We start from the raw sequence: 1,153,433 nt of genomic DNA on the forward strand, positions 1-1,153,433 counted from the left end.
GCTAAAATTGTCAGACTTTGAAATACCATGCCATTCCATCTCACTATGTAAAACCATCTTTAACTCTGTATCCATTTACACTGTTTGAGTTAACTTCAGTCCTAACCCAGGGGCCAATTTCTTTCTTGACCATCTCTACAAGGCTGATACTTTTGTCACCACTGTGCCTGGTAAATGCTTTCAATGTATTTGTTCATACACCCATTTTACCAACTAGATATCCTCTACCCTCAGAAGAGTAGGGAGGAACACAGCAGTATGTGGAGAGAGTATGTAGTTTGGGACTTCATATATTACCAGTCACCATAATGACTACTCCAGTGTTTGCTGAACATGGGTGAGTCAGTGATGAAAGAGTTTAAAGGAGGAATTTCAGGGAAAGAGAACATCAGGAGCAAAGGCTCAGAAGCAGCAGTGAAATTGCAGGAGGCTGAGACCAGACCAGGGTGTTTTTACCCTGACACTTCTAAATTGGAGATATTTATGAAGGGGTTATAGGTAAACGAAGAAGCCAGTTTGAACAAGCAGTGACTCAATAAGTAAAACATGAAATGAAACAAAAATAACTCAAAGATTTCTGCCTGGGAGGCTGGAAGATTGGCTGCACCTTCGCAGAACATGATAAACCTGGATTACACATTCAGACAAGTTCTCACCACCTGAATTTGAAAAAATGTCTAAGAGGAAAAACTGAATGGTTACCTACAAATTACTTACAAATATCCTTGACAGTCTGAGGGTTTACGCCACCTGGTGGCAGTATACCCAATTTTAGATTCTATTTAAAGTGGTATAAACTCTCCAAATTTGTAGGTACCTGCAAATCCTAGCACAGTGTCAGGTATGAAGCAGTTACTCAGGCATTTTTTGTTGAACAAATGAATGAGCTAAATGTATAAATCAATTATTAAATGAGGCAAAGCTCTGTGGTGAAAAGAGCTCTGACCTGAAGGTCGAAGGTCAAGTGAGTAGGCATCCAGTTCCGTATTATTAACTGCGGGGTGACCTAAGAAAGTCACCAGACCTCTGGGTCTCAGTGTTGGTGTATGTAGAATCTCTAAGTAGGGCCAGAAGAGAAGCTACATATCAGTACTAAAAGTACAGAAAGATTCATTGGGGATGACTGAATTTTGTTTTGTATTGTTTTTAATTGAAATATTTAGTTGATTTACAATATTTTAGTTTCAAGGGTACACCGTAGTGATTCAAAATTTTTACAGATGATACTCCATTTAAAGTTATTATAAAATATTGACTATATTCCCTGTTGTACAATATATCCTGTAGCTTATTTATTTTACACATAGTAGTTTGTACCTCTTAATCCCCTACCCCTATCTTGCCCCTCCCCCCTTCCCTCTCCCCACCAGTAACCACTAGTTTGTTCTCTTTATCTGTGAGTCTGTCTCTTTTGTTACATTCATTCGTTCACTTTATTTTTTAGATTCCACATATGACTGATATCATATGATATTTGTCTTTGTCTTACTTCACTTAGTATGATAATCTAAATCCACCTATATTGCTGCTAATGACATTATTTCATTCTTTTTATGGCTGAGTAGTATTCCATCGTATATATGCACCACATCTCCTTTATCCATTCATGGATAAAGTATTCCATTGTATATATGCACCACATCTCCTTTATCCATTCATGGATAAAGTATTCCATTGTATATATGTACCACATCTCCTTTATCCATTCATGGATGGACATTTGGGTTGCTTCCATATCTTGGCTATTGTGAATAGTGCTGCTATGGACACTGGGGTGCATGTATGTTTTCAAATTAGTGTTTTTGTTTCCTTTGGATATAAATAAATTATTGAATAAATAATAAAGGGAGGAGAGTAGATAAATCTGTGCAGAAAATTTTCCAGTTATTTATGTAGATACTCTCCCTTCACAGAGGTGGAACATAATTCCCTACTAAGTATAGCTGTGTACACACCACCAAAGAGTATAAAGCATGGAAAGGAGGAATGAAAGAGTGACTTTATCATGGAGAAACCTGACAAACACTACCTCAGCAAGGTGATCAATGGTGCTAAGTCATGCTGATTAGTACTTACCCTTGACATGACTTCACCTCCGCAGTCTTCTTCCCCAATATCCATAATTCAAGTCTATTCAATAGAAACACATCAGAGAAATCCCAGTTGAGGGGCATTCTACAAAATACCTAACGAGTATTCCTCAAAGCTGCTGAGGTCATGAAAAAATAAGGAAAGCTTGAGAAACTGTCACAGCCAAGAGGAGCTTAAGGAGATATGATGGCTAAATGTAATGTGGTGTCCTGGATAGGATCCTGGAACAGAACAAAGGACTCGAAAACAAAGGAAATCTGAATAAGGTATGAACTTTAGTTAACAATATTGTATCAATATTGGTTCATTAATTGCAACAAATGTACCAAACTAACGTAAGATGTTAGTAATAGGGAAAAGTGGGGTTTTTACAATTTTACAATGCTAAAACTATGCTAAAATAAAGATTGTCTTTAAAAAAAGAAAGCACGAGCCAAACCTCCCATCACACTCAGCACCATGTGGAGATTCAAGGAAACGTCAAAATATTATTAAGTACCTTTTGGAAAATTAGACAGCCAAGGATATGTGAAAGAAAAAGGTGGTTTTCAATCCAGGAAAGAGAAAGATAAAATATGGTTTAGGCACAGTTAGATATAATTTTTTCTTTTGAAAAAAGTATAGTTCATTAAAATACATAGAAAAAATAGAAAATATAGAAAAATACAGAAAAGCAGAAAGGGGAAACAAAAGTTTTCATAATCTCACCATCTAATGCAACTACTATTACTACTATTTTATTTTCAATTTTTAAAAAATATATAAAGTTTTGTGGGTTTTCTCATGTTGTAATCACACTTAATATACAATTTAATTTGGAAGTTTTTCCCCCTCTTAACTTGAAGATAAATCTTACACAGAGCTAGTTAATTAGTATTATTCTGCATTTTGGACAATTAAGTCAAGTGAAAGGGAACTACAGGACTTCCCAAGACTCAATGAATCTCCTGAATCTGCTCTCCTTATCTAGGATGTAGTACAGAACCAGAGAGCATGTATACTATGTTATATAGGAGCTTAATGATGTGTCTCTTGATTTCACTGTGAAGGAGATGTGGTATTTAAGAAACAAAATGGAAAAGGGGAAAAATTCACTGTCAGGCAAGAGCCACAGAAATGAGAGGTGGGGAACTAAGAGTGTTGGGGTCAGAAAATAGTTTAGGGGAAAATAGAAGGGGCATGTGTGTGTTTAAGGAATAATTATAAAATGGCATGGATTGAGAAGAGCACAAGAGATCATCTGTTTTGCAAATGTGTGGCCTGTGAACATATTGGGAGAAGAATGTGGTTAAGAGTAAATGGTAGGAAGTATTAACATTATTAAATTCTCTGTAGGTAGGAGCTTGAATTCAGGCAATATTGTTTCTTAAGATTTGATACAATGACAATTTTCCAAATAAAAGTTTGATGTCTTAATTTCAGTTAGACTGAGGAACTAGAAACAGTAAACATTCTCGAGTACACATTGCCACCCAGTGGATGAATGTACATGATGCACAAATCATATGCAAAGGAAAAGACAAAGGAAGACTGTGAGAGGTTATCACCATGATGCTAGTGTTAAAACTTTACGTTCAGTGATATCATATGTGATCCAAACCTGAATCACACCACTCATTCAGAAAGCCAGACTAGATTTTAATACACATTTTCCAAAGTATTCTGGTAAATATTATGAAAGGCTTTCAGCAATGAAAGAAAAATATTGAGTGTGCTTACACCACATTAGATACTAAAGTTTCATTAACGCTAATAAAACTTATGTTCATGAATTTCCAATAGGACAAGTCAGAGATACTTAACTCGTCATATGGCAGAAAGAGGGCTGTCAAGGCAGAGATTCGAGATTCCAGTCTTAACTCCCCAGGGTGCTAAAAGCTTTGACGTGAAATCGGAGATGAATTACATCTTTGGCATAATAATTTTGAGTCTCCCTTCATCTGAAGGCAAATAAAAAATATGAGATTAGGGATACACAGAGACAATGGGTGAAGTTGGGTCATTTAAATACATATTGAGGCCATGTTTATATAGGGATTTCCTAGTGGTTCAACTTGGAGGGTCATAGCAATATTCTCTTGGAGTAACTCAGTAAGAATCTTCTGGTATTCTACAGACAAGTCTAAATTTATATACTGTCTTTCCTAAAAAGAAAAATAAAATTTATGCAACTGGCATGACATTGAATGTCTAAGGAAAACTAGTCTGGGGCTTTGGTTTTTGCTATGTTTATGCAGTATCCTAAATAGAGGTTTATCCATTCACTTTTGAACACCTCTCAGTAGGGAACCCACGAACTAATGTGCTTCTCCTTTGTTGGATCTGGGATTTATCAATCTAATCCTACTTATGGGCTAATAAATTAGTCTATCACCAGTATTGGCAGAAGATGTGAGATGACTGAGTTAGAGACAAAAGATTTCATTATTCATAGTTAACAAGTAGGATAAACATCTTATCTAAGTTAGTTCCCTTCCCTCCAAGTCCCATGGGGGCACCAAAGAGGGGCTCAGGTGTATTGTATGCACACAGTAGGTTTTTGTCCTAGGTTAAGAACACTGAGCTTGGGGAATTCACTTTTATAATAAGTGGTAAGCAAGTCTGCCTTTTCTCCAAAATGGTATCTTAACCTATCCCTCAAGATTGCTTGCTGTAAACACAACCCTGATAAATGTCCTGGAAAAAAAAGAGCAAACAGGGCCTTGCTGGAGTACTTAAGGCCCATGGCAGATAGTCTTTCTCAACATTCATACTAATCCAAAATCAGTCTTCCTATAATTTCCACTAATTTGTTCTATTTTTTTCTATTCCGTCAGCATTCTGTACTTCAAATATCTATGGTGTGTTGTTTAAATTCCACTGAGACTTCTTTTCTCCAAGCTAATCATTTCTAGTCCCTTTGACCCATCCCTCCCATAATCTGGCTTTGGGCCCCCTCACCATTAGTATTGCTTTTCTCTGACCTTGTTTAAGGGGTACTTCCCAAAATGTACTACAATACCCCAAGTATGGTCTAATCAATTTAGAACAGAATAGAAACATTGCTTTGCTCATCCTAGAAGTATATTTCTATATGGCAACCTGGGATCCCATGAGGTTTTTTTGGCAGTCCCATTAATTCTCATTGAAAAACACTAACTTTTACCATAAACTGCTATTAAGCCATACACTTTTATTCTATTCTATTCTTATGCCAGAGGGTGGAAGTTCCATGTAGTTTTTCATTAAAGGAATCATCATACCAACCAGATTCCACTTAATATAATAGAAAATGTAAAAGTAAGCTTATTATTTTAGGATAGTTATTTAGCAGAAAAGTGTGGCTCCTTATTGTTTCCTATTTTGTGAATTATAGACCTCCTGTGTTAATATAAATGGCATATAATCCTCATATTCTTCATTCAAACAAGAATCCAACAGTCAGATATGTTTGCTTTCTCCTCTCCACTCCCCACACCATGCATATAAAAGAATGAGTTGACAATGTTCATCTTCTGCTTTAATAAAGAAAATTGAAATGTGTACATACTTTTTCTAAACAAAAATTGTTACTTTAAATATTACTAGCAGTGCAAGAAGTTTAAATTTTTAAAAATTATGGCTAAATTTCAAACATTCACGAAAGTAGAGAAAACAGTACAATGAACCCCCAGATAACCATCGCTCGGGTTTAACAGTTCAAGATTTTGCCATGTTTGCATCATATCCTTATTACTATCATTATTATTGAAACATTTGGTAGCAACTGGCATGTAACACATCAGTTTACTCCTACACAGTTCAATACAGATCAACATAGATATTTTTTACAGAACTTCAATATCATTAACCTCTAGAAAAACTAATGATAATTCCTGGCATCATTTAATACCTAGATCATATTCAAATTTTTCCCAATTGTCTCAAAAATATGTTCTATAGTTTATTTCTTCTCATTGGAATCCAAACTAGGCCCACTCATTTCATGGGACTGTTAGGTCTAATAAATTTATTTTAATCCAGAATAGTCCCCCTCCTATCTTTTCTTTGGTAAAATGATATAGCCACTTTTATTTAAAAAAAATTTTATTGAAGTATAATTGACATATTGGTTTCAGCTGTATCTCCCACCCTTTTTAAAATTCTTGACCAGTTTCAAAAAGTGGATCACTTTTTTACCACCCCAAATTTGTGGTACCCTTTAACTTAATCCTCCTTCCCCCATATTTCTTACACATTGATAATTAGCTCTAGAGCTTGATTAGATTCAGGCTAAAACAAGTACTTAAGGAAAGTGAAATAATAGGGAAGCACTGGTAAGATATAAACTGTAGGAATGTATGATGCAAAAATAAATAAGAAGAAAATAAAGGAAAATAAAAATTCAAAACTCAATTGTCACCACGAACAGGTCTATTTTCTACAGATGTTTCTCATGGAATGAGAGTACCCTTTTTGTTGTTGTTAGAAAGGAATGTGGTATTTTGAGCTACTGAATCCGCTAGAAATTTTAATTGTTTAATAAGATACAGTAACTGGACACCCCAGTCTTTTGAGAACTACATAAAAGAAAAAGCCTGCTCCAGATACAGAAAGGACATAGCTCACCTCAGGCAATTGGCACAGACATAGGGAGAGTGATGTAACCATTTCTTTCTCTACGAAGAAAATGTGTCTACGGAGAGTATGAGAAGTTTGTCTCCACACAACTGACATGTGATCATTGTGAGTCCAAACCAAATGCATTAATCCGGAAAAAGCAGTACTGGCAGATTTCTTTTTCCTTCATTAAGCAATGACCTCACATGGAACAATGCATTACTTACAGCAGTTGCCTCATCTTTGAAATCACAAGTAAAGTTTAAAAACACTGCCTACAATGGAAATGGACGTGCTCTAGACCAGAGCTCCCATAAACACATACAGTGAGCATAAGGACCATGCTTCCATTCTTTACTGCCCGATATACAAAATTTTTATAGAGGGAAATCTATGATTCCACTGCATCCAATGTATTTTGTGTGACTTTACAGTAGCTGGGGCAAAGAGGCTATGCACCATACATGGCACATACTTCTTATTTACCATTTAGCACACACACAGATCCATGTCTAAGATTGGTGGCACGAAGAGTTCACATAAAAGGATGGATACATCGGAAGTATAACTTTAGGACAACTGAGTGAAAACAAAGATCAAATCCTACTTTGAGATATAAAATGAGTTCATATGTCACTGTCCTCTTATTTCCAGCTTCTGAATCCATGGGTATCATGTATGTTTTTGTCATGTGACACAGAATAAGCTTCTTTGAATCCCTCCCACCCCCCAATCTATTTACAGAAGAGCAGTTACTGGAGATTCTGTAGAAGTGAGACCCAGGTAGGTGAGGATTCCTAAATGTTTTTACCTACTTGAACTATAGTAAGTTGCATCTAAAGTAAGAGCTATATATGTGTTTTGTACAAATATATAGAGATTAAGATTGGTTCAACTTTATACCAAGAAACAGAGCAGAGCTACTTGTAGAAATACTACCTCCTAGTGGAAAGACCATTTTTTCCTTTGCTTTATAAAGCAATGGAGTATAGCATATTTAATCACTATGCTACTCTTAAGAATTTAAAATTACAATTAGATAAATTTTAGTTCGCTAATTAGCACCTCTAAAAAATCATGTCATGAACTCTGATTTACAAACTTAATTTATCATCTTACTAAAATGATAACTTATATTTTCTATGTGCAGTTAGTAGTAGTGCTTAGATTGAAAACAGAACAAAACTTATTAAAAGTCATCATTGTAGTTACACCCTGAAAGTCCCAGAAACCTATATACAAATGCTTAAAAATGAGAGAGATCTTGTAGAGGCAATAAGATATGACTATTTAACAACCAACATTCTGTTTTTGAGTTACTGAATAAATACTTTTCACTCAGTAAAACAGCAAGAGACAACTTTTCATTCTATGCTTTGACACAGATAATGCAAAATCATAGATAATCAAACATAATTTTTATTTGGTTTTGGAGTATTTTGATACATAAAGTAAAACATGGCTGCCCAATACTCTGCATTCAACAAAATAATATACAGTGAAGAACTGGAAAATTATCCATCTTTCTCAATGGAATTATTTCTTAATCTTATTGTTATCATGAAACAAGAGTATTTTACATGAGTTTGATTGCATGAGTTTGTCCTGTGATTTGTATTTAATGCCTTCCCTAAATTGGAAGAAATGAGGTATTATATATAAGTTTCACACTGAGCTATGAGTTACATAAAAGAATTAAACAACCTTACAACACATATCACAGTATTAAAATTGTTGCTTTATTGAATGTCACTTTCACTGGATATTAAATACCTTGAGGGCCATAACTATAATTTTTAACCTACCCTAGCACCTCAACAAAATTTTGACTGAGTGGATGAATACATGATATTAACAAAAAGTTGCAAAAATTTAATTTAGATAGCTCTGATTAACTGTAAAATCTGAAATGATATTTGGAGTCACAAGATGTGGGTTCAAATCTTACTTTATCACAAATTATGTGATTTTAGCCTCTACCTGAACGAGGCTCAGTTTTCTCATCTGAATAAAAGGAATAGCACCTGACATGTACTTCAGGGTACCTGTAAAGGTAAAATGAGGTAATGGACTTGAAAGTCCTTTATAAGTACCAAACAAATGTAATTTTCTGCATATTCAGGTAAGAAATATATGTATGAAATAAGAAATCTTTTTAAGGTACAATGTGACAATTCACATTAAAAGTATATACCATACATACCATTTTTCCCAAGTGAAAACAGCCTAACTCCTCTCTTCAGCCTACAAATACACTTAAGACTACTCATCCCCCCTACACACACACACACACACACACACACACACACACAAAACATGCTTCAAAATACAGCCCTCGGTACTTTATTTTCTCCAATAAATACTAGCGAAGAAGGGTTGACACTGGTGCATCCTCGTCCTCAAAGAACTGAAATCTGACTCCTCCACCATGACCTATAGAACAGCTTCAACATGGTTAATCCATTGGTTTCTTCTCATTTTCTCTCTGAAGATTTTTTTTTTTTTTAACTTACACCAAGGATCAAATCTGGGCCTCCATAGTGAAAGCACCAAATCCTAACCACTAGGCCACCAGGGAACTCCCTGAAGATTTCTTTTCCTCTCATATCGATGCTGGCTTCTTTCTCCAAAATGACTATACATTTTTTTCTTCTAGGATCAATCTTTTTGACTGGTTCAGCTTCTGGCTCTCCAAATGCAAGTGTTGCATGAGGTTTCATCCTTGGACCTCCCTTCTTCTCACTCTATGTTTCTACGGAGATGATCCAGCCTATTCCAGCAGACTCGGGCATTGCCTCTGCATAGCCAACTCCCAAATTGCTGTCTTTTTCGCAACTCCCTCCCAGGTTCCTGGTCTCTATTTCTAATTGTTGACCACATAATTTCCATCTGGATGTACTTCAGTCTGTGTGTCAATCTCATTATCCCTCCCCCTTGCCCCAAACCTCCTCCCCATCTTTGCTGCCACTCTAGGTAGTCAGCCAAGCAGAGACTGTGGAGGCATCAGGGACTTCTCCACTCTTCCTCATCTCTTACCTCCATGATCTAGGAACAGGATCTGCAGATTCCATCTCTGAAATGTCTCGCTAATTCATCTACTCTTGCCTCTGTTTTAATTTCCACTGCATTCAGGTTTCATTATTTCTTTTTAAAAGTATCGTGACTGCCTCTTAACTAATCTCTCTGCTTTAGTCTCTCACAAGTTAAATCCATCCTGTTAAATATAATGCCAAGGACATAAAAACACTCTCCTACTTTCTATGCCTACTCTTTGCCTGGAAAATAAACTCCAAACTCTCTGACACAGTATTCAAGACCTGAACTAATCTGTTTCTAACCTGTTTTTCCAGTAACTCCTGCCCACACCTTTCTCTTTGCAGAACATGTTATACATGTACAGCTTCATGCCCTAGTTTATGGTATTCCCTCTACCTGTTATGGCTGTTCTTTATTTGTCAAAAGCCTATACATCATCTTTCGGGTGCATGTGGTAAGTCATGTTCTCTGTAATACCTTCTCTATTCTGCCTTTCACATAGAATTAATCCTCCCTTCTCCTGTACTCTTTGGCTATCAAAATTAAAGTGTTAGAAGTGTTTATCTCTTCCACTGCATTAGACTCAAAGGGAAAAAGTATTACTCATCTTGATTTCACCTATGATTCACACAACACTTGACAAAGAGACGCTACCCAATAAATACTAAACTGAATAGACCTATTCCTGATTTACATAACAAATACAGACTACAAACTTTAAGAATAATCCTTATCTGTGTAACATATAAACTATTGGGTTGGCCAAAAAGTTCATTTGGGTTTAAGTAAAAATAAAAGACACATTTTTCATTTTCACCAAGAACATTATTGAACAACGTATTCATTAACTGAGCAAACCTTTTGGCCAACCCAATACATCATATTAATTTTGTGTCAGTTATTGTTAGAATCAATGAAATCATTTGGCTTTGGATAATAATGAAAATATATCTGAAAGATGAATTATTCATTATAATCCTTTTGGTTTTAAGTATATCAAACAGCTAAATTTCTCTTACAGTTGGTTTGGAAGGAAATAGTTATGCAAAAATCCAGTCAAGTATCTGTAAAAATACATAGAAATCAAATATGAGGAGGCCATTAGTAGTGCTATTAAAATATCAATGTAAGAATCACTAAATCTATCAAAGCCTTTTGTATATTAAAGAGTTAAAGACATTGTAAAGCCTAAAAACAATATTAATTCAATTAAAAGTAATCTTAAAGAAAATCAGGTATATGCTAAAGGGTCAGTGCCAAATCACTGTCACAAAACATTTTTTGTATAACTAAAAAAAAAGTCCATCTCTAAGAAATACTAATTTAATGAAATTACGCTAAATCTTGCTCTATGATTGTAGTTCAAGTGTCAGCAAACTATACCCTGTGGACCAAATCTTTATTTTGTAAACAAAGTTTTACTGAAGCTGGACATACTCATTCATTCCTGCTCCTGTCTGCTTTTGCTCTACAAAAGCAGAGTTGAATAGCTGAGCAGAGACTACATGTTGCACAAAGCCTAAACTATGTACTATCTAGCCCTTTAAAGAAAACTGACCAACTCCTACTATAGATAATCAGCTGGAAATTTGGTTGTAAAACCAGGCTGGTCTGTGTATGTATTATCATTATAGAATTTCGAATTTTTATGTAAAGATTTCTTCTCAAAAATTAAAAGAATTTAAAAAAGAAAGATATAAAGATGTTATGGTAGAAAATATACGGACGTCAAAAAAATATATACAGATGTCAAAAAAAGAAAATATACAGATGTCAAGTACATAGGAGAGTTAAATGGCATATATAACATGATTTTTTAATGAAAAAATTATTTTATTTTTATACTTTTATATATACTTATAATATATTCTTCATTAACTAGGAAAAGAAGTAGCTGCTCTTTATATTAGAGTATGTCACAGAAAATTAACTGTTCTACTACTATTGCTTCACTAAAAAGTAGAGAATTAATTCTTCCTATAGGAATAAATAAGTAAAGTTAAATATAATTAATTATTTTTTAAAATGAGGGGAGGGAAAGGTGGAAAGAGGGAGGAGAAGGGAGAGGGAGCAGGGAGAGAAAAGCTACTATACCTCATTCTCTAATTGATATGAAGCCAATCTGTGTACCAAAGTTAAGGCCATCTCGGACATGGGAGAAAAACTTGTCAGGATGACAGGAGGTACAAAGGTTGAGATCTTGGTTCTGGTCCTGAATATTCTGTGGTAGAATTCCTCCCTGTTCTAGAAGAATCCTTAGGATAAAGATTTTTCAAAAGACAGAAAGTTTACTTTACCAACAGCCAAAGCAATATGGAAAAAGTATGGATATTGGTGTAAAAGAATTCTGGGAAAGATCTGCTTGGAACAATGCAAATTGTTATTCAGTTACAGAACAAGGACAAGTCAGGAAATGGTAGATTTCACCACCATTAATCATCTAAGTTCATATGTGAACTGTATAATCTCCATATTGTCCTGCAGACATGATCTGGGTATAGGATTCTATAAGCAAAATCAAGTAATTATTTAAGAAGAAACTTTTATAAGCAAAATCAAGTACTAATTTAAGAAGAATCTTGAAGACAAGATTCAATTGATTCAGACAGAGCGTGCTTTGTAGTCATCTGGCTCTCCCGCCTCCTTTCCTTCTATTAACCAGATTTTTCACAGAAAATTTGCTTCTCCTTAAACACTTCATGGTATGAAATATGACTATAAATTAGTGACACTTATTTCACAGGTCACATTTAAGAATCAATTTCAATCCTTTCTACTTATGTACTAAATGAGGCAGAATCTGGGTAAGGTTTTGCTGACTGGAAAAGAAACACGATTCAAATCAGACATCAATTTTCCTTTGTAGAAATGACAATTTTCCTTTGTAGAAATTTTTATTATCTATTAATAGCAAAATTTCATAAATTCAAAAATGCAAGGGACCATAAAAAACTTGAAAGTATCTATGTGTTTATATTATCTAGTATTTTTGTTGAAAAACATATTCCTCCAGTTAATTAGAGAATAAGAATAATTTTAAAATATCAGTTTCCTGATAGTTTATTATATTTAGGAGAATTTAGCTGAGGAATGTCTGTGACGTGCCATTCTTTTCTATAAAAAGTGCCAACTTTTCTATATGAAGTTTAAGTAGATCTCTTAAAATTAAATGCCAGCTGTTTCTTCCTTCACTTTTAAATCAATAAGAGATACCAGATCAAAAGACTGCTGTTATTCAAACTTCAATGAGAAAAGATTTCATATTTAAAATTAGTTTTTGTGTAAGTGTATATGTCAGCTACTTAAATATCTGCCACCTGAATTTTTCTTGGAGTTACTAATTATTTTCTAAAATTATCTTCATTTTAGAAGCAATAAGCAATAATCAAACTTGCAGTTCTGGACTGAAATCAAGCATACCTCGTGGCTTTACGGATGTCAACATAGGGATTTGGTGAGCCAAAGAGCCGTACACATCCGGGATCAAGATTATGAAATGCCTTTGCTGATTCCCTTGGAAGAGTAAAACAGCAAGGTCCTACTGAAGGCCCCAGTACGACAATAATGTCTTCCAAACTACAGCCGTATTCTGCTATCATAGCATTCACTGTAGCCATAGCAACACCTAACAAAGTACCTCTCCAACCTAGTAAATAAGAAGAAAAAGAGATAAGCAAAGTTAAAACATAAGAAAATTTCATCATAATTTATATCTAAGTTAAAAATGAACAGAGTCAGTTTATGTATTTTCGAAGTCCAGAAATAGTAAATGAATCACAAAATTAATTAATTAAGCCAAATAATCAACTAATTAATTAAAATACTGGGTTTAAATGAGGTATATTATACAAAGCACCTGACACAGAAGAGACATTTAATGGGAGGTCCCTTCCACTTCCTTTTTAAAATGTTCTATACTTTCAGTTTCCACTGGAATTATATCTTCTTAGTCTTCTCTCCTTCACTTTTTATGCACATTTTAAAAAATCGTGGGAAAAACACATAACATAAAATTTACCATTTTAACTGTTTACAAGTGTACTCTTCAGTAACGTAAAGTCTATTCACATTGTTGTGCAACCAATCTCCAGAACTTTCTCATTTTGCAAACTAAAACTCTATGTCCATTAAACAAGAACTTGGCCTTTCCACCTTCCCCAGTCTCTGGCAACCACCCGTCTTCTTTCTGTTCCTATGAATTTGACTACGCTAGGTACCTCCTATAAGTGGAATCATATAGTATTTGTCTTTTTGTGACTGGCTTATTTCACTTAGCATAATATCCTCAAGATTCATTCAATGTTGTAGCATGGGTCAGGATTTCCTTCCTTTTTAAGGCTGGATAATATTCCATTGTATGAATTTTGCTTATCCATTCAATCATGGATAGACACTTGGGTTACTTTCACCTCTTAGCTACTATGAATAATTCTGCTATGAGGATGGGTGTGCAAATATCCTGCCAACATCCTGCTTTCAATTCTTTTGGATATATATTCAGAAGTGGAATTGCTGGGTAATATGATAATTCTATTTAAAAATTTTTGAGGAACCATCATACTGTTTTCTATAGGAGCTGCACCATTTTATACTCCCACCAATAGTGCATTATGGTTTCCATTTCTCTTCACCAACACTTTTTTTTATAATATTAGCCATCCTAATGGGTGTGAGGTGATATCCTGTGGTTCTGATTTGCTTTTCCCAAATTATTAGTGATGTTGGGCATCTTTTCACATGCTTGTTGGACATTTGCATATCATCTTTGGAGAATGTTCTATTGAAGTCCTTTACCCATTTTTCAATCAAGTTGGTTTTTGTTGTTGTTGTTGAACTGTAGGTGTTCTTTATATATTCTGAATATTAACTCCTTAGTAGATATATGAATTGCAAATATTTACTCTCAATCGGTTGGGTTGACTTTTCACTTTGTTTACTGTGTCCTTTGATGCACAGAAGTTTTTACTTTTGACAAAATTCAATTTATCTATTTTTACTTCTGTTGCTTGTGCTTTTGGCATCATATCTAAGAAACCATTGCTTAATCCAAGATCACAAGGATTTACGATTACACTTTCTTCTATGAGTTTTAGCTCTTACATTTAGATCTTTGATCCATTTTGAGTTAATTTTTATATATGACATAAGATAAGGGTCTAACATTATTTTTTTGCATATGACTATCCAGTTTTCCCAGTACCATTTGTTAAAGAAACTGTCCTTTCCCCATTGTATAGTCTAGGTACCTTGTGAAAAATCATTTGACCGTATATGCAAGGGTTTATTGCTGGGATGTCTATTCTATTCCATTGCTCTATACGTCTGTCTTTATACCAGCACCATACATACTGTTCTTTTTTTCTTTGCAGTACGCGGGCCTCTCACTGCTGCGGCCTCTCCCGTTGTGGAGCACAGGCTCCGGACGCGCAGGCTCAGCAGCCATGGCTCACGGGTCCAGCCGCTCCGCGGCATGTGGGATCCTCCCGGACCAGGGCACGAACCCGTGTCCCCTGCATCGGCAGGTGGACTCTCAACCACTGCGCCACCAGGGAAGCCCATACATACTGTTTTGATTACTGTAGCTTTATAACAAGTTTTGAAATCGAGATGTGTGAGACATCTAACTTTGTTCCTTTTCAAGACTGTTTCTTTTATCTTTGATACTTTTGAATTTAATGTTTCAAAACCCAGGAAGTAGCAAATAATATTCCCGTTTTATATCCAGGAACTAAAACTCAAATTTTAAGTAACTTTTGACAATGTCACTGACTTCTAGTCATTCATTACTTTAGCTAGATCAAAAGAAAAATGCACCACTTTCTTATTTATCTATAGTCTAAAATGCAAAGTAATCGTTGATTTACAAGCAGAAGAAAATCTAAAAGATCATTCTTCATTTTACATAGACTCATAACCACTGGATAGTCTAAACAGTATTTTTTAAAAAAAATCACCAGAAAACAAAATTCCATTAACACAACACAGAACCTAAAAATTCTTTGTTCTTATCTTCAAAGAATAGCTAAAGCCACTAGACTACAGCGTATTAAACTAAATGCGGTTTTCCAAACATATCTTGCTTTTTCTTACCTCCACACCTTTACACATGCTGCTGCATTTTCATAAACACCTTCTGCAACCCAACATGTCTCAACTTCCTATTCCCTATTACCTGGACTTCAAGGGTTCTCAACTAGAGGCAGTACAACTCCCTGGGAGTGTTTTGAAAAGTATGGAGGCTTTTTTTTTCTTTTGGTTCTTACAACTCTGAGTGCTACTGGCATGAAGAATTTCAAAAAGCCAAGTAAACTTGGTCTGCTGTCAGTGTAAGACTATCTTGCCCCAAATGTTAATAGCACCCCTGCTGAGAAACACTGGCACCTAGCCAAATCCTATAAATCCCCCAGGAATCAGCCTAAGTACTGCTTTCTTTGGGAATTATACTCTGATTCATATAATTTAACTTAGGGACTCCTTTTATCTGCTCCTGTCCTAAGAGTCTGCTAGCTCTTCCCTATCTTTACACTTATCACCATGGGTAGTAATTAACTATTTGTAATATCCATCAGAAAGAAATTATAACTTTTCCCGTACCAAAAAAATTGGTAAAATCCTAGATGTTTAATTAAGTACACTTACCAGAGTGAGCAACCCCACATGCTTTTCTGACAGGATCGGCAAAAACTATCGGTATACAGTCAGCACCAAGAGCCGCTATTGTGACTCCTCTTTGATTTGTGGTGATTCCATCGTAAGATTCAGGCTCCTTCCTTCCCATAATCCAGACATCATTGGCATGATCAGTCTAATACCAAAGATGTGAGAAAAAAATGTTTTGAAGATAGAGTTTCTCATACCATAAGCTTTTCTTAAAGTACGCATCTTGTACAAAATTATATAACCAGTTTAAGGTTACAAGCATTCATTAAATATATCAGGTCCATATATGATAAAATAACAAACTTACGTATTTAACTTTATGATATGATAATCTCTGCATATTTTCCTCAAAGGAAAGCAGACTTTTACATTTAACATTTTAAAAAATTCAAAATAGTCCATCCATCATGAATACCTCCCACTAGAGATGGGTAAATCTCTGTACTCTGTACTGAAAGTACTTTGCAGTACTTTCCACAAAGTACTAATTTACTGAAATTTAAGAATTTAAGAAATTAAATTTCCAAATCAATGATCTTTTTACTTTTCCTGGAGTCAAGTAATGCTAGAATTCTGTAAGAAACAATTATCTCATCAGTTGTACCCTAGTGTTGATTAATAATGGCTTTTCTCTCCCACCAAGCAGGAACCTTCCTTCTAAATCAAAAAGGGCAGTGGTACTATACTCTGAGAATTCACTGTACTTTTAGATGTGAGGAGCTCCAGATGAAATATATATATATCATCATAGAATTGATCTTTAGGTTATGGTATACAGCTCTAAGAAAAATAATCACAAATACTATCCTAAATCTTAGATAGAACACTAGATGCAAAAGTTAAATAACTTATTTAAAGTCCACGTAGTCATTAGCAGAGTCAAGAATATACTTTAGGGACTTCCCCGGTGGTGCCGCGGTTAGGAATCCACCTGCCAATGCAGAAGACACCAGGGTTCGATCCCTGGTCCGGGAAGATCCCACACGCCACGGAGCAACTAAGTCCATGCGCCACAACTACTGAGCCTGTGTTCTAGAGCCTGCAAGCCACAACTACAGAGCCTGCGCACCACAACTACTGAGCCTGCGCACCACAACTATAGAAGCCTGCATGCCTACAGCCTGCGCTCCACAACAAGAGAAGCCACCACAATGAGAAGCCCACGCACCGCAAGGAAGAGTAGCCCTTGCTCGTCGCAACTAGAGAAAGCCCGCATGCAGCAACGAAGACCCAACACAGCAATAAACAAACAAATAAATAAATAAATAAATAAGAATATATTTTACATCTTCCAAAATAGGAAATAAAATTGTACCTTTATTCGGTAAAATTTCTTCACGTTAAATCCTGCTGCATTCCCCAGCCTACGCAGATTTTCTTGAACAACAGCCTTGGGATCTCTCCGTTTGGAACTACTGAAGAGGTTGAATGAGCTAAGAGTTGGTATGTAAGATATCCCACCTGTTCTTGTAGTAAATCCATGTATGAAAATATCTGTTGAAGATAAACAATGAAGATTAAAAACATGATATACAAAAGACTATAAGCATTACAAACCCAGTCTCTCATTAAGACTTTCCCTAATCACCTCATCCTGCATTAGTTTATCTGCCTTCTAATTTCTACAGTTCTTTATACCTCCACCTATTCTTACGACATAATGCTTTGAGTTTGTTTTACCTTTTCTGTGGGATTATTGCTCTTCAAAGGGTATCTTTTGTCCCATTTGTCTTTGTTATCCCAATAGCATATAGCTCACAGTAAACTTCATTCTTCTGTGAAAGCACCAATGAGTTAAGGTTTCAGAATTTCTGAGTAGGAAATGCTTACGGTCATAAATCTCATTTAAAAGGAAGGCTAGGGGATTTGTCTTAAAGCTGAATTCGCATAAAGAGAAATTATTTACTTAGGGTGGCTATCCCTTGACACCCCTGACACTACAAGGCAATGCATGACACTCCCATGTTGTAACTGATGCTAATGAACACATAAATTCACAACAGTCTACAAAAGAAAGAAGCAAAAAGAGATGAACAACCTGTAAAGAAAGACTGGCTTTTCACATCCAGTAAAATCAACAGATAGTGCTTAACGAACCTGGGATCAAAGGAGATGTGATAATGGTTAATTCTCCTTTCAGTGTTGGCAAACTTCTCAAATATGTTTCTATTTCATTCTGGATTGCCTCTAGTTCTTGAGCTGTGATTATGTTTATTTCAGTAGGCTGTTTCAAAAGACCTCCCCTCAAAGTCATCTGTAAATCTTCAAACTCAAAATTGTAAACATCAGTGAAGAGTTGACCAATAAAAGCCTTCATTAATGTCTTCCGGTGCACAGGCACAATTACCTTAATGCTGCTCAAATTTTTTTCATCAATTTTTTGTTTAATGGTATACAATGAGGCAGCCATGCTGGAATTGCTAACAGTCTCAAATTCTCTCAGGAAAGCAGATAATCCAATGCTTGTTTCTAATTCACAATCATCATGGTCACAGCTGATGTTACTGCAACACATTATGCAAAGGAACTTGGCCTTGGCACCATGGTGGTTTCGGACAGCACTCAATGTCATTAGTAATGTCTGATGACAGTTTTTCTGAGAGTTTAATTTCAAACCAAAGAGATCTATCAACACTGCTTCTGCCATCCTTCAACACTGTACAAAGTTCTTCAAAGAAGGTTTTTGTGCCCCCCAAAATCACCTGTAAAGAAAAATTAGCCTAAGTAAGAATACAAAGTTGTATCAATCTCCTTATAGTTACAACAGAAACTTGTGGATGGGTAAAAAGAATTGCACTGACTTAAAAATGTAACCAAAATAGTGAATCTAGACTCCTCCCAGAAAAGCTAGTGCACTATTTGTCAGAACCAGGACAATGAAAAGCAAAGCCATCTCTTAATTCATTTTGTGAAAGTACTTTACATCTTTCCAGCAGAACAACAGTTTTTGTTTTGTTTTGTTTTCAGGTAGCAATTTTTAAAAAATATCTTTATTGGAGTATAATTGCTTTACAATGGTGCAGGTAGCAAATTTTAAGCAGGGAATTACTTGTTGACTTAGACAAAGTCCTGTATTTTAATTACAGGGTGTCAACTTATTGATATATCATTAATCCGGATATCACTGGTTTGCTAATTTACATCCCTTCATATGAAATACCTGGGTCTCGAGTTCAATAGGTTAAAAGGAGCTGCACCTAAAAATTAAAAATTTTTAAATTCTTAATTGCTTTTTTTTTCCTTCAGAAAAATTGCATTTTGTTATTGTTGTTTTTCAGAAGCAGACTCACAGAGGACAAACTAGTGGTTACCAGCCGGGAGAGAGAAGGAGGGAGGGGCAAGATAGGGGTCAGAGATTAAGAGGTACAAACTACTATGTATAAAATAAATAAGCTACAAGGATATATTGTACAGCACAGAGAATATAGCCAATATTTGATAATAACTTTAAACGGCATAAAATCTATAAAAATATTGACTCACTATGTTGTACACCTGAAACTAATATTGTAAATCAACTGTACTTCAATTTTTTTTAAATGCGTTTTTAAGGAAATAAAAGCAGACTCCAGGATTCACGCAGGACTCAGGTATGGCAATTATCTCATAAGCAACGGCAATTTGGATCAGGTGTGCGGCCCACCTGCTCTCCTCTTCACTCTCCGCGCACAGATCTTCTCCCCCCCAGCCCCTGCCCTCCCCCACCCCAGGCTGCCGGTCTCTCTTTGGTGACCCCTTCGGTGACCCCCTGTGCCCCGGATGGTTTTCTCCTGCCGCCACTCCTAACCCCCTCGCTCTGGACCGTGAAAAGCCCCACGACGCCTCTGCCACCCGCCCGGTCCGCGCTCGGCCCTGTGGGGCGCCGATCCTCACCTGCCGGACTCCTCCCGCTCCTTCGAGATTTTCCGACGGCCGGACGCACACCCGAGGCCGTTCTCCTTCCTCGCCCGTCGCGCGTCGCCTTCCGCTGCACACTCGGTGGGCGGCGAGCTCTGAGGCGTCTGCCGCCCCCAGTCCTCCGCCTGAACGAGACCAGGAGGCCGCGAGCGTGTGCCCGGGCGCTGGGCGGGCGGCGCCCGTCCCGCCTCACCCGCCTGACCGCGGACTGACGGAGCCCCCGCCCGGCAGCCCCTTGACAGCCGCGGAGGCCGGGCCGGGGGGCTGGGTGCGGGGAAAAGGGAGCGACCCGGGGAGCGATCCTCGGGTCGAACGCGCCAGACCGCGGGGAACCGTCAGCAGTTCCGGGTCAGAAGGGCGCCAGCCCGCACCAGCCGCCCGGCGCCAGGAAGAGGAACGGGAACCGGAGCAGCCGACCGACCGAGTGACCGGAGCCAGGCGGGTCCGCGGGCCGGTGGCTGGGCGGGGTGGGCGGGGCGCGAGGGAGCGGGGCGGGCCTCCGGACTGGGCGCGCGGCCAAGCGGCTTCGGGTCGATGACCTCCTCCCCCTGCCCGGAAGCGATGAACCCCTTTCCCGGCGTCCGCGCTCCCAGTCGGGCCACAGCGAGTCGCCGGCCCGGCAGCGCGGTCGGGACACTCGGTTTCCTCCCCAGAACCCAGGTCTGAGAACCTCCTCGCGTTAGCGCTTGGCACTCTGTCCCATCCAAGTTCAAGTAACGTGCCTCCTGAGGTAGACTTTTTAAATTTTTTTAGCGGTTTTGCTTTAGTTGTTTCCAGAAACGAGTTGGCTGAACCCCTCCTTTGCCTTTTTGCTGATCCTGCCTAACTTGCTGACTAAACTTTACAGCTCCAGCACGTGTGTGGATAAACGGAGGTCCTAGGTGCCCTTTGAAAACTACGCGCCAGGAGTAGAAAATTAGAAGGCACTGACCCTTAGAGTTGTGATAAAGATGTAAATTAGCATCCTTTCTCTGCCGTGAAAGAGCATAACATTCATTTATTTAAAAATATTGAACAGCTCCTATGTATATGGAAGGCAGACACTCTGGCCAAGGGGAAATATCTCCAACCTTCAAAGAGTAGGAGAAAGGATGCTTCCTGTGGAACTGGTTATGACAGAAGGAGGGGGTCCCTTCTGACAGTCGCTCAGACGATAAGTGCTGAAGAACCTGTCCCTGAGAGAAAGAATCTCAGCCATCTGGGAGTTTAGAAGAGCACCTGAAGTGGGCAGGTGCTGCTATTCTATGGCATCACCAACCCAGAATAGGAACCCACTGTTCAGTGTCTGGCAGATGTTTCTGTCAAAAATTGTACTTTCATCATTTTTGCTGGACATTTATTAAGAGCACTGAGTGCTATGTGGTTCACCTGATGCACTCTGCTCTGAGCTTGCTTTATGTTAAATATTACTGTAAGCAAAATAGAGGTCTTTAGTTACAAAGCTGGGTGAAAACATTTATCTGTTTTTATAGACAATGGTGGGAATTCATTTTCTGTCATGCAACAGTAACAGTAAAAAAGGTAAAAAAGAAATATTTCAGAATAGGGAAGCTGTCAGGGAAGAGAAAGTTTGCTGTTATATTGTATTTATATACCATTTCCTTTCATCATCTGGTACTGGGCTGTGGCCTCATCTCCTAGCACTCTCTTACCTCATCCCCATTCCCCCCACTCCAGTGGCTCTCAATCCTGGCTACACCTCAGAACTACAAGTAGAACTTTAAAAAAATATAAATCCAGGGAGCTTCCCCCTCCCCCACCTCCAGATATACATTTGAATCAGAAACTCGGGGAGTCAAGTCTCACTCGGGGAGTCAAGTCTCGGCCTGTTTTGCTTTGCTTTTTGTTTTGTTTTAATCTCTACAGATGATTCAGATGCATAATTAGATTTGAAAAAACAACTTCCCTATTCCCAAGCCACTCAAACTAAAGGCTGTTCCTTGGAACACCGTATGATTTCATCCTTTGCATAAGCTATCCTTTCTGCTTAGAACACTCTTCTCTTTATATGCTTTTTTTAGCTGTTACTTGTTCAAGACCCTTCAAGCTCAAACATCACCTTGAATCCCCATCCCCTTGCTAAGCAGAATTAACTGCTTCTTTTAGCATTTTGTTTGTATGGGAGAAGCTCTCTCATAGATGCAACCTGTATCCATAACCAAGCAGTACATTGAAAAAGTCAATTAAACATTAAATTGTATACCTCATAAAGATGAACATGGTAGTATATAAATTATATCTAAATAAAACTGTTTCAAAGGAAAGTCAGTTAAACCAGAGAGTTATGAAAATATACCATAATACCTTAAACATTTTTTAACCTAAAACAACTATATGCTTGTTTGCCAATCTGTTGAGAAGGTCCAAGACCTTTTCTTTGCACATGGCCTCCTGATTAGAGTTCTGCATCATATCTCTTCCATAAACTACACTTCTCAACCATCAGCTAAGCATTCCCAAGATTCGGTTCCTTTAAGAGGAAAATAACCTAGAGGCACTTGTGAAGCTGAGTGCAGATTTCTTCTTTATAATCATTTATAGTTATCTCACACATTCAAACAACTCACCTTAATTGGGTCTTTCCAAAATATTAAACATAGCTTTTAAAGAAACAACAAACTTTATTTCCACACTATTTCATTGGTTTACATAATATTTAATTAAATTATGAAAGCACAGTGACAAGTACAACTGGCATAAACAGGTTCAGGAACAAACACAAGTGACATTGTCAGCTGTACAGTTCCACTGGTAGGAGCAGAAGTGGGCAGACTCACTGGAGACTAGCTTTGTAACCCTTTAGCATTCAGCATGCGCATTCAGCATGATGTGGGAATTAGCAGCTTATGATTTAAAAGGAAACAAAATGAGTCAATTGGTTAGAGGTTAAGTGTAGGTAGACTAAGAGAACACCTACTGTTCCTCTACATTTTCATTATTTGACTTTGCATCTATTTCCCCCATAGAGACTTAGAGCATTTTGGGGGCAGAGAGAGTGCCTGGCTGTTGAGGGGAACCTTTGGGAAAATCCCCAGGCATTCTTAATCACCATGTAAATCCTTATCATGAGAACAATTAGAATAAAACTGGGAACACTTGTCTTTAAACCATTCACACTAGGGTTTATGAGTCCTTCCAGAAAAGGACATGTAACATGCAAATTTCCTTGTTAAAAGATTATGTTAGTTTCCTAAGTTTTCCATAACAAATGACCACAAACTGGATGGCTTAAAACAACAAAAATGTGTTGTGTTATAGTTATGGAGGCAGAAGTCTTAAATCAAGGTGTGTCAGGACCGTGCTCCCTTCAAAGCTTTCCTTGCCTCTTCCAGCTTCTGTTGGCTCCACGTGTTCCTTGCGTTGGGATTTATGTATTCCAAAATTTATTCTTTTTGGATGACTCTGATGATGTAACTTCTCTTGAAAACATGTGGTTGAAAAGACTTGTCCTCTTTTTTACCTGAAGTATGTACTATTGATTCTTACTGATTTGTGCAGTTTGTTACATTTTCCCCATGATTCCTCTTTAATTTATTGTTGGAATTGAACCATCCAGAACTGATTCCATCATGCTTATGACAAATATAGACATAATTTTAAACTCTCAATTCCAGGAAAACTTTTCTCTCTTCCCCAGGTCAGTTTTCTTAGCTTCCCAAGTTAAACATCAGCTTCAGTTATTAAACTCCCCTTCCACTTGGAAAACAAAAACAAAAGCAATTTCGCACTTATGTGAAAATTAACTAAGTAATTTTTCTTTCCTTGTTTTCTAATCAAATGTATGTTCTAAAGGGGGTAGGAGGTAATTATAAACTTAACTACTTAAACTGCTTGGCAGGTCCACATAGCAGCTTTTTCCATTCAGGATGAAAAATGGTGCTTATGTGACATGGGCGCACATGGACAGTTGCCTCGTCTTGATTCTTTTAAGCCTGAAGCTCTCAAAACCCGAGGGGAGTTTGACAGCCTTGCTTTATTTTGCTCATTAACTTGAAGGGAGGTACCAGACGATGAGTTTCCAAAAACTCAAGCCATGGCCTTTTTAAAATCTCCTCCCAAGGGCCAATTACAGGCACTCACCTTGAATTCAGATGAGATGGTGCACAAAAATCATGCTCATCACAATGCTTTAGAACATACTAAATACCTAATAAATGTTAATTTGGATCCTAGTTGCTTCAAATTTCATCCTTCCTGCTTGGATGTATGACCTTTGGCGAATTTCCTTATTTCTCGAAGTCTTAGTCTCCTCATTTACAAAATACAGGTAAAAATCATGTCTAGCTTATAGGATTGCTCTGAAGGCTAAAACAGATAATCTATGTGAAAGTACTTATGGTAATTAGTAAATGTTGGCTATAGTTAATATAGAACATGGTGGTTTATAGTATTTCCATTGCATTGTTTTCTGTAAAGCTACTTTTTTAGTTGAGAGTGTTTTGCCTAAATGATTTTTTTTTTTTTGCGGTACGCGGGCCTCTCACTGCTGTGGCCTCTCCCGTTGCGGAGCACAGGCTTCGGACGCGCAGGCTCAGCGGCCATGGCTCACGGGCCCAGCCGCTCCGCGGCATGTGGGATCTTCCCGGGCCGGGGCACGAACCCGTGTCCCCTGCATCGGCAGGCGGACTCTCAACCACTGCACCACCAGGGAAACCCCTAAATGATTTTTTATAAGTAATATTTGGATATTTACTGTCAAATACTATAGGTATTATAAGGTGTGTTTTTTTTAAATCAGTCACTAAATTCATAATTATATTTCCCACAATGCTTTGTATATAATATGTACCAACATACGTGGTTTGAATGAAAGAATAATTAATACTGTCTAGTCTCTAAACTCTTGTTTTTATTGATTTATGCAATTGTAATGAATTATCAGTAGATGGCAGTAGTTTGTTTTTATTTTTTGTCCATTCTACAGTAGAGATCCAGAAAAAATGAAAATTTCCTCAATTTTAAACCAGATATCCTTTCATGAATAGCTGGTTTAAATAAATATCACCCAAGAGTTCTTCAATTTATGCTGCTTCAGAAATAGATATCAAGAAGTACCAGTTACTTTATTTTTTATTGTATAAATCTAATTTTCTTAATTTTTTTTTTGGTTTCTTCATCAAATACTTTAAAGAATACAAAAATGAGTAAGACTTCCTGGAGCTTATAGTCTAATAGGGAAATATAGTATAAAGTAATGTAAACAGTAGGAATAGAAATTGTTGAGTGGCAGGAATTTGCTAAATGCTTTATATTCATTATTTCACTTCATCCTCACAAAAATCTAATGAGGAAAGTACTATTATTGAAAGGAATCTGAGGTTCAGGTTGGAAAGAATTTACCTAATAAACTAGTAAGTGGCACAACCTAGCTTCAAGATTAGCCCTATCTTACCCTGAGACCTAGACTGTTATCTATCGTGGTATAATAGAGATATAGAAACAATTGTACTAAAAAGAGAGAGAGAGAGAGATCATATATACCCAGAAAGATCAAGAAAAACTTCTTAAAGAAGATGCATCTAAGGTGGAGTTGAAAGATTGGTTGCTATTTGATGTGATCAGAACAGTGTTTCAGAAGCATTATTCTATCAGTAGAACAGGGTCAACTGAAGTGGAGATAGACTATAGTTAGACACCTGTTATGTTCCAGGCACTGTTCTAGGTCTCTTCCCTCATGGAGCTTACATTAGTAAAAGGAAATAAAAAAGAAATATGATAAAAGTGATAAATGCTGTTAAGAAAAATGAGGCAGGGTAAGGAAATGGGGGATGAAGGTCAGGTTTTAGAGGGATTATCAGGGAAGCCTTCTTAGCTAAGATAGTATTTGGAAGAGGTAAGGAGTGGTTGGATTCCAATATAATTTAAAGGTGGAACCAGTGAGTTTTGCCAAAAGAATTGCATGCAGCATGTAAGAGAAAGAAAAGAGTCAAGATTCTGATTTGTCTATTGAGTAAAACAATTGGGGCAGCAGTCTTGGGCCACATACTTGGGGAATATCTAAAATGATTTCTCAAAGGGTCTATGGAACATCAACAATGAGCTCTCATTTATGATTATCTTGGGCAAGGCTGATTAAATTGCCTTGGGCTCTATATCCTTCTAGATACCTCCCTGACAGTATTCTAGAGTTTTGAGTGTGAATAAGAAAAATGAACTTATAATTTACTGGGATGGAGAAGACCATGAAGGAGCAGGTTTAGGGGTAGTGATGGAGTGGACAGAGACATAAAGAGTTCGGTTTGGAACATAGTAAGTTGAAATGCCTATAAAAAATTCAAGTGGAAATATCAGGTAGGAAATTGTGTATGAGTCTGGAGCTCAAGAGGGATGTCAGGTTAGGGATATGAATTTGGGAGTTGTGAGCCTATAAGGGGAGTTTAAAGCCATAGAACTGGATGACATTACCTGCAGAGTAAGTTTAGAGAAAAGAAGAGGCCTGAGGACTGAGTGCTAGGGCGCTCTAACGTAAATGACAAAGGTGAGGAGGAGCCGGCAAAGGAAACCGAGAAGTATGTTGTTTCAAGGAGGAGGGCATGATCAAATGTGTCAATGACATGGATACGTTAAGGAAGATGAGGACCAAACTTGCCATTGAAGTGGCAATGTGGATGCCATAGATACCTTGATAAGAACTTTAGAGTTGTAAACGATTAATTCTGGGGGGTTCAAGAAGAATAGGTGGAGAGGAAGTAGACAGCAAGGATCTTGGCTATAAAGGAGAGCAAAGAAAGGGGTCAATAGCTGAAAGAGATTAAAGTGTCAAGCAAAAGTGGTTATTGTTGTTGATGATTATACGATAGGCTGTCCAGGGTAATATGTTTGACCAAATAAAGGAGGAAATTCTATTGATGGGACGTTTGAAGGAGCAATGTCCTTGAGTAGGAGAGGAAGGGGTACAGAAGGAGAGGATTGGCCCTAGGTCAGAGCAAGTACACTTTATTCACTGCAAGAAAAGAATAGACTAGTATATAGGTATAGGTCCAGGAAGACTGGTAGATGGGGTGATCTACCACCCTCTCTGATATTTTCCTACTATCTCAGTTAGATAAGAAGATGGGTTATCAACTGAAAGAGGAGGGGGAAAGAGATGTGGGAGGTTTGAAGACAGAGAAGAAGGAGTGAAATAATCATCCATGAAACCTGATGAATCCTCGGGGCCTAGCATCAAGGGCCCACTTGACATAAAGTGTCTTGAATTTTAAGTGAGACCACAGCACAGGTGTGTGCTTTTCTTGAGGCATATTCAGCTACTAGTATGTAAGCAAAGCAACTAGTTGGAATTTTTCCAGGGAAGTAGGACAGGGAGAGAGCGGTACAAAAAAAGTGAGGTTGAATGCAAAGGAATCTAAACTGGGTAAGTGACGTGAGTACATGAAAGGCTAAGGGACCATGAAAAGGTAGAAGAGTCAATGTGGTTGAACAGCTCTTACAGTCAAAATACTAGGAGGGATGAGCTGAAAAATAAGTGTTTGAATCTGAGATTACGGATGAGGTGTAGTGATACTCTGTGGGAGGATGGATAAGGAAAAACATCAAAGAACTGAGAAGTCAGAGTATTAAAAGTACCACCTGTGTGGAGGTTGAAGTTCCAAAGAAATATTTTAAAAAGTAGTAATAGAGACACAGTAAGTCAGATACTGTAATCTAGGAGTGAAGGGTAGAGATTTAGAAGTCAACTGATAATAAGGAAGAGTAAAGCTTACTTTACTTTTTACTTTTTCTTACTTTACTCATCTGAAGCTCATGATGGCATGAACTTCAGAGAAACTAGGTGGTTTTAGGGAGAAGATATTTTTAAAAGGATGTCATCTAAAAAGAAAAATCCGTATGTTCAAATGTTAAGCAGGAACACTACATTCCTTTTATTAATCATGCAAAATTGTATGATTTCTTTTGTATAGGAATGGACAGGCACAATCAGATACTCTTTTTCCAAAGACTGGTAGTGCCTTTAACTCTGCCAACTCAGCATTCATTTGTTGCGCTGGTACAGGAAAGAACTCTTTCTCTCCATCTTTCAGGGGAGAAAAAAATCTACCCCTTCATCTCATCCGTTTCTCCTACGTATAGAAGAGATTGAATGGTGATTTTAAACTTGCGTAAGGCTTACCCTGGCCTTACACAGGAGTGCCATATTCCCTGCATCCTATACCCATGACAGAAGTTGCTAATTCAGCTTGGCACTGTTTTTCACAGATTCTGGTTATAGTTTTAGAATCCATTTCATAATAGTTCTAGAGGTACTAGCTACTAATCCAGAATAATTAGTTACTCACTCTATGTCATTTACTGTGCTAAGCATGTTACGTACATTAATTATTACAACAGCCCTATGAGGTTTTACAGATGAGGACACTGATGAGCAAAGAAATTAAGAAACTTCCCAGTGTCATAACAGCTGAAAAGCAGGACAACCAAGATGGAAGGATAGTTCTACTTTTTCCCCAAATCTCTCACTCAGTCATTGTATTTTAATTCTTGGAGCTGATGACGAATGTCATTGTCATCCTTGTGAGATATTTGACAGTTAATTTACTTTCAGGATCACTCATACATGACTGGAAAAAAAAAAGAAAAGTGAAAGATTATCTACACTGATTATTTTGTAGGAGTAAAGAAGGTGACCTAGAAAGGGGAAAAGAGACACAAGAATGTCAGGCAACGAAGAAAGGAAGAGTCAAGGAATTCCTGAAGAAGGTAATGAAGCTATCTTCAGAAATATATAACTAAAAGATGAGTGGTAACAAAAAAGTAGTATGCTAGGATAATTGTGTTAAAATTAGTAGCAAATTAGAATAGAGGGAAGCTGTTGAAGTTTACCGGGAGGAAACTTATAGAATGTTTAGAAAAAGTATAACAACTTGAAAATGCAGGCCTATAATGAAAATTCATCAACTGCAATTGAGAAATGGTTATGATACCACTATAATTGTAGTATATGTGCAAATGGTCTAGATAAAAATTTTTAGGACAATCAAAATACTTATACTGTTCCATAAAGTAACAGGTATAATATTGTAGTAGGTGACTTTGAATTGTCTGTTTTTATGGCCTTTGATTTTGGTTTTGTTTATAGTCAAAAAGGAAGAGTACCAAACCTAAATTTAGTTTATTTTTGAGAAAACATAACAATTTTCATGACTTTGAGTGAAGAAACATGTTTCTTAGAATGTTTGCATTTAGATTTTTATTATGTACTTTATTTTGTCTAGCTCTGGCTAAACAAGACATATCTTCATTAACTGATGCTGTCGAGCAAGTTGCACAGCAACAACAATCACAAGCATCAGAAATAGAAAAAAACAAAAAAGTTCTGTTCAATTTGCAGGTAACCTATTTCACACAGTCTTTTAAATGAGTCTTTATGTTCTTCAAAGCTATATTAAATTTGTAACAGGAAAGTTATTAAGCATAACTTAATAACTCTGAGGAGGCAACTTAAAATGTCTGTTTTTCATATTTACACCTTCTAAATTATTCTGGTATCCCTAAGTAAAGTCTACATGAGTATTCCAGTTTCATGGAACATTTTACACATCCAGTGTGCAAACATTCAACAATGTCACTGTGACTATAAATAAGCATAAAAAATATGTCACATAGAATTATTTTAAATTCACTCTATTTGATAGTTTTTCCTAAAATTCTGATTTGAAAGAAGGTTAAGTTTTTAAGCCTGTGTTCTTAAAGCTATGGCTCATGAATTACAAGTTGCCAGTGAACATTTCAGGTAGGTAAGGAACATTTCTGTGTTCCTTAAATTTCAAAGTATGTTCATAATTCCACCACAGGCATCTGGAAGCCATACTTGTTTTTGTATTCAGCATAATTAGACATAACTGTTCTCTGTTAATATAGCTAAAGGAGCAAAAATTAAAACAGTGTATTTAATTTTTAAAGGTTTTTTTATTAAATATAACATAGAAATGAAAAGAATATGCTCTAGAGCAGGGGTCCCCAGCCCCTGGGCCACGGACAGGTACCGATCTGTGGCCTGTTAGGAACTGGGCCACACAGCAGGAGGTGAGCAGCAGACGAACGAGCAAAGCTTCATCTGTATTTACAGCCGCTCCCCATTGCTCACATTACCTCTCTGCCTCCTGTCAGATGAGTGGTGGCATTAGATTCCCATAGGAGCGCGAACCCTACTGTGAACTGCACATGCAAGGGATCTAGGTTGTGCGCTCCTCATGAGAATCTAATGCCTGATGATCTGAGGTGGAGCTGAGGCACTGGGGAGCATCTGTAAATACAGATTATCGTTAGCAGAGAGGTTTGACTGCACAGAGACCATAATAAATCAATTGCTTGCAGATTCATATCAAAACCCTATCAGTGGGGCTTCCCTGGTGGCGCAGTGGTTGAGAGTCCGCCTGCTGATGCAGGGGACACGGGTTCGTGCCCCGGTCCGGGAAGATCCCACATGCCGCGGAGCGGCTGGGTCCGTGAGCCATGGCCGCTGAGCCTGCCCGTCCGGAGCCTGTGCTCCGCAATGGGAGAGGCCACAGCAGTGAGAGGCCCGCGTACCGCAAAAAAAAAAAAAAAAAAAAAAAACCCTATCAGTGAGTGACAAGTGAAAACAAGCTCAGGGCTCCCACTGATTCTGCATTATGGTGAGCTGTATAATTATTTCATTATATATCACAATGTAATAATAATAGAAATAAAGTGCACAATAAATGTGATGCGCTTGAATCATCCCGAAACCATCTCCCCCCCAGTCCCCCACCCTAGGCCGAGGAAAAACTGTCTTCCATGAAACCTGTCCCTGGTGCCAAAAAGGTTGGGGACTGCTGCTCTAGAGCTGAACTGCCTAGTTTAAAAGAAGAGATTTGCTACTTCTGGTTCCATGGTTTAATCTCTCCATGCTTCTGTTTTCTCATTTGTAAAATGGAGATAATAATAAGACCTGCCTGTAAGGTTTTCATGACAATTAAATGAAATAATACTTGTAAACATTATGTAAGATATCCTTGCTGGGACCCTGGTAGGCAGTATGGGACCAGATTTTGATAATGGCTTTAGGTATTAGTGCATCAACAGAGATATGATGATAATAATTATACCTTTTTGGTAATATAGATTTCTTATAAGTATTTGCATTGCATTAGTCACTTTCAGAAAAGAATACATGTTGACAATAGGATATAATACAAAGATAATAATGTCTTAGATTTCTATAAAGAAATTTTCTATAAAAATTGTCAATCTTCAAAGAATTTTACAGATGTTTCACTTATGTTGAGGGCCTAATTTCTATTAAGCATTTTGCTAAATATAGTCCTCACTTTTACACTACTCACCTTCTATTAAAGAGGGAGACAAATAAGTAAACAAATAATTACATGCAGGGAACTGGTGTCAACAGTAGAAGCACAAACACAGGTTTAACACTGAAAGAGGAGTGATTGGTTGAGTTTTAAAAAATATCTGGAGTTCACTTGAATGATTAGGTGTCTGGGATAGGTTTGAGGGTTAGGGGGTGAGGAGGATGATATTCCAGACAAAAAGAACCTGAAAAAATTCACAGAGTCCTGAAATAAAATTGGTACATTCATAGAACTATAAGTAGTTTGATAGTGGAATAACATAAACTGTATCTTGAGAAGCAACAAGAGATGTATAGCATGATGAAAAACTTGAACTTTATTCTAGAGATGATGGGAGGGTTTTGAAGGACTTCAAGCAAAAGAGTGAATGATTAAATTTACGTTTTAGAAAGAGAATTCTAGAAGCATGAAAGACACTTGTTACAATCCAACATCAATTTAAGATAAAAACTTCCAGCAAATTAGGCATAGAAGAGAGCTCCAGCCAACTAAAATAGGGCATCTACATAAATCCTACAGCCAACAGCATACCTAACAGGGAGAGACTGAATATTTCTCGCCTAAGATCAGGGATAAGGCAAGCATGTGTCTTCTCATCACTTTTATTCATTCTACGGTACTGATAATTCAAGCCACTCCTTGCAAGAAAAAGAAATAAAAGGCATCCAGATTGGAAAGGAGGGAGTAAAACTGTTTTTATTCACAGATAGCATGATTATTTCTGGAAAATCCTAAGGACTCTATTATTTTAAAAAGCTATTAGGACTAATAAGGGAGTTTAGAAAGGTTGCAAGATAAGATTAATTATAAATATCAGTTGTATTTACATATATTGAAAGAAGCTATCAGAACTTAAAATTTTTAAAGCATTATCATTTACAGTAACATCAAAACTATGAAATACTTAGGGGTAAATTTAATGAAAGTTTTTGTGTTATAGACTGAATGTTTGTATCTCCCCAAAATTCATATGTTGAAGCCTTAATCACCAATGTGATTGTATTTGGAGGTGAGGTCTTTGGGAGGTAATTAGGCTTAGATGAGGTCATGAGAATGGGGTCCTGGTGGTAGGATTAGTGCCCTTATAAAAAGAGACTCCAGAGAGCTTTCTTTCTGCCATGTGAGGACACAGTGAGAAGGTGGCCCTCTACAAGCCAGGAAGAGTTCTTACCAGAACCTGACTATGCTGACACCCTTTCCAGCCTACAGAACTATGAGAAATAAATTTCTGTTGTCTTAGCCACTAAGTCTATGGTATTTTGTTATGGCAGCGCCAGCAAACTAAGACAATATGTAAGACCTGTATACTGAAAACTGTGAAACACTGCTGAGAGAAATTAAGGACCAAAATAGAGAGATATACCATTTTCATGAATCATAATATTCAGTATTGTTAACATGTGAGTTCTTTCTCTTTTACCTATTGTTTAAAAGCAGCTCCAATCAAAATCCCAGCAGGCACTTTTTAGAGAAATTGACAGGCTGATTCTAAAAGTCCTATGGAAACGCAAAGAACCTATAGTAGCCAAAACAACTGTGAAGAACAATGTTGGAAGTACTACTATTACTTTGTTTTTTTTTTTTTTTTTGGCCGCGCCACACAGCTTGCAGGATCTCAGTTCCCCAACCAGGGATTGAACCCGGGCCCTCGGTAGTGAGAGCCCAGAATCCTAACCACTAGGCCACCAGGGAACTCCCATAATATTACCTGACTTTGAGATTTATTACAGAGTACAGTAATCAGGACAGTGTAACATGGCATAGAGACAGACATATAGATCCATGGAACAGAACAGAGTAGTATCCAGAAATAGCCCCACACATAACAATTGATTTCAGAGGTGCTCTCATGGACAGAATGTTTGTGTTCCTTCCAATGTGATGGTATTTGGAGGTGAGGCTTTTAGGAGGTACATAGGTTTAGATGAGGTTGTGAGGGTGGGGGCCCTATGATGGGATTATAGGAAGAAAAAGAGATCCCAGAGCTTTTCTCTCTCCTTCTCCTTCTCCCTCTCCCCCTCCCCTCCCCTTCCCTCTCCCCTCCCCTCCCCCTCCCCCTCCCCCTCCCTCTCCCTCCCTCTCTCTCTGCCATATGAGGACACAGCAAAAAGGTGTTGTCTGCAAGCCAGGAATAGGCCTCTCACCAGTAACCAAATCTGCTGCACCTCGATCTTGGACTTTCTAGCCTCCAGAGTTGTAAGAAATCAAGTCGGTTGTTTATTCCACCCAGTCTATGGTGTTTTTCCGTTTTTTTTTTTTTTTTTTTTTTATAGAAGGCCGAGCTGATTAAGACGGGTGCCAAGGCACTTCATTAGAGAAATGATAATCTTTCAACAAGTGGTGGAGGACAGCTACATGCTAAAAGTGAACTTCAATTTCCACCTCATACTGTATATGAAAATTAACTAAAAATGGATCATAGGCCTAAGTACAAGAATTGAAAGTACAAAGTATCTAGAAGAAAATATAGGAGAAAAACTTAGTGATGCTGGGTTTGGCAAAGGTTTCTTAAATAGTACACAAAAATTTTAAAAATTAGACTTCATTAAAAAACGTTTTTATTTCTGTCAAAAGGCACTGTTATGAAAATAAATGTGAGGTATACCTGCTGGGGCCCTATGGGCATTTGGGTTGTCATAGACTGGGAGAAAATACTTGAAAACATACCTGACAGTGTACTTGAATTTATTTATACTATATAAAGAACTCTTACAATTCAGGAAGGCAAACAACCCAGTTTAAAAATGGGCAAAAGATTTCAATGGTCATTTCGTGCAAAAAGATATTGCAAAAGACAAGCACATGAAAAGATAGTATCATCAATTATTAAAGAAATGCAAATTGAAATCATAATGAGATTTCATTCTGTACCCACTAGAATGGGTAAATTTAAAACGACTGACCATACCAAGTGCTGGTGCAGATATAAAAGAACTGGAATTCTCAGACCCAATTATTTTGGAATGTAAGTGATGTACCATTTGAAAAAATAGTTTACAGTTTGTTAAAAGTTTAAAATATGTCTACCATATAACCCATACATTCAATTTCTAGCTATTCATTTACCCAAGAGAAATAAAGTGTATGCCCACTGGAAAACCAGGAACAACACAGATGTCTACCAGATGAATGAGTAAACAAAGTGTGGTATATTCGTACAAGAAATATTGCTCAGCAATAAAAAGAAAGAGCTACTGATATATCTAACAACATGGATGAGTCTCTAATTAGGCTGAGTGAAAGGAGTGAGACTAAAATTGTATATATTGTATGATTCTTTTCATATAAAATTCTTGAAAACGCAAACTAATTTTTGGTGACAGAGCAGATGAATGTTTGCCTGGAAACAGAGAGCTGAGGAGGGAAGGATAGATCACAAGGGATCAGGAGGAAACTTTTTTGGACATGTCTGATATTTGGACATGTGGGTAATGGATAAGTTCACTGTCTTAATTGTGACAGTCTCATGATCATAAAATTAAGTCAAAATTTATTAAATTGTAAAGTTTAAATATGTGCAGTTTATTTATATCAATTATATTTCAATAAATCTATTAACAAAGAAGGGAAGGAGAAGGGGGGAGGGAGATGAGAAAGAGGAAGGAAAGAAGGAAGGAGAGGGAGGAGGAGGAAGAGGAAGAGAAGCAGGAGGAGGGGGAGACGCAACAACAACAAGAAGACATAAAATTCTAGTGAAAGAGTAGAAGTGGATCGGAGGAGGAATTGAATAAAACCAGGGAGAAAAGTCAACAGTCTATTAGTTATGTTAGTCTAAGAAAGAGAAGAGATGATGACCAAATTAGTGTAAATGCCATCTCCCCATATTGATCAATAGGGTCAACAGCCTGATCTAGTTGACAGGTCATGTGTCCCTTTCCTGACCATTCCATGTACATCACTCATTCACTCATTTATTAAATATTTATAGAGCACCTACTTTGTGCCAGGTACTATTTTAACTACAGGGAAGATGGTGGTAAAGACGTTAGACAAGTTTACTGCACCCATGGAGTTTACTTTCTAGTTAGGGCAGGCAAGCAATAAAGATATAAAGTAATTCCATTGATTGAGGTGTTACAAAGGAAATACAATAGGATGATGTGTAGAGAATAATGGGGGAGGAAGGTGGATAGTTAATTTATCTTTTGATGCAGGGAAGACTGTTCTGAGGAGTAGTAATAAAGCTGAATTGTGAAAGACAAAGACCCCAGCAGGTAATAGCTAGGGATAGAGAATTCTAAGGTGCAGGGAACAATTAATTACAAATGCCCTTAGGAGAGAAGGAACTAGGTGTATTTCATAAACAAAAGGAAGCTGGAAGTGGGGAGAGTAGTACACCAGAGGGATGGCAAAGTGGATAGGGATTAGAGCATGTATGGCCTTAAAAGCCATATTACAGAATTTGAATTTTATTATTAGTGCAATGGAAAACCACTGGAGGATCTTGAGCAGAGAAGTAGCATGATATGATTTATGTTTTTAAAGGATTCTTCTGCCTGAAAAATGGAGTCTAGTTGGGGGAGAGGAGGAAGCATGGAAACAGGAGACCAGTTGGAAGCTGGACTATGCTACAAAGACTGGTCAGAAGTGCGCTGGGATTTTATATATTTTGGAGGCCCAACCATCAAGATTTGTTGGTAAATAGGTTGTGGGGGTTAAGGTAAAGGGAAGAATCAAGAATGACTACTAGGTTTTTAAGTGTCCAGATGGAAAGTGGTACAGTTTATTGAAATCAGGAAAGCTGGAAGAGGAACATGTTGGGTGTGCAAATTAAAAATTCTTTCCTGAACCTGTGTAGTTGAGACATCTATTACATATCCAAATAGAACTGTCAAGTGGGCATTTTAAATATTAGAGCTGGAGATAAAGGTTGAAGTTCATCAGCACGCTGTATTTTTCAGTGTACTTCCCTCTCTTGTCTCTGCCAAGAAAAGGATAGGCTGGGTCTGCCTTTCTAGTGAAGTGCTTCCCTCCCCAAATTATAGATTCATTTAAAGAGGATGACCATACTGGATAGAAGAAAAAGGATAAAGGCCTACAGTTTTATTGGTGGGAGGATCTACAGAACTTGATGAATAGTTAAATATAAAGAGAAGAGAGGGGCTTCCCTGGTGGCGCAGTGGTGAGAGTCTGCCTGCTGATGCAGGGGACACGAGTTCGTGCCCCAGTCCGGGAGGATCCCACATGCCGTGGAGCGGCTGGGCCCGTGAGCCATGGCCACTGAGCCTGTGCGTCCGGAGCCTGTGCTCCGCAACGGGAGAGAACACAACAGTGAGAGGCTTGCGTACTGCAAAAAAAAAAAGAGAAGGGAGGAATTAAATATGGCTCCCAAAGGAATACCATTAACTAAGTTTGGGAACATAGGGGTGTGGTAATTTGCATTTTTAGTCCCAAATCTTCATCCTTGTGTATACACCCTTTGCCATTTATCATTATAATGCCCTCCCATAATGGGTGGATATACTTTCTACCCCTCCACTGAGATTTGATCATGTGACCAGCTGGGATGTTATTCAAACAGAAGTTTGAAAAAGTTGTTCCATAATTGGGCTTCCATTCTTCTGCATCTGCTATCATCATGAGAAGGACATGCCTGTCCTGGCCCACTGGAGGATAAGATACATGTGAAGCAAAGCCAGGACACCCCGGTTGGCCCAGTTGAAGCCAACCTAAATCATCTTACAGCCAGCCAACCTCCAGACATTTGAGGAAATCCAACCAAAGTCAACAGAACCACCTAGCCAAGCCCAGTTGCTTCTTATCACATGAGCAATAAACACTAGTTATATGTCACGGAGGTTTTGTGATTCTGACAATAAGTGACTGATACAAGGGAGAGCAGGTTGGGATCGGGGAGGGGAGGATTAGTCTGATTTTTGGACACGATGAATTTGAGATGGCCAGTGGCAGCTGGGTGTAGGACTTAACAGCCACTTACATTCTGTGAATCATTAGCATATATGTATCTCAAGATCTAAGTATGGATAAGATTACCCAAGGAGTATATACAGAATGAGAGGAGGAGATTATGATGGCTGCATCCTGAGGAAAACCTGTATTTGAAGGAACCATCGAGATTGAAAAGCAATGCTCAGAGATATCTGAGGAGAAGAAGAGAAGAGTGCTGGTGGGTTTTAAAAAGGAGGTGCCGGTTAGAAATGCCAAATGCCTCAGAGAGGCAAAGCTAAATATACCTTTAAACTCATCTTACAAGTGAAGACAGTGAGGTTTGAATAGGGTAATTAAGTTTGCTATGTATGATCACGCCAACTAGTAAATAGTAGTAAGGACACTAGAACCTAGATCTTTTGTGTTTTCAATTCAGGGTTTTATCATTTTTATCATATAGATTTTCTTTAGTTTGTACTTCTGATTGCCCACAAATATATTAGTAAAATGATTGTAAAGTATCTTTTACATATAAAATGTTAAGACAAAGGATAAAATTTGAATATTTAGAATTAGATGAACATTAAAAAATAAGAAATATATAACCCTGGGCTCCCTCTGATTATAAAATAATTTTGTTACTTTATTACATGTCTCCGGTTATGCATCAATTTTTCTGTATCTGATAAATATATATTTTTTATGTTAAGTGATTTTTCTACACACACTATGGATCAAAACAATGACTTTTCTTTCATGTTGAATATCATGAACTAATAATAATAATGTTGAAATATCTTACAGAATGAACTTCATGAGCTTAAAACACAAATAGCATCTGTCTCTGCAGAAACTAAAGAAACGGAAAGGCAAATTTATCAGCAAGATGCTGCCATACAGACTACCCAACTTCAGTGTGGAAACCTGGAAAATCAAATCAAATCCTTACATACAGAAAATGTGAAGCTTAAATTTGACATAGAGGCAGCACAAGAAGATTTTGAGGAACAAATGATAAGATATAATGAATACTATGCAAAAATAAAAGCACATAAAGATAGTTTGAGAGAGGTAGAGAGCAAATGGTCATTCATGACTGAACTCAATGAGAAACGAGACCTTGTTAAAAAACTAAAGACAATGAAAGAGGAACTTATGCAGCATCTCCAAAATCCAGAAGGAAACCTGATGAAACAAGTACAGGTTTGAAATATCACTTATTAAAATGTTTTCTATTATTCCTTTTATTGCAAGTACACTTACTAAGTGATAAACTTATCATTAACTTAATAAAATACCCATGGGTGCTCTAACTCGATTCACAAATTTGAAAACTTGTATAAGTGCATGAGTTATGTAACAACTATGCCATATGTGCAAATGCATGAAGGAAACATCCCCAAATCCCTTATGGATTAATAAAAATATATAGTCAAACAAAATCACAGTGAACAATTAATCCATTTGTTACAGAAGGTGTGACTCACAAAGATGTTGAAACTCTAGCTTCCAGGCTAATGGATACAGACCAATTAAAATCAATTTAGTGTGCTTAATGCTATTATACAAACAATATGAATTAATAATTGTACCCTAAGCATCTTTTTCTTAATAGTCTTTGAAGATGTTGGGAGATAAAAACTTAAAATAGCTATTATTTTTTGCTAAAGAATTTAAAAATATCCTTTATATTGTAGCTGGGCAATTGCCCCTGTGGCTACCACTTTCCTTTATGTCTTATTTTCATTTGGTTTTTACTTCTATATTTTCAAATCTAAGGTTTGCTTGTTTGAACAACCATTCTTTGTTCCTCGTACCTATAGAAGTAATATTCTAATCCTATTTATCAAAATTAAATGTGATGGCTAGTTTTCTTAAATTATAGAAACACTGAAAATCTTGGATTTATATTGACCATTCATTGTTTGATGTGTATATTTTAAATTCTATAAACATACAGGAAGACATTATAAACCTAAAGGATAAAATTATAACTGTAAAAGAATCCATCATTGAAAAAACTTGTTTTCTTGAGGAAGAAAAAAAGACACATGAAAAATTAAGAAAAGAAATAGAGGTAAGTCTTAATTATCTGGATTTCAATGTTTTATAGGATCATTTTTTAAACTTTTACTATAGTCATAATTTCCATAGTTTACTCTCAATTCCCAAAATAGCTAGAGAACAAAAAAGAACTACAAAAAGCAGTTGATAAGTCTAAACCATTAATAGATAAGTATAGAGACTCCCTCATTCAAAAATATTCAAATATATTAGTACATTCAAAGAAAGCAAGTACTCACTGTTATTTAAATCTGGCCTAGAATTCTTCCAGGTCGTATTCCACCAATTTTGTACCCAGTTAATGGCTAGAAAGCAGAGGCTAATACTGTATGTGGCCTTTTCAGATTGGCTTCTTTCACCTAACAATATGCATTTAAAATCCTTCCATGTGGGGGCTTCCCTGGTGGTGCAGTGGTTGAGAGTCCGCCTGCCGATTCAGGGGACACGGGTTCGTGCCCCGGTCCGGGAAGATCCCACATGCTGCGGAGCGGCTGGGCCTGTGAGCCATGGCCGCTGAGCCTGCGCGTCCAGAGCCTGTGCTCCGCAACGGGAGAGGCCACAGCAGTGAGAGGCCCGCGTACCGCAAAAAAAAAAAAAAAAAAAAAAAAAAAAAATCCTTCCATGTGTTTTCATGTCTTGATAGTGAGCTGAGTGATAATTCCATTCTCTAGATGTACCACTGTTTATCCATTCACCTGCTAGAGGACATCTTTCTTGCTTCCAGGTTTAGGCCATTATGAATAAAGTTGCTATAAACATAAAAAAAAAGAAAGTAGAAGCTATCCAGTCAAAAATATGACCACTCCTAGACAGAAATTAAAGACTCTTCAAAGTAAAGTAAAGACAATGGAAGTATTGGTATTCTAAACTCCTCTGACTTCCTATTTGTAATTTTCAACTGTCCAATTAAAAACAACAAACTGATATGTAAAATTAAAAGTGAAACTAAATTTGAGGTGCCACTGGCAGACCTCTATAGTCATTATTGTTTAGATGAGGGCAGAACAAAAATGGAAAAGTGTACGTTGTTAAGGGCAAAAAAATAATTTTCACCCTTAAAAATTACTTTGGAAAATAAAAAGATGTATATTTTCAACTTGTTTGTGTCTAATTTGACACAATAAAAAAAACCTGAGGAATTTGAAGACAAAAACCCTCACCTTTACAAAACATTCTCTTCAAGAAACACCATGATTTTATCTTATATTTTACTAGCAATCTAAATAAATGGGTATTTTTTTTACCCTTCTAGATATCAAGATTTATTATAAAACTATAATAGTAAGACAGTATATAAGTGGCATAGAAATAGAAAAAATGATTAATGAAACAGAAAAAAAGAATCCAGAAATAATCCATCATAAATGGTACAAACAAAAATAAGCCATATGAAAAAATAAAGACAATTTTGAAATAAAATTAGATTCCTACCTCTTAACACACGCATGCACATGCTTCCACGAGGATTGAAGACAATATAGGAGACAAACTTAACCATTTGTGTTACAGAAGTATTTATTTTAAAAGACACACAGACATATATGCAAACTACATGATTAAATGTTACTTTTGACTATATCATAAATTTCTAGATTATTGAGGTGCAGCATAACAATAAAGAAGACGAGTCATTTTGAGAGAGGGTATTTGTAACATACATAAGTGACTAAGAGATAAGAAAATTTCAAACAAGTTTCAAATACAACATTGGTAAAATGGTATGAAAATTCTTACCTTTCAAAACATGAATATCAAAAAGAAAAACCCAATGGAAATGATGAACAACCTCGCTAACAATAAGGGGTTGATAATTCAAACCACAATAAGGCCCCATATTTAGCCTGTCAGTTATCAATATTACAATTTGTAAGATGTGGACCACCTGAATTCTAAAATACTATTGGTATGAGTATAAATTGGTTAAAGCATTTTGGAGAGAAATTTGAGATTCTTAGTAATTTTTATTAAGGTATAATTGTCATAAGAGTAGGTATACTATTTATAAGGGTTTAGCTTGATTAATTTTGGCAATTTATACATACACCTGGGTTACCATGACCTAGATCAAGATATAAAACTTTTGCATCATGCCCAGAAAGTTCTCTTGTCCCTTTTCCTCAGGCTACCACTATGCTGATTTTGAAAACAGCTTTATTGAGATATAATTCACATACCATACAATTCACCCATTTAAACTGCATAATTCAATGGGTTTTAGTATGAATACAGATAATTTGTAACCATTACCATAGTAAATTTTAGAAATTTTCATCACCTCAAAAGAAACCCCATACCCTTTAGCTGTGCCCTCTCCATGTGTCTATTGTATTTACCCATATTTTTACTCCACCATATTCTTTCTTCCTTCCTGATGTTCTAAGATTTCCTCTTTTATCATTTCCTTTCTCTTTAGAAAATTTCTAAATCATTCTTTTAGGAGAAGTCGGCTGGTGGCAGTCTCTGGGTTTTTTCTTTTTTTTCATCTGAGAATGTCTTCATTTCCCTTTCATCTCTGAAAGATATTTTGGTGGATATAGCATTCTGGGTTGACAGTTCTTTTCAGTTGAAAAATGCTGTGCCACTTCTTTCTCGTCTCTATGATTTCTAACAGATAATCCACTGTCATTTGAATTGTTTTTCTCTCTACAGATAAGGTATTTGTTTCTTGCTGCTTTCAAACTTTCCTGTCTTTAGTTTTCAGAAGTTTTACTATTATATATTTTAGAACTAATTTCTTTGGATTTATACTATCTGGAAAATTCTCAGCTTCTTGATTCTGTAGGCTTATGTCTTTTGCCAAATTTGAGAAGTTTTCAGCTCTGATTTATTTGAATACTTTTGCAGTTCTGCCCTCTTTTCTCCTAAGCTTCCAGGACTCTGATGACACAAATCATAGGTCTTTTTGTGATATAGCCCTACAGGTCCCTGAGGCTCTCTTCATTTCTTTTTTTCAGTCTTTTGTCTTTCAGTTTTTCAGATTGAGTAATCCTTAGAGTTCTATCTTCCATTCACTGATTCTTTCCTTTATCCCCTCCATTCTGCTATTGAACCATCCCATGAAATTTTTTATTTCAGTTACTGTGTTTTTTCCATTTGGCTCTTTGTATCCTTTTTTCCTTTGCTGAGACTTTTTATAATATTCATTTGTTTCAGGCAATTCATAATTACTCATTGAAGCATTTTTATGATGATCGGCTTTAAAATGCTTGTCAGATGATGCTAACTTCTGCATTTTCTTGGTGTTGGCACATGTTGATTGTTATTTCTTACTCACTTTGAGGTCTTCCTGGTTCTTGCTTTGAGGAGAGATTTTCTATTGAGATCTGGACATGTTGGGTACTATGTTTTAAGACTCTGGGTCATTGTTGCTTCCAGGTAGTACTGGAAGTTCAGAGTCTCCATGGACACTCATGGAGGGAAGAAGGGCTTCTTGTTACTGCTAGTCAAAAGTGGGAGTTCTGGCTGCCCACTAGGCTTCTGTTGATAAGCCCGTGGCTGGGAAAGGGCAGGAGCACCTCTTTACTGCTCCCGTGTAGATGTGGCCTTGCTACTACTGAGCGGTGGTAAAAGCCCTGACTCTCCACTAGGCCTCCTCTGACATTCTCCCAGTGAGGAGAGGGAAGAATGCCTTGTTACCACTAGATGGGAGTAGAAGTCCAGCCTTCCCAGATGGGCTCCACTCACACCAGAGGATGTGGTTTGTTACTTTCCAGAGGGAATGAAAAGTCCTGGCTCCCCAGTCAGCCTTCTCTGACACCACCCCAGCAGGAGGACCAGGGCACCTTTTAATAGCCCAGCAAAGGTGAAAGTGTAGGCTTTGCTAGTGTGGGTGGTGTGGGGCCATAGTTTTTTCTGTGGTGTTTGACTTGAGTAGTTACTACCTAAAAGTTTTCAGTCTTGCATAGTCTGCCTTTTTCCTGGTCCTTTGGCTAGAAAACAGGCTTTTCTTGGAGTTTTTTGTTTTGTTTTGTTTTGGTTTTGTCTGCACCTATTGGCATTTCCAGCTTGCTGTCTTCCCCATATCCAGTCTGGGATATATGAGGCAAAATGAAAACCCAGGGAACTCATTACCAAGTCGTTCCTAGGATCCTAAGGTCTCCAGCCAGTCTGGCTTCTCTCCACCTTTCAGAAGCTTCTTATGCTAATATTACATACAGTGTCCAGGGATTTTAGTTGTACTTAGCATGAGGAATAGGTATATGAAATGCATCTACTTTATTTTGACAGAAGCAAAAGTGTACATAGGTATTTTTAGTGGTAAAGGGTGATGTAAATGTCTACTAATGATAGATTTAGATGGAATGTCATTGAGCTTGAGACCAGTTTTTAATGTTTTCATCAGTATATTTCTTATCGTGAAATTTAATAAAGTCTTTTAAGCTTTCATAATAGGGTTACTAAAGATACTTTTAGGCTTTTTAATTTTAGTTTTATTAACTCTAATGCATTAAAAAGTAGTCCTCAATTCTATCACAACGTTATGATTGAAAAAATGAAAATCTAAGAAATTAGAGATTATCTGTAATAAACTATAACACTGAAGGACAAATACCACAGCCACAGCATTGTCTTGAGAGCACTGCATTTTTTTCCCAACAACTTCATTTATTGCTTGATGAGAATTTATCATTGACACAAGTAACTTCTTTCTCAAAACAACTAGTTTTTTAAGAGTATAAATTTAAGTACCAGAAGATTTTTATTACTTATTTCTTTTTTGAGTCTTTTTTTTTTTTTCTATTCCTTCTGGATGTTTTTAGCCATGGTCTTGGTATAGTTCATGGTCATCTTTTGCCTGGATTATAGCATTCTTTTGTTCTAATGTTTAATTCTTTCAATATTTTGTGCTTTGCATGTTTAATCTTGATATTAATGTTGCTTTTTACATTTTTTGATTAAGAAAAACTGAAAATGGTTTTTGAATTTTACATGGTTTTTTTTTAGTCAAATGAATGTTTTTGGTAATTTTAGGCCATGTCTGAATGAAAGAAGTATTTCCAAATAATTATCCCAAAATGCCTTTTTTCCCTGTCTATTGTCTGTCCTTATATATATTTTAGAAGAAAGGAACTAAAGACAGGAAAATAAAGATAAGTTATGAGTCACTGATGAAGAAAAGTGGGGAAGCAAAATACAAAGCAAACAAACACAAAGCATTAAGCAGGAATCATTTTTAAAAACATGTTATTTGCCAAATCCAAGAGTTTTCAGGGAAGGGAAACTAGAGCAGTTAAGAAGTTTTTAGCAAATGATGAGTGCTGCAAGTAACATTTTGTGATAAACAGGTATTGTGTAAAGCATTTTGAGATTTATTAACGGTTACCCTTGCCTACATTTTGTTCAATTTGAGCTCCAAATTTAAGGGACAGGGAAAAATTCAGAGTGCTTTTGGAGCTACTAGGGATCAGGAACAAAATACGTTTCACTTGTTACAATGCAACATGCAGGTTACACAATTAACTAATCTATTCATTTACTGAGGTCAGCCACAGAAATGATTACACAACTAGAAAGCCGGTCCTACATGAAAAACCCAAAGAAGCAAAGGTAAAAAGGTAAACTAAAGGCAGGGTAAGAATGATTCAGATAGCTAGATGACATGGTAACAAATTATTCTGTCTTACAAAAGGTACAAGAAGAAATGTTCAGTATTATTAAATCTATTGCTGTTTATTGAGTGCCTGGTATTTTTCAAGCACTTTGTGTAGGCTATCCCATTTAAATTCTCACAGTAGCATATTTTACAGAATTTCAGAAAATTTAAATAACTTGTACAAGGTTATATAGCTAGTGATAAGGAACAGAATAGAATATGAGTCCATGTCTTTTGGATTCTACTCCCAGTCTTTTTAAAAAATGGTTTTCACTTCTGTGGAAATATATTCTCCTTGGAAAAGATTAAAATTTTAGAGGGAAGGCTAAAGTTCCTTTGACCGCTGCCTCCCATTACATTGCTCTCTTATCACACTCACCTATTCCTAATGGCAACCGCTGTTTGGTGTGTGCACTTGGGTAAGCATGAGTATGTATGTATATATGTATATATACACATGTGCATGTACACACACACATGAACACACATCTATGCATAGGGGAAGATTACATAAAGTACCATACATATAATTTTGCAACTACTTTACTTACTCAATAACCTATATCATAGTTTTTTTTCATATTAGTACCTATGGGCCTACATTATTCTTTTGAACTGCTGCAAAATATCTCACAGTATGACTATACCTTAAATTATATAAACATGCCACAACTGATAGACATTAAGTTATTTCCAGCGTTTCACTATTAAAAGTAGTGTTGTAGTGAACATAGTACACACACCCTTTGTATCAAGAAGTAGAATTACTGGGTCGTAAGATAAGTTCCATGATCTTACTAATATTTAATATGTTCTCTTAATAATTATCACCACAAATAATAATAATAACTTACGTTTGAAATCATTTTATACTGTTTTAGGTATTCCTACCCCTCATCATGAGGTTGATTGAGTAAATATTAAATTTGGCCTTATTTGGAGCCCCAAACTTCTGTATTATCTCCCTTCAAATCCTTGGCTTTAACTTGAACTGCAGTTGCATTGGGGGTGGGGGTAAAATTTCAAGGATCACAGTGGGGAAAAACAGCTACAATGCTGAAGAACTGACCTGAGATTTTAGCATCTGCCCACTGCTACTACTGCCACACTTTAGGAGTAAAGACCATACTCAGAACTAAGAACTAACATAAAACTAGACTAAAGACAAGGCCTAGATCTAAGAACAAAACTGAAATGGACACTCTCTAGCAAAAGTATAAAATAAAGTCTCACAAGTTCAAGATGATCCACCAGTAACTTAACTGTTAGAACAAAATTCAAAACTTTTCAGAATAAAATAACATAATCCAGAGTTTATAATATATGTACACTGTTCAGTTAATTAAAAGCATTCTTACACATGTAAACAAATAGAAAAGTATTACCAATAATTAAGAGAATAATCAAGAAAAACAGTTGAATAATTAATCAAGTCACAGTTGACTCAGCAGTTGTTCGGCAGGGATGGAAAATTATGATTAAATACGTTAAATATTCTACAGCAGCAGTCCCCAACCTTTTTGGCACCAGGGACCAGTTTCGTGGCAGACAATTTTTCCACGGACAGTGATGGGGGGAGTAGAGCAATGGTTCAGGCAGTAACGCGAGTGATGAGGAGAGATGGGGAGCTGCAGATGAAGCTTTGCTCACTCGCCTACTGCTCACCTCCTGCTGTGCGGCCTGGTTCCTAACAGGCCGCAGACCAGTACTGGTCCACGGCCCCGGGGTTGGGGACTCCTGTTCTACATGAAAGATGGATACACAGTAATGGGTAAAGAGAAAGAATATTAATCATATAAAAGAACCAAATGGAAATCTTAGAACTGAAGAAAAAGTTGAAAAAAATTATTGGATGTAATTGATAGCAGGTTAGACACAACAGGAGCAAGATCTTTCTTAAACTTGAAGACAGATCAGTAGAAGTCATCAAAGCAAGCATACAGAGAAAAAGAAAAAAAACTGAAGAAAATGCATAGAGCCTCAGTGACTTGTGAGACCATGTTAAGCAATGTGACATATGGGTAATTAGAGTTTCAGGAGGTGAGGAGAGAGAGAGAAAAGGGAACAGAAATATTAAGAAATACTGGCCAACAATTCTCCAAACTTGACTAAAAGAATAACTCATAGATTCAAGAAATTTACCAAACCCAAAGCAGGAGAAATACAGAGAAAACTGTATCTAAGGAAATTATAGTCACGCTACTGAAAACCAAATACAAAGAAAAAAATCTTAAAAGCAGCCAGAAAACAAGACACATTAAATATACAAGAACAGTGATGGTTATTGATTTTTTTAATAGACTTTATTGTTTTAGAGCAGTTTTAGGTTCACAGCAAAATTGAGCAGAAGGTACAGAGTGTTCCCTCATACTCCCTGCCCCCTGGCAGCCTCCCAAGCTATCAACAGCTCCCACCAGGGTGGTACATTTGTTACAACTGATAAACCTAGGTAGACACATCATTATCACCCAGAGTTCATAGTTTACATTAGGGTTTACTCTTGGTGGTGTACCTTCTATGAATTTTGACAGATGTATAATGACATGTATCCACCATTATAATATCATACAGAGGAGTTTCAGGGGAGTGGTGGTGGTGGGATGAATTGGGAGATTGGGATTGACATATATACACTAATATGTATAAAATAGATAACTAATTAAAAAAAAAGAAGAGTTTCACTGTCCAAAAAATCCTCTGTGCTCTATGTATTCATCCCAACCTCTGTCAGCCACAGATCTTTTTACTGTCTCCATGGTTTTACCTTTTCCAGAATATCATATAGTTAGAATCATACAGTTTGTGGCCTTTTCAGATTGGCTTCTTCCACTTAGTAATATGCATTTAAGGTTCCTTGTAACATTTCATGGCTTGATAGCTCATTTTTTGTTTTATTTATTTATCTTTTTAGTGCTAAATAATATTCTGTTGTCTGGATATACAACAGTTTATTCTTTCACCTACTGAGGGACATCTTGATTGCTTCCAAGTTTTGGCAATTACAAATAAAGCTGCTATAAACATCTGTATTTTTGTGTGGATATCAGTTTTCAACTCCTTTGGGTAAATGCCAAAGGGTGTGATTGCTGGATCATGTGGTAGAGTATGTTTAGTTTTGTAAGAAACCACCAAGCTGTCTTCTAAAGTGGCTGGACCATTTTGCATTCCCACCAGCGATGAATGGAGAGTTCCTCTTGCTCCACATCCTCACCAGCATTTGGTGTCATCAGTGTTGCAGATTTTGGTCATTCTAATAGGTGTGTAGTGGTATCTCATTGTTTTAATTCTCATTTCCCTGATGACATTTCATGTGGAGCATGTTTTCATATGCTTATTTGCCATTTGTATATCTTCTCTGGTGTGGTGTCTGTTCAGGTTTCTGGCCTATTTTTTAATCTGGTTATTTTCTTATTGTTACATTTTAAGAGTTTGTTGTATATTTTGAATAACAGTTCTTTATCAGATGTGTCTTTTGCAAATATTTTCTCCCAGTCTGTGGCTTGTCTTATTTTCTTGACAGTGTCTCTTACAGAGCAGAAAGTTTAATTTTTATGAGGTCCAGCTTATCAATCATTTCTTTCATGGATTGTGCCTTCAGTGTTGTATGTAAAAAGACATCACCAAACCCAAGGTCATCTAGGCTTTCTCCTGTGTTATCTTCTAGGAGTTCTATAGTTTTGCATTCTATATTTAGGTCTGTGATCCACTCTGAGTGTAGACAGAAAAGAAATAAATAAAAAAGGCAAAATAGACTAATGGAACACAAATATTGAAATGGTAGACTCAAACCCAAACATATCAGTGGTTACATCAAATGTAAATGGACTAAACATTCCAATTAAAAGGTAAAAATTATCAGATTGGATTGAAAAAACAATTTGCGAACATAACTTTTTCACAAGAGATGCACTTTGAATATAAAGACACAGACAGGTTGAAAGATAGAAAAAGATAAGCTATGAAGACATCAGTCTTAAGAAAGCTGGTCATGGCTGTATTAATATCAAGTAGATTTTAAGATATGGACTACCATCAAAGTTGAAGAGGGCCAGTCAATTCACCAGAAACAAATAATAATACTAAATGTGTATTTACCTAATCATAAAGCTTCAAAATACATAAGCAAAAACTGACAAAATTAAAAAGAAAAAGATACAAATCTACAATCATATTGGAGAACTTAACAACTTTTTTGAGTAGTTGATAGAACAATACACAAAATCAGTAAGCAAGCATATAGAAAATTTGAACAACTTATCTACCAACTAAACCTAATTACCATATATAAAATACTCCACCTAATAACTGTTGATTATATTTTATTTTCAAAGGCACATGGAACATTCACCAAGATAGACAGTACACTGGATGATAAATTTCAAAGAATTTGATATTCTTTGATAACAGCAGAATTTAATTAAAAATCAGTAACAATAAGAAAGCTAGAAAATACATAAACATTTTGAAATTGAGTATCACAATTATAAATAATCCATGAGTCAAAGAAGAAATCACAAAAAAAGAAGAAATCATGAGAATTATTACAAAATATTTGAAATTGAATGATAATGAAAACACAGCATATAAAAAACCATAGAGTATAGCTAGGGCAGTATTTAGAGGAAAATTTACAGCTTTAAGTGTGCATATTAGAAGAGAAAAAAGGTTTAAAAGCAATTATCTAAGCTTCCATCTTAAGAGACTAGAAAATAAGAATAAATTCAGCCCATAGCAAATAAGAAGAAATGACATAATAAATAGAAATCAGTGAAATAGAAAATGGAAAATCAGAGAAAATCAGCAAAGCCAAAAGTTGAAAAGACTAATAAAATTGATAAACCATAACAATACTGATCAAAAAATGAGGATCGTGGGGACACTACTTTAGGTCCTATAGACTTAAAAGGATGATAAAGGCCTATTATAAAGAACAATAAATTTAACAACTTAGATGAAATGGACAAATTCCTTGAAAAGCGCACATACCATCAGTAACACAGGAAGAAATTACTTTTATGTTTAGACCTATGATCCATTTAAAATTAGGCTATATAAATGGTGTAAAGTAGGAATCAATGAAATTGAACTCATAATTAAAACCCTCCCCACAAGGAAAGCTTCGGACTGACATGGCTTCACTGGTAAATTCTATCACACATTTAAGGAAGAAATAATACCCAGCCTATACAAATTTTTTCAGAAAATGGAGGGTGGAACTCTTCCCAGCTTATTTTAGGAGGCCAGCATAACCCTGACACAAAGAATGAACAGGAACATTACCAGAAAAGTAATTACAGACCAATGTTCCTCATGAACGTAGATGCAAAATATTTTCAAATTGACATCCGCTGGTATGTATAAAAAGGTTAGTAACTCATGACCAGGCAAAGTTTATCTCAGGAATGCAGAGTTGGTTTAACTTTCAAAACACAAACAATGTAAAGAAGTGAAGGAGCCAGTCATGTAGATCTGAGGAATAGCTTTCCAGGCAAAGGAAAAAATAAGTGCAAAAGTCTTAAGATGAGAACGTACTTGGACTCAGATTCTAGAAGTGAAGTATGCCTAGAGTGAAGGGAATGAAGAGGCCACTCTTTTTGCCACTGTGTTTTCTGAGCACCACCCCTGCTTCATTATTATTCTTATTTCTGCCTTGAGTGTAACAATAACTAAATAAGAATAGTAACCCCTCCATTTCTTAGAGGCAAAAAAAGCTGTATTCTCTCCAGAACCACTACATCCTTAGCTGTGTAATGGTATTCAAGTTTGAATATTGACACATACCAAAGGCAGAATTATACCAATAGAGGCTGAACAATTGGCTGGCCTTCAAGAAGGCTCACAATGTGACCTTCATCTTTACGAAGTCACTTCTTGGCCAAAACCTCCTTTTAGCCTTGTGGGCTTAGAAAATTAACCTTTTAAATATGCCAGGGTTGCGTAGACATGGAGAAGTGCTAGTAGAGTTCACAAGAACCTGATGTATAAAACTCAAATGCCAGTTTATTAGTTTACAATAATAAACAAAACTCTCAAGGAAATCAGAAAACCTATCAGTCATCAGTGCTTCTTCTCCCTGTAAGGAAACTACACTGGAAGCCAAATTATCATAAAGCTGGTTACTGAGCATGGAAATCAAGTCAGTCATTTGAGTTGGAGTGTTCTTAACCTCTGGCTCTGGACACTCAAGGAGCCAATCTCCGTAACAGCGTTATTCTTATCAGACAGTCACTGGATGGGAACTACCAACACATGCCTCCTTCACTTGCCTATTTTTGTGCTACGTTCTTCACATAAACCCTTCTGATGATATATTCTTTCTTTAGTTTATATTAATACCTCCTGTGATATCTAGCTGAGGCTGGTGATCTAGAGTCCCACTAAGGGGACTTTGCATGTCTCTACTCTGATCCATGGTGTATTAGTTTCACAGCTTCACTGCTGAAGAATAATTTTAGATGCAGGCTAATATGATTTATGGAATAACCAAAATTTTGTTCTAGTTTTTTGATTTCTATTAGTATATTCTATGAACACGTATATAAGCATATTCAGTGACTATATTCTCCTTATGAATGTATGCTATTGGATATATCAATGGATGTATTTATTACATATTAATATATGCAGTGATATGTATTACATATATACGTATAAGTTGATATATATCCCTTTGGATATACTTGATATATTAAAAATCTTCTGAATATAGTTTCATTATCTAATATGATGTTTCTGTTTACCAATTTAATTTATAATTCTTTTAAAGTCATTTTCTGTTTTGCCAATATATCAGGAGGCCTAGTTCACCAATTTGAATGAACTATCTGACTTTGAAGAATTAACAAAACTGAAAACTTAAAAGGATGTTTAAAGTTTATAGCAATTTATGTGAAGTGTTACTTGACAAGTTTTCACTTTGTTTTTATACCAGTATTTTGGAATGCTTACAGTGTTTCTGTCCTAGTTCCCCTGATGCTCTGCAGAACTGTGTTTCCATATAATTGGTTTCTTTTGTATTCCTGTATGTTTTATTTTATGCATTTAAAAAACATTCTAAGAAGAAGTCCATAGTCCTCACATACTATCAAAATGAGCCATGGCATAATAAAGGTGAAGAAGCTCCAAGTTAAGGGAGAAGCTGGGAAAGAGAGAGGGGAAGCTGTACTGAGGGTCCCAGTAAAAAGGAAAGCTGAGTTACAGAGAGAAGGGGAGACAGGTCGGGGACAGAGTCTTAAGGCCCCAGAAACCCAGAGTCTTGTCTCCCTACAGCCATCCTAAGCTATAAACTTATTTTGGCAAATTGGTTATTTTGACAAATTTGGTGAATTGGTGTTTTGACAAATTGATTCTTCTTTGTATTGACCTAGAATCACCTTCCTGACTGACTAGAGCTCTCTCTTAAATAGACATGAGAATGAAGAAGTAACTTTCCCAGCCCCACTAATCAGTTCATTTTAAAGTGGGTGTTTTACTACAATACCACTGTCACACTCACTGGAAGTACCACTTCACACCCACTAAGATGGCTATGATTATGATCAAAAAGACAGGTAATATCAAATACTTTCAGTGTGTGAAGAATTGGAACCCTCCCACATGCTGGTGAGAATGTAAACTCGTGCAGCCAGAGTAGAAAACGGCATGGCAGTTAAGCAAAAAATTAAAAATAGAATTACTATATGATCCAGCAATTCTACTTCTGGGTATATACCTAAAAGAATTGAAAGCAGAGTCTCAAAGATATATTTATATCCATATTCATAGCAGTGTTGGTCACAATAGCCAAAACTAGGAACAACCCAAGTGTCCATCAATGGATGAATGGATAAACAAACTGTGGTGTATACACACAATGAAATATTATTCAGCCTTAACCCATGCACTTTCCACTGGGCCTCACTGCCCTCCGCTGTAGCCTTGTCTGTCTCAGCATAAATACTGATCTACTTAATGGCAGGGAAATGGCCTACATGATCTCCTGGATCTTTTAGATCAATGGGTCTATGTTTCAGTGAACCACTAGATACAGGAAATGAAACCATTACTCTTAACCAGAACCTGCTTTGATAAGTAGAAGGCCCTCCATCACAGATGCTTCCCTTGTGTTCAAATCCCAAACACCATCACTTGCTAGCTGTGAAACCTTGAGTGCATTACTTAAACTCTTTGATCTTCAGTTTATACAAAAGTGGGGATAATAATATTTACATCATAAGGTGTTATGAGAATTTAATTACATGTAAAAAGCTCTCATCACAGTATCTAGCATGTAATGTGTTGAATACTTATAATTACTGTTTATTTTTATTATCATTATTATTTACAGTGAGTAATTTTTAATCAAGTGCTTTCCTCTTTAGAGTAGTCAAAATATCCTTTATGGCTGTTTACTATTTTTCCTTCTCAAGGCCCATTGACATGTGCTCTTCTTTTAATAGGTACAACATAAGAGATATGGTGCAATTCTTAAGCGTTTGCACTGTCAGGTGAACAAGCTTCAGTCAGATAGAAGACAATGGCAATGGAACATTCAACAGCTGCAAAAAACTGCAGCTGAACTGAGAAAATGCATTGGAACGGAAGATTAACATGGCCAAGGGTAATGTAGTATAGGGTAATGCTGAGCACAGACTATGCCACAAAAATTATGGGATAGAAAGGTGAGAATATCCTTTGGGTCTTAACAAATGACATCCACTATCAGAGGGCTCTCTTAATGACAGATATGTTTTCTTTTCTTTGAATCAGTCATCTGTTTGCTGAAATGCCTTCCAACCCGATAATTGATAGCAATAGAGAGACAATAGGAAGACTCACAGAAGAATAGTGAAAGACTCTGTATGAATATTTTGAGTGTATAAGATATATTGTACTCATGAATGCCTGTTTATAAACATGTTGCCTTCACTAGCACATGAAGCAAAAATTTAGAAGAAAAGAAGCATTTGAATTTACAGTGGTTTAAATTGTTAAGATATTTTAAATGGTTGTCTGTTTCAAACTACCTGCTTTTTACCCCTGGCTTCAAAGCAGTCCATAAATGTTGACATTTATAATAAGGTTGTTATGTGTTCAAGGCTTCAGATATTTACTTAGATTTTCTCTTTTATCCAGAAGGTAACAATCATTTTTCTTTGCTGTTGGATAACATATTTTTAGAGTGTTACAATGTATACAATTTTTTGTTCACTTTTCTGTCTGTATGTTCTTTCTTACTATTCTATAGCTAAATTGAATTTATAACATCATGTAAGGCAAACATACCAGCTCTTAATGTTAACCAATGTAGACTAACATTATTTTTCTCATTGAAAGTCATATACTATGTCCACAGCAACAAACTTGTGCCTTTTAGAATAAAAGCGCTCCTTCTTGTGGCTCCATTGCGTTAAATTTTTAGAAGCAGAAACAAAACATTAATTATTGAAGATACGGTTTTTAAATATTCACTTTTAGGATTTAATGAGTTCAAAGCAATAACATCAAAAAGGTATCTTAGGTCCATTTTCTCCTCACCTTTCTATGTGCATAAGATTCAGTAAGAGTATAGCTGACATAAAACCTGATAATCTTGTTTGCTTAATATTAGTAGTCCTATTAGGAATTTGCATGGCTTATTATGGCCAACACTTCAAGTGGCTTATGCTGTAACACAATCAGCGTTGGCCCATGACTCAGAACTAGGTTATTTTCTTCCTTTCTTCTATTTTTTAGGATTAGGATTAAGGTTAGAGTTAGTAGATCACAGACATAAATGCAAAATGCAAAATTATAAAACTGCTAGAAGATAACATAGGAGAAAGCCTAGCTAACCATCAGTATGGTGATGTCTTTTTTAGATACAACACTGAAGGCACAACCCATGAAAGAAATAATTGATAAGCTAGACTTCATTAAAATTAAAAATGCTTGCTCTGTAATAGACAGTGTGAAGAGAATGATAAGACAAGCTATAGACTGAAAGAAAATATTTGCAAAAGGCAAACCTGATAAAGAACTGTTATTCAAAATATAAAGTAAACTCTTAAAACTCAACAATAAGAAAACAAATAACCAGATTAAAAAATGGGCCAAAGGCCTAATAGACACCTCACCAAAGAAGATACACAGATGGCAAATAAGCATATGAAAATATGCTCCACATGATATGTCATCAAGGAAATAAGAATTAAAACAATGAGATACCACTACACACCTGTTAGAATGGCCAAAATCTGTAACACTGACAACACCAAATGCTGATGAGAATGTGGAGCAACAGAAACCCCAAACAGAAATGCAAAATGGTACAACCATTGGGGAAGAAGTTCGTCTCAGTCTAAGTTTAGAGGGAAATTTGACAAAACCTTCATTTGTGGGACCTGATGATGGTGGTCTCACTGGTGATACCAAGAACCTGAGTTCCTTGTATTAAGTGCACTTCATGTATTTCTAATAAGAAGACTTTCCAGAAAGTGACATTTGTTATGTTCTGGCTTTTAAAAGGTGAAATATAAATAAATTTCATAATTTATCGAAGAAAACAGAAATGCAAAATGGTACAACCATTTTAGAAGATAGTTTGGTAGTTTCTTACAAAACTAAACATACCCTTAACATATGGTCCTGCAGTCACACTCCTTGGTATTTATCCAAAGGAGTAGAAAACTGATGTCCACACAAAAACACAGATGATTATAGCAGCTTTTTTCATAATTGTCAAAACTTGGAAGCAACCAAGATGACCTTTGGTAGGTGAATGGATAAATAAACTGTGGTATATCCAGACAATGGAATATTATTTAGTGCTTAAAAAAGAAATGTTTTTAAGCTATGAAAAGATACGAGGAAACTTCAATGTATATTACTAAGTGAGAGAAGCCAATCTGAAAAAGTTACATAAGTCTAACTATATGACATTCTGGAAAAAGAAAAACTATGGAAGCAGTAAAAATATCAGTGGTTGCCAGGGCTGCTGAGGGTGGGGGGTTGGAGGAGAGATGAATAGGTGGAGCACAGGGGATTTTTTTAGGGCAGTGAAAATATTTTGTATGATGCTGTAATGATGGATATGTGTCATTATACATTTGTCCAAATGCATAGAATGTACAGTACCAAGGGTGAATCCTAAGGTAAACTGTGGACTTTGGGTGATTATGATGTGTCAGTGTAGGTTCATCCTTGGTTTAAAAAGATGTACCATTATGGTGAGTAACGTTAATGAATGGGAAGGCTGTGCATGTGTGGGACCAGGGAGTATATGGGAAACCTCTGTGACTTTCTCTCAATTTTGTTATAAACCTACAAGTGCTTTAAAAATTTGTTATTTTTTAAACATCTTTATTGGAGTATAATTGCTTTACAACGTCGTGTTAGTTTCTGCCGTATAACAAAATGAACCAGCTATACGTATACATATATCCCCATATCCCCTCCCTCTTGTGTCTCCCTCCCACCCTCCCTATCCCACCCCTCTACGTGGTCACAAAGCACCTGATCTCCCTGTGCTATGTGGCTGCTTCCCTCCGGCTATCTATTTTACATTTGGTAGTGTATATATGTCAATGCTACTCTCTCACTTCGTCCCAGCTTACCCTTCCCCCTCCCCATGTCCTCAAGTCCATTCTCTACAACTGCGTCTTTATTCCTGTCCTGCCCCTAGGTTCATCAGAACCTTTTTTTTTTTTTTAGACTCCGTATATATGTGTTAGCATATGGTATTTGTTTTTCTCTTTGACTTACTTCACTCTTTATGACATCAGTACATGAAAGTCAGTATTAGTAAAACATTTGAGCTAAGGAAAGTGAAATTCTGCTTATAAAAATTGCTTTGGAACCTTGTAAAGTTCACATAGGTGATTACAATTAATACTCGAAGTTCCTGTATCATCTTGCATTGAACATGGAATCCCTTGTTCATCCATACAAATCATTAAGGCCTATATCAACACTGTGGAAATTTAGGACTATTTTTTGGTGGGGAGAGTCAGTAGACTAAAGAACTTACGGTTTTTCAACTAAAAACTATTTGATTTACTAGTTGCTCATATTTTCAATATTTTATTTTTCATTAGCTAAGCTAATGATTAGTAAAGCTAATGATCAGTAGCTAAAAGTTGTGCGCCTGTCATAAATAACCTATGCTATATTTGTTTACTTGAATTTATAATGTATTTCTAAGGGAAGGGTTTGGTTTTTGTTCTTTTACTTTCCTGATAAATTTGGCAGTATAAGTAATGGGTCTTCTATATCACATTAGCTACCATATAGCACTTTCTCCTGAATGTTACTGAACTATGAGCAAAACCAGGAAAAATAAATTGAAACAGATACCAATAACAGAATAGATTTATCCAATACATATCTAAGAATGGGATGCTCCAAATTGCTTTTTCTCTTCTGTAATGTTCTATCTCAATGATGGCTATGAGGTCTACATTTTTAGAAAAATTAAAATAGCATATGATTTAGTAATGACAGAGTTGCTGTTTACGTAACCCAGTGAAGACAGACATGAAATAATGAAACTTCAATCTTTTAATTAATGAGATGATGTATTCCAAAAGCAAAACCAGAGTTCACATGATAAATAGTTTTAAAAGGCTTCTTACTCAAAAAGCTCTCTGGCATAACAATCATGTCAGAATTAGAATAAAACCCTTAAATTACAGATATTTGCCAGTGTTGCTCAGCCACATAGCACAAGGTAATTTAGAGGCAATGATAACACACTGCCAGTCTAGGATAGACCTTCAAATTTCTTTTTTGTCCAAAACGTTTAAGTCAAGACATATCGTCCACCTTATCTATTATGTATTACTTATTACTCCCCATGACATTATTTTACATAGAATAGAAATTTGTTATCCCCGTGCTTGTATTGGAGAAGCTTCCTCAAGGTGCTTTCAAGACTATTTCTCCTTGATTCCACAGTGCTTCTTTATGTATGTGATATGGGAAAAATATAACAATCATGCAAAAATGAGTTGTTTTGTCTTCAATGACTAGTGTTAACTAATTCATGCCCAGTTAGCCAGCCAGATGTCAGCACATATACTTGGCTGAAAATATTACACAGTTTTCTCCTCATCCACCTTTCCCACAGAGACTGTGTACAGCCATTGTCAAGTGTCTGTCATTCCTTAGACGGAGACCGTTTTGAGGACACCTCCGTCCCTCGGATGTAATATTGACTTGGCTGGGAAGTTAGATAATGTTGATATTATTTTAATTTGTGGTTCATACAAATTTGTATAAAGCACTCAATTCTCAGAAGAGTCCATTCTTTTTCTAATCTTTCACTAATTTAGATTATTCATCTTCTAAGCCTTTCAATCTCAATTAATCTGTCAATGTAATTTACTCAGGCACAGTTTCCTAATAATTAGTCTAATTCTCTCATTTTTCTTCCATTTCTTTCCAGCAAAAAATACCACTTCCTCTTCAGAGCTTTCCTTTTCTCAGTCTCTGCAGAGCCCCAGTTGTATCATCTTCAGACTCCAATTCGCATTTTTGGTGTAACTCCAAAGTTTAATTCACTTGCCTAAATTTAGATCCCGAACATTGAAAACAATCTCTTCATTTATAACTGCCTTATGCAAGAGACTCCATCTTTATTTTGAACTGCATCCCAGAGATAAACTTTCTCAGAAACACTGACACAGTCAGTGCTCTGCCCAGACCCTCTCAGATCTCTTGTTTATCCTTTTTGAGCACCCCTCTCCCAGGTGAGCTATGCTTTTACCTCCACTAGCTCTCACCAACACTGTCTGTGGGAATCCTGCTACCCTCAAAAGGACTGTACCTGCTATTACAGTCTTGCTTGGCTTTTTTTTTCTTTCCAGTCTTGCTTCCCTCACCAATTTCTCCTGGGAGGACTTCACTAATAAATCACTTGCTCGGAGTCTGCTTCTGGGAATCCCAAACCAACTCACCTTGCAAAAATAATTACACATTGAAATCTCTATTTTCAAGATATGACTTACTCTACTCCGGTTCCTCATTCCAGATCAATTCTGCTTCCAGCAGCAGCAGCAACAGGAAAAAAAAAAAAAAAAAGCAAGAAACTTAGCACCTTTGAAATCTAATTACTATCCCATTTAGTGTAATTATATTTTTATTTGCTTTAAGTTAAAAACGCAAGCCAAAAGACACAAACTTAATTCCATTTATTTAGTACAGCAGTACAAGTACACTATGAGCCTTCAAGTATAATAAATCAGTCACTATTTTGTATTAAACTTTTTTCATATTACTATTCTTAGGAACTACCATGTTGCTACATACTATAAATTTATTAAATAAATCTTGATTTTGAATTTAACAATTTTTTAATTTAAAATTTTTTCAACTGTGCTGAGGTCCTGTGATTTTTAGACAGGCTTATTAAAAGACTCACGCAACCAGACAAAAAGGGTGATATTTAAGGAAAACATTTTGGTTGCTCTCATTCCAACTAAATGACAAAGACAGGGACAGGAAAAAATCATGTGTGCACATCCCCAGATCCTATGGCCTCGTATAACCATCCTGGTTCTTTCAAACCATCCTTTCCCATCTTTTCCATTTTTTTAAATTAGCAATTCTCCCTTTTAATCATTCACTATTCCACCTACAACTCAAAACCCTAGAATAACAGTCTGTTGCAGATCAAGAGTAATTAACTCAGAATATTACAAAGAAATGTGGATCTAGAAGACAGAACATTGTAAAAAATCAAAATCATAGCATCTGTCATCATGGTTTCAGAAAATTTACAGTCACTTTAAAAGTATTGCTAAGGGTATTTCATAATATCTTTGTGATTTTTTACATTAACAGCATCAAAAATATATAATTGGTAACAGTTATAAAAAAATTATTAGTGTTGTGAAAATGGTTTTAACCTAGGCTAAAGTTATTAAGACTTCTTGCTCTTGGCCTCCAAACACTTGTAAACATTAGTGTTGCTAGTCCTCAAAACTTCAAACTGATATATAAATAAGTTAAAATTCTGCAAAATGTCCTACACTTATGGAAGTAGGGCCCAGCAATAGGAACAAAATTTGAATATCCACTTTCATTTTGTAACAGTCTAAAAAAGAAGCTGACTGGTATGCGTTAAAGCCCAACACAGTGAGCTGATGATGGCAAAGAAATAAATTTCACGCTCTACCTTCTTTGTTAGGTAATTGCAAAAATAAATATGTCATGGTTCTTTCCATTCAGGAGATTAATTTAGTTGGCAAGAGAGACATGTATATAATAGGTTCAAATACAACATAAAACATCCTGTAATAGAAGCATAAACCAAACCCTGTGGAAACACAAAATAAGGTGCAGTTAATTCCAGACGAGGGTGGAAGAGTTTAAAAGAAGAGGTGACATTTGAGGTGGGCTGCAAAGCAATTATTTTCTCGTGATTGTTTTCACTCATCAGACTCTGAAAGCTTCTATTTTATTCCCTTTTGCATTGCCATCAGCAAGCAGATACCTGGCATACATAATAGGTGCTCTGGTGTATGTTGAATGAATTAGTGAATAAGATAACCATTGCTCTTCTTGTCAATATTTCCCAACATCCCTGTCGTCAGTCTCTCCTACCTCTAATCTTATTATTAATACTATTTCTTGAGTTATCTTCTTTGAGTAAAAACTGAGCATGAAATGCCTCTTCTGGGAAAAAAAGAAAAAAGAAAAACTTTCCAAAGACACAAAATCCATTTCAGGACTAAACAGTAAACACTGCCTTTTTTTCCATTTTTTTTTTTCTGTTCGATTTAACAATAAACCCTTTCCACCAGCCAAAACAAAATTCTAGGTCTTCTGTAGGCATGTATTTTCACAAATTTGCTTCAAGTTCTCTCTCCTACATTCAGGAATCAACAATAACACAGCCTCAGAACCAAGTTCAACAGTTACAGCTACTATAAAGCTGAACTACATTTAAAATGCCTCAGTTTCAAAAAAAAAAAAAAAAGGCTCAGTTTCTCTGCAATGCTGTAGCTTAGAAGTACTAAGAAACATATACCATGATTTCTGAATCAAAATAAATATTGGCTTACAATTTAGAGAACTTATGTAGAGTTCCTTGTTTAAAATAGGTTAAAATAACTTTAAGCTTTTATATATTGGGCTTAATTATGGATAGTCTGGCATGGGATCATTTGATTGACATAGGATGATACCAAATAACAGACAATTCATTTATTATTTAAAAAAGAACATGAAAATTACTTCCAAAATTTACCTTTATGATTTTAAACCAAAATATGTGAATATTTATAAAGACCAAAACTTTTCTTTAAATACTTTTTTAGAAAATGAAATGAAACTTTTATGTAACTCTAATGAAAGTAAACATGTTTAACAAGCCACAAGCAATATGCTCTTGTGTCCTTCAATTATAAACAGTTTGAACCATGCTTTTAAAAGAGTTTTATATATTGGAAAATTATGTAAAATGTTCCATCTTTTAAAGAAGAAAGCTGTGAAAGCTTCATGAAAATACAACTAAACAGGGAGGACTGTATGGAAATAGAAAGAAAATCTTTATTAAAAATGGAAACTATAACATTTCTCTGAATAGAATATTGTAATATTCTACTGAATATTGTATATTCATAAATGTAATGCCTATTCAGGATAATTTGGGGCAATTTCACTTTGTTTTTATTGTTTCTATGTGGCTTTTGCATAATTGTGGAGTTTAACTATAATTCTAATATAATTTTTCCCAAAGACACACTTTATATCTTTCCTTATTACATCTGTAGCAAAATCATTTTCAGGAAACGAACTTCCTCTGTCTATTATTATATTATTCTTTACACCACTAAAAATGCCCTCCCTTTTAATCATTTTCAAATATTCTTTACTTTCTTCCCCTAGAATGGCAATATTCCATTAGCTGATGGCACAGGGGTTTTAAGTGCTTTTCAGAGTTTTGGCATCAGAAGTATCCTTAACCATGTTTATTAGGCCTTGGAGAGTGTTAATTTTCAGGTAGAAAGGGAGTTTTGAGCTTTCGTTAGGATGTTTCCCAAATGCTTTAATTTCAGATATAGTTTAGTATAATTATGGCTGCTTTAACCAGGGCCATTTGAGAAAAAGCACTGAGTAGCTGATAAATAAATGACCATTGTAACATAGTTTAACATCCCATATACCAAAGGGAAAACATGTATTCTGTGATATTAACTATTGTAATTGCTAATGCATCAAAATTTAGGCAAATAAGTTCAAAGAATACCAAGTTCTTGAAATTGTAAGCATTCTTTGAATCTGAATAAAAATTGCAACAATATTTAATATGGTGGGCCCTGGAGTGGAGTGAATAAAAAAATGAAAAGCCATCTATTTTACGGTTGGTAGTGTATATATGTCCATGCCTCTCTCTCGCTTTGTCACAGCTTACCCTTCCCCCTCCCCATATCCTCAAGTCCATTCTCTAGTAGGTCTAGTGGGAAGCAGCCGAATAGCACAGGGAGATCAGCTCTGTGCTGTGTGACCACCTAGAGGGGTGGGATAGGGAGGGTGGGAGGGAGGGAGACGCAAGAGGGAAGAGATATGGGAACATACGTATATGTATAACTGATTCACTTTGTTATAAAGCAGAAACTAACACACCATTGTAAAGCAATTATACTCCAATAAAGATGTTAAAAAAAAAGAAAAGCCAAATATACCTTATTAAAAATAATTAGAAAAAAGAGTTTATTAATATGCATATTACTGAGAGTATAAATTTGTTGAATGAATTAAGAGGAAGAGTAGATTGTGAAACATTTTAATTATATATATTTTTAAAGTGACTATGAACTCTGTTTCAAAGCGCCGGAAATACATAGCCCATGTCCAGCCCAAGAACTGTTTTCTCTGAGCTAAATATTCCCAGTTTATAACAACTCACGTGACTTTAGTTCATATCCCTCCACCATCCTAGTCACATCCCTCTGGATGTGTTCTGCCTTGGTATTGTCCTATGAAAGATGCAGAACAGAAAACAACACTTAAGGTATTAGTCTGATCAACCACCTGTAGAAGAGTCTTATTTCATTCCATACTTGGGACTCAGTTTTCTGTTAATGCAACCTAAGTTTACAAAGGCTTTTATGGTAGCCATATCATGTTGATCACTCATGTTGAACTCACTCCCCAAACCTGAGAGATTATGTTAGCATACTAGCAATGTACAAGCATTCCAATTTCTCAACATCTTCACCAACACTTATTTTATTTTTATAATAACCATCCTTATGGATATAAAGTGATACCTCACTTTGATTTTAAGCCCATGTTTCCTTAGTGATGTAGAGAATCATTTCATGTGCTTATTGGCCATTTGTATATCTTCTTTGGAGAAATGTCTACTCAAGTCCTTTGTCCATTTTTAAATTCGGTTGTTTTTATTTTTGTTGTTGTTGAGCTGTAGAAGTTCTTGATATATTATAGTTATTAATCCTTTATCAAATATTTTATTTACAAATATTTTCCCCACTCCATGGATTTCCTCTTCACTCTGTTGATTGCATCCTTTGATGTGCAGAAAATTTTAATTTTGATGAAATCCAGTTTATTTATTTTTTCTTTTTGACTGGGCTTTTGGTATCATATCCAAAAACTTCCTGCCAAGTCCAATGTCATGAAAATTTTCCTCTATGTTTTTTTCTAAGAGTTTTATTGTTTGGGTTCTTACATTTAGGTCTTTAATCCATTTTGTGTTAATTTTGTGTATGACAAAAGGTAAGAGTCCAACTTCATTCCTTTCCATGTGGACATCCAGTTTTCTAGCACTATTTGTTGAAAAGACTGTCCTCTCCCCATTGGATGGTCTTGGCACCCATGTCAAAAATTATTTGACCATATATGGGGTGGTTTATTTTGGGGCTCTGTATTCTATTTCATTGGTCAATACACCTATCTTGATGCCAGAATAATCTTTTGTTTGTGATACAAGTAGTATATATTTATTCTAGTTTGTCATTTGTCTTTTTACTTTGTTTATAGTACTTCTTTTGCCATGCAAAGTTGTTTTATTTTTATGTAGTTAAATTTATCAATGTTTTTCTTTATTGCGTCTGTATTTTGTGTCACAGGAAAGTTTTCCCTGTACCTAACTCGTAAAGGAACATGCCCACGTTTTCTTCTAGTACATGAATAACACTATAAGGTTTTCAGAGAAAAAGAGAGAGTAGACCCCTTTTTAGCAAATACATGATACTAAACTAAATTGAGAAACGACTACACAAAGACCACTAGCCAAGTTAGAATGTAATCCTTTGTGTAATAGTAATGATGACAATCATGATGATGATGATGACAATGCTGACTATCTAATGACTTCATTTTCTGTACAATACACCATAGGAGGTCTTTGCATACAGTAAGTGTAGGGAAAGAAGAAAAACACAGTTAAGAGCTTTAACTTTAGAGTTATATAAACTTGAGTTCTAATACCTGTTTCACTAGATTCATTCCAAACTATCACTCATTGGTGGTGTGATTTGGGGCAAGTTTCTTACATTCATTAAGTCTCCATTTTAAAATCTGTAGAATGGGAATAATCATATGATTTACTTCATGGAGTTGTAGATTAAATAAGATAATGCAGATAAAGTCCTTAGTGATTAGAATTAAATATTCCATACATATTAACTACTATTAATACAATTAGTATTAATTAGTTCACAGAATTCTCAATTTATCATTGAAATTACTGAAGCAGTTGAAACTTAAAGTCATATAACTAGTATGTGTCAGAATTTGGACTCAAACCTAACCTCTGATCTCCTATTCCTCTAGTACATCAGTAGGAAGTCATTTTAACATGAATGTTGATTTTACAAAAGCCTAGAGTAGAGGGACCTGGTTGTTAAGAGAATTCTCTTCTGATTGGAAACAATGGTAATCGTATAAGAAACAATGTACAAAACTGTAGTGTATGACCCCATGATCTTTGCCTCTTTTTTCACAGTCAAATGGGAAGTGATCGGACTTTTAGAGCTGAGAAGTGAGAGAAGATTAAGACCGGGAAGGTGTCACTGGATTGAGTAGTTAAGATCTTATGGTTGATTTTTGAGCCAGAAACCAGTGTGTAAGGTTAAGGAGTGAGTGTATTCCGGCAGCAGCAGGGTTGGCACGGTGGCTAAGACTAGATAGGCTTTCTGGTGCAGGAGTTAGGAGAAGCCCTAGCCAGGAGGCAGAGGATGGATAGTGTAGAACATTTATTCCCCATGGCTCATATTTCCATAAAGGGAAGAGAATGTCCAATCTACTCTCCAGGAATGGAAAATTATGGTAGGAATGTTTTCAGCTAATCTCCGAACTTCCACTTGTCCCAATAGATGAGTGACTTAACCTTTTGTTGATTTGGAAGAAGGCTTAGCCCCCGACTCTTCTTCTTGTAAGCCAGACTGCAAATCAAGTGCAGAGAGGGCACATTCTGGGCTGCTGTTATAGGAGAAAGTTCAATTTAATAAAACTATTCAGCCAAACATGTAAAGAAACATTTACCAATCAGCTTCATCAACAGTAAAGTTAATGTTGCAACATCTATCTGTCCAAACGCGAAGGGAGAAAAAAGGAGTGCGATGGGGGTTAGCGGTAGGCAGAAAATGTAGCTGGTAGGTGATTAGCTTCAGTAAGTTCTAGTAGCAGTGACATAGGCAGAATCTAGTTCCAGGTGGGAGCACTTGCTACAGAGATTCAAAACTGAATCTAAGGGGTGATAGTTGCTTCCTTGTGAGCAGTTTTGTCCTAGAATCTAAGCACAAGCTTACCCCTTAGGCCTGGAATTTGTGGCCTTCAGTATGAGGACTGGTGGGATGCAGTACATCCAAACAAAAAAGTGGATAAATTGAGATAACATATATTGACTGCACTTTTGAGAAATGAGATAGTAAATGAAAGGCTAGAAATGCAAGATAACTTGTAGGGTAGCTAGAAGGGTTAAGAGAAGGATTTCCTAGGGCCTGGGAAATCTGACCATGCTTGCAGGGCTTATGAAAAAGGCAGCATTGAAGATACAAGAAAGTGGGAGCTATTCGTGGAGTGCATCCTGGAAGCCCAGGAGGAGACAGGCTTCAGGGCAGAGAGGAAGGGAGTAACCTTCAGAAGAAAGAGCACTCCTGAGTCAGGATGAAAAAATTAGAGACTGAATAAAGGGAAAGGACAACTTAAAGAAAAGGGAAATCAAAGGAGTTCTTGATTAGATAGAGTGTAAGAAAAACAGCTGAAGGTGATAGTGTAGCGTTAGTAGTGTAGAGTTAGTCATTTGAGGAAAATGAAAATGGTGTGAACTGCCATAAAGCCATAAAAAAAGGGATTAGCTTTAATGATCTAAATGACACCAATTAGAGTAAATCCACGGTTAGTGTAAATCCATGGTGAACCTACTAAGTTCAGCTTTGCAGTGTTTATTCAGCAGTGTTCTGTTTCCAGGATCGGGAGACACAGCAAAAGGTGGGATGGAAATTGGATTAAATAAACTCAGTAGGTCAAAGACTTTTTACCTTTTCTTTCTTAAAAAAAATTATGGAATTTTACCGTAGGGTCATCATTTTAAGTGTCCTCTCTATTCGGTGGTATAGTGGTAAATATAGAAGTTGTAAAAAAGAATGTTGAACTCAAAACATACCTGGGAAGTAGTTTGTGTGGCTTGTTGGTCTATTTTAAAACTAAATTCAACATCTCAGATTACAAGTGAAGTGCTAATATTTATGGAAGCCTAAATGCCCATGCTAGACATTTGCTAGGGCACCACACAAATATGTAACTTGATTTAATTAAGTATTCCAGGGTTCTGGATCGTTTATTAGTTGTACATCTACTAACTGCATCTCTCGGCAACATAATATAAAGTGCAATATATAGTCTTTTTTCTCCTTTATCTTATACCCAGTTGTTCCTCCAGTTAAGACGTGAAACAGATGAATCAGTTCAGCGACACTGAAAGAGCAATTATAATGAAGTACCAACATATTTTACAGATTTTCAGAGGAATGAACAATATGAGTTATTTTGGGGATGATGGACAGGATTTGGATGAAAAGGAAAGGAAAAAATTGGATATTTCAAACTACAGCCATCATGTGCTGGAATGCCCACAGCACGCAGGTCTAATTACTCTTGGGAGAGAGTAAAGGAGAATGTTTGAATCAGATGTACTGAGACTGAGGCCGGGTGGGGTTGGGAGGGCTGCTTCATGGAGGGAGAGAAGGGAACCCCATCTCTGAGTGTCTACATTATTGGTTTATCTGCTGGATCTAACTCTTCTAGGTTGCTTTGGCTATGAAGTCATAACTGCGGTGTGCTTTTCCACATGGTGTTCTATGAATATTATTATTTATAATAATTCCTTCATAGTGATTTTCAAAACATGAAGTCTACACATATCAGTGTTCTCTGTAATCATTAAGTCCCTCTCCCGCAAGCAATCCTTGGCCAACCAACCCATTAGTCTAAGTTAAAATGGAAACTAACAATTTTGGAGCATGCCACAAGGCTTTTAAGGAACCTATACTTTTTTCTTTTTAAAGTCTTAAAATATGTGGAATAAATATGAAGAGGTAGCAATTTAAATTTTTTAATTTCTCTCTTAAAGCCAAAAACTAAGTCCAGATGTTTTTATTGGTTATAGCTCTAAAAGCAGCTAATGGGTTGATGCCATTTTATCCTTCCCCTGGAAAGTAAAATTTTTGTATATCACTTATATGTGGAATCTAAAAAATAATACAAATGAACATGTTTACAAAACAGGAAAAGACTCACAGACATAGAAAACAAACTTATGGTTACCAAAGGGGAAAGAGGCAGGGGAGGGATACATTAGGAGTATGAGATTAACAGTTACACACCACTATATATAAAATAGATAAACAGCAAGGATTTACTGTATAGCACAGGGAGCTATATTCAATATCTTATAATAACCTATAATGGAAAAGAATCAGAAAAAATACATATTTATGTATAACTGAATCTAACACGATATTGTAAATCAACTATACTTTGATTAAAAAAATGAAAGTAAAAAATTTTTTTAAAAAATGCTTGAATGAAACCTGCTAGAATACATCCTATAACCCCCAAACTTACAGCAGATCTGATATAATACCAGGCTGACTCTGAATCAGAAAGCCCCAGACAGTTGCATGAATTATAAGGGATCTCAGGAGTCAACTTAGTTACAGAGCTCATAACTGAGCAGGGAAGACAGATGTTAAATTATTATGAGGTTATTTATTGAATTGTAGAGATAGTAAGTGCTCTGAAGATGTAATACAGGGAACTCTTGAGAGAATGACCCCGTCTGGGGGTGGTCTCAAGAAAGACTATCTGGCTAAGGAATGCTATGCATGTAGCAAATTTATCACCCCATGGAGATTCTAGAATGTAAGAGAACAAGCAAATTATCATCAGCAAGCACCTCTTTTGCATTGCTATGTCTCTTATTTTCTCATAAGCACTTTATAAACATTAATTCTATCCTCATAATTTCCCCATGAGGTAGATGCTATTATGACCATCATTCCCATTTTGCATATGGAGAAATTGAGACACAGAGTGGTGAAGTAAGTTGTACCTGGTCCCATAGTGACATCATGGCTTAGCTGGGATTTGAACCCTGGTGATCTCAATCACCACACTGTGCTGCTTCTCAGCCCACATATAGCAGAGGGGAAGAAGCAAGTGCACCAAGGTATAAAATAACATATACTGAGAGTAGCTTAAGTACATATGTCTTCTGCATCCAGTAGAAAATTCAGTCAGATCAAGGATTACTAAATTCCACCAGAAATCAAAGCGGAGCTGAGTAATATTTTGACATATAATTTGTATTTTCTCTCACCTAATTTTTCCTCTTATTCTTTTCCATATTCAAGCCAATAGCTCTCTGTGCTCTACTACTTCAGGTGTAGAAAGTAAAAATAGCCCCTATCCTTTCTGGCTTTTCTTTCTAAAACTAAAACTAAGCCCATAGAAGAACTTACACTCCTTATGGAGGATGCATAAAGGAGAACATGTTTGCAGGAGCAAACCAAGTTTGAAAAAAGTAGAGGAAGAAAAAGGCTTTCGGCAGGGAGGGAAGTCCTGGGGCAGGAGTCAGATGCAGCTTTCAGGAAATATCTGGGGAGGCAGAAGAACCCAGTGCAGAACGGCTTCCAACACTGGCTGTGACTGTGGAGGAAGGACAACGTGGAAGTATCAGAGTGCCGCCAGCCTGGAGGGACAAAGGACGTGGAAAGAGACAATGAGTGTGAATTCAGTGGGACATCATCAGGAAACCACTGTCTTCATCCATGTCCTGGTCGGTGTATCCTTTCTACAACTTGGCAACCTCTCCAAGAAATCCCATAGCATTTCTGGTCATTTTCAAACCATGTCTACAGTCTCATCTTTAGGTAAGCATAAGTGTAACTCTAATTTCCTGCTTACAATAAGACTTCTCTTCTCTCAGCTGAAGTCTGACTCCTGCCTTTGTTTGGGTACCAGGATTAGGAAGTGCAGGCTGCTTCTACTGCTGTCTTCTTCTAAACTCCAACTCCCAATACCATGACCTCCTCTCCCCACCCTCAAGGTGAAGGAGGAGGGCCGAGAGCAAAGAGCAAAGGCCTATTTACTTAGCTTTGCTGTTCCTAGTCTGTCAAATGTAGACTCTCTTTCTCTCCCAAGTTGTATGTGCAGATGATTTAAATATCTCCTAGTCAGGGCACTCTAGTCTGCACTGTTCTCTAGTAGGATACCTTCCAAATGACCTCTTACTGTCCCCTGCAGTGCCTGCCCTCTAGGGTGCACCCACAGTCTCCTTCTGTTGGGGTCCTTTCACTTCAACCGGCAGCCTCCTGAGCTGGCTCAAACCTGGCTCCTCTCGGTGTCCACTGGTTGTGATGTGCAAAATCCCGGAAAAATGGCACATTTTGAGCATGGAGGAAGTTTCCAAAAGAAGCAGAAGTTAAAATTTCCTCCAAGCAGGCGTAATGGGAAGTCCGGAGTCAGAAATTAAGGTGAGTTTTAGAAAGTAAATGGGTATATTTTTTTTGCACAGTTATGTTTGTGGTTTGAGAGTCATACCTGCTGAAACAGTAAGTCTCCTCTAGAATGTTGTCCCTGGAATTGTGTAACACATGGCCCTAATCATCTATTAACGTAGGCCAAGTTTTTGCGCATTGCAGTAAATTTTCTTGGACTTTCTAGGAATGGTTGAAGAGAAGGAGTTGTCAATTGCCGTTATCTTATAGGAGGCGGAGGAATGAGTTACTCTCTAATCAGTTTGTAACCATGTAAATCATGGTATCCAATGAGGAGTGCCTTCTGGTTTCTCATTCAAGATTTAACAACAGTCTTCTTTAATAGAACAATGTGAAGAAAGAGCTTCCTTCCCCTCGTCTCCTCCCCTTCACCCTCCCTCTTTCTTCTTTTGTCAGTTGATCAATAGTAGCTCAACTTGCACAAGTCACTGCTAATTGCTAATTGTCACGAAGTTGGCTCCTGTTCACCATCTACTTTCTAGATTGTAGCTTGTCCTTGCTGTGGCAGCAGGGGACCATCATGTTTTGATAATTTGCTATTCTATTGATCTTCTCTGTTAATTTACAAAATAGTTAGCAGAAATATCCATTACCTGGGCATTTATCCAATATTAATAACCATTCTAAAAGGACAAAATTCCATACTTAAAAATATGTGATGTTACTGTGTCACTGGATTCCACTTTATCTCTGAAGACCCAGATGCCTCTGGGCCAACTCTGACATGCTTAGTTAATGCGAAAAAGAGAACAAAGAAAATAAACGTACATGATGGGTCTGCAGTTAAAAAAAGGAGGCAGCATGGTTGGGGGGCCTCCCAAGAATCACACCTATGTACGCTGCTTCTCACTCTGGCTTTCTGACTTGTCAAATCATTACACATCTCTGAATCCTTAGAAAGGTAACAATACCTAAGCTTAGAAAATCTGTTAAAATTCTTTAAAAAGAAACAAAAAGCAAGGAAGATGGAACAGAAACAGAAATGGCTGTTTTCAGCTCACAAAACAGAATATGTTTTTGGAAGGATGACGTGGTTTCATAACAATTTCAGGTCAATAGTTCATATTACTCTTCTAAGGCTCATCCTTTAATTGGTTATGAGTTCTTTCATAATTGTCCTCAGAGTTCCCTATATACCCATAAATGCCTATTCAGCAAAATTGGCAGATTAAAAACTCTCATTCTTTAAATGTGTTCAAAAACACATTTTATAAACTAATTATGTATTTCAGACCAGCTAATTTTTGCTGATAAAATACATGTTAGACGTGCAGATTTTATCCCATCATCATCTCCATTGATTACTGACAGCATTAGTAGGGATCCAATAGTGTGGAATACAATTAAATGAAACAATTTCAAATGGATGGAGGAGGGCATTTTGTCCTAATGTGAATCATTTTATTTTAGTGAAACCTATTACACGCGTATATTTATTAGCCATTCACACATCTCCAAGGCACTGATGAGCCATGCAAAACATAGTGATGGGCTGAGAAGTATCCCATGCTATTGTATCCAAAGGTAATTAACATCTAAATCCTGGAAACGGTGCACTGAGTAGGCAGTAAACCGGTTTAGATATGACAGCTGGCAACATCAACTACTGGGCAGCACATTGCTTCTAAATTCCATTCAAGGCCATCCTCTCCTGAAAGCAAATTACATCTCTCAACTCCTTAATTTCTCCAGCATTAAAGGTTGGGAGAAATGCTTGGGAAGAGAGAACATTGGTGAAGATTCCCAAGGTCTTGTTTTATGAGAGCTTTCCGTTTCACACCAAATTATAATTCATATATTAATTAGGTGGTTCTTAAACACATTCGGGGAATCCCTAGCCTTAAAACCTTTAAAATATCTGAGGATTTTCGTTACCTCCATAAGGTGATGGAAGTAAGGTAGAGAGTATAACACTCCAAATACAAATACATTGTATTTATATAATTATAATTGGATTCATAAGTCTATATCACTATCTGCCTACTTTTTGTAAATGTCAATATTTGCATATATTAATTTTTAATAGTTACATCTTAAGTCAGGAATTTTGACTTAAATTTGAGGAGAAAGGCAAAATAGGAACTTCTTAGCTTGAGCACAAGAAAAGCGAAGTGTTCTCAATTCTCATATTAAAATCACCTGAGAGATTTTTAAAAATACTGAATCCTTGGATCCACTCCAAAGCAATTAAATCAGACTTGCTTAAGAGACCTGGGCATCAGGATCTTACAAAGTTATTCACATGTTTCTGATATGTAGCTGAAGTTGAGACCCACTGGAAAAGGTCAACTGACAACCAGTAAGAAGAGGAGGTGTCTTCTAGCTGTGGTGGAGTCTGGGAAGTAGGGCAAAAACTGCTTAGAGCATAATGGAATTGCCCTGGGAGCAGTATCTGCATGAAGAAAGAAGCTGGAGAGCCAATTAGGGCTTGATGGAATAAAGCAGGTAGGCTTTTAAGATCACCACGTGAAGAAGGACTTGGTCTGGGAAGAGGCTGAATCAAAATTTCACGACAGTGATGTTCAGAGGGTCTCAATCTCAGATATAATCCTATTCTGTTGACTGTAATCACGAATCTGCAGAATAGTCAACAAATCCTGCATTAATCCAAAGATTAATCCAAAGCAATCCAAAGATTGCTATTCACGTCTTAGCCCTGAAGACAGTTAGGAAAGAAAAATTTGCATTAAATGAACCACTGTTTATTGGGCATTAGCTCTGCATGAGACACTATGGAAGATATAAATAAATACATGGTCTCTGCCTCTTATGAGCCTATTTCCAACGAGTTGGAAAGAATTGTAGCACTGATCTCATGTTCCATATTATAGCAAATGTTCACTTTCAAATCATCTTTCTTCACGCCCTACTTCTTCAACACGACTTAAGAACTATTTAAAAACAGTCAGTGACTAGTTGTCAAGGAGTGGGTCAGATTGTACGTGCTATGGTTTTAAACAAGAAGAGATCACTATGGACAGGGCTGACCTAGGAGAAGGCTTCACAGGGGGCTTATACCCGAGCTGGGTTTGAGGCTGAACTGGCTGTAGTTAAGTGACAGGAGGGTGTTGTTGGTCTTGGGGACGCGTTTCCCTGCTGTCACTGTTGTCCTTTGGGGGAGTCAGAGAAAGGTTTGGTTTGCTGACAGTCAGGCGGCCTCACTGCACCAGCATCTCCAGGAGAGGTGACACCACACACGAGCCAGCTTCCACAAAAGGCTGTGTAACTGAACCTCTGTCCACACCGCCACACCATTCGCACACTCTGTGAACCACACACACGCATCACCATCACACCCGGGAGCCTTTACCAGGCCAAAGCAATTGGCATTTTATCTAAAGAAGGAGCACCAAATCTGAGAACATAGTTGGAAAAAGAATAAATAAATGATTTATTGATATTATATTACCATATATGACAAAATCATATTTTATGTTTCTAGACTTTATAGGCCACCTGGTGGTCACTTAAGTTCATTAAAAGCTAAAGTTCTGGGAGAGGTTAGTTGCCATTAACAAGACTGATCAAGAATGGGATAAACGAAAGGTATCCGAGTATGGGGAGTAGAGAGAGAGGAACAGCCCACAGGGAGAGGCAGGGTGCCAATAGGAAGGAGGGGACACTCAAAAGGCAGTGGGAGACAGCCAACAAACGCTGTCCACTCCATAGTTTTCCTGAAGACAGTCTTTGTCGGGGTAGTCCTGGAGTTTCCCCAGAGCTGCAGCTTCCCAAGACTGGCTGTACATTGGTGTGGCCTGGGGACCTACCCAGTGAATCAGAATCACTGAGATGGGACCCAGGAATGGACAGTTTTTATTTTTTATTTTTATTTTAAGTAAATCAATGTTGTGGAAAGCTTTATTCTTTCTTACTTTTTTTTTTTGGTATGCCATCAGCAATTTTTTAAATTGAAATATAGTTGATTTACAATATATCAGGTGTACAGCAAAGTGATTCACTTGTACATATATATACATATACTTTTTCAGATTCTTTTCCATTATAAGTTGTTACAAGATATTGAATATAGTTCCCTGTGCTATACAGTAGGTCTTTTCTGTTTATCTATTTTATATATAGTAGTACCTGTTAATCCCAAATTCCCAATTTCTCTCTCCCAGCTTCCCACTTTGGTAACCATAAGTTTGTTTTCTATGTCTGTGAGTCTATTTCTGTTTTGTAAGTAAGTTCATTTGTATCATTTTTTTATAGTCCACATATAAGTGCTATCATATGATATTTGTCTCTGTCTGACTTACTTCACTTTGTATGATAAACTCTAGGTCCATCCATGTTGCTGCAAATGGCCTTATTTCATTCTTTTTCATGGCTGAGTAATGTACAACTTTTAAAATGCCACAGATGGTGCTGATGAGCAGGCGCACAGTGCTCTAGAACAGACCTGGCAGGAAAGGCCTGGGATGGATCACTGGAGGCTCACCCACCTGCAGTGTGATCTTAGGCACCAGAGAGGCTACAGAGTAAACAATCCCAAGGTGCTGGACCACGGATATCAAACCCCAATGTGCATAAGAATAGCCTGTTAAATGAAGATGTCTGGGTGCCAGACCAGAGGTTTATGATTCAGCACATCTTACGACTCAGGCCAGGAACATAAGTCTTTTACAAACTCCCCAGATGATACTGATGCAGGTGGTTCGAGGACCTCAATTTGAGAAACACTGTGCTGGGTGTTGCCAGGCCGTGGATCACGAACCACCTTGCACACTGACCAGTGGAGAAGCCAGGTGACCTAGTGCCCTGAGTCCTCCTGGGAAGAGTTGGGGACAACACATCCAGCCCAGCTCTTTTCCACCATGTGGGCTTCACAGAATGAGCATTGTTCACACTACGTTGGCCCTGGCCTCCTTCCTGGGTTATGTGTTTCTTTTCTCCTCCTCTTCTTTGTGAAGAAGGAAATGTGTTAGTCTCTGAGGTGGATCAGACTGAGGTTGGAGAGTTGTCAGCTGAGCAGATGAGATGGGTTATTTCGCAAACCTGGGGAGATTTTGCTCAGTTTCTACTTGACGATGCTTCCATGTAGGGTAATTTAACTTTCTTTCGAGAAAGATTTTTTTTAATATTTAATAATTGTGAAGGCAATTATTTTGTTTTTATTGACTATTTCTTTTAATACCAAGAGTAAAGTGACTTTAAATGAATTCATAAAGAAACAAACAGCCACTTTAAAATATTTTGGAATCTTCATGACGGGTAACAAACGTTTTTCTTGTTTAATGTGTTTTGTGATTTATGTTGTGTATATGTATTGAATATACACAACTGTTCAGTCTGCAAAACTTCTAACAAAGAGAAAATTAAAGCCCAGTAGATGGCACTGTTTGCTACTCTTTTTACAAATTAATTCAGCAAGGAAACATTCCCCTCACCCCCAAATCTATTTGTTCTTACAATAGTATAAGTCCAACCTCCATTTTTAAAAAGCATTTCGTACAAGAAGCCCAATCATTCTGTCCTCTTCTGGACCTACACTGAGTAACTCTGTCACAATTTATTAAATAGAAAAGTACTTGAGGATTATAAATCTTGAGTGTAGAATGCATTTAACTTGCTCCTTTTCCTTCAGTGCTGCTGAGACAGCTGTATTTCCCCTCCTCCACCCACCCCCATACACTCTACAGATGCTCCCTCTTCAAAAAAGATGTAGGTTAAAAATCAATTTCAGGCCAGAACTGCACTTGTGTTTAAATGAAATTGTTTGTATTGGGATTATACTTATAGCTGTTCTCTAACATCATTTTTTTTCAAACGCTATAATACATATATGAAAAAACCCTTCATTGTGTCTTTTGACATGAGAAGGAACTAATGTGTGACCCATGTGTGTAGGTCACTGAGATCAGAAGGGGCACTGGTGTGAGCTCTGGGGGTTCCAGTCCCAGGTCTAATCATAGGACCCCGGGTCCAGCATTTAACTTGTCTGAATATCATTGTTACCATGTGTATAATTGTGGTAACAATGCCTATGCCGTAGGAATATTATGAAAATGAAACTCCATAGTAGAAGCATCCAGTACCGTGCATGATCCATAAGAGGTACTCAAGTAGTGGTATCTGTTGTTCATGGTGTTATATCAAACAGTCTCCTAGAGTCAGTCATGCCTGACACAAAGCTTTCTAAAAACTTCAGAAAAATAAATTCCATAATCTCCATTAGCAATATATTTAGTCGTGACCCTCCCCCAACCTATGGGATGCTAATTTACTGTGTTTTCTCATCATTAGCATCAAACCTATATTTTTAAGCTTCTTGGGCTTTAGAGGCACACAGAGGCAATTCAGCAAGCATCATTTACTATTGAAGGTTAACGCAGTCATACCCTGTAATCTCCTACTCAGCTGCCAATACTAATTTAATACAGAGAAGTGAACACATGGCTGAAACATTTAGTGCAGTGTCTATTTTGCCCATCTCAGTTTAAGATTATGAAAATTATATACTGTCTACAAAAGCTAGTATTTCTAGTTAGTGATAGTTTCCCAACATCAGAGCACTAAATACATCAAAGTGCCAAGGTATTCTACTACAAATTAAAATTTGATGTCTGTCGGCATTCGATTTGATAAAAATTCTGAAGCCAAGCAGAAAAAGATTAACAAAATGAACTGGAATATTCAGGAGGAAGAAAAGTACCAACTAGTAAAGAGAAAAGGGGGGGAATCACCCTAAAAACAACTTGAATTTTCTGTGTGTATTTGCTGTGTGTATTTGCTCCCCTTGTTGTCAGTTTTAATTGGTCTGCAGCATGCTGGGGTTCTAATGTATTCAGAATTTCAATTGTTATTTCCACCATCTATTATAGTATCCCCAAAATGCAGTCTATTCTTGGTGAATAATAAGAGTTTCTCTCTTTATTGAAATAAATAGCTTATTAAATCTACTGTTAGTTTTTATACCTGGTGACACAACTGTTTAGAAGTGCAGAAAATGAGAAACTGTCTCCTTCACAAATCATATTTACTAGGAGCAAGGTTGATTCCTCAAGGTTGGTCCAATGCTATTTAAGATTTTGTAAAGGTTAAAGCCAAGGCAGGTATATACCAAACTGTCAGAAGTTCACTACTGACACTCATGTCTTTCCAACGCAATTGTTTTCTGGATGCCAAGACTATTTTTAAAAAGGAAAGAGTCCTACTGTGCTGTGTGTATGTTTGCGTGCTATATCTATATAAACTTTGATGGTTCTAAAATTTGAGAGGCCACGTGATATACTGAAAAGAGCATAGGCCTTGGAGAAAGACAGATCTGGAATCTTAGATAGATACTAGCATTTATTTGTTTTCTTACCTTGGGAACTTATTTAAATTTTCTGAAGCAGAACTTTGTCATCTATAAAAAATGAGGATAATAATACATGCCCTACAGAAAGTGACTGGTGTATTTTATCACAGTGCCTGAAAAATAGGAATAGCTCAATACTCGCTTAAAAATTAACTCAGAACATAGGTGGGCCCTTAAACAACTTTATATATGAAAATCTGGATTCACAACTACAAAAAATTCGTTGTTGATAATTTTTTAAACATAATTGTAAGAGAAATAAAAATAGAATCATTTTTAAAAGTCTCTATTAGTGCATTTAAAGTTTAACAAGAATAACACTGTACAAAACATTAAGTACAGTGAAATAAACTGTCGAATTAACAGAACACCAAAAGGAAGACGTTATGTTGTTTCTGAGCCATTCATTTGTTGATTCCTATTAATGAAAATTAACTTCCCTACTTGAGTAACACCTAACAAGTATTTGTCTATGTTTTACTTTAAATAGGACTGGTTGATATTTAGATGTTTAGGTTTGTTAATTTAGCTAGTGTCAATATGTATGTGTGTATATATTATTTTGTGCTGTTCAGAAATATTAGTTAATATATGCCTGATCAGGATATGGAAATTAAAGGTTAAGCAAAATAAACATAAAGAAGATATAAGGGTCATGGGGTAGGGAGCTGGGACCCACTACCTTCTGTCCTTTTCTCTGCATGTCTCTCAGATCTCTCATTTGATATGAAAAGTTGGAAAAGTACTGAAAATCTCAGATGGTTTTATTGAAGGGATAATAAAATTGAACTACCACACGTTGATATTGGACGCACTCATGAATCCAGGGTTGTATATTCTACAATTTCTCAAAATGTTATTACAACATTCTATTATACAGTCTTCATTTTACATAAGATTTTCTTCCAAGAGAGATAGTTTGATGGATGTTTTGTTTGTCAGTTTACTAGAAATTGAAAAACTGAACTGAGGACACAAAGTTAGCTGAATTTACCAATATGTGCGTCTAACAGAGGCTGCGTGGCTGAGAAAGGGTTGGTAGTCTCTTGGTTCATAATCAGAATTAATTATGATTTGGAGAAATAAGACAGTAAGTTCAACCACTAACTTCCTTGATGAACCATTCTGAAAAGCTAATTAGGCAAAATGCTACTAAAAGACTAAGATGCATCTGCAAAATGAAAGCATATATATATATATATATATATATATATATATACACACACATATATATATATAAAGGCTGTGGAGGATGTCGATTTTGTCCCTAAACTAGTGCACATTCAAACATGCTCATTGTCATTTGATTCTGGCACTATCAAGGGTTGAAAATCACTCTAGCAACTAATATGTGAGCAAGCCGTTCCTTCGGCTCAGTCTAGTCTAGGTGAGAGGATTACTCACTATTTCTGGCCACATCTAAGGAAAGCAGCCGCTGAGAAATGCACAGCCATTCTCATACCCTCCCCTTCCCTACTCTGTACAATTCCCAACTCCCCTATTGCACAATCCAGCTTGTGTGACCAACACTTTTCAAAGCTCAATGTAAGCACACCAATGTCTCAGAACTCTCATATGCCATTAACACAAACAGGGGACCTTAGTAGCAGTCTCTCAGTCACAAGTCACGTGTGTCCTGGTATCAGGGCCTGACTTCCGGACAACACGGAAGATTCTGGCAATAAACACATCACACATTTTCTTAATGAAATGAAACGTTAAACTTTTAAGGGCTCTTCTACTGTATTTTGCAAGTTATAGTTGAGTCTATTAGAGAAATGGCTATGCGCCTGAGCTACTGCTCAGGGATAGCAACTTGTTGGGAGAATGATATGATTGGAAAGTAGGACTGAAAGCTGGCATCACAAGTTTTGCTAAATGAAACAGAAAATTCGCAATATATAATGGTTTTCCATGGGTTGAGCAGCAGGCTAGATGGCAGGGGTGTCAGGCCTGGCCATGAATTCAATCATTATTTCTTGAATCCTGCCGATAGGATATCCATAATATTAATTAATTAATTAAACGACTATTTACTAAACACTTGCTGTGGACCCCAGTCAGAGTTTGGTGCACATATCCAAAGGAAAGAAAATAGATATGCTTCCTGACATGTTCACAGACCAGTCCTGGTTATGGCTATGAAGTTCCTGTGGTATCAGTTAAGAAGAGCATGGGCAGAGATTCTGCAGGCTTGGATTCCTCCCTAGCTGTGCTGCTGACTTGCCGAGGGATACTGGCGAGGGCATTTGACCTTGCAGTCTCACTCTCTGCTTTCATACAAGGAGGCTAACAACAGTTAGCCTAGATAGGGCCTAGATAGGGCCTAGTTAGTGAAACTGCCCTATCTAGCTTCCCCGCAGTGTTGGTGTGATGGACAAACCAGATAATCGATATGAGAATGCTTTGAAAATTGTAAAGTACCCATTTTAATTTCACCTTGCGATAGACAGAAATAATAATTTCCACCTATTCACCTCACATGCAAGCTGCTGCTTCTTGGCACGTATTGAACAATGCTCACTCCCTGACTTACAAACAGAATTAGACAGAGTTCCTGCCCTGTGGTTTTAAACTAGGCAGACATGCATGATAAAACAATGAGAAAACATTCAAGGTAGACAGTATTGTGGTAGACATTAATGTGTTTATAAAAGGCCTACGAATTTCTTAGACGGAAAGTGCTATGGGCATTTTTCATAGTCCTTAGGATGTTTGCTTCTTGTGAAATAATGTAAAATACATATATTTTTTTAACCTAATGTAAAATAAAAAGAAAGCTACAGGAGGATTGAAAAGAAGTTGAGTAAAAAGAAGGGAATAAGTCAGAAAGACAAATATCATATGATATCACTTATATGTGGAATCTAAAAATATGATACAGGACTTCCCTGGTGGCACAGTGGTTAAGAATCAGCCTGCCAATGCAGGGGTCATGGGTTCGAGCCCTGGTCCGGGAAGATCCCACATGCTGTGGAGCAACTTAGCCCATGCGCCACAACTACTGAGTCTGCACTCTAGAGCCCACGAGCCACAACTACTGAGCCAGCACACCACAACTACTGAAGCCTGAGTGCCTAGAGCCTGTGCTCTGCAGCAAGAGAAGCCACCACAATGAGAAGCCTGTGCACCACAACAAAGAGTAGCCCCGCTCACCACAACTAGAGAAAGCCTGCGTGCAGCAACGAAGACCCAATGCAGCAAAAAATAAATAAATAAATAATAAAATAAAAATAAATTTATTAAAAAAATAAAAATATGATACAAATGAACTTATTTACAAAACAGAAATAGACTCACAGAGATAAAAAAAAACTTATGGTTACCAAAGGGGAAAGGATAGGAAGAGGGATAAATTAAGAGCTTGGGATTAACAGATACATACTACAATATACAAAATAGATAAACAACAAGGATCTACTGTATAACACAGGGAACTATTTTCAGTATCTTGTAATAAACTAAAATGGAAAAGAATCTGAAAAAAAATATACATATGTATATATATGTACGTATAACTGAATCACTTTGCTGTACACCTGAAACTTTGTAAACCAACTATACTTCAATTAAAAAAAGACAGAAGGGAATAAATAATGTGGGGCAATTAAGTCCCACAAAATGTACTGAACACCTTACTATATGCTTTATACTATGCTGTGTCCTTGATGGGGGAAACATTGATATTGGCATGAAGTGAACAACAAGCATGTTCTTTATTTTGCTCTAGAAACTATGCCAAGTAGTTCACCTCATGATTGACTGCGATCCTATAGTTTTGAAATTATTAATATTTTTAAATAGTAACAATTGTAGTAATACCCCCCAGATATTTTAGCATCTATATAATGCCTTAGATTTTACAAAATTTTTATGTGAACAATCTAATTTAATCTTCATAATAATTTTGTGAGATGGGCGTCACCATTATCTCTAATTTACAGATGAAAAAGTTGGGCAGGCGTTGGTAAAATAATTTACTGAAAGTAAGACAGTAATTGGGAGACCCATGGCTTGAACCCAGGTCTTCTGACTCTAAGATGTGTTTTCCATCTTCATGTCACATAAGTCAACAGTCTAAAATAAAGCACTATGAAGCCTGAATTTGGATGCATTGTGCCCTTACTCTCATCTTATTCCATTTGTAGAATTTACAAGTCAATTCCATTGGTTTCCAGAGTAATGCAGTTATTAGAAGAATTTTGTGAAATTGTTGCTCGGGCAAACACTGCCTTCTTAAGGAATGTCACTGTGAAGTTTCTTTTTTTTTTAATATTTATTTATTTTATTTTTGGCTGCGTTGGGTCTTCGTTGCTGCGCGTGGGCTTTCTCTAGTTGCAGTGAGTGGGGGCTACCCTTCTTTGCAGTGCGTGGGCTTCTTCTTGCATTGGCTTCTCTTGTTGCGGAGCATGGGCTCTAGGCACGCGGGCTACAGTAGTTGTGGCACACGGGCTTAGTAGTTGTGGCGCACAGGCTTAGTTGCTCCACAGCATGTGGGATCTTCCCAGACCAGGGCTCAAACCTGTTTCCCCTGTGTTGGCAGGCAGATTGTTAACAACTGTGCCAGCAGAGAAGTCACTGTCACTGTGAAGATTTAATTGTGGATTGTGTTTCTGCATAGGTATAGGATATATTTCTTTCATGAGATTGTTAGAATGCTCAAAAAAAAAAAAAAAAAAAAAAAGGAGACCTGATGTGAGTTTCACTAAAAAGTTTAAAACATTTATTTTATTTTCATTAGTTACAGGTAATCATGTGTAACATGAAATCTAAAAAGAGAGTGAAAATAGCTTTAAAGAAATATAAGCCAGGGCTTTCCTGGTGGCGCAGTGGTTGGGAGTCCGCCTGCCAATGCAGGGGGCGCGGGTTCATGCCCCGGTCCGGGAGGATCCCGCGTGCTGCAGAGCGGCTGGGCCCGTGGGCCGTGGCTGCTGGGCCTGTGCGTTCGGGGCCTGTGCTCCACAGTGGAAGAGGCCACAGCAGTGAGAGGCCCGCGTACCGCAAAAAAAAACAAACAAACAAAATAAATATAAGCCAAATACAAAGTCATAATTGACATTTATTTTTTAAGAATGAAATAAGATTCTAGTTAACTGTCTAATTAATGAGAAGCCTATATGAGTAAAACACATACACAATCACACAATTATGCATGGTTGTTAGCAAAACTTTACTGATTTCCTGGAAATTCTAATAGTCTTCTAGTCCAAGAACAGATTACTATATGGCCCCTTTGCCAAAGTTAGGGTAAAAGACAACAACTACTACAATAACTTGGGGTAGTGCCTTAGTTGAGGCTCATATAACAGAATACCACAGACTGGGTAGCTTAAACACCAGACTGGTATCTCTCACAGTTCTGAAGGCTGGGAAGTCCAAGATCAAGGTGTTGGCAGATCCAGGGTCTGGTGAAGACTCTCTTCCTGGCTTGCAGATGGCCATCTTCTTGTCTTATCCTCACATGGTAGAGAGCAAGCTCTCATGTCGCTTCTTGTAAGGCTTGTAAGGCCACTAATCCCATTCATGAGGGCTCCACCCTCATGACCTAATTACCTCCAAAGGCCCCACTGCCTAATACCAATACCATCACTGGGGATCAGTCTTCCACATAACGAATTTTGGGGGGACACATTCAGTCCATAGCAGGTAGCTTAGATCTCTCTCCCTCTCTCTCTCTCTCTCTCTCTCTCTCTCTCTCTCTCGCAGACACGCACATGCACACAATAAGAACAAGATCTTTAACAAAATATCTTTTACCACAATAAGAACAAAATCTTGTTTTTCTCTCCCAGACTATTGTTTCCCTTCCAGAAATCTGAAATGAAGATTGTCTCATTAAAACAGCTGCTAAAGGCCAACTTCCATTTCTTTTCATTTTTCCTTCTATAATTGTAATGGAATAAAACTATCAAAATATATTATCCTACTCTGAATTTTCTATTCAGAGAATAGAAATTTACAGTATCAGAGAATCATCTGATTAGAAGAGTACTTGATTGATTATCAATGTCTGTCTTTAGGAAATACTATGTATAAATACTTTTATTTAGACCTATTTATAAAGATCTTCAGAGAGGACAATCCCATCATCTTTCTTATCTCAATTTGGATGCAATCACTTTCTTTGTCTGGAAACTCTTCTCTATACTTTGATTAAATCCCTTATACATCACAGATTAAGAAATACAAATATACAGACCGGATCTTTACATTTGAAAACTTGACCCTTGGACTGTCTTAAATATGGAAAAGAACTTGAGTTCATGTATTTCCAAAAACTTGTGATTGTTATGATATGAAAATCACTGAATGTTCAGGCTGGGTCACACAGGATGTAACCCTTAATGAAATCTTCATGGTGTGAGGCTTGGTCCCCAGTTTTGCAGTTGCAAAAAATTGGTGAGTGGTCTGGTCCTGAGCAAATGATTCATGCTAGCTGAAATCACAAGAAACTGGTTTACAAGGGTGAACATGTGGTATGATATGAGGGGTGGGGAGTTGAACATGAAGGAGGGTAGGCAGATGCATGCCTTTTCTGCTGGGCATGTTTTTTTTTAAGATATCAATACTTTATGTATTCAGAACATAGCCTAGACATGGGAAATAAGTAAAAAGAGACCGTTTGTAGTGAAAAATAGGTGTCCCCAAGTCTATGCAATGGAGTTCTGTTTTGAGCAGAGAAGAATCTACAGTCAGTCACACTGAAGAAACAAGAAGAGATGGCTGACACCTTGAAGGAATACAGAGAAAGCAGACATGTGCACTCAAAGGTCCATTTGTTGGTGGAGGATGGTGTATTAGTCCAGGTTCTCCAGAGAGGTAGAATATATATATATATATATATATATATAGATAGATAGATATAGACATATATATATGTGTGTGTGTGTGTGTGTGTGTATATGTATATATATCTGAATCACTTTGCTGTACACTTGAAAGTAACACAACATTGTAAATCAACTATACTTCAAGTTTTTTAAAAGTTAATTTTATTGATCTCTAAAACAAAAAAGAGAAACTTACCCATGTTCACCCAGAGAGTGACAGACCCATGATTTAAATTTAGCTCAATCTGATCTAAAATCCCATATTTTTACTTTTCTATGCTCTCTATTTACTATTAAATATTATATTCATTCCAGTGATTTTAATTTGTGACGATTAAAGGATATACAACATACTATATTTTAGCAGAACTGCCACAAAGTAATTAAAATTTTAAAATATTTTGGTACTTATTTTTTCTTAATTATTCTGGTCAAATATGGCCTTATTATATTAACTGAAATAAAGGGTGACTTTTGATAATGGGGTCAAAAGAAATAAAAGTGGAACACATCCATCTCTTTGAGCTTCAGCCAAGCCGAGTACCACATATGAGGGGCATTCCATGGCTACTCTACTCTCATGGACTTGGTTCTGGAGCAGTGGCCTCGTCCTGTCTCCGTTTCAGACTTTCTTCTTTCACCTCACCTTTCAGATTCCATGCTATAAACTTGGTACCTCTTCCTGCCCAAGGCCACTTCTTAGCCCAAGGTGGACCTATAGACATAAACTTGCAGCATCTAGGACAGGAAAGAATCAAGATAAATGATCCTGTGCAACAAAAGTATCCCTTTCTAGTTGCTGAAATTCTCTGATTTGCTAAACATGATGGCTCTCTTTGATGAATGCTAGAGACATGCTATCAATTCTCTAAAACTTTTTAATGCATATTGCTATGCCATGTATACAATTTCCAAGATTATAGCGTGTCTCATATGTTGCATTTTATTATCTCATTCTTTTCTTAGATGAGTTGCACATACAAGGTGGTAACTTATTTCCTTAAAACTTTCATAATTCACAAGGTAGGGTGTATATTCTTCAGAGAACTCCTATAGATAATTAATCTCACCTTGTTTTCTTTGTTTCCTTCCTTCCTACTGTCAATTCTTTAGCTTTCATTTTAAGAGTGATGCCAGAGGTCCTGGTCTCCTGGATTTACAGAATGGGATAGCCTGGATTGGGGTTGTTTTACTCTGGGAACTTGTGCTCTGTACAACTAACAAATCAACAAAATTATAAACATTGTTATTATGTTCCATTAATAATTATAGCTTCCTGGGTGAAATACTGAGCATGCTCAATTGCAAAAGCAGGGGATTCTTTTGGAATTATAGTCAGCATTTTCGTCTTGAAGGACTGTTTATAGCCTCTTAAAACAAAATAAAACATACTTCCCAAATTTTGCCTGCAGCAATTGACACAAAACATGAACACAAACAATTCACCTCCAGGCCAACCTTCTGTATAACCGGTAGATGGTCACTCCAGTGAACATTCTGGTTACTTATTGAAATCAAGAATCTTTCCTGCTCCATCAGGGAATTCAGTACCAGATCCAAGGTCAGAGCCGGACCTCATCTTGGGGGTGGAGGTTAAGTAATGCAAAGCATCCACAGAATGGCTAGAGGCCAAGGAGCAGGGCTTGTGACTCCAGAACGAGGCAGCTCAAGGTGAGATTAAGTTTTTAAAGGGTCATTAAGAAGTACTCACTGTTAGAAGTGGGGAAGTAAAAGGGAAGGTTTCAAGGATGACTTGGTAAAATCCTGTTTAAAGGACTTGCTGAGCAAAGAATCCTGAAGAGTATGAAAGGAAAAAAAACCCAAAACCACTTTTGAATCTTTTTGTGAAAGAGTTTAACTGTTTTTGCTAAAATGCTAGTATATATTTAAATGGCTGATACGTTGACTTGGATGACATTTTAAAACAATAAACTGATGCAAAGAAGGTGTCTGGAAAGATATACACCAAAGTAGGAATGTCGGTTGGTCCCTGAGAGGTGATGTTACAGCATTTTTTTTCTTCTTTATACATTTCTGTATTGCTTGTTTTCCCCCAATAAGTACACACACTGCTTTCACAATTAAGGAGGAATAAACAGTGAATTATTTTTATTTAAAAAAACTAAAGTTTACAGTTGGTCTTAATCTGTAAAATAAATGTTTCTATAGCTAAGTTAGCAGCTCAAAACACCATTGGGGAAGCAGGATCTGTGTGACAGGAAAAACAGAGACTAATTAAAAACAAATGAACACAAAAGCTTGGGTTTTGCGACAGCAGCAGAATTTACAGAATTACAACACCTCTAGAATTATGGAACCCACAAGTTCCTGCATGTGTCTGTTTCTGCCAACTTCTGGTTGTCTGTGGCTTTCTTAAAATATCCTTGGAAGGGACTCCAAGAAATCATCAAATCAGTTCAATGTTCTTTAAGTTATAGTCTAACAAAGGCTCCAGCATTTCTACAGGAGCTTCCCATTCGTGTACGTGTTCCAATTTTCTGCCACACACTTGATTTAAATCCAAGATTGCGTAGACTTACTTAGCTCCCACAACATTTGAAGCCCTTTCTCACGTTGTAATTTTCTTAATCAATGAGGTAGTTATTATTGTCCACATTACACAGGAGAGTCAGCTGAAGCTCAGAAAGTGACTTGCCCAAGGTCTCATAGCAACTTGTTTGCCAGGCTGGGATTGAACTCAGATCTTACAACTTGATGTCCAGTGCCATTTTTATATGACACTAAGACTGCCTCTGGAGAAGGAAAAAGATGTGACTGGTAGTCCTGGTGTCCCCACATGAAGCCTCTGGGGCCCTTGGAGAGGCAGGCTGTGTAAGTGGTCAATACATGGATGGTTGAGCTTTCCACAGCTCTAATTATGTGACTGGCTTTACGTTCATGCCACCCTATAAGTGGGAGAGGAGTTCATGGTAACACTTCCTTTAACTGAAAACCTCTTGTTTCCTTGGATGATTGCTTTTCCTCTTTATAAGTTTGTCATGAATTGAGTGAAGGAGTTGTAGTTTCAAAAGTTCTATTAACCAAAAATAAATAACGTTAATAAGTGAAAAGAACAGAGGGCAAAAATTAAGAAATTTTAAGGAGAGTCATAATAAAATATTACACTAAAATTATCCAAGAATAGACGGAAGGGTCTTTGTAGATACAGAAATTTCAAAACACATGGGTGGTCCTACTAATTTGTGGATCAGTTGAAATATAAACTATATAAAATTGATTAGCATATTCTAATCAACTCCACTCTGACCAGGGATCTCCAGGGATACTTAATCCACAGCTGTCATTGCCAATATGGCTGATTTTTTTCTTGTCAGTAATTTTCTTCTTATCCCCAATCTAAAATTCAGAATTCAGCAACAGACTAGCTTTTTACCTTATACATCGTGTGGTAATTTAAGTTATTACTACTAGGGAATATGAATATGAAAATATGCATATATACCTTGGCCACTAATCAATTTTCAATGGAATGGTTTATTTACTTAACAAATGGCTCGTTAAGTCACATTGGTAATTCAAGTTGAAGTTTTTTGTACCTGGTCAAGTGATAAATTATGCTTATGTTCACTTTTTTGTTCCCAAGAATAATGATAGCTAGATTGTAGGCTCCTTAAAGGCAGAGATAGATTGCATTTTATACTTTATTTGTTAACAATCATGGCATTAGGAATGGTACTGATTATGAAGTAGGTACTCAATAAATACTTGTGGGGTTTACTGATTTGCTTATGCATCTTCTTGGTATTGACAACCAAATAACTTATTGGATTAAAAACAGAAGTAAGGATAGTAGTATATCTACCAATTCATTTCCCTTTAGCCATAAATATCAATGTGCAAAGGATCTATGTTAGACAGGGGTTCTTAACCTGAGCTTCAGAGGGTGTTCCTTTAACTTCCTGAAATTTTATTCAAATTTTTTTTGTGTTCAGATGCTCACTTTGCAGAGGAGAGGATCTAGAGCTTTCTTCACCTTCCAGGAAATCCATCATTCCATAAACTATTAAGAACCTGTGGTCTTTAATATTTTCGCCTGTCTCCGGAATGTCAGCACTGATAACTCTGGAAGCCCACCTACATTTGCTTGGAATACACTATAACCTTTTTCCTCTGATTTTTGACTTCCCCAAACATGCCTGATCTCCAATTAGAATTAAATTGCCCTAAGTAATATCTGGAATAAAACAATGTATAAGAGCATGAAGAGAAACAGGATAACTTGAAACTTCTTCTTGTTCCCATGCTACACTCTGTACTGAGCTGGCATTTGGGTCCAGATGCAAGTCAAGGTGTTTTTTTATCATTTAAAACTCTAATGCACTAAGTGATCTGTGACCTAATTATGGGGGAAATTACCTGTATCCTTATGCGTGCTCACAACCACTAAACTCAACAGCAGCATTTCAGCTAACGGTCCCTGCCTTCTCACTTGAGAGAATTTGGAGCAATCTGCTCCCAGCGTGAGCAGTTGACTTTGGAATTCATGGTACATCTCACAGCCTAAATTTACCAGTCTTCAGAGGCAGAAAGCTTTTGTTATAACTTTAGAGGGGCAGATTAGTTAATTGTGGACAAATCAGTTTGAAGTGTTTCTCTACACACCCCACCCTTTCCCAATCCAGTATTTTTAAGGAAGTTAATGTTTGACTAGTTCATTGCACTGCTGCAAATTGAAAAAAGCAGTTATGTTAAGGAGCATTCCCTTTTTAGGAAGAAAAATCGAACCTTTATAATTATGCTATTAATTCTCAGTTCAACTGATAATAACATATGAAAATGAATTTCTCGGTAGAACATTTTATTATTATTTAGTGTTTAGCTAGCATGAAGAGCTATGGTTTATAGCATTTTAATCGTAGCTAGTCCTCTAAACTTTTAAGTGGGTCAGAAACACTTTCTCTCTTATGTTGTTAGTCTTTCTTTCTATGGTTTATCTTTTAAATTAACATACATTAAGACTGCTCCAAGCCTACCTTCTTATTTTTAAATGTTGGCTTCTTGTAAATGTATTTGTTTTTACAAACACAAGTCTAATCCCTTTGGTGCTCATCAGAGAAGTTATGGCTTTGTTCCATTCTTCCATCCTACCAAGTAAGCAAGCACTTGGGAAGCTGTTGAATGAAACCATAAAGGCAACTTTTTAAGCAAAACAAAATTATTTAAAATTATATTGGAAGACTCTAATAGCCATTTTAAAGGTTGGCTGTCAAGAGCCCATTTTGGGTGTCAGAGTTTTTCTGCTCCTTCTGCAAGTTCTAGAGCTTCCTTTCAAGTAAAAATTTAAGATATCTAAGCTTTCAACCTAACAAAAAAGCACGTGAATTCCATATCACAACAAGTGGCTTCTAAGAAGATTGTAAATTGAGTGACAGAAGAGGAATCATTTAAAGGGACTCCCACTAGAGAACAGACGGCAGCACCCAAATAAATCCATTTTAATTTTCACTTTATTTCAGTTCTATTTCAAAGCTGTGATATCATGAGTGGAGAGAGAAGCAGCTCATAGAAGAGCCTGAGTTCAAAGGGACTGAAATTTAGCATGGAATGTAAAATCGAGGACTTTTGCTTCTAAGAGGATGACTGTAGAAATACCAAGGTTGAAGGATGTGGGCTTGGTGCTACAGCAGAATTAGTAGTCTGGGGTGACCCTGCATGTATTGGCAAGTAGCCATTAAGTAATGCTCTTTACAAGAGAAAATCTTGTACCCGACAAGCTATTAGAAACGTGCATTTCTCTTAAACCTCTTTTCCTGCCCTTCTACTCTAGACAAGACATTATAAACTGCTAATGAAATGTGACTTTCATGTTGAGAGACTGGATTCCCCCAGGATTGAAATGAAGCACGCTTTAGCCTTCTCACACCCAGGTGCCCCATCGGGTTCTCTGCAGAGTGATCTCTGCCAGCACCTTGGTGAGACTGCACAATGGGTCAGTACTCTCTGCTGTCATTCTTTGCACTGGGGCTCTGGCCGACAAAGGGGAAAATAGTCACACACAGGGAAATGGTATAAGTTAAAATCAAGCAAGCCTGGTGGGGTGGTAATGACTTTCCCAGCATCCAAGTCTTCGCCTTCAGGACATGTGAAGCTAGAAAACAATGTCATTCATTCAGCATTTATAGAGAACACACAAAGTACACGGTGCTGGGCTCAGTACTGGAGGGCATGCAAAAGTGTACGAAACACAAACCCTGCCCCCACCCCTGCCCGAGGATTCTTGCCAGGAAGGGTATTTCAAGTATCAACCAGACCTTATGACCCTTTAAGAAATTCTTGAGGGAATAAAAGTGCATTCAGAATTTAAAACAAGCATGGACAAGAATACCGCTAGGACAATAAGTCTTTTAGGAGAAAGGGCACGTAAATGTGCCTGAAAATTTTATTTCTATCGTATACACTGTAGCTTGGCTGAATGAGAGAGTAGAGGTTTAAAGGGCCAAGAGCGGCGCCAGGCTGGCCGGTTCTTGGAGAAGCCGGACTTCAAAGAAGTCGGATGCCTGCACAGTTAGCTGAATCCGAACAAAGAGGAAGCCGGCACTTTTACCTGGGAAGTGGATAACTTCGAGGAAAAGTGGCCTCCGAGGAGGAAAAAAGGCAACATTCCGCCCGGAGTGGAAGCCCTCACAACCCTCGACTGTGCCTGCTGACCGCACCCTTGACCGGCCTCACCCTCGCTCCCCCGCCCGGCTTCCTCTACCCAGTCTAGGCGGCAGGCCGCGCTCCAACGGGTTCCACCGCCCACTCCACGCCCGCAGCTCTTGCACGCGCCGGCTCCAGCCGGTAATCGGCCACGTGCGCCGGGTTCCCCGCTCGGCCCCTCAGCAGGCCGAGCGCCTCCAAGGCTGCGGTGGCCACGGTGGGGGCTCGATCCCCGTCCCCACGCGCCCAGCCGAGAAGTCCGGACAGCGGCGGTGGCGGGAGCGAGCGGCCCGGCCCCTCCCTAGAGGGAGCAGCGCGACAGTGGGCTGCGGGCGCCGCCTCTGCTGCATCGGTGGCTGCGCGTTCCGCTCGGCCCAGCCCAGCTCGGATTTGGAGCCCGCGCGCGCCGCGCTGCCTTCCCCTCCTCCTCTGCCACCGCCCCGCGGGCAGCTCCCCCGGGCCACACGCACGTTCGATCCTCTTTTCCCTGGTTTACGGATTTCCGAGGGCGAAGAATTTCGCCTCGGTCCCTGCGAGTGTCTCTCGGCCTCTCTCCCTCTCCCCTCGCGACTCCCCCTTCCCGTGGGCGCGCGCGCGCACGCTCGCTCACACACACACACTCACACTCGCCGGCGCGCGTGCGCACGGCCGCGCGCCCTGAGCCGCGGAGTCTCCAGCGCCTCTCAGCAGATCCCACTCTCTCCGGCGCCGGTACTCACACAGGCTTCCAGCCGCCACTGGGCGTCCTCTGTCTGCGGTAGCGCGGCCGAGGCGGCGGTGGGAAAGGTAGCTGCAGCCCGGCGCGGTCTCAGAGCTCCGTGCCCTGGACCGAGTCCGGGGAGAAGCGGAGAAGGAGGACGCCGAGGCGAGGAGGAGCCGCGCCGCGCCCGAGTCCGCGCGGCTGGCTGCCTTCGCTACCGGTACCGCAGCCCCAGGTAAGCTGCTCCGGGGCCCGCAGCATCCCCGGGGCGTCCAGGCTCGGAGCGAGGGTTCCGCGGTCCCGCCGCCGCCGCTGCTGCCGCCGCCGCGGCACCAGGACAGAGGCTCGGAGGGGAGTGGGCTCGGGGGGAGGGGAATGGAGCTAGAGGTGAGGCCGGTAGGGAGGGGGGCAGGGGACCGTGGGGGCTTCACCGCAGCCCCCCGCGCCCTTCCCCTCCCTACCTCAGCTCCAGCCGGGTGACTTTTACGAGCCTGGGGGCGCCTGGCGCCCCAGACAGCTATTCTCAGCTCTCCCCCGCGCCGCCAGCTAGTGTTGGCTGCGGGCTCCGCGCCCGCCGCGCGCCTACCACCTCCCGTGCACCTTGGACAGCGCACCCCGCTGCCCGCCGCCCCCTGAACCGCACCCGGGTTCGCGTCCTGCTCGCGCAGCCCTCCCACTGCTCTCTTCTTTCCCGGTTGTCACCTTCCCGCCCTGCATCCCTTCTCCCAGCCGTGGCGGACTCCTCTGGGTGCGGGCCGGAAACTTTCCTCCCCGCCTTGTCTGAACTAGGTACTATTGTTGTTATTTGTGACTGTCCCCTTATTCGGGGAACTCAGACACAGTGGACTGGTTTTCCTCGGCGGGAGGCCCGGTCCAGCCCGAGGCAAGAGAGGCATTGGGCAGCAGGACTCGGCGGCTGCCAGGGTGCAGAGCCTACGCCTCGGTAGCCGGACGCCTGCCGCCTCCCCACTTCTCCGGACTCCACACGTGCGCGCCTCCCACGGACGCCGCCCCTCCCCGACCACCCCACGTCCTCCCCCTGCACTGCCACGGCCACCCCATAGGTTGGACACCTGGGGCTTGCGGGTCCTGATTGGCTGAAGGCGTAACCCCGCCTCCTTTCCGGGGGGGTGGTTTGGAGTGTTGTGGTTGTCATCCCGCGGCGCGCACATGGGGGAAGTTGGGGTCGACAGGTGGGGAAGCGGGGCTCGGTTGGATCCTCTCGTCCTATTGTGTATAACTACGCTCTCACCCGCCTTCCTCCAAATGCGCTCCTGCTTTTCTCCTTTTCTGTTTTTTTCTCAACATTTTGCTGCTGTGACATTAAAAGAAAAAACTGGCTTGTAACCTTATTTTTGTTAATATTGTATTTGCTCGGTGGCGGCGATTTTTAAAGCAGATCTAGAAGGATGAGGGAAACAAGTGCTTATGGGGAGGTTCGTGGCAAACTGGGCTGCAGATTTGAGTCCGGTAGTTTGGAGAAAGCAATGGGTGCCTAATGGTTATGAAGAGGGTGGAGAAAGTGAGAAGGAAATTGTTTTTTGGTGAGGGCCAGACACAGGTGAGCAACCTTGAGAAGCTGAGGGAGAAGGAAGTGGGTCATGTGTGGGGTGAGACGTGAAGGAGAAACCCGGATGGGCGCTCCCGGGAGCGTTTTGCTGAAGATGGCTCTGTCCGGAAAAGTAATTTTGACTAGTATTCAGTTCATTATTTAACACACTTTGTTTCTGTCTTGCTAACGTTGCCCTTTTGATATATTTTATAGTAATAATGTCAATCCACGTAATGGGTTTTGCTTATTCCAGTTTCTTGCGATATATCGATTTGCAAGTGGTAATGAATTTCAAAAAGTGAATTTCAAAGGCTCCTTTAGAGGGATGCACTAAATAGTTAAAGTGCTTTGGGGTATTGTGAAGGGAGACGGACGAGCATTGCATAAAATCCAAAGACTGTTCTGGCATTATTTAGGGTCTTTGCAGAAATATATGTGTGTGCGTAAGTGACACTGATTTCTCTTCATTTCAAAGCATGATTGCCTCTAGCACTTTCCAGCTTTAATTCCTTCAGGCTGTTTTGATGTTGTGTCTGTACATCTAAGAATATTGTAATTCTTATCTTTAGAAGCCTTGTCAGTGGAAAACAAACAGCAACTGATGCAAGCTAATGTTGACAACTTTATAGTGAGTACACTGTGCATTATTTTATTTGTAACCTAGTGAAATATGCAAGAGCAACATAGCATGACTGTTATTCCCTAGGGACCAATATCAAAACAAAGTGGGGAATCACATGAGGCTATTCCAGGGAGCACAGTTCAATTATTTAAAAAGTGAATATATGTTAAGATTCTTGGGTGTAAAGAAAAGCAGACTATTCCCACTTGAATTATTATCTTTGTACGCAGTGGTAGCAGATGATTTGAAGTAAAACGACATATTAAATATGTTTGATGATTCCAAAGTAGATAGTAAAGGCTTTCCATTTATTATTTTTATATAAGTAGAATTACTTTTCTGACTGAAGAACTTTGTATTCAAAGGACAGAATTTGATACATCTGGCAAATTGGTAATTATTGCTATTGTTGAGAAAATAATTCTTACTGTGTTTTCATATCTCCAGGTCATGCTTTGATTTGCCCTCAGGGATTTAGATGCTAGTTTTTGGCCTATCAAATTGAGATGGGTTGGAAGTAGGTAGAACAAAAATATATATAGTCACACACACACACACGCAAAATGTATGTATGTATATCAGCACACAGCTATATATTTATACACATAATTCGGGGGTACATTCAGTGTGTTTAGTTATATATATGTTATTGTCATCCTTAGAATTTTTTCTCATTTCTCGTTGTCCAAATGGTGGCCCTGTTTTAAACTGTGGAAAGCATTATCACCCGTAAAATTGGCCCATAGATCATGGAAACAGACAATAGTATTTTGTTGCTTGGCAACCACCTACTGTGAATGAAAAACAAAGCAGTGACAGCTGCTTCCACGTCCTGACACTCATAACTGTAGCTCAAGCATCGCAACCCTCCAAATGATGATCTACTAACTTTCATTTGAGGAAGGTGAAGTGGTTTCCTTTTGGGGATGTTTTTAAAATGTACATTTAAAATTTTTATTATAATAATTATATTGGTATTGTGGGATGAAATGAAGCATCTAATTTCAGTTGCCCCCCTAAGCCTATAGTATAAACTGAAAAATGCAAGCCTGGGAGGATTGTTTAGACCCTTCTCATTCTTCCCTTCATAGTCATTAAGCACCGTAAGCACATTTTCTGCTGCCGTTAGATGCTCTTAGGATTTTACAAAAACTTGAGTTCTCTGTGATACCTAAATAGGTGACTGGATTTTACTGCCGGGAGGGAGTTAGAGACTGATGCTTTGGCCTAACCCTTTAGTTTTAAGGGACACTGAGGCACAGTTAGGTGTTGTGATTTGAGCCTGGTTACAGAGTCATCTCCAGGATGTCTTGCCTTGGGTCACACTTGAAAAATTTTCTCCTGTTTCCTCCCTCAAATTATTCTTTCTTTGTTCTTTACACAGAATTTGTAACCAAGATTTTTATCCTAATAAAGATACTTAGAAAATACAGTAATATTTGGGAGTCAAAATTCAGTGTTGACACCAGGCTACATTATGGTTTTAGATGTATTGTGTATTCAGCCCTCAGTCGCGGAAAGTCCTGTGACTTTCCACCTCTTTCCTCAAACTGGGGAAGCCCAGTCCCTTGCTTTGGTAATTGTTTACATCTTTGGACAACCTTTAATGATCTATTATTCTCTAAATGAATTTTAAATGGGGATGAGATTGAGGATTGTGTTGGTCAGCTTGTATACCTGCAAGAGTTTAACCGTTACAGCTAATTAATCACGTCTTGTGGTCTGTCTGTAACGTGATAGACGTACTGTTTAGATGTACTGTTGATCTAGTGATCCGGGCTCAAAAAAAAAAAAAAAAGATACAAACGAACTTATTTACAAAACAGAAACAGACTCACAGAGAACGAATTTATGGTTACCAGGGGTGAAGGGTGGCAGGGTGGATAGATTGGGAGTTTGGGATTGACATGTACACACTGCTACATTTAAAGCAGATAACCAACAAGGACCTACTGTATAGCACAGGGAACGCTGCTCAATATTTTGTAATAACCTAAATAAGAAAAGAATTTGAAAAAGAATAGATACATGTATAGGTATAACTGAATCACTTTGCTGTGATTCACCTGAAAGTAACACAACATCGTTAATCACCTATGCACCAATATAAAATAAAAATTAAAAAAAAATAGAGTACATGGGACAGACTGTGCAGCTGCATAATCTTCGTTTCAGTCTTTTATCAAAGCTGTCTTGCCAAAGGTGTTACCTGAAGCCTGCTTGTGGAGGACAACTCATCTATCTGTGAGAGATGGCCATAGTGCAGATTGCCTCTGAACTCTGAAATGATAATGAATGGAGTACTGGATGGCGAACTTGGATCACATGTGCATTATTAAGGCTTTTTTCTAAACTTAGGCAATGTATTGCATGTGTGATACATTTTGAGGTTCCTTATGCTATTTTAAAGAATCTGTATTCTGTTATTTATTATTTATGACAAAGGTAGTCATTGAACTTTAATACACCTTAACTGGAAGAGGAACTTGGATTGGACTGGTTGGAGAAACAGTGTAGTGACAGTATTAAGTACCATTGCAGAGCCATTTTCACCAGAAAAGCATGCACTGTAGCAGATTTGTAGGGGAAATAAATTGATTTACAGCATGTTTAACCTAGTTTTAGAAGTCTGCTGTTAACTTGTTCTAGCTCGAAGGATTTCCAAGCAGAATAATAATTTCGCAGATTTCAAGTGAACGTCACTGATTTTTAAAATCATTTTTCACAGTCTGGTTGTAGTTTGTTCAGGACAAGTGCTTGCTTTGGATCCCCTAGGATTAATCTGAATTTTAAGGTTATTATTATTTTTAAAAATTCAGAACCATTTCTCTTTGCGTGGCATGATGTTAAATATCCTGTACTTCATACATTTAATTTATTCCACTGGAATCTTGAAATTTAATGAACTTCCCTCTCCTCTCTTCATGTTCAAGAGAATATGTATGCGTACGTGTTTGCATTCTTTTCCTTTTCATGGTTTTCATCCTAACGATAGAGCACCAAAGGGCCTGATTTGTATTTTTTTCATACAGTAAAGAGGTTTAAACAAGAGATATTTGCGTTTTCCATTCCCTTATGTCAGCTTCTGCTATTATAACCTGTAAACTCTCACCCACACAAATAGGATGATTGCTAAACAAGCAAACAAATAAATATTTATCCAAGCAGCATCCCATTTGCTGCCCTTCAGGCTGGCCAAGAAAGCATATTTTCTCACTCTTAGACACACATATACTTCCACACCCACCCACATACACATTGAGTTTAAGGTCCTGTAGATTCTTTTTTTTTTTAAAGAGTAGATGGAAATAGTATTTGATTGGGAGACTTGTATATGATAGATTTTAAGTAAAGCTGGTATATTCAGATTCTCAGAAACGTAGCAGCAGAGGAAGAATTAAATTGAATTATTCCCTTTGGAAAAATTTCAAGTTTATGCTGAGAACATAACCCATGACCCTTACAACAGTACCCGCAACAGAGCCTGCCACGTGGTAGACACTTAGTGTGTATTTTGTGCAGTATGCACCTGCCGCCTCCTTTATGTGATGCTGCAAATATTTCAGTCTGTATCTGCATGAATAGCAAAAGTTGGGGAAATGGAGGAGAAATGATTGTACTTTTCTAATTGTTTCTGGCCGTGTATAAAAACATGTCAAAACAACTAACTTAGCCGGTGATATTTTGGAATATACTTCTTGTTGGTGTAGAAAATTATATCAAGGGTATTGATTTTGCACAAATACAGCCATCCTAAGTACAGAAGAGCACTTTAATAGCCCACAGCAGCATAACAAAGGTAACGGCAGCTGGGCCGAAGGAATACTTTATTTAGCTGGAGCTGGAGGGTGAAATCTGTTCCCCCCCGTGTAATTATCCAGACTGGAGTGTGGCCAGGGCACTGTGGTTAACAACCCAGACGGGGAGAAAAGCCGCCGATGAGGTCTTTAGTGACTCCGACTGTCCAGACCTCTGCTTTGGTTTGTAAGAGAGCACCTTGAGTAGCTTGAAAACCACAGAAGCTGTTGTGCATTTAAGGGATAGAGCCCAGAGTTACCATAGAGGTCCCAGGTACCAAATTTCTGGTGATTGGAAGAAGTCTTAAGCCTGAGAGATCAGTGGCATTGAAATAAGACTTTCTTCTTCATCCTGCTCCATCTTTGTGAAGTATGTGAAGGGCGACCGTGTCTCTGGGGACAGCCCTGGCAGAATCACCAGGTAGGGTAAAGCCTGACAGGCTTCCAGTTCCCCGTAAAGCATCCTTCACCTTTCCACCACCACCTCCGTTGTTTGTCTCGCTTGTAGGGTTTAATTCACAGTTCTGTAGCAGCAAGTGTCTGTTAAGGTGTATGCTGATCAAAGGTTATAGAGCTTTTCTGGAGGGATTCCTGAGTGTCTTCCATATATTAGGTGCTCAATAGATATTTGTTTCATTTTACTACTATTTTGAGAGATAGGGAAGATAGTTATGTCCACAGAACCTATGTAAGTAATACCATACTAGTTCCTTTTAGGATGATTTCTTTAACAAACATTTATGGAGCATTTACTGTATGACTGGCATAGTATCTGGCTTTGGAGACCATAGTGATTATTAAGGCACAGTTCCTGCTTGTAGCAGAGAATATGCTGCCTGCAGGGAAGACTTGCAGGAAGTACACAAATTCAGTGTGGTTTACAAGTGACTGTGCTGCGGGGAGGGAAGGGGGAGGAGGTTTGGAGAACAGGGCAGGGGGCGGACCATGGAAGAACTAGTAAGACCCATCAAAGATTTGGAATTTTATGATATGGGCCAGTGTTTCACAATCTTCCCGTTCTTGCCACAGTACTGATTCCTGGGTCCCAGCCCCGGCCCCCCGAATCAGACTCTTCAGGGACACGCCAAGTCGAGTAGACACATTCGTATGCCCGGATGCTCACTGCTCCCACGCACATCTGCAGAATTCTTCTGCAAGCACCTACTGTTCTCCACCTGAGGGCTTTCTCTGTCACATGTGGGGCAGCTGTAGGGCAGCAAAGTTAGATGGCCCCAGGAGTGGACCTCATCCAATGATTGAAGAGAGCTGGGTGGCAGTACCCTAGCATCTTGGCCCATCGGGTGCAGAGACTGATGTGTGTCCTACGCTGTGTCCCAGGATCCCCTAGTGAGACTGATGATGTTGCCCATGGTGGCCGTCTGCTAGATAATCTGGGCTTTCTTGGCTGCCTTCCTTTCCCATAGTAGTCCTTCCTAGGATCCCCTCCCAGATGAATAGCTTGCATTGAAATTCTTTCATGGACTTCCCTGGTGGTCCAGTAGTTAAGACTCCACGCTTCCACTGCAGGGGACCCACCAGCCTTAGGTCTTAGGCCACCAGCTCCCAAAGATCAAAGGGTGTGGAGGGTGGGAGAAGGGAAGCATGCATCCAGGAAGAGAGCGGTTTTGAAATGAATTCTTAATCATGAAATGAGGAGGTTAAGGCTTGTTAGCTGATCTGAAATAAGATCAGGCAGTCTCCTAATTGTCCCGTGCATGAAGACTAAGGTCCTGGCTCCGTCTGCAGTCAGAAAGGCAAAGCCTGAATAATCAAACAGGAGCAACCTAGCACCGTCATATTTCTGCAGAAGTAGCACTGAGCCAATGACAAAGAGAAGACGGAATTCTGAGAAGTTGTAGAGTGGGCCAACACAGAGTTTACTGGGCCTTGCTTCACTGGGAGATCAGAGTCCTGACGGTAGAAACACTGCGCTTGTGAGTGTACAGACCGGAGACAGTATGGGTGAAACACGGTGGCAAGGAAGAGGCCTTATTAATTTAGAAGAGTAGGCACATGTTTATGATAGTTTTTAATTAAACTTTTTATTTGGAGATCATTACAGATTCATGTGCAGTTGTCAGAAATAACATGGTCAGAGCCTGTGTACCCTCTACCCATTTCCCCGCTGTGGTAATGTCTTGCGAACCTATAGGGCAGCATCGCAACCAGGACATGGATCGCTGCGGTCCACCAGTCTTGGTCAGGTTTCCCCAGTTTCACCTGTACTCGTTTGTGGGTGTGTGGGCCCAGGCGTGCATGCGTATATTTTCTCCTATTAAATACTCGTATTTTAAAATTTTTTCAAAGAACCTTTTTCCCCTAGGATTTTGGGGGAAAAAATGCACTTTTTAAGACTAGTCTTGGATTAATTGTAACTGAAGAAAGGGTATGAACTATAGAATAAACCCCCCCAACCCTTGCAGCTCGGGGACTGTGCAGAGTAGATCAGGGTCACCTGCACGCAGCAGGAAGGTCAATAGGCCAGTCCGGCAGGTATGGCTTCCACTTAATTTATTCCTGTGTGACCATTATATGGCAGTAAACAAACCTTTTAAAAGTGTATCTGTTGGGAAAGAGGCTTGCTTATTACAGCTCGCTGTGACTCCTGGTCCTTGCCCCAGGCTTCCTGGCCTTCCCCCCCACTTCCCCTCCGTGCGCCGGAGGCTCACCCCTGCAGGCTGTTCACCCAGGTTTCCGAGTCAGCTGGCTTGCTGTGTTCAGCCCGTGGAAGGCACGTGGGAGACAGCAGGGAGAAGGGCAAAGCCAGTATTTTTTTCTTTCCTCCAGCTTCGCGCGGCGTTCCCGGGCGGAGGGAATCCCTCCCCGGTAGCACCACTCATGCTTGACAGACCTCCTCTGGTTCTAGCTGCTCACAAGTGACCTTGGCCCGTGGACTCCAGCAGCAGCCCCTCCTTCCGTTGTCTGTTGTCAGCCTAGGCAAGGCGGCAGCTACCTGCCCTTGCTGATCTCTGGATTATCTCACTGTCACGTGTAGGCTCCCTGCTCCCCCATCACCTGAGTAACCAATTCTCTCTCGTAAATTTCCTCCGTGAAAAATACTTGAAGAGATTCCTATTTTCCTAGTTAGACAGTCCCCAGGTCCGGAAAGCGTGGGCATGGTGTCACTCTGATGACGTTTTCCTCTTTCTGACATTTTGGCTTCTTCCGCTGCGAAAGTCTGGCCAGCTCCAATCGTGCAGAAAGTACCTGCATTTAGAACGTCACTCCTCCCACCAGGAGCCTCCTTTACTGACTATTCATCCCCTCCTAGTCTCTGGTTTTCCAAGCACTGATTTCCCTTTGTCACATTTATTCGGCATTTTGGCAACCTCTCCTAGTGTCCTTGTTAGTCTGTCCTTGAGCTCCTCTTTTTACTCACCATCTCTACCTGAGTTTCTGCCAGTGGTTCTTACTGACCTTACCTCCGTGGGTAATATCCTTATGCCCGTATTAACATGTTGGTCTCATGACTCACGCCCGAGCGTCCTCTGGGTTACAGGTTACACCTCTGCCCCCTAAGGATTTGGTTGTGCCAGCGCTTCCCTTCCCTGCACAAGCGTGCTTTCTAAATGTGTTACCAGGCTCCTCCCCCTCATCTCCTATAGAAGCGCGCGTGGTTCTCTAACAGAATCATCGGTGAGAACGTTAATAAGGATGCTTTGGGAAGAAGGGGCTAGGACTCCAGGAGCACCTTCGACGCTAAAGCCGATTGAGAAGCCACGTCAGAGGAAGCCGAGCCGGTGGCCAGCTGGCGTGGTGGCCTCGCGCGCTACCTTAAGGACGCTGTTCAGGCTCCTCCCCCTGTCGGAGAGCAGTCTTGTTGGTTGCCCCCATATTGGTCCCATAGTTGGCCGCATCGGGCAGCTTTGTCCCTTCTCCGGGGGGTCCCCAGCCAAGCACAGAGAGCTGGGAGTTGGAGCAAGGAGAAGGCTTTCGAGCTCTCTCCGACTAAGATGCCAAGAGGTCGCACAGACAACCCAGTTGTAGGTGCCCCATCCTCAGATGTCAGGAGCAGTACCTTCAGGCGTTGCAGCACACATGGGGTTACTCTAAATTCACCACCAGGTCTAGGGACTGGGGCTTGGGAAAGCCCAGAGCTTCGGCGAGAGAAGAGTTTAAGTGTAAAGTTATACTTATATACTTATATACTATACACTATATAAAAGAGTTTAAGTAGAAGAATAGCCTATGGCATGGGTGGTAAATGTGCTCAGGTCTTGACGTTCTCCTGCCCTTGCAGGGGGAACAGGGCTGGAGAATGTTCTATGGGCTGGTGCACCGGATTTTGCACAGATGGATGTCCTTGGAGCTGGGCCACTCGCTGGCCTCTCCTCTGCCCGGTGATCCCACGTGTTGAGACCTGGGTGGGAAGACTGTGGATTAGGTGGCTCTGGGTGAGCTGACAATGGAAAAGAAATAAGCTTATTTTAAATGGGCATAAGCTTTGAAGGCAAGTAATTAAGACACACTTCAGCCTCTTGGACAAATTAGGGTTCTAGTTAATACAAATGCAAGATTGGAAAGAATAAATCACTCGCACACCTATAATCACTGAAGAACAGTTTGTTTAGTAACAAAATACCAATTATGCCTGCTCTTATGTGAGTTTCTTCTCTATTTCCCTTTAAAAAAAAATCCCTCAGAACAGACTGAGTTGAAGGTCCTTTCTTCCTGGGTTGGACTCTATGCACTTTCCTTCAAGAAAGTGGTGCCCATGTGAGGGCAGCCCGCGGTTTCTCCTGACCTCCATCTGAAGCCTGGTCTTTTACCTAGTTCAGTTGCATCTTTCTGCAAAGGTACAGCCTCCGTTTCTTTCCTTATTACTCAGCGATGTGCAGTGGCACAAGGAGAGAGTTTTTAAAAGGCATTTCCTTGAGCATCAGGGACTTGATTCTGTCCAGAAACACAAAGCAGGTGCTGTAGCAGGCAGAGAGGTTGCTTTCTGTGCCTGGTGGGTGTTCTCCATCCTGTGTTGAGTTGGCCCTAAGTAGTTTCTGATTTTTCTCATCTAGTTATTGATGTCGACATATATATTTTAAATCTCCCGTCATATTGTGACCTAGCTCGATACTCATTTTGTAGTAGAGATTTAATGTTTTTGGAGCAAAGCATGCTACATAATCTTTGTGCCAAATGAGTAGGTATTTATGGTTTCCAGGTTCCCACTAGGTTCTGGGAATGCAGTAGCGAACAAAAATCCCTGGTCCTGTCCTCCTGGGAGTCCATAGTTTACTGGAAAAAATATCAAGTAAAACAAAAATCATTATGTAATTGGAGCTCATGATAAGTTCTTGGAAGAGACCAGATTTCTCTGAAAGGATACCATGAGGTGGTCGGGGAAGGCCTATATGGGAGAGTAATTTATAAATTAAGACCTGAAGGTTGACTGGGGTTATCCCACGGCAAGGTGGTGGGGAGGGTCCCATGTATGAGGCCCAGATGTGAGAAAGAGTCACTGGAAGATAGCCAGTGCGGCTGGAGTGCAGAGAGTGAGGGTGACAGTGGCTGGAATAAGGCTCTGAGATGTAGGTTAGGGCCTGATGATGCCGGACCTACCAGGCCAGGCTGAGGACTTTGAATTTTAGCCTAAGTGCAGTGGGGCGCCATTGAAAAGTTTTTGTTTTGTTTTTCTTTTTTCTTTTTCTTTAAATTGGGGTGAAACTTATACAACATAAGGTGAACCATTTTAAAGTGAACCATTCAGTGGCATTTAGTATATTCACAGTGTTGTGCAGTTGCCACCTGTGTCTATTCTAAAACATTTTCATCACCAGGAATGGAAATCCCTACCCACGAAGCAGTTATTGAAGGGTTTCGGGGGGAGTCACGTGGTGCGATCTGTAGTGTGGAAGATCTTTCTGGCAAGTTTCTGGAGAAGGAATCGGAGAGGGCAAGAGCGGAAGCAAGACAACCAACTTGGAAACTGGGGTCAACTCCAGGGAGAGGTGGTGGTAATGACCTCCTGGACAAGCGGCAAGAGTAGTGACCATAGATGTGGAGAAGGATGGAATGATCCAAGGAGAGTCATCTAATCGGGTTTGATGATCTGTTAAGGGATTTGGTCACCTTGTAATAACCTACGTCACTCTTCCCCAAAGGGTGATCCGTACCCTGTTTAGATCTATGTAGGATGCTTGTTAAAAGTACAGCTTCTTAAGCCCACCTCAAGATACTGATGCAGAAGGACTGAAGAGGGTCCCTAAGGGGCTTCTTACTGGAACTGAGGTGTGAGAACCACTCAGTGTCTTCTTTCTCATTCTGATGCCCTTTCAGGTTGAAGGCGGCCAACAGTCCATCCAAGTGGGATGAGTTAGAACGAGACACAGAATAGACAAATGGATAACCTAGGGCATGCTTGTGATTTTGAGTGGGAGGGATGCTTTCCAGAGATGTATCTTTAACTTGATCCCAAAGGCAGATGTGTAATATAGACAATTTTATGGGTGGTGTTTATCTTTGATTCTTTCCTTTCGTGGAGTGTTGGGACTCTCCCAGAATTAAACGGTGACTGACTGTGAGCCATGGCATTATCATGAAATACAGTGTAGGTACAATATAGTAATTTATTGTAAAAGAAACACGTGCAGGAAATTAACTTCTAAAACAAACCATCCTAGTATTTTTGGAGTCACCTTATATCTACAAGATTCCTGCTACTTCGAAGAGATGTTTACTTAACTGATTTTAGAGCCAGAGTTTCTGAGACTTTATTGTCAGAAAATCCTACAAGCTGTAGTAAAAATCACCGATAAACAGATCAAGGTTTTTGTCTTTGACTTCTGTTTCCCATTTGCCTTTGGTACGTTTTTCTAACCCAGTTCTTCCTCTCAGAGATGTCACTTCGAGCCAAGTCTAAGCCGCTCAGATGTTTCTATCCTAGTGGTGTTTGGACCTTTCAGATAATACTCGTCCTCCCAACAATTTATGTAATATGTTTGGTTAAATTATACCTTTAGAACTGAAAAAGCTCACAGAGAGCATCCGGTTTTCTAGTTGGCTTGAAGTGATTTAAAGTGACTGTAATCGTCCTCCACTGCTGAGGAGTGGGGTTAGGCTTTGGGGTGGGAGGTCTTCCCCATGAGCAAAGGGTATGGATGTCCAGCATCAGCGAAGGGCTGAACCCTCTGCATGTCAGCATGGTAGCACCCCACACCAGCCGCCCCTGGGTACTTTCTGTGCTCACTGTCACGTGTGTTACCCTCTCTCCACCTCCCGCCCTCCCGCCACTGCCGCTTTCCCTTTTCGGAAAATGAAGTGCTCAGCTTCTTTAAGAAGATGTTTCCTTTTGATTAATATCATTTCCACTCTTCTAGAAAGACACTTAGGCACCTCTGGCTGTGTTTCTTTTTCAGCATGTACAAATTCAGATCTTAAAGCAGTTTCATTGCTTTGTCATGGAATTTTATAATGAAATAATATTTTGAGTGCCTGGGTAGCATCTTCAATTTTTTTTCCCCCCCTCGGAACACTTCAGTTTGGAGAGGGATATGAGGCAAAGCCGTCCCCTTCTTTCACACTAGAGGGAAACAGAATCAGTAAATAGCCAGCTTTGTTTAAAGCTTGATTTTTCTGCGGCCCCTCCCCCCAAAATGCATGTTGTTGTACGAGAGCAAACACTATACAAGAATACAAAAAGGAAAGGAAAATTCTTCGGAAATAATACAGTTAACCATTGCTGACATTTTAGTAAAATTCTTCCAGGAATATCTCTCTGTCTCTGTCTGTCTTTCTCTGTCTCTGTGTGTGTGTGTGTGTATACATATAAATATATATATATATGTATACACACACACACATATATATTACATATACACACGTACATACACACACAAGATACAGATAAAATTCTAAATAAATGGAATTTTGCTGTACATGCTATTCTGTAATCTGCTGTGTTGTTCTAATGACATGTTCTGGGCATCTTGCCATGTCAACAAATATATCTCATCTTTTTTTTTTTTTTTTTGCGGTACGCGGGTCTCTCAGTGTTGTGGCCTCTCCCGTTGTGGAGCACTCCGGACGCGCAGGCTCTGCGGCCATGGCTCACGGGCCCAGCCCCTCCGCGGCATGTGGGATCTTCCCGGACTGGGGCACGAGCCCATGTCCCCTGCATCGGCAGGCGGACTCTCAACCACTGCGCCACCAGGGAAGCCCTATATCTCATCTTTTTAATGACCGATTAGTTGTATTAGATGCTTTTCATTGTAAGTAATGCAAATCCCAGGGCAAACTAGCTTAGATAATAGGAACATACTGAAAAATCCAGTAGGTAGGGTCTTCAGGCATGATTTAGTTGGGATTTAGGATTTCTTTCTTTATAATTTTCTCTTTCCTGCTCTTTTTCATGCTCCTCATGGTGGCAAAATAGCTGTGGTTCTAGGGGCCCATTCACTGTCCAGAGAAAGAGAGCTTCCCTTAATCATCAAACAAATCATTAAAAAAAAAAAGTCCTGGCTTCCTTCTACTTGGACCATTTTAGGTTAAATGACCAGGGCAGGGACTTCCCTGGTGGTCCAGTGGTTAAGACTTCGCACTCCCAGTGCAAGGGGCCCGGGTTCGATCCCTGGTCAGGGAACTAGATTCCACATGCATGCGGCAGCTAAAGATCTCCCATGTCGCAGCCAAATAAATTAATTAATTAGTTAAAAAAACGTGAGCAGGGCAATGTTCTGATTGCTTCAGATTTGGGTGGAAGTTCATGCTAACCCTTCTGGACTTCATGTATAGGAAACTCAGAGTACTGGTAGAAAAGAAGGGAAACAGCTTGTTGAGGAGGCTGTCAGATTTTATTCTAGGCTTACTGATAGACATTTGTCTCCAGTTTTTCAATCTAGAAATCATTACAGCTCAAAGCATGCTTGTAGGTACATCATTTTACACTTGTGCGATAATCTCATTTGGGTAGATTCTTATTAGAAGAATTGCCGGTTCAAAGGGTATGCCCATTTTACAGTTAATAGCCATAAGCCATCTAAGCTATAAGACCACCCTTTTGCCAATTATACATTGAAATCCTTCCACTGCCTGTTGGGAGTTTTTAATTTTTTACTTTTTAGCTTTTGAATCTTTAAGTGGAGACTTCAGACTTACAGCAGAATTTCAGATGTCACAATTTCTCTGAGCAAGACACATTTGACGTGACAGAGTTTAAGGTTAATCAGAGCTTCTGTGGTGTAAAATGTTTCACCAGGAAGGCAAAGAGAAAAGGATGGAGAGGAATGCATTCTACCAGCTGCAAGTCTAGTGCTTGATGGGCGATGGCTCAGGGATGGGCTCTTTGGCTGCCATTGGCACGTGCTCTGCATTCACCCCGTCACTGTCTATCTCACGTCTCAGTGTGATATGAAGACAGGCCAGACATGATTGGAAATGCTGGCAGAGGATGGTCATTCAGACATTTACCCTGCACTTTCAACTGTAGTACATCTGAGCTTCTTGTAGTTGAATTTAGTAGGAAAAAGCTAACTTGGAAATCAGTGGTCTCTCGGATGGTAGGACCTTGTGTGCCTTGGTCATCCTTTGGAGGATGTGAGTGGGGAAGCTCATGGGAAGACACACTTTCAGGGACCCAATGGCAGTGGGATGCTGTTTGCTGGGATAGCATTTGTTAGTGTGCGTGAGAATGGTGTGTGAGTGGAAACCTAGCAGGAGAATTACAGTTAGCATCTTTTGAGTATTTTCAGGCACAGTTTCAGATGCCATCCTGTTTGATCCTCATGGCAACCTTTTCTTATGGCAATAATAAGGGGAAACCAAGGCTCAATAGATTGAGTAACTGGTCCACTGTCATAGCTGGTAAGTGGAAGAGGCAGGAATTTTGAACCCTGTCCTCCACCACGTTGTGTTCTGTGATGCTCCTTGTCTCCCCAGTAGAAATGATTAGTAGCGACATGCTTTGTTTTTTCTGATGATGCAAAAGAAGGAATATAATCTCTAGTATTAAGATATGGCATCGAAGAGATTCACCTGAGAATTGTAAATGATAAAAGGGACCGAAAGTGCGAATAGCCCAAATGAGGTGTGTGACCCAGAAAGCAAAGAAGTTGCGTCAACAGTGACAAAGAGGACAGGCTTCCCTGTAGGAAGTGACTGCAGGGTGGGAGTTTCATGAGCATGAGACATGTAGAAAGGGGCCAGATGGAAAAAAGTAGGTAAGATAAAACGTATGAAATACGTGAGCATGTTCCAAAGCTATGCATAGGCTGAAGAAATAGAAATTATTATTGTTAAATTAGATATGTTTGTCACAGAAACATATTTCCATGACAGCATTTTATCACCGAGTAGAGAAGTGGCGGAGTTTTGGAGATGTGTGAACTTGGCTGCTGTGTTGTTGATTTGGGTTCAGAACACTAGAAGGATATGGCTCGATGCAGTCAAATAATATCCTCATCAAGAAGAAGAAGAAAAAGGGAAACTTACAAATGAAGCACAACGGTATCAGGTGCAAATACATTTATATGGGAAAAGAGAACGTTAGGGTATATAGCATGCTTCGTGGAGAAAAGTAATGGCTTGAACTCACAGGAATGGAATTACCTAAGACAGGGTCAGTTCTTCTGACATTTAGAATAAGGAAGAGTTGTTTGGATCGTGGGTCAAAAGGAGGGCTCCAGCTCTCTGAGTCTCTGTCGGATGCCCCCCAACTCACTGCCGAATACCGCGTGGAGTCGGGGAGCACCACCAGGTTGCGTGGCCCCAGCGAGTCTCCTCTTGCGCATGGGAACCAGCGAGTTGCTGTCCTCAGGCTCCCGTCTGCTGCCGAGCACAGCCCGTGCCTGTGATGTCTGCCAGTGGACAAGGTGATTCAGAGCCACGGGGGAGCGTGTAAGGCTTTGGCGAGTGCCCAGATATACGTGGTAGGCCCCACTCATCGTTAGTGCTTTGGTGGGAGCTGAGCGCGTCCTCTCCCACTGATGCTCTAATGAAGCCATTATAGAATATCTGCTAGAGTAGCTCCTTTGTCATCTTTCCTGGGAATCAACTCCATTGCCCAGTTGCACTGATCATTAAAAGCTTCCTGAAGCGTGTAGCCCAAACTCTTCTCTCCTTGGCTGCAGGCAGTTGTGGCTGCCCTATTTGGCAGTCGCCGTGAGTAGCTGTGAGCCCTAGTGATGTTATTGGCCGAGTTGTTAAACAGAAGCTGAAGAAAGTTTGGCTCCCTGCATCCTTCAGGGCAGAGCTCCTGGTCCCCGGGTGAAAAACAACAGAAACAGCCACTGAAAGTGTCATTGAGTGGCACACCGTGAATGGCCTTCAGTGCCCAACGGGGGGATCCATGCCCGTAGAAGATGCTGTTGCAGACTTTCAGTTGCTCCAAATCTGTGCTCCTGTCTCTTTAGTCTCCAAATCTTAGCGTGAAATATTTAGTACCCTAGGAAAGCTAAATTAATGGTGAGTCAAAGTAATTAAGGCAAAGTAAATAATCTCCAAGGTTCTCATTCCCCGTGAAACTAATTTCATATCTTATCCTTCATGTGTTAAAAATAGTTCTCTGCTAATTCAAGATGCCTGTGCTCTGTGTTGGTGAAGTGCACTTCAGATCTATTGAAAGGATGCAGATTAGAGAGTTATTTTCAATTGGGCAATTTTTTTTTTAAGAGAGACATTTATTTTGGCACCAGGAGAGCATGAATCTCTTTGGGTGAGCAGAGCGGGGGATACAGCTGTGGCTGGGCAGTTGATGGGCCAATTCGCTTATGATCGCTTTCAGCTGGGATAGGCTTTTTCCTCCTTAGAGTGAGGACTTTCCGTTCCCAGCCGTCTAGCCAACGATCAGGTTCGTTTGACTCTTTTGCAGGATTTTGACTAGTCATAGCTTGACCTTGAATATGTCTACACGTTCAGAAACTACATGTGTTTAGTTCTTCTGAGCGAGGGGAACGTTGGGACATGAATGTCATTTTAGAGTCTTTTCTCACCTTGAAATAATCATGACCTATAACTGAGGGAACAGTTGTGAGCGTATGGGTTTTGAGGCATCAGTGTACCCAAGCGGATCCTTCTACAGCTGAGCTATAGCAGTGACAATGCCCCATTGTCCCAGGCCCGCAGGGGACATGGTGCTTTGGCTTGAGTGAGGAGAGGACACTGTGCTTCCTCAAGCCAGTGGAACAGCTTTCGGATTTCTTACTGTTACAGCAGCCGGTCTTAATCAAGTGAGAGAATTCCTTCTCTTTTTGTGACAAGAGAGTATTTTGGTTAGGAAGAACAGAGGTATTTGAAGAGAAACGTTGAGCTATAGTCCTCAGTTACCTACAGCTGAAGTGTGAGATCGTCATTCTGCTGTTGGCCCCTCCCAAGATCCTTCAGTTCCGTTTGCGGTTTTGCATTTGAGGTGACAGCATGCGGGTGCAATCTGCAGTATTCAGTGGCCGTCACAGAGTGGAGTCTAGTCGCACATCCGTGCAGAAAACTGTGGTTAATTAATGGAAGGAGAAGCACATGTAAAGAGACTTTAATGATTCTCTGACTTTTAGATATTTAGTTTTAGTGTCAGGAGAACATTTTTTTGGGGGGGCAGTGAAGTGTCCTCTTTTGCTAAAGTTTAAATTTCTCTCCCTGAGAAAAGAATATTGAAGTTGAGTTGAGTGTAGGCATGTGGTAGGTATGGGGAATAATAACTTTTTTTTTTTTTTACTGTATGTAAAGATATACTGTATTTGTACACTGTGGTGTTTGTTTGAATATTACCATCTTTATCATCATTATTACGTACATTTGTACAGCACCTAACAATGTGCAAAGCACCATCTCATCTTTTGACCATCATGACTTCTGAATGGACTGGGTAACGACTATTATCCCTTCTTTAAAGGTGATGAAACTGAAATTTGGTAACGTCAGTTCATTATTCATTCCTTCATTGAGCCAGTCTTTATTTCACAAACTTTTACTGCACGTTCTCTAGTGTTCTGACAGTTCTGAATGTACAGAGGTGAGATGATCCCTGCCCCGAGGAGCACGGAGGCTACAGGAGGAAGCGGGCAGGCATAGATAACTAATCCTGTGTCGTAGGCATAATGATGCAGATAGTGTTAGAGGTGCCTACAGTGAGGTACCATCCCTTGCGACCAGGGAGTGGGGGTACCATTCACACAGGTGAGAATTAAGCTGGGCTCCAGAGCGGTTCTCCAGGTAGAGGAGGTCATTCAAAAGGGAGACGCAGAGGCACAGCAGAACACAGTTATGTCCAGGGAGAGTAGTGTGAAGTGGCTGGAGCACTGGGGACACATGGCAAGTGCAAGAACGGGGAGATGAGGCTTGGAGTGTCACATAGCTTGTCTGTGACAGAGTCCAGAAGGTACAGGGCTTTCTGCTTCCTGGTTTGACATTTCTCCTTTACACTAGGTTCTTTGTTGCCTATTTACGTTTTCTTTTTTCTTTTTTTTCTAAGTAAATCGTTAGCACCCTCTACACAAGCCATGTTAAAGAAAATGACAAGTGGGGATTTCACCTGACAGGGTTATCTCAGGTAGCTAGAGATGGTGGCTTCTTGCATTTTGGTCGGCGTGTGAATCTGTGCGTGTTCCTCTGTATGAGCTGAGGTGAAGTGACAGTGGGGGGGGGGGTGCGAGGCCCAGGTATGCTCAGTTAAATGTTCTGACAGGTGAAGCAAATGCTACTTCGTCAACCCAACAGGCATGCTTTTTCTGCCTGACCCTGGCCCTAGTTTAGAGGTCTTCCAGGTTATGTATAGTTGGCACTCGGAAATCTAAAAGCTTTTAGTAATTATCCTGAAGCGGATTTTTTAAAGCTGTTTCTCTGGTTGAAATGACGTTTTGTTCACAGAGCTGAGTGAGTGCTGGAAATAATTGAAAATGACTTGAAGAAGGGGAGGGTAAAGTGGAGGTAGGCATATTAGCTGCTGGCTGAGATTATTGCTTGAAAGCAGGCGGTTTTGTTAGATTCCATACACTGTATGTGGTGTAAAGAACAAACCTTTCCATTTTTTTTTCTGAGAACCATGATGCTATCTCAGTAATTGAAAATAATCTTCTAAAGTTGCTCTTTAACTAGATTTACACAATCCCCTTTCAAATCAGCTGTTATCTGCCCTTACGTTTCACAGTTAATGTTGCTGTCTGCACAGCCCCTGCTAACAAGAAGATCAAGTGTAACTCTTTTCATGATTTGAACTAAAGTGTTTCTATTGTAATTATCCCGGCTCCTGGTTGTGCTGTTTTAAAAGTGGGCTCATTTCTCAGCTGGGTTTATGAGGATGTTTCCTTGTGGAATATAAGGCCTTCTGTTCCAGCAGTGTTTTCTTTCACAAACATCTCAAGGATTTCTCTAACTCTCTCATTTTCATTTTTCTTTTCTTAACATTTAAAAACATTTTCATAGATATTTCAGGGCAGGGGCTGGGATTAGGGAGAGGTAGGGCCTGGGCCGTTTTTTCTTCTGCGATGCTGAGTGACACTGGTGAGGCATCACATCCCCTGTTTATGTTTTTGCCAACCTCATTTTGGCAAAATGAGAAAAAAACCCACTAGGCCTATTAAACTGCAGTAGGCAGGTTTTAAATTGGTGTTTTTCGTGGTGGTGAGAGGGTAAACATTGACGTGTCCTGCCAGGGAAGGTTGTGCAAAGCTGTGGAGCCTCCTTTGGAATTCTCCTGGAACAGGATACATTCTCATATGTTTAAGATAACAGATTCTCTACAGGTCTTCCGCGTCTGTGCCGATGCGCGTAACTCTCTATTTCCAGGCTGCGCTCACATTTTATTTTTAAGTTGCTATGTTATCCCTCTTGCATAATTGATCTACAAAAGCCTTTTGCTTATTCCAGGCTAGCAAAAATTTCAGTGACGCATTTTTTAAAATCAAAATTGCTAATTGCTTACTTCCTCAAGGAAGACATCAATCAACGGCCCTGGAAAGACGAAAGGACATTAAGTCCTATGTACGTTGGAGTACTGAATTCATTGGAGACTTGTACTGAGGAGCGTCTCAGTGGTTAGTATTTGTTACTGGTATTTGGGGAAGTGAACTAAGAATAGGGCCGGGGATGGAAGACACTAACCGAAGCAACTAGTTGCTTTTCAGACTTCTTCTAAATATAGTCCACAGGGCTCCACTTCACCATGTCCGTTGCAGTGGTCACACTGATACCTGACTCTTCCAGTTAACAACAGTGGTCCCTTAAACATTTTAAGCCAAATTTCCCTTGGGTGCAAAGGAAGAGGATTGGACAGGATGACCCTCTAAGATTCTCAACTGCTTTGAATTGATGAATTCTATTAAATCTGAAGACTATTCTGTGCACCTGTATACCAGTAATAAAGGGTGTAGACTTAGGAGCCATCGTGAAGCTACTGGGCTGCCATTTTAGGTTCTCCACTGTGTTGATCAGCTCCATTAGTAGCAATAATTGAGGATTGACTGAATCATTTAGAGTCCCTCCTAATTACATTAACTAAAATATAAATAGTCCATAAATACTTCAGGCTTCATACAACGTGACACTTTTTTTTTTCTTAAAATATCTTCTGACTTTAGGTACAGTAAATATGTGTTGCCTCGTGAATAGTAAGAGAGTAAATACCTTGCCTAATTCCCACAGTTGGCTACCCACAGTGCCTTTTCTTTGGATGGTAGGATTCCAAGTGAGTGTGCTTGTCCCAGATTATTAACTTCCTTCTGGTGAGAATGGATACCACTGGCTTACTCTGGTTGGAGGCAAGAGATCCAGCTTCTACTCTTCTTTCTATATTGTGTTTTGTCCGGTTCAATACTTAACTAGTAGCGCTACCACTTAAAAGGACATACAGGAACAGTTGTAGGGAGTTAAATTCAAATTTTATCCCCTGGTTAACTAAACAACTGAGGAAGTTGATAAGGAAGAAACTCAAACCTGAGAGTTAAAAGGAAGCTAACTTCTCACCTCCAGTTATCTCAGAGAACTGAGACTTGGCTTCCCTGTAGAATAAATAATCTCTCCTGACCTGCACACCTTTTCCTCTTTCTTCTCAAGGGTAGACTGTCGACAGCCCAGGGAGTCAAGGGAAAATTGGAGGGAGGTATGCATGGAAGAAACGGAAGCGGCTGCATCTGCAGCTCACATTTATCTGAGAGCTCCAAACAGAAAGCACGCAGTGGAAGGAGAGACCGAATTGGTAACAAAGTTTAAATTGCCCCAGAGCTGCTTTCATTTATGAGCTTCTCAGAGCAATGGAGATGTTGCCAGAAGAATTCTGCATACTTTTGCCAACAGTGGGCTATCCCTCCAGACGGATCTCAGCAGTCCTGGCCATGTCACGTGCAGCCAGGCACTTTAAACATCATTCTCCTACCTGTACTAGTACGTCCACCTTTATTTGACATCTGGTGTAGAAAAAGAAGGAGGATGTGCAGTAATTCGATTTGCAGGAGGCGGCAGCATGACCTAAAGAAGGACACAGACGCCTGCTTTTATTTTTATTGTTTTCATCTCGCTTCCTGTTCTCCTGCTGACTACTTGGAATGCTGTTTCCAGCTCCTCTTCTGTAAAAGTTTGTAGTATTTTACTCACTGAGGCTGGGAAGTGACACAGATTTGGCTTAAAGCAGTGAGAACATTGTGAACACTTAAAATATCATATAACAGGAATCCTGGGAGATTCAGCAGGCACAAAGGAGGAGAAAGAATGACGCCACGGGCTCTTCGGTTGATTAGCGAGTTGAGGCGGGTCGCAACAGTGAAATTCATCAGAAAACAATCCGGTCTAGTCCAAAAATAGTGGGCGGGGAGTGGATATTTGTAACTTGCTAACGCAAAGTCCTTTCTGCGAAAATGTGTGGATAGTTTTATATACTGTCAGAGAATGATGTGACTTTTTTCACTGTATGAAAAGTACTTTGAGAGTTATTGCACTTATCTCAGCAATTTCAAGGTGACAGGTCCATCTGATGGTGTAGAAAGATGAGAGTATTTTCCTGTAAGTTTGAAGTACTTTCCGTAAGTTTTCGTATGAAATAGGGTGGTTTCTTAAGACTGAAAACATCTATTAAAAGATTTTTACTGATCTTAGTTTTGAGGAACTTGCTTTTTCTTACCTCTGTTTCTCTATATCTGAGAGGACGATCAGGTACCTTGTGGGCAGTTTTGCTCTGGAATGCTTGGGAAGCATTGTTTCCTGAAAACAAAATGAGGAGGGTGGGGCGGGCCGGAAGACCCTCAGGCCTCTTTCTTTACTTTTTTTTTTTTTACATCTTTATTGGAGTATAATTGCTTTACAATGGTGTGTCAGTTTCTGCTTTATTACAAAGTGAATCAGTTATACATATACATATGTTCCCATATCTCTTCCCTCTTGCTCTCCCTCCCTCCCACCCTCCCTATCCCACCCCTCCAGGCGGTCACAAAGCACCAAGCTGATCTCCCTGTGCTATGCGGCTGCTTCCCACTAGCTACCTGCCTTACGTTTGGTAGTGTATATATGTCCATGCCTCTCTCTCGCTTTGTCACAGCTTACCCTTCCCCCTCCCCATATCCTCAAGTCCATTCTCTAGTAGGTCTGTGTCTTTATTCCTGTCTTAACCCTAGGTTCTTCATGACATTTTTTTCCTTAAATTCCATATATATGTGTTAACATACGGTATTTGTCTTTCTCTTTCTGACTTACTTCACTCTGTATGACAGACTCTAGGTCTATCCACCTCATTACAAATAGCTCAATTTCGTTTCTTTTTACGGCTGAGTAATATTCCATTGTGTATATGTGCCACATCTTCTTTATCCATTCATCCGATGATGGACACTTAGGTTGTTTCCATCTCCGGGCTATTGTGAATAGAGCTGCAATGAACATTTTGGTACATGACTCTTTTTGAATTATGGTTTTCTCAGGGTATATGCCCAGTAGTGGGATTGCTGGGTCATATGGTAGTTCTATTTGTACTTTTATAAGGAACCTCCATACTGTTCTCCACAGTGGCTGTATCAATTTACATTCCCACCAACAGTGCAAGAGGGTTCCCTTTTCTCCACACCCTCTCCAGCATTTATTGTTTCTAGATTTTTTGTTGATGGCCATTCTGACTGGTGTGAGATGATATCTCATTGTAGTTTTGATTTGCATTTCTCTAATGATTAGTGATGCTGAGCATACTTTCATGTGTTTGTTGGCAATCTGTATATCTTCTTTGGAGAAATGTCTATTTAGGTCTTCTGCCCATCTTTGGATTGGGTTGTTTGTTTTTTTGTTATTGAGCTGCATGAGCTGCTTATAAATTTTGGAGATTAATCCTTTGTTGGTTGCTTCATTTGCAAATATTTTCTCCCATTTTGAGGGTTGTCTTTTGGTCTTGTTTATGGTTTCCTTTGCTGTGCAAAAGCTTTGAAGTTTCATTAGGTGCTATTTATTTATTTTTGTTTTTATTTCCATTTCCCTAGGAGGTGGGTACAAAAGGATCTTGCTGTGATTTATGTCATAGTGTTCTGCTTATGTTTTCCTCTAAGAGTTTGATAGTTTCTGGCCTTACATTTAGGTCTTTAATAATCCATTTTCACCTTTTTTTGTGTGTATGGTGTTAGGGAGTGATCTAATCTCATAATTTTACATGTACCAGTCCAGTTTTCCCAGCACCACTTAATGAAGAGGCTGTCTTTTCTCCACTGTATATTCCTGCCTCCTTTATCAAAGGTAAGGTGACCATATGTGCGTGGGTTTATCTCTGGGCTTTCTATCCTGTTCCATTGATCTATCTGTTTTTGTGCCAGTACCATACTGTCTTGATTACTGTAGGTTTGTAGTATAGTCTGAAGTCAGGGAGCCTGATTCCTCCAGCTCCGTTTTTCGTTCTCAAGATTGCTTTGGCTATTCGGGGTCTTTGGTGTTTCCATACAAATTGTGAAAGTTTTTGTTCTAGTTCTGTGAAAAAGGCCAGTGGTAGTTTGATAGGGATTGCATTGAATCTGTAGACTGCTTTGGGTAGTAGAGTCATTTTCACAATGTTGATTCTTCCAGTCCAAGAACATGGTATATCTCTCCATCTATTTGTACCATCTTTAATTTCTTTCATCAGTGTCTTATAATTTTCTGCATACAGGTCTTTTGTCTCCTTAGGTAGGTTTATTCCTAGATATTTTATTCTTCTTGTTGCAATGGTAAATGGGAGTGTTTTCTTGATTTCACTTTCAGATTTTTCATTATTAGTGTATGGGAATGCCAGAGATTTCTGTGCATTAATTTTGTATCCTGCTACTTTACCAAATTCATTGATGAGCTCTAGTAGTTTTCTGGTAGCATCTTTAGGATTCTCTATGTATAGTATCATGTCATCTGCAAACAGTGAAAGCTTTACTTCTTCTTTTCCAATTTGGATTCCTTTTATTTCCTTTTCTTCTTTGATTGCTGTGGCTAAAACTTCCAAAACTATGTTGAATAAGAGTGGTGAGAGTGGGCAACCTTGTCTTGTTACTGATCTTAGTGGAAATGGTTTCAGTTTTTCACTGTTGAGGACGATGTTGGCTGTGGGTTTGTCATATATGGCTGTTATTATGTTGAGGAAAGTTCCCTCTATGCCTACTTTCTGCAGGGTTTTTATCATAAATGGGTGTTGAATTTTGTCGAAAGCTTTCTGTGCATCTATTGAGATGATCATATGGTTTTTCTCCTTCAATTTGTTAATATGGTGTATCACGTTGGTTGATTTGCATATACTGAAGAATCCTTGCATTTCTGGAATAAACCGTAGTTGACCATGATGTATGATCCGTTTAATGTGCTGTTGGATTCTGTTTGCTAGTATTTTGTTGAGGATATTTGCATCTATGTTCATTAGTGATATTGGCCTGTAGTTTTCTTTCTTTGTGACATCCTTGTCTGGTTTTGGTATCATAGAAAGAGTTTGGGAGTGTTCCTCCCTCTGCTATATTTTGGAAGAGTTTGAGAAGGATAGGTGTTAGCTCTTCTCTAAATGTTTGATGGAATTTGCCTGTGAAGCCATCTGGTCCTGGGCTTTTGTTTGTTGGAAGTTTTTTTTTTTTTTTTTTTTTGGCGGTACGCGGGCCACTCACTGTTGTGGCCTCTCCCATTGTGGAGCACAGGCTCCAGACGCGCAGGCTCAGCGACCATGGCTCACGGGCCCAGCCGCTCCACGGCACGTTGGATCTTCCCAGACTGGGGCATGAACGCGTGTCCCCTGCATCGGCACGCAGACTCTCAACCACTGCGCCACCAGGGAAGCCCTGTTGGAAGATTTTTAATCATAGTTTCAATTTCAGTGCTTGTGATTGGTCTGTTTATATTTTCTATTTCTTCCTGATTCAGTCTTGGCAGGTTGTGCATTTCTAAGAATTTGTCCATTTCTTCCAGGTTGTCCATTTTATTGACATAGAGTTGCTTGTGGTAATCTATCATGATATTTTGTATTTCTGCAGTGTCAGTTGTTACTTCTCCTCTTTCACTTCTAATTCTATTGATTTGAGTCTTCTCCGTTTTTTTCTTGGTGAGTCTGGCTAATGGTTTATCAATTTTGTTTATCTTCTCAAAGAACCAGCTTTTAGTTTTATTGATCTTTGTTATTGTTTCCTTCATTTCATTTTCATTTATTTCTGATCTGATTTTTATGATTTCTTTCCTTCTGCTAACTTGGGGTTTTTTTTTGTTCTTCTTTCTCTAATTGCTTTAGGTGCAAGGTTAGGTTGTTTATTCGAGATGTTTTCTGTTTAAGATAGGATTGTATTGCTGTAAACTTCCCTCTTAGAACTGCTTTTGCTGCATCCCATAGATTTTGGGTCGTCGTGTGTCCATTGTCATTTGTTTCTAGGTATTTTTTTTTATTTCCTCTTTGATTTCTTCAGTGATCACTTCATCATTAAGTAGTGTATTGTTTAACGTCCATGTGTTTGTATTTTTTACAGATCGTTTTCTGTAATTGATATCTAGTCTCATAGTGTTGTGGTCAGAAGAGATACTTGATACAATTTCAATTTTCTTAAATTTACCAAGGCTTGATTTGTGACCCAAGGTATGATCTATCCTGGAGAATGTTCCATGAGCACTTGAGAAAAATGTATATTCTGTTGTTTTTGGATGGAGTGTCCTATAAATATCAATTAAGTCCATCTTGTTTAATGTATCATTTAAAGCTTGTGTTTCCTTATTTATTTTCATTTTGGATGATCTGTCCATGGGTGAAAGTGGGGTGTTTAAGTCCCCTACTATGAATGTGTTACTGTCGATTTCCCCTTTTATGGCTGTTAGTATTTGCCTTATGTATTGGGGTGCTCCTATGTTGGGTGCATAAATGTTTACAATTGTTATATCTTCTTCTTGGATTGATCCCTTGATCATTATGTAGTATCCTTCTTTGTTTCTTCTAATAGTCTTTATTTTAAAGTCTATTTTGTCTGATATGAGAATTGCTACTCCAGCTTTCTTTTGGTTTCCATTTGCATGAAATATCTTTTTCCATCCCCTTACTTTCAGTCTGTATGTGTCTCTAGGTCTGAAATGGGTCTCTTGTAGACAGCAAATATATGGGTCTTGTTTTTGTATCCATTCAGCCAGTCTGTGTCTTTTGGTGGGAGCATTTAATGCATTTACATTTAAGGTTATTATCGATATGTACGTTCCTATTCCCATTTTCTTAATTGTTTTGGGTTCGTTATTGTAGGTCTTTTCCTTCTCTTGTGTTTCTTGCCTAGAGAAGTTCCTTTAGCAGTTGTTGTAAAGCTGGTTTGGTGGTGCTGAACTCTCTCAGCTTTTGCTTGTCTGTAAAGGTTTTAATTTCTCCATCAAATCTGAATGAGATCCTTGCTGGGTACAGTAATCTTGGTTGCAGGTTTTTCTCCTTCATCACTTTAAATATGTCCTGCCAGTCCCTTCTGGCTTGCAGAGTTTCTGCTGAAAGATCAGCTGTTAACCTTATGGGGCTTTCTTTGTGTGTTATTTGTTGTTTTTCCCTTGCTGCTTTTAATATGTTTTCTTTGTATTTAATTTTTGATAGATTAATATGTGTATTGGCGTGTTTCTCCTTGGATTTATCCTGTATGGGACTCTCTGTGCTTCCTGGACTTGATTAACTACTTCCTTTCCCATATTAGGGAAGTTTTCAACTATAATCGCTTCAAATGTTTTCTGAGTCCCTTTCTTTTTCTCTTCTTCTTCTGGAACCCCTATAATTCGAATGTTGGTGCGTTTAATGTTGTCCCAGAGGTCTCTGAGACTGTCCTCAGTTCTTTTCATTCTTTTTTCTTTATTCTGCTCTGCAGTAGTTATTTCCACTATTTTATCTTCCAGGTCACTTATCCGTTCTTCTGCCTCAGTTATTTTCTATTGATCCCTTCTAGAGTATTTTTAATTTCATTTATTGTGTTGTTCATCGTTGTTTGTTTCATCTTTAGTTCTTCTAGGTCCTTGTTAAATGTTTCTTGCATTTTGTCTATTCTATTTCCAAGATTTTGGATCATCTTTACTATCATTATTCTGAATTCTTTTGCAGGTAGGCTGCCTATTTCCTCTTCATTTGTTAGGTCTGGTGGTTTTTTATCTTGCTCCTTCATCTGCTGTGTGTTTTTCTGTCTTCTCATTTTGCTTATCTTACTGTGTTTGGGGTCTCCTTTTTGCAGGCTGCAGGTTCGTAGTTCCCGTTGTTTTTGGTGTCTATCTCCAGTGGCTAAGGTTTGTTCAGTGGGTTGTGTAGGCTTCCTGGTGGAGGGGTCTAGTGCCTGTCCCCCCCAATGGATGAGGCTGGATCTTATCTTTCTGGTGGGCAGGTCCACGTCTGGTGGTGTGTTTTGGGGCGTCTGTGGACTTCTTATGATTTTAGGCAGCCTCTCTGCTAATGGTGGGGTTGTGTTCCTGTCTTGCTAGTTGTTTGGCATAGGGTGTCCAGCAGTGTAACTTGCTGGTTGTTGAGTGAAGCTGGGTGTTGGTGTTGAGATGGAGATCTCTGGGAGATTTTCGCCGTTTGCTATTATGTGGAGCTGGGAGGTCTCTTGTGGACCAGTGTCCTGAAGTTGGCTCTCCCACCTCAGAGGCACAGCACTGACTCCTGGCTGCAGCACCAAGAGCCTTTCATCTACACAGCTCAGAATAAAAGGGAGAAAAACTAGAAAGAAAGAATTAGTAGAAGAAAGAAAGAAAGTAGGGAGGCAGGGAGGGAGGAAGGAAGGAAGGAGGGAATGAAGGAAAAACAGAAAGGAAGATGATAAAGTAAAATAAAATGAAGTAAGATAAAATATAAAGTTATTAAAATAAAATAATTATTAAGAGAAAAAAAAAGAAGAAAAAAATTTTTAAAAAAAGGACGGATAGAACCCTAGGGTAAATGGTGGAAGCAAAGCTATACAGACAAATTCTCACACAGAAGCATACACATACACACTCACAAAAAGAGGAAAAGGGGAAAAAATCATAAATCTTGCTCTCAAAGTCCACCTCCTCAATTTGGGATGATTTGTTGTCTAAAGGAGGGAAGGAGGGAAAGAAAGAAAGAAAGAAAGAAAAAAGATGAAATAAAATAAATTTATTAAAATAAAAAATAATTATTAAGAAAAAATAATTAAAAAAAACACAAAAAACGGATGGGTAGAACCCTAGGACAAGTGGTGGAAGCAAAGCTATACAGACAAAATCTCACACAGAAGCATACACATACACACAAAAAGAGGAAAAGGGGAAAAAATCATAAATCTTCCTTTCAAAGTCCACTTCCTCAATTTGGGATGATTGGTTGTGTATTCATGTATTCCACAGATGCAGGGTACATCAAGTTGATTGTGGAGCTTTAATCCTCTGCTTCTGAGGCTGCTGGGAGAGATTTCACTTTCTCTTCTTTGTCCTCACAGCTCCCAGGGGCTCAGCTTTGGCTTTGGCCCCGCCTCTGCGTGTAGGTCGCCAGAGGGCGTCTGTTCTTCGCTCAGACAGGACGAGGTTAAAGGAGTCGCTGATTCGGGGGCTCTGGCTCACTGAGGCCGGGGAGGGGGGGGAGGGAGGGACACGGAGTGCGGGGCGAGCCCGCGGCGGCAGAGGCCGGTGTGACGTTGCACCAGCCTGAGTCGCGCCGTGCGTTCTCCCGGGGAAGTTGTCCCTGGATCCCGGGACCCTGGCAGTGGCGGGTGCACAGGCTCCCCGGAATGGGGGTGTGGATAGTGACCTGTGCTCGCACACAGGCCCCTTGGTGGCGGCAGCAGCGGCCTTAGCGTCTCATACCCGTCTCTGGGGTCCGCGCTGTTAGCCGCGGCTCGCGCCCGTCTCTGGAGCCCCTTTAAGCAGCGCTCTTAATCCCCTCTCCTCGCGCACCCTTAAACAATGGTCTCTTGCCTCTTCGGCAGCTCCAGACTTTTCCCGGACTCCCTCCCGGCTAGCCGTGGCGCACTAACCCCCTTCGGGCTGTGTTCACGCCGCCAACCCCAGTCCTCTCCTGGCGCTCCGACTGTAGCCCGAGCCTCAACTCTCAGCCCTGCCCGTCCTGGCAGGTGAGCAGACAAGCCTCTTGGGCTGGTGAGTGCCGGTCGGCACCTATCCTCTGTGCGGGAATCTCTCCCCTTTGCCCTCCGCACACCTGTTGCTGTGCTCTCCTCTGCGGCTCCGAAGCTTTCCACCTCCGCCACCCGCAGTCTCTGCCCGCGAAGTGGCTTCCTAGTGTGTGGAAACCTTTCTTCCTTCACAGCTCCCTCCCACTGGTGCAGGTCCTGTCCCTATTCTTTTGTCTCTGTTTATTCTTTTTTCTTTTGCCCTACCCAGGTACGTGGGGGGTTTCTTGCCTTTTGGGAGGTCTGAGGTCTTCTGCCAGCGTTCAGTAGGTGTTCTGTAGGAGTTGCTCCACGTGTAGATGTATTTCTGGTGTATCTGTGGGGAGGAAGGTGATCTCCGCGTCTTACTCTTCCGCCATCTTCCCAGAAGCCTCTCAGGCCTCTTTCTGTGACTTTGGGCAACTCACTTAGAATCTTGGTCGTCACAGCTTCCCTCTCAAAGTATTAATAATTATACTTGCTTTTTGTTTTGTTTTCTTCTGTATCTCAGGAATTTGGGGAAAATGAACAATGGTACAAATGTTTGAGCTCTTCATAGGGAAAAATGCAATATAATATTAATTACATAATGCGCCAGGTTGGTGGTATTTATTTCTTTGTTTTTTCTACTTTAATGCTCTGGAAGTAAAGTCAGGAAAGCACAGTACCCCTCGGCCCCCTGAAAAGATTTTTTACAAATGCCATGCATCGGAATTTTGTTTTAAGCAAAAGGTCTTTTTACTTTATTTGTTTGTTTACTTATTTATTTAAATTTTTTGGCTGTACCACAGGCACGAGGGATCTTAGTTCCCCGACCAGGGATCAAACCCGCAGTGAAAGTGCAGAGTGTTGGGTTCCCTTGGAAATTTTCATTTTTGATCTTGCTTAGAAACTACAGGAAGAGAAGACATAGCTGAAGAAAGCAGGTTAGAACGGAGGAGTGGTGGTGCAGGCAGGCAGTAGGGACTCGTGCCCCAGGAGTCAGGGGGCACTAAAGGAGACAGACTGTGTCCCTGCGCTGGGGTGTGTGATGTGGCTCAAACAAGTGGATGTCCCCCGGTTTACCGGGAGAGGTGGGGGAGGGCACGGATGGACAGCAAGCTACAGCAGGCTGCCAGAGTTCTGGTCCTCTACCTACCGGGGCAGCGTTCAAAGTGAATAGGTGGTACTGACATTCTCAGAGATCACCAGGGACCGTTGAAGAGAGACTAAATCCCAATCATCCGTCCGTTTTAGTGATGCAGAGGAGTGTACAGCTTGTTGCATTTTAGGAGGATTTAGTGTTTTGAAATTTTAAATAAAAATTTTAGCACCGGGTGATGCTTTCCAGCTTTCTAGAAAATACACTTAGCCGGGCCAGAATACTCTTTGATGATGGCAGGTAAATGAAGTGTTTGTTTCATGATCTAAATGGGGGAAAAAAAAATTGAGCTGTTTTCACATTGTATGGAAGAGATTAACTTACTGTTGATGATAACCGTTCAGATGAGTAGATGCTTCTGCATCCAGTGAGGTCTTCCCAAAGCCCTTCTGTAATTCCCATGACCGAACATTCTGTGGTCAATAAGCAATTATGTTACTCTCCTGAAAGAATATGCCTCATGAAGGCAGAGATCGTGTCACTCTTGCTCACAGTTGTAGCTGCAACATCTGATATGGTACCAAACACAAAGGAGATGCTCAGTAATTATCTGTTGAATGAACGAATGGATGGATGGATGGACACACTTCAGTATAGTGCAGCTTGATGTGCTTGTACGCTGGCTGCATTCAGATGCCATCAAAGAAGTAAGTATCTTAAAATGTTGCTTATATCTACACACTGAAGCGACATCACTCTTTATCATTCCAAGGTGATATAAAATGGAAACCATTAAGCCTTATTTTCAAAATGCTTATCCCGCTGACTCTGATGTGCAGCCTGTAATGTCTGCACCGAGCTCTGATTTAGCGTTTTACAATTACGTTTAAGTCTGAAAGATAGTGGCCTCTCTATCAGCTCCCTCTCCATCCCTTTTTTTTTTTTTAAAGGGAGACATTTCCTTATTAGGCATTGTGGAGCATAGCCTGAGGGGTTGCAAAGTTAAATGGGGATAAGTTTAATTTAACTCTTGGGTTATATGTTTAATTAGATATCTTTAGGTGTATCGTAGAGACTAATCAATTTCCAGCCCAGGTTTTCATTTACTTATCTTTCTGACACATGTTTTCTTTGTTCCATTCTACAGCTTTTTCTAAAATAGAGCTGTCTTTCTCAGTTTCCTTGTCCTTGAGCAAATAACATCTCCTTTCCCTTGCTTTAGGTCTCTTTTCTAGTAAGCAACTTGACCACATGAATTGCTACTGTCTACCTTGCTGTCATGCCCTGCCCTGTGCCCCAAAATCTGGCTGGACTTTAAACAAACAAAAATACTTGTTTATATGTGACTGTGTTTATTTATTACTATTTGTTACTATATGCATTGTTACTACTGCGATTACTATTATCAATAATAACATTTATTGAATACTAACTGTCCTCTAAGAGCATTATAAATATCATTTCACTTAACCATTTAATTTAGGCCCTGTTAGCTAAGTACTGTTCTGTCCCTGTTTCACAGATAAGGAACCCAGGGCTTATAAGTCAACTCGGTAACTTGCCCAAAGCCATTCAGGTAGTTTTAAACTAAAATTTTTATTTTGAGATGATTGTAGGTATGTGTTCAGTTATAAGAAATAGATACTTTGTATCTTTTATTTAGTTTCTTCAAATGATAATATCCTGCAAAACTATGACACAGTATCATAACCAGTGTACTGACAATGAGGCCGTCAAGGTATAGAATATTTCCACCACCACGAGGATCCTCCACGTTGCCCTTTTTGTTATTCCCATACCCGTATCCTCTCCTCTTGCCCCCACCCCATAGCTGTGACCCCAGCCACCACTCATCTGTTTTCCAGATTCTATAATTTTGTCATTTCCCTAGTAAATATATAAATATAAATATAGTGTGTGGCCCTTGGGGAGTGGCTTCTTCTCACTCAGTGTAACTCTCTGAAGACTCATCTAAGCTGTGGTGTGTCCCAGTAATTTGTTCCCTTTTATTGCTGAGGAGTAGTCCACTTTTTAAACCATTTTCTGTTGAAGCACTTCTGGGTTGTTTCCAGTCTTTGACTACTGTGAATAAAGTGTCTATGGACGTTCATGTATAGGTTTTTTGTTTGAACGTATCCCAGGTCTTTCCTGGGATAAATGCAGTTGCAAGAGTGCAGTTGGTGGTAGTTTCACGTTTGGTTTTATAACAAACCGTTTTCCACGGCGGCTGTCCCCTTTCACATTCCCAGCAGCAGTGTCTGGTTTCTCTGCGTCCTCCCCAGCATTCGGTGTTACTATTATTTTTTGCTTAGCCACCTTGATGGGTATTTAGTGGTATCTCGATGGTGGTTTTAATTTACTTTCCCCTAATTCTTTGGTGAAACGGTCTGCATCTGGGTGCACATGGCAGCATGGCTCAGGGCTGGCTGCCCCCAAGTCTGGTGGTTGACTGACTGTCAGCTGGAGTGATGAGGACGGTGGAACCACATGGCCTCCTCTTGTTTCCCTTCATCCAACAGCCCACCCTGGTGACCGGGCAGGGTTCTGAGAGAGTAGAAGTTCACAAGGCCTTTTGAGGCCTAGTTTTGGAACTGGCACACTTTTACTTCCCCTGTATTCTGTTACTCAGAGCAAGTCACAAGGCCAATCCTGATTCAAGGAGTGGGGACATAGAATATCTACCTCTTGAAGGGAGAAATTGCAAAGTCAGATATCCGAGAGTATAGATACTGGGAGGAGCAGAGAATTGGGCGCTGTTTTGCAATTAATATACCACATCAGGTATCTTGTATAATTATCTTCCACCCATTTTTCCCTTCATAACACACATTAACCTTGTACACTAGTGTACCTAAGTACACTATTTAGTGTACTTAGTGAAAATATATTTGACTAGGAGTTGGAAAGTCAGTTGTGTGTGTGTGTGTGTTAAGATATTGGATTAAGGGTTCTTAGTGTTATCCAGCTTATTTACAAACATTTACCTTTAACACATGCACAGTTGACTTCTGCCTAAATCTCAATGGGACAGTTAGAATTAGAGAAGATTATATTTTCATCTTTTTTGTAGTGTGTTACATAAGCTAATTTCCGCCCAACCACTTTCAACTCAGCTGCCTCTGGGACAGCCCCTAAATCCATCCAGCAAATCCTCACTAAGTGCCAGGTGCTGGGGGTAAAAAAGAGGAATAAGATACCTGCTGAGGACTTCCAGCCCAGTGAGAGACGTGAGTGCACAGAACAATGCCGAGTGGTGGGTTGTATCTCCCATCTCATATACTTCTTTTTCCCTGGACCTCTTGCACTTATTAACTTTTTTTTTCCTTCCCAGCAGAAACGACATGGCCTTATCTTTTTCCCACTTTCCCACCCGCGGTGTGTGGTCATATATACCTCTAGGATGCTTAGAGCTCTGTCTGTGGATGGGGTGTCTCATGCCACCTGGCTGAGTGACAGTGTTCCGGCTATGGTTTTCTAATTAGTAAGGGATTTCTCCATTTGCTAGTTAATTCTCCTCATTTTAGTAATAAACCACGGGCAGCTGGAGGGAGTGCAGGTCTCACACCATAATTATCATGGCTTTTGTTGAAGGTCTAACGCTCTCTGTAACGTTCTTACTTCTTTTGCTAAAATCGCACCAGAAAATAATCGACATGTGTTCCTGCCATTTTTACCTACTTGACAGTTTAGAAAACAACTGTGGATAACTTTCTAATTTCATTTTGGTTGAAAATGTCGTACAGGGGAGGAGAGTCTGGGTGAATGTATACCAGATGTTAGGAGCGGTGATCTCTGGCTGGCAAGTTTAATGATGATTTGTTATCTTATTTTGGCTTTGTTGTGTTTTCTAATGTTATACTGTAAAATGTATTATGGCTGTAAAAATTACCTTTAGTATGGAAGAAATTTACGGCCCACACGTAACGTTTTATGACCAGAGAGAGTGTGTGAGAGTGAGAGGGATGAGAGCTTCCCAGGTATGCAAGGCCCTGACTAAGGCAGTGACAGAGGCCTCCTGAATGACTGGATGTCAACGTAGAGAAATAGGAAGCAGGTTTAGGGAGCTCTGACCAGATTTCATTCTTTGATGTTAATTCCCTATGTTTCTCGCGTGGTGTCTCCTTTTCGCTGTGCCCTTCACACGGTGCGTCATCCATGCTAAAGGACGATGCTCCTGACACTGATGGTCAGCTGGAGACGTGGGTATAGCTGAAAATGCTCACGTTCTACCCCAGATCCTTTCAATTAGAAACACGCTTTGAGGTTTTCTGGGCAGTGTGGAAGAGAGAACTGGTTTTGTGTTCTGGGGTTCGTAACAATGGTACCCTTTCTTTTATGTCCTGAGCAGATAGAGTTCTGGGGTTGTGAAGGATGGAGGAACATGTGACCTCGGAGTTTTCTATTGCAGAGAATCAGTGGAGCAAACAGGGTGTGCTGCACTGTGGAGCAAGCATCGTATTTATGGTTGTGGGGTGAACAAGAACGTAAGCAGATTCAGTTATACAGGCAGTCCACATGATGTCATATGTAGAATTCAGAGTCAGGAACCCGAGACTCATCATTCAAAATACAAGTAGATACAGAGAGGACACACTCCAGTTGAAGTCCCTGTTCTGAATTGTAAGGGCTAGATTCCTATTAAGGAAACCTGGTTATAAAAGGATGAGGAAGCAGAAACCATCCTAAAGGAATCAAGGCCAAAAGGAAGGTGAAGCATTACTGTTATGGGCTCCCGGAGTTGCTCTTCTGTGCTGAGGGATTATACTGTTTCCCATTGCAGAAACTGTTTTAGGAAGGACCGTATTCATTAAATCTTAGAATTTTTCCCAAACCACTTGGCTGATGAGCTCAAGGACTCACTCGAACCATCTAGGCCAAAGATATAGAAACAGGAATGCAGAGGAGAGATCTATATTTCCTCTTTTTCCCCTAGAAAATGTACCCCCACAGCATACATTTTCCTGTATGTCATTGTGATCAGCTTCCTTTGGCCCCCGAGGAATTGAGATGGTAACTTAATTCTTTTTTTTTTTCCCACGGTACACGGGCCTTTCACTGTTCTGTCCTCTCCCGCTGCGGAGCACAGGCTCTGGACACGCAGACTCAGCGGCCATGGCTCACTGGCCCAGCCACTCCGTGGCATGTGGGATCTTTCCGGACCGGGGCACGAACCCGTGTCCCCTGCATCGGCAGGCGGACTCCCAACCACTGCGCCACCAGGGAAGCCCAAGATGGTTACTTAATTCTTAATTCCAGTGACCTCTGGCAAGATTCCAGGATACAATATCAATATATAAAAATCAGTTGTTTAGAGATTGGTTCAAGATGGTGGAGTAGAAGGACGTGCTCTCACTCTCTCTTGCAAGAGCATCAGAATCACAACTAACTGCTGAACAATCGACAGGAAGACACTGGAACTCACCAAAAAAGATAGCCCACATACAAAGACAAAGGAGAAGCCACAATGAGACAGTAGGAGGGGCGCAATCACAATAAAATCAAATCCCGTAACTGCTGGGTGGGTGACTCACAAAATGGAGAACACTTATGCCACAGAAGTCCACCCACTGGAGTGAAGGTTCTGAGCCCCACGTCAGGCTTCCCAACTTGGCAACGGAAGGAGGAATTCCTAGAGAATCAGACTTTGAAGCCTAGCGGGATGTGACTGCAGGACTTCGACAGGACTGGGGGAAACAGAGTTTCCACTCTTGGAAAAGTAGTGTGTGCATCGGGACCCAGGGGAAGGAGCAGTGACCCCATAGGAGACTGAACCAGACCTACCTGCTAGTGTTGGAGGGTCTCCTGCAGAGGCAGGGGTTGGCTGTGTCTCACCGTGAGGACAAGGACACTGGCAGCAGAAGTTCTGGGAAGTACTCCTTGGCGTAAGCCCTCTCAGAGTCCACCGTGAGCCCCACCAAAGAGCCCAGGTAGGCTCCAGTGTTGGGTCGCCTCAGGCTAAACAACCAACAGGGAGAGAACCCAGCCCCACCCATCAGCAGACAGCAGATTAGTTTTACTGAGCTCTGCCCACCAGAGAAACAGCCAGTTCTGCCCACCACCAGTCCCTCCCATCAGGAAACTTGCACAAGCCACTTAGATAGCCTAATCCACCAGAGGGCAGACAGCAGAAGCAAGAAGAACTACAATCCTGCAGCCTGTGGAACAAAAACCACATTCACAGAAAGATAGACAAGATGAATAGGCAGAGGGCTCTGTACCAGATGAAGGAACAAGATAAAACCCCAGAAAAACAACTAAATGAAGAGGAGATAGGCAACCTTCCAGAAAAAGAATTCAGAATAATGATAGTGAAGATGATCCAGGACCTCAGAAAAAGAATGGAGGCAAAGATTGAGAAGCTGCAAGAAGTGTTTAACAAAGACCTAGAAGAATTAAAGAACAAACAAACAGAGATGAACAATACAATAACTGAAGTGAAAAATACACTAGAAGGAATCAATAGCAGAATAACTGAGGCACAAGAACGGATAAGTGACCTGGATGACAGCATGGTGGAATTCACTGCTGTGGAACAGAATAAAGAAAAAAGAATGAAAAGAAATGAAGACAGCCTAAGAGACCTCTAGGACAACACTAAACACAAAAACATTCGCATTATAGGGGTCCCAGAAGGAGAAGAGAGAGAGAAAGGACCCGAGAAAATATTTGAAGAGATTATAGTCGAAACTTCCCTAACATGGGAAAGAAAATAGCCACCTAAGTCCAGGAAGCGCAGAGAGTCCCATACAGGATAAACCCAAGGAGAAACACGCCGAGACACATAGTAATCAAATTGCCAAATATTAAAGACAAAGAAAAATTATTGAAAGCAGCAAGGGGAAAATGACAAATAACATACAGGGGAACTCCTGTAAGGTTAACAGCTGATTTCTCAGCAGAAACTCTACAAGCCAGAAGGGAATGGCATGACATATTTAAAGTGATGAAAGGGAAGAACGTACAACCAAGATTATTCTACCCAGGAAGGATCTCATTCAGATTTGAGGGAGAAATCAAAAGCTTTACAGACAAGCAAAAGCTAAGAGAACTCAGAACCACCAAAACAGCTCTACAACAAATGCTAAAGAAACTTCTCTAAGTGGGAAACACAAGAGAAGAAAAGGACCTGCAAAAACAAACCCATAACAATTAAGAAAATGGTCATAGGAACATACATATCAATAATTACCTTAAACGTGAATGGATTAAATGCTCCAACCAAAAGACACACGGTCACTGAATGGATACAAAAACAAGACCCATCTATATGCTGTCTACAAGAGACCCACTTCAGACCTAGGGACATGTACATACTGAAAGTGAGGGGATGGAAAAAGATATTCCATGCAAATGGAAATCAAAAGAAAGCTGGAGTGGCAATACTCATATCAGATAAAATAGACTTTAAAATGAAGAATGTTACAAGAGACAAGGAAGGACACTGCATAATGATCAAGGGATCAATCCAAGAAGAAGATATAACAATACAAATATATAGGCACCCAACATAAGAGCACCTCAATACATAAGGCAACTGCTAACAGCTATAAAAGAGGAAATCAAAAGTAACACAAAAATAGTGGGGGACTTTTAACACCTCAGTTACACCAATGGACAGATCATCCAAACAGAAAATTAATAAGGAAACACAAGCTTTAAATGACACAATAGACCAGATAGATTTAATTGATATTTATAGGACATTCCATCAAAAAATAGCAGATTACACTTTCTTGTGAAGTGCGCACAGAACATTCTCCAGGGTAGATCACATCTTGGGTTATAAATCAAGTCTCAGTAAATTTAAGAAAATGGAAATCATATCAAGCATCTTTTCTGACCACAACGCTATGAGATTAGAAATCAATTACAGGGGAAAAAACGTAAAAAACACAAGCACATGGAGGCTAAACAATACATTACTAAATGACCAAGAGATCACTGAAGAAATAAAAGAGAAGTCAAAAAATACCTAGAGACAAATGACATGAAAACACGAAGATCCAAAACCTATTAGATGCAGCAAAAGCAGTTCTAAGAGGGAAGTTTATAGCAGTACAATCCTACCTCAAGAAACAAGAAAAATCCCAAATAAACAATCTAACCTTTCACCTAAAGGAACTAGAGAAAGAAGAACAAACAAAACCCAAAGTTAGGAGAAGGAAAGAAATCATAAAGATCAGAGCAGAAATAAATGAAATAGAAACAAAGAAAACAATAGCAAAGATCAATAAAACTAAAAGCTGTTTCTTTGAGAAGATAAACAAAATTGATAAACCATTAGCCAGACTCATCAAGAAAAAGAGGGAGAGGACTCAACTCATTAAAGTTAGAAGTGAAAAAGGAGAAGTTACAACAGACACTGCAGAAACACAAAGCATCCAAGAGACTACTACAAGCAACTCTATGCCAATAAAATGGCAGCCTGGAAGCAGTGGACAAATTCCTAGAAAGGTATAACCTTCCAAGACTGAACCAGGAAGAAACAGAAAATATTAACAGAACAATCACAAGTAAAGAAATTGAACCTGTGATTAAAAATCTTCCAACAAACAAAAGTCCAGGACCAGATGGCTTCACAGGTGAATTCTGTCAAACATTTAGAGAAGAGCTAACACGCATCCTTTTCAAACTCTTCCAAAAAATTACAGAGGAAGGAACACTCCCAAATCATTCTGTGAGGCCACCATCACTCTGACACCAGAAGCAGACTAAGATACTACAAAAAAAGAAAATTACAGACCAATATCACTGATGAACAGAGATGCAAAAATCCTCAAGAAAATACTAGCAAACAGAATCCAACAACATATTAAAAGGATCACCAAGTGGGATTTATCCCAGGGATGCAGTGATTCTTTAATATACTCAAATCAATCAATGTGATACACCGTATTAACAAATTGAAGAATAAAAACAATATGATCATCTTAATAGATGCAGAAAAGGCTTTTGACAAAATTCAACATCCATTTATGATAAAAACTCTCCAGAAAATGGGCATAGAGAGAACCTACCTCAACATAATGAAGGCCATATATGACAAACCCACAGCAAACATCATTCTCAATGGTGAAAAATTGAAACCATTTCCTCTAAGATCAGGAAAAAGACAAGGATGTCCACTCTCACCACTGTTATTCAACATATTTTGGAAGTCTTAGCCATGGCAATCAGAGAAGAAAAAGGAATACAAATTGGAAAAGAAGAAGTAAAACTGTCACTGTTTGCAGATGACATGATACTATACATAGAGAATCCTAAAAATGCCACCAGAAAACTACTAGAGCTAATCAATGAATGTGGTAAAGTTGCAGGATACAAAATGAATGCACAGAAATCTCTGGCATTCCTATATACTAATGATAAAAAATCTGAAAGAGAAATTAAGGAAACACTCCCATTTACCATTGCAACAGAACGAATAAAATACCTAGGAATAAACTTACCTAGGGAGACAAAAGACCTGTATGCAGAAAATTATAAGACACTGATGAAAGAAATTAAAGATGATTCAAACACATGGAGACATATACCATGTTCTTGGTTTGGAAGAATCAATATTGTGAAAATGACTATACTACCCAAAGCAATCTACAGATTCAATGCAATCCCTATCAAATTACCAATGGCATTTTTCACAGAACTAGAAGAAAAAATCATAAAATTTGTATGGGGACACAAAAGACCCCGAATAGCCAAAGGAGTCTTGAGGGAAAAAAACGGAACTGGAGGAATCAGACTCCCTGACTTCTGACTATACTACAAAGCTACAGTAATCAAGACAGTGTGGTACTGGCACAAAAATAGAAATACAGATCAATGGAACAGGATAGAAAGTCCAGAGATAAACCCATGCACCTATGGTCAACTAATATATGATAAAGGAGGCAAGGATATACAGTGGAGAAAAGACAGTCTCTTCAATAAGTGGTGCTGGGAAAACTGGACAGCTACATGTAAAACAATGAGATTAGAACACTCCCTAACACCATACACAAAAATAAACTGAACATGGATTAGTGACCTAAATGTAAGACTGGACACTATAAAACTCTTAGAGGAAAACATAGGAAGGAAACTCTTTGACATAAATCACAGCAAGATCTTTTCTGATCTACCTCCTAGCGTAATGGAAATAAAAACAAAAATAAACAAATGGGACCTAATGAAAGTTAAAAGCTTTTGCACGGCAAAGGAAACCATAAACAACACAAAAAGACTACTCTCAGAATGGGAGAAAATATTTGCTAATGAATCAATGGACAAAGGATTAATCTCCAAAATATATAAACAGCTCATGCAGCTCAATATTAAAAAAACAACCACCCAATCCAAAAATGGGCAGAAGACCTAAATAGACATTTCTCCAAAGAATACATACAGATGGCCAAGAAGCACATGAAAAGCTGCTCACCATCACTAATTATTAGAGAAATGCAAATGAAAACTGCAATGAGGTATCACCTCACACCTGTTATAATGGGCATCATCAGAAAATCTACGAACAACAAATGCTGGAGAGGGTGTGGAGAAAAGGGAACCCTCTTGCTCTTTTGATGGGAATGTAAATTGATACAGCCACTATGGAGAACAGTATGGAGGTTCCTTAAAAAACTAAAAATAGAATTACCATATGACCCAGAAATCCCACTACTGGGCATATACTTAGAGAAAACCATAATTCAAAAAGACACATGCACCCCAGTGTTCATTCCAGCACTGTTTACAATAACCAGGTTATGGAAGCAACCTAAATGCCCATCAATAGACGAATGGATAAAGAAGATGTGGTACATATATACAGTGGTGTATTTTCAGCCATAAAAAGGAACGCAGTTGTGTCATTTGTAGAGATGTAGATGAATCTCTAGACTGTCATACAGAGTGAAGTAAGGCAGAAAGAGAAAAACAAATATTGTATATTAACGCATATATATGGAACCTAGAAAAATGGTACAGATGAATCGGTTTGCAGGGCAGAAATTGAGACACAGATGTAGAGAACAAACGTATGGACGCCAAGGGCGGAAAGTGGCAGGGAGGGGGGTGTTGGTGTGATGAATTGGGAGATTAGGATTGACATATATACACTAATATGTATAAAATGGATAACTAATAAGAACCTGGTATATAAAAAATAAATAAAATTCAAAAATTCAAAAATAAATCAGTTTTATGGTATACTAACAGTGAACAATCAGAAATTGATATAAAAAATGCCGTTTACGGTGGCATCAAAGATAGAAATACTTAGGGATAAATCTGACAAAAGATGTGCAAAACCTATACACTGAAAACCCATAAAATATTACTGAGAAAAACTAAAGAAGACCTAAATAAATTGAGAGATGTATTTTGTACATTGTCAGAAGTCTCAGTATTGTTATGATGTCTGTTTTCCCCAAACTGATCTATAGATTCAATGCAATCACAATCAAAATGCTAGCACTCTTTGAAATTGCAGTGGTGAATCTAAGAAGTCCCATAGATACGCAAAGTTCCCAGACTAGGTAGCCAAAACAACTTTGGAAGAGAAGAACTAAGTTGCAAGACTAAAACTACCTGATTTCATGACTTCTAAAGCTCAGTAACCAAGAGTGTGGTGTTGGTGTCACAGTAGACAAATAGATTACTGTGGAAGAGCAGAGAGTCAGAAATAGATCCACACACATATATATACAACCGGTTTTAGACAAAGGTGCAAAGGCAATTCAGTGGCGTAAGACTGTTCCGTCAAGAAATGACTCTGGAACAATTGGATATCCATAAGCAAAAAGAACATTGAACCATGCCTTATAGTGTATATTAAAATGAACACAAAATAGATTATAAAATAATGAGAACCTAAAACAATAAATCTTGTAGAAGAAAACATAGGAAAAAAATCTTTGTGACATTGGGTTGGAAGAGATTTCTTAGATATGATACAGAAACCACAATCTATAAAAGAACAAATTGATAAGTTAGACTTCATCTAAAATTAAAAATTCCTGCTCTTCAAAAGATACTGTTAAGAAAATGCAAAGATGGGGGCTTCCCTGGTGGCACAGTGGTTGAGAATATGCCTGCCATTGCAGAGGACATGGGTTTGAGCCCTGGTCCAGGAAGATCCCTCGTGCCACGGAGCAAATAAGCCCATGCACCACAACTACTGAGCCTGTGATCTACAGCCCGAGTGCCACAACTACTGAGTCGATGCACCACAGCTACTGAAGCCCTCGCGCCTAGAGCCTGTGCTCTGCAACAAGAGAAGCCACTGCAATGAGAAGCCTGTGCACCGCAACGAAGAGTAGCCCCCCACTCGCCACAACTAGAGAAAGCCCACGCGCAGCAACAAAGACCCAGTGCAGCCAAAAATAAATAAATTTTTAAAAAAGAAAGAAAATGCAAAGATAGACCACAGATTGGGAGAAATATTTCCAAATACATATGATAATGGACTTGCATCCAGAATATATAAATTATTCTCAAAACTTAATAAGAACACAAGCAACCCACTAAAATAACAGGTATTTGATATGAACAGATATTTTACCGAAGAAGAAATAAACAAGAAAAGATGCTCAACGTCGTGAATCATTAGGGAAATGCAAATTAAAACTCCAGTGAAATAACCCAATAGGCATATTAGAATGGCTATAATTAAGACAACTCACTGTATCAAATGTCGATGACGTTATGGAGGAAATGAACTTTCATACTTTGTTCTTGGGAACGGGAAATGGTACAGCCACTTCGGAAAACACTTTGACAGTTCCCTAAAAAAAATTAAACATCTTCCACATGATTCATCCATTCCCACTTCTAAATATTTACCCAAGAGGAAACAAATAGAAACATGCGTCTGCTCAAAGAATTACATGTGAATGTGCATAGTAGTGGACTTAGTAATAGCCAAAAAGTTGAAACAATTCAAATGCTCATCCACAGGTGAGAGGGCAAACTCATTGTACAATAGCATAGCTCAGCCCATGCTGAAACGACTCAGGAATAAAAGGTAAATGAAGTGTTGATTCATGCGACAGCATGGACGAAGCTCAGGGTAATTGGGCTGAGTGAAAGAAACAAGTCCCCCTCCATCCCCACCAAAAGAATACATGCTGTGTAGTTCCATATATTTAAAATTATTAAAAATGCTAATAAATTTAGTATCCAAAAGCAAAACAGTGTTGCCTCGGGATGGGGAAAGGCAGGGAGGGGGTGACAGGGAGAGATGGCAAAAGGACATGAAAAACTTTTGGAGCTAGTGGGCTATGTTCACGATCTTGATTGAGGTGATGGCTTCATAGCTGTATGCGAAAACTTATGAAATTGTACGCTTAAAATGTGCAGTGTCTTGAATTTGAATTACTCTTCCATAAAGCTCTTAAGAAACAGTGTAGTAAAGGGCTGTAGCAGGCAGGAGTGGTACAGGGTCTGTCGGGGGCACAAAGAAAGGAGTGGTCAGTCTTTCCTGGGAGGTGATCTTCGCTGAGCTGTAAGAGGTGAGTAAGCATTTGTCAGAACTGCTGCAAAGACAAAACACTCCAAGCCTCATGGAGGCTCAGTGAGGGCTGAGAGGTGTGAAGGAGCGTGGCAAAAAATTTGAGGACTCACAGAGAGATTTAGCATCCTGGCAGCTGTGGAAGTTGAGGCACCTAGAGGGGGCCAGACCGTAGAGGACTTGCTTATCATCCTGAAGAGTTAGGATTTTAGCTCATAGGCACATCTGGGCAGTAACAGGCTGTATTTGTTTTAAGGAAGAATATTTTCACCCTAGAATGAATGCTTAACTCTGATAATTAAGGATATATAGGATTTTAGTTAAGTAAGAAGAGAATTTTCCATTGATAAAGGTTCCATATGATCACTTCCTGTGAAAGTATTTTATCTTGTATGTGCCCCCCGCCCCAAATGTGATCACGTGGAAAATTTGGCACCTAATGTCAACTGTGCAGATGCGTACCCGTGGATATCCATTCCTGGATTTCTCTCCTGTCTTCTCCTTACCCCACCTGTTGACAGAGAGGGAACTTTTGCCAATCTTGTTCCAAGGCTCTTTTGTCAAAATGTTCCAGGTCAGAGATTCACCTTAATCTAAATAGCGAAACTGCTCCACTGCAGAATCACATCAGCCTGGAGTTGAGAACCAAGCTCAGCAGCCTGGAGATTAGGAAGGCATCTCAATGTGGTTGAGCTCCAGTGGTCCAACCACTAAAGACCAGGTCCACCTCTCGCTGGGTGCTTTGCAAAGCGCCCGCAGTGTTGAAAGCCAGCATTGCAAAGGCACCGTGAATCCCTCAGCTGAAATGTTTTACTTTGGCCACCATTAAGGGATGTTGGCAATAATAATACTAGCACGAGTTGAGCACCGAAGAGGAGAGTCCTCTAATTATGAATCTGCCTCGGTTCCACTGTAAATATTTCTACTACCTGATAATCTTTGGCCACTAAGCCCAGATTATGCCAAATTTTGCGTTCTTGGTACAAAAAGCTTCTTGTTTTCCTTCCTCCTGGGAATGAACCTTTAGCTATATGTGTTGGAAAACTAAATCTCCATGGAATACCTCTGTGTGCATATGGGGAAAACCTAAAGATTTATTGCTTCTGACTTTTAAAACTAGTGATTTAGCAATCTTTTAATTGTTATTTTAAAAAAAGCAGATCTGGTACTTGCATTTTTGTTGAGTACCAGGAATAGTGATGAGCATTGATTTTATAGTATATTAGAATTATTGGGGTATGTGTCATCATTTTATTTATTTATTTATTTATTTATTTTTGCGGTACGTGGGCCTCTCACTGTTGTGGCCTCTCCCATTGCGGAACGCGGGCTCCAGACGCGCAGGCTCAGCGGCCATGGCTCACGGGCCCAGCCGCTCCGCGGCATGTGAGATCTTCCCGGACCGGGGCACGAACCCGTGTTCCCTGCATCAGCAGGCGGACTCTGAACCACTGCGCCACCAGGGAAGACCCATTTTATTTATTTTTTTAAAATAAATTTATTTATTTATTTATGGCTGCATTGGGTCTTCGTTTTTGTGCATGGGCTTTTTCTTTAGTTGGGGCGAGCGGGGGCTACTCTTTTTTGCGGTGCGCGGGCTTCTCATTGCAGTGACTTCTCTTGTTGCAGAGCATAGGCTCTAGGCACGCAGGCTTCAGTAGTTGTGGCTCGCAGGCTCTAGAGCTCAGGCTCAGTAGTTGTGGCGCACGGGCTTAGTTTGTTTGTGGCATGTGGCATCTTCCCGGACCTGGGCTCGAACCCGTGTCCCCTGCATTGGCAGGCGGATTCTTAACCACTGCACCACCAGGGAAGTCCCTCATCATTTGATTTTAATATTCATTGTCTTACTGGGAGGGTTAATAATATATTCGGCAAAGAACCCTGAATTCTTAAAGCTCAGAGGTAAAAATCAATAAAATAAAATGATGGTGAGAATAGTTTCACTTGTTACATAATTTTGCTGTGATTAATTACTGAATTACTAATTACTCAGCTACCGTAAAAGATGGGGAGAAGTGAGTGTGTTTGTTGTTATCATGATTATTGTTTTTACTGTTACTCTTAGTTAAAAAAATAACGTCAGTCACATTCTCAGAGATCAGTGGTTTGTGTAGGTTTTAAATTAAGCCAAACCCTACTAATTGCCAGGTGAGGAGCCAGGCCGGTCCCCTGCTGGGAAACAGGTGCGTCTCTGCTCCCGTGATGCTGACGTGGCCCTTGCTGTTATCACCGAGCCCAGCATTTCCATGGCTCCTTTCTCCAAGGTGAGCTCCAGCCTGGGCCACAGAGGCCACTCTCTGCACCTGTTTAAAGGTACAAAAACATAGTTGTGTTTGTCCGTATATGACACAGATCGGTTGTCATGAAAGAAGCATTTCTTTCAAAATGTAAAGAATCTGTCTTGTGTAAGCTTTGACTTGGTTGCAAAGCCATGGGAAGTGGGGTCTTTCTAATCCCTCCTAGGAAATTATTGTAGCTGACTTTCCTCCCTGCCTTGTTCTTACTAATGTCCAAATATATTCATGTAAATAATCTCGTTTAAACGGGACTGACTCCACTTCATTTATGATAAGTCATCACTAAAATTCACATGAAAGGAAGAAGAAAGAGTTCTATGTAACCCGATGAGAAACCATTATATAATAACTATTGATGATGTTGATAATAATAGCTGATGATTACCAAGTATTTACTGTTTGCCTGGCACTTTTTAGTGTGCTTCGCATATGGCTATAACTTGACCCTTGTAACAACCCCATGAGGTAGATATGATTATTTTCCCTATGTTACAGATCTAGAAACTCAATCTCAAAAAACTGAGGAATTTACTCAGAGTTACACAGATTGTAAGTGGTGGAGGAAAATTCAAACCCAGGCCGTCTGTCTTTAGAGTCTGTGTTCTGAGGCAGTGCATTATGTTGCCTCTTGATTATATAACCTTTTAAAGAAATCATCTTAAAGACTCAATGTAAGTTATAATTCAAATGCCATTAATGACTAAAGTAAAGAAATGATAGTGCTACAATTTACTGAGTACTTACTATATCAAGTGCTGTGCTAAGTACTTTGCATGTATTATTTAGTGTTTTGCATTATTTAATCCTCTTAGTAATGCTTTGAGGCAGGTATTATCATTCACATTTTATAGATGAGGAAAAAAATTGAAGCTTAGAGAGGTTTACTGGCTTGCCCAAGGCCAGACAGTAAATTTGAGATAGGATTCAAAGCCAAGTTCTTGACTCAGATGCTTGTGTTTTTAACCCAATGGGAAAAGATTATAAAAACTCAAATTGGACTGTCTCATGCATAGGCTGCTCTATTATGTAAGTCATGTTATTAATTTTGAACTTTTTGGTTAATATAAGCAACTCGTACATCTCAGGATAATTGCAGATTCTCAGATATTTTCACCTTCACATTTAAAAGTGTTTCAAGCCTGCACAGTGCTTTCAGTTGTTGGACAGTATAATCTAGAGCAGGGCTTCTTAACCTTTTTTAGTGTCATGGACATCTTTGTTTTTTTTTTACATATTTATTGGGGTATAATTGCTTTACAATGGTGTGTTAGTTTCTGCTTTATTACAAAGTGAATCAGTTATACATATACATATGTTCCCATATCTCTTCCCTCTTGCATCTCCCTCCCTCCCACCCTCTCTATCCCACCCCTCCAGGCAATCACAAAGCACTGAGCTGATCCCTCTGTGCTATGCGGCTGCTTCCCACTAGCTAGCTACCTTACGTTTGGTAGTGTATATATGTCCATGCCTCTCTCTCGCTTTGTCACAGCTTACCCTTCCCCCTCCCCATATCCTCAAGTCCATTCTCTAGTAGGTCTGTGTCTTTATTCCTGTCTTACCCCTAGGTTCTTCATGACATTTTTTCCCTTAAATTCCATATATATGTGTTAACATACGGTATTTGTCTTTCTCTTTCTGACTTACTTCACTCTGTATGACAGACTCTAGGTCTATCCACCTCATTACAAATAGCTCAATTTCGTTTCTTTTTACGGCTGAGTAATATTCCATTGTGTATATGTGCCACATCTTCTTTATCCATTCATCCGATGATGGACACTTAGGTTGTTTCCATCTCCGGGCTATTGTAAATAGAGCTGCAATGAACATTTTGGTACATGACTCTTTTTGAATTATGGTTTTCTCAGGGTATATGCCCAGTAGTGGGATTGCTGGGTCATATGGTAATTCTATTTGTAGTTTTTTAAGAAACCTCCATACTGTTCTCCATAGTGGCTGTACCAATTCACATTCCCACCAGCAGTACAAGAGGGTTCCCGTTTCTCCACACCTTCTCCAGCATTTGTTGTTTCTAGATTTTTTGATGATGGCCATTCTGACTGGTGTGAAATGATATCTCATTGTAGTTTTGATTTGCATTTCTCTAATGATTAATGATGTTGAGCATTCTTTCATGTGTTTGTTGGCAGTCTGTATATCTTCTTTGGAGAAATGTCTATTTACGTCTTCTGCCCATTTTTGGATTGGGTTGTTTGTTTTTTTTGTTATTGAGCTGCATGAGCTGCTTATAAATTTTGGAGATTAATCCTTTGTGAGTTGCTTCATTTGCAAATCTTTTCTCCCATTTTGAGGGTTGTCTTTTGGTGTTGTTTATGGTTTCCTTTGCTGTGCAAAAGCTTTGAAGTTTCATTAGGTCCCATTTTTTAATTTTTGTTTTTATTTCCATTTCTCTAGGAGGTGGGTCCAAAAGAATCTTGCTGTGATTTATGTCATAGAGTGTTCTGCCTATGTTTTCCTCTAAGAATTTGATAGTTTCTGGCGTTACATTTAGGTCTTTAATCCATTTTGAGCTTATTTTTGTGTATGGTGTTAGGGAGTGATCTAATCTCATACTTTTACATGTGCCTGTCCAGTTTTCCCAGCACCACTTATTGAAGAGGCTGTCCTTTCTCCACTGTACATTCCTGCCTCCTTTATCAAAGATAAGGTGACTGTATGTGCTTGGGTTTATCTCTGGGCTTTCTATCCTGTTCCATTGATCTATCTTTCTGTTTTTGTGCCAGTACCATACTGTCTTGATTACTGTAGGTTTGTAGAATAGTCTGAAGTCAGGGAGCCTGATTCCTCCAGCTCCATTTTTCATTCTCAAGATTGCTTTGGCTATTCAGGGTCTTTGGTGTTTCCATACAAATTGTGAAATTTTTTGTTCTAGTTCTGTGAACATGGACATCTTTGATAGTCTGATAGAGTTCGTGTCCTGCTTCTCAGAGCAAAGTATGTGAATGCATAAGATAAAATACATAGAATTATAAGGAACCAATTATATTAATTATAATTATCAAAGTATTAAATCAAATTTGTTTTGTAGTAATACATGTGCTCCTTAATTAAGGATCTGGGAAAGGGTATAATATTTGATCTGGCAACGGGTATAATAACCACTGTAATTTCAAGCTGGTTATAAACATACATGATATTTTGAAATATTAGCATCAATTACAATGAGATATGAAAATACCTGTGGCTTCTGTTGGTGACAAATGTGTAAGTACTGCTAATGCTACCATGATTTGTTGCCTAAATTCATAATTGAAGCAAATGCTAAATTTCAGTTAGATATTGGTAAAAATAAAGATCTAACTTTTTTCCCATCTGAGTGTAAGTACCTCCATAAATTCCATCCATGGTTCCCTTTGGTATTCGAGGACCTAGATTAACATACTCTAGCCAAGAGGGTATTGCTTCATCTTAATGTGCTTCAAGTAAGAGGTATCCCATTCGATATGCTGTGCACATCTAGACGCTCAAAACTGTTTTACCTCACCAAAGGATCTGGGATCCCCTTCACTACCACCACATAGAGGTTGGCCCCAGAATGTTCTCTCTGCGTGGCTTTGTAGTGTTAGTTGGTTATTTGCCTGCTCATGAAGTCTGAAGTCAAGATCCCTCACCATCTTAGATCTTATAGTTCTAAAGAGAAAAGGCAAAAAGCATGGAAATACACTTTCAACATTGAGGATGTGTTACAGATGCCCAGGAAGGGCAATAACGGTAGTATAAGCAGTAAATGGGAGACTTTGATGTTAGAAGGAAGTTACCTGCTCTTACTACAGTAAGATAGAATTCACTAGAATTTTACCCTTTCCCATACCTTTGTTTCGTGCACAATAATAGTACATATAGGGGCTTCCCTGGTGGTGCAGTGGTTAAGAATCCGCCTGCCAATGCAGGGGACACGGGTTCGATCCCTGGTCCAGGAAGATCTCACATGCCACGGAGCAACTAAGCCCGTGCACCACAGCTACTGAGCCTGCGTGCCACAGCTACTGAAGCCCTCGTGCCTAGAGCCTGTGCTCCACAACAAGAGAAGCCACCAAAATGAGACGCCCGTGGTTCATTTGTTCATTCAGAAACATTTACGTGTTGTGCTATGTCCAAGGCACTGAGTTATCATTTGTCTGTCATTTGAATCTCACAATTCTTTGAAATTGTACCCATTTTTCAGACTAGGGACCTGAGGCATGTAGTGGTTTAGATGTGCCTGTGAGTGGTAGAGCCAGTGGTTTTACTATTTATACTGAGAGGTACCATTTACTCTTGGCGGCTCTCCTGGCCTGCTGAACTGGACGGCAGGGCTTGGTAACTGAACAAATTAGCTGTTCCAGTTCCCAGGAACATCTGGGACATGGTGACACAGACTAACAGGATATATAGGAACAGCGATTTTCAACTGAAATTTGCTGGACTTGTTAAGGGAAGACAAACTGCATTTTGAAGTTCTGATTGCCTTTTGGAAGCAAGAAAGTCGATTTCAGGTTAATGGGTTTGGAGGCAGCTTACTTTGTGCTGGACTGGCTTTTGGTAAACAGCCATATGTTATGAGTCCCCTCATAAATTCTGCTTACTTGCCTCTTATTTTTCTTTTGTGCTGTTTTAGTCACTGTTGCCCATTCATTCTCAACCTTGTTTTTCCATGTTTTTGCCACCTCCTCTCTTCTGCCTTTCAGAAATTCCCTGTCACTTTTTCTCAGAATTCTGTGGATGGACAGTGGTCCTTTGTACCCTGTGAAATACCTTCTCCTTTGAGGTTCAGATTGTTTTCTCATTCCTACTGCCCTTCGGCTCAGGGTGATTGGTTAGCTGCTGTCCAGGTTAGAGCTCAGCATGACTGTGCTTTTCATTCCCTTAGTTACACTGCCTGTCTGTACCCTGCCCTGCCCTAGCCCTATACACCTTCTGTTTTTCAGAGCCCCTCTTACGTTTTACCCCTGTTACCCTAGGATACACTTCTAAAGTTTGTTCACATATACTAGTTGCTTTAAAATTTTTTGATTCAGTTTTCACTCTTTAAGAAGTTTTTCCAGTGACACATGTAATATAAGTTTATATTGTACAAAATTCAAGCATTACAGAAATACATTAATGTGGGAACTGAAAGCATCCAATCCCATAATTTCCCCTCCATTTGTCTATTACTCCATACTGTTTCTTTCCTGTGTATATACCAGCAAATACTGTTGTAGCTATTTATTTTCATAAAAATACTTTTATACCATGCGTGTTTTTCTGTATCTTGCCTTTTAAAAATTTTACTTGGCCATGTCTCATAGACATAGTTTCATGTCAGTACAAATAGATATACCTCAATTTTTAAAGTGATATAGGAAGTCATTTTCTATATATGCCCAGAATTTATTTGCTCTGTCCCTTGTAGACAGATATTTGAATTGTTTCCCATTTGTTAAACCATCGCAGAGCTGCAGTGAATATTTACATATACTCTAATTGCCTATAAAAATACGGTGTGGGCTTCCCTGGTGGCGGAGTGGTTGAGAGTCCGCCTGCCGATTCAGGGGACACGGGTTCGTGCCCCGGTCCGGGAAGATCCCACGTGCCGCGGAGCGGCTGGGCCCGTGAGCCATGGCCGCTGAGCCTGTGCGTCCGGAGCCTGGGCTCGGCAACGGGAGAGGCTGCAGCAGTGGGAGGCCCGCGTACCAAAAGAAAAAAAAAATGGTGTGTGTGTACACTTGTCTTTACCATAAGATTAAAGGAAATTTTGAAAGAAAACTGATCTGTCCATAATTCTGCCACGCTCATCTGGTGGTTTTGAGTTTTCTACATTCCCCTGCAGATTTCAGCCTTTTGTGTACGTGATTTTATGTCTTGCATTCATCGTTTGATATCTTGCGTTTTTCATTTAACATGTTATAAAACTTCTCCATGTTGATACGTTTTCTTGGTGGTTCTAATGGAAGTGCCATTTCCCATGATACTGACATTCTGGTTGATGCTTTTGTCTTCTACTCCTGCTTTCTGTTACCTGTCTCATGATGCTTCACCACTTTGAGCTTTCTATTGCAGTTGTCTCTTTTTCTTGCATGTCCTTTGTTAAGCAGCTTCTTCTTCCTCTCCCCTTGTGAAACCTTCTGACCAGAGGCTGCTGCAGCCTTGCCACCTCCTTTGTGGGACTCAAGCCCCAGCACACTCTTAGTGCTCAATAAACACATGGTCATCGTCTGCCAGGGAGTACCTTCCCAGTTATCTCCCTAAGAATTTTGCCTACATCAAGGTGCCTCTACAAACACTGCCTTCTGGAAAAACGCGTACCCTCTTGGTAATCCACGGATGCTAAGATGCATTGTAGATGTAATTTATATTCATAGCCATTTATGCAGTGCATTATTTAGGCAGTTCAGCACCAAGGAGAATGACTCCTTTAGCTTGGGTTCAAGGTCAGTGGAGGATTTATTATGTTTAGGCCTCTGTAGTGCTGTTGGCAAGATGTAATTTTTCTATAACAGATGAAAGGCCAAACCCGATATAAACACACTTTAATAATGGTGAAAGCACTGGCAGAGCTGTACACCGAGGAGACATGAAAGTTCACACTCCTGTAGCTTAGACTTAATTGAAGCAAATAGTCTTCATGTTTACATTTGGGTTGTTTTTTTGTTTTAAAATGTATTTATTTTTGGCTGTGTTGGGTCTTCGCTGCTGTGTGCGGGCTTTCTCTAGTTGCAGCGAGCGGGCGATACTCTTCCTTTTGGTGCGCAGGCTTCTCATTGAGGTGGCTTCCGTCGTTGTGGCGCACAGGCTCTAGGCACGCGGGCTTCAGTACTTGTGACACGCGGGCTCAGTAGTTGTGGCTCATGGGCTCTAGAGCGCAGGCTCAGTCGTTGTGGTGCACGGGCTTATTTGCTCCGCGGCATGTGGGATCTTCCCGCACCATGGCTCAATCCCGTGTCCCCTGCATTGTCAGGCGGATTCTTAACCACTGAGCCACCAGGGAAGCCCTGCGTTGTGTATTTTAATGTCAGTCTTAGAGTGGTTCATCAGAAGATGCCTTCCATTCCTCTACACATAACAGCTTAACAACCTACTGTAGGATTCCATTTGGTCTTTGTCTTGTCTCCAGGCCCCGGGGACAGATTTACATTTTCCGCTGTGTGCCTTGGAAGTCCTTGACATGGTACCCTGGCCTCCTTTCCTCTGAATATCTCTAGTGCTGAGAGGCACTGCTTCCTCATTAGCTGTTGCTTCACTGACAAAAAATGACTCGAGAGGCGTATTAGGGTCTTGAACTGAGACTTCTTTTGTCTGTCTGTATACCGAGTTCTCAGAACTAGTTCAAGGTTGCCTAGAGCCAGTTTTCGGAGAAGACTCCAAGCCTCCTGCTTTCTCTTGAAAGGAACACTAGCTATTCCTTGTGCCCTGTTGACTCAGTAGATTTTCACTGAAACGGAAATCTTGTCTAGGATAGAAGGTAGTGGAAAGTTGCTAAATCCAGAAGAAAATCACCTTTTTTTATGAAGAATGAGACGGCTTAAATGCTTCTGTTCCCTCCCTGCGTGCTACAGTCCTTATCCTGCTTCACCTGCCCCTTCTGAGGCCAGGGGAGGGAGATTAAGTCTCTTTAAGGAACACTAGAGGTGCAGTGCCTCTTTCCAGTGCAGTGGTATGAGCTATTTGAGTTGTGCCCTGACCATCTTCTCAAGGGTTTTCATAGAACTTGAAGATTTATGCCTGAGAACCCCCTGGGCTGGACCTATTAGAAAGTCTGCTACAAGAGCTGCTTGAAAGACTTTCTGAGTTAATAGGAAATGAGATTCTCTTGTCTTCCAGTGAATACCCTCTGGAGGAGTATGATTTGAAGGATGTCTAAAATCCCATCTAGCCTGTAATATCTTCTCGATTGACCTGTGGTGAGATTTGTAGTTTTCACAATTAATTTGTTAGAGGTTAGTCATCGTGTTTCTAAGAAGGAGTAATGACAATTCAGATAAATCCCCAAAGAGGGATTATCACAGTAGGCTTCTGAATGGTCCCTCTGCCCTCATCCTCATTCCCCTACCATCTGTTTTTAATACAGTAGCCCAGGTGATGATGTCACTCTTCTCCAAGCCAAAATTGTAGTCTGTGACATCAAGACCAAAAACATTGAAGTCAACTTTAAGTCCTCTCTTCCTCTCACACCCATATCCAATCTCTAAGCAGGTCTCTTCAGCTCAATTTTCAAAGCATATCCAGAATTTGACCACTTCTTAGCATTTCCATTGTCACCCTCCTGGTTGAGCCACCAGCATCTCTTTCCTGATTTATGATAGTGGCCTCCTAACTGGTCTCTGTGCTTTTAAGGGCAACAGACAAAGCCTGTTAGACAAATCCTGTTAAAATGCAATTTAGTTTGACAAGGGAGCCAATAGTTCAGTGGAGAAAGAATAGTCCTTTCCAAGTAGATGCTGAAACAACTTGATTTCTACATGTAAAAGAATAAAGTTAGACCCTCTTCTCTCACACCATGTACAAAAGTTATTTCACAGTGGATTAAAGACCTAAGTATAAGAGCTAAAAGTATAAAACTCTGAGAAGGAGACATGGCTATAAAACTTCATGATCTTGGATTAAGCAAGAGTTTCTGAGATACACCACCAAAAGCACAAGAAAGCAAAAGAAAAGATAACTTGGACTTCATCAAAATTAAAAACTTTAGTGTTTTACAGCAAATCATAAAATAGTGAAACAACCACCCACAAAATGGTAGAAAATATTTGCAAACCGTATATCTGATAAGGGACTTGTATCTAGGATATGTAGTGAACTCTTACAACTCAGTAATAAAAACACATGCCCTATTAAAAAACGAGCAGAGGATCTGAACAGGCATTTCTCCAAAGAAGCTGTACAAATGATCAATAAGAACAAAAAGATGCTCAATAATATTAGCCGTCTATGAAATGCAAATCCAAACCACAATGAGGTGCTGCTTCATACCAGCTTAGATGGCTATGATCAGAAAGACAGATAAAATTACAAGTGTTGAGGATATGGAGAAGTTGGAACCCTTATGCACTGCTGATAGAATGTAAAAAGATTGAACCGCTTTGGAAAACAGCTTGGCAGTTCCTCAGAAGGTTAAGCATAGAGTTACCATATGACCCAGCAAGCATACTTCTAGGTATTTACCCAAGATAATTGAAAATGCATGTCTGTACAAAAACTGGTATACAGATGTTCATAAAAGCATTGTTTATGACAGCTAACAAGTGGAAGCAACCCAAATGCCCATCAACTGATAACTGGATAAACCAAGTGTGCTTTATCCATACAATGGAATGTTATTCAGCAGTAGAAAGAAATGACGTACTAGTACCTGATACACGAGAATGAACCTTGAAAACATACCAAGTGTAAGAAGCCAGTCACAGAAGACCACGTATTGCATGATGCAGTTTATATGAAATGTCCTGAAAAGGCAAATCTATGGAGACACAGAGTATATTAGTGGTTGCCTAGGGCTAGGAGTTTGGGGGGTGGGGAGTGATTGCTGAGGGCTGTGGGGTTTCTCTTTGGAGTGATAAAAATGTTCTAAAGTTGATTGTGGTGACGGTTTCACAATTCTGTGAATATACTAAAGACCATTGAATCGTACACTTTGTAAGTGGATGAATGTATGGTGTGTCAATTGTATCTCAGTACAGATGTTTTAAAAATAAAAAGGGATATTACTCCGTTGTTCAAAACCCTCCAGTAGCTTCCCTTCTCATTCAGAGTAAAAGCAAAGTCTTTACGGTGGTCCTTGGTGCCTCGAATACTCACTACACTTTGCCTCATTTACCCCACTCTAGACACATTGGCCTTGTTTCTGTGTCTCAGAAATGTTAGACTCACTACTTAGGAATCTTCTGTGTCCTCTGCCCGGAACGCTTTCCCCCATATCTATCCACAGGACTTTCTCACTTTCTTCAGGGCTTTATCCAGCTATCACCCATCTAACCATCTTATTTAAAATGCAACCCCACCACAGCAGCTCTCCTCTTATGTTATTTTTCTTTATTTCTCTTAGAACTAACAGAATATATACATGCACATATATACATACATATATATTTATTATCAATTAATTCGTTTATGTATTGTGTTAGCCTCTCATGAAGGCAAGAATTTTGGTCTGATATTGTCTACAAATACATCCTCAGCACCTAGAAGAGTGCTGAAATATAGCTGGTGCTCAGTGGGTATTTGTTGAATGAACGAATCCATATAAGATTGTTAGTGAACAATTGGTATCAATCTGATTAGATGGTTGGAACCTAGGAAACAGTAGCAGAAGAAAGGGGAGAAAGGATAGATTAAAAAAAAAAATGTACCTTTGCAGATTGGTCAAAGTTGGGGATACCATCCATAAAGAGGCAACCCTGGGACTTCCCTGGCGGTCCAGTGGTTTAAGACTCTGTGCTTCCACCACAGAGGGCGTGGGTTCAATCCCTGGTGGGGAACAAAGATCCCACAAGCCTTTCGGCATGGCCAAAATGTAAAAAAAAAAAAAAAAAGAGGCAACCCCATTAAGTCATGAACGGTGGAGGGTTAAGTTCTTGGGTGCTAGTTGAGAAGGTTCGGAGAGGAAATGGCATGGAAGGGCTCCCAAAGCAGAAAAGGGTTGGGTTAAAGGCAGTGCCTCTTCTTTTGCAGCTGTAATTAGGGGGGAATATTGGGCCTTCATAAGAATTGAGTTACTGATTAGCAAATCCAGTATGAATAAATGAGATGATTTCAGAGTTTTTGAGGCAAAAATCATTCATCTATGCTTCAGATGCTTGTTACGGTCAGGTATCATGAAAAGGAACTGAGCAAACATAACGCAAGAGGGATCAATTGTCATCTTGGTAAGCCTGTTCGATATTAACTCTCATTATTTCTTTAAACATTTCTAATGATATGCAATTAAAGGATTATTATTTGGAAGGCACTTCACTTTGAAAAGTGGCAAATGCAAGCATTGTTTCTATTTAAATGTGGATGAGAGATGGACCATATAAATACAGCAGACGAATGTATCTTTACCAATTCATCTTTTTAATTGATAACTTAAGAACTACTAATTCCATTGTAATTCTATACATGACACTAGAGAAAGGCAGTTAACCATAGAATCAATGTTTTTGGTATCAGATATTTTTTTCTTTTTCACTTACTGTCACACAGAGCTTTTCCTTAAATTACTGGATTGTTTGCCTTATACTTGACTGTCTAACTACATTTTGTTATGTTGAAAAGCTGATCAAAGACCCTTATATCTAAAGAACTATGGCCTAATTTATAAAATTATTTTCCTCTAGGTTGTATCATATACTGTGTGCTCTTTGAGCCTGGGTAAAAGGGCTTTTGAAAGTATTCATGTTGTAAGATAAATAATATGGCATGCCCAATGCTTTATAATAATATTTGGAAAACACCATCTTATTAATAATATTTTCCTACACATGTTCAGTTAAAATACTGAAGATTTTCGAGGAAACTAATTATGGTCATGAATTTAGGTTTAATTTAAAGTAAGAATTCTACAGAAAAAAAATAAAGAGAGAAAAATGGCTTAAAATCATAGCCCCTGTTCTCCTATCAGAATTGGTTCAAGTGAGGCTGGTCCCCTGTGTGGGAAGTGGAGGAGCATAAGAATTAGATCCCACAGTTTTAGTTACGTTTGCTGTGTAAGGGCCCATTGTGTGTTCTGTGTGATCGGCAGATTAGCCATACGTGAATTTTAAATAATAAAAGTCAAGGTGTATTCATGATATTCACAAATTATGATTCCCTTGATAACATTTATGTTTGTGGATACCAGACCTTAAATCAGGTGGTCCTTTCTGGAAGGTCAGGCCCCGTCTACTTCCTTCTTGAGTATGTTATCCTGCTTTGCACTCACGGTATGTAAATGTATTAACTGTGCTTTCTGGGTGAGGCATATAACTTGTGTAGTTGGGTCATTAAGATTAATAGAGGGGCTACATATCTTGAAGTATTTCTAGTAATTACCAGGCAGCCTGGGCACCGGCCTAGTGACTGATGCAGGTTTCCTCAAGCAAACGTTGGTCCGGATCTCCGGGAAACCTTTGCATTTGCCAGCAGCAGTGAAGGCCTGAATAGGCTGACAGGTACCCCTCTCTTCCATGCCTCCTTCCCGTTTCTGAGCATGCAAGGCTCTTCCATTTGCTTCAGAGCTTTCCTGAACTATTCCAGATAGGTGGGAGCTCTTCCCCAGCACCGATCTTACTGGCCAAGGACATCACCCAAAATTACAGTTTGTAAACAACATTAGCACAGGCTCTTAACCTTGTGGCAACTTTGGCAGAAAGCTTGCTCACCTGACGAGCTCGGTGTAATCTGAATACGGCCACACTGAAAGGAAACACTTGCTTGCCATTCCCAGGGCTAAATTAAGGGTACGTCAGGAATATTTCTAGAAACTGAAAACATAAAAGACATTTTAATCCAAATGAGTCGTTCAGTCCGATGTAATCCTGACTTTAGAAAAAAAATTCTTACTGACAGCACCTCTGAAACATAACCCGTTGACTAGAGGGAATAAGCAAAGCACGATGCTTCATCTGCTGAACGTTTTTGATACTTTTCTTGCCGTAAGTTGAGAAAATAAAAAATATTTACGATAAAGCTCTTCAGGTTTTCTGGCCTCCATTAATAATTAAAAGATCAATAAACGCACTGTAGCAAAAGTTTCTACACAAGTATAAATGTGTACGATTGAATCAATAAGGTACATTAAACGATGTGCCCTGCAACCCTGCTGCCTGAGAGAGTGCAAAGTAGGTTTAAAAAAAAAAAATCAATAAAAGGAGGAAAATGGAAGTAGTTAGTTCTGAAAATGGCTTTTGATCATCATTCTCTATTGTTCACTTTACCTTCTCTAATGCTGCACTTTTGTGGGAAGTCTGAGAAAGCAAGGATTCCTGCCACCATTGTCCATGCTGTGGTCAGTACTGAATGGAAGACCTGTGTTGTTTGAAGCCTGAACCTTGAACAGCCTTCTGGAGTGATGAGATCTATGTGTGTTAACTGTCCTTAGGTTTTGAAGTGTTTTTCTCTGTGGCCTTTAACCTTTCACATTTCATTTTTGCTCCACGTTTGCCTTCTTCTTTCATACTTCCCGATTCTACAAGTACTTGGTGTGGTTGAGAATGAGTGGGAATAAATTTCATTGCTTGTTTCAGTTTGGTACATACTATAATGTGTTTTATCGATTCCATTATTGTTTTGTTTTTATATGTAGCAGAGAGGAATTTTTTTATGTCTCTTCAGAAAAGCCAAGTTGTAATTGTGATCTTTAAAGGCCCAGCTTCCTAGATTGTTACCTTAAATGTCATGCTTTCTGATATGTTTAAACACTGAGAATTTTGATTAACATTTTATGGCATAGGAATGTGTCCCCCATTTTCCCAAACCCATTTTCCGTTTTAAAACATTAGGGTTTTTTGTTTGGTTGTTTCTGTGCTGGCACAAAATTGGCTTTAGCTGGGGCGTCTGAAAGCACGTTATAAACGGGCACCATCACCCCCCTCTTTGGAGACTGAGAAGCAGACAGACAGCAGTCTGGTAGAAGGCCTGCCTAGGTCAGGGTTGGCAGTGAAGTCCTAAAGATGTATCTTGAGCCTGGTTTTTCTCATCTGTAAAATTATGGTATGCGATCTCTAAAAATATGACTGGTTCTCATAGTAAGTTCTCTGATTCTGTGTCTCCAGAGCTGTCCTCTGTCCTTGGGAGTATATCCCACATACCTTTGTTCCAAACAAAGCAAGCTGGATTCTCCTTTACATCCCTCTTTATTACCATCTCTTCAACAGGAATGCTCAGTTTTCTCAGTTGCTAGCAGTACATGCTGTGACCTCATTAAATAATCCAGAGCTGTCATCCTCTATGCACCCATACCTACAGACGTTAAAACATCAAGTTGCTAAAGGCTCTTCACATCTGGGTGTTCTGCAAGGCAAATGCCAGGTCAGAAGTTGATTGCTGGCATTTCTGGATCTGCCTTATTGCCTTCTTCAGGATGAGTCCCTTAGGGAAAGGAAGGCAGGGTGACCTCAGCAGTCTCCAAAGATACTTTCAAGTTTGAAGGTGGCAGACGGCAGCAACACTTTTGTTTCTCTTTTGGTTACAGATAAGAACTTCTGCTGTCAGGGGATCTTATCTATTTGCATGGGTTATGGAGGGGGCTTCTATGGGCTTGACTTAGCCCCCATCCAAACAATCAGGGGAGTTTTCCTGAAGTGCTGCTGCAAAGTAAAAGGATGGAAGAGGTGCCCCTTGTCTTTGTATCCAAGGGCTGCCATAATAAAGTACCACAAACAGGGTAGCTTAAGTCAACATAAATTTGTTGTCTCATAGTTCTGGAGGCCAGAAGTCTGAAGTTGAGGTATTGGCAGGGCCGTGCTCCCCCTGACGCCTCTACGGGGGAATCCTTCCTTGCCTCTCCCTGGTTTCTGGTGGTTTGCTGGCAACGGTGGGAGGCAGTCCTTGGCCTCCTTGGCTCGTGCTATGGCACTTCAGTCTCTGCCTTGCTCGTCACATGGCCCTTGTGTGTCAGCATCTGTACTCTTCTTCCTATAAAGATGCCAGTCACATTGCATTCGGGCTCACCGTAATGGTCTCATCTTAACTTGATTACATCTTCAAAGACTCTATTTCCAAATAAGGTTGGATCCACAAATGCCAGATATTAGGCTTCAACATACCATTTTGGGGGACATAGTTCACCCCAGAATAACGCTGAAGCTTTTTTCCATGTCTAAGATGCAGAGAGCCTCTCGGTGAGGCGTTGAACCTGCAGATCAGCAATCTGAACAATGTATTTGAAAACAAGTCTCTGGTACAAAGAAAGATGAAAAAAGCTTTTTTAAAGGACAGTGCTTTCGGTGTATTGAAAGACTGGGTCTCTGTTTTGCTTCGGAACATTCAGACAAAGTCCAAGGATAAATCACCACGTTGGAGGTGGCTTACGCTAATGCCTTTTGATGCTTCTGACATGTTTGTAAAGGCCAAGATTCATTTGTGCATAGAGGTTATTATCTTTCAGTTCTTTGTGTGGGAAGTAACTGAGCCGATAGTGTTCTTCAAAAACAGTTACTGGACCTTTCACATAGCAATTACTATCTGGTCTTTTATTTTGCTACAGAAGAGAAAATGTACCATTATATAAAATACAGTGTTATATAATACACACACGCATATATATATATCTGTGTGTGTGTGTGTGTATATATATATATATATATATATATATATATATATATATATATATATATATATTCCCCTGTAAGAATGGTATAAGATTATTTAGGGTACATGAAATCCTTATATTTTTGTTCCCCATTCCCCCGTGATACATATACTTTTTGTGGGGAGTGGGGTCTAATCATCCAGGTCTGAAGGTATATCCGGGAGAGAGGTTTACCCTCTACCACTAGGTATGGAGGGAGGTTCCAGGAAGGACTGGCTAATAGTGAGGTGTCTCTTGTGACTGGCCTAGTCTCTTGGATGTGGGCTGTCTTTTATGCTGTGCTTGGGCCCTGTGCAATTAGCTGTAATTTGTGTCAGTGATGTGAGCTGTCACCATGTGCGGCCTGGCCTCTGGCACATCCAGAGCAGTCTGCTGGACAGGTGGAGAACTTGCTTTGTCTGGCTTTCATGGGGTGGACCGAAAGGCCAGAGAGAATCCAGTGAGTGCTGAGGGACAGTAAACGAAAAACATCAATAGACAGTGCTGCCTGAACCATGCTGAACTTTTGGAATTTACCAACTTAATTCTTGTGGGGATTTTCATTTAAGAAAATCTTGGAGCAAGATTTGAGAGGAATATATATCTTATTATTCTTTCAGCTAATAGCCCATTGTCTTTTTTTTTTTTAAGGGTACTGTTTTTGGTATTGGTTCTTGAGTACTGAGCAGTTGGAAACTAATTCGCTTAAAATATTTTTTTAAGTGGTAGGGGGCTGATTGGGCCTTAATCCTTATTTGGCATGTGTGTTTCAGTGACTTGGTAGAAGATATAATTAATTTTATGAGAATGGAAGTGTATTCTAGAAGCTTAAATTGTTTATACATCAGTTTCAAATAGTCTTTGGTTAAAAGGATTTGAGGGAGTCCCCACTTTCACCAATGGACAGATCATCCAAAATGAAAATAAATAAGGAAACACAAGCTTTAAATGATACATTAAACAAGATGGACTTAATTGATATTTATAGGACATTCCATCCAAAAACAACAGAATACACATTTTTCTCAAGTGCTCATAGAACATTCTCCTGGATAGATCATATCTTGGGTCACAAATCAAGCCTCGGTAAATTTAAGAAAATTGAAATCATATCAAGTATCTTTACTGACCACAACGTTAAGAGACTAGATATCAATTACAGGAAAATATCTGTAAAAAATACAAACACATGGAGGCTAAACAATACACTACTTAATAACCAAGAGATCACTGAAGAAATCAAAGAGAAAATCAAAAAATACCTAGAAACAAATGACAATGGAGACACAACGACCCAAAACCTATGGAATACAGCAAAAGCAGTTCTAAGAGGGAAGTTTATAGCAATACAATCCTACCTTAAGAAACAGGAAACATCTCAAATAAACAACCTAACCTTGCACCTAAAGCAATTAGAGAAAGAACAAAAAAACCCCAAAGTTAGCAGAAGGAAAGAAATCATAAAGATCAGATCAGAAGTAAATGAAAAAGAAATGAAGGAAACAATAGCAAAGATCAATAAAACTAAAGGCTGGTTCTTTGAGAAGATAAACAAAATTGATAAACCATTAGCCAGACTCATCAAGAAAACAAGGGAGAAGACTCAAATCAACAGAATTAGAAATGAAAAAGGACAAGTAACAATTGACACTGCAGAAATACAAAGGATCATGAGAGATTACTACAAGCAACTCTATGCCAATAAAATGGACAGCCTGGAAGAAATGGACAAATTCTTAGAAAGACACAACTGCTGAGACTGAATCAGGAAGAAATAGAAAATAAGAACAGACCAATCACAAGCACTGAAATTGAAACTGTGATTAAATGTTTTCCAACAGACAAAAGCCCAGGACCAGATGGCTTCACAGGCAAATTCTATCAAACATTTAGAGAAGAGCTAACACCTAACCTTCTCAAACCCTTCCAAAATGTAGCAGAGGGTGGAACACTCCCAAACTCATTCTACGAGGCCACCATCACCCTGATACCAAAACCAGACAAAGATGTCACAAAGAAAGAAAATTACAGGCCAATATCACTGATGAACATAGATGCAAAAATGCTCAACAAAATACTAGCAAACAGAATCCAATAGCACGTTAAAAGGATCATACACCACGATCAAGTGGGGTTTATTCCAGGAATGCAGGGAATCCTCAATATATGCAAATCAATCAATGTGATACACCATATTAACAAATTGAAGGAGAAAAAACATATCATCTCCATAGATGCAGAGACAGCTTTTGACAAAATTCAATGCCCATTTATGATTAAAACCCTGCAGAAAGTAGGCATAGAGGGAACTTTCCTCAACATACTAAAGGCCATATATGACAAACCCACAGCCAACATTATGCTCAATGGTAAAAAAATGAAACCATTTCCCCTAAGATCAGGAACAAGACAAGGCTGCTCACTCTCACCACTGTTATTCAACATAGTTTTGGAAGTTTTAGCCACAGCAATCAGAGAAGAAAAAGAAATAAAAGGAATCAAAATCAGCAAAGAAGTAAAGCTGTCACTGTTTGCAGATGACATGATACTATACATAGAGAATCCTAAAAATGCTACCAGAAAACTACTAGAGCTAATCAATGAATTTGGTAAAGTAGCAGGATACAAAATTAATACACAGAAATCTCTGGCATTCCTATACACTAATAATGAAAAATCTGAAAGTGAAATCAAGAAAACACTCCCATTTACCATTGCAACAAAAAGAATAAAATATCGAGGAATAAACCTACCTAAGGAGACAAAAGACCTGTATGCAGAAAATTATAAGACACTGATGAAAGAAATCAAAGATGATAGAAATAGATGGAGAGATATACCATGTTCTTGGATTGGAGGAATCAACATTGTGAAAATGACTCTACTACCCAAAGCAATCTACAGATTCAGTGCAATCCCTATCAAAGTACCAATACCATTTTTTTTTTTTTTTTTGCGGTACATGGGCCTCTCACTGTTGTGGCCTTTCCCATTGCAGAGCACAGGCTCTGGACGCGCAGGCTCAGCGGCCATGGTTTACGGGCCCAGCTGTTCTGCGGCACGTGCGATCTTCCCAGACTGGGGCATGAACCCGTGTCCCCTACATTGGCAGGCAGACTCTCAACCACTGCGCCACCAGGGAAGCCCACCAGTAGTATTTTTTACAGAAGTAGAACAAAAAATTTCACAATTCATATGGAAACACAAAAGACCCCGAACAGCCAAAGCAATCTTGAGAAAGGAAAAATGACACTGGAGGAATCAGGCTCCCTGAGTTCAGACTATACTACAAAGCTACAGTAATCAAGACAGTATGGTACTGGCACCAAAACAGAAATATAGATCAATGGAACAGGATAGAAAGCCCAGAGATAAACCCACGCACATATGGTCACCTTATCTTTGATAAAGGAGGCAGTAATATACAGTGGAGAAAAGACAGCCTCTTCAGTAAGTGGTGCTGGGAAAACTGGACAGGTACATGTAAAAGTATGAAATTAGAATACTCCCTAACACCATACACAAAAATAAACTCAAAATGGATTAAGGACCTAAATGTAAGGCCAGACATTACCAAACTCTTAGAGGAAAATATAGGCAGAATGCTCTATGACATAAATCACAGCAAGATCCTTTTGGACCCACCTCCTAGAGAAATGGAAATAAAAACAAAAATAAACAAATGGGACCTAATGAAACTGCAAAGCTTTTGCACAGCAAAGGAAACCATAAACAAGATGAAAAGACAGCCCTCAGAATGGGAGAAAATATTTTCAAATGAAGCAACTGACAAAGGATTAATCTCCAAAATTTACAAGCAGCTCAATAACAAAAAAACAAACAACCCAATCCAAAAATGGGCAGATGACCTAAATAGACATTTCTCCAAAGAAGATATACAGATTGCCAACAAACACTTGAAAGAATGCTCAACATCATTAATCATTAGAGAAATGCAAATCAAAACTACAATGAGATATCATCTCACACCAGTCAGAATGGCCATCAACAAAAAATCTAGAAACAATAAATGCTGGAGAGGGTGTGGAGAAAAGGCTACCCTCTGTACTGTTGGTGGGAATGTAAATTGATACAGCCACTGTGGAGAACAGTATGGAGGTTCCTTAAAAAACTAAAAATAGGGGCTTCCCTGGTGGCGCAGTGGTTGAGAGTCCGCCTGTCGATGCAGGGGAGACGGGTTTGTGCCCCAGTCCGGAAGATCCCACATGCAGTGGAGTGGCTAGGCCCATGAGCCATGGCTGTTGAGCCTGCGCGTCCGGAGCCTGTGCTCCGCAACGGGAGAGGCCACAACAGTGAGAGGCCCGGGTACCACAAAAAACCCCCACAAAAAACTAAAAATAGAACTACCATATGACCCAGCAGTCCCACTACTACACATATACCCTGAGAAGACCATAATTCAGAAAGAGTCTTGTCTACCAAAATTCTCATTGCAGCACTATTTACAATAGCCAGGACATGGAAGCAACCTAAGTGTCCATCAACAGATGAATGAATAAAGATGATGTGGCACATATTTACAATGGAATATTAGCCATAAAAAACAATGAAATTGAGTTATTTGTAGTGAGGTGGATGGACCTAGAGTCTGTCATACAGAGTGAAGTAAGTCAGAAAGAGAAAGACAAATACCGTATGCTAACACATATATATGGAATCTACGAAAAAACCAAAAGGTCATGAAGAACCTAGGGGTAAGATGGGAATAAAGACACAGAGCTACTAGAGAATGGACTTGAGGATATGGGGAGGGGGAAGGGTAAGCTGTGACAAAGTGAGAGAGTGGCATGGACATATATACACTGCCAAACATGAAATAGTTAGTGGGAAGCAGCCGGATAGCACAGGGAGATCAGCTTGGTGTTTTTTGACCCCCTAGAGTGGTGGGATAGGGAGGGTGGGAGGGAGGGAGACGCAAGAGGGAAGAGATATGGGAACATATGTATATGTGTAACTGATTCACTTCGTTATAAAGCAGAAACTGACACACCATTGTAAAGCAATTATACTCCAATAAAGGTGTTAAAAAATAAAATAAAAATGGGCAAAGGACTTGAACAGACGTTTCTCCAGAGAAGACATACAAATGCCAAAAAGCATATGAAAAAATGCTCAACATCCTAATCCTTAGGAAAATGCAAATCAAAACCACAATGAGATACCAGTTCACATACACTAAGACAGCTATATATAGAAAAAATGCAGAAAATAATGTGTCAGTGAGGATGTAGAAAAATTGGAACACTTGTACAATGCTGGTGGAAATGTAAAACTGATCAGTCACTGTGGGAAACAGTTTGGTGATTCCTCTAAAGTTAAACATAGAATTATCCCATGATGCAGCAATTCCACTCCTAGATATCTAGCCAAAAGAATTAGAAACCTGTATTCAAACAAAAACTTGTACATAAATTTTCATAGTAGCACTATTTACTATAGCCAAAGGTGAAAACATCACAAATTTCATCCAAAGAGGAATGGTAAGAATGTGTGGTATATCCATATTTAGCTGTAAAGAATATTTAGCCATAAATAGATTGAAATACTGATACATGATATACAACATAGATGAACCTTGAAAACTTCAACCTAATAGAAGCCAAGCACAAAAGGCTACGTATCAAATGATTCCGTTTGTATAAAATATCCAGAAAGGCAAATCCATAATACAGAAAAGTGATCAGTGGTTGCCAAGAGTTGGGGGGAGAGGGAAATGGGGTGTGACAAAGGGTTTTCTTTTGTGTCAATGACAATGTTCTGGAAATTCATAGTGGTAATGGTTGCACAACATTATGAATGAACTAAATTGCACTACAATTTTCACTTTAAAATGGTTCGTTTTCTGTTATGTGAATATCACGTCAATTTTTAAAATGTAAATTAGAAGAGAGTAGGCCAGTAGTTCAAGAAAATTGTGTTGTTTTAGCAGAAAGAAAACAAAACTTTAGATTTGTATTACTACAATATTTGATGCTAAAATTCTTTTTGAAAATATTTTAAATAAACGTATCTAATGTTAGCCAACTTTGACACTGACAAATAAAATTCCCTTCCCGTGAACTTTCTGTAGTACTCTATATCCGTAAAGCATCTTTCTAGTACATCATCTACAAGTGGCAAAAATGGATATTTTCATTAAGAAGTGTGTATATATATATATATATATATATACATATAAAAAGGTATATTACATAGGATATCCTCTACCATATGAATACAGGGGCAAAAAGTAAATGAACCTAAAATTAAGCCTAGTAATTGAAGTTTCAGTATTTATTTTTCTTAAAAATTATCTTAGTGTCTAAAAAATATACATTATTTAGATAAATTTAGCATCAGTTTAAAGTCTTAAGTTACCTGAATATTTTGGAGATCATCTTCAAGCTGACATACTATAAAATATAATTACTTTTGAAATAATATTTGTCAGAATAATGATTCAATTTTGTTATTACAGATCTACATATTTTATAATCTTAAACATTAAGCAGAAGCAGTGCTAGATCATTCAGTCAGTAAACCCAAATTAGTTTAGAAAGAATGTGGCCAAGTAGGATAAAAATGTATGAAAAAGTATTCTTTTTTTAAAAATTGAGATACACGAAACAGAATAGAGAGGCCAGAAATAAACCCACACAATTATGATCAATTAGTTTATGACAGAGGAGCCAAGAATATACAATCAGGAAAGGACCGTCCCTTCAATAAATGGTGTTGGGAAAACTGGACAACCACATGCAGAAAATGAAACTTACACTCTACACAACATGCAACAATATGGTTGGTCCTTGTGGGCATTATGCTAAGTGATATAAGTCAGACAGGAAAAGACAAATACCATGTGATCTCACTTAAATGTGGAATTAAACACATATATAACAACAAGCAAAACTCATAGATACAGAGAAAAGATTGATGGTTGTTAGAGGTGGGGGCTGGGGGGGGTAGGAGAAATGGATGAAGGGGATCAAAATGTACAAATTTCCCAAATTTCATGGGTATGTAATGTGCAGCATGGTGACTACAGTTAATAATATGGTATTGCATTTTTGAAAGTTGCTAAGAGTGTAGATCTTAAAAGTCCTCATCACAAGACAAAAAATTTGTAACTATGTATGGTGATGGATGCTAACAAGACATTTTGGTGATCATTTCACAACATATATAAATATCAAATCATGTCACATACCTGAAACTAATATCATGTTATATGTCAGTTATATCTCAATTAAAAATTGGTGCAAGAAAATCTTAAAAAAAAAAGGATTTGAGGGTGTATACTTAAAAATAACCACAGTGTATCTCTTAATCTCATATCCCAATCTTTCCTCTTCCCGCTTCCCTCTCGCCATTGGTAACCACTAGTTTGTCTTCTATGTCTGTGAGTCTGTTTGTTCTATTTTGATATATACATTCATTTGTTTTATTTTTTAGATTCCATATGTAAGTGCTAATGTGGAGTATTTGTCTTTTCTGACTTACTTCCCTAAGCATAATATTCTTTGGGTCCATCCATATTGTTGCAAATGGCAAAATTTCACTCTTCTTATGGCTGAGTAATATTCCATGTGCATATATCCCACATCTTCTTCATCCATTTCTCTGTCGGTGGACACTTAGGTTGCTTCCATCTCTTGGCTATTGTAAATGGTGCTGCTGTGAACATTGGGGTGCATGTGTGGAATAGATATGCAGCAAGGATATACTGTATAGCACAAGGAACTATAGACATTATTTTGTAATAACTTTAAATGGAGTATAATCGATCTATAAAAATATTCAGTCACTATGTTGTACACCTGAAGCTAATATATTATAAATCAACTATACTTCAATTTAAAAAAGGATACGTACAGTAGGAGATAAATCTAGGTTCAATGTATTTTCTGTTATTGGATACTTACTCATAAGGAGTGGGGGAAGAAAAAAGAGAGGAAATTGAGTCATACAACAGGGGTGGGTCCCTGGAGTTCAGTTAATGTGTCCTATGTCTCTTGGCAGGTCTGCCATTGGCTGTGTAAGGCTGTATAAGAATCAACCATGCAAATCCGCTGTTTTTAAGGGTTAGCTGAGTAGGCAGGAGCAAGGGACATCAGTCTGGACTTGGTGATGTTGTAAGTCTCTTAAGTTATATTCACATTACAGGTGACTCCTATAAGGTTTGAAGTGAATTCTGATGCTGTTAATATTGATTTTAATTTTCTTTCCCTTTTCTCTGCTTGGGATAAAATGTTAATTAACTCTACCCTGTGAAACTTGTGTGCCCATATTGCTTGTTTAATTTACATTAGAAGTCCATGGGGCAAGCTCCTTTCTGTTCTCTGCAGTGCCAAAGACCCTGATGGCAGAAATGTTTATTATTATTAGGTATTATAATAATCACAATGTTCTGCTAAAATACTATGCTGATTGCATTTAGTCAGAAGTGATAGCTTTAGTCCTTTTTAACTTGAACTACTTTATTTTGCTTTAAGCTGATGAGACAGTGATTTCATCAGGAAGACTAAGCTAGATACTAAATTGAAATGTAGTTTGAATGCATTTTTGAATTATGCTGGTTATTCTGAGCCAAAAGCAGTTGCACCTTCATTGTAAAGTATGTTTTAATAATTTTAAATCTCCTCTCACTCCAGAATGGCTCAGTGGATTTTTTTTCTTTTCTCAAATTATTCCCAAACAAAGAAAAAAATAGGACGGGGACCAAGCCTAAGTAAGTTTGGCTCAGGAAGGGCATTATGATTGAGTGAAAACACGTGGCTCTAATATTCTGCTTAGAAATGTCTTCAATAGGAACTTTTAAAACACTGTAAACTCTGTCAATTACTGTAGAAGGCTCCATCCACAGAGAGTGACCGAGAACTGAGGCACACATCAGAATAATGCAGTCCAGGAAACACTCTATGGGAAACATCTTAACAGAGAAAACCTTGTTAATTAAAACTGGCTTGGAAAGGCCAGCCGAACGAGTGAAGTTTACATGGGAGTAATCTCTAGCGTATGGCAAATTGATGTGATTACCCATGGCCATTACCTGGAACTTGGCAGGGGTTCTGGGAAGTGGGGAGGAACTCAGAGACATGGTGGGATGAGTGGGTTTGTGCTTGCCATAGCTCGTTACTCGTTTTATTCATTCAGTAGACATTTATTGGGTACCTCTTATGTAATTGGCACTGTGCTAGGAGCTGGGCATCTGGAGTGGAGGAAGACATTGTTTCTGCCCTCAGGGATGAGACACACCATCAAGAAGACTGAGGAAGCCCTATGAGAGAGCAGTTGCAGGTTACAGGGTATCACAGAAGTACTGAGAATGGATAGCTAGACTAGCCCAAGCCAGGGAAAGCTTCCTGGAGGAGAGGGTGCCTGAGTTGAATCCTGCAGAATCGAGGTGAGGATGCGGGAACAGCGTTAACAAGCACTGAGGTCAGAAATAACGCAGGCACAGCAGGAAGCCATGAGCAGTTCCCGGACCACACAGAGTACGGGGCCGTGATGGTGAGGCTAGCTGTTGGACAGAGGTACATGGGAGCCTATGTTAGGGAATTAGGGCTGTAAGCGATACAGTGCTGATGAAGGGTTTTGAGCACAGATGAGATGGAGTCAGTTTTGTGTTTTACAAGGATCTCTGGGGAATGGTTTCTTGAATAGAGAATGGACTTGAGGGTGGGAATAAGACCAGAGGCATGCAAACTAGCTGGGGTGGGGGGGAGACTTTTTGAGTTATCCAAGCTAAAAGGGAGAATTGGAATCTTATTGGTAAAAGCAGTCAGCCCTGGAGTTTAATTGGATGTAAGTTCTGAGGGCAATGGAGTAATATAGAATGAATCCCAGATTTCTTGTTTGGGCATCTAGAGGACTGCTGGCGCTAACGGTTGAAACTGGGAGCAAAAGCGAAGGATCAAGTTTATGGACGAAAATGAGGCTGTGCCTAATTTGATGCGCCATGGGAAAGAAACAGTTTCTCTGCTGCAAGGCCAGCCCTGGGGAGTCCACCTTTTCTCTCCTTCCTTTCTTTCCCTTCTTTGCTTCTCTTCTCTTTGCTGCTTTACTGCAGAAGTATTTAGGGTGGCTAACTACAGTTATGCATTTGGGAGCTATTAGCATATGTGGGGTGGGTAAAATTGTGAGAGTGGAAAAGATTCCCCACCCCAATGGGTAGCGGGGAAGAGGGGAACCCAAATTTAGGGTAGGGGAGATTTTCCAGAGATTCCCCCAGAGGAGGGAATCCTACCCAGAAATGAGGGGGGGTGGTCTCCCAGAGTAGAAGCCGAGGGGATTCCACCATTTCCAGTGTGAATCATATTTACATGAGACGGCTGCCTTCTCCATAAATAATGCAAGAGAGAATGTTTACCTAGGCCTAGCTGAGTTAGCCCCAAAGCCAAATTTTACTGTAATCAAGAGTGGTGTTTTAATCTGAGTTAAATAAATACTGATGTAGATTTTCTCCTTTATCTTAGCCTATATTAGATCTGGAGTACATATTGAGTAAATACAATTTTAGGGAACGTTGGATATTTGAAATATTGGATTTTCTGTTCTATCTTCTGCCACTTTTTCACTAAATGACCTCGGGCAAAGTAGATACCTATTTTGGGGCCTCTCTTTTCTCACGTATGGAACAAAAGGACTGGTCTAAGTGGTTATTATGATTATTACTCTTGATTGAATGAATAAAGCAGAGAGAGAGGCTCAGGTTTGAGTTGGAAGGTAACTGGGTGCCCAGGAGCTCGTTAGGAGCTTAACTGACCAAAGAAAGGGCAGACACTTTCTCTCCACCCTCCTCTCCCAGTCACTTACGTTCTGATGATGCTCCACACACCTCCATCTGCCATTTAAAAATAATTCAGACAAAATATTTTATAAATATGCATGATTGGATTGTAAAGATGTGGCCCATTTTTTCCTCTCCAACTTGTGTTTCATAGAACGTTGACTAGTGACATGTAACACCAAGGAGTTAGTGGTCAGATAAGTCTTGGGAAATACGACTCACCATACCCCTCTCTTAGAAATTCCCAGCGCATCTCACATTCTGCAAGAATTTCTGCTGTGTAGAAATGTTTTTTTCTTTTTCCTTAATCCAGCATTCATTTTCTCAAATGAATATATTAAATTCTTATTTTACTCAGACTCTGTTGCCATCCCAGAGAGTCCTTGATCTCAGTGCACTTTATGGGAAACAATAATGTATTTGCCCAAGCTCTCCAGATGTTCACTGAATGGGTGGAGTATCGAATGCCAGAGACATGAGCACTGTGCTAGACTCAGATGGATATCACCACCCCGCGAAATCCTGCAATCTAAGGAGGCCTGGAAAATAGATGTGGAAAGAAAAAAATGCTTTTTACCCCTTTTAAATTGACAAGTGATGCTATTTTGTTCAGACTGTCTTTAATTCCACATTTAAGCAATGGCATTGAACTAAAACTTATGAATTTGAGGTTTCCACTCCTTTCTTTTATTCTGAGGACCATTCCAGGAAATGAACGTGCTCTGACTTGTGAAAATCTGGCCGGTTTGATTCATAGGTCACTTGCCCTCTCCCCACCTTAGTTTTGTCCCTTCATCCCTCTTCAGGGAAGAAGAACAAGAAAGATGACAAGAAAAGAAAAAAGCAAAGGAAAATAAAAGGAGGGGAAATTGGATTCATAAAAGCCCAAGAGGTATTAAATTCCCACAGCTGGCACCCCAGCTTTGAGTACTTTAGGCTATGGGACATTTCCTGTAATAAAAAGTAGGGTAAGTGGGGGCCTTTGTTTTACATGTAGAATGAGTTCTTGTTGTGGATTGGTGATATTAGTGTTCCTATCAGATGTGCTATTAATAATACGGCTATTTGGGATCTACAAGTAACCTTAAAATTTGACTTCTTTAAAATGAAAGCATCAATAAGCAAATGCCTAATAATAAGGGCGATGATTTTAGCATTAACCCCACCCCCCAAAGCTGATAATATTTTTCAGATGGCTTCATACATTTGATTAAAGGTGGGGTTAGTGGGGAGGGTGGGATGGGAAGGAGAGTGGAGGGAGGCTGTCGAATCCTGTCTGTCCCTTGGCCATCTGACACAAGGTTTAATTCAGAACACGAGCCTCTCTACACTCCTGCCTCTGCTCCGTCCCCTCTTCTTCCACAGCAGCTGCCTGTGGACTCCATCACCATCTCTTGCCATCCCCGTTCTCCTCGTGGTGAGCCCCCGACCACGTCTAAAATAGACTTTCTAGAACCACTTTGTGATGATAGTCTACTTAGGTTGTCTGCCAGCCAAGTAGAAAAGAACGTGGATTGAATTCATTTTAATCTGTGTCTGCGCTGTGAGGGACAGCACAATTCTGATTATCCTTGCAAAGCGGAACCTCAACTGGGTGGTACGGATAATTGCTGCATCTGGAGGTGGGTGTTGCTCTTTTCTTTCCATCCGGTTGAACACATGTAGTGAGGAATTAGCCACAGAATGATCATAAAGAAGGATGTAACTTGAGTTCATTAAAATGATTTGGAGGACATGGGCCTTTACTCTGGAGTCTGAGATGGCAAGAAGGGCTCCAGGAAAGAGCTGGAGTGTCAGTAACCAACACTTGCATGGGGGAAAGAAAAGATAGAGACAGATGTTCAGGGTGTTCCTTGGTGCAGGACTTTGGCCTTGAGGCCAAAGTTCAAGTGCTTTTGCCTAAAAGAAGCAATATGTTTTCTTTAGTCTATTTAGGGCTGAATTCTGATCAAAGGAGAATTTCTACTTCCTCCTTTAAGCCTGTTCTTCTCTTTGTCCTTGATTGGCTAAAGCATTGGTTAAAGTGTATATTTTTGAGGTGATCCAGGTGTTCGCTAGTAGTTCATTTTTTAATCTCATGCAGATGATAGGATGGTCAGTGAATGACTAAAGTTGAGATATGAAATTGCATAACAAAAGTCAGAGCTTAAAAACTTAAGATTTTCTTTGTCCTTTCATGTGTGTTTTTCTGTGGGTTTACATTTTTTCAATTGCACGACCATACTTAGTTTCATTCCTTTGTTGTCTGAATATGTGGTTTGCTTTGAAAAATAATATTGTCATCATGCGCTCCTTGGATCATATCTGGTTACCAAGAAAGTTAGGAGCATCAAAACTATTTTAAGTGGCTCATAGCTGGCCAGGAGCAGAAGGTGGCTGTAGAAATAACAACGGCAGTGACCAGCAGTTACTGCTCCTGCAGAAATTTATTACTGGTGGAAGATAAACTTGACACAGGAGACAAAAGATATGCTTTTATTAATATTTGTAAAATTCTTGCTGTCCAATTCCTGGCCTAGTCTCAGGGAGAGGAGCATGACTTCGGCTGATAAATGTGTTAGCTCTTTTGAGCCTTCTCTTTGGGACACCTCGTAGCAAGAGAATAACATCACTAGTTGGTGAACCTGAGCTCCATATTCTGTATAATATTATTATTATTAATAATATTATTATTTATTATATGTTTCGGATATACAGCATTGTAATTTGACACCTGTATATACTACAAAGTGATCACCATCCCAAGTCTAGTTACTATCCATCACCGTGCAGTTGACCCCCTTCACCCATTTTGCCCATGCCCCAACCCCTTCCCCTCTGGTAACCAGTAATTTAATCTCAGTATCTATGAGGTTTTTTTTTTAAATTTTGTTTGTTAATTTGTTTTTTTAGATTCCACATATGAATGAAATCATATGTTAGTATGTTTGTCTTTCTCTGTCTGACTTATTTCACATAGCATAATGACTTTATCCGTGTTGTCGCAAATGGCAGGATTTCATTCTTTTTTTATGGCTGAGTACTATTCCATTGCCTCTGTGTGTGTGTGTGTGTGTGTGTGTGTGTGTGTGTGTGTGTGTGTGTATGTATATGCATTTGTGTATGTATATATACACAAATACATATACATACTGCATCTTCTTTATCCATTTATCTATTGATGGACACTTAGGTTGTTTCCATATCTTGGCTATTGTAAATAATGCTGCAATGAACATAGGGGTGCAGATATCTTTCCGAATTACTGTTTTTGTATTCTTTGGGTAAACACCTTAGTCATGTGGTAGTTCTAGTCTTAATTTTTTTGATGACCCTCCATACTGTTTTCCGTAGTGTCTGTACCAATATACAGTCCCCACCAGCAGTGTGTGATGGCTCCCCTTTCTCCACATTGTCTTCCACATCCGTTATTTCTTGTCTTCTCAATAACAGCCAGTCTAAAAGCTGTGAGATGGTATCTCATTGTGGTTTTGATTTGCATTTCCCTGGTAATTAGTGATGCTGACGATCTTTTCACATGCCTGTTGGCCATCTGTATGAAATTTCTTTGGAAAAATGTCTATTCAGAGCTTCTGCCTGTTTTTAACAGGGTTTCTGGTTTTGTTTTTAATTGTTGAGTTGTATCAGTTCTTTATATACTTTGAATATTAACCCCATATTGGACATACGATTCATAAATATCTTTGCCCATTCTGTAGTTTGCCTTTTCATTTTGATAATATTTTCCTTCACTGTGCAGAAGCTTTTTAGTTTGAAGTAGTACCATTTGTTTATTTTGCTTTTGTTTCTCTTGCCTTCAGAGTCAGATCCACAGAAACATCCCTAACATTGATGTCACTGGGGTTCCCACCTATGTTTTCTTCTAGGAATCTTATGGTTTCAGGTCTTACATTGAAGCCTTTAATACATTTTTTTTTTTTTTTTTTTTTTGCGGTACACGGGCCTCTCACTGTTGTGGCCTCTCCCACTTCGGAGCACAGGCTCCGGACGCGCAGGTTCAGCGGCCATGGCTCATGGGCCCAGCCGCTCCGCAGCATGTGGGATCTTCCCGGACCGGGGCACGAACCCGTGTCCCCTGCATCGGCAGGCGGACTCTCAACCACTGTGCCACCAGGGAAGCCCCTGAAGTCTTTAATACATTTTAAATTTTTATGTATGGTGTATGATAATGGTCTAGTTTCATTCTTTTGCATGTGGCTGTCCTGTTTTCTCAGCACCATTTATTGAAAAAACTATCCTTTCTCCATTATATGTTCTTTGCTCCTTTGTCATAAATTTGTTGTCCATATATGTATACGTTTATTTCTGGGCCCTCAATTCTGTTCCATTGATATGTGTGTCTGTTTTTGTACTAGTACTATCTTGTTTTTATTACCATAGCTTTGTATTATAGTTTGAAATCAGGCAATGTGATACTGCCAGCTTTTTTCTTCTGTTTTAAGATTGTCTTTGCTATTTAGGGTCTTTTGTGTTTCCATACAAATTTTAGAATTAATGTTCCAGTTCTGTGAAATATGCCATTGGAATTTAGATAGGGATGGCATTGAATCTATAGATTGCTTTGGGTAATAGGGAAATTTTAACAAATTTTAGCAATATTAATTTTTTCACTACCTTGGTTAAATTTATTCCTAGGTATTTTATTCTATTTGATGTGATTGTGAGATTGTTTTCTTAATATCTCTTTGTACTAGTTTGTTATTAGTGTATAGAAATATCACAGATGATTGTATACTGATTTTTGTATCCTGTGACTTTACTGAATTCATTTACTAGTTCTAACAGTTTTTGGTGGAGTCTTTAGGGTTTTATATGTACAATATCATGTCATCTGCAAATAGTGACAGTTTTACTTTTTTTTTCCAATTTGGATTTTTTTTTGGTCTAATTGCTGTGGCTAGGAACTCCAATACTGTGTTGAATGAAAGTGTTGAGAACGGGCATCCTTGTCATCTTCCTGATCTTAGAGGAAAAGCTTTCAGGTTTTCACTGTTCAGTATGATGTTAGCTGTGGGCTTTTCACATATGACCTTTATTATGTTGAAGTATATTCTGTTTTATACCTGAATTGTTGAGAGTTTTTACCTCAGATGGATGTTGAAATTTGTTAAAAGCTTTTTCTGCATCTCTTGAGATGACCTTATGATTTTTATATTTCTTTTTGTTAAGTGATATATTGACTGCTTTTATGGATGTCAAACCATCCTTGCGTCCCTCTAATAGATTCCACTTGATCATGATATATGATCCTTTTAAAGTATTGTTGGATTCAGTTTACTAATATTTTGTTGAGGATTTTTGTATCTATGTTCATCAGGGATATTGCCTGTAATTTTCCTTTCTTGTGGTGTCCTTGTCTGGTTTTGTTGTCAGGGTAAGGTAATGTCAATTCATACAATGTTTGGAAGGTTTACCTCCACTTCAGTTTTTTGAAGAGTTTGAAAAGTGTAGGTATTAAATCTTTGACTGTTTTATAGGATTCACCAGTGAATCCACCTGGTCCTGGGCTTTTTGTTTGTTGGGAGATTTTTGGTTACTGTCTTACTCTCCTATTCAGTCTATTCAGATTTTCTATTTCTTCCTGATTCATTCGTGGAAGATTGCACATTTTTAGGTCTTTAAACATTTCTTATAGGTTTTCTAATTAGTTGGTGTGTAATCGTAGTAGTCTCTTATGATCCTTTGTATTTCTGTGGTATCTGTTGTAACTTTTCCTCTTTCATTTTTATTTGAGTCCTTTCTCTTTTTTCTTGGTTAGTCTAGCTAAAGGTTTGTTGATTTAGTTTATCTTTTCAAAGAATCAGCTCTTAGTTTCATTGATATTTTCTATTGGTTTTTTAATCTATTTCTTCTCTAATATTCTTTCATTTCACTAATTTTGGACTTCATTTGTTCTTCTATTTCTAGGTTTTTTTAGGTATGAAGGTAGATTGTTTATTGGGGATTTTTCTTGTTTCTTGAGGTAGACCTGTATTGTTATGAACTTTTCTCTTAGAAATGCTTCTGCTGCATCCTTTAATTTTTGGTGTGTTGTATTTCTGTTTTCATTTCTCACTAGGTATTTTTAAATTTCTCTTTGATTTTTTTTAGATGACCCATTGGTTGCTAAGTGGCATGTTGTTTAATATCCATGTTTTTGTGTTTTTATCTATTTTTTTTCTTGTGGATGACTTTTAGTTTTGTACCATTTTGGTTGGAGAAGATGGTATTGTTTCTTTTTTTTTTAAAATTTACTGAGGCTTCTTTTGTGACCCAGCATGCAGTGTATCCTGGAGAATGTTCCATGTGCACTTGAGAAGAATGTCTGTTCTAGTGCTTTTGGATGGAATGTTCTGTATATATCTATTAAATTTATCTAGTCGAGTATGTCATTTAAGGCCAGTGTTGCCTTATTGATTTTCTGTGTGGATGATCTATCCATTGATGTAAATGGGGTGTTGAATTCCCCTACTATTATTGTATTGCTTTCAGTTTCTCCCTTTAAGTTCATTAATATTTGCTATGTGTCTTGGTGCCCCTATGTTTGGTGCATGTACATTTATAAATGTTATATCCTCTTCATGGATTGACTTATTTATCATTATATAACACCCTTCTTTGTCTTTTATACAGTCTTTGCTTTAAAGTCTATTTTCTCTGATATGAATATATCTACCCCAGCTTTCTTTTCATTTCCATTTGCATGGAATATCTTTTTTTATCCCTTCACATTCAGTCTGTGTATGTCCTTTCTTCTAAAGTAAGACTCTTATAGGCAGATATATAAAATGGGTCTTCTTTTTGTATCCATTCAGCCACTTGATGTCTTTGGTGAATTTAGTCTGCTTACATTTAAATTAATTATAGATAGGTATGTACTTATTGCCATTTTGTTCATTGTTTTCTGGGTGTTTTATTTTTAATTTTTGAATTTTATTTCATTTATTTTTTTATACAGCAGGTTCTTATTAGTCATCAATTTTATACACATCAGTGTATACATGTCAATCCCAATCGCCCAATTCATCACACCCCCACCCCCACCCCCTGCCGCTTTCCATACGTTTGTCCTCTACATCTGTGTTGCAGTTTCTTCCTTGCAAACCAGTTCATCTGTACAGTTTTTCTAGGTTCCACGTATATGTGTTTATAATAGACAGTATTTGTTCTTCTCTTTCTGACTTACTTCACTCTATATGACGGTCTCTAGATCCATCCACGTCTCAACAAATGACCCAATTTCATGCCTTTTTATGGCTGAGTAATATTCCATTGTATATATGTACCACATCTTCTTTATCCATTCGTCTGTCGATGGGCATTTAGGTTGCTTCTGTGACGTGGCTATTGTAAATAGTGCTGCAATGAACATTGGGGTGAATGTGTCTTTTTGAATTATGGTTTTCTTTGGGTATATGCCCAGTAGTGGGATTGCTGGATCAAATGGTAATTTTATTTTTAGCTTTTTAAGGAACCACCATACTGTTCTCCATAGTGGCTGTTTCAGTAAACACTACCACCAACAGTGCAAGAGGGTTCCATTTTCTCCACACCCTCTCCAGCATTTGTTGTTTGTAGATTTTCTGATGACTCCCATTCTAACTGGTGTGAGGTGGTACCTCACTGTAGTTTTGATTTGCATTTATCTAATAATTAGTGATGTTGAGCAGCCTTTCATGTGCTTCTTGGCCATCTGTATGTCTTCTTTGGAGAAATGTCTATTTAGCTCTGACCATTTTTGGATTGGGTTTTTTATTTTTTTAATATGGAGCTGCATGAGCTGTTTATATATTTTGGAAATTAATCCTTTGTCCGTTTAATTGTTTGCAAATATTTTCTCCCATTCTGAGGGTTGTCTTTTCGTTTTGTTTATGGTTTCCTTTGCTGTGCAAAAGCTTTCAAGTTTCATTAGGTCCCATCTGTTTATTTTTGTTTTTATTTCTGTTACTATAGGTGGTGTATCAAAAAAGATCTTGCTGTGATTTATGTCAAAGAGTGTTCTTCCTATGTTTTCCTCCAAGAGTTTTATAGTGTCCAGTCTTACATTTAGGTCTTTAATCCATTTTGAGTTTATTTTTGTGTATGGTTTTAGGGAGTGTTCGAATTTCATTCCTTTACATGTAGCTGTCCAGTTTTCCCAGCACCACTTATTGAAGAGACTGTCTTTTCTCCATTGTATATCCTTGCCTCCTTTGTTATAGATCAGTTGACCATAGGTGTGTGGATTTATCTCTGGGCTTTCTATCTTGTTCCACTGATCTATGTTCCTCTTTTTCTGACAGTACCATACTCTCTTGATGATTGTAGCTTTGTAGTATGGTCTGAATTCAGGGAGTGTGATTCCTCCAGCTCCGATTTTTTCCTGTAAGACTGCTTTGGCTATTTGGGGTCTTTTGTGTCCCCATACAAATTAAAAATTCTTTTCTAGTTCTATATAAAATGCCATTGGTAATTGGATAGGGATTGCATTGAATCTGTAGATTGCTTTGGGTAGTATAGTCATTTTCATAATATTGATTCATCCAATCCAAGAACATGGTCTATCTCTCCATCTGTTGGCATCATCTTTAATTTCTTTCATCAGTGTCTTATAGTTTTCTGCATAAAGGTGTTTTGTCTCCCTAGGTAGGTTTATTCCTAGGTATTTTATTCTTTTTGTTGCAATGGTAAATGGGAGTGTTTCCTTAATTTCTCTTTCAGATTTTTTATCATTAGTGTATCGGAATGCAAAAGATTTCTGTGCATTAATTTTGTATCCTGCAACTTTACGACATTCATTGATTAGCTCTAGTAGTTTTCTGGTGGCATCTTTAGGATTCTCTATGTATAGTATCATGTCATCTGCAAAGAGTGACAGTTTTACTTCTTCTTTTCCAATTTGTATTCCTTTTATGTCTTTTTCTTCTCTGATTGCCATGACTAGGACTTCCAAAACTATGTTGAATAATAGTGGTCAGAGTGGACATCCTTATCTCGTTCCTGATCTTAGAGGAAATGCTTTCAGTTTTTCATCATTGAGAATGATGTTTGCTGTGGGTTTGTCGTATATGGCCTTTATTTTGTTGAGGTAGGTTCCCTCTATGCCCACTTTCTGGAGAGTTTTTATCATGGAGCGTTTTTATCATCAGTGGGTGTTGAATTTTGTCAAAAGGCTTCTTCTGCATCTATTAAGATGATCATATGGATTTTATTCTTCAATTTGTTAATATGGTGTATCACATTGATTGATTTGCGTATACTGAAGAATTCTTGCATCCCTGGGATAAATCCCACTTGATCATGGTGTATGATCCTTTTAATGTGTTGTTGGATTCTGTTTGCTAGTATTTTGTTGAGGATTTTTGCATCTCTATACATCAGTGATATTGGTCTGTAATTTTCTTTTTTTTGTAGTATCTTTGGTTTTGATATCATGGTGATGGTGGCCTCATAGAATGAGTTTGGGAGTGTTCCTTCCTCCACAATTTTTTGGAAGAGTTTGAGGAGGATAGGTGTTAGCTCTTCTCTAAATGTTTGATAGAATTCATCTGTGAAGCCTTCTGGTCCTGGACTTTTGTTTGCTGAAAGATTTTTAATCACAGTTTCAATTTCATTACTTGTGATTGGTGTGTTCATATTTTCTGTTTCTTCCTGGTTTAGTCTTGGAAGGTTATACCTCTCTAAGAATTTGTCCATTTCTTCTAGATTATCCATTTTACTGTCATAGAGTTGCTTGTAGTAGTCTCTTAGGATGGTTTGTATTTCTGCGGTGTCTGTTGTGACTTCTCCTTTTTCATTTCTAATTTTATTGATTTGAGTCCTCTCCCTCTTTTTCTTGATGAGTCTGGCTAATGGTTTGTCAATTTTGTTTATCTTCTCAAAGAACCAGCTTTTAGTTTTATTGATCTTTGCTATTGTTTTCTTTGTTTCTATTTCATTTTTTTTCTGCTCTGATCTTTATGATTTCTTTCCTTCTCCTAACTTTGGGTTTTCTTTGTTTTTCTTTCTCTAGTATCTTTAGGTGCAAGGTTAGATTGTTTAATTGAGATTTTTCTTGTTTCTTGAGGTAGGCTTCTTGAGGTAGCTATAAAATTCCCGCTTAGAACTGCTTTTGCTACATCCCATAAGTTTTGGATTGTCGTGGTTTCATTGTCATTTGTCTCTAGGTATTTTTTGATTTCCTTTTTGATTTCTTCCATGATCTCTTGGTTATTTAGTAACGTATTGTTTAGCCTCCATGTATTTGTGTCTTTTACGTTTTTTTCCTTGTAATACATTTCTAATGTCATAGCATTGTTGTCAGAAAAGATGCTTGATATGATTTTAACTTTCTAAATTTACTGAGGCTTGATTTGTGACCCAAGATGTGATCTATCCTGGAGAAGGTTCCGTGCACACTTGAGAAGAAAGTGTAATCTGCTGTTTTTGGATGGAATGTCCTATAAATATTAATTAATTCTATCTGGTCTGTTGTGTCATTTATAGCTTTTGTTTCCTTATTTATTTTCATTTTGGATTATCAGTCCATTGGTGGAAGTGAGGTGTTAAAGTCCCTCACTATTATTGTGTTACTGTTGATTTCCTCTTTTAGAGCTGTTAGCAGTTGCCTTATGTATTGAGGTGCTCCTATCTTGGGTGCATATATATATTTATAATTGTTAAATCTTCTTCTTGGATTGATCCCTTGATCATTATGTAGTGTTCTTCCTTGTCTCTTGTAACATTCTTTATTTTAAAGTCTGTTTTATCTGATATGAGTATTGCTACTCCAGCTTTCTTTTGATTTCCATTTGCATGGAATATCTTTTTCCATCCTCTCATTTTCAGTCTGTATGTGCCCCTAGCTCTGAAGTGGGTCTCTTGTGGACAGCATATATATGGGTCTTGTATTTGTATCCTTTCAGCAAGCCTGTGTCTTTTGGTTGGAGTATTTAATCCATTCACGTTTAATGTAATTATCGATATGTATGTTCCTGTGACCATTTTCTTAATTGTTTTGGGTTTGTTTTTGTAGGTCCTTTTCTTCTCTTGTGTTTCCCACTTAGAAAAGTTCCTTTAGCATTTGTTGTAGAGCTGGTTTGGTGGTGCTGAATTCTGTTAGCTTTTGCTTGTCTGTAAAGCTTTTGATTTCTCCATCAAATCTGAATGAGATCCTTGCCAGGTAGAGTAATCTTGGTTGTACGTTCTTCCCTATCATCACTTTAAGTATATCACGCCACTCCATTCTGGCTTGTAGAGTTTCTGCTGAGAAATCAGCTGTTAACCTTATGGGAGTTGCCTTGTATGTTATTTGTCGTTTTTCCCTTGCTGCTTACAATGATTTTTCTTTGTCTTTCATTTTTGCCCATTTGATTACTATGTGTCTCAGCATGTCTCTCTTGTATTTATCCTGTATGGAACTCTCTGCGCTTCCTGGACTTTGGTGTCTATTTCCTTTCCCATGTTAGGCAGGTTTTCTACTATAATCTCTTCAAATACTTTCTCACATCCTCTCTCTGTTCTCTTTCTGGGACCCCTATGATGCGAATGTTGTTGCATTTAATGTTGTCCCAGAAGTGTCTTAGGCTGTCTTCAGTTCTTTTCATCCTTTTTTCTTCATTCTGCTCCGCAGCAGTGAATTCTACCATTCTGTTCCAGGTCACTTAGCCGTTCTTCTTGCTCAGTTATTATGCTATTGATTCCTTTTAATGTAGTTTTCATTTCAGCTATTGTATTGTTCATCTCTGTTTGTTTGTTCTTTAATTCTTCTAGGTATTTGTTAAACATTTCTTGCATCTTCTGGATCTTTGCCTCCATTCTTTTTCCGAGGTCCTGGATCATCTTCACTATCATTATTCTGAATTTTTTTCCTGGAAGGTTGCCTATCTCCACTTCATTTAGTTGTTTTTCTGGGGTTTTATCTTGTTCCTTCATCTGGTACATAGCCCTCTGCCTTTTCATCCTGTCTCTCTCTCTGTGAATGTGGTTTTTGTTCCACAGGCTGCAGGATTGTAGTTCTTCTTGTTTCTGCTGTCTGCCCTCTGGTGGATGAGGCTATCTAACAGGCTTGTGCAGGTTTCCTGATGGGAGGGAGTGGTGGTGGGTAGAGCTGGGTGTTGCTCTGGTGGGGAGAGTTCAGTAAAACTTTAATCTGCTTGACTGCTGATGGGTGGGGCTGGGTTCCCTCCCTGTTGGTTGTTTGGCCTGAGGCAACCCAACACTGGAGCCTACCTGGGGTCTTTCTGGGGCTAATGGCAGACTCTGGGGGGGCTCATGCCAAGGAGTACTTCCCGGAACTTCTGCTGCCAGTGTCCTTGTCCCCAGAGTTAGCCACAGCCACCCCCCACCTCTGCAGGAGACCCTCCAACACTAGCAGGTAGGTCTGGTTCAGTCTCCCCTGGGGTCACTCTTCCTTCCCCTGGGTCCTGATGGTCACACTACTTTGTGTGTGCCCTCCAAGTGTGGAGTGTCTGTTTCCCCCAGTCCTGTTGAAGTCCTGCAGTCAAATCCCACTATCCTTCAAAGTCTGCTTCTCTAGGAATTCCGCCTCCCTTTGCTGGACCCCCAGGTTGTGAAGCCTGACGTGGGGCTCAGAACCTTCACTCCAGTGTGTGGACATCTCTGGTATAAGTGTTCTTCAGTCTGTGAGTCACCCACACAGCATTTATGGGATTTGATTTTACTGTGATTGCACCCCTCCTACCATCTCATTGTGGCTTCTCCTTTGTCTTTAGATGTGGGGTATTTTTTTGGTGAGTTCCTGTGTCCTCCTGTCGATGGTTGTCCAGCAGCCAGTTGTGATTCTGGTGCTCTCGCTAGAGGGAGTGAGAGCACGTCCTTCTATCCGCCATCTTGGTTCAGGGCTCCTGTTTTGTTTTTTGTTCTCGGTGATTTTTGTAATTTCTGTTTTCTTCTCTTTCTGTCTTGTGTTTTGGCAGTTTTCTTTAGTGTTGTTTTATTTAGTGGTTACATTCCTTTCTCATTTTCTTTTGTGTATTTACTATACGATTTTTCCTTGTGGTTATTATGATGTTCAAATATAACATCTTATGTAAATAGTAGCCTGTTTTAAGTTGGTAGCCAGTGAAATCTGAACGTATTCCAAAGCTTTATCTTTTTACTCCCTCCCCCCATGTTTTATACTTTTTATGACACGTTTTACATTTTAAAACTTTATGTATCCCTTAACTAATCACTGTAATTTTAGTTACTTTTGCTACTTCTGTCTTTTAACCTTCATACTTGCTTTATAAGTGGTTGATTCACTACCTTTATTTTATATTTTCCTTTTCCAGGGAGATTTTTACTTTTTAAGTTTTATTATTATTAATTAGTGCCATTTTTCAGCTTAAAGAAGTTCCTTTAATATTTCTTATAGAGGCAGTTTAGTGGTGATGAACTTCTCTAGATTTTGCTTATCTGGGAAACTCTTGATCTCTCCTCCTATTCAGAGTGATAAGCTTTGCTGTGTAGAGAATTAGTTGGAAGTGTTTTTGTTTTTCTTTTTTAGCACTTTGATTATGTCATGATACTGCCTCTGGCTCATAAAGTTTCTGCTGATAACTTTATGGGATTTCCCTGTACCTTTTTGATTGCTCTTAATTGTGGATCATCATGGCTGGTGTGTGGTTTTTTCCTTGGTGAGACCATATTTCTTCCTCTCCTCCCCATGTCAAGGCTGTCCTTTTACCCTTTGTTTGGAGGCTCTGTTCATCCAGTTTTCAGGTCCCTTTCCATGGGAATTATTCCATTTATATTTGTAGATTTCTTGTGTCCATTGGCGGAGGTAAGTTCAGGATCTTCCTACACCAGCATTTTCTCCATACTTTTTAGATTGGTGGTGATTATAAAGGCCCTGTTCACCATATCATGATCCCTTAACACTGAAGCATTTTAGGGAAGCAGGGTCCTTTACAGTCATCCTTCCAGGCTCAGAGTGATTGGATGATGGTAGCTTAATCCGTGGGAAAGGAGCTCCTCATAAAAGCAGAATTAAAAAAGAAAATGCACTCATCACTTCTTCTAGATACCAGTCAGGAAAATCTTAGGTTATCCTTTCCTGCCAAGGTGAAATGCTTTAGAATTACAACTTAATAATCAAGGAAGTTGGGACATACATGCCATGTGATAATGTTTGAATTCCTGATATGCAATAAAATGTTACCTCAGCTTTGTGTTGCCAAACAGCAGAGCGTTCAGTGCTGGCTGTCATGCTCTGTCCTTCCCCTTCTCTCAGTGGGCCTATGCTCTCATGACGAGAATAATAGAGTCAGATAATTTTTCCTTTGTCATTATCTCATATGTGCTTACTTCATAGCAAGATGAAGCAGGGTAACTGAATAATGTAAAAGTGTATTTCTTGCATAGATTTAAATAAAAGCTGGCTGTGTGAAAGAGAGAGATGGTGAAGGGGAAGGACAGAAAAGGGGGGATGGAAAGAAAGGAAAGTGTATTCTTTTGAGGAAGGATGAATTATATAAATATGAATTGGAAACAATCCAGAATCTTTAAGTTCATTTCAGTTTTTAGTTGAATTTCCTCCAAAACCTATTACCAGGGTTATAATACAAAGGCAAACTTGACTCGTTTGTGTTTAATCTTTACATATGCATTTGGTGTTTATTGAGTTGCTACTATTGTGCTAGTCAGGGGAGACACACAAATGAATAAAATTGTCCTTGTGCCTAGGTTCAGACAAGTAGATTGCTTCCCTCTCTCCACATGTTGCCAAGGAGAGATGGAAGCATGGGTGCTATGGGAATTCCCTCTTCTGTCCTTTCCATCCATGGGTTGGAGGTATTGATAAAACAGAGATGTCAAAAGGAGGACAAATCAGGGGAGGTATCAGACATATCAGGGGAGTATACAGAGGTTATACCAGGTGTGTTTGAATTTAGCATTCTGGGTCCTGAGGAGGATAGATATGGCATTCCTATTTGTACAGAAGCATTTGGGACCTTTCATGCATGAAAAGTCCTTTGTACACATTTGATTTATTTAATTGAAAGGAACTGGTAGAGAGGCAAAGTAAGCACTTCCATTTGGACAGTAGCAAAAAGAACATGAAAAATGGACCCCCAGAATCTTCCTGGTGTTCACAGCATTATTTAAAAGACCTAGTGTGATGTCATGTATGATTTATGCTGTGTAGGTATTTTTCTACTATGTTTGAAGCAGATAGGTATTAAAGTGTACTAGATCATGTAGTTTCACATATAAAAACAGCCTAGTGATATGAAGAGATAAGGTGTTGTACTGCTGATCAGATAGCACAGAATAATTGTTTTCAGTGGCAGAGCTTATATTTGGACATTTTTATCCTAATGAAACATTCAGGAGTCTAATTTCCTTTTTTCCTACTTGTAGCTTGAGGGTTTGGTCCAGTTCTTCTTTCTTTCATATATTTTTTCTTTCTTTCTTCCTTTTTTTTTTTGTCTTTTTATCTTTTCCTCCAGGCATTTGTATAGATTCTTGAAATGCTACCACCAATCTGATGGAGAGTAACATGTGGTCAGAAGGAGTCTTGGATCCCGTTTCTAGCTATGATATCAACTCAATTCTAAATCTGAGTGCTTTCAGTGACTCTCCTGTCTTGGGCTTTCCCTTTTGCAAAAGTGTGCTAAAAAATACATCTGGACTCACAGAGTGCTTTGTTTCCTACTTGAAATGAACAGAAGAAGTTTAAGAGTTTGAAGTGCTTTTAGGAATAGCAGATAGAGTTGGCTGTCTTCTAATTCTGAATTTTCAGTTGAAATTTGTGGTGATGTCATTTCAAAACAATCCTAACGGGTAGAATATAGAACGCTTATACGGCTCCTGAGTAACTTTTTGAAAATGGAAGCATTTAAATGAGCATCCCAGTTTTGCTTTTACAGATGTTGGTTTCAATCACGTCCTGGGCTTAAGTGGTAGGAAACAAGCAAGGGGAAATGAATACTGTCCCACCAAGAGGTAATTTCACACCTGCCAAACTTCCAAGAGCCCAAATATGGCTTTCCTAGGGTGATTTTCAGGATGTGTTAAGTATAAAAAGCTGCAATATCTGTATTAAAATGGGACAAAACTACTGAGAGGCAGGCCCAGGCCCTCACTTGCCCTGCAAGGTGGAAGGTGAGGGCAATGTTTAGGGATTGTCTGTGAAGTGATAGAGCTCCGGAACCTCGAATGTTTCTTCAGATGGCAGAACAGTATGGGGAAGGCTGGAAGCTCAGTAACTGTGTGGATAGTCTAGGAAAGAAAACGTCTTTTGTCTCCTGGATTTTTTAAAGGTCTGCTTGATAATGTAATGATGTAATTCTCCTTGACAGTTCATTGCATTTTTTTAGGTTCCCTCATAATGATTCAGATGGAGATTGTCACATTTGTGTGAAGTTGAGGGGACTGTCTTGGGAGTCTTTCACATTCAGACATGGGATTTGTAATCATTCTTATTTCATTTAGCATTTGTCCGATATTTCTGAATCTCAGAGTTTGAAGAAAATTCAGTGGAAGGTGGCTGTCTTCATAACAAACTAGCTTTGTGATCATGAATAAATTAATTTACACTTTCTTCTTTATCCTCAGAGTAAGAATAAAAGTAATAAGAGAAATATTGCCCACCTTGTGGATTGGTTGTTATGATTTAATAAGATAGTATATGGTAAAGTGGCTCTCATAGTGTCTGGCATTTAGGACGTACCAGGAAACCATATCTACCCCGATCATTGTTATGATTTTATGTCCTAATCTTTAACTGATATTACATGTTTCTTAAAACTTTGTCAAGTACTCCTCTACTCTCTCAAGAGATAATTTATTGTATCCCCAGGCAGGCCCATGTTTGCCTCTTCAGAAATTCTTCTTCATACTGTTTTTCTGCCTTCTCAGAAGTTTCCTCCCGTTGGTTTCTACGTGTCGCTCTTAACCCTTCTGTTTTCTCTGTGACAGACATTCAACAGTTAGAAGTCAGTGGTTGTGGTCCTCCTAGGTGTTTTTTTTTTTGTTTTCTTTTTTTTGCGGTACGCGGGCCTCTCACTGTTGTGGCCTCTCCCGTTGCGGAGCACAGGCTCCGGACGCGCAGGCCCAGCGGCCATGGCTCACGGGCCCAGCCGCTCCGCGGCATGTGGGATCTTCCCAGACCGGGGCGCGAACCCGTGTGCCCTGCATCGGCAGGCGGACTCTCAACCACTGCGCCACCAGGGAAGCCCTAGGTCTTTGTTTTTTTAATACCTTATTATCCTTATTTTGCAAAAGCGAGAACTGACACTCACAAAGGTTAATTAACTTCCCTTTGGTTATATAGGTAATAAGTTGCCGAAACAATTTGAGCCCAGTACCTTTTGATGGGATATTTTCTGTATCCCTTTTCAAGTGTGACCCCTGGAACTGAGCTTACTACCCCAGCTGTGGTCTGCCGCGCACAGGGTAGAGAGACAGATTATTGTTTTCCTAGCTTGGGACACTATGATCTTTTGTTCTTTATTATACCCACCACATTCGAGATCTAACAGGTGTTTACTGAATGAACTCAAATTAGGGGCTGAGGTGCTGCAATCACATAGCCATGGATAGAGCAGAGTCTCTGCCTCCTGGAAACTTAAGTCTGAGGGGCAAGGCTGGCTATGGGGTCCAGTGCAATTGAAAATGTGGGGTCCCTTGTTCAAAAATGGGAAAAGAGGCCATTAAAGGTGTTAAGACAGAAAGTTTTTTCCTCTCTTTTGTGGTTTCTTTTGTTTTGTACTTGCTATTTAGTGTCATTCTAAGTAAGGAATAATTGAAAATTTAAATTATTAGCATGAACTTTACCATTCATTTTTATATTACGCCATGCAGGTTTTAAATGTAAATATAAGGGCACTAAACTTGTATGCGGAATCACTGAAATTACACAATTCCTATGTGTCCCGTTCTTATCAGAACAGTGGAAACACTGAACAAAACTACCTCAGTTATTTATTTCACTTCTTATGTACATATTCTATCTAACACTCTCTATCTACCATTGCTTTCTGATAAATAATGAAGAACTGAAAGGAAAACCACGGGTTACCCTCTCTTTCCTTTTCTTTCTACGTCATTATTTTCAGCATAAACGGTTGGCTAGCATTTAGAACTGTTGCCTTCTTTCTACAGTCAAATCAAGTTCTGGTTCAAATAAAAAGCATGGCCTTTTGGGGCATTCAGTGCCTCCACTTACTCACTACTCAGTGATCAATGTAATACACTTACCTTGTGCTTTGAGTCTTGCCAGACTCGCACACATCGTGGGTCCCCGGAATTCCGTCCTTGTAGGGTATCGGGAAAGCTCTCTGCAATGAGGGTGAGAAGCACTGTGGACATACGTGCTGTGTACTCCTCTGCTCACGCTCCATTCACTTACAAAACACAGCTTCAAAGATAAAATTATGAAGATTTTCAAGATGTTGACAGAGGGCATCAAACCAATTGGGGGCGTGAGAGTGGGGCTCCGTGTGACTTCACAGGTCACATACCCATGATGCCAGCCCTGCCTACTGGAGAAACAGGTAAGTCGAATGCAAGGCAGATGGAAACTGAGCTATAATTGGGAGAGCCCTATGGGCTTGGGCGCCTGGCGAGAAAGTTTCAAGGAAAAGGTGATGTTGAGTAGCCATTGAGGGAAGGGGTCGATAAAGAGAGGCATTGACTGTGTTTATGATGCTGTATTGCATATTTGAAAGTTGCTAAGAGAGTAGATCTCAAAAATTCTCATCACAAGAAAAGAAATTATAACTATGTTTGATGATGGATGTTAACTAAACTTATTGTAATCGTTTCACCATAGATACATATATTGAATCATTATGTTGTACACCTGAAACTAATAGAATGTTACATGTCAATTATAACTCAATTTAAAAAAGAGAGGGGCATTGAAAGGATTTCTACATGAGGGAAAACATGTGCCAAGGCATGGAGGATGGGAGTGCAGAACTCATTAGGTGCAGGAGCAACTGTGGTCCAGGCTGGCCTGAGCAAAGACAGCGTGGTGGGTTTATGGAACGTTTACTCTGTGTGGCACGAGAATAATTGAATAAGATCCTTCCTTCTTTATTCTCATTTATATTGCATAAGGTCTGTAAATCTGCAAACATCGTCCTGAAACATCAGATTTATATATGTGATTTTTCAATAATAATGTAAGTAATTTATATTAACTTTAGACAATTTCCCCCCAAAATGAAACACTGTTAATTCTCTGTCTTGATTTTAAAATGAATCCAGTTAGAGATATAAATCTTGACTTTTTTCAAATATATCTGCTTGAAGAAAGGATTAGGTGAACAGGCTATAAGTTCTTTTCTTCATATGTGAAAATTCCAGTGAATTTAAAAATGTCGCCCTTATCATGTCTCAGAGATAGCATATGTGTTCTGATATCTTCTCCAGCAGCCTGAGACAGGAGGTCAGAATTGGGCAAGAGACTCATTCATCTGGACAGGCTAGGGGTTAGGAGGTGATGTGGTCCATTAGATCCATGGTCAAAGAGGATAGCAAACCCTTTTAGGATTCAGGCTAGTCTCTCGGAGTTCTGGCTGTCCCATTGCATGTTTTGAGGTTGTCCATACTTGGTGAGCTGCATTTGGGTCCCCTGGTGGTTGCTGCTTTGGATTCCTTATGTTGAGATGAGGTCTTAAATCAGGTGTCTTGCCTATGAATGCCTTAGGACTTGGTGCATTTCTAGTTTCTACTCCTTTCACCTGTGATCTTCTCCTTATCTCACAGCTTCCCAGCCGCTGGTTGATTCCATTGGTTTGGGGAGGATTCAGGGCGAGCCTGAATGCTTAGTCACTGCAGGATCACTTCCAGCTCCCAGACAGAAAGGCAGCCTAGAAGCAGACAAAGCCATAGAAACCAACACCTAACCCTGAACATGTGAGTGCGGATGCATGTACGTGTGTATGTATGTGAATGAGTGTATGCACCTGGTGCACCTGTGGGTAGGTGTGCAGTGCTGCAACTCAGTGGAAAGTATAAGAACACAGTTCTCTCCGCTGAGAGACATCTGGCTCTAATAGGCAGTGTACGAGCCTTCGGAATCTTGGTGAAAGCGAGCATCTGGAAGGGTACTCCAGACCTTCACGGAGGGTGGCCAGTGGCAACTTAAATGCTACTTCTAGATCAGCTTGGAATTAGACTTGGAGACTTCAGAGAGAGGTGGAGAAGGGTTGTGGTAGGAAACAGAAATGAGGGACTAACAACAATTTTTTCCTATGCATGGAGTATTTCTCCATTAATCCCTTTGTATCCATTACAGCTGATCTTAACATGGTTTTAAGGTTTCTCCGTAAAGGACTTGTGCGTTCTGAAGATAATTTAGAGATATTTTGTTTTATTGTGGATGTTATTTTCTTATATAGTTTTTACTTGGTTATTACTTTTGTAGGCCATGTTATGGACTTTTGTAAGCCGATTTTCAATTTAACCACCTTGTTCAAATTTCTTATTCTATTTTAAATTTATTTATATATTGATTCTGTTCATTCTTACCTTGGTTTAGCTTATTTTATTTTTTTATGTTGATGGTCATATTTTCTATTGATTGTGTTAAATTTTTTTCTATGTTGATAGTCACACTTTCTGCTAATCAGTTTTTTCTCTCCTCCTCCGGTCATTATGCCTCTGATTTCCTTTTCTTCTCTCACATTGTTGGCCTGAAGTAGTGATCGCAGGTAAAATGTGTCTAAAGTTTTTCAGTTATGGTCATAGCTGTAGATTTTGGTACATAATCATTCTCTGGTTAAGAAACTACCCTCATTCTTAGTAGTCTGAGAATTTTTTTTTTTTAACATCTTTATTGGGGTATAATTGCTTTACAATGGTGTGTTAGTTTCTGCTTTATAACAAAGTGAATCAGTTATACATATACATATGTTCCCATATCTCTTCCCTCTTGCGTCTCTCTCCCTCCCACCCTCCCTATCCCACCCCTCCAGGCTGTCACAAAGCACCAAGCCAATATCCCTGTGCCATGCGGCTGCTTCCAACTAGCTATCTACCTTACTACGTTTGTTAGTGTGTATATGTCCATGACTCTCTCTCGCCCTGTCACAGCTCACCCTTCTCCCTCCCCATAACCTCAAGTCCGTTCTCTAGGAGGTCTGCGTCTTTATTCCTGCCTTACCCCTAGGTTCTTCATGACATTTTTTTTTCTTAAATTCCATATATATGTGTTAGCATACGGTATTTGTCTTTTTCTTTCTGACTTACTTCACTCTGTATGACAGACTCTAGGTCTATCCACCTCATTACAAATAGCTCAATTTCGTTTCTTTTTATGGCTGAGTAATATTCCATTGTATATATGTGCCACATCTTCTTTATCCATTCATCCGATGATGCACACTTAGGTTGTTTCCATCTCCGGGCTATTGTAAATAGAGCTGCAATGAACATTTTGGTACATGACTCTTTCTGAATTTCGGTTTTCTCAGGGTATATGCCCAGTAGTGGGATTGCTGGGTCATATGGTAGTTCTATTTGTAGCTTTTTAAGGAACCTCCATACTGTTCTCCATAGTGGCCGAACCAATTCACATTCCCACCAGCAGTGCAAGAGTGTTCCCTTTTCTCCACACCCTTTCCAGCATTTATTGTTTCTAGATTTTTTGATGATGGCCATTCTGACTGGTATGAGATGATATCTCATTGTAGTTTTGATTTGCATTTCTCTAATGATTAATGATGTTGAGCATTCTTTCATGTGTTTGTTGGCAGTCTGTATATCTTTGGAGAAATGTCTATTTAGGTCATCTGCCCATTTTTGGATTGGGTTGTTTGTTTTTTTGTTATTGAGCTGCATGAGCTGCTTGTAAATTAGTCTGAGAATTTTTAACGTGAATCATTGTTAGACTTTTTCAAATGTTGTTTCTGCATTTATTGAGATAATCATGTGATTTTATCATTTCAGCTGTTAATGTGGTTGATTACTTTAATAGATTTTCTCATGTCAAACTATCCTTGAATTATCAGGATATTTATTTTCCAGACATAAGATATGTCTGGATATCAGGGTGAACTTTATTTGATCATGACCCCTCCTTCTCCTCCATTATTATTTTAATACTTTGTTGGCTTTGATTGGCTGATGTTTGCTTTAGGATATTTGCATATATGTTGATTAGTGGAATTTTCTTGCATTGTCCTTATCAGGTTTTATAATTAAGATACCAATGTTCTCCTCCAATATATTAGACAGCTTTTTTGTTTTCCTATATACATTAACAATTTAGTGTATGAGGTAGGGATTTTTCTATTCCTTCAAATTAGAGCTCACTGGCAAAATGATTTGAGCCTGATCTTTTTTGTTGTGGAAGATATTTTTTAATTTTATCATTATTACAATTACTGGTTTTTTTTTTTTTTGCGGTACGCGGGCCTCTCACTGTTGTGGCCTCTCCCATTGTGGAGCACAGGCTCCGGACGCGCAGGCTCAGCGGCCATGGCTCATGGGCCCAGCCGCTCCGCAGTATGTGGGATCTTCCCGGACCGGGGCACGAACCCGTGTCCCCCGCATCGGCAGGCGGACTCTCAACCACTGCGCCACCAGGGAAGCCCCCAATTACTGTTTTTTTGGTATAATTAACATAATATTAGTCTGAGGTGTACAACATAATGATTTGATATTTGTATATAATATGAAATGATCACCACAATTAGTCTGGCTAACATTTGTCACCACACATAGTTACAAAATATTTGTCTTGTAATGAGAACTTTTAAGATCTACTCTCAGAGCAAATTTCAACATAATAAAAGTATATTATGTAATATTACTATAGATAATAGTATTATTATTTATGGTAACCATGCTGTACATTACATCCCCATGACTTACTTATTTTATAACTTTCCAGTTATAAGTTTGTACCTTTTGACTCCCTTCACACACTTGGCCCATGCCTACCTCTAGTCTTTTTTCTTGTGGTAGGTTATTTATTTTCCAGACATAGGTTCTTTTTGTTGTTTTTTAGCTTCCTTTTTGTTTTTAATTTCGGATTTGATTATGTATGGTCATAGGACACTTTCTGTATGATGTTGATCCTTCGGAATTTATTGTTTCTTGTGGCCTATTACATCATCAGTTTTTAGGAGTGTTGTAACACATTTCTCTGCTTCTGGGTGGAGTCTTATCTAAAGCTACTAGTTTCACTTTATTCACTATGCTATTATATTTTATTATATTGTTTTGCTACCTTATTGTCTGTGTCATCCATCAGTTTCCAAGAGTGTGAGTTAATATCATAATTACAATTTTAGACATATCCACTTTTCTCCATATTTTGTATATTTTGAGGCAAAATTGTTAGGTGCATTTATGTACATGATGGATTCATATTCTCAACCTACTCTTCCATTTACTAACATGTAATTTCGTTGCCCCTTATGATTTTTCCTTGAATTCTATTTTTTGTCAAATATTAAGAATGCTATGCCAGCTTTCTTTTGGTTCATTTATATTTGACATATATATTTTATCCTTTCACTTCTATAATTTTATATTCCTTTTAAAAATGTGATTTTTATAAACAAGATATTGCTTGTGTTTTAGAGTCATTTAGGGAATATTTGTCTTTTGTGTGGAGAGACTATAATTGATACATATAAATTGTACTGATTTTAAGTGTATGCTTTGATGAAGCTACCAAATGTATATACCTATATAACTACACTCCAAAGTATGGAAATTTTGATCACCTAGATTGAGCCCTCTTGCCTTTTTCTAGTCACTTTCCACACCCTGCTCTGAAGCACAGATACAATCACTTTTCTAATGTTTATCAATATATCTTGGCTTGACCCGTTGTAGAAATTTATATACATGACATTATACATTATATACTCATGTCTGGTGTCTTTAGCACAGCATGATATTTTTAAGATTCTGCAGATTGTTGTCAGTGTCAGCAGTTCATTTCTTTTATTGCTGTGCATAATTTTGTTGTATGGATATACCACACTTTATCCATCAGGCTATTGATGGAATTTTTAGTTGTTTTGATTAATTGGCTACTATAAATACGGCTGCTATAAACATTTATGTACAATGCCTTTTTTGGTAGAAGAAGGAATAGAGTGTGTAAATACCAGGGAACGGAATTATTGAATCATGGGATAGTATATGAAAAACTGCAAATAGTTTTCTAATTTGCATTTCCTAGATAACTAGTGACGTCTAATTGAACATCTTTACATGAGCTAATTGACCATTTGTATCTTCTTATGTGAAGGTTCTATTTAATTCTTTGGTCTGTTTTTTATTTTGTTAGTCTATTTCTTTATTATTAAATTATAGAATAAAAATATTTTGGATACAAGTCCTTTGTCAGGTATATGTATTTTGAATATTTTCTTCCTATTTATGGCTTGTCTTTCATTTTCTAAACAATGTCTTGATGAGCAGAAGTTTTCATTTTGGTGAGTAGTATCAGTTTTTTTTGCCTAACCCTTAGTGGGTTTGTGTGCAGAAAGATCCTTGCCATCCTAAGGACATAAAGGTATTTTCCTATGTTTTCATCTAGCCACATTACAGTTTTAGTTTTTAGGTTTAGGCCTATGAACCATCTTGGATTACTTTTTCTGTATATTTTGTGGCTCATTTTTTCAATTACAGATTTATAGTTGTTTTCAGCATCATTTGTTTAAAAGATTATACTTTCTCTACTAAATGATTTTTGTGCCTTTTTTGGAAATTAGTTGGTCACATATGTCCACACATATTTCTCAATTTTTTTTTTCTATTCTCTTGATTTACTTCATTTGCTTGATTACTGTAACATTTTTGTAAAATTTAAAAGCAGGCTTTGTAAATCATTCAACTTTGTTCTTCTTTTTAAAAATTGTTTTGGTGATATGTCATTGTGGTTTTGATTTACATTTCCCTGATGATTAATGATGTTGAGCAGCTTTTAATGTACCACATAAATTTTATGACTTTAAAGAAAAATTTCTGTGGAAAATCCCATTGGAATTTTGATAGGGGTTGCACGGAATCTATAGAATGTTTTGGGTGGTATGGATAATTTTAATAATATTATTTCTTCCATTCCATGAACATGGAATATCTTTCCATTTATTTGTGTCCTCTTCAATTTCTTTAATCAACGTCATACTTTTCCATGTATGTATCATTCATCTCCTTGGTAAAATTTTTTTAAATTTAATTTTATTCATTTTTTTATACAGCAGGTTCTTATTAGTCATCAGTTTTATACACATCAGTGTATACATGGCAATCCCAATCACCCAATTCATCACCCCCCCATCTCCACCCCCCTGCGGCATTCCCCTCTTGGTGTCCAGACGTTTGTTGTCTACATCTGTGTCTCAATTTCTGCCCTGCAAACTGGTTCATCTGTACCATTTTTCTAGGTTCCACATGTATGCATTATCCTTGGTAAAATTTATTCCTATTTTTTTTGTTTTGTAAATGAGGTTGTTTTCTTCATTTCTCTTTCTGGTATTTTGTTGTTAGTGTATAAAAATGCAACTGATTTTTTTTTTATTATTATTTGCAGTACGCGGGCCTCTCACTGCTGTGGCCTCTCCCGTTGCGGAGCACAGGCTCCGGACGTGCAGGCGCAGCGGCCATGGCTCATGGGCCCAGCCGCTCCGCGGCATGTGGGATCTCCCCGGACCGGGGCACAAACCAGTGTCCCCTGCATCGGCAGGTGGACTCTCAACCACTGCGCCACCAGGGAAGCCCGCAACTGATTTTTATATATTGATTTTGTATCCTGCAAATTTGCTGTATTTGTTTTTTAGTTCTAACAGTTTTATGGCAGAGCCTTTAGTTTTTTAATATTTAGTATCATATCATCTGTAAATAGAGACATTTTTACTTCTTCCTTTCCAATTTGGATGCCTTTTACTTCTTTTTCTTTCCTAATTGCTCTTTCTAGGACTTCCAGTAACGTAAGTGGCAAGAGTGGGCATCCTTTTCTTGTACCTGATCTTATACGAAATGCTTGAAGCTTTTCACTGTTAAATATGATGTTAGCCTTGGGCTCATCGTATATGGCCTTTATATTGAGATATGCTCCCTCTATACCCAGTTTGTTGAAAGTTTTTATCATGAAAGGATGTTGAATTTTGTCAAATGTTTTTTCTGCATCTACTGAGATGATCATATGATTTTTATCCTTCATTTTGTTAATGTGGTGTATCACATTGATTGTTTTGCAGATACTGAACTGTCATTGCATCCCTGGAATGAATCCCACTTGATCACTTTGTATATAATCTCTTTAATGTACTGTTGAATTTAGTTTGCTAACATATTGTTGAGGATTTTTGCATCTGTGTTCATCAGGGATATTGGCCTTTAATTTTCTTTTCTTGTAGTGTCCTTGTCTGGTTTTGGTATCAGGGTAATGCTGGCCTTGTAAAATCAGTTTGGAAGTGTTCCTTCCTCTTCTATTTTTTGGAAGGGTTTGAGGATTCATATTAATTCTTCTTTAAATGTTTGGTAGAATTCACAGTGAAGTTATTTGGTCCTGGATTTTTGTTTTTTTGGGAGGTTTTGATTACTGATTCAGTCTCCTTGCTAGTAAACCATCTATTTTGATTTTCTGTTTCTTCACGATTCGGTCTTTGTAGGTTGTATGTTTCTAGGAATTAATCCATTTCTTCTGGGTTGTCCAATTTGTTGGCATATAATTTTACATAGTAGTCTCTTACAATCCTTTGTATTTGTGTGGCATTGGTTGTGATATCCCCTCTTTCATTTCTAATTTCATGTATTTAAGTCCTTTCTCTTTTTATTTTTTGGTGAGTCTAGCTAAAGCTTTGTCTATTTTGTTTATTTTTTTCAAAAACCAGCTTTTAGTTTCATTGATCTTTTCTATTGATTTTTTAGCCTCTATTTCATTTACTTCCTCTCTGATCTTTATGTCCTTTCTTTTATTAACTTGAGGCTTCGTTTGCTCCTCTTTTTCTAGTTTCTTGAGGTGTAAAATTAAGTTGTTTGAGATTTTTCTTTCTCTCAATAAAGGTATTTATTGTTATAAACCTCCTGTATAGCCCTACTTTTGCTACATCCCATAAATTTTGGTATATTGTTTCCATCTTTATCTGTGTGAAGATTTTTTAAAATTTCTCTTTTGATTTCTTCTTTGACTCATTGATTGTTCAGTAGCATTTTGTTTAATCTTCACATATTTGTGAATGTTCCATTCTTTTCTTATAATTGATTTCTAGTTTCGTACCATAGTGGTTGGAAAACATGCTTGGTATATATCAACCTTCTTTAATTTATTAGGAGTTATTTTTTATTAATGTTTAATACCATTTTTTAAAGTGAAGTATACTTGACTTATAATGTGTTAGTTTCAGGTGTACAGCATAGTGATTCAGTTATACATATATTACCGAATATATATATGTATATGTGTGTGTGTATTAGGCCTATCTGATCTAAAGTGTTGAGGTGCCAGATTTGCGTACCAGCTCCTTTCAGTGAAAGTGACTTAGAGCTGGCTAGAGGGAGAAGGCAAAGGAGGTACCTGCCAGCTTCCCTGGTTTCCAGGGAGGGTAGTGGGTCCCTTAGTTATTTTTAAAAAGTGATTCTTTTTCTAGTTTCTTAACTTGGCAACATAGATCATTGGTTCTAAACCCTTATTATTTTTTAATGAAAGTTCTTTAAAGTGACCAATTCCATTTAAGTACTCTTTAGTTCATTTCATAAATTTTTATATGGTGTGTTTCATTATTATTCATTTCTAAATATTTTCTAATTTCTCTTATGATTTCTTCATTGGACCCAAATATTTGAGGGGGGATATCTAGACCTTAATTATTGATGTCTAATTTAAATGCCTTGTGGACAGATAACATTCTGTATGATATTCAATATATAAAAATTATTGAGAATTGTTTTATGTTCTAATATATGGTCTGTCCTATTGAATATTCTTCAGTGTACTTGACAAGAATGTGCATTATGTGAATTGTACATTGTTGTGTTTTATATTTTATATATATTTTAAGTTAATTTGGTTGATAGTGTTGTTCAAATCTCATATATATACAGGTTATTTTTTTCTCTTTTTATTACTTCCTGAGAGAGATATTATAAATCATCAACTATGTGTGAATTTTTCTATTTTCCCCCTTATTTCTGCCATTTTTTTTACTTTATGTTTATTAAAATTCTTAGGTGTATACATGTTTGGATTGTTATTCTTTAATGAAATGGCCCTGTAAGTAACACCCCTTTTTTTGTGAAATAATTTATTTTCTCTGGTAATATCCATTGGCTTGAAGTATACTTTGGTATTTACATAGCCACACCAGCTCTCTTATGTGTCATATTATGTGAATTATAGTTTTCCCATTTTTTTCAACCTGTGTCTTTACTTCTAAAGTGCATCATTTTTATAGAACGTGTAATTGTTTGCTTCCTTCTCTAGTTTAACAATCTATGCTTTGTAATTTGATGATTTAATCTATATATATTTAATGTAATTATTGATATTTGTGTTTAAGTATGCAATCTTACTATTCGGTTTCTGTTTGTCCCCTCTATTCTGTGGGGGTTTTTTTGGTTGCTCCCTTGTCTTTTTGTTAATTGAATATTTTGGGTATCCCATTTTATATCCTCTTTTGTCTTTTGTGTATATCTCTTGTATTATTTTTAATGGTTGCTCTAGAGAGTAAAACATTCAGCTTCTTCTCATTGTAGACTACCTTCAAGTAATGTTATAAAACTGCATGTAAAATGGAAGAACCTTACAACAGTACACTTTTATTTTCATCCCTCTCTGCCTTTGTGCTATTGATAGCTCATATTTTTTCTAACATATGTTATAAAATCCACAGTGCATTACTATTGCTTTTGCATTAGTGAACTGACTTTTAAAAATTGAAGAAAATATGTAGTATTTTATATTTATCCATATATTATGTCTTCTTTTCATTCTTTCCTATAGATTTCAATATTTGATATCCAGATCTAAAGTGATCTCCGTATTATTTCTCTTTACCCAAAAAGACTTCTTTGGTCTTTTTTGTTATGCAGATATTTTGCTAAAAATAACTTCTGCTTATCTGACAGTATCTCTATTTTGCCTTCAGTTTTGAAATGAAAGATATTGAAAGCTGTTTTTTGGGCCAAATATAGAATTTTAGTTGTTTTTTTCAGCACTTTGAAGATGTCATTCCATTGTCTCCTGGCCTTTATTATATTATGTACAACAGTAGCTCTGTTGTCATTCTTATTCACTCCCTCTCTCCCCCCACAAACTCTCCACTCCCACTGTCCCCCCATATATAGACCATTTTTCATTTCTTCTCTTTTTTTGCTTTTTGGCAGTATGACTATAATTTTCCAAGGTGTGGTTTTCTTTTTATTTATCCTGGATTTGTCATTGTTGTTTTGATAAAATTTGCAAAATTTTCAGTCAATATTTTTTTCAGTTAATTTTCCTGTTCCTGTCTATTCCTTCTCTCCTCTGAGATTTCCAATTATAAGTATGTTAGACTACCTTGTAACATCCTTCAGTTTATTGAGACTCTATAATGATAGTAAATTTATTTGTTTATTTCTGATTTTTATGCTTTAGTTCGGATGATTTCTGTTGACCTTGCTTCAAGTTTACTGATTCTTTCTTGTGGCCAATCTACTGTTTATTCCATTCATTAAAATTTTCAATTTCAGATACTGTATTTTTCAGTTTAGGATTTACATGTTCTATTTTTACAGCTTCTGTACATTGCCTGAAATTCCCTGGCTAGTCATCCTTCAGACCCAAAGTGTCATATAGATTTTGTAACATCTTTACGATAATTATTTTAAAGTTTTTGTTTGCTGATTCCAACATCAGAGTTGTTTCCATTGCCTGAATTTTCTCTTGATTATGTGTCACATTTTCTTATTTTCATATCTAGTGAATTTTTATTGCATACTGATATCATGGATGATATGCTGTAGACACTCTGGATTGTGTTATTTTCCTCTGAATATATTGTTGTGTTGTAGCAGCTGGTTGGGTTACATAGAAATCACATTAAACTTATGGAGGCTTGGTAAAAGATTTTGTTAGTGTAGGCATATTTTGGTTTTTGCCTTTAGTCCTAGGACAAATAGTATTTCAACACAGTCTTTTCTTCTAAGGCATGGCCCATCTGTGGCATCACTGAAAGCCCAAGTTGTTTCCCATGTCACCCCTAAGTTGGCAGGACTTGAATTGCAAACTTTGTTTCTTCTGAGATAAACAGCTGATGAAATATCTCTTTAGTCCTTTCAGCCTTCCACTGGTTGGTTTCTCCTGCGCTCTTTGGAGTCTTGCCCCACCCACACATGCACAATTATGTAATCAGCCAAGGGTTTATATGAAGACTGTAGGTTTTGGGTTTCCCTACCTCCACCCCAACACTGGCCACTTTTTACAGTGCTCTGGCAGCCCCAGACACTGTCCTCTGATTCCTCGAACCAACAAGACTGGATTTCTGCTTGAATTCCAGCTACACTGTCCCAGGGGAAAAGATGTATAAAAGTAGATCTTACCCAGTGTGGTTTCTTTCTTTCAAAGGTCAGCTCTCCTTTTTGTTTGGTTTATGTTCAGTACCTTCAAAGAGTTGGTTTTATATTTTGTGTAGAGTTTGTACTTATTTTCAGCAGGAAGCTTAGTCTGATAAAAGCTACTCCACCATTACTAGAAGTCAGAACTCCTCTGCAGGTCTTCATTGTTGAATTTAAGCCATTTATAATGACTTTATGTACTGTTACATCAGGACTTGTTTCTGCCATCTTATTCACATTTTATATTTATGTCTTTTTCTTTTTCTTCTAATTTCCTTTGGATATATCAAATTTTCTTTTGTTCGTTTAAAAGGATATTCATTCAGTTTTTATTCTTTAGGTGGTTCTCCCTAACTTATTGAGATACTTCCTTCTTTTTAGTTTTCTCTGTCAATATCTTAATTTAATTGTTACCCATAATCCTCCTTATTAAGAAAAGTACAAGAGTACATTTATCTTTGGTATCATTCCTTATCCCTGACATCTTGGTATTTTAGAATTTTAGTTCTTTGTTATCAAGGATACTTTCTTCAAAGAATATATATAAAACTGAATCAATTTGCTGTACCCCAGAAACTAACACAGCATTGTAAATTAACTGTACTTCAATTTAAAAAAAAAGGATATTTTCTTTAGATTTTTTGCCTGGGTAAGAGATGCAACAGCCTGTTTTAGTTTACTGTTTTGCCATCAATTGCATGTAATTGTTTCTTTTAATAAAATATATTCCATTAGATGCAGCGTTGTTTTTTAAAATGCAAAACTGAGAAGCTAATAAAGAGACAGCTTCTTAAGGAAGACATATAGAATGGGTAAATATAGCTTATTTTTATAGTTAGCGATTTCTTTTTGAACAAACGGGAAAACAAAGCAGATACAGTTTTCATTCGGAATTTATGTTAAGTTCTCTCACCTCCTAGCGTATTGCCTGTTGGTTATACGTTTTGCTTTGAATGTCTAACTCCTGAGTAAAAATCCACTATCGAGAAACAGTGTTGAGATAGTCTATAGAACTACGTTAGGAATAGGCTCATCACTGGGCCTTTTGACAGTAGGAGGATAGATGTGTAAGATTCCCAGAGAAGCCTAAAAGAGGTAGCTGAGAATGCCATCTGAAGCCGCCCAGATTTACAGTCTTGATAAGTGGTCTCTACTCAGGGAGACAGCCACATTTCTGGTTACCCATAAATGAAGGGGATGAGCAAAAAGATGGTGAATGGGACAAGAGAAGAAAGCTGATTGTTGGGTGGCATAGTTATTCCATACTCTGTCTTTCTGTGGAGGAGAGAAAATTTGTACACTACACCTGAGGAAGGAAGCGTATGGAAGGAACATTTCCCATTTCACAATGTTTCCTCACTTAGGCCTCTTGAACATTTGACCTTTCTTGAGAGGTGAGTTGGGGAGTACGAACTCAGCATGCTCCGGACTTTCTGATCTGTCTACCAGTAGTTTTCTAGCTTATGCTAGTGGATAAGTTTAATCCTGCAGTGGAATGTTAGCCAACACTTTTGGCAGCAGATGTAAAGCCATGTTCCCCAATCAGATTGAACAGTTAAAACACTGATATCTCTGTCCCTATTATATGACTGCTTTCATTTGCTTTCTTATTTTGTTTGGAACATGAAAGGAGTATTATTTATCGATCCAGTAAAATCCACTATTATATTTTTGAACCCAATTTGTATGATGATTAAAATGATAGCAATAAAAAGGGTGCAGGCAAGCTACTAATACATGCAAAAACTTGGACGGATCTAAAGGGCATTATTTTGAGTGAAAAAAAAAGCCAATCTCAAGAGGTTTCATAATGTGTGATTCCATGTATATAACATTGTTGAAATGACAGAATTATAGAGATGAAGTATATGTTAGTGGTAACCAAGGACAGGGATGAGATGGGGGAGAAACATAAGAGAGTTCCTTGGTGAGGGAGAATAGAATTCTGTTTCTTGTTTGGAGTGGTGGTTACTTGAATCTATACAGGGGATAAAAATTGCATAGAAGTACAGTACATACACACACACACACTCACACACACGCACACATGAGCGTATGTAATAGCTGGTAAAATCTCAATAAGGCCTGTAGTCTTTATAAGAGTATCATACCAATGTAGTTTCCTGGATTTGATGTTATATTATAGATACGTAAGATGTTACCATTTGGGGGAAGCTGGGCTCAAGGTACACACAACTCTATAATACTTCTGTAATTTTCTGAGAGTCGATAACTATTTCAAAGTAAAAACTGAAAAAAAAAAGTCATGTAAACATTGTCATTTAATCTTAGCAACTCCTCCCCTAAAAGATAACAAGTGGCAGGGTAGAGCTTATAAAGCCGAGGATGCTATGAGAACCTTTGCAGTAATATGTTTTGTCCTAAGCTAAAGTCATGGCGCAAATAATCTTGAAACCCCCCCCCCAAAATATCCTAGTATATAATGAAATTTTAAAGGCCATTTATCTCTTTCTGAAAATTTTTTTTTTAAGTCGGAAGCAGATTTTATTTCTGCCCTTACTAGATGAGAGTGTTTACTGCCTTGCTTCCTGATTTAAAATCCAAGACTTATGAAACTCAAACTGATTTGTGAATGTACAAATACACTTTCATTTACCATTGGCTCCAATAAAAATCAAGATGCTTCTAAAAAACGATGGTTTGCGGGGAAAGAAATGCAGACTTGGGAACAGTTAATGGTTTTGGTAATATTCAGTGCACAGGTATTAACCGGTATTCACTCTTTAGCAGTAATATATATTTCAAGCCCCTAAATATTCAAAACATGAACTAATTTTTCTCCATTATTGAAATCTGTGTATGCAAACCTAGTAGTATTTGAAAGCTAATCTCCCTATGTGCCAGAGTAATTACAGCAAAGTAAATAATCTCCAGTGTTCTTATTCCCTATAGGAATGGTTTAATATCTTATCTTTCAAAACTGGTTTTCAGCTCATTCAAAAAGCCTGAGAAAAGTTCTTTAGTATTCAGAAAAGGAGTAACTTTAAGGAAGCTCTGGAGCGTGTCTCCCCTCTAGCAATTGCTGTTGGACCACAGCACTTTTTCCATCCGAGAATGGAAACACATCTCTCTGATGCTTTTCCCTAACAGGGGATTGTGTGAGTTCCTCTGCTGAGCCCCAGATCAGAACCCTGAACCAGAAGCCACTGTGTGTAAACGTGAAGTGTTCCGTTTGGTTTATTGATCATTCCATAGGTGGCATTCCTCCATCAAGTCATTCTGAATTGCGGGCCCAGCATGATATTAGGGGCCACCGAGCTTTTCCAGGAGATGCTCCACGGAGGGCCTGAGCCACTGGGCTTTTGGTTGTCCTTCACAAGCTTTGGGGTGTTGGTCCCAGTGTCTGTATAGGTTTCAGAATGAGTCGTGCAATTGCTTCTCAGGGTGTAAGGCAGTAATGAGCTGTGATGAGTTCTTTGCTTCTAGATCTGCAGTGTTGGATATCAGGCCTCAAAGTGCCAAAGCAATTCTTGCTTTTTAAAACTAAAATTGTTCTTCACAGGCCTCTATGCTAGTGGATGGGCTGGAAGCTCTGCATTTTTTTTTTTTTTTTTCCCCTGACAGGTTAAAACTGTGAGAAGAGTTTCTCGGCATATATGACTCATGTTCCTTCTACAGCAGGATCGCTGGGAGACATTTTGTTTTGAATAAATATATCTTTAGTGAAGTGTGCAAAAGACGTGACATGTGCTGCTTGCAGTTTTCAGCCTGTTATAATTTTGTGAAAAGTATAGCAGTGTTGATTGAAATTTTCTATTTTGGATCTCGGTGTTAAGATGATTTTTGTTTTACTTTTTGTCTCGATCAAAGACAAGGGGAAAAAACAACTATGCCTTTTTGTGAGTTTTTATTTGTACTAAAATTGTTATCGTCTAAATTTCCAAAAGATACCTTTTTATAATATAATTTAATTGCTTAAATTTTAGTTCACAGTCTGTCTATTTTATAACCCCTGAGGTTTACATTTTATTATTGATGTCGTGACTTGGAATTCTGCAGCATTTCCGAGATTTTTCTGGCTATTCTAGAAATGAGAGCTTTTGGAGGTCCACATTTCCAATTTATATTTTTGATCTATTCTTTTTAGACAGTTTCTATTGATAGATCCAGATTGGATGTATTCACCAAAAGGTATTTATACAGGAGTTGCCACTCTTACATATTGGTTGCCAAAAACCAAATGGAGAGCTTTAAAAAAGTGGGCCAACAAAGCATTATTTGCGGGAGCGCATCGCTGTTCGATACAGTGAAGCGAACATTTGGGTGACGATTAGGGGGATCAGAAGGGTTCCCTGATGACCTGCTTATTTCTTCTGAGTTCTCTGTCCCTCTAGTTGCCCTGACCCGCTCCTCTCCTGCATCCCCGTCACTCTCACTGATGTATATAGAGTGTTGTCTGAATGTTTTCCCTGCCTTATCTTTTTTCTCCCTCTTCCTTTGTCCTGACAAATGTGGATGTTGTGTACGGCTCTATCCCTTCCTTCCTCAACCCTGATTCTGGAGTAACTGTGGACATCTGAAGGTTCGGCGTCACTGGCTTTCTGGGCCTTTCCTGAACAGGGCAGAAAGCGCACCAGAAGCTTTATGTCCTGTAGCGTGTGGGGCCCCAGTCAGTCTTGCCTTCTTCCCCCACCAGGCCAGGTGCTGACAGAGAGGAGACAGGGTGAGTCCTGGTACCCACATCCGCAACCAGGGCCTCCCTCCCCACATCCCGCTGTGTCTGTCCAGCCAGTGGAAACCGGAGTCTTGGTGGAAGCCATCCCTTCAGATGGAACCTGGATATTTTGCTCAGCTTTTGCTCATCCTGGAAGGCTGGACCCTGCCCTTCATCTCCTCAGTCAGTGCAGGAGAACCCCTCGGAAATGGCCAGCCTCTCCGAGGGGAAATTCCTGCCGCTGTGCCTGACCTACCGGATTAAACCTCCCAAGTGTCAGCATTGGCCTGGTTAAGTCTGAGTTTGCCTTGTCCTTCAGAGCGTTGTGGTTGAATAGCTGGCCACCTTCCTCAAGGCTCGGTCCTAAAGTTGGGTCTGTTTCCCACATCCTGGCCCGGTCTAGTCCTGGTCTCCTTGGCTTCCCCAGGGGACTAGCTTTCCTGTTTGGGTATAAGTTGAAACAGGCCATTTTTCTTCTCCCTCTTACTCACTCTGAGGGCTTCAGCAATGACCTCCATGAGGAAATATTTCCTAAGCTCCAATTTTGTATTTTTATCTGCCCAGTGGACCCCACCTGCATATGTTCCCCTGGACTTTAAACTCTATATATTGATATGTTTGGAAGGGAACTAACTTATTGCTTCCCTCTCATGCCAGGTCCTCTTCTAGCCTTTGCCATTATTTCTGTTAATGGCACTACCATCTATCCTGTACTCCATGCCAAAGACTTGGGAGTCATCTTTTATTCCACCTTGTACCTCACTTTGCACATTCAGTCAATTGCTAGAATGTCAGTTCTTCCTTGTTACTTTCCCGTTTTTCTAATCCTCATTCTCATTCCTTCACTTGCTGCCTTCGCTTATACTGTTCCTCTGTCTGAGATGCCGTTCCTCCTCATAAATTGAGTTATCCTGTAAGAGCTAGTAAAGATGCTTTCTGCTCCAAAGTAATCTTCCCTGATATGCCCAGCAGGAATTATTCTCTCATATGTTAGTTTCTTTGAAACCATATTTTGTCATTATTTATGTTCCTGTTGTATTGTCCCGGTTCTGTGGTAAGCCCCTGAAGTAAAGATATGAGTGTGCTTATATCTGTGTTGTTTATTGTTATAAATCTAGAGCTTAGAAATTTAAACCACATCGAAGCCCACTCAGAACTCCCTGAATTGGTTCCTGAACTCCAGGCACCATTGCTGCCCTGCCGTGGATGTCCTGTCTGTGTGCTCCACACGGCATCACTTTATGTGGCCCCCACACACGTCAACCACCTTGTTGTGTTTTCTCTACCTATAGTGGCTAAAACTAGCTCATTCTGTAGAAAATACCTTTGCAATCACCCCAGTTATTTCCCAGCTGAGCCCAAACAACCAGGAAACAGACACAGAAGGACCCCAAAGAGGTCAAAAGCAAAGAGCATGGTATAATCACTTTGGAAGACAGTTTGGCATCGCCTCAAAAGGTTAGACATAGAGGGGCCATATGACCCAGCAGTTCTTCCCTTAGGTGTATACCCGGGAGAACTAGCAGTACATTAGGTCCACAGGAATACCTGTATGCAAATGTTCATGACAGCGTTCTCCACATTAGCCAAACATGTCCATCATCTGATGAGTGGATAAGTGAAATGCGGTATATCCGGACAGTGGACTTTGATTCAGCTATAAAAAGGAATGAAATACTGACACATGCTGCAACATGGGTGAGCCTTGAAGACATACAGGCAAATCCATAGAAACAAAGTAAACTAGTGGTTGCCGCGGGCTGTGATGGGGGGATGGGGAGTGACTGCTAACGGGTGTGGGGTCTTGTTTTGGGGATGATGAAAACGTTCTGGGATTACATAGTGGTGATGTTGCACAACGCTGAACATAACCAAAAACCACTGAATTATATACTTTAAAAGGGTGAATTTTTATGGTATGTGAATTGTGTCTCAATAAAATTGTTAATTAAAAAAAACCCAAAAGATTAGAGAATTGGAAGGTAAAAGGAGAAAGGGCTTGAATGTTTCACTGAAACATGGTCGGCCCTCTGACTGTGGGGAGAAAGCTGGTTAAAGCACTTTTCCAGATGAGGAAATCAAGGCTCAGAGAGGTTAAGTTACCCTATGTAGGACCCTGTGTAGTGAGGGTGGAGTGAGGGACCATTCTTTAAAACACATGCTAATTCCACCAATTATGGTTCCCTCTGCGAGGAGCTTATACCTCCTGTCAGGTGTATCTTGTGAACGTGCTGCTCTGTGAGGCCTGATGACTGAGTGAGTGTGAAGTCAGACCTGCCTCAGGATGAAGCCCCACTGACTGTGTGCCTTCCCTCGCCTGGACTGATGGGGGCTGCGGACTGGACTGTGTTATCAGTGCTCTCGCTCCTGTCCCTCTGTTCTTTGGGTTTTCCATCCTCACTAGAAACAGAGCAGTTTTTGGCTGTCCCTGTGAGAGGAGAAGGGTTGCAGCTTACGCTTAGCAGTGGCTTTTCACCTCTTCAGTGCACCACGTGGGAGACAAGATGCCCCAAACAATTAAGGAGAGGGTCCTACTCGCATTGTTACAAGGGAGAGAATGTTCATTAATGAGGACCGTCTCAAAGAAGAGGGCGAGAAATTGGGTTTCATAAAACAAGGGAGTCATTGAATAAGGGTGGAAATGGGTCTTATCTCAGAATCAGAGAAGGCAGGGTGGACTTTGCAGTTGGCCACTGCTCCAGTCACATCTTCTGGAACACCAGCTATAACTGAAATGATGGACGCTTCCACTGAGGTTATAAAGATGGGAGCAGTCTTGAAGTGTCACTCAAGAGAATATATAGTCCCCTTTTTACACAATTGAAATGAGACCCACTTACCTTTTGGTGGTCAGTTTTAAAGAAAACTAAGAAGACTGAAGGAGAGTTAAAGAAAGGGAAGACTGACCTGTGTGAACCAAGTTCAGTAGGTAAGTGAGTGTCCTGGCAAAGTAACCGCTAAGCCAGAGCCACTGCCAGCTAGGGAAGCATAATCACAGCAGGAGAGGAACTCAGAGTAGTACAGTGATGGAATGCTTTTTCATAAGGGCTGATGGAGTTCTTTGTGAACATAAAAGTGGTTTGAAAACATCCCAGCTTTGGGGTTGAGACTGATGTTGTTCTAGCCCAGACTAGCTCAGTAACAAATTAATCTTTCTTAGTGTTGTTGTTGTTGTTTTTTTCCCCTAAGCCTAATTTCCATGATTTTACCATATGGAAACTCTGACTTTTACAAAGAAGTTGCTCCGTGGAGCAAGCTTGGTGCATTTTTCAAATGTTTCTTGACATGAACAGCTCTATTTCTCAATTAGCAAAGGGAATAAAGTTGATTATGCATATCCACGGGCTGACGATTTACATCTGATTAGCCAGCTTGAAGGTAAACAATCAAAGGTCACTAGAAATGACTTCTGTTTCTTTTGTCTTCAGGAAGACCACCACTAAGTCCTAGCTTTCTCCCACTCCCCATGGTTGAGACGCCCCATTTAAAAATTTATTTATTTATTTATTTATGGCTGTGTTGGGTCTTCGTTTCTGTGCCAGGGCTTGCTCTAGTTGTGGTAAGCGGGGTCCACTCTTCATCGCGGTGCACGGGCCTCTCGCTATTGCCGCCTCTCTTGTTGCGGACCACAGGTTCCAGACGCGCAGGCTCAGTAGTTGTGGCTCATGGGCCCAGTTGCTCCGCGGCATGTGGGATCTTCCCAGACCAGGACTCGAACCCGTGTCCCCTGCATTAGCAGGCAGATTCTCAACCACTGCGCCACCAGGGAAGCCCCGAAACGCCCCATTTTAAAGCGATGGACTTAAAATTATATCGAGTAATAAAACATGTAGAATCTAAATCTTAGTTAGCTGACATTTTGTTTGTTGTTTTCCTAACCATATTCTGATACCCATCTGTTTTTGTGATAACTATTAGCTAATCGTAGGCATTAAGATACAGGAGGGGGGACATATGTGTAGACTTACAACATGCCCTGGTAACCTACTCATGGATTTATTCTTGGAGCTGAAAAGTCTTCCAACCTTTTTTTTCTGACTAAAACTAGGCAAACTGTCAGACTGAGGGAGGGAGGAAATAAGCTGTACTACCTCTGTTATGAAAATGAACAGTTCATCCTTGTTTTAGGCTCACTGGGGTCAGAATATGTTCTTCTGGTCTTGTGTATGAGAAAAATTCAGTAAAGTAAATTTATAGTGTGAACTGTTCAGTAGTTCAGGTGGTCTTGTGGTATTGCGTCAGTTGGGTTTGGCAGACCTGAAGACGATGAACTTTATATGAGTGTCCCCTGTTCCTGGTTGGTATAATTTACTCAAAATAGCAGCTCTTTTAGACACATGACCCGGCTCTCTCCACCCATTCACATGAACACTGTTTTTGTCTTCTTTCTCCATTGAAGTCATCCATTTTATTTATTTCTTTACTTATTTATTCTTAACATCTTTATTGGAGTATAATTGCTTTAAAATGGTGTGTTAATTTCTGCTTTATATCAAAGTGAATCAGCTATATGCATACACATATCCCCATATCCTCTCCCTCTTGCATCTCCCTCCCACCCTCCCTATGCCACCCCTCTAGGTGGTCACAAAGTACCGAGCTGATCTCCCTGTGCTATGCAGCTGCTTCCCACTAGCTATCTGTTTTACATTTGGTAGTGCATATATGTCCATGCCACTATCTCACTTCCTCTCAGCTTACCCTTCCCCCTCCCTGTGTCCTCAAGTCCATTCTCTACGCCTGCGTCTTTATTTCTGTCCTGCCCCTAGGTTCTTCAGAGCCGTTTAATTTATTTTTTTAGATTCCATATATATCTGTTAGCACACGGTATTTGTTTTTCTCTTTCTGACTTACTTCATTCCGTATGACAGACTCTAGGTCCATCCAACTCCCTACAAATAATTCAATTTCGCTTCTTACTATGGCTGAGTAATATTCCATTGTATATATGTGCCACATCTTCTTTATCCATTCATCTGTCGATGGACAGTTAGGTTGCTTCCATGTCCTGGCTATTGTAAATAGTGCTGCAAGAACATAGTGGTACATGACTCTTTTTGAATGATGGTTTTCGCAGGGTATATACCCACTAGTGGGATTGCTGGGTCATATGGTAGTTCTATTGTTGGATTTTTAAGGAACCTCCATACTGTTCTCCATACTGGCTGTATCAATTTACATTCCCACCAACAGTGCAAGAGGGTTCCCTTTTTTCCACACCCTCTCCAGAATTGATTATTTGTAGATTTTTTGATGATGGTCATTCTGCCTGGTGTGAGGTGATACCTCATTGTAGTTTTGATTTGCATTTCTCTAATGATTACTGACGTTGAGCATCCTTTCATCTGTTTGTTGGCAATATGTATATCTTCTTTGGAGAAATGTCTATTTAGGTCTTCTGCCCATTTTTGGACTGGGTTGTTTGCTATTTTGATATTGAGCTGCATGAGCTGCTTGTAAATTTTGGAGATTAATCCTTTGTCAGTTGCTAAATTTGCAAATATTTTCTCCCATTCTGAGGGCTGTCTTTTCATCTTGTTTATGGATTCCTTTGCTGTGCAAAAGCTTTTAAGTTTCATTAGGTCCCATTTGTTTATTTTTGGTTTTATTTCCATTTCTCTAGGAGGTGGGTCAAAAAGGATCTTGCTGTGATTTATGACATACAGTATTCTGCCTATGTTTTCCTCTAAGAGTTTTATAGTGTCTAGCCTTACATTTAGGTTTTTAATCCATTTTGAGATTATTTTTGTGTATGGTGTTAGGGAGTGTTTTAATTTCATTCTTTTACATGTAGCTGTCCAGTTTTCCCAGCACCACTTATTGAAGAGGCTGTCCTTTCTCCACTGTATATTCTTGCCTCCTTTATCAAAGATAAGGTGACCATATGTGCGTGGGTTTATCTCTGGGCTTTCTATCCTGTTCCATTGATCTGTATTTCTGTTTTTGTGCCAGTATCATATTGTCTTGATTACTGTAGCTTCGTAGTACAGTCTGAAGTCAGGGAGCCTGATTCCTCCAGCTCTGTTTTTCTGTCTCAAAATTGCTTTGGCTATTCAGGGTCTTTTATATTTCCATACAAATTGTGAAATTTTTGATTCTAGTTGTGTGAAAAATGACATTGGTAGTTGGATAGGGATTGCACTGAATCTGTAGGTTGCTTTGGGAAGTATAGTCATTTTCACAATGTTGATTCTTCCAATCCAAGAACATAGTATATCTCTCCATTGTTTTGTATCATCTTTAATTTCTTTCATCAGTGTCTTATAGTTTTCTGCATACAGGTCTTTTGTCTCCCTTGGTAAGTTTATTCCTAGGTATTTTATTCTTTTTGTTGCAGTGGCAAATGGGAGTGTTTCCTTAATTTCTCTTTCAGATTTTTTATCATTAGTGTATAGGAAAGCAAAGAGATTTCTGTGCATTAATTTTGTATCCTGCTACTTTACCAAATTCATTGATTAGGTCTTGTACTTTTCTGGTAGCATCTTTAGGACTCTCTATGTGTAGTATCATGTCTTCTGCAAATAGTAACAGTTTTACTTGCATTTTTCCGGTTTGGATTTCTTTTATTTCTTCTTCTTCTCTGATTGCTGTGGCCAAAACTTCCAGAACTATGTTGAATGATAGCGGTGAGAGTGGGCAACCTTGTCTTGTTCTTCATCTTAGTGGAAATGATTTCAGATTTTCACCATTGAGAACGATGTTGGCTGTGGGTTTGTCATATATGGCCTTTATTATGTTGAGGTAAGTTCCCTCCATGCCTACTTTCTGGAGAGTTTGTCAAAAATCGGTGTTGAATTTTGTCAAAAGCCTTTTCTGCATCTATTGAGATGATCATATGGCTTTTCTCCTTTAATATTTTAATATGGTGTATCACATTGATTGATTTTCATATGTTGAAGAATCCTTGCATTCCTGGGATAAACCCCACTTGATCATGGTGTATGATCCTTTTAATGTGCTGCTGGTTTCTGTTTGCTACTATTCTGTTGAGGATTTTTGCATCTGTGTTCATCAGTGATATTGGCTTGTAGTTTTCTTTTTCTGTAACATCTTTGTCTGGTTTTGGTATCAGGGTGATGGTGGCCTCATAGAATGAGTTTGGGAGTGTTCCTCCCTCTGCTGTATTTTGGAAGAGTTTGAGAAGGATGGGTATTAGCTCTTCTCTAAATGTTTGATAGAATTCATGTGTGAATCCACCTGGTCCTGGGCTTTTGTTTGTTGGAAGATTTTTAATCACAGTTTCAATTTCAGTGCTTGTGATTGGTCTGTTTATATTTTCTTTTTCTTCCTGATTCAGTCTCCGAAGGTTGTGCTTTTCTAAGAAGTTGTCCATATATTCCAGGTTGTCCATCTTATTGGCATATAGTTGCTTGTAGTAATCTTTCCTGATCCTTTGTATTTCTGCAGTGTCAGTTGTTACTTCCCCTTTTTCATTTCTAATTCTGTTGAGTCGTCTCCCTTTTTCTCTTGGTGAGTGTGGCTAATGGCTTCTCAATTTTGTTTATCTTTTCAAAGAAACAGCTTTTAGTTTTATTGATCGTTGCTATCATTTCCTTCATTTCTTTTTCATTTATTTCTGATCTGATCTTTATGATTTCTTTCCTTCTGCTAACTTTGGGATTTTTCATTCTTCTTACTCTAATTGCTTTAGGTGTAAGTTTAGGCTGTTTATTTGAGATTTTTCTTGTTTCTTGAGGTAGGATTGTATTGCTGTAAACTTCCCTGTTAGAACTGCTTTTGCTGCATCCCCTAGGTTTTGGGCTGTCATGTTTTCATTGTCATTTGTTTCTAGGTATTTTTGATTTCCTCTTTGATTTCTTCAGTGATCTTTTGGTTATTTAGTAGCATATTATTTAGCCTCCATGTGTTCGTATTTTTTACAGTTTTTTTTTTCCTGTAATTGATATCTAGCGTTGTAGTCAGAAAAGATAGTTGATGTGATTTCAGTTTTCTTAAATTTACCAAGGCTTGATTTGTGACCCAAGATGTGTTCTATCCTGGACAATGTTCCATGAGCACTTGAGAAAAAAGTGTATTCTGTTGTTTTTGGAGGAATGTCCTATAAGTATCAATTAAGTCCATCTTGTTTAATGTATCATTTAAAGCTTGTGTTTTCTTATTTATTTTCGTTTTGGATGATCTGTCCATTGGTGAAAGTGGGGTGTTAAAGTTCCCTACTATGATTGTGTTACTGTCAATTTCCCCTTTTATGGCTGTTTTTAGCATTTACCTTATGTATTGAGGTGCTCCTGTGTTGGGTGCATAAATATTTACAATTGTTATATCTTCTTCTTGGATCGATCCCTTGATCATTATGTAGTGTCCTTCTTTGTCTCTTGTAATAGTCTTTATTTTAAAGTCTATTTTATCTGATATGAGAATTGCTTCTCCAACTTTCTTTTGATTTCCATTAGCATGGAATATCTTTTTCCATCCCCTCACTTTCAGTCTGTATGTGTCCCTAGGTCTGAAGTGGGTCTCTTGTAGACAGTATATATACGGGTCTTGTTTTCGTACCCATTCAGCCAGTCTATGTCTTTTGGTTGGAGCATTTAACCATTTACGTTTAAGGTAATTATCATTATGTATGTTCCTATTACCATTTTCTTAATTCTTTTGGGTTTGTTATTTTAGGTTTTTTCCTTCTCTTGTGTCTCCTGCCTAGAGAAGTTCCTTTAGCATTTGTTGTAAAGCTGGTTTGGTGGTGCTGAATTCTCTTAGCTTTTGCTTGTTTGTTAAGGTTTTAACTTCTCTGTCGAATCTGAATGAGATCCTTGCTGGATAGAGTCATCTTGGTTGTAGGTTTTTCCCTTTCCTCACTTTAATTATGTCCTGCCAGTCCCTTCTGCCTTGCGGAGTTCCTGCTGAAAGATCAGCTGTTAACCTTGTGGGGATTCCCTTGTATGTTGTTTTTCCCTCGCTGTTTTTAATATTTTTTCTTTGTATTTAATTTTTGATAGTTTGATTAATATGTGTCTTGGCATGTTTCTCCTTGGATTTATCCTTTAATGGACTCTCTGTGCTTCCTGGAATTGACTGACTATTTCTTTTCCCATATTAGGGAAGTTTTCAACTATAATCTCCTCAAATATTTTCTCAGCCCCTTTCTTTTTTCTCTTCTTCTGGGACCACTGTAATTCGAATGTTGTCTGTGTTTAATGTTGTTCTAGCGGTCTCTGAGACAGTCCTCAGTTTTTTCATTCTTTTTTCTTTATTCTGCTCTGTGGTAGTTATTTCCACTATTTTATCTTCCATGTCACTTATCCGTTCTTCCGCCTCAGTTATTCTGCTATTGATTCCTTCTAGAGAATTTTCAGTTTCATTTATTGTGTTGTTCATCATTGTTTGTTTGCTCTTTCGTTCTTCTAGGTCCTTGTTAAATGTTTCTTGTATTTTCTCCATTCTATTTCCAAGATTTTGGATCATCTTTCCTATCGTTACCCTGAATTCTTTTTCAGGTAGACTGCCTATTTCCTCTTCATTTGTTTGCTCTGGTGGGTTTTTACCTTGCTCCTTCATCTGCTGCGTATTTCTCTGTGTTCTCATTTTGCTTAACTTACTGTGTTTGGGGTCTCCTTTTTGCATGCTGCAGGTTTGTGGTTCCCGTTTTTTTTTGGTGTCTGCCCCCAGTGGGTAAGGTTGGTTCAGTGTGTTGTGTAGGCTTTTACCCTCATTTTATAAATAAGAAAGTAAGAGCTCTGTGACATTAAGAAATTTGTCTAAGAATATATACCAGGGCTTCCCTGGTGGAGCAGTGGTTGCGAGTGTGCCTGCCGATGCAGGGGACACGGGTTCGTGTCCCGGTCCGGGAAGATCCCACATGCCACGGAGCGGCTGGGCCTGTGAGCTATGGCCGCTGGGCCTGCGCGTCCGGAGCCTGTGCTCCGTAATGGGAGAGGCCACAACAGTGAGAGGCCCGCGTACCGCCAAAAAAAAAAAAAAAGAATATATACCGTATAAATACTTCCATGCGGTTAGGAGAGCATGCAGAACCACAAATCCAAGAGTGTGTTTAAATTCAAAGGCTCTCTTTCTGGGCTTCTATTTTCACCATGACGATGTGGCTCTGGAGGGCATGGGGCCACTTCTTCCCCGAATTGGTGGAATGGAAGTGCAAAGTTGCCCAGCATCTTTTGAAAATGCAAAACCAGTGCTGCAGCTGTACCCTCTTCCAGGAGGTGCCGAAACCATCTCAAGATGTGTGCGGTAAAACCCAGGACGCTAGCGAAGCCGCCATTCTCAGGGAGAAGACCCTGGACCAGGCCCCTTTTGAATCTGCTTGCCTATTCATCCTTTTCAAACCATGGAAGTAGTTATACTGTTGGTAATTTTTTTTTCTTAAGATTTTTTTGATGTGGACCATTTTTAAAGTGTTTATTGAATTTGTTACAATATTGCTTCTGTTTTACGTTTTGGTTTTTTGGCCCCAAGGCATGTGGGATCTTAGCTCCCTGAAGGGGATAGAACCCACACCCCCTGCGTCAGAAGGCGAAGTCTTAACCACTGGACCACCAGGGAAGTCCCAGTAATTATTTTTTAATTATAAAATTATACATACTGTGTGAAAAAAAAGTCAGATAAGAAAGAAGGTATGAGGAAGGAATTCATGTTCCCACCTCTCAGAGACAATGATTGTTTACATTTTGGTAAATATCTTTCCAAGTGTTTGTTTTTTTTCCTGTGCACATGAACAAACATTTTAAATAGGCAGATGTTATACAGTGTTTTAACTCAATTAAAAAATTTGCAGGATAGCATTCTACGTAGGTAAGTACACTTATATCTTGAATTGTGGTGGGTATATGATAGTACAGTGTAAAGAGTTCGTCTGTTTTATTAAGCAGCTCCCTGTTGATATATGTGTAGATTGTTCTCTAGGATAAATTCTGGGGAAAATTCTGCATCAGAAATTTTGAGTCTCGCTGTTAAACTACTTTCCAGAACTCTGTTATCAGCAGTATTTAACTGTGCCCTTTTCCTACACCTTCAATAACCCGGAGTATTTTTTTAATCTTTGTCATCCTGGTATGCAAAATATCATTGAAAATTTGAATTGCTTTGATTTAGGAGTTTGAAAACTTTACATAAATTTAGAAGCAATTTGTGTACTTTTTTTTGTCATTTGTTTTGCTTTTCCTAATAGGAGGTTTGTCTTTTTGTATTGGTTCACATGAGTTCTTTATATACTAGGGAGATTAACCCTCTGCTATATAAGTCAATTTACTCAAAATAAATTAGGTGCCAGGCAATGTACCAACTAGGCATTTTTCTCAATTTGTTGATTGTCTTTTCACTTGGCTTTATAGTACTTTTCTCCAATTAAAAAGCTACTTATTTATTTAGCTAGTTAAATGTATCAGTCTGTAGTTTCTGGTTTTTAAAATCATGCTTGGAAAAACCTTTCCCTTGGGCTCTAGAAATCGTCTTGTAAACTTTCTTCTAATTTTTCTGTGATTTCTTTTTTAGGCATCTAAATATTTAATCTGTGTGGAATTAATCTGGGGGGAAGACACTTGCTGAGTATCCAAAATTATCATTTCTGCATGTTTAACCCATTATACGAGCACCATCATTTGAGAGTCCATAGCTTTTCCAGTTTCATCATACACAAAGTTCCCGTGGGTTTGGATCTAATTCTGTTTCCTCTACTCTGTTCAGTAGATCACCATGCTGCTAACTCAGAGATACAAAAGTGTATCACTGAATAGCAGTATCAGCTTTCACTTGCAGAATTGGATAGAGAATATTTGGAGAGCACTGCGTCCTAAGGCTGCCAAAGGTGGTCCCTGGATGAACCATAAACATGTACTAGGAGGAGCCCAGTGAGGGTCAGGATGGGAAACGAAGAATGCATTCTAGGCAGAGACTTCAGTGCGACTGGTCCCAGGGGTGGGGAGTAAGAGGGAGGGTGTGTGTGTGTGTGTGTGTGTGTGTGAGAGAGAGAGAGAGAGAGAGAGAGAGAGAGAGAGAGAGAGAGAACCAGGAGGCATATGTCATGGTAAATGAGGTTGTAGCCATGGTCTGGTGCCTAATGTTTGGGGTTCTCGCTGCCATGTAAGAAATTCAGATTTATTTTCAGATGGTGTATATCATTAAAGTGTTTTAAGCAGAGGCCAGATACTGCCTGATTCGTGTGTTAGATAAATTTTGTGTGCTTTACATGGGTAGGATCCACTGTAGAGAAATTAGCCTGTAGGCAGGGAGATCACTAGACATTTCTGTAGTGACGATGACCTGAACTAAGGAAGGGGTGGTGGAGGGAGAGAAGGGGGGCTGATGGCAGGCTGTCTGGTGATGACTCAAGCAGGATGATTGATGATGCAGGTGGGAGAACGGAAGGTGGTCCAGGGTTCCCAGCATGGCTGAAGAGCCTCCATTTTCTAGAGTTGGAGGAGACAGGACCATCCTGTTAAGAGGAAGATGGCAGAGTTAACCTGGCAGCTTTAGGAGACCGACAGAGGTGAGAGGAGAATCTGACCAAAGGAAATTGTTGGGCTTTCCAACCCAGCAGCCGTTCGAAGCATCAGATGGAGTGTTCAAATTGTGTATTTCGCATTCGCATACTCATTTTGAGCAAATGCCTCTGACATTTGTGTACCTCATGTTGGTGAACTCCTGCCCTTCTCCCACAGCTGCCCCTGAAGCAGCTGAAAGAGAATTTTATTTTAGAGAAACTACATATGTAACCTAGCCAGTGGGAAACAAGTTGCAGTTTCTCAGATTCATACATTATCTGCATCAACAGCTCAATTTCTAGATGTGCTTTGCAGATGATATTTGAAGCCAGCCGACTTTGAATAGTGATGACCCTATAAAAGCAACAATAAGAAAGACTTGCTGGAGCTCACCGAATATCTCATCACAGAAGCCAGAGCAGAAGTACTGCTTACGGAATTTTTCTTTGCTTGTACACATGGGCTGGTCTCTGTCAAACGAAAGGAAGAATTAATTTTGCTAATTGGGAGGCTATTTCCAATAGTTAGATTCACCTCTGATATGAGTTACAATGTGAAGAGCAGTGAAGGAAGAATAAAATGCATGTGATCTGTGCCACTTAAGTGCCACCTGCGTGTCATTAAGTAAGGAAATAAGGGAACATTGTCACCATCCGCAGTTTGTATTTACTGAACCCCACGGTGTTCGAGGTCAGGCTTATGAAGAGTCGCTTTGTCGGGTTGTGTACACTAATAATTTATGCTGGGCAAGTACATGAGGTTACTAATTTTGCTTTCTTTAGCATCTATGTACCACCTGGGCAGATCATCTTTTTAAAATCTGCTTGTCTTTTTTTTGTTTTTTTAACTTATTTATAAGTAAGGCTGGCTGTTTTTCTGCCAAAAAGAGTGTTCCGATACAAAACCCTCCGAAGCCGCTTCCACACCCAAAGACTTCACATTCTAAAGAAAGTGAAGAGGGAAGGTTGGTAGACAGAGCTCTGTAAGGTCTCAGATGCTTCTTTTCCCAGCTGAGGTCTTCTGGGCTCAGAAGGGCTGTGGACAGGGCATTGGTGTTCTGGCCTGGATTTTCTTGTGTAAGCTACAGGCTCTGTTCTGTTTTGTAATAATGAAACAGTGCTTCAAATGTCATCAGAGCAGAGTCCAACTTATTCTCCTTGGTCTTCTCACTGGGAGCCAGGACCAAACATGCAAACGTGTTGGGTAGGAGGTGGAGGGGCCTTGAACAAAGCAGAGAGTATGGAAAATTGCTAAAAAATGTAAGTGAGAAAGAAATGCATTATGGTAATGAACCCTGGGAGTGCTGAGTGGGTGTGTATACACAGGCATATATTCATATTTATATTAATATGTTCACGCATATAAGACCACGTAAAATTTTTAATGCAGAAAAACACATTTTACCCGTATAGGTTGATTTATGGACACAAAAGTGAATGGAGGGCCTCCCTGGTGGCGCAGTGGTTGAGAGTCCGCCTGCCGATGCAGAGGACACGGGTTCGTGCCCCGGTCCGGGAAGATCCCACATGCCGCGGAGCGGCTGGGCCCGTGAGCCATGGCCGCTGGGCCTGCGCGTCCGGAGCCTGTGCTCCGCAGCGGGAGAGGCCACAACAGTGAGAGGCCCGCGTACCGCAAAAAAAAAAAAAAAAAAAAAGTGAATGGAAAATAAATTTTGTGCGATGTAGCCCTAACGCAGTCCATCGGAATGGTAATGAAAACCTACTGATAGATTTTTTTGGCGGCGCTGATTTTACCATTTTCTCCTAAATGCAGTTTGGCTCCTTTTTCGTCTAAATATCAGAGGTACCAAATACATGTCAGCTTGTTAGAGGTGGGCTTGATGCTTAAGGACTAAATTTGTGCTCATTCTTCCTATGTTCGTTAAATATCTCACACACTCTCCCAGTTTTATTTTCTTCCTGTCATTTCTCTTTGCTGGATCTCTTCACTTTGGTGTTCTTTGGGGCCCTGGACTTGGTCTCACTCCTCTCAGTTGCCTGAATCTCTTTTATTCACCCTCAAGCCTTCTGGCGTGTGTAGGTATTTTTGACTCTGGTGGTCGATCCTGGTGGCTTTCTCTGCAAATCCACTGTACCCTTGTTGATCCTAGACACACAGCTCCACTGTGTTCCCCAGCCTTCCTTGCAGTTAGGGGGCCATGTGGGTGCCATCTCTCCAGTGGGTTGCGGGCAGACATGCTGCCTTTTTCAGACCTGACCCACAGAAGCCTACTGCAGGAACTCCTCTCTGAACTGTCCTCCTTGCGACTCAGTAACATGGGTGCTGCTATGGGACAGGCTCCTGGAATGATTTTCCCCCTATCCCCATTAGAGTTTCTGGCATCACCGTCTGAGAAACTTCTTATGACTAAAGCCACAGAATTTTGGTGGTCTGTTTATAACATTAGTCTACCCTGCCCAAGACAACTCCCAAATCTCTGTATCTCTACCCAGAGCTTGGGCGATATCTCTCAGGCATCTTGAACCCAACTTGTCTAAACATTGCCCACACCTCCCTCTCTCTGACCCTGCTCCTTCTCCAGCATCCTTTTCTCTGTGAATAGTAAGCCGACCACCCAGGGGCCCATGCCCCATACTTGGGATCATTTTTGATGCTCTTACCACTGCATCCCTCACTTGGTCCAGTGGTCTGCAGACGTCAGCCCTGGACCAAATCTGGCCTATTGGCCTGCTTATTGTAAAGAAAATTTTACTGTAACACAGGCACACCTCTGCCCTTGGATATTGTCTATGTCTACTTTCTCGCCCAAGCAGCAGGGTTGAGTAGCTGTGACAGAAATTGTATGGTTGGCAAAGCCTAAGTTTTTCCTCTCTGGCCCTTTAAGGAACATTGTGCCATCCCCTGACCTAGGATTGTCACAGTCTGTTAATTCCACCTTCTTAATATTCTCTTGAACCCATCCACTTCTTTCCATCTCCATCACTGCCATCCTCATCCAGATGACTGCAACGGCATCCTAAGTGGTTTCTGTGTATCTAGTCTCACCGTTTTATAATCCATCCTCCATATGGCATCCAAAGTAATTGTGCTAAAAGGAAAATGTTGAAGATCTATTTATTGCTACACTTAGCCTACTCTAATGATAAAACTCCCAAATCTATGTGTCTTTCTCTACAACCCCAGTCTCTCTCCTGAAGCTCAGATGCAAATGTCACCACCTTGGTTAAAATCCTTCAGTGACCTCTATGGCCCTGAGAATAAAATAGCTGAGGCCTGAGCTTGTCTCCTGACTTAAACCCCAGCCATTCTTTACTTCTTTAAGTGCTTCACGTACATCGTGTTCTCCCTTGTCTCTGGGTCTTCCCCTCCCCTTTCCCACATTCCTCTTTCACCTGGATAAGTCTTACTTATTTCTCAGGTCAAAACTTAAAAGGACTTTGTCTAGGAGGCCCTTCCTGATTTCCAGATTAGGTTTGATCTCCTTCCTGTGTGCTCTCATAATACCTTGCGTTTCCTCTGTCATAGTTACTACACTTTACTCACCTTATTATCTCTCTCTCTTTCTATCACTGGCTGTAAATTCTGCAAGAGGAGGGGCTGTGTGTGTATTGAGTCTTGCTGCAATTCCAGCATCCATCATACCTGGAACATGGCTGGCAGCCTGTGGGCAGTGCAGTGCGGTGACACCAAGTCATATTTCCTGCCCTTTCCTTCCTCCAGGAACTTATAGGGAGAAGGAGAATGCCTTTTTTAGAGTAAGGATTCTAACTGTTAATTAAGCCCAAAGAAAATAAGTGATGAAGGGAGCAAATTATAAGATAGAATGCAAAACACATGCACATATAACCACACATGAAGCACTCATTCATTAAGTGCCCAAACATCCTAGACATCTAACACTACAAATGGGTGTGATCTATCCCTCCCCACCCCCCTCTAAGTGTGACAGTGGCAGCCATCTTCAGTCATAAACAATAGAGGAAAGAGAACATTTCTTGTTGCCCTAGTTAGCCAGAGCCCTGGAGCAAGCTGTCATTCACTCATGTTACATTCATTCTTCCACTGGTTTGTTTAACAATATTTGTTAAGCACGATGCCAGATGCATGGGACTCAGATATTCAGGGGATAAAAGGAGCTATTACCTAAGTGGGAAGGCAGACACCTAAAATATATGGCAGGACAATATGGTAAGCGCTGTAATTTAGCAGGTGGTCCGAAGTAGTTATGAGAGCACAGAGGAGGAAGGAAATTCTCTTCTCCCCGTTTCTGGCAAGAGGTAGGTGGAGATGTGCGTACACATTTTTATGGGAGGAATGAAGGAAGCGGCTAAAGTTCACCTCTCTTGTGGTTTGGCTTTGCTTGAGGAGCTTCTCATTGCTGCCGTGCCCACTTTTCCGTGGCGCTCGGATAGAGATAGCCGGCTGTTTTCCACGTGAATTTGCTTGGCAGATCGAATAATGCGTGTATTGCTGCAGGACTGTCAGGAGAAGCATTTCTTTGACATATTCGGTCGAGTCACAGGAGAGAAGACAGACACCGTTCCCATGGTGTCACCACCCCTCCCCGGCCTCCCCAAGGAGGAGACATAGTAGGAAAACTCAGTTCCTGGGCGTTGACCACTTGAAATAGCCACGCGGGGACAGATCACACTTGATTAAGAGCGACACCATGTGAGTGAGGTTTGAGTCTACACGGGAAACTGTGTTTAACAGACAACTCACTTGGCTCAGAACAAGCCCCAGTCTTAGTGGGCAAACATTCACACTGTCCGACTTTAGAATCTCCTTTTGCCTCGTTAAGCCAGATAAGAGAAATGAACAGATAATGTGAGGGAGAAATTCTGTGTTTTCCTCAGTTTCTTTCTTTTTATTTTTCACAGTTTTTTTTTTTTCCAGGAATTCTTATTTTTCTTCCTCACCCCTTTCCTTCATCCTCCAAAATCTCTTGGAAATAGGCTAATTCTGATTTTAAAAATCTCCTTGGCCACGGATGGTATAAGTAACTGATAGCATGGATTCACATCCCATCAAACTGGGGAGACTTGGATGATTTACTTAATTAAGCTCACTAAGCCTCAGTTTCTTCATCTTAAAAATGAGGTGATTAACTCTACCATCTACCTCAGAAGATTGTTATGAGCATTCAGTGAGGTCTCATAAATACAACCCTGGCGCATCCTAACAGCTCCTTCGGGTTCTCTTTTGTTATGAGGTCCCAAACTCTAAGCCTTGCCTATCATTTGGTCTTTGTTTAGAATGTCAAGACACTTTCCTTTGCCATTTTAACCATGACGTAGCAAGAGCCTGCTGAAGGGTTATCTATACTGAGGTCTCATCCATCACTTTGATTCCTTGGTTGGTTTATGTTGGCCAAGACTTCATTTATTTTAGGAGATTTCTCATTGTTTAAAACCGTGTGGTGGTTTATCCATTCCGTATATACCAGTTTGCAACTGGTAATCCCAAACTCCCAATCCAACCCTCTCCCACCCCGCTTCCCCTTGACAGCCACTAGTCTATTCTCTATGTACCTGATTCTGTTTCTGTTTCACAGATAGGTTCCTTTGCATCATATTTTAGATTCCACATATAAGTGATATCATATGGTATTTGTCTTTCTCTTTCTGACTTACTTCACTTAGTATGATAACCTCTAGTTGCATCCGTGTTGCTGCAAATGGCATTATTTCATTCAAGGTGCTACTGGATAGCCCAGGGAACTATATTCAATATCCTGTGATAAACCATAATGGAAAAGAATATGAAAAAGAATGTGTGTATGTATAACTGAGTCACTTTGCTGTACAGCAGTTATTAATACAACATTGTAATTCAACTATACTTAAATAAAACGTAAATTACAAAAAAAAAAAAAAAAGTGTGCTGATTTTTGCCCTGGGTCTTCTAAAAAGCTGTGGCAAGCTTCTTCAGTTCCTGAGGAGGGAGAATCTGCTAAGCGATAGGACTGGGCTCAGCAGGCCAAGGTGCTCTCATTTCCCAGGATGCTCAGGGGCAACACTAGCTGGGCTCAACATGGAGCTCACAGTCGTCTAAACGTCCAGAAGGATGGAAACAGAAGAAGAACACAGATGTCTATCATTTATTAGCCTTTTTTCCCCACCACTAGCACCTTAAAGAAAAAAAAAGTCACCATTTAATACTTATCTTTCAGAATTTCCTTCTGAATCGAGGCCTTACATAGTTCAAGTCTGAATTGCCAAGTACACTGACTCATTTCTTCATTATGTAAGCCATTAACACGTCACCGCTCAGAGGCTGGAGTACCTGCTTTAGGCTGCCAGCAAGGTGCCCCAGTGACTCTCAGCTGAGCCCGTACGCTTGTGCTCACCTGCTCTCCCCAGAGAACTACCAGCTCAGCTCTTCGCCATTAGCTGCGAGTCCTGCAGAGAAGCTTCATTAGATCAAAAAGCTGCTCCTCCCTGCTGCCTTCTGGGCAGCCACCTACCCAGGGGAATGGGAGGAAACTATGCAAGAGGCAGATTGCAGTTCCCGGGAAGTGAAACTTTTTGCAGAAAATGCCGATCGACTAGATCTGGGTGTATGCAAACAGGGAGAGACCCAGCGTGGGCAAGTGTCATCCAGGTGAACTTGAAAGCTGAGTGGGCATCTTTGGCACCAAGTCGTATTTAAAGCCAACGCCATAGAGAATGACCTTGGGGATCTTGGGAAAGTGAGGAAGGGCAGCATGATTTGCACAGTGAGGCCAGAAAGAAAGCAAACGCTGAAGGAACAATTTATTCTAAAAAGTATTAGCTCTAAAGAAACACTCTAAACACGGTTTCTCTGGAAGCCATTACAAAGCTCAGATATTTATATTGATACTAGTTAGCTATGACCATGGAACTTTTTGGTTTGGCTGACACAATGTACGTACTCCCATATTGTAATTATCTAGGGAAAATATTGTTCCAAAAAGTTCATGAAAAGACGTAATTTGTCACTGATCATGATTGGCAGACGCTACTGCGCGTAGCAGAGCATTGGCTTAATTAAGCTCTTAACCCTCTCCTGTTACCATAGAGGTCACGTCATTCAGCGTGGTGAATGCAAACATGGGAATTCATTTGTTTCTGAAGATTCTCTGTAGGCCGATGGTCCTCAGAGGCGTTCCAGGACCTCCAAAACAAAGATATTATGATCCTCTAGTGATCACCATTACGGGTGTGGCCTCTCCGAGGGTCATTAGAACCTACTAGACTTTAAATAAATGTGTTTGGAGACATCCTGGGACCTCAGAATTTTGCTTATTTTCTTCCTTAATTTTACTTCAATTGGCGTAGTAATTGCTTTACAATGTTGTGTTAGTTTCTGCTCTACAGCGAAGTGAATCAGCTCTGTGTATACAAATACCCCCTCCGTCTTGGACCTCCCTCCCACCCCATCCCCCATCCTACCCATCTAGGTCATCACAGAGCACTGAGCTGAGCTCTCCGTGCTATACCGCAGGTTCCCACTAGCCATCTGTTTTACACATGGTAGTGTATTTACGTCAAACCTAATCTCCCAGTTCATCCCACCCTCCCCTTCCTCCCGTGTGGCCACACATCCATTCTCTACGTCTTCCTTAATTTTAGATACGCTCTTTTTCCTTCCTTTGACAGTGTAGCTCTGATGTCCTATCAAGTATAGCTGGGTAAAGTCCTCCCTGACCACTTGGGTTCCTCAGTAACTGACATACTTGTCTCTACCATGTAGTCAAGAATCTGACATTCATTATATTTCATTCTTTGCACTCAGTAAAATATCATTGTTCAAAGAGCTTAAATGGGGCAATAAGATAGTTACATACATGGCTAAAATACAAAATAGAAAAGGACGTGGGAACTCGAGTGAGGGAGATGTTATTTCCGGTTAGGACATCAGAACAACCTCATGGAATAGGTTATATTTAAGGTAGAACTTGAGAAAGATCAGGTGCTGACACGTGAGTTGCTTCTTGCACAGATGCCTGCATCTTCATCTTCGGATGTTTCACATTCAACCACATAGTATAACAAAAGCATGTCCTTGCCCAGGAGCCCTGGAATATTTTTCAAGAGGGCATGTTTCCTTTTACCTCTTTCTTCACTTCTTGGACCCCGTTACTTTGACGCAATATTTAAGACAGGGTGAAGGAGTGAGTGAGGGCCTGAGGGGTAGAGCGGTTGCTTTTACAAAATCACCTCTGGAGGTAGATCTGTGGCCATTTCATCCTAGAGTGAAGAGAAACCCATCTCAGAAACCCAACTGAGGTTGGTTTTGTATAAGCCTTACTTTTTGCCTGGTTCTTTTGTCTTTGACGTGTCAGCTGTGCATCTAATTAAGAAAGGTTACCCCTGACTCACAAATAAGCATCAGATGAGTGTGGTGAACTCTAGGAGGCATGGCACACCAGGTGCTTGGTTCCTACCATCAGCTGAAACCCAGACCTGCTTCTGCACCGGAGGAGACACTTGCTGTCCTTTCTGAAGCTGCTTCTCTTTCCCATCCCAGCTTCTCCTGTCATCACTTACCAGAGGGCCACTGAGGAGCTTGTATTGGAGGGGTGGAGGCATGGATCTAAACATTCCTCTTGCCTTATAGGACTGTCCCCACCCTGGCTTTGCTAGCCAGCTGCAGGAAGCTTATAGTATTCCCCAGCCAGCTATTGGAGGAGAACTTCTCTACAATTATCTGCCGTTGACCTTGGCCTCATTTCTCACGTTTTGGCTGATATTCTAAAGGCGGAGGATGAGGTTTAGATTTCATGTGCCGCGTTCTTCCTCTGAAGTGGTTGGTTTTCCTAGCCTAGTGATTCTATCCTATTCCATTAAAAACCCGAGGTTTATTTTATAAACGTGACAGCTAGTCATTATATGAGGATTATTTCACAGGCCCTACAAGCAGAACATGTAAAATGTCAAGTGCCAGGTGTGGTGTTTTTTTTTTTCCCGATTTCATTTTTTTTTACAGAATTTTGAAAACGGCTTAAATCTAATTGGTTCCCCCAGGATCTCAGCTCCTGTTACATTTGTGGTGCTTCTTTTTTTGAGAGGCATCTGGAGAGACTGAACTGCCACTGCTAGTTGGCAGGCAGGGTAGGAGGATGCAGCAACTTTTTTTTTTCTTTCTTAGAAACTTTCAAATTTTGGGCTCAACTCTTCCCAAGCTTCAGTGTTTGATTTCCACACTTGTTTTTGCAACGTTGAGTTCTGCTTTTCCTATTATTGGATTCGTATGAATGAGAATGGCAGCCACGACGACCACCACCGCTGGTGGCCAGCCTATATCGACTGTGAAAGAAAAATAAAGAGAATAAGAAAAACAAAGCACATGTTAGTAGTAGTAGAGTATAATCCATGTAGACAACACTTACCAAGCACAGTTCTAATAAACAGGCTTTATGTGGGTCTAGTCTACTAAAAGTAAACACTTCTTTAGGCAACAGGGCTGAGTTATTATTAGTGGCCCAGATTCAGATGTTCCTATAGTCTAAACAATGTGAGAAGATGGCCAAAGTCTCTCCCTTAATCACAGTGAGGTCACAGCTTTGAAACCCCACATAGTGAAGCAAATAAGAAGCCACCCTTATAGCAGGGAAAGGGAAAGGGGGAGAGTGTAAGCAAACCAGGGGCTTCTTCTTGCTTCAAAACGTTTTAGCCAGATTCTTACACTTAAGGATCTGAGCTATAACCACAACGGAAAAACGTACTTAGAGTGTTTATTTTCAAATATATACTATTAAATGGTACTAAAAGACTCTGGTTTCGGAGCGTGAGTCTTCCACTGTGGAATTGAAAGCTAGGAAGAAGGGAAGTCAAGGCTTTAGGAGACTATTGACATGGTATGGGCAAAGCATACTGAGGGCACTCGGAGAAGCCAGATAAAAAAGCTTGTTGAGTACAGCGGTTAGGCTGCCTTTTGTTATTGGATTAGAAATAGCATAGGAATTAATAGCAAAGAAATTGTTCCTACTTTGGAAGATAAATGATTTGAAGTCTCTGTATTCAGAGAGCCTTATCTTGTAACATTTGACATCTACTTCTCTTAAACACAGGCAGGAAGAGTAACAACAAGAATGGGCTCAAACTGTGTTTTGATTAAGTGCCTCTTTGGGGTGTGTGTGTGTGTGTGTGTGTCCGTCCCAAGTGAGAATATCTGTTTAATTGAAATCTGATTGTTCTGTTATTGGTGAGGGAGGACCTGCCCAAGCATAGAAAAACCTAATTTCAGGCTTAGCAGGCAATGAAGTTAACAATAAAACATGTTTATTGAATTAAAAACAGTAAGCTTCTGGTTAATTCATTTAGGAATATTTCTCAAGATTTTCTTCCCAAGATAAAAACTTATATATCTGCCAGACGGAATAAGGGCCAGCCAGACTCCATGTGGGTAAATGTCCTCATTTTCTTGTCCTCAGGGAGACAGCACAGACCAGGGGCGCCGGGAGTGCAATGTTAATGTTGCCTGTGCCATTGCTGAGCTGTCCAACCCCGGGTAAATGACTTGGTCTCATTGGCCCTCAGTGTTTCTCACGTATGAAGTAAGGGAACTGGATTAGGGGACTTCTAAGGCTCTTTCTGCATCTAATATTCGATAAAACAGAGGTGTAAACAGTGGAAAGGAAAGCACGGAGTGGTGAGGAAAAGATAAGTGTGGTAGTTCAGTGCTTGAGGAAGGGTTTTCTGGGCAGAGAAGGAAACAAGCCAGGGCAAGGCTGCAACAAAGGTTCTCTCCGTCTTTGTTCAGCTCCTGTCTCCCTGATGGTTTTAGGTAACTCAGGAATGCTCCTTTTGCCTGCCCCTTCTTATTTTCTCCTTTTCTCTCTGTCCCATATTTCCTTCCATCTTTCTCTACACCCCTACCCACCACCCTCTTTACATCTCTCTGAGGAATAGATGTGGTTAGGATTTGTCAGGAAGACACAAGAAAAATGAAACCTGTTGGAAAAATAGTTTTCCACTTTGTTTTTTCCTTTTATTTCCTAGGATCTGTTATAGCTTCAATTTTGCTAAGTAAAAACAGTGAAAATTTTCAGCTCATGGGTTGTGTGTTCGTAATGGTGATGATCACGATGCAGGTACCAACGTTGAGTGCTTACTGTGTGCCGGGAAGAGCAGTAACTTAGTTACTCCCCCTCACAGCACTGATGAGGTAGGTCCTGTTACTAGCACCGTTATGCAGATGAGGCCGCTGGATCAGAAAGGTTAAGTAACTTGCCCACGGTTTCCAGCTCATTATGGCAAAGCTAGGCTCTGATCCCAGGCAGTTGTTTGCCAGTGTCGCCTCTTTCATTCACTTGGCCTAGCTGCATCTCCTCTGAGGCAGAGATGATATGTTTTATTCATTTTTCCCATTCCCTTGAGATTGGGTACAACGCTGGAGGAAAGTATACTTTGAATTCGTGTAGGATGGACTTACAGGCGTACCGTCCTACCTGGGAGAGAAAGCCGTCCAAGGCGTCCTCTGTCTCCAGGGGAGAAGCTGTGCCCATAAGTGCCCTCCCAGCTGTGCAGAGATTTGTGTTGACAAATCTTTGACTTGGCATTTGAAAGTATCTGCTCCCTGTCTGTGTGAAGTTTTTTTTTTTTTGCGGTACGTGGGCCTCTCACTGTTGTGGCCTCTCCCGTTGCAGAGCACAGGCTCCGGACGCACAGGCTCAGCGGCCATGGCTCACGGGCCCAGCCACTCCGCGGCATGTGGGATCTTCCCGGACCGGGGCACGAACCCGCGTCCCCTGCATCAGCAGGCGGACTCTCAACCACTGCGCCACCAGGGAAACCCTGTGTGAACTTTTTTAATTTAGAAGTTTCAGTTTTAAGAAAGTTAGACTAGTTTAAAGGAGTTGAATTATATTTCTGTGCAAACAGTGAAACTGTAGTATCATTTAAACAAATGTAGCTGATAAGTTAATATATGAACCAAGAAATAGCTGGGAACAGAACGTCAATGAAAGCACTAGATTTAATTGTGAGGAAAAAAAAATTCCTTTAAGGTTTTATTTGCCTGAATGCATTTGACTTTGGAGATATAGTAGTTTTGCACTTACGAACATTTGATACAGGGGAAAAAAAATGGATCAATATGTTTACATGCCAAGGTCAATCTTTCTACTACTATGTATGATGTTAGGGGTGAGAGAAATGAGACAGCTCATTCTTTTTATATTTGTTGCCATGGTACAAGGATAATACCTTCTTGTGAGGATGTCTGTATTAGAGGGTGAAGGATGCATTGTTTATTCATTATGTCCTCTAAGATCTCACTTACCTGGTAGTCGGATTTCCAGCAGCTCTATCATCTGGAACATACATAGGTGCCTAGAAGTATAGGATCATGGAAGATTAATGTTGGAAGGGATCTTAGAGATCCTTTAACCCAACTGCCTTATTTTGCAGATGAAAAAGTACAGCCTCAAACAACTAAGGGACCTGGTCATGGATTAGAATAAAATCTTCAAATAGAAAATGATAATTACAAAGGTTGCATACTATTTACCCTATTAATTTACTTTATAAGTATTTGTTGAGTACCTCATAATGTGGAAGACATTAGGGGTAGAGCAGTCCTCCTTGGTCTAGGAAAGATACAGGCTCTTCTTCAAGCTCTTACCAAACATATGTGTCATGAGGACACAGATGAGAAATATCTGAGAATGAGTCCTGATAAACTTTTTTTTTTTAACATCTTTATTGGAGTATAATTGCTTTACAATGGTATGTTAGTTTCTGCTTAATAACACAGTGAATCAGCTATATGTATACATATATTGAGGATGACGGGGACTTTGTCTTGTTAACTCCCCAGTGTCTCATGCCCTCCAGGGGATGAAGCCGCTGACCACAGCTGTGACCACAGTGTCGAAATCTGGGAACATTTAGTGTTGCAAATCTACTGACTTAAAAAGCCTACAAGGAATTATAACATTTATTTATTTATTGGCTGCGTCGGGTGTTAGTTGCGGCACGCCGGATCTTTCATTATGGTGCGCAGGCTTCTCTCTAGTTGTGGTGTGAGGATTTTCTCTCTCTAGTTGTGACACATGGGCTCTAGAGTGTGCCGGCCCAGTAGTTGTGGCACACGGGCTTAGTTGCCCTGCTGCACGTGGGGTCTTAGTTCCCTGACCAGGGATCGAACCCGTGTCCCCTGCATTGGATGGCAGATTCTATACCACTGGACCACCAGGGAAATCCCTGTAACTTCTTATTCCAGTGCTAAAACTTAAATTCATGTCGACAGCCCCGAGTCAAGAAAAAGTTAAAGTTCTTCCGACCTGTTCTTTTAGCAAAGTGGTTAAGTATACATTACATTTTAGCTTTCAAATATAAAGAGTATAGATGAGCTTCACTTCTCTGGGACATTTACTCATTTTGTCCTCAAAACATTTAGTCGTTGAAATCTGTTGAACACCTTTTATGCATAACAGCTTATCTCTAGACCATGAATAAATAAGCTTGATGTTAGTGGAGGGGAGATTGGTCGTCACTGTAAATAAATTTGATGTTTGGCCGTTAACTTCACAGCAGGGTTTTGTGTACTGAAGCACCGTTATGAAGGTTGGGATGAAAGAGGTCACGCTAAATGCGGGAGAGAGACGGAGAAATAAATAAGCTGCGGCAACTTCTGCAACCCAGGCAATGTGCCAAGTCTGTGACTTCATTTGATCCTCACACCAGTTCTGTGTGGCACTCAGTCGTCCCCATTTGCCGATGAGGAAGCTCAGAATCAAGGAGTGAGTTAATTTGCCCACGATGACATAGTTGGCAAATAGCAGGGTTTGGATCTGTGTCTCTGTGGCTTGGTCCATTGTCCTTGAAGCAAGTGGCATTTCCCTCTTCCACTGACATGGAGTGTAGCGTGATGGACACATGCATTCATTCATTTATGTATCCATCCATCCATTCAGCAAATATTTGGAGACCAGCTTTATGCTGGACTCTTTAAGGAGGTGCAGATACGAATGAATAGTAATTTGAGCTATGGCATAATATAATAAATAATAAAAGTTCATGACAAAACTGTATGACCGTGGTGGTTTTTAATTTTAGACTATAGACTCAGTGCTACTACTTCAAGATTATGCCTCTTATATTTGGAGGAATTATTTTTTTGAATTTTAAAAAAACATTGATTAGCCGTGAGAACAGAAATAAATCATTTGTAGTTAGCAAATTAAGTTTTTAATCGCATATTGGTGCTAAGTTGGTGATGTAGGCCTCGTGACTGAACAAAGGCAAGCTTTCTTTTTCTCCACGTTTAGGTGGGTAGCTTCCTCATCCGGCACCCTGTATGATATTGGATGCCCATTTATTGGAGCACCTCCCAGCTTCCAAGCGAGTGGGGTAGCACTGGATGGTGGTTTATTGCCTCGGCGGCTCTGAACTAGTGAAGCCTAGATTGGTGAGATTTATAGCACCTAGAGTTAGAGAACGAGAAATATACTACCAGCATGTTCTAGAAAGCACAGGATCTCAAGCCACAAGATCTGGGTTTGAATGAAGGCTCTTTCACTTGGGTGGCGTTGTGCAAAATTTTTAAATCTCTTTGAGCCTGGATTTACTGATTTAATAGTGTTTATGTCACATAGTGTTATGGGAATGAAAAGACACAGTATATGTGAAAAATGCTTGGCAAAGACAGCTGTAGTGTTTAATTGTGTAAAGATAGGATCATCACTCTGATAATTGTCTGGCCAGGGTCTCAGGTGTCTTGTGAGGATAAAAGAGCATTTGACATTGGACCCAAGCTGTGAAGGAAAGACAAGAAATAGAGCTGTACAGAGGGATTGTTATGACTATAAAGGGACAAGAGTGTGAACATTTGCCTTTTTTTTTGCCTACTCTGTTCCTAGCCATTTCTAGTGACAGGTACCACTGGCATCCTGCAGCCTTCTGCTTCCAGCCTCTAGGGTTGCCTCTAAGATGTCTCATAGTGGTGTCGAAAGCCCACTGCTTTGAATGCCCCCCTGGTTTCTAATCCACTGCTTGCTTTTGGTCATTCCTACTTGTGTGCCCATCTGCTCTCCAGGCCTCCCGCCATCGGCCCATCTTGCTCGCTGACTAGGCTCTTCCTAGGAGCAGACTCTCTGAATCAAGTCCCCTGTGAATTATCCCCAGTTTGCCTTCCTTCTTGCCATCTGTCTTTCCTGAATGCTCTTGGCAAATCTCAATAGCCACACTACCAAAAAAGCAAGAAAACTTTACTGAGAGGAGAAGACAGAGTTAGGGAAAACGATGTGTACAAGCAGGACAAAGGATTCTGTAGGGCAGAGCGGACAGGGAGATAGGGCCTGGTGGAGGATATTGATGTGAATGGGAGCCTGTGGGTAGTTTCAGGCAGTGAGCTGCCTGAGCATCTATCTAACAATAGGGCAGGTGTCCACTCTCCTCTGTGTGTGCAGAGAGCCTGTCAGTCGTATGTGCCTCTGTGAAAGCATTCGGTAAGAAAATCGATGTTGTAGGGGGAGTGATTCCCATCTTTACATGTGGTTTTAACCCTGACAGGTGATTTTCTAAATCTCCAGCTAGGAGGACAGGGTGCAGCTGACCAAGCATCTCAAACTCCTTTCTCCCGAACCTCCTCCTTTGGGCGCCCTCAGTCCAGTTACTGTGGGTACCACTTGCTGTGGTTTTGTCCATTAGCCGGCCTGTGCCTGCCATTGTAGAGGTCCTTTGGAAACACATTATTAGAGAAGAGCAGCAGAGAGGAAGTCTGCAAACCAACAAGAAAACAAACAACCTACGTTCAGTAAGAGCAGGGAGTGTATGACTCACAGCGAGAAACACAGAGGCAGACACCCCCTCTTTGTTTCCCTTTCAGACTTCAAAACGTCAAGGTGAGAGACCTCGCAGCTTCTGAGGGAGAGCCTGGTGGATGATGAGGGAGAGCCTGGTAGATGGAAAAGGAGAGTCTATTTTGAAGCCGTGTAGAGGTGGCATGCAGACAAGATAGCGTGCCCAGTCCTCCCGGGGCTGTCCCCTGTCTTCTTCAAATATGACCGGAATGGCTTTAGTGGTGATTTCATCTAGTTGAATTTTACTCCTTTAAATAATATTGCAGGGCTTCCCTGGCGGCGCAGTGGTTGGGAGTCCGCCTGCCGATGCAGGGGACACGGGTTCGTGCCCCGGTCTGGGAAGATCCCACATGCCGCGGAGCGGCTGGGCCCGTGAGCCATGGCCGCTGAGCCTGCGCGTCTGGAGGCTATGCTCCACAGCGGGAGAGGTCACAGCAGTGAGAGGCCCGCGTACTGCAAGAAAAAAAAAAAAATAGTATTGCAAAAACGTGACCTGTCAACTCTGGTTTTCCCTTTTCCTAAAATGTGTTCAGCGCTTTGGGTGTTCTTCGGGAAACCTAAGGCACAGGGGAGGAGGTCCTGAGGAGGTGTATGAAGAGGTGGTGTTAGGCCAGCTGCTTCCATTTCTGGGGAAGCTCGTTATGTGTAACCCCGAGGAAGTTTCTGAAGGGCTTGTGCCTGAGAGGCCTTGTTCATAATTAAAATGTCTGTTTAAAAATCAGTGTCCCATTGCACTTGAATATTTGATTTGCTGTCTGTGAGGTTTGCTTTCATGCTATTGAATTTTTAGATTTGTCAACCACATTTGATCATTTCAGTAGCATCCAGACAGGACGAGCTAGCTATAGGCAAGGAGGCCTCACCAGCCCCACCCTTCCCTTATCCGGGGTGCGTGTTCCCGCATGAAGAGTGGTGCTTGCAGGTGCCCTGAACGTTCGGGATGATTTACAGAGGCTCTGATATGTGGTGTGAACTCCTGCAGGGAATCCTGGTTCCTTGTTTCAGCTCTGCTGATCCCTTGCTGTGTGACCTCCGGAAAGACTTTTCCCCGTTTGCCCTCAGCTTCCTTGCACGTTAATGGAAACAACAACAATAACACAACTCTTTCTCTTTATTCCTAGAAAGACTGTTGAAATGATCTCAGATTTGCTTTGAATTGCAAAACCCATCTATTAAACATGACACATGTTTGCATATATCCACGTATGTGAGTGTATGTGTCACACACATGCACACATCTGCTACTCACATTAAGGCAGAGGCCAGGCAAGTTGACCTTGAGTTCCCTTGGTGAACTTGGACCCCCACTGCTTCCTTAGGGCTCCACACGGCACCTTGTGTGGTCTTCATAGGTCATTTCCCAAGGGTCTTCCCTCTCTCAGGGGATGGTCTCTCTCATTCAGAAATCAGCTTTGATTTCTCTTTCTCCCTCACCTCTCATTTCCAATCTATCCATCACCAATCCTGGCAGCTCTTCTTTCAAAGCATATTTCAAATCCACCCACTTCCACTGCTGTCACCATCATCAGCCTCTGTTGATTCCTCTCTGTAATCCGTCTTCACACGGGAGCCAGAGTGACTTTTCAGAAATGTAAAACACATTATGCCAAGCCCTGCTTCAGACTAGCCCGTGGTCCTGGTGCTTCTAGAATGAGATTCGAACTTCTAACCGTGGCCTCCTTAGCTTCCTTGGTGGCCTTCCCCTCCCTGCCTGGTTCACTAAGCTCTAGTGAAGCTTGACTCCTTTTTGTTCTTTAACACCCCACACTTTCTTACCTTAAGAATTTTTAAAAATAAGCTTTATTTTTTTAGAGCAGTTTTAGGTTCATAAAAATTGAGGAGAAAGTACAGAGAGTTTTCATATATCTCCTGCCCATGTGTACAGTCTCTCCCACTATGGATACCCGCCCCCCACCAGAGTGATGCATTTGTGACAGCTGATGAACCTACATTGACACATCACTGTCACCCAAGGTCCATAGTTAACCTTAGGGTTCACTCTTGATGCTGTTCATTCTATGGCTTTTGACAAACGGATGATGACATGCATCTACCATAATACTGTATCATACAGAAGTTTCACTGCCCCAGTAATTCTCTGTGCCCCTCCTATTCTTCTCTCCCTCTTCTCATCGCTGGCAACCACTGATCTTTTAACTGTCTCCATAGTTTTGCCTTTCCTAGAACGTCATACCCTTGGAATCATACAGTGTGTCGCCTTTTCAGAATAGCTTCTTTCACTTAGTGATATGCATTTGAGATTCTTCCCTGTCTTTCCATGACCTTAAGGATTTTGCTTTAGCTTTTTGCTCTGCTCGCCTTTTCCTGTCCACCCTATTTAACTAGCCTCTCATGTCACATCACCTTCTTGCAGGTTCTTTCTAGCACTTGTTACCCTCTGACATTTTCTTTTATTGTTTACTACCTGTCTCTCCCGCAAGATTTCAAGCTCTGTGGGAGTGAAGGTCTTGTCTGCCTCACTCCTGGTTGCGCCCCAGTGTCTAGAACAGTTCTTAGTGCATAGCAGATGCTCAGTAAATGTTGGGAGAGTTGAATGCATCGGTGACCTTCAATATATGAACCCATTTTAGCATTACTCTTCTCTCCTAGTTGGTCTTCAAGGTGACAAACTCTTTCATTCACACTGCTCCAGGTTTTGTTCGGAGGAAGAGGCAGACATTCATGTTAAGTCACTGAGTCTGAGAATTGTTTCTTGTTCACCTTTGGCTTCTGAAGCTCTCTTGGTTGTCTGCTGAATTTAATGGGCCTCCAGGCAAGCGGAAGTTGGGAGCCTTGCACAAGAGAGAACAGAGGCGGTAGAAAATGATTAAAGGAAAATAGCAGAATAGTGTAATTTTACATTTATTGAGTCACACATTGTACTCCAAGCTGTGTATAACATAAAAAATGAATTAGGAGACAAGTCAGATATGAAATGAATGAGCACACACAAGCCCGCAAATACTGCAGAGAGGAAGGTGTTTCTCCAGGTGCCTCTTCTCATTTACCAAACTGTAGCCTTATCAGAATATATGGGCTCGTTCAGGAGAGGCACCACGCAGCCAGCGTTTGTGGCCCAGTCATGCCCTGGCGGCACAGAGAGACCTGCAATTTCCTTACTGCTTCTTGAAGAAACTTTCTTCGACCTAACAGACTTTCTAGGGAGACCAAACCAAGTGCAGCTGAGTTTAATGTTCTCATTAAAATGTTAAAGAGGCTTTATTCACGAATGGCTGAAGCTGTAATTTCTTTATCCTCATGAACTGTGGAAATATGTGGCCGTCTCTTACAGTGGCGTTCACCCAGACCCCCCCCTCAGGAAAGTCTGCTTAACGGAGGGGTTGGCTGGATCTGGGGGCTGGGAAGGGGATTATCTGGATTGTATCTTTCAGGGATGTAGTGGAAGTGATGGGAAGGGGCCCCCCTTCCTTGATCTGTTTTCATGCTGTAGCTCTTGTTGTGTAAGCACTATTCGTCTACTTGACCTTGAGTTCTAACTTGGAAATCACATGAGAGACAAACACTCAAATACACACGTGCACCCAAATGTTGTGGGCCGAAGTGGGTTTTTATCCTCCCATAAGCAGTAGCTTATTGAGGTGAAATGAGAAGAAATCCACACGTGTTGAGGTGCTGGTAAACTGAACAGGGAGTTGATCTGGAAAAGGAATTGTGTGAATCACAGGTGGAGCTGGCACTCAGAACTGGCTTTGGGTGGTGACCAGTGCAAAAACATAACTGTAGAGCTTTAGGGAGTGGATACTGATGGCAAATACAACTATTTTTCTTCCTCTAAATATTTATAATGTTGTATAGGTAACACTGAAATCGTAGAGCTGTCTGTGGTCCATATATAGCTAGGAAACTGTATTGCCAGAAACCTCAAACTGAAACTTAAGGGGACGAAAGATTAAAACATGCTCTTTTCCTCAATTCCTTATTATTAGAAAGCATTGTCTGTTGAATGGTAACAGATCTAGGTCCCACGATACGCAGGTGTGGTAATGTAAGTAACATCTAGGGATTGTTTAAAGATATTTTTTTCTTTTTCCATTGATGGGTCATTGAGGTACTTTACTCTGGGTCAGATTTAAATTAAAATACATGCGTCCTAGAGTTGTCAAAGTTTTTTCCTCAAGAGGTAAACCCTTCTTTTCAGACATGAGTGCAGGGCTTTCGTTAAAACTGTTTCAGGGGCTTCCTTGGTGGCACAGTGGTTGAGAGTCCGCCTGCCGATGCAGAGGACACGGGTTCGTGCCCCGGTCCGGGAAGATCCCACATGCCGCGGAGCGGCTGGGCCCGTGAGCCATGGCCGCTGGGTCTGTGCGTCCGGAGCCTGTGCTCCGCAACGGGAGAGGCCACAATAGTGAGAGGCCCACGTACAGCAAAAAAAAAAAAAAAACTGTTTCAGGTCGGAGGGGGCAGTGGAGTTGAAAGTTAACATAGGAGGCTCTTTCTACGTGAAAATTGGATGGTTTCTGAAGAGGCCTTTTCTGGAAGGGTGACCATCTCAGCCCAGTGGTTTTCATGGTGTTAATGTTGTTAACGTTAAAAAGAAACACTCATGATTTTTGAACACAAAGAAAGTCCATGCTGATTTTAGAAATACTGTTGATTATATACTGTTGATGAAATACATTTTTAAGAGATTCAGAGCCAGATATAACAAATTACACTGCCGGCTAAGCCAGCTCTGCTCTAACTCTTGGTTGGTTGATATGGAATGACTTGCATCCCTGTTTCGGGGAACTGCTAACCCGGTCTCTGAATTCTGACATGAATCCAGAGAGGCAGGACCTCTTGGGGTTCTATTTAGACCCAGCTCCACCTGTCGTGTCTCCTCTTTCCCTTTTCCAAGATAGGATTGCAATCCCTTTCCTGGTCTACAGAGCAAACCCATTCTGGGGGCTTCTTGGCTTGCCTACGAAATCTTGGTGAGCTATGATCAGGTCCTTACTTCCTAGTTTGACTCAGAACTGTTGAGGAAGTGTAAAGGTGTGATGAGAGCATCCGTAATTATAGGGTCTGGACAAAGTATCATGGGAACAAATGGAGGGACTGACTAATTTATCCCAGGCTGCTGTATTTCTTTCAGAGAACTTCTGTCTGTCCTCTAGAGTTTTTCTGTTTGCTCATTTGCTGTTAGAATGTTAGTTGTCACATCTGACCACTCAGTATCCCTGCCCAGTCAACCCCTCTGCCCTTTCGACTTCTTGGAGGTGAGTTACATCCACAACCCTGTGTTTACCTTATGATTAGGTGCCACTGCCAGAAGCCTAGAGGAAATTTTCGAAGTGCATGAAATTTTCAAAGTGCATCCGCGTTCCCCCCGGCTGCTTAATTCTGTTGTGTCTTAGGCTAATACTGATCGGTCAGTTGATTCTTTGATTCATTCATTCATTCATCAGACATTTGGGGAGCATATACTATATGCCAGGGGCACATGCTACATCTAGGTGCTGGGATAAAAGGGGGAGCAAAGCAGATGTGTCTACAGAGTTTTGCTGATCGTTCACAGGGGTGAAAATAAGAGTGAAATACCTGAAGAAAGCCAAATGGCTTTTCTGTAATTCAAAGAGTGTGTGTGAGATTGCCAAATCACAGCCGACTCCGTAGAGTACTCCGCAAGTGCATTTCACGCAGGAAGTGGCGGTACCAGACATTTTCTGTATTATGATAATCTTCATGTATTTATTAAGCTGTAGCTTGTAAGGCTTCCTGATGGGGCGTTAAATGAGCCTTTTTGTGTGCTGCATTGTGTCTTTGTCAGGAAGCACTCTGGTAACTCCTGCCTGTAATGAGGCCCATTTCAGTCATTCCAGGAGGGTTTGGGGGATCGGCACAAAGAGGGGTAAGACGAACACTTAGGAAAGGGCTGGATTCGTGGTGGGTTGAAGGGAGCGTCCTTAGGAAAAACCGGAGATAGAATGAAATCCTTTTGCCTAGTATATTTTACGTCTCGGTACCCTTTGAGCACAGCAGCTGAATAGCCCAGCGTTGTTCTACATTTTGAAAACTGCTAAGAAAATGCTAGCTTACTACATTTATAAAGTTTTTTTTAGAATAAATTTATTTATTTATTTTTGGCTGCGTTGGGTCTTTGTTGCTGCGCGCGGGCTTTCTCTAGTTGCGGCGAGCGGGGGCTACTCTTCGTTGCGGTGCGCGGGCTTCTCATTGCTGTGGCTTCTCTTGTTGTGGAGCACGGGCTCTAGGTGTGCAGGCTTCTGTAGCTGTGGTGAGTAGGCTCAGTAGTTGTGGCGCACGGGCTTAGTTGCTCCGCAGCATGTGGGATCTTCCCGGACCAGGGATCGAACCCGTGTCCCCTGAATTGGCAGACGGATTCTTAACTACTCTGCCACCAGGGAAGTCCCTAAAGTTTGTTTTTTTTGCCTTCTCAACTGTTGACCTGGCAGCAGGTTGGGAGAATCTGTGAACTCCAAGTGTGACGATGGGACAGCAGACGAGCCCAGAAATTTTCCTATAATTTCCAAGCTCTGTGCCTGCGAGGTCTGGCTACACACTGATAACAGAGGTTCGACTCTGGGAAAGGAGAGAGCCTAGAAGAGGGGAAAGAAGTATGGGCACATTAGTGAGGAACAGGGAAGAGAGATCAAGGGGGGAAAGGTAGAAAGGTGCTCTGTTATCCTCGCTTCTCTCCCTCATCTCCTTCTTCTCATAGCAGGAGGGGGTGAGAAAGCAGGCAGATTGAAAAGGAGAAGAAGGGAGTTGAATTAGAGATGGGAGGGCACTTGGAGGTGGTAAGGGAGAAGGAGAATGAGTCAGAGGAAGCGAGGGGGAAGGAGGCAGGATAAGGACTACTTAAATGTAGGGAGGGAGAGGAGACAGGCACAGAGAGGGGCGTGCACACTGTGGTCTCACCGAGAGCCTTCAATTGCTCCCAGCGATGCAGCAGCCAGATAGCCAGTGTCCCTCCCCGAAGACAGGTTCCTGACTTTTGTATTAACTTTAATGCCATTCTCTTTATGGCCCCTGTATTGCTGGTTGCAGCTGCATTGACACTCTGCGTGATCAGAGAGCAGAGACTTAGTTCTGTGGTCCCTGCCCCCTCGCAGTGTTCGGCAGACTTCTGAGTCAGTGCTGCTTGCATTTGATGTCTGCTATTCCTCCTTGTCTATACAGGTAGGTGAGCTGAAAGGGAAAAGAAATGTTCCTAACGGCTGCCGCCTTTAGAGCTCATGCATACAAATATTCATAGCAGTTGGGAAAAACAACTCGATACAGTCACAATCCAATATTTTTTCTAAGTAAAGGTAGTTGACTCCTTCATTGCTGGGCTGGGTCCTTGCCCTAACCCAGCACCACACTCACTGCGCCTACAGGTGGGCTGCTTCTTGAAACACCTTTCCTCTTCTTTTTTCGAAGCTCAGCTCAGGAAGCCCTCACAGTGTTCCAGGTCCGGGTCAGGTGCTTTCTAAGTGTGCACCAGTGCCCTCCTCTGCACCCTGGCTTCTGGTGCCAACCTTTCCCCTATTCGAGCTCCCATTCCTATGGTAATTTCTGTTCTTCCCCTACACTTTGGGCTCTTTACACAACGTTGGATATTACGGAGCATCTAAATAGATGTTCACTAACTGCTTATGGAATGAATGAATGGCTATGGTGCTGCTTTTGTAAGTGTAAAACAAAAGTCTTCTAGAATCAACTATGCTTTAGGAATGAGAGTACAGTTAGCCCACGTATTCTGGAAGAGAAAAGTTGACTTAGCCAGCAGTAAGGGATTTCTGGGGACTATTCAGCTATAATAAAGGGACTGTGATCCCTTTAACTTCTGGACACCAGAGGACAGTCTTGAAGTTTCAGGCAACCTGTTTCCTGTGATTCTAGTAATTGCAGGTCAGATAGATAAGGAGCTTCAAAACCATACTTCTCAGACATGAATGTGCATAGGAATCACTTGAGGATCCTGTGAAAATACAGATTGTGTTTCAGGAGGTTTTAGCATTTCAGGCTCCCTGGTGATGCTGCTGTTGCTGGTCCGTAGACCTGACTCGAGTAACAAGCTTTTACAATACTTTCTAGTCAATAAAGTTGGGATTTATTCTATGGAAATATGCAGTTGCATTTTTATAGTTTGAGGAACCACAGACTTCCCAAGAGAAAACGTAGAAATATCTAACCCTTATGTCAGCTTGGAAATTTGCAGGAAGTCTCTCCTACACTTAAAAAGAGGAACCCTATACTGATCAGCTCCCCCAAACTGCTTTCAAATGACGCTCTAGGTTGTACTGCCCTTAACTAATACACAACTTTATTTATGAAGGCTTTTGCAGATTTGGGAGGCCCTGGCCCTGACCCTAGCCCTGGTGTAGTTACTTTAGCAACAAGGACGACCTTTAAAGCACAAATATTCTGTGGAAGATCGACAGTTCAAGGGCTGTGTTTATGATGAGACCTTTGCATTGATGGATTGTGACCATGCAGAGACCTTCTCCAAGGACAGCCAATTAGAATGGCTGGAAGTAGGAAGGGGCAACATTCAGCTCGAACTTTGCAAGCGAAACCTTGAATCTGCTTATATATATTCCAACAGCTCTCTGAGTTTGCTGTTCGAAGTTTTCTCTAACACGGCTGCCTTTATTTTCCAGGTCCTTTGCAGCCAGCATGATGCCATCTTTATAACCCGTGGAGGAGAGAGCGCTCACCATGTTCAGGTAAAGGGATGGTGGGTACAGCAAGCGACGAGCACGGCCACTGGCAGGTTGCTTGTCACTGTATGAGAAGTGATGCAGCTTAATCATTCAGTTGACATCACTCTCTTGTGTTTTACTCACTTATACTGGGGTGCAGAGGGCCAGTCATGGGTGGTCTCAGTGAACTAATGTGCATTTGGGGAGCATCTCAGAGTACCTACAACAGGGGCTCTGTAGACAACCAGGGAGGAAACAGGACTGGTCACCTGGAATCTCTTTCCATCTTCTACAGTGTTAACATAGAGTTATTGCTATTGTTCATCTTTATTACCGTATCAGAAGGCTTTAATCTTTTCAACATTGATGTAAATAGGTGAATACTGAAGACTCTTCTAATTAAAGTCTTATCTCTGTTCCCTTATCTGAAGTTGCCCTTCTAAAGATTCTTTGCATTTTCCTTTTCAATAAACGTATGTCCCACGACTTTGATTTGCCCCACTAGGTCACCAAGATTAATTTTCCATTAACCGTTATGGCTTCTTTCTTTCTAATCATCTTTTTAGAGTATTAAACTTTGGGTCAGCCTCTGTATAGGATATAAACCATCTCTTTCTTTGATGGTCTTTATGGAACAGACATAGATGGTGATGATCTCTGGTCCGTGGACTGAACCTGGCCCTGTTAATTGAATCAGACCATCTGTGGATAGACCCGCACAGGAGTTCCATTGACCATGGCAATTTTGTCATTGGCCTTGCTTCTTTTGTGACCCAGTCTGTATTAGTTTTCTCTGGCAGCTGTAACAAAGGAACACAAACTGGGTGGCTTAAATGACAGACACTTATCATACGCGGTTCTGGAGGCTAGAAATCCGAAATCAAGGTGTCAGCAGGCTTGGTTCTTCCTGAGAGTTGTGAGGGAGAATATGGTCCATGCCTTTCTCCTAGCTTCTAGTAGCCTCAGGTGTTCCTTGGCCTCTGAACGGCTGTCTTCTTCCTGTGTCTTTGCATTGTTTATCTCTGTGTTCAAATTTCTGCCCTTTTAAAGACACCTATCATCTTGGATTAGGGACTCCTTTAATGACTTCATCATAATTTGACTATCTGCATAGATTCTACATCTAAATGAGGCCACATTTAATCGAGACTTCCACATACTTTTTGGCACACTAAGTCAACCCATAACACTATCTAAGGGAAGGGGACTTCGTTCCTCTTGGTATTCCCTAAAGAAACTAGCACAAAGCTTGTTGCTTAATATTGGTTGAATGAGTGAATGGCAAAGACCATAATGACCGTGGCCAGATTCATTTGGCAAAAGCAAAGTGCAGTGACCAGAGGTGGGCAGCTCTTCTGCTCCCTTATCCTCAGTGACCTCTTACTTTTAGGATAGTCCCAGTTCAACAACATCATAAACAGGAACGAGCTTCCCTTTAAAAGTAAGCGCAAGTAGACTTTTTCTACACTGTAGCCCTCTCTGTGAGCCAGGCCCGCTTTCTCTACCGCATGGCAGGCTGACAGTTTACACGCCACCTCTATCAGGACATCAAGATATCTTTCCAGCTAATTCAATACCATTGCAATCATACTTAGCTGGGCTATTCTTTCTTTCCAGCTGCATCACTTTGGGCTTATTAAATTTAATGTCTATTCCAGAGCTCTCATCTCTAAATGCAGTCCTGAAACAGGTCTGCTCCCGTTGTGTCTTCTCTCTTCTCTGTGCTTCCCCGGGTAGAAATTATTAGCAGTGGTCTTTTGCGTGTTGCTTAAGATTTGAGTATTGGTAACATGTGAGGATCCTGGTCTCAAGATAGCACTTAAATGATCCAGTCCTCAGCGATGTTTATTTAGAAAACCCTTATTTCCTGCAAGGGTAGAGCTTTCTGGACGTATCTACTGTGACTTCCAGGAAAGGATTACCTTTCTGTCCCAAAAGGAAGCCTCCTGCTGAGAGAAGTCCAAGGCCAGTGGGGACTTGGTCCTGGGAATGAATCAGGCATCTTTAGAGACCCTGTGAATTGATTTCAGGCCCCGGGTTAGTGCTGCAGGTGGGCAGGCCAACATCTAGATACAGACTGTGTGGCTCCCAGCTGGGCTCCCCAAGGCTGGACATCAGGTGGGCTGGGATAATTGACTTCCAGGCTTCCCAACCCCACGGAAGCTTTCCTATTCCTGGGGGTGGGGCTGCAGGCCATCCCATGGCTGAGGGATAGTGTTGGCCTAGACAGCACTGGCTTTATAAGATGATGACAGGCAGTAGAAAATGAAAATGAAAATAAAAATTCATGTTAGCCTTTTTCACGCTGACGTTAGTCCTGACAAAATTGGTGAATCACAAGGCAAATTTTTATGGTGTGTGTGATGCCTGCAGGCACGGTTCCACCAAATGCCATCGTACATGGTCGTATAACTTCATCCTGGCGCCTCCACTGCTTGCTTGTCTTTTCCATTTTATTGAAGTGCTGGCTACCCTCTATCACAAGTGCTTACTGTCCTTCTATAATAACTTCCATGTGAATCCCCTCGTTTGGTGTGTGAGAATGTCTACAGGCCTAAATTAAAAGTAAGACAATTTGTTTTGGTCACCCAGTGACCATATCAGAGTGATGGTGGAAGAGCTCTTTGGTGATGACGTGTCGAGTCCAGTGAGCAATTACATCTCGGTCGTTAAACAGTCCTTAAACAGCTTGTTTAGTGCCCTAGAGTGGCACTGCTACAGTTATAACATTCTAATACATCTTATTGTAATAACTAGGTTACTTTGTGTGTACCTGACACTTCTCTACCATTAAAGAGAAATAAACCAGAAATGAAACCTCAAGTGTCTTGAAAACTAAAAACTAACTTACTGTTGCCAAGTCTTTTCCCCTCTTCCATTTTGCACTTTCCAACTTCTCTAATCTGAGATTTCTGAAAATTCAGATATACCTGTTTCGTGGAATTGATAATAATATGCATATTCACTGTGAAACTCTGACTTTAAAAAAAAAGGGGAAATGCTTTTTATGTTTTTTTAGTTAAACGGTAGTTTTAAGGCCTCTGAAATTTTAGAGTGTTTTTATGATACACCGGAAACATTTTAATTAAAGAAATGATACTTTGAATCAAGATTCTGTCAGACTTTCTCAGAAAATATTTGCACACGGCTAAGTTAAGATACGAATCTTCGTGTTTGTTCCCTTTGGGTTCTTTTTCTGCCTGTCTCGTGACGGTTCTTTTTTTGTTTCTTTTAAATCTGTAAGCTTATACTCAGAGCTTTTAAGCTGGTGACATAGAAGTCATGAAGAGCAGAGGGCTTCTGGCAGAGAACTCGGGAGCTCGGCATACTTCTCCATGTCTTGCTGCCCTGACATTTAGCCCTCACTAAGCTCTATCAAGTTTTCTATAATTCTTTTGTATTTTCACTTTCTTTCCCCCTTTTCATCTATGACCATCATCTTCATGGCTTTTCCTTCCTTTTGTTTTTGTTTGTTTATAAGACCATTCAGTTTGTTCATTTGCTCATTCACTCACTCATCCATGCAAGTATTGTCCTTCTCACATGTGCCAAAAATGGCTCTGGGGATAGCATCAAGGTGGTCACAATTTAGGTGGGAGATGGTCGTGCAGAAATTGTTGCTGTGATGGGGCTCTGTACTATGTGCTCCGCACACACAGGAGAAAGAGCAACGGAGTTGGCTTGGGGAAGTCAGGAAATGCTTCAAAGAGAAGGTGGCATTTGAGTGGAGACCGAAAAGAGTAAGAACCTTGCCAGATGGATCCATGTGGTGGAGAGAGAACATTCTAAAGGAGAAAGGACGGGCGGCCTAGCAGGGAGGTGTGGGGAGCAGGGTGTGTGTGTACTGCTTGCTGTTTGGGCGACGTTGCTGGAGCATGAGGTGGGACGGAGGGTGTAGGGCTGGCTGAGGCTCTGTGGGAAAGTAGGCATCGATGGAGAAGGTCCCCTTACATACTGTGAGCCCTCCTTCCATCTCAGGTCTGCAACCTGCCGTTGCCTCGGGTTCATCCTGCACCTTGCAAGGAGGCTGCCTGTGATACTATACGTATCAGCTATACGTATACATATATCCCCATATCCCCTCCCTCTTGTGTCTCCCTCCCACCCTCCCTATCCCAGCCCTCTAGGTGGTCACAAAGCACCGAGCTGATCTCCCTGTGCTATGCGGCTGCTTCCCACTAGCTATCTATTTTACGTTTGGTAGTGTATATATGTCCATGCTACTCTCTCACTTCGTCCCAGCTTACCCTTCCCACTCTCCGTGTCCTCAAGTCCATTCTCTACATCTGCATCTTTATTCCTGTCCTGCCCCTAGGTTCATAAGAACCATTTTTTATTTTTTATTTTTTTTAGATTCCATATATATATGTGTTAGCATACGGTACTTGTTTTTCTCTTTCTGGCTTACTTCACTCTGTATGACAGACTCTAGGTCCATCCACCTCACTACAAATGACTCAGTTTCATTTCTTTTTATGGCTGAGCAATATTCCATTGTATATATGTGCCACATCTTCTTTATCCATTCATCTGTTGATGGACACTTAGGTTGCTTCCATGTCCTGGCTATTGTAAATAGAGATGCAATGAACATTGGGGTACTTGGCTCTTTTTTGAATTATGGTTTTTGAAGGGTATATGCCCCGTAAATGCTGGGTCATTTACTCTGTAAATCATCTGTCCTGGCTGCACTCGCCTGCTTTGCTTCTCACACACGGTTTGTTCCTTTGTCCTTCCAGCCTCCATCTTCAGAACCCCCCATCCTTCAGGACATCACTCAAATCCATCCCCTTTATGAAACTTTTCTCCACTCATGAGTAATTTACCCCTTCCTCACTGCAGGGGAACTTTCAACGTACTCCTCACATCACAGTGTCACATGCCTCTCTTATCTCATGGGTTAGTTCTCTAACACTCAGAAGGGCTGGCAGGTGCTGAGGAAACGGCCCACATACCTATTACGTGTCCTGTTTGTGCTCGAAGTGCAGCCTCTTACATATTATAAAGGCTGCATTGACGTTTGTTAAGAGTGGAGGGAAAACAAAGTTCCTTTAATCTGTAAGGCTGCTACAGAGGTGGAACCGAGGGGTTGATTACTTGTCGTATGGAAGAGGCAGTGGTTAATGTAAGATCCAGATGACACTCTTGCAGGGCAGAATACTTTTTGGTGAAGGGAGAAGGATTACATTAAACAGAAAGCTGGGATATGGACAGAAAAGCGGTCCACTTTGTAAACTAGTTAAACCGCCCTAAGGCTGAGACATGGGAAGAAGAAACTTAGAAAGCCATTAAGCCATGTGTGCCTGGTCTTGACGGCGAGTGACAAATGACAAAACAGGTAAAAGCACCTATATTGCATTAAGAAGCTCTGCATCTTTCTAAGAGATGGCCTCTGGAAGACTTGATTCAATTTAAGACTTCTCCATTGCAGATCTGGAGACAATCACAATTTCAGAACTATAAATATATATTTATATAAATATTCATATAAATATATTGAAAGTTTGCTGCCACTGAGCTCAAAAGACCATAATCCTATTACTTGTGATTTTGACAAGGGTAAGTATGAATAACTGAAAGGAGAGATCGATTAAAGGAATAATATGAACAGGAATAATGGAGTTAAGGTAATTGAGGCAGTATTGGGCCTAATGGACCTTGTTCTCTTAATGCCTCTCTTCTGCTCTTCGTATCGAGTTGGCCCTAAAGTCCATTCGACTCTGCACCAGGAGAGAAGAACATAATGGAAGAATTAGTATTGCTGTCTATAAAAGAATCAATCTTGTTTTTACAGAAGAACATCAATCAGTCTGTGAAATCAATTAGCTGGAATTTTTTACATTCAGCTCATAAGGTAACGAGACAAAGCGATGAGCAAAGCCCGTCTGCCTCGCATGTAGTAGATGTTCAGGAAACGTTTCTTGAATTAAAAGCCAAAGGAGACCATGGATTTAGTTGAAACACTACTTCAGTGTAAGTCCTTTCGTCGGTACTAATTCAGTCCTATCCCTTTTCCTCGATGGACTGTGTCTGTCGTACTGTAAGTAGAGATGATTCAGTTTCATTGATCTCTGCAGTGAGTTCTCTCACACGTCAATTGCCGGGCAGCCCAGGCCAGCCTCGCGTGACCTTGGGTCTCTGTATTACTTAGGGTCTGACCAGGGGCCTGTGACTTGGTTTTCGGCCCTGTAGAGCACTGGCAGATTACATGATTTTGAGAAATATCTCTTTGATGACATTACTGCCTCTTCAGAAAACTTCACTGTCTCCCCTTTGTCTCCCGAGTTACAGGCTCATTAATGCTTTAGAGTCCCTTCCCCACCCCACAGAGCTTCTGCGTTTGGCCTTCTCCCACAGCCTATCCACACTGAACTCCCACCTGCCCGTACTCAGGCCCAAGGCGGAAGGCAGATTGGTCTCTGCACGGCATCATCCCATTTTCAAACAGGCACAATGCTCCCCTTGGAATTCTTCTTCTCATATGTAGATCCATCCAATTAGAGTCAGTCTGCCTAAGGCAATCATGATAGTCCTTAAAACTGTATGTTATCAAGAATCATGCTGTGAAGACGTTTATTTCAGTGAGAGGAATGGTGTTAGGAACTAGAGAGTTGCAGGCACACAGTAACAAGGTTGTTTTACCAGCAGGTATTTCAGTGATAATGATGTTTTCAGTATCCACAGGAGTGTAACTTCAAAACCTGAACATCACTGAAAAGTATATTTCACTGTATCCCTTTTCACAAGTTTGTAGTGAACGAAACTGGTATTTTAAAAAATGATTTCAACATCGTAATGACCCGCTATGGTGAAAAACTGAGAGTAAAAACTTAAAGCAGCTGTATTTTTAGTAGAAGAGGTTTTTTTCCTTTCTGCCTTAGTCTGCATTAAATAAATCTTATTTCTTCATCAACTGATCACTTTGTATCTAATACACATTATGCAGACTGTACAGTAGAAATGTTTGTAACGTTTATTCTTCGAAACTGAGTTTAAGTCCTTTTTCCTCCATTGAGTTTGCCTCTTACGATTCCACTCTTCTGTCATGGTTTTCCCCCCTCCAGATACCCTTTTTTAGGCTAATTATCCACTCAAGGACCTCTTTAATGTTTAACCTTTTTGAGAATTTTTAAAGGCTGCTCTGAAATACAGACATATTTTTATTTCCCACAATGCCCAATGCATCGTTAGGACAATGTGACATCCTTGTTTACAGAAAACATACAGTTATTAAATTCAGTTTCACCCCAAATTTCTCTTTTCCCTACTTCCTATTCTACCTGAACATTGGGTCTTGTCTAAATGGTTAATTTTTTTTTTTTAATTGAGTAATCCCCATTTCAATGTCAACGTGAAAGGATGAAGAATGACTAATAGGTTTCACGTTAAAGATGGTACACGTTTTATTTAGTTCCTGAAACACGATTAAAGTGACTTTTTTTTTTAAGTTACATATCTATAAGAACAAAGGAATGGGGCAACAGCCATAGCATTTTGGAATCTGGGATACAGGTGGATGAGTGATAGCTTACTGAGCAGAGGAGAAAGGAAGAAGTAGCCTAATTTACACTGACGACTTGTGCGAAGCTCAGGAATTTTCAGCAACAAGGACCCCTTGGAAATGAGAGTGACGATAGGACTAAAATTAGGAGTATTGGCTGAAAGTTCAGATCTGCTCCCCAACTTTATACAAGCAGGTAACTAACTGCCCCTCTTTCACTCCATAATAGGAATGGAGAGGTTTTTTTTTTTTTTTGTACAGATGATAAAATAGAGGTTTCTGGATTGGAAGGTATCAGGAAAAGTCAAGTGGTATTATATAGTCTTGAAATCAGGGAGATTGCACTGATTTACCAAATCCTGAGAACCATAGCTACCTTCTTCTCCCTGCCCCCCTAGCCTGAAGGCAGCCAGGATGATACCCTATCTGCAGGAGACTTCCCTGGGATTATGACCTAAAAATAAAACTCGAGGGCTTCCCTGGTGGTGCAGTGGTTGAGAGTCCGCCTGCCGATGCAGGGGACACGGGTTTGTGCCCTGGTCCCGGAGGATCCCACATGCCGTGGAGCGGCTGGGCCCATGAGCCATGGCCGCTGAGCCTGTGCGTCCGGACACGTAACAGGAGAGGCCACAACAGTGAGAGGCCCGTGTACAGCAAAAAACAAAAACAAAAACACAAACCTCGAGGATACTGACATCAGGGGTTCCCAAAGAAGAGCCCTAACTAGAACAATCCTAAAATAAATCTCAAATCAACCCCTCCCCACAGACAAAACCTTCCTGTTGACTTTCTCGGGCCTCACCAATAATTACCAAGCAGACAGCCAAGGATCATCAGACATTTAAGGAAAGTCTCTATTATGCGAGACAGAAACTAAAACATGCAAACAGAAAAAAAGCAACTTGGAGGAAAACAGAACCTTTGCAGGAAGAAAAAATCTTAAAAAAAGAAAATCATTTGTATCTTCAGATAGATAAGGTGTGATATTACAACTGTGAAACAGAAGAGACTTTATAAGGGTTGGGAGATAAAGTTAAGGAAATTTCCCAGAATGTGAAGTAAAAGAGAAAGAATAGAAAATAATATAGAAAAAATAAGAAATGTATAGGATTGGTTCATGAGGTCCAACGTCCCAAAACAGCAACACCAGCTTGAGAGAATATAGAAAACAGAGGACAGAAAACTGTCAAAGGAATAATTCAACAAAATCTCCCCCAACCAAAGATAGGAGGTTCCCAATTAAAAGGTAATACCAGTACATGGTCATGAAACTTGACAACACTATGATGTGCTCCAATAAGTGGGTAAACCAAAAAGACCCCAGATCCCAGAGACGGGACCAATGTAAGAGCCAGCTGTGCAGAGGGACAAGTGATCCACTGATCTCAACAGGAGTAGGTAGAGAGCTTCAGGAGAGACCGCTTGAAGATGATGCAATTGATAAAACACCTGATCTATTCCTACTGAGAGGAGATTTACAAATCTGGGGGAGGCTTTGGGGATAACCTCAGGCTAATTATATAAGGAAACTAACCAAAGTGAAATGTAACACTGATTTGTTACATTGAAATGAAACATTTCAATGAACTGTAACAGGAAGGAGAAAAAGGAATGCAGAAAAGGAAATGTAATCATAGAATATTACATGACTCAGATACTAATAATGTCTCTGTAGCTATAATGATTTAAGATGGGTATTTAATATAACCAGAATTGTGCTAGAATTCTGAGGATAGGAACATGGGACAAATATAGGTGGATGAAAACTAACCAACCAACCAACCCTCATCTTCCTTATTGGAAGGCCAACAGATAACGCCTAAAATTGAAAAACCAAGAAATAGTGATACAAGCATGTTATTAAAATCAGTTCTCAATTTCGCCTCAATGTGGCGCACATAGGAACAGATAACTTAGAAACATAGTAAGCTGGGGACATGCATCTGGGGACTATTGTATAGCTAAGAAACTTCCAAATGAAATCTTTTCAAATTTTCTAATGAGAAGCCTGAATTTGCTTTCATGAACATAACTTCTTTTCACATTGCTATTTGCCTAAATAGCTAAATAGAATTCTTGATCAAGATGTCAGTGATTCTCCTCTTGGAATTCATATTAGTCACTGTCAGGTACTACACAAGCATCGATTAAGAAATATTCAGGCTGTTTCACCACTATTCCAAATTTTACAGCAGTTAAAATTATGTTTAAAAAATCCAACAGCTTTAATCGTCTTCTTTGCTCTATAAATGCAATACTCCGATACTGCCCTTTGAATTTTTTTTCTATGAAGTAATTAAAAATGATGACGGGGCCCCTAATTGGTAAAATGCGTGTTCATTGTCAGAGCAGTCACCCCATAGGTAGCTTGGATGCCAGTGAAAGGGCACGTTAGCCCCCAGTGGAAAGAAGTTTCTGAAACCCATAAAGAGAGAATTTGGGGAGCTGATACCAAGAGCTTTGCCCACCAGTTCCCCCTCCCCAACTTACTAGAGGCCCACCTTCAGCCAGCTGTACCTTGCACGTCTGGAATGCAAATGCCTCCCCCAGCTGCATGGACGGCTTCTCCAGAAGGGCAGTGGTACCTTCTGCAGCGGCCTGTTAACATGGGTGTCCCTGGACATGCAGTGCTTCTCAGCAGAGCAGTGGGGACTGTGCCTTTGGACTCTGGGGAAGCTGATGGCCAGCTGTGACCTTTCCAGCTGCACGGGGCCCCACCTTCTTCTCTGAGGCTGAGGGGTGTCAGGACCTCATAGCAAACCTGGAACCAAGTCACAGCACAGCAGTGTGCTGAGACCTACCGGCTGGGATGCGCTGATTTCTAGATGTGGAAGCAGAGTCCCAAATGATGACTTAAAAAGTTGTAAGCAGTTAACCTGCGGGCCTAGCACTACTTAACAGGTGAGACTGTGTTCCGAACAAATTGGCGTAAATACAAATCGATTCTCAAGGAATATCTCTCATGTGGTCATATTAGACCTTCCAGACCTTTTACTTCATCCAGGGATTGGAAGGAGCTGCATTGAACCCCGTTTCCATGAGGCGAGACAATAAAATATATGTAATTGTGGAATATGGCCCACTTCTTAAATTCAGAGGCTCTTCAGTTTGTGGATTAACCACATGCTGTATTTTACCATTTTGTCTCAAGTATGAAGGTAAAGAACCATACATCTGAAGATAGTAAACTTCATCTTTTTCTAAAAGGAAGAAGACAAGTTGAAATTAATGGGGAATAGAACTTGTGTTTTGAATCTCCGATTGTTTATTTTCTTGCTGTCCCTTTAACATGGTCCTAGGGAAGTTAGTAATAATGTTTTAGGAGAAGAGTTAGGAAATGGATAGTCACTCTTTCACTACATTTTTAAGCTGGAAAAGAAGAAAGGCAGTTAAGAATACAGAGCGGTGACTTCTCACTCTCCCTACAGAGGGGAAGCAGAACGTGGTCCATTTGGTGCCCTCCATATTCAAGGCTGAAATTGGAAACAATGGTGCTTTAATTCGCTGCTGAGTTAATGGGCCTGCTGATTTGTTCTCATTTTTCAGGCCTCTAAAATGTCCTTAAAACCCTCTCAAGGGTTTTATACTTTTAGCCTGAGGTCTCTGTGCTTCATTTTTCCTTTTGTTCTTCAGACACTCTCATTGCCTCTCCTTGTTTCATCTTCTGAAAGGTTCAGAAAAATGCGTGGTATGTACTGAATAATTTGGATGGAGCTTGTGACATGTCTTGATGATGTTAAGCCACTCAGAATCCTAGAAAATAGTCCCAGCTTGCATTAGCAGTAGATTAATGCAGGTGAACTTCAGAGTCTTAATTTTAAAGAATTTACATTTTTACCAGTGATGATTGAAAACCACTGGCATTCTCTCTGCCTGCATTACTGATTACAATTGCAAATACTTGCAAAGAGTGCTAGGGTGACTTTTCACTGTTCCGTAAGGAGCAGAGTATTATTTTACCCGTTTAATGGCTATTAAATATTAAAAAAACAATTTTCCAAAAATACATCCATAACTGTATGCAACACGTGCACAAATCACAATGGGAAATATATTCTGATACGCATGCCTGATAATACTTGTGTAGATTAGTTTCCGTGTCTAAGAGAATTTGCCGAGAGGAAAGGTTAAATTCGGGGGAGGTTTCTCATTTGCGACTTTGTTCCGAGGACGGAACAAATAGGGGTGCTTTCAGATGAAACTGAGCAAGTTATTACTCAGGTAGTTCCTTTTTGCCCCGGGATTTCCTGGATGTGAGCTGTACGTGAGCCCCAGCCTCAGGATCTGAAGCAGGAATGGTGGAAAACCATAGTGAGTTAGTTATTTGGGATGTGGGACCCAGAAGCCCCATCACCTCTTGAATTTTCCCTGTGAAAAACGAGCAGGGGTTATTTTTTAATGTTAAAGGAATTCCTTCGGAGTAGAGATTCAGAGGAGAGCAGGAACGTATTAGGGGAGGGGTCTTAAGAGAGAAGGGTTAGCCCCACCTTCTGGAGAGCAGAGAGGGGGCAGGGCACAGGGGTGGGGCCTGTGAGCTGGGGGCAGAGCTAGAAAGGAGGAGAGTGAGGGGAAAGCAGGGAGTCAGCTGGTGGACTTGAGATCCGGGGCTGAAATTTAATTTCAGAAGAAACATTTGGAACACTTGGCAACATGTCACATGATTGATCAAAGTGACATTTGGGGGAGGTAATCTTTTTTTTTTAACATCTTCATTGGAGTATAATTGCTTTACAATGGTGTGTCAGTTTCTGCTGTATAACAAAGTGAATCAACTATATGTATACATATATCCCCATATCTCCTCCCTCTTGCGTCTCCTTCCCTCCCACCCTCCCTATCCCACCCTTCTAGGTGGTCAAAAAGCACCGAGCTGATCTCCCTGTGCTATGCAGCTGCTTCCCACTAGCTATCTGTTTTACATTTGGTAGTGTATATTGGGGGAGGTGATTCTTGCTGTGGGTTATACAGTGACTCAGAAGAGGGAGAAGGCAGGCACATAGTGAGAAGAGCTGCAGTGAGGAAGGGAGAAGGCGAAGAGATTGGCCTTGGTGACAGGACTGATAGAGAAGACGGAAGATGAGGAGAGCTTACTGAGAACTTTCAGTCAAGGCTGGGGGGCTGCCTCGGAGAACTCCTCCCATCCCTACTGGTCCGAAAAAAAAAGAGGGCGTATCCAAAAGATTATATACGGCAGATGTCCAGATGCCTTCTAGAATAGATCAGTTCTCTTCCCAGCTTGCAGGTCAAGGAACCGTGGCAATGGAACAGTTTGCAAAAGACAGAAAATTTGGTCGGTTCTCCTTTGGACGTGCTACGACCCTTTCCCTCATTCCTCCCACTCCCGGGAGATCCTACAGTTGGCAATAAGTAAAGGGGTGTGAGAAGAGTTAGCTGTCGGGAAGGGAGCACAGGCCTGGGATGGGCTGCGCATACACAGTAATTGGATCCGGGTGTGGGGATAAGCATTCCATGTCACACAGAGGAGATGGGAAGAGCCGAGGCTGGAGAGCACACACAGTAAGCTGCCTTTTGAGGCCAAGGGAGGAAAGGAGACAGAGAAGGAGCAGTCAGAGTGGCATTAAACCCGTGAAATTGATCTGAACTTGACAGGGATATTTGCTTCATTAGAGCTGATCGTCTGACTTGTGCTTTTAGGCCATAAATGAGGGGACAGTTCCATCCCCCAAGACTTAGCATCCACAGAGAAGTCACAATATAAATACAGCAAGGCGAGCCCCCAAAGCAGCCTTGCTGAGCAGATGTTCAGCCACCAGAAAGATTTTCATGAGCCTCTTTTACAAATATACTTCCCCATTCTTCTTCTTAGAGTCAGCCTCTTAGAGTGAGAAGCCTTTAAATGAGTATCAGGAAGGACATTTTCAAGAAAGTCCTGTACTCCATAGTGGTGGAGCTATCTTAACAAAATGAGTGAAAGTGGTCGAAAGGTACAGACTTCTAGTTATAAAATAAATAAGTCGTGGGGATGTAGTGTAGAACATGGTAACTCTAGTTAATAACAGTGTATTGTACATTTGAACATTGCTAAGAGAGTAGATCTTAAAAGCTGTCATCCCAAGAAAAAAAATAATTTATAAGCTGTGTGTGATGATGGATGTTAACCAGACTTCTTATGGTGATCGTTTTGCAATATATTCGCATATTGAATCATTACGTTGTACATCCGAAACGAACATAATGTTATATGTCTCCCAATAAAAAATTCTAAAAAGAGAATACATTAATTTTTACATTGTAATCAAAATCAAGCAACACTCACCGAACCACCAGGATGGATTATAACGCTGAACACTTTGTTCTAAGTGGGAAATCCCTTTGAGTCTTGTATCAGTCAGGGTTTTGCAGAGAAACAGAATCAATAGATATGCACACATCTACGCCTGTGTGTATGTACATATAGTATATTTATTTTAAGTAATTGGTTCACGTAACTGTGGGAGCTGGCAAGTCTGAAACTCATAGGGTGGCCAGCAGGCAGGAGTTGATGTCGTAGCCTTGAATCTGGAACCTGTAGGGCAAGTCAGCAGGCTGGAAACTTAGGCAGGATTTCTTTTTTTAAATTAATTTATTTTATTTATTCTATTCTTGGCTTTTTTGTAAATTAATTTATTTTATTTATTCTATTCTTGGCTGCAGTGGGTCTTCGCTGCTGCGCGCGGGCTTTCTCTAGTTGCGGTGAGCAGGGGCTACTCTTTGTTGCGGTGCGCGGGCTTCTCATTGCAGTGGCTTCTCATGTTGGGGAGCACAGGCTCTAGGCCCACGGGCTTCAGTAGTTGTGGCACACGGGCTCAGTAGTTGTGGCTCATGGGTTCTAGAGTGCAGGCTCAGTAGTTGTGGCACACGGGCTTAGTTGCTCCGCGGCATGTGGGATCTTCCCGGACCAGGGCTCAAACCCGTGTCCCCTGCATTGGCAGGCGGATTCTTAACCCCTGTGCCACCAGGGAAGCCCTAGGCAGGATTTCTGTGTTACAGTTTTCAGGCAGAATTCTTTTTTCTCCTGGAAACTCAGTTTTTTTGCTCCTAAGGCCTTCAACTTGATTATATGAGGCCCACTCAGATTATCCAGGGTACTCACCTTCGCCTAAAGTTAACTGAGGGATACTGTGAATTATATCTACAAAAATACCTTTACAGCAACAGCTAGACTTGTGTTGGACCAAATAACTGGGCACCAAAGCCTCCCAAGTTGACATCACATACCTCTGACTTTTACTTTGGTGGAAGAGCAAAGTTAGCTGTGTTTTGTCCCGTTTCCTCAATGTTGAAATCTTTACAATGAAGAAAGATTTTCTTAGTCATTCAAAAGTGGCAGTTTTGGTGGTACCTTTTATCCTGTCAAATTATGAAAAAAAAAGAGAAAAAAAAAACTTTGAAGAGCTGGGCAGCACCAGCACCTTACTTCTGTCGCACAGGATGCAGACGGTCTTGTCTGCTCTGTCTGGTGAGTGGGTGGCATGGGTGATACAAGTTATACTCTTCCTAAACTCTGTACTGAGACCACTCCCCTGACTGTGCAGCCATTGCTGGGATGTGGGGAGTTAATGTTTTCTGGGAAGAACTTTAATGTTAGGATTTACTGTCTTTTGCACATATAAATTTGAAGCCTTGGTGCTATGCTCTTCTAGTTATTTGCATTTAATATGCATGCAAATTCACAATGTATCCTACGTACCGAGCACATAATTTATCCATCGGTACTTTCCCTGGTTGTTAGCAATTTTGGCCTTGTTAAAAATTAATGCTTTGAAGAGATATATGATTTCAAATTTATATGTAGTATCTTTAGTTTCCAGAGGAAGATACGGAGTACATTCTCCGCTGGAAAGGTAGAGCTCTGCTGTAACGTTCTCCGTGTTTAAAGAAGTTACATATACTGCTACAGGTTAGAATGCTTTTATTTATCTTTCCTATGAATGGGTTCGGATTAGTTGGCACAGATGTTTGTTTCCCCTAACAATGCTGAAAAATATGTGTTTCAGAAGCATGATTGCAACCCACAGCATCCTGATACGATGGGGAGGGAGAGTCCTTTCAGGTGATACACACACCTCACGCAACAAGAGTACATATTGTACGTTTAATGGAAGAACACCAGGTCTGTACAGCATGACCCACGGCAGGAGGATCCCAGAGAGAGACTCTGAGGCCTCTCCGGCTGCCATTTAGGCCTGTTGTCTTGGCAACCAAAACACAGCCATCAGTCGTTTCCTGGGCCAGGAACTCCAGTCAGCCCTGACTCCACCACGCCCTTCCCTCTTCCCGCTTCCAACCTATCGCTGGTTCTGCCCCGGCAGCTTCCAGGCAGCTTCAGATTTTCCTCCTCACACATCTCCAGGCCCCCACCTGTGTCTATTCTTTCCCCTCATCACCGGCCTCCTGGCTTCTCAGCTGTGTACCTCTTTCATCAGTGCAAACAAGGTTTCCCAAACCTTCCTTCCCACTATTGAAGAAAGTCCTCTTTCTGTTTAAACCTCCAGGCGTTCAGCATCCTCTGCGGGGAACAGGCTTCCATCCTCAGCTTCAGCTGTCGGCTCTGTTCCACTAGTTACCCTTCTCTTTGTGCTCATCTTCGTGGCTTTTAGTCACCCTCCTCCTGCAACTTACCCACACCGTGGACGGCTTTACCCTGTCTGTCTCTGAGGTGTCTCCGTCCCTCTCAAAATCAGCCCTCCTTAAGTGATAACGAGCAAAGGCTCTCCAGCTGACAAGTGGGTGATGGCGTCAGCACCAGCATAGTCAACGCCATACATGTTATGAGCAGCTTCTGTGTCGGCATAGTGCTAGTAGGTGCGTAAAATGGGCTAAATTCATCCGGCCTGCAGACGTTGACTCGCGGACCAAGTCGGGGCCTCTGTGTGTTGTCGTGCAGCCTGGCAAGGACATAAGTCGGGGTGAGAAGCCATTTTGGCTCTGCTCACACACACGGGTGTCCTTGGGCACAGTTGGATCTGCCAGAGTAAGAGGTGCCTTCCACCCCCCCCCACTCATCCCCCAACAGAGGCACCTTTAGTAACCAAACTGTGCTGAGACACAGAGCCGAAGGGGCCCCATTTTCTAGCTCCTTTGTGGGCCAAGGTGGCCTCCCTTACTATTTGCAGATGGGCACTCTCTGCACTTGGGGAGGCCTTAGCTCACGGCATATATGTGAAAATCAAGAAGAACTGAAATGAAGTTTTCTCTGAAGAGGAGAAAACATCCAAAGGAAGACCAAATCTACTCTCTCTCCTTTAGAAACTGTGAATGGCGGGGAATCGTACTTTTGCTTTTGGATTATGTGACAGTGTTTGATAAATGTGATATATTTTGTGGTAATAATGATTTTGTGGTAATAATGATTTTGTGGTAATAATGACATCCAAGCGAAACATTCTGCAGTCTTTCTCTTCCCCTTCCTCTTCCCCTCCTCTTCTTTTTTGGTAGTAAGCATAGCAGATTATAAATGTCTAAAATATTTTGGGTGGCTCCGTGATGCATTTTTACCAGGCTGGATGGTATCATAAGTAACTGCAGCCGCCAGGTCCCATCCATGTGCTGTGGGCAGAGCGGCCTTCTGTCACAGAATGTTCGGGGGGCATGGAAGCCACATGCTCAATTTGCATACCGCTCAGGAGCCCTCAGGGTGAGGACTTGAGCCTGGCTTACTTCTGGAGCTCAGACATGGACTGATCTCTCCCATGGCTTAGGATTCCCCGAAAGAGGCTGGACTGAGAGAAAGCCACCTGGGAAGAAATCTGCCCATGGGACCAGACTGAGCGACAGCCTGGATGTCCAAGGGAACAGAGGCTCCAGGTACCTCTCCTGACTTAACTAGCTTCCCCTCAACTCCCCTTACCAACAGAAGACACCTGCTCACACACACACACAAACAAGTATGCTCTGGCATGAACGAGACTGTGGCATACGGCGTGGGTTGGCAAACTCCGGCCCTCGGGACAAATCCAGCCTGTGACTGTTTTCGTAAGGATGAAAGGCTAAGAATTGTTTTTAGGGTTTTAAAGCATTGTAAAAACAAAGCAGAGAAGAATGTGTTACAGAGATACATTACTTAAGCCTTTGAAGCCTAAAATATTTATTATCTGGCCCTTAAAGTTTTCCAGTTCCTGCAAAGAACTGGTCTCAGTGCCTAACGACTTCTTCTTGGTGGTGCCTTTTTGAAAGAGCAAGGCCCGAGAGTGGAAATGGTTTCCCTGATGGCCGGGCCTGGAGGTTGGCGTTTTAGAGGAACTTATTTGTCCAGAGAATGTTGTTGGGTGGGGGGGGGTCGATGGTGACTTGTGGGTGGCAGAGTAACAGTGGTCAGTGGAGCCCACGAAAAGCACAGCGAAGAGGAGAGGAATGCTCTCGGGTGCGGGAACAGCCACGCCCACAAGCACCAGGGCATCTCATAGGGAGTCACTGAGGAGAGGAATCCTGGGTGGAGTACGGAGAACCGGGACCTGGGCTTTTGCCTTAAACGCAACATATTTGTGGCACCATGAGTGAGGAGGCTGGGGTGGGGGGTGGGGGGGACTTTGCGTTTACACTTACATTTAGTTCACAAAGTACATCTCATTTTGGAATTGTGAGAACCCTCTGAAACAGGTGAAAGGGCGTTTCTTTCGACTTCAATCTATAGAGAAGAAAGGATTGATGCTTGGTCAGAGGTGTGCCCTGTTCAAGGTCGTACAGTTGTTGTATGGTGGGGTTGGAAATCAGACTCACATTCTGGCTCTAAAATCTGAGCACCATCCTCAGGGTCAGTGAATTATCATTGTGAAGTGTTAACCCTGCACCCCAACTCCCCAACGCAAAAGGCTTTCCACTCAGTATGAAGTCTATATGTAAGTTTCTTGTGTTAATGTATAAAACAACAAAAATGGGTAGAATAGCTCTAGAACTGGAATCGTTTTGCATATCTCGCCTTTGTAACTTTCTCACGTGGCAAAGTATATGTGGGAGAGAGTCTTAGCAGGTGTACAGGATGGCTCGCGCCGCTCGGGATCGCTTGTGTACGTCTGGGAACACTGGCTTGAGACAGATTGCTTGGCCGTTCTAGCTTGACCTTCATAAAGAACCTGTGAAAGGAGCAATTGTGAGAAATAATTAATGACACTATGACAGTCTTCATGAAAATTGGAGTGGCTTTCACTATTTTACCAAAGATGTCAGAGCAAGATCCTATTTACCAATAAAAGATAAATCGAGTGGCTTGTTGTGTGTGTGTGTGATTTGGACGGCACAGACCGTCATTCCTACCTGGCAAGACAGGAGAGAGAAGTTTACCCATTTACTCACCGTCTAGAGACTTTGATATTTTTCTCCTCATTAAGTGTGCAGGGGAGCCAGCTGCGTCTGCATGGGCTCTGGCTCTCCATCTGGGTCTGAACCTGAGCGATGGATTTGGTCCTGGAGCCAGTGTCACTGAGACAGGAAGCAGCCAGCCACAGGGAAGTCCATCAAAACGAGAGCAATCCGGCCGTCCCAGGAATCTAACCGCATCCATATTCAGATAAGGAGAGCACTGAGAGTGATATCAGGGACTCTGGGGGTAATGCTGCCTTTACACGGCTCATAAAGTATGTTAAAAAAATAAAGCCTTAGAAGTCATGCTTGTGAAGAGTGAGGACAGGAAAATGAGCGAAGCAATTCACACGGTGTCCTTTTCTTTGGAGCAAGAAGTTGCGTCGGTTTCTCAGAGTGGCTATTTCATCTTTTACCTTCTCAGTAAGCATGCCTCGGTCAGCCATGGGTTAGCAGCTCAGGATCTGACTTGGATCTTTGCCTTGCTGACTCCTTGTACCTTTTTGATTTCAGCTCAAATGTCATTTCTTAGAGAGCCTTCCTCCCACCCAGTCTGGGGTTTCCTTCCCCTGGCTCTGCCCCCTTGTTCTCTCTCTCTTCATTTTGTTTTATTTTCTTCACAGCACCTATCGCTGTTTGAAATTGTTTTATCTCGATTGGCCTGTTTACTGTCTCTCTCTCTTACCTCTGGGACGTAAGCTCCATGGAACAGAAGCCAACTGTTTCTCTCTGTTCTACTGTTGTGTTCTGGAGCACATAGAACAGTGCCTGGCATATGGCAGGTGCTTCAGAAGTTCATTGAGTGACTCAATGAAAGAATGAATTAGTGAGGAAGTATGTGGTTTTCTGTTGCTTAATTCCACGGCATAGTGCCCAGATACTGGCTTGTGGTCTTTCCCTAGTAGGAGAATCCAGAGGGAGGGACTGTTAGTTTTCTATTGTTGCAGTAAGACTTTACCACAAACTTAGCGACTTAAACAGTACAGATGTATTATCTTAAAGTTCTAGAGATTAGAAGTCCAGCACAGGTCTCACTGGTTTAACATCAGACTGTTAGCAGGGCTGCATTCCTCTCTGGAGGCTGCAGAGGAAATCCATTTTCTTGCCTTTTTTGGCTTCCAGAGACCACGCACATTCCTTGGTTTGTAGCCCCTTTCAAGATGTTCAGAGCCAGCAATGATCTGAATCTTTCTGACTGCCATCTCTCTGATTCACTACAGCTGGGGAAGTTTCTGTGCTTTTAAGGACTCCTGATTAGATTGGGTTTACTTGGATAATCTAGGAAAACCTGCCATCTCAATGTCCTTGTTACTCCTATCGGTAAAGTCCTTTTTGCCAGGTAAGGTAACGTAGTCACAGGTTCCGGGAAAAGGATGTGGACATCTTGGGTGCGGGAGGGGAAAGGGGTCATTATTCTGCCTACAATGTGCATTTACTCACAGAGCAGGTAGAGGATGCTCCAGCCCAGAACATTGTGTTCCCGGAATATATATCGTGAAGGACAGAGTCTTCCCAACACATTTATTCATTCAGTAAGAAAGATTTCTGGAGCTCATCGCACTCTCTTTGACAGTTTTGTTTCTGATGGCAGAGTGGGCGAGGCTAGATTGCTGTTTTGTAGGGTTTTGTAGAGTTGGGTGTGGGGAACTTGGAGAAGTTCACCTTTCAGGCCCAGGCCTGACGGTGAGAAATTGGGGTGCTAACCAAAATGGGATCAGTGTGTCCAGTGGGGACTCATAGCAGCTGGAGTGGTGGTGACAGATAACATTTATTGAGTGTAGGCCTGTTTGGAGTACTTTATTTAATTCATGCAATCTGTACATCAATCCTGTAATAGAGGTACTGTTATTATCCCTATTATACAGCTAACGAAACTAAGGCACAAACAGGTTAAATAAGTCGCCCTAGATCTTACAACTAATAAGTGATTGAGCCAGGGTTAAAAATCCCATGTCGTCTAGCTCTAGACCCTGCTCCCTAACCAGTGTACTCCCCTGCCTCTCATGGGGCCACTCAGAGAGTGGGTGAAGGAGCGAATGCGAGGGCCAGCGTGGGGTCTGGAGGGCACAGCCTCAGTTTCTGTGCAGGTGTGTTGGGGGGTGGTTGATTTGGACCCCTGGGTTTCCGCTTCCGGAACCTGGGCCAGATGGCACTGTGCGCAGGCGCAGCCCTCCTCCCGGGGCGGGGGAGACGTGGGAGGTGCTGTCTGTGCTGGGAGGATGCGGAACCACGCCGCCCGTGGGCGTTCCCTGTGAGGCGCAGGCCGAGGAGCCGCGTTCTGAGCTCCTGGGTGAGCCATTTGCTGGGCTTCTGGGTTTCGTGGCGTACAGGGTGGAACGGTTGCAGAAGAAAGAGTTGGAAGCCGCGAGCTGACGTGTCCGTTTCATCAGTTTCCAGTTGTGGGTTTGGGCGAAGCCCCTTGGATTCGCTGAGCTTCTGTGAAGAGAGCCTACAAATTGTCTGCATCTCCAGGTGGGAGAAGGATCAAATGATTATTGAGAAGTGCTCTGTAAATATTGGTTATTACTGTCCATGAGCCTGACCCGCAAGGTGGGGAAAAGGAAGCATGTTGGGGCACCTCAGTGCCTCAAAACCTGTCTGGCTTGTATCACCCTTGGGGTAGCCTGAAGAGAGGGAGCAAGATACGAGATTTTCTTCCCATGAGACTGATTGATGGCAGGGATTTACAGGTCAGCCTGGGAAAGCATGTAATCAATCAGGGAGTAAGAAGGAGATCTTGTTTGGGGCGTATAGGTCCATGGTCACGATGGCACTAATAACCCAGCAGTGGACAAGCCTCCTCCACTTGTTCCCGTCGCCCCTCATTTTAGTAGCTATCAGGTGGCCGGGTCTTGTAGGAAGGTGGTTTTCTGTAGTGGGTTTGCCATGATTGTGTGAGCGCAGGTGATGGCTGTGAGTGTCAGGCTTCAGAGGGAGGTGCAAAAACTTCCCTTGGAGTTGGTGAGCCTCTGCAAATACTTAATCAGTCACACATGACTGTCAAGAGCAGTGAAGGTTCTGAGATTTTACCCTGCCTGTGAGCTAATAAGTGAGCCTGCCACAGTTCCATACGTGTTGGAAAAAGACACAAAACTCCTGGGTCAGACACGAAGGATTCTATTCCACGTGGCACAGCCTGCGGCGCGAGCTTCCTGCTTGCGTCAGTTTCCCTTGTTCCCCAGTTCCCGGGGGGGCAACACTGAGTGACGCCAGGTGGGTACTTCACACCTGATGGGTCTGTGTCACAGCTGAGGAAGGCAGAGTTTAGGAAGCCACCAGTCTTTTTTTTAATTATTTATTTATTTTTTACATCTTTATTAGAGTATAATTGCTTGACAATGGTGTGTTAGTTTCTGCTTTATAACAAAGTGAATCCGTTACACGTATACATATGTTCCCATATCTCTTCCCTCTTGCGTCTCCCTCCCAGCTTCCCTATCCCACCCCTCCAGGCGGTCACAGAGGGAAGCCACCAGTCTTATAAAGGGCTGCTGGCAAATGTACTCAGCCTTTATTATCCTGGTCAGGGAATCAGTCTGTCCTCTGTCCTGGAGGGAGATGCCGTCTTCATCCTTCCAGGCTGTTTAATTTACAGACATCCTTGTAAAGATAGTCTGGTATAAATGCCGTCACAAGACATGTAGTAAAGCTTCCGAATAGAAACTAATGCATAATTAGCTAAATTCCTAATAATGACCTATCAAAGGTGTTTGTCTTTAAATACACGGAATTGTACCAGTGAGTTGATATAATCTGAATTCTCTTTAGGAAAAAAATTCATTTCTAATTCTCTTCACTTACTGAGTTATACTCAGTATTTTTGGACGGTGATTCAGCCAAACTTGTTGCTTAAATTCTCAATTACCATGGAGTTCAGAATTTTTAATGAGTTGGTAATTGAAGGATATTTTAATTAAAAGTGGTTTACCTGGAGCTGCAGAAGGTGTGTGATTGATTGTTTGATCAGCTTTGGTTACAGGAGTAACAAAAGTAAGAATTTAACACTTTGACAGTGGATGATACTGATAGAAACTTACCTAAAGAGTTTTGCTTAGAACAATACACACTTTTCTTTGATTTCCACGATAAACTTGCTAGGCGAATTCTACTGGGAAAATTATTATTTGAGGTACAAGTTTCTTTATATTTGATTTTTCAAATAATTCCCCAAATATGTTAAATCTTTACTTATGATCATGGTTGAAAATTGTGGCCCTGTCATTTCCTACTCAGTATGTAGCCAGTGGTAAATTGAACCCCAAAGTCTTGGATAATCCATGAAATAAATGAACTTTGAATTTTTTTAGGTTTAAACTTGAGATAAGGACCCACATGGTGCTGTAAATATCAGGAAGTTCAAGGACTCACCTTCTTCCTGGGGGTTGGTGAGGGCTGTGAATGTGGCTGGATCTAGACTGGAATGCAGCTGGATCTGGATTGAACTTCAGATCTGCCAATTCCTAATTCTGTAATTTGCCTAAAATATCTGAGCCTCAAATCTCCTCATGTAACAACTGTAGATAATGACTACTGCATCATAGGATAGTTGTGCAGCCTAAATGGAGTAAGTTATTCAAAGCTGATACATTCCTTCAATAATGTCAAGGGAATATTGAAGTCAGTTCAGGACCATTATAAAGTTTTGTTGATTACTTTCAGCTTGGGTGAAGCTTTAAATTCTTAAATCCCTTCTTTAAAGCACTCGTTTATTGTCTGTTATTTTTCTAGTTATCTAGGTGCATTGGGGAATTAAAATCATCCTTTAAAAACCATCTCATGGCTATCAAAAGCTCATAAATTGTGAGATGCTAATAGGAAAGTCAAGATCTGCTCCAACTTATTATTGCAGGAGCGCCCAGAGCTATCTCGGGAAAAGAAAGGGTTGGCTTAAATTCCCAGCATCAGATGCTTTGCAGATTTCAAAATACGTCACTCACTATAAAATCAAATCAATTATTTATCAGCCACACACATACTAATCACGGTTGAAAGTATACAGACAACAGGGAAGAATGGACGGGTACCTTACTATTACCACTGCTAGTATTAAGAAATAACGACAGCTCACGCATGTGTGATGCCCTCAGTTTTATGAGAAATCAGGAACTGAATATTTAAAAACCAATTACAATGAATTAAGATGACTGAAAGAGCTATGACAGTTTGGGATTCTATTTTTATCGAATTAATCAGTGTCTCCAATGAAAAGTAGGAAAGAGATTTTCAGACTTGACAAACAACATGACAGCTTTGCAATGGGAATGGAACGAGAAAGCACAGTGAGCAGCTGTGAAGTTCTGGACTTCTTAAAATAAGCAGCTGCTGTGTTCTGAATATGAAGGCACCCATGACTGAAGAGGTAGAGGGGGAGAGGGAAGTTGATGGGCTGAAGGAAGATAAATGGTAAGGTGCCTGCCTTCTCCTGAAGTGTAAATCTCTATTCACTGCTACCGCGTAGAAAACAGCACTCTATGACGAGACCAGCTTTTATTCCAAATGTGTGTGTGTATGTATATGTATGTTTTTATGTATGTCTTCAGACTGTATATAAAATGTTAAGGACTTTACTTAGTAGAGATTGGGTTAAATATTTACTTCCAGCTAAGTATTACCATATGCCTAAACTTTTAAATAGTAACAATTCTAAAAGGAGAAAACAAACGAACAATTTGGAAAATATCAAAGCTCATCTAAACTGGTTGTTAATGGAGGTAACTGGGTAATGCTGATATTATTTCCATTTAGTCCAACTCATATTCAATAAGCACCTCCCGTGGGCAGGGTGCTGCCCTGGGTCTGTAGTGACTAACCTGGCCATGATCATCAGCAAATCTTCTCAGCTCCTTCACAACCAGAGAGTACACAGTGGGCAACGCAGACACCACGGCCCGGGCCTTGGCATCATCCCATGTAAGAGATGAGGTTTCTTGAATCTAACCCTTGCCCTCAAGAACCTTATAATCCAGTAGGGAAACTTGCACATTAGTGAGACAGGACACACATACACAATTTACATCAGTTTGCTTATGTCAGCAGTCTTCCTTTATAAGTAAAAAAATGATTTGAGTTCATCTTTACAGGTATTTTTTCCCCTACCTAATTGTAATTGTTCTACTTTGAAAGACAGTGAAAGGAGCGTCTCTTCCTTTTCATTTTCTACCTGTATTTTTCTTTACCTTGGACTGTATATGATCATGGAGATAAATATCTCACGCCTAGTACAAACACAGCTGTAGCATAAATGAAGCAGTAGAAAATCAGCTCAAGTGGAGGAAGTTCCAACTCTGGGCTCTATTAGACAGGAAAATGGATATTCCAGTAAACAGAGTTGTTGAGGCGACAGCAGTCGTCTGCACAAAGCTGCAGGGTCAGCATTTTTCAGATAGTATCATGGATGAGCAGTTAATGAAGTAAAGACATCCAATCCCAGCAGAATCTTGAGGAGATGAGGTCTATACTTTCTTCTCCTGGAACGTTGGAGCAAATCAGTGTTGATTCTATTGTAATCATCTCTTGGGTGCTTCCACCCTAAGTTGTTTCTATTACTTTGAAAATCATTGTGTTGAAATGACCTTAGTGTCAGTGACACCCACAGGATAAATTTAAATGCTTTTCTAAAAATATTTTTCCTCAATAATTCCTTCAATTCACAATTAAAGTATGAAGTGTTGGAAACTGTCTTGTTAAACTCTTCATTTTCTTCACCTTACTGATTTTTTCTTTCTTTTTTTTTTTTTAAACCACAAATGGCCCATTCCGTATGGGTAGTATTTCTCTCAGCTTCTAGCTTTCTTTCCTGATATTGATTAAATTTGGGGATATTCAAAGCAAACAGACCTATAGAGACAGATAAAACTATGTGTCTGTGTGTACGTGTGTGTACGGGAGTTGTTATCCCTTTCTAAAGAACTGTAGAATACTGGCAGGATTTTTTGAAATTGGAGGCTGAATTGTGTAGTGGTTATTAGCATATGTAAATTTGGACAAGTTATGAAGTAATTCTCTAAGCTTTTTTGTGAACTCATTTGTAAAATTAGGATAATAATATCTAATGCTCTTGTGTATTAGAAGTTGGAAAGCATTTGAAATAGTGCCTGGTACATAGTAAGTGCTCAATAATAAATGTTATCATTGTGGCCATTATCATTCTGGTCATATTTATCTTGATTAGTATATATTTTAGGGTTTTGTCAAATGGAAAGCTTCATTTTAATTTGAGGTATCTTAAGAGGCACATGAGACTTCTTTTTAAATTTTTTCTGTTACTGATAATGTCTCTGATCTCAGTTGAATTATTTAAATCACACAATGGTCACAGGGACTCAAGGGCCTTGAGGGCAGGAACATGTTTTATTCTAATGTATATCACCTTCTGGGTAGAACTTTATTCAGAGCAAGTGCTCAGCAAATTTGGACAGAGCTCTGGCATCTGGATTTAGTTTCTCACTTGCGTGGGGTTATACTAGGTTCACTTTTTGGGCTCAGGATTTCTAAGGTCCTAAAGCTAGAATTGGAGGCAAAAAGACCTGAGAATTGAGTTCCGGCTCTGCTCAGTTCTGGTCCAAGGCGTGTGGGGCTTCCTGGTCAGACATCCCTCCAAATCTCTAGTCTTTAAGTATTTGTTCAACACTTATTGAATGAAGGCATGGGGAAAATGATTGTAATGAAAATATATTGTATTTACAGCTTCACTGATTTATTTACTTTGCCCAAGGCAGGATCAATGTTCTGGGGGTAAAATTAGTGAAAGTTGCTCTATTTTAGTTTTTCTTGATTTTACTGTAGACTCTGTGTGTGTGTGTGTGTGTGTGTGTGTGTGTGCTAAATCAAGTAGTTGGGCTGTGTATTAAGAGATTTACATATTAGATAATGCAATCTCTCAATTGCTTGAGTCAGAGAGCACCAGCCATGCTTATTTGATTTCAGAATTTTAGGGGGCAGTAACTGTGGGTTACTCCAACCAGATAGATGAGTGATTCTGGGGAGGCTCTCTTTGTGTGGGTGGGTGAGTGGGTGGGGAATGGGACAGGCTTTTAACTACCTGAGAGCGCTGTTTTTACATTTTGCTAGTTACATAAAGGATTGCATGATGAAATTTGATTTGACTGGTGCATATTACCCCAGTAACTTTTTATTTAGCACTCGGAAGAAATTAGCTCCTAAGGAATTGGCCTATTGCCCTGAGGCTGATTTGCCTCGGGCTTTGCCACTTACCAACTGCATGGTTTGGGGTGAGTTATTTTAACCTCTCTGAGCCTCGGTACCATTATCCTTAAAGAGTAAGACAGGAAGAAGGGAAGAAAAGAGGTCACGCCAGCCATGTCTTTTCTCTTTGTTGGTTGAACGTAGGCGTTCCTGGAACTGCCACTTCTCTGCTTTCTTCTCATTGGCCAGAAGTGAATCACATGAACATTGCTTGCCGAAAAGGGTACGGGAGAAGTGTGTACTTCACTTTTCTATTCTTTTTGGTGGCTCCTGGTGCCACCTTTCCCCCTCTTTCAAGCAAAAAGGTGATTGATTGGGGGTATTAGGCTGCTTCTAGGAATTTCTGTGTGTGAGAAGTACTGTTACATTAAGCATGTGGCAGAACCTACCTACACGCTTAGTAAGTCGTAGGCGTGTGGAAAATAATGTATTTTCTCATGTCTGTTACACTGTGGATTGCTAGATGCTTTAATAGTGTTTTAGGAGAAAATAAAGAGTAAATCCAGATTTAATATGGCTATTATTTTAGGATGTATCTCATTTTCAAAAATGTTAAAAGTGAAAAAAATACATATCCTGTAATTGAGGAGCTGTGAAAGTAGATATGATGAACCTGGAAATTTAATTTTTTTCCTTAGATGATATTTTAAAGTAGGGCATAAACATTACGTGATTTCAACTATTCAGAGATAAAACAGATGTTCCTTTTCAAGGATATATACTTGGAATGTAATAATTTGGGGAAAATATTTTAAGATTAATTTTGCAAGGCTGCCAAAATATATATTTTTATATAATAAAAACAAGAATAACAGTAGAGAAAGACTTGCATTTATTTAATAAAAACAGCATTGAAAAATTTCTGAATAAATCACTTATAGATGCAAAGGGCATTGTTAAAGACATTAAAAAAAAAACCACCCCAAAACATAAAAACCATCCTGGGTCAGACTCCTGATCTACCATAGTATGTACTGTGGGAGGGTACTGTTGTCAACTCCACAGGTTAAATGCTTGTCCCTAATTCCGACTGTCCTAATCAATACTGTTTATTTGTATTTCAGTTCAGTTAATGAGTCAGATCGGGTACTGGTGATCTAAGACTAATGTCAACTATCTTCAGTGCAAATCTCCTTAAGAAAATATTGGGTTCTTAACATTTTTATATAATAGCCAATTTATTTTCTCATTAACTAATTTTACTTAATTTCTCAAAATGTTTCTCTTCGTGCAAGAGTTTGTATGTGCCACATTTTTTGTGGTGTATGTGTTAATGTTCATGCCACCCCCATGCTGTCTTCTTAAATAGGTGTTAATACTCCTAAAACAAAAGAAAACTAAAACTAAAAATCCAGATTTGTGGAGGGTTGTGTTCTGAGCTGGAAGCCTCAGTGAATTAATTACATAATGTACATAATGTAATTTTAATAAAACAGCATAATGCCATCAGCAGTGGTTGTAAAATCCAGTATTCAGATACATTATACATGAAATATGCAGCATCCTTTATCAGTCGTTTCCTCACAGTCTAAATTCGTGCCAGTCTGTACACACGTACACTCACACATACATACACATGCATACACACATAAACACATGTGTACAGACATGTAAACACATACATAAGCACATGTAGTTTCCACATATATAAAAATACATATTTTTATATAAAAGTATATTTTAGAAGGTTATGAAACAGCTTTAGAGAAGAAAATATATAGCCATAAATAAATAAAGACCCAGCTAAGCGATCTGGCTGGGAGATGTCTGATTCAAAAAAAGTAGCCATTTGGTTCTATTATCACTTCCTATGCACTACACAGATGTAAACTCTTTGGTTTAGTTGGCAAAGAAGTTTATTAGGTTAGAAATCAGTTCCTTAAATTACAGTCTGCTAAAATGCAGTGCAGTTAAAGAAACAGTGTCTGAATTAGAGGGTCAAATATTACAGTTTTCTGAAAAAGACCCTGGACACTTACGATGATAGGGTGAGTTAATTCTGTTTCTCTGGGTGAGGTCTCACTGTGAGGACACAATGTACCACTTTGGCTGAGATGCAATTTCCAATAAATATGGAAATAATGGCTTCCAGTGCTGGGCGCCCCCCCCCCCCCACCCCGTATGAAATCTCACAGGAAATAACTTGAAACTATGTGATAGGTTTGAAATTAATTCCTGTCCCCCTCCCTGAAGTAACCAACCTCTATTTACAAGATGTACATTATTTCATGGCCATTCAGAAAGATGAGAAAATGGAGTCCTATTTTGTGGAATGAGACTGCAGTGATAAAAATCTCCTCGTCTGTACATGGTCATGAGGGGATGAGCTGAATAAAGCAGGCTGTGATTTTGTGAGTTGGGCAAAGTGGCCTGTGCTTTGGTAAGTTAAAGAGTTGCTCTTTGACCCGTTTTCCTGCTCCTGCTCTTTCTTTGGCTTCCTCTAATGATGCTCAGCAGAGAACTGTGATTGGGCTGTTTCCCTTTGCCAGATAAGGAGAGTTGTGTAACGATGGATTTCAAACTGAAAAGCATCGTTCTCAACCTTGTAAAATCCTGGTAGGACAAAGGCGAAACGTGCCTGCCATTTTCAGACTCGTTTGTTGAGGAACGGTTAGAGATTCATTACGTTACTTGGGTCGGCTTTCCAATCTACTGACCCCGGGTTGTGGTGAAGGAAAGCACAGCGTTTATTGTAAGGCAGCAGGCAAGGCATCCAGGGCAGTTAGTGCTCAAAATACCCCTGAACTCCTTGATGGGTTTCAGGAAAGCATTTTTTTATTTTTTTCGGTATGCGGGCCTCGCACTGTTGCGGCCTCTCCCGTTGCGGAGCACAGACTCCGGACGCGCAGGCTCAGCGGCCATGGCTCACGGGCCCAGCCACTCTGCGGCATGTGGGATCTTCCCGGACCGGGGCACGAACCTGCGTCCCCTGCATCGGCAGGCGGACTCTCAACCACTGTGCCACCAGGGAAGCCCAGGAAAGCATTTTTAAAGGTACAGTGAGAGAGGAGAGTCACATGGCAGGGTGTGTGATCAGTTCGTGCACAGTTCTTTGACTGGTTGATCGTGAGATAGCAGGGCGGTATCACAGGAATTAACACTATCAGTCCTCAGGCTCCAGGAGATCTGGGGCCTCTGTGCTCATGGCCATCAGGTAAAGTCTTCTATTTGGTGGGGGTTTTAGCATCTGTAAAACAACTCAGGAATTGGGCATCAGAGACAGTTGTCTAGGAGATGGGGAGAGGGGTTATCCCCAGAAGGCCCCATGGGTCCTGCTTCTTTACAGTTATACAGTGAATGTTGGGGGATGACGTTATTAAGAGTAGGGAGAGACAGGAGGTGTTTTGAAAATCTCTATAGATAAAGCAGAGACGCTCAGCATTTGTGAGTGGATTCTTAAAGGACTTGAATTCACATGTGGCAACTGCCCACTGAGATCAGAAAAACCCAATCTGAACATCCTCAGAATTTGCCTCCTGTTCCATGGGTATCTGAGAATAGGGAGGGTTCTGGGTTGGCCTGGCCTCTGCTGGCTGTCCGTGGGCTATGGGGCTTCATGGGGCAAGGGCTTGTGCTAGTGACCTTTTACTCCCCTCAGGACCGGTTTTTCCGAGGATCCTCCTTAACTTTCTGTATTACCTGCGGTAGATTGTCTGTTCTCTTTCAGTTGTGCTTCCATGGTTGAAAAAGATGCAGAGATTAACCCTGCTTTGTTCATTTCTAACCAAAGGAAAAGGAATTTTGTAAAGATTTAGTAGATTAGTAAAAACAAATACTTGTGTGCAATATTTTGAAGTCTTGGAAAATTGGTTCTGAATAAATTTAATCCTCATACAAGGATTGTGCCAGGATTGGAATTCTATGAAAGATGAGGGGCTGTGAGCTGAGTCCCCTGGGCTTTACGTCGACGTGCTTCCAAGCGGCACCATTAGAAAGCTTGTGCTGTTCTCCATAAAGTTAGAACCATAAAAAGTTTTTTTCCTCTCCAGCCCCTTTCTTTCCAGTTTCCCCCTCTGGTGCCAAGACCACAGAGAAGTGCTGGTTGGGTTAGGCCTGGGAGGTCCCCGTGTAGCTGTCTAGGCTCCTGTGGGCCTGGGAGAGACTCTGGCTCAGACTTGTGTTTGGAGTAGGACTGAGCTGGGGGTGGCCTTCCCTGGAGAACTGGGGGGGTATCCGAACTCAGGTCTGGCTGCTCACCGCTCAAAAATCAGTACTCGAGAGAGAGGCAAATGTTAGTAGAAAGGAAAGCTGCTTTTAATCAGAACGCTGGCGATCTGGGGAGATGGTGGACTCAGTGTCCCCCCACAAAACCACCTCCAAAGATTCTGCTCAGCCAGGAAAGTTTTTAGAGAGAAAAAGGGAAGTAACCTCAGTTAATCATTGAGATGGGGGGGTCAGAGTTGTCCCCATCCGCCTCTGTGCAGGCTTGTGGACTTCTTGTGATCTTTCCTTAGATGCTACCTTGTTCACACAGTTTGTTCGTGAGGTTACTGAAGGGGAAGCTAGGGAAGAGATCTCGTCATATGTTAATTAGTTATTCTTCATTTGTACCTCTTTGATCTATGGAAAGAACCAACAAGTTAGGCAAGGTATTACGTGATCAAGAGATTTGAAAGGTGTGCTGGGGCTGGAGTTGAGTAGAGCATCGGGGTGCCTGGTTTAAGGTTAGTGACAAGACAAAAGAGGCCTCCTGCGGAGACCCCTTTCCTGCAAGCAGCTCTTTGCTGCCAAAAAAGCTGCTTACAGGGGCAACCTGTACTAGGAACCCTGGGTCGTGCTGGGAACTCTTCCTGATTGGATTGGCCTGGGCACACCTGTGTCCCTTATACCCAGGCCCCCCACCCCACTTCCTGTGTGTCTCTAAGTTCAGCCCTTCTCCTTCCTGCCTCCTCGTGAAACCCGACACTGTTCCACTGCCCAGCCTCGCCACAAGCTGTGTCCAGCCCACAGAGGGCAGCCGGGACCGATGGCCCCCAGCTGCTGCGGGACAAAGCCAGTCCTGACACACCAGCCCTTGATGGAGGGAAGACTGAGCTGGGCACAGAGGGGTGAGGGAGACTGTGCTCAGCTGGGATGAACATGATTTATTTCATGATCAGTCTTAACAAGGTTTTGGTTGGCTTGTTACCATGTCTGCTTTTCAGAGAATTTGGGTGGAGGAAGCTGGACTGTTCTGAACATCCATTTTGGGGTGTGATTCTCCCCTTTAGATTTGTTGAATAAGTAGGAATGCCACAGTATAGGATCATGTTTACTAAGATTATATTTGTGATAGGAGCCTCATAACAAAAATTCGTGGCCTTCAAGAGTTTCCAGAGGTGGCCATAGAGAGTGTTGGGATGAGAAAACCGAGGCCCTGGAAGCTTAGGTGATGATGCTCAAAGCTAAGCGGCAAGTTGTTATACTGGAGCCTGGGCAGCCTAGGCTGACGGTCTGCCTGCTTTTCCAGAGTCAGCGTCCCACGAGTCCATGAAACAGTTGTTAACCACAGACTTCAAGTGCAAAATTTCACCTTTGAGGAGATTCCATCATTTGAAATTGGATGTGATGTTATGCTGCTCCTACCAATAGGAGACCGTTTTGTAGTGTTTGCTGTGTGTCACTATAACTTGCATGGCCCTGGGCATGGTTCCCAGTCCCAGTGGTGCATTGACAGCCCATTTGATGTTAACCCTTCTCGATGTTAACCTTCTTAGTAACAGCAAACCTTCTGTGTCTTGGCTTCCCAAACCTCAGGTGGCTTGAATGTGGTCCAGGTCAGAACTCTCTTCTTATTCAATCATTTGGTCTCTCTTGTAGGATCGAGGCCCAACTAACGCCACTGGCTGCACCAGTGGCTATGCTGGGGAGAAGTCCAGCCCAGGGACAGGGCCCTGCTGCTTCCCCATTGACAGATAAGTGTCTGTGGACCATTGCAGGACGGCTTCCAAGAACTGCCGGGCCTCTTTCTGCATGTGGCCCCGGGTCCTGGGACTGCCTAGTTTTCTTTTGTCCCGAGTAGAGGTCAGCGTGCGCATTATGCTTTCCCCACTCTGCACACATGCACTTGCTCCCGCGGCAAGTCTAGTGCAAGTTCTGGCCCCTCCTTTGCTGGCTTATCTCGCTATGAGTAGCTGACAAGATCCAACAGAATCCTGATATACATCACATTTTTCTGATATTGGGTATCTTTAAACATATTCTCACCTCTCACATGTGGAAATTATAGAAGGTATATGGATTGAATATATGGGCTGGCCAAAATGTTCATTTGGGGTTTTCTGTAACCTGTTACATCTTTTAGGCCAACCCACGATTTCCACGTTTAAAGTAAAGAGTGGCAGGTGTTCTTCTAGCGCATTTATCTCTGTCAAAAGACCAAAAATATATCATATATTCACTCTCTTTATATTACATTTTCTGGAGGTTTTTTTTTTTTTTTTTTAACAGGGAACGTCACTGGAAACCGAGTTGTTAGTTCAGTTGCAACTTGGTTTTTAAGAGTGGGCATTTGTTCAAACAAAGAAATGCTTATCAGTGGAAATGATCACTGTGATAAATTGCCTTAGCTTCCCCGCTTACCTGTTATTTCCTCGTGGCGCAAAAATCCCAGTTTTAAGTTTGAAAAAAATTAGGCTGAAGGTCTTTCCCAGCAGAGCTTCCGTTTCCCACTGATAATTTACAGAGTTAGTCTCTGGTACCCCTTCTGGGACTCTATCCTCTTTCATCACTTCATAGGTATTAATCTCCTGTTTATTCCCCACTGTCTATCTTTATTTCCACTCAGATTTTGGTCTCTCTGTATTGTCATGCTGCTTTTCGTTCCTTTCTCTCCCCTTGGTCCTGATCTTCAGAGCAGCTGTCATTGAAATGTTCCCTGTTCTCTGCACACATACACAGTATATGGGTATTTGGTCCTTGGGAGAATAAGCGCCCTGGAGAGCCGCCATGCTTGATTAGTAAGTGGCAGATACACCACTGCGGTGTAGAAAAGTTCTAACGGTTGTGTTTGCCCACATACGCCTTTTGTGTTTATGGCCTCTTTTGTCCATTAGCAGTGTTGTATTATGTTTTTGGACTTGACTTTTATTTGCAAAATAACACATTTATAGTGTCATCTGGCTGATAGGCCCTGACACAGCCTCTCCCAACTTTCCATTTAAGTATCAGTGGTGACACAGAAAAAGATAAAGACGTGATACCAGTGGAAAATAAGACGGATAGCCTTTTGCAGGATTCCCGAAGGAATTTCTACGGATTACAAGGCTGATAGAGCTGAACTGAGGAGAAAAGTTGTTGACCAGCATTGGATTTCTGGACCAGTAGAAAGCCTGAGCAGCTCTCTCCTGTGGGTCATGTGCTTTTTGACATGTTCAAAATGCCATAGCAGATGAGAGTTCCCTGCTGGCCTAGTGGTTAGGATTCTGGGCTTTCACTACTGGGGCCCGGGTTCAGCCTCTGGTCGGGGAACTGAGATCCCGCAAGCCGTGTGGCGCAGACAAAAAAAAAACTGTAGCAGAGCTTCTCTGCACCACATTTTTATATATCTTCATAGACTGCAATTCCCAGTAGTTTACTGTCCTTTTTTAGTGGGTGGTGCAGAAGGGGAAGAATAAAATCCATCCCAGGTGGTGAAGTCCCTTCCCCATGTAACACACCAAGGATTGTAGCTTTTCTGTCACTCTGTGTTTGCTGGGGTTTGGGGGTAGAGAAATATGCAAGGAGAAAAAAAGAAATCTCACCCCAGTCACTTAGGGTAGTCCGGGATGAATGCTAGCTAAACCCTAAAAGTTTCCAGACTAACTTGTACCATAAGGTGAAACTCAGAAGGGGATTCAGAAACCACCACCCCAGGGGCATTGCCAGCCAGGAGCTCACACATATTATCTGTTGGCCAACTAAGTATGAATAATTTTCTCCCATTTAGAGAGTAAATAAACACTTAGAAACCCAAAATAGTAGTCCAGGAAAAGATAATGTTAATAGCGACTAGGTGTTGCTTTCAAGATTTTTAATAAAACATATAAGTTGTATATGAACACAATATTACAGTAGATAAATAAAACAATGTACAAATACTTAGGTTCACAGTTACAGTCTTTCTTTTTACTCTCTAATTTCACTTACCTCCCCAGAAGTAAATATAATTACCCTTTTAGTGTCTGCCCTTCTAAGTATTTTTTATACACACACATACTACCCCTCCCCCCCATACACACACGAAGACATACTTTAAAATAGAAACAGCATTATGTTCGTCATATTGTTCTCAAACTTACTCTTTATTTAATAATATACAGTAGTCCTCTTTATCTGTAGGGGAGACATCCCAAGGCCCCCAGTGGATGCCTGAAACCTTGGATGGTACTGAACCCTCTCTATATTGTTTTTTCCTATACATACATGCCTATCATAAAGTTTACTTTATGAATTCGGCACAGTAAGAGACTAAAAATAATAATAAAATAGGACGATTATAACAATATACTGTAATAAAAGTGTGAATATGTGTGTCTGTCTCTCAAAATACCTTTTTAAAAAAATATTCTTTTCCATTATGGTTTATCATAGGATACTGAATACAGTTCCCTGTGCTCTACAGTACGACCTTGTTTATCCATTCTACATATAAAAGCTTCCATCTGCTTACCCCAGCCTCCCACTCCATCTCTCTCCCAACCCCCTCCCCCTTGGCAGCCACCCAGTCTATTCTTTATGTCAGTGACTCTGTTTCATAGATAGATAGGTTCATTTGTGGCATATTTTAGATTCCACATATAAGTGATATCATATGGTATTTGTCTTTCTCTTTCTGACTTAACTTCACTTGGTATGATAATCTCTAGTGACATCCATGTTGCTGCCAATGGCATTATCTCATTCTTTTTTATGGCTGAATAGTATTGCATTGTATATATGTACCAGATACGCTTTATCCATTTATCTGTTGATGGACATTTAGGTTGTTTCCATGTCTTGGCTGTTGCGAATAGTGCTGCTATGAATATAGGGGTGCGTGTATCTTTTTGAATTATAGATTTCTCTGGATATATGCCCAGGAGTGGGATTGCTGGATCATATGGTAGTTCTATTTTTAGTTTTCTGAGGAACCTCCATACTGTTTTCCACAGTGGCTGCACCAACTTGCATTCCCACCTACAGTGTAGGAGGGATCCCTTTTCTCCACACCTTCTCCAGCATTTGTTATTTGTAGACTTTTTAATGTTGGCAGTTCTGACTGTGTGAGGTGGTACCTCATTGTAGTTTTGATTTTTCAGAATATCTTATCGTGCACATTTAATGCCTTTTTCATCTTAGCTAAGCGCTTATCATTCACTGTGGCTGTAACTTTTGCAGTTGAGGTGCAACAGCAAAACTAGCACGAATTTCTTTTTTCCTCCTTCACAATTTCACAGAAGATTTGTTCTTACCATAGATCTTAGCAACCTCAGCATATGATTTTTTTTCTTTCCTTATTAGTCAAGAGCTTTCACATTTTCACTTAAAGGAAGCACTTTATGGCTTCTCTTTGGCTCATCTGAATTGCCAGAATCACTACTCTTGTGCTTCGGGGCCATTATTAAGTAAAAAGAGGGTGGTGACTTGAACACAAGCACTGTGATATTGCAACAGTTGATCTGATAACTGAGACAGCTACTAAGTGACTAACAAGTGGGATACTCTGGTCAAAGGGATGATTCACATCCTGCATGAGACAGATCAGGATGGCATGAGATTTCATCATGTTACTTAGAATGATGTGCTATTTAAATCTTACGAATTGTTTATTTCTGGAATTTTCCATTTAATATTTTCAGACTATATTGACTGTGGGTAACTGAAACCTCAGAAAGCAAAACTGCACATAAGGGGGGACTACTGTATCTTAGAGATTTTTTCCCATATTATTACATGTAAATCTACTTCATTCTACTTAACAGCTATACGATATTCCACCGTATGGGCATGCCATAGTTTATCATTCCCCTGAGGCAGATTTTTACGTGGAATCCAGTATGGGCTTATTACAAACAATGGTACAATGACCTGCCTTGTATCTTTATGTACATGTGTAAAAATGTCTGTGGGACAGAGTCCTAGAAGAGGAATTGTTGGATCAAATGGTGCACGCATTTTACATTTGGACAGATGTGACAAACTTCTTCTAAAATAACTACCAATTTCCTTTGTCATCAGGGGTCTATGAAAGTGCTAATTTCCCACATACTTATACCAACACCAAACATTATCAAACTTAAAAATTTTTATTTAGGAAGGCAGATCACTTGCAGTGCTGTGATTAGTAGTGAAAGTCAGTACCTTTTCACATGTTTACCAGTGTAAACATCTTTAATAATCATAAAATTTAAATTTTACGTTTAAAATCTAAGAGAATTTTTATTTTGAAACTTGAATTATTGACTGTGAAATTCATTTGGAAGAATAAATGGGTGAGCTACTTAAAATTTTGAGGAAAAGAAAAGGTAAATGGTAGTGGAGGAAAGAATACTTGCCTTACAAGATTCCCTCAGTAAACTAAGAATCATCAGGTAACACAGTGGTGCAACTACAAGGGCTTTAAAAGATCCAGTAGAAAAAAAAAAAAGATCCAGTAGATGAAATAATTTAGTATATGATAAAAATGGTATCAAAATCAATGAAGAATCAAATGATTTCTCAAAAATGAAAATCATTTATTTATCATTTATTAAAATCATTTATACAGCTTAATATATATGTGATTTTGGACTTGGGAAGGTATACTAACTATACAAAAGAAAAAATGCTAAAGCAAAAGACATATTTTAATGTACTAAATTTAAACATTTCTGAATTGTAAAAAATAAATGCACCATATACAGAATCAACTGGCTCTGAAAACTGGGGAAAATATTTGCAACAAATATGACAGACATAAGGTTAATATCATCCATAGTTAAAGGAATTTCCCAAATTCATAAGAAAAAGAAACCCTAACACCTCAATAGAAAAATGAACAAAGAGCATGAATAAATAAAATGTAAATTCTCCCCCGCTCAGGCTGCTCTAGGAAGAGCAAACGGCTGATGGAAGTTGGGTGTTACAAAGTAAGCTGACAAATGAGTTGTTCTTTTTTGTAAAGGTACTGCTGTTTGTCTTGTCGGCAGTGGAAAACATCCTTGTTTTAAAGAATGTAATATTGGAAGGCATTGTACATTTTTACAATCAAATAACTTACAAGATCTATTATGGAAAATAAAATGGCTTAAAAGTACTTTATTGAGAGCAATATGTAATCAGATACAACACAATCACAGTGTGATGAAACTATTGAGTTGCCTAAATTTTGGTGATAGATAGATAGACAGAAAGGTACTTACATATAGATAATTGTGTTGCCAATTTTGTTTTAAAGATACTATTTCCTTACAGCATGGAATCTCTTTTATTTGTCCTAAAATAAATTAGCAAGTAACGCTTCCTGCAAAAAATGTCACACACCGTTCCGCTGACTCACACTCTCATCTTGGCCCTTACTACTCCAGTGGTGAAAAGAGACAGGATACAGACCAGAGGAAGCACACACATGACTCAGTTTCCCTGGTTCCCAGCAGCTCTTCTAAGGAACAGAGGAAGCAACTAGTTCTTGGTCTAAGCCGGAGGAGCCTCAGGCTTGCCTCGTCACACTACTGCACAGGATATAAGTACCCTAAAGAGAACCCCAACATTGTGTTGCTAGAAGGATGCAGAATTTGCAAACTCTTTTCAATGCCACGGCCAAGAGTTAACTTGGCCCTGACCCACACCAGTGTTTCCTGCTCTAGGAGGGAGCCTTGTGCTATTAGTAGCTGCAATCCAGTAGTCCAAATTCTAGCAGTCTGCCCTAAGGGGAAAAAAAAAAAAATCAAAGATTTATGTTAAAAAATATGTATTGCAGTATTATTAAAAACAGCAAAAATGTATAAACGTATCCTCAAATAGAAGAATGTTTAAATAAATTATGGCACCTTCATAGGGCTTCCCTGGTGGCGCAGTGGTTGAGAGTGCGCCTGCCGATGCAGGGGACACGGGTTCGTGCCCTGGTCCAGGAGGATCCCACATGCCGCGGAGCGGATGGGCCCGTGAGCCATGGCCACTGGGCCTGCGCATCCGGAGCCTGTGCTCCGCAACGGGAGAGGCCGCAACAGTGAGAGGCCCGCGTACCGCAAAAAAAAAAAAAAATTATGGCACCTTCATAAGGTAGAATATTATTATAGCCATTAAAGACTCATGTTTTTAAAGACCATTTAACCAAATGGGAAAACCCATTATTATGTTAAGTGGATAAAGCAGGGTTCCAAATGGTATTTATTATAGTCTAAGCCCATTTTATAAAGAGAAGAAAATAATAAGTGCATAGGAAGAAACTAGAGTGGACTACTCCAAAGAAAACGTAAGAGTAGTTTATAGCTAGATGGTATTATGTAGAGTTATATTTTTATACATTTCTCTTTGCCAAAGTATTCTACTGTGAGCAAATACTATCAGAAGTCTGTATACACACACACACACACACACACACACACACACACACACACACACACACACACATCTTTATATACTACTTTGACATCCGCAAGGAGTTAATCCTTTTCTGTGCATGTGTTTCTTTGTAGAGAAAAGAAGGAGCTTCATCTTTTGAATTAAACAAAATAAACAAAACCTGTTTTAGGGACTATGTATTAATGGCAATACACTTTAACTGGGGAGAGGGTGTTTTAATTATATTCCTGTTGTAAATGATATTTTATTGCTGCCCTATTCTTGGGATATTCTGTTCCCACTGTTGTTGAAATAGCACTTAAGGACTATGAGGCAAAAATGTTCAGAAAATAAAGGTGCGATATAATCAAATGCAAGGGCTAAACAACTGAAAATGGATACTCATCTAACAAAATCCCGCACTTGTGTGTCAGTGGAGGCTCAGTAGGGAAGCTGGACTTCTACCTTCACTTGGCAATAATAAGATTGTATCATCCCTATCCCTATCAGAAAGCCTATTAAAATAGAAGGTTTAAATAAGATCCAGTGTCTCAGAGCGTAATACAAATATGTTCAGGTTTTAATTGAAAATCAGTCTTCATACCCAGAACCGGGAATATCTCAGGTAGTATGAAAAAAGGTAATCTGTTTATGCCAACATCGAGATGACAGTCAGAATTATCTAACAAGGATTTTAAAGCAGTCATGATAAAAGCGCTTCAGTAAGCAACTACAAACACTGTTGAAATAAATGAAAACACTAGAAAGCTCCAGCAAAGAAATAGAAAGCCTCAACAAGGAAACGTAAAATATAAAGTACAACCAAGTAGACATTTTAGAACTGAAAATACAAAAACCAAAATAAAAATCTCAGTGGATGTGCTGAGCAGAAGAATGGAGGGGATAGAAGAAAGAATCAGTGAACTGGAAGACAGAATGAGAAAAATTAACCCAATGTGAACAACAGAGGGAAAATAGAATGGGAAAAAAGTTCTCAATGAATAGAGGATCAGGGACCTGTGGAATTATAACAAAAAATCTAATATTCATGACACTGAAGTACCAGAAGGAAAGGAGAAAGAGAGTGTGCTGAAAAAAACTTGAAATTATAATGGCAAAAAAAAAAAAAAAAGATACAGTGGCTGAAAGCTTCCTAAATTTGGCAAGAGACATAAACCTACAGATTCAAGAAGCTGAACAAATCCCCCAAAGAATAAACACAGATCCACACCACCACACATTATAATTAAATTTCAAAACTATGATGCGTCTTGAAAGCAGCAAGAGAAAACAACCTTTTACCTACAGGAGCAAAATAATTAAAAGGGCAGATTTCTCATTAGAAACAATGGAAGCCAGAAGGAAGTGGCACAATATTTTTCATGTGCTCAAAGAAAAGAACTGTCAACTGATAGTCCTAAACCCAGTAAAAATATCTTTCAGGAATGAAGGTGAAATCAAGACATTTTCAGAATAAGGAAAACTAAGAGAATTAGACCCCAGTTGACCTGTCCTACAAAAGTGGCTTGAGAAATTTCTCTGAACAGAAAGGAAACAGTAAATAAAAGGGATTCAGGGCACTCAGAAAAGAAGAACTAACGTGGTAAGCAAAAATATGGGTAAATATATTAGATTTTCTTCTCTTGCATTTTCCAAATTGTGTTCAGTAGTTGAAATGAAAATAACACTGTGTGATATAGCTTCTAAATTAATGTAGAGGAAATATTGATTACACTTTAAATAGGGAAGGTAAAGAGACATAAAAGTAGGTAAGTTTTCTTTATTGCACTTGAACTGGTAAAATGATGCCACCAATAGACTGTGGCAAGTTAGGTATATACGTAATACCTAGAGAAGCCATTGAAAAAATTATACAGAGAGATACATTCAACAACACTACAAATAAATCAAAATGGAATTCTACAGTGTTCATCTCACTTACTTGAAGCACAAGAAAAACATAGAGAAATGAAAAACAGAACAAACAGAATTAAAAATAAGATGGCAGAAGCCCTAATATATCAATAATTACATAATTGCAGATAATCTAAAAATATCAAGTAAAAGACAAATTGTCAGGATGGATTAAAAAACAAAAAACAACTATATGCTGTCTACAGGGAACTCACTTCAAATATAACAATATAGGAACATTGAAAGTTAAAGGACAGAAAAATATGTATCATGTCAACATTGATCAAAGGAATTCAAGGTTGTAACATCAGATAATGTAGACAAAGAAAATCACCAGAGAAAGAGCTGAACTTTATATAATGATAAAAGGGCTAATCTACCATGAAGATATAGCTGTCCTAAATGTGACTGCAGCAAACAACAGAGCTACAAAATATGTGTAAAGAAAAAAACTGATAGAGCTGAAGGGAGAAATATGCAAATCCAAAATTACAGTTGGAGATTTCAACATCCCGTTCTCAACAGTTGACAGCATAACTACACAGAAAATCAGCAAGGATATAGAAGAACTCATAACACCATTAACCAACAAATCAGCAGGATCTAATTGACATTTAGAAACTACTCCACACAACAGCAGAATACACATTCTTTTCAAGTGCCCATGGAACAGATACCAGAAAGACTATGTACTGGGTCATAAGACAAACTTAACAAATTTAAAGCAATTGAAATTATATAGAGTATGTTCTCTGACCCCAATAGAATTAAACTAGAAATCAATAACAGGAAGATAACAGGATGATCTCTTAACACTTTGAAACTAAGCAACATAATTCTAAATAATCCACAGGTCAAAGAGGAAGTATCAAAGGAAAATAAAAAATACGTTGAACTAAATGAAAATGAAGATACAGCATAACATTTTGGGGCAGCAGCTAAAGCAGTTTTGAGAGGGAAATTCATAGGACTAAATTCATATAAAAATGAGGAAAGTCTTAAATCAGTAATCTAAGTTCGCCCCTCAAGAAGCTGGAAAAAGAACAGCAAACTAAACCCAACGCAAGTAAAAAAAAAAAAAAAAAAAAAGGAAATAATAAGGGTAAAAGTCAAAATCAGTGAAATTGAGAACAGAAAAACAGAAAAATCAAAGAACGAGGAACTGCTTCTTTGAAAAAATCAATAAAATTGACGAACCTCCAGCAAGACTGACAAAGAAAAAAAGAGAGAAGATAGAAATAACTAGTATCAGGAATGAAACAACAGATATCACTACAGACCCTGCAGGCTTCAAAAAGAAATAAAGGTGATACTATGAACAGTCTTACCTACATGAAGTTGGCAGCCTAGATGGAATAGACTAATTCCTTTAAAAACACAAAATAATACAACTCACCCAATATGATGTAGATAATTTGAATAGCCCTGTAACTATTAAGGAAATAGTATTCATAACTTTAAAACTCCCACAGAAGGAATCTCCAGGCACAGTTGATTTTTTTCTGGAGAGGTCTATTGCACATTTAAAGAATAATTAATACCAATTTTGTAGTCTCTTCCAGAAAGTAGAAGAGAACTCTTCTCAGTTCATTGTGGGATGCTAGCATTGCCCTGATACCAAAACCAGACAAAAACAATACAAAATAGAAAACTATATACCAATATTTCTCATATAGAGATGCAAAAATCCTTATCAAAATAGTAACAAATAGAATTCAACAATATGTGTAACAATTGTAAGCCATGACCTGGTAGGATTTATTCCATGGAAAAATAGCTGGTTCAGTATTTGAAAATCCATCCATGTAATCCACTATATTAATAAGTTAGAGAAAACACATGACCATATCAATTGATACAGAAAAAGCATTTGACAAAATTCAACACCTATTCATGGTATTAAAATCTCATTAAAAAATAGGGATAGAGGAGCTTTCCCAATTTGATATGTGACAATCTACAAAAAAAACCTACACAAAACTTTACAGTTAAAGATGAAAGGCTGAATGCTTTCTCCTTATGATTGGGAACAAGGCAAGGATATCCACCCTCACCATTCTTACTCAACAGAGTACTATAAAGTGAGAAACAAAAAACATAGATTGGGAAGGAAGAAATAAAACTGCCATTATTTACAGGCAACGTGGTTGTATATATAGAAAATCACAAAGAATCTATGTTTTTAAAAAACGCTAGAACTAATAAGTGAGTTCAGGAAGATCACAGGATGCAGCTAAACATACAGTCAGTTGTATTTCTGTATACTAGCAATGGACACATTGACCCAGAAATTCAGAAATACAACACTGCTTACAGTTGCTCAAAAGAAGAGAAGTGTTTAGGTGTAAATCTAACAAAACCTACAAGACTTGTATACTAAAAGCTATACAATACTGATGAAAGACATAAAAAAAGATTCAAACAAATGGAAAGGCATACCATGTTCATGGAGTGGAAGATGTCAGTTATCCTCAAGCTGATATATAGGTTTGCTAGCAATTCCTATCAAAATCACAGGGACAATTTTGTGGCTATTGACAAGATTATTCTAAATTTTATATAAAAAGGCAAAAGAACTAGAATAGTTTAAACAATTTTGAAAAAAGCAGCATGAGAGGATTCAATCTACCCAGTTCCATGACTTATTATATAGACACTATAATCAAGACTGTGGTTTTGGTGGAGGGATAGATGCATAAATCAATGGAGGAGAATTGAGACCCCAGTCAAAGACCCATACAGATGTACACAATTGACTTTTGACAGAGGTGCAAATGCAATTCATTGGAGGCAGGATACCTTTTTTAACACACAGTGCTGGAGCAATAACATTTATAGGTGAAAAATGAACCTCAATCTTAGTTTCACATCTTATACAAAAATTAACTCAAAATAGATCGTGGAGTTAAGTACAAAACTGTTAGAAAAAAGTAGGATGAAATCTCTGGGATCTAGGCATAGACAAAGAGTTCTTAAATTTTATGCCAAAAGCATGATCCACAAAAGAAAAAATAAATAAATCAGAATTTTTCAGATTTCATTAATATTAAATTGTTTTGCTCTGCCAAAGACTCTGCTGGGAGAATAAAAATATAAGCTATAGACTGGGAGAAAATGTTTGCAAACCACTAATCTGAGAAAGAACTACTACCCTAGAGTATATAAAGAACTCTCAAAAGTCAACACTGAAAAACAATCTAATTATTAAGTTGGGAAGAGATGTGAAGAATTTCACCAAAGGGTATACGTAGGTAGCCAATAAACATGTGAAAACGATGGCTAGTATTAGTCATCATGGAAATACATATTAAAACCACAATGCCAAATCACTATACATCTATCAGAATGGCTAAATTAAAACTAGTGACAACATCAAATGCTGGCAAGGATGCAGAGAAACTAGATCACTGATAGATTGCTGGTAGGAATGTGAAATTGTACGGCCACCTTGGAAAACAGTGTGGCGATGTCTGAAAAAACTAAGCAGGCAACTAGTGTAAACTTTTGTTATCACTCAGAAATATTTAAGTACAGTTTTTATCATCTGGAACTATTTATTATAAAATGTAAGGCTTAATATTTGTTTGCGAAGATAGTGTTAGATGATGGGAAATGAAATGTATTGTATTGCACTTACGGAACAAAGTACTGGGCTGTAGTGGAAGGCACAGATCATAATGCTGCTGATTTATTTTGAGAGTCATAAAAGTCTTGGTGAGAAAAATACTGAGGAGAATTTATGATAATTAATTGGTTATCAAATTAATTTTTTATACAAGTTCCCCTGGAGGAAAAAGCATTAATTTTCAAATCGCCCTGCAGGAATTCTTGGGTAAAAACTTTCTAGGAGTCATAAAGTCTGCTTTCTTTTTACTCTTTTGGAAAGAACCCATAATTCTATTCCTATGACTTTAGCAAGAAAAAAAAAAATAATAATAATAAATCTGCCCTTTATAGCTGATGACAGATGGGGCACCGACAAAGATGTTATTTCTATCCATTTAGAACTGTTTGTTAATGATAATCCAATTCCCTTCCAGATCTTTCTCAATCATCAAATATGATGCTCTCAAATTAGTGACTTACAAGACTATGAGTAACCCATACAGGATATCTGTGTTTTCATTTCCCACATGTTCTGCTACTGTCAACTGGGCCGGTCAAGTGAGATCTACTTGGTTGGCCCTTCCTAGCTGTAATACACACCATCTTATTCCCAATGAGCCTACCTGGGACATTAATCTGCTCTCTCTGACTGCTTCACAGAGGTCAGCGGTCAGAGTAGTTGAAATGATTTTCCTTTGGATGGCTTGCTTATGGTCACCCCCTTTCAACTCTACCCACAAAACAGATTACCGAGAATTCTCTAATAATATTAGTATTAACATTCATATGTGAAGATGACTGTTGACAGTGATCGATTGGATATGAATGACAGAAAAAAAATGCAGAGTTTGTAGAAAGGAAAAGAAAGTGTCTCCCCGGAAGGTGACAGCCAGCATCTTTGAGAGCACTTAGGGAGTCTGTGTTTGTGAGGCCAGTGAGTTAGGAGGGTGGAAAGCAATGTGGCATTGCTGAAACTGATGAAGGAGAGCAAGGTACCATGCCAGGGGCAAGCACAGGCTCTTAGGCAAAGCTCCCAACTGCTGAGAGGTTGACTTGTTTTGCAAACTCTACAAGTAATTTGTTGTTCAGTCACATTCCATGGTCACTGGCACTATTGTGCAGAGTGGCTTCACAAAAGAAGCATTGCTAGAATGCATTAGAAATGATGATTTAAGATTGAACTGGCTCTGTTGAAATGACCTTAAATTACATGCTGCAACATTGTTTTTCCCCAAGTGGCTAAAATCACTGACTTAAGGTATTTAAAATGTCAGAAACATATATCCTTAATAAGATCGGAGAGTCAGCCATACTTCACGGAGCATCTTAGGTCTTCACCATCATCTAAGTAGACCTTTGAGACTACAAGGGTCGTGCCTTGATTTCTCTCATTATAAATTAATCTGAAATGATTGATGCATTCTGACATCTGGACAGGGCTGCAGCAGATGTGTGACTGAGTCATGTTTGCAAGTTCCTTGCTTCAGATCCTTCAACGTAATTTAGCATTTAACATTTAAACGTTTAGCCTGGAGGATTAGTCTTCCAAGTATTGTAATTCTTGATGCCCAGCAGATGGATCCAGGGATGCATGTGTGTATCTGGGTGAACGGATCTGAATTAAGGAAAGGCAGCTGCTTCTGGCACCAGTGTACACCAATGGGATATCATTGGTGTAAACAGGAAACATGGGACCTATTAACTCAGGTTTCCATGTGTAACACTTAGGCAGTTGGCAAGACAAAATTTATTCCAGCCCCCTCACAGGGGTGGGAGCAAGATAACAATAATAATTGTTGGCATTGCTGAACTATATTAGATATGCTGCACAATGTTACAGCAAGCCTCCCCACAACTGCAGTCACCTGAATTTGGCAATTCACAGTCAGTTGAAATTCTTATACTGAGTAGTATTTTATATAGGTCTGTTTATTGGAAATGAGTGATTTATTTATTTTTAAATTTATTTCCTTTTATTGAGGTATAATTGACATATAACATTATATTAGTTTCAGGTGTACAACATAATGATTTGGTATATGTATGTATTGTAAAATGATCGCCACAATAAGTCTAGTTAACATCTGTCACCACACGCAATTATTAACTATCGTCACCATGCCGTACATTTATTTTTAGCATCTAAATGTGAAAGTTGTTAGTGTGCCTTCCAAGATTTTGCTTGGTTTGGTAAATCGTGAGAAGCCAAGAAGACTGAAGAGAAGACTGAACCGAGAAAAGGACCAGGGAAAAGTGGAAAATGTTTTGACAACCTGAATGTAAACAAACCAACCAAGGAACTTTGTGATCCACTTTGTAACTCTATATGTGTAGGTTACTGCTGCCCTCATGAGTATGAGTAACTAATTTTAGCCAGCAATGAGACCAAAACATTGTGAAAAAAGAAGTTGAAGCTCGAGAAAGTGATATGTTCATTCAGTGTGTGAACTAGCTCTGTTAACTAACCATGAAGAGATATACACTTTTCTTAATAGAAAATCAGTTTTCCCCAATTCCACTTAATAAACGTTGAGTAAATACTTTAGAAATATCAGTTTGAATGGGTATCAAACCTTTAGCCTTTCTGGGGCACCTACATGATTTGCTCTCAGACTCTGTGTGTGTGTGTGTGTGTGTGTGTGAGAGAGAGAGAGAGAGAGAGAGAGAGAGAGAGAGAGAGAGAGGGAGAGGGATGGCAGGGGCAGGGGGGAGAGGCAAGTGAGCAAGTACAAACACGCACAGTTGAATACACAGCACAAGAAAAGTACTCACATGCATGGAATTAGATGGGTCTGAGTTTGGAAAAGCTAGATTCCATTTATCACCTGCAAAATATCACAAAAACATTACATAAATGCCATGAGCACTTTGATGTCTGGACTCTGTCTTGATGACCAGGGCAGGTGGTTGATATGTCCTAAGAATGGGCACTTTGCAGCTCCCAGCGTTTGGAACTCTGCCATATCAATTTGAAATGGGGCAAAGTGAAATGCTGGGATTTTCATATACTCATGAGAGGTGCAAAATTTCAAAATGCGGGGATCATAGGAAGTTATTCTCTGAGAAAACAGCCCTATTAGTAAAGATCAGAGACTGTCATTTATCTGGCTGTTGTCTGGTGAACAGGAAAGAGATGGGAAAAATTCTTACATAAATGAAGCCCCTAAGAATGTAGTGCAGTCATGTTTTTCTTGTATTTATAACAGTTATTTTAATATTTGTTAATGCACCTTACATTAATTCTTATGCCATAATATTGTAACAGTTATCAGTTTTCAGTGCAATTATATGTGTGCTAGCTTTAATGAGAGCCTGCAAGGAGATTAAAATAAAAGGATTCTCCAGGGACATGGGTTCGATCCCTGGTCCGGGAAGATCCCACATGCCGCGGAGCAACTAAGCCCTTGAGCCACAACTACTGAGCCTGCTCTGTAGAGCCTGCGAGCCACAACTACTGAGCCTGTGCGCCCTAGAGCCCATGCACTGCAACTGCTGAGCCCCTGCACCACAACTACTGAAGCCCGTGCTCTCTGGGGCCCGTGTGCTGCAACTACTGAATCCCGTGCGCCTAGAGCCTGTGCTCCATCCACAACAAGAGAAGCCACCGCAATGAGAAGCCCGCACACCGCAATGAAGAGTAGCCCTCGCTCACCACAACTAGAGAAAGCCTGCATGCAGCAACAAAGACCCAACACAGCCAAAAATAAAATAAAATAAAAAAATAAAAAATAAAAGGATTCCATGACATGGTTTATGTTACAAATAAGAACATTTTTTTTTCAAATGCAAGTGTGAAGTTATACGGAGAGAAATAATCAGGTGCTACACGTGCCATCCTTTATAATTGCTTTGCCTTTTAGCTGCGAACCTTAGACTTTCATCTCATCTGTAGGTTTGTCATCATTAGGTAAGAGGAAGCAACATCTGAATGGCGGTGATGCTGCTTCTAGAAAGCTCGAATTGTGTATCCACGACAACATAACTCAGACCCAGAATTATTTGCTATAACTGAAATATAAATTATTTATAAAAATATAAATAAAGCCAAAGTGACTTTTTTTTATTAAAATAGAACTGCTGGGTGGAGAAAATTTATGAAAATAATAAGGAGCTTTTAAGCTATTGGACTGTACCGTTACGAATGAGTTATGGCAAGCATAATGAGTGTCGTGCAGGTGTGAGAGGAAAAAAAGAAAACTTTATTCACAGATATGCACAAATAAAAAGTGATGGATTGTGATTTGTGGGTTTGCTGACCGCAAAGAGGAGCAGTATCTTGTGTGTATCCACCTGACCCTGTGAAAGATGCAGAGACTGGGAAAAGTGTCATGTCAAAAACCAGCCTTTCTCCAGCGCCTGCTCTGTGACTGCCCTCTGCGAGGCATCTTAGGTACAGTGTAATTCGAGGACAACAAAGAGAGTGAAGCGTCACAGAGTCATTGGCAGAGATCGGAAGGGGGGGTGCCAGCAGTGTGGAAATTCAAGTGACAAGAGGGGGGTGGGTGGGTGACACGTCAGAGAGAGGCCCAGCAGTAAGAAGTGACCTTCAGGGCAGCTCTGGGGACTCAGCAGGGTGCTCTGCAGAAGGCTTCTGCCCTCCCTGTGCCTCAGTGAGGACTAAAGGCAGTTCTGTGCTTGTTCAAAGCACATTTGTCACACAGCAGGTCTTCAGTTCATATATGGCATGGGAAGAATGGGAAAAAGACCAGAGCGCAAAGGGACATTTGTATCTGTCTTTCTGTCCGTCCATCCATCCATCTAGCCAATTCAAAGAGGTGGACGGCAAGTTCTTGGTTAACTTAACTACAGCTGTGCCCATTGTCGTTATCAGGACAGCAGTGGATATTTGTAATGATGCCTTAAGTCACCGAAGAAAAGCTGTATAATATTATTCTTAAGAAGGTAGACACATGTAAAAATCTATTCTAGAAAGATTTCCATCTTTTCATGAGATCAATGGTTCCTCGAGGGAAGAAATCATTTCTTATTCATCTTTATATCTTTTGACACCCAGCACAGTGTTCTTTGCGTAGGAGATAAAAATATTTGTGACACTGAGCAGAAGAGAAATAATTTATGTTTTTGGGAAAAAGAATTATGTTGTTTAAAAGCCAGTATGTTTATTATCAGGAGACTCAACCCGCAATAATATATTGCCCTTCCCATACTCCTACCCGTTCTCACCCCTCAAAATAAGATGATGTTTTTATGTATTGAATTAAGGATTCAGTTACTGAAGTGTCTTTAGTAACGCAGAGGATGTGTTTCTAAGATGTTTTTCAGGAAAATTTAACAGGAAGATATTGTACAGGTGGTGTCACATGAAGGGATTATTTCCTGCCAACCTGCATTGTAGGCACCAGGCAGAGGTCCCCTACTCCTGCCTTTTCCCAGATGATTCTCAGCTCAGTGACTTGGGTGCTACTGGCTGTAAGCCTTATGCAGTACCCTAAGCTCAAGGTGGAATTTAGCCAGATAAGACTCAGGGATCAGGACCGTAGAGCTTCCCGTAAGATGCCTCTACCTGAGGCTCAGCTAGGGCATCCTCACATCTACCCAGGCCCAGCACATCCCCAAAGAGACTAAATTTTATTCCAGTAGACCCCGCATCATGTGGTAGAAAGAGCAGTAGGTTTCTTGAGTCTGTGGTCTGGGATTTTAGTGACCATATTTGCCCTAAATGGTAAGTGGTAACCTCCTTGGGCTTCGGTTTTCATAATTATAACATGAGGATTGTCATATCCGCCCTACAGAATTGTTGGTAGATCACGTGAAATAATGGGTCTGATGCGTTGAGGGGATCGAAAGCACTAGACACACATCAGGCCAGGGTTCCTCTATGGCCAGACCAGAGTTTTGGTAACTTTGCTGCCAAGGATGTCTTAACTTACTACCACTAATAATGGTTGAAAATAAGGGAAATTATAAGGAACTTTTTACTAATAAACTATGCAATTATAAATGAGTTATTTGGGATATATTGGTAACACCTATGTAAGGAAAGTTAGAAAGTGTTATTTATGAAAAATGAACCTCTTTGCACACTAAGTACAGACTATGTACGCTTGGCCCAATTAATCCAATACTTTGCATCTATTATCTTTGCCAGAGATTCCCCCAGCTTCGCAACAGAATTCTGACCGGCTCCACGGATTTCAGCAAGCTCACTAACACTCAACTATTTTCACTAAAATCTAGTTAAGATCCTGTTAACACTTTTCAGCGGGTCAGCAATGTTCTGTCTCTGATGGAAACATCCCACTTAACACCGAGCTATCCTTAGATAAGTGAAAGAATCCTATTTCAACTCTACAGGTCCTTGTCAGCTTGGTGTTCCCTTCAGAGCTCCTGGTAAACTGCTCCTTGACTTTTAAAAAAGAAAGTAGTTTCACATTCTAAATAGTGTATTTTAAAGGAGCCCAAACCTTTTTCTGCAATTTTATTCATAGCACACCATGTCGCCTGTAGTTTGGTATTTGTTCTAACAGGTTACAATAAAAGTGAAAGCCAGCTGTGTCATACTTTTCACACTTTGCTATTTGCCCTTCTTCAGTTGGAGGTATTTCCAGGGACTAAGGTTCACTGGTGAGTCCTGTGCCTTCTGCTCAGCGACCATGCAGGCAGAGAGGAGACCCCTTTATTTATTTTTTTCTTTTTTTAATTGAAGTATAGTTAATTTACAGTGTTGTATTAATTACTGCTATACAGCAAAGTGATTCAGTTTTATATATATATATATATACACACACACACATTCTTTATAATCTTTTCCATTATGGTTTATCATGGGGTACTGAATATGTTCTCTGTGCTCTACAGTAGGACCTTGTTGTTTACCTATCCTATATATAAAAGCTGACATCTGCTCACCCCAACCTCCCACTCCATCCCTTCCTCAGCCCCCTTTCCTTTGGCAACCACCAGTCTCTTCTCTGTGTCCATGATTCTGTTTCTGTTTCATAGATAGGTTCATTTGTGTCATATTTTACATTCCATGTATAAGTGATATATGGCATTTACCTTTCTCTGTCTGACTTACTTCAGTTAATATGATCATCTCTAGTTGCATCCATGTTGCTGCAAATGGCATTATTTTGTTCTTTTTTATGGCTGAGTAGTATTCCATTGTATATATGTACTACATCTTCTTTATCCATTCATCTGTCGATGGACATTTAGGTTGTTTCCACGTCTTGGCTATTGTGAATATTGCTGTTATGAACATGGTGCATGTATCTTTTTGAATTATAGTTTTGTCTGGATATATGCCCAGAAGTGGGATTGCTGGATCATATGGTAATTCTATTTTTAGTTTTCTGGGGAACCTCCATACTGTTTTCCACAGTGACTGCACCAACTTACGTTCCCACCAACAATGTAGGAGGGTTCCCTTTTTGAGGAGACCCCTTTATGAGCAGATGAAGTAGGCTTGAGAAAGGGCCAGACTTTCTGAACCACAGAATGTGTTTATACAAGTTCTGAAAATGGAATATTGGAGTTTGGGTAGTCGTCTTTCAATCTGCTTGAGCGTAGGAGCTACAACAAAGTATTATTTCATTCAGCAAATATTTACCTCTTACAATGTGCCAAGCACTATAGGTCCTCTGGAAAAAGCACTGATCAAAACAGACAAAACTCTACCTTCATGAAGCATATTTCCTCGTGGGGGGGGCAATATATTTTTAGGAGGAGAGTGCTATGCTAGTAATTTGGCTCTCAGGGAGAAAAGAGGCCTAATTTTTAGCATTTGCCAAGCATGGCTAATTTCAGGCTACCAGTGTGAATGGGAGTTGGGGAGAGAGGTGTATAACCAGCAATCTGGTTTTTTTGAGGAAGCTCCGTAGTGTTTTCCACAGGGGCTGCACCAATTTACATTCCCACTGACAATGCACAAGGGTTCCCTTTTCTCTATATCTCTTTAGGACTTGTTATTTGTTGTCTTTTTTGCAGTGCTGACTTTGACAGGTGTGAAGTGATACCTCACTGTGGTTTTGATTTGTGTTTCCCTGATGTTTAGTGATGTTCAGCATCTTCTCATGTGTTTGTTGGCCATCTGTAGGTCTTCTTTGGAAAAATGTGTATTCAGGTCCTCTGTCCATTTTTTGAACCAGTTGCTTGTTTTCCTCACGTTGAACTGTATGAGTTCTTTGCACATTTTGGATAGTAGCCCCTTGTTAGATGTATGATTTGCAAATATCTTCTCCCATTCAGTAGGCTACTTTTTCAGTTTGTTCACTGTGCCAAAACTTTTTGTGTGATGTAGTCCCCTTTGATTAATTTTGCTTTTGTTTCCTTGCCTGAGGAGATATATCCAAAACAATATTGTAGACCGATGTCAAAAAGCGTACTGCATATGTTTTCTTCTAGAAGTTTTATGGTTTCAGCTCTTCAAGTCTTTAATCCATTTTTAGTTTCTTTTTGTGCACAGAGAGAGAGAATTAGGAGGCATCCTTTGGGCCCAGCCGCACACTTCCCCTCTGGTCACCAGAGCTATAGGCTCTAGCGATATGCTTTTTTGTGGGCTCTGTGGGCCCTTCTGTTGTGGCGGGCTGGCTACTTTGGGTGTGGTGATATGTAGGGCAGACTTCTGGCTCGGGTGACTACCAGGCCCTGCCTCATGCGGTGACTGCCAGCCTGCTGGTGGATGGGGCCAGGTCCCAGCTTGGCTGGCTGTGTAGCCCTGAGTGTGCCTGGGGCTGGTGTCAGCCTACTGGTGGGCAGGTAAGTCCCTGGCACTAATAAGCTAGAGGGAGGACTCCAAAATGGTGCTCACCATCGTCAGTGTCCTTGTGGTTAAATGAGCTCCTAAAAGTGGCTGCTGCCAGTGTCTTTGTTCCCAGTGGACTCCCAGTTGCCTCTTGCCTCTCCAGGAGGCTCTCCAAGGTGAGCAAGTGGGTCCAAACCAGGCTCCTTTCAAATCACTGCCTCTGTGCTGGACTTGGAGTACGTGAGATTTGCGTGTGCCCTTAGGAGTGGAGTCTTTGTTTCCTGTAGCCCTCCACCTCTCTCAAATGCAAACCCTGCTGGCCTTCAAAGCGTGATGTTCTGGGGGCTTGTTTTCCTAGTGGAGGACCTCCAGGCTGGGGAGCCCACTGTGGGGCTCAGACCACTCGATCCTTGGGGAGAACCTCTGCAATTGTGGTTATCCTCCCATTTGTAGCTCACCTACCTGGTGGTGTGGGTTCTGACTATACCAATTCTCCATCCCTCTTACCTATCTCATTTCAGTTCCTTCTTTATATCTTTAGTTGTGGAAAATACTTTCTCCTAGTCTTCAGATCTTCTTCATAGATAGTTTCTCTGTAAATAGTTATGATATTGGTGTGTCCATGGAAGCAGATGAGTTCGGGGCTTCCTACTCTGCCATCTTGGACACTCAAACCAGAATCAGCTTCTCTGTTACTGCCTCTGTCCCTTACTAGGTGTTGGTTTCCCTTTGCCCATGCATGATTCGCTCCACGGAAGTAGGGACATGCTATAATGCTTCATACCATTATACTCCTGGTGCCTAGCACACAGTAGGCACTCAGTAAATATTTGTGGAGTGAATGTTGTTATACTTTTCTCCATAGTTTAGTTTCCATAACTGTGAGATCTAAATAATAATACAAACTTTACAGGTAGTTTTGAAGAATAAATACAAAATGATGTGTACAAAGTGCATTGCACATCCAATATACAGAAAACATGACTACATGGAAGCTGTAATTATTATTTTCCATATTCCGTGTCATGTAGAATCTTGATAAAGATTTTTGACATCCAGAAGGGAGGCTTCTTCATTGGGAAAAATAATGGTGACTAATTTTCATTAAGACTTTTTCACTAAGCACCATCTCTTGAGTAACTCAGAAATAGAGGACTTCCTCACCTAAAAGCCATAAAGTCCAAACTAACTGCATCACTGCAATTAGAAAGAATTTGTCCTACCCACAGTAATAAACTAGGACAGAAGCAAGAGAAACATGCTCTAGGAACTGACTTCCTACACGTAAATATTATTTACTATGATGATTGTTGTTTTAAAATGGTACCTACTCTGGGCTTTTGGAATAAAAATGAAAGGCCTACAGTGGTGTTAAAAGTAGATGAGCAGAGACCGAACTGTTTGAGAGACGTACACTCAGTTGTCACGGTAGCCAAAAACTTCCAAATAGAGCCTTTCCTCCTGCCCAGATGTTTAATGTCTATAGTAACATGCCCTAGATGGTGACAGAGCCAGATGTGAATGTATAATACCATTTTTTTTTTTTTTTTTTTTTGTCCTCGACAGTTTAGAAAACCTTTTTAACGCTCAGGAAGAATTTAGCTGGGAGTAAGCAAGTGAGAATTTGGTAGAACATCTGTGTTTCTGAAGTTTGTGTTTTTGAGCTGTGTATGAATTCTCAGTTGCCTTTTTAGATGAATGTATTCATTTCACACATTTTGAAGAGAAATTCATAAAACCAACTAATAAGAGTATATCTGGGAATCGAGGCTACAGAATTTAAAACTGTTGATATGAATCTTTTATTTTCTCATGTTATGGCTTAGGTACCAATTCAGGCTAATGACTGTTAAAGAAAAGAACACATTAATTTGCAAGTCACTCCTAAAGTTGACTGTTTTAAGAAAAGACCTTTGCCTTGATTAGAGCTTTTCAGTAAGTGAAATTGTATGTACATATTTTTAAGTGTATTTTATTTTCGCAAGATTTTTTATTCTTATTTTATACACGAATGCTAGTGTTAGCCAACATTTTCCTGTGAAAATACCTCTGATGAAGGTAAAAAGTATAACCTCATCTTACCACTGACTCTGTGACCTAATGAAAGAATGTTAACTGAGGGTCATAATACATGTTCAAAGAACAGTTAACTTTTCTTGAGAAAAAAATTTGAATGTTCACTTAATCTGCATGAAGACTAATGAACACGAAAGTCTAATACATAAAAGAAGTAAAGTATTTATTGCAGGTTTGTTTTATTTTTTTTCTGGTGACTGGAGGGTGGAGGAGAATGAGGGACAATAAGGATTTTGTAAGCAGATCAGAGTCAGATAATCAGGGAGAAAGAAAAGAGTAGGAGAAACCGATGGGAAAAAATGTAACTAACTCCTCCTACCTGGTATTGCTCCTAGACCTTTACCTCTTATGGGTCCTTGTTCCCCTTCTCTCTCAATAGCCACATAAAATCCTGCTCGCTCAGCCCCATTGACCCAGGTATGCTTCTCTCCCCTTTCTAAGATATGCTTTGTTCCCCCAGCTGTGCAACCAGCCCCAGGGAGGCAGTGTGTCTCTGAGTCACCTGAGCTCCGTGCTGCTGCCTGCCTGCTGTCCACCCACCTCTCTTCACCTCTGACGATCTTCCTAGTGTCTGCAGGCTCTCCTGGGACGACTATCTCAAAGGGAAGTGCCTCTCAGGTAAGTCTTTTTCACCTCCCCTGTGGATCTTTGCGGATTTCAGTCTGATGATCTCTTTAAGCAGAAGTTGTCCTTTTAGGGCAGTGCAGTTTAATAGAACTTCCTGAAGCCACAGAAATGTTCTGGATCTGTGCTATCCAGTATGGTAGCCAGTAGCCACTTGGGGCTACTTAGACTTAAATTAATTAAAATGAAATACAATTAAATATTTATCTCCTTAGCCACACTACCCACATTTGAGGTGCTCAATTGTCACGTGCTGCTGGTGGCAGCTGAATTAGATGGTGCAGCTCTAGGGGAATCCCAGGTCTGGTGGGAATGGGCCAATTCTGGTCAAGTTCAGATGGGTGGAGAGAAGCCCCAGGGAATCGTGGTCTCAGAGGAAGGCCACGGTGGATGCAAAGGTCCAGCAACTATCTGTTATCCAGGCTTCCTGGAGCAGGCTATCTTGAAGGGAGACTGGAGCAGGGCAATTCCATGGCCTCCACACGCCCCAGCTCCCAATAAACAGTGGTGTAGCCTCAAGTGTGGAATTTCGAGTTAGGCCTGCGTTTGTTGGAATGTCGGCTCCACCAGTAGTTAGCTATGGGACATAGGAAGTTACGTAAATTCACTCCAGCTTTGTTTCTTCATTGGTAAAATCAAGATGATAATACCTACTTGCCAGGACTGCGGTGTAAATTCAGTGAGGTGATAAACGGAAGGCAGCACAGTGCCTGGCATATCCTAACCACCTACTGTATCAGCCGGAAATTAGATGCTGTAGGTCCTGTGTGTCAGCCTCAGGCCCTGCTTCCTGCTTCTTAAACAAAATACTGATTAGCCTTTTGAACTGAAGTACTAAACAAACAAGAGAATAATTCAGGAATTGTTGCTACATTGCCTGTAATTTTCAAACACATTATTTTATACAAATATAAGTCTCCTCATATGAAGATGCTGTTTTGAAGAATAATGTGTGTGTGCGGGTGCACGCGTGTGTGTGTGTACAGACTAATCTTTATTCACACTGTTACACCAGGCAGGTACTGGTAACAGTGCATGTGGAAAGATGTCCTTGACCTCTGTTTGTGGACCCAAGTCAGCTGCTATTTTCATCACAGACATTCACACTTGCTCATGATTGAAATTGTCTAGTCCAAGGATCGTACTACATTCCTGCGGTCCGCATTCCAGGTTGCAAAGGGAGGAGAAATATTTTAAAGAGCAGATTGTGTGCACATCTTGGGAGTTTCCTCTGGCTTCTTTCCTTGCAATTCCACATACTTTCACCCACGCGAGAGCAAATGGGGTTGGTGTTGATGGGGCTCCGTAAGAGAGAATCAACTGGCTGACCTTGTAGAGATCCTGCTGGAACTTGAAGATATGAGAATCAGACTGTGGTCCAAATACGCAGATGGTTTCACCTGCCTGAACTTCTAGTTTCAGCGTGCTTCCAAACTCCATCTCTCAGCTTCTGTGCAAAACAGATCATATGTTTTGACAAGACGAGAAGGGGGAGGAGTTCAGATGACTAATATTTATGGACCATCCTCACTATGAATTGAGTTTTAAATAGTCAAGATCTTCCCCTGGAGGAAGGCTGACAAATTGTTTGAAAAGGGGTGCCTGTGTGTGCTGGAGTGGGGGAAAGCCACAGAAGTACAAATCCAAACGGGGCCTCAAGAGCGGGGCTTCCCCACCCTCCCTCTCTGATTCCTGCTAAGTAGGGAACATGTTCTGTAGCTCCTCCCAATTGGCTTCACCTTCCAGATAAGTGTTGAAGGTTTTGAAGGGCTGCTTTTTTTATTTTAGGGACTCTGTCCCCTCCCCTGAAATCTGGGCTGTCTTGTGATTATTTCAACTAGTAGAGTACATCTGCTAAAAGAAAAGAGGCATCTCTTTTTTTAAAAAAAAATTATTTTAAGGGTTTCATTTTAAGGGTTTCACTACAGACAGGGTAACCAAGAGAAAGAAATGGGGGAATTTGTAGCTGACTCGGAGATTTGGAGGGGCCCTCCTATAGCGGTCTCCCAGACTCTCTGCTCACCCCATCCCCAAACAGTTTTATTTCTGATCCAACAGTAGGTAAGGCTATGGAATTGTTTCTTTATTTTGGTCCTTTTCCTTGGAAGTATGTAGATCTGAAGGTGCATTCTGGGCAAAACAGTAGAATTCCTTTGCTGTCTGCGAAACTGTCAATCCACACAACCTGCCGGAAGGTAAACAGGTGAGGAAGTCCCTCCAGGAAGCAGTCGCTACCAGACCCTAGACTGCTGCTCTCCTCTAAAACAATTTTTAGCAAAAATTTTAAACCAAGTATACTAGCAGTTCTTGGAATTCGTTGGTATTTATTCTGTTAATATACGAAACACTAGCCAAATATTGTTGCTGAGTAATTATTATGAGAGGTACTAATATTTTTGAGAATTCAGTGATGTAGAACAGTGGTCTGCCAACTTTTTGGCACCAGGAACTGGTTTCATGGCAGACAGGTTTTCCACAGACCGGAGCGGGGTGGGGAATGGTTTCGGGATGATTCAAGCGCATTACATTTATAGTGCACTTTATTTCTATTATTATTACATTGTGGTATATAATGAAATAATTATACAGCTCACCATAATGCAGAATCAGTGGGAGCCCTGAGCTTGTTTTCCTGCAACTAGCTGGTCCCCTCTGGGGGTGATGGGAGACAGTGACGCCCGACGTGAGTTGCTTATGTCTAGTCTACTCCGTGATCTCGTGTTGGTTGCTGTCACTGCAGAAAACTCTGCTTCACAAAGACGGGATGTGGGAAATGGAAGCAGGCTTTTCAGTGCTTTTGTGGCAATCTCAGGATATTCCGCCTTGACTTTAATCCAGAAAGTATGGAGATTTGAAGTGTCTCACACATACTTTTAAGGCCACCGTCATTTGCGATCTCAAGCAGTTGATCCTCTTCTAGCACGGACAAAGTCGATTCACCTGGCTTATTCACAAATGGGTCACGGATCCATTCCCTCCCAGTTCGGGGATCTTTTGTGGTTGGGAAGTAATGCTCAGACTCGTTTGAAAGCTGCAGTAGGTGATAGAAAGAAGGCCCTGGCTCAGTCTCTTTCAGAATCTCTGCTACTGTTTGAAACATGTCAGAAATCCCAGTGTTTACTCGTCACTCCCAGAATTCCAGTTTGGCTTTAAATGCTGCACTTTATCTGCCGACTTGAACACAGTTTTTGTTCTCCCCTGAAGTGACAGATTGAGTTTGTTGAGCAGGTTGAATATGTCACACAAGTAAGCAAGTTTTGCGACCCCTTCTGTGTCACTGAAATGTGCTGCCAGTGGTGACTGTTTTTCTAAACGAAATCCCTGGAGTGGCTCTTGGAACTCAAAAACTCTGGCCAGTGATCTCCCTTTAGAAAGCCATCTCACTTCTGTGTATAAGAGAAGACGTGTGTGCTCTGCGTCCATCTCCTTACAGAGCCGCGCGAACAGACGTGAATTAAGGACATGCACTTTAATGCGCTGGATAATTTTAATCACATCCCGCGAAACGTCGTTAAGTTCAGGTGACGTGTTTTGGCTAGCCAGCACTTCTCTATGGACGACACAGCACGTAGACTCACATTCAGAAGCGACCTCTTTGACTGGAGTAGTGAAACCAGTCATGGCAGCCACTCCATCTGTGCATACGCTGACACAAAATGACCAATTCAGTCTTCCTGGTATGTAAGCATTCAAAGACTTGAATAGTTCTGCAGCTGTGGTGTTGGTTGGTAACAAAAGTGCACATAACATGTCCTCATGCACATCCTCCGGAAAAACGTATCGCACGAAACAAGCATTGTTGCCTTGTTGTGAACATTGGTAGACTCGTCAACCTGGATTGCGTACCACGGTGACTCATTAATCCTCTCTAACAGTTGTGCCTCAGCATCCTCTGCTGTTTCATCAGTTCGTGTAGTTATGGTATTAGCCACCTTTTGAACGGCAGCCTCTCCTAAAAGTTCACGACAAATGTCCTTGCAACAGGCAGCATCAACTCTTCACCAATAGTAAAGGGCTTCTTAGCTTTAGCAATGCGGTTAGCCACTAAGAATGATGCTCTCAGTGCAGACACATTTGATGAAGTGGTGGCCTTCAATAATTGCTTCTGTTCTTTGTGTTCACATTTAAAAAAAAAAAAAAAACTCCAGAGGCTTGTCTGTTAATGCAGGGTGCTTGGTCCCCATGTGGTGAAACAGTTTTGAAAGTTTCCAAACGGCTTCGCTGGATAGCTGGTCGCTGCATATTATACAAAGTGGGTTTGGAGAATGTGAATCACCTGTTGCAATGAACCCGTAAGTTAAGTAGGACTCTTGGCATTTTCTTTGAAATGCAGCTTTCTTTTTGTTGGCAGTCGTAGAGTCTTCTGCTGTCTCCTCGTTGGGTCTTTCCCCTTTTCCAAAGAAGCTCTCCAGCAATGTTTGTTTTTTACTAATTTTGGCTAGGGTTAGCCTGAGGGCTTACCAAAACTGTGACTGAGACAAGTGCGTGGTACGGAAAAGAGGCACTATGGAAGTGGTAAATAGAATAATGGACAGGCCACGTACAGACTAAAATAAGTGTTGGATTCTGACTTAAAGCCTGCTACCAGGTGCAGCTGTACAATTGAAATACATCAACTCACTTGCCACTGTAGCCTGCCACCAGCTGCAGCTTAATTGTCACTTCCCACTCACTGATAGGGTTTTGATATGAGTCTGCAAGCAGTTGATTTATTATGGTCTCTGTGCAGTCAAACCTCTCTGCTAATGATAATCTGTATTTGCAGCCGCTCCCCAGTGCTAGCATCACTGCCTCAGCTCCACCTCAGATCATCAGGCATCAGATTCTCGTAAGGAGAGTGCAGCCTAGATCCCTCGCATGTGCAGTTCATGTGCTCCTGTGAGAATCTGATACTGCCACTGATCTGACAGGCGGTGGAGCTCAGGTGGTAATGCAAGTGATGGGGGGCGGCCGTAAATACAGATGAAGCTTTGCTTGCTCGTCTGCCGCTCACCTCCCGCTGTGCAGCCTGGTTCCTAACAGGCCACAGACTGGTACCAGTCCATGACCCGGGGGTTGGGGACCCCCTGATGTAGAATATCAAGTAGAACTTTAAGAATTTCTGACATTGTTTTTGTGTGGGAGCCCGGCAAAGGAATAATGATTAGCAACTGCTACTTGAGATTGATTTTCAGAGTGCTGAAGCATTGTTGACTTTATCAGATCCAAATTTGACTTTCGGAGAGTTTGTGATAAAAAATAGCAGTTTTCGGACCTTTTCTCTGCAGAGAAGGATAGTAATCTGGCAAATACCAGTGCACCTTAAGTTGGCTTAATTGAGTCATGTAGGCTTTCTTTAGCAAAAGTCTAATTCCTTTCTTTTTAATCTTCTTTTCTCCCTCCCTCCCTCCCTTCCTTCCTTCCATAATATATTTCATTAAGATTGCATTTTCAGCATAGAAACATCTATACCAATAACTTTTACATAATGATGTAAAACTTTAAAAATCCAACCAATGGGGATATATGTATACATATAGCTGATTCACCTTGTTATACAGCAAAACTAACACAACACTGTAAAGTAATTATACTCCAATAAAGATGCTAAAAATAAATAAATGTTAAAAATATGTAAATAAAAATGCAACCAAACTATGAGAAATTAACTTAAATCACATACTAATAGATACACTTATGTTCTGTTATTTACAAGAGTAAATCAAGTAGTCTATCCCTTAAATGTTTTTTTCCCTAGGATTTTGTTTTTCATTTTATGTGTATTTGTTTTTATTAAAACAGCGATAGTATTTTTAATAACCTATGAATAAAACCACATGAATCTTCCCAGAAGTTACTTAGTCACACATTTTTACCTGTCTCAGACACTCAAGATGTTAAATTAATACAAATATACTAAGTTATGTTTATAAGTACTGAATGTTTCAGGAAACATTGATCAGCTGACATAGAGCCACAAAAGTCTTAAATCTAGAAGTCACGTACGTTTAAATAGATATCTAATCGCAAGACATTGTACTGGTACATTTCCTTGGATGCCTTTCACATTTCATATCTGTCCAAAAGAGGTTCAGATGATTTTTTTCCCTACTGAGATGAATGATTAAAAACTTGCCGGCCATATACTGTGAAAAATACATACAGAGCATTGTGATAATTAGGAGTAATTAGTCTAGAAGAAGCTCCAGGAAGCTTTTTGAAGTGGTCGGAACGTCGCCCCAGTCACCTCCATCGAGGAGCTTGTGTGGTGGGGGTGCGGCGCCCCAGGGAGAAGGTGACGCCAGGCAGATGCGGGGCTTCTTGGGAGGACTTCAAAGCCAAAGCTTGTCTGTTCATTTCAAAGGTTCCTTGGGAAGTGTTACCTGAGACTTTTATGAGCCCAAACCTTGACTATCCTTTGGCAGGATTTGTGGCTGGAACCTATAAGATGTGCCTTTAAGTCTGAGGAAAGATGCAGGTCGGGGGGAATCAAAGACATACCTGGCCGAGTCCCCAGTTTTGCCCAGGGTTTGCCACTCACTCCCTTCCACAGTGCTTTTTTAGGATTTTAATGAAATATTTTATGCATGTAATGAATAATACGTAACATGTATTTACATATGAGGAATAGTAGAACAGCAGCTGTGTGTGTCACAGCTTAAGAAATAGAACTACAGCGAGAGACCTTCAAGATGGCAGAGGAGGAAGACGTAGAGATCACCTTCCTCCCCACAGATACATCAGAAATACACCTACATGTGGAACAACTCCTACAGAACACCTACTGAATGCTGGCAGAAGCCCTCAGACCTCCCCAAAGGCAAGAAACTCCCCATGTACCTGGGTAGGGCAAAAGAAAAAAAGAAAAAAAAGAGACAGAAGGATAGGGATGGGACCTGCACCTCAGGGAAGGAGCTGTGAAGGAGGAAAAGTTTCCACACACTAGGAAGCCCGTTCACTGGCGGAGACGGGGGGTGGGCGGGGGGTGAGCTCCGGAGCCACAGAGTGGAAACTTGAGATGACTAGGACATTAAGCGTGCTGTTTTTTCTAGAGTGGACTTGCCAGTGCTTCAGCTGGGCATCAGGGAGTACTGAAAACTTAGGAGAGTTATTTGGACTGGGGTTTTCTGACAGCCGAAGTGTAAATTTGAAGTGCACACTTAAGTGAGATCTGGTCTCCTGTTGTAGATGCTAAGGGGAGACTATTATATTATTATCTTCATTATTATCATTTTTCTAAATCCTCGGAGTGGCAGGGACAAGTAGGCTTCCTACCTATTTCCTCTGCAGAGGGAATAGTGTTCACTTTCTCTGAGGGTGAGGTTCCGTCCAGTACAAATTGAATTTAGGAATCTCAGGTTTAACCTCCCTCTCTCTCTATCCCATTAATATCCAAGGCTGTGGGAACCTAGTTCCAGTCACTTCTCCTCAGGGAAGCCTCAGCTTCAAGCTTTTACCATTCTGATTTTAGTATGTGGATTCCATCTTTTGTTCATTTCCCTTGTTTCCTGGTGAGCTCAGCAATGTGTTTATATGTGAGTTAGTTACAATTTATCCAACACGCAGGTGTTTTTTGACAGGAGAGCTTTCCTAAATGTTTAGTCCACCAATGGTTGGAAATACAAGTCTGGCCCAGTGCTCAGTGCCTTTAAAATACCACTTCATCCCATGTCCAGCGAGTGCACTATAGTTGACACACCAAGACTTTCATATTGGGAACACCCGTATTTGAATCTCATCCATTGGTTTTAAAATTTTGCAGTTAGATCTGGGGTTGGGATGGAATGGAGGGTTAGAGTGAGAAAGACCCTGCATCCTCACATCTGCATCACCGGAGGAGCCTTGTTTTTATCATTTATTTATTGAGATTCTCAGTAGAATTTTCACTGTAAGAAGAAAATCTGGAAACCTGTGCAGTCAGTCTCATGCACTGATGAGGAAATTGGAGCCCAGAAGCCACATCTCTAGAGGGTGTGGGACACGGAGCTCAAGGAAGATGTTCAGCTTCACGTTTCAGCCTCACTTTCCTCACATCAGAGTACTAGGCCCTATTCTACAGATCATACTGATTCATATTGCAGGTTTGTATTTTGATCTTATTCTTTATACTTTTAATCGGTGTGTGGATTTTTCAGCCTTACTCACAGCAGAGGAAAGGAAACAAGGTATAAGCATTAGTTTGATTACTGATTATTATTACCGAATAAAAGAAATAGAGCTCTAGAGGGATAATGTGACTTTTTTGATCTGATAGTGAATGAGCTAAGACTGTGGTCCAGATTTTTCCACTCCAGATCCACTCGCTTATACATCTTATTTTAATGAGATAATATTAAATCTATCCTTATAGTATGTCAAAATTTTTTTTCTAATATATATGCTTCAATTTTATCAGGTCAGTATGAGAAAGTGAAATGAACTTAATTTACTTAAATGAATAGAAACATACTTAATCTGGATTGAGATTTTTTCCCAGGAGTGAATTAGGAATGAAATTTTTTGTTTATCTCATCCCATTTCACTTCAGAAACATAATTTGGACCTTTGTTTCCATTGCCTTATCAGAAAGGAAGATGAACTAAAAAAGAGTTCTCTGCTCTCAACTCTGTCTTTCTCGTTGTAGACTTAAATGGAAAAAATACACAGAGGTTAATGAAATCGGAGGATGACTCCTAAGACTATTTCTACATGGTCTGTCTAAATCATTATTGCTGGTGTCTGTGGCTCCTGAAATGAAGTTGTATCAACTGATAGTTAAAGAATGTATTTATTTTTACTTGGAGTTGAATTGTTACCCACATAAATATATAGCACATATTTAAAAGTGAAGAAAACTGCTAGGGAACTTCGTGAAGCTCTGATTTGAGTCTAATGGTTGCAGTGATCGAGTGGAACCTCAACTCAAGATGAACTGTGCTGTCAGTGCATCAGACAGTTCTTTGCAAAAAGTGTGAGATTTTTTTTTTATTCTAGAAATAAAATACTGATAAATTATCCTAGCCATCATATAGGATGGAATTGATATATAAGTATTCTGCAGGTAAAAAGTCATTCTCACCCTGTTACTCAGGGATATGAGTCAGCAATGTAGGACTGTTATCAAAAAGGCCAACATTATCTGGGTTGTACTAACCAGAATGTAACACACAAGAATCATGAAATAATTCACTCACTGTGTTAAACATTGATAAGCCCATATTAGAGTCTAACTTGCATTTCCATATTTTAAGCACAATATTAGGAAATTTGATATGGGCCAGAGAAAAGGGGTGGAAATTATTTGAAAGTACAAAAACTTATCTGTGCTGTAAACCGAAAGAAAGCAGAATTCTTTATAACCAAGAAGGAAAAGTGAAGACCTGGTGTAAGTAGTTTTGAGTAGGTCTCATCTATAGCGGAACTGAGACTGACAGAGTCTCTTGTCCGAAGTCTATCTTTTAAGGTAAAGTTCTTACACTAGAAGAAGTGGCCCTGATGCCAGGGTTGATTGTTCTTGTATCACTTCTCAAATGTAGCACCTGTTCACTGAGATTAAAGGGGTATGAGGGCATTGGTGTCTTACTGAGTCACTTCTCAATGTAATTCCAAAGCCAAATGTGAGCCAAAACTAGGAGAAAGACAGGGCAGGCGTAAGTCAGAGGCCATGAGAAGGGAAGGCTTGTCCCTCCTGTTGGTTCAGAGTGAGGGCTGGGCTAGGCACTGAGAAAGAGATGGAGAGAGGCCTCAGCCTTCAAGGAAGTCGTTGTTGAGAACTTGCCAACACAGTTGGTTCAGTATTGAAAGATATGTAGGAGTTTGCCACTTAGTCAAGTAGTGAGGGAACATCAGACAGAGAGTAAAGATGAAATACCAAGTATGAATGGAATGCTGTGTGAAGCACCAAGTTTAGACAGAGGGCAGAGATTAAAATTGGATGGTTAGGTGGGTGTCAAAATATGAAGACCCTTTTTTTAGGTAAAGAAATGTATTGTCATTCTCTCGTCAGTAGTGAGCCATTTTGCTTGAGACTTGATCAGATTTGTGTCATGTAGACATTCTCAGGGGACAGATTGAAGACTAACCTTGCCTAGATTGGGGCTGGGGGGAGGGAGTGGCTTAAGTAGATTCAGGGAGACTAGTAAAGACTCCAGGATGCAGATCTGTCTCAGGGAGATAAGAACAGACGGTGGGGAGGGAACATGAAGAATTTACGAGGTAGAGTCAGTAGTTCTTGGCAACTCATGTGGCAGAGTGGTAATCAAGAGTGATTGATGAATCTAAGGATGCTTCATGGTGGTACCATAGACTAAGGAGAAAATTGGTGATATTAGCATCCTGCGGCTGCTGTAACAAATTACCACAAAATTAGTGGTTTGCAACAGTACAAAATTGTTATCTTATAATTCTGGAGGCCGGAAGTCTGAAAAGGGTTTCACTGGGCTAAAATTAAGGTGTCAGTATGGCTGCATTCCCTGCAGACACTTTAGGGAGGAATCGCTTCTTCCAGCCCCTAGAGGCTGTTCACATTTTTTGCTTCATGGCCCCCTTCTGTCTTCAGAAGCAGCAATGGCCAGTCAGGTCTTTCCCACATTGAATCACTCAACACTGACTCTTCTGCCTCACGTGTATCAGCACCTTTGTGACTGTGTATTGAGCCCAACCAGATAATTTCAAGATCCTTAACCAACTCATACCTACAAAATCCCTTTTGCCACATAATCAGAGATTCTGGGGATTAGGGCATGGGCATCTTTGGGGGACCATCATTTCGTCTCTCTTGGTTGGGACGGAGAAAGTGAGTTCAGTTTATGCATATGCAGTTGAGAAACACCTGGGGAAATTTGGGTACAGGATTCTTATCTGAGATAGAGATTTTGATGACATAAGACTTTGATTTTAGTTTTGGGTTGAAACCGTGAATAATATTAAGCTCTGAAGTGGCAGCGCGTGTGGTGTGAGATGAGATGAGGGCTGAGTATGGAAGTCTGGGGACCACTGAAATATAAGGGCAGGTAGAGAAGGAGAGGTCTGCAAAGATAAGGGAGCATGAGAGAAGCAGGAGGAAAACCAAGAGCTGGCATCTCAAATATCTAAGAAGGGCACATTCTGAAGGAGGGATGGATCAACGTGAGGGGCAGGCCAAAAATAGAGCACTGCATTTCCCTTCTAGGAAAGCGCTAGGTATGTCAACTTCTTTGTTTTATGTGGTCTTAAAATAAACTGTAGCTCCTGTATTCAGAATGATCCAGAAATTTGTCATGTCATTAGATTTCATTGCTTTCGAAGTGGCACCCGATCGCAATGTAACAGGTTTATGTTGAAAGTCCAGTTCTCAAAAAGCGTATCGACAATGGTCGGAGTATGACCTTTTGGTACCGTTCTAACGTAGTGTCAGTTTCTCACGTTATACCCCATAGTCTCTGCTCTGTTTAATATTCTGTTCTTAGCAAACCTTCTGGTGCAGTTCTGATAGGACTGTTGACCCCGCTGCACATAACAAACTACACATACATTTTGAAACTCGACATTATGACTGTCTCGCAAGTTTACACATTTCCAGTGAAATTTTAGAACACAGGTTAATATCTGGGCTTCGTGAAAATGAAAACGTGAAGAGGATGAGTATGCATAGCAGGGTGTGTGTGTGTGTGTGTGTGTGTGTGAAGTACCTGCTTAACCAACCAACAAGCTAATGAAACCAACACTTCATCCTGACTCCTTTACTCACTTATTCCCCACCCCCCATGCCTTGAATTGATGGTTCAGCAGCTTTTTGGCTTCTGCAGTAGCTGTTGCTGTCAGCTTACTGGCTGGCTGAAGGTAATTAGAGTTCCTCCGTCAGGAGCTTGAGCACATTTCATGCTGCCCTGATTCCAGCTGTGGGGTGAGAGTGGGGCTGGCGTTGTTACTGCCCTGCTGACTTTCAGATGCTAACTTTTTGTTCTGTGCACACGCAGTAACATTTTAAGGAAAACCGTTTCTCACAAGTGTTCAGCTTGCTTTCTGCATTTATATTCTGGATTTTTATGTGTCCGTGCACCAGAACGTTCAAGTAGGGAAGGATTGGTGCTTGGGATGATTGGCATACAAAGGCACCTAAAACATGGCCCTTACCCTCAAAAAAGTTTCCAGTCTAATAGGAGAAGTAGTGCCTTACAGGCATAAATATCTGTATACGGGGTTAAATACATGTGCTATGAGAGAGAGGCGGGAGGGAGGGAGGGAGGGAAGGAGGGGTGGGGGGATAGAGAGAGAGAGCGCGCGAGAGTGCTTTTCAGTGGTTTAGCAGGAGAGAGGTTTCTGATTGTGGAGAGAATCAAGGAAGCTTTTCTTATGAGTTAATATTTAAATGCGGTTTTGATGGGTGGATAGAATATTTAGAACTGGGAGGAAGTTGGGGCCCATGACATTCCAAACACAGATACAAAATTAGCAGAGGTGGGCTTCCCTGGCGGCGCAGTGGTTAAGAGTCTGCCTGCTGATGCAGGGGCACGAACAGGACACGGGTTCGTGCCCCGGTCCGGGAAGATCCCACATGCCGCGGAGCGGCTAGGCCCACGAGCCACGGCCGCTGGGCCTGCGCATCCGGAGCCTGTGCTCCAGGGAGAGGCCACAACGGTGAGAAGCCCGCGTACCGCAAAAAAAAAAAAAAAAAAAAAAAAACTTAGCAGAGGTCAAGGGATAAGAAATAGCATTAAGTATGTGGAAGGCTGAATGACATAGTGTGGCTGTCATTGGAGTGGTGGGATTAATGTGGAAAGGAAAACTATCATTCTCTAAAAGACGTCAAGTTTCCTAGTGAGGAATTTGGTGTTGACAGATTTCTTCCTAAGGTTTTTATTCTTTACCTTCCTGGAATAAATTCCATCTGGCCATGCATATTATTTTATTTGTTACCGGATTCTGTTTGTCAATATTTGGTTTCAGATTTCCGCATTGCTATTCCTGAGTTTGCACTATAGTTTTCTATTTGGTTTGGTCTGTCAGGTTTTGGTATCAATGTTACTATTGCTTTGTAAGAAGAACTTGGAGATCACCCTTGTCTTTTTTTTCCTTATGCTCTGGAAGAGTTTATATGATATTAGAATTATCTGTAACTTTAAAGTTCTGGCAGATTGTACTGTGAAACCATCTAGGCCTTGTGTGTGTGTGTGTGTGTGTGTGTGTGTGTGTGTGTGTCCAGTTTTGGGGGTAACCATTTACTTTCTTTATTTGCATGGTAGTTGGTCTGAATAGATCTTTCTTTTTCTGGAGGCAGTTTGTGATACCATATGTTCTGTAAAATTATCTCTTTCATCCAAGTTTTGAAGTCTATTTGTATAGAGTTGAGCAGAGAAATTTCTTACGATTTTTTTAGAAATGTCTTCTATAGCGGTGTTATTTATCTTTTATTGTTTCTTATGTTGTATAATTGTATCAGCTTTCTTCCTTATCCCCTGTGATTTGGTTAGCTAACAGTGTAAGTACTAGCCTTTTGATTTATTTATTAATCCTCTACTCTTTTTTCTTTTAATTAATTTATACTTATGTATATTCCTTTTTCTGCTTTCTGTAGTTTTTGTTTCTTTTAACATCCTGACTCAAATGCTCAATTTATTTTTTATTCATTCTTGTTTATTAATAAACTGTTTAAGTCTATGAATTTTCCTTTGAGCACTGCTTTAACTACCCCATAGGGGTTTTTTTCCATATAGTTGTTTCCTAGATGTTATTTTCTTGACCCCCAAATTATGAGAGGGTTAAAATTTTTGGAAGATATGGTATACTTTTTTCTAATTTTGTTAGTAATTAACAGATTTATTGCATCATGATAAAAGAATGTTTTCTACACTTTCCTATTTGGTGAAATTTATGTCTTATTTGTGGCATAATACATTGTCAAATTTTGTGCCTGTTTGACAGATACTGGAAAAGAAGATATTTTCTTTGTTTTCAGGGTACAGGTATGATCTGTACTAATTAGATCTGCTATTTAAATTATTAGATAAATTATTAGTTTTCAGATTATTAAATCTGATTATTAAATCAGATTATTATTAAATTATTGGTTTTCAGATATTCCAAATTATTACCTGTTGTTTTGTACACTTGATGTATCACAAGTGGAAAGAGATAAATAATTTTCTGCTCCTATCTGTTTCTATATTTTATCCTTGTGTCCCCTGTTGACATTTTGGGTAGGGACAATTCTTCATTGTGAATGTCTGCCCTGTGTGTTGCAGGATGTTTACCTTCTCAGGCTTCTATACAGTTTAGGCCGGTAGACTCCTCCAATTTATTCTGACAACCGAAAATATCCCCTAGGTTTGTAGAGACAGTATCATTTGTAACTTAGAACCACTCGTGGTTGGAAAATATGTTTTTAAGTCTTTCTTTCCTCTCATTTATATGATAGTTCTATGTCTTATGAGAAAATTTAAGATTTTTTTAAAAAATTATTTTAAATTATGTATGAAACAATTGATTTCCTTTCTGAGGTTCTGATGAAATTAATTAAATAGTGATGGCAGAAGAAGCCAGTAGGAATCAGAGATTGCTAAAATTGCTTGAGTCAGACCCTTTCCATTCCGATATTTTGCTCTCGTTAGGGTGCAAGAAACTGCAAGAAAGGTCTACCAAATAGACTAACTCTTCCAATAGCCTTAAAATAAGTCTCTATACATTTCAACAGAATCCTGACTTTCATTACCATCTGCTGCAATTAATCTCCCAACGGGCAAGCTGTGTAAAATTGACAAGTTCTTGAATGTAAATATGGCATACTAAATAACATACATACATGAAATTTTAAACTGAATTCTTTAGTTCTAAAATAAATTCCTAAAGACTCAAGCAAATTTCTGTATATATAACACAAAAAACATCAGGATTCCATTGAAAGAGGGCGGAACCTTATCTATAAAAATAAACTCTGACGTTCTTAGAACTCAAGATGAGCTTCCTAAAAATTGTATGCAAACAGTGTGGAAGGAATATAACAATTTCAAAGTAACTTTTGGTTAGCTCATCAGAATTTGAAAGAATCCCCCTGAATGTGTGGATAGGATTTGAAACAGCTTAGCTGAAGCTAACACACATTGACATCAAAGTCTTTTTTAGGGTGGTTGAAAATGACTTTCACTGCTAGAAAGGAGAATAAGTGTGTATTTTTAGGTATTCACCTGAGCCTACGGAACTGCTCTTAGGGCAGCTATTCTGGTCAGCACTTGAAAATACCTGGTAGAGAAGCTGCTCCACATCCACCACTGGTGAGAATTAAGTTATAATATGTCTGTGGATGCTCATAACATTACTTGTTGGTACTAAAAGGGTCCATTATAGTTTACAGAAACTAAGAAGGCTGAAGGTCAGCTGACTCAGCACGTGCAGATTGCTAATTTGTAGTGAATAGGATATGATAAAAATCCACTTAATGTAAAAATGAATGCAGAATGCCGTTTAATGGTCTTTCCTGGTGTTGCAGGTGATGTCGGATTTTGTGTTTCTAAAGGACATGAGTGTCCCAGGTTATGTCTTGGTATCACAGATTTAGAAGAAGACCACTGATTCATTCTTTCACTCTGAACCTAGATTTAGATTTTTCAGGTCTCACCTTCCTTTGAAAAGACCCGCTGCCAGCTGCTTACACCTGGGTGGGCCCCCTGCACACATAGCCCTTACCGCCGAGCCCTGCCCTCTCTGGTGGTTGTCTTGGTGGCCATCTCAAAGAACTCCTTGGGACTGCTTTTCCCTACTGTATCGAGGGTCTCTCTGGGACAGGTCGGCTTGTTCCCAGTTTCCTACACATCTCTCTGCGGTAAGACGTGGCCTTCTTTCAATGTGAATATATTTGCATTCTTCCTTTCCGATTAAAAATGAGTGGTTAGCTGAAGCTAACACACATTTGCAGATCTGAACGTCTGCAGTTTCTTCCCTTCAGGCTCCTTTTAGTTTGCTTTATCATGAGCCTTCTAAGCAAGTCTTAACTTTTTGTGTGTCTCCAAGACATCTGAGCCCCGGTCCCCATGTTCATCTACCCCTCATTCCTTGTAGTCTCGTGAGGAGGTCAGGAACATAGACACCGATGGTCAGAAGTCAACGGGAAGTTCCCCATGTACAGGAAAGACATCAGCTCTCTTGTGAAAATAGGGCAAATGTACCTGCTGAGTACTGGAGCCTAAAATGCTCTCTGTTTTTGCACTGGGGAGCTGTGCTATATCCTTCTTAGCTTCAGTTTACTGTGTTAGTCATGACCATAGGATCTTAAGGTTGGGAATAGGAAGGGGGATGTTAAAAGTTATCTCATGGAAATGGTTTTCTGCTGTGCAAATCCTCTCTCCAGTATCTCCATCAAGTGGATAACTAAATCTCTGTTTGAACACCTCTGGGTACAGAAAACTCACTCCTAAAACCATCTAAGGATTAAAAATCCTACATTTTGTTAAGCCACTATTCTTTTCTCTCTGAGTGCTTAGTAGGTTCCAGGTATCATTCTAGATACTTTTAGTTGTCAGGCAACTCTGTGACATACCTTTTACCGATGAGGAATTGATTTTACCGATGAGGAAACCGATGAGGAAACCCAAGCCATAGAAAGGTTAAGTAGCTTACCCAGGGTCACACACTAGAAGAAAAAAACATAAGGAACTAGAATTCCTATCTAGGCAATAGGATTTCTGGTCCCATGCTCTTAATTAATCCTACAATACTCAATAATTATCGAGGGTGACCTATAGAATAGATGTAAACTTAATAAGTCTTCCAGTTATAAAGCTTTATAAATCATGGAGGGAAGAGATGGGATGTGGAATTAAGTCAGGTATAATATTTGAGTTCCTTGTTCATTCATTCGTTCATTCATTCAGCAAAGGTACCTTCTGTGACTTGGCACTCTTATAGATGCTGCGGATAAGCAGTGAACGAGACATACCAGCTGGACTCAAATCAAGCTGACATTCTAGAAAGAGGAAGGCAGAAGCAAACAGATAGTGAACAGGAAAGTATCAGATAATGATATGAGGGAAATAAAGCAAGGTGACTGTATTATAACTGTTGAGTGATTCTGCTTTTAATAGGAAGGCCTTTCCGAGGAAGTAACATTTGAATTGAGAGCAAATATTTGATTTTTCATTCATTATTATTAAGAATTAGAAATAAAAGTCTTCATATGTGTCAAAATTTTTGGAAACAAAATAAAATCCTTCTTGATCAAAGTATATTTTTCCCGGGCTTCCCTGGTCTCGCAGTGGTTGAGAATCCGCCTGCCAAGGCAGGGGACACGGTACGAGCCCTGATCCAGGAAGATCCCACGTGCTGCAAAGCAACTAAGCCCGTGCACCACAACTACTGAGCCTGCGCCCTAGAGCCCACGGGTCAAAGCTACTGAAGCCCGCACGTCTAGAGCACATGCTCCGCAACAAGCGAAGCCACAGCAATGAGAAGGCTGCGCACCTTAACAAAGAGTAGCCCTGGCTCGCCGCAGCTAGAGGAAGCCTGCGCGCAGCAACAAAGACCCAACACAGCCAAAAATAAAATAATTAATTAATTAATTAAAAATATATGTATATTTTTTCCCAACTTACCTCTTCCCCTTTATTTAGAATACAGTTGAGTTCGAGTCAGCTCTTAGCTGAGATAACTTTTGTTGATATTTCCAGGTTGTATTTAAGTCTTTCCTAACCAGAAGAGAAGCCAAATGGTCTCATCTGCCTTGATGTCTGTCCTGTGATCTTGATGATCTCTCGGTGTTCTTCCAAAGTTGTGTTTAGGTCTGTACATCTTGCTTGTATCAGAAGCCAGATGGCTTCAAATGGCTGTCCTATGGATGTCAGATAAACTCTGAACAAAGCTAGTTTTGTTTTGTTTTTTCCTCCTTTCTCTCTAACTATACATGACATGAACATTTTATTGGATTGTCCATAGGCTCAATCAAGTCTCTGGTTCCTATTTCCCTTTCTCTGTAGTTTCCCCTTTTAAATAGCTCTTTACTCCAAGGGTTCTGTGATTGTGGGTAATTACAGTAGCTGTGGCTTTAAGGATTAAGGCTTTCCTCTGGAAGGACTATGAATTAGGATGGAGACATGGAAACAGACAGAGATTGATAGAGAATGCCAAGAGTTTGAAAAGTCACTTGGGGTTGCTCTAAATGTCTGAGCTTTCTGCCTGGAATACTCCTTCCACAGTTTGCATGGTTAAAAAGAAAAACTCCTACTCATCTTAGAAGATTTATATGAAACAGCTGCCATTATCTTTTCAGGCTTTTCCTGGCACCCATTTTTTTACCCAGGCCCATCGTCCACCTGGCCATCGCTCCTTCCTAAGCAGCTGTGTCCTGGATACGGCTATCTGGCATAAGGCCTGTAGTGCTTGATGGCATGTACATACAACTCTGAGCTACACTGAGATCCTTGAAGTCAGGGACCAGGGACCAGGGACCATGCCATCTTCTTGTTTTGTTATTTTTTATTGAAATGAAATTCACATAACAAAAAAAACATTTTTTTAAGATTTATTTTTTTGATGAGGGACATGTTTTAAAGTCTTTTTATTGAATTCATTACAATACTGTTTCTGTTTTATGGTTTGTTGGGGTTTTTTTTTGGCCCTGAGGCATGTGGAATCTCAGCTCCCCGACCAGGGATCGAACCCTTTGCATTGGAAGGCAAAGTCTTAACCACTGGACCTCCGGGGAAATCCCACAAAAAAACATTTTAAAGTGAACAATTCAGTGGCATTTCGTACGTTCACAGAGTTACGCAACCACCATTGCTATCTAGTTCCAAAACTGTTTCTTCATCCCCAAACGGAAATCCCATACCGGTCAAGCAGTTCTCTCTGTCCCTCTACCCCCTCAGCCTCTGGCAACCACTTCTCGTTTATTTTTGTATCCTCCAGGGCCTTGAGCAACACCTGGCTCAGGGTGAGTGCTTAATCAATGTTTATCAGAATAATGAATGGATTACAAATTTCTGAAAGGAGAGGAACTGTCTCTATTTCAATTGCCTCATTCATTCCTGCTATTTTGGACTAACCAGCGTGAACCAGACAGTGTGCTGGGGGCAGGGTAGGGAGCTGTGAATGACACAGACAGTCCTTGCCCTCCTGAAGCTTATAATTGAACCCAGTGCTATCCAACAGATATATTATGTGATCCACATATATAAACCTTCTAGCAGTCACATGTATTAGTTTTCTGTTACTGCTGTAACAATGACCACAAACTGAGTGGCTTAAAACGACCCACGTTTATTCTCTTATAGAACTGAAGGTCAGGAGACTAATGTAGTTCTTTCTCACTGTGCTAAAAATCAAGGTGTCAGCTGGGCTACATTCCTTCTGGATGAATTCACGTAAAGCCTTCCAAATCTCATCGATACATGTTTTACATGAAAGCGCATCTCAGTTTGAACTAGCCACGTTTCAAGTCTCAATAGCCACGTGTGACTAGTGCCTACCATGTTGGACAGCCCAGATCTAGGGGGGATAGAGAGACATGGAAAAATAAGTACAAGTGTGATATGTATTAAGAAGAAGCACAGAGTCCTGTGAGATCACACTATAGGGAACCTAACCCCACTGGTGTGGGAAGATTTCCTGGATAAAGAAGAAACCTGAATAACAGGTGGGTTGGGTCTTAAAAAGCAGAAGGAGAGATGAGATACTCTCCTTCTCTCCCAGTTTAAAACCCTCAGATAGCTTCTGTTGTCCTATGGCAAGATTTGGGGATTTGGGGCCAGTTAAGGATTTGGGGCCAGTCTAAGTAGGGAAATGATGGGACTAGGTATACATTTCTAAGACAGGCAGTTACTCTGCTTGTTAAGGATTTGGGGCCAGTCTTCAGTAGGGAAATGATGGGACTAGATGTGCATTTCTAAGACAGGCAGTTAACTCTGACTGCTTTTAAGATCCCATGTTCTTCATTCTCAACATTTCTCCCTCAGATGTCTTTTTCATTGAAGAAAATATTTTTTATTCCATTATCCACTCTCACAAGTTTCTCGTTAGACTACAAGGTCAATACATTTCAACAGAATATAAATTATTTCATATTTTTTCCTTTTAGTCTTGGGGAACTTAACGTATTACAATGTATTTCTAGGATGTGCTTCCCAGGCATTAATTAGCCCTTAGATACAGTCAAGGTGTACATCCTCATCCCTTGTAACTAGTAGAAGGTCATGCCCCCTGTGTTGGTTGATCTTAGAAAGGAGAACCTGGTGTAAAATTCCAAATGGCCAGGCAGGCGTTTTATTGGGTGAAGAGAACTTCAGCCGGCACTTTGCTAAATGACTGAGGAATCTGTGTCTTATTCTTCTGGTGACAGTCCTAGTCTTGCTGTTCTGAGCCACTGGGATAAATGGTCAGTTGTTAATAACCACAGTATAAAGGCATCCTGGAACACGAACCTCTGGAGAAGAGTTTAAGGATTGATGGGTCAGCAGGAAGGCAGAGGCACTTCTTAGGAACAGTTTAATAAAACTGATTTTAGATGCCTGGAAATATGGCCTGAAAGCTGCCTGCTGAAATCTTCTATGTCACTTGCCTCTGTCCAGAGAGTAGCTGATATATTTTCCACTCATCAGAGGCAGGGCATGGAGGGCAATGAAAGCAGCAGTGGTGGAGTTTCCTGAGATTGACCTAGTTTGTTTTACGAAAACAGTCTAAGCTTGGCAGACTTTCCTCTCAACTCTCACCTGGTAGGCAGGTAGTGCTTGCTTCTTTGTCCACAGAGACCTCAGAGATTGAAAGTGTCAGATGGAGTCCAACTTCCTCATAGCTCTCATTAACACACCAAATGAGAAGGCCGTCCTCAGTCCTCTGCCTCCTTTCAGGAGGTCTTTATACTGATGTGTTTTCAGTAAAGTAAAATATTAAAGGGCCAGGTGATTCTCTCCATACTTGATGCTTGCACCTTTCCTTTCAGAATGGAAAATATTCTTTAGTTATAGGTGCTTAAAACAAATTTTAAATTCAGGTGAACTTTAGCCCAAACCTTGTAAAGCAGTAAACTCCCACCAAGCATCTGGGTCTCTCCTGTGCCCTCCCTCCAGGAATACTGTCTTCCGTGTTGCTGCTGTCTCTCGCCCAGTTTGTCTACCTCTCAGGTGGTTAAAAAGAGCTTGAGTCTTCCTGGTCCTGTTTGTCTTCTGTATCCCATGACGCTATGTATCTTCTTAGTCTTGTCTCTGTTTTCAGACCCCACTTTGCAGAAACTTCCCTGAGGGAAGGAAGAAGAGCATCCTGCTTTAATTAGTCCATTTCCCTCTCTGCCCCATTTCAGTCTGATGCACAGTCCCTAGAGCATCAAGCAGGTGCAGGCACGGTGCAGTTCGGAGTCTCTCATCCTGGATGTCAGTCACTGCGGAGGAATCTTGAGTGTCCTGGATCTTCCACACCCCATATCTCTGCAGCGAATCAGTGCAAATATCCATGTAGTGATTCTGGAGCAGGGAGTCCCCTACGATGATAAAGTATGTTTGTCGGAAACCTGTGGTTCCTCTTGACTGAGAATTCGAGCATGACAGGTGTTGAGACAGCACAGATGCCCTGCTGGGATTAAAGTGGAAAATGAAAGTCTGTTTTGATCAGCAGCGGAAGTGCCAGCATTCTGCACGTCCTCGCGTGTCTGATAGTGAATTACAAAGACGGGAAGCTTGGAGAGCAGCGCATGTGGCGCACACGTCCAACCGCTTCCATTAACGTCTTCCAAGCTCTGATTTTAACCCACAACGTTAATTTTAGTAGAAATTAATGGATTATAAGTTGGAGGTCAAGGGAATGGAGTGGGTACATGCCGCCGAGAGGCTGAAAGGACTCTTTCCTTCGCAGAATCCATTGACCACACCGCACTTTTCTCATTGGCTGGGAGTAGCTGTTCTGTGATTCAGTTTCCTGATTGGCATCTTTATAACCTTCTGAGACCCCTACCTATCTGAAAAGCCCTTCCCATGGGCCCTTGTTTTCTCCTATCAGATGGACACACATATTATATTACATTTTAAATAGCGCTTAGGCTGCTCTATGCAGCGCTAGCCTTGAAGATTTGCCATCCATGTTGTAATTTTGAGGGAGAAAATTGGTTAAATGACAGGAGAAATATGGCACAAAATTCTTTCTCAGTTTCGTTCTCCGTTCTAGTCATCCGTATCCCTGTCACTGACCTCATTAGGTCAAGGGCTTCAGAGCATTTTGAACAGAACTGGCCTATGTTTTTGGTGACTGTGGTACTCATTTTAGCATCTGAACAGTGCTTTTCTCTCCTGTTTGGAGGGAACAGTGGTTTCCGGATATCTCTGATTTTTAAATTGAAAAGCTAGTATTACGTGGTGCATTTTGCCTGAGGGAAGGCTTTCAAGCAGGAAACGGAAGTTGGCCTCAGTTTTCCCACCAGTCACAGAACTCCTCAAACTATCACCAGCAGCGGTTAAAGACCAAGCAAGTGAATTAACCTCTGTGGCAAGACTGATTTGGGGGGATGCTGTTCTTTTAATTGTCTTCAGGTTATCTCAGGCACCCGAGGCAAACAATATATTGACTAGCATGGGTCTGACTCTCTAAGGAAGGTTTTTTTTAATTAGAATGATAATGGGAAAAAAAAATGAGTCTCGGTCATGTTGAATACGGACTGTGGCGTGAAACATCTGTAGCCCTCTGTGGACGTCTGGGTAACATACTTGCTGGGCTGTGCTGCTGGCTCACATCTGGAATAGCTCCTCAGCACTGAACAGATGCTGGTGTGAAACAGGTCATTGTAGCAGGAGAGCACGAGAACACACACATTTCTTCATTCTTGCAGTGACAGCCATTGCGTTTTACTCTTGCTAATTGAGAAAATGTCTTGTCCTCTCTGAAATAAGAATACACGCGTGATAGCAGGCCTTGGCAGCATCTAGGGGTAAAAATCAGACTAGCTCCAGAGGACTCCTACAACACCATCTCCACAGTACAAACAAATAACTCTCAGTATTAAGCAGTGGCATTGGGGGAAGGGCAGGCATAAGAGCGCTTAGGGTTCGAATGCAGACATTTCTGAGTGCCTTCGTGGTTGCAGACACCCAGAAGGATGCTAATTCATGGGGTACATCAGTCTTGTGAAGGGAGAAGTCACTGAGACAAGAAAAACGAGCAGCGTGAGGACAGGAAGCAGTGACATTCAGTGAGTCCTTGTCACCAGCCGTCATTAGCATGCAAGCCTGCTGTTAGTTTTCCACACTTTATTTGATTTCCTTGACCAAGCAGGGAGCCTTTGGAACAGTTAATATCACACGAGTTATTGTTTCTTTCTGGAATGCCTTATATTATTTTTAGTGTCAGTGAGATCCTTCTCTGTCCCCCTGTACCTCCAAAATTTCAAAGAGAATCAAAGAAAGCATAATTTATATCTGTCCCAGAGGTAATGGAGTGACTCAGTGATGTCTGTGAAGGGATGATTTTAAATTTCATGTCTCATGCAAGAGGTGATTTTTATGTGGAAACTGTAAGAACTAGCCTCGGGGATAACCAGATAATTATCCCTCAAACAGCAGGGATAGATTCCAGGGGGATTATAGCCGAAAACCGGCATGGACCAGCCTTGCCCTTGGGAATTCTGGTCGCCACAGTGGAACACATAGCAACTGATTTCACTGCGTGGAACACATTCGCTTCTACCTCTGCAGGGTGCCCACTGGAGACCTGCGTCTCAAAAGGCAGGTGAGCAGAGATTTCCTGTGCAAGAATTCAGGGCAGGGCTGAGTGAGATTTCTGTTTACAGCAGCAGCAAAAAAAAAAAACAAAAAAAAAAATTGCTTTCTTCCCTCTGTTCCCAGAGGTGCTCACTGATGAATCAGACGAAACCCTTTAGTCCTTAAGGCACAAGTGCCATGACGCCCCCAGCCCGAACCATCACTGTCCCCACTGTGCTCAGAGCCTGGACACCCTCCCCACCTAAGCTCTGAAAAGGTCCCAGAGCTTCCAAGGGACAAGAGAGCAAAATAATATTCTACTGTCTTCACCTCAGTTAAAACTCTCTGTTTTTTTCTTTGAGCAAAACAGTCCTTAGCATTTCCTTTTAAGCATTTTGTGGCTGTTTCTTTTTTCCTCTGGGAAAATTTAGATGCAAAAGCACAAAGTTTTGTAATCTGCTGGAGGAAGAGGCTTATATGAGCCTAGAAAAGTCTAGCTGGTGGAATTGGGAGGAATTGTTTTCCAGGTTGATTCTTTATTTTGTTTCTTTTGTCTATGTCTTTTTCTCCGTGTCCATAGGTGTGGAAATACATTTCTGTTTATATACAGCAGTCTTTATTCTTTTAATCCCTTCCTCTCTTGGAGAATGCTCTTGATAAGGTACCCTCTGATCTCTTAATGTGTCTTCATCCTAGGAGGTTTTTCTGGTATACTACATGGTTGACTGCCTGCTTCTACGATACTTGAAATTCTCACTTCCTTTAGCTCCTGAGATGTCTCTGACTCCTGGTTCTTCCTGCTTATCTCTTATGAACTTGTACACAGTAACAAACAAATGTTTAGAAACTGATGGAAGGGACTTTAGGTATTATCTACTTCCACCCCTTCAAATCTCAAATGAGGAATTAGAGGACTTCTATTTCTGTGTCTCTTCTTTAACAAACTCCTTGAAAGGTAGTTTTAAGGTGGTAAAGATTAAGCACGGATTGTTGCCTTGAATTCCCATCCAGTTGAGAAGCAAACACGGGAGTCGGACAAATGGAGCACCTACCATAAGGTTGATTTATCAATATGACTGAATTGGAGACTGTGGCTTACATCTGTGACCACATGGGCTTCTTAATACGGCCCCTTTGATATAAACTGACCCTTCAGTTACAGGTGGAGCAAGACAGTTGCAGTCTTGCCCAGCTGTGGCAGGCTGTTGAAAGCAAGATGAATAGGAGGTCCCGTGCCTCCTATGATCTTAAAGAAGGAAGGTGATGAGCTGGACAAGCTCAGTAACTTTGCCCAAACATAAAAATCAGATAAATTACTCCTTTTCAAGGAGAAGTAAATGGGAAGGCAGAGACTGTATCTTCTTGTGAAGCTGATGTTCCCTTAACCTCTGTGGAAACACGAGGAATGGGGGTGAGGAGGTGGGGATAAACAGTCATCGCCAGTAGGAATCGTGGAACCATTTTCCTAAGGACATCTGGCCCAAAATATAAAGTAAGGTTGCAGCGGGAACAGTAGGATCCTTCTTGGCTTTTGCGCGTTTGCTAATACCTTCTCACCATGCTTCTCATCACTGCTTCCTCCACTCCCACCCAGGTGGCCACTGAAGACTTCCTGCTCAAGCCATCTTTCATCCACACACATAGCGTCAGTAATGAGTCTGAATGAAAGATACTCATTCATTGTAACCAACCACAGTCTGTTTTTCCCTGGTCCTTTCCCGCAGTGAATTTGCTCTCAGTGATGTCTCACTTATCTCTGCACCCCATCTCCCCATCTTGTAAAATCCATCATCTCTGTTTAATTTTCATCCCACTTGGTACATCCCTGGTGGTCCAGTGGTTAAGACTTTGCCTTCCAATGCAGGGGGGGTGCGGGTTCGATCCCTGGTCAGGGAGCTACGATCCCTGGTCAGGGAGCTACGATCCCACATGCCTCGTGGCCAAAAAACCAAAACATAAAACAGAAGCGATATTGTAACAAATTCAATAAAGACTTTAAAAATGGTCTACATCAAAAAAATCTTTAAAGTATATTTTTCATCCCCGTTGACCATTATGAGACACTAACATGATTGATACTCCTTCTTATTTTAACTTTTTAATGCCTTTGGCCTCTTAAGTCTTTGATATGTTATTCTTCCCCAAAGCCTTTCTACACGGTTCTTTTCTTATCTCCTTTTCTTGTCTTTTATTAGGTCCTCTTTATCTATCCATGGCTTCCACTGCTACCTACATACAGATAATTCCCAAATGACTACCCCCTTCAGCCCTAACCGCTTTCCCAAGCTCTAGGACCAGATTTCCCAACTTTCTGGTTTCTTTTGGGGCACATCTTACTGGAACTTTGAAATTTGAGCATCTCCAAATGAAACAAACTACATCTCACAAAACAGTCTGTTTGATTTCTCATCCCCTGTCTTGGTTAACATCATCACTATTCCCTTTGCCTCCTAACCTGACAAGCTCTGAAGGTATCTCATTTTTATTCAGTGTGTCCAAACTGTGCTGGGTACTAAGAAAACAGAGACAAATTAAGACAAAGTTCCTGTTCTCAACAATTGCAGATGTTGGGCTTCCCTGGTGGCGCAGTGGTTGAGAGTCCACCTGCCGATGCAGGGGACACGGGTTCGTGCCCCGGTCCGGGAGGATCCCACGTGCCATGGAGCGGCTGGGCCCGTGAGTCATGGCCGCTGAGCCTGCGCGTCCGGAGCCTGTGCTCTGCAACGGGAGAGGCCACAACAGTGAGAGGCCCGCGTACCGCAAAAAAAAAACAAAAAAAAAAACCACAAAAAAACTCCCCAAAAAACAATTGCAGATGTTAATTTAAACTCATGAGAAGTTTTCCTTGGGGGATGAGGATTGGTGGTAGATGAAGCTGAGCGAGAGCAGCAGAGGCCACATGGAGGAAGACAGGGTCTGTACTGCTAAGGAGCTTGCCCTTTCTACTCCAAGTAAAAGACTTCAATAAAGAGGCATCGTCTCAATATGCTTCTCCACGCAGGAATACCAGGGGACTCTTCCTCTGCTGAGAGTCTCACTGGGAGTGGCTTTTACCCAAGCCTGTGGGTTACAAGGAAATCGAAGCTTTCAAGAAGGCCTGTGAGCCAAAGCAAAGGGGATTAGGAGAACAGAAAAATTATCCTCTAATTAATAATTGGTCAATTGATTAATGAAGCTGTCCTGGGTGAGTATCTGGGGTCTGTCTTTCTATCTTTCCTTCTTTCTATCTTTCCTTCTTTCTATCTACTCATTGATTCATCCAACCAGCCAGCCAGCGAGCATCCCTACTTACCTACCTGCCTACCTACCTGCCATCCATCCATCCATCCATCCAGTCTATTCATCTGTCTGCTGTGGCTGGTTTTTATAAGTTGTACGCCATGCTTCATAAGTGAGCCCAATAAGAATACAGAACCAGGGATGAGAAGGGCAGACATGATCCAACACAATTATAGAAAAGGTCATTTTAAAGCAATGTGGTTTGGAAGAGGCTGAGGATGGAGGCAGGAAGACCTCTGAAGCAACTATTGAAGTATTATTACTGATTATTTTAATAAGTACTTACTGATTGCCTTACATGTGCTATAAGCCCTGGAGGTTTGACAGGCCTGCACCCATAGTGAACAGCGTGAAATCAGTAGGTTGCACTTTCCTACGTCCCCAGCCTCGGAACGCTTCTCAGGGTAGTCCCCTGGGCTGCCACTACGAATAGTCCAACATTGGCTTTAGCAGTGGAGTCTGTTTGCCTTCCTCTGTCTAATTTCATCAATAAAATGAGTTTTATAAACTTAATGATCGTGGTGATGAAAGTAATGATTATACTAATAATGGATCCAAGTCAACAAATTCATGTGGGAGGTTGAATTTTGGCAGACCCAGAAAAACCCAACTCTGGAATTTTCGGGCCTGCTCCAGGTAGAGTGGCCGAGGCTAGAACTAATGACTGTGTCTGGAGGCATTGTTTTCAGAGCTTGGTTTTTTCTTATTTGTGCCGCCCTCTCTTCTGTCAGCTCGTGGTCTGACCTGACCCTCAGAACCTCAGCTGGAGTGGGCTGGTCTGACAACACCGGCCCGGGAGGAGTTTATCACGCTGACACTGGTTTTGGTGAAAGTGTGGTTTTTCTCTTTCTTAGGGACAGAAATGGCCAGAGGATTCTCGGCCTTCCTTCCAAAGGCACCCTGACATGTTTGTTAAGGATAGCTCTTCCTTGTCAAAGGCTGAAATTTTAATTCAGATTTTGGGTATTCGTAACATACATCATTCTCCATGGACAATGAGTGAAGTTCCAGCTGTTACAGAAGGTTTCATGCATATCAGGGAATGGGGAAAATGGTTTGTGGATTATCCTTCTGAGGCAAAGCATTTATCTGACACCTTTGATCAAAATATTGTGGCTGTAAGTATATTCTATCCAATTTAACTCAAGTGTATAAATAATAGTGCGGATTGTCAAAGAATGAAAAAGAGGAGTGTTATTCTATCACAAAGAAAAATCCATCACCTAGGGATTTTTCATATTTTGTTTTGAAAGTACAACTGATCAGGATTTTTATAGTAGGGAAGCATGTTCTGTGGTTTTGAGAGACCCAAAGTAAACATTTTCAAATGTCAGAAAGCTTTAAAACCCAAATAGACTATGTTCTCATTAGAAAGCAGACTGGCTAGAATTCACAAACTGAAATATCCTGTAAATATTTATTATAAATTTACTGTAAACAAGACAACAAGGAAAGGCATGTAGGTAATTCAATAAATATCAAGCTCTGGGTTTCTAGCTTTTTAAAATCAAAGATGTTTGAGATTCCATAGCCATACGCTGACTCATGTTATCACGATTGATGAATCTACTTTACAAATCCTGTTTCTCTTCCTGCGGCTCTGATTGTAGGAAGGAAGCACAGTAGACGTGTAGATTAAGTACTAATCCTTTCTCCCACAAGGTACTTATCTCTCTGAACCTCAGTTTCTCTCCTCTAAATTCGGGATATTTTGATTCTCATTCTACTTTTTATAAATATATGTAGATTAATTAATTATTTATTGGGCCATATCTAGACGGGGTAAAATTAACTTTAGGAATTATATTTATCATTTCAGGCAATTTTAACCTTTTTTTTTTTTTAAACAAAGTACCTCTTGGCAAGCAGTTTATTTATTGGGTATAATTTTGTCCATTTTAAAGCATATTAGACATTTAAAACTATTATAGAATGATTAGATGAAAGGGATAGAACTCACTGGACTGCAAATCGCATGATTTTTAAAGCAATAATAGAGGTTAAAATATTATAAATTAATAGTGACATGGTGAAAAAGCCCTTGATGCTGATTTTCTATTAAAATGTGCTACTTTGCTAACTCTTCAGAGTTAAGTGTCAGGAATGTGCCCTGATATTGACTTCCTATTAAAGATCTGGTTATTACATGGTTTTTATTCCAAGTTTCCAGGCCACTAATTATACTATCAGGTTTTAGTTGTATCTTTTTTGCTTCATCTTTTCTGGTGAGTTTCAAAAAGTGCTTGGAAAAACCAATCAGGAATTGACATGGAGGTACTTTGCTCAGATTCTGAATAAACACGTTCATTTCACAGAGGAAATAACTTTTTCCATTACCCGTTTCTAATTCTAGGAGATCAGATCTTCTGCTCATTCTTATCCTAAACGATCTGGGCCCGGTCACTGAAAAACTAATTATGGACAGGACTTTAGTGATAATTGGCACAATAAAACAACTCCAATAATAATGGCATGTCCTTGCACTTTACAGTATTTCGTAATTTGTAAAACATTTTCACACACCTGAATGTTTAAACTCACTTTATTTAGAATATAAATATAGTTTACTACGTTATTAAATATTCAAAGTTGTGTACCTTTTCTTCTGAGAGTGGAAACAATGTCTTTTAATTATTCTCCTATCAAGTGATACCAGTCCAAACAACACTAAGTTCTTAGCGTTCTTAGCTTCTAGTTTTAGCTCTTTGTCTTTCAGAAATAATAGTTTATTCCCCATATAACCAAAGTTTCTTCTGTACAGCTGCACATAGAAGAACTTGATAGATGTGCTGTTGCCACTGAAAAGAACAATTTGTATATTCCGAACCCAGAAATAAAATACATTTATTCACCTGGGGTGTTCATGTTCTTTAGAAATACTAGTAGAATAGAATTCATGTGGTATAATAAGTATAAAATTCTCCAACCCATGCATTGATGGTTTGCCCTAAAATGACCATACCCAAAATGTTCAAAACGCCTGAACTTTGTGGAGAAGTTCATTGAGTTTGACTCCTTGTGACTGTGGAGTAAGCATCCTTTTTAAGAAATCAGTATGACCTCATAGAGAAACTTGGTCTTATTATTTTAAGAATAAAGAAATCTAGTGTCAAGCATAAACTGGCCTATTAATCCATGCTAATAAATGACAAAGGGGGAAAAGAAATGTAAACCTTAACCTCTCCAGAGCAACTTACTTACATTCCACATTTGTATGAGAAGGCATGATTTTAGTAGTAAACACATTTAGTTGAAACTCAGCTTAGAAAAGCAGGCATTTCTTAATTTTCCTATTCTTAATTATCATCAGTCACAAGTTATTTTGATACTATATCATGCATGGTGATTATAAACGTTAAGTTTTAAAAAAGAGGCCGACAAATAAAGTAGAAAATTTTCTTTAAAAATTATACTAGGTGAGATTCATTTCCATCCATCAGTGGCTTTGTTTTGCTTTTCAGAGTCATCCTAAGGGACATTTACTAGGATGGCGTTTTGGGGGTTATTTTGTTTTTACCTAAATCTTAGTGATACGTCAGCAGTTGTCTTCATTCCCCTGGTCTTGCTTTGTACGTAGGGCACCCTTGGAATTTCTGCTGTTGCCAATTGATTTTGTCCCAAGTGCTAATTTGGAAACTCGCAGGCAAATAAGGGAAAAGAGGCATCTATCTTTCCGTTAACTAAGTCAGACTAAAATTCTGCTGAAGATGAGTTGAAATCCACCCTCCACCCGCCGCCCACCCCCCACCCCCCCGCCTCCCCAGATTGTGTCTTCATGGGTACCGGAGCTGTGAGCACCTAGTTACCCTTCACTCACCCAACCCTTTCCCTTTCCTCCTATCAGGCTCTTGGGATCCCAAGGCCCCCTCCTGGATCCCTGAGTGAGACCCGTTGGCTGTGGGCGCTTCTGAGGTCCCGACCTCACGCATTCTGTGTGAGCAGCTGAGGAGCTGCTAAACCCCTGGCAGGCGCTGCCAGCGAAAAGCACGGCAGAGGAAAGGGGGACGTGTGGGCTTGATGTTCAAAGCTGGAACTCAAGGTCACTTTTTGTTGAGGAAGCATTGTCCCTGGCACTTTCCCCTTCACTCAGCTCCAGCCTCGTCGGCCGTTTTGTGCTGGGAACACACCAAGCCTTTCCCAGCCGCCGCAGCTTTGCTCTGATCATTCTCTCTGCCCGGAACTTCCTGCTGCTGCTCTTCTGTCTCCTCATTCAGATGTCATCTGATGTCACTTTCTCAGAGTGCCCTTCCACCCCACGACAGCTCTTGCTTTTACCGTCTCCACGGTGCTTTTCACTGTCCCACTGAGCCTCCTTCATCCATTGGTTTATTCTTATGCTCTGTGCCCGTCACTCCTCCCTCCCCGACACTGAACTACAAGCCCCGTGAGTGTGGACACCTCATGTCTCTCTGATCATGACCTTCACCCCTCTCTTAGGAGAGCCGCGCACTGGTGGTAGGCGGTCCTCAAATGTCGAATGAACGAATGCACGAATAAATGAACGGACGAATGAATGAATGAGCTGGATGGTAGTCTTCCAACTCTGCCTTAGCAGCTTTTCTCGCCAGGGGCTGCAGGGACCAGCCTGGAAAGTTCTCCGTCCTTTATGGCAGGGTTTCTGTGGGACAGGCATTTCTTTTTTCAAACATTTGCCCTAGAGATAAACTTTGGGAATGCAGCTTTCCTTTCTTCTGTTAGGGATTAGCTCTCCTTCTGAGATAACCGTTGATCCAGTTTATTCCTTGAGAGCAAAGAGTAAGGCAACATTTTCTTATTTAAACAAACAGAGTTGAGCTGTCTGAGAGGTTAACTGCTCGGCAGTCTACATTTTTAAAGTTGTCTCCTCCTTCTATCTCAGTGCCCCTTTTGTTGCGCTCACACTGGCTTACTCGTGGTCCCTGAGGTGGTGGATTTTTTAAGGCTCTTCCCCGCCTTCGGAACGCACACACTTGTCTTTGGTTATCTTAGGCCTCCTTCCTAAGTCCTGCTTGTTCCTTGCTGCGTTACTTGACTGGTCCTTTGGGGCTCCCCTTTCTATGGTCACGTAGTACGTAAGTAAGGCTTGTTGGATTTTATCACGTTCTGCTTATATTGCTCGCTGGTCTCATTGTTATTAACAGACCATGTTTATTTAAGACTTGCCACGTGCCAGGCGCTGCTCTGCGTCATAACTCCTTTACCTGTATAGGAGTCCTGTGATGTAGCTGTTTTTATTATTCTGACACACTGTACTTACCGGTATCTTATAGATAAGGATTCTGAGCCCCGGAGGTTAACTGGCTATCAATAACACAGTGAACAATTCGGGGGTCAGGATTTGCACCTTGTCGCCAGCTCCCCACTTGCACAAGTACAGGCGAGCTCTCTGTTGGCTGGACTCCTGCCCTGTCATTCTGTGCATACCAGTGGCAAGTCCGGTCAACGCCCTACAGGGAGCACACCCTCAATAACCTATGTCAGTGGTGATGATGAGGGAGAGGATGCAAAACCCTGGAATATAAGATCCGGGTGAATCACTGGGAGGATGGAAAAGGAATCCTAGGAAGTTGCTGGATTTATTTTATCAAATGAATTCTTTTCTTTTCGCCCTGACTCGTCCCAAAATTGTTGGTAAGGAAGGAGGGGGAACAAATAAAAGAAATGTTTACTGCCTTTTGAGTGACCTCTAGATAAAAGGAGCGGGCACTTTTGGGTCAGATTCCCGTCTGAGGATAAGGCAAGAGGCTGCCAGGTGAAGGTGACCCCTTTGTAGGGACCTCTGTGAAAATTGAGGGAGTTTCTTATCAATTAGTCCTGGTGACCTTGCTACCTGAGATAAGCTTAACACCTGAATAAAGCAGGTCACAGTTCGCACCATGCATACAGTACAGCCGCTGATGTACTGTTTAACGCATCTAATTTTCTAGAAGACTGCCTCCTACTCCAGAACAAAACGAAAAATTAGGAGAAGTATTTGTAATATATACGACAGATGATGGTCTAGTTTCCTTGCTAAACAAGGGGCTCCTGTGTTTGCATCAATAAGTGGTAACAACCCAGTAAAAGAAAATAAGTAAAGAATGTGAATGGTTAGTTCAAAGAAAAATACAGTAGCCAAGAAACATGGCCTCGTTAATGATGAAAGAAAAAGAAAGTTAAAGTAAGATGGTATTTTTCACTTGTCTATTGAAAACAGTTTAAACAGGTGGTGTTACCTAGTGATGGTGAAAAGTTTTCACACTGTTAGAAGGAGTGTAGATTGGCAAGGTGTCTTTCGCAAGAGGTTTGGTCTATCTGTACAAAATATGCAGCTCTAACCGCAGGAAAGCATGTTGCATTTTCTTTTGTAACAGTTAAAACTTGGAAGTAACCTGAAAGTATATGAATAGGAATATAGGTGTTTATAGTGACCTGTTCAATAAGTTACAAAGCAGCTGTAAAAAATAGCAAGTCAATCTATGACAATGATACGGACCAATGCTGCAGGAATTTTATATACAGTTGAGCATATCTGAAGAAACTAGCAAATGTTTCCATATAGTTTAAGCATGTACCAGCAAATATGCACATGTGCAAATATGCAGATATATATGCTTTTGTAGGCATGGGCTGTACATGAAACTGTTTTGGTTATTATCTCTAGACAGCGGGACTCTGGTCGTTGGGAAGCCTTTATTTCTTGGTTAGTCTTTTGAACTAGTTGAAATTCTTACTTTAATCATATACTAGTTTTGAAGAAAAACCCCAGTTAGAGTATAGTTAAAGGGCTTTATTAAAGGAGAATATATTTCAGCATTTTTAGAAAGTTACTTACAGCGAAGAACTAGATATTTTTTCTTGTGGTCCATGCTCCTGGCCTGTTGTGATTCCTGTTAGAAATTAAGATTTTCTTTCTTATACATTCTAAGAGCCATACATTTTGCTAATCTCTCACTCCCGCCACTGTTCTGGACGGTTCCCTTCCTGCTGTATTACCTTTGGCTGCTGACTTGAAGGAGGAAATTCCACGTATTCTCTGCAGTTATGATTCTTATTCTCTTGTTCACGATTCTGGATATGTATGATTTGTGATACTTCATTATACCTCAAGAACCATAGAGGAAGCATATTTAAATAAGTATTCCTTTTCAGAAGCTGTTTTGAACTGACTGAGAGACAGTGAGATCTAACTCTGCAGAACCTGCAGTGGGTTTGGGGTCCACAGATTTAAAATCTCCCCGAATCTGTGTTTTCTCCCATGCTGTGCAGAAGGTAAGCTTGTGCACAGAATACTGCATTCCGGTGTGGTTTACAAACAGCCAAAGGACAAAACTGGTTTTTATTAAAGGAGAGAATCGAGCACTGAAAATGAGAAAAAATAAAAACATCAAGTAAGGGTGCCTCGGTTTGGAGGAGGTGTTTTTGTGGCCTGGGACCCTTGCACATTTAAGGAATCAGCAGGCCAGATGGTGGGTCTCACTCTAAGTGCCGTCGCCCTGCTCCCGCTAGACTGGCACAGCTGAATTCCACTGAGACTTGCCAGTGGGCCAGATGTGCGTGAGTCTACCAGATTTAGCTGAGCGAGTGGTGCAGTGAACTGAAGAAGTGTCCTGAGTAACACGCTTATGCTCTGTTTGTGGCACCTTTTTCGTAATGGAAGCCAAATAGTTGAGAGAGGAGGGGCAAGGGCTGGGAGGCTGGAAACAAGAGAAGTTTCCTCATGTTGCTTTTGTCCTCTTTAAGGGGACAAAGTGTGGTTAGAGGATAGAAGTAGATGATGAAGTGGCAGAAGAGAAATGCTCTTTAATCAGAAAGATCTCTCAGTCCCCAAGACTAACGTATTGACCAGCTGGTAAAAGGAAGTTCTGCTATATGAAAACATTAAAAAAAGAAAATCCAATAATTCTTATAAAAATCGACTTCTCTTTAGTCTGTGTGATTTCCCACCTATAATTCACCAGAATGATCCATTTTGCCCTTCAGCCGGAAGAGTGGAGAAAAAAAAAAAAAAAGGAATGAAAAATAATGAATTGTCCGACCTATTTAATGTTGAAAGGTGGAAGTGTGTCCTTGTCACAGAGGCAAAAATAAATAAATGAAAGCTTGTCAGAGTAACTAAGGCAAATCAGTGACTAACTCACTGCGATCAGTGATAGAAACGCTGGACTTGCCCTGCTGCCGACACAAACCCAGACCCATCCTGGAAATATTCTGGCTCCCTCAGTGTGGTGCTGGAACCCTGGTCCTGCCGGCTCACCCATCCAGCCGTGCTCGGCCTCAAGGAAGTGAACAACAGACTAATTGTTCTCCAGTTCACTGCTGCTTGAGCAAGGACGCTCAGAGGGACAGTTCACACTGGAGATGGGGCAGAATTCTCCCAGCCGGTCAAGCCCTGGCATGGATGCAACGGCTGATGGCCTTTCTGCTGAAAAAGTGACAGCAGTTAGCAAGTTGCCTATGGAAAGCGGAAAGGGCAGCTGCCAACTCGAAGCCTAGCAAAGTCACTTCCTGTTCTCTCCGGAGGTACCCAAATCAGCAGATGCTGCCTTATTGACAACCCAACACCATGTTGGTTTCCCAGCCTGAGGGAATGTGACACAGACGCAGCCTTCCAAGTAGCGCTGGCCCAAGAGTATGGCTCTCACAGACAGGACCCCTTCAGCTCTTCTCTTTGTTGTGATTTCTTGCAGTGGGACATGGGGCCTAGATTTGCTGGAATTTCACAAGGCAGGGGATATGGGTGATGGTGGAAGGATATCAGTTCTAGTAAGTCTTCTAGGCCCCATCAGGTATGACCTCCTAACCAATAGTCTCCCTATATCTTGTTTCTTACCATTCCTGTTTTTTCTATGTATATCCACAAAATGAATCTTTTGCTTTCAGCCCAGCTCTTTAAGCTGTTGGAACCTGACAGGTTTAATTGTAAAGCATCTTAGGATATGATCCTTGCCAGTGACAGGTGAGGTGGGAGGAGGGTGCTATTTCTAGCACTTAGTGAAGCTCTGGAAGCTGTGTGACACCAGATTGTGTTTAGGACCAGATCAAAGCCACTGTGCTTCTCATCTCAGCCACCTTTGTCCCTCCTGGCACGGAAGCCGTCCGCACAGGGGTCCTCTCGCATACACTCATTTCTGTTCCCATCAGCAGGTTTCTTCCGCAAGAACCATCCTGCCAGTGCCCCTTCCCTGAAGTTGTGGTTTGCTCCTAGGTCTTCTGAAAGCTCAGACTTCTTTATACAACTCTGGCTGTATATGAAACTTGCCTCTTCTGTAGAGAGGATATCCTCCCTGTGCAGTTTCTACGCCCCAAATGCTCCTGGACTTGGAGATGGTATGAGCATCTCCTGACTCCATTTCTTCTCCCATCTTAAGTAGAAAACTTTCTCACCTTGAGTTCCAGGCAATCCTGCCACTGCCCTTCCTGGTCATTTGGGTGGACTTTTCTATCCTTATCTGCTCTGATAAGTCATGTAAATCTTCTGCTTTACAGTGGACTGTGTGCTGGCACTGGCTTGCCCTTGCTTGTTGGAATATTTGTTGTTTTCTTTTTTCACCCACTCACATCCTGTCTCGCTCAACTCTCTTACCTTTTCCCCTAGTCCTTTCCTTGAAAACTCCTGCCGATAGAGATTTCTTCTTTAAATTTTACTGTAGCCCCTCTTTGGCCCATAATTAGATGCAGTGATTGTGACAGTTGACTATTATTTTGTATTATAATTTAAATCCTGTAATGCTGTGTAACTTGTCGATGTTGTGTGCCTTCCAGATCTATTTAGATTGTCGAGCTCTTTGAAGAGAGAACCTTCTGGGAACTTTCTTCCATATAATTCTCATCAAACCTATGTCTGATATTTAAGTGTCTGATAAGTGTTTGTGGAATGTAAGAAAGAATTAATCAATCATGAGTAGTATCTTAAGATGTTAGGGAGCCTGGCCTTCTTTTGTTGCTGGTTTGCCAGCTGTGGCCTTTCCTAAACAAATTTCCTGATGTGAACTCTCAGTTTTAACTTGCCGTGAGATTTGAGAGAGCTACTGTAAAGTCATTTGAGCTTGTAAGAAAAAAAAAAATGTTTTTAACTATAAACATTATAAGTACAAAGTAAAAGTTTGTAGTAGAATCAAAGTAGTGTCTATATTCACCGTCATCTCTATAAATAAGGAGATATAGTGTCCTTCAGGGAAAACCTAATGTTCCCCATTTCAATTACTACAGAACGTTTCTTTTGTCTTTTGCTACCTACTAGGAAAGAAACACAATTAGTTCTACGGTTAAAACAATTGGACAACTAAGCCTAGTAACTGTTTTTAATTGCTTGCTTGTTTTCTTGGAAGCATCAAAGAGAACAGGGAAGGTTAAAAGTTTAGGAAAAAATACTATTATTTATGCCTCATGATACAGTTAGAGCTGACCCTGGGACACTTTTTGCTGTGCTTTGAACATCCACTGGCATCAAAGTACTTTTCATTTGAAGAAACCATTCGTAAATGAGAGTATTTTAAGTAACGGGAGATTTGGGAAGATGGAAAACTCTTTAAGTGTGGGAGGAGGTGGGCTATAACTGCTGAGCCTTTCTCTGCTTTGATTCCTCTGCTCTGTGCTGTCTCTATCAAGCAGTATGTCATCCTGAGCTGCAGTGGAGCAATTCATACATATTTACCAGTTGCAGATTATAAACGTGCAGCCCGGAGAGTAGCACTGTTCTTTGTTTTTCTGCTTTTCTTTCTGCACTAATGATTTAAAAACTCCTAACACATTCAGAATCTGGAGGCTGATTTTGTTACTTGTCATTTCCTTTGTACGCCAATTAAGTCTTTGTAATTTAAATGGAATTTTATTTTCCAGTTTAGAAGCTTCTAAGTAGGTAGACTGAGGTTTTCTCCATCCTGTCCGGGCTTTGATATAATGAGTTATTAAGGTACTAGGAGAAAATATTGATTCTGCTAATAGCTTCTGCCTTGCCACATAATGTTTTACATTTTCCTCAGCTGAAAGACCATATTCCCTTTCTCCTCATCTGATTGACCATAAAGGCTTTGGCCTTTCCTCTGCAATTATCTCACTTATCAAAGCGGTGGGAAAAGTCAAGTACAGACTAATTAGTGAAGGGAACATGTCTAAATAGAGCACTTTAAATAATACAAAGAAGTACAATCCAGTACTGTGAAATTAGCAAAGTTGGGTACAAAGTAAAGAAGCAAGCGTTGAGAATACCAGTCGTTGAGGACACGTGTACTACTGACGGCAGTTGTCCTTTGTGTGACTATTAAGACACAGATAGGGTGATGTAATAATATCACTTTTCCCCCATAGCTTCTCTCCCTGATCCTAGTTTCTGTTTACTTTTGAAAGATTTGAGATATTAGTGGGTTTGAGTTTACTGTAGATTTACTTTTCAGAGTTTAGTATCTCGAGATACCTACGTTTAGGAATATATCATTCAACACGAGCTCTTGGGTATAAAGACATGTTAAAAATGCAAGTATCATTTTGTTATAGATAAAGCTACTTTGTACTTTCAGAATGTCTTAGAAGTCTTACTTATTGCCAAGGTATAATTAGCCCAATTTTGAAAATTTAAAAAAAAATGCTAGAAAATGAACAAATGGGACTATATCAAACTAAAAGCTTCTGCGTGGTGAAGGAAACCATAATCACAGTTAAAAGGCACCCTAGGGCTTCCCTGGCGGTGTATTGGTTAAGAATCTGCCTGCCAATGCAGGGGACATGGGTTCGAGCCCTGGTCTGGGAAGATCCCACATGCCTCGGAGCAACTAAGCCCGTGCGCCACAACCACTGAGCCTGCGCTCTAGAGCCTGCGCACCTAGAGCCCGCGTGCCTAGAGCCCGCGTGCCTAGAGCCCGTGCTCTGCAACAAGAGGAGCCCCTACAATGAGAAACCCGCGCACCGCAACGAAGAGTAGCCCCCACTCGCCGCAACTAGAGAAAGCCCACGTGCAGCAACAAAGACCCAATGCGGCCAAAAATAAATAAATTTATTTTAAAAAAAGGCACCCTACTGAATGGGCGAAAATATTTCCAAATCATATATCCGATAAAGGGTTTATATCCAAAATATATAAAGAACCCATACAACAACAACAACAAAATAAACAAAAACCTGATTTTTAAAAATAGGGGAGGGACCTTCAAGATGGCGGAGGAGTAAGACATGGAGATCATCTACCTCCCCACAGATACATCAGAAACACATTTACATGTGGAACAACTCCTTCAGAACACCTACTGAACGCTGGCAGATGACATCAGACTTCCCAAAAGGCAAGAAACCCCCCCACGTACCTGGGTAGGGCAAAAGAAAAAAGAAACAACAGAGACAAAAGAATAGGGATGGGACCTGCACCTCTGCGAGGGAGCTGTGAAAGAGGAAAAGTTTCCACACACTAGGAAGCCCCTTCACTGGTGGAGATGGGGGGTGGGCAGGGGGGAAGTTTCGGAGCCACGGAGGAGAGCACAGCAACAGGGGTGCAGAGGGCGAAGCGGAGAGATTCCTGCACAGAGGATCGGTGCCGACCAGCACTCACCAGCGCGAGAGGCTTGTCTGCTCACCCGCCGGGACGGGCGGAGGCTGGGAGCTGGGGCTTGGGCTTTGGTCAGAGCGCAGGGAGAGGACTGGGGTTGGCTGCGTGAACACAGCCTGAAGGGGGCTCGTGTGCCACAGCTAGCCGGGAGGGAGTCCGGGGAAAAGTCTGGAACTGCCTAAGTGGCAAGAGACCATTGTTTCGGGGTGCGCGAGGAGTTGAGATTCAGAGCGCCGCCTAAACGAGCTCCAGAGACAGGCAGAAGCCGCAGCTATCAACGCGGACACCAGAGACGGGCATGTGATGCTAAGGCTGCTGCTGCCGCCACCAAGAAGCCTGTGTGCAAGCACAGGTCACTATCCACACCTCCCCTCCCGGGAGCCTGTGCAGCCCGCCACTGCCAGGGTCCCGTGATCCAGGGACAACTTCCCCAGGAGAACACACGGCGTGCCTCAGGCTGGTGCAACATCATGCCGGCCTCTGCCACTGCAGGCTTGCCCCGCATTCCGTACCCCTCCCTCCCCCAGACCTGAGTGAGCCAGAGCCCCCAAATCAGCTGCTCCTTTAACCCCATCCTGTCTGGGCGGGGAACACATACCCTGAGGCGACTTACACGCAGAGGCAGGGCCAAATCCAAAGCTGGACCCCAGGAGCTCTGCGAACAAAGAAGAGAAAGAGAAACCACTCCCAGCAGCCTCAGGAGCAGCAGAATAAATCCCCACAATCAACTTGATGACCGTTGCATCTGTGGAATACATGAATAGACAACGAATCATCCCAAAACTGAGGAGGTGGACATTGAAAGTAACTGTAGACTTGGGTTTTGCTTTCTGCATCTAATTTGTTTCTGGTTTCATGTATATCTTAGTTTAGTAGTTAGAGCTTATCATCATTGGTAGATTTGTTTAATTTGGTTGCTCTTTTCCTTTTTATATATATATATATGTATATATATATATTTCTTTCCTTTTTCTCCTTTTGTGAGTGTGTATGTGTATGCTTATTTGTGTGATTTTGTCTGTATAGCTTTGCATTTACCATTTGTCCGAGGGTTCTGTCTGCCTTCTTTTGTTTTTTTGTTTGTTTTTTTAGTATAGTTTTTAGCGCTTGTTAACATTGGCGGATTTGGTTTTTGGTTTGGTTGCTCTCTTTCATTTTTTTTAATTACTCAAATTTTTAATAATAATTTTTAAAATTTGCATATTATTTTATTTTTTCTTTCTTTTTTTTCCTCCCTTTTCTTCTGAGCTGTGTGACTGACAGGGTCTTGGTCCTCTGGCCGGGTGTCAGGCATGAGCCTCAGAGGTAGGAGAGCCGAGTTCAGGCCATTGGTCCACCAGAGACCTCCCGGCTACACATAATACCAAATGGAAAGAGCTCTCCCAGAGATATCCATCTCAACGCTAAGACCCAGCTCCACTCAGTGACCAGCAAGCTACAGTGCAGGACACCCTATGCCAAACAACTAGTAAGACAGGAACACAACCCCACCTATTGGCAGAGAGGCTGCCTAAAATCATAATAAGGTCACAGACACCCCAAAACACACCACCGGACATGGTCCTGCCCACCAGAAAGACAAGATGTAGCCTATCCACCAGAACACAGGCACCAGTCCGCTCCACCAGGAAGCCTACACAGCCCACTGAAACCAACCTTAGCCACTGGGGGAAGACATCAAAAACAACAGGAACTATGAACCTGCAGCCTGCGAAAAGGAGATGCCAAACACAGTAATTTAAGCAAAATGAGAAGACAGAGAAATACGCAGCAGATGAAGGAGCAAGGTGAAAACCCACCAGACCAAAAAAAAAAAGGAGAGGAAATAGGCAGTCCATCTGAAAAAGAATTCAGAGTAATGATAGTAAAGATGATCCAAAACCTTGGAAATAGAATGGAGAAAATACAAGAAACTTTTCCCAAGGACGTACAAGAACTAAAGCGCAAACAGACAATGATGAACAATGCAATAAATGAAATTAAAAATTCTCTAGAAGTAATCAATAGCAGAATAACTGAGGCAGAAGAACGGATAAGTGACCTGGAAGATAAAATAGTGGAAATAACTACCGCAGAAGAGAATAAAGAAAAATGAATGAAAAGAATTGAGGACAGTCTCACAGACCTCTGGGACAACATTAAATGCACCGACATTCTAATTATAGGGATCCTGGAAGAGGAAGAGAAAAAAAAGGGACTAAAAAAATACTTGAAGAGCTTACAGTTGGAAACTTCCCTAATATGGGAAAGAAAATAGTCAAGTCCGGGAAGCACATATAGTCCCATACAGGATAAATCCAAGGAGAAACACACCAAGACACATATTAATCAAACTATCAAAAGTTAAATACAAAGAAAAAATATTAAAAGCAGCAAAGGAAAAGCAACAAATAACATACAGGGGAATCCCCATAAGGTTAACAGCTGATCTTGCAGTAGAAACTCCACAAGCCAGAAAGGAGTGGCAGGACATATTTAAAGTGTTGAAAGGGAAAAACCTACAACCAAGATTACTCTACCCAGCAAGGATCTCATTCAGATTCGACAGAGAAATTAAAACCTTTACAAACAAGCAAAAGCTAAGAGAATTCAGCACCACCAAACCAGCTTTACGCTAAAGGAACTTCTCTGGGCAGGAAACATAAGAGAAGGAAAAGACCTACAATAACAAACCCAAACAATTACGAAAATGGTAATAGGAACATACATATCTATAACTATGTTAAATGTAAATGGATTAAATCCTCCAACCAAAAGACATAGACTGGCTGAATGGATACAAAAACAAGACCCGTATATATGCTGTTTACAAGAGACCAGTTCAGACCTAGGGACACATACAGACTGAATGTGATGGTATGGAAAAAGATATTCCATGCTAATGGAAATCAAAAGAAAGCTGGAGTAGCAATTCTCATATCAGATAAAATAGACTTTAAAATAAAGTCTATTGCAAGAGACAAAGAAGGACACTACATAATGATCAAGGGATCAATCCAAGAATAAGATATAACAATTGTAAACATTTATGCACCCAACATAGGAGCACCTCAATACATAAGGCAAATGCTAGCAGCCATAAAATGGGAAATCGACAGCAACAAAATAATAGGGGACTTTAACATCCCACTTTCACCAATGGACAGGTCATCCAAAATGAAAATAAATAAGGAAACACAGCTTTAAATGACACATTAAACAAGATGGACTTAATTGACATTTATAGGATATTCCATCCAAAAACAAAAGAATACATTTCTTCTCTAGTGCTCATGGAACATTCGCCAGTATAGGTCATATCTTGGGTCACAAATGAAGCCTTGGTAAATTTAAGAAAATTGAAATCGTATCAGGTATCTTTTCCGAACACGACACTATGAGACTAGGCATCTATTACAGGAAAAAAACTGTAAGAATAGATACATATGGAGGGTAAACAACATGCTACTAAATAACCAAGAGATAACTGAATAAATCAAAGAGGAAATCATAAAATACCTAGAAACAAATGACAATGAAAACATGATGGCCCAAAACCTATGGGATGCAGCAAAAGCAGTTCTAAGAGGGATGTTTATAGCAATAGAATCCTACCTCAAGAGGCAAGAAACATCTCAAATAAAGAACCTAACCTTACACCTAATGCAGTTAGAGAAAGGAGAACAAAAAAAGCCCAACGTTAGCAGAAGGAAGGAAATCATTAAAGATCAGATCAGAAATAAATGAAAAAGAAATGAAGGAGACGATAGCAAAGATCAAAAAACTAAAACCTGCCATTCTGAGAAGGTAAACAAAATTGATAAACCATTAGCCAGACTCATCAAGAAAAAAGGGAGAAGACTGAAATCAATAGAATTAGAAATGAAAAAGGAGAAGTAACAACTGACACTGCAGAAATACAAAGGATCATGAGAGATTAGTACAAGCAACTATATGCCAATAAAATGGACAACCTGGAAGAAATGGACAGATTCTTAGAAAAGCACAACCTTCTGAGACTGAACCAGGAAGGAATAGAAAGTATAAACAGACCAGTCACAAGCACTGAAATTGAGACTGTGATTAAAAATCTTCCAACAAACAGAGGTCCAGGACCAGATGGCTTCACCGGTGACTTCTATGAAACATTTAGAGAAGAGCTAATATCCATCCTTCTCAAACTCTTCCAAAATATAGCAGAGGGAGGAACACTCCCAAACTCATTCTACAAGGCCACCATCACCCTGATACCAAAACAAGACAAAGATGTCACAAAGAAAGAAAACTATAGGCCAATATCACTGATGAACATAGATGCAAAAATCCTCCACAAAATACTAGCAAACAGAATCCAACGGCACATTAAAAGGATCATACACCATGATCAAGTGGGGTTTATACCAGGAATGCAAGGATTCTTCAATATATGGAAATCATTCAGTGTGGTAAACCTTATTAAAAAATTGAAGGATAAAAACCGTATGATCATCTCAATAGGTGCAGAGAAAGCTTTCGAGAAAATTCAACACCCATTTATGATAAAAACCCTGCAGAAAGTAGGCATAGAGGGTACTTACCTCAACATGATAAAGGCCATATATCAGAAACCCACAGCCAACATTGTTCCCAGTGGTGAAAAACTGAAACCATTTCGTCTAAGATCAGGAACAAGACTCGTTTTTCCATTCTCAACACGATTATTTAACATCGTTTTGCCAGTTTTAGCCACAGCAATCAGAGAAGAAAAAGAAATAAAAGGAATCCAAATCAGAAAAGAAGAAGTAAAGCTGTCACTGTTTGCAGATGACATGATACTATACATAGAGAATCCTAAAGGCACTACCAGAAAACTCCTAGAGCTAATCAATGAATTTGGTAAGGTAGCAGGATACAAAATTAATATACAGAAATCTCTGGCAGTCCTATACACTAATGATGAAAAATCTGAAATAGAAATTAAGGAAATGCTCCCATTTACCATTGCAACAAAACGAATAAAATACCTAGGAATAAACCTACCTAAGGAGACAGAAGACCTGTATGTGAAACCCTAAGACACTGATGAAAGAAATTAAAGATTATGGAGATATACCATGGAGATGGAGATATATATACCATGTTGTTGGATTGGAAGTATCAACATTGTGAAAATGACTGTACTACCCAAAGCAATCTACAGATTCACTGCAATCCCTTTCAAACTACCAGTGCCTTTTTTCACAGAACTAGGACCAAAAATTGCACAATTTGTATGGAAACCCATAAGACCGCGAATAGCCAAAGCGATGTTGGGAAAGAAAGACGGAGCTGGAGGAATCAGACTCCCAGGCTTCAGACTGTACTACAAAGCTACAGTAATCAAGACAGTGTGGTACTGGCACAAAAACAGAAATATAGATCAATGGAACAGGACATAAAGTCCAGAGATAAACCCATGCACATATGGTCACCTTATAGCTGATAAAGGAGGCAAAAATATAAACCCATGCACGTATGGTCACCTTATATCTGATAAAGGAGGCAAAAATAGACAATGGAGAAAAGACAGCCTCTTCAGTGAGTGGTGCTGGGAAAACTGGACAGCAGCATGTAAAAGAATGAAATCAGAACACTCCCTAACACCATACACAAAAATAAACTCCAAATGGATTAAAGGCCTAAATGTAAGGCCAGACACTCTAAAACTCTTAGAGGAAAGCATAGGCAGAACACTCTATCACATAAATCACAGCAAGATCTTTTTTGATCCACCTCCTAGAGAAATGGAAATTAAGACAAAAATAAACAAATGGGACCTAATGAACCTTAAAAGCTTCTGCACAGCAAAGGAAACCATAAAGTAGACAAAAAGACAGCCCTTAGAATGGGAGAAAATATTTGTAAATGAATAAAAGGACTGCTGACAGTGGTTTAATCTCCAAAATTTACAAGTATCTCATACAGCTCAATATCAAAAAAACAAACAGCCCAATCCAAAAATGGGCAGAAGACCTAAATAGACATTTCTCCGAAGAAGATATACAGATTGCCAACAAACACATGAAAGGATGCTCAACATCACTAATCATTAGAGTAATGCAAATCGAAACTACCATGAGGTATCACCTCACACCAGTCAGAATGGTCATCATCAAAAAGTCTACAAACAATCAATGTTGTAGAACATGTGGAGCAAAGGGAACCCTCTTGCACTGTTGGTGGGAATGTGAATTGATACACCTACTATGGAGAACAGTATGGAGGTTCCTTAAAAAACTAAAAATAGAACTACCATACGACCCAGCAATGCCACTCCTGGGCATATATCCTGAGAAAACCATAATTCTAAAGGAGTCATGTGCCACAGTGTTCATTGCAGCTCTATTTACAATAGCCAGGACATGGAAGGAACCTAAGTGTCCCTTGCCAGATGAATGGATAAAGAAGATGTGGCACATACATATGGCGGAATATTATCCAGCCATAAAAGGAAACGAAATTGAGTTATTTGTAGTGAGTTGGATGGACCTAGAGTCTGTCATACACAGTGAAATAAGTCAGAAAGAGAAAAACAAATACTGTATGCTAACACATATATATGGAATCCAAAAATTGTTCTGAAGAACCTAGGGTGTGGACAGGAATAAAGACTCAGACGTAGAGAAGGGACTTGAGGACACAGGGAGGGGGAAGGGTAAGCTAGGATGAAGTGAGAGAGTGGCGTGGACTTATATGTACTACCAAATGTAAAATAGATAGCTAGTGGGAAGCAGGCGCATAGCACAGGGAGATCAGCTCAGTGCTTTGTGTCCACCTCGAGGGGTGGGATAGAGAGGGTGGGAGGGAGACACAAGGGGGAGGAGATATGGGGATATATGTATATGTATAGCTGTTTCACTTTGTTATAAAGCAGAAACTAACACACCATTGTAAAGCAATTATACTCCAATAAAGATGTTAAAAAATAAAATAAGTAAATAAATGTTTAAAAATGCTAAAAACATTTAAAAAAATAAAAGCAAAAATAAAAATAGGCAGAGGACCTGAATAGACATTTTTCCAAAGGAGGCATACAGGTGGCCAACAGGTGCATGAAAAGATGTTCAACGTCACTAAATATTAAGGAAATGCAAATCACAACCACAGTAAGATATCATTTCACACCTGTTAGAATGGCTATTATAAAAAAGACAAGAAATTACAAATGTTGGAGAAGATGTGGAGAATAGGGACCCATTATACATTGTTGGTGGGACTGTAAATTGGTGCAGCCACTGTGAAAAACGGTATGGAGATTCCCCCCCAAATTAAAAATTATGGGTCCTCCACAGACCCAGCAATACACTTCTATGTATTGATAAGAAGAATACAGAAACACTAATTCAAAAACAAGTATGCCCCTCTACGATCATTGCAACATTATCTACATTAGCCAAGATATGGAAACAACCTACATTTTGCCTTCATGGATGGATGGATAAAGAAGATGTGGTATATATATATATACAATGGAATACTACTCAGCCTTGAAAAGAATGAAATCCTGCCATTTGAGACAACACGGGTGGACTTTGAAGGTGTTATACTAAGTGAAATAAGTCGGGTGACAAAAAAACAAATACCGTATGATTTCACTCATATGTGTAATCTAAAAAACCAAAACAAATTAACAAAATAAAACAAAAACAAACTCATAGATATAGAGAACAGATTAGTTCTTACCAGAGGGGAGGGCAGTTGGGCCGTGAGTGAAATGGGTAAAGGGGGGAGGTCAACTGTATGGTGATGGGTGGGAACTAGACTTGTGGTGGTGATCACTTTGTAGTGTTTACAGATGTTGAATTATAATGCTGTACTCTGGAAACGTATATAATAAGAGAAAAATTTTGGTGGTGTAATAGGAAGTGTTTCAGGCTGGAAACCAAGTTTGGTTCTTGGTTTTATAACCAGTCACTGTGTGTCCTTGTAGTGGTCACATTAGTCCTTTGGGTACCAATTTCATCATTTTGGAATGTGAGATTTTTAAAAAACTATGAAAATCAAAGGAGATAATGAATGTTCAATTACTTTGTGAATTGTACAGCACTATAAATATGTAACTTCCTCCCTTGCTCCCCAACTTTATTGAGATATTATTGACATATATGTAAGTTTAAGGTACACAATGTGATGGTTTGGTACATATACACATGGTGAAATGATTACCACAATATAATTAAGTAACATCTTTGTCCCCTCACATAATTACCATTTATTTTGGTGGTGATAATATTTAAGATCAACTCTCTTAACAACTTTCAAATATATATATATAATACAGTGGTGGTAACCATGCTGTACATTAACTCCCCAGAAATTATTTGTCTTATAGCTAGAAGTTCGTACCCTTTGACCTGGTACCTCCCTATTTTTCCCACACCTCAGCCCCTGGTAACTACCATTCTACTTTCTATTTCTGTGATTCCAACTTTTTTAGATTCCACATATAAGTGAGAACATACAGTATTTATCTTTTTCTGTCTGATTTATTTCACTTAACATAATACCCTTAAGTCCTTCTATGTTATCACAAAAGTCAGGTGTTCCTTCTTTTTTGTGGATGAATAATATTCCACTGTGTATATATACCAGATTACTTTGTTCATTCATTCAGTGATGGACGCTTAGGTTGTTTCCACCTCTTGGCTATTGTGAATAAGGCTGCAGTGAACATGGAGGCGCAGATACCTCTTTGAGATACAGATTTAATTTCCTTTGGTTACATATGGGTTTGACAGGTCATATGGTGGTTCTGTTTTTAACTTTTTGAGGAACCTGCATACTGTTTTCCATAGTGGCTGTAGCAATTTACATTCCCATCAAGAGTGCACCAGGATTCCCTTTTCTCTGTATCGTTGTTGACACTTGTTATTTCTTTGTTTTCTTGTTAACTGCAGTTCTAACAAGTGTGAGGTGATAGCTCATTGTGGTTTTGGTTTGCAATTCCCTAATGGTTAGTGTTGTTGAGCATCTTTTCATGTCCTGTTGGCCATTTAGATGCCTTCTTTGGAAAAATATCTATTCATCTGCCCATTTTTTAATCAGATTTTTCTTTTTTGGCTGTTGAGCTATATGAGTTACTTATATATTTTGGATATTAACCCCTTATCAGATATTTGGTTTGCAGATACTTTCTCCCATTCTGTATGTTGCCTTTTTATTTTGCTGATTGTTTCTTTTGCTATGCAGAAGCTTTTAAGTTTGATGTAATCCATTTGTTTATTTTCAGTTTTATTGCTTGTGCTTTTGGTGTCATATCCGAAAATCATTGCCAAGACCAATGTCAAGGAGTTTTTTGCATATTTTTCATTTAGCAGTTTTATGGTTTTGGGTCTTACATTTAAGTCTTTAATTCATTAAAATTAATTTTTGTGACTGGTGTAAGACAGGGCTCCAGTTTTATTCTTTTGCATATGAATATCCAGTTTTCCCAGCACCATTTGTTGAAGAGACTGTCCTCTCCTCATCGTATGGTCTAGGTACATTGTTGAAAATTATTTAACCATATATACAAGGGTTTGTTCTGGGGAGCTCTCTATGCTATTCCATTGGTCTGTGTGTCTGTCTTTATGCCAGTACCATACTGCTTTGATTACTGTAGCTTTATAATAAGTTTTGAATTCAGGAAGTGTGAGACTTTTAATTTTGTGTTCATTCAAGATTGTTTTGACTATTCAGAGTTCCCAATAAATAGGATGGATTTTTAAATTTTTTTGGTAGGGATTGCATTAAATCTTTAGTTCACTTTTAGTAGTGTTGACATCTTTATAATATTAAGTCTTCCAATCCATGAACATGGGATTTCTTTCCATTTATGTGTGTCTTCTTCAATTTCTTTCATCATTGTCTTGTAATTTTCAACATACAGATCTTTCACCCCCTTGGTTAAATTTATTCCAAAGTATTTTATTATTTTGGATTCTATCATAATATATATGGTATTCTTTATTTCTTTTTCAGATATAATATTTTTCAGGTATTCCTTTTTTTAGTATATAGAAACACAACTGACTTTTATATGTTGATTTTGTACCTTTACCTTTACTGAATTAGTTTATTAATTCTAACTATCTTTTGGTATCTCATTTAAATTACATAAGGGCCAGTGAAGGGTTCCTTTTGAGATAAATGTAGGCAGAAATAGGATTGCAATCCAGACTACTGTTAAATTAGTAATGTTGCTTCCTATTTTGTCTCTGTTCCTTCTGATGTGTAGTTGTATCGTTGTGTACACCTGTCTTTTTGTATCTTGTATACATTTTGGAAGGGATGGAAAGTCTCTTTAGAATCTCCAAAAAAGATTTTGGAATCTCTTTGGAAATAACAAGGAATGTCTCCTGTATTTATTATATTATTACAAGGACCCACTGCAATTATTTATATTTTCGCAAGTGGCATTAGTGCACTTGGAAAGATAATGTTGTGCTTTCTCCCAGTATTCTAGACCTAGGATGGAAACAATAACAACAACAAACCAATACTTCAATGTATCTACCTTAAATAAACATCCACCATGTGCCTGATTTATGCTGTGCTTTTTGTTTCTTCATTATCCTGCACTTCCTTTAATCCCTCTACTTGTCATTTTCTACGGAAAATGACAATTTGTAAGACCAGAAACCAAAACAAAATTGAATCTTACACATGACATCAGAAAGGAAGGAGGTATTTTAGTGAGCCAGTTCTGAGGAATGGTGAGTACTTGACCCCAGTGAAGTCTGAGCTTTCTCTTCAGACTTTGTCATCAGAGCAGCCAAGGGTCAAGCCCAGTGTGTCTTATGGGGCAGCTTTTTTTTCTTTTCTTGTTTGTTTGTTTTGTTTTGTTTTGGAAAATTAAAATACTTGTGGAATGGTGGTAGTCCTACATTCGCCATTGACTTTTGTCATGACTTCTTCATAGACCACTCAAGGCAGGTTCTCCAATTCAGTACATAGGTGCTGTAACGACAGCTATATAATCCTAAGCCAGATAGTAATACTTACGTTCTACGCTGTTGCCATCTTTCCTGTTTATATACCTTTGCCATCTCCTGGTGTCCCCTCTTACCTTTAGATGCCCATTGTGTCCGTAGGTTGCCTCTGACTGTCCAAAGTTCCCATTTTGTTTCAGGACCTCTCAGCTTCCACCCCCAGCCTTCCACCTGCCTACCTAGAAAAAAGCCCAGGCTCAAAAATTACTTCTTCCTCTTAGTGTCATTACAAACTTCCATTTTTTTCTCTAATTCTGGCTGATTAAATTAGGAAAAAGTAATATGATTAAACTAATTCATAATAAGATCTCTGTAACCAGTGAAAACCCCTCCCTTAATTCTATGGGTATGTTTCCATTTTAAAGGAGAATGATAGTCTTCAAATATGCTACTTATGTGGATAAACAATAATTTGTTCATTCATTAGTTCAGTAGATAACTGAGTGCCTAGTCTTACTGTCATATGTTAAGACAGATAAAGGACCATGAAGTCAGGTAGGTCTTTTCGGGTCGGTTGGTCCTGGACCTTAAATTATGACGTTGTCTGAACCCTTAAGTCACTCTCATTTTGGTCCTGCTGTTCATCCCGGGAGTGCATGATCCTGCCTCTGCATGATCCTACCCTAGGCAGCAGCAACCTCAGAGCAAGTGGGAGGAGGAAGAAAGGGAGGAGGAAGCAGGAAGGAAGGGAGGAGGAAGTCCAGTTTCAGAGATGAGAGGAAGCAAGCTGGGGCGTGGAGATGCAGCGGAAACAAAATGAGGAGAAAGTATAGCCAAGGGAGTTGAATTATTTAACCATCAAAATCTCTTCTGACCCTAAAATTCTGTGTAAATGAGAAAGAAAAAGGGAGGAAATAAGAATGAAAAGGGAAGTGGGAAGGTTCTGGGAATACAGTAAAAGCTGCATTTTTTAGCTGAGAGCCTCAGATTAATAAATGTATTATGATGCATGTTTGCCACCTAGAGCAGAGGTGAGCCCTTCTCTGTGGCTTCTGGGAATTTCAAAAATCAATTGGCATGTGGCCCCCCTGGCATGCCCCTTCTGGGACATCACAGAGCGTCTCCCACGGGGAGGTGGAGCCTGTCAATAAATACTTCAGCATTTTCTTTTTAAGCATTTTCTTTCCTAAGCCAGAACCCTCAAAGAGAGTTGGTAGTATATCAGAAACCTCTCAGAGGATCAGGGTTACAACCTGCTCCTTCCTGGCAGGGGTTGGAGAGATGATGCACGGGAACGTCAGGTAGAGATGAGGGCTGGCTAAGAACAAAGTCCAGTCTCCTTATAAAGTGAATGTTTGCTAAACTGAAGAAGTGGGGTGGAGGGGAGTTAAGGGTTTGTGAGGAGAATTTAAACATACTAAGCTCACTGTATACGTGTTAAGTCAAAACAGCCTTATCTTGTCTTGGTTGGTGCAGTTGCACTGGGCCCATCCTCTCCTGCCCTGGCCAGGTATAGCCGTGGAAGGAAGCCCCCAGGAGGCTAGAGCAGCTTTGTGGGCAGTTGTGCCACCGTGATGTTAGGTGGGATTTAAATGGTGTTAGGATAGCAAATATTCTTCTGCTCTGCAGTCAGACATAATCAGTAATGGTTGTAGCTTATAAACCAATGACTATTAAATTTGATCAAATTATAAGGTACCTTTTAAGATAAAAGAAAATGCTTTTGGTATATAAAAATGCTTTGCAGCTTTAAAAGGTCAGCAGCTTCCTGGAGCAAAAATATGCCATGTAATTTTTTTAGAAGATAAGCAGTCCCCTAAACTCAATTGCCCCATTTTGAGGCTTCACCTCAAATGTCGACTCATTATCTGTTAGGTGTGTCATGCTTGGAGGAAGATCCGAGAAAGAGTGTCTTGAGGGGATAGCATCTGTGACTTTGATTTTATTTTTAAAAGCCAAGTGAAATTAAGTTTAAGATTCTGTGTTTTTTTGAGAGTTATCTAAAGTTCCTCAAAAAAAAAAAAGGTCTCTTGCATTATTAGAGTATTTGAAGGATAAGACACAAATACACTAGGGATTTACTCTTTAAATATGGGTTGTTTATGGTCTAAGCTTTTCAATAATTAAGAGACATATTCTGTGATATGAAACCCTTGCTGTAATAGCATAAAACAGTGATTTAAATTCTGTTGTAACATCTGAAAAGGTTCATCAGAGATTAGCTCTCTTTTCAACACAATACAAAGTGCGACTCTTTTGCTGTGTACAAGTATCCTGAAGATAGGTCTTGTAATCTTTGGAAGGAGGAGAATTGGCGTTTTTGAGCACATTATTGTGGGAAAGTTACTTAACCTCGCTGAGGCTTCATTTTCTCATGTATCAACCAGGCCAGTAATATTTATCTATCTTTCAGAGTTTTGGTGGTGGTTGATTCTCTGAGCAGTGGAATTGCATCTTATTTCTAGAAGGGATAGCTGTACCTTATCTGCAGTCAGGTACAAGAAGAGAAAGATGTGTAGGCAAAACTGTGCTTGAACTGTCCCTGAATTGCCTATAAAGAGTAACAAACGTGGTTCTCTGCCTGCTTTGCACCGTCTCTCGGGAAGTCCTGCACAGCCCATTTTTCCCTCCAGCATGAGACTGGGTAGCTGCTAGTGAGCTCTGGAGGAAGACCCCATGTTGTATGAAAACTTGCATACGGTGGGACGCCCACCATGTGTGCGTAAGATACCCAACCCCAGACCTTCCGCAGCTAGTATTGGTTTCTCTTCCCCTTGCTCCGAGGACCTTGGTATCAGTCTTTCCTGAACCAACAGGACCTGAATGTGGGATTCAGTACGGCTTTAAGGCCTTGATCACAAGAGTTTCACTTGAAGTGGACGGTTCTGAACTGAGAACCGGGTTATTGCGAGATGGTCCTCATTTTCATCCGACACTGAGGAGGACACAGATGGGAGTGAGGCTCAGAGCCTATGTACATTTACAAGATGCAGAGCAGTATCTTCTAGTATCCACTTATGCCATTAGTATTTTAAGTAATAGTAAATTTATGCAGTGTTTAAAATTACGTCATCTGAAAAGGCATGTATCGCTGTTCCATAGGCTATTTTTACATGAAGTATCTTTGATCGTAGTGAAACACGAAACTTCTATTTTTGTGACATCAGCAGTATAAACTGAAAATATAAATGGAGTTAGAAATGAATTAAAGGTATTTTACTAGGTTGTGGGTTGGATAGAGAGGCTAGCACTTCCTAATGAATTATTTTAAAATAATTCAGCGGTTAATGTTTTGCTATTCTTGTCTGAGTCGGGCTTCAGGGACTAGGTAAAAATGCATTTCTCAGTGACTGAATTTTCAGATTTCCATTTTCAAGGTAGAGGCATTAAAGATGTAGGGTCTTCTGGAGACTATTTCATTGCTATTTCTGAATAAATTCAGTGTGACACCACGGAAGAACTGTCTCTGTCAACAACAGTCTAATTCCATAAATATTTGCTATTTTGTATATTTGCCAAGGATGGTCCTAGGTGGCAAGGATAAAAAACCTTTGGGGAATTTTTTATATTTAAGATGAACACAGAAGCAGAGAGTTTCAAAAAGTGTAGTAAATTCGGTGGCAGAGGGAAGCACAGGAGTCGGTGGGAGTTCCAGAAAGGGGCCCGAAACCACTGGGTGTGAGTCTGGAGAGAGACTTTTTTTTTAATTAATCACTTTAAAGTGAGCAATTCATTGGAATTTGGGAGGGTTTTGGCTGGAGGGAGTATCTGAAATCAGTTTGGATAGGATTTTGATGAAAGAGGAGGAAACAGGTGAATGGAGGCGTAGACATCGCATAGTAGATATCTGTTGGTTTTACATGGTGGTGTGCGTTCCTTTCCTGCCTCAAAGTTTTCCTTTGGGAACCAGGTCTCTTCTTAACCTGTGGAATTCAAGTGGTGCTGACATCATCCCACTCAGAGTATTACTCCCTCACCCTGCTTGCAAACCAGAGAGATGGCATGTGAACCAAGCCAGGTTAATTAGACCAGTCTTAAAATATCTCTTGAACTCATGGAAGAAATTTGTTTTGTTTTGTTTTAAGCTTAGGTTGTTATATGATACAGGACTTCTGGTAATTATTTTAGCTCTATTACTGATAACTTGCTTAAAAAGAAAGCCATTGCAGAGGGTAGCAGAATTAAGGAGAAAGCTTCTGATAATATGAATTAAGCAGCTAGATCTGGCCATACCTGAATCCATTATCCCTTGGACTTTGCAGCTGAGCGTGCCAATAAATACTCCTTTTTACTTTAGCTACTTTGAATTGGGTTTCTGTCATTTGAAACTGGAACAGTTCTAATAAATTATTTTGGGTTTTGGGGGCGTTTTAAAGAAATTCTGTTACTTTTGACTTAAAAAGAAACTGTGGCAGTTTCCCAATATTTCCTCTGAAAGGGAAGCTTATTTCTTCTTTTTACGTGTACAGATTATTTATCAGAAATTTAAGCTTAGTTCTAAAAGTCTTATTTCAGAACAGCATTTTATATCAATTATACACAAAAGAAAAGAAGACTGTCACCAAATTTTAGACACAGAAAGTTGTTAATTTTATATAAAATTTTATTTTGTGTTTGTATATTCTCTAGCCCCCCGCTTACTGAGGAGGACTTAAGTTTCTAGACATGGATGCCCCTGGCAGTGAGGAAGTTAAACCTGAACACCATTTTCAGGTCTGCACCTGCCTTACCTGACAGCACTTGGGGTCTCAGACCCCTCTCTTTTCTGGGTTTGCAGTGATACCTCAGCACCAGAGATGCCCACTTTCTAGAAGTGACTCGGAAGAGGTCATCTCTTGTTTAGTCTCACTGCAGTTTTTCGAGCCATCTGAAGATATGCAGATGGATTCAGGGAAAACACGTTTTTTGTAGTATCTGATCATCCGTCGTTAACCCAGTCTGGTCATTCCAAATAGTAAAATTTCCCGCGCTGTTGGCTCACCAGTATTTCAAAATGAAAGCATTCCCTTGGGACCTACAAGACTAAAACAAACCCAGATTGCACCTCTGTCTGCCTCATCTGGTGGTTATTTAGCAAGTGCACTTTCAGAGCTTTCTCTTTGATGTCTTTTTAAGTTTCCTTTTCAATCAGAGATAACTTTCATCTTCACACATCATTAATGACTTTTTTAAACATGTGTTCCCCTTATACACATATCTTGTCACTTATCTGGGGGTACAAATTAAGTCAATGTGTTCTTCTGTGGGTTCTCTGGCTCTTTGAAACCATTGCATTTCCACGCATTTCCATATTTTGTCTCTGGTTTGTTTTCATTTAAGGGAAAAAAAAGCAGGTGTAGACTTAAGAATGTTAACGTGACAAAAGTAGTCAATTGTATTAGGGAACTAAAATAAAATTCAGACTTTGCTCAAGAGCCTCGTTCCCCAGTTGGTCTTTGGACCTAGGGTGGGGTTCTTGGAGAAGTTAAGTGTGTGTGATCCAGTTCAGAGGCAAGAGGACGGGCCACGTCCATCTCTCCTATGATTTAATGGTTGGCTGAGCCAGCTTAAACAACCATGCGCTTGCATGCCTTGTTGAAACAGTAATCCTCAACTGGTCCAGAGGGAGATGCTGGCAACTCACATGGCAAGAACAGCAGTTTAGTCCAGCCTGCATTGCCTGTGTCTGAGATACTTTGCAGAAGGTACTCACTTCCAAGGAATTCAATCCGACGTCGAGACTTGGCGAGTCAAACCCAGGGATGTTGTGAAAAGGATCATTTAATTTGTACTCTTCTAGTCTCTGGTTCCTGTTTCTTTCTGTTCAAGCCATTCTGAAGTACTTAGGAGTGGTTAAGTGAGACTGTGGTGGTAGGTGAAAGGTCTTTTTTTGATGATAGGTCTTGACTGAATGTTTTTCACAAATAAAAAAGTAGAAATTGGGGGTGCAGAGCACATATCTCTGCTGTGGAAATCTGCAGTCTTTCAAGGCATGGATCCTTAGAAGGCAGTGAGCTGGAGACGTGCAGTGGGGAGGCAAAGGGTATTTATTTTGATTTAGGTCTCTTCCAGTGGTGTCCCTTTGCTGTGAGAGTGACATGGGAACTCCTTCCCACCATCCACAAGCCCCTGTGGGATGCCCCTCCTGCCCCCGTGACCTCTCCTCATGCCACTTGCCCATTGTTTACCAGACTCCAGGTGTACAGGTCGAGGTTCCCCTCCACCGTTGCACAGGGCATTTGCATCTGCTACCTATGCTGCTCTTGACCAGAACCAGAATTTGGTGGCTTCTTTTGATCCTTGAGCTTTCAGCTTGAATGCCAGCCCCTCCAAGGACCTTCTCTAACCCCGCTTAAAACTTCCTCCACTTCTTATCCAGTCATTCCATCCAGTGACCACGTTTACCGCCTTCATAGCAGTTACCACTATTTGAAATTGTCCTTTAGCTCCTCTATTTCCTGTTCCCACTAGAATTCATGGACTAGCATAATTACTTATGCTTTGTCTCCTTTTGTGTACAGTAACTTCACGCACTTTGTTTTTTGTGTTTCCTTTTTAAAATATTTTAGCCAAGTACTGTGATCATATTTTCTTGCTTAAAGAAAGTTTTGATTTTCTTTGTTTGTTTATTGTGCCTGGAGCACAACATTTTTTGCTACAGTTTTTCATTTACTTAATTTTTCTTGACTTGCAGGCTAAGTTCCAACCCCTCAGTAAAATGCCACCTAATAAAACTGTCTGTACAATTTGTAAAAAATACGTGTTCCACGAGGATGAGGCCCTTATTCACCACTGAGTAAATGGTGACTATATAACTCACCACTTATTCAGTGGTGAGTTAATAACACCACCACCGATATAACTAAGTCTTCCCAGCACTTAAACATCATCTAGCACAATATAGGGGCTCAATTAACAATGAATATCTGAATTTTCTAGACCCGTTCAAATGCTGATCCACTGTTATATATGAACCAAACATAAACCAATGTCGATAGTTCAGTTGCCCCTTGCCATTGCCGGGAAGACTTCAACCAGTTGACGTAGCACTGCCTCCCTTCACCCCACACCTAACGGAGGTCCCTGTGGCTCAGACCAGGTGGCCGGTTTGATTGGATGAAAGAGGAGAGAGAACAGTGGATGCAAACGGTCAGACATGTCATCGTTGGCTTGGAGGAGACAGCTTCCTCTGAAACATCCTCTGACACAAACAGCATCCACCCCTTCGCCGCCAGGAAACACTCACAGTGTTACACAGTGTGGATGTCAACCTTCGAAAATCCACAAGTCCCCGACAGTTTCTTGCCGTGTTTTCACATGTGACCTCTGGCTTTGCTTTATGAAATTGTGTAACCCTGCCGCCTGGCAGAAAAGCAGGGAGAGAAGCAGGAAGCTCAGCATTCCCAGTCGATCTTTCATAGAGACTGGGGGCCCGCAGACCAGACCACTGACTGACGTCGTTCTTGGGCTTCTAGTCCACCCCTCCCCACCCTCGTGTTTCCTGCTCCCCTGGGGCCTCTTATTTGTGTAAGAGAGGACACAGAAAGAGACCTGACAAAAAGATGATTTTTGTGAAGCAATTTAAAGGCAGAATAAAAAGCGAGTGCCACCCTCGGGTCAGCCGGAAAGACCAGATGTGTAAGAACTGTATTTTCGTTGTCACTTTGAAGACGGCAGGATGAGAAAACTCAGCACCTTCGTACACCTAGGGGTCCTTTGGAGATGGCTGTCTGTTTGCTGATACACACGTGGCCTGTTTCAATGGGAGGCACAGGCTTTTTGCGTTCATGATATCTGGCATTCTGAGATGGCAGAGAAGCATCATCAGACCTCTGGTTCCCCTCCACCCTCAGACACAGCTCTGTGGTCACAAGAGGGCGGGGCTGCCGGCGAGGTTGGCTTGGACAGGTGCTCAGACATGCCCTGTCACCTCGAGGTGCTAGGGGTTGGGAGGACAGAGCACCGGATGCAGAGGTAGGGGTGTGAGGTATTTGTGTGGAGATGGGAGCAGAAGGAAATTTGGAAAAGTAAATAAGGATTGGCCTCTATTCAGTATGGTTTGTCATAGGCTTGTTTCCGAGCAAAACAACTGTTCTCTCTTATCAACCCATTCTTTGCTTTTGAAATTAAGCAAAAATACCACTCTCTCCTCAGTCTTAAGTGCACGGCTTGTCTTGACCCCCAGGTGCCTTCAATTATTGGCTTCTTCCCAGAGCAGAGAGATGCGCTAACTTCCTGTCAGGGGAGATGCAGCTTACCTGATGGAACTTGACTTTGGTTCCTTTTGTAGTCGGACCATTTGGGAGGTGGGTGTTTCCTGTTGAGATTACGTTCCTAGTCCAAAAAAAAACCCAGTGAGCTAATGTGGGCATGAAGATTGGCCCTCGTAATTGTTTTGGCAATGGGGATACTGTCTTACCAAGAAAATACAACAGCACCTTTTTAAAATTCAACTCTGTCAACTTTTATCAAGCATCTACCGGGTGTCAGGCCCTGTGTTGCACTCAGGGGATGAAAAGAGATGAAAAGTGCTCATCGTGAGGGTAGAAAACAAGATGCCTGCTTATACAGGAGAAGGATAAGAAGCAGTTGTGTGCTTGGGTTCTTATGTTATTATAATTCAAAATAGTCGTTTATCAAATGCCTAACTTTTGTCAGGCACTTGCGCGAATCATCTCCACTCCTTGCAACAGTCTGGCTAAGGAGATAGTATTAACTTTAATTTACAGCCAAAGAAACTAAGGCTCAGAGAGGATGAGTAACTTTCCAAGTTTATACAGGGCGGAAATGATTCTGATTCACTGCATACTTTTTTATTTTTTTTCAGTTGGACAATAATTTAGATAGGAATGTATTTTCAAATAAAGCCAGATCATATGCCAGTTTTTAAGACCCTCTAACAAGAGAGATACCCAAAGGAGAGAGAGGATCTTCTTAATATTTAAAAGCTAGTGTGGCTAAAGGATTTGAGGACTACTTAAAGAGAATCAACATGTGACACAGAATGAGAGAAAGAAGGGATAATTTCTGAGACGTTGGAAGCAAGATTTTCTTCTCTGTTCTATGACTGGGAACAGGGATAAGGCGAAAGCTTGGAGTTTTATCTTGAAGGTATAAAGCACAAGTAAAAAAATGAGCAACAGCAGATCTTTAACATAAGGTCCTTTCCTGTTAGAAGAAGGGGGCGGGGAACCTTAAATACTGTAGCTCAGTGACTCACTTTTTATGACAAACCACAGAGTTAAAAGCGTTTAATATGACCAGTCAATAATACACATTTATATATTCTCACAAAATACTTTCACATATATATGTGAAACAAGTGTTTCATGAAACATTACCTTTGTTACTCTGATGCCTTCTATTCTAGCTTATAAAACAAATTCCGGTAATGAGCCATGTACTGATGGCTCACGACATGATGTTTGAAAAACAAGCCTCTATCTAATCCATCACGTTTTTTTCCTCTCCTCTCTTCATTCCTTAACCCCAGGAGAAACATCTCTACAGCAAACAATAGAGGCACTAACACCCTTCCCCTCCTTCACCCCCTTCCTCATTCCACGATCCCGTGTACAACACACGTGCCTCCTGCCCCCGGACCTTCCACACGTACCTGTGCTTTAAATTCCAGGGACCTCTGGTATCTGTACCAGTTCACTTTTGCAGATGAGGGATGTGTATCATTTATTATTGGTGCCCTGCAGATTATGATTGTTGAGGGTCCCCCCCACCCCCATAAATGAAGCTTCCCTAACGTTCAGAAAATATTCTTTCTTTTGGATGCATTTTGACATAACTTTTATAACTGGAGGTAAAAAAAAAAAAAAAAAAGAAGAACTTGGTACTCAACAGTCTTACAATTCCATTAGGAACTTTTCCTTTTATTTTCAAGAGAGAGGTCAAAACTTGAAAACCTAAATGAAACGTAGGCCCAATAAATGTTTTGAGGGTGATCATTTCCATTATAAACATGATGGTTTTTATAATAGAAATGCTTCTTTTGAAAGTAGCGGTACTGAAATTTGCGTTAGGGAAAAACAAATTGTCATTCAGCAGAATTGTCTGCTTCAATTTTGTTTTCTTGTGAAAAGTGCAATAGAACAGAAGTTTCGTTTTAATTTTTTTAGAGTCAGCATTAACCTGGTCTGAACCACTGAAGGTTTCTGACCAAACCTTATAATGTCTTTTGTGAGAAGAATAGTATTGGATAGTATGTGGTACACTGTTCAGTTTTCTTTGAAATCATTTTTAGCACAAAAATTGCAAAGGAAAAATATTAAAGAGAGATTGGAGTTTGATCGTAGAACCGTGAGAGGTTTTCATAAGCTTGCAATTTGGAAAATTTATTAAATAATGAAACTGAAATAATGATAAGGTAAGAATCAGTAGTTTTGATAAATGATCTATAATTATTAGACTTCATTGTAGATAAAAATTCATTACAAACACTTCCCATCAGCATGTTGCTTTAGCCAGAATCACAACGCCATCGTGTTAACACCACCCTGTCCCTCATTTCCCACGTGAGCCGTTATTAATTATCTCCTAATGATTCTACCCTGAGAGATACCTCGAATCCACCTCCTTCTGTTTCTCAAGCGAAAGACATGTCTTTGGAGGGGAGACGTCGTTAGGAGTCTGCAGTGACTACCTTATTGCCCACCTACTTCCGTTCTTGCCTATTCTAATCAGCTTTTCCTGGAGCTGCCCAAGTAGACTATTACAAACATAAATCAGACCATGACATTGCCCTATAGGCTGGGAAGTGCATTTCTAATACAGTCAACAGCCCCATCAAGCTCTACAGGATCTAGCTTATGCCCATGTCACTAATCTCATCACTTCCTGCCATACTTCCTTTCTGTTACTTAAACTCACCAAGCCCCTTTCCTTCTCAGACCCTTCCTTCACACCTTCTGACTCCAAACGTCATGAGTTTTGTTTGTTTCAAGGGAGTCATCTCAGAAGATTGTGTGTATATTCTTGCGGTGCTGCCATTACTTGATATATTTTTTAAATTTTTATTGAAATATTGTTGATTTACAATGCTGTGTTTCAGGAGTACAGCAAAGTGATTCAGTTATATATATATATATATTTTTTTTAAATATTCTCTTCCATTGTAGGTTATTACAAAATATTGAGTATAGTTCCCTGTGCTACAGACCTGATATATTTTTAAAACGTCTTTGAAACTGCATTCAGGAGCCTGCATTGCAGAGGTTTTTTGGTTTGTTTTTAACTCTTCAGTGGAAGAATATTTACTAATACAAAGTTTGATTTAGGATATTATAATTTCCAAAGCACTTGGACAAATCTTCTCAATAACATTTTTAAAATTTTCATTAGACCCATGATTGAAGTTGAGAAAGCTAAGTAGATGGTAACATAGTAGATGGTAATATCAATCTAAATATATTAGCAATTGTATTAATTGTAAATAGGCATAAGGCTCTAATTAAAGGACGAAGGTTGTTAGATTGGATAAGACCCGACTGAATGGTACTTCAATATATATATATAAAACATAGGGATGTAAAAAGGTTGGAAGTGAAAAGATGGGAAAAAGCATAAATGCAAATACCAATGTCCCTCCATCCCCCTCAAAAAGGCAGTGGGAACTGTATTAATACTATGAGGATTTTTAAAGCAAAAAACATTACCAGATATAGAGAGGGTATTTTACAATGGTGCGAGCTTTAATTCACCTGGAAGTTACAATAATCCTCAAATTTTAGCCACTTAATAATATGAGCTAATTAGAGCAAAAAGTGATGGAACTAAGAAGAATGTTTAAAAAACAACAGTAAGAGATTGTGATATATCTCTCTCAGTAATAGAGAGAACAGACAAAAAGTAAGCATTTAGAAGTTTTGAACACTATAACAAACTTTGCTTATGGACACATAAAGAACATTGAACACATAACAAATCCAGAAAACCATTTTTGTCTGATATACACAGAACATATACAAAACTTGACCAGATCAAAAGTCAAGTCTCAAAATATTTGAAAGGATAAAAATCTCACGAAGTATTAAAAGTTGATCACTATTCAAGCTACAGCAGTGACAATAATCTTGAAAACAACACTAAAATCTTGAGTATTTTCATATTTAAAAATTAAGAATTACTCTTCTACATAAATAATGGAGTGGGTCAAAGAAATAACAATGGTAATTAGAAAATATTTTTACCTGAATGATAATGAAATTTTGACATCTCAAAATTTCATGTATAAAAATGCAACTGAAGCCATCTTTAAGGGAAATTTTAATTGAATGCATATGTTAGAATAAAGACTGCAGATTAATTCACTGAATATCCATCTCATCAAGGAGGAAAAATAAACTGAAAGAAAGTAGCAAGAAGGAAGAAAACAAACAGAAGAGCAAAAAATAATGCATATTTTAAAACAAATGTATAGTAGAGACCATCATCAAAGCCAGTGTGTTCTTGAAAAGTCTGTTAAAAATGGCAAGGTCAAACAAGGAAAAAGAGAATAAAATAGGAACGAAAAAAGAAGATATCAGTATAGTTCCTTGCAGACATTGAAGAATATTATCAACAACTGTAATAAGGGTAAAATTTCCAAAGAAAATACTAGCAGGTTAACTCAATTAATATATAAAAAAGTTACCACACGAGCAAATTGAGTTTGAGGTATAGCACAAGATTGGTTTAATATAACTTTCCACACTAATTTTATAAAGGAGAAAAATTGTGTGATTATTTCATTATATATCAAGAAAGTATTGATTGAGATCCACCATTAGTTCATGATAGTAACTCTTAGTATACCAGGAAGAAAAGGAACTTTTCTTAATCTGAAAAGGGTATCCACCCCAAAATCTACAGTATAGTTTGCATATGTGCCCCCCAAATCTGTAATTAAAGCCTGTGTCCCGTCAGAGGTCATTCTGACCTCATTCAGACCTGTGCCATTTGACGTTTAATTGCTCATCTTCTCTATGATTTCATCAAAATTGATGAAATTAAAGAAAAATGAAGGGAATACTTTTCGTATTTGATACCATATAGAATGCCTATAAAGTTGTTAGGAATAGATTAAATATCATGAATTTAAGTTAGACATTGCCTGAGAGAATACCCGTATTGAGAGGAATGCAGAATTGGAAGTCAGGGCCAGGGCCACAGCACAGGTCAAGGGCAAGATCTAGGATAAGCCGAGAGGAAGCAGCTAGTGCTGAGAAGATGGGCAGCTGTCCTAGGTCCAGGGAGGCTGTGTCCAGAGACCAGGAAATGCAAGTTGACTGAGAAGCAGCACTTTCATCTGCTTGGAGGACAGAGGCTAAGTAAGTGCTACACTGTAGAATGACTTCTGCTTCCTGTATCTGAGCACTCTGCCTGGTGGGTGTTAACTGTAGCCAGAAGGACCTTGCCCTGGGGTAAGAGACTTGGCAGGTGCCTGGGGTGCCCCCAAATAATCAGTAATAAGCCAAGAAAATTCTTATGTCTGTGGTTCATCATCATGAGAAGATAGAAGAAACATTGTTTTTCAGCAGTTTCCTTCCCCTGGTTCAATACTTTTGGATATTGTATCTCACATCACAGGGTCTTTTATAATTTAATTTGAGAGCTTATTAATTTCCAGTGAAATATTTTGATACAGTTGTCCTCATTCACAGAAACAATGCCGAGAACAACACAGAAAATAAAGTAGCTATTATCACAGTCATCATTATTATTTCTGCACATTTTCTGTATTTCCCAAGCCCCTTCATCCTGGGAATAGAAACACATCACAACAACAGTCACAAAACAGCATTTCTTTGGCTCCAGCTAGCTCCCTCAGATTCCTCCCAGGCAGCTGGGGAGTCTCTAGGGAATGTCTCACGTGTATTCTGTGAGCGAGTCCTCTTGATTACTGCTAATCACCAGCAAGTTTATTCCCCACCCACCCCGGGGAGGGTTTCCAGTGGCTCTGACTCCACATGTGGTCCCCGTGTCATTGGGGACTGGGAGTTCTTGTGCTTTCCACTAATGCCCATTCGAGGGGGATAGAGTCTCACATCCAGGGCACTTAGCTGCAGCCCAGGAGTGAGTGTCATCTCCTATAAATTGATAAATGCTGCTGGATAAATGCCACTAGTATCTTGCATTTCTAGTGCCCCACTGGGATTTCAGAAAAACTGCTCTTCTTTGTTGACACGACCTTTATTGTAATTTCTCTAGCGAGGACTCCTATGCGCCTGCTGGAACAGTACCCCCGTATTCGGAGAGGAGCCATTTTGTTGCTCTCAGCATCAGTTCTTTTCACTTGTATCTTTGTCCCTTGTCGTAGAAGAAAGTTGTTTCCTTGTCAGTCCTTTTCCTTCCCTTCCTAGCCCGGGAGGCTCCTTGGTTCCTCCGGTGTCTGCATGGACTGGTCCAAAGCCAGTCCACACACCAGGTACACCTGACTCTGGGGGCACGTAGGGCTTCAGCTCAGATTTGGGACGTAAGTAAGTACATGCCTAGGACTCCCCCAACAGAAGGGGAAATGGCTTAGTGCTGTTCACAATTAAATCTTAAAAATATTATTTCCCGAACGTATAAGATTGTGAGTAACCAGAATAATAGACAAACGTTATGGAAGATGGTGATATACTTTGAAGGGGGAAACCTGTCATGAAGGTACGTCTCTGCTTCCTTTGTCATTCTGGTCTGGAATGTGTATTTTTCTTGAAGAAGGGTTTATAGAGTTGAGAACCCATGGAGTTTTTTTGGTTTTTTTTAAGTGAAACTCTCTGTCTTTTAATAGTCCAAAAACTAATTATCTTGTATCCTCTTACGGTTGGAAGCCTTTCAGCAAAATAGGGGATTTTTGTATTTCTCCAAAGCAAATACTGTAAACTCTGCTATGCTGGAGGACCAAATTTCTGAAATGCAAGGCTAGTTACCTGCCTCATTAAGAAACATGAGTACAAACAAATTTTATGAAAAAATTATGGAAAGCAATTGGCTAGAGAGTGATTACAGAGGTTAATCTGAGTACTAATTGGCTTGTTTAGGACTTAGCACCAAACCAGATTCACCAGTCATTTCTAGTGTAAATAAATGATACATCATTATGGCAATTAAAACATGATTCATTTTTCCACAGTGTTTCTACATTAATGGAAAAATAATCATTTGGGCTTAATCCAAATCCACAAAAAATATGCACCATCTAAATGAGGCTTTTACCTTTCAAGTAATTTTTCCTACTGTTGAATGTGTAGAATGATGCAAGACAGAACTTCATTTCTGAACTGTAGGGCTTAAAGGATATTCTCATAAGGACTATGCCTTCCTTCCAAGCCCTGTTTATTTATGCTCTAGGTCATTGTTCTAGTGAATGTGACACTGCAGTCATTCGTACAGTTACAAGTTACAGTGTGCATGTGCAAATTATAACTTTCTCGCACAGAGCAAGAAGCAGAGCTGTGTCAGGTGGTATAAGAGGGATAAGTAAAAGTCATGTGCTACAATAAAGAAGATAAATTCTGGAGAATTTTTTAACTGGGGGAATTTTTTCTTGGAAAAAGGCTTATTTCTGCTAAATTAAGAGTTTCTAGCTGACACGCCAAAACTGCCACAGGGCATGGGTAGACGGATGGTACATGCTGACCACATGCTCCCCCTGGGCAGGACCTTTGACCCCTGAGTCTCGAGCATGGTGGCACGGTCAGCCCTCCTTCTTCCTGAGACCCACGGGAAGTCACAGCACTTCACTTGCATGCTGTTTTCTCTTGGTGTGAGAGTAACTCTTCACCACAACGTGTCTGAGGTCCCAAACCAAAGAACCTGGGGTTGTGGTGGCAGGGAGAAGTAGCAGGGAAGCAGAGCATGAGAAGACCCAGTTAGGACAAGCATAGCACCCTGTGATGCTGGAGGAGAAGGAAGAGCTGGGTCTCACCAAGCGGTCAAGGGGCGCACTAGCATACGTCTTGCTTTGGGACAATTCTCTAGGATTTCAAAACCTTAGGATATGTCTCCTGATTGCATTTTTGCTTACTGGGTATGTCTGTGAGCTTCTTACCGATAAGTTCCAAGTCTTTCTTCATTAGTGTACTTTCAGGTCCAAACACGGGGCCAGGCACTTGTTAGTTATTAAGTATTTGGCGGTGATAATAATTTTGGTGATGATGATGGTGCTAGCAGCAGCCGCTAACATTTACTCACTGAGCATTTTCTATGTATTATCTAATGTAATCTTCATAGCAGTTGTCTTGAAGGTGTTATTGGTTGTTTTCTTTTTTTTTAATTCATTGATGATGCACAGAGTTTCAGCCCATTGCCCAAGGTCCCACAGCTGGTAAGTTTAAGAGCTGGGGATCAGATCTCTCTGATAAGAAAACAGTACAAAAATGCAAGTAGTTGAATGAACTAGTGAGTAATGAAAACAGTGTTTCCATTTATATCCATGGACCTAGAAGCTGTATTAGACTGGGGCAAGGTTTCTTAACCTGTTGCATTTCGTGCCAGGTAATACTTTGCCTTGCGGGCTGACCTGTGCCTTGTAGGGTGTTTAAGAGCATTCCTACCTTCCACCCACTAGATGCCAGGGGCATGCGTTCCCCCACTCGCGCTCTCCCAGTTGTGACAACCAAAAGTGTCTCTAGAGGGCAAAATCGTTGCCGGTTGAGAAGTCCCAGAGTGAGAAGGGCCACCTGAAGCCTCTACTTCAGAAGCACGGATTCCTACTGGGGTCACCTGGGAATTACCATACCTTCCAGAAACCAACAGCATCACTTTCCACAGCCCTTAGTAGAGGGAGCTTAGGTGCATTTCCCTTCCTCTGTGATGGCATTACTGTCTTCACTCTCTAGGAGTTAGGGGATGAGGTAGGGAACAGTATTTAGTTTTTTGTTTTTTTCCATGTTTTCTCCTTCTGTTATAGGAGAGAAAGAGAGCAAAAACATTATCCCTCAAAAATAACAAGAACCTGTCCAAATAATCACTTTCTTATCCTAGGAGAGGAAAAGGGTAGACATTTAGGAGTAGGGCCATAGGTGAAGGGTACTGTAGAGGTAGGAAGAATTTAATTCACTGGTTGCAGCAACAGTGTGCCTAGTCTTGAGAACACAAGACCTGGCCAAATGCAAGTATCCCAGGCCCAAAGGAAGCTGGGAAGAGGACCCAAGTGGATTGTTTCATACCCAACTCTTAGGTTTCTTGAGAATCTCTGTATATTGAGGACTCTAAGTCTGTTTGTGGTTGACTTGTAAAATGGAAAGGGTGAGTTGGACAGAAGGGTGTGGTGTGATTTAAAATAGGAAGATCCAGTATACATTTTTGGAGAGAAAATTCAACTTTCACATTTGAAAATCATTGATAAGGAGTCCCATACTCATTGGGCACTACAGTAAGGATCTGCAGCTCCAGGGTTCACAGTTTGAGAACCTCACGTGGCTGTACTGTCCTTTAGTTCTACTCTCTTTAGCCTTCTGGGGTGGATACCAAGACTACTTTAAATAGGTACTCAAGCGCCTCTATAACAATGAAAATTCCTAAGTACTGCGGAACACATTTTAGGGAGTATAGTCGTGTTTAAAGTTACTTAGGTAAGCCCCTGAGAGACCATTTGAGATTAATGCAGCTAACTCTGTATATATTTAATTCATTAAAAGCAATATTAATGCATGAGAGAACGGCATTTTATGGAATTTTTTAAAAATTTATTTAATTTATTTATTTTTTGGCTGCGTTGGGTCTTCGTTGCGGTGCGTGGGCTTCACATTGTGGTGGCTTCTCTTGTTGCAGAGCACAAGCTCTAGGCGTGCAGGCTCAGTACTTGTGGCTCGCGGGCTCTAGAATGCAGGCTCAGTAGTTGTGGCGCACAGGCTTAGTTGCTCCGCGGAATGTGGGATCTTCCTGGACCAGGGCTTGAACCCGTGTCCCTTGCGTTAGCAGGCAGATTCTTAACCACTGCACCACCAGGGAAGCCCTTATGGAATTTTTATGCTTTAGGACTCTGAGCAGACATTTTTTAAATTCTAGATTAATAAAAAAAATCAATTATTCAGCTTGGATAATCCTGATTTAAGAAAATCCGGATTTGCAAAATAGATAAACTGGGCCATGAGTTCTTAGTACTATAAATATATTCTTAACCTTGTTAAAAAAAAAAATACTGATTTAAATAATCCTTCTAATTCATTAAGGGCCATTCAGGTCTCCAGTATTTGACTGAGAGGCCGTGAAGATGGGAGGGGAGTAAGTGACCAAGCTAAGGTGCTCAGGACCCAACCTGATTGAGTATCAATCAGAAATTTTTTAAAAAGCTATCAGAAATGTAAACATATCAGAAGTGTAAGGTGAGGTCAAGGAAAACGTCATTTGGCTTTCTGAAATAAATTTGTATTTCACCTTCTTTGAAAATTATTTCTGTGGAAATCTTAGAAAAATGAGACAAAATATTGAGAAGAGAGAAAAGCTAAGCAGGATAGTAATGTGGTTGTGTCTAAACAGCAGTGGGAAGTTCAGCCTTTGGAAAACTTTTTGTCTTCAATCTGCCCATCCCTGGGGGAAGGACAGGATTGCCACGAGCTGTAGCTCCCTCTCCAGGCCCTTTAGGATTTACCTAGTAGTCCCTGCTTTCAAGAACTGTATATTCTGGTGTTAAATACTTTAAGGCGTGACCATTAAAAAGACGACTATGCTTTTGATAAAAGTCCTTTCCCAAACATTTTGGTCCCAGGGCTTCTTTACACCCTTCAACATGACTGAGGATGCCAAAGAACTTTTGTTCATGTGATTTATATCTATCAATGTTTACTGGAAATTAAATAGAAAAAAATAATATATAAAAAATAATATATAAGCAACATTAAGCATATTACCTGTTAAATCACACAGTTTTTGGAAAATATATTTTTCAAACCCAAAAATATTAGTGAGGACAGTAAGTGTTCTTTTCGATTTTCACAAATCTCTTTAATATCTTACTTGACTGGTTCAATAGGAGAATCTGGATTCTCGTACCTACTTCACCATTCAGTCTGTTTGATGATATGTTTCAGTTGAAGAATATAAAGAGAATCCCACCATACACATATATGGCAGGAGTATTTCAATAGCCTTCTCAAATAATTGTGGACATTGTTCTCTGATACTGTACCACACTCAAAAACTGCTTTGATTTTTTTTTTAAGGCAACAGCAGTTTTACCCACGATGGCCTTTGCCCCATCAGTGCAAAGCTCAACATGGTGAAAAAGGCAAATAACATTTTAGTATTATTATGAAAATAGATTTGACTTCCCAGATCCAAAGAAAGAATGTCAGGGGACATTTAGGAGTCTGCAGTCCATACTTTGAGAACTGCTGTCATGGAAAAACATTTTAAAACATGGGAAAAAGTCCATGGCTATTAGTGATAAAGGGACACAGAAAATTGTCCCATTTCTTAAATAAAAATATTTCTAGTAAAGAGAAAAACTGGAAAGTGTATATCAAACTGTTGAACAATGGTAATATCTCAGGATTGAAAAATTAGGGAGTCATTTTATTTTCTTTTTTGTTTATTTTATAGAATTTCTTACAGAAAATGTTTTGTAACAGAACGGGTATTGATTCAGTCTTTAATATGATAGAAATTAAATATTTTGAAATTTTAAGCAAAATGCAAAACCTCTTGTAGTCCCATTACCCTAAGAAGATTGTTTTAACTCCTTTTAAAAAACTTTTATTGTGGTGTGAGAACACGTAACATGAGATCTACCCTCTTAACTTTTTAAGTGTACAATACAGAGTTGTAAACTGTAGGCAGTGTGTACAACAGATCGCTAGAACTTACTTGTTTTTACTTCCTGTTCATTTTAGTTTTTAATTAATTTGTATATATATTTTGAATAGAGTAGTAGAAAATTCATTTTTCTACTTATTATTGTATATGGCCAAGAGCTTTCATCCTAATTATATATAAAATATTAGCATTCTTATTACTGATACAAATTTGGCTCCTATGGAAATGAACTGGCTAATCTAAATGGTACCCAATGATATTAGTTAACGCAGTTTCTTCCAAACAGGAAGTAACAGTGATTTTTCATTAACCGACTTTAAAGAAATGTGATCACTGCATTAACACTGTAATAATTTTAGATCCTAAATTATTTGATTTTAATGATTTAGCAAATTCCTGTTTGTTCTTAAAGATTTAAAAATAGCCAGTGGTACTTTAGGTAGTTTCATTTATTGTTATTTTCACTATAACTACACTCTTTTAACTTTACTCATTCTCAGCCTGGTTGATTCTACACACCACTTAGAGCTAATGTGGAAAGATAATGATTTTCAAATTCTGATGATGCATGATGTCTGCATAGGAGAGATTTCTCTGGTTGACACTCAGCTACAGCCATTTTCCAAGCCATGCAATTTTAATTGCTTAGCGTCACTTGTATGATGAGCTCTAGCTGAGGGCATTTTAACACAGGAAGGCTCTGCAGGGTCACTCCCAGGTGGCTTCCTATCAGAAGTGATAAGTGAGAAATAATTGAATGGCAGCACCTTTCCTTTGTGCAGCTTTGATTCTTTTGGAGAAATTGTACTCTTTCTATCACAGAGTAAATCCCCCAAACATCTTGTCTACTCTGATTATATACTTCAGTTCTTAACAATATCTATGTCAAGCTTGTTACCTCCATTGAAGCAGATGATTTATGAAAGCTGATAGGTATTGTTTGAAATACTATGAACATAGGATGCTTTATTTAGTTATTTCCTGTCTACTCCAAGATAGCCTTCGCTCACATGCCACATGAAATATTAGATAGATAGTAAAATGTAACATACATCCAGGAGGGTTGTCTTAGCTTCAGTGGTTGATTCAGAGGGATACTGAGTCCGAGGCATTTTTGGCAACTAAATTCAGACTAGTCCAGGTTGGACAGCTTAATGTGACAGTTGCATTAATTATTTGTTTGTTGTTTTAATAATTGTGCAAACAACTGTTAGACTATTGATTTTTTTAATTGAGTGGGTGCTGGAGATACTCTGCTGGGGATCAAACCTGGCTCCTCTACTTCTAGTAGTAGTATTTGGTATTATAGTAATAATAACAATAATACTAGTAGTAATATTTGGTATTACCAGTGATCGCTAGTAATAATAATTACCAGTAGTAATTAGTCTCTTTCTATCAATGTCTTTTTCTGTAAAATGGGAGTAACAGGGTTTTTATGAGGATTAAATGAGCTAATACATGTAAAATACTTGAAAAAGCAGGAAATTTTCAACATATATTAACTACTGTTATTATTAGTAGCACCATAATTCACTATTTGGGTAAGCACACAATAGTGTTACAGAATTCTCCCCAATTTCTGCATTAAGCAACCTAAACTCAAGTGCCTTATTAGAGTACATGTAGTTTGGGAATCAAGTTTTGCATACTCTGACCTCATTAAAGACAATTTCAGGTGTAGGAGAACATGATATTGCTTAAACTTAAAAATAAGAAAAAAGAAATAGTAGAGTCAGAGAACCAGAAAGAGACACCGGCAAACATGTAAGTTCCCAAATTAAAAAAAAAAAAAAATCAGTGGAGTAGCTGAATAACAGAATGAAAATGCTGAATGCCAAATGATGATTTGGGAAGTTAAGGCACTCCTCCCCAAATCCAAAGAAATGAGACAGAAAATGAAGGCATGAGAGAAATGTAGGGGCATGGAAAATCAATCTAGGAGGTCAAACATTTATTGACTAGGAGTTCTAGAAGAAAAGAAAATAATCAAAGAAATTATCAGAGAAATAGCAGAAGATAAGTTCTCTAGGTTGAAGATAGACTTGTGTCTTGAGATTAAATGGTTTGGCCAATTTCCAGCAAAATGAAAGGAAAACAACCTATACCTAGGTGCATCTTGATGAAATTTTAGAACTCCTAGGATAGGGTAAAGAAAGAATTCTGTTCCCAAGGATGAAAAAGAAAGCTACCTAAAAAAAAAAAAGAAAGCATTATGTTAGCAGACTTCTTTTGGCCACCCTGGATTCTGCAATATAGTGAAGTTTAAAACATTAAATTGTCATGGAAAATTATTTTGAACCCAGAAATCTCAAACATAAAGGTACCATAAAGATATTTTTAGAGGTGCCCAACCTTCTACAAAAAATAACTTCTAGATCTAACACAACAAAATGAAAAGCAAATGAGTGACAGAATTAAAAAATGAACAATAGAATATCCAAACTCATAACAAGGATGAGTATTAAGTAACAGTGCAGAAATTTTTATCCAATAGATTGATAAAATTCAATGTTGGTGAATATAGGGAATAGGTACTCTCATATATGTACTTTGGGTGAAATTATAATAGTTTAGTGCAGTAATTTGGAAGATAGTGTGGCAGCATAATATTACTATTTAAAATCTGCATTCCATTTGATCCAACAGTTCTAGGTGTCTGTAGTAAGACAATAGTCCTATGTATAGAGAAAGAGTATATACTAGGGGGTACAGTGGGCAAGGGGTAGAACTGGGGGGCCGGTGTTGAGCCAAGAATGTCATCTCACTAGTCTTCTGCGCCATTTACGTGACTCAAGTAATTAAGCGCTCAAGAACTCAGAAGGAGAGGGGGTCTTGCAGAGGCTATGTCAGCAAAAAGGAGATGAAGCCTGATCTACTTTTACAGGAAACAAACACATATGATCAGCAGAGAAAAGGTGGAGTTGAGTCTTCTCCAAATTCACGTGAATCAAAACATTCAGTTTTGAGCCGAAACCAAGCTTAGAAAGCTTCAACCCCAAAGGAAACCCTTTGGGAAAATTGTGACAGAGTGAAAATTGGATTATAATGGAAACCTATCTACTCTATAATTTTATGGTTTTCCAAACAGTATATCATCTCACTTTACATTGTGTTTACTTAATTAGACGTTTGAAATATGGAAAATAATATTTAGAAGAGCAGAAACATGGACTTAATGGGACTCAAACAGCATAAACAGAAAAGATAAATTCAGGTGTCTTTATATTTTAATCATATTGATAATTCTGGTGTAGAAAGTTAGCTGCCTTGCTTACTGCTCTCCATCACTCAGATTCTTTATCACATACATCATATCCATTTTTATTTCTTGCAAGATGCATCAGGCCAAATTCAGTGACAAAGGATGAAACCAAAAAATACATTGTTTCTAGATTTCTTCCCAGCTGGGCTGAAACAAGCTTAATAAACTCTACTTATATAAAAGGATTGAGAAATGAGGGTCCTGAAATCAATATTAAAAAATACCAAGTCAGTTCTCCTTTCCTTAAGAAGCATACAGTAGAATTTTTAGTGGAGAGAAAGTCCATAACTGGGGTTTATGGGGAGAAATATAGAATTGAGTATAATAGAGTATAGTGGTTGTGAAGTGACAATAACTGTCCCTGGGGTTGTGACATCATGGCTGTGGAGCACACAGCACAAGGCCTGGCACATAATACCCCACAACTCCTCGCTAATATATTTAAATTATTAGTTTACTTAACACACTCTTATTGAGTGTCTGCTCTGCATCAGGTACTGTGCCAGGCACTCAAGGGTAGGTCTTTGGGAGGGGAAGAGACCCAAGGTTGAGGGAGGTTATATCTTGCCCTCCCATTTACTTCAAAGCAAAGTCCAAGTTAAGAAGAATGTAGGGGCTTCCCTGGTGGCACAGTGGTTAAGAATCCGCCTGCCAATGCAGGGGACACGGGTTCGAGCCCTGGTCCGGGAAGATCCCACATGCTGCGGAGCAACTAAGCCCGTGCGCCACAACTACTGAGCCTGTGCTCTAGAGCCTGCGAGCTACAACTGCTGAAGCCCGTGCGCCTAGAGCCCGTGCTCCGCAGCAAGAGAAGCCACCGCAATGAGAAGCCCACGTGCTGCAACGAAGGGTAGCCCCCACTCGCCGCAACTAGAGAAAGCCTGCATGCAGCAACGAACACCCAACACAGCCAAAAGTAAATAAATAAAATTAATTAATTAAAAAAATTTTTTTCATCCTGTTTTTTCAAGGCCAGAATAAAGGATGAAAATAATGGGTAAGAAACAAAGGCTTTTAAGTGCAAGATGTAGAGGTTTTAATTAAAGGATGATGAAAAAATGACTAGTCTCCAAATCTTTAATAAAGCTAGTTAATTCTCCACTAATGCTGTAGAAATTATGCTCTAGTGAGCTGGGACCTTTTATTCATAATCAGGCACATTATGTGCTTTTAATTAACAGTTGTACTTCCATTTGTCGGCCATTATTGAAAGAAGAGTGATACCAAATAGTATCCTACGTTGTTTCATAGTCATCCTCAAAAAACTGTAGGCATCAAGCCTGCATAGAGTATTGTTTGCTAAGAATTGCACGAATCAGACTAACAGACCCATCTCTCTTCTCTAGCAGTACACCATCCAAAATAAATTATGGACAGGTTAAGAGGACACCAGTCAATCCAAGGAATTAAAAATATATATTATTCAGCAACCCACTGAATGAGAGAAAATATTTGCAAATCATATATCTGATAAGGGATTAATATGCAGAATATATAAAGAACTCCTACAACTCAAAAATAACAAGAGAAAACAAACAAACTTATTTAAAAAATGGGCAAAGGACTTGAATAGACTTTTCTCCAAAGAAGACATACACACGGCCAACAAGTTTAAAAGTTGCTCACCATTACTTATCATTAGAGAGATGCAAATCAAAACCACAATGATACGTATCTCCTCACCCCCTTTAGAATGGCTGCTATCAAAAAAACAAAACAAAACAGAAAATACCAAGTGTTGATAAGGTTGTGGAGAAATGGAACACTTGTGCACTGCTGGTGGGGAGAAGAGTAATGGATTAAAAAAAAATTCGTTAAGGGTAGGGTCCTCTCGTTGATTGTGTTTGTGGTGTGCCATGCCAGCCACTTCACCGGCACGTGAATCCCTCATTAAGAAGGAGAATCCGATGGTTGAGTGGCTACATTTTCTGTGCTAATTATAGTCTAGCCAGGGACGTTGGTTGATGACTGATGCTTAATGGTTAGATTTACCTCCTCTAGAGCCAGAATGACACCTCAGAGAGCGGGTATTTCTGTTATCGTCCAGTGTAGGGGACCTCAGAGACTACCTGGAGGGTGGAGGGTGTCTGAGAGAGGGGGCTCAAGGTACAGGATCCCTGTTCACTTCTACCCGAGCAGCTTTGCATCTGTCAGAAGACTTTTTTTTTTTTTCCTCGAAAGATTCTTCTTGAAAATAGCTTAACTGCAAAGAGGGGGGTTAAAAAGTCACTGATCCCGTTCACGATCTTTGTCAGATGGGAAAATAGCAACTGTGAGAATAAGTGATATCCTCTTTATTCTGGTCCTCCTTGCTCTTGTCCTCCTTTTCATGTTCCCCATTTTAGTTATCTCCTAGTTAGTGCAGATTTTCAAAGGAATTCCATCCTTTTAATCTTACCACCAGCCTCTGCAGGGATTGAGCAGATATGGTACACCACCATTAACAAAATAAGAGCCTACGTTGTCCCACCTTCTAACCCACATCTCTTAGAACTAGACCTCATTTTCTGAGAGCCTCATCCAGGGTAGGGCCAAGGAACGTGGGTTTTTAATATGCACCTCAGACGTTGCTTCTGTAGGTAGTCTTGAGGCCACATTTTGAGAATAACCAGACTCGATTTTTTGTGAAGGAAGAACCCCTGCAGTTTGTGGATCAGGAATTATTATTGAACTTTATGGATAAAATGCAGAGAACAAAACAACTCACTCAAGGATGCCCTGCTACTGTGATGTGGTTGAGACCCAAAATTCTATGTTTTTCCCACAAAACTGTTGCTTCCCAAACGCCGGTCTACAGAACAGTGCCTTTCCATGTTTGGCTTTTTTTCTGTGATCCATAGCAAAATAAGAAAAATGTAGGACAGTATTGTGTTTTATCAAGAATCTCCATTTATTCTGAGATTCTTTAATACTAAATGTTTTTAGTAACAAAATACCCCTTCTTCTTTTATAGCATAATGGTAATTGTATGTAGTAGTTTTTTTAATGGCATGAAATCCACAAATCTGTATACTAAAGCACTAAAAAGCCCAGTGGCTTTACTTGAAAGCATGAGGCAAACAGTGGAACTCTGCTCTCCAGGCCTCCCTGTGCCCCACTTCTGGGTGCCCGGTGAGTTCCACAGAGCACCATTTGAGAACCACTGAGGTGGTGGAAAGTACACCAGACAAGGAGTTGGCCGACCTTGATTCTAATCTCATCTCCATCATTAATTAGCTGTGTGACTTCAGCAAATCAATTCATTTCTCTAGGCTTGTATCATCTTTTAGGATTCTGTGTGCTTAGGGATAAATTTCTATGTTTTGAAATAAGGGAATTATTAAAATGGATTAGGAGTTATTTTCCTTCATTATGAGTAATTCATCAACTCTACTGCATTTGTGTGAAACGCTAATACAATTTTTTATTAAGCCCAGTACACAGAAAACTCATTAGGCTAACACTGGCTTATCCAGAGTGGTGGTGAACTCAAAGCAATTGCTATTCCCTAGTAATCTAGATCTCTGTGGTTTAGTAGTAAAATATTGAATTATCTGAATCTCGTTAATACAAGACTCATTTTTTTCAATTTCCCTATTTTTAAGTAGAGTTTCTGCTCCTACTTCAAGAACTTTGATGTGTATGCCAATGAGCGTCAGCCTCTGACTCCTCAGAAGGTGGCCTCACCTTGATAACCACAGGACCTCACAAATGTTCTGGTCCACAAGTAAATTGTCAGATGCTTAGGGTTTGATTCTGTGTGTGATGCTGTACTAATCCGTCTCCGTGGTGTCTTATAAATACTTAAATGCCGCATCAGCTTCAAAATTCATACTTCATTTGGGGGCAACTCTCTTGCCTTGTAGCACTGATTCTTCCGTGTATTCGACAAGCACGTAATGAGCTTGCTCTATCTGCCGAACTGAACTAGGCCTTGAGGACAGAGTCCCAGACCTCAGGGAGCTCCTAGTCCAGCAGAGGAGCTAGTCTTACAAATAAATGATTAAAATATAGTAGAAATATGGTATTGGACAATTTATATTTTCAGTCTTTAAGCTTAAACTTCTATTCATGTTTGTCCAAAGCAGTGGCCTTTGAGGGCCAAGTATCTTTGGGTGTAGGCTGGGACTTTAGGTCAGAGAGGTCCTAGGTTCACTGACCCCCCTTGATAAAGTTCAGAGGCTGTTGAGGGCTTCCCTCCTCTGCTGTCCTTCCTTTTTCGGAGGAAGAACACGAGAGTGGCCTTGTAGGGCTCAGGGACAAAGAACTACTTGGGTACCAAAGGACCTGACTTGTATGCAAGGTAAAGAGGGTATAGGGAAGACTTGGCAGCCTTCCGCATGGAGGTGAGGGTAGTCACTGGTCTCATGGGAAAGAGAACTTGTGCACAGTCCCTCCTGTGGGAGCCAGAGTACTGGACCAGGATCGGTTGTTAAGCAAACTGGGCTGAGCCTCTGGCATTAGTCTTTGGGTGATCCTGCCTGCTTCTCTCTACTGGGTCTGTAGTACCCTGCACAACATGCGTCATCACATCAGGTTATATCCAAACATGTCTTCTAAAAGTGAATATCTCTTTGTTCTAAAACCGATGCTAAGTGTTTTATTATTCAATTGGTCATGTCAGTAAAACATTGGAGTTTATCGATTTGTGCCTTTCATCATGTACCTATAAAATATAGAATTTGATTGTTCTCTTATAGAAAAAAAAACCTACTTCTAGACACAAGAGGTCAGTGTACCTCATGCAAAGGGTCTGGACACAAGTCAAATTCTGTTGACTTTTTCACACAGCTCCAAATGAGAGTGTGGGCCAGAGCACACTGTTCTTTTGTTTGGAAAATAGTGATATGTTCTCAGATATCCCCATGTTAGGGAGAACTGTTTCTGGTAAAGTATACACACCAAGTTTGTATCATACAGGGTTCTGGCAAATTCCTAGAAGTTAGTGCGTAAGAATTTTCCTCCTCCTGTCTTTTCCTCAGTTCGTTCTTCTCCACTCCCTCCCTCCCTCCTTCCCTTTAGCTAAGCTAGAGGGAATCATATTGTTTGCATGTAGATTAAAACATGGCCCTACTAGTTCGTTCCTTTCTGCTTTTACCTGGACTGGGGGTAATACGAATGAAGGGCTGGGAGGGACCTTGGGGTCCTGGGAAGCAACGTTCCTCCCTTCTCTGGACTCTTAGGGTAAGTATTATAGATTGTGTACGTTTTGCATTTGAGTGTACGTTGGAATGTTTGTTGTTTGTCAGTCTTTGCCTGCAGTATTGTGGTTCCTTAAGGACAGGAATCGTATATAACTACATCTCCCACACTGACCAGTGAACTATTGTTCGTGTAGTTGTGGATCAGTGAGTGGTGTGACAGAGTGAATGAGTGGGGTCTTCTGATGGAGACCCACCTCTTCTCCTCATTTGCCAGCCCAGGGTGATTTCAGGTATCCAAATCATCTACACAGTTACGTTTCTTTACATGAGATATTTGACATCAAATTCTTTTTTTAAAAACATAACATCTGATAGGCATAATATAGCCTATGGCTAATTACTGCTTTTTGATTCACTGCACTCCATGTGTCTGTGCAAACATCTCTTTCCCTCCACCCCATTCAGTTGAGCCCCATTTGGCCTTTCCTGGCCCTACCCAGTTGTCACAAGTGTTTGCATCACGGTTCACCCTGGTCAGTGGTGGCGCCAAAGGATGAAGCAGCCTTTTTACACACTGCATCCCTTTTTTGCCTATTCTTCTACGTCATTCACTAAACGTAGCGTGTTCTCTTGTGCATGAGGACGCAAGAGTTTTTGGACTCAAGTCAGGGTTTGAGTCCCAGCTCTACGCCTTATTAGCTTCATGACCTTGGACAAATTACTCTCCTAATCTCATTTCCATCATCTATTAAAATGAAGATAGTTAAACGTATCGCACAAGGTTGCAGAAGTTAAATAAGGTAACCAGTAAGTGGTGGTTTCCCTCCCTTTCTCTCAGCTGGTTTGATTCTGTGTGAAAGAAAGAGAATGACTGTGCACTTTTCTATAGTGTGATTCGTAGGCGCAGGCTTTATGATTCAACTCTCCGAAGTAATATATTTTTTGGAAAGTATGGCCCATTTCCTGTTTAACTTATAGAGTTGATGCTAAACCCTCTTCAGATAATGAAGAAAAGAAAAAGTGTAGTTTTCGGCATTGGAGAAACTCACTTTAGTCTCTCTTTTTTTTGTTGTTGCGATACGTGGGCCTCTCACTGCTGTGGCCTCTCCCATTGCGGAGCACAGGCTCCGGACGCGCAGGCTCAGCGGCCATGGCTCACGGGCTCAGCCGCTCCGCGGCATGTGGGATCTTCCCGGACCGGGGCACGAACCCGTGTCCCCTGCATCGGCAGGCAGACTCTCAACCACTGCGCCACCAGGGAAGCCCTTTAGTCTCGTTCTGATTAAAGTTTATGGCACTTTGCTAATGTCTCACAATGTGCCTATGAAAAGGGGTATAGTAGTCTAGAATTATTGTGCTAGATCTTTAAAACTAAACTTCTAAAGAATGGGGCTCTTGGGTTTATGGAGTTAAATGCAGTTAGAGATGAACTTTGCAGACACGTGAAGCTCTGCCATGTTTCAGAGTTGTGCCCTTCACCTCTTAATGTGGCCCGTTTTCATCGCACATCTTCTGAGCTGTTTGCTAAAGCCCTTGGCCATTTGGCGTTCATCTGTGGTGATTTTAGCAACCCTGCTTTTGCCAGGTCACTTTTTCTCTTTTTTTTAATCCAGTACAAATATACCACACTGAAAAGTTTTCGGCAGCTTCAATTATTTATTAGCTGTCTTAGTTTAGTAAATTTTATTTTTTTTAATCCTGATGTCTAACGAGGAAGAGAGAGTTCATGAAAGGATTGCTTTTAAAGAGTGATGGTCACTGCAGGTGATGGTCGGGGCCCAGGATGAGCCTGCTGCCATGATTATGTGGTTCCTCACCCAGAGCCTGCCTCCTTCCTGGTCTTCCATTGAAGTCTTTTCCTGCCCACTGCCAGGGTTGTTGCAAAGCATCCTGGGACCTGGACCTGCTTGTCGTTACTTCCTTGACCCTTAAGTGCTTACATTATGCTTCCATCACAGTGCCACCTTCTCTTCAAACGCTCTCTACTCCATCTGGCTGACGGCCACTGCAGCAAAGCCCTCTAGTCCCACATCTGTGTAGCTCATTTGATGGTGGTTTTCTTTGTGGGTACATACCATGTCTCCCCATCTAGATAAAAACCCTTGTGAGAAAAAAGACGTCTTATCATTTTCTGGACCCCACCCAGCTAGCCTACTTTCTTGCATGTAGCAGGAGATAAGTCAGTGTTTATTAGTAATTATCTTAGTCTAATCAGGCTGCTGTAACAAAAATACCATAAGTTGGTGGCTTATAACAACAGAAATTTATTTCTTAAAGGTTCTGGAGGCTGCAAAGGTCAAGATCAAGGTGCCAGCAGATTCCGTTTCCAGTGAGGGCCCATTTCCTGGTGTCTTTTCACTGTAACCTCACAGGGCAGAAGAGGCAATGGAGCTTTCTCAAGCCTCTTTTACGAGGACACTATTCCTACCCATGAGGGCTTTACCTTCATGACCTAATCACTCCCCAAAGGCCCCCTCAGTTTAATACCATTACTTTGGACATTTGGTTTCAACATATGAATTTGAAGGAACACACACCATAGCAGTGACTTTAGAGAGTTTTTAAGAATTTAAATAAAATATAGTTCTGAAATTTAAAAAAAACTCGCTGTGTACTTAGGAGGACTTATTAGTAAGATAAAGAGAACATCAAGGTAGTTATGTCTGCAGGGTGACTCTTATCCTTAAGGGAATATAAGGAACAACCAGGGGCAATACCAGTGGAGTACATCCCAACAAGGGTTGCTGGGGAAGGCACTCTAGGACTTGCTTCTGACCTCCTATGGGAGAGTTAGCAAAAGGATGGGCATGGCCCAGGGTCATTGTGATGAAACCTGATCACCAAGCCAGCAGAGCAGTTCATCAGTAGGCACTGTCGCATTTCTAAACTAGAGTTCGTTTATTTATTCAATTACTTGATGAACATTTTTAAAAGCATTTACTGTGGGCCAAGTGCTCTGCTGGGCTCTGGGAACACTAAGATGAATGAGGCCAAGGCTCATTCAGGAAGCTCATAGCCCAGTGGGGAAGCAGACACATACGTGGACACTTAAAAAGTGGTGTAAATGTTCAGGGATGGAGATGTTGTATGTAACAGAGAGGGTCTAGCAGGGACACTGAACCCACTGGAAGTCTGGATCCATTTCCTTAGTCGAAGTCAAGGACAAGGGAGCAGAGACAAGGGCACTGAGTATGAGTTTGGGACGGTCGAGAGGGTTGGTTATGGCGCAGGTCAGAGAAGATCACATGGGATGAAGAGTTCTGAGCACTGTCTGTGTTTGCTTCTGTCTCCTCTCGCTAACCAACTCCCTTCTCCCTCCATGGCCTGCTCCTGGGATCTGCTCTGTGGTCTGGGGTGTCCTGGTCTTCAGTGTCCCAGGCCCAGTTTGTCTGGCTGCCAACCAGGTGCTCAGTATAGGCTTCCTGCCAGGTGCTCTGGGCAAGCTGAGATGAACTCATCACAGTCTCAGAACTAGTTAAGGGAGCTCCTGGACGGTGTGGGGAAAGGCATTTCAGGTGCTGGGAACAGTTTGAGCCGAAGCACAGAGACAGGAAATGGGAAGAAATGGTCAAAGTGGTGGCCAAGTAGGCTGAGAGGTAGGTTGAAGTTTTGTTTTTAGGCCAGAGAATATATTCCTTGTTAGTAGGCAGATAAGTTTTTTTTGTTGTTGTCTTTTTTTGTTTTGTTTCCCAAACTAGCATGTGATTAGTGCAGTGCTGCAGGCTGTGGGGTCAGAGGTGGTATATATGGTTGTTGGTAAGATTGGGGGGAACACACACGTGTTCAGTAATGTAATTGAATTGAGTTGAATCTGTTGCAATTTGATATGAATTAATACGCATCTCAGTTGCTCTGACAGTACCTCTTGAAGAAACTTTTGCACAAAGATTCCTAACCAAAAGGCACTACATGGTTATTTGCATACTTGAACTAGCACCCAGGCTTTTCATATTCTCCACCCATGCTCTCTTTAGGCCCCCGAGTCTTTCATATACTATGAAAAGGAAGTAAGATTTGGCAAGAATTTCCTACTTGGGTGGGAGAGAGAGTTTTGTCATGTATTGCCTAGAATTACTCATTTCAATCTTAAATTTAATGAAAGAATGTGAAAATGAATGGATATTCTACTTGGTCATGTTTTCTATAATTTACTATTAAATTCTTCAGTGTAGACACAATGGTGTATGTGTGCATGTGTGTTGTATGTGAATTAATTTACATCACAATGATGGAAAACTAATACGAAGTTCCTAATTGAGAATATTCAGTTCAGGGCGTTTTGCTAGTATTTGAAAGATTCATGAGATGGTTACGAGAAATGTTTCAGTGATCTTTGTATCTGATCAACAAGGAGGATTTAGAATTTCTCCCCCAGTGGTGAAATTAAGGGGTTCAACATTTGTGGATGAACAAGATGTTAGAATCTAGTGAACCAAATATGGGAAAGCCAGTCACCTGTTGAACATGACCATAGGTTTATAGTTCAGCACCGTCTTGTATGAAAAACTGTCCTTAACTAGCTAAAAGAGTTAGCTGAATGTTGCATTAGAATATTATGATATCTGCCCGCACTGAACTTTTGATCCAAAATGACGTTGGAACACCAAAAAGGACAGAAAGAGGGATTTCTCATGGAACTGACTACATACCTGTTGCTGTGCCTGCTTGCTAATAGATGTTTGCACATGGGGCCGAGTTTTGTAGTCAGGCTGTGGGAGAGGAGACAGTCTCACCTATCAAAGGAAATCTAATATCCATGAATGATCAAACTGGCTTGGATCAGTTCTCACAACTCACCTCCTGAGAATGAACTGAAAGAAGGAGGCAGGGCATTTAAGGGAGAGGAAACCTTATTGATATGGTTGGTGGGTTCTTCCTAGTGAGGAATGCATTCTTTAGATTGGTTCTGTTTGGGGGCTGCTCTCTTTGATCAGCCATCAGGGCTCCCTGACTTGTCTCATAGGCTCCGTTTCGAAGGAAAAGAACAGTGCATTCTTTGACCATGGGGCAGAGCAGAGATAATTGGCCCACACTAGGGCCTATCAGGCCTACAACCAAGGCAGAGTGCACTACCTCCTGAACTTTTTGTTCAAAGATGTTGACTGGACTTTATTTCCTAAAGTAGTAGGATTCATAGCACTGTATGTTTCACATGAAACTTGTAGGGACTTGAAGACTTGAGGGCATTTCCCTTAAATTACCAGGCTAAAAGCTTCATAAATATGTTTTCTGCCATAAAATATAATTGTGAGGTACAGTGTATAGCCTGTTTTATCTGAAACACATTGTTTATTCGTGTGGTAATCTGAGCTCTCCATCACTGAATTAGCATAATGGCTTTAGCCTGTTTTCGTCTTAGGGTATTGTTTAGAAGGAAAAATTAATACGGTCTGTTTCTACTAATCACAAATTCCATTTTGTATTTCTTTGATATAGTTTCTTTGATGTGAGGGAAAAGACTAAATCTCTTTTAAAGGAAGAAAAATGTCAGCGAGTCTGTTTAGCATGTATGCAATCTCAAGAATTTAGTAAACCGTGTAAGATGGGGAAGTTAATGTTCTGTGTTTGGGGCCACTTTGCTTGTTTGAGGAATTTAATTACAACTTGGGAGGCTTTCTAGGCATGTAGGCTATGCTGACCCCAAGACTGTAGAACGTTTTGCAGCTATCCTGTTTGATGTACTAGGCCACTGAGAGACAAGTTAGACAGAACACCAAGTAGACTTTTCTAGAAGCAGGAGCCAAGGAACCAATCCCTCCCCATTGTTCTCTATGTTCATCTTGTGCAAAAGAATTTTGTTTTCCCCAGATGGCTTCAGTGGTCATTGCCGAGCTGGGAAACTTGATCCTTCAGTAGCCAGGAGAGCAGAGAGCTCTCAAAATTTCTTGCTTCTTCCAGCTGGAGAGGAAAGGACCAAATTCACAAGCCAAGCTTCACTTCCCACAAGCCAAGCTTCACTTCCCCCATCTGCTTACACATTTACAGCCCCGAAGCCAGCGTGCGCTAACGTGTACAGGCGTGTCCCTGAAAACCACTGTTTAATTCGCATTTTCATAGGTCCATAGAAGATTTCCCACTGACTTAAATGATAATTTCAGAGATTATTTTATCGGAAATTTGGATTGATCTCCAGTTGGCGGTGGCTTTAACTTTCTGTTTTCCAGGCTTGCTGTCCAGAAATTAATGGTATGTAAATGAGCACAGGGGTTTAGAAACCTTTGGTAAATTCTATCATAAAGCAAATAACCATTCCTTACTTTGCATACAACCACTCTTCTGTGCCACAAGCATCTCTGGAGCTCCTACTCACCACCAGACACCTGGGGCAGAAAATAAATAAGGCTTAATGTCCGCCCCGAGGGGGTTTAGAGTCTCCGGTGCAAGATGGGAGTAGATCTGTGGGTGTCGCTTAGTGCAGTCAGTGCCGGTGCCGTGAGGCCAGTGTGCTCTGGGCCCTGGAAGGGAAGCAGAGGGGACTCTCACTCACCCTGGACATCCAGGGATGGTGTCCAGGTTTTGTCAGATGAGAAGGCATTAGCTGTGTGAAGAGGGGGCTGGGGGCGTACCAGGCATGCTGGCGGCAGGAACCGAACACGTGGAGGATGGGGCATGGAGTATGGAGTAGGGGGACGTCCTGGAGCAACCCTAAGCTGATTAATCCATTAAGCTCAAATCGAAGGTGCTGTGAGCAGTGCTCCCCCAGCACTGTCAGGGCGATTGCAAATCTTGGTTTTGAAGCTGCAGGTCTAGCCTAGTGTAATGGTTGACACACGGACTCAAGCCAGACAGCCTGGACTCATGTCTTGAGTGTGATTTGAGGCCAGTCCCTTTAGCCTCTCTGTGCATGTGTTTCCTCATCTATAACACGAGTATTATGATAATACCATCTCCTACGTGAGGTTGTGGTGAGAATTTAATCAAGTAACAGGGCCTAGCATGTAGTAAATATCAATACTATATAAGTATTTGTTAAGTAAAATGTGTGAGACTGGGAGGGTCAGGGCAGTGACTTGTTCATATAAGATGCTCAAATGATGAATAAAAAATTCCCAGAAATGTTCCTAATGACAAGCTGACAAACCCTGCAGAAAGTTTAGAGATGGAAGAAAAGCAGCAGTCTACCAACTCTACTGCAAGTAAGAGTTAACCCAGGGAGCTTGTTAAAGTGCAGACTCTTGGTCCCACCCTCCAGAGAATCGAATTCCTAGCTCTTGGCTGGGATCCAGAAGCATGCATTTAAAAAATCACCCGCAGTGATCAGTGATTTTCATGCACACAGTCCCAGAATCTTTTTGAGACATTGCCTAATTCTTTTCCCTTTTAGAGCAAGTGACCTGTAGGGACTCTGAAGACCTGTGTTCTGGTCCCAGCTCTGCCAATTCCTGGTTGTGTGACCTTGGACATGTGGATTAAAGCTGTGAACATCCGTGAATTTGTCTGTGAATACTGGCATGGCTCTGCTATGAAAATGAAACAAGACGTGTATCTGAAAGGCACCAGTGAACCGGTGACCATTGTGGAGTGGTCTCGTTACCAAAAGGGAGGGGGCCTCAGCCCACAGCTGGGCAGGCAGGAAGCCTCCGCCCTGATGACAAGGTTATTTTAGGATTGGGGAGGGTGAGGGTAATGGATGCTGGACCTCTGGGCATGTTTTTCTGTGGAATCCACCTCTATTTTCTGTTGTATGATTATCCATCTAATATTCCAGCGCTCAGCAGGCATAGATACAGGGCGTTACTACTTTATAGGTAAACAGTCCCATTATTAGACAGCTCTGGTTATAAGAAAGTTCTACAGATTAAGCCAAAGTAGGCTACCATTTGATAGGCTAGATTTCAGCATATCATTTTAGACAACTGAATGTGGAAGGGTTAATTAGAACAGGCTGTTTGAATTGCATGGGGCCAGAACCCAGAACTTGGGTGGGGAGAACACAGAGGAGCGTTGGCTAGCAGATACTGTTCACTGTTCCCTCCCAGCTATTGAAGTTAAAACTCCCTCTCAGCCAATGCGTTTGGGCTGCAGCCACAAGTCCACATGCCAAAGTGAAGCGAGAAGAGAGAATTTAGGAAAGAACGAAAGGATAGGAGAGAGATTTTTTAATTTATTAAGATAAAAACATATTTGGTATTAGATAGAAACATGTTCCTGAAATATAGTTGCTTCTGGTTTAGGAATTTAGCAGCTACCCATAGGGACTTACTGTGATGCACCTAACTAGTTAGGACTGAAAAAAAAAAAAAAATCTCAATTGGAAATTTAGGACGTATAAAACTGGTCTGAATTTTATTTTATTCCACTTTAATTTTAATAGAATCCAACAAGAAAAAGAGCTGAAATCCAAAATTACCTCTTTGTCTTTAGAGGTGAATATGAAATAGATATTTTTGCTCTATTTGACATATAAGAATAAAAGCTAATTATTACTGCTCCTCTCCCTGCCTGCGAAGAGAGAAATATATGCACGTACAAATGGGTACGTAAATGTGTCTGTAGGTAAACAGGCATTGCATTAGTATATGCATTTCATGGTTAAAGATTTTGATGTATTCTAGGAAAACAATTGTTTATATAATAAATTAATGCTAAATAGTAGTGTTGAGATCCTTATTTTTCCTTGAAAACTATTGTTTTGCAAACTATGTGATCAACAGCTAAGGGAGAACGTTTACTTGAAGTTGAACTTTTACTTGTTGAAGTTTACTTGAAGGAGTACTTGTGATTTTTCTCCTTTTTTATATATTGATTTTAAATGTATTCATTACTTTTGTGTTACTTTTTTCTCATTATAATAAGTCTCACAAAGGAAACATAAATCACACTTGGAGGTGTGGTCATGATACTTGACCTGTCATTTAAAAGCTCCCCCAAATTTCCTGAGTGAGTAGATGGGTAGTTGCTCATGTTTAGTCATAGACAGTTCACTGGGTTGCAAGGTGAGGTTTGTGTTAAGGATAATGGAATAATACTTCTCTTGTTTATTATTACTTCAGGGTTACCCTGAAGTATCTTTAGAGTTACCCTGTCCAGTGTTGATTAAAACAATAAATAATCGGAGAAGGGCAAAAACAGGAATAGTCCCAAACTGTGCCCATCTCTCTAGTCTTATTTCTTGCCACTTCTCTGCTTGCTCTCTACACACCAGCCCTTCCTCCTTTGAGGGTTTTGTTTTGCTTTTTAATGCTTCACACCCTCCATTGTGCTGTTCCATCTGGCCCCTAAGTCTCTTCATTTTTTTCAGACCTAGTACTACTTATTCTTAAGGCCTCAGGATAAATGCTATTTCTTTAGGAATCCTTTATAACCTTGCTCTCTATTACCTATCTAGCCAGCTCTTCTTTCTTTATCCTAGGACTTAGCACAAATTATAATTATTATTCCTTTTACCGTGAGTCTTCCAAGCTATACTGTAAATTCCATGATGGCAGGAGCTCTGTCTTTTTCATCGTTATGTCTCTGGCAACCAGCACAATGCTTGACACATCTTACCTACTTGACGAATATTTGTTAGAAAAATGGATAGATGGATAGATAGATGACTAGATGGATGTATGGATGGGTGGATGGGTGAATGGAAGAATATGATGCTCACATAAGAGGGTAGATTCTGACCTCATGAGTCAGAATCTTATAGCAATTTGAGCCAGGAAATTTGTACTTCTTAGGTTATAGGTGCTTAGGTTCATTGACTTCTTTGACTGCCATGCAAAAATGCAAGTGATAGTCAGTGAGGAAAGTATGAACATCAAAATATGAAAGCTGATAATATCACAATTATTTCCTTGGCCAAAAATGGGAGGGGAAGCACACTGGTTTTGAAAGCTCTCTAAAAATTTAACATAAAACTTTTTTTGGTAAAAGGTTTTCTTTATTATATAGTATGTTAGACATTTCTAGAACAGTGCTGGCAAGTCTTTCAGTCAATTATATGCTCATTGGCAAAGTATTTCAAAATATTTTGGTAAACTTTAGAGCTGCGTGCCATTCAGCAACTCACATGACATTTCCATGTCAGTTTGTTGCTTTTCTGCTGCATTTTGTTCACTCATCACTTGAGTGCCTCTTGCCAGCTTTTGTTCTCAAGATGGAATAGGTTTGAATCTGGGAATGAAACTGTGCAAAATGGTACAAGTGCCTCAAATACCATGCGTAATTACAAGTGTATAGCGCAGTCAGAAGGAAAGCAAGTTAGAATTAGCTTTCAGGGCTCTTTCATTCTGGAAGGATTATTTTTTTTTTAATGGTAAAGTTATTTTTTTATTGTTCTAAAATATGCATAGCATACAAGCTATTCTTTTTTATTAATTTTATTTTATTTACTTTTGTACAGCAGGTTCTTATTAATTATCTATTTTATACATATTAGTGTATATATGTCAATCCCAATCTCCCAGTTCATCCCACCACCACTGCCCCCTCTCCCCGCTTTTGCCCCTTGGTGTCCATACGTTTGTTCTCTACATCTGTATCTCTATTTCTGCCTTGCAAACCAGTTCATCTATACCATTTTTCTGGATTCCACATATATGCTATAATATTTGCTTTTCTCGTTCTGACTTACTTCACTCTGTATGTCAGTCTCTAGGTCCATCCACGTCTTTACAAATGACCCAATTGCGTTCCTTTTTATGGCTGAATAATATTCCATTGTATATATGTACCACATCTTCTTTATCCATTTGTCTGTCGATGGGCATTTAGGTTGCTTCCATGACCTGGCTATTGTAAACAGTTCTGCAGTGAACATTGGGGTGCATGTGTCTTCTTGCATTATGGTTTTCTCTGGTTATATGCCTAGTAGTGGGATTGCCAGGTCATATGGTAATTCTTTTTTTTTAACATCTATATTGGAGTATAATTGCTTTACAATGTTGTGTTAGCATCTGCTGTATAACAAAATGAATCAGCTATATGTATACATATATCTCCATATCCCCTCCCTCTTTCATCTCCCTCCCACCCTCCCTATCCCACCCCTCTAGATGGGCACAAAGCACCAAGCTGATCTCCCTGGGCTATATGACTGTTTCCCACTAGCTATCTATTTTGCATTTGGTAGTGCATATATGTAAATGCTACTCTCTCACTTCTTCCCAGCTTACCCTTCCCCCTCCCCATGTCCTCAAGTCCATTCTCTATGTCTGCATCTTTATTCCTGTCATGGCCCTAGGTTCTTCAGAACCACTATTTTTTTTTTTTTCAGTTCCATATATGTGTGTTAGCATACAGTATTGGTTTTTCTCTTTCTGACTTACTTCACTCTGTATGACAGACTCGAGGTCCATCCACCTCACTACAATAACTCCATTTTGGTTTTTTTTATGTCTGAGTAATATTCCACTGTATATATGTGCCACATCTTCTTTATGCATTCATCTGTTGATGGACATTTAGGCTGCTTCCATGTCCTGGCTATTGTAAATAGAGCTGCAATGAACATTGTGCTACATGACCCTTTTTGAATTATGGTTTTCTCAGGGTATATGCCCAGTGTGGGATTGCTGGGTCATATGGTAGTCCTATTTTTAGTTTTTTAAGGAACCTTCATACTGTTCTCCATAGTGGCTGTATCAATTTACATTCCCACCAACAATGCAAGAGGGTTCCCTTTTCTCCACACCCTCTCCAGCATTTATTATTTGTGGATATTTTGATGATGGCCATTCTGACTAGTGTGAGGTGATACCACATTGTAGTTTTGATTTTCATTTCTCTAATAATTAGTGATGCTGAGCAGCTTTTCATGTGCTTCTTGGCCATCTGTATGTCTTCTTTGGAGAAATGTGTATTTAGGTCTTCTGCCCATTTTTGGATTGGGTTGTTTGTTTTTTTGATATTGAGCTGCATGAGCTGCTTCTATTATATTTTGGAGATTAATCCTTTGTCAGTTGCTTCATTTACAAATATTTTCTCCCATTCTGAGGGTTGTCTTTTCGTCTTGTTTATGGTTTCCTTGGCTGTGCAAAAGCTTTAAAGTTTCATTAGGTTCCATTTGTTTATTTTTGTTTTTATTTCCCTCACTCTAGGAAGTGGATAAAAAAAGATCGTGCTGTGATTTATGTCAAAGAGTGTTCTTCCTATGTTTTCCTCTAAGAGTTGTATAGTGTCTGGTCTTACATTTAGGTCTCTAATCCATTTTGAGTTTATTTTTGTGTATGGTTTTAAGGAGTGTTCTAATTTCATTCTTTTGCATGTAGCTGTCCAGTTTTCCCAGCACCACTTACTGAAGAGACTGTCTTTTTTCCATTGTATATCCTTGCCTCCTTTGTCATAATAGATTAGTTGACCATAGGTACATGGGTTTATCTCTGGGCTTTCTATCCTGTTCCATTGATCTGTATTTCTGTTTTTGTACCAGTACCATATTGCCTTGATTACTGTACCTTTGTAGTATAGTCTGAAGTCAGGGAGTCTGATTCCTCCAGCTCTGTTTTTTCCCCTCAAGACTCCTTTGGCTATTCGGGGTCTTTTGTGTCTCCATACAAATTTTAAGATTTTTTTATCTTAGTTCTGTGAAAAATGCCATTGGTAATTTGATAGGGATTGCACTGAATCTGTAGATTGCTTTGGGTAGTGTAGTCATTTTCACAATATTGATTCTTCCAATCCAAGAACATGGTATATCTCTCCATCTGTTTATATCATCTTTAATTTCTTTCATCAGTGTCTTATAGTTTTGTGCATACAGGTCTTTTGTCTCCCTAGGTAGGTTTATTCCTAGGTATTTTATTCGTTGTGTTGCAGTGGTAAATGGGAGCGTTTCCTTAATTTCTCTTTCAGATTTTTCATCATTAGTGTATAGGAATACAAAAGATTTCTGTGCATTTATTTTGTATCCTGCTACTTTACCAAATTCATTGATTAGCTCTAGTAGTTTTCTGGTAGCATCTTTAGGATTCTCTATGTATAGTATCATGTCATCTGCAAGCAGTGACAGTTTTACTTCTTCTTTTCCAGTTGGTATTCCTTTTATTTCTTTTTCTTCTCTGATTGCTGTGGCTAGGACTTCCAAAATTATGTTGAATAATAGTGGTGAGAGTGGGCAACCTTGCCTTGTTCCTGATCTTAGAGGAAATGCTTTCAGTTTTTCACCATTGAGAATGATGTTTGCTGTGGGTTTGTCGTTTATGGACTTTACTATGTTGAGGTAGGTTCCCTCTATGCCCACTATCTGGAGAGTTTTTATCATACATGGGTGTTGAATTTTGTCAAAAGCGTTTTCTGCATCTATTGAGATAATTATATGGTTTTTATTCTTCAGTTTGTTAATATGGTGTATCACATTGATTGATTTGCGTATATTGAAGAATCCTTGCTTCCCTGGGATAATTCCGACTTGATCACGGTGTATGATGCTTTTAATATGTTGTTGGATTCTGTTTGCTGGTATTCTGTTGAGGATTTTTGAATCTATATTCATCAGTTTTATTGGTCTGTAATTTTCTTTTTTTGTAGTATCTTTGTCTGGTTTTGGTATCAGAGTGATGGTGGTCTCATAGAATGAGTTTGGGAGTTTTCCTTCCTCCACAATTTTTTGGAAGAGTTTGAAAAGGATGGGTGTTAGCTCTTCTCTAAATGTCAGTAGAATTCACCTGTGAAGCCATCTGGTCCTGGACTTTTGTTTGTTGGAAGATTTTTAATCACAGTTTTAATTTCATTACTTGTGATGGTCTGTTCATATTTTCTGTTTCTCCCTGGTTCAGTCTTGGAAGATTATACCTTTCTAAGAATTTGTCCATTTCTTCCAGGAAGAAATTGTCCATTTCTTTCTTCTTTGTTCATTTTATTGGCATGGAGTTGCTTGCAGTAGTCTCTTAGGATGCTTTGTATTTCTGCAGTGTCTGTTGTAACTTCTCCTTTTTCATTTCTAATTTTATTGAGTCCTCACCCTCTTTTCCTTGATGAGTTTGGCTAATGGCTTATCAATTTTCTTTATCTTCTCAAAGAACCAGATTTTAGTTTTATTGATCTTTGCTATTGTTTTCTTTGTTTCTATTTCATTTACTTCTGCTCAGATCTTTATGATTTCTTTCCTTCTGCTAACTTTGGGTTTTGTTTGTTTGTCTTCCTCTAGTTCCTTTAGGTGTAAGTTTAGAATGTTTATTTGAGGTTTTTCTTGTGTCTTGATGTAGGCTTGTATAGCTATAAACTTCTCTCTTAGAACTGCTTTTGCTGCATCCCACAGGATTTGGATCATCATGTTTTCATTGTCATTTGTCTCTAGGTATTTTTTGATTTCCTCTTTGATTTCTTCAGTGATCTCTTGGTTATTTAGTAACGTATTGTTTAGCCTCCATGTGTTTGTGTTTTTTACGTTTTTTTCTCTGTAATTGATTTCTACTCTCATAGCATTGTGGTCAGAAAAGATGCTTGATACGATGTCAATTTTCTTAAATTTTCTGAGGCTTGAATTGTGACCCTAAATGTGATCTATCGTGGAGAATGTTTCGTGCACACTTGAGAAAAAAGTGTAATCTGCTGTTTTGGGATGGAATGTCCTATAAATATCAATTAAAGCTATCTGGTCTATTGTGTCATTTAAAGCTTCTGTTTCCTTATTTATTTTCATTTTGGATGATCTGTCCATTGGTGTAAGTGAGATGTTAAAGTCCCGCACTACTTTTGTTTTACTGTCAATTTCCTCTTTTATAGCTGTTAGCAGTCGCCTTATGTATTGAGGTGCTCCTATGTTGGGTGCATATGTACTTATAATTGTTATATCTTCTTCTTGGATTGATCCCTCGATCATTATGTAATGTCCTTCCTTGTCTCCTGTAACATTCTTTATTTTAAAGTCTGTTTTATCTGATATGAGTATTGCTACTCCAGCTTTCTTTTGATTTCCACTTGCATGGAATATCTTTTTCCATCCCCTCACTTTCAGTCTGTATGGGTCCCTAGCTCTGAAGTGGGTCTGTTGTAGACAGCATATATAGGGTCTTGTTTTTGTATCCATTCAGCAAGCCTGTGTCTTTTGGTTGGAGCATTTAATCCATTCACGTTTAAGGTAATTATCGATATGTATGTTCCTATGACCATTTTCTTAATTTTGGGTTTGTTTTTGTAGGTCCTTTTCTTCTCTTGTGTTTCCCACTTAGAGAAGTTCCTTTAGCGTTTGTTGTAGAGCTGGTTTGGTGGTGCTGAATTTTCTTAGCTTTTGCTTGTCTGTAAAGCTTTTGATTTCTCCATCGAATCTGAATGAGATCCTTGCCATGTAGAGTAATCTTGGTTATACTTCTTCCCTTTCATCACTTTAAGTATATCATGCCACTCCCTTCTGGCTTGTAGAGTTTCTGCTGAGAAATCAGCTGCTGTTAACCTTATGGGTGTTCCCCTGTATGTTATTTGTCATTTTTCCCTTGCTGCTTTCAATAATTTTTCTTTGTCTTAATTTTTACCAGTTTGATTACTATGTGTCTCAGTGTGTTTCTCCTTGGGTTTATCCTGTATGGGACTCTCTGTGCTTCCTGGACCTGGGTGGCTATTTCCTTTTCCATGTTAGGGAAGTTTTCAATTATAATCTCTTCAGATATTTTCTCTGGTCCTTTCTCTCTCTCTTCTCATTCTGGGACACCTATAATATGAATGTTGTGTTTAATGTTGTCCCAGAGGTCTCTTAGGCTGTCTTCATTTCTTTTCATTCTTTTTTCTTTATTCTGCTCCACAGCAGTGAATTCCACTATTCTGTCTTCCAGGTCACTTATCCCTTCTTCTGCCTCACTTATTCTGCTATTGATTCCTTCTAGTGTAGTTTTCATTTCAGTTATTGTGTTGTTTATCTCTGTTTCTTTGTTCTTTAATTTTTCTAAGTCTTTGTTAAATATTTCTTGCATCTTCTCTATCTTTGCCTCCATTCTTGTTCCGAGGTCCTGGATCATCTTTACTACCATTATTCTGAATTCTTTTTCTGGAAGGTTCCCTATCTCCACTTCATTTAGTTGTTTTTCTGGGGTTTTATCTTGTTCCTTCATCTGGTACATAGCCCTCTGCCTTTTCATCTTGTCTATCTTTCTGTGAATGTGGTTTTTGTTCCACAGGCTGCAGGGGTGTAGTTCTTCTTGCTTCTGCTGTCTGCCCTCTGGTGGATGAGGCTATCTAAGAGGCTTGTGCAAGTTTCCTGATGGGAGGGACTGGCGGTGGGTAGAGCTGGCTGTTGCTCTGGTGGGCAGAGCTCAGTAAAACTTTAATCCACTGTCTGCTGATGGGTGGGGCTGGGTTCCCTCCCTGTTGGTTGTTTAGCCTGAGGCGACCCAACACTGGAGCCTACCCGGGCTCTTTGGTGTGGCTAATGGCAGACTCTTAGAGGGCTCACGCCAAGCAGTACTTCCCAGAACTTCTGCTGCCAGTGTCCTTGTCCTCATGGTGAGCCACAGCTACCCCCCGCCTCTGCAGGAGACCCTCCAACACTAGCAGGTAGGTCTGGTTCAGTTTCCTGTGGGGTCACTGCTCCTTCCTCTGGGTCCTGATGCACACACTACTTTGTGTGTTCCCTCCTGGAGTGGAGTCTCTGTTTCCCCCAGTCCTGTCAAAGTCCTGTAATCAAATCCCACTAGCGTTCAAAGTCTGATTCTCTAGGAATTCCTCCTTCTGTTGCTGGACCCCCAGGTTGGGAAGCTTGACATGGGGCTCAGAACCTTCGCCCCAGTGGGTGGACTTCTGTGGTATAAGTGTTCTCCATTTTGTGAGTCACCCACCCAGCAGTTTTGGGATTTGATTATATTGTGATTGCGCCCCTTCTGCTGTCTCATTGTGGCTTCTTCTTTTCTTTGGATGTTGGGTATCTTTTTTGCTGAGTTCCGGTGTCTTCCTGTTGATGATTGTTCAGGAGTTAGTTGCTAGAAAGATTTTTAAGGAACTGTTTGCAGTGGTTTAAACTGAGTAGCCATCTTTGGACCTCCTAGTAATAGAAAAGCTCACCCTGATCTTATAAAAGTACAAATAAATAGATAAATCACACTCACACAGACACCCACACAGTTCTAAGCTTTACACTAGGGTACTAGCATGGTCACCCACGGGAAGGAAATTTCTGGGGATCTCTTAGAACAAACCTGCAAGATTATTATAGATGAAGCAGCAGCTGCTGGTGACAGTTTTTTCCCCTCCAGGGAGATGAAATGATGCAGACCAATGGTCTGACATTTCCCAAAGCACTATAAAAGCATAAATAAGAATCAGTGAAATGGCATATTGCTTTATGCTTTATTTTGGAATTTTAGAATTTCTTTGGCAAACTACTTTTTTTCCCCCCCAAGAGAACCCCTTGACCTAATTTTAGGAAGTTTTAACTGAAAGGTCTTGCTCACAGCACAGTGTGATTCAGAAGTGGCGTGTTGTTTTGTTTGGGATTTTCCTTTTAAGTCTCTGGAAGAATTCAGGTCAATCTGATATGTTTGCATTGAAGTCAAGTGACATCTGGATTTCAGTACTAATGGAGCGAAGAGTCAATATAAATATAACTGCACAAACTCCATCATGTGTACAATAATCATAAACTAAACTCTTCTGAATGAAATTGCTGTCAGATAATGTGTCAGCTTACCAACACTAAGAACATTCCTAAAGCAAATCTCAGTAAAAATTAAAATAGTTTTATGTATAAAGAAGCTTGTCTTGTCCACACCATTTTAAAAGGCCTTCATGAAAGAGAAAACACATTCAGCCGTGTGCTTTGAAAAACACGCCCAGGGTGAACAGAGATCCTGGAGCTGCCTCCATGATTAAATGCTTCAACTAATATCCATGTTTTATCCAACACATACACCTTACTAAGCTGTAGTTCCACTGGGCTCTTTAAGGAGCTAAATATATGGAATAGGGCATCAAGTTGAATATTTAGAGGAATTCAGGAATATAAACTCTATCCTTGTATGGCACTGGTAGAAAATTTTTTAAAAATCACAGTATGGACATGACCTAATTTCCTCATATTTTTTCCACTTCCCTGTAGTATTGGGTTGGACAAAAAGTTCGTTGGGGGTCTTTCATGTTATGGAAAAACCCAAACGAACTTTTTGGCGAAACCCAGTAATAGGAATAGTAACATCAGCAGCAGCAACACTACTTAATGCTTTCTGTGTGCCAGGCCCTTTTTCAATGAGTTATGTAAAGTAACCCACTTAATTCTCACAACAGCCATGTAAGGTAGGTACTGTTATCTCCCAACTGACAGATGAGCCAACAAAGTATAGAGAGGTGAAGTAACTCGCTCAAGGTCATACAGCCAGTAAGTCAGTTGCAGAGGTGGAATTTGAACCCAGGCAGCCTGGTTCCAGAGTTTATACTCCAAACAACTGCATGATTCTGTCTCTCACCTCTGTAGGTGCACATATTTTTATAGCCCAGTATTAGAATTCAAAGTGCAGGGAATGGCTTTGTCAGAGCCCTTAGGAGCTGTCCCCAGCAGGGGATTGGATTATGCAGAATAGCGCCAGCTATCACTGGCATCTTAGAGTGTTTGAGAATTTGCAAAGCATTTTCACTTTGACTTGCTCCTTTCTCTGTAAAGACAATAAAATTCGAAGGTTGTTACTAACGCACAGAATTTACAAAATACCTGTTATATGTCAGATCCTCTTCCAGAAGATGGGCTACCGTAGTAAATTAGACATGGAACTCGCTCTCCTGGAACTTATCTAGGACTTAAAACTTATCTAGAACTTAAAAGGACTATCTGAAGTCCATTACTACTTGTCAACCTTTCCGAGCCCTAATTTTTGCTAGAAAAGAATATACATGTGGTAGGACTCTCCAACCCTGAGAACATATGTCTGGAAACTCAGCAGCAGCTGGAAAATTCTCATTCAGGAAGGGGGAAAAAGAAGCCTGCATATTTTTTTTCTTTAGGAAAAGCAAGCCAGCATTCATTTTTAAAGCTCCTACAAGATGGGAATTATTTAAAGTCTGCTGTTGAATTTCAGATGTTTGCCTGTATCAAATGATACTGGAAAAATTCTTTATTTGAAATGTTTGGACATGGAGCAAAGGAAATTTGAAGATGAATGAGAATACCATCCACAGACTCTACAATCTTTCATACTTTGACATTTGTCTCCTTTGAAAGTTTTTCACTTCAGTTTTACTTTTTCCAAAATCTGTATCACAGAGTAGTTTATTATATCCAGAAATTTCAAATTCATGCCATATCAGGCACATCCCAGATTTCAAGTGGCATAGGTTCTGTGGTGTTCTACTATGCCTGAAGTCTTTTGAGCTTTATCATGTTTGATAGTGGAGGTATTGTCACCTAGAAGTGAACGTCAGGGATGTAGTTCACAAACCCTGATTCTGATGGACACTGTCGTTTCATATATTGGCAGTCACAGAGGGGATAAATGACAGACTCAGGGTATTTCAGGATGGCTCCAGCTGAAGGAGTTTTTCATTGTTGTATTAGTGAGTGAGAGACCAAGGTGCCCCTTTTTCTCTGGTATGTGTCAGATGCCATCATGAAGAGTCATGAAGGACAGGCCTTTACCCACCTCATATATTTTTCATAAATATTTTAACCACAGTTTTTAAATTTCATCAACACCTAACGTCCCTAAAGTGGGCTATTTTGTCCTGTATTCTGAAATAGTTCTGTGATATGGCCTGCCATAAGATAGGATTTGTAGATGACATTTCTGTTTGAGACTTTAAAATGGACTATTTTAATTTCTAAAATACCATTATTTAAACGCTAAGGGGTACACTATGAAGCATAGTCTAATGGGATGATTTCCAGATAGATTTTTTTAAATGTTAATAAATGTTTCACATTCAAAATGTTTAATATTTCAAAAATATTTAATTTTATCAATAAAATGCATATATATACACATATACATATATATATATATACTTTTAAAAATTGAAAGATACAGTAGGCCTATAATGAAATGGACCTCACCCCCAGCACAGAGAAAAGCTTATAATTCTTTTGTATGTTTCTCTGTTTATACTTTTGCTGCTGTAGCTCTAAATATATTTGTGATATTGGCTGTATCATGTGTTGTGTACGTGTATAATCACCATTTGTTGATTTGTCAAATTTAGATATTAATATATTGACTTACTATTATGATAAATAAGGATCTAGATTATTTGTACTACTACTGTCCCAGCAGCCATGGCTCACGGGCCCAGCTGCTCTGCGGCATGTGGGATCCTCCCAGATCGGGGCATGAACCCGCGTCCCCTGCATCGGCAGGCGGACTCTCAACCACTGCGCCACCAGGGAAGCCCTGTACTACCATTTTTAGTTCTTCTTTTGTTACCTACATATTTTTAAATAATATATTTATTCCTATATTTCTATCTTATTAACTACAGGCAGTAGCTAATGAATTCTTACAAGATGAGATTATTACCCTTTCTGTAACTTCTCCCTTTAATATTTTCTAGTTTTGCTCACTTGTGCTTTTAATTTTACACTACTAAGGTTGATATCATTTATATTCTCTTTTTAATCATATTAAGACTTCAGCGTTTTGTCAGTAGATTGACTCTAAAGGTTAAAAACCTCAACAAAAAATTATTATGAGTATGTAAGCATTATTATTCACTGCTGACTGAAGTAGTATACTGTGATTACATTGCCTTATTTTTTGTAGCTATTTGTTTTTCCTAGAGTTTCTAATTGTTTTTATTTTTCTTTCCATAATCTGTCTTTATGGCATCCTTAAGTACTTTCAGCTTCTTTGCAATACTCCCTTTTCCTAGATACTTCCTGCTGTCCCAGACTGGAGCAGCTGTTATCTAGGCATCTTGTCTTCCATTAATCTTCCTGGGATCCATGTCTTCATCTTTCTCACTTTAATCCCATGTACTGCTGAAGCGTACATACCCTCTACATTTTCTACCTAGTCTGTAAGGAAGACTAGTCTCTTCTCTCCCATTTATTTATTTATTTATTCAATCATCATTTATAGGATTCTGAACTCATACTATTTTTTTTTCCTTTGGGTTATATGGTCTGGTACTATAATTATTTGTTTTGTTTCTCAAATTTTTCCAGTTTTGGCCATTGGAAGTTCTTTCAGGTTGGCTCCTATGCCTTTTGACATGCCCAATATTAGTTTCTTGTTTCTATCATTATTTATTTATTTATTTATTTTTTGCGGTACGCGGGCCTCTCACTGTTGTGGCCTCTCCCGTTGCGGAGCATAGGCTCCGATGTGCAGGCTCAGGGGCCATGGCTCATGGGCCCAGCTGCTCTGCGGCATGTGGGATCTTCCCGGACCAGGGCACGAACCCGTGTCCCCTGCATCGGCAGGCGGACTCTCAACTACTGCGCCACCAGGGAAGCCCACTATCATTATTTTTTAACACTCCATGCTTCCTGGCACTATATAAGGTACTCCAAACTCATCCACAGTAGATGTTTAAACTAACCCACAGAGTGGAAAAAGCAGTAATCTCATAAATATTTATTTAATGTTCAATGAGTATGCTAGTTGCTATGGGGAACAATGAAGTTTAAGGTATAATTTCTGTTTTCAAGAATTCTATAATCTATTTTCAGAGGTAAAATAAACTAATGAAAGATAATGGAAAATACAAGGCAGTACAAGATTAAATTAGTAAGGACTGGAGAAGCTCACAGAAGAGGAAAAAAAATAACATTAATCTGAATATATCAAGAAAGGAAACCTAGAGAGGTGGATCTAGTTTAGTCAAGTGAAGTGGAAAGGAAAAAAATAAGTGCAGGAACTGTTATTTTAGGGTGTGAGAAGTAGTAAGAGACAAAATCATCTTAGATGAAGTTGACAAAATTTCTTGTTTAGTAAGACAAAGATCAACTAAAACTGTTACAAGAAGAAATAGAAAATAAGACTAGCTCTGTATTTGTTGAATTAATTGATTGACTTGAACATTCCCACAGCAACAACCAAAAATAACAGAAAAAACCCTCCAGATCCAGATGGTATTACTAATGAATTCCTTCAAATATTTGAGGAAGAAATAATATTAATCTTAGGTAAATACAGAAAATAGAGTAGTACACTTCCTAAGTCATTTTCTGAGATCTGTACTACTTTAATACCAAGTTCTGATAAGGACACTATTAAAGAAATACACACTGATATCTGTCATGACCATGGACACAAAAATATTTAACCCACAATTAGGAATAGAATGCAGTGATATATAAAAAGAATGATAGTTGCAGGATACAAAATTAATAATACATAATCACTGTGTTGTGCAAAGGAAGCCAGACAAAAAATAACTTAGAATGTATGATTCTATATATATGAAGTTCAAGTATAGGCAAAGATATCAATGGTGATAGAAACCGGAAGTCCTCATTTGGAAGGGCTTGACTGGAAAGGAGCTTTCTGGAGTGATGAAAATGCTCTTTATCTTAACTATTGTGTTGGTTACATTTGACAGAGCTCACTGAAATGTACACTTAAAATCTGTGTATTGTACTCTATGTAAATTACATCCCAGTTGAAAAAATTGAGGACGTAGTCTTTGATATTCCGTACTGATCTTTGAGGATTTATCAGACCTTGAGTTTTCAATATTCATAATCATAGGAAGGAATGTGACTTTTCTAAATCTTAAAAGCCGCTTTGATGATTGCTTTCTACCCTCCTGGGCATGGAGACACACAGCAGTTTTCCCCCCCTTGAATTTCCACATTCTGTCAGTGTTCTTACAATTTTTGCCAAACCCAGGCTTAAAATTTTCTTATAATCTTTGACTGTTTCTTCTCTTTTATCATGAATTCCATCTAATTCATGGAATTTCCTGTATTCTCTGCTTTTTCTTCCATCTGGGCCTTCCTTTATATTTTCACGCCTATCTCTCTAATTCACTCTGTTAGCAGTAGTCCTCTCCTTTTTTTTTCTTATTCTGAACACTGATGCCACATTTATCTTCAAAAACACACTCCTAGTCAACATCCACCTGAAACAAAAACACTTCCAATAGCTCTAAGCCAGTCACCAAAACTTCACATGTGTTTTTCTGGAATTCACACTCTAGTCTTATTCTCCAGCTCCATAAAATCTCCACTCCAGTCTCCAAATGTGTCTCAGTTCTCCTCATCTTTACTTTTTTGCTCACTAGTAAAGGGATATATCTGTCACCTTAAAAATTTCACACTGATTTGTACCTCTTGTGAAGGTACCTGTACTTGTAGACAGTAAGAATCTTAGTTGGGGAATTGTTCCATTGTTTTTTGTTTTGTTTAGTATTTGGTTTTTTATTTATTTATTGGTTATAGGAAGACACTGCTGCTAAAGCTTTATCACTGACTAGTTTATTTTACAAATACGTATTGGGCACCTGCCATATACCAGGCACAATACTGGGAGCTGTAGGTTTGGTTGCAAGCATGGTGAACATGGTGCCTACCTTGACAGAGCTTGAAGGCCCTAATTAGAGAGGAATTTAAGAAGTAATAGTGCTGTGGAGGGGGAGGAGTCTCATATTAGCTATGTATTGCTGCTTAACAAATTACCCTGAAACTTAGCAGATTCCCCAGAGAAACAGAACAGGGTGTTTGTGTGTGTGTGTGTGTGTGTGTGTGTGTGTGTGTGTGTGTGTCTGTGTGTGTGTGTGTAGTGTATATATCTATACACGCAAATATATATATATACACAAATATAGATATAGGCAGGTATATATCTTTACCCATCTATTTTATAGAGAACTTTATTGCAAAGAATTAGCTCACGTGATTATGGGGGCTGGCAAGTCCAAACTCTGCAGGGCAGGCTGGAGATCCAAGAAAGAGTTCATGTTTCAGCTCAAGTTCAAAGGCAGTCTGCAGGCATAGTGCCTCTTTCTTGGGAGATCTCAGCTTAGTTTCTTTTAAGGCCCTCATCTGACTGGATGAGACCCACCAGTATTACACAGGATAATGTGCTTTACTCAGTGTCTACTGATCTAAATTTTAATTTCATCTAAAAAATACTTTCATAGCAACATCTGACTGGTGTCTGACCAAATGTCTGGGTACTGTGGCCTAGCCAAATTGACACATAACCCTAACCATCACAGTCAGGAATCTGGCCATGGCTTAGAGGGGTCCTTCCAGCTCATGGTCTCTCACAAGGCTTCAATCAAGGTGTTGGCCAGACGCACAGTTATTACAAATGGGGCAGGATCTGAAGTTCACCCCTCTCAACTGGGGCAGCATCCATTTCCACGTTCCCTCAGTGGCTGTTGGCAGGGTTCAGTTCTCGACAGGTGGGTGGACTGAGAGCCTCGGTCCCTTGCCAAATGGTCCTCTCCATAGAGCACTTCACAACATGGCAGCTGGCATCATTAGAGTCAGGGCAAGAGAGAGGTCACTTCCCATCCCTTCTGCCATACTCTGTTCATCAGAAGACACTAGGTGTAGCCCACACTCAAGGTGGGGAAGGAGAGGGGATTACACAAGGGTGTGAATACTAGTACAGAGTCAGTCAAGAGAATCAATGGAAGATCCTTTCTAGTTTGAAATGTTTTAACTCTATGACGAGAAACTAGAGAAGGGATGGAATATTGTTATGGCCTAGGAAGATTCACTGAAAAGGTGAGGCTTCCCCCACATGCCCCAGAGCAACTAAGCCCGCACGCCACAACTACTGAGCCTGCGCTCTAGAGCCCGCGAGCCATGACTGCTGAAGCCCGTGCGCCTAGAGCCGGTGCTCCGCAACAAGAGAAGCCACCGCAGTGAGAAGCCCGTGCGCGACAACAGAGACCCAATGCAGCCAAAAATAAATAAATAAATAAATGTATTAAAAGAAAAGGTGAGGCTTCCATGTGCTATGCTAGGTGGGTTCATACACCTAGAGGAGGAGGAGACACAGCAGCAGTTCCTAACAAGTGATGTACATCTGAATCACCTGTGGAGCATTTTAAAAATGCATAGTGAGGATTTTCCTCTGGTGATTCCAATTTAGTTGACCTGGGTAATTAACGATGCATCCTTAGTTGAGATTCACTATAATATAATGAGCAAACTATTTCTAATTGACCCAAGGGTTTGGGTCATAAATAGTCTGTTTTAAGGTTAGAGAGGGTGGTGGGAACAGGTATTCCTAATGAGGATGTAGAGCTAGCTGATCCTTAAGAAAATAGAGAGCCGCGGTAAGTTCTTGAGTTGTGGATGAATATAATTAGAGTTACATTTTAAAAAATATTTCATTTATGCATTCATTCTTTCATTTTTTTTATTCTGATATTTATTTCTCACCACCATCGACCAGTCAAACAAGATGCCAAATCTTTTGACTGTTTGTAGGATGAGCTACAAGAAGGAACACCAGCAAAAAGCATATGGTAGTACATGAAATGTGATGTCATGAGATGGATGAATGGGAAGAGGAGTTGATAGGGTTTCCTAATTCAGTGGAAGGGATAAAGAAGGGTGAGAAAGGAATGATGACACCACGTCTTTTGCAAGGTCCCTCTCTTTAAGCAGACCTCCCAGGGCTGGGAAGCAGAGAAGGGGTGAGAGAATTCAAGTCACTGTGTGCTTTTAGCTCTACTGTTCAGTACAATATCCTATGGGTCTGACAAAGACAAGTAGCGTGGCTCAGTAAGCCCTTGAAAGAGGGAGTTAGTCAGAGGCATTATATTTTAAATCCATAAATGATGAGATTCCTGCCAAGCTTCTTCTGAATCAAATAAAGTCCAGAATATGGGGGAAATAGGAATGCTCATTAATGTGATAAGACAGCATTTCTACATGAATGATACAAAATCAAATAGAGTCTTTGTTTTCATTGCTTCTGGAAAATCAAAGCCGGAATCCTTTTGTGGCTCTGTGCTTATAAAAATATAGTGCATCTTTTCATCATACTTTCCGGGATAAAAGGGTGTATAGTGTCTCTGAGCAGTGACAGGCATGTTTCCTTGAACAATACCCTGTAAAGGTCACATTGGAGATTTGAGTCACAAGCCCTGTGACTTAAATTTGAGGCTAAGTTTAAAAATGGTGTGCCCAGAGCTTGCCAATTCCATTAGAAAGCCCTGGTGTCATTTTGGATTACAGTTGAATAGAACAGGACCCAGTGGGGTATTGTATCTTTCTTGGTAGCAGTACATAGATTTTCTTCTTTGTATCGTTCCCTGGCTATGTCATTATGGTAGATATCTACTTTCACACCAAAATCCTGGAAAATAATGTCTAATTTCATGGACCTATTTTTTTTCTGAAGTAGCTCATTTTCTAGCTTTTCAATTATCATTAGAGGATTTCTGTGAAAGCCTAATTATTTGTGTGTGTTTAGTTATGGTTGATCTTGAATGCTACCTTCCTTACTGAAGCCTTCTAGATTGCCCTCATTCCTGAGAAAGAGGATCGCCAGCCCTTTCAAAGTTTCAGAGCACTTTCTCCCTCACTGACATCATCACTCTGTGTTATATAACAGCACTACCACTCCTTCCTAACAATTGATGAGTTCTTACCATGCACCCCTTATTGTGCCAAGCAGTTGTATAGGTTATCTTACTTAATGCTCACAGCAGCCTACGTGGGAAGTATATCATTTCTGCATTTTGCGGATGAGGAAGCCAAGGTTAAAGAGTTTAAATACCTTGCCCAAGATCATACAGCTAGTTAGTGATGAAGCAAGAACAGCCCTAGGCAGTCTGGTCCAGACCCCATTCTTTCAAACACGTATTAGTACCACCTTCTCATAATTTTTGATGTCCACGTTGCATCCGCTTCCAAAGCAGTAACATGCTTGAGGGAAAGGCTATCTTGCTTTTATCAGTGTGCCTGGAATTTTCTGACATACTGACTGACTCAGAAGTATGAACTATGATATTTGTCTTTCTCTGTCTGGCTTAGAGAAAGACAAATATCATATGATATCACTTATATGTGGAATCTAAAAAAAGGATACAAATGAACTTATTTTTAAAACAGAAATAGACTCACAGACACAGAAAACAAATTTATGGTTACCAGAGAGGAAAGGGGGAGAGGGATAAATTAGGAGTTTAGGATTAAAATACATACACTACTGGGCTTCCCTGGTGGTGCAGTGGTTGAGAGTCCGCCTGCCGATGCAGGGGACACGGGTTCGTGCCCCGGTTCGGGAAGATCCCACATGCCGCGGAGCGGCTAGGCCCGTGAGCCATGGCTGCTGAGCCTGCGTGTCCGGAGCCTGTGCTCCGCAACGGGAGAGGCCACAACAGTGAGAGGCCCACATGACGGAAAAAAAAAAAAATACACTACTATATATAAAATAGATAACTAACAAGGACCCACTGTATAGCACAGGGAACTACACTCAATATGTTGTAATAACCTATAGTGGAAGAGAATGTAAAAAAGAATATATATATTTATATACATATATGTATAATTGAATCATGTTGCTATATATCTGAAACTAACACATTATAAATCAACTATATTTCAATAAAAATTTTAAAAATAAAAGAAGTATGCAAAAAAGAAGTGTACAGTAAATAGTGGTTGAGTGAATGTTTGGAAATTACCGTCGAGGTTTTATGGGAAACAGGGTACACGTTTAGGCATACCACCTGAAACTTTGTTTTTAAGGGATGTGAGGAAATCAGAAAGCTAGTATGTGAGATTTTAAGAAGAGTTTCTATTCATTTTGTATTCCCGTCATTTAGGTTAGAGTCCATGGTCCAGATATTTTCATTCCCTGTTCTTTGTCAAGCTCTTCTTCCTTCTTTTATGCAAAGATAAACTGGCTCTGTTTGGCTCTGTTCTCTTTTTTGTCTTTCCCCACGTAATAATCCTAGGCTCCAGTTCTGCAGAGCTCTGAAAACTCTATCCATTGTTCTTCCTTGTTTCTTTATTCATGCCTTAAGCTTTTGTTGCCTAAATTAAAATAAAATGTTTTAAAAGTTCCATGTGACCTTCCTGCTTTATCCTTCTCTAGCCTTTCCGAGGAGCTTCCCAAGTATAGTGTGGTTGTGACCTAGAAGTTCCAAGGCTCATACAGAAGGCTATGGCATTAAAAGCTGGCACGCTGAGGGGAATTTTGAAGTGATTGACTGGTGGGCAGTGACCCTGAAACATGCTGTAAGAGTGGGTGCTGGGACAGCTGGTGGAGAGTAAGCTGTTGGCAATGGAACAACCCCAAACATGTAGATTTTTGACTAAAAATAAGAACGGAAACCTAGATGGAGCCCTGCCGAGACTTGTCAGCCACCCTTTAGCTGTTAAGATGGATATAGCTACGAGGAGATGCAGTCCTGTCACTCAGAGACATCCACAGAAGATGCAGGCTCTGTTCCTGGTTGCGTCAGGGATGCCATTCCCCTTAGGGAAAGGTGATGTTCTCCTTCACTGGGACGATGAAGGCACTGTGGGTCACATGGAGGCATCAGAGGAAGATGGGCCGTTTGCATTGCTATCTCCTGGATGTCACACAGCACACAAACCTGCCCTGCAACCCATGGGCACCACTGGGTTTCCAAAGAGCTCTCTTTGCATAAGGAGGAAGGTGGGAGAGGAAGTGCACTGCTTAAAGTTGGCTATCTGTATTTCTGTGGGGCCTGACTCAATAAAACAATGTCTGATATAAAACTAAAGCAAATGAGGAGAGGAATTTTCTTGATCAATTTAGTAGTATGTGAGTTACTTTAGTATATTGCAGCATTACCTGTTCTCTTGTCAATAATATTTCTGTTTATGGAATATTTTTCTTTTTTTATTGAAGTGTAGTTGATTTACAATGATGTGTTAGTTTCTGGTGTTGAGCAAAGTGATTCAGATTATAGATATACTACTTCAGATTATTTTCCATTATAGTTTTACAAGATATTGAATATAGTTCCCTGTGCTATAGTGTAGGTCCTTGTTGTTTATCTATTTTATGTATAGTAGTGTGTATCTGTTGATCCCATACTCCTAATTTATCCCTCCCCCCTCTTTGGTAGCCATAGGTTTGTTTTCTATGTCTGTGAGTCTATTTCTGTTTTGTAAATAAGTTCTTTTGTATCATTTGTTTTAGATTCCACATATAAATGATATCATATGATATTTGTCTTTCTCTGTCGACTGACTTCACTTTGTATGATAATTTCTAGGTCCATCCATGTTGCTGCAAATGGCATTATTTCATTCTTTTATATGGCTGAGTAATATTCCATAGTATGTATGTGCCACATCTTTTTATCCATTTATCTGTCCAGGGACACTTAGGTTGCTTCCATATCCTGGCTATTGTAAATAGTGCTTCTATGAACATTGGGGGTGCATGTATCTTTTTGAATTAGAGTTTCCTTATTTTCTGGATACATGCCCAGGAGTGGGATTGCTGGATCATATGGTAACTTTATTTGTAGCTTTTGAAGGAAGCTTCTTACTGTTCTCCATAGTGGCTGCACCAAGTGAAATAGTTTTCTAAATCACACAGGCCACAGAGTGAAATGAGGGGGAGAGTCAGCCCTGAGGCCTTTTAGGCTTTGATGCCTGGGCTGTAAACCTGACTTCAGGAATCTGTGCCTTAGCTTTCTCATCTGGAAAATGGGGCCAGTGCCCTCTAATTGCAGGGCCATCGTTCAGAGTAAAGAGTCTGTGCCCAGTGCCTCACAGCTGGTGGGTTCTCAGTGAAAAGTAGTGTTCCCGCCTTCATGCTCATACCCTGAGCACCGTCCTTCAACCCTTGTCTGGTTAAATAAGGGGAAAAGCAGAGTTCGCTTGGTTATAAAATACTGCTGGCCTTTAGAAGTTTCTAAACACAATGCTGAAAGATTACCATCCACCCTGTCATTTATGAGTAAGAAGATCTGGGGGTACAAAAGCAATAGCAATTCATACTGTTATCTTAATAATAGCGGTAGGTGCTACTGCGGCACTTTCTGACCACAGTGGCCGGTACTGGCAGTCATGGTGCTTTGGACACATCCTAATGGTGTGCTTTTTTTCTCCTTCCAGAAGCATCTGGCATGTCAGAGCTACAGTGTCTTCCATGGGACTTCCTTTGTGAACAGCTTCCATTGAAAAGAGTTGTGTGAATACCTTCTTTCAGTCAAGTTCCCGAAGAACACATCTGTCTTCTGATCTGCTGGAGGGCTTAAGGTTTGTGTTAATTTTTCCATTTGTCTCACTGAAGTTATTATTAATTTTGAGGGATATCTTTTAAATGGGTAATAGTCATACCCTATTGCAATAAGAACTGTGGAAGTAGGTTATGCACAGATTGTAATCCTTTGATTTCATTGGGAGCTGGATCTAAATGAGAAGAAATTTGATATGATCCTTCTCATACTTACTATTAGATACTCTGGGGGATGTTACAAGGATATTAGAAATAAAATATATCCCCCACGTTGGCTTAAAACAAGTTTTATTTCTGTGTTCATAAATTCTAACTGAACAGATCCAGTACATTTTTATTGAGCGTCTACATAGATCAGATTTTGTTAAGTACTTTCAATTAGCTAAGACCTCGCTGATAAATTATATTTTGAAACATTGAAAATCAAAACTGCATTTGTCAATATCAACTAGTGTTATCATTATGACATTTTTCAAATTATAAAATCTCAGTAGCCAGAATGTTTTCATTTAGCTCTGCCAAGGGGTCCTCACCCTATGATTGATTAGGATAGAACAGGGGGATGGTGGTGGTTGTTTAATGTGTGTGCGTTAACAACTCGAAAAATCACTAACAGTATTGTTGCTCACTTAAAGACAGAGCTTGCTAGCAAAGCAAGCATTTTATTTTGGAAGTGCGTGTTCTGCTTCTGAGATGGTACCAAGTAAACCACTTTTATTCTGAAAGTGCTTTCTGACAAAGACCTACCTAAAGGCTGAAATTAATCCACCCATCTTTCATAGATGGAAAAATGAGCAAGAGAGCAGATAAAGCTTGGCTCTTGGCTCACTGAGTGGATAAAAACTAAGTGAAGAGCAAGGGAGAAGGAACAGAGTACTTTCCCTAGAATGACATGTCTTTTCCCACAGACTTTTATTTCATTCGGTTGGACTTTTATTCTGTCCACGGTGACAAATGTTTTCTCCTGTAATGGCCCTCTACTGTGGGTTTTTTTTTTTTTTTAACTTCTCTTACCGAGAAATCAAAGTAGATTTCACTGCAGTGCTGGGCTAGATTCCAGTTTTCCCACTGCACCCTTCATTGCTGGGCCCCATGATTGATTCACTTTGAAGGGTGAGGCATGTGGTACATACATATTGGGGGAGAGGACGGATGGGAGGTTGTGTCTCCTTCTTTAACTCTCCAGTCTGTCAGCTTGGTAGGATGTTACGGTGTGCAGAGATGTAACAAGTGTCTGACGGAAAAAGAGGTGCTAGAAAGGACTTGAGAAGTTACCTAAATGTTCTTCCCTAGTCCGCAAATAAGATCCCACTTGAACTGTCCGAAACCAATGAGAAGCTATTTGTTTTCAGACCTTTATACCTAGGTATCCACTTTCCCTTTGAATCCTAATACAGATTCTCCTTTCTTAGAAACCTCACTGTCTAGAAAACCTAAGTGTTTCTCGACATCCTCGCGTGGCACTTTATTTCTTCTGTTATGGAGACAGAATATATGGTCAGAGTCCCCCTGTATCATCATAGACTTAAGTCTCAAGTCATCCTTTTTGTCTTCAGGAGAGAGAAACCCATTTTTCTGAACCGTTCCTGTGAAACTGTACAGTCCACAAATTTATTGATCCCCACAGTTTTGTGCTGAGTCTCTTAAGGTCTCTGCATTCCACTTAAGTTTGAGAATACAGACAGGTTGCAGGAACATGAAAAATCATCTATTGTTGTTTCTCAGTGGGGCCACTATTGACATTTGCAGGGGGATACTTCTCTGTGATGCAAGATCAGCCCATGGATTTGATCAATAGAAAGGTTAGTAGCCCTGCCTTCAAGGAACTAAAGACCAGCAGCACCCCGCCACCCAGTCCCCAGTTGACGTGATAACCAAATTCAAACCTCCTTTGCCTGTCCCTGCAGAGGAGGACCCGGATTGCCCAGACCAGAGGGTCGCCGGTGAGAGTTGAGCATGCTGAAATGGGCAGAGTTGAGCAAATGGTGGGGCCGGGCCTGGACCCCAGTTTTTAACTCTGGGTGCCATTCTCTTCCCCCCTATCATTCTTCAATGCTGGGTCTACACTGGCTTTTCAGCTGTCTAGAAGCACACCAACGTGTGTATATGGATACTCTTTTGGAGAACCAGAATTTCTGGTTTGGTGTTTAGGGGAGATCACTGTTGTTTGATATGGGAACATGGAGAGAAGGAACAGAGTACTTTCAGAAGATAACATCAGAACTCAGTGCAGGGAAACAGGAGAGAGTAGACAGCTCTGGGGACTTACAGAAAAGACAGGGCTCAGACCCCAGAGGAAATAGTGGGACTGGTGTTGCAAAGGTATCATCAGCTCAGTCACTGAGAAACGAAGGGGGGGTAGAGCATCTGAAGTCCAAGGCAAGACTAGAACAGGTCAGTAGCAAAGGAGTCGTTTTTCACTTGCTTTGTATCATGCACCCCAGCGTCAGCTCTCTGCTCCGTGTCACAGGCTTCCTCGGTAGTTCAGGAATCAGTTTGCGGGTAGCTCAAAGGGCCCTTCACTGCAGCTGAAACTCTCTCTCGCATCAGCCCCGATATCCCTCACCCACCCTCCATCCACATTTCTGCCTTGTCCCTCACTTATCTTCTGGCAGCTGCCCCCATTCCTGCCCTCCATTCTTCATGTCTGCAGAGAACGAGGAAATGACTTGATGCCTTTTATTTCTCTGGATTCTTCCAATATCTCAAGTAAGGCTATCCATTAAAAGGAAAGGACAGGGCTTCCCTGGTGGCGCAGTGGTTGAGAGTCCGCCTGCCGATGCAGGGGACACGGGTTCGTGCCCCGGTCGGGGAAGATCCCACATGCCGTGGAGCGGCTGGGCCCGTGAGCCATGGCCGCTGAGCCTGCGCGTCCCGAGCCTGTGCTTCGCAACGGGAGAGGCCACAACAGTGAGAGGCCCGCGTACCACAAAAAAAAAAAGAAGGAAAGGACATAGAAACAGCTTCTGGAAATTTCTCCCACAAAAGCTTTGTTAAGGGGTGTGATCTCTTGAGACATTTACCATAATATAGGCACAATCTTTCCATAGAAAAACAAATTCTCATTCACTGCTATTTTCTTTGGACTTAACATAAGGAATCATTGAATTCCCTAGTACAGAGGTTACTTAATAAGAAAATGAGAAGAATTCATGATTTAAAGACACAGTTAGGGCTCCCCTGGTGGCGCAGTGGTTGAGAGTCCGCCTGCCGATGCAGGGGACACGGGTTCGTGCCCCAGTCCGGGAGGATCCCACATGCCACGGAGCGGCTAGGCCTGTGAGCCATGGCCGCTGAGCCTGCGCGTCCAGAGCCTGTGCTCCGCAACGGGAGAGGCCCGCGTACCAGAAAAAACAAAAACAAAAACACAGTTATAAGTAGGGGTATCTTGGTTGTTACAGTTACTCTCCTCCTTAGCTTGCACGAAATACACACAGCAGCTACAGAGTTGCACATGGGAACTGAACTAAAGGACTCTTTTTCTTTGCTCTCTAGTAAAATGAAGAATCCTACATGATAAGATTTATCATCTATAAATAGACTACGTTTATGGAGATAGAAATAACATCAAAGGCCTCCCTTATCTTGTGTTGTTTAATTATTTAAAGCTTTATAACTGAGTTCCTGAGCCCAATTTTTCAAACATGGTGACTTTCCTGTCCTCTCTTCTTTGGCGCACGGGACACCAAGTTATAAGTGACTTCTCAGAGTTTCTCATTTCCTGAAGTGCTCTATTAGCTCTATAAACATGGAAGAATAAATATTAGCTTTATGAGACCATTTTCCTCTACCAGTTGAAAAATAGCGTACAATAAAAAATACAAGGATGTAATGTTGAAAATTATAGGCCAGTATGCTCTCTTATTGTGGGTATATATCTAATCCTCATGCACAGAGACTACGTTTTCAGAAAAATGTGTGCTGTGTAATACCACTTGTGTCTGTGATGTATTTTCACCCCTCAGGTTTAACAATATATCTCAAGTGAGTCTGGCCTCACTAGTGAAATGTTTCAGACTTAGTTACTACTCTGATTTAAAAGCAAAGAAACAAAACTCTCCGGATCTTGCTATTAATTCTAAAAATTACATATGATCCAAAGTTAAGATGTTTGTGGCTTCCTTTCTAATTACATTAGAAAATGTCTGATGGCAATTTTGAATCAAGAGGAAGTTTTATGAGGAGTTTAAAAATAAAAAGTCAATTGTGGTCTTGCACAGCTAGTCAGTACTTTACGTGTGCCAATTGTTGTTTCAAAATCCAGACTCTAATTACACATTTTTAGCAGCAATGAAAATGTAGCATCCATTGACTGTGCCCCTAAAGCTTCACATTCACACCCCGTAAGGAAGAAAAAGAGTAACCTACGTGGATAGTGTGTGAGTTGAAACACTCTTTTAAAACTAGAGGATTAAATATAATTATGTTCAGATAATTCACTTCCTTCTAGAAATGACCATCCATTTGCCAAAAGTGCCAATGATTCATCATATCAAGGACAGTTTCTCCTTCTACATTAACTCTCCATTGTTCCTCTTGCTAAAAACAGAAAATAATCAGCCTTGTGTATTCTGGGCTCAAAAGTAAGAAAATTGGACTTACTAGACTAGCTCCTTCTAATTGCCTAAATTTCTACAGCATTCTTCTTTTAAACAACAAAATTTAAAAATATATTAAATTTTATTATGAAGTAGTTTAAGCCTACAGAAAATAATAGATGTACCTACTGCCATATTTTATTTTAAGATTTTCATTTTTGATGACATTTATTGTTTTCTTTCTAACTTTATAAGCAAAACATACATGTTCATTGCAGACAAATAGAAATGCATAAAAACATAAAGGAAAAATTCAAAATCACCCATAATACCCCCCCTGAGAGAACCTTCATTGTTAGCATTTTTATGCATTTCTTCCCAGTGTTTACACATTTTTACAAATTGAGGTATAATTGACCTACATCACTATGTTAGTTCCAGGTACACAATATAGTGATTCAATATTTCTGTACATTACAAATGATCACTATGATATGTCTGGTTATCGTCTGTCACAAAGATATCACAGTATAGCTATCTATATCCCCCATGCTTTACATTTCATCCCTGTGACTCATTTTTTTGGTAACTGAAATTTTGTACCTCTTAATCTCCCTCAACTATTGCAGTCATCTCCCAATCCCCCTTCTCTCTGGTAACCACCTCTTTGTTACATTCTGTATCTATGAGTCTGTTCTTTTATGTTCATTTGTTTTGGTTTTTAGATTCCACATATACGTGAAACCATACAGCATTTGTCTTTCTCTGTCTGACTTATTTCACTTAGCATAATATCCTCTAGGTCCATCCATGTTGTCACAAATGGCAAGATTTCATTCTTTTTTATGACTGAGTTGTATACCACATCTTTATCCATTTATCTATTGATGGACACTTAGGTTGCTTCCATATCTTGCCTGTTGTAAATAGTGCTGCATTGAACATAGGGGTACATATATCTTTTCAAATCACTGTTTTTGTTTTTGTCCGAATAATGCTCGGAGGTGGAATTGTTGGATAGTGGGGCAGTTCTATTTTTAATTTTCTGAGGAGCCTCCATACTATTTTCCATAGTGGCTGCACCAATTTACATTCTCACCAACAGTTGACTAGGGTTCCTTTTTCTCCACATCCTCACCAACACTTATTATTTGTTGTCTTTTTGATAATAACCATTCTCACAGGTGTGAGGTGATATCTCATTGTGGTTTTAATTTGCATTTCCCTGATGACTAGTAATGTTGAGCATTTTTTCATGTGTCCATTGCCATCTATATGTCTTCTTTGAAAAACATGTCTGTTCACATTCTCTGCCTATTTTTCAATCAGTTGTTTCATTTTTTGATGTTGAGTTGTATGAGTTTTATATATTTGGGATATTAACCCCTTACCAGATCTATCACTTGCAAATATCTTCTCCCATTCAATAGCTAGCGTTTTTGTTTTGTTGGTAATTTCCTTCACTGTGCAGAAGTTTTTTAGCTTGATGCAGTCCCTTTTTTTAACTTTTGCTCTTGTTTCCCTTGCCTAAAGAGACATTTCCAGAAAGTTATTGCCAAGGGCAGTGTCAAGAGTATACTGCCTATGTTTTCTTCTAGGAGTTTTATGGTGTCAGGTCATTTAAGTTTTTAATAAATTTTGAGTTTATTTTTGTATGTGGTGTGAGAAGGTAGTCTAGTTTGATTCTTTTGCATATAGGCGTCCAGTTTTCCCAACACCATTTATTGAAGAGGCTGTCTTATCCCCATTGTGTATTGTTGTTGCCCCCTTTGTCATTGACTAATTGCCCGTATAAGTGTATGTTCATTCCTGGGCTCTCTATTCTGTTCCATTTATCTGTGTGTATGTTTTTGTGCCAGTACCATACTGTTTTGATGACTGTATCTTTGTAGTATAGCTTGAAATCAGGGAGCCTGATTCCTCCAGCTTTATTGTATGTTTGCTTTTACCAATGAGATTTTTCCTTTTATAGTTTTCATATTTCTAGTTGTACTCTTTCCTTTTTTGCTTAGAGAAATTCCTTTAACATCTCTTGTAAGACTGGTTTAGTGGTCCTGGACTCCTTTAGCTTTTGCTTGTCTGTAAAACTCTTTATCTCTCCATCAAATCTGAACTATAGCCTTGCTCAGTAAAGTATTATTAGTTGTGGGTTTTTCCTCCCTTCATCACTTTCAAAATATTGTGCCACTCTCTTCTGACCTGAAGAATTTCTGCTGAAATGTCAGCTGATAGCCTTTGTGAGTTCCCTTGTATGTAACTAGTTGCTTTTATCTTATTGCTTTTAATATTCTCTCTTTATCTGTAATTTTTGCCATTTTAATTCTAATATATCTTGGTGTGGACCTCTTTGGGTTTATCTTGTTTGGTACTCTCTGAGCTTCCTAGACTTGGATATCTGTTTCCTTTCCCAGGTTAGGGAAATTTTCAGATATTATGTCTCCAAATAAGTTCTCTCCTCCTTTCTTTCTCTCTTCTCTTTTTGGGACCCCTATAATGAGAATGTTTTAGTACATTTGATGTTGTTCCAGAGGTCTCTTAACATATCCTCATTTTTTTTTAAATCCTTTTCTCTTTTTCTGTTCAGCTTGAGTGATCTCCACTACTCTGTCTTCCAGTTTGCTGATCCTTTCCTCTGTATCATGTAATCTACTGTTGATTCCTTCTTTTTTATTGCAGTCATTGTATTCTTCAGCTCTGTTTGTCTCTTCTTTATATTTTCTAAGTCTTTGTTAAACTTTTCACTGTGTTCAGCGATTCTTCTCCCAAGTTCCTCAAGCACCTTGAACTCTTTATTGGGTAGATCGCTTATCTTCACTTCACTTAGCCCTTCTGAGATGTTACCTTGTTCCTTCATTTTGAAAATATTCCTCTGTTGTCTTATTTTGCCTGATTATTTGCTTTTATTTCTCTATATTAGGTAGGTCAATTACATTTCCCAATCTAGGAAATTTGGCTTTACGTAGGAGACATCGATGGGTCCGAGCTGCACACTCCCCTCTGTTCACTGTAGCTGTATGATCTAGGTATTCCTTCCCCTATGTAGGCTGCATGGGCCCTTCTGTTGTGGGGCTGATTACTGTGTGCTGATGTGACTGGTCTCCAGCCTGGTTGGTTGCCAGGCCCTGCCTAGTACAGAGGCTGCTGACCACTGGTGGGCCGTGGGGGGCCTGTGTCCCAGTTAGCTGCCTGCATGACCCAGTGAGTCCTGGACCCGGTGCTAGCCTGACTGTGGGTGGGGCGGTGTCCCTGCAAGGCTGGCTACTAGGCCTGGGGCATCCCAGGACTAATGCTGAAAAGTTGGCGAGTGGGGCCAGGTCTCGGCACTAATAAACTAGAGGGAGGACTCCAAAATGGTGCCTGCCAGCACTAGTGTTCTCATGGTAGACTAAGACTGCCACCAGTGTCTCTGTCACCAGGGTAAGTCCCAGTTGCCTCTTGCCTCTCTGGGAGGCTCTCCAAGATCAGCAAGTGTGTCTGACTCAGACTCTTTTCAAATTATTGCTTCTGCATTGGGTCTCTGCATATGTGCGATTTTGCATTGTGCCCTTTAAGAGCAGAGTCTGTTTCCTGTAGCCTTCCGGCTTTCCTGAATGCAAGCTCTGCTGGCCTTCAAAGCCAGAAATACTGTGGGCTCATCTTCCTGGTGCAAGACCCCCAGGCTTCAGAGCCCAGTGTGGTGCTCAGACTCCTTGCTTCTTGGGGGAAATCTGTGATTATACTCCTATTTGTGGGCCACCTCCCTAGAGATGTGGGTCTTGACTATACGGCATCTCCACCCCTCTTACTGATCTTGTTGTGGCTCCTCCTTTATCTTCAGTGGTAGAAGATCTTTTCTGCTAGACTTTAGATCATTCCCATTGAGAGTTGCTCTGTAAACAGTTGTAATTTTCGTTTGCTATGGGAGGAGGTGAGCTCAGGGTCCTCCTACTCACCACCTTGGCTGCCATATTTTAAAATGTTAATACTTCTAAAGTTGCTTCGGATATCTATTTTTTAAAGTGAAAAAAAATTACCATTCTTTCTATTTACCTATCGCCATAGATACTATAACTTATATAAGATTTTGTATTTCATTCCTTTATATTATATATCTGTATCTGATTATGTCTGTGTCTCTATATATGGGGTATTATTTTTAAGTTTACATAGATGAGATCATACTGAATTTATACCTTTCAATTTGTTTTTCCTCAACAGTTTTTTGGGGTTTTTTTTTTTTAGCGTTATCTGTTAACATATGGACATTTGACTTATTCGTAGTAGTTAATTGTTTTATGTATCTACCTTCTCATAATGGAACATTCACCAGTCTTTTTTTCTTTTTTTTCTGGACAACCACCTTCCTACACCCATCTCACCATTCACAGTAGACACGTAAACATGTAGATGTGGGTTTAACATTTGGTAGTGCAGCACCCTCCCTGCCATTGAATAGGCACTTGAGAAACAGTTATTCTTTAACTCTACTAGAAAAACTTTTATTTCCTTCTTGTCAGCAAAGTTTTCTATTTTGTTTTGTTATTACCATTAGATGTGCCTCTGTCCCTTTTCCACTGAATTTTCTATGAGCAGTTTCTAATGTGGCTTTATTAATTCCATCTAAATCGAGTATATTTATGTGTAAGCAATGAGAAAAGACCAAAGGAATAGAGCAAAGACAAACAAGAGAGAATGAAAGAAGGAAGAAGAGATTACATCTAATCTTTAGCCTCTGAGACTCGATTGGTATTCCTGAGAGATACTTTTTAAAGGACATTTGCACAGTTTCTTATTCTCCATCACCTCAGAGGTCAGCCAGTTTTGGAGGCCTTTCTCTCCCATTTAACCAATCAAATACTTCCTTTTGTCTCTTACTTTCATAATAACATTAGAAAAATGTATATATTTTTTTAAATTTAGATATATTTCAAGATCTATCTCAAGTGTTTTTTTAGATTGTGGTGCCTCAAACAATGGGAGCTATCAAAAAATCTGTAAATGGATACATATTTGTACTTTTTAGTAGATTTTACCATTGTTTTGCATTTTGCCTAGCATGTGCTAAATAAATATTTGGTGAATGGTTGAATAAATAAACAAAGAAATAAATATTTGTAGAAGTTACAGTAATATTTGTAGAGGTTACATGGTCATTTGACTTAGAGGTATTTTAGTGTTACTAGTAATCATCTTTCATCTACTAAAACACTTAACCTCAACATTTAGATCTCCTCTGATTGAAAACTAAAGGTCTAAAAACAAATGAAAGATCAGAGTTAACTGAGAGCACCAATTCCCAAAAGTTATTAAAATTAAAGTCTCTATTTAAGGTTACCAGATTATTTAGGGCTCTAAAACAAGTGTTTACTCCCTTAAAATTTTAAGAGCTGTATGTCTGTGTTTAGACTATTCTCAAATTCTGTTTTGTTATTCTAAGAAATTAAACTTTTATTAGTCCATTTTATTTTTGTACATGACAGTGGGCTGAGCCAGTTGACGCCACTAAAAAAGTGAAACTTTGAAAAATTGAAGAGTAAAAGCAATTATTTCTAGAACTGACAGAACCTTTCCTGGGTTCAATTCTTGCTCCTTGTAATTATTTATTCCTTTCAAGATACTGGAAATTATTAGACTATAATTGATCTCAGCACTTGCCAAATGTAATTTTCTATATAAAAACATTAGTAAGTATTGAGAATTTCCTTTCGTTTCCCTTGCAAACAATGCTCTGGTCTTTTCTGAAAGTCAAGTTTATAGGGTTTTTCCCCACCCTTAATCTTTATTTTTGTTGTATTCGATGGAGTTCTACTAAGCTAAGATGTGCGCCAAGTTTAGTTTGTAACTGAGTATAAGTCATCAGAAAATAGGATTTCAGCCAGAAATTCTTGCGCACATTACCTCTAGCTGCTCTGCCAAGTGTCACAGTACTATTTAGGCCTTCCCATATGTCTGAAATCAGCAGGAAAATGCTTTTCAATCTTAGCTCACGTATGTTTTTAAGTAGAATTTGTTCTGGTAGTACTGATATCCCCAGTATGAGATTATTAGTGCTGTTTTCTAATGGTAAAGGTATGCTTTTTATCAGTATCCATCGTAATAATAGCTCTGCAGAGGGCTCTGGGTTCTCATTTGGCATATTTGTTGATAAGAGGGCTAGAGGAGGGAGACCTTCAAGATGGCGGAGGAATAAGATGTGGAGACCACTTTCCTCCCCACAAATACATCAGAAATACATCTACAGGTGGAACAACTCCTACAGAACACCTACTGAACGCTGGTAGAAGACCTCAGACTTCCCCAAAGGCAAGAAACTCCCCACATACCTGGCCATGTGGCTGACAGGGTCTGGGTGCTCCAGCCACATGTCAGGCCTGTGCCTCTGAGGTGGGAGAGCCAAGTTCAGGACATTGGTCCACGAGAGACCTCCCTGCTCCACATAATATCAAACGGCGAAAGCTCTTCCAGAGATCTCCATCTAAATGCTAAGACCCAGCTCCACTCAATGACCTCAAGCTACAGTGCTGGATATCCTATGCCAAACAACTAGCAAGACAGGAACACAACCACACCCATTAGCAGAGAGGCTGCCTAAAACCGTAATAAGGTTACAGTCACCCCAAAACACACCACCAGATGCGGTCCTCCACACCAGAACACAGGCACCAGTCCCCTCCACCAGGAAGCCTACACAACCCACCGAACCAACCTTAGCCACTGGGGGCAGACGCCAAAAACAATGGGAACTGTGAACCTACAGCCTGTGAAAAGGAGAACCCAAGCACAGTAAGTTAAGCAAAATGAGAAGACAGAGAAACACAGCAGATGAAGGAGCGAGGTAAAAACCCATCAGACCAAACAAATGAAGAGGAAATAGGCAGTCTACCTGAAAAAGAATTCAGAATAATGATAGTAAAGATGATCCAAAATCTTAGAAATAGAAAGGAGAAAATACAAGAAACGTTTAACAAGGACCTAGAAAAATTAAGAGCAAACAAACAATGATGAACAACACAATAAGTGAAATGAAAAATTCTCTACAAGAAATCAATAGCAGAATAACTGAGGCAGAAAAACGGATAAATGACCTGGAAGATAACATAGTGGAAATAACTACCGTAGAGCAGAATGAAGAAAAAAGAATGAAAAGAATTCAGGACAGTCTCAGAGACCACGGGGACAACATTAAACGCACCAACATTCGAATTATGGGGGTCTCAGAAAAAGAAGAGAAGAAGAAGGGGACTGAGAAAATATTTGAAAAGATTATAGTTGAAAACTTCCCTAATATGGGAAAGCAAATAGTCAATCAAGTCCAGGAAGCACAGAGAGTCCCATACAGCATAAATCAAAGGAGACACACGACAAGACACATATTAATCAAACTATCAAAAATTAAATACAAAGAAAAAATATTAAAAGCAGCAAGGGAAAAGCAACAAATAACGTAAAACGGAAGCCCCATAAGATTAACAGCTGATCTTCCAGCAGGAAATGTGCAAGCCAGAAGGGAGTGGCAGGACATACTTAAAGTGATGCGAGGGAACAACCTACAACCAAGATGACTCTATCCAGCAAGGATCTCATTCAGATTCAACAGAGAAATTAAAACCTTAACAAACAAGCAAAAGCTAAGAGAATTCAGCACCACCAAACCAGCTTTACAACAAATGCTAAAGGAACTTCTCTAGACAGGAAACACAAGAGAAGGAAAAGACCTACAATAACAACCCAAAACAATTAAGAAAATCGTAATAGGAACATGCATATCAATAATTACTTTAAATGTAAATGGATTAAATGCTCCAGCCAAAAGACATAGACTGGCTGAATGGATACAAAAGAAGACCCGTATATATGCTGTCTACAATAGACCCACCTCAGACCTAGGGACACATGCAGACTGAAAGTGAGGGGATTGAAAAAGGTATTCCATGCAAATGGAAATCAAAAGAAAGCTGGAGTACCAATGCTCATATCAGATATAATAGACTTTAAAATAAAAATATTATAAGAGACAAGGAAGGCCACTACATAATAATCAAGGGATCAATCCAAGAAGAAGATATAAAGTTGTAAATATTTAGGCACCCAACCTAGGAGCACCTCAATACATAAGGCAAATGCTAACAGCCATTAAAGGGGAAATCAACAGTAACACAATCATAGTAGGGGACTTTAACACCTCACTTTCACCAATGGACAGATCATCTAAAATAAAAATAAATAAGGAAACACAAGCTTTAAATGATACATTAAATGAGATGGACTTAATTGATATTTATAGAACATTCCATCGAAAAACAGCAGATTACACTTTCTTCTCAAGTACTCAAGGAATATTCTCTAGGATAGATCATATCTTGGGTCACAAATCAAGCCTTGGCACATTTAAGAAAATTGAAATCGTATCAAGTATCTTTTTCTACCACAACGCTATGACACTAGATATTGATTACAGGAAAAAATCTGTAAAAACAAACGCATGGAGGCTAAGCAATACACTATTAAATAACCAAGAGGTCACTGAAGAAATCAAAGAGGAAATCAAAAAATATCTAGAAATAAATGACAGTGGAAACATGACGACACAAGACCTATGGGATGCAGCAAAAGCAGTTCTAAGAGGGAAGTTTATAGCAATAAAATCCTACCTCAAGAAACAAGAAACATCTCAAATAAATGACCTAACCTTACACCTAAAGCAATTAGAGAAAGAAGAACAAAAAAACCCCAAAGTTAGCAGAAGGAAAGAAATCAAAGATCAGATAGGAAGTAAATGAAAAAGAAATGAAGGAAACAGTAGCAAAGATCAATAAAACTAAAACCTGGTTCTTTGAGAAGATAAACAGAATTGATAAACTGTTAGCCAGACTCATCAAGAAAAGAAGAGAGAAGACTCAAATCGATAGAATTAGAAATGAAAAACGAGAGGTAACAGCTGAGTGCAGAAATACAAAGGATCATGAGAGATTACTACAAGCAACTATATGCCAATAAAATGGACAACCTGGAAGAAATGGACAAATTCACAGAAAAGCACAACCTTCCGACAGTGAACTAGGAAGAAATAAAAAATATAAACAGATCAGTCATAGGCACTGAAATTGAGACTGTGATTAAAAAATCTTCCAACAAATAAAAGTCCAGGACCACATGGCTTTGCAGGCGAATTCTACCAAACATTTAGAGAAAAGCTAACACCTATCCTTCTCAAACTCTTCCAAAATATAGCAGAGGGAGGAACACTCCTAAACTCATTCTACGTGGCCACTATCACCCTGATACCAAAACCAAACAAAGATGTCACAAAGAAAGAAAACTACAGGCCAATATCACTGAGAAAGATAGATGCAAAAGTCCTCTACAAAATACTAACAAACAGAATCCAACAACACATTAAAAGGATCATACACCATGATCACCAGGGGTTTAGCCCAGGAATGCTAGGATTCCTCAATATACGCAAATTAGTCAGTGGCATAAGCCATATCAAGAAGCTGAAGGAGAAAAACCTTATGGTCATCTCAATAGATGCAGAAAAAGCTTTTGACAAAATTCAACACCCATTTATGATAAAAACCCTCCAGCAAGTAGGCACAGAGGGAACTTAACATAATAAAGGCCATATATGACAAACATCGTTCTCAAAGGTGAAAAGCTGAAAGCATTTCCTCTAAGATCAGGAACAAGGCAAGGTTGCCCTCTCTCACCACTGTTATTCAACATAGTATTGGCAGTTTTAGCCACAGCAATCAGAGAAGAAAAAGAAATAAAAGGAATCCAAATTGGAAAAGAAGAAGTAAGCTGTCACTGTTTGCAGATGACATGATACTACACATAGAGAATCCTAAAGATGCTGTCAGAAAACTACTAGAGCTAATCAGTGAATTTGGTGAAGTAGCAGGATACAAAATTAATGCACAGAAATCTCTGGCATTCCTATACACTAATGATGAAAAATCTGAAAGAGACATTAAGGAAACACTCCCATTTACCACTGCAACAAAAAGAATAAAATACCTAGGAATCAACCTACCTAAGGAGACGAGACAAAAGACCTGTATGCAGAACTATAAGACACTGATGAAAGAAATTAAAGATGATACAAACAGATGGAGAGATATACCATGTTCTTGGATTGGAAGAATCAATATTGTGAAAATAACTATACTACCCAAAGCAATCTACAGATTCAGTGCAATCCCTATCAAACTACCAATGGCATTTTTCACAGAAGTAGAACAAAAATTTCACAATTTGTATGGAAACACAAAAGACTGAATAGCCAAAGCAATCTTGAGAAAGAAAAATGGAGCTGGAGGAATCAGGCTCCCCAATTTCAGGCTATACTACAAAGCTACAGTAATCAATACAGTATGGTACTGGCACAAAAACAGAAATATAGATCAATGGAACAGGATAGAAAGCCCAGAGATAAACACACACACATATGGTCACCTTATTTTTGATAAAGGAGGCAAGAATATACAATGGAGAAAAGACAGCCTCTACAATAGGTGGTGCTGGGAAAACTGGACATGTAAAAGAATGAAATTAGAACACTCCGTAACACCATACAGAAAAATAAACTCAAAATGGATTAGAGACCAAAATGTAAGGCCAGACACTATTAAACTCTTAGAGGAAAACATAGGCAGAACACTCTTTGACATAAATCACAGCAAGATCCTTTTTGACCCAGCTCCTAGAGAAATGGCAATAAAAACAAAAATAACAAATGGGATCTAATGAAACTTCAAAGCTTTTGCACAGCAAAGGAAAACATAAACAAGATGAAAAGACAACCCTCAGAATGGGAGAAAATATTTACAAATGAAGCAACTGACAAAGGATTTATCTCCAAAATTTACAAGCAGCTCATGCAGCTCAATATCAAAAAAGCAAACAACGCAATCCAAAAATGGGCAGAAGACCTAAATAGACATTTCTCCCAAGAAGATATACAGATTGCCAACAAACACATGAAAGGATGCTCAACATCAGTGATCATTAGAGAAATGCAAATCGAAACTACAATGAGGTATCGCCTCACACCAGTCAGAATGGCCATCACCAAAAAAAAATCTACAAACGTTAAATGCTGGAGAGGGTGTGGAGAAAAGGGAACCATCTTGCACTGTTGATGGGAATGTAAATTGATACAGCCATCATGGAGAGTATGGAGGTTCCGTAAAAAACTAAAATTAGAACTACCGTACAACCCAGCAATCCCACTACTAGGCATATACCCTGAGAAAACCATAATTCAAAAAGAGTCGTGTACCACAGTGTTCACTGCAGCTCTATTTATAATAACCAGGACATGGAAGTGACCTAAGTTTCCATCGACAGATGAGTGGATAAAGAAGTTGTGTCACATATATACAGTGGAATATTACTCAGCCATAAAAAGTAACGAAATTGAGTTATTTGTAGTGAGGTGGATGGACCTAGAGTCTGTCGTACAGAGTGAAGTAAGTCAGAAAGAGAAAAGCAAATACTGTATGCTCACACATATATATGGAATCGAAAAAAAAATGGTTCTGAAGAACCTAGGGGCAGGAGAGTAATAAAGACGCAGACGTAGAGAATGGACTTGAGGACACAGGGAGGGGGAAGGGTAAGCTGGGATGAAGTGAGAGAGTGGCCTGGACATATATACACTACCAAACGTAAAATAGATAGCTGCTCGGAAGCAGCCATATAGCACAGGGAGATCAGCTCGGTGCTTTGTGACCGCCTAGAGGGGTGGGATAGGGAGGGTGGGAGGGAGACGGAAGAGGGAGGAGATATGTGGATATATGTATACGTATAGCTGATTCACTTCGTTATGCAGTAGAAACTAACACACCATTGTAAAGCAATTATACTCCAATAAAGATGTTTAAATAATTAATTAAATTTTTAAAAAAGAGTGCTAGAGTTCCCACAAACGGCACACTCTTAATTTCTGGTGGATTTCACTTTAGAAAATCAAAATGCTGCTCTGTCAATCTGTGTGCCTACAAGATGTGGCATCGGGACTCAGCTCAAAGTATCACCAGATCTGCAGCCTTCCTTTCCTCCCTCTCCTTTCCTTTGCAGGCCCCTTCTCTCAGGAGTTGGGGTGGAGCCCCTGGGTTCTGATGCCGTCCAAGAAGATGAAGCTGCAGAGGAGAAAGAGGACATGTGTCCAGTAATAGGCCTACTGTCATCCTTCTGCATTTTCTTCCCCTTGTCTTTTATATCAGGTTCCACAGCACTTAAAAAAATAAAAAGAAAGAAAGATTTAGGCACCAGTGCTTGGCAGAAAGAAGATTGGTCATGGTGTTGGATTATAAGTTTTTCGAATACAGTTTGAAAGTATCTGTTAAAATTTGAAACGTAATGGAGAAGAATGAAAAAAATTTGGTTTTTAATTCAAAGTAGAGGATCAGCAAATTCATAATGAGTAAATTGAAACCTGCGTTTGGATTCCTTAATATAGAAACAGCTATGGAAAATTTAAAGATAAGCAATGCATTATTCCCAAAAGCATTGAAGACAAAATTAGGTTAACAGGTCTAGGCAGAAAACAAAGCTAATAAGTGTTAGGAACTTAGAAAAATTGTAAATTTCAAGCGTGCTCCTAATACTTGAAGCATAGATGTAAGTAATTAAGGGCAAAGAATTTCAAGGATGCTTGTGAAAGAGACAAAATGAGTATAGGGAAGCCTCCCTAATTTAGGTTAACTAGAGAGAGCATACTTGTTGGAATTATGTGATGTTTCATTTCAAGACGGTTATACACTCTCCAGTAAATACAGTGGTATAAGCTTGTGGCTAATCAAAATGACAACAACCACAACAAAAACCCTCTCTGTCTTGCTTTACGAATCCCTAATTTCTCCCTAATAATTTTACTCTAAGATGATCTACATGGGGAGAGATTACAAAAGTTTGGCCTTTGATCATCCTATGCAACTTGTACTGATTTAGAAAGCAGTGGATTCACCTAAAGTCAGTGGGCAACTTTATTTGAATATAGGTCTCCTAATATACTTCTGTGACAAATTTATTGCTATTTAAATGGAAAGGATTTTTTAAGATCACAGGTGTATTTGTGCTGAAACCCAGAAAGATGATTTCCAAGTGACTGAGTATTTTCATTGACATAAAACATTTTATTTTCTCTTAACAGTAAGGTTAATGGGGAAGAAGAACAGACATTAAAGTTCAGGGCACCTGACTCACAGCTTGTGTCTCCACTGAAGAAAGAGGTCATAGAGTCCGGACATCCCCAGCCTGGGAGAGATAAGTGGGAGGAGAAGATAAGGGCCAGGAGGGGTGATTGCCGACTGGCTTTCTCTTCCCTGTTATCCCAGAATTTGGCATGCAGTCAGTGCTTCTTGAATTTTATGTTTCGCTTCTACTGATAGCATAGGGTTTGTGTGTTGTGTACTGGAGGGAGGAGAGGGAGTTCCTTTCATAGTAGCCACAAGGGAATGACATCTTTTTATGAGAAAGACATTTTTCTCAATTCTTTCCTGAAAATATGGACAACATTTGAATAAATACTATAGGCGAAAGTTTTCCAGATAAAATGTCTAAGACCATTTCCATTCATTTGAAAATTTGCACACGCACAAAGGACTGCTATTTGCTGAACAATGCCATCACTGTTAGAAATTCCATCCTAAATTTTAGCAGAGAACGTATAATCCCCAAATAAAGACAAGTTAAGGGAACAGAATGTACTTTTCCTTTCATTTAAAAGAATTTGTTATTGTTGTTGTTTTTAAATTCTGGGTAAAAATCCATCAATCACAGTTTCTTAGGAGTATCACAAGTATACGTATTTGAAAACCCGAAGGAGAGCAGTCGTAATAGAATGAGACAATTTTCAACATTCTAGAGCTCCGTTTTCTTCTCAGAAACATTGCTAAATTGAAAGTAAAAGATACCACATTAAGAAATCCCACTTGCATTTAAAATATTGATAAAAATGATAGTGCAAGCACTATAGGAAATGTAATTGATAAAAATGTATTTCTACTTACGCATTTCTCAGCAAATTAAAACATAACCCACATAACATATTCTGCCACCTCTTCTCCTGTCTGCAGAGTCCTGTCGTTTGTGAAAATATGTGGCTGCTTAAGCTGTCGATTGAAAATATGAAAATTGTGTTTTTAAAATGAATATTAAAGAAGGAGGTGGCAGGTGTAAATAGTACTGACCTCTCATTATACTGCACTTCGAACTTTTTCTTTCTGACATTACCTCACCCTTTGTTTTGCTGAGGTCCTGGAGGGCATGCAGAACTCTGCCCAGAGTAGGCTGTGATTTAAATGTTTGCTAAACAAATAAATAAGAAAATTAATTAAAGGTGGCCTACAAAGGTGAATTTCCAAAAACCCCATAATTTCAGTGGGCTAAATACCAGATGGTAAGGGTATTGGAGGCATAACATTACATGTTCTCATTTTACTTTTCCTCTCCAAAGCCCCGCTCTATTTATTGCTGTGGCATCTGGCAGGCTTTCTTTTCTGGGCCCAGCATGCTCCACGCCATGTGTTAGCATTTTCCTGGAATGAAAGTCAAGGAAATACCATTTCTAAAAATATGCTTTATGGGTGTTTTAAAATATAATATTTCCTTTCTACTAGCTCATTTGCTTAGGGGTCCTGATAAATGACATTCACGCACAGAAAAAAAAAAAATCACAGTGAATCTGATTTTATGTATGCAACAAACATCACAATTGCCTTAACAAAGTGTGCAAACAGTATCCTCCTTTTCTGTTTCTGAGACGTTTTATTTTTGTGGGTTTATGGCCACAGGCACTCCGTGCTCACTAAAAATAGGAGCCAAACATTTACTCAGTGCTTATTTATATCAAGAACTGTGCTTTACATATATTAGCAAGTATAGTCCCTTAAGGATCCTGTATAAAACGTATTATTTATCATTTTTGTTTTACAAATAAGGAAATTTAGACATCGACTCTTTATTTAAACACTTTGCCAAGTTCACGTGGCTAGTAACTTATGAGTTGGGATTGCTTTCTTTTTTTTTTTCTTTTAACTTTTTCCTTTAATTTATTATTTATTGTGAAAGACTCAGTTTTTAAGGTTTTTTTTTCTTTTGCAAGATTTTATTATGGAAATGTTTAACCACACAGAAAAGTTGAAAGAAACTGGCAGTGAACACTCATATGCTTACCTCTATGCATCCCTGTTTTCATCCACGAATCCACTGAATTTTTGGAAACATTTCTAAGTAAATTGTAGACATCGCTACAATTCCCCCAAATGCTTTGGTGTATGTACCATTACTAGAATTCAAAGTTTTATGATTTCTTATATGATTCTTATTTTTTGAGTAAAATTGTTAGGTAAAATTTACATATTTACATAAAATGCACAGATCTTAAGTGTACGTTTCTATGAGTTCCAACAGTTATATACACCTGTGCTACCCAAATGTCTATCAACCCCAGAAAATTCCCTCATACACCTTCCCAGCACATCCCCATCCCCACCTCTAGAGTAAATCAATTCTAGTTCTAGAACTCCGTATAAGTAGACTCATATACTACATACTCTTTCATGTCAGGTTTCTTTTACATAGTATGTTTTTGAGATTAATCTATTCTTGAGTCTGTCAGTAACTCATTTCTGTCTCTTGCTGAGTGATATTTGATTGCATGAATAGACAACAGTTTGTTAATCCATTCTTCTATGGGTGGACACTTGTGTTCTTTACAGGCTCTATTTTGGATGAAGTTGCCATGAACATTCTTGAACAAGTCTTTTGTGAAGATATGGTTTCATTTCTTTTAGGCCAATATCTAAGAGTGGAATTTTAGTCATAGGTAGGTGTATATTGAGTTTTAGAAGAAATTACCATATCTTTGTACAAAGTAGTTGTACCATTTTACATTCGCATCAACCATATATGATAGTTTTAGTTGTTACACATCTTCAACAGCATTTGGTCTTGTCAGTCTCTTTAATTTTCGCCATTCTGGTAAGCTAGAATTGGGTTTGCAGTGATATTTCATTGTGATCTAATATGCATTTTTCTTGATGACTAATATGTTGACATCTTCTTCATGTGCTTACTGGCCATATCTTCTTTTGTAAAGTGTCCATTGAAGTATTTGCCCATCTTTATATTGGGTTGCTTGTATGTATTTTTATTTTTGAGGTATAAAATATATATTCGTCTCCGGGATTTTATTAGATGTATACATTGCAACTGCTTCCTTCCAATTCCAATGTATTGCTTGTCTATTCATTCTCTTAATGATGTTTTTTGTTGAGCAGAAGTTTTAATTTGGGGGGTGTAATTTATTGGGTTTTTTTTTCTTTCATAGGTACTGGCTTTTGTATCCTAAGATAACTTTATGCTCAAGTCAAAAAAATTCTGTGGTTTCTTTGAAAAGTTGTATAGTTTTAGATTTTATGTTTAGATTTATGATCCTTATTGAATTAACTTTTGTATATTATGTTTATTATGTTTTGTATGTTATTTGTTTATTATCTTCTATATGGGATGTTTAATTCTTCCAACACTATTTTTGAAAAGCCTTTCCTTTCCTTATTGGAATGCCTTAGTGCTAGTCTCAAAAATCAAGTGACCACATAAGTGTGCACCTATTTCTGAGCTCTCTATTCTGTTCCATTGATTTTGTTGCTCCTTACGCTAGTACCACACTGTATTGATTACTGTAGCTTTACAGCCAGTCTTCAGGTCAGATGTGTAAGTCCTCCATCTTTGTTCTTTTATAAAATTGGCTTAGATATTCTATTTCTTCTGAAAATTTATGTAGATTTTAGAATTAGCTTACCAGTTTTTTTTTGTTTGTTTTTTTGTTTGTTTGTTTGTTTTGCGGTACGCGGGCCTCTCACTGCTGTGGCCTCTCCCGTTGCGGAGCACAGGCTCCGGACGCGCAGGCTCAGCGGCCATGGCTCACGGGCCCAGCCGCTCCACGGCATGTGGGATCCTCCCGGACCGGGGCACAAACCTGTGTCCCCTGCATCGGCAGGCGGACTCTCAACCACTGCGCCACCAGGGAAACCCCAGCTTACCAGTTTTAAAAATAATCAGTTTAGTCAGATTACAGTTGAGAATACGTTAAATCTAAGGCTCAGTTTGGAAAGAATTGACATCAGTATTGAGCCTCTCAATCCATAAATGTACATTCTCTTCATTAATATTTCTCAGCAATATTTTATAGTTTTTAGCGTATAATTCCAGCATGCCTCTTGGTGCATTTATTACTAAGAATTTTATGTATTTTTAATAATTCAGGTGTAATTTAAATTTTTAATCTTCCTATTCATTCCTGCTAATATGTAAAACTGTAAGTGTACTTTTATCCTGATACCAAAATCAAACAAGGATACAGACCAATATTTATTACGTATGTAGACTCAAAAATCTTCAACAAAATTCTGGCAGATCGAATACAACAACATGTAAGAGGATTATACGCCATGACCAAGTGGGATTTATCTCAGGAGTGCAAGGTTAGTTCAAAATTCAGAAATTAATGAATGTAAGACTCCATATTCATAGAATAAAAGACAAAAACCATATGATCATCTCAATAGATGCAGGAAGAGCATTTGGCAAAATACCTTTTGTTAAAAACACTCAGTGGGGGCTTCCCTGGTGGCGCAGTGGTTGAGACTCCGCCTGCCAACGCAGGGGACGCGGGTTCGTGCCCCAGTCCGGGAAGATCCCACATGCCGCGGAGCGGCTGGGCCCATGAGCCATGGCTGCTGAGCCTGCGCGTCTGGAGCCTGTGCCCCGCAACGGGAGAGGCCACAACAGTGAGAGGCCCACGTACTGCAAGAAGAAAATAAATAAATAAAATTTAAAAAATAAAAACACTCAATGAACTAGGAATATGAAGAAACTTTCTCAATCTGATAAAGAATTATCTATGAAAAACCCCCAGCTAACATCATACTTATTGGTGAAAGACTGAAAGTTTCCCACCTGAGATCAAAAAACACAAGGATGTCTACTCTTGCCACTTTTGTTCAGTAATTTACTGGAGATTCTAACAAGGCAGTTAGGCAAGAAAAATAAATAAAGGCCTCTGGATTGAAAAGGGACAAATGAAACAAACTCTGTTTACAGATGACACAGTCTCATATATAGAAAATCCTAAGGAGTTCACAAAAAAAACTGTTGAGCTAATAAATGAGTTCGGCAAGCTTGTAGGATAGAAGATCAGTACATAAAAACCAGTTATATTTCTATCTGCCAGCAATGAGCAATCTAAAGATGAAATTAAGAAAACAATTTCATTTAAAATAGCATAAAAAATAACAAAATACTTAGGAAAAAATTTAATAAAAGAAGTGTAAGACGTATACACTGAAAACTACAAAGCATGTTGAGAGAAATTATGACCTAAGTAAATGGAGAGTTACCACATATTCATGTATTCAGCATGTTATTTCTCAATATTATTGTTGTATAGTTCGTTGTCCCTGATCTTCTATTTCTTATTCATCCCATATTCCTGGCCTTTTAATTTGGTCCCAAGATTTTGCATCATCCGTTTTGGGCTTAAGACCCTGAAATTCACTTTTACAGCTTAGACAACTCTCTTGAAATTCAGAACCACATTTCAGGAGGTCTTTGAAGCGTGTCCACATGGATACTCCATTTTAAATGCCTTATACTCAATTATTTTCTTCCCAAATCCTTTCCTCCCAGTGTATTTTCTGAGATAAAAAGACACCTTTACCCCATTACTTAATCCATATTTATCTCCATCTTCTCTCTCTCACTTTCCACATCCAGTCACTTAAGTTCTATTTATGAATCTTCTAAAATATCCCTCAAATTAATTCGCAGGTCTTTAATATCCTCTGGAGTACACAGCATCCTTTCTAACATTTGTTCTTACCTCAAGTCTCAGCCCCCTTCAACCCATTCCTCACTCAGTTAGAATAATATTTCTAAAAATATAAATATAATTAAGTCACTTTTCTACATGAAATAATTTAAAGATCTTCTCTTACAATGTTTGTTTTCAGGCTTTTTTCTATTATTTTAAAGTAATAGAGTTTTGTTTTCAAAAGAAGTTTCAAATACTAGAGTCAAACAAATAAGTAAATGGGTGGTGGGAGCCGAGTTTCTCTCTGTCAGGGTCTTTGCAGATAAGCAAGGAGGGAAAGCCAGAATGAACCATTTAGTACTGCGTTATAGTTGGACCTGTTAGTATGAACTCATGTTTAGTGTAATATATATACAGATGGACGGATACAGAAACAATTATAGCTATGTATATATATCTGGGCTTGAATATATACATACATTCCGAACTCTTTCTGCTGAGAGGGCCTGGGAGCAGTGATACCCCAGTAGCATCTTAGCACACCCATGCCCAGATACTAGTTTCTAAATATCATCCTCCGTGAAAAGGAGCTAGGGATCTTTGGAGAAATGGCTGGTTCTAGGGCTGGGGCAGTAAAAATACAATATAGAACTGAATTATCTGGTTTGCCCTAAAACAAGAAGTGCTCAAAGAACAAAAGGATGGGGGCATGTCAAAGGAATAGAAGAGCCAGCCTAAAATAGTTGCCAATGGCAAAAGCTGGAACAATTTGAGGAACAAAATAGATAATACGGTATTTATTGTCCCATAATCTAAAATATAAAATAAATGTACATGAGTTCATCCTAATATAAACAAATGATTAAACAAATTAATAATTGGAGTAGAAGGGACAAACCTTCTTTGTAGAAGAATTCCAAATGATGTAGGTAGGTATAGCCCCCTCCAGGAAGTAAAGCTTACCCTCATCCTTCAGTGTGGGCTGGAGTGACTAGCTTCCAAATAAGAGAGTATGTGAAGAGGGCAAATAGTAACTTTACACTGAAGAAACTCAGTATACACTACCTTAACCGAGTGATCAAGGTTAGCATTGCAAGTGCCAAGTCTTGTCGATGATATATGCCCCCTGCTAGGATGTGATGGAAAGTGTACCTCACCTCTGTGGTGTTCCTCCCAAAACCCATAACCCTAGTCTACTCACGAGGAAAACATCAGGCAAACCCAGAGTGAGTGTGAAATGCCTGGCTAATATTCCCCAAGACTGTATGACTAACAAGGAAAAACTGAGAAACTGTCACACATCAAAAGAGACGGAAGAGACATGGTGTCTCGATGCAGTGTGGTGTCTTGGATTGGATCCTGGAACAGAGAAAGTACACGAGTGGAAATACTGGTGAAACACAAATGTAGTCCAGAGTTTAGTTAATAGCAAGGTACCAATGTTGGTTTCTCAGTTGTAACAAATGTGCCGTGGTGGTAACATAAAGAGATTAATATTAGGGGAAACTGGGTGAGGTGTTTATGGGAACTCTCTGTATTATCTTTAAAACTTTTGTAAATCTAAAATTTTTCCAATTTCAAAAGTTATTTAAAAAATTTAGAAGGCCCAACAGAAGACACACATTGGCAAAGGTACTGTGGTTGAAGCAGAGTTTCGGGGCCCAGAGTCCTGACTGGCCGGCCTCTCCTTCACTCTTTTCACGCCTTCCCAATCTGTCTCCCTCCCTTCCCGGGACCCGAGGGTTCCCTGGCATGTATATTGCAAACTACTGCCCCATAGAATGAAATCCCAAGTCCTAGACATGTCTTCTGGGGCCCTGCATATTCTCACCCTTGCCTAGTGTTCACCATCATATGTTGACTTTCTTGCCTCTTGTGTTTATTTCATTCATTTACTCTGAAGGCGATTTCTTTTCCTCACTCAGACCACGACCTTCTTGTTGATTTTGTACATGCTTCTCTCTCAGCTTGGAAGGTTTTTCTTAAGCTTGTTCAGTCACAAAAACTCTTCATTTTGTGCCCTCTTTATATGATCCTGGAATGCAGCTCAAGAGTCTTCTCTCTGAAGTCTCTAAGAGAAAGGGAGGTGCTCTGAAACGATTTCTACAGTAACGTGTAGAAATTGGCTGTGTGCGTGCAACTTTCCTCCAATGGTTGACAGACTCCTTAAGGATATGTTATTCATCTCTCTCTGCCAAATATCAAGAAGTGCCTAGCACATAGTAGGTATTCAATAAATGTCGAATGGATGGATGGATGGATGAATAATAGCAAGTTTATTAAAACAAAATTATTTTTGAAGCATTTGTATTTATTTGAATTTAGTTTTTATAAAGCTTCACATTCAACATTTTAATAAACAAGTTGATCCCAGTTTGCCAGCTTAGAAAGAAAAACTTTGGGTTTTTCAAGAGTAAGTAGGCCTTTTCTTTTAAATTTTTAATTGGCGTATAGTTGCTTTACAATGTGTTAGTTTCTACGGTACAGCAAAGTGAATCAGCTATACGTATACATATGTCCCCTCTTTTTTTGGTTTTCCTCCCCATTTAGGTCACCAGAGAGCACTGAATAGAGTTCCCTGTGCTATACAGTAGGTTCTCATTAGTTATCTATTTTATACAGAGTATCAATAGTGTATATATGTGAATCCCAATCTCCCAATTCATCCCACCCCCCTTTCCCCCTTGATATCCATATGTTTGTTCTCTACGTCTTTTGTCTCTATTTCTGCTTTGTAAATAAGATCGTCTATACCAATTTTTTTCAGATTCCACATATATATATTAGTATACAATATTCGTCTTTCTCTTTCTAGCTTACTTCAAAAGTAAATAACAGTCAGTTCAATCAGTATGTATATACAAAATATTGAGGGCTGTTAGGTTTTATGCCTTTAAATTACAGAAAAATCGACATGGTGCTTCCTTTACAGGAAATGAAACAGGTACTGTAATGTGCCTTTTCAGGCTGCGGGTGTTAGAAGGAGTTGTCAGTAAAGCTGGCCGCATACATTTGTCTGCATTAGTCATTCCAGGGTGATGCTTTCTGATGCAGGTGGCCCAGCTATTGTCAGGCACTTTAATTTGCCAATTATTACACCCATGGCTAAGAACAGATAGTGATGAGTTTCACATTTTGGTCACTGGGCAGCTTAATGTTCTTGTCACCTTACATTGAGTTTTAAATGTGCAAAGCGTAAAGAGTGTCAAACGTTTTTCTCAGACTTGGGGGTTGGGTGTGTGTGGGAGGGTCGTACCTAGTAACTTGAGTTGCTTCTGGATACAGAAACTGAAGGGCCTGATTGATTAATAAAAGAGCAAGATAATATGGCAAAAGTACATCCAGGAAGGTAACGTGTGTACGTGTGTACATTCCCTTTCTCGACATATTTCATCCCTTAGACGTCTCTCTTTCTTTTCTTTCACAGAAGCACCACTTGCTAGTTTATGGAATCTGCATGCTAGCGTGGATGGGTTAGATTACTACCATTTAAAGAAACAGAGAGAATGGTAGGATGTTATTTACAAGCTAGCACTCAACCTTAATAATTTCCTTCTTTGAATATCCTCAGGCAACACAGGTTACCCAAAACACAGAATGAGATGCGTCATAAAATTGACATAATGAATATTCACTACCTTATGTTTTGGGCAACTTTGCTCCAGCCTGACTCACTAATGCCTTCTTTTAAAAATTGCAGTAGAGAGGTAGAAAAGCTCCCGTTGGAAAAAACTAAAACCACACTGGTCTGCTGTTCTTTTGCTTAATTGCCTGGGAGTGAAGTTGACTCATTTATGGAGACTTAACCCAGTACCACTATTAGAAAAGATTATTTAACATTATAAGAAGGCATGGGAGGATATCAGGCACACAGTATCCCAAACATAAACTTTATTTCCTATCCCCTCGAAGAATTTGTTTGCCTATAATGTTGTTCACACCACTGATAACAGAAAGTGTATTTAATAACTACTCAGAATTAATATGCTGTAATATGCATGGCTGCCTAATTTAATTTATCTCTGATTAAGCCTATTATGTTTGAGATCACTTTACAGAAGAGATTTTTTTTTTTTTGGCCAGCTGTAAGCTTATTTGAATTGTAATATAAGTTAATAATGTGTGAAATACCAGTGGTGCCTACTTCTCAGTGTTCTTTTTGCCAACTGACTTCCTGAGATGATGCGTACCCAGATCGTTCATACCCATACCCATTTAGTTCCTATCTTGCATGAAGGCCAGATATTGGAATAAATATGAAAATTAACTCTTTTAGGGGTCAAGGACAAATGGCACAGTGTTGCTTTAATTCTGAAATCCAGAGAGAAGGCCATCGCATTATAAAAGTAATTGAAAATCAATGACGGATAATCACGGAACATGACATAAAAGACAACACATAACTTTTGCATGATTTTCGTCCTAAATGTATTCCCTCAACGTTAAATAATCATCCGATCAGATAGAATAGGAACCTCAAGGGTTTGGCAATGAACTAAGCAGCTTTTGCCTTGATGCCTGGGTAATGAGGTCTCTTTGGTGGGCCCAGCATGAGAGAGGGAAGGGACTTGTACTGTTGCTGCTGTTCTGTGGCTTGCTCTCTGTGGTGCACACCAAGCTTGTCTTCAATGCTTCGGCTGAACCAGCTGTTCCATCTGCCAGGTTAGTTCTTCTTTTCAATGTCAGGAGTGGTTATCACCAAAAAGAGTGATAGGGCTAATTATGACCCCTTGCTCAGCAATTTGCCTCATATAGTTTGTATTGCTCAGCATGTGAATTTTATTATTTGTGTATATGTTTAAATTTGGTAGTCCGATTGCTTCTTCCCCACTCTCTGCTTGGAAGGCCCTTTCTGGCCTTCTAATTAGAATCCTACCTAGCCCTCAAAGGCCTTCTTTAAATCCTACCTGCTCTGTGCAGGTTTCCCAACCGTCTCAGGCCATAGCTGTTTCCTCTTTGAGATGCTCGTGAGGTCCTTTGCTTGATCATTTAGTCACCTTCCTGTGTTTTACAGTGAGCTGCCTGAAGGCAGAGACCCTGAGTTTGAAATCTCTGTGGTCCCACAGTACCTGCCTAACACAGTTTCTTGTGCAAAAAATTATGTCAGTAGGTGGTGGTGATCGATAATCATGACAAGGGAGAAACATACCATGAACCCTAGGTGAATACATTTAAAGTTAGTTTGTGGGTTCTCATTTGTTTTAAATATGAAGTGGAAACTTGCAGGCAATATTTTAAAAGTCAGAGATAATAAAGTAGATTTCTCCTTGCTTTGAATGGCTCTTGCTAGACCTATAGTTTGAATCTCAGAATGGATGCAAAGCAGTGTTTCTTAGCCCTGAGTAACAGTAGAATAAGCACGGGAATTTTAGACATATATGCCGGTGACTGGGACTTACCTCCAGATCAGTTAAATCAGGGATAGTATCATTTAAATAAAAAAAAAAAAAAAAAAGAAAGCTAACCAGACGATTTTAGTAAGAAGCCAGAATTGAGAACCACTGGTGTAAGAGAAAGTTAAGGTCATTAAATGCATTCATCCATCTGCTGTTGGATGGCTTTCTACAGCTGTTTAGCGATGAAAGAAGAGTACTTCTAATAGGAGGATTAAAATGGCAACTTTCTGATGCAGGCATCCATTGCCACTTCCAATCCTTCTCTCAAGCTACCAACCAAGGTGACCCACGATCTCCATTTGTCAGGGACTGTGCTAGTTTTAGAGCAGGAAGTCCTACACAGTGGGAAGCCCCTCAGTCGGTCACCCTACTACTAACACACTCATCCTTCGGATTCTACAGAATTGTTTTCTGAAAAACTTCCTCTTGAGAAGAAGGAAAAGTATTTTGGGGGTGGAAATAGAGTATTTTATGAAAATATAGAAATAATTAGAACACTTTCAAACCTTAGCAGCCTTGAGGGGCAGGAGACATATCAAGAGAGAAAGGAAACACATTGCAACAGGTTCTAATAGAATTCCTACAATTCAAGTGAAACAGGGGGGCTTCATTGCATGTAGTTAATTAAAGAACATCAGAATATTCATTCACTTTTATCTCCACTATGTAGATAAATTAAGAATGATTTTGTAATGTAAGAAGGCATTAAATGGAAATCCCAAATTTGTAAATATAATCAACTAAATTATAAGCTACTTGAGGCTAGTTATTTTTTAAAGTAAGAAAACAGACTTACTGAAAGCTACATGGAAAGTTACTGACAGAGCATCTGGCTCCTAGATCTTTTTCTGGTAGGTTCTTTGGCCTCTTTCCTACTATATCCTTTCGTTCCCAGCAAACACTTTGCACAGTCTTTTCCTTTCAGATAAAAGTAAATGTTGGTAGATTGATAGAAAAAGTGAACGTATTTTACTGTTAGAAATAATTTAACTGGTGGATTTGTAATTGCAGCATGGAAATGTATTCATCATGAACACACATTTGAGTTTTATTCTGGTTATCACGGTTCAGTCCTGCAGTCTAAGGATTAATTTATCCCACAGTTATTTTCCATTCCAGTCACGTTGGTCACCAAGCAGCCAGTCCGCTCACTACATGGTTGATTCATTTCATTCACTGATTGCCAAAGTTGCCAGATGTGTCCCAGTAATATGTCTGTCTTCATTGGCAGCAGTTCAGTGGATGCTTTGGTGATCAGCTGCTCAAGACATTGACGGCACCACATAGATGAAATGTTAAACTATACTTAGAAATATCTGGTTTCACTGGAATGGCGATAGATTTTTCTCCCACTCTAAAAGTTATATGCTGCTATGCACGTCACGTTTACCCTTCTTTCCTTAACCAAACGTTTACGTGAAGTAGTAAAACTCAGAGCAGCATATTACAGAATGAGAAACCGCAGATCAGCTCATCCGTCTTTTCCAAAATATGCTACTATTTGGGGGGAAAAAATGGGGAGGATTTGTAGGCGGATAAGTTTGTAATATGCCAGGTAAAACAAAATCAAACTGCTGCCTTAAATGGGGGAGGGGGCAAGCATGGGATGAAGGGGTCATATTCCAAAATTATCCAGCCGCAGAACTCTTTATTGTGAACATCTGGAGGGACGTCATCCAACCTCCTAATTTTATAGGAACTGATCCAAAGTCAAATACTTTAACTTTTTTTCCAGGCCTCCTTCCCACACCCCTGCTTTCACAATGCTTTCCCTAATTGCCTGTAAGAACTTCCCTGTTGCTTTTCAGTGGCTGGCAAGTTGCTTCTAGTTGACCAGCACACCAGTGATCTGATGCCTAAAAATGGAAGTGAAAACTCTTCACTTAGAGGGTGTATTTTTAGAGTTAAGGTGTCAATATCTTCTCATGTTCTGATTTTAATAGCTTGTATTTATTGGACACCTACAATATGTCAGGTTCTTCATATGCATTTTACAATTTCATCCATATGACAACCTGCAAAATAGATAATAGTATGTCCATTTTCCTTGTGGGGAGGTTATCAGCTCCCTGAAGGTCATACATTCAATAAGTGGAAGAGTCGGGATGCAAAACAAGGTCAGTCTGACTACAAAGTTTTTCATCTTATCAAAAAGCTCAGAAGTGTGATTACAGCTACATTAGAAGCATTCCTGTTGACAACATGGTTAACTTCTTAGAAGCTTATTGGCCCATAATTGAGTGTGGCACAGAAGGATGACATAATTTTAGGTAGACAAATTTGTAAGAAATATACTTATATACTTTTACTGCATATATATATATATGCAGTAAAAGGGTCAGTACATAATTAGAAGGTGATCTGTATATGTAATTGTGAGAATTTCTTATGTGGATAGTTTCTTGCTGGATAATGGTGATTTTTTTATATGAATTTTGGGTGCAAGTTGTTGAATGAATGACTGGAGTTTCACAGCTAATGTTCAGGGCAGAAATTACTCAACTGCCTTCCAAGTGAGTGATCATCGTTTAGTTACCTTAAAGGCAGATGATTTTCTGCAGTCTCTTTTCTTATTTAATAAACTTACATAGCTTTTCTTAAAATAGTTATTTATTTGGGCCAATCCTCTCACTATTCTATTTTTAAATCATTTTCTTGATGTCTGTTTCTTTCTTTTTTTCCTCCCCCCATCCCTCCATCTCTCCCTCCTCCCTTCCCTTCCCTCCCTCCCTCCCTCCCTTCCTTCATATTTAAAATTTGATGTGGCATCTGCCTCAAATTGACTGTTGGTCCAAATTTCTAGAGCCAGGATAATAATGAGAGTCTATAAAGATAAATTTATGGAGGAGTTTAACTCAATTTGCCTGGTACTCCCTAGAAAGTCAGAGAGAATTAAAATGATTTCAGTAATATCCTACCTGAAAGTATTACAGTTGTTACGTAGTTAGTAGTTGATTTAGGGCAACACCTAAAGTTCTCTGGATAAGCTTTCTAGAGTGAAGTACATAATAAGTACATAAGTACAAAATAAAATTTATAAGACTGGTAACTTATCGTTCTGTCAGATTGAACACATGCATTTATATCTTCTAATTCCAAAAATCTCCCTAAAATTTCAGCAAAGAATTTAAAAAAAGCTATACACAGATTGAGAGTGAGAGAGAACAGAGGGGGAGGTGGTACTAAACAAGAGGTGTCAGCAAACTTTGGGAAGATGGCCCAGTGATGGAGGGGGAGTGGCTGAGGGGTACTGAGAGAAGCCCACAGATGGATTCTGCAAGGACCCTGGGGAGACTTAAGAAGGGTGTGAGGGTGAGCCTGCAAAAGGGGGGACTAGTTCACAGTAGTTACAGAGTAGTTAGTAGTCAGTAGTACTTAGTGGAACGGAGTGCAGGGACTAGCTCGGCCCTGTTCCTCTCCCACCCTCACACTGCCACTACCAAATGTCCATCCCTGCTGGAGGCGTGAGGCATAGTCTTGGGCTGAATTGAATCAGAGATGCTCTGGACTCAGGGAAACGAGGCCCAGGATGGAGAGGTGAAACCAGGAGAATTAAGTGAAACTCTGTAGAGTGAACAGGTGAGACCCTCCTGGACTGTTCTACAACGTAGCTCCCAAAGCACCTGTAGCCAGGGACAGGCTCTTTATTTTTTTATTTGATTTTTATTTTATATTGGAGCATAGCTGATGAACGTTGTGTTAGTTTCAGGTGTACAGCAAAGTGATTTGGTTATACATATACGTGTATCTATTCTTTTCCACGTTCTTTTGGGACAGGCTCTTTAGACAGCAGTTTAAAGGATTCTTATCTAGAGAAACTGAATGACTCAAAGAAATGACCTGACTTGCATTTGGAGTCCCTATCGGAATGGCTAGATTCCTACCCAATTACCTCATGGGACACCTGCCAGGTGATACGCACACCCTGCCAGTGTTTCTAATCAGTTGTGTAGGGACTCACTGTACCTAAATATAAATAAATTGTATATTTTCTTTATATATGTGTTACATATATGTGTGAAAGTCTTAAATATAAATGAATAGTGAGAGGATCACCAGATACTTGAGTACGGCTCCCAGCAGAAAATATAGAGTAAAATATCGAGATCAGAACAGAGAGAGAGGAACGGGCGGGGGGGGGGGGGGGCTCGGAAAAATATAGATAATTCAAGAAGCGAAAGAAGAGCTTTTAAAAATCTATTATATCTTCAGAAAGATGGGAGACAATATTATATCCGTGAAATAAAAGGTAAATTCTATAAAAAAAGAAACACTCAGAAAATAAGAAAGAGATCTTAGAAATTAAACTCAAAGTTAAAAAAAAATATTCAGAGGTGTAAAAGGTAAAGTCCAGCAAACTTTCTAGAAAGCAGGTTAACAGGCAAAGATGGATAGTGGGGTGGGAAAAAGAAGGTAAAAGAGGTATTGGATCAGTCCACAAGGTTCAGCATTTCACTACAGAGGTTCCGAAAGGAGAAAATAGATAAAATGGTGGGGAGACAAATATCAGAGAATAATTCAAGAAAACTTGCAAACCAGAACAACAGGAATTTCCAACTTTAAAGGGAAGAGAAAGTGCCCAGAACAATGGATAAGAAAATATCCTCATTAAGGTTTTTTTACGGTGAGATTTCAAAAAACCAGGGACTAAAAAGGAGATTCCTAAACCTTCCAGAGAAATAAAACAGGTCACAGATAAAAGAGCAGGAGAACCAGTGGCCTCAGACTTCTCACCTGCAACACTGGATGCTAGAAGACAGTGAAACTCAGCCTGCAAAATTCTGAGGGGGACGAATTTTTACTTAGAATTAAATGACAAGCTTAATTAGCAAGCACGCGTGAGAGTAGAATTAAGACTTTTTCAGACACGCAAGGAAGGTCTCAACAAACTTACCTCCCATGTACCTTTTCTTAGGAAGCTACTAGAGAATGAGCTCCACAAAAATGAGGATGTAAACCAAGAAAGAGGAAACCATGGGATCCAGGAAGCGGGGGACCCAACACAGGCGAGAGGCACAGGGATTTCGCAAGATGGTGTTAAAAAGAAGCCCCAGGACAACAGGTGGGCAGCTGGTCTGGGAAACCACTAGACCGGACGGACTCAATGGTAGGCTTGTGGAGGGAAAAACAGATCTGAGAGATTCATTGGTTGAGTTGCTCACGCCAAAAACGGTTTTAGTAGGGCTTTTATAGTTCCTTTGAAAAGGTCGAGTGATTAGTAATAGATACACACAAGAAGGAAGGAAGAAAAAGGTAGCACCAGGAAAAAAAATATTGAACAAGCTAGGAAGTGCGTTCTTACACTGCGTGGCTCAGTAGTAAACAATATTATGTGGTCACAACAATGTAAACACAGAATATCGATTTAACCCCAAATTGCAGTTTAATCAACTGGAAAGATGGGGGAAGAACGCTTGTTGGGAAGTGTTGATGGTGTAACAGTGTCAAGTTTTCCTCGTTTTGCAGAGTAATAAGACATTAGATAATATCTAAAAATGATCATTTAAGAAATATCAGTGTACATAGATCACTTAAATATATGGATTCAAATATCAGAATTGAAAGTTAAAAGTGGTGTCCTTTCTTTGCCATGACAGGATTCAACCTCCTTGACGGGGGAGAGCTGGGTTAGACTTACTGGTTAGTCTTCCTGCCCTGGGCCAGCCCATAGATTAACCAAACTTGAGAGCAACTGCTTGGGGCAAAAGTCTGACCCCTGTAGGAGGCTACTCGCTCTGGCAAGTCATTATCTTTCACAGTAAAAGCAAACCACAAACAAAAAAGAGGTTTCTGGGGAGCTAGGAGGGGGTGGTGGAGACAGGTGGGGATGGCTGGTTTTGATTATGGCCTCTTACGGAGTACTTGCTTTTTTAAGCTACAGGCGTATATTACTTTGATAAGTATTAAGTTGGTTTCTTAAATTACTGGAATTGGAAATAGAGGTTATCAAAGCAAAGTGTGCAGTACCCCTCCCCCCATAAAAGCAAAAACAGAAAAAGAGGAAGAGGTTGATGGTGCTTTTCTTGACACCTTTCAAGACTCATTTATTTATCTCATATCTGATGGCAAGGTGGGAGCCTCAGAACCCTCTGCCAGTCTCATTCCAACCAACATCTCCTGTCATCTGCGACCACCCCCCGTATTCTGTGTTTAAGCTCTTAGTGGGCTGCTTCGTGTTCCCTTTGTAATACCTGTATTTTCCCTCACCTGGGCCTTTGCTGGCTGTGCAGTTATATTCACCTTCCATTTATACATGTTCTCAAAACACACACACATACACGCACGCACGCACACACACACACACACATATCCCTTCCCAGAGTCCCCTGGTCCCACCTGCATCCCTGCCTGTTTATATCTCAGCCAGGATCCCTCTCTGGATCATAGCATCCTCGCCTCTCCTTTAGTTCCTGTTACATTGTCCTTGGCACCACTAACTGATCACACACTGCTTTCAATCACGGTCATTTTTCCCCTTGCCCAGTCTTTGTTAAGAGCTAGCAGGTGACAAGGGCAGGAACCATACTGCACAGATATTTATTCCTCCTACAGAGCCCGGCAGAGTGCTGACATAATCCAGGTACTGCCTCAGATAATAATTAAATGCATAAATGAATCTTTCATTAAGTGTGAAATATGTTCAGTCATATGGCCCAATGCTAAACATCTGTAACCATGTAAATAAATATTACTAGAAGGTAAGGAGATTTTGCTCCTTATTGGTTTAAGGAAGCTTACGTGCGTTCTCCTAAAAGAGGAAGATTGTAGTCAGAGCCCAGATGGTTAACTCCTCCCTAAAATTTGTGCTTGTGCTTCCTTTGTGGGGAATGTGGAAAACTTGTCACCTGGAGGGTTTGTATTTGACCCCGCAGGAGTTACAGGGTAGCCTGGCATTGAGGAAAATGTTGCAAGTAGGTTGTCGCCTTGCCCTCAGGGTAGAGAAGCTCCTAGACACCCCCCCGCACCTGGTGGATGTAGCCCTGCCTAAGATGGGGCAGAAGGAAAACCACTAATACGAAGCAGGCATTCAGTGAATACTCAGTTATCACATGGCCACCTGGTCGAGTGGCACGCTTGGGCTCCCAGCCACAGCTTCACGTCTAATTGGCTCTTTCTACTTCATCAGGCTTTATACCGTGCTTCCCAAATCTCCTTATGACCGCTCAGACGATCACCTAATAAGTTCAATAACAAGCTTAATCTAAAACATTCCCTTTGCTTAAGTAACAGAATGCCCATCAGTATTGTGGTATATGCACACGGTGGAGTACTGTGGGGCCATTAATAAGAATGAGGTAGATCTTTAAGTTGTGATACGGCAAGGGCTTTAACACGTATTGCTAAAGGAAAATGTAAATGTGGAATAGGATGACCTCTTTCATGTCTCTACTCAAATCCCATCTTTTCCCTGAGGCCTTCCTTAACCACTGCATTTAAAATTGCAAATGTTCCCCGCCCCTCCCCCCCACACTCCACCGGCTTTTTCTTCATTATCATTTATCCTTATTTGACATAATGTTTATTTCACTCTTTTGCTTATGATCTAGCTCCCCTACTGGAATGTGAGGTGCATGAGGGATGTTGCATGTCTTACTTACTCCTTTTCCCCCTGGAAAAATGAATGGCTGGGTGAATGAATTTGTATGAAAAAGTTTATTATTTGCATAGAAGGTTACTATTTGCCCAGAATTTCTAGAAGGCTACACAGACCTAACGGTAGTTCTCTCTGCGCAGTAGAAATGGAAGCACATGGGAGGAAGGCAGACTTTTGTTGTTTATATCTTACCATGGACATGCGTCACTTTTTAAGATAAAGACACTAGTGTACTAGGGAATCCCGTGTGAAGTGTTTCTCGAATAGCTGTAATAAAATATAAGTTATTTAGTCAGCACCATTTATTTCTGGTCCTGAAATAATGAACATCATTCAGAATTTCTCTTCTGTTCAGAATTCAAGTTGTAAATGGTCCATGATTCAAGTCCACACTTTATATTTTACAAAGCCTTTACCAACAGAGACATTTTATTTTCCACTGGAGTGGAACCATCTGTACATGTGTTGTGGTGGGAAAAAATTCAGGTTTGGGGCCAGATACATTTGTATCTTCTGACTTTCAGCTAAGTGACCTGGGCGGGTTACTTAACTACCCTGAGCCTCAGTTCCCGTCCCTGTAACACTGGGATAATTTTTCCTAAGAGCAAAGGATGTTGTCCAAGCAAAACAAGATGAAGTCTGTGTATTCAGGGCCAAGCAGTATCTGGTTCAAAGCAGGGTTCGGCAAGTGTCAGGTTCTTCCCTCTTCCCCGCAGAAGGTGACCAAGGGATATTCTTAGCCCTAACTATTCAAAGCATGGCCCCAACATCACCAAGGACTTTATTAGAAATGCAAAATTTCAGGACTTCCCTGGTGGTCCAGTGGTTAAGACTCCATGCTTCCACTGCAGAGGCTGCAGGTTTGATCCCTGGTGGGGGAAGTTACCCATGCCGTGGGGCGTGGCCAAAAAAAAAAAAAATCAAAATCTCAATGCCCACCTGACCTAATGAATCAGAACCTGTAGTTTAACAGAATACCCAGGTGATTCCTATGCACATTAAAGTTTGAGAAGCTCTGTTTTTATGCTTCTTTCAAGTGTTTCAGACAGGCTTGTATTAATCTTATTTTATCTTCTGTATTTTATAAGATGTATTTTGACATCTTAGAGTCTTGCAGATGCCAAGGAGGCACTGCCCTTCCCAGGGTTAGCTAATTCCTAGAGACAGCAAACAGCTTGCCTGGGAGCACACCTTAGATTGCCAAGTGAACCAATCCTGAGGCCATGCCCACACCTGCCCCTTTTTATCAGGCTCCTGCAGGCCAGAACACTATCCCCCTGCCCTAAGTCACACCAGGGCCAGGTGCTGGACAATTAGGAATCATCCCTGTGCCCCAGAACGCACTGAAATTATTGAAGCTATCCAGTCCTAAACCTGCTTAGCCTGCAGAAACCACAGGAAAGGCTTTTGCCCACGTTTTTCCCTTACTTCCTCTCCTCCTGAGCAACCCTGGTGCCTCTGCACGTGGCCCTGCGTGGCCTGATGTGGCACCTCGTGCCTCTTCCTCTTGGAAACCATATGTAACAAACTATCTTTTCTACGGCAGGCATCTCCTAACCTGTTCCCCATACCATACCTGCATAAAACCACAACCCTAGATACATTTAAAAACAGGGCTGCCGGGTTATATGCCACGTTTAAACTTTTTTCCCGGGTTGAATGCCACTTGCCAGTCCTTCCCATTCACCTTGCCGACTTTGGTTTCATTTGGAGAAGCGTGCAGGTGCCCAGCAGAGCCAGATGTTCTGGTGGGGCATGACTAACAGGCTGAAAACACAGGAGGGTGCTAAGCCACTTCATCAGCCTGAAGTTACTTTTAAAGAAAGATGATCAAATACAGCCATGAACAAGGTTGTACATCTGCCTAATGCAGTCTGACTACATTGAATGCCAATCATGGTCCTTAAGCCCGAGCTTTGTACACTCCAGAAACTGTTAATACAAATGATTAAGACCTATATACATTAATGTGTATAAAATAGATAACGAATAAGAACCTGCTGTATAAAAAAATAAAATTCAAAAAAAAAATAGTAAAGAGTAAAAACAAAACAAAACAAATGATTAAGACCTCCAAGATCGTGGAACTGTTTGAATTGAAACACACAAACTTATTTACAGTATTCTGAGATGTCAAGGAAATGAATGAAAACCTGCCATCCACATCCATTTATTTCGTCCCTGTGGCTTCTTAATATGGCGTATATGTTTTAGGTAGAAATAACTCCTACCAAGGAGCGGCTGTCATGTCACCAAGTAGCTTCCCTTCCCACATTTGCCTTTACCTCTTCTCTCTTCTGTTTTGAAAAGAATCTTGGTATATGGAAGTGAGCTAACTGAAGCTGAAGTGAATAAAAGCAAATATTAAAAGAACATAAAAGGGACTTTTCTTCCTATGACTCAAAGAAAAAAAAATGCAATAAGGAATATCTATTTCAGAAATATTCCACATGTGTTAGATAATGAGAACAGAAAATAATTTCATAGTAACTTTTCCCTTATAAAAATTTTGTACTACAATTTTATTAAGGAATTAGGATTTGATTAGCAACTTTTAATTAGAAATATTAGACAAGGAAATTTTCCATTATTTTATGACTATCAGTTTTGCTTCCATAAAAAAATAAACCCACACACACAGAGGTAACTATGTGAGGTGACGGATGTGTTATTAACTTCATTGTGGTCATCATTTCACAATATTTGTGCACTGATGAAAAATTAATCAATAGTCGATCTAAGAAAAAAATTGTAAATTTTATTCAAACCAACCTGAGGATTATAACCCGAGAGACAGTGTCTCAGAGAGCTCTGAGAGCTGTTCCGAAGAGGTAAAGGGGGAAGGTCAGTGTATATGTGATTGTGGAGAAGGAGGGGTCCATGCAGTCAAGCACACATCTTGGTAGAAGGTTACTACTATTTGTAAGGAACAGATATAGTTAATGGTTTTAGTGCTTTTCGAAGTATGGGGAGATGTAAGAAACTGAGCTCATAAAATTTTCTCCTGAAAATATCAGCTATCTAAGGGTCAGTTCTGCCAGTTTTCCTAGAGCACGAAGTACTGCATCCTGATCTTTGCCCTGAATTCCTTTCAGGGTGCATCGTAGGTCAGCGACTGCAGTGATCAATGACTTGAGTCTTGTAGAACTCGATGGTGAACAACATTCTTTATTTTGCAGTCCCCTCCTTTTCAGCCGTAATTTCTACCAAGGTTTTGGAGGTATACCATGACCAATTTGTCCCACTATGCTAGGAATGCTCATTCCCAGGTAAGGCAAGTATTTCGTTGATGGACCACTCAGTGTGCTATTACTGGACTAGGCCCTGTTAACAGTAGCCAAAAGCCCAATTTTATAGGTAAGGGAACTGAGACTCTGTTACGGTCCAGGAGATGGTTCCGTCTTGTTGTTTCTTTCCACATCTAGGGTTGCACTATTACCATCATGGATCTTACAGAGCTCTGTATTTGGTCAGTTGTTTCAAGTCACCTCGTCATCATTATTTCTTATCAGAGGCTCAGTCACACATCTGGTAATGCAAGAAACAATAATCTTGGAAAACAGGCAGAATACAAGTAACACAATACAAGTAATATAAGAATACAAGTAATATAGCTAGTAACATGAGTAAGGTCATAAGTAGTTAAACTAAGGACTTCCATTGGGGGGTGCCCAGTATCTCCTCAGTCTTTTGACCCATGTGGTCTGCACCAATCGCTGTCTTTAAGGGAAATGATATATTGGCTTTGTATCAATACATAAAGTGCAGCAGAGATGTCTGTACATACAAGGCGAGTGGCGGGTCATCCTGAGCCCTTACGGGATTGAAACAGGAATGTTACCTTCCAAGGAGTTACATGGCTGGTGCCAGAAGAAGAGAAATTGATCTTTATGGTTGAGCCGGCCTTTCTGCCATTGGGGAGGTCTGGTTAATGCAAAAAGCAGGTGCACAGTGCACACCAGAGGGGAGGGAGGAGGCCCAAACGGGCAGAGAAAAAACTTTCTGTTTAAGTTTTTCTGATTTTGCCTTCAAATATGAATTTTTATTTCATCATATGTATATCAAATCCTGTTAAATGCATGTCATACAATTTTATTTCTCAATTATACTTTGATAATGCTGGGAGGGGAAAAAACTTATTTGTCATGATGATAAAAAGAAACTTTGGCTACAGATATCAGGATTTTGTTTTCCATACCTGGCCCTATCAGATTCAACATTACAGCCCGAGCAGTGTCTAAAATTTGACTTGTGGTGTGGCCCGCACAAATGACAGCGTCACCTGAAACCACCTGCTTGTTTCTCAGTAGGTATTTTGTTTGATTGCTCCTTGACCCTTTTCCAAGAAACCTAATTTGCCCAGGGGAGTCTCACACAGGAAAAGAGTGTTTGCATCTGCTTAGGGAAATGTGCCTGAAATAATGACTTATTTAGAACGAGTAACAGAATGGAATGGAATGGATTGATAAGCCAGTTTGAGCAGGCAGAGAGCAACCCAGGCCTCGTAACTCTTATAAAAGGAGTCCTGCAGCAAAGCAGTTTGCCCAGACCGCCTGCCAAAACCCATCTCCCTTCAAGGAACGTTGTCTCTGTAAACTCCGTGCAAAATTCTGACTCCTACAAACGCCTCGAGGCACGCTATCTCAAGTTCCACTTATACTTCTAAGATGGTGCGGATTTCTCGGTTCAGCCCTGCAGACCCCAGGGTAGAAATTGCTCTCCGAGGTATGTTACCCATTTTAAACTTCCTCGAGTCCTTCAGATGACTGCAGAGCGCTGGGTGGTGGTAGTGCTGTGCCCGGTAGTTAAGGCACTTCCTTGGTGGCCAGGAGAGGTGGCAGGTGTGCTGAGACCTGGCTTCCCCCAAGAGAGAGTTGGACTCAGCTTCTTTCTCACTTAAAATGAACCAGGCGGTCAGAAGTAGGGAGTAGGGAGCCGACATCCATCTAGCAGAATGAAGGATGAATTGAAGCAAAGAAAAAAGAAGAAAAGAGAAGAAAACAGAACATTGCCCCTGCATGGCTCTTTTGTGCTGCTCCATTTCCCATTTCTGTTGCTTTGTCTTTTTTCTCTTCACTTGTCTGCCAAGAAGTTATAGTTGATTTGATTATAACCATAGCCTCAAGGTTGGCAGCTCTGAAATGTCAGAGGTAACAGAAAGCTTCTTAAAATAAATTTTGAAAACGTGCAGCGAGATTAGTTTCTTTCCATCTTAATGTTTCTCCGCTATTTAATACAAAAACAAAAACAAAAAACACCACCACAGAAAACCCCACAGCCCAACCATTGACCATATTTCAGTTAGCAAGTTTAAGCTTAAATAAATTTCTGTTTATGCAGAGTGGTAAGGAGAGCTTCCCTTTTTTAAAAAAAAAAATTTAAATCTATCTTTGCACAATTAGCAAATTATTAAATGACCTTTCCTTCAAAGTCTGCAAGCACTTGCTTGTTTCCACTAGTAAGAGAACATGTTGTACAAGGTTCACGTTGATTAATTGACAAATGCTGATAAAATCAAAACAGGGCTAAAATGCAGTCCACCAGCATTTTAAATTCCTTTTGTTCAATAATGTTTCAAGTGCCTATACATTTATGGTTCACCTTTGAATGAATATTACTGTCGTAATTGAAACATCTGTTGTGGAAACGTATGTCTGAAGATGACAGTCAGAAGCCCCAGGTAAAACTAAACATTTCTAAATCTGTCTATGCTTTTCTGCTCAATTAAAGTGCTGTGAGCACTTTAAAGATGGATGCTTTATATTTTATGCGAAATGAACACTAACACATTTTAATACATTTTGAAATTCAGGTACCCTTGATTGACCTAAGTATAGTGTTCCATACATTCATAGAGAGCGTAAACCATACAAATCAGTAAATAAATGCTCTAAACTACTAGCCTCACGCCATTCACTGAAAGCATGCCATTCTTAGCTCATTGCCACCCAGCTGTTGGCAGCTCTGCTGGGCTCCGTTAGAGGGCCTGGAGCTTGGCTGTTTCACACTCAGATGTGTTTCAGACATCGAAGATGCTTGGCCAAACCCAGATTCCCGTTTTTTACTCATAAGTAGCTGTCCAGTCGAAGTTCTTGCATCCCAGGACAAACCTGAAGGTGCCGAGGATCCCAGCAGGAGAAAATGTACGTTAGGTCACAGACTGTCCTGCAGAGTTCCCACACCCATCCTGTCGTGGTCCTTACTCCCTGGATAGACTCAGAGATACTGGTGCCTCAAGAACCAGCCTAGTTGGGGCTTCCCTGGTGGCGCAGTGGTTGAGAGTCCGCCTGCCGATGCAGGGGACGTGGGTTCGTGCCCCGGTCCGGGAAGATCCCACATGCCGCAGAGCGGCTAGGCCCGTGAGCCGTGGACGCTGAGCCTGCGCGTCCGGAGCCTGTGCTCCGCAACGGGAGAGGCCACAACGGTGAGAGGCCCGAGTACCGCAAAAAAAAAAAAAAAGAACCACCCTAGCATGTAGATTCAGGGCTCCACCCAATCTGATAGTTTTGTCTGGGCCATCTTCAAAAGTCCTGCCTCATCCCAGTTCTTGGGAAATTAGATATCGTCCAAAAGTGCCTTTGACATACTCTTCTCAACAAAGTCATTCTAACTCAGCAAATATTTGCCAATTCTGCTAGATGCCAGGCCCTGCGCTGGGCCCTGGAGATGCAGATATAAACCCAGACAGACTCTCTATCCTGAGGGAGCTTACAATATCCAATCATAACTGTCAGCATTTGCAAATTGTTATTTGAGAGATGTCTTTACATAGTTTGCCAAATTCTTTTGAGTCCCCATAGGATGCCAGGCGCCATTCTAGGTCTTCAGTAAATATTCTAAATGTTTTCTTTGTCTGGTAATCATCAGAGACCACTACGTTCTGGTGGCCCCCTGAGGCAAATCTCATTTGCGAGTCTTCTGTGGGAACTGCCTCAGTTGCTGGTTACCAGGTAACAGTTGTACTCAAGAGTACCACAGCTGCCAGACCTGGATTGGTCAGTGGAACTGAACTGAGAGCATCACTGTGAACTCAAAGGATGTGCTGCCCTCAGGATGGGCGTGAAGATCCTGGAGCAGGAATGTGGGGCTGGTGATAATGGACTTAAGGACAATTTGGGCCATTTAGAATCAGGCTGATTGGGGAACGTAGAGGCACATTAAACTGACAAGCCAGGGCAGAGGTCACTGGGCCAGTAAATGGTAGAATTCCAAGTGACTGACTAGAAGGTAAGGACAGAAAGCAGACTAGTGGAGGCAACCCGTTAGAACAGATCAGACAAGGTGAGTTGTTGGAGCCGGCAGCCCAGCCAGCATGTGAGCATTCCAGAACCTCAGCCACTGCTGCTGGCATGGGTCCAGCCATCACATCACGGGAATGAGACATAAGGATGATAAACAGGGAGAAAACCTCTCCCATGGAACTTGGTCACAGGAAGTAAAATGTGCTTTGAGTCACCTAGATTACAGGCTGAGAGCAGACCGGGCAGCGTGGCAGAGAATTTCTGAGTTTGGGCTCATTACGTTCTCGCAGCCCAGACATCATTAAGACAGCGTCTGGCACGCGATAAACACCGTTCTGCCAAACTGACCTGCGTCCTGAGAGGGAGGCAGGTTCCAAAATGAAGCGGTTTGTCCATGGCAATATTATAAAAATTAAATTAAACTGCGCTGCCACTTAATGGAGACCAAAGAAAAGCCACAGGAGAGTCAGACACATGAGGAGGAGGACCGTTTGTCTAAATGATACACGCATTGCCCCTGTATTGATGTCGTTCCCTCCTTTGGTTTCTTTCCTGTGGCGTGGCATTTAGCAAGGAGAGGACAGAGCTGCACAGAACTGGGAAGTTGGAAGTGTGTGTGGTGAGCTGTGAGCTGGTCGGAGATGTTTTCCTCGGGGGAGCATTTGGAAAGAAAGAAATGAAGAGGGAAGGGTGGAGGACTGAGGCCCTGCAGAACTCCCAGGTTTAAGTCTGCGAGATGCCAGAACTGGGTGACTTGCCTGCAGCTCGCCCAGGATCCCTTCTGATCTTCCCTCGGGAAGGCACTGCCCGCCCGTCTCCATCGCCCAGGGGCTCTTTTATGTTGATGGCAATAGCCACCAGTCAAAAGAGTGGGAAAGATGATTCCTTGTGACCTTAATAAAAGTCCTGTCGTGCTAGTGTTGGGCATCACACCCGGAAGCTGCTAAAACACAGTCTCTTTCAAAATGTCCTACGTCCCCGAGTTGGGCGGGCGGGGCATGACAAAGACCCCCTCAAACAGCAGTTACGCTCGCTGCCGCTCTGATCCCTGAAGCCGTGAAGGACCACAGAGCCATTCCTCACTCTGCACTCCCGAACCAACGTTCCCTGTTTCGACACTAGGTGGAGCATTGTTATATTACAGTGGCTCTCGAATGTGAATATGTAAAACCCAGAAGGCTGACAACGTTCCTTTAGAACATCGTAGTATTCTGCCAAATCGGAGAACATTGGGAGAGGAAAGCCAATGCGAAGTGTGTAATCCAAACACTGGCTTTTCCTTTCCACCTGAGAAAACCGTGACCAGCCCAAGTTCATGCAGTGAGTCAGCAGCAGACCCAGAGCCAGAAGCCAGAACCCAAGTCTAGCGAGACCCAGGCGGCCCCACTGTCTGCACACCTGCCCGGGGAGGAGGGGTGACACGTGGATCTAGGGAGCCACAGGCTCAGCTCTCCAAAGCTGCCTTCTTTTACATGGGGAATAAGAAGAGGGTTAGGTCTCCAAGGCACGTCTTCCTAAAAATGCACTCTTCCTGCATCTTGGCTCTACTTATTGATGGCTCAGAGAGAACAGTGAACACAGTCCAGACACTCGGTTCGTTTATCTTTTTAACCTCTCTCTCACACACAGGCACACACACCCGTACACTTACACATACACGCACACCTCTTTGAAAAAATACCAATATGAATGAATTAACTTTTATAAAATGAATAAGCAGAACTATAACCTATTATATTTAGGTTCCTGCTGACTTAAATTTCCCTTAGGTTTTTAACTCCAGTTTCGTTAGCTTCTAGGCCCTGTGAAAACCCATCAAAGTCTTGTCCTCTTCTTGGTCTCAGCCTCTCAGCAGCATCTTCACTTGGGCATTAGAGCCTCATGCTTCCTCCATCCGGGTCTATCCAGGAGACCTTGCTTCCCCCCTTCCTTGTCCCTCCGTAGCAGAAGAGGGACACAGTACAAAATGTGAAGTCTGCAGCCCAGCCTTTATTCAAGAGCCCAATGTGATTAAATGACTGGGAGAAAATGATGGGTTTCTCCTTGCTCTCCTCCCTTCTGACTAATAGGACCCAGCACAGAGCAAAATTCTTACACACCCTGTAGTTGATAGCTCTTGGCAGACGTTTTTCTTAGCAGACCTCTTAATGAGATCAATTTAACTTGTATTTTAAACAGACCGAAAAGGCATGATTATTGCAGTGTGCTTTTCCTGATTTCATCGGTAGCACTTCTCACTCACAAACCTACAGTGCTAATTCCGACTGTTACTTCAGTTATGGAATCATTCTCTCTCTGTTTCTACCAAGGTACTTTAAGTCCCCTCCTTCTTGTTACATGTACTTCTAACCATTTAGGGTGCTTGTGAGAAGGGCAGGCCAGTGAGAAAGAAACCATCTAGTTTGTGATTTTTACATCATGTTAGACTTCTCAAACTTGAATCTTTTTGAAGGAAAACACCTTTAAAAGTCTGACTTTAAACCCTTGGTATGGATGGGCTGATTTGTTCTTGGTTTTGTTTTTTTTCTCTGGCTTGGAATGCTCTCCCCTGCCTGGCCTAATCTTCTTCATCCTTTAAGACCCAGCTCAAATGTCATCTCTTCTGCTGAGCATCTACCCTCCCTACTCCCATGTTCCCTTCCAGAATCCTCACTCTTTCTTCTGTGCTGCCAGAACATTTGCTTCATACCACGAGAATATAATCCCAGCACATTACAACCAGATATACATGCGTCTGTCCCGCCAGACCGGTCGCAGGCTACTTGAAGGCGGGACCAGCAGACGGTAGTCATCTTGCATCGCCTGCTCAGCACAGCAGATGAGGTGCCCTGGGAGTTCTGTACATATTTATGGGGTCGACTCAAATTATGGCAACGTCAGGGTTCTGAGGTTTTGGAAAGTGTGTCCAGTAAAGGTATAATTTTAAAACCATGGTCTTCTGAAATTTTCTGAAGAAAGAATTTTATATTCTTATTTTTAAGGGGAAAGTGTTAACATAAAACTCAGCATACATTGCCTGCATCTGGGGATACTGGTCATGTGTTTGCTCCCCACATCTTAACGGGATAGAAATAGTTGTCACCAATTCACTTTGCCTTGTGCAAAAGATATATCCTAGAAAAGTTGTGTGTAAAAGCGATGTCTGTAAATCAAGTTAGGTTTTAAAATGCACTGAGGGAGCAGTTTAAAGAAAATATTTTTCCAAGTGAACGAGGATAATTTTCCAAGTAAAATGGATCATTTCTGGACTCAACCAGAGAATTTGCCTGTTGTAGAGAGGTATTTTTCCTAGAATGATAAAGGCTCCCCTATATTCAAAATTCACCTGGCATAAGTTTCATGCTTTTCCATAGTCTATTTAAAACACTGGACTTACTGCTAAGATTTTAAATTTATACAACAGATATTCTTGGCTTACTAACAGTGAATAACTTCTCACTGTCATAAAATTGATATGTATTATGCATTATTTCTGGTTCAGTTAATTTAAAAATTACTTGTGTGGGCATTTAATGATTTTAACACAAAGCTGCTTGGAAGGAGTCAGTATATTATACTCTTGATCTGCAAGTAGAGCTGGGGGCTGATGTGAAAGCCTACGCAGTCCCGGAATGTGGAAAAGGGGACCAGGCACCCGTCTCAGTGAAATACTTACCATCCGAAGAACCAAAGATGTTGTGCTGGGAACTAAAGTTTTATACGAGTTTTATTTAAAGGTTTCCATTTTCCTTTTTTCTAGATTGGCCAAAGGGAATTGAAGAGAGGGGCGGAGGAGTGTAAGTTTGGGGTTACTGCTGTTAGAGATTATAGTGAATGACTTACTCATTGTCCCTTCCCATTCAGAGTTCAGGGCCACCGCCACCTCTTCTCCTATCCCCCGGTGGTGGGCACAGCAGAAGTCCTTTAATAATGCATTCACTGATTTTGAAAAACAATATTCTTGGCTCTGAAACTATGCATTTAACACATCCTCAGCAAATGCCGTGTGGCAAACCTAGTTCTTTTAGACTGCAGTTCTGCAGTGCATCAATAAAGCACGCGGGTGTTGGCCTTTTTCAGTGAACAAGACGAGAAATGTTGAGTACCTTTTAAATTAAAACGCAGCTTTAAATATGCGCTCTCATTTTCATGGACAGCTGAGGCCTGCCTATGCTAATACGCAGCTGATCTTAGGTCTGCAGAGGGCTTGGGAATCGGTCACACCCAGTTCATCTTTGCTTGTTTTAGCTCCGCCTGTGGAAGCACGGGGCCTGCTCTGTTCAATTCTCCCTACATTTAGGCGTTCAATTTCCTGGGAGATCTGTCTCACGCCTGGACACTTCTCTCGTGAGCATCACATTTGGACCAACGTATATGCCTCCACCCAATTTTAATTAAGTAGTAAAGCTGATCTCTATTTATTAGAATTTCAAAAATAGATATCCCCCCTCCAACCTCCACTTTAAAAAATGGTTTTATTGGCTGTGTCTTTTCTCACTCCTAAAAAATATCTAAGGAGAAACCCCCTACCTCATTGGGAGAGCTCATCCAACTTTGATTGCTGGTCCTTGGGATGAGAACACGCAGAGACACGTGGTTGCCTGGAGGTTGCGTTTACCCAAATGTGACCATTACTAGCAGACTGGCCGTACTGCCTTGGGGCAGGTAGGTCCTGGGATGGGCCTCCAGGTGTGAGAGTGGCATCTGACCTATTCCACTGGATTAAAAATTAAAATCTGTTTAGAAGCAAGTTGCTCACTTCTAGCCTGGAGCTTCTAGCAGTAATCCCAGGTTAATGAATGTGTTTCAAGGGAATAGCGTTTCCTTCCTCCTTGCTTCAATTTCCCCCTCTCTTTTTGTTTTACTTTTCTCGTCTGCCTGCTTTCCTGTTTGGACAATGGCAACAACCATCACAATTCTAATAATCTGAGCTGAATACTGACTTAGAAAGACGTACAGCCTTTGCAAGAAATGACACAGATTTAGCTTAGCATAAAGTAATTTTCAATCAGTTAACTGAAGTCTCTAGTACATAGAGAATCCTTTTTTGATTATAGCTGTTTGGGGAAAATTGCAAATAATATAAAAACAGGCTTACATCGTAGAATTTAGCTAATACCTAGGATGCGATAAGGAATTATTCCAATTTCTTAAACTTACGTTTATACATCCAGTACTATGTATTGACTACTGATCTTCAGAATGATGATCAGAATAATCAGAGATATAAAATATGAATAGGACAGTTCTGTATTCTTCCTTTGTTTTTCATAATTCTGAATTTTTATTGTAGCTTTATTTTTATTTTTTTAAACATCTTTATTGGAGTGTAATTGCTTTACAATGGTGTGTTAGTTTCTGCTTTGTAACAAAATGAATCAGCTATATATATACATGTATCCTCATATCTCCTCCCTCTTGCATCTCCCTCCCACCCTCCCTATCCCAACGCTCTAGGTGGACACAGAGCACTGAGCTGATCTCCCTGTGCTGTGCGCCTGCTTCCCACTAGCTATCTATTTTACATTTGGTAGTGTATATGTCCATGCCACTCTCTCACTTCGCCCCAGCTTACCCTTCCTCCTCCCCGTGTCCTCAAGTCCATTCTCTACATCTGCGTCTTTATTCCTGTTCTGCCCCTAGGTTCTTCAGAACCATTTTTTCTTTTTTTAGATTACATATATATATGTGTTAGCATACGGTATTTGTTTTTCTCTTTCTGACTTACTTCACTCTGTATGACAGACTCTAGGTCCATCCACCTCACTACAAATAACTCAATTTCGTTTCTTTATACGGCTGACTAATATTCTATTGTATATATGTGCCACATCTTCTTTATCCATTCATCTGTTGATGGACACCTAGGTTGCTTCCATGTCCTAGCTATTGTAAATAGAGCTGCAATGAACATTGCGGTTATGGTTCTTTTTGAATTATGACTCTTTTTGAATTATGGTTTTCTCTCGGTATATGCCCAGTAATGGGATTGCTGAGTCGTATTTTTAGTTTTTTAAGGAACCTCCATACTGTTCTCCATAGTGGCTGTATCAGTTTACATTCCCACCAACAGTGCAAGAGGGTTCCCTTCTCTCCACACCCTCTCCAACATTTAATGTTTGTAGATTTTTTTATGATAGCCATTCTGACTGGTGTGTACATGATACCTCATTGTACTTTTGATTTTCATTTCTCTAATGATTAGTGATGTTGAGCATCCTTTCATGTGTTTGCTGGCGATCTGTATATCTTCACTGGAGAAATGTCTATTTAGGTCTTCTGCCCATTTTGGATTGGGTTGTTTATTTTTTTGATATTGAGATGCATGAGCTGCTTGTAAATTTTGGAGGTTAATCCTTTGTCAGTTACTTTGTTTGCAAATATTTTCTCCCATTCTGAGGGTTCTCTTTTCATCTTATTTATGGTTTCCTTTGCTGTGCAAAACTTTGAAGTTTCATTAGGTCCCATTTGTTTATTTTTGTTTTTACTTCCATTTCTCTAGGAGGTGGTTCAAAAAGGATCTTGCTGTGATTTATGTGACAGAGTCTTCTGCCTATGTTTTCCTCTAAGAGTTTTATAGTGTCTGGCCTTACATTTGGGTCTTTAATCCATTTCGAGTTTATTTTTGTGTATGAAGTTAGAGAGTATTCTAATTTCATTCTTTTACATGTAGCTGTCCAGTTTTCCCAGCATCACTTACTGAAGAGGCTATCTTTTCTCCACTGTATATGTTTGCTTCCTTTATCAGAGATAAGGTGACCATATGTACGTGGGATTATCTCTGGGCTTTCTATCCTGTTCCATTGCTCCATATTCCGCTTTTGTGCCAGTACCACACTGTCTTGATTACTGTAGCTTTGTAGTATAGTCTGAAGTCAAGGAGCCTGATTCCCCCACCTCCATTTTTCTTTTTTTTTTTTGCCGTACGCGGGCCTCTCACTGTTGTGGCCTCTCCCGTTGTGGAGCACTGGCTCCGGATGTGCAGGCTCAGTGGCCATGGCTCACGGGCCCAGCCGCTCCGTGGCATGTGTGATATTCCTGGACCGGGGCACAAACCCGTGTCCCCTGCATCGGCAGGCAGACTCTCAACCACTGCGCCACCAGGGAAGCCCCTCCAGCTCCATTTTTCTTTCTCAAGATGGCTTTGGCTATTTGGGGTCTTTTGTGGTTCCATACAAACTATGAAATTTTTTGTTCTAGTTATGTGAATAATGGCATTGTTAGTTGGATAGGACTGCACTGAATCTGTAGACTGCTTTGGGTAGTATTGTCATTTTCACAGTGTTGATTCTTCTAATCCAAGAACATGGTCTGTCTCTCCATCTGTTTGTATCATCTTTAATTTCTTTCATCAGTGTCTTATAGTTTTCTGCATACAGGTCTTTTGTCTCCTTAGGTAGGTTTATTCCCAGATATTTTATTCTTTTTGTTGCAGTGGTAAATGGAAGTGTTTCCTTAATGTCTCTGTCAAATTTTTCATCATTAGTATATAGGAATGCAAGAGATTTCTGTGCATTAGCTTTGTATCCTGCTACTTTACCAAATTCATTGATTAGCTCTAGTAGTTTTCTGGTAGTATCTTTAGAATTCTCTATGTATAGTATCATGTCATCTGCAAATAGTAACAGTTTTACTTCTTTTTTTCCGATTTGTATTCCTTTTCTTTCTTTTTCTTCTCTGATTGCTGTGGTTAACACTTCCAAAACTATGTTGAATAATAGCAGTGAGAGTGGGCAACCTTGTCTTCTTCCTGATCCTAATGGAAATGGTTTCAGTTTTTCACCACTGAGAACGATGTTGGCTGTGGGTGTGTCATGTATGGCCTTTATTATGTTGAGGTAAGTTCCCTCTATGCCTACTTTCTGGATGGTTTTTATCATAAATGGGTGTTGAATTTTGTCAAAAGCTTTTTCTGCCTCTATTGAGATGATCATAAGGTTTTTCTCCTTCAATTTGTTAATATAGTGTATTGTACCATATTGATTGATTTGCGTATATTGAAGAATCCTTGCATCCCTGGGATAAATCCCACTTGATCATGGTGTATGATCCTTTTAATGTGCTGTTGGATTCTGTTTGCTAGTATTTTGTTGAGGATTTTTGCCTCTGTGTTCATCAGTGTTATTGGCCTCTACTTTTCTTTCTTTGTGACATCTTTGTCTGGTTTTGGTATCAGGATGATGGTGGCCTCATAGAATGAGTTTAGGAGTGTTCCTCCTCTGCTATATTTTCGAAGAGTTTGAGAAGGATAGGTGTTAGCTCTTCTCTAAATGTTTGATAGAATTCATCTGTGAAGCCATCTGGTCCTGGGCTTCTGTTTGTTGGAAGATTTTTAATCACAGTTTCAATTTCAATGCTTGTGATTGGTCTGTTTATATTTTCTATTTCTTCCTGGTTCAGCCTCAGGAGGTTGTTCTTTTCTACGAATTTGTCCATTTCTTCCAGGTTGTCCATTTTATTGGCATACAGTTGCTTGTAGTAATCTCTCATGATCCTTTGTGTTTCTGCAGTGTCAGTTGTTACTTCTCCTTTTTCATTTCTAATTCTGTTCATTTGAGTCTTCTCCCTTTTTTTCTTGATGAGTCTGGCTAACGGTTTATCAGTTTTGTTTATCTTCTCAAAGAACCAGGTTTTAGTTTTATTAATCTCTGCTATCATTTCCCTCATTTCTGTTTCATTTATTTCTGATCTGATCTTTATGATTTCTTTCTTTATGGTAACTTTGGGAGGTTTTTGTTCTTTCTCTAATTGCTTTAGGGGTAAGGTCAGGTTGTTAATATTTGAGTTTTTTCTGGCTTCTTGAGGTAGGATTGTATTGCTATAAACTTCCCTCTTAGAACTGCTTTTGCTGCATCCCATAGCTTTTGGGTCTTCATGTTTTCATTGTTATTTGTTTCTAGGTATTTTTGGATTTCCTCTTTGATTTCTTCAGTGATCTCTTGGTTACTTAGTAGTGTGTTGTTTAGCTTCCATGTGTTTGTAGTTTTTACAGATTTTTTCCTGTATTGATATCTAGTCTCATAGTGTTGTGGTTGGAAAGATACTTGATACGATTTCAATTTTCTTAAATTTACAGAGGCTTGACTTGTGACCCAAGATATGATCTATCCTGGAGAATGTTCCATGAGCACTTGCGAAGATAGTGCGTTCTGTTGTTTTTGGATGGAATGTCCTATAAATATCAGTTAAGTCCATCTTGTTTAATGTATCATTTAAAGCTTGTGTTTCCTTATTTATTTTCATTTTGGATGATCTGTCCATTGGTGAAAGGGGTTGTTAAGTCCCCTACTGTTATTGTGTTACTGTTGATTTCCTGTTCTGTGGCTGTTAGCATTTGCCTTATGTATTGAGGTGCTCCTATGTTGGGTGACTAAATATTTACAACTGTTATTTCTTCATCTTGGATTGATCCCTTGATCATTATGTAGTGTCCTTCTTTGTCTCTTGTAATAGTCTTTATCTTAAAGTCTATTATGTCTTTTATGAGCATTGCTACTCCAACTTTCTTTTGATTTTCATTTGCATGGAATATCTTTTTCCATCCCCTCACTTTCAGTCTGTATGTGTCTCTAGTTCTGAAGTGGGTTTCTTGTAGAAGCATATATATGGGGCTTGTTTTTGTATCCATTCAGCCAGTCTATGTCTTTTGGCCGGAGCATTTAATCCATTTACATTTAAGGTAGTTATTGATATGTATATTCCTATTACCATTTTCTTAATTGTTTTGGGTTTGTTTTTGTGAGTCTTTTCCTTCCCTTGTGCTTCCGGCGTAGATAAGTTCCTTCAGCATTTGTTGTAAAGCTGGTTTGGTGGTGCTGAATTCTCTTAGCTTTTGCTTGGCTGTAAAGGTTTTATTTTCACCATCAATTCTGAATTAGATTGTTGCTGGGTAGAGTAATCTTGGTTGTAGGTTTTTCCCTTGCATCACTTTAAATATGTCCTGCCAGTCCCTTCTGGCTTGCAGAGTTTCTGCTGAAACATCAGCTGTTAGCCTTATGGGGCCTCCCTTGTATGCTATTTGTTGTTTTTCCCTTGCTCCTTTTAATATTTTTTCTTTGTATTTAATTTTTGATAGTTTGATTAGTATGTGTCTTGGCATTTTTCTCCTTTGATTTACCCTGCATGGGACTCTCTGCACTTCCTGGACTTGATTGACTATTTCCTTTCCCATATTAGGGAAGTTTTCAACTATAATCTTTTCAAATATTTTTGTAGTCCCTTTCTTCTTCTCTTCTTCTTCTCGGACCCCTATAATTCAAATGTTGGTGCGTTTAATGTTGTCCCCGAGGTCTCTGAGACTGTCCTCAATTCTTTTCTTCCTTTTTTCTGCTCTGCGGTAGTTATTTCCGCTATTTTATCTTCCAGCTCACTTATTCATTCGTCTGCCTCAGCTATTCTGCTATTGATTCCTTCTAGAGAATTTTTCATTTCATTTATTTTGCTGTTCATCATTGTTTGTTTGCTCTTTACTTCTTCTAGTTCCTTGTTAAACATTTCTTGTATTTTCTCCATTCTATTTCCAAGATTTGGGTCATCTTTACTATCATTACTCTGAATTCTTTTTCAGGTAGACTGCCCCTCTTCATTTGTTTAGTCTCGTGGGTTTTTACCTTGCTCCTTCATCTGCTGTGTATTTCTCTGTCTTCTCATTTTGCTTAACTTACAGTGTTTGCGATCTCCTTTTCCAGGCTGCAGGTTTGTAGTTCCCGTTGTTTTTGGTGTCTGCCCCCAGTGGGTAAGGTTGGTTTAGTGGGTTTTGTAGGCTTCCTGGTGGAGGGGACTGGTGCCTGTGTTCTGGTGGATGAGGCTGTATCTTGTCTTTCTGGTGGGCAGGACTGCGTCCGGTGGTGTGTTTTGGGGTGTCTGTTAACTTACTATGATATTAGGCAGCCTCTCTGCTAATGGGTGGGGTTGTGTCCCTGTCTTGCTAGTTGTTTGGCATAGGGTGTCCAGCTCTGTAGCTTGCTGGTCGTTGAGTGGAGCTGAGTCTTAGTGTTGAGATGGAGATCTCTGGGAGAGCGTTTGCCGTTTGATATTACGTGGGGTTGGGAGTTCTCTGGTGGACCAGTGTCATTAACTTGGCTCTCCCACCTCAGAGGCTCAGGCCTGATACCCAGCCGAAGCACCAAGGCCCTGTCAGCCACATGGCTTTGGCTAGATGGTTTGGTATGAGGCTTTGTGGCCTGGAATTTCTGCAGCCATTGTTTCATGATGAGGTGAGTCATTCTCCTCCCAAGCATCGTCTCTGCTCCCAAACCATGCCATTACTCTGTCAATTGTGACATTTTGGAAGAGTACTGCTTAGATGTCTTGATTTGGGTTTGTCTGATGTTCTCTTACAACTAAATTGAGGTTATACAGTTTTGGCAAAGATACCACAGAGGCGATACACACTTCTGAGTGTATCATGTCAAAGGCCACATGCTGTCAATATAATCTTATCACTGGTCTTAATGTCCTTTTGATAACATCAGTTGAAACAATATTATTTTCTCCTTAGTAAGTGAAATTATATCATTAATTGGAACATAGTATTCTATCATTCCAATGATTGAAGTTTAAATTTACCATATTAATAAAAATATGCTTTTATAAATATAATATACATTTTCACCTGGATTAACATGATTCTTCAATGAATTTTTTTATTGTAATTAACACTTCTTACAGTATTCCAGTTTTAGGCATATATCTAAGGTAACTCTGATTTTTTTATTTACTGATCTGTAAAGTGGTTGTGAGAATCAGATGAGAATTTAAATGTGAAAGTGGTAGCATATAGTTGGTGCCTGGCAAATTTTAGGAAAAGTAGAATTCTGGTTTTAATAATTTTTTTATGTAAAGAAAAGAATCACATTACCTCTCAAGGTAGTAAAATGTTAAAAAAAAAGTCATGAGGGGCTTCCCTGGTGGCACAGTGCTTGAGAGTCCGCCTACCGATTCAGGGGACACGGGTTCGTGCCCTGGTCCGGGAGGATCCCACATGCCACGGAGCAGCTGGGCCCGTGAGCCATGGCCGCTGAGCCTGCACGTCCGGAGCCCATGCTCCGCAACGGGAGAGGCCACAACAGTGAGGGGCCCGCGTACCGCAAAAAAAAAAAAAAAAAAAGTCATTAGTTAGTTAAATATCATAGTAACTAATGTCAGCAGTTACTACTGTTCAAACTACTGTTCAAACATATGGAAGCACATTGATCAAAATTAGTATAGAGATTTTTAACATTTCTGGCTCTTGAAGTTAGCCTTTTTCTACTTCTTTAATTGCTCTGCTAGTATGAACTTCAGGATTTTTCCCATTGTTCTATACCTAATTGTTAGACCTGGTAATTAACACATAAATGATAGGAAAGCCTCAGGTTCATCAGACTTTGAGGGTATGACTTTTTAGATCTAGATGAGGAACAGGACCAGGGCTTAAATTATATTTCTTAGGTTAAACACCTGTCCCTATTTCACCCTTTTATTTATTCCCTATTTTAAAATTTGACTTATTTTGTTTAAGGAGGTATCCTATAGAACATCAAAGTGTTTGGAGCTAAAGTGTTTTCTCGTGGAAGAAAATCTAAAAATGTCTTGTCTGCAGCTGTTTTTGATTTTAATACTTCTGAATCTGTTTCCTCTGTCTACAATACCCTCCTGACAGATCTGTAGGCATATTGAAAGTGTTGCAGTGTGGCCTAAACATTTCATGAGAAAAGTCTGGCTCATTGCTCATTTATTCACTGAGCACCTGTGTTTGGCTGGGTAGGTGCCGGACACACAATCGTGAGCAAAAGAAACAGAATGCCTGCCTGTATGGAACTTCAGTCTAGTAGAAGAGACAGGCATTGAGAGGAAAACAAACGGAGAATAATATGTATTAACAAATACACAAAATGTTATGAAGTTAAAGAACAGGTTGCCATAAGAGAGGATGGTCATTAATCATGGAAGAGATATAAGAAAAGATTCTGCCAGTCAGGCCAGCAATCACTTAGCCGGTGCTCTCTCTGCAAGGGTCAAAGCCAGGGATTCTGTAACAGCACGTTCATGAACCCTTGAAATTGGAAGATCTGAAAGGGCATCTTGTAGACTTGCCAGCCGACACTATACTGTTGAGTATAGAAGGTCAACCAGCTGCTGCTTTCAAAAACTGCCGGAAGCCTTCTCTCCCTCCCTTTCTTCTTTTAATTAATGATTCTGTTATTTATCAACTCTCTGCTCCCGTGGCTGTCAAATTTTGGTGCACATCAGAATCTCTTTTGGAGTTGTTTTTTAAAATGCCTGGACCTCACATCAGATCTACTGAGGGTTTGTTTAAAAATCTGAGGGTGGAAACCAGCATATGCATTTGTAAAAACCTCCTCAGGTGACTCTGGTGTCCGTCAAAGGCTGAGAACCACGGTGTGCCAGGCACAGAGGCTAGTTCTGTGGCTACTGAGAGAAGCACGTGTCTGCCTGGGGACAAGCATGGCTTTGTATATTATATAAGTTCAGCAGTGGAAGCATTTGACTGCTCTGTGGAAAGCTCACATTGTTCTCCTTTTGCACTAAATCTTCTTGCACCGTCATCTGTATATTCTGACTGCTCCTCCAGTCCTATCTCTCTGTCTCCAAAAGTTTCTCTCAGTCTGTTCCCTCTCTCCATCTCCACTGCCACTGCCCCATTTTGCCTGGGCTCTAGGAATTACTTTAGAACTACCCTCCCCCAAGCTTCTCTCCCTGTGAGCTGACCCTTAGTTTACTCTGAGAAGGTTTCTAAATTACAAATTTGATCCTATCGCTCCCAATTTAAAACACTCTGTTTGGTCCTCATTGCCTATGGAGATCAAAGTCCCTAGCTTGGCCCGCACCTGTGTTTTCAGCATCATTCCCCACCATTTCACCATTTGCCCCACAAACTCCAGGTGATTAAAAACACTCATTTCTATACCACACCATGCACTTTTCAGCTAAGCATCTTTGCTCATAATGTTGTCAATGCCTGAAACACTTCTTATTCCAGTTTTCACCTTCATTCGTCCTTCAAGAAAATCTAAAATCACTTCCACTGGCAGAGTTGATTGAGTCTTTCTCTCTGGTCTTTATATAAACCTGTGTTTTAATTAATGTACCCCTTTGTCTATGTGCATACCTATATACTGACATACCTATCTGGGCCAGCCCTCTTTGGAGTGAGTTTTTGTTTGCCTAGAACTTAAAATGGTGCTACAGACAGTAGGCGTTAACTAAACATTCACCGAGTGAGTGGGAAAAAGAGTGAATGAACCTGAAACTGGTTTGCTGTATCCCCTCGACTGGTCCTAATTCCATTTTTTTTTTTTTTTTTGGTGTATTACTTAACTAATCTAGTCTATCATATATGTGTTCTTTCCTCCTAATATAGGAAGATTACTCTCACCCTTTGTCTTTTTGCCCCAGTCACACACCTAGTAAGTTGTCATTTTAAAACTGACACCAACTCCTTGGGATTCCAGTAGTCATTATGGGTAGTTTCAAAGTTGCACTAAGTTCTCAAAGTCAAATGACCTCATCCTGATAAACTTGCTGTAAACTCAGATTTGCAAGAGAGTAAAGTGGGTAGCATTTAACCTACTATCATATTACATTGGTTTCAGGATTGAGCTGCTGATCTCATAAATTCAAATACATTTTAACAATCCTGCATTTCTACTCCCCTCCATTATAGGCCATTACAAGATATTGTTATCTGTAAAACTTCTGATCTCTCCATCAAATCTGAATGAAAACCTTGCCAGGTAGAGTATTTTGGGTTGTAGGTTTTCCCCTTTCATTGCTTCAAATATATGGTGCCACTCCCTTCTGGCCTGCAGAATTTCTGCTGAAGAGTCAGCTGATAGCCTTATGGGTGTTTTCTTGTATGTAACTTATTGCTCTTCTTATTTTTTTGTGGTACGTGGGCCTCTCACTGTTGTGGCCTCTCCCGCTGCGGAGCACAGGCTCTGGACGCGCAGGCTCAGCGGCCATGGCCCCCTGGGCCCAGCCGCTCTGCAGCATGTGGGATCCTCCCGGACTGGGGTGCGAACCCGCGTCCCCTGCATCGGCAGGTGGACCCTCAACCACTGCGCCACCAGGGAAGCCCTGTTGGTCTTCTTTTGATGCTTTTAATATTATCTCCTTATCTTTAACTTCTGCCGTTTTAATTACATGTCTTCATCTGGTCCTCTTTGGGTTGATCGTGTCTGGGACTCTGCTTCCTGGACCTGGATGTCTGTTTCCTTTCCTAGGTTAGGGAAGTTTTCAGATATTATGTCTCCAAATATGTTCTCTGCCCCTTTTTCTTTCTCTTCTCCTCTGGGACCCCTATAATATGAATGTTAGTACACTTGATGTTATCCCAAAGGCCTCTTAAACTGTCCTGCTTTATTTTTATTCTTTCTTCTGTTGAGAGTCAGTGATCTCCTCTACTCTGTCTTCCGGCTTGCTGATCCATTCCTCTGTGTCTTCTAAAATCTCCTGTTGATTCCTTCTAGTGTATTTTTTATTTCAGTTATTATATTCTTCATTTCTGTTCGGTTCTTCTTTATATTTTTTCACTCTTTGTTACAAGCTTCTAACGTCTCACTCTGTCCGTCCAGTCTTCTCCCGAGTTCTTTGAACATCTTTGAACTCTTTATTGGGTAGATTGCTCATCTTCACGCAGTTCTTCTGGGGTTTTCTCTTGTTCTCTCGTTTGGAACATATTCCTCTGTCACCTCATTTTACCTAATTTACTGGTTTTATTTCTTTGTGTTTGTAAGGTTAGTTATATCTCCCAACCTTGGAGAAGTGGCCTTTGGTAGGAGACGTCCTAGGCATCCTGGCAGTGCAATTCCTGCTGGTCACCAGAGCTGTCTGTATGCTTTAGGGGTGCCCCTGAAGTGGGCTTCATGGGTCCTTCTGTTGTGGTGGGCTGACTCCCATGGGCAGTCTGGCAGGCTGGCTTCCCAGCCCTGTTGGTTGCCAGGCCCTGCCTTGTGTGGAGGCCGCTAGCCCACCGGCGGGCAGAGCTAGGTTCTAGGGTGGGTAGTTCTGGGACCAAGGGTCCCAGGTCTAGTATCAGCTTGCTGGTGGGTGGGATCAGTTTCTGACACAGCTGGCTGCAGAGTCTGGCTGTCCCATAGTTGGTGTTGGTCTGTTAGTGAGGGGGGCTGGGTCCTAGGGTGGCTGGATGAGGGGTCCAAGGTGTCTCAGAACTGACGTCGGCCTGCTGGTGGGCGGGGCTGGGGCGCAGGGGTTCCTTGGGATTGAGGCTGGTCCCTGGGCTATTGCTGGCCCACTGGTGAGTGGAGCTGGGTCTCGGGATCTTTGACTGCAGGTTGCTGGTGTTCCTGGGGCTAGTGCCCGGGTGGGTAGCACCAGGTCCTGAGCGCTCGGGCAGATAAGGCCAGGTCCTGGGGTAGCTGTGGGCTCAGGGGATCTTTAGGGAGCCTGTCTGCTGGTGGACGGAGCTGTGTCCCTTCCCAGCTGCTGCGTGGCCTGAGGCATCCTAGTACTGGCGCCCGCAGGCTATTGGGTGGGGTCAGGGCTGGATCCTGAAGCTAAAAAGCTAGAGGGAGGATTCCGAAATGGTCCTTGCCAGCATCAGAGTCCTCGTGGTGGAACGAGCTCCCAGAAATGGCTGCCACCAGTGTCTGTATCCGCAGGATGGGTTCCAGTTGCCTTTGCCTCTCTGGGAGGCTCTCCAAGATCAACAGGTGGGTCTGACCGGAGTGTCTATTTCCCACAGACCTCTGGCTCTCCCAAAAGTTAGCCCTGCTAGCCTTTCAAAGCCAAACATTCTGGGGGTTTATCCTCCCGGTGCAGGCCCCCTGGGCTGCGGAACAGAATGTTGTAATTATCCTCCAGTTTGTGGGATACGGGTCTTGCCTTTGCTGCATCTCTGCTCCCCCTACCTGTCTTGTGGTTCCTCCCTTATATCTTCAGTTGGAGAAGGTCTCTTCTGGCAGTCTTCTGGTCTTTCTCATCAATAGTTGCTCTGTAAATAGTTGTAATTTTGGTGTGCTGCTGAGAAGAGGTGAGCTCGGGGTCTTCCTGCCCTGCCATCTTGGCCGCTCTCCTCCCAATATTGAGTCTCACACTTGCTCCTTTTTTTTTAAAAAAAACTTTTTATTTTATATTGGAGCATAGTTGATTAACAGTGTTGTGTTAGTTTCAGGTGTACAACAAAGTGATTCAGTTATACATATACATGTATCTATTCTTTTGCAAATTCTTTTCCCAGTTAAGATGTTACAGAATACTGAGCAGAGTTCCCTGTGCTATATAGTAGGTCCTTGACTGTTATCCATTTTAAATATAGCAGTGTGTACATGTCAATCCCAAACTCCCTAACTATCCCTCTCCCTGACCCTTCCCCCCGGTAACCATAAGTTCATTCCCTAAGTCTATGAGTCTGTTTCTGTTTTGCAAATAAGTTCTCTTGTATTATATATATACATATATATATATATATATTAGATTCCTCATGTAAGTGATATCATACGATATTTCTCTTTCTCTGTCTGACTCACTTCACTCAGTATGACAATCTCTAGTTCAATCCATGTTGCTGCAAATGGCATTATTTCATTCTTTTTAATGGCTGAGTAGTATTCCATTGTGTGTGTGTGTGTGTGTGTGTGTGTGTGTGTGTGTGTGTGTGCGCGCGTATCACATCTTCTTTATGCATTCATCTGCCAATGGACATTTAGGATGCTTCCATGTCTTAGCTATTGTAAACAGCGCTGCAGTAAACATTGGGGTGCGTGCATCGTTTGGGGCCATGTTTTTCTCTGGGTATATGCCCAAGAGTGGGATTGCAGGACCATATGGAGAATATCTGAGGCTCACCTAACGCCCTTCCTCTCCCCTCTCCCACCACCACCTCAGGCTGTCATTCCGTGCTTGCAGTGTTTATTATAACTTCCCAACTTATGAATTATTTTCCTTGCATGTGTGGATTATTTTGCTTTGCAGAGGGAAACTCACAACAGGGCAGTTGAACAATTCTGTGGTCTTTGTTCTTTATCGTTAATGACCTTCCCCCCAGATATTTCAATTTTTCCTTGTTCCTCCTCTTCAGATATTTTCACATATTCTATGTACTACCTTTGGTTGTTTTTCCAAATGTTCAATCCCAGTCCTTCTGGATTTAGGCCTCTCCGGTGTTCTCCTAAGGAATCTTCTGACACTTGTATGATTGTCTCTACTTTGTGTCATTGCTTCCATTTATTTCTCATCCTTGTAGAATCAGAATTCATCAGAGTTCTTGTAAAGACATGGTGAACTCTATAATGGCATCCCCTTTTCTTTCACTAGGATTATGACTATATAGTTATGTGATCAGAATCTTGTTTTTCAGAATCTCTTTTAAGGTAGAGCTGACATCTCTGCGTTCATATTATACTTATCTTTTTGCTGGTGTTTTAAAATGTTTTTCCTAAGTCAATGGTGTGGATCTGATTAGAATTAATGTTCTCTATCCTCACTATTATGGAATCCAGGCTGGTATAGTAAGTTTCTTCTAAGAGTCCAGTCATCTTCATGTTGTTATTGACTTTTTTTGCAGCTAGTCAATATTAAGGCTATTATATAGTTCTTCCCTGGCCTCAAAGTTTGACAACAGACTCCTGCCACTCTTAACCTAGTTTAATTAAACCATTGGTAATCTGCTCTCCATGACTTTATTTAAAACTCTCTTAAAATCTATAATATAGTGTGTATTTTTTCAGTCTCTTGGTTAATGAATTCTGAGATTACTCTCTGTGCTATAAAGAATGTGCATTATTGGGCTTCCCTGGTGGCGCAGTGGTTAAGAGTCCGCCTGCCGATGCAGGGGACACGGGTTCGTGCCCCGGTCCGGGAAGATCCCACATGCCGCGGAGCGGCTGGACCAGTGAGCCATGGCCACTGAGCCTGCACGTCCGGAGCCTGTGTTCCACAACGGGAGAGGCCACAACAGTGATAGGCTCGCGTAACACACAAACACACACAAAAAATGTGCATTATTTTCTTTCTACTAAAATGATCTCTTTTACGCTTTTGAGCAATAAAACCCTAGTTTTAGTATTGTATGAGTTGGGGAGTAAATGCATGTTTATATTGTCAAGACTTTCTTAATCTTTTCAGTCTATCTTTTATATTAAAAAAACCACCTCACTTTAGTTTTCTAGTTGATAAGCTAGCATCTTTATGTAGGAAAATGTTTTACTTAGGAAGCATGCATTCAAATCCCTTGACATTTTCCTCCAAGCAACATCTTAGAGAATAAAAACTACCTCTGTCATTGTATGAATACAGAGACCAATGTAATCTGAATGACTTCACTTCAGTGTACAGTAGTGAAGGGGAGGCAGCTTTGTCCTTTCAGTGCCCTCTCCCACTCTGATTTCACACATCAGCATTTACCTTACCCTTCCTGAGCTGCCTGCTTACTTTCCCTCTCTCTCTTCCTACTGAGGTATTTTTTATCCTTCGTGACTCAGCCTATATTTTTCTTGTCTGCGGTACTTCCCTGGCACCCCAGAAGAAAATAACATCTCTTCTGTCTCCTCACCACGCACTTCTACAATAACTTTTTCTCTTTAATATTACTGATTGTGACATCTAGTGACTGACCTCCTAGGCACTGTAGAGACACATCATTCTGTGCTGTGCATGGTTGTAAAGACAGGTTAGTAGGCAGAATTTTTTTTTTCTTAAACACTGGATTTAATATAAAAGCTAAGTTACAAGAGCTTTCAAAATACCAACTGCACATAATATTTTATATGTGTTTAAAAGAGAAATGAAATATATAAATATATGTGTTTAAAAGAGAAATGAAATGAATAATGTACGAGTGACATTAGTTCATGTTTTAAAGTGTGTGAGTCATAATTCTCCCCACACATTTCAAAACACCCAGGCATCATTTTGTAAAAAGTTTTTATTGGAGTATAGTTGATTTACAATGTTGTGTTAGTTTCAAGTCTACAGCAAAGTGAATCAGTTATTCATATACATATATCCACTCTTTTTAAGATTCTTTTCCCGTATAGGCCATGACAGAGTACTCAGTAGAGTTCCCTGTGCTATACAGTAGGTCCTTATTAGTTATCTGCTTTCTGTATAGTAGTGTGTATATGTCAATCCCAATCTCCCAGTCCCTCCCCCACTTTCCCCCTTAGTAACCATAAGTTTGTTTTCTACATCTATGACTCTATTTCTGTTTTGTAAATAAGTTCATTTGTACCCACATATAAGTGATATCATATGATATTTGTCTGTCTCTGCCTGGCTTACTCAGTACGACAATCCCTAGGTCCATCCATGATGCTGCAAATGCAGGCTTCATTTTTTAAAGGACAGTATTTAACTGAAACCGATGCTGGTTGCAGTGCTTAGTAGCTGGGCAGAAAGGTCAGGGGCCAGGAGAATGTCACAGGAGGAGGTGGCTTCCCGTAGTCTGTCCTCTCCCACCTGCTTGTGGCCCTGTCTGTTGGGACTGGGAAGCGCAGGGGACCATGCATATTGTGCCGCTAAACAGAGAGTCCACGTGGTCAGCTGTGTTCTGTCCAACAGACGACACTGCCTCTTGACCCTTCTTGGCGGTTTCTGACAAGCAGTGCTGCTAAGAGTCCTGAGTTGTAAATTGTTCCAGGTCTCAGGCTTCCTGGCCAGAACAGCACGACCCATCAGTTTCTAGCTTTAGAATAATAAGAGGGAAAACAAACGGTATTTCCTGGTGAGACAGCATCATCATAAGTGACCAGACAAATCCTGCTCATAGGTCAATCTGCTGTGTAGAAGGTACTGTGCTAAGAGGTTGATCATTCAAATTGCTCTCTGCCTTTACATACCTGGGAAACTAGTCGGAGAGAAAATACAAACACAGACACACAAAGAAAATAACCATATACACACACAAAAATCGGGCGTGTTAAATGGCCAGACGGGCATATGGAACACTGGTTGTCAAAATGCATTTGTTCCTCAGTTTGATGGTGGATACCAGCTTAAGAATTTTTGCCGTGTCTTTATCATCAGAGCACTTATTTACTTTTTTGTTTATATACGACTCCAAAAAGTATCTATTTAAGCTTCTTCCTAAGTAATAATATCTGCAAAATCACATGGTTTTCTTCTGATACATTTTTTTCCTGATACACTTTAAGTTGAACTATATGAAGCTGCTGATATTTCACTGTTTTTAAAAGCATCCATTTCACGTAGCTTAAAGTAAACACAACTATTCAACATTTAAAACGATGGTTTCATGAGTCACATTAAATCCCTGGATATCATACCGGAGGAACATATCACCCTGGAGGAGCTCTGGAGCTGGAGGGAGCAAGCAGTTGTTAAGAGTTGATCTTGTAAGGTTTCTCCTAGGAGGGGGCCAGGATGTGAAGCTGGAAGGAGGGATGCACAGACGAGAGGGGAGAGCAGGGATCACAGGGGAGAAGCCGTCCGTGAGGACGGGTAGGGGGCCTGAGTGCGCCACCGGTGGGAAAGGAAAGCCGATGGACCAGAGAGGGTGCTCCGGACTCTGATGTAAATTCTTAATCCTCGCGTTTATTTGGCAAACTGTTTTCAAAACACATGAGCAGGGTTTTATGACCCTTCTGAAGATTTCTGCAGATTACTCTGTTATGATGGTTAATACCTTAAGCAGGGTCAGGTAGCATTTCTGTTAGGGAGTATGCAGTTGTCTGCAGGGGGACCACAGTTGGAAAGAGCTGTGTAATGCAAGTACCGGAGGTGTGAATTTGCACGCAGACAGCTGCATGGGGTGTGAGGCTCCGTGGCTGTCTCCGCCTTAGAGAGTCAAGCTTCCCAGGCTGTCAAATCCCAGAGAGGGCTCTCCTGCCAAAGACAGCAACTGACGGGGTTGAGGTTCCCTCCAGTTCATTCCAGAAGCTCCCCTGGCCATTCCTGCGGATGTCTTTCCACCTTTCTGGCCCGTCCCTACTGTGCTGAAGATTCCAGCCTCAGGCTCTCCTCCTTACCAGGTGGGTAAGGAGGATAACACCCAGCAGATTCCCCAGCGCTTACGGGGAGGGTGAATCAGAGGTCAGTTTCCCAGGATCAGTTTCCATGGCTGCCGTGCCTGCAGGCCCAGGCTTAGCCCTGCCTGAGGTGTGTTCCAGCAGAGAACGTGGAGCCATCTGAGCATTGGGCCCTGGAACAACAGGAACTATATTTTCTTGGAATAAAAAGAAAACAACTTTGTCCTCACGTGTTGGCAAAACTCAGAGCGCTTCAGCTGTAGAAATGTGTCCTCATTACTTTTAGAGCTCAGTGTCATTTAGGAAAGTATGGGCAGGACTAATTATTTCCTTATATTTAAAGAGAATAAGTTTGTGTGTGTTTTGACAATTTATTGGCATTTGGTATCCAGTGTTAATTATTTGTGTCTGTGGCAGAAAGAACATGGCAGGGCTGCTCCCTTGCATTGATGGTCCCTAGACCCAAAAAAAAGCTTTGAAGGTCGAATAGACACCAGCAATAATAACCACAAAAACAGTCAATCCATGAATTAATCTCAGAGCCAAGATGAGGGCCAAATTACCCACATATCTTTAAAATGGTACAGTTACTTTATTTATCGTGAGTCCAAGGACACCATAACTCCTGGTGGTGATTATATATCGTGTTCCTTGAAGATGCAGTGGACTTCACTTGTATGAGTCATTCAACAAATTTGTATGTGCGCATTTTAAAATGTAGATCTTAGTATCATTCAGGTATGGTGAAGCCAAGAGATCAGGAGAAGGCTGCCATTGAAGATATAGTGTGTCACTCACAGTTCCTAAGAGGAGAGAGTATGCGTGCCACCCTGGGAGGTGGGTGGGCCGAGGGGGAGGCACCAGGGTCGGTCAGGATGCGGAAGGAGCAAGGGAAGAAAGTGGGCAAGAGGCTTCGTGATAGTTTCTGAGAGAAGGAACGGGTGAAGCAGGGTGAGCACGTGTAGGATTGGCTAGTTTGAATCATTTCATCGGGCTGTCTTTAGTTGTCCGGTGCCTAGCCCTGGGGTGACTAGGGCAGGGGGATAGTGGAGTCTGTTGAGGGTATGAGCTCTGGATTGGCTAGCTCGCGTTTGAAGATTATGCCCCTGTTGTTTGCTGTCTTTAGGAATTGACCAGCCCTGGGAGAGGCAGTCCCTCCAGTGTCAGGAAGGGCCCAGAGGTTAAGGCATCAGGAAATAGAAACGATTAAAAAAAAAAAAAAAACTAATGCAGTACGTATATATATGTACACACACACGTACACAGACATACACACTCATTCTACTTATTCAGTGCATTTGTGCGGGGAGAAGGGAGAACGCATGTCTACTGTGTACCAGACGCGGTTTTGGTTGACGGCGATTGAGCAGGAAAAGCATAAACAATTTTTAAAAGTCAGCTTGCCCTTATGGAACAGCAGCGTGTCAAAGAAATAGTTATGTAATGTAACCTCAAATACTGAGAAATCCTATGGAGAAAGATATAGCTGGTGGAAGGACAGAAGAGAACTGAAGTTACTATTTTTGGTAGGTCAGGGACGGCCTCTCTGCAGAGGGTGATATTTCAGTAGAGAAGGGACTAAGGGGCTAGAAAAGGGCAGATGTCCAGACATCTGGAGGAATCACAGGTGCCGAGTCACTGAGAGGATCCTACTTGGCAGACTCAGGGAACAGTAACAAGGCCCGTGTCCTGGGATCCCCGGGAGAAGGGGGGCTGTAGGAAAGGAGGCGGCAGAGGTGACCGGCAGGCAGAATCTGAAGGACCTTGGAGGCCATCCAAGGGCAAAGGGAAGCTGTGTGTGCTTCTGTGATGCTAGAAATTCAAACCCTATGAAGGTAAGAGTTAAGCTTTGGTCTCAAAATGCAAATTAAATAGCTGTCTCCTCGCTATTTTCTTTTACACTGTTCAATTTTTTCAATATTTATTTGAGATGGCTTTGTTTGCAAATGGGAAAGCTTACTGTCTTTCTCCCCAAAGTTTTACATTTGGAAATTTTTTTTTTACAGTTGAAAACAAACAGAAACTTACCCATATAATGCAAAAAGACAGCTTTAGATCAGGAGTGTTGGAAAGTGACTCTCTGTACCGCTGAGTTCCGTGGCGTATATGTGGCATTTAAATAAAATGAAATACAATTTGAAAACCACCACACTTCTGAAAATCTAGAAGAAGAAAAAAGATCTGGGAACAGTCAACAATTTGCTTTCATTTTCTGTTAAATCGTGATTTTTTTTGCACTTGGTATTGTTTACTAAACATGAAGTAACATCCACTCACAATCTACTTAACATAAGCGCGCCCAGAAAGAAAAGCTCATTTCACATCTAATTGTGGATACTGTTCCTTTGTTAAAAATTCATAGGGTTTATAAACGTGTCCATTAAGTACCGGAGTCTCCGTTATTTCCCCAGCTCTTTTCCCACTGCCAATTCTGATCAGAATTTTAAAACACCCCTCTCTCTGAAGGTGTTCTCTGAAGAACAAAAAGCCGGGGTGGGGTGGGTGGGGAGGTAGAACTTATGAATATAACTAGAAAGACCTCCTGACCAAATATGCTGCAGTTTCCTGATTTAGTTTCGGTATAATGTAGGTAAATGGACAGGGGCAGACCATCTTCTGTTAACCTCAACATCATGTTACTGCTCTAAAGTTCTGCCTCTCAGTAATCTTTAAATGTGGTATCAACTAACAGCTGGTCGGGTGGTTTGGTTGTTTTGCTTTTTGGAAAATGGAGGAAACTGAAGAGTAGGCAGTAGGCAGCTTCTTCTCTGTTCTGGTTCTAACGTCCCTCCAGCCACATTAGTGAGACCTAAGTCACGTGCCACTTCTTAATCCTGGGCATGTTGTTTGCCGCAGGGGACAAGACAAGCAATACTCTGCAGTTCGGTGTCTTGGTTAATCTCCATGTGGGGCCCCTATTGCTTATACTTCATGTGCTTTCATTGATTTGGGTCAAGAATATGCACATACTAGAAAACTAATGGCAGGGAATTCCCTGGTGGTCCAGTGGTTAGGGCTTGCTGCTTTCACTGAGTGGGTCTGGGGTCAATCCCTGGTTGGGGAAGTGAGATCCTGGAAGCTGCATGGCATGGCCAAAAAGAAAAAAGAATGAAAAGTAATAAGAAAATATATAAAAAACTATTTAAAAAGTAAATTAAATTTAAAAAAAAGAAGCAAAAACAAAGGAAACTAGTGGAGAGTATAAAATAAGACTGTGTAACTGTACATAACAAAAACTGTGATCACGTGGCATGGAGGAAAAACACTTTTCTGGATTTCATATGTAAATTTACAGCCATTGTATTACACTTAATACACTTATATTTCAGAAATCATTGTATTACACTTAATACACTTATATTTCAGAAATCATTGTATTACACTTAATACACTTATATTTCAGAAATCACCTTTTCTCCTCATATGAACTTATTTTTGTAATTTAACTCAGCAAGAAGCTTGCAAATTCTGGAACAATTTGAGCTCAGTACAACTCTGATTGGAAGGATCGACTATAACCTGTATTTTATCCTGCATCACATTTCAGTATTAACTCACATCTTCTCTTTAGTTTGCTGCCCTGCGTAAAACGGCCTGCTCATCTCCCTGGTTCCCAAGTGTGTGATCCAATGGCAGATAACGTAGATAAAAGATCCCTGCCGCTGTTGGCCATTGTTCTGAATTTCATTTAATGGATTAAGTCATCAAGGTGATAATACTACATGCTTTTCCCACGTTTGATCTCCTGGACCACAGGAGTTTACAGACCAAAACAGCGATGCTACTGCCAAACCCTGCCACTCACAGCCTCCAACCACCTAGCTTATTATTCTGGTGTCCTGTGAACCAACAATGAATCAAGCCAAAATACTGATGGAAGAAACCCAGAGAGACCAGAATGTGGACTTTTCAGGGGGGAGTAGTTGGTGTGAAGATGCGCTCACAAAATTGTCATTGGTGGAGGTTTTGCTTCTGTTTTGTAATCCAAAGAATTCCTCTATGAGAACCTATCTAAAGGGATCTGGATTTTAACTAGCAAAATGTCTCACCGTGTTGCCAGTAATGCTTCGTTTCTTTCAGTTCCTCCAAGAGGCATTATGCGTTAGCGCCTCACATAGCTCGTGAGATGAGGAGTGAAGGCATACAGTGGAGAAGCTCAGGGAGCCGGCCCGGGGCGAACTTGTGATGAGAGCTCTCTTGTGACGTACAAATTGTGCTGTCAAACTGCTGTGCACATTTTTACAGGAGAGGCACAGAGGGGGTCCCCAGACCAGCTCTCAGGGTTTAAGGCTATCTTCACTGGGAACGAAAAAGTGACTGCCACAATGGTACTGATCCCCTGCTAAGCACGCAGTGGGAGTTGGGCTCAAGTGTACGTCACACAGTAACGCAGACCCTTGTGCTTCCAGCCCCTCCAGTCGCCAGTCCCCTGGGAGAGGAATTAGAAGTTGGGATTTCTGGTTCACTCAGCTCCCAGCTTTACCCGGCCCCGAGGTACCCCCATTTCCTACTTCCTGTAGCCCTCCGTCATGGTGGAAGGCAGAAAGCAGGCTTGAACTCCGGGCCAGCCTGGTTGCCAGCTGCCAACGGAATGAGGTAGCTTGTGAGGTAAGAGAGGTAGGATGGGAAGGGGTGCTAGGATGGAAAGGGGTGCTAGCACAAAACGGGTGTGGAAAAGGAAAAGAGGAGTAGTCACCTGACTCTGCCTCCCAGCCATCCCCCTCATACGGCCCTGACCAGCCTTTCCATCCCGCCCTCTTTATCTCTCACTATCGTAGTTCGTTAGGTGGCAGAAATGTGGTGGGAGTGTTGGTAAACTGGAGATTCCAACAGAAGTTGTCTACACAGGGATAGCAGTTCTAGGCAAGCCTCAATGGCGATGATACTTACACCAAGCTCTCAGCTCAGACCACAGATCGACCCTCATTATGTGTATCTGGACAAAATTAAGCCCAGTGTGGGGCTAAAGCATCTGTGAGGTTGTCTGATAAAGCCTAACCCATTAAAACCCTCAGAGTGTCGATCAGCCCTAGGTAGACGTCTTATACATATGTTCCCCACCTCTGTTTCTCTAGATGCACAATGAATATTCTAAAAAAAAATGTGCTTCTCCATAAAGCCCGGGTCTTCAGATGTGTCCCGGCAGACGTTTCTGCTGATTTGCTCAGATTCTTTCCCCTGTCTATCTACTTTTATAACTGAAGTAGAAGGGTTGGGATGGCTGAATGGGGGTGGGGTGAGGGCCGTGCAAAGACACAACAAGGCTTGCAGGTCCTGATGACCGAGGGATACTCAGACCCTGCCTCTACTTCACCGTGACAGGCTGTCTCCTGGCACAGTGCCAGTGCTAGCATTTTTCCCTCCAAGCATCTCTGGCTTCATGTTTGCCTGCTGCTCCAGCAACTCCTGGTTTCAGCCTACTTGTCTTTCTCTTTGTTGGGCAGTGGGGGAAGGAGGAGAATGGTGGGCGGGGGAAGCAAAGAATCTTAGTGATTTTTCCTTCCTTCCTTCAAGACTAACAATACATTAATAAGTAGTTATATCCGGAATCCAGTTGTTGTTGTTTTCTTATAATAGGCAGGCTCTGAAGAGTATCTAGTTTGCCACACTGCAGCAAGCTCAAGTTTGCTAATTTTTTTTTTTCAGTTGAACTATAGTGGGCTTATTATGGTAGTTTCAGGTGTACAACATAGTCAGTATTTTTGTTATGGAGTATGTTATACTCCATATAAAGTAATTATAAAATATTGGCTCTATTCCCTGTACTGGTACTGTATCTTATTTATTTTATACCTAGCAGTTTGTACTCTTAATCCCCTTCCCTCTCCCCACTGCTAACCACTAATTTGTTCTCTACATCTGTGACTCTGTTTCTGTTTTGTTGTATTTGTTCATCTGCTAGCGCTTCTTACTTTGCAAACTTTTTGGAGACGGGGTCTGTGTCTTGCTCACCACTATATCCCTAATCTCAAGCACAGTGACCCACATACAGTAAGCATGTCATAAAGATCTACTGAGTGAATGCATCCCTGGGGGACGAACTAACCCTTTACCCCAGACTCCTCCAGTCAAACCAAGAGGGACCTCCTAGTCTGGCTCTTTGTTGGAGAAAAGTTCCCCAAATCTACAACAATAGAGGTCCAGGCTAAGACAAACTAAAGCCTGGGCTCTGCCAGTCGTTAGCTTTGTGACCTGGGGTAAATGGGCCGGTCTTAATTTTCTGAAACTTAGCTTTTCTTCTTTTGCAAAAAAGTGCTAATAACATCTGTCACATAGGTTGTTGTGAGTTTTCATGAAATCCAAGATGTGGGACTGTTATATAGTAAGCTGTTTTCCCACTGGGTGCCTCTGGGGGAGGGCTGAGGGAATGATTCTCCTTTCACTTTATAGACTTCAGCTTTTTTCTTTTTTTTTTTTTTAACTCATTCCAAGCATTAGTATTAGTAAAAATGCCTTTAAAATAAAAATGTCCTTATAAGAATATTAGTTTCCATCTACCTGACGTATTGGGATGTTTATTCTCAGATTGAAAGGAACTGCGTCACTGCATTTCCATGCAAATCTCACTACTCAAAAAAAGGGCAGTTGAATTAGCTGGTAAATAGGAAGGGTAGCAAGTGTTTGGGGAGCGTGTTTGAATGAAGATGGTGTCTCCTATTAAATAAGGGTTTAGTATTAGGAGATCTTGCTGTGGGAAGTCTGGAAACAATGCTACACTTAGTTTTCATGTTGATTCTGTATCTCACGGTTTTATCTACCCTATTTTTAGCTTATTAATAATTAATAAAACTCTTTGTGTTGTAGAGATTGTGTCAGATTGATGTGCTGGATAAGCTCATGCACACATGTCTGCTTCATCATGCAAGTAATAAAATCATTATCGTGATTGCATTAATGGGCCAGGGCCTGGTGAATATCGGCAGGTGGCAGCCACGTGGTTCTCAAGTGCCGTCACCTCATACCCTGCACTGCTTAACCGCCACTAGTTGCTGCTTATTTTCTTAGTCATCATTTTACAGTAAACATTGTCTCATGATAAACCATAAAATTTAGAAGTGAACAAGAACGTCAGAGTTCTTGAAGAGCACGTGATCTTTTTCATTAAGGCTAGAAAGGGGAAAACGTGATAATGCTATAGTGGGAATTCTTTTAAAATATCTGTTTAGGTTGGGTTTAAGCCATCTAGCTGTGAAAATAATAAACCATGGTAGCAATAGCAATATGCTGTAATTCCCACGGAGCCCATTCAGCATAATTTCTTTTTTTATATACATAATAAAACCATAAATAAATGTGATTACTCTCAGCTCACATGAAATTACTTTCAGCACCAGATGTTTTTCTCTCATACCTGTCTCCTTTAGGGTCAGTTTTTGCTTGCCCCCCGCCATCACCACCGGTAATATGTGAGTCATCTGTGAATAAATAACTGGGGGTGGCATTGGATCTTGAACTTGAGTTTGGCGAGTTTGAGGGGAGACGGATCTTTGTCTGTCTCACACGCAATAGGCAGGAAGGGGCCAGATGGTGCCTCAAAACAGCCACTTAAAACTCCTTAGGCTCCAGGCGCCAGCAGCTTTCTTCTGGAGGCCTCACCCCACATCGTATCAAACATACGAAATGCACTCACGTGTGACATTCAATATAATTTTGTCTATAGGACTTTTGGACAGGATTTTTCTTTTTTGGTGGGGGGGGCCGTGCTGAGCAGCATGTGGGATCTTAGTTCCCCGACCAGGGATCGAACCTGCACCCCCTGCAGTGGAAGCGTGGATTCTTAACCGCTGGACCGCCAGGGAAGTCTCGGACAGGGTTTTTATAATTCTGCCTTTGAAATTATTTTCCTACAAGTTGCTCATTTCATTTACAGCCAGCTCTGACTTCTCCATAACCGTGCGGGCTCAGAGACTTTTTCCAGTGCGACACAGCCCCACTTACAAATGATTTCTAACTCAAACGATGTCTGTATGGATATTAACTTTGCTAATTAGAGAAGTTGTCAGAATACAAGATGCATAGGTATTTCATTAAATAACCATTTGCTTTTGATCGTGCGCATTTCACTGCAGGTTGACACAAACCATTTTCAGTTCTCCAGCATTATCGTAGACCTCGGTGCCTTTAGTGCCTTGTTGGTAACACAGCCGTAGTTAGAAAAATAGGTGACTTTCCCAGGGCCGGATGCGTTCTTAATGTGGAAGATAGGAGTAGAGAAAGAGATTCCATCTGAGGAGCTTAGTCCTCCAAATGCCACCCCCTTGTGCAGAGGAAGAGTTTCTATTAAGACATGCTTAAGGGGCAAATAGCACTGAGTGTCAGAGAGTATGAGTGTTCGTGGGAGAAGGTGGAGTAGAGCAGCACATTTACACCTTTCTATGGGAGGAGAGAGAGAGAAAGAGAAAGAGGTGGGGGGAGCGAAAGGAGAGGGGAGGGAGGAGGGAAGGAAGAGAAGGAGTTACGGTTTTAGCAGCAGTGTTTTACAGTGACCTTCAGCCTTGTCTTCAGTGCTGGAAGCTTCCCGTCAGCGTTTATCCCACCCCCTCTTTTTGACTCTTGCCAGACACAGCCAGTATCAACTAAAGTTTGCCCCATTTCCTCAGGATGCTCCCTGCCAGCCTAGAATTTTCCAATTGGATATCTTGCTGCACATGCATTAGTCGTGCCCTAGTAGCCCTCCCCCAACTAGCCCAACGCCATGTCACCATCTCTGACTCCCTGAAGAGGAAAAAGGACCGACCATCCCAGGGAACCCAAGGCCCCCACTATCCTGCCTACTGGTTACAGAGCATCAGCAAGGGCTGTGCGTGCTCATTTCGAGAAGAAAAAACAAGGTCTCCAGCCCCCGGTAACACACTAGAGGTGAGGTGGCCTGCTCAGGGGGCGATCAGCTGCTGCGGGGCTAATGCTTTATTCATTGTGTTGCAATGGCATCATTAAGAGCACATTAGTTTAAAGAGTAACTAATATGTTCTTGGTGAGAAACATTAAACAGGATGAGCAACCAGCTCAGGCCGGTCATGGTCTGATCCAGGTTTTATTGCAGGTAGATTTCCATAGATTAAAGAGCTCTAATCAGGGCTTTTTGGAAAACAGATAACTCATTTACTAGAGTTCGCAGCCATTTAAGGGTCAGTTTTCCACCCACTACAATTAAAATGTTCCACTTTGTAGCTTAATATGTTTTCCGTGGTTGGGTCAAGGTGTAAAATGAGTGTGTAATGAAAAAAAAATGAATACAAAACAGCACAAATTATAGAGTTAAATATACTCTGCTTTCCCTTACATAAGAAGATAATAATGTTCACAGAAAGCACTTTCTGTACATAATTGTGGCTGAAAAGACCAGTATGTGAAGGATATGCCTTAACACACTATGCATTAATTTAAAAATCTTCTTGGATTTGTGGCGCTCTCCATGGTTTATAGAGGTTACCTCTCCTGACGGCTGTGTCTTTGAAGCCAGAAATCCACCTGAGGTCTGTTTCGGAGGCGTTACCCCCTTTCTCAAAAGGACTCTTCCTCTGGTCTCTCTGCTGCTCTCTATCGGCAGCCTGTAGTTTTACCATTTCAAGTGAAGCTTTTTTGTAGTTCCAGCTTTCTGTTTACGTTGTCTATTCTGTAGAACTTTTTGAATGGGAAGGGAAGAGAACAGAGAGGGTGCCAGCAGGAAAAAACTCGTCGTTTGAGTGGAAGCAAGGATTCTCTGATACGTCCTTATGTATTTTAATAAACTTGTCTGTGACTTACTTATTTGACGGTTATGCCTCAGTGTCCCTATTCAGGGTCTCGAAGAGCCCCAAGGCCTACACGTGACTGTAGAAGTAGGATTGAAAGACGGAGCTCAGCTATCTTGTTTTCTAGATAAGGACTTTGCTGCAGGGAGACTTCTTGAACTGTTAAGGCTATTTTGAAACAGTTGCCTGTCAGAAACATTTTGGGGACTTTTGTATCTGGGAGAAGTTAGAAGTGATGAACTCTCAGGTTGGAATCTTGATGTTCTGTGAGCTTGGGTGTGTTTGTCCTGATTGATAGGTATCCATTAATGAGGGGAATTAGTTGACCCATGTCATGTTTCATAAACAGTCTTCAAGTATAATATTGCCCTTCTCAGAAAATCTGAAATATACTAAGTATGGAAGGTGTCTCTACAAAGACTTTGAAATGACATATTTTTATCATAGTAGCTTCCAGTCCTATTTTCTTTTCTTTTCTGTTTTTAATGGAAAGAGAAGTACTTTACTCCTGTGGTCTCAAGCTTTCTCTTTTATTATATTCTTCAATTTAGAAATATAAAGTATAATTTTTTTAAAAAAGCAAAGAGTTCCTGAAAACAAAATAATTTTACCTCTGTCATTTCTCTACACTTACGTATGTAATGCCGAATAGTATTTTTCTTTGTATCAAAAGATAATTGGCGGGCTTCCCTGGTGGCGCAGTGGTTGAGAGTCCGCCTGCCGATGCAGGGGACACGGGTTCATGCTGCGGAGAGGCTGGGCCCGTGAGCCATGGCCGCTGAGCCTGCGCGTTGGGAGCCTGTGCTCCGCAATGGGAGAGGCCACAACAGTGAGAGGCTGGCGTACTGCAACAACAACAACAACAACAAAAAACCAGATAATTGGCTTTATCTGCTATCCTGCCATGCCGGTTGAGTTATCCCTTTGGCAAAGTTGGTTATTTTGTTTGAATGCATCATTACAGAGGGAGGCCTTCTGTTTCTCTCATATTCATTCTCTCTTTTTCTCTTTCAACACTGAGTTCTTCGAAGACAGATATGTCACGGGCAAAACTTTATCATCCATTCAGTAACCGTTTCCTCCCTAAGCTGGAAGGATGACGATCTGTAGTTTAAAATTGGCTACTAGACAAAGTAGAAAAATGGAGGATGTAATCACAGACCCGTAATGGCATTTTGTGTTTGAGAAATGGCCAGACCTGCTTTTTATCCTCTGTGGTGCATGCCACATTGAAACTTTTCCTTTCTTCCCCTGATTTCACTTCTTTAGCACTATAGGTATATGCCTTTGTTACACTAATGCAGCACTTAATGGACCAGGCGATGCCGTTATTTATAGATTTCAGCTTCTCCAAGGAGCAGCTGGGAAGAAGTCTCACAAAAGGAGAACATCGCTGTAACCTGCTTATGACCCTACATTGGTTACCAGGGAGGTGTGGAATCTTAGATCTTGGAGAAGGACTTGTTAAGTACACCAAGAGCTTATCTGGAAAATTCTCACATTTTTAAAAAGTTGTCTTTGATACTTGTCTGTGTTCTAGTTTCCAGCAGCAATTTTCCCTTTTGTGTTCTTTAGCTTTCAGACCTCCAACCTTTGAGACTGGACCCTGGAACTGAATTTTGTCTTTTTGTTCCATTATTACTTCCTTCTTTCCCTTTCTTATTTTCCTTTTTACTTTCTTTTCTTCCTTCTATGCCTGAATTTATTTGAAAAACATACGTGTGTGTGTGCGTGCGTGTGTGTGTGCGTGCGTGTGTGTGTATATAAAATTGTATATATGGAATTTATATGATGATTTAAATACATTTTAAATTTATAAATACATTATAATTTTATATGTATACTGCGCATCTGGCATATTCTAGGTACTATGCTTGCTCCCTGCAGGGATGCAAAACTGGCTAGTTTCCATGATCATTCTAAGCATGTTGTTTATTAGGGACATAGACATAAACAACTAATTAGGATATGAAGTTACAAGTGCTGGTATAGAGAAAGGTTCAGAGCACTGTGGGAACACAGAGGAGGGAATACATACCTCCTTTGTCTTCTTGCCTTAAAGGGCAAACTAAAAACTACTTGGAACAGGAATGGCATTTTTCTCCTCAGGTGCACTGTGCTGTGAGGTGTGTCACATCATGACCCCTCTGAAAAGAGTTCAGTGGTTTTATAAACATGTGAATAAGATATTAAAGAAGGTCATAGGTCAGGTATTAAAGAAGACCTTTTGATTTCATGGCTTTGATAGAAAGTACTGCAGGGTCCATCACTGCCTGAATCTATCTTAACCCAGTTCCATCCTCTGCCCATACTGTTTCCAAGAGGTGACTTTTCTGTCCATTTCCGAGTAGGATCTTTCTAGCTTTATTTGATATAATATTCCTACCTTGCAATTTTCTTCATCAGAAATTCCCCCACAAAATCTAATTCCTCATAAACTTTAATATAATTTAAATCTCTTCTTCAAAGTCTTAATCCTTTTATTTCACACTAATCAGGAGACATCAATCATTAATAACCAACATCCTGTATATTTAGCAGACGTGAAAACTTCATCATGCGTTATCACGTAGTGCCTTAGGTAGTCTCTGCTATCAGCTGCCTCCTTATAACCCTCTTCAAGCTCTCTCCTCTAAAGGGTACCCACCATCCAAAAACTACTCCCATCTGAGAAGTAAGCAGCAACATAGACTTTGCTGACATTTCTGTAGAGGGCCCAGGGGAAAGGTTTACATTGTATATTTCCCAGTGAAGCACCTCAATGTCCGCTTTAGTCATTTCTCTTCTCTGAAGTCCCCTTTTCTCATGAGTGGCTACCAAAGATCCCTTCTTTCTTTCCCGTCAAAGCACTTAGCCTTGGTGTCCTTTTTTTTCTCTCTCTTTTTTTAGCCACATTTTTTTAAAATAAATTTATTTATTTTTGGCTGCATTAGGTCTTTGTTGCTGTGCGCGGGCTTTCTCTAGTTGCAGCGAGTGGGGGCTACTCTTCGTTGCAGCGTGCGGGCTTCTCACTGCTGTGGTGGCTTCTCTTGTTGTGGAGCACGGGCTCTAGGCGCGTGGGCTTCAGTAGTTGTGGCGTGTGGGCTTCAGTAGTTGTGGCGCGTGGGCTCAGCAGTTGTGGCGCGCGGGCTCTAGAGCGCAGGCTCAGTAGTTGTGGCGCACAGGCTTAGTTGCTCCGTGGCATGTGGGATCTTCCCGGACCAGGGCTCGAACCCGTGTCCCCTGCATTGACAGGCGGATTCTTAACCACTGCGCCACCGGGGAAGCCCCTTTTTTTACCACATTTTGCAGAGCAATTCTTCTCTGCCTCGAAACTTGCAGATTCCACCCATCTCCTAGATCAGTGTAAGAGGACCCATTCTCCTTAGAAGCCTGTTTAGTAATCCTCTACCATAATTTAAGCATGTCTTTGTGATCCTTTTGTGTTTGAAGAGATAATAGTGAGAATTTTTGTAAAACTGATGAAAGACATTAGGCTCTTCTGGGGTTGATCCTCAGTGGTAGAATTAGTCTGAATTACTTCATTTACCATTATAGGAAGTAGAAATGTCTCCCTTATTCCTAAACGGTTGCTTAAAGATCATGGGGTTAAAATGTAAGTAATGTCTATTTAACAGTACTCTATATTGTTTTAAACTATGAGCATTTCCATAACCTCAAGAGAACATCCTACTGATTACATGGAGGTCAAAGTGAGATATTTTCTTAGTAATAGAAGCAGAAAGTAGAACTTTGGATGAGAATGCATTTTTCTTTTTACTAGAATATAAAACATAATAATGCTAGTGAATACTTCCTGTAAAGTAAGAGAGTTTCAGATGTCATATGAAATGTTTCCTTTGGAATGAACTCTCAACAAGACGTTAATAAATCAGATTTTCTCACTATAATTATTCTTCTATTGAAGTAGGTATAAACCTAAGGACTTGAGTCAAACAAAATCATCCTTTTAAATTAACGAAAGAAAAATTTTCAAGACTTAACTCATCTCCACCCCCTTTTAATAGGAATCTGTGTTTTGTGGACAGTTACAGATGGATTTTATTACTCACGGTGTGTGTGTGTGTGTGTGTGTGTGTGTGTGCGCGCGCGCGTGTGTGTGTGTGTGTGTATGTGTATGTGTGTGTCCGTCCTTGTGTTCCTTGGGACCTTAGACAGGTAGAATGAGTTGTGTTTCTTAGAGCAGGAGAAGCCTGTGTCATTTTTTTAGGCCAAATAATATTTTCTTAGGCTTGGTGAGTTTCAAGAACTATTTGCCCCATTGATACAGCTCAATGAAATTCTGAGCATAAATATGTCTTGTTGAACAGTTATGAAATTGGGTCTGAGGTTTTGTACTTGAATGTACCTTAACAAAGAACAGGTTAGATGTCAGCTGAAACCTGGACAGAACTGTACTGTTATCCTTGGCATTTGTACATCTGATTGTACAAAAGCTTCACTGAAAGCTGTAAGTAGAAACTGCCGATTTCACAGTTCATCATGAATCTCTTGAAATCGTTTGCAGTTGCACAGGTAGGAAAAGAAAACCCTAGAGAGAAAAATGTATACATCTTTTAAATTACATTGTATTATTTTATAAAGGACCGGTGAAAAGGAAGAAATATTCTGGTACAATTTAGATGTGACACAGAAAACTAGGGCAACACTTACTTTTAGAAATATCAAGTGTTACTCACTGTTTTAAAATTAATTACATAATTATCCAGTAGAACACAAAGATCCCAGGGTACCTTAATGGAAACACTACACTTTCAAATAAAATAATAATAATTAGCACCTACTATATTCCAAGTGTTTTATTAGCTGTAATTTTTAACTCCCCACATCTCTGTGTGTAAATAAACATTAAGAATATTAATCTTTTCTATAGTTTAGAAATAAGAAAACTAAGGCAGAGACATTCATTGGAATGATGAATTAGGCATTATGGCCTTGAATCATTTAAAGAGGCAGGTACTCAGTAGGAACAATAGATGTTAGTAGAGTATAAAAATCACTCTTGTAACTATTCATAAATTACCAGGTAGTAATTAATTTAAAATATCACCTTTCTCCCAAACCAAATCACTTTAAAATTTTTGAAGAATTGAAAGGCATCCTTGGGCTTCCCTGGTGGCACAGTGGTTAAGAATCCGCCTGCCAATGCAGGGGACACGGGTTCGAGCCCTGATCCGGGAAGATCTCACATGCCGCGGAGCAGCTAAGCCCGTGTGCCACAACTACTGAGCCTGTGCTCTAAAGCCTGTGAGCCACAACTACTGAGCCCGCGTGCCACAGGTACTGAAGCCTGCGCACCTAGAGCCCGTGCTCCGCAACAAGAGAAGCCACTGCAGTAAGAAGCCTGCACACCGCAACGAAGAGCAGCCCCCGCTCGCCGCAGCTAGGGAGAAGCCCACACCCAGCAACGAAGACCCAACGCAGCCAAAAATAAATAAATCTATTTTAAAAAGAATTGCAAGGCATTCTTGAGTCTATTGGAAATGCCTAAGACATGACAGAACTTCCTTTAGAGTCACCATTCTAGGTACATGGCAGCCACATGAAGTTGTATGTCATTCAAACCGTTGGATAGGGACATTGAAGAGATGTCATACATAGAATGTCACCCTCTCATTAGGGGATAAATTCAGGTTTACAAACCACAGCTTGCCAAGGAAGCAGTACTTTTTGCTTTTTTGCTTTTGTGATGAAACAGTAGCGGTTTTGTTACTATTCCCGGTGAAACAGTATCAGTCTTAAAATGGAGATGGAAAGCGTGGGTAGAAGCTAAGGGCCACCAGGACACTCGATTCCCCTTAGTAATACCACAGTCATTAAAGTGAAAACTAACACTGGAACAGGTATAAAGCCAAGGAGAGCTACCACCACCCCTAAAATACTGTAGTGAGAAAGGCAAAGTGAAACATGGCCAGTCAGGCACAAGTCATAAAGCCTACAAAGTAAAGGGATATTCTCTGATACAGTGTTCCAGAACTGCAGACTCATTGGACAGAAAAAAAAGTTGTCATTAATGCCAGTTTGGGGAGAGCTTGAGCTAGAAAAAGAACCAGCCAACTGAACTTCACTGGGGAGATCAGTAAGACAAATAGTGACCTTGCAGTGATCTCAAGCGCCTCTCCTCCTGGGCCATCTGAGCAAAAGCATGAACACGTTGTAGCCTGACTTTGCTTTGGTGTTCTGAAATGGCCGGAGGTGGAGAGAGGAAAATGCTTTGAGGTTTCACCACAGAACTGTTGCTGGTCTGTGGCTAGCTAAAGGGCAGGCATTTTGGTTAGCTATGTATTGATGTTATTGGGTGTGTTTTATATGGTGAGAATCTCTTTGTCTGATGGCATCCACCGCCTGGCATAAATTATGCATATAATATATAAACACGTTCTGAGTTTATTTGGGTGGTAGAGTCTAATTGCGAGGTTTGAAACGTTTGTCCTGAGTACACTTTGCTCCCAAAGTTGAAATCATTCACTACTTCTTGATGAAGGTGTTTTATCTTCCTGATAGACTATTGGAAATAATTCCCCACCATCTCTCATTCCCCTGTGTCTGAGGGCTAGGGATTTGTGGAGACCATAGAAACGATTTGCTCAATATCCACCTATCCTTGAGATATTGAAACCTGAGCTTCCATTTGAATTAAACTTTTACTCACCTGGCAGTAAGGGTTTTTTTGTATGTTTCTCGGTTTTTTTGAGAATACAGTGTTCAAAAGGATCACTGATTCTTGCACCTAAGAATCAAAGAAATAAAAGAGCATACCATAAAAGGGCCAAACGTCACACTAGATACACTGACAGACTATAACACTAATTCTAAAATATATATTAGCAGAAAGACAGTTGAAAAACATTTCTAAATTTGTGCCTAAATAAAGATAAGTACTTCGAATTCAGTTGTTCTACCAATCGACTTAAAATTCAAACTTCTCAGATCAGCCATCCAAGTGATGTGTTTTGTCTTCCAGTCTTGAACTGGTAAAAGTGCTTTTAAAATATGTACATAGGAATGCTATGTCTTTGCATTTTTAAGGATGGAGAGAAGGCATATAGCATTTTATAAATGGTACAACATAGAGGGACCCTTTGTAACTTTAAGTAATGTTTTGTTTTTTTGTCTTTTTCAGAAAGGTGCTTTGAAAAGTCTTAAAAATACATTTCTATATAAGCTGTGCAATTCTCAGGAAAATTCAGACCAAACAAATTGCGGCCAGTTAAATTTATCTTGTCATAGAACTAAGAAAACAAATGCTTTTCCTCTGCTGCCCCAGCACCCTCTGCGTCTTCTTCGACGGGCGGGCAGCACGCCATTCTTTCCTTTTGCCTTTCCTGACGATTGTAATTTGGGCACACTCTTTACCAATCTCACGGGGAGTAGCTCCTTGCTTTTTTTTCTCCCTCTTCCCAACTTTTTCTCCCTCTCTGAATACATTTCACAGACGACCGTCTTCGAAAATAACAACATCAATTAATTTTTTAACTTAAAAAAAAATCACATTTAGCCCCGAGTCTGCCCTCTCCATTGATGTGTCATGTGCGGAGCAGGCTGTGAGGGTCTGATAAGTCCCGTTTGTGAAGTCTCTTCAGTAGGAGGCCAGGCACTAGCTGCTCCACAGACGGGCTGTTTATTTCATCCAGCCCTGCTCCGGGTGGTTTGACAGTTGACCTGCACATCTCCCGGTCTCCAAGACCAGACCAGAGAAGGATGCAGCTTCGCCTCTGTGCCTCCCACTGAAAGCTGTTCTTTGTCGTTTATTTGTTTGGTTGTTGTTGTTGTTGTTGTTGATTTTGAATAGACCACAGTTTTTCCCATGAGAGCTCCCCCAGTTAACGATGACACTTTCTCACTGCGCTGCTCTTCTTCCCCTTTTGCAGAATCCGATGATCTCCGTGGGGACCCTGCACTCAGCCATCAAAGCACTCCCGCCCCTCAGGATGCTCGTAATTCAATAGTAGATGCAGGCGGCGTTGAAAGCATCACACAGTGTCCCCAGCAGCTTCCTCAGATGATGGCTGCAGGTAAATGTCGGTGGCCAGCACTGAACACAAACAAGGCATTTTGCGTCTTAGTGGAAAGCCTCCCCAGCCATGAAAATAAGTATTGAACCAGGAGCCTGGGCTCCTCAAAGAAACCAGGCTCTGGAACTAGTGAACCTCAAAGAGCATTCAGTCAAATTTAACTTATTTTGCTGACCTTTTTTTTTTTTTAAGCTCTGTGCTATTTGTCTTCAATATTATTTATTTGTTTATTTTGTTTTGATGAAAGCCTGTGCTTATAAGAAATATTTTGGGAGTCACTTTAGAAGGACACCTGCGTTTCCTTAATGTACGTATGTAAATAGTTTGTAAAGGACGGAATGTGTTACGAGGTAACACTTAATAAATTCAGTCAGGACCAATTTGACTGCTTGACATCTGATTTTAGAGATTTTATTAGACGGTTAGAGGGTGTGTCTGCTTCAGAATTACTCTTGGAAACAGGCTCATTCTAAGCCAATTGACTTGTTTTACCCACAGAGTCCTCTGGCTTTGCCTCTCCACCGGGGAACTTAACTAATGTTTCACCTGGAGAAGGAAGCGATTCTTCAGTTTTTTCCAGGGGTACTTCCTTAGTGGCATGCTGTGTATAATATAAAGTGCATGTCCTTCAGTTTCGTCCCAGAATGTATTTGGAAACTCTTTTATGTTTCCGTCTGGAGAAAGCACCGCTGTAGGTTACAGTGCTGTTATTTTTTGTGGTTTGGGAATGTGCTTAAACGAAGCCTCACGTCTCTAGAAATGCAGTTTGTTTTCAAAGAGACACCATCGCCTGTGGACTCTAAGTCAGAGTTTCTTCCCCCCTACCCCATCACAGCAGCCGATGGTTTGGGGAGTCTCGCAATCGACACGACCCAGCTGAACATGTCAGTGACGGACCCCACCGCCTGGGCCACCGCTATGAATAACTTGGGCATGGTTCCCGTGGGGTTGCCTGGACAGCAGCTCGTGTCAGGTAAGCTTTCTCTTGGGTTGGGAGATGCCTGCAACCACGCCACTGGGTGTGGGCGACAGGCGCCTTGGCCGTCTTCGCACGCGCAGGTGTTGAGCCCGGTCTGGGACTGATGACCGGGGCATGGTCAGGCAGGCTGTATGCCTGAGATTCTTCTCATCACCTCGCTCTTCTGCCTAACAGCCATTCTCAGAAAAAGCCACAAGCGGTTATCTCTCACCGGTGGCGCTGCAACACCAATTTTGTATTTTAAATGGGTAAATAGAAGAGCTAATATTTGCTTTCCAATTTACAAAACTCTTCCACAGACGTTACGCCATTTGATTCCACAGCCGTCTCCTTGAGACAGGTATACGCTTACGGTGGGCGTGGCTCTTGTTCATGTTCCCATGTTAAAAACAGGGAAAGAGGGGTCCAGAGTTTGGGTGACTTGTCCAGCACTGAAGCGGCAGAACTTAGAAACCCAACTCAACTGACACTGCATTCCCTGTTTTCTTTCCGTCACACTTTGAAATAGTAATAACAGTCGTGTATTCAATATAGAAAATGTTTGGAGATGTCACAAAGTAGAAGGTCATTTGAAAGAGTTGATCATTTAATTTAACACATGTTTATTGCAGATTTTCCATGTGCCCTGTAACAAGTGCTTTGGGAAATAGAAAAATATATATATATAAGTGTCCTCGAGGGTTGAGGGAGCATATCTCCCCAAACTGAAAAACACAGCGACAAAAAACAGCAATAAAGATAATGTGTAGAATCAGGTGCTAAGAGGTGGTTCGGTAATTTCCAGAAGGATCAATGCCTGGGGCTCTGAGGGAAGATGTTATCAGGGAGGTGGGACTTGAGCTGTCTGGAAAGATACATAGGGCTTCAGTATTCACTTAACTCATTCAACACACATTTTTTCCCCCTACTTACTTATTTATTTATTTTATTTTATTTTACTTATTCATTTTTTACAGCAGGTTCTTATTATTTACTTTATACATATTAGTGTATACATGTCAATCCCAATCTCCCAATTCAGCCCACACACCCCCCCACCCGCCGCTTTCCCCGCTTGGTGTCCATACATTTGTTCTCTCCATGTGTGTGTCTACTTCTGCCTTGCAAACCGGTTCATCTGTAACATTTTTCTAGATTCCACTTATATGCGTTAATATACAATGTTTGTTTTTCTCTTTCTGACTTACTTCACTCTGTATGTCAGTCTCTAGGTGCATCCATGTCTCTACAAATGACCCAATTTCATTCCTTTTTATGGCTGAGTAATATTCCATTGTATATATGTATCACAACTTCTTTATCCATTCGTCTGTCGATGGGCATTTAGGTTGCTTCCATGACCTGGCTATTGTAAATAGTGCTGCAATGAACATTGGGGTGCATGTGTCTTTTTGAATTATGGTTCTCTCTGGGTATATGCCCAGTAGTAGGATTGCTGGGTCATATGGTAATTCTATTTTTAGTTTTTTAAGGAACCTCCATACTGTTCTCCATAGTAGCTGTATCAATTTACATTCCCACCAACAGTGCAAGAGGGTTCCCTTTTCTCCACACCCTCTTCAGCATTTGTTGTTTGCATGTTTTCTGATGATGGCCATTCTGACCATTGTGAGGTGATACCTCATTGTAGTTTTCATTTGCATTTCGGTAATAATTAGTGGTGATGAGCAGTTTTTCATGTGCCTTTTGGCCATCTGTATGTCTTCTGTGGAGAAATGTCTATTTAGGTCTTCTGCCCATTATTGGATTAGATTGTTTTTTTAATATTGGGCTGCATGAGCAGTTTATATATTTTGGAGATTAATCCTTTGTCCACTGATTCATTTGCAAATATGTTCTCCCATTCTAAGGGTTGTCTTTTCATCTTGTTTATAGTTTCCTTTGCTGTGCAAAAGCTTTTAAGTTTCAGTAGGCCCCATTTGTTTATTTTTGGTTTTATTTCCATAACTCTAGAAGGTGGGTCAAAAAAAGATCTTGCTGTGATTTATGTCAAAGAGTGTTCTTCCTATGTTTTCCTCTAAGAGTTTTATAGTGCCAGGTCTTACATTTAGGTCTTTAATCCATTTTGAGTTTATTTTTGTGTATGGTGTTAGGGAGTGTCCTAATTTCATTCTTTTACATATAGCTGTCCAGTTTTTCCCACACCACTTATTGAAGAGGCTGTCTTTTCTCCGTTGTATATCCTTGTCTCCTTTGTCATAGATTAGTTGACCACAGGTGCATAGGTTTATCTCTGGGCTTTCTATCCTGTTCCCTTGATCTATATTTCTCTTTTTGTGCCAGTACCATATTGTCTTGTTTACTGTAGCTTTGTAGTATAGTCTGAGTTAGGGAGTCTGATTCCTCAACATTGCTTTGGCTATTCAGGGTCTTTTGTGTCTACATACAAATTTTAAGATTTTTTTGTTCTGGTTCTGTAAAAACTGCCATTGGTAATTTGATAGGGATTGCATTGAATCTTTAGATTACTTTGGATAGTATGGTCATTTTCACAATATTGATTCTTCCAATCCAAGAACATGGTATATCTCTCCATCTGTTGGTGTCATCTTTGATTTCTTTCATCTGTGTCTTATAGTTTTCTGAGTACAGCAGGTCTTTTACCTCCTTAGGTAGGTTTATTCCTAGGTATTTTATTCTTTTTTGTCACAGTGGTGAATGGGGTTGTTTCCTTAATTTCTCTTTCTGATCTTTTGTTATTAGTGTATATGAATGCAACAGATTTCTGTGCATTAATTTTTGTATCCTGCAACTTTGCCAAATTCATTGATTAGCTCTAGTAGTTTTCTGGTGGCATCTTTAGGATTCTCTATGTATAGTATCATGTCATCTGCAAACAGTGACAGTTTTACTTCTTCTTTTCCAATTTGTATTCCTTTTATTTCTTTTCCTTCTCTGATTGCTGTGGCTAGGACTTCCAAAACTATGTTGAATAATAGTTGTGTGAGTGGGCAACCTTGCCTTGTTCCTGATCTTAGAGGAAATGCTTTCAGTTTTTCACCATTGAGAATGATGTTTGCTGTGGGTTTGTCATATGTGGCCTTTATTATGTGGAGGTAAGTTCCCTCTATGCCTACTTTCTGGAGGGTTTTTATCATAAATGGGTGTTGAATTTTGTCAAAGCTTTTTCTGCATCTATTGAGATGATCTTTTGGTTTTTATTCTTTAATTTGTTAATATGGTCTATCACATTGATTGGTTTGTGTATATTGAAGAATCCTTGCATCCCTGGGATAAATCCCACTTGATCATGGTGTATGATGCTTTTAATGTGTTGTTGGATTCTGTTTGCTAGTATTTTGTTGAGGATTTTTGCATCTATATTCATCAATGATATTGGTCTGTAATTTTCTTTTTTTGTAGTATCTCTGTCCGGTTTTGGTGTCAGGGGGATGGTGGCCTTATAGAATGAGTTTGGGAGTCTTCCTTCCTGTGAAGGTTTCTGGAAGAGTTTGAGAAGGATGGATGTTAGCTCGTCTCTAAATGTTTCATAGAATTCACCTGTGAAGCCATCTGGTCCTAGACTTTTGTTTGTTGGAAGAATTTTAATCACAGTTTCAATTTCATTACTTGTGATTGGTCTGTTCATATTTTCTATTTCTTCCTGGTTCAGCCTTGGAAATTTATACCTTTCTAAGAATTTGTCCATTTCTTCCATGTTGTCCATTTAATTAACGTAGAGTTGCTTGTAGTAGCCTCTAATGATGCTTTGTATTTCTGTGGTGTCCATTGTAACTTCTGTTTCATTTCTAATTTTATTGATTTGAGTCCTCTCCCTCTTTTTCTTGAGGAGTCTGGCTAAAGGTTTATCAATTTTGTTTATCTTCTCAAAGAACCAACATTTAGTTTTTTTGATATTTGCTATTGTTTTCTTTGTTTCTATTTCATTTATTTCTGCTCTGATCTTTAATGATTTATTTCCTTCTCACTTAACATTAGTTAACCGTATAAGTTTGGATTTTGCTTTGTTCTTCTTTCTCTAGTTCCTTTAGGTGTAAGGTTAGATTGTTTATTTGAGATTTTTCTAATTTCTTGAGGTAGGATTGTATTGCTATAAACTTCCCTCTTAGAACTGCTTTTGTTACATCCATAGGGTTTGGATCATCCTGTTTTCATTGTCATTTGCCTCTAGGTATTTTGGGATTTCTCTTTTATTTCTTCAGTGATCTCTTGGTTACTTAGTAATGTATTGTTTAGCCTCCATGTGTTTGTGTTTTTTACGTTTTTTTCTGTGTAATTGGTTTCTAATCTCATAGCATTGTGGTCAGAAAAGATGCTTCATGTGATTTCAGTTTTCTTAAATTTACTGAGGCTTGATTTGTGACCCAAGATGTGATCTATCCTGGAGAATGTTCCGTGTGCAGTTGAGAAGAAACTGTAATCTGCTGTTTTGGATTGAATGTCCTATAAATATCAATTAAATCTATCTGGTCTGTTGTGTCATTTAAAACATGTGTTTCCTTATTAATTTTCTGTCTGGATGATCTGTCCATTGGTGTAAGTGAGGTGTTAAAGTCCCCCACTATTATTGTGTTACTGTTGATTTCCTCTTTTATAGCAGTTAGCGTTTGCCTTATGTATTGAGATGCTTCTATATTGGGTGCATATATATTTATAATTGTTATATCTTCTTGGATTGATCCCTGGATCATTATGTAGTGTCCTTCCTTGTCTCTTGTAACTTTCTTTATGTTAAAGCCTATTTTATCTGATATGAGTATTGCTACTCCAGCTTTCTTTTGATTTCCATTTGGATGGATATCTTTTTCTATCCCCTCACTTTCATTCTGTATGTGTCCCTAGGTCTGAAGTGGGTCTCTTGTAGACAGCGTATAAATGGGTCTTGTTTTTGTATCCATTCAGCCAGTCTATGTCTTTTGGTTGGAGCATTTAATCCATTCACATTTAAGGTGATTATCGATATGTTTGTTCCTATTACCATTTTCTTAATTGTTTTGGGTTTGTTTTTGTAGGTCCTTTTGTTCTCTTGTGTTTCCCACTTAGAGAAGTTCCTTTAGCATTTGTTGTAGAGCTGGTTTGGTGGTGCTGAATTCTCTTAGCTTTTGCTTGTCTGTAAAGTTTTTCATTTCTCCATCGAATCTGAATGAGATCCTTGCCGGTAGAGTAATCTTGGTTGTAGGTTCTTCCCTTTCATCACTTTAAATATATCGTGCCACTCCCTTCTGGCTTGTAGAGTTTCTGCTGAGAAATCAGCTGTTAACCTTATGGGAGTTCCCTTGTATGTTATTTGTCATTTTTCCCTGTTGCTTTTAATACTTTTTCTTTGTCTTTAATTTCTGTCAGTTTGATTACTATGTGTCTTGGCATGTTTATCCTTGGGTTTATGCTGCCTGGGACTCTCTGTGCTTCCTGGACTTGGATGGCTATTTCCTTTGCCATGTTAGGATAGTTTTTGACTATAATCTCTTCAAATATTTTCTCGGGTCCTTTCTCTCTCTCTTCTCCTTCTGGGACCCCTACAGTGCAAGTGTTGGTGTGTTTAATATTGTCCCAGAGGTCTCTTAGGCTGTCTTCATTTCTTTTCATTCTTTTTTCTTTATTCTGTTCTGCAGCAGTGAATTCCACCAGTCTGTCTTCCAGGTCACTTATCTGTTCTTCTGCCTCAGTTATTCTGCTGTTGATTCCTTGTAGTGTAGTTTTCATTTCAGTTTTTCATTTTTCATTCCCATTTTTCATCTCTTGTTTGGTTGTTCCTTAATTCTTCTAGATCTTTGTTAAACATTTCTTGCATCTTCTCAATCTTTGCCTCCATTCTTTTTCTGAGGACCTGGATCATCTTCACTGTCATTATTCTGAATTCTTTTTCTGGAAGGTTGCCTATCTCCACTTCACTTAATTGTTTTTCTGGGGTTTTATCTTGTTCCTTCATCTGGTACATAGTCCTCTGCCTTTTCACTTTGTCTGTCTGTCTGTGAATGTGGTTTTCATTCCACAGGCTGCAGGATTGTAGTTCCTCTTGCTTCTGCTGTCTGCCCTTGGTAGATGAGGCTATCTAAGAGGCTTGTGCAAGTTTCCTGATGGGAGGGACTGGTGGTGGGTAGAGCTGGCTGTTGCTCTGGTGGGCAGAGCTCAGTAAACTTTAATCTGGTTGTCTGCTGATGGGTGGGGCTGAGTTCCCTCCCTGTTGTTGGTTGTTTGGCCTGAGGCAACCCAGCCCTGGAAGCTGCAGGTTCTTTGGTGGGGCTAATGGCAGACTCTGGGAGGGCTCATGCCAAGGAGTACTTCCCAGAACTTCTGCTGCCAGTGTCATTGTCCCCGTGGTGAGCCACAGCCACCCCCTGCCTCTGCAGGAGACCTTCTAACACTAACAGGTAGGTCTGGTTCGGTCTCCTATGGGGTCACTGCTCCTTCCCCTGGGTCCCGATGCACACACTACCTTGTATGTGCCCTCCAAGTGTGGAGTCTCTGTTTCCCCCAGTCCTGTTGAAGTCCTGCAATCGAATCCTGCTAGCCTTCAAAGTCTGATTCTCTGGGAATTCCTCCTCCCGTTGCTGGACCCCCAGGTTGTGAAGCCTGACGTGGGGCTCAGAACCTTCACTCCAGTGGGGGGACTTCTGTGGTATAATTGTTCTCCAGTCTGTGAGTCACCCACCCAGTGGATATGGGATTTGATTTTGTTGTGATTGCACCCCTCCTACTATCTCACTGCGGCTTCTCCTTTGTCTTTAGATATGGGGTGTCTTTTTTGGTGAGTTCCAGTGTCTTCCTGTCGATGATTGTTCAACACTTAGTTGTGATTCCTGTGCTCTCGCAAGAGGGAGTCACACACTCAACACATTTTTTGAGACACTGTCGTCGTGCAGTGGCTCCAGCAGTAAACAAAATAGGCAAGGTCCCTGCTGTCCCAGTATTTGCAGTGGAGAAGCAGCAGTTATTATAGTGTGGTCATTGTTATATGTCAGAAGAACAGTTCACTTTTGCGCATCAAGTTAGCTGAGGGTAGACGGTATGCATTAAGTAGAAACCAATTGCCTTTGGAGAGTTACTAAGTTTCACACCCACGAACCTGTGTACTTTGAGTTGAGTTGACCAAACATTTGGTTTTTGGTTGTTGTTGTTTGTTTTTGTTCTTGATGTCAATATGGGCCATACATGTAAAAGTCTAAACTAGCTGTAGTAAATTATATATAATGTGTATGCATGTGTGCACATGTATACAAACATATATGTACACACACATACATGCATATATAAATATATGTGTGGTTTCTTATTTAATATAATAAAGAACATGAGAAGAGAGGACAGGAGACAGGAAAGCGAGAAACAGAAAAAGGAAAGTCAAATATTGAGTTAAAAGCATTATACTTAGGATATTTATAAAATTCTCCAAAATGTTATAAAATTCATACAGTTGAAGATTGGTCTGCTATGGGATGTGTGTGTGTGTACGTAAAATGACATTCTCTATGGTTTGAACATGCGTTTATCTGGACTCCTTTTCCCTAAAGCTTATCTAGACAGATACTTCCTTCTAATAAGTTGAGAGCAGAGATTTGTATGTTTCTGCCCAAATTTTCTCAACTGCCTAATTGAAATATTCCTATAGCAGAAATTACTTTACTCTTGTCTCCACCTCCCACTCCTCTCAGACAGTGTTGTGTGCCTTCCAGAGTAAGCCACAGCCTCAATAATTCATGATTTTTTCTTATGATTTTGAGTCTTCTGACATTTTAACCATGACCAGTTTATGATTTTCCCAGTAACTTACCATGAAAAGAATTACAGCCCTACTTGTTATAGAAGATTTACCGTATCTACCGTGAATTACATTCTCTATCTCCTGTATTAGCCAAACTGCTTCAACTGTGTCTGAGCCTTTTGCGCTCTTCCTGAGCATCCTTCATCATTCCCCTCATCCACCAGCTGAAGTACACTCTGCTTTGTTCTCAGGGCTGCCAGCAGACTCTCTTTATTGACCCTCTCTCAGGGTCAAGTCCTGTTTTATTTGGTGAGTGTTTATATGTTTTCCTCCAGTCTTTTTTCTATGCAAATATTTGAATCCTATTAAATATAAAATTTTCTGTTGTGTATTTTTATTAGCACCTTATCCTAAATTATTTTTCCTTTCTATAATTTTATATTAAAATTTTAGAATAATCCATTAAATAAATCTTCGACAGTTTTCCTGTATTTACATTTAAGCTATTTCCATTTTTTTACTCTTACTAACCAAGTTGCTTGGGAGAACATAATCTCTTCAAGTATGTGAAAACATTTTACCTTTTCTGTAAAATGATGATTGTATCTGTTTCCTGGGACAGTTGTGAGATTTTAATATGATAACTTCTCATACAATAACTGCGTAGTACCTACACATAGTAAGCATTCATTAAACATTAACTGTTATTCCTTCCTTCCTTCCTTTTGATGTTTTTCAACAAATAATATTGCAGTGAACCTTTTTTATGCATAGAGCTTTGCAGCAATTAGAATTATTTTGCTTGGATGGACTACTACATGTAGAATTAGTTGGTCAAAACAAATGAACATTTTAAACTTTCTTGTTAAATACTGGGTAATTAATTTCCAAAATATAAACATATATTTAATATTTACTGACTTGATATGCAAAGATGGCATCCTGTTATTTTACTTTAAATTATTTTATAACTACTCCTTTTAAATTGTATCATTTTCCTGCATTTATTTTCTATTCATATTTACTCTTTTGTAAATATATTTATTACTTTCATACTATATCCATTCATCACATAGGGTTCTGGGTGATTTTTTTATTAGCTTGTATTTGGTCATTACTTTTAAGCATTTTAATCTTTAAAATAATTTTTTTTAATTTATATTTATTTTTGGCTGTGTTGGGTCTTTGTTTCTATGCGAGGGCTTTCTCTAGTTGCGGCAAGCGGGGGCCACTCTTCATCGCGGTGCACGGGCCTCTCACTATTGCGGACCCTCTTGTTACGGAGCACAGGCTTCAGATGCGCAGGCTCAGTAGTTGTGGCTCACGGGCCCAGTCGCTCCGCGGCATGTGGAATCTTCCCAGACCAGGGCTCGAACCCATGTCCCCTGCATTGGCAGGCAGATTCTCAACCACTGCTCCACCAGGGAAGCCCTAAGCATTTTAATCTTGACGTTCATATTTTCTAAAAATATTTATCCAGTCTGTATTTTGCCTCTTTAGTATTGTTCCTTTAAAAAAAAAAAAGTTTAACATTTCCTTTATGAGTCCTTTATGCTTATTTCATTTCTAAATACAGAAAGGTTTGGCCCACTCCCTACAGTTGATATATAGTCCTGATTTGCCATGCCTCCGTGAATGTACTTCCTTCTTTTATCAGAAATTCAATTCTTATGTATATTTCAATCTGTTGCTGAAATACCTATTCTGTACTACTGATCTCTTTTTATTCTGGCACCGCATTGTTTCAATTCTTATAGCTTTATAGTATATTTATATGAAGTATCTTTTTACTGTACCCAATGTGTGGTGCTCTTTGTTTCTGTTTCCCACAGTCATAGAGCCACAGAATGTTGCTCCTGGCCCAGTTTTCATGCTGGTGCCTCTTGGAGGCAACCTTTAATGTCTCAGAAGGGACATAAAGATAATTTAGTGTATCCTTCTTTCCAAGAAATCTCCTCTAAAATGTCTCTGACAGAATTACGGAGAGGCTGGATTTTATGCGCGCTTGGCCTTCTCCCAAAGTTTCTGGTATTTCTAAATGACCAACGCCTCTTCCCATGTTTGTTAAAATTAAATTGACACTAAATCCCTTTCCTTACTACTTTTTTACTATTTTTTGAGAGATTAAAATCATCGGCCAAACAAGGCACACGTTTTTCATATCCTCTGATTTTAATCCAAAGGATTTCCCAGGAAATCTGATGCAGTTCTTGCTGCCGTATCACGCCATTTTGGTGGGTCATTGTGAGCTCCCACAGTTACCCCTCCTTCATTTTCCTCCCCTTTCATCATCACCCACATGTTCCCCACCACAATCCCATTCCCACTTTCATGAAAGTCCCCATTTACCTTCTTCATATGAAGTGCTACTTGAGATCATTACATTGAATTCGTTTCTTTTATCCAAAATATACCATTCTACTGGTACACTGGTATACTAAATCCCATACTCAAAGTCCTCCTTTGTCTATGAGCTAATATTTCCCTCCTTATGGTATTGTACGTTTATTTTATTCCTCATACTTTAAGATTTGTGGAATTTAAAATTTTTTCTTGTTTTTTTTTTTTAATTATCAATTCTTTCTGCATTGGCATAGATCCAGGTTTCCTAAACTGGCCTGTTGGAATATCAGTGTCCCACAGTTGTTAGGTAGGGTGGAGGTCATGTAAGTATTTACGTGACCTAACAAGCATGGCAAATTCTGGGTTTAACACAAGTAGGTTGCTTTCTTTGTGGGTTCCTCAGAGCCTTTACTCTGCTAATGTGCAATGCACAGTTTAAAAGAGTGGTATCTCTTAGGTAGGATTCCCTAGACATAATTTAGCCTTTTAAAAATATCTATTAGCATCTCATAAGACACTAGAATATAGCCATCTAAACCAGACTTTTCCCATCAACTGTGGAGATCCCTCTCTAGGACCATCCATCTTTCTTTGCCACATATGATATCTTCCTTGCGATCTAGTTTACAATTTTGTTTGTTTGTGTTTTCACTGAACAGTGTCACTGCCTAATCTCAAGTTTCAAAATAATCCTCACGTGGTCTGGTGTTGCCTGAAAGCTTCTTCCCAGTTTCCTACAATACACGTTGTCTCCTTTCAGGAGCGCCCCGATCCCCACCTCTGGTGTCATCAGCTGAAACCAAGAATAGCAAATCCCGAGCTTTGACACCATCTGTGTGACCAGCTGCTCCCTTCCTATATACCCTGGCTTCTTCTCCAGAGTTATCATCATCAACTGGAAAGCTTGGAAAGCAACAGCTGAGTCCCCAGGTGTTAAGTTGCTTGCCCAGGCCTGCCTGGGAACGGGTAATATTTCCTGGACGTTCTCTGACTGTGAGATTATACCTTCCTTTGCTCTAAACTTTTTGAAGTTTTCTTTCCTAATGTCAGCAATCTCTCCTTAGCTGTTACTGACTTTAAGTGGACATGTATCTCTTACCCCAGGTTTCTCAGTGTGCCATTTGTTGTATTTCAAATACATGTTCGGAAAAGGCGTCACACCTCCCTGTTAGCTGTGGAAGTGCCCCATACCTTATCACGTCTTAACCTGGAGCTTAACCTGGAGAGGTCTTAAAAGACCTCTTCCCTCTCACAGGTATCCGAGTTGTTCCTTGGTTCCTACCTTGCGGTTTCTCCTGAAGCTCTGAGTTTGCTCTCAGCGCCTCTGTTCTCTGCCACTCTGGGGAGAGCTGAGATTTACAACCCATGGGGACAGTCCCCTCTCTGTCCCCTTCCTCTCTCCGACTCACGGATGCCCCCATTCATTTTAAAAATTTATTTATTCATTTATTCATTTATTTATTTATTTATTTTTGCTGTGTTGGCTCTTCGTTTCTGTGCGAGGGCTTTCTCTAGTTGCGGCAAGTGGGGGCCACTCCTCATCACGGCCTCTCCCGTTGCGGAGCACAGCCTCCAGACGCGCAGGCTCAGTAATTGTGACTCACGGGGCTAGTTGCTCCGCGGCATGTGGGATCTTCCCAGACCAGGGCTCGAACCCATGTCGTCTGCATTGGCAGGCGGATTCTTAACCACTGTGCCACCAGGGAAGCCCTCCCCCACTCATTTTAATTCCACTCTGCTTCCTCAGAATATTTTTTCTCTAGTTTCCTTGTTGGGTTGTTTAATCCTCCCAGAAACAACTTTATCCTCTTCAGTATGCCCAGATATGAAGAGGCATTTGTTAAATCCTTTCATCTCCTGAAGCATCGCTCTTTTAACTGGGATTTATTGAGCCAAACGTACTGAATACTGGGAATAAAAGACATAGACCTCACTCTCCTGTATTAGACCCTAGTGGGGGAAATAGAGAAGAGGGAATAAGCAAATACAAATCAACGTAAGTGGTTCTGCCACTAGCAGATAAAGGGTGCTATAGGATGTCGCTGAAAAGCGGTAAGCAGGAGCGTCATATGATTAGAGCTGTAGTTTTTGTTTGTTTTGTTTTTGTTTTGTTTCGTTTTTTATGATTTTTATTGGAGTATAGTTGATTTACAATGTTGTGTTAGTTTCAGGTATACAGCAAAAGTGAATCAGTTATACATATACTTATATCCACTCTTTTTTAGATTTGTTTCCCATATAGGCTATTACGGAGTATTGAGTAGAGTTCCCTATGCTATACAGTAGGACTTTATTAGTTGTCTGTTTAATATACGGCAGTGTGTATATGTCAATCCCAATCTCCCAATTTATCCTTCCTCTAGAGATTGTCATACTGAGTGAAGTAAGTCAGAGAAAGACAAATATCATACGATATCTCTTATATGTGGAATCTAGAGCTGTAGTTTTACAGAGCACTTTTATTAAGTCCTACAGACAGCTGATGGGAATGACGGAAGATTGGCAGCAAAGAGATCAGATGGGAGGCTGTAGCAGTTTCCCAGGTAAGAGAAAATGATGGCAATAATAATCATGGTGGTAGAGACAGAAATGAAGGGACCCATGAGACATTTACTCATAGGAAAAAAAACATGAATTGATGACTGAGTCCATGTGGAACGTAAGGCGGGTAAAGAATCCTGGGCTTCTAGCTTTGGAAATTGTGTAAATGGTGGAGTCATTGACTGAGATGGGGAAGGCTGGAAGGGAAAAGGGTGAGGGAAGATGGCGAGTTTCTCTTTGGCTGTGTTGAATATGAAGAAGCTGTTGAAGGAAACACGTGGTGATCAGTCACACGTAAGGGTCTAGAGCTCATGGAAGAAGCGGGTATTTGGCAGCCACAGCACATGGCTGGCCATTGACTCCTCTCTCTCCTAGTTACACTTTTGCTGTGAAATGAGAAACAGGCCCTCAGCTGCTCATGCAGGTCTCAGCCTAACCTCTGATTGCATCTCCAAATAGCTCATTCATCTGTGCCCTCTCTTTTGACCCACTAGATTGCTGTCTGTTGCTGGACTTCGAGGTTTGAAATAAGAGAAGTAGTCAGAGACTTTAAAATGTAAGCTAGGGATCTATACCTGAAGCCGTCTCACCAGCGCACAGAGACACTCAGATAGACTCTCTGATGATAAACCATCCCCCATACTCGTTTTTAAGATGAAAATCATACTCAGGCCAGCAAACTTCCTTTCTTTAGTCCCTGCAGATATTGATGGTGACACTCTGTCACAGGCATGATTAAGGGATGCAGATAGCCTGGTCTTAGTAGTTGGACTCTCTAAAGGATGATGCTTGGTCCTCTTTTGTTTTCATTTTCCATCTTGTTGGAAGATTTCTCATTATCAAGTGTCAGAAAATAAATAGGCCCTTGACTCATATTTCACAATGTATGTACCTGATTTCATGTCTCCTTGACAGTTCTGTTATACTTTCCACGGTTATTTACCCTTTTCTCCCCAGGACAGCAGGACAGTACATTGGTGTATTCATTCATTCACCACAATATTACTGAAAGTTCCTAAGGTACAGCGTGTGTTACAAGACACTAGAGAAACAGCAGTTTACATGACAGACAGGTGATGCTCCTGTGGAGATACACATTTCTAAAGAAGCAGATGTTATCCAAATAGCTGTGCAGGTGATTATATAATTACAGTTGTGGGCTGTTACAAAAGAGGGATGGGAGCCTGACTTAGCTCAGAGGGATTGGAGTGTGTTCAGAAAAGGTTCCCCTGAAGAAGTGATATTCGGCCTAAGACCCCAAGGAGAAATGAAAATTATCCTGGGAGCAGGAGGGAAGAAAGGGCGAATTTGGGAAGATGAGAAAATTCTAAAAGCAGAAAATTCCCTGTGGAAAGGCCTGAGGTGATAAGAACTTGGCTCTTTCAAGGAAATGAAAGTAGGTATATGCATGGGCAAGAAGCGGCAGTTGGCATGGGGCGGGTTGGCAGGTTGGTACTTAACATATGTCTGGAGAGGTTGGCTGGGGCCAGATCCTGCCTGCCAAAGCAAGGAGTACAGATTTTATTTGAAGTGCAGGCTACTGAAGAATTTTAAACAGGGAAGCAACCTCTGACTCGTGTTTAAAAGAGAAAAAAAGTCAGCCAAGTTGTTTTATAGGGACTGGATTGAAGAGTGGTGAGAAGCACCTGACCTCACACCCAGCGGCTTCTGGAAATCCCAGAAGAGATTAATGGTAGCATGGAGTATGGTAGCATGCAGTATTACGTGTCAGGCATTGCTGTAGGTGCTGGGGATGTACACGCCCTCCTGGAGCTTTCGTTCCAGTGCTTTGTTTATGATGTGTGTGTGTACAGTGTTTCTAGAGGTGAGAGAATTTGTAGATAATTGTTTCCAAAAACTGTAATATTTGCTTCTGCCTGTACTGTGCACTGTATGAGGTAACTGATGTCACTTCAGACAAATCAGGGCTTGTCCTCCAGTAACTCTCCGCAAGTGACAACAGCCCATATCCTTGTTGGCTAGAGCTGTTAGGAAGTGAAAGTCCTTTCCAGATGCTTGCATAACATAATATAGTTATTTGAAATATAGTCATTTTCTTCTCTTCCATGGAAGGAAGCACACAAACATTACTTGCTTTGTAAATTTACTCCTTTGTAGATTGACTTCTTTTGAACTATCGATGTGTCATTTCTTTCTTCCTGTGTATGCCATAACAATGTTTTTGAAAATTTTAAACTGGTTTCCATCTCTTGATTAGCTTAGTCTTTATTTGGTCTGCTGTACTGTGGTATATGTACCAGTCAACTAGCGTGTTGAACTACGCAAGTCACTTTCTTACCTACTAGCCTAAAACTAGAGAAAATATATTCAAAGGATTGCATGTATATTTATATATGTATAGATATATATTAAGTATACACATATTGCATAGAAATATATAACGTGTACACGTGCATATACATCGCAAACACACGCATTCCCTAGCTTTCTTGGTTTCCTTTTCTTCCACTGGGATAGAGAAGCTTTGATATCTTTGACAGCAACATGAGCTGAAGGGAGATATTTGCATTTCATAATGGAAAATTGTATCCTGGCCCTACAGTAGACATTCTAATGCAGCTGGGAACAGAAAGAAAAACCAAACAGTTTTATTCCGATATTAAAATCAATTTGTGTGTTTTCTGTCCTGTGTGCACACATGCATATTACTGTGTATTGGAGTTTTGTTTTGAATTAATGTCAATGCCTTTTATTTGTAAATATAGAATAATTGCATAGCGACTTCTGTATCTTGTTTCTTTTATTTGCTTTTATTTTGCAGCCTTATCATTTTCTGTGTTCCATATTGTGTTTCTGAGTTGTAGATATATCACATTATGCCTTTATATAATTAGGCCATCATGTATCTCACAGACTGTGACGGACTCTACACTTATACAAGCAAGAACCATATCGAATTCATCTTTGTATTTCCTCTATCATCAAACACAGAGCTGGGTGCTCAATAACTATATAGTTGATTGAATGTGTGATTTGATTTCTTTATATAATTAATTATCTAAAATGTATTAATTTTGGAAAAGTCACTTTTATACCTGGTCCTTGGACCATTCTAAAATATAGCTTTTATGTCATTAATCATGGTTAGATATGAAGGGTGGCCATAACCATCAGCCTCCTTATTTGATGTCTGTGAGATTTGATGTCTTTTTGTTCTTTTTATCTTCCCATCTCTCCTTATCATGCTTATTCTTTCATTTATCTTCTTATACATGTGAAATATATTTATAACAGCTGTTTTAGTGTATTTATCTACTAAGTCTGTTATGTGTGATGTTTCTAAGTTCTTTCTATGGGTTTTTCTCCTTGTGATGGGTCATATTTTTCTATTTCTTTCTTTTCATGCCTAGTAATTCTTTGTTGGATGCCAGACATTGTGAATTTTACATTGTTAGGTGCTGGAGTTTTTTTGTATTCCTTGAAATATTTTTGAGATTTGCTCTGAGATACAGTTAAGTTCCTTAAAAATCGTTTAATTCATGCAAAGCCTTGCTTTTAAGTTTGGATAATTGGGTCTAGAGCAGCCTTTGGCCTGGAGATAATTTTATCCTACTGCTGAGGCAAGACTCTACTTGGAACTCTACCCCAGTACATTGCAAGGTTTCCCCTCTCTGGTTATTGGAAATTTGATCGGCTCCCAGAGCTTTTTGAGCTTCAGAAATGGTACCACCTGCTCCTTTTCCATGATTTTTGCCTTGGTACTTCCTTCACATGCCTGATCAATATTCAGCCAAAGACTTGAGGGGAATCATCTGAAGATCTCCAGAGCTCTCTCTCTGATTAGCTCCTTCCTTTCCAGCGCTCGACCTTATAATTTCCTGCTGGCTTGGCCTCCTCAGACACTGAACTCAGGTACACCTCAGGCTCTGTTTGGGTTTCTCTTCCCTGAGTTAAATCCTCAAAACTTTGTAGACAGCAGACTGGGACAATCATAGGTTTCACTTCATCTGTCTCTCTTCTCTCAATAATCACTGTCCTGTACTTCCCGTTGTCCAATCCCTGAAAACTGTCACTTCATGTATTTTGTCTTACTTTTTAGCTGCTTGAAGCAGAAGGTTTAATTCTATCCCTGTTGCTTCCTCATGGCTGCAAGCAGAAGTTTTCAAAGTCTTTTGAAAAAAATGTGTGTGTGTGTGTGTGTGTGTGTGTGTGTGTGTGTGTGTGTGTGTGTGTGTGTGTGTGTGTTTCCCTAGGGACATAATCAGTATAAATCTGAGGCTATGCTATGAATGGCTTTACTAGGAATCCTGAAAATAATAGTAATAACTCCACCAGTTATTGAGCACCTAGTACGTACCAAATACTCTAAGTACCTTGCTTCATTTAATCCTCTGCCAGCTAAATATTATTAACCCCATTTTACAGATAAGGGAACTGAACTTGGGTGATGTTAATTAACTTACCTAAGGTTAGCCAGGTAGAATGAGGCAGTGCTGGAATGGAAATCCAGGTCTGGCTGCCTAAACTGTTTCCACTCTATCAGGGATTGGGGGGAAATGATTAAAACAAAACCTCCTACATTTTTGCCTCAGGCCAGCCCTATCTTCACACTTTTACTTTTAAAAATAAATCCCTTAGGTGGAAATATATCTTGTGGGATGGGAGGGAGAGATTTTTTGTATTGCATTGAAATTTAAAAGATTTCAATTATTTAATTTTTATGCATCTCATTTATTGTGCTTGAAATCTGGAGATTTCCATTAAACGTTACAAGTTTAGGACTTGGGGTCCAGTGATCTAAGATCTGTACTAAAGTTTAACCAGGAAAAACTTAGTAATACAAAGTTGACTGCTCTGAATAAGACCGTGGTGGTCATGCCCTCCAGTTCATGTCAGTAATCAAAAATGATCATAAATATAGGGCAAATATGTACATTTCAGTCTAAAAATAAGTAAAGAAAGCTCTCCCGAAGGAAGAAAGAAACTTTGAACTTGTCAGTGATTAACACACATCAGATGGACTTGAGTCCAACTTATTCGCTCTTGGGAAGCTACCAAATCCGGAGCAGGTGGGCTGGTTGGTTTGGTAACACGGGTGGAGGGAGTGCTTGGCTGAAGGATTCTATTGATGCTTTCTCAAAAGAGTGGGAGGCAAAGTTATCTGGTGAGGTTAGGTGGGCTGATGAGGAATGAAAAGTTTGGGAAGGGAGAGCCCTTGAAGGCAGTCGCTGGAGGAGTGAGAAGAAGCTGATTATGGAAATTTAGGAAGGTTGATGAACACTCATTGCGAGCCTAACATGATTTCCGCCAGCAGTGTTGTATGTTCCCACTGGCGGGGGGGTGGGCACAGAGAGAAGGAGGGTGGCTTTTATCCAGGTTGGGTTTCAGCAGGTGGCCGAAATAACAGGACAAGGGCACAAAGTGGATATGATGAGCTTTGCAGGAGAGTCATTATGGAGCCAGACCACACAGTTGACTGGGGGCAGAGCAGTGAAAAGGGGGAGGACTGGTGTCAGGGAGAACGTGGAGGGGTCCCTGGATGGGAGAAGCTGGTAAGAGCAAGCAGGAGGTTGGAAGGGTTGGAAGGTGTGAGGGAGAAAGGGGAGTTAGCTGATAACAGCAATAAATGGGGACCCTTTCTGTGGTCTTTGCAAAGAAAAATTCTTTTCATTAGAAATTGATGAACTCTCTCTCTCTGCAAGAGGCAGATGGTGGCTTTAGAGCCTGAGGTCTTGGGTTTGAATCCAGGCTCTTTCCATTAGCTGTATAACTTTGAGCGACGTATTTCCCTTCTTTGAGTTCGTCTGTCTGTAGAGGGGACATAATACTCTCAACATCAGAGAACTGTTGCAGTTTCCACAATGGGTAATGAAAGTGTAGGACATAGTGTAGGGATCCAAAATGTTAGTTTCCTTTACCCTCATTGGAGGGCAGTGTAGGGAGGAGTAGTGGGGTGGGAGCGATCTTGGCCGACTCTCTATTTTAAGGGAAAGAAAGAAGACGTGGCCCCTCTAAACAGTGATTCCCTTGTTCTGACTTTTCTCCTGTTCTAGCAGCAGTGACAACGCTTCTCCTCTACAAGCCAAGTGGAGGCATCCACGTGTACCAGAACACACCCATAAATTGTAGCTCTGTGACAATATTACTCAAAGTAATTTCCACAAGTCACTGTGTCAACTGTAGATTCCAGGGCCTATTTCAAACCTTCTGAGACATGAGGCCCGCAAATGACAACTGAAAACTTGAGAACGTAACTCCTTGAAGTACTTCAGGGCCTGGGCTGGTGGGGAAACAAAGCAAAACAAAATACCCCGTTAGGCCTGGGAATGGGTAGGGAAACTTGTCTGATGCTACATTTCCCTGGCCTTAACTGTAACGTAATTTTACAACTGATTTTTCTGGTAAAAGTACCCAAGCCATAAAGTACCTAAAAGGGAGCTGCCAATGCAAATCTAAAAAACATATTTTGAACATCTACTGTGTTCAAGCACTGTGCATAATCTTATCTAACCAGGTTTTATCTTGGAGAAAAAGGTCTTGGGCATCAAGATACACATCCTTGAACTCTAATAAACTATATTTTCCTCCTCATTAGGGACATTTACTTGTTCTCATAGAAGGCACATCTTTGACCTTGAAGCTTTACTTCTACAGGTTTATGCCTGTGGGCAAAGAGACACTTTATCCTGAAGAGCAAGGGGAAATACTGTAGTCTTCAAGTTCACTAAGGCTTTGCAACCACGAGGGCATCTTTAAAGAAATATTCCTCACTTCACTGGCTGGAACTCTTGTGGCCTCCATCAGTTAATGCTTCCTAGCCATGTACTCTGTCTCAGCAGGAAAAATAGGCCTCACACTCTAATGCGAGGCAACTAAAGTCTCCGCAGGGGACCCTCGCTCAGAGTGAATCACTGCTGACGAGGTTCTAACCAGAGACATTTTCATGAACTGGGCAATCGCTCAAAAATGCTCATTTTCTGTTTTCAAAACTTTGTGGCCTCTCTCGGAAACCATGTATTTGAGAACGTCTTTTTGAATGTGTTCATCCCCAGCTGTGAGAAAATACTGCCTTGTCGTGGGTGGGAAAAAAGCAATTTAGGGAAATAATAGAGGAAGATGATGATGTCATACGTGTCTGGATTTCTGTGTCATCCTCGCTGGTGCTCGGCTGGGAGAGGGACAGGCCAGAGGCTCTGCAGGGGCCAGAGGAGGCCCTGACTGACTAGAGAAGCCTGGGAAGGCAGGAAGGTGCCGGAAAAGCCAGTCAGCATCATATAGGGAAGCAGAGCGCCGACGGCCCCGGAGGCTGGGTGTGAATCCCCCTCTGCGCTGTCACATGGGGACTAAATGACCATGGGCCAGTTGCACAGGTCCCGAGGGCCTTGCTATGCCCACCTGTCAAAGGAGGGTGTCCAGGTTCTCTTAAAGGTCTGAAATACTAGATTTAGGAAAATCCTCAAAATTCAAAACATAAGCCCTTACTATGCATAGTGACTAGCATCCAGGTAGTATCTTGAGGAAATAAAGCAGGATGGTAACTTTTAACAAGAACCACAGGAAGAGTATCTCTATAATTGAGGTAATCTTTCTGGCAGCAGTGGTGGTTTTTATTTGTTTGTTTTTGTATTGGTTCTTTAATGGACCCAGAGAGCCCCTGCAGAGTTAATCGCACACCCAGCCACGGAAGTGATGTGGGAGAATCATTGTAAGGAACTTTCATCTTTCTAGGCTTTGAAGAAACAACTTACAGCAGAGGAAAGGCAAGTCCTTTGGCAGAGCTATGGCACCTACTGAATAACCAGTAACCCAGGGCAAACGTGAGGGTGAGAGTCATGTAGATGCTAGAAATCAGGTCTCAGTTCAAGCAGCCTTGGGAGCAGGATGAACAGGGCCTTCTGTAGCTCACCTTTTCCTATCAACAGAGGGTAATAGGGTACAGACTATCTAAAATCCTAAGTAAGCGACCTTGTTTGTTCGTATTTGTAGTTGCTCTTGGTCGTGGCTATATCTGGTTTATGAATTGTCAGTTCCTTAAGGAAATTAGGAACTTCGTAAACACATGAGTAAGGAGGAACCGGAAGTGTCTGTTTTCGTTTTCCCACCCACCTCCCTTCACAAAGCTCTAGCTGTTCCCGAGCCCAGGCTTAAACTGAGGAAAAGAGCCAACACAGCTTCCGTGCAGCCCTTTGCACGGTCGATGTGTGACGGGTTCCTTTTTTGAGTGAGTAAACCACGTGTTCTGTTTTCAACGGCCTCCTGCTGGGCCCCATGCTTAGGAAGGAAAAGGAAATAAGGCCAAGCCTGTTCCAGTCATGTTCATGAGAACCTGAAAACAAGACATGGGGCAAAAAATAACTGAAATAAGAATCATTATTGAGAACCATTAATAAGGATCATTAAGAATTTATCGTAACATGGTATCCATTGTATGGGAAGGTAAGAGCTCCAGCTCAGTAGAAGTAAGATTTGGGCGTTAGAAAGGACTTTAGATAGTAATATCTTATACTGGTGTTCAGGGTTTAATTTTTCAGAGAGATTTCAGATACCGTATTTCATTTAAACCTTAGTGATCCACTCCACAGTGGCAAATGTGTTTCATACTGTTCCCATGCAGACGTTACTAACCTGTCGGGACCCTCTTTCCTACTGAAGTAGTATGTGTTTTTACATGTCAACATGGCACTCCGGGCAGCCAACACCAGTACAAACGAGAAGAAAACTTTCCGCTGACCCTGATCTGGTCCAGCCCTTGCATTTCATGGATGAGGAGATAAGGTCTGGATAGGGTCTAGTTAAGTTCTACAGAATGATGTATCTTGACTGTTTTCTCCATCTTTGATAGGTGGAGAGGACCATCCAGGCACTCTAACCTCTTTCCTTCCACACCTGGTGAAGAACGTGCCAGGTCTGGGAGTGCCATTGTACTTTCCACTGAATGAAACTGGTTATAAAGCAACAACTAAACTCTAACCTTGGCTGCTTAAGCACAAGACTTAATAGGAGATTACATTTTTCATTCATTCACTGTAAGAGTTTTGTGTACATTAAAGTAAAGGGAAAGCCTATTGATATTTCCCAAGGCAATTGAGATACGGATAAAATTAATGAACCATGCTCATTTCTCCGCATTTATAATCAGTCTCCTTAACTCTTCCTTGTTAAATTTTGTATTCTGGTTACTTTCTTTTCCCTGGGAGACCATGCTTGCTCATCCGTCCTTTCCTCGTGCTGTATCTGCGTGTGTGTCCATCTGTCCATCCGTCCACCCATCCCTTCTTCCTTCCACCCAATCTGTATCTTCTGCTTGATGCTAAGCCTTTTAAGGGAAAGAACTATGTTTTATTCATCTTTGTGCCCCGACGCCTCCCAGCACGGTGCATGTTCAGTAAATGTTTGTAAAAGGGATTTTTTGCCTTTGATTTCTTGCCCCTTTACCCGCTCTCTTTTTATTAGAATGGTACAAACCATTTGTACCCCCTTTTTCTCCTATTTGAAAAAGAGAAATTAAAAAGCACCTTCCTTAAAGGCTTATGATTATCTTTTATCAGGTCGTAGACCTGAGTACTCACAGCAGGCAGCTCTAAGACTGTGTAAGTTTCTCGTTGCTACTTACTTGTACTTCCAGCCAACGACATATCAAAGGGGTGAAGCGCTATTGTGTTTGGGCTGAAAATGAATTTCCTTCCAGCAGCAATTCAGAAGCATACAGTGCTTCATTTTCTTTCCTCTTATTATTTGTGCTTCCCCTTTTTTATATAAATTATTTATAATAACTACTATAACTATCAGAAATGTCCGCAGAGCTGTGCCTGGCTTTGCCTCAAACTCCGTGGTACCAACTGACCGTGGTCAGGATTGGGGATCCACCCCACTCCAGTAGCAGCCTCACCCCTCACACCTTTTGTTTGTGTGTGTGTGTGTTTGTTTGTTTTGTGTGAGGACAGAGAGAAGAACGCAGAGAAGGGATTTCTTTAAGAGACTTCTCAGGAGAGTCATGCTTGCCGTGCTTTGACTGAAAAAACAAATCGGTAAAGAAAATAGTAGCCTTTAAGGAAAAACATATTAGAATTTTTAAAGTGTATGTAAAAATAAAGCCAAAATATGCAGAAAGTGTTGAAACTAAAATTTTATTCTCAAGAAAATGGATTTTTGAATTAATATTGCCCCCTCCCAATTTTAGGGATTCCGTACTATTTCTCATTGTATAAAGTGACAGTATCCATCTATTTTCCCTCCCTCCCTCCCTCCGTCCCTCCCTCTCTTCCTTCCTTCCATACCTCCCTCCCTCTTTTCCTTCTTTACTTGTTGTCCACCTTTCACTGTGAAGAACCAAAGTTATTTCTGCCCTCATGGAGCTATTGTCCAATGGTGGAGACAGATAGTAAGCAGGTAAATTAATAAGGACATCATTACAAATCATAATAATTACTAGGAAGGAGATAGTAGGATGCTGCAACGGTAGAGCACAAAGGAGGGAATCTACCATGGATCTTCATGGAATCAGGTCAAAATTTAGCCTGAGAGGGGGCTTCCCTGGTGGCGCAGTGGTTGAGAGTCCGCCTGCCGATGCGGGGGACATGGGTTCGTGCTCCGGTCCGGGAAGATCCCACATGCCGTGGAGCAGCTGGGCCCGTGAGCCATGGCCGCTGAGCCTGTGCGTCCGGAGCCTGTGCTCCACAGTGGGAGAGGCCACAGCAGTGAGAGGCCCGCATACCGCAAAAAAAAAAAAAAAAATTTAGCCTGAGATCTTGAAGGATGAGGAGGACTCAGCTCTGGAAAGAGTGCAAGGAAGACAGTTTGAGGGACCCTAAGGGCAGAGGGAGCTTGACTTGCTTGAAGAACTACTGGAAGACCGGTTTATGGGATGCGGTGGAAATTGTTATGAGAAGACTTATAGGCCCTGTGCATCCTGAGAAAGGGTCTGGACTTAATTCTAAGATCAACTGAAGGTTTGTTACTCATACATTCATTCATTCACTCACTCAACCAAGAAGAGACTCCATGATTGAATTAAAGGAGATGGGTTTCGGTGCTGGAGTGGGGATGGAAGCAAGGGAATCAGTAAAGAGACCCTGCGAGTCCCAATAAGAGGAGAAGAGTGAGTGTGGCCTCCACTGGGGGATGGGAGTGAAGTTGGAGAGATGGGGACAGACCCATGATACAGTTTTGAGGTCGAGGCCTCAGGACTGTGTGATGAGATGAGAGGGGAATGAGGGAGAAAGGGGAATCAAGATGGATCCCAAGTTCCTAGCTCAAGAAACGGGGTAAGTAGTGGTGGTGCTTCATGAGACGAGAACTACAAGAGGAACAAATATAGGGGAGACTCGTGTATCAGATCTATACATCTTAGGTCTGAGCTCTCGTGAGAAATCTAAGTGATACGACGTAGGCAGAGGGAAGTACGGGTCTGGGGTGGGAGACGTGGGGCAGACACATACACATACAGGGATGCCTGTGTTCATCAGCACGTGGAACATAGCTGGCGCCACGGATGTATGGGAAACGGCATGAAGAGAATAGCGGCAGGGGAGGGGGGAGGAGCGGGCTTGGAAAATCTCCAGCATTTAAAATTTAGAAAGAAGGGATAAGTCAGTCATGGGGGTTGAGAAGGAGCAGCCAGAAATTTAGCAGGAAACAGAAATGTGTGACCTTATGGGGGCCAAGCCACATTTCTCAGCCCCGGAGCAGCCGCAGGAGTGATTTCTTCTAAGAGGTCAAGTAAAGGGAGTGAAGTGGGGAGGTCACTCACTGGGGACCTTAACGAGAGCTAATTCTACTTGTAGGGGTAGAAGCCACGTTGGTGGGTTAAAGATTGAACAGAGGGCTTCCCTGGTGGCGCAGTGGTTGAGAGTCCGCCTGCCGATGCAGGGGACACGGGTTCGTGCCCCGGTCCGGTAGGATCCCACGTGCCGCGGGGCGGCTGGGCCGGTGAGCCATGGCCGCTGAGCCTGCGCGTCCGGAGCCTGTGCTCCGCAACGGGAGAGGCCACAGCGGTGAGAGGCCCGTGTACCGCAAAAAAAAAAAAAAAAAAAAAAAAGATTGAACAGAAGAATCAAGTGAGATGAAGCCAGTGAAAAGCCAAAATAAGCTACACAAAGAAAAGAGATTTTTAATAGTAATAATACCCTGATGATATTGATGGATCCACTACTTTTCATTTTTGCTTCATATTTAAATTTGGACCAACTATTAAACCCCCTTCCAAAAAGAGCAAAAAAAAGAGGGAGGGAGGAAAGAAGAGGGAGAGTAATGACAAATTTAAAGCAGAAACATTTTGTACAGTCAGCTCTTTGAAGATGTTTGTCTAGAAAGAGAGCACATAAATTTAAAGGCAACTTGAGGGAGATATGGGATCAAGAGAAAATGAAGATGAGCTCAGATGTAATGGTACACTTTTGGAAATGGTCCCTTAGATAGGAAAAAGTATTTGATTCAGGACAGAGGGACTAGTGTAAAAAGTAGAGTCCTTGAGAAAACAGAGCCCCAAAACCCTTGATGTGAGCCAAGCTCTTCAGTCCACATTACAGATAGTAAAACTGAGGCACAGAGAAATAGTAAATCCTTGTTCTGGGATCAGACAGTGAGCCACTGGGAGGGAGGATTTTAAAACTCGAAATGAAACACATTCTTGACTGACACAGTCTTGTAATTGCCAAACTTTGCATATACTGACTGAATTTTTTTCTTTTCTTTTTTTGGAGTATAGTTGCTTTACACTGCTGTGTCAGTTTCTGCTGTACAGCAAAGTCAATCAGCCATACATATACATATATCCCCTCTTTTTTGGATCTCCTTCCCATTTAGTCACCAAAGAGCACCGAGTAGAGTTCCCTGTGCTCTACAGTAGGTTCTCATTAGTTATCTATTTTATACATAGTAGTGTATATGTGTCAATCCCAATCTTCTAATTCATCCCACCCCCCCTTCCCCCTTGGTATCCGTACGTTTATCCTCTATGTCTATGTCTCTATTTCTGCTTTGCAAATAAGTGCATCTATACCATCTTCCTAACTTCCACATATGTGCATTAATATTCGATATTTATTTTTCTCTTTCTGACTTACTTCACTCTGTATGACTGTCTCTAGGTCCATCCATGTCTCTGCATATGACACAATTTCATTCCTTTTTATGGCTAAGTAATATTCCATTGTATATATGCCACATCTTCTTTATCCATTCCTCTGTTGATGGACATTTAGGTTGCTTCCATGTCTTGGCTATAGTAAGTAGTGCTGCAATTGAACATTGGGGTGCATGTATCTTTTTGAATTATGGTTTTCTTAGGGTATATGCCCAGTAGTGGGATTGCTGGGTCATATGGTAGTTCTATTTTTAGTTTTTTAAGGAACCTCCATACTGTTCTCCATAGTGGCTGTATCAATTTACATTCCCACCAACAGTGCAAGAGGGTTCCCTTTTCTCCACACCCTCTCCAACATTTATTGTTTGTAAGTTTTTTGATGATGACCATTCTGACCAGTGTGAGGTGATACTTCATTGTAGTTTTGATTTGCATTTCTCTAATAATTAGTGATATTGAGCATCTTTTCATGTGTTTGTTGTCTATCTGTATGTCTTCTTTTCTTTGTTTTTTTTGCGGTACGCGGGCCTCTCACTGTTGTGGCCTCTCCTGTTGCGGAGCACAGGCTCTGGACGCGCAGGCTCAGCGGCCATGGCTCATGGGCCCATCTGCTCCGCGGCATGTGGGATCTTCCCAGACCGGGGCAGGAACCCGTGTCCCCTGCATCAGCAGGCGGACTCTCAACCACTGTGCCACCAGGGAAGCCCTGTATGTCTTCTTTAGAGAAATGTCAGTTTAGGTCTTCCACCCTTTTTTTGATTGGGTTGTTTTGGTTTTTTTTGTTATTGAACTGCATGAGCTGTTTGTATATTTTGGAGATTAATCCTTTGGCAGTTGCTTCATTTGTAAATATTCTCTCCCATTCTGAGTGTTGTCTTTTCGCCTTGTTTATGTGCACAAGCTTTTAAGTTTAATTAGGTCCCATTTGTTTATTTTTGTTTTTATTTTCATTACCTCTAGGAGGTGGGTCAAAAAAGATCTTGCTGTGATTTATGTCAAAGAATGTTCTGCCTGTGTTTTCTCTTAGAGTTTTATAGTGTCTGGCCTTACATTTAGGTCTTTAATCCATTTTGAGTTTATTTTTGTGTATGGTATTAGGGAGTGTTTTAATTTCATTCTTTGACGTGTAGTTTTCCCAGCACCAGTTATTGAAGAGGCTGTCTTTTCTCCATTGTATATCCTTGCCTCCTTTGTCATAGATTAGGTGACCATAGGTGCGTGGGTTTATCTCTGGGCTTTTTATCCTGTTCCATTGATCTATATTTCTGTTTTTCTGCCTGTACTCACTGAATTTTTGCAGACATTTTCCTTGATAAATAACAGAGCAATGACGACAGGTGTTCACTGAAGTTATTACTGGGCACGGCCATCTAGTGCGATGCCATTGCTCTCTTTTGTGTAATCTCTCCTTCTGAAGACTGATTTTACATGTCTAAGTTCACTTATATGCCTTGATTTCCTATCTTTGTGCTGTAACTCATTCTAAATATTTACTTTGGTTAATTAATTGACTATTGTGAAACCCATTGTAGTACCCATGGCTTTTAGAAACGATGAGAATTATTACTTCTCTTGCTGTGAAATAATAAGGCCTCACCTCCATGTTGGAACCTGCTCTCCAAGGATACACAACACTTGTGAATAATAGATTTCTCACAGTCCTCACCTCCATTTAAGCATTCACATTGCATCTTATATCTGCATATAAGTTATTTTTGTCTGTTCTTTCACACATGCTAGGTCAGAGGACCAACAAATCATTTCTCTTTCTCTCCCCACCCCACTGTCTCTCCCTCTTCCCCCTCCCTCTCTCTCTCTCCCTTCCCCCCAAAATCACCACCCCCCAAATATAGTGGGAGCAGTATTATCTATTATTCCACAGAAAATATGGAATTACTCCCCAGACCCTAGTGGTTTGCCTCCGTGAAATGGAGTTCTATGCCTAAACAAAGAGATATTTTACATAAACAAGATGACTGTGTTTAGCCTTATGGAATTCTAGTAAACACTAGTAAAGGATTTGACTTTTACTTGCTGGGCGTATGAATTTAGGGGTAGTAAGGGTAAATCTCTTAATCTCTGTGACCTTCATGTTCCCTATTAGAAAGTGGGCCTATCAGTAATATCTATCATGATATCCTTTCTTTCAGGGATCAGATGTAGTGTGTATTATATAATTTTGAAAAGGAAATTAGGCGATGCCTTGGAATCAGTAAAGCCCTTTACACACTTTAAGTGTTTTAACTATCCAAGTTTCTAGAACTCGGAAAGTTGAAATACGGAGTTTCTAGAACTGACTCAGAGGCATGAATGTTTTAAATTTTGATGTTGCCAAATTGTCCTCGACAAAAGTTTCACCCATTTTACACTTTCACCATAAGTGGATATTTAAAAGCACTTTAATCTTTACTCTCTCTCTGGGTGAAAAAGATCTCACACATCGATTTGCATTACTTTGACTGCTCTGTTGGTAGTCTTTGAGCTGTTTCCAAGTTTCAAATAGCATAAGTAACTCTGCAGTTAGTATCTTGGACTTTTTATTTCCCATTTGGAATATTTCTTTAAGTTCAGTTTCCAGGTCAGCAGATGATATGGTCATTTCAGTTACTCTGGAGGCATCACAAATTATTTTTGAAAGGGCTTTATAATTTCTACCCTCATCAGAGATGTTTTCTGTTTTCTTTTTAGCATCCTTGCTCACTCTGGGTGTTGTTGAAATTATGTCTGCTAATTTAGTAAGCAAGAGTTCTGCCTTCTTTGTATTGCCCAGGAGCCATAAATTCAAGGGCCTCCTAATGGTCCCACAGCCAGATGGAAGCCTGCACTGACACCAGAGGTGTTTTTTCTGTTCTTTCACCTGCTAGTTAATAATCAGGCGATATTTCCAGGCTCACAGTTGGATCAGATTGAACTGCTCTTGCTGAGCTGTTAATGATTCAGAAACACCTCCCCCTACCTCTCCACCCACCTGAATTCTACCAGGTCCTCCGAGGGCACGTCCAGTCCCAGTCCATTCAAATAGCCTCCCCTGGTAGCTTGGGCCAACTGTGGTGTTTCCCTTCCCCTTCCACACCAAGGCAACGATTGCTCTTACCATATGGTTTGACCCTGGGCTATGGTCAGTTTGTTTCCATTCTTTGTTCTGCCGATAGGATTTTGTAAAATGGGTACATTCCACCTGTCAGAGGATGCTCACACCAGGCCTTTTCTGTTTAGTAGGTTTTCCTCTCTGTGAGCAGAGACTCTGCCTAGCACAGTGCTAGACACACAGGGATGCATAATTTACATGGATTGTGGTATTGAAATGAATCCCACGTCAGACAGATTTTACTCCAAACAGTGATGGAGTACAAGAAAAGCCACCCTCTCCCCCTCAAGTCATTTCCAGAACTCTGGACAAGCACAGCAAATTATCATTATACTTCATCTTCCAACATTATTGTTTTCAGATCATTCTGATTTGTTCTCTAGGTACCGTCCCCTCATGGTCGTTTCTTGCTTAGTCTTCTGGCTTTTTCCAGTGAGCAAGATTAGTTTCTCCTCAAACAACATAGTTGAAACATTCTCACACGTGGCTTGAGTTTCTTCTCTATTTAGATCATGTCTCCTAAGTGACACGGATCCACTTAATCCTGGCAGCCTTCATTGTTACTATTGACTCCGTCTCTAATGTTAGTGTTTTCCAACTCTGCTGTTTGCAGAATATACCTGTTCATGTCATTCATGTGTTCTTTTATTAGTCATCTCAGGTTTCACTGACATACTGAGCTTCTCCGGCTGGGGAAAAGCTGCCACCCGCTTGTGGCTATCTCTGCTTCCTCAGCTTCAAGCACTTCTAAATCGTGATGGTTCAATGTTACCTCCTCGGCCATGATTTCTAAGCCACTGATTCTCTAGAGTGAATCCTTGGCAAATGCCCCAAAACACCGGTATGTAGGGGGGGTGTGTGTGTGTGTGTGTGTGTGTGTGTGTGTGTGTGTGTGTGTGTGTGTGTGTGTGTGTGTGTGTGTGTGTGTGTGTGTGTGTATACATGTTTGTGCATATGTATATATGTTTATAAACGTATGTGTGTTTATATAGTCACATATACATTCATGTATATATATATATATATGTGTGTGTGTGTGTGTGTGTGTGTATATCTATGTATCCTCTAGCAATTAGAATAAAATTAAAACTACAGAAGTTTTCAAATCTTTTTAACGTTAAAACACTCTTGAATGATCACTGAAGCAGAAAGTCATAAAAGATAGTGATTATCCAGTTGAATAGTAGGGATGAGGGGGTTCTTGGGAGCACGTTTCAAAAACTGTGATCTGTCCCCCTGCTGTTGATTTCACATCTCTTCACTGTACCCTTTGCCCACCAGGTTCCAGCCACATTGGCCTCCTGGTACTTCTGGAATGTGCTAAGCCTGTTCCTGTCCTCGGGCGTTTGCTCCGTCCATACCCTCTGCCTAGAATCTCCTCACCTAGAGCTTCCCGCTTCCCACAGCCTGACCCCTTGTTATTAGGAGCTCAAATCAAAAGTCCCGTTTCCAGAGAGACCTTCCTTCACCAGTCAGATGGCTTCCTCCCTCCTTTCCACCTCCAGGTAACTCTGTTACATCCCTACACCCGGCACTTAACCACTACCTGAAAGTAGCTTCTTTCCTTATGGCTTATGTTCCACCAGTTCCCCACCAGGAGGTAAGGTTCGGCAGAGGAGAGGCCACTCTGTCCTTAGAAGGCACTTATTAGTATTTGCTGGGAGAAAAATATATTGATGAGACATTAGCTCTAGTGGACTCGAAAACTTTCATACAATTTCCTTCTCTCATTTCTAAATCCATTAGGGTTTGTTTGTTTTTTTTTTTTTTGGTGATATGCGGGCCTCGGACTGCTGTGGCCCCTCTCGCCGCGGAGCAAGGCTCTGGACGCGCAGGCTCAGCGGCCATGGCTCACGGGCCCAGCCGCTCCACGGCACGTGAGATCTTCCCAGACCGGGGCACGAACCCGTGTCCCTTGCATCGGCAGGCAGACTCTCAACCACTGCGCCACCAGGGAAGCCCCAGGGTATATTTTTTAACCTCCCAATTTTTAAAAATGTGTTTCACAAGCTTTTTCTGTAGTTAATGTTATCAGGTCAAGTTTTGATATTTGAAGTCTGATTGCTGGTAGGAATTTGAAAGCCCATGGTCAGAGGGTACTACAAAGAATAAGATGTGTTAAAATCAGTTCTAAACATTTTAAAATAGCACCTGAAGAGAAGTTTTACTTACTAAAGTATTAAGTAGAATTTCAAAGTTCATTTCCCCAAGGGAACCATCACGTTCTTGTACCACTTAAATTACAATGTTCAAAAGTAATTTTATTTTTTCTTATTTAACTGGAAATGAAACAAAAAGCTAAAAATTTTATATCCAAGTAAACAGTGGCGGGTAAACAGTGGTTTGTTAATATTACTATTTGGTGAACATTGGTTTTTATCACTTTTCTCCCAGTTGTAGATTTACTGAATGGGAAGCAGCTATTAGGCACATCATTTATTTGGAAAAAACAGTATGTTAATGTAGTATTGTAATTTGTATTCTCTTCATTCCTTTATCGTAGAAGAGTCTGTCCATGCTGAACTGGACTCCTAGTTCTAAAAATTATTTTATGTAAAGTTAAATTTTTAATAGGCCTACTCATCCAATCCTAAATAATCCTCTTGGGAAAACAACATCAACACTGTTACAAAGAAATTATATACATTACCAGCATGTCTCAGTAATGACATGCTCAATGACATGGAGGGGTGTGTAACATGAATCCTGTCTCATCTATTTCCCAACTAAGATAGGGATTTTTTTAAAAGGAACTTGGAACATACAGAGAAAAGTTTTATAGCGTAGTTTTACTATAAAAATTTTGAGTACATGACAGTTATCTTTAGAAGAAAAATATTGTAATCTAAGGGCTCAGAATAACCACTCTTATATCAATGTATTTACTTTCGGTCACTTTTTTTACAAAAGTATAAACAAATATATTTGATACTAAAAATATGGTATCGTTTCAAATATATAATTGTTTATCACTTTTTCTTACCAGGGAGGAAAAAGACAATTTTCTCATGTCAGTAAATATTCTTTGGTTGCATAATAGTAGACTTAGCCACATGTAATGTTGACCCATTCTTTAAATCCTTGCTAAAACTGCTATTATATTGTAATTTAAACCTTTGCTAATGAGTGAAAAGAATCTTGCTTTTATTTGCACCTTGTCAAATCTTTTTTTTCCCAGTTTTATTAAGATATAATTGACATTCAGCATTATATAAGTTTAAGGTACACAGCACAGTGATTTAATTTATATATATCATGAAATGATTGCCACGATAGGTATAGTTAATATTCATCATCTCAGATAGGTGAGAAAAATAAATAAATAGATAGATTGTTCCTGTCTTGAGAACTCCTAACAGCTTTCCTATATAACACACAGCAGTGTTAACTCTAGTCAGCATGTTGTTCATTACTTATTCATCTTCTAACTGGAAATTTGTACCTTTGAACCACCTTCATCCAATTCCGCCTCTCCCCACCTCTCACCTTTGGCAACCACAAATCTAATCTCTTTTTTTATGAGTTTGGACCTTTTCAAAATCTTAATTGATTATATGCATCTGTTTCTCCTCTCGTGAATTCCCTGTTTGTTCTCTACTGAAACATTTTCCTTTGTTTCTTTTTGATTTATTAGTGTTCTTTCCATATTAGGGGCTTTGCCCTTTCATATATCATATATATATATATATATATATATATATATGTTGCACGTATTTTTAATAGTTACAATTTGAATTTAATGTAGGCTACTATGTTTTAATAGAATTGTTACTTTATATAAAAGTTAATCATGGTAAGTTTTCTTGAGAATCTTGAGAGTATTCTGATAGCTATGAGCTTATTGACAGTATAAGATCAAATTTTCTCCTGCTTATAACTACTTCTTAATTTTTATTCATGAAATACTCCAAATATACATTAACATGCACTCATTTGTGCATCGGTCAGAGGATCCTTCCCTCCCACTGGGAAACAGGAAGGCTTACTCTATATCTTGATGCTACAGGTCCTTCCAAGCCCTGTGAGACCTTGATGCTACCATGCCACATACTTCTTTGCTCTGTGCTTTCTGCATAATATCCTTCCCTGAGGAAGTAAACACTAAACAGCCTGATGTGAGTTATGGTACCAGGTAGGGACCAAGGAAAAAGCAGAAAAAAAAAAAATTCATTATCATTTCAAGTATATTCTCCTGACAGACAGAGATGGCTCGACAATAACGGTGTCATCTCCGTGTTCAGGTATGACAAGGAAAGTATGTTTCACCCAGCAGTACTTGAGACTGCCTTGTTTTAATAATTTCAAAAGACTGTGCATTGTTGGCAACTCTGCCTTCTGAAAGATTTGTTTTCCTCCTGAACGGCTTTGCTCAGAACGCAGCACCACTTTGTGGGTTGAACAACCACCTGGCATAGTGGCAAAACCATGGGCTAAGAGCCAGACTCTGCCAGGCTCTGTGCAGAAATGCTCTCACCATCCATGTGAGCTGAGGCAAAGTATTTAACTTCTCTAGACCTGAGTTTCCTTGTCTCGAAAATGGGCGTTCTCTCATCTGCTTCTTGGGGTTGCGATGGGAATGAATAATATAGTGTACATGATGCCTTTGCAGTGTATGCAAAGGTACTCAGTAATTGACGGTATTAGTATAATTATTATTTAGTAAACCGGTTTTGTATAGTTCTCTTTCCAAGAAGATTTTGCTGCATCATTAGAAGAAGTACTTCTATGTCTTATTCCTACTGTGCTTGTCAGAAGGAGGCAGCTTAGAGATGCTTCTGTCATCTGTTCTCCATAACTGCGGTTGTGTCAGCAAAGCTGTGTTAATAGTAATAATTGCTTACATTCATTGTGTATGTGCCAGGTATTTTGCCAAGCATCTTAGAGTTATTATCTCATCTAATCCTCATCTAATGAAATAGGTGCTAATAGTACCTCCTTTTTACAAACAAGTACCCCCAAGGCACAGAGGAGCTAAGGAGTCTGTTCTAAGGCCAGTGAGAGCACAGCCAGAAAATACACGTGAGCAATCTGGCTCCCCCGCCCATCAGTCTCCTGCATTTTGCTGTGCTGCCTCCCTGGAGACATTTAACTCAGAAAGGTGCTGAAAGAAGAGAAGGAGGATGCTCAGAGTTGAGCGTCATTAACCAGCAGGGTGGTGTCCAGAAGGAGCAAAGGCACTGCCAAACAAACTCCATGCATTCTGCTAGCAACAAACTGGCTTTGTATTTCTTTCAATAGAGAGTCTCCACAGTGCCAGGAGAATTCCTATCGTTGGTAACGGTGTCGTTTCTTCTTTTCCTGAGAACCCTTTTCTGTAATTGCAGCCCTATAAACAGCAACAGCAGGAGACCACAAGGGAAGCCTTTGTTGATAGTACTGTAGGGTCTGTTGCCTTTGAGTAAGTAAATAGACCTTATTTATTAATAAGCATGTAGAATTTATTTAAAATACTAATTGTGAGGGAAGCAGTGGAAGGATGTGTGGATTTCCCATCGGATTATGAACTGAAAAGAATCATATTGCAGTATTAACAAGACCTAAACTAGCTTTGCCTTAATATTCATTTTAGCACCCAGGATAAGGATGTTGCTCTCCTCAATTCTATTTTAAAATCTGAAATACAAACAGTTTAAGCTTTGCTTGCCTTGAATCATTATTACAGTGAGGTTGAGCCATCTGTGTTTTTCTCATTCTGCTCATGGTTCCAAGGAGAGGTCTTAAAATGTAACAAGTTGGGAGAAGAATTTCTGTGAAGGAAATTCAGATACACAGTGACATCTAAAACCCTGCAAGTTGGTATGTTACTTGGGAGACTTTTTCACTCTTGGATTGAGTTGAGAGTGAGAATTAATCTCACCCTACCAAATCATCTATAATTTCCCAAACCGCTTGAGGTCTGGAACCATGTTTCATGCCAAATTTTGCTGAGTTCATCGATAATCCCCAATATGTTTCCTGTTGACTTCTGAGATTTTAGAATTGGCATAATAGTGGGCTGTTTGTTTAAATTTTACTTCATATATGTATGAAGTATTGATATAATCGACACCCAATAAACTCTGCATATTTAAATTGCATGACTCAATAAGCTTCGGCATGTGAATACACTTGTGAAATCATCATCACAATCAAAATAATGAACATGTTTGTCACACCAAGAAGAGTCCTTGTTCCTTTTGTAAATGCTCCCTCCTGCCTGTTCAAACCCACTCTCCCCAACACCCCAATACCCAGGCAATCATGAATCTTCTATTCATCTCTATACATTATTTTGCATTTTCCAGAATTTTATGTAAATGATACCATACAGAATGTACTCCATTTCTGGCTTCTTTCACTCAGTATAATCATCCTGAAAATCATCTGTGTTGTCATATATATTGATGGATGAATAGAAATAGTAAGAGTGGATATCCTTGCCTTGTTCCTGATCTTACAAAGAAAATGCAATTTAGCATGAGGATGCCTCTAGGTTTTATCATCACCTTTATTTGGTTGAGGAAATTTTCTTCAAGTTTTAGTTCGCTAGGAGAGTGGATGTTGGATTTTTTCAAATGCTTTTTCTGCATCTATGGAGATGATTGTAGTTTTAGGGTTTTGTTGTTGTTTTATTTTTTAGTTTTAGTCTGCAACTTTGGTAAATTAAATTGATTTTTTAATGTTAAACCAATCTTGCATTCCTGGAATAAATCCTACTTGGTCATGATGTATTATCCTTTATATGGATCAGTAGACGCAATTTGCTAAAATTTTTCATCAAAGTTCATGACAGATACTAATAATTTTCTTTTCTTCTAATGCTTTTTTCTGGTTTTGGTATCAGTGTAATGTTGGCATCATAAAATGAGTTGGGAAATATTGCCTCCTCTTCCATTTTCTGGAAGAATTACTGTTATGTTTTCTTTAATATTTAATTTATACTAGGGTAGAATTCTCTACTGAAGTCATCTGAAATTACAGTTTCCTTATAAGAATGACTTTATGAATTCAATTCCTTTAATAGATATAGGGCTATATATTTATTTTGACTTTAATGAGCTTCAGTAATGTGTGTCTTGCAAGGAACCTGTTCCATCCAAGCTGTCAGTTTTATTGGCATAAATTTGTTTGCAGTATTAATTTATAGTTATTAGGATCTGTAATTATGTTACCTATCTCATGTCTAATATTAATAGTTTGTATCTTCTATCTGTTCCTTCCTAATCCTGGCTGGAAGTTTATCAATTTAATTGATCTTCACAAAGAATTAGCATTTGGTTTCTCTATAGTTTTAAGGTTTTCTATTTGATTCCTGTTTTATCTTTATTATTTCCTTTTACTGTTTATATTGGGCTTAATTTGCTCATCTTTTTCTCTAGATTTTTAAAGTGGAAGGCAGGTGCATTGATTTGAGACTCTTTTCTAATTAGGCATTTTAGTGCTATAAATTTCCCTCTAAGTCTGCTTTAGCTGCATCCCATGAATTTTGGTTTGTTGTATTTATTTTCATTTAGTTTAAAATACTTTTTAATTTCTCTTTTGGTTTCTTCTTTGACCCTAAAGGTTATTCAGAAATACGGTATTTAGTTTCCAAATATTTGATGATTGGCCAGGTGTCTTTCTGTCATTAATTTCTAATTTAATTCCATTATGGTCTGAGAATACACTTTGTGAGATTTGTATCTTTGTAATTTTATTGAGATTTGCTTTATGCCCTGAATATGGTCTATCTTTGGTAAATGCACCATGTACACTTGAAAAGAATGTGTTTTCTGCTGTTGTTAAGAGAAGTGTTCTATAAACGTTAATCAGGTCCAATTGATCCATGGTGTTATTTTAGCTTTTTATATTCTTACTGATTTGCTACCTATTTGTTCTAGCAATTATTAAGAGAGAAGTACTGAAATCTCTGACTGATATTATGGATTTTTCTATCTCATCTTTCCATTCTATCAATTTTTACTTCATGTATTTTTAGTCCTCTTATTCAGTGCAAAAATGTTTGGGGTTTGTTATGTTCTTTTGATTATTTGACTCCTTTATTATTATGAAATGACCCTTTTATCTCTGGTAGCATTTTTTTTTTGTTCCAACATCTACTTTGTCTGATATTAATATAGCCCCCCTCTCCAGCTTTCTTTTAACTAGTATTAGCATGGTATATAATTTAAATACTTTTAACCTATTTATGACTTCAGATTTAACATGGGTTTCTTATAGGCAGCATATAATTGGGTCTTGCTTTCGTAATCCAGTCTAACAATCTCTGCCTTTTAATTAGGATACTTAGACTGCTTACCTTTAATATGATTATCAGTACAATCGGGTTAAAATAAATCTTACTAATCGGTTTTATTTGTCTATTCTGTTCTTTATGCCATCCTTTCTATTTTTCTGTCTTCTTTTCAACTGAGTATCTTTCATGATTCCAATTTTCTCTCCTGTTGGTTTACCACTTCATGTATAGTATAAGAACCATAAACAGTATAATTTTATATCCCCCTCTTGTCTTATGTATTTGCTGTTATACATTTTACTTCTACATTTATTATGAACCCAAATACATTTCTAGTATTTTTGCTTTTTCATTCAATTATCTTTTAAAGAAATACAAAAATCTCTTTTACACTGAACCACATATTTACCATTTCCCATGTTCTTCATTCCTTTGTGTAGAATAAGACTAAGATTTACATTTTATATCATTTTTTGCTGCCTAAAGGACTTTATTTAATATTATCATAGTGTATATCTGCTGTGTTGGATTCTTCAGTTTATTATGTCCAAAAATGTCAATATGTTGCTTTCATTTTTGAAAGATATTTTTATTGGGTGCAGAATTCTAGATTGACAAAATTTTTTTCCCAGTTCTTTAAAGGTGTCACTCCAGTCTTTTGGCTTGCACTGTTTTCAGCAAGAAATCTGCTGTCATTGTTATCTTGTTCCTCTGTACACAATATAACTACTTTTCTCTGGATGCTTTTAATAATTTGTCTTTATCACTGGTTTTAAATAACTTGATTATGATGTGTCTTGGTATACTTTTCTTCATGTTTTTTGTGCCATATATTCTTGAGCTTCTTGGATCTGTATTTGTCGCTTTTATTTTCCGTGAAAGTTTCTGTCCCACTGGAACCGTGAAGCCCAAACCCAGTCTTCTTCAACCTTTTTGTGTCCCCAGCACCCAACACAAGGTTTGAGCACAAGTGCTTGGTGATGATGGTGTTTAATAAGTGTATCACAGAGTTCTCTGTTCCAGATATCAAGTAAGGGTACTGGGCAGAAAAGGCCCCAGGATCAACCCTCATAATACACACTTGATACAACCTCCCAGTTTACTCTCTTTGATTTAAGCTTAACTTACTCTGTTTGTACAACAAACACTTTATGCTGAAATTGTTCATTTCACTCACGCTTCTGTCCCATCACTCTGGGATGGAAGGAAGACAAATACCTTTGATAAAGGTTTCAAATCCTTTTGACTGACTTACCAAATGTATTTGAAAATAAAAAATGTGATGATCTGTTTTTGCTACAGTCAAAAGAAAAAAAAAACCCATTACTGAATAAGGGTATGAAGGCCCAAGCTAGCATTGCTACTCTGGTTTTTCTGGCGAATGGAAATTCCCTGTGCAGTTTCAACCAGCAGATGTAGATTAGCTGGGCCTTGGACTCGGTCCCTGACAGATCTGTACTTTGTAACTGCAGTCCTCCACGCCATGGACGCTTTTGATGTAAACTCAGCCTGAAGGAGGCCTGCTGATCCAGAATGCCCCCCCGTACTAAGACAGAGGAGAAAGATATATAACAATATAGATAAAGAAAGATGAAACACCCAACGATCCTCTGCCCTCAAAAAAGTCATTCGATAAATGCAGTAAAAGTGACCACTATTGGAAGCTTGGCTCCAGCCCCAAGGGGAAGCCACCGTCTGACTTGGGAATGTATTTACAAAGTGCCCTGTGCTCGGGCTTGGGGGCACGGTGGCTCAGCTAGACAGAACTTTCAGTGAGGAAGGCTACTTGTCATTCAGAGTGTGGACTGTCTCTTTTCAGGAGGATGGCACAGGTGCTGTGTAGCCCTCCCGAATTTTGCTGCTACCTTCTAATGCGGTTATGTGCCCATGTGTCTGCATCACAGTGTACTGAGCACCTCAGGGCCAGGGGTCCTGGCTTACCTTTGTGTCCCTAGCGACTAGCACATTGCTTAGCAACCCGGTAGATACTGAATGAGCAAATATCTCAGAGGGATCTAGGGCAGTAGGCCGCTCAGCTCCTCAGTGTTTCCAGGTATAAAACTTAGTGCAGGGACTTCCCTGGCAGTCCAGTGGTTAAGACTTCACCTTCCAATGCAGGGGGTGCGGGTTCGATCCCTGGTCGGGGAGCTAAGATCCCACATGCTTTGGGGCCAAAAAACCAAGAAAACATAAATAAAACAGAAGCAATATTGTAACAAACTCAGTAAAGACTTTAAAACTGGTCCACATCAAAAAATCTTTAAAGAAAGAAAGAACTTAGTGGATGACCCTAACGTGGAGAATGGCATGGTTGTGTTGGGACCATGGGTTATGGTGAGAAGGAAGAGGGTACGCCACACACACGCACACACACACACATCCATGCTCCCTCCGTTTCCCCTCCTCCCTCCTGTCGTGCTCCTGTGTACTCTTTAAAGCACAATAATATATGGAGTAATGTATTGAATTCTCTGTCTGCACAAGATAAGCACTTAGCACCATTGTGGAGCCCCAGAGGCCTTTGAAGTGGAAAACCCTAACTGTAATTTACATTTGTGTATTGATTTCTGGTTTGTAAATTGCTGGCATATAAATACCTGTCGTAACATCTGGCATCCACAGTAACTGTGGGAAGTAGGCAGGGCAGGTTGTAGCCTCACATCTGCGAGGAGGAACCTTAGGTGGACGTGGGGCTGACCTCTAAATGTTGGGCATCCCAGCTCTTTCCCTGGGCCTCCCTGGAGACCACAGGCAAGGAGACCCTCACTGCAGCCAGGAGAGGATGGGCCACAATCTACCTCTCCTCCAAGTCCAGCGATGCTGTGGGCAAATGTCTTTAGTCTCCCAAACCTCAACCTCCTCATTCACGTTTAAAGCGGGAACGATCTTGGAGAGATGTAATGAGGACTGGCTTATTAAACGATAGGAAAAGGACTCTGAAAATATAGTGTTGCCTAAAGGCTTAGTGACAATTCAAAACGAGACGCGTCTGGGAATGAGCATGAGAGGTGGACCCCAAAATGAAGAACAAAAACATTCTTTGGATTTACAGCTGGACAGAAAATAATTTCAAGTGAAACTCTGGCAGCTAGTCTCTGCTCTTAACCTTGAACTCTCCAGGAGAAAAAAAAAATTGGGGTATACCTTTCATGCGGGAAATGAGTTCTCTGAGTTTTTCCTACTGAGGAATTGACGGCGTGGAGGAAGACTCGACCAAAACAGGCAGTTAAGAAATGTTCCTCAAAGTATAGCATGCTCAGCCCAAAGAGCTGAATTAGTTTTAAAGGGCAATTTCTGAGTGAAATTATTCCACCTTAGTTTACTTCTCTGAAAAAATCAGCCACTGGGGTTACTCAGGATATCCCTAGAAATGGCAAGCCATCAGAGAGTATGGTTTGGCTTTGGTGTTTTCTAAATTAAAATGCACGCCAACGTGTAAATAATTAGATCTAGCCAGAGCATCAGATGTAACAAAGTATTTTTAAAGTCTTGTGCTGCTCAGTTTTAATTTATTTAAAAGATGTGCGTGTGTGCGCATGTGTATGCGTAAAGAAGCTTAATAACATAGCTATGTTCATTTAAGTTAATAAAATAGGATTGCAAAGGGAAAAACTAAGTTTAAGGGGAAAACAGATATGCCAGATATATGAAGAGCACAGTGGTGTGTTTGGGTATAACACCTAATATTCCTGGCAGAAAAAGCAGAGCGGAAATAGCACTGAATTCTGTAATTCTCATTTCCAGGCACAGAAAAACATCTTGGGTCCTTGGGGGGGTAGGGAGGAACATTTTCCTGATACTAAACTCTCGGAGAAATTTCTCCTGTGGGGAAACTGTACAGCACTGCCTCTCTCAGTTGTTTACCTAGAAGACCCTCCTGATTTCCACCTAAAGAATTACTTCCTGAAATTAGGATAGATGATAAAACTTTAACTTAGAAAGCAACGGAGGACTGAGATATGCCTCTTTTTAAAAAGAGGATGCTCAGGCAATATCGTATCGTGTATACAGTGTAGCACACACATGCATGTTCTCCACACACAAATATACATAATACTCATCGTTAAAGTAATTAGCTAATATGTATCGAGCACTTCCTATGTACCTGGCACTCTTTTAAGCCCTTTAGGTGTTTTAATTTATTTAAGCCTCAAAACCACCCTATCAAGGTTATTTTTATTCCTTTTTTTGAAGATTAAGAATGGAGAAGTAGAGAGGCTAGTCAGCTGGGCAGAAGGGTGGGCCTGCCCTGGAATTGAGGACTCAGACCATCCCTCCATCTGTCTGTTGCTGCCTTTCCCTCCGATTTCTCTTTTCGTTCCATCTTCAACTCTCTTTGCCCCCTTATTTCCTCATTCCTGCCCAGGATCTACATTTCCTTTACTTTCTCCATCTTTATTTTTCCCTGAATTGACCATAGTATAAAATCAAAGATAGTGTCTATTGAATATGGTTTATGCTTCCTTTGTAACATTTTAGCAGTGGATGAGTTAAAATTTTTGTTTTACCTCTTTTGTCAGCTTGCTTTGATTAAGTAGCTCTTTACTTATGCCACCGTTAGATTATAGCATTCCCCTGTGGCATGAAAGTAAGTTGTACCCATAATAAATAATTTTTAGGAAGTATCCATTCCTGGCCTGAATTTTCCAAGTGGTCCCAAGCCGATTGACATTGTATGGATTTCAGTGATACCGTATCACCCTCCTGCCTCTCCATCCCAGTCCTCTAGGATCAGGCCTGTGTTTTGCAGACACGAGCTGGCGGGAGGGTGAGTGTGGTGCTCCAGTGACGAGCACTGAGACCTGTCCTGTCAGTGTTTTCTGTGGTCTCGAGCACCCCGTCACTCCTCTGCCTCTCAGACTCAGTATCAGTCGCATGTGAGTAACGATCGTGTCATTGTCCAATGATATTAAGAGGAAGGACTAGCAGAAACCCTCGTGGCTCTCATTGTTCAGTTAATAAGCTAAACAGAAAGAACACCAGATATCATTTGCCCTAGAATCTCACATGAATTTATGCAGTGACATTACGATTGAACAACCAAGCATTACATTGTCTTGTCCCTTTAGTATGAACTCTGTCAATTCTGCGAATTTTGCAATTTCTTTCATTCATTTAACAAAAATTTCTTGAGGGTGACACCCGGTGCCAGAGACCGGGTTGGATCCAGGAGTTAAGGTGATGCTCACACAGTAGAAAAATTGAATTAATATTAGATTAGTCTATGATTTAAATACAACACACGATTCACAGTTTCCCTTAGGAGCATGAAGTGTTTACTTTTAAAATAGGCTCAATTTTCTCTCCAAGTCCACAGCTCTGTACTGATCTTATTTAAAGAGACCAACTCTGTGTTCCTTCAGTCCCTTCAAACAGTAAGTTTAAACTGAAACCTACATAAATTGTTTAAAATAATATGATGTGAATGTTTTCTTTGAAGCTAAACGTTGAATACATTTTCCTTTGTTCCTGTTTAAATTTATGAGATGTTACCTATCTCCCAGATGCCTTTGTAAACTGAAAGCAAGGTCGATAAATAAAATCAAAAGGTTAGGCCCTGTATATTGCCTTGGAGAGATGCAGGTTTCAAAGGAAAGATCCCCGTAAAGACGTTCACGGGCTGTGAAATACCACCTCTGCTGTCATGACCACTGACTACAGCGGGCTTTATATCAGTACAACGCCAGGCTATTACCCTGACTTCAAAGAAGAGGAACAGCTCTACAGAGCGAAGAGGCACTGAATGCCAGAAAGAAATGTGTTGACATACATGCTCTAGTCTTTCAACATACACTTGGAGTGTCCCCACTCCTTGGAAAGATAGGCAGATAAATGGATTAATAGATGGGTAAAAATTAAAGAGTGCGTCCTACGTGCTTGACAGAATATTCAAACATATTTCTCAAGATTCGATAGTGTGTGGCTTGTACTTTCTGCTCCTGTGCCACGAGCCTGTCAGTGAGGACAAAGCAGAGAACACCAAGAGCCTATCCAGTCCTTTTTCCCCCATCATTATGTAACAGTCCTGCTGTACGAAGTCACATAACATCGTACGGAGAGGAAATTAATCATCAGCTACTGAGATAGGGATGTAAAAAGAAGTTTGAAAGAAGTCATTTAGAGACCCCAATTAGGGCCTATTCTCGTGGGTCTCCCATGAGTCCAGGTGTGTGAGAAGGGGTTGCGGGGAGAGAGTGGGGGTGTGGGGAGGGAAGGGTGGGAGAAGAGGGCAGAAGATATAGAAACTTCTGGGCACACGAAGAGGCTTTTGCAGTACTCTGGGTGAGAACTAATGAGAATAAATAGAAGTGGGATGGAAAAAGAAGATGCGTAGAGAACCTTTCAAGGGTAGGTCTGTCTGAAAGGCCTACCCTGGATGTGTTTGCCTACAGAGGTTTCAAACTGGGAACTGAGAGGAAGGGCAAGTACCATTAAAAGAAATAGGGAAACCCTGAAGTTACTTCATCTGCTCAAGAGGGTCTAATAGCACTGGAACAGGATGGATGCCCTGCACACTAAACAGTTTGCCATGGAGAACGTTCAGACGAAACAGAGAAACAAGTGAGAGGGTGCAGGAGGCCACAGGGCAGGGAAAAGAGCTCAGCACGAGCTTCCGACACCGGGACGTAGGGGTAACCCCGCTTGCCAGCGGACTTGGCAATGGCCCTCCAAATTGGAAACCAACAACAAAGCGTTCAGAAGAAATAAGCATTAGGGGGAAGGTGTCTAAATGGATTTGTCTAAGGGGATCTCCTCTCCTTCTGTGGCTGAGTGTGACCTGCAAGGAGAAATTTGCTCGGGGATCGGAAGGGGCAGGAACTTACAGAGAGACTTGTCCCGCTGTTGTACAAGATATTGAAGGCCCAGGAGGGAACATTCGAGACAGGAGGAGAACCTAAAAAGGCAGATTGGGGAAAATTCAGTGCAGGGCGCAGAATCTTCTATTTCATTTCACAATGCCAACTGCAGAGCTGCACGATGGCGTCCTGCAGAGACAAGACACGTGTGTTCTAGTTGAATGAGGTCGTTCAGTGATGTCAACTCCGTGATGGGACTGCCAGAAAGGCCCGCATCACTAGAGGATGTGAAGCTGTCGGCAGAGGCCTGGCACAGAGCAAGTGTTTGAACGTGACCACTGTCTTTCAGTCACGATGTACCAAGTCAGCAAAAAACAGAGTTCAGAATTCAGAAAGGGAGGGAGCACTGCTGATCAGAGCGTCGGCGTCTGCGTGGCCTGTTTCTGGGGACAATCCCAGACCTCAAGAGAAGGTGGTCTTTGAGGACAGTCCCATGTGGAAGGACTGCGGGAAGCAGGGTGCCGAGCGTGGCCGACAGAAGACGCGGGTATTCCCGTGAGCTTCCATCATGGACTTGACCAGTAGAGGTGGGAGAGAGAATTAGGCCTGGGGCAGCAGCTCAGGAGTGCAGACTAAGGACAACGGATTTAACTACAGGATGTTAGGTCCTGAGTCAGCACAGGAAGGGTCACTGTCTCATTGTGAAAACCGTTAGAAAGTAGAATGGGCCACCCTGGGAGTTAGCGAATGTGCCGTCTCTAGACGCCTCCCAAAGAAGGCAGATGGAGAGGTGTTGGAGACGGCAAGTGCACAGTGAAGAAGCGCAGGACTTTTGATTCCAATTCCAGCTTTACTCCTAACCAGCTGTGTCGCTTTGGGCAAGTCACTTAACCTCTCTGGGCCTCAGTTTTCTCCTTTTCAAATCAAGAGGGTAGGACTAGGAAATGCCCAAGTCGCCTTCAGCCTTGGAAGGTAACACCCAGTGTCTTTTGCTTCCTTGTCTAAGTGAACCACTCCCCACCTGGCTGGTCCTGCCAGTGTGGTGTTTTATGCCTCCGCTGTGAGGCCCATTGTGTCTGAAGGGTGTGTTTCAGCAGGCCCAGGGGACACAAAGCTGCTTCATTTGAGTGTGACAGCTCAGGCCTCTGTAAAAAAAAACCTGCTCCAGCACTGAATTCAAATCACCCGGCCTCCAGCGTGCATGAATTTCCCGGAACCTTTTACGGGCTTTACCTCCAGCTCCCTCAAAATGTATCTGGTTCCTGTGCACAGGTTGCTAGAAAGATCTGACAGACCCCTTTCTAGCTGTCAGTTCTCTGCACCGGTTTTGGTCAGAAGGTTTGAAAATCCTCTTCACTTGGTGTCATGTCGTATTTTCAGACATGGGCACAGATTTCCTCACTCAAGTCAACAGCGCTTGAAATAGCTGTTGACGGCTCCATTCCTCCAACTGCCAGCATCACATCCCCCGTGGAAGGGGACAGAGGGCTTTATTGATGGAATGAGGTCTTTGTTTATAACGTGTGCACATCAGGGCTCCAGGAGCTCACCTCAGATATGCATCCTGGGTTTAAATGGAAAACATACCTCTCCAACTTTGGGTCTCTTTGGAAAGATCACAACAGGATTTTCAATTTTGCTTTCGTAGAGATTCTGCTTATAGATATTCACTTATCGTGTAAAGGACACTATTATGTTAACTGATAATCTGTGTGGTTGCTTTGTTCTCCACAAATATATGGCAGTCTTCAAGGTTTGCTTCTTCGCACAAGGAGAACCTAAGAGCAGTTCTGCCTCCAGAGGACCGATTTGGGACATTTCTTTTAAGAGAATATTTAGAACTATCTTTGTGTTTATGATCCCAATAAGGATATTGTGGAAATACCTTTTTTACATGCCCATTGCATATATAGAAGCCATCCTTTTTAAGACTTGGGTCAGCTGTCATGCCCTCCCGGGTTCCTTCTGGGACAATGACCCCCGCCCTGCCATATTAGTTTCCTGGGGCTGTCAAAACAAAGTACCAAAAGCTGGGAGGGCTTAAAGCAGAAATGTCTCCTCTCACAGTTGTGGAGGCGAGAAGTCGGGATCACAGTGTTGGCAGGGCTGTCATCTCCCTGAAGGATCTAAGGAAGAATCTGCCCCACGCCTTTCTCCTAGCTGCCGGTTTCTGTCAGCAGTCCTTGGCTTGCAGCCACATCACGCCAGTCACTACCCGCGTCCTCTCTGTGTGTCTGTCTGTGTCTCTTCTTTTTTTCTTATTAGGACACCAGTCCTATTAGATGGGGCCCCCCAACCAAGTATGACCTCAACTTGATTACATCCTCAAAGACCCCGTTTCTAAATAAAGTCACATTCCCAGGTACCAGGGGAGTTAGGACTTCAACATACCCGTTCAGGGGACACAATTTAACCCAGGACACCCCCTATCCCAGACTGGTTCTGATGCTCCGCTTCTCTGTGTTTCCATAGCACATCGTATTTAAATGTTCCACAACTGTCATCACACTGTAGTGATTGTCATTTTCTGTTTAGTTGTTTCTGCCACTAGACTGCTGCTTCCACAAAGAGAGGACTCATATCTTTGTCTTTGCAGGCCAAGTACCTAGCAAAACATCCAGCACCTAGTAGGCGCTCAACTGTTTGTCAAATGAAATACATCACCGTGATGATCTCTGATGTGTATACAATGTTGATAACATACTTATATAAGGTTACATTAAATAGATGTAAAAATACGTATTAATGTTGTATGTAATTGTTACCATTAGTTGCATACTTAACCATGTGTTGGACATTCTGTTAAACACTTCAGGTTTTTATTTAATCCTATTTAATCCACCCAAGAACATTCAGATTTAAATATGCTTATTCCCATTTTACAGATATTATAAACGAGACTTAGCAAGGTTAGTTAAATTTCCTGAGGTCACACAGCCAGTGTGTGGGAGACCCAGGGTCCTGACCACAGGTTGTGGACTTGGACGCGATAGACGGCTGCCCTGAAGATTGTCCTCTCTGATGCTCCCGTTTTGTGGATGTAGCGTGTCTGGTATTCATGTTCACCTTTACCTGATGAGCACACCGAAGCCCAGAGAGGTTAAGGAACCAGCCAGCCTTGTGGTCCCCCAGCTGTGCCCACATCCTTTTACTTCAAGTCACCTTTTTAGAAACTACTTTCCTTCGTTGATCATGAAATGGTTTTTTAAGAATATTAAAGAAAAGGAGGACACGGAATGGAAAAAGAGTTACTTTCATAGTCCATGAACTTAACCGATCTTATAGAAGGGCAGGGCTTGTCAATTGCAACGGGAAACCATTGTGAAAAAGTCTCCCCTTCCTAAACTCCCAGGAAACAGAGTGTCCTCAAGTATCAAGTGGTTTCTCTGTCGAGGGACGACAGATCATATATATTTCTTTAATTTTATTTTTGGCTGTGTTGGGTCTTCGTTTCTGTGCGAGGGCTTTCTCTACTTGTGGCAAGCGGGGGCCACTCTTCATCGCGGTGCACGGCCTCTCACTATCACGGCCTCTCATTGCGGAGCACAGGCTCAGCAGTTGTGGCTCACGGTCCTAGTTGCTCCGCGGCATGTGGGATCTTCCCAGACCAGGACTCGAACCCGTGTCCCCTGCATTGGCAGGCAGATTCTCAACCACTGCGCCACCAGGGAAGCCCCTGACAGATCATATTTTGAATCAATAATTCTTCTGAAGAAAGGAGAGGAGCTACTGCATATTTGTCATAGCCCCTCCAGCTTGCCTCTGCCTGTGCAAGTCCTGGGTCCGGGACCCCCACGTGCATGGCATCTCCCTGGACTTGAGGTCCCACTTGGCCCTCAGGTAGGAGGAGGGGGATCCCAGAGCCCTGCTTCTGTGCTTGCAGCCAGCCATACAAAGAGGAGCTGGACAGGGCCGCAGTCTTGGCAATAAGTAACACTTCTTCTTGTTTAAGTGCAGTTTCGAGAAGAAAGTTCTACTATATGCTTAATTGGATTCTTTCTTCCTGCAATTTCCATGTCCTCCCTCTTTTCCCTGAGTGGAATTGGAGCTCTCCATCTCTCAAGTTCACGGGAGCAACTTTTCTAAACAAGACAAGGAACTGACTCTGAGAATGGACATTCTCTCCTCACCTTTGTCTTGCTGTGCACGTGTCTCAGACTTTCAAAAATTGTGCCTTTGCTTTAATGCGTTAGTCCATAATAGGCTCCTGTGCTCCTTTTATTTTTTTTAACATCTTTATTGGGGTATAATTGCTTTACAATGGTGTGTCAGTTTCTGCTTTATACAGAGTGAATCAGCTGTACGTATACATATATCCCCATGTCCCCTCCCTCTTGCGTCTCCCTCCCACCCTCCCTATCCCACCCCTCTAGGTGGTCACAAAGCACCGAGCTGATCTCCCTGTGTTATGCAGCTGCTTCCCACTAGCTATCTATTTTATATTTGGTAGTGTATATATGTCCATGCCACTCTCTCACTTCGTTCCAGCTTACTCTTTCCCCTCCCCATGTCCTCAGTTTCAGTCTCTATGTCTGTGTCTTTTTAGTTTCAGTCTCTATGTCTGTGTCTTTATTCCTGTCCTGCCCCTAGGTTCTTCAGAATCTTTTTTTTTTTTTAGATTCCATATATATGTGTTAGCATACAGTATTTGTTTTTCTCTTTCTGACTTCACTCTGTATGACAGACTCTAGGTCCATCCACCTCACTACAAATAACTCAATTTCGTTTCTTTTTATGGCTGAGTAATATTCCATTGTATATATGTGCCACATCTTCTTTATCCATTCATCTGCTGATGGACACTTAGGTTGCTTCCATGTCCTGGCGCCTGTAAATAGAGCTGCAATGAACACTGTGGTACTTGACTCTTTTTGAATTATGGTTTTCTCAGGGTATGTGCCCAGTAGTGAGATTGCTGGGTCGTATGGTACTTTTACTTTTAGTTTTTTAAGGAACCTCCATACTGTTCTCCATAGTGGCTGTATCAATTTACATTCCCACCAATAGTGCAAGAGGGTTCCCTTTTCTGCACACCCTCTCCAGCATCTCTTGTTTGTAGATTTTCTGATGATGCCCATTCTAACTGGTGTGAGGTGATACCTCATTGTAGTTTTGATTTACATTTCTCTAATAATTAGTGATGCTGAGCAGCTTTTCATGTGTTTCTTGACCATCTGTATGTCTGCTTTGGAGAAATGTCTGTTTAGGTCTTCTGCCCATTTTTGGAGTGGGCTGTGTGTTTTTTTAATATTGAGCTGCATGAGCTGTTTATATATTTGGGGGATTAATCCTTTGTCCATTGATTCGTTTGCAAATATTTTCTCCCATTCTGAGGGTTGTCTTTTCATCTTGTTTGTAGTTTCCTTCACTGTGCAAAACGTTTTAAGTTTCATTGTGTCCCATTTGTTTATTGTTGTTTTTATTTCCATTTCTCTAGGAGGTAGATCAAAACAGATCTCGCTGTGATTTATGTCAAAGAGTGTTCTGCCTGTGTTTTCCTCTAAGAGTTTTCAGTGTCCAGGCTTACATTTAGGTCTCTAATCCATTGTGAGTTTATTTTTCTGTATGTGGTTAGGGAGTGTTCTAATTTCATTCTTTTACATGTAGCTGTCCAGTTTTCCCAGCACCACTTATTGAAGAGGCTGTCTTTTCTCCATTGTATATTCTTGCCTCCTTTATCAAAAAATAAGGTGGCCATATTTGCGTGGGTTTATCTCTGGGCTTTCTATCCTGTTCCCTTTATCTATATTTCTGCTTTTGTGCCAGTACCATACTGTCTTGATTACTGCAGCTTTGTAGTATAGTCTGAAGTCTGGGAGCCTGATTCCTCCAGCTCCATTTCTCTTCCTAAAGACTGCTTTGGCTTTTTGGGGTCTTTTATGTTTCCATACAAATTGTGAAATTTTTTGTTCTAGTTCTGTGACAAATGCCAGTGGTAGTTTGATAGGGATTGGACTGAAACTGTAGATACCTTTGAGTAGTATAGTCGTTTTCACAATGTTGATTCTTCCAATCCAAGAACCTGTTATATCTCTCCATCTGTTTGTATCATCTATAATTTCTTTCATCAGTGTCTTATAGTTTTCTGCATAGAGGTCTTCTGTCTCCTTAGGTAGGTTTATTCCTAGGTATTTTATTCATTTTGTTGCAATGGTAAATGGGAGCGTTTCCTTAATTTCTATTTCAGATTTTTCATCATTAGTGTATAGGACTGCCAGAGATTTCTGTGCATTAATTTTGTATCCTGCTACTTTACCAAATTCATTGATTAGCTCTAGCAGTTTTCTGGTAGCTTCTTTAGGATTCTCTATGTATAGTGTCATGTCATCTGCAAACAGTGACAGCTTTACTTCTTCTTTTCCAATTTGGATTCTTTTCATTTCTTTTTCTTCTCTGATTGCTGTGGCTAAAACTTCCAAAACTCTGTTGAATAAAAGTGGTAAGAGTGGGCAACCTTGTCTTGTTCCTGATCTTAGAGGAAATGGTTTCAGTTTTTCACCATTGAGAACGATGGTGGCTGTGGGTTTGTCATATATGGCCTTTACTATGTTGAGGTAAGTTCCCTCTATGCCTACTTTCTGGAGGGTTTTTATCATAAATGGGTGTTGAATTTTCTCGAAAGCTTTTTCTGCATCTATTGAGATCATATGGTTTTTCTCCTTCAGTTTGTTAATATGGTGCATCACATTGATTGATTTGCTTACATTGAAGAATCCTTGCATTCCTGGGATAAACCCCACTTGATCATGGTGTATGATCCTTTTAATATGCCGTTGGATTCTGTTTGCTAGTATTTTGTGGAGGATTTTTGCATCTGTGTTCATCAGTGATATTGGTTGGCCTGTAGTTTTCTTTCTTTGTGACATCTTTGGTTTTGGTATTAGGATGATGGTGGCCTCGTAGAAAGAGGTTGGGAGTGTTCCTCCCTCTGCTATATTTTGGAAGAGTTTGAGAAGGATAGGTGTTAGCTCTTCTCTGAATGTTTGATAGAATTCACCTTTGAAGCCGTCTAGTTCTGGGCTTTTGTTTGTTGGAAGATTTTTAAGCAGAGTCTCAATTTCATTGCTTGTGGTTGGTCTGTTTATATTTTCTATTTCTTGCTGGTTCAGTCTCGGAAGGTTGTGCTTTTCTAAGAATTTGTTAATTTCTTCCAGGTTGTCTATTTTATTGGCATATAGTTGCTTGTAGTAATCTCTCACGATCCTTTGTATTTCTGCAGTGTCAGTTGTTGCTTCTCCTTTTTCATTTCTAATTCTATTGATTTCAGTCTTCTCCCTTTTTTTCTTGATGAGTCTGGCTAATGGTTTATCAATTTTGTTTATCTTCTCAAAGAACCAGCTTTTAGTTTTATTGATCTTTGCTATTGTTTTCTTCATTTCTTTTTCATTTATTTCTGATCTGATGTTTATGTTCTTTCCTTCTGCTAATTTTGGTTTTTTTTTATTCCTCTAATTCCTTTAGGTTTAAGGTTAGGTTGTTTATTTGAGATGTTTCTTCTTTCTTGAGGTAGGATTGTATTGCTATAAACTTCCCTCTTAGAACTGCTTTTGCTGCATCCTATAGGTTTTCGGTCATCGTATTTTCATTCTCATTTGTGTCTAGGTAGTTTTTGATTTCCTCTTTGATTTCTTCAGTGATCTCTTGGTTATTTGGTAGTGTATTGTTTAGCCTCCATGTGTTTGTATTTTTTACAGATGTTTTCCTGTAATTGATATCTAGTCTCATAGCGTTGTGGTCAGAAAAGATACTTGATATGATTTCAGTTTTCTTAAATTTTTAACTTTACCAAGGCTTGATTTGTGACCCAAGATATGATCTATCCTGGAGAATGTTCCATGAGCACTTGAGAAGAAAGTGTATTCTCTTGTTTTTGGATGGAATGTCCTATAAATATCAGTTAAGTCCATCTTGTTTAATGTATCATTTAAAGCTTGTGTTTCCTTATCTATTTTCATTTTGGATGATCTGTCCATTGGTGAAAGTGGGGTGTTAAAGTCCCCTACTATGATTGTGTTACTGATGAGTTCCCCTTTTATGGCTGTTAGTATTTGCCTTATGTATTGAGGTGCTCCTATGTTGGGTGCATAAATATTTACAATTGCTATATCTTCTTGGATTGATCCCTTGATCATTATGTAGTGTCCTTCTTTGTCTCTTGTAATAGTCTTTATTTTAAAGTCTATTTTGTGTGATATGAGAATTGCTACTCCAGCTTTTTTTCCATTTCCATTTGCATGGAATGTCTTTTTCCATCCCTTCACTTTCAGTCTATATGTGTCCCTGGGTCTGAAGTGGGTCTCTTCTGGACACCATATATACAGGTCTTGTTTTTGTATCCATTCAGCCAGTCTATGTCTTTTGGTTGAGCATTTAATCCATTTACCTTTAAGGTAGTTATGATATGTATGTTCTGTTACCATTTTATTAATTGTTTTGGGTTTGTTATTTTAGGTCTTTTCCTTCTCTTGTGTTTCTTACCTAGAGAAGTTTCTTTAGCATTTTTAAAGCTGGTTTGGTGGTGCTGAATTCTCTTAGCTTTTGCTCATCTGTAAAGGTTTTAATTTCTCTGTCAAATCTGAATGAGATCCTTTCTGGGTAGAGTAATCTTGGTTGTAGGTTTTTCCCTTTCATTACTTTAAATATGTCCTGCCGGTCCCTTCCGGCTTGCAGAGTTTCTGCTGAAAGATCAGCTGTAAACCTTGTGGGGATTCCCTTGTGTGTTATTTGTTGTTTTTCCCTTGCTGCTTCTAATATTTTTTCTTTGTGTTTAATTTTTGATAATTTGATTACTATTTGTCTTGATGTGTTTCTCCTTGGATTTATCCTGTATGGGACTGTCTGTGCTTCCTGGAGTTGACTGACTATTTCCTTTCCCATATTAGGGAAGTTTTCAACCATACTCTCTTCAAATATTTTCTCAGTCCCTTTTTTTTCCTCTTCTTCTTCTGGGACCCCTATAATTCATACGTTGGTACGTTTAATGTCCCATAGGTCTCTGAAACTCCTCAGTTCTCTTCATTCTTTTTTCTTTATTCTACTCTGCAGTAGTTATTTCCACTCTTTTATCTTCCAGGTCACTTATCCATTCTTCTGCCTCAGTTATTCTACTATTGAATTCCTTCTAGAGAATTTTTAATTTCATTTATTGTGTTGTTCATCATTGTTTGTTTGCTCTTTAGTTCTTCTAGGTCCTTGTTAAACTTTTCTTGTATTTTCTCCATTCTATTTCCAAGATTTTGGATCATCTTTACTATCATGACTTTGAATTCTTTTTCAGGTAGACTGCCTATTTCCTCTTCATTTGTTTGGTTTGGTGGGTTTTTACCTTCCTCCTTCATCTGCTGTGTGTTTCTCTGTCTTCTCATTTTGCTTCTCTTACTGTGTTTGGGGGGGTCTCCTTTGCGCAGTCTGCAGGTTTGTAGTTCCTGTTGTTTTTGGTGTCTGCCCCCAGTGGCTAAGGTTGGTTCAGTGCATTGTGGGGGTTTCCTGGTGGAGCGGACTGGTGCCTGTGTTCTGGTGGATGAGGTTGAATCTTGTCTTTCTGGTTGGCAGGGCCATGTCTGGTGGTGTATTTTGGGGTGTCTGTGACCTTATTATGATTTTAGGCAGCCTCTCTGCTAATGGGTGGGGTTGTGTTCCTGTCTTGCTAGTTGTTTGGCATGGGGTGTCCGGCACTGGAGCTTGCTGGTTATTCAGTGGAGCTGGGTCTTAGCATTGAGTTGGAGAGCTCTGGGAGAGCTTTCACTGTTTGATATTATGTGGAGCCAGGAGGTCTCTGGTGGACCAATGTCCTGAACTCGGCTCTCCCACCTCAGAGACACAGGCCTGACACCCAGCCAGGGCACCAAAGATCCTGTCAGCCACATGGCTCAGAAGAAAAGGGAGAAAGAAAGAAGGAAAAAAATAAAATAAAGTTATTAAAATACAAAATTTAAAAACAATTATTAAAAATAAAAGAAAATTAAAAAGTAATAAAAAGAAGAAAAAAAGAAAGAAGAGAGCAACCAAACCAAAAAACAAATCCACCAATGATAACAAGCGCTAAAAAATTATACTGAAAAAAAAAAAAATCAGACAGAACCCTAGGACAAATGGTAAAAGCAAAGCTATGCAGACAAAATCACACAAAGTCCACCTCCTCAATTTGGGATGATTCGTTGTCTCTTCATGTATTCCACAGATGCAGGTACATCACGTTGATTGTGGAGATTTAATCTGCTGCTCCTGAGGCTGCTGGGAGAGATTTCCCTTTCTCTTCTTTGTTCTCACAGCTCCCAGGGGCTTAGCTTTGGATTTGGCCCTGCCTCTGCGTGTAGGTCACCGGAGGGCGTCTGTTCTTCGCTCAGACAGGACGAGGTTAAAGCAGCTGCTGATTCGGGGACTCTGGTTCACTCAGGCCGGGGGGGGAGGGAGGAGCACGGAGTGTGGGGCAAGCCTGCGGCAGCAGAGGCCAACGTGACATTGCACCAGCCTGAGGCTCGCCGTGCGTTCTCCTGGGGAAGTTGTCCCTGGGTCACACAGGATCCCAGGAGGGGAGGTGTGGACGGTGACCTGTGCTCGCACACAGGCCTCTTGGTGGCGGCAGCAGCAGCCTTAGCGTTTCATGCCCGTCTCTGGGGTCCGCGCTGATAGCTGCAGCTCACGCCTGTCTCTGGAGCTCGTTTAGGCGGTACTCTGGATCCCCTCTCCTCACGCACCCCGAAGCAATGGTCTCTTACCTCTTGGGCAGCTCCAGACCTTTCCCTGGACTCCTTCCCGGCTAGCTGTGGCTCACTAACCCCCTTCAGGCTGTGTTCAGGCCACCAACCCCAGTCCTCTCCCTGCGCTCTGACCGAAGCCCTCAGCTCCCAGCCCTGCCATCCCCGGCGGTTGAGCAGACAAGCGTCTCGGGCTGGTGAGTGCCGGTCGGCACTGATCCTCTGTGCGGGAATCTCTCCGCTTTGCCCTCCGCACCCGTGTTGCTGCTGTGCTCTCCAACGTGGCTCTGAAGCTTCCCTTCCGCCACCCGCAGTCTCCGCCCGTGAAGGGGCTTCTTAGTGTGTGGAAACCTTTCCTCCTTCACAGCTCCCTCCCACTGGTGCAGGTCCCGTCCCTATCCTTTTGTCTCTGTTTACTCTTTTTTCTTTTGCCCTACCCAGGTACGTGGGGCAGTTTCTTGCCTTTTGGGAGGTCTGAGGTCTTCTGCCAGCATTCAGTAGGTGTTCTGTAGGAGCTGTTCCACATGTAGATGTGTTTCTGATGTATTTGTGGGGAGGACGGTGATCTCCACGTCTTACTCCTCCGCCATCTTGAAGGTCTTCAAAGGGTGCATTCTGCTGATCTTGGAGAGTCTCCTGGAGAGGCTGGGGGTGGCTGTGTCTCCTGCTGGGGACACAGACAGTAGCCTAGCGGCAGCCACACTCAAAAACTCCTACCCTGTGGAAGCCGGAAGATGCTGCTGGCAGGTGCCTGGTGAGATCCTCCTGTGCTCTTGAAGAAAACAATTTTCATCTGTTCATATATTGTTAAAAAGTAATGGGTTCATACTTTTTTTTAAAAGTCTAATCCTTCCCACTTCTTCCTCTCAAATACTGAATCTCAGATCCTTTGATGTTCAGCATAATTTAAGTGTTAATTCCTTGCTAAGCTCTTTTCAAGCTACTACACTCACCATGCAGATTTCATTCAACCCCACAGTCTCTTTGTATTAATGTCTCAGAAAAAGCAAAGTAACTCTTGCTCTGTATTCAAATATTTTGCTCAAGAGTAGTATCTTTTGTCTCCATTCCTGAAGATGTGTTTATTTATTTGGCCTTCAAAAAGAAAACACAAGTCTGCTACAACTAAAAGAGAATGCAAGAACTGGGCTGCTCGTCTCATTTTGGGAAACATCTGGTTATTGTAATTCACGGAGCTTTCATGCAGTCCTGAGTGGTTTCAGCCTTAAATCACCCTGTGTTGGCAAACAATAGTAAGGGCCCGGCCAGGAAAGGAACAGACCAATCTCATGTACGGAATGAGATTAAATAAAGGCATCAGCTGCCAGTATTCCCATTACCAATATTTCTATTTCTAATATATCCTCCTGAGAAGCCAATGTGTTATTTCAGTGATGATGACATTGGAAGCCATTCTGCTGTTCTGGAGCTCCCCTTTAGAATTGGCATCGGGATCAGAAGGCTACATCTTGGTTTGTTTTAAAGAGTAGAGTCCATTTGTGGTAGTGGCATGTTATTAGGTCAATGATCTAGTTGGGTCATTCTAGGTGGAAACTTCGAAGTGGTTAAAAGAGATGTTTTTATATCCGGAGCCAGAGACCTGGACCCTAGTTCTGACTCTGCCATTTGTTGGCTTTGTGATAATGGAAATTTTACTTTACTGCTTTAAGCCTCAATGACTTTAGCTGTGAAATGGGAATAACACCTGTGAAACTTGATGAAGATTTCAAACGAAGAACCAAAGTGTGAGTCCTGCCTCTGTCATCACTTCCAAACTTTTATGTCATTTGTACTTCACTTTGTTTTGAACAATTATCAGTGAAGAATCCTGGAGTCCTAGGAGGCTAGTGCTCCAGGAGATTGTCCACTCAAAAGCCCCGTGTGAGAGACGAAGAACCTGAGAACCATAATTACAGAAGTACCTCGAATGTCAGGGCGACTGCTTTGAACGAGAATGCTCATTTGACATTTACACTGAGGGTTTCTTAAAAAAGGCCAAAACCAAGAAACAAACCCAAAACCCCACCTCATTTTCCTGAAGTAAGGCTGGTATGCAGTCAAATTAAATGGATTTCCTCATAAATGGGACAGCAGTCCTCTTGAGCTTATAAATCAGGATCGCCCTGCTTATTCTGTCCAGTCCAGAAGAGGAATGGAAATACCCAAAGCAGCTGGAGGAAAGCTATAATAAACTTCTTCCTAGAAAGGAAAAGGCCATGCTGGTCCTCTGTATCCCCTGGAGAGTCTTGGTAAACAAAGTCTATAGTTGTCACTTCACCTGCCTCTGGGCTTATCTGACCTTTCAGCACAGGTAAGCAACGGGTGAGGCCATGCAGGGGCCTAAGGCACGGGCTGGCTGGACGTGAGAACCACAGAGGACAGGGGGTGGGAGGGAAGAATGGGAATGGTCTAGGATGATGGGGAGAAAAGGAGAACAAGAGAAAGAAATTTCATCCCTGAGAACTATAGTGGAGGGGCACCACGGCTACTGCTGGCGGGCGTCTATGCTTCTGTCTGTCTACCTCCGAACAGTATCACACCACCAATGAGAGTATGTTACCTGAAAACAGAAGAATTCTCAGGAGAGGGATCCCCTTGCAGCTACTCTAGAAACTCAATACATCTCAACAGTCCCTACTCTTAGAAAGGTCGTACTAATTAAAAACAAATAAAAAAAATCCCTGTATATCACTTTTGAAATGACTTGCTTTATTATCCCACTAAAAAAAAAAAATTCAGTGTTTATATTGGAAAACCCACCCTTTTTGTGCCCTTCCATTTTTTATGCAGGGCGTAAATTTGTATTTTTTATACAACAAATAAAGATTTCAGAAGGGTGGTCAATTAGTTGCTGATTGAATTATAGGAAGAACGTGTGATTATCCAATAGCGCTCAGAAATGTATACAGCTAACATTATGCCCGCACGTATCTAACCTAGCCTTAGTAATTACAATCACGCTTTGTTTTTTGTTTCCTGAGGGGAATAGGTTAGGTTGGACCTGAACGCATCATTATAAAGTAGGCACATATAAACTGAACTTCCTTAAATCGAGGTCACTTGGGGAAGAAGGCTCTTTTGATAAAACGGGGTTGACAGTCGTATTCACTGGGCACTTCAGTGTTAAATGATATTCTTCCCACATCCTGGGTCATAAGGCAGTCACATCTACATCAAAGTTAAGAAACAGAAAATCACGTTCACAGTAACAGCAAAGCTTCATGGCGTGTGGCTTTACACTTGAATGTGCTGTGTTCTGTTCTACCATGTTAATATTTTAAATAATATAACTTCCTTTCCATGTAGCATTAAGTTCATCTTTTATTTTCTCTTTACCTTTCTGAAATAGCTTTCTATATTGCTCTATTCATGCCAGGAGAAATTCCTAAAACATAGGAAGCATAAAGTCAAATCATCTTTTTAGGAAAACAGCGGAAGTAACAACAAAAACCAGTTTAAGATCCTCCAGCCAAAACGATATCTTGTGTACTTTACAGACTCAATCTGTGTACCAGGCTTTGATCCAGGCCTCAACATGATGACTGGGATCACCCCTATTAACCCAATGATACCAGGCCTGGGGCTGGTCCCACCCCCGCCAACAGAAGTGGCTGTCGTCAAAGAAATAATCCACTGCAAAAGCTGTACTCTTTTCCCCCAAAACCCAAGTAAGTGATATCTGTGAGAAGTATTTGATCATCGATTTAAGTTTCTTTCTTTTTTAATGTAGTATTGCATTCATTTTCAGATGTGACTCAAAGTTCTCCCACCTAGGTACACAGAGTGGGGATCGTTCTACAGAAGCCCTTCGTCTCTAGATTAAAACAAATATGTGGGTCCCTGTGTCCATCCAGGAGCTGAATTGACACCACGAAGGGAGCATGAGTGATTGGGGTGAACAGCCAGCATTAAGGACCTTTTTGCACGCAACAAAGTCTAGCATTTGCTGCAGATTGGAGTGTGAAATATGTGAACACTTCCATCCATCTTCACAAATGTGGGAGAGAAACTCTGAAATGCGTTTTGCTAGATGGAAAACGGAATTAATTTGGCAGTTAGCAGTTGGGTGGTGGAGGGGAGCGGGGAGCCTGCATCTCAGAGCTCCTGGACCAGATTGCATTCGCTTGAAGGAAACATACATTTGATGAAATAAATAGGCCAGTTTGTTGTTTTTTTTTTTTTTTTAACTTAGTCTCTGATACTAAATTCATGGGCTTCAATAGCTGGGATTTTTTTTTATTCATATGAAATCAGTGTTGCCTTTTTAAAGTGGACTTTTCAGAAGATTGCTTTTTATCTTTTTATGCAGTCTCCCTCAGATTTAGTAGTTTGCTCATTTAAATGTGAATAATAAAAAAAAAAAAAAAAGGAGGGGGTGGTTTCAGGCCTTGTGTTTCGCAGCCAAGTAAGTACTACGCCTGCTTTCAGGCTCTGCTCCCTGTTCTGCCTTACTGCTCCATTATCCTGCAACCAGACAAGGCAGACAACAACCATCGGTTTGTTTTTTTTTGCTGTACGCGGGCCTCTCACTGTTGTGGCCTCTCCCATTGCGGGGCACAGGCTCCGGACGCGCAGGCTCAGAGGCCATGGCTCACGGGCCCAGCCGCTCCGCGGCATGTGGGATCTTCCCGGACCGGGGCACGAACCCGTGTCCCCCGCATCGGCAGGCGGACTCTCAACCACTGCGCCACCAGGGAAGCCCAACCCTCGGTTTTTCGTCATGTTTTCATTTCATCATGCTCTGTACTTCATGAAGGTTTTTTTTTTTTTTTTTTTTTTCCGATTTTCCGGGCCTCTGTATTATGAAGGAGAAATGAAATGATGGTAACATTTGCTTGATCTCTGTTCGCAGACGAGCATAGCCACTCTGTGTAGAAATGAACACAGAAAGTAGAGAAAGGTGGGGAGGAGGAGGGACAGGCACTGAAAGCCAGGACAGCCTGCCATCTGTGTAGATCACTCTAGAAATCCATCATTACTCAGAATGGAGAAAGGTAGTCTGCGAGTTTGACTTTCACCAGGTGAACCAGAAAACAAACAAACAAACAAAACAGCAACTATAACTAAAAGGCAAAACCCTCTGTTTTTTTGTGATTCTCAGATCTTCCACCTCCCTCCACAAGAGAACGACCTCCTGGGTGTAAGACCGTGTTTGTCGGGGGATTACCAGAAAACGCCACTGAGGAAATCATCCAAGAAGTCTTCGAGCAGTGCGGTGACATCACAGCGATTCGGAAAAGCAAGAAGAATTTTTGTCACATTCGCTTTGCCGAGGAGTTCATGGTTGATAAAGCCATTTACCTTTCCGGTACTTTGCATCACATAAGGGGGTTTTCTCAGCGCTTTGGGATGTTTTGTTACGTTAATATGAGCGTATTCCCTTTTGCCTTAGTGCATAATAAAAGTCCTCACAGTTTGGGGCTGGAGAAGGAGGAATTCTGCCCTTAGGCTGCCAGAAGCTCCCTGTTAAGTCTGTGAAGGCACGTACGTCCCTGCTGCAGACATGGTGTCCCACCATCCAGGCTTTAGGAATTCCATCGAGTTTCTAATCAATGTTCTCAAGTGCTTCTTAGATGAGAAGCAATATTATGAATACTGAGGACCATTATTATTATTGGATGTAATTCTCTGGGGGAATAAAGTCCTCTCTCAGCATAATTTCCGTTTTTCAGAAGTGGTTCACTTTCTAGACACCAGGGCACCAGATCAAGATGAGTGCCTTGCACAGTGGTCCCCAGGCCTGCGGAGGAGGCCCAGGAAACCGCCCCGTTGCTAGTGCATTTAGCCTGGCTAAGCCCGCCCCACCATCCCTGCTTCTCTGGTGCCATTTATCAGGGACATTATTACAGAGGTTGAAATTAAGCCTCCTGCTGCCTTCCACCTTATGGGTGTTGGAGCAAATGTATGGAGCCTGTCAGCAAGGCCTTTGCCAAATCTAAGCATCGCAGAGCTGGTATTGAAATGTAGCTTTGGAAGGATGTCTTTTTAGATTTAACTCACTGCCATTCCCTCTCTGTCTCCATCTGCATATTTCAGTCTGTCACTCTGCACATCACTTCCCTCTTCCAGAGGCAAAGCTAGTGGGGAAAAGTGGGAAAAGAAGACGGGGAAAAAAATCTGAACATTACTACCAGGTTTACCTAACTCTGCAGTCAGCCCTGATGACCATAAAATTGTCTTGCAAACCCCAGAAGCCCTGGGGTTATTCCAACACTGAAGAGACTTTCCTGAGCTAGATAGTGACCTAGAGAACTTTAAAACCCTTATTCCAATAAAACCTGACAGTGGAAAAGAAAGCCTGAAAGTATTCCAGAATGGAGGGGGACGATAAAACATCAAATAAAAATACAACACTCAGATCTCTCACAAAGTCTTGAACGACAGCATCAGAGTAATCTATTAGACAACTGGAGATTCTATTGAGTGTGTGGCACTGGCTTTCACATGTCTCGGGCAAGATAACCTCTCTCTGAGCCTCTCTTTTCTCTTCTGCAAAATCGAGATAGTAATAGTGCTACCTCATCGGATTGTTATGCGGAATGAATCAAAATAAGGGATATTAAGTGCCTAGCAGGGCACGTGCAACATGGGAACCGTTCAGTAAGTGGTTGTTTTTAACACAAATATCCTGATGATGATAGAGAAGGAATCCTGCCCTGGGAATTTGGGTTCTAATCACAGCTCCACCAATACAACTATGACTTTACCCCCACCTGATTAAATGAAAGGGCTACAGTAAATCAAAGGTGTTTTTCAACACTGACATAACATAATGTTTAGACCCAATCAGAAAACTCATAGTACATTGCCAAAAGATGAACAGTTCCAAATTTAGGCACATGAAAGTTTCAGATTTATGCCTTGATGCTATATTTTTTTCAAGCTCTGACCCGGGCCCCTGCCTGACTACCCCTTGGCATCCCACAGCAAAGGCCTCACCTCCAGCCGACCTGCCTGAGTACACAGGGGTCTCCCAGCTCTGCCTGGGCTGCCCCGGCAAGGTTGCAGCATGGTCCTGGGAAGATCTGAAAGGCTGACTGGGAGGGGCAGGAAGGAAGGCAGGCTGCCGCTCTTACGTAAGAGCTCCCGCAAGCCCTAGCCCAGCTGGATGGCCTAATTTTAGGACCACAATCACATTTGAGGGCCAGGCTAATTTTAGACTCAGCCTCATCACGGGCTCTTTTAAGGCCTTAATGATGGTGTTGTGATGAAAGAGAGGGTGATTTTTGGAACCAGAAATGTCTGAAAAGTGATGCTCTGGACATGACCAGGGGAAAGTTGCTTGGCCAGTTGGGACAGCTGGCCAGTCTTAGGCCATTCTGCCTGCTCAGCTGTTATGTATATGTCACCACGGCCTGCTGATTTGTTAAATTTCCACAGCCCACAACCAAAATATACTCTGCTTTAGCATTAATTCTTCTCCTCTGTGATCAGATGTTTGCTTTTTTTAATTTTCTTTTTGCTTGTGAACACTTTTTTCAAAATATATTTTCTAACATCTTTATTGGGGTATAATTGCTTTACGATGGTGTGCTAGTTTCTGCTGTATCACAAAGTGAATCAGCTATACGTGTGCCTACACCCCCAAATCCCCTCCCTCTTGAGATGTTTGCGTTTTTGATAGGTATTGTTACGTCTTCCCAGTTTTAGAGAGACAATACCTTTTAAAGCTGGGAGTGAGAAGGTCATAACAGGAATCAGACTTGAGATCTGTTTCACATTTGTAACTTTTCAAAGGTGTGAAGTACCCTACTGGGGAGAAGCCAGCCTCTCCTGGGATTTTTCAGCTGAGTTTCAACCCCAAATGCTAAAATAATCCATTGAAATCTACCACAAGGTCCCCGAGCATCAGTGCAGTGCAGCCTAGCATTTCACAGTGGTGTCTCATTTGCAAAGTCCCTGCACAGCAAAAGTGCTTATTTTGCTCTCTCTTCTGGCAGCCCCTGACAGCAGGGATCCTGCTGGGACCTGAATTTATGTTTTTAAAAATCTGAGTACCCCAAACTGAAGAGCAACCTCAAAGCCAAACCTCCTTCCCTTGAAGTTAGTCTGGCGGCCTGGTTTCAGTTCTGTTTGTGTTGATTTCTCAGATCAAGTTTCTGCTTATAATCTTTATAAGTTGTGTAGCTCACAGTAAATCCCCCAAAGACTTCCAGGCCCATTTTTTTGGTCTAGCTCTGGGCTCTCACACGGGCTCCTGTGGCCTTCAAAGATTGCATGGACAATTTGCGCAGTGCTGCGTGCCAGATGAGGTGCTGGAGGGGCTGTAAGGAGGGCCGCGGTGAGGCCTCTTGATTGAAGGTAAAATATTCTCCTGTGTGCCCCAGAGGATAAGTGGAAATAAAACAGTATTGCAAAATTGCCTTGGTAATTGTGGCTTTTGCAGCTGCCGAGAGAGAATGGAGCAAGCAGCGTTTTCTAGGAGAATGAAGCAATAGCCTGTGAGTGAGGTGTCACGGAATTTACTTTGTAGATCTTTTTAAATATCATAGATAATATTTATGAACTCGCACTCCACCTCTTTCTAACAAATAAGAGGGCTTATTGCAACAGAGTTACAGTAAATTGAAAATATAAAATTGAGGCCATAAAAAACGGAGGGGGGAAAAAGCTACATGCCCAATATTTTTCTGATCTTCCTGGAAGCCAGAAGGAAGAAGGAGTTAGGATAAGTGCCCTGGTTCTTGAGATCATCCTCTTGGCAACATTGGCTTGAAGACCCCTCCCACTGGAGCGTTTATCCCCACATCTATAATAGGCGTACCTTGGGCCGCGCTTCCGCTTCCGGATGGCCTCGGAGGGTAACAGCTTCCCACCTCCTATGGGAAGGATGTCTTTTGTAAGGGAAGAAGAAATCAGTGAGAGCTCCCCTGGCGCGCCTTGAGGGCCTGGCCCCGACTGTGACAGTCGTGCGTGACAGTGTCGTGACAGTGTGATGTGACCCGCCTTCCCACTGCTTTCAGGTTACCGGATGCGCTTAGGGTCTAGCACGGACAAAAAGGACTCAGGCCGGCTGCACGTGGACTTCGCCCAGGCCCGGGACGACTTCTACGAGTGGGAGTGCAAGCAGAGGATGCGCGCCCGCGAGGAGCGGCACCGCCGCAAGCTGGAGGAGGACCGGCTGCGGCCGCCCTCGCCGCCGCCCATCATGCACTACTCAGAGCACGAGGCCGCGCTCTTGGCCGAGAAGCTGAAAGGTAGGAGCTGCGCGCGTTGGCTTCCTCCGCCGCCCCGCCGGCCATGGCCCGCCGCCAGGGAAACAGAGTGATCCCCAAGGGCCGGGCCCAGGTGTTTCTCCTGTCCCTTCGCGTGCTGAGTTCATGGGACCGGGGTCCCCCGGGCTTCCTCCTGCTGCCTGGACAGAGCCGTGCCCCTGCCCAGCCCTCTCCCCTGCCTCCTCCCTGAATGTGTGTGTATATATCAACCAAACTCAAGCAGAGGGGGGCAGAAGAGCCCTCCGCACTAGCCCCAGAGCAGGCCACCATCTGACTTCCTACCCCTGTTGAATGAACCAGTGCCTCCTCCTGCAGGCGGGCAGGTCCCGGGGCTCCTCCAGGTCTGTAGTTTGCACCTCTGCTGGCCTCTTAACAAAGCTCCCCCGCCTCCACAAGGCTCATCTGCAACCGTGCTGGGGCCCGTGCAGGGGCCCGTGCAGGACAGAAGAGAAATGTAGAATAGGCTCCCTGTCTTTAGAGATGGAGGAGAAGGGACCCTCCTAACGTCTATGGAAGAATTAGAACTAGAAGTGGGCACGTGTCATTTCTTTGACTGTTTTCTGTGCTGCTCTCCCGGGTTTGAGGCCCTGGGGGATAAAGACAGAGAGACGGAGGCTTTAGTACCTGCCACAGTGAACTACAGATGACTGGGGAGAGGCCAGATTTGGAAGTTAGGATGACATGTGTGTCAGTTCTGATCCATCATTGAGCAGAGTTGTTTGACTCCAGCAACATGGGTGCACTTACAGGCAAGTGATGGTCACACCCTCCTCCGTCTGTTGGGCGTGTCAGGTTTCGATGAAAAAACAGGTCATGGTCGCTGGCCACGGTGAACTGTAATACAAAGCCAGTGACATGGTTGTCAACCAACATATGAGCAACATGCTTTGGGAACTCACGGACAAGTGTGAGTGGTGTTGATGACAGTGTCAAGAAAGTCTTCACAGAGGAGGCAGAACTTGAACCTTGCAGGATAAACAAGATTTGTCTCCCCAGAAGAAGAAAGGGCCTAAAGACATTCTTGTCAGAGGCTGGAGCTCAAAGAGTAAAGACAGAAGGAGGCAGAGGGGAATTGGGCACAGGCGGAGAAAGGCAAGTCGCCTCCTCGGGGGAACAGAGCGAAGGTGAAGCTGGGAAAGCAGCCTGAGGCCAGATGGTGAAGGCCCGAGGGCTGCCACCGCATTTGGGTTTTATTCCATAAACAGTGGAGAAGTCATTAGGAGAGGAGAGATGCGATTGATCCTTGGAGTGTTTTAGAGCATAGCTGGCAGTGTTTAAAGTGGATTGGATGTTTTCACTAAAGGAAATATGAAAAGCTGCCTGAAACCTATTTTAGGAAGATAGGAAGTTGACATTCTGTTTCTTTAAAAAAGCATTTAAGGGCTTCCCTGATGGCGCAGTGGTTGAGAGTCTGCCTGCCGATGCAGGGGACACGGGTTCGTGCCCCGGTCCGGGAAGATCCCACACGCCGCGGAGCGGCTGGGCCCGTGAGCCACGGCCACTGAGCCTGCGCGTCCAGAGCCTGTGCTCTGCAACGGGAGAGGCCCGCGTACCGCACAAAAAAAAAAAAAAAAAAAAAAAGGCATTTAAAAAAAAAAAAAAAAGACTTCTGCTTCTAGCCCCCATCCCCTGCTCCAGCCTTGGGAGCCCCTAATCAGATGCAGTTGCCACTGAAACTGTTGACTTGGGGGAAAAAAAAAAAAAAAACACCTCACATTGTAAGAGCTGTGAGTTGAGTTTATTCAGTGTCGTATTGAGGACTCTAGCTCAGGGGACAGCCTCTCAGCTTGAGGAAATTTTCCAAAGAGGTAACGGAGGAAGTCAGTATATATGTGATTTTGGTGAAGGGGGTGCCTGTACCCAAGCACACAGGAGAAGGATGCTGCTAGTCGCAAGGAACAGATATCTTAGTTAATGGCTTTAGTACTTTTCTGAGTATGGGAAGATGCAAGAATTTGGGTTCATAAAAGTTTCTTCTGAAAAGATCTACCCATGTGGAAGCCTGTTCTTCCAGTTTCCCCAGAGCACAGAGTGCCGCATTCCTTTTCTCTGCCCTGAATTCCTTTCAGGGTGTGTTGAAGGTCAGCGACTGCAGTGGCTAATGACCTGATCCTTGTAGAACCTTCTTTAGTTGACGTAACCATAGAGCACCTCTTACTGATGCCCTTGGCATATGCTCTGCTGCTCCGAGAAGGCGTGTCTTACCATCATAGGCTGTGGCTGTCCCTTTAATAAAAAGCACGTAAAATGCACATGCAGACGTCCTCACTTTTCCATTCAGACTAGAATCCATAAGGAGTGGGCAGAATGAGAAAGAGCAACATTCTCAAGCAGGAATGTTGATTTTGGAACAAATAATTTTTTCTTTAATATCCAGTACATTGTGTAGTATCACCTCACCTAATGAGCTACGTCAGCTAAACTGTATTCGATCGTGTCCACACCTAGAAGTGACAAAAACTAGCACCTTGGCGCCATGACCCCGTGGAGGAGTTTCAGGAAAGTTTGGCATCTACGTTAGGTTCTTTTTAAGAAACCAGCACAGAAGTGTCTTTGCGTGTAAGAGTTCCACAGCATTGCCTTTCCTGTTAAAGGATAGCAGATTGGGAAGTCAGTTTGGTAAAGTCATTTACAAACCGTGCCGTTTCAAAACTGTATATTTATATAGATGAGTATAATTTGAAGAATTTAGAAGCCGTACTTTTGCCAAGTACTGTGTGATCCCTTGAGGAGAGAACAGATTGGAAATTTTAATAGATGGCAGTTACAGTAAAATGAGCTAGATGGGGCGACATCTTCGGCAACAGTCAGGTAATATCAAGCATGACAATTTCAACCCAAGCACAGAGTTTGGAGTATAAACAGCATTTAATTGCTTAGGAAATTGGCTGCCTCTGAGAGGAAATCCACTCCTTGCTCCTGATAAGGCTGCAGAGCCAGACAGCAGGAGCCAGGGACACTGTTTCCCTGAAGATGATTTCCTTGATGTGGGGATGTAAAACGCCATCAAGACCTCCGGTAAAAAAAAGCCCGGATCAGAAAGGAAATGGAAATACAATCTGAAAATACCTAATTGGATTTGACTTTTTTTCCTCCCCTGAGAAATCTTGCTATCTCAGGTTTATTACAAGCATTTTTTCCCCCATTTTACACCATACTCGTTTAGCCTTACAATTTTCTTGTGGAAAATCAGCTTTATCCAGCAAAATCTGTACTGGCCAAGTCTTTACTATAACCGACAAGGACCTCCATATCCCGCCCGGTGGTAAAACTATGCGTACAGTAGATGCTCAGTAAATTAATTCCTGTCTCTCTTTCTTAGCTGTTTGGAGCTATGAGCGTGTTGCATTTCCGGCCAGCAGTGCTACCAGGCATGATGGGAAGTGTAGGGAAGTGCGGTGTGCCCTCGGCCATCATTCCACTCACTCCACAAGTATTCGCTGAGCTCTTTGCCATATCCCTGACACTGTGATGCCAGGGAAGCAGCACACAAAGCCCCTGCCTCACAGAGTTTAGGTGTAGTTTAGGTTTCTTGAGTGACAGAGGCAATTACAAAGCTCTCCCCACTATTATGCGTGGGAAGTGCAGCGCGCTAGCCCGGGCGTGGTAGGCAACCCAGCCTGGCAGAGGTGGGGTGAGAGAGGGGTGACTTTCTGGGACCCGGTAGCCCCGATCCAGTGGTCCCTGGGTCTTCTGAGTTGTAATGGTGTAGCGTCTGAGGCACTGAGCACCCAGTGTCCATTATGGTTCATACAAATTCTAAAAAAGAAGATTAGCGGGCACCCTGCTGATTACATAGACATTGTTCCGAGACAGTTCAACTTAGTGAAGACTGACTGGGAAGTAACTGCTCACAGATCCAAAGTTTGTAGCACGGCTTTGAGAAAGTGAGAAGCAGCTCAATACCACCATAATTACACTTTATTGGAAACAGCACCAGGCAGATGAGATAATGAATTTCTCTTTGTCTAACACAGACCATCCACCCCTGGAGGAGCCCCGTGTTTGGACTGTGGAAGGGAGAGATTGATTAGACAGTGAGGAAAGATGATCTCCTGATTCACTGGGGATTTCTCCTGGAAAGAGCATTTAAAAGTTCTTGTGTACTTTTTCCCCCTTTGGAAAGCTTCACATAATCTTTCATTATATGATGAATGACGAGTTCCTCTCTGAATCAGGTGAAGTTTTGACAAAGCTTTGCAAGCATTGTCCTTGGGATTCCCTGATATGTCATCCAGGATACAGTCTTCCTGCGATCAGCATTTGTCATTTCTGAGAACTAGTCTCTGATGTGCATACAGAATGGCCCCCGATCAGCCTGCCAGAGGGAGAAACTGCGGAAGTGGTTGCCAGCATCTTGCTGAGATGGTTGTCAATATTTATGGTTCTGAGAAACTAAAAAAATCAATAATGCTCTGAGCCAAGTCGAAGTTCCATTAGCTAGAAGCCAGGCTTCCTTCTCAGGGCAAAGGAAATATGAAGCACGGGAACCTGTTTGAGAATCACGTCCTTGGACGTTACTGACCTTCACAAGGCAAGATAGACCATTTCAACTAGAAACATTTTACCTGATCCAAAACAGGAATAATCAGTGCATGATTATGTTGTCCCCGCTGAATTTTCTCACTTTCACAGGTACTGAATTGTTGGAGAGATTGTGTGTGTGTGTGTGTGTCCGTGTGTGTGTAAGTGAACTTGTAGGTAATGTCGAGGGTAAAGGGGGAAGTATTAACGTTTATGTAGCCTTTCACACTATCAGTGATTTGAAGGCTAGGTGAGGTCCCACCCCTCTTGATGGTTAATTGAGCAGCCAGAGAATGGAGATTTGTTTAGGGATGTCTAAGTTTTAGGTACACATAGTGAAATTTTGGGAATGTTGTCGTAGCAGTGCCGTCCTGGAATGCCCATTCTACCTGAATCAGTATGTGACTGTACACTATAAGTTATTTCCACCTATCATAGAAGCTAGAAATCAGGGACAGCTGTATAGACATACCACTCATTCTGTGTGTGTGTGTGTGTGTGTGTCTATCCCCATTTCTGTGGAAAGAAAAGTGTTATAGGATGTCTTCCTTTTTTCCCTCATTCTCGAGACATTTTGTTCAAACGTGGAATCTCCCTTCCTGTCATTCCTTTCTAGACCCACCAGAAATCAGGCTACTCCAACCCACTTCAGTTTTCATATTCAGGGCTCGTGGCCTGGCTCTTGTCACACTTATTGTTCTGAAATTCAGGGCCAGATCTCCCTGTGCACCCAAAGAGGGAGAAGAAATACAAAATGAGCCTGTATCAGTGATTTTACTTAACTCACTAATTAATGAGAGAATGAGTAAGATGTTAAAACTGGTTCAAAAGAGAGTTTGCTTTGTAAAGACATATTTTCTTCTGGACAAAAATTCATTTACATTGTTACAGAGAAGAATTATTTGCATTGTTGTGCCTTTTCACAATTTGTCTTCTGTCCCTAAAGAGTTGTAAAATAGCCTAGTCAATAACAATTAGAGATTCACATCCCTGGAAAATCAGATAATCCCAGAGGCGGGTGGAGAGGATCCTCTAGCCCAGCATTCCATCGGAAGGGTCTGCAGTCTCTGTGCCCATTTCCAAGACTTTGACATTTTTTTTTCACATTTTTTTCTGGGATGAAGGTGACTGACGTTTAAGCAGCTCTTCTTTAAATGGGGGTGGAGGGTTTGGGGACAGGGATTCACAAAGCTCATGAGAATCACATCAGAGCCTTTCAGTATTCGCCACTCTCTCAGATGCTACTTTCCATTTCAGGTTTTCATTATCTTTTAACTTAGGTGAGCTCCTCACCAGTTTCCCTGGCTTTTATTGAGTGATTTCTTCTAGTGCTTCTCCAGTTTCAATGTGCATATGAAACGCTTGGACTAGGATGCAGATTCTGAGTCTGGAGGCCTGAGGAGGGTGAGGCTACGTTTTTGATAAGCCCCCAAACGAGGCTCACGCTTGTGGTTTTTGACTAGCAAAGATGTTTGCCATGTGCAATTTTTAGAATGCCTCCTACGTGCCCCGTGCTCAGTAAACGTGGAGAAGAGGGGTAGGGAGGGAGGTGACGAGAAATGAAATAAGATGGGTATGGATTCAGATACTGAAGTGTGATCATCATTATAATATTATTTAGTCCTCACGAAGCTGAATACAAAGGTTATCACCTTCCCAGAATTAAAAAGCTAAATTCAAAGCTAAATGCAAGGGTTATTACCTTCCAGAATTTAAAAAAAAAAAAAAAAAAACTTTCAAAAAGATTTTTAAGTCATTGGATAAGCTGATTAGCTTACTGTGGAAAGCTCTGCTTCTGTGTAATTATCTGACATCTCTCTTAACTTTCATTGCTTATGGGAATAACCTCGGAGGCCTGGAGGATGAAAGGACCAGCCAGCTTAAGTGCCGTGAGAACATTTATCTCTGGTAGACAATGTGAAAACACTCTTCAACCTGAAATTAAAATGTTTATTATCAACTGGTATTTCCCAACTTTTGACCACTGGATTTGCTGTAACTTTCCAGCACTAATGCACTGCAGATCTATTAGGAATAGAGTATAATGAAAGAAACTACGAAGGGAAAAACTCAGAGTGAGCAGAAGACTGAAATATGTTTTGGAAGTTTTCTTCTCACGTTGACCCCTCAGAACTGGAGGGCCAGTGGATACATGAACCAATGATTACTGTATAGAGTGACTAATGTTTTCATAGCAGGATATGTAGGGAATTGTGGAAACGTAGCAAAGGGACACCGAATTCATGTTAGGGTTGCAGAAAAGCTTCCTTTATGAAAGGCACTTAGGCTGACTCTTGAGGGAAGCATTAACAGTTAGCCGGGTAGACCAGGAGTTCCGGGGCCCCTAGGATGAGTGCACAGTACATGCTAAAGCAGGGAGACAAGGCCATGGTCCTTAACAAAGAGGAGTGTGACAAAGGAATGGCGAACGGATTGAAGGGGAAACTGCAGCTCAAGGGAGGCCATGGAGCAAACAGTTGCAGTAGCCCAGGTGTGACATTGTGAAGACGCTGATTAGAAAACATTGGGCAATTTTTAATGAGCAAATGGTCCATAGTCACTCCAAAATATGCCAATTTTCCCAATTCTTTGTGTGGAGAAGGTATGTCTGCACATTCTAGTTTCTGAAGGGCACCCATGTTCAGAGTTGAACCCACGCATGTTCACAGAAAGTATTTGGAATTTTTATAAGTGCGTCTTTGATGTGATTTTTATGAGCCGTGTTAATTTATTTCCGCATGAATAGCTTTAAGAGTGCCGCAATCTAAATCCTGTTTAAATTAGTTTATATTGTTTTCTGTTTTCTCTGTGATCTTTCCCCTGAATCCAGAATTGAATTTTCATTTGGGTATTGAAAATGACCGCTCCCAACACCCTCCTGTAGCCGTTCAGGGGGAGCTGCTGGCTTCGTCTTCATTTAATATAAAGTCACGTCTTACATGGCAACAGACATTGACTAGACTTAACCAGTCATTCGTTAGCTAATGTTTTCACAGTTAATTTGAACGTCAGTACATCAGTCATCCACCAGCCCGCCTCAGAAAGTTCAGTAACGAGGATGAAATTGGGAGTTTTCAAAACTATGTACTAAGCGATATATATATATGTATATATGAGATATATACAGTATATAATGTATATTTTATTTTATTCATATATACTGAGAAAATGGAATTCTGCCTACTATTACTTGTTACAATGTTAGAAAGTCTCTTGCCTACTTACTTTTTCAACTGTGTATTTTCAGTTGCTTAATCCTAAAATTGCTGTCTCTCTTTCTGAAAACTATCAGTTAGCTCTGATCTGGTGAACTTATGCTTTAGGTCTAAGAGTGAAGAACGATAAAAATTGGCTCTTAGGTCATTCAAGGAAACATGCATTTTTAAAATTTAAGTGTGTTCTTCCTGACAGTAAATTAGGGTATTTATGGACTGTGTAACCACAAGCAAGAGAAGAAAAAACTGCGCCCCTGCGAGGGTGAAAGAAAGATGGGACCCCGTTGCTCGCTCTCTCTCTCCTTGGAAGCCCCATAATGAAAACGTCTAGGATTTTTCTCTGTGTTACATAGAGATGCAAGTCACAGCAAGGGGGAAATATGGTTCATGAAGTCAGAGTTCTCTTTTCTGTTGTTGTTATTTTTTAAGAGGGGGAGAAAAAAAAGAAAAGATTTCTTATAAGCATTAGGTTGATTTCTGCTGTCTTTTCGGAGGCCCATTCTCCTAACACATATCTGCAGAGACGCAGAGAGAGGGAGAGAGACAGAATTTATTCTGACTGTAAGGGTCGCAGTGGGGCTTCCACAAGCATAATGCTGAATTATGGGCCTCTCCACGGGTTGAACGCAGTGTTAAGTTGTGTGATGGATTCTATCTTATACAAGCCGCTCTGGTCCATGAAATAAGAACCCCGTGCAGCTGGAGTTCGCTGAGGGTTGAACTCAGACTGAAATTCCATAGTTAACAAAACTGTGCAAACCAGCTGTGACGCTGAACAAGTGCGCGCTCAGTTGCGGGTTGGTTGAAATTGGCAAGGAAACTTGAGTCTTTCACGTGCGGGCCGCCCTGTGGGCCTTCCCCAGGCCACTTATCTCCTCGGATCAAAGCGTGAGGGCAGAAGGGGCAGGTTTGCCCAGGAGTAAAGCTTTGATCCCCAAGCCCAGACCGGCACCACCCAGGCGGGAGAGGGCCCGGGACGGTGGCCCATCAACAGCAGGATTTCCATCCTGGAGAATCCACGGGCGCTGGGTCAAGCGACCCTGCCTTCACTCAGTGCACGTACCTCCTGGGCAGGAAGCAGCCACAGCAGTGAAGTGCCCTGGTCTGAAAGGGGGCCTCTGGGAGAAAAGGTACTCACGGTGTTCCCACAGCGCTCCGCCAGATTCACAAAGCACTCCGCGAATGCAGGCTTTGTATGGTGTGTAAAATACCAACAGCGGTGGTTGATTGTAAAACCTCTGGTGAGTAAAATAAAATAAAATAAAATTCCTTTACTAAATGTGAACCACCCTCTGTCTGTTCATCTAGAGTGTGTATGTATGTGTGTGTGTGTACGTATGCACACAATATAATAATATATAAACAATGGAATAGACACATACAGTGTACAAGGATGTCTCTGCTGTCCCTCTAGTAGAGGGAACATGGTAGTCACTTAGTATTTGTCAAATGCGTGAGAAGCATCTGAATCTTTTAGTCTAATTTTGCTTCTTAGTTTTAGAACTCAGATTCTACTCAGTTTACTTGGAAAATGTAGGATTTTTTTTTAATTTTTATTGAAGTATAGTTAATTTACAATGTTGTGTTAGTTTCTAGGATAGTTCTCTTAGATCACATCTTTTTGGGGGTAAAAAAATAGGGATGAAAGGCTCGTCTCCTCAAGTTTGTCTGGAAAATACGCAGTGAGCCTTCAGCAATGGGATCAATTAACGTTGTAATAACCGACATACAGCTTCCACTTCCAGTTAACTTAATCTCCTTCAAACTTGCTTCTTCTCCACCTCCAAGTCAGTTGTAAAACACAGATCTGTTCCAGTAACTATTTGCGAACGGGCAAGTATATTGGTTTCTTTGAAATAAACTTTATCACTTATTTACAGGTAGAACCTCCCATCCCCTCCCCCCATCAACACACCCCTCAAACCAAGTTCAAATGGGTTTCCAGTAGCCTTCCAAGGCAAACACTGACCACCCCGGAACAGGTCCTCTTTTGTTGAAAACAAGGAAATATTCTAGTTTTCAGCCTAATCAAATATGTTCTATTAAACCTAAAGTGAAATTAGTTTTGAACTGCAGTAGTATAAGAATTGACCTATTCCTACTACCACCTTGGGAACAATATCTCACATCACAACCACTTTTAAAAGTAATTTAATCTGTCATCCACATCTTGACAATAACTCAGCAGATTCTAAGTCAGAAAACTAGTATCACTGTATGCTATTTCTGGTGAAAGAATAAAGAAATCAACTGGAGGCCAGATAGGTGAATGACAGTTTTTCGAGCCCGTCTTAAGAAGGAGAAATCTGGGTTTGGTGGAAGAGTGCAGTTGTACCGTATTTCAAAGGATGCCCAGAACAGATCTTCTAAAACTGAGCTCATTGAGAGGGTGAACCACCCCTTTGTTTCTTGGGTGGTTGCGCAGTGCCGTGGAGCTAGATGTGGGAAGACAAGCTAAGTGATGATGGAGCCATTAGTCGCAGGAAAGCTCACAAGGTCAAGTTCTGAAAACATATCCATTAGGATGGACCGTGCTTTGCCTTTAGAGAGGAACCAAAGTGAAAACCAAAATCTTTCCTGGGCGTGATTTGGACTTGGTGGTTTTGCATTTCCAGACGATAGCAAGTTTTCAGAGGCCATCACAGTGCTGCTGTCCTGGATTGAGCGAGGGGAAGTAAACCGGCGGTCCGCAAACCAGTTCTATTCCATGGTGCAGTCGGCCAACAGCCATGTCCGCCGGCTGATGAACGAGAAAGCCACCCATGAGCAGGAGATGGAGGAGGCCAAGGAGAATTTCAAAAATGCCTTAACCGGAATCCTCACTCAATGTAAGTAAGATTTTGGGGGGCCATCTCTTTTGTCACGACGTTGCCTTTTCTTATGTACTCTTTTTTTTTTTTTTCATTTGGGGGTAAGTAGTCCCATAATTTCCCATCTTACTCCATATCGAATGGCAAAACCTCATAACCAATTTCATGTCCTGTGGCAACTTGGAGGAACACGGACCCCGCCCTGAGAGCTTACTTCTCAAGGTGAGCAGCATTTCTGTAGCTTTTCCTCAGAACACCCCGCCTGGCCCCCAGGGCGGGGCAGACAGACGCTGCTTCGGTGCCTGCTGGACCCACTGCAGTTCACACCGCCCCTGCAGGGTGGCCACCCTCACCTGCGGGCTCTACACCCAGACCCGTACATCCTCCCCGTGCTGAGAGTAGAAGCCACCCCTGAATACACTGTCACGCATTGTCCTTGGGCTCTGTTTAGAAAGAAGGTCAGAAAGACTCCTCCTCAGGATCCTTTATTTGAGGTGAGCCTTGGCTGTCAACACAGGCAACTCAGGAGTAGAGATTTTTCTGCAGTATTATTTTTTGTCCTTTTTTTCATTTGGAAAGCAAATTGCCTGAACCACTGGATGCCGGTGATTTTTCATGTCCAGATCCTAAATTGATGAGAGGGAGTAAACGGGGCTTTTTCTCATAGAACAATAGTTAGGGAAATTACCCAGGGCTCTATTCAAAACAAAGGACATATATTTTTTTCCGGGCACTCTGCGTCTGTAGTTAATGTCACAGTGGCATCACGCCTCACAGCTGCTCATGTGCCCCTTGCTTGGTAAAAGCTATTAAATGACACTTGTAACGGTGCCGCGCTCCATTCCGCACCAGGTGCAGGACCCCGCACGGGATGGCAACATATGCAATTTACATATTCATTCTGAGAATACGTATTATTTTCAATGACATCATGTGCCAGAACGCCCATCACCTCTTTCATCAGTGTAAACCCCAGCCATAATGTATCCATTAGGATGGAAAGAGAGGAGGGGATGAAAAACCAGCATCTTAACTGTAAATGTGTTTTATATGACTTCATTGTCAAAAGACCATTTTTGCCACAGTGTAAAATGTCACGTGAGGAAACTCCCAAACATAAACTCTGATAAGTGACCAAATATCCAGTATGAGACCAACCTGGGACACCCTGTCTTTGTAGAAAAAAAAAAGGAAAAACGGAACTGCTGTATCTCATAGAGACTACTGTCAGCCCACCTTACCTAGATTCCCTGGTGGCGAGCAATGACCTTTTACCCGACTGTGTATGCCCAGCAGTTCTGAAGTTGGGGTTACTAGGGCTAGGCTAAAGTCCACTAACACCCAGACCACCTTTTAAAGGAGGGAAGCAGAGAATTGATTAGTAGGTGGGGTAGGGTGGATTGGTAGCAGAGAAAAGGGAGAGAGGGAAAGGCCACACCATTCTAATAATACAGTTCCTGCAAAGTTATGGCAAGAAGCCAACTGCCTGAACAGTAGAATGATCACTGATTACCTTTTGCTCACTAGCGTCAGTTTGAGATAAATCCTTATTCCTGTGCGGTGTACAGTCCCACTGGGCAGGGAAGACTCAATCCTTGACTCTCACAAGGAAGATAGGAAGGCAGCCACACATTAGAATAGGAGAGGGATTTTGGTTTTTTCTTACGATACCCGTTGAAAGAAGCACTTGTTAAAAACAAGCCCCCCATCGTGCGGCTGAAAGAATGGGATGTGTCTAATGTTATACAGGTAGAAGCCAACCTAAGTGTAAAACCAACGAGCGATAGACAAAGAAGTCCAGCACGTGGGGACACAAACGTCAGTGTTTTACTCCTGATAAAAGCTGAATTGGATAATGGGGTTGAGATCTGCAGCGATGACGGGCTTCCTGATGCTGGACCTGGGGGTTGAGCATCCAGCCACAGGCAGCTCCGAGGACCACAGGCTTCTTCCTGTGGAGCCTGTATCCGTATGTACCACATCACACGTGGAGAAGCAGGCGGGAATGAGTACAGGTGACCCTCGAACGTCGCACAGGGGTTAGGGGCTTGGACCCTCTGCAGGATGAAGAATCTGAGTATAACTTTACAGTCGGCCCTCCCTGTCCCCAGTTCCATATCCGCAGATTCAAGCAAGCACGGATGATGCAGTATGGTAGTATACATAAATGGACCTGCACAGTTCAAACCTGCGTTGTTCAAGGGCCCACTGTACCCTGTACAGGCAGGCTGGTTCACTTGCTCCCTGAAAAAGAAGAGAATGAAGGGCTAGAGCAGGGCCAGGAATTTTGGAGGAAGATCCCACCTCATGGAAACCGCAAGAATGGAGATTACTATCATAGATAACACTAAGGTACCTCACCTGTAAAACATCAACATTTAAATTCTTGCTTTTAGCCTTCAAACCTGTCCTTCTTTGGTTTTTTCCTTCCCATTTTAATAAATTCGCAGACCAAAATCCTGTAAGTAATTTTCACACCCACCATCCCCCACCACCAAAGCCCACATGTAGGACAGCAGGAAATCCCATTGTTTAAACATTCAAAATTGACCCACTTTTATTCATTTTCACTGCCACCATTCAAGTGCAGGCTGCCTGAACGATGATAAGAGCCTGTTATGTCAGTTAAATATGGTGTCCACTTGTAAGTAATAGAAAACCCAAGCAAACTTTATCTTAACAAATGGAGCATTTTCTTTACACCCAGTGAAACCCAGATTTGTTGGCACTGATTCATTGGTTTAAGGCTGTCAGGCCTGAGGTTTCTGTGATACTATCAAATTTAACCTTCTTAGATAGTTGTCTAAGAGGGCTGCTGTTGCTCCTGCCATCACATCTTGTTTTTACAAGCTGGAATCACATAAGAAAAAGGAGAGGAAGGAAGGAAGAGGAAGGGGTTGCACCTTTAGAGCAGGAAAGCAAATTTGCCCAAAGATCCTCAGTAGGCTTCAATTTATGTCTTGTTGTGCAGAATTATTACACGTGGCCATGCCGAGCTACAAGGAAAATGGGAAATATACTTTTTTGACTGGGCCCATTGCTCTCCAGAATAAAACTGCAGTTCTCCGAGTTAGGAAGGAGGGGAGAATGGCTACAGAGAGACATTTTGCAGTTTCTGCCATGTGCCCTTTCCACCTTTCCTCCAGCTCAATCTATTTTTCACACATTGTCTGACATAAGTCAGAGCACGTCTTCCCCACTTAAATCCCTTGAGTAGATTCCCATTGCACTTACAATAACATTCATCCTCCCGGGCCTCAAGCTCTCCGTGCTTGCCTCTTCAACGTCAGCTCTCCCTCACCTCATGAGGCATCATCTCCACTGGCCTTTTTCCTGCTGAGCCCGTTAAAGCTACCTCCCACCTACGAGCCTTTGCATATCTGTTCCCTCTGTCTGCTGTGCTCTTCCCTGTACTCTGCATGCTTCCATCCCTCTCATCCTTTAGGTCTTGGCTGTAAGGCCACCCTTTCAGAGAGGCCTTCCTGATCCATCCTCTCCCAGCAGGCTCACCATTCCTGCATCTCATCAGGTTCCTCAGGGCGCTTCTCCAAATGGGTATGACTTAATGAATTCTCTGGTTTTGGTTTATTGTAATAAATGTCACAAAGGAAAGGACACGACTCTCCTAGTCATCGATATATATCAAGTGCCTGGAACATGGAAATACGCAACAAATATCTGGTGGATGAGTGAGTGAATGAATGAGTACGTTGGAAGGAAGGCAGGAAGGAAGGCTGAAACAGTAAGCTCAGAAGTTTCCAGGAACCTTGTAGAACAGTTTGGCATCGGTGTTAGCACTGTCTGTGGGTAACGGAGTTTCACCTCGCATGTGTAATCGAACAAGTTGAAGAAAGAGCTCACCAGCTGTGCTCTTGTTGGAAACTGCTGTATTTTACCAGACACTTGGTAACAGGCTAGAGGATGTTAGGAGAGTTGGGGTAGAAGAAGAAACACAGAAGTTCATGTTGACATCTCCCCAGTTGTCACTCTCTGACAACCTGTACCTTCCCCATCTCCCTATTACTGTTTGAGAGACTCCCCGCGCCCCCCCCCCCCCCCCCCCCCCCCCCCCCCCCCCCCCCCGGCTTAACCCTGTAATTTGATTCTGGGAAGTATTTCAGCAGCCAGCAGATACCAACAGGGATTGTGAAAACCCCAGCTGAACTTGACAGCCCCCAGAGCTGTGCAAGGGGTGCGCGCCCCAGCCACAGAGAGCCTGAGGGGCCCTCGTGTGAGTCCTCAGTAGCCGGGACCCTTCAGGAGGACTTGCAGATGGCAGGTACTTTCAGTGTGAGCCTCAGCTGGAGTTAAGCCTGTGACGTAGAACGGGAGCATCGCAGAGCTCACTGAGCCATCGCAGAAGCTTCCATTCGTTTTTATGTGCTTTTACAAAGACGACAATTCCCCAGATGCAAAGGGGAACCAAATTCTAATGTGAAATTCACCATAAAAATATTAGCAGCAACCTGACTAGCCTGGTAGGTGTGTGTACATTTCCTCATCCTTTGAATTTTGAAATATATCTCATGTCATGTCTGGTGGAGTTATGTTCGTTCGTCTCCACCGCATTTTCTGCTTCCCCAGATGGCTTCAGGGTGAGTTTGGTGTCCATACACGGAGCTACCTCTAAAATAATAGCTGCGGAAGTCCACAGCAGTCGACGTACTTGCCGTATTTTCCAAAAGTAGAACCAGTCATCCCCCCACTTATGAGCTTTCATATTTCTGGCAAACACCACAGGAATCCCATTTGGCTTTGTCTTTTAGAATTAGATTCGGATTGTAAAGCACTGGGATTCGGGAATGACATCTCAGCTCTCCTTCTCCAGAGTGGCTGGAAATTTCCTGGTTATTTGACAGTTACTCCCTCCCACATAAAAGATCGCCACAATGTCAATGTTACGCTCCTAGAATTCCATGGCAGCCTCTCCATTAGAAAGTCAAGTTTCAGGGAGTCGTTCGTAGGCGGTTTGGAAGCAGGTCTATTGTTGAACTAGTTTATTACAGATTACAGCAAGTGGGGCTGGCCTGGTGTCCTGAAGAGAGGGCCCACGGAACAACTTCCAGGCAAATTCCGGTACATTACAAAGCTCCAAGCGCAGTAAAAGTGTGGGTCCCTATATAGATTTTGTTGGAAATAGCCAACTGGTTGACCAGGAGAAGGGAAATTCCAGTGCATGTTAGTCCATTAAAATGGATTAAATGCACATATCTCCTTGCCTTGCTTAGCCTTGCTTTCATATTTGAACAAATAGCATGTGTTCAGAGGGGAAAAAAACCCAAGAGCCATGAATAATTTAAAGGTTGAGATTTATTTCAAGGTCTACATCAAAGGCCAGCAGTTACCTTCTAGCTTTGTTGGTGTTCAGTTCTGCCAACATTTGTTGAAGTTCTAACCTTCTTCCTATCTCTGACCTTCACCCCAGGATGGGCTATGTAAATATAATCAAATAGGCATTGTTTCCATCTGAACCTTGGCATAAAGTGTCAAAGGGCAGCAACTAAACCCAGCCAAGAGTTTGGGAAGTATGACATCCATTCACTTCTACTTTGGATCGTTTTTCACCTGTGACAATGGATGTGCAGTTTTCAAAGATGTTAGATGAGAGCATCCTTTAAACTGGTGGGGCACCTAGGGCTTTCCCTTCCTTTCTGGGCCAGCTGGATAGATCTCATTCACTATATATAAAGAAAGGAAAAAAAAGTTCAGTACAGGTGAATCATCTCATCCTTATGTCATTTTATTCTCATATCATCCTTATCTCATCTTTATGTCACCTCTCAGCCTATCCGTTGGGCAGAAACTCCCCCAAGTTTCCCAACTGAGAGACTTTCAGGTTGTGATCTTCCTTGCTTTTTAAACATTTATACGTCAGAGGAACTCCCCATAGGCCTGCCCACATTCAGGTTTTCAGTTATGAGCAAAGCTTGTCATTTCAAAGCTCAGAGAAGAGCTGTTTATAAAGTTGAGGAAACATGTTCCACAACACTCAATTATTAATGTGCATGCCAGGTTGATCAATTGTCCATGCCTTGTTACAACACACACACATCTGATGAAAATTTAAACACTCCATGATCGTCCCACTCTGGTAATTTCCCAGCACACTTCCTGGTAAGAGAGGAGAGAGGGAAGGGAGCAAAGTGGCGGAAAGGCAAACGGGAAGCAGAAGGTGATGGAGAAGGACTTAGTAATATTAATTTAAGATTATGTGGGGCTTTCCTGGTGGAGCAGTGGTTGAGAGTCTGCCTGCCGATGCAGGGGACACGGGTTCGTGCTCCGGTCCGGGAAGGTCCCACATGCCGCGGAGCGGCTAGGCCCGTGAGCCATGGCCGCTGAGCCTGCGCGTCCAGAGCCTGTGCTCCGCAACGGGAGAGACAACAGCAGTGAGAGGCCCGCGTACCACAAAAAAAAAAAAAAGATTATGTGCCGTAAGTATTAGCAGGATGGAAAACTAGAAATTGTTGAGTGTCAGAGCTGGAGGGGACCTCAGACCCTCATTGGCCCAAGCCCCCTCATTTTATAGAGGAGGAAACTGAGTTTCCAAGAGCAGCCCTGATAGGCCCCTGTCATTTAGCAATTTATGGGCACATTAGAACCCAGGACTCTTGGCTCCTTGGACAGTTCGCTTTCTCTGTGTGCATTGTGTTTATGAAAAATGAAAAGAATCAGAGGAGGGTAAGTATAAGTTTATAGTTTACAGGTGGGTGTGAAGAAGTGTGCTGACATCACACTGAATATAAGAGCTGCTACCTGGTCAGAAAACAAAGTCTTTGCCTCTAGCACGACCCTCTATCCCCCCTCCGCACTCGTACTTCCTCCCCATCCCTTGTCTGAAGCATTTCCCCTCCTCCCCAGGCCAGAACCGAAGCTCCTATCACACCTCCAACATGAATCTTTTCTGTCTGTCCTACGCATAACCACCTCCCTTTCTCCTCCCTTCTGTAGCGCTCGTCGGTACTGTCTACTTGGGCATTTGATGATTCTTTTAAGCATCAGGTTTGGGGTTTTGGTTTTTTCCTCCAGCAAGATTTTAGGCTAAGCAGAGACAGAGACCGTTTGCTGTTCTCTTCTCCCGCCTCCCTGCCCCACTTTCAGGCGACGTTCTTGTAAGCACCTCAGTATACAAATATGGGTTGTTGATCCCGTGTCACAGGTGGAAATGAAAGTAGTATTGGAAATTGGGCTGGAACCTAATAAATGTGAAACACATTCTAAATGTTGGTTTAGGGGGTAAACCGTGATCCTAACTGGCTTTGATCTGATATACCATTCTCCTTAAAAGTGAAATACATAGAATATGCTTTAGTTGAGAATTTTGCAGAAGTAGCGCTAGAGCACTGTCGTTGATGTTATTTTAACCTGGAGATTGGGAAGGTTAGAACTGTCATGCAGATTTGTTTTGTGCATTTATGATAGGAAATGGCATCAACCTCATCTTAGATCCCGAAAAAAGCCGACAGTGGAGAGTTGTGAGCCCAGCTTGACCATACATTAGCCAGGTGACTTTAGGAAAGGCCTGGAAGCTCCTTAAGTCTTCGTTTATCTCATCTCTGCGATGAAAGGGTTTGACCAGACAGTCCCCTAGGTTCTCTTCCCACTCTGAAAATTCGGCTGTCCTTATCATATCAACAACTTCGACCCTTGAACATCTCTGAATGTCTGCACACAACAAGTACCTGCCGGGATGTCAGTAAGTCCGGAGCTGATCATAGAACAGAGGATCAGGTGACACTCTCCGTGCCCGTCCGGACTCTGCCTGGCTGTGGAGGTTAAACCTCCGGGCAGTACTGTAAGTTTTAAGTTTCTTGAAGGCAGATACGACGTGTTCTTGACTCTCTGTGCAACTGAAAAAGAGGTACTGATTAGTATTTGTGCTCAAACAAAAGAACACGGTCCAGGGAGACTCGTGACAGAGTAGCCGCAGACAACGTGAGAGAACATCTACTTAAGGAGACAAACTGCTTAGGTGTGCAGACCCCTGCTCTAGCAGGTAGCCTTGCGATCCGCAAAGCCAAAAATATTTCCTGTCTGTTCCTTCACAGAGAGTTCGCAGACCCCTGTGCCATGGGATGACAGAGGTAGGAAGGATATTCAGGACTGACCCCCCTTGACCTTGGGATTCAAACAGGTGGAGATTTTCGCAGGCCGCACAGCTGCTTAGAGGGGGAGCTGCGGCCTCAGAAATGCAGGCTGCATGACCCTCCCTGCCCGCCCGCGTGCCCCCAGAAACCCTGTGCGACTCCTCGACCCCTAAAAGCTCTCCCTCGGCCCCATCTCAAGCTTCGCCTGCTGGGGCTTTTATTCAACAGCAAAAGTAGGACAGCACGGATTTTAGATGAAAGCGTGTGCTGAGCGTGTACCCCGAAAGGAGTCAGTCACAGTCTGGTAGACAGGTGAGCAGGGGCCCTGTTTGCAGACCCTGGGATTCTTCCTTGCTGTCGTTCACATTCCTGAGAACACTTTTGGAAAGGGCTCAGTGCAGCTTCCTGCCCCATCACAGCCGCAAATATTTGTCTTCTTTGCAGTAGAAAATGCTGGTCACCGTAACATTTTGGACCAGCCGTTGTTAAAGCCTTTCCTGCCCGCCTTGGCGCTCTCTGCAGCCTCCCTCTCGGCAGTTCTCATGCTGGGGTTCACCGGGGCTGCAAGGACCAGCAGCGTCTCTGGATCTTTTTGTCCCCAGTGCCTAGTGCAAGGTCTGGCACGGCGGTGTGCTCCACAGTGTTCGTAAGACTTTGGCCCATAGTACAAATGCATAGACACATGGGTATCAATGCACGATTTGAAGTTGCACAGATGCTATTTTCCATCCCCAGCTTCACCACTTGCTAAGTATATGACTGGTAATAATACCCTCTCTGTGAATCTCAGTTTCTTTCTCAGTGAAATGGGCATAATAATAGAACCTGCCTCAGATCGTTGTTGGGGAATTTAAATGAGGTAATGTTTTAAATCAGAGGTTCTCAAACTTCATTATGCGTTGGAATGACTCGGGGACCTTGGAAAAACAGACTCTGCTGGATCGGTGGTTGCCAGAGGCAGAGGTTGGGGGGTGCAGGGAAGGGGTGAAGGAGGGCAAGAGACACAAACTTCTAGTTATAAAATAAGTAATTCCCGGAGATGAAATGCACGGCCCGACAGCAATAGTTAACAGTACTGTATTGTGTATTTGAAAGTTGTTAAGACAGTAAACCTTAAAAATTTTTGTCTCGAGAAAAAAAACTTGTAACCATGTGAGATGACGGATGTTAACTAACCTTGTGGTAATCATTTCATGGTACGTACATACTGCAAATCATTATGCTGCGCACCTTCAGTTTACACAGTGTTGTATGTCAGTTATATCTATCTCAATAAAACTGGGAAAAATGTTTTTAGGAAAAGAATCTGCTGGGCCCCACCCCCCCGAGTTTCTGTGCAGTAGGTCTAGGGACTACTTGCATTTTAATAAATTCCCAAGTGATGCCCACGATGCTGGTCCAGGATCCACACTTTGAAAACCACTGTTTTAAATCATCAAGCATAGTGCCTGGCCCAGTAAGTCTAAGTAATCAGAAGTAGCCAGCTCCTGTTACCTGATTTCTCCTGGCACCACTCATGGAGTGGATGGTGACCCAGAGGAAAGCAGGGTCACCCTTTTGAGGGTCACAAAGGAGAAGGGATACCCAGAAACCAGGTCTCTTCCCTTCTTGCTGGATGGTCAGTCTTCACAACAAGCCAGTTACTGATCAGCAGGGCAGTCCTGATGAGTCTGTGGACTTCTTTCCGTGATTCACAGTGGAAACTGCAAATGTGGATAGCTCGGGTTCAGAGAATCGGTCATCATGTAATTCAGGCCTTTTCTCATAGATCAGGAATGGCAAAATTTAACATTTGATTACCAGCTGTTGACAAGGGACAGGAAAACAATCTGAAAAATACTTGCGGGCATAAAATGTGAGTGCCACTTGGCGATAGCTCTCAAAAATTAAAAATTCATACACTCTTTTATATATTTTTTCCACTGCTGAGAATTTCTTATAAAGATTTAGGTAAGAATGTGTCAGAAAGTATGTTGAGGATGTTCACTGCAGCCTTACTGATAATACACGTAGGACTTAAGAGCAAGATACAGCACAGTGTATATATCAATAATATTGGCACTTTATGTAAGTAAAACAAGGTTACACATAGTGTACTGTATGTATAACTTTTTCTTTGGATGGATACTCTGTTAACAGTGGTTACCTTTAAAGAGAGACACTGGATGGGCGGTAGTCAGGAAGGGAAGATAGACTTTTACTTTTCATTTTATTCATTTTTTTCTTATAGACGTATATTACTTTCATTTAGTCAATAGGGATCATCCAGACAGGGTGATTGATTGGATTTTCAAAAGCCTAATAGATGCTATATATTGTAAGGAACCATTAAAATTATAATAGCTTCATGGATTTTTGTTCCATTACTTTCCAGAATATTTGAACAGATGCATTAATAAGGGTATCTACAGTTCCCTGAAGTGTATTGGGATTTATACTCTACAGAGCTTCAAAAGTCACTGTCTGCCTAATATCTTACCATTTATTGGAACAATGTCACCGTTTCCTGCTTGCTCAGAATTTGCCAAAAGCACCGTGTTTCTTTTTGTGTAATTTGATCCAGCATGTTTTTCTTCCTATCCTCACCCCACTCCCCAAAAGAACCAGATTTCTGGCCTCGTCTAGCCAGGAAGTTCAGAACCGTGGTACCTGCTGGTGGCGTTCTGGCCTCAGGTTTAACAGGGCTGGAATGGATTCACAGGGTTACACAGCATGGCTCTTTTTAGTCATCTCAAGACAAAAACCCCAGAATGCCCTTTTTCCTCCTTGACTTGAAATTCCGGTCCGTGCCTCCTTAATGTATGGGTTTGATGGAGTTAATTCTGTTTCCTGGGCTTCCCGCCAGACTCACTGGCTCCTGAGTGGGGACCCAGAATACAAGTGAGGGCGCAGGAATCTCTCTGGGAATCACTCTAGCAGCTTCCCCTGTCATGTTCAACACTAACGGCTCCTCCCTCTGGCTTTGTCTCACTCCTTTGGGCGTCCAGAGGGCCCAAATCACTTACTCCACTCGCTGTTATAATTCTGCAATCCAGGGCCAAGGCTCATCAGTCCCACCCTAGCTTTTGGTATTTAAAAACAACACTAAAACGCTAGTGGGGGAACTCAGCTCTTCTCACTTGTTACACGCCTTTGAAAATCTCTTAGGAGCTCTTCACAGAGGATTTGGGAAAATGTTATCCCTTAAAGAAAATTAAATTTCCTCTGAACCCCACAGAGTTAAGGCTCTATCAGGAGCCTAGATAACATTAAAAACAAAAATTCAGCTTGGAAGATTTGTTTGAGGTGCTCTATTTAGGCAGGCCTACTGCCTATAAGGACTTAATCGGTTTCTCTTGATATTTGGGAGACTAAATGGATTGAAAGCTCTCTCACAGCTGCTTAGCTGGAACAAAAGATGCAGGAGGTGTGGGGGACTCAAGACACACACTCAGGAGCACATGGAGGAAAAGGTCTGGGTTTGCTCTTTGGAGGAGCCTAACCTTTCCCTTTCATTGCTTCCAAGGCTTTTCTGCCCAGAGCTCAAGAATCAGGAGCCTCGTACCCCCCCGAAGTCTGAGGTTTTGTGCTCGGTGCCCGGCCCCTTCCCAGGGAGCTTGTTTGAGTGTGTTCTATTTCTGGGTGTTTACCCAGAATGTCCTGTTCTGAGCTTGTCTTTTCTGAGAAGACTGAAGACAAGTGCTTCTCAAGATAATTGATCAAATTCTGTCTCATGTAAGAAGTCTGTTCTGAAGTCAGCAGATGTCCAGACATTTTGAGGTGAGGGGAAAGTACAAAAAAAAAGGTGGTTAAATGACCTAGTCTTAGGATTTTTTGTTGAATTGCTGAAGAATTTATACACATGTGTGTGCATGTTATGTGCATCAGAGAATGAATAATCACTAGTAGGGTGTTCAGTTAATTAAACACAGAGGCCATTAGGGGAGGCGCTAATGTCGTGGTGGCCTAAGTATGCAAACCAAAACCTAAGCCTGTAAGTGCCTCACGGTTAAGAAATGGAAACCTGAGGACAACCGATCACAAATAACCAACTAGGTTTTGAGAGACAACCAAACAATAATCTCCTGGCTTTGCTTCTGCCTTTTCCCTGTAAGTGTCTCCCCAACGCCTGTCAATGGTGCACTCCTAAACACTTCCGGTTTGGTGCCGCTCGACTGGAATCCATTTTTGTTGAAATAAACTTCAAACATTTTAATATACCTCAGTTTACCTTTTAACAAGAGGTTTGTCTCTGCCAAGAGTGATTAGCAATTTCCTCAAAGCTCTATTCATCCTCCACTAATGTTCACTTATACCTGCTGGAAATGTACTAGGGACTCTCCTGGGACACCTAAGACGGACATTCCAGCATACTTCAGAAAAATCAGTCCCTTTTAATTTTTTCGTTTCTCTCAACCTAATTTAGGCAAAGTTAATACAGAGGATTGTGGGAGGGCGGTTTGCAAGGCGTGAAGGGTAAATATTAATTCTCTTGCGGAGCGCTCTTTCTGTCGTTAATGCTTCCCAAATGCTGGAGTATTCTAATTGCCATAGGCTCTTATGGGGCCCTGCAGCCACCACTCTGTAGACCCCTGGGTGGTGAAGGCCCCGGTGGCGGTTGATGTGAATCTGCTCTGCTCTCAGCTCAGCGTCTGCACGCTACCTTTCTGACCAAAGGCCAGTGCCATCTTGTTTACTGTTTCTGTCTTCTCTGAGCGAAGTAGAGTGTTAAAGATTCCACTTAGTAACTACCTGTAGTTTTACTGTGTATGGAATAAGCAGTATGAATTATACTGGAGAAGTAGTGAGTGGTAGTCAGATTCAGGGACTTGCTCTTTGGTGTTTCCTGCTGCAGTGAAGAGAGCATGGTCTTTCCCTGGGACGCCAGTCCTAGCGGTCACCCTGATTTATGGTTTTAAAAATATGCCGTCTTTGAATCACATTCATTACGGCATACTCTTGGAGGTAGTTTTTCACTAATGATGATGAATTCCTGCTGATCCTAGCACTCTTCTGAGTCCTTTTGTGTGCCCAAGATCTTTCATTTGCAAGACGAATGGCTCATTCAGGGACTGCCTGCACAGAAATGAGAGAAGTCAACTGGACCCTAGAAACACTGTGCGAGTATTTTTTAAACCTAAGCTGAGTTACACGGTTTTTGTTTTTTGGGATTGAGGGTATTTTTTAGCTTCTTAATATGTGGGGGGAAAGTATAAAACTTAATAAGAAAAGAAGTATAAAAGTTCTCATATTTAGTTTTGCTTTTAATTAATTATGCTGTTGAAAAGAATACAATTACAGGAAATTGAGAATGGCCCAGAAAACTCAAGATAAGTCTCTGAATTCTGACTTCTTTCTGAACCTCCGGTGTGTATTCCGGCTCCCACTGGATGACCTTCAGGCATCTCAGATTCAGCCCGTCCAGAAGTAAACCCCTTATCTTCTTTCTCAGACCTCCACCTGTGCTCTCGGTCTCTGATGTGCTTCTCAAGTTTGAGTCATCCTGGTCTCTCTTCTCCCCGGCCTCACAGCAAGTCAGCCACCGTGTCCCATCGACTCCTTGCTCCTCCCTCCATTCCAGTGCTCTGTCTTAATTCAAACCTTCATCATCTCTCCCAAACAAATCCTACTCGGATATGCCTCCTCTAGCCTACAGTATGAAGTCACAGTCTGGCTTGGCATACACGGTCCTTCCTGACTTATTCCCACCCAGCTTTAGCCCTCTCCCCACCAGCTACTTTCACACAAAGTCCTTTCACAATTCCATGGCCACCTCTGAACCGGACGTCCCTGCCTTCTCTACTGGGCAAGCATTGGTTCATCATTTAAGACTTAGCAAATGTTGTTTTCTTTGGGATGTTCCCTGTCTCCATCTACTGAGTTAGCTATCATGTCCCCATAGCTGTCATCCATACCTCTCTTGCATAGGATAATTATCTGCTTGTCTTTCTTGCTCCCTAGAGACCATGATCTCATCAAGGGCATGGACTTTGTCTTAGTCATATATTTCTAGCAATCAGTGTCTTAATCATATATTTCTAGCAATCAGTCAAATGCATGGTGACTAGGAGGGTCTCAGATGTTTTCTCAATGGATGGATGAATGAATGAATGGAACTGAAACCCTGGAATATGGTAATAACATGTTCTAAATAACTGAGGCATTGGGGCTTCCCTGGTGGCGCAGTGGTTGAGAGTCCGCCTGCCGATGCAGGGGACACGGGTTCGTGCCCCGGTCCGGGAAGATCCCACATGCCGCGGAGCGGCTGGGCCCGTGAGCCATGGCCGCTGAGCCTGCGCATCCGGAGCCTGTGCTCCGCAACGGGAGAGGCCACAAAAGTGAGAGGCCCGCGTACTGCAAAAAAAAAAAGAAAACCTGAGGCATTTACCCTCAAACAGGGAATATCTGCAGGAGTACATGCCTTGAGTAGATATTAGGGGATCCATTTTTACCCTTGAACCTGTGCAGAGTCTTTCTTCTAAGTACCTTCCCTTCTGTACTCCTCCAAGTGCGTTACTGGTCTCTCTTACCTTCCTCCCACTCCACACACGCATGTATGACCACGTAATTTTCTCTTTGGTGTATCCCCTTTATTAAGAGCCTTCTCCAATTGATGGCAGAATTTTGACTTCTATCACCCAGATAACTCAGCCTCGACCTTTCCTGTCCTCTCTCCTCAGGCCTGGTGTCAGGACACCACAGTTGTTACTCTTCTAAATGCTGCTGATCAAAGAGGTCTACTATTAAAAGCAATGAGACCCATTACTCTTTAACAATCCCGTGATCACCACCCCCGCCAGATAGTCTCATCAGGCAGTGGATTCCACCATGGGCATTTTGGGCCGAGTGCCCTGTGCTGCCCGTGCAGCAGGCATCTGGGGGCCCCAGATGATCCCAGCCTCCCTGCAGGCAAAGCCATAGGAAGCCCAGGCAGTGGGGGTGAGCCAGTTCTCCTCGGCCAGCCACGGGCAGTGCATCCAAGCAGAGCCCTGGGGGTCGGTGGTCAGGGGAAAGTCAGCCCTGGGGGCAGCTCATTGTGACTAGTCTGGCAGCGTTACTTCCTCCAGGTGAGGCAGGAGAGGGGAACTGCACGCGCTCAAGGGCAGCGCGAGCTTAGCTTCAATCCTCCCGTTACAGGCGAGTGCAGCAAATTCATCAGGAGACATGATGATCAAGTTTGATAAATAAGGAGATTTGGAGTTGCGATCTTCTTGAGTTAGAAAACAGTCCATGTAAAACCCCTGCGAAAATCACCCATAGACTGAGAAGTAGTTGCTTATTAGCGTTAGAAGATATTTACCATGTAGTGAGTGAAGGGAATCTGCTTTCTCCCTTTCCTCCATCACACGCTTGTTTATTTCTAATGTTTGAAATTGGGGCACCAGGTGTTGCTCTTCTGTGGGGATTCTTCTATTACTCTTGGACATTCCTTGGACACCTGGAAGATGTGGAAGAGCTTTGATGTCCTTTTTTTAGAATAGAGCCTTGGGAATCACTTTAGAAAGATTTCTGTGAAGTAGAACGTTAGCATCCCTAAGCAGCTCATTTTGACTGTGCCTTCCTAACTAAATATTTAGGAGTTCACGTTTAATCATACGGTTCGTTCAGTGCTGTAATTTCCTTAATCCCGTGCTTACTAGATCAATAACTGCTTAAGCAAGATTGAATCTGCTGTTGGTTGACCCCCGCCTCTCACATCCACTACTAAGAGCCCATCCCTTTCCCTGTCTACGTTTGTTCACCACCCTTCAACGTTGATCACGGACGTAGCGCCTCCCCTGGAAGCCACAGAAGTGCTAAATTAAGTCAAAGTGTTAGAGTTAGAACTTCCAGAGTGTCGGGAGCCAGAGGGAGGAGAGCCTTATGAAAGTTAAAATGGAGTAACAGAGAATGGTATGTGGCCACGATGAACTACGAAGGACGCCATATGGTGTTGAAATAAGATCTGCATGCGGTGCTGCTGGTTGGGTGAGCCTTGGTCTGTCTTGAGGTGAAGGCAGTGGCTCCCATTTTCTGCCAGAGGGCTGGAGGGTTGGCTGTAATGGGTGCGACAGGGGGAGAAAAGGGGACCACGGGGTAAAAATGGCCTTGAGACTGAAGGGAGATACGACACAAACTACTCATTGCCCCAACTTGGAACTTGGACACGGTAATGTCTTCTGCGGGCTGCACTGGGGTCCTTGAGATGGAGACCAAAAGCAAAAAGAGATGTGTTTGGTTCTTCCTCATTCAGCCACTCCCCCCGGGCTTCACTTCTAAGGCTCCAGTCCAGGCATTACCTGATCTGTATATCTATATTTGCGTGTCAACACCAGTGCCTGTATATCTATAGATCTAGGTGTATAGATGTACCAAAGCATTTTTTTAGACAAGAGGTAACAAATGCTTGGAAGCAGATGTCCATGAACTTCTCCCAGTCGTATTTAGAGTTTGTTTTAACCTAAAGTTATGGACACAGACATGAAGGGAGACCTCCCCCACCTTGCTGCCATGTAAGTACAAAAAGGCACAAATGGGATGGATATTGATGATGTTATTTCTGCTGCGACATCATCCATAGACTCCTAGTGTCTTTGCTTTGCTTCCCTGTAGTGATCACAACATAAATTACTTGTCTTGTTTGACTTCCTTGTTCACCAAAGTTGAGCAGATTGTGGCCGTTTTCAACGCTTCTACCAGACAAAAAGCTTGGGACCATTTCTCGAAAGCTCAGCGCAAGAACATAGACATTTGGCGAAAGCATTCTGAGGTTGGTGATTTTATTATTACTTTTTTAACCACCATCACACAGCTGGATTGGCAGGGAATAGTGTGGCTGCAGCCATGATGGTTTTTGTCACAGTGGGCGGTCATCCCGCCCTCACCGTCAGCTCCAGATCCAGCTCAGATTTGTTCCTTATCCAGAAGAGCAGCTGACTTAATGCTTAGAGGACAGAGCGCTTGTCTCCCCTGCAAAGGGAGAAAAGCATCTCTCCCATTCGTAGTAAAGAGCTCAGAAATAAGACACTCTGCCTAATCACTGTGCAAAACAAGAAAAAGAAAAAGTGTAACGTAAACTAGAAAACTAGTTTTTAAATTACTGAGTTTCTTTTCAGTGTTCTGCAGCATGATGGTGACGGTTTGCTCTTTGGCTAGAAATGGCAAGTATGCCTTTCATCCACATCTTCTCATCCTAAGCAATGTCTTCGTCCCCTGTGCTAGCCAGCAGGTCCTATCAGACCTCTCCCCAGAGCAGATTTCCTCAGGGAAGTGAATGTCCAGGCTAGCCCTGTCCACCCTTCTGCATCAATGCATGTGTGAAGTGTGAGTATCTACCCCAAGGCAAGAGTTCAGAACTTAACCTTCGCTGCCACCTAGAAGGACCAGATTGTGTCATTAGTCACTGGTGGTCCAGCTGTTATTTTTAACTCCTCAGTGTAGTGTACGCTTTGAACCTGTAATTTAAAAGTAAGTATACTGTCTTTGTTTGCTTCTTCCTTTTTTTTTTTTTAATGAGAGAATGTTTTTCATTTGGATGCCTCTCCGTCTCTAGCATGTTACTATTAAAGTTCTCTAAATGATAATCCCCTCTTTCCAAATCCCAAACTTATAGAAGGTAAGGTTTATTAATTTAATGATTTTGGCTCACACTTGTAAAATAAGTTCTATGTAGAGTTTGAGGAACCACAGAGTACTGCAGTATCAATCATTTGGGGAGCATTTTAAGTGCCCATTAACTAATGCTGAATTACAGTTGAATACCAGTGGCACTTGACGTAGCATCCACATGCACACCAAGTGAATTCTTTATTATCACTGTTATTACGGTGAGTACTGAATGACTGCGCAATAATGGGACACTTAAAAGGCTAGTGCAGTTTATAATTAAGAAGGCCAGTTTTTATTTTGTTCACAAATACCGAGAAGGTGCTTGGTGACTGATGCAGGAGGCGGGATTTCTCTTTTATCCTTCGGGGGCCAGAAAACCAAAGGATGCTTACCCAGTGCTCTCCCAGACACTGACTTGAGCCCCACGTCAAGGTTGATTTTCATGAGGAAAGAGTCCCGAAAATCAATGACGAAATACATGAATCGAGGGTTCTGAAACACTAATTGGAATCCATAAACTGTGATTCAGATTTGGGAATGATCTGCCTGTGAATTGTTTATTCATTTATTTATTTTTGGCTTCACATAAAACCAGACACGATTAAAAGAAACGTTAAGAGAAGGGCAGGTGGCATGATGCTGAATAAACCCGGGCATAAAAAAGACTGTCGTTAATCTGGGAGTGGCGGCAACTGTCCGTTACTGATCTAAATCACGCTTCCTGCCACGTCGTATCCCGTTCCCCCAGCCCTGCCTCCCCCGTGCAGGGCCATCCCCTCCCTTGCTGGACAGGACACGCGAAGGCTTCCAGCCTTGTCCCAAGGAAGCCTGCTTGCTTTGCTCCCTACTGGGAGGTAGAAAGGGACACAGCCCAGAAAGATGCTTCTGGAAAGGGTCTTTGTGTCTCCCTGCCACTCCCACCACCACCTCTTCTGATATAGGAGGAAATAGAATTCTAAATTACCTTTGATTTTCTCTCCTACGTGTTGCCCGATTGATTAAATACCAGTTGGCAATTTAACATTGTGGATGATTTCTCAGTTGCATATGAGCTTGATAATTGGCTTGATTTTTCCACGTTCCTGTGAACAGCATCTGTTAATTACCTGCAGCACCTTTACAGATTTATTAGAGTGTACAAGTGATTTACTGCTGAACCAGAGGCACCCTGTGGAAACAGCCTCAGCTTTTTTTTTTTTTCTCCAAGCTTTTCCTTTCTGCCACCCTTCCCCACGAGAACAGCTGATGTATGACAGTTTGTCATTAACTGTAGGAACTAAACAACAGGCCCTTTTAGCCTCGTTTATTCTTTCCACCTGAAGTTTCTTTGCTTCAAGTATTTTCAGGCCACCTCCTCGGGAACTGGGCTCTTTGTCGGTAGAAAGATTAGTTGTCCACAACCTAAAAACTTCCCCACTAATCACATGTGACATCCGCCTCCAAGACCCGATGGTGTTACTTAAGGTGGAATTGGCCCCTCTTTCTACAGGGTGGCATGGTCAAGTGAGGGGACACTGCCTGTCATCCTGGTGCCTCTCAGGACTGCCCTGTGATAGGTGGCCCTGTCCCAGGGACCTTGCCTTCTGCCCTCCCCCTTTCCCTGTCTTTGGTGACTTCCCTGTCTTTGTCTCTGCAATTGTGATTCCCAGGGTTCAGAGCTGACCATGCAAATCCGGTTAGCAATACAGAATTCCCTTCCCATCGTGCTACCGTTAAAATCTGAGTGCTAAGGAGAGAAGAGAGTTGAGAGCACCTATAACAGAATAATATAGACACATCCATCGAATGAGCACTTTAAACTGTGTTTAAAGTCATGCCATTAATACATTAGGTGTTGTAATTTAGTTTTATTCTTATTCATAGATTTATTATAAAGGGAAATTATTTTAACTGTTTGACTTTTTTTTTAGACTCCAATTTAAATGGGGAGAAAACCAACAGTGCAGCTCTTTCCACCCCACCCCGCTTTTTTTCTGTTGTTTTGAGGACAGAACATAAAAAAGAACAGAATGGATACGGATTTGCAAATATATAATTTACAGCTTGATCCAAAATAATAATATAATTATTTAATGTAAGCAATTAGTGTCCTGATTTTTAAGCACAGTAGTAAACAATTTATTGTGTAATTCTTTACTTTTTACAGTGAGTTTTCACATATACTCTTGCAGTCAAACAGCCTTGTATTACTACTACCCCATTTTTGTGTGAGTAGACAAAGGCTCAGGAAATTAAATGCCTTGATTGCAGTCACTTTTCTAGGAAGTGGAGAAACAAACGACCCTTAGATCTTAAAGGGATGCTAAAACAACCATTACAACATAAACAATAAACCCCACGTGATAATGTAAAACACCAACAAAGAAGGCATCTGTTTTCATTTTGTCCTCCGACATCATTTGAATTTCACCATTTGGATATCTGAAATGTGTGTGTGTGTGTGTGTGTGTGTGTGTGTGTGTGTGTGTGTGTGTGATCACACATGGGCACATACACACATGCAGGGACACTATTTTGCATGAATAATAATAGTGGTCAACATTTTCAACTTAATGAACCAAGTCTCTCACATGATGCTAAGTATCTCACATGCATTAACTGTTTTATCCTCAAAACTCTCCTTGTCACACTATCTCAGTGAGTGAATTGACACTAAGAAAGATGAAGAAACATCCCTGAAGTGACACAGTGGGTCAGTGGTAGACCGGCCTTTTAAAAAAATTCTCTTGCTCACATTCCTAGCCGCCCCTACGTTCCAGTTCTGGTAATAGGCATTTCTATGGGAGCCTCACGACAGCCCTACCAGTTGGACGTTGTTGTCCCCCTTTTTACAAATGAGGAAATTCAGAGATTAAATAACTTGCTGAAGAGCCTTTGACTCACCACTGGTGATCAGGAATTTCTCCCAAGTCTGATACCGAATCCCTCGATTGGTCCACACCCCAGACCCCTCAGAACTTCACTCTAGATTAGGCGGGGCAGTGTTTGGGAGGTGAAGACATTCCTATGTCAGTCATAACACACGGAGAGACCATTGGGAAAGGTGTGTCATGTGTCGCTGACTCTGACGCCCGTGGGTCCTCTGCTTCCAGGAGCTCCGGAACGCTCAGAGTGAGCAGCTTATGGGCATCCGCCGAGAAGAAGAGATGGAAATGTCGGATGATGAGAACTGTGACAGCCCTACTAAAAAAATGAGAGTTGATGAATCAGGTAACGTGGATAACTGCCACATCCCTGTGAGATACCTTAATGATCTTTCTACTCTTAGATGGGGCATACAGATTGGGAAATGGCCACATAACTCACTTCTATTGGAGTTAAACTAAACTTTCATCTTTGACTGACTCTGCCTTGTATTAATAGAACTTGAAATTCCTTCTTGGGAACGTAATGATTTAAATTGTTCCAGTTGTTTCTCTGTTTGTGGGTCTGGGGCCACACTTACTTTCAGGGATATTTGCCTGTTCCCATAAAAATCCTTTTCCACAGTGTGGCAGCCACCTCTGATGCTGAAATACAGATAAAATTTGGTTTCGGTCAGTGTACTTCTTACATGGGAAACGTTTAATCCCTAAAGAAGCTTTCTAGCCTCTGAAGCAATGTGCTGGAGAATTAGACTGCTTTCCAATCAATTTTAGTTCCTAACCTGTAATCAAAGGGATGGTCCCGTTTGGTACCAAGAAAGGGGCATCAATCCTTGAGTTATAAAAAGGAGAGAAGCTTAAAGAGAACCTTGATTGATATTCTCTGCCTAATCTGAGATGCTGATTTAAAACTCTCTTCTCAAATCGTATGTTATTCCTTTGATGTTGTAAAAGCAAGCAGAAGTGCTCACTCAAACGTAGGAGGCACCAAGGGAGACTGCTTGTCCGAGGGGAAGAGTGTTTCCTAAAGGGCCTGGGAACAACCACAGTCACCACCTTTGCCAAAAAGGGAATAAAACACTCACCTCTCCCAGGCCTTTTCGGGTGACCAGGAACAGAGGATCTTTGCTGGTTTGGTTAGTAGAAACCAAAATCAAGATTCCAAAATGGTCAAGTCATCAAGATTACAGAGCGGTCAGTTAGGTTGACTGGTCAGTTCCACATCTTGGCTGTTGTGAATAGTGCTGCTATGAACATAGGGGTGCATGTTTCTCTTTGAATTATAGCTTTGTCCGGATATATGCCCAAGAGTGGGATTGCCGGATCATATGGTAATTCCATTTTTAGTTTTCTGAGGAACCTCCGTACTGTTTTCCATAGTGGCTGCACCGACTTACGTTCCCACCAACAGTGTAGGAGGGTTCCCCTTTCTCCACATCCTCTCTAGCATTTGTTATTTGTAGATTTATTGATGATGGCCATTCTGACCCGTGTGAGGTGGTACCTCATTATAGTTTCGATTTGCATCTCTCTAATAATTAGTGATGTTGAGCATCTTTTCATATGCCTACTGGCCGTCTCTATTACTTCTTTGGAGAAATATCTATTAAGGTCTTCTGCTTATTTTTCAATTGGGTTGTTTGTTTTTATTGTTGTTGAGTTGTATGAGCTATTTCTTTATTTTGGAGATTAAGCTCTTGTCAGTCACATCATTTGCAGATATTTTCTCCCATTCCATAGGTTGTCTTTTCATTTTTTTTTTTATGGTTTCCTTTGCTGTGCAAAAACTTGTAAGTTTGATTAGGTCCCACTTGTTTACCTTCGTTTTTATTTCTGTTGCTTTGGGAGACTGAGCTAAGAAAACATTGGTACGATTTATGTCAGAAAATGTTTTGCCTGTGTTCTCTCCTAGGAGTTTTATAGTGTCATGTCTTATATTTAAGTCTTTAAGCCATTTTGAGTTTATTTTTGTGTATGGTGTGAGGGTGTGTTCTAACTTCGTTCATTTACATGCAGCTGTCCAACCTTCCTAGCACCACTTGCTGAAGAGACTGTCTTTTCCCATTTTATATTCTTGCGTCCTTTGTCGAAGATTAATTGACTGTAGGTGTGTGGGTTTGTTTCTGGGCTCTCCGTACTGTTCCACTGATCTGTACGTTTGTTTTTGTACCAATACCACACTGTTTTGATTACTGTAGCTTTATAGTATTGTCTGAAGTCTGGGAGAGTTATGCCTCCTGGAAACAACCTAAATGTCCATTGACAGATGAATGGATAAAGAAGATGTGGTACATGTATACAATGGAATACTACTCAGCCATAAAAAAAGAACAAAATAATACCATTTGCAGCAATATGGATGCAACTAGAGATTACCATACTAAGTGAAGTAAGTGACAAAGAGAAAGACAAATACCATACGATATCACTTATATGTGGAATCTAAAATATGGCACAATTGAACCTATCTACAAAACAGAAACAGACTCCCAGATGTAGAGATCAGACCTGTGGTTGCCAAGAGGGAGGAGAGGAGGGGGAGGGATGGACTGGGAGTTTGGGGATTATAGATGCAAACTATTGCATTTAGAATGGGTAAACAGCAAGATCCCAGTGTAGAACACAGGGAAGTATATCCGGTCTCTTGGGATAAACCATAATGGAAAAGGATATATATATAAAAGAATGTCTGTCTGTGTATAACTGAGTCACTTTGCTGTACAGCAGAGATTGGCACAGCTCTGTAAATCAACTCTACGTCAATAAATAAATAAATAGCGGTCAGAGTGCTCTGTTCTTCCAGGGCTTTAGAAGAGAATGCCAGAAGCATAAGATGATCACAAGAAAAGGCTCCTGCATCCAGGCGTATACAGAAGGGAGTTTCATTTCCCTAGAACAGTGCTTCTGAAAAGCATGGTCCCCAGTCCAGCAATGTTAGCATCACCTAGGAACTTATTCGTAATGTAAATTCTCAGGGGTGCTACTCGAGACCTACTAAATCAGACTCCAGAGGTTGTGGGGGTGGGGCGGATGTGAGATTCAGAATCTGTGATTTAAAGCCTTCGGCGGGATCCTGATGCAGGCTAAAGTTTGAGAACCACGGCCTTAGAAAATTTCCCTTTCATCCTCAAATTCCGTTCATTTGAATCTTTTAGAAGCTTAGCATAAAAGCAGCACCACACGACTATTTTCTGAAGCTATATATCCTTTGTCTGAAAAATGAACCGAGCATTTTTGTGTCAATGTATGTCTCTTATTAAACTGATATCAGATTTCTCAGGACTGCTCGATTATTGGGTTTGGATTTGCTTATTTGAGGAAACCACCTTCCACGCAGCGTTTCTATTCTGCAGACCTTCATATATCAGAAGAAGAAAGTGAGTTTTGGGTGTGATTTTTCTTAAATTCAAGGAGCTCTTCCAATAAATAAATAAATAACTTTTTTCCTCAAAAAAAGCTTTTATCATTTTTTAATCAGAGTTTTTCAGGGCATCTCTGCTTTTCTGATTATCAAGAATACTTCCTTGTACTTCTGCTGTTTACCACGTATAGTAATTTACAGTGTGTCTTTGGCTAGATGACGGGCAAGTTTACACAAAACCTGGATCCTTAATATCTTTATAAGGTAGGTGTAGAAGAAAAGAATGGAATCAATCAGGAATTCTGATTTGAACCTGTGGCTTTTTTTCCCTTTGCGGGGAGTGGCATTTCTTTTTAAACAACCTGTCAATTTCTCAAGTAAGAATTATGTATAATTCCATAGCCTGCTTGGGATAAGACAAGAATAATAATGACTCAAGAATAGTAATAAGCCACAGAGGAGATCTTACAGACCATGGCAGCCAGCATATACCTGCGGGATTGGCCCCTGATCTGTGCTCCGGAAGAATCCGCAGGGATACCAAGGACCTCTCCTCTCAGTGAGGACCACAGGGGTCCTCCCTGGAAGTTCGACTGAAGAGCCTTCTTCCCAGACCTCTGTGGTTTTCCTCCCAGGCGTCTGATAAGAGCCTGAAGTAGGACTTGAACTTGCAGAACTTTCTCCAGGCTCGTTCCTTGGTCAGCAGAATTAATGAACACAATACAGTGCGTGTTCCACAGCAGGCCGAGGGCAGAGATGAAAGAACCGGGGTTCGAATGCCAGGCCCTGAGGAGTTCAAAGTCTTTTGTGCTTTTTGAAATGAGACGGACCCGGAGAATGTGGTGTGTGGTTTATGAGGAAAGTGCAAGACTGATTGGAGGGAAGGGAAAGCACCTGACCTTCCTTATTCCGCTGGGCCCTCAAGGTCCTGCCTAAAGGCAGGTAGGTGGTGGTAGTTCTTTCAGCCGTGCGTATTCGGGGGGGCGCAGCCTAACAGCAAGAATCCCATCTTGTCTTTTGACCAAGCTTCAGACAAGATCGTGTGAACTGCTGAAAGGGGGGACTGAGGCCCTACAGCCTGAGGGAGACAGGCCTTCCAGTGGCATCTCCTTAGGTGACAGGCCACTCGTTTTTTTAGGTACAAATTTGCATGTGTTAATCTAGTCACCTCCAAGCAGGCCTCCGAAAACAGAGCGCTCTACTGAAAGGACAGAGGAATTGCCAGACCTGAAATAGAAGTAAACTTCTCCATCCTTTAAGGAATCCCTGCCCCCTTCTTTTCTGCCAAAACAGTGAGACCTTGCCTCCCCGGCAGCAGCTGACCCAGGAATTCTTGGAAATCCCGGGGGATAATACCCTCCGTCCCTCCCGGGAGCCTCGGGCCTGCCCTGCCCTCCATCTTCCTCCTAAAACAAAAACCTGGGCAGGTTTTATTGCATTTCTGAGGGGGAGGTGGAGAGAATTGACTTTGGTTTTCAGAAAAAGCAAGGTTTATTATGTGAGGACTTGTATGATACCTTGGGTTCAATTTTTCTCTTTTAATCAAAGTTTTTCAGGGCATCTCTGCTTTTCTGATTATGAAGAATACTTCCTTGTACTTTTGCTGTTTACCACGTAGAGTAATTTACAGTGTGTCTTTGGCCAGAGTTCCGCCAGACCGGCTGTCACTTCCACATCCCTCTGGGCGGCGGGCCAGTCACTGCTGCTCAGCCGGTGACTCTTAAAGGGGAAAAAGGAGTTTGTTGGAGCCAAACTAAGATGCTGATAAAAATGAAAATGAGTGTTGCTAATACACTTGAAAATCAAGACAGATTTATCGAAGCATTCATTGAAGAAAATCGGCATCCTGTTCCAAAGTCTGTGAAGATAATTTTTGATAAAAATTCAAACATATTCTTGCATATAGTCTGTCTCCTGCTGCAGTCAAGCCAGACTTTAAAAGCCAGATCGATTCCTCCTTCTCCCTCTCTCTCTCCCCTCACCTCTATTCTCCCTCTCTCCTTCCTCTCACCCTCTCTCCTTCCTCCCTCCCTCCAGGTTGGCAGTGGGGGAGGGCCAGGAGTTGCACAGGAAGGAAGGGAGAAGAGAAGTCTGTCCTAGATGGTAAGGCTTCCCTGGCAGAACCTGATTAGCGTTCAGTATTGTGAGTTCAGTGAGTTGGTGCGTATGAAGCCCTTCCAACAGTACTTAGTGTGGAGCATGTAACAAGTAACTCGGTGACTGTAACTGCTTCTCATCTTAGTCATCCTCCAACACCTAGTCCTGGGCCCTTCACCAAGTAAGTGCTCAATAAAAGGGGGTTGACTTCAGTTCCATAATCCCCTTCTTCTGGTCCCTGTTTTTGATGGTTCCGTCGTGTAAGTTGATCAGAAGATGGTAGCCCTAAGAACACTTGCTCTGGCGAAACTGGAATGGCAGGTGTTAAGAAGCGGGTTCAGGCAAGAACGGTTCATTTCTCCACAACGTTCAGAACTTCTGCACACCCAGAATTCAGTGCCGCATGCTGAAGAGACTACGGACCAGAGAATTGAAACTCAGCATCATTCTAATGATTGACAAACACTTGTCAAGCATCTTCTTGTGTTCAAGACACTGTGGACCCAGGGGGTATGGAGAGAGCTAGACACAGCCTACCCTGCGCTCTGAGGTGTGAGATACTTTTAGAGATAAATAAGCATTTTAAGTTAATAGAAATACAGTGCCTGATGCCAAATATATTTTAAGCCGTTAATTTAAATTCAGGATAAAGCAGAATGAACATCACTCTCCAGTGTATGTACCTAACCCACTGTTTGGTGAGTATACATTGTACATTGAGCACAGATTTTAGAAGAGAGTAAATCTAAAACGGCCCTTGCTTAATAGATGACCCTTAAACCATTCCATATGCACAAATGCTCTTGGGTTTTAATTACACCTTATTTAAACTCTGAGCTCCTTATAGGAGCAAATACTCTTTTAATTATGAAGAATGTTCTCTGGGTTGTTAAGTTTCCATGGAAACTCACCACAAAATAGGTACGGACCTTTGTTTTTTTTGATTCCAGTAAGAAGTCGAAGATTTTCCAGCTCTTTCAGCCAACAGAGTCAAATTAGGGACTCATAATTAAGTTCACTTGGAATCAGCAGTATTCAGTCTGTCTAAACAGTTTCATATATAGCTGGAAGTCTTAGGTTAAAAAAATTAATAGTAAGCCTCTCTCAGGCTATCCCCTGATCTCTTTGAACACCAGGACTGCCTTCATTTTTCTGATTCAGTTTATTTCCTATATGGGAGTGCTTTTGAAAGACATAAGAATGCCCAACAGATTACAATTAGGCACGAGTCCAAGAAGAGGTTCACTGCAGCCCCCAGCACCAGCCTGGGCACAGAAGGCAAGGGCTACTGGATTCCAGTTCAGGGTCCTGCAGCCGACTGATGGGGGCCTGACGGGAGCCATGTCACTCGCAGCTGGTAGAAGCTTCCTTTTAGGAAACATTGAGTGTGATCCTAGCAGGCTTACTCTGGGGTCGCTCAGAACCGGGCAGAGGGACAAGGGCCTTCAGACGTGCAAAGTGAGATGGCTCAGTCTCACATGCCCGGGACTGTGCTCCCTGCCCAGCAGACTCCCAAAGGCAGGAGTACCAGTGGTGAGAAGGATAGGCTGTTCGTAGACCTTCTGTTTTCACACGTGACGAGCGTCTGAAGGAGAAGTAGAACAGTGATGTGTGTCCATCAGTCACCGCCAAGGTAAAGACGAGCGTTGTATTTCCAGCCGCGACAGAATGTCTTCTGGGAACCCAAGGGCCAAACAAGGAGGTGTGATTAATTAAAACTTATATGGCTTAAAGATGATGCAATCAGTCTTCCGAGGCGGGCTGAGCAGCCTGCTTCTTTCCTAATCTCTTGAAATAGAGCTTCATTTGCAAGGAGACAAGGCTTTTTTCTCTGTTTCTTCCCTTTATTTATTTATTTTTTTAAATCCTGCTAATCTTGCCACAGGAAATCAAATCATTCTTTATTTGGGGTAGATTTTTCATGTGATTTCATGTGCAGTTACAGTTCCCATTTCATAATGGATATGTTTCTGAACAGTGTAGAAATCAGTTCTTTACCTTTTAAATGTAAGAGGCAGATGCTGTTAGACCGGCCCCATGCAGCAGGATTCCTCTGTCACGGCAGCACTCCTGTCCAACCAGACCGTGCCTATCTGTTCTGTAAATTCACATTTGGAGGCTAAATTGTCCTTAAGCAGAGACCCCCTTATAATCGTAGTTTTCTGTAGCCCTCCACAGTGCCGTGTTCCCAACATCGCTCTCATATACGCACAGATTTTCCATAATCGTGTGTTTCGTGTCAACTCGATTTAGGTTGTTGAAATTGTGTTGTGTCTCGGAGACCACAGATTTTTCCCTAATGCTCCAGCCGTTCAGCTGAGCGGCGCCTCCAGAAAACCCGGGTGAGCCCTGGTTGAGGGTCTCCATCAGTTCACACCTGGTCAGTACTAGCTTGGAGCCGGCTAGGTTCTCTGAGTCGTTTTCTGTGTGCCAGCCCGGCACATGCTCCCAGCTCAGCCACCTTGCAGAGAAGACTCCGGCTCTATCAAGCCCTGGCTTCTGGCCTGGTGACAGGAGCCCCTGGAGTGTGGTGAAGGGCTCCTGGGCTGATGGGTAGTTGGCAGGCAGAGGAGAAAAGTGAGGAACTTAGCAGCCAGTGTTCAGAAAGGGAGAAGTGCGGAGACCTTGACCCAGGAGGAATGGAGACAAATGGCCAGTGGGCCGCACGAGGTCACGGCACAGCCGCCCGTGCCCAGCCTGTGGCGCTGTGATGCCTTTCAACTGCCAGGAGCACCATGATCTAGATTGCAGTTTATTATGTTTTCGGGGCATTTCATTCTGATAAGTTTTGATGCAGGATCATTCCGTAGGGGAGTAGATTTAATCCTGTTTTCTTAGCAGGCTCTGAGGACACTGAGGGAATATTTATGTAATAAGGTGCAAAGTTGCTATGGAAAATACTATAGCAACCTAACATCTTCGCAGAGCCAGGCAGCCACTTATAACAGCAATCTAAATTTACATTTATTTTAGTGTCATTTTATCGACACTCTTAGTATCTCATTCTGACAGGATGTTAAAATACGTTTTCAGCTTGCATCTGAGCAAAATTAACACAGTGTTGTTGGAATTTAAGTGGGGTTTGCACAACTTCTGGAAAAAAGCAGAATATTTTCGAGGGAGTTTAGATGACAGAATCTGGGTAAGTTTGTAACTCTCTTCTTTCTCTTTCCTAAATGTACGAAAGAATTCCTTAGTGGCATTTATTCCTAGTTTTTCCTCTTAGTTGGTAACTAATGAGTCAGAATTTTCTGATTACCAAATGAGGATTATCCTTTTCGACACTGATGTAATTTTTTAAGTGCTCACCTATGATTCTAGCTGGCGCTTATAGAAAACACTTTTAGTACATCAGCTCATTGCCCTCCAGCAGCATGTGACTTTTTGATAATGAAATCTATTTTTTATATAAAAAATACCTATTCATTTTGGAAAGTCTAATGATTAAGAATAATAAAAGTGTTGGTTATAACACTACAAAAGACTCTTTAGTTTCTGATTCGTTTTCTTCTTCACAGCCTAACTATATAAGCATTTTTGTATGTATTTTTTAATATATACATGATTATGTTTTTAGTCAGACCTTTTTGTATAACAAGTGGGGTTTTTTAAAGCTTTTTTTGTATATTAATGAAATAGAAAATACAGAGCAAATGCGTGTGTATCCTTTCTGGATCATGGGCTCCTTCCCGTGAACCTTTAGGACTTCAAGCTGTAATCTTTGAGGTGGTCAGAGTAGATACCTGAGGTCATTAAAGCCTGAAAATGGGGCCAGCCCTCCCCAAAGCATCTTTTAGGTCCCTTAAATGTGAGTGTGGCAGGGAACTATAGATACGTAGCTGGTTAGTAGTGGAAAGATAGTATCTATTGATTTTCTTCTCTCCATCTGAAATCTTAAAGTGTGACTTTAACACTGTTAAAGTGGGACATTGGCCAAAAGAATCGATACCAGACTGTATTAAAACCTATGCTGCTACCAGCTTGTTGGCCCTGATGTACTGTTTATGAACACCATTGTCCTAATTCTCCTGCGCTTTTATACCGCATCGTTCATCAAGACACAGTTGGCGACATAAAGTTATTGTACCTTGACTCCTAACACTGTTGCCTATAAGCTTCATTAATCCAAGACCTGAAGATCTACTGAAGGAATACAGAAAGTGAGGACAGATATCCAATTGAATTCCAGTGAGCCACACTCCGTTAAATGCCCCATAACTAATGGAGAAAGTAGTTGACAGAAGTAGCAGTCATTATTTCTCCCCTTTCTTAGAAATTCCACCTTCCAGTTGTGATACTTCGAAGCGCTGGACATTGAAGTTTATAGCAATTTTAAAAATCATTATGATAGTGAGCGCTCCCACGTCTGAATGGCTTAGAGACTCCTCTCTTTTACTGGCGTGCATGTCCTTGATCCCAAAGAATGCTCAGCAGACCTTCTCCCCAGCTCCAGGACAGAGTGTGGGAAGCTTTCTGGGAAGGGGCTAGAGAAGGGACATTTTATTGGAGACTCCCCATTACCAGCAGAGAAGTAGGGAGACAGATTGCTGGAGCAGTCGTCGATTCATCGTAGTGCTTCAGGGCGGGTGTTGCAGGTTCTTTAAGGAGCCCATTGTACTGATAACTTCTAGAGCCGCTGTGTCCCAGAGACCTCTGCATTCCACTTCCTGCATGTGGGTCATTGCCGCCTGATGCAGTTACCCAAATTTTCAGTTATCAGAATTACCTTAGGAATATGGAAATATCTAACACTAGGGTATCGGTTAATTAATCATATATCCATAAGCAGCCTTGAAAGCAACCATGTTTTAGAAAACTATATAATGGCATGAGAGAAGGTTCTCTGTATATTGCTAAGTGATTTAAAAAAAGCAATTACAAGTCAATGTACAGATCATTCCAATTGTGTGTTTGTGGATGTGTTGTATTCACAATTTATATGTTAGGGGGAAATCTGTAAGGAGATAGGTCAAATGTTCAGAGTGACTCTTTCTAGATGGTGTGATTACCAGTGATCTTTTTTCTTACTTTTGCATCTCAAAAATTTCTACAGCACATACATGTATTATTTAAATAATTGGACTACAGTAAATATTAATATAAAAATTACCCAGGAGAATCTGTGGTGAAATTTGTATTGATTGAGGTACTACCTGGCCATTTTTAATCACAGGAAAGTTGAAAGTGGTCATGAATAGTAACTGGTATCAGATGATAGAAGTTTATTGAATTGCCCTCTTTTGCTTCAAATTGGGGAATAATCACCTTTAATTTTCCATAATATTTTACCTTCCTAGACCACATCGTCTTGCAGTTTCCTCTTCCAAATATGATCATATTTGCGTGACTATTTAATTAAGGATCCAAGAAATAATTCAAGTTCTGATCCAGGCAGACATGTTGAATTCTTACCCACAAGGAGACTGGCAACCATGAGTTTCTTCAGATATGAAGAGACCCTTAGAAAGCACCTTGCACAACCTTTTCCTCTCTTCACAAACAGGAACGTGCAGTCCCATGTTGAGCAGTTAACGTTATTTGCCCAAGATAGTAAGTGGAAGGTACTAGAACTAGAGCTAGTACTAATACTAGGTATTCGTACTAGAACTCAGTACTAATTTCCTTCTTTCCACGTTAATGACCTTTCTATGGCACTACTAAATGTTGTGGGGAAAAAAAGCTCCGGAATAGAATATCCCTCAAATGCCGTAAGTGGCATCGTAAGCGTCAGTAAAATCAACCAAGGATTTTGAACGCCTGCTATGTGCATGGCACCATGATGCCGTCTGGAAACAAAGGTAGGCCGGAGATGTTTATTACCTTAAAATGTTAATCCAGACCAGGCTGACTGGGGCTTTTGCTTAGTCTTCCCATTACTTTCTGGATTTTTCTACTGACTAGCGAGAGATTGGCTTCAACATAGGCAGTGTATCCAGCAAACTGTTTTCTAGCCCATTCCAACAGAAATGCCAGCTTTTAAAAATATTCAGGAAATTGGCACAATCCCTTTTCTAGCTGAATGATATTTATTTCCTCATAAACAACCAGCTCTATGGCTTTGGGCAAGAAGAAGAACTGCTTTGAAGAGGCAAAGTACATCAGGAAGGAATCATGCCATGTCATGTATTCCTTTGGTAAACCGGACACACTGTCACAGCCCGAGTCTTCCATTCCCTGACTCTCCAAAAAGGTAAAGAGAAAAAATAAAACTACTTCTCTAAACACAAGCACAGATGTGATGATGGATCTGCAATGATCTGAGCTACAATATTTGTTCTTTGATTTCCCATCTCATCCCATGTTTCCCCTGCATCCCCAGGGCCTGGGAGAGCCTACCTGAAAATCATTCATTGACTCTCCATCTAATTTCAAGACTTACTGAAGCGCTGTCCATCCTTCCTTGTTCCTGAGGCTTTTCTTTATGAGATCTACCCCTCAATCAATCTTAAAAAAAAAAAGTTTGAGGGAGAGCACCTACAATAATATCAATGTTATTGAGATGCACAGACTCAGGGAAGTTTTGATCGGGAAGAGATCTTAGAAGTAACGTGTCCTCTCCCTTCTTACCCTATGTTCAAAATTAATGAGAAAAATGTGGTTTTTACCCCCAAACAATAATCAGCTGGAATGCTGAATAATGTCTACAAGTTTGTATTGGGGATTTTTTTTTTTTGTAATTACAAGTTTTCACGTAAAACTTAAGTGATAACACACATTTGGCAAATCTCTTGGAAGTAGGATAAGAGATTTAATTCTTCTTTTAGTGACTTACTAGTCGGTTGATTAAGAAATGTCTCCACCTGCCACACTAGACTTTTCTCATATAGTTTATATAATCCGAACGTCGTAAAGCCATCCATTTCTCTATCCTTAGCTCTTTGCTTCCATGAAATTGTCTTAAGCAACGCCATAATACAAAGCAATGATAAAATGAAAACAAATATTTAGGGAATTCTTACTTATGATGTGTATGGGACCGTGATATCGTTTGTCTTGCAGTGCCGTATTAAGGGGGGAAAAATAGCAAAGTCTTGAGACTCAGTCTTCGATCTGAGAGTGGTGTTTATCTGCTCTGAAAAATCCCTGTAGCTCACCAGAGTTCTCCTTTTCCTGGAATAGCGCTGGATCGTGGGTCCATAAAGCTCTCGCTCTCAGAAGTCAGAGCCAGAGCTAGCAGATAAACTCTAACATGCAGAGCTGTGAGAGCTGAGAGTATCTGAGAAGAAGTTGTGTAAATCTGTTCATCTGAACTCTTACCGACCCCGTAGAAGGTTTTGTTTGGTTCTTTGTTTTGAGCAAATAAAGGTGAACACATGCTGAGATGGAGGACCTTCTACCCACTCTGCTCCTTCAAGACTAGCTTTCTCAGAGGAATTCTTCTCACCTTTCAGAAACAAAATATTTCATGCTAATTCCTGCTTCATTGGAGGGAAGTCATTTCTTTAAAATCATTGAATATGAATTTGAAGTCTGTTTCATCCCCGTCCTCCTTAATTCAATCAAGGTTATCTCCTAAACTTGCCCAGACAGCACTATTTCTCTTAGAAAAAGGGGTAGAGCTGTTTTAAAGCATTTAGCATCTGATTGATAGCGCTGAACTGGGGCTTCAGCACTTGCAGAGGGATTCTAAGGAGTCGCCAGTAAGAATATTCATTGCTACATGGAAAAGTGTACTCTTCAGAAACCAAAAGCAAATCATTTTAACGAAGAAGGCAAAAACTGCTTTTTTTACGAGGATGTGAGAAAGATGATTGTACTCAATATATAGCGGGTTTTAATATCCGAACAACTCTCTCCCAGGGAAAACTTGCTATAATTTAGCCATCCAAACAGTTTATAAAATGCATGCACTTTTCCCTGCCCAAGGACTCTGAGTCTGTCGAAGTAGGATTTTGTCGCACTCAGGCTCTGGGGATGGGAAGAAGTAATGAGAAGAGGTGTCCAGTTGACAGATGGGAGCTGGAGCCATCCAACTGGAGAAGAGATCAAGGGTTCCGAAAATAAGTCTTTGAGAGACTTCCTTCCAACTTTCCTTCCCATTTCCTGGGCCTGACTGAGGAACGCCGAGCTCACCTTGACGCTCTTTCGAAGAGGGGTGGTCAAACCACTAGAAAAGCTCTGAGAAAGTGGCCTACGTGAGTGAGAGTTGGTGTCCCTGGAAGAGAGGTTTTAGAGTCACCCAACAGAGTGCAGAAATAACTTTGAACCAGATGAGGTCAGAGGCCCCTTGAGGGATCGTCGTTTTGTTTCCAGCATGGCTTGGCAAATGATGTCCCTTCCCTAAGCCTCGGCCTTCTTAGCAGTAACATAAGGCTCATCTTAAGAGGGTTTCCTTGAGGTTGTAAGAAATAACCGATGAAGGGTTTCCATGGCACTTTGCAAATGGTACTGTGACAGTGTGGGGAATGGGTACTGCTAAGCAGTAACAAAGGTAAAATGAGCAGTTCCCAGCCCTAGACCTGGGAAGCTTTATACAACAAACACCAATGCCTGGGGGGGTTAATGCCTGGGAATCTGTGTTATTAAAATGCTCCTCAGACGAGTCTGGCGCACAAAGGATTGGAAACCACTGGCGCGTGACATGAAGATTGATGGCTGTCAATTATAGGTGGGAAAGAAGAAAAAAAAAAACAAGTAGAGGTAAGGTAACAGAATATGAAAACAAGAAGAAAATGAAGTAGAAGATAACAATGATTAGTGGAGAGGAAGTGACTGACATGGGCAATGATGAAGTGACTGACATGGGCAATGTTAAAGGAGCAAAGAAAGAAGAAACGAAAGGGAGGTAGTTTAGTCGTTTAAATACGGCGTACGTGACACAGATGGAGAACCCCCCTCATCATATCTGTGCGAGATGCATCCAAGTATCCTTTGGTTAATTGGAAAAAAGACTAGCTGGGAGGAAAGGAAAAATTAAAGTAGCCTGGATGCAGAAAGACAGAGTCCCTGCTTTTCTCTGATGCTAGGAGACTAGCCAAGGACTGTTTTCTCATCCATCAGTGGTGAGAGAGAGAAGCAGGGATGCTTGGGCATTTGCCAAAGAGAAAAGCCTCAGAGGACCTAGCGACTGGTCTGGGGAGAGTGTGCACGCAGGAAGGGCCTCCCCTCCTCCACTGAGAGGCTGGTCCAAGGGCCCTTGGTCAAGGGTGATTAGCTCCCACAGAGCACGGAGGTATAGCTCAGCCTCTCCTGGGTGCAGGCCACAGACCTGCTGCCGAGCTTTCCCCAGAAGTATGGCTGCAAAGAAAAGTAATGCACAACCACGTGTAGTAGGTCAGAAAAATGTGTTCTGGAGACACTGCCTGGAGGATTTGTGAAAGCAGTCACGGTATCATCACGGGAAAGGCAGTAACCCGCATTCGGAGAGGAGCAGGGAGATAGATGGATGAAATGTGAGAAGGCAAGGCAGACGGCAGAGAACCCTGGAAGGCTGTGTTGGATGGTAAAGGCTGGAGAAGAGCAGGTCCTTTCAATAACAGAGAAGCCGTTAGAAAAGGCTGAGAGAAAGCAGGCGTCAAAAAACAATGAAAGAAACACAAGCCTGGACAAAGGTTATGAAGAAGTGGGGATCTGGTCTCTAAACGCTAGTGAAGAGGTTCCAGAACTTCGGTGTGCGTTAGAGTTACTCCAGAAACTTGCTGAAATGTACAACCTCAGGCCCCCACTTCAGAAACTCAGATTCAGAGGGTTGGGACGGGTCTAGGAATTCTCACATATGAGGTACCGTGGTGGGACAGATGGAGGCTGTGTGTGGAACAAGCTTCGAGGACAGCTGGCCTGGAGACACCAGCTACTTTTTCATACCAGTGCCGTTCTACCTTGGTTACGTATCTAGAGAGGATGGGAATCTTTTTCCCTGATGCCAGGCACAAACATGTGGGCTTAAATAAACCAGTCTCGGCGTTGGTAAGGAGGCTGGTAGGGAGGGGAATTCACTGCCCACCACTGCCCACCAGCCGTGGTTCCCACTCCGTGGACTGGATAGAGTCTGTGTGCAGCACCAAACCCAAGGGAAGAGAAAGCCTTTCTGTTCAACTCATCTTTGTAATCCCAAGTATTTGGTGTCTTAAAAGAAAAGCTTTGTGAGAAATGTCACTCTTCCTTGCAAAGGGCAATGCCTAGGACTGAGAACACACTTCAGGTGTGGGCTGACCTCCGCTGCACATTTCAGAGGGATATGTTTTATGTAGTAGAAACCAGCTGTTAGAGAAAGAGAGAGAGAGAGAGAGAGAGAGAGAGAGAGAGTGTGTGTGTGTGTGTGTGTGTGTGTAGGGGTTTAGAAGGAGTAGAAAAACATCACTCCTTGAGGGGAAGTTTCCTTGAAGAAAATTGGAAGTGACCATTTGTTAAAAGGGAAGGAAATCTGCCAGTTGGGAGGAGAGAAAGGTGTCGGCCCCGGCCCTGGCATTGCAGCCAGAGGAGAAATAGAGGAGTAATGCCTTCGGGGGAAGGGTTGCTGTTTAAAGCTACTCTGTTTGGATGAGACCAGCCACTAGTGAGGGTGGAGCACGGTCCTCCGGAGAGGTGTGCCATCTGTGAGGGGGGAACATGGCCAGGGAGGGGGCACTGTTCCTGAAGACCCGTGTCATTCTGTGATGTATCCTGGTCTAAGTCGGATGGCCCTAAAAAAGACTCTCTAAAGCTTTCAGAGAGTTAGAAAAAACTGTACCTGCATCTTGGAAATCGAAATAGGGATTGCAAGTGAAAAAGAAAACTGAAGGCTAAGCAAAAACAAAACAAACAAAAAAAAAACGAGAGTTGGGGGGAAGTGCCCTTCTGGATGTGTCTGCTGCCGGGACCCGAGTCGTCGGGCCCTTACAACCCAGCCTCCCCTCCTCCCTGCACCCATCTTGCCCTGTCTCCTGGGTACTGGCTCCTTCTGGAGTCGGCAGGGTCCTTTGGGAAAGTGGTCCTCACGGTGGGACGGCCCCACCCCACTCCTTGCAGCTTTTCACAGTGTGAGCCTGACTTCAAGGCCCAGCCCCACCCCGCCTTCTTCAGAAAGGAGCCTCACCCACCCCCAGCTTTCCTTTCCCAGCCTCTTCCTCGGTCTGACCACCACGGCTCGTGGTGGGGAGAGGAGGGAAGCGGCCTCCCCATGTCCATACCTCTATCGTTTTCCCCATCGCTGGGCGTGGAGCCCCCGAAGTCAGGCGGGTGTGCTTGCCTAGAGCAGGCTCTGAGCCGAGGTTTGCGGGACTCACTGCAGCTGTGCTTCCCTGAGAACTCTCAGGGCATCCCTCACCCAGCAGAGCATCCTCCAACCTTTTAAATGGCAGACACCCTGCTGTTGGGAGAAGCGAGCATGCCTCTTTCCTTCACTTACTTTCCTCCAAGGACGATGGGAGAGTTGGGGGAGGTATTAGATATAATAACGTCAATGGAAAAGCGGTAAGGCGTGAATGAGGTGAATTCTCAGCGGCGTCAGTGGCCCGGAGGCACCGCACAGTCACGGCCACCGGTGCAGACCGCTTCCTTAGGAGGAGTTCTGTGGACAGGGCGACAGAGGATTTTCTTTTCCTGAGTCACCTGCTGCCGGTCGTGCCCACAGACTCGCATTTAAGCCATTATAATAACAAGATCCAGCTTACCTGCACTCTCCAAATGACCCTCATTCCACTGGCCTCACACGAAGATGGAAATAGACCCTGCATTGTGCTTCTGGTGAGCTCTCCCTAATCACAGCTAATGCGCAGACTGTAATACACACTACAAATAGAAGATGTTATGTCAATGCTAAGTTGTAATAATAGTAATCCTGCAAAACCGTAGCTGAAGGAATTTCCACCAGCAGTTGGAGGAAGGTTGCTGCTTCAGTGGCGATACAGGTGTTACTGGAAAACAGATGGATTATAGTTCGTCCCTACCACGCTAGGCTGTCTAGCAAGAAAGTGTGCAGCAGGCGTCTCTGATGCTCTCCGGCTCTGTGCCTGGACGCTGGGGGGCACCGACATGACAGCATTCCAAGGACCCCGTGCTTTGTCTGGTCACCTGAGGGTCATCTGATGCTTGTCCTGGGCCTTCCTGAGCCTATTCAGACCCTGGGGAATCTGTGGAAGAGGGTTTTCACTGCCTTTACTCCAGCTGAAGGCACAGGACACCTAGAAGAGCAGAACATAGAGGGGTTGGGTGGGATAGGCACTGGAACACTGGTCCTTTGGGACTCCTGAGACCAGGCAGAGTCCTTGGACAGGGCTCTCTTCATAGAGCCTTTTATAAAAAAAATTTTATTGAAATATAATTGATTTACAATGTTGTGTTAGTTTCAGTTGTACAGCAAAGTGAATCAGTTATAATATATATATATCCATTCTTTTTCATAGACTCTTTTCCACTATAGGTTATTATGAGGTGTTGAATATAGTTCCCTGTGCTATACAGTAGGTCTTTGTTGGTTATCTATTTTATATATAGTAGTGTGTATATTTTAATCCTAAACTAATTTATTCCTCTCCCTTTACCCTTTGGTAACCATAAGTTTTCTATGTCTGTGAGTCTATTTCTGTTTTGTCAGTAAGTTCGTTTGTATCATTTTTTTAGATTCCACATATAAGTGATATATGATATTTGTCTTTCTCTGTCTGACTTACTTCATGTGGTATGAGAACCTCTAGGTCCACCCATGTCGCCGCAAATGGGCAATACTTCATTCTTGTTTATGGCTGAGTAATATTCCATTGTATATATGTGCCACATCTTCTTTATCCATTCATCTGTTGATGGACACTTAAGTTGCTTCCATGTCTTAGCTGTTGTGAATAGTGTTGCTGTAAACATTGGGTACATGTATCTTTTCAAATTAGAGTTTTCTCCAGAAGAACAGAGCCGAAGGAATCAGGCTCCCTCACTTCAGACTATGGTACAAAGCTGCAGTCATCAAAACAGTATGGACTGGCACAGCAACAGACATCTAGATCAATGGAATAGGATTTAAACAGGATAGAAAGCCCAGAAATAAACCCACGCACTTATGGTCAATTCATGGAGCCTTAATAACCGGCCGAGGCCCAGGAGCTCAGTGGTCGGTGGTCTCAGTGCAGCCATTTCAGAGGAGGGGGACACAGCATAGAAGGCGGGATCCCTGAGCGGATCAAGTCAGGCCTCAAGTCTCCAGGAGCCTGAGTTTAACTTCTGTATGGCTCATTCCCAGACTCCTCCTGCAGAAGATCTATGTGTGTTCGTTTTAAAATGGGCTTATCCTCTCTGCCTCCGTAGTGGAGCCCTTCTCCTGCAGAACAGTCCCCAAAAAGACCCAGCAAGGGAATGTTTGCCTCTGTTAGGAGCTGATCAGGTCCCACAGCAGGGTCCCTGGTTGCCTTCGCGTTCGAGCTGCAGCGCTTACCTGCGAGGGGCCACCCCAGTGCCATCACGTCGGGGAGTGTAGGTTCTGGAGTCCCCCTTGCGGAGGATAAACCCTGCACCTCCAGCCAGCTGTGCAAACCTCCACACCTCTCAAACTCAGTCCCATCACTTGGAAAATAAAAATATTAGTTGTATTTACTATGTCATGTTTTTGTGAAGGCAAAAGGAGATTGTGCAAACGTTGCCTGGCACATAAAATTGTTAGCTATTACTACCACTGTTACTATTCCTATGACTACAGCTACTCCTGCTGCTGCTGCTACTGTTATTGGGGGAAAACGGGAAGGAAAACAGTAGTGACTGTACCTTTTGCCCAGATTTCCCCCTCCCTCCATAAGGAGGTGGCTGGGGCATGGAGACAGGGCTGGGACAGGACTGCCTTCACAGGTGCAGCACATAGGGCTGAAGCTCATTCAGAAGGTCGAGGAATGGAACCAGAATGCCAAGCTGAGCCTGTGGTGCCGTCAGACGTATTTGTTCAAACAAGCCAATTGTAGCTCCGGTTCAGAAGCCGGGGGATAGAAGCGGCCGTGGCCTGAGCTGCCGCTCACCAAGTGTGGTCTCGGCCCTCAGCATCAGCACCGCTCGGAGCTTGGAGGAATGCAGATTCTTAGGCTGCGTCCCAGACATACCCCATTGGAAACTGGGGAAGGGGCCCAGAAATACGTGTTTAGCACACCCACCAGGAATTTCTGATTCAAGCCAATATTTGGGAAACTCTGGGCTAGAGTAATGCCAGCTATTTTACAAATAAGTTCCAAATCTTCAAGTGTCTTTACCAAAGAAAAGAAGTTCATTTCTTGGGCACACTAGAGTCCAAAGCAGATATTCTCGGTCTGTGGGCACCTTTCCTCCACGTGATGACTCGGAGACCCAGGCCCACTCCGGCAGCAGGAAGATAACGAGGAATTGAGCAGAAGGCACACCTCACACCCCCCTCACGCTGCATCGGTGAGAACCAGTCAGATGGCAGCCCCTGGGCCAGTCGCCTCTCAGGAACAAGCTTCACTAAGCAGAGAAAAGCATGACACAGTGTGTCGTCTGTGCCGCAGCAGCGCCACTGGGCCCCCCACCCCAGGCACCCTGCCGGAGGAAGAGCAGAATGCAGGAGGGCAGATGGAGCCTGGGGACGGTCCCTAGGTGCCCAGGCCACGGGGGCTGGAAGGCGAGCTGATGTGGTGGCCGTATCTTCCAGGTCTCAGACCCATCCAGTCGTCCTGGGTTCTGGACCTTTCAGCACAAGTGCCTTTCTGGGCAGCAGCCGATGGAAACCTTGAAAAAGACATTCTTTGCGCGTGGGGAGGAAATGCACAGCTGGGCAGCGTCCTCCCAGCATCTCAGGAGGACATCTGGCAAAGTGGAGGGGGGACCCCCCCCCAATGACACCAAGACAAACAGTTTTCGAGAAATCCAGATATTGTTAGAAACAGTATGTTAAAGTGTTTGATTATTTAGTTGCATCTTGCCTGAGCATGGAAGAGATATTAACATACTGTCAGCTTACAGGGACATAACCCAGAATAGCTTACATATTTTCATATAGAGCTAATTATTTTTCTGAGGCTGGCTCAGGGTGCTAAGAGAGAGATTTGAAGGCTTTCAGCAGAGTATTTACTTAAAGAAGGTAAGCATGCCATTATCTGTTCCCAGGGAAACACAGTAAGTAATGGAAGAGACAGAGGAGGAGGTCACTCTGACCATAATTAATACAAAGACTAATGGTTTATATAGGATCTAGTCAGGGGTGCAGCAAGGTGCTGTAATGCCTTTAAGCCTCAGCAGTGCAATTTAATCTGTGGATCAATTTATATACACTTCGGTAATTTTAGTAGCCTAGTGCTAAGTTCTGAAATGGAAGTTAATCTTGTTTAGCAGAGTTTTTCCAACATTGTCCTTTTGGTTTTGATCCAATCAGAAAATCCCTGTAACAGAATTTTCCTAAGGTCCTAAGCAAGTATAAACTGATGCCTACACTGGCCTTCCCCTCATGGAGGCCACAGCTCTCCTCACATGGCTTCACTATAAATAGCTGATTGGTGAATGAATGAATGATAACCCAGAGGCATCGCTGGATTCAGCAGTGCCTTTAAAATCACCAAAGGAAGATTCAATTGTGTTCAGAATAGTTCACATTTAAAGTGTCTTCACTGTATTCTTTTTTAAAAATTTTATTGAAAATTGGTAATCCACATGTTAGCTAAATATTCTGTTTATTGGAACACAGTGCAGTCCACAGGGATTCCTACAAAAAGATGCATACTGTTGTTTATTTTTAATCCTTCTTGTTTGAATAGTGGATTGGTTGTGCTGTCTCTCAGGGGTCAGTTTTATCACAGAAGCTTGATTATACATTGTTCAAAACTGTTTACTTTAATACAGTGTCCTAGACAGAATGAAAGAGAGAAATGAAAGGGTGGGCCTTTTAAGTTTCTGAATTTTGAATGCACTGAGAAATGATGTTAAGTTAGAAATTATTAGGATTTCGTTTCCTTTAGAGCGCTGGTCCAAGAAACTAATCTAGCTTCTTCCAGGAAGCTTCATCTGAGGGGCGGATGACGCTGAATACTGTTTACAAACAGGTGACCACAAGTTAAGTGGAGTCAATATATAATTTCTCACCCTTTAGAAGAAAACCACTTTGCTGCCACATGAGTAGCCAACATTTTCTTTGCAAATATCAAGCTTGAAATTGTTTAATAAGGAATGTAAATCAGTTATATGCCCCAATTATAAAAACGTTGATGGGATTGGCTATGGTATTGATTTGGGGGGGGGGGGATGGAGTTACAGCTGCTGGGTTTTTTTAATCTTTTTTTATATGATGATATCACATTCATATTCCAGAAATGCAAATGACACTGCATCCTACTCAGTAGGAACAGTGGTCAGTTGGCTTAAACCAAGAATAAGAAATGTCAGCCGTGCCATTCCACAGGCTCGTAAGAGAAGCCCTAAAATAATGGATGGTGCATGTCCCTATATGTATTTATGTTCAGAAAATTTATTGAAATGTTGCTAGCACATGCTTTATAGCTGCTTGCATTTTGCTACACAGATTTCAGCATATCTTGCAGACTGTGCAATTCATTTGGAAAATGTGATTTCCATCCCTGCATACTAATCGATTTCTTCACAAACACCTGCTATCAGTTATGGTAATAAAAATGCCACTCTGAATTGAGAAAGGGCCAGATAGAGCTTCCTAAAGGAAATGACTTAAGTGTCTTTGAATGCTACTAAATGTAGTAATGTGCTTCTGTAGCGCCAACACTTTTTCCATCATTTGCATTTTCTGTAATTTTGCCCTATTACAACATCCCTCTCTTAAATGATGCCTCATAACCATTTCCTTAGGGGTTGGTAAACTGAATTGTCAGGAGTTGATACCTCAGAGTGTGGACAAGATCTGAAGTTGGGCTGTGCGGTGTTGAAAAAGCACTAGCTCATACTCCTGGGTATACCCCGGGTCGTTTCCCATTGTTGTTTTTATTTTTTTTGCGGTACGCGGGCCTCTCACTGTTGTGGCCTCTCCCGTTGCGGAGCACAGGCTCCGGACGCACAGGCTCAGCGGCCATGGCTCACGGGCCCAGCCGCTCCGCGGCATGCAGGATCTTCCCGGACCGGGGCACAAACCCATGTGCCCTGCATCGGCAGGCAGACTCTCAACCACTGCGCCACCAGGGAAGCCCCGTTTCCGATTTTATGTCAGTCCCTGAAAACTGTAAAATTGGCAGTTCCTCTGTTTTGCACACACATATACACCAAATAAAATTTCCTTTATTCATCCTCTTCAGCCTCCAGTTCATTCCACGCACCATTGCCAGACCAGTCTTCCTGAATCCCCGATTTCATCACGTCCTTCTGCCGCCTGGGCACCTTCAGTGGCTCTCAGTTGGCCTCCCCATTTGACCGTACCTCTCCAGCCTGACTTCTGAACCTCCATCCTCTCTCATCACCCGGCGTGGCTCAGCTTTCTCTCACTGCTTCCAGACAGACTCTTGCCTTTTGGTCAAGCTTCTCTGCTTCCTGCCCCAAGTATTCTATCTTCAGTTCTCATCTCTGGGCTTTGCTTCTGCTCTTGCCCCTGAGTGAGGTGCCCTTCCCCAGTTCTTGGGCTTTCACCCTTCAAAGCCCTCTTTTTTTTTTCTTTAAGTAATTTATTTATTTTTGCTGTGTTGCATCTTCGTTTTTGTGCGAGGGCTTTCTCTAGTTGCGGCAAGCGGGGGCCACTCTTCATCGCGGTGCACGGGCCTCTCACTGTCACGGCCTCTCTTGTTGCGGAGCACAGGCTCCAGACGCGCAGGCTCAGTAGTTGTGGTGCACGGGCCCAGTTGCTCCGTGGCATGTGGGATCCTCCCAGACCAGGGCTCAAACCCGTGTCCCCTGCATTAGCAGGCAGATTCTCAACCACTGCGCCCCCAGGGAAGCCCCAAAGCCCTCTTTTATTAATCCAGTCTGCCTTTTCCTTTCTCTTCTCTGAATCCCTGTAGGATGGATTCTCTTGCAATAAACCTTGACACTAAGTTAGTCACTTGTTTATTTATCCAACCAACATTTATTGAGTGCCTACTATATGCCAGGCATCAGGCTCTTCTCTCTTGCTTTGAGTGTGTTCCTTTCAAACGTGTTGGTTTCTATTATATTTCAAGCTCCTTGAGAGAAGAGACATACTCTGTCTCCTTGTCTTGTGATCCAAGATGCGCAGACAGGCTCGGGCATGGAGTACATATGCAGTAACTGTTTGTCGACTAATTGATCCCTGATGGTTTGAGGTAGGGAATTTTCTGGTTAATTGCATGTTCTATTTGATTAGTATTTCAGTGTGTACTACACATAATCATTTTGCAAAGTAGAATACCATAAAACACTCAACTATAAAACTACTGTTAACGTCATTTGATGGTTGATATTTAAGGAGAGAACTCACTGGGGTTTCAGAGCACCTCCGTACAGATCTGTCACCATCGCACGGTAATGTGTGGGTGGAACATCTGAGAGGCCGTCCTCGATTTGGCTCTGGGATTGGTATTGGATATGGTGTGGGGTGCGGAAATGATCCTGGACCAAGAACCTGCTGGCCAGGGACTCCATGCCATGCCCTTACCAACCGGAAGTTACTTCTTTAAAGAAGCTTCTGATAAGAAGCTTTTAAAATATCTTCACCTTTCTCTTGCTTACAAAAGTAGAGAATGGATTTTCTGAAGGAAAATCCATTGTGGGCCCATGCACCACAACTACTGAGCCTGCGCGTCTGGAGCCTGTGCTCTGCAACAAGAGAGGCCGTGACAGGGGGAAGAAAGCATGGGAAACTGGTGAGAAAGTAGAGGGGGAGCATTTGTAGTTCTTTTCAAACAGTCTGGTAAGAACTAAACTCTTCTGGCTGGCAGAATAGCCCAGTGACAGGGAGCAGGGACTCTGGAGCCCAACCTGGGTTTGAAGGCTGTTGATGCTACTCTCTTTGTGGGATCAGACAAGTCCTCTAACTTCCATGAGCTTCACTTTCTCATCTGTAAAGAGGGGGTGGTTAAGAGCAGCACCCACATCAGAGGCTTGATGGGGGGATGACGTGAGTTAGTTCATGGCCCAGCGTCTATTGTACAGAGAGTGCTTAGGAAGCTATTGTGATTACTGCAGAGACCACCAAGCAGTAAGCTGGAAACGAGGGAAGGGAGTCGCCGTCCTCAATTTTGTTTTGAACCATTCACTCTGTTCTATTCCATTTCAGTTGTTTTCGGAGCCTTGAGATGCGTAAGACCCTGAATTAAGTGTCTCGGTTTCTCAGTCAGGTGGAGATGTGAGTGAGCTCTGAATTTGCACATAGAGAATTTCAGGTTTCAGGAGGGAGTATTAGGGTAGGAATCTGTTGGTGAAACAGATGGAACCAGGTCAGCATTCTGATAGGAGTCAGAGGGAACTAACTAACTGACTGACTCATGCAGTCAGTCTGACCCGGCAGTAGAGCAGGAAGGAACAGTGTGTGTGTGGATCAATCCCCAGCTCCCCTGGGCGGCTGCGGCTGCGTGCCTCCATTGGGGGGCCGCTGATAATTTGAAAGAAAGTGGCCCTCCAAGGAGCTAAGCCGTCCTGCCTTCCTGCCCAAAGGGAAAGGGCAGCCACGAGGTAGATAACGACGATTGCCTGGAGTTCTGAGCACTCTCATCACCTAGCAACACGGATCAGTTTCTGAGAGGGAGCCTAGGTCGGGGAAGAGATCAAGAGACAAGAATTTGGAAGGAGTCAGTCCTGTGCACACAGTCATACATAAGATGGGACAAAGAGAATAGCGAAAAATTCCCAAAGAAGCAATGCTCACCAGCTGCAAAATAAAGCACCCCAGGGTAGCTCATTTGGGTTTGGTACAAACGTTAAGAATCCGGTTTAGAATCCCTTTCGCACTGAAGGCTGTCCATCTAAGCGAGAAGGTCACTCACTTGAACTCATTCTGTTTGCCCCTCAGCCCTGGCCGCACAGGCCTACGCGCTTAAAGAAGAGAACGACAGCCTCCGGTGGCAGCTGGACGCCTACAGGAACGAAGTGGAGCTGCTGAAGCAGGAGAAGGAGCAGCTGTTTCGAACGGAAGAAAACCTGACCAAGGACCAGCAGGTGCAGTTCCTGCAGCAGACCATGCAAGGCATGCAACAGGTACCTGCGCCCGCATTGGTGTCTTTGTTCTCGAGAGAAAGGGATGTGCCTACGCAGTGGCGGCTGTTTGCTGGGAAAGGTGGAGGAGAAAAAAGAACAGCAGAAAAGCTGAGTGGCTAGGTCAGGAAAGTGCTGATGACCGTGGAAGGGGAGGGTCAGGGGAGAAGCCACGCTAAAGAAACAGGTTGAAGCGCTACACCCTCGAAGTGGGAAGCAAAGGAAGAGAATCTAGGAGTTTGAAAGCTCCGTACATAAAATTTAGCCTCATGGCAAAAGGTCAGAAAATCCTTGCCAGTTGTGACCCCAGTGTTCTGTAATCTTAGAACTTCTCAAGTTAAAAGCAGGCAGACCGATTTCTACAAAAGCGTGGCGAGTCTGTTTTTGAGATCGATGAATACGTAAACTGTGTTATTTCCATTTCTCTTGGACGATACTTAGGATGTAGACCGGTTCTCTGAACACACTGTGTATTTCAGAAATGTTTGTTGATGGGATGGATGAAGCACTAAAATTTGGGGCGATAGGTAACTTCAGAAACAGGCCAGCATCTCTGCTTTTGTTAAAGATCGACAGGCTTCATCCTGGCACACTCAAGTTAAAGCTGGGTCTTTCCAGCTCATGGAAGAAAGAGATAGAAGCTGTGGGCTTTGGAGGAAGCAGAAGGAACGTGGACTGTGGGAAATGAGGGCTTGAAGGGGTGGGAAAAAACTGGGCACTGGCAGCAGAGGGTAGAATCAAAGAGTCATAGCTGGGTTTATATCTGAAAACATTGATTGATATGTGATACTCTTACGGTGTGTGAGTTATCTTAGAATAACATAGCCTAAATTATCACCACACATGGTTATTTGTACTACTCCTCTGAGTATATAAATCTAACCACTCCTTTCTGGAAGAAAAGATTGTTTTCTATAAACAAGGAAAATATAAGCAAGATGATGGGCAATTATACAGTGAGTAGGATAATTTTTTCGAATTCCCCCACCAATATTGACTGCTCTCTAAGAGCAGGAGCCTGAATTGCCTACAAAAGTGTCTCGATGATTAGAGGTAACTGCTGCTAAAACCTCCGCCAAGCAGGGAAAAAATAATTGAGAGGAAGCGATGTAAAAAAGCATGGATCGGGATACAAACAAGGTAATGACCAAGTCACAGAAATTCTGTCTTAAACATCTCCTGCCATTTAAAAGCAATTTTGGCGTCTTGGCTTTGAGTCCTAACTCGCTGATGCTCACAGTGTGTGTTAGACAAATCAGCGAGATTCAGAGGTCAGACCCAGCCAGAAAAGTGTCATTACAGGCGGGGCTCAGGCCCCCCGCACTTGGAAATCGGTGTTAACAGCTGCTGCGGGGAGCTCCCGGGGCTTGTCCATCTGTCCGCACGTTGGGGGTGAGTGGCGCCCTTGCCAGGAGGAGGAGCGTCCGCCGTCTCTCATACCTCATGCGTCGGGCCCTCTTTTCCTCCAGGAAAGATGACTCTGGTTGCATGAAAAGTTGATATAAACCTTTAAGCTGTATATATAAGTCCATGCCAGTCTCTCACTTCGTCCCAGCTGACCCTCCCCCTCCCCGTGTCCTCAAGTCCATTCTCAACGTCTGCGTCTTTATACTACCAAATGTAAAATAGATAGCTAGTGGGAAGCAGCTGCATAGCACAGGGAGATCAGCTCGGTGCTTTGTGACTGCCTAGAGGGGTGGGATAGGGAGGGTGGGAGGGAGACGCAAGAGGGAGGGGATATGGGGACATATGTATATGTATAGCTGATTCCCTTTGTTATACAGCAGAAACTAACACAGCATTGTAAAGCAATTATACTCCGATAAAGATGTTATTAAAAAAAAAACCTTTAAACTGGTTGAAGATTCAAATCTGAAAGAAGTCAGGATGCGAGGGTGAGCTAGCCAATCAGGAAGAAGCATGCGGGGTGTCAGCGCCCCGTCCCAGTCCCCACTGGAGCCCCCCGCTGTGCATCCCCTCGGAGCTCCAGCCCCTTAAAGGAGCAGTTCCGTTCTCGCGGCTTCTCATACATTTGCAGAATCTCCTTGTCCATAGGAAATGTGCTTTACTGTGTTTGTTTTGTTTGGGTGGGAATTTTGTTTGGGGGTTTGTTTTGGTTTGTTCTGGTTTGGTTTAAACCGCAGAAAGTTATTGTCTCACAGCTCTGGACCTAGAAGTGCAAGAGCAGGGTGCTGGTAGGGCTGGTCCCTCTGTGGGCGGCGAGGGAGCGTCTGCTCCGGACTTTCCCCTTTCCTCCTCAGGTTTGCTGGCGAGCTTTGTCCTTCCTGGGCTTGTAGACGCATCAGCCTGCTTTCTGCCTTCGTCTTCAGATGGCCTTCTCCCCGCGTGTGTGCCTGTGTCCCAATTTCCCCTTCTTATAAGGTCACAATTTGTATAGGATTAAGGGGCCCACACTATTCCAGTATGACCTCATCTTAACTAATGACATCTGCCGTGACCCTGTTTCCAAATAAGCTTGCATTCTGAAGTACAGGCTTTAGAACATCACCATATAAATTTGGGGGAACACAATTCAATATTTGTCGAATGGAGGAACAAATGGACAAAGGCACAGAGGCAAGAACTCACCTGGTGCCTCTGGGGAGCTCTGGGTTGTTTAGGATTCTTGGATCATAAAGGGCAGGGCAGGGTGTGGGGAGAGGTGATGCCCTAGGGGTCCGCATAGCACCTCCTTAGCACGCAGAAAGCACTAGTGCAAAGGCAGCAGTTATGATTTCCATTTTCACTAGTCGTTAGCTGGATGCATGGCGATCACTGTGGCAACACATCTTTAATATAGTTTTTAAATATATGTGCTTATCTAAGAGTCATCTTTCTACCTTACCCGCTTTGAGTGAATCCCCACAACTTGCCAGTTCGAGCCCCACTGCAAAGAATTCTCCTGACTTTAAAACCCACCCTCAATCTGCCCTCTGTCCACTTTATAAGTCAGAAAAGCATCGTCTCCCAGGCAAGTCAACAGATAGAGGAGAGGGCTGGTCTCTCATAGGTCATTGCTTTAGCACTCCATATAGGGGAAATTATTTCTGCAACAAATAAGAATATAAACAGTCTTAACAGCCTTAAGACTAGCATAAAATTTTTAGAACTGCCTTCAAGTTTAGCCAAAAAGTTTCTAACCTTTCTTCTTTTCATCCCTGAAGCATATGTTCACTGACTTCCCATGGTTTCTCATGAGTTCATGGAGGAAACTTTAAGGGCAGGGTTCTGAAAAATGAAAGAGCCTCGGGTGACTTTGTCTGGTTGTTTCTTAGCCTCCCCTTGCCTTGCATGTGAGTCACAATTTAATATTAGAGGTTTCACACGAAAGGAAATAATAGCTTGTATCCATGGTAACATGGTAGCCTTAACCTGATCTGAAGCTGGCAACAGAGTTAACCTGTCTCTGCCACAGGGAGAGTCAGGTTGCAGGCTTTCGTTTATATCTTTAGGTATCCAAGACAAGCATGCCCGTATTTGAAATTTTTATTTACCTTCAGGTTACCACACGGAATTATTTTCTTAGGTCGATCGAGGTAAAATGTACACACAATAAAAATACTCTCGTGAGGGTTCTGTGAGTTTTGACAAATTCATACAGTCATGTAACCATCGCGACCACAATCAATATATAAAATAATTCCATCACCGCCCCCCAGAGTTCCCTTATGCCCCTTTTTAGTCCACCCCACTCCCAGCAATCCCTGATTTGTTTTCTACCCTCATGGTTCTGCCTTTTCAGGAAAGTCATATAAGTGGAATCGTACTGTGTACAACCTCTTGAGCCTGGCTTCTGTCACTCAGCATAACGAATTTGGGATTCGTCTGTGTTGCTGTATGTGTCTGTCATTCGTTCTTTTTATGCTGAATGGCATTCCATGGTAAGGAAGGGCCATGCTTTGTTTATCTAGTCACCAGTTAATGGACATTTGGGTGGTTTCCTGTTTGAGGCCAATATGAATGAATCTGCTCTAAACATTCACTTACAGGCTCTTTGTTTGGACATAATTTTTCATCTCCCTTGGGTAAATACCTAGGAGTAGGATTGCTGGGTCATATGGTAAGTGTGTTTGACATTTTAAGAAAATGCTAAACTGTTTTCCAAAGTGTCTTCCCGTTGTGCTTTCCCGAGGGTTTACATGAGAATTACAGTTGTTCTGTGTCCTTATCAGCCAGCACTTGGAATGGCCAGTTGGTTTCTGTTTTATTTTACTCTGTCTTTTTTAGCCGCTATAATACGCGTATATTAGTATCTCGTTATGGTTTTAACCACACCTGAATTTAAACAGGATCTGTATTTTTATTCACGAGGATAAGTCAGTATGTCATATTTCTAAATAACCAACTTAAAAATCAGAATTCTTTTTGAAGCCATGTGTAAATCATGTTGATAGGACTGGTAAATAGTTAGATGATAAGAGGATAGCATTATAAGCTGCTGGTTATAAAACTGTGAGTGACTAATGATAATTATGTCAGAAGGGTCCCAGCTGATGCTGTTTAATGCTGTTAGCAAATGTCATCTGAAGACCAGCTGTCTTAGGCCAGTAAACCATTAGCCCACGTAGAACTCTCTAACTCTCTTGGCTTGCCATTATTAAAGACCAGGGCTAGTCAGCTGTCTTGACAGTTTTCAGCAAGGGAGACCAGGAAAAAAAATTGGGGGAAAGAGGACTATTACGACCAACACCATTTTAGAAATTAAGTAATTGGTTTTTTTCCCTTATGCTCAAAGAGGAGTAGATGTGGGATTCTCTGTTTGTGTATTACAAAAGCTAATCTAGACTAATTTTATAGAAGAGGACAGAGAAATACAATAATGTTGCTTTCTTAAAATACAAAGTAACCCCAGCTAGTTTTGCCAAAAGTTGGTCAAGGATTGGTCTTTGGGATATATATTAAGAAATAAATGAAAGTGTGTTGAAATGAGAACATCAGTGAGTGCATCTATCTGACCACTTAAGGAAAGTTAAGCATCTCTTGTGAAATCTCCTTTAAACGATTCAGTTGCTTAGTAAGTACATTTTTAGAGATAGTGAAAAGTTTGTGTTCGATTCCCCTCCTGATTTCATATGTAATGAAGTCTCACGTGTACATGTCAAAGTCAGGATCATTATTATGGCAGCAGGAGTCATATCAAGGATTGCGATGATGATGGCTGTGCTGGAGATGGTGACTGTGGCGGGGATGGTGACTGTGGTGGGGATGCTGGCTCTGCTGGGGGTGGTGGTGGTTTTGATCATCAGAAAACTTTAGGGCAAGACAGGTAAAATGAACTTACCCAAGACAACTTTAGATAATTTCTTCTTAATTTCTGAAAAAAAGCATGTCCCTTAAAAATTTTGAAAATCCTAGAAAGGCCAGCAGCCCACTGCTCCCAGTGGCCTTCACAGGTGATGCTACAAAGAACTGGGGTGCGGGCTTCCCTGGTGGTGCAGTGGTTGAGAGTCCGCCTGCCGATGCAGGGGACACGGGTTCATGCCCCAGTCCGGGAAGATCCCACATGCCGCGGAGCGGCTGGGCCCGTGAGCCATGGCCGCTGAGCCTGCGCATCCGGAGCCTGTGCTCCGCAATGGGAGAGGCCACAACAGTGAGAGGCCCACGTACCACAAACAAAAAAACAACAACAAACATAGAACTTAGGCGAGGTGCTGCAGACAGATAACATGGATAAATGCAACAGGGGTCTCCATTCTCTTGATAACTGTTCACTTGTCATTTCTGTTTTCATTTTCTTTCTGAAATGCCCAGCAGTCATATAAGGGACCTACGAGGCTGATGCTCTGTGCCCATTGTCCTTTTTCTCATATTATCTGTTTAAACTTTATCTTTTATCCTTTCCACTGAAGTTTCTATTTGATAATTGTGTTATTTTATTTGCAAATGTTATTTCTGTTCTTTGTTTACTGTCTTTTCACACAGTCTTATTTTTTGGTTGCAGTATCTTCTCAAATCTTTTTGAGAATACTAATTAGAATTTTTTAATTCTTATTGTTCCTGAATCATTTCTATTTATTCCAGGACTGGTTGTTTGGTTTCTGTGTCTCCGTCAGTCTCTTTCATGCTCCAGGTTCCTTCTCACGTGAGGTAATGTGTGGTAGCCTGTTTGTATCGGGGATGAAGGGCTGGGGTCACTTTTCTAGGACTCCGTGTGGCTTACTGATGGCTGAGTCCAGGTCACCTCCACAGCTGAGTCTTTCTCCTGCCCGGTGGCTCACTGACTGGCAGACTTCATTTTGAGGAGATTTGGGAATTGCACAAAGGCCAGGGTCTGTCCTACACTAAGAACTCCATGGAATTCCCTTCCCATTCGCTCTGCTCTTTTAAGTTTAATCACTGACAGACATTTTAATTGCCTGTGGAGGAAGGAAAAAGCAAAAGCAAACACACATGGACCAGGTCTGACATTTTGAACAAGAACCTGTTTCGGGGGCTTTTAGCTTAATCCAGTTGTTGAATGAATCCTTGGTTAGCATGGTGCCCGGGGAGGGGGTGGGGGAAGAATATTACATGTTATTCCGGCTTTCCAGAAACAAGGGAAGGGAAGAACAGTGAGCACATTTTCTGAATGTCTAAGAGACAGGAACATAGGAACTTAAGGCAGAATATTTTGGAATATAGGCACTTCAGACTGAAGAAGCAGATCCGCAAATTAGAGGGGTTTAAGGGTGGAGAAAAGGAAGGTAAATAGTCTGGAAAAGGTGACAGGAAGAGGCTGCAGTATGTAATAACAAGAGAGAAGTTGGATTTTTAAGTGGGTTCTTTAAAAATTTGACACAGGGGTGCTTCCCTGGTGGCACAGTGGTTAAGAATCCACCTGACAATGCAGGGGACACGGGTTTGAGCCCTGGTCTGGGAAGATCCCACATGCCGTGGAGCAACTAAGCCCGTGCGCCACAACTAGTGAGCCTGCGCTCTAGAGCCCGCAAGCCACAGCTGCTGAGCCCGCGTGCCACAACTACTGAAGCCCACGCACCTAGAGCCCATGCTCCGCAACAAGAGAAGCCACAGCAATGAGAAGCCCACGCACCGCAATGAAGAGTAGCCCCCGCTCTCCGCAACTAGAGAAAGCCTGCACACAGCAACAAAGACCCAGCCCAGCCAAAAATAAATAAATAAATAAATGTATTAAAAAAAAAGGTTCAAAAAATAAATGTATGCATAAAGACATATTCACACACATATCTGGAATTTTTACGAGCTGTGGCTGCAGAGACATAATCCATGTTTACTTTATTTCAACTTACCCAGATGAAGTTTCTTTCTTTCTGAATAGAAAACAACTCACAAGGCATTTCCCACATTCATGTTAAAAGTCTTTGATATTTTGCTAGAATCAGAACAATCATAAAAACATGTACGTCTCTCAGATGTGGCTTTACATAGGTTCCAGGGCAGGATATCAGGGTTCACAACGCTGCTTAATTTGGGGTGTACCGTGGTTGTCCTTCCTTAACTACCCCAGAGTTTGTCATTTCCTTTTCTACCTGTTCTTCAACCAGTGCCTTGGGATGATGCATTCTAACAGCAGCCTGCGTGACGGTGATGATAGTATTTAGAATTCGGTGCCCTTCCCTCTGGCTGCTAAACGCCAGCTGTCTCGGTGGCAGCACGTGCATTTTCTGACATTTGCAGATCACCCTCCCTGACACTTCTCAGAATGTCTGTACCCACTGCAGTGTGAGACTCTTGAAGGGGTGGTTGGGGACATTTGGAACGAGACACAGTAACCGGTGCTCCGGTTCTTGGCTCAGGGCTTCACATTGCAAAGCCCAACCCGTTTGAAATGATCGCACCTGACATCTGCTTAGGGGCTTAGGAGTTACTAAGGCACATTCCCATTTGACTCCAGACAAGATACAAAGGACTAAAAGTGAAGCTCACGGAGAGGAAACCGCCCTGAGTTTTTAGCAGTTTCAAACAAGGGAGGACCATGGGCATCTTGCCGTTTTCACTGGACAGAGAGAGACCTTCAGATAAGGAAGGAGATACTCTGCCTTCATGGACGTGAGCGGCACCGAGCTTCTGCCCAAGAAAATGAAAACACCAAAGCAGTAGGAGGGAGAGAGTGTCCAGCTTGGCTGTTTTCTGCACAACTGTGTACAAATCAGCCTCTCTGAACCTCAGGTTCTGCATCTGGAGAATGGACCCTGCCAGCCTCGGTCAGCATTCGTGGCCGTAAAATGAGGTCACCTATGTGAACGCATTTGGAAAAGCTGTTCTGCAAATGCAAACTGCAATCGCCACATTCCTGGGGCCAACGTGAAGACACCTAGAGGTTTAAGAGTAGGCTCAGGACTTGCAGAGTAAGTCTGGACAAATCCAGAGCTGAGGTTCCTGACCCTGGGGTGGCCAGTGCTGTTGCCTCTCCGCCCCTTACAGCTGGAGGACCTGCTCGCCCCAGCTTACTCTCAAAAACTTCTTCCTTACTCCACTCCGTGCTCACATCTCAGGAGTATGAGCTTATCCCGGCTTCTCAGGTAGAACTCGAGACCCGGAGATGACGGGTGACTTGCCCAGGGTCCAGCATGGTCGCGGTAGAGTCAGATTTCCAACCCAGGCCTGCCTGACCACGGCCCCTGCATTCCCTCTGTCACCCCGTAACTCCCCACAGTGGACCAGGTGGAGAAGTGGGGCTTCAGGACCACAGTGACCAGGGGAGCAGGACATGGGGAAGCTCTACCCTTCCGGCGCTCCTCGCTTGCGAGAAATATTTTTGGCAAAAACCCATTGCCTCTTTTCTGACTCTGTCACAGCCCTTAATGTGGTTTTTACGTTAGCAGAGTAAGAGCTAGCAAGAAGAAAGTAACACACACGTGGCTTTTATTTATTAAATTTGAACTGTGAAAAGAAATCTCTTCACTTCTGGGACGAGAAAGAGAAGCCCTAATAAAGTTTAATTCTGGCAGGCTTCAGCTCACCATCAGAGCTCCTGCTCTGCCCGTAATTAACTTGATCATCAAATGCATCCTAATTAGTAATCGTCTCTTCTGAAAGCAATGAGGTTAGCAGATGAACGCATGTGGGAGCCAGGGGTAGAAATAATGGCATTGCCCTGCAGACCATTAAAATTGCTTGGCTTCTACCTTTTTTCGTTTTCCCCAGTGTCTGCAGTAGGAAATATGGACCCTTGGGGGATTTGCAGCCATTCCCAGGATAAAGGAACTTGGCTTTTCCCGCACACTGTCAGCCATAGTTGGTGGATGACCTTTGAATGACCCTCCCCTCCACCACCTCTTTTAGAAATTGCCTCCAGGCCAAGAGTACCAGCTTTCTAGTGAAACGGATCTTTTCTTGAACGCAGCAAATCAAAATGGGCTTTGGCCGCAGACACGTACTGTTTGGCCATTGTCGTATCTCCCTCCAGCCACGGACCCTAAAATGAATCCTTGTGTTCTGGCCTTGACTCCGTTTCTCTATAGTCTAACCATGCAAAGAAGCGGCCTCATCCACGCCGAAACCCTGAACCCGGATGCACACATGGCCGCCTGTGTATAGCAGGTGTCACGCTCCCAGCCAGACTGATGTAATTATCCATCATCTCCAGTTGGGCTGCGGTTGCGAGGGAGTCGTGCTCCGGGGCTTTCTCCGTGCAGCTGGTTAGGAGAGGAAACATGAGGATTAGGAAAAGCAGCCCATTTCCTTCTCATCAGAAATGAAGGCTGTGAAGAGAAAACAGGGAGAAGTGTAGGGGGGGTGAAAGAATACAACATGGAAACAAAGAGGAAGGAGAAGAATGACTCAGAGGGAGAAGAATCCTCTTTATCTGAGTAAGAGAATAAACAGAGAGGCTGAGAAGCGTAGGTGGGAGCTGCAGTTTTTCTGGGTCCAGGTTTGTTGTTTTGATTTTTGTTTTATTTTTCTTCATACAAAAGAGTATATGCTCAATGCAAAAACACTTGGAAACCTAAAAGAAGCATATAAAAGGAAACACATCATTCAGAGTGTCACTACCCAGATATAACTGTGGTTAACATTTACATATATTCTTTCAGTCTCCTTTTTTCTTTGCACATAAACATGTAGTGTTATCAGTTTTAAAGATCAACCAATGGGCTAGCCAGACATAGTCAGTTAACGTTTCTGGACTTGTAACCAAAGAGTGGAATTGGGAATTCAGTACCAGAATGTTAGATGGTTAGTTAAAGACTAACTTTTCTCCTCTGTTTAACAAAGCACCCTGAATAGTCATCAAGGGAAGCTTAAACAAATTCATTGCCCAATCTGGTGCTCACTTTATAGACCACCCACTTCACTCAGTTGATCACTGAAAAGACCCTACCTCATGAAGTTCTTAACTTGATGCGACTCCCTCAGTTTGGTAATTACCTCTCCAGCTTTGGTGCTTTCTGTTTCATCTCTGTATCTCGCGCTCGCTCTCTCTCTCTCTCTCTCTCTCTCTCTCTCTCTCTCACACACACACACACACACACACACACACACACACACACACGCACGCACGCACTAAGTAAATGGCCACAGCAGCTTTATTTTCTGGAAGTAATTGGGGAAGATAAAAAAGGAGAAAGTATATTTGAACTCTGGTTATAGGTTTCCAAGGAAGGGGCATTACAAATGGTGCTTATAAATGAAAGACGAGCAAAATGACACTCCACACCTTTATTATCACCTTTTTCTTCTTTCGTTTGTTTTGTAGTTTATTGTAATTACATCTGTAAGTTATTCTGCTGTCCCCCATGCATACACATTCCATTTTTTATGTCCTCCACCACACCACCACTTTAATTTATTTTAAGCCGGGTATCACTCAGGCATTCCGGTCAGAAGGCTTTCATTGGCAAGCACCGGCACTCTCATTCACGGTATTAGAGAAATATGTTTTCGCCCGTGATTTGCATTTTATCTTAAGTCATTTCCTGAACCAGTGCATTACACATTTTTCAATCATTTAAATACAGAGAGGGACTCTGCAATTTTGTCCTTCACTAATTCTCTGTGCATCTTGTTTTCTTTTCTCCTGGGTTTATATTTCTTCCCTAGGGGTTTGTATTTCTTCAGTGCTACTCACAATTTATTTCAGGAAGATCTTGGTAATGACCTAACTGTAAAGTCCATAAAAAAGCTGTTGTGCTGAGTTTCTTTTTACAATATAATTTCCCCAGGTACTCCTTCCGTTTATCATTTAGGGAGAAGGAGAAAAGAGGTGGTTGTGATGTGGTTTCACCGCTCGACATCGGGTAACATGAGCTCACGTAGATTTCTGAGAGTGGCCAGGTCACTTAAGGAGCACTCCGAGGTCCGACCTTTCCCTCATGGGTCCTTGGATCTTAGTTGATTCGTCAGGTCTTTTCAGTCTGCTTTTCTGCCCAGCTGGTGATTGATGTGCTTAATTTTAAGTCCACGATTTGCTGGACATTTCTCATGGTCCACCCACAGTATAAAAAGCAAGGTAGAATGTGACGATAATGGGAATTCTGCTTTACATATAAAATTTGGACTGGAGATGGGCTCAATTTCACCACTATCTTGACCTCAAGAGAACTGCAGAATACAGACTGCTGAAGCTAGGAGGGGCATTGGTGAGCCCCTAGACCAGCCCACTTATTTCCTGATTTTAATCAAATAGAGTTTAAGTCACTGAGCTAAGCCGCACCACCACCCCCGCAACCTCCCTTCTCACCTCCGCTGCTCATGGCTCCTGATTCCTGGTCCTTGGCTCCTTCCTGGGCCTCCACATGCTTGCATTCTGAGACTCTTTTCCTTTTACATTCATTTATATAGATCTCCTAGCCCCCTGAAAACTGAGGTGAGACACAGGGGCTATGATTTCCCCCCAGCATGTTAAATAACTGTTAGTTTCTTTTTTCTTCTGATATTGGAGTAGAGACTAATTCTGGCACCTAAGGCCAGTCTTTCATGGCTAATTTAGTCATTTATAGCCAACAGCTCTCTGAATAAACAGATGAAGAAAAGAACAAATTGTTGAGTCGCCACACGTTTTATTCTCAGCTATTGAAAACTGTAAACCATCTTCCCTCATTCTTTTTTTTTTTAAGAATTGATTGATTGGCTACGTTGGGTCTTCGTTGCTGCGCTCGGGCCTTCTCCAGTTGCGGCGAGCGGGGGCCGCTCTTTGTTGCGGCGCGCGGGCTTCTCATTGCTGTGGCTTCTCTTGTTGCGGAGCATGGGCTGTAGAGCCCAGACTCAGTAGTTGTGACTCACGGGCTTAGTTGCTCCGCGGCATGTGGGATCTTCCCGGACCAGGGCTCGAACCCGTGTTCCCTGCATTGGCAGGCGGATTCTTAACCACTGCACCACCAGGGAAGCCCCAACTTCCCTCATTCATAATCTCTGCTGCTCTTCCTACTCATGCCTGAATACATAATAATCTCATCTCATTGATTGAATAGAACCAGATTTCTGACAAATCTTTGTTGAAGTGTAAGGATTGATGGAGCCCTTCTGTCTTTAGGGGTCATGAATGCTCTCTGCTGGTATTAGATGCTAAGGGGCTTATTAGTCACTGATGTCATCTGGTGTGGCCCCAGGGCTATGAAAGAATGACTACAGCCTTGGGAAATAAGCTGTTTTGTTTTTACTTACGCTGAGTGTGTGTACGTGCAGTCACAAATGTTTCTGTTCAGACAATGTTTTCTACTATCCAAATGCTTTAAGAGCCTTGCATCCTGGGAGTTGACATTTTTGTCACATTTATCAAGGAACCAAAGCTTAGAAAGAGTAGTAAGAAGACTCCAAACCAGGCAATAGAGTACTTAAAATTTCTTCCTGATTGTTTTTCCTAATCTTTTGAAAGTGAGATTACATCACACGTTGATACTTAAAGGACAGTGGCAACATGCCAAGCCTACTTTGAATGAAAGACCCTAGGAGATGTCAGGGAGTGAGGACATTTTTCTAAGCAGCTCTGCCGTTCCCTTCCTCTTGCTGTTCCTGCCGATGTTTGCAGTTGATGAAGCATTTACATAGCACTCAGCTCCTATACTCTTGATTGGCAGGACCTGTACAGAAAACTGTACTTTTCAAATATATGTGGGACATTTACAAAAATTAATCCCATACTAGACCTTAAGACAAGTCTCAACAAATTTCAAAGGGGTGATAATATTTTCTGATCACAATAAAATTGTTAGAAATCAATGTCAGAAAAGATAACTAAAATAAATTCTATATACTTAGAAATTTTAAAACACACATCTAAATCCACAGGTCTAAAAAGAAATCAGAGTTTTAATTTTAAAATAGTTGGAAGTAGTTGATTATTAAAATACAGCGTATTAAAACTTGTGGGATGCAGCTAAAACAGAACCTAGAGGAAAAATTTTAAATTTTTAAATGTCTGTTTAAGGAAAGAAGAAAACTGGAAACAGGAATGAGCATCCAACTCTTATTACAAAAAAAATAAATAAACACAAAGAAGGAAAGATAAATAAAAATAAGGATAGACATTACTAAAATAACAAAGAGTCATACATTAGAGAAGATCAACAAAGCCAAATGTTGCTATTTGAAAAGACTAATAGAATGGAAAAATTTGGCAACACTGATCATAAAGAGAATAACTTAATAAACGATGTTTTAAAAGAAAGTGAGTTATAACTATAGATGTAACAGAGATTGAAGAACTATGAAAAAATCAGGAATAGTTTTACTACAAAGTTTTAAACTCAGGTGATATAAACAAATTCCTAAAGGAAGAAAAGAAAACCTTATCAAAATTAAATCAGGAAAAAATTGAAAGCCTGGATGATCTCATAAAAAAATTGGAGTTAGAAGCTTAAAATCTTACATCAAAGCAACAGATCCAAAATGGATTTACTGGAAGGTTCTACCAAACATTCAAGGAAGATTATGCCAATCTTTTGCAAAATTGTTCAGAGAATAGAAAAGGAGGAAACGCCTCCCAACTAACTCATAAGGCTAGTGTACCTAGTACACTTGATATCAAAACAGGACAAAGGCAGTAAAAAAGAGGGGTGGAAATTACAGGTCAGTCTCACTTATGAACATAGATTTAAAATTCCTTTTTAAAAGCTAATTTAATCTGGTATTTTATAAACCACCAAACTGGATTTATTCCAGGAATGCAAGGTTGGTTCAATGTTGCAGAAGTCTATTAATATGATACATCCCATTAACAGGTTAAACCCAAATAATACAATCTTTTTAATAGCCACTGAATATCCGTTCATAATATGAAACTACAAAAAAAAATGAAGATTGTAACAACTTGGAATAAAAGAAAACTTTCATATCTTGTTAAAGATTATCCACAGTGAACTCAGTGGCAAAACAGGTGGTTTTCTTTAAACTTCCCAAAGTAATTCTCACATAATCCTTCTTAATCCTGATATAATCACTTGGACTAGAATATAACTGCTTTATGTCACTTACTTGTATCATGATTTACATTTTCAAATTATCATCAGGAAGTAAAAATCACTGCTATATAGAGTCTATTGGCAGTCCCTAAAAATGTGGTCTCCGTATTCTTTCTTTTGGAAAAAAATGAAAGTCATCAACACTAATCTTGGTATTGATTTCCCTATTTCTAGAATGCACACGTAACTAGCTGTGTATCACACAAGGAGATCTTTCCTGTGCCATCATTGTTAGAAGCTGGCCTTTCAACTGACTTCAGCAAAACCTGTGATTGAAATTTTCATTAAAAGGACATGGGTAGCCTTGCCACATGTAATGTTGAATTGCATGCAATCACTGATCTCAAGTTGAGGGATTGCTAAGGCTGGAGGAACACATCATCACGGGGTAGATATTAAGTGTAGAGCTACAGCTTTAATTTCTCTTACTTTTTATACCTTGGGACCCTTTTTTGCTGTTATCATTCATGGCCATGCTGACACAATTTATTGTAAAGGGTCTGAGCGATTCAGCTCACTTCTTTAGTGCTTCCTATGTTTAATGTTGCAGAAGCAGAGAAGATCGGTTTAAAATGGTAATTTTCTGTCTGCATCCTTGAGATCTATGCAAAATGGGTGGTGCTCTATTTTATTTTACCCAATGGATCTCAGCCCCAGATATTAAGAATAGGTGGCACATTTCACAATGGCAGTCAGTCTCTGTTGAGCTTTTCTCTTGCAGCTGCTGCTACTGTTGCTGCGGTTTTGTTTTTTTCCTTAAAGACAGTCTGCAGTTCAGGGACTGGGCAAACCTGAGATAGTCCAGAGGCTAAGTAACTGCCACGGAGACCACCTGCAGGTGGTTAAAGCCCCTCAGGGAGACTGTCCTTATCTGGTGAGGCCTTCACCTGTCTCCCCAGGGCTCGGCTCTGGAACAGGGAACAGGTGAAACTTGGAGACCTCCACGAGGTTCTGGTTACTCTGAGACTCCTAATGAGGGGTCCCAGACCAGCCCCAGTGTATTAAAATAACGTGGAGACTTCAGGGAACGAGCAGACATCCTCTGCCTCACACCTTCTCTGTGACAGACGAGTGTGCCCATTATTTGCAAACCTTGTTGCAGAGTCACTAAAGATTCAAAGCACTCAGTTCAGGGACCGTTCTCCTCTCCTCACCCTGCCCCTAGATGTCTGAGTCTCCTAGCCATAAAAAAGTCAACTTGCGCTAACAAAGGAAAATTGGGAATATTGTTATTGAATTAGCTTCACTCAAGTTCTACCATTAATCAAGAGTTGGGCAACATAGGTGATGACCCATGTCCATCCTTAGTCAGACATCTGTGGCTGATGTAGAGAGAGAACTTTCAGCTGTATTTTCTCTCTTCATTTACATGTTAGATCATTACAACTTTCTCACCAATTAGGATTCAACTAAAAGCTCTCAAAACCACGTTCTTACTCTGTAACCATTAAGTCAAAAGCCGCTTTCCTAAAACTGCAGTCAAGGTGGTCACTGATGATGGTAGTATCTGTTACTGATGCCAGAGAGAGCATGGTTTGGCTCTCCACGGGCTGAACTGAATTAGCCCCAGATCACTTTGCATAAGCCAACTCCAAAGATGGCCACGGGATTTTGGTCACAAGTCACCCATAAAGGGTTTTCTAGCTATAAGCTCTGATCGTGACTGTGTTATAAACCCTGCAGAAAACGAACAAATCTCTTTTGGCCTTTGGGGCACAATGCAAGACCCAGCTGTGCAATTAGGTTCTTGTTTGAAGTAAATGGGCCAACCTGGCTGGAAAGCATGTTAATATTTTAAATTTCTACATTAACAGCTGTACATGCGCCCAGAGGCTGGGGTGATGACCACCTTATATAACTGCCAAAAAAAAGTGACAAGAATAAATAAATCCCAGCAAATTGGATTATCATTTGCAGTGGAATTGCCAGCAGAGGCAACAGAAGGAATATCACTGATTTATATTCCTACTTCAGCAACACATTTGACACCTTCTCTTGGGAATTGCATGAATGGTGTTAATTCAAGTTGGCTGGCCCTGTGTTTTGAAAATTGGCTGAAGGAGGACGACCAGCATGGCCAGGATGGGACTGAACAACAGACCTTCCGCTATGAATATTAATCCCCAGGAGTGCCCACTCATGTAAGGCCCGCTCACTTGACCTTAGTCTGTCCATTTTTGCAAAGAGGATAGTAACAGCCCTTTCATTTAACTTAGTACCCTTTGCCATTAAGGAGGCTCACATATTAATGGATGTTCTTTAGTCTCATAATATCCCACTCATGAGTATTGTCATCTTTATTTAACATGTGAGGAAAGTGAAAAACAGGAAGTTGAAACGACACTGCAAATTACACTATTAAAAAGAAAAGCATCTGAAGAAGAGAAAATAGGTTTTTGAGTCTTCTAAGCCACTTTTGCATCTTCTTTTCCTGCGTTCAGTAAGCAAGACATTAATTGATGTGTTGCTTTGCAAATGATAAATCATTCCTCATGAGAAAGTTGTGAGGGAAAGAGGAGACCAGAGCAGTAAAGTGGCTTGTTTGAGGTCACACAGCAAGTCAGCAATAGAGCTAACCATGTTAACCTTGAAACAATGACCTGGGGCTTATTTTTTTTGCCTTTTCTCCAATCCTTGGCTGCATTTCTTTTCATAATAATGTTGCCTTATTGGGGTATAGTGTATCGTGATAAGTAACTCCATTGGATTATACAAATGCCAAAGGGTATCTTGTCTTTTACACAAGGCCCTCCCAGGAGGATATCCAAGTAAAGGAAATGGTCTCTAAAACCAAGTCTGATGACACATTTCTCCCCTCCCAAGGTCATTATCTCCTCTCCTGCCCAGACACTGGGCTGCGTGCCAGGGGTGTGCCTAGTGTAACTTGACACTCCGAGGGGGTCCTTTTTTAAACATCCTCCTCTGCTACAGGACAAAATTATTTTCAGTAATAATCATGAAATGAAACAAGTAATAATAGTGGCCAAGAAAGAAATACAGTGAAATTTTTCTTATATTGAATTTCACATATAATTATGCCTGTAAAAAAATTTTTAAGTAAAATAGTACAATGTAAGGAAAAAATCACAACTCTCTATTAAATAATTTTTTTAACCCACCTAACAGTTTGCACTTTGATCTTTTGATTATAGTTAATATATTACAGTCTGTAAATAATTGTCCAGTAAATACATGAATCTTAACAAACCCAAATGCAAAAGACACAATTTAGGCAACTACTAATAGTACCACTGATTTGGTAACATTTTCTTGATCTGTCCTTTAGTTTTAAGGCAAACAGTCAACAGTTTTGAAAGAACTCATTTCAACTTGTAAAATATAAAAATTCAGTATAAATATGTAACATAAGAACTAAAATTTGCACTCAACAAAAATAATACAACTCATGGTTCTCACCATGTTTCACTGTTTCAAATTTGAGACATAAAAATTCTTGAAGAGGTCCTGTGGAATGAAGTAGCTCAGTTCTAGCTCTCAGTCTTTGCGATAACTGTGCCACCATTGTTTATTTCGAATCTGCTGTAGAAATGTAAGAATACATGTAGTGCTACAGGGATTGGAGACACTGTGTCTGAGACAAGCTCAAAATCCAAAAACTGGGTGTAGCTGAGTCCCATGTGAGCATATGGGGGTGGGGGAGGGGGAGGGTGGGAGCAGACTGTGATACTGACATTTTCCAAATTCGTTTCTACATTGAGTATGTTTATTAAAGGGTAAGAAGTGAAACTGCTCATTTGAAGCTTGCCCATGTATATTGACTCTTATCAGTAACCGCAGCAATTGGTTAGGCTTTAGATCAACAAAGGATTTTATCACTGATTATGTTAGAATTGCTGGTGCACGCTGATAATCAGTGGATGGACCTTCATTTAGTTTGATTACCATTAAGTTTTGTGCAGTTGCACCTGCTTATTTCCTGCCCCGAGGTTGACAGCTCCCAGAGCCCCGCCCTTGGAGTCCTTCCACTGCCTGCAGACTTAGGCCTCCAGATCTGCACCTCAGTGGTTACCTGCGTTACCCAATTCTCGGTCACTCTTGAAGTCTTACATTTATCGCTTCTGCTTCCCTTCGGGAATTTTGCACAGCTCACGGAATTCAGGGATTCTTCCCTTACCCTGCAGCGGGGGAAACACCAGTGTTAGGGGCCAGCCTCGGAGAACCTGGAAACATTCCAGCTCCAAACCCTTGCTCTCCGGTTGTATGCTTCCCCTCCAGAGAGCCCATGGCCCGTGGCCTCCCTTCGCCCACGTCCCGCGAGATCTTGCTCCAGTGTATGCACACCGTGTGTGTCCTCGGTCAGGCCCTTGCTCGTCTGTTCAGAGAAGGGAACCCCTGTCAGAGCACACCGCCCTGGGTGGGTGGCAGGGTGCCTCATGTCTCAGGGACCCCCTTGAGGATCCACACCCTTGAAAACACTTACTTCTGCCTTCTCCCCAGTCTCCCAGAGCTGTCCCAGGCTCCCAGGGTACCAATAGGCATGACCCCAGGGTTCCTTGTCTTGACCTCTTGGAGGGCCAGCCCTGTCAGACCTGCACCTGGGCTGTTTGTCTCTGACCGACATTAGGATCTTAACAGCAGGGTCAGGGAACAGGGCCAGGCTCCTCCAAGCATCTCTCAGTTGTAAGTGAAACCTGATCCCATCACGAGTAAGAGATTGCCTTTCTACCTAGCAATGAGAATGGCATTTAAAATTCAATATCAGAAAAGATATTGATGAGATTAAGGGCCTGAAGGAATTGATTTATGAGGAGAGACCCAAGGAATTAAATATGCATAGCCTGGTGTAATAGGATATTAGGCCCTGAGCACAATTTCATTCCTGTGATCTGGTGTTCCTGCTATCAGTCATCTAAATGGTGGGGTTCTCTCCAGAAGATGTTTCTCCCCCAGGGGTCACTGAGCTGTTGGCAGAGAGGGAGGCACTGGGATGGATAAACCAGGCCACAGGCTTGGTCACCCTTGGACCTTGATATAAATTGAAGCGCAGTTTCATCCGCAGGTAGAAGCAGATGGCATTTAAAACAAGAATAAATTTGGAGTAGTCTTACCACCTCGTGCGACAAAAAAATTCAAACTAGTTCAATTCCATCTTTTTTTTTTTTCCCAAGGAGAAAAGTGAACGTTGTGAGTACCAGGTAGTAAATGACTGTCCTTCCCCTGAGCCAGGTTTCTCTCCTTTCTCAGGAATACTGTTAGATGTGTTGGCCTTTAGGCAAAGCCTTGCTCTTAGGTTGTGATAATATGCACTTGATTTTTTACATCTCAGGCTTTTCCCAGCAATCAGGGATTGGCTCGGGATTCAGTGTTAGACGTGAGGTGGGAACAGGCAGACTTCAGCAGTGGGACCTAGCGCGGCTGCCCTTCCTAAGTGGTTCTGAAGTCTGTGAGAAGCAAAGCCGGCCTGAAGGGGTGGAAGGTCTGGAGAGCCTGGGGAGAAAAGCAGCAGAAGCAGGGAGCTGTGTTTGGGTAGCAGGATCTCACCAAGGAGGAAGGGACGAATGAGCGGATCCCCTCACCTTGTAGCAGGACAAGATGAAAAGGATCCGGCAGCACTGGCCACCGGGGGGGTTCAGATAGCAGGCTGAAATACACGGAGTAATGGGGTTGGAGACAAGGTGTGCAGACATGGTGATGCTGGTTGCCCGCAGGCGTCGCCCCACGGTCTGGACATTAAAACAACTGCTGATTGGTCTGTCCAGACATAGTCACACCCACCCTGGCCTTTGGTGGAAAACTGTCTTTGGAAGCCAGCAGACCTCATTTCCTTAGGCGATATCCTACTGGCCTTTAAAGGCTTATCCCACTAAGTAGGGCATCGAATTTATAGCAAAGTTATCGAGATGGAATAACATTTATTAAAACTGAATCAAAAGAGCAAAAACACATGAAAAATTGACACCGTATGGGCTCAAATATTTCCAGACCTCAAGCATTAGTATTTGGTGGCTCATTTCTAATGAGTAGAGAACAAGTTCTGATTCAAAGTGGATCCCCTGAGCTCATGTTCTCCTAACACCACAACTGGCCCCCAAGAATCTCCTAGGGAAAACACATTGGTTGGAGCCACTGTTAGAATATTTTGTGCCACCCTAAGTTCATTTTAGTGGATAGACTAGCAGCCTCGTGACCCAGCATCTTGAGGATAGTCTACTTGGTTTCCTCCGTGTCCTGCACACTGTCTAGCCCAGCACTGTGTACTTAGGAGATAAGTGATGATTGAAAGAATGGATAAATGAACGATTGCTTGATTGATTGATCATTGAATATTACTGGATTGTTTTAAAAGAACTGAACATAGAGCCAGTCGCTGGGGAAATCTTGAAATGAGGGGAAGAGGGAAAGAGAGAAAATGTGTGTGTGTGTGTGTGTGTGTGTGTGTGTGTGTGTGTATAGGTGTCAGTCACTATCGGTATATATTATATCTACCTAGTGGCACGAGTTCACGTGACCTGCCACCACCGTGAATTTAGAAAGAGTACTCCTCCACCGCCATGGAAGACACAAAGTCAGATGCTCTCAGTTTCAGGCCACCCAGCAGCTCCATCCCCAAGCAGCTCACCAGTCCTGCAAGAGATTCCTGAGGCGGCACCGTTCAGTGAGTGTCAGCTTGTCATGAGACGTTGCTGGTGTTCTTTCGTACAGAGAATCTGCTCCGTAGTCTGGGGCTGTCATGGAATCTAAGCTCATCTGATATGTTAGCTATATAAAGACTTGACCTTAGTGACAAAATTATAGAATTTAAGGGAAAAAGACAAGGAAAGGGTTACAGTTTTTAAAGGAAAGTGAAGTCCACCACAGCACTCACGGAAGGATACACAAAGGCACGTCTCCAGCAGCCTCGGTCTTAAGTGCAAACGGTGAAGGCGTAGGTAGAAGTCATGGCTAGGAAGGTTTTAAGTCTGGCATGTCCTGATTTCCATTTCCAATTGACGGATCAGTGTGGTTGTCAGAGTAGAAACCACAGTTTGAAGTAGGAAAATCGAGTTGTGTAAGTGGTAGGTCTTTCCCCGATACCGTGGCCTCGGATACACGACTTAACCTCTGGGTGCCTGTGAATCGCCCATCTGTAAAAATGGAAACGTGACCTCACTTATTCTGGGGCTCCAGATAACACTGGTTGCTCTTCGGATCTGTCAGAGAGAAAGACCCATTACACACGGAAGTCTGCATCCCCAAAGAGCATTACGAATGATCCTATTAAATCAGTGGCCTGGAAATACGGAGATGTGTCAGGTTCGGCGTTTATTTACCTGTTTTTGTCCACCAGAGTGTTTGCACTTGATTGGCCTATGGATAATTGCCTAATTGGAACACACTCAATTGTCACCACCAAAAATGTAATAGTGCATCTGTTTAATGCCACACTTCCCAGTGTTAAATTAAAATTATGCTGCAGTCAGCCGGTCCAACCGAGAGGCTCTTCTGATTAAGTTCTAGCTGCCTGTGAACTTCTGTAATTGAGGCACTCTGGAACTTAAAAATTCAAACTGGAAAGAATAGTATACAGTCTCACAGATTTCAAGTGAAAAAAGACCAGAAAGGCTGACTTAAATTATCTAGTTGCAGACTATCTCATTGTTTTTATAAGACATCTAGTCATATGAACCATCACAGTTTTGAATCCCCACGGTTTTGAATCCATAAATGTTAGATTCGTGAGTTTACCTTTTGTAAACAAAAGAAACAATTCATTTGAAAGAATGCAGAAAATAGTCCAGGGGTGTTTATTTTGTTTTTCCTCTAGTGGTGGTTTTGGTTTATTTGTTTGCTTTTTGGTGGAACATGGGGAAGAAATTACATAATAATAAATTCACTGATTGAATTTTCTTAGACTTTTAAGAAATATTCCCGGGCTTCCCTGGTGGCGCAGTGGTTGAGAGTCCGCCTGCCGATGCAGGGGACACGGGTTCGTGCCCCGGTCTGGGAAGATCCCACATGCCGCGGAGCGGCTGGGCCCGTGAGCCATGGCCGCTGGGCCTGTGCGTCCGGAGCCTGTGCCCCGCAACGGGAGAGGCCACAACAGTGAGAGGCCCACGTACCGCAAAAAAAAAAAAGAAATACTCCCCTATAGATTGAGGATGGTATCTAGAACTTCCAGAGTAAAGAATCAAAACGTCTTAAGTGCTATTTTCCTCTGAAGATTTCATATACCCATATGTCTAGAACAATAAATTACCCAGTGATAGATCCTCAGGTAGTTGTTGTTCTCGTTTTGGCTTTTGTGTGTGTGTGTGGTTTTTTTGTTTTTCTTTTGTTTTGTTTTTTTGCTAGGTCGTGGCTTAATCTCATAGAATTGCGGAAACCAGAGCAAGCATTCATTCACCTCTTTACTCATTCGTTCATTCAGCACCTGTCGTGTGTTAGAGGTAACCCAGTTATTGACCCTACCATTGGTGGATGTAGGCTAGTTGGGGAGATAGCTATGAAATGTAATATATCATATAAAAGTGCTTTTGGAGCATGGAAGTTAGAACAGCTAACTTTGCTTGGGTGATCAGAGGGGGTCTTTACTGAGGAAGAAACCAAGACCACTGCTTATAGTTGTGCAGGTTTTGCCCTGGACAAGGGCACCAGGCCAAATGGGTGAAAGGGGATGAAATCAAGCCCCTACTCTACTGCCCAACCATGTGCCTTAGTGAAGGGTCCTGTCTGCCTAGAGGATGGGGCTCTTTTCTATCGTATAAAGTCATCATATGGATTGACGTCAGCCCGAAAACAGTCTTTAAGTTGGCTTAAAAAATGAATAGGAATCTGCCAGGCAGAATTCTGGGTAGTGAGCTTTTCATAGAGTCATGAAAGGACCTAGCATGTCTGGGGAAGGACGACACAGCCAGTGGTTTGGATTTTATCCAGTAGAGATTGGGGGATCGATGGTATTTTTTAAGCACGGGAGCACTTTGATTCAATTTTCTCAGGAGTGTAGGGTGAATGACAGGAGGAAAAAGCAGATCCAGAAGAGAGATGCTCATCCTAAACATGACAGTGAAGACGGTTGGAGAGAAGGCAGAGGAACGGGCAGAGAGGTTGTGGGCGTGATGAAAGGGCGGGCATGGACCTCAAGGTTTTAACCCTGGTTACCAGGGGAATAGAATTAGCCTTGTGGGGGAGGGGTCACAGTAAGCACAGTTTGGAACACTGTAGGGAAAGGGTCTGGTGGGCAGTAGGAGGGGCGGAGGCTGTGAGGTCAGCTTTGAAAAGCAGGAGCGCAGGAGCCGAGCCCGTGCAGTTGAAGCCATGGGTGTGAACAGGGTCGCCTGGAGAGAGAGGACATGCCAAGGCAAACAGAACCTGGCATCCTAGTTGGCAGTTAGAAAAGCGTTAGTGACTGTAGTAAGAGCAGAGTAGGGTACTCTGGACAGAAGCAACGTTGTAGCAGGATTAAATAAGCATTTAAAGAGACAGTGGTTTTCCTTCCCAGCTGCATATTAAAATTATCTGTGGAGGTTTTTTTTTTTTTTTTTTTGCGGTACACAGGCCTCTCCCGCTGCGGAGCACAGGCTCCGGATGCGCACGCTCAGCGGCCCTGGCTCACGGGCCCAGCCGCTCCGCGGCGGCATGTGGGATCCTCCCGGACCGGGGCACAAACCCGTGTCCCCTGCATCGGCGGGCGGACTCTCAACCACTGCGCCACCAGGGAAGCCCTGTGGAGGTTTTTTTAAAAAATATTATTGCCTGGCTCCGTCCCCTAGATATTCTGAGTTAATTGGTCTTCTGTGGGACCCAGGAATAAGTGTGTTTGAAAAGTTCTCCATATTTAAGAACCACTACCCTTGACTCTCCCTTTAAGAAGTGTCAGTAAACCTCAAAGGCTGGCAGACATGTGAGATGCATAAAACCCCAGGGGGTCAGAGAAGTATGAGATTTTTCAAAGATGAAGAATCTTTTTTTACAATATATATAAATTAATTTATTTATTTGGCTGCATCGGGTCTTAGTTGCAGCACGCGGGGTCTTCGTTGAGGCACACTGGATCTTCCGTTGCGGCTCACGGGCTTCTCTCTAGTTGTGGCATGCGGGTTTTCTCTCTCTCGTTGTGGCTCGCGGGCTCTGTAGTTTACGGCACGCAGGGCTCTCTCATTGAGGCACACGAGCTCAGTAGCCGTGGCGGGTGGGCTTAGTTGCCCCGTGGTATGTGGGATCTTAGTTCCCCACCCAGGGATCGAACCTACATCCCCTGCATTGGAAGACAGATTCTTTACAGCTCGACCACAAGGCAAGTCCCAAGGTGAAGAATCTTGATATTATTAGACTGACAGAGGTTAGAAAGTTGGATAATGCAAAGTGTTAGTGTGGGTGTGGGGTACAGTAACTCTTACAGCACTGGTGGGCGGTAGGCTGGTACAGCCATTCTGTGATGCAGCTTTGGCAGTGAACTCCTCGGGCATGCCCCGTGACCGACAGCTCCATCGCTGGATATGCACCAGGGCAAGTCTCCCACAGGTCCATAGGGACAAGCATTAGCATCTCCCACTACAGCCTTATACAGGGGGAGGAGAATTGGAGATAATCTGAGTGGCCTTCACTGGGAGAGTGGAATAGGTATAACTGGGTGGACGTACCCTGTTAAATAATATGCAGCCACCAGAAGCAATAGTTAGATATATATACATATCAACATGGAGCTTAAAAACATAGTAAACAAGAAATATGAACACTATCACTTAACATACAAATGCATACTCTCAGAACAACAGTATATATTTTGGAAAAACACATTCAAATAAAAAAGAAACCATTGAAAGCGGTTGCCTGCATACGAGAAGAAAAGGAACTGGGGATGATTCCTTGGAATCACACTTTTTTTTAATTTAAAAGTGTGACTCCAAGGAACAGTGAGAACGGATGGAAGCTTACATGGGAAGTGAGGTCAGGGGAAGGTGTGTGTGTGTGTGTGTGTGTGTGTGTGTGTGTGTGTGTGTGTGTGTGTGTGTGTGTGTGTGTGTGTGTACACGAGCGCACGCACGTTTTAATAGCACGAAGCAGTGTTGTAAACGTGTGGATGAAATGGCAGACTCAGTGGAGTTCTCACTTCCCCTCTGATCTATTCACAGTGTTGGTAATAACAGCTGAGAGTTGTGTCCAAGTGGTTTTCCTTTCTTTGTCCTTTCCCCAACTTTAATTAAGTTCGTTTGTTTGCTCTTGTTGCTGTTCTTACTAAAGCAGTGTCTGCTCCCTTACAGACATACCAGAAAATGACAAGCAAAACTAACAGAAAGATCCGTAAGCCCACTCACCCAGAGACAGTGTCCAGGTTCATTTCTACGAATAGTTTGCAAAATTCAGGGAAACCCTTTCATAGCCTGAAGTTTTCATGTGGAGAACAGTATAGTATGAGTTAATTCTATGTCCAGAGACACTTGTGCAACTTCACTTTAATGGCTGCATGGTGTTCCATTGTACAGATGCACCATCGTTACTGTAGCCAGTCCCCCTCTGCTGGACATCAGTCGTTTCTAAATTTTGCTACTTCGAGTGCTGCGGTTGAGTGAACATAAGCTACCTATGTTTGAAGACGATTTCCTGTCCTTCATTTGGCTCATTTTTAAAGGAGGTTTAAGGAGTGGATTCGAAATGGTCTAATGACATAAAAATCCACTCGGCATCGTGGAAGTCAGAGCACCAGATCCTCTCGGGACTGTTCTGGGGCTGGTCATGAATGAGAATAAAGAAACAGGGTCATTCCCCACTGTTTGGAAATGGTCGTTTTCATTACTTATCATGGTGCCAGAGTACAATATGGCCCCCTGGTTTCTGCACTTTAATCAGTTGGTGCACAACTGAATCACGTAACATGTGAAGGGAGCCCGTGTGGGTTGTGTGTATTGCATCATATGTGAGTATGATACGGGCAGGTGGTAAAATAAGGGGCGCTGAGTGTTTTGAAAACTGCAAGGAAACCACTGTTTATGCTGGGGGACCAAAGCAGGTTCTTAAATCTACAGCCAGCACCGGACGAGGGAACAGGACACGCAAGCCCAGGGGTTAAGGCACAGTGTGTTTTTCTGAGTACTTCCTCCCCGACAAAGTACCGCAAAACTAGCAGTTTTGAAGATTTAATTTAATCCTTCCACTTGGCAACTTTAAGCATCAGGAATCCAGTGACAGTGTTTATTCCGGCCTTGATAGTTCAGAACTGGCCAGGCAGCTCTGCAGCCAGCTTGTCCAGCCCCAGAAGTCGCAGCCTTGGTGTGGAGACAGCTACCCTCGTGGCAGGAACGCACTGACATTCTCGTATCGTCAGTGCAGCACTTGTCACGTGCAGGAGCAGAAGAAACAGACTTCCGTCTTTGCAAACTAGCCCTTTGTTGTCAAGAAGCTCTGAATAAGACATAGCTGCTTCCGGGGCCTGTTTTGAAGCTCTTGAATGTGCTCTGCAGCCTGTGTATATATTAGTACATAACCATGTTCCAAAGAATTAGTTCTGGGCAGCCCCGTCCTCCTGGCAGGCCAGGTCAGCCTCCCATGCATTACAGTGGATAGGGCAAGGCGCGCTCAAGGCTTCGCAGCAATCCGTTCAGTGGCCCTGCTTCAGAACAACGGTGCAGGCCATAGCTGAGTGTTTTGACAGCTTGTATCAGCAGTTTTCTCGACTGATACATTGATTGCAGTTCGGACTTCAGTCCTGCTGATCTAATAAAACATCACCATCATAACAGAGAAGGTAAAAGGCTCTTTTGTGCTCCCAGCCACCTGGGGAAGCAGCTTTACAGAGCTACTGGAAAGCTAGCTTTAGGGTCATATGTAAAATGATGTAACCTCGGACAAGTTGACTCATTATTTTAAGTGTCTTTATGATTTAATTTCTTCAGCTGTCAGTGTCTTAGTTTCTTACCACTATTCTACATATTTTTACAGATACGCATCTGTTTAAAGGAATATAAAGGTGCCTTCACAAACACTGAAACAAGCGTTGTGCATCAGTGTCACAAACAGCCTGATACTGTGGCATTAACTGCACACTCGTTACACTACGGGGGGTGTGTGTGTGAAACAGACATTTAAAAAAGGTCAACTGAAGTCTGGATTAAGCTTTAAGACACGTACAAACCTTTTCCTCGTGTTTTGGAATGGATGTTTTCAATATCTTACAGTATTCCATTGGCCTTCAATCCTACTCATCCTAAATATCCTTTTCACAGCAATTGCTGACCATCCAGGAGGAGTTAAACAACAAAAAGTCAGAATTGGAACAAGCAAAGGAAGAGCAGTCACACACACAGGCATTACTCAAAGTCCTCCAGGAACAAGTAAGTGAATGCAACAGCTCTGCCTCGTGAATTAGTTCAGACACGGACGCACGCCTCCCCCGTGTTCGACACACATGCAAACACTGCTGCAGTTAATCTTCGAAATGACCAGCCTGGACCCTCCCCACCTCTTAGCAGCTTTGCTGGGTAGAATTTATCATCTCATCTGCAGCGTCTCTGCTTTCACTCTGGTACCTCTTTAGACCACCCAAGCCCCCCAGCGATGTGTGAACGTTTCTTCCAGAAGACAAATGAATTTCGATAAAGTTTTAAAACATTGGCAATGCAGATAAATTTCACAGCAAGCAGCTAGTTTCCTTTTAAGTCTCATCGCAAGGAAAATGAGTTTAGCATAGCCCACAGTCCTGCAGACATCTGAATCAGAAGGACTGATTCATAGCGACATTTAAAAAAATCTCTCCCCTGTGCATCAGGGCACTTATCTAACCAGGGTGAGCAACAGACCTTTCATATGAAGTTTGTAAATCTGAACGTTTCATCCTGGCTTTCTTTGATACTAAAGTGTGGCCCGACGTTGATAAGTAGATTGGAAACGATCGTCGTACAGCAGGGTGAGATGGATCGCCCGGCAGCTGAGTGAAATCTAAGCCCAGTACCTACACGCAAGAAGCTGAGAAAGCTCTTGAAATGCTTTCCTATTTCTGGCCTTCACATGCTGCCCATGATGTAATGAACGGCAAATGGAAGGGGAAAAAAAAATCACATAGAGTAACCGTAGCCCTTTGGGGGTAGTCAAATTTAGGTTGCTTTAAAATTTTCACTCACAGTGGTGTATGAGGAGGTCCTCTGCACAACATATATAACTTCAAAAGTGATATTTTTTAAAAAAAACTATGAAGTTGGAAGCGTATGAGCCTAGTCAGCTGTGACTCAGTCACTTTACAAGTGATTTTTAACTTCTTAATGGTTTGGACTCAAAATATCTTGTCAGTCACTTTCCCCTAAAAGTATAAGTGAATTGTGAGGGACAAGTGAAGATGTTAGATCGTTTATAAGCTTTTATAGCTTTGGAGGAAAATGCTTTCTAAAGCTAATCGTTACCTTTATACGATTAAGATAGATTCAGTAACTTAGACTGAGGCTTACATTATATGATTTTGGATAAGTTAGATTGAACTGAAAAAATATTGATGACTAAATTCACAATGACCTACTGTCTAAGAGACCTGCAGTCACTGTTCTTTCTTCTTTTACATTATTCAAAGGCTTTCAACAAAGGAGAGCTGATTTGGTCCAGATTTGCTCCTGATCGGACAGACATAGCTCTGAGCTTTGTTGTTTTACATTTTCTCTCTCTGCCTCCTTGATTTACTGGGATGAGGAGGGGTGAATTCCTTTCTCTAAATGACTCAGATCGTTTATTTTGATTCAAACTCCAAACTCCAGTCATAAAAATAGATGCTAAGTTTTGCAGAATTCATTGCTACATCCTTGTCGTCACGGCATGCGTTTTTAAAGAGCAACGTGCGTACACAGGCTTTGGTAAAGCATCACACTTCGTTCTCCATTACTTAAAAAAAAAAAAAAGATAAATGGGGAACATGAACAAGATTCAGAACAACTAAAATCATTAAAAACCTAGGAAATCTGACTGGAAAGGAAGCGTTTTTAAATCTGCTGTAGTAATGGGATGGCTCCTTTACAAGCAAGGGCACCGAGAATACATAAGCCTAAGAGAGCCCACAGCCGTCATTTGGGTGCTGTTCGCCACCAGACTGATTTCCCGAGAGCCCCTTGCCCGGTGCCCCTGTCATCCTTGTAGATGAGAGCAGGCAGTGGACACGTTCCTTCCATCTCCCTGTAGCTTCCCGCCACACACAGACATACATTTAAAAACACACCTCTGCCTCTCTAAACAATGCCTTAGAAAGCTTTCTTTGGACTTGTGTAGAGTAGCTATACGTGCAAACACCTTTTCAGTGCCTGCATAGATAGGGCCTAAACAGATGGCCTCACCCCCCAGAGGTTTGATTGGGCCTAGACTCTCACTACAGTAAGTTCCCTGCATACGAACCTTCACGTTGAGAACTTTCGAAGATGTAAATGTGCGTTCGCCTGTCCAATCACATAAGTCAGTTCACATGTCTGGCGTACGTTGTCACGTGCGTGCATCCTCTTCAAGTGGCCGTGCTTTTGCGTACTTTACTGTACAGTACTGTATAGAGTACAGTAGTACAGTATCTTTATTTCAAGCCCAGGATGTCCGAAAGCAAGCATAAAAGCAGCCGTGATGTAGCTGGTACTACTGTACTTTTCAAGGTGCTGTACTGTAAGATTAAAAATGTTTTCTTTATTTTTTGTTTGTTTGTTTTTTATGTATTATTTGTGTGAAAAGTATTATAGACCCATTACAGTACAGTACAGTACTATATAGCCAATTGTGTTAGTTGGGTACCTAGGCTAACTTTGTTGGACTTACAAGCAAATTGGACTTACAGACGCGCTCTCGGAACGGAACTCGTTCGTATGTAGGGGACTTACAGTATTATATAGACACACACACACACACAGGAAAAGATATATCCTGCTCTGAAGACGTGGAATTTTGCTGTTTAACGTGACTACCACTTGATGGAAATCCTGAAAAGAAGGAACAGTTTGTGAGGGCAGACCCTTACCGTCCGTAGCCCTCAGCCCAGGGAAGGCAGGCTCACTCCCTAAGCTCTCTGTTTGCTAAGATGCAGCTTCACCAGGCCCCACCAGGCCCCACTGGCTCCTGCCTTTCATGTCCTTCACAGAGGTGGTAGCTTCCAACACCTGGAGCCTGTTCCCAAGCCCAGGTATCCTCAGACAAGATGTTAGCCCCTCCGTCTGGAGGAGACCAGCAGCTCCAGAGAGAGCAGGGAGCCAGGCCATCGAGGGCAGAAGTAACAAAACCTTCTTCTGAGCCAACCCCGCTCTTCACTTGCAGAAGCACAAGTTACAAGGTGGGACAAGCAGAGAGGGTTGATGAAAAGGAGAAGATGAGGAACACCTATGAAAAGAAACCCTTAAGACAGGAAAACAGAGAGGGGTTTTTAAGTCCCTTTGTGCCCTCTGATAACAGACGGCGCTGCTGTCACTGAGGCGCACTTTTTCTTCTCGTGTGTATCACACATTGCCTGTGCTCCCTTGTCTTTGTTGTGTGTAGAAGCATCAGTGGTGTAGCCCCAGAGAACGCAGGGCAGCATGCCTCTTTCTCAAGCAGGAGCGTGATGTGGAGGTGAGTCTTAATCTGCCCCACTGGCCCACAGCCAGCTGCCCCACACTCAGCTCCTCCACGGCGCCGTTGCTTTGGCATAGCCTCTCTCTTGGCACGGAGAGCGTGTGGTTTTCTTGCTGGGAGTCTGAGATCGCCTGACAAAAATCAAAGACGCTTTCATTTTAACGTGTACCAAGAGCCCGAAAGAACCAACATTTGAATCAAACACATGGGCGGTGCACTTATTTTCTTTCAAACTTTACGCATTTATATCCCACCATGAATATTTTAGGCATAAAAAAGAGGATGCAGAAGATGCTGCTTCCTAAGCACAATAGGCCAGGAAGAAGTACCAGCAAACAGCTGCAAGGCCTGCTCCCCTTTGCCCTTATTCTCTGTCTTCATGTGTCTGCTTCAAGTCAGGCTAGGATAAAATGCCAATTAAAGGTTTCCAGAAATCTCCTGATAACTGATGACTCCTAAGCCTTCTGAGGGAGAGGCATTTTCAGATGTTCACTGTTAAAAATCTCATTTGAGAAATAGCTTTTCTTCTGATGCCTCAGTGACCAAGGAGATGTGTTCCCAATTCTTCCTTTCCAAAAAGAAGCAAATCGTCTTGTTTTAGACCTCCAGAAACCATGTCAGTCATTCAAATAGGTTCTCAAGGAGGACACGTACAGTAGCACTGCGGCATGTTAAAACAAGGGGAAATAACATAATTCTCGAACAATTGTTCTATAACATCATTTAGCTGGTGGCAACTTGCAAACACTGCCGGGTTTAAATTAATAGCAATACAACGAGGAAATGGAATCATTTATTATTCTTAAGAATGAATTTTATGCATTTTATGCCTGTGGAACTGCTTTCTAATTTTATTATTTAAAAATAATGACCAAGGCCCATTTATTTCTTGCCAGCCATCAGGTTTCGTAGAATGTTGGTCTCAGACTGGTTTCAGGAAGACTCGTTAGAATTATGTGCTCCATCTGTTATTTCTTGTTGGAAGTTTCATAAAGGGCAGCCTCAGATAAATCAGGGTTAACAGGATGATACACACTTAGTAGATAATGCTTACTTATTCATTTGGGTTTTTTTGTTTTGTTTTTTCTTAAAATCTGCAGTTGAAGGGTACCAAGGAGTTGGTCGAGACCAATGGCCACAGCCATGAGGACACAAATGTAGGTACCACAAACCTGGGGTTTGCTCTTCTTGCTTGGTGTTGGTTGAATGCCCACGAGAATGTGGCACTTTTTAACACAAAGGAAGTCAGAAGCCCTGTGTCTCAGCGGCTTATTAAGATTACTAATGTGTGGTTTGGCAATAAAATATGGGTAGGTACTGTTAGCTTAGGTTACCAGATGTTGACATAGGAGTACTTGAGCTAAGCTCTATCATAAAAATTCTCATCTCAATGAATTTATTCGAGCCCTTTATATTTTCAAAGCTATAGACCAATGAGGTGTTGGGAGGGCAAATGGAATGAGACCCAACAGGGTAATAAATTGCATGTGTTTTTATTAAGTTTGCCTGGCAATGAAGAGGGTAGTGAAATGTGTTTTTATTAAGTTTGCCTGGCAATGAAGAGGGTAGTGAAATGGCTGCTATGCTGAAGAGGTTTCAAAGCAAACCCCTTCTCCCAGAAAAGCCCTTGAAAGCGTACCTTTCTCTGTTTCTGACCCCAGTCAGTTGCATAGAGCATCCGTCCTCTTGAGACAGAGTCTAATGGTACAGGATCCCTCTTGGCACTCTGCTTCCTCCTGGGTGTACCTTGAATTTCCCAGTATTAGCCAAGTACTCTCTTTGCCTTGGAAGTTCTTTAGTCTCAGGTGAAACAGTACGCCATGTAGATCATTGTCTCTCCATATGTTGGATGGTTTTGTTTTCGCCTTTTTTAAAAATCTCTTTGATATCTGTATGTATTTGACTATCCTCTTCATAGAAAATGCTCACTAAGCAGTTCTTTTTACATAACACAGAATCAGACATGGTAATGAATGCCTGATTAAGCTAGAGCGAGGAGAAATTATACATTCCATGTTCACTCTTGTTTTAATTATATACAGCAGAGACCCTGACATTCAGAGTACCAGAAAATCCCTCTTAATAACTACTGTTCCTACCAAACAGATATTTAACATATGATGCTTATGAGAACCTACTGTGTACATGGGGCTCTGCTAACTGTGGGAGGGGGTGGTTAGAAAGAAATATAAGGCTTGGGGTCTGCCCTCAAAGAACTTACAGCAAAAGGCTGATGAACTAAGGGACACGTGGGCAGGCAATAAACAAGATGTGATACATGTACAGGAAGGTGAGGCCGCTGTGATTTGACGTAGTTTGAAATCCAGACTTTGCTGCTTATTAGCCGTGTCAGCTTGACAAGTTACTGAACCCCTCTGAGCTTCGTTTTCTTCATTTGTAAAACTGACTGTGCAGCCTACCTCAACAGCTTTTCATGATGTAATGAGCTAGGGCACATGGAAATCTTGAGGTGTTGTTATTATGGTTTCTCTGTGCTGGATACTCAAGAACGGCTCCTGGATCGGTGGGATTTGGGTTTGGCTTTGAAGAATAGATAGGACTGAGAAAGCAGAAAGTTAGGGGAGGAAGCCACTCACCCAGAGCTCTCCACAGGCAACAGTGTGACCCAAGTAGTGTTTGTCTTCCTGCTCCAGTATTTCATTACCCCATCCTTACCCGAAAACCCCTTTTCAGGATCCTGTTTTCCAGAGACACGTTACTGCCACGTTTTGAAACTTTCATACGCACCCCACCCCCCAGAGTCAGTCCCTCTGTGCCTCCCAAGGAAGCTGCTGTCTAATCCAATAAGCCAGACAAAGTGGCAGTATGTCTCAATTTCCTGATCTGTAAAATGGGGGTGACATTACCTCCCTTTCCTTCCTTCAGGTTTACTGTGAGAAGCAAATGATATCACTGATTTGGAAGCACTTTGTAATGGTGAGGTTCTAACTATATGGGATGTTGTTAGGATTACAAACTCATCTGCTGATTGAATTCAGTTAGATGCTATGTGGAAAGATAGGCCTAACACAATATCTAGTCTGTAGGCTCTTTCTTGAGAAATGTCAAAAGGTATATATTGTTAAGTGGAAAGAGTGAAAAGAGATCATCTTTAAGGTCTGTCGTCCTCTCTTAGAGGAAAGTTTTTAACGTCTAAGAATACCTCTCTAGGGCTTCCCTGGTGGCGCAGTGGTTGAGAGTCCGCCTGCCGATGCAGGGGACACGGGTTCGTGCCCCGGTCCGGGAGGATCCCACATGCCGCGGAGCGGCTGGGCCCGTGAGCCATGGCCGCTGAGCCTGTGCGTCCGGAGCCTGTGCTTCGCAATGGGAGAGGCCACAACAGTGAGAGGCCCGCGTACCAAAAAAAAAAAAAAAAATCCTCTCTAGAATCCATGACGTGTGCTTTGTAATCAACCCCCCAAAATGACCGTTGAGAAATGGGGTTCAGTCAGGCCAAGCAGGAGAGAGGAGCAGCACCTTGCCCACTGGGGCAGGTTCGGGGAGAGATTTGTGGACTGATGGAGTCTGGTAGCACTTGCCCGACATCTCAGCTGGCCGCCTCCTCCCTCACCGAGCAGAGGGCTAGGCTAGTTTGCGCAACTCTAAAAATTGCCTGTTCTTTCAAGCGTTTCCCAGTAGGTGGATTATTCACCTGTCCTTCTCTTTTCCGTCTGTCATGTTGTCTCCTTTGGGTAGTTTCCCCAGCACCTCCACTAGGTTGTGTGAAAGAAAAAAACAAAGGTCAGTTATTTTGGCCACACGGTCGGAGTGCTAGCAAAATATTTTAAGATATTTTTAAATGTCTGAAATGAAGTCTACGTGTCATCTGAAGTTTTCACCAGCCCTGTGGTGGTGAAAGGAGAGGGGGCTTTCAAGCCAGACTGAGAGGGTTTGAATCCATTTTGATCACTGAGGAGTCATGTGACCAGAGTCAGTGATTTGACCTTTTTGAACTTCAGTTTCCTCATCCAGAAGCGTACTAAGCAAAACCCCATATATAAACACCTGGCCCAGAGTACGTCCTTGACAAGTATCAATTCCCTTTTCATGCACCAATATCAGAATATTCACTACAGTAGGTAGTGCTCTGACAGGATGAATTTTAATGCAGATCATGAGTTTTAAAGCTTCTGGCCCAGAGGTTACTGACTGAGACATATTGATTTTTTTTCACCATGATTACGCATATGCAGGGATAGGAGCTGTGTACATTATCATTTATTAATAATAATCATATAGTGGACTGGTGCTGGCTTAGCTAGGTATTCTTGTGAGAATTAACAATCGCTTTCTTAAAGCAGTATATTTTATTGGAAAAGGAAAAGGTTTGTATGAAACTGGAAAATTACAGAAAAGTATACAAAGGTAGAGAAAAATAAGCTAATATCTCATTACTCAGAGATAGTCACCATCAGTATTTTATTTTAGTTCTTCCCAGTCACGTGCATGCATACGACCAGAGGGGAAAAAACCATAAATAAATGAACCAATAAATATGATCACGGTGTCTTCCATTTTGTACCTTATTGATTTCTCATTATACCGTGAGTATTCTTCTTGTCAGTAAATGTTCCTCAGAGACATGGCTCTTAATGGCTGTGTAATGTAGATATGAACTAACTGAACCACGTGCCTATGTGTTAGGCATTTAACTTCCTTTTTTTTTTTAAATTTTATAAGTAATGCCGTAATTAACACGTCCATAAATCCTGGTCTGCATGGCTCAGATTTGTTTCTGGTTGATTCTGTATATTAATAGCTGTGTCATGAAGTCTGGCGGGGAGATTAGACTTAACAGAATTGTCAGGCATTCAGAATGTTAGCATGACAGATGCACACCTGCCACTCAAAGATGTGTCGGGAAAAAAAAAAAAAAGATGTGTCCGGTTTTGCAACTTAGTAACTCTTTTGCCTATTTAAGTCTCAAGAGCTAAGCTTATGAGAGTAGCCGCACCTAGAGTCCCTCAGTTACTAATTATTTTCTATTGTTTTTATATTTTATTGGGCAAGGACAGTATCTGACCAACACCTTGTTCAGTATTCTTGAGGTCCCCAAACAGAGGCGCCCTTACAAAGCCCACCCTTGTCCCCATGCGCAAGACCTTCTGTGAGCTCACGCCCATGAGAAGAGGTTTCTGAAAGGCTAATCTAAAAGCATTGGAGCCAGAAGCTGAGATCAATTGCAAAGGCCTTTTCTCCAAGAGGACTGCACTTAAGATCTGAAGCAGGTTTTTTCTTGTATTTGGAACTGGATATATTTTAGTATACCCAAGTTTAAAACTAGCCTTTAGTACAGATCCTTCAGAGATTTCAGCTATTCCAAAACCAATTTTCTTTCCTCAAAAGCAAAGCTATGACTTTTCTTTTGGTCTCTGTCTCCAAGCTCTCTCTTAACCCCTAGGATTGCTGAATAACTAACCTGGTCCCTGGTCATTATGTATAACAGATATCAAAATCTTAAATTAAAAGCTTTTAAATTTTAATTTAAAATTAAATTTACTATTCATTACTTTGTTGAATGTAATTAATTTGATATCTGTCCTCACCTTGCATCTCTTTTGATGACCTTCCTCCCAGGTACCTCCCAGAGGTATCACCACCCATGATCCTTAACCTGCATATGCTCGGCGAGAAAGTGGAAGGGAAAGGAGAGGATGCAAGAAATGCAGGAACAGCTAGGAGGGATCAAATAAAGTAACTACTTAAGCCGGCAACGTATAGAACAATTCGGTCTAGAAGCTTTCCGTGAATTTTTTCTCCCCCCTCTTTGTTTCTGCTACAGGAAAGCTTTTACCGCCCCCTCCTCTACTTGCATAATTCAGGCTCACACACTGGAGTTACAAAAATCATTTGCAGTCTGGAAAGAGGTTGCATCTGTGGCACTGAAGGTTACCACTGTCTAGTGGAACACCTTTCCCACCCAACAATAAAACAAAAACACAAAAGAGAAAAGATTTTTCAGTTTTTCACGTTGCCTCTGTAAGTAAGTAAATCCTCAAGTTGTCTTCACATTTGTCAGAGTGAAGATGTTAAGAGCATACGGAAGAGATGCTGTGTGCAGAACAGTCTTCAAGTTCAGCGGCAGAAAGCGACCGTTAACCGTGTATTCTAATGATGCCTATGGCGGAACCTCTGCTAGCATCGAGCCCTTGGCCCAGTTGCAGAACGTGCTTACCATCCTTTGGGTGCGTTAAGCACAAGAGGGTATATACATACTGATGTATCAAACAAGGCAAAAGAAAAAGAAAAACCCCACAGGAAACTGGGACCATAGTCAAATACAAGAAGACTCAGGCTCTATCCTTCCCTCCTGTAGCTTCTGGCCTGTTCTTGGAGGCCCCGACCTTGAACTGGAGGAGACAGTAAGGAACACCTCAGCACAAAGGTCTGTCCCTCCCTCGCACCATTCCGCAGGCTGCATGGCAGGGAACTGGAGCACCGGCCCAGGGAGCGTGCGCCTGCAGATACCGGGGGTGAGACTGCAGACGCCACAGTGCTTCCGGCCCCTGGGGGTCTTTCTTCTCACCATCTCACTGCCTGAGGCTGTACAAAGGCCCCCAGTCTGTGTTCCAACACAGTCTTCCATCCCCCCTTTTTTTTTTTAATTTATTTTTTATTTTATTTTATTTTTTTGCGGTACGTGGGCCTCTCACTGTTGCGGCCTCTCCCGTTGCGGAGCACAGGCCCAGTGGCCATGGCTCACGGGCCCAGCCGCTCCGCGGCATGTGGGATCTTCCCGGACCGGGGCACGAACCCGTGTCCCCTGCATCGGCAGGCGGACTCTCAACCACTGCACCACTAGGGAAGCCCTTCTTTTTTTTTTTTTTTTTAATTTTATTGGAGTATGGTTGATTGACATTGTTGTGTTAGTTTCAGGTGTACAGCAAAGTGATTCAGTTATACATATACATATATTCATTCTTGTCTAGATTCTTTTCGCATAGAGGTTATCAGAAAATATTGAGTAGAGTTCCCTGTACTATAAGTAGATCCTTGTTGGTTATCTATCTTATACATAGCAGTGTGTATGTTCATCCCAAGCTCCTGATTTATCCTTCCCCACCACGTTTCCCCTTTGGTAACCGTAAGTTTGTTTTCGCTATCTGTAAGTCTGTTTCTGTTTTGTAAATAAATTCATTTGTATCATTTTTTAAAAATTAGATTCCACATGTCAGTGATATCATATTATATTTGTCTTTCTCTGTCTGACTTACTTCACCTTCCATCCCTTTTGGACTCAGTAAATCAACAAGTCTTCATTGAAGGAGGCAGCAGAGTGTAGAGATTAAGAACAGATCTGGGCACCAAGTAGCCTGGCTTTAGTCCCGGTTCCGCCATTTACTGTCTGGGGGACCCTGGGCCATTCATTGCACCGTGCACCACCATTTTGTTCACTTCTAAAACAAAGGTAGTGGCCGCAGCTAACGCATAGGGTTATTGTGAGCATTGCTAGGCAGTGTTGACATGGCCGGGAAGCGTTGGGTATTATTATTGCTCCATCCTTCCACGTGCCAGGTGCTGTGCTGGGTTCTGGAAATCCATCGGTGACTAATATAGACGTGGTTCCTGCCTCACATGGAGCTGACTCTGTCATCGTGCCCCGATCTCACCAAAACTGGCTTGTCCTCTGTCTCATTCCATCAGGACTCATTCTCCACCTTTGGGTCAATATCACAGTGCGAATAATGAATGGGCTTGAGGTAGCTGGTTTGCACGTTGCCCTAAACTCTCTGGAGACAAGACCTTTATTGGAAGGATTGGGTCCATGGGGAGGAGAGTCTGAGGGGAGTGGTATATACGTGTAGGTCTGTAGGGAGCTTTGAGACCCCTGAAAATCGCAACTGGAAAATCAGTAGCCACTTTGTCTTCCTTCAGAGAGAGATGGACCCATGTCTGTAGCTGCCTGGGGTCAGCCTTGCTCTGTAGATGTCTAAAATCAAGAAGGGGGACTTTTCATGGACTGATACTTCCTTTAGCCTGTAATGTATGGCCCCATTCACATATTAAATGCTCACACCCAGCCTCTGGCCTTTTGTTCCAGTTACAGCCTCTGTAACGTTGCTTTTCTTCTGCTGGTGCTTCCGTTCCCACCTCTACCCCGACTCCACCCTCCTGCACCCACCCAGCTGCCTTCTTCCAGCTGGTTTACCATGTTTTCTGCTGTGAATTAGCCGTATCCCCACCATTTGCTGTGAAATCCAGAATTGCACGTGAAAAAAACCACACACATCCCAACCCAGCCCCCTCGGAAAGGACTGATGGTCGGAGGAGACCCTGTTCATAAACTCTCTTCTCAGCATGTGCCCCAAGGAAGGATTAGAGAGGGAACTGCTGTCAAAGTTGGACAAAGCTGGCTTCAGGGTTAGTGTTTTTGGTTCCAGTAAACACTCGAGAAGTTTCCTTACCAGGAGCTTCACTGCCAACCCGCCATGTGTTTCCACAGCTGGAGCTGGGCCTACAGTTAGGCCTTTTTGTCAGGACGGGAGCTGATAGGACCTGCTTGGCCATTAGAGGATTTGGAGCGTGTAATAGGATTAGTGCATGTTTAATAAAGCTGACAGGTTGGGTTTGGAGACACGAAAGCAGACAAAGTAGACATAAATTTCAGTGCTGACTGAAATGGTCTGACACAGACATGGATACCTATATAGCTAAAATCAAGATCTGAAACCAAAATTTTCCACTCTGGAGACAAATATACTTCCCCCAAAAGGTTAATGATAATCCTACGTGATGCAGAAGCAAAAGCAATTGTTTAGAATGGAAGATTCGTAACTTTTATAAATCCAATACCCCCACACACACAAATGCTCTTATCTTAAAAGAGCCATTTTCTTTTTGTGGAAAATATAAAGAAAACAATCATCTGCAATCTTACCACTCAGAAATTAGCGTTTACACTGTCTTGTGTTTCCCTCAGCCTCGCCTGTGTGCGCATATATACACTTTTACCAAATTTACAGCATATTATATGGGCAGTTTTACAGCCATACATTTTTTTTCATTGTAAATCATGAGCATTTCCCCACGTTATTAAATGTTTTCTTAGTACAACTTTTAATGACTGCCTGATACTTCATGCCACAGATGTGCTGTAGTGTATTGAATCAGTCCCTGCTGTGGGACTTTAAAATAGTATTTGTTTTTGCTGTCCTGGATAGTGTGCAATGAGTATTCTTTAACAGTGTATTAGTTAGTCCATCCACCATTGAAGCACTTTTGAAATGGGGATGCTTTTCCATTTGAATGGGATTTAGGGATAGAGGGAGATCCACTAACTCTTTACAAAGATTGAAGCTCAGCCCCTACATGGTAAGTGATGAGATAGACAACCGATGAGATAGACAACCAGTAATATTGTCTGAATGTGACCACATAGAGAGGATACTGAGTTCTTCAACAGGAGATGAAAACGGCTCCCAAGAATGTCTACATTCTGCAGAGAGAGGCAAACGGTATAGCCTTCGTGAATGATTTAGAAGAATGATACTGAGACATGTTATTGGGGGTTTTGTGCTGTGAACTAGAGCGTCTTCCTGGTGGTCTAGGGATGGCAGAACCTGTTCTCTGTGTGGATCCCAAACCCAGGCCACCCCTACCCACCCTCTCCAGAGAATACATGAGATTGAGAAGAATGTCCAAGTGCAAGGACAACATGAGTTCTAAGCCCAAACAGAACCTTAACTTTTTATTTCTAATATGGTCAGGAAGATACATGGAAACTCAAAACCATCAACAAGAGATGCACACGGGAATATACAGACATGACTTGAGTGCAGGCAATATCATTTTAAAGTGTAATAAACCTAGAGAGCTCAGTCACAGGAACCGGGCCTCCCGGGAGATACAGCTTAGCACTGCCTGATGTGCTGCTCAAAACGGAACAGGAAGAAAGTTGAGGAGCATTTGTGAAAAAAGCCAGGAGCCCAAAAGGTGGACAGAAGCACTTTGTTCTAGTGCCTCTGGAAGATGGTAGGGGAAAGTGGGGCGCCTCCTTCTCTCACACAGCTTCGGTTCCTGCTGACATATCACCGGGATTAGTGACCTGAAAACAGCAGGGAACAGGGATTCACCAGGAGATGAGCGTCCCCTGGTGTTAGTTCTCTCTGTTTCTCAGGAGCTATAGGGCTTCCTAGACACTTGCTGTTGTTTTTCGAACATTAAATGTTCTCCAGTGATTTCTACACTCCTAGTTTCTGCTAAACACAGAGACCAGGAAAGGAAGAGGTGTGAAACGTGCCGGCCAGGGCTGGGGCGAGCATTGCTCGGCTCACCGTCTTGACGCTGGTCTTACGAGGATTCTCTGCTCAGCACTCCCTGGGTCTCAGGAGGGTTGTGTAACGCCGCACAGGGCAGTCGTTCTCTCACCACACACACTGCTCGTCTCCAGACCTCATCCATCACAGTGCCACAGAACTCACTAGACGGTGGTATTTCTTTGAGGAAATGTGTAAGGACGAGGACAAAGAAGGGGAAAGTAGGTGGAAAGGCGGAAAGAAGAAAAAAGGGGGAGAGGGGCGGAGAAGACTGTGCCGGGAAGAGTTTTCCTAAGTTTCATCACTTGCTGCTGCCGCCATCCCACCCATCCCTGCCAGCTCGAGAAGTGACATGGCCTTCACCAGAGGTGTGTTTGTAATTGCATGACTGTGCCCACGTCATGAAAACTCTACCCCGAAAGAAGTCTATCCTGGAATTCGAAGCAGACAACTCAGATATTAATCTGCAGATGCAATATTGATGGGCTTCCTGGGGGTAACCACAAAGGTCAGACTTGGAAATACTACTTGGACATTTCGGAGGACCCATGAGCAAGTGAAGTGCGTGCTACTCGTTCAGCCTTGCTCTGACGGAGGCGCCCCTCTCCGTTCCCCCAACCCTGTCTAGGACCTGAGAGGTGGGAAGCGGCCCCAGCGGTGAGTTCCCACCAAATGCAGCCTCCCCTCCCTCCCTCCTGGCCTGCCCACCCCGCCCAGAGGGGCACCCGGCCACCCTGCTCTCCCAGGCACCAGGCACCCTGTTTGTAGCCACCTGGAACTTCTTCAGGCCACACCTCAGCCTGAACTCCCTCCATGTCTGTCTTCCTAATTCAGGCGGAGCAAACGTTGAGCTGGGGAGGAAAGCTCCTGCCCCTGCCCAGTGGAAGAGGCCTTCACATTTTACGTTCTTTCTAGAAAGACTCGTCAGCCTTGGAACACTTAATAGGTTTTGTTGTTGTTTTAAGATTTCTCTTCTTTTTTTTTTCCTTCCCCCATGAAAATCCTCTAACCCTCAGCCTCCCCGGCCCTGAAATCGCCCTTGTGGGGCAGATTCGTGGCCATGTGCTGCATCACCGTCATTTTTATTGTTATGTCAGTTTCCTTGTGAGATTTCAGAGTGCCTTTCTTTGTCTGGACAGTTTCCAGACTGTTCGGTGTATGCTGATGAGCTACTTATGTTTATGAGACTTTCAGAATCTAATTTGCACAGTTTCTTGCCATTGCCAGCTTTGAGAAAGATGACTTGAAACTAGGAGAAAGGTCTGCAAGTGCGCCCTGTGTAAAGCCCCCAAACCTATGTGGGTCTAATCCCCCACTCCCCTCACCACACGTACACACACACTGACACACATGCACACAAGTATAACATGTCTTACCGCTGTAAGCTTAGGTATCGTTCCTGGACTTTTTTTTTTAATTTATTTATTTACTTGCTTACTTACTTACTTATTTTTGGCTGCGTTGGGTCTTCGTTGCTGCGCCCAGGCTTTCTCTAGTTGCGGAGAGCAGAGGCTACTCTTTGTTACGGTACGCAGGCTTCTCATTGCAGTGGCTTCTCTTGTTGTGGAGCACAGGTCTAGGTGCACGAGCTTCAGTAGTTGTAGCTTGCAGGCTCAGTAGTTGTGGCTCACAGGCTTCAGTAGTTGTGTCACACAGCCTCTAGAGCACAGGCTCAGTAGTTGTGGCACACGGGCTTCGTTGCTCCGCCTCATGTGGGATCTTCCCAGACCAGGGCTCGAACACGTGTCCCCTGCATTGACAGGTGGATTCTTAACCACTGCTCCACCAGGGAAGCCTGTTCCTGGACATTTTACACAGCAGTATTCAAGTCGGTCCCCTTGGTAAGAACAGAATAACTGTTGGCCTGCTATTGGGAATAACTGTTGACCTGGGATCCTGAATAAATGGCTTTAGTCAACAGGTCGAATTCAGCTAGGTGCACCATCCATGAAAAACTCTAAATAATTAGATATTTTTATTGGTAATTCAGCTTTCCTCCATCTATCATGTCATGCTTTTTGCCAGCAATGCAAATTCTGCTGTGTTGAAGCCCAGCTCGATTCCTACTTCTTGGGGTCTTATCCTAAGGTCAGCCCAAATCAATTACCATCTTCTAAATATTCCCCCAGTAGTTATCATTATCCCAGACATTCTGAACAACCCAGTTATGATATGCCTAGCTTCACAACTCAGGGGTAAGTGCCTTAAGGGCAGGTAATGTGTAGGTATGTGTTACAGAACTTAACAGAGTGATGAGCCTGTGTAGGTGGGCACATCTGTAATACATTTATAACACTTGTTGACCGATGATTGAGTGGAGGTAGAAACTCCAGCCACCTCAGACAGCTCTGTGAATCTGTTTGGCCCGATTAGGTGAGAAATGCAAACACTTCCTTTTCTATATTATCTGCAGGTGATCTTGAGGATTAAGCACATCTCGTCGCAGTTCAGTTTCAGATGTGTACAGAAGTCTTGCCGACTGTGAAAGTTAGAATTGAGGTGGTAGGGGTCACTCATCCGGCTTTCTTACGTTCCGGCTTTAACTTGGTGTAAGTTTTCTTTGCCTGTGGCTATGCGTCTGTGAGTCTTACGTTCTCTAAGGCAATACTTCCCAAACTTCAGTAAGCAACAGAATCAAAAGGAGAGCTTCTTAAAGCACAGATCGCTGGGCTCCCCGCTTAGAGTTTGAGATTGGGAAGGTTTGGGCTGAGGCCTGAGAATTTGCTAATAAGCTCCCAGGGCCATCCGTCTGCAGACCACACTTTGGGTAACTGCTGCCTGCTGTCCACTCCAGTTCAGATTAGGTGCTGCTAGGGGCTTCCACAGCCCCCAAGGCCAACCCTTGTCATAGTTACTTCACACCGTCTTTCAATATATTTTACATGCCTGTTACATGCTCTAGACTCTTAGGTTCTTTGAGAGCAGGAACCACTATTACTCATCTTTGAATCTTATCTAGCACAAAACCAACCATATAGTAGGTGCTCAATACATACTTGATGGATGAGAGAGTGGGGGAGGTTTGAGAAATTCTAATCGAACTATACTGAACTGAGGTGTCCAGAGACTTTAGTCTAAATGGTGAACTTTGCTGTGATTCAGTCCCCAAAGGAAAATATACAGTTACTAATTGCCAGGCTCTGGTTTATAAGAAATCACAGCCATTTGGAGAATACACAAAAGATAGGCGGACTCACAACTAGCTGCTCCTGTGTCCACCCGAGTCCACACAATGGGCAGTGCAGTGTTGTAGACAGAGTGCTGTGTGTTGGGAGCACACACGATCACAGCCTGGTCACCATCCTCAAGGAGCACATGGCCCCTTGTGGAGACAGCAGGTGCTGAAAAGGGAAATCACCAAACACTGGCTTCAGTGTTCTCAGCAAGGAAAGGACTTGGCCTGGGATTAGGGGCTTGAACGAAGTCCAGAAGTTGTGATTCCCTGAGAAGTAACTTGGACAGAAGGCAGTATAGACTAATAGCTCCAAAGTCTGGCTACCTGGGGCCCGGTGTTACAGCCACTACTCTCTAGGTATGTGAGCTGAGGAAAGTACTTAGCTTATTTGTGCCTCGATTTTATCATCTGTAAAATGGGGATAATAGCAGGACCAACACCTGGCATCTACCAGGCACTCAGCAAGAGCTAACGATTAGTATTATAATCATTGCCTTATTCATACTGTTTTTTAATTCAGAGGACCCCAAATTCTACATCCACCATGGACCATGCATAGCAATCCAGACCACTTTGTTCTTGGAGTATTTCTCATAGGTGGCATATGCAAGAATGCAGTGAGAAGAGAGAATTGGATTTTGGTGTGTTAGGGAGGGGAGACTATCTAATGTTTACTAAGATCTCACAGTATGGCTGGCAAACCTTGTAAAATTTGATTTTACTTTAATAACAATTAAATGTCTGTCTTTCCCATTTATCAGATTGCATCCCATCTATTCTCATGACCTAATTTACCTCTGTACAGGTCAAAAAGACTCTGAATTTTAATATTATCATTAGTAACGTAAACTCAGCAGGTGAAAGTTATGATAGTGAGTGCTTTGTAGCAGAGAAAAATACGAAATGTCATATTGAGAAATGGACTGGGAAAATAACATGCCAAGAGCACCATAATACAATTAATCTTTACCCACAATAGAGTCAGTATCATACAAGATGAATCAAACTGACTAATTCTGGATGCACGTACATACATTTTAAAGTATTTCGCTTTAGTTTCTTCTGTTTGCTGCTCCATTTTTATTGGTTAAGGAGATTTTTCATGTCAGTACTTTTTCAGGCTCTGAAGGGTAGCCTCACTTGTGTGGATATAGTAGTATGGGTTCCATTTTTTTACGTATTGAAGAGAAACACACAACTGTTTCTGAGATCAAGTGTATTTTTTTTCACTTGGCAACATTAATGGCAGCATATAGTAAAACTAAAATAAAACACTACAACCTACACTTTAAATGATGAATGGAGCTAAAGGAATACAAAAGATTTTTTTCTCATTTTTACATAGGTTTTATTTAATATGATTGTCACAAAACTATGCCAAAAGAAAGGCATCTCATCACCAGCTTGAGACCATAGTTTAAGCTTGGTGTGAACTGTGATAGCCATAATTAAGTTATGATCCAGGCAATAGAATGATCTTAGTTTTTAATGGAAAACATTACAAAATTGAATTACTCTTTCCTATCAGGGTTCTCTTGTTAAAAGTATATGTGGGATAATCCTGTTTTTTCAAATAAGAATTAAACAACTATATATACACACACACACAACTATATATATATACATTCATGTGTGTGTATATATATTACATAATACTATATATATGAGTATGTGGGAGGAGGGTTATATATAAAATATGAAAAGTAAATATCTGAATGTTAATAGTGCTTATATCTGAGCAGTAGAATTCCAGTTAATTTTTAAAATCTGTATTCTGTACGTTTTCTGCCAGTATATATATTTGTAAAGAGCAAACCAAGAAATGTTATTATTAAGAATTAACGTGGCATGGACATATATACACTACCAAACGTAAAATAGATAGCTAGTGGGAAGCAGCTGCATAACACAGGGAGATCAGCTCGGTGCTTTGTGACCACCTAGAGGGGTGGGATAGGGAGGGTGGGAGGGAGATGCAAGAGGGAGGGGATATGGGGATATATGTATAGCTGATTCACTTTGGTATAAAGCAGAAACTAACACACCATTGTAAAGCAGTTATACTCCAATAAAGATGTTAAAAAAAAAAGAACGTGAACTAGAGAATTATCTTAAATTTTAAACAGGAAAAGAAAGGGAAAAGTTTATAAGCTTATATTATGGTCTCCCAAAAAAAAGTTAATATTTAAAAACATATTGAAGGGCTTCCCTGGTGGCACAGTGGTTGAGAGTCCGCCTGCCGATGCAGGGGACATAGGTTCATGCCCCGGTCTGGGAGGATCCCACATGCCGCGGAGCGGCTGGGCCCGTGAGCCATGGCCGCTGAGCCTGCGCGTCCGGAGCCTGTGCTCCGCAACGGGAGAGGCCACAGCAGTGAGAGGCCCGTGTACCACAAAAAAATATATATATATATTGAAAGCACTAATAATAGATACAAACTCAAAGTTAACTTTTTACTGTCTAAATCTAAAGTAGTAAAGAAATTATTTTACTTTAAAATGATGCTACATCAAATACATTTAGGGACCAGAAGAATGTAAAATACTCGAAGCGACTGCATTGTTTCTTCCCCTCTCCATTATACGTAGTCCTCCTAGACTTCTGGGAAATCACTCCCAGCCACGGGTACTGACCAGATCCTGTGACTGCCAGTCGGTCTCACCTATGAAGTTTATCCTCTCTGGGTAATAACAGATTCATTCAACAAATATTACCGAGAGTCTACCATTTATTCTTTCAAACAATATTGGTTGAAGATTTACCACGTGCAGGGGACTGTGCTAGCAACTGAGGACACTGTCGCTTTGTAGAGAAATGACTGCAGGTAGAGCGGGCACATGAAGACCAGGCAGAGACACTCTGAGGGTGGCAAGGACAACTCCCCGGTTACCTGCGGGACGGGGGAGAGACGGCAGACGGGCTGGAGAGCCCCTGCCAGCCCAGATGCTATCCTGAGCCTATGACCCATATTTCGCGCTACCTTTCCAAGACCTCACATCCAGTATTTCTGAAATACTGGAGCCAGTACTTCTCATTCTTTGTGACCTCTGATTCTAGCATCATTATTCTGCTAGTGGTCCAGACTTTGCTGAAAAGTTTTTAATTTTTTTCTTTCCTCTGTCCATTCTTCCTTTAGAATGGCTTCTGTATCCCCCGCTTTTCTCTTTTATCCCATCACCTCAGTGGTTCTGCTTTATTATCACATACTTGGGGTATAGCTGGGGCTCCCCCAGTCCCCCTGCCCGAGTCTCTTCATCTGCTTGGCCGGTCCTGCCCGTGGCCCTCATTTGGTCTTTGGAGCGCTGCCTCGACCTCGGCTTTCCCCTGCACACATCTTCCAAACTGCGTGCCTGTTGTAACCATGGTTACAAGTCACACTTGGCCAAAGGACAAGGTGTCACCACCTAACAGCAGCAGAGAGCCAGGCCCATCCCAGCTAACACTGCTCCTGGGCCAGGCCCCTGCTGCCCTTCTGCTCTGCTCCCCTTTGCGTTCACGATTGCACCCAAGCCACCGCTCATCAGCCAGTATGGAGCCCCTGCTGGCCCCCCAAGAGGCCCGGACTGCTGGCAGCCCTCAGAAGAGGATGGCGTCCCCGTGGTCAACAGGCATTTTTCAGTTGACAAGGACTGTAATAGGCTGACATTACAGTCCATTCAAGAGAGGCAGCCCAGCATGGCGGTTAAGAGTCTGGAGTGAGACAGCATCGGTTCACATCCTGAGTCTGCTTCTTACTAGTTGTGTGACCTTAGACAAGTCCTTGGCCTCTCCATTCCTCATTTTCCTCATCTGTAAAATGTACTGACCTCCTAGAGCTGTTAGGGGGATTGGGTGAGCTCATATTTGTAAAGTTCTTAGAATACTACCTGCACCAATTAAGCACTATATGTGTTTATTAAATAAATATAACCAAGAGTGATCTAAAAAGAAAGCCACCAGGAGAAATGCTTTACGTGGATATCTCTGGTAACTAAACCACAGTGAGTTTTCTCTTTTTTGAAGGGTCCTTTTTATTTTTTTAAAGGTTTTTTTAAATTAAATTTATTTCTTCATTTATGTTTGGCTGCGTTGGGTCTTTGTTGCTGCGAGTGGGCTTTCTTTAGTTGTGGACAGCAGGGGCTACTCTTTACTGCAGTGTGCGGGCTTCTCATTGCGGTGGCTTCTCTTGTTGTGGAGCACAGGCTCTAGGCACGCGGGCTTCAGTAGTTGTGGCACACGGGCTCAGTAGTTGTGGCTCACGGGCTCTAGAGCTCAGGCTTAATAGTTGTGGCGCACGGGCTTAGTTGCTCCGCAGCATGTGGGATCTTCCTGGACCAGGGCTCAAACCTGTGTCCCCTGCATTGGCAGGCGGATTCTTAAACACTGCGCCACCAGGGAAGCCCTTAAAGGGTCCTTTTTATGATGCATAACCAGTTCTCACTGATTTTAATCTTTGCAAGTGGAAATCTTAGAAAATCTTGGAGTTGTCTTAGGACATAATGCATGCACTCTGGGTCTGAGTCCAGCAACTGAAGCCCAATGCGGTGGCTCATATCCCAGTGTGTAAAATGTGCTAGTGTTGTGATGAATCACTAGCTGTTGGCTGAGGGCCGGCGCTCCACACATCTGCTCTCAAACGGTCTCTCTGAGACTGAAGCCTGTTGGGCCTCTGAGGCTCCCCTCTGCAGACCCTGGACATCAAAGGCTTCTGAGAAAAGGGACAGGTGGGTGGGGACCCATGACCCTCAGGACTGGCAGTACCAACCTTCAGCAACTGGTAAGATTAGTGAGGCCTTGGGACTTCTAAGCCACAGAAAATTCCCGAGATCCTGCATTCCCTTGAAGCGTAAGAAATTTTGAAGCTTACTCAGTTACTCATTCTCATCAATCCTTTTCTCATCCATTTGCTTTTTAAATGTTTTTTTCCTCCCTCTTCTTCTTCTCTTCCTTCTAATTTTATTGGCACCGAAATCCAGGATAAGTGAACCTTGTCAGTACCACGTTGGCTGCCTTACTCTGAAGGGAAACTCCAAGTCAGGGAGAAGGGCACACAGCAGAGATGAAGTATGGGAGCACGAAGACACTGTAGAGCTCATCTGCCTCAAATCCCTCTCTTTACAAACAGGAATCATGAAACAAGGCTACACAGCGAGTGGCCGTTAGAACCAGTCTTCTGTGTCCAGATCCATCATTTTTTTTCACTATTCCAGGCCATTGTCTGTGGGCCGTTCCTTCAGTTATCAGCCACTGGGCACCTGCAGCGTGACAGTCACTGGCTCATAAAGGAAGGTGTGAGACGTATCCCCATCCCCCTTCCTCCTCCGACCATGGTTCTACTCTTACGAGGAATCCCTGAAGGTTGGTGGAGACTGGCCTGTCACTTGCTGGATTACTTCGGGTACTCTGAAAAAATTCTGAGTAAAGGAGACTGGAGTAGCTAACTGGCATCTTGACCACAGTCCACAGGGCCCTTGATTCCACGGAGTGTGATGTCTAAGAGTCAGGCCTTATGGTGTGGTGGTGACGGTGTGGGAAGTGACATGAGGAATCTTTACCATGCGGACCTTGACAACGGCCCCACTCACCTTGCACTAGGAGCTATAGGGCCCGCCAGCCCTTGGAGGGCCACAGGGTAGATTTCATACGTGTGTGGTGTGGGGAGGATGTCGTTTGGTATGTTACTCAGTCAAGTAGTCAGCTAGCGGCTGTGCTTACATATAGCTCTTCAACATGGCATCTGCCTGTCATCGGCTTCTTTTTATTTCTTTTTAAAGTATAAGGATAGCAGTAGAAGAACAGTGCCACAGAACATTTAGAAAACAGACAATATGTACAGTTTGAATCCCATGACAATTTATCACTTTCGCATCCATGTTTTTATATCATTGTAGTCAGGGTCTTATACAGAATTCTCACCTAGATTTAGTACCCCAAGTATTTATTATGTACCTGTGCTGTATCCACTCAGTCCTGAGGATAATAAAAGTGAGTAACAATCGTAATAATAGTGATGCCTTCCTGGAAGGTTATAGTTTTCAAAAGCACCGTGTCACGTATGACATTTGGTCTTCACAGCACCCCGGGGGATAGGGATAGGTTATTATCCATGATTTATGTAAAAGAAAGTTCAGAGATACCCTGCCTAAAGTTATCTAGTACATAAATAATGGTGACAGAATTAGAACACGGATCCCTTTCGGCCATGCTGTCTCACTTGCTTGGATATGGTGAGTGCCCTAAAGGAGTTGGCGGTTTTGTTGAGGAAACAAACACAGGTGATTCAGTTTATTCCAAATGTGTAAGTGGCCAGCTGCCACAGAAGTGACAGGGGAAATGTGCTGAGATAAGGAAAATGTACAAATAGCCTGGAATAAATGCCCTTAAGAGATACGGGACTTGTGCTATGTATAAAAATATAGGTAGGAGGCGGTGAAGAAAAGGAGAGAGCTTTCTCTGAACGTATCTGGACAGAACATCTAATGGAGATAGGCTGTATCGGTAGGATTGAACCTGAATGCCAGGCTCAATCTGATTTTCCCATGGATTATTGGAAAGCATCGGAGTTTTTCCTACGGGTTATCAGAAAGCATCTGAGTTTTAAATTGGAGATTGACAAGATGAAAGCGGCATTTTAGAAACTGATCTGGTAATATCATGTAAGGTGGACTGGAAGAGGAAGAAACCAAAGGCATAGACAGGGTAGGAGGTTCTTGGGGTGGTCCAAGTAAGAAACGAGGAGAAGTGACAGTAGAGCACTGGTAGTGGAAATGGGGAAGGGGAATGAGAGACATTTCACAGATACTTGATAGAATTCAAGTCTAGAGAGGCCTTAGGGGATAGAAGAGAATGAATCAAAGGCCTGCAAGTGGAAGAATGACGGTGCTACTAGTAGAAACAGAAAAGTTAGAGGAAAATGCAGTCTGACATGTGAGGTGAATTGTTGGCCGTAAAATTATATAAGTTTAGAAGAACCACCACATCAGGAAGGACTTGGATTCACACATTTTTCAAAATAAGGACATTCCTTTTAAGGAAGCCTTAAATAGAAGTCCTGTATTATAAAACAGAAGCAAGTAGGAATGGAGTGGGAATTCTAGCGATCCGCTCCTTGGACCTTCCATGTCACCTCTGTAGAGCTGACGGGGTTCCATAAAGCATTATTCAGAGATGGTGGACCCTACCCAGCACCCTCATTTTTAGACGACTGATCTGAGGCTTAAAGATGTTACGTAACTTGCCCCAGGTCAACTAACTGTTAGTGGAAGAGCTAAGGCTAAAACTTAAGCGTGTAGTATGTCCCCTACCACCTCATGACCACCTCTCGTTCTGAATTTGAAATGGAAAGTGATCATTTCAAGCAAACAAACCCAGTGGTCAGTTAGTGATAAGGAACAGAAGTTGAAGAGTTAAGTGTGACGATAGTTGAACCCGTGAGAATGAAAGAACTCTGATCAAAGGAAACAGAGAAGAAAAAGTGGTGACTGAGCTTTGGCAAAAGTACCAAAGTTAGAGGTTAAAAGGAGAAAGTAACCTTCTTATCCATGTGTACGGGGCCCGCAGAGGGAAGAAAAAAACCAATGAAGATGAAATAAAAAATCCGGAGGAAAAAGACCAGGACTTCTTATGTAACAGAAGCAAATGAGGCAGATGGTTTAAGGGGGCAGAGTCAGTGATGTCAAATATCACATGGTACGAAGACTGAGAAAATAGTCACTGAAAATCTTTCAAAGGATAGTTTCATCGGGTGATTAATGAGAAAGCTGAGGTTTCAGGTGGTGAGACAGGAGATACAGTGGGTATGCACCATGTATCCGAGAGGCTTTGCAGCCGAAAGCAAATAGCACTAAAGTTAAGCAGGTCACAGGAATAACGAAGTGAAAGGAAGAACGAAAGGCTTTTATCAGGCTGAAGAAACCGTATTCTTGGTTCTTAGGGGCTTGGGTAGGTGTAGGGGAACAAAAACAGAACAACAGCAAAGCACAGTTCTAGCTCAGTACGTTGTTTAAAAAGAGCTTTTCTAAATGGATAAACTACTTTGACCATTTCTTAAAGTAATTGACAAGGACTCTTCGAGGGGAAATTTCTGCCTTTGAGTCGCTTAACCTTTAAGAAGTCTAAAAAAAACCTGCATGATATCTAGTTTCAGATATTGAAAAACCTCTTCTTCCAGCCTTTTAATGATTCCTTCTAAGTATCACAGAAATTAGTTAAAAGGTAGACTGAGAAAAGATTTATTAGATAACCTTGTTCATTCTCCTGCCAAGTGCAAAATTGTTACTTATTGTGCATTTTCTAGTCTGCAGTGCTTTTTACTGTGTCAAGTGAATGGTGTTCTCACCACTTCCTTTGGAATACTATTTCATAATCCTATTGATCTCACTGTGCGGAAACTCTTGATCCCCATCCTAATGTTTCCTCCCTACTGTATACTTTGTACACCATTAACAATTTGTCCTTAATAACCTCCGTCTGCACTGATCCACGTCCAGTTTGCAATCTCTAAGCACCTGGAACACCTTCACCAGTAGACACGTAATTCTTCAGGACATATTACAACTATCAGGATAAAGGATGTGTATGTGATAAAAGATAAAGAGTCTACTAATTCTACGTTTCTAATGATGAAAGTTTCCTTCTATATTCCAGAGATTTGGGGTAGGAACGAGTCAAAAGAACAGTGAAGTTTTTAAGAAAGGGGCAAAGTCTTTTTAACTTATGATCCAACATCCCAGTAAAAGGTATTCCCCAATTACTGAAGAGATAAGTTGGAACATTCTGGGTAGAGAATGTGAAACTCTTAAGGTAGGACCAGGACTTCGACTTGAAGCATGGATTTATAGAGTTAGAGATGAAGCACAAACTAGATATCCTCTGATATCCTTGAAAATGTGCTCCCACGTGGTCAATTTGTCCCTTTTGTGATGGGTTCTTCTCAGAGAAGGTTTTGGCAGATGTCCATCTGAGGTTCTATCCTGTGCTCCCAAGACAGTGGTCCTGGCTTCACCAGCTTCATCCTCACGGATCTTACAGGCTGATCATGCCCCCATAGAGGGGCCCAGGTGGAAGCCTGAACGCACAGTGGATTACGTTACAGGAGAGGAACAGTGAGCTTGAGGGAGCCATCTCTTTTATATCAAGCAATAAGCAAGCCTTTTCTTTGTCCCAGAGGGAGACATCAGGGTTGTGTGCTACAAACACTAACTTGAGAAATGGGCCATAAAAGAGCTGTCAGGGCCTTGCTTCGAAGTTCAAAAACCTGTGGATCCTACTTTCTCTCAGATATCTTGACAATATGTCACAGAAACCTTAAGTTCAAATTTGGACAAATTATCTTCACCCATACTTGCTTCTTTCTCTTGTTTTCCTTTTCGTGGAGGCACTGAGTCATTCTCAACATTTTCCTCATCCACCAGGTCATCAGATTTTTTTTAGTTCTACCTCTTAAATATCTCTTACGTTTCGCCCTCTGCACATCACTGACTTGGGTTCTACCCTCGTTATAAAAAGGTCAGAATTAAATAGGCTCTAACCTGGCATCCCTGCCCCCACTTCCACCTCCTGCAAACCAGTATCCTAAAATGCAGAATTGTTCATGTAACTCCTGTGTTGAACACTCCTCACTCATTAAACCTTCCAGGTAAAATCCGAGCTCCTTATCCCGGTCCACCTACTTCTCCAGCTCCATCTACTGCCATTTCCTGTAAGCTTTCTTACAGACCTTTTATAAGAATTGCTTGCTGGTAAGCATGCACCTCTTGCCACTTTTAGACCCAGTATCATTTAAAACGTAGCATTCCTTGGCATGTGGTAGGCATGTAATATATGTATGCAGCATAAATATTTATTGAGCGGCTGAAAGTAAAAGTAGGCTTAGCTTAAATGCAAGAAGGGTTTGACTTGGGGAATTATTTAGTTCCACCTTCTCTCTGTGTACTCCCTTTAACCAGTTATAATGATGGAGCTCTTTTGACAGACATTGGATGATAACTTAGCTAAATGAAAACACAAAAAGAGGGTACGGATATTGCTTATATCTACTTTGAAGACAACCCCAAACTCGCCACCTACTAATAACTGTAATTCTCTTGTTAAATTAAACAACTCTACTACAAATACCGACAAATCAAATTAATTTTTTCTACTTTTCTAAGGAACCAGTGAGCCATGAGTCATTACAATCCTCCTCGCCTTTTTTGTTATAGTGGAGAAAGATAAAAGCACGGCACGTCAAGTGGCTATCTAAAACTACTGTCCTGTCTTCTAACCCTTAAAACACACCCATATTAACTTTAAATTATGTCTCTGGCAAAACGTATAACAAAAGCATTCACCCATCTCATTAATTCTGTGACTCTGTCAGCGATAGTCTGAACTTTTAAAAAAATTTATTTTATTAAAGTATAGTTGACTTACAATGTTAATTTTTGCTGTACAGCAAAGTGCTTCCATTATACATATATATGTATATGTGTGTGTGTGTGTGTATATATATATATACACACACACACACACATACACACACACATTCTTTTTCATATTCTTTTCCATTATGGTTTATCACAGGATATTGAATATAGTTCCCTGTGCTATACAGTAGGATATCGTTGTTTATCCATCCTATAAATAACAGTTTGCATCTGCTAATCCCAAACTCCCACTCCACCCCTCCCCCAGTTCCTCCCTTCCCCCTTGGCAACGACAAGTCTGATCTCTGTGTCTGTGAGTCTGTTTCGTAGAGTCTGTTGCTCCGCAACGGGAGAGGCCACAACAGTGAGAGGCCCGCGTACCGCAAAAGAATAATAATAATAATACTAAAAGAACTAAAAATAGTCGAGCCTCAAAGTTTCACATACTGGCTTGTTGTACAATTCTTCATTTCTAGTTTCCAGAGAAAACGATTTACCAACCTTTGCTTTATCTACCTTTTGCAGTTATGTGTAAGGACATAGACTTACCTTAAACACTCCTAACAACAGTTCTATCTCACCTTCCCAATAGGCCCTGTTTCCCCACACACTCACACAAATTACTTGCATAGTATTATAAATGAGTCTGTATATGCTTTTCAGGAAATTTTTTCATATTTGAAATAAAAACTTTGTTAAAGTAGCTAAAGTCAAATAGTTGTTGCTAACAGTTTTATCAAAACATGGATTAAAAACGTAAGATAATTGCACAAAATGTGCCACTTTTGCAAAGAGTTACTTAGTTTGCTGGGAGCAGTAGCTAGGAGGCTAAGTTTTAGAATTACTTTCCTACTCTTGGGCAAATAGATCAATCACTTATAAAAGTTGATCTTCAGTTATAAATGGACGTGATGACCTCTTTTATAGAGTTTAAAAGACCTGGTGGCTCTTGTTGGAATGCACAGAATCTACGTAAACACCTATATGTTTTTGTTTTTTAACTTTATAGGAAATTAATGTGTTGACAGTCGCATTGGTCAACCAAGACCGAGAGAACAATATTGAGAAAAGAAGCCAAGGCTTAAAATCAGAGAAAGAAGCTCTGCTGATCGGTAAGGAAATTCTGTTTTCCTCATCTGTTGTCTCGTAGGTAATAATTCACTTACACAGTATTTAAGTAATTCACCTCCAACTTGTTAATGATTTAAAAGCTTGGTCAGAGGTGGGATTAACTTCATCAAGATTGTATTACACACATTTCAAATTAGGGGCATGCGAGCCAGTGGGGACTTTGCTCTTCTGTAACTATATATATTAGTTGGTTATCCAACATAAAACTGAGTACAAGGAAAACAGATCAACTTGCATTTCACATGTTATAAATCTGAATTTCAAAACGTGGACACAGCTGGATGCCAGGTTGGGTTCAGTGCGAAAGTTCCACACCAAGCCAGATCCCCAGGCTTGGGAGCGGCCACGTCCTGAGGTCAGTCCCAAGGCCAAACCTGAAATGCTGATGATACAGGGACATCTAGACTACAGTGCTAGGCCAATCTAGGACAGTCTAGCCAGGCTTCCCTGCACAGGTCTGGACTCATTTATCCAAGATAAATAAGACGAGCTGGCCACTAAGGAAGGGGAAAGAAGCAGCAAGGAAATTGCTGTTCACCTAAACATGTTCAGTTGCCCCACGAAATATATCTAAGTTGGCTTTTTCTTTGTCAGGACCAGAGAAAGCTCTAAATATTCTCTCTTTTCTTATTTATTTATCTTTTATTGAAGTATAGTTGAATTACAATGTGGTGTTAATTACTGCTGTACAGAAAAGTGACTCAGTTATACATATATGTATACATTCTTTTTCATATTCTTTTCCGTTATGGTTTATCACAGGATATTGAATATAGTCCCCTGTGCTGTACAGTAGAACCTCGTTGTTTATCCATCCTGTATATACCGGTTTGCATCTGCTAACCCCAAACTCGCAATCCAACCCTGTCCCCACTTGATAGTGATCAGTGTATACAAAAGCAGTACTGAGTCTCATAAGGAAGTCTTCTCAGTGGGGCTGTGGTGGTACCGTGCCTGGGACCCCACCTTCGAAGCCTGTATATTTAAGGCTGTCTCCAGAGTTCTCAAATCCAGAGAAGGAGGAGCCACCAGCTTCACTCCCTGATGCACAGCATTGATTCAAGCTGCACCTTGGCACTGACCCCAGTGTTAGCCTCCAAGTTTAGCCTGGCTCCTCTATGGCATGATTAAGAGTGAGGAACGAGGCTGTTGTACACATGAGACAAACTGTTCTTCTGTGGTTCGTTATCTGGCAGAAGTACCGCCTGGTTGCAGTTTCTAAATATTGCATGCGCTCCCCTCAAAATGACAGGTACATCAGGTCCTGTAGAAGCTGGCACAGGAGGAATTAAATTCAAAAGATAGTCCCAACTTCATCCATCATCTATAGATTTTTTCAACTACAAGGTTATTGAATATGACATCAACTTAGAGCTACTCCAAGGAAAACCAATGATTTTTTTCCCTCTGTGATGATATACAGCTGTGATAACATGCCGTGCACAAATTTCATGAGACATGCTGATGTGCTGTCCGTTCCAGGAACCCAAAATGAACCTGTATGTAGTTGGCAACTGGATTTTTCTCCTATTGGAAAATGTGTCAAACTCTGACAACTGTTTCTCTTCCGCTCAGTGTGACAAAGTTGTGATTTCCCCCATGATACTTTCAGGGTCTGAACAGAGCACGTAATTAACGATCAGCAGTAAACTCTCCCTCTTTAAGTCTGAATAATATAGACCACTTGACGGTAAAAAAATGGAAATGGGTATCCATTCTCTTTATTTCCTTCCTCTCACAATAGACTGCTGCGTCTCCTTTTATGTTCTACTTGGAGAACATAGTTCATTTACAATATCTGCTAAATAGTTACTGTATATATAGATAGATGGATAGATTATAGATATACACACACACTGTTATTTTACATATATAAATTTATTCAGTATTTATATTATATATAAATTACTATAGGTGTAGACACGCACACACATACACACACACACACACACACAGGTCTTCCTCAATTTATGATGGGGTTACATGCCGATAAACGCATCATAAGTTTAAAATATGTAAGTCAAAAATGCATTTAATACACCTAACCTACCAAACGTCGTAGCTTAGCTCAGCCTACCTTAAACATGCTCAGAATACTTATTAGCTAACAGTTGGGCAACATCTAACGCAAAGCCTGTTTTATAATAAAGTGCTGAATATCTCATGTAATTTATTAACTACCCTCCTGAAAGTTAAAAACAGAATTGGTTGTGTGGGTCCAGAATGGTGTGTCGGTTGTTCACCCTCATGATCGTGTTGCTAACCGGGAACTTCGTCTCAATACCGCCGTCCAGCATCAGAATATGATACTGCATGTCACTAGGTGGGGAAAAGATCAAAATTCAAAATCTGAACTATGGTTTCTACTAAAGGTGTACTGCTCTCGCACCATCATAAAGTCAAAAAAATCGTTAAGTTGAACCGTTGTAAGTTGGGGACCATGTGTACACACACACACACACACACACACACACACACACACACACACACACACACACACACACACACACACACACACACACACACACACACGACACAAACATTTTTTTTCAATCAGCCACCTCACAAGTTTTAAAACAATATGCTTTACACACTGTAGGTTAATGGGAGTAAATACAAGGGTTACGTTTATAACATGTCAACTCTGCTGAGGTCTCTAATACTAGAAAAAACTTAAAAATTGGTAAATTCAACTGTGTTTGGAATTAAAAATTTAGTAAGTCGGGATCTTCAATAAAAATTAGGTACAGCCAACTCCAAATTTTCCAGACCTTTTCTCTCACTTTTGGTCTCTTAAACTGGTCCCTCAGATTAGCATTTGAAAGTTCAGCATTGAACAAAAGAAAAACAGCATGTGACACTCAATTTGAATGAATATATGAGACTGTTTAGGTAGAAGGGAGGCTGGAGACTTAAGGTTTGGTTAAATTTAGGAATTTAATTTTCCCTCCATGTCTCCATTACCTCTCCACCACAATATTTTATTTTACTCTGTTTAATGGAAGTTTTATTACAGATGTGACTTCCTGCCCAAACCCTACCCCCCAATTCCTAGGTACTTACACTGTTTTGTAGTCAAAGAGAGAGTAATCATTCAAAAGAATGCCAGGGTAGAGAAGAGTTTCCAAGACTGGCTAAACGGATCTTGCCGAAGGGTGCAGTTGTCCCCGCCATTAAACGTGCCTCTCTGCTAATTGAGTTTGGCCGTTCATGTTGTGTAGAAATCTAAATGTTGGGACCATAAAGACCTCTCCGGCAGCTTCTGGAATCCAGATAAGGACTGTGATAGAGACGGAATGACAGAATATGGGTCCAAAACTGCTCTGGACCAGGCTAGAGAGAGAAGGGAGTTTCTGGTGCTGGGTCTACTCTTTTCTGAAGAACACTTGTGGGGAGAATGATTCTGGGAGCCCCCTGGACTTCTGATACATCTGGAGGGGTCAGGAATACTCTGCAATTTCCCTGGAATCTTCCCTTGGAATAACTAAACCCATATATAGGATACAGTAGGCCTGCTCTAAGTCACTCTAAAAGGCTAGGAGCACAGCAGAAAATCTCCCTTGTATTGGAAATGCTTATTGGCAAAATCTTCAGCACATGTAGATGCCTATATATGTGCTATACGCAAATATATTCAGGTAACCCCCTGTTGGGACACACAGATGTTATATAAAAAATGCACAGTGGCACAAATCTTGATTGCCTGGAAGAGAAAAGGGGAGTGAAAGATAAGCTATTCAAATGGATTTCATCTACAGAACACATAAAACTGAGGCTACAGCTTCCTAAATAATGAGCAATCCTAGTTATTTGTGACATTAATTTATCTGGGCAAAAGAGTATATTCTTTCCAGAGATTCTCACGACCGTTTTATAAAATTGGTGTCTTTAAGACATATAAATTTTATATACATTACAGAAGATCAATGGAATTTCATCAGTAACACTACTTGGAGCTTTGCAGATTTCGATCCTGAGTCCCTTGGGAGACCCGCCATGCTACCAAACTTTCTGCTTGACAGTGAATAGCATCAAGTGCTATGTTCCAACTCAACTAAAGTAGCTAGGCCCTTAGGAAGCACTTCATTATTGATTGCTGGATTATTTATTATGCAATCAATCCTTGTGAAGACAGGTTGGCATATAATTGAACCTAAAAGAATTACATTTTTATGGGAATTTTGGAGGGTAGCATTTTATATCTCAAAACTGTATGGTAACCACACATTAGGTCAGCTTGACATTGCCTAGTGTCTATGCCAGAGCTCCTGGTTCCTTCCACACGTGCCCTACATGTTGGATTTGGCATGCGTTGAACTTGTGTGGGAGAGGATGAGTCAGTACTTCTGGTTTAGGACCAAAGCTTTGGAGCTGTGTTTGGTTGGAAACTCCTGGCTATTGTTATGAAGGAGAATGGATCAGAATTTTTTATTGACAGGCAAATAGCTCTGAGGAGATGTTGACAGTCTAACCCTGGGTCTGTATCACTCCATCTTCTCTTGCTCTTTAATTAATTCCAACACAACACATTTCCAATCCCAGCAGCCCTGACAGGCACCCTGTCAATGCTGGTCATCATTGTAAATCCCATCCAAATATAGTCCAAACCTTCTCAACAACTCTGTTTATAAAGTTGCTGTTCCAGACTCCCCCAGGCTCCGGAGATCCATCCTCACATTCTTAACGATCAGGCAAACTTCTTCACGTACCATCGTGACTCCTCTGCGGATCAGGACATACATATTATGGGGAACCAAGATGACTGTTCACATCAAGCCCCTCCCCTCCTACCACCACCACCACCATTTCCATCACTCTGACCATTTAACCCGTCTCCTCACAGCCAGCCTATATCTGAATTGGAAATGTCCCCCCTTATACATGGGTGTTAGGAAGCAGATGAAGGAGATGTAGAAAAAAACACTTAAAGAAGGTTGAGTGGCGACTTTTTGGTGTTTTCAGTGAATAGAGTTGAGGCTATATTTAGTCTGCACCTGAGAAAAGTTATCTGGGGAGTGTGTTCTTGTCTGAAAGCTACTGACCATAAAGAATGAGTCATTGACCTAAATCTTGTTTCCAAGATGCAAATGTCCATATCAGTAACTCAACAAACATTTGTCAAGAGCCTACTCTAAAAATTACCAGCCTTCATTGTGGAAAAGAATCATCTGGGCAGCCTGTTTAAAAGGCAGAATCTTTGTCCTCACACACAGAGATTCTGTGTATTGTAAAACTAACATCCAAGGTGATACTGAAGCAGTCACCTCTGGGACTGTGTTTTGGGAGCTAGTGGCCTGCCATGTACCAGGATGTATCTTAGCGGACGGTGGTGATAAGGTGATCTCTTCCCTCAAGAATTTTATAGACTAGTGAGAAAGAAAGTAGTTAATGACCATGAAACTAAAATCAGAAATACAGAGAAGGAGCTATTTCTGCTCCAGATGCCTTGTGGGAAGAAAGGACAGTTGAGGGAGCCCTAAAGGATGAATAGCGTTTCCTCTGGTTAGATGGGGAGTTGTCAAGGCCATTTCAGATACAAGGAACAATTTACTGAAAGGCCCAAATACAGTCTCAGGAGTTTAGTTAAAATAAGACAGAAAGACATATTTTTTAAAAAACTAACTGTACAAGATCAGGTATTATAAGCACCGAATAAGTAGAAAAAACTGCTTTTTGGAAAATTAAAGCTTTTTAGAATCCCAAGGCACTTAGAAACATCAGACCAAACTACAAGTGTTTGATCCCTCTTCTGCTACCCACTCCCACTCTTGTCTCTCTCCACTTCTCATAAATGCTTTGTCACTCTGCAGCCACCCACAGACAACTGTCCCCTAGTGGCTTAGTGGGAGACCCAGATTTCACATAACCCCTCCCTGATGGCTCTCCAGTCTTCTGGTCAGTCCTCTGTAGGTTTCCAGCTAATATGACTGTGTCTAGAGACATCTATTCCTCTGCAGAGCTGAGATTCCTGGAAACAGATCCAAAAGAATCTTGCTGTGATTTATGTCAGAGTGTTCTCTGTGTTTTCCTCTAGGGGTTTCATGGTATCCAGTCTTACAGTTAGTCTTTAACCCATTTTAAGTTTATTTTTGTGTATGGTGTTGGAGAATGTTCTAATTTCATTCTTTTACACATCAATGTCCAGCTTTCCCAGCACCACTTGTAAAAGAGACTGTCTTTTCTCCACTGTATATTCTTCCCTCCTTTGTCATAGATTAATTGGCCATAAGTGTGTGGGTTTACTTCTGGGCTTTCTATCCTGTTCCATTGATCTATATATCTGTTTTTGTGCCAGTATCAATACAATTTTAAGAATAAGAGTCCATAAGAGAAAAAGAAATCTGTATATTATGTTGAGATATGTTCCCTCTGTGCCCACTTTCAGGAGAGTTTTTAGCCTAAATGGATGTTGAATTTTATCAAAAGCTTTTTCTGCATCTATTGAGATGACCACATGGTTTGTAGTTTTCAGTCTGTTGATGTGGTGCATCACATTGACTGATTTGCGGATACTGGAGAATCCTTGCGTCCCTGGGATAAATCCCACTTGATCCTGGTGTATGATGCTTTTAATGAGCTGTTAGAGTTGATTTAGTAGTATTTTCTTGAGGACTTCTATATCTATGTTCATCAGTGATACTGGCCTGTAGTTTTCTTTTTTGGTAAGATATCTTTGTCTGGTTTTGGTATCAGGGTGATAGTGATGGTGGCCTCATAGAATGAGTTCAGAAGTGTTCCTTCCTCTGCAATTTTTTGTAATAGTTTCAGAAGGACAGCTGTTAACTCTTCTCTAAATGTTTGGCCTGTGAAGCCATCTGGTCCTGGACTTTTGTTTGTTGGAAGTTTTTAAATTATTGATTCAATTTCAGTGCTGGTGATTGGTCTGTTCATATTTTCTGTTTCTTCCTGGTTCAGTCTTGGGAAATTGTACCTTTCTAAGAACTTGTCCATTTCTTCTAGGTTGTCCATTTTATTGGTGTATAGTTGCTCATACCAGTCTCCTATGATCCTCCGTATCTCTGTGGTGTCAGTTGTAACTTCTCCTTTTTCATTTCTGATTTTATTGACTTGGCGCCCTCTCTCTTTTTTTCTTGATGAGTCTGGCTAAAGGTTTATCAATTTTGTTTATCTTCACAAAGAACCAGCTTTTTGTTTCGTTGATCTTTTCTATGTTTTTCTAAGTCTCTATTTCATTTATTTCTACTCTGATCTTTATGATTTCTTTCCTTCTACTAATGCTGGGTTTTGTTTGTTCTTCTTGCTCTAATTGCTTTAGCTGTAAGGTTAGGTTGTTTATTTGAGATTTTTCTTGTTTCCTGATGTAAGCTTATCTCACTATAAACTTCCCTCTTAGAACTGCTTTTGCTGTGTCCCATAGGTTTTGGATCGTGGTGTTTTCGTTGTCATTTGTCTCTAGGTATATTTCTATTTCCTCTTTGATTTCTTCAGTGATCCATTGGTTGTTGCAAACACTTCTAATTGGTTTCCCAGTTTCCCTTTTGTCTATTCACCATACAGCAGCTTGAATGAAAATTTGAAAACATAATTCAGCTCATATCATGCCCCTGCTTAGAACCCTTCCATTGGTTTCCTGCTATGTTTAGAGCTTAATCCAGCCCCCTTAAACTGGGACACTACGTGATCTGGCTCCCCACCTACCTCTAAACACATGCTACACCACTCTGAAGCCAAGTTTGTTCCTGCCACCCCATTTCCACCTCAGGTCCTTTGCACTCGCTGGTGCCTGTACCTGAGTCACCTTCCCCCAGGCTCTCTGTGGCTGACTCCTCTTCATCTGACACACGGACAAATTCACCTTCCTTGACCTCCTATAAAGCAGCCCTCCACCAAGCTTGAGGATACTCCCCACTCCTGTCCTATTACCTGTTTTGTTTTCTGCAATATGCCCACCACTCTCTGAACATATCTCCTTTTTTAATCCTTGCATTTATCGTCTGTGTTGCTTACCTAGAATATAAGTTCTCCAAGAGCAGGAACCTTGTCGGTCTGGGCAATGCTGTGTCCCTAGGACCTTGGCATCTAATTGCTGCTAAGGAAATGAATCAGTAAAAATCTAGCACTACTTGGTTAATTTAAATGTCACTCCCTTGGTCTCGGTGACATCTAAACATGAGAATAAACTAGATGATGTTGGCGGGAAAAGCTCAGAATGCCTTTATGTGCTTGTTTAAAGGGGCCTCTTCCTGATGAGGGATTTGCCACATGCTGTCTGGAGCTGGTTTGTATATCTTTCTAAAGTAGTGTTTCAGGCCCTAAACTGTGCAGGAAACGCAAGAGTACTGACAGCCTCCTCTATTCCTTCTTTATTTTCTTAAATTAGCTACTTACAGTTGTATTTTCCACTGTTGGGAAGCCCATTCTTCAGTGTGGAGACCTCGCTTCTCCATGGGACCAGCCAAGACCAATTCTTGAGTCATCCCTTTGGAGACCCACCCGTTCAGTAGTGGCTGAGTTCTCCACCCTCAGTTCCTAGTGTTCCTTTTACCCAGCCTTTACAGTGTTTATGGTCTTCCAGAGAACCATAAATAGTTTCCAATTCTGGGTTTGTAGCATTTTCCATTGGATTTTGAGTTACAACTATCCTTTTTTTTTTTTTTTTTCCCCATTCTCAGGAAACATCCCAGTTCCTTTAAAGGAGCTTAAGCAGAGACTTTAGTTTGATTGTTTAGGAAGCTTCCCCGAAGTGAATCTGATCCAGAGCCCGGGCCTAGAAACTACCTTTTCTCAGATGCCGTGACTGATGCTTCTGTGATGCCACTGGCCTGGGCAGGATCAAGGAGGGGAGGAGGGGTGCAGTACTTGGAGGAGGATGACTAAGGGTGTTCCCATTTCCACTGCCTCTCTAGCGATACTGAAGAACTTGGTTGCCATCCAGAGGAAGAGCTTGGAAAACCTTTATTTAACTACCTGCTTTGACCCCACATGTCTTTAGTGGCAACTGCTCAACTTTTATAAGGAAAAGCTAATGGCGTGTTAATATCAGCTACCGCCAAGATGGTTCTAAATGCTCTCCTAGGGAAAAATACTCATATCCGGATTAGGATTTCTCATCTGATTTTAGAAAGATACATAGAAATCACATGTGCATTTTCCCCTTAGCTTTATGAGCAAAGTAGTTTCAATAAAAAGTTTCCATGCCCAAAACATCCAAGTTAACTCTGTCCTGAATTCATAACAGGATGAGTTAAGGGCAGGAATCACTGATGAATAATTCCTCGAAGTTACCTGGTATTTGAAAGAGTACTACATCCTTGGTTAGTACCGGTAGCAATTTTTAAGGTTCTTATTTCTCCTGATTTGTCAATAATAGAACAGCAGAAATTTTAAAGAAGTACACTGGCCATTCTCAGTTCTAGAGGATAAATTCATTCAACACACATTTATTGTAACTGTATACTATATTCCTGCTACTGAACCAGAACACACAAATACTGTCTAAGGGCAGAGTTCCTTGTGGTTACAGACCCAAGATTAGGGCTGTGGGACAGTAAACAGTGAGGGAGGCCATCATCACAAAGGCAAGAAAAGCGGCCACCCCAGGTCCTCCCACTTCTGGTATCCCTGAATTTCCTCCTTCATCTTCTTAGGTCAAGAGTTGTCTGGGCTTCCCTGGTGGTGCAGTGGTTGAGAGTCCGCCTGCCGATGCAGGGGACACGGGTTCGTGCCCCGGTCCGGGAAGATCCCACAGGCCGCGGAGCGGCTGGGCCCGTGAGCCATGGCCGCTGAGCCTGCGCGTCCGGAGGCTGTGCTCCGCAACGGGAGAGGCCCCAAGAGGCCTACCTACAGCCAAAAAAAAAAAGAGTTGTCAGCCACTCCCCCATAGCCCCCACCCCCATCCTCTTCTGAACCATCCTATTCATTCTATTGGAGGCACTTAACTAACTTCCTGTCACACTCCCAGGGGCATTTATAGGAGAGGCTGCAGGTTAGCCAGGAGATGTTGATGATTCTTTGTCCTGTAGGGATATTAACATAAAAAATGTTTTTCTCTATTTGCTGGGGCCCTGGGATACTTGTAAGGCTGCTCAAGCCCGTCTACCTTCTGAGATACCCCCTTGTCCCATGGGAAAAGCTCACACATTCTTGTCACCCAAAGGCTACAGCACCCCACCGCCTCCCTGTGCTCGGCTGGCACAAAGCCAGATTAGTCAGTCTGCTGCCTAAACGGACGTCCAGCCAAGGAAAGGAATGTGCTTCGCCGCCTTGCAGGGCCCCCCCTCCCCAGTCTCTACAAGCCGCTCTCTTGAGGCGCTCCCTGGGAGCATCGCATTTAAGAGAAGAGAAAAGCTTCTCACTGGGAACACCCTTGCCTTCTCACAAAGCCAGCCAGCACTGACTACTCCTCCCTTCCCCGTCCTCCTTTCCTCCTCATAGGGGGCAGGGGTCTGCCTACCGTTTGTTGGAGGCTCTCTGTGGAAAGCAGTAGACATAGCACCACTTGTCCTCGGCCTGGGACAGCAGGGAAAGCCCCACTCACCATCCTGAAATAGAAGCAGTTCCCCTTGGGAATTCCCTGGCAGTCCAGCGGTTAGGACCCGGTGCTTTCACTCCTGAGGGCCCAGGTGCAATCCCTGGTCCGGGAACTAAGATCCCACAAGCCACGCAGCATGGCGAGGCCAAAAAAAAAAAAAAAAAAATCAATTCCCCATAAGAATTCTGCCCCCTCTCTCCCACTTAAGGAATGCAAATGGAAATGTTATTTTTTAAAATACTTCTGTTCTCATTTATTTTCTAAGTAAATCATTCATGGGATTCTGTACTTTAACTCTTACTGGTAACGCAGTTACTTATAGTGCTACCTCACGAGATTTGAGAATTTCAGACACAGGGAAGTAGTTGCCAGGTCTATACAGTTAAAACATAAATTAACAAAGTGGTAGGAGGGGGACAAAACAATCCCACTTACGTATATTAAAAATGGCTATTTGCCACTTAAAGAGATTAAAACTACCATTGTTACCTTCTGTCATCACCATTATTTCATAAGAGAAGGACATTTTAACAAAAAACGAAGAACATAATCTCAGAATAAAACAGTAGTTCTTTATATTCCAGGGAAAAGGTCAATCTCTGAAGACTGGGGTTTTAACTTTATGGAGAAATGTAACTAATCGTCTCTGTGTTCTTCATTTCACTGTCCACCAAGAGAACCCACATAAAAGCAGTGTTCTGAGGCTAGGTCTCGAAAGTACTTGTGTAGGCTCTGGTTCTCTGCTCTCAGCCTAAGGATAAACTGAGAACTTTTCTTTAGAAACTGACACTCATCCACGGCATCGCAGGCATCACACCAGAGATCAGGGGCCGTGAGACCCTATCCCAGGTCAATCCAAGGCCACCCTGCAATTCATAGCATGACGTAGTGCAGAACGATGTGCTCGGCCTATGCTTGCCCTGTGGGTCTGAAGCCTCTGACCTTTGGCTTTCGAGCACCAAAGCATCACAATAAACAGAACGTTGAGGCCTTATCCTCAAATTTGATTCATCTCAAAGCCTGTTTCAGAGAGAAGCCAGAAGTATCCGTCGGAACCCAGTTTCTTAACACATAGAAGGATACAGCCTATGGAGTTGACGTCCTCATTTTTACCATTTTGATTCTGGTTATAAGAGCAGGGAGGGTAGGAGGGTAGGAGGGTAATGCTTTTACGTCAGCCCCGACGCTACCGTTCAGCTTTTCATCCGTCAGTACAATGTTGACAGTTGAATTTCACGATGGAAAAGCCCTCTGATTTATAATCAGACTCCAGCCAAACCGTCCATTCCTGGGCCTTTTAAAATGATCTTGTAAATTACAGCAGCCAGAAGGAGAGAGCAGGCTGGCTCCCTTAAAACAACAGCGAGATCCAGGGGGAGACGGCAAGGATTTGTGCTTCCCTCAGTGGCAGTGAGGGGAAATAGGGATTAAATACTCTTTGTAACTAGCAGCTGTAATGATCAGGGGAATTTGACACAGCTGTAGGAGCCGTTTTCATACTGCAGAGTCTAGCGAGGGAAAGAAAAGGGATCATTTTATCCTTCCAATAACTACAATTTTATATTGGCAAATCAAGCATAAAATTGGTAGTTGAAATGCTTCCAGGAGTCTTTGTTTAGAAATACCTTCATTCATCCATGTGTTTTCTTAGAGTCTCGCTTTTCCAACTACTGTCGTTCCAGGAGACAGTGTTCTGTTGGCCGTGTTACCATTACCGTCTTCAAAATGTGCAATTATTGAATGCTTGCCGAGAGCCGTTAGAAAGGGCAAGACCACGACTCAGCCTGACAGAACTGTCCCTGGGGTCAGATGACGTTATTCACCTGAGACTTTTATTTGCCTCTCAATAATGTTCAGTGTTTGTCTTTTTAATTCAGGCATCATATCAACGTTTCTTCACGTCCACCCTTTTGGAGCCAATATAGAATATCTCTGGTCATACATGCAGCAGCTGGACTCCAAGGTAAATCCTTTTTCTCAACTTGCATTGCTAAAATGTAGCGTGTTGATTGCTGGCTGCAGGCCGAAGCTGCGTGAGCTGCGTTAGGGATGTAATAGCGTATGGAGGTTGATCTGTACTTCTTCACAAGAACTCAGTTTCCGGTAGAGAGTTGTCTTCTTTTCACTTGCTTTTGTCTCTGTAGAAAGAAAAGCAGTTATCGAAAATAACAGTTACTTTCAGCACATGCCAAATTCCTTTGAAAAGCATATGAGGGATTTAAAAGTGCAGGTTGGCCTGAAAGTTCCCACAACAATGGAGAAATCCTGTCAGGGCGACTGATGGGGCACTATCCTTAGACCATATTCTCACAGGAGTCTATGTGAAGGGCTCCACACAATAGAGGAAAAATCACCTCAAATAACATAAAACTCTGATATGACTCTCAAGAAAACTGTATTAATGGTGGTATTTTAGGATCATTCTCCAAATGGAAAAAAAAAAAAATGACTACAAAAGTTCCTCTCAGCTATGCCCCTCGAGGGTCATACCCAGGGTCAGGACATCACTCCTCATTTCCGTGAGGCTAGTTTTTCTCCTCTGCAGACCAGCTACCCTCCTAGCCCATTGGGGTGTTTGTGCGCCGAAAGAGAAGGGACAGAAAGAGCTCAATTTATGTATCAAATTCCAGTGAACAGTGAGAGGGGCCTCTGTGAAAATCAAGTGATGGCATTAACCAGTACTGCCTTGGGGAGCCCTGGAAGGGGACAGAGATGCTAGGCCTGTCACTGGGCAGTTTGCTAAGTGTCCTGCTGAGAAGGAAAATGGAAGTAAGAAGCTCTTCCATAGAGCACAGCAAAGCGCCTGGGATGTGCAGGACCAGGCCCACAGCTCGCTGACCTGAATACACACACATACAGTCATTCTGAACCTTCAGTGGTCAGTATCGATTACACTGCTACATTGTCATCTAATTTTGATTCAGATGATCTTACCCATTCACAATCCCACAACCGCCTGACCTTTCTTTTTCTTTCTTTTTTTTTTTTACATCTTTATTGGAGTATAATTGCTTTACAGTGGTATGTTAGTTTCTGCTTTATAACAAAGTGAATCAGTTATACATATACATATGTTCCCATATCTCTTCCCTCTTGCGTCTCCCTCCCTCCCACCCTCCCTATCCCACCCCTCCAGGCGGTCACAAAGCACTAAGCTGATCTCCCTGTGCTATGCGGCTGCTTCCCACTAGCTATCTACCTTACGTTTGGTAGTGTATATATGTCCATGCCGCTCTCTCGCTTTGTCACAGCTTACCCTTCCCCCTCCCCATATCCTCAAGTCCATGCTCTAGTATGTCTGTGTCTTTATTCCTGTCTTACCCCTAGGTTCTTCATGACATTTTTTTTTCTTAAATTCCATATATATGTGTTAGCATACGGTATTTGCCTCTCTCTTTCTGACTTACTTCACTCTGTATGACAGACTCTAGGTCTATCCACCTCATTAGAAATAGCTCAATGTCGTCTCTTTTTATGGCTGAGTAATATTCCATTGTATATATGTGCCACGTCTTTTTTATCCATTCATCTGTCAGTGGACACTTAGGTTGTTTCCATCTCCAGGCTATTGTAAATAGAGCTGCAATGAACATTTTGGTACATGACTCTTTGTGAATTATGGCTTTCTCAGGGTACATGCCCAGTAGTGGGATTGCTCGCGCTTGACCTTTCTAATGGGTCTTATACTTCAGCTTTGAGAGAAGTCATCTGGAACAGAAAGTGTTTTTCAGGCATAGAGATCCATGCCCTCTTATTCTCCTGCAGCTGGTGACAGGGTAGACCATACAGAGTGAGATGGAAGGAGGAGACTGGAAGAGTCTTGACGTTCAGAATCATGTTATTGCCTTCCCTGTGGCCTCCCCTCACTTCCATGGGGGGAGGGGAGGGTGACAGAAAACGGTCCTTTGAACTCAGATGAAATGAGGAGGAGTGATACGATGTTACTTTGTTGAAAGAAAGCTTTGAAGGCCTACTTTGTTTTTCCTTCTCCAATACCATTCTTCATAATATCACCACTACCTTTGCCTGGAGGATTAAATGAAAGGCCACTTGCACCACTGTACTTGGCATAGAGTAAGCCCTCAAGAAATGATTCCTATTGTTGCTATTATCCTTCCCTTGTATTGTTGACATTTCTTTCCTTCCCTTTCTGGAAATCCCAAGTGGGAAGCCTTTGTGAAGAAGCAGTGGTTGTTTCAGTATGAGCTGAAATGGCCAAGGAATCCACTCATCATTCGTCTAAGAATTGTAGGGCTCCTGTCTCCTCTGGCCCATCAGTGCAGGTTGACGATCTGTATGTCTATGAAATGCGCTTGCACGTGTGAGTTGCATACGTGTGTGTGTGCACGTGCACGTCCAGGTATAATTGATTATTTGATGGGTAGGAGCTCTTGTTCTATTCTTCCCCGCAGGACAGTGTCCATCATTCACTCGCTCGGGTGAGATCTGTGTGGTCTCCCTCAGTAAGGAGAGAATTCACACACCTGGTCTCTGGTCCTTAGATGATGGGCCTTTCCGGAAGGGATTCGGTCAAGGGGAATTCCATTTCATCTCAGACTGATACCTTTATTTTAGAAGATAATAAAGAAGGTATTTCCCTCACAGAGGAAATATACAGGGTCTCGGTCTCTCCCAGACAGCCCTTCACCTCCTGGACAGAACGCTCAGTGGAGCTGTCAGATTCTTTCCTCACGCCTGAAAATATGTCAAAACGTGTTCTGACTAAAACTCCTGGGTGCCAGGGATTGGACCGAATATTCTTTCTATCCCAGTGAGGCTGAGAGGATACTTAGCCTTTTTAATCCAGAGAGCAAATTACTGCTATATGCTGGAGTTCCATATCCTTGGGGCTTTAAGCAGAAAACAAAATAATGAGAGGTTTGCCCTCTAAGTATCCACCGGGGCCTTGTACCTGCACCGACTGCCAGGAGGCTCATAATCCTGGAGCTGCCGCCAGACCCCGACGCTGAGGTTCTCCTGCACAGCGGCCTGGGGCACCTGCTCTCGTTAATCAGCAACGAACCGGGTGTCAGGGGGCTGCTGCGTTAAAGCAGGGGACTCGGCCTGGCCTTCGCAACACAGGAGGTTTGCTGACTCTGTTGAAAGAGCTTTTTAAAAATTCCACTTAGCACAACACAGTTTCCTTGAGATCAGACAGCATCACTGTTACCACGACTGTTGTTAAGATAACATTTAGATTCTGCCTTCCCCTGTGCTGACGGGAAGAAGGAAAGCAGGCTCAGTCCAGCCTGTAACAGAGCCATTTTTCTTAGGATTTCCCCAAAGGCCACAGCTGGGTATATGAATGATCAGAAATGGAAGGGGAGACAGGAACTGATTTAAATTAGTCTGGGCATGTAAATTGCACATGGGTCCCTAAAACTGTGTATCCCCAAACAGGCCATTTTCCAGTTACATACTGTTTCTGCTCTTGAGAATGATATTTGCATATTACTTTTTCTCCTCTGCCTCTTCTAAACCACTCTCATTCGCTCAGCTTTCTTGTATCAGAAATATGTGACCAAGTCAGAAAGTTGCATTCAGAGGGAGGCAGGGCCGTGGTGGTCAGAGGAGATGGCTTCTTGAAGCTTTGCTGAGTGAAAACTCATGCCTTGGGGGGTCTTCCCTGGTGGCGCAGTGGTTGAGAGTCCGCCTGCCGATGCAGGGGACACGGGTTCGTGCCCCGGTCCGGGAAGATCCCACATGCCGCGGAGCGGCTGGGCCCGTGAGCCATGGCCGCTGAGCCTGCGCATCCGGAGCCTGTGCCCCGCAACGGGAGAGGCCGCAGCAGTGAGAGGCCCGCATACTGCAAAAAAAAACAAAAAAAAATACTCATGCCTTGGGCACGGGCAGGTAAGCTCTTCCACACAGGCAACACTGTCTTGAAAATGGTTTCTGATCAGTATCTAGAACCTCTCACATCAGCCCAGAGCCGTTCAATCAGGTCACTCACTGATCCTAGGAAGGAAGCAAGGAAGTCACATTTGAACAGCAGCAGATGAGCATTTTCAGTCTTACAGTCAAGAGGAGGGAGTCCTCTGCTCTTCCCCCAATTTATGTATCGTCTAAGAGATTAAGACCCAGTTCTCCGAGTGTGTCTGGCTCCCGCCCCTACATACCGGCAGCCTCTTCCCAAAACCCACGAAGTGGAAGATCTGATTCTGAAACCAGACTCAATGTAATGTGGCCACAGAGACTGGAGTTTTCTAGAAAGAGTTGCCATTTTTGGCATGACACCGTGTCTGGTTGGGCACTCGTGAAGTGTTCATTTCCCACCAAAGGGGCAAACCATTTGCATTTGTATACTAGAAGCATACCTCTGAAACACAGACTGTCTTGTCAGTTCCAAGGAGGTTCAAATCAGCCTTAATTGAAGGGCATTCTTTCCCAGATGACAGCTAGCTAGGCAGTAAGGTTGGAGAACATGTTCCAAGTAGTGTTTGTACGATTGCCCACCTGAATAATCTTTAATAGTATGTATATTCTGGTGTTCTCCTCAATGGCCACCTGTCACAGTATGTTAATGAGTGTATGAGTTTTCTGTTGCTTAGACAGGCTATCGTGAATGTGTTTTCTAGACATCACAGCACCTCTGGAAAGCATAAGGCATGTGAAACTTCGGAGGTAACGAGACTTCCATCTGGCTGCGGGAAAAGTGGAAAGGAAGCTGCTCTTTCACAGCAAGAGAAATTGACAAGGTCACCAGGGACCAAGTCACTGCTTTCCACAATCTCAGCACTGTCTAGGGACTAGGCAGAACAGAACGGGGAGTGGCCAGGGCACAAAAGAAATCTAAGAAAAGACCCTGCTCTCAAAAAGCTTGTAGTCTAGGGGCTTCCCTGGTGGCGCAGTGGTTGAGAGTCCGCCTGCCGATGCAGGGGACACGGGTTCGTGCCCCAGCCATGGCCGCTGAGCCTGCGCGTCCAGAGCCTGTGCTCCGCAACGGGAGAGGCCACAACAGTGAGAGGCCCGCGTACCGCAAAAAAAAAAAAAAAAAGCTTGTAGTCTAAATGAGGAAATGGTATATTTATGAACTAACTTGAGAATCAGATGTCAACTAATAAAGTGCTAAATTTGGCAGGCAGATAGATACTGAGTGAAATAGGAGTTGGAGAAGGGCGAAGTACATAAGGGTCATGACCACCAGGCGGTGCCCTGGAGTCCGTGTTCATGCTCCTGGTTTCCTCTGGGGCACTTCAGCTGTCCTTGCTGCATGTCTCCCCTTTCTCCTCTTTCTCTCCTTCCTTCCTTCCCTCATCTTCCATCCAGAGCCTTCCTTTGCTCCTTCTAATTCTTTCCTTATGTTTATCTTCTTCCTTCTTTCCTGTTCTTTTCCTCGTACCTCCTTGCCTTCCTCCCTGCTCCTCTTCCTTCCAGTCCTTTCCTTCTCTTTTCCTAAGTCCTCACTTCTGTTTATCTTCTTTCCTTTTTCCTCTCATACCTCTTCCTCTCTGTCCTTCCTCCCTCCCCACCTACGTTCTGTATCTCTCTCTGCAGATGTTTGTTGCAAGGTGTCTGTGTGATCTGCCCAGGGATATGAGGATGAACAAGATTTAAATGTGCGCTAAAGGCTAACCGTCAGTTTATCCTATGGAAGGAAATCTGGCTTTGCAGTTGGCTTCTCTGACTCTCCAGCCTTGACAAAGCCTATGTCGGTGTCTTTTCAGTCCCCCAAACAGGAACCGCTCTCCACTTGCCTCCCTTGCCTGACTGATGTGGGGCATGGAGCCGACCCACCCGCATAACAATTGATTTATGCCGGCCCGTGTCAATTTATACACATGCTTAGTGGCCTGGCAAGGAGGCGGTGGGCTTGAGCTAGAGTCAGCAAATCAGAAAATAAGTCAGATTACAAACTACCTCTGTGGTGTTGCCACCACACAAGCCCCTTGGTTACACGGAGCCTTTATTCCTTCTCATCTTTCCTTTTCTTTTTAATTAGAGCAAATCAATCCTTTCTGAAAGAATAAATGTTAGAAAATTTTAAACAAAATAGGAGTGGAGGGATCCACTGACAATATCAAAGACTAAAAAGACACAGACCACCAGTTTCTTAGAATAAAAGCCAGCTGGGTACGAGGGTAATAAAAGCATCATGTTTATGGGAGTCCTCCCCAGTTTCTACAGCACCACTACATGGTATATGGGAAAATGAGATTTCATAGTCACGGCACCTTTCTAATCTATATCGTAGTCCACACGGGACTCTCTTAGCCACGTGTATCTGATTCGCCTCATAGTATCCTTGTGAGAGAGCGAATCCAGTGCTGCGAAAGCAGGGCTGGATTCAGCATCAGAAACCCTGCACTGAGTTCTAGTCCCTCCACTCACCAGCTGGGCCAGCAGCAGCCCTTCCCTGGACCGCGGTGTTCCATCTATGACAGACAGGAGCTTAGAGAGGATCCCTGACCTCAGAAGGGATATGGGGAAGGGAATCCCGCACACCTGGTGGGGAAACGGATCCCTCTCACTCTGAGCTCAGCCAGGGAGTGCTGGATGCTCTGTTTACGTGATGACTCCATGACGCTTTCAGGTCTCAAGACCAATGGTCTTGAAATGATTGGTGGGAAGACAAAGGATATTGTGAAGGCAGTATCACAAGAGCTGACACATTTTTATAAGGAAGAGAAGAAAACAAAATTAAAGTAAATGAAGATATTTGTAAAGTAAAAACTCTTTGGCCATAGGGTAAAACAGAAGGACAAACTGAATTTTCTCTCGACTTTGTCTTGGAGATCCCAAAATGTCACATGTCGTATAGGTTATTTCGTCAGGGTAGGGAAAAGGTTTAGGAACCATCAAACTAACATGAAAGCAGTTTCTCCTTCATTTTTCTTCTCACATGAGATACAAACATCTTTAGGGAAATGCTCTAGAATTTAGCTGAGCACCTTATTAAATGGATTTTTTTTTTTCATCAGGCTCCTTTTACTGGTTCCCGAATAGAGTTGTCCCTTGGTATCTGCAGGGGATTGGTTCCAGGAACCCCTGTGACTACCAAAACCCATAGACGCTCAAGTCCTTTATATAAAATGACTTGGTATTTGCATATAACCTATACATCCTCCCTATACTTTAAATCATCTCTAGATTATTTACAATAATATCTCATCGTGGCTTTGTTGGCATTTCCCTGATGATTAGTGATGTGAAGCACCTTTTCATGTACCTATCGGCCATCAGTATGTCTTCTTTGGAAAATGTCTATTCAGATCCTCTGCCCATGTTTTGATTGGATTATTTGTATTTTTGCTTTTGAGCTTATGAGTTCTTTATATAAGTTGAATATTAACCCTTTATCAGACATATGGCAAATATTTTCTCACATTCGGTAGGTTGTCTTTTCATTTTGTGGATGGTTTCCTTTGCTGTACAGAAGCTTGTTATTTTTTTTTTTAATGGATATTTTAGATGGGATTTCATTTGAGGGTGACTGCTCCGTAATTGTGACACATCCCTGTCCACATTATTTACATCTTCATGGCAGAATCAGGCTGTTACCTTGTACTACCAACAGCAACTGAGAGTTCACTACTTCTGAGGACACCAATTTTCATTATGCTCATTTCTGGCTAATTGGTTATTCAAACTAAGTAATTATGAGAATTTCAAATCCTAGTTTCACTACTTCTTAGCTGTGTGACCTTGGACAACTTATTTAACGTCTCTGTAACCTTAGTTTCACTGTCTATAAAATGGGTTTTTTTATGGGCTATAACGTGTGTTAAATGACTTAATATATGAAGAGCATTCACAGCAGTATCTGGCACACAGTAAGTGCTACTGTTGGCTGCCGTTTGTTTTGTGCTTAAAAGTGCACAAAAGACCTATTACATTCTCTCAGTTTGAGATCTTTGCCACAACCTAGTGGACAGATGAATTTTAAATGGCTTGCCCGAAGACCGGTGCTAATATATGGTAGGGCCAGCACTCAAATCCAAGTCCTTAGAGCATCTGATGAGCTTCTTTCCAATTCCCTTGTCTTGCAAATGAGAAAATACCCAAAGAGATTAAGTGATTTAGGCAAGATGGTGAAGCTGGTTAATGGTCATTCCTTGACTGGAATCTGATCTTTTGCCTCTACATTTCTTTCTTCCAGCAAGTGAAAGGTTTATTTGCTTGTTTAATGAATTTTTTGATGAGACAATACACTTAAAGCATGTACGCTGTGCCTGGCCCACAGCGAGGACTCAGGAAGTGGCGCCTATTTCCTGCTGCAGGCCTTCTTCTGCTTCCTTTGTGGTTGAAGTCTAGGCTCAGGTCAAAAGCCACCATGGAAAACAAGATGTTGCTACTTTTCAGTACAGGCGAGCCAAGATTCCGCACGATTTGCCTGCAAATTTTTGGTGAGTGGTTCAGGAGGGGATGCCCAAGCATTAGCATATGACTATAGGCTGGTTGAGTTGGGAACTTTCAGGGTTTTTTTTTTGCTGTTGATGTTGATATCACTCTAAAACAGTATTCATCACAGAGGAGCTCTGCCCTCCTGTACAGGGACACCTCCCCCACGGTCCCCACCCATGAGCACAGAGGCAGTGACCAAATGGATTATTTCTAATTCCCACTTCGCAATCCCCAACCCATCTGGGTACTGGCATCAGTGTCAAAGCACATAGCCAGGGAGCCTGGATCTGCACCTCAGCTCCACACTTACTGCCTGGGTTACCTAATCACTCTGGACCTCAGTTTCCTCATTTGTAAATTATCCCCTCTCTTAGAAGAGCATGGTGAGAATTAAAGAAAGTGTGTTCAGAAGAGTTTGGCAAGGAAAAGTCTCGCGGTGGTTGTGAGATGTTACACTTTTTACAGTCAGCTGCAGGACTGCCAGGTGGCATGGCCTGACCTAACCCCAGCTGGCCTCCTACAGAGCCATTAGCTTTAAATCAGACCTTTATTTTCCCCTCGAGAATTCAGCTCTTTCTCCCCTCCCTAATGAACAGTACGAGGCTTCTTCGCCACTTTTCCAAAAAAAGGTGATAGCTGTGCTGGAAACAAGTGTGTGGTGTGATGGCTGTTCCTTCCATCTGTCAGTTTCTCTGTGGCCTCTGCTTGATCTGGAAAAAGACTGCTCATCCCAGGGGTATCACCTGAATTTGACTGGGGACTGGAACATACTGTAGATGACCTGTACTGTCCTCCAAAAGAAAAAAGGGAGCTGGTTAAGAGAACACCTTGACTTCACAAAGCTTAAGGAAAACTGCCTCTGGACCAACTAAAAACTGGGTTGGACCACACACTTCTCTGTACTTGTTTTCTTTGGCTTATGAACACAGGGCTTGACCCATCTACCACAAAAGGTTTGACTGTTAGTGTGTAGTGTTCGATCAGCATCGCCTAAGACAGGTATATAGAGAAATTGTGTTTGTGCCAGGCCCTGCGTTACATCTTACAAACAAGCCTCACAATTACGCTGAAAGAGATGTTTTTATTTCTATTATACACATGAAGAAACTGAGAATTACAGCTATTAAATGACTTGCCCAAGGTCAGACAGCTTGCTCGAGGCCTAGCCCAGAGGCAAATTCAAGGGTATCTGATTTAAATCCTCAATGTAAACCCAAATATGCCTGACCCGGCGCAATTATTAACAATAATCTGGGTACACCCCACACTGGGCGGAATTAGAGACTCCGGAGAAGAGGCTAGGGAATGTGCTTTTTTTTGTTTTTTTTTATCGGTTAAATACAAACTGTGGTGTATTCGTAACATGGAACGCTTTACTGCCAACACACACGATATTTACATACATATTGGTTTACGTAGAGAGCCTTACGGAGGACAATTGTTGAGGGAAACAGCAGGCTACCCAGTGGTCAATATGCAGATACATTTAGAAAAACCTTAGAGTTGAACCTGCCCGTGTTATTGCTGGGCTGGGGAATTTAAAAGGTTTCTTCCTCCCTCCCCCCATCCCTCCTTCTCTCCATTTTTTTCTTCTTTTTTTTTAAACATCTTTATTGGAGTATAATTGCTTTACAATGGTGTGTTAGTTTCTGCTTTATAACAAAGTGAATCAGTTATACATATACATATGTCCCCATATCTCTCCCTCTTGCGTCTCCCTCCCTCCCACCCTCCCTATCCCACCCCTCTAGGTGGTCACAAAGCACCAAGCTGATCTCCCTGTGCTATGCGGCTGCTTCCCACTAGCTACCTATTTTACGTTTGGTAGTGTATATATGTCCATGCCACTCTCTCACTTTGTCACAGCTTACCCTTCCCCCTCCCCATATCCTCAAGTCCATGCTCTAGTAGGTCTGTGTCTTTATTCCCGTCTTACCCCTAGGTTCTTCATGACCTTTTTTTTTCCCCCCTTAGATTCCATATATATGTGTTAGCATACAGTATTTGTAAATTGATACAGCCACTGTGCAGAATAGTATGGAGGTTCCTTAAAAAGCTACAAACAGAACTACCATACGACCCAGCAATCCCACTCCTGGGCATATACCCTGAGAAAACCATAATTCAAAAAGAATCATGTACCACAATGTTCATTGCAGCTCTATTTACAATAGCCCAGAGATGGAAACAACCTAAGTGCCCATTGACAGATGAATGGATAAAGAAGATGTGGCATATGTATACAATGGAATATTACTCTGCCATAAATAGAAACGAAATTGAGTTATTTGTAGTTGGTGGATGGACCTAGAGTCTGTCATACAGAGTGAAGTAAGTCAGAAAGGGAATGTGCTTTTAACAAATGCCCCAGGTGACTGATACTTAGAAAGAATGCACTATACCCCTGGTTCTTCACCCACAGCTTCTGACAGTCATGGGGAGCATTTAGAGCAAACCAATGCCAGGGGCCAGTCCACATGTGGTGAACTCTTCCCCAGTTCTTTCTCTGATATAACACTCGACCCTCTGTAGTCCCTCAGTTTTCTCAGCTATAACACGAAGATAGATCATGTCTGTCCCATATATATTCCAGGATTGTTGTGAGAAGGAACTCAGGATACTGGTGAAGGTGCTTTGGACATTGCTGAAAGAAAACTTACTTTTTCAAATTCATTATGAATCTTTTGTGAGTTGACATGGGAATCTAATAATCCTGTTAACATGGCTTTATGGAAAAATACATTCAGATTTCAAAACAATTCATATAAAAATTTTAGAATACAATTGATTTCAACTTTCAGGTCTGCCTCTGTTTAAAGTTTTGTTTCATAGGCCTAGGAAAATTGACTGTATCATGTAAAATCTTTTTGATGTGAATATTAAATGAACAGTTAATTTGACTTCCTGGTCTGTTTAGTCTCCCTTAATTGTTTTTCTTTTTTTAATTGAAGTATAGTTGATTTACAATGCAGTGTTAGTTTCTGGTGTACGGCAAAGTGATTCAGTTATACACATCTATACATATTCTTTTTCATATTCTTTTCCATTATGGTTATTTATTATTATTATTATTTTGCGTTACGTGGGCCTCTCACTGCTGTGGCCTCTCCCACTGCGGAGCACAGGCTCTGGATGCACAGGCTCAGCGGCCATGGCTCACGGGCCCAGCCGCTCCGCGGCATGTGGGATCTTCCTGGACGGGGGCACGAACCCGTGTCCCCTGCATCGGCAGGCGGACTCTCAACCACTGTGCCACCAGGGAAGCCCTCCATTATGGTTTATTATAGGATACTGAATACAGTTCCTTATGCAATACAATAGGACCTTGTTTATCTATTTTATATACAGTAGTTTGTATCTGCTAATCCCAAACTCCTCATTTATCCTTCCCCACCCCCTTTCCCTTCGGTGACCATAAGTTTCTTTTCTATGTCTGTGAGTCTGTTTCTGTTTTGTAAATAAGTTCATCTGTCACATTTTATATTCCACATATAAATGATAGATGGTTTTTGTCTATCTCTTTCTGACTGAGTGTGATGATCTCTAGGTCCATCTATGCTGCTGCAAATGGCATTATTTCATTCTTTTTTATGGCTGAGTAGTATTTCATGGTATATATATATATACTACATCTTCTTCATCCATTCATCTGTCAGTGCACACTTAGGTTGCTTCCATGTCTTGGCTATTGTAAACAGTGCTGCTGTGAACATTGAGGTGCATGTATCTTTTCGAATTATGGTTTTCTCCAGATAGATGCCTAGAAATGGGAATGCAGGATCATGTGGTAGCTCTATTTTTAGTTTTTTAAGGAACCTCCATAGTGTTTTCCATAGTGGCTATACCAATTTACATTCCCACCAGCAGCGTAGGAGGGTTCCTTTTTCTCCAAACCCTCTCCAGCATTTGTTATTTGTAGAGTTTTTAATAATGGCCATTCTGACCGGTGTGAGGTGGTACCTCATTGTAGCTTTGATTTCCATTTTCTCTAATAATTAGCAATGTTGAGCATCATTCCATGTGCCTATTGGCCATCTGTATGCCTTCTTTGGAGAAATGTCTATTTAGGTCTTCTGCCCATTTTTTGATTGGGTTGTTTGGTTTTTTTGTTATTGAGTTGGATGAGCTGTTTGTATATTTTGGAAATTAAGCCCTTGTCTGTCACATCATTGGCAAGTGTTTTCTCCCATTCTGTAGGTTGTCTTTTCATTTTGTTCATGGTTTTCTTTACTGTGCAAAAGCTTTTGAATTTAATTAGGTCCCATTTGTTTATTTTTGCTTTTTATTTCTGTTGCCTTGGGAGACTAACCTAGGAAAACATTGGTACAATTTATGTCAGAGAATGTTTTGCCTATGTTCTCTCCTAGGAGTTTTATGGTGTCATGTCTAATATTTAAGTCTTTAAGCCATTTTCAGTTTATTTTTGTGTATGGTGTGAGGGAGTATTCTAACTTCGTTGACTTACATGAGGCTGTCCAGCTTTCCCAGCACCACTTGCTGAATAGACTGTCTTTCCTCCATTGTAGATTCTTGCCTCCTTTGTCAAAGATTAATTGACCGTAGGTGTGTGGGTTTATTTCTGGGCTCTCTATTCTGTTCCATTGATCCATATGTCTATTTTTGTGTCAATACCATGATTTTGATTACTGTAGCTTTGTAGTATTGTCTGTATTATGCCTCCTGCTTTGTTCTTTTTTCCTCAGGATTGCTTTGGCAATTCTGGGTCTTTTATGGTTCCAATATAAACTTTAGGATTCTTTGTTCTAGTTCTGTGAAAAATGTCATGAGTAACTTGATAGGGTTCACATTAAATCTGTGGATGGCTTTGGTTAGCATGGCCATTTTAACAGTACTAATTCTTCCAATCCAAGAGCATGGGATATTTTTCTGTTTCTTTGAATCGTCTTCAGTTTCCTTTATCAGTGTCTTATAATTCTCAGCACGTAAGTCTTTCACCTCCTTAGTCAGGTTTATTCCTAAGGGTTTTTTTTGGGGGGGGGGGTTGATGTGATTTTTAAAGGGATTTTTTTTTTTTACTCTCCCGTTCTGATATTTCATTGTTAGTGTAAAGTAAAGAAATGCAACATATTTCTGTATGTTAATCTTGTATTCTGCTACTTGACTGAATTATTTTATCAGTTCTGATAGTTTTTGTGTGGCTATTTTAGGGTTTTCTATATATAGTATCATGTCATCTGCATACAATGACAATTTTACTTCTTCTCTTCCATTTGGATACCTTTTATTTCTTTTACTTGTCTGACTGCTGTGGATAGGACTTGCAATACTATGTTGAATAGAAGTGGTGAGAGTGGGCATCTTTGTCCTGTTCCAGATTTCAGCAGGAAGCCTTTCAGCATTTCACAATTGAGAATTATGTTGGCTGTGGGTTTGTCATGAATAGCTTTTATTATGTTAAGATATGTTCCCTCTATACCCACTTTGGTAAGAGTTTTTATCATAAATGGATATTGAATTTTTTTATGTCATTAAGTTTTTAGGTATTTGGGTTCTTTTCTTCATATATATATATATATTTAACATCTTTATTGGAGTATAATTGCTTTACAATAGTGTGTTAGTTTCTGCTTTATAACAAAGTGAATCAGCTATACATGTACATATATCCCCATATCTCCTCTCTCTTGCATCTCCCTCCCACCCTCCCTATCCCACCCCTCAAGGTGGTCACAAAGCACTGTGCTGATCTCCCTGTGCTATGTGGCTGCTTCCCACTAGCTATCTATTTTACATTTCGTAGTGTATGTATGTCCATGCCACTCTCTCACTTCGTCCCAGCTGACCCTTCCCCATCCCCATGTCCTCAAGTCCATTCTCTACATCTGCATCTTTATTCCTGTCCTGACCCTAGGCTCTTCAGAACCTTTTTTTTTTTTTTTTAGATTTCATATATATGTGTTAGCATACGGTATTTGTTTTTCTCCTTCTGACTTACTTCACTCTGTATGACATACCCTAGGTCCATCCACCTCACTACAAATAACTCAAATTTCATTTCTTTTTATGGCTGAGTAATATTCCATTGTATATATGTGCCACATCTTCTTTATCCATGTATACTGAATTTTATCAAATGCTTTTTCTGCATCTTTTGAGATGATCATGTGGTTTCTGTCTTTTCTTTTGTTGATGTGGTGTATCACATTGTTTGATTTGTGTATTGAACCATTCTTGTGACCCTGTGATGAATTCAGCTTGATCATGGGGTATGATCTTTTCTATGCGTTCCTGAATTTCGTTTGATAACTTTTTTGTTATTTTTTTTATTGCAGTATAGTTGATTTACAATGTTGTGTTAGTTTCAGGTGTACAGGAAAGTGATTCAGTTACACATAGATATATATCTATTCTTTTTCAGATTCTTTTTCCTTATAGGTTATTACAAAACATTGAGTATAGTTCCCTGTGCTTTACAGTAGGTCTTTGTTGGTTATTTATTTATATATAGTAGTGTGTATATGTTAATCCCAAACTCCTAATTTATCCTTTCCCCCCCACTTCCCCTTTGGTAACCATAAGTTTGTTTTCTGTGTCTGTGGGTCTATATCTGTTGTTTATATAAGTTCATTTGTACCATTTTTTTTGATTCCTCATATAAGCAATATCATATGATATTTGTCTTTGTCTGACTTACTTCACTTAGCATGATAATCTCTAAGTCCATCCATGTTGCTGCAAATGGCATTATTTCATTCTTTTTCATGGCTGAGTAATATTCCATTGTATAAATATACCACATCTTCTTTATCCATTCATCTGTCAATGGACATTTAGGTTGCTTCCATGTTTTAGCTACTGTAAATAGTCCCGCTATAAAAAATGCAGTGCATGTATCTTTTCAAATTATAGTTTTCTTTGGATATATGCCCAGGAGTGAGATTGCAGGATCATGTGGTAGCTCTATTTTTAGTTTTTTAAGGAACCTCCATACTGTTTTCCATAGTGGCTGTACCAACTTACATTCCCACCAACAATGTAGGAGGGTTCCCTTTTCTCCACATCCTCTCCACCATTTGTTATTTGTAGAGTTTGTTTTTAATTTATTTATTTAATTTATTTTTGGCTGAGTTGGGTCTTCGTTGCTGCACGTGGGCTTTCTCTAGTTGAGGCAAGCAGAGGCTACTCTTCGTTGAGGTGCGCAGGCTTCTCATTGCAGTGGCTTCTCTTGTTGCAGAGCACAGGCTCTAGGCGTGTGGGATTCAGTGGTTGTGGCATGTGGGTTCAGTAGTTGTGGCTCGCGGGCTCTAGAGCACAGGCTCAGTAGTTGTGGCACATGGGCTTAGTTGCTCCGCGGCACATGGGATCCTCCCAGACCACTGCTTGAACCTGTGTCCCCTGCATTGACAGGTGGACTCTCAACCACTGCACCACCAGGGAAGCCCGTTTGTAGAGTTTTTAATGATGACCATTCTGACTGGTGTGAAGTGGTACCTCATTGTAGCTTTGTTGCATTTGTCTAATAATTAGCAATGTTGAGTATGGTTCCATATGTCTTTTGGCCACCTGTATATCTTCTTTGGAAAAGTGTCTATTTAGATCTTTTACCCATTTCTTGATTGGGTTGATTTTTTGTTGTTGAGTTGTATGAGCTGTTTGTGTATTTTGGAGATTAATCTCTTGTCAGTTGCATTGTTTGCAAATATTTTCTCCCATTCTGTAGGTTGTCTTTTCATTTTGTATATGGCTTCCTGTGCTATGCAAAAGCTTTTAAGTTTGATGAGGTCCCGTTTATTTTTGTTTTTATTTCCATTACTCTAGGAGAGAGATCAAAAAAAAAATTGCTGCAATTTATGTCAGAGAGTGTTCTGCCTATGTTTTCCTCTAAGAGTTTGATAGTATCCAGTTGTACATTCAGGTCTTTAATCCATTTGAGTTTATTTTTGTGTATGGTGTTAGAGAATGTTCTAATTTCATTTTTTTACATGTAGCTGTCCAGTTTTCCCAGCACCTCTTATTAAAAAGACTCTTTTCTTCATTGTATATTCTTGCCTCCTTTGTTGTAGATTAATTGACCGTAGGTGTGTGGGCTTATTTCCAGGCTTTCTATCCTGTTCCATTGATCTATATTTCTGTTTTTGTGCCAGTACCATACTGTTCTGATGACTGTAGCTTTGTAGTATAGTCTGAAGTCAGGGAACCTGATTCCTCCAACTCCATTTTTCTTTCTCAAGATTGTTTTGGCTATTCGGGGTCTTTTGTATGTCCATAAAATTTTTAGTAATTTGATAGGGATTGCATAGAATCTATAGATTGCCTTAGGTGGTATAGTCATTTTGACAATATTGATCCTTCCAATCCAAGAACACAGTATATCTTTCAATCTGTTTGTGTCATCTTCAGTTTCTTTCATCAGCAGCTTAACAGTTTTCAGTGTACAGGTCTTTTGGCTCCTTAGGTAGGTTTATTCCAGGGTATTTTATTCTTTTTGCTGTGATGCTAAATGGGATTATTTCTTTAATTTCTCTTTCTGATATTTTGTTGTTAGTGTATAGAAATGCAACAGATTTCTGTGTATTAATTTCATATCCTGAGACTTTAACAAATTCATTGATGAGGTCTAGTAAATAGTTTTCTGGTAGCGTCTGTAAGATTTTCTATGTACAGTATCATGTCATCTGCAAATATAAGTTTTACTTCTTTTCCAAATTGGAAAAGAAGTCTTTTATTTCTTTTTCTTCTCTGATTGCTGTGGATAGGACTTCCAAAACTCTGTTGAATAAAAATGGCGAGAGTGGACATCCTTGTCTTGTTCCTGATCTTAGAGGAAATGCTTTTAGCTTTTCACCAGTGAGTATGATGTTAGCCGTGGGTTTGTCATATATGGCCTTTATTATTTTGAGATATGTTTCCTCTGTGCCCACTTTCTGGAGAGTTTTTATCATAAATGGGTGTTGAATTTTTATCAAAAGCTTTTTCTGCATCTGTTGAGATGATCATATGGTTTGTATTCAATTTGTTAATGTGGTGTATCACACTTATTGATTTGTGGATATTGAAAAGCCCCTTGCATCCCTGGGATAAATCCCACTTGATTATGGTGTATGATCCTTTTAATGTATTGTTGGAGTCAGTTTGCTAGTATTTTGTTGAGGATTTTTGTGTCTATGTTCATCAGTGATACTAGCCTGTAATTTTCTCTTTTTGTGGTATCTGTGTCTGATTTTGGTATCAGGGTGATGGTGGCCTCATAGATTGAGTTTGGGAGTGTTCCTTCCTCTACAGTTCTTTGGAATAGTTTCAGAAGGACAGGTGTTAACTCTTCTCTAAATGTTTGGTAGAATTTGCCTGCAAAGCCATCTGGCACTGGACTTCTGTTTGTTGGGAGTCTTTTAATCACTGATTCAATTTCAGTACTGGTAATTGGTCTGTTCATATTTTCCATTTCTCCCTGGTTCAGTCCTGGGAGATTGTACCTTCCTAAGAATTTGTTTATTTCTTCTAGGTTGTCCATTTTATTGGTGTATAGTTGCTCGTACTAGTCTCATCCTCTGTATCTCTGTGGTGTTCGTTGTAACTTCTCCTTTTTCATTTTTAATTTTATTGATTTGGGCCCTCTTTTTTTCTTAGTGAGTCTGGCTAAAAGTTTATCAATCTTGTTTATCTTTTCAAAGAACCAGCTTTTAGTTTCATTGATCTTTTCTACTGTTTTCTTAGTCTCTATTTCTGTTCTGTTCTTTATGATTTCTTTCCTTCTACTAACTTTGGGTTTTGTTTGTTCCTCCTTCTCTAGTTGCTTTAGGTGTAAGGTTAGGTTGTTTATTTGAGATTTTTTTTTTTGTTCCCTGAGATAAGCTTGTATCACTGTAAACGTCCCTCTTAAAATCCTTTTTGCTGTATCCCATAGGGTGTAGAATGTAATGTTTTTGCTTTCACTTGTCTCTAGGTATTTTTTTTATTTCCTCTTTGATTTCTTCAGTGATCCATTGGTTATTTAGTAGCATCTTGTTTAGCCTCCATGTGTTTATGTTTTTTGCAGGTTTTTTTCATGTAGTTGATTTCTAATCTCAAAGTGCTGTGCTTGGAAAAGATGCTTGGTATGATTTCAGTTTTTCTTAAATTTACCGAGGCTTGCTTTGTGGCCCAACATGTGATCAATCCTGGAGAATGTTCCATGTGCACTTGAGAAGAAAGTGTATTCTGATGCTTTTGGATGGAATCTTCTATAAATACCAATTAAGTCCATCAAGTCTGATGTGTCATTTAAGGCCTGTATTTCCTTATTGACTTTCTGTCTGGATGATCTGTCCATTGATGAAAAGTCCCCCACTGTTACTGTTGATTTCTCTTTTTATGATTGTTAGTATTTGCCTTATATATTGAGGTGATCCTATGTTGGGTGCATATATATTTACAATTGTTATATCTTCTTCTTGGATTGATCCCTTGATCCCTGTGTAGTGTCCTTCTTTGTTTCTTGTAACAGCATTTATTTTAAACTCTATTTTGTCTTCTGTGAGTACTGCTACTCCAGCTTTCTTTTGATTTCCATTTGGGAATACCTTTTATCCCTCCCCTCACTTTCAGTATGCATGTGTCTCTAGGTCTGAGAAGTGGATCTCTTGTAGACAGCTCATATACAGATCTTGTTTTTGTATTCATTCAGCCAGTCTGTGTCTTTTGGTTGGGACATTTAATTCATTTACATATGGTAGTTATCAACATGTATGTTGATACATAGGTCTTAGGTCTTTTTTCTTCCTTTTTTCTTTTGTTCTCTTGTGATTTGATGACTGTCTTTAGTGTTGTGTTTGGACTCCTTTATCTTTTCTATGTGTGTATCTACTATAGATTTTTTTGTTTGCAGTTACCATGAGGTTTTGATATAGTAGTCTATATATATGCACATAATTGTTTTAAGTCTCTGATCTCTTAATTCCAAATGTGTTTCAAATATCCTGCATTTGTACTCTCCTCGTGATTACTAGCTTAGATATCATATTTGTGTGTAGATGATTTCCTACCTTTACTGTATGTTTGCCATTACCAGTGAGCTTTCCCATTTTGTAATTTTCTTTTTTTTTTTTTTCAACATCTTTATTGGAGTATAATTGCTTTACAATGTATGTTAGTTTCAACTTCACAACAAAATGAATCAGTTATATATATACATATGTTCCCATATCTCTTCCCGCTTGCGTCTCCCTCCCTCCCACCCTCCCTATCCCACCCCTCCAGGCGGTCACAAAGCACCGAGCTGATCTCCCTGTGCTATGCGGCTGCTTCCCACTAGCTATCTACCTTACGTTTGGTAGTGTATATATGTCCATGCCTCTTTATCGCTTTGTCACCGTTTACCCTTCCCCCTCCCCATAGCCTCAAGTCCATTCTCTAGTAAGTCTGTGTCTTTATTCCTGTTTCACCCCTAGGTTTTTCATGACATTTTTTTTTTCTTAGATTCCATATATATGTGTTAGCATACGGTATTTGTCTCTCTCTTTCTGACTTACTTCACTCTGTATGACAGACTCTAGGTCTATCCACCTCATTACAAATAGCTCAATTTCGTCTCTTTTTATGGCTGAGTAATATTCCATTGTATATATGTGCCACATCTTCTTTATCCATTCATCCGATGATGGACACTTAGGTTGTTTCCATCTCTGGGCTATTGTAAATAGAGCTGCAATGAACATTTTGGTACATGACTCTTTTTGAATTATGGTTTTCTCAGGGTATATGCCCAGTAGTGGGATTGCTGGGTCATATGGTAGTTCTATTTGTAGCTTTTTAAGGAATCTCCATACTGTTCTCCACAGTGGCTGTATCAATTTACATTCCCACCAACAGTGTAAGAGGGTTCCCTTTTCTCCACACCCTCTCCAGCATTTATTGTTTCTAGATTTTTTGATGATGGCCATTCTGACTGGTGTGAGATGATATCTCATTGTAGTTTTGATTTGCATTTCTCTAATGATTAGTGATGTTGAGCATTCTTTCATGTGTTTGTTGGCACTCTGTATATCTTCTTTGGAATTGCCTATTTAGGTCTTCTGCCCATTTTTGGATTGGGTTGTTTGTTTTTTTGTTATTAAGCTGCATGAGCTGCTTATAAATTTTGGAGATTAATCCTTTGTCAGTTGCTTCATTTGCAAATATTTTCTCCCATTCTGAGGGTTGTCTTTTGGTCTTCTTTATGGTTTCCTTTGCTGCGCAAAAGCTTTTAAGTTTCATTAGGTCCCATTTGTTTACTTTTGTTTTTATTTCCATTTCTCTAGGCAGTGGGTCAAAAAGGACCTTGCTGTGATTTATTCCTGTATGGGACTCTCTGTGCTTCCTGGACTTGATTAACTATTTCCTTTCCCATATTAGGGAAGTTTTCAACTATAATCTCTTCAAATATTTTCTCAGTCCCTTTCTTTTTCTCTTCTTCTTCTGGAACCCCTATAATTCGAATGTTGGTGCGTTTAATGTTGTCCCAGAGGTCTCTGAGACTGTCCTCAGTTCTTTTCATTCTTTTTTCTTTATTCTGCTCTGCAGTAGTTATTTCCACTATTTTATCTTCCAGGTCACTTATCCGTTCTTCTGCCTCAGTTATTCTGCTATTGATCCCATCTAGAGTACTTTTAATTTCATTTATTGTGTTGTTCATCGTTGCTTGTTTCATCTTTAGTTCTTCTAGGTCCTTGTTAACTGATTCTTGCATTTTGTCCATTCTACTGTCCATTCTATCTCCAAGATTTCGGATCAACCTTACTATCATTATTCTGAATTCTTTTTCAGGTAGACTGCCTATTTCCTCTTCATTTGTTAGGTCTGGTGGGTTTTTATCTTGCTCCTTCATCTGCTGTGTGTTTTTCTGTCTTTTCATTTTGCTTATCTTACTGTGTTTGGGGTCTCCTTTTTTGCAGGCTGAAGGTTCGTAGTTCCTGTTGTTTTCTGTGTCTGTCCCCAGTGGCTAAGGTTGGTTCAGTGGGTTCTGTAGGCTTCCTGGTGGAGGGTACTAGTGCCTGTGTTCTGGTGGATGAGGCTGGATCTTGTCTTTCTGGTGGGCAGGTCCACGTCTGGTGGTGTGTTTTGGGGTGTCTGTAGACTTATTATGATTTTGGGCAGCCTCTCTGCTAATGGGTGGGGTTGTGTTCCTGTCTTGCTAGTTATTTGGCATAGGGTGTCCAGCACTGTAGCTTGCTGGTCGTTGAGTGAAGCTGGTGTTGAGATGGAGATCTCTCGGAGATTTTCGCCGTTTGATATTATGTGCAGCTGGGAGGCCTCTTGTGGACTAGTGTCCTGAAGTTGGCTCTCCCACCTCAGAGGCACAGCACTGACTCCTGGCTGCAGCACCAAGAGCCTTTCATCCACAGGGCTCCTTAATTTGGGATGATTCGTTGTCTATTCATGTATTCCACAGATGCAGGTACATCAAGTTGATTGTGGAGCTTTAATCCGCTGCTCCTGAGGCTGCTGGGAGAGATTTCCCTTTCTCTTCTTTGTTCTCACAGTTCCCAGGGGCTCAGCTTTGGATTTGGCCCCACCTGTGCGTGTAGGTCGCCGGAGGGCGTCTGTTCTTTGCTCAGACAGGATGGGGTTAAAGGAGCCGCTGATTTGGAGGCTCTGGCTCACTCAGGCCGGGGGGTAGGGAGGGTCACGGAGTGTGGGGCGGGCCTGCGGAGGCAGAGGCCGGCGGCACGTTGCAGCCTGAGGTGCGCCGTGCGTTCTCCCGGGGGAGTTGTCCCTGGATCCCGGGACCCTGGCAGTGGCAGGCTGCACAGGCTCCCCGGAAGGGCGTGTGGCTAGTGACCTGTGTTCGCACGCAGGCCTCGTGGTGGCGGCAGCAGCGGCCTTAGCGTCTCTTGTCTCTCTCTGGGCTCCGCACTTTTAGCCGCGGCTCGCGCCCGTCCCCGGAGCTCTCTCAAGCAGCGTTCTTAATCCCCTCTCCTCGTGCACCAGGAAACAAAGAGGGACGTAAAAGTCTCTTGCCTCTTCGGCAGGTCCAGACTTTTTCCCGGACTCCCTCCTGGCTAGCCGCGGTGCACTAACGCCCTGCAGGCTGTGTTCACGCCGCCAACCTCAGTCCTCTCCCGGCGCTCCGACAAAAGCCGGAGCCTCAGCTCCCAGTCCCGCCCGCCCCGGCAGGCGAGCAGACAAGCCTCTCGGCTGGTGAGTTCCAGTCGGCCCGATCCTCTGCGCTGGAATCTGTCCACTTTGCCCTCCGCACCCCTGTTGCTCTGCTCTCCTCCGCGGCTCCCAAGCTCCCCCACTCCGCCTCCCGAAGTCTCCACCCGCGAAGGGGCTTCCTAGTGTGTGGACACTTTTCCTCCTTCACAGCTCTCTCCCACTGGTGCAGGACCCGTCCCTATCCTTTTGTCTCTGTTTAGTTTTTTCTTTTGCCCTAACCAGGTACGTGCGGGGTTCCTTGCCTTTTGAGAGGTCTGAGGTCTTCTGCCAGCGTTCAGTAGGTGCTCCGTAGGAGTTGTTCCACGCGTAGATGTATTTCTGGTGTATCTGTGGGGAGGAAGGTGATCTCCGCGTCTTCCCCATTTTGTAATTTTCTTGTTTCTAGTTGTGGCATTTTCCTTTCCACCTGGAGAAGTTCCTTTAGCATTTCTTGTAAAGCTGCTTTGGTGGTACTAAATTCTTCTAGTGTTTGCTTGACTGTAAAGCTTTGGATTCCTCTGTCAAATCTGAATGAGAGCCTTGCTGGGTAGAGTATTCCTGGTTGTAGGTTTTTCCCTTTCATCACATTAATTCTATTGTGCCACTCCCTTCTGGCCTCTCTTCCTGGACTTAGGTGACTGTTTCCTTTCCCATGTTAGGGAAGTTTTCAGCTTTTATCGCTTCAAGTATCTTCTCAGGCCCCTTCTCTCGCTCTTCTCCTTCTGGGACCCCAGAAGGGGTGAATGGTGGTGCATTTGATGCTGTCCCAGAGGTCTCTTAAACTGTCCTCATTTCTTTTCATTATTTTTTCTTTATTCTTCTCTGTGGCAGTGATTTCCACCACTGTGTCTTCCAGCTCACTTATCCATTCTTCTGTTTCATTTATTCTGCTATTGATTCCTTCTAGTGTTTTACATTTCAGTTACTGTATTCTTCAACTCTGTTTGGTTGCTCTTTACATTTTCTAACTCTTTATTAAAAACTTGTAACTTCTCTTGGGCTTCCCTGGTGGCGCAGTGGTTGAGAGTCCACCTGCTGATGCAGGGGACATGGGTTCGTGCCCCGGTCCGGGAGGATCCCACATGCCGCGGAGCAGCTGGGGCCGTGAGCCATGGCCGCTGAGCCTGTGCATCCGGGGCCTGTGCTCCACAACGGGAGAGGCCACAACAGTGAGAGGCCCGCGTACTGCAAAACAAACAAACAAACAAACTTGTAACTTCCCACTCTGTGCATCCATTCTTTTCCTGAGTTCTTGGCTCATCCTTGCAATCATTCTTCTGAATTCTTTCTCGGGTAGATTGCCTATCTCCATGTCACTTAGTAGTTGTTCTGGGGTTTTATGTTGTTCCTTCATCTGAAACATATTCCTCTGCCATCTCATTTTGTCTCAATTTCTATTTGTATGTTTATGTATGTGGAAGTTAGTTATGTTTCTTAACCTTGGAGAAGTGGCCCTCTGTAGGGGATGTCCTATGTGTCCCAGCAATACATTCCCTTCTTGTCACCCAAGGGCCAGGGGACCAGCTGGTCCCAGGGTAGATTCTGACCTGCGTTTGCTGACTTGGTTCCGCACGCTGCTGGATCCTAGTTCTCTTGCTTCTAATGTCTGCCCCCTAGTGGGTGGGGCTGGCCTAGAGGCTTGTGCAGGCTTCATGGTGGGAAGGGCTGATGCTTGCCCACTAGTGCTGGGTGGGGCTGGGTCTTGGCCCTCTTCTGGGCAGGGCCATGTCAAGGGGCATGTCTAGAGGTGGCTGTGGGATCAGGAAGTCTTCATGCAGCCTGTCCACTGGTGGGTGGGGCTCTGTTCCCGCCATGTTGGTCATTTCACCTGAGGTGTCCCAGCACTGAAGCCTACAGGTGGTTGGGGCCAGGTCTTGGTGCCAAAATGGCAGCCTCCAGGAGAGCTCGTGCCAATGAGTATTCCCCAGTACCTATTCCACCAGTGCCCTTGTCCCCACAGTGAGCCACAGCTGCCCCCTGCCTCCCCAGGACACCCTCCGAGACCAGCAGGCAGGTCTGACCCAGGCTCCTGTGGAGTCACTGCTTTTGCCCTGGGTCTTGGTACACACACGAAATCACGTGAGCCCTCCAAGAATGGGGTCTCTGTTTCCTCTGGTCCTGTGGAGCTCCTGCACTCAAGCCCCACTGGCCTTCAAAGCCAAATGCTCCGGGAAGTCCTCCTCCCAATGCCGGACCCCCAGGCTGGGGAGTCTGACATGGAGCTCAGAACTCTCACTCCTGTGGGAGAACTTCTGCGATATAATTGTTCTCCGGTTTGTGGGTCGCCCACCCAGGGGATATGGGATTTGATTATTTCGCAAGTGTGCCCCTTCTACTATCTCGCTGAGTTTCTTCTTTATGTCTTTGGATTAGAATATCGTTTTTGGTAGGTTCCAGTCTTTTTATCAATGGTAGTTCAGCAGTTAGTTGTGATTTTGGTGTGCTCATGTCAGGAGGTGAGCTCAAGGTCCTTCTATTCTGCCATCTTCTCGATGTACATACTCTTAATTACTGATTGATAGATTTTTTTACAAACCAGTGCCATATCGACAGGCTCAACAGAACCCCTTCACAGTAGCAGTAAGGAAGTCTAATTGTGCATCTATAACAGAACTCCCTTCAGCACCAACTGGGTAACCACTGGGATTCTGAGTGATGCAGGATGCCTCAGCAACACTGGCAGGAGTCCTTGTCCAGCTTCTAGAAGCTGTCTGTGTTCCTTGAATCGTGGCTCCCTGCCTCTGTCTTCAAAGCCAGCCATGGCAAGATAAGTCCTTCTCACCTTGCCATCCTAGATATCTAGTCTTCTGACCCAGTTTGCTAGTATTTTGTTGAGAATTTTTGCATCTATATTCATCGAAGATATTGGCCTGTAATTTTCTTTTTTTATATTGTCTTTGTCTGGTTTTGTTATCAGGGTGATGGTGGCTTCACAGAATGACTTTGGGAGTGTTCCTTCTTCAGTCTTTTGGAAGAGTTTGAGAAGGATCAGTATAAGTTCTTCTTTGTATGTATGTTTGGTAGAATTGCCCAGTGAAGCCATCTGGTCCTGGCCTTTTATTTGCAGGGAGGCTTTTTGTTTTTCTTTTTAAATTACAGATTCTATTTCATTTCTAGTGATCAGTCTGTTCGAAATATCTATTTCTTCTTGATTCAGTTTTGGTGGGTTGCATGTTTCTAGAAACTTGTCCATTTCTTCTAGGTTGTCCAATTTGTTGGTATATAATTGTTTGTATTTCTGTGGTATCAGTTGTCTGTTTGGTCTCTCTTAATTGGTTGTTGTTTGTGGTTTTTTTTGGCCACATGGCATGTGTGTGGGATCCTTGTTCCCTGACCGGGGTCGATCCCACACCCCCTGCATTGGAAGTGCAGAGTCTTAACCAATGGACCACAAGGGAAGTCCCTGATCTCTCTTAATTGTTAAATGGAAGTAAAGTATAGACTGTAAAATGATATCCAGACAGTGATTGTACCATGAAAAATAATGAGGGCTTATTCACTGAACATTTCTAGGTGCCCAGATCTGTGCTAAGCCAGTAGTCTTCGCACATCCTTACTAAATGTTGTCATCCCCACCTGTTGAGACTTACTTAGAGAAACTAGCATCTTGGTAGGGTCATTTGGATCATAACAACAGTATGATATGGAATTTACACAGAAATGTCAGACCTCCATCTCCAGGATCTCAGTCAACTTGCTGTGTGAGATCCCTATGTATATGCATGGATTAGGATGCAAACCCAGAGAAAAAAAGAGCAATGGCTGCATTGGAGTAAAAGGGTTGTGGTCGTTTTGTTCTTTATTTAAGGAAAAATGAATTACTGGTGTAAAAATATATGTAATAAAAGTTGGGAGAAGAAAAAAAACTGCATCTAAAAAACCTACCTGGGTTGTATCACTGGATGGACCTTGAGACTTTTATTGCCGCAGGTGCTGGGTTTCATTTTTATTCCTAAACCTTTACGGTCTTCTGGTCCCTGTGAAAGTTAAGAGAAAGTTAGGGTGGCAAGAAATCCACCGACATGCCCTCCAGCCCTCACCAAGTTAGGTAAAAGTACTGCCCTTTGTATCAGAGGAGTGGTAGCTTTCCCCAAGTGGTGATCAGTTTGCTCTGAGCCATCGTAAATCCCGCCCCGTCTCCTTCTTTATCTAGGGAGGGCTGTTCAGGCATGCTGCTGTCAGTAAGGTAGCCATCCATATGAAGGGTGCCTGAAACTTTGCACCCACTTGTCTCATGCCCCCCTCCCACCAGCTGCCCAGGAGATGATGAAGCTAATCACATTCAGCCCTTTCACTTGTGCTCCTTTTATAAAGGACATTACTTTACAGCCTAGTAGGAAAGTACGTGTTTGTCTCATTGGTAAAGCATGTCCTCACTCAACCCCCTGCCTCCTTGTTTCCCAAAAGTGACTTTTCTTCCTTTCTGACAGATATCTGCAAACGAAATCGAAATGCTTTTGATGAGGTTGCCACGCATGTTTAAACAGGAATTCACAGGCGTGGGAGCAACGCTGGAAAAAAGGTGGAAGTTGTGTGCCTTTGAAGGAATTAAAACTACCTAACTGTGAAGAGCAGCAAAGTCTCTAGGTATGAAACTGCCTGAACCCAGCCAGGGCTGTGCAGTGTGAGCCCAGGAGGTTTGGGGCTGGTCCAGCGCAGGACCTTTATGGGGCCATCAGAGCCGGACTTCAGTTACATCTGTGGCGTTCTCTCGTGAGTGGAAATGTAATTGTGTACCAGTTCCCTAAAACAAACAAAGCTTCATACTGTGACAGATCTGTTTGCTACGAAAACCAACGATTCCACGGTCATGATGGCAAAACCTTAAAATATGCTACGTTTGAGAATAGCTCACCAAGTAAAATATTTAAAGTTAATGATGGTGTGGCAATGGTTGTTGCTAGGCTACAGAGTTGTTGTATATGTAATCTATAGCTGAAATCATTCAATGACATTTTCCTGAAAGTCTTTCTGTTTCAGTAAAAAAAAAAAAAAGAGAGAGAGAAAAAAAGTAATTTTACAGTGAGGAAAATAAATCATACCAAAAGAAAACTTGAATATGTGTCTGAACAGTTACTGTATTTTGTAAATTAAGTTATATGCTGTTATAGGGACTTCTGCCTTATTGAAGAGGCAGAAGATGTGACTGTACTCCTTGAGAATGCTTTACCAAGAATATTATTTTTCTAATGTAACAGTTCTCCATCATAAGTTCTTTTAACATGGACGGCATAACAATTTTCATAAAATGTAAATAAAAGAAAAACTAGTGCTACTGTCTTGTACTTGGTATAAAATTCAGGTTTCTGCATCAAAATAAACATTTAGTAAATATTCCTGTTACAAATTTTATAGCAAAGATATTAATTTTTTTCAATAAATATGACTTCTACCATATTGGTTTTGCAAATTGTTCTTTGATATATTTTCATTCTTCCTTAAGAAATATTTTGCACATTATTCAGTCCCATCTCACAGACCATCATTTGTAAATGATTAAATAAATGCATGAGTGACATTGAGACAAAATGTTATTTCAAACAGGAATATATAAAAATCATAAAGTGGAAAGTACTAAGAAAAGGAGATTATACAGCACTAGAATAGATAGACAGATGATAGTATTTGAAAATACCAAGATGATATGACATCCAAATGTAATCAACATAAATGTTACCGTTGTTTTGTGTCCTCATGCATAGGAACGAAGTAGCCAATTAATATTATTAATTCCTGGATTTACTTATTTGTATGTTTTCTGGAACACATACAAGTTAGAAAAGGAATTCAAGAATTCACACTTGAACCAACAGTTTAGAGAGAATTGGAGCTTCCCTTCTTTAATTACAAGTAGACTAGGGCTTTAAATTGTATCTCCTTCCTGCTTCCTTACATAAAAATTATTAAAAAAAGACAAGTATTCAAGATATTGATTAATTTTAAATGAAACATTTTTTAGGAAGACAGCTGAACAGTGAATGTTCTTTGAAATTCTGAAAAGACATTCATAATTCCCTATTGGACATTACTGTCCTCAGGCTCTTTTTACTGAGCCCTGATAAATTAAGGTTCTTATTCATGCCTCCCATAAATATCTACACATATGTTATGTTCAGGCTCAGTGCTAAACCCATGAATACGGAGCTGAGTAAGAAAGGACCCACCCCCTCCCGCCCCCAATGAGCTCATAGTTCAATGGGGAAAAGACATTTTCCCAAAAGTGTCTGTATGATGTGAGCCACGTAACAGAAAAGGTGTGACAACAGAGCTATGGGATTCAGACTAAATATCAATGTCATATTAAATGTTGAAATACTAGAGGCCTTACCATTACCACCCGTTAATGCCCACTACCACCCTCATCCTGACACATGTATCCAGAGCGAGCTAGCTCCTGCTTAAGTTACTACTGACTAAATTTTCTTCATTTTCTCTTTAGTCCAGTGTTATCAGGGGAAGCAAGAGAAATGAAGCATGCCAACTTTTATCCAAGCATTTTAGGAAATTGTGGCAGCTTTAGAAGGCTGTCTAGTTTTCTATTCCTTAGCCAAAGGAAAGCCAGAACAGGTTTTGGATACTAGAGAAAGTCATATGCTTGTACCATTGCCATTTTGGAAAGCTCTGATGTGAATTCAAACTATACACTCTGTTACGTAAAGCCAACAATTTTAAAGCAGGAGTTTTACTGGCCACTTGAACTCTTTGTACACAGTGTCAATTTAAAAAAAAAAAAAAACAGAAAGAGAAAAAAATAAAACATGAGAGAACATTTTAAGACTTCAAAAAAAAAAAAGGAGACACAAATAAGGATACAACGGTCAGAAAGGAGACGACCTCATCTATAGATAACGTTACTATAAAATAGAAGACCTAAGAGGTTCACCTGAAAAATAATTAGAAAAGACGAATTCTATGAAGTGGCAGTTATAAAGTAGGGACACAAGGGGAGGTACCACAATCTAGACTATCTGCAACTTGAAAGTCTGGTAGATGTTTTCAAACGTGCATTCATACTTTCAAGTATTGCCTGTAGTCACTTTAGCCGAAGGATACACTGCACAGGTTGAACCTAGCTTAGACCTCTGATTAGGAAAAGGAGTTGGTGCGACCTTATTTTAGATCTGACAAAAAGACACCACTTTCTAACTTCTTCAATTGTGAAAAGAACTTTTGCAGGAAAATAAAAAAAACTTCTAAATTAGTTCACCCACATTCTGGTTTCAGATGGGACTTTAGAGATCACCTGGGGAAGGAACTAACTTTGGTACCTTTGAGGGCCGTCTACACATGTCTGTCACCCCATCCTCCCTAATCTTCGGGATAACCCTATACAAGGATAGTATTATTGTCCTCATTGGTCACACAAGGAGAATGAGGCTCAGAAGTTCTAACAATGTGGCCCAGTTCGCACAGTTAGAAAATTCTGAATATGGGATTTGAAGCCAGGACCCAGTGACTCCAAAACATGTTCTTCTTTTCACTACATCACGCTTCTAGTTCAGTCTATCCCCACTCCTCCTGTGAGCCCGAGGCCCATGCAGTGCCTTCGGATCACCGCTTTTACTCTCCTTTATTCTCCACCATCCCCTGCACGTGCGTACAAGTGGGTACACTCTGGCCTTTGTCTCCTAAATCTACCAGTAACAAATCATTGTTCTTGGATTCTGAGAAGTAAGCAGAGCATTGAAAGTTTGGAGATCCTTGTAACCCGGCCCCAGCGGGGCTTTCTGGCTTGCTTTTTCACTGCTCCCCTGAGAAGGGCTAACATTTTTTGCCTTTCTGCTTTTGCTCATATCTTTCTATCTGAAGGAAAAGACCTTACGCACATCTAGTTGTCAAAATTCTACACAGCCTTAAGAGGAAAACACAAAGACACCCTGCTCTGCCGTGAAGCTTTTCTCCATTCCCCAGAAGTCATTTCTCCGGCCTGTGCACGGCCGTCCCACATTGACTATTTCTTAAGGCATTTACTGCCCAGCTGTCTTTGCCTCATCTCCCCGTTAGACCGCAGGTTCTTTGAGGGATCCAAGCATGTCTCGTTTACTTTGAATTATTTCTCAAAGTGGTTTTACTTAGAAATATTTAGAAAGCAGGACAGAGAAGGAACCAAGATGTTTTCCTGCCTCCAGAGACTAGTTTGCTTAGACACAAAAGGAAAAATTACAAAGTATTTGAAAAGGCTGCAAATATTTTAGATCTAAGATTCCAAGACAGACAATGTGATAATGTACTACGTAATACTGAAATACAAAAAGCAACCCAATTCCTTCTTAAAGTTCAAACCCGGGTCAATTATTAACTCTTCTATGAAGCCCTGATCCCCTCAGGAATCTCCTCTCCTGTGTTCCCACTACTTCAGTATAATTCTACTGCAGCCCTAATGCTGTACGTTAACCATTTATGAATGCAGCTGTCTCTCCCACGTCCTGCAGGCTGGAGACCTCCCTTACTCATCCCTCTAGTCCCTCAGACTGACACGACATACCATGACTTTTAAGTATTTATTGACTGAATGAACCCAATGCATGAAAGAAAAGCCCACACAGGAATTTTCTGAATTTGTTGAATCAGAACGTATTGAGATATTAGGTCCAGTAATAGAGGCTAGAACTTTCTTTCCCTCCGTTGTAAGACCTCGGCAGCATTCTTGCCTTTTTGAAAAAAATTTTTTGTTTGGAAAAATATGTATAACGTAATATTTATCTTTTAACCATTCGTAATTGTATAATTCAGTGGCGCGAAGTACATTCACGATGGTACGTAACCAGTCACCACTCTATAACTTTTCCTCATCATCCCCAACAAATTTTATGGTACCCATTAAACAGTAACTCCCTGTCCCCCCTCCTTCAACCCCTGGTAACCTCTCTTCTACTTTACGTCTCTTTGAATTTGCCTATTCTAGGTCTCTCATACATGTGGAACATACAGTATTTGTCCTTCTGTCTCACTTACTTCACTTAGCTAAATGTCTCCAAGGTTCATCCATGTTGTAGCATGTGTCCGAATTTCATTCCTTTTTGAGGCTGAATAATATTCCATTGCTGGCTTAAGTATCCCTTTTCTGTTGGAACAAGGAAAAGTCAGTGGTCTATGCTTGAAAGGACTCAAGTACTTTTAGTAAATACCACATCAAAAACAACATTGGAAAGTGTAGACAAGTTTGTCTCCATCTTGATAAACCTCTCGTTTTCAATGAGGGTAATAAAAAAGAAATGACAAACGTAGAAAATGTTGGCAGTAATTGTGTAGAAAACGAGACTTTCAAACAAACATCCATGCGACAAATATGGTATGTGACGAGTTGTTTTTTCTTGGTAAGGGCTGGGGGTGTTTTACTTGGATGTTTTTTTTAAACCCCTTTTCTAAAAATGGGTGCTGTGTTTATTTGTTCCACTCAATAAAAGCTGTTTTATCCTGAAAACGTAAGAACTATTTTACCATAATGCTCATAGTTTCTCCTCATAAACTGAGAAAATAAAGAGATGTTAGGCTCCTAAAATCTTATAGCTTGGCTCACTTTATATCAAAATGGTCAAAGGTTCCCATGTATGTTCAATCAGCCTGTCATTAGTATCTGAATAAACTATACTTTCATGTGTAGCACACCAAACATGAACATTTCAGAGTTAAGTTATAATGAATGTGTTTATATATTAGATCATTAAAAATACTGTTTCTAGTTCCACCAACTCTAATTTCCCTCTTCTGCTTTCTAGTGGATTTTTTCTTTTTTTTAATTTCTGGGCTTCAAACATTTAGCAATTTCTCATACTATGTAGGAGAGCGTTCAGTCTGTGTCGGAGTTGAGTCCCAGCCCTAACCCTCACTGGCCTTGTGACTAAAGCTCGTTACTTAAAGCCAGTGAGGTGCTAGTCCCAGATTCATGATCCGGTACTGCGAACACCTGTGTCGGAGGATGGCTGTGATGATTAAATAAGAGAGCGTGCATAAAGCCCACAGATCAGAGCCAGGGAGACTGAGGCACTGGCTTCTTCAGAAACAGCACTTTAGCTATATCATCCCAAACAAAGCAGCCAAGTGCTTTCCCTGCTCTTAGCCCATTCCTGTCTTTAGGGATAAAGAGTCCATATGTTTCTAAACATACGAATAAAATAAGACAAGCGTAAGCATCATCCCCACAAATAGTCCATTAAATATGTTCAACAGTCCATTAAATACGTTAAGACCAACATAAGCAGAATAGTTGCAACTCTCTAACCTGCAAAGACACTCACAACTCTTACAGTCAAATGGGCAGTCAGTCACCATCACAGTGACCCTCAGCCAGGAGTAACTCTAGAGCCAGAATTCTTTGTTACAGCTCCCTTTTTACTTATTTCGCATATTTCCAACAGACAGTAATCAGGGTCATATACATTCAACTGGGAAGAAACTATATGGCTCTGGGCAACTGCCATTTTGAATGATGGTCAACTAGGTATACAGTATGCGAGGATTAAGTCAAGTATTAATTACGTTTTCTTTAACCCAGAAGAAACACTGTCAGGAAAAACTACAGATGTAGCTGGAACATGCAACAGTATTATTTTAGAGCACATACATGTCTATTACAGTTGCTGAGAGTATCAAAGTAAAAGACTCCAGTAAATCTAGTAATTACAGACTGGTTGTGTTAATAAAATAAGCTGTTCGGGTCCAAAATTTTAACTCCGTTTGCCTGCTCTCAGAACTGTACAGATACCCAAACACTAAAGCTCAGACGTTTCTAATGCACATGTCACCTCTTTTATAATGTACATGTATTGTACAGGGCTATGGAATGGAATGTTCTTACTTCACGGGAAAAACAGACCCAAAATAAATAGCAAACATTTTACAGTAGAAGATGGTACTTTTCTATACAAAGCAAAAAAGTGGTTAATGTACAACAGAAACTGCATTGCATGTAATGAAATGCTTTTTTATTTGTCTAGCAAATATATTTACTGTGTGTTGAAAATTGTAATATCTTCCCCTGCACAAAGGAATTTCTATATAAAGCTCATTTGCTACTGTAGGGAGTAATACTCTTTTTTTGGTTTACTAAAGTAGTCTGTCTTAATATCAACCCCAACACTGTCAGGTTCACGTAAGAAGAGCTATGTGTAGATAAGAATAGGACTGAATCAGAAACCGGAATATTCCATTTCATATGCTTTTCATCTGAGCATGTAACCCACGACATCTGGTAGCAATCTCTTTTTGGAAAGCATTCTTCTTTCCAAGAAGAATGGAAAAAGCTAAAAATTGGTCAAGGTGAGGCGCTCATCAATAAATAAATCTTTTGCCTTTGAATATGCTTATGCCTAAGTGAGGGTTGCTTTCTCTAGTATTTTTTGATACAGAATGTGAGCTATGGGCTGGCAAGTCAAACACTGTCTTCAGGCAGAGATAATGTATGAACACCACTGTGGGTGGTTTATTAAACAGACATTAAGTGTTACATCGTGCAGCAACTGGGAAGAGTTTTGCACCTCAATATCTGTTCCTTGAGCCGGTAACGGTAACTTTGGTTCAATGTACGCCAAAGAAAAGGCTTTGTGGTGCTGGGCCTGGTATACAGTCAAACTGTGGGTGGCAGAGGACAGCAAAGTCTAGACTATGCCAACCTCCAGTCCAGTATTTTATATATTGCTGCTTGATTCTACAGGCTGAGAAATGAAGCTTCCAACCTCTCAGCCATGGAAGGAGTAGATTGCCTGGTCGTAGAGACAGTAGAGTGAGGCATTAAAGAGCATTTTTCTGGAATCACTCCAAGTGACTACATCTCTGAAATGGGGATAATAGTAACAACCTGTCTCATAGGGTCTTTCTGTAATTTTATCCATTATCTGGGTCTTACTAGGTCATCTAAGTTCATAGACCTTAGCAGACGTTTTCTATCAAACGTTTTCAATCTCCTGGCCTCACGGTCCACTGCCAGTTGGAAAGTATATCCCCTCAGAGGTCACCACTAACATATCAAGTGGATTCAGCTTCCTGATTCCTCCCTGGAAGAACAAATGCTTTAACACAATGTAACCGGAAATCTCCCACAGTCCCGAGAGCCTGGCGGACTGTGTGGATCTAGAGCAAGTCCTCCGAAGAACTCCAGATTCCTGTGGCCTCACTGGGAGGCTTTAGGGACTCGTGAAATCACTGAAGAATCAGTAAAGCTCCGAACTCACGCCAGACCTCCTGGAAGACAGTCTTGGCAAAGACAAACCTGGTGTTTTTTTTCAAATATAAAACATTTCAAGGGAAACAGAACAACATCCCAATCTTGGGACTGAGAAAGAACTACAGGTAGGTTATCCCTGGTCCTCGATCTCCAGTAAGGAGGGGACGTTTTGGTGGGAGAAGAGAAGGGATAAAATTTATCTTGTGCTTCTCTGCTTCATGTACTTTATGGAAAGGCAACATGGATGTTTTTACCTCATGCTTCTCCAGCATCCAGGTTTAAGGAAAAACATGGGAGGAGAAGGGGTGAGGAAATCCTCATTACTGCCGCCGGAAATTTCTCAAACCTGGAAGCACCCAACTCCTGCTTTGTTCTTATAACCCCCCTTTGGACTCCTATTTCCTTCTTTTCCCATAAGGCTTTGCCCTGTAAGTACCCATCTCACTGTCTCATGATTTATCAGGTCACGTATAGTGGAATATTTTAATAAACTGGGAAGGAACACCCACCACTATGCATATATACAGGCACGAATGCACATGTGCACAGACATGTATATGTTCACGTACACACGTGTGTATATCATACACAATGCAAACGTACACAGATGTAGCCACATTTACACAGAAACAACGATACTGACACTCAAATATCTCTGCTTTCGGTAATCATTTTTGCCCCTCAGGTTCTTCCCTCTTCTCCTTCTATTTCTAACAGGTATTCACTCTTCCCAGGAGGATGATTAACTTAGGACAAATAAGAGGACGTGCCACTAACCACTGTAGATGATAAATATATGAAACGTAGTCTGAAAAGATGACACGGGCAAAAAATGTAGGTGGGCTTGAAAACGTTCCAAAAAATTTACGAAAGAGTCAGAAAAGGGAAGGAAACTGAGCTAGCTAACCCATGAGGACATCAATGAGCCCTGTTCCAGGGAGGCCCTGGAGCAAGGTTCTAACCCAGGAAGGCTTACATTTACAGCAACAATTCCTATAGCAGATGGAGATTATTAACAGCCCTATTTGATGGCTAATCTGTATCTACTCCTCTTTCCCTGTAATTCTGTAGCCTCCTCCCGCTCCAGCTCTGGACTTGGTCATTTTGACCTGCTTTGGGCCAAAGAGATGTTAGCAGAAGCTTGACAAGCACCTGCAAATTTCTGCTTGCCCTCTTGCAAGACTGGGTTTGGGCACTCTTGCACTCTGACATGGCTATAAGAACGTATCAGACTAGCCTATGGGAGGATGAATAATATAAGTAATTGAGGCAAGTGGCCTGAGTCAAGGCCACCCTAGATCAGCTAACAGCCAGCTGATCTCACATCGAAGACAAGAAGTATAATTCAGCCTTAATTGGTTTTTTTTAAACTTAATTACTTTTGGCTGCATTGGGTCTTTGTTGCTGCGCACAGGCTTTCTCTAGTTGCGGTGAGTGGGGGCTACTCTTCGTTGCGGTGTGTGGGCTTCTCATTGCGGTGGCTTCTCTTGTTGCAGAGCACGGGCTCTAGGTGTGTGGGCTCAGCAGTTGTGGCTCGCAGGTTCAGTAGTCGTGGTGCACGGGCCGAGTTGCTCTGTGGCATGTGGGATCTTCCCAGACCAGGGATCGAACCCGCGTCCTCTGCGTCGGCAGGTGGATTCTTAACCACTGCGCTACCAGGGAAGTCCCCAGCCTTATTGGTTGGCAGACTTGCGAGCTTAAGTAAATGGTTGTTTTAAGCCACTGAATTTTGGGGTGACTTGTTATGCAGCATTATTTGTGGCAAGAGATAACTAACACAGAAATTGTGATTTAGAATTAGGGTGCTGTTATAACAAAAAAGTAAAACATGTGGCATTGGCTTTGAGACCAAGAAGTGGGCAGAGTCTGGGAAAGTAATGAGAAAACTGCTATAGAAGGATGGAAAAATAGCAACACTGATTATGTAGCAGCAGAAAAAAAAAAAAAGAAGAAACCGGTCAAATTGTCATTTGGTCATTCAAAAGACAGGAAGTGTACCTATTGAACTTTGGGATTTGAGTAATAACATTTCCAGGCAGAATGTTGAAAGTATCAGTGGCTCTCACTACCTACATATTGATAAGGTTCCTGTAAGAAAAGAGAAGGGTTCAAGAAATAACCAACCAGTGTGTAAGCAAGTTTAGAGGGACTATAGAAGGACCATAACTTCTTGGTTGGAAAACAAAATTGTTTCTTATCTCTAGTCTCTTCAGTCAGCAGAAGATTCTCAAAGTAAAATAATGCCTGGGGCAAGGATTCAAACCAACATTTAAGACCTTTTATTATGACTTCTGAAAGAAAGCAAGCAGAGCCTCTAAGCTAGACAAAAGGGCTGCTAGGAATCTTAAGAGCCTTGCCCCACAGCAACCTGACTTGCCCAAATAACAGTAATTAAGTCTAGAGAGAGATCTAGCTCTAAAAGAAGGGGAGGCTTTGCTTTTGGCTCATCATATCTGTAAGAAACTCACAAAAACTTGTAATCACTGCATTACAATCAAGAGCTTTAGGAGACCTAGGAACTTACGTGGCACAGATGAATAAACTGCTCGTGGTTACCGCTTCCTCTACTCCCAGAGGAGAAACCAAGCGTCAGGAAAGCTAACCAAGCCCCACAGAAAGGGAGCAGCGAAGCTGGGATGCGTGCCCACCTCTGCCTGACCAAACACCTACCACCTTTTCATCTCCCTACCTGTCAGTGGTGGGATATCAGGCACCATGACAAACGGCGGGTGACGCAGCACAAGATGATAGTCTAGCAGTTGAGAAACTGGTTTTAGTGCTGACTTTGCCACTAAGTTTTCTTGAACAGGTCACAACCTCTTCAGCAGGGTAGATTGGAAACACCATTCTTTATGTTCCCTTGCAACTCGAAGAATCTGGAAAATATTCTGATGAACAGCTCTTGAGGACACAAGAATCCTCTGACGCTCCCGATCTGCCGCCATACAAATGACCTAAAACTTACTGCCTTGTCGTTAATCTGGTCCTGAATTAAACAAGTTCATTTTGAAATTTGCTTATTTCAATCACTTAAGATATTCAAAATATCCTTCCAGCCTGAAACGCTTCCCTTGCCCTTCCTAATGTTCCAGTGAAATCTCGATGATGTACGACAGGGAGGGCACATTAATATTCTGAGGAAATACAATACTGCAGACTCTAATTTTAGAACATTCATCACTGAGGATGGTTTTCCTCTTCCTGTCCTAATTTTTTTTTTAGGTTGTCTGCCCTTTGGACTACATCGAGCTAGGTGGTGACGTTCCTTTATTACACATTTCTTTCCTGAGGGCTTGCCCTTTGTTAGGAATGGCAGGAGGCCCAGAAAAGGGGAGAATCCGTAGCCCTTGGCTGCTCTGAGTTTGCCCTCTAACTGGGGAGATGAAACCTGGAGCGATAGGAGGCCCTACAGAAAGCACCAAATGAATGGCAGAGACAAGATCACTTTGTCAGGGAAGCTCTTACACTGTCATGAAATCCGTCTAGGCTTTACCTCACCATCACGCTGAGGCCATGAGGTGAACTGGTTTCAAATCCTTCGATCTAATCTGGTTTTGATGTGGCAGCTCCCGTAGCACCAAACTCGGCCTTGAATGAAATCCTTTGTCTTGGAGGAAACATCCAAAACACATTTGAGTCTCCTGTTCTCCTACAGGCTGCAATGGGCCTCCTATGCTTTTACTGACAGCAGTCCTGACAGCACGCACTCGGGAGAGCCTCCCCTTCGCGCAGGGCAGGGAGGGTCTCTGCAGCAGGGTTTCTCCATCTCCGCACTAGTCACAGTTGGAGTCAGATACTTTGTTGTGAGGCGTCCTGTGCGCTGCGGGCTGCTTAGCAGCTCTAGATGCCACTGGATGACAACAGCACCCCTTACCCCAGGCGTGACAATCAAATACGACTCCAGACATGGTCAAATGTCCCCTGGCGGGGAGTAACCTCTCTACTGGCTAAGAAACACTGCTCAAGAGAATGAGAAAAAAAAACCCAATCTTATTGTTGCTGTTAAAAATGGATACCACCTCCCACCGTCACCAAGCAATGTCCCTGGGGTGTCGAGCTTCCTTCCATCCTCCAGCCTAGTGCGTAGTTGGGACTTCTCACGGCTGTTCACGGGAAAGACCTTTCACCTTCCAAAGGCAGCTGTTCTGTTTTCCGCTTGTCCTCTAACCCCAATTACTTTTGCTGCTCTACTCATGAGGTTCTAGAGCTCTTTATAAGGTCTCCAACAGGTCTATAACCATCATTCTTGAGCAGTTTGGGACAAATTTTGTGGCAACATTGGGGAAGATTCCAGTGGCATGACATGGTGTCACATGCAGAAGGTTTGCTTCTCAGCAGCTGTCAGCTGGGGTGATTCACCAAAGCATGCATCTTCTCAAGGTGAATTCTCTGTGGACCCACCTAAGCATACTTCCCAAGACCTCCACCCCTATCAAGCCAGGGCCAAATTGAGGGTCTTAAAAAGTCTGGAGTCCAGTCTCTTCAGCAAGTGATGTTGGGAAAGTTGGACAGCCGCATGTAAATTGATGAGGTTAGAACACACCCTCTCACCGTACACAAAAATAAACTCAAAATGGCTTTAAAGACTTAAACATAAGACATGACACCATAAAACTCCTAGAAGAGATCATAGGCAAAACATTCTCTGACATAAATCATACCAATGTTTTCTTAAGTCAGTCTCCCAAGGCAATAGAAATAAAAACAAAAATCAACAAATGGGACCTAATCAAACTTACAAACTTTTGCACAGCAAAGGAAACCATAAAAAAGGGTGAAAAGACAACCTACAGAACGGAAGAAAATATTTGCAAATGTGACTGACAAGGGCTTAATTTCCAAAATATACAAACAGCTCATATAACCCAATAACAAAAAAACAAACAACCCAATTGAAACATGGGCAGAAGACCTAAACAGACATTTCTCCAAAGAAGAAATACAAATGGCCAATAGGCACATGAAAAGATGCTCAACATCGCTAATTATTAGAGAAATGCAAATCAAAACTACGATGAGGTATCACCTCACACCGGTCAGAATGGTCATCATTAAAAAGTCTACAAATAACAAATGCTGGAAAGGATGTGGAGAAAAGGGAACCCTCCTGCTTTTGGTGGGAATGTAAGTTGGTGAAGCCACTATGGAAATCAGTATGGAGGTTCCTCAGAAAACTAAAAATAGAACCACCATGTGATCCAGCAATTCCACTCCTGGGCATATATCCGGAGAAAACTATAATTCAAAAAGACACACGCACCCCTATGTTCATAGCAGCACTATTCACAATAGCCAAGACAGGGAAACAACCTAAATGTCCATCAACAGATGAATGGATAAAGAAGATGTGGTACATATACACAATGGAATACTACTCAGCCATAAAAAAGAATGAAATAATGCCATTTGCAGCAACATGGATGGACCTAGAGATTGTCATACTGAGTGAAGTCAGAAAGAGAAAGACAAATACCATATGATATCACTTATATGTGAAATCTAAAATATGACACAAATGAACCTATCTATGGAACAGAAACAGACTCGCAGACTTGTGGCTGCCAAAGGGGGGGGGGAAGAGATGGAGTGGGAGGTTGGGGTCAGCAGATGGAAGCTATTGTATATGGAATGGGTAAACAACAAGGTCCTACTGTAGAGCACAGGGAACTGTATTCAGTATCCCATGATAAATGGCAAAGAATATTAAAAAAGAATGTATACGTATATGTATAACTGAATCACTTTGCTGTATAGCAAAAATTAACACAACATTGTAGATTAACTATACTTCAACTAAAAAAAAAGAAAAGTCTGGAGTCTCCTGAAGACAGTATCATTTGCTGTAAACCATGAAGCTCACAGGTGGGACAACAAGGATTTGAAGGTGGCTTTATTTACCTCCAAATGTTGACGCTCGTTCCTTCACCACCTCGCCAACCACATGCCTTCAGAAAAACTAGAAACAACAATTTGGGAACCCTATGAAGGGCATTCCACAGTTTTCTCCACCCCTCCTCACGCAATAGTACATACACGGACATCTTTTTATGCCTACAATATCAAATCAACAGACTGTGATACTAGATTAATTCAATAAACATACAGCATTCACTGTGTGGCAGGTCCACCCTCATTTCATCCTCATAATAATCCACAGCAAATACTCTCTTCATTCACTTTTTTTTTTTTTTTTTGCGGTACGCGGGCATCTCACTGTTGTGGCCTCTCCCGTTGTGGAGCACAGGCTCCGGACACGCAGGCTCAGCGGCCATGGCTCACGGGCCCAGCCGCTCCGCGGCATGTGGGATCTTCCTGGACCGGGGCACAAACCCGTGTCCCTTGCATCGGCAGGCGGACTCTCAACCACTGCGCCACCAGGGAAGCCCTCTTCATTCACTTTTTTGTCAACCTTATTTCCATGTTCTGGTGAAGAGTCTGTGGAAAACCACTTCAGACCCCTCGGCAGTGGTCCCCACCCCACCAGTGGCCTGAGCCCTGGCAGCACAGCCCCGTCCTCAGCAGGGAACTGCTGGGCAGACATGGGGGACACCTGCACCCACGCACCAGTCTGTGACCTCGGGCCGAGTAGCAGTAAACTTGGGTCCTGGAGCAGCCCACCTGCTCTGACAGTCCTCCTTGGGGGCAGCCTTTCCAGCAGCGGCCTGCTCTCCCTCTTCAACAGACTGTATGAGGCCCACCTACATCATGGAAAGTAATCTGCTTTACTCAAAGTTTACCGATTTAAATGTTACCCACATCTAAAAAATACCTTACAGCAATGTCTAGGCTAATATTTCACCAAACAACCGATGCCATACCTATCCAGGTTGACACTTATAACCATCGCCCCAAGGAATAGGAGTAAGGCAGGAGTGTTTTTCTTAACATCCACTGACTGTTAAAGGCAAGTTGGCCCTTTCGATTCCAGCAGGAAGGAGGTACTGTGCTCAGTGTATCAAAAACAAAAAAACGAAGCAGTGGGAAAGCCACAAAGAGGATTAACACAGAGACTGGTGGGAATGTGTCAACGCCAAGCACTTCCCTCAAAGAAAAGTGGAGGGAAGCAAAGCTAGTGCCAGCCCAGGATGCTGCAGGGATAACTGCCTTCCTTGATATCCATGCCTGCAGATTAGATCTGACTGTTTTAGATACGTCTCCATGTTAACAGATAAAAGTATGGTGCAGTCGTGGAAATAATGAAATTCCCAAGAGCTCTGAAAACCTGTTCCCCACCTAAACTAAACTCTTCTATCATCCAAAATGGCTTTTAAGGGTGTTCACTGATGGTAAGCATAAGAAAATATACTCCAAGCTCTTGCAAATGATTCCATCTAGAGACGAGCACGTGGGGACACAGCATAAATTAACAAGCTTCCTTTGTACAAGGAGTTCCCACCGCCTACAATCCCTTCTGGTGCCGTCTGCGTCCTTGGCTTGGTTTCAGAGATCTTATGTTGTTGAGGTTTTTGGGTTTTGTTTAATGTTTTCCCCCCCTAATAAAAAATGATTAGTGAAGAGAGGTCTTGAGTGCTACAAGAAGAAACACTGTAGGATGTCATGTATTAAAAACTGGCTTGGGATCCAGGTGTCAGCTTCTTACAACTCAGCCCAGGGCTGGTTCCAGTTCTCTTTGCTATATTCAGACTGGTCTCTGAAGAGAAAAGTGTGCATGTATAGCAGTTTTGTGAAATGCTTAAATAGTACACACACACGCACACACACACACACACACACACAGATAAAGGGAGATGACTTGGTTGTTCAAGAGGGAGATCGTAACTCTAAGATACGCTCCAATTTTTCCTCCTTTGCTATCTGACCTTGGAAACTTAACTACTCTATGCCTCACTTTATCCACCAGCAATGCTCAGGTGGTAACAACGTTTGTCTGTCTTCTTCCTAATAAGTTATAAATCAGGATGTTGGAACGCTCTGTAATCTTGAAGTCTATAAATCAAGCACAGCGAAATATAGAAACTATCAATATCATCACCTCAGGTCAAAAACAAGATTTAAATTCCAAGCTCCAGTGATGAAAGGCTACTGGGTGGAAATGCTGTCAGCTGGCCCATCGCTCTTGTCTCCATGTTTAACATGTTCTCCTTCAGATCAAGGAATCTTCCGTGAAAGACAGCCTCACAGTACAGTAGCATTGTTATAATAGCAGACTGACCAAAATGGAGACAGATGGCTGCTCAGTGGCAGGGGGTTTTTTTGTTTTTTTGTTTTGTTTTGTTTTTTTGCGGTATGCGGGCCTCTCACTGTTGCAGCCTCTCCCGTTGCGGAGCACAGGCTCCGGACGCGCAGGCTCAGCGGCCATGGCTCACGGGCCCAGCCGCTCCGCGGCATGTGGGATCTTCCCGGACCGGGGCACGAACCCGTGTCCCCTGCATCGGCAGGCAGACTCTCAACCACTGTGCCACCAGGGAAGCCCAGTGGCAGGTTTTTTAAATGAATTTACTGTTTATGAAATGTGCTGGATGGATGGCGTCAGTGACTGAGTCTGCCGCTTAAAGGGAGAGATCAAGGGGGACGAAGACGATGACCTGGGCGGCGTCTCCTCAATTTCCCCCAGCCCCAATCCCAGGCAGGAGGCTAGGCCTAGCTGCCAAGTCCCCAAAAGGAAAACTGTATTCTGGGCTCATGGCGACACTCACTGTGGGACGAGAGGACAGATTCAGCCCCATTTGTTCCTCACATCGGCAGAGAAAATCCCAGTGAGTGCCACTCGTGTGAGGATGGGGGAAAGGTCGGGGCCCTCCTGGTTACTGTCTTGAGTTCATTTCTTGGAAAACAGCATGGGGGTGGGAGGTTGAATATGACGCATTCCCCAAAAAGAAAGCGCCAACTGAATCATGATCACATAATCCTTAAAGAGGTGGTGACTGTCCTCATCAAATCCCCTACAGTCTGGCAACCTCCAACCATCATTTTTTCCAATTCCATATAATCTCTTTTTTTTTTTTTTTTTTTTTGCGGTACGTGGGCCTCTCACTGTTGTGGCCTCTCCCGTTGCGGAGCACAGGCTCCAGACGGGCAGGCTCAGCGGCCATGGCTCACAGGCGCAGCCTCTCCGCGGCATGTGGGATCTTCCCGGACCGGGGCACGAACCCGTGTCCCCCGCATCGGCAGGCGGACTCTCAACCACTGCGCCACCAGGGAAGCCCCCCATATAATCTTTAGTCAGTCCTCCCAGGCTGCAGGGCGTTTTATGATGTCCTTCTCTCATAATGTCAAAGCATTTCTGCCAATCCCTAATGGCCTAATTCTGTTTTCTGAACCATTTTCTTGAAGGAGACCCAAACTTCGGTGAAACACTCCAGTGTGGTACTCTCCCTTGGCACTTTTGAGGCACCTCTAGCACCTTTTGTCAGTCCTTTGAGTCAATGACATAAAAAGAAATCACAGCCAAGTAAAAACGACTGTGAATGAAGCAAAGCTAGGTCTCTATGCCTGGCAAGTACCCAGGGGCCAAGAGCTTCGATGATGCTCCCTCTACTGATTGACGTGCTCCACTGTCCTTTACTGACTGTTTCAGTACCATACTGGGTTTGTTTATGTACCGTAAAAGTATTCCTGGGAAAAGCTGCACTAAATGCTGAATGGGATATGACTGTACCCTTAAAAACATTCTGGTTTGACACTCAAGGGACAGCAGCAATCCTCATGAGGTATGAAGGCCATGCACTCTGATCACTTCTAGGAAGCCTTGAATACCTGCCCCCCACGGTCCCTGTCTGAGGGGCTCACCATATACGAGGCACTGTCCCTGCCGCAGCCTGGTACAGGGCTCTGCACAGTGTAGTGGGTCCTCTGCTGGACATGGCCCAGCAACCCGCTAGGTCCCTCCTGAAAAGCTGGATGATGGTACCTACAGAGAGAGGCCACCAGAAAGGAGGGACTCCAGGAGCTGAGGGACACTCTAACACCAACCACCAAGCGGGAGCTGGGAGGTTGGAGGACAGCAGGAAGTCAGTCAGTAGGAACAAAAAAGGCAGACCAGAACTGCTGTCGCCACAGTGGCGGAACAGGAGATCAAGGAACAGTCTCTCCTGCTCTCCTAACCTGACGGACCTGGCAGGAGGCCTTGCTCTACGGAAACTGGCTTTCCCCGTGTACTTTATGTTTTTAAACTGGCTTAATCTAACATGCTCCTGTTTCTTGCATTTCCCAAGAGCCTAACGCTGGTATCACCTCACTCTACCCCAGATCAGTTGAACCTGAGCGTCAGTGCGCCGCCCTGACGTGGATTTATAATGGCTACTTTTAGCACCAGGATGAGTCTCTTAGGCAGCCTTCAGTGCAAGGAGGCTTTCTCTATGCCCTTCTTTGCGGGCATTCAGCAGCCCTGATGAATGCCTATCTCGCGCCAGCCAAGCAACATGCCAGACGCTACAGGGACAAATGAAAATGAGAAATGACCTTAATCTCAAGAGCATTCCAAGAACTTGAACTTCCAAGTCTACAGTCCTCTGACGGTCCCGCAGCTTGCAAAGATATCCCATCCTAAGATTTCCTGTCAGAGATCATGGAACCAACACGACTGTTAAATAAACACTACCATGCCAATGGATCAACAAGAGCTTAGGAGGGTTTAGTTACGTAGACAACTGAGAAGAGAAAATCAGAGTTAAACGTCTAAGGCACAAGATGGAAAGGTTAGCTCTTCTACTCAAAAGAGTCCCAACAAAAATAAAGGATGAGCAGAAAAAAAGATGAAACCACTAGACTACTGCAGAAAGACTTTCTTAATGGTATGCTTCTGATACAAATGCAATGCTAACCTGCTCGGGTTTGGTCAGAGAAGAAGGGCAAAGGAGGTTCCTGTTGAGATTCAGAAGAAGCCTGGGCCAACAGAAAAATACAGATTGACTGCTTCCCCTCAGAGTATTCTAAGGAAAGAAAGAGCGGCTGTTAGCCCCCAAAATGCTTTTCTGTAAATTAGAAAAAGATGCTTCCTCTGGGCAGACAAAACCCCATGCCAGTGCTTAGGCCTCAGCAAACAGAGCATAGGCTGGATTTCCACCCTCATTTCTCTTCTTGGAAAGGTATCCTTGTTCAGTTAACTACCTACAAACCATTACATGGCACAGGGAAGGGGGAAGAGAAGAGAGAATCAGACAAAGAAAGAAGAATAAAAAGAATCACGCAGAAAGAGAGAAATGGAGAGGCAGAGAATGACACTGAGAGGGAAGGTCGAAGAAAGAAGGGAAGAGAAGGAGAGATGGAAGGGAACGAAGGGGAGAAGACAGAAGGAAGACTCATGAAACACAGAAAAAGGAAGGGGGCCAGACGCTTTGGGTTCGTTTCTCCATGGCCAGTCCACGCTTGGTGGTGACGGAGAGGCCGGGTGAATACTCTTAACACATTCAGTTCAGTTTAGACCCACACCCCTGTCTGCAGGACCAACTTGTGATGCACTGTGGTTGAGGCTCTGGGTACAGATCTGAGTGATGCTGCCTGCTGGGGAGCATTCAGAATGAAATCAGATGTCTACCAACCTCTCTGGGAGCACCAACGCACACGTGATTGATTCCGACAAGAAAGTCCCATTTCAGGCAAGGTAATGGAGCCTCATGACTTCGTCAGTCAATTAGAAAGTCAAGACTTGACCAGAAGAAAACAAACAATGAACCAACCAGCCGACCAACCAACAACCCACCCGCAATCAACCAACAAGAAGAGCCCTTGCCTGCAAGGCACGTACTATTGAGGTGTATAGTTTCTAGACGTGTAATAAAAATGCCTATCACAGCTGCTGTTAAAAAACAGAAACAGTTGTTTGATCCACCTCCCTCCACGTCACCACCACAAAACAATTCCCTCCCGCCTCTCAGCATCTGCCACGTGGCCTGATTTTAGACATTCCTTTAGCAGCCGGAGGAGAACCTCCAGAGCACGTGACATTTCCTAGATCAGCACCTTGGTTACCAATTTAGAATCTTCCCAGCACCTGGAACCTAGAAATACATTGTTAAGATTCCCCAACAATAAAACAGGCCTGGTCATGTCAGCTCAGCTCCTTAACTGGGGAAATACCAGACAGCCAACTGAGAGCCTAGTAAGCCCTACGCACATGAACTCAGAACTGGTGGATGTCTGCAGGAAGACAGATACTACAGGAGGGGGAAGGCATACTAAAAACCAGACCCGGGGTGGGATAGGGAGGGTGGGAGGGAGACGCAAGAGGAAGGGGATATGGGGATATATGTATATGTATAGCTGATTCACTTTGTTATACAGCAGAAACTAACACACCTTTGTAAAGCAATTATACTCCAATAAAGATGTTAAAAAAAAAAAAAAAACAGACCCACCTGCAGCACGCTTTCATCATAGCCAGTGCTCCAAAGGCCATGTCCTAGTGTTTTGGTTCTTTCATTCATTCAATACATGTTTACCGGGCCCCTGCCTGAGTGTTTAATATGGAGGCAAGCTGTGCAGATACAGAAGTGAAGAAGAGCTAAGCCCTGCCCTCAAGGAACTTACACCCTTATTAAATAAAGAACTCCACAAGTAATTAATTATTCAGTAAGAATTACTAAAAAGTAACTACACGTGTAACTGAGACCAAGTACAGGGCTCTAGGCAGGTGTGTAACTGGGGCATCTGATCAGGTCTGCAGGGCATGACACTTAAACTGAGATCTGAGGATTGAACCATAGCTAACCAGACAAAGAGGGAGAAAAGAGCAGACCAGGAAGAGAGAACGGCCATCCAGAAATCCTTGAGACCGGGGTGGCTCCCACCTAGATCATGAGGAGTGATGGGGAACAGGTCAGAGTTATACCATTGGGCTCTGGAAGGCCAGGTTACGGGTAACCTCTGTTTATTGTCTTTTAGACTGAGTCATGGCTTTTCTCTTTGACTCAACTGTCTAATCTAGAAATACCTGATCTCTGGTGTGTGAGCTGGCTGCGATGTGTAGCTCCCTCCGTGAGACATCAATATAAAGAAGTTAAAGAAACAGACTCACAGATATAGAGAACAGACTTGTGGTTGCCAAGAGGCGGGTGAGGGTGGGAGACGGATGGAGTGGGAGCTTGGGATTAGCAGATGCAAACTAGTAAATACATACAGAATGGATAAACAACAAGGTCCTATGTATAGCGCAGGGAATTACATTCAATATCCTCTAACAGAGCATAATGGAGATGAATATGAAAAAGGGTATACACATACACACACACACACACATATATGTATAACTGAATCACTTTGCTGTATAGCAGAGACTAACACAACATTGTAAATCAACTATACTTCAATAAAAAATAAATTTAAAAAAAAGTTAACCTTCAAGGTTCAAACCTCAGTACCACACAAGGCTCCAGTAGCCCCTTCTCTATGTTCGCACCTCCAAACAGGGCTTCCGCACCACCCAAGAGACCCCTCTGCCTCTCTTGGCAATAGATCACACAGCTTTCAGTAACTTGCCTTCGCTTGAGCTTCCTGACATCTCTCCTAAGCCTGCTCTGCTTCTCCGTGGGAACAGGGCACAACCTCTTAATGTTAACATACTGAATTCTCTCTAAGAAGGTTAAATAGCACAAATGACTTTACTACATCCTCTGTGGGTCTGTACTCCTGCCATCTAATCATCTTAATTCCTTTTCCATTCATTAGAAAAGGGGACTGCTAGGAGAAGAGAATCCCAGAATTCATATAAGTCTGAGTAACAGCCCTAAAAAAAATGTATAAAAGATTTCAATTCTCCTTACTTCCCTTTCTCTAGTCAGATTCAACTAATGGTACATAATAGAGGAAGTCAAGGTATTCCTCTAACATTTACAGTATGCAATTTTGCAGCTAGAATAAGAAATAAGTCGAAATTTTCTGTTTCTGGGATGGCTGGAATTTGAGGTATAATGTAGTCCAGGGATGGGAGATGAGTTCTACCCTGGATTTCAACCCCGTTTCATTGGCAGTGGTGGTCAGAAGCAGAGTCTTGACGATTCTGAGGCCCAGCAGGTAGGTCTATGCGGTCAGCCAACGCTGGGGCATGGGAGTGGTGAATCACAGCAAGTGTTCCACTTGTTTCCCATCCATGGGAAACGGAAAGACCACAGAAGACCATGCATCAGATCTTCAAGACCTCATCAGATTAAGTTACCAACATCTGCTCCAACAGGGGGAAATTTCCCCAGTCCTCACTACCTGATATACACAAACATGTCACCTGAAGAGTAGTACTTACTCATATTTGATTCATTTGTGGCCCCTATCTGCTGCTACAGGATCACCTACCCTTTGGAAATTCTTTATTTCTTAAGTCTTTCTATAGTTCTCTACAAGGTAGCTCTCATGGGCCCATAAGCAAGTCTATTCCTGCCAGTGCCACTGGTCTACCAAGCTGAAAGGGTACTGCCACTCCCAGAAGTATCCCATTTCCCTCTAGAATTCCCCAGGGCTGAACAGTCTTCAGGAATCCACTATTTGTCTCACAAGTACAGTGGGTTCCACCGCCTCTCCATCAGTATCATTTCTGATGCCCGAAACCAAACTTTCAGGACCAAACTTTGCTGTGATGTACAGTGAAATGAGTGTGTTAGAATTCGAAGAATGACTCACCGTGACCCTCACTTTGTGCCCCTTCCCTTTTGAGTGTGGGTGGAATCTGTGAACACAATGAGATGTCTCTCCTGTGATCATGTTACTTTACATGGCAAAGGAAAGATGATCCAGCTGGGCCTAGCTTAAACTGAATAAGCCCTTTAAACGCAGCGCTTTCTCCAGCTCATGGAAGAGAGAGAAGTCAGAGATATAAAGCACAAGGATTTGATGTACCGTTGCCGCCTTGAAGATGGAGGGGCAAAGTAGAAAGAAATGCAGGGGCCCTCCGAAGCTGAAATTGGCCCCTGAAAGAAAACAAGGACCTCAGCCCTTTGGCCACAAGGAACGGAATCCTGTCAACCTCGTGAATGTCCCTGGAAGCAGATTCTTCCCCGGAGTCTCCAAGGAAGAGCTCAGCCGGACTGACACCATGACTTTGGCCTTGCGAGACACTAAGCAGAGAACACACCCAAGACTTCTGACCTACGGAACTATGAGATAATGAACGGGTATTGCTCCGGGCTGCTAAGTTTTGGTAGTGTGTTACACACAAATAGGAAACTTATACATGGAAAAGGAGAGGAAAATTCTCTCCTCTGCTCCCTACACCAGTGTTGTTTTGTTACCCGTGTTTAACAGTCCAGGGAAATGAATCTTTCTGATTTTACGCACAATCTTACTGTTTTCCAAAGATCCAAAGATGTGTCCAATGGGTACTGGGCCTAGGGACAGTCATTACTCAGTCTTTAGAATACCCTTCCCAGCTCTTGGTTAAAACTCTTACATGCCTCATTTCATTATGACGAGTTCTTGTAGGAGGCTTCCCAGTTCCACCTTGAAGAGATGTATGAGATCATCTATATTCATTCACTCATTCATGTATTCATTAAACAGTGAGCACCTAACATGTAAGCTGTGTTCTAGGTTCAAGTGATACGGAAGGAACGCATCGAAGTCCTACCTCTCACAGAGCTTACGCTTTCCTAAGAGGTAAAGAGACAAATATACATCTATTTCAAGTGATGCCAAGTGCTATAAAGAAAAACAGAGCAAAGTAAGGGGATTGAGAGCAACCCAGGAGTGGAGAAAGTCTTTTATATACCTGGGGTAGCAAGGATCTGTAGACAAGGGGGCCATATGAGCAGTTAAACAGTCAGCCCTGTGAACATGTGGGGAAGAACACCACAGGCAGAGGGGATTTAAGTGCAAAGGTGCTGAGGTAGGAGGGTGTCTGGCATGTCTGAGGGCTGCCGTTGCCGGACAGGAGTAAGCGAGGTGGGGAGAAGGAAATGAGGTCAGTGAAGTGTCACAGGCCGGATCATGGGGGGTCCTACGGGCCACTGAAGAACTTTGAATTTTACCCTGAGTGAGGTAGAAAACACTAGAGGGATTTCAACAGGGCAGTTTCATCATCTGACTTGCAGTTCTGTGGCGGAGGAGCTAGAGGGGAGGGGAGACCAGCTGTGAGCCAGTGTACTGAGCGTTGATGTTGGTTTGTGGAGGGATAGCCATGAAGACAATGAGAAGATGTTGGATTCTGGACATGTTAGAAGGTGGTGTTGACAGGATTTGTGGAGAGGTTAGACACGGAATGTGAAGGAAAGAGGACAGTCAAGAAAAATACACGCCTGTGTCTGAACTCCAGCAGTGGACGGGGCTTAAGTTCTTCCCCAGGAGACGCCTCAAGCTATTAGTTCTGTTCTAGTTCTCCACCTGCCACTAGACATTCCTGAAGCCCAGTGGTTGTAATGTCCAGGTTAACCTTGAGATCTTTGCTTCGGTAAATAAAATTCTAGACACAGCCAAGTTTCTGTTGGGAGGCAAGAAAGCCAGGTGAGGCAAAATCTTCCAAGCAATAAAGATCTCCGACTCAGCAGGCAGACTGTTTTCCTTATTTAACATGAAAGAGCAGGAAGTACATGGCATTGGTTCCCCAGCCCCTAATTCCAACAGACTTACACATTTTTTCCCAGCTCATGAGTAGGATGTTGAAATCTGAATATGAGTGTAAAGTCTGGAACCCAGTCCTAAGACATCCTGAGTCCCTACTGCAGAATTGGTCCAAGCAGTAGTTCATGGGTTCTACAGCATTTCAATCCAATCATTGCTTTTGTATATGAGCAGAGAATAAATAAGTCCTGGAGTTCTGGCATGAAAATCACATATGGTCCCTGAATGCAGGGCACCATTTTATAAATAAGAAAAGAAGTGTGAATACAATAAAACCTTTTATACAGCTAAAAACAGCCAGTTCAGACAAGATGGGTAGAGACCCATTCTCCTGACTCCTGTCCACTAAGCATAAGGATAAAACCTGCGAATGGCACAAGAGGCACCAAAGGAAAGCAAAATGTGGTAAGAAGAAAGCCAACTGGTCTGGGACCTCGGGACCTGAGGAACAACACAGTAGCAAGGCATCTTGCATCCCCCCACCCAAAAGAGGAAGGCCACCCAGACACGGAATCTCCAACCTCCAACCTAGCAACAAAAGGCGTCCCAGGTTGCTCCTCCCTGGATAAGACAGGAGAGCCTCTTACAACAAAGGAGGATCATCAGAGCCCCACCATAAATGGCCAGGGGAGGCACTCTCTTCCCCGCAGGCCTCACTCTCTTTTTCCACCAGGAGGTACCAAGGCCTTAGGCCAAGGGGCCAGCAGGAGAGGGCCAGCTACAGTAGGTGGACAGTCCTAAAGCCTCTTTGTCCCCAAGGTCCGAGACTCTCCTCCCCCCAGCTGATGGAAATAACATGGAAAAGGCCCAGAAAACTAAAAAGCTAAAACAAACTTTAGCTTGTAAATGATTCTGATATTTTTGTAGCTAAGGATTAATAGGATAAATTGGCATATATAGTAGGGTTGAGCTGTGGGGCTAATAAAATAGTTTCTGTAAAATATTTTACCTAGAAACTGAGATGTCCAGGTGGGGTTGCTAGTAGTGAAATCCTTAATCTTAGCTTTATATTTTAAATACAGGCAGATTGAGGTTAAAACGAAATACACAATTTTACTGGTATACAAGAAGAAAGAAAGAGACATTGGTCTGTATAAGGCTCTAGACTAAAATCTGATTTTCAGCTAAGGCGCTGTGGGGGAATACACATAAAAAAAGCTTTTAAATAAAACTGAAATATGTTTCTAAGCAACGGTCCAAGGTAGCAGACCTCCTAGCTCTATCAAGATGGCCTTATTCTTGCAGGCCAAAGTTTAAATATAAAAACAGACCATTTCATTGAATTAGGGAAGAATTCAGGGTCCTGGGAATATCAGGAAAATTTTTAGCCAAAATGAGCAATACAAACCTTCAGAAAGTTCGCAAACTATTCATATCTGAATCAATATACAAAATAAGTTCACCAGTTTTCTGACACTCAGCTAGAGAAGAAAGAAGAGTGATGGGGTAGAGGAAGAAAATCAGTTAATCAACATTTGAAAGAAAACAAAATTCAGATGTTATAGAATGAATGTTTGTGTTCCCCCAAATTCATATGCTGAAATCCTTAACCCCCAATATGATAGTATTAGGAGGTGGGGGCTTTGGGAGGTGATTAGGACGTGAGGGTGGAGCCCTCGTGAATGAGATTAGTGCCCTTATAAAAGAGACCTAGGAGAGTTCCCTTGCCCCTTCCACCATGCTAGGCTATAGCAAGAAGATAGCTGTCTATGAACCAGGAAGGGAGTCCTCACCAGACACCAAATCTGCCAGCATCCTGATATTGGACTTTCTAACCACCAGAACAGTGAGAAATAACATTTGTTGTTTAAAACACCCAGTCTTTTTGTTATAACAGCCCAAATGGAATAAAATGTCAGATAACAGAAATCAGTTAAACATTAATTCAAGATGTCTCAATACTCTGTAATGGCCTATATGGAAAAGAATCTAAAAAAAGAGTGGATATATGTATAACTTTGCTGTACACCTGAAACTAACAAAACACTGTAAATCAACTATACTCCAATAAAAATTATTAAAAAATAAAAATAAAAAAGAACTCACATGCTGCATGTTTAAGAAGGTAAAATAAAAGTAAATTTAAAAAGATTAATTCAAGAATGTGAAATAAAACATCCCATATAGAAAAGCTGTGTACACTAATCAGTGAAGCAACCAACTGCCCCTCTTCAGCCTTCCTTTGAAGATAAGATCCCTCCACAAATGACCTGATCTATAAAGAACAGAGGAAAAAAATCAGTTCTTATAAAAGCTAACTAGAAATTTCAAGAAGAGGATTCCCCTAATACTACTTAGATACTTTTAAAACAAAATATTTAGTTAATAGAATCCACTTGGATACATTCCTGTCATAACAAAAAGGACTTTTAAAAAATCCATTCTACTTTTGTAGATAAAGAAGTATTAACTCAATCAATAAAACTAAAGACTACCAAGGCTGCAAGGGATGAAACCATTTTCAACTACTGAAAAGACAACTAGAGCCATGATGCAGACTGCTCCCTGGAACAAGATGAAGATGCTCGGTGTCACCTCACCAGCAACCTCCCATATGGTTTTTCCAAGTGTCTCTGTCTTCATTTATTAGTGTGAAATATAGGAACTAAATATTTTTAAATGTAAAGAATCTCTAGCTTGCTAAAGATTTTGCGTTATCAGCTATAAGAAAGAATGAAATCTTGCCATTTGCAACTACATGGATGGACCTTATTATGCTTAGTCAAAGAAGTCAAACAGAGAAAGACAAATACAGTATGTTATCACCTATATATGGGATCTAAAAAATAAAACAAATGAATGAATATAACAAAACAGAAACAGACTCACATACAGAGAACAAACTGTGGTTACCAGTGGGGAGAGGGAAGGAGGGAGGGGCAAGATAAGGGTAGGGGATTAAGAGGTACAAACTACTATGTATAAAGTAAGATACAAGGATATATCGTACAGCACACGGAATACAGCCAATATTTTATAACTTTAAATAGAGTAAAATCTATAAAACTATTGAATCCCTATGTTATACACCTAATATAACTAATATAATATTGTAAATCAACTACACTTTAATTGAAAAAAGACTGTGTTAAAGGAACAGTTCACACAATCCACTGGATTAAAGGTGAGTTATGGGCTTACTTTTTTAGGACCCTTTTTCTAGATTATAAAATACTACATACTCAATATAAAACTCTTTCAAAAATACAAAGACATATAAAGAAAAAATAAAATAAAAAACAGCCCTTGGGATGTAATGTACAACATGATGACTATTGTTAACACTGCTGTATGGTATATTTGAAAGTTGTTAAGAGAGTAGATCCTAAGATTTATCATCATAAGGAAAACAACATTTTCTTTTTTTTTTTTTTGAGTCTATATGACATGATGGATGTTAACTAAACTTACTTTGGTAATCATTTCACAATACGTGAAGGTCAAGTCATTATACTGTACTCCTTAAACATACACAGTGCTGTACGGCAATTATATCTCAATAAAACTGGGAAAAATCTGTTACCAAAAAAAAAAAATTGATCTTACCATTCCAAGTTAAGGACATTAAAAATTATTTTATATCTTTCTATCATTTTATCTCTGAAAATATACCTTTTTAAAAAGTTGGAATAATGCTACGTGAAAAGTACAAATTCTGTTTTCTCCTTTATTATATCTTTTATTTTCCCATATTAGTAAATGCTTTTCAAAATATGATTTTCAATCACCACACATTATTCTACCCTATAGATGTACCATAATTTAGTTATTGTTCTTCTCATTGAATATTTAGTTTCTACCCAACTTTTTCTACTCAATGTTGTTCTGAATACCCTTATATATAAAACTATTTTCTGCATCTCTAATAATTTCTTTATGATCTGCTAACAGAATTGGAACTGCCAATTCAAAGGGAATTAGGAAGTCCAAATTTAAATAATCCAAGGATCAAATAAAAAATTACATTAGAAATTAGAATATATTTTGAATTGTACTAAAAACATATCAAAGTTTGTGGGTTGCAGTTAAATCCTTGTTTAAAGGGAAATTTACTGCTTCATAAATAAGGTAGTAAAGAAGAAAGACTGAAAATCAATTTATCTGAGAAACCATCTCTAGAAGTTAAAAAAATAGCAAATGAACAAGATGGAAGAAAACAATAAATGTAAGAAAATGAATTATTGATAATAATAATGTTTAATAAATAAACTTATAAACACTGGAGAAACAAAGACAAAAGTTGGCTCTTTCAGTAGACTAATAGCATAGATCAGGAGTGAGAAAACTTTTTCTGGAAAGGGCTAAGTAAATTATTTTTTTAGTCTTGGCAAGCCTATGGTCTCTGTGCAACTCGTTATCTGGCACTGTAGTATGAAAGCAGTCATAAACAATAAATGAATAGGTGCAGCTGTGTCCCAATAAAACTTTATTGACAAAAACAGATCCAAAGCCAGATCTGGCCCAAGCCTAGAATTGACCAGCCTGAAAAAGATGAGCCCAGAGATGATATGTGTGTGTGAGAGAGAAGAATAGAGACAGACAAAGAGGGAACACAAACAACAAAAATCAGGAATGAAAAACGTGACATCAAGGCTTGCACAAGCCTCTTAGACAGCCTCATCCACCACAGGGCAGACAGCAGAAGCAAGAAGAACTACAATCCCGCAGCCTGTGGGATGAAAACCAACTTTCACAGAAAAATAGACAAAATGAAAAGGCAGAGGACTATTTACCAGATGAAGGAACAAGATAAAACCCCAGAAAAACAACTAAATGAAGTGGAGATAGGCAACCTTCCAGAAAAAGAATTCAGAATAATGATAGTGAAGACGATCCAGGACCTCGGAAAAAGAATGGAGGCAAAGATCAAGGAGATGCAAGAAATGTTTAACAAAGACCTAGAAAAGTTAAAGAACAAACAAACAGAGATGAACAATACAATAACTAAAATGAAAAATACACTAGAAGGAATCAATAGCAGAATAACTGAGGCAGAAGAACGAATAAGTGAACTGGAAGACAGAATGGTGGAATTCACTGCTGCAGAAGAGAATAAAGAAAAAAGAATGAAAAGACATGAAGAGAGCATAAGAGACCTCTGGAACAACATTAAACACACATACATTTGCATTATAAGGGCCCCAGGAGAAGAGAGAGAGAAAAGACCCGAGAAAATATTTGAAGAGATTATAGTCAGAAACTCCCCTAACTTGGGGAAGGAAATAGCCACCCAAGTTCAGGAAGCACAGAGTCCCGGGCAGGATAAACCCAAGGAGAAACATGCCAAGACACATGGTAATCAAATTGACAGAAATTAAAGACAAAGAAAAATTATTAAAAGCAACAAAGGAGGGCTCCCCTGGTGGCGAAGTAGTTAAGAAACTGCCTGCCAATGCAGAGGACACAGTTTCGAAGCTTGGTCTGGGAAGATCCCACATGCAGCTGAGCAACTAAGCCTGTGCACCACAACTACTGAGCCCACGGGCCACAACTATTTTAGCCTGCATGCCTAGAGTCTGTCCTCTGCAACAAGAGAAGCCAGCGCAATAAGAAGCCTGTAAACCTCAATGAACAGTATCACCTGGTCACCACAACTAGAGAAAGCCCACATGCAGGAACGAGGACCCAATGCAGCCAAAAATTAATTAGTTCATTCATTTTTTTAAAAAAAAAGTAACAGAGGAAAAACGACAGATAATATATGAGGGAACTCCCAAAAGGTTAACAGCTGATTTCTCAGCAGAAACTCTACAAGCCAAAAGGCAGTGGCATGTTATATTTAAAGTGATGAAAGGGAAGAACCTACAACCAAGATTAATCTATCCAGCAAGGATCTCATTCACATTCGATGGAGAAATCAAAAGCTTTACAGACAAGCAAAAGCTAAAAGAATTCAGCACCAACAAACCAGCTCTACAACAAATGCTAAAGGAACTTCTCTAAGTGGGAAATACAAGAGAAGAAAAGAACCTACAAAAACAAACCCAAAACAACTAAGAAAACGGTAACAGGAACATACATATCAATAATTACCTTAAGTGTGAATGGATTGAATGCTCCAACCAAGAGACACAGGCTCGCTGAATGGATACAAAAACAACACCCACATATATGCTGTCTACAAGAGACCCACTTCAGACCCAGGGACACATACAGACTGAAAGTTAGGGGATGGAAAAAGATATTCCATGCAAATGGAAATCAAAAGAAAGCTGGAGTAGCAATACCCATATCAGATAAAATAGACTTTAAAATAAAGAATGTAACAAGAGACAAGAAAGGACACTATATAATGATCAAGGGATCGATCCAAGAAGAAGATACAACAATTATAAATATATATGCACCCAACATAGGAGCACCTCAATACATAAGGCAAATGCGAACAGCTATAAATGAGGAAATCAACAGTTACACAATAATAGTAGGGGACTTTAACACCTCACTTACACCAATGGACAGATCATCCAGAAAGAAAATTAATAAGGAAACACAAGCTTTAAATGACACAATAGACCAGATAGATTTAACTGATATTTATAGGACATTCCATCCAAACACAGCAGATTATACTTTCTTCTCAAGTACACATGGGACATTCTCAAAGATAGATCACATCTTGGGTCATATAAATCAAGCCTCAGTAAATTTAACAAAATTGAAATCATATCAAGCAACTTTTATGACCATAACACTATGAGATTAGAAATCAATTACAGGGGAAAAAAACACAAACACATGGAGGCTAAACAATACGTTACTAAATAACCAAGAGATCACCGAAGAAATCTAAGAGGAAATTTAAAAATACCTAGAGACAAATGACAATGAAAACACGACAATCCAAAACCTATGGGATGCAGCAATAGCAGGTCTAAGGCGGAAGTTTATAGCAATATGATCCCTCTTCAAGAAACAATAAAAATCTCAAATAAACACTCTAACCTTACACCTAAAGGAACTAGAGAAAGAAGAACAAACAAACCCCAATGTTAGTATAAAGAAAGAAGTCATAAAGATCAGAGAAGAAATAAATGAAATACAAACAAAGAAAACAATAGCAAAGATCAATAAAGCTAAAAGCTGGTTCTTTGAAAATATAAACAAAATTGATAATCCGTTAACCAGACTCATCAAGAAAAAGAGGGAGGGGCTTCCCTGGTGGTGCAGTGGTTGAGAGTCCACCTGCCAATGCAAGGGATGCAGGTTCATGCCCCAGTCCGGGAAGATCTCACATGCTGTGGAGCGGCTGGGCCCGTGAGCCATGGCCACTGAGCCTGCGCGTCCAGAGCCTGTGCTCCGCAACGGGAGAGGCCACAACAATGAGAGGTCCACGTACCACAAAAAAAAAAAAAGATACTGGTTTAGAGTGTTCTGAACCTTAGTCCTCAACTGGTGATGAACGTGTAGTAGAACTCTTTTAAGCCTTCTATGGCTGTAAAATGGAAATAAGCTGATAAGAAAGTTGGGCTACTGAGAAATTTGTTGGGCTCTAGACTATTTCCCCTCCTCTGCCTTGGCCAAAGTATACTCTAAAGATTAAAGGTGGTCTTAAAAGGGAAAAAGCTTCCTGCATACTCTATTAGAATCACATGTAAGGCTGGTGCACACGAGACCTTCTGTGCACCACTTCCCTGGTGGGCAGTGGTTAAGAATCTGCCTGTCAATGCAGGGGACACAGGTTCGAGTTCTGATCTGGGAAGATCCCACATACTGCAGAGCAAGTAAGCCTGTGCACCACAACTACTGAAGCCCGCACGCCTAGAGTGCGTGCTTGGAAACAAGAGAAGCCACTGCGGTGAGAAGCCTCCACAATGAGAGGCCCACGCATCGCAACAAAGAGTAGCCCCCACTCACTGAAACTAGAGAGGGCCTGCACACAGCAATGAAGACCCAACGCAGCTAAAAATAAATAAATAAAAGTAAAAAATTTTTAAAAGTCACCAGAAACTCATTTAAAAAAAAAGTCTGCAGGAATTTACACTTAAAAAAATTAAATAAATAAAATAAAATACCCAGTCTATGGTATTTTTGTTATAGCAGCCTAAATGGAATAAGACATCAGATATAAGAAGTCAGTTAAAGATTAATTCAAGAATGCAAAATAAAACATCCCAAACAGGAGAGGAGGGGACAAGACAGCAGTGTAGAAGGACATGAGCTCACCTCTTCTTACGAAAACACCAATATCACAAATAACTACTGAACAATCATGGACCAAAAAACGCTGGAACCTACCAAAAAAGATGTCCTACATCCAAAGTCAAAGAAGCCGCCACAGCGAGACAGTAGGAGGAGCGTGACTGTGATAAAATCAAATCCCATACCCACTGGGTGGGTGACCCACAAACTGGAAAATAACTATAGCACAGAAGTTCTCCCACAGAAGTAAAAGTTCTGAGTCCCAGGTCAGGCTCCCTAGCCTGGGGGCCTGACAACAGGAGGAGGAGCCCCCAAAGAATCTGGCTTTGAGGCCAGTGGGGTTTGATCACAGGAATTCCACAGGACTGGGGGAAACAAAAACTCCACTCTTAGAGGGCGCACAGAAGGTCTCATGTGCACCAGGACCCAGGAAAAAAAGAAGTGACCTCATTAAAGCCTGGGCCAGACCTACCTGCTGGTATTGAAGGGTGGAGATTTTTCAATCTCCACAAATCAATTGGTGTGATACACCACATCAACAAATTGAAGAATAAAAACCATATGATCATTTCAATACATGCAGAAAAAGCTTTTGACAAAATTCAACACCCTTTCATGACAAAAACTCTCCAGAAAGTGGGCACAGAGAGAACATACCTCCACATAATAATGGCCATATATGACAAACCCACAGCTTACATCATACTCAATGGTGAAAAGCTGAAAGCATTTCCTCTAAGATCAGGAAAAAGACAAGGATGTCCACTTTCAACACTTCTGTTCAAAATAGTTTTAGAAGTCCTAGCCACAGCAATCAGAGAAGAAAAAGAAATAAAATTAATCCAAATTGGAAAAAAGTAGTAAAATTGTCACTGCTTGCAGATGACATCATACTATACATAAAAAATCCTAAAGATGCTACCAGAAAACTACTACAGCTCATCAATGAATATGATAAAGTTTCAGAATACAAAATTAATACACAGATATCTGTTGCATATCTATACACTAACAATGAAAGATAAGAAAAAGAAATTGAAGAAACAATCCCACTTACCATTACATCAAAAAGAATAAAATATCTTGGAATAAACCTACCTAAGGAGGCAAAAGGCCTGTACTCTGAAAACTAAAAGACACTAATGAAAGAAATCAAAGATGACACAAACAGATGGAAAGATATATTGTGTTCTTGGATTGGAAAAATTAATATAGTCAAAATGACTATACTACCCAAGGCAATCTACAGATTCAATGTAATCCCTATCAAATTACCAATGGCATTTTTCACAGAACTAGAATAAAATATCTTAAAATTTATAAGGAGACAGAAAAGACCCCAAATAGCCAAAACAATCTTGAGAAAGAAAAACGGAGCTGGAGGAATCAGGCTCCCTGACTTCTGACTATACTACAAAGCTACAGTCATCAAGACAGTATGGTACTGGCACAAAAACAGAAATATAGATCAATGGAACAGGATAGAAAGCCCAGAAATAAACCCATGCACCACCAATGCTCAATTAATCTACAACAAAGGAAGCAAGACTACACAATGAAGAAAAGACACTCTCTTCAATAAATGGACAGCTACATGTAAAGGAATGAAATTAGAACATTCTTTAACACCATACACAAAAATAAACTCAAAATGGATTAAAGACCTAAATGTAAGATCTGATACTATCAAACTCTTAGAGGAAACCATAGGTAGAACACTCTTTGACATAAATTGCAGCAATATCTTTTTGGATCCATCTCCTAGAGTAATGGAAATAAAAACAAAAATAAACAAATGGGACCTAATTAAACTCAAAAGCTTTTGCACAGCAAAGGAAACCATAAACAAAACAAAAGAACAACTCACAGAATGGGCGAAAATATTTGCAAACAATGGGACCGACAAGGGATTAATCTCCAAAATCTATAAACAGCTCAGGCAGGCCAATATCAAAAAAACACTGACAACTCAATAAAAAAAATGGGCAGAAGACTTAAATAGACATTTCTCCAAAGAAGGCATACAGATGGTCAAGCAGCACATGAAAAGATGCTCAACATTGCTAATTGTTAGAGAAATGCAAATCAAAACTACAATGAGATACCACTTCACACCAGCCAGAATGGCTATCATCAAAAAATCCACAAACAATAAATGCCAGAGAGGGTATGAGATAAAAGGAAGCCTCCTACACTGTTGGTGGGAATGTAAATTGGTACAGCCACTTTGGAGAGCAGTATGGAGGTTCCTTAAAAAACTAAAAGTAAAGCTACCATATGATCCTGCAATCCCACTATTGGGCATATATCTGGAGAAAAACATGGTCCAAGAGGATGCATGCACCCCAGTGTTCACTACAGCACTGTTTACAATAGCCAAGACATGGAAGCAACCTAAATGTCTATTGACAGAGGAATGGATAAAGAAGATATAGTACATATGTGCAATGGAATATTACTCAGCCATTAAAAAGAATGAAATAATGCCACTTGCAGCAACATGGATGGACCTAAAGATTGTCATACTGAGTGAAGTAAGTCAGACAAAGACAAGTATCGTATGCTATTGCCTATATGCAGAATCTAAAAAATGATATAAATGAAGTTATTTACAAAACAGAAACAGACTCACAGATTTAGAGAATGAACTTAGATTACCAGGGGAAGCGTGCGGAGGAGGAATAGTTAAGGAGTTTGGGACTGACATGTACACACTGCTATATTTAAAATGGATAACCAACAAGGCCCTACTGTATAGCATAGGGAACTCTGCTCAATATTACGTAACAACCTAAATGGGAAAAGAATTTGAAAAACAATAGATACATGTATATGTATAACTGAATCACTTTGCTGTACACCTGAAACTAACACAACATTGTTAATCACCTATACTCCAGTATAAAATAAAAAGTTGAAAAAAACATTCAATGAGATATCACCTCACACCATTTAGAGTGGCCATCATCAAAAAAATCTACAAACAGGGGCTTCCCTGGTGGCGCAGTGGTTGAGAGTCCGCCTGCCAATGCAGGGGACGTGGGTTCGTGCCCCGGTCCGTGAAGATCCCACATGCCGCGGAGCAGCTGGGCCCGTGAGCCATGGCCGCTGAGCCTGCACGTCCGGAGCCTGTGCTCCACAACGGGTGGGGCCACAACAGTGAGAGGTCCGCGTACCGCAAAAAAAAAAAAAAAAAATCTACAAACAATAAATGCTGGAGAGGGTGTGGAGAAAAGGGAACCCTCCTACACTGTTGGTGGGAATGTAAATTGATACAGCCACTATGGAGAACAGTACAGAGGTTCCTTAAAAAACTAAAAATAGAATTACCATATGACCCAGCAGTCCCACTACTGGGCATATACCTGGAGAAAAACATGGTTCAAAAGGATACATGCACCCCAATGCTCATTGCAGCACTGTTTACAACAGCCAAGAAATGGAAGCAATGTAAATATCCATCAGCAGATGAAAGGATAAAGAAGATGTGGTACATATATACAATGGAATATTACTCAAACATTAAAAAGAATGAAATAATGCCATTTGCAGCAACAATGGATGGACCTGGAGATTATCATACTGAGTGAAGTCAGTCAGACAAGAAAAGACAAATATCGTATGATATTGCTTTTATGAGGAATCTTAAAATATACAAAAGCTAAATAACTAAGATCCTCTTAATTGCTTTTTGCTGTGATCTAACAGAACGCCAGTCTTGTTTGTGGCGGCAGTGGGCCCAGGTGAAAATGATCAATTCCCTGAACACTCTTGTATCTAAGAGTCAACATAGTTCTGGCCAACGAGAGATATAAGAAGTCTACTGAATGGGACTTCTGAGATGAATACCTGTGTCAGTTTGTGATAAGAGGATTGTAAACTTGAAAGAAAAATCCCATATGGAAAAGTTGTTTTTATGGTGAACTTATTCTATGAGCCCAATTTCTTGCATCTTCTCATACCTAGAAAAGCACTAAAATCATTACGGACATATGCAGACATCTGCATCTCGCCACTAGCAGCAGCCTTCTGCCAAAACGTGTGCTTGATTGCACTGTATTCCCTAAAATCACATATATACTGACTTCTCCCCTTACCTCTTTGGAGCAGGTCCTCAGGACTATCTGATAGGCTGTCTCCCGAGCTACAGTACTCATTTTGCCCCAAATAAAACTTAACTCACAATTCTCAAATTGTGCCCTTTTTTTAGTCAACATATTTAAGGAATAAATTACATCAGACTGACAAATTCTGTAGAGTATTAAAAGAGGGACTATTTCCCAGCTCACTCAATGAGGAAAGCACAAAACTTGCCAAGGATATTAAATAAAGGAGAATTAGAGGTCCATCTCTCACACGTACATATGTTCAAACGTTTTACGCAAAATTTTAGCAAACTAAATCTAATAACATACAGAAAGGATAACACATCATAACCGATTTGGGTTTAAGAAAGAAAAAGAGCAAGTTTGATTAAACATTCAAAAATCAACGTATTGACCATTTCCAAAACAGGCAGTCATGGCTGCCAGGGAGGAAGTACTCACGTTGCAGGCTGAAGCGTAAGGAAGGGCTGAATTTCCTAAAGCACAGGCTGGTGGAGGCTCTTTGGGCTGAGCAGGAGCTGGAGCTGGAGCTGCAGCAGGAGCGGGACCCGGAGCCTGCGCCAGACCCTGCGCTGCCGCCTGCAGCCAGAGCGAGAATATCTGCTTCTGGCGTTGCGGCTGCCCCGGAACATCTCCGAATTGAGACTCTGCACTCGGCCAGCAGCTAGTGCTGCCTGTGCTGAGCATGCGCGGACGGCTGGGTTTGGGAGTGCAACGTGCATTGTGAGCAATGACGCGCTGAGCTACCCATAGCACCCGGCAACTAATGGCATGGCATTCATCGTCTTAAGCGACTGCCTCTTGTTTGGAGATGAGCAACTTGGCCCGCTGAGGGCTGCACCACGAGGCCTTTTCTGCAGCCACCTCTCCTTGGCCCCGAGAGCGTGCCCTACTCCAGGCGCTTATGCCCCACTGCTCAGATAACGTGCTCACTCGCCACCTGGTTAATGACACATCATGCTGGCCAGCCGGCCTCTCGTGTTGGCCAGTGCCTTTGCTTACAGGCCCAAATCCCAGCCTTCTACTACGACGACAGCAGGCCTTGCTATCCCTGCATCTTCCCTCAACTGCCTCGGACAGAGACAGTAACCAAATGCGTGCACGGCAGGATGCTCAGTGTCTGGTGTTGTAACCATAATCCGGATGCTGGGCTGCCTGCAGACGCTACAACTGCTGAGGATCACTGCTGTGTGCGCCCTCTCGAGTGGCAGCCTGCTGCTCCGGGATGCCTTCAGCAGCATTTCCACAGAGTTCAGCAGCTGAGCAACAGGGCCAACTGTGCAGCCGGCGAGGAGCCGTCCTCTACGGCTACTCTGCAGAACTACGAATCAAGCCTCCTGCGGCTCCAGAACTACCAGAAAGTACTGCTCGCTGCAGCGGCTGAGCCCAGAGGAGAGGCTTCTGTCACCGACTCTAAAGGACTTCTGAATTCTGGGGCACCCCACCTGTTGCTGAACTTCAAAGTACGTGTTGTTTGCCTCTTGCTCTACACACCCCTTTGAAACGTTTGTAATCAAGGGGTGCAGAAGAGCTGGAAAACCCTGGAAGTAATCCGGGAAGGGATTCGCATGGGAGTGGCCCCTCTCTCTCCATTTATGTGACTTGAAAACTGGGCAGTGACTCGCAGAAATCCATGAAATATCCTGCAGAAGGTTGATGATGCTGACTCCCAATTACCTGATTACCAATCTATCAGAAGAACGTCCACGAGCTAATCACGCCCTCTTTGAACATTACTATAAAACTTCTCACCACCCCCTCCAGGCTGGGACACAGAGTTTTGAAGGCAAAAGCCTGCTGTGGCCCACCTTGCCTGGCAAAGAATAAAGCTATTCTTTTTGACTTCACCCAAAACTCTGAGAATTCATTCAGTGTCAGGGTACAGAGGCCAGATTTGGTTTCATTCCCTTCCTGTTTTGAAGCTATAACAGAACTCTTATTACTACTTCTCCCAGAAAGTTATCTGAATACGTGACAGAGCTGGAGAGGAGAATTAAAAAAACAACAATGTATTCTACCACATTAACATAATAAAGACAAAATATGATCATCTAAACAGATGCAGGAATGTAACATCCGTTCATAAAAAATAAGTCTATATGTTAACAAATAGAAGGGAATTTTTTTTATGTATTAAAGACTATCTATCCAGGAGGAGGGGCTTCAAGAGGGCAGAAGAGTAAGACGCGGAGATCACCTTCCTCCCCACAGATACATCAGAAATACATCTACACGTGGGACAACTCCTACAGAACACCTACTGAACGCTGGCAGAAGACCTCAGACCTCCCAAAAGGCAAGAAACTCCCCACGTACCTGGGTAGGGCAAAAGAAAAAAGAATAAACAGAGTCAAATAATAGGGACGGGACCTGCGCCAGTGGGAGGGAGCTGTGAAGGAGGAAAAGTTTCCACACACTAGGAAGCCCCTTCGCGGGCGGAGACTGCGGGTGGCGGAGGGCTAAAGCTTCGGAGCCACGGAGGAGAGCACAGCAACAGGGGTGCGGAGGGCAAAGCGGCGAGATTCCCGCATGGAGGATCGGTGCCCACCAGCTCCCACCAGCCTGAGAAGCTTGTCTTCTCGTCCACTGGGGCGGGCGGGGCTGGGAGCTGAGGCTCGGGGTTCGGTCGGAGCGCAGGGAGGGACTGGGGTTGGCTGCGTGAGCACAGCCTGCAGGGGTTAGTGCACTACAGCTAGCCAGGAGGGAGTCCGGGAAAAAGTCTGGACCTGCCGAAGAGGCAAGAGACTTTTTCTTCCCTCTTTGTTTCCTGGTGCACGAGAAGAGGGGATTAAGGGCACTGCTTAAAGGAGCTCCAAAAACGGGCGCGAGCCGCGGCTGAAAGCGCGGACCCCAGAGACGGGCATGAGACGCTAAGGCTGCTGCTGCCGCCACCAAGACGCCTGTGTGCGAGCACAGGTCACTATCCACACACCCCTTCCAGGGAGCCTGTGCAGCCCGCCACTGACAGGGTCCCGGGATCCAGGCACAACTTCCTCGGAAGAACGCACGGCGCACCTCAGGCTGGTGCAACGTCATGCCGGCCTCTGCCGCCGCAGGCTCGCCCCGCATCCGTACCCCTCCCTCCCCCTGGCCTGAGTGAGCCAGAGCCCCCGAATCAGCTGCTCCTTTAACTCCGTCCTGTCTGAGCGAAGAACAGACGCCCTCAGGCGACCTACACACAGAGGCGGGGCCAAATCCAAAGCTGAACCCCAGGAGCTGTGCGAACAAAGAAGAGAAAGGGAAATCTCTCCCAGCAGCCTCAGAAGCAGCGGATTAAAGCTCCACAATCAACTTGATGTACCCTGCATCTGTGGAATACATGAATAGACAACGAATCATCCCAAATTCAGGAGGTGGACTTTGGGAGCAATGATATATATTATTTTTTTTCCTTTTTCTCTTTTTGTGAGAGTGTATGTGTATGCTTCTGTGTGTGATTTTGTCTGTATAGCTTTGCTTTTACCATTTGTCCTAGGGTTCTGTCTGTCCGGGTTCTTTTGTTTGTTTGCTTTTGTTTTTTTTAGTATAGTTTTCAGCTCTTGCTGTCATTGGTGGATTTGTTTCTTGGTTTGGTTGTTCTCTTCTTTCTTTCTTTTTTTAATTACTTAAAAAAATTTTAATAATTATTTTTTGTTTTTTATTTTAATAACTTTTATTTTATCTCTTCCTTCCTTCCTTCCTTCCTACCTTCCTTCCTTCCTTCCTTCCTTTTATTCTGAGCTGTGTGGATGACAGGCTTTTGGTGCTTGAACCAGGCATCAGGGCTGTGCCTCTGAGGTGGGAGAGCCAAGTTCAGGACATTGGTCCACCACAGACCTCCCAGCTCCACGTAATATCAAACAGCAAAAATCTCCCAGAGATCTCCATCTCAACACCAAGACCCAGCTTCACTCAATGACCAGCAAGCTACAGTGCTGGATACCCTATGCCAAACAACTAGCAAGACAGGAACACAACCCCATCCATTAGCAGAGAGGCTGCCTAAAATCATAATAAGGCCATAGACACCCCAAAACACACCACCAGACGTGGACCTGCCCACCAGAAAGACAAGATCCAGCCTCATCCACCAGAACACAGGCACTAGTCCCCTCCACCAGGAAGCCTACACAACCCACTATAGTCACATTTTAATAAAAGTTCTAGTCAACACAATAAAGGCAGAAAAAGAAATAAGTATATACGTGTTGGAGAGGAAGAAGTAATAAAACAACATTTTCCTCTTTTTTTTTTCTTTTTTGCAGAAAGCAAGATTGTATATGTAGAAAGTTCAAAGTACAATTATAAGCTATTAAAATTTAAAATCATACTTATAAGGTTACAGCTTTCATGGGGTAAATATACCAATTGTGATGGTTAATATTCTGTACCAAATTGACTGGGCTAAGGGATGCCAAGATAGCTGGTTTTATTTCAGGGTATGTCTGTGAAGGTATTTCTGAAAGAGATTAGCATTTGAATCAGTAGACTGCTTAAAGATCTCCATTACTCACATGGGTGACCATCCATTCCTTTGAGAGCCTGAACACAACAAAAAGGCAGAAAAGGGGCACATTTGCTCTGTTTGAGCTGAGACTTCCATCTTCTGCCCTTCAGTGCTCCTGGCTTTCAGGCTTTCAAACTCACACTGGAAGTTATGCCATCAGAGCCCAATTCTCAGGCCTTCAGACTCAGAGTGAATTATGCCACTAGCATTCCTGGTTCTCCAGCTTGGAAACAGCAAATCAAAGGACTTCTTGGCCTCCATACAGCATGAGCCAATTCCTAAAATATACCTCCTCATACATACTTATATATATCCTATTGGTTCTCTTCATCTGAACAACCCTATTACGCCAATTAATCATGCTTCTTTATACCAGAAAAAAATGAAAATAAAGTCTAAGAGATTTCATTTGCAATAACATCCAAATGCATAAAATATCTGTGAGAAAAATCAAACAAAAAATCATATGCAAGACTTCTACATAGAAAACTATAAAATATTACTGAGAAATTAAAAAATATCTAAGTAGGTATATGTACATGCATTGAGAAACTCAACATTGTCAAGATATCAATTTCCCTAAACTGATTTATGAATTCAATGCACTCCAAAAGAAAATAGCAACATGTTTTACTGTTTTCATTGTGGAAATTGACAAGGTGATTCTAAATGTTATATGGAAATACAAAAGATAAAAATCAGTATAATTTTTTTAATAAATTTATTTATTTATTTATTTATGGCTGTGTTGGGTCTTCATTGCTGTGCTCGGGCTTTTCTCTGGATGCGGTTAGTGGAGGCTACTCTTTGTTGCAGTGCACAGGCTTCTCACTGTGGTGGCTTCTCTTCCTTCAGAGCATTGGCTCTAGGCACGTGACCTTCAGTAGTTGTGGCGCATGGGCTTAGCTGCTCCGTGGAATGTGGGACCTTCCTGGACCAGGGATTGAACCTGTGTCCCCTGCACTGGCAGGCGGATTCTTAACCACTGCACCACCAGTGAAGCCCAAAAATCAGTATAATTTTGAAGCACAAAAATATTAGAATGCCAACTCTACTGGACATCAAATTTTGAAAATTAAGAGAGTATGATATTGGAGCTATGATAGACAAATGAAACAATGGAATAGAATGGAGAGTCTAAAGATGCACCTACACAATACACCAGAGGGCAGACAGAAGAAGCAAGAAGAACTACAACCCTGCAGCCTGTGGAACAAAAACCACTTTCAAAGAAAGATAGACAAAATGAAAAGGCAGAGGACTATGTACCAGATGAATGAACAAGATAAAACCCCAGAAAAACAACTAAATGAAGTGGAGATAGGTAACCTTCCAGCAAAGAAATAACAATAATGATAGTGAAGATGATCCAGGTCCTCAGAAAAAGAATGGAGGCAAAGATCGAGAAGATGCGAGAGATGTTTAACAAAGATCTAGAAGAATTAAAGAACAAACAAACACAGATGAACAATACAATAACTGAAATGAAAAATACACTAGAAGGAATCAATGGCAGAATAACTGAGGCAGAAGAACAGATAAATGACCTGGAAAACAGAATAATGGAATTCACTGCTGCAGAAAAGAATGAAGAAAAAAGAATGAAAAGAAATGAAGACAACCTAAGCGACCTCTGGGACAACATTAAACACACCCATTATAGGGGTCCCAGAAGGAGAAGAGAAAGAGAAAGGACCCAAGAATATATTTGAAGACATTAGAGTTGAAAACTTCCCTAACATGGTAAAGGAAATAAGCACCCAAGTCCAGGAAGTGCAGAGAGTCCCAGGTAGGATAAACCCAAGGAGAAACATGCCAAGACACATGGTAATCAAATTGACAACAGTTAAAGACAAAGAAAAATTGTTAAAAGTAACAAGGGAAAACGACAAATACAAGGGAACTTGCATAAGATTAACAGCTGATTTCTCAGAAGAAACTCTACAAGCCAGAAGGGAGAGGCATGTTATATCTAAAATGATGAAAGGGAAGAACCTACAACCAAGATTACTCTACCTGGCAGGGATGTCATTCACATTTGATGGGGAAATCAAAAGCTTTACAGACAAGCAAAAGCTAAGAGAATGCAGCACCACCAAACCAGCTCTACAACAAATGCTAAAGGAACTTCTCTAAGTGGGAAATACAAGAGAAGAAAAGGACCTACAAAAACAAACACAAAACAACTAAGAAAATGGTAACAGGAACATACATATCGATAATTACCTTAAGTGTGAATGGATTAAATGCTCCAACCAAAAGACACAGGCTTGCTGAATGGACACAAAAACAATACCCACATATATGTTGTCTACAAGAGACCCACTTCAGACCTAGGGACACATACAGACTGAAAGTGAGGGGATGGAAAAAGATATTCCATGCAAATGGAAATCAAAAGAAAGCTGGAGTAGTAATACTCATATCAGAAAAAATAGACTTAAAGAATGTAACAAGAGACAAGGAAGGACACTACATAATGATCAAGGGATCGATCCAAGAAGAAAATATAACAATTATAAATATATATGCACCCAGCATAGGAGGACCTCAATACATAAGGCAAATGCTAACAGCTATAAAAGAGGAAATCGACAGTTACACAGTAATAGTAGGGGACGTAAAACACCTCACTTACACCAATGGACAGATGATTCAGAAAGAAAATTAATAAGGAAACACAAGCTTTAAATGACACAATAGACCAGATAGATTTAATTGATATTTATAGGACATTCCATCCAAAAACAGCAGATTATGCTTACTTCTCAAGTACACACAGAACATTCTCCAGGATAGATCACATCTTGGGTCACAAATCAAGACTCAGTAAATTTAAGAAAATTGAAATCATATCAAGAATCTTTTCCAACCACAAAGCTATGAGATTAGAAATTAATTACAGGGAAAAAAATGTAAAATACAGAAACACATGGAGGCTAAACAATACATTACTAAATAACCAAGAGATCACTGAAGAAATCAAAGAGGAAATCAACAAATACCTAGAGACAAATGACAATAAAAACACGACAATCCAAAAACCTATGGGATGCAGCAAAAGCAGTTCTAAGAGGGAAGTTTATAGCAATACAATCCTACTTCAAGAAACAAGAAAAATCTCAAATAAACAATTTAACCTTACACCTAAAGATAGTAGAGATAGAAGAACAAACAAAACGCAAAGTTAGCAGAAGGAAAGAAATCATAAAGATCAGAGCAGAAATAAATGAAATAGAAACAAAGGAAACAATAGCAAAGATCAATAAAACTAAAACCTGGTTCTTTGAGAAGATAAACAAAATTGATAAACCGTTAACCAGGCTCATCAAGAAAAAGAGGGAGAGGACTCAATTAAATTGGAAATGATAAAGGAGAAGTTACAATGGACACTGCAAAAATACACTGTTTTAAGAGACTACTACAAGCAACTCTATGCCAATAAAATGGACAACCTGAAGAAATAGACAAATTCTTAGAAGAGCAAGACAAGGACGTCCACTCTCGTCACAATTATTCAACATAGTTTTGGAAGTCCTAGCCGCAGCTATCAGAGAAGAAAAAGAAATAAAAGGAATACAAATTGGAAAGAAGAGGTAAAACTCTCACTGTTTGCAGATGACATACTATACATAGAGAATCCTAAAGATGCCACCAGAAAACTACTAGAGCTAATCAATGAATGTGGTAAAGTTGCAGGATACAAAATTAATGCACAGAAATCTCTGGCATTCCTATACACTAACAATGAAAGATCAGAAAGAGAAATTAAGGAAAAAATCCCATTCACCACTGCAACAAAAAAATAACATACCTAGGAATAAACCTACCTAAGGAGTTAAAAGACCTGTACTCAGAAAACTATAAGACACTGATGAAAGAAATCAAAGATGACACAAACAAATGGAGAGATATACCATGTTCTTGGATTGGAAGAATCAATATTGTGAAAATGACTATACTATCCAAAGCAATCTACAGATTCAACACAATCCCTATCAAATTACCAATGGCATTTTTTACAGAACTAGAACAAAAAATCTTAAAATTTGTATGGAAACACAAAAGATCCCGAATAGCCAAAGCAATCTTGAGGGAAAAGAACAGAGCTGGAGGAATCAGACTCCCTGACTTCAGACAATACTACAAAGCTACAGTAATCAAGACAATATGGTACCGGCACAAAAACAGAAATATAGATCAATGGAACAGGATAGAAAACCCACAGATAAACCCATACACCTTGCTCAACTAATCTATGACAAAGGAGGCAAGGATATACAATGGAGAAAAGACAGTCTCTTCAATAAGTGATGCTGGGAAAACTGGACAGTTACATGTAAAAGAATGAAATTAGAACATTCCCTAACACCATATACAAAAATAAACTCAGAATGTATTAAAGACCTAAATGTAAGGCTGGACACTATAAAACTCTTAGAGGAAAACATAGGAAGAACACTCTTTGACATAAATCACAGCAAGATCTTCTTTGACCACCTCCTAGAGTAATGGAAATAAAAACAAAAATAAACAAATGGGACCTAATGAAACTTAAACCTTTTGCACAGCAAAGGAAACTATAAACAAGATGAAAAGACAACCCTCAGGACTTCCCTGGTGGCACAGTGGTTAGGAATCCACCTGCCGGGCTTCCCTGGTGGCGCAGTGGTTGGGAGTCTGCCTGCTGGTGCAGGGGACGCAGGTTCGTGCCCCGGTCCGGGAAGTTCCCACGTGCCGCGGAGCGGCTGGGCCCGTGAGCCATGGCCGCTGAGCCTGCGCATCCGGAGCCTGTGCTCCGCAGCAGGAGAGGCCGCTACAGTGAGAGGCCCGCGTACCGCAAAAAAAAAAGCTTTTAAGTTTCATTAGGTCCCATTTGTTTATTTTTGTTTTTATTTCCATTTCTCTAGGAGGTGGGTCAAAAAGGATCTTGCTGTGATTTATGTCATAGAGTGTTCTGCCTATGTTTTCCTATAAGAGTTTGATAGTGTTTGGCCTTACACTTAGGTCTTTAATCCATTTTGAGTTTATTTTGGTGTATGGCGTTAAGCAGTGTTCTAATTTCATTCTTTTACATGTAGCTGTCTAGTTTTCCCAGCACCACTTATTGAAGAGGCTGTCTTTTCTCCATTGTATATTCTTGACTCCTTTAACAAAGATAAGGTGACCATATGTGCGTGGGTTTATCTCTGGGCTTTCTATCCTGATCCATTGATCTATATTTCTGTTTTTGTGCCAATACCATACTGTCTTGATTACTGTAGTATCAGTAGTCTGATACTGTATGTTATTTGTTATTTTTCCCTTGCTGCTTTTAATATTTTTTCTTTGTATTTAATTTTTGATAGTTTGATTAATATGTGTCTTGGCGTGTTTCTCCTGGATTTGTCCTCTATGGGACTCTCTGTGCTTCCTGGACTTGATTGACTGTTTCCTTTCCCATAGTAGGGAAGTTTTCAACTATAATCTCTTAAAATATTTTCTCAGTCCCTTTCTTTTTCTCTTCTTCTTCTGGACCCCTATAATTCGAATATTGGTGTGTTTAATGTTGTCCCAGAGGTCTCAAAGACTGTCCTAAATTCTTTTCATTCTTTTTTCTTTATTCAGCTCTGCAGTAGTTATTTCCAGTATTTTATCTTCCCAGTCACCTATCTGTTCTTCTGCCTCAGTTATTCTGCCATTGATTCCTTCTAGAGAATTTTTAATTTCATTTACTGTGTTGTTCATCATTGTTTGTTTGCTCTTTAGTTCTTCTAGGTTCTTTTTAAACGTTTCTTGTATTTTCTCCATTCTATTTCCAAGATTTTGGATATCTTTACTATCATTACTCTGAATTCTTTTTCAGGTAGACTGTGTATTTCCTCTTCATTTGTTTGGTCTGGTTGGTTTTTACCTTGCTCCTTCATCTGCTGTGTGTTTCTCTGTCTTCTCATTTTGCTTAACTTACTGTGTTTGGGGTCTTCCTTTTGCAGGCTGCAGGTTCATAGTTCCTGTTGTTTTTGGTGTCTGCTCCCAGTGGGTAATGTTGGTTCAGTGTGTTGTGTAGGCTTCCTGGTGGAGGAGACTGATGCCTGTCCTCTGGTGGATGAGGCTGGATCTTGTCTTTCTGGTGGGCAGGACTGCATCCGGTGGTGTGTTTTGGGGTGTCTGTGACCTTATGATTTTAGGCAGCCTCTCTGCTAATGGGTGGGGTTGTGTTCCTGTCTTGCTAGTTGTTTGGCATAGGGTGTCCAGCACTGGAGCTTGCTGGTTGTTTAGTGGAGCTGGTCTTAGTGTTGACATGGAGATCTCTGGGAGAGCTTTCACTGTTTGATATTACGTGGAGCCGGGAGGTCTCTGGTGGACCAATGTCCTGAACTCGGCTCTCCCACCTCAGAGACACAGGCCTGACACCTGGCCAGAGTACCAAGACCATGTCAGCCACACGGCTCAGAAGAAAAGGGAGGAAAGAAAGAAAGAAGGATAGAAAGAATAACATAATTAAAAAGAAAGTTATTAAATTAAAATTTTTTTAATTAATAAAAATTTTTTTAAATTAAATAAAAAATAAAAGGAATTTTAAAAAATAAATTAAAAAAATTAAAAATAAAAAAGAAGAAAGAAAGAAGAGCGCAACCAAACCAAAAAAACAAATCTACCAATGATAACAAGCGTTAAAAACTATATTAAAAAAAAAAGGACAGACAGAACCCTAGGAGAAATGGTAAAAGCAAAGGTATACAGACAAAATCACACAAAGAAGCACACACATACACACTCACAAAAAGAGAAAAAGGAAAAATATATATATAACTATATATTTTTTAAAAAGGAAGAGAGCAACCAAATCAATAAACAAATCTACCAATGATAATAAACTCTAAATACTAAAGTAAGGTAAACATAAAACCATAAACCAGTCAGTCACAAACCCCAAGTCTACAGTTGCTCCCAGAGCCCACTGCCTCAGTTTTGGGATGATTCGTTGTCTATTCAGCTATTCCACAGATGCAGGTACATCAAGTGGATTGTGGAGATTTAATCCGCTGCTTCTGAGGCTGCTGGGAGAGATTTCCCTTCCTCTTCTTTGTTCGCACAGCTCCCAGGGGCTCAGCTTTGGATTTGGCCCCGCCTCTGCGTGTAGGTCGCCTGAGGGCATCTGTTCCCGCCCAGACAGGATGGAGTTAAAGTAGCAGCTGATTAGGGTGCTCTGGCTCACTCAGGCCGGGGGGAGGGAGGGGTTCAGATGTGGGGCGAGCCTGCGGCGGCAGAGGCTGGTGGGACGTTGCACCAGCCTGAGGCGCGCCGTGAGTTCTCCCAGGGAAGGTGTCCCTGGATCACGGGACCCTGACAGTGGCAGGCTGCACAGGCTCCCAGGAGGGAGCAACATATTTATATTTGTTTGCAAATATTTCATTATAGGGACCAACCCAAATGTTATAGGATGTTTAACATCCTTGAGCCTCACCCATTAAGGGCTGCTTGAGCTCTCATCATGACAAACACATTTCAAACTGCCCCAGGAGGTGGCTGAACCCCACTCTCAGCTGAAGGCGCTCATACATCCCCTGACCTTGGGACGAGCTTAGGCATCTCTTCTCCCATGGTCCCAACCCATCATGCCTCTCTTTGACCTTTTTTTTAAAAAAATTATTTACTTATTTATTTCTGGCTGCATTGGATCTTCATTGCTGTGCGCAGGCTTTCTCTAGTTGCGGCAAGCGAGGGCTACTCTTTGTTGCGGTGCTCCGGCTTCTCACTGCAGTGACTTCTGTTGTGGTGGAGCATGAGCTCTAGGCACGTGGGCTTCAGTAGTTGCAGCACACGGGCTCAGTAGTTGTGGCTCGCAGGCTCTAGAGCACAGGCTCAGTTGTTGTGGCACACAGGCTTAGTTGCTCTGCGGCATGTGGGATCTTCCTGGACCAGGGCTCGAACCCGTGTCCCCTGCATTGGCAGGCGGATTCTTAATCACTGCACCACCAGGGAAGTCCTCCCTTTGACCTTACATTTGATTTTATGATAAAATTATTCACCGTCATGTCTGTTGAGGAAGATAGTGAATAAGTAAATTGTAAATGTTCTCAATCAGTATTCATTACCTGCATGCAACTGTCGACTGAAAAAAAACAAACAAACGTACAACGTGAGAGTTGTGAGTGAAGTTTTATTTGGGGCCTAATGAGGACTGTAGCCCAGGAGACAGCCTCTCAGAGAGCTCTGAGGAGCTGCTTTGAAGACATGGGGGGAGGTTAGTATATACATATGACTTTAGCGAAGAGGGGATCCAGGCAATCAAGCACACGTTTTGGCAGAAGGTTGCTGCTAGTCATGAGGAGCAGATGTCTCCTTAATGATTTTAGTGCTTTTCTAAATTTTTTTATTTTTTTGGACGCGCTATGTGGCATGTGGGATCTTAGTTCCCTGACCAGGGATCGAACCTTTGGCCCCTGAATTGAAAGCGGGGAGTCTTAACTACTGGACCACCAGGGAAGTCCCTTAGTGTTTTTCTAGATGTGAGAACATGCCAGAAATTGAGCTTATAAAATCTTCTCCCCAAAATATCTATCTGAAGGTCTGTTCTGCCTGTTTTTTTCCAGAGCACAGAGTGCCTCCTTCCTGATCTCCACCCCGAACTCCTTTCAGGGTGTGTTGAAGGTCAGCGACTGCAGTGGCTAGTGACTTAATCCTTGTAGGACCAGAGGGAAGGTGACAATTTTTAGTTGGCACCACACAAGAGACATAAAGAGATCCAAAGGAAATTAGGAGAGGTGAGCACTGTCATAGGGGAACCATTCAGTTCAGAGAAAACTAATTCCTTTATCCCCTTGGGACAGGGCCATTCATTTATTCAATCAACAAAGCTGTTAATTCATTACTATATTCCAGGCATTATGTTAGATGCTAGATATTTGGAGATAAATAGGATACAGTCCCTGCCTGGAGTTTTTAATCCAACGATGGAGACTGAAATGTGATAAGCCAATTACAACATTAAATGTGTGTTCAAAGCTATGATGGTGGCAAAGAGCCTTAAGGACACTCCTGACAAGTCATTGTGCTCTATTTCTGCAACTATTCAGGGACAGTTTGAAGAGGCCTGGGCAATGACTGATCCAAGTTGTAGACTTCCAGCAACTTCCCATCCCAGTCATGGCAAGGACCCCAGAGGCCAGAGAGAAACTGGTAAGTTGCCTGGGGTCATGGTGATAGCTTAAGTTAAACCACAGGTTACCGGGATCCAGGGACAACTTCCCCGGGAGAACGCACGGCGTGCCTCAGGCTGGTGCAACGTCCCGCCGGCCTCTGCCGATGCAGGCTCTCCCCGCACTCCGTGCCCCTCCCTACCCCCCGCCCCACGCCTGAGTGAGCCAGAGTTCCCGAAGCAGCTACTCCTTTAACCCCGTCCTGTCTGAGCGAAGAACAGACGCCCTCCAGCGACCTACACGCAGAGGCGGGGCCAAATCCAAAGCTGAGCCCCAGGAGCTCTGTGAAGAAAGAAGAGAAAGGGAAATCTCTCCCAGCAGCCTCAGAAGCAGCGGATTAAAGCTCCACAATCAACTTGATGTACCCTGCATCTGTGGAATACCTGAAGAGACAACGAATCATCCCAAATTGAGGAGGTGGACTTTGGGAGCAATGATATATATATGTATTCTTTTCCTTTTTCTCTTTTTGTGAGTGTGTATCTGTATGCTTCTCTGTGAGATTTTGTCTGTATAGCTTTGCTTCCACCACTTGTCCTAGGGTTCTATCCATCCATTTTTTGTTTGTTAGTTTGTTTTATTTTATCTTACTTAATTCTATTTTACTTTATCTTCTTTCTTTCTTTTTTTCCTTCCTTCCCACCTTCCTTCCTTCCTTCCTCCCTCCTTTCCTTCTTTCTTTCCTTCTTCCTCCTTTCTTTCTTTCTTTTCTTTCTTCCTTCCTTCCTTCTCCTAATTCTTTCTTTCTACTTTTTCTCCCTTTTATTCTGAGCCGTGTGGATGCAAGGCTCTTGGTGCTACAGCCAGGAGTCAGTGCTGTGCCTCTGACGTGGGAGAGCCAACTTCAGGACACTGGTCCACAAGAGACCTCCCAGATCCACATACTATCAAACAGCAAAAATCTCCCAGAGATCTCCATCTCAACACCAGCACCCAGCTTCACTCAACGACCAGCAAGCTCCAGTGCTGGACACCCTATGCCAAACAACTAGCAAGACAGGAACACAACCCCATGCATTAGCAGAGAGGCTGCCTAAAATCATAATGAGTCCACAAACACCCCAAAACACACCACCAGACGTGGACCTGCCCACCAGAAAGACAAGATCATGCCTCAACCACCAGAACACAGGCACTAGTCCCCTTCACCAGGAAGCCTACAGAACCCACTGAACCAACCTTAGCCACTGGGAACAGACACCAAAAGCAACAGGAACTACGAACCTGCAGCCTGCAAAAAGGAGACCCCAAACACAGTAAGATAAGCAAAATGAGAAGACAGAAAAACACACAGCAGATGAAGGAGCAAGATAAAAACCCACCAGATCTAATAAATGAAGAGGAAATAGGCAGTCTACCTGAAAAAGAATTCAGAGTAATGATAGTAAAGATGATCCAAAACCTTAGAAATAGAATAGACAAAAACAAGGAACATTTAACAAGGACCTAGAAGAACTAAAGATGAAACAAACAACAATGAACAACACAGTAAATGAAATTAAAAATACTCTAGATAGGATCAATAGCAAAATAACTGAGGCAGAAGAACGGATAAGTGACCTAGAAGATAAAATAGTGGAAATAACTATTGCAGAGCAGAATAAAGAAAAAAGAATGAAAAGAACTGAGGACAGTCTCAGAGACCTCTGGGACAACATTAAATGCACCAACATTCGAATTATAGGGGTTCCAGAAGAAGAAGAGAAAAAGAAAGGGACTGAGAAAATATTTGAAGAGATTATAGTTGAAAACTTCCCTAATATGGGAAAGAAAATAGTTAATCAAGTCCAGGAAGCACAGAGAGTCCCATACAGGATAAATCCAAGGAGAAATACGCCAAGACACATATTAATCAAACTGTCAAAAATTAAATACAAAGAAAACATATTAAAAGCAGCAAGGGAAAACAACAAATAACACACAAGGGAATCCCCATAAGGTTAACAGCTGATCTTTCAGCAGAAACTCTGCAAGCCAGAAGGGACTTGCAGGACATATTGAAAGTGATGAAGGAGAAAAACCTGCAACCAAGATTACTCTACCCAGCAAGAATCTCATTCAGATTTGATGGAGAAATTAAAACCTTTACAGACAAGCAAAAGCTGAGAGAGTTCAGCACCACCAAACCAGCTTTGCAACAAATGCTAAAGGAACTTCTCTAGGCAAGAAACACAAGAGAAGGAAAAGACCTACAATAACGAACCCAAAACAATTAAGAAAATGGGAATAGGATCATACATATCGATAATTACCTTAAATGTAAATGGACTAAATGCTCCCACCAAAAGACACAGATTGGCTGAATGGATACAAAAAAAAAGACCCATATATATGCTGCCTACAAGAGACCCACTTCAGACCTAGAGACACATACAGACTGAAAGTAAGGAAATGGAAAAAGATATTCCATGCAAATGGAAACCAAAAGAAAGCTGGAGTAGCAATTCTCATATCAGACAAAATAGACTTTAAAATAAAGACTATTAGAAGAGACAAAGAAGGACACTACATAATGATCAAGGGATTGATCCAAGAAGAAGATATAACAATTGTAAATATTTATGCACTCAACATAGGAGCACCTCAATACATAAGGCAAATACTAGCAGCCATAAAAGGGGAAATTGACAGCAACATATTCATAGCAGGGGACTTTAACACCCCACTTTCACCAATGGACAGATCATCCAAAATGAAAAAAATAAGGAAACACAAGCTTTAAATGATACATTAAACAAGATGGACTTAATTGATATTTATAGGACATTCCATCCAAAAACAACAGAATACACATTTTTCTCAAGTGCTCATGGAACATTCTCCAGGATAGATCATATCTTAGGTCACAAATCAAGCCTTGGTAAACTTAAGAAAACTGAAATTGTATCAAGTATCTTATCTGACCACAGTGCTATGAGACTAGATATCAATTACAGAAAAAGATCTGTAAAAAATACAAACACATAGAGGCTAAACAATACACTACTTAATAACGAAGTGATCACTGAGGAAATCAAAGAGGAAATTAAAAAATACCTAGAAACAAATCACAATGGAGACACAATGACCCAAAACCTATGGGATGCAGCCAAAGCAGTTCTAAGAGGGAAGTCTATAGCAATAAAATCCTACCTTAAGAAACAGGAAACGTCTCGAATAAACAACTTAACCTTGCACCTAAAGCAATTAGAGAAAGAAGAACAAAAAACCCCGAAGTTAGCAGAAGGAAAGAAATCATAAAAATCAGATCAGCAATAAATGAAAAAGAAATGAAGGAAACGATAGCAAAGATCAATAAATTTAAAAGCTGGTTCTTTGAGAAGATAAACAAAATTGATAAACCATTAGCCAGACTCATCAAGAAAAAAGGGAGAAGACTCAAATCAATAGAATTAGAAATGAAAAAGGAGAAGTAACAACTGACACTGCAGAAATACAAAAGATCATGAGAGATTACTACAAGCAACTCTATGCCAATAAAATGGACAACCTGGAAGAAATGGACAAATTCTTAGAAATGCACAACCTGCCAAAGCTGAATCAGGAAGAAATAGAAAATATGAACAGACCAATCACAAGCACTGAAATTGAAACTGTGATTAAAAATCTTCCCACAAACAAAAGCCCAGACCAGATGGTTTCACAGGCAAATTCTATCAAACATTTAGAGAAGAGCTAACACCTATCCTTCTCAAACTCTTCCAAAATATACCATAGGGAGGAACACTCCCAAACTCATTCTACGAGGCCATCATCACCTTGATACCAAAACCAGGCAAGGATGTCACAAAGAAAGAAAACTACAGGCCAATATCACTGATAAACATAGATGCAAAAATCCTCAACAAAATACTTGCAAACAGAATCCAATAGCACATTAAAAGGATCACACACCATGATCAAGTGGGGTTTATACCAGGAATGCAAGGATTCTTCAATATACGCAAATCAATCAATGTGATACACCATATTAACAAATTGAAGGAGAAACACCATATGATCATCTCAATAGATGCAGGGAAAGCTTTCGACAAAATTCAACACCATTTATGATAAAAACTCTGCAGAAAGTAGGCATAGAGGGAACTTTCCTCAACATAATAATGGCCATATATGACAAACCCACAGCCAACATCATCCTCAATGGTGAAAAACTGAAAGCATTTCCACTAAGCTCAGGAAGAAGACAAGGTTGCCCACTCTCACCACTATTATTCAACATAGTTTTGGAAGTTTTAGCCACAGCAATCAGAGAAGAAAAGGAAATAAAAGGAATCCAAATCAGAAAAGAAGAAGTAAAGCTGTCACTGTTTGCAGATGACATGATACTATACATAGAGAATCCTAAGGATGCCACCAGAAAACTACTAGAGCTAATCAATTAATTCGGTAAAGTAGCAGGATACAAAATTAATGCACAGAAATCTCTGGCATTCCTATACACTAATGATGAAAAATCTAAAAGTGAAATCAAGAAAACACTCCCATTTACCATTGCAACAAAAAGAATAAAATACCTAGGAATAAACCTACCTAAGGAGACAAAAGACCTGTATGCAGAAAATTATAAGACACTGATGAAAGAAATTAAAGATGATACAAATAGATGGAGAGATACACCATGTTCTTGGATTGGAAGAATCAACATTGTGAAAATGACTCTACTACCCAAAGCAATCTACAGATTCAATGCAATCCCTATCAAACTACTACTGGCATTTTTCACAGAACTAGAACAAAAAAAATTCACAATTTGTATGGAAACACAAAAGACCCCGAGTAGCCAAAGTAATCTTGAAAAAGAAAAACGGAGCTGGAGGAATCAGGCTCCCTGACTTCAGACAATACTACAAAGCTACAGTAATCAAGACAGTATGGTACTGGCACAAAAACAGAAATATAGATCAATGGAACAGGATAGAAAGCCCAGAGATAAACCCACGCACATATGTTCACCTTATCTTTGATAAAGGAGGCAGGAATGTACAGTGGAGAAAGGACAGCCTCTTCAATAAGTAGTGCTGGGAAAACTGGACAGCTACATGTAAAAGTGAGATTAGATCACTCCCTAACACCATACACAAAAATAAGCTCAAAATGGATTAAAGACCTAAATGTAAGGCCAGAAACTATCAAACTCTTAGAGGAAAACATAGGCAGAACACTCTATGACATAAATCACAGCAAGTTCCCTTTTGACCCACCTCCTAGAGAAATGGAAATGAAAACAAAAATAAACAAATGGGACCTAATGAAACTTCAAAGCTTTTGCACAGCAAAGGAAACAATAAACAAGACCAAAAGACAACCCTCAGAATGGGAGAAAATATTTGCAAATGAAGCAACTGACAAAGGATTAATCTCCAAAATTTATAAGCAGCTCATGCAGCTCAATAACAAAAAAACAAACAACCCAATCCAAGAATGGTTAGAAGACCTAAATAGACATTTTTCCAAAGAAGATATACAGACTGCCAACAAACATATGAAAGAATGCTCAACACCATTAATCATTAGAGAAATGCAAATCAAAACTACAATGAGATATCATCTCACACCAGTCAGAATGGCCATCATCAAAAAATCTAGAAACAATAAATGCTGGAGAGGGTGTGGAGAAAAGGGAACACTCTTGCACTGCTGGTGGGAATGTGAATTGGTTCAGCCACTATGGAGAACAGTATGGAGGTTCCTTAAAAAACTACAAATAGAACTACCATATGACCCAGCAATCCCACTACTGGGCATATACCCTGAGAAAACCAAAATTCACAAAGAGTCATGTACCAAAATGTTCATTGCAGCTCTATTTACAATAGCCCGGAGATGGAAACAACCTAAGTGCCCATCATCGGATGAATGGATAAAGAAGATGTGGCACATATATACAATGGAATATTACTCAGCCATAAAAAGAAACGAAATTGAGCTATTTGTAATGAGGTGGATAGACCTAGAGTCTGTCATACAGAGTGAAGTAAGTCAGAAAGAAAAAGACAAATACCGTATGCTAACACATATATATGGAATTTAAGAAAAAAAATGTCATGAAGAACCTAGGGGTAAGGCAGGAATAAAGACGCAGACCTCCTAGAGAACGGACTTGAGGTTATGGGGAGGGGGAAGGGTGAGCTGTGACAGGGCGAGAGAGAGTCATGGGCATATACACACTAACAAACGTAGTAAGGTAGATAGCTAGTGGGAAGCAGCCGCATGGCACAGGGATATTGGCTCAGTGCTTTGTGACAGCCTGGAGGGGTGGGATAGGGAGGGTGGGAGGGAGGGAGATGCAAGAGGGAAGACATATGGGAACATATGTTTATGTATGACTGATTCACTTTGTTATAAAGCAGAAACTAACACACCATTGTAAAGCAATTATACCCCAATAAAGATCTTAAAAAAAAAAAAAAAAACTTAAACCAGGATGTGGGCAATGTAATTGTTATCTAGCATATGATTTTACATGCCTTGATAATTATTCTCTTCTTCAAGCTAAATGACTTACATGAATGAAAATCTTATTAAATAAAAAAGTAATGCCACCTTTGTCATAAAAAAAAAAAAAACTACAATGAAATATCACCTCACACCAGTCAGAATGGCCATCATCAAAAAATCTAGAAAGAATAAATGCTGGAGAGGGTGTGGAGAAAAGGGAACACTCTTGAACTGGTGGTGGGAATGTGAATTGGTTCAGCCACTGTGGAAAACAGTATGGAGGTTCCTTAAAAAACTACAAATAGAACTACCTTATGACCCAGCAATCCCACTACTGGGCATATACCCTGAGAAAACCATAATTCAAAAAGCGTCATGTACCAAAATGTTCATTGTAGCTCCATTTACAATAGCCCAGAGATGGAAACAACCTAAGTGTCCATCATCGGATGAATGGATAAAGAAGATGTGGCACATATATACAATGGAATATTACTCAGCCATAAAAAGAAACGAAATTGAGCTATTTGTAATGAGGTGGATAGACCTAGACTCTGTCATACAGAATGTGTAAGTCAGAAAGAGAAAGACAAATACCATATGCTAACACATATATATGGAATTTAAGGGAAAAAAATGTCATGAAGAACCTAGGGGTAGACAGGAATAAAGACACAGACCTACTAGAGAACGGACTTGAGGATATGGGGAGGGGAAGGGTGAGCTGTGACAAAGTGAGAGAGAGGCATGGACATATATACGCTACCAAATGTAAGGTAGATAGCTAGTGGGAAGAAGCCGCACAGCACAGGGAGGTCAGCTCGGTGCTTTGTGACCGCCTGGAGGGGTGGGATAGGGAGGGTGGGAGGGTGGGAGACGCAAGAGGGAAGAGATATGGGAACATATGTATATGTATAACTGATTCACTTTGTTATAAAGCAGAAACTAACACTCCTTTGTAAAGCAATTATACTCCAATAAAGATGTAAAAAAAAAAAAGAAAAGGAAATGAGGTGATGGGTTCCACAGTGTCTGCAAATCTGGGAAAGACAATTTATCATACCCATCAGATTAGCAAAAATACAGTCAGCAATTTCAAGGGATGCCAAGGATGTGGGAAATTAGTACAACCACACTAGAGGCAAACTGGCCATTTCTAGTAAAATAGAAAATGTACATGCCGCATAATCCAATAATTTCACTTCCAGCTCTATATTCTAAGGAAATTCTTCCACATATCCATGAAGAGATATGCACAAGGATGCTGATACAGCATACAAAATAGCAAAACACAAAGCCCCATTTACATGTCAATTAATAGAGAAACAGATGAATGAAATGTGGTGTATTCACATAACTAAACACTGTGAATCCATTCCAGCGCAAAAATTACAAACCACAGACGGATCTTAGAAGCACAGTAGTAACAGCAAAATAAGTAACTTTTAGAAAGATACATACAAAATCGTGTCATTTATATAAATGTACCTAGAACACACAGAACTATAGTATTTATTGTCTAGGGTCATAAGGACATCTAATAAAGTTAAAATCATGGACTGGAAAACAAAAAACAAAAAAAACCCACAGGTTAAATTCAAGTCCTGGAACTGCGGAACCCAGCGATAAGGAGGCACCTTATGCCAAAGCTCAATCCATGTTATGACTTGACAAGATGACGCTTGCTTGTCTTCTCTATGAGCCCAGCAGAAACATTAGCCTCTCTGTTGCTTAATGACGCAGTTGTTATTGTTGCTTTCCAAGATGAAGCATCGCACGGATATGCAGACATATGTGCTGAAAGTATGGCCTCTGCCAGTGAAATACGTGTCAAAGCAAGCTCTTCCGCTGAATGAATTCACTTATCAGTGTCACTCCACCCACCAACTGTTAAGAAATAAGGGTCCAGGAATGGTACCATGACCATATAGAGATGGATAAAATGCACACTGTGAATTAGTCCTTGAAGAGGAAAGGTCGTGTGCTCGGAAGTACTTCAATCTTTGTTCAAATTTCAGATTTCTCCTGCTTGAACTGTAGACGCTGAGCGTGATTCATCAGGGCCTCACTCCTGTTGAGACTTCAGACATGCTGAGAAATGACCCAATAATCCCAGAGGAAGATGAGCCCAACTGTTCTCTGAATTTTCAGAAACTCAGTACATGTATCCACTAGGAGAACAAGGTTGTAATAGCTCCTCGTGGTGGCCCATGGTGTCAGAAGTTTCCAGCCCAGGACTTGGAATTAATAGACACTGCATCAATGGCTTCAGCTATAGATGGATCTGGGGCCTTGTCCCTCACGGAGCTTTATGTGAGCATCACTGAGCCCAGGCAAAACGGGGAGCTATGCGCATGTGTGCATGTGTGTATTCATGGGTACTTGTGTGTGTCCCTCCTCTGCTATGAAGCCCTTATTTGTAAACCCTTCAGGCATAGAAAAGGAAATTCATCCAAATGAGACAATAAGGAATTTGAACGTACTCTGTAAACTGTAAAACACAAGCTAATGATAGTGGTTCGTTACCATTTTATTACTAGTGCCCATTTAAAATCTCTGCTTGTCACAATTAGTTATCATGAAACACATATAAAGAGGAGAACTTTTTTATTTAAAAAGTTGCAACTGGAGTTCCTCTGAGGACAAAAGAGCTGTCTGTGTTCAAGAAAATACCTTACTGGGAATATTCGGTGCAGAGGTAGAGCCTCAAGGACTTTGTCATAAGCAGACAGAGGCATAAAGGTAGGGAACGAGGCAATCAGAAGAGAGATGGTGAGGCTATAGGGACTGTGGAGTTCAAAGAACTTTTAAGAACTGGATGTCATATTTCGATCTAAGTTGTGTAGCACTGTACTATAAACCCCCCTCCTTGCCCTACAACGTCAGAAAGCCATCTGCATACCCAACCTTAGAGATCAGAGGTATTTGGGGAAGTAAAGAAAGTAGGGTGGTATTGAGCATGGGGTGGCACTGAGCATGGTGGCAGTGTAGAAAACAACCAGAGAGCATGAGATGGCAAGACAGTCCCTGGAACTGGCCCCTTAGCTACCGCAGAAATTCAGAGCCATGGTTGCTAGACGAAATGGGGCGGAGCTAAGGGTAACACTGTATGTCTGGCCCTGTTCTTAGTGCTTTACTTGCAATGGTTCATTGAATCATCACCCCATATTTATAAAAATATTATTATGCCTATTTTACAGACAAAGAAACAGAGAGGTTAAGTCACCTGCACGAGATCACACAGTGAGTCAGAGTACCCAGATGTGGGATCTGGGCAGATGGACTCTTGGGCCCATATTTTTGTTCACAGTGCTCTGAAGCTGATGCCATTCGAATCTCAAAAGTCACAAGGATCCCAGCTGACATCTGGGCTGCCAATTTCTTGTGACTAACAGTTTTCAAACTAATGGAGTCAGGGGCCAGGCCACATTTTGATTTTGTTGTGAGTCTGTTGGTACTCTTGGAAACCATATGTCAAGTCAGGTCTCACAAACAAGCCCCAGCAGCCCGTGGAGGTGAGAGCCCACTGGGATGGCCTTTCCATGAAGGCCATGCATCATTCCCATTCTGGGGGCTAGACCAGCGCTGGCCAGAGTATGACGGGAAAGAGAGGAACTGATTGTGGTCTAGGACAGGTGCAGACCAGATCCAGAAAACTTCCAAGGAAGCCTGTTCAAGTTTAGATTAACCTCCAAGATCCAGGCAGTGTTCACAGCTAGGATCTCTGTTCTTGGCTTGGAATGATGGACTTGGGAAACCTGAGTAGGCCAACCGAAGCAGGATGGGTCCCTAGGAGCCTGGAGTGGTCGGTGGGGGGCACAGCATGTGCCCCCAAACACCAGGGAACAGGAGACAAATTGTATCAGAGAGATATAGTGGAGTCAGGCCAGCAAAGCAGTGAGGACGAGGAGGGAAGAGGAAGACAAGAGTGTGGGTGAGATATGGGAGACAGACGGACAGGGCACGCCGAGGTCAAGGTGTTTGTGTTTCTGGCCCCTTGGCGTGGGAAGGCTCAGGTCAGGGGTGACAACGGTGATTACGTGGCTGCACTTGATTCTGCAGGAACCCGGCCTTGCTTTGCCTCTTGCATGTTCAAGCTTTCCGGTTTAGACCTGTGGGTCCACAATCGGCCATCAGCCAACCCTGCTTCCAAAGGAAGTGTCCTCTGGAAATGAAAGGAGCGTTTCTTAAAACCCTCTTGAGAATTGTGAGATTAAGAGAATTGGGAAGATGAAATGATAGTGAGATGAGAATAGCGTTGGAGGCGGGGAGGTAGATCAGTGGGCTTGACACAGTAGTCATCTCAGGGGCTTATGAAAGCCCAGTGCTGCCTGGCACTGCCAGCTTCCTCACCGATGGCTACCGTTGCTCTATCAGAAATGTATCCTCTTTCCAGTGGCCTTCTTCAGGGCTCTAGCACAGAGGTTTCTGGAACATATCAATCCCCCTGCCCTGAACCTGTAGCCTTAGTTCCCTGGTTACCCAAAAATGGCTGGAATGCCTTAGGTCTTATGATTATTCGGCAACTGGGGAAAGGGGGTGAGAGAGTAGATGTGAGGGACCGTCCTCCCCTTCTCCTCTACTGCTAATACTTCCCGTCCTAGGGAACAGTCAGAGGCCATCAAATGAGCAATAGAAACTAATATGGGTTTAATGACGGGGGCCCTGGCTTGACAGTGCTTTGTTTTAAGGACTCTCTGTGCTCTAGCAACATAATTTATTAATAACTTGCTACTCCCCAGGAAGGGAAAACAGATGGTTTATCTGTTTCCAAGTCAGAGGTTGAAGGACTAAGATCAATAAACATGGCCCCACGGCAAACACTGCTATCTGGCTACACTCCACATTCCTCTTCCCTTTGCCCACCTCCCACTATAAAGAGTGAAAATGCTGGAGACTCATGTTCCAAGCCCCCTTTCCAACTAAAGGTGGTGCTAACAGAACTATGCTGGGAGGTCTCTGGGAAGTATTTTCCCTCCCTCATCAAAGGAGGGAGGCACACAAGGAGAACACTCTTATGTGACCCTCCTTGCTGCTTTTTGGACATGGTCAGGGGAGGACATAGTGCCTGGAGCTGTGGCAGCCATCTTGTGACCATGAGGAGAAAGCCAAAAACAGACGAGATGACAATCTAGTGTCTTGATGGCCTTAAAATGCTAAATGCTTACCCCGGACCCACCTACCTACCTCCAGATTTCTTGGTGAGTAAATAAAAACATATTTATTGCTTAAGCCCCTGCTAGTTAGGTTTTCTGCTACTTGTAGCAAAACATATTCTTTGTAAATTTAGTTGCAGTCAACAGAGCAGCGCAAATAGTATAAAGTATTAGAAAGATGGATGTCTATACCTAACAAATAATTGTGTTACAAAAACTATATAGAGATATGATAGATAAATAGACAGATAGACAGAGAGAGATATGAATTCCCAAGAGAGAGAGGTGAGTTCCCAAGAGAGGATTTGGCAGCAAGCTTTGGAGGGTGAGTGTCAAGTTCAGTGGATCCTCATTTATCTACCCCTGAGATTTCGGTGGTACCTGCTATGCTCACATATCCAGCCTATCTTGAGTTGGTAGAGATTCTGTAAAAGCAAATAAAGGACTCTGATTTAGCCTCTAGGGATGGAGCTGAGTAGGTGGGTGGGACATGGGGGTGGGTCAGGAAATGCTGCCCTGAGATAGTGATAATTGAGGTGACCGGAGAAGGATGAGTAGGCGATGTCCAGGTGAAGGGAGAATGAAGAACACTAAACTCAGAGGAGGCAGAAGAGGGGACGGTATCACCTCTGAAGAATTGAAAGACAGGCAGCAGGGCTGAGCGCAGAAGGGAGGAATAGTCTGGGGTAGGTGAAGCTGGTGAGGCAGGCAGGGTCCTTGGAAGCCTCGTTAACAATATTAGTCTTCATCAGAAGAGTGGAAAGCCACTGAAGAATTTAAATTAATTGGTGCTTTAATGTGTATTTTAAAATACTTATTATTGGGATTTCCCTGGTGGTCCAGTGGTTAAGACTCCACGCTTCCAACGCAGGGGGCCCAGGTTCGACCTCTGGTGGGGGAATTAAGATCCCACCTGCTGTGGGGTTTGGCCAAAATAAATAAATAAATATATATTTTTTAATGCTTGTTATTGAGTTAAGGCTGAGATTATTTAGCTACGTTGGCAAGCTGGCAACAGAATTGGGAGACTGGTGATAGACTGCGAGAACTGTTCTCGGAAGAGGTTCCTTCTCCAGATCTGATGGTTGTGGAAAATCCCCCAGGTCCCTCTGCTGTTCATCACCAGCAAACACTTGAGGAGCCCTGACAGTGAACTGGATGCCGGTCTGGGCTGGATATACGTCTAGTGCTGTGTTTGTATAAGAATAGTTTTAATATATGCTGGCTCATGGCATCAACACTTTATCAGAGGAATAAATGGAAAGTTATTCTAGGTTGAGAGGGTAAAGGGATCAGTTTATGGAAAAGAGAGCCTCCTTACACACATATTCTATAAACTACAGATCAAAAGCCAGAAGAGGGGTGTCAACCATGAATAATGAAATCACACATCCAAAGGTCTGGATGGAATCAGACATCCTGATGAGTTCCTTTTAAGGAAAAATTAAGGCTTTTGCCTAGTGCTGAATGCTTTGAAATTAAGTGCTCTGAAGGCAGAGCAAGGTAGCTCTCACGTTCAGTGGGTTCATTTAAATAGTGCGCCCTAGAATGTCTCACCAGCCAAGGAGGGAGAGAGTGGCTTTCAGTGCATCTGATGGACACTTTGATCTCCAATAATCTGGTTGTTCCATGATGTCAGGCGGTTAGAGACTGAGCTGACCTTACCTGAAGACCTTCACTTTGGACTAAAAACTCCAGTCCGCATCTTAACCGAGAAAACTCCCAGTGTGGTGAAATTTTCAGAAAAACACAACCCAGTCACCATGAGAGCCACAACCATGCCTCAGTGAACTCCCACTCACTCCCCAGCCTTTACTCTGCACCCCTGTCTTCTTTCCACCCTCAGCTCTAAATAACAGCAGATGCTGAAGGAGGGAGACCCACCATCCGGTGAGCCTGGTACCATCCTGGTTTTAGCACTGAAGGTCCTGCAGCCAAGGCACCCCACCAGTCGTGGACAAACTGGGACGGTCAGTCACCCCACTGAGGTTCCCAGTGCTCTCCGATGGACACATGCCCTCTCAGCAGCTCTGGACGTGTGTTAGCCCCTGTGCTCCGAGAAGCCTCTCTGCCCCTGGGCTTCCTTGCCCCCTCCCCCTCTCATCTCTCCTTCCTTTACCTCCTGTCTCTGCTGACACTTCCCTTCCAACCTCTACAAAGCCATTGCTTCTCATGATTCTGTCCTTAGCTTACTTTCTTTCTCTCTTCACTTCATGTTGGGTTGAATGGCGTCCCCTCAAATTTCTGTCCACTTAGAACCTCAGAATGTGACCTTGTTTGGAACTAGAGTCTTGGCAGATGTAATTAGTTAAGGTGAGGTTGTGGACAAAGAATGGTACCACCCCGGATGGTGCACCCTGAGGGGAACTCAGGATAGAGTAAAACAGGACACTGGCCCTAGATACTTAAGGTGCAGATCAAAGGAATAATTTCAGTGAGCCCAGCTTCTTGCATCTCCCCACACGCGGAAAAGCACTAAAATCATTAACTTGAGATGTCTGGTTTTTGTCATTAGCAGGAATCTTTCAACGTCAGGCTACATTTTGTATCCCGGCAACCACTCCTCTATATCCTGGCTGCTTCCCCTGCTTCTCTTGGGGGCAGTTCCTCAGAGCTGTCTGAGAGGCTGTCTCCCAGGCTGAAGCCCTCAGTAAGGTCCCCGAGTAGAATATAACTCGCAACTTTTAGGTTGTGCTTCTTTCTTCCTTTCTTTTTCAGTTGACAAGGTCATACTGGATTAGGAAGGGTCTTAAATCCAGGATGACTAATTTTTTTCTCTCTTTTTTGGCCATGCCATGCAATTTGCAGGATCTCAGTTCCCAGACCAGGGATTGAACCCGGGCACCAGCAGTGAAAGCACTGAGTCCTAACCACTGGACCGCCAGGGAATTCCCACTAATGTCCTTATAAGAAAAGGAGAGGACACACACAGACAGACACAGAGGGAAGAAGGCCACGTGACAACAGAGGCAGAGACTGGAGTGGTGCCACCGCAAGCCAAGGAGCACCAGCAATTGCCAGTGTGTTAAAAACAAGACAACAGGGCCTCCCTGGTGGCGCAGTGGCTGGGAGTCCGCCTGCTGATGCGGGAGACGCGGGTTCGTGCCCCGGTCCGGGAAGATCCCACATGCCGCGGAGCGGCTGCGCCCGTGAGCCATGGCCGCTGAGCCTGCGCGTCCGGAGCCTGTGCTCCACAATGGGAGAGGCCACAGCAGTGAGAGGCCCGCGTACCGCAAAAAAACAAAAACAAAAACAAAAAACACAAGACAACAGGCCCCAAATGGAGTCACTTATGCTAAACCCTACGTCACTAAAAAGAGATTTAATACTTAATTGCAGTTTCGGCCTCTTCCAGAAATGGAATCTTAAACCAGCCAATCAGGAATCACCTGTTCAGCTCTAGTGAGGTCATCTGCTATGCGGACCCCTGCCTTCCCCTAAAAGAAAGTAACCTTGCAATAGCCAATCGCTTTTTTGTCTAGCATAACTTCCTTGTTCCCGCTCCCTTCTGCCTATAAAAGTCTCTCATTTTGTACGTCTCCTCGGAGCTCCTTTCTGTCTGTTGCTCCATTTATGAATCACTGAATAAAGCCAATAAAGGTCTTGAAAATTTAGTCAGCTGAATTTTGGTTTTTAACACCAGCAGCTGTCAGAGGTAGGAAGAGGCAGGGAAGAATTCTCAGGAGCCTTCAGAGGGTGCATGGCCCTCGTGACAACTTGATCTCAGACGTCTAGCCTCCTGAACTGTGACAGACTAAACTTCCACTGTTTTATGCCACCCAGTTTGTGATAGTCTGTTACAGTAAACCTAGGACACTAACACAACCACCTTCTTAAATAATTTAATCTTCAAGGCTGCAAGTCCATCTACATGCCTGTGACATCTAGTTCTTAAGTGCTGGCTGAGAGCTCTCTCCTGAGTTCTAGATCTGGTTTCCAAGCACTGGTTCCAAGTTCCAGCAGCCACAATGGATCTCAGGGCCCTGCGTGCACTGTCTGCGTAATGTGTCCAGCACTGAACTGATCTCTGCCACGTACCTAGTCTCCCCTCAATAATTTTTTTTTTTTTTCCTGTGGTACGCGGGCCTCTCACTGTTGTGGCCTCTCCCAGTGGCCACGGCTCACGGGCCCAGCCGCTCTGCGGCATGTGGGATCTTCCCAGACCGGGGCACGAACCCGTGTCCCCTGCATCGGCAGGCGGACTCTCAACCACTGCGCCACCAGGGAAGCCCTCCCCTCAATAATTTTTTAATCTAGGTCAGTGGCATCGCCAAACACCTGCCTCCCCAGCCTTAAACCTTGATGTTACCCTTGATTATTCCTCATGTTTCTCCTCTCTCTGCATTGATCTTACCATTAAAATGCCACAATTCTCCCTTAGAAGCTTCTCTCTGTAGAGTGTTGGGTGAAGTTATCATCAAGTGATCTTCGCAGTGACATTTCAGACATGTGTCTGATCTTGTCCGGGACACTGGAGCACCAGGCAAGTGGGGGAGATCCAGCCAGAGCCAGTCTGGCTAAAAGGTTTGTGTGACTTTGCAAGAGTATAACCTACATATTCCTGGCTTCATTAGCCTGTGATTATAAAACAAGGTCACACTTGCCTTTTATAATCCAAATTATTATGGCAGGAGACCTCATCCTGCTTGCCTGCAGGAGACATTTCTTTCTCAAAGTGCCCTCCTGCTATTTCCAGAAGTCCCTAGAGGGATGTCTCATCTAAATTCACAAATCAAACTGGCACCTGCTGGCATCAGAAAGTGTATTAGTCCGGGCCATGTGGGCCATATGTGTCAGAGACCATCACAGACTAGCTTACGGAAGACAAGAGAATAAGTGGCTCCCGTTATTAAGAAGGACGCTGAGGGTTTTCATGTAACTGAAGTAGCAGTGGAGGGTCCAGGACCTCAAGGACCAGAAGCAGTGTTCAGTGCCTCCACGACACTTCCCTCTGTTCCTGTCTCTCGTTTCTGCTGTCTTGGCTCTCCTTGATGTACTGGCTTCAGTTTCTGTTCTCGCCCACGTGGCACAGAACATGGCTACATGAATCAACCCCAGGGACAGACTCTGATGAACTCTGCGTGCCTCTCACGCCCAAGCCTGGGCTGATCGTTGTGTCCAGGGAGAGGGAGCACATGGCCATTTCTGCAGCTAGGAGGCAAAGTCGGTACTGGGAGAAAGAGAGCGACAGCCCAGATCCGTAGCTACCACAGGCCGCTACACGTGTGTCTTCCTCTGTCATCCTCTCTGTGTGTCTGTGTCCACTGCCTCCAAAGCCACACGGTAAAGCCTCGTCAGTGCCAATAAGACCCACAGCACGAGCTGAAGGCCCAGGTGACAAAGCACATCACCCGGAAGAGGAGGGCATTCTTTTATGCGAAAACTCATAGTCTGATACCCAAGGACCCCGGTGAAGTCAGCAGTTACGTGCAGCACCGGATGAGGGAGGGAGGAGGACGAAGGAAGCTGGTGCCAATGTCTAGGGTACGGATCTGTGTGAGGAGGTGGAAGTTATCAGAACAAGGTCAAGGACCACGTACCAAGGCTACCCTTAAGGACAGCTGTTCAGGCAGCACCAAGTGAGACAAAGAGTTGGAAAGTCAAGGTCACACCAGCAGGTGGAGTCTTATTGGCTCAGGATTTTTTTTTAAGGGTTGGGATGTGTGTGTGTGTGTGTGTGTCCTTACGGGACAATAGTCCAAGTGAATAAGCCAACCAGCTCTAGATGGATTCAAGATTCTGTAACTTTAGAAGCTCTTGACTCTGGATGTCCTCAAAGCATCAGGTCATCAGGCCCTGTTGTCACTTCTCGTCAGCAGCCACACTGCAGCACGCTGCCTCATTTGGATTAGGGCCAGCGGGGAGCCAGGTGGGGTGGGACTAGAGCACGCAAGCAGTACTGCCCGGTCCTGGAGCGGGAGCCCTGGGACCACCCTTTGGCCTGGGTCGATTGTCATAGAATACGAGGCTAGCCCATCCTGGTCTACCGTAGCCCATCCTGGTCTAATACAGTCCTGGTCCAATGACCCTCCCATTGCCTGAGCCTTGACTGTAGCAAGTCAGTGGAGCCAAAGTTAGCAGCCACGGCTGATTTAAAAAGACCAATTAGAATTATTCTCACTTGCGGCATGAAACACAAGTGACTGTGCTCACCGAGAGAGGCTCGGGGAATAGAAGTCTGTGGCTTGACAGAGTGTAATTAACATATCACCCACACAATGTCCAAAGATGGAGTCCACGGCACGCCACGATGACGCCCAGGAAACACACTGCAACTGTATCATCCCATCCAAATGCACTGGGACGAGAATTTATGTGTCTGGATGAAAGTCAAGGAAGATTAAGAAGGGCTTATGCCAGAGGCAGCTTCCCTGACCAGCATGAGGAGGCAGGACGCGAGGGGAACTAGAAGGGTCTGGTCAAGTAAATAATTCCACAGCCATACAATAGAACACGATGCATAATTAGGCGTTACACTGCAGAAGAACAAATGACATGAAAAGTGTCCACAATATACCATGAAAAGAAAAGAATATGAAAACGGAAAAAAAAAAAGCATAATCTTGGGATTCTCAAATGTTTATTATCTTTTGTGTTGCCTTTTTTGTATTTCTAAATTTTTTCTTTGAACCTGGGTTACTTGTAAAAGGAGGAAATCTCGATTGGCGCTCTTTGAAAAAACACCACCACCACTAAATGTCAGAAAGATGTTTCTCAAGCTAGGAGATTTCTTTTTAATTATTCCTGCCCTTCCCTCCCCATTCCCTGGCACTGAATCCTGCCCAGGAGTCTTACCTGAAAAGTCAAGTCCTTTTCCCTTAATAGTTGGGGCCACCAGGGGGCAGAAAGTCCCAGGGCGGACTCTGATATGGGACAGTCACACACACACACACAAGAGAGAGGAATTTCAATGGGGACTTGAAAAATAAACTCCTTAACTTAATGGTGTTCTATAAAAACCAATTACTGAAGAAAATAAATTATAACAAAAGCCACAAGGCAAAGGCTGGCCATCTGTTGTGAGTGTCATAAAGGAGATTTCTGCATGTGGAACTTGGTTGAGGCAAATTTTCTCCAAGGACTCCTCTGAAACTCAAGTTCTATGAAATAGTGAGTCCCTAAAAAAGGAAGTACAGGGGACAAAATGAGGCAAAACACGCCACTCTGCTTTGACATATATTCTGTGATTTCTAATACCACTGCTTGCTCAGCCTCAGGTTGGTAAACTGGCCCTTTTTTTTTTTAAAGTTCCAAAAAACATACCCAGTTATATAGTCTGTTTCTCCTTGGAGAAAAGCTGGCCGTCGCCATGCTTCAGTCTCCTTCTCTCTCTCTCCGTGCCTTGGACAGTTCTGATGACAAATCCCCCCTTCCCTCTGCCAGCCCACTCAGTCTGATGTGTGGTATGAAGCTTTTGTTAACCACCAGATGCTCAAAGGAGAGTGTCCTCTTTGAAAAGGGCTCAACTTCACTCCTTCTCATTCCTGGACCCTGATCTCTCCGGGGGAGGCATCGAATCCCACAGAGCAGCTGGCGGCTGTGTCTCAGTTCACGATGCAATGGGAAAGCAAAGCAGCACAGCTCATGCTGGGAGAGTCAGCGCTTCGTGCTATGCGCCTATATATTTTAAGCCAATATGTTTACATATAGTAGTGTGGGTTGGAGGAGTTACCAGATCTAAAATAGATTTTTTTTTTCCTGGCATGTTTGTGGGAAAGGAAGGAGGAAGGGGGAGCTAGTACTGGCTGACAGCCAAGAGGAACATTGGAGGTGCTTATCTCAACGCATCTCACGCTTCTCAAGAGCTGCATTTTATAGAGTGGGACCTGAGCATCTTAGCTGCTCAAATATCTTGCCCAGGGTTATGCAGCCTATAAGTGGCAAAGCAAGCGTTAGAACTGGGGTTGTCCATTTCTTAAGGTTTATTTAAGCAACTGAAAAGCTACGATTTTGTTAAATGTTTCTGAGTGTCACATCATTTGAAAAAAATGGTAACGAGTGGATGTGCAGGTCAGGCTTGTACCTCAACAATGTTTCAGTTTAAATTTCAAGTTACATGTAATTAAATTGTATAATTCAGCATATAATGATGCCACTGTATTAGCAAGATAGACACACTTAGTGATGCTTACTACTGAACACAAAAGAGCCATTTAATTTAAACAAGATAATTCAAATGTTTGCTTGCCTGAAGCTCATAAGGTGCCATTTCATTAAATCAGGTTTTCATTTATGTAAGATGACTGTTATATCAAAGCAATTTTATTGTTATAGAAGTTAGAATAGTATGGTGGATTATTATTAAGTGATGAACATATAATGAAAAACACTTTTTAGAATAAAATACACTGGGCTATATTAATTTATTTAATCATTTAATAAATAACAGCTGAGCAATTGCTATGTTCTAGGCACAGTTCTAGGTGCCTGAGATACAGCAGATCTCTTCCACTGAGCAAGTGGAGGGAAACAGAAATTATAGGAGGCTGGATAATGGCCCCCAAAGATAGCAGTTCCTAATCCCTGGACCAGAACACATGTCAAAGCAGAGTGGCGTGTTTTGCCTCATTTTTTGCCCTGTACTTCCTTTTTTATGGACACACTATTTCATAGAACTTGAGTTTCAGAGGAGTCCTTGGAAATAATTTGCCTTAACCTCCTTCCCCATGCAGAAATCTCACTGTAAAGGTCACCTTACATGGAAAGAGGGTCGTTGTAGATGTGATTAAATTAAGGGTGTTGACATGGGGAGATTATCTTGGATTATCAGAGTGGATCCCAAATGCAATCACATGTATTCTTCTAAGAGGGAAACAGAGGGAGATTTTGACAGTGTCACACAAAGGAGGAGGTGATGTGAAGATGGCACAGAGAGAAGACGTTGGCCTTGAAGACGGGAGTGACGCAGCCACAAGCCAAGGAATGCCAGAGGCCACCAAAACATGGAAGAAGGGAGAACAGATTCTCCTAGAATAAAATAGTGCCATTTTCAGCAACATGGATGGACTTAGAGATTATCATACTAAGTGAAGTAAGTCAGACAGAGAAAGACAAGTATCATATGATATCATTTACATGTAGAATCTAAAATATGACACGAATGAATTTATCTATGAAAGAGAAACAGACTCACAGACATAGAGAACAGACTTGTGGTTGCCAAAGGGAAAGGTGGGGGAAGGGTAGGGATGGACCCGGAGTTTGGGTTTAGCGGATGCAAACCATTATATACAGAACAGATAAACAACAAGGTCCTACTGTATAGCACAGGGGACTAATTCAATATCCTGTGATAAACCTAATGGAAAAAGAATGTATATATATATAACTGAATCACTTTGTTGTACAGCAGAAATTAATACAACATTGTAAATAACTATACTTCAATAAAACAAATTTTAAAAAATAATAATTATAAATAAAGCAAAAAAACACAAATGTAAAAGTGATAAAATAATAATACCTCCTTAAAAAGTTTTCCAGGGTCTTCCCTGGTGGTCCAGTGGTAAAGAATCTGCTTTACATAGAGAATGGACTTGAGGATATGGGGAGGGGCAAGGGTAAGCTGGGACAAAGTGAGAGAGTGGCCTGGACATATATGCACTACCAAATGTAAAATAGATGCTAGTGGGAAGCAGCCGCATAGCACAGGGAGATCAGCTAAGTGCTTTGTGACCACCTAGAGGGGTGGGATAGGAAGGGTGGGAGGGAGGGAGACGCAAGAGGGAAGAGATATGGGGACATAGGTATACGTATAACTGATTCACTTTGTTATAAAGCAGAAACTAACACACTATTGTAAAACAATTATACTCCAATAAAGATGTTAACAACAACAACAACAACAAAAAGAACAAAGTTAATAGGAAAAAAAACCAAAACTAAATCCTGGGGATATATGTATACGTATAGCTGATTCACTTTGTTATACAGCAGAAAGTAACACAACACTGTAAAGCAAATATACTCCAATAAAGATGTAAAAAAAAAAAAAAGAATCCGCTTTACAGTGCAGGGGACAGGGGTTCGATCAATCCCTGGTCAGGGAAGTGGGATCCCACGTGCCGCGGGGCAACTAGGTCCCCACGCCACAACTACTGAGCTCGCGTGACTCAACTAGACAGCCTGCGTGCCGCAAACTACAGAGCCCATGAGTTCTGGAATGCGTGTGCCACAACTAGAGAGCCCATGAGCCCTGAAGCCCACACGTCACAACTAGAGAGAAACCCGCATGCTGCAACGAAAAAGCCTGCGTGCTGCAACCAAGACCCGATGCAGCCAAAAATAAATTACATAAATAAATAAAATAATAAATAAATCTTTCTTTAAAAAAGTTTTCCAAAAAAAAAAAGTTTTCCAAATAACAAAAACAATTCACTCATTAAAAAAAAAAAAAAAAAGGACAGATTCTCCTCTAGAGCCTCCAGAGGGAGTGTGGCCCTGCCGACTGACACCTTGACTTTGGCTGAGTGGTGCTGATTCTGGACTTCTGATCTGCATAACTGTGAAACAATACATTTCTGTGTCACCAAGAGTGTGGTAATTTGTTTCAGCAGCACTAGGAAACTGACACAGACACGCGCACGTAAGCATGATTACATCAGTGGCGATCAATGCGACCGGGAGATGTAATCAACGGTGACCGGAGGAGTCACTTCAGAGGACACGGTGCAGGCAGGCCGCTCTGCAGCGAGCATTTCAGCAAGAGCCTGTGAGCCCGGAGCAATGCAGAGACAGGACGGCGGCCACGTGGTGGCTCACAGGTGGGCGGGGCTCCGGGGGCTTGGGGAGCAAATGGAAGCCAGGGAGATGGACGCAAGGTGGCCCAGGGCACAGGGCTGTGAGATGCTGTCAGAGAGGCTGGCTGCAGCCACTTCGGGTAGGGTTTGTTGTACAGAGTAAGGAACTTGCAGTTTAGACTGGTGAGCTGTGAAGACTGGAGGATTTCAGCAGAGAAACGTGATCTGCTTTCCATCAGGGAGAGATCCCCCTGTAAAGAATGGATGGATTGCAGGGCTGACAGGGCTGGGAGCAAAGATGCTGGTGGCTACATCAGTGCCCCATCTGGTTCTGGAAATCAGCTCCTCCTCTGGGCGCCCCTATTTCAGTGACATTAACACTGTTTCCGGAAACCCATGGCAATAAGTTGGGGGATGTTTTCCACATTTCCTTCTACCAGTCTCCTGTTGTCACTACGATCGGGTGGCCTCCGATTCCGTGACAGCCCAACCGTCTCTGCCTTTCTGGTGCCACCCCCCCCGCTTTTGCTCGGGCCCTCCTTGTGGTTTGCCTGGATGAACAGATGAGAGCCCCTGGCTGCACCCCGGTCCCTTCCTTATTAGCTGGGTGATCCTGGATAAGTTACTAAACTTCTCTGTTCCTTAGTTTCATTACATGTAAAATGATGAAAATGGCCATCTCCTTTCATAAGAGTGTCGTGGGGATTAGAGGAGATAACGGATGAGAAGCGCTTAAAACCGTGACTATCTTGATGAATGCTACCACCATTATCTTCTCCTTCATCGCCACCGTCATCATCCTAACCTGTCCTCCAGTCCCTCCTCCATGCCATTGTGGGATCAATCTTCTAAAGTTCTGCTTTGACCAGCGCACTCTCTTCCATTACCTTCCATCACTGCGGGATGCCTTCCATGTGAGGTGGGAGCTCCACAGCCTGGCTTTCAGCCCTGGTATCAATACTTTGCCAGTCTTCCCAGCTCCCTCCTTACCCCCTACACCACAGCCGAAGGGTGAACCTCATTTTCCCCAAACATGGGCTAGATTTGCTTTTTTACCTCCAGGCGTCTGAACCTGTGACTTCTTTTCCCGTCCCCCCTGCCCCCGTATTTCCCTCCCCAGGGCTGCCTCCCGGGCGTACCCACTGGTCCCTGCCTACATTTAAGCTTTACAGTCTCGGAAACCTTGAAAACTCTCAATACTCCCCATGCAGTCCCTACCCTTCTCTACCCCAAATACACTCATTTATTTACATCTCCACGTTAGAGTGAACCTGGAGACCCTCGTTCCTGCTGGCTCTCCTCAGGAAAAACCTGGATCAAAACAACTTAATGTGAGGCAGTGCAACAGGCCCGGTGCCACGTCTCCCTCTGTCACAGCGAGCATCTCCTGACGTTTACAAGGAAGAGCAGAATCAGACTCTATGTTCACCTGTTTCTTTGACTTTAACCTTCGTTGCTTTTGTTATTATAATCATACATAATGGCCTGCCTCAGGGGACCCTGCCCCTCTGCCGGAATGTTGAACCAAAGTGCCTTTGTACATCCTGACTCTGTCCACCTGCGCGTGGCTGCAAGAAAGAAGAAATGAACACATCCCCTCCCCGAGGCTGGCCATTCCAGGGGACATTTGCAAATCTTATGGCCTTTTTACTTTACTTCCTCATGTCCTCCCCCTTTCTATTCTATAAAAGAAACTGGCATCCAAACCCTGATAAGATGGCTGTTCAGAGACACTAGTCTGCCATCTTCTCGGTCTGCCAGCTTTCCAAATAAAGTCGTGTTCCTTGCCTCAACACCTCGTGTCCGATTCATTGGCCTGTCCTGCGGCGAGCAGAGCGAGCTTGGACTCGGTAACACTGATGGCCTCCTGAAGGCCACAGGGCCTGGGAGGGATGGGGCAGTGAGCGTCCACTCTTCCTAAGAGTCAAGGCCCAAAGCAGACAAATGGGAAACACGCCCCTCTCTCCCTGCAGGATTCTCAGGTGAGGCTGTGTGCTCTCTGAGGAAAATCTGTGCTTGTCTCGCTCGGTAAACTTCATGAATGACCTAGTAAGGTGGTTAGCCCACCCACATCTCCCCCAGGTCCACAGCCAGGAGTCCTCAGCCCACCCTGTCCAGCAGTCGTGGCACACCTAGGGTAAGATGTAGGTTAAAAGATTCCCAAAGAAACCTTCAAAAAGGCACGTAAGGGGCTTCCCTGGTGGCACAGTGGTTAAGAGTCCACCTGCCAATGAAGGGGACACGGGTTCCAGCCCTGGTCCGGGAAGATCCCACATGCCACGGAGCAGCTAAGCCCGTGCGCCACAACTACCGAGCCTGCGCTCTGGAGCCCACAAGCCACAACTACTGAGCCTGCGCTCTGGAGCCCGGGGGCCACAACTACTGAAGCCCGCGCGCCTAGAGCCCGTGCTCCACAACGAGAGAAGCCACCACAGTGAGAAGCCCGCACACCGCAACAAAGAGCAGCCCCCGCTCACCGCAGCTAGAGAAAGCCTGCGCACAGCAACGAAGACCCAAGGCAGACAAAAATAAAATAAATAAATATATTTTAAAAAAAGAAAGAAAGAAAGAAAGGCATAGCATTTTCCCAACGCCAGTATGGGGTCCCAGTGACCAGGGAGGTCACTGCAGGGATGACCGGGGGAGGAAATTCAAGACCAGAGCTGATGGGGGGAGGGGGATACCAAGCAGGGCCCTGTGGGGCTGCTGGGCACAAAGCCTTTCTGTGTCCCCCATTTCTTTGATTACAGGAAACAGCCTTCATTCAGCCTCCATGACCTTCCCTGAGTTCCAACGGGCAGATTCAAGCAGCTGTTCATTAGGGAAGGGAGGGGATACGAGACAAGGGAGAAACAAAGCCAGGAGAAACAACAGTTCAGCCTTGGGGCAAGGTCCTGGTTCCCCATCAACCTGACACACACAATATCCTTGAGCTGTTTTGCAGATACTGAAACCCCCTCCAGGTGGGAGAAGTTAATGATTAACATGGTATGCTGCCCACAAGCATGTAGACCCCAGACCAGTTGGAACCGGAAGGTTGATGATGCTGACTCCTTACCTCACCACCAACCCATCAGAAGAAGGTCCACGAGCTGATCACGCCCTCTTTGAACCATTACTGTAAAACGTCTCCCTACCGTCTCCAAGTTGGGACACATAGTTTTCCGAGGCAGGAGTGCACTCTGCCCCCCTTTGCCTGGCCAAGTAATAAAGCTATCCTTTCCTGCTTAACCCAAAACTCTGTCTCCGAGACGCGACTTGGCACTGGTGTACGGAGAAGCTGAGCTTCCGTCATCGAAGGGGAGGAGGTGTGAAGGGACAATTCCCTCGCGCAGGCCCAAGTCTGAAAGGTGTGGGAGAAAGAAATGTCTACCTGGAATTTCAACTCTAATCTTCTCTACGTACTGAGAATACGCTGGAGGGTTGGTCTGGCCGTTGTTTCTCTTGCCCCGTTGCCAGGAACATTCTCAGCTGCCATGTGCACCCAAAGCACATGCACATTTTCTTGGAGGAAAGGGAATTTCCACTCCAAGATCAGAAGGAAGTATCGGAAGGCATATTTTGGCTCCCTTTCTCACCCTCCCTGCCCTCTGGCCAAAGGAGGAGGAATTGGCCTGATGGAGGAATGGCGAGAGGAAGAAACTCCTGGGACCATACCCCACATGCCAGTGGGTCGGGGTGCTTGGCCTTAAAAGTGGGGAACAGGCTCAGCCCCTTGCTCTCAGGCCAAAGGGTCCTTTGTGTCCCCAAGCTCCCTGGGGGTGGAGATGGGGGTCACAGACCCCCATCTCCTGCTTTGGGAGGTCCAGCCAGGTAGGTATCTGCCCTCTTAGTTCCTTCTCCTCCATCTGTGACTCACTGGGGAGGCAGGGCTGGCCCTCAATGGGAGCCTCATAACTGCAGTTCTGGGGGAGGGCGCAAGAGGCCATATTTTGGCCCTGGGGGCCCACAGTGCTGCAGTCCTGAGTGGCCCAGAAGCCCTATACTTGTCATTGAGCCTTTTCTGGGCCCCCAGTCAAGTAGATCCCCCCTTTCGTTTCCCCAGGGTGGCAACCTATACCATCTCTGGATTGATCAGGACCCAGATGAGACCTGCAAACCTCTAACCATTCAGTAAAGAGCTCCACGCACTACATTGTCCTCTGAGTTACTGGACTTCGTGGGGGCTGAAGCATAGGGTGGTCCAGGGAGAGGTGGACCTGGTCCAGCCCTCTGAGTGGGTTACTTCTGAGATTACCTGTTGATTCAGCTGCGGAGAAGAGACTCATGACCAGGAGATGCTAGGGCAGACTCCAGGTTTAGGAGACAATGTGACTTAACTTCATGATTGCCCTCCAAGGGTTGGCCAAGATCACCCTTAAGGATAGAACATGAAGGGACCCTCCCACACCTACATAATGCATCTAGTCCCTTCTCTAGATTATAAATTCCTCATAATCTGGAGCTGTGCTTTACTTACCTTTGTATTTAACGGTCAAGCACTGAGCCTGGCGTAAGGTAGGAAATCACTATATTTATTGCACTGAATTAAAGCCTGGATTGAATGAGATGTGCCTGCGGATGATGACTTTAAGGATGAGGTTGATGGCATGGGCTCTGTCAGGGTCTAAAAAAGAAATCCCCCAAAATGTCACTGCTGATCTCCTTTGAATAAGAACTAAATGACACAACCCAGTGGAACCAGAATCTTTAAGTACAAAGAATAGATAAACTGTGAAAAGAGAGACAATAAAGGAATTGGGACCCTCGCTCATTAGTTTGTTTTTTCTTTCTCTTATCCACCATATATTTTCTTGTACATCCTCCATAAGTCATTGCAATAAGGATCCTTATTCATCATTTACCTCTGCTGGTTCTGGTTCACGCAGGGATACACATGCAAACACATATGTGCAACTGCCCCCTCAATTGTGTATCTGCTAAGTTGCTATTCAGAACTAAAGACCCAATGAGATTAATACCACAAATCTCTTCCAAGGCACCGGGTCCCTTGTGTCGCGGCCTCTCAGGTACACAGCAGTTATCCAGATGCCAGCTATTTCCCAGCCATTAGGAACCAGGTAAGTTAAATGGACGATCTGAGATTCTGCCTCAGGGCATCAAGTTCAGTCAGTTATTGAAGCTACTGCTAGTTTTGAAATAGTGTTTGCTTTAAATCTCCAATAATGTAAATCTCACAGGCAGGAAGGGTCCCTCAGTAGCCATTCCAGCCCCAGTGAGAAACCAGAAAAGATGCTAAGAGGTTAAGAGGTGGTAAAGACCAGGGTCTGTTGTTTGACTAACACAACAATCATCTCTAACCTACAGAGACGAGACACAGACCTTTGTTTCATTCATGTTGCAGAGGAAAGCCACTGTCTGGGGTTTCAGATTACGGCATAATAGTTCACTTATGCAAATCGTAAATGAAATTATATAATGTTATAAATAAGATACACACATCAATCTAGGCAGTCATTTCTCCCTTGTTAATTCTTATATTTTGTATTTAATATGCCATTGAGATCGAAACTCCTGAAATGTGTTCATTCCACCCATATCTACTAGCATGCACTGTGGTCTGTGTTAGGCAGTAGGCTCTAGGGATGCTTAGGTGCTCCCAGACGCCTGAGCTCACAAGTAAATGCTGTTACGATTCTGCTGTAAGCATCATAAAAGGGTGCATTAGTTTGCTAGGGCTGCTGTAATAAGTACCATAAACTGGGAGGCTTAAAACAACGGAGATTTATTCTCTTAGAATTCTGGAGGCTAGAAGTCTAAAGGTACCAGCAGGGCATGCTCTCTCTGAAGACCCGAGGGGAGGGTCCATTTCTTTCTCTTCCTAATTTCTGTTTGTTGTAGGCAATCCTCAGCGCTCCTTAGCTCGTAGGTTCATCACTCCAGTCTCTGCCTTGGTCATCATATGGTGTTCCCCCTGTGTGTTTCTGTCTACACATGGCCTTCTTGTCAGAACACCAGTCAGGACTTTCCCGGTGGTGCAGTGGTTAAGAATCCACCTGCCAATGCAGGGGACACGGGTTCGAGCCCTGGTCCAGGAAGATCCCACATGCCTCGGAGCAACTAAGCCCGTGCGCCACAACTACTGAGCCTGTGCTCTAGAGCCCATGAGCCACAACTCCTGAGCCTGCGCTCTAGAGCCCGCGAGCCACAACTACTGAGCCCGTGTGCCACAACTACCGAAGCCCGTGCACCTAGAGCCTGTGCTCCGCAACAAGAGAAGCCATCAGAGTGAGAAGCCTGCGCACCGCAACGAAGAGCAGCCCCCACTACCACAACTAGAGAAAGCCCGTGCGTAGCAACAAAGACCCAACGCAGCCAAAAATTAAAATTAAATTAAAAAAAGAAAGAAAAAGAACACCAGTCATATTAGATTAGGAGCCCACGCTACTCCAATATGACTTCATCTTAACCGACTTCATCTGTAGTGATGTTATTTCCAAATAAGGTCATATCCAAGGCATGGAGGTTAGGACTCCAACATCCCTTCTGTGAGGGACACAATTCAACGCGTAACAGATGGGTCTTTAAAACTTGATGCACTCTTGTGAATGAGAGAAAGGCGTTAAGGCTTAACTTTCCTCTGTGTGCAGGACTTAAGGCGTGAGTGCAACCTGACTCGTCTTGACAACGGGTCAGCATCTCACACTGGTTCTGGGCAGGCCTTTGTCCTCTGAGTGTCAGGGCAGCCCTGCCATAAACCACTGAGGTCTAACTGCTGCGGCCCACGGACCTCTGGTTTCTCTCTTCCTTCTTTCTTTCCCCAATGGCATCTTATTCTGAACCCTAGAATGTACTTTTTCAACATTAACCAAGCAATTCTTACCAGGGGGCCTTGAAATTTTTCAGTTCCAGGAGGCTGCCGATCTGAGCAAAAGTGTGTGGGGAAGCCTGTTGTGAGCAGACTCCCTGGGCAGGTGACTGCAGGACAAAGAGACTTCCTGTGGGAACTAAAGGGCTATCTGGAACGGCCTTAAGCACACCTCCTCACACAAGCACACCAAAATCACAACTACCTACCGAACCACCGTCGATACGAAAGATTGGAGCCTACCAAAAAAAGATATTCTACATCCAAAGACATAAAGAAGAAACCAGGCCAAGATGGTAGGAGGGGTGAGTGCAAGATATAATCAAATCCCATACCCCCTGGGTGGGCAACCCACAAACTGGAGAACAATTGTATCACAGAAGTTCTCCCACAGGAGTGAGAGCTCTGAGCCCCTAGCCAGGCTCTCCAGCCTGGGGGTCCGGCATTGGGAGGAGGACTGCCCAGAGCATTCAGCTTTGAAGTTCAGTGTAGCTTGAGTGCAGGAGCTCCACAGGACTGGGGGAAACGGAGACTCCACTCTTGGAGGGTGCACACAAGGTCTCACGTGCACGGGGACCCAGGGCAAAAGTACTGACTTCATAGGAGTCTGGGCCAGACCTACCCGCTGGCCTTGGAAGGGCTCTTGGAGGTGGGGGAGGGGCAGCTGTGCCTCTCTCTGGGGACATAAACACAGGGGGTGGCGATATCGGGGAGTGTTCATCTTTGTGAACTCCGGCCAGAGGCAGACGTCTTGCTTGGGTCCTTGACATGGAGACCTGGCCCACTCAACGGCCTGTAGGCTCCAGTGCTGGGACGCCTCAGTCCAAGTGACCAACACGATGGGAACACAGCTCAGCCATCAGCAGACAGGCTGCCTAAAGACTTCATGAGCCCACAGCCACCTCTAGACACACCCCTAGATACGGCCCTGCCCCCCAAAGGGCCAAGACCCAGCCCCTCCCACCAGGCAGCCGGCACAAGCCTCTAGACCAGTCTCACCCACCAGGAGGTAGACAGAGAAGCAAAAGAACTACGATCCAGCAGCGTGCGGAACCAAAAGGGAACCCTCTTGCACTGTTGGTGGGAACGTAAATTGATACAGCCACTATGGAGAACAGTATGGAGGTTCCTTAAAAAAACTAAAAATAGAACTACCACACAATCCAGCAATCCCACTACTGGGCATATACCCTGAGAAAACCATAACTGAAAAAGAGGCATGTACCATAATGTTCATTGCAGCTCTATTTACAATAGCCAGGATATGGAAGCAACCTAGGTGTCCATCGACAGATGAATGGATAAAGAAGATGTGGCACATATATACAATGGAATATTACTCAGCCATAAAAGGAAACGAAATTGAGTTATTTGTAGTGAGGTGGATGGACCTAGAGTCTGTCATACAGAGTGAAGTAAGTCAGAAAGAGAAAAACAAATACCATATGCTAACACATATATATGGAATCTAAGAAAAAAAAAAATGTCATGAAGAACCTATGGGTAAGACCGGAATAAAGACACAGACCTACTAGAGAATGGACTTGAGGATATGGGGAGGGGGAAGGGTAAGCTGTGACAAAGTGAGAGAGTGGCATGGACATATATACACTACCAAACGTAAAATAGATAGCTAGTGGGAAGCAGCCGCACAGCACAGGGAGACCAGCTCGGTGCTCTGTGACCACCTAGAGGGGTGGGATAGGGAGGGTGGGAGGGAGGGAGACGCAAGAGGGAAGAGATATGGGAACATATGTATATGTATAACTGATTCATTTTGTTGTAAAGCAGAAACTAACACACTACTGTAAAGCAATTATACTCCAATAAAGATGTTAAAAAAAAAAAAAGCAGATCAGAGCCTACCCTGGGACCAGCTGGTCCCTGGCCCTTGGGTGACGAGAGGGGAGTGTACTGCTGGGACACACAGGACATCCCCTACAGAGGGCCACCTCTCCAAGGTCAAGAAATGTAACTAACCTACTGCATACATAAAAATACAAATAGAAATTTAAACAAAGGAATATGTTCCAGACGAAGGAACAAGACAAAATCCCAGAACAACTAAGTGCAGTGGAGACAGACAGTCTACCTAAGAGTTCAGAGTAATGATCGTAAAGACCATCCAAGAACTCAGGAAAAGGATGGATGCACAGAGTGAGACGTTACAGAAGTTTTTAGCAAAGAGGACTATTTGGACCTGGTTGCCCACGGTCACCTCAGGCCTGCATACGAGCCTTCCAGGGGAGGCCCTCTTTTAGGCTCAGAACGAGAGCTTTCCTCGAGGGAAAAGAGTTTATGAGAAAGAGAAAAGCACTTTGCAAACTGTGGTAAGTATCAGTGGGTTATTTTGATGATCTCCATTTTCTGTAGCACCTAGAACAGTGCTGTCATTACTGACTAAATGCTCCTGTTGAAATTCCCCACAAGGAACCAGCAGACAGTGAGTTTAGGACTCAGACCACGGGGAGGGCCCTAACGGCAGAGACCAACAGCTCTGGTGGAAAAGCTCTCTAGCCCCCTTCTCTGCTCCTGTTCCCACTCTCAGCCCAGCCTAACCCAGAGAGGATGGAACCGTTCCCATCTTCCTTTCCTGCAGTTTTCTGAACCAGAGTCTGGCCTGAGCTAAATGGCAGTGGGTGGGGAGGGGAGCTTTAAACAGGATGAATGATTACAGTTTTAATATCAGATTATTTGGGGGTTTTTAATATCTGTTAATAAGAATGTACGGGGGCTTCCCTGGTGGCGCAGTGGTTGAGAGTCCGCCTGCTGATGCAGGGGACACGGGTTCGTGCCCCGGTCCGGGAAGATCCCACATGCCGCGGAGCGGCTGGGCCCGTGAGCCATGGCCGCTGAGCCTGCGCGTCCGGAGCCTGTGCTCCGCAACGGGAGAGGCCACAACAGTGAGAGGCCCGCGTACCGCAAAAAAAAAAAAAAAAAAAAAAAAGAATGTACGTTATTACCTGGAAGTAACCAGAAGAGTTATGCACTCTGTCCTAGATATTGTGGAGATTCATGAACACACAGCATCTGAGAGGCAAAAACCAGAAAGGTGCTGAAATCTGGTTTTCACACATACCCTGGATGATGATGTCCACGACTTCCGGAGAGGAGCACCAGGGCAGACAGCACTTCCTACATCCCTTACGCTGAGTGTGAGCCAATGCGTTCACGATAGTCTCACCCCTCTCATCCTCTGTACAGCAGCTTCTCAAAATCCACGTGATGAGTATACGTATAAATATCCACAGATAATATATGTATTTATAAATTTATAGAAAATATACCATATTTATATATTTAATATAATTTATTATGATATAAACTTTCTATTTAATATTATATATCGACAGTATATTTATAAATTTATAAATAATATACAAATTTATAATTTTTATACATATATATATATTCAATCTCAAAAGTTTCTGTAGTTGTGAACCTAATCCATCTTTGGCCAAGCACGCGGCTGCAACAGATGCGTAACCAAGTCCCAATCAGGGTTCACAGCCCGCATTACCTCACGGCAGGCAGGGCTGTCCAAATCCTTTTTCTAATACGGTGCTCACAGGCCACTCAGTCGGCTGCCTTCCAAGCTCAGGCCTTCAAAGATGGAAGGTTGTGAGGCAGAACGTTTGGGGCACGATTAGTGCCCCCAAAGCAGTAGAAACTAAAATTCTTGATTGGAAGTTTCTTCGATATTCTTTAGAGAACATATTTCACAGAACTCTGGCTAGTTTAAAAAACAAAACCAAACCTCTGGAGGAAAACCTAACATTCTCCCCAGTGCAAAATGTGTACAAAATATAAATCTCTGACTTTAATTTTTGGAGGTTCTCTTTCCCCCAGTAACTACCCACAAAGCTCTCAAGATGGGAATTGAGAACTGCTCTCCATTTCCTCCCAGCAGATGGCAACGCTTTGTTTTAAAATTCTCCACTTTGTTGGGCCTCCTCCCTAGCAACATATAGCGTTAAACCAAAAGCAGCAGCAGTCCAAGATTCAAACCCCTCACGCAAGATGTGGAGCCCAATACATCCCCAATCTCCTCCACGATAGCTCCTACACGAGACTCCCGCAACGACCCACGCTCTCATTCTCAAGATGGCCTCTAACAAAATGGATGCCCAGGCATAACGAGCTCATATTTTCTAATCCAAATTGCAACGCAAGTCCAAGGAGTGTATTCGTTTGCATGAAATATTCTTTCCAAGAAGTTCCTCCCAGGTGAGGAATTTTTTTTTTTTTTTTTTTGCGGTACGCGGGCCTCTCACTGTTGTGGCCTCTCCCGTTGCGGAGCACAGGCTATGGACGCGCAGGCTCAGCAGCCATGGCTCACGGGCCCAGCCGCTCCGCGGCATGTGGGATCCTCCCGGACCGGGGCACGAACCCGTGTCCCCTGCATCGGTAGGCGGACTCTCAACCACTGCGCCACCAGGGAAGCCCCCAAGTGAGGAATTTTAAATGTGCTTCTCTCAACAGGGAAGGCAGACAAATGGCTTTGGCTGGTGAAGGGTTATATTTCTCACAGCCAGGATATTCCAAGTGGTTACTCATTCCATGGGATCAATAAACAGCCAGACTCATATGCATACACCTGTCTTAGCCTCACCAATGCTAACACAGACAATTTCTTGAGCTTCTCCCAAGGTAGAGCCTTAAAAAATCCTGACACCACCTAAATATGTACCATAACAAAAACAATAAAAAGATGAAGATGAGAGAGAGAAACTCAGCTGCGGACGTGCCCTCAAGACAGTTGTTCTGTGCAGTTCAGACTTTTCTTCTTGTGCAGAAGAAACACAGACCAGATTTAACTCTGTCAGCAAGAACAAGCCCAGATTTTTAACGCAGTCATCTTTGCCCCAAATAGCATCTGAAAGAAAAATAGCCTAGGGGAGATGAATTAATGTGACAGGGCAATCACTGTTAGTCATAAGACCCCTTGAAGGACACGCAGAACACAAAGATCAGGAATGTTTAAGTGCTACAATCTCCATTTACAGACTTCCTTCGTGCTTGAGCTCCCGGTGGCTAGGCTGGGTAGTCACCCAGCCCTCGCAGCCAATGCCTGTCCAAGAGCACCAACTACCCGTTCCATGGCCCATTCATCCCTGAAGGGCCAGACTACACGTGGGGTCCCACATTTCCCTTTATACCCACATTTCCTTCTGGAAGCAGAATCACGGGAAAATGTACCTATCTACTTCCTGAAAGAGGTTTTGTGGGAATATGTACGCTTTTCAAAAACAGGGTGACTTTACTAAGAAGCTTTTGTGAGAAGGTAGGATCAGAGCCAATCTGTCGTCCTCCTTCAATAGCATATTTTTTAGCCTTCTCTTGATACTCCATCCCTGTATCGCTGTGACTGAAAATACATCAGCCTTAAGACCCTGAGTCTGGGAAGCCAGGCCTTCCACTGGGCTCACTTTGCCCTCGACCCTTCCACCAAATCACAGGGAAGAACAACTGAGGAGACCAGCTTGGACTTTTGCAAATATACCCGTCTTGGCATCCGCGCTGGTCCAATCTTTTGACCGCAGAAGAACCTTCTATCAGTATTGGTGTTGACCAGTTAGCTGAGTCCCCAGTGAAAACAGGAGAATAGAAAACTCAGTGTAAGAAAATAGAGACAGGCATGCAGAAGACCTGTAGTCACAATGCTACACACTAACACGACAGCATTCCTTGGGCTCCCTAAACAAATGGGAAAAGAGAATTAGAAATAATAGTATCCAAGAGCAGATATATATTGAGAGTCTACTGTATGCCAAACAATATTCTGGCCCCTGAAGACAGAGCGGGACACACTTGATAGAAAAAAGACTTTGACCTTAAGGACCTCGGGGATAAGTGGGGATGTACCAAGGTGAGTGTTTTTACAGCACAACGACAGAGTTCTGCAACACAGGTGGAACGGAAATCATCTAAGAGCAGAGAGAAGTAGCTGAGGTTTTCAGAGCAGCCAGGGACAGTTTCTCAGAGGATGTTGACCACTTAGGAAGTTTTTATTTTATTATTTTTGGCCGCGCAAAGCAGGGATCTTAGTTCCCCGACCAGGTATCTAACCTGGGCCCATGGCTGAGCGCCATGTCCTAACCACTGGACCACCAAGGAATTCCCATTTAGGAATTTTCATGACAAACCAGCGGTGTACGTGGCTTGTCTGGCTCCTTGGGCCAGCAGTTGTGTTACAAGTCAAACTGACCTGGGTTTGAACCGAGGTTCAAAACTGGCAGGCCGTGTGGCCCTGATCAAATCACTGAGCCTTGGTGAGTCTCTAGTTCTGAATCTGTGAAATAAGAGAGTAATATCCCTCTCATAGAATTCTCATAAGGATAAAACCCCACAACACGTAAAAAATGCTCACTACAGAGCCCAACACATTCTAGGCTTTCAATGCAACTTCTATTAGTTTTTGGGGTTTTTTTTGGCCGCACAACATGGTATGTGGAACCTTAGTTCCCCAACCAGGGATGCAACCCGTGCCCCCTGCATTGGAAACGCAGAGACTTAACCACTGGACCGCCAGGGAAGTCCAAGTTTTTATATTTTGTGCTCTGTTTCTTGAACTGAATGATGGACCACATTTAAGAAGACAGAGTCCCAAAGGAGAGAAGACAGCTATGGTCCCCCCCCCTCAAGTTTGCCTTTAAAAAAAAGAAAAAACAAAGAATACAATGTAGCTCCCTAAGGCATTGCATTAATGAAAGGAAAGAACTCTGCTGCTCCTCCCTTTTGAGCCTGTTAGACTTTGAGGGCTATCTGAAGAGTTCCCCATGAAAGGGCAGGCTGCCGCCAGCATCCTGTTTCAGCAGCCTGCTTGGTTGAGGGCAGCCCGCTTGCATAATCAATACTGCCTTAGGGTAGCAGGCTGTGTCCCCTCACCCTACACAACAGGGCTGATATTGATTCTCAGCGGCTGCCACTGCTCTGCTGGCAGTCAGGGTTCCTATTCCATGTCTAGAGAGGCAGGTGTGGAGAGCTGCGGCTGGTCCCTGGGGAGGCAGCTGGGAGCCCCACAGTTCTCAGGGGTATCTCATAGGCTGGAGACATCGGAGAGCTGAGCTGGCACCACGGGTGGCCCAGAAATCAGCTCCCTGGTGGCAGAGCTGTCCAGGCCAGTTAGTGTAGCAGGAGGGGGGTTCTGGCCTGGAGTCCGCAGCATTGATTCAGTTCCACGCACTAGGGTTGACAGACTTAGCAAATAAAAATACCCAATGTCCAGTTAAATTTGAACTTCGTATAAACAATGAATTTTTCAAAATATAAGTACCTCCCCAGTACTGCATGGGACATATATTGCATTACACTAAAAATAATTGTCCGTTGTTTATCTGAAATTTAAATTTACCTGGGTGTCCTGTATTTATGTCTCAAATAGTTCATGGGACATACTTATACTGAGAATTATTCATTGTTTATCTGAAATCCAAATTTAACTGGGTCTCCCGTATTTTATATCTGGCAAGACTTCCACGTACACATATATAGGCGTAAAGGAAACAGACACGGCTCTGTCTGCTACAACCCTGCCATCTCATGCAGCAAATCGCCCCCAGGAAAGTCCAAACTTCTCCCGCTGGCATGCCAGGAGTTCCACAATGTGGCCCACTCTTTGCCAGCCTTTTCTCGCTCTTTCCCAACACGGCCTCTCTCTATTCCTGACACCCTGAATGTGTCCATAACGTCCTACCCTTCCTCACTCAGGGACAAAGACTTGAAATCCCTCCCTCTTCCTGTCCACAGACCCACATCGCTCCTATGCTTCACGACCCGCTTAAATCTCACCCCTCCTCTAAGCGTTCCACAGTTACCCCTTCCCCCCCACTCCATAACCCCAAGGCAACACCTTCCTTCCTGGAACTTGGGGTGCCTCTGCTTTCTCCTTCACTCACGTGGCCTTGGGTCACGTGCTACGCAATTTTCCTGTGTCTTGGCAGGTGGGAACGATAACTGTAATCTACAAGGTAAGAAATGACTCAACCCTTTGATCTCCTGCGTCTGTTCCGAGCTCCCACCCGCCTGGCTGGTGGGTACAGTAATCCCAGGCTCTGTGTGGGCTCCCAACATGCGACCACACATGACTCCCAGGCTTGTAGCACGTGGGGGACAGGGCGGGGCGAGGGTGGGGCAGGGAGCCAGCGCTAACTCCGCTCAGCCCTCAAGTCTGAAAAGACAACCTCGGCACCTGCACAGTCATCTCCCGAATCGCACGCGAGGTCCGGCAGCGCCTCCTCCAGGGGAGTGCGGACGCACACATTAACACCGCTCAGCCTGTTCCACCCAGGTCCAAAGAAACGCCTCTGACGAGCCTTTTCTGATTTCTTCCAAAAGAAGCCAAAGCCCTTCCAAGCGCCCATGGACCCTCCCTGGTCCCCCTCCCTCCCCTCTTCCTTGGTGCGTCTTCCACTGCCACCTTCACTCACTCAGTCCCAGCCACTAGGGCCTCCTTGCTGGTCCTCCAACTGGCCACGCATGCTCCCTCCTCATGGTCTCCACCTTTTGCTGCTCCCTCTGCCTGGACCGTTCTCCCCTCTGTTACCCACACAGCTCACTCTCTCTCCCTAGATCGCAGCGGGTGCTAATGAGGCCAACGTCTGGGTTCAGTCCCCACGGGAGCCAGTTAACTTCCGTCTGCTCCACAGCCGGAGGCTGCACCTGACACTGGAGCTTGTGTGCACTTCCGGCCAAGGGCACGTGGCAAAGGGTCCTCGCGTAATGTCGCTTCAGCGAGGTCTACCCTGACCGCAGCATTTATAATCGCAGTATCCTTCCCAGCAGCCTCCATCCCTGCTCCTGCTTTATTTTCCTCCTTGGCATTTACCATCAGGGAACATACATATTTTTTAACTAGCTTTTCCTATTTACTCTCTATCACTCGCCACAGTGAAACATAAACTCCATGAGAATAGGAATTGTTTAAAGCTGTTTTGTTTCACTCTTGTATCCCTAGGTGTCCAAGAAAGACATAATAGTCAATAAATATTGAATGAATAAATATTTTCTAGTATATTAACATTATACAGAAACATACAAAAATCTGTAACGCCACCTAGTTTATTTCCTGATGTCCACAGAGCGCCTCTCCCCCTAGGAGACTGCATTCTAGTGGATGAAGAATAAATGAGCAAGGAAGGGACTCAAAGAAGAGTGCTCTTAACGCATAACAGGTGCTTGGTAAATACTCATTGAAAGAAAAAGGAAGATTCTAAAAAATACATACCTCTTTAGAGAGGATCGAGGGGTAATCTTGGAGAAAACCATGCTGACCTCTGCAGGAGTGAAGGCACCATGGGGAGTAACTTTCTCCAGCAGAGTTGGAGACGGAGTGTTAAGTCACGCCCCCCTTCCCTGGATGCCCTTGGCCGGAAGTGAACGCAAGCTCCGTGGCTGGGTGCTGCCTCCGGCCGTGGAGCGGACTGAAGTTAACTGCCTCCCGTGGGGACTGAACCACACGTTGGCCTCATTAGCGCCAGCTGCAACCAACCAGCCCCACACAGGCTCCGCAACACAGAGAGAGATCACGGGATGCTGGGCCGGCGCATGAATAAACCAGCACACCCGTAAATAATGAAATATTTATAGATGCCGCAGGGTTTAGCAAGACTTCGTGAGGAGGGCATTGAGCGCAGAGTAGAGCACCGGCTTTCCTCCCTCTGGGCTGGGAGGGCACCGCCACCTCTGTGCGGGTTCAAGGTGGGCATGAGGTCTCCTCCGTCTGATGACCGGCAGTTTGTGGGGTTTTGCTGCCGTTGCTATTGTTCTTTTGACTACTAAAACAAAGTTATCTTCTGTTTCAGGAGAAACTAATTGCAAACACCTTGGATGCCAGGAGGCTTAATTTGCTCCCAGTTCGACCCTTTGCTGCTGAGTAAAAAAGGCCCATTGCCCTATTTCTGAAAAGCAATTAAGCAACCTTTCCTCAAACCTCAGCCTCTGGGAAGCAGCTTCCCAAGGTGGCTGTAAAGTCAGGGATCATTTAGCAAATGAAGGAATCTTTGTATTCCCTCAAAGAGAAGGGCCATGCTTTGCATCACCCACCCCTTTGCCTATAAAGTGTCTAGAGAACCTTGCCCCAGCCCTGAGTCTGATTCATCCAGGTGGTTTCCTCTGCACCCACCCTCCACACAGAGCTTGAGGCAAGGATTATAGTGCAGCTAATTTATTTGGGAAGTGAAACCCTGGAGAGGTGAGAGTAAGAGGAAAAAAGGGGGAAAACAAGGAGGGAAGACAAGAAGCAACGTGATACAGTGGTGCTGCCCCGGACACCATTTCTCAGTGAGCAGCCAACAACTTGGGCTTCAACTTTGCAAACAAGGTGGCCACGAAGGGTTTCTTAGGAGGCCTGCAGTGTTTGTGTCCAATACAATGGAGATCTCAAAGAGTTCTTCCTACTTCCAAACTGAGGGTAAATTGCTATACAGAACATCTTTTGTAATCCATTTGTCATGCCTTCTTGCTTAAATCCAAATCAGGTCAGAGATTCACCTGGAGCGATTCTGTTGGATGGCTACCCTCCCCCTCTTAGGGCCCACATTATTTGGCTCTTTTTAGAAACCATATCCCCAGATTCCTCTTGCTTTGGCCCTAGTGGCACCTTTTTTTTTACTTCCTGCCTACTCTCTCCTCAGCAGAGGACTGAAAGTCTCCAGGGTTACAGGGAGGCCCTAGGTTTCAAGACTGTGGCTCTGAATGATAGGCAAGACTGGTGAAGAATCACTCAAACTTTCAAGGGAGCAACTGCAATCAAGTTGGCTCCAATGGGAAATGGATCCGAGCTGGGACAAGAGGTGGGGAGAATTTGGCAGTGGTCCATCTAGGGTTATGGTCTGTCTCTCCTCGTCACAGCCTCCGTGTTCCTCGAGGCTTGAGGGCCATGCTTTTCACTTGCAGAGACTGAAGTCTCTGACTAGAAGTCTGGTCCAGAACATTATCACAGCATCCCTGTGAGGGGCTGGTGAGACACTTCGGTGACATTGAAAGACACTGATGTCTATGGCTTCCCTAGAACATTAGATATAAGACAGAGGAGGTGGTTTGAGATTCATTTAGCAATTTCTTTCAAAAAGGTGATGGAATATGCATGTTTTTCCAGAGAGAATATACATTTTTCTACCATTTTCTGCAGACCACTTATTACTTTGTACTGGATCATACCTAAGGGGTGTGTGTGTGTGTGTGTGTGTGTGTGTGTGTGTGTGTGTGTATTAGGGATTATGAGGTCAAATAATGAGGCAGGAATAAAATCTGAAAAAAATTCTTTACCCTGATCCCATGACAGCACAAAGCAAATCAGTGCAGTAGGGCTATTTCAGAGGCGGCAGATGAATCGAAATCTCTCTGCCATCCCTCTGTGCTCAGAAGACACAGGGACCCTTCCTGCCCTTTAACTGTTCTGCCTACGAGACCCATTGTAATGCTTTTTTCCAGGAAGAATGCGAAATTAATTTGGTTTCCCTGCATCTTGTTCTATTTTTATCTAAGTGCTAACTGTTCATTCAAAAAGAAAAATAAAGGATCACACAATATGCATGCAACTGCCTTTGAAACTTAAGGATGAAAAACTGGTTATGAAAGAGGTTAGTGTTGTTATTCCAGAGAGATAACCCCGGTTGCTATGGCGAGGAATCTTCTATCAATCACCCGGATGAAGTTGGCTCCTCTTGCAAGAACAGCCTCTATTAGAGCTGCAGTTTGAATATATTTGCCACTGAGCTTTGACTCAGATGTTTAACTTTGTGGACAGGTCTGTGTTTTATCAATTGGAATATTGTAGATGTTAAATGTAGGGCTTATAGAATGCAGCTGAGTGAAACTGCATGCTCTCAGAATGGGCCAATTTAACTATCAGGCTAGGTATTCTTTTTATTTGTGGGGTGAGGGATGGGTTCGACCCCTGCTTGGGGTGCTGAGATCCTGCAAGCCGTGCAGCACAGCCAAAAAAAAAAAGGTATTCTGAAAAAGTTTGGAAGGATTTGGGCAAGAATAGAGCTAACCATGACCAGCAAAGGAAAAGCTCCAAAGAATGTGTGGTGTGATTTGGTTTGTAAAATGGGGGTCCTTGATGAATTCCTTGATTGATTTTTTAAAAAATGTTTCAATGGTTTTGATCTGTGGCGTTTATAGCTTAATGATCTGCCATTCCTGTTGAAATTTATTCAGGCAATAATCCACAAGAAATTGGTTGTTCTCCGCCGTTTATGGCTTGTTATTTAACATTTAACAGAATGGCTATTTATTTTGGAAACAACCAATTGTGAGAGGTTTATTGCTATTGTAAACCATAATCAACTGCTTGTATCATTACTGGTTTTGCGAGAGATAAAACGGGCAGCTGCAAGCGGAAAATTGTTGAGTCGCTTTAAACATTTGCATTTGTGATTGTACAGGGGCGCTCCTTCCCCCTGAAGTTCACCTGCGTTTACTGCAAGCCTGCACTCGCCTTCAGTATGAAATCTTCGGCGAGAGTGGCATGGACATATATACACTACCAAACGTAAAATAGTGGGAAGCAGCGCATAGCACAGGGAGATCAACTCAGTGCTTTGTGACCACCTAGAGGGGTGGGATAGGGAGGGTGGGAGGGAGACGCAAGAGGGAGGGGATATGGGGATATATGTATATGTATAGCTGATTCCCTTTGTTATACAGCAGAAACTAACACACCATTGTAAAGCAATTATACTCCAATAAAGAGGTTAAAAAAAAATCAGATCCAAATAAGATAACTCTCCTAAAGGTCTCCGCAGTTTTTTTTCAATTACTTACATGAAAAAGGAAGACATGATTTGGATGAGCTAGGACAATGCTGTAGATTACATTTTGTTTATCCCAGTATCATAGCAGGAATTCAGTTTCACTGCTTTTAGACAAATCCAACTGTTTGAGCAATTTATTCCACCAAACCCTCAGAGAGCTCCTTCTGTCACCGGGGTTTCTGCTTTAGCACTCGCTGCTCTGCTGTAAGATCCACCACAGAGGACTAAGACCCAGAACGTGATTAGAGCTCTGAGTGGCCATTCAGCCTGGAGTCCCCAGGAGTATCTGTGGCCGTGACTGTGATTTATAGAGGACACCGTGTGCATCAAAGCCACACAGATTCTCTTGGGCAAGTTTGATCTGAATGGTTTGCAATTTCTGGTGGGAATCATAGAGTCCTAGAGCTGACAGGGGCGTGGAGGGGAACGACAGGGGCTGAAGGTCCCTAGCAGATGAGTATTCTGGGTCCTGGGGCAGTGAAACTAAGTCTGCGAGAGTGTGCAAATCATGACATCTCTCTGAGCCCCAGTTCCCATGAGTAGGTACTATTACTACCATTTCACCAAAGGGATCACACCTGTGTGAACATTCTTTTTCTTCTTTTTTTTTTTTTGTGCAGTACGCGGGCCTCTCACTGCTGTGGCCTCTCCCGTTGCGGAGCATAGGCTCCGGACGCGCAGGCTGGGCGGCCATGGCTCACGGGCCCAGCCGCTCCGCGGCATGTGGGATCTTCCCAGACCGGGGCACGAACCTGTGTCCCCTGCATCGGCAGGCGGACTCTCAACCACTGCGCCACCAGGGAAGCCCTGTCTGAACATTCTTAATCACTCTGATATCTACAACAATATTTAAGGAATTTTAAAACAGAAACATTCCCATAGCTCCAAACATCTTCACATGTGTACCCTACTTTTGCCTAATTCCAATTATAATGAGTTTATACTCTTAAGTCCCATTTTTTTCGTACCTTCACCATCATATCATCATTATTAGTGTCTCCTTCAACCGTTGGATGAAAGGTATCTGGCATGAAAATTATCTGACTGTCCTAAGTCAGGTCCCTTGGAGTCTGCGTTAGATCCATGTCAATCCAGGGAATGTTTGCTGGGTATTTCCAATATGCCAAGCACCGTGCTAGGTCCTGAGTGAGCACGTAGCCCCCGTTGCTAACACACATCCTGCATCCCTCAGGCAGCCTCTACACTGGCCTAGGCTGCAGAGCCCCGTCCAGGTCCTCGAAAGATGAGAATGATGTTGCAGACTAGATTCAAAGTTGCCTTTACTTTTGTTTCCTCCGGGGCAGCCAACAACAAGCAGTATAAAGGGAACATAAGACGAACATACAGGAGGGTAAAGGGGGCTCCCCATGACCCCACTGTTTCTCACAGGGCACACCCAGGGTTTCCTGGTCCTGCCAGCTGGTGTGGATTTGAGGTCCACCAGGATAGACAAGCATAGAACTGCTGCCCCACTGCCTTTGTACTCGGAGCCTCATCAAACACCAGAAAGGACAGATGTGACCAAATAAGGCAGTAATCCTGCCACTCAGTCTGCAATTTCAAGGTTCTAGGGCAGCGTATCCCAATGGAACTTTCTCCAACGATGGACATGTTCTATATCTTTACTGTATAAAATGGTAGCCACTAGGTGACTGTGGCTATTGAACACTTGATATGTGGCTAGCGCACTTGAGAAAATAAGATTTTAATTGTATTTAATTTTAATTGTAGATAATTTAAGTTTCTATTCAAACAGCCACATGTAGCTGCTGGCTACCATATTGGACAATGTAATTCCAGGCTTTGAGATTCCAGGGGGCCAGCATTGGAACAGTCTCCCTTGGTTCAATTTCCCTATCTATGCCTCTTAGTGACTCTCTGTAGGCCGACCTCGATTGTGTCCTTATGTCCTTATGCACCCCCGATCTTCACAGCGGTTTGGCTTTCCTTCCCTCTGTGTGTCGGTGGTGAGAGGCAGAGTAGAAGAGCTCTGTACATCGGACAGTTTCTTCCTTGCGACAACTGGAACCAACTCAGGCTGATTTAAGCAGGAAATGAACTCATTACAGGGATATTGACAGGTGCACAGAATCACTGAGAAGGCAGAAGAACCAGGTTCAGTGTCCTGCAGCAAGGACAGGGGCTTGGATGGAATGGGGGGGGGGGGTCACAGTCTCCATTACTGATACTGATGACATCAGTCATTGGATGCCAGAGGTCAGGGTGCCAATGCTGCCTTCAAAAGGTTATCCTTCTGCAGCCACTGGCAGTGACCTTGTCATCATAATTTTGGAGCAGGCTGGTGGTGCCTGGGTCCTCTGCTCACATGCTGGCTGCAGAGGGGCTGGAGAAGCAAGTCGCTGCCACCTCCAGCTTCTACAACGGGAGGCAGGATCTACCTTAGCTCAGGGAACTCCACCAAGCTAGGAAGGGGCTCAGATGCTCGGTGATGAAAAGAATGAACACTCCTTAAAGAGCACAACGCAACACTTATCCAAATCTCCGCTGAAGTCAGCAAGATCTTCAATTCCCCTGATTCAGTAAAGGCTATCTGTGAATCTAACCAGGCCAAAATTGTATTGGCCGCCCTGTAGAACTGCTTTCCCTGAAGGGCACTTAGGTGCGATGTCATGGGTGGACAGGAAAGGATGTTATATGACACAGCCCCATGAAATGTATAACGTCCCTTCTAAGGACATTGTGGAGGACATTGTTCACAACCCCTCACAGAGCTGCGTTGGCTGCCAGAAAGCTTAGAGCGGCAGCCACGGCCCACCGGAAACCTGAGTATAAGATCCCGGAGTATGTAGTTTATGCACAAATGTCCTCCTTTGTTGTTTCTTACCTTTCTAACCCTTATCTCCCTTCGCCCTGATCTTGTCACCTAAAGTAAATGGTTTAGTTTACATTCGAGTTACATATTTGCAATCCCCCTTACCTCCCTTTTGGAGCATGTCAAAATAAACATACATAACCTGCACCCACAATTGCGCCAAGAGGTCATCTCACTGTGCAAAGGATGCACAAGGAAGGGCCAGTGGGCTCTGCCTGGGGAGCTGGGCGGAGGGGCGGGGGAGCAGTGCTGGGAAAGCCCCTGAAAGGAGGCACCCTTTGAAGGATGGAGAAGTAGACATTTATTCACAAAAAAAAAAAAACAAGGCAAGGAAGAGCCTTCCAGGCAGCATGAGCAAAACCAATGTTTAATTTTGGTTTTCAGCTCTTCTCTTTCTCTTTTTTTTTTTTTTTTTTTTTTGGCCATGCGGCACACAGGATCTTACTCCCCCCAGCAGGGACTGAACCCGTGCTCCTGCAGTGGAAGTGCAGAGTCTTAACCACTGGACCGCCAGGGAAGTCCCTCAGCTCTTCTCCTCTAAACAATCACTGTTGCAGTCTGGAGGTGAGTTGTTTTTTTTTTGTTTTTGTTTTTGTTTTTTGTGGTACGCGGGCCTCCCACTGCCTCCCATTGCAGAGCACAGGCTCCGGACGCGCAGGCTCAGCAGCCATGGCTCACGGGCCCAGCCGCTCCGTGGCATGTGGGATCTTCCCGGACCGGGACACGAACCCGCGTCGCCTGCATCGGCAGGCGGACTCTCAACCACTGCGCCACCAGGGAAGCCCTGGAGGTGAGTTTTTAACACACAGGCTCCTGGATGGTTTTCTCTGACTCATGTTCTTGTCTTCCACCGCTGTCCTATTTCCAGGGTGCCCAGAAAAGAGAGGAAAAGGACTCCGAGGCTAAATTAAGAGGCTCTCTGCTGGCCTGGCTTGGATCCCATCTGCCCCATTTGGCCGCCATCCTCGTGACAGGTGGGCCTGGCACGGCAGTTCAGGCCTTTCAGCTAATTGTGGGCGGCTCTGAAAAGGCCTGTTCACTCGGTCCAAAAAGAAACACCAAATAAATCCACCCTCTAGTGCTTGCTTCGGCGGCACATATACTAAAATTGGAACTGTTCATTGCAGTTCTATTTACAATAGCCAGGACGTGGAAGTAACCTCAGTGTCCCTCGACAGATGAATGGATAAAGAAGACGTGGCACATATATACAATGGAATATTACTCAGCCATAAAAAGAAACGAAATTGAGTTATTTGTAGTGAGGTGGATGGACCTAGAGACTGTCATACAAAGTGAAGTCAGAAAGAGAAAAATAATACCGTATGCTAACACATATATATGGAATCTAAAAAAAAAAAAAAGTTCTGAAGAACCTAGGGGCAGGACAGGAATAAAGACATAGAGAATGGACTTGAGGACATGGGGAGGCGGAAGGGTAAGCTGGGATGAAGTGAGAGAGAGGCATGTACATATATACACTACCAAATGTAAAATAGATAGCTAGTGGGAAGCAGCCGCATAGCACAGGGAGATCAGCTCGGTGCTTTGTGACCACCTAGAGGGGTGGGATAGGGAGGGTGGGAGGGAGGGAGACGTAAGAGGGAAGAGATATGGGAACATATGTATATGTATAGCTGATTCACTTTGATATAAAGCAGAAACTAACACACCATTGTAAAGCAATTATACTCCAATAAAGATGTTAAAAAAAAAATCCACCCTCTTTGGTAGATTGAGCAGCCAAAGGAGCTTTCTGGAGAGCCAATGGTGCCAGACCAATTCAATTTCCTTGTCTGATGGATGAAAGGGAACACAGATAAGGAAACCAGCAATAGATGCCATCTTCTGGGGCTGCAGGAGAGATTTTGACTCTGCCCACGTGATGTTCTCATCAGTAGAGCAAAATGGCAGGGTCCTGGTGGAGTGACATATGGAAGTAAGTCAAGAGGCCCTTGATGATCAACACGACAGAGACCGGAGAGTCTGGGTGAAACCCAAGCTCTGGGGCCAACGTCACAGTGGGATGTTTCAAAGACTCTACTGAGACCAAAGGGCTCCTTTATTTGGCGATTTGGTGATCTCTGCATGGGCTTCAAGCAGGGCATAGAGTAATCTCTCACGGGAGGGGCTTGTGTGGTTGCAGGGGCCCCTTGGGGGTAGGAAGCTCTGCCAGCGAGGGAGTGAGGTCTCTGAGGAGCTGGAGGTCTTATTCCCTGGGCCTAGCACTTTCTGTGGGAGGTGACACTCTGTGTCTTAAAGAGCCTGGCCTTGGTTGTCTTGGGTGCCAGGTAGAGACTCAGGTTTGGATGCCAGCTCTGATTCTCCCTGCTAGCTGGGTGATCACAGAAGAGTCACTTACTCTCTCCAGGCTTCAGTTTCCTTGTCTGTAAAATGGGCACGATTCCATTTACTTTTTTGTATACTAATAATTAGAGGTTAAAATGAATGTAAAATGCACAGTGCCCAGCACTCAGTAGGCACTCAATAAATGTTATTTCCTTTCCTTCCTAACCCCAGGCTTCCCAGCATTGCTTATATTAGCCTAGATACAACACTGCCACAAAGGGTGTGTAATGAAACAAAAATCTCTTGGGGACTCAGAATCCCAGACCAGGAGCCTTGTAATATAAGACATAGTCAGACAAAAAGTAAAGCACATTGACGCATAATCACAAGTGGATAGAGCCAGTTGGACTTTGGGTTTTCGTTTAATTTTATTTTTTTCCACCTTTATTGAGATATAATTGTCAGATAACTTTGTATAAGTTTAAGGTGTACAATGTGATAATTTGATACTTATATATAATATATATATACACTTATATTGCAAACAAATTTCCCCAATAAGGTTAGTTAATATTTACATCACCTCATATAATTAGCATTTTTAATTTTTGTGGTGAGAACACGTAAGATGTGCTCTCTTATCAACGTTCAAATATATAATACAGTTTTGTTAACTATGGTCACCATATCCCCAGAACTTGTGCATTTTATAACTGAAAGTCTGTACCCTTTAATCAACATCTCCCCATTTCTTCCATGCCCCAGACCCTGGCAACCACCATTCCACTCTCTGTTTCTGAATTTGGCTTTTTTTAGTTTGCACATATGAGTAAGATCGTATAGTATTTGTCTTTCTCTGTCTAGCTTATTTCACACAGCATAATGCCCTCAAGGTCCACCCATGTTGTTGCAAACAGCAGGATTTTCTTCCTTCTCATGGCTGAAAAATATTCCATTTTGTATATATATAAATATGTACATTTATATATGTATATAAATACACACACACACACCCCACATCTTCCTTATCCATTCACCCATTGATGGCCTCTTAGGTTGTTTCTGTATCTTGGCTATTGTGAGTAATCCTGCACTGAGCATAGGAGTGCAGATATCTCTTTGATGTCCTGATTTCATTTCCTTTGGATATGCATCCAGAAATGGGATTGCTGGATCATATGGTAGTCCTGTTTAATTTTTTGAGGACCCTCCATGCTGTTTTCCTTATTTGCTGCATTAATTTATATTTCTACCAACAGTGCACAATGACTTCCTTTTCTCCACATCCTCGGCAACACTTATCTTTTTGAAGATATCTAAGAGATGTGAAGTGATATCTCATTGTTGTTTTGATTTGCATTTCCCTGATGAAACTGTTGGCCAGCTGTATGCCTTCTTTGGAAAATGTCTACCTCTGCCCACTTTTTAATAAGATTTTTTTTTAATTTTTTGGCCACGCTCCGCAGCCTGCGGGATCTTATTTATTTATTTATTTATTGCTATCAAGTTGTTTGAGTTCTTTATATATTTTGAACATTAACCCCTCATCAGATATATGGTTTGCAAATATTTTCTCCCTTTTGGTAGGCTGACTTTTCATTTTGTTGATGGTTTCCTTTGCTGTGCAGAAGCTTTTTAGTTTTATGTAATCCTACTTGTTTATTTTTGCTTTTGTCGCTTTTGCTTCTAGTGTCAAATCTAAAAAGTCATTGCCAAGACCAATGCCGAAAAGTTTTCTCTCTCTGTTTTCGTCTAGGAGTTTTATGGTTTTTTAGGTCTTATGTTTAAGTCTTTAACCCATTTCAAGTTAATTTTTTTGAGTGGTGTAAGATAGGAGTCCAACTTCATTCTTCTGTATGTGATTATCCAGTCTTCCCAGCACCATTTACTGAAGAGACTATTCTTTCCCCATTGAGTATTCTTGGCTCCCATGTTAAATATTAGTTTATCATATATGCAAAGGTTATTATCTGGATGATCTATTTATTGATATATTGGGGTATTGAAATCCCCTACTATAATTGTATTGTTGTCTATTTCTCCTTTCAGATTTGTTAGTATTTGCTTTTTTTTATAAATAACATTTAGTTCCAATTTTTATCTCATTTCTTATCCTCCTTGAATCTCATAGCATCTTAATTGAAACCTGAATAGAAGCACGTGGTGGGTTTTTTTTTAATATTTATTTATTTTTGGCGGCGTCAGGTCTTAGTTGTGGCCCATGGGATCTTTCATTGCGGCATGCAGGCTCCAGAGCGCATGGGCTGTGTAGTTGCGGTACACGGGTTCAGGTGCATGGGCTCACTAGTTGCGGCGAGCAGGCTCAGTAGTTGCGGTGTGCGGGCTTAGTTGCCCTGTGGCATGTGGGATCTTAGTTCCCCAACCAGGGATCAAGCATGCGTCCCCTGCATTGGAAGGCGGATTCTCAACCACTGGATCACCAGGGAATTCCCTTTTAGTATTTGCTTAATAACATATTTAGGAATTCCAATGTTGACAGCATATATTATTTATATTCTCTTGATGAAGTGACACCTTTATCATTATATAATGACCTTCCTTTTCTCTTGTTACAGCTTTTGAGTTAAAGTCTACTTTTTAAAAAAAAATTTATTTATTTTTGGTTGCATTGGGTCTTCACTGCTGCTCACAGGCCCCCTCCAGCTGCGGCGAGCAAGGGCCACTCCTCACTACAATGCACGGGCCTCCCATTGCGGTGGCTTCTCTTGTTGTGAAGCACAGGCTCTAGGCACGTGGGCTTCAGTAGTTGTGGCCTGCGGGCTCAGTAGTTGTGGCTCACGGGCTCTAGAGCACAGGCTCAGTAGTTGTGGAGCACCAGCTTAGTTGCCCCACGGCATGTGGGATCCTCCCGGACCAGGCTTCAAACCCGTGTCCCCTGCATTGGCAGGTGGATTCTTAACTGCTGCACCACCAGGGAAGCCCCTAACAGTCTATTTTAAGCTACTAACAGCTTAGCTTTGATCTCACACAAAAACTCTATCTTTTTATTCCCCCTTTGATGTTTTTGATGTCACAAATTACCTCTTTTTATATTGTGTATTCATTAGCAAGTAATTGTAGCTATAGTTATTTTTTAACACTTTTGTTCTTTAACCTTTTTACTAAAGTTAAGTGGTTAACACACTACCATATTACAGTATTAGAATATTCTGAATTTGATTATATACTTACTTTTACCAGTGTGTTGTATTTTGTCATGCTTTCAAGTTACTAATTAGCATCCTTTCATTTCAGCTTGAAAAACTCCTTTTAGTATGTCTTGTAAGGTACATCTAGTGGTGATGAACTCCTCTCAGCCTTTGCTTGTCTGGGAATGTTTTATCTCTCTTTCATTTCTGAAGGACAAGTTTACCAGATAAAGTACTCTTGGTTGGCAAGTTTTTTTGGTGTGTTTTTTTCCCTTTCAGCACTTTACATTTATCTATCATTCTACTATCTTCTAGACTGCAAGGTTTCTGCTACGAAATTCACTGATGCTTTTTGGGGGTTCCCTTGAAAGCAATGAGCTTCTTTTCTCTTGCTGCTTTTAAGTTTCTGTCTTTGATTTTTTGATAGTTTCCTTATAATATGTTTTCAAGAAGAGATTTTTTTAGTTGAATTTGTTTGGAGACCTATGAGCTTCATGTTGTCCCCCCAGCTGCTCACAGCCCCCTAGTTGTGCAGCTCACAACTCAGCACTCTTGATGGGATGAGAGAGAACTGGGACTCTGTGGCTGCATCCTGCACAGCTGGAGAAGCCAGATGCTCATTCACATGTTCTCACTGTCCCCTGTGGGGGGAAATCACAGGCCAAGAAGGGCTCTCTTGGCCCCAAGCTGTGCCCACCCAGGGCAGGGGTGGTGGTTGATGGGATAAAGTCAACTTGGTCCTCTTACCCCTTCTAATGCATCCAATCTGATTTCTTTGCTCCAGTGATGTCCTGGACTTTCTCCACTGGACTTCCACTAAGGCTCTCTTGCCCATGAGTGATTGTCTAAATCAGGGGCTCCTGTACTGTGGCCAAGAGCTCTAGCCAGTTCATGAACTACTTCAGGGTTCGCAGGCAGGACAAAGGACCCTGATGCATGGGTGGGCTAGACTCTTCCTGGGTCCCTTGCTGTGTGATGCTGAATCCCACCGCTCCCATAAAGTACCTTTGTCGGTAGATGGATGCTAATTTGTTGTTGAAGGGGAGATATAATTGAGAGATGTCTTATTCCTCCATCCTGCTCCAGTTGGATTTTGTATTAGTCAGGGTTCTCCAGAGAAAGAGAACCAATAGGATATCTACGTATATATGGAGAGATTTATTTTAAGTAATTGGCTCATGTGATTATGGAGGCTGGGAAGTCCAAAATCTGATGGGTGGGCCAGGAAGCTGGAGACCCAGGGAAGAGCCAATGTGGCAGGTCAAATGTGAAGGTCATCTGCTGGCAGAATTCCTTCTTGCTTAGGAGAGGTCAGTCTTTATACTAATTTCTTTAACTGATTAGATGAGGCCCACCCACAATACGGAGGGCAATCTGCTTTACTCAAAGTCTACCAATTTAAATGCTAGACTCAGGTAAAAAAACACCCTCACAGACACATTCAGAATAACCTTTCACCAAATATTTGTGCACTATAGCCCTGCCAAGTTGACACGTAAAATTAACCATTTTAAACTTCACACTGTACCCAAGTGACTGGGGGACCCTCCCCTCATTTCTGTCTCTACATTTTGCCCCCGCTGGGTTAGGGGTTTTCTTTCTGTGCTTCCAGAGCACATAGTGTCTTCTTAGAGGCAGGGCTCATGACTTATTCATCTGGGTATCCTAGCAACTGGCATAGAGCCAGGCACATAGTAAGTGCTCAATAAATGTTTATTGAATGTAAAAGAACTAAGAGATTATAGGTGCTTAGTGAGCCAGATGATAACCCTCTGTTGCCTTCTTGAACCAGGAGGATGCAGGAGGCCTTCATCTGTGCCTCTACGCCTGGATGTAGGCATATGCATGGCAGTGTGGAGGCTGAATGCCACCTTTCCCACTACCAGCTGTGTGATTCCAAACAGCTTAGTTCACCTCTCTGGCACAGAGCAGCCATTCAGTAAACACTAACTCTCAATCAATAAAACCAGAATTAGCTAGAAAAATACCTGTGGGGGAAGTTGACTAGACACTGTGCATTCTGATGGACCCCCAGAAAAGGCTGAAGGATGGTTTGGTCCAGGTTGAGGACAAACGCGATGATGGCTGATGCAGAGGAGGGCAATCAGGGTGCTGTAATTTGTGTCTCTGCCAAGTATTAGACACATCTGATTCCATTGTTTAATCATCACAACAGCTTGCAAGGCAAGAGAGGCTTCTCTTAAACCTTTTTTTTGTGCCTTGAACCTCTGGACCCTTTTTCAGAATAGTTTTCAAATACAGGCAATAAAAAATAAAATTACGGGGCTTCCCTGGTGGCGCAGTGGTTGAGAGTCCGCCTGCAGATTCAGGGGACGTGGGTTCGTGCCCCGGTCCGGGAAGATCCCACATGCCGCAGAGCGGCTGCGCCCGTGAGCCATGGCCGCTGAGCCTGCGCGTCCGGAGCCTGTGCTCCGCAACGGGAGAGGCCACAACAGTGAGAGGCCTGCATATCACACACAAAAAATAAATAAATAAAATTACAAAGGAAACAAATTAGTTTAAAATACAGTTTTTATAAAACTAAAACACATTTATGATAGAGTAATGTATTGCCTCATTATTAATACATTAAGTATTGAGATCTGGCAAGTCTAAAAACTATAATTTTTAAGTAGATGAACATAAATGATATGTAGAGATATTGTAAATATCTGTAATTGCAGAGAACTCTAATGTGATATGAAAATATCTGTGATTTCTACTGCTGACAGTTACGGGCTACTAACACTACTGTGATTTTTTGCCTATGTTCGTAACTGAAGGGCATGCTAGATTTCAGTTAGAGATTAGTGAAAATAAAAATGACTTTTTTTTCCTATCCAAGTCCATGGACCCCCTGTATTCCATTCACAATTCCCTTGGCAGTCTATGATTAAGGTAAATTCTTTCATTCCCAATTTACAGATGAGGAAACAGGAGTTCAGAGAAGTAAATTTTCAAAGATCACAGAGTAAGTGAAAGAGCTAGAACTCTTTCAGAAGCACCGTCTGCCTCTAAAGCTTGTTCTGTTTTCACTTTAGCAGCGCTTCTCAATCTTTCACAAGCATGTAATCACTTGGGAACCTTGTTAAAATGCATAGTCCTATGCCCCACCCCTAGTGATTCTAATTCAGAAGATTTGTGGGGGGAGTGTGAGAGTCTGCGCTTCTAAACTAGCTCTCCAGCGACACTGTTGCTGCTGGTTCTGGGACTGACCACACTGCACTTCCCACTGATGGTTTGACTCCTGGAGGAGAAAGAGCTAACTCTGGCTATCTTGTCCTGAAGGTCAGAGTGCCTTCTCGGTCAGGACCTGCGGATGTAAGCTTGCTCTCACCATCTCCTTTTGCTCTCTCTTCCCCCTTCTGCTAACCATCTCTCCTTAAGCTGCCTGCTCTGCACATGATTCCTCTCTAGGCTCCCCCAGAATTCCATTTTAAGCTGGCTTCACTCAGATAAAAATGCTGTGGGAAAAGGAGAGGCCCCAGGGTGATTAACCTGTCAGGCCGTGGGGACGGCCCTGCCAGCAGCTCCCAGAGTCCCTCCCACACCACCCTTTGGACCTCAGTCCTGTCGCCTTCCTGAGCTGCGCTCCTGCTGAGCCCGTGTAGACAGGCTGAGACACACAGGGTGCGTCTAGCGCAGGGATGCTCAACCTTGGCTGGACATGGAAATACCAGAGGGGCTTTAAAAAAGTGTTGCCTGGCTCCCACTCCAGAAAGTCTGATGGTCTGGGGTACTGCCTGGACATTAGGAATTGTAAAAGCTACAGAGGTGATTCCGAGAAACAGCCAAAGTGGAGAATCACTGACTTAGTGAAATCGGTTATGTGCACAGCTGTGGAGTTATGCCCCAGGCACCATGCTTGACGTTTTACACATATCACTTTATTTCATCCTCACCGCAATTGTGTGAAGTAAGTGAAACGATCCCCATTTTACAGATGAGGAAACTGAGGACTCTTGTCCAAAGCCACACAGCAAGTAAGTATATGAGCCAGAATTTAAATATTTATACAACTCTATAAAGTTGTGTAAAGCTGACTATAAAGTTATATGAGGATTTTCCACTGGGGGGGTGGGGTGGTGGATGGGGGTTGGTGCCCCTGACCCCCGTTGTTCAGCGGTCAACTGTATTGCTATTCATTATTTTTAAAAATCCACTTATTGTTGTAATATCTGTATAGTACTTGAAATAAAAAAACGGCAAAGCCGAAGAGATAGGCAAGTAAAAATGAACATTTTTGGAAAAGCTACCGTGTACAGGCACTAATCTGGTATATCTGTAACTATGAAATCATTAAACTCCCCAAATTACCCTCTGAGGTACATATTATTATATGCATTTTATGGGTCAGGAGACCAAAAGAGAGGCTACAAAACTTTGACCAGGTCACTCTGCGAATAGAAAGTGGATCAGGGATTTATTTACACTTAGGTCTATGTGCTGCTTCTATAGATTCCATGCTCCTTAGAGAACAGTGAATCCAAGTGGCTCAGAAAAGGCTGTGCCTTGCCCAGGCACACAGCTCATTAGCTGCAGAGCTATAGGACCAGAGCCCATGTCTTCAGTCCCCAAATTACAGAAACTCAGGTGTGTTCTTTGAGAAAAATTGCCACCTTCAAACATATTTTTGAAAAAGCAGGCACAAAATTCTCAAATAAATCTTATGGGCTAATTTAAGTTAGACATGCAGTGTTATCAGAAAATGCCCTGATAGTAACGAAGATAATAACGAAGATCTGTGGTCCTCTCCCCTCTGAAAGCACTTTGGATGGGCGAATACAGTTTCCCAAGGGGCATCAGCATAAATATTAGCAGCAGGAAGAGAAAGACTAGGTACCATCCTCCTCTGAAAGCGGATCAAATTGGTAACATGTGTGGGTGTGTCTGCTTAGTGGAGTGGTTGGAGAACAAGACCAAAGATGACTCCATGTCAAGTGAAAACATCGTCATATAGAGCCAAACATGTGCAGATCCCATTAGAGCAATGCAACTCAGTTGCAGGTGCTACCTGGCAGCTCTGCACCTGGCTCTGTGAAACACACTAATTGGCTTCAAGGTTTAGTCGGACACCTGACTGGCTAGACTGTAAAGGAAAATTTTAGACACAGCAGCGTGGTAGGTTTGCAGCCTGGAGCCCGTGCAGAGCATTCTATGCGTAATGGAGTATGTGCTTGACATTGGCGAACTCATACACCAAGCCCCAGAGACAAAATTTAAAATAATGCAGTATTACCCAAGACAGATTCCAGTGAATAGAAGATCTCCCAGTCACCTGCAAAATGAAGCAACAATTCATGCCTGGAGCTGGAAATAAAAAATTTAGCTTCAAAGCCCGTGCTATTAGGCCATGGGTGAGAAACTTTGCCCATTTACAAAACAGGAAGGTTCAGTGCTCTGGTGACTCCGTGCAAAGGCAGAATGGCTCTTGGATGGAAAAAATCAATGTTGCTCTTCCTCGCAAAAATATGAATAATGCGCTGAACAAACACCTCTCTCCAAGGAGTCCAGAGCATTCAGTGCATTTCTCTCCATTGGTTCCCATTCCTTTCTCATTAGTCTCATTGTCTCCCTCTGTGGGCAGGCAGGTGGGTGGGTGGTATCCCAGAAGGAGAAAGCAAGGCGAGGCAGGCTGGGGCGCTGGGCTTGGACCCGCAGCTCACGGATGGTCTGGGAGGAATCTCACCCAGGAGCCCCGAGGCTGCAAGAGTCCTGAGGTGTCACTGGTGCAAGAGTGAAAAAGAGGCCAAGAATAGGAGAGGACAAAGCCGACGGGCTCACTAAGAGAAAGAGAAACGTTCACTGCCATTGTGGATTTCTAACTCCCAGACAGCAAAGACCAAAAGCTGTTTTAGGCTAAGGCAGCCTTGGGAACAAAATTGGTGGTGTTGGGGGTTGGATGGGGGACGCACAGCCTAGAATTAAGTAGAGTCGACTGCCACACATCCCCTCATTGAATCCAGAAAGTCGGAACCCATATTGTAACTGAACACTAAAAATCGTTAAACCTCTTTTGGTTGATCGATTTGTCCCCCGAAGCCAATTTATACCATGGTAATCACACCACTGCCCAAGAATGACGCTCTGAGCAGTTACCGCCTGACCTGCTGACCTCCACTAACGAGGTGTTCGCGCCTCCAGATATTTCTGGTCAGTTTAGCCCGACTGTTCTTTCCCCAGGGGTAACCGTCAGTCAGGCTTTGGGGGAAAACATCCTACTCCCTTGATATTAAGAAATACAAGAGGCCCTCAGACCTACTGACACCAGACACCACTCAGAGCCCTGAGGGAAGAAGCTATAACCGACAGAGCATTCCTGAACCACACGCCAGACCCTAGGAACCGCCCTTCAGGCGTTATGGCTCTATTAAAAAATTAATCCAAAAAGGAAAATGGTAACACATTAAAATCATCTATTTGTTGTTGTATTTCCACAGAGTAATATGGAGGGCATAGCTGCTTCACATATATCTTGAGCAAAAAATTCAAATTAATAATTTCATTATTTGCATACTTTCAGGTTTTCTCTGATTTCCCTCTTCATTACGTTTCTTAAAATTTAACATCACACACACCCTACATATGCTTGCAGTTTTCATATCACGGTAAATATGTACTCAATTATGTCTGTAGAGGAAACCGATGTTCCATACGTAAATCCCATTAACAGAGTCAAATATAACAGACTCACTGCGTGATTCTGTATATTGTTCTTAATTCACCAGACTGCTGTGAAAAACATATTCCTCCCCTGATGAAACAAGATCCAAGCTCGCATTTGATGGTAAACAGACTCTTCATGTTATATTGGCCCAACATTGTCAGTCCTCCTTTCTCTACCGACTTGAAAACACTTGATCACAGGACAGTCTCATGACAGCATGAGTGATGGCAACACACACTGTACCCTCTGAAGGTCTAACTGGCCTTGAAAGAAAAGATAATTAAGATGTGACCATTCCCCAGGGCACGGTGTGTGTGGGGAGATGATGAAAGGGTGGGAGACGAGAAACAGAGGGCACGACCCTCCATACTCTCCCCCTGTTAGACGCTGGAAACTGAACAGTGGCCTTATTCTTCACTTACCCCAAGTACGGGATCCTGGCATGTGTGCAGACATTCAATGACATATTCCAGGGGTGACAGCTGGGTTGTGTCAGCATTTCTATTACCAATGCTTATGTTTAGAGTTCTTTATGCAGTCGAAAGTGCTGTGGGTCAAAAATTGACGTGAAGATATACCTCAGGCAAAAAACAACTAAACAAACCCAGGAAGCTTTCTCTGGCATTTGCATTAGAAGATAAATACAAAAATCAATTTTAAAGCACTGTTGGGCTGATTTCTATTTTTTTCCCTTGCTTATTTTGGTATGAGAGGTGAAAACCCAAGTTTCATTAAAGGCTTCTGAGAAAATCCACATGTCTATGATTTTGGTTTCTGACAGCTGCCTTTAGAAGTGATGCCATCAATACTGTGTCCTGAGGGACAAAGGGGCAGAGCATCTCCGCCAGCATGGAGGTCTAAAAAGAAATTAGAGCAGGGCCTGTACGAGGGCTCACAGGGCAGATGAAGTTACATAACACATAAGGTTAGTGTCTTTTCTTCAAGAGTTGTACAACGGAAAAAATTTAGTGTAAATTCAATTTTAGCAAGTCAGCTTTAATTTTAATTGTATTTGGAAAACTAAATACATAGAAGCATCTTAGAGTTTATCCTTTACAATTTTAAAGCAAAACAAACATGGCAGTATTTATTATTAATTATTTTCACAGATAGGATTTAAAATAAATCTGTTTACAAGGGGAAAAAAGCCCAACAAAAATACAGTATATAAGTGAGTACAAAATGCAGTGGAACAGAATGCAAATTGAATGCCTAAGTACCAAGAAGCTGAGGAACAAAGCATACATCAGGTCCGAGGGGGGTCAATTAGGGAAGGCTGCATTTCTGTGTGTACACGCTGCTCTTTCTGCAACACTGCTATCCAACATTCCAGGCCAGCCTGGGAGATGCAGACTGTGCAAATATAGTCTGACATCTCACCACCAGAGGAAAACTATTATTAGATATTTTCATCCTACTCCAGAGGCATGGAAGCCAAAATGTAAAGTTTCTAAAGTCAGCTCTTGGTTATCCACATTCATAGACGGAAACAGCAAAAGCAAGGGTAGATAAATGGAAAGATCGATGAGTTGGCTTTGGAATGCACTTATCTTTTGAATATAGGTATATCTATGTTCATGGAACTCACAAGTCTGCTATTAATATTACAGTCATGAGGAGGTAGAAATCTCCAAGAGTTAAACCTTTTCACCATTTGATTAGAGCAGGTGAAAGAACAGAGAGTTACGTGACAACCTTAAAGACCCAGTCTTACAGGAATAAAGACACAGACCTACTAGAGAATGGACTTGAGGATATGGGGAGGGGGAAGGGTAAGCTGTGACAAAGTGAGAGAGAGGCATGGACATACATACACTACCAAACGTAAGGTAGATAGCTAGTGGGAAGCAGCCGCATAGCACAGGGAGATCAGCTCGGTGCTTTGTGACCGCCTGGAGGGGTGGGATAGGGAGGGTGGGAGGGAGGGAGACGCAAGAGGGAAGAGATATGGGAACATATGTATATGTATAACTGATTCATTTTGTTATAAAGCAGAAACTAACACACCATTGTAAAGCAATTATACTCCAATAAAGATGTAAAAAAAAAAAAAAAAAAAGACCCAGTCTTAGGTTGGTGACTACAGTTCTGTGGGTTCTATTAGACAATGCTCTGTGCAAAATTTAATTTTGGAATCTGGCATAAAAGCATGGCTTGAACCAATAACCCAGTCCACACTTGGGAATACTGGAAAGCAATTTTCAAAAATTCTTCTGAGCACTCAATTTCCTTTCAAATGCAAGTTACCTCTTTTTATTTCAGTTCTCTCTCTTTTTAACCTTAATTTTTTTCATTGCCTCTCTTACTTCTTTCAGTAAATGCAGGCTTCTTATTCTCATCTGTATTATACCGAGTAATTTCTCCATTTCTCTCCCCAAGATCTGCTGCTTCACTTTCATGAGCTGTTTTCTGAACCTTGCTCTAGATGTTCTCCTTGAAAGCTCTTACCCAGCAGTGTTTCAAATAAAATCTCAACAAAGTTTCCTCCAGCCACACTCTAAGTCAGAGAAGCTCACACTGCTAAACTCTACGACTGAACTTTCGCTATGAGCGGTCAGATGGACATCACAGGCTTCTGGAGCAGAAGGAAGGACATTAGGGACTCCTTGCTCATGCCAAGTGACACTGCATCCTGCCATAAACCCAGTTCCCAAATTATAACCCAAGGGCACAGCTGTCAAAAAAGGAGCCGAGAGCCACGCAAGCCCCGTTAATTCTACCATGATTCCTGCACTGTCTACAATTAGTGCAGTAAAGGTAAAGCACATGGGCTTTGGAGTCAAGCCAAACTGGACTCGGATTCCAGTCCCACCTCTTACTAGCTGTGTATTCTTGGCAAAGTTCCTAAGCTCCTCTGGGCCTTTGTCTCTTCACCTCTAAAATGGGCACAGAAATAGCAGCTGCCTCTCAGGGGTACCATGAAAATTAAGAGGGAGAACGCAGGCAGGCTGCTTGGCACAGCAGTTCCCGACTGCTGATTTAATTGTCCAGGGCATTTGCCCCTCTAAGGTGAGGGGCTAATTTGAAATTTACGGTTGACATCTAGCCTGAGTGATCACATTCTGCCCATGTGGCACTGAACTCCCTCTTGATGTTGGAGACTGCATATCTATGTCTATGTAATAGTCTGTTCAGACTTAAAACGTTGGCCAGTGCTGCCAGGCACTGCTGAATAGAGCGGAGGGGGACAGGGTTATTACGACAGGAAGAGAAATGAACAGTACTTAATGAACTTCCATTTCAATTGAGCAGGGCTTTTAATAAAAAAAAAAAAGGAAGAAAAAGCTTTTTATAAATTCTTTGCTCAGCAACAATAAAAAAAGGGAAAAGCGCACTCGGCTGGGAACAGGAGCTACAGAGCTCATAAAAATTATTAGAAGGAACATTTTCTTTGTCTACCATACCCAGCAATTTCACTAGTGGGCAGTGATCCAGATCACTTAGATTGCACCTAAAAAATGAGTCCAGAGAACCTTCTCAACTTTTCCAGCTAATAAATCATCTAACCTCCTAATGTGTCCAACTCCACCATAAATAAAATGTTGGCTCCTAATTCATGGCATATTTTTGACAAGTAGATGACACTGACCTAGTGTTAACAGGATGTGCTCTTTGGATATGCTCTTTTTCCACTAGGAGGAAGGCTCAGTGCTGACACATTTACTCACTGCCATTAAATCCTCCTTGTAGCCAGAGGCCTTTGTCTAGGAGGTGCTGGGCAAGGCGCAGAGTCTCTGTGAATGGTGTGGCTCCCACTGTGCCAAATGAGCTGGCCTCCTAGTATATTTCACTTCTTGCTGCAGCCTCTGTAGCTCGTCCTAAGTGGGTTGAGTCATAGAAACTTCATATTTTTTGACATTAAGGGCCTGGCTAATTCATCTTCCCCCACAAATGTCATTAAACTACCTTAAGCTAATTGCCAAATGTGTTGCAGATTCATCATTAGAAGCTCTTTCAAGGTCCCCCATGACAAGCAGAGGATTTCTATACGTGGATAAAGTACGTTATTTCTTATGACCCTGCTGGGTAATCACAAGCATACCCAATAATACAACTCTTAATATTTCTTAATTCAAAAGTATCAGGAAAAAAAAGTTCTCTATATTTAAGAATCTGTTTTTTTCTTCTATTTAGTTTGAGTTTACAACACATTTTAAGGATGAACCTATTTTGTATCTTTACTGCCTGATATAGTAAGTATTCAATATTTGCTGAATAACCAAAATGCACTTCAAACTAAATAAAGGAAATGACTTGAAGATTAAATAAAACAATGTCTCCCTCAGTGAACATACTTTTTTCCTTACTAAACTTCTCTCCACTTTTTTTTTAAATTAATTATTTATTTATTTATTTTTATTTTTGGCTGTGTTAGGTCTTCGTTGCTGTGCACGGGCTTTCTCTAATTGCGGCGAGCGGGGGCTCCTCTTCGTTGCGGTGCGCAGGCTTCTCATTGCAGTGGCTTCTCTTGTTGCGGAGTATGGGCTGCACGCGCACGGGGTTCAGTAGTTGTGGCTCGCAGGCTCTAGAGCGCAGGCCCAGTAGTTGTGGCACATGGGCTTAGCTGCTCCGTGGCATGTGGGATCTTCCTGGACCAGGGATCAAACCTGTGTCCCCTGCATTGGCAGGCAGATTCTTATCCACCGCACCACCAGGGAAGCCCAACTTCTCTCCACTTTTGACTTCATGCTGGAGACTGGCACCATCAACTATACTGTAAGTGGCATTCTGTGCTCCCCTTTAATTAACTGTCTACTTGACTTACACTTTCTCTGGAATCTGGGAAGTAACTGCTTTGTTTTTCAAAGGTCTTTCCTAATCCCTCAGATTGCATCTAAGATGTAAGAATAAACAGAAACGGGCTTCCCTGGTGGCGCAGTGGTTGAGAGTCCGCCTGCCGATGCAGGGGACACGGGTTCGTGCCCCGGTCCGGGAAGATCCCACATGCCGCGGAGCGGCTGGGCCCGTGAGCCATGGCCGCTGAGCCTGCGCGTCCGGAGCCTGTGCTCCGCAACGGGAGGGGCCAAGGCAGCGAGAGGCCCGCGTACTGCAAAAAAAAAAAAAAAAAGAATAAACAGAAACTGCAACATCAATAAAGAACTTAATTAAGAAGAATATGCAATGACAGCAAATACATAAAAGCAATCTTAACTGAAGATAGGTAACCATTCAAATAAGCTTTTTAAAGATAATAAGGAGTTGAGTGGGTAGCTGTTTATCCAATTTTATAAGTATTCCGCCTTTTAGAGACTGAGTACCGAATTAATATCTACCTAAAAAAATAGTTGTATCATCTGAAACTACACCAGCTAGTTGAACTTAAATTCTACATTCCTGAAGAATTTTTTAAAGGCAATGCTGGGACTTCCCTGGCGGTCCAGTGGTTAAGACTCTGTGCTTCCAATGCAGGGAGCGTGGGTTTGATCCCTGGTCGGGGAACTAAGATCCCACATGCCACACTGCGAAGCCAAAACTTAAAAATAAATAAATAAAGACAATGCCTTAACTGATTTGATTAAGGGGATAAACAATCCAGACCCTGCCCTGCTACATATTAAAGATGGCCCCTCATTCTTCCACAATCCTCTATATCCTCTCCCTTTGAATCTAGGGGGGCTCCATGAAAGAGTTTTCCATTAAAACTGCCCGTTTTCAGACCCAGGTTGAGTTGGCAGCTTCCACTTCCTGTCTCTTAGACTGCAGCTGCTGTGGTGTGATGATGCCCTAGTAGCTCCGGGTAGAAACCTCTGTACCAAGGAACTGAGGCTCCAGGCCAACACCCCCGGTTAACCTCCAAGCCAACAGCCCCAGCTGATGCTGCATGGAATGGAGATGAGCTGTCTCCACCATGCATTAACCAAACTGCAGATTCCAGAGTAAAATAAATGATTACTGGCACACCAAACCTTAATTCAAGGTATTCTACCAGATGGGACACTGAAAGAAGGAATAATTATATTTTTTGAGCACTTGCTATACGACTAAATGCTTTATACAACCTTATTCCCTATAATAACCTTTTTAGATAGGATTCTTATTTTCTCTATTTTATAGATGATGCAATTATAAGACTTGCAGATTAATTGCCCAAGATCATGTGATAGGAAGATGGTATTCAAAATCAGATCTGTCTCTTGGGCACATGCTCAGCAGATAAATGAGAACAGAATGAAGGAAATTCCAAACTAATGCTGGGGACTCAAATTTTCATGAATACAGTATGGAGAAGAAAATGATGTCAATTAACAGGTATGTCCTGAGGGTACCCCAATATTGCTTAGCATAACTTTCAAAATCAGTGGTAACATTTTCTGAAGCATAGTATTCAGAAAACAACATTTTTTTATTACTTACAACTTTATGATGTCTACTAAGTGCCAAGTGCTCCACACTAAAGAGGTTACAAAGACGAACGACAAGATTCTTGCTCTAAAGGCTCTTGCACTTTTGTAGAAGAAATAAGTCATGTTACACAAAGAGTTGTTTCACAAGGTACCATAAGTGAGGAATAAAGTGCTGTGGGAATTTATTCATTCATTAAAGAAATATTTATTGGCTGCCAGTGTAGCAGTGACCAAGACAGATATGGTCCCTGCTCTCAAAGAACTGATGATTCATGATATTACTTTTGCTGGAAGCACCAGAAAAGGAGGGAGAGAGATTTTAGCTTGGCCTTAAACTATACTGAGGCTTTGGGGATGTGGAGAATTAGGAGGGTTTTTGAGGTACAGGGGTAACAGTGAGCAGAAAAAAAACAAAAACTAAAGCACAAGAAAATTAGGACACACAGGGGGATTTTAAGAACCATATTTTAGTGACTCTAAGAATCAATCAATCAAGTCAGCCGTTCATAATTTTACATACCAAAAGAAAACACAGTCGGATTACCCTGTGGTGCAGTGGTTAAGAATCCACCTGCCAATGCAGGGGACACAGGCTCGATTCGTAGTCCGGGAAGATCCTACATACTGTGGAGCAACTAAGCCCGTGCGCCACAACTACTGAAGCCCGTGCATCTAGAGCCCATGCTCTGGAACAAGAGAAGCCACCCCAATGAGAAGGCTGCACACTGCAACAAAGAGTAGTCTCTGCTCGCCACAACTAGAGAAAAGCCCGCGTGCAGCAACAAAGACCCAATGCGGCCAAAAATAAATAAATAAATTTATAAAAAGAAAACAAGACGTAGTTAACATTTACAGCAGTAGCTCTCCACCCAGGGCAATTTTGCCCTCCAAGGAACATTTGGCAACATTCACAAACATTTTTGATTGTCACAACTGAGGGGGTGCTACTGGCCTTTCATAGGTACAGGCCCCTTGTTGCTAATCATCCTACCATGTGCAGGAGAGCTCCCCATAAAGAGAAATTATTCAGCTCAATAAGTCAATATTGCCAACACTGAAAACTTCCCCACTGGAGAGCTTCAAGATGGAGGAGTTAAGATGTGGAGCTCACCTTCCTCCCAACAAATACATCAGAAATACATCTACATGCGGAACAACTCCTTCAGAACACCTACTGAACGCTGGCAGAAGACCTCAGACTTCCCAAAAGGCAAGAAACTCCCGTGTACCTGGGTAGGGCAAAAGAAAAAAGAATAAACAGAGACAAAAGAATAGGGATGGGACCTGCACCAGTGGGAGGGAGCTATGAAGGAGGAAAGGTTTCCACACATTAGGAAGCTCCTTCACTGGTGAAGATGAGGGGTTGCGGAAGGGAAGCTTCGGAGCCATGGAGGAGAACACAGCAACAGGGATGCGGATGGCAAAGCGGGGAGATTCCCACACAGAGGATCGGTGCCGACCCGCACTCACCAGCCCGACAGGCTTGTCTGCTCACCCAACGGGGCGGGCGGGGCTGGGAGCTGCTACTTTAACCCCGACCTGTCTGGGCAGGAACAGATGCCCTCAGGTGACCTACACGCACACACAGGGCTAAATCCAAAGCTGAACCCCAGGAGCTATGCAGACACAGAAGAAAAAAGGAAATTTCTCCCAGCAGCCCCAGAAGCAGTGGACTAAACCTCCACAATCAACTTGACGTACCCTGCATCTGTGGGATACCTGAATGAACAATGAATCACCCCAAAATTGAAGTGGTGGACTTTGGGAGCAACTGCAGGCTTAGGGTTTGCTTTCTGCACCTAATTTGTTTCTATTTTTATGTTTATCTTAGTTTAGTATTTAGCGTTTATTATAATTGGTAGATTTGTTTTTTGTGGTTTGGTTGCTCTTTTCTTCCTTCCCTCCTTCCCTCCTTCCTTCCTTCCTTTTTCTTTTTCTCTCCTTCTCTCTCTTGCTCCCTCTCTCTCTTCTCTCTCTCTCTCTCCCTTTTCTTCTCAGCCGAGTGGCTGACAGTGTCTTGGTGCTCCAGCCGGGTGTCAGGCCTGTGCCTCTGAGGTGGGAGAGCCGAGTTCAGGAACACTGGTCCGCCAGAGACCTCCTGGCTCCAAATATCAAACAGCGAAAGCTCTCCTAGAGATCTCCATCTCAATTCTAAGACCCAGCTCCACTCAGCGACCAGTGCCAGACACCCTATGCCAAACAAGTAGCAAGACAGGAACACAACCCCACCCATTAGCAGAGAAGCTGCCTAAAATCATAATAAGGTCACAGAAACCCCAAAACACACCATCGGACGCGGTCCTGCCCACCAGAAAAACAAGATCCAGACTCATCCACCAGAACACAGGCACCAGTCCCCTCCACCAGGAAGCCTGCACAACCCACTGAACCAACCTTAGCCACTGGGGGCAGACACCAAAAACAACGGGAAATACAAACCTGCAGCCTGCAAAACGGAGACCCCAAACACAGTAAGATAAGCAAAATGAGAAGACAGAGAAACACACAGCAGATGAAGGAGCAAGGTAAAAACCCACCAAACCAAACAAATGAAGAGGAAATAGGCAGTCTACCTGAAAAATAATTCAGAGTAATGATAGTAAACATGATCCAAAATATTGCGAATAGAATGGAGACAATACAAGAAATGTTTAACAAGGACCTAGAAGAACTAAAGAGCAAACAAACAATAATGAACACCACAATAAATGAAATTAAAATTCTCTAGAAGGAATCAATAGCAGAATAACTGAGGCAGAAGAACACATAAGGGACCCGGAAGATAAATTACTGGAAATAACTACTGTAGAGCAGAATAATGAAAAAAGAATGGAAAGAATTGAGGACAGTCTCAGAGACCTCTGGGACAACATTAAACACACCAACATTCGAATTATAGGGGTCCCAGAAGAAGAAGAGAAAAAGAAAGGGACTGAGAAAATATTAGAGGAGATTATAGTTGAAAACTTCCCTAATACGGGAAAGGAAATAGTCAATCAACTCCAGGAAGCACAGAGAGTCCCATACAGGATAAATACAAGGATAAACACGCCAAGACACATATTAATCAAACTATCAAAAATTAAATAGAAAGAAAAAATATTAAAAGCAGCAAGGTAAAAACAACCAATAACATACAAGGGAATCCCCATAAGGTTAACAGCTGATCTTTCAGCAGAAACTCTGCAAGCCAGAAGGGACTGGCAGGACATATTTAAAGTGATGAAGGAGAAAAACCTGCAACTGAGATGACTCTACACAGCAAGGATCTCATTCAGATTTGATGGAGAAATTAAAACCTTTACAGACAAGCAAAACCTAAGAGAATTCAGCACCACCAAACCAGGTTGACAGCAAACGCTAAAGGAACTTCTCTAGGCAGGAAACACAAGAGAAGGAAAAGACCTACAATAACAAACCCAAAACAATTAAGAAAATGGTAATAGGAACATACATTATCGATAACTACATTAAATGGATTAAATGCTCCAACCAAAAGACACAGGCTCGCTGAATGGATGCAAAAACAAGACACACATATATGCTTCTATAAGACACCCACTTCAGACCTAGGGACCCATACAGACTGAAAGTGAGGGGATGGAAAAAGATATTCCACGCAAATGGAAATCAAAAGAAAGCTGGAGTAGCAATTCTCATATCAGACAAAACAGACTTTAAAATAAAGACTATTACAAGAGACAAAGATGGACACTACATAAGATCAAGCGATCAATCCAAGAAGAGATAGAACAATTGTAAACATTTATGCAGGCAACATAGGAGCACCTGAATACATAAGACAAATGCTAATAGCCATAGAATGGGAAATCGAAACTAACACACAATCATACTAGGGGACTTTAACACCGCACTTTCACCAATGGACAGATCATCCAAAATGAAAATAAATAAACACAAGCTTTAAATGATACATTAAACAAGATGGATTTAATTGATGTTTATATGACATTCCATCCAAAAACAACAGAATATACTTTCTTCTCAAGTGCTCATGGAACATTCTTCAGGATAGATCATATCTTAGGTCACAAATCAAGCCTTGGTAAATTTAAGAAAATTGAAATCTTATCAAGTATCTTTTCTGACCACAACGCTATGAGACTAGATATCAATTACAGGAAAAAACTGTAAAAAATACAAATACATGGAGGCTAAACAATACACTACTAAATAACCAAGAGATCACTGAAGAAATCAAAGAGGAAAGCAAAAAATACCTAGAAACAAATGACAATGAAAACACGATGACCCAAAACCTATGGGATGCAGCAAAAGCAGTTCTAAGAGGGAAGTTTATAGCAATACAGTCCTACCTCAAGAAACAAGAAACATCTCAAATAAACAACCTGACCTTACACCTAAAGCAATTACAGAAAGAAGAACAAAAAACTGCCAAAGTTAGCAGAAGGAAAAAAATCATAAAGATCAGATCAGAAATAAATGAAAAGGAAATTAAGGAAATGATACCAAAGATCAATAAAATTAAAAGCTGGTTCTTTGGGAAGATAAACAAAATTGATAAACCATTAGCCAGACTCACCAAGAAAAAAAGGGAGAAGACTCAAAGCAATAGAATTAGAAATGAAAAAGAAGAAGTAACAAATGACACTGCTTAAATACAAAGGACCATGAGAGATTGCTACAAGCAAGTATATGCCAGTAAAATGGACAACCTGGAAGAAATGGACAAATTCTTAGAAAAGCACAACCTTCCGAGACCGAACCAAGAAGAAATAGAAAATATAAGCAGACCAATCACAAGCACTGAAATTGAGACTGTGATTAAAAATCTTCCAACAAACAAAAGCCCAGGACCAGATGGCTTCACAGGCGAATTCTTTCAAACATTTAGAGAAGAGCTAACACCTATCCTTCTCAAACTTCCAAAACATAGTAGAGGGTAGGAACACTCCCAAACTCATTCTAGGAGGCCACCATCAAACTGATACCAAAACCAGACAAAGATGTCACAAGGAAAGAAAACTACAGATCAATATCACTGATAAACATAGATGCAAAAATCCTCAACAAAATACTAGCAAACAGAATCCAACAGCACATTAAAAGGATCATACACTATGATCAAGTGGGGTTTATCCCAGGAATGCAAGGATTCTTCAACATATGCAAGTCAATCAATGTGACACACCATATTAACAAACTGAAGGAGAAAAACCATATGATCATCTCAATAGATGCAGAGAAAGCTTTTGACAAAATTCAACACGCATTTATGATAAAAACCCTCCAGAAAGTAGGCACAGAGGGAACTTACCTCAACATAATAAAGGCCATATTACAAACCCACAGCCAACGTCGTCCTCAATGGTGAAAAACTGAAACCATTTCCTCTCAGATGAGGAACAAGACAAGGTTTCCCACTCTCACCACTATTATTCAACATAGTTTTGGAAGTTTTAGCCACAGAAATTAGAGAAGAAAAAGAAATAAAAGGAATCCTATTCAGAAAAGAAGTAAAACTGTCACTGTTTGCAGATGACATGATACTATACATAGAGAATCCTAAAGATGCTACCAGAAAACTACTAGAGGTGATCAATGAATCTGGTAAAGTAGCAGGATACAAAATTAATGCACAGAAGCCTCTTTCATTCCTATACACTAATGATGAAAAAACCGAAAGAGAAATTAAGGAAACACTCCCATTTACCATTACAACAAAAAGAATAAAATATCTAGGAATAAACTCCCAAAGGAGACAAAAGACTTGTATGCAGAAAACTATAAGACACTGATGAAAGAAATTAAAGATGATACAAACAGATGGAGACATATACCATGTTCTTGGATTGGAAGAATCAACATTGTGAAAATGACTATACTACCCAAAACAATCTACAGATTCAATGCAATCCCTATCAAACTACCAATGGCATTTTTCACAGAACTAGAACAAAAAGTTGCACAATATGTATGGAAACAGAAAAGACCCCGAGTAGCCAAAGCAATCTTGAGAAAGAAAAACGGAGCTGGCGGAATCAGGCTCCCAGACTTCAGACTATACTATAAAGCTACAGTAATCAAGACAGTATGGTACTGGCACAAAAACAGAAATACAGATCGATGGAACAGGATAGAAGGCCCAGAGATAAACCCACGCACCTCTGGTCAACTAACGTATGACGAAGGAGGCAAGAATATAAAATGGAGAAAAGACAGCCTCTTCAATAAGTGGTGCTGGGAAAACTGGACAGCTACATGTAAAAGAATGAAATTAGAATACTCCTTAACACTGTACACAAAAATAAACTCAAAATGGATTAAAGACCTAAATGTAAGGCCAGACACTATCAAACTCTTAGAGGAAAACATAGGCAGAACACTCTATGACATAAATCACAGCAAGATCCTTTTTGACCCACCTCCTGGAGAAATGGAAATAAAAACAAAAATAAACAAATGGGAGCTAATGAAACTTCAAAGCTTTTGCACAGCAAAGGAAACCATAAAAAAGATGAAAAGACAACCCTCAGAATGGGAGAAAATATTTGCAAATGAAGCAACTGACAAAGGATTAATCTCCAAAATATAGAAGCAGCTCATGCAGCTCAATATCAAAAAAAACCAAACAACCCAATCCAAAAATGGTTAGAAGACCTAAATAGACATTTCTCCAAAGAAGATATACAGATTGCCAACAAACACATGAAAGGATGCTCAACATCACTAATCATTAGAGAAATGCAAATCAAAACTACAATGAGTATCACCTCACACCAGTCAGAATGGCCATCAAAAGATCTACAAATAATAAATGCTGGACAGGGTGTGGAGAATAGAGGACCCTCTTGCACTGTTGACGGGAATGTAAATTGATACAGCCACTATGGAAAAGAGTATGGAGGTTCCTTAAAAAACTAAAAATAGAACTACCATATGACCCAGCAATCCCACTACTGGGCATATACCGTGATAAAACCATAATTCAAAAAGAGTCATGTAACAAAATGTTCATTGCAGTTCTATTTACAATAGCCAGGACATGGAAGCAACCTAAGTGTCCATCAGCAGATGAATGGGTAAAGAAGATGGAATATATATATACAATGGAATATTACTCAGGTATAAAAGGAAATGAAATTGAGATATTTGTAGTGAGGTGGATGGACCTAGAGTCTGTCATAGAGTGAAGTAAGTCACAAAGAGAAAAACAAATACCATATGCTAACACATATATATGGCATCTAAACAGAAAAAAAAAGGTTCTAAAGAACCTAGGGGTAGGACAGGAATAAAGCCACGGACGTAGAAAATGGACTTGAGGACACGGGGAGGGGGGGAAGGGTAAGCTGGGATGAAGTGAGAGATTGGCATGGACAAATATACACTATCAAGTGTAAAACAGATAGGTAGTGGGAAGCAGCCACATAGCACAGGGAGATCAGCTCGGTGCTTTGTGACCACAGGCATGGGGTGGGTGGGAGGGAGGGAGATGCAAGAGGGAGGAGATATGGGGATATATGTATAGCTGATTCACTTTGTTATAAAGCAGAAACTAACACACCATTGTAAAGCAATTATACTCCAGTAAAGATGTTAAGAAAAAAAAAAGAAAAAGAAAACTCCCCCACTACAGGATGTCATAAATTGAAAAATGTGTCTAGAATATTAAGAAAGCATTTTAAGATAGATGAAATACAATAGTTCAGCTTATCTGGGATGAACCCAGGGTTGTGAAGGAGTACTAGAAAATAATGCTGGTATTCTGCCTCTGAGTCTCTTTTCTCACTTTTAGAATAGTAAAGTGATGATGACCAGGGGCTGTTTTGAGAAAATAATTTAACATGCTGTACGTTTCAGGGCCAGGAGTTCCAGACCATGTGTTCATCCCCTGCTTTGGAGAAACCCTGCACTCTAATCAAACTAACTAATACATCCTATTTCTGCTAATTGTGACTGATCTCAGGGGAAACAAGAGTCACCAATCATATGGTATATCTCACTCTTTTTAAAGCCAAGGTCTATGCTACTCGTGATTCTATGAAGCTCCCCCTGATGCTCAATTTAAAATATTGTTTTCTTTTTCTGAACTTCTTTAGCATTGCCTCTCAAATAGTATTTGTGTGGTTTATCTTTTCCCTAACTGTAAGTCCCTTTGGGTCACGACCCATGACTGGTTCACACCTGTAACTCTCAAGGAACCTTACAGTGCCTCGCACATTACAGTGGTTAATAAATATTTGTAGAATGAATAATTGAATAAATATACAGTACCAGAAGACTATAATTAAATACAAATCCCTCAGACTTCTCCCAGCTCTTTTCAGACTTTCCTCACAGGGCTCATTTTGTAAACCTTTAATCATTTTAGTCGCTCTCCAAGTTCCCATGCTTCAGCTATAGGGTCTCAGGGAGAGCAGAGTTCTTTCCTAACCACTGCTTTACAAAACACCATTTAGTAAATTCAATCAACTTTCAAATCACTTCCCCGGGATGGCAGTCAGTGTTTGGTCTCAAAATATTTAAAGCACCTTACATAGGCAGAGTACTAAATTCCTCTGAGGAAACAAGGGACAACATGAGCATAAGTATAAGCAGCAAGAAACTTTCTACCCATCGCTCACAAATTCCAATTATATTACCAATGATTATACTTGTACGGGGGGTTGGGGGTGGGTGGGAGGAATTCGGAACTAACAGAAGTCTTAAAATGTATGACTATCAGAGAGAGGAAGAAAATAAGGGGGAAAGATCAGTGATTGAATTTTAACCTGTTCCTCTGAAAGATAAAACAAAGATGGATTGTTCCTCTTTTATTATTATATAGCTTAGTAGTGGAAGAAATAATTGTGGTCACTACATGTATGAAAATTATGAAGGTCATGATTTAGATTAACTTGCAGGACGTTTTTTATAAGGTCCCCCTTTTTCTCCTTCAGAGTGGTCCTTGAGCATCAATCAATGTTTGGTGGCTGCTTCTAGCAAGTCTTTTGCTTCATTAATTTTGGTTGCTAAGTAAGGAGATCCACCTGAGAGGACAAAGAAAAGTAAATGGATTAAAACACACTTCATTATTGACAGTTTTTAAAGTCTCAAATGAAATATAGTACTTTGGAGTACAGACTTAGAGTCACTGTGCCCTAAAATAAAACTGTCAGTTCTTTTTTAGAGTTCTTCACAATGAATTACTACTGATGCAAAGAGCAAGAGGAAAACTGAGGTGAATTTCAAATTCAGAATCTTTATAAATCACAAACAGACGCTTTTTGACATACAAAAATACTGGCCCCAAAACTGTCACGTTAAAGCTATTTAAGCATCATACACCTTCTAACTTCTAGTCCTGAACACTTTCATTGCTTAACACTAGAACTAACAATCATATTACAGTTCACCAGTCCCTTTGTGTTTGTTTTCATTTTTTTTCTCCCCTTGAGTACAAATGATCTATAGCTGTTGAAAACATAAGACCTCAGTAGTGCACAACAAACCAAAAACATCTAGATAGCACTGGTGTGTATATTGTCCTGACTTTATCCAGGCCTTTTACTGATATCATACCACCCATTTTAAAAAGGAAAAAGAAAAAAAAAAAAGGGGGGGTGGGGGGGAAGAAAGCAGGGAAACAGAACAGCATAAGGGCAATGCTGAAGGAGCTATATTTAGTTTTTTACCCTTGAAGATATCACTGACATTTTCACATCAAGATCTGAATCGCTATAAACACTTACGGATTATATCACAGAGTGCCCTTGAATATACAATAAGAATTACAAATGAAATTGATGCAAGTTTCCATATGCACTTGACTCTGAAATAAACTGACTTCAGGATTATCTTTGAAAATGATCTCAGAATTAGGTAATGTCAATCTTGGTAACAAGCTGGTTAAATTTTGAGAGTTACCAATGTAATGCCAGGCATCCTGTATATCCTCAACAACTACCAAAATATTAATTGAACTCAAACATAACCTTTAATTGATTGATATGAGTTCTGGATATTTAAATCACTGGCCATAACATGCTCATTTAGCAGAAAGAAAAAAAATCAAAGGCATGGAAGATCGAAAGTCTCATTAAACATCATATTTATTGATGGCAATGTTAGAGGAAAAAAATTGACAGTTTATTCAGAATAACATTGAATTACCCTTCACCCTCTTTTAATGAGAGGGACACTGGACTTCTCAATTATGTGCATGGCAGAAACTTTGGGTTCGGCACTCATTCTACCTTCCTAAAACTTGGAAAAGGCCCCAAGCCTAAAACTATGATTCCTATATTCTCTTCAAGTAGTGTTTGATTCAAATTAGGATCTATCAATGAGAGGCAGTCTTGTGAGATTTGAAAGGCTGAAGAGAAAGGTTTTCTTGCTGGGCCTCATTGTTACTGCTGCTAGCAAGTGAAATCATGGTGTAGTGATGGCCGCAGTTGTGCTTTCCTTACAGTTCTAGTGGCAGTCCATGAGGTAGTCAATGAGTAGCTCCCCCGACAGCGCAGCTCTGTAATTACTAGGGGAGCCATTCTTGTAAGCCAAGTCTAAAATGTACTCCTTTAGACCTTCCAACAATTTGTAACCATTCATTCCCTGCACTAAATGCTCTCCTGCTTAAAACCTCTGGTTTCTGGCACTGAATCTTGACTAATATAAAATATATAGGATACATATCCTTTATTTAATGGAAACAATGCAGTTTTGAATCTTTCGATCCTGCTCAGGTTTCTTGGGGGAATCATCTGGATTCCATTTAATTAGAATACTCATCCTCTGGGCTTCCCTGGTGGCGCAGTGGTTGAGAATCTGCCTGCCAATGCAGGGGACACTGGTTCGTGCCCTGGTCTGGGAAGAGCCCACATGCCGCGGAGCAACTGGACCCGTGAGCCACAATTACTGAGCCTGTGCTCTAGAGCCTGTGTGCCACAACTACTGAAGCCTGTGCTCTAGAGCCCAAGAGACACAACTACTGAGCCCACCTGCCACAACTACTGAAGCCCACGCGCCTAGAGCCTGTGCTCCGCAGCAAGAGAAGCCACCGCACCACAACGAAGAGTAGCCCTCGCTCACCGCAACTAGAGAAAGCCCGCACATAGCAACGAAGACCCAACGTAGCCAAAAATAAAAAAATAATAAATTAATTAATAAAAAAAAATTTATCAAAAAACTAACACTGGATATACATTGACCTCAATGAAGTTTGATGACACTATCAATTCATACTGTCCAAAAATAACTGGGGCTCAGCAAACCCATGATCAAAACCACTGTGATGAGCATAGTAACTAGGCATTATTCTAATACAGTATTTCATTTGGTTCCTCCAACTATCCTTTGTAGTTGCTCAATTCTTATTTTCATTACATAAAGAGAACTGAATCACAAAAAAGTTTAGTTACTTGCCCAACACTAGCCACAGAGTTAAAATGAGGTGGAGTCAGGATTCCCAGGAAGGTTACCACACCACACTGTCCCTCACTCTCTTTACAAACTTCTTTGCTTATTCAGTTCCTACCATGTTAAACATTTGGTTGTTATAAACCTTTTCTACTTTCTTCAAGCCGGTAACCCCATCCCAGGTCCTCTTCCTTCTTAGGAAGATTGAAATCATGCCTTGTGGTTTACTTTTAAAGTATATGTCTATCTACTCATTATATAATAAATACGTTGAAGAGCAATCGTGTCTTAGATCTCTCTGTATTATCAGCACAGCTCTGAGTACACAGAAGGGAGTGGAGACGTGTCCTTGATGGGGAGAAGGAAGTGGTGAATCGCTATTCCCTTATTTTCTTGCATCAAGTACCAGTTTCAGAAAAGTAAAATCACTCCAGAGAGACAGAAAACAGGATAAACAAGTGTGTTACGAGTGGGTGCTTTAAAAATAAATATCTGCAAAACATCTGGGTAAAACACTCCTAACCAGCACAAGAGAAAATAAGCAAATATTCTACAACTAACAATTGTTACAAAGTTAGGTACAGGCAGACCTTGTTTCCTCACGCTTTGTTTATTGCACTTTGTAGATACTGAGTCTTTTACAAATTGAAGGTTTGCAGCAACACTGTGTCAAGTAAGTCTTATCAGTGCCATTTTTACAACAGGTTTATTTTTTAATTATGGTATGAACATACATTGTTTTTTAAATATAATGCTATTTCACACTTAACAAACAACAGTATAGTGTAAACATAACTTTTGTATGTACTGGGAAACCAAAATATTTGTGTGACTTGCTTTATTGCAATATTTGCTTTATTGGAGTGGTCTGGAACTGAACCTAGTATCTTTGAGGTATGCCTGTATAACTTATCACTAATGTGAGTTTCAAAGAAAGTACACCAATGTGAGGATTAAGAATATATAAGTTCCTTTTTTCCTTGGGTCTTCCTTATGCAGATCCATATATTCCTTAACTCTCGTTAAAACTTATGAATGTCTACATCCCAAATCTGTAAGACAGAAGTAAGAAGTATTGCCATCTGCTGATCTGAAGGGTTCTTAAAAGCCACCCACCCTTCTTAAAAGAAAGATGTTAAAATCACATTGAAGCACATAGGAGACTGACTTCTCTGAACTTCAGAGAAGTTCCAGTGATCTGCTCCCCAGTGAAGCTGGTGAAAACTATATAATAACCCCCAACCATTTGTAACCTCTAGAAACGATCTTAAAAACAAAAAGAAAAAAGAAAAATCTACTAGAGAAGATCTATGAGAAGTCAGTAGGAATCTGTGGTAAACGGCTCCCTCCTATTCCCCTCCCAGCTCAGCAAGGCAGAGACTCCATGCTGGACTGCTCTAGCAGGAACACAGGCCTCCATCTCTCCCCAGCTCCTGGACAGAGGGCTTTCTTTCTGGGAGGAGCAGGACGGACCTTCGTATTTCTCTTCCTACTCCCAGTTGCCTGGTGCTGAGGCTCAGCCACAGGAAAGTGGAACAGAGGCTCTACCGTGGACATGGCTCCCTTAGAATAAATACTGGGACCTCACCAGCTCTTTTCCCAGCCCACAAGGCATGGTGGTTTCACACCAGGATAGGCAAGCTGAGAAGACCTCTGGCTACTTCACTAAAACCATCCAGCCAGTTAATAAATAATCATAACAAGCTGGCCTGGGCGGTGGGGGGTGGCAAACCAATACCCAGAGCTGCTATAATACATAATCTAAAATATTCAGTTTCCAACAAAATATTTCAGGGCATGTAAAGGAACAGGCAAGTATGACAGTATGACCCATACACACATCATGAAAAAAGTAGCAACAGAAACTATCTCTGAGAGGGACCAAATGCTGGATTTATGGAAAAAGTTTCCAAAGTAGCCATTATACATTCACAGAACTAAAATTAAAAAAATAAAATCACTAGAGGGGCTCAAGAGTAGATTTGACCTGGCATAAGACAGAATGAGCAAACTTGAAGATACAACGATTGCGATTAAGCAAACCGAAGATCAGAGAGAAAAAGGAAAGAAGGAGAAAAAACCAGAGCCTCAGAGAACTGTGAGACATCATAAAGTCCATAAAAATACATGAAATGGGAGCACCAGGAGAGGCAAGGAGAAAAAACAACCTTTAAGGATATGCTGGCTAAAAATTTCCCAAGTTTATTGAAAAACAATAACCTACACATCCAAGAAGCTCAACAAACTCCAAGTAGGATAAACTTAATAAGGCCTAAAACACACATCATTAAAAAATGCTAAAAGTCAAAGACAAGGAGAGAATATGGAAGGCAGCATTAAATTAATTAAAAAATGAGGCCATTAGACTGAGGTGGCTTTAATGCCTTAGTAGACTACATAATCAAACTAAAACCTAAGGCTATAAATCTCTCCACATTAAGAAATTAAAACCTGAGTACAACGAATCACAAACAGCCAACTAGACTTTTCCAAGTAAAGCAAATGCTTACGCTACAGCCAAGCAAATAATTTTCTTGGTTTGATTCGGCCTCTTCTCTATAAAAACCTTTTCACTAGAGGGCTCCTAACCACTTTCGGATTGGTGCTGCCCAATTCAAATGAATTTTTGCTCAAACGAACTCTTAAAATTTTCAATATGCCTCAGTTTATCTTTTAACAGTAGCAAGAGAAAGACAGTGTGACACTTATAAAGGAACCCAATAACATAAAAAGCTAACTTAGCAGAAAAACAATGGAGGCCAGGAAGGCAGTGGTATAACATAAAGTCCTCAAAGAAAAAACTGTTGACCAAGAATGCTATACATTCAGCAAAGCTGTTATTCAGAAATGAAGGTGAAATAAACACTATCCTAGATAATCAAAAACTGGAAGAATTTATTGTTAACCGATCCACTTTAGAAGAAATACTAAAGGAAATTATTTAGGCTGAAAGAAAGTGACCTCAGATGGTAATCTGAATTTACATATACAAAGAGCACTAGTAAATGTAACTTTGTAATTATAAAAGACAATAATAAATGCCTATTTTGCGTTCTTCTCTTAACTGATTGAAAAGGTAACTGTAAAAAAATATGCATAAAATGTACTGTTTGGTCTGTAACACAGAAATATAATACATGCATAATACACATGCTAGTAATAGCACAAAAGTGTATAGGAGCAAAGCTGTTATAGATTAAGAAAATAACAGCAGACAGTAATGATTCTAACAATGTACTGTTCAGCTTGTAACATTAGTAGATGTTATGTGTATAACAATAATACCACAAAAGGGGGAAAATGGGAATAGAGCTATATAGAAGTAATATTTCCATATATATTATAAGAATTAAGCTAGTATAAATCTGAAGCTGATTCTGAGAAATTAAGATGTATATGGTAAACCCTAGAGCAATTACTTTTAAAAACCCTCAAGAATAATGAAATAATAAAATCAAAATACTACATTAGAAAATATTCAGTGCAAAAGAAAGCAATAAAGGAAGACTAACAGAGGGGTAAAAAAGACATGACATGGAAAACAAAAAGCAAATGCAGGGACTTCCCTGGTGGCACAGTGGTTAAGAATCTGCCTGCCAATGCAGGGGACACAGGTTCAAGCCCTGGTCTGGGAAGATCCCACATGCCGCAGGGCAACTAAGCCCGTGAACCACAACCACTGAGCCTGCACTCTAGAGCCTGCAAGCCACAACTACTAAGCTCGCGCACCACAACTACCGAAGCCCATGCACCTAGAGCCCATGCTCCGCAACAAGAGAAGCCACCGCAATGAGAAGCCCACACATCGCAATGAAGAGTAGCTCCTGCTCACTGCAACTAGAGAAAGCCCACACACAGCAACAAACACCCAATGCAGCAAATAAATAAATATTTTTTAAAAAGCAAATGCAGACATAAATCCAACTATATCAATAATAAAATTACATGTGAACGGAATAAACAATCCAATCTGTCATTAGGTTGTCAGGTTGGATTAAAAAAACATGATCCAACTAAAGGCTGTTTACAGGAGACAGACTTTAGATTCAAAAACACAAATAGATTGAAAGTAAAAGGATGGAAAAAGAGGTATCATGAAACACCAACCACAGACAAACTAGAATGGCTATACTCATGAGACAAAATAGAGTTTAAAACAAAAAAGTGTTCCTATAAATATATATGCTCTTAACAACAGAGCACCAAAATATATGAAACGAAAACTAAGAAAAATGAACAGAGAAACAGACAATTCAATAATAAGAATTAATGCCCCACTTTCAATAATGGATAGAACAACTAGACAGAAGATCAACAAGGAAGTAGAAGACTTGGACAACACTTAAAACCAACTAGACCTAACAGATATCTACAGAACACTCCACCCAACAACAGAATATACATTCTTCTCAAGTGCACATGGAACATTTTCTAGGAGAAACCATATGATAGGCCATAAAACAAACCTCAATAAATTAAAAGGAAAGAAACAATACATTATGTTCTCCAACCACAATTGAATGAAATTAGAAATCAATAGCAAGGACAAATTTGGGAAATAAATACTTACAGGCCATAGCTTAAGTAGTGCTTAGAGAGCAATTATAGTTTTAAGTTCCTGGGTTAAAAAAGAAAAAAGATCTAGGGACTTCCCTGGTGGTCCAGTGGCAAAGAATCTGCCTTCTGATGCAGGGGATGTGAGTTTGATCCCTGGTCCAGGAACTAGGTTCCCACATGCCACAGGGCAGCTAAGCTGCACGCCACAACTACTGAGCTCTCGCGCTGCAAAACTAGAGCCCACGTGCTCTGGAGCCCGCGCACCACAACTACAGAGCCCATGAGCCCTGGAGCCTGTGCACCACAACTAGAGAGAGAAAACCCGCATGCCACAACTAGAGAGAAGCCCATGTGCTGCAATGAAGAGCCTGAGCACCACAACAAAAGACCCCACATGCCGCAACGAAGATCCTGCCTGCCTCAACTAAGACCCGACTCAGCCAAAATAAATGAATGAATGAATGAATGAATAAATTAAATTAAATAAAAAAGAAAAGAAAAAAAGATCTCAAATCAATAACCTAAACTTCAACCTTAAGACACTGGAAAGAGAAGAGCAAACTAAACCTAAGCAGGAAGAAGAAAGGAAATAATAAAAATTAAAACAAAAATTCATGAAAGAGAGAATAGAAAAACAACGGGGAAAATCAACCAGCCCAAAAGATGGTTCTTTGAAAAGAAGTCCTTAGCTTGTTGATCAGCAAAACAAACCTTTAGCTTGTCTGACCAAGAAAAAAAGAAAACAGGTTCAAATTACTAGAATCAGAAATCAAAGAGAGGACGTTACTATCATACCTTGCAGAAATAAAAATAATTATAAAGGAGTACTATAAATAACTATTTCAACAAATTAGAAAACATATATAAAATTAGACAAATTCCTCAAAAGACACAAATTACTGAAACTGTCTCAAGAAAGAATGGACAATCTGAATAGACCTATTACAAGTGAAGAGACTGAATCAGTAATCAAAAAACTATGCAAAGAAAACCCAGGTCTAGATGGTTTATAGAAGGGGAGGGAATGTTTCCTAACTCATTTTACAAGGCCCATATTATCTTGATAACAAACCAAACAAAGACATCACAAGAAAACTATAGATCAATATTTCTTATGAATGTGAATGCAAAAAACTCAACAAAATACTAGCAAACTGAATCCAGCAACATACTAAAAAAATTTTGTACACCATGACCAAGTGGGATTTATCCCAGGGATGAAAGATTGGTTTAACAGCCGAAAATCAATTAATGTAACCCACTACATCAACAGAATAAAAAGCAAAAAACAAAAATCACATAATAACCTGAATATGTGCAGAAAAAGCATTTGACAAAAACACTCAACAAACTTAGAAAGTAACTTCTTAACCTGACAAAGGGCATCTATGAAAAACCCACAGCTAATACCCCACTTAATGGGGGAAAGATTGGGTGCTTTTCCATAAGATGAGAACCAAGACAAGAATGTCCCTGCTTACAACTTCTTCTCAACATTGTACTGAGCTTCTATTCAGGGAAATTAGGTAAGGAAAAGAAATAAATTGTATCCAGATTGGAAAGGAAGAAGTAAAACAAACTCTGTTCATAGATGACATAGTTTTATATATAGAAAACCCTAATGAACTTACCAAAAAAACTACTGGAATAAACAAGTTCAGCAAGGTTGAAGGATATAAGATCAATATATAAAAATCAATGATATTCCTATACATTCACAATGAATAATTCAAAAATGAAATTAAGAAAATAATTCTAGGGACTTCCTTGGTGGCCCAGAGGTTTAGAATCCACCTGCCAGTGCAGGGGACTGGGTTCGAGCCCTGGTCTGGGAAGATCCTACATGCCACGGAGCAACTAAGCCCGTGAGCCACAACTAATGAGCCCGCACTCTAGAGCCCGCGAGCCACAACTACTGAGCCGGCGCTCTACAGCCCTCAAGCCACAACTACTGAGCCTGAGAGACACAACTACTGAAGCTCGCGTGCCTAGAGCCCATGCTCCGCAACAAGAGAAGCCACCACAATGAGAAGCCCGAGCACCACAACAGAGAGTAGCCCCCACTCGGTACAACTAGAGAAAGCCCACGTGCAACAACGAAGACCCAATGCAGCCAAAAATAAATAAATAAATAAAATATAATAAAAAAAGGAAAATAATTCTATTCACAACAGTATCAAAAAGAATAAAACACTTTAGAACTACAAAATATTGGTGAAAGAAATTAAAGAAGATCTAAATAAATGGAAAAACATCCCACGTCCATGGATCAGTAGGTTTAACGTTAAGATGGTAATACTCCCTAAGCTGACTTACAGATTCAGCACAATCTCTATGAGAATTCCAGTTGACTTGTTTGTAAAAACTGACAAGCTGATTCTAAAATTCACATGAAATTGCAAGGGACCCAGAACAGCCAAAACAATCCTATAAAAAAGAATAAAGTAAGAGGAGTCACACTTCAAAAAATTAAAACTTGGGCTTCCCTGGTGGCGCAGTGGTTGGGAGTCCGCCTGCGGATGCAGCGGACACGGGTTCGTGCCCCAGTCCAGGAAGATCCCACATGCCACGGAGCGGCTGGGCCCGTGAGCCATGGCCGCTGAGCCTGCGCGTCTGGAGCCTGTGCTCCGCTACGGGAGAGGCCACAACAGTGAGAGGCCCGCGTACCGCAAAAAAAAAAAAAAAAAAAATTAAAACTTATTACAAGGCAAAGGTTATCAAGACAGTGTGGTACTGGCACCAAAGACAAACATACAGATCAACGGAACAGAAGTGAGGATTGGGAGATGGGGTGCGGGTGGAGCTAAAGGATGATAGAGTTTCCTTCTGAGGTGATGAAAATGTTCTAAAATTGACTGTGGTAATGGTGGTACACCTCTGTAAATATACCAAAAACTACTGAATTGTACACTTTAAATGGATGAATCATATGGTACATGAATTATATCTCAATATAGCTGTTTTAAAACAACAGACAGAAGGCTCTGAAGAATACTTTGAGTCTGATTCAGTTTATCAGATCCTTATAGAGAATCACAGAAACCTAGGGTTGGAAGAGTCTTAAAGGGTTCTTACCTGTTACACAGTACATGAATACCTCATATTACATCACCAACAAACTGTCCTCCAACAGTTTTCAATCTCAGGTTACCTTTACTGCTTTGCTTGAACATCACTTTTTCCACTGCTGTAGCTCCAGTGCCTAGAACAGTGCCTAGCTCCCAGTAGGTACTTGTAATTAATTACTAGTTGACTGATATCTCATGAAGGGGAACTAGGATAGCTCCAACTACAAGCACAGTCTTCCTTATAGAGGTCCAATCTTCACTGCTCATAGTTTCTTCTAAGTGAACATAATTCTGCCTCCATAAAGGCACAGAAGAGAGACTTCACATATTCATGCAGCATTTTAAGTATTAGATATTGCATAGAAGTCCTCCAATTTTCTCACGATAGCAAGGTTTCTTATTCATTATTGCTTCACACAAAAACCTAGGAGTTACCCTTCTTCATTTTTACTACCTCCAATCCATGAGCTTTGTTGGCTTTATCTTCAAAATATATCCTGAACTGGACCATTCTTTACCTCCTTCATTACAAAACCCATAGTGTAAATCAATATCATTCTTTCTTTGGTAACAATTTTCTCTACTAACTTCCTTGCTTCCACTCTTGACATCCTACAGCTATCTTTTCTCCACAGCTGCCAAAGCAGACTTTCTCATATTGTAAATCAGATATCATATCATTCCCATTACACTTGAAGGTAAAAGCCAAAGTTCTTAGCATTAGCTCTCCAGCTACGTCATCATCTGGCCCTGGATGTTCTCTCCAATCATATTTCCTACCACTTTTCTCCTTCTCACTACACTCTAGCCAATCTCCTTACAATTCCAGAAATACACAGTATGTTCTCATTCCAAGACCTTTGCACTTGATGTTCCTTCTGCCTAAAATACTCTTCTTAAGATTTTTGCATGACTTCCTACTCCCTCAGGTCTTTGCTCAAATATTATCCCCTTACAGAGAATTTTAAGATGATACAAGTAATACTGCAATTGCCTCCTCTCCAGCCGCTGATCTCTAGCCCTCCCCCACTCTGCTTTATTTTTCTAAAAGCTCTTATTATCATGTGACGCTTTTCATACTAGCCTTTTCTGCCTAACTACTCCCAAAACTTAGTGGCTAACAACAACAATGTTTTTTTTCCCTCACTATTCCATGGATTAGCTGGGCAGTTCTCCTGAGCTGGGTCAGGGGAGCCAGGGCTGGATGGTACAGGGTGGCCTCACTGGGACTTCACCTGGGATGGCTCGTCCTTACTCTCAACTTGGTCTTTTATCCTTCAGGAGGCATAGACCAACCTGGTCTTCTTCATTTGGTAGTCTCCAGGTTCTAAGAGGGTAACGGCTGAAGCAGCAAAGCTTCTTGAGGCCTAGACTCAGAATTCATACAATGTTACTTCTGCTATATTCTGTTTTGTTGAATGAATGAATGACTACTCATATGACACTGCTTCCAGCTCCTCAACATCCTGTTTGGTTTCCTCTGAATACTACTTAGTTTGTCCATGTCTTCCAAAACCTAGCATCCAGAAAGGGACACAAAATTCTGGACAAGATCTAACTTCAGCTCAGTATAGCTGGGTAATAAATATTAGTTGAAAAAGTGAGTGACAAGTACAGAAGATTGTGGTAATATTCAGTCTCATAATACAGATACTGTGTGCCCTTTAATGCAGCTTAAGAATGCACTGGCTTATTTCTAGTGGCTTTTACACCGTTGAATCTTATAGCCTTTAAGATCAAATATACCCCCATGGCTCTTTCTCATGTGTAACACTGCCAAGTCTCTGCCCTATATTTACACAATTGATTTTGGGGACCTAAAAGAACATTACATTTACCCCTGGTGAATTTAAATTTAATCTCTTCTAATTCATTGATTTCTCTAGTTGATCATTTCCACCGACACACTTTTTGGTCTGAGACGAAAAAGTCTGAAAACTGTTGCTTTCATACAAAATACATGGCATTCAAAAAAATAATTACCTTGTATACCCAAAGAAGGCCTGAAAAGGGAGAAAATAAGTTCCTAGAGGAGTCTTAGGAACCCCTGGGGGTCCACAGTGCACGCCTTGCTAAGGCTGCTATACATCAATGAGAATGAACAAATGACTGCTCCACATTACAACATGGATGAATCGCACAAAGATAATGTTGACCCAAAGCAGCCAGATGCAAATGACTCGACATTCAAGAGAGAAGCTAACCTGTGATATATACATCAGGATAGTGGCTCCTTTTAAGGCTGCGGTACACTGAAAGGGGTCTTGAAAGTACCCCCACGCTTTTCAGGGGTATGGTGATGTTTTCGTCCTTGATCTGGGGGCTGTTTATATGAGTATGTTTGTAAAAATTTATTTAGATATATATTATGATGTGAACTTTGCTGCCTGTATTTTCTACTTCAATACAAAGAGAACCTAAAAATAAAAAGAGATTGAGGAGAAACATAATCTCTTTAAAAAAAGGAAATCAAATTACATCACTCTACTGCTTAAAACCTGACAGTAACTTCCCACTCTATTTAGAATAAAGTTCAAATATTGGGTTGGCCAAAAACGACCCAAATATTGGGTCGTTTGGGTTTTTCTGTGACATCTTACGGAATATTAATATTATACAAAACCTATAGTGTTTCACTACCATAAAGCATACTGTTTTCAAACTCTGGGCACCACTTCATCTCATGCAGCTTCTCCCCTTGCTTATTACACCCCTATCACACTAGTTTTCTCCCTTAAGCACAATAAGTTCTTTCCTCCTAGGAACATGCTAGTTCCTTAACTTTCCAACCACTCTTCACATGGCTAGCTTCTTTTCATCCCTTAGAGCTCCTCAGAGAGGCCTCCCCAATCATCCCATGTAAAGTTGCCTCTTTCCCGTATTCTATAATCTCAGGCCATTGTGCCCTTTATTGCACTTACTGCAATTTGAAGTAGGTTTAATTGTTTTTTGTCTGTCCCTCCACTAGAATGTATGTTGCACGAGGACAAGGATTTAGTTGCCCTGTTTTACAGTTTTTGGGGTTTTTTTAAATCTATGTATTTTATTTTTATTTATTTTTGGCTGTATTGGGTTTTCATTGTGGTGCACAGGCTTCTCATTGCGGTGGCTTCTCTTGTTGAGGAGCACGGGCTCTAGGCGTGTGGGCTTCAGTAGTTGTGGCACACAGGCTCAGTAGTTGTGGCTCATGGGCTCTAGAGCGCAGGCTCAGTAGTTGTGGCACACGAGCTTAGTTGCTCCACAGCATGTGGGATCTCCCCGGGCCAGGGCTCGAACCCGTGACCCCTGAATTGGCAGGTGGATTCTTAACCACTGCACCACCAGGGAAACCCCACTCTGTTTTACAGTTTAAATCCCAAGATTTATTAGCACAATGTTCTGACACCTTGTAGAAGTTGAATAAATAATTTCTGAATGAATAAAAAGAATAGTTTCAGGTCATTTCACATCAAGCTAATAAGTCTTTTAAAATTTTGATATGATCATTATATATTCATTTTCACAACACTATTTTACCTGTACATTTTATTTGTATGCCTTCTTTTTATTGATTTGCTTATTCATTCACTCATGAAAAAAATTAGAATTTATTAAATGTCAAACACATAGGTTCTAAAGATAAATAAGCCATGTTCTTTACTTTTAAACATCTCACCACTTATCAAGGAAAATTAATAAGTGAGAAAAACGAAATTACCTTATACAAAGTCTTAAATCTAATTAAAATGTTGAAATGAAGGGAAAGGAAAGATGAGCCCTCTAAAACAAATAATAGTCTAGTGCATCCATCAAAAACGGAAATTGAGCTAATTAGGCATCACTTTTCCTTCGTGATTCCATGTTGACTCTTAGTGATCATATCTTCCTTTTTCTAAATGTTTGAAATACATATTTTAAATGCAATATATTGTAATAAGTTGTAATATATTATTACCAGGGCTTCATGTCAAATTTGGCTTCTTTTACAATAAGGGTAATTAAGGAAAACCCATTCAACAGTATAATTACTTTGACTTGCTTTTAATCCCAATATTTAATTTAATTTTGATTTAAATACTATTAAAGAAGAGAGAGCATTATATGTTTATTGAAAGGGGACATACATGGAAAAAAGACTGAGAATGTGCTGCGGCAGGCAGATTTCAGCTAAGTGTAAGGAAGAACATTTTAGTAGTTACCGCTGCCTATCAGAGCACTGCTTTGCAAAGCAGGAAGCTCTCCATCACTAAATATCTTTAAGGAAAGCTAACAGGGCATTTTTCCCAGGATGAAGCAGAAAGATTTAGTAGGCAGCATTGATTAGACCAGTGTCCTCAAACTATGGTGAAGCACTTTTTAAAAAATTTTCTTGGATGTCACAGCAATGTCAAATGGCTATAAAGATTTCTGAATGCTTTTTTGCGGTACGCGGGCCTCTCACTGCTGTGGCCTCTCCCGTTGCGGAGCACAGGCTTCGGACGCGCAGGCTCAGCGGCTCACGGGCCCAGTTGCTCCGCAGCATGTGGGATCTTCCCGGACCGGGGCACGAACCCATGTCCCCTGAATCGGCAGGCGGACTCTCAACCACTGCGCCACCAGGGAAGCCCTGAATGCTTACTTTTGATTTCAGTTTTTGATTTGTTGCACACAGGTAACAAACTGGCCTGGTATGAACAGGCAAACTACATTTTGAGAAGCACTGGATTAGACAGTCTATGAGAGATCTCTGAGGTTCTACAGTTTTTCAAACTTACCTAGTCTGTCTTCCTATTTTCATTAGGCATTAATATCAAACTACTAACTTCATAACTAATCGTTTTCTCCAGTACTTTAAAAAAAATACAAGCGAAAAGATATTCTAAAAGCATTAGATCAAAGAGCTGAGACATTTTTACTGCATTAACCTTTTATCTCACTAAAAGAAAAGGCAAAATTTACTTTTTGTTTGTTTTTCAAAATTTACTTTTACCAAAGCACATCTGAACGCTCATTTAAAACTGGTTACAAAAAATTTATTTCCAGTTATCTCCCACACCTAATTTTCTGGTGTCACTTTCTTTGCACAAGCTAGTAATGAAATATGTAACAAGTTATCTTGATCACACATTTGAAGTTCTCGCTTTGTTTTACCAGCTGGTAGCAAAACCAAGAGAAAAGCCACGTGCAGGTGGGGTGGTGAGAGAAAGAATATGCATGAACTTCAGAAGCACTGGGTGGAGGGGTCAAGTGTTTGCAACCACCTATAAGTAACACTCAGTGGAGACCTGGCCAAGCAAATATGGTAAAGAATTGTAAAAAGAGCAGGCAAAGCTGAGAGCTGCCCGTTCTCATACTTCCCTAAACATTCCTGGCTTTTTCTCTGCAAGGACAGATACTTTCATTTAAAATCTATTATCTTCTTATAGAGACAGATTGTACCAGGTGAGGAATACCCTTATCTAAATATAACTACTGTAGAGTTAGAAATCAGAAAATATAAACCATTGTGAAAATAAATAACAAAATCCATTATCTTCTTCCCATTAAAAACGAAGCAAAACAAAACAACCTTCCTTCTCAAGAGATAATTTCCAGATTTATGAGCTATCATCTCCCAACTCCATCAAACATGAATTTTTTTCCCTCAAGTAGTTGCAATATTCCTTAAATCATCATACTTGTACTAGAGCAGGAGTTCTTAACTATGAGTATATGGATGGGTTTTAAGAAGTCTATGAACTCTCTGAAATTCCAAATATTATAAAACTTTGGGTGAATGAGCAATTATATGGACAAGATGTCTACAGCTGTCACATTTGTTGTTGACAACTGTTGATTAAAAGCATCTTTCTTAGGTTAAAAATGTGATCCGAATAGAAATATAAGGTACGGGTTCTTAATTAATTGAATAGGTATATAAAAGTATTACATTATATCATATATCCAAAAAAAGCTTTAGAAATAAATCCTTTCATTTTGTAGATGATAACATTGACATTTGGAGAGGTTAGGGGAGTGTTCAAGGCCATGCTGCTAGCTAGAAGGCAGAAGATGAAGAAGAAGAATGCTGGCTCCTACTTCCGGATCCATTCCCTCCCACTCTGCCACCAATGCAAGGCCAGACTAGAGGATACTAGTAAGCACACTAAGGACAGCCAACAACCCCAATTCTGATAAATATACAATCTCAGAATAAATCAAGTAATTCTTTAAACACTACTGGCTCATAACATAAACATTTTCTATATTTTACTAAAGGTATCTAAAAATATATATTCTTTTAGACACATTTTAGAGCTCACTTCCTTGCCAGTAGACACAATCAACAACTTGTCAATCATCTGAAATACATTAGTGCTTGATCCCACCGCAATCAACGAGAGAAGGGCATACACTTGATAAACTCCTCCCTCCCTCCCTCCCTTCCTTCCTTCCTTCCTCCCTTCCTACCTTTCTTTAATATTTTATTCCCTCCCTCCCTCCCTTCCTTTCTTTAATATCTTTATTGGAATATAATTGCTCTACAACGTCCCCATATCTCCTCCCTCATGTCCCTCCCACCCTCCCCATCACACCCCTCTAGGTGATCACAAAGCACCGAGCTGATCTCCCTGTGCTATGTGGCTGCTTCCCACTAGCTATCTATTTTACATTTGGTAGTGTATGTATGTCCATACCACTCTCTCACTTCGTCCCAGCTTACCCTTCCCCCTCCCCGCATCCTCAAATCCATTCTCTATGTCTGTGTCTTTATTCCTGTCCTGCCCCTAGGTTCATCAGAACCATTTAAACACATTTCTTTCTGAGTCAATTACTCTAAAAGCCCACAGTGCAAAGTAAATTAGTTGAATGGATCTTTTAGTAACTGTTGAAGCTGTTCAGAAATTTTAAGCAAAACCTCTTTTCAAAGTTTATTCTTTTGTTTATTCACACTAAAGAATAGCAAGTGCAAAAACCAAAGGAGATGATATTTAGTGAAAAGAATTTTTACAGTAATTGAGAAAGCTGAAAAAGAATGCCTGATTTTGGAGTCAGGATGGGTAGAAATCCAAAATTTGTTTTTAATTTTTTTCAAAATAATCTGAAAGTCTGTAAGAATCCAAGAAACCCTTTACTCTCTGCCCCCTACTCCCCCACTTCTGACTTCTGAAATACAGTGTAACCTTCTGCCATCTGTTATTTTAGAGCAGAAACAGTAATAAACATATGGGCTTTCTCTCTCAAGCAGCTGTAGGGTAGTTAAAGTTATAATAATTGTCTTTCTGTAAGATAAATCTACATGTAAAACCTGGCCAGTTAAAAAAAAATAGCTCAGCCTCAGAGCCTTCCAGAATAAAATTAAGAAATTCAGAATCATCTGTGACATACTACATTAAGAGATTTAGAGAATACCCTCCAAGTCTTGTACTTTTATGTGTATGGTTAAACAAACGTAATTCATGATGCCCAAATCAGTTAATACAGTCAAAGAGTCCACAAGTCATGTTTTTTCTTTCTCCATCAAAATGCTAGGAGCCTCAGGACTTCCCTGATGGTCCAGTGGTAAAGAATCTGCCTTCCAATGCAGGGGACGTGGGTTCAATCCCTGGTCGGGGAACTAAGATCCCACATGCTGCGGGGCAACTAAGCCCACACACAGCACAGCTACTGAGGTCATGCGCCTCAACAGAGAACCCATGCACCACAACTACAGAGCCCACATGCCCTGGAGCCCAAGCGCCACAACTAGAAAGAAGCCCGCGTGCCCCAAAGAAGATCCCGTGTGCCACAACAAAAGACCCTGCATGCCACAACTAAGACCTGACGCAGCCAAAAAAATAAAGAAAATAAGTAAGTAAAATAAATAAATATTTTTTAAAAAGATTAAAAAATGCTAGGAGCCTCAAACAGGGGTTAGATACTCATATGTAGAAATTGCTAACAAAGTTTTCCAACACTGATAACTATAAATGCATCACTTCGGTGGGTCACTGAACTCCAATCTAGAGGCTCATTTATTTATAAGAAAAACCACAACACATGTGACACATAAATTTCCATTTCAGCTATATAACAGGAATTTTACCTACCTTTATCTGGGTGATTCAAAATCATGATTCTCCTGTGAGCTGCTCTAATCTTGGCCTTGCCGGCAGATGGGCTGTAAAAAGAAATTAAAGTGCTTATAACAAATAGTGTCAAATGCAGATTATAAATTAATGGTTTATATGAGTTTTAAGAAATTAAAAACTAATGAGAATTTCACCATCTTGTGGATAAATATGAAATTACAGTTTGTCACTTCATTCTACCAACCATCAAAATAAATCATATTCAATGCTGCATGTACTTTCCTTCAGTCCTTATGCTCAATTAAAAAAACATATACACAATATAAGGATAGGAGAATCATAGCCTGTAGACTATTACTGTGAGTTTGAAAATTTATGCTTCAAGCTCTTTGAGGGGAAGGCAGTATATATAATGTAACAAACAGGTATTTGAACTCTAGGGCTACCAGACTTCAGGATTTTAATCCCAGCACTGCCATGAAAGATGGGGTAGCCTTGGTCAAATTTTTTACCCTCTCTGAGCTTCGGTTTCTTCATTGTGACACAGGGATAGGAACAACATAGTCCTCATAGAGCAATTACAAGGATTAAATTAGTTGATGCCAACAAAGTGCTACAGCAGTGCCTGGTGTGTAGCAAATGTTCCATAATAGTTAGCTTTTACTATTATTATCTTTCAACAGAACATCTCAAAACCCTTAATAGCTCATAATTTATTTAGCTTTGTGAGAAAACTACGGGAAAAGCTTGGCTGTTAGAGCCTATGCTCTAAACAAAAATTAAAGGAGAAAGTTAAATAAACCTAAAATTATTCCTGCAAAACCTAATTTATCCAGTACTGGAACTCCTTCTCTCTAGTACATTTTCCAGGTAAGGAAAAAAATTAACACTAATAATAATAAGATCCTGGTGTTCCTACTTAATATTTATACTAGTTTATCTAAGCTGCTTTTCTGAGCCTCAAATGGAAATAACAGTAGCTGACTCAAAGCACACAGTGGTTGCTGTGAAACTCAAAATCATCTATACGGATGAACCACACTGTAGGGGCTAAACGCAGGAACTTTTAGAGACATTCAGACACTGGTTTAAATCCATCACTCATAATCTGTAAAACTTTGTCTTGGGACTTCCCTGGTGGTCCAGTGGTTAAGACTCCGTACTTCCTCTTCAGGGGACGCGGGTTCGATCCCTGGTTGGGGAATCAAGATCCCACATGCCGTGTGGTGCGGCAAAAACAAACAAACAAAAACACTTCATCTTGCTTACTTGAACTCTCTGACTTATAATTTTCTCACAAGCAAAATTTTCTCATAAGCATACCTCCTAGGATTATTTTAAGGACAAGTTAGATTATATAAGCAAAAAGGATGAGCATGACCTGGCATAAAGTTAGTGTTCAAAGAATAGTAGTTATTATCATGAACATAAAGAATGCTTATGAAAGTGTATTACATTTCCTACTTTTTAAAAAATGGGGTATAAATAATCTAATCTAGCATATCTTGAATGACTCAAAAAGCATTATCATGAGTATCAATTAAGTGCAAAGAAACTCTCAAGGTCTGCAGTGGTTTGCTTGCCCTTCTCCTAAATGGTCATAAAATGCTATCCATTTAAGTTCTTCTGTCTGTTTTGAACACTGCCTTCCTTGCTGTCAGTTGTCAATCCTCAATTCTGCCAGTGTTCCAGTCTCTAGCTATTACCTGCCAGTTACTTGCTACTTCTAATCTCCTGGGGTTAAGTAACAGATCATCAAACATGTTAAAATACACTATCAATTGCTACATAAGCATATAAACATTCTTCTATAAATAAAATAAATAAGTCAAGTCAAAAAAAAAACAAACAAAAACAAAACAAAAAAAAGCAAGTCAAAAGAGAAATCAAAAAAAATCTTGAGACAAATGAACAACCTACCAAAACTTATGGGATACAGCCAAAGCATTTCTAAGAGGAATTATAGTAATAAAAGCCTACATTCAGGGGGAAAAAAAAGAACTCAGATAAACAACCTAACTTTACACCTCAGAGAAGTATAAAAAGAAGAACAAACTAAGCCCAAAACTAGTAGAAGGAAAATAAAGATCACAGTGAAAATAAATGAAATAGAGACTAAAAAGACCAAGAAACCAAAAATCAATGAAACTAAGAGCTAGTTTTTTGAGAATATATACAAAACAGACAAACCACTAGCTAGATCACCAAGAAAACAGAGGACTCAAGTAAAATCAGAAATGAAAAAGGAGAGATTACAACTGATACCACAGAAATACAAAGGATAAGAGACTACTGTGAACTGTACTATACAATAACAAATTGGACACCCTAGGAGAAATAAGTGGATAAATTCCTAGAAACAAAGCATCTACCAAGACTGAATCATAGAAAATATGAACAGACCAGTTACTACTAATGAGACTGAATCAGCAATCAGAAAACTTCCAACAAAGAAAAGTCCAGGACCAGATGTCTTCACTTAATTCTCCCAAACATTTAAAGAATAATTAACACCAATCCTTAAACTCTTCCAAAACATGGAAGAGGAGGAAACACTTCCAAACTCATTTTATGAGGCTAGCATTACCCTGACACCAAAACCAGACAAGGGCACTACAAGAAAAGAAAAATACAGGCCAATATCCCTGATGATCACAAATGCAAAAATTCTCAACAAATATTACCAAATCGAATTCAACAATACATTCAAAGAAAGGATCATATACCATGATTAAGTGGGATTTATTCCAAACAAAACGAAGGATAAAAATCACATAGTCATTTCAATAGATGTAGAAGCAGCATTTGACAAAATTCAATATCCATTAATGATAAAAACTCTTGACAAGGTTGGTATAGAGGGAACGAACCTCAACATAATAAAGACCATATATGAAAAGCCCACAGCTAACATTATACTCAATGATGAAAAGATCAGATCAGAAACAAGACAAAGCTGCCCACTCTCACCACCTTTATTCAACATAGCATTGGAAGTCCTAGTCAGAGCAATTAGTCAAGAAAAAGAAATAAAAGGCATCCAAATGAGAAAGGAAGAAGTAAAACTGTCATTATTTGCAGATGACATTTTTACCTATAAAAAACCCTAAAGACTACACCAAAAAACTGTTAGAACTAATCAACAAATTCAGTAAAGTTGCAGGCTCTAAAATCAATGTACAATAATTTATTGTTTCTATATACTAATAACAAACTATCAGAAAAATCAAGAAAACAATCCCATTTAAAATTGCATCAAAAACAATAAAATACCGAAGAATAAATTTAACCAAGGAGGTGAAGACCTGTACACTGAAAACCAGAAGACACTGATGAAAGAAACTGAAGACACAAAAAAATGCAAAGATATTCTGTGCTCATGGATTGGAAGAAGTCATTTTTTAAAAATGTCCATACTATCCAAAGCACTATACAGATTCAATGCAACTTATATCAAAATTCCAAAGGCATTTTTCACAGAAATAGAACAAAAATTCCTAAAATTTGTATGGAACCAACCACAAAAGATCCTGAATAACCAAAGGAATCTTGAGAAAGAACAAAGCTGGAGGCATCAAACTTCCTGATTTCAATCTATCAATATATTACAAATGCTCTAGTAATCAAACAGTATGGTATTGGCATAAAAAGACACATAGATTAATGGTACAGAACAGAGCCTAGAAATAAACCCATACCTATACAGTCAATTAATTTACAACAAAGGAATAGAGAATATACAGTAAGGGAAAGGATAGTCTCTTCAATAAATGGTGTTTATTGGGAACAGAAAATCTGAACAGTCATATGCAAAGGAATAAAACTGGACCTTTATCTTGTACCACACAAAATTAACTCAAAATGGATTAAAGACTTAGATGTAACACCTTAAAACTACTAGAAGAAAATATAGGATATAAGCTCCTTGATATTGGTCTTGTAAAGATTAAGCAAGATGAGAGAATCCTAGTTCTTAAACAAAGCATTAAAAATTAAACGTAGCTCTGATATATCTCCAGTATAGACAATTCCACCACAAATTGAAAATGTAACTTTAAATTAAATATCATTTTGCCTAGATCAGGGATTTCAAACTGCTCCCTGGAATGCATTTGACTGGGAGTAGGTGAGTGGGGTGTATAGAACAGAGTAGTGTTCCCTGATCCTGTAGCAAATGGAGCAGTTTGGGTCTCATCTTTTTCTACTACTAGTCTATTGAATAACATTTAAACAGAGTTCCACAGAAGTTTTTAGAAAGTCTGAAAATCACAAATGTGTGCATAATTTCAGAATATATCAGGTATATTAAGTTTTCCTGGGCAGCTCAGTAAAATATTTCAGGCTTACGCAATATGTAAGAATATACAGAGTCATCTGGTAACATAGTCATCTAGTAACATAGGGGTTTCTTTGTTTTTAAATAGAGTATCAACAGAGTCAAGCTCCATTTTGTCTTTACCTACTTGTTATGCAGTCTAAATCATTTGGATTCACTTATCACAGAAAATGGAACCACAGCAATGTATTCACACTTTGAGAATCTCCTCAAAATCAATGCCGCCTGACTGAAAGAAAGGGCTAGAGGAAAGCAAATAAGGTCCACCTTTCTATTTAATGTGTTAAGGGCAAATATTTAGCTTCTGCATTCATGACAGAGATGGGAACGGAGCGGCACCAACATTTATGCAGCACCTGTTATCTGGCAGGCACGTGGATAAAAAGGTGACTCATGTCATTACAAATTCCGACAAGGCAGATATTATTAATTCCAAATCAAAAATGAAGACGCTGAAGTGCAGAAAAGCTAACAATAAGTGCCTCAGCGACAGAATCAGGACGAGGATCTGTCTGCTTACCTGATATTTATTGGGTAGTTACCAAGTTCTACGTTTATGCTAAAACTTCATATGTGTTCATCTTCGCAGCAACCCTATGCAGTAGAAACTAATATTTTCTCTATTTTACAAATGATGAGACTGATGTCACGCACCTAACAGGTGGTAAAAATGGTATTTGTACCTAGATTCACTTGTTATCAGAGTCTGTGCTGTTAGCCACTCAATTTTCCTTGTGAAATTTTGTACAGCTTCCAGCTCAATGGGATAAAACTTTATAACCATGTATCTTAAGTCAACTCCTAATTATCTTTCCTAAAAACAGGAGTACCTTGGATGATATTAAATGATACCCTCAAAAACTTTTGTGTTTGGTTTAATAATGTGCATCATATTCATATTTCAACACTATGAATGGGATGATATGGGGGCCCAAGAAAAATAACAATGCCACTCTGAATAATATTAAAGAAAAGAATAGTTAGCAATACAGCTAATTTCCTAGTTTGGTTCCCCTGCTTAAAATCATTTCTATTTTTTGTATTCTCAGTGAGAGAGCCCATTTCTTCTTATTTTTTAATTTTTTAAAATAAATTTATTTTATTTATTTATGGCTGCACTTGGTCTTCACTGCTGCACACGGGCTTTCTCTAGTTGCAGCGAGCAGAGGCTACTCTTCATGGTGGTGCACAGGCTTCTCGTTGCAGTGGCTTCTCTTGTGTGGAGCACGGGCTCTAGGGGAATGGACTTCAGTAGTTGTGGCACGCAGGCTCAGTAGTTGTGGCGCACGGGCTTAGCTGCTCCGCAGCATGTGGGATCTTCCCAGACCAGGGCTCGAACCCGTGTCCCCTGCATTGGCAGGCGGATTCTTAACCACTGCACCATCAGGGAAGCCCCCATCTCTTCTTATATTTAAATGAAGCACCAAGCTAAATTGAGCTGTTCCTCCCCTACCCACCTTTTTGTTTTTTCTTGATTAGTCATAAGAAATTACAAAATGTTTGGCCTTAAATATCTGCTAATCTAAAAGAGATTTAAAAGTTCTGTTGATACAGGACTTTATGATCTATTCTCCTTAATTATGTTGACTAAGTCACCATAAGATGTGTTGTAGCTAACATATTGTAACCAACCCCCATAAAAATTTGAGTGAGCTCTAAGGGAACATAAGGTAAACAAATATAGATACTAGTGAATCTATGGTAGGGGATGTATTATTAACTTTAAGTGTTAAATGATATACAGCAATCACATAATATCATTAACTTTCTCCAAGCCATTCAAAGTTAGACAATAAATGGATACTAAGGTAAAACAAATATAATGAAATATGCTAGATGTCAAATTGTGGAACTAAGAAAGAACTGTGAAACAGATCCCAAAAATATGATACATATCAAATTAGAAAACTGACTCCAGAAAGAATTCATTGTCACAATAAAGGTTATTTTGATAATTGCATTGGAACTTTAGTATTAAAATACAATAGCTCCTTGTTAAGAAATAAAGGCACATCACAAATACGCCTGATTTTTTTTAGGGGTGGTAGGATAATTTCTTAGATTTGAGGTTTTAAAATGTAAAAATTTGACATTTTCTCCTCTGCCTCCTATTCATAATTTAAAATATAAGGATAACTTTACTGTCACATTTTCTTCTTTTTCAAGACAAACTTAGCCACAGAACAAAATAATACTTATGCAGCACACCTACCTTACACCTAAAATAAGACTTGCTTCTTGCCTACTCATTTTCTGTTCAAATCCTCCTTTATAGTAGGATGAAAAACTCTATAGAGGAAAGAAAGAGCAAGAAATAATTAGTTCCACATATGAGATAGCATGACCTCAATCCCATCACACAGCTGCAATAAGAGTAATGTATTTTCCAGGGCTTCCCTGGTGGCGCAGTGGTTGAGAATCTGCCTGCCAGTGCAGGGGACACGGGTTCGAGCCCTGGTCTGGGAGGATCCCACATGCCGCGGAGCAACTGGGCCCGTGAGCCACAACTACTGAGCCTGCGCGTCTGGAGCCTGTGCTCCGCAACAAGAGAGGCCGTGACAGTGAGAGGCCCGCGCACTGCGACGAAGAGTGGCCCCCGCTCGCCACAACTAGAGAATGCTCTGGCACAGAAACGAAGACCCAACACAGCCAAAAATAAATTAATTAATTAACTCCTACCCCCAACATCTTCTTAAAAAAAAAATTTTTCAAAAAAAAAAGAGCAATCTATTTTCCAGAAGTCAACTTGGAATTGTGGGAGGTGGGGAGGGAGAGCACTAAACAATAATCCTCTACAAGAAATTATGACCAAGATAAACACTACACTGAAGGAATAAAACAGGTCAGTAGAAGCAAAAGGCCTGAACTTTATCTAAGCTCTACGGTAATTTTCTCATTGGATAACCTTGACCAAGTCACTTACTGTAGAGATGACAGACATCTTTTTAACCTACTAGACTGGCTGACTGAGAAAGAGGAGAAGCTGACAACGTGAGGAGGACACCAGGATATTAGACAGGGAGGCCAAGAGACCGGAAGACTAGACTGAAAGGTCAATGTGGCTGGAGACGCCTGAGCAAGGAGAGAAGTAGTAGAGAGATAACAGGCGCCAGATTGTGGAGGGCCTTGGAAGCAATGGAAATGATTTAGGATTTTATTCTCAGTGGTAGGAGAACCAGAGCACTGGGGTAACAGATTTGACTTGGTTTTAAAAGAATTACTCTAACTGCTGTGTAGAGAATAGAAAGACAGGTACAGAGTGCAGGCAGGAGACCAGTTAAGATGACATAACAGTAATCTAGGCAAGAGGTGATGCTGGTATGGACCAATGTGGTAGTACAGGAGGAGGTGAGAGCTGTCAGATTTTGGATGTACTTTGAAAGCAGAAATAACATTTGCTTGGATTGAATATGGGATATGAGAAAAAGCAGGGAACTAAAGATGATGCAGTAAACGCTGCTATACACTGCACAGATCCCCCTTCAGAGCTGAGGCACTTACTCCGCAGACACTGGGGCTGCCGCTGGCAGACAGCACTCAGCTGTCAACCTCCAGCAATTGCCTTGGCTGAAGAATGTCAGGCTCACGCCCCCTTCACAGGAGGGTCTCTAGCTGATGACTGGCTGACGTCAGGGTATAAACACTGTGCTTCTCCAGGGCTCAGTCCTTGGACTTCTTAGCTATATTTACCTCCCAGGTGATGTCACTTAGCTTCATGGCCTCTTGCCCCAAATCGGGATAATCACGATGAGTCACCTGAGCGTCAGAGGTCCCGGGGGGTTCGCCGTCTCAGGCCTTTTACTAAGACTGCACTGCAGCCTAAATTATCCCTCCATTCTTCTTCCTTCTCTTGCCTCCTGGAGCTGTTGATCCTAAGAGCATTCTCTAATAAACTAACAGCTTGCTAAACTTTGTCTCACTCTGCAAATGACTGCAAGGTTTCTGGCCTAAACTGCCATTAGTGACTTAGACAAGGCGTGGTTATTTGTTACTTGTTTCTTGTGGGTAACACATATCAGGAGATTGGTTTTGGTTACATTAAGGTTCAAAAATGTCTATGTAAGTGGAGGAAAAGTCTGACCTGGAGATAACATTTGGGAGTCATGAGTACACAGACGGTATTTAAAAGTGTGAGACTAAATGAGATCACCTAGAGTGGGAGTGTAGATATGAAGTCCAAAGACTGAGCCCTAGAAACTGCAACATTTAATGGCACAGAGATGGAGAGGAATCAGTAAAGGAAACTGTGATGGCCTAGTGGTGCAGAAGGAGGAAAAGCAGATGCCAAAAGTGAGGAAGTGAAAAATAGTTTCAGGGCTTCCCTGGTGGCGCAGTGGTTGAGAGTCTGCCTGCCGATGCAGGGGACACGGGTTCCTGCCCCGGTCCGGGAGGATCCCACATGCCACAGAGCGGCTGGGCCCGTGAGCCATGGCCGCTGAGCCTGCGCGTCCGGAGCCTGTGCTCCGCAACGGGAGAGGCCACAACAGTGAGAGGCCCGCGTAGCAAAAAAAAAAAAAAGAGTTTCAAATGCTTCCAATAGGTCAAGGAAGACAAGAACTGAGGGCTGACGGCTGGATTTACCCTTTGGTAAATCTAAGTCTAGTGAAGGTACTGGAAGTGAAGATTTGATTAGAGTGAGTTTAAGAGAGAACAGGAGAGGGCTTCCTTGGTGGCGCAATGGTAAAGAATCCACCTGCTAATGCAGGGGACACGGGTTCGAGCCCTGGTCCGGGAAGATCCCACATGCTGTGGAACAACTAAGCCCGCCCGCCACAACTACTGAAGCCCACGCGCCTAGAGCCTGTGCTCCGCAACAAGATAAGCCACTGCAATGCGAAGCCCGCGCACCACAACGAAGAGTAGCCCCTGCTCACCACAACTAGAGAAAGCCTGCGCGCAGCAACGAAGACCCAATGCAGACAAAAATAAATTTAAAAAACAAAAACAAAAAAACACAGAACAGGAGGAAAGGAATGGGAGACAGCAAAGAGAGACAACTCTTCAGGAGCTCTTAAACAAGATGCATGAACTCAACTTTTAGAAGGAAAAAAATTCACACATGATTGAATGCGTGCATGTTTCTAAAACGTGAACCCATATTTTTCTAAGGAAAAACAAAGTGTATGCTTGCATAAAACAAAATCTGAAAGTATACACACCAAAATGTTATTTTGGGGTGGTGGAATTATGAATAATTATTTTCTTCATGTTTATTTTTACTTTCTAAATTTTCAACAATAAACACAGTTACAAATACAATTTTTTTTTAAAAAAAAGGGACTAAAAGGAAACCAACTAAATTATTAGAGCTTAAGAAATGAGTCCTAAGGAGCCAGATCTGGTCATTTGTATAAGCTATTCTCTTTGAACAGCTTGTCATAAATTTCCATTGGTAATAATTCCCTGGTAATTAACTCATTCAACAAATACATTAGCACCTACTATGTGCCAGGACCTTTTCAAATGAGACAAGTGAAGTTCTGTCCTTTATCACATAGATGCTAATCTATCAATGTACCAGTACTGTGAGGAATATGATGTACTATTCCAAATTTCAAGTAATTAACAATCTCGTAAGAAAACAAAAAACAACCCCCTTCTCCAAATTGTGAGGGGAGGAAGGGAAGCAAATTGTTTAAGCACACATACTAATGTGGACAAATTATGTATATATACACAAGCACACACACACAGGGGAATATATAAAGGAATAAGAGATATATAGGGGAATACATATAAAGGAATAGAAAACTTAACAGAGGAAGAACAGCTGGTTTTAAGGTTTCTCTCAGGTGATCAAAATTTTTACTAGATGCATACCTTACTCCCTAATATTTCTATGAGTATCTACCTTTGTGAGCTCCAAATTTTCAGCATAATAAATTGATGATGTTTCATGAACTGTCATTTCCACTATATTCACAAAGCTCATTAACCCTAAAAGTAGCCATTATATCTAAGCAAATTTTTTACTTTGTTTTTTCCAGGTAGAAAAGGAGACTAAGAAAAGGTTACTTAAAGTCTAGCAACTGGATGAGACTCATACCCTAAAACACTGACCTGTTTACAAATAAGCTTACAAGTAAATATACAATCATCATAATCCTTCTAAAGGAGCTATATCATTTTTGAGGATAGACATTTAATATTTGGGGGCTATATACAGAAAGGCAGACAGAGAAAACAACGAAAATCAACTGCTCATGCTACTTCAGAAAAAATCATGCCTTCTAAACTCATATGGAATTTAGGTTTTACATTACATAATTTTAAAAAGAAATTGTAAGCCCTTTGAAGCTTACAAGTAATATACCAATACTGCATTATATTAGGATATACAGACAAAGCCAATGCAGAACTATTTTCTGACAACACTGGTGGGTCAAGGAAATGTTTAAATTCAAAAAGATGTGATTACAATAAGGAACACAAAACAGATGGAGTAGATGGTTATATTTTTCTAATAGAATTTCCAAGAACAGAAATAGTGGGATTTATTCTGCTGTCTATTGGAAACATACCCTGAACCTTACAAATTATTATTTTGTATTATTTTATTTATAAAGTATATATATAAACAAAAATCAAAATAATTTTCCTTCTAAAATTAACATTGAATGCTGTAGTGCTATATATTATTAAAGAAGATGTGAAACGAACCAAGTTAAAGTCTTCATTAGCTAATTTACTCAATCACTTGAAACATAAAAGCCCTCCAAACAACCAGGAAAATATATCATTCCATAGTCTTAAGAGAAGAAACACATTTACCATAAACTATAAACTTTAATCATGTACAATAATCTATCTGATTTATAGAGCCACAGGATGACTTTAATTAGTGTTATTTCCATGAATTTCACTTAACCATAAAACAATGTAAGTCCAATTTTAAAAACTTGTATTCAAGTAAAAAGAAAAATTAACAAATAGAAAAATAAAAGCCTCAAAAGAAGATAAATGACTTGGGTTTTTTCCCCAAGAAAAAAATTAGGGGTAATTAGACAATAGCTGGGTCAATAATATACATTAATACTTAAAAAAAATCAAGTAAAAGGTACTGGTTCAAAACAGCAGACTTAATAATAAAAGTCTTTTGCTTTCCAAAGTGCCCGTGAAATGAGAAAAGATATTTTAAACAAGAAAAATCCGTAAGAGGCCTAGAAAACAAGAAATGGATCAAGTAGCAAACCAGAAAGTTTAAAGAAATCCTGGAAGATTGAAAATAGGTAAGACTGCACATATAGAAAAAAAATCACAGCAGCCCCAATTTAGCAGCCCCTCTGACTAAATTCAGAGTCAACAAATACAAAAAATAACATCAGGGTAATTAATTAAACCAGAACAGCAGAGAGAGATGATTCCTAACTCCATTAGCATTGGGCATAAGGGCCTGCCGCCTACCACTTTAGCCTCAGGCCAAGAAAGAGAATCATATGCCTGGGATGCACCCAGCTGTGGGTGGTAGGTCCCAAGAGAAGCAAAGGTACCAACAGATCGCACTGAACCCAGAGGGCTGAAGAGGGGGACAGTTATGCCAAGCAGTAAAATACACATAGTACTCAACCACTCCTGGGTTCTGGAGGTTCCAAGACTGCCTCTGGGCTCCTTGATTTGGAAGAGACATGACTGTTGATATAAGCCACCTACGTGCTCACAGCACACTGCCAATCTTCTCATTCAATTAAATTGTTGAAGTAAATCTACCAGACTGCTGAGAAAGGCCACTTATATGAGTTCCAGGAGCAGAGACACATTGGAAGGAAAAAATAAAGAAAAAATATATGAGGATCTAACAGAACAAAAAACAGACAATTTTCACATAACCCAAGGCTAAAAATTCCTGTGAAATTTCAGAACATCAATAATACAGAGAAAATCCCCCAAATTTCCAGCACTAAACAACAAACACACAAACAAAAATCACCCCAACCTAAAAACCAAAAGCACAAATGAAAGAACATCAAAATCAAAACAAGCAGTGTACAAAGGAAAAAGAACACCAGAAAATCTGGCTAAGTCTGAGAGTACCAAAAAATGTGGCTGAGAGTATGCAGGAAAGTATAAAGGTGGGCACGGAGACTCCGTCTGAGCAGAGACTTCTGTAGTATCCCTCTAATACTGGCTCCACCAGATTCCAAGGAGCCAGCGGCTACATGACAACAGTGAGAGGGAAAGAAACAAACTCTCCATGCATTCCATATGAACAAAATTATTCTAGGCAATATTCCAGAAGAATGGGAAAAAAAGCATGAGAAAAAGAAAGATGAGATTTAAGAAAAAGATGATGTTAAAGCATCAAAGAAGCGAATAAAGTTTAAGAAAAAATGAAAAGAGAACCCATGGGAACTTGAGCCTTGAACATTCTCTTTTGAATGACAGGGATTTATTGACACACAACTACAGTCCCTATTTGTTAGTAACTCTATTTGATTCAATAATGAACACAGTTACAAAATCAAAACACTGTAAATGCTGTGCTTATGAATTTGGCTTTTTGGAATCAGTGCCAAGAGGAAGTATGTATATATTTCATTCCTCAATTTCCCTGGTACAATTAATATTTAAAGAAGTATTTTAAAAACTCCTATCTTCACTGAGGTATAATTATGATGATGATAAAGATATTCCAAGATGTTTCACTGCAAACTGCAAGAGTAGTACTTTGTGGAAAAGGGGCCAGATTTATCAAAAGGCACTTGTCTTAACTTGAAGCCCACAAAAGGGAGGGAAAGGGGGCACGTATCACTTTTCTCTCCTTAAGAAATGCAGGGGCCGGGACTTCCCTGGTAGCGCAGTGGTTAAGAATCTGCCTGCCAATGCAGGGGACACAGGTTCGAGCCCTGGTCCAGGAAGATCCCACATGCCGCGGAGCAACTAAGCCCATGAGCCACAACTACTGAGCCTGCACTCTAGAGCCCACGAGCCACAACTACTGAGCCCACATGCCACAACAACTGAAGCCCGCGTGCCTAGAGCCCGTGCTCCACAACAAGAGAAGCCACCGCAATGAGAAGTCCACACACTGCAATGAAGAGTAGCCCCCGCTCACCACAACTAGAGAAAGCCTTCGCACAGCAACGAAGACCCAATGCAGCCAATAAATAAATAAATAAATAAAGACACCTTTGAAAAGAAAAAAGAAATGCAGGGGCTGCATTCAGGATACCCATAATAATCTCTTAAACTATTCTACGTTATCTGTGAGCCTGCACAGAGCAGTGAAATGTTTCTCATTTTCTTTCTCTTTTCCTTTCAGTGTTAAATAATGTAGTTCTACAAAACACAAGTCTATTTATGGTATAAAGATATCTACTGAAGATCAGCATAAACAGGGAGAAATGATTTCTGAAAGTCTCTCAATTTGCTTTACATAAACATATGGAAAGACATTTAAATAACTATGTCAAGCCACCATCACCTAAGTCCCTGGACTATCTCAGTACCCTCTTAACAGGTTTCACAGCTTCTCCTCTGACTCATTCTAGTCTATACTCTTTGCAGCAGGCAGAGTGATCACCTAAATTGGTAATCATGTTGCCCACATGCTCAAAACCTTCCAAAGGCTTTCCATCACACTTAAACCAAAATCTGCTATCTTTGTCACAGTCTATTTGGCCCTAAGTGATCTGGGCCCAAACTACCACTGTTCCTTCCACATACTCCACTGGAGTTACTCTTGCTGCTAAATTCATTTCCACCTCGGGACCTTTGCAGTGTTCCCACTAGAAAGCTCTTTCTTCAGATGTTCACATGGCCTGCTCCCTCATCTTCTCAGAGAGGCCTTCCCAGACCTATCTAATATAGATTCCTCTCTGCTGTTAAAGAATCAATCTCTTACGCTGATTTAGTTCTCTAAAGAAAACTAAACTCCTACCTTCAACACCTCTACATATTATGTATCTTATTTCTTTGTTAATTGTTTCCACTAAAAAGTAAACTCCTAGAAGGCAGTGTCTTTGTCTAGTTCATGACTACCTCCCACTCCCCACAATAATGTCCAGTATGTAGTAGGTGCTTAATGAACATTTATTGAATGAATGCTAAATACCTATTAATACTTTAGCCAAATAAAACATAAACAGGAAAACAGAAAATAAACACATGCTCCCTCTAATCACAGACATGCATTTATAAGTCTGCAAAATCACTTGCAGTTCTTTTGACCTCGAGTTTAATTATCTGTCATAATATAGTATGTCATCCTTTGAAAGTGTGGTTATTGTTCATGACTAACTAAGCCTCAAGCCTATAATGCCTTTGCTAAAACAAGCCATTCATTCTCAAATTGCTGTAAGTCAAGCTGATCTATCCCAGATCTTCTGTTTCCCAGAAATCAATGTTTATGTTGTACTGCTTCAGTGAGTTTTCTTCGCATGGTCTCTAGTGGTCACAAACCACAGTTCACCCAGTTCACCACACTATAGCTTTTTAGACACCTACTATCATTCATCTTTTACTTATATTCAGCTCAGCAGAGTAGCTGTAATGCTGGTAGATGAATGTATCAGCCCTATAGGTTTCAAGGTTGCAATCATATAATTTTATGTTTGAGATAGCCAGGTGTGGTGGTACGAGGGAACTAGTTTCAAATTTGAAGATGAAATAAACTTTTGGGTAAGCTCCATCAGGACAGGCACCATATCTGTCTTGTTCACCAGCTATGCCTAGCCCCTGGCACAGGACAATCACTAAATGAATACTAATTAAACAAGGAAAATAAATTACCTCGAAGTTGATGTAATACTACTAAAAGGAATACGATAATTCAAAGTCAAAGTCAGGAATAAGCTTAGATATAAAATAACATGACCAAGAAACTTAAAAGAAACTAAATCAATAAAGTTGCCAATGATACAAACGTTTGTATGAAAATCCAAAACATTTTTCTGAATTACTATCAATAATGGCATATAAACAAAAATCAAAGCAAGGTTAGATTTCTAACTAAAGCCATTTTTAACTTACAGGGGTTGAAATCTTCTTTGCAGTTTCTGTGATTACTTGTCCTAGAGGTTTCCAGATTTGAGATGTGTAGCGACCTAAATAGTAACAGGAATAAAAGCAAATATAATGAAAGCCAACACCCACAAAGTGCTCACCACAGTATTTATTGTTTACTTTGTATATGTTATTTTAATACCTATCTCAAAATCTACCTGAAAGACAGTCACATTTTTTCAAATTTCTAATTTATTAAATGGAGGACAGATTTCATTTTAATATAATTTTCATAGCTATTAAATTAAGCTTTAGTTCATAATTAGAAAATTAGAAAATTTCAATGGTTATGTATAAAATCCTACTTTTATACAATGTTACAGGTCATAAAAACAATAACACCCTAGTACTCAATTTCTCACTGAGGATGACTACTCTCCTAAAAGCTTCTTTTATTTTAGTGCTTTCCTTTCTTAGGCATCCTAATAATCAAAATTCCTCTGAGTCTGGACAACTAAGTATCAATAGCAAAACAGGTCCTAAATTGTTTTGAGGGCATAGAACAAGAATAAAATATTATCTGGCTAATTTACCTTTTGTACCCTAATCAGAATGTGTGTCTACGAATACTAGAGTCTCTTTTCCCAAAGCTCTGCTAGAAAACCAGTTATGACCCTCTGAACTTAAATTCAATTTCTAACCATAACATTATTTGCAAATCAAGATTTCTGCTGGGAAAGTTCAACTACATAGATGTTTTATAAGAAGTAACCTGTCTAAACATACTGTCATTCCTGTGCAAACAACATGTTACAGGGAAAAACAAAGGATGCTAGACATAGGAAGATGTGAAGTAGCCAATCTAAGTAGGAGATAAAAAGCTCTTGAGATCAAGTAGAACATTAAATAAAGTAAAATTAAATGAAGCGGAAACCCTAACTCATCTAAATCTCTTATATAAATATCAACTTCCATTTGATTCTACAACAGTATAAAATCTGGCTTTTAAAGTGCCTTAAAATTCCTTCAAAACCACAATCATGCAATCTCAATGTAAAAAAGCAATTAAAGGCTTCAAGAAGTGACATCCGGACATTTACTTTAACTATAGAGGAGAATATCTAGTTCCAATAGTCTAGGGGTACTTTCTCCTAAATTCTACTCTTCAGTCGTATTTGACCCTGAAAGAGAACTGCCTGCTATTAATATTCTAGTTAGTAAAGTGAATTTGGCAACAGAGTAGTATGTATAGAATACATACACCAATTCTTCTCATTGTAGAAACAAGACCTTGGCAAAAGTATCTTTCTCTAATTTCAAATAAAAATCTTACACTTGAATTTGAAATAACTATGCCTATTCTGCTACAGTAACTAATACAAAAATTGTTTTATGTTTATGGGCAAGTTTGTCAGAATTCCTTTTCAGACATGATGCTCTTCTCATGAAACCTCAGTAAGTAGTTAACTATAGTTATATGAAACACAAGACTTTGACAGTACAAGAACCAAGAGAATCTGAACCACTGATCTTCCTGATTTTAAAGTTCTTACTGGTAAGGTGCTTTAAATAGAGTTGTGTGGAATTAAATATTATACAAAACAAAACAAAATCTTTTATGTCTCTTTTTCTATTGGATCTCACTGCATATAACCACAATGGAATGTAGCTCCACCTAAAAAGAAGATCCAATTAACAAGATCAAATCCATGGAACTTAAGAGACACAAATGCTAAATGAAAAATGTAAACCTTTATCAACAAGGAAATGCCCTCAGATTAACATTTAATTAGAGAATAGCTATGCAATTTAAATTTATAACTATAAATTAATGGTTACAAGAGACAGCAATTTTACTTTAAATCTTTATTCTTTCTAAAAAGATTTTGGCAGTAAAAGAAGTTCTCCTGGGTTTGTCAAAGAAATTACACCAACATGTTAAAATGAATGATAAATATACTATAAAGAATGGCTACGCTCATCAGAAAGAACTGACAGCTCAGAAAATGTGTATTCTTATCGGCAAGAAAAAAATATAGGAGAATAAAAGAGCCCCATTATCACTTACACTGCTTCATATTAAAGAGATTTTATTTTTTAATAGTACACTATAGCTCAAACTAAAAAAATGTCAGGAAGATCAATTATTATTGGGGCTAGTTTTCCTAGCTTTTGTATCGTTAATTTCCTTCACTACAAAGTTTATCTAGATTTTGCTGTGCTGACAAATCTTCAGTGACTATAAATGTTGCAAAGAATGGGAATGTATGTCTTAAAATCAAAAGCCTCAGAATACTAAGGGTCTTCTCATGAATCACTATAGAAGCTACTTGGAAACATTTCTCCTGCAACATTTATTGATATATATTCTTTATTTATCTTACCTGCAAATCCAAGAGCTGCAATACCCAGTCCCACAGCTATCAAACTTCTTGCCTATGGAGGAAAAAATAATTATCACTTATAGTGTTACATACTGGGTTTTTAAAGTAAATCATTTTAAATAATGAGAATTATGATTAATAACACATTTTCCTCAAGCTCTGTGGTGCAGAATTTTTAAAAATCTTCAGGATTACAGCTAATTTTCAGTGAATTAAAATAATTCTAGATTTCATTTAATTTCCACGTATTTGAATTTGTTCTAACCAAGAGCTTTTATGTTACCTATTGCTAAAATGTTTTCTATAGACTATTCTTTCTTTCTTTTTTTTTTTTTTTTGTGGTACGCGGGCCTCTCACTGCTGTGGCCTCTCCCATGGCAGAGCACAGGCTCCGGACACGCAGGCTCAGCGGCCATGGCTCACAGGCCTAGCCGCTCCGCGGCATGTGGGATCTTCCCGGACGGGGGCACGAACCCACGTCCTCTGCATCGGCAGGTGGACTCTCAACCACTGGGCCACCAGGGAAGCCCCTAGACTATTCTTAATAGTGGGTTTAATGTATTTATCTTCTATAAAGCTAAAAGGTAAATATTTCCTCCTCATTTACATATGCAATGCTCAATGGACTCTGCTATATTTAAAAAACTTGATAAAATGTATCCATGTTTAGAAAAGAAGTCAAACTGTGAAAAATTAGTAAAAGTGATGAATAACTTAAGAGCTAGCTTATTTCTACCTTTCTAGACCAATGTAAAAATTTTACAGTAAGAGCCAAGAATTCAGAATTTAAAGTTATGAGCTCATCCTGATAAATTTTAAATTAGTTATATACTCCATATCAGTCTATGCTTTTCTCCTTAACCACCTTGGGAAAATATTCGTCACAACAGAAAAAGGTTTTATGTAGCAAGGATCAAAGGTTGCCCCCCAAGATCCACTTTCCCCTTCTTCTACAGGATCAAAATTCCTATTTTTAGCCAGACATATATTTCCAAGCCCCCCCTTAGACTTAGGTACAGCTATGTTTACTAAGTGTTGGCTTATAGGATATAAGCAGAGTGGTGTGTGCAGCCTCAGAGAAGTCCTTCATGGGACGGTGGAATGTCCTTCTCCCTTTCCATTCCTCCGTCCTGCTGGCTGCAATGTAGACATTATACCAGGAGTTGCCATGTCGGATAAGGAAGGAAGAACAATGGGATGAAAGGAGCCCGCGTCCTGGATGATCATGTAGCTGCCACAGCACCCCTGGACTGCTTCTATCTACATGAGGTAAAAATAAAATTGTCTTTCTAAGATACTACGACTATTTTCAGTTTTCAGGTACTTGCAGCCAAATCAAATTTTGATGGGATCAGAATTAAGGAGAGATACTATAGAAATGGTTTCTGTCTGATTAGTGGTGAAAGAGGCAAACCCTTAAGATCCAAAAACTAAAAAAAAAGCTACAATAATCTCACTAGGGAATAGAATGGAGTCATTTCACAACAGTACAGCAGAAATCATAAGATGGAGGTTGAGACTAGATGGATAGTAAAACCAAAAGGCCCTATAGCCATCAGTTTTCAAGTTCTGTAAGGGAATGCAAATCTTAGGAAATCAAAGCCCCAAGTCTTCAAGAGGAGACTCGATAAGGATAAACATCAAGACACAAAGGCCAACTGTATGAAGGTGCTCTAACTTTAACACCCAGTAACTCTCTCTTAGAAGTCTAGAGCTCTTCATAGACAAAATGAGGAAAGTTCATCTAGGTTTCCTCTCCTCAGTTCCAGTTCCTTTTTTTTTAAAGAGTTAGACTTTTTAAAAAAAATAAATTTATTTATTTATTTTGCTTCACTGAGTCTTCGTTGCTGCACGTGGGCTTTCTCTAGTTGTGGTGAGTGGGATCTACTCTTCGCTGCAGTGTGTGGGCTTCTCACTGCGGTGGCTTCTCTAGTTACGGAGCACAGGCTCTAGGCATGTGGGCTTCAGTAGTCGTGGCATATGGGCTCAGTAGTTGTGGCTCACAGGTTCTAGACTGCATGCTCAGTAGTTGTGGTGCACAGGCTTAGTTGCTCTGCAGCAGGTGGGATCTTCCTGGACCGGGGCTGGAACCCGTGTCTCCTGCATTGGAAGGTGGATTCTTAACCACTGTGCCACCAGGGAAGTCCTCAGCTCCAGTTCTAAGATTCACCTTTTCACAAGGCAGAGCACTAGGGCAATCTCAGTAAAGGAAGATTCTTTCCCTGGCAGAGAAGGACAAGCCTAGAGCTAGCTAGCAAGAGGCCAAACAGTCTTTGAGGTTCCCTTCAAGTTGTCCAGATGTAATTACTCCTGAACTGAAGGGAAATGAGTATTGATTTCAAGAAGATGTTCTGTTGAGGTATATTTTTGCCATTTTCTAGAGCTTCCCAGGGGCTACATATTTTGAGTTTTCCAGTCTTATTTTCCATTGGTTCACTTTAAGGATCCTCAGTCCAACCAAAGTACTCAACAGGGGCTTCCCTGGTGGTGTAGTGGTTAAGAATCCACCTGCCAATGCAGGGGACATGGGTTCAAGTCCTGGTCTGGGAAGATCCCACATGCCACGGAGCAACAAAGCCCGTGCGCCACAACTACTGAGCCTGTGAGCCACAACTACTGAGCCAGGGCACCACAACTACTGAAGCCCATGCGCCTAGAGCCCATGCTCTGCATCAAGAGAAGCCACTGCAATAAGAAGCCTGTGCACCACAACGAAGAGTACCCCCACTCACCGCAACTAGACAAAGCCTGTACGCAGCAACGAAGACCCAACTCAGCCATAAATAAATAAATAAATAAATTTATTTTTAAAAAAGTACTCAACTGTTTTCATGTGTGAATTTATTTTCCTTCCTCATAAAACTTGTTTATTCTTTCATCTGACTAGAAATATTTATCTTTGCTATCAAGATCTGACGTATTCTTAATATTTCAGCTTGAACCAGCCACAGAATGGGAGAAGTCATTTGCAACACATAATGATGAGCACATGCCCAAAAATACAGAGAATTCCTCCACATTAAAAAGACAGATGGGGCTTCCCTGGTGGCGCAGTGGTTGAGAGTCTGCCTGCCGATGCAGGGGACACGGGTTCGTGCCCCAGTCCGGGAAGATCCCACATGCCACGGAGCAGCTGGGCCCGTGAGCCATGGTCGCTGAGCCTGCGCGTCCGGAGCCTGTGCTCCGCAACAGGAGAGGCCACAACAGTGAGAGGCCCGCGTACCGCAAAAGAAAAAAAAGAAAAAGACAGATGATCCAGTAGAAAATGAACAAGAGTCCGGGGGACTTCACCGGTGGGTCCAGTGGTAAAGAATCCGGCCTTCCAATACAGAAGACACGGGTTTGATCCCTGGTAGGGGAACTAAGATCCCACGTGCCGGGGCAACTAAGCCCACGTGCCACAACAAAGAGCCCACATGCTGCAGTGAAAGATCCCACATGCCGCATTGAAGATCCCGTGTGTCACAACTAAGACCCAACACAGCCAAAAATAAATAAATAAATAAAATATTAAAAAAAAAAGAGTAGGTCAGGGACTTCATAGAAAAAAATCTAAATGGCTAATAAACATATGAATACTAACAATAACCACAAAACCAAAATGTTGTAGAAATATTAATACAAGAATATAAAGATCTCTGGCCTTTGTGAGATTTGTTCTATCCACTGATGCATCAAGCACCAAGCAATAATATCTACACTTCTAGGGTTATTCTGAGGATAATATTAATAATGTATGTAAGGGACTTAGCACAGTGGCTTGGCACATAGTAAACAGGCAGTAAACGTGAACCACATTAATGTTATCAATAAGAATAACTAGCTATTAGGAATGTAAATGGTGTAACAGAAATACGAAGAATGTTTCACAAACTCTTAAATTTGTCCAAGTAAAAGAAGATTCACAGAAGTGGTTTTTGAGGTAGGCCGTGGAAAATGAATTGGTCTTCTCTAGGTTAGATAATCCAAATTTTCACATTTTGAAAAATGCATATTTAAAAAACATAAAGTCTTGAAAAGTTGAGTTATTTTAATTTCACAATTTTATAGGTTGATTATTGCATCATTTTTATTATTTCTACTATTCAAATATATATATGAGACAAATAGTTGCCTCATTATTCTAAAGAGATTTTTATGTCAAGGTATTTATATCAGAAACATTAAATCATCAGACATTTGATCATTTATCACTTTAATCTAACAATATGTAAGGCTCAATTGCATTTAACAATTAAAACTTCAATTTAATTTAACAAATTAAGTATTGAGTACTCTGATGATTATCCTCCATTTGTCTCTCCAGATTCATTTTCCACCCTTCTCTGCCTTGCTCTTTACCTCTGTCTTCCCTTATCTCAAAAGACTACGTTATCCAGTCCTTGCTTGCCCCCTCTCGCTTCTGGTTGGGTTTTGCCAATGAGAGGAAGTGTTGAACAGAACACCATGCACTGGTTACCAATCCCAGAAAAGGACTCTATACATTTCTGCCCATTATATCTTGGTATCAAGGTTGTGAAGGAAAACACAACAGTCAAGCACTAGGTAGAACAATGATTTACTCATATAGAGAAGAGACAGAGTAAGATCAGCTCCAGTCATGTGCACTAGTCTCATACGGCTAGTGGCTGCCAGCCAGCTGACAAAGGGAAATTGGCCCACAAGCACCCTCCCGCTCTTTATCCCACACTATCCCTGGAGTCTGAAATACTGAAAGCTGGGGGCAAGCCTGAAACAGGGGACGATAATCCCACAAAGTACAGGTTGTGTGAGCTCCAAGTGTTCCAAGTCCAAGACCCATTCTTACGAGGCCAAGAGGGGTTGAAAGGCTATGCACATGAGACTTTTTCCCGACAGGAAGGATCAGCAGAAGAGCAAAGAGTGGAAGGAGGTAGAAACAACAGTACAACGTATTCCCTGCTGTATTTCCTCTGTGGCCATGGCTCTTGTTGAGTGGCTCCTCTTCCATACCTGTAACTCTCACTGGGTTCTGGAGCATAGCTCCCAACCCCTTGCCTCTTTGCCTGAGTGGATAACTGTTTCCAACTGGTGCTAGTCCCTGGGTGATTCATCATCCCTTTTTGGTTAAACTATGCCCACAACTCTGCAAATAGTCCCTTCATTAAACTATGTTCCAAAAAACCATCCATTACTACCAGGACCCTCAATGATACAAGCATGACTGTACACCAGTCACTATACACAACAAGGCAAAGGCCTATATCAAATGGGGCCTCTACAGGATGCTAAACATGGTGAGCCTCCAACGTTTATGCTAATCTCCCAAACGTCTTTATTTTTAACCTATCGCATTTATTTCACTAATGTATGCTTAGATGTGTTCTGTCTCCTTAAGCTTTCCTAGATAGCAAGAGCTTTTAAAAAAATCTGATGAACTCTATGGAGCAACACCTTAGAAAAGCGCAAATATATATATACACCCTAGAAAAGCACGAATATTTTTGTATATAATTTGAGGGAATCCATGGGTTTCCCTGAAGCCCTTCAGCTCACAAACCCCAACATGAGAACCTCTAAGAAATAAATAAATGTGGGGGCTTCCCTCATGGCGCAGTGGCTGAGAGTCCACCTGCCAATTCAGGGGACACCGGTTGGATCCCTGGTCTGGGAACATCCCACGTGCCGTGGAGCAGCTAAGCCTGAGTGCCACAACTACCAAGCCTGCACTCTAGAGCCCATGAGCCACAACTACTGAAGCCCGCATGCCTAGAGCCCATGCTCCGCAACAAGAGAAGCCACTGCAATGAGAAGCCCGCGCACTGAAATGAAGAGTAGCCCCTGCTCACCACAACTAGAAAAAGCCCACATGCAGCAACGAAGACCCAACACAGCCAAAAATAAATTAATTAAATAAATTTTTTTAATAAATGTGGACTTCCCTGGTGGCACAGTGGTTAAGAATCTGCCTGCCAATGCAGGGGACACGAGTTGGATCCCTGGTCCAGGAAGATAACACATGCTGCAGAGCAACAAAACCCGTGCGCCACACTACTGAGCCTGTGCTCTAGAGCCTGTGCGCTGCAAGTACTGAAACCCATGCGCCACAACTACTGAAGCCCGCGCACTCTAGGGCCCGTGCTCCACAACAAGAGAAGCCACTGCAATGAGAAGCCCACGCACCGCAACGAAGAGTGGCCCCCACTCACCACAACTAGAGGAAGCCCACGCGCAGCAATGAAGACCCAACGCAGCCAAATATATTAAAAAAAAATTAAAATTAATAATAAACAAATGCCCACTGAAATAAGAAGGGTGTTTCATTTACTTTGAGTTCCCAGAGCATATCAGAAGATCTGCCATTTATATTTCATTTTTCATTCATTCAACAATAGTTCAATAAGAAAAATAATGCTAATGCCAGAATTAATCTCTATTTCTGAAGACTAACTTTATAGAAAGATAAACGCTAAAGGCCTTGCAACCTTTAAAAACAACAAAAACAAACCCAAATTAGGTAGATCATTGGAGCAAATAAGAATGTTCAATAAATGACCCCAAACTGTGCAATCAAGTCTTACTCATCCACACTGAAAATGGACAAAGTATTAGCACAGCTAATCAACAACTCATTTCTTATTGGAATTAAATTACTTACTGGAAGGGGACTGTATCTGATTTACCTCTTTAATAGTATTTTCAATTAATTTGATATTAAAATAGTTTATACCTTTTGAGCATAAACAACTGATAACAAAAATCTACTATTTGGAAGTAGAACTCAACTTGAAATTTTAAAACTATTATGCGTCCTGCACTACCAGATTCCTGTACTCTGTAATAAGAATAAAGGTCCTCTGCATGAAGTTTTCTATGGAAATACTGTCAGAGAGATAAGCAAATAAGTTAAAACTTTAACCTCAAACGGTCCAGAATAAGAATATTATTTGTTTCCTAGAGAAAAATATTTATCTACTACCTGTTTTTCAGTCACTAGAAAGTCATTTGTATTTTTTTTAGACACAAATTTAGAGAGCTCTAAAACAACAAATTCCACCAACTCTCCACATACATGAATGACCCAAACAGAAAAAAGAGATCATCTAGCTGCAGATACAGAAGACAGGAAGCACAGGAAAATCCATCTGAAATCTGAGCAAGTAGTTCACGCAGAACTCTCAGCCATACCTTTATCTGACCTTAAATTTTTTTAAAGTAAAATAACATCTAAAGCATACTGGGGCTTTAAAAAACAAAAGCCCATGGTTCATTTGGCATAACTGTGTAAATATCAGAGAATTCCATCAACATCTTCTCTATTTGACTACTGTTGGAAAAAAATTCACATACGCTTTATCACTATGCTATTTCACATTTACTTAAACTCCAGTGCTGTACCTTCAGGCTAACAGAATCTATTTTATTTCTTTTATATACGTAACACCATATTTGATCTATGTCAAGCACAATGATGTGCTTCAATTTTTATTCTGAATGTTTTTATAAACAATGATGCTTTAAAACTAAATTGCCAGTAACAGAACAAAAACGACAATGAAAAGACAATTTAAAAGCAAAATGGAGAATGAGGCAGTGTTAGTACCATAAGTACTGTCATTGTTTACCAATTAGGCAATAACCAGGTTAAATGTCTATGATTGCTCATGCAACTAGACTGATATCACGTTACATCTGTGTTTTTACAGAAACTAGGGAAATGTTGCTACTTTTTTGACTTAGGGAAATTAGAATATGGGCTGAAAATAAGACAGGCAGTGTGATTTAAAAAGAAAGATATGTATACACCTGTACTCTGGCCTAAGCTAAAATGGCCATAGGTGTCAAACATATGTAGGAGACAGCAGATGGTACATGTGGATGCCATACAAGGTATTTTTGTTGTTGTTGTTTTAAACATCCACAAGGCTGCCTTCAGGAAGTTTTAGTTTTGAAACTTTTTCTTTGAAGGTTCAGATGGTTAGAAAAGCAGCTAACACTTTCTAGGCCTGCAGAAGATCTAAATAAATTCTTAGATACATTTTTTTCTATATAAAATTATGCGAGCACGTATTTATAACAAGTTGATCTTTCTATAAAAAAGGTATGTATGTGCACATATATACCTAAAAACTAATACAGGTACAAATCAATTAAAAATTCTACCAACTAATTCTTTTACTACTGGTCCAGACCAGTGTTTGGGGAAAGTGGTCTATATAAGAAAAATAGAAAAATTCCATTCATACCAAATTTGGAAATTCAGTTTTTAACAATCTCATCATAGTCACCACAGAAAACAAAGACGATATGTACACATATAACTAATTTATGTGTTATTGGCCAATGGTATTTAATTAAGTTTTTAAAAATTCATGACAACTTTAGATTATATTTCTCAAAAATGCCAAAAAGCATAGTTTTCACTGCATCCCCTGTGACCATACACAATGCATGAATATTTTAGATTTTAAAATGTCCAAGCATATGTATAATAGCATTGCAGAAATTAACGAACAGTAAATTCCCAGTGAAGTCACTGACTGATTTAAAATGGCTGGAGAGTTACCATAACGAATCCTCTGCCTAGGGACTTCCCTGGTGGCACAGTGGTTAAGACTCTGCACTCCCAATGCAGGGGGCCAGGGTTCGATCCCTGGTCAGGGAACTAGCTCCCACATGCATGCCACAGCTTGCCTGCAAGCTGCAACAAAGGAGCCCACATGCCACAAATAAGACCCGGCGCAACCAAATAAATAGAATAAATAAATAATTATTAAAAAAAAAAAGAATCCTCTGCCTAGACTGCTAAAGTTGACTGGAGAAGAGTCTTATGAACACACTACATAGCACCATGACAAAATTATGGTTTCTGACGGCGGCTGGGCTTTCAAATCCACTCAGTATCATCATCTCCTTCATCCTTGATTCATACCATTCCCCATTCCTTTTTGCCCTTACTGTTCTAAATTTTACTTTTTTCATTAGCCTTCATGTTTTTTACCCATGAAGCAAGCATGAACTTCCTCAATCTTCCCTTTCACCCCTGAATGTATAACCCATGTGTTTCAAAGTTAATCAGGCCTGGGCTCCAATTCCAGCTCAACATTTACCAAATCTGCGACCCTAAGCTGATCTCTCTAGGCCCATTTCCTCATCTATAAAATGGGAATGTGGGAATGTGAAAACCTAATCACAGCGTGCTCAAAATGATTTATGAGAAAAGATTATGAAAAATGACCAACGAACTGTGTAAACATGGCAGATGTCTGTTAGTTCTTTCTTCACTCCCACAATTTTACTCTTAATCCTTTCTGTTCTCTGCTCATTCCTCCTGGAAAATCCCGGCTTATTTCAAATAGCTTTAAGGTCACCTCCAGGTAAAACTTACGCCACCCATCTCCTCACTCAAGTAAAACTTTTTAGTGACTCCATGGTACTTAGCAGTTCTATTATAGTACATAGCACATTATTTAATAATGGCTTACCTATTTCAAACCCTTGCTAAAATGTGAGCTTCTGGAGGTAGGGACTGTTTACCTCTTTGGATTTCTGAAATCTAACAAAGTACCTAGTACATAGTAGGTTCTCAAAAGTTAATATAATGGAATGAAAATGATCTTAAGAAGCATTCCCACTATCCAGATGCCTTTTGGAACTTGAATTATTTATGTACTGTATTGGTGTCTGCTAGTGGATGGAATTATGATTGAAATGGGAAAATATAATGGAAAATGATCGTTAAATTTAATCAAGAAATTAACACATAATCATGTCTTAAAATATTCTGGACCAGGTATATATATCCAAAAGTCTCACAGAAGAAAAAGAAAATGAAGTTAAGGGCCTATGCCAGGTAAATTTCATTACAAAAATGAAATGAATATAATTCACAGATCCATGTAGAAAAACATGAAGGAGTAACTGAATTGTTAAACAAAGAAAAATAACAACACTCCAAATAAAAAAAGTCAGGCATTTTTTCAAGCAGCCATTTGGAGACTCTCCCATCTCTGAGTATTTCAAAGAGATAGACAATAAACAATAGAAATCAGAAAAATATACAATGGAAAGTGACATATGCTATGAAGGAAATTAAGCAGCCAAAGAATTACGTGTGGGGACTTCCCTGGTGGCACAGTGGTTAAGAATCCACCTGCCAATGCAGGGGACACGGGTTCGAGCCCTGGTCAGGGAAGATCCCACGTGCTGTGGAGCAACTAAGCCCATGTGCCACAACTACTGAAGCCCGCGTGCCTAGAGCCCATGCTCTGCAACAAGAGAAGCCACCACAATAAGAAGAATGCACAATGCAACGAAGACTAGCCCCCGCTCGCTGCAACTAGAGAAAGCCCACGCACAGCAACAAAGACCCAACGCAGCCAAAAATAAATAAATAAAAACAAATAAATTAATTAATTTTTTTAAAAGCCAACAAGATTTGTTAAGAGACCGGATGTGAGGTTTAAAAGAAAGAGAAGATGATGAATGGATAAAGAAAATGTAGTGCATATGTACAGTGGAATATTATTCACCCATAAAGAGAAGGAAAGTCTAGCATTTGTGACAACGTGGATGAACCTGGAAGACATTACACAAACTGAAATAAAACCAGACACAGAAAGACAAATATTGATTGATCTCACATACATGTGGAATCTAAAAAAGTCAAAAACTCATGGAAGCAGAGAGTAGAACAGCGGTTAACAGAGGCTGGGGTGGGAGAAATGGGGTGATGTGGGTCAAAGTTCCTGTAAGATGAATAAGTTTTATACTTGAAATTTGCTAAGAGTAGTAGACCTAAGCTTTCTCACCGTATGTGTACATACATGTGCACAGACGCGTGCACACACACACACACACACACACACAGAAGGTAACCATGTGAGGTGACCAATGTGTTAATTAGCTTGAATTATGGTGATCATTTCACAATGTATATGTCTATTAAATCATGTTGTCCACCTTACATATATACAATCTTTATTTGTCAATTATACCTCAGTAAAGCTGGGGGGAAAGAATGTCAAGGTTATTGCCTTACACAACTGGAAGAATGGAGTTCCCTTTTGCTGGGAGGAAAGTCTGTGACAGGTAGTGGGGCAGAGGGAAGGGCTGTCATAAGCTCCTTTGGTCTTGCTTTTCTAAAAACACGCCACCCTCAGTGTGATAAGTAAAACCCAAGCAAAGCTGTACATGAATTCCTAACACCTGGGGAAGAAACGGTCTCATCTACTAATGGAAAAGAAGAATGAGCAGGTTGTCTCAAAATACATCCCTTGTTATCTCGCAGTGGCTCAGTTCTCAAGGGTTAATCACAAGCAAATCACTTTCTGCTGAACTCAGTGTTTTATGCTGCCTTATTATTTGGTTCAATTTCTACAAAGAAAGCTATTTGAATTTAAACAGCAAGTGGAAAGGAGAAAAAAGGGAAGAAACAAGAAAGACTGCTTGGCAAATCAGCAGAATTTGAGAAAGAGAGGTAGTGCACATGCAGATCAAAAGAAGGAGAGCAAGGGAATTTATATTCCAGAAAAAGTGTCAGACATGATAAAATGACATTAGGAAGAGAATTTTTACAATTATCCTTCCCTAAAAATTTCAAGCTGGCATGAATGTTCCAGATTTTCTTATCTAAATCCACCTGGCCCTTACCATTACTGTTCCATTGCCAAAAAAAAAATACACTTGAACTTCTCTCAAAGCACCAATTCTTTAATTAATTTAAGTGAAAAATTTTAATTAAGTAAAAAAAAAGCAATGTTAACTACATCTTACTTGATTGACTTTAAAGTCACTTTATTTTAAACCATAGGCAAGCATTAATATCTACAGCATGACTAGAGAGTAAATAAAAGGGCAAAACAAAACCAAACTGAAACAGTAAAACAAAACCCAAAAGCAAACATAATAAGAAACAAGGGGCTTCCCTGGTGGAGCAGTGGTTGAGAGTCCGCCTGCCGATGCAGGGGACACGGGTTCATGCCCCGGTCCGGGAGGATCCCACATGCCACGGAGCGGCTGGGCCCGTGAGCCATGGCCGCTGAGCCTGCGCGTCCGGAGCCTGTGCGTCCGGAGCCTGTGCTCCTCAATGGGAGAGGCCACGGCGGTGAGAGGCCCTCGTACCATAAAAAAAAAAAAAAAAAGAAACAAAACTCTCAGGCTCAGGACAAATGAGTACTTCTCCACTCTAATATAATGAACAAAAAATTCTCCAAACTGAAATCCTTGCTATAACTGATGATCTTATGAATAACCTTTTAAGTACTGTTTAGCATTTATTCAGTGACCCACTGATACAAACCTTGTCTCTAATAACGCAAGCAGCTTTCTTTGTTCACGTTAAATGTGACTAGCCAGAAAGTCCTGTCCCAATACCGACCTAGTTCTGGTCGCCTCAGAGGGTACCAGGAGTCCCTGGGTTCATCACAGGTTTGCCACACCAGGCTGCACATTTGGCTCAAGTTCTCAAACCCAAGGATACTGTGATGGTTCACTTTATGTGTCAGTTTGGCTAGGTCAGTCAATTAAACCTCAGTGTAGGCGTTGCTGTGTTGGTATTTGGTACATGTGGCTAACATCTATAATCAGCTGACTTTATTAAGTAAAGCAGTTTATCTTTGATAACATAGGTGTGACTCATCCAAGCAGTTGAAAGGCCTTAAGAAAACTGAGATTTCCCTGAGGAAGTAGAAATTCTGCCTCAAGACTTAGCTGCTGTCTGAAAGTTGCCAGCCTGCAGGCCAGCCCTACAAATTTTAGACTTGCCAGCTCACACAATTGTGTAAGTCAGTTCCTAGAAATAGATAAATAATACATTCTACTTAGTTCTGTTTCTTTGGAGAACCCTGGCTGATACATATTTCTACTGTGTTTCAGGACCAGAAAATAATGTTTTTAGGTATATCGCCCTGACTCATTCATTATTCACTAATTCAACATTTATTTAAACATTTAATCGGGGTGCTTACTACAAACCAGGCACTGTACTAGGGGTAGAGATATGGATCAATAAAGTCACCTCACAAAGGCTACAAACTGATTCACAATCTCAAAACAAAACCTGCGAGTCCTCAAAAACCTACTAGTTTGCTTTTATATTTTATTTCTCCATAAATTTATCTAATTTCTTTTAGAACTTACTAGATTTTTAGCCAGAAATATTTCTTAGGATAATAAAGGGATGGTTATTCTACTTGTCAATGACTCTCAAAAGTTGACACATGACACACCCTCTCTTAGGACCAGATTTTAAATCAGATCATGGACCATAGATAAGATTCCCTCTAGGCTATTTGCAAAGGCACATGGTTGTAATCCCATCCCTTTGTCATGTTACCTCATGATACCTCATCAATGTGCAGAGACACTGGAGTTAAGATCCAGTGCTTTATACAGCTACACTGAGATAACCAATGTGCTGAGAATAATCTAGTGCACAGATTTTACTAATTAGTGTTAACACATTCCATCAAATTTGAAACAAGCACGCACTAACTAAAAACTCTCTTTAAGATGTATACGATTATAATAATATAGTAATTGACATTTTTTTTAATTGGTAAAAACTTTCACTTTAACACTAGGTTTAACCTGAGGGAGAGATTCCATGTTTCTATCTTTATTACAATTTAGTAAGTCAGTGCTAGTAGGGAGTAGTGGAAGTAAGACGCTGAAAGCCCGTTTCAGCAGATATTTGATCAGAGGCTGCCAATAAGAAACTTGCACTTACCCTTACATGTTTGCCCTGTGAGCTGGTCCCTACCTGTGTCTGGACCAGGTCACTTCCCAAAATAAGCTCTCAGTCCTCTGAAGCTGCTGGCTCTAAGGGACTTGGGGTATCTGAGTCATATCCCTACTACCCTCATTCAGTTGAGTCTAATATGTCTCCACCCTTCTGTTTCACCACTGTTCATATAAAGATAGTATTATTGACCCCAGTCCCTAACACAGAAGGATGTCTGGTATATATATGGCTTCTCAGTTACTAAATAGCAAAGAAAAATGGAATGACTCTAGATAGGCAGCAGGAACAAGTGAATTTCCAAATATGAAAGAAATCAATGCCAACAGTACCCTCTCCCCTATTCAAATACTCCCACCTCTCTACATCCCAGTTTGTCTATTGTAATCCCAGACCACAACTTCATAACTTGTCTCCTCTACTGAACTGTGAGCCTCTAGAGAGCAAGAAGCAGGTACTATTCATCTTTGTATTCCTAGAATACGTATGGGTTAAATAAAAGTTAGTGTTAACTGACTGCATGGATGAATGTGTGTGTAGATGGTTAGGTGGACAGGTGGCCAGTTGCTAAGTACTCTGCTTCTGGGTCATAGATGGCTTCTGAGAAGAGTCCAGATAAAACTGAAGGATAGGGTCAATGCTAGACCAAGAGGGAAAAGGGAGGATACAGGAGAGAACAAAGGTTAGAAGCTGAGAAACCTGAATTCTGATTGAGATTCTGTCCTTAACTCACGGTGACTTTAGGTTATTGCAATTGAATATATGTGTACGTTGGAGGGCAGGGATCATCTACAGAATATGTTAAATATCTACAGAATATGTTAAATACAGACTAGACCAGTAACCTATAAAATATTTCAAACATAGAGCAGACAACGTGTAAAATATAAGGTCAACTTCCATCTATTTAACAATACGGAATCATCTCAAGATAATAACCCTAAGCAGACAGGCCAAAAGGGGCAAGATTTTCAAAGTCAAATTCTAATTAGAAAATTAAGCCAGAATGATACTGAAAGATGACTTTGGTGTTTGGAAGATATCTGTTAGGAAGTAAGAACTATGGCAAGCTTTACACCCGTGCTCTGTGGCTCTTCATGCTAGATGTGTCAAGTCTATCGGTGAAGCCTGTGAGACGTGTTCTTTGGCCTGAAGCTTCAGATATATCTGCTCTAAAAAGCTTGGTCTTCTGGGCAATTCAAGGTTCATTTAGTTCTAGAAGTTAGTTTCTTTAACTTGTTCGTCACTGCTATTTTATTCACTGGCCCTAAATTTCTCTCTTTCAAATGTAAGGATTTTCCTTAGTTCTTTCTATTATCTAAAATTTGGAGAAAAGGGACTTTTTTTACCTAACAGATATCCTTTATCATTTTGTTATTGTACTTTTATTGTTTTATTGACTTTTATTAAATTATTTTTGTCCAGTAACTTCCTGAATTAAGAGTTCTACACTATTCCTGAATTCAGTTCTAAACTATTTTAGCCTACCTTCAAATGAGCCTTCCCTGCCTCTTTCCCCCTCACACAATCACACACTTCTCCCGCCAATTCATTTATATGTTTTCTTTTTCGGGAAATGTTCTATTTCTATTTGACTTTTGAAAGGTGCAAACTGAAGTACACACAGTACTCTACAAGCAGACACATTATACTTTTATACAGAAAAGATATGTTTTGGGAATTCCCTGGTGGTCCAGTGGTTAGGACTCTGTGCTTCCACTGCAGGGGGCCCAGTTCGATCCCTGGTTGGGGAACTAAGATCCCACACACACACAAAATATATGTATGTTTCTGTTTTATTTTCAATAGTTTCCATAAGATGTCCAATGTTTTGCTGGCATTTTTAGAGCTGAAAGAAATGATAGAAAACATCTAGCCAAAACCCACTCCACTTCCGCCATTTTTACGGAGGAAGACATTGAGGTCCTGAATAGTCACATGCCTTGTCCAAGTTGCAGCCATTGTTTTTTGTTTGTTTGTTTGTGTTTTCTTTTGTTTTTAATTTATTTATTTTTGGCTACGTTGGGTCTTCATTGCTGCACGCGGGCTTTCTCTAGTTGCGGCAAGTGGGGGCTACTCTTCATTGCTGTGCACAGGCTCCAGTAGTTGTGGCGCGTGGGCTCAGTAGTTGTGGCGCGTGGACTCAGTAGTTGTGGCTCACAGGCTTAGTTCCTCCGTGGCATGTGGGATCTTCCCGGACCAGGGCTCGAACCTGTGTCCCCTGCATTGGCAGGCGGATTCTTAACCACTGTACCACCAGGGAAGCGTCACAGCAATTGTTATCAGTGTCTGCACTGGGACTGGAACACAGGTATCCTAATTCCAGACCACAGCCTAGGTATTCAAGCAACAATTTAATCTCCTACAGTCTTTTAATAGATTATAAAAATCATTCAGTTATCTTTCCAGTGTGAGCTCATACTCAGTGCAACATCCCTAACTGACTTTAGTGCCCATTCACAAACCTTTTGCCTTGTACAACTTCTTACTAGGTAGTTTGATAAATTACCCAGAGAAAATAGTGTCATTTAATTGTCTAATGTCAAGTTAGATCCTAGCACTGGTCCTTGATGTCCTCACTCCTTATATAATTCCCTATTTTTTTCTTCACAAAATTTTACCTTCCCTCAACCTCCAACAAGAAGTTGTATGTTCAAAACTCCCACATTTAATATAAAACTAACAGTTTGTTAAGTATGAAAGTAGGATTACTAGTACCTCCTTCAACTTCTGGATGGGGCCATGTGGCAATCTGTCACACTCCAGTATAAAGGCCATTAATAATGAGAGGCATCCATTTAGCCAACAACTCAAAGCCTTACAATTGTCAAGGGAGTGGTTCAATGAACATTCTCAAACTAATGCTACGAATTCAAATTGGGACAATCTGTCTTGAAGGTAATTTCACCATAGGAATCAACAGCCTTAAACATATTCATGTCATTAGGCTCAGAAAACAATCAGAGAGGTGCATAAAAACTTTTATATGAGAATACGCATCACTGCATTATTTATAATATATAAAACTGGAAACAATTTGAATACCCAACAATAGGGGAATAATTAAATAAATTAAGGCACATCTAAAATATGCATCGACAATTAAATAATATATTGAGGAATGTTTACAGACCACGTTAGAAAATAAAAGCAAGTTATACGATGGAATGTTCAGCATATATGCATACAGGAAAAAAATGGAATGCTATAAAACAAAACATTAACAGTAGTTATATATTCTTATTACCTACCTTTTATCACTAAAACAAAATCTTTGGATCACAGACTTTGGAATTCAAAGAAATATGGTTTGAATTACTCTCTACATATCAGCAACATAACCTTGGCCAAGTTACTTAACCTCTATACTAGAGCTTCCTCACCTGTAAAATGAAATAAACAATACCTACCTCCTTGGGTTGCTATGAATTTTTAAAAATTAGGACATACATATACATCACCTAGTACTTTACATGTGGTAAACATTCAATAAATGGTACCTACTTCAATTACTATATGATATTATTATACAATTGTTTCTTTTAAAATCAGGGGAAAAAATAAAGGTTAAAAAAGAAAAGTTGTGGAAGATCCCACCAGTCAGAAGGGTTTAATAAATAACTTAAGTCAGAAAACCCTCTGATCTGTCTACTTTAAAATAAACTTTAAAAACAAATTCTTCAACAGAAACAAATATACCTCATCTTTGGTATCTCCCTTTTAATCCTGCACTTAATTTTGCACCCTGATCATAAAAGTGATCTTGCTGTGTCTCTAGCTAGCCTCCTCCCTATCATGTACTTTTTTTTTAACATCTTTATTGGAGTATAATTGTTTTACAATGGTGTGTTAGTTTCTGCTATATAACAAAGTGAAATCAGCTATATGTATACATATATCCCCATATCCCCTCCCTCTTGTGTCTCCCTCCCACCCTCCCTATCCCACCCCTCTACGTGGTCACAAAGCACCGAGCTGATCTCCCTGTGCTATGCGGCTGCTTCCCACTAGCTATCTATTTTACGTTTGGTAGTATATATATGTCCATGCCACTCTCTCACTTCGTCCCAGCTTACCCTTCCCCCTCCCCGTGTCCTCAAGTCCATTCTCTATGTCTGCGTCTTTATTCCTGTCCTGCCCCTAGGTTCATCAGAGCCAGTTTTTTTTTTTAAGATTCCATATATATGTGTTAGCACGTTTTTCTCTTTCTGACTTACTTCACTCTGTATGACAGACTCTAGGTCCATCCACCTCACTACAAATAACTCAATTTCCTTTCTTTTTGTGGCTGAGTAATATTCCATTGTATATATGTGCCACATCTCCTATCATGTACTCTTACAAGCTTTTACTATACTGACTTTGAAGACCCTGGAAAGCACCCCTTAAACTCTCTCTTTCGGTTTACCTGCAACACCTTGTAATTCGGTTATTCTTCTTGCTTGGGAAATCATCCCATTTCCTGAAAGCTACTTTTACTCCCTTACAATAGGGTCTTTTACTTTAAGGCTGTAATTTCTTACAGGAGTAATGCTTATAGCTTAATCTCATTACACAGTATTCTTTTCTTCCTTTTTGAGTTAAGGTGAAATAAAATTAACTCTGCTTTGAAGTTTAAGAATTTTTAAACAGGGCTTCCCTGGTGGCATGGTGGTTAAGAATCTGTCTGCCAATGCAGGGGACACGGGTTCGAGCCCTGGTCTGGGAAGATCCCACATGCCGTGGAGCAACTAAGCCCATGCACCACAACTAAGCCTGCGCTCTAGAGCCTGTGAGCCACAACTACTGAAGCCCGCACACCTAGAGCCTGTGCTCCACAACAAGAGAAGCCACCGCAGTGAGAAGCCCGCGCACCACAATGAAGAGGAGCCCCCGCTCGCCGCAACTAGAGAAAGCCCGCGTGCAGCAACGAAGACCCAATGCAGCCAAAAATAAATAAATAAAATACATAAATTTATTTAAAAAAACAGAATTTTAAAACATATCTTGAAGCTTCTGAAGACTCTGAAAAGTACCACAAAAACCAAGACTGTATATCATTTCTTGGAGTTGAATTTCATCAATTTCTTATATCTAAATGATGGAGAAATAATATGGTACAGTATAAAAGTCAAGGACTTTTAGAGTCAAAATTGGTTTCACATCCTAGTCCTGCCACTTACGAGCTATATGACCTTAAGAAAGTTAATTAACCTCTTGGATCCTCAGTTTTCTTATATGTAAAATGGTGAAAAGTAACATCTAACTTCATGGGTTATTATGAGAATTGGGAGAATATCATACAGTGCCTGGTAAACAGCATTCACTAAATGTTAGTTCATTTCCTCCCTAACTATTTGTTTGCATATCATAAACTCAATACATTCATGCATATCATTAATTTTTACCTTATTTTTATATATTCAATGATTAAAAATAAAAAATATTACTAATATTATGGGGGCAAGAGACAGGTATGAAACTTGTTACATTATAAAAAGTTTAAAAGATTGGGAAGCACTGTTTGAAGACAAACTCAGAAAAAAAATAAAGGTTATTAAAAAACAAAAACCATGAGAAGATCCCACATGGTCACAGCTTTTGTACTGGCCAAAAATGATTTTATACTACAAGCACCTGAAACAATCCCCTACAAAATCTCACAGTTAAAAAACCTTACCATATTGATCAAATACAGACAATAAACTTAGTGCTAGGCATAGATCCACTGACACAAAACTGAGAGTAATTGAGTCAATGATTCTAAACTGTTTCTGAATAGAATATCACAAGCTTTCTAGCATGGAAGGAAAGAATGAAATGGGTTACCCCAAATGGAAATATACAAATTAGGTATCAATTCATGGCACTTACTAAAACTTCTACTTAAAATTCTTTACCTCCAGCGAGCAACTAAGCCCGTGGACCACAACTACTGAGCCTGCGCTCTAGAGCCTGCGTGCCACAACTACTGAAGCCCACGAACATAGAGCCTGTGCTCTGCAACAAGAGAAGCCACCGCAATGCGAAGCCCGCGCACTGCAATGAAGAGTAGCCCCTGCTCGCCGCAACTAGAGAAAGCCCACCCGCAGCAACGAAGACCCAATGCAACCAAAAATTAAAATTAATTAATTAATTAAAAAAAAATCTTTACCAAAACCATGTAACACATTTAGAAATACTGTAAGTACTATACAGTAATAAAGTTCTTGGTGAGTAAAACTTTAACATCATTGCAGCTAGGCTGTATGTCTATGGCTGCTTCTGCTTTACAACAGCAGAGTTTGGTAGTGTGACAGAAGCCATAAGGTCTGCAAACCTAAAATACTATTCAGCCCTTTACAAAAGAAGTTTGCTGCCCTCTGTCCTTGAAGGTGGCAATCCTGGCTCACTCATCTCCCCACACACACCTCGTATATAGCTTCTATGTATTTGGTGTTAAAAAAAAAATCTATTATACTGAATTGAATCGACAAACTTTAAAAACAGAGTTGGAGACTGCCTGTGTTATCAGAGGCATCAAGCAATAAAGTTACCAAAATTTGGAAAAGCACGTCAGAAGAAGTCAGAGCATCATGTGTACTCTGATTACACCTAATATTTAATACATGCTTATATTTTATGTCTGTCTTTACAATTAAAAAAAATCAGAGAGAGAATATCATTTATCTTAGTCTTTTTTATTCCTTAAGGCCATCAGTACATCATACTGTAAAACATGTCCTCTAATCCTCTGTTTTTCTTCCATCTAGTTGTTTCATTCCTTTGTTAATTTAATTATTCAGTGGATTTATAGAGCAGTAACCAAGGCTGGTACCATGCTGAGAACTGAGAGAACAAGGATCCTTAAAACTTGGTCCTTGCCTGTAAAGAATATCTAATTTTAGTTTAAAAGACATGTTTCAAAAAGGAGAAGGAGTACTATTTAAATAATGCCAGCAATTCAACAATTGGGCCAAGTCAGGTATCTGTTACTATCATCTAGTTTCAAATATCCACCAGAAAAACACACACACACAAACACACATTACTTTAAATGTTCCACCATCTTGAATCAAAGAATTTCTGAGAACTGGGAAAACAGCCCACTCCATCATAGCTGATACTGCTGGGGAAAAAAAAAGCATCAAAATTGTTTACAAATTCCCTAAGGCATTATATTCTTCCAAAACAGCAAAAGCAGTAAATAACCTTCTAGATAAATATGAACTGCCTGAAAGTGTTATAAAATGCTAAAACTTCTATCTTGAGACTGCAACATTTAACTTTCAAGATAGACAATAGTTGTACCAGAGGAAAATTTTTAAAAAATAATAAATTCTGCATCAAAATGGTAGCTGTGATGGAGAAATATGGAGACTAGTCACTCAACAAACATTTGTTTAGCATTTATCTATAAGTATACAAATACTTATTTAGCATCTATGACAGGCTTTGTGCTAAATTCTGGGCAGAGTAGTGAGCAAGACAGACACAGACTCTTCTCCCTTAGAAACTAACATAAAGGAGAAATCTAACAGAAAAAGAATACATGCATCAATATGTTGAACCAAACATCCATGTTTATTTATTAAGCCACTCAGTAGTAATAAAAGTTAATAGCTGTTCATTTAATAAACAAGTAACTACCATGTATCGACTGCAATGCCAATCACAGAAGCAAGCATATAAGTTCTTGCCCTAAGACTTCACAACCTAGGTGCTTATACATATACAAATAATTTTGATATAGTATAAGAAATAATTTAATAAAAAACTGTATATGACTTTCTAAGGAAGTACTTAGGATAAAACAACTTTATTCTACTAGGGAAAGGGAACTCGAGTCAGGTAAGGCTTCACATCAGTAACCTGAGTCTTAAAAAATGAGCAGCAGGGGCTTCCCTGGTGGCGCAGCGGTTAGGAATCACTGCCTGCCAGTGCAGGGGACACAGGTTCGAGCTCTGGTCTGGGAGGATACCGCATGCGCAGAGCAGCTAGGCCCGTGCCACAGCTGCTGAGCTTGCGCTCTGGAGCCCGCGAGCCACAACTGCTGAGCCTGAGTGCCACAAGTACTGAGGGCCGCGTGCCTAGAACCCATGCTCTGCAGCGAGAGAGGCCACCCAATGGGAGGCCCGCGCACCGCAAGGAGGAGCAGCCCCCGCTCGCCACAGCTAAAAGAAAAGCCCGTGCGCAGCAATGGCGACCCAATGCAGCCAAAAATAAAAATAAATAAAGTAAATATATTAAAAAAAAAAAAAAAAGAACAGCAGTTTGCCAGGCAACGAATTTCAGACAGAGGAGAAAACTACAGTAAGTAAAGTCATAGCACAGGGTACAGTACAGTGAAGGAGATGGAGAATGAGGCTGCGTAAGTCAGTCATTTAGGGGTTAGTTCATGAACAGTCCTGTATATCACAATGGCATATTTATACAATTTATATAATTACCATGGGAAGTTTGGACCTTGGTAAATTTATAAAAAGGAACTTGGTAAATTAATTTAAAAAGTTATAGTACCATAATTAGCTGTGTAGTTTAGAAAAATAACTGATGGCTGTGTGAAGTGTAAAAAGGGTAAAGGACCAGAAGCAAAGAGACCTGTTTTTAAAGGCTATTATCAATACAATAGGTCAGAGGAGAGAGGCTAGACCAACAGAATAACAGTGAGAAGGGAGAAAGTGGAGTGTTGATGGCATCATTCAAGGTAGTGGATAGGTGAGAATCACCATGCGTAGGGAGGGGATATAACGAGTTACATTTTAGATAAGCTGAATTTTGTATCTTTATTTGTAGGACTCACTGGTAGACAACTGAAAATTCTTATTAACTCTATTCTTCTCATTCCTTCCCATTCCAGAATAACATGTACTCATTAAACAATTTATTTTTAAAGTGCTTACCACATAACAGGCACCTTTATAAATGTTGGAAATACACAGACAGCAAAGTCCCTCTTCAGGGAGCTTACATTTTAGCCTCCTCTTATGATAACAATGATAGGAACACTGTTTTACAGTGAGGAAAGAATAGGGCAAGGTTAAAAATATGGATATACAATACATAATCCATGTGATTTCTTCAAAGGTAAGCTTCAAGGTAAATATTTTAAATTCCAATTGCAATTGAAAAATAAAATGGTCTCTTTTTTTTGGTAATGAATAAGCACTTGATAATTTACATGTCTGACAGGTTTTGATTTTCATGTATAAGGTTTGCTTACACTGAAACATATATGTGGCTAATTTTCTTATATGTTACATCATCCTAATAATACTAGGAGTTACACTCTTCAGGGAAGTACTGAAAATTGAAAGGCTACCAAGTCATACAAACTGAATTTTGTTCAAACTGCTTTAAAAATTGTTCATATTCTCCTCTTAACTTTAAAGTTTCTTTTCTACTTGTCCATGAGAAGCAGCTTTGCTAAAGCAAAGTCTGGTCATGACTTGTGATTATTAAACAATTAATTGTAAGATAGTATTTTATTCAAAGTACTATGCAGGTATTTCCTCCTACATTTTTAGCTTTTAATCTCCCAAACAGGCTAATGAACCTGAATTCTTAATCCCTAAAGGAAAGCTTACATGAGACAGTTATTTAACATCTACAACTGCAGATACATATTTCAAAAACTTTAAAATAAATTGCGTCTTTTTAAAAAATGGTATGAAAAATGTCTTCTTCAATTCCTTGACAAACATTTGATTTTCTACTATTTTCAATAAGATTAGCAAATATATCCCATACTTAGGTCATTTGTTCTTTGTTATCCTACACTTTGTCAACTTCCCATCACTTTCAGTACTTCTAAGTTTCCCCAAAGTTATTATTATCAACTCTCTTATGTTCCACCTCATCATTGGTCACTGCCTGGACCAGTGATTCCCTACAGAAGCAGAACAGACCCTTAGGGACCTTTTGAAAATTTGCAAGGACATTTTCTGGTTGTCACGATAAGTTGGATAGGAAGGAGGGTATTTAGTGGATGAGGACTATGGATCCTAGAAGTCCTAAAATATATGAGACAACATAGGACAACAAACAACTGCCTGCATCCCTCAAGATTTTAAAAGACTCTACTGGACACTGAGTAGATGAAAAGCCTATCTATGATCATCTTAGTCTAGGACTTTACTACATATAAAATATATCATTTTTGCACCATTTTAGTGAAGACTGAATTTTCCAGAATTGCAGCTATCATGTAAATTGAGGTAAGATTCCACTATGTTTCATTCAAAATTTTACCAAAAATTGTTCACAACTTGGGAAAAATTAGTTTGTCGATGACAATGGCTCTTATGGTATTTGAACTGCCAATGTCATACATCTGAAATCAGCCTGCATTTATAGCCATCCCACTCACAATGATTTCTTTGCACTGGTGCAGTATGCCAGCAACTGATCAGTTCTTCGTTGTGTCTTCTAATGTAATCATGCCTGAGTACTTACGTATTTAAATAGTAGACACATTATTTTCTAATAAACTACTTATTTTACCTTTATGCTTCAATTAGAGCAGTACACTGATTTTTTTAAATTATGCTTATGGGTATTTTTTATTGCCTATAAATCTTTAGGATATTACAGGAAACTTTAATATTTGTTATAAAAAGGGGGCTCTGGGCTGGGCAGGTTTAGAATCACTGGCCTACACTTTAGCCTTCACGTGCCCAGACTACTAAAGATGTCTCCTAACTGATAGCTTGGATTCTATACACTCCCTTTTCCAAATAAAAGTACCTACAGATGTAAAAAAATCACCAATATTATTTCTATCTTCAAAATACCACAGGGCTCCAATTGCCTTGCAAATCAGTCCAGTACTGAGATTTTTACAACTCTCCATAGAGAGATGAGTTGTACCTAACCTAATATCTTATCCAGTTTACATCACAGACTGAACACTCTATTCAGAAAGCCTTATTTCTGGGATCTATCCTCAATATTTTGAAATATTTTGTAATAACCCATAAGGAAAAAGAACCTGAATATATATATATATCCGAATCACTCTGCTGTGCACCTGAAACCAACATAACATAGTAAATCAACTATACTTCAATTTTTAAAAAAGTTAAATAATAAAAAAAAGAAAGAAAGCCTTATTTCTAAGGAGTCAGCAAGTCACAGCAGAAAGAGTGTTAGGATTTAGAACCCTAGGCCCACCACTTATTAGGAGAATGATCCTGGATGAGTTACCACTTTCTGAGTCTCCATCTCTCGTTTAAGTGACAACTGAAAAGGACCTTCTTCACAGGACTGTGGTATGGAATGAATGAGACATAGCAGGAACTCGAAGAGTTTGCTACTTCAAACTTTTTATCTGTTTTGTTCGTTTACTCCTTCCAAGGATGATACCTGGCTGGTATCCAGCAGTGCTCAAGAAATGTCTGTTGAACAAAAGCATATTGCTTTCTGAAACCTTTCCAGCCCACTGACTCTGTTCCAGAAATTTATCAGTTAAGTAACGATAACTGAGCGCTTACAAATTGAGTGCTTACTTGAAGCAAACATCCAGTCTCTGCTCTTAAGAAACAAAAAAAATGCTGGAAAATGACAGGTCAACATAAAAGATGTCACAAGACTGTGTATGACTAGTCAACGAACAGTATGGACAACAAGTGCTGTGCATCTAAGGGCAAGACATATCACTGTTAGCTGGATCAACACGGAAGGTGGTGTGGAAAAGGGATAAAACAGACTTTCTCCAACTAATCCACTCTTCTCACACGTAGCCTGAGAGAACTTTACAATTGTCCAACAGGTCACTCCTCTGCTTAAAGCTCATCAAAATGCAGGGGACATGGGTTCGAGCCCTGGTCGGGGAAGATCCCACATGCCGAGGAGCAACTAAGCCCGTGAGCCACAACTACTGAGCCCACGTGCCACAACTACTGAAGCCCAAGCGCCTAGAGCCCGTGCTCTGCAACAAGAGAAGCCCGCGCACCACAACGAAGAGTAGCCCCGCTAGCCGCAACTAGAGAAAGCCTGTGAGCAGCAACAAAGACCTAACGCAGCCAAAAATAAATAAATAAATTTATTTTTTAAAAAAAATGTTTATATTGATTTCACGTCAAAATATCACTGTGGACATACTGGATTAAATAAAAATGCATTGTTAAAATTAAATCCACCTATTTTTTTCACTTCTTAAATATGGCTACTGAAAACCTAAAAACACGTATGCGGCTCGCATTGTTTCCACTGGACAGTTTCTTTTCCCAGCTCTACATTTCAGCCTGAAGAGACCCCCTTACTGTGTCTGACTGGGCCCTGTTTACCTGGCCTACGACTCTGTAGGTGATACTACTGGCGCCTGAAACGCTTCTTCCTCTTCACCGAGTCTGCTGCTACTCATTCTTCAGACCTTAGTTTTACAACGATGGTTACAGCGCTTTCTCCTAGAAGCCTCCCCTGGCCTCACCCCCTAGCCCCGAAAGACTGGACTGGGGTCTCCTCCTACATGATGGGAACACCCACCCTACAGCACTTATCACACTGCATCTGCAATTGCCTGTTCTCTGGTCTGTCTTCCCGACAAGAATGAAAGCTCCTTGAGGGACCAGAGATTCTCCGAACACGCCTACTCGTCAACGCCGGGCACCGAGGAGCATCAACTCTGAATAAATGAGGGGTGGTACAAAGATAGTGGATGAACACAGGGACGACCCCGGTTCGGGGGTAAGGGCGCAGAGAGGTGAGACAGGGACTGGGGTGGGGGCGGTGGGGGAGCGCTAGCGGGTAGGCTCGGGCAGCTTGGAGCGGGAGGACGGCAGGAGAGCCGGCAGACTCACCAGTCTCGGGTCAGTGTCGGCGTCCGACCGCTTGGTCGGGGGCGGCGAGTCCTCAGCGTAGCGCAGGCTCTCGCCGGCGCTGGCGACGCCGCCACGGGCAGCCATGGCTATGCGGCGCGGGACACTCGGAACGCCCCGCTGCCTACGAGGCGGCCGCAGGGACAAACTAGTTAGGGCGGGTCCGTTCGCGGGTTTTACCTATGCCTCTCCCGCTGCGCTAGTGGAGGGCGGGGCCCCAAGGGATCTCGTTCTCACCCAGGCTCAGACCAACTTGTCCCCTCAAGCCAAAGGGCAGATCGGAGCTGGGGCCCCTAGGATGTGGAGGAGTTTTTTCTTTGTTTCAGATTTGCGGGCCTAAAGCCAACGTTGGAACTCGTTGGGGCAAAGCGTGATGGGGGCCCGTCTTCCTTCCCCTATCCCGACCTGAGAGCCTGGGTTTAAGCCCTGCAGTCTGATGTGAGATCTGATGTTGGTCTCATCAGATGCCGGACCAGGAGAGACCCAGAGAGTCTAAGTGCAGTGCCGAAGTTCCCTGACGTTCCCTGAGACCCACACCAGACCTTTCTAAACCTGCCCTCCCACACACACCCCGCCCAATCACTGATCATACTTCATAATACCACGGTTCTCCCATCCATGAGGGCAATAGAAGTGGCAATCTGCTTACTCCACCCCTTCCCGCCATATGACTGGCTATATGTAAGATGAAATTACAAAGAAGAAACTTGTAACCTTCCACCCCACAAATGGTTTTGTACTGACTTGGATATAGAAAGACCCACTTTGTTATTCGTTTTTTTCTTTATTTTATTTTTCAGATTTATTATTATTAATTTTTAAGTAAAGCCTTTTGGAGCAAAAATTAACCAACAAATGAAGCCAATGTAGTGCTTTCCAACTCCTGTACCAACTTGGAGCTCTTTTGCCTTTTATACCCATCGCAAAAGCAGCTTACAAATCTTTTCTTTTCTTTTTTTTAATTCCTGATTTAAAAGTTTTGAGGACCTACTAATTTATTGATTTAGTTAATATTATTAGCAAGCCCAAGAAGTTAGGGCCTGGAGGAATTTACAATCCAGTAGGGAAGATAAAACTAATAAGAAGTGATTATAATGTATTCCAGAGCATGAGACTATATGCATCATACAGCAGTATAAAGAGGAAGGGACTAGGAGGATAGAAGAGATCTGAGTTCTGGTGTATGTTCCTTCATTTTCTAGGCTTGTGTTCCTGAATATACCCATTAACTGCTTCAAATCTCTCCTTACCTGTGGAAGGGGAGTAACATTTCTCCAACATTCTGACTCAGGGAAATTGTAAGGATAAAATGAAAAAAGGAAAAAAAAGAATATGGAAGTAATTTGTACAATACAATTAAGAAGAGAGTTACTACCACAATTTGATTGGTGTTTCTGGGAGGGAGTGGCCATTTTTAACCAGGGTCATCAGAGGAGGGTTGGTGGAGACTGAGCCATTGAGGTGGTCAGTAACAAATGGGTAAGACTTTTTTACATGAAAGAGGAGGAAGACTGGAAATGTTAGCTGGAAACAAACACACAGAAATGAAAAAGGTGGCATGTAGAACTGGGTTAAAAAAAAAAACATGCCAAGACTCTTCAGAAAAATGGCCTTATTACATAGATTAATTTTCATTAGACTGATCCACAAGTATCGAGGACGTTGGTGAACTAAGTAAATAAATTGGATTGGAACCCACACGTCATTCATTCACTCATCCATTCATATATTCGATAAATATGTGTTAAGCATCTGTTAGGTATCAGACACTCTACTCGGCACTGAGTCTACAATGCCAAGTAAATAAATAAGATACAGTAAGTCCCCTACATACAAACCTTCAAGTTATGAACTTTCAAAATGTGAACGTGCGTTCGCATGTCCAATCACATAAGTTAGTTCACGTGTCTGGAGTACACTGTCACGTGTGCATCCTCTACAAGTGGTTGTGCTTTTATGTACTTTACTGTACAGTACTGTATAGAGTACAGTAGTACAGTACCTTTATTTTAAGTGCAGGATGTCCAGAAGCAAGCGTAAAAACAGCGATGTTGTAGCTGGTACTGCTAAGAAGTACAAAGGGATAACAGTGGAAACAAAAGTAAAAATAATTGAGAGAGTGGAGTGAGGCGACAAGATGGTGGACGTGGTTCATTCTTATAACATGAATCGTTCATGTTATGAACGATTCTAAAGAACAAGAACAAGATCATGGAATGTGTAAAGTCTGCCATGCCGATGATGTCAACAATAATATAGAAGAAGCGTGGAAAAGTGATGGAGGAATTTCGCGCCAAGCTGGCGGGTAATCCCCGCGTCAGTGTGACACCCTAGCTCGGAAGTGTTTTCTGCCGCTGTCGTGGTTCATCCACTAAACTGCATGGTCGCTGTGTACATGGGCAGAACATGGGCATCGGCAAGAACAGGGACCTGCCCTGGCCCCTGCTCAGGAATGAATACAGGTATTTCCAGAGAATGACCACAACCTCTTCAGTAGAAGGTAAACAGAATTTGGTGATTATGGGTAGGAAAACCTGGTTCGCCATTCATTCCAGAGAAGAATCGACCTTTAAGGGACAGAATTAACATAGTTCTCATTAGAGAACTCAAGGAACCTCCACAGGGAGCTCATTTTCTTGCCAAAAGTCTGGATGATGCCTTAAAACTTACTGAGCGACCAGAATTAACAAATAAAGTGGACATGGTTTGGATAGTGGCGGGCAGTTCTGTTTATAAGGAAGCCACGAACAAGCCAGGCCACCTTAGACTATTCGTGACAAGGATCATGCAGGAATTTGAAAGTGACACATTTTTTCCAAAAATTGATTTGGAAAAATATAAACTTATCCCAGAATATCCAGGTGTTCTTTCTGACGTCCAGGAGGAGAAAGGCATTAAGTACAAATTTGAAGTATATGAAAAGAACGATAAATGTGAAAGTGTTTTCTGATCTATTTCAAGCCTCCTCCTACCCCCCCCCAAAATTATGTATTTTTTGTTATAGAGACTTTTGTTGATTTTAGATCCATGGATAATTATTTCTAAGCAAAGCACTTTTATTCCCCATTAATCTTAACTAGACTCTATCAGATACCATTTGTGAAACATTTCTTGCTGTAACTGTCTGAATACCCATCAGGAGTCAAGAATAGGTGACCAGCACCTGCCTAGGGCAGAATATCTACCAAGACAGCCCAAAGTGGGAGACTCCCCTGGTAGCATGAGTTGAAACAACCAGAGCCCATAGAGCTAGGAGCTAGGCAGATGGGTCCAAAGGTCAGAAATGGATTATAAACAGAAGAGCTAGCATTCAATTATTAAAATTAGATCAAAAGAGGGACTGTGGGGCTTCCCTGGTGGCGCAGTGGTTGAGAGTCCGCCTGCCGATGCAGGGGACATGGGTTCGTGCCCCGGTCCGGGAAGATCCCACATGCCGCGGAGTGGCTGGGCCCGCGAGCCATGGCCGCTGAGCCTACGCATCCGGAGCCTGTGCTCCGCAACGGGAGAGGCCACAACAGTGAGAGGCCAACGTACAGCTAAAAAAAAAAAAAAAAAAAAAAAGAGGGACTGTGAATTACTTTATATCACACTTCTGAAAAAAATTCTGTTCACTCAGACCAGGAGTCAATAAGTTGAAAACTCCAGGATATAGCAGCTCATGCAGCTCAATATCAAAAAAACAAACAACCCAATCCACAAATGGGCAGAAGACGTAAAGAGACATTTCTCCAAAGAAGATATACAGATTGCCAACAAACACATGAAAGGATGCTCAACATCACTAATCATTAGAGAAATGCGAATCAAAATGCAATGAGGTATCACCTCACACCAGTCAGAATGGCCATCATCAAAAAATCTACAAACAATAAATGCTGGAGAGGGTGTGGAGAAAAGGGAACCCCCTTGCACTGTTGGTGGGAATGTAAACTGATACAGCCACTGTAGAGAACAGTATGGAGGTTCCTTAAAAAACTAAAAGTAGAGCTACCGTATGACCCAGCAATCCCACTACTGGGCATATACCCTGAGAAAACCATAATCCAAAGAGTCATGTACCACAACGTTCATTGTAGCTCTATTTACAATAGCCAGGACATGGAAGCAACCTAAGTGTCCATCGACAGATGAATGGATAAAGAAGACGTGGCACATATATAAAATGGAATATTACTCAGCTATAAAAGGAAACGAAATTGAGATATTTGTAGTGAGGTGAATGGACCTAGAGACTGTCATGCACAGTGAAGTAAGTCAGAAAGAGAAAAATAAATACCGTATGCTAACACATATATATGGAATCTAAAAAAAAAAAAGGTTCTGAAGAACCTAGGGGCAGGACAGGAATAAAGACGCAGCCATAGAGAAGGGACTTAAGGACATGGGGAGGGGGAAGGGTAAGCTGTGCTGAAGTGAGAGAGTGGCCTGGACATATATACACTACCAAATGTAAAATAGATAGCTAGTGGGAAGCAGCCACATAGCACAGGGTGATCAGCTCCGTGCTCTGTGATCACCTAGAGGGATGGGATAGGGAGGGTGGGAGGGAGACACAAGAGGGAGGGGATATGGGGCTATATGTATATGTATAGCTGATTCACTTTGTTATAAAGTAGAAACTAACACACCATTGTAAAGCAATTTTACTCCAATAAACATGTTAATAAATAAATAAATAAATAAAGGTGGGGGAACTCCAGGATATTCCACAGGGATCGTAAAGAGGCAGGTATGAGACTACCATTTCGGTGGTTAAAGGAGAAGGTCTGAGACCTTAAAAAACTTTGTTTCTGATCTTCAGTGAGATTGCATGGGATGTTACAATGATAGAACAAGAATCAGCTGCTCTTTACAAAATAGAATAATCCAATATCAAGCGTAATGGCTAAAATTAAAAATTCAGAGGTAATAAATTGAGAATGAATATTGCTAGAAACCAAAATTAGTAAGTTAGAAACTAAATTTCACAGAATTAAAAAATGAAAATTAAGACATGTTTTACCCATCACGTTAGCAAAGATTTAGATTAAGTATCCAAAAAAAAAAAAAAAAAAGCATTTTCTGCCTTATAAATTGGTACAACTTTTTAGAGTGTAAGTTAGCAACATGAATTAAAATTCAAACTATTCTGGGTTGGACACAGAACTTCCACTTCTAGAAATTAATCCTGTACAAAGAAATGGACCCAAGAGTATTTGTTGCAACTTTTTTTTTCAAACTTGGAAACAGCCCAAATGTTGATTAATGAGAAATAACTAACCAATATGTCTATAAAATGTAACATCTGCAGCAGTACAAAAGAATGAAGTTCTGACAGAAAAATGCCAAAAATTGCTAAGTAAAGGAAACAAATTGCGTGTAATACTCAAAAATGTTTAATAAATGTTCACGTGTGGGGAAAAAAGAAGAAAAAGAGATGGAGAAACTTCTCAGTGTGCGGATGCAAGATCAGCATCAACGTCAAGTCCCGCTCAGCTTAATGCTGATTCAAGGGAAAGCTAAAAGCCTTTCTGAGGACTTGAAGAAGAAACACAGCAAAGAATCAGAGGGCGCATCTTTCAATGTCAGCCATGGCTGGTTTCATCAGTTCAGGGCTAGAGCCAACCTTCACAATGTAAAAGTAAGTGGCAAGGCAGCGAATGCAGATTCCGTAGCTGCCAGGGAATTTCCTGAATTGCTTTGAGAAATTATTGATGAAGGTGCGTATTGACCCAAGCAGGTTTTTAATGTGGATGAGACAGGACTGTACTGGAAGAGGATGCCAGACCAAGGTTACATCAGTGAGGAGGAAAAGTTGATGTCAGGCTATAAAGCATCAAAGGATAGGCTAACTCTGTTGTTTGGTGGAAATGCTTCCGGTGATATGAAACTGAAGTGTCTCTTAGTTTATCATTCAGAGAACCCAAGAGCTCTTAAAACATAGCCAAGGGCTCTTTTCCTGTTGTGTGGAAGAGTAACCCCAAAGCCTGGGTTACCCAAGCCATTTTCCAGGACGGGTTTTTCCACCACTTTATCCCGGAGGTAGAGAAATATTGCTTGGAGACAGACATCCCATTCAACATTCTTTTGCTGCTCGACAGTGCTCCGGGCCACTCCCCATGCATGGACGACTTTCATCCCAACGTCAAAGTAGTGTATCTTCCACCGAATACTACGTCACTCAGCCAACCTATGGACCAGGGAGTTACAACGACTTCCAAGAAATATTATTTACGTTACACTTTTCGTCAGGCAGTAAAGGCAAGTGACGAATCAGGAACAACCTTGTGACAATTTTGGAAGGACTATAACATCTACAAGGCTATAAAATCATTGACTTTGCTTGGCGTGAGTTTACGGCCGTCACCATGAATGGGGGTTGGAAGAAACTTTGCCCGCAATTTGTTCATGATTTTTGTGGATTTGAGAAGGTGGATGAGGAATCCAAAGAGGTCTTCAGCCACTTAGTGACCCTCAGCGAGAAGCCGTAGCTAGATCTGCAAGAGGACGACTTCATTGAACTCCTTGCTGTGCAACACGAGGGGCTTACTAATGAAGACCTGATGAGATTGGAGGGCCAGAGAAAGGATGAAGAGAGACAAGAGGAAGAAGAAGTAACTGAAGAACCGAAGAGATTCATGACACAGGAAATGGCAAGGGGATTTTCTTCATTTGAGGAGGCACTGGTTTTGAGGCACAGGACCCGAACCTAGAACAGTACACAAAGGTTGCAGCAGCCATTCAGAATGCAATCCAGTGCTACCATGTCATCTACGACGAGAATAAAAGAGCGACTTCCCAGACATCACTAGGTCATTTTTTTCAGAAGGGTGGAATTGAATCCAGCAAGGAACCAGACCTGTGCCATCACCGTCAGGCGTGAGTGAAATTGCAGCTTGCCCTCCATCTCCTGTTGCTGAAGATCCTTCAGCTCTACCATCTCACACCACCTCTCCCTCCGCCAGTCAGTAACTCTTCTTGCCTGTTCACTCGATGCCAGTCCCTGTATGCCAGCTGTTGTACTGGACTGCTGTATTTTCAAGGTAGTGTACTGTAAGATTAAAAATGTTTTCTTTGTTTTTTGTGTTTGTTTTTTATGTATGATTTGTGTGAAAAGTATTATAAACCTATTACAGTACAGTACTATATAGTGGGTTGTGTTAGTTGGGTACCTAGGCTAATTTCGTGGGACTTACGAACGCGCTCTCCGAAGGGAACTCCTTATCTTATGTAGGGGACTTACTGTATCTGATTTCTTGGAGTTCATAGACTCCACTTCACAGGAGGGTTACGTTGTCCCCTAGTGGCTGGGCCCTTGCAGTCACAGTTTTCCAGCCTGGAGCAAAGGAGAAATTAAAGCAAGACCCGGGTCAAATGCAGCTCCTCTTATGGCAGCTGCTGCCTCTGCTCAAGAACTGGAGGGAAGCTTCCAGAGTGGAAGTCAGGAAAAGAGGAGAAAGGAGAACCTGGCAGGGGAGAGGATAACAAGATAGAAGGGAGTTGGGCTCAGCAGGGCTGTAGCTCGCACTCCACCTACTGAGAGCAGATCGCTGGCTGCTTGCAGGTTTGCCCCAGTTCCACTGCTGCTTCGGGTATCCTCTTACAGCAGTAGCCACCTTTAAAGAAAAATCTTCCACAAAGACTACTCAGTTGTCAGACTTTGGTTCTTTGCTAAGGTTACCCTCACCAGCAAAAAAAAAAGGGACGGAAACAGAACAATTAAGTCCTCTCTCTCCCCAGAAGGATCTCTTCCTGATTTAGCTAAATTTACTTCTCTGGCTTCCCTGAGAATGAAGAGGAATGCTTCTTGTGAAACCCAAAGGGGAATCCACATGAAATTTTCATTGGCCTATTTTTTTTTTTTTTTTTTTGCGGTATGCGGGCCTCTCACTGTTGTGGCCTCTCCCATTGCGGAGCACAGGCTCCGGACTCACAGGCTCAGCGGCCATGGCTCACGGGCCCAGCCGCTCCGCGGCATGTGGGATCTTCCCGGACTGGGGCACGAACCCGTGTCCCCTGCATCGGCAGGCAGACTCCCAACCACTGCGCCACCAGGGAAGCCCATTGGCCTATTTTTATTAGTTAAATCACTTCAGAGACAGGTAACACTACATTCAATAGACTTTTTGAAAGAAAAGCAGGTATTGGTAATACATCTTAGATATATGTCAATTAAAAAAAGGTTTTAAACATTTGTTTTTTTTAAAAAGACTTTTGGCAAAAAATAAATAAACTGACCTCTGTGTGCCTCAGTTTCTCGTCAGTAAAGTAGGGGATAATAATAGCACCTCCTGCGTGAGGATTACATGAATTGACTTTTGTAAAGCTCTTAGAACATATCTACAACTTACTCTATATACCGAGTAAGTTCTATAAAGTGTTAGTTACTCTTTTCCTTATATTACCTCTTTCACCTGCTTGTTTCCCTGTATATTTTCTCCTTTCTTCTCAGCCCCAACTGTTGCGTTTGATCCCCAAGTAGTTGTCTTGTCTTTGAAATGATATAATCTGATTAGACATTACAAAGTGATAAAGTATAAGTGTTGCGGGCGCAAGGAGTTGTGTTTACAGAAACGAAATTAAATGCTTTGGAAAGACTCGACAAAAGCAAGTTAGAAAAAAAAAAAAGCCGTCAAATGGCAGGTGTAAGAGACTCATAAAAACTGAGCATGATTCTACACTCAGTTTGTTTATAAAATGTCTTGTTCCCGCTTTATTTTAACAAACCCAAATTAGTAGTCACTGAGGATAGATCACCAGTGTAGAAGAAATTGGAGGCAGAACTGAATCAGAGGGCCCACACCCAAGTAAAAGACTTTGGCCCTGCAGGTAAACATAGAGTACACGAATAGATATAGTGGATACAGTGTATGTCTGTTCTTCTATTTAAATAATAGCACTTCCTGCGTGAGGATTACATGAATTGACTTTTGTAAAGCTCTTAGAACAATGCCAGATACATAGTAAGTTCTAGAAAAGACCCAGGCAGGAGTCGGAGAAGCGAGTGCTCAAGCTGGCCACAGGAGGGTGAATACAAGTTTGCTGGATTGTTAAGAATGAGGTGAGGTGAGGAGGGGGTTGGGTTGGGGGGTGAGGAGGGAGTTGGGTTGGGGGGTCGGGAACGAGGTAGAGAAAGCATCGTATATGAATAGTACAGCAAGTCATCCAGTTTGGCTAACCTTAAAGTACAAAGACAATGAAGATGCATAAGGGTAGACAGATAACCCAAGGCCAGATACGGCCCAGCTTTATTTAATAAGAAAAGGCATTTAGAGTTTATCTCATAGGTCAAGGCAAGACATCAAAAACTGTCAAATGTGGTAGTGACGTGATCAGATCTACATGCTAGGAAGATCATTCTGGTAGCGATGATGTGGGATGGATGTGCCAAAACTAGAAAAGGGAGATCAACAAGGGAGTTATCGCAATAGCCTGAGTATGAGATGTTGAGGCCTAAGCTAGGGCAGTGGCAGGGTGGGCCCACCACTCTGGCTGTGGTGTTTGTTTCATAGATGGGCACATAGCCCTTCTGGGATATTGGGAGTATAGGAGAAGTTTGCTGTGTGCTTCAGGGAAAGCAGTTTCTTTCTATTCAGGTGGACATGAACAGAGAAGCATGAAGCCCTAATTGTGGTTGACAATCGTTTGACAGCCATGAGCTAGGGTGACCTTGTAATTTATCATCCCAAACTAGATCACCTTTGAATGAAAGATAGTGCTATAAATAGTTGTGTTAGGACAATAGATGTAACTGGGAGTGTCCTGGCCAACCAGGACACATAATGCGCCAACTGAAACTGTGCACCTCAGATTGGGACTTGAACCCATGCGGCTGGGACTCGAACCCGGCCAAAACCCACAGTCTTCCAGCTGAGATCACACACCTGGTTTTAGGACTTAATGAAGCTCAGGTTCTTGATGTCTCATTGCAGAAAGAATTCAGTGAGACACAAAGTGATCGGTAAGAAGTGGATTTATTTAGAGAGAAACACACTCCACAGAATGTGGGCCATCTCAGAAGGTGAGAAAGGCACCAGGGTATGGGGTTGTCAGTTTTTATAGGGGTGGGTAATTTCACAGGCTAATGAGTGGGAGGAGTATTCCAGCTATTTTAGGAAGGGGCGGGGATTTAAAGGAATTGGGCCACTGCCCACTTTTTGATCTTTATGGTCGGTCTTGAAACTGTCATGGCTCCTGTGGGTGTGTCATTTAGCTTGCTGATGTGAGGCTCAAGGTCGAGTGGAAGTTGTCTGCCATCTTGGATCCATTTGGTTCTAATCAGTTTAAGTCATGTCCTCGGGCTGTGTCATTCTCTCAAAGGTTGTGCCCTGCCTCCTTCCCTCCTGTTTCACGACCATGAGAAGAGATGGCCTGAGGATGCAGCAAACACCTCTGAAAGCTACAAGGAGGTCAAAAAGAAACTGAGTCCTTAATCAAACTTCATTTGAAGTTTACCCCATCTCTGAAATTTTTAGTTATGAAGTAAAAATTCCCTTTATTTTCATTTCTCTTTAATTTTGTTTTTTGAAGTGTAAGCATTTAAAAAGTAGAAAGAATAGTATAACGAGACCTCATAGCCCCTAAATCCAGATTCAACAATTGTCAAGATTCTGCCACAATACTCTCTCTAGGGACTTCCCTGGCAGTCCAGTAGTTAGGACTCTGTGCTTCCATTGCCAAGGGCATGGGCTTGATCCCTGGTCGGGGAATTAAGATCCCACACACATACACACAAAAAGTACTCTATTTTCCTTTCCTGGATGAAGTATTTTAAAGCAAACGAAGATACCATTTCATCTCACCCTGAATATTTCAGTATATTTCCTGCTAAATATGGATGTTTTCTAACATATCACACCATTGAGACATCTAATAAAAATTGATAACTTTTTTTGTCATCTAATATCCAGTTATACCCAAATTTCTCTCGTCGTTACGAAAAACGTGTAAATAGCTGATTTGTTCATGTCAGGATCCAAACGAAGTCCGCACACCACAGTTGATTTTTATGTCACATTCGTCTCATTTAGTCACAAAAATTCCTTTTCCCACATTTTTTCATGCCACTTGCTGCCAAACCCAACTACGTGTGACCGACGCACAGCGAGGCCAAAAAAACCAGAACATTGGAGTTTGGAGCAGAGAAAGGTTTATTACAGGGGCCAAGCAAGGAAAACAGGTGTCTTGTACTCAAAAACTCTGAACTCCCCAGTAGTTTTGGGGGAAGAGTTTTTATAGGCAAGATTTGGGGGGTGGGCTGCAGGGTGCGTGACTTTCTTCTGATTGGTTGGTGGTGAGGTAACAGGGTGGTGTTCCAGGAATAATTCTCCACGTGGGTGGGGGGCTTAATTCCTGAAGAAGAGCTCAAAGATATTGTTCTGCATATCTCTTGAGGAGGAACAAGGACTCGACTGCTTTTCCTTTGTTTCTGTATTCCCTTGTTACCGAAACAAATTTGTATCTGCTGGCCAGTCTACTGTACTGACACTGGGCTGTGGTGAAGGAAAGTACCGGCGTTTATTGTAAGGCACCAGGCAAGGAGCATGGGGCAGCAAATGCTCAAATAACCTTAACTCCCCAATGGGAGGGAGAAGAGCTAGAAGTCAGGAGAGAATGGGGCTATGGAAACCAAGAAAATTTCAAAAGGGATGAAATAGAAATGCCAGATACCTACAGGTAAGGAAAAAAGGTTCCCATTGAATGTGGCAAGTAGGTGGTTGCTGGTGGAATCTCATCCAGACTAGATAGTCATCACCACCCACACCACATTCTAGAATATTCTAAAGAATATCCTTTTTAAAAAAGTATAAAAAGAGCAGTAAATCCTATTTCTCTGTGTATTGATATCAGACAATTTATATCGCAGGAAGAGAAGGGAAAACTAGCTAACTTGGATTTTATCATCGATCAGATGATTAGGTTTTTAAAATGACTGTTACTCTGTGATCACCTGGGTATTTTCTTAAATGTTCATCCTTCAGAACTTAAGTAGGATGACAATGAACTGCTCTGCCTTCTCCTTAATGATATTCACTGAACTACCGATAACAAGAAAATACAGCTGAAGAGTGATTTCAGCACTGTATTTCTAATCTTACAGGAGATTTTAAAAACAAAGAAGTGAGTCTAAAGGGAATCACTAGGGGATAAGCCAAACAAAACCGTGTTTTCATTTTTTAACTTCAACATGTATTTTCAGTTGACTGACTTCAATAGCGGGAAAGCTGGGTGTAGCCTATGTCAAAGGCAGAAAGGTAAGTGCCCTTCATGGAGGTGTCCACTGTCTCATTGTGGAAAAGCGGTATCAGCATCATGTAGATTTGTCTACAACGGTCCCCCAGAGCAGTATCTGCAGCTCAGGTGCCAGCTAGAGATAATCCCATGAAAGAAAACCTGGCACCAGTCCCCATATGTTACTTTCTGGATCCAATTTACATTTTGTGCTTTTGTCTAGCGGAGCCAAGACAGCATAAACAATGCCAAACCCGGTATTCTGATTATTTTCAGGCTGATTGAATCTGGCACATGACATGGTTTTATCTAATTAACCAACATGTGGTACAAAACAAAACGAATTTGAAATGGAAAGCTCTTTCTGCCTTTATTGAGAGACTGAGGTGAATATATAATTATTTTGTCCTTGTCTCTCAGCCAAAATTGTAGTTGAGAAAGGAGGCCTTTTTCTACTAGATAGCAAAACAAGTTCTGTGTATTACTTATCTGTTATAATGAAAATTTATTGTGTTTTACATTTTCCCAAATCCAGCCCTTCCCATGTCCCTCTTGGTCCCCAAAGGAGGAGAAATGTGTGGAAGATATGCTCCTAATTGTGGTACGATAAGATATATATTTGGTCTTTATTCCTGGTTCCTGGCACAAAGCTCCTAAAACCCTTGGAATTTCCAACAAGGAGTGCCTTCTGTTATTCCTAAGGAGCTCCTTAAGAGTACCTCTGAGTTTAAGCTAAGGAGGTGACTTAGGGTGGGGTCCCTGGGTAGCCTTAGGATGGGGATAGTCAAAGGGATCCGAAGTTTGAAATGTTCAGCCCCACCCGCCAAACTCTAGGAAGGAGAAGAGGGTGGCCTGCAGATTAAGCTCCATTAAACCTCCTAAGAGAGGAGATGTGAGTTTCCACGTTGGTGAACTCATCCACGTGCCTGGAAGGTGGTGCCCACCCCAGCTCCAAGGGAACAGTGTAAGGCCAACTGGCCCGAGGCAGGGGAACACAATCAGATTCACAGGTTGCATCAGACCGAAATTCTCCGGACCACCCAGTTCCAGAAACTGCCCTGGAGACATTCCGGACCACCCCGTTCCAGGAACTGACCTGGAGACATTCCGGACCACCCAGTTCCAGGAACTGACCTGGGGGCTTTGAACCCAGCCCAGCCTTCCCGCCTTTCGAGGGGCGGGACCAACGGTCCCCCAGGATACCTGAAAAGACCCCCAAATAAGGAATACCCTGCGCCCTCCCAGATTCACCACACCCCTTTCCCTTCTTCCCCTATAAAATCTTGCCCAACCCTCGCCCGGGTGCGACTTCTCTGGCCCCTTTCTCTCGGACCAGTGAACCTCGCCCGGGAGCGCTCCCTAATAAAGCTCACCTGAAGCTTTCCTCTGTTTCGCGGTGCCGTTTGTTAAGATCCGACCTTCCAGAACTTACCCTGTTGAAACTGAACGGTACCCCGTGGGGCTCCTGGGCACAAAAGCCTTTCTGTGTCCCCCATCTCTTGATAACAGGAAATAAGCTTCATTCCGCCGTAATGAACTTTCCTGAGTTCCAAACTGACAGGTTCAAACAGTTGCTAATTAAAGGGGGGGGCGGCGCAGTGGTTGAGAGTCCGCCTGCGGATGCAGGGGACGCGGGTTCGTGGCCCAGTCCGGGAAGATCCCACATGCCGCGGAGTGGCTGGGCCCGTGAGCCATGGCCGCTGAGCCTGCGCGTCCGGAGCCTGTGCTCCGCAACGGGACAGGCCACAACAGGGAGAAGCCCGCGTACGGAAAAAAAAAAAAAGGGAGGGGATGCAGAGACCAGGGAGGAACAGCCAAGAAACAATAGTGCAGCCTTGGGGCATGGTCCTAGTTTCCACTCAAGAGATACACATAATGATATCTTTGAGCTGTTTTGCAGATACTGAAACCCCCTCCAGGTGGGAGAAGTTAACTGTATGCTGCCCACAAGCACGCAGACCCCAGGCTGGTTGGAACCAGAAGGTTGATGTACTGATTCTCACTTACCTCACCACCAACCCATCAGAAGAATGTCCACGTGCTGATCAGACCCTCTTTGAACCATTACTGTAAACTCCTCACTCCCTCTCCAGGTCGGGACACACAGTTCTGAGGACATTAGCCCACTGTGTCCCCCACTGCCTGGCAAAGCAATAAAGCTATTCTTTTCTACTTCACCCAAAACTCTGTCTCCGAGATTTAAATCAGTGTTGGGGTACAGAGGCCGGATTTGGCTTCATTATCACCTCTTCATCTGGCTGTTCATCTGTATCAGTTGTAATATCCTTTATAATAAACTGGTTAACATAAGTGTTTCTCTGAGTTCTGTGAGTCTCTCTAGCAAATAAATCAAACCCATAGAGAGGGTTGTGGGAACCCCCAATTTATAGCCAGTCAGTCAGAAGCAAAGGTCACCTGAACTTGCGTCCGGGGGCTGTCGGTACAGTCTTGCGGGACTAAGCCCTTAACCTGTGAGATCTCACCCTATCACCAGGTAGTGTAAGAACTGAATTTAACTGTAGGATACCTAGCTGGTGTCATGGAATTGTTTGGTGTGGGGAAACCCTTCTCTCTCTCTCTCTCTCTCAAACACACACACACACACACACACACACACATGCAATTGGTGGCCCAAAGTGTCAGAAGTGATGTATTCTGTGTGAACAAAGATAAACAGTGTTGCTCACCACTCAGTTCTACAACAGTTAAGTGCACTCAGAGAGGAAATGAAGACAAGATGAGGCACTCTGCTTTGGACAAGCAGGCACCTTAGATAGTTAGATGCATATCACAAGAAGAATTTTAATGACCTCAGACTCTTACATCTTCCCATATATAGAAAAGCATTAAAATCGTTAACTTGAGTTAGCTGTTCTTTGTGGTTAGCAGTTATCTTTTACCAAGATGTATGTTTGATTGCATGTATTTCCTAGCCAAAAAATCATATATAAACTGGCTTTGAAAAGCAGCAAGACCCTGTGGTCCTTCCCCCCAATGTCCTCTGCCTGCCTTTGTCTGTGGAAAAACTTTAGCCAAAGAATAAGTTTAATCAGAGAAATGAGAAACTGCAGAAACAAAGGAAAACAGTCCAACAAGACTAAATAATAATAGTTTAGTCATTAAGCATAGTCAAAGACGTTTAGTTCCTCTTCACGGGTTATAGGTAACATTCTGAGCCCTATCCTGTGAGCCGTCTTATAGATACCGAAACCCCCATCAGGTGAAAGAAGTTAACTACATGATGACCAGACTGTAGCCATGACATAAGCTGCCACAATGCCAAGAATTGGCCTCAAGGAAATGAGCACAAACCGACCCTGGAACTGAAGATTAACTGTACTTAAAACAATCAAGATGATGCTGGTCAGACCACCGCATGACCAGTTTCAAGATGACTGTCAGAGCTGACTGTGCTGTTTCTGCATGGAGCCCCTTCCTCCCGTCTATAAAAGCTCTTGTATGCTGATTATTGGGGTGGGGTGGGGTAATTGACCTTTGGACAGGAGTCCATCCCCCCTCCCCTCCCCCACCCCCATTGCCGGCATCTGAAATAAAACAAATTTTCCTTTTCACAAACCTTGCCCCTTTATTGGCTTTTGAGTGGTGAGCAGCCAGACCCACTTTTGGTTACAGCTTCTCTACCTCTTTGGAGGAGTTTCCTCAACGCTAACAGTGGCTGTCTCTTGGCTATAGTCTTCCGCAGGACGCTGAATAAAACTTGATGAAATAAAATTCATATTTTATGCAAGACAAGAACATTTTAAACCTAAAATTTGTGCCTTTTCCATCCCCTTTCATGTGTATTGTGTAACTGCATTAATCAAACCTCCTCAGGAGATAACATTCCTTCTTAATCTTGTAAAGGGCCATGATGACCCCATGACCCACTACTCACTTTGTAGTGTAGATCTGAATTGTGTGAACTGTTAATAATACCTCATTTAACCCTTTGTCTCAAAAACTTGTATAACTGTGTTTTGAGCTCTAACTGGGGGTGGGGTGGAGTCCTCAGAGCTTTCTGAAAGACTTTGTCTCCTGGGTTATAATCCTCGGGTTGTCTCAAATAAAATTTTCCATTTTCTTCCTTATGTCAACTATTGATTAATTTTTTGTTGACAAACTCACATCTCTTATGTTGTATGTCTTTAGGTCAACATCCATGTGAGTGGCAAAGGAGAAACAGGACTGTGTTTTTCCTTTTACTAATAAGCACATGAGCTTGTAGGGGAGCAGAATTTGCTACCCCAAAATATGTCTCTTTGGCATATTAAATATTTTAAGCTGGTCATTTTCTAAGAGTAGACATGGGAAAAACTCTGAAAACCAAGTAGGTGGTACCATTTTGTGAGAGATATTTACATTTGTAAGAGAAATCTCCATTTAAAAGGGTGTCTCCCTCCATACCAGGAAGAGAAAGATGCTCAAATCTCTAGGTCTTATCAGTAGGGAAGGAAATGACTTAAATCTGCATCAAAATCACCCTTGTTTACTGTGCTTTTCCTGGTAACCTCCCACAACTGACTATCCCCACTCTCTACATATTCTTTTTTTATAAATTTATTTATTTATTTATTTTTGGCTGCGTTGGGTCTTTGTTGCTGTGCACAGCTTTTCTCTGGTTGCATCGAGCAGGGGCTACTCTTTGTTGCAGTGCGCGGGCTTCTCATTGCAGTGGCTTCTCTTGTTGTGGAGCATGGGCTCTAGGTGCATGGGCTTCAGGAGTTGCAGCACGCGGCTCAGTAGTTCTGGCTCGCGGGCTCTAGAGCGTAGGCTCAGTAGTTGTGGCACACAGGCTTAGTTGCTCTGTGGCATGTGGGATCTTCCCGGACCAGGGCATGAACCTGTGTCCCCTGCATTGGCAGGAGGATTCTTAACCACTGTGCCACCAGGGAAGTCCTACATTTTCTTTTGTCTTTAGCTGAGGATGATAATTAAGGTGAGGACTTCGGTCATTTTGACAAGTTATTCAGTTTTCTTTAGCCTCTCCTATGTGTACATGTTATTAAGCTTTGTTTTATTTTCTCCTGTTAACCTCTTTCACGTCAACTTAATTCTTAGACCAGCTAGAAGAACCTAGAAGGGTAGAAGAAAATTTCTTCCTCCCTAACAGGCTGTTTGTTAAAAAAAACCCCTCAAAACTGGATAAGAGAGTCTATCATATTTTGAAGAAGAATGTTAAGCAAAGTAAAAGTTCAGCTATCAATTGAGGGCTGTAATTCTTCCATCCTTACTATATCATAAATGGTGGTCAGAAAGCAGGTGTAAGCAGATAGGGTAAGGGGTCCCCGGAGAAAGAGAACCAGGCATGGCTTTCTTGACAGAAGAGAAGTCATTTTGGCCTAAGCTCTTTTGTGAGATCTAAGCCTGGCCACAATGCTTGCCTTTGAGTTGGTCTCAGTAACTCATATCTTAAGGGAAGTGAGGGAAAGCAGGAAAGGAAAAGTAGTCAAGAAACAATATTTCAGTGATATACCAGAGCCCTAGGATATACACAACAATCTGATGCATGTCTTTGAGTTCTGCAGGAACTAAGGCCCCTGACCCAGGTGGAGGATGGAATGATAATGTTGACCCTCATGACTTCAATCAACTAAAGCTTGGATTCTGTCGACCTTTGCCCAATTCTATGCTGAATTCTCCACCACCCAAGTCCCTTCATGAATACCTGTGCCCTTAGCTTAAAATATCCCCAATTTTTCTGTTTGGGGAGACACTGCTTTGGGAAAGATCCCCGGTGTTTTCTTTACTTGCTACAATTAATGATAAATCCTTCCTTCTCCTGCTTTTTGCCTTGGTTGTGTCTTTTGGCTCGACATCCACCAAGAGGTAATCCCAGTTTTTCGGGTAATGCAGGCATTGCATTTATATTCATCTAGAATTGCTTCAGAATGTCTCACACAATGGTGAGTACAGTGGTACTCAGTTAAGTGTTGTTTCCTGTTGACAGCAGCAATAACACCGTTAGAGCAGGAAGTGGTACATAGCCACAGTTTTTTAAGAGAGAAGAACTAGTCTCTAAAATGATGCTAAAAAAATAAAATGTACTTAAACATAACTTTTCTAGACTGGGGGGAGCCATAGTCTGGGGGTAACTTGGTTGGCATAGCCATGATGGATGGTGAGGTCTGGGTTTAGTGTGTGTGATGGGGTCAGGGTGATGGGAGCTCAACCAATGCAACCCGAGTGCTGTGAGGCTGAGGAGATGACCCACATGGTGAAGAGTTTGGTTATATGGAGTAGATTGAGCAAATAAGTAAATGTCTCAAAGATAAGGGAAATCAGGTTATTAATTTTTGAAGGTACAGATCTGAGAAAGGGAAGATTTAAAAAATCCTGTGGTATTTGATTGGAATTAGTGTAAACTCATAGTTTTACATTTATATCAATGTCTAACTGTGTTAGTTTCCTATTGCTGCTGTAACAAATTACCTCAAACTTAGTGTCCTAAAACAACATCTATTTATCAGCTCATAGTTCTGTAGGTCAGAAATCCAAGAGGGCTTGGCTGGGTTCTATGCTCAGGGTATCACAAGACCAAAATCTAGGTGTCATCAGGCTGGGCTCTTATCTACGCTCTGGGAAAAAGATCTGCTTCATTCGCGTTGTTGGTAGAATTTAGTTGCTTGTGGTTGTAGGACTGAGGTCCCTGTTTTCTTTCTGGCTGTCAGCCAGAACCATCCTCAGCTACTTGAGGTCACCTGCATTCTTCAACATGTTGTACCACCATGTTCAAGCCAGCAACAGTATGTTCAAACCTCTTGTGCTTCAAATCTCTAACTTCCCTTCTTCCATCTGGAGAAAATCTCCTCTTCTATAGGACTCACCTGAATAGGCCAGGCTTACCTGAATAATCATAAGGTCAAATGATATAAGACTATAATTATATCTGTAAAATCCCTTCACAGCAGTACCTACATTAATGTTTGATTGAATAAATGAGAGACAAGAATCTTAGGGAGGCTACCCCAGAATTCTGTCTACTATACTGTTTAAAAAAATGATTAAAGAAGACAATTTAGATCATACGAACAAACTTTATTTAACACTTCATGAAGTGGACAGTCTCTGTTTGGAGAACTGCAAAATGGGGTGGGAGCCAGGAAGCTTCTGTAGAATAAAGAGCAAGGAAGAGAAAAATAGAAAATATCTGGCTGGCTGGGGCCACAGAGTCAATCTTGCTTGGGGTGAGAAGGAACAAAGAAATAAGTATAGAGCCCAGAGTTGGCTTGGAGTGTGGGGACTGGCAACTGGATATACTGCATTTCTGGTCAAGCAGAGCATTTACAGGGACATGAAAGTTATCTAAGTTTTGGTTTGCTGACATGGCACCCCGGACAGCTCTGTCTGGGTCTAGAAAATTATTTCAACAATACTATCTATTTATCCATGGGTCAATAAACATCTATATCAATAGATATAAAAATAGAGATATGTGTATGTGTATATGTATATTTCCTATTTATGTCTTCTGAAAGAGCCTAGAAGCAATGATATCTCAGGAAAAATGAGCACAACTTGCACCCAGTGTTGGTTTCTAAATACCATTCCCCACGAAAAGGAAACAGATCTCTTTGGAGGAATGGATAATTTCTCAGAAGGAAAAGTATGAGATAAGCCTGAAACATCTTGAACCAGAAAGTAAGGAAGTGCTCAAAAAATGATGGGACATGTCAAAAGGAGAGAGGAGCTAGCATGAAGGGGTTCTCACTGGCCAAACATGACAAAATAAATGAAAGTAATGGATTATAACCCATTGAACAAATAAATATCCATGAGTCCATATTTGTATAAATGAATACATAGGGGAAAAGAGACAGCTCTTCCTTAAGGTGGAATGTCACCCAATAAATGTTGAAGGAATGATGGAGTTAGAAATAACTATGTTGCAATCATAAATGATTCAGGCAGGAAACATCAATGGATGATCAGACCACTGGGTAAAAGCTTGATGAGGAATAGGATACTTACATAGTCTCAAAGTATTTCTTCATAAATTGCATATCAGTTACTTATTAATTATTCATTAACTATACAGCTGAGAAACCCAGCATGTACCATCTTAACCAAGCAATGATAGTTAGCGTTGTCAATAATGGGACATACTGCCATCATGTGTTTCCTAATATGATACACTGAGAAAAACAGAGCATCTCTGCTGTGGTATTCCTGCCAAAATTCATAGTTTTATTTAATTCTTGAGGTGACATCAGACAAACCTTTGCAAAGAATACAGCAAAGTTACTGGCCTGCACTCTTCAAAAATGTCAAGGTCATTAGAGACAAGGAAAAATTGGGAACATTTCCAGCTTGAGAAAGATCAGAGACAGGACAACTAAAAGGTCCTAGATTGGATCCTGGATAATAAAGACAAAAAAGGAAAAGGAGGAAAGAAGACTGCTTTTTGTCTGTTTTGTTATGAAGGGCTCTTGGGGACAACTAGCAAAATCTGCATGGAATCTTGTGGCTTAGATAGTAGTATGTATCAATGTTAATATCTTGATTTTTATGAGTATACTATGGTTATGTAGAAGAGTGTCTTTATTTTTAGGAAATGCACACTGAGGTATTTAGGTGTAATGGGGCTATAAGTCTACAACTTACCTTCAATTAGCAAAAAAATTTTTTTAACCCTGTTGTGAGTTGAATTGTGTCCCCCAAAGAGATATGTTGAAGACCTAAATCTGTACATGTGAATATGACATTATTTGGAAATGGGGCCTTTGCAGAGATAATCAGGTTAAAGTGAGGTCATATTGGATTAAGGTGGGCCTTAAATATAATGACCAGTGTCCTTACAGGGAGAGAAAGATTTGGAGACATAAGGACACACAAGAATGAAGGCCAAGTGATGGCAGAGGCAGAGATTGAAGTTTGGCAGCTATAAGCCAAGAGACGCCAAGGATTTCTAACAAACACCAGAAGCTAGATGACAAACATGGAACAGATTCTCCCTCAGAATCCCCAGAAGGAACCTGCTCTGCCATTTTGTTATGGCAGTCCTAGGAAACTAATACAAACCTTTTGTTTGCTTGCTATTAACGTCAGCATCTTATATACATGATTTTCTGGACTTAAATATTCTAAAAGAGCCACTGAAAGAGATATATGAGAATGTGTTGCAATGTACATCTAAGAAAAATGTGTCATTTTTCTATGTACATATCTTTCATTCACTTACCTGCAGGAAACTTGCAAGTGATGTCAGTGTATTTGCTTTGGTTTGAATGTTTGTGTCCCCCACCCCAGATTCATGTTTAAATCTTAACCCCCAAAGGTGATGGTTATTAGGAGGTAGGGCCTTTTGGAGGTGATTAGGTAACAAGGGTGGAGCCCTCATGAATGGGATTAGTGCCTTTATAAAAGAGATTCCTCAGAATACCTTAGCTCAATCTGCTGTGTGAGGTTACAACAAAAAGCCTGTGACCCAGACGAAGGTCCTCACCCAACTGTGCTGGTGTCCTGATCTCAGACTTCCATCCTCCAGAACTTTGAGCAATAAATTTCTAATGTTGGTCTGCAAGGCAGAAATAGAGACACAGATGTAGAGAACCAACGTATGGACACCAAGGGGGGAAAGTGGCGGGGGTAGTGGTGGTGGTGGGATGAATTGGGAGATTGGGATTGACATACATACACTAATATGTATAAAATAGATAACTAATAAGAACATGCTGTATAAAAAAATAAATAAAATAAAATTCAAAAAATAATAAATAAATAAATTTCTGTTGTTTATAAGCACCCGGTGTGTGGTATTTTGTTATAGCAGCCTGAATGGACTAAGACAATATCTTTAATCCTCATTTCCTTGCTGGATAGTATCTCCTTTAAAATACCCAATATGGGACTGCCCTGGTGGGTCCAGTCGGTATCACGTTCCCAATGCAGTGGGCCCGGGTTTTGATCCCTGGTCAGGGAACTAGATCTCACATGCTGCAACTAAGAGTCCTCATGTCACAACTAAAAGATGCCACATGCTGCAACTAAAGACCCCATGAGCTACAGCTGACTCGGCACAGCCTAAATAAATAAATAAATATTAAAAACCCCAATATGATCAAACAGAGCTAGAGAGCGTAGAGAGCAGTAGACAGGGGAATTCGATTTGAAGCCTGATTTTGGAACTAACGCAACACAGGAACAAACACAGTGCCTAACAGTGTTTGACACACAGTGGTAGCCCAGTGTGTGTGTGTGTGTGTGTGTGTGTGTGTGTGTGTGTGTGTGTGTGAGAGAGACTGAATAATTCCCTTGAGGTATTTATTACCTTAGATCATTCTGATGTCTTCACAAAAGAATTGACAGCCACTCTCAGCTTCCTCTTTAGCCATTTGAGAGGGCACTTTGAAAAACCAGCAAGTCCTGGCTCCTTTCGTTTAATAATCCTTCATTTGGGTAATCTCTCTCCTCTCACATCTTACTATAAGCAGCAAGAATAAACTAGGCAGGATCTTCAACTTTCTGCCTGGAAATCTCCTTAGCTAGCTCACTCAGTTTATTAGGTACATTTTCTACTGTCCACATTACTGTAGGTAACAATGTTGCTAAGCTACCTATCACCGCATAACAAAGATCCCAGTTCCTAATAACATTTCCCTCATCCTTCACTGGCAGCCTCCTCATAGGCAAACAGGCTTCAACTAACAGTCTCTTCAATGGTTCTAAACTTCACTATCTTTTTCTGCAAAGTCCTTTCAGCTCCTGCTCTCTGTTCCAAAACCAAGCCCATATTTTCAGGTTTTTTTTCCTTAAACTGCACCACACTTCCAGGTACTAAAATCTCTATTAATTGCCTACTGCTACATTACATTTTATCCCAGTTTTGGGGTAGGATGCAAGAATTACTGCAGGCCATCTTGAAACCTGACTACCATAGTATTTAACAATATTTAACACACTGCATATCTTATTTTTGTTAGCTGTCCATCTAAAATGAAAGCTTCATTATGGCAGGGTTTTTTTTTTTTCTTTTTTTGCGGTACGCGGGCCTCCCACTGTTGTGGCCTCTCCCGCTGCGGAGCACTGGCTCCGGACGCACAGGCTCAGCGGCCATGGCTCACGGGCACAGCCGCTCCGCGGCATGTGGGATCTTCACGGACCGGGGCACGAACCCGTGTCCCCTGCATCGGCAGGCGGACTCTCAACCACTGCGCCACCAGGGAAGCCCCCCTCAACATTTCTGAGCATCTACTATGTGCCAGTCCTTAAGCTAAGTGCTGGGAATGCAACAGTACATCAGAAACATACTATGCATGCTCTTACAGCCTCATAAAGACAAATCAAAGAATTTCACTGCTGAAGATGTCTCAAAGGTCATAGTCCAGAATTTCCCAATGCCTATTTCATGAATCTGAGAAGCAGATTCACCTTCCCTTCTTTACATATATTGTTTGACAGAAGACTCAAATACATTTCTCTCTTCCATCTTGTGATGGGCAAAATTCTAAACTGACCCCCACTGTCTTTGCCCCCTGGTGTTACTCGCATGATTGTGTTGTTTTACAGCCAAAGGGATTTTGCAGATATAGTCAAGGTTACTTAACTTGACCTTAAGATAGAGAAATTATCTGAGTGGCCTAAGCTAATCACATGAACTCTTTCGGAACGGAGAATTCACCTACATACTTACTATACAACCATCAAAATCTTCATATCAAATTCATCTCTCACATCCCATTCAGTTTTTACAAAGTATCCAAATAATATCCTTTAGAGTCAAAGATCCAATTTGGAGTTAAATATTGCATTTAGCTGTCACGTCTCTTCAGACTCATTCAACTTGGGACATTTTCTCACCCCTTCCTTGGCTTTTATCATCTTGAAACTTGAAGATCACAGGCCAATTATTTTGGAGAATGTCCCTCCGTTTGGATTGGTCCGGTTTTTCTTCACGATGGTTGTGCATATTGCAGAAATGAAACTGTTTTCTTCTCACCGATTACTATAAAAGAGCATACAATTCTATTTTTATGGTTACTAGTGATGTTAATTTTGATAACAAGGTGGTTTCTGCCAGGATCCTCCATCGGAGTCTTCTTCCCTTTGTAATTTTTTTTAACATCTTTATTGGAGTATAATTGCTTTACATTGCTGTGTTAGTTTCTGCTGTATAACGAAGTGAATCAGCTATACGTGTATATATATATCCCCATATCCTCTCCCTCTTGTGTCTCCCTCCCACCCTCCCTATCCCACCCCTTTAGGTGGTCACAAAGCACCGAGCTGATCTCCCTGTGCTATGCGGCTGCTTCCCACTAGCTATCTGTTTTACATTTGGTAATGTATATATGTCCATGCCACTCTTTCAATTCGTCCCAGCTTACCCTTCCCCCTCCCTGTGTCCTCAAGTCCATTCTCTATGTCTGCATCTTTATTCCTCTCCTGCCCCTAGGTTCTTCAGCGCCTTTCTTTTTTTTTTTTGTAGATTCTCTATATATGTGTTAGCATACAGTATTTGTTTTTCTCTTTCTGACTTACTTCACTCTGTATGACAGACTCTAGGTCCATCCATCTCACTACAAATAGCTCAATTTCGTTTCTTTTTATGGCTGAGTAATATTCCATTGTATATATGTGCCACATCTTCTTTATCCATTCATCTGTCGATGGACACCTAGGTTGCTTCCGTGTCGTGGCTATTGTAAATAGTGCTGCAATGAACATTGTGGTACATGACTCTTTTTGAATTATGGTTTTCTTAGGGTATATCTTGGCTTCTCTTATAACTAGGTTTGGCCATGTAACTAAATTTTGTCCAGGAAAGTGTGAGCAAAAGTGACGAGTGCAATCTCTAGGGTGTACACTTAAAAGGAATGGACTTGTCCTCCGGTTTCCTTTTCTCCCTCATCACTGGCTGGCTCATTTATGCATTACATACAGGTAAGAGAAACACACTAGAGAAGGCAGAGCAACACAGTAGAAGCCTGGACCCTTGACATCATAGTCACTTACTAGCCCTGGCCTGCATATGCCAGGACTGGTACCTAAGAGCAAATTTCTAAGCTATTTAAGCCACAGCTAATTTGAGTCTCTACTATTGCAGCTGAACCTAAAGTTTAATCAATCTAAGTTACATGAGTGAGGGGGGACTAGATAGAAATACAATGATGCCTGCAATAGCCTGAGGAAGTAAGATAATGGTTAACTAGTATCTAGACAATGACAAATATGGAGCCCCTATTATATAGTGGCAGTACACTGTAGGAATTTACCACAGTTTCTTAATCTTTTGTTGATAGACTTGTGAGCAGTTTCTAGTTTTCCACTCCCATGAAAGATGCTTGTATGAACATTCTTGCTCATGATTTGGTGAACACATGTACAGTGGAATGGCTGGATGTGAAAATATTCAGCCTTAGAAGATTCTGCCAACAGTTTTCCAAACAGGTTGTCTATAATTTACAAGCCCATTAGAAGAGCACGAGAGGTTTAGTTGTTTCACATCCTTGCTCACAATAGTTTTTTCTTTTTAATTTTAGCCCTTCTGTTGAGTGTACGGAGGTATCTCATTGTAATTTCAATTTGCATTTTTCCCTAGACAAATGAAGTGGAGCCCCTTTTCATACATTTATTAGCTATTTGGATATCTTTTTATTTTTGCATGTAAAGTGCTTATTCAAGTATTTTGCCCAGCTCGCAATACACTTGAATAAGCACAAAAACTTCAATAGTTTTTGAGTTTAAATAATAACGATCACTGCACTTATTTATTGATTACACTAGGTTGGATCATGGTACTAAGCACTTTGTACTTACCTAATGTATACAACAACAGTATTCAGTTGGTCTTATGACTCATTCCCATTTTACAGTTGAAGAAACTGAGACCCTGGATGTTCAGTAATTCACCCAAAGCCTCTCAGTTGTAAGTGGTGGAGCCAAGATCTAAACACAGATCCATCTGACAGACTAAAGTTTGAACAGCAAACCCTTGGTAGATAACATAGGAATCACTCCCTTTCCTTGGGCTGCATGTAACTTCATTACCTTAACCATTTTACTGGTACCTCAAGGAATGGAGCTGCTGACGACCACTCAGAAGAGGCTTGAACTTCAACCTGTGTGGTGTGCCTATGGGGATCTCAACCCCAAATCACACTCCTGGAGGTACTGAAAGGCCATGGGAATTTCTAATATGACTCCTTCTCCAAGTCAAGTCAGATAGGAGAACCCTAGGTTTCATCCATAGAAATGGAACTCTTGTCAGATTCCAGAAGGGATTAGAGATGGAACAGTGTCACAAAATGTCTATGAAGTGCTCAGTGCCTTCCAGTTATGCCAAAAGAGTTCCAGTTTCACTGGGGACTGTACTTCTGTGCCAGGCATTTATATGTTGGAAGGTAAAACTATATACTGCTTTATTTCTATTCTGAAAGAGATTTCAAGATAAAACACACTAAGGATATAGCTCTGTAATGTTTTAGCAATTGCAAGCCAAGAGCTGCTGGAACTGAAGTTAAGAACTCTCTGACAAATTTAAGTATTATTAGAAAACATATATAAAGCTCTTGCGTTGACAGCTCAAAAAAAAATAACTTCCATTTATACATCATCAAGGTGCAATTTACGAACCACTTTCACATATGTCATCTCATTTGGCTCTCACAAACCCCTAAAAGTAGATTGGACAGGTGGTATTATGATTAATATTTCCATCTTACAAATGAATCAACCAAAGTTCAGAGCGTTTTACTGGTTGCCTGAGGTCAAAAAACTCTTGAATGGCACTGCCAGGTCTCAAGGGCAGGTCTTTTGCTTCCCCCAGCCCACCTCCCAGCACCACACACTCTCTTAATGACCTCGTGATATTTACAAAGGACTGGGAATGCTCACAACAGAGTTGGCTTAGAGTTTAAACGTCAGAACAGTTAGGAGCTCCCTAAAAGGGGGCACTTTTGGAAAAGGCACAGTGATTGGATAAAAAATAGTGCTCTAGAGAGTTTCTCTCTGATTCATCATTCATCATAGGTAAAGAACCAGTTCAGGGGACTCTCTCCCCCAAGCCACTGACTTGAGTCTTCTGAAGTTTTTCCAAAGTTAAAGGAGATTCCTTTCTCCCTGCAGCCAGTAGAGGCCTTGTGAAGGCTACTACACAGTGTTAGAACCCAGAGATGGAAGCAACTACCTATTCCTCAGATCTGAATTTACAAACAACGCAATTCAGCCACCTTCCAGAAGATAAGAAATATTACGGAAAACACATTTCTATATTCCTTATTTTCCCAAGTGACAGGACACATTGTCATCAGAAAAATAGAGGGAACAAATACACATCTTTCCATTCTTAAGTAGAATTCTTTGTGATACACTGTAAAGCTAACTATTTTAACACTGTTAAAGAAAAGGAATTTGAACCAAAATTAGCATGTTTGCTATTCATGAAAATTTGACATGTTATATAAAGTACTGTCATATAGGTAGTTTGATCATGTAATTATAGGAGTGCATATTGGCGTGTTAAGGCTTTTATGAATGTAGATTCTGATACATTTAGAAACTTTGACACAACTGCTTTGGAAAATAATATACAGCTGATCTTTGGGAAAATTATAACAATTGAGAAACGTTCCAAATTCCGAATTTTGTCAAAAAACATTTTTTGTCACAATCATCTTTCAAAATGTAAAAAGCTAGACTTGGACTCAGAAGACCTAAATTCAAGTTCTGGTTCTGCCACAGATTTGTTACATAATGCTGACAAGTCCCTTTACCTCTCTAAATTTCTGTTTCCTAAAATAGGGGGTAGTTAGGTAATCTTAAACATGGAGCTAGAATAACAAGGTTCTGTTTGTTCCCCACTGTAGTGCCCGGGTCTGATAGAGTAGATGACATATACTTATCATTCAATAAATATTTCTTACATGAACTTAAAGTGACTTATTACTGCAGCATTCTTGATTTTATGTTACAAATTTGAAGAATTTCTAAAGAATATGAAATTTTCATGATAGAAATATGCTCATTCACACACACACACACACACACACACTTAAAATGAGGAGATGCCAAGTATTAGGTGTTTCACATAGCTCCTTTGTTAGAAGAGGAAACAAAAGCTTTAGAATAACTGCTGTCCTACATCTATTGGATTAATCTAGCTTTCTACTGCAGAATCAAATTTAAGGAAGCAAGACTTTTTAGAATTTTCAGACTGTTATCACGGGACACTTAAAAAGAAAAAGCCAAGTCTATGTGTCTCTAATTATATATATTTATTCACACTAATGAAGGAATAATCTAAGGCAACCGATTTAAAAATCAGATATATATTCCCATTTATTTCCTCAGAAAATAAAGACACACTTGGATGTTAGCATTAGACCAGGTAGGTGAAGGTTCTTTTTGATGTAATTTTTGCTCATTGGGCTATAGCTAAAATTGCTCACTGAGGCCTGAATTCCCATTTCCCGACAATGTCTCATTTTACAGCATTTTCTTTTGTACAGCTTTTGAAATCCTCCTTTTTTCACTCAGCTTCCCTCTTCGCCAACCAAAATGTCTTTTGCTCAGATTAAACTCCTTTACCTAAAGGAAAGAACAAATGATTATTTCCCAGAGGCAGTTCTATTTTAAAAGAAAACCATTTCCTAAACAAATCTCTAATTGGCCAAATTTCAGGCAATTTAACAATCTCACTAGACTTCACGTGTTCCCCAGGTCCCTTAAAACATATAGGCAATTGTCCAATATAGTGGTTCTACAAACTTTTAAAGCCTTGGAACTCTTGCTTCAAACAAAAATCAGGTAGCACTCCACTGTATGGAAGAGATAATGGCTAAAGTACTAGGGTGGAAACAGTGATGGGGATCCAGAACCTTCCCTACTCTCCCTGCTTCTCTCCACCAGCATTGCTACAGAGGCGCACACCTCAGGATAACCCATGTAAAGGCCAGACCATCTTCTCATACAAATGCACACACATAAGGTGAGAGAATGGGTGATAAGCCAGTAGAAGACTCACTCTTTTTTTTTTTTAACATCTTTATTGGAGTATACAATGGTGTGTTAGTTTCTGCTTTACAACAAAGTGAATCAGCTATACATATACATATAGCCCCATATCTCCTCCCTCTTGCATCTCCCTCCCACCCTCCCTATCCCACCCCTCTAGGTGGTCACAAAGCACCAAGCTGATCTCCCTGTGGTATGCGGCTGCTTCCCACTAGCTATCTATTTTACATTTGGTAGTGTATATAAGTCCATGACACTCTTTCACTTCGTCCCAGCTTACCCTTCCCCCTCCCTGTGTCCTCAAGTCCATTCTCTACGTCTGCATCTTTATTCCTGTCCTGCCCCTAGGTTCTTCAGAACCATTTTTTTTTCTTTTTAGATTCCATGTATATGTGTTAGCATACGGCATTTGTTTTTCTCCTTCTGACTTACTTCACTCTGTATGACAGTTTGTAGGTCCATCCACCTCACTACAAATAACTCAGTTTCATTTCTTTTTATGGCTGAGTAATATTCCACTGTATATATGTGCCACATCTTCTTTATCCATTCGTCTGTTGATGGACACTTAGGTTGCTTCCATGTCCTGGCTATTGTATATAGAGCTGCAATGAACGTGGTACATGATTCTTTTTGAATTACAGTATTCCCAGGGTATATGCTCAGTAGTGGGATTGCTGGGTTGTATGGTAGTTCTATCTTTAGTTTTTTAAGGAACTTCCATACTGTTCTCCATAGTGGCTGTATCAATTTACATTCCCACCAACAGTGCAAGAGGGTTCCCTTTTCTCCACACCCTCTCCAGCAACTATTGTTTGTAGGTTTTTTGATGATGGCCATTCTGACTGGTGTGAGGTGATACCTCATTGTAGTTTTGATTTGCATTTCTCTAATGATTAGTGATGTTGAGCATCCTTTCATGTGTTTGTTGGCAATCTGTATCTCTTCTTTGGAGAAATGTCTATTTAGGTTTTCTGCCCATTTTTGGATTGGGTTTTTTGTTTTTTTGAACTGAGCTGCATGAGCTGTTTGTCAATTTTGGAGATTAATTCTTTGTCAGTTGCTTCATTTGCAAATATTTTCTCCCATTCTGAGGGTTGTCTTTTGGTCTTGTTTATGGTTTCCTTTGCTGTGCAAAAGCTTTGAAGTTTCATTAGCTCCCATTTGTTTATTTTTGTTTTTATTTCTATTTCTTTAGGAGGTGGGTCAAAAAGGATCTTGCTGTGATTTAGGTCATAGAGTGTCCTGCCTACGTTTTCCTCTAAGAGTTTGATAGTGTCTGGTCTGACATTTAGGTCTTTAATCCATTTTGAGTTTATTTTTGTGTATGGTGTTAGGGAGTGTTCTAATTTCATTCTTTTACATGTAAGCTGTCCAGTTCTCCCGGCACCACCTATTGAAGAGGCTGTCTCTTCTCCATTGTATATTCTTGCCTCCTTTATCAAAAATAAGGTGACCATATGTGCGTGGGTTTATCTCTGGGCTTTCTATCCTGTTCCATTGATCTATATTTCTGTTTTTGTGCCATTACCATACTGTCTTGATTACTGTAGCTTTGTAGTATAGTTTGAAGTCCAGTAGCCTGATTCCTCCAGCTCCGTTTCTCTTTCTCAAGATTGTTTTGGCTATTCGGGGTCTTTTGTGTTTCCATACAAATTGTGAAATTTTTTGTTATAGTTCTGTGAAAAATGCCAGTGGTAGTTTGATAGGGATTGCATTGAATCTGTAGATTGCTTTGGGTAGTATAGTCGTTTTCACAATGTTGATTCTTCCAATCCAAGAACATGATATATGTCTCCATCTGTTCGTATCATCTTTAATTTCTTTCATCAGTGTCATAGTTTTCTGCATACAGGTCTTTTGTCTCCTTAGGTAGGTTTATTCCTAGGTATTTTATTCTTTTTGTTTCAATGGTGAATGGGAGTGTTGCCTTAATTTCTCTTTCAGATTTTTCGTCTTTAGTGTATCGGAATGCAGGAGATTTCTGTGCATTAATTTTGTATCCTGCTACATTGATTAGTTGATTGGTTAGTTCTCGTAGTTTTCTGGTAGCACCGTTAGGATTCTCTGTGTATAGTTTCATGGATGACTCACTGTTGAGCACCCTGAAGAAGCTTTTAGATGTCTATTGCTATTCACATTTTAGAAAACATACTCACATTTTTAAAAACACTTTGAGAATGTAGCAAAGTGAGAAGTGAACAGAATAAGCAATTTAGATTTTGCCCATTATCTTCTATTTCTATCTCATGTTTGAAACGTGGGTGTGTTACATGGTTGTGTTGTAAAATAAATATGGTCAACTAAATGCATTCCTGAAGTCAGTATTACTATTACCAGCTCCTTTAACAGAACTGGTTTTCCCCTAATGGGCTTTCCCCTACTCAAAATTTGAATTTAATGCAACCACCAAAACAACTACTTTCTCTTCTGAAAAAAGAAGTTTCTGTGGTATTTTCCCAGCAGAAGAGATTCTGAAGATCACCTCCAGAAAGGCCACCCAGATCCATTGTTTGCATTTCTCACCCTGCAGTCACCTCCAACCCAAATGTTCTCAAACTCTCATCTTCCTCCTGATTCATGAATGGTTGTGACACCTACCCATTTTACAAAGCTAAAACCTTAAGGTCACCATAAAAACAGCAACCATTAAATTACTGGGGTTCTTAACTAGACATATTGTGTAGGTCAGGATTTTTTAACCTGATCTACTGACGTTTGGGGCAGGATGATTCTCTGTGTGAGGGGCTGTCCTGTGTGCACTGTACGGTGTTTAGCATTATCCCTGGCCTTCACTAGATGCCAATAGCCCCACTTCCACCCGCTTCCAGGCTTCACAATAAAAGTGATCTCCAGGCGTTGCCAAATATCTGCTGGAGGCAAAGTCAACTCCATTTGAGACCAACTGTTGTAGATTAACTCTTTACTCCTCACAATACCCCACAGGGTCCCACCCCAGATCTACTGAATCAGAAACACAAGGGTTAGCTCCAGAAGTCTGTTTCAATACACCCTCCAGGTGGTTCTGATGGGCTCTGACATTTGAGAACCCGTGGTCTACTTGACAGACCTCTAACGCTGCAGGTGGCATAGAAACCCTGACCTCCTTCCCTAACAAGTCCCTTGCCTTTACCTTCTCCTCTCCTGTCTTACTCCACACACTGCCCACCATTCATTGAAATCTTTCACTAGCTATCAAACATGTGTTTGTCTTTATTTTCTAAGCACCAGTAATATAAGCAAAACAATCGAACTCCTAAGTGGCTTGATGACTACAGGCTGGGGTGTTCCAGCCATCCCGCCCCACCTGGAGTAGGTACACACCTTGTCAGCGTAAGCCACAAGCCTCCAGCATTGTGCCTCCTTCTTCTTGGTGAACTCCTTGACTTTTGTGGGTCATTCTCAAATGTCCCTTTTCTTTGAATTATTCGGAGGGCTAATCCCTACTTTCCCTGAACATCCAATAGCCTTACACATCTTGTTATTTCGCTTATCCCATGGTGGCATTAACGTTTGTTTACGCGTCTTCTAGAGTAGCGGTTGGGTGAGGGAAGAGCCTTCTTTTATCTTTGGGTAGCCAGCTACACAAAGGACAGTGGTGATCATCGCAGCACACATCAGAGTCATCCAGGAGCTATTAAAAAATTGGATGCAGGGACTCACCCCCGGACCTATAGAATCTTGCAAATCCATATTTTAAACTATTCCCATACCATAGTTGAATTACTGCCCAATGTCTTGCACAGAGCAGGTATTTAATCAAAATTTCTTTAATGTCTGATCAATCACGTAACAGGGCTGCGTAGAGAATCATCTCTGCCTTCCCCTCAGCTTGCTGCTCCAGTTCTGCTTTTTCTTTCACTTTTGATTTCACTTTCCATTTCCTTTAACTTGAAAGTTCTTGGCAGGGGCTTCCCTGGTGGTGCAGTGGTTAAGAATCCGCCTGCCAATGCAGGGGACACGGGTTCCAGCCCTGGTCTGGGAAGATCCCACATGCCACCGAGCAACTAAGCCCGTGTGCCACAGCTACTAAGCCTGTGCTCTAGAGCCCGTGAGCCACAACTACTGAGCCTGTGTGCTGCAACTAATGAAGCCCACGCGTCTAGAGCCCGTGCTCCACAAGAGGAAGCCCCACAATGAAAAGCCTGAGCACCACAACAAAGAGTAGCCCCTGCTTGCTGCAACTAGAGAAAGCCCGCGCGCAGCAACAAAGACCCAACGGCAGCCAAAATAATAATAATAATAAATAAATAAAAATTTAAAAAAAATTTAAAAAAAGAAAATACTTGGCAAAAACCAAACAGCAGTCAAAACTGATAAAAGGCCAAATTTTGTTTAGATAATTTTAATTATTGACCTAATCTCTGGAATCTGAAGGTTAATATATTGTTCACCGTCTCAAATATCCTGCAGAAACCTCAAATTAGGGTGACCTGTTAAATAGTCCTCAGTTGTCTTTCAGGATTTCAGTTACCTGGTGGCTACTCCCTACTCCCTGCTTGCATGAGGTCTCCGTGATTGATCATAGATAACTTTATCACCCTTTAAGGTGGCTGTGAGACCTCAAACCGACTCACCTGTAGCTGGCCAGGCGCGCTGCATTCAACATCCCAGGCGGGGCGCGCGGCCGGCGCTGTAACCTGCGATCGGGTCAGAGGGCGCCAGGGAGGAGCAAGGTCGGGGAAGTCCTGGGGGGCGGGGCAGCCCGCGGCTGGTAGCGGGAATCGAAACTCAGCTGCTAAACCGCCGCTCCCGCTCTTCGGAATCGCATCTCGAGACCCGCGAAGCGTCTCAGCTCGGCCCTCATCCTTCCCACAGCGGCGGCGGCCCGGGACCCGCGGGCTGTGGACCATGTACACCCGCAGTGGGGTGCAGGGCTCCGGGTTCGGAGCCCCCGCCGCCTCCCGCCCGGCCCGGGACCCCGCTGCGTGGCGCGGGGAGCTGGGCCCGCCGCAGGGCCCCAGGCGGGGTTTGGAGGAGGCTCCCGAGAGCCCTTCGCGGGAGAGCCCGGAGCACGCGGGCCGGAGGTTGTAAGTATTTAACCACCTGTCCTGCGGGGCGGAAGCTCAGACCCCAAACAGGCGCCCAGGCTCTTCTCAGATCACCTAAGTTTGAACCACAGGGGCCCCATTACAGGGTCTCTAAGAAAATGCAGGCTCATTTGTCTAAACAATAGCAGACATGAATTACCTTATAAACTGAGTGTGCCGGTCCGGGATCCTTACTGAACATCCGACCGAGCCCGCGTTCCTTTTGAGGACACTACCTTCCTGATTCTTCAAGGCTGGCTACAGGACTAGGCTACTACTGGGTGTGTAGTAACTGCCTAGGCTTCTTACTAATTTTCCAGATATCTCCAGAACTCATGCTCTTAAATAGTATGAAAATATTTTCTTCCCTTCCTATCTTAAAAAAACTGATGCCCTAAATAGTATCTTCACATCAGCTGGGAGGGTAAGGGTGAAGAGAGAATGTGTTATTGGGTAGAAATGCAAATGCTGCCTCTAGGAGCCTGCATTCCAACAAAACTCCCGGATAAAGTAGCCCCTTAGGACCAGAGGACTGAGCCGGAGAGGAAGTGAGTGGGTGTAGTGTTTCTTGCCGCGGGTGTTGATAAGTGCTCTACATGGGAACAGGAACTTTATTCCTGGTCTTTGCTTCAGGGACCACAGTTACTATCCTGGAAACATTTATTATGTAAAGTGTCAGTGATCCTTTCCCACCAATGGAATGAGATGCTTTAATCCAACAGTAGGGTTTGTAAAGACATTACTGCTTTTGAAGTGCTGCTTCTGTGAACTGGAACTTTCCAGATGGTTTCATTTTCATCAACTTCTAGTTACATGAAACACAAACGTTGGTTTCTAAGGAACAGTATATAACCTTATGCCCAATAAACAGATTTTCTTTCATCCCTTAACTTTTGAAAGAATTCATAAGTACCAGGCTTTTTAATATTATTCAGCTTTGGGTTGCCCTTAGGTGGTGTGGGTGATTTCAATTAGAGATTGCTGCATTTCTTTCCTACTCAGAATGGGGGTGGAGGGGGCGGGGCGGAGCGGAATTCCCCAGCGGTCCAGTGGTTAGGACTCAGCGCGCTCACTGCTAGGGCGGATTCAAGTTTGATCCATGGTGGGGAACTAAGATACTGCAAGCCGAGCGGTGCGGCCCAAAGAAGAAGCGGGGGATATCTGGCCATAATGGAAGTCCTTTAATTCTGAGTATAGCTCTGTAAGCTGTAGCATTTGATGTAGCAGAGGTCACGGATGTATGGTTTCACGTTGATGATGAATACCCTCTATGTGCCTTTTTTTTCTATTTTAAAGATCTACTTAGACATAATCATTTAATTGCAAGCTCATAACATCTCATAAACATTAGCAGTTGCATCTGTCTGTTTTCTTATTTGTAAATTAATTGTAAATTACCCCAGAATCTTGCTGGACTAAATTACTCAGAAAGGGGCAGTTTTCTAATTAATTTTCCAGGCCTCAGTATCTGAAGACCTCACTACATTTTGTGATTTCTAATTTGCCAGTAGACCATGAGAGAATACATGGGTGAGTTCAGTGGTGTTTCACAGAACTCACTATTTTCATGTGAACCAGTTGCAATAAGCAGAACATTATAAGATACATTTCCTTCTATGTATATAACAAGTAAGATCCTGTTTGGACCACTCTGAATTCTTCTTACATCTCCAGTAGTCACTTATATCTACTGTTTATTCTTGCTTGTCTCCTTTAATGGAAGCAGGAAACCAAGGAAACTTGTTGAATGGCAAATAACATCTCAGTAAAACTGACCAAAAAGTGCCGTTAAGATTTATTTTCTTGGAGAGAAATTAGAAGCATTTTCTGATAGAAAATTAAGAAAAAGGAAGGATAGAGTTAAGTGCTTAATGGTGAAACTTCACTTGTTCACTTTCAATATGAGCTTATTTATATGCTAAAGGGTTGAACTTTGACCTTGTTTTGTGCGCATCCTTCCACTTATTCATTAGGGAAGCCCCAACGTGGGAAGAGGAGCTTTGATGCCAGGCAGGCTTGGGTTCAAGTTCTGATTCTGCCATTACTTACTCTCTGAACTTCAGCTACTTTATGTCTCAGTGTCCTCATTAGGTGAAGTGAGATAATACCAACCTCTCAGGGTCTGTGTATGTGTGTGTCTGTGTATCCATAAAACAATTTCATGCCTGGCAGAAAACAAGTATCCAGTAAATGTTGGGTGCTGATAGCCTTGAATTCATTTAACAAATGTTTATTGACCAAGTACTGTGCTGTCACCCTGAAGTGTTTATGCCTTGTAAAAACACACTGATTTAAAACGCTGACTTACATATAAATAGAGAGAGACTTTAAGGCAAGTTGTTAGAATGATTCCTGAGGACCTCTAATAGAATCTAAGGCAAGGCTGAGCCCTTAACTATATTTGGATTTAAGTAAAGTGTTTACTAATAAATATTGGATTTCCTAATTCTTTTCAGTTCGTGATTTTATCTTAAATATTGTAAGCTATTTATACAGATTTAAAGAGAAAAAAAGTTCACACAAACTTCTAATCCAAAGTAATCCTTTACCCTTCCCCCAAACTCTAGATAAATATAAGACTAAGGCATGGGTTTTTCTGGAAGGGAATTTTACCTCATTTTACCCAATTCTGGGCAAAAGGCTCTTGCCTATGATAGCAATACAGGCAAGGTTCACTTTGTTCAGATACTTGTCTATAACCATACCTAAAGGTGGTCCTCTATCTTGATGCTGTTTGAAGGAAATATAAAGATATTCTGAAAATGAACCCATAATGTGGAATTTCACTATACAGTTAACTTTAACATAATTTGTATACAAACTCAGTTTACCTTAACATATTTGTGGCCAACTTTATAGCAAAAACTGTAGAGACTTAAAGATTAGCAATAATAACGGCAAGCACTTATGTATTTAACTTATGTTTGTGAAAGTGCATTGCATATGTTAACTCTTTTTTTTAAAAAAATTATTTATTTATTATTTATTTTTGGCTGCATTGGGTCTGTTGCTGTGTGCGGGCTTTCTCTAGTTGCGGTGAGCGGGGGCTGCTCTTTGTTGTGGTGCACGGGCTTCTCATTGCGGTGGCTTCTCTTGTTGCGGAGCACGGACTCTAGGCACGTGGGCTTCAGTAGTTGCAGCACGTGGGCTCAGTAGTTGTGGCTCGCGGGCTCTAGAGCGCAGGCTCAGTAGTTGTGGCGCATGGGCTTAGTTGCTCTGAGGCATGTGGGATCTTCCCGGACCAGGGCTCGAACCTGTGTCCTCTGCTCTGGCAGGTGGATTCTTAACCACTGTGCCACCAGGGAAGCCCCATACATATGTTAACTCTTTGAATCTTCACAACAACCCTATAAAAAGAGAGGGTTTCTAGCTCTGGATATTTAATTAGAAATACAGGAAAAAATAACTACTCAACCAAAGACAGGCCCTTGTGTAGCTTATAGTCTAATTGATGGGGCAGACAGTTATCAGATAATTACATGAGTAACTCTTTATATGCACTGTGAAGGAAAGCCAGGGCCTGAGCTAGTCTGGGGAGCAGGAAAAGTGTTCCCAAGAGGTGATGTTTGAACTGTGATCTATAGGAGAATTAGGAGTTGTGGGTTTTTTGGGTTTTTGTTTTGTTTTTTTCTGACAAATACGTTGTTGCAACACCAATTATCTATAATTCAATTCCTTTCTGACACTACTCACAGCTGCTGCAGATGCCACAAGTTAAGGGCTCAGTCCCACAAGCCTGCTCCCACTTTAGGAGAAAGCCACAAGGGGGGCCCCAGGCTACCCACATCTCTGACTACAAATTTGGGGGTTCCCATGACCTCCCCCCGTGCCCAGGTTTGATAATTCACTAGAATGACTCCCAGAACTCATGGCAACCACTATACTTACAGTTTTATTATAAAGGATACAGCCCTGGAACAGCCAAATGGAAGATACGGGGAGGGGGGTTGCACAGAGTTTCCATACCCTTTCTGGGTGGGTCACCCTCCTAGCACCTGGATGTCTTCACTAATTTGGAAGCTCCCCAAACCTCATTGTTTGAGGATTTTTATTTAGGCTTCATCACATAGGCATAATTGATTAAATTGTTGGCCCTTGGTGATTGAACTCAATCCCCAGCCCCTCTCCCCTTCCCAGAGCTGAGGGAGAGGTGGACCTGAAAGTTCTAACCCTCTAATCACATGGTTGTTTTTTATGGCAAACAGCTTCCATCCCGAAGCTATCTAGGGCCCCCACCAGGAATCATCTCTTTAGCATATAATTGACATTCTTTTTTTTTTGGCTGTGTTGGGTCTTCGTTGCTGCACGCGGGCTTTCTCTAGTTGCGGTGAGCGGGGGCTACTCTTCGTTGTGGTGCGTGGGCTTCTCATTGTGGTGGCTTCTCTTGTTGAGGGAGCGTGGGCTCTAGGCACGGGGGCTTCAGTAGTTGTGGCACGCAGGCTCAGTAGTTGTGGCTCACGGGCGTAGTTGCTCCGTGGCATGTGGCATCTTCCGGAACCAGGGATCAAACCCGTGTCCCCTGCATTGGCAGGTGGATTCTTAACCACTGCGCCACCAGGGAAGTCCTGACATTCTTATAACTTAGAATTCCGAGGATTTTAAGGAGCTCTGAGCCAGGAACCAGGGACAATGATTGAATACTTAAACTTTATTATACCACGGTAGTTTAAATAGCCTCTATGGCAGCCAGGGAAGCTTGCTCTTCAGATCTTCAAAAGACTCTACTGTGGGGAGCACAGTCAACTGACAGCTCTAGTTGCCATCCTTTTGAATCCATTGTACCCTTTGCTCTGAGAGCACTCATATTCTGCACTCTTCCCACCAGTGTCTGAGCATTCCAGGTGGGACTCCTTTATGGGGCAGCTTTTGCCAGAAGACTCCCCACTGACCTATCCAAGATTTTCTCAGAACCGTATACCAGCCTGAGGCTCTTCCTACTCAATCCTCCCTCTCTCCCTTCACAGGTGTCAGACCTACTCATGTTCTTAAGGCTTTCCCTGCCTACTGCTGCTTGCTCACCTTTTATCCTTCACAAGCCTTCCTCCCAGTAAATCTCTTGCTTGTCTAATCTCATCTTGATGTCTACTCCTTGGAGGACCCAAATTGACACAGCCTTTAAGATACACCATACCCCTGACAACAGCAGCTTAGACACCATGGCTGTTGGGAGTGCTATATGTCCTGGGGAAACCCACTCCTTTTCCTTATTTCGTCCCTTGGGGCTCAGGGGACATTCCCTAGTTTCCTTCCTCTAACTTCAATACTTTGCCCAGTTTGTTGTGCTCCAGGGAAGAAATTGACCCTGATAACTGATACATTTTTTTCCCCTTCATCCTCAAACTCTCAAGGGAGAGTGAAGGGAGAATAAAGAATGACTTGAGGGCTTCCCTGGTGGCGCAGTGGTTGAGAATCTGCCTGCCAGTGCAGGGGACACTGGTCTGGGGGGATCCCACATGCCGCGGAGCAACTAGGCCCGTGAGCCACAATTACTGAGCCTGCGCGTCTGGAGCCTGTGCTCCTCAACAAGAGAGGCCGCGATAGTGAGAGGCCCGCGCACCGCGATGAAGAGTGGCCCCCGCTTGCCACAACTAGAGAAAGCCCTCGCACAGAAACGAAGACCCAACACAGCCATAAATAAATAAATAAAATTAAAAAGAATGTATTTAAAAAGAATGGCTTGGTAAGCCCACTTATTAATGGCCAATTCCTGATTTTTCTCTCTTAAAGAACACTGTGTTATTATTATTATTTTTTTTTGCGGTACGCGCGCCTCTCACTGTTGTGGCCTCTCCCGTTGCAGCGCACAGGCTCCGGACGCTCAGGCTCAGCGGCCATGGCTCACGGGCCTAGCCGCTCCGCGGCATGTGGGATCTTCCCGGACCGGGGCACGAACCCATGTCCCCTGCATCGGCAGGTGGACTCTCAACCACCGGGCCACCAGGGAAGCCCTACTATGTTATTTTAGGATTAAACATTTCGTAAATGTAAGATGAGATATAAGATGGGAAAAATGATAACATAGTCATTAAGTTATATAGCATTAGTTCCATTTTTATAAACATCACTATTTATTCACTGTTGAGTATACTCTTAATCCTGATGTATAATTTATACCCAAGACAGACCATCAAAAACTTAAGTCATTCTGGACTCAGCTCACTTGAATCTGAACTAGCCACATAAAATAGTCTTAAATGAAGTGCAAGTTTTTACAAACTTATGAGAGCCTACAGGAACTGCTTTCCCTATTTTTTCTTCACTGCAAATGCCCCAGATTTCTCTTCTGTCTCCTCTTATGGCAGTGAGAAAATAAGCTTTTGCCTGTAGTTGTTAAATGGCATGAAAGCATCAGGCTATTACCCCTCCTTGGAGATGGAGAACTGAATAACGCCTGAGTTCCTTTTAGTGCTCTGAAATAAGGGTACCTAGGAAGAGAAAAATCTGTGATTGATTCTAATGAGAAATCTTCCTGATGGCTGAATATAGATAGCTATTCATTAGGGAACTATTTAACTCAGTCTCCAGGCAAGGCTCGTAAGCATTCAGCAAGTTTGTAAAACAACAGACAGTGTTTAACTCAATGATAATTTTATGACTCAGTGAGCTGGGTAGGTGTCTCTATGGGCAGATTCTACTACCAAACTACTCAGTAGAGCTCTCCTTATTTGACTGCTTTTAGGTCTCACGCTCTTTGGAAGCCTCTGTTTGACTGCTTTCAGAATTAAGAAATGTGACAAAGCACTGCAGTACTGTGGTAGCAGAAAGGAAATTAGTTATGACCTGGAATAGTTAAACTGGGTACTCCGAGGGACTAAAACCGAAATAACAATCAGTACCTCGAACTTTTATGTCTTGAACTTATAACCGCGTGCTACACGCATCATATAACTCATTTTTCTCTTCACAGTAAACACTATGCCCCCTTATAGTTGAAGAAACTGAGTCTTGAGAGAGTGTATGATTTCCTAAGGTCTCATGGCTTTTTTTTAGTTACAGAACCAGCCCTCAGACCTGAGTCTATCTGCCAAAGTCTGGATCCTGAACATGATGGGGCTGGAGGAGGGAGTGACAGTGCAGCTCATGAATTTCCTATCAGTGGTCCTATTTTCACATCAACAAAATAGAATTCCTGTAGACTGAAGAGAGTGGTACTATAGAATCAGCAATGTGACATTTATTTACAGTTTTAAAATGATTTGGATAGAGAAGTAGTTTGTAGGAGCAAAGTTTCTGTGGCGATCCCGTTTTCTCTGCTGCTTTTCTTCATGACAGCTTGGTTGGCTTACATTAGAACAGTTTTCTCACTGTCACTGTTTCTGAGCAACCTAAACCCCATACTGCCTTCCAGAGATCTTTCAGACTTCTGACCGCAGCCTAAAGTTAGCAATGCATTTGACATTCATGACCTAGTACATGTATGGGTCTAGGTCATATGTGAGTTTATATATAACTGAAAAAATGTCAGAAAACAGTTCTCACCCTTACTATATGTGATGGACTTTGACTTTTTCTATTCTTTTTTTTTTTTTTTTTTTTTTTTTTTTTTGCGGTACGTGGGCCTCTCACTGTTGTGGCCTCTCCCGTTGCAGAGCACAGGCTCCGGACGTGCAGGCTCAGCGGCCATGGCTCACGGGCCCAACCGCTCTGCGGCATGTGGGATCTTCCCGGACCGGGGCACGAACCCGCGTCCCCTGCATCGGCAGGCGGACTCTCAACCGCTGTGCCACCAGGGAAGCCCTGTGCCACCAGGGAAGCCCGACATTTTCTATTCTTATTCATTAAAAATAAACCCATTAAGTTGATTTCATGGCCCATTAGTGGGTTACCACCTACAGTGTGAAAAGCAAAGCATTGTTCTTTGCATGGCAGAAGAGGTTGTTGGAATGGATGGAAAGAAAAGACATTTTGGTTTGATTAGGTCAAATTTACCTTCCTGTTTATACAGGAGGGGAGAAATTATGGTCTTGTTTAGGATGAATTTCCAACTTTTCTACACTAGATTCCACTCCTTAATGTGGTATGCATTTGAATTCTTCTAAGTCTTGGGGAGCAATCATTTTTGTTCAAATACAATATCAAAAATGAGTGGGCATTTCTCAAAAAGTCTGACAGCTGAAACAGTGAAGCAATAAATCAACAGGATGATGAAAGCTTGAAAACACATAATACCTATAATAATCGTTTAGAAGCATAGCAGAAATGAGAAAAAAGAAACTTAGTTCAATTACACAGTAAGGTTACTTACTTCAAAGTCAGTAGAGTGCTGTAAGCTTATACTATTGTTAAGATTAATTGCATCTATTCAGAATGTATTTGAATCTGAAACAAAACCTTAACAGGAAAAAAATCATCACAGGGAGAAGACTGCATTTGAAGGGTCTTCTATATCAGAGAATCAGCCAATGATGGTTCCTTTGTTCTGTAATGTTTGTAATTCACCCCCCCCCCACCATGAACACTTAAAAGGCAGTTTATTAAAGTCCTGTAGAAAAACTGAAGACATTTCCCATCGTTAAAACTCAAGGGCTGGTATTGCCCAGTGTTTGTTTTGCTAGGGGACCAGTGAGAGTGGAAATCCTGTGCTACCTAGTCCTGTAAGAAAAGCTGAACCCCTGATTTAAGAAGTCTTTATTTTAAATATTTTCTCATTTAATACTCCTTGGAATATTTTTTCATGATTATAAAAGTAAAGTCATATCTGCTTGTTATAAAAATCTAAACATTACATTGGGAATTCCCTGGTGGTCCAGTGGTTAGGACTGAGCACTTACACTGCCGTAGCCCAGGTTCAATTCCTGGTCGGGGAACTAGGATCCCACAAACCATGCGGCGTGGCCAAAAACCCCAAAAAACCCAAAAAACTAAACATTACAAAACTAATACAGAAAGGAAAAGTCCCCTGCAATTCAGATCCTTAGAAATAAACACTTCAAGCTGTTTGGTATAAGGACCTCTTTATCTTTAAAGTGTAAGTTGTTCTTTTTGACTTTTAATCCAAGTAGAAAGACTTAGAGCCATTATGCCCTTCAATTTCTACCGCCAATAGAAGGTGACAATAATAATAAGTGTCTTATACATAATATGTTATATATAATTATTATAATAAAATAGATATCTCCAAATAGGTGTCTTAAGCATAGACGGCTTTGTTTCTCTCCTATAAAGTCAGTCTGAAGGTAGGTAGTCTGGGGATGATATAGTACAAATAATAGGCAATCATAATAGAACATTTGTTATTTCCTAGCCTTGTTCTAAGCACTTCATACTCTAAGAGATAGATATTTGTTATCCCCATTTTACAGGTGAAAGAATGGAAAAACTAATTTGCTCAAAGTTATAGTTAGGAAGTAACAGAATTAGGGTTCAAAGCAGGGCACTTTGGCAATAGATTACCACTCATGTGGTAGTCTTACAGATTGCTTCTTTCTGCTCTGCTGTTTCTGATGCATGTCTTACATATTCAAGTTGCCTCACTGACCAAGATGGTTGCTTGAGCGCCAGCTTACACTTCAACCTTCCAGGAAGGGGGGAGGGCAACCAAAAATCTTTTCCTGTCCATCTGTCTGTCTTCATTTAATGGAGATTTCCTAGAAATCCTTCTCAATGGCTTCCCCTTATATCTCAATTTGCCAAACTTAATCACACAGTCATATTTGGCTATAAAGAAGGTTGGGGACTATAGTCTTAATGGAGCACATTGTTGACCTGAATAGTATAGGAGTGCTTTTAGTAAGGAGGTGGTGAGAATGAATGGTTAGGTAGGCCAGCATCTATTCTGGTTTAGGAATTGAGAAGAGTCAAGCATAAGAGCAGATATTAATCATATGATCAAACTGTCACTGGAACTTTGGAAATGCAAATGGGATATCTACGGAAGAAAATTTTAAATGTAGTCCACATTCCTGTTCAGAGTATTGATTTTAGAGGACTATTAAGGGTTTTCTTCTGGATAATGTTCTGTGCAATCTTTGTTTTATGCTTTGCACATCCTGCAGGATTGTTTATAATAGTGAACAATTGAAACAACTGAAATGGTTAAGTGAGTGGTTATATTAATGGTGCATTGATGTTGTGAAATATTATGTAGCCATTTAATATTAAGCTTGTTACGTGCATAATTGGGAAAACCACTTATAAGTGAAAGCAGCATATAAAATTGGACTTTATATATGATTGCAACTGTGTAATATGTACAGAATATAGATTGAACTGAAATTCACCCAAATAACACTGTAACTGAGATCTCTGAGGAGTGGGGTTATGAGTGCCTTTTAAATGTTTTAAAGATAATTTTCTGCATTTTCTTATGTGAGCATATGTTTATTTCAAAATCAGGATGAATTTCATTTTTAAATATTCTATGCAGATATTTAGATATAAATACCTTGTCTTGCATTTCTAGTTTTCTCCTTTAAGTTACAGATTGCCTTGAGGAACAGTGCTTAAGACATGTGGACATATTCAGAGCTTAGCCTTATGATAACAATAATAATAAGAGGAATAATAATAATAGAAAATGTATAACAATTTGATAAGCGTTTTCATGCAAATGCCAATTTTCTTATCACCAAGCCATTCTTAAATATTCTCTTGTTGGAAAAGATAGTCCTCCTTGGGCCTCTTGCACTCTAGATGTCTTGCTGGGTATGCCAAGATTGCATACCTGACTACTCTAACCTGGACTATTTCTTAGGGTTGTTGTGTAGCTGGGAACCTTTAGAGATGAGGTACATTCTCCCCAGAACAAAGACCAGGCTTGCTTACTGTCTGCTATAAAAATGGTGGATTCCACGATTCAGTGTTCCTCAGCTGCAATGCAAACACACTGTGTGTGCAGCATCCGTCATGTTGACTTGGAACCAGAGAGGACAGACATAAATACGCTGATGCCATGCCATGAATAATAAAGTCTACCAGCATCCATGAAATAGTAACAGCCTAACTATTAGGCTAACTTTAGCTTGCAAGTAGGTTCAAATCACATCCCAGACCTGACATCTCTATGTTCTGAAAATATGAATTCCTTGTAGTTACTTTTGCTGAGGAAGCAATTTGATACATTTTGCAAGTATATTTACCAATTGGTCCCCATCTCTACTTGCATCACTGGTTTTTGCCCTCATAAAGATGGTGAGTCTCTCCGATATTATATTTCATATATATTCTTTGGATCTTTAGAGTGAATCTTTCTTGCTTTTTTTTAATAGATGAACTTATTTTTATTTATTTGTTTATTTAAGGAGATTGAGACATATACAGTATTTATTTTTAATTTAATTTATTTATTTTTGGCTGCGTGGGGTCTTCGTTTCTGCGCACGGGCTTTCTCTAGTTGTGGTGAGCAGGGGCTACTCTTTGTTGCAGTGCACAGGCTTCTCTTTGCGGTGGCTTGTCTTGTTGCAGAGCATGGGCTTTGGGCGCTGGGGCTTCACTAGTTTTGGCACGCGGGCTCAGTAGTTGTGGTTCTTGGGCTCTAGAGCACAGGCTCGGTAGTCGTGGCACACAGGCTTAGTTGCTCCGTGGCATGTGGGATCTTCCTGGTGACCAGGGCTCGAACCCGTGTCCCCTGCACTGGGAGGCAGATTCTTAACCGCTGCACCACCAGGGAAGTGCTCTTGCTTCTTTTTTCATAGCTTTTTATCATTTACATGTATGTGTTTCAAGTGAAGAAGCACAGCATCTTTCAGGTCTATCCTGTATGATTGTGCCAGTTAGTAACTCTGCAGACTTGCCTGGCTAAGGTAGTAATTTGAAGCTGAAATACATACGCAATCATTTGCCTTAGTGTGGGGTTACCTCCACCTGGCAGAAGGGGCACTTTTTTCTAATTTGCATAAATTTACCACCTCTCACTAAGCCATGGGCCTATGTGAGGATCCTGGGATGGATATATGTGTGTGTGTGTGTGTGTGTGTGTGTGTGTGTGTGTACACCTCTTTCTACTTCCCATAAAGGTATCCTATGAACAAAGGCCCTGATGACCTGGTGGTCTCTTGTTTATCTTTTCCTTCTGGGTGTCTGTTTAGCCCTCTGGGCATCTATTCCACCCTCCAGCAGAAGCTGTGAGTTACAGAACTAACCAGCTTCACATCAGTCTCTTGGGTGTGCAGACTATGTCTGGGGCTCTGCAGGCTCTGAGACCAAAGAGAATTCATTAGTCCTTCCACACCAGAGATGTGGAATGCAGGATCAGGGCTGGTGTGACGGGCTTAGGGGACAAGGATGATTTACTCAGTCTGATCTTGGTATTTTTTTTCTTAGGAATACGGTCTGTTTATAAAAGAAGTTTTGCAAACCTGAATGCCTCATGAGGTTTGATTCACGTTGGTTAAAAACAGTAAGCTTCAGAGTCCTATGTTGAAGACGGTATTAAAAAGATATATAGAAAAACACATCTAGAATCTAAATCTCTATCCAGTGCCTTTGATTAACCAGAAATTTTCCTTTGTTTCAATTTCACCCAAGGATAAGATTTTCTTGAACTATGAAAACCTCAAACCAGTCTTTTGTAGGACAGTAGACTTTATGTATCTACTATTCTGCTTGAAATGATGTTTGTCACTTAATCTCTTTCTGAATTTTTGCTCTTGAGTGCATTTCTTTTTTACTCAAACCAGTGTTGTTCCTAATTAGAAATTTAAATTACATCTGCTGCAGTTTGTACACACCAGGATGTATTTATGTAATACTTTCAGCCAGCCAAGATATTTTTCATGACTCCAACATACCATTTTTTTTCATAGAGTGCTTATTGATGAGACCTTATAAAAATGCACAAGAATGTGCATGGAGAGGCAGCTGTGTAGCTCAGGAGGGACCTCACAAGGAAGAGATTTCTTAAATATATGTATTTAAGAAATATATGGTACAGAAAAACACTTCTCCGTCTTACGCCGTTCTTTATACGTTCTCCCTTAGTGTATCTCATGGATGTGTGCTGTTGGAAAGTGAAAATAATCTTACAAATGGAGATATTTCATTAAATTTCAATGAGGTAATTAAGGAAACTCATTTTCAAAGATATACATTTATTTCAGTGGCTTGCATGTTGCTTAATCAGGAAATGACCAGAATACTAAATACAGGTAGGTTGGGCTTGTCTCCATCAGTAGCTTTGAGAGTCAGGCTGGGGGCTTCCCTGGTGGCGCAGTGGTTAAGAGTCCGCCTGCCGATGCAGGGGACACGGGTTTGTGCTCCGGTCCGGGAAGATCCCACATGCCGCGGAGCGGCTGGGCCCGTGAGCCACGGCCGCTGAGCCTGCGCGTCCGGAGCCTGTGCTCCGCAACGGGAGAGGCCACAACAGTGAGAGGCCCGCGTACCGCAAGAAAAAAAAAAAAAAAAAAAGAAAAAAAAAGAGAGTCAGGCTGTTGAAAGGAATGACATGGAGGTTAAAACAGCAGAGGCCCTTGCTGTGGGTGGAAACTACTTGGCTGAAAGCATGAATAAGTTATACTTGTTATTCATGTCAAGGGAAAGCTAAGAGAGAAGGGATGAATATTTGTATCTACCCAGGCGTTATGCGCTGCCACAGGATATTAAAAAATAAAAAGCCGATCCTGAGACTTAAGCTCCTCTTCCTATAGGAGGGAAGAGGAATAGAGGCTCCATTGTTTGGCAGTGCTTTCTTCTGAATATTATATTTCAGATTTGACATTTTCAGCCAATAAAATATTGCTAAGAAGGTTGCTAAGGAATTCTCTAACATAGAACATTTATTACTGGGACCACTGTCCTTGAGCCTGGGGTTATGTTTAAATGTTTTCGATTAAAAGCCTCTGATTTCAAGGCTAGATAATTCTCCCCCTTTTTTCACGGCCCTGTATTGTCTGGGTACTTGTCGGCTACACATGTTGGCCATAGATGGACCACAGAACTATTCCTAAGACGAAAGATTCCAGTGTGATATTGTCACACTTAATCAGATTAGATATTGCAGAATAAAATCTTTTACAAACTGTTTTTTCTTTTCAAACCTTTCCTGATAGTTTTGTAAGAGAGATTCATGGAACTTGGAAAATTCTCTATGAAGCTTCTCTTAGCAAAGTGTTAGCACAGAAACCCTTTTTGCCACTTGAGATCCTATCCTTTAAGCCTCAACTTGCTATTCTTCTCTGAAATTTTCTACTCCTCTGGGGTCTCACTGACTCCCCTCCACCTTGCATCTCTGACTACTTCCATCATCCCACTTTGAGGCTTGTTTGAGTATCCTTGTGGTCTGCTCTGGTGGTTTTATGAATTGTTCCTAATTAAAGTGTAAGCTCTGTTAAGGGGGTTGGTGTCTGTTTTTTTGTATCTCCCTTCATGCCTTATAAGCCCCTAACATAACAAGTCCATAATGGGTGCTTGGCTAAGTAGATTTACTTTGTTTGGAAGTCTATCAAGAGGCCGAAGTTAAGGACAGTCATATTTTATGTTTTCTACATTGAGCTGAATACTTAGCTCCAGACACCCACCTGGTTTAAGTCAAAAGTGCTTGGTTTGAGTCTCAGCACTATTGCTTAATTAACCTCATGATCTTTGGCATATGATTTAACGTCTGTGTCTTTATCAATGATTTATTAATCCCTCAATTCCCTTTTAGTCCAAATGTTTGAAGACAGCTTGATTGATCTACAGCACTGGTTCTCAAAGTGTGGTCCCCAGATCAAGAGTATCATCATCATCTGGGAACTGTTAAAAATGCAAGTTATAGATGCCCCCCCGTCCCATACCTACTGAATCAGAAACTCAACATTTTACAAGCCCTCCAAGTGATTCTGATGCATGCTAAAGTTTAAGAACTACTGATTTGCAGTGTAGTCAAATCCCTGGTATGGTAAGAAGCTCCGTACCACAATGTTAACGGACATTGATGATTCTGCAGTCATTTCATGGTTGGCATTTAAATCCAGTATCTCGTTTCATCTTTAAGGCTCTGAAGAATGGCTCACTATTGCATCATACTCAAGTTTGCAGGTACTAGCCACAGAACTGCAGCTCCTAAGCTTCTATAAAGTGTGGACAATTGAGGAGTGAAAAATCTTTCTGAGGGTGAACAAAGAATATGCAATGGACAGGGAATTAATTTCCAGCGGCAGCCTCCTAATTTTGTATTCATCCCATTGTACGCATGCTAGGCTACACATGCAACGTCTGCTGATATACGTTAGGTAATTGGGCATCCAGCAGCCCTGTTTGCATGCAGAGGTGGTTGCACACCTCCCATGTACAACTTGGAAATTAAAGCCCAGTTTGAAGCTGGCTGAAGGCTTACTGCTAGGAAAATGAGATAAGGAAGAAATGGCTTCTGTTAATCAGCGCTTTTGACCTCTACTGTTCAATCTTTGCTAATTTGTCCTTTGAAACTGTATGTTCCGTGTTGGACAAAGACTTCTAAGAGTATCTGGGATTTTTTAAAAAAAGACCTACATTTATAAGCTGATTGTATTTATCCGTAACATTTCCCCTCACTGTACCTACATGTACACTGCAGTCTTGCTGTGCTTATACTTCTGCTCTATGAAGTATTCATACTTCTGTGGGACTACATGTATCATCACAGAGCCACCCCCCAGCACAGACTCATGGACTGGGTCTCTGGCATCCTTTCATTTCAATTCAGCCCACATTCATCAAGCAGCTACTTTGTGCCAGGGGCTGGGCCTATATGGATCCCTCAAGCACCGTTTCTGCCTTCAAAAGCTCACAATATTGTAACAACTTCTTGCACCTTAGTGGTGAATATTTTTGCTTAAGTGAAGTCTTCCCTGGTCCCCACTCCTCCCCCCCCCCCCCAGAGAATTGAAGTGACTCCTTCTCTGAACTCCTGATTATGCTCGACCTGTGTCCCCAGGAGAATGAGGGGCCCAGCGGACCCCTGCCTAGAAGTCAAAGCCCCAAAACACAAGACTTTGGTCATGTGGCCACTCAGATGGGTCATCAGGAGGAGGTGGCTGCATTGCAGATGGCCCCCTACGCCCAGTGTGTGGGAGCCAAAAATGTGTGAGTGTTTCCTGTACTCCTGTAGTGGGTGACATGGAAGAGAATGCCAGTCATCTCAAAGGGATGTGCCCATGAGCGCCACCTGGAGGCACAGAGGATCCCTACAAAGACAGTTTACCAAGAGCTGACCCTGAAGAAGTCACTTGTCATTCTCCATCAACTGCTTTATATTTCCATATGTGGCCGTGTGCACTTGTTTTAGTTTACCAGATAGATTGTAGCTCCTGGAGAACACACCTGGGTCTTAAAAGGAATATTATCTTTCCTAGTACCTATTTGATGGTGATGATCATAAACACAGTATATTATCAGCAAGAAGGTATGGTGCTTTATATGCATTAATAATTTCTCGTGACAATCCATTTTTTTTCTCTTCATTCTAGCACAGGTGCATATACCTTGATAGCACCAAATGAAAAACGAAGAAATGAGATGCAGCGGAGTATGTATATTATTTACCATTCAAAATACTTCTCACTTTTCTTTCTTTTTGTTTTTAAACTACAGTTTTTGTTACTTTATTCATAATTTTTTAAAAAATTTATTTTTGGCTGTGTTGGGTCTTCATTGCTGCACGTGGGCTTTCTCTAGTTGCGGCGAGCAGGGGTTACGCTTCGTTGCGGTGTGCGGGTTTTTCACCACGGTGGCTTCTCTTGTCACGGAGCATGGGCTCTAGGCACACGGGCTTCAGTAGTTGTGGCTCACGGGCTTAGTTGCTCCCCAGCATGTGGGATCTTCCCAGACCAGGGCTCGAACCCGTGTCCCCTGCATTGGCAGGTGGATTCTTAAGCACTGTGCCACCAGGGAAGCCCAACTTTGGCAGTTTTAATTATACCTTTTAAAATTATTCTATTTTAGTGCTTCTAAATTTGTTTCTCTGTGTTAATAGCAGAGCTCATTGCACGGTTATAAATCTGAGGTTTCTGTTGGGCTTAAACAGTTTCACACCTATCAAGTTCCTGTAAAATTCGGCTCACTGCAGATGTCCTTACAGGACTTGGAACACTTTTGAAAGAGACAAGTCATATATGAAATAGATTATAAAATAATCTGTCTCTTTCTAGACCTGTCCCATTCCTTTTTTATAAATTTTTATTTTTGTCTGCGTTGGGTCTTTGTTGCTGTGCGTGGGCTTTCTCTACTTGCAGTGAGCTGGGGCTACTATTTGTTGCGGTTCCTGGGCTTCTCATTGGGTGGCTTCTCTTGTTGCAGAGCACGGGCTCTAGGTGTGGGCTTCAGTAGTTGTGGCACATGGGCTTAGTAGTTGTGGCTCACGGTCTCTAGAGCTCAGGCTCAGTAGTTGTGGCACATGGGCTTAGTTGCTCCACAGCATATGGGATCTTCCTGGACCAGGGCTCGAACCCGTGTCCGTTGCATTGGCAGGCGGATTCTTAACCACTGCACCACCAGGGAAGTCCCTGTCCCATTCCTTCTTAATGGAATTTTTTTTTCAGTCTCTGTGTTCCCATAATTTTGTAACTACCAGAGTCTACCCTCAGCTGTTTTTATTCGTGACTTCACTTTCCTTCTTTAGATTATAAGCTCTTTGAGGGCAGGGGCTACATCTTACTTGTTTTTGTGCTCCTTGTACCTAGTGGGCATATAGCATGCTTAACTGAAGTTGTACAGTAGAATAAATGCTGCCCTTTAAAGTTACAGTATTATACCTTAGAGTTGGAAGGAGAACTAAAGTTCATTTAATTCACAAAGAAGTTCTGAGGCTTGTTCAAGTCAACTGTAGGGCTAGCACTGAGATTCTGTGCTCTCCTATCTTGATCTTAATAGGAAATTTAATTTTGTAATGACCAATGGACATAAGGGCACAGCAGGAAAACAGCTCTATAAAGGTCTCCACTGGACAGGTAGGCCCCTGGGTGGTCCATCGGAGTCTGTGCAGAGTATGACAATCACAGCTATGCTAACACAGTGACTGTGGGCACTGCCTGCAGGTGACCAACGGAATCCCAAAGATTCTGGCATTTTACAAGTTTTTGATTTAAATAGCTAACAGGAATTTAAGCCTCAGTGCAGTCTGGATTTTTGAGATGTTTCAGAAAGTTTTTTTCCCTCTAATAATTAAAAAATATTATAAATGGACGTTTGAAATAATCACTTCTAATGAGATTCGGGCATACATTGGAAGAACAGAACTAGTATCTCTGGCGCCCCCTGCTGCCAGTCAGTGTATATCTGGGGAATGAGCACTGCTCTACATGGAGTAGGCTCAGCCTAGTGGTTCCAAGTGCCAGGAATCTGAGAGGCCTCGTTCCTCATGGTTACATTAAGCTTGGGGAATATTTAAAATAAAGTGAATACGGGCGTTAGAATTTTATGGGGATTTGTGTTTACTGTGTGTGAAAAGTTCTTATTGACACATGAATGTTTTGCACACACTCTCTATAGGAAACTTTTAACATTAAATGATATAGGGTTTGAAAAATGCCAGAGTGGGAGGAAAAACAACTTCTTTATTTAGTAGGAGTTCAGGTTGTTTTCAATTTTTTAAAAAAATTTATTTATTTTTGGCTACGTTGGGTCTTTGTTGCTGCGCGCGGACATTCTTTAGTTGCGGTGAGCGGGGGCTACGAGCGGGGGCTACTCTTCGTTGTGGTGTGCGGGCTTCTCATTTCAGTGGCTTCTCTTGTTGCGGAGCACGGGCTCTAGGCGCAAGGGCTCTAGGTGCATGGGCTTCAGTAGTTGTGGCGCACGGGCTTAGTTGCTCCGTGGCACGTGGGATCTTCCCGGACCAGGGCTTGAACCCATGTCCCCTGCATTGGCAGGTGGATTCTTAACCCCTGCACCACCAGGGAAGCCCCTGTTTTCAAATTTGAACCTTCTGTGCAGACTCTTGGAGAGAAAGTGCCTTAGGGTGACTCCAAGGGGTTAGGACTAGGTGGGTGGTATCTTCCTTTCCTGGATATCTCGTCCACTCATGCTTGCATGTAGTTAATTGTCCATCTGATGGTGGTTTGTTATGCTTTCAAGGGAGCATTTCCCTTTTCATGCTCTAATAATTGATGAGTTGATATTTCTCACCTGGCTTAGTGGCTGCAAAAGAGCTGGAGGACCTGAAGAGGTGGAAGGAGCAACAAAGGACGAAGCCCATTAACCTGGCACCCATGCAGCTAGGTAAGCCAGCAAGCCAGTTGCTTGAATGCGGAAGGACAGGGCCACCCAAGTATCCTGTTAGCACCTTGCCCACATCTGTCTTTCAATGTACGTTATAGGTCATTGGACCATTGTGCTGCTTGAAATGGAATGCGTTTAATGTCGAAACATGCACGTAAAGTCAAAAGTATGCAGGTATACTGTTGTTTCTGATTTTCTGCAAGTAGCAAACGGATGATGCCACAGTTATGCGGGAGTAAAAGGATGGCTTAATTGCCAAATAATTTAGAGCCTCTTAGTTGATCAGCTCTGAAGAAATCTTACCTGGGGCGCTGCATATGCCCTGTCGTAGCTTTTGTTCCCATCCTGATTCGTGCTATCACAAGTATATTAATCATGGCAGTTAACTGGTTATGGGAAAAAGAATGGATGGAGGGTCAATTCCAACACTAAGATGCGAATGGGCTGGGGACACAGGGTGGGTATAAAGAGAACATCGCCTGTGTTTTAATTCGTAAATAGAGACTTTTGGGCCTCTGGAACACGTGGCAGTGTGATGAATTGTCTGCGCTGCCTTTGCCTGGTGTTTGAATAATTCAACAGGGAAGCCCTCTAATGGGAATCATTCACATCTCCCCTTTTCTCTTCCAGAAGCAGCTGAGAGCTTAAAGGGCTAGACACACGGTTCCCACAGATTTAGTTCACACAAATGTGTTGTGAGTCAGAGGCCACTTACTCTCACAGTGTTTTTTATCTATTTATTTATTTTTTGGCTGCGCTGTGTGGCATGCGGGATCTTAGTTTCCCTACCAGGAATTGAACCCACACCCCCTGCAGTGGAAGTGCAGAGTCTTAACCACTGGACTGCCAGGGAAGTCCCTCATAGTAGTTGTCAAGAAGTATTTTTTCCAAGATGTAGGTAAAAATAACCTAATTTGGTAATCATTTAGTGAGTGCAAGTAATAGTATTATCATCATCATCCCACTGTATTTCATGAGAGGGGTTAATCTCGTGTCACCTTTTTGCTGAGTAAGCTGCATTTGAGGGGTGCATCCTGGAGACAGCTTTGTCCTTCCTAGCTGGCCCCCTCACACCAGCTATGTGGGTCTACTTTTTCTTATGTTCTTTGGATGAAATTAGATTTTTTTTGGTATTTCTCAAATAATAAAGTTGTCCAGCTAATTCTAGGCATAAAAACAGTGTCATTTCAGTAATTAAGTTTAGTCCTAAATACTGATCAAAACTCTGTTACTGATAGAGATTAAAGCTTCTTCCTTGCTGCAGCCCAGGTCTATTTTGGATTGAAAGTGCGCAAAGGAAATGGGGTGTGGCTGAATTTTTCACTATTGACTCCACTGTTCCCACATTCTGACCCCTCATGGGTCAAAGTGAGAAGGAGAGGTTAGGGTCCATAGTGCACCGATCCCAGTTTCTTCAAGTTTTGGTGTGTGTTTACTGTGCATCTCACCCCTGGGGTTCTTGGAGTTCTTCAGAGTCCCTCCTTGCCTGCCAGCCATCTCTCACCTGGACTTCCTTGATAGATATGATACTTTTTCCCGCTGGCAGTGCTTGGCTTCACCGCTGCCTCTTGGTAGCTGGACTATCTTTGTAGAGCTCCATTGTACCTCTGGGTGGCCCACATGGGCAAGGCCCTTTTTAATTTTTTTGGCCATGCCGTGCGGCATGCAGGATCTTAGTCCCCCAACCAGGGATCGAACCCGCGCCCCCTGCAGTGGAAGTGCAGAGTCTTAACCACTGGACTGCCAGGGAAATCCAGGGCAAGTCCCTTTAAGATGACGTTAGATTGGCATTCTCTTTCATGACAGCCAGATTGGGAGTGCAGGAAACACTTGTGCATTCTTCCCACAAATTCTGGGAATACAGGCCACTTGCCCTGCAGCCATCTTTTCTTTATGACCAGTCTGAGTAGTCACATGAGAATAGCCATGTACCTTTTGGTTCTGACCTTCCTAAGCATGGGTCCACGAGGTCCCTCAGTCTCTTGGGGACACAGATTGAGCCCTTCAAGTGATTTTCATTAAACCTCTCTTACATTGATGTGAAGATTCCTCCTTCCCCAAACACATACACAGAGAAGATGAAATTCACAAAGACATCTTTTCTCTGATTTCTACCTTCCTTTGACCTAGCTAACCTCTTTTATAGACTGAAGGTAGTTGCCAGTTAAGGTTCTCCAAACTGGTTTTCAGTTACACCCTTGCAGATCCTGCCTAGGGAGCCAAGCACTTGCCTTGGGGGTTTGGAGTTGTTGGTGCCTACTGTCTTGGGGCCTTAACCAAAAAAGAGCAGGAGTTCTGCTATATGGTGTACCTAGGAATGGTCAAGGGGGAAGAGGGTAGCGAGTAGAAAAGAATTCTAGAACGTTTTAAAGTTTGAGATGAGTTTTAAAGAAAACCTGCAGATGTTTATAAATCTTTCTCCATTTTTATTTTTTAATTTAATTTTTAAATTTTTTGGCCACGCCATGCGGCATGTGGGATCTTAGTTCCCTGACGAGGGATTGAACCCGTGCCCCCTGCAGTGGAAGCATGGAGTCTTAACCACTGGACTGCCAGGAACGTCCAACTTTCTCCATTTTTAAATTCTCAACTCCTCCTCTATTCCTCTACCCCGTAAAATATTGGAATGGTTCTAGGAGATACTGAAAGTGCCTGTAACATTAGATAAAAGCCTCAATAGCCCTCACTGTTTCTTTCCTTAGGGCCAAGACCAAACAGGTATTATAGAGCTTTTGGGACTCAGAAGTCTCTGTGGTGTCTTTATCTGTTCAATTATAACAACTATGATGAATGCAAATTGTTTTACTGCATCTTCTGTGCAAGTGAATCCTTCAGAGAACTGACAATTTTAGTGACCAATTCACCGGAGAATTATTTCAAAGGAATCTTTAAAATATGCACGCCAAGCTTACATAAACACTGAGAAATCCCTAAACAGTAATTCTTAGATGATTGTCAAATTGCAAGGATTTCTGGCCCCCAGTTATTATAGGTTTAAGAGAGAGCAGACGAATGACCTAACATCCATATTTTTCTCTTGAACACCTAAAGAAAAGAACAATAAATAGTATGGATGGACAATCAATTTTAATTAGAATATTCCCATTGTACTTTTAAAAACTGCGTTATAAAGACTGTATACTCGTCTCACGGCAAGACCTCTGAGGCTTTCCTGAGCTTTCGCTACTTGAATACAGGGCAATAGAGTCAGAAGAAGAAAAACATTGGAAGCATCACTTATCATCATCTTTACTAGGTTAAGGAATGGTCATACTCTAGCAGAAAGAATGTTCTGGAATTTCCAGAGCACTATTTCTTATTATTTAGCATGGACCTTCAGGTGTGATTTCAGTCTAAAGAAAAACTTGAATGCCTACGTGATTGAAAAACCTTAGTAGCACTGTCCTCTTCTTGGGGGAATATGGCCTTATCTTTCTGCCCAGCTCTTTCTCTTTTATGCAATTACTATTGTTTAATGTCTTATTTAAAAAACTGGTTATGTTACCGAACCAAATTTGGGCCTGCTCACCCATGCGCAGTAAAGCCAAGCTACTGACACTGGGCTGTGGTGAAGGGAAGTGCAGTGCAGTGAGGCATCATCAGCCAGGAGTTGGGGACAGCTAGTGCTCAAAAAACCTGAACACCCCGATGGGTCTCAGGAGGGCATTTTTAAAGGCCAGGTGAGGGAGGGGAGTGATCAGCTTGTGCACAATTCTGATTGGTTGACGGTGAGGTAACAGGGCTGGCTGTGTCACAGGGGTTAACATTATCAATCCTTAGGCTCCAGAAGGCTTGGGGGCTGTGTGCTCATGGCCATCACGTGGTTACATCTTCCATTTGATGTTGGTTTTAGCATCTGTAAAACAACTCAGGAAATGTGCATCAGGTACTATTCTCTAGGTACTTCAGGGAGGAGCTAAAGCAGAGGATACAGGAGAGGGGTCTGTCCCGGGAAGAACCCATAGGGTCTTGCTCAGTTACAGTTCCCCCTTTTCTCTGGTACTCCTTAACCTTGAGGAGAACAGGTGTTGGACAAGAAAGGGAGTAACGTTTTGGGTGGAGAGGTTAATCATAAACTCGGCAGAGGAACTCGGTTTCAGTTATGTCCTTATTTCCAGAGGTATGAAAATGTTAAAGAAACTCACGGTGTAGACTTATCATATATTTAATTAGTCTTTGATGGCTGACAATTCAGCTTAACATTCATGTTTCTCCTTCATGACTTTTTTTTCCCTTAGGTGGAAACCAGTCAGAGGTTGAAGTCAGGCAGAGACAACAACTTCAACTGGTACAATCTAAATACCAGAAAAAGGTCAGAATCCATCTCTTTTAGCTTAAATTTGGCAAGAAATTAGAGTACCAGCACTTTGAAAGTAACCATGAAATAACACAGTAACTTTACCAAAAGCATAAAACCTTCAAACAAACTGCAAAAGAAAGTCTCAGAAATCAAAGAAGTCAGGATGTGAGAAGTGAAGGGATAAATACTGCAAATTCTCACCCAAGCTGTCTATCAGTCAGTGAGACCTTTGGTAAAGGGGTTTTTCCCCCCTAGTTTAAGTCTCTACTATGTTTAGAATAGTCAGGTTCCAAGAACATGGATTTGTTTACTCCATTCCAGTCCTGAAAGTACTACAAAAATTTTTAATATTCCAGCAATTTTTTTTTAACAGTGAACTCTGAGTTTTATAATTAGTAAAAATTATCTGCCCTTTCTTCTCTCCAACCTGGTGGAGGTCAGTTGGGGACAGAGGAGACAGAAAGACAGAGACCAAGGAAGAAACACAAAAAATTTCATGGGCAACAGATGTGTCCTGACCATCCTCTGTGATCTAAGTAGCTTGAAGAACCAACCTATAATAATGGCGTGCTATAGCACAAAAAATACTGTAATTTGCCTTTCATCATAATTTTTTTTTAACATCTTTATTGGAGTATAACTGCTTTACAATGGTGTGTTAGTTTCTGCTTTATAACAAAGTGAATCAGCTATACATATACATATATCCCCATATCTCTTCCCTCTTGCCACTTCCTCCCTCCCACTCTCCCTATCCCAACCTCTAGGTGGTCACAAAGCACCAAGCTGATCTCCCTGTGCTATGCCGCTGCTTCCCACTAGCTATCGATTTTACATTTGGTAGTGTATATATGTTCATGCCACTCTCTCACTTTGTCCCATCTTACCCTTCCCCCTCCCCGTATCCTCAAGTCCATTCTCCAGTAGGTCTGCATCTTTATTCCCATGTTAAACCTAGGTTCTTCATGGCCATTTTTTTTTTTAGATTCCATATATATGTGTTAGCATACGGTATTTTTTTTTCTCTTTCTGACTTACTTCACTCTGTATGACAGACTCTAGGTCCATCCACCTCACTACAAATAACTCAATTTCATTTCTTTTTATGGCTGAGTAATATTCCATTGTATATATGTGCCACATCTTTTTTTTTTTTTTTAACATCTTTATTGGGGTATAATTGCTTTACAATGGTGTGTTAGTTTCTGCTTTATAACAAAGTGAATCAGTTATACATATACATATGTTCCCATATCTCTTCCCTCTTGCGTCTCCCTCCCTCCCACCCTCCCTATCCCACCCCTCCAGGCTGTCACAAAGCACCGAGCCAATATCCCTGTGCCATGCGGCTGCTTCCCACTAGCTATCTACCTTACTACGTTTGTTAGTGTGTATATGTCCATGACTCTCTCTCGCCCCGTCACAGCTCACCCTTCCCCCTCCCCATAACCTCAAGTCCGTTCTCTAGGAGGTCTGCGTCTTTATTCCTGCCTTACCCCTAGGTTCTTCGTGACATTTTTTTTTTTTCTTAAATTCCATATATATGTGTTAGCATACGGTATTTGTCTTTTTCTTTCTGACTTACTTCACTGTGTATGACAGACTCTAGGTCTATCCACCTCATTACAAATAGCTCAATTTCGTTTCTTTTTATGGCTGAGTAATATTCCATTGTATATATGTGCCACATCTTCTTTATCCATTCATCTGCTGATGGACACTTAGGTTGCTTCCATGTCCTGGCTATGGTAAATAGAGCTGCAATGAATATTGTGGGACATGACTCTTTTTGAATTATGGTTTTCTCAGGGTATATGCCCAGTAGTGGGATTGCTGGGTCGTATGGTAGTTCTATTTTTAGTTTTTTTGTTTGTTTGTTTTGCTCTTTTGCGGTAGGTGGGCTTCTCACCGTTGTGGCCTCTCCCGTTGTGGAGCACAGGCTCTGGACGCGCAGGCTCAGCGGCCATGGCTCACGGGCCTAGCCGCTCTGTGGCATGTGGGATCTTCCCGGACCGGGGAACGAACCAGTGTCCCCTGTATCTGCAGGCGGACTTTTAACCACTGCGCCACCAGGGAAGCCCTATTTTTAGTTTTTTAAGGAACCTCCATACTGTTCTCCACCGTGGCTGTATCAATTTACATTCCCACCAACAGTGCAAGAGGGTACCCTTTTCTCCATACCCTCTCCAGCATTTATTGTTTGTAGATTTTTTGATGATGGCTATTCTGACTGGTGTGAGATGATATCTCATTGTAGATTTGATTTGCATTTCTCTAATGATTAATGATGTTGAGCATTCTTTCTTGTGTTTGTTGGCAATCTGTATATTTTCTTTGGAGAAATATCTATTGAGGTCTTCTGCCCATTTTTGGATTGAGTTGTTTGTTTTTTTGATATTGAGCTGCATGAGCTGCTTGTAAATTTTGGAGATTAATCCTTTGTCAGTTGCTTCATTTGCAAATATTTTCTCCCATTCTGAGGGTTGTCTTTTCATCTTGTTTATGATTTCCTTTGCTGTGCAAAAGCTTTGAAGTTTCATTAGGTTCCATTTGTTTATTTTTATCTCCGTTTCTCTAGGAGGTGGGTCAAAAAGGATCTTGCTGTGATTTATGTCATAGAGTGTTCTGCCTATGTTTTCCTCTAAGAGTTTGATAGTGTCTGGCCTTACATTTAGGTCTTTAATCCATTTTGAGTTTATTTTTGTGTATGGTGTTAGGGAGTGTTCTAATTTAATTCTTTTACTTGTAGCTGTCCAGTTTTCCCAGCACCACTTACTGAAGAGGCTGACTTTTCTCCATTGTATATTCTTGCCTCCTTTATCAAGGATAAGGTGACCATATGTGCGTGGGTTTATCTTTGGGCTTTCTATCCTGTTCCATTGATCTATATTTCTGTTTTTGTGACAGCACCATACTGTCTGGATTACTGTAGCTTTGTAGTATAGTCTGAAGTCCGGAGCCTGATTCCTCCAGTTCCATTTTTCTTTTTCAAGATTGCTTTGGCTATTCGGGGTCTTTTGTGTTTCTATATAAATTTTGAAATTTTTTGTTCTAGTTCTGTGAAAAATGCCAGTGGTAGTTTGATAGGGATTGCATTGAATCTGTAGATTGCTTTGGGTAGTATAGTCATTTTCACAATGTTGATTCTTCCAATCTAAGAACATGGTATGTCTCTCCATCTATTTGTATCATCTTTAATTTCTTTCATCAGTGTCTTATAATTTTCTGCATACAGGTCTTTTGTCTCCGAAGGTAGGTTTATTCCTAGGTATTTTATTCTTTTTGTTGCAGTGGTAAATGGGAGTGTTTTCTTGATTTCACTTTCAGATTTTTCATCATTAGTGTATAGGAATGCAGGAGATTACTGTGCATTAATTTTGTATCCTGCTACTTTACCAAATTCATTGATTAGCTCTAGTAGTTTTCTGGTAGCATCTTTAGGATTCTCTATGTGTAGTATCATGTCATCTGCAAACAGTGACAGCTTACTTCTTCTTTTCCAATTTGGATTCCTTTTATTTCTTTTTCTTCTCTGATTGCTGTGGCTAAAACTTCCAAAACTATGTTGAATAATAGTGGTGAGAGTGGGCAACCTTTTCTTGTTCCTGATTTTAGAGGAAATGGTTTCAGTTCTTCACGATCGAGAACGATCCGTGGCATGTGGGTTTGTCATATATGGCCTTTATTATGTTGAGGTAAGTTCCCTCTATGACTGCTTTCTGGAGGTTTTTTTCATAATTGGGTGTTGAATTTTGTCGAAAGCTTTCACTGCATATATTGAGATGATCATATGGTTTTTCTCCTCAGTTTGTTAATATGGTGTATCACATTGATTGACTTGACGTATACTGAAGAATCCTTGCATTCCTGGGATAAACCCCAGTTGATCATGGTGTGTGATCCTTTTAATGTGCTGTTGGAGTCTGTTTGCAAGTATTTTGTTGAGGATTTTTGCATGTATGTTTATCAGTGATATTGGCCTGTAGTTTTCTTTCTTTGTGACATCTTTGTCTGGCTTAGGTATCAGCGTAATGGTGGCCTCGTAGAATGAGTTTGGGAGTGTTTGTACCTCTACTATATTTTGGAAGAGTTTGAGAAGGATAGGTTTTAGCTCTTCTGTAAATGTTTGATAGAATTCGCCTGTGAAGCTGTCTGGTCCTGGGCTTTTGTTTCTTGGAAGATTTTTAATCATAGTTTTAATTTCAGTGCTTGTGATTGGTCTGTTCATATTTTCTATTTCTTCCTGGTTCAGTCTCAGAAGGTTGTGCATTTCTAAGAATTTGTCCATTTCTTCCAGGTTGTCCATTTTATTGGCATAGGGTTGCTTGTAGTAATCTCTCATAATCCTTTTTATTTCTTCAGTGTCAGTTGTTACTTCTCCTTTTTCATTTCTAATTCTATTGATTTGACTCTTCTTCCTTTTTTTCTTGATGAGTCTGGCTAATGGTTTATCAATTTTATCTTCACAAAGAACCAGCTTTTAGTTTTATTGATCTTTGCTATTGTTTCCTTCATTTCTTTTTCATTTATTTCTGATCTGATCTTTATGATTTCTTTCCTTCTGCTAACTTTGGGGTGTTTTTGTTTTTCTTTCTCTAATTGCTTTAGGTGTACGGTTAGGTTGTTTATTTGAGATGTTTCTTCTTTCTTAAGCTAGGCTTGTATTGCTATAAACTTCCCTCTTAGAACTGCTTTTGCTGCATCCCATAGGTTTTGGGTCTTCATTGTCATTTGTTTCTAGGTATTTTTTGATTTACTCTTTGATTTCTTCAGTGATCACTTGGTTATTATATAGTGTATTGTTTAGCCTCCATGTGTTTGTATTTTTTAGAGTTTTTTCTGTAATTGACATCTAGTCACATAGCGTTGTGGTCGGAAAAGATACTTGATACGATTTCAATTTTCATAAATTTACCAAGGCTTGATTTGTGACCCAAGATATGGTCTATCCTGGAGAATGTTCCATGAGCACTTGAGAAGAAAGTGTATTCTGTTGTTTTTGGATGGAATATCCTATAAATATCAATTTAGTCCATCTTGTTTAATGTATCATTTAAAGCTTGTGTTTCCTTATTTATTTTCATTTTGGATGATCTGTCCATTGGTGAAAGTGGGGTGTTAAAGTCCCCTACTATGATTGTGTTACTGTTGATTTCACCTTTTATGTCTGTTAGTATTTGCCTTATGTACTGTGGTGCTCCTATGTTGGGTGCATAAATACTTAAAATTGTTATATCTTCTTCTTGGATTGATCCCTTCATCATCATGTAGTGTCCTTCTTTGTCTCTTGTAATAGTCACTGTTTTAAAGTCTATTTTGTCTGATATGAGAATTGCTTCTCTAGCTTTCTTTTGATTTCCATTTGCATGGAATACCTTTTTCCATCTCCTCACTTTCAGTCTTATGTGTCCCTAGGTCTGAAGTGGGTCTCTTGTAGACAGCATATATACGGGTCTTGTTTTTGTATCCATTCAGCCAGTCTGTGTCTTTTGGTTGGAGCATTTAATGCATTTACATTTAAGGTCGTTATCGATATGTATGTTCCTATTACCATTTTCTTAATTGTTTTGGGTTTGTTATTGTAGGTCTTTTCTTTTCTTTCTTGTGTTTCCTGCCTAGAGAAGTTCCTTTAGCATTTGTTGTCAACCTGGTTTGGTGGTGCTGAATTCTCTTAGCTTTTGCTCGTCTGTAAAGGTTTTAATTTCTCTGTCAAATCTGAATGAGATGCTTGCTGCGTATAGTAATCCTGGTTGTAGGTTTTTCCCCTTCATCACTTTAAGTATGTCCTGCCAGTTCCTTCTGGCTTGCAGAGTTTCTACTGAAAGATCAGTTGTTAACCTTATGGGGATTCCCTTGTATGTTATTTTTCCCGTGCTGCTTTTAATATTTTTTCTTTGTATTTAATTTTTGATAGTTTAATTAATATGTGTCTTGGTGTGTTTCTCCTTGGATTTATCCTGTATGGGACTCTCTGTGCTTCCTGGACTTGATTAACTATTTCCTTTCCCATATTAGCGAAGTTTTCAACTATAATCTCTTCAAATATTTTCTCAGTCCCTTTCTTTCTTTTTGTCTTCTTCTTCTGGGACCCCTATCATTCGAATGTTGGTGCATTTAATGTCTCAGAGACCATCTCAGAGACCGTCCTCAATTGTTTTCATTTTTCTTCTTTATTCTGCTCTGCAGTAGTTATTTCTACTATTTTATCTTCCAGGTCACTTATCTGTTTTTCTGCCTCAGTTATTCTGCTATTGATCCCTTCTAGAGAATTTTAATTTCATTTACTGTGTTGTTCATCACTGTTTGTTTTCTCTTTAGTTCTTCTAGGTCCTTGTTAAACGTTTCTTGTATTTTCTCCATTCTATTTCCAAGATTTTGCATCATCTTTACTATCATTATTCTGAATTCTTTTTCAGGTAGACTGCCTATTTCCTCTTCATTTGTTAGGTCTGCTGGGTTTTTACCTTGCTCCTTCGTCTGTTGTGTGTTTCTCTTTCTTCTGCTTTTGCTTATATTACTGTGTTTGGGGTCTCCTTTTTGCAGGCTGCAGGTTCGTAGTTCCTGTTGGTTTTGGTGTCTGTCCCCCAGTGGCTATGGTTGGTTCAGTGGGTTGTGTAGGCTTCCTGGTAGAGGGGACTGGTGCCTGTGTTCTGGTGTATGAGGTTGGATCTTGTCTTTCTGGTGGGCAGCACCACGTCTGGTGGTGTGTTTTGGGGTGTCTGTAACCTCATTATGATTTTAGGCAGCCTCTCTGCTAATGGGTGGGGTTGTGTTCCTGTCTTGCTAGTTGTTTGGCATAGGGTGTCCAGCACTGTAGCTTGCTGGTCATTCAGTGAAGCTGGGTCTTGGTGTTGAGATGGAGATCTGTGGGAGATTTTCGCCATTTGATATTATGTGGAGCTGGGAGGTCTCTTGTGGACCAATATCCTGAAGTTGGCTCTCTCACCTCAGAGGCACAGCCCTGACACCTGGCTGGAGCACCAAGAGCCTGTCATCCACACGGCTCAGAATAAAAGGGAGAAAAAGAAAGAGAAAGAAAGAAGGAAAGAAAGAAGAAGATAAAATAAAATTAAAAGTTATTAAAATAAAAAATAAAAAAAAAATTAAAAATATATTTTTTAATGTAATAAAAAGAAAGAAGGAAGAGAGCAACCTAACCAAAACACAAATCCACCAATAATAAGAAGTGCTAAAAACTATACTATATATATAAAAAAAAAAAAGATGGAGAGACCGAACCCTAGGACAAATGGTAAAAGCAAAGCTCTACAGACAAAATCACACACAGAAGCATACACATACATGCTCACAAAAAGAGGAAAAGGGGGAAAAAAAATGTATCGTTGCTCCCAAAGCCCACCTCCTGAATTTGGGATGATTCGTTGTCTATTCATGTATTCCACAGATGCAGGGTACATCAAGTTGATTGTGGAGCTTTAATCCGCTGCTCCTGAGGCTTCTGCGAGAGATATCCCTTTCTCTTCTTTGTTCTCCCAGGGGCTCAGCTTTGGATTTGGCCCCGCCTCTGTGTGTAGGTCGCCTGAGGGCGTCTGTTCTTTGCTCAGACAGGACAGGGTTAAAGGAGCAGCTGATTCGGGGTCTCTGGCTCACTCAGGCCGCAGGGGAGGGAGGGGCATGGAGTACGGGGCGAGCCTGCGGTGGCAGAGGCCCGCCTTCTCCAGGGGAAGTTGTCCCTGAATCCTGGGACCTTGGCAGTGGCGAGCTGCACAGGCTCCCCGGAAGGGGGTTGTGGATAGTGACCTCTGCTCGCACACAGGCTTCTTGGCGGCGGCAGCAGCGGCCTTAGCGTCTCATGTCTGTCTCTGGGGTCCACGCTTTTAGCCGCGGCTCGCGCCCATCTCTGGAGCTCCTTTAAGCAGCGCTCTTAATCCCCTCTCCTCACGTACGAGGAAACAAAGAGGGAAGAAAAAGTCTCTTGCCTCTTCGGCAGCTCCAGACATCTTCCCGGACTCCCTCCCGGATAGCCGTGGCGCACTAGCCCCTTCAGGCTGTGTTCACGCCGCCAACCCCAGTCCCTCCCTGCAATCCGACCGAAGCCCGAGCCTCAGCTCCCAGCCCCGCCCGCCCCGGCGGGTGAGCAGACAAGCCTCTCGGGCTGGTGAGTGCCAGTCGGCACCTATCCTCTGTGTGGGAATCTCTCCGCTTTGCCCTCTGCACCCCTGTTGCTGCGCTCTCCTCCGTGGCTCCGAAGCTTCCCCCCTCCGCCACCCGCAGTTTCCACCCGCGAAGGGGCTTCTAGTGTGTGGAAACCTTTCCTCCTTCACAGCTCCCTCCCGCTGGTGCAGGTCCCATTCCTATTCATGTCTCTCTTTTTTCTTTTGCCCTACCCAGGTACGTGGGGAGTTTCTTGCCTTTTGGGAGGTCTGAGGTCTTCTGCATTCAGTAGGTGTTCTGTAGGAGTTGTTCCACATGTAGATGTATTTCTGATGTATTTGTGGGGAGGAAGGTGATCTCCATGTCTTACTCTTCTGCCATCTTGAAGCTCTTCCCTTCATCATAATTTTGTGTTCCATTGGTTCAGACTGAAAAATAGTAACTGCTTTTTGTCTTCTGTAATCTCAATACAATTTAGCTTAAAAGAGAAGAATATATAAGAATCAAGAGGGAAGCTGAAGAAGCCGAAATCCAAAAAATGAAGGCAGTTCAGAGACAAAAGGTAAGACATTGGAGAGAATGGTGAGTCAGCATTTACTGAGGGCTTCTGATGTGCCAGGTTGTCTCCTAGACACTGTTCATATATGAAGTGTTTAATCCTCACAAGAGCCTATGAAGTGTATAATATTCTTATTACCCAAGTTTGCAAATGAAACTGACAGCGGTTTAGATAACTTGCCCAAGGACTCATAGCCAGTAAATAGAAGTAGGGTTTGAATCCAGTCTGACTGATCTCAGAGCTAGAGTTCTTTGTCATCACACTCTCTCGCCTCCCAGGTAAGTGATCAAAGGAGTAGCTGTGTATTTGGCCGGAAGTCATAGCAGTTAGTAGCAATGGCCACCAGTGGTACACCATCATATTTATATCCAAATATTGAATTTTCCAGGGTGAGTGTTAAATAGGTGAACATACCTCTCTCACTGATAAAGAAAAAGCATGCATTTACATTTCAGTATTAGTGATATCTATTTCAAACCTCAAACTAATGTTTTTAGTTTTGATACTCTTTCTGGGGCTTGGGGGGAAAAATCTCTTAAAAATGCTCATCTGCTAGAGAAGGAAGAATGTACTGTTCTTCTATCCCCATTACCCCCCCTCCTGCTCCCATCCCCCACAAAGTCCTAAGCTGTAGTAGGTTTTAAGTGTTGGAGGTCTGGGGGCAAGAGGTTGAATCATGATACCTTTGACCAAGTATGACATCTGCTGCAGGTTTAAGTCATGAAAACACAATTCTTTTTCTTGCTGTCTGTATCTCTCTTCATCCTTCTCTTTCTTTTTTTCCTCTTAAAGATTGAGTGTTGGTCAAAATTTAAACCTGGTTACCAAGCAATAGATATTTTTACTAGAGTTAATGAAGCCCAAAGCTGATGGCTTGTGGAATGTGCAAGAGTGTTAGTCTTTTCTTTCCCCGAGGAGCTCTCTACCTGGCTGGGGAGCAAACTAAGTCTTTCTTGCAAGGTGTCCTGTTGTGCTGTGTGACCTTGGACAGGCCCCTACCCCTCTCTGAACTATTCCTGTAAAATGAGTCTGTAAGCCCCACCTCCTTGTCTCTAGGCTGGGAACATGTGTAGATGTAGAGATGCTACATCTGTAGAGATGCTACATCTGTAAAGATGTAGGCTCTGGGGTAGAGATAAGACTGGACTTATACATGAGGAATTGAAATGCTGGAGGTATTAAAAAAAAAAGAGTATAGGCACTTTGTTTACTAAATTTGACTCAGCAGTTCACTTCCAAGTCATCAGCTATTATACCTTCATTGAAAAAATTCTCATAATAACTTTTCAAAGCCTGTCTTTCTCTCTCTTTCTACCTTTCTATTCCTCACTCTTTTCCATTCAACCCCACCCCTGCCCCATTTTTTCCTGCAAAGGAAGGTTCACACTTCAGTCTCGTGATTGTAGAGAAGGTATTCTCTTTATATGGCATAATCATTCTGTATTTCAGGTGCAACTAAGAAAGTCATCAAATTTAATTAAGGGGCTTGCAGATCCTAAAGAATTGTGTTGTAGACTCTTATCCTAAAAGTGATTTATTAGTTGTCATTTAATACCCATAATTAGCTGGCTTGTGGGTCATTTATAGCTCATTTTTTCTTTGGTCAAATTCTGTGTACTATTCAGAAATGTTAGTGGCTGAAACAGTTTTCTTTAACATTGAGTAAAAGCAGCATTCCCTCCCTTTCCAAGTTATACTGTAACACCAGATGTACAGCAATCATTAACTACAGAAATCTTAACTGGGTTGGCTTTTCTAACCTGACAAGTGTAATGATTATTGGTATAAATTTGTCCAAAAGTGAGAGGTAGGGAGAGGGAGTTGCTACGTATAGATCCATCCCATTCAAAATGTGGTCCTTGAACCAGCAGCCTTGATATCACTTATTAGACATATAGAATCTCAAATCCCACCCCAGACCTTCTGAAACAGAACCTGCATTTTAACAAGCTCCCCAGGTGATTCTTGTACACATACCGGCTTGAGGAGCATTAATCTAAATTGCCTTACAAGAGAAGCAGCAGCCCACTCGGGTCCTTCCACAGCTTGATTTCTCTGGCTAATTGGCCCGGACTGCCACCCTGACCTAGCTCTCCCTGTTGTATATAAATCTGTTGCCTTTCATACTAGATGTGAGCCCATTTAATAGCTTGTGTCAGATAAAAGAAAAATGGACATTAGCCACCTAGAAATAGCATACTTCACATTGCCAGTGTGAAAATGGCCAAGGGAAGCGATAATGGCTGTGCTCATGGAACATTTATTCCTTAAAATGCACAGCAAACACACACATGGACACCAGCTTACAAAACACCACTGTCCCCCTCAGGCAAATATCTGCTGTCCAGGAGCTATAAGCCAAGTCGAATCCAAGAGCCTGTTGCCACCCGAGAACCTCTAACTTGGCCTCTTGATCGTAATCCCCCTTGACCTTCAGTTTGTCCTCTCCCAGGAGGGGTCACCAGGGAACACTGGGTCTCTTTCTGATTGGTCACCACCTGTGTGTGGGTGAGGGGAGCGTAAACTGTGCTCCCTGCCAGCACACATGGGTCCTTAATACGCACAGAGGTATGAAAGGCAGCCAGCTCTTTAGCCTCTGACCGTGTCAATGGGATCCAGGAAGAGTTAACCCTGTGGGTTAAGGGGAACTTTGGAGAGGGCACCGGGATGCTTCAGTTAAACTTGTATTCCCTACATTAGAGTATGTTGATGTTACGTATTCTTCCAGTGGTGTACTGGGGCCTCCTTGTCCTGGCTCATGAGAGTGGATTGTTCTGTTTTGTGGGCTAGCCGACTTCGTGTTGGTAGACTGAAACTGAGCATGAGGAGTATTTTCACCACAGAAATCGGTAAATGCTGCAAATCAACCTCCCCTCCTCCTCCCTGCTAGAGCTGGTTGGTAAGCTTATCAGCATGCCACTGCTTTGCCCCGAAAGGGAAGAGGTCCTCCTTTCACTGCCTCTGCCCCCGGCCCTGCCGCATTCCCAAACCAAGCTTCAGAGGGCTTGGCAGCGAGGGCAAGGATTTTATGAATTATCCGGCACATTATGTGTCTGATACTTACTGATTTAAAAATAGATTACGACCCATGTGGTAGGCAGAAAAATGCCCCCTCTCCTCCTCTTCCACATTCTAATCCCTGGAACCTAGGGAGATGTTCTGTCACATGGCAAAGGGGAGCTAAGTTTGCAGGTGGAATTAAGGTTGCTAATCAACTTACTTTCAAGTAGAGAGAGTGTATCCTGCATTATTCAGGTGGGTCCAGTGTTATCATAAGGGTCCTTAACTTGGAAGAGGGAGAGAGACGATTGAGAGCATGAAGAGATAGAGCAGTAGAAAGACAGTCTGCCATTGTTGGCTTGAAGCAGAGAAAAGCCATTGGATAAAAGAGACTAAACCTATGGGTAGGAGCTACAAAACCATAACTATGGTACCCCTAACTTCTACACTGAACAAATAGATGACTGACATCTTAGGATAGCAGAGCATGCAAACAGAAGATGTGATTCTGGAAATAGAGTCCTTATTGTAGGGGTAGAAAGAAGTAAAGACCCTGCCGTAGTCTTTGGAGGGGACTTATATTGCTAGCTACCTAAAAGCCTTGTGGACATAACAGCTGCTACTGGTACTGGAGTCTGCCAATTTCCCTCAACATCAATATATTATTTTAGCCCCGTTAGACCCGTTTTGGACTTCTGACCTCCAGAACTGTAAGATTATTAACAAATTTATGTTGTTTTAAGCTATTAAGTTCATGGTTGTTATAGCAGCAATAGAAAACTAATACAACTCATGTGGTTTTATAGTGTGTTAATTTCTCTTCCTGGAGATCTGTATGGCAGAGTAATAATTTGATTTTTTTCCAGACTTTCATAATGCCCACAAACTTAAAAAATAAAAATCTCCAATTCCATGTCAAAGACCCTCCCCTCCCTCCTGGATTCATCTTATTCTGCCTTTGATCCTCATATGTTTGAAATCATATTATATAGGGCTATATAGTTTACAAATTCTTTTATTAGATTCTCCCAACCTCTTAGGGTATTATAACCTCAGAAAGGGCAAGAAATCAGCTAGGGATCTGAGTGGCAAATGAAGCCTTTCCTTGTTCTTTCCAGTAAACTATAAAGTCATAAAGCTGATGAAGTTATTTGGAGCCCTGGAGGTCACGGTGTATTACGTAGACACTGAGAAGCATCATTAGTTCGTTTTAATGTTATAAAATGAAGTAGGAACTACTTTGTACCTACTTCATTTCCTATTAGCATAGAAAACAAGGTATGCATATTAGATGCAGAGATGCATCCATATACATGTTTTTTTAGGAAAATTAATTAATTTTTGGCTGCTTTGGGTCTTTGTTGCTGTGCGCAGGCTTTCTCTAGTTGCAGCGAGCGGGGCTACTCTTCATTGTGGTTTGCGGGCTTCTCATTGTGGTGACTTCTCTTGTTGTGGAGCATGGCTATAGGCACATGGGCTTCAGTAGCTGTGGCTCATGGGCTTAGTAGTTGTGGCTCTATAGCGCGGGCTCAGTAGTTGTGGTGCACGGGCTTAGTTGCTCCGTGGCATGTGGGATCTTCCCGGACCAGGGCTCGAATCCATGTCCCCTGCATTGGCAGGCGGATTCTTAACCACTGCACCACCAGGGAAGCCCCATATACATGTTTTTAAGAAATCACACTTGTTGCTTATTTCTAGGAAACAAGTACTAGCGAGGGCTAATGGTTTAGGAACGTTTTAAGAATAAAACTCAACATTAAGGAAATTATTTCAATATTGTTTTTATAAACTGGGAAAAGTTTCCATTTCTGAAAACTTTCAAGGAACAAAACAAAACTTTCAAGTATTTCCCAGAAATATGGTTCCTACATCATGTATTTCTTTGTGGATGAACTGGTGTGGGCATTAAGCCTCTGGTTGTTGGAATGCAGTAGGGTCCCATTAATTGACCCCATTAATACATACCATAATTTTGGGATGTTAATGGTATCTCTGAAATGCAGATGTAGTACTAAAAGGGTAAGCTAGGGCTTCCCTGGTGGTGCAGTGGTTGAGAGTCCGCCTGCCGATGCAGGGGACACGGGTTTGCGCCCCGGTCCAGGAAGATCCCACATGCCGCGGAGCGGCTGGGCCCGTGAGCCATGGCCGCTGAGCCTGCGCGTCTGGAGCCTGTGCTCCGCAACGGGAGAGGCCACAACAGTGAGAGGCCCACGTACCGCAAAAAAAAAAAAAAAAAAAAAAAAAGGGTAAGCTGTAAGCTTCTTTATGTTTCACTTTCCTTAGCTGTAAAATGGGTATAATAATATAATAATGGGACTGGTGGGATTAAAGGATACAATAGGTGCAAATCTCTTGGTACAATGGGTAGCGCTCAGTAAGCAGTGAAGAAGGGTGCCCTGACCTAATTGTACATGTGAAGAAGTGCCCTAATTCATTTGACTCTACTGTTATATCAACCTCTTGTGTGGAAGGCAGAGAGGATTTTTATTTTACACACGAATTGGATTGGTTTAATTTATTTCTAAATAAAATAAACCCACATGAACTGGGTTGCTGGAGAAAAAACACACTGGCTCTTCCTGTCACACGAAATTGCTGGGCTTCCCTCCCGGCTGGGTCTTTAACAATTCCTAGTGCACAGCACTTTCCTTTGCAGTCTAGGCTCATCTCTAATTACCGACATCTTCCTCCTTTCACATTCTTCTTAGTGTCACCTTTCGTTTTCAGCACATGACCTCATTTCCCACCTTCTAGTGAATAAAGACCACAAGGCTGGAAGTACCTATATTTTTCTGTTTCCTTACTCTTCCTTTGCTGTTTCTGCCCCCGTCTCATCTCAGCAGGAATAAGAAAGTGCTCTCCCTTCTTGCTATGATGGATTCTCCCACCCGTGCTTCCCATCCCATCTTTCCTCCATCTCCCCAGGAACGTTGCTGCTCCATCCGTTAACCCTCCTTTTCTCCTGTAGCTTTCTTTTTTTTGCGGTACGCGGGCCTCTCACTGTTGTGGTCTCTCCCGCTGCGGAGCACAGGCTCCAGACGCGCAGGCTCAGCGGCCATGGCTCACGGGCCATGTGGGATCTTCCCGGACCGGGGCACGAACCCGTGTCCCCTGCATCGGCAGGTGGACTCTCAACCACTGCGCCACCAGGGAAGCCCTCTCCTGTAGCTTTCTTGTTGTTTCTGTTTTTCTCTCTTGGGGTATAATCATACTGAAATCTCTCATCTTAAAAACAAAGTGTCAAAAAAAAAAACAAACCAAAAAAAAAAAAAACAAAGTGTCTCTCTTCTGGTTTGCTTTCAACTCCTCCCTCCCAAGCATCACAGCTCAGCTTCTTGAAAGCCTTTTCTACCACATTGGGTTCCTACATGCCAGTATGTAGACTGACACCTTATCAATCACCTGAACCAAAAAAAAAAAAAAAAAAAAAAAAATCTCTGTTTTAAACCAAGTTCCCCAGGTGATGCTGAGCTCAGCTAGCTTAGAAACTTACCTTCTTTGCGTCCTCGCCTTCACGTGTTTCTTGGTGGGCTGAGTTTGACTTCTGTCTCTAGTAATTCATTGGTATTTATCTAGCCAAGAATCACTAATGAGCTCTTAGTTGAAAAACCCAGTGGAGACTCTTCAGTTCCTAACTTATCTAAACTGTTTGCAATATTGTAACTATTTAAATAGTATTTTGTCCTTCAAATTCTACCCCTCTGGATTTCGTCCGGATCCTTTTCGTCTGCTTGTTTTTCTGCTATTGATGTTCTATCCAGGTCCCATCCATTCATCTTCTCTCATTTCCCTGTGCCTATGCCACCATATTCTTAGGTGGAAGCCCCCGCATTTCCACGTCTGTGGATTTCGCTTGTGCTGATGATTTCTGAAATCCACATCTCCAGACCATATTCTTGAATCCCAGAACCATATATTTTACTGTATGCTTGATAATCCTTTCTAGATGTGCCACAGTGTATCTCAAATCCAGTAGGTTCAAAACTGACCTCATATTCATTCTGATGCTCTTAAATGATAGTCACCAGTAATCTTCCCCCCTTTTTTGACTCATTCTATATTAATATAGCCTACCTCCTACTGTTTCTTTTTACTCTCTTATTTCTGTCTCCCACGTTTTTCTAGAATTTGTCCTTTCTTTTCTGTCCCTGTTGTCTTAATTTGGGACTCATAATTTATGGCCTGGATTACCGTGAGAAGCACACCATTGGTTTTTATATTTGTGGTCCTTTCTGCGGCTTCTCCTTCGTGTTGCTTTCAGGGTGAGCAGCTTACTATCCTGCTTAAAATAACATAATGGCTCATCATTGCCTTTAATGAAGTCCAGACTCCTTTACTTGGCATATGAATTTCTTTATAATTGCCTCTTCCTACTTTCTCAACCTTGTCCTCCACGCATCTCACTACATACCCCTTTGAATTTATCCACAAGCTTCTTGGGGTTTCCTGAACTGGCATATTCTCTTGTGCCTTTCTCTATTGAAAATATTGTATGTTATAGGAATGCCCTTTTCCTATTCAGGGCCACTACTATCCCATCATTGCCTTTGTGCAAATTAGAAACAGATTCTTCATCCAGGCAGGCAGTTCTGTGGGTGCTCAGATTGGTGACAGATGGTACTTTTGTGAGAAATAGAAGAAGACACCTCTGCTGTGATGAAACACCCCATGCTGGGATGCAAGCCTTGGTAAGCTGAATGCTGCCTCTATTTCAGCCTTTTTAACCTCTCTGCTAGGCCTCTGGGCAGTAAGAAACCATACAGTGGAGTGCAGTAGCCTTGCTCCCATCACCTCCTTTTCCTCCTGGAAAGTTCTTGCTTAAGATCGGTCTCTATCTAGAATTTCTACCTCTCATTAGACCCATGGTTCTTATCCTTTTATTTGGTCATCAGCCCCTAGGGAAATCTGAAGAAAGCTATGGACTCACACTCCATAAAAATGAGCATACTCCTATCAGACAGTTTATTCATGAACCCGAGGTTAGAAGCCATATTCCAAATGTTATTCAAATTTTGGCTAACCTTAACCCTAACCCTAACCCAGGATGGGGTCTCCCCACACAGAAGGCACTGAATGAATGTCTGTGGAACTGTTGAAAGCATTTCCCCATTGCCCACTTCTGTGCTTTTTCTTTGTATTCATATTACATACTTGCAAACCTCTATTCCCTAATATATTTTACACTCTGCCATCATGGCTTTCTTGTCTGTGTTCCCAGCTAGCTTCTGAAATTTTCCAGAGTAGGCACTGCTCTGCTTTTCTTCCCAGCATCTAACAGAACATAGTACTGAGCATATAATAGGCATTTGATAAATGTTTGTCGAATACGTGAGATTCAGTGACATTAAATGATTTGTTTAGGGTCACTCAGTGATGGTGGACCTAGAATTCATTCCATATTTTTTCTTCTGGGCCTCTTGTTCTTAGATCTTTTATATTATGTATTTGTATATGTATAAGTATGGTTGGGTGATTCCTTAACTCACTGTTAAATGGAAAGAAATAAGTAGTCTGACTAAATCTAAGTATTTGGATTAGTGTATTAAAACAGCTACCACAGTGGTAGGTATGGAATACTTAAATACACCAGTATTTTGCAAAATACTTCTCCATCAACTCTTGAGGGATAAACAGACCTTTGTTGGATAGAATTTAGCTACTGAGGAACTTTTTTGTAAGTTGAGGCCAATGATGATCTATTAGTGAAGAGACGAAAATCCATGTTCCAATTTCTGACCTTGCTAAAGGAACCCAGCCCTGGTCTCTAAATGCTTGTGTGATTTTCTCACTGTTCTCTAAGTAGCATTCCTAATCCTGGTTTAATCAATACCTACTGCTTGCTTGCCTGCTGTCTTTTACCTCCCGGCCCCCTTTTCTTCCCCCAGAGATGTGGGGAACTCATCACAATTGACTACTTTTGGTCTCATGAGTCAGGATTTTTTTCTAGATTGAGATCACGTTTGTTCAGTTGTACAACTTTCTGTTAGTTTGCTTCTTACAACTGTGATTCATTAATAATCCAATTGCCTTGTATTATAATTGAATTACAATTGAATTGTATTACAGTTCTCTTTGGATTGTAGTAAATTTCCTTTATGTTTTTTCTGAAACTGAAATCATCCATTTTACCTTTCAAAATGGGATGAGTAAATAGTTCTGTGTGAATGAAGACTTTCATGGAAATGAACAATATGAACAGTTTTTTCCTCTCTTTGGAAGATGGAGCTAAACTTACGTTAGAGTTTGGAAGTGACGATTTCTATTATTTCCCTTTTCACAGGTCTTCCTAAGGGACAAGTCCATTTTTTTTTTTTTAAAGCAAATAATCCAGCTGCTTGACTTCTCCCTTGGATTCAATGAAAACTTCAAGTCTCTCCTGTGTTGTAGAACTTGTTTCAACTCCCCATCAAATTTGTTGTCTAGGAAGTCTACTTGTTTTTCATAGGCAAATTAAAAAAAATGCAAGTTGTATCATAGTAAAAAAACACAAGTGTTTCTGGGTTATTAAGTTGGATTAAAATATGCCAGAGCCATGGTGACAGGAATATCAAATGTGAAGTTCTTTAGACTCTCCAAACAACTAATTTAAAAAATGAGAGGATTCTTCTATTCAAGTAGATGGCGTTTCTTGGACATTTGCTGTTCAGTCTCTCAACAGCTTTAAGTATCTCATTCTAAGTCAGAAGGGAATTGAATTGGCTTATTGAAAATCTTTTCCTGAATGCTTTATTGTAATGTGGAGATATATATGTAGTATCAACTATTTAACCATTTATATATATATATATATATATATATACACATATATATATACATATTTTGTATCATCTATTTAATCATTTATTATAATTTTAATTTAACATGATTGGTGTGGAAATTTCATGTTTTCCTTAGAACATTTTGAAAACACTGCTTAAGATATAAATGTTGCTATCATCTGAACTAAGGTAAAAATGTGAAATACTGATTCTGTGATTATACCAATCAAGTTGGGAGAGGGGAGCCATGGAAAGAACTTGGAGCCCCTGGCTTTCAGTGTAGGGCACATGGGTTGTGAGAGGGTTATCACCTTGGAAGCCCTGATAGGTACCATATTGGACTACTGAGGCCACTTGAGCCTAAAGATTTTGGACCTTGGGTAACTTTAACATCATGATTCTGCTTAAAGCTTTCCTAATAGATTACATTTTGATACTTGAAATTTCAGAGCAATAAACTAGAGGAGAAAGAGAGACTTCAAGAAAACCTCAGAAGAGAAGCTTTTAGAGAACATCAGCAATGGTAAGTTTATATTTTCAGAACTTTGTACCTTTTATAGACATATTCATTGTGCTTTTAAATTCTAGGTGATAGTAAGTAACTATTCAAAACATCTGGTGTTGGATTGTTGACTATTAATTATGTAATTGAACTCTAGAAGTGAGGTTCTAAGTTTGGAGATATCTATACTCATTAAAGTATTCTTTAATAGTCAACAGATTAGAAAGAATACTGCCAAATTTGAGAAATTCCCCATTCTAAATAACTTGGAGGGCTTGCTTTTTGGTGATCCAGGTTACTTTTGATTATGAAGACTTCCAAAACACCAATATAAGGAAGATGTTGTTTGAAAGAAGTACGCAAGCAGAATCTAAACTAACTAGGGATTTACCTAATGGACTGAGGACTTATATTGTTGTAAACAAGAATTGAGAAATAATTTCACAATTATCAGCAAAGCTCCCAATTGGTGGTCATACATCAAGGTACTTTTTCCAGTATGACTTGTGAATTACAGCAGCTAACATGTATAGGGCAACTATTATGTGCTTTATAATGTAGATAATCTACTCTCTTATACAAGCTTTAAAGATAAGTTTGTGTTCAGCTCTAAGTAGCTAGGTTACTTGCACACTGCTTAAAAGAATAGACAAAGCCAAAGAACCATATTTCTTTCCCTAGGTTAATTCCAAATATGGTAGAATTAAAACCAAGCAGATTTGGGTTCAAAATCCTAGCTCCACTCTCCAGCTGTGACGTTGGACAAACTACTAAACCTCTTTAAAGCTTAGTTTTTCTAAAAAAAATTAGGGTTGGTAATATCTCTCCCATCGGCCATTTGTAAGGATTAAATAAAGTATCTTATATAGGGCTTCCCTGGTTGTGCAGTGGTTAAGAATCCACCTGCCAATGCAGGGTACATGGGTTTGAGCCCTGGTCCGGGAAGATACCACATGCCGTGGAGCAACTAAGCCTGTGCGCCACAACTACTGAGCCTGTGCTCTAGAGCCCGCGAGCCACGATTACTGAGCCCGCATGCCGCAACTACTGAAGCCTGCGGCCCTAGAGCCCGTGCTCTGCAACAAGAGAAGCCACTACCATGAGAAGCCCATGTACCGCAACGAAGACCCAACGCAGCCAAAAATAAATATAAATAAAATAAATAAATTTATTTTAAAAATCTTATAAAGGGCTTCCCTGGTGGCGCAGTGGTTGGGAGTCCGCCTGCCGATGCAGGGGACACGGGTTTGTGCCCCGGTCCGGGAGGGTCCCGCATGCTGCGGAGCGGCTGGGCCCGTGACCCATGGCTGCTGGGCCTGCGCGTCCGGAGCCTGTGCTCCGCAACGGGAGAGGCCACAGCGGTGAGAGGCCTGTGTACCACAAAAAAAAAAAAAAAAAAAAAATCTTATAAAAAATTTATTTAAAAAAATGGTATATAAGTGACTGAATTTCATGGGGACTTGATATGTAACTTCTTACAGAGGTTCTTGTTGAATGGGATTGGACAGCTTATTTTCTAGAGACTGTTTAGAGATTTCTGGTTCCACCAGAACTAGTCATTGGTCTCCCACTTTCTGATGGACTGTACTGACTGCCTCCTCTTATCTATTCCCGTCGTTACACCTCATTTGTAGAATTTAAGATCATTTTAATGTTGGGGTGAGCATATGTGACACCCTAAAGTGTGTCCCTCCTCCAAGTACAGCATCCTCTGGTTTTCTCATTCTGCTGAGATTCTCCTGCCTCTACTGTAAGCAACAGCTCCTTGCTTTAAGACTCAGAGGTTGGAATGTAAAAGAAGTTTCTCAGCACTTCACTTTGCCCATTAGCAAGTTGGGTACCTGGCCTCCACTACCCAGACCAGGAAAAGAGTGGGAGATAGAATGGGGTTGGGTGGAAATGCTAATGAATGATGTTATCTTTCCCCACTTTTGTTCTAAGGCAGACATGGGGGTAAGGAAGCTGGTGTGAAGCTAAACACCAGGAGAAGTTGGCTGTCTTAGAGAGAGATACAGGGCGGCAGGCAATAGATTAAGGGTTAAGGTATTATTGCCTCACCCTTCTTTGGTAGAGAATGGATGAGAGTTGATTTCTCGGCCAATCAGAGGAGTTGAATGCCCCCAGATGCCATGGGGGCATTTGTAGTCTGGAGACACAATAAGAACAGATGTATTTATCTTGTGGCATCCTTGTTTACACTGGAAAAGGGAAGACCTGCTTACCAATGAGGGGTCTCAGGTACAGGACTGGGAAGTGGAACAAGTCCATCCTCTGGGGAGTTTTAAACATGATAAAGTGAAGGATGAGAGATTCTTGGAGTTTTAAAGGATGTGGGAGATTGTGTCATCAAACCTTTTTTTTCTAGTCCTCCAGCTTTTTGAGTCTGTGTTTTACTGAATACTAGAGATCATCCTTTTTCTGTAAAGAAAGAAGAGTTCTACCCTCAGGCACCTCACACACTATCAGTGGAGCTGAATTCAATTACACGCACATTTCACTCTTGATCTTTCTTCTGCTTATCATAAAAGTCCCAGTTAACCAAGAAAAAGAGAAGTTGGCTAAAAATGAGAAGTATCTCAAATTGATTGTTAAAGCCTATTGAGAAACACAAGAAGAAGTATATGTGTGTGTTTTTTAAATGTATTTTGTTTTGAAGTACTTTTGATATTAAAAGACCAATAGCTAATGAAATAAATGACCATTATATAGCTAGAAATATGAAAGAAACTTCTAGTATAAGATGGATCCTTATAACAAGCCTTTATCATATTTTCTTAGAATCAATTTATGGTGGAAGAATTGTATAGGAGAGCTATTAGAAATTTTTTTTAACATCTTTATTGGAGTATAATTGCTTTACAATGGTGGTTAGTTTCTGCTGTATAACATTTAATTTTTATTTATTTATTTATTTTCGGCTGCGTTGGGTCTCTGTTGCTGCGTGCAGGCTTTCCCTAGTTGCAGCAAGCAGGAGCTACTCTTCATTGCGGTGCGCGGGCTTCTCATTGTGGTGGCTTCTCTTGTTGTGGAGCACGGGTTCTAGGCTCGCGGGCTCAGTAGTTGTGGCTCGCGGGCTCTAGAGTGCAGGCTCAGTAGTTGTGGCTCATGGGCTTAGTTGCTCCGCAGCATGTGGGATCTTCCTGGACCAGGGCTCAAACCCGTGTCCCCTGCATTGGCAGGCAGATTCTTAACCACTGTGCCACCAGGGAGGTCCGAGAGCTCTTAGAATTTTAACAGCACAAAGTTTTCACTAGACCAACCTGGCTGTTCCCTATTCCATCCCCTTCACCAAAAAATTAGATTCTCCTGAAGCTGTCAAACTAAGGATCACAGAATAGAAACACAAATGAGGAATTCTTTCAATGCTGTGATATGTGTGTTTCAAATAGCAGACTAGGAGTGGTGTTCTTTGTTTTGTTTTGCTTTCTGTAGAGAAGGGCAACCATGGACTTGAGCAGACTGTAAATCCAAGTTGCTGGAGAAAAAGCTCATGATATCATCCTGGGGCACCACCATGAGAATCTTAATGTATTCTTTCTTACCACCTTGTTCCTGACTTCATTCATTTGCTTCTGATTATTTTTAGTGTTGTCAATTATTTAGCTAACAGGCAGAAAACTAGGCTTTTATTGACATCCAGAGGGACTCTCCTGAGTGTAATAGTGAAAGCAGTTTATTGAATGCCTGTGGGGTTGCTTTCTAATTGTACGCATTAATCTGCCCAAGCAAGCTGGCTGAAAATACACAAGCAGATTGCATGTGCAGATGGAGCACACGGGATGGTTTTTATGAAAAAACCTCTGGAATGTACTTCTGCAGTACTGTCTTTTCCTTAAAAATCAAATGACTGTGACTATTTCAATTGGCGGCTGAGAACAGACCAGATTAATGGTGCATTAAGTCTGCTACTCTGGCTGGGGACAGACTCGAATTTCACAGTGTAGAGTTAGTTCTAGGATTCTTTTTTTTTTTTTTTTTTTTTTGCGGTACGCGGGCTTCCCACTGCCGTGGCCTCTCCCGTTGCGGAGCACAGGCTCCGAGACCATGGCTCACAGGCCCAGCCGCTCTGCGGCACGCGGGATCTTCCCGGACTGGGGCACGAACCCATGTCCCCTGCATTGGCAGGCGGACTCTCAACCACTGCGCCACCAGGGAAGCCCAGTTCTAGGATTCTTGAGCATGAAGGTGAAGGGTAGAAATAGGCTTCTAACCTTGGCATAGTTTTCACCATTATTTTACTCTGTCATTCTTTACTACTTATAAAAATACAAATGTGATTTTTCAGGATGGCTTTTTTAATTAGTCAATATTGCTGGTAGATTTGAGGATTTGAAGTAACAGTTAATAAACCTTTGTGTGTGTGTGTGTGTTTTGTTATAATCAAAGAAAGGATGTTGTGATTTAGGTTATTTAAATTTCAGCATTTGAAATTTAAATGGTAATTTATTTTGAGTCATAGTCATCTTTCTCACCATGTGGTTTTTGGATGGATGTCGAGACAGATTTGAATTTTGAGCCCATGTAATGAGTTATGGGGGTTAGGGTAAGATGTGAATCAGATGCATTTTGGGTACAGGTGTTAGGAAAAACAATGTTCTCTTAAGGATTTGCTGGAGAGGTGAGAATTGGGTATATTTTAAGCATTTACAATTTTAACTCATATCTAATAATCATTTAATCTAATAGATTGTACATTTGTATAGTTTTAAAAATATACAAAGTGCTTGGCTCTTTTAAATGTTATTTCAAAGTAATAAGCTGCTGTATTATTGAGAACCTATGGAGTGTCAGCAGTGTTAGGCATATATACATTTTTTCATTCAACGTTTAGATCAACCCTGTTAGGGATATATCATCTTCATTTTACAGGTGGAGGGTTGAGTAATTCAAAGTCACAGATATATTGAGCAATGCAGCCAAATCTTGGTCTTGAGATTTGGAGGACCAGGGATAATGAGTAATTCACAGGTGTGCTGTACTCACAAGGTCAGGATTATCAGGCTAGGGTGGGGGTGATAAGCCCTGTAGCTACACGGGGGGCCTGTGGAGAAGACTATAGAATAGGCCTGTGGAGAAGACTATAGAGTACGTCAGTTCAGAGATAAAGACTTGGGCAAAACTGACTTCTGATTCTTCCAAGGAAGATCTAAATTTTGCCTGCAAGAAGCAAAAGAAAAACTGAGGAAGTATGTCTGCTTTCTCTGATTTTCCTCACACCCGAAGGACATCCTTTCCCAGGTCCGACACTGGATTAATTCCACAGTTAAGCTTCCTGTAGGGTACATGGGCTTTTGTGAGCTCTCCTGGCTGGACTGTACTCCTAGGTACCAATATTTCCAGGGGAGAAGAGCTCAGTTCTTAAAACCTTGGCTGAAAAAGCCCTTGGAACCAAGCTCATTCCAAAGTAGGACCTTCTTATTTCTAAATTGCCAAGCACGACCATGAGCTCAGCCTGCCGATGGTAATGTTGGGAAGTTTTCTTCATTTCCGCCATTGGAACCACGCGTCTCTTTAATTTCCATTTGAATGATAGTGCGATTAGTTCCTAGGAGGCACATCTTCATCTGTTTTAATTTCCTAGAGCGGAGGATCCAGGCAGGTCTGCTGAATATGCACGCTTAGGTTCCAAGTTTGTCTTCTAATATGCTCACTAAACTTCTAATGCCCTTCGTGGGAGCTTCCAAAAGACACTTAAGGGCTAAACTGATCCCTTATCCATATGGTAGGCTTAAATCCAACCTCACGTTTTATAATCCCAGTAAGGTGAACTGAAAGTCATCCTATTCGTAACTTTCTATCTTATGCTAATGAAGTGAACTTACAGGTACAAAAATCCTCTATTTGTTCAGAATGAGACTGAACAGTTTATCAGGAATCTGAGAGAATCCCTGTCTACTGAATGTTAAATCATGTTGATGGTTAAAATTTCTAGCCACTATCAATTCTTCCTGCAGATGTCCTGTGAATGTTAACTCATTTTCATTCCCACTGCCACTACCTTCATATAGGTATTTATCACATGCCACTTGCATTATGGCTTCTGTCTCCCAGTCATCCTCTGAGTTACTGGAATGGCTTTCTTACTCTCTTTGCCAACAGTCACTTTTCTCGATTGTCTTATATGTTTGTCAGATTTCATTTTCTACAGCACAGCTTTTGTCATGTCACTATCCTATTCCAAAAGCCTTGATTACTTCCCATTGCTTATGAAGTAAATTCCAAATTCTCTAGCCGCACGATGGGGGAATTGTGAGCCGCCTTAGTAAGATGTCAGAAAGGACTGATTGGGTTTGGGCCTCTGTCGGGTTGATTTCGGGAGAGGGTTTGAGGAAGCAGGGTTTTGTTCTGGGTTGGTTGTTATCAGGAAGCAGGGGTAATAGTGATTATGTATCAGGTATCTTTTTTTTTTGCGGTACGCGGCCTCTCACTGCTGTGGCCTCTCCCGTTGCGGAGCACAGGCTCCGGACGCGCAGGCTCAGCGGCCATGGCTCACGGGCCCAGCCACTCCACGGCATGTGGGATCTTCCCAGACCGGGGCACGAACCCATGTCCCCTGCAAAGGCAGGCGGACTTTCAACCACTGCGCCACCAGGGAAGCCCTCTTTTTTTTTTTAACTTTTTTTTATATTGGAGTACAGTTGATTAACAATGTTGTGTTAGTTTCCGATGTACAGCAAAGTAGGTATCAGGTATCTTAATCTTATTTAAAAGGAGGGAAGATACTTTTAATTAATTAATACTGTACTTGATAAATAAGCAGTAGTCACTCCTATTAGCCAAAATGTTGGGGTGTTTGGTCACTTTTGTGGTTTAGACAAGATTCATGTATCTTTCTTTGTTCAGATATATCATGGAGTGGTCTTTTTTTTCATGATTCATCACCATCATAAAGTGACCTCCTCTGATATTGATATTGTGTGAAATTACTTTCAATAGGAGAACACCAAGACTTAGCTGTGAATGCCAGGGCAGCTCCTGGATGTCAGGAACAGCTTCTGTCTTTTTCAGGATGTAGTTAATAGTTGGTTAAAGATAAAAGTTGACTGGTGCTTTACAAAATAGTTTCACTTAAGTATCTCATCACTGGAACCTGGTACCATCAATGCTCCTCTTGGGAGGGTAGATCTAGGATCAGACTGCCTGCCTGGTCTCAAACTTTAACCTCTCTCCTAACATTGAGCCTAGGTTTCCTCATATATAGCATGGGGTGGGGCTAATATTTGCTAACTTGAAGATTAATCAGTATAACCCATGTAAGAAATCTAGCATAGTGCTTGGAGGGAGAAGGTAGAGTATAAAGGAACTCCAAACAAGGATAGCAGAGGAAGAAGTAAGAGAGAGGGACCAGCTGACTCCGGCCTTTATCCCCAAGGGTAGAGCCTAAGAACTTTTGGACACACGAAAAGACCCTGGGGCCTGGAAAGTGCTCCTGGTAAATGTACTATACCTGGGGGAATATGTGCCCCCCCTCCCCCCCGCCATCCTGGAGACAAGCTGCCTGCACAGCCAGCCAACTTTATCACTTTTGTGTGAGTTCTAAGATCTTTACTGAAAAAAACTGCCACAAAATAAACTCCGGTCAAACAAATAAGGAATCCAAGAAAGAGGAAGATGTAAGATATCAGAACAATTATGAATAAAGAAGACAATGACATTTATAGCCAAATATATGATTAGCTTTTTTCTTTTTCTTTTTTATTATTAAGAATCAACATGATGAAATTAAAATCATGGAGGATTTCAGTGCTATGGAAGAGGCACAAGGGAGAGAGAAGGATAGGAAGTAAAACAATTATTATTTCTTTTGCACGAGTGAATGCTAGTGAATTCCAGATATTGATAGAAAAAAATAAGTAATTATGTGTTTATTATATGTTTAATTGTATTGTATGTACAAATAGGATATATAACAAAAACGTAAGAAGAAAAAAATCAAATGAAAAATTGATAATTACAACAAAAGGCAGAAAAGAGGGTGGAAGTTTTATAAGCAACAAGACAGCAATCACAAAAAAGGTATATAGGCTAAATTTCCTTATTTAAAAAAAAGTTCCTGGATTGCAGAAAAAAAAAAAAAAGCAAAAATCTAGCTATATGCTACTCTAAGAGATATCTATAAAACAAAAGAGTTGGAAAACAAAGGCATGGAACATATATCCATAAATGCTAGTAAAAGAAGGCAGATGTAGCAATATTAATATGAGACAAAATTGAATGCAAGATGAAAAGCATTCAACAGGATAAAGAATATTTTATGCACATAAAATATGTAATCCCAAAGATAATGTGAACTGTAAATATCAATATAGATTTGAAATATATGAAACAAAAACTGCTGAAGTCTGTAATATAGATTATGGATTTGTCAAATTTTCCCTTTATTCTCCGTAGAAATTAATAGGTCATCATGTGAACCAAAAAACTTCATAAGGAATAGAGGATATGAATAACAATGACTTGGCACGATAACATAGACATAGTTACAAAGTGTTGTACCTAGTTTATGAAAATACCTATTCTTTACAAATATGACTTAACTACCATTGGCCATGACTAAGGCCTCAAAGACTCTCAGTAAGTTCCAAAAATACCCCCAAATCCTATAAAGCCACTATTCCTAAGAAAAATGTAATAAAATTAGAAATTAAGCAATAAGAAATTTTAAAGTCTATCCACTTAAAAATTTTTTTCTAATTACCTTTTTAAAGGATTGTTAGGTTACCATCTGTCACCACACTAGACTTAATGCACTGATCATTTCATAATGTATAAAAATATCAGGTCACTATGTTTTATATCTGAAACTAATATAATATTGTGTGTTAATTATTCAATTAAAAAATAAAAAAATTAAAGATTCAGGTTCCCTGGGAGGATGGGGGGAGACTATTAGGATAAAAAATTTTGAAACCAAAACTGAAATTACAAATTACTTTGGGATAAGAGAATATAAATTTTCAAGTATTCCACGTTAAAATCCATGGAATATGACTACAAAATTATTTAGAAGATGCAGAAGTTTAAAAGCTTTTAGAAAAAATGGAAATAAAATAACTAAGCATTTTACTAAGATAAGATTATAGCCATAAAATAAATACAAATAGAAGGGAGGAAGAAATAAAGGGGAAAAAGTGATGAAGTTGAATAGAAAAATTTGTCATCACTAAATTAAACCAAAAACTAGGTTTATTTGGAAAATTCTGGTAAAATAGATAAACTTTTGACTTGTCTGAGTAAGGAATAAGGAAGAACTCCAAGGATAAGAAAGGAAGTATAACCAAAATTCGAGAAGAGAAATACTATGTCCTACTTCTGTTAATTTTTTTTAACCCAGATTTCCTCATTTATTTCCTAGGAAAATATATGCTATTAGACTAGAAACCTGAATAGAATAAAAACTTTAAATGGAAGGGAAAATGTAGTTTGATCTCACCTAAAAAAGACAATAGGCCCAGTTGTTTTGAAAACAGAAGAAGGTAACTTTCTCAGTAAAGTCTGGAACAGGATAAGAAGGGCATTTGCTATTTACCACTGATACTGATTTTTAGATAGAAAATTAGAGAGAGTTTCTATTTCTAACAAAGAAAGAATTTAAATATTGGAAAGGAAGAGATATAAGTGCCTCTGATTGCTCACCTAAAACCTCTCAAGGAAATCAACTAAAAAATTATTAGAACTGATACAAATAGTTTGACTATCATGAATGAATCTAAAATCAATATGCAAACACTTCTGTCTTTGCACCATCAGACACACCATCAAAAGCTCATTATAAAATATAATTGAAAGAAAAATTTCATTTACAATAATCATCCACACTGTAAAAGAGGTGAGTGTAAGCCTAATAGACCTATACATAAAATAAAATACCTAAAATAAAATGAAAATATTAAATGTAGATCATCTATTTACTATAGAAGGGGAAAAAATCAACATTGTAAAGATAATTCCACTCTTATTTATATATAAATTAAACAAGACCTTTTGTGAAATTTGCTAAAACATTTTTAAAGAGAAAATATGAAAAAAAAAAAGACAAACCTGAAAAACTGAAGGGACAGGGAGAAGCTTGTACCAGGTATCGTATACAACATAGGTATGGTAGTAATAACAAAGTGTTACTGGCATTGTAATAAATAAACTTAGTGAATGGGAGAGAGTCTACAAATAGACCCATGGGTATATGGGAATTTAGTATTTAGGACTTTAGCTATTGATAAAGGTATTTGTTCAATCAGTGTCAAAAGGACAGATAATTTGACAAATTGTACTAATTCAGCACAATTAGAATGTAATGAAAAATGCTTTTATAATTTTGTGGTAAAACTCCTTTCTACGCTATATACACAACTTAGAAGCCATAAGAAAAAAAATACGGATTTGACTACAGAAAAAAACCTATGATAGATGACGTAATGAACTACGTTACAAGTAAGTGATAGTCTAGGAGAAACTATTTGCCTCAAAAATAATGCGCAAAGGCTTAATTTCACAAAGAAGCCTTACAAATTAATAAGAAAAAGGCAACTCTAGAAAAATTGGCAAAGGGCTTGAAACAAATAGTTAAAAGAGAAGAAATATAAATAAATGAAATATTCAGCTTCACTAATCAGAGAAACAATATTTTAATTTATTACACTGGTAAAAATATAAATGTATTGATAATACCTCACATTAGGAAATGTGCTTTCATTTATTCAACAATATGTACCTGGTATGTGTCAAGCACTATACTAGGTTAGTAAGTTCCTGGTACGTACTGTGAATATCACTGAGTCGTGCTCCTGTTGCCCTCCCTCCATCTAGGCCCACTTCACTCATTTATATCACTGTCTGCACCATGCAGTCATTGGCATTTGTGCGTCAGCTGACAGGAGGTGAGAAAAGAAAAAACTGCCCCATTCACTCCCAGCAAGATGAAAAGAACCAGGGAGATATTTGTCACTGGTATTTTTTCAGTGAGGGTACCTTTTAAATTATGACTAGCTTTAAAATCGGTAGTTTAACATTTTTATTAGTATGTTCTTTTTTTTTTTGATGTGGACTATTTTTTAAAAAAATCTTTATTGAATTTGTTACAATATTCCTTCTGTTTTATGTTTTGGTTTTTTTGGCCGCAAGGCATGTGGGATCTTAGCTCCCCGACTAAGGATTGAACCCATACCCCCTGCATTGGAAGGCAAAGTCTTAACCACTGGACCGCCAGGGAAAGTCCCTATTAGTGTGTTCTTATGTGTCTTGTCATGGTGCAAAGTTGGCGGTTACCTGGTGGGTAACCAGGTAGAGGAAGGTGCGTAGCACCTTGTAGCCCTGGGGTGTGATTAGTGGCAGTAGCCTGATTCACAAGCTCCTACAGATCTAAGTGAATGTTTTTAAGCGTATTCTTTTTTAAAATCCTTGCTGTTTATCTATTTTATATATGGTACTGTGCGTCTGTTAATCCCATACTCCCAATTTATCCCTCTCCGCGCTTCCCCTTTGGTAACCAAAAGTTTGTTTTTCATGTAAACTGATTCTTCCATGAACGTTAGAAACCCTAGTTGTCTTTTCTAACTATTTTTTTTAAAAAGCCTTGTAGGAATTATCTTTGCATTTCTGTCTCCTATTTAAATGAGTCAACAGACACACATTTCACTCTCTGTGGCCTTTCCCGTATATTTTATCCTTTCAAAAAAGTCAAAAACTTTTTGATTGATGAATCTCCATTAACATTAATATTCCATCATATTGCAATATAACCAGCCATATCCCTTTCCTTCCCTGACTTTCTCACCCTCAGTTTCTCCTTCCAAACCCCTACCTGTCCTCAAACTACTGGGATAAATGAGTACACGTTTTTATACTCTGGGCCTAGGCCTGATACCAAGACAGCTTAAGGGTGGGTTCCTCCCCTTTCCCACATTCTCCTCCCCTGACTAAGGTTCTGAAATAACTAAGATGCCTAGTTTAATCCTTGAGAATTCTATTCTTCTACTCTTCCTCAGCTCTTCTTGGCCTCTTCTTATGTACTACTTGTGGAACTGATGACCTAAATGGAGAGAGAATTCTCTTGTATATATAAATTTATGTTGTATTACTAGGGTTGGCTAATTGCTGTGATCAACAGACCTCAAAATAAATAGTTGCTTGAGCATTATTATTATTTTTTTCTCATGTAAGACATGGGTGAACAGGTTTGAGAGGAGACCCCCTCCACTCAGATATTCAGGCACCGAAAACTGTTAGCAGTGCTACCACCTTCAATACACAAACGACTTCCAACTTTGTGCTGGGTTTGCCTCTATCCAGACAGCCAGAAGGAGGAGGAAAATGTATGGAGGTGCATGCGTAGGAAACTTATTATGAGTTCATCCTGGAAGTGGTGTGTATCACTTCCTCATTCCATTGGTCAAAACTCAACCACATGGCCAGCCTTAGCAGTAAGGGAGGCTAGGAAATGTAGTCAGGTTGTGTGACTAGAAGAGGAGAACTTCCATTCTGATGGATATTTAGCAGTCTCTGCTACAATGGGATTATGTCCAGGTGATGCTACGCTGAAGAGACATTTTAGGATAAGCCATAGGCATCACCCTAAGAACAAGTGTCATAAGGTGGAGATGAGTTAAGTAGATCTTCAAAACCAGTCTGTTATTGGTGGTCCATCCTCAGTTGTTCTATGGAGAATAAAGGAAGGGATCCTGTATTTATGCCTGGGTCAAAGTGATAAAGTGGGAGAGGATCACCCCCCTCAGTAGGTGGCAGAGTCACAGTGGTGACAAAGAAAGAACCCCCATGAAAAGGTGACTCAGTGCTAGAGTCCAGGGTTCTTAGTTTTGTTGGATTTCCCGTCCAGTAGATCTTCCTCCTTTTGCCCCTCAAGGAGGTTCATATATTTTGTTTTTATTAAATACGACCATAATTACCTACAGGAATTCCAGTCCAGTTCAGCCAATGTGTGGAATTTACAGTATTGATAGTAGAAAAATGCCATTTAGCATGGTAGCTTGGAACTTGTCTTGTTTGTATAGTTAATCACTTGGGAGTTATCCACCATTCTTCACAGGCCCCTACTTGTATGCCTCTGACAGTCCTGTGGCCCTGTCATTATGATTGTGGCATGAGTGGGGCAGTGATCGTTGGCACAAAGGCCATGCCTGGTGGTTAGCAACCCAGCCAGCTTAGTGCTTGGCATTGGCAGGTAAGAAGCAACTGTTGGAACACAATGCAGGGCTGCCAGCCTACTTGGTCTGAAGCTCCTTATCTGCTTATTATCATGGTGCTTCTTTTTCACTGCTTTCTCCCGTGGTCTGCTCTCAGCTAAGGATATTCAGAAATCTTAACCAAACTTCTGGCAATACTCTTCTTTTTGCACTTTTGACTGATGGCTTCATAAAGCCCCAGACAACGGGGCAGCTTCCAGCCTCTGCGACTTCATTAGTCTCCTTGTCTATTCTGGGCAAGATAAGCAATCCTAGACAAATGGAAAACCTGCTTGTCTCAGCTGCCGAAGCCTTGTGTTTCTCAGGGTTATGTTTGTCACTTAACTTTCAGCTCTTCCTTTCCCAGCTCAAGCTTCTGACCTTGTTCAAGTGCCGTGTTCTACCTAAGTAATTATTTGAAGTGATGTTGGCATCTCTTTAACTTCTAATTCCTTTCTGATTCCCCCCCTGCTCACTGGATACCATTTATTTTTACCGGACCATTTGTGTCTCCTTTGATGCCCATGCCCTAAATGCTTGATAAATTGGATCTTAGCATCAGCCTAAAGTATTAGCAGGAAGCAGAGGGATGACAAAGAAGGAAGCAGAAGGGGAGCAGGGTGCAAGGGTCTGGTGCAGTGTAAGTCTGGCCTTGCTGAGCTATTTGATTGTGAATATGGAGTAAGGGGATCAAAATCCCACAAATTACATGGGGAAAGGACAAAGGAACAGAAATTCATCACTGGTAAGCAGAATGGGGCAGTTGTTACAGTAAGGACTGGGAAACAATTCCAATATTCATGCTTGACATACATGAGGGGAGGAACTGGGATGATGGGGTGGATTTTTAAGGAAAAAGCAACTTATTAAGACAGGATTCGTCTAGGTCCATCTATCACAGTCTCTTAGAGCTAAAAAGAGATGCCAGAAATACAGACCAGAACTGGCAGCACTTCTTACCTTCCGTGGAAGGTACAAACCAAGTATAAAGGTGTGTGTGTGTGTGTGTGTGTGTGTGTGTGTATGTGTGTGTGTGTGTAGGCAGAGGGTCCATTTCTGCTTTCAGAATTCCAAAGGGGTCCAGGACTCATAAATGGTTAAGAGTTATGGGTTAGCAGCTCTGTGTATGCTGAGAGTAGTCAAAGCACGAGGGCAGTGAGATGACTAGGAGAGAGACCCCTGGAGGGTGAAGGGCCTAATATGACACCAGTGTGGAGTGAGGTGTTGTAGGGGAGGGATATTCCACAGCCCTACAGTGAAGTCTGAGTGTCACGCTTTAAATGTTCAGATAGGAAATTAGGGCCCCATACTGTGGAATCTGAGAGGACATTTATCTCCATGTCAAAGTACACGAAGCAGAAAAAAATGAAATCATAGGTTCATACTCCACAAACCTAGTTTTACATTTTTCAAACGATGAATGCAGCCTTGCAATAGCATTTTGTTTTGATTTTCTACTCTACCGTGTCCGCAAACTCACCTTTTGTTCTACCTAGGACACTTTTAGTCATCCCCCAATAAAAGTCTAGGCTAGTACCCAAAGGCACAGTAAATAATGATAGTTCTACTTTGATGAAGGCACTAACACCTATTTGGGTTGCGCTAGCAAAACTGCTGAGTTCTTGAGAAGATTCGACACACAGTCGCCACACAGAGGTACCCGTCCAGTGGCTGTTTGTGACCCACAATCTTCAGCTTGGGTAAGTGGAACGTCATTCAGGGTGTCATCTGGCACTTTGTAAAGTGGATGAAGATTAAGGCCAGAGAGTGACCTGTACAGCATAGAATTTTGGAAGTAAAGGCAGGTGATCTGAGCTGAAACTTTGACCTCAACTATTGTCTCAGCTGTAAGACAATGCTTGTACTTGTTGCCAACATTATGGACTGAGCATCAGCCTCTGAAAAACCTTTGATCTCACCCAGTCATCCGTCCATCTATCCATCCCTCAAATTTTTATGTTTATATAAGGTCTACCAAGCACATACAGTTTCTGCCTGGAAGGACCTTAGTCAAGTGGAGGAGAGAACCAGGTATAAAGCAGAGTGGTGAGTGTAGAGCGTGTAGCAGTTGGAAAGCTGAAGCCTAAAAGATGAGTCAGAAGAGAGTCATTCCAGGTGTCAGAAATTAGAAGCGAGATTAAGGTATAATGGCAAGAAAAAGCATGGCTGTGTTGGGGATGAGTTTTGTGTAGCCACAGTCTAGAAGGGCAAGCCAGAAGGCTGCAGAAGAAATCAGTAGCCATGAGGAGAGTTTCTCATTTGTGGCAGTCTGGGATGGTTCATTGTGTGGGCTGTCTTGGGTAGTGCAGGATTTGTAGCATACCTGACCCCGGGTACAAGATGCTATCAGCAACTCCCGGACACTGAGGTTCCAGAGATGCCCCACACAGGAAGCTCATGGTGCTTCTGGTAGAACACCACTGCAGACATGTATATGCCACATTGGAAAACTTGAACCTCATTCTGTCAGTACTGAAGGTACTGAACAGTTTTCAACAGGAAAGCCTCAAGGTCAGATTTGCATTTTCGCTGGATCACTGGTAACCAGGTGAAGGATGGGTCTGAAGTAATAGAGAGGTCTCTGAGGCTTCTATATTAGCCTCGGCAAGCAATGATGAAGACTTGAAGTAAGGTGGTGGGTGAGAGGATGGAGATGAGAGTGCAGGTCAGAGAACCACTTAGGAGGTGAACGAGGCAGGGCTTGGTTACTGACTGACCAACTGGGGGCAAGGAAGTAGTGTCATTAAGGATGACCATTGGAAAGCCTTGTAGTTGAAAGAAAAGATTGGTTTAAGTTTTAAAAAGTCTTAGCTTTTCAGGGTTTGGGCAGGTAAATGAGAGGTTGTTAGAGACATCTGATCTTCCTCTCCACCCAGCGCCTTTTCTCTTTAGTGACCACATTTTAAAATGTCAGGAAGACATTAGGACACTCCTTGGGAAAAAGTCATTCTCCTCTTACCTACAAACCTCTAAATGCTGCTTCTTTTTTCCGTGCTTCTAAGGCGGTGTTCCAAAGTCCAAATTTACTAGTGTGGGCTCCACAAGTCACATCAAATCCATCATCCCTCTCCCCTCATTGCAGGGCGCTGGAGAAAGGAATTGAGAAGCTGTAGGCAGTAGAATTAAACCCCGTGTAGAGACGCTCCATGACATCTGTCTGGATAGCCTTTTCATGATGGGGGAGGGGAGGGAAAGCAGGAGTTGGCTAGCTTTACCACCTGGGTGTTTGGCTGGCAGGATGGTCTTGATTTCTGTTTGAGGGCTTCTTGAATTCTGTGGTCGAAACACCTGTGTGCTTGCTCTATTGATTTTGGCTCGTTTCTTCAATTTAACAAGATCATCCTGGAATTTTAATAGTGTCTTCCAAGGCATTAGTAATCTCTCCCAGAGCTGCATTTTCTGTGGATTGATTAGTGCCTTAGTCATAAGATCCTCAGAGCTATTAATAGGAAATATGGAGCAGTATTGGCTCCTTACCAGCAGCATTCAAGAGCTGCTCCCGTTTTGACACCAAACTATTAATAATTTGTGGGTGTTCAATATATTTAACTGACTTTTTTACCCACATTGTATTCTTCTCATACTGTCTAATCCATATGCATAGAAGTCCTCAGAGAATGCACTGCAGACCCATTTCTTAATGCTTTAGGAAAATCAAGTATGTACATGACACTTCTGCGAAGTTAAAAGAAGACACCTGCAGTTTGCCTTAACTGTGGTCAGTGCACAGAAGGTGAGCACTGCATGGTCTCCATCTAGGTGGGGCGTGAGGAGCCGCACTGTCTCAAGTGTTTTTAAACACAATTTAAATTTTACTATATAATGCAACTTTCCTGAGAAAATTGTTCTTCTTACACTTATTTAAATGTGGGGCTGCCATGGCAGACGGGAATTTAATAAATGCCATATGACGATGTCAGTGAAAAAGACAAGAAGAAGATTCCTGTGGGTGTCACACAGGAGAACTTCAGACAAGAAGAACTTACAGTGTCCACTCACACATGGATGGATATAGTTCTCTGTACTGGGGGTGGGTGTGGAAGCAGAAGTACCAGCATCATCATACCCTCCCCAGTCCTGATCACTGAATGTTTCCAGCTGTACAATTAATGTACAACCCGTCTCTGGTTTGCTTCCCCCTGCCTCTTCTACAGGGACTAGTAATTTTTAAAAAACCTCATCCTGTTCTTCCACTGCCCAGTGGCTCCCTATATCTTCAGGGATCAAGTCAAAATGCCTTAGCTTAAGCACAAAGCCCCCTCTGCCCTCTGTCTTCCTGTGCCTCCATTCTCCCCGACCTCCCACAACTCACCTCTCTGCGGTCCTGCAGTCTAGGTCTCTGCTGCTCCAAGTGTGCTCCAGGGACCAGCAGTATAAGCATCACCTGGGAGCTCCAGACCTGAATCAGCCTGCATTTTTTTTTCAAAAATTCACCAATTTTTTTAAATCAATTTTTATTTATTTTTGCTGTGTTGGGTCTTCATTTCTGTGCTACGGCTTTCTCTAGTTGTGGCAAGTGGGGGCCACTCTTCATCGCGGGCCTCTCACTATCGCGGCCTCTCTTGTTGCGGAGCACAGGCTCCAGATGCGCAGGCTCAGTAGTTGTGGCTCACGGGCCTAGTTGCTCCGCGGCATGTGGGATCTTCCCAGACCAGGGCTCGAACCCATGTCCCCTGCATTGGCAGGCAGATTCCCAACCACTGCGCCACCAGGGAAGCCCTAGCCTGCATTTTAACACGGTCCACGGGTGATTTGTGTGCACCTTAATGTTTGAGGAGCGCTGCTCTCTAATTCCCGCCTGTCTGGCCATATCCTCTCACTTCCACTACTCTGAACACTCAGTGCAGTTTGCTTTAATTTTTTACCCATGTGTCACGTGACCTTTAAAAAGTCAACACTGAAAGGCATACGTCCCTTGCATCCCTTCAATGCTACCTCCATTTCAATTCTTTAAACTCCTTGTATTTTCCATTGCTGCTGTAATGATTTTTTTGCCAATTTAGTGGCTTAAAACAACACACATGTATTCTCTCATAGTTCTGGAGGTCAGAAGTCAGACATGAGGATGAAGGGACTGAGGTCAGGGTGTCAGCAGGGCTGGTTCCTTCTGGAGGCTCGAGGGGAAATCAGTTCCTTGCCTCTTGCAGCGTCTCTGCGCTGCCACCATTCTTTGGCTCCTTGGCACGTGGATGACTTTAATCTTGACGTTTCATCCTCACCTCACCTTCTCTCCACACTTTGACCTTCTCGCCTTCCTCTCATAATGACCACTGCGATTATATTGGTTCCACCTGGATCACACAGGCCCATATCCCGATCTCCAGATCCTCAATTTCTGCAGAGTCCCTTTTGCCATATAAAGTATAACATTGACAACTTCCAGGGACTGGGACGCGGACATCTTTGGGGGGCCACTATTCATCCCGCCACGTTCCCTTAGCTGTGTCTTTTGTTATTTGGCTCTAAATATCTGTTAACGTGTATATTGCTATCTCTTGATTAATCAGTGTTAGATCTTATTCATTTCTTTCCCCCATTCTCCCAATATAATCATTCAGTATTTCAAGGCTTTCCTTTATTATGACTCTGAAAATATTTTCTCACTGCCAAGCCAGTTATACTCTACATTTTTTTCCTTTCAAAACTTTGAAAAAATTTCATTTTATTTTTGCATTTTCTTAGTTTCCTTTGAACATCTGACGGCCTTCCTTTAGCTTTTGTGACTGTTCTACAAAGTGCCTCTTGATGAAAATTTCCACACAATTTTCCACTTTGTGCCTGTCAGATAACTTGTCAATTTTGGGTTTCTTTCCCTTCTGGAAATGTCCGTCCTCTCTTCCTCCTCCCTCCTGACTTAACCTGTGCTGGTTGTTCTTTTAAGCCTCCTACACAGCTGTGGTTCTGCGACTCTCCTTTCACGGAATGATTCCCAACCTCATCTACACATTGGAATCACCGGGGGCGGGGGGGGCTTTAAAGTTCCCTGATGCCTGGGTCAGAACCCCCTGAGCTCCTGCCGTATTGTGGTCTGGGCTTCAGGCTTTTAAAGCTCCCCAGGTAACTCTACCCTGCAGCCAAGGATGAGAGTCACGGCTGTAACATCATCTGGGGAGTTGCTCGTGTTGCTGTTCTGTGTTGGGTTCCCTGATTCCTGGTTCTCTATTTTTTAAATTTATTTCTCTGTTTTGGTGGAGCATATTATTTAGTAGCTTGCCAAGAGAAGATGTCTGTTCAAGCCCTTGCATGTCTGAAACTGTCTTTATTCAGCCCTCACACTTAGCTTGCAATTTTCTGTTAAGTATTTCAAATTGCAAATAATTTTCCTTTAGCGTTTTGAAGGCATTGCTGGTCTAACTTTGAGTTATTTGTTCCTGAGAAACCCAAGGCCATCTGAATTTCAGTTCTTATATGAGGCCTTTTCTGTGCTTCCCCTGGAAATAATTTAATACCTCCTTTTTTCTGATATTCTGTAATTTCATATTGTGCCTTAGTGGGATGGTCATTTTTATTCATTTTAAGTCTGGAAACTTATCTCTAGTTTTAGATGATTTTCTTGTGTTATTTCTTTGACTTATTTCCCTTCATTTTCTCTTTATGGGATTCTTATTATTCAAATCTTAGGCCTCCTTGATTTATCTTCTTTTTTGTAAAAATTTTTTCTCCTCTAATTTACCTTTGACTACTTTTTTCCCCTTACTTCCTGGCATATTGAGCTAGAAAAAACCCCAGTCCTTTCTCTCCTGAGTGTCTCCTTTACTCCTGCCCCACTGACACACACACAACACTTCTGAGGCCAGGTGTGTGTGGTGTTTTCCCCACCAAGCAGTCCTGCAACACCAGGTGGGTGTCCTACCGTTCAACTCAGTTCTGACACTCTCTGCCTGGTGATAGCGTCAGATTCCACAGGGTAAGGACTCAGTCCCACGAGACTGCTCCCCACTTCAGTTGCCAGTTGCAAGTGGTAGGTCCCCAGGGTACCCACAACTTCTGTCCAACTTGGCCACAAATCACAAGTTCCCACAACCTGCACCTGGGGTTTACTTAATTTACTAGAGCCACTCACAGAACTCACACTACTATATACTTACTTATGTTTACCAGTTTATTAAGGGGTGGATACAGATGAACAGCCAGATGAAGAGATACATAGAGTGAGGTCAGGGAGGGTCTCGAGTGCAGGAACTTCTGTCCCTGTGGCGTTGGGGTCTGGTCACCCTCCTGGTATATGGATATGTTCACCTACCTGACAGTACCCTGAACCCCCATGCCTCTGGGACTTTATGGAGGCTTCCTCATGTAGGCATGATCAATTATTAATTCCATTTCCAGCTCCTTTTTCCTCTCTGGAGGATGGGGGTTTGAGACTGAAAATTACAAACATCTAATCATGGCTCAGTCTTTCTGGTGACCAGCCCCCGTGCAGGAGTCATCCAGGAGCCCACATGGAGTTGCCTCAGTAGAACAAAAGATGCTCATTATGCTTTAACCACTTAGGAAATTAGGATTTTAAGGAGCCCTGAGTCAGGGATGGGGTCAGAGACGAAATATTAGAACAAGAGATGCTCCTAAAGCTCTTACCATTTAGGAAATTACAAAGGTTTTAGGACCTCTATGCCAGGAACTTGGGGCAGATATATGTGTGTATATATATATAATCATTCGTCTCATTAATCTTTTTGTCTGGCTTCCACACTAGGCTATAAGCACTTGAGGTCTGGGGTCATGTCTGACCACAGTGCTTGTGCATAGGAGGCTGAAATATTGCTTATTGAATTAATATATTAGAAGCATAGCTTGTGGGGGAGGATGACTAAAAGTGTATATTTTAGCTGAATAACAAAAAATTTATTATTAATATGTTAAATCAATATTTTATGATAGAAAAATAATGTGAATATGACATAGAAATTTCTGGGACTTAGAATTAAGAAAAATAGTGATCAAAAGTTTTTTCCCCCTATTTTTGAACAGAAACTTCCTGTCCTGCCCAGGGATCACAGCAAGCATTAGGACTGCAAGTAACTTTGAACTCTTTGTAGTTGAGATGCCATGTGACTTCCTAGTTTCTGTGGCCTTTTCATTGACACTTTATGTGTCTAACCATTTTCTTTTCTGACTCAAAAACTAGGACCCATATTTTGATAAAAGAACAGCAAAGTGGTTAACTTTAAAAGAAAGGTGTACAAATAGGTTCCTCAATAAAGTCATCATATCTGCTTTAACTATCTTACTCCTCCTTTTAGTCCCTTGAATATAAGATGTGCCCCCGGCCCCCTTCCCACCTTTCAGATCTTGTGTGGGATATTTGTGATAAAAACTAGCCTTCTCTAATATAAAAAGAAGGGGCCATTGGAGAATGACTCCCCCTCCTTTATATCTTATCACAGTCCCCTTGTTTTCAGAATATGGATACAACAAAGTCCTAGGATATGTGTGCCTGTCTAATGTAGCAGGGTTTGGATATATGTGGGCTTTCTGAACACATCTGGAGCTCCACCTTCCTAATGGGTAGTGCTATAGCTGATACAATTCAGAGAGCCTCTCTCCCTTTCTGGCAAGTGCTTCTTATTATTTGATGGAATATGGGTTTTATAGTGACAGAAATGGGGGAATGAATTAAGAAGTGCTTGAGAAAAATTATGGCAAGAGAAAAGGGGGGATCAGGCTACATAAACTTTATGGATTATTAGTCCAAAGAACTAGGCCTGAAATATGTCACCTGCTGCCATGATGCTGCTGGTAGTTTTATGAGAACAATGGATTTCCTGCGCATTAGCTTATCAGGCTGGCCTCTCTGCCTTACAGAGGGTGGGCTACAAATCAATGTGAGGGAGAGAAAGTGACATGAACAGATAGGATACTTGAAATCTCATAAATTCCAGCACACGTGGTCTCTGCGCCCATGGGGGGAACACTGACGTGGAGGGTCACTGGGACTGAAGGACATCTTAACCGTGTGTGCTGGCTCTTCCGAGGTTCCCCCTTGAGGTCCTAATTCAGCCAGAAATGATGGCTCCTGTGCTCCTGAACAGGCTTTGCTTCCCCTCTCAGGAAGAGAAGTGAACTTCAGGTACAGATTAGGGACGCAAAGACCTAGAGAGAAAGGCATCTCTGGGATTACATGGTATCAATCAGCAGCTGACACGCTCTTTAACGGGATAGCGTTAATAAGCAGTAGACACGTCAGTGCTTCTGTAGTCAGTGTCACCATTGCTTGCCTCTGATATTTAACAGCTAGTTGGAATATTCTTGAAAAATATATTTAGCTTTCCTCTGATTCAAATCCTTCTCATTAGAAAGAATAAACTATGTTGATTATCTCTGAGGGGATATTTTTAAAGTTTAATGAAACAAACATTTAGATCATCCTTTAAAATGTGCTGGATGACTGTGCTTATACTCACCTTCTTTTTGTATATCCCAAGGGGCATCTGCAGACATATGCATAAATCACTCAGTAAGCAACTGTATGTGGAGAGCTTACTACATGCTTAGTATGAGGTTAATTTGTTAGAACCAGACCCATGATAGGCAAACCAGTACACTGTTGTGATGCTTTTTACCCATGATTTTTTTTTTCCTATACCATTACAGGCCAGAAGACAGGCTTATATGGATTCTATAAGGGAAGGAACTAAAAAATTGCAAAAGATGAAGGACGAACATAGCCAGAAGGTATTCAAAGACCCAATTAGCCACTGCTAATTATTTGCTTGGGGTACTAGATAATTTTGAAGGGTTTCGGAACAGAAATTCTTACATACATGAAAATTCCGAAAAAAAAAAAAACCCACAGGTGTTAAAAATGGTGAGATGTGAATGTGTTTTAAGAGTATGGTGGTGCGGTGGCTCCTTCTGGTCAAAACTCTCGTGATACTTAGCCTCATAGGGGCTACAGTGTGTCTGCTGTAGTTGGAGCCAGCATCTCATGGAGAGGATGATAGAACACTTGGGAACTTACGATCTACAAAACATAACCAATGCCACTGCCATTTTTTAAACCAAAGATATATGATATTGCAAATAGTGTCCAGAGACTACTATAATGCATAACAAACAAAGCAGGCATACAAAATCATGAAACTGGCTTAAATGTTCATCTAAAAATATACATAGAATGAAAAGTAAGGATACTCTACACGTATACACATATGTGAGGCATTCCAAACAAAACATAAAATTCCAAATAAAGCGAGCAAGAGAAATCAGTGAAATGAATACAGAACCTCCTAAGAAAAGTACTTCAAGGGTAATCCTTATTAGAATATGAAATTTCTGGCATGTAACTAAAAACAGTGTTGTGACTTGATGGTCATACCTGCCTTGATACGTAGGCTCAGTGGTGCCAGAGGCTCCTCAACAAGGGCTGGGAGTGATGGGGAAGATGGGAGTCAGCTCCAAGGGGCCACTTCATTCCAGGTCCTTTAAAAGAGCAAAATAAATTATTCAGCCAGTTGAAGACCATTATATTCCCCATCATTTTTATTTTCCAGCTTTTTTCTTGCTGTGTTTATGGTGATATCCTGTCATTTCTTCCAGAATATCTTTTTTTAAAAAATAAATTTATTTATTTTTTTATTTTTGGCTGTGCTGGGTCTTTGTTGCTGTGCACGGGCTTTCTCTAGTTGTGGTGAGTGGGGGCTACTCTTCATTGCGGTGCGCGGGCTTCTCATTGTGGTGGCTTCTCTTGTTGTGGAGCACAGGCTTTAGGTGCGCGGGCTTCAGTAGTTGTGGCACATGGGCTCAGTAATTGTGGCTTGCGGGCTCCAGAGCACAGGCTCAGTAGTTGTGGCACACGAGCTTAGCTGCTCCATGGCATGTGGGATCTTCCCGGGCCAGGGATCGAACCCGTGTCCCCTATATTGGCACGTGGATTCTTAACCATGGTGGCACCAGGGAAGCCCTCTTCAGAATGTCTCTTAAATCTGTTTCTTCAATTATACAATTAACAGAATTCTAACTCCCATTCTGAGTTCCTCGATTTCGTTTAATTTGTTTTTTTTTTATGTCTTTGTTGCAGAAGGTAACTTATTATAGCAATTGTGGGTGGAAATCATATTACAAAATATGTACTAATTGTCGTTGCTCTAATTTGACCCTTTTTTTTTTTTTTTTTTGCCGTACGCGGGCCTCTCTCTGTTGCGGCCTCTCCCATTGCGGAGCATAGGCTCCGGACGCGCAGGCTCAGCGGCCATGGCTCACGGGCCCAGCTGCTCCGCGGCATGTGGGATCTTCCCAGACCGGGGCTCGATCCCGTGTCCCCTGCATCAGCAGGCGGACTCTCAACCACTGCGCCACCAGGGAAGCCCAATTTGACCCTTTTGAGTGCTACCCTCCTCCCAAAAGTGGCCAACTTCTTACTCTTTCATAATTTCATCCAGCATATGATATAAATGACTGTGTCGCTGAGCTGTATTGTGCATAGTACGTAGTAATTAAATTGTTGAAAGAAATAATGTAAGTTGCCAATTTAATTATTAAGCTACTATATAAACAATAAAGAAACCATGAAACATTTTTATCCCTTGGTGTTTAACAATTTTTTTTTCTTCTGACAAAGGCCTCATATTGAAATCCACAATTAAAGAAGCAATGTTATAGTAAGATTCTAGTAATTAGCATGTGGAAACTAAATCTGGTATACACTCATGTTGTATTTTCAGTAATGTCTGTTAAATCACATGAAGTGTTTCTGTGATCTTTTAATTTATTCCTAGGTCCTGAGGGACTTAGATACCGAGGGGAGTGTTGTGAAATCATTGTAGATACGATTTACTTTAAAATAACTTTTAGTGAGTTTTAAATAGTATTTTATAAAGTTTGGTGTATATATTCAGAATGTGAAAACCATTAAAAGTAGAACATTTTATAAAGAGAATGCTCAACAGATTAGAAAATCAGATCTGGGATTTAATTTTCAGGTTGAGTAGTTACTTGAGACAGTGAAAATTAAGCTTTTTATTTCTTAATCTTGTTTTTCTTCTGGAGTTAGACAAATATTGATACATACCTATTTTCTGGTTATTGATTAAACATTTTTTTTACATAAATTATTTCCCTTTACTTACTGAAGCTTTCAGTAAAATGAAGTGCGAGCGTATAGATAATTCATCACTAGGGACTTCAATAAGGGTAGAATATATAAGGATATTTACCTTGGTTTTGCTTCTCTCCCTTTTTGCTCAGTCTGTCATTGTTGGAAAATGTCCCCTGGAGGCATTTCCTGGCTGGTAGAGTCTGTTACTCCTTATCACTTCAATGGTTTACCTTAAGACAACGAGAAGAATCATGTTTATGGTAGGAAGATACAGAAAATAACACATTCGAATAAACCTACCTAGGGAAACAAAAGACCTGTATGCAGAAAACTATAAGACACTGATGAAAGAAATTAAAGATGATACCAACAGATGGAGAGATATATACCATGTTCTTGGATTGGAAGAATCAATATTGTGAAAATGACTGTACTACCAAAAGCAATCTACAGATTCAATGCAATCCGTATCAAATTACCAATGGCATTTTTTACAGAACTAGAACAAAAATCTTAAAATTTGTATGGAGACACATAAGATCCCAAATAGCCAAAGCAGTCTTGAGGGAAAAAAACGGAGCTGGAGGAATCAGACTCCCTGACTTCAGACTATACTGCAAAGCTACAGTAATCAAGACAATATGCTACTGGCACAAAAACAGAAATATGGATCAATGGAACAAGATAGAAAGCCCAGAGATAAACCCACGCACCTGTGGTCAACTAATCTATGACAAAGGAGGCAAGGATATACAATGGAGAAAAGACAGTCTCTTCAATAAGTGGTGCTGGGAAAACTGGACAGCTACATATAAAAGAATGAAGTTAGAACACTCCCTAACACCATACACAAAAATAAACTTAAAATGGGTTAAAAACCTAAATGTAAGACCAGACACTATCAAACTCTTAGAGGAAAACACAGGCAGAACACTCTATGACATAAATCACAGCAAGATCTTTTCTGATCCACATCCTAGATTAATGGAAATAAAAGCAAAAATAAACAAATGGGACCTAATGAAACTTCAGAGCTTTTGCACAGCAAAGGAAACCATAAATAAGACGAAAAGACAATCTTCAGAATGGGAGAAAATATTTGGAAATGAATCAATGGACAAAGGATTAATTTCCAAAATATATAAACAGCTCATGCAGCTCAATATTAAAAAAAAAAAAACTCAATCCAAAAATGGGCAGAAGACCTAAATAGACACTTCTCCAAAGAAGACATACAGATGGCCAAGAAGCACATGAAAAGCTGCTCAACATCACTAATTATTAGAGAAATGCAAATCAAAACTACAGTGAGGTATCACACCAGTTAGAATGGGCATCATCAGAAAATCTACAAACAACAAATGCTGGAGAGGGTGTGGAGGAAAGGGAACCCTCTTGCACTGTTGGTGGGCATATAAATTGATACAGCCACTATGGAGAACAGTACGGAGGTTCCTTAAAAAAGTAAAAACAGAATTACCATATGATCCAGCAATCCTACTACTGGGCGTATACCCAGAGAAAACAATAATTCAAAAAGACACATGCACCCCAGTGTTCACTGCAGCACTATGTACAACAGCCAGGTCATGGAAGCAACCTAAATGCCCATCGACAGATGAATGGATAAAGAAGATGTGGTACATATATACAATGGAATATTATGCAGCCATAAAAAGGAATGAAATTAGGTCATTTGTTGAGACGTGGATGGATCTAGAGACTGTCATACAGAGTGAAGTAAGTTAGAAAGAGAAAAGCAAATATCGTATATTAACGCATATATGTGGAACCTAGAAAAATGGTACAGATGAACCGGTTTGCAGGGCAGAAATAGAGACACAGATGTAGAGAACCAACGTATGGACACCAAGTGGGGAAAGCCGTGGGGGGGGGGTGGGCATGGTGGTGTGATGAATTGTGCAATTGGGATTGACATGTATACACAGATGTGTATAAAATTGATGACTAATAAGAACCTGCTGTATAAAAAGTAAATAAAACAAAATTCAAAAAAAAGAATCACGTTTATGGTAGGAAGATACAGAAAATAACACATTTGTATCATTGCATCTATTCATGTGTTTGTTCATTCCATTCATTCAACTAGTATTTATTGAACACCTACTGTGGAGTTGGAGAGTAGATTCTCTAGGTTAAGTTGAGGTGACAGCACATTGATCCTGCCCTGTATGTCCCTGACTTTCACATTCTTACATTACTCTGGTCTCTGGTGACAGTAGGTTCTTCCTTAAGTTTAACTTCTCAGTATTTTACATTTGATTCAATTCCCTCTTCTAGAAATTTAGTTACAATTCCTCTTCCAAACTATACCTTCAGTATATTCTTCTCCACTGACTACTACATTTTTTGTCAACAAACATGCTGACTCTTGCCATTGTAAATAAAGCAGCCAACCAACTCCTTCCTTGATTCTGCTATCCTCAGAGCTAACACCTTTTCTGCTTCTACCAAAACAAACAAACAAAAAGGACAAAGGTAATATTACTGTAATCATACCTTTATTGCCCACTTTGTCCTTAATGCTTTATGTTCTGGTTTATATTCATAAATGTTCTTACTGAAACTGCTCTCTAAAGGTAAAATCCCTTCAGAACATTCAATGCAGTGGTCTTTTTGCAATCCCTCTATCCCTGTAACTCTGACATTATTTAACACCATATAAAGCTTTCCTTTTCTGGCTTTTTTTTTTTTTTTTTTGGTACGCGGGCCTCTCACTGCTGTGGTCTCTCCCATTGCGGGGTACAGGCTCCGGATGCGCAAGATCAGCGGCCATGGCTCATGGGCCCAGCCGCTCCGTGGCACGTGGGATCTTCCCAGACCGGGGCACGAACCTGTGTCCCCTGCATCGGCAGGCAGACTCTCAACCACTGCGCCACCAGGGAAGCCCTTTTTTTTTTTTTCACTTTATTATTCTGGTTGATCTATCTCAGAGTAATCCATCCCAGTATTCATCCATCCATCCATCCTGTCAACAAACATGTATTGAGCTCCTATTATGTACTGAGCCTTCTGCAAGATGCTGGAGCTCCAATTAGAAACAGAATAGACAAGGTCCCTGCTCTCCTGAATTTTACTTTTTCATGGAGAAGATGGACAAAAGGAGACAAAAAACATTGCACTTTTGTTTTATAGTGATTAATCATTTGGTAGTAATTAATGCTATACAAGAAAAAATTGTGTGTTGTGATAACTTGAGTGGTGTATAAAATACTGTCGATTGCCTAATTCTCTCCTAAAACCTTGTTTTTTTCCTTCATGTATTCATCCTACTTACCATGGCCTGTGTTTCCAAGAAGTCAGAAGAAATCAGTCAAGGGATCCATTTGCAAATGGTCTAACTGATCATGGAAATTCTAGTCTCCTTAACTATGATTGGTTCAGCCATTGATATGGGAAGTAGTTCCAACCAATGAGACTTATGAGAAGCCTACCTTTTAGTACAGATTTTGATTAATATGTAATATACTACTCTTCCCATTTAGTGATTTTTAGCTTTATGTTTTTGGTCTTTTAATTTTGTCTGATTCTAATATATTTTTCTGCCATCCTTCTTGTTAGAATTTATGGGGCAATTTCTTTTTCCTTCACTTAACCCCTGTGTGTCACTTGGCTTAAATTAGATTTCTAGTGACAAAAATGGCTGATTTTCATTTTACCCAATTTCGTGGTCTCTTTTAATATATTCTCATTTATTGTGATTGCTAGTGTATTTGCACATATTCTTGCTACATAATTTACTTTTTTTCCCTAATATCTGTATCGGAGTATAATTACTTTACAGTGTTAGTTTCTGCTGTATAACAAAGTGAATCAGCTGTATGCATACGTATATCCCCATATCCCCTCCCTCTTGCGTCTCCTTCCCACCCTCCTTATCCCACCTCTCTAGGTGGTCGCAAAGCACTGAGCTGATCTCCCTGTGCTATGCAGCTGCTTCCCACTAGCTATTTTACATTTGGTAGTGTACATATGTCCATGCCACTCTCTCACTTCGTCTCAGCTTACCCTTCCCCCTCCCTGTGTCCTCAAGTCCATTCTCTACGTCTGTGTCTTTATTCCTGTCCTGCCCCTAGGTTCATCAGAACCATTTTTTTTTTTTTTAGATTCCATATATATGTGTTAGCATACGGTATTTGTTTTTCTCTTTCTGACTTACTTCACTCTGTATGACAGACTCTATGACTTCTTTATATGGCTGAGTAATATTCCATTATATATATGTGTGCCACACTTCTTTATCCATTCATCTGTCGATGGACTCTTAGGTTGCTTCCATGTCCTGGCTATTGTAAATAGTGATGCAGTGAACATTGTGGTACATGACTGTTTTTGAATTATGGTTTTCTCAGTGTATATGCCCAGTAGTGGGACTGCTGGGTCATATGGTAGTTCTATCTTTAGTTTATTAAGAAACCTTCATAATTTTCTCCATAGTGGCTGTATCAGTTTCCACGAAAGGTGCAAGAGGGTTCCCTTTCCTCCACACCCTCTCCAGCATTTATAGTTTGTAGATTTTTTGATGATGGCCATTCTCACCGGTGTGAGGTGATACCTCATTGTAGTTTTGATTTGCATTTCTCTAATGATTAGTGATGTTGAGCATCTTTTCATGAGTGAGTTGGCAATCTGTATATCTTCTGTGGAGAAATGTCTGTTTAGGTCTTCTGCCCATTTTTGGATTGGGTTGTTTGTTTTTTTGATACTGAGCTGCATGAGCTGTTTGTGTATTTTGGAGATTAATTCTTTGTCAGTTGCTTCGTTTGCAAATATTTTCTCCCATTCCGGGGATTGTCTTTTTGTCTTTTTTATGGTTTCCTTTGCTGTGCAAAAGCTTTGAAGTTTCGTTAGGTCCCATTTGTTTATATTTGTTTTTATTTCTATTTCTCTAGGAGGTGGGTCAAAAAGGATCTTGCTGTGATTTATGTCATAGAGTGTTTTGCCTATGTTTTCCTCTAAGAGTTTTATAGTGCCTGGCCTTACATTTATAGTGTTATAGTTTTATATATTTATAGTGTTATAGTGTTATAGTTTTATAGTGCCTGGCCTTACATTTATAGTTTTATAGTGCCTGGCCTTGCATCCCATAGGGTTTGGATCATCGTGTTTTCATTGTCATTTGTTTCTAGGTATTTTTGATTTCCTCTTTGATTTCTTCAGTGATCTCTTGGTTATTTAGTAGCGTATTGCTTGGCCTCCATGTGTTTGTACTTTTTACAATTTTTTTCCTGTAATTGATATCTAGTCTTATAGAGTTGTGGTCGGAAAAGTTACTTGACACGATTTCAATTTTCTTAAATTTAACAAGGCTTGATTTGTGACCCAAGATATGGTCTATCCTGGAGAATGTTCCATGAGCACTTGAGAAGAAAGTGTATTCTGTTGTTTTTGGATGGAATGTCCTATAAATATCAATTAAGTGCATCTTGTTTAATGTGTCATTTGAAGCTTGTGTTTCCTGTGTTTTTTTCATTTTGGATGATATGTCCATTGGCGAAAGTCGGGTGTTAAAGTCCCTTACTACGCTTGTGTTACTCTCGATTTCCCCTTCTATGGCTGTTAGCATCTGCCTTATGTATTGAGGTGGTCCCATGTTGGGTACATAAATATTTACAATTTTTCTATCTTCTTCTTGGATTGATCCGTTGTTCATTATGTAATGTCCCTGTTTGTCTCTTGTAATAGTCTTTATTTTAAAGTCTATTTTGTCTGATATGAGTATTGCTACTCCAACTTTCTTTTGATTTCCATTTGAATGGAATATCTTTTTCCATCCCCTCACTTTCAGTCTGTATGTGTCCCTGGGTCTGAAGTGGGTAGACAGCATATGTATGGGTCTTGTTTATGTATCCATTCAGCCAGTCTATGTCTTTTGGTTGGTGCTTTTAATCCATTTACATTTAAGGTCATTATCCATATGTATGTTCCTATTACCATTTTCTTAATTGCTTTGGGTTTGTTTTTGTACGTCTTTTCCTTCTCTTGTGTTTCTTGCCTAGAGAAGTTCCTTTAGCATTTGTTGTAAAGCTGGTTTGGTGGTGCTGAATTCTCTTAGCTTTTGCTTGTCTGTAAAGGTTTTAATATCTCTGTATAATCTGGATGAGATCCTTTCTGGGTAAGGTAATCTTGGTTGTTGGTTCTTCCCTTTCATCACTTTAAATATGTCCTGCCAGTCCCTTCTGGCTTGCAGAGTTTCTGCTGAAAGTTCAGCTGTTAAGCTTATGGGGATTCCCGTGTATGTTATTTGTTGCTTTTCCCTTGCTGCTTTTAACATTTTTTCTTTGTATTTAATTTTTGATAGTTTGATTAATATGTGTCTCAGTGTGTGTCTCTTTGGGTTTATCCTTATGGAACTCTCTGCGCTTCCTGAAATTGAGTATTTACTTTTCCACGTTGGGGAAGTTTTTGACTATAACTCTTCAAATATATTCTCAGACCCTTTCTTTTTGTCTTCTTCTTCTGGGACCCCTATAATTTGAATGTTGGTGTGTTTAATGTTGTCCCAGAGGTCTCTGAGACTGTCCTCAATTCTTTTCATTCTTTTTTTTTTTTAATTCTGCTGGAATTTATTTCCACCCTTTTATCTTCCAGGTCACTTATCCATTCTTCTGCCTCAGTTATTCTGTTATTGATTCCTTCTAGGGTATTTTTAATTTCAGTTATTGTGTTGTTCATCACTGTTTGTTTGCTTTTTAGTTCTTCTAGATCCTCATTAAATGTTTCTTATATTTTCTCCATTATGTTTCCGAGATTTGGATCATCTTTACTATCATTACTCTGAATTCTTTTTCAGGTAGCTTGTCTATTCGTCTTCATTTATTTGGTCTTGTAGGTTTTTACCTTGCTTTTTCTTCTGTAATGTATCATTTTGTCATTTCATTTTTTTTTCTTTTGATCGTTGATGCAGTATGCCTGTCTTTCTGGTTGTTTGGCCTGAGACGTCCAGCATTGGAGTTTGCAGGCAGTTGGATAGAGCTGGGTCTTGGTGCTGAGATGAGGACCTCCAGGAAGCCTCACTCTGGTGGATATTCCATGATTTCTGAGGTTCTCTGTTAGTCCAGCAATTTGGACTTGGAGCTCCCACCACAGGATCTTGGGCCCGACCTCAGGCCTGGGAACCAAGATCCTGCAAGCTTCATGGCATGGTAAAAAAAATAATAACAATAAGGAAGAAAGAAAGAAAAAAGGAGCAGTACAATATCAAAGAATTAAAATACAAAATAAAATTAGAAAGATAAAAAATATGTTAGGAAAAATAAAACTATAATTGAAACAACTGCAACAAGGTAAAATAAAACCACAACAGAAAAAAGAAAAAAAAAAAAAAACGGGGGAGGAAAAACACGCCAAAAGGAGAGCACAATAACAAAGTATAAAGAATTAAATAAAATTAGAGAAGTAAAAGATTTATTAGGAAAAATAAAAATATAAAAGAATCAACAACAATGAATCAACAAGGTAAAACAGAACCCCAATGTAAAAGAGGGAATAAAATAAAAGAAGCCTTGGCTATTGGTGTGGAGTTTAGCGGGGGTGGAACTTAGGCAGGGGTGCGGTTTAGGGTGGGGTGGGACCTAGGTAGGTGGGGCGTGACGTTTTAGCGGGGGGCAGGGCCTAGTCGGGGTGATGTTGAAGCATGGGGCAGGGCCTCTGCTTAGGACCTGCACGTAAGGGGAAAGGCCAGATGTCGAAAGGAGGGCCTCTGGAGTGTGGAGTTCCGGAGTTTGGAGGTAGGGCGCTGAGTGAGGTTGTGTGGGTGGGGTTTAGCCCCAGTGCATTGGAGGGGGTCTCAGAGGGGGTCTCCAGTTGTAGAGGTGGGGCCCTGGGTGGGGGTGTAGGGGTGGGGCTTGGGCTCTGCGGGGCAGGAGGGAGGCTCTGAGGGCAGAGGATTAGGCCTGGGAGCCCAACAGTCTTCCCGGTGACTAATGGATAGGGAAAGCACTGCCCCCATTCCCTTCTGTTCCTTCACGCCCCTCCCCTACCATGTCCCCCAGGGTCTCCCCGCCACTGCTGGATCCCTAACCATGGGTGGGTCCCGCTGGGTGCAGGAACTCCTCCTCTCCCCCTAACCACCCCTCAGGGGTGTTGGTCCTGGAGGTCCGGCCTTTACTTTTGCTCCCCCTTCCTTCCCTCAGGATCCATGCAGCTGGAGGAGGCATAGGTGGGCAGAGGATCAGGCCCAGGATCTCAGCAGGTTCCTGGGGGCCCAAATGGGCAGTGGAAACCTGGCCACACTCCCTTTTGATCCTCTGCCCTCCCAATGGTTCCCCAATTTGCCCCTTTGGGTGTGGGATGCCTTTCCCTCCCCCAGCCGCCCCTCAGGGCCACCAGTCCCATCCCACCTCCACTTCTCCTCCCCCTTCACTCCCCCCATGCCCCACATCCTACCCGGTTGCTGGGGGTTCCTCCCGTCCCCTTAGATGTCCGTGGTCCCCCACTGGTGCCTGGTAGGTGCCCTAGTTGTGAGGAGATGCGAATACTGCATCCTCCTAGTACGCCATCTTGACTCTGCCCCTCCTACATAATTTACTTTTTAACTACATTTTCTTTCATGCTTTCTGTTTTTTATTTTCTTGACTCAGAATTTTCTGTTCCATTTATTTATTTTTCCTCTTTTCTCTCCTCTCCTTTACTCCCCATCATAAGAAATTTCACAGTGTTTTTGTTTTAAATTTTGTATGACCTTTGGTTGGCCTATTTAAGCTCAAAATATAAATCTCACTCCAGTTCAGGGAAACTTCTATTTTCCTTTCACATTTCTTCCCCTGTATTGTCTCTTCTGTCCATTTCTGGGTTATGTATCAAGTGGCTTTCGGAAATTCTGTATCTGTTCTCTATCTCTCTTAGTTGTTTTTCTTATACTTCCTGTCTCTTTGGCCTTTTCCGTTGCATTCTGAAGGAAACCTTGAGCTAGGTCATCCTGTTCACTGCGTTACTTCATGAGTGTCCATTCTGCTTACTTGGCACATGCATCAAATCTGTTTATTTACCAAGGTTGCTGACTTACTTTTTCATAGCCACGTTGTTTTATAAGTGCAGTAGTCTTTCTGATCTCTTCATTGATGGTAATTATACAACCATTAAAATTTTCTATTTACTATTTTAGCAGTACTTTTTTTCCTTTCCATTTTAAGTTTTATCTCGTGTAGTTTTCTTTCTCGAATGTTTGGTGATTCTTGGTTATCTCCTCATGTTTCTTTGGGCACATGACCAAGTGAGATATACAGGAGCCTGTCTTCTGTGTGTGGCAGCCTCTTGTTCTCCTGAAGTCAGCAGGTACTGGGACATTGTCCTGTTTCTCTGAGCTCAGACACCCTTCCTCCATTCACTGTTACCCAAGGGGCCGTGTCAGTGCTTGCTGCTATGCACACAAGCATGGCAGGGGAAGAGCCCACTGCCAAGCTCATCTCAGTGTAATTCTCCAACTGGTCATCTTCATGAATGCCTCCCAGATCTCCTTCAGAAACACAGCTAACTCAACCCCGGTTTATCCTGCATGCTTGTTTCTCCATATAGCTTATTTTGTCTCCTTTCTACCTTCTAGGAATTCAAAATTTTTTTTCTGATAGGCTGAGTGCACTTACTGATTTTGCATGGTTATTGATTTTATATAGTCATTTGGAAAGTAAAAACAAACCAAAAAATGAGAACATACTTAAATTATTCAATGACAGAGAAAATTATCATAGAATACACTAGAAAAAGTGGTGAGAGCACTTTATGGGGAATGCATTCAAAGCTGTACCCTGAGATGCTCTACTCAGAGAAAGAAAAATCATAACTTTAAATCCAATCAGTACTCAAAACAGAAATGAATTAAGTATCCAGCCTAAGAATTTAGAACAAGAACAATAAACTATACTGAAGGAAGTAATTAAGAACAGAGATTAATAACAAAACATCAAGAAACAGCTGTTATAAAAATCCAACAGCTTGCTCTTTGATAAGGTCAACAAAATGAACAGATCTCTGGTAAGTCTAATGAAGAAAAGATTACACAACTGCATTTCTACTGTTTCTACACAACAGTAGAAATGAGTGGCTAGAACCACAGTTTTAGAAAAGATTAAGTTTATATTACTATATAATACTATGCTAATGAATATGTGGATTAAGTGAATGGTTTTATGAGAAAATGTAAAACTCTAAAATGATTCAAAGAATTAAAATAAAGACAAATGAAGATGTGAGTGATTTCTAAAATTTTCTGAGAATTACTTCTCCCTAACAAGCTAAATGTGGATAATTTTCCAGGCAAGTTCATCAGAATTTTCAAGGAACAGATTGTTTTTCTATGTTCTACGAATTGTTTCAGAGAAAGGAAAAAGATGAAATAATTTAGAATTAATATTATTTAACTGTCATCCCCATGATGTCACAACCTGGTAACGGGAGAAGACACACAAACACACACACACACACATACACACCCAGAGATTTATAGATATTAACATCTGAAAGAAAATTCTAACCTAATGGGATTTTTTTCTCTTAAATAATTTACCAAGACATAGTAAGGTTTTTTCTTTGAATGCAAAGATGACTAGCTATATATTACAACTTTTTATATCATATCACTGCAGATATGATAGGTTGTGAGAGAAAAAGAATTTGACTACCTCTGTAGTTGTAAAAAATGGGCATTGGTAAGTTAAAATCTATCAATTAAAAAAAACATAGTGAGCTAGAAATAAAATTTTTTCTCTTAAGATACATATAGTCTTCCAAAGCAATAACCAACATTAATGTCAGTGGTAAAATATTAGAACAGTGAACAACATAAGGGTATTTGCAACCCCTACCACTAACCAGTGTTGTTCTGCAAATTCTAACGTAGTGCTTCTCAATGTTATTTGAAGAAAAACTCTTTTTAGTGAAGGGGAAAAAACCTTCAGTTTTGCATGGAACAAGGTTTGGGACTTGTTTTAGTCAACTTGATAAGGCAAAAATAAAAAAAGGAGTTTGTCTAATTATTGGAAATAAGTAATTTATAGATGACAGCAATCTGCCCGTACAACCCAAGAGAATCAACTGAAAAATACTTAGAACAAATGGAGTTAGAGTTGGTTATAAAACATTTATATAAGAATCAACAACTTCCTCAAATATTAGCAAAAAATTAATTAGAAAATAGGGGATAAAAAGATCTCATCAAAAAGCAACTATGGGGACTTCCCTGGTGTCACAGAGGTTAAGAATCCACTTGCCAATGCAGGGGACACGGCTTTGAGCCCTGGTTCGGGAAGATCCCACATGCCATGGAGCAACTAAGCCCGCGCGCCACATCTGCTGAAGCCTATGTGCTTAGAGCCTGTGCTCTGCAACAAGGGAAACCACTGCAATGAGAAACCCACGCACCACAACGAAGAGTAGCCCCTGCTCGCCACAACTAGAGAAAGCCTGTACACAGCAACGAAGACCAAATGCAGCCAAAAGTAAAATAAATAAATAAATAAAATTAAATAAAAAAAATTTAAAAAGCAACCATGTAAAAAATTGCTCAATCCCTAAAAAAAAAAAGAACCCCCCAAAACCCCCCAAACCTAACCTCCCCCCCAGAAAACCTGAGAACTTTCCTGTGATCCATTAAAGTCAATTTGAATAAAGTAGAGATGGCTGATACCCCTTAGTGGTAAAATCAATACTGTAATAACTACAGTTCTATCCAAATTAATTAGTGAGTTAAATGGAATTCCAATAAATATCTCAATGGAATTTGATGTAGGTTGAAAAACTATATCTACACTTCAACTGGGAGAATAAGCACAATATTAAACAAGAAGTTTTATAAAAATATGGATAATAATTTGTGTGTTTGCTGGGGCAAGGAGGGCTTACATTATTAGCTATTAAAAAACATTACAGACTCCCTTGTACTGCTGCTGGTAAAAGGGGAACTGAAGGGCTATCCGACGATACCAAATTCTAAAGACTTTCCTAAATATAAAAGTATTAGATCTAAAAGGTATACATCTATTCTGAGGAAATAATCAGAGATGCACACAAGTTGTTTATATAAGAGTGTTTATTTTTAAAATCATCTTAATGGAAAATTTGAAACAATTTATTCAGCAGTAGAGGATTTGAAGATTTTGAAGTTTGGAATACAGTGCATCAATTACTACTGTGTTTTAATGACGTAGGAATATGCTCACCTACGTGAAACTGAAAAAAGGCAAGATTATAAAATAGAGTGGGTGAGTTTAGAAGCCTACCTCTTCTTCTTATGGTACTTTGTGAGTGGATTACGTCATCTCTCTAAACCTTATCTGTTATGGATGATAGTGATGTTATTTACCTAATGACATTGTTTCTAAGATTACGTGAGAGAGAGCACGTGGAGAGTTTATCCTATTGCCTGGCATGTGGAAGCCTGTAAATGTGACTCGAGGTGTTGATAAGCGGTTATAATTTCTGTATGTATGTAAATCAAGAAATGAGGGAAATATACTGACATGTTAAAGGAGCTTATCTCTGGGTAGAGGGTTTTAATGAGTGATTATTATGTTTTCCTTCATAGTTTTCGTATTTTCTACATTTTCGACAATATATAAGTAAATTTTATGACAAAGAAATTTTTTTAAGTTAGAAAGAAATATAATTTCTTAAAAAATTTCTTAAGTTAGAAGAAATTTAATAGGAAGTATTTATGGGTGGGAGATAGAGAGCTGTGTGATTCAATGACTATTGTAGCTGAAAGTCTACAATAGTAGACTTTTCAGAAAGCTGAAAGTTTCTTTATATTAAAATGATAGAATTAACAATAACTAGAAAGAAAGGAGTACACATTATTAATGCTATATTTTCACTCTCCTACTTTACCCATGAGTATTTACTTCCTTGGATTTGGTTGGTCTCCTCTCGATATTTTGAGGCCATTTCCACTTTTTCTCATAGCCAAGGACATCTTTGTTCTTCTGGGCAAAGTTACTACTGTGGGGAGCCACAGAACCAAGACTCCTCTAAGCTGTCCCCGGCCCCAAACTCTTCTCCTGTTTTAAAAATCATTCAAAGTAGGGGTTCTTGAACTCCATGGCATTAACTCTCCTGCTTCTACTATGCTTTCCCTCTCGTTGAGCTGAGAGAACACTCTCTCCCGGGAGAAGTATATCCTGCCCGTGTGATGGCACTTTCATGTTTACATAAAGCAGTCGAGCTGAACCATGTCAGAACACGTCCCACCGGAATTCAAACATGATTTCAAAATGACCCTATCCTAGTCTCCAGTTACTACAGCCTTGCTTTGGAACATGCCTTTAAACTCATCAGCTTTCTCAAGCATCCAGCCTTGAACACACCTGTTTGTTGTATAGTTGAGCCTTTGGTAAACTGCAACACAGAGAAGTGATTTCTATAACCTCTAGCAGGAGATGGTGACCCTTTTCCTTCTTGCTGTTAGCTTGGGCCCCCAGCACTGATCCCTGGCAGCCCTTCCTCCAGTGAGAGCAATCCTGGCAGAGTGGGCACAGAAAGTGGCACCGTTTGCAGTGTTGTCCTCATTGACCAGTGTTTACAGGAGGTTCTGCTCTTGGCATCTCCAAGATGATATTTTGTTTTTCCTAGTACTTAAGTACCTTCTCTGTATGGAGCTCTGTCTGAATGCAGGGAGATGAGCAGAGCAGTGAGAAGACACACACTCTTTCCCCTGGGAGCCTTCATGGATGCACTTAAAACGTCGAACATTCAGGAACATTTATTCCTTGTCTCTCATTTGCATCCCTTCCTTCGTATTCCTGTGTCATGTTGCTTGAACTTGTATTCAGTAATGCATCTTTTTGTTTTGTATCACAGTTGTTTCTGGGTCTGTCTCTCTCATTATACTGTGATTTCCTTCAGGTTGGAGCTGGGTCTTCCTTGCATCTGTACCTTCAGCCTGAATCCAGGTGTCTGGAAAACGGTTGGTGCTTCACAAATTTGTGTTGAGTGAGATAAGATTTGACAGTGTCTTAGATGCTGTGCGTCATGTCCCTCTGGCTTAGAGTGTTTTGATTTTCTTAATGTCCAAAGCTCAGTCCTTGGAACAGGAATGACTTATTTTGTATCTATCCAACGAGGTATTGCACTTATGTGTGAGAACCGCATCAATGAACCAGGAATACTCTTATAAAGCATGCAGATGCATCTGCAGTGGCTGTCAGTTCAGCAGAACAAATTAATTAGTTGAAATAATCCTTTGTGCCACCAAAGGAAAACCAGCCTCTCCCTAGTAAATATGGTTTGCTGCTTATAGAATAATAATCCTGAGTGCAGTGGAGCTAGAGCCCCCCCCTTCTGCCACCTGGAGCAGTGGTCTTGCATGATGATGCCTCATCAGTTCCCTTACCCTTCCCTCCTGCTCTGTTTTCTCCTCTCCCCTGTCCTTGCCTCTGTAACAGGATGCTGCGTGCTATTCTCTTCCCATCCTCTTTACTTCTTCCCTGAGAGTCCTTGGCTTCATGATGTAGTATTTTGCTCTTTTACATTTTTACATATTAAAAACTGTATGTCCACTGGGATTTTTAAATAAAGGAAAGCATAAAGAAACAGAAATGGTCTCCCACACAGATAAACCTTCTTGATGGTTTGAGGAAGTAATATATTCACATGGTTCAAAAATTAAAAAAAAACCACTACTTATGATATTAAAGTTTCCTTCCTCTGCCTATCTACTCGCTAGGCTTTTATCTCAGTGATAGTTATAGTTAGCATTTTAGTATGTGGTTTACCATAAAAATGTCTAAAATATGATGTACACCAGCATGTGAGTTAAAATGGATGTATGTGTATCTTTTCTATTTACATGGAAGAGTCCCCCACGAAATTGCTCTGAACCTAACTTTTATTATTTAATGTGTCCTAGAGATCTCACCGTAGGCACCCCCCTCAGTCTATCTGATTCTTTGTAACTGCTGCATAGTATCCTGTTGTGTGGATGGTCTACCTTACTGTGCCAGGTCCTTGTTAATGTGCATTAAGACTTTCTCCTGAGCTTTTACTGTTTCAATAATACAAGTATGCCTCTCCTTTTTTTTTTTGCCTCTCCTTTTATACATATCTTTGAACACTTCTGCAAAGGATATGTACATTTTACATATCAATGTTTATTGCTCTCCAAAAACTAAATTAGTTTTTATTAACTTAGACACTCCACCAAAGTGCTAGGATGTACCTGATTCTCTATCAAACTTTTCTAGTTTCTCTCACTGTGACAGAAGAAAAATTTTATCTCATTGTTTTGATTTATATTTCTTTGACTTTGTGTGAAGATGATGACTATCTTTAATTTACAGGCAGTCTGTAGTTTATCTGCCAACTTCCTCCTCCTATCCTTGGCCTTTTTCTGTTTGGCGGTTGTATTTTCCTTGTTGGTTTATATAAGGTCTTTAACTACCTCCTCAGGCCTTCCCTGAGACTCCATCTAAAATAGGAACTGAGCCACTGAGCCTCACAACAGTGTGTTTAATCCTTTGCATAGGATTATAGGCGGATATTTTTCTCACTTATTCATGGGCTTCGTTTTTTCCAGAATATAAACTCTTAAGGAGCAAGGATCTCATCTATCTTGTTCATTATCATTTCTCCGTCATGTAGATCCAAGCCTGCCTCATAATAAGCACTCAGATATTGTTGAATGACTGAATAAAAGAATAATTGAATTAGCCTATGTATGTCATAAACATTTTTTTAAGTTTTTTTTCCCCAATTGAAGCTTTGAATTTTCATACAGCCAAATTTATTAATCCTTTTCCTTTATGATTTCTGGACCTTCCTCATTCCAAGTTTATAAATAAACTTACCCATGCCTCCTTTGGAAACTTCTGTGGTTCCATCTTTTAGATTCAAATCCTAGGGCTCTATAAAATTTATTTTGATATAAAAATAAAGGATCTTGTCCTAATTTTCTCACAGTAGTTGGCTAGTCCATCATCATTCATTGAACTCTCTCTCCTGCAAGGGTTTAGCACAACAACTTATGGTAAACTGTGTTTCCATGTAGTAAGTCTTTACCTGGACTCAATCAGATTGTTTTAATTACTGTAGTTTCATGATATGTTTTAATATTTGGGGAAGCTGGTTCTCCCTCATTTCTTTTTTTTTGTTTGCGGTACACGGGCCTCTCACTGTTGTGGCCTCTCCCGTTGTGGAGCACAGGCTCCGGACGCGCAGGCTCAGCGGCCATGGCTCATGGGCCCAGCCGCTCCGCGGCATGTGGGATCTTCCCGGACCCGGGCATGAACCCGTGTCCCCTGCATCGGCAGGCGGACTCTCAACCACTGCACCACCAGGGAAGCCCACGAAATGTTTTTTAAAAAGGCACAATAAGCCAGTATGTAGAACAAAAGAACAGGCCAGGAGGCTGGAGCAAAAAAACCAAACAAACCAGGATATCAGCACAATTTCAAGCTGGCAAGTAGAGCAGGAAAAGGCAGAACTCATTTTCAAGAAGTGGTAACATTGAAGTTGAAGCAGTCCCGATACAAGTGTGGAATTGGAGGCAGCTGGTATTTCTGAGGGCTAGGGTTGAAAGAAGGATGACTTGGAAATCTAACTCAGGAATGGTAAGATCCCTAGGACCCTTCCCCCACCTCACTGAAAGTTTAAAAAAAAAAGTTGTAAGGATGAGGGATGAGGATGGTGGTGTACCAGGAAGGGAAGTTGGAATTGGGATGGAGGTAGTAATAGAGATATAAATCTTCTCCATGGTAGGAAGCCAAAAAAAAAAACTATTTTTTTTTAAAATTAAGAAATAGAATATTCATGCTTTGAAGGAGATAAATGACAGATGAAACCACACACAAAAATTGAACATGATTGTGTGGGTGAGGGAGAGGACTGGAGCTTCTTTTATTTTAATATAAGCCTAGTATAAGTAGTACTGTTGCTTGGTAGACTTTTAAACTATGTTCATATAGCGACAAAAATTAAAATGAAAGACTTTATGCCATTGTAGAGAATGGGTCTCTAGCACAAGGCTTGGCATCGAGGTATTTAATAAGTACTTGTGAAGTGGCTGAATGAATATTATTCAGTTATTTAGAAAAGTCTCCAATTTCACCCTTGTCATTGGTGCTAGGTAGAAATTAGAATTAAATAATGTGCTTTAGGGATTAATGAGTAGCATATTTCGATTATCACAGTATAAGAAACCAGTCTTTTTATTCTGGAGACTATAGAATGTTGGAAGGCCTTTGAATATAGTTAAAAGAATAAAATGTCAATCTGAACTTTGAATTTATTTTATACTTTTCATCATGGAAGTTTGGGGGTTAAAAAAATACATGTGTTCGTATGTGTTTATCAAGAGGTGACAATATTTTCTCTCTCAGAAAACCTCTTTGACTTAGGCACTAACTTATGACGTGGGCCTGATAACTTCCCTCTGCCTTTTTCTGTCTTTGACATGAGGTTATAACTTGGTCTGCCTCAAGATGTATGCAGTTGAGTATTGAGATTCTCTGGCACCTAGTTCTTTGGTTTAATACTGTAAACACAGTAACTGAGTGTGGAAGTTGTTGCCTCTTCCAAGAATATAATCAGAATGTCAGAAACTAGAGATTTAGTTTTAGTAACATGATCTCCTATTTGAAGCAAAGTATCCTCTCCAGGGAGTCCAAAGTTCTGCTAGTATATGAAGTAACCAGTCAATGACAGGTGAGTATTATTCTCCAGAATGGAAAGTGTTTTTGGAATTGCTCTACAGAATCAAGTCCAATATATATTTGTAAGTAGCCATGAATTTGTTGGGAAAAAGAAGCTTTTTTTAGAGAAATTACCAAGAAATAGTATTGTGTAACATTCGTTAAGGAACTAATTTGTTTTTTCTTTGTAAGACACAGGTGAGCTTGGCTCACATTGTGTTTTCCTCTGTGTTACGTTGTACCGAATGGTCTAATATCTTGAGCATGCACATTGGCTTTTTAATCTCACAATTTTACACTCACAGAGTTATTATTTGACTAAGGCACAATTATTTTTGCTACCTGGTTATGTAAGAAAATAATTTTACATGGAAATGGTACTCAAGTAAAAGTTTCAAAAATGAAATATTGTACCAGCTAAGGTCAAATACTTAATTGATTTGGGTGTCTTCTGTACAACCATGTTAATTGAAAACCATATTTTAAAATTTCATTGTTCCTAGAGTGAATTACTGGAATTTAAACGAGAGCAAGAGGAGGAAGAAAGAGCCAAAATCCAGCAGGCTGAACACAGGAGGTATAAATGGCAATAAAATGAGCATCCTTGGTTAAAACACTACCTATAAAGTTTTTTCAATGTTTTGGGGAAACACTTAAGTAATATTGAATACAGTTTTGGAATCTATATTACCTTTGAATCTTTATATTATTGGGGTGTGGTATTTGTGAGGATGCCAGCTGCTTTGCGTGCACACACACACATACATGTACAACATCCAATTCTTCTGAACTGGTGGCATGAATTGACACTAGAAAGTGAAATCAGCTCTCAAGCTATATGTTTATTTAGGTCATACTTCATTTTCCCCCCATGGAACAAAGCATATTAATCCTTTGATATGATGCTTTACCATTTGTAGACTACTTTAGAATGATTGAACTAGTATAGATGGTAAGATACTCATACTTGAATATAAAAGCTCAGACAAGAACTACCATTAAAATTGTTTTATGTTGACTAACATATTAGGGAAAAAATCTTAAAATAGAACTAGTACGTAATTTTTAATAGTGGAAATAGTCTCTATCTTATTTCTAATGTCAGGCAGTAAGAGTACCCAGAATATCATGTTGATGTTGGACCAGTGCTCGTAACTACCATAGATATCATTATTCTAGATTTTCCTAGGGAGCAGCTGGGTTATTTGAGTTTACTGCAGTGTGATTGTCTCAGGAGAAGAATTTAATGTAAAGGCTTTCATGACTTAAAGGAGCAAATTCTTTTGAAACTGACTGGCTTCACTTATGTGTTTAACCCTCCCACTATCACTAAGGTGTATTTTTAAATTGTGGTGATTTCATTTTGTAAATGAGACTTTAAAAAGTGTTAATGGAAGCTCCCAGTTCTGCTGCAGCTGCCAACCATGGATGTGTACTCATGTTATTTTGACTGGATTTTTCTGCTTCCATAGCCCAGTCAGAACAGTTTTAAAATATCAAATGTGAATTTATGTGTTCTTCTCTGGTTATAAGGAAACATAAAAACTCTGATACACTGGTTAGACTATTTTGTTGGGTAAAGGGGAACTGTTACTGCTACCTATTTTATAATAAAGTAGGTCATGAATTAGTTTAGTCTTTTACTTTTCTTTCTCTTTAAAAGTCTTCCTATTAAAAAACCTGATATTGTATTTCTATAACACTGGTTAGTAGTAGCCAGTTACTTCTCTGAATTTCTGAGAATTGGATTATAAAGCTTTAAGCATTTTAAAGATAGTGTTATGTCACATTAATAGGTCCCATTGCTAAGAAATTAATCTTCAATGGGCACCCAATAAAAATGCATTATTTGATTAGAGGTGGAAAAGATTACTTTTTTGTTACAGGAACCTTGACCCTTATTCTTTATTTCCTTATTGCTGAACACCTAAATATTGGTGGCACTATTTATTTCCTACATCTCCTATTCTTTCTATTGATTCTAGTTAAATGTAGATCCAAATTTAATCCAATAGGAAATCTCTCTGGATAATAAACTCAGTAATCAGTTTTGAAGCAACTGATCAAGTCTTTAAACATATTTTATGCTCTCTATCAGCTTTTGATAAAACTTATGTTTGTATTGTCCTTTGGAGTTTATAGTGAGCTTTTCTATGTTATATGAAAATACTCGTTCAGTTGTCTCTTAATGAATAAAATAGCTGTGTCCATTCCTGCTGAGGGCAACAATACAGACTATGTAGTTTGAGCATATGGGACAAAAGTTAGGTTTTCTCCAGGGACATAATTTTATTGGAGACAAAAAGACAATGTGTTTCCTACTGTTTGGAAGTTCACATAGCAGAAAGCGCAGCCCTGAGTTTTATAACAGAAAGCTTGTAGATTCCTAATAAGCTTTACAATGAATCCCATAATGATTGAACCTGATTGCACCTGAACCTGACCCAGTGTAACTTTTTGAGTAAGAGAAGAAAGTTGAAGCTCCAGTGGGAAAAGACAGAGCACTGTGGTCAAGGACTTGAAAGGATCTGGGCCACAAGCTGGAAATTGGAATGAACTGAACTGATTTATTGAAACTTGGACCATCCTTGAACAATAGTTTTTATCCTTAGAAGAAAATTCAGAGCACTAGCTTGACAGCAATGAAATGTATGTATTTTGTAACACTAGTAAACAAAAATATAAACTGGTACTTTTTTCCCCTATTTGAATTTGTTACTGAGTCCAGGCTCGTACTTCTCGTCCCATGACAGGCCAATAAATCAGAGACGAGGTGCTGGGGCAAGGAATAGCGACTTTATTCGGAAACCGGCAAACTGAGAAGATGGTGGACTCGTGTCCCAGAGAACCATCTTGCCTGAGTTAGAATTCAGGCTTCTTTTATACTAAAAAGGGAGGGAGTAAAGTCAAACATTTCCTGGTTCCCATCAGCCTCCAGAGGGGATGTGTTAATTTCTTCCTCCCTGCAGTCATTCACAGGTGGGCCTGGTCAGGATGCTTTGTGTGAGCTAAACAGGTATTTTACCTCATTATCTGAGAGGAAGGGTTCTCAAAAATGGGCCATTCTGTATAATTTAAGCTTATTGGCAACATCCCTTTAGTGATTAACTTGTAGTAGAATACAAAAGATTCTTCCCTATTACAAATTCTTGATAGAAATTGAAAAAGGTAATCTGTTTACCACCCATGATCTCTAGTTGACCCACTCTGCTGTCCTCTTAGTAACATGCTTAAAAGTGAATCACATCACCTTGTGTGCATCACAAGTTATCCATCTTCAAAGTGTTTGAGTGAATTGAGTGCAGTGGACAGTGAACTACATTCACTACCATGGGAAATTTCACAATGCAGCTGCAGTCACAGAAGCAGGCCGAGGTGGGGACCATGCACCTGGACAATTCATTCATTCACCTCTTACATATCAGGGCACACTCTGTGAAGCCTTTGTTCTAGGCACTGGGAATAGGCGTAAACAAGGCAGAGAAGGTCCCTGACTGCATGGAATTTACAATCTGGAGGAAAGAAACAGAAGTCAACAATTTAACGGCGAGATTATTTCAGACAGTGATACACACCAGGAGGACCACGTCACAGAGCGATGTTAAGAGAGAGATTAGAGACGATAGTTCCTCAATGAAGAGGTGACATCCAAAAACAAGAGCTGGTCACATAGAGATGGGGGGGCGCAAATCATACAATGGAATGCCCCCTCTTATCAAGCATAGGAACAAAAGCAAAGGCCCTAAGTCAGGAATGAGCTTGGTCTTTCTGAGTCCCAAATGATTTGATTATAGATGGTGAGGAAGAGAATAATACAACATGAGGTAAGAAAGGTAGGCAGGAAATAGAAGATTCTGTAAGCCAATGATTTTATTCTAAGACTAATAGGAGTCATGGGAGGGTTTTAAACAAAATTCCGGAAGGCATGATCCCTTTTATAATTTAGTAGGGTGGTTGTATGGAGAACAGATTGCAGAGGGCAGGAGTGGAGGCAGAAGCAAGATGAGAGACGACAGGGATTTGTACTAGAATGGTTGTCATCAAAAGAAATGGGTGATTTAGGATGTGTCTAGTGGGTGAAGCCAACAAGAATTCTAGTGGATTGGATGTGGGGTGGGATGGGGGATACTGAGGGAAAGCCCATCTTTGTTACTGACAAAAAGACTGGATAAAAACAGCCCCAGGCGTATGGACCATCCAGCATACCATTGGTTGTGTAGTTTTAGGGGGATCAAGGTCAGTTCTGTCTTCCTTAATATTCAAGTCTCCAGCTCAAGTATCTTATTTCGACCTGCATGCTGAGAGGTCTAGAAAAGGTGACTTAAACATTCAGTTCTGCAGTGAACCAGGCTGACCAGAATATGGCACCTGGGTAGATTTTATGGTGAGAGATTAAAAAAAGCCTTCTGATAACTAAGATGTGACCACTGCCAGACGCGGCTTGGAGTTGAGGAGAAAACAGCAACCCCATAAGCCAGAGACTAACCTGGGTCAACATGCAGTTGGCATTTTAGCTGGCACACTGAGCAAGACCACTAGGCAAACCCCCAGGCTCTGATTTTGCCACTCAGCAGTCATTATCCTCAAAGTTCCCAAATCTCCCACAGTCGCAGACTTACAGCCACCCACCATGACCACATTCGCTAAACTTCATGACTAAAAAGGAGGCTAACTTGACTGGGTCCTGCCTAGCCTCCCTTCCACAAGCATGGATTGAGTGGTTGCTGTGTTCCAGGCACTCTGTTTCTGCTGAGAAGCCTATGGTCTTCATGACACTGTTCCTCAATAACCTGTTCACATCATAGGGTACCTGTTACAATGCTATTTCTCCAGCCACCATGTCCCTGACTCTACTCAGCCATACATGGGCAACTCAGAGCATGGTGTGGCCTTTTTCTTTTTTAACTTCAAAAAGTGTAAGATATAACACACAGAAAGTCCATGAAATGAATATTTAGGATGATTAATTATAAAATGGACATCCAGGTAACCAGTTCCAGGAATAGAATGCAACCATCATCCTATAGGTAGCCTTATCCTGACCTTTATGATAATCACTTCCTGCCTTTCTTTATCGTTTTACCTCCTATATGTTAAACTTAATTTCTGAAATTGGTTGCTGCAAGTATGACCGAACATCAGGGAAAAATGTACCCCTCCCTTCTTTTGAAAGCTTGGGTTCCCTTCTTCTGATATTTCCCTTTTCCCACACTCTCTTCCTATTTTCCTTCTACTTTTCACTAATGGGATTTACCTTAGCAAGACTGGCAATGGGGTACAGGATATATGGGAGGGACATCTGTCTTGTAAAAACAACACCACAGAGCTATGTTTGGTTTCTCTTTATGTTTTAGCTCTTGCTGAAGCTTCCATCTTTCCTCAGCTTCTGGGGTTCACTCCTGGCATGGCCCTGAGGGGTGTGGTTGCTTGGGTGACCAAGGCTCTTGTGGAACTGGTAGAGGTGGGTAAGTGAAACTCTGAAGTTAAGAATTTATGCCCCTTTTGGTCTGAGCCAAGACTGGCACCGGCTCCACCAAAGGACTGTTCACAGCGTGTCATATGGTTAATGTGAAAAGAAGTGTCTGTAGATTTCTTCTGAGCTGAATGGGGGCAGCAGTCCCCACAGTCAGTTCAGACAGCACATTAGGTTCTCAGAAATCTCTCAGCCCTGCAGCAAGCTTTCCACTTACACACATTTTTCATTGTTTTAAAGGGTAAATAATGCTTTTCTGGACCGACTCCAAGGTGAAAGTCAACCAGGTGGCCTCCAGCACTTTGGAGGCTATTGGAATATGAATAGTGGTAACAGCTGGGTGAGTTTTATTTTTATTTTTTCTAAAAAAAATCTTTCAAAGTTGAAGAATAAAAACAATGAGAGTTTTAAAAATATGTTGTGGCCTTCTTCCCAGATACTATTTTTTTTTGGCGTGCTATTCAGCTGTGTGATGGGCAGTCAGCCAGGGTGATTACTGTAAATTCCACAATAGCTTCTGAGAGATGGAGAAGGTCCTGATTTCAGCTCCAGTCAATGCCAATCACAATAAAAAATGACACCTGCCCTTTGTTTGCTGTGTGATTGCCTGGACTGCAAGGCTTTTTAAAAAATCACCCTTTGCCCAGACCTAAAACAAAAACAAATGAACATTTTTTTTCAGGAAGATTTTCAGTGACATATGGTTATAAAAATAGTAAGCATTCTCTTGTAATATATTCTTTCAGTGAAACTAGCACGTCAAAGACACCAGCATTTAATTTTTCACTACAAAATGATTTTTAGAAACCCCTACAGCAAAATGCACTTTTTGAAAATGAAATGTTCTTACAGATTTCCGTGAAGAAAACCTTGCAACTGTGTTGTAATATGTGTGTAATGTGTTTTGTGTGCACAATATATTATTGAAACAGCACCAAAGCTTTGGAATGTATGGGATTGTGGGGTTTGCAATGTGTACAGAATCAAAACTAACTACAGTGGGTTTTACAATTTAATTGAAGCCCAAGTGTATACGTACCTACTCAAAAAAACCAGAATGGATAGAAACCTTTAAACTGGTAAAATACAACAAAGTAATCAAATGCTTGCTGACCTGGAAACTCTAGAGGAGATCACCCCTTAACAAATACTTGATGGACAAAAGATCATTTTTGAGAAGACAATCTGTTAGAAATCTTATATGCATGTTTCCTTGGAATGCATCTAGTGGTTAAAATTTATGGATAGATTTCAAAAATGTATCTATATATTGAAGATAATTAAGTGTAGACAAATTTGTAGAGAATGCACAGTGGATGTGTCTATTTATAAGGTATGCTCATGTGTATCACTATGGCGTTCAGAATAGGGACAATGTACAAGAGAGAAAAAAGAATCAAAACACAGTATCTTTGCATCTTGTGTGAAATTGACATATTACTGACATAAGAATACACGAGTAAGAGTCATGTGGAAAATAGGGCATTGTGAATTTAAGACTATCCAAGTTTATAGAATTTATAAGTTGTGAAATGTGATTGAAACTCAGATTTTGGACAGGACTTGGAAACTTGCTGTACATTTTCTCCTCTACTTAATAATTCCTCCACCACCACCACCACCAATTTAGAAGGTACATATACATAGAAAAATACCTGGGATTGAAGGGAAGAGGATGGGAGAGAGTAAATGAAGACTGCATGGGCTGCTGTTAGGAGAATGAGGATATGGGAGTCTGGCTCACCACTGACTATTGGTAGGTCTTAGGTAAGTGAGCTGTGAATCTCCACTTAGGTTCCTCACAGATAAAAAGAGAGGAACGTTGCTTTCTCACGATGTGATGTGAGTGAGGATGATTGAAGATTCCTTAGTAAGATAGGCATATCCAAGTCCAAAGTGTATACTGGCTTCTCCCTTGCGTGAAAGAAGCAGTGACACAAAGGTAAGAACTTGCTCAGTCTCCCATCTCCACCTCACTTACCTACACACATCTCTTCCTCTATGTCTGCTTTTCCTTATGGACCAGATTCTATCTCCTCCACCTACTGGGGAACTTTGTTCTAACAATGTTCTTCTCTCTCTCCTGAACTGTCAGCTGTCATCTTGACTAGAAAATTCCCATCAGCAGAAAACTTAAATAAATATACATTATATATTGAAGCCCCTTTCCCTCTTGCTACTGTCCTGTTTCTTTGTTCCCCTTTAGAGAAAAACTTTGGGGTATCTATCCTGTCTCCAATTTCTTTCCTCCCTTTTCTCTTAAACCCAGTCTAATCGGAATTTAGACCATATCTGTCTAACCACAGTGTTCTTCTCATGGCTCCTGACATTGTCTACATTACAAAATCAAATGGTTATTTCTCAATTTTCATCTTTTGACCGATCAGCATCATTTGTCATGGTGAATCACTGCCTCCTCTTTGAACCTCTTTTTTACTTGGCTTCTGGGACACTGTACTCTCCTGGGTTTCCACCTATTTCAGTGGCCACTCCTTTCTGTTCTCCTTTGCTGAATCCCCTGTATCTTTCTGTCCTCTTAACACTGGAGTGCCTCAGGGATCCACCTTGGACCATCTTCTTTACATTCATTTAATACCTTCATGGCCTCATTCATTCTCATGAAATTAAATACCAATATGCTCTGTACTCCCAAATTTCAATTTCCAGCCTAGACCTCTTCCTCTAGACTTGCAGATCCATTTGTCTACCCAACATCCCTACTTGCATGTCTAATAGACATTTCAACCTTAATATGTCTAAAACTTCACCTTTGATCCTCTTTACCCCAATGCTCTATCTGCACTTTTTCCTGTTTGTGTAACAGTACAACCCATCTCTCACATCCTCACAGCTGACCCATCATCAAATCTTCTTGACTCTTTCTTCAAAATAGATCCCAACCTCTATCACTGCTCATCTCAATTCTTGAAATAGTCTCCTCGATGGTTTCCTTGCTTCCACACTTACCCACCTAGAGTCTGTTCTCAATATGAGACTGAAAAATAAGTCAGACCCTGTCACTCCTCTGCTCAAAGCCCTCCAATGGCTCTGATAACTCTCCAAATGTTTGGAGTAAAAGCCAAAGTCCTTAGAGTAAAAGCCAAAGGATTTCTATTTACTAACCCTTACAGGGGCTCCATGATCTAGACCCCACTCTACTCCTCTGGCACTCTCCTCCTACTGCCCTTCTTCCTCATTCCTCCCAGCCATGCCAGCTTTCTGGCTGTTCTTTGAAAACTTAAGAACTGGCTGCTCCCTCTGTACTCTTCTCCAAAGTGTCCAAATGATTTGTTCTCTTTCAAGTATTTTCTTGAGTTCCAAGAATTCCTTGGCCATTCATTTAATGCTGCCACCTGTGCCCTTACCCCAGGCTCTTGTCATTCTCTTTGCAGTCTCCATTTCTTTATTCAGTAGCACTCTGCAACTTCTAACCTAATTTTCTAACATCATTTTCTTAGATGTTTTGTTGACTAATTACTCTTATTCTCTCCCTGTGGTAATTTATGTTCCATCTTCCATCAGAGCAGGGCCCTTTGACTGTTTTGTTCACTGATATATCCCAAGCATAACACAGTGACTGGAACTTACCACAAGCACAGGGAGACATGTGGTTGTGGCTGAGGTCACCAAAATGACAGAGATTTAGAACCAAATGATGTGTAATAATAAAATGATTAGATACTGAATTTAAAATAACTATGTATAAAACATTTGATGGAATAAATATTGGATTTGAAATGATGAGCAAAAACAAGAGATACAGACAACCAGGAAGATTTCAAAGAGAGCAAAACAGAACTTCTAGGAATAAAAAAATACAATCTTTGAAATTAAAGCACCCAATGAATTTATAACAAAAAGAATACAAATTAAGAATTAAACCAAAATATCATTTTTCATCTATTATTTGGCAAAGCACAAGAGACTGACAACATACTCTGTTGGCAAGATGGGGGAAACAGTCTCTTTCACACTTTGGCGGTGGGAATTCAAAATGATTTAAACCATATCTAGATTAGTTACTGTCTTCCCATAAAATAAAAACCAGGCCTACACATATCACAGAAAAGTTTTACTAAATGTTCAAGAAACAGATTATTCCAAATGTCTAGAACGTTTTCCAAATAAATGAAAAGGAGGGAGTATTCTTCCAAAGGATTAAGCAGGTGAATGTAACTATGAATCAAAATCAAAGACTATATAGAAAATAAATTATAGCCAGTCTCACTCATAAACATAGATTAAAAAAATTACAACAAAATTTTAAGATTCAATAATGAATTTCTTAAAAAAAGCATAGTATATCCTTATCAAATTATATTCATCCCAGAAATACAAACTTGGCTTATCACAAATAAACAAAAAAAAACCCAAAAATCTGCAAGATAATTTACCTCATAAATTATAGGAGAAACACCATATGATCATCTCAATAGATACAGAGAAAGCACTTGATAAGTTTCAATACTGATTTGCAGTAAAAACTTCTAGCAAACTAGGAATAGAAAAGGATCAAAGTTCTATAATAAAAACACATCAAAAGCTTTTCTTTTGAATCAGATATAAGCATTGAAAAGGAAAACATTTATAAATTACAGATGATACAATTATCTACTGAGAAAATCCAAAAGAATTTATATTAAAATTATTAGAATAAACAAGGGCCTAGCCATGTTGGTAGATAGAGGATCAATATATAAGAACTAAGTTTGTCTCTACGCGTAGAGAATCAACAAAAAAACCTAATAAAAAGGTAAAACCAAAGATGTATATTACCTTTAAAATACATCTACAATTTTATAGAAAGACATTAAGGAATAAATAAATGGTGTTTTACCTTGTTAATGGATATGAATGAGCTCTCAAATAATCCGTTGATTTAGTTAAATTCTAATCAGAGCAAAGAACCAAGGATAGCCAATTCACTCCTAAAAATATAGAAGTACATATGGGACTTAATAAAATATTTAATATGGTATAGAATTGGCACATGCAGACCCAACTATTTCTAGAATTTTGTTGTATGACAAAAGGTAGAGCCCATCATAAGGGGAAAATGGACTCTCTTCAACAAATGCTGTTGGGACAATTGAGTACCCACATGAAATCATTAAAAAAATCAATTCCAGGTAGAGTAAAGCTTATAAATAGAAAGGAAGACTTTTTAAATTCTAGAAGAAAATAGACTATTTATAAAATTGAGCTAGGGAGGATTTCATAAGACCCAAGGTATAAACTAAAAAGAAATGATAAATATACATTAAAATAAAACATCTGTTCATCAAAGGACACCATACAAAAATAAGAAAAGTTATAAACTAAACTTTTAGTGTGGATATGTTTTATAAATAACAAGTGGACAAGAGGTTAGTATACAGAATATATTTAGAATGTGGCATTTGTTTAGAAGTTGGTAGATGACAATTAAGCTCCTACAAGGAATCAGAGAGGAGAGCTCACAGATGGGGCTTGGAGGATATGCTGGAATCAGTAAAAAGCCAAAGACAGAGAAAGAATGGAGGAAGGCAGAAAATATGATAAAACTATGATGAAAGCCAAAGAAAAACTTGTTTCTTGAAACAGCATATGGACACTTAAGTAGTAGGCCTTTGATCAGCATATTTTGGGTAGAAAAATTAGACCGATCTTTATTTTTAAAGCTTTTTCTAATTTAAATCACATTCTTCTCAGGTTACTTAATACATATTTGTTATTTGATTATTTATAATTTTTATTTTTTAAAAATTTTATTGGAGTATAGTTGATTTACAACGTTGTGTTAGTTTCAGGTGTACGGCAAAATGATTCAGTTATACTCATACATGTATTCATTCTTATTCAGATTCTTTTCTCATATAGATTATCACAGAATATTGAGTAGAGTTCCCTGTGTTATACAGTAGGTCCTTGTTGGTTATCTATCTTATATATAATAGTGTGTGTTAATCCCATGCTCCTGATTCATCCCTTTCCCTCCCTCTGGTAACCATAAATTTGTTTTAGGTATCTGTAAGTCGGCTTCTGTCTTGTAAGTAAGTTCATTTGTATCATTTTTAAAAAATTAGATTCCATATATGAGTGATATCATATGATATTTGTCTTTGTCTGACTTACTTCACTTAGCATGATAATCTCTAGGTCCATCCATGTTGCTGCAAATGGCATTATTTCATTCTTTTTTATGACTGAGTAATATTCCATTATATATATGTACCACATCTTCTTTATCCATTTCTCTGTCGATGGACATTTATGTTGCTTCCATGTCTTGGCTATTGTAAATAGTGCTGCAGTGAACACTGGGGTGCATGAATCTTTTCAAATTATAGTTTTCTCCGGATATATGCCCAGGAGTGGGATTGCTGGATCATATGTAATTCTATTTTTAGTTTTTTAAAGATGCTCTATACTGTTCTCCATAGTACCATATTCTTTGATAATTTAAAATTGCTTTTATATTAAAAATTTTTTTTGGGTCTTCTAGAGTCCTTTATTACTTTTCATGATGCATCTAGGGTAGGATGTTTAAAGAATCACTTCAGACGATCCCTTCTCTGATACCAGTAGGTGAGACCCTTTGAGATGCTGTGGCAACACTGAATCCAGTGTCTTCAAAGGCAGTTAAGCATTTGCCATGACTCATGAGGCAACCTGAAATTTTAGTTTCCCAGAATGTTAGAGCACCAATAGTCTGAATCCCAGGTGTACCTTGGCCTAGCAGTCTGGGAGGCCTGATGGAGATGTCATGACTGTTTGCACATAGTGGGGGAAGGGGACTCATTTAAGTCTATCTCCTTTCCTCAACGTCCCCTTAGAAGTCACCTTCCTGCTGTATAATACAGTGCACCTCTACTCCATACAGTTCCATTTAAATTGCTCTGCTCCATACTATATTTGCCCTGTCCTTGCTGTAACTATGGAGGTGGGTGACAATATTTGTGAACACTATTAGTTGTGACCCGTGTTAGCCTATCTCAGAACACAGCTGATGAGCTGTCGTTCAATAAGCCATTACATTGTTGACAGAGACCATTTTGTGACTCAAAATGGAACTTGAAAATTAAATCACTTCACTGGGACTTGAAATCATTAAAAAAATAGTCAGGTAGAGTGTTTTTTTGGAGGAACTTCATTTTGGATTTACAAAGGCTTTGAATTTTGTTGCTGGTACTAATTTTTGTTTTCTTTTTCTTCCAGGATATATGAGAAATATTTTGCTTACAACTGGCCTTTGTCAACTGACCTTGAAAAACCACACGAGATGTTTTTCCTTCTTGCAGTTTTGTTCAGCCTGTTTTTACCTTGCCTTCAACTGCCCACCCACTCAGCTGAGCAGCTGGGGATGACTGGTTTCTCCCTGTCATTATTTATGCATGTTTGTAGGAGCTGATTACTGAACTCATATTTAATCTCTACTGCCAGTGAAATGCTGCATTATTTTTCTAATTGGTTTCACCTCATATTGGAAGTATAATTATAGACGTGTTAGTAAGATAGAAAAGGAGGGAATCATTTGATGCTTTCAGGTTAGTGAGAGCTGTGGGTGCTGCATGCCTGTCTCTCTAAACAGCTAATTCTTATCTAATTCTCAGATCAGGTTTGGGGAAGCTTTGGCACCTTTAGATTTGAATCCCTGCTTTCTTAATTCAGGGCACAAATGTGAGCAAAAGAAAAAAATAAATCTTTTATATGCTTTTAAACAAATTTATAAATAAAATTTGAACTGCTTCTGTGTAAATGGCTTTTGGTTTTTAATGAAAAGCTCTTGAGGGGTCTCATTTTTATATTCTCCTCTACAGTCCATAGAGATCAAATGTAGTACTATTATCACTATTGGATTTGGCTTTGGTCTTGACTGACTTACTAATGCTGTTCTTCTGGTTTCTCAGAGTGGGATAGTTCATTTCCTGAAAGGCCATGAAAAAAATCGGCTAGACACAGATACCACGTGTGGTTTGTGGGTATTTTGGAAACTTGTCTTTGCTCATGCAACCTATTTCCTATTACTAATTCAGTAGGTTTTCCTGTTCTACTTTTATGACCTTGAACCAGTTTATAGACACTAGTGTGAGAATATTGGTTTTCCACACTGCATGGTCTGGCCACCCCCATCCCCCCACGTTATGTAGGCGAAGCACTGTAGCATTGCATTTAATCTTAGAAGGAAGGTTGGAAGAGTAGATAATTTTTGCAGCTGGACACGAGTAGACAACACTTTGCAGCATTTAAGAGATCTTCTGTGTTACCAACTGCTCTGTTGTAGGTAACTTTCTAAACGTATATTTAGGGCAACACTGGGATTTCAGGTCCTTGGGCCGAGATTGAGGGAGCTCACAGAAGTGGGGTGAGGGTGTGGTACAGAAAGAGCTGCACTGGGTGGTGGTGATGGTGGTGGTGGCTGACAGCAGATGGTGCTCAGCTCGTTTCTTTGGAGTAAATAATGCAGACACTCTTGGTTTCCCTCTCTTCTGCCAGCTGAACCGACGTTAGTGCTGTTGACAGTAATATAAAATGTTTGGTCCATCTAAATCTTTGTCACTGCCTAATATGGGGAAAATGAAATCCCTCAGCCTGGGTTGGAAACACCGCCAAACTGATTGTAGGTGTGTGGATGTCACAGGCATTTTACTGCTGTGGCATGCAGCCATTTCAGTCCTACACCTGCCAGCCTGGCTACCTCACAGTCCATGGCCATGTTCTGGTTTTTGTGTCTACGCTTGGCCTTCCTCACTTGCCGCTATTTTCCAGTGTGTAACCTGGAGTCAATATAGGGGAAAGAGATGCTTTCTTACTTTGGGGAATCTTAGGAAAGTTGGTGTCAATTTCCTTTCTACTGCCTGCCATATCCTGCATTCCCAAAGATTTTGTTCAGGTGTCTGGTCTCATAAAAAAAATCATTGTGCGGGTATGGAAAATTGTGACTTTATGGCCCAAATTATCTCGACTACATATGGGATGGTAAACATCTTCCTTGAACAATTCTCTGTGTAGGTAGAAGTAACCAGAAATGAAGCAAGAGTTGCTGTGTAAGGGAGCCTACCATTTTGCTTTTCATATTTAATCTGCTCTTGATTGGAATACAGTTTGACTTTTGGGTAACCCTGGATAGGAATCCCAAAGTTCCAATCACCTTTTCTATGCTTTTAAAGTACATTTTCTGAAAAAGAGAATAAAAACGAGACAAACTGTTACAAAAGTAGTAAGTTTTTGTTACAGACACTTGAGACATACAGATGAGTAATAAAAAGGAAAAAAATTGGTGATTGTTTTTTTTCAGGTTTTATTTGTTGATCTCCACACCTTAGTATTTTGGTATGCATCCTTCCAGATATTTTTATCTGTATGTGTATCAAAATCCCTGCAATAAAATCCTTACAGATACTTGTCTAATGATTGGATGAGGACAAATACCTTGAATTAGAACTTTTTTTTTTTTTTTTTTCCGGTACGCGGGCCTCTCACTGTTGTGGCCTCTCCCATTGCGGAGCACAGGCTCCGGACGCACAGGCTCAGCGGCCATGGCTCATGGGCCCAGCCACTCCGCGGCATGTGGGATCCTCCCGGACCGGGGCACGAACCCGTGTCCCCTGCATCGGCAGGTGGACTCTCAACCACTGCACCACCAGGGAAGCCCAGAACTGGTGGTTTTAAGGAAATCCACATTTAATATATGTAGTTAAATTACTTTCCCAAAAGTTGACATCAGTATTTACTGCCACCAGAAGTATGCTCTATACCCTCCCTCATCCTGCTACTATTTTTTAAAAATCTTCGCTTATAGACATAGAGAATGGACTTGAGGACACGGGGAGGGGGAAGGTTAAGCTGGGATGAAGTGAGAGAGTGGCATGGACTTATATATACTACCAAATGTAAAATAGATGGCTAGTGGGAAGCAGCTGCATAGCACAGGGAGATCAGCTAAGTGCTTTGTGACCACCTAGAGGGGTGGGATAGGGAGGGTGGGAGGGAGGAGATATATATTCATATGTATATATATAGCTGATTCACTTTGTTATACAGCAGAAACTAACACACCATTGTAAAGCAATTATACTCCAATAAAGATGTAAAAAAAAAATCTTCCCTTATATGTTGAGTGAAAAATGTCATTTGGAGAGCTTAATCCCTCTTTTCTTTTTCCTTAGGTCTACTCGTCATTTTTTATCTTCTTTTGTGTGCGTGCATGAGTGCGCGTGTGTGTGTGTGTATAGTTGATTTGTAAAAGATTTCTCTGTTGAGATATTACGTTGTAAATATTCTAATTTTTATAAATCTTTTAATTTAGTATTTAATTTAGTATTGGGTTTTAAATATTTGTGTATGGGGATGTATCATTCTTTTTCCTTTGTGGTTTCTTCTTGGTGTTATGTTGATAGATTTTAAAATGTGCAGCAAGGCAGCAACCCACCTGATGAGAAAATTAAGGACTTCTCCTGGGTGTAGTTATGGGTGATATGGGGCAGAAGATCTTACTCCATTCATAGCATAGACCTGAGCTCACAGGTTTGTTTTATGTATTTTTACACTGAAGAAATATTTCCTGTGGTCCCTAAACACTTTGTTTAGGTTGAAAAAAATTAGATTCCTTCCATAGATTGATTTTGTTAAACATTTTAAAAATTCTCTAAGCTGATTTTTAACTTGAAGATTTGTTTGTCTTTTAGAAAGTATCTTTAGGAAGTTACATTATAGTTATAGTAAACATAGAAATATTTCCTTCCAGAATAAAGCACTTGGCATTTATAAAAATGAAAACTTCAAGTTAAAATTCAAAGTTTTGATAACTCTAGCTAAAAATTTTTAATTGATTTTAGGAAACATAAATCATAGAGACAGTGCCTGCAGGCTGAATTTTAACTTCCAGAATATGAAACAGATGGGCTGCGATTAGCTGGACCTTCTCCTGTGAAAGGGCGTGTTTGGAGCTGTGCCTGCCAGAGGAGGAAACAGACATTGTGTTTGAACTATTAATAGGTAGAAGAAAATAGTAAGAAGGCTGTGGGCTTTTTGTTTTTAATTCTATGAACCAATGTACATAGTAGGTAGCTCTGGGCCAATGTCCATGAAATAAGATTGGAGTGATGAATAATATACTTACGTGAGGAAGAAAAAATATGCCTTTCAAGTTACTGTAAGGATTACAGAGAGAATTAGTACACGTTAGGAATTTCAGGTAGAGGCTCTGTGTTGCACCCCTTTTCTTTTTGAATAGTCCATTGTTTAACAGTGGCATTTAAAAAGGATCATAGAAAGAGGATTTTCTTTTTTCCCCACAGAATCATATGCTCCAAACGGAGGGTTTTTAAGGCATATAAAGGCAAATGGCAGAAAAATTTTATTACATGTTATTGTGCCATCTGCTGGGGCAGAGGATACAGGGAGACCTGCGCTGTAACACTCACTTCCCCTAGTAAGCTGATTATTATAATCCCTTTGCCCTACCACTCAGAGCTTCATACCCATGCTCCAGCCTCCCTTACTTCCCCAAAGAGCACTGCTACAGCTGAGCTGGAGGAATTGTTCACTCAGTCATCAGAGGGTAGACATCTCATTCTCCACAAAATGTTACGTGAGTGATCAACCCTGGACTATGAACTGGTTAGAAATTTTAATTTTTATATTTTAGAAACCAGAATTGTACCAAAATGGAGCAGAAAGTGTGCTTTAGTAATGAGACAGCAGAAACAGATGAGAGAGAAATATCTGAAATTGCACATTGTGAATTATTTAAATACAATATTTATAGTCTTTTTTTTTAAGATTTTTTTTTTGATGTGGACCAGTTTTAAAGTCTTCATTGAATTTGTTACAATACTGCTTCTGTTTTATGTTTTGGTTTTTTGGCCGCGAGGCATGTGGGATCTTAGCTCCCCGACCAGGGATCGAACCTGCAACCCCTGCACTGGAAGGCGGAGTCTTAACCACTGGACCGCCAGGGAAGTCCCTCTAGTCTGTTTTGAATATGGCACCATGGAGACACAAAGATAAATGGTACTGTTCCTGTCCTGAGGGAATGGAGTGGTCAGGATAGACAAGGTTATGCGACCGTAGTCAATCCCCATATCTCAGTGGACTGGTAGTATTTGTTTCTTGATTATGCTACACTTCAAGTATAGGTGAGCAAGAGGCTCTGCTCACCTTTGTCCCTCAAGGGCCCAAGCTGATGAAGCCTCCATTTCCCTGTGTGCTTCCCCTACAGCAAGGGGGAGAGATAGTAGCAGTATCTTGTATTGGGTAATTAAATGCTTTCCCAGGAAATGGTGCACGCTATTATTGTTCATATTTTATTGGCCAGAACAAATCACATGGCTATATCCAACTTTAAAGGGAGTGGGAAATACAATTCTACAATGTTCCCAGAAGGAAGAAGAGAACAGAAACATTTGTAAATAGTTCTAATGACTACCCCCAAAAATGCACTGTAAGGTTGAAGAAGAAACACCCATGAAAACTTAAGACATACATATAGATGCAAAACAACAGTAGAAACCCAGTCCAGTTAAAAATTTATTAAGGGGCTACTATATGCCAGGTACTGTGCTAGGCATCAAGACTACAAAGATGTCCAAACCAGCCATGAAAAAACTCTGAGTTAGGGACACAGACACACACAGAGAACTTAGGAAAAAAATGAGATAGGAACTATGTAAAGCAACGAGGCAAGAAGTGTAAGACATGATGGAAGACGGAGGGCTTTGTGTACCATATCAAGTAGCTTGGGCTTTTGAAGGGTTATGAGCAGAGAATGGACCTGATTAGATTTTTGTTTTAAATAAATCATGAGAGATCTCATGGAAGGCAGATTTCAGGGAGGCAAACCAGAGGCAGAGCAACTAGTAAGAGGTGACTGCTTCAGTCCAAATGACCCATGATGAGAGTCCTAAGCTAGAGCACTGAGTAGAGATGGGGAGAACGGAATAGGCATGTGGAATTCTTAGGATATAAAAAACCAGGACTTTGTTAGTGACTGAATATAGATGGAGAGTGACAAGTGAGAGATGAGTTTCATATTTCTAGCCTGGGTCTCTAGTTAAGGGGAGAGAGACCAAGATGGCAGAGTAAGAGGACATGGAGCTCACCTCCCACCCATGAACATATTTCTAGCCTGGGTGAATGTGTTGATGGTGATGTGACCACAAAGACAAAATCTGTGGCATTTCAGAGGACAGGGAGCCCTGATGTGATCAATAAAGAGTTTTAAAGACTATAGATTTAAACCTGGTGAGCTCAGGGACTTTGTCTTGTTCAATGCTGTATTCCCAGTGCCTTGAATGGTGCCTAGCACATAATAGGGATTCAGTGAATATTTGGGAAGTGAATAGGTTTGATGGAGGAGTTAAGATTTTCAAAGATTAAGAGAAATAAGTATGATGGTGGTTGGCGGAGGATTGGGTGCAGGGACATTTAGGGCAAGTAACCCACAGCAAGGCAGTGGTTGTGGTTAAGTGTGTGGGAGGGGAGGACAGGAGGGAGAAGGAGAAGTGGGGGAAGGGGGGCAAGAGAGAGAGAAAAAGAGAGAGTGAGGGGAAAGCTATGTTAGGGGACTAATACAGTTGTTGCTCAGTGTGAAAGAAAGTGGGAAGATCAGAATTATGAGAGGAGAAGCACTCTGAAAGAGCTTCTCTTGATGCTTTGGGATTTCTCATAGCTAACTGACCAACCCCAAGTGTGGCAGCCAAGGTTGGAAAGATTCTTGGGACGAGGCTACCAGACTAAGCTAGTCCGTTCAGCCCCTGCCACTGACAGCTGCTGGCACAAACCAGTGCTGGCTTTGCCTATTTGTAATTCAGAAAGGATGCTGGTGATGCCTGTCCTTTAATGCCTACAGATCATTAACAATGCCATGAGCCATAGCATCTGGGAAAAAAAAAGGAGAACCACTCAGGAGACGTGAGAGTCTAGCTCTGTCAGCCACTAATGTTGAAACCCTGGACTACTCTCTTACTTCCATGTCTACTTCACAGGATAGTTTTTGGACTGGATGAGCTAAGTGTTCTTAAAAGGTAAAGAAGTGTACGGGGTAAGGGAATGGCAAATGCTAAATTAGCATTAAATAGAAAGAGGCTCTCTCAACCCTTGCTCTTCAATATTAAAAGTGTTCACTCTTGGGCTTCCCTGGTGGCGCAGTGGGTGAGAGTCCACCTGCCGATGCAGGGGACATGGGTTCGTGCCCCAGTCCGAGAAGATCCCACATGCAGCGGAGCAGCTGGGCCCGTGAGCCATGGCCGCTGAGCCTGCGCGTCCGGAGCCTGTGCTCCGCAACGGGAGAGGCCACAACAGTGAGAGGCCCGCGTACCGCAAAAAAAAAAAAAGTGTTTGCTCTTCTTCCTCCCTACTTTATCACCATCCTACAGAACACCATCGACTCTTACAGGACTCAGCCATCTTTTTTCCCCTCTGATCCATGCATAACTTACTACCAAGGCTTATCAGTTCGACTTCCACAATATCTCTAGCAGTTGTCCCCTTTCTTTCAATTTACTGCCATCCACTTGACTTGGTCCCTCAGTATGTCTTGCGGTACGCGGGCCTCTCACTGTTGTGGCCTCTCCCGTTGCGGAGCACAGGCTCCGGACGCGCAGGCGCAGCGGCCATGGCTCACGGGCCTAGCAGCTCTGCGGCATGTGGGATCTTCCCAGACCGGGGCACAAACCCGTGTCCCCTGCATAGGCAGGCGGACACTCAACCACTGCGCCACCAGGGAAGACCCCTCGGTATGTCTTAAAGAGACCACTGTCAGAAAGAACTACCTGGTCCTCCTGCCTCCCGCACCTCACTTCCATGGTATTACGAAAGCGGTGGGAATCTTGTAAGGAAGCAACTGTGGCATTTTAGTATCTCTGCTAGCCCAGCAGAGGCTGTAAGTGCGCGGATGTCTCCGGTTCTGAATGAATTACAGTGCAGGGCTCTGCGCAACGTGCGCCATTTGTTGACTCACCTAACTCCCCTAAGCAGGGAGACCTTTTGACAGTCAGTCTCCCCCCCCCGCCCCGCCCCCCGGCACGCAATGCGGACTACCGCGACGAGGCGGCACCCAGCCCCACGAGGGGCACAGCCGTGCCTCCCTTACCGTCTCAATCCCCCATGAGAGCTGCTCACCGGAAGCACGGCCGCAGTGGGGACCCGAAGGGCTCACAGGGAACAGGATACGACGCCACCGCTTGGTCTCCGGCACCTGAACGCCGACCTGGAACGCTCCAGGAACACCGCCAAGGGCCAGGCGGGACGCACTCCGGCACCAAGGGACGCATCCCGCCGCCGCGGCCCCAGCCAAACCCCACCTCGGCGAGTGGTTCTCGCGAGACGCGCTGAGGCGGCGTAGCGAGAGTGGCAGAGGACGCCGGCCCGCTCAGGCTCTGAGGCTGGCGTCGGGAGACCGGGCTTCGGGAGGGACGCCGCACCCCTGCCTTACAAACACCACCGACCGGTGCGGAGGAGAGGCGAGGGGCACCGGGCAGAACGAGAAGGGCGGCCCAGTTTGCCATGAACGTCCGTCCATCGTCTGGCGCGGCCTAGGCCCGGCCCCGGTGAGCGGGACGGCACCACATTCATCGATCGACCTCAAAGTAAACTTTTAAAACTTTTTTTTTTCATAGTGAAAAGTAAATATTAAAAAGGAATCAGAATAGTTATCCACCCCCTTTAACGAGTTTCTTAAAGCACATGTATCTCAAATACCATGCTACTTTATTTTTCTGAAGAATGTGTTTTTCTTTCCCCCATGTGGTCTTGCCGTGTTAAATTTTTAAAGAAAATTACCTGAAATTTTCTTTGAAGTTGCATTTTGTGGCTAAGAAGTTTGAAACGCACCCTCACTGAACCACTGTAGACCATATTATGTTGGAGAATATACTCTCTCTAGTCTACTTCATAGGATCAGAACAAATTCTAAGTGGATGATATTCTCAATTCTAATGTATTTTCAAGGGTAGTTTTTACCTCCATTCAGAATACCTTCCTTCAGAAAGTATTTTTGCAAGGCAAAGCTTGTCAAATGAGTTTTCTCTATTTTGCAAAATTTAGTTCTCAATTTTCCCCTAGTCTGGTACAGGAAAGATAGGAGCTGTATTTAAAAAAAAAAAAAAAAAATTCTTTCTACAATGTGAGATATTCCAAACTGAAGTTATAGAATTTCAGAATTAAATCTTGCACATCATTTGAGCTGTCACCATTTTTTTTTTTTTGGAAACTTAAAAATATTTATTAATTCATTTATAATAACAAGAATCAACCTATTACGTGTCAGCATAAATCACGTTTTTAACAGAAAATATCTATATTTTCCAAAACAAGAGAAAATATGTGAGAAGAGTGGCATTGTTTTACATTAAGTTCTTTTTACATAAATTTACATCACATTTTTTTCATACAAAGTCACAAAAATTATAATCATCCTCATCAGTTCGCTCAGTCCCATGTAATTGATTTTTTTTTACATCTTGATCTTCTGTTAACACTTTTATGAATTCATCAGTTTTCCATTAGAGTTCTGAAAATGCTTATTCATTCAGTTCAACTGTATAGTCAGTTACCAGAAACCTGTACTTGTCAGAGTCTTTTCCATGAATTCCTTGAAGATGAAACCCTTTTATAGGAACATTTTTGCAAAAGCATCAGAGTACACCCAGAACTGTCTGTAAATGACAAAAGACTTAAAAATGACCACGGTTAAATATTTGATGAAAGTTCATAATAATGCAATTGACAAGGAAATTTAGTTATTTCTGAGATATACATTTTAAATAACTAGAATTATGACTTATAACTTTATACCAGAACATATAAGATTTTTAGGAATTTCATGGAATGTCTGAAACATTTATATTAACATATTTCCATACAAATAACCCAAAGAAAGTTTAGTATTAGGTTTTCTAAAAAAATTTTTGAATTGTATTTTATTTATTGTTTTATACAGCAGGTTCTTATTAGTCATCAATTTTATACACACCAGAGTATACATGTCAATCCCAATCGCCCAGTTCATCCCCCCCTGCCCGCCCCCACCCTGTGGCTTTCCACCCTTGGTGTCCATACGTTTGTTCTCTACATCTGTGTCTCAACTTCTGCCCTGCAAACTGGTTCAGAGAAAACCATAATTCCAGTAGTGGGATTTCTGGATCATATGGTAATTCTATTTTTAGTTTTTTAAGGAACCTCCATACTGTTCTCCATAGTGGCTGTATCAATTTACATTCCCACCAACAGTGCAAGAGGATTCCCTTTTCTCCACACCCTCTCCAGCATTTATTGTTTGTAGATTTTCTGATAATGCCCATTCTAACTGGTGTGAGGTGATACCTCATTGTAGTTTTGATTTGCATTTCTCTAATAATTAGTGATGTTGAGCAGCTTTTCATGTGCTTCTTGACCATCTGTATGTCATCTTTGGAGAAATGTCTATTTAGGTATTCTGTCCATTTTTGGATTGGGTTGTTTGTTTGTTTTTTTAAGATGTTGGGGGTAGGAGTTTATTAATTAATTAATTAATTTTTACTGTGTTGGGTCTTCATTTCTGTGCGAGGGCTCTCTCCAGCTGTGGCAAGCGAGGGCCACTCTTCATCGCAGTGCGCGGGCCTCTCACTGTCGTGGCCTCTCTTGTTGCAGAGCACAGGCTCCAGACACGCAGGCTCAGCAGTTGTGGCTCACGGGCCTAGTTGCTCCGTGGCATGTGGGATCCTCCCAGACCAGGGCTCGAACCCGTGTCCCCTGCATTAGCAGGCAGACTCTCAACCACTGCGCCACCATGGAAGCCCTGTTTGTTTTTTTAATATTGAGCTGCATGAGCTGTTTATATATATTGGAGATTAATCCTTTGTCTGTTGATTTGTTTGCAAATATTTTCTCCCTGTCTGAGGGTTGTCTTTTCGTGTTGTTTATGGTTTCCTTTGCTGTGAAAAAGCTTTTAAGTTTCATTAGGTCCCATTTGTTTATTTTTGTTTTTATTTCCATTACTCTAGGAGGTGGATCAGAAAAGATCTTGCTGCGATTGATGTCAAAGAGTGTTCTTCCTATGTTTTTCTCTAAGACTTTTATAGTGTCTGGTCTTACATTTAGGTCTCGAATCCATTTTGAGTTTATTTTTGTTTATGGTGTTAGGGAGTGTTCTAATTTCATTCTTTTACATGTAGCTGTCCAGTTTTCCCAGCACGGCTTATTGAAGAGACTGTCTTTTCTCCATTGTACATCCTTGCCTTCTTTGTCATAGATTAGTTGACCATAGGTGCGTGGGTTTATCTCTGGGCTTTCTATCTTGTTCCATTGATCTATGTTCCTGTTTTTGTGCCAGTACCATATTGCCTTGACTACTGCAACTCTGTAGTATAGTCTGAAGTCCAGGAGCCTGATTCCTCCAACTCCGTTTTTTTCCCCTTAAGACTGCTTTGGCTATTTGGGGTCTCTTGTGTCTCCATACAAATTTTAAGATTTTTTGTTCTAGTTCTGTGAAAAATGCCATTGGTAATTTGATAGGGATTGCATTGAATCTGTAGATTGCTTTGGGTAGTGTAGTCATTTTCACAGTATTGATTCTTCCAATCCAAGAACATGGTGTATCTCTCCATCTGCTGGTATCATCTTTAATTTCTTTCATCAGTGTCTTACAGTTTTCTGCATACAGGTCTTTTGTCTCCCTAGGTAGGTTAATTCCTAGGTATTTTATTCTTTTTGTTGCAGTGGTAAATGGGAGTGTTTCCTAATTTCTCTTTCAGATTTTTGGTCATTAGTATATAGAAATGCAAGAGATTTCTGTGCATTAATTTTGTATCCTGTGACTTTACCACATTCATTGATAAGCTCTAGTAGTTTTCTGGTGGCATCTTTAGGATTCTCTATGTATAGTATCATGTCATCTGCAAACTGTGAGAGTTTTACTTCTTCTTTCCAATTTGTATTCCTTTTATTTCTTTTTCTTCTCTGAATGCCGTGGCTAGGACTTCCAAAACTATGTTGAATAATAGTGGTGAGAGTGGACATCCTTGTCTTGTTCCTGATCTTAGAGGAAATGCTTTCACTTTTTCACCATTGAGAATGTTTGCTGTGGGCTTGTTGTACATGGCCTTTATTATGTTGAGGTAGGTTCCCTCTGTGTCCACTTTCTGGAGAGTTTTTGTCATAAATGGGTGTTGAATTTTGTGAAAAGCTTTTTCTGCATCTACTGAGATGATCTTATGGTTTTTATTCTTCAGTTTGTTAATATGGTATATCACATTGATTGATTTGCATATATTGAAGAATCCTTGAATCCCTGGATAAATCCCACTTGATCCTGGTGTATGATCCTTTTAATGTGTTGTTGGATTCCGTTTGGTAGTATTTTCTTGAGGATTTTTGCATCTATATTCATCAGTGATATTGGTCTGTAATTTTCTTTTTTTGTACTATCTTCGTCTGGGTTGGTATCAGGGTGATGGTGGCCTCATAGAATGAGTTTGGGAGTGTTCCTTCCTCTGCAAGTTTTTGGAAGAGTTTGAGAAGGATGGGTGTTAGCTCTTCTCTAAATGTTTGATAGAATTCACCTGTGAAGCCATCTGGTCCTGGACTCTTGTTTGTTGGAAGATTTTTAATCACAGTTTCAATTTCGTTACTTGTGATTAGTCTGTTCATATTTTCTATTTCTTCCTAGTTCAGTCTTGGAAGGTTATACCTTTCTAAGAATTTTTCCATTTCTTCCAGGTTGTCCATTTTATTGGCATAGAGTTGCTTGTAGTAGTCACTTAGGATGCTTTGTATTTCTGTGGTGTCTGTTGTAGCTTCTATTTCATTTCTAATTTTATTGATTTGAGTCCTCTCCCTCATTTTCTTGGTGAGTCTGGCTAATGGTTTATCAATTTTGTTTATCTTCTCAAAGAACCAACTTTTAGTTTTATTGATCTTTGCTATTGTTTTCTTTGTTTCTATTTCATTTATTTGTGCTCTGATCTTTATGATTTCTTTCCTTCTGCTAACTTTGGGTTTTGTTTGTTCTTTCTCTAGTTCCTTTAGGCGTAAGGTTAGATTGTTTATTTGAAATTTTTCTTATTTCTTGAGGTAGGCTTGTATAGCTATAAACTTCCCTCTTAGAACTGCTTTGCTGCATCCCATAGGTTTTGGATTGTCGTGTTTTCATTGTCATTTGTCTCTAGGTATTTTTTGATTTCCTCTTTGATTTCTTCAGTGATCTCTTGGTTATTTAGTAACGTGTTGCTTAGCCTCCATGTGTTTGTGTGTTTTACTTTTTTTCCCTATAATTAATTTCTAATCTCATAGCGTTGTGGTCAGAAAAGATGCTTGATATGATTTCAGTTTTCTTAAATTTACTGAGGCTTGATTTGTGGCCCAAGATGTGATCTATCCTAGAGAATGTTCCGTGCGCACTTGAGAAGAAACTGTAATCTGCTCTTTTTGGTTGGAATGTCCTATAATTATCAATTAAATCTGTCTGGTCTATTGAAAGCTTCTGTTTCCTTATTTATTTTTATTTTGGATGAGCTGTCCATTGGTGTAAGTGAGTTGTTAACGTCCCCCACTATTATGGTGCTACTGTCGATTTCCTCTTATAGCTGTTAGCAGGTGCCTTATGTATTGAGGTGCTCCTATGTTGGGTGCATATATATTTATAATTGTTATATCTTCTTCTTGGATTGATCCCTTGATCATTATGTAGTGTCCTTCCTTGTCTCTTGTAACATTCTTTATTTTAAAGTCTATTTTATCTGATATGAGTGTTGCTTTCTTTTGATTTGCATGTGCATGGAATATCTTTTTCCATTCCCTCACTTTCAGTCTGTATGTGTCCCTAGGTCTCAAGTGGGTCTCTTGTAGACAGCATATATATGGCTCTTGTTTTTGTATCCATTCAGCAAGCCTGTGTCTTTTGGTTGGAGCATTTAATCCATCACGTTTAGGGTAATTATCGATATGTATGTTCCTGTGACCATTTTCTTAATCGTTTTGGGTTTCTTTTTGTAGGTCCTTTTCTTCTGTTGTGTTTCCCACTTAGAGAAGTTCCTTTAGCATTTGTTGTAGAGCTGGTTTGGTGGTGCTGAATTCTCTTAACTTTTGCTTGTCTGTAAAGCTTTTGATTTCTCCATTGAATCTGAATGAGATCCTTGCCGGGTAGATTAATCTTGGTTGTAGGTTCTTCCCTTTCATCACTCTAAGTATATCGTGCCACTCCCTTCTGGCTTGTAGAGTTTCTGCTGAGAAATCAGCTTTTAACCTTATGGGAGTTCCCTTGTATGTTATTTGTCGTTTTTCACTTGCTGCTTTCAATAATTTTTCTTCTTCTTTAATTTTTGCCAATTTGATTACTATGTGTCTTGGCATGTTTCTCCTTCGGTTTATCCTGTATGGGACTCTGTGCTTCCTGGACTTGGGTGGCTATTTCCTTTCCCATGTTAGGGTAGTTTTTTACTATAATCTCTTCAAATATTTTCACTGGTCCTTTCTCTATCTCTTCTCCTTCTGAGACTGCTATAATTCGAATGTTGTTGTGTTTAATGTTGTCCCAGAGGTCTCTTAGGCTGTCTTCATTTCTTTTCATTGTTTTTTCTTTATTCTGTTCTGCAGCAGTGAATTCCACCAGTCTGTCTTCCAGGTCACGTATCTGTTCTTCTGCCTCAGTTATTCTGCTATCAATTCCTTCTAGTGTAGTTTTCATTTCAGTTATTGTATTGTTCATTTCTGTTTGTTTGTTCTTTAATTCTTCTAGGTGTTTGTTCTTTAATTCTTCTAGGTCTTTGTTAAACATTTCTTGCATCTTCTCGATCTTGCCTCCATTCTTTTTCTGAGGTCCTGGATCATCTTCACTATCATTATTCTGAATTCTTTTTCTGGAAGGTTGCCTATCTCCACATCATGTAGTTGTTTTTCTGGGGTTTCTTCTTGTTCCTTCATCTGGTACATAGCCCTCTGCCTTTTCATCTTGTCTGTCTTTCTGTGAATGTGGTTTTTGTTCCACAGGCTGCTGGATTGTCGTTCTTCTTGCTTCTGCTGTCTGCCTTCTGGTGGATAAGGCTATCTAAGAGGCTTGTGTAAGTTTCCTGATGGGAGGGACTGGTGGTGGGTAGAGCTGACTGTTGCTCTGGTGGGCAGAGCTCAGTAAAGCTTTAATCCAGTTGACTGTTGATGGGTGGGGCTGGGTTCCCTCCCTGTTGGTTGTTTGGCCTGAGGCAACCCAACACTGGAGCCTACCTGGGCTCTTTGGTGGGGCTAATGACAGACTCTGGGAGGGCTCATACCAAGGAGTACTTCCCAGAACTTCTGCTGCCAGTGTCCTTGGCCCCATGGTGAGCCATAGCCGCCTCCCGCCTCTGCAGGAGACCCTCCAACACTAGCAGATAGGTCTGGTTCAGTCTACCCTGGGGTCACCGCTCCTTCCCCTGGGTCCCGATGCACATACTACTTTGTGTGTGCCCTCCAAGAGTGGAGTCTCTGTTTTCCCCAGTCCTGTCGAAGTCCTGCAATCAAATCCCACTAGGCTTCAAAGTCTGGTTGTCTAGGAATTCCTCCTCCCGTTGCCGGACCCCCGGGTTGGGAAGCCTGACGTGCGGCTCAGAACCTTCACTCCAGTGGGTGGACTTCTGTGTTATAAGTGTTCTCCAGTTTGTGAGTCTCCCACCCAGCAGTTATGGGATTTGATTTTCCTGTGATTGCACCCCTCCTACCATCTCATTGTGGCTTCTCCTTTGTCTTTGGATGTGGGGTATTTTTTTGGTGAGTTCCAGTGTCCTCCTGTCAATGATTGTCCAGCAGCTAGTTGTGATTCTGGTGTTCTCACAAGAGGGAGTGAGAGCACGTCCTTCTACTGCACCATCTTGGTTCCTCTACTGAGCTGTCGCCATTTAATTTGTTCAGTTCCTTTCTTTATGGGGACCAATTTTAGTGTCTTGCTGTTTTTAATACCTTGTTACCAATAATCCCCATTTTCTGAAAGTCTGGAAAACTGGAGCTTTTTGATCTTTCATTCATTGAAAATGTGGATAAGAAATTTTCCAAAACTATTTTGGAAAAATATAGCCCAAATTTAGAAGGCTCGTTTATAAAGAGTTCAATACCATTATAGGGCACTTAGATTCATTTACAAATTATTTCTTCAAAGGCTCAAATATCTCTAATCCTACTATGGCAGCCAGCAAGGAGAAAAACACATACTGCTTTGTATTCAAAATCAGGTTGTTTCACACAAAATGTGTAGTTCAGTTATTCTAACTATGTATATGTTATAATGTTTATAAATTTTTATAGCTACTGCTACTATTTGACAACTTGAGTGCAAAGATAAATTATGTTGCAGCACACCCAATGCCAAGCACATTTCTACTCCATAAATTTCTTTAGAAAGAACATGGTTTTACCATGGCACTATGCTCCATCAAAATTTGTATTTATATTGTTATGCAAGGATAACTTTAGTTGGAACATTTTAAACACTGAATTTACAGTAACACTGATTCATTTAACTGAGTTTATAATGGCATCTCGCTCTAGGAATGTCAAATGTTTTACTTTCAACAGGATGAAATTCCAAATACTTTACTTTGGTACCATGACATTTAAAAAATTGAATCATTATTGAAAAATAATCATTTTCCAATATGCACTGTCTGATTACACTGATGTAAAAGTGGCATCATTTAATTGTGTTTCTGCGTTGGAGCCAGTGCATTAACAGCTACAATTTTGGTATGTGCACAAGAAAAATGGAATAAAGTTAATGTTATAAATTAATTAATATTTAGAATAAAATGAATTTAGAGAAACAGTTATTTGATCTAAATGCAAAGTCTTGCTTTGCCGCATGCTTTCCAAAACTGTATGTGTTAGGTCATTGTCTTCAGGCACAATCTTTGGAAGCTGGTGTTGATGCTTCAGCATTTTTGTGTCTTCTGAATTTTGTGGAATCAGTGGTATTATATGGTCCCCATGGTAGGTCGTCAGTGTTGATAAACATTTTGAAATTTATAGGTTTGTCATCAACTTTCTCATGAATGGAGTATTTGTTGATTAAACAGTCCCTTTCATTTTTTTGAGCCCATTAATGTGAAAATATTTGTTGCCAATTTTAAAAGTGTTACCAAATAAATACAGAATAGTTGTAGATTTATGCAGCATACCACTGTAGCAGGAGCAGTTGTATTACTTTCTATTTTCTATGGGACAGAGGACTACTCAGTCTTTATTTTCCATAAATATTTCACATATACCTAGACTTGTTTTCCACAGACTGCACGAATGGTGGCCTGCTGATAGCAGGCATCTCTCAAATTAAGACGGTGTTCTCCCCACAACTGGCTAGTATCCCAGGGGCCAGCAGAGGCAGCAACACCAAATCTTCTTTCTCCATTTCCCAGGTGGGAAGGAGCTGTTCCTAGCTGCTAGTTTCCTAACACACTTTCTTTGTTAAGTGAACACCCCATAAGCTGTCCTGAAAAGAGAGGTGTTGTGTTGCAGATTGAATTATCCAGAAGCAGCTGCTGAGAGGAAGTTTGGGGTTCAAGATGTTTATTTGGGAACAACACCCACGAAAGGAAGAGGGAAAAGCAAGACTGGGCAGAGGGAGCTGTCCAACTTCAATGCAGGCTTGATGATGCCTTGGCTAACCTGGCTGAGAGTTCTGGAATGAGTGTGGCCCATCAGAGGTGTCCCATATAGGGCCCAAGTGGCTGGATCTTTATACGCACACCTCACCTGGTCACCAAGTATGGGCTGTCCTGGAAGGGGATGACATTTGGTGGGGCCACTCTCTGCAGCTGAGGCACACCCTGAAGAAGCTGACAGCTAGAGGCCGTCCTGCTCACTGCACTGCCCACAGCTAGGCAGCACATCCTTCTTTGAAGAGCCATCTGGGCATCACTTTGTCCATCATGTGTTGTGGCTGAATAAGATTGGGAAAAGTGAGATAGGTTATCTCAGCATCCTTGGATTTAACCAGAGTGAGAACACACTATCTGTGTCTCACATACTACTAGGCAAGTCCATGGTAGGAAGTAAAAGCACCAAATGGTGATTGCCAGAGGCTGTGGCCTGCTGAGATGGAAATTGGGGTACAGGAGTTTGTTAGGGAGTGCTCTTGGGACCATAGGCTCGGAAAAGACGGGAGGATTGGGCAAAAGGAGAAGCTGGCTTATGAGGCAGCCTCAACATGGGCCAACCCCATAGGGAGCTCTGAAGTTGGGTGAGGGGGCTGGACATTTGTACTTTCACATAAACCAGTCATTGGGCGTGGGTACCCTGGGAAGGGGGTGTGGCCTCGTGGGGCTTTCTGCCAGAAGCCCCTCCTGGCAGTTAGGGAATAGTCTTTCAGTTCTGATGGGAGCTCTGAGAGTCACATCACAGCATCGCACTGGAAGTCTACTGAGCCCATCCTGGCTAACTTTAATGCAAATAATAATAATAGTGCTAATCATAATACTTTGTTTAAAAAATCCGGAACTGGTGCTGAAAAAGATAAACCTGACACACAGATATAAACTAAGACTGTCTCTAAGCAAATTTTTTAAAAAATCACCCTATGTCTAATGAAGTTAAAGGAATGATTTCTAGGAAGAAAGAGCAACTTACATTTAGCTGCCTTGAAGGTAAGCTGCTGATCCAGATATCTTTTGAGCTGACTTACTTGAATTTTCACTCAAGTGCAAAAGGATTTAAGTTGATTCTTTAATCCATTTTGTTTAGAGTGTAGTACGGCAGTGCTTTTTTATTTTGCAGTGTCTTCCTTCATTTTCAACAGTCCCTATTTAATCGTTGTGTCTGCTGCCCCGTCCTGATCACTCAGCAGACCCCACTGCCATCCAGGGTCATCTGGCTACAGGTTCCAGCGTGCCCAGTGCCTGATGATTTGGCCCCCACTCTATGCATGGCCTTGCTCTCTCTTAGGCTGTGAGCAGAGGATTTTTCACAACAATCGTAAAACATCAAAACTCATCCCCACCAATCCTTACAAAGAGCCCGGGGAGCCCAAGCTGTTTCAAATGAGATGCTTCTGCCAAAAGAGCACGGGGAGAGCGACCCTGGCTACCAGAGGGAGCCTGGCACATTTCATTTCATTATGAACTCAAACCAGGGTCTAGAGGAGGTTAAAATACCTTTATTTAGCTCTCAGTCATTGTCATGCCTGGCACACGGTGCTCTAGAATTGTGAGGGAGGAAGACAGAGCAGAGGAGCTCTGAATGTGACACCAGGAGGCTGCCTTCGGTCCCTTTCAGCCCCTGATGTTCTGATTCTCTGTGGATCAGGTCTTAACTCATCTTGTTCCCATTGCCTAGAAAAGTGTTGGGTTCACAGTGCATGCTCAGAAGTGTGTGCTTTTGTTTTTTGGGTTCCCCCTGGATGTAACTTGTGGAAAGAAAGAATAAAATAGGTATGGAACAAAGTTAAGGAATTATAAAAGTTTCCATCTCATGCTGCACGTGTCTCTACCCCCCACCACCCAAAGCACAATACCCTGATTCTGAAATTGTACCTTGCAATCCAGTGAAAAGTTCTTAAATCTCCCAACATCATATATCTACCCTAAGGAGATACTCTATTTAGACATGTTTCAACATATCCTCACCCTCGGGCCAAACTTTGTGTCCAGGAGAATAGAGTCCTGTGAGTAGTCAGACCTAAATATTGCTTTTTCACCATTCTCTCTTATTATCCTACTAGATATATGTTAAACCTTTTTTTCTAGTCTTTGTTTCTTACTCCCTCCTGCAGATTGTATATTCCTTTCTATTTGTGCTGTATTTTGTATAATTTCCTCAAATGTATTTGGAGTTAACTAATTTTGTCTTGAGCTGATTCTTCTATAATGTATTCAGTGAATTTAAAAAATTTAATGAATAATTTCTTGGTTATAAAATCATTTATTAAGATGTAGATGTGTCCCTAAAATTTTTTACTGTGCTAAAAAAACATATAACATGAAATCTACCCTCTTAGGAAATTTTTAAGTGTACAGCACAGTACTCCTAGTTTTATGTGCAATGTTATACAGTAGATCTCTAGAACTTTTTCATCTTTTATCAACTTTTTCATAGACTGAAACTCTATACCCATTGAACAATAACTCCTCATTTCTTCCCCTGCCCCCAACCACTGGCAACCACCATTCTACTTTCTGCTTCCATGAGTTTGACTACTTTAGATACCTCATATGATTGGAATCATGCAGTATTTGCCCTTCTTGTTGACTTGCTTATTGCACTTAGCATTGTGTCCTCAAAGTTCATACATGCTGTAGTAAATGATGATAGGATTTCTTTCTTTTTAAAGGCCGAATAGTACTCTACTGCATGTATATACCATATTTTCTTTATTCTTTCATTTGTCCATGGACATGTAGGTTGTTTCCACCTCTTGGCTATTGTGAATAATGCTGCTGTGAACATGGGAGTGCAGATGCTTCTTTGAGATCCCAATTTCATTTTTTTTTTGATGAATATCCTGAAGTGCGATCGCTTGATCATATGATAGTTCTATTTTTAATTTTTTGAGGAACTTCCACTCTGTTTTCCGTAGTGGCTGCACCAATTTACATTTCCTCCAACAGTGTACAAGTTTCCAGTTTCTCCACATCCTCCCCAATGCTTGTTAACTTTTTGTTGTTTTGTTTTGTTTTTTGAGAATGGCCATCCAAACAGGTGTGAGGTGATATTGCATTGTTCTTTTGATTTGCATTTCCCTGATGATTAATGATGAGAATCTTTTAATGTACCTATTGGGTACATGTATGTCTTCTTTGGAGAAATGTCTATTCAAGTCCTTTGCCCATTAAAAAAAAGACTTTTTTTTTTGCTCTTGAGTTGTAGGAGTTCTTATATATTTTGGATATTAACTCCTTATTAGATATATAGTGTACAAATATTTTCTCTCATTCTGTGGATTGTTTTTTTGCTCTGTTGATAGTTTCCTTTGCTGCACAGAAGCTTTTTAGTTATGTAGTCCCACTTGTCTGTTTTTTCTTTTGTTATCATGTCCAAGAAATCATTGCTGCCCCCAATATTATGAAGCTTTCCCTGTGTTTTATTCTAGGAGTTTTATAGTTTCATCTCTTGCATTTAAATATTTCATCTATTTTGAATTTATTTTTTGTATATGGTGTAGAATAAGGGTCCAATATCATTCTTTTGTCTGTGGATATCCAGTTTTCCAGGCATATTTGTTGAAGAGACTATCCTTTCCCCATTGCGTAGTCTTGACACCCTTATCAAAGATCATTTGACCATAGATGTGTAGGTCTACTTCTAAGCTGTTTTGTTCCATAGGTTTATATGTCTGTCTTTATGCCAGAACCATACTGCTTTAATTACTGCAGCTTTGTAATATGTTTTTAAAAATGTATTTATTTTTAATTTTTTTATACAGCAGGTTCTTATTAGTTATCCATTTTATACATATTAGTGTATGTATGTTAATCCTAATCTCCCAGTTCATCACACCACCACCACCCTTCCCTGGCCACTTCCCCCCTTGCTGTCCATACGTTTGTTCTCTACATCTGGGTCTCTATTTCTGCCCTGCAAACCGGTTCATCTGTATCATTTTTCTAGGTTCCACATATATGCATTAATATATGATATTTGTTTTTCTCTTTCTGACTTACTTCACTCTGTATGACAGTCTCTAGAATCATCCACGTCTCTACAAATGACCCAATTTCATTCCTTTTTATGACTGAGTAATATTCCAGTATATATATGTACCACATCCTCTTTTTTTTTTTTGCGGTATGTGGGCCTTTTTTTTTTTGCCGTACGCGGGCCTCTCACTGCCATGGCCTCTCCTGTTGCGGAGCACAGGCTCAGATGCGCAATCCCAGCATCCATGGCTGACGGACCCAGCCACTCCGCGGCATGTGGGATCTTCCTAGACCGGGGCACAAACCCATGTCCCCTGCATTGGCAGGCGGACTCTCAACCACTGTGCCACCAGGGAAGCCCCCACATCTTCTTTATCCATTCGTCTGTCGATGGGCATTTAGGTTGCTTCCATGTCCTGGCTATTGTAAATAGTGCTGCAGTGAACATTGGGGTGCATGTGTCTTTTGAATTATGGTTTTCTGTGGGTATATGCCCAGTAGTGGGATTGCTGGGTCATATGGTAATTCTATTTTTAGTTTTTTAAGGAACCTCCATACTGTTCTCCAGAGTGGTTGTATCAATTTACATTTCCACCAACAGTGCAAGAGGGTTAACTTTTCTCCACACCCTCTCCAGCATTTGTTGTTTGTAGATTTTCTGATGATGCCTATTCTGACTGGTGTGAGGTGATACCTCATTGTAGTTTTGATTGGCATTTCTCTAATAATTAGTGATGTGGAGCAGCTTTTCATGTGCTTCTTGGCCATCTGTATGTCTTCTTTGGAGAAATGTCTATTTACGTCTTCTGCCCATTTTGGGATTGGGTTTTTTTTTTTTTTGATATTGAGCTGCATGAGCTGTTTATATATTTTGGAGATTAATCCTTTGTCCACTAATTTGTTTGCAAATATTTTCTCCCATTCTGAGGGTTGTCTTTTCGTCTTGATTGTAGTTTCCTTTGCTTTGCAAAAGCTTTTAAGTTTCATTAGGTCCCATTTGTTTATTTTTGTTTTTATTTCCATGACTCTAGGAGGCGGATCAAAAAAGATCTTGCTGTGATTTATGTCAAAGAGTGTTCTTCCTATGTTTTCCTCTAAGAGTTTTATAGTATCCAATCTTACATTTAGGTCTCTAATCTATTTTGTGTTTATTTTTGTTTATGGTGTTAGGGAGTGTTCTAATTTCATTCTTTTACATGTAGCTGTCCAGTTTTCCCAGCACCACTTATTGAAGAGACTGTCTTTTCTCCATTGTATATCCTTGCCTCCTTTGTCATACATTAGTTGATCGTAGGTGCGTGGATTTATCTCTGGGCTTTCTATCCTGTTCCATTGATCTATATTTCTGTTTTTGTGCCAGTACCATACTGTCTTGATTACTGTAGCTTTGTAGTATAGTCCGAGGTCTGGGAGCCTGATTCCTCCAGCTCCGTTTTTTACCCTCAAGACTGCTTTGGTTATTCGGGGTCTTTGTGTGTTTCCATACAAATTGTGAAATTTTTTGTTCTAGGTCTGTGAAAAATGCCATTGGTAATTTGATAGGGATTGCATTGAATCTGTAGATTGTTTTGGGTAGTATAGTCATTTTCACAATATTGATTCTTCCAATCCAAGAACATGGTATATCTCTCTATCTGTTGGTATCATCTTTAATTTCTTTCATCAGTGTCTTATAGTTTTCTGCATACAGGTCTTTTGTCTCCCTAGGTAGGTTAATTCCTAGGTATTTTATTCTTTTTGTTGCAGTGGTAAATGGGAGTGTTTCCTAATTTCTCTTTCAGATTTTTCATCATTAGTGTATAGGATGCAAGAGATTTCTGTACATTCATTTTGTATCCTGCAACTTTACCAAATTCATTGATTAGCTCTAGTAGTTTTCTGGTGGCATCTTTAGGATTCTCTATGTATAGTATCATGTTATCTGCAAACAGTGACAATTTTACTTCTTCTATTCTAATTTGTATTCCTTTTCTTTCTTTTTCTTCTCTGATTGCCATGGCCAGGATTTCCAAAACTATGTTGAATAATAGTGGTGAGAGTGGACATCCTTGTCTTGTTACTGATCTTAGAGGAAATGCTTTCAGTTTTTCACCATTGAGAATGATGTTTGCTGTGGGTTTGTCTTATATGGTCTATATTATGTTGAGGTAGGATCCCTCTATGTCCACCTCTGTAGAGTTTTTATCATAAATGGGTTTTCAATTTTGTCAAAAGCTTTTTCTGAATCTATTGAGATGATCATTTGGTTTTTATTCTTCAATTTTTTAATATGGTATATCACATTGATTGATTTGCATATATTGAAGAATCCTTGTATCCCTGGATAAATCCCACTTGAACATGGTGTATGATCCTTTTAATGTGTTGTTGAATTCTGTTTGCTAATATTTGGTTGAATGTTTTTGCATCTATATTCATCAGTGATATTGGTCTGTAATTTTTTTGTTTGGTGGTATCTTGGTCTGGTTTTGGTATCAGGATGATGGTGGCCTCATAGAATGAGTTTGGGAGTGTTCCTTCCTCTGCAGTTTTTTGGAAGAGTTTGAGAAGGATGAGTGTTAACTCTTCTCCAAATGTTTGATAGAATTCACCTGTGAAGCCATCTGGTCCTGGACTTTTGTTTGTTAGAAGATTTTTAATCATAATTTCAATTTCATTACTTGTGATTGTTCTGTTCATATTTTCTATTTCTTCCTGGTTCAGTCTTGGAAGGTTATACCTTTCTAAGAATTTGTCCATTTCTTCCAGGTTGTCCATTTTACTGGCATAAAGTTGTTTCTAGTAGTCTTTTAGGATGCTTTGTATTTCTGTGGTGTCTGTTGTAACTTCTCCTTTTTCATTTCTAATTTTATTGATTTGAGTCCTCTCCCTCATTTTCTTGGTGAGTCTGGCTAATGGTTTATCAATTTTGTTTATCTTCTCAAAGAACCAGCTTTTAGTTTTATTTATCTTTGCTATTGTTTTCTTTGCTTCTGTTTCATTTATTTGTGCTCTGATCTTTATGATTTCTTTCCTTCTGCTAACTTTGGGTTTTGTTCGTTCTTCTTTCTCTAGTTCCTTTAGCTGTAAGGTTAGATTGTTTATTTGAAATTTTTCTTGTTTCTTGAGGTAGGCTTGTATTGCTATAAACTTCCCTCTTAGAACTGCTTTTGCTGCATCCCATAGGTTTTGGATCATCGTGTTTTCATTGTCATTTGTCTCTAGGTAATTTTTGATTTCCTCTTTGATTTCCTCAGTGATCTCTTGGTTATTTAGTAATGTATTGTTTAGCCTCCATGTGTTTGTATTTTTTACAGATTTTTTCCTGTAATTGATATCTAGTCTCATAGTGTTGTGGTCGGGAAAGATACTTGAACGATTTCAGTTTTCTTAAATTTCCTAAGGCTTGTTTTGTGACCGAAGATATGATCTGTCCTGGAACATGTTCCATGAGCACTTGAGAAGAAAGTGTAGTGTGCTGTTTGTGGATGGAATGTCTTATAAACATCAATTAAATCTGTCTGGTCTATTGTGTCATTTAAAGCTTGTGTTTCCTTGTAAATTGTTTGGATGATCTGTCCACTGGTGTGAGGTGTTAAAATCCCCCACTATTATTGTGTTACTGTCAATTTCTTCTTTTATAGCTGTTAGCAGTTGCCTTATGTACTGAGGTGCTCTATGTTGGGTACATATATATTCATAAATGTTGTATCTTCTTCTTGGATTGATCCCTTGATCATTATGTAGTGTCTGTCCTTGTCTCTTGTAACATTCTTTATATTAAAGTCTACTTTATCTCATATGAGTATTGCTATTCCAGCTTTCTTTCGATTTCCATTTGCATGGAATATCTTTTTCCATCTCCCCACCTCACTTGCAGTCTGTATTTGTCCCTAGGTCTCAAGTGGGTCTGTTGTAGATAGCATATATATGGGTCTTGTTTTTGTATCCATTCAGGGAGCCTGTGTCTTTTGGTTGGAGCATTTAATTCATTCACATTTAAGGTAATTATCGATATGTATGTTCCTGTTACCATTTTCCTAATTGTTTTAGGTTTGTTTTTGTAGGTCCTTTTCTTCTGTTGTGTTTCCCACTTAGAGAAGTTCCTTTAGCATTTGTTGTACATCTGGTTTGGTGGTCCTGAATTCTCTTAGCTTTTGCTTGTCTGTAAAGCTTTTGATTTCTCTGTCGAATCTGAATGAGATCCTTGCTGGGTAGAGTAATCTTGGTTGTAGGTTCTTCCCTTTCATCACTTTAAATGTATCATGCCACTCCCTTCTGGCTTGTAGAGTTTCTGCTGAGAAATCAGCTTTTAACCTTATGGGAGTTCCCTTGTATGTTATTTGTCGTTTTTCCCTTGTTGCTTTCAATAATTTTTCTTTGTCTTTAATTTTTGTCAATTTGATTACTGTGTGTCTCCGCATGTTTCTCTTTGGGTTTATCCTGCCTGGGACTCTCTGCACTTCCTGGAGTTGGGTGCCTGTTTCCTTTCCCATGTTAGGGAAGTTTTCAACTATAATCTCTTTAAATATTTTCTTGGGTCCTTTCTCTCTCTCTTTTCCTTCTGGCACCCCTATAATGTGAATGTTGTCACGTTTAATGTTGTCCCAAAGGTCTCTTAGGCTGTCTTCATTTCTTTTCATTCTTTTTTCTTTACTCAGTTCTGTGGCGGTGAATTCCACCATTCTGTCTTCCAGTTCACTTATCCATTCTTCTGCCTCAATTATTCTGCTATTGATTCCTTCAAGTGTATTTTTTTTTTTTTTTTTTTTTTTTGCGGTACACGGGCCTCTCACTGCTGTGGCCTCTCCCGTTGTGGAGCACAGGCTCCGGATGCGCAGGTTCAGTGGCCATGGCTCACGGGCCCAGCCACTCCGCGGCATGTGGGATCTTCCTGCACTGGGGCATGAACCCGTGTCCCCTGCATTGGCAGGCGGACTCCCAAGCACTGCGCCACCAGGGAAGCCCTGCTTCAAGTGTATTTTTCATTTCAGTTATTGTATTGTTCATTTCTGTTTGTTTGTTCTTTAATTCTTCTAGGTGTTTGTTCTTTAATTCTTCTATGTCTTTGTTAAACATTTCTTGCATCTTCTTGATCTTTGCCTCCATTCTTTTCCCGAGGTCCTGGATCTTCCTCACTATCATTATTCTGATTTCTTTTTCTGGAAGGTTGCCTATCTCCACTTCATTTAGTTGTTTTTCTGGGGTTTTATCTCGTTCCTTCATCTGGTACATAGCTCTCAGCCTTTTCATCTTGTCTGTCTTTCTGTGAATGTTGAGATTAGTCTCTGATTTGAGGAAGATCAGTCTGGCTGGTTGCTGTGAGGAAGATGAGAGAAGAGTAAGAGTTGAAGCAGGAGGTCACGGAGGAAATGCAGAAGGTGATGGGCTGTGGGTGGGTGGACCTGTTAGTGTCGGAGGGTCACCTGTGAAGGCAGGGGGGTCGCTGTGGCTCACTGTGAGGTCTGAGACACTGGCGGTGGCGGCTCTGGCAACTGATCATTGTCGTGGGCCCTCTAGGATGTTGCTGTCTTCTCGCTAAGGCCTGGAAAAACATGGAACGCTTCACAAATTTGTGTGTCATCCTTGCACAGGGGCCATGCTAATCTTCTCTGTATCATTCCAATTTTAGTATATGTGCTGCCATAGCGAGCACTGTAATATGTTTTGAAGTCAGGAAGTGTGAGACCTCTGTCTTTGTGCTTCTTTCTTAAGATTGTTATGGAATAAGTAATTTTTTTAATGTTTAAAGCAGTATGTGTTTGGTTTTTGTTTTCAACGTGTCTCTTCTTTTTCCTAGTGCCAGCTCTTTGATTTTAGTTTCCATTCTTATTTTATAATCTCTTTTAGATTTTGTCAACTACTCTACAATGTGTGGTATTAAGTTTATTAATGGTTGTGTCTGCTCTTCTCCTTCAAATGGTTTTATTTCTTGTGTGGTTTGTAATTTTTTATTGTGAACGCTTGTTAAACTGGGGTTGTTTTCCCCATGTAAGTCAGGCACTCCCTTGTGGCTCAATTTTGCATTCACTTTTGCTTGGGCTTCAGGGGTTCAGCAGTAGTGGAGAAATTTTTATAATATCCTCTTGGCTTGAGTTTATTACACTCCCTATGCATTGTAACTTCTGATGCCGTTTCTCGTGTGGGGTTTCAATTTCACGAAAGATTTTATTTGTTTTCCATTTAAATTCCCAGCAATTTGTAAGCTTCCTTTTCTCTTCCCTGAGCTGATGGGTAGAGCTCTTCTAGTCCTCTTTATCCAGACAGGGAAATTCTTTCAGGAACTTTGCTCTGTGCAGGAATTTTTTCCTACCTCACACTGCCCCTGGGCCATATCTCCTTTTCCTACCTTCAGGGTAGAACACACCCCTCCTACGACCCCACTCCCACCGCCATCTGACTCTGTTCCCAGCCCTAGCATCCAGGGCTGATATCCATACCCATGCCGCCTTGGGCTTCTCTCTCAACAGTTATTAGAATTACCACTCAGTGTTTGAGTTCTTTTTTCATCTTGGTTTCTTAAGGCTTTTCTCTTCCTTGCTCTCCTTTTCTTTCCTTCCTTCTTCTGAGTTGATTATGTGTTCTCTATTATTGCTCTGTGCTTTTACACAGCATTTCTGTGTGTTTTCAGTTGGATCGATAGTATCTGTGTGTGGAAGTGATGGTAATGGAAGGAAGCAACTGAATTCAGCTCATGTTGTCTGAGGATCTTGAGTGATCTTCTAAAAATAAAATATATCTTGTCATCCCCAGGTTAAAGCCTGCTGATGACTTGCTATTGCACTTGGGTAGGTAAACTCCAAAGTCCTTATTTTGGCTTAATGTGTCCCATATGAGTTGACTCCTATCTCCCTTTGCAACCAGAGGTTATGGTACTTCCCCCCTCATTCAAAGCAGCCTTCTTTCTTTCCTTAGAGTTGTTGCTTCTGCCTGGAATGGACATCTCCATCCAGATGTCCAGATGACAGAATTTTCACCTTCCTAAAGAGGCTTTCCCTGGGACTTCCCTGGTGGTCCAGTGGTTAAGAATCCACCCTCCAGTGCAAGGGACACGGGTTCAATCCCTGGTTGGGGAACTAAGATCCCACATGCCATGGGGCAACTAAGCCTGTGCGCCGCAACTAGAGAGCCTGTGAGCCACAACTAGATAGCCCACACACCACAACTACAGAGCCCATGCGCTCTGCAGCCCACACGCTACAACTAGACAGAAGCCTGTGCACCGCAACAAAGAGCCCGCACGCTGCGATGAAGATCCCGTGTGCCACAACTAAGACCCGATGCAGCCAAAAATAAATAAATATTTTTTAAAAAGGCTTTCCCTGACTACCCTACCAAAAGTACAACCCCACTCCTTCCTCTAATATCACCCCGATTCATAGTCTTCATGACACTTATCACTATGTTAATTAATATTAATTTAAGTTTTTACTTGTTCATTATTCATTTTGGAGGCCAGTTGGACAGCAGTTGCTGATGGAGAAGCAAAGAAATAATCAAGGATGAATCCTAGATCTGGGGCTTGAGCAAGTGAGCAGATGCTTCTGAGAGAAATAGGTATAGGATGGAAATCAAGAGTTGTTTTTAAAAGGCTCATGTTTGAGATTTCTATTCCTCATCCTAATGGATACATCAAGTGGGAAGTTGCATATAAAAGTCTGGAAGTCAAGTGAAAATCAGGGATGGAGATTTGAGATTTGAGATTTGGGCATCATCAGCATACAGATAATATTTAAAATCATATGACAGTAGTACCCAGGGAAAGAGTGAAGAGTCATTAGAAAAGAGAAGGTAATACATCTTTTAAAGCAATCACCAGTGTGGCATAGCTAGAGCTGCAAGGTAATTCCATTGAACAAATATGCACAAAACAAGGGAGGGCCTTTTGATGAAGAAATTAAGCAGCATGTTCCAAACTTTATTTAATTAGCTTACCTCTTACTCTTGTCAGTGGGAAGTTTGGTGCATGGAAACTCCAGTGATGGTCACTGTAGATTTCCAAAGGAGGAGAAATAAACTTTCTGACTCTGTCTCCAACAGAACTTGACCAAATGTAACAAGGATTTCATGAACATTGATCCGTTCCTTCTTTTCCATAGGAATTGGTGTGGGATATTCTGACAGAGATGACACATTGTTTTTGTCCAACACAAACAGTTATGTTAGAAATCTCTGGGAAGCTTTATCTTGGCAGTATCCCTGAAGGCTAGAGAATGGACCAGAAGAGAATTTTCTTCTCTCCTTATTTTGGGGAGACTAAATTATACAGTTAAGCAAGTTATTTGGACTTCAGAGGAGCAGAGTAGTACTAAATTTCTTCAGACAATTTAGTTCAAGGTGGGAATTATGCTCTGTTGTTTTGAGATATGTGATAAGGCTGAAAAATTGTCAACTGTGGTCCTGGTAATAGAATGAACAGGCTCTCTTTCTGCTCTGAATTCCTTGAGCTACAGATCAAATCTTGCTTTTAAATCTAACTTACTTACTGCTCTCATTGTCTTCTAGACTTATTTAGGCTATAAAAGTTTTGCTTAGAGATATGGATTGTTTATGCTTATGGTGTGGCTGCAACTTGCAGTATATCCATGCCTTTGCTTTATGATTTCAGTCAAAACAAAATTAAAGAATCATAATCACCCATGTTCAGGAAGTAATGAGGAATATTTCAAAGTTCATGTTTTCATAGATCTTTTGTCAAGAATAGGACTGAAGTTCCAAATGAGATGCATTTTCTATAATGCATGTGGTGGCCTGTCCTGAAATAGCTATTGTTTTTGTCATTCTGATTTGTTGGGAAGACAGTTGAATATTAAACAATAAAAAATAAGTTTTTGTACATGACATTTCATTTTTGGATAACCAGCAACCAAAATTCTCAGGCATTGATTGGGGTTAGTATATTCATCTCCACAGGTGTCCAGAAATGAAATGAAATGTCACCTAAAGCAGTAGACACACTTCATTACTATTATACCCCAAATTTCCTCCAGTAAAATATTTTATTAAAATTAAATGAAAAACCAAAAGCTGCACAATGATTGTTCCAGCAGCTTTAATGGGTTTTAGGATGGAGCACACCCCCTGCAATTCTACAGTGGATATTTTATTATGCACAAGACAGTTATTCAGAGAATATTATACTATTCTTTCCTCATGTTTTTGGCTGTGTATTGAATCAACTAAATTGCCACTTATAAATTTCTGCTTAAAATCTCTGAGAAAATAGCTTTTGTTTCTATTTATAGGTGCGATATATACTTCCTGAAAATGTTTTCCCTCCTAATCATTCTCTCCTTTCTCATCATCTAGTTGTTCATTTAGCAAATATTTATTTATGTGCTGTGTTCATTCTTAGGGATAATCAAAGTTCCTAGGCCCTTATGGAGCTTATAATTTAGCCAAGTAGTCACATGACAACAAAACAACAGCGACAGAAACTGCTTGTTATACTTATTAAATGTTTACTATTTGCCAGATATTATTCTAGGTGAGGTCATGTATTAAATCACATAATCATTACTTTAAGATGTGGGAAAGTACTATGAGATAGGTTCCATTTTTATCCCCATTTTATGGAAAAGGAAACACAGCTGCAGGGAAGTTTTAAGTAACTTACCCAATGTCACATGGCTAGAAGTGGCACTAACGATACAAGGTAATGAGATATAGGATGTTACGGATATTGTGAAGATCTGATATAGAGGCTCCTGACCTGGTGTCTTAGTCTGCTCAGGCTGCCATAACAAAATACCATAGGCTGGGTGTGGGTGTGAAACAGCAGAGATTTATTTTCTCACAGTTCTGGAAGCTGGAAAGTCCAAGATCAAGCTTTGGCAGGGCTCAGTTTCTGATAAGGGCTTTCTTCTCTGGCTTGTAGATGGCTACCTTCTTCTTGTGTCCTCACATAGGAGAAAGAGAGCAAGCTTTCCAATACTCTTCTTTTAAGGGCACTAATCCCATCCTGAGGGCCCCCTCCTCATAACCTCATCTAAACCTAATTACCTCCCAAAGGCTCCAGCTCCAGATACTATCACATTGGAGGTTAGGGCTTCAACACATGAATTTTGGGGGGACATAATTCAGCCATAGCACCAGGTTTTAGAAGTTTTCCAGGTCAAGGATTACAGACCCCTCTCCAGATGAGAAATAATGTTTAACAGCTATGAATAAGACTATTTAAAAAATATCTATCTTTGCTAGATCCCAAAAGAATTATAATGGGTTACTGTGTGGATTAGCTTTTTAAGGCCTTTAAGCTTTGGTTTTTTCATCTATAATTTGGGAGGAGAGTTGTATACTTACATATCTACAGCATTTCTATATGTTAACAGTATATATTTCCATATATGAATATATATGTGAATGGTAAGGTGTGCATGTATGTGTGTGGGGTAGTCAGCGATCTTTTTTGGTATTTTCATATGTGAAGCACTTTTTTTTAAAATAAATTTATTTATTCATTTATTTACTTTTGGCTGTGTTGGGTCTTTGTTGCTACACCCAAGCTTTTTCTAGTTGTGGTGAGTAGGGGCTATGCTTTGTTGCGGTGTGCGGGCTTCTCATTGCAGTGGCTTCTCTTGTTGCAGAGCATGGGCTCTAGGTGTACAGGCTTCAGTAGTTGTGGCACGTGGGCTCAGTAGTTGTGGCTTGCGGGCTCTAGAGAGCAGGCTCAGTAGTTGTGGTGCACCGGCTTAGTTGCTCCACTGCATGTGGGATCTTCCCGGACCAGGGCTTGAACCCATGTCCCCAGCATTGGCAGGTGGATTCCTAACCCCTGCGCCACCAGGGAAGTCCTCATATGTGCAGCACTTTTTAAAGTGCTTTTTAAAGCACTTGGTAAAGTAAATATGTTTTATCTCACCTGATCATCACAAGTGAGGTGTTATTTTTATTGTCATTTTTACATGTGTAGAAATCTAAGCTAAGAGATCAAGTTTCTTTCCTTTTCAAGGTCTTGCATGCAGTTGGTACGTGGCCAAGCCAAGGTAAGGTACAAGCTGCAGACTTCTGATTCTGGGTGAGCACTTTTCGTCTGCTCCACGGCTGCCTGGTGCTGGAGTACATTTTGCCTGACACCTGGGCTCTGAAAAAGATATTTATTCTCTCGTATGCTCAGCTGACATTTCATTTTGCTTCCTTGCCATCCATGACTACACCACAGTGTTCAGCATTTCAGTACATTTTTGAAGTATTGATTTTCAGCTGGCCCCCATCTCAAAGACCCTACCACACACCCATTTCTATTTGCCTCACTTGAGCTCACCATATATTGTTACTAAGAGTTCCTGGTTTACTCTTGCTCAGTTTACATGCAGACTTGCAGAGTTTTACCACAGCTCCAGTACTAGAAAAATAGCCGAGTTTCAGAAATGGGAGCAGGTTTTGCTGATTTTTAAGGTTAAAATAATCCTCTTTATACATGTAGAAATATATGCATTTGAATCATTTCATAAAATCTATATATTGGGTAATATAATACCTTTTTTTAAGTGAAATATTTCTTCTTTATTTGCCCTTACCTACTTTCCTGACCCATGTCACCCTCCACCCCCAGCTAGTCCATGTGTATAATCTAGCATGTGCCCTTCTAAATAATTCTCAGTGCTCAGCTTGTAAAGTCACATGTTTATATATGTGTGTGTTTTACAAAAACAGATCATTGTTCTACAAAAATGGGTTCATATTATTATTCTTACATGCACTTTACATCTTCTTGCTTTTTTCTTTCAACATGAGATCATGGAAAATGCTCCAGGTCAACTGTCAGAACTCTAGTTATTCTTTCAGTATTTTAAAATTCAAACTGGAAAATTTAAGACATATACAAAGATAGAGAAAATAATATGTTGAATCCCCATTGCCCATCAGCTGGCTTCAACAACTATTGGCATTTTGTTAATCTTATTTCATCTATTCTGCCTGACTTAATTTTTTTTTTCATTTATTTTTTGCTGGAATATTTTTTTAAGCAAACCTAGACTTTGTTATTTTTATGCAGTAAACACTTCAGTATTTTTCACTAAGAGATGTTTAAAAAAACATAACCATATACCATTATCAGTTAAAATTTATAATGGTTCTTTAAAATCATCTATTATCCAGTTCATGTTCAAATCCCCCCAATTGCCTCAAAAATGTCCTCTTTCAATAGTTGGTTTGCTTGAGGATTTGAATGCCAAACATTGCATTTTCCTGATAAGTCTTATGAATTGCTTTTAAATTTATGACAGTTTTCCCTTCCCCTCCCCCTTTAATGCCCCAATTATTGAAGAAACCAGGTTATTTTCTTTGTAGAACTTCCCACCTTCTAGATTTGGCTTATTGTATCCTTATGGTGTCAATAACACATTCTTCTACCACGTTTTTCCTTTACATACTTACTTGAATATAGAGGATTGACTAGATTCAGGTTCAGTTCTTTATTTTTTTATTAATTTATTTTTATTTTTGGCTCTTTCGGGTCTGTTGCTGTGCGCAGGCTTTCTCTAGTTGCAGTGAGCAGGGGCTACTCTTTGTTGCGGTGCAGGGGCTTCTCATTGTGGTTGCTTCTCTTGTTGCAGAGCACAGGCTCTAGGCGTGCAGGCTTCAGTAGTTGTGGCACATGGGTTCAGTAGTTGTGGCTCGTGGGCTCTAGAGCGCAGACTCAGTAGTTGTGGCGCACGGGCTTAGTTGCTCTGCAGCATGTGGGGTCTTCCTGGACCAGGGCTCGAACCCGTGTTTCGTGCATCGGCAGGCGGATTCTTAACCACTGCACCACCAGGGAAGTCCAAGTTCAGTTCTTTCAGCAACAACACTTAATAGCTGGTGCTGTGTGCTTCCTCTTGCATCAGCGTTGGGAAGAATAGAACATTGGCTGGCCTGCTTTAAGTGACATTGAAATACATCAGTGGGTTCAAGTGTGGTTAGCTTCCTCTCCCGTATAAACTTCCTCATTAACCTTTCCTAATGGTTTTAGCATTCAGAATTGAACATTAGTTACATCCATTATTTCACTCAGAGTTGAAAAATGATTTTCTAAATCTATTAATATTTTTCTGCATTTATTCTCTGGAATTATTCTATGAAGACCTCTCCCTTGTCAATCGTTGGTAATCCCAAAGAGCAATTGTATAGGAAGGGCAGAATAAAGGCTTGATCCTTTCCTTTTATTTGTCAATTTTATGAAAAATGAGTTGGTGCTTTAACAACCCCCAGTGACAGCCAGTTACATTTTTGGACTTGCAGATTTTCATATCTATATGTTTTATTTGAAGCTATTATTTTATTTGATGTCCAAATGGTTCCATCCTTGGCCAATGGAAAGCCCTCAGATTTTCCATGCTTTCTGCTTTCTTTCCATCTGCTTTCACCAGATCTAGACTGAGTCATTTCTCCTAGGAGGAATGTTCCCTTTTAGTGGAAAATAATATTTAGAGACCACAATCTTGGTTCTAGAAGTAAATTTATTATCTTTTTAATGGGCCTGTGATACTCTGTGACATACCGGGATATATTTAACCATTCTCTATTGCTGGCATTCACCTTTACCCCAGTTTTGTTAGATTCTGCCATTCAACTGCAAAGCCATATAGAAGATACAAGAAAACTGTTTAAGAAACTTGCTATGGTCCTTGTATCATTAACAGAAGTTGAAAAATTGAAAACCAATGCTAGGAGAGTTGAAATTCTTAATAGAAATCTGGTAACCAAGCAGTTCTTGGGCATTATGTGAGGACTAAAGGAAAATAACACTTCTTCAGGTAGATAAAGAATTTCTTCTCTACTTCCTGGAGCTGATCTTTAACAAGATGAGAAGCTGATACTCTTTTCTCCTTTCCTCTCTTGGAGAAGAATTTTCCTTCCTTCCCTCAGGGATCTTAGTGGAAACATATTTTCTGTTTGCTTTTTCTAACTGTGCTTCTGGCAAAGGGATGCACACTAGCTCTCCAAGCCACGAAGCAGCTTGGACCCCTCATCAGCCCCATACAACTTTGGATGGAGGTGCAGCTGTGTGCCATATTGGCAGTACATTTTATTCTTGCAGAGGGCATTATAGCTTTTTTGATTCTATGTTTTATTTCTTTGCCAATCATCAGATGGTGTGCAGTGGAGGAAACAAAATTTATTGAGAGCTTTAGGCTCTGTGACTAGGAATAACCATTCAGCTGGTTACAGAGTTCCCCAGATGCACCATAGTATATAACCCTGACTTTCTAGTTCATCGTAAAATCACAACACTATACTAACTCTGCCAACTGGCCTTCTTTTCAGTATCTACATAAAAAAGAAAGGTACTGGTAACACTCTTCTGATAATAAAGCTTTTGATAATACTGATTGACTACAAAAAAACTTTTATGGTACTATAATATACATTACAGAAAATTACACATAAAGTACAGCTTCTTCAAACTGAACACACTCATATAATCAGCATTTGGATCAATAAATAGTTCATTATAAGCACCCCCAAAGCCTTGTTATGTTCCTTTCAGTATCTCCCCTTCTACTTCCAAGGACAGCTATCATCCTGATCCCTAAAAGCATAGATTACTTTTTGCTGGCATTGTACTTATGTAAATAGAATAGTATAGTATATACTCTTTTGCATCTGGCTTATTTCTCTAAACATTTGTAAGATTCAACCATATGAATATGTGTAATTGTAGATCATTCATTTTAACTGTCATATGGGATTCTGTTGTGTGTCTCTACTACAATTCATGTATCCATCTTCTGTTTATGAGCATTTGGGTAGTTTCCAACTTGGGGCTATTAAAATAGTGTTGCTGTCAGCATTCTAGTATGTGCCTTTGCTGAACATACATGTGCATTTCTGTTGGATCTACACCTAGAAGGGAAAGTTATGGTCACAGTGTATGCAGTATGTTCTGCTTTATTAGATAATGCCAAATAGTTTTCCAAAGTGATTGAACCAAATCAAACACCCATCAGCAGTGTGTGAGACCTCACTGAGACTTGGTATTTTCCATCATTTTCATTTATATGTATATGTTTTTTTCCTTTTTTAAATTTTATTTTTTATTGAATGGAAGATTCTTTAAATTCTACAGTGCTTTACAATTTTCAAAGGTTTCTCACACATGATTTCATATGATCCCATAATAACCCCCTTTTTTTCCCCTACTCCTACTGTAACCACTGGTTTATTCTCTATATCTGTGAGTCTGCTTCTTTTTTGTTTCGTTCACTAGTTTTTTGTATTTTTTAGATTCCACCCATAAGTGGTATCACACAGTATTTGTCTTTCCCTCTCTGACTTATTTCACTTAGCATAGTGCCCTCCATGTCTATTCATGTTGCTGCAAATGGCAAAATTTCATTCTTTTTATGGCTGAATAATATTCCATTGTATATATGTATATATATGTATATATACATATACATATATATACATATATATATATATATATATATATATGCCACATCTTCTTTATCCATTGATCTGTTGATGGACACTTAGGTTGCTTCCATACCATGGCAATTGCAAATAATGCTGCTATGAACATTGGGGTGCATGTATGTTTTCAAATTAGTGTTTTTATTTTTTTCAGGTGTATACCCAGGAGTGGAATTGTTGGGTCATATGGTAGCTCTATTTTTAGTTTTTTGAGAAACCTTAATTTATATTTATATATATATATATATATATATATATATATATATATATATATATATGTATATACTTTTGAGTGGAAAGAAGATTCCCAGAGTAGAGAAGACTTTCTAATACTGACCTCCCGGTTCTGTCTGAAGTGTAGCAATAGTTATGGAGTAGTCTAGGCTGGGTCTCTGACAACACCATAATTTATCTCATTGATGATGAAGGATGGGCCAGATGGATACAAACAGCTTTTGAATACCATCAAGGAGAAGAAGCCTATGAATTTACTGACTTTAGAGAGCAGTCAACTGTTGCCTTCTGATGTTTATTATTATATAAATTTTATGACAAAAATAAAGATGGTAAAAAAAAAATCACAATTCCATAACTGTAACACAATAATAATACTTGAGTTCACTCATCCACAAACATACCTGAATTATATATGGTTGTAATCATAATCTAGACATAATTTCATATGATGTGTTTTTGAACTGAACGTTGTATCTAAAGACTCTCTCATGTTGTTTCAGTATTTCTTTATTATAAATTTAGATTGCTTCCAAAGTTTTACTATTCTAGGGAGGTCTGTAGAAAATATCTTCATCAGCTTACCTTTCCTTTTTTTAAAAAAAATTCTTGAGGCTAAATTCTTAAGAGTGGGATTACTGAATAGAAAATTATCTTCTTTTTGGCTCTGGATTTATCATACATCTTGTTTCCAAATGGCTCTCCATAATTTATGCAAGTGGAATCCAGCCTTCTTGGAAACCAAAATAGCTTAGTTTTACTTATAGCAACACACACTTTGTTAGGTTCATGAACAAATAAAATGTACAACATATTGTAAAAGTAAATTCCTTGCATATGGAAGATTAAAAGTTCTTTCTTTATTTGTAATATCCAAATCTGGGAACAATCCAAATTTCCACTAGTAGATCAATAGATATCTAAATTGTGGTACATCCATACAATGGAATACTGTTTAGCAATTAAAAGGAAGGAATCATTGTTACATGTGGCAACATGGATGAATTACAAAATAATTATGCTCAGTGAAAGAAGCCAGACCAAAAAAGAGTGCATATTGTCTGATTCCATTGTACTATCTTTAAAAAATGGAAACTAATCATAGTGACAGAAAGCAGATCAGTGATTGCCTGGGGACACTGAGGTGGGGGTGGAGAGGGGCAAGAAGGACAGATTACAAAGGAGCATGGAAAATTTGGGGGTTGATGGATATGTTTACAGTAAGTCCCCTACATATGAACGAGTTTGTTCCAAGAGCATGTTCATAAGTCCAATTTGTTCATAAGTCCAACAAAGTTAGCCTAGGTACCCAGCTAACACAAGCGGCTATATACTGCTGCTTTTATGCTTGCTTCTGGACATCCTGGGCTTGAAATAAAGATACTGCACTACTGTACTCTATACAGTACTGTACAGTAAAGTACACAAAAGCACAGCCACTTGTAGAGGAAGCACACATATGAAAATGTCCTCCAGATTTGTGAACTAATTTTTATGTGATTGGACATGCTAACCCACGTTCGCATCTTTGAAAGTTTGCAACTTGAAGGTTTGTATGTAGGGCACTTACTGTACATGATTGTGATGATAGTTTCCTGAACATACAGTCGGTCCTCCATATCTGCAGGTTCTGTATCAGCAGATTCAACCAACAGAGGATCAAAAATGTTGGGAAAAAATTCCAGAAACTACCAAACACCAAAACTAGAATTTGTGATGCTTTAGCACCTATTTACATAGCATTTACATTGTATTTACAATTATTTATAGAGCATTTACATTGTATTAGGTATTATAAGTAATCTAGAGATGATTTAAAGTATACGACAGGGGAGACCTCAAGATGGTGGAGGAGTAAGATGTAGAGATCACCTTCCTCCCCACACATACATCAGAAATACATCTACGTGTGGAACAACTCCTACAGAACACCAACTGAATGCTGGCAGAAGACCTCAGACTTCCCAAAAGGCAAGACATTCCCCACATACCTGGCTAAGGAAAAAGAGAAAAGGAAAAACAGAGACAAAAGAATAGGGACGGGACCTGCACCTCTGGGAGGGAGCTGTGAAGCAGGAAAAGTTTCCACACACTCGGAAGCCCATTCGCTGGTGGAGACGGGGTTGGGTGGTGGGAAACTTCGGAGCCACGGAGGAGAGCGCAGCAACAGGGGTGCAGAGGGCAAAGTGGAGAGATTCCCACACAGAGGATAAGTGCCGACCAGTACTAACCAGCCTGAGAGGCTTGTCTGCTCACCCACCGGAGTGGGTGGGGGCTGGGAGCCAAGGCTCAGGCTTTGGAGGTCAGATCCCAGGGAGAGGACTGGGGTTGGATGTGTGAACACAGCCTAAAGGGGGCTAGTGCACCACAGCTAGCCGGGAGGGAGTTGGGGGAAAAGTCTGGACCTGCCAAAGAGGGAAGAGGCCATTGTTTTGGGGTGCGCGAAGAGAGGGATTCAGAGCACTGCCTAAGGGAGCTCCAGAGACAGGCATGAGCTGTGGCTATCAGCGTGGACCCCAGAGACGGGCATGAAACACTAAGGCTGCTGCTGTAGCCACCAAGAAGCCTGTGTGCAAGCACAGGTCGCTCTCCACACCTCCCCTCCTGGGACCCTGTGCAGCCCACCACTGCCAGAGTCCCATGTTCCAGGGACAACTTCCCTGGGAGAACACGAGGTGTGCCTCAGGCTGTTGCAACGTCATGCTGGCCTCTGCCGCCGCAGGCTCACCCTGCATTCCGTACCCCTCCCGTCCCCCGGCCTGAGTGAGCCAGAGCCCCCTAATCAGCTGCTACTTTAACCCCGTCCTGTCTGGATGGGGAACAGGTGCACTCAGGCGACCTACACACAGAGGCAGGGCCAAATCCAAAGCTGAACCCCAGGAGCTGTCTGAACAAAGACAAGAAAGGGAAATTTCTCCCAGCAGCCTCAGGACCAGTGGATTAAGTCTCCACAATCAACTTGATGTACCCTGCATCTCTGGAATACCTGAATAGAAAATGAATCATCCCAAAATTGAGGTGGTGGACTTTGGGAGGAACTGTAGACTTGGGGGTTTGCTTTCTGCATCTCATTTGTTTCTGGTTTTATGTTTATCTTAGTTTAGTATTTAGAGTTTATTATCATTGGTAGATCTATTTATTGATTTGGTTGCTGTCTTCCTTTTTCTTTAATATATACATATATATATATGTTTTTCCTTTTTCTCTTTTTGTGAGTGTGTATGTGTATGCTTCTTTGTGTGATTTTGTCTGTATAGCTTTGCTTTTACATTTGTCCTAGGGTTCTGTCTGTCCATTTTTTTTGTTCGTTTGTTTTTAGTATAGTTTTAAGAGCTTGTTATAATTGGTGGATTTGTTTTTCGGTTTGATTGCTCTCTTCTTTTTTTAGTTACTTTAAATTTTTTAAATTTTTAAAAATTAAAAAAAATTTATTTTAATAACTTTCCTTCCTTCCTTCCTTCCATCCTTCCTTCCTTCCTTCCTTCTTTCCTTCTCCCCTCCCTCCCTCCCTCCCTCCATTCCTTCTTTTCTTTTCTTTCTTTCTCCCTATTCTTCTGAGCTGGCTGGCTGACAGGGTCTTTGTGCTCTGGCTAGGTGTCAGGCCTGTGCCTCTGAGGTGGGAGAGCTGAATTCAGGACATTGGTACACCAGAGACCTCCCGGCTCTATGTAATATCAAACGGCAGAGATCTCCAACTCAACGCTAAGACCCAGGTCCACTCAATGACCAGCAAGCTACAGTACTGAACACCCTATGCCAAACAACTAGCAAGACAGGAACACAACCCCACCCATTAGCAGAGAGGCTGCCTAATATCAAAATAAGGTCACAGACACCCCAAACCACACCACTGGATGTGGTCCTGCCCACCAGAAAGACAAGATTGAGCCTCATCCACTAGAACACAGGCACCAGTTCCCTCCACCAGGAAGCCTACACAATCCACTGAACCAACCATAGCCACTGGGGGCACACACCCAAAACAAAGGAAACTATGAACCTGCAGCCTGTGAAAAGGAGACCCCAAACACAGTAAGTTAAGCAAAATGAGAAGACAGAGAAACACACAGCAAATGAAGGAGCAAGGTAAAAACCCACCAGACAAAACAAATGAAGAGGAAATACACAGTCTACCTGAAAAAGAATTCAGAGTAATGATAGTAAAGATATCCAAAATCTTGGAAATAGAATGGAGAAAATACAAGAAACGTTTAAAAAGAACCTAGAAGAACTAAAGAGCAAACAAACAATGATGAACAACACAATAAATGAAATTAAAAATTCTCTAGAAGGATTCAATAGAATACCTGAAGCAGAAGAACAGGTAAGTGACCGGGAAGATAAAATAGTGGAAATAACTACCGCAGAGCAGAAAAGAATTGAGGACAGTCGCAGAGACCTCTGGGACAACATTAAATGCACCAACCTTCGAATTATAGGGGTCCCAGAAGAAGAGAAAAGAAAGGGACTGAGAAAATACTTGAAGAGAGTATAGTTGAAAACATCCCTAATATGGGAAAGGAAATAGTCAATCAAGTCCAGGAAGCACAGAGAGTCCCATACAGAATAAATCCAAGGAGAAACACACCAAGACACATACTAAAAAAAAACTATCAAAAATTAAATACAAAGAAAGAATATTAAAAGCAGCAAGGGAAAAACAACAAATAATATACAATGGAATCCCTATAAGGTTAACAGCTGATCTTCCAGCAGGAACTCTGCAACCCAGAAGGGACTGGCAGGACATATGTAAAGTGATGAAAGGGAAGAACCAACAACCAATATTACCCAGCAAGGATCTCATTCAGATTTGATGGAGAAATTAAAACCTTTACAGACAAGCAAAAGCTAAGAGAATTCAGCACCACCAAACCAGCTTTACAACACATGCTAAAGGAACTTCTCTAGGCAGGAAACACAAGAGAAGGGAAAGACCTACAATAACACACCCAAAACAATTAAAAAAAATGGTACTAGGAACATACATATCGATAACTACCTTAAATGTAAATGGATTAACCGCTCCAGCCAAAAGACATAGACTGGCTGAATGGATACAAAAACAGGACCCATATATATGCTGTCTACAAGAGGCCCACTTCAGACCTAGGGACCCATACAGACTGAAAGTGAGGGGATGGAAAAAGATATTCTATGCAAATGGAAATCAGAAGAAAGCTGGAGTAGCAATTCTCATACCAGACAAAATAGACTTTAAAATAAAGACTATTACAAGAGCCAAAGAAAGACACTACATAATGATCAAGGAATCAATCCAAGAAGAAGATATAACAATTGTAAATATTTAGGCAGCCAATATAGGAGCACCTCAATACATAATGCAAATGATAGCAGCCATAGAAAGGGAAATTGACAGTAACACAATCATAGTAGGGGACTTTTAACACCCCACTTTCACCAATGGACAGATCATCCAAAATGAAAATAAATAAGGAAACACAAGCTTTAAATGATACATTAAACAAGATGGACTTAATTGATATTTATAGGACATTCCATCCGAAAACAACAGAATACACATTCTTCTCAAGTGCTCATGGAACATTCTCCAGGATATATCATATCTTGGGTCACAGATCAAGCCTTGGTAAATTTAAGAAAATTGAAATCGTGTCAAGTATCTTTTCTGACCACAATGCCATGAGACTAGATATCAATTACCGGAAAAAATCTGTAAAAAATACAAACACATGGAGGCTAAACAATACATTAGTAAGTAACCAAGAGATCACTGAATAAATCAAAGAGGAAATCAAGAAATAACTAGAAACAAATGACAATGAAAACTCGATGACCCAAAACCCATGGGATGTAGCAAAAGCAGCTCTAAGAGGGAAGTTTATAGCAATACAGTCCTACCTCAAGAAACAAGAAACATCTCAAATAAACAACCTAAACTTACACCTAAAGCAATTAGAGAAGAACAAAAAAACCCCAAAGTTAGCAGAAGGAAAGAACTAAAGATCATATCAGAAATAAATGAAAAAGAAATGAAGGAAACAATAGCAAAGATCAATAAAACTGAAAGCTGGTTCTTTGAGAAGATAAAAAAAATTGATAAACCATTAGCCAAACTCATCAAGAATAAAAGGGATAAGGCTCAAATCAACAAAATTAGTAATGAAAAAGGAGAAGTAACAACTGACACTCCAGAAATACAAAGGCTTATGAGAGATTACAACAAACAACTGTATGCCAATAAAATGGGCAACTTGGAAGAAATGGACAAATTCTTAGAAAAGCACAGCCATCTCAGACTGAACCAGGAAGAAATAGAAAATATAAAGAGACCAATCACAAGCACTGAAATTGAGACTGTGATTAAAAATCTTCCATCAAACAAAAGCGCAGGACTAGATGGCTTCACAGGCGAATTCTATCAAACATTTACAGAAGAGCTAAAACCTATCCTTCTCAAACTCTTCCAAAATGTAGCAGAGGGTGGAACTCTCCCAAACTCATTCTACAAGGCCACCGTCATCCTGATACCAAAACCAGACAAAGATGTCACAAAGAAAGAAAACTACAGGCCAATATCACTGATGAACATAGATTCAAAAATCCTCAACCAAATACTAGCAAACAGAATCCAACAGCACATTAAAAGGATCATTCACCATGATCAAGTGGGGTTCATCCTAGGAATGCAAGGATTTTTCAATATACGCAAATCAATCAATATGATAAACCATATTAACAAATTGAAGGTGAAAACCATATGATCATCTCAATAGATGCAGAAAAAGCTTTCGACAAAATTCAACACTGATTTTAGATAAAAACCCTCCAGAAAGTAGGCATAGAGGGAACTTACTTCAACATAATAAAGGTCATATTTGACAAAGCCACAGCCAACATTGTTCTCAATGGTGAAAAACTGAAACCATTTCCTCTAACATCAGGAACAAGGCAAGATTTTCCACTCTCACCACTATTATTCAACATAGTTTTGGAAGTTTTAGGCACCATAATCAGAGAAGAAAAATAAATAAAAGCAATCCAAATCGGAAAAGAAGAAGTAAATCTGTCACTGTTTGCAGATGACATGATACTATACATAGAGAATCCTAAATATGCTACCAGAATATTAGAGCTAATCAGTGAATTTGGTAAAGTAGCAGGATACAAAATTAATGCACAGAAATCTCTTGCATTCCTATACACTAATGACGAAATATCTGAAAGAGAAATGAAGGAAACACTCCCATTTACCACTGCAACAACAAAGAATGAAATACCTAGGGATCAACCAACCTAAGGAGACAAAAGACCTGTATGCAGAAAACTATAAAACACTGATGAAAGAAATTAAAGATGATTCAAACAGATGGAGAGATATACCATGTTCTTGGATTGGAAGAATCAACATTGTGAAAATGACTCTACTACCCAAAGCAATCTACAGATTCAATGCAATCCCTATCAAACTACCACTGGCATTTTTCACAGAAGTAGAACAAAAAATTTCCAATTTGTATGGAAACACAAAAGACCCCGAATAGCCAAAGCAATGTTGAGAAAGGAAGTTGGAGCTGGAGGAATCAGGCTCCCTGACTTCAGACTATGCTACAAAGCTACGGTAATTGAGTCGGTATGGTACTGGCACAAAAACAGGTATATAGATCAACGGAACAGGATAGGATGCCCAGAGATAAACCCATGCACTTATGGTCACCTTATTTTTGATAAAGGAAGCAAGAATATACAATGGAGAAAAGACAGCCTCTTCAATAAGTGGTGCTGGGAAAACTAGACAGCTACATGTAAAAGAATGAAATTAGAATACTTCCTAGCACCATACACAAAAATAAACTCCAAATGGATTAAAGACCTAAATGTGAGGCCAGACACTATAAAACTCTTAGAGGAAAATGTAGGCAAAACACTCTATGACCTAAATCACAGCAAGATCCTTCTTGACCCACCTCCTAGAGAAATGGAAATAAAAACAAAAATAAACAAATGGGACCTAATGAAACTTAAAATCTTTCTTTTTGCACAGCAAAGGAAACCATAAACAAGACAAAAAGACAACTCTCAGAATGGGAGAAAATGTTTGCAACTGAAGCAACTGACCAATGACTAATCTCCAAAATTTACAAGAATCTCATGCAGCTCAATATCAAAAAAACAACCGAATCCAAAAATGGGCAGAAGACCTCAATAGACATTTCTCCAAAGAAGATATACAGATTGCCAACAAACACATGAAAGGATGCTCAACATCACTAATCATAAGAGAAATGCAAATCAAGATTACAATGAGATATCACCTCACACCAGTCAGAATGGCCATCATCAAAAAAATTTACAAACAAATGCTGGAGAGGGTGTGGAGAAAAGGGAGCCCTCTTGCACTGTTGGTGGGAATGTAAATTGATACAGCCACTATGGAGAACCGTATGGAGGTTCCTTAAAAAACTAAAAATAGAACTACCGTATGACCCAGCAATCCCACTACTGGGCATATATCCTGAGAAAACCATAATTCAAAAAGAGTCATGTAGCACAGTGTTCATTTCAGGTCTATTTACAATAGCCAGCACGTGGAAGCAACCTAAGTGTCCATCAACAGACGAATGGATAAAGAAGGTGTGGCACATATATACAATGGAACATTACTCAGCCATAAAAAGAAACGAAATTGAGTTATTTCTAGTGATGTGGATGGGCCTAGAGTCTGTCATACAGAGTGAAGTAAGTCAGAAAGAGAAAAAGGAATACTGTATGCTAACACATATATATGGAATCAAAAAAAAAAAGGGTTCTGAAGAACCTAGGGGCAGGGCAGGAATAAAGATGCAGACATAGAGAATGGACTTGAGGACATGGGTAGTGGGAAGCTTAAGCTGGGACAAAGTGAGAGGGGCATGGACATATACACTACCAGATGCACAATAGATAGATGGTGGGAAGCAGCGCATAGCACAGGGAGATCAGCTCCGTGTTTTGCGACCACCTAGAGGGGTGGGATAGGAAGGATGGGAGGGAGATTCAAGAGGGAGGAGATATGGGGATATATGTATATGTTTAGCTGATTTACTTTGTTATAAAGCAGAAACTAACACACCATTGTAAAGCGATTATACTCCAATAAAGATGTTTAAAAATAAGAAGTTAAAACAGAAAAATTTAAAACATTAATTCATTTAAAAATAAGTTAATTACGTTTTAACATAAATTTTTGTTAATGAAAACTAAGTAAACTTTCCAAAACAAAGAAAAATAAACGAAGTATTCTAGAGAATGTGCTTAGGTTATATACAAATACTACACCATTTTATATAAGGGAATTGAGCATCTTCGGAGTTTGGTATCCACAGAGGTCCTGGAACCAATCTCCTGCAGATACAGAGGGACAACTGAATGCATATGTCCAAACGTATCAAGTTGTACAGTGTAAATACATGCACTTTACTCCATATTAATTTTACCTCAATCAAGCTGTCTCAAAAAATAAAATTTATTGCTCAATATTTCCAGCTCTTTGAAGATCACATGCAAATGAGGAACATGAGTTGTTGTTAATTCATTATTATTAGGTAGTAATAATGGGTTTAAGCGACACAATATTGTACTTCCCCCTAAAATATATTCAAGTCCTAACCCCCACTACCTAGGAATATGATCTTATTTGGAAAGAGGGACTTTGCAAGCACAGTCAAGTTAAGATGAGGTCATACTGGATCAGGGTGGGCCTCGAATCTAATGCTTGGTATCCCCTAAGAGGAGAGGATGCATGGACAGACACACAGAGAGAATAATGCCATGTGTAGATAGAGGCAGAGACTGGAGTGATGTAGCTGTTCTGATCCCAGTAACACCAAGGATTGTTGACAGCTACTAGAAGCTGGGAAGAGGCAAGGAAGGATTCTTCTCTAGAACTTTCAGAGGGTACATGGCCCTGCTGACACCTTGATTTCAGACTTCTAGCCTGTAGAACTGTGGGAGAATACATTTTTGTTGTTTTGAAATTATCAGAAGTTATAATTTGTTACATCAGCCCTTGGAAACTAATACATATAGCAACATGCTTTTATTAGCTAGTCTACTCTAATTTTAAACAGAGTTGATTATAATACCATAGGAAATATACATGATATCTGTATTATAGAACCAGATGTCTGATTATTTCATGTCTGATGAAACTTTGTATTTTTTAAAGTGAATCCCCCTTTGTTCTGTCCTTGTTTCTCTCCTCTCTCCAGCAGCCACATGTGTTACCATCATGTCTTTATATTAATATGAACACAGTGATTATCAAAAAATTGTCTGTGGATGCTTGGTGATCCTTGAGACACTTCCTGGGAGTCTGTGAGGTCAAAACTGTTCTCAGTTTTGATTTTTTCACTGTGTTGACATTTGCAGTGATAGTACAAAAGCAATGGTAGATAAAACGGCTGACATCTTAGCACAAATCAAGATAGTACCACCAACTGCACTAGTAGACATTTTATTCTTCATCTGCATGTACTGGCAGAAAACAAAACAAAAAGAGTTTCACTTAGGAATCACCTTGATGAAGCAGCAGTATTATTAATTTTATTAAATCTTTATCCTTGGGTGTACATGTCTTTTTAACAGTCTGTGTGATGATATGGGGAGTACAAATAATGTCTTTCTGTTACATAGAAAAGTCCAAAAAAAAAAAAAAACGCACTTGTGTGGTTGAGTTTTGAACTGAACTAGCAGCTTTTTTTCATGAACACCATTTTTATTTGATAGACAGACTCTGGTTATTCAAATTATTCAGACTTTGGTACTTAGCAGACATTCCCCTCTATGCCCAGAGATTTTCCTTTGGAGACAGCAATCTTAAGAGATTGTGTTTCCTTGACTGAGAATGATATTTCCTGTAAAATCTTAAACACAGGTAAAGCTCAGGGAGTTACAGGGATTTGCTGAAGGACACGTACCATAAAGTAGCAGACATGGGCTTAGAAATCAGGTCCCCTTACTTCCAGCCTGCTACTCTTCCCATTTCACTAAATGAGACAGGTGGTTTTTCATATTTCATTCATCCTCTCCTTGAGACAGAATTAATGCTGCAAGAGAAAGAAACGCCAGGTGGAAAAACTGACAAGTCAGGTATTACACAGGCACTTAATTTTTATTTTGTAATTTTCACAATCTGAGCAGCCAAGTAGAATACATAAAGAAGACACTAAAATGTGGCCTAATAAAATTCATTTGACCAGAAATATGAGCTTCCATGTTTTTGTCTCCAGCTCAGGTTTTGGTTTTTTTTTCATTTTTAATGTCAACTGTTCTCTGAGTCCAGTGCTCACTTTGGCAAAAACTACATTTAGTTGCAAATTGAGACACGGTGCATAGCTGCTATGATTAAGGAATTCAGAATCTTATCCAGTATAAGGCCTTGAGGGCAGAAAGAAATGCTGAGGGAAAAACATTTCAATGTTGCCCTGTCTAGATGAGTGCCTGAAATAAATATTAACTGTTATTTCTGAAAACTTTCCCTCTGTTTTATATACTTCATTTCCCCCACTTTTGAGTCTACAGTGTATTTCAGCAACATTATGGGTTTCTACTCATGATGAGTCTTCTCAGCGTGGGCTGGGTCAGTGTTTGTAGCTCAGCTGGCTGGTGCCAGAGTGGAGGGCACGTCTGATTTGATTCCACCCCAGGAACTGAAGGATTTTGAAGATTTTCCTCCTAATATTTGGCTTTACTTGATAATCCCAGAGCATGCTGGGAAATCTCAGCAAGAGGAAAAATTTAGTAACCACAGGGAGGCCTGCTTGCAGGGTTGTGGGTAAGTGTGAAAGCTTATGAGTATGACTGTTAATGATTTGTATGTTCTGCTTTTCACGAGATTTTTTCTCAACAAAAAGTGTGTTGGCTTGTGAGGACAGACAGCTTTTAGAAAACTCAGCCGTCCCCAGAAAGACAAATGCATGATTGAGTCATTTCCCAAGAGAGAAGCCACTAGTCAGCCAGGTATGTGGAGCCATGTGGTTCAGGATTTAGAATTTCAAAAGCAGGAGCTGGCAAAGGGTTGCATGGGATCTTAGCCTCACGTTTTCATCGTCATTTTTCTTTCTTATTTTTGAGTACTGAAATTGCCCTTGGCATATGCAGAATAAGAGACATGCTATCTACCTCTAGTCAACGTTGGAGAAAGTGTTCAGTTCAGAAATAGACTTTGTAGCCGAGAAGGTGATCAAATCTCAGAGGCTTGAAGAGTTTTTCTGTATGTGTGCAAACCAGTTTCTCATGTATCTTCTTTTCGATTCTGCTTTTCCCCTTTTTGTTGTTGTTTGTTTATATATAGTCACTAAGATTCTCTGTCTTGGAAATGTCTAACAATAGGCTAGATTTTTATTTGACCTGGGTGCTCCAGATGTGAGCTGGCCCAGAAGAGGTGGTGGTGGAGATGGAGCCTTTGCACTGTGCTCTGGGAGTGGGCAGATTTCACTGATTGGGTTACAAGGCTCTGGAACATTCTGTACTTAGAACTAGCTTTTCCGAGCATGCAGAGGCATGTGACAGTTGTTGATCTTGACATAGAGGGAATCTAGCCAGAGGTGTGTGTGTACAGCATGTCCCAAAGTACAAGGAAGCTTGCCTCATGACCCTGTACCTATAGGGCTAACCTAACATGACAGCTAGGATGATTCTGGTCTTCTATATGCTGGAGACAACTTCACCTTCATTTAATTGAATACAGCTCACTTTATTAGGTTCCTACTAAGAAAAATGCATGAGATTTGAACGTAACTAATTCTTGTGACTTACTGCCCTCACTTTATTTATTTATTTATTTTAAAAATTTTATTTATTTATTTATGGCTGTGTTGGGTCTTCGTTGCTGCGTGCGGGCTTTCTCTAGTTATGGCGATCGGGGGCTACTCTTCGTTGCAGTGTGTGGGCTTCTCATTGCGGTGGCTTCTCTTGTTGTGGAGCACAGGCTCGAGGTGTGTGGGCTTCAGTAGTTGTAGCACACAGGCTCTAGAGCACAGGCTCAGTAGTTGTGGCACATGGGCTTAGTTGCTCTGTGGCATGTGGAATCTTCCCAGACCAGGGCTCGAACCTGTGTCCCCTGCATTGGCAGGCAGATTCTCAACCACTGCGCCACCAGAGAAGCCCTACCCTCACTTTAAATTGTAGGAAACAGAGGATTAGAGAGGATAAATGGCTTATCCAAGTTCATACAACTGGTTCTTCTCACCACATGTCTTCATTGTGATAAGAGAGACAACTTCCCTTTCTGTGACAAAAATACAGTCTGCTCTCATTAATGAGTCTATGATTTTTTTTAAAGACTTAATTTTTCTAGATTGCTTTTAAATTCACAGAAAAATTGAGAAAAGGGTACAAAAGTTGCCCATATATTACCTGCCTCCCTGACCCTCACCCATTGTCAACATCCCTCTCCAGATCGGTATATTTGTTAAAGTCAATAAACCTACATTGACACATCATTATCACTCAAAGTCCATAGTTGACAGTAGGGTTCACTCTTGGTGTTGTACATTCTGTGTGTTTGGACAAATGTATAATAATATGTGTCCATTATTATGGTATCATATATAGCATTTTCACTGCCCTAAAAATCCTCTGTAATCTGCCTATTCATCTCTCCACACTGCCCTTCCTGCAACCCCTGGCAATGACTGATCTTTTTACTGTCTCCATAGTTTTGCCTTTGTCAGAATGCCATATAGTTGGAATCAAATGGTATATAGCCTTTTCAGATTGGCTACATCCACTTAGTAATATGCATTTAAGACTCCTCCATGCCTTTTAATGGCTTGATAGCTCATTTCTGTTTAGCACCAAAAAATATTCTACTGTCTGGATGTACCACAGTTTATTTACCAGTTTACCTACTGAAGAATATCTTGGTTGCTTCCAAGTTTTGGCAACTATGAATAAAGCTGCTATAAAAACCTAACTGCATTCCTCAAATTTTGCTATGTAGTGTTTTTATTATTGTTCTAAATTTTTAGAATGATTTCTCCATTCATCCATGAATTATTTAGAAGCATATTTTTAACTTTCTAAATACATGGGCTTTAAAAAAATCTTTCTATCATTGATTTCTAATTTAATATTATTAGATTCAATTAGAATTTAATGCAGAGAATGCAGATTATGATAGGATTCTTCAAAATTTATTGAGATTTTCCTTATATGGTCAGTTTTTATAGATAGTCCATGCATACTTCAATAGAATGTTTATTCTCTATGTTCCGTAAATATGTATTAATATAGGGATTATTTGTTCTTCAAATATTCTATTACTCTTTCTTTGCTTTCTTGATCTCTAAATTGCTGAGAGTTGTGTTAAAATCTTTTACTATGATGGTTGATATGTCAGTTTCTCCTTTTCACTCTTAACTTTTCGTTGTGCATATCTGAAGGTATTTTATTGTGTGCATACAGGTTTAGAATTTTTATATCTTTCTGGAAAATTAACTTTTATTAATACGTAAAAGCCCTCTTTATTAACAATGATTTTTACCATTTAAGCTTACTTTTTGTCTGATATTATTTTAATTATACCATATTTGTTTTGGTTAGTACATGCTTAATATGTAATTTTTCTATACTTTTAATCCTTTGTGTTTTTTTTTGCTTTAGATGTTCCTTTTGTAAATTTTGTTTTTTGATGTGACTATTTAAAAAAAATATGGTTTGACATTCTTTGTCTTAGTTGGACAGTTGAGTCTATTTACATATATTTGGATCTTCTTCTTCCACCTTCTTTTTAAATTTTGTTTGACCGGACTCCTTTTGTGCAGTAAGTAGGTTGAGCTTTCCCCCCTAAGGTAACGAAATTATCAAGGTGTTTATTGAGCACAGTTTAATACACATACACAGATACATACCCCTCTAAGATGTAGGTTATTTTTACCTTCATTTTACATCCAAGGAAACTGAGCCAGAATGGTTAATTACCTGGCTCTAGGTCACAAAGCATTTGTGTGGCAAAGATTAGGTTTGAACCAAGATCTTCTGGAATTGGAGTCCAAGTCTCTTATCTCTTCATGCTTCCATCTTGTCTTCAGGATAGAGTCATCTCTGGTGGAACTGAAGATAAGAAAGAAGATCAAAGGAAGAAGAGGACTTCAGGAAAAGCCAGTAAAGAGTGCTGAGGTCAGAACTTTTATTGTCTTTAAAAAAGGATTGATTAGAGTTTTGAAAGTAAACAACTTTTTGCTTTGTTCTTGTTTCTTTGATGGAATTTACTCATCAGAAAGTGATGATGTTTGCTACAATATAAGCAGCATTTAAACACATAGTCATTTTTTTTATTAGTCATGGTATTTCACCCATGATGAAATGAAAGTTTCATAAAACCATAATTTGGAACAGAAATGGATGGTGATTTTGTCAGTTTTCTTGATAAGTAGAGAGATATGAAGAATATTATTGAACAAGCCTGACAATGAGAAGACCTAAGCCCATTTTCATTTCAGTGATTCACAAAGGAGATCAAAGTAAAATTTCTCTCTGTTTAACGTATTATGTTTTATTTTAAAAATTCACTTGGCAAGAATTTCTTGAGAATTTTTCTCAGGGTCACTGAAGCTAGTTTTGGTAATAAGTTTAGGATTTGAAGGCAAACAGTGATTGGGTTGAATGAAAATTTGATCATTAATTGTCTAAAAGTATGGAGATTGTGTGATTAAGGGGTAGGGAGGCAACTGCAACTATTTTGGGGGCACTGAAGACTCTATAAATGTAAACAGTCTGATTTTGTTTATGGATTCTATGAAATTTCAAGGTAATCATTTCTTCTGCCTTAGGTCACAGCAGTAGCTTTGTAGATCTAGTGCTATGTCCCCTTGTCTAAACTGTAACTCCTTTGTGGTGATGTGGAGCTTCTGATAAGAGCTCTAAGTAGCTTGAACATACAGTGAGAATCACATTGAAGCTGGCTTCAGAACCCTAGTTTTGTAGGTCTAGGTGACTAACATGTTTGATAAAGTAAGCTGAAAAATCCATTTTCAAATGAAATATACTTATTTTAGAAGTAAAATACCTCTTAAGTGAGCAGAATCTGCAGTTCTAGATCTTTTTAAAAAATTTTATTATTTATTTAGTTGAAGTCTAGTTGGTTTACAATGTTGTGTTAGTTTCAGGTATACAACAAAATGATTCAGTTATACGTACATATATATCTATTTTTTCAGATTCTTTTCCCTTATAGGTTATTATAAAATATTGAGTATATTTCCCTGTGCCATATAATAGGTCCTCATTGGTTATTTATTTTATATATAGTAGTGTGTATATTGCAGTTCTAGATCGTAAATGAAATTTGGGCATAAACAAAGGCTGAGTGTCACTTTGATTCACTGATAATCTGCGTTACCAAAACAGGATGCTGATTGTTGATGTTCCTTTTCTTCAATTGTAGGATCACCTCTACTTTGTATTAGTATGGGAAGAGTCTGTAAGATGTATCAATAGTTAAAAGATATTGCAGTAGGCTTTTAACTGTCTCCTCTCTTTTATTCTTGTTCTGTACAATTTTATACACATATTGCCATTGGAATAATTTTTTTAAGCCGGTTGAATTTTATGGATAAAGTGCTAACTCTGTAGCTTGGAATAAAAGCTATTCCCAGTCCAGTCCAATCCCAACCTGCATTCTGTTCTCAACTCCAATCCTCCGTCACCACCTCCACACACACACACACACACGGAGTTCTAACCACTTGGTATTTGTTCTTACTTTCTTTGCACATGCTATTCACACTGCTTAAAATGCTCTTGACTCTCTCCTCTACCTCTATAATCTCAAGACCCTGATTAAATATCACTTCCTCTTTGAAGCCATACAGAACCTACTTCCTATAGTTGTTTCTTTCTCTGTGCTTTCAAAGCACATTATAAATTCATCATTTTATGGAATTTACCAATCATATTCTAGTAAGCCATAAACTATAAGGTGTTGCAATACAGTGAAAGCCGCAAAGAGTAGCTGCATAAAGATTAACCTTCCTCTTCTAGTTTACTACCATGCTTTTGTCATTTCCCACCTTGCTCCTAATTAGTTCTGGGGTGGAAAAAGAAAAAAATTGCTGCTGGTGGGACTTAGACTTACGTAAGTAATGGAGAAGATAAAGAGGACTAGTAGTAAGAAATGACAGCAAGGAGACAGGGAGATTCTGTGACCCTAAGGTGGTCTATATGGGCCTGCTGTTCTCAAGTAGCCATCTGTATCTAGGGGATGCACAGAAAACAGGCGTATGTGAATCCAAGATTACCTGTATAAAAAGCATATTCTGCTTAAGTCTAAGAAAAACCAGGATTAGATTAAACACGTGAAAAAAAGAATAACCTTCTACAAGTGTTAACATTTCTGTAAAACTCACGTTAATCATATATCCTATTTTAATGTAACAGAAACACGAGTAAATGTTTATGCTGAAGTAATGTAAAAAATAGTTCAGTTTTTACTTAAAATTTGGAAAAGCGTAATAATCTGCTAACCACAGTTTTAGAAAGATGAGCTATTCAAGGCTATAGACTAGTCTGGTAATAATAGTAACGGTTGCCATTTATTCAGTGCCTATTAAGCACTGTGAGGAATGCCTCATAACTTATTTTATTTTGTATATTTTATTTTATTTAATGCATGCAAAGCTAGGTACAAGCATCCCCATTTTGTAGAACAGACAACTGATGCCCCAAGAGGTCAGATAACTTGCTCAGTGTCACCCAGTATGTGGAGAGAGTCTGAATTAGAACTCCAGTCTTTCTGCCTCCAAAGCACATGCTCTTTCTGTCATACCAGGTTGCCTCACAAACTAACTTCTGAGGACGAACATCTATGAAGAAGTAAAGAGCTTCTCAAAAATCAGGTCTGCAAACTAATACCTACAACTCAACAGCAAATGAGTCTACTAGTTAAGAGAAATGTATTTAAGAAATCAATTTGGTGTCCCTAAAAACATGCCTACAACATGCCACACAATGACTACAAAAACACTCAAAATAACTGATCAGATCTAGTTATCTCTTGAAGGTTTTCCACCACTGTCTAGCCCAACATGAGGCCCTCTGACATTGGCCCAGGGGCACCACGTAAAAGTTGTGACCTACAACCCTGTCTGTCCATGGCCCTGTTCCACACTTCAGTCTTCTCTATGCTTCTCTTAGCTTCCTGTTTTCTGACCCTGTGTCTGGTCACAGCATTCCATGCTGTCTTCTTTACTTTACTCTCTGCCTTACACAGCGTTCTATCCCTTCTGGGTACAGTCTTGGTGATTCCGTTGACATTGGCCTACCTCTAGGTTCACAATGCAGACTATGGCCTTAACAGATACTCCTGTCATGATGTTTATCCAAGAGTAGTTTGAAGACCACTTCTGTCAAGGTTCTATTGGGAGGGAAGCTTGTGAAATATCTGAGTTGACTGAATCAGGACCTCTGGGGAGTGGTGCCCTGCAATCTGAACTTTAACAAGCTTTCTCTGTGATTTCTTTTGTGACCAATGTTTTATAGGTACTGTTCTAGGTTTGATGCGATCCCTTGGCATCCCTATCCTTTCCGTCATCCTCTGCAATGACTCCCCTATATGTGAGGGCTCCCTGGCCTGACCTGACTCTGTGCCATGAGTGTGGTTAACTGTGGGTTGTTTATATTGCTTGGGCCTTTTAGAAAATCCTATCCTTAGAGTGACTGCCTGCCCTTTGCAATCACAAATGTAATTTTCCCTTTACTTCATTACATAACCTAAGTTTCCCCAAAGACTCATCTGTTTATGGGTACAAATAAAGCCACTTCATGTTTATAACCCAAATTTCACTGACTCATGCCCATACAGACATAATACAAGACCTTAATTTCCTGCAGAATTTCCCCTCAGTGTTTCTGGGAGGTCTCCCAGGTGTCCTCAACACTGCTTCTTTGCGCCGTGCTACTGGTTGATGTGTGTCACTTTTGGAGTCATTAGGCTATGCCTCTCCATGAATCCAAGGCTGGTGGCCTCCTGCAGGTGTTGATCTCCATGACCAGGACTAGATGCTCTCTCTCTGTACTTTCAGAGCTGCAAACCCTTGAGGAGCCGGCGGTGATGCGGTGTTCCCAGGCATCCTGACTGGGTTGGAGCCAGTCTGTGCTTGGTATAGAAGTGAGAGGATGCTGTTTGCTCTGACTCTGTGTTGTATTTTTTCCACCCAAGCAACGCTATTACTCTCCTGGTTCTCCAAAGTCCTTCTCATTCAATTTCCATGTGCAGCTCCTCTCTCCAGCACCCCAAACACTAGTCTGTATTTCCAGTCCGATCACTTCCTTGGATGCCCACAAATAAGCTGTATTCCCCAAAGAAAACCACTGTGAAAAATCTACTCCTTATAGACCTGTTCACCAGTTCATCACAAATGCTCAGCCATATCTAATTCTCTGAACCTCATTTTAAACTTAGGTGGGGACTCTTCCCCTACCCAACACACATCTTAACATCTGTTAAGTTCCTGACTCCAATGATCTCAGTTTTAGAGCTACTACAGAGAGACCCTTGAGAAGAGGTTGAAACAAACTTTAGAACATAGGATAAGCTGTCAGAGTGAGAGAATGCAACAGTACAGATACTGGAAAATTATTTTTGTTTCAAAGAGGACGTCTGATAAATTTAAGTTGTAGAATATGAAAGAAAAGAGAGAAGCAGAGAATGGAGCTGCATGCGGGATTCAGCATCTAAATGAAACACAGTCTCCCCTACTTTCCTCTTCCTTTACCACACAGGGCCAGCTGTCACCGAAAGCTGTTTCCAAACCAATTACAATTCCTTTACCAGAAAGGAGGATAAAATCTTAACAAAGGAACAGATGATTGGGTGCTATTGATTCTTCTGACTCTGGAACTGCTTTAGAAAGGAAGTTGAATCTTCGCAGAATTATTATTATCAGTCATTCTTTATTGCTTCAGCTTTCTTTATTGCACTCTAACACACAAAGTAATGAAAACATATAATAAAGAGAATAAAACACGTAATGCATCGCTATGCAGATATTGCAATCATAACAAATCCAATGTAAATGCCCTATAGGGAATACTTGAGCCTTCCAGTACATTGCTAACAGTTTGCATGATACTACATCACGTTATTTATCTACTAAACTTGTCATACTTTGCTCTGCTAAATATCATGCCAGCATCAACCCCAAATAGCACTAGTACTCTTTTCCATTTTCCACATGGAAGCATATTTCTTTGCTGTCACTGGTTTTAATGTTTGCAAAGAGTAGCTCCAGCTCCTTAATAATTAATGCATAATGATTACTAAGCTACGGGTAGTAGTTTACTATTCTAGCCCCTCTGGTCTTTGCAAAGTTGCTTGCTTTAATATGCACTTCGAATTAGAACCAAGAGGTAGTAAAAGTCATTAAGACGGCATGGAGCTCAGTCAATAATGATTTACAGAGTTTGGACGCATCCTGGGTTTTTCATTCATGGCTCTCAAGCCCCATCTGCTGCTTGTGTTCTTACTCGGTATCCTGTTTGCAAATGCTTCTCTGATGGAGGGTTTCTGTTCCGTTTACACTTAAAAGAATTGACACTCAAGAGTTCAGGTCAAGTACACATTTCCTCTGTGGTGTTGCCAACACTGGGAGATCATTGGCAATGACTAAATACACTAGGAATATTTCTGCCAAATATATACATGTCAAGCAACTTCATGATCTCATATGGTAGGGACACTTAGTAAATATTAAACAATGGTAATAAGAATTACAAGAGTGATTCATCCAAAGCACTGTAGAAGAGACTTTTTAAAAGCTAGCTGGGAGAGTTTTAAAGAGGAGCAAGAATGTTCCCATGGTGAGAGTGGGAGAGTACAAACCTTAAGACTGACACTGCTAGTTGCTGCTTGTAGTTTCTTCTCAAGGACATTCCTACAGAGTAACTCAGACTTTAGTGATTCCCATGCGCTGTGAGCTGTGTTGTCCCAAAGGACAGAGATGGTCATTTTAGGGGCCTTGCCTGTGAGCTGGAATGATCAAATGTGCCAGGGATATCTAAGGAGAAGATGTGAGTGACTATGGCAGGGCAAATTCCCCTTGGGTGGGCATTAGAATGAGAACTAGTTGCCTCTAGAAAGTCAGTGACTCAAATTTTATTCTCCCTGGTACCTGGTCTGGGGCTGAACATATAATATACAATAGAAAATTGGTCAAGATATTTGTGGGATAGTGGTAAATAGAAGAATATATTGTAAACACCATTCCACACTAACCAAATTGAGGTTTCAGTTTTTTTTATATATATATATGTAAAAATATAAATATCTCTCTATCAGTCGATCAATAGATATCTTGGTTGCTCAATGTTTTCCTCCCATGGAATATTATGCCATTTACCTTTTTTTTGGAGTCCCTCAAATATCTCCATTAAATACAATTTTTTAAAAACATTTTAGAAGTAAATATATAAATGCTTTGAGTCTGGTTTTGTAGATTGAAAAAAGTATCCGAGTTTGCTTATGGCAGGAGATGTTAATTCTTTGAGATGGTTCCGAAAAGGTCTTTGACTAAGTGAACGCTGGTGACCTCCATGTTAGCATAAGCCTAAAAGTCAAACTTGCTATTTCGTCCTCCCTCAGCAGACCAAGCCTTACGTACTGTAGTTGGTGCTTTGCCCTTTCCAGCTCTTAGATTGCTGCTAGGCCTGGCACTGGGTTAAATGGAAGGGACCCTTGTCGTTGGTGGAATAAATGGAAGGGAGGCTAAAGGTGTGCGTTGCTCCATACCTGCGACTGGTTTGCTAATCAATCATTTGTCAAAGGGGAATGAGGGAGAAGAGAAATAGCTGCAAAATGACCCGAGAAGCCCCACAATATGTTGTATGATTAAATAATGGACCGAGTATCACAATCTCTGAGTACTTTAGAGAAATAGAAGGCATTGACCACAAGTCAGTATCACATTCTGTGACAGATTCCCCACAGAGGACTCCCACTGAGTCAGGTTCTTCCACAGTTTATGGTGTGCAGTGAGTCCATTGGACGTATTCTTAGTTTAATGGATTGGTTGCTGATTGCCATAATGGAGGGAGTGGGGGTGAGAGGAGTCAGGGAGTTTCAGGGGAGACCACAAAAATACTTCGGTTCAGTCCTCGGGGCTCTCCTTACCCCATTGCCCTCTCCCTCCAGGTGTCAGGGCCCTATCTTCCTTTCCAGGTGTTTATGGTTACTTGTGTGAGTGACCCAAGCCATCGAAGGGGAGGGGAGGTGAGGTGACTGTCCGTATGAAATGGGTTTAAGGGAATGGAGAAGCGAGTTTAACTCCTGCTTGTCAGTCAGCCAGTGGGGAGCACCCAGACTGTTGTGGCCTGAGTGCTGTTGCTGCCGTCATGAAGCTCCCGGGGGCAAAGCTGGGCAGCCTCTCAATGGCCCTCCATTCCCACCCATGAGATCTCGCCTCACTCCTTCCCAGCCATGAAATTGTTTTCTGGACTGAATGACATAGCGGACCAAAGATCCTCTATTTTTCCTAATTTGTACCATCTGGTACCTGCATTTCAACTTGTCAAACAGGAGAAAAATATTTGACTTCATTCTCCTCTCTCCTCTGCTTTAATACTCCTAAGGTGATTCATAATGCCTTGCTTGAGTCAGGAGAGACACCCTGTGGAACCTTTGAAGAAATTCTGGGGAGGGGGAGAGTTGATGTGGGAACGGGATTGAACACAGTTAAAACTTTAAAAATGTCCTGCCATATTTATTATTAGATATGCAGATAACCTCCTAAAGTGTGTGTGACCTTGGGTAAATAATTTACCCTCCTCTCTGTACCTTCATGTTTTCATTTATAATGGGTATAACAATTCCATCTAATTCCTAAGGTTGTCAGTATATACATATATACTTCAATATAGTACTGGGCATGTCACATAAAGATATGCTCCATGTGAAGGAGTCAGCCACCCTTTCCACTTTGGAAGGCTGGAAAGCTACTATCACGTCCCAAAGCTCCTAGTCATAGTCTGGGATTGGGTCACGTTCCGAGCATCCCTGGCATGAGATACAGGGAAACAGGTTTGGGCTTTAAAGTCAGAGAACCTCGATTTGAATCCTGGCTGAACCTCTTATTTGACTCTGAGCCAATTATGCAATGTATTAGTTTCCTGTGCTATAACAAATTACCATAAGCTCTGTGGCTGAAAACAACAGAGGTTTATTCTTCTACAGTTCTGTGGGCTAGAAGTCCAAAATCAGTTCTACTGTCTCCAAATCAAGGTGTCACCAGGGCTGCACTTCCCTGGGAGCTCTAGGGAATTCGGTTCCTTGCCTCTTCTGTTTCCAGCGGCTGCTGGTATTTCTTGGTTTGTGGCTACATCACTCCAATTTCTGCCTCTGTAGTCACATTGCTTCCTCGTGTGTGTGTGTGTGTGTGTGAAATCTCCCTCTGCTTCCTTCTTATGAGGACCCTTGTGATTACATTTAGGGGCCACTGGATAATCTCTTCATCTCAAAATCCTTAATTTAGTGGTATCTGCAAAGATCCTTTTTCCTTATAAGGTAATGTTTATAGATTCCAGGGATTAGGAATTAATATCTTTGGAAGGTTATTATTCTGCCTACTACTCCAGACTTCCCTTAGTCCGTTATTTCACTTGTAAAATGGGAATAATAGTACCAGATTCACAGGTTACTGTGAGGATTAATTCAATGTGTTATACAATAGGTAGTAAGAAAGATCTTCAAAATTCCATTTAGACCAGTATAGCTGCAGTGTGCACCCTGCTGTCCTGTGGCAAGATGCCACATGCAGCCTCTGTTTTCTGAAATGGGGTTAGGATAGTCGGAAGTGGAAAATCATAAGAAGTCATTAGTTTTTGTTCAGGTCAAACATTGCAGGTCTACTCTCTGCTGGACACTCTCCTGAGGACTGAAATTACAAGGATAAAGCCCGGATCTTGAGGAATTCCATTCCTGATCTGTTCTCTTTGGGGTGCACAGGCATATGCAGTGTGAATCCACTGCATTAGGTGTCCTGCTAGGATGAGCCGAGAGCACTGTGATACAGAGTGGCCGTGGAGTTGGCCAGGGAGGGCTTCGCATCTGCATGGGTGGTGACGTTGCAAAAACTCAATTTGCCTGTGGATCCGGCCCTTCTCAATTTCTTCATAGTTACAAGTTAAACAGGTCATTTCTATGCCCTGTGGCTCCTGAATTTTGGAGTGGAGTAGATGATGATGCTGTGGAATGAGAATAAAAATGTGAATAAAAACATGGATTTCACTGCTTGATTCTTCTCCAAAGCTTGCAGGTCACAGAGAGTTGTATCAGGGAGATGCTTTTCAATTTAGCACAGAGCCCAGGAGGGCTCTTAGTCCTTTTCTCCCACTTCTCAATTTAAGCATGACTGAATCTTTAATAATCAAACCAAATAAATGATGAAATGCCCAGTGACAGCTTGTGGGTTTGATCGAGCTGTCCCTGGAAATAGATTTGTAATTCTGTCGTGTCGATGGGAAAGAAGACATTGATCAGTATGTTCCCAGTTCATTATCATGTTCATGAGGGCTGCTGCCTCATGATTTCCTGTCAGATCCCTTGTTCAGTCTGCAATGGAGGTAGACCTGGGAATGTGTCATTCTCATCTATTGTGAATAAATGTTGTTTTCTCCCAAATTGTTTCAGCCCTCTAAACAATTTTATGAGAGCTAACAATTATAGTTCCAGTTTTAGAGAAGCTGATAAATTATGGGGATCCTATTTGGAGAGACAGGGTATATTTATCAAAAGATACCAATTCCCAGTAGCATATTCCAAAGCAGCAAATGAGTGGCTCAAACAAGGAGTTTTGGAAGAGGGTGGTGTTTGGGGAAGACTCCACTAAAGAGGTGGGTCCAGAGCTGAGCTTGCGCATGTTGGCAATTAGGAGGAACTTGGAAAGGGCTTCCCAGGGACACAGAAAGAGTGGAACTAGTGAGAGACAGAGGCAGGAATGTGCTAATGTGCCTTTAGGACAAGATTTGTATCCATGTGGATAAAGTAGTATGATTAGAGCCATATGATTGTAAAATAAAAGTCTTAATAGGGAGGTTCAGTCCAGATTCACTCATCCAACATTCATTTATTCATTCATCAGCTACTTATTGAGAGTATACTGTGTACTAGCCTTGACCCCGAAGTAATGTATTTTTGTATGTTGCAGTATTGGTAATGAGAAACTAAGAAGATTTTTGAGCATTGGAGAAAAGTAAAATCATGTAAAATCACAGAGTAAACTAAAAATGATGATCTGAGAAGATTCATTGAGCTGCCTTGTATAGAATGGATTAGAATGGGAGATACTGAAAATAGAGAGATGAGTTAGGGAACCATTGCAGGTGAAAGACTTTGATAAGCAAGGCAGCAGAAGGAATGAATACAAGAGATGTTATCGAGGGAAAGTGTTTCCAATACACTTTGTAGAATGTGTTGTTTGCTTACATGTCTATCTCCCCACTAGACTGTGAGCACCTCAAAGACAAAGGCCATTTACTCTTGTGTCTCTACAACCCCAAGGAATGTGCCTGGCACACAGTAAGTTCTCAAAAAACATTTGTTGACTTTCTGATGACTAAAAATGGATTGAATGTGAGAAATGAGAGAAAAGAAGAGTCAGAAAAGACTCAAGTTCTTTGAACAAGGGAGGGTTATTCATTATCAACAGGAAAGAAGATGGTCACAGTAGAGCTGCTACTTCGAGAAGACGTTCTGCTCTCATTGATCAGGCATTTGTGATGTTGAGGTGAAAATGAGACATTAAGACTGATTTACGTTTCTAGGTTACAATTTAGGAAGAGAAACAAAGTGGCATGGCATCTAAGAGAGTGATTCAGAATCTTGGAGAGGAGGGAGACAGTGAGTATAGTTTGAAAAACCTATTCTTTACTCTCACACAAATCTGATTTTATACTTGGGGAAAATACAAATCGTAGAAAGGGACTTAAATATTTGCTTATCAACAGAGGAATGAATTTTAAAAGATTAATATACTTTGATAAAAAGTCTAACCAGAGATCTTTTCCAACACCCTTAACACCATACCTTACAGATCTAGACAATTGTCTCAGAAGGCAGGCTCAGTGGGCAGGCAAAGAAGGGATCCTTCATCCCATTTTTAAAGTCTTATATACCAGAAACTCGGAATAAATTTGTGCCCATTGTAAATAATTCAATCACACAATTCAAACAGTGCAGAAATGTTTGCCCCGGAGAGCAGGAAGTTAAAGTCCCCTTCACAGACATCCATATCATTTTCATTATAGGCAACCATTGATAGAAGTCTGGTTTGATTTCTTTTGTATATTTTAATCTATGCACATATAACACATACAGGGATTTTTTAAAAACACATAAGTGAGATCATACTATACATATTTGTTTTGGGGTACCTTTTTTTCTTTAACATCTATGATCTTGCCATGTCCGTATATGGAAATCAGCCTCATGCTTTTAATGGTTGCATGGTATTCCATTGTAGTAATAAGAGTCAACATTATTTAACTATTTGCTGTATGTCAAGAACTGTGCTAAGCATTTAATATGATTATCTCATTAATACTTATGCCAATCCTAAGGGATGGGTACTTTTATAATCCCCATTTTGGTGATGAGAAAACTGAGGCACTAAGAGATTAGGTAAGTTTCCCAATAACACAAAGATAGCAAGTGTCAGAGACAAAATTTTATTCCAGGTAATCTGACTTTAGAGTCCTTATTCTATACTGCCCTCCTATGGATCTGCTATAATTTATTTTTTTTTTAAAATCACCATTAATGGACTCTTACTATGTTTTCAGTTCTTCAATTCATTCATTTATTTATTGAGCAAGTATGCCTACCATCTACCACACACTGTTCTAGGTACTGGGGATTCAACAGTGAACAAACTAGGCAAAAATTCCTGCCCTTATGGAGTCTACTGGTGAAGATAGACAAGATAAATAAGTAAAGTATGTAATATTATAGATAAATAAAAAAGATAGCAGTGAAAAGAGATAGGACCTGTTGGGAGTTGAGAATTTTAGATACAGTGTTCAGATGAGGCCTTTTTGAGAAAGTAACATTGGAGCAAACCCCTGAAGGAGGCAGAAGCACCAGCTTGTCAATATCTGGGAGAAGGCTATTGCATAGCTAACTCTCCTAGATACTTGTAGATACTGAATTTTCAAATGTCTCCTCCGTAGTAATTGCAGAGATCAGAGAATTATTGCTTTGTGGTTCTGGTTACTCCTCAGGAGATGTAGCTGAATTATAAATATCAGAGAGCAATAGAAGAAGGAGCCAAGTTGTTTTGCTTTTACATCAAGCCACTCTGGGAGGGATGTCTTCACTCCTAGGTCCTATGGTGACACCACTGACAAATATATTCTCTCCACCAACCATTTCTTTCTGACTCTTGGGAGCCTGGATGGTTATCTGTTTTGACAGAGATGATGTTGGCCAAAAATCTTTCTGAAATAGAAGAGTCTCTTCTTGGTAGGATTTTAAAATTTTAAATGGAGGTGGAGGAAAGAGCTCTGTGTTGGATAGCCACTGGGAGGAAGTCAAAATTTTTTTTCATTTTTGTAGTCTTTAAACAGCCTGGGCTGCTTTTTTTTTTTTTTTTTGCGGTACGCGGGCCTCTCACTGTTGTGGCCTCTCCCGTTGCAGAGCACAGGCTCTGGACGCACAGGCTCAGTGGCCATGGCTCACGGGCCCAGCCGCTCCACGGCATGTGGGATCTTCCCGGACCGGGGCACGAACCCGTGTCCCCTGCATCGGCAGGCGGACTCTCAACCACTGCTCCACCAGGGAAGCCCTGGGCCGCTTTTATTCATCCTTCTTTATAGTGTCCTAGGCAGGTGTAACTGCCACATAGCAAAAGTTGGACTTAACAGGGTGCAGTCATAAAATAACTTTGTTTCCTCCTGTGGCCCTTCAGAACAACTCATTGTGCTTGCTTAAGTCTCATAGATTTTTCTAGTAACTCTTAGATTATCAAAAGTCCTCAGTCACTTCAAGTCATAAGAATAATCTCATTTCAGCAATTTAAAGGTGCAGCCCAGTTTAATAATAAAAACTCTGAACTTCATTTGAAGTTTGAGATTTTCCTCTCCCCCAACTTAATACTGCTGCTTTGGAATAGGAAGCTAAGGAGAGGAGAGGAGAGCATATCAACTTCTATATTTTCCACTTTGTGCTTAATCTTCACACATCCCCTTCATTCTATCCCATTTAGTCTCCTCCAGAATTGAAGTTGGGGGCAGAAAAAAGAAGCAAGGGATAGGAAAGTTCTTCCTTCATAGAAAAAGATGTTATCTGGTGTTGAAGATAATTCCTATGCAATTTCAACTTTGTAGGACATAGAAAAATAAATTCTCCAAAGGATTTTTTTTATGAAGCGAATATAACATTGTCACCAAATACTGAAAAAGATTGCATAAAAACAAAGTCACAAATTTTCATTTTAATAGTGAGACAATTATCCTAAATAAAAGGAAAATTAAACAGAATCCAGTAGCACCTTAGAAGATAAAACGCCATGACCATGTGACTGTATTTGGGTGATATATAGTTGATTTGTTATAGAAATACATCATAATGTATTTCATCATATTAATAGTTGTACATTGGAAAAATGCTATGATAATTTTTATGGGTACTAAAAAAGCATTTGATAAAGTTTGACATCTATTAAAATTAATTAAATAGGAATATATAGATTCTTCTTTAACATGGTAAAAAAATTCCTTTCTCAGTTCACAAAACAGCATCATAATTAGTGGACAAACACCAGAAATAACATTTCCATTAAAGTTAGAAACAAGAGAATGACCACAAACACCACTATTATTTAACATTGTTTAGACTGATGTACTTAGGTAATGCAAGTAGGCAAGGGAAATACACATGGAAAAAGAGGAAGTAAAATCTTTGCATACGGGGGCTTCCCTGGTGGTGCACTGGTTGAGAATCTGCCTGCCAATGCAGGGGACACGGGTTCGGGCCCTGGTCTGGGAAGATCCCACATGCCATGGAGCAGCTAGGCCCGTGAGCCACAACTACTGAGCCTGCACGTCTGTAGCCTGTGCTCCGCAACAAGAGAGGCTGTGACAGTGAGAGGCATGCGCACCACGATGAAGAGTGGCCCCCGCTCGCCGCAACTAGAGAAAGCCCTCACACAGAAACGAAGACCCAACACAGCCAAAAAATAAATAAATAAATAAATAAATAAATAAATAAATAAATAAATCTTTGCATACAATGTGATTTTTAAACTTGTGAAACCAATGATCAGTGGAAAAGTTACTATAAACAATAAGATAATTCAGGAAGATGACTACTACAAAATTATTATACATAAATAATTAACTTTGATATATACAGACAAAAACCAATTAGATAATAATGGAAAATCTCATTTATAAAGCAATAACAAGATAAATTTCCAAGAATGAACTTAAGAAGAAATGTACAATTTCTATACAAAGAAAACTTTATAAGACACTTGAGGGACATAAAAATGGTGACTTGAACAACTGAAAAGGTATACAATATTCTTAGGAAAATGATGTATCATAAAGAAGTTAGTAGTTGCCAGGTTACACTATCTGTATAGTGCAAGCCCAGTGAAATAAAATAGGGAATCATCAGAGATAGTCAAGCTGGTGTTTCTCTACTTAAAAGTTGTCGCTGTCCAGTATTTAATTTAAATTTTTAATCCTTTGTTAGCTGTTTCCTTATCATTTTACATAATTAATGATTGTTTAGATTCATTCATACGCTTACTGATATTTTGCCAACATTTCTTTTGCATAGCAGACCTTTCATCTAGGAACATGTTCCTTCCTAAGTATAATCTTCAGTATAACCCTCCTTTATTGAGGGCTTGGTAACAGTAAGTTCTCTCTCTCTCTCAATTTTTTGGGGGGCCTGGAAATTATTTATTTTGATTTAAAAAAAAAGTTTGCTTAGCTAGGTACCATATTTGTCTGACAGATTTTTTTTCTTGGTACTTTGATGGTATTATTGTTTTGTCTTCTGGTTTCCATTCTTGCTGTTGAGAAGTCAGCTGTCAGATTAATTGTTGCTCTTATATAGATGATTTGTCTTCTCTTTGGCTACTTAAAAAATTTTTCCCTTTGTCTTTGATAATCTGCAGTTAACTCTGATAAGTCAAGGTGTGGATTTCTTTTCTTCTGTCCTGTATAGGATTGTAATATTTCCTGAATTTAAGAATCTATATCTTTCATTAATTCTAGAAAGTTCTCATCCATTATTTCTTCACCTATTGCCTATTTCAAATTCTTTTTTGCTTCTTTTGAACGTAGACGTTTTTTCAATCTGCCCTCCATGCCTCTGATCCACACTCTTCTCCCTATTTCTGTCTCCTATTCTTGCTATGCTACATTCTTAAAAAAAAAATCTTCAGTTCTGTCTTCAAGCACCCTAGTTAGAGGAGCAGCCCATTTAACTCAATACTTTTTTACCTATTTTCCAGGCACTGTATGAAGAAAGGGAACACACGGTAAAAATACCTTTAACTACAAATGTGTTGGTGAGCCCTCAGCTCCAGGCTGACTTAGAGATACTTGCCATGTCCACAGACTTGCCCACGGAATTCTTGGTCCCTGGTCTCCTGACCAAGGGGCAGAGTCCCAGGTTCAGTGTACTTCAGTCTCCCATCTGGGCACTACCTGGTCTCCCCTCTCCAATGGAAACCTGCACTTGGTCTCAGAACTCTTACCCTTCTCTGGGGTCCAGAAACTTCTACGTTGTCCAATTCAAATTGTTCCTGCAGCTCCTCCCTTTAAAGAAGAGACCCAACTTAATTCTTAGGATAATAAGGAACTCTTTTGTGCTATAGCAGTCATACAGATGAGGAAACAGAGGCATAGAGGCCAGGGCTCAAGTCACCCAGCTGGTAAGTAGCAGAGGCAGAATTTGGGTATGGATGGCCTGACTTCAGTCCCTGTCCCTAACCACTGTATTGTGTTGCTCTTTGCCTGCAACACAGAGGCTTCTCACTTCTGCTCAACCCTGGGTATGAGTGAACATGTCCCAGCTTTTAAAAATACAGTGCTTCTCTCCTTTTCCTGGGTACAATGAAGGAAGAGGTATTAATTCTCAAAAAGATTTTTAATAACTCACTCTGTTATATACCTAGTAAAAAAGAATATATTGCTTTGAAAACTGTACTAACTTAAGGTCCCCATATCTTAGTTTTCTCATATTAAATTGGGGATAGTCATTCAACTATGATTTTGCCTCTGTATGTTACTTCATCAATATTTGGTGATAGGAGAAAGAAGATATTATCTAAGAAGGTGTTTGAAATCTTCAGGAAAAAAAAACATGTGATATTATAAGAAGAAAATTGATAGACAGCAGATACCATAAGTGGTAAAATGAATTTTAACTTTGGTGTCCCTAGATGGTCCCTATTCAGTTCTAAGTAAAATATATTTCAATCTGGAAGAAAATAGGGACCCTGCCAACTGTTATTAATGCTTGCTTGTCTTTTAATTGAAGTGCACTCTTGGAAAATGTCATATGTATCTGGGGAAATATAATGCATTCAGCATAAGAATAAATCTTTTTTAAGTGAGTTAGACCCAGGGATTTTTTTCACTTTTCAGCCAATCCACAGTCTTTCTGGTTTATCAGTTCCTTTTTCTTTGCTAAGCAGTGATGGTAATGCATACATTTGCCTTTTCCAGTAAATCATCCTTTTATAATTTGGCTTTCTTTCAATCTCAGATTCCCATCAGAAGGGTTTTACTTCAAGGCATACTGCAACCAATTTCCCCCGTAATTAATGCCATATCTGCCTCAGAGTCCATTTCAATTCCCAAATGAAAATTGATGAGGCAGCCAACCACAAATAAGGATCACGTACCACTGATTAAACTATCAGTCTAGTTTCCCAGCTATCACGTTACAGTGCTGAATCATAACCAGAGGGTGAGTTTTCTAGTCTTTTGCAATGTATATTGCTCATAGTAAGTGCCCATAAATTACTATTAGCAGATGAGGAGAGGGATTTTATAAGACCGCTATCAAATTACACCAGAAAGATTAAAGAGGTTTATGTTACAGGGACTGAGACTCCACAGAACAAGGAGAAAAAAATGTGTCTAGACTTGATAAAATGTGCCACAAACGGTGCTGAAAACCTCCAGGAAAAGAAAAACTACCCAGCAAGGTGTTTTTTTCTCATCCAGGTGGACTGTGGATGGATGGTTAAGTCAAACAGCTTCATGTTGTCTAGGGAACATGGAGACCAAATTCTCCACCCACCAGCCTTCAATTCAATTCCAGACTTCAGGGTGGGAGTGGGATTGGAGGTAGCGTATGAAGTAACTATTCACCAAATGGTCAGAGTAAGAATTCATTCACTCATTCATTCCATTCATTCACTCATTCACTCAGTATTTATTTACCTATTTTCCAGGCACTGTGTGAAGAATGGAAGCACACAGTGAAAAAGACACCAGCTCTGTCCTGATTGAGCTGATACTCTAAGGTGGGAGTGGTGTCACCAAACCAAACTTGGGTCTGCTTGACCGTGTGCAGTAAAGCCAATGTAGTGACACCGTGTTGTGGTGAAGGAAAGTGCAGCATTTATTGCTGGTGCCAAGCAAGGAGTCTAGGCAGCTGGTGTTCAAAAGATCCGAACTCCCTGATGGCTTTCAGAGAAAGGTTTTTAAAGACAGGGTGAAGGAGAGGGTTGTGGGGTGCTTGATCAGCTCGTGGACATTCTTCTGATTGGTTGGTGATGAGGTAACCGGGAGGCAACATCATCAACCTTCTGGTCCCAACCAGTCTGGGGTCTATGTGCCTGTGGTCAGGATATAGTTAACTTCTTCCACCTGGTTGGGGTTTCACTATCTGCAAAACAGTTCAAAGGACATGGCTCAGAATATTGTCTGTAGCCCTTGAGGAGGAACTAAAAGTCCTTGACTTTGTTTAATAGCTAAACTATTATTATTTTGTCTTGCTTGACTGTTTTCCTTTGTTTCTGCATTTTCTCACTTCTCTGACTAAATTTATTCTTTGGAACTCTGGGAAGGCCAAGGAGGCTAAAGTTTTTCTATAGACAAGAGGCAGGCGGAGGACAGGATGGTGAGGGGGAGGGGGGTGAGGTCCGTCCTGAGAAGGCCTATAGGGTCCTGGTTGTTTACAGTGGTGGTGGGGGACAGATAAGTAACCAGATCATTCAATAATGGGTATTAAATGCTGTGGGAGAAGTAAGCATGAGGTACTAGTCAAGTATGTAGATTGTGTGTGTGTGTGTTTGTGTGTGTGTGTGTGTGTGTGTGTGTGTGTGTGTGAGAGAGAGAGAGAGAGAGAGAGAGAGAGAGGTTGGGGGAGGGAGAAGCCTTCCTGGAAGAGGTCACTAGAGCCCTCAACACATGGGGAGAGTTAGCTAGGTTAAGAAGGAGTCAGGGCAGGACAGGCATTCCAGGTAGTGGAAGCAATTTGAGCCAAGTTTGGGATGGAAAGAGAGCATGACCTCTCTGGTAAATGAAAAATTAGTCATAGCTGGAACAAAGGTTTGGGAAGAGTTTTGTGGAGAAAAAGATGACTAGGGGGAGGCTGCCAGATGTTCTCCCCTGAAATGTTTGACCATCAGTGAGAGCAGGGCTGATGTGAGTGCGATTATGAAAACATACGTGTGTGTGAGTGTACATATATAAATTTACCTCTAAATGCATTGCGTATTTCAATCAGTAATGCATCCTTGTTGTTTGGGTATCCTTTTGACATATTTTTAAGGCAGTCATTTTAAAAATTAAATTCAGGACTACTGTAGATATGAACCCTGCCCCCAAGGGACTGTCTGTGACACTCTCCAGCACATTCTTTATGTCCCAAATTGTAAGAACTGACTTTGGTTTATCTCACTAATAGTTGTAGCTACCCCCAAATTAGTGGCAGAGCTGAGGCAAGAAATTCCAGGGCTTTTTCCCCATTATAGAACTAGCTGTACTCAGAGGGGACCTAAATTGCATTGACTTACTAAATTAAAAAGGTTGGCCCATGCACCTTTCAAAGACTCAGCCACCCTGTCCAATTTTTCAGCTGCCCACAACCACTGAGTAGCACAGCATGTAGACAGCAGTCGTAGCAGTCCAGGTGAGGGACCACATGGTCTGCTTGTCAGATATGCCCTGTAGAATCAGTGGATGCTCAAAAAGGACTGTGGCTCAAAAAAAAAAAAACCTGTTGAGCAGTTGGTTTAGTATTATTAGCTATGCTTGTACTTTTTGATAATCTGATTTCTTTTAAGAATTTACTTTAGATAACAAAACTTCTTGTCTCTAAAAATGATACGTTAATTTACAGCTATTATAATTCTTAAAACTGAGGAGATGATGATGATGATGATGATAGTTATTTGTATAGTAACATGCCCAAGACAAATCCTAAGAGAGGAACACAATCAGAATCAAATGGAGAGATTTGGCTTTGCCCACATTCCTCCAAACTAGAAAATTTTTAAAGGTATTTTGTGTGGCATGCTGTACTGTGGTGCAGTTTTTAGCTTTTTAACTTCAAGGACATCAAAGTATTGGAAGAGGTTCAAAGAATGATAATAAAACGCTTATGGGACTGCCTTAGAGAAGTGGGCCAGTCACGTAAGACAACAGCACTGTCGAATGGGCCCTTGCTGAGGAAGCCACCACACGGGGCGCTGAGACCTCCTCCATCCCAGCCATGGGAAAGGGCTTAGACCAGTATTCATCCGGGCTGGCCTGCCTTTGAAGAAGAGCAGTGCAGGGCGTGTTCAGAGCACAGATCCTTGCTGTGTGGTTTCTTCAAAGAGGGTTTAACTGCATGTTTGCCATGGACTCCTGCTCCTTCCTTCCAGTTTTTCCCTCAAACAATTATAATAGGAGGGAAGTCTCTGGATCTAGATCCCAACCCAAGAGTAGACTAATGAATGCCACAACTGCCCCTGGGCAGCGTGCACCCTCCCAGACACACTGGATGTCAGACTTGGCGCCGAGAAGGAGAGAGCTGAGCTCTTCACAATGCTGAGTCCATTGCTTGGTTGAAGAGGGTGACCAGGAGCACTAGAAGGTTGCAAAGCCCCAGGTGTTTTTTGTTTTTATGTGTAAACTGCCCTTGATGTATTTGTTCCTCTGCATCAGGCAGCCACCAAGTCCTGTTGGTTTGTTCCTGCGCCTAGCTTTCAGAAGCATTTAGGCCAGGGTTCGCCAAAGCTCCCCATTGTACACACATCACAGTGAAAGAAACTGCCCTGCAGTACAGCTCCAAACTCACCCTCTCTCTCTCTTTCACATGTGGGTGCCTTATCCTCACCTACCGAATTATAACAAATTTCTCTGCTTAGTGTTTCAAATCCTCCTCAGAATGACCTCCATCTGCATCTCAATCTGATGTCTCTTTATGTCCCCATGGGTACCCTGCAGTCTATCCTAATTAAATGCCTCTCTGCTCCCTCAGATCAGCACAGTCCTACTTTCTTCTGAAACTAACAGCAAGGGAAAGAACCTGTTAACAATGAAGTTTTCAAAAGAAGCCACCCTGAGAAGCTGGGCCTAATAGTCATCCCATAAAGTTGAGCTCTTAGAATTTGCTTCTTTCACTGGGCCATTATTTTCACGTTGTGAAGAAGTGTTTCCTTAGTTCCGTTCTTGAGAACAAGTGTTGGTACAGGATGGAGGTAAAGACCTTGACGCCAGCTTCTGGCCCCTGGCGTAGATGATGTGAAAGTGAAGAGGAGGAATATGCGAGGGGAACCTACGTTTTCTGAGTTCCTACCATGTACCAGGCATTGAACTAAAGGTCCTGTGCACTTTCTCTTCTTCAATCCTCAAAGGCTTCCTTTGATGTGCACTTTAGGAACCCTTTGTTGGGCTTACTGTGTTAAGGTGACATGCCTAAGGCCACCCAGAAAATAAATGGTGGGGCTAAGGTCACATTGGATCTTTCTGGCTCCTAAGCCCTTGTTATTTCCATTATGTCACATTTCTTTTCAAGGACATAGAGAGTAGGGGTGGGGAATACTGTGGAAACAAACAAAAAGACTTATTTGTGTTCAGTGTCCAAGAAGTACTATACCTTCTTCGCTGGCCCTGGCTTTATTTATGTATTTTTTTAAGAGGATAATGACCAGAAAAATGAGCAATCAAAACCTTTCAGGTTTGGGGCTTCCCTGGTGGTGCAGTGGTTAAGAATCCGCCTGCCAGTGCAGGGGACACGGTTCGAGCCCTGGTCTGGGAAGATCCCACATGCCACGGAACAGCTAAGCCCATGTGTCACAACTACTGAGCCTGTGCTCTATAGCCTGTGAGCCACGACTACTGACTCTGCGTGCTACAACTACTGAAGCCTGCGGCCCTAGAGCCCATGCTCCGCAACAAGAGAAGCCACCGGGATGAGAAGCCTGCGCACTGCAACGAAGCGTAGCCCCAGCTCGCCGCAACTAGAGAAAGCCTGTGCACAGCAACGAAGACCCAATGCAGCCAAAAATAAATAAATAAAATAAATAAATTTATATAAAAAAAACTTTCAGGTTCTACTCCATGCCTATTTTTCTTCAGAATCTCAGTCATTAGGAAAGGATCTATTTAAAAATCTTGTTCTGACTAGTTTCTGTCTCAGTACAGATTGTTCAGGAGCTTTCCGGATTCTCAGTGTTTCTATACTTTGTTCATTAGTATGGCTGTTTTCTGTATTTTATAATTTCATTATTACAAGTAAACTCTTAGTAATAAAAATTACCTTGTCATCTGCTGGAGCCCTTTAATGCACCCCAAAATAGGGGGCAATTGGCATGTTGAGTAATCCCCTGCCTTCTCCTATTTTAACAAGGAAACAAAAGAACTTAGAGTGAATTTATTCAAACGTGGGTAAGATCCATTGACTCAATATTCCCTTCAGTAATCACACACTTTGGTTGCACATGTTAGTTTGCCATGTCTCTTTATCCTGCCCCACCTAAAAAATGTAGGATTGGAGTTCTCTGAAGAGCACAGAATAGAGGGACAGAGGTTGTCAAGCCCTTCAGAAGCTTGAGGTCAGAATTCTTTCTTAACCTCTGCCCACGATCCCCTCTGTGGAGAAATGCCACAGTAGAAATAGCTTGAGAGTTAACCCATGGATTACATAGCCCAATTATATAAATATTCAGCACCTCTCAACCAACCAGAACAATGGCAAACTCAGGAGTAAAAAGACATAAGAAGAGATAAAGATAAAAAGATTGAATAATAAAATGGATGAGTCAGTTAGCAGAGCAGAAGAGAAGAGTACAGTCATAGGCTGGCGAAGGTTATAATTATCAGGCTCCATGAGTGCCAATTTCAAGAAGTACTGGGAAAGCAGAATTAGTGGAAGACAATGGCAGAAAGCAAGGTTAAGGTGGGAGTGATGTGGACAAGGGAAATGGAATGAGGCCAAGTAATTAGGAATGAATCATAAGAAGCAGAACCAGTACTAGCAGAGAGCAGAGTACAGGAGGAGCAAGAAGACACTTGAAGCTGAAACTTGCAGCAAAATAAGGAAAAGAATGGATTATATATGAGCATTGAGTTTAGGGGCAAGATGACATAAATTTCAATGACTCCTCAGGCTGGCATCACTGGATTATAGCACAGTACCATAACTGGTGCTTAGAATGATGAGGCTGAGCCATTGAGAATATTTTAAATTATGAATATATTATATGGAAGACTGCAGGGACATATAATTTTAGAAGGATTTTAATAAAATATAGTTGAAATTTAAGTTTTATCAGTGAACGCATAAACATCCAGCTATTTGCAAGTATAACAAGTTCCTAACTATCCTAGGTTAACTAAAGCATTGCCAAAAAGGTCACTTGCCACAGTTCCAAAGGCACAGAAATGTGAAAGTAGGGAAAGGAAATGGATTCCTGTTGCTAAATCATAAGGTTCATGGGGGAAGGATGGAGGTAGTGTGGAACTGGAAGGCTTGGGGAGCCACTGAAGGCATTTAAGCAAGTGTGTGCCATGAGTAGACCTGTGTTTTAGCAATATCATTCTGGCAGGACCATTTAGGAAGTTGTGTTGGGAGAAGACTTGGTAGCAGAGTAAGGCAAGTTAGGCACTTACCTTGGACCCAAAATTCAAGGGGCACCAAAACCTTCAATAATCAAGATAAATAATATTTTAGTGGAGTATTTTAAAAAATCAAAATTTGTGCCAAAAATCCATGATGAACAAGATATCAAACTTTTGAATAAAGACAGAATTAGCAGTAACATTAAAAACATCCAGGAGAGGCTGGATGAAACAGAGAGATGATAGGAGGAAGGATTAGGTGTCGGTGTAATGAGAGGACAGAGGCAGTAGGGAAGTCAAGGACAAAGCCCAAGTTTATGACTCATGTAGCATTGTAGGTCTCCAACCTAGGGGATTCAGAGAAGAAGTAGGTATCGGGGAGGATGATGACGAGTTGTGCTGTGAGTTTGTCACATGTGAGGTGTTCATGGGTTATCAAATGGAGGAAATCCAACCAATGACTGGAAGGTATGGTCTAGCATTTGGCAGACAAGTCTAGACTGGCTGTGGAGAGAGGGGCTTTTTCACATGTAGATGCTACTGGAAGCAGAATGTATAGATGAGCCTGCCCAGGGAGCAGGTGTATAGACAGACGAGACAGACAATGGTACTGAACATAATAATAAAAAGCAATAGTAACATTTATTGAAGCTTACTAAGTGCTAGCCACTCTGCTGAGTTGTTTACAAGCATTATATAATCAAATCCTCACAACAGCTCTGAAAGTTCTATGCTGTTACCCTCATTTCACTGATGAGGAAATGGATGTTAGAGAGCTTAAAATAGGGGTGATTTGAGATCAGCAAGTAAATGGCAAAGCCAAGATTTAAAATCAGAAAGTCTGAAGAGAAGAGGGAGGCAACCTGGCTTTGGAGAGCAAGGACCAGAGTTTGAATTCCAGCTTCGAGGGCTATGGGATCTTGGCCACACTTATTCTTCTGGAGTCTCTGTTTCCTCATCTGTGAAATGGGGATAGCAAAGGCTGCCTCTTAGGACTGATGGGAAGATGAGATGGGAAATGTCAGGTGTGTGATGCATGGTAGGTGCTCAGTATGAACTGGTAAGTGTTGCAATCATTAGGAATACCCCAGGGTCATGCAGACATTGAAAGGACCTTAGTGTAGAGGAGGCTGGGAGGCGAGTATGATGGAGAGGTAAAAGCAGAGTCAGGAGAAATGGAATCAAAGGGAGGAAGGGGTTGGGCCCACCAGTGTTTGGTTGATTTGTCCGCCATTGATGTCCTTATCAGAAGCAGTAGGTTTAGTGGAGTAGGTGGGGAAGGGGGAGCATTAAATGATGGTGAAGAAGGAGAGGTAATGAATGTGGACAATGCTTCCCCAAAGCTTTGCTCTGTAGGGAAGGAAAGGGAGGGATTTTGCTTAAGGGAGACACAGAGGTCAGGAAGAGTATTCTTCTCACCCCACAAACATCCTGCAATGTGGGAGCATTTTTCCCTTGACAAAGGTAGTCCGTGGAAAGTGAAAGAAAACACTAGGCCTAAAAATAATGATGACTTTCCACTTAAACTTGCACAGTAGTGGAACACATTCAAAAACAGTGTTTTGCATCCAGTGTGACATGGAGACTTCAGAACAATCCTGTGGAGTAGATCAGACAGGTAGAATCCCCAATTTATAGATATTGAAATGAGGACTCATGAGAGATTAGAAATAAATTCAACGATTGTCAGTGTGGAAAGATTAAGAGACTCCCTCCTCACCCCAGCTGGTGTACAGAGTGGAGGTCGTGGGCTGATTCTCTAGAATAGTGATGATGGGCTAGTTGTGGAAGGGGTGAGCTCCATGTAGGGGAGAATGCATGGGAGGGAGGAAGTGAATGAGACGGAGCAGGGGCTTTTTGCTACTTCCCACACAGCCACAAGAGAGATGTCTGAAAAGGATGGTAATGTTTAAATTTACATTAAGAATACACTAAGACTTTTAACATTTTCTTAAGACATTCAGTGAAAATTGGAATTGTTTGCAGTGTTTTGGCTTTTCTGCAGCCCTGAGCACATGGGACATGGTAATATTTGGATTATATATGGCTGGCAGATGGCAGCACCAGACTTAAGCCCAGGTCTTCTGATGTGGAGCCAGCACCCTATCCACCAATCCCCATTGCTTTTGTTTGTAAGTAAGACTCTCAGTTTGTAGAAGCAGAGTAAAAAAAATTTATTTTCTTTTTAAATTGTGAGGATTCTAATTTCAACCACACTGAATCACGAACAAAGCTTCCAGAGAGACAAAAGGTTAAGGATGATTCATACAATATTAGTTAGATGAGGAAAGGCTTTTATTTCATTAGATTGGTTTAATAATCATTGAGGGCCTGATATCATGGAGAATAACTTAGAGGGGATTGTAGAGAGAAACTAAAAGCAGGCTAAACTTAACCTATTCACTGAAGTGCCCCAAATCTGAAGCTATTCACGCTAGAACAGAATGTGATTCATCAGCGTGTACCTGATGTGCCCTTTGGAACGTGTGTTAACCATTTGATGTAAGACGTGACATTTCATCCGGGTTCACTTATTTGCATACTTGTGATTTCATTTGCATGTATTTTACTGTGCTGCACTCTGGAAATACATTTACTTATTTCTATTCCCTCCTTTAAATTCCATATACCCTCTACAGTCCTTTGGTAATGTAGCAGACCCAATATTGAGGAAAACATTCTTGTTAGGAAGACGATTATAGAGCTTCTATATCCATCAAAACTTTTCTTCCTTTAAACATCTGGTGGAGGCTTAAGGATGTATTATACAACATGGGGAGTGTAGCCAATATTTTGTAATAACTGTAAGTGGAAAGTAACTTTAAAATTTTTTTTAATTTAAAAGTTTAAAAATATGTATTAAAAAAACATCTGGTGGATATGCTCCCCTACTTTCTATTTTCACTGCATCACCCTAGACTTGGGATTTCTCACCTCCTAAGTAGTCTCTTGCCCTTAAGTCAAAACCATGCAATTCAGTCAATTCCCTGCATCCTAACTCACCACTTACTCGATGCTCAGTGGCCCTTGGAGTAAACTAATAGCACTTTTATATTATTAGATTCATCATATTCCAAATTCTTAACTTCTGCCATTGTGAAACTGCTAGAAATTAATAGCTGTGTTTATGACCTTATCCAGTTTACCACTAAAGAGAAATAAGTCTTTTTAAACTCTGCTTCCCCCTTCTTCTGTCCCCTAAGAAATACTGTGTCCTCAACAGCTTAGTTCCTTGTTGGGGCAACAAGGAAAGAAGAGTAGAAAATGGAGAACAAGGAATGTATCAGAAAGGCTGGAAAAGTGTTTTTCTATTGTGGGAAAAGAAGAAAAAACAGAGATGGAAAGAAGGGGGAAGGGAATGGAAAGATGAGCGTCTTAAGAAAGGGTGAGGTTTCAGAGTAAGACTTAGAGTTTAGGGAAGGTAGTTGAAAGTGAATAGAGATGGGCTGAGGGCAGATTCTGGGAGAGGAAATCTAAGCTGAGTATTCAGGAAAAACAAGACATGGAGAGAAGCTGAGTGAAATTGTTCTGATGTTGGATTGACTGCTTTAACAGTGACCCAAATAATAGTAGTGTAAAAAAGATGCAAGGTTTTATTTCTCTCACAAAAAGTCTGAGTTGAAAGCAGTCCAGGAGGAGAAGGGTGCTCTATGAGGTTGAAAGGCGGGCCAGGTTCCTTCTCTATTTTTGCTCCCACATACATTGTCCTTGTCTGTGAGATCAAAGTTGGACCCTCCCTTCTACATCCATATTCCAGCCCAATGGAGGGAGGATAGACGAAGTGAGAGCACTGAGTTTTATTCCAAGAGCAGAAACTCTGAATTGCACATATCACTCTGCTTACATTCCATTTGCCAGAACATCATCAGTTGGCCATACTAGCTGCAAGAGAGGCTGGGCAATATTGTCTCTAAGCAGGCAGTCCTGTGCCCAGCCCAAACTCAGGGGAGTATGTTACTAAAAGGAAGAAGAGAAGCCTGTAAACTGAGGAACAGTCGGTCTCTGCACTCTTAGTTAGATACCATAGTTAGATAGGCAGAAGATCTTAAATAAGTGAGCTTGAATAGGTTATGCAGAATTTGAGGGCTAATCTGAATTCAGATTATAGAAGTGGGGTTATGTTGGAATAGAAGAGGAAAGCTTGGAGGGTTAATCTGTATATTGAGTATGATTGACATTGTAGGACAGCAGGACACATTCTAAGGTCTCTGAATCTGGCCCATAGTACGTCTGTAGCTCAGGGATCTTCAAACATTTTCTGGAAAGGGACAGATAGTAAATATTTTAGCCTTTGTGGGCCACATGATCTCTGCCAGATCTACTCAACTCTGATGTTGGAGCATGAAAGCAGCCTAAACAATATGTAAGCAAACAGGTGTTTCCCAATGAAACATTATTTATAAAAACAGGCTGTGGGCCAGATTTGACCTTGGCTGTAGTTTGCTGATCCCTGCTCTAGTCTGTTGTTTTAAAAGTACAGTCTTCTGAAGTTAGCATCTGACCCCATTAATCATAACAATTCTATCTACCCTTCACTAATAAATTTATTTAACTGAGTGTGTTCTATGCTAGGTTCTGGGATACAAAGGAAAGTGAACCATAGTGACTGAACATATAGGGAAGTTATCGTCCAAGGAGATATATAAGGAAGTAGTTTCAAAATACCATGATAATTTCTATAATAGGTATATTGGTCAGATTCCATAGGAGCACAAGGGAAAGAGTACGAAAGAGAAGGTTTCTCAAAGGCAAGGCTTATGCTGGAGGCTGAGGATTAATAGAAGAATCCCTGGCTCACCAAAGAGGGAAGGGTATTTAAGAGAAGGCAATCCAAGGGAATTTAAGGACACAGTGTGTGCATAAAAATGGGAAATAAGAGAATTTGGCATGTTTGGAGCACACAAGCGTTTAAGGAGCAGAGAGGTCAAGGCTTAGAAGTTCAAACTGTAAAACGCCATTTACAAGTCATTCTAAAGAATTTTGTTTTATCTCGACGGGGGAACCATTGAGAAAAAATGGAGCCAGGGGGACTTCCCTGGTGGTCCAGTGGTTAAGACTTCACCTTCCAATGCAGGGGGTGCGGGTTCGATCCCTGGTCAGGGAGCAAAGATCCCACATGCCTCACGGCCAAAAAACCAAAACATAAAATAGAAGCAATAGTGTAACAAATTCAATAAAGACTTTAAAAATGGTCCACATCAAAAAATCTTAAAAAAAAAAAAAAAAAAAAGGAACCAGGCAGTGACATGACCAGATTTGAGTGTTAGAGAGATCCCTCTTGCAGGAGCGTGTGCCATTGACTGGAGGGGAGTGAGACAAGAGCAAGGAAGCTGGTAAGGATTATTATATGTTTAGGCAAGGGAGAAGGAGGGCCTGAAGTTAGTTACCAGCGTTGGGAAGGGAAAGAAAGGAATAGGCTCAGGAGATTTTGGGGAGTCAATATGACAAGAATTAGAGGTTAATTGGAAGCAAATTGTGTGGGGAGAAAGAAGAATCCAGTATGGGACCCAGGATTCTGACTTGGGTTTCCAAGCATATAGGGGCACTTATCAAGGCAGAGTATGGAATACAGAAGGACTAGGTTTGGGGAGTTTGATATGCCTACAGAAAATCTAGGTGAAGTCCACAATGCAGATGGATGTTTATGTCTGTTGCTTGGGAGAGAATCTGGAGTAGAACTACAGACCTATTCGATAAGATGCTTCAATTTTGGGGAGATAATTACACTCTGATACATCCTGAAAAACCAAGTTACAAGACCAAAGCAGGCAAATACAGAAATCAGGGGAAATTCAAAATATGGATCTGAGATATAAAATCAAACCAAAAACTGCCTATACTGACAGTAGACTTCAAACGTTGCACTGAAATTCCTTACGACCAGTACAAAGAATGAGGCAGTAGCTTGAGTCTATAGAATAAACAATCAGTTATGTAGGGGAAGCCAGTTGGTCTTGGTACTGAAATTTGAGTTTCCCATGTTATGTGGTGAGCAATTTCTCCAACGATATCCCCATAACAAATAAAATGACTTTCATTGAGCTGTTTCTTCTTTGGCGCTCGAAAGGGTCGTACTAAAGCAAAGCTGTACCAGAGCAGTTTTATACGGGTCAGTCATTCTCAACTCATCTGTCATCTTCATAAAGTCCCTAGGTCAGTAACCCTTCTCTGGCTGTGACAGAGAAATTCTGAACCAGTAGAACCTATATGTCCTTCTGGTTCCTAGAGTGGGCAACATCAAGTAAACAATGGCCTTAGTGACGTCTTAAAAACACAATTTTCCTCTCTTATTTTATGGACTTTGTTAACTTCATTCTTCTAGATGTATACATTGAAGAGATTTCTGAGTTAGGTCAACATTATAGTGCAGGTATTTTCAATGTCAAACTAGGTTTAGGCCAGAAAAAGCTTTTCTTGTTCAAAATGTTACAAATAGATCAGCAGAATACTGTTGCTTTTAGCCATTATCTGGAATATGGGAATGAACTTGTCCTGAACCTTTATTATCCAGGACTTTTTCCTGTCTCTGTAAAAACGTGAGCTAAGTACACTTAAGAGTCTGAAATAGAAGCGGAGCAGATTATCCAAATTAGAACATACATTTGTCAGTTTTCTTCTCAAAGAGAGCATCTCGCAAGAGTATGTTTCATCATCTTGATGATCCAGGTTTTATTCTTTATATCTGTCAATGAAAAAATTAATTAGTTGATCTAAGAAGGAAATGGAAAATTCTATTAGAGCCAAATTGAGGATTATAACCTGGGAATAGCTTATCAGACAGCTCCAAGAATTGTTCTGCCCGTTAGAGGTCAAAGCACAGTTATATGTTGTTTGTTCTTATTGAAGTATAGTTGATTTACAATATTGCATTAGTTTCAGGTGTACAGCAAAGTGATTCAGTTACAAATCTATCTATCTACCTATCTGTTCTTTTTCAGACTCTTTTCCCTTATAGGTTTATAAGGTTTTGAGACAGAGGGCTGTGCATTAAATGCTATATTATTGGCAGTTTACACAATCCAGATCTACATGAACAAAGGGAGTAGTGGGTCATGGGTTATCACCGCCCCTTACAAGATTAAGAAGGAAGGTTACCTCTTAAGGAGTTGTGACCCTTGATGAGATTAAGAAGGAGATGTACAATACATACAAAGGGCAAGGGAGGAGGCCCAAACAGGCAGACAACAATTTTATGTTTAAGTTTTTCTCATCTTGCCATAAAATATGTATTTTCTTTCCTTACATCTAAGAATCAGATCCCTTATGCATGCTGTGAGAATATCCTTAGGCATTGCAGTAAGCTGGATTTATTTATAATTATCCTTCAATCTTTTATGGTTGGAGGTGCTGGGAATTGAATTGGTGAAGGGAACAAAAGATTTGGAGAAGTAAGTGCAGAAAATGATGCTCAGGGTGGAGTATATGCATATAACAAAGAGACTTGCTTTGCTCACATCCAGCTTAGGTTCCTAATGTCTTTCCTCATAACATTTTTATTTCCATTTATTAAAAAATTCCAAACTTACATCTGGGATTTTAAAGTATTTTTTTGTAAACTATGGTGCATAGAAAGAAAAATGATCAAAACATAAATACATAGTATTACAAATTGTTATGAGCAAATAGTTAAGTAGTAACCAGCCCACAGACCAAGAAATAAGGTATTGACAGAATTCCAGAAACAAGCTCTACACACACACCTGCCCCTTCCCATCACCAACTCCTTCATCCTGTGGTAGTCATGGAGTATAAGTGCCTGGCATTAAGCTTTTGATTGCCAAGGCATCCCTTTCAAAGACATCCATCTCAAATAAACATACTGCCAGCTACACAACTAGATGTAGAGCGCGGCTGCTGTCTCCTTTAGAAAGCCCGGGGTAACGTAGATAACTGACCACTTGAGTGACTTCACCTTTCCCATCCTGTGACCTAACTGCCCCTCCCATGCTTTAAATTTGCCAATAAAGAGTGAACCAGTGAAACCGTAAGTATCCCACACTTGGATCCTTGGATCACTTGGGTACAGCAGAGCTCCGGGTCCTCACTCCCTCCTTCTCTCTCAACCCACAGTCTCACTGTGGCCCTTGGGCATGCTGTATACCCTTTAGGAGCTATGCGTAATAAATCTTGTTCTTCAAAGTTCCCTGATCGTTTTTTGGGTGAGGTGTGTTTTATAATTATAATAAGAACCATAAGGACTGGTCCCTTGTGGGACATTATGGAAAAACCCAAACGAACTTTTTGGCCAACCTAATATGTCATATCATATCATATATATGTCATGTCATATCATATATATGTCATACCATTTTTTGTGTCTGATTTCTTTGACCCAATGTTATGTTTTTATAATTCATCATGGTTTTGTGTGCTGTAATTCATTCATTTTCATTGCTATGTAATATTCTACTGTCTGAATAAACCCCCATTACTTATCTCTTCTGTAATTGATGGACAGCTGGGTTGTTTCCAGTTTGGATCTTCCCCTCACCCAATTTCTCAAGTCACTTCTATTGCTTTTCCTTTGTAATGTATTTTCCAAAATATAATAGTATTTGAAAGAGGAGATGATGAGAATTTACCTACAGAGAGACATTACAAACTTTTTCTGGAAAATTACAATATATTCAATAAACTCATTTACCCAAACTTACCTTTTAATTAAGTGTGACACATATAAATGTGACAAGTAAATGGTAAAACATTAAAAATATTGAGTATTAGTTGTTCTGTTACCACAATTAGTATACTTTTTAAACCAAGGTAATTAGTTAGCTAACATGAATGAACACATATAATGTCGAGGATTTTGTGTTAATCGGCCCAAAACTCTACAAAGTAGGGACTGTTACTTTCACCATTTTACAGAGGAGAAGACTGAGGCACGGAGGTGGAATCCTTCACCTGCAGTCACATAGCTGGTAAGTGATGTAACTAGAATTCAACCCAGATGATCGGACTCCATAGTTATGCTCTTCATTATTGTATTAAGTACCTTAACTAAAAACAAACATGGGGAGAAAAGGTAAAACATACTTCTGACCAGTTTATGTTTGCAAGATCATATGATACTTAGTTCTGATCAAAAACAACCCTGTCTATACAGCCACAATAACCTGTGTCAGGGCAGAAGGATTTGTAGGTAGACACCTCTGCAGCTTGTTTGGATTCTTCCCTTTGTTCTCTCGCTGGACTTAGTCCTGCACAGGTAGAGTGGCTACAGAAGATGACCTCGCTGAGCCCTCACATGAGTGGAATTTGCAGTCTACAGCTGCCACTCCCCAGCACCTGTGGAGAAGGTCACCTTGGGCTTGGTCACAGCCCATGGTCTGAGAGTGGGGGCCACAAAGCTGCAAGGTAAACAGCAAAGACAAGCTAAGCAGAAGTATTTCATTCCATACACAATTTTCAGTGCCTTCCCTAGGACCTGCTTCCTCACCGACACTCAAGAAATGTTTGGTGGTGGATAAGCTAGAATAAAAAATATGAAGCTGCTTTCACTGGTGTTTATGAAACTGGATTCTTTTGCCGTTAATGAGCATAATCAGAATGTCATTCTGAGCAAAGCTCTGATTTCCATGCTTCCCTCCTCTTTGGAAACATTTTATTCTTTGGAACCTGCTGTGGGCATGCTCATAAACAGGGCTGCACACGGGGTTCTCTGCCAATGCATTTGTTTGTGGTGGTACAGGCACAGCCATGAAGGTGTGGCATTGTCTTTTTGCATCCAGGAATGAAGGCAGTCAGTTAAAACCCTGATTTATTTATATAAATAAATATAATTTCCTTCCATTGAATATCTTGTTCAGAAGAATTCTGTTAATATGATTTATCACAATGAACAGCATGGTTCCTGCTTTAATTGATTTATTTTTTTCTCCATATAAAATTTCCCCTGTATCTCTCTTCTGCACCAACTTTTATTGTCCTTTTCACCCCCTCCCCTGCCCATATCTGTGTTGGCTCTAGGGACTAGATTTTTTATACAGTCTGCATCCTAAATCATTCATTTTCTCATCCCTTACATTTACTGAAATTAGCATGGGTTTTAAACCATTAGTCAAAAAAGAAGGGGCTTCTTTTCTAAAGCTTCCTGCTGTTCTTTGTGGATGAAACAGTTGACATTTTGTTAAGAGATTTTTGTCTGACTTCAATTCTCTAGCTTTAATGTATTCTTAACAGTTATAAATGGAATGGTTTGTCCTAAATGGAAGTATATCTATGGTAGCATAGTTATATCCAGTCTTTAAAACGGATCATTGCATTTCACACATGCTATAGAATCTTGAATTTCACCTTTACTCATGTCAATTTCTTTACTAAAAATGACACTGTTGCTCCAAATTCCTACCTCAATGGATTGGGTATCTCACATTGTGGTAGTAATTGTTCATAAGTACATATTTCATAACATGTACTAACAGAGTAATAAAATATGTTGCAATAACAATGTGCTCTGCCTGATAGAATTTCATCATGAGACTCCATTAACACATTCAGCTGGTATCAGCTTTTGAAAATGCCTTCCATTTTGGTGGAAGAGAGATACTCTGTGTAAATGAATGGAGAAAATGGGATTCAAATAGGAATTTCTAGGAAGGCTGAGTAGAATGAAAAAATACAGAAACTTGAATGGATGCTGACCAAGCATTTTTTGACATTGCTTAAAAATCTGAATTCATTCTGGCTCCCTGTACTCTCCTAACACCAGTCCAGCTGCCCGCCTCGTGCCTGAATGACACTGCCTTGCTAAGGTCACCAGCAGGCTCTTAACTGGACACCCCAGTGGTCATATCTCAATCTTTATCTTCCTCATGCAGGCATTAGCTCTTCTTTTTCCAGTTTCCCTCTTTTTTTGGCTACTTTCTGAAGGATCCCTTTCTAGCATGCTTTTGTCCTCTAGGGTAACACACTGCGCACTCCTGCCCCATTCCCAGGGTCTATCCCTGGCTCTGTTCTTGCATATCTGCCCTCCATCCCTGGGAATCTCCCCTCTTTTCACCTCTTCACTGCCCCCAGGATTGACTTCTCACTCCATGGCGATACCCTTGAAATGCAGAGACCTCAAACTCAACTGGCCCAAAGCCAGACAATATTTCACTATCTCTCAAATCAGCTCTTCTTCTGAGGGCCATTTGCCCTCAGAAAAAATTTGGGTTTCCCCTGTGATACCCTCATTCTCTTCTGTTACACCAGACAAAGTCTCTGATTCTTCAGTCACCAGATCTTTTGCTTTTGTTCCCTGTATTTCATTCCTGAGTTTAGTCCTCCTCATTTCTGCTCCTGGAATATTGGGACAGATTCCTGAATTGTTTCTCTAATTCCTTCCTCTTCTTCTCTGTTCCAACCTGCTCAGTATTGGAAATCGGTCCTCCTAACATGTACTCAGGCCAAGCTCCTACTAAAAACAACTCCAGTGATTCCCTATTGTATGCTAATTAAAGTTTATTAAAATTTATCTACGACTGGGCTATAATTTCTTCCTAGACTTATTTCCCACTACTTGTGTTTATATATGCTCTGCACTTCAGCCAGAGCGTTGTGCTTGTAAACATAATCATTAATTGCTGGTAAACATAATCGTTAATAAATACTATTCCCACTAGCTCTCAGGTACTGCAAATATGTGAACATATAAATGACTAAATAGCATAAGAACTGCCTGATATAGCCCATCTCACCATGAGATATTAATCATAAAATTATAATTTTGAAATAATATGCAGAGTTTTTTTTTAAAAAAATTCTTTACTTGTTCCAGTTATGTAGGTTAGCTTAAGAATTGTGGTCAATTCTAAAATGACTTTCTCTTTTTGTGTATGCCTGTGATATTGTGATTTATAATAAGAAATGTACATTTGGTCTTCATCCTGTTTCTGGCACAGAGCTCCTAAAGCCCTTGGAATTTCCTGTGATGAGAGCAATAAAGGTATCTTTGGTTATGTTAATGAGGTGATTTTTGGAAAGTACCCAAGGAGCCTTTGGAGTCAATCTTGTGATTAGAGGGTCGGAGCTTTCAGTTCCACCTGCCCGTCCTCCAGGAACGGAGAGAGTGGCTGGGGATTGAGTTCAATCACCAATGGCCAATGATTTAATCAATCATGCCTACTTAATGAAACCTCTATAAAAACCCCAAAGGACAGGGTTCAGAGAGCTTCCAGGTTGGTGAACATGTGGAGATGCAGGGACAGAAGTACCTGGAGAGGACATGGGAGCTCTGAGCCCCTTTCTGTATACCTGGCTCTATGCATCTCTTCCATCTGGCTGTTCCTGGATTATATCCTTTTATAATAAACCAGTAATCTAGTAAGTAAATATTTTCCTGAGTTCTGTGAGCTGCTGTAGCAAATTAATTGAACCTAGGGAGGGGTTCATGGGAACCTCTGATTTATAACCAGTCAGTCAAAAGGGCAGGTAACAACCTGGATGCCTTGGGATTGGCATCTGAAGTGGGGACAGTCTTGTAGGACTGAGTCCTCTACCTGTGGAATCTGATGCTAACTCCAGGTAGATAGTGTCAGAATTGAGTTGAATTTGTGGGACAAATTCCAGCTGGTGTCTGAGAAGTGCTTGGTTTGGGGGAAAGTCCCACACATTGGAACTGGGAGCTGAATGAGAATACCCTTCTCCTTCTTTTGGAAAAGTGCCTGACAGCTTGAACATTAACACCTGACTTTCTCTCCCAAAATGAAAGGCCGTTTAACTTACATAGATTATACACTTCTCAGCTTTTTCAGCTCTCAGACCCTTCAGTTAGGAAATGGAGCCACATTTTACACCTAGTCCCTGACTTTTACACACAATCTGGCCCATCAGCAGCCTCCCCCTCCTCCCTACCTCCCCCTAACCCAATCTTAGGTGTGCTTCAAACAGACCCCCTGACTTATGGAACTTTACCCTCTGATCTTTCCTTATTTACATAAATACACAATGTGACACATACTGTAATAGCTGATTGAGTTTAAATAAGGAAGATATTTACAATGGTGTGATATTTTTCCTTATACAGAGCTGGGCTTCTGAAACATCACTGACTTTCTGTGATACCTTATCAAGTCATTTTGATCATTCTTCTGGAGTCATTAGATTTTTTTTAAAGTAGGAAATTTCTTTCTCTAGAATCTTCTGTTTATAAACAGGTCCTCATTTCCCCTCAGGTCTGTGCTGTTCCATGAGCCAGAGGGGTGCTTGGGAATTCATACCATGTAGCATCTCATTGTTTGGCTTGGTTACAGTTGGGTAATTGCCTCTGACACTGCACCTAAGCTTTGATTTTCAAAGCAACAGGGATTTCCTCTCCTTCTGACCTGATGGAATCCATTGTGTAACTGGCACAGTATGAAAGCCCTAATATGAGAAAAATGAAGGACAATTCTCTGGAGGCAGACAAGGGATTGATTTCTAACATAGGGATTGATTACATTTCAGACAATGGCCTATAAGGGTCTGAATGCTGATATAATGGTTTCTTCTACAAGCACGGATGCAATTAACAACTCATTTTAATTGAGAAGGTGCAAAAACTCTTGGACAGGTTCCTATAGCCTTCGTCACAAAATAGGAAATGGGAGAGAAAATCAAGTCAGGATTCATTTTGGTGGAATTGTAAGGCATATACAGTAATACCAGGTCTAGGAAAACTAAATCATTTTTGTTGATTCAAGTACTGTTATACCATTGGTTTGACCTAGCTTTGAGTAAAAATAATAAGCAGTTTATTTACATGAGTTACTGAAGGTTACTAAGGGGATACTTCCCTAACTCCAAAAGTCTCTCTCATCATGGAGTCTTGCCCGTAAATTTTTGCTGAATTTGCCAAACAAAAATTCAGTTTATTAAGGTTAAAGCATTATGTCTACTGAGGTCACTCCATAAGTGCAAAGGGTTGTTACACTTAAGTAATCATAAGTATCACCTGGGATGCTATTGTTCAGATTCTGATTCACTGGGTCTAGGATGGGACCCAAGAATTTGCATTTTCCTTAAGCACCCTCAGTGAGTCTGGTATATGGATTGTATTTTGATTAATACTGCTCCAAATGTATAGATTATATATGAATTACATATTAATTATTAAATCTCTTAGGCTTATCTGAAATTACTTTTTCCTCAACAGCATGTTGGAGGATTTGGACAAAAAACAGCCAAGTTTTGTCACGAAACCAAACTTGGGTCCGCTCACCCATGTGCACTAAATTCCATCTACTGCCACCGGGTTGTGGTGAAGGAAAGTGCAGCATTTATTGCAGGGTGCCAAGCAAGGAGTGCTCAAAAGACCTGAACTCGCTGATGGCTTTCAGGGAAAGGTTTTTAAAGACAGGGTGAGGGAAGGGGGTTGTGGAGTAGACATTCTTCTGATTGGTTGGTGATACAGTAACTGGGAGTCAGCATCATCAATCTTCTGGTTCCAACTAGTCTGGAGTCTACATGCTTGTGGGCAGCATACAGGAGGCTAGAGATTTTCTACAGCATGGGACAGTTGTCTGAGAAGACAGGCTCAGACCAGATGTCTAGGCAAGGAGCCCTGACTGGGTGTTCAGAAGTCAACATAAAGGTATTGGGTGCGTGTGGCAGACAGCAGAGCCAAGACTAAAGTACAGCAATGAGGTGTCTAGGTAGGGACTACGTGGGATTCACACGCAGGATCATGCAAGAACAAGTGTTTCTTTCAGTTTTGCACCCCAGGCACCTCACTCAACTTACCCTAGTCTTGGCTTCGGCAGATAGCTTCTTAAATGGTTCCCAGTGATTTCTGCCCCCCAACCCCAATTGTGGTATGCCTGCCATTGTGTAATCCCCTACCCTTGTGTGTGGGCTGGACCTACTGACTTGTTTCTAAGTAGTAGAACATAGCAAAGGTGTGGCATGACACTTCCAAGATCAGTTATAGATGACTGTGACTTCCACCTTACACACCACTCACTCTTGCTCTCTTTTGTTTTTTAACTCAGATGCAACAAGTTGCTGTTTGTGACTTATTGAGGTGTATTGATATTTCTACCCTATTGAGGGACCTTTATGGCAGGAAACTGAGGGTGGCCTTCAGACAACCCCCAGTAAGTAACTGAATCACTGAGTCCAACAGCACCCAAGAAACTAAGTTCTGCCAACACCCACAAGTGTGAGCTTGGAAGTAGATCCTTCCCTGGTTGAACCTTCAGATGAGACCAGAGCCTCAACTGACACCTTGATTGCAATCTATTAGAGACCCTGAGTCAGAAGCCCCAGCTAAGCCATTCCCAGATTCCTGACTACAGAAACTGTGAGATAGTAAATATTATTGTTTTAACTCACTAAGTTTTGGAGTAATGTTTTCTGCAGGAGTAGGTAACTAATACAGTGCTTAAAAGATTTTGGTGGTGGTGGTGGGGTGCTGGTTGCTGAACCTGAAGAAAAATGTAAACAAGGAAAATGAAAAGGTACTAAGGACACACTGAACCACATCATGGCTTTGACCAGGGGTGGTCCTTTCTGTAGGGGTTGCTTCTTTTTCTTCTTCCTCATCTCCTCCAAACCCTTCCTCCTTTAAAATAAGCTGGAAAGATTGGTTCTTAAACTTTGAAATTTCTGCTATTAAATCTTCATGATTATTGCCATCACCACCCTCATGTCTATCATGACTTCTTTCCCTGAAATTTGCCATGATTCCCAGTAGGATTGTGACCATAACTGATAGTGACGGTATGCCCCACTTATCCAAGTTCTCTTCTGCCCAGCAGCTACAGTCACTAAAATACAAAAATTAAAATGTCTGACATCGCAAGGGTATAGAGCAATGAGAACTCATACGTTGCTAGTGGGAATGCAAAATGGTGCCACCACTTTGGAAAACACTATGGCAGCATCTTGTAAAGTGAAACCTAAATCTACCATAAGACCCAGTAATCATATTTTTAAGTATCTACTCAAGAGAAATAAACACTTATGTTCACATAAAAGCTTACATTAAACTGTTTATAGCAGCCTTATTTGTAATAGTCCAAAGCTAGGAACAATCCAAGTGTTCATAAACTAGTGAATGGATAAGCAAAGTGTGATGTGTCTATACAACGGAATGCTACCTATGCAACACAATGAACCTCAAGAGCATCATGCTAAGTGAGAGAAGTTGTATACAAAAGACTGTCTACTCTGATTCCAATTATGAAAGTTCTAGAAAAGGCAACTCCAGTGATAGAAAGCAGATCAGTGATTATCATGGGCCAGAGTTTGAGGGAGGAGATTGTCTACAAAAGGACACAAGGAAACTTTTAGGGTAATGGAAATGTACTATATCATGATTGTGGGGGTGGTTTCATGACTGTATGCATTTGTCAAGACTCACTGAACTTTAATTGACTGCATTTACTGCATCTAATTTGTACCTCAATAGAATTGTTTAAAAGAAGAAAAATGCTAAGTGGCCACATAGAGTAAAGAATGAAGTAATTCAAGTTCTTTTTCTTGTCTTTACGGTGATGGTGTAACCATTGTTCATTCAAGAATACGTAGTGCCACAGTGGTTGGAGATATGTGAGCTGATATGGTTTTGAAGTTCTCTGAATTACTTTCCATGAGGAATAAAATGATTATTAAAGGAAAAGCAATAAGAATGTGTTACTTTGAAGCTTACATATATATTATTAAAACTCAACGGTAACTTCAGCAATTATTTAGACCCTAGGCCAACAAAAGATTTTTGGTAGAGGAATATTTCATCACTCATATTGTTTAGAATTGCTGGCTTATGGTGGTAATAGAAAGCAGACCAATTTATTTTTTATTTTTTATTTTTTGCGGTACGCGGGCCTCTCACTGTTGTGGCCTCTCCCGTTGCAGAGCACAGGCTCCGGACGCGCAGGCTCAGCGGCCATGGCTCACGGGCCCAGCCGCTCCGCGGCATGTGGGATCTTCCCAGACCGGGGCATGAACCCGCGTCCCCTGCATCGGCAGGCGGACTCTCAACCACTGCGCCACCAGGGAAGCCCAAAAGCAGACCAATTTTTAATGAGCTTTATTATTGTTTTTAAATCCTTTCCAGACAATTCACCCCTATTGCTGGCACCTGGATGAGCTGCTCCTGTGCACTTAATAAACTGCTTGTACTCCTCACTAGTAGTTGCAGCATCCTGGGACCCTAGAATAATAGCACAAATTCACAGGCCAGTCTGATTTGCAAAATCTTTCAACATTTTATAATTATTCAACAAGTATTATTGATTACCTACCACAGACCAGGTGCTGTTCTAGGTACTAGTAATTACACTGAAAATAGTCAGTGATCTCAAGGACTTTAAATACTGATGGTGTCCACTGACATTGTGAAGGCAAGCAATAGAGTCTCCAACAGGTCAAAGTAGTAGAGTTTCCTAAGAGTCACAGTTTGTCCTTTGTTTCCCTTTGATCATCTTTCTTAGCATCCTTCCAGGTGAGCACCTTTCTTCCAGCACCACAACCAATCATATTCCTCATAAGCTTTGGGTGTGGGGCTCAAGAGGTAGGCCATTATCTTCTCAGAAGGGAGATCCAACAAGTGGGACCTTCTGCACCAACTTAGACTTATTTGTTCTTTTGTGCCTTGTAATATTCACCTGACAATTAGCTTTCAAAATCCTCTATCGGAAACAAGGTACTTCTGAAATTTTTGTTGTAGGGATGCAGCTCAGAATTATAAGTGGCCTCCTTGATATTCTGCATCAGTAGCTAAGGTTTACACAGCAAATATCTGTGCCCATCAAGAAAAACGTCTATGATAAAAGCGATGCAAGAAGTTCAAAAGGATAAAAGCTCCATTGTGGGAACAATGTGAAGGTTAATACAGGCCAAGTTAGGTCGACCACAAACCTCTATTCCTTAAGAAGGCTATGCTATTGCCCACCCCAGTTTCATTTGATTTTTTTCTTCTTTTAAGCCTACCTAACAATTCTTAACTTAGAACCATAGGGCTGCTTAGAGTACATGAATTGGGGCCCGGATTTACAGAGGTCAAGAAGCTTCTTTATGATTAAGTGAATGAACCCAGCAACATCAGCACTGGCTTACCCAAGTCTTCCTGCCAACCATGCACCCTTGTCCCTCCCAAAGAAAAGTAAATCAGATATCACAGCCAGTACTGGGAGTTTTCAGAATCTCATAAGAACTTTTACATCTTCTGTGTTAATAGTTGCAGAGAGAAGATAATAATCATCAATGAGGTTTTTTTTCTTCTCGTAATATTGCAGCATCTTCCTTTCAGATCAGTGTTAGCATATTCCTTGTCAAGCAAGTTAATATTCCGTCTCAACCAACTCCTTTTTAAAGTCTCGACAAAGTCATTGTATGATTTGAATGAGAGAAGAGGTTGAACATTTAGAAATTAGATGAAGAAAGGCATTTTTAAATTTTGACTTTCTGTGAGCTCTGGTTACTTATTTTTAACACAAAAAAATCACTAGTGATGTAACTAACATAATTTGTATGATGATCTGACTCACTGTTAATTGCGGTTTTTGCATATTTGTGTAGTCTTAAAACCATTAGGGCCAAAGAAAGGTTGGACTTGAGATCCGTTCTTTGGGGCTATTTCTTCTTCTGCTGAGAATGTATCTTCAGCTGCCAGGGGGAAGATGTGTGCATGAATCCTCTTACCTGTGTCAAGGTCAATTACAGCTGTGTAGAATGAACTGAGCTGTAGCAGGTTGATAAGTCCAAGTTTCAAGAGGACACAAAGTGACTGAGTTAGGCAAGAACCAGAAGATTTGGGGCCAAGTTTAATGCTGTTGTTTGATGGGCAAGTTGAGAGCAAGGAGGCCATGGGAAGGTACAGTCCAGTAGCTGCTGAGATGTTATGGTCCAGAAGCCCTTTGTGCCCAGTGTCCCGCCTGTGTTGGTTTGTGTATTTTCAATATGCACAGTAGGGGGCTTGCAAAATATGTTCACCCAGTGACAGAGGACCTGAATCCTCTGGTCACTTGTCCCCTTCCACTGTTCTTGGGATTTCTCTGGGATGTTCTAATTCAAAGGAAGCTTTTACTTTGAAAGCTTCAAAAGTCATTTTACTCTACAGATTCTGTATAGAATGAGAGGCTTGCTGACTCTTAGCTCCCATTGCTCTTAAGCCACTCAGCTTGTTCTTGCTAGTAAAATGTATGTGAATTGGAGAGATTATTTCTAGGTATGGTGTTTGTATTAGATGTTATTCTTTGATTCATTCCTATTCAACAAATATGCACTAAATACTCACTAGATGCCAGGGGTGTATGGGTGAACCACCTGTTCAGAGCTTGTGCAAAGCCTTGGTCCTGAGGGATCGGAGCCCTGTGCTTTGGGTCCTGAGTGGAAGCACAAACACAGGTAGTGCTGAGGGCCGTGTTCTTATCCTGCCTGTGGCTCTCTGGGAGATGGTTCTATGACAACCTGCCCTGACTGAGGCTCTTTTAGTTGAATCTCTAAGTAAGGCAGCACAAGCCAAGGCCTCCTGTTGAGTAATATAGCCTGGAGGGAAGAAATGAGATAAACCTCAAAGTCAACCGTTTTACAAAACAAACAATTCTGCAAATATCCACATCTGCACAAAATTCCTTCTACCTTGTAGGGCAGAAGCAATTATGTTTAGCACACTCAGATTGTATACTTTTTCAGGATATGAAGTATATTTCTCTTCTATTGCATTTCTCATTTAATAAGTTAATAAATAGTCATTGATTAACACAACAAATTATTTGGAGAGGGACTTGAGCCATGTGGAATCTTCACATGAATTGCTTATCTTCAATATCAAAACTTTCTTCAAATAGAAACAGATATATTCAGTCTCTCTCTGTTTTTAAAGTGTAGTCTGCAGACCACGCACTACAGAATCGTTTGGCTGAGGCCACATTAATAATGCTTTTTAAAAATGCAGATTTCTGACTCTATTCCAAAGAACTTCTGAGTCAGAAACAGAGAGTTAGGCCTGGAAGTCTGTATTTTAATAACATAGACAGGTGGGTGTTACGTGCTCTAAATGTTGCATATCTCTGTTTACGGTTTCATTGGCCTCTATGCAATTTTACTCTACAAACAAAGCTACCAGATGATGCCTGTGTAACCCTTCAGTTCAAGCATGGGGACCAGGCTAAACCCTGGCTCTGCCACTTACTAGTTGCACGACCCTGGTCAAGTTATTTAACTTACTCATGTCTCAATTTCCATTTCTGTAAAATGTGAGTTATAAAGGCACCATGTAGAGGTGTTTGAGTTTTAAATAAGACAATACATGTAGAGCACTTTGAACTATGCCTGGCACGTAGGAAGCCCTAATAAAAGGTAGCTATTGTTGTTATTGTTCTTGATATTAAATCATTTGCAAAAACCATGTTTTCCTTTTGTGGAAATACAGGAGCAATACTAATAAGGTTGATGTGCTAATGCCAAGTGAGTGTTTACAGAAGAAAGGACCTGTTGGAGTTAGAAGAGTGTAATAAGGGGGAACCGGAGACTGAAAACATCTCCTGGAAGAAAAGAGATTTAATAATAACTACACCTTTCTGTAGGTTGTTGCTTATGGTCTGTGAAAGTTTTTCACAACCATTCTTTCATTTGTGGTTCATAAAATCCCATGAGGTTGGTGGAAGAAGAGAGATGGTAGAGTATGGGTCTTTTGGGGTGATGGTGCATGCACTTTTGGGGTGCATGGTCTTTTGGGGTGATGGTCCTAACTGACATTTACTATCTGTATGATCTTCTTCAAGTCACATAACCTGTCTGAACTGCAGTGTCTCACAACAGTAAAGTGGGGGAGAAAATGAAATATTCTATGTAGGGCTCGTAGCACAATGTTGGAAACATGGTAAATACTCAATAAATATAAATATTATTGCTGTGAGTCAAACAAGCCTTTGAATCTGCATAACCAGCAATGGGCTGAGCTGTGGTTTGAGCCCAGACCATCTGCCTAAGCCCATTGCCAGTTCTACTAGATCAAGTTCTTGCAAATCTCAGAGAGTTGTTGACATTTTATAACAAACCATACTCCAGTTTCTTTAAGTCCTCTTAATTTCCCCATAACACCTTGCTTTTTATTGTCAGAGATAATCATTTTTAAATTGACCTGCCAACCATGCTGATGAAATATCAGGCTGACAGAGGTCATTCTACTTGAACTATTTACCTGGAAACTTGACTGCCAGCTGCAACATACGAGTCCCTTCCTGAGATGCCTGGTTCAGGTCAGGTAGTTAAACTCACCAAGCAGCTGCTGTTGCTGAAGGCCGTGAACATAGCAGGTCTGCAGGGCCACCCACTGGGCCCTGGGATTATAAATCCTCATGCTGCTATAAAAGTAGCGCTGCTGCCCTTGGGTTAGGTCCTGTCAGAGGAGAGCAGTTGATTTTGATGAGTCGGTGGAATTTGATAGGATTAGAGTGGGATGTATTCAAAGCTGACTTCCACAGAAATAAGATGCTTCTCTCTCTCTGTCTCTCTCACCTCCCTTAGTTTACTTAAACAGTCTTCCACTGACATGTGTAGTAGTGAAAATGAATTAAAAAAAGATTCTAGGTAAGTAGGTCAAAGTATTGGGCTGAGGGAGATCCAAGGATTTTCAATATCTGATAACTGTACTGATCTCTTATAATCCTTGTTGAGGAAGGTAGGCTATGAGAATCTACACAGGGCCTGAAGTGTGCCAGGCTCTGGAGGGTAAAAGAGAACTTTCCACTGAGAGTTCTCAGTGAGCGGGGGAGAGAGCTAGGTAGATAATAGATGGGTAAAGTGATAAGGGTGCAAGGTCATTAGTGAAAAGGTGCTATGAAAACAGAGAAGGAAAACAAGCTCTGTGTTAGCAGTCAAGGAAGCTTCCTGAAAGAGATGACCAACACATCTGAGTCTTCCAGGTAAGGAGGGATTCCCTAAAGGGACTAGAATACTGGTTCTCAAAGGGCATCAGCATCACCTAGAAATCTTTTAGAAATGCAGATTCTCAGGTTTCACCCCAGACCTACAGAATCAGAAACTCTTGGGGGTGGGGCCCAGCCCTCTGGTGCCCTCCAGGTGCTTTTGATACACGCACAGTAAAATTTGGGGACCACTGGACCAGAAGGAAAAGAAAGGCTGATTAGAGGGAGAAAGTGGTACAGATTTTCTTATGGGACACAAAATATCTGAATATATTGGGAACTAGACTTTCGGCATTTTTTTTAACTTTAATCAGCATATAGAGTCTGAGCTGGAAAAGCCTCTAGAGTTAGTAAGGCAGGGGAAGATCATGGAAGCCTTTTCTGCTATACTAAGGGTTTAAAGATTTCCTTTTATATGAAGAACATTGGTCTTTATTTAAAGCAGTGGTTATCAACACGAGTGATTTTGACCCTGAAGGGACGTTTGGCAATGTCTGGAGAAATTTTTGGTTGTCACAAATGGTGGGAGGGAGGATGGATGCCACTGGCATTCAGCTGGGGAGAGGCCAGGGAGGCTGCTGAATAGACTACGGAGCATGAGACAGCCTCCCAGGGTCCTGCAACCAAGAATTACTCAGCCCCAAGTGCCATTCTTCAAGCTGACCAGATCTGCATTTTACAAAGATCGCTCTGGCCCTGCTGTGGACAATGGCCTCAAGGGAAGACAAACCACTGGTAGGGAGACCATTTAGGAAGCTACCATCTAGTGCTAGGGAGGAACAGGAAGGGCTGGACTACAATTACTTTTATATACCTGATATACCATAAGTGCTCACTGTATTGAGATGGGGAAACAGAGGTAGTGGCATCAACATTTTAGAAAAATCAAGATAAAATAAGTTCCCCTTAGGCTAAAAAATTCAAAACAATGACAGAATTTCAAAACTAGTTGATAACCATGTAATACAAACTAAACTTAAGATAAATATATATAAGCTAAGTGAGTTTTATCTGCTAGAAATTTTGTGTGACGTTGACATCTGTGAGTCAGATTTTTTTGGTGTCTAGAGACCTGAAACTTGATATTAAAAATATGTTCAGAGGGAAAGTAGCTGAGCCAAGTACTTCACACTTTGAGACATCATTTCCGCTTTACAGTTTCTGAATTAGATGTTTTAAAAGATAATATATTTGGGCTTCCCTGATGGCGCAGTGGTTGAGAGTCTGCCTGCCAATGCAGGGGACACAGGTTCGTGCCCCGGTCTGGGAAGATCCCACATGCCGCGGAGCGGCTGGGCCCGTAAGCCATGGCCGCTGAGCCTGTGTGTCCGGAGCCTGTGCTCCGCAACGGGAGAGGCCACAGCAGTGAAAGGCCCGTGTACCGCAAAAAGAAAAAAGATATTTGAAGAAGAGAATAGATCCCTAAGTAAGACTTTTCAAATGATTGAGAACAATATAACAGGAAAATTGCAAGCCATTTCAAGAGCAAAGCTCCAAAGTGCAATGGGAGTTTCCATTATGTAAGATAAAGCTTTAAAATTTATAGTTTTATTTTACAAGGGAAAAGAAATGCCTAGTTCTCTTCCTTAGTAGAACTCTCAGCTTCCTAAATGAGTAGTAACAGATAACATTTTTAATATTCTTACGCTGTTGCTTAGCCTTCCTTGAGGAGAAGGAAGAGCTCCTGACGTGGGATGGGTGTAGAATTAGATCATCCAAGTGCTCATTCATTCTCTCACACACATGGTCGACATGCACCGAGGGCCTCTGTTGGGCCCAGTGTTTTCCCTAATGCGGGTAAACAAAGAGCCAAGAAGTCCTCAACCCTTGAAGAAGAGACAGAAAAGGTCCCTCCATCTGTGAATAATATGCTTGTACCTTCAGCAGTGAAGTATCAGAGACAGAGTGAGGGACTCGAATGCAAGGAATCTGTGGAACATTCCATAGCTTTTGTTGTCTTTTCTGTTTTCCTCCCATCTTCATCCTGTACCTCCAAGGAACAACAAAGCATAACATAAAATTTCATTTTGTTCAACCAATTTTGGGGATGTACCTAAGTAAGTAAGCAGGCAAATAAGTAAATAAATAAATAGATAAATATTATTTATTTCAAGGGATAAGACATTTTCTCAAATGTTTCCATGGAATTAGACCTCACCAGACTTCTTAGTTCTCCACTTTTCCCAATTCTCACCCTTTACTTATCAAAGGAATAATTCAGAGCCCTTTGTCTTTCTGCTTCACTCTGCCTTTGGAACAGGTGGGTTGTAGAACCACACCAGGTCATAACAGTTATTTCTTGATAATTTTAAAGAATAATTATTGCTTCATCCGATTCTAAAAGTAATATATGTCATTTTTGAAAATTTGGAAAAATTTAAAAATTGAAGAGGAAATAAGATCATCCAGGGCTTCCCTGGTGGCGCAGTGGTTGAGAGTCCGCCTGCCGATGCAGGGGACACAGGTTCGTGCCCCTGTCTGGGAAGATCTCACATGCCGCGGAGCGGCTGGGCCCGTGAGCCATGGCCGCTGAGCCTGCGCGTCCGGAGCCTGTGCTCCACAATGGGAGAGGCCACAACAGTGAGAGGCCCGCATACCGCAAAAAATAAAAAAAAAGATCATCCATAATTTAACAATGCATAGCTATTGTTGGCATTTGATTGATTCCATTTTATAATTTTTCCCCATGTACATTGTGTGTGATTTAAAATTTTTTTATTTTTTTTATTTTTTTTTAAGAAGATGTTGGGGGTAGGAGTTTATTAATTAATTAATTTATTTTTGCTGTGTTGGGTCTTCATTTCTGTGCGAGGGTTTTCTCTAGTTGTGGCAAGCAGGGGCCACTCTTCATCGCGGTGCGCGGGCCTCTCACTATCGTGGCCTCTCTTGTTGAGGAGCACAGGCTCCAGACACACAGGCTCAGTAGTTGTGGCTCACAGGCCTAGTTGCTCTGCGGAATGTGGGATCCTCCCAGACCAGGGCTTGAACCCATGTCCCCTGCATTAGCAGGCAGATTCTTAACCACTGCGCCACCAGGGAAGCCCAAAGAATGCTGTGCCTTTTTTTTTTTTTTTTTTTCCCAGTACGCGGGCCTCTCACTGTTGTGGCCTCTCCCGCTGTGGAGCACAGGCTCCAGACGTGCAGGCTCAGCGGCCATGGCTCACGGGCCCAGCCGCTCCGCGGCATGTGGGATCTTCCCGGACCGGGCCACGAACCCGTGTCCCCTGCATCGGCAGGCGGACTCTCAACCACTGCACCACCAGGGAAGCCCTTGTGTGTGATTTTAGAACAGGGAGATCATTCTCTATGTGTTATGCACCTTCCCAGAACATTAAATATCCTTTGAAAATATGATTTATCTTGACAGTATAGTATATCTTTACATCACTCTCCATTTCTTGCACATTCAGATTTGCAATTTTCCAGCCTTGTACTATAAAAGAAGCTATTAAATCTAGCCATGCTTCTAACCTGACAAAGATACAGAATGAAGGAGCCACATCTGCTATAAGTCTCGTTTCCTTTCCATGTAATTTAGGGTTTAGAATCTGAGGTGTATAGCATAATTTAAAAATTAACAATCAAGAAAGAATGGACATATTGGAATAGGGTTGCTAAGGCAGAGTGGAAACCCCTAACATTTTCTCCTCTGCTCACTCCTTTGCCCTTGTCAACAACGCCTACCTCATCGGGTTGTTTGATTACCTGAGAGGTTTTTAAAAATTTATTTTATTGAAGTACAGTTGAGTTACAGTGTTGTGTTAATTTTTGAAGTGCAGCAAAGTGATTCAGTTATACATATATATACATTCTTTTTCCTATTCTTTTCCATTATGGTTTATCCCAGGTATTAAATATAGTTCCCTATGCTATACAGTAGGACCTTGTTGTTTATCCATTCTATATATAATATTATTAACTGAGATTTGAATACAGAATGCTCTCATTAGGCCAGTTCCTCTTCTCTCCTCTACCCTATTGAATGCGCTTAAGAAGGATTTTAATGCATGAGAAAACTCTGGTTCTGAGTTCACAGAGCTAATTGCTCAGATCTTCCAGAAGAGAAATTTATAGGAAAACATCAGTCAACATCTTTGTGTGTCTTGTTTCCACAATATAAACTTTAAATTAAACTATAAATACTGCTTTCCTTCAATGTGCACTCCAGAAACCATACCAACCAAGATATACTCTTTTAATATTGTCCATGATAGAAGCCTACACTCTATCCTGTAATCAAATCATCTCAGTATCCCTCTTCCCATTTTCCAGATCTGTAGAGCAGAACATAAATATTCTTCAAAGCTGGGAAGATTTCTTCTCTCCTCAGACAGCGTAAAGAAATGACTGATGATCTTTCTTGGGGTGGCAGTTCATGTGTGATTTTCTTGGACTGTTGCTGAGGAAATCCATCTTACCTATTCTAGTGGTCTGTACTTGATAAAATTTGATTAAAATGCTTGCAGAATTCAGGGAGGAAATATCTACCAAAAAAACTTATATCTGAAACAAAAAGACAGATTTGTTTAAAAGAAACTTAGCCTGTATTGTAATCTCCCCTTTTTTAAAGGCTGGTATTCATATTCAATGTAGTTTTCTTGCAAGGTCCCTTTCTTCATGCAGTGGTGGCGGTAAAATTCAGTTTGTTGATAAGCTGATATCCAAACAATGTCATGTGATGAAGCAAAGAGCTGGGGGAGTTTGGCTGCATGCCTTTCCCTGCTTCTGGACAGCATGGAACTGCACAGTTTAATCGTTTTTCTTCCAAACTTTGTATCTAATCAAGTGTCGACTTTTAAATCTACCATATCTGCGTTATATGCAGACATGGGGGAGAAAAGTGCATGGAGACAGACACTCTGGCCTCTGCCGCCGCAGGCTCGCCGTTCATGGAGACAGAGAGGCTGAATATTAAAGGTCAAGAAATCCATCAGGGCAACAGGCCATTACATGTGTTCTTCTCAGATTTGGAGTCAGTAACCGCCATCCCCGTTGCTCAGAATGATGAAGGAATAATTCCTAAATATAGAGGTACAGGCATACATTTGACTGTGGTAATCTATGGAGTTGTCCCATATATTAAGATATTGTTCCTTTCTTAATTTTTGGAGGAGTATGATTTTCTCCATATTTGATCTTGAATAGAGGCCTCATGATAATGAACTTATGGCACAAGATTCTTGCTCACACTGATGTCATCAGCATAAGCCTCATTTTAACCTGACTCATGAGAGCAATCTTATCCCTTCCTCTGGGCTAGCATTATTATTACAGACTTCTTTCTTTCTTGAGAATCTGCTCTCTGAATGCTACATTATCTGTAAAAATGAAGAGTTCCTAGGGAAAATGGAAGAAGAAGTACCAAAAGAAAACCACAAATTGAAAATTCTTAGGAGACTAAGGGGAAGAAAAATATAGGGAGATAAAAGTGATGAACTGTATAGCTTAAAAAAGAAAGGACTCAACACACAAAAAAGTTTGCATTTTTTCCCAATAATTTAAATGCAAACCTTCTGGGGAATAAAAATGGCACAAGTAAGTGTGTGTAAATGCCAGTGAATACCACAAAACCTCTCAGATCTGGATCTCAGAGGTTGGTGATTCTCTACTGAGAAATAAAGAACAGTTGTCTGCAGAGTTGGCATTGTCAGTTGAGCCTCCCTTGAATGTTTTTCCAGGATATGATGAAATGCCTTCTAGAGCGAACCACATCTGCTGACTGTTACACACACATGCTGATTCATAACAGCATGCATTACTCCCTGCTCAGTCAGGAAAACAGAAACAAATCTAGGTGTTTGACAGAGAGGGAATTGAACATAAGGAATATAAAAGTTTTGGAATGGGCTGTACAGGAGCAAAACAAGAAAGGTTAGCTTATCCAAAGATTGGCAATTGCACTAAACTACTACCACACCGAGAGCTGGGGGACAAAAGCGAAAATGATTTCACCCAGAGTCCATGAACACTGTGCCATTGAGCCTGCTTCTGTTGGGACATTGCTGCCTGAGTAGCACCCCAGGACCTGGTACACACCTGCTATTCTTGCTTCTGTGTTCTTTCCAAAACTTTAAATATTACTGTTGCTATCACCACTGTTATTGCCTGGCTGCTACTATTGCTGATGCTGCCACTGTTACAGATGCAAGCAGAAACCATTCTCCTTCTCCTTTCCCCCAGCCTTCCATATCCTGCATCCCATTGGATGCCAGCTCGTGAGGAATTCTGCAAAATGTATTTTGCAGTCTTCCCACTACTGTGGTAAAGAGAAGGATATAGAAGGGTAAGCGTGAAGCTGAGTGATAATGGACACCACATACAGCCAATGCTTGCCTAATACCACTAAAGTTTGGAATTTTGTTAGAAAAGACAAAATAAAAGATAATTAACTAGCTCTATAGATGGTATCAAAGAATAAGGTATAAATTTTGGGACAATAACTTAAGACTTAGGAATGATGAAAAAAATGTATATCATCAATTTTGGACAAAGAAATTGTCTTCCCAATGACTAGCTAGACTTTTCAAAGAGAATTAAAACTGACTACAAAAAAAAAGTAGAAACACCCATCATATAATTACTATAGAAAATACAATTTTGACTAATGAGGAAGGTGCATACTATTTCATAGATGAAACATTGGTACAACAATGGGACACAATGCTTAAGACATTGGTATGTCTACATTCCAGTGCTTAGAACATGGATCATAAAGTATCTTTATAGAATAGTAGGGTAGATATGACCTCATGGGCATTACCAAGTGAGAAAAAGGGACCCATGATTGGAATCCAAGATGAGGTTAAACCCTAATTCAAAGAATCCAGTCTGCTAGAACAAGAGGCAGAGTATCACTGTATATTACAGAGATAAGTACTTCCCAGGAAAACCATGAACCCAAGAGGAAATTATCTGCTCATATCCTTCTGCTCCTGCTTCTTCTCCAGGATCCTTTTAGCTGCAGGGCTAATTCTGCCAGGGGATAATTCTGCCAGGCACAGATGTCCTCCCTTGGCTACCCCAAGCCCTCAGAGGGCATCAGTGAACCATAATAAAGTGAAAGAAGTATCCTTCCCCCCACTCGGTGCTGCTGTTTATCACTTGGACTCCTGAGTGTTTCCATTCAGAGCTTTCACAGTCTTTGTTGGACTTTCTTTCACAAAGAGCTGTGTAGTCCATTGGGCGCAATCCTGTTTGGTGGGGTTTTTCATGGAGGCTGATTATTCCTCTGTTATCTTTTGTTTTTTTCATGCCATCTCTTCACAGAAAACTCCTATTTCTCCAAGATCCCCAAACCAAAGCTCTTACACATACCGACCACTTTAGGGTCACTGGTCTCAAGAGCAAGAAAACTAAGAATCCCGGTTTGAGCTGTAAGAGCCACTTTCAGTGAGTGAAAACTACTTTGGACACTTAGAAGCAGTGATTAGCAGCAAAGGAAAAGCTGAGTATGGTCATATATGTGCCGAGGACTTTGGGAAAACAGATTCATAAAGTTCAGAAAATAATCTAAAATGGAATAGAACTCAAGGAAATACCCAGAGATTTAACTTTGACTCTATATAATCCCAAATAACTCTATGGAATAAAAAGGTAAGAGGTCAAAAGGAACTAGAGTAGGTGCCCTGGGTACTTGTAGACAATTCTAGACTCAAGGGCATGTTATTTTAAAAAATGCTAAGAATTTACAAAAATGTCTTTTTCACTGGGGATTAGCGCTGGTCCTCTGAAAACAGATCCTATGGCATAGCTATTAAATAGTAGAGCCAGGACTCAAACCCATGGTTACCTGAAGTCTATGATTTCTCCCCTTGGACTCCGGAACTAAAAGGGGATTCAAGCAACGTATATGTTGCTGTAATAGAAAATTATTCCTCTTATCCAGCCATTACCCACAGACAAAATTCATGCATCTTGATTCTTTCTGTCCTTGGAGTATATTTCATTTCCATCTTGAATACTACTTGGTTGAACAATGGGAGGCTTTAGTTTCACAAAGACTTATGGTCATAATTCTGGAGCAGGATATTAGTCTTATTATACTGCATCATTGACCTTCTAATAAGGCTCCTGGAAAGGCTTCATGGAAATAGGTGTCTAGCTGGCCAGTCCCATCAGCCCTCAAACCGGCCCAGTCATTTCCCAGTTCACAGAAGATGTGGGTGTAAAGCTTAGGTCCTTACCCAGGAAAACACTCTTTGCATGTATTCTGATTTTTTAAAAAGTGGACTGAATAAAAATACTATCTATCACTTGACAGTGAATTAGTAGAGCAACTTTCATTGAGATATAATTAACATATAATATTAGTTTCAGGTGTACAACATAATGAGTGTATATTTGTATGTATTGCAAAATAATCACTATAATAAGTCTAGTTAATATCCATCTCTATAAACATTTAGAAGATCAATACTGACAGCTATGTTTTGAACAGTCATTTCCTTTTTTGTTGTTAGTAGGGATAGGATTCTGAGACTTTTAGATGTTGTAGACCTGGTATTTCTGCAATTAACAAGGTGCCTTATGAAATCCTCATGGACAGATAAGTACAATTTGAAACTTGTTAAAAAGTAATACTAGAGGGGCCAATTAAAGGGTCAGTGACAACCTAGATAGGGTTTTGGTGACATGCCCTGATCTCTTCCACAGTTTTATCAAGGTCTTGAATGAAGACATAGTAGGCAATCTTACTAAGTTTTCAGATGACAAAGATCTAGTTTCCAAATGACAGAAATCTATTCAACAGGTGGGATAGAAAACAGTGGATGGCAGAATCAGGACACAGAAAGATCTTGACAAGTTAAAGTGATGGATTGACTCTAATAGGATAAAATGTAATAACAATAACAACAAAAATTATATTCTGCATCAGAGTTTGATTTCTAGTTGGAAAAACACAGAAATAGAATTTGGAGTTTAGTAGCAGTTTAGGCATAGGGAAGTAAATGCAGAATGAGGCTGCTAGAGGGATTCATGAGTGTGTAGGCTACATCAACAGAAGTATAGTTTCTAAAATAAGGGAGAAATTGGGATTGCCCTGGTGCGCTTTGTGCTGCAGTGTTGTGTCCACACAAGGGACATAGGCAAGGTGGAGTGTGTGGCTAAAACAGAGGTGCTGTGTCATAGGATGAGCTGGCACATGCATAAGAGCTATTGAATCTGGAAAAGATCTATGGCAGAAGGGGGTGGGGTGGGCAATAAAGCCTCACAAAATATTTGAAGGGCTCATGTGTTAAAAAAAACTTCTGGACAGCCATCCCCACCTCTGCAGGAGACCCTCCAACACTAGCAGATTAAAAGTTAAAGAGAAGGGAGGGACCTTCAAGATGGCCGAAGAGTAAGACATGGAGATCACCATCCTCCCCACAAACACATCAAAAATACATCTACATGAGGAACAATTCCTGCAGAACACCTATTGAACTCTGGCAGAAGACCTCAGACTTCCCAAAAGTCAAGAAACTCCCCACGTACCTGGGTAGGGCAAAAGAAAAAACAAAAAAACAGAGACAAAAGAATAGGGACAGGACCTCCACCTCTGGGAGGGAGCTGTGAAGGAGGAAAGGTTTCCACACACTAGGAAGGCCCTTCACTGGCTGAGATAGGGGGTGGGCAGGAGGGAAGCTTCAGAGCCATGGAGGAGAGCCCAGCAACAGGGGTGCGGGGGGCAAAGCAGAGAGATTCCCGCACAGAGGATCAGTGCCAACCAGCACTCACCGGCCCGAGCGGCTTGTCTGCTCACCTGCCAGGACGGGTGGGGGCTGGGAGCTAAGGCTCGGGCTTCGGAGGTCGGATCCCAGGGAGAGGACTGGGGTTGGCGGCGTCAACACAGCCTGAAGGGGGCTAGTGCACCACAGCTAGCCGGGAGGGAGTCCGAGAAAAAGAATGGAATTGCCTAGGCGGCAAGAGACCATTGTTTCGGGGTGTGCGAGGAGAGGGGATTCAGAGCACTGCCTAAACGAGCTCCAGAGACGGGCACGAGCTGTGGCTATCAGCGCAGACACCAGAGATGGGCATGAGACGCTAAGGCTGCTGCTGCAGCCACCAAGAAGCCTGTGTGCAAGCACAGGTCACTCTCCACACCTCTCCTCCCAGGAGCCTGTGCAGCCCGTCACTGCCAGGGTCCCGTTATCCAGGGACAACTTCCCCGGGAGAACGCACAGCGTGCCTGAGACTGTTGCAACATCACTCTGTCCTCTGCCGCCGCAGGCTCGCCCTGCATTCTGTACCCCTCCCTCCCCCCAGCCTGAGTGAGCCAGAGCCCCCGATTCAGCTGCTACTTTAACCCTGTTCTGCCCAGGTGGGGAATAGATGACCTCAGGCGACCTACATGCAGAGGCGGGGCAAAACCCAAAGCTGAACCCCAGGACCTGTGCGAACAAAGAAGAGAAAGGGAAATCTCTCCCAGCAGCCTCAGGAGCAGTGGATTAAATCTCTACAATCCACTTGATATACCCTGCATCTCTGGAATAACTGAACAGAAAATGAGTCATCCCAAAATTGAGGTGGTGGACTTCGGGAGCAACTTGGGGTTTGCTTTCTGCATCTAATTTGTTTTTGGTTTTATGTTTGTCTTAGTTTAGTATTTAGAGCTTATCATCATTAGTAGATTTGTTTATTGATTTGGTTGCTCTTTTCCTTTTAAAAAAAATATTTTTTTCCTTTCTGTGAGTGTGTATGCATATGCTTCTTTGTGTGATTTTGTCTGTATAGCTTTGCTTTTACTATTTGTCCTATGGTTCTGTCTGTCTATTTTTAGTATACTTTTTAGCGCTTGTTCTCATTGGTGGATTTGTTTTTTGGTTTGGTTGCTCTCTTCTTTCTTTCTTTTTTTAATTACTTTTATTTTTAATAATTAAAAAAATTTTTAATTTTAATAACTATTTTATTTTCTTTCATTTTTTTCCTCCCTTTTCTTCTGAGCCGTGTGGCTGACAGGGTCTTGGTATTCTGGCCGAGTGTCAGACCTGTGCCTCTGAGGTGGGAGAGCTGAGTTCAGGACATTGGTCCACCAGAGACTTTCCAGCCCCACATAATATAAAACGGTGAAAGCTCTCCTAGAGATCTCCATCTCAATGCTAAAACCCAGCTCCACTCAATGACCAGCAAGCTACAGTGCTGGACATCCTAAGCCAAACAACTAGCAAGACAGGAACACAGCCCCATCCATTAGCAGAGAGGCTGCCTAAAATAATAAGGTCACAGACACCCCAAAACACACCACCAGACATGGTCCTGCCCACAAGAAAGATGAGATCCAGCCTCATCCACCAAAACACAGGCACCAGTCCTCTCCAACAGGAAGCCTACACAACCCACTGAACCAACCATAGCCACTGGGGGAAGACACCAAAAACAAAGGAAACTATGAACCTGCAGCCTGTGAAAAGGAGACCCCAAACACAGTAAGTTAAGCAAAATGAGAAGGCAGAGAAACAGCAGATGAAGGAGCAAGGAAAAAACCCACCAGACCAAACAAATGAAGAGGAAATAGGCAGTCTACCTGAAAAAGAATTCAGAGTTATGATAGTAAAGATGATCCAAAGTCTTGGAAATAGAATGGAGAAAATACAAGAAACATTTAACAAGGACCTAGAAGAACGAAACAGCAAACAAACGATGATGAACAACACAATAAATGAAATTAAAAATTCTCTAGAAGGAATCAATAGCAGAATAACTGAGGCAGAAGAACGTATAAGTGACCTGGAAGATAAAATAGTGGAAATAACTACCACAGAGCAGAATAAAGAAAGAAGAATGAAAAGAATTGAGGACAGTCTCAGAGACCTCTGGGACAACATTAAACGCACCAACATTCGAATTATAGGGGTCCCAGAAGAAGAAGAGAAAAAGAAAGGGACTGAGAAAATATTTGCAGAGATTATAGTTGAAAATTTCCCTAATATGGGAAAGGAAATAGTCAACTCCAGGAAGCACAGAGAGTCCCATACAGGGTAAATCAAGGGAGAATCAGGCCAAGACACATATAAATCAAACTATCAAAAATTAAATACAAAGAAAGAATATTAAAAGCAGCAAGGGAAAAACAACAAATAACATACAAGGGAATGCCCATAGGGTTAACAGCTGATCTTTCAGCAGAAACTCTGCAAGCCAGAAGGGAGTGGCAGGATGTATTTAAAGTGATGAAAGGGAAAAACCTACAACCAAGATTACCCTACCCAGCAAGGATCTCATTCAGATTCGACGGAGAAATTAAAACCTTTACAGACAAGCAAAAGCTAAGGGAATTAAGTACCACCAAACCAGCTTTACAACAAATGCTAAAGGAACTTCTCTAGGCAGGAAACACAAGAGAAGGGAAAGACCTACAATAACAAACCCAAAACAATTAAGAAAATGGTAATAGGAATATACATATCGATAACTGCCTTAAATGTAAATGGATTAAATGCTCCAACCAAAAGACATAGACTGGCTGAATGGATACAAAAAAAAGACCTGTATATATGCTGTCTACAAGAGACCCACTTCAGACCTAGGGACACATAGGACTGAAAGTGAGGGGATGGAAAAAGATATTCCATGCAAATGGAAATCAAAAGAAAGCTGGAGTAGCAATTCTCATATCAGACAAAATAGACTTTAAAATAAAGACTATTACAAGAGCCAAAGAAAGACACTACATAATGATCAAGGGATCAATCCAGGAAGAAGATATAACAATTGTAAATATTTATGCATCCAACATAGGAGCACCTCAATACATAAGGCAAATGCTATCAGCCATAGAAGGGGAAATCAACAGTAACGCAATCATAGTAGGGGACTTTATCACCCCGCTTTCACCAATGGACAGATCATCCAAAATGAAAATAAATAAGAAAACACAAGCTTCAAATGATACATTAAACAAGATGGACTTAATTGATATTTATAGGATGTTCCATCCAAAAACAACAGAATACACTTTCTTCTCAAGTGCTCATGGATCATTCTCCAGGATAGATCATATCTTGGGTCACAGATCAAGCCTTGGTAAATTTAAGAAGATTGAAATCGTATCAGGTATCTTTTTGGACCACAACACTGTGAAACTAGATATCAATTAAAGGAAAAAATCTGTAAAAAATACAAACACATGGAGGCTAAACAATACATTACTAAATAACCAAGAGCTCACTGAATAAATCAAAGAGGAAATCAAAAAATAAGTAGAAATAAATGACAATGAAAACATGATGACCCGAAACCTATGGGATGCAGCAAAAGCAGTTCTAAGAGGGAAGTTTGTAGCAATACAGTCCTACCTCAAGAAACAAGAAACATCTCAAATAAACAACCTAACCTTACACCTAAAGCAGTTAGAGAAAGGAAAACAAAAGAAAACCCCAAAGTTATTAGAAGGAAAGAAATCATAAAGATCAGATCAGAAATGAAGGAAACAATAGCAAAGATCAATAAAACTAAAAGCTGGCTCTTTGAGAAGATAAACAAAATTGATAAACCATTAGCCAGACTCACCAAGAAAAAAGGGAGAAGACACAAATCAATAGAATTAGAAATGGAAAAGGAGAAGTAACAACTGACACTGCAGAAATACAAAGGATCATGAGAGATTACTACAAGCAACTCTATGCCAATAAAATGGACAACCTGGAAGAAATGGACACATTCTTAGAAAAGCACAACCTTCTGAGACTGAACCAGGAAGAAATAGAAAATATAAACAGACCAATCACAAGCACCGAAATTGAAACTGTGATTAAAAATCTTCCAAGAAACAAAAGCCCAGGACCCGATGGCTTCAGAGGTGAATTCTGTCAAACATTTAGAGAAGAGCTAACATCTATCTTAAATTCTTCCAAAATATAGCAGAGGGAGGAACACTTCCAAGCTCATTCTATGAGGCCACCGTCACCCTGATACCAAAGCCAGACAAACATGTCACAAAGAAAGAAAACTATAGGCCAATATCACTGATGAACATAGATGTATAGATGTAAAAATACTCAACAAAATACTAGCAAAAAGAATGCGAGGTTCCTTAAAAAACTAAAAATATCACTACCATATGACCCAGCAGTCCCACTACTGGGCATGTACCCTGAGAAAACCATAATTCAAAAAGAGTCATGTACTACAAGGTTCGTTGCGGCACTATTTACAATAGCCAGGATATGGAAGCAACCTAAGTGTCCATCAACAGATGAATGGGTAAAGAAGATGTGGCCCACATATACAATGGAATATTACTCAGCCATAAAAAGAAATGAAATTGATTTATTTGTAGTGAGGTGGATGGACCTAGAGACTGTCATACAGAGTGAAGTAAGTCAGAAGGAGAAAAACAAATACCGTATGCCAACATATATATATGAAATCTAAAAAAAAAAATGGTCCTGAAGAACATAGGGGCAGGGCAGGAATAAAGTTGCAGACATACAGAATGGACTTGAGGACACGGGGAGGGGGAAGGGTAAGCTGGGACGAAGTGAGAGAGTGGCGTGGACATACATACACTACCAAATGGAAAATAAATTGCTAATAGGAAGCAGCCATATAGCACAGGGAGATCAGCTTGGTGCTTTGTGTCCGCCTAGAGGGGTAGGATAGGGAGGGTGGGAGGGAGACGTAAGAGGGAGGAGATATGGGGATATATGTATATATATAGCTGATTCATTTTGTTATACAACAGCAACTAACACAACATTGTAAAGCAATTATACTCCAATAAAGATGTTAAAATTTTTTCTGGTTTTATTGAGATACAATTGACATACATTACTGTAAAAATGTAAGGTTTAGGGCTTCCCTGGTGGTGCAGTGGTTGAGTCTGCCTGCCGATGCAGGGCACACAGGTTTGTGCCCCAGTCTGGGAGGATCCCACATGCCGCGGAGCGGCTAGGCCCGTGAGCCATGGCCGCTGAGCCTGCGCGTCCGGAGCCTGTGCTCCGCAATGGGAGAGGCCACAGCGGTGAGAGGCCCTTGTACTGCAAAAAAAAAAAACAAAAAAAGTAAGTTTTACAGCATAATGGTTTGACTTACATGTTTTGTGAAATGGTTCTGCAGTAAGTTTAGTTAGCATCCATCATCTCACATAAATACAATAAAAAAAGAAAGCAAGAAAATTTTTTTTCTTGTGATGAGATCTTTTAGGATTTACTCTCTTAGCAACTTTCATATATGACAAATAGCAGTGTTAACAGTAGTCATCATGCTGTACATTACATCCCTAATACTTCTTTATCTTGTAACGGGAAGTTTGTACCTTTGAACCACCTTTCTCCAATCCCCCTATCCCTGCCCCCAGCCTCTGGTAACCACAAATCTGATCTCTTTTTCTATGCGTTTGGGATTTTTTGGTTACTGTGTTTATTTTTTGGTTGGTTTTCAGAGTCCACAGATAAGTGAGGTTGTACAGTATTTGTCTTTCTCTGTCTGACTTATTTCATTAAACATAATATCCTCGAGGTCCATTCATGTTGTCTCGAATGGCAAGATTTCCTTGTTTGTTTTTTTTTATGGCTGAATAATATTCCTGTGCATACATATATATACCACAACTTCTTTATCCATTCATCTGTCAGTGGACACTTAGGTTGTTTTCGCGTCTTGACTGTTGTACATAATGCTGCAGTGAACATGGGGTGCAGATAGCTTTTCAAGTTAGTGTTTTCATTTTCTTTGGGTAAATACCTAGGAGTGGAATTGCTGGATTATATGGTAGCTCTATTTTTAATTTTTGAGGATCCCCCATACTGTTTTCCATAGTGGCTGGTAAGGAGACAGAGGAACATGAGAGACCTTGGAAGATGGCCAAATCAAAAATTAACTTCTACTACACATGGAATATTTCACTGTGGACAGTAGGTGCACACTGAAAGTGAAGGAAGATTCTCTGAGAGAAATTAAGCTTTGTACCCATCCGTGTGGTTACAGGGAATATAGTTCCCTAGGGGACATCCTAAATGCTCGTGTATCCGATGAATTAGCTGGTAATGCTGACTGTATCAGCCACTGAACTCACAAACAGCAACGTAATACATGAAATCTATTCACAAACCAGAAATAATTCTGTGAATTGTTAAATATGTTAGCGTATGTTATAAAAACTAGAAATCTTAGCGTTAAGTATCACTTAGGATACATTTCAGCTGTAGATAACAGAGATGCCCAGCAAATCCTGGTATAAACAAACAGGGATTTATTCTTGTCACTTTGCAAGAAGTGAAGCAAGATGGTTGGTGGTATTGGTTCAGGAATTCTGGGCTGGCGTCTCCAATTCTCTTGGTCTTCTCCTCGTTGTCATAACCTGGCTATGTCAATATGTGGCAATCAGTCAAAGTACAAATGTGGCACTGAGGAGAAAGTTTATCTTCCCACAACTTTCTCTTATCAGAGACAAAAGCTATTTCTCAGAAGCTTCTCTGCTAATCTTGCCTAATATCACTAAGGCAGGTGTTATCAGTCAGTTGTTTTGATTATTGCTGAACAAACAACCACAGCATCATCTCAGGGACACACAGTAACACACATTTACTTCTCTCTCGTCAGGCAGGGCAGCTGTTCTATGGGTCTCTCCTTCTTATGAGACCTGGGCTACCCAGGGCATGTCTCCTTAGGGTAGAAGCTCCTGAGAGGCAAGCCTTGGCTTGGAATTGGCACGTTCTTCCTTCTGCCGTATTCTAAGTCCAAAATCAATGTGGCAGGAAAGGATACTTTTCTCAAGGAGGTCATGGGGAAGGAATGAATATGCTGAAAGGTAATGTAATCTGCCACAAAAAGTCTGGATTTAGGCCAGCTCCTAGACCAGGGGCTGGGTTGACCTTCCTGGAAGCCAAAGGATATTTATCCAATCTTAAATAAATATGGAGGGCTGCTATCCAGAAAGAAAAAATGTAAATGGCTTTTAGATAGGTTAGGAACGGTGTCAGCTGTGTCTGCCACAAAGCAAGGGTTTGATCCCCAGGGAATTTTTATAGTTCTATCCACACCTTAAACTATCAAAGTATTCAGAGGTAGTGTGTTTAAACAGATAATTGGCTTTTTCTGCTTCACACCTCCAGGGACAGGAAAGAAGATAAGGAAGGAAACTCATTTATTATGTGTCTAATATATGCCAAAAACAGTGCTAGGAATTTAAGATAGACTATTTTATTTATTCTTCATAATGCTTTGAGATAAATATTATTAAACTAGTTTATGGAAGAAAAAAACGAGGCTCTGAGAACTTGACAGTTTATATATATCATACAAGGTGGAGCCAGGATTTATGCCCAGGTTTGTCTGGCACTAAGGCTATAAAACCTTTCTGTTATACCGTGTTGTCTTTTCTACATTTTGTTCAATTTGTTTAGAGCTATTTCTAGAATATTCAATGTGGATTCTCATAGAGGAAACTGAATTATCGTCAAACAATATAATTCTTTATATGTGTGAAATCAATAATTCTGTCCTCTAAGTCATTGCCTCTCCAGGTTAAAAAATAGTTCCTTCAATAATTCCTCTTATATATGTGTAAGCCCTGTAATGGTCCCATTTTTCAGAAGGTCCCTAGGCAGTCAGATGTAGAAGAAAAACTCTTAACCAAAACAATCATGACTCATGGCTGGCTGGCTAATCACAGAAAAGCAATCGAAATAAAAAATCATCTAAAAACGATACTTACATGTCTTAAACATATATATTCTTAAATTTAAAATATGTAAGTCCATTTTCTAACTTTTTGAGGTAGGGCAAAGCCTTTTATTTTAATACAAGCAGAAATTCTTGGCGGGGGCACTAAAACTCTTATGTTTATTTTAAGGAGTACTTGGAACTGTGCAAAGAGGACCCTTCAATTGTCACAATGACTGGGGGCCACCACAGCATTTAGTGGGTGTGGACCTGAGATGCTGAATGTCTCAATGCTGTGCAGTCCTGCAAAAAAAAACAGCTCACCTAAGATGTCAGTAAGACTCCTATTGAGAAGATTTGGGTCATTTAGCTGATGGAATTTCATGTTAACTCAAATAAAACAAGCTCCTAATGAATTATCCATGATTTCCAATCTTGTTTCTTTAAAATTGAGGGACCTCTTGGAAGACACTTGTGAAGCAAATGGGATACAGAATCCTCCTAGCTTTTTCTTTTTAATTTATTTATTATTTTATATTTATTTTTGGTTGCATTGGGTCTTCGTTGCTGCGCGCAGGCTTTCTCTAGTTGCGGTGAGAGGGGGCGACTTTTCGTTGCAGTGTGTAAGCTTCTCATTGCAGTGGCTTCTCTTGCTGCAGAGCGTGGGCTCTAGGCACGCGGGCTTCAGTAGTTGTGGCACACAGGCTCAGTAGTTGTGGCCTGCAGGCTCTAGAGCACAGGCTCAGTAGTTGTGGCACACGGGCTCTGCAGCATGTGGAATCTTCCCAGACCAGGGCTCGAACCCGTGTCTCTTGCATTGGCAGGCGGATTCTTAACCACTGCACCACCAGGGAAGTCCCCCTCCTAGCTTTTAATTATTTTTTTCCTCTTACCTTTTGCAACTGTCTTACTCATATCTAACCGGGCAGCACATATTTTTCATTACTCTTTTTTTTTTGCTTTCTAAGCATTCAACTTAGTTTTTGTAGAAACTACTCTCGTAATCAGTCTATGTAATATTTAATAAAAGCATACAATTGCAATTAACACATGCAGTACCATCAACGGGTTTGGGAAGTATGCAGTAGACCTGAGAGCATCATTAGTTAACCAGGAGATTCCACAAAAATAAAATTGGTTCAGAGAACTTCCATTAAAATATGTTTCCTGGAATTGCTAACAAAGGCCTAAGGAAAGTCCCTTGCAGCCCAAATCGCAGATATAATAGACTGAAATCTATTTTAGGGTTAAATGTCCACTCAGGTCTGTTGCTTATTTTCCTTCTTTCTCACTCTAGCAGGTTCTTCTGCTTTTCTATCCTTTGTTTTGGTCTTTTAACCCTTTATCAGTTATGCAGTATGTAACCCAAAGAAGAGTAACTTAATGAAATACAGATTTATTATTATTTTTTGAAGGTAATGATAAAGAGATTTCCCTCCTTGTTTATCCCCCTCATATTGCTGCATGTGGATCTAATGATCCAGTTCCCTCTGAACAGCTCAGCTTGGTGAAGCTGACTTAGCAACTGTTTATGATGTTGCCTTTTATAGTTGTCCCTCTGTCTTTTCCCCAGCACTCTGATCCTTAACTATCAGCACAATCATCAAAACTGTGGCCTCTCCCTCCATCTAATGTTGGAGGTTACACCTACTGGGCGTAATCCTCACCCTTCCAAAACCCACAGGTGATATTACCTTCTCTACTTTGGTGGTTTGTCCACAGTTGTGATTTGGGCTCTCTAGTTACTTTGAGATCAGGTTAAAAACAGTCAAGTCCAGAGATTAAAATCTCTGAATCTTGAATCAGAAAAACGTGTGTTTGCAGAATGGTTCCACAATATTCTACCTGTGTAACTTTGGGCAGGTTCCCTAACCTTTCAAAGTTTTAGCCTCCTTATTTGTTAAAAGGTTATTTCAATAGATTCTATATACTAGGGTTGTTCTGAGCATTAAATGAGGTAAAGAAGCTTGAGATACAGCAAGTATCCAATCCATGATCGACTTGCATAGTGCTTATCTGTCAAGCATGAGTCTAAGAACTTTACATATATCATCCTGTTTAATCCTCACATCAACCCCATGAGCTAAGTGCTGTTAGTCCCATTGAACAGATTAGAAATCTGAGGCACAAAGAGATTTAACAGCTCAGAGTTATGTAGTTATTAAGTAGTAGTCCCAGGATTTAAACCCAGCCTGGCCGACTCCAGAGTTTGCCCTGTTGGCTGCTATGCTATGCTGACTCTTCACGAGTAGCTCTATGGGTGTTACTGCCCATACCTGCATAGCACTGAGAGACCAGAACCTGAAAAAAGACTGAGGTTCCTGTTTGTGCATGAAGTCATTCTTCCTGCTCTCTTTTACCACCAATGTGTGCTCTCCTTTCTCCTTTCCTGTGCAGAAGATAAATTTCAAACCTCTTCCCTCTGCCCTGCTCCTCACTAGGAGCTTCCTTTGTCACTCCATACCTCTAATTTAGCTTTAGCACCTGACAAAGCATAAACTGACACCTTTCTAGGTTATGGCTAATTAAAGGAAGGCTCCATTTGGTTTCTAAATTCCTCCAAACTCTCATTGTGCTCTTCTGGACTACATTGGTTTATCAGGAGCCTTCAAAACATTTCCTCCTGTACTAGATTCCACGTGAATTAGAGAGCAGATTGGGCTTGTCAGAGCAGATTCTGACAAGCCCAATTACTTCCAGTGACTCAGATGTTATACTCCTTTTTATACCTTCCTAGAGAGTGTTGGTTCCCTTGGAAGCCACGTATGGATTAACCATGTTGAATCATACTAAATTCACAGTCAACTAAACCACCAAAGATAATTCCCAAGGATGATCACCTTCTTTCTGTAATGGTAAAATAGATATTTTGCTACTTTATTTTTTTGTGTGTGTGTGGTACGCGGGCCTCTCACTGTTGTGGCTTCTCCTGTTGCGGAGCACAGGCTCCGGACGCACAGGCTCAGCGGCCATGGCTCACGGGCCCAGCCGCTCCGCGGCATGTGGGATCTCCCCGGACCGGGGCACAAACCCGTGTCCCTTGCATCAGCAGGCGGACTCTCAACCACTGCACCACCAGGGAAGCCCAATATTTTGCTACTTTTAACCCTGCTAAATTTTCGTACTAATTTTACACTTGCTTTCAACCCTGTCAAAATAATTTTGATTATGGATTATATTATCTTTTATATTTGGTACTTCCAAATGTTTGCACCATCTGACATTCTTATGCGTGTGATATTCTTAGCAAAAGTCTAGACTTTCATGGCAAACAATCAGCTCATGAGCATCTTAGAAAAGAAGATGGGGGTCAAAAGGTACCATCTTCTAGTTATAAAATAAATAAGCCATGTGATGTAATGTACAGCATGGTTAACTATAGTTAGTAATACTGTATTGCATATTCAAAAGTTGCTGAGGAAGAAAGACAATAAATAGCATAACCAGGTGAGTTATATCATATATGCTAAGATAAGTGTAGTGGGAAAAAAAAGGAGAGCAGAGATTTAGAGTTCTGGGTTAGGGTGTGAGTTGCAGTTTTAAATAGAGTGGCCAAGAAAACTCAGTGAACCAATATCCCTTGAGCAAAGACTTGAAAGAGGTGAGTAGTGTGCTAACCTTTTGTGGTTCATATTAATTCCATGTCTCTTCTCTCCTTTTTTAGACATAGGTTCTTATGTTCTGAATCAGTTATAGAAAAAAGAGTGTCACATTTTACCCCTCCAATTTCCATTAACACCTCCCCTTTTTCTTTTAGAAAATCAGGGACTAAAGATCTACAGACTAAAACTGTGTCCAGTTCTTAATTTCAGCTGTCAAGTAATCCTGTCTTGCCACGTAGTAGGCACTTAACAAATATTTATTAAAGGAATCAGTAACAAAGGCCACTAACTCATAATAGAAGGTGGTAATTAATAACTGATTTTGAAGCCTCCAGGAATAGAGTCTCTTGAGTGGGATTGCAAGCAGCCTGGAGGAACAGCAGGTGGAGGATCTGTAGTTTGTGGCTGGCGCCCTCCCTATGCTATGCCTTCAGAAACACCTTTGGTTAGGTAGGCACAGAAGTTCACTCCAGTAGCTGCTCCTGAACTTGGGAACTATACATTCAGACACTGATTCTGTGAGAGTAGGAAGTGGGAAAATCACCCATGAGGTATTTTTCCATTTAGCTTTTAATCATCCAAGTGAGCTTTGCTGCCAGTCACCACAAAACAAACAGTGAGCACTTTTTCCCAGGGTCCCACATCTCAGGGGGGCTGAATGCAAAAGGCCCTTGCCAAGTGCCTTCAGTGAGTGTGCTTTTTATAAGGAAAGAAAACCGGAATTCACAAACTATGAAATTCTGACATACCATGCAGGAAACCTTCTGGGACACAACTTCTTTTCCGTGGTTCGAAATATGCAAACTGTGGAAATCAAATGCGTTCTATATTCTGTGAACATAGATAATGAGCAAAAGAAACTTTAGAAAACGGGTGACTGTATAATTTATTGTCCCAACTGGGAAACTCTTAAGAGTGAAAAGGTTTCTCTGAATCATCACACTGGGAAAACAGGCACAAACCAATACTTTCTCAGGTAAATCAGAATATATGGTGACCCTCTATGGAAGAAAAGTATTGTGAAAAAAAGTGTACAGAGAAGTACAGGTAAAATTTAATATTTCCCCCAGACTGCCTATTTTACATACGTTTGATGCTGCTGTCCTTAACCATGGAATCACCAAATCATATAATTTTTTGTGGAGCACAGGCTCCGGACGCGCAGGCTCAGCAACCATGGCTCACGGGCCCAACCACTCCGCGACATGTGGGATCTTCCTGGACCGGGGCACGAACCCGTGTCCCCTGCATCGGCAGGCGGACTCCCAACCACTGCGCCACCAGGGAAGCCCCAAATCATAGAATTTTAAGGCTCAGATTGGGCTTACAGATCATCTATGCCCTTCTACTTAAAAGACCAGCAGCATCAGCATCATCTGGAAGCTGGCTAGAAATGCAGACTCTCAGGCCATACTCCAGACCTACTGAATCAGAGTCTGTGTTTTAAAAAGATCCCTGGGAGATTCGTATGTGTATTAAAGTTTGAGAAGCACCAATTTGAGCCACTTAACAAATAAAGAAATTGAGGCTCAGGGAGATTAAAAAGCTTGAGCAAAATCCGCTTGTTATATCAAGAGCATCCTCTCCTATCTCCTCCCAGGCTAGTTTCCCTTCCAGTATGCATTGGTTCTTTCTTGTCTATCAAGCGTAAAGAGCACCGAGGCTGGCAGAACAGACCTGAATTCTATTCCTGCTTCCACCTCAAATTCAGAGACGTCACCGCGTCCAGTTTCCTCACCAGTAAAATGAGGAAATTTGACTAAATTGCCCCTCAAGTTCTAAAGTTTCATAATTCTATGAGTTGTGGAGCATCTGAGAAGGCTGAAACTTAAATGGGAAGAGTTGCAAAAACATGGTGTAGGACAAGTGTTCTCAATGACTGCTTTTCATCAGGAAGACATGTTGTTTGTGACAATGAATAGGAAAGGTGTCCTGGGAGGTTCAGTGGTAGAAACAACTGTCTGATGGCAGGAAGGAGTACTTGGGGACAATGGAGAGAGGTGGTATGGGATGTCTAAGACAAGAAAAAAGAATATAAGGCAGCTTTAAGCATGTTTCTTCATAAATTTAGACCATGGCGTACAAAATAGCCCCTAAGGTAACGAAAGTTTTCCTCAGTTCGAGGTAGTTTATATATTCACTGCCTCTGAGACTTTCCCTTCTCAACCATGGTTAGCTACGGCTATGGACAGTGTGATGGTTAATTTTTAACTTGCCTGAGCTCCAGTGCCCCATTGTTTGGCCAAACACTAGTCTAGATGTTGCTATGAGAGTATTTTTCAGAAGTGATTAACATTTACAATCAGTAGACTTTAAGGAAAACAATGAGAAGTCTGCGCATCACAACAAAGAGTAGCCCCCGCTCGCCACAACTAGACAAAGCCCGGTGCAGCAATGAAGACCCAACGCAGCCAGAAAAAAAAAAAGGACAGACTTTGTTGCAAGAATGTCTGGGGTCTAATCCCAGCTCTGCCGTTTGGTATCTGTGTGACCTTGGGAAAATTCCTTAAACTTTCTTAATCTCAGTTTATCTATATGAGAAATTGGCATAGAAATGTGCCTGCCGCAAAGGGTGAATGGGGAGGTTAAGTGAATTAATATGAGTAAAATTACTCAAAATGGTGCCTGGTATCCAGTGAGCACGATAGAAGTGTTAGCTGTAATCACTGTTATTATCTCCCGTGCAACTGTGCTAACTGCTGGATACAAAAAAAGTAAGACAAAATGGCAGCCTTTGAGGCGATCAGTCAGACAAAATAATTAAACACAATGTGGCGAATGTGCGAAAGACATATGTAAAGTGCTTGGCAACACAGGAGGCAGCTAATTATCGAAACCAAGTAGCTCATGAAGGCTTTAGGGAGGAAGTAAAATTTAAGCTGAATCTTGAAAAATGAGTAGGAGTTCACAGGGCAGAGAAGTGGGAAGGGCATTCTGGTGGAGGAGGCAACATATCCAAAAGCATAAAGTCATGGCTTAGGAAATGATGAATTCTGTTTTGAACCCGAGGAACGTCTAAGAAGAAATACTCAAGAGCGGCAAGAGGGTCTAGAGTTCATGAGGAGGAAAAGGCTGGAGGAATAAATCTGGGAAGTCATAGAGTCAGCAAACTTGTCACAGCAGTTCTGAGCTGTGTGCAAGAAAGAGCATATGGGTGAGAGAATACGAGGGTCACCGAGGACCACAGTGTGTAAGGAGGGGTGATGGCTGACATACTTGAAACCAAATCAGTCAGAGAGGTAGCAAGGAACTCCGGAAGAGAATGGTATTGTGAAAGCCAAGAAAGGAGAGCATTCCAAGAATGAAGGCGTGCTAATCTTTTTGCTGTCACAATGGATTTGCCTTTTGTGTAAGTGGAATCATTAAAATATGTGGTCTTTTGTGTCTGGCTTCTTTCACTTAGCATAACACTTTCAAGGTTCATCTGTGTTGTAGGGTGTTATTGGTGCTTTGTTCTTTTTTAATTTCATGGCAGAATAATTTTCTATTCTATGGATGTTACACATTTTGTTTATCCATTTGTCAGTTGATGGTCATTAGTGTTGTTTCCACTTTTTGGCTATTATGAACAATGCTGCTGTGAATATTCATGTATGAGTTTTTGTGTGAACGTATGTTTTTAATTCTCTTGGGTCTAACAATTGGAGATTAGCTAGATAATATAACAAAATACTACATAACCATCAAAAAGAGTGATATAGTTATATATGCTCACATGGACAGAATCATTAAATGAAAATACAAGGTACAGTACAATGTGTATTGAATAAACACTTTTTTGTAATTAAATACATTGATAAATATGAAAACAAAGAATTAAGGAATACTGGGAAGAAAATAATTGTTTCAAGTCTTTCCTTCTCCCCCTATACAAGCTCCAGTATGTAGATGCCTTTAGAACATTCAAAAGGGGATATACCAGTGTGCTTGTATTTTAAAAAAAAAAAACAGTCAAAAAAAAGCCTCACCAATAGCACAACTTAAAGGTAATCTTATTCCACCTCTTTGTGAGTTTTCCATGAATGTGTAATTAAGATAATTGTCAGTAACTATGTGAATTTAGTCAAAGTGGAAGTAGGCTGTTCTAGAACTTGTGTGGGCACAATTAAAAAATAAAAAAGGAAAACATCCGTGAATGCTCTTGAAGAACTTCCAGTGCTTTCCGTCCTAGGATTCCACCCCCCAAAGTTACCATAAGTCTTAGTTTTGTCCCTGTAGGGCCGTCTATTAGCAGGGGAGCTTTCCTATTTACCTATTTTCCTTTGGTTTTATGGAAATCTTTCCCAAATGCTGCCCTAACCCGTGACATTGGTGTCGCCCCCTGGAACCTGGACTGGCCTGTCCTTCTCCATCACCAGTACAATGTGGCTGCCATGGAAGTGATGCTGTGCCGGTTCTGTGCCTAGTCCTTAAGGTGGCCTGGCAGCATCTGCTTTTGTGATCTCGGGAGCCCTAAACCACCGTGTGAGAAATCTGGCTACCCTGCTGAACCCAGCCCAGTTACCGAATCCTGGGCAAAACCGAGTTACTGTGTTTTAAACCACAACGTTTGGGGATGGCTTGCTATGCAGCAATAGAGAACCAAAAGCGGTAACTGGTTCTTTCTCCTGAGAGAGAGGGGTGTAAGAAATCCCAAAGGAATTTAAATAACCTTACTTCAAAAGGTTAAAAACTAATGTCTTCATATGTCCAATTAGCCCTTTTATAATCAACCCTTTCTTATCACAGGTAGAGACACTGAGACTGTTAAAAGCCAAGTGAAGCAATGAGCTTGAAGGAAATTTGTTTCCTTCAGTCCACACATTTTAATCAAAGCAGTGTCCCTTTCCATCAGAGTTGTAGATCTTTAAATTTTCTCTCCGTCTGCACTTTTCCTGTGTGTGCTTGCTGAGAAGTATACTCAAACCCACATTCATTCCCTAGAAAATTCCTTTCCCTGTCTCTCCAGCTTTAATACTCCCACGGAACCTACCCTCCTCAGCGTCTCCTCTCATTTTCTTTGTACCATCTGTGTCCCTGGGAGTACACTGGTTCTCAAATTGTGGACCCCGGGCCAGCAGCAACAGCATCACCTGTGAACTTATTAGTAATGCAGATTTCTGCCTCCACTTCAGCCCTACTGGAGCAGAAACTCTGGAGATGGGTCTTGCGATCTGTCTTAACAAGCCCTCCAGGTGATTTCTGATGTACACTAAAGTTTGAAAACCACCGCCATGGAATACAGGTTGGCAAACTATTTCCATCGAGGGCCAGGTAACAAATATTTTAGGCTTTGGGAGCCAGATGGCCTCTGTTGTAACTACTCAACTCCACCATTGTAGTATGAAAGCAGCCACAGTCAATATGTGAATGAATGAGTGCAGCTGAGTTTTCATAAAACGTTACTGATGGGTACTAATATTTGAATTTCATATAATTTCATGCATTACAAAATACTGTTATCCTTTGATTTTTTTCACCCATTTAAGAACATAAAAGTTATTCTTAGCTTGAGGGCTGCACACAAGCAGGCAGTGGGCTGAGTATGGTCCACAAGCTTTAGTTTGTGAACTCCTGCCTTAGGCCATCTCTGGTTTGCTCTTACTTAGGACACATTTGTTAAAGCATCCATCTTCAATTCAGCAGTCTTTTCTTTCTGCAGCCCTTGCATGATCTCCCACACTCTCCAGGGCATTGACCTTCCCTGAGGCCATGTCTTGAGGAAATGATTTGGGACATGGGGTCTCACTAAGAAGAGGTCTGTATGTGGTCTTCCAGCCAGGGCCTTCCTTCACCATCAGGAGAATGGACCCAGCCTCAGGTCAGCCTTGATGGGAGTGGATTCAAGCCCTCCATTCCACGACTGACCGTCTAGTCTGCGGTGGGCACCCCCGCCGCACCACCACAAGCCCCAAATAAGCCAGAAGTGTGGAGAAGAGATGGCCTCTTCAGAGTCCTCCTAAGCAGGGATGCTCTTGGGCCAGGCCACATCCTTCCAGCCACTCCCCTCTGGAGCCTTTTCTGGGTCTGGATGCTTCCCAGGGGGCCGGAATCAGGGTTGTTTGTTTAGTGCCATTCCCAAATCACACCTTCAGGTTGGTCCAGAGAAGGAGAAATATGTGTCTTGGCAGAGTTGGGAGACAGAGAGCCCAGGGAACAGTGGGCTGGGAAGATAGCAAGCATTAGAGTCTTCTAATTTTAAAAGAAAAAAAAAATAACACAGAACGCTGCTGCTCTCTGGAATGCCCACACCGTTCCTCTCTTCCCTTCCCTTCCCCTCCCCGGGAGCGGAAGGCACAGACACCTTAGTGGTGGCTGGTTTTTATTTTCCCATGCTATACACAGGCACAAACCCTTGCAGCCATTAAACAGCTTCCTCCATCTCTGCCCCTGCTCTGAGAATTGCAGCGCTTCCAGACTCCGGAGGTAAATGGCAAGCAGATGGGACTTTTCTTTAGTACTATCAAAAGAAGCAAAACATTTCTGGGCTTCTTGTTTCTGGCAAAACTGAGGATTTTGTTGTTGTTGTCGTTATTGAAGTAAAGCAGAAAGGAGTTACATAGCTGAACTTCCTCTCCTGCTTCAGAATCGGAACAGAATCTGTCTCCTGGAAAAGATCAGGAACAGAGTACAGGTTTCATTGTTTTCAAGCTTCTTCACATGGAGCTTGGAAATTGCCCTTCGGCACAGTTCAGGGTACAACTCAGCCTGAGCAAAGAGGTGGGTTCCTAACCAGTGACTGTGTCACAGTGTCAGGGAGAAACACAGGGAGGGCTCGTAGCATGGTTGGGACAATTGTCATCATTAGCAGGTACCATGTTCAGGACACTTGACACAAGAGATAATGAAACAGAGGAACAGAGAGATAAGTGACTCGCTCAAGGTCACCCAGTTAAGTGGCCAAAATTGATTGCATTTGGAGATGTATTTGGCTCCGTGATATACCTGCCAGCACCAACCAGTAGGGCCCTTTTCCTAAGGCTGGCACTTAGGGTGCTACCTGTCACGTATTGTTCCAAGCGTCTTAATAATTCACTCATTTAATCCTCATCATTACGTAGTAGACACCGTTATTATACAAATTTACATAAGAGGCAATTGAGATACAGAGCAAATCACTCCTCATACACAGCTAGCAAGTAGTGTTACCGAATCAGGTCCGGCTGCTTGCCACTTGAAAATCAATGCTCAGAGAGAGGGACAAACGCTGGCAGAAAGGGAAGGTGCTTAACGCCAGCAATCTGGGGAGATGGTGGACTCAGTGTCCCCAAAAGCCACCTCCGAAGGTTTTGCTCAGCCATGAAGGCTTTTAAAGGGAAATAGGGGAGTAACCTCAGTTGATCATTGAGATAGGGGGTCAGAGTCATTGCTGTCCCCCTCTGTGTGCAGGCTTGTCGACTTGTGATTTTTCTTCAGAGGCTATCTTGTTCAAGTTTGTCCAGGAGATTACTGAAGGGGAAGCTAGGGAAGAGATCTGGTCATCAGTTAATTACTTATTCTTCATTTCTATTTCTTTGATCTATGGAAAGAACCAACAAGTTAGGCAAAGTATTATGCGATCAGAAGATTTGAAAGGTGTGCTTGGGCTGGAGACGAGTAGAGCATTGGGGTGCCTGGTTTAAGGTTAGTGTAAAGGCAAAGGGGTGCCTTCTGCAGAGACCTCTTTCCTGCCAGAAACTACTTACAGTAGCTCAGGAATCTGAATCCAAACGCACTGGTTGTTAGATCCTCATTCTCACCACCAATTGCAGGGCACCACACACTCTGCAATGACATGAAAGGTTAGAGTCCCAGCCCTGCCTCTTGGCTGTGTGATCTTTGGCAAATTAACTCTCTGTACCTCAGTTTTCTTATTCGTAACATGGGTGTATTAGGGTTGATAGTGACAAATGAACTGTCCCTTAAAAAGTCTACTTGCCAGACAGGTAGCAGATGCTTTAATAAATGGAGGCTGTTACCTATTATTATAGATCTAGAGTTCATCCAGGCTAAAGGAAGGGAAACATGGGCTTTTTCATCCTTTTTAGTAATTTTGTTTTCTTGCTAAAAAAATGCATGATGAAAAAATGCATGACATTACAAAAAAAGGCAGTAAGAAAGAAGATAGTCTTGAAATTCTAGCAATAAAGGATTAACACTATTAACATTTTGATATCTATTCTTTGGATCTTTTTTCTATGCATGTGTATACAGTTATTTTTAAAAAGTTGAGATATTGTGCATTATGTTATAGACTAAATTGTGTATTATAAACATTTCTACATCATTAAATATTCTTCTACAACGTTTTAAAGAATATATGCGTTTTCACTGTATGGTTACACTATAATTTTAAAAATCGATTCTCTATTGTTGCATATCCAGGTTGCTGTCAGTTTTTCCCTATTATATAAGTAAAGCTTAGATGAAAATTCTTGTGTTAACTGTAAGATCACGGCCTTTCACATCATTTGAGATTTAAGAATCACATTTGAGATCTGCATTTTGTCCCTTTCCGGCCACATATTTACTGTGTAACCTTGAACAAGTAACTCACCCTTTTTTGAGTTTCAGTTTTCTCCTTGGTAAATGAGGATAACAGTAATAATAACTACCTCACAAAATGATTCTGAGATTAAATTTAGAGACTTAGCATAGACCCTCAATGTGTAACTGCCGGGTCAAATGATATGCATACTTTCAAGGCATAGGATAAAATTACTCTATTACCTTCCAGAAAGGTTGAGCTATTTATATCCTTGCCAACAGTACCCATTTCCTTTGAAACTTGGCATCATTAGGTATTAACATAAAAAGAACTTTGCAGACTTGATTGGCAAGAAAATATCTGTGTTGTTTTAATTTGCATTTCTGATCATGTAGATTTTTAAATAAATGTTTACCTATGTGAGTCATGTGATACCACTGTCTGAGGAAAGAGAAAATGGAGGAGTGAACAGAAATACTCCTAATAAAGGATGGCAAAAGTTATAAGATATGTAGGTAATGGGGACAGACAGGACTTAGAGGAATAACACGTCATAAGCATATTAACTGTGCCTCCAGAGACCTGATCTCAGATATGTAGGCAGCACTTTACATTGGGTTGTCTGGGGATTGAGGCAACCCAAATCCAATGCTTGGAAACGAAGTCTCATGTGGAGGACGGAGAAGAAAGATGAAACTGCTCTTCACGGGCTGGTTTGCAACACACCTCCAAACACCACTGAACCCTGTTCCTTGCGTGACGGGAGGATCATGCCTCTGCATCTGGTGCCCTCTGCTTCCCGATGTTACAGTCATGGGTTGGAGGAGGAGAAGGACAAGACTGTCATCAGTTGATGATGCAGTTCCTCTGAAAGCTGCTGGTGAGAAAGGGCAAACCAACCTCTGTGCATTAAGGAGCATTAGCTTCATCTGGGAGTTAGTCCTTGGCTCTTCTTTGTGGCTTTATTCCAGCTTGGAGGGAAAAAAGTAAGCAACAAATAGAAACGGGGATGAATTCAGCCTTCATGGTCCTATTTCACCAGGCTTCTAGGTTATCATACACACCCACACACAAACAGTACTGGAAGTTATTTTCAATTTTGCCAAGTTCATCTACTGATTTATTTCTCACCTGAGGTCTTCTGCAGTGTACTTGTTACCCCAACCTAAAACCAGGACTCATTTATTCACTCAGTCGTGCTTGACACTATGGATGCAGAGATACACAAGGTATGGTCTTGTCCTGAAGATGCTCTTTGTGACCTGGCGAAATCCCCACTCATTTGCGAATGTTTCCAGCTCAGTGCTTTGGAAATCTTGTAAGTACAACAACCTAATTGTCCATCATTGGATGAATGGATAAAGAAGATGTGGCACATATATACAATGGAATATTACTCAGCCATAAAAAGAAACGAAATTGAGCTGTTTGTAATGAGGTGGATGGACCTAGAGTCTGTCATACAGAGTGAAGTAAGTCAGAAAGAGAAAGACAAATACCGTATGCTAACACATATATATGGAATTTAAGAAAAAAAAATGTCATGAAGAACCTGGGGGTAGGACGGGAATGGAGACGCAGACCTGCTGGGGAATGGACTTGGGGATATGGGGAGGGGGAGCGGTAAGCTGTGACAGGCCGGGAGGGTGGCATGGACATATATACACTACCAAGTGTGGAATGGATAGCTAGTGGGAAGCAGCTGCATAGCACAGGGAGATCAGCTCGGTGCTTTGTGACCACCTAGAGGGGTGGGATGGAGGGGGGAGGGAGGCGCAGGAGGGAAGAGATATGGGAACATATGTATATGTATAACTGATTCACTTTGTTGTGAAGCAGAAACCAGCACACCATTGTAAAGCAATTATACTCCAATAAAGACTAAAAAAAATTAAAAAAAATTTTTTAAATGTAATTGTTAGCAAGTACCAAGGATCTTCTAGTAGCTCACCCCATCTTGAAGGACAACAAGTATAAAGCTAGGGCAGATACAGTCCCTGGTGGAAGAGAGACTTTCCTGCTCTGAGAACCACAAACCAGCCTGTGACCTTCCTCTGACATGTGTTGGCCACATTGAGCGCTTCTAGTGGCCACTTGTCAGACCCTCAAAGAACTGCCCCACCGTGTGCCCCACCACCTCTAAGACCTCTTCCAAGCCTGTTCTCTCTGCCCCACTGGTGGGCAGGCCCCAATATTCTCACTGCCAGCCTTCTTTCTCAGTCTCCCAGGACACTCCAGCACTTTCTTAGCAGAGGAGGCCAGAGGATTCCCTTTAGATTGTAGATTCCCCCTTCCTTGCTTTTCTCCACTGTCCCCCAGGAAGATCTTGGGTCCCTTGTTTACCCAAGGTTTCCCCTGACTATCCAGCCTCTCAGGTCATTGGCCTTCCTTGTCACATTTGTCTTGCTTCCTTGTTCACCTCCAATAGGTAATCTACCCCCTCATCTTTCTGAGTCTACCTCCCAAATCTCTCTCAAGTCTGCTCGCCTCTGATCATCACCAGCACTGTCACCCTCTGTCAAGCTAGCATCCTTGCTCTCCAAGACTCTTGAGACTTTTGGTCTCCACATTTTCAGTGTTGTTCCACTTCAGTGTGTTCTCCCCACCAAGCCTGGGAGACCTTCAAATACTTCAGTGGCTTCCCATGTTGCTTTTAGGAAAGTCGCAATCTTTAACACGGCCTCTGTGTTCATCTTTAGCTGCATCTCTCACCCTTATTCTCTGGGTGTCTGCCACCTGGCCATCTGCCACCTGGCCATGTCATCTTTCAGTTTCTCAGACCATCTCTCTTCCCTTCTACCTTGGGGCCACTGCATTTGTGTTTCCTTCAATCTGGACCACTTTTCCCATTCCCCGTTGAATTCCCCTGAATCCTTCAGATCTCCCCGCAAGAGTTACTTCCTCATAGATGTCCTTCCCCACTTCCCTGACCAGATCAGATCCCATACATGTTCTTACTTCTCCATGTAATTTGTCCTTCATAGGCTTTTTCACAATTCATAAATTTGTATTTGCATACTTATTTAATTTACATCTGTAGTCCATTAGACTCTAAAATATGTGAAGGAAGAGACTATGGTTTTCTTACTCACAATTATATTTCTAGCACACATTCTATATAGTAGATAATCAGTAACTTACTTATTAAAATGATTTAATAAGACCAGCTAGCTTTCTCAAGGAACCCTGAGATTTTTCCTCAGAAACAGACACATCCCCTCTGTGTGTGAATGTTCCTGGTTCTATAACATTGGGGAACTTTGGGCAATGGGATCAATGAAGCCATGGGGTTCCATGAATAGGGAGAAGGTTCTCAGAGTCTTTATCCTTTTATGTCAACTTCGTAGGTTATCATTGCTGATATAGGGTGGGCATAGTGTAGGGTAATACAAGAAATGTGTTTAATTAGCTTATTCTTCCCTAACACCTCCTACCCTTGGCCTACTCATCAGCCCTCATCACAAATTTATGCAGGGATCCTTTCAGCATCACAGGAACAAACTCTTCTTTCTGCCTCCAATCATTTTATCATTAAAAACAAGTTTCATTATCATTACTTTGTTTTCAGAAGCACTGGTCAGGCAGTCTATAGAATGCCTCTCAAGTTCTATTTACCTGATGTTTTCTTCCTTCCTTCCTTCCTCCCTCCCTCCCTTCCTCTCTTCCTTCCTTCCTTCCTTTCTTTCTTTCCTTCTTTCTCTTTCTTTCTTTTTCTTTCTTTCTTTTTCTTTCTTTCTTTCTTTCTTTCTTTTTCTTTCTTTCTTTCTCTTTCTTTTTCTTTCTTTTCTTTCTTCCTTCCTTCCTTCCTTCCTTCCTTCCTTCCTTCTTGAAATATATTTGACATATAACACTGTGTAAGTTTACAGTGTACAGTATATTGATTTGATACTTTTATATATTGCAACATGATTGCCATCATACCTTTAGCTAAAGAGCATGTACTGTCTTTGCAACTTTCTAATAAATATAAAATTATTACAAATTTTAAAAAGGTCTTTCTTGAGCATATACAGGGGTAAGAACTGAACATGCATATGTGTGAGAACTGTGTACTATATTTCCTGTACGTTCTGTGCTTGGAATATGATCCTTTTCCCTATCCATCTATCTTAATCTTACTTAAATTTCTAGGTCCAGCTAAAGTCCCATAGTAATTGTCTTCTTTATTGTGTAATTACCAAGAACCAAACATTGTGCTGAGCATATTACATAAATTATTTAATTTCATCCTTAGTACATGGTGGGGTGGGTATCACTTCCCTTATTTATTTATTTTTTTTAAAAGGTAAGGGCAGTAAAGCTTGGAGACTCTGAGTGACTCCTTCAGTGCCATCTGGCTGGCTCCAAAGCCACATAGTTCATCTCTCTGTGTCCTGCTGCCTCTATTTACCCAGGAAGCATGCTTGGTCATTTTCACTCTCACTGACACCCTCTTCCTCCAAATTGCTATATAGTTCCTTCTGGCTTGTGACACTCAACTCCAGATTTTATTATGTTCTGTGCTAACTTGTTTGGGCTCCATGAAGATTCTCCTTGTCTCCCCAGTTGTCCTTGTGCAGCAGGAGAGTGATGGCTGCCATCTCTGAGCCTCCCCACACTGGGCAGAGGTTCGTCTGCATCAGGCACTCTTTATAGTTGCTTATAACCCCACCATGGCTTGGAAGAGTGGGAAAAAAGGAGCAGGAGTTCACTGAGGGAAAAAGCTACATGAGAAGGATGGTTGAAGGAACATCCTGGACCAAGTGGGGTGCCCAGTGAGGCAGCCAAGCCCTTGGCAGTGCTGTGGTAGTTCTGTTCACATTTGCACATGTCCCAAGCAGCTAAATAATTGTGAAAGGAAGTACTGCATCCAGGGAAAAGGCAAACATAGACCCCTTTGAAAATAAAGTGTACATCTTACTGACAGGATGGCATTCTACAAATTAGAGAAACATATGCTATTATGGTGGTGAGTGTTAAGATAACAAGCCATAGCCCAGTGTCGCCTCCCAAGCAGCTTGGTTTTTTGTAATTACAAGTTGCTCTAGTTCTTTTGCTTTCTTGAGTGAGCCTCTATCCTAATTGTCTCACAGGCTTGTAGTAAGGAGGCTGTTCAGCCTGTATTTACATCATTACCCAGACACCGCCATAGTGTCTCGCTAACTGGCTCTCCTTCCACTTGCTTGTTGGGTTTTGTTTTGTTTTGTGTTCTTAACTGTATATTCCACTGCTTACCTACTTTTTCTTCACATTAATCCAAACTCCTACTTCTGCTTTTGGTCATGAAGTCTCCCTCTCCCAAGTCCTTGGGGTTGTCATAATCAGGTTAAGTTGCTCTCTTCTCCAGGCATTTTGAATGACACTCTCTTCTCTGAGTCCATTTTCAGAAAAGTAGGTCAAAGTCATAAAGAATAGACTTCCTGCACGGAGACTTTCTGACTCATCATTAATCACGTCCTTGGGAACAATCGGGAGAATAAATTTCATGTGACTCCAGGCAGGTATCAAGCAAGATCCTCTGTGGTGTCCTGTGACGATATAGGTAATTTAATGGAACTGGAAAAAAAAGTTTTCCATTTTTCAAACCTGAGATTTCTCCTTTTATTGTAAAATCTCAGTAGCTTCCACTTTTATCATTTCAGTAAATCCTGGGAAATGATTCCAAGGAGCTTATTTGTACAGTTGGAAGAGAGTTAGTGCTTCAGTGTGTAAGGGACATAAAGAGATGTTCCCAGTCTAACACTGGCACAGACTTTCCTCAGAAATCATTCCTACCCTGTGGGTTGGATTTATTAAACCAGAGGTCTATGGCTCAGAGGAAGGTAATGAGCCATGTGGACCCTTTAGTTCTAAATTGCCTTTCCCTAATTGTGACCCTTTGGCTACAACCCATAATAAAGGGATATTCACACTACAAAAGAAAGTCTCTAGAAGGTAACCCCAGACTTGACATGTACTTATTACCACAAGGTGTTTCAAAGCTCTGTTACAGATTTTGACTTGTAATCAAGTCTAGAATCTTTTCTTGGTACACTGTGCAATTGTCCTACATCTTTTAGGAATAGTTAACTCAGAAGCAAGGCAGAATACACTGCCCTTCATCTGGCATGTGGTATTTCAAACAGGGCTGAGCTGGACGTGCAGAAGTCCAGCTTCCACAGGGCAGCATAGCTAGTAGCTGATGGACATCAACAGCCTAACTTTTCATATCTCCTTCAGAAACCAGGCCCCTAGAAACTGAGCCACCAGCAGGGACACCCCCAAAGCAGCCTTCACAGCTACTGAGCAAAGAAGCCTAAGTGTGTTCTCACTGTGGAGAGACCCTGGTCTTTCCAGTCACCTCCTTACTGACAGAAAACAGCATTATCCAGCCCTTCAAGAATAATCATGGGGGGACTTCCCTGGTGGCGGAGTGGTTGAGAGTCCGCCTGCTGATGCAGGGGACGCGGGTTCATGTCCCAGTCCGGGAAGATCCCACATGCCGCGGAGCGGCTGGGCTCGTGAGCCATGGCCACTGAGCCTGCGCGTCCGGAGCCTGTGCTCCACAACGGGAGAGGCCACTATGGTGAGAGGCCCGCGTACCACAAAAATAATAATAATAATAAGCGTGGGGCTGTTGAATGCAGGGATGGGGCACCATAGGCAAAATATGCCTATTTTATTGGTGAGAGCGATTTAACATAGTGATAAGAAGAGACAACTAGAAATGTGATAAAGCCATGAAGTGAACTCTAGCAGCAAGTCCTCCTCAAAATGCCACACTCTGTATTTCCACAAAGTCCTCACCCAAACACCTGGCAGAAGACAAGACTGCTGTCAACCGTTTCTGCTCTAAGTGAGAAAGTGGGTTGGAAAAATGTTCGATGATGTGGTTCTCTCAATTGTATTCTTCGGTTAAAATATTGACTTGAACTTTAACAGGCACCACTGTTTGTTTTAGTGTGGTTGAGAAGGATGGAAAATTACAGCCATTTCCTCTTACAAAAGGTTTCTGGAAGGTTACTGGTAGTCGCTTACCTTTGTCTGGGGGGAAGCTTCGAAGGGAGTCTGGGGATGTGAAATTGAAGGAGCTGTGTGAGCCTTCGCCTCCGTGGGGAAAGCCCCCACATTCCTTTCCTACAGCTCCTCACCACATGGCCACTCCAGGAACTGTGTAATCCTTCCCTCCCTTCCCTTCAGGAGTCACAGCCAGAGATATTGGCACCTTTTATGAGACAAGCTTTATTTTGTGTGGTTTACACATGTTGTAGGCAGTTCTGGGATGTGAAATGCTGTCAACCTCATTTCTTGGTCATCTTACAAAAATACTTTACTGAGGTGAGATTCATACATGGTGTGACCTCCTTGGGCTCCCATCTCAGGGCTCACAGCCTGACAGGGTCACCCCAAACCTCACCACGTGCAACTCACAGTCTCTGCTTTGACCACGCGCCCCCAGCAGGCGTGCACAGCACTCGCCACCACCCAGCTCCAACCCTGGGGGCAACAGTCACCTTAGGCCTTGTTTCTGGAGGTGGGCATCCTGGGATGGCTTTGACAGAGCTCTGGGCATCTTTCACTTGGGAAACCCTCGACCCCTCCTTCCCAGCTGTGTGAGAATAGAGACTTAACAGGCTGAGAAAATTAACTTCATTTGGATTTTGTTTCTGGCCTCTGGATCCTTTTTTTCTCTGTGGTCTGAGTCTCTAGGACCAGCGAAAGCCACAAAGAGCCATGCATGAGCAGCCCCTGGGGAGCAATTTGGATGGAGCAGCTGGGAACATCCATCAAAGGAGCCAGGATGCTCTTCAGTTCAGAGAACACATCAAGCTGCATTAGCATCTTTCCCCAAGCCAGGCAAAATGGGGTGTGACGGTACAGTAGGCTGTCTTATCTCCACTCCACGCTATAGAGAGTGTGGTCCTTGTTGCATACAAAGGGAGATTAGAACCATGGGATTAGAAACTTTCAAGATTTAAGGGCCTTTAGTCTAGTGGTTTTCAAATGCTCTTTAGCTATGAACGCTTTATTCAGGGAAGCCGTCATGGCAGCATATTACTGGAAACAGAGAAAGGCAGACGTGTTCTGATTGGCAGGAGTGGGGCAAATCCTGGACCCTGTCCATTTAGACCCCAACTCAAACCCTCCAGAGTTACATGGTCCAGTATGGAAGCTGTGCGCCACATGGGGCTATTTAAATTTAAATTAATTAAAATGAAATAAAATGTAAAATTCAGTTTCTCAGTCTCACTAGCCACATGTCAAGCACCCAACAGCCTCTAGTGGCAAGTGGCAAACTTATTGGACAACGTGGATAGAACACTTCCATTATAGCAGAAATCTCTATTGAATAGCACTGCTCGAGAGCCTAGGAGATCCCTAAGGGAACTCTGGAACTTCTAGGACTCTGGGAAACAAGGTAGAAAACCACCGATCTAAGCTAACACCTGAGCAAGAAGAGAAGTCCAAAGAAGTGAGGCATAGTTTGCCAGCCATGTGACTGGTTCTTAAAGAACTAGAACTCTACCTCAGGTCTCTTAGGCTACTTCTGCCTGCCCCCAAGCACTCATCACCACCTTAAGCCTTCTTCTGACATCTCTACCGTTGAAAGAAAGGGGACCCAGGTCCTAGGCATCTCTGATACTTGGGAAGGGGTTTAAATTTTGTACGTGTTCAGTCAGCCTCAGGCGCATAAACAGAGACATTTAAACTCACATCAGGCCCAAGCAGATGTGAAGGGAAATACTGTCAATTAGTGAGAGGCTAATTAATCTTTCTCTGCCACATACACTCTGGCAGGATCTAGAAAGTGTTGTTTTGCCCGGAGCTACAGGATTGCTTGCTATGGAAACAATGCATGATTATGATGTTGATTTCTTGGCTTTGTTCTGAAGCTGGCAGTGGAGGGCAGAGCTTGCCAGCAGTCACCCTGCAGTTAAAAGGAAAGGAATTAGAAAATAGAAATATACTTTAATTCATGAAGCAGGGCATTTTGGATTCTTTTTTTCATAGAATAGGTATATCTTATCCTGCATGACATCTTCCAATTCAGGTATTTCAAAGTGATTTTCTAGTCACATCTTGTTATTTCTCAATCTAATATTATTATTATTTTGATTATTATTATGTTGCAATACACAGAGGCTTGGATAAGGGTCTACTATAGATGAAGCACTTCAAGGGCAGAACATCCTCCAGGACCTGGTAACTGGCTGTGCTCTTTCCGAGGGCTCAGAACTTACTCAGTTCTACCACATGTCTGGTAGTGTCT

At 41.0% G+C, this 1,153,433-nt stretch overlaps 6 protein-coding genes, 2 non-coding genes and 1 pseudogene across 14 annotated transcripts; 5 read left to right on the top strand and 4 right to left on the bottom strand.

Annotated features, from left to right (window-relative positions):
- Positions 1 to 5,568: 5,568 nt before the first annotated feature.
- LACC1 (laccase domain containing 1) lies at positions 5,569 to 20,697 on the bottom strand. Its single transcript, XM_059995493.1, has 7 exons — positions 20,239 to 20,697; positions 18,463 to 19,067; positions 17,681 to 17,859; positions 16,345 to 16,510; positions 13,126 to 13,351; positions 11,800 to 11,960; positions 5,569 to 10,769 (listed from the first exon to the last, which is right to left on the bottom strand). Exons 2-6 carry the CDS (start codon positions 19,010 to 19,012, stop codon positions 11,801 to 11,803), a joined length of 1,281 nt encoding a protein of 426 aa, XP_059851476.1. The 5' UTR covers positions 19,013 to 19,067; positions 20,239 to 20,697; the 3' UTR covers positions 5,569 to 10,769; position 11,800.
- A 158-nt stretch (positions 20,698 to 20,855) lies between these two features.
- CCDC122 (coiled-coil domain containing 122) lies at positions 20,856 to 54,511 on the top strand. 3 transcript variants are annotated; one of them, XM_059995494.1, is made up of 6 exons: positions 23,696 to 23,727; positions 28,872 to 28,959; positions 29,475 to 29,590; positions 38,286 to 38,684; positions 39,442 to 39,558; positions 53,577 to 54,511. In XM_059995494.1, the coding sequence occupies exons 2-6, from the start codon at positions 28,914 to 28,916 to the stop codon at positions 53,724 to 53,726; spliced, it is 828 nt and encodes a 275-aa protein (XP_059851477.1). In that variant the 5' UTR covers positions 23,696 to 23,727; positions 28,872 to 28,913; the 3' UTR covers positions 53,727 to 54,511. The 3 variants fall into 3 exon arrangements, with proteins under 3 accessions (XP_059851479.1, XP_059851477.1, XP_059851478.1); XM_059995496.1 differs by lacking the exons at positions 23,696 to 23,727; positions 28,872 to 28,959; positions 29,475 to 29,590 and adding an exon at positions 20,856 to 20,992; XM_059995495.1 differs by lacking the exons at positions 23,696 to 23,727; positions 28,872 to 28,959; positions 29,475 to 29,590 and adding an exon at positions 36,091 to 36,229.
- Positions 54,512 to 91,569: 37,058 nt separating this feature from the next.
- On the top strand, positions 91,570 to 702,148 carry ENOX1 (ecto-NOX disulfide-thiol exchanger 1). 4 transcript variants are annotated; one of them, XM_059995963.1, is made up of 19 exons: positions 91,570 to 91,855; positions 236,845 to 236,910; positions 293,134 to 293,291; positions 401,532 to 401,675; positions 435,307 to 435,453; positions 484,761 to 484,904; positions 485,740 to 485,877; positions 543,770 to 543,940; positions 545,374 to 545,580; positions 549,236 to 549,469; positions 559,842 to 560,054; positions 576,742 to 576,848; positions 580,780 to 580,897; positions 605,829 to 606,013; positions 633,531 to 633,638; positions 637,965 to 638,021; positions 661,690 to 661,792; positions 674,181 to 674,266; positions 701,190 to 702,148. In XM_059995963.1, the coding sequence occupies exons 5-19, from the start codon at positions 435,366 to 435,368 to the stop codon at positions 701,319 to 701,321; spliced, it is 2,091 nt and encodes a 696-aa protein (XP_059851946.1). In that variant the 5' UTR covers positions 91,570 to 91,855; positions 236,845 to 236,910; positions 293,134 to 293,291; positions 401,532 to 401,675; positions 435,307 to 435,365; the 3' UTR covers positions 701,322 to 702,148. The 4 variants fall into 4 exon arrangements, with proteins under 4 accessions (XP_059851946.1, XP_059851947.1, XP_059851949.1 ...); XM_059995964.1 differs by lacking the exon at positions 637,965 to 638,021; XM_059995966.1 differs by lacking the exon at positions 435,307 to 435,453.
- A 121,165-nt stretch (positions 702,149 to 823,313) lies between these two features.
- DNAJC15 (DnaJ heat shock protein family (Hsp40) member C15) lies at positions 823,314 to 885,791 on the bottom strand. Its single transcript, XM_059995500.1, has 6 exons — positions 885,660 to 885,791; positions 859,203 to 859,254; positions 856,846 to 856,919; positions 848,090 to 848,166; positions 841,560 to 841,630; positions 823,314 to 823,542 (listed from the first exon to the last, which is right to left on the bottom strand). Exons 1-6 carry the CDS (start codon positions 885,762 to 885,764, stop codon positions 823,472 to 823,474), a joined length of 450 nt encoding a protein of 149 aa, XP_059851483.1. The 5' UTR covers positions 885,765 to 885,791; the 3' UTR covers positions 823,314 to 823,471.
- A 1,906-nt stretch (positions 885,792 to 887,697) lies between these two features.
- LOC132413596 (dihydrofolate reductase pseudogene) lies at positions 887,698 to 888,627 on the top strand (annotated as a pseudogene).
- Positions 888,628 to 919,569: 30,942 nt separating this feature from the next.
- Positions 919,570 to 1,018,269, top strand: EPSTI1 (epithelial stromal interaction 1). 2 transcript variants are annotated; one of them, XM_059995502.1, is made up of 11 exons: positions 919,570 to 919,867; positions 936,232 to 936,290; positions 938,894 to 938,977; positions 943,216 to 943,289; positions 951,871 to 951,954; positions 962,159 to 962,232; positions 976,996 to 977,089; positions 984,984 to 985,064; positions 1,005,569 to 1,005,642; positions 1,010,779 to 1,010,878; positions 1,017,736 to 1,018,269. In XM_059995502.1, exons 1-11 carry the CDS (start codon positions 919,689 to 919,691, stop codon positions 1,017,742 to 1,017,744), a joined length of 912 nt encoding a protein of 303 aa, XP_059851485.1. In that variant the 5' UTR covers positions 919,570 to 919,688; the 3' UTR covers positions 1,017,745 to 1,018,269. The 2 variants fall into 2 exon arrangements, with proteins under 2 accessions (XP_059851485.1, XP_059851484.1); XM_059995501.1 differs by lacking the exon at positions 1,017,736 to 1,018,269 and having other exon boundaries at positions 1,010,779 to 1,011,391.
- TRNAV-UAC (transfer RNA valine (anticodon UAC)) lies at positions 928,603 to 928,674 on the top strand. The gene has a single exon. It is a non-coding gene; the product is annotated as a tRNA-Val (tRNA).
- Positions 1,018,270 to 1,044,616: 26,347 nt separating the features above from the next.
- On the bottom strand, positions 1,044,617 to 1,044,723 carry LOC132413976 (U6 spliceosomal RNA). Its single transcript, XR_009516860.1, has one exon. It is a non-coding gene; the product is annotated as a U6 spliceosomal RNA (small nuclear RNA).
- Positions 1,044,724 to 1,111,968: 67,245 nt separating this feature from the next.
- On the bottom strand, positions 1,111,969 to 1,116,553 carry FAM216B (family with sequence similarity 216 member B). The gene is made up of 3 exons (XM_059996100.1): positions 1,116,449 to 1,116,553; positions 1,113,921 to 1,114,041; positions 1,111,969 to 1,112,186 (listed from the first exon to the last, which is right to left on the bottom strand). The coding sequence occupies exons 1-3, from the start codon at positions 1,116,551 to 1,116,553 to the stop codon at positions 1,111,969 to 1,111,971; spliced, it is 444 nt and encodes a 147-aa protein (XP_059852083.1).
- Positions 1,116,554 to 1,153,433: the final 36,880 nt, after the last annotated feature.

The sequence above is a fragment of the Delphinus delphis genome, chromosome 18 (genome assembly GCF_949987515.2).
Source record: "Delphinus delphis chromosome 18, mDelDel1.2, whole genome shotgun sequence".
Lineage (NCBI taxonomy): Eukaryota > Metazoa > Chordata > Mammalia > Artiodactyla > Delphinidae > Delphinus > Delphinus delphis.

What these genes read in the sequence shown, in the direction of transcription:
- FAM216B (XM_059996100.1), bottom strand. Translation starts at nt 1,116,553, where the DNA reads ATGAAGATGGGAGGAAAACAGAAAAGACAACAAAAGCTATGGAATGTT. An exon ending in CTGATACTTCACTGCTGAAG is followed by an intron (nt 1,114,042 to 1,116,448) that starts GTACAAGCATAT and finishes CTCCTCTGACAG; the next exon opens with GACCTAACCCAAGGGCAGCA. An exon ending in TCAGCAACAGCAGCTGCTTG is followed by an intron (nt 1,112,187 to 1,113,920) that starts GTGAGTTTAACT and finishes TCTTCCCTCCAG; the next exon opens with GCTATATTACTCAACAGGAG.
- DNAJC15 (XM_059995500.1), bottom strand. Translation starts at nt 885,764, where the DNA reads ATGGCTGCCCGTGGCGGCGTCGCCAGCGCCGGCGAGAGCCTGCGCTAC. An exon ending in TGCAGCTCTTGGATTTGCAG is followed by an intron (nt 856,920 to 859,202) that starts GTAAGATAAATA and finishes GTTACTATTTAG; the next exon opens with GTCGCTACACATCTCAAATC. An exon ending in CAAAGAAGATTTCAACCCCT is followed by an intron (nt 848,167 to 856,845) that starts GTAAGTTAAAAA and finishes TTTCCTCTATAG; the next exon opens with AGTTTTTCATCCTACTATAA.
- LACC1 (XM_059995493.1), bottom strand. Translation starts at nt 19,012, where the DNA reads ATGGCAGAAGCAGTGTTGATAGATCTCTTTGGTTTGAAATTAAACTCT. An exon ending in CACATCTCCTTTGATCCCAG is followed by an intron (nt 17,860 to 18,462) that starts GTTCGTTAAGCA and finishes TATCTTCAACAG; the next exon opens with ATATTTTCATACATGGATTT. An exon ending in AGAAATTTTACCGAATAAAG is followed by an intron (nt 16,511 to 17,680) that starts GTACAATTTTAT and finishes CTTTGGTATTAG; the next exon opens with ACTGATCATGCCAATGATGT.
- ENOX1 (XM_059995963.1), top strand. Translation starts at nt 435,366, where the DNA reads ATGGGATCCAGGAAGCGGGGGACCCAACACAGGCGAGAGGCACAGGGA. An exon ending in TGGACAGCAGCTCGTGTCAG is followed by an intron (nt 485,878 to 543,769) that starts GTAAGCTTTCTC and finishes TGTACTTTACAG; the next exon opens with ACTCAATCTGTGTACCAGGC. An exon ending in TGCAGCAGCTGGACTCCAAG is followed by an intron (nt 674,267 to 701,189) that starts GTAAATCCTTTT and finishes CCTTTCTGACAG; the next exon opens with ATATCTGCAAACGAAATCGA.
- EPSTI1 (XM_059995501.1), top strand. Translation starts at nt 919,689, where the DNA reads ATGTACACCCGCAGTGGGGTGCAGGGCTCCGGGTTCGGAGCCCCCGCC. An exon ending in AAGAAATGAGATGCAGCGGA is followed by an intron (nt 936,291 to 938,893) that starts GTATGTATATTA and finishes CACCTGGCTTAG; the next exon opens with TGGCTGCAAAAGAGCTGGAG. An exon ending in TTTAGAGAACATCAGCAATG is followed by an intron (nt 962,233 to 976,995) that starts GTAAGTTTATAT and finishes GGGTTGCGCTAG; the next exon opens with CAAAACTGCTGAGTTCTTGA.
- CCDC122 (XM_059995494.1), top strand. Translation starts at nt 28,914, where the DNA reads ATGTCAGGCAACGAAGAAAGGAAGAGTCAAGGAATTCCTGAAGAAG. An exon ending in AAGTTCTGTTCAATTTGCAG is followed by an intron (nt 29,591 to 38,285) that starts GTAACCTATTTC and finishes AATATCTTACAG; the next exon opens with AATGAACTTCATGAGCTTAA. An exon ending in AATTAAGAAAAGAAATAGAG is followed by an intron (nt 39,559 to 53,576) that starts GTAAGTCTTAAT and finishes TTCTTTTAATAG; the next exon opens with GTACAACATAAGAGATATGG.